General features: G+C 42.2%; 15 protein-coding genes and 2 long non-coding RNA genes across 35 annotated transcripts; 11 read left to right on the top strand and 6 right to left on the bottom strand.

The window, feature by feature from the left end:
- Nucleotides 1–84,096: 84,096 nt before the first annotated feature.
- HRH2 (histamine receptor H2) lies at nucleotides 84,097–113,064 on the bottom strand. 4 transcript variants are annotated; one of them, XR_014544763.1, is made up of 5 exons: nucleotides 112,873–113,064; nucleotides 98,833–100,645; nucleotides 92,409–92,535; nucleotides 91,062–91,219; nucleotides 84,097–84,779 (listed from the first exon to the last, which is right to left on the bottom strand). XR_014544763.1 is itself a non-coding variant. In XM_083599915.1 (4 exons), the coding sequence occupies exons 2-3, from the start codon at nucleotides 100,011–100,013 to the stop codon at nucleotides 92,448–92,450; spliced, it is 1,269 nt and encodes a 422-aa protein (XP_083456041.1). In that variant the 5' UTR covers nucleotides 100,014–100,645; nucleotides 112,873–112,985; the 3' UTR covers nucleotides 84,649–84,779; nucleotides 92,409–92,447. The 4 variants fall into 4 exon arrangements, 2 of the variants coding, with proteins under 2 accessions (XP_083456040.1, XP_083456041.1); XR_014544764.1 differs by lacking the exon at nucleotides 92,409–92,535 and having other exon boundaries at nucleotides 112,873–112,985; XM_083599915.1 differs by lacking the exon at nucleotides 91,062–91,219 and having other exon boundaries at nucleotides 84,649–84,779; nucleotides 112,873–112,985.
- Nucleotides 113,065–166,322: 53,258 nt separating this feature from the next.
- On the bottom strand, nucleotides 166,323–171,810 carry LOC310756199 (trypsin inhibitor ClTI-1-like). Its single transcript, XM_083599899.1, has 4 exons — nucleotides 171,602–171,810; nucleotides 170,377–170,417; nucleotides 169,075–169,184; nucleotides 166,323–166,510 (listed from the first exon to the last, which is right to left on the bottom strand). The coding sequence occupies exons 1-4, from the start codon at nucleotides 171,654–171,656 to the stop codon at nucleotides 166,465–166,467; spliced, it is 252 nt and encodes an 83-aa protein (XP_083456025.1). The 5' UTR covers nucleotides 171,657–171,810; the 3' UTR covers nucleotides 166,323–166,464.
- A 34,905-nt stretch (nucleotides 171,811–206,715) lies between these two features.
- LOC310757986 (serine protease inhibitor Kazal-type 5-like) lies at nucleotides 206,716–234,820 on the top strand. The gene is made up of 17 exons (XM_083603895.1): nucleotides 206,716–206,861; nucleotides 210,422–210,447; nucleotides 211,990–212,120; nucleotides 213,299–213,347; nucleotides 216,592–216,722; nucleotides 216,811–216,871; nucleotides 218,784–218,920; nucleotides 219,791–219,917; nucleotides 224,445–224,545; nucleotides 226,687–226,774; nucleotides 227,991–228,020; nucleotides 229,756–229,883; nucleotides 231,194–231,254; nucleotides 231,781–231,902; nucleotides 232,429–232,477; nucleotides 232,768–232,819; nucleotides 234,521–234,820. The coding sequence occupies exons 1-16, from the start codon at nucleotides 206,810–206,812 to the stop codon at nucleotides 232,771–232,773; spliced, it is 1,299 nt and encodes a 432-aa protein (XP_083460021.1). The 5' UTR covers nucleotides 206,716–206,809; the 3' UTR covers nucleotides 232,774–232,819; nucleotides 234,521–234,820.
- Nucleotides 234,821–243,244: 8,424 nt separating this feature from the next.
- Nucleotides 243,245–248,250, top strand: LOC310758020 (trypsin inhibitor ClTI-1-like). Its single transcript, XM_083603968.1, has 5 exons — nucleotides 243,245–243,361; nucleotides 244,661–244,686; nucleotides 246,161–246,294; nucleotides 246,982–247,030; nucleotides 247,326–248,250. The coding sequence occupies exons 1-5, from the start codon at nucleotides 243,307–243,309 to the stop codon at nucleotides 247,329–247,331; spliced, it is 270 nt and encodes an 89-aa protein (XP_083460094.1). The 5' UTR covers nucleotides 243,245–243,306; the 3' UTR covers nucleotides 247,332–248,250.
- Nucleotides 248,251–254,332: 6,082 nt separating this feature from the next.
- LOC310758026 (ovomucoid-like) lies at nucleotides 254,333–257,230 on the top strand. The gene is made up of 4 exons (XM_083603976.1): nucleotides 254,333–254,577; nucleotides 255,497–255,525; nucleotides 256,285–256,394; nucleotides 257,138–257,230. The coding sequence occupies exons 1-4, from the start codon at nucleotides 254,523–254,525 to the stop codon at nucleotides 257,181–257,183; spliced, it is 240 nt and encodes a 79-aa protein (XP_083460102.1). The 5' UTR covers nucleotides 254,333–254,522; the 3' UTR covers nucleotides 257,184–257,230.
- Nucleotides 257,231–259,564: 2,334 nt separating this feature from the next.
- On the bottom strand, nucleotides 259,565–281,368 carry LOC310758013 (double-headed protease inhibitor, submandibular gland-like). Of its 2 annotated transcripts, none has more exons than XM_083603953.1 (8): nucleotides 281,255–281,368; nucleotides 280,271–280,305; nucleotides 264,478–264,605; nucleotides 263,601–263,649; nucleotides 262,052–262,173; nucleotides 261,464–261,518; nucleotides 260,869–260,984; nucleotides 259,565–259,709 (listed from the first exon to the last, which is right to left on the bottom strand). In XM_083603953.1, the coding sequence occupies exons 1-8, from the start codon at nucleotides 281,298–281,300 to the stop codon at nucleotides 259,664–259,666; spliced, it is 597 nt and encodes a 198-aa protein (XP_083460079.1). In that variant the 5' UTR covers nucleotides 281,301–281,368; the 3' UTR covers nucleotides 259,565–259,663. The 2 variants fall into 2 exon arrangements, with proteins under 2 accessions (XP_083460079.1, XP_083460080.1); XM_083603954.1 differs by lacking the exons at nucleotides 280,271–280,305; nucleotides 281,255–281,368 and adding exons at nucleotides 265,512–265,546; nucleotides 266,114–266,239.
- Nucleotides 268,347–270,166, top strand: LOC310758034. Its single transcript, XR_014545627.1, has 2 exons — nucleotides 268,347–268,462; nucleotides 269,967–270,166. It is a non-coding gene; the product is annotated as an uncharacterized lncRNA (long non-coding RNA).
- Nucleotides 281,369–295,328: 13,960 nt separating the features above from the next.
- Nucleotides 295,329–307,367, top strand: LOC310758025 (ovomucoid-like). 3 transcript variants are annotated; one of them, XM_083603975.1, is made up of 4 exons: nucleotides 295,329–295,448; nucleotides 304,392–304,420; nucleotides 305,679–305,788; nucleotides 307,134–307,367. In XM_083603975.1, the coding sequence occupies exons 1-4, from the start codon at nucleotides 295,394–295,396 to the stop codon at nucleotides 307,186–307,188; spliced, it is 249 nt and encodes an 82-aa protein (XP_083460101.1). In that variant the 5' UTR covers nucleotides 295,329–295,393; the 3' UTR covers nucleotides 307,189–307,367. The 3 variants fall into 3 exon arrangements, with proteins under 3 accessions (XP_083460101.1, XP_083460100.1, XP_083460099.1); XM_083603974.1 differs by lacking the exons at nucleotides 304,392–304,420; nucleotides 305,679–305,788; nucleotides 307,134–307,367 and adding exons at nucleotides 296,337–296,365; nucleotides 297,082–297,191; nucleotides 298,489–298,712; XM_083603973.1 differs by lacking the exon at nucleotides 295,329–295,448 and adding an exon at nucleotides 303,301–303,503.
- Nucleotides 307,368–314,909: 7,542 nt separating this feature from the next.
- On the top strand, nucleotides 314,910–344,107 carry LOC310758023 (ovomucoid-like). Its single transcript, XM_083603971.1, has 4 exons — nucleotides 314,910–315,037; nucleotides 341,683–341,711; nucleotides 342,464–342,573; nucleotides 343,941–344,107. The coding sequence occupies exons 1-4, from the start codon at nucleotides 314,983–314,985 to the stop codon at nucleotides 343,999–344,001; spliced, it is 255 nt and encodes an 84-aa protein (XP_083460097.1). The 5' UTR covers nucleotides 314,910–314,982; the 3' UTR covers nucleotides 344,002–344,107.
- Nucleotides 331,512–334,882, bottom strand: LOC310758024 (ovomucoid-like). Its single transcript, XM_083603972.1, has 4 exons — nucleotides 334,761–334,882; nucleotides 333,844–333,872; nucleotides 333,022–333,131; nucleotides 331,512–331,724 (listed from the first exon to the last, which is right to left on the bottom strand). Exons 1-4 carry the CDS (start codon nucleotides 334,813–334,815, stop codon nucleotides 331,670–331,672), a joined length of 249 nt encoding a protein of 82 aa, XP_083460098.1. The 5' UTR covers nucleotides 334,816–334,882; the 3' UTR covers nucleotides 331,512–331,669.
- Nucleotides 344,108–352,897: 8,790 nt separating the features above from the next.
- On the top strand, nucleotides 352,898–670,508 carry LOC310758022 (ovomucoid-like). Of its 3 annotated transcripts, none has more exons than XR_014545619.1 (5): nucleotides 352,898–353,080; nucleotides 353,750–353,784; nucleotides 357,277–357,386; nucleotides 358,077–358,205; nucleotides 670,496–670,508. XR_014545619.1 is itself a non-coding variant. In XM_083603970.1 (4 exons), the coding sequence occupies exons 1-4, from the start codon at nucleotides 353,026–353,028 to the stop codon at nucleotides 358,138–358,140; spliced, it is 264 nt and encodes an 87-aa protein (XP_083460096.1). In that variant the 5' UTR covers nucleotides 352,898–353,025; the 3' UTR covers nucleotides 358,141–358,302. The 3 variants fall into 3 exon arrangements, 1 of the variants encoding a protein (XP_083460096.1); XR_014545620.1 differs by lacking the exon at nucleotides 670,496–670,508 and adding an exon at nucleotides 613,384–613,394; XM_083603970.1 differs by lacking the exon at nucleotides 670,496–670,508 and having other exon boundaries at nucleotides 358,077–358,302.
- Nucleotides 364,441–368,246, top strand: LOC310758018 (serine protease inhibitor Kazal-type 6-like). 2 transcript variants are annotated; one of them, XM_083603966.1, is made up of 5 exons: nucleotides 364,441–364,455; nucleotides 364,841–364,905; nucleotides 365,796–365,821; nucleotides 366,428–366,546; nucleotides 368,021–368,246. In XM_083603966.1, the coding sequence occupies exons 2-5, from the start codon at nucleotides 364,848–364,850 to the stop codon at nucleotides 368,067–368,069; spliced, it is 252 nt and encodes an 83-aa protein (XP_083460092.1). In that variant the 5' UTR covers nucleotides 364,441–364,455; nucleotides 364,841–364,847; the 3' UTR covers nucleotides 368,070–368,246. The 2 variants fall into 2 exon arrangements, with proteins under 2 accessions (XP_083460092.1, XP_083460091.1); XM_083603965.1 differs by lacking the exon at nucleotides 364,441–364,455 and adding an exon at nucleotides 364,496–364,708.
- On the top strand, nucleotides 374,035–379,236 carry LOC310758021 (ovomucoid-like). The gene is made up of 4 exons (XM_083603969.1): nucleotides 374,035–374,243; nucleotides 376,493–376,518; nucleotides 377,582–377,712; nucleotides 379,055–379,236. Exons 1-4 carry the CDS (start codon nucleotides 374,180–374,182, stop codon nucleotides 379,098–379,100), a joined length of 267 nt encoding a protein of 88 aa, XP_083460095.1. The 5' UTR covers nucleotides 374,035–374,179; the 3' UTR covers nucleotides 379,101–379,236.
- UBLCP1 (ubiquitin like domain containing CTD phosphatase 1) lies at nucleotides 394,437–408,533 on the bottom strand. Its single transcript, XM_083603916.1, has 11 exons — nucleotides 408,455–408,533; nucleotides 407,175–407,354; nucleotides 406,127–406,218; nucleotides 405,068–405,153; nucleotides 404,868–404,983; nucleotides 404,517–404,615; nucleotides 403,377–403,414; nucleotides 402,971–403,069; nucleotides 401,972–402,088; nucleotides 397,452–397,579; nucleotides 394,437–395,500 (listed from the first exon to the last, which is right to left on the bottom strand). The coding sequence occupies exons 2-11, from the start codon at nucleotides 407,326–407,328 to the stop codon at nucleotides 395,473–395,475; spliced, it is 957 nt and encodes a 318-aa protein (XP_083460042.1). The 5' UTR covers nucleotides 407,329–407,354; nucleotides 408,455–408,533; the 3' UTR covers nucleotides 394,437–395,472.
- Nucleotides 420,116–486,424, top strand: RNF145 (ring finger protein 145). Of its 3 annotated transcripts, none has more exons than XM_083603847.1 (11): nucleotides 420,116–420,569; nucleotides 436,747–436,960; nucleotides 446,441–446,549; nucleotides 454,556–454,647; nucleotides 461,696–461,931; nucleotides 474,570–474,745; nucleotides 476,006–476,146; nucleotides 478,123–478,305; nucleotides 481,358–481,505; nucleotides 482,236–482,592; nucleotides 484,739–486,424. In XM_083603847.1, exons 2-11 carry the CDS (start codon nucleotides 436,777–436,779, stop codon nucleotides 485,171–485,173), a joined length of 2,061 nt encoding a protein of 686 aa, XP_083459973.1. In that variant the 5' UTR covers nucleotides 420,116–420,569; nucleotides 436,747–436,776; the 3' UTR covers nucleotides 485,174–486,424. The 3 variants fall into 3 exon arrangements, with proteins under 3 accessions (XP_083459973.1, XP_083459972.1, XP_083459974.1); XM_083603846.1 differs by lacking the exon at nucleotides 420,116–420,569 and adding an exon at nucleotides 420,827–421,550; XM_083603848.1 differs by lacking the exon at nucleotides 420,116–420,569 and adding an exon at nucleotides 421,629–421,753.
- On the top strand, nucleotides 518,664–892,176 carry EBF1 (EBF transcription factor 1). Of its 8 annotated transcripts, none has more exons than XM_083603866.1 (17): nucleotides 518,664–519,903; nucleotides 521,614–521,770; nucleotides 522,397–522,460; nucleotides 523,577–523,632; nucleotides 539,488–539,561; nucleotides 549,202–549,270; nucleotides 761,557–761,638; nucleotides 779,090–779,231; nucleotides 806,612–806,745; nucleotides 817,143–817,269; nucleotides 851,991–852,079; nucleotides 870,449–870,514; nucleotides 872,274–872,451; nucleotides 874,409–874,588; nucleotides 879,761–879,955; nucleotides 880,263–880,331; nucleotides 888,886–892,176. In XM_083603866.1, the coding sequence occupies exons 1-16, from the start codon at nucleotides 519,770–519,772 to the stop codon at nucleotides 880,328–880,330; spliced, it is 1,815 nt and encodes a 604-aa protein (XP_083459992.1). In that variant the 5' UTR covers nucleotides 518,664–519,769; the 3' UTR covers nucleotide 880,331; nucleotides 888,886–892,176. The 8 variants fall into 8 exon arrangements, with proteins under 8 accessions (XP_083459992.1, XP_083459993.1, XP_083459994.1 ...); XM_083603867.1 differs by having other exon boundaries at nucleotides 806,615–806,745; XM_083603868.1 differs by having other exon boundaries at nucleotides 779,090–779,207.
- On the bottom strand, nucleotides 891,341–900,270 carry LOC310758030. The gene is made up of 2 exons (XR_014545622.1): nucleotides 899,907–900,270; nucleotides 891,341–891,401 (listed from the first exon to the last, which is right to left on the bottom strand). It is a non-coding gene; the product is annotated as an uncharacterized lncRNA (long non-coding RNA).
- Between the last annotated feature and the right edge of the window lie 177,099 nt (nucleotides 900,271–1,077,369).

The following is a 1,077,369-nucleotide window of genomic DNA, read 5'->3' on the forward strand; positions in this document are numbered from 1 at the left end:
GGAAAATTGAGATGAAGCACCTGAAAAAGGAAAGCAGGGCCATGGAGATATCAGGAAGATGGTAGGTGGATGGGTGTTGGAAGAATGATAAAAGGATTCTTTGGGAAGGTGTCTTTATCAGCTTGCTCAGAACTTCAAGGAAACCCTCTCTCTCCTATAGTCTCTTTGACCACATGCAAAGGAAGGAAGGAATTTGTCAAGCAGCCCACAGGAATTCTGCAATGCACCATTTAATGTTCGAGAAAGAGGGTGCCTATCTTGAAAGGTGAGGGATCTGCTATTAGATTATCATTTCTTCAATGATTTTGCCGAAATCTTCTGCAGCTGCTGGGGTGGCTCACATTCTCTCTCTCCCGCCACCCCTTCAACTGAGAAAACACCAGCTAACCAACCTGGGCTGTGAACAAATAGCCCCCTTAACAAAGGACGTTCTTCCAATAACTGTAACAATTCATTCCTACAGGGGAAAGAAAAGGCAAAGGCTGCAATTAGGGACATTATAGATAGCAAAACCTCCTCATCTCCCCTGACACTGGGGGGCCAGGTGCACTTACAGTGCATTTCTATGAGCACAACATACACCGATAATTTACACCCACCAGCCCCTTCCTCCAATCACATCATGCCCATTACAATGATGGATATTTTGCGATTACATAAATAAATGGCAGTGAGGAAGAAAGGGGGGGGGGGTACACAAGCAGGCCAATATCGCTTTTCTTTTTGTTGATTGTGAAAGAAATCAGCACTAAGCACCTGACCTGGTTGCTGATTTCTTGGATTAACAGCCCTGGGCATGGCAGGGAATGACAATAGGCCAAGTGGCACTCTAATGTATTCTATGTCAATTCTCCTCTAATAGCATTATCCAGAGTCAGCCATGGTTTTTGGTGAAGTGTAACCTTCTCTGTAAGGGAATTTAAAAACATTATTACCTCTGACAGATGTGACAGGATCACTGAATGCCCAGAAAAGCTAGACAGGGCAAAAAGACACATGAAACGGTTACTTTTTTTATTTATACCACAAGCCTAGTAGACAGTCCCCTCCTCCTCAGTTGAAAAAGCATCTTCTAAATCAGGGATGGGGAACCTGTGGTCCTCCAGGTGTTATTGGGCCACAGTGTCTGCTGCCTCTAATCATAGAATTGTAGCGTTGGAAGGGACAACAAGGGCCATCTAGTCCAAACCTCTGCAATGCAGGAATCACAGCTGATGCATCCATGACAGATAGCCATCCATCCTCTGCTTAAAAACCTCCAAGGAAGGAGACTCCACAACCTCCCAAGGGAGTCTGTTCCACTGGCTAACAGCTCTTACTGCCAGAAAGTTCTTCCTGATGTTTAGTCAGAATCTCCTCTCATGTAACCTGAAGCCATTGGTTTAAGTCCTACCCTCCAGAGCTGGAGAAAACAAGTTTGTTCCATCTTCATTGGCTGAGCTGAGGAGATATGGAACCCAACAACATTTGGGGAGCCACAAGCAGATTTGGGGTGGTGGTGCAGGGAGAGGAAAAGGATGACTTCATTGGTTACCACCCCTTCTGTGCTTTGTAAGGGTGTGTTGGTAAGCCCAGAGATGAAGGCTCGGCATCAGTGCTAGCTTTCTAGATTCTCTGCATCTGTTACTGGAGATACATATCATTTGCTCAGCTGACTCTGTTGAGTGTGTCCAATGTTTAAAAAATGTAGATGGGCTGTAAGGGTTGGGGTGCAAAGCTCTGGTGTCCCCTTCTTATTTTTCCAAGCTCTGTGGTTGTTGTTTTTTGTCATTTTGCTTGATGGAAGCCATTTCCTTATTCCATATCATGCAATATGCTTTCCCAAATGCAGCCTTATGTCATGCCATGTAATAGCCTAGTCTAGTCCCACTTTCCCTTTCTCATATGCCAGATAACACCTATGACACTGCTGTATGCCACAAGCTTCAAGGTGACAACAGTGATGGAATAACTGCCTGCTTCATTGCAGTCCTCAGACCAGCCTGCAGACCTCATTGCACTATTCAGGCTGCCAGCTTCGGCTACTTCTGCAGTCCTGGATAGCTTCGCCTCTCCCTGCTATCATCCTATTTCCATTTCAGCTGTGTGAGCCTGATAATAAGGAAGTTACAACAGACAGCCTAAGGACCTTCATTTATTCTACAGATTGGAGCATGCCATAGCTGCAGTTAGTTACCTGTGGAGTTTAACTTCTCTGCAAAGCGGGTGAAATGCAAATCAAAAGAATGAGGGTGGTATGCTTTCCTTTTAAAAATTTTGTTAGCATTTAAAGACATGGGAAATGTTGCAAGAGGAAGGCTTTTTAATTTTATTTTTAAAATGAAGGAGATGAAGGACAGCAAACCATGGCACAAGATGCTCCACATAACATGAAAGGAATGAAATCTAATAGTTTTAGCTGCAAAGTAGCAACTAGAACTTCAGGCTACTATGTTTTACCTTTAACATTTCTGCTCCATATAAATCAAGGCACATACTTAGGATGGAACCTTTTTTTTATTTTTTGCTTTGAATTTATTCATCTGTGAAAAACTACTCTCTTGCCCTCTATTTCATAGTGACAATTACAAGAATCATCACTTGATCAATAAGCATGTATATCTTGAAGGACTGTGGAGAAAGATCACACTTTTTTTTTTACCCTTAACCAGCCTGAAGGTGAGCATAAAACAAGGATTAAAGTATGTTAAAGGCAATTAATCTAGGTGCTTCTGAACAGATGGCATTCAAGAAGGCATTCCACATTCTGGTGTAAAATGGAGAAATTCTATCCTGAGGGTTTGTACTTGCAAAATGAAACTAAAAAGCTTTCTGAAACCCTTTGTTTTAAACTGTATGGCTGCTGTACATGCACTCCAACTCCTCTCATTTAGGGGTGAAGCTGAAAAACATGAAAAGTATATGTTGGACACATTTTGGAGCTCATTTCTTCCCATATCATTCTGGTAAACCTTATCATAGAATTGGGAGGAATCCTGAGGATCATCTAGATGAACCCCTTGCAATGCAGGAATATTCAAGAAAGCAGAGCAATATGTTTGGCACCAGCTTGGTTGCAGGAGCTGCCGGAAGGAGGAATGCAAGGTGCCATCCAACTGCCTTACGGACTCCACTCCGGATTTGTGTAGGGTTTGATCCTTAGGCTTTTCTTCTCCTGAAGATGTCCCACAAGGATTACTTCCACAAGATCTGCTGGGCTCCTGTTCTTTTAACATTTGTTAAGGAGCAAGATGTTTGAGACAGGTAACTTCTCATGCAGGAATAGGTTGAAAGCTGCACCTGCTTAAATGGCAACTTCTGCACAACTACCAAAGTAAGGCTTGACAGCTGGCAGCTTTGCAGGCAATGTCATAGCCCACAAGTCCCAAACCAGAGGCAAAAAGGGGAAACAATAATGGCCGGAGGGTTCATGTGCAGTGCCATTGCCCTTGGTCTGCCACCCAGCGCTCTTTTCTCAAAGGGGGCATAGCACAATGATTTGCCAACCAGGCTATTAAGGATCCATATCTTGGTTTGTATTGAATCACCCTTCCAACCTACAGCAACTTTGAGGAAATCGGAGGGTTGCAGCTTGTGGCTTCAAACCTGCCCCCCTCCCACAGTGCAGCAAGAATTGGGAAGGATATGTAGATATTTCACCCACTGCCCAATTTGCGAAAAGCTAATCTATCAGGAATTAAATATTTGGCAATAGTCATGAGAAAAATAATTAGGCCTGGCTGTGGTGTGGAACTGCAAAGGGAACGGAGCAATGAATTCTGGGAAATATTGTTTAGGAAGACTGCTCTGTCCGCTTCCTGGTTTAGGGCATTGGCTGATAATTTCCAGCTATGTCTGGCTTTTAAAAAGAGGTGAGGGAAATGGGAGGTGTGAGGGGGTTGAGAGACTTCTGAAAAATGGGTTTTCACTGGCATTTGGAAGCTAGTCACAGAAATTCTGTCGCTTCATACTAGGCTTCATGAAATGTATTATTATTATATCTTAACAAGACACAAATTTGAGCCTTAAAACTGCCTGGTGACTTTCCATGAATACTAAATATTCCCTTGAAAGCTTGAGGAGCAGGTCTAGGAGCAGATAAGTGTCTCCCTGGGAGCAAGGCCACAGCTCCTTTAGATATAACCTGAGGCAGGACCGTGATGCTAAGATCCAAAATGTGACATCCTGTCTCTGGCTGGTAATTGCCTCCAGTCAGGCCTGCCTGTCATCTCTCTGGGGAAGGAGGGAGAGGCTGAGCAGATGGGCTGCCAGCACCCAGAGGCAGAGCTGAGGCAGGTCAGCTCCAGGGCAACTTCCCTGGGATGGATGTAAAAAGCTGTAGGGCGCTGCAGGAGCTATAAAGGATCGTCTTGGTCCTGCTGTCTGGCAAGCGGAGGGCAGCATCCATAATCACCAACTCCCTGTGCATTTCCCTGCAGCTACCGAAACAGCTGTCTATTCATTTGGGAAGTGTTCTCGTATATGAGAAACTCACCATTATATTTCACTTTGTGGGTAAGCAGATTCCACCCCCCCGCCCTCCGCACAACCCCTTGCTTATTTTGTGATATGATGGGCTGTGAATGCCCATGCTGCTATTTTACTGTGTTTTATATTAGGCAAAGCTTGTGGCAGCTGTAATAGCAGCTGGGTAGTTAAGGCACAATGAGCATTGCAGCCTCTACACAATGCATGAAAGGAAAGCTTGGCATGGAACAAGTCCTCTGCCCTACTGCTCCTATGTGGCTGGAATGTTTTCCTTGTCTCAGGAGATGCTGGGAACGCTGAGACTCCGAGAGAGCACAACAGTGACCAACTGATTGCCTATATGTGGCTGGGACAGATTCATTTGGTATTCATTTACAAGTTTCTTATTTCCTTATATTCCTTACTTTCTGCCCAGCCACTGAAATCTTCCGGGAGTCACTGTTAGTGGTCTTCCATGGCTTTGTTGTGGGTTTGATCCTCATGTTGGGTGAAAGATTCCTGCATTGCATTACTAGATGACCCTTGTGGTCCCTTCCAACTCTGCAATTACATGGTTCTATGGATGCATAGCTTGTATCTACCAGAGGCCATGTGTTCAGTATTGTGGGCCCAATGCTGTGGCACTTCCTTCCGGCTGAGATCAGACAGCCCCCCCCCCATTTGAGTGCCCAGCATTTGGTGAAGACCTTTTTATTTCAGCAAGCATGTGAAAGTTTTTTATTTCTTTCTTTCAAAATTATGGTTAATTTTAACTGATTTATCTTTTGTACCCTTCTTCTGCACTGCTTGGAAACTACTGTGTTAAACAGTATATAAACTGTTGAAATGAAGAATAAATTAATGATGGTGTCTACTGATTATGAATAACTCCTGTGTTTGGCTGTTTGGCCCCACAGTTAACACTTTTTCTCTTTATATGCCTATGTATGCATACAAATATATCCACTGAGGATAGCATCCAATAAAGTGAGCTCTAACCCATGGAAGCTTCTAGGCCAAATAGCCTTTGAAGGGAATAGGCCTTTGAAGGGACACAAGACACTGGTGTTTTTGCTACAACAAACAAAGCTATTCCTCTAAAAGTTGCAAAGATTTCTGGGGTTTTCATTTTAACTTTGCAAGAAGAAGAAGAAGAAGAAGAAGAAGAAGAAGAAGAAGAAGAAGAAGAAGAAGAGGAAGCAGCAGCAGCAGCAGCAGCAGCAGCGGAAGAGTTTGGATTTGATATCCCACTTTATCACTACCCTAAGAAGTCTCAAAGCAGCTAACAGTCTCCTTTTCCTTCCTCTCCCACAACAAACACTCTGTGAGGTGAGTGAAGCTGAGAGACTTCAAGGAAGTGTGACTAGCCCAAGGTCACCCAGCAGCTGCATGTGGAGGAACAGGGACGTGAACCCAGTTCACCAGATTACGAGTCCACCGCTCTTAACCACTACACCACACTAGCATGAAAGCACAGCATGTTCACCCCCACAAAGCTTCTGTACATAACAAAGCACTAACTTTGGTCTGTGAGCATATCTGAAGAGGCAACTGAATTGAGCTGACCTTCACTGCAATCTGAGGTGTGTTTGCGTGATTTGTTTTTCAAAACTGAAAATCCAAAACAACCACAGAGAGAAAATGAGCAGATGCTTTTTATTATGGTTGTTGTGTCAATCCTGGATTGATGACTGTGGTGGTTCCCTGTTCACCATTTTATTCTTTCCCATCAATGCTCACGGGATCTCCTTTTGCCTGTGTGTGTGAGAGAGAGGACACTTCCTTGGAGGCAGAGCTGGAGGACTGGCTGAGCTGAGTTATGCATTCCATTTCAAAGCTTGCTCTCAGCAGATTCTCTCGCATGACTCTGCCCAGCTAATGGAAACGATTTTCGCTTCCTTTCATCTGGAAAACCACCAGCAAATAATCTTGCATCTTCCCTGGCAGAGGGAGAGGTGAAAAGACATGAATTGTGCATTCCCAACAGGTGAAACTCTTTCCAACTCTTCAGAGATAAATTGCTCCATTTCTCCTGCAATTGTGAGAGAGTTCACCACCTCGCCCAGCCTTGGAGCTTAGACAGCTAGTTTGGCATAAAATGATAAAAGAGATGGGCGGAGAGGCATTGTGGTCTCTGGAAATTACTTGGTAGTCTTTGTTCCATCTGTGAAACTCTTCAGTCCTTGTGTGCCATAGACTATTTCTTACTGCTGGAGCGCAATATTCTCATCTAACTTTTACGTTGATCTGCAGGCAACTGTGCCTTGGTCAAAATGAGTAGATTTTCAGATAGCGCCAAAGAAGTTGCAGCTAACAGCCCCTGCCATCTACCTCTATCACCTCCCCTCCCATCTTCTCCAACTCTGGAATCTCCTTACCACTGAAGTCTTGCAGAGAATCAATGCTTCCCATGGATTTGGAACTGGAGAAATGGATACCTGAATACAAAATATATGTGCAAAAATCATTGGTTGAAATATAAATGTTAGCATTTATTTTCTCAGCCAGTAACTGAAAACAGCAATCAGAAAAGGGCTTTGCATATTTGCTGCAGGAAGCAGAAATTGACTTCAATGAGCTCAAACCGTTTCCAACGTATTTGAGGCATGCGTATTTTGTAGCCAGTTAATAGTGTACCCAGATATTTTTTTTAAAAAAAATATCTAAAATGAGAAGCAGGCTTGAATGTCTTTGTTTTGATTATAAAAGACCTGATGCTGCTGATGTTGCAGACCTCTGGAAGTCAGCATGGTATTATCTTAGTCATTTATCAATTTTTCATAGTTATTTTTTACTGTTTTAAGATACTGTAAGCCAACATCAGCCTGAGGCAAAAGGTAGCGCATAAAACCCCCATTTACTGTACCACCAGTTGACTCAGTTTAGGTTCCTTTGTTTTGATGCAGCAAAGAAGGGTTGAGTATAAAGACATCTCCCACTTGCAGACTTGGAGGTACACAACCTAGGGACAAACTTGAAAGTTCACAGTCATTGGAGTGAATGGGGACCTTGAAGTTCTTGATAGACAAATGTGACAAGCAGGTTGTTTCCTTGGGCAACCGTATTCTGGACCCTCCAGTTCAGAGGACGCATCCCTATTGCCACCCTCTGACTCAGAGGGTAAGACTCTTGCAGTATCTGAACTATGGTGGAATTCACTTGACCACCCAGCCAGTTCCACCAGGGAGTCAAATCCTTCTACATTCCTGGTCTTGTCAGTGACCTTCAGTAAGCTCTACTATAGCTCCCTGATGAGGCAAATCTTCCTATAACTGTTTTGGGAGCTCCAGAGAGCTGGGCCCCCTTGGAGCTGTCCAAGGTCCTGTTTTTGTCTGCTAACTAATCAATTTGCCTTTACTGGATACACTCTGCTTGCCCGGTGAGCCTCAAAGGAGCCCACATAGCCAGACAAAGGGAGCCCCCTCTATGCAAATAGTAGGTGCAAGATCACAGATCCAGACTGGAACTATAGTGGGAGGTAAAGGGTTAAAGACTCCTACCCCTCCCCAGAGTCCTGATCTGGCTATTTGTGTGGGGTGGAGATGAAACTTGCATCAAGTGAAAAATCAGAGTTCCATTTTTTTTTTTGGTAGGATCCCAAAAAGGGTTGCACATGAGCCGTTTTCACGACTGATACTTAATTTTCATTTTTACATTTCCCACAGCTGATTGAAAACAGTGACACTGATTAGTTGCATATTAGATGAAAAATGGCTCTCTTCTTCTTCTTGCTTTGCTGTGCCAAGAAAACCTGCTATACCTGTAGGAGGGGCTTCCCCAAGAGACAAGAAAGGGCTAGAACTCAAAGAAATTCTGCAAGAAATCTAACCTATTTGTCTGGTGAACTTAAGCCACTGTAATGCAAAAAGCCAGGCCCACAAGTCCCAATGGCAGCCACCGTTTGCTCTAATCCCCAGCCTGCAAACTTAGAGTGTTTTCTCTATTTTGACCTTTAAACCTCTCATTTAAAAAAAAGACACACCACTTTCTCTGTCTTACTTTTGTTTGATTTGCTGCCTTAAGAATCTTATGAATTTTCTTTATTACAGTTTACATTAAGACTTGCCTATTCCATTGTGAATTTAACAACACCTAGTGTATGACACATCGTGGCCAATACTACTGTGCCACAAAAAATGTATTCTCCCTATCTGCCTACTGTCATAATATACCGTTTAATTGGTTTCCCTCCGCAGTGCCCCAGCCATATTGCTTACTTAGTTTTCAGAATGGTATATGAATCTGCTCTGCCATGCATGGGCTCCCCATGTTTGCACAATAAAATAGGCACTTACACTCATCACATGTGACAAGGTATGCATGGTGTATCCAAGTAGAAAATCATTCCCACCACAGCTTTAGGTCTCCTTTTATGTTTGCTATCTTTTCAGCTGCCACTATGTCCCTGAGCACCACTGGTGATGTTAAGCAAGTGCTGATACAGGCAAAAATGTTACTTTCAGACTTGCTAGCAGGAACAAGCCATGCAGGGCTTCCTCAGACTACGGTGTGTGTGTATGTGTGTGTGTGTGGTGCAGGGGCGAACGAAGGGAGTGAAAGCAAAACCAAGAGGGCTGCAAAGAGAGATAAACAGACTCTGCCAATGTTTACTCTGGAGTCGACACCACCAGCTCCCTAACCTAATCTCATTCTGGGAGCTAATCAAATTCCTAGCAGGCAGAGACACGGGTAAGTCTTAATAAAAATGGTAATTCCCAACAGATTGATCCAGCAACTTGAGGACATTCTCAGCCTTTCCTTATGAACTTGCATTGGAACCCCCAAGATTAATATGGCAATAAGTGAGAAGTCAGGTTTCGACTGTTACCGATTCAGGACTCTTGTATACATATATAAATGAGCATTTATTACTCCCATGCCTAGGGGGAATGAAGATGACTCAGCCAAAGGAGTTGTGGTTAATAGTGAAGTCAGAGGGCAATGCCATGTTCCAGCACTAAAAGAAAGCCTCCCTGTTGTTTAAATGTTTCCTCATCTTTGATTCTGGTGTCCCTTCCTGCCCCTATTCATAAGAACTCACAGCTGATCCGTCTAAGTAGGTAAAGGGTAAAGGACCCCTGGATGGCTAAGTCCAGTCAAAGGTAACTATGGGGTTGCGGCGCTCTTCTTGCTTTCAGGCCAAGGAAGCTGGCATTTGTCCACAGACAGCTTTCCAGGTCATGTGGCCAGCATGGCTAAACAGCTTCTGGCGCAATGGGACACCTTGATGGAAGCCAGAGCGCACTGAAACGCCATTTACCTTCCCACCACAACAGTACCTATTTATCTACTCACGCTGGTATGCTTTCGAACTGCTAGGTTGGCAGGAACTGGGAGAGAGCAACGGGAACTCACTCTGTCATGGGGATTCGAACCGCCAACATTCTGACTGGCAAGCCCAAGAGGCTCAGTGGTTTAGACCACAGCGCTACCAACGTCCCATCTAGTTGATCCATCTAGATTACTATTGTCAACACCAACTAGCAGTGGCTCTCCAAGATTTTGGGCAGGAGTCTCTTCCAGCCCAATCTGGAAATGCTGGCTATTGAACCTGGGACCTTTTGCATGCAAAACATCTGTTCTGTGACTGAGCTATGACCCTTCTGCTTAAAGAGCAGCCAAACGCTAATCTGTCTCAAAGGTTCCCACTGGAACATAGGAAATTCAGACCATTGGTCCAGCTACATGGACAGCCTATCATCAAAAAATGCTTTAACAATATACGGTTCCTCCTTTTTTTGACCCCGCCCCCACCCCTTGTAAGTCTCTTGATGAAAAAGAAAATACACCGAGGCAACAAAATTGTGTGTGCCTTTTTCAAGAAAGTCAGGTTTGGGCAACTGTTTTAGATTCATGGTTTTATTGTTTTAATCAAATCCAGGTTTTTTTTTTTTTGTGTGTGTGTGTAACTCTCCCTGGGATCACAAACTTGGTGAAGGGCAGGATATAAATTAAAATAATAAAAATGGATAAATAATAAAGCTGAGGAAGCAGAGGGAGGCAGGGGTTATTGGCTGAGCTGGATTAATGTTTTATTGATCTTTTACACATTGTATCCTGTTGTGCTGAGGAAGATTTCTCTACTCATATCTACCACTATGATCTTGCATCTATATCCTGAGTTTTCCACCTTAGCTATATGCATCTTGTTTTTTATTCTATTTTGTTTAGTCCATTGTCCGCCACTCCTTATGTTAACTCTTTCTTCTGATATGTATCTTTAATAAAACTCAATAAATATGATGATGATTTTTTTTTTAAAAAAAGATATGTTGCGCAGCTACACTATTTTTTTGGCAAGAAGTCAAATGGTGGCAGAGAAAAGGGTATAGTGGGGGAGGGATAGACAGATGGCTGAGGTAGTCAGAATCCAATCCATCCACACAAGATTGAAATGACACCTTGCATTAATGAAGCGCTGTGCACAGAAAATTCAACTAGCTAGAAGGTTCACCCGTACAGTGGTACCTTGGGTTACAAACGCTTCGGGTTACAAACACTTTGGGTTACAAACTCCGCCAACCCGGAAGTAGTACCTCGGGTTGCAAACTTTGCCCCAGGATGAGAACGGAAATCATGTGTCGGTAGCACAGCGGCAGCAGGAGGCCCCTTTAGCGAAAGTGCGCCTCAGGCTAAGAACGGTTTCATGGAACTTTGAAGTGTCAGGCATAGCTCTAATGGCTTTAGCCCAAACGTAGCAGAGTTTTCCTGCACAGCGAAGAAGCTAGTTGAGGTGGAAATGACTAGTCAGCTAGACTCAGAATAACTATTTACAGGATTTATTAAAAAGGAAAAATAAAACCAGCAGAGTTTCTGCATACAAAACAAAGCAAAATAAATCCTTTCTTTCTCTCTCTCTCTTAACCATACACAGCACTTCTACTCCTAACACACCCCTAACACCAAACTGTGCTAGCATTCCTAGATAACAGAGTTGAGTGCTGGTCGTTAACCAATCAGAGTAAGCAGTTTCTAGGTCAAGCAGACCTTGGCTTTCTGCCAAGAGTAAATTGACACGGCCTTGAGTTAATTGTGTGAAGCCAGAATCTGTAAGTTTCCCATGAGAACCAATTAACAGAAACTGAACACCCCCTCACAGATTCTGCTGGACAATTAACATCAAATACACCTATGTAGGAGATTATTTTTCCAGCAAACCTAAACCCTTGCACATTCGCTTGTTCTTTACCTTTGCCAATGGTTTAGTTAACACATCTGCTACATTTTCTTCACTTGATACATAAGTACAGGTGATTACATTGTCTTGTACACAGCAACGCACATTTTGGTATTTTACAGAGATATGTTTGGAACGCGATTTGAAACCCTCTGTTTTACTTAAGGTTATACAAGCTTGATTATCAATGTAAACTTGTACTGGTTCTCCACAATTTACATTTAAATCTGTTAACAAATGCTTGAAATAAATCACCTCGTTGCACAATTCACTCAACGCGGCGTACTCTGATTCCGTTGATGACACACTTACAACGTCTTGCTTGCGTGACCGCCAGCTGATTAAAGCTCCACCGACCATTATGACTAGTCCTGTGACAGATTTTCTATCCGGCAAATTTCCCCAGTCACTATCACAGTAGCAACTCAACATTTCATCCTCTGAAGAATTTAATTGTAACATATAGCCAATTGTCTGTTTGAGGTATCTCAGAACTTGTTTTACCCCTTTCCAGGCATTTAGTGTGGGTTTTGAGACCAATCTACTTAATATGCCTACTGCATAGCTAATATCAGGTCTGGACCACTGTGCTAGATACAATAAACTTCCAATTACAGAATGATATACATCAGGATGTTCAAATTCAGGACTCTCATCTGTATGAAGTGTTTTTATGAAACCTGGATCCATAGGCACCACTGCCCCTTTGCAATCCTGCATCCTGTATGTAGTCAGTAGTTGTTTAACTTTGTTCTGCTGACTAATTAGGCAGCTGCCATCTTGGGCCCAGCACACTTCCAACCCTAGATATGTCCTAACCGGGCCTAAGTCCTTCATTTTGAACTTACTGGACAATTGCTTGGCAAACCTTTTAGTTTGTTTATCTGTTTTGCAAGCATACAATACATCATCTACATAAATCAGACAAAACTCTTGATCACTGCCTGTACCACGTACATAAACACAATTGTCAGCTGTACTCTGCTTGAAACCAAATGACACTAAGGCCTCATGGAAACATTTGTTCCAAGATCTTGCAGCCTGTTTGAGACCATATAGAGCTTTATTTAATTTCAACACTCTATTGGAACCTGTCTCATAACCAGGCGGTTCGGCTAGATACAGGTCTTCTGATATTGATGCATGTAAATATGCAGTCTGGATATCAAAATGGTTTAACAGGAGTTTTCTCTTTGCTCCAAGCGTTAGAATCAGCCTTACACTGTCCCCCTTAGCAGTAGGGGAAAAAGTCTCGTCATAATCTTTTCCAGGCCTCTGAGAGTATCCTTGAGCCACTAAACGAGCTTTGTATTTGTACTTTCCTGTCACCAGAGGTTTAAGTTTGTACACCCACCTGCAGCCTACAATCTTTGCCCCCTCAGGCGCTGCTACTGGTGTAAAAACCTTGTGCTCATTCAGAGAGGACATCTCTTCCTCCATTGCCTGCTTCCAGAGCTCTGCCTCCTCTTTTGGTAACTTTAACACCTCCTGAAAACTCTTGGGCTCTGCAATTACACTAAACACATTTGCAGTATCTGGAGAAAAACGCACCGGAGGCACTCCTTTGTTTTGTCTTTTAGATCTTCTGGGAGAAAATTTTTCTTCTGACCCACTTTCCTCCTCAGAACTATGACCTCTCTTTTGTTGCTTAGCAACTGGTCTCTGGCTAATTCCACTTTCTTGAGAGCTCTTATCTGAACTTTCCTCCCCCTCAGACTCTGATTCTCTATGTTTACCTTCAGAGTCATGAAGCTCCTGGGAAGGTTCAAACCAAACCTCAGTATTGGCATGTAGTCTCTCCCAGCCACTATGTTCACAAAAAGTGGCATTCCTGGAGATCACAATGCCATTTGTCCCTTCAGCAAAGCGGAAACCTTTTCCCAGCTCCTGGTAACCCACAAACACTAACTGTTTGGTCTTAGGATCTCCCTTCTTTCTCATTTGTTTTGGAATTAATACCCAGGCTTTTGATCCAAACACATGCAAATGGTCAATTTTGGGTTTTTTCTGAAACAATTTAAAGTATGGAGTTGTACCTATTGTTTGATGAAAGAGCCTATTTTGGAGATAACACGCGGTGAGCATGCTCTCCCCCCAATAAGACATGGGCAAATCAGCATCATCAAGCATGGCAAACATCATGTCTTGTAAAGATCTGTTTTTTCGCTCTGCAACGCCATTCTCCTCTGGGGAAAAAGCGTTCGTTTTTCTATGCCCAATGCCACGCTTTTGTAACCAATCTCTAAAAGCATTTGACATAAATTCGCCACCTCTGTCCGTCTGAATCCTTTTGAGTTTAATGGACAGAAATCTTTCCACAGATGCCACCCAGCTTTTAAACTTAGTGAACACGTCACCCTTATTCTTCATGGGATAAACCCAAGAATAACGCGTGGCGTCATCCACAATTGTTAATGAAAAACGCGATCCACCCCTGCTTACAGCAAACGGACCAATTACGTCCATGTGAACCAGCTGTAGCGGTAACTCACTAACTCTGTCACTTCTGGGGTAAGAGACTCTGTGGGTTTTAACCTTTTTACAAACATTACAATCAAGGTACTTGTTACAACTCTTTAAATTACCCCCATCAGCCAATTCAGACATTTTTAGTATACTTTTCCAGCCAGCATGCCCCATTTTCCTATGCAATAAGTGCACACAGTTGTCATGTATAGCTTTGTTATTCACTGCAGGCTGAGATTTACTGACTACTGCTGCAACTTGAGATCCTGCTTTAAGCCAAAACAAGCCTCCCTCTGACTTAGCAGTGCCTAAAATCTCACCAGCCTTCTTAATAATGCAACTGTCTCCTTCAAAATACACTTTAAACCCAGCTTTTAGCAAACAATCTACAGACATCAGATTGCTCCTTAATGAAGGCACATAAAGTACATTTTGCAGGCATTCATGAAGACAAGGAACAAAAACTGCACCCCCCGAAATCACTTCGGAAGTACTTCCGTCTGCTAGAGCCACCTGGCTGCGCTGTGCTGAGTTCTTGGAAACAAACAATTCATCTGAATTTACGATGTGCCGAGACGCTCCCGAATCGACCACCCAGACAGCTTGTTTCTCATCAGCAATCTTGACCTCGGCGGTCACCAGCTGAGCCGACTGTTTTTGTTTGAAGAACTTCTTTTTCCGCTGCTGCTGCTGCTGCTGCTGCTGATCTCGTCTCTGCTCCTGCACCGGCAACTGAGACTTGACCAACTCCGGACATTGTCGTTTTAGATGCGCTGAAGAGCGTCTGAATGACTCCAATTACTTGCTGTGGTCGGAACGCATGCAGGCAGTGCTGCAGAGGGATCGTCTCTGGCAAGTGGTGAGTAAGTTTCCTGCGAAGCCTGATGATGAAGACCTCGATAAAGACCAAAGAGCAAGGGCCACAATTGTCTTGGGGCTGGAAGATTCCCAGTTGCCGTATGTGAGGGGAATCAAGACAGCTAGAGGTGTGTGGCAAGCACTTAAAGAACTCCATGTGCGTGAGACAGCGGTTTCCAAGCTGTTCATTCGCAAGGCATTGTACAAGGCAATGTTACAGCCTGGGGTTACAATGCAGGAACACCTACACAGTTTACAGTTAAAGTTTGCTGCGCTACAGGAAAGAGACTGTGCGTTAGACCAGCAGGAGAAGGTGGCTATTATTTTGAGTTCTCTCCCGGAAAGCTGGGATAATTTAGTTTTGTCTCTAGAAGGCATACAGGAGCGTGATTTATCAATCAGTTACGTTACTGGGCGTTTGATTGAAGAATGGCAGAAGAGGCAAGAAAGGTCGTTTGCTGCAGAGGCTTCTACAGGCGGGCGGTTTGGAAGGAGTTCTCATGCCGTGCCAGAGGTGAAGCAAAAGCAGCATACCGATGAGGAGTCAGCGTTTGCTGTTAGGCATCGTTTTAGATGCGCTGAAGACCCACATCGGAAACAATGCCTAACAGCAAACGCTGACTCCTCATCGGTATGCTGCTTTTGCTTCACCTCTGGCACGGCATGAGAACTCCTTCCAAACCGCCCGCCTGTAGAAGCCTCTGCAGCAAACGACCTTTCTTGCCTCTTCTGCCATTCTTCAATCAAACGCCCAGTAACGTAACTGATTGATAAATCACGCTCCTGTATGCCTTCTAGAGACAAAACTAAATTATCCCAGCTTTCCGGGAGAGAACTCAAAATAATAGCCACCTTCTCCTGCTGGTCTAACGCACAGTCTCTTTCCTGTAGCGCAGCAAACTTTAACTGTAAACTGTGTAGGTGTTCCTGCATTGTAACCCCAGGCTGTAACATTGCCTTGTACAATGCCTTGCGAATGAACAGCTTGGAAACCGCTGTCTCACGCACATGGAGTTCTTTAAGTGCTTGCCACACACCTCTAGCTGTCTTGATTCCCCTCACATACGGCAACTGGGAATCTTCCAGCCCCAAGACAATTGTGGCCCTTGCTCTTTGGTCTTTATCGAGGTCTTCATCATCAGGCTTCGCAGGAAACTTACTCACCACTTGCCAGAGACGATCCCTCTGCAGCACTGCCTGCATGCGTTCCGACCACAGCAAGTAATTGGAGTCATTCAGACGCTCAAAAGCCATCTGAACTGGTTGTGAGGCCATCTTGAGAGCGATGTCCCTGGAACCCGGAACCAGCTACTCACGACCACCGAGAGAGAAAACAGGAACCACAGCACCCAGCACTCACACGCTGCAGCTGTTGTCCTTGTGTCCACTGCGTCACCAGCTCACAACAGTCAGGAACCAGCCAGTGTCCATCTGCTGCACCAACAGGAACAACAACTTCTGGAACTACTGGAACCAACGCCGTTGATGCTGACACCACCACAACTCAGGCTGGCAGCACAATACCCATAACCTCATGGAACTTTGAAGTGTCAGGCATAGCTCTAATGGCTTTAGCCCAAACGTAGCAGAGTTTTCCTGCACAGCGAAGAAGCTAGTTGAGGTGGAAATGACTAGTCAGCTAGACTCAGAATAACTATTTACAGGATTTATTAAAAAGGAAAAATAAAACCAGCAGAGTTTCTGCATACAAAACAAAGCAAAATAAATCCTTTCTTTCTCTCTCTCTCTTAACCATACACAGCACTTCTACTCCTAACACACCCCTAACACCAAACTGTGCTAGCATTCCTAGATAACAGAGTTGAGTGCTGGTCGTTAACCAATCAGAGTAAGCAGTTTCTAGGTCAAGCAGACCTTGGCTTTCTGCCAAGAGTAAATTGACACGGCCTTGAGTTAATTGTGTGAAGCCAGAATCTGTAAGTTTCCCATGAGAACCAATTAACAGAAACTGAACACGGTTTTGGGTTAAGATTGGAACGAATTAAATTTGTAACCTGAGGTACCACTGTATATCCAATGCATAGTCACATAAAACAGTTACATTCTCATCTGATGCAAGCAAAACTCTCTGGACTGTTGGGTGCATACAATGTAAGCAAATGCAAGGTGACCTTTCAGCCTACTGATTTTCTGAACACTATCCAAATATCTCATCTGCCTTTGCAGCTTCATTGGAAACAGAGAAGAAAGGCCACCACAAGACTTATGGAGGCCCCCCCCCCCAGTTTTTTGCATGCCAGTCCAATTCTAGTCACTACATTTTTATTTATTTATTTACTGCTGGGTCCCCTGTTGTGATGGCATGATGCCAGAAGGTTTTTTTGGTGGCTCCCAACATTTCCCCATTTTTTAAAACTGACTGCTCTCATAGGTCATTTGGCACAGTGATGCCGAAAGGTTATTGTGAGTCTCTAAGATCCTCCATATGTCATTTAATATACATCATTCCCACTTCTGCATTTTGGCCATGTTCACTTTGACATTCACCCTCAAAGTATTGCAGCCCTTGGTGCCCCAAAAGGTGAATCTTAAGATTTAACTCTAAACACAATGGAAATGAAGGGTTATTGAAGTAGAGCATGATGTAAGTATCTTCAAAAGTGTTGTGCTATATTGAAGCCAACTCTTCTTTGATTATAACAGGCATTGTCTGCATTAATCTGGGGTCTTTTACAGGCAATAACACACAGAGAAAAGCATGCAGTAAGAGTTTTTGTACTGGTGGTGAAGTCTCTGACAGGAAGTGTCTCAGCTTCTGGACAAAACAGGAGGCTGAGAAAAGTAGCATGTGAAAAAAAGAGAGTGATATGAGAGTCACATAGGGCTTACCAATGGGAGAGATTGAATGATGTCGTGGTTGCAGAGTTTCCTGGAGGATCAGGTGGCTGCAAAGGAGACTTAATGATGGTGAGTTACGAACTGACCTTATTCACTTTACTTAGACAAAACTAGAATAATGAAAAGGCAAATTGATTAGGTATTGGAAAACTGGCTCATAAAAAATTCTGCCAAAGACTTAGCAAAGTAACTTTATTGATGAAAACAAAGAAAGCAATTAAATGGAAAATTTGACTTGATGCCATGATTAGTTTTTTGATGCAGACCAAATTCCTTTTTAAACATACATTTTTATTCTAAATGCTGCTAAAGGGATGCTGAGCGAGGGAATCTCATATGTGCATGATACACGGGAAGGCAGGGTAGACGACCTCACAAATATATTATTCTAGGCCTTTATGTAAAATGAGTGCATATGTTGCGCACACACCTCTTAAAAGGAGCATGGTGCCACACAAAGCTTAGGACTGGGTATTTTAATAACTGGATCATAAGCTCCCTGCTTCCCAAGCACAGCTGTCTTCTTAGGACAGCTGGAAAGGGAGTGGAGCACATAGGCTGGCTTCAAAGGAATCTAGTAAAGCCCCAATGAATCCAAGATAATCCCTTTCAATCGGTCTGGTTTTGCAAATGCTGTAATGGGATGAAACAAGAGATAGGCCACTTAATGTCTTGCTCTGTTATTGGCCTGCACAGCACCATGGAGAGCTGATTGTCTCTAGTACTATCTGCTGACCAGACGAGAGGCAAAATGTTATCCTGGTCCAGGATGCAAATCAAATCAACTCTCCATGTGTCATCTGTACTATCTTGCTTCCCATACAGCTTCATCTCATCAGCCCTGGAAAGATCACTTTGAGTGTGGCAAGTTTCCCTTCCATTTCTCTCCCCCCTCCCCACAGTAAACTTCATTTACATATTGGTTGCCAAGTGTTGGGCTTACAGGACTGGATGTGAAAATAAAGAAGTGGAACAGAATCAGAATCAGTGCCAACTCTCTCTGTGTTTCATTTGGCAGGTTTGGTAGCTGAGTCTGAGCACATTTATCAGCAATGCTGAACAGCAGCAAGTGCCCACTGTGCCTTAATTTACAGCATTCTTCAAAATGTCCATTTGAACTTCTATTGACCCTATCAATAGGCTACTACATTTGCTCTGTCCATAGAGCTGGGTAAATTCACTCATTAACACGAACCTTCATGGGATGATGACAAGGAATTTGATTTCTTACCCACCCTTCCCCATAAGGTCTCTGTGTAGGTCCCAACAATTTAAAACTACCATATGTATATATATGGAGTGGTGCCTCGGGTTAAGAACTTAATTCATTCTGGAGGTCCGTTCTTAACCTGAAACAGTTCTTAACCTGAGGTACCACTCTAGCTAATGGGGCCTTCCGCTGCTGCCATGCTGCCGCCGTGCGATTTCTGTTCTCATCCTGAAGCAAAGTTCTTAACCCGAGGTACTATTTCTGGGTTAGCGGAGTCTGTAACCTGAAGCATCAGTAACCCGAGGTACCACTGTATAGTCAAAGGTCAGGGTGAAGAGAATGTCTTCTTATGGGCTGTCACCTCCTAACATTTGAGGGCGGCAGAACTACCAAAAGGGCCTCCTCTGCTTAACACCCCATAGCATCTTTGGGAAGGAGGCAGTTTGGAATAATATACAAAAATGTTCCAGATACAATGTGCATAGCTTAGAAAACTTGATTATCAACCAAATTGGCTCCAGCATGAAGCTGGCCAACACTGAATGCTTATAGACCAGTCCCTTTTTGCCAGTACTTACACCATTCATTCACTTATTTGTTCCTGAGAATGCAGATGAACTTCATCCCAAACTGTTGCTTTTATGTCCCACCCCATCACACACACTCCCCCCATTTCCCCCCAAATGCTGATTTATCATCATTATATTTACGACTTCTGCCGCAGTCACATTGGAATCTGTTCAGATGCAAGTAAGAGGTTTTTCTGGTGGTGACTGCCTCATCTGATGTGGAGTTGAGGTTGTCAATGTGTTTGTTGGCAGTGCATCATCCTGCTCTTCTGTTTTAGCCACCTGCTTACCTGCTTTTACATCCCTCGCCAACTTCAATCTATAGTGCCTTTTGTTCTTGTCTGTTTCACTCTACTTGTCTGTTTTCTTTCCTGGATCTATTTCTGTTTGTTCCAGCATGGGGAAGTACAAATGGCTCTTTGAACAAAATGCAATACAAACACTCCATAACCCTCAGAGCAGCAGGAGCAACAACAACAATGGTCCAGCAACATCATTGTACCATGTGCAGGGCCATTTAAAAAGCCCTTGAAATCAGCTGCCTGACAAGGAGTAAGACTAAATCCACCCCTTTCCTTCTATTTCCAAACAGATGATCAGCATAATTTTAACTTTGCAAAAGCATATTAAGCACAATTAAGCACATAGCCTTAATTGTTGGATCATCTGGACTGTGAGTATACAGGAGTGGGGAGGAAACAGAGGATGACTTGTGGATGGAAAGAGAAAACATGTGTGCAGTAGCTTAAAATGCGCCATTTGCAAGGGGACTGGAAAATGTGCTATTACTATTGAATAAATATAGCATTGGTATAATATTAGGGAACCCGCCCCCATCCAGTCTGGAAGCATTCCAAGTAAACAGATACAGTAATAAAAGGAATGAAATATGGGTAGAAACAGCACATTTCAGATTAGTGGAAATATTACAGTGTGCCTTAAATTTTATGCTCATTTACTTTAAGTGGTTGTGAAAAGGTCAGTGTTTAAAGTCACCCAAAAAGAAGCACTATGGGTTTCAGGCTTTCACTGCTTCTCATTTAAAGACTTAACCTGTGATCAGAAGAGTTGTTTGGGAAAGGGGAAAAAATGCTGGCCACAGTTTTGAGCTGAACTGGGGAAAAGGTACAGCCTTACTTAGCAATGATCTATGACCTCAATCCAAATAAAGGTAGCTGTGGGGTTTAAGGTACTTGCTAGTTGGTTTGGGATGTCTAAAGGTGGTGTTTGGGTTTTTTTGGGTGCATGTATAGAAAATCCCACATTTGTGCCAATGAGGGATCCCCACCTCACCAGAAGAGGGATTTTCCTTAGGACAATAGGGAAGGAAAGGTTTAAATTTCCCATCTGTACCAACTCTCTCTGATAACATTAATTGTCAGTTCCCTAACTGGTACAATCTAAATATTTTAAAAATCTGCACCTTCAATACAACAAGCATTTAACTTCAAATATGGCTTAATACTCCCAGAGCCAAACAGTTGACTATACTGGAAGTGGTACTGAAGCAAGAAAACTGAATTGCAAGTCAATTGTAAATGACCAACGTGTATTTTGAACTGGACACTATTGCAATCTTTAATAGATTGGGTTTTTAAAAATTCATAGCAAGTGATGTTTTTTATGTCACTACAGTGTTGTTATATTGGGCAGGATACAACTACTGAGTTGTGTCAGTGGAAGCCATGGGAAAGGACCTCCACAATGGCATTCCACCTCCCCTTGCACCTCCCACAACTGGCTCTGAGGTTTATTTTTTTTGGGGGGGGTGCAGAACCCCCTAAACAGCATATGGTAGAGAAAAGGGGGATCATTCCCTCTGGTGAGCTATAATGCTTGTTAGGACGGAAAGATAATAAAAAGCACAAGACTGAATCCCATCAATTCTTTTATATAGCAGGCAGGATCCAAACAGCACAATCCTCTCCTTGTCTACACAGAAGTAAATCCCACTGAGCAGAATGAGACTTATTCCTAAGGCTGCTGTCCAAGTCTTTTCCCTCCCACTGGCTAGACTTTAAGGAGCAGTGGACCCACATGCACATCCCTCCCACATGTGGGGACCAGAGAGGAAGATGGAGGAGCAGCAAGATTGAAATAGCCTGCAGTGACTGGACCTGGACCACACCTGATGTAACCATGTGACACCAATGAGACTGCTTTAGGACCCAATGGCTCCTGGCCAGCTCCGTCCTGCCCGTTCCCCACCTCTAGACAGACCCATTTCAGGGATTTCCATTGACTACAGTCAGCAAGCACTGTGCCAATGGACCACCTGCTCATTCAGTTGGCAGAAAGGGGAGGACCAAACTGCCTGAATGATGCTTGATAGAGGGGGAGAAGCTGGTTTAACGAGGAGTGCTGGATGGAGGGATACCTCCATCCAATCTACTCCCCCAGCCTGGTGCAAGTTGCCCATTCACTGAGTTTAGGTCCCAGTGCAATCAATGAGAAAGTTATAACATGCACCATTAATTTCTATGAGAACTAAATGGATCTTAGCGGGAATTCAGCCCATTGCGTTATATATATAATTGCATATGAGACTGCTTATGGAACTTCTTTTCTGTGATTTATCCTGCAATGCAGTCATTTGTATCATTTGTAGCCTATTATAGGCTTTGCTCTGTTTAACCTTTGCATCTTTGGGGCTCAGGCGATCCCTTTGCTGAGGTGTTGAAAGTCAGAGCAGTTCAACAGTTGATTGTCCTCTTTTCCCCCCACCTAGTCCTTGTGGATTCCTCTATTTTTTATTTGTTGGCCTGCATCTGTAGTATTTTTCTCTAAGCTAGGAATATAGAAGTTGTTTGTTCACAGTTTCCTAGGAGAGTAATCGCGTTAAGAAATTAATTACACACCTGAAAACAAAATCTGGCTGTTAAACTGCACATTAGGGACAAATTGTGTACTCCAAATTAGACAATTCACAGCTTGACTGAGAAGCCTGACAGGATAGGAAAATAGCTGAATATGTCGAGGAGGAGAGAGACACGGCATCCCAGATCTGAAGCACAGAGGCACTTCTTTGTTTCTTTCCATCTGCCAACAGGCATACTCATTTTAATGGCAACCCCAATCTTCTCTCAGAATCCTGGCACACAAGAGATAAGATTCCTCATCTGCTTACTATTAATCCAAGCAACAAACTAGGCACACCGATGCATATGGCTTCTTCCCCTCCCCCCCCCACATATCTGGAACTCAGTGGGTCGAGGGGGGGAGGGGGAGAAGCACTTGGGGGAGTATCACCACCATCATCAGGGCAGGTTGCAACAATATAAAAAACCATTTAAAAATATTATGCTCAAAAGAATACAGTGGGTCCTAAAATATCTCAAGTATCAAAGGGTCAGGGTAAAGCACATGCAAAAAAAAGTTCAGGCCCCCTCCAGCTCCCAGCAGGCTAGTAGATTTTTTTCTTCTGGCTAGCATTTTGTGTGGGCTTTTTTTACAAACCTGCATGGGTGTTTCCACAGAGGCTGAGACAACCATATCAGTCAGGGTGCTGTAAAGGGAGGAAATCTTTGCCAAGCAGTCAATCAGGTTTCAAAGGGAGAGGGAAAGTGAAACATGATTGCACACCCTCAACCATTCCAGGCTCCAGCAGCTGTCCACAACCTTTGTTTTTTGGACTACAGCACCCATAATCCCTGACCATTGGCCTTGTCGACTGGGGCTGATGGAAGTTGGAGTCCAACAACTCCTGGAGGGCATCAGATTGTGGAAGGCTGGCCTAGAGGAAGAACTGGAAATGTTAAGAAGAAGACGAAGAAGAAGAGTTTGGATTTGATATCCTGCCTTTCACTCCCTTTAAGGAGTCTCAAAGTGGCTAACAATCTCCTTTTCCTTCCTCTCCCACAACAAACACTCTGTGAGGTGAGTGGGGCTGAGAGACTTCAAAGAAGTGTGACTAGCTCAAGGTCACCCAGCAGCTGCATGTGGAGGAGTGGAGACGCAAACCCGGTTCACCAGATTACGAGACTACCGCTCTTAACCACTACACCACACTGGCTCTTAACACAAAATGATAGGAGCACTGGAGCTTGATCTAACCTCGTATTCAGTTTTGCTTACTGAAATTGCTCCACCTAACCAATAAATGAATATGAGCCCTATCCTGAATTGAATATAGGAAGATACAGCCTTTATATCACTGTTGCTTCTCTCTGGGAGAGTGGATAACCTAATCTAATAAGATTGGCTCCTGAGACATCATTTTATCCGGGTGAAAAGTGTTCAGGATCGTTGGTGACTGGTTCAATGCCCTTTAAAAAATTGACCCAAGCAGTTTTGCAGAGAAGTACAATGAATATTACCAGCCCACAATGAATTGTACAAAGCTGTTCACCTGCACATGCTTTCCTTGTGGGTGTGTATTCAATTTGCCCAGGAGGATCTGTTTCTTTCTTTGCAAGGAGGCACTAAACAATCAATCGGCATCAATCCATTTATATGCTGACCTCTGTCTGGTTTCTGCTGCGCATTCTGTTTTGAACATTTTGCTGTGGGGCTGCTCAAACACATTTGCTGTACTGGAGCAAAAACTAAGGATCTCCTTAGAGTTTTAAGTGGGATTTGGTGCAATGATAATTGTTATAGGAATATTTCCCTCAGGGCAAATTCTGCCATCTTATGTATGTGTAAAAAAAAAGGAAAGAAAACGATTTATGCAACATGGTCTATTCGTGGAATTCTCTGCATTATAATTAAGAACATTAATGCTATGTTTCTCTAAGATATTAATCTCTTAGAGAAGGCAGGACCACAGATATTAAAAAATAGAAGTGGGTAAATTGTCCCTGTTAAGACATGCCTTTTTATTGCACATTCATGATGATTTGTGCTCATGGTGCTCTCAGTGCAGTTATACACAATCCCACTTTCAATACTCTTTGCAAAAGTTTGGGGGGCGGTCATATTGCATCATTTCCAACCAGTGCATATCGTAGAAGGTCCTGCTGAGGACTTGTAATGTTTCATACTGCAAACATTCTGCGGGTTTATCTTTAGCATTGGAGAAGCCTTGTAGAGCAATGAAGAAAGCAGAATAAACCCACCACGGATGTACTGTGTCATGAATACATTGCAGAATACACCTGCAATGAAACCACAGTCTGGGCGGGTGGCGAATACCAATAGCTGAGAAGCAACAGCAGGAAAAGGCAATTGCCCTCATGCCCTGCTTGTCGGCTTCTCAGATGTACCTCATCTACCACCATTGGAAGTGGAATGCTGGATTAGATGGAACTTTGGTCTGATCTAGCAGGGGTCTTTTGAAGCTCCTCTTTGGGCATTAGCGTGTGGGTATGCAAGTCACGTTTGAATCCACCCTTTCGAGCCGACAAGGCTGTGTTTACCTTTGTTGAAGAGAGGCCAAGAGGAGCTCACAGCAGGTTGCTTCAATTGCTTTCTGCCTAAGAAAAGTGCAGTTCTAATCTAAAACCATCACATCAGCCCAGCAGAGGTGGGAGAACCTTTCCTTTGTAGATCAGCTAGAAACAGTTCCTTGGGTAAAATAGCAGAAATAAAACACATACGATCCAGCTGCCATTTCATCAATTGCAGGGAGAGGTGTGGGGGGGGGGAGAGAAAGAACAACTTAATTAGACACTGCAGATTACATATTAATTACAGGCTCGGCTAGATCACGGTGGCATTAGAAGCCTTGGCACATTCCTGACATGGCAGGTCTCCCCTGCACTCTTCATGGGATGCTGCCCCCTTGTATCCTTCAGTGGCAGTGTGTGTGGGAGTCATGAGAACAGTCTACCAGGGAACAGGCAGGTGTCCAAGATTTCCGCGGAAGAAAGGAAAATTATTTTCTTCACATTTTCTCCCCTTTTACGTCTCACCAGCCAGCAAGAACAACTTCCCCCTTTTAAAGAGAGACTACCACTCCAATGTCAGATTGAAAGAAGAAACAGTCCTCTGCTATTCCATCAAAATGTAACAGGATTTCATGACAGGGATCTTAAAATACGACCACACTGACGTCTATTCGAGACATGAGCGCTCAGTATAGCTTTTCATACATCGAATCATAGAACTGTAGAGTTGGAAGGGACCTAAAGGCCAATGCAGGAATCCCAGCTGAAGGCAGGGGCAAAATTGTGAGTTTGGAATGAAGGCTCGACAACAGGTATTGGTAGAAAAACTATCTATATCGAAATGCAGCCAGGGAAAAGATGTCTCCTTGTAGCTAAGGGACAAACAGACGTAGGTAAACTCCATCACCCAAGCTGGCCTTTGGGGGCCAAGTAGCTATCTTCTCATAAATGGAAGTCATGGGTATGTTACCTGGCAGGTGACAGCTGCCCCCACTGTTCAGCAATCAGTGGGTAGCAACTACCAGGCTCCAAGAGCACTAAACCAAGAATCCCCCTAAGCTGGCTGACAATAGGAGGTGGTTAGTGAAGTGCCCTCTGCCCAGTATGCCACAGGATGCCCACCATGTGCTACTCCACCTGTAGGGATGGCGTTGCAGGGTGAGGGCACACCCTCCCCCACAGCATAAGACAAGCCACAGCTGTCTAGCCACCATGCCCACTCCTTGACCTTTTGTCTCCTCAGCAGTGTTCCGTGCCCTGACCTTTACCTCCTTTGCAAAGGTATTGCTCATTTTCCCCTGTAATGGGAAAACGACGCGGTGGAGCAAGTTACGTAGATAACTAGGCAATTCCCAGGGGGCTTGGGATTGGAGAAGTGTAAAGGGCAAAGCCCTGAATGTATCTTGCTGGTTTTGCATATCTTGCTAATAAAAAGAGCCTCTGCTAAGCTAGCAATCAGCTTGCTCCTGCACAGCTCACTTGCATCCCAACTCCCGTGTTGGCTCCGTTATTTCTACACCACTTACTTGCCAAATCAGCCAAACAACCAAATAATAACCCAATGCCAACTGAATTAAGAGCAGTGTGAAGTAGGCAAAAGACCTACTGAAAGGCCAATCAAGATATACATAACCAAGAAACTCCTAGTCAGCCCCATAAGATGATTGGTTCATCTATTTCTCTTTTATGTTTTCACCTGCTCCCTGCTCATTTTTATTTTATTTATTTATTAAATTTGTGTACCATCCTTCAGCCGAAGATCGTAGAGAGGTTCACAACATAAAAATGCAAAATGCAAACACGAAATACATAATAAAACAAAACAAAAGCACAACAAACCAATAACCCCCCCCTCCCACAGACACATTTAAAGGGCAATAGAATGTTAATCAGTCCAAGACCTGGTTGAAAAGAAGCATTTTTGCCTGGCACCTAATGATATACAATGAAGGCGCCAGGCGAGCCTCTCTGGGGAGAGCATTCCACAAATGGGTAGCGACCATAGAAAAGGCCCGTTTTTGTGTTGCCACCCTCTCATGGAGGGGAGAACATGAAGAAGGGCCTCAGATGATGATTGCAGGGTCTGGGTTGGTTTATATGGGGAGAGGTGGTCCTTGAGGTATTGTGGTCCTGAGCAGTTTATGGCTTTTAGGTAAAATCCAGCACTTTGAATTGGGCTCAGTCCTGCTGTTTCGCCAGGATTGGTGTGATATGCTCAAACCACCTTGTCCCGGTGAACAGGCTGGCTTCTGAAGTCTGCACCAGCTGGAGTTTCTGAACTGTCTTCAGAGTCAGCCCTACATATAGCACACTGCGGCGCTTCCGGGTTGGCGCCTCCGGCAATGGCGGAGCTCCTCCGATCGGGAGGAACTTGCTCCGTGGAAATCAGGGTCTGACCGCCACGGTGAAGGTGGAGACCCACGGAAATCACAGGCGGGAGAAGCTTGTGAACCTGGGATTCGGCTGGCACCTTTTGCGCCTCCCCTACACACGGGGAAACCCTGTTTTGGGGATCCGGAGCGACGTGGGGTGAGTGGCGCGGTGCTTCGAATTGACTGCTTCTTTCACGGAGTGAAGCCGCATTGCTGTTGCTGGAGAGCGCTGACTTTTTCCTGTGGACAATTGGACTTGAAACAACTACCGGTGAGTAGAACGGAAAATTGGATCTTTAAATACCTTAATTTGGCACCGAAACGGGAAGGTTTTAAACAGGAAGTCCCCCTTCCTCTTTTGTAAATAGATTGAAGCAAAGACGTTACAAGCTAAAGTCTTGAAAAGCCTTTGGCAAAGGATTAAATTTCCATCGGTTAAAATTATCAAACCCCCCTTGGAAGCAGGAGAAGAGGGGGGGAATTTTGGACCTAGCGAGCCTGCAGGAGAGAGTCACAAATCAAATTACCACTGCTCTGAACCTGGAAACGGGCTGCCAGAAAGAGTGACGTTTTGGGAGAGTTCATTGACTGTGAACAGAACGTATTTGACAGCTAGCTAAATAAGAGAAATATACTGTTTCCATTGTCCTCTTCTGCGTTTAAAAAGGAGGAAAAGTAATTGAAATTTGAAACTATCTTTATTGCTTGAGTTGTGCTTGAAAGGATTGATACAAGTGGAGACTGTTTCCCTCTAGAGGGAGCTTTTGAAACTGTTACAGGAGTGGAACTGGGGAATCTCCAGCTGCAAGATAAGAAATTGTGAGAACCAGGGATTGACCTTGGACCATTTAAAAATGTTGACAGGAGAAGCCATAGTGACTGCATTATGTAAGATAAGCTATTCGCTGGAACAGCTTCACAAGAAGACGGATGATATGACTACTAAAATTGACAACTTGGGACAAAAAGCGATTAATTTGAGACAAAAAGTGAGCACCAACACAGAAATTATTCAGGACTTGGTACAGGAATCTACTTTGGCAGGACAAATTGTGGAAGAGAAGGAGAAAGCTGTTGTTGTCGAACCTAAAGTAATACAAGCGGGATTCTCAGCCTTACAGAAGCAAATTGAGGACTATAAGTTGAGGCCTTTTATGATTGAATCTAGAAAAAGTCAGATTTTGAGGACCGGAGCCCGGCTTGGACTGGAGAAGGAAAGTTGGAAAGATCCCTCTATGCAGGGATTAATGGACTTTTGGGACATGGACTTGGGTCAGGAGGAGATTGAAGTTCTGGGGGCCTTTGGATTTGGAGGAACCTTGAAACATGTCCTGAAACACTTTATGGATCTTAACTTTAACTATGGAAATTTGGCTGACCTGTCGAGAAGGAATAAAAACATTGTTAGGTTGGAGTCTCCCTGAGATCTGCTCTTTAGCATTAAAGAATATGAAGAAGACCTGCAGAAGGGACTTGGAAAAGAGTTAAGAGCCTCGGACATAAGATCTCCAGGTTGATGGACTATATGGAATTGACGGAAAGGACTGGCAGAATCCGAGACCAGGAAGAAGAGAGGGTGGAAGAAGATTGGAAAATTTAAAGTTTATTTATAGAAATATTGTAAAATTAATGAGTGATAGAAAAATGTTGGAATGAAATTTTATGGCCTTAGTAGAAATGTTATAAGGAGTTAAGCATATATAAGTATTTTAGTTTTAATGGAAAATAAGGTTAAAAATATGTTAAGATATTTATAATATGACAGAAAATAGAGAAAGATGGAAAGGATTTGCTGAAACAATTAATAGAAGTGGAATACAAAAAGGGAGGTGAGAGGAGGTCGATGAAACAAGGGAATGAAAGATAGAGTATGGAAAAGGTGTGATGTATGTTTTTAAATTGTTTTTTGTTTTGTTTTGTTTAGGGTTAGGGTTAGGGTTAGGGTTTTGTTTAGTTTAATGTGTTTAGTTTAATGCGCTAAGGTTGTGTTTCGTATTGTTTATATATTGTATTGTATTGTATTGTTTTTCCCCCCGTTGTTTTTCTCTTTTGTCTTTTCTTTCTTCTTTTCCTTTTTTGTAAGCTTTAAAAGTAATAAATATTATTATTTTTTTAAAAATACATATAGCACACTGCAATAATCTAGCCTAAAGGTTACCAGAGCATAGACAACAGAGGTTAGACTATCCCTGTCCAGATAGGGGTGCAGCTGGGCCAACAGCTGAAGCTGATGGAAGCCATTCTGTGCCACCAAGGCCACCTGAGCCTCAAAAGACAGCAAAGGACCCAGAAGTACCCCAAAGCTATGTACCTGTTCCTTCAGAGTAAGCATAACCCCACTGAGAGCAGGCAACCTAACATCAGACTGGACTTCATTGTATGGCATTGGCATTTCCTACTTCCCATTTTGCTCCAGTATTTGCAGTCTCAGCTTGGCGTTGTTAAATTGTAAGAAAATTGACACCCACAATCCCTCAGTTAAACACCACCTGTCTTCAAAGTGAAGATGATCAGTTGTCAAACATAGAATGAGCTTCCCTATGTGAAGATATGGCTTGTTTGAGCTTTTCCAAGTGGAACTAATTGCCTCACCCATTAACATGCTCCCATTAAAGATAGAATTTACAGTGGAACACAGGAAAATAATTAGCCTCTCCAGTCTTGTCCTTAAGAATGGAGGGATCATAACAGGGTGGGGAAGAACAGGGCTACCTAAACTCAAAGCACACCCCTGTGGAGTATCCTTAGGGAACTCAAGAATCATGCTGCAGCTTAGAGGGTTGCTCCTTTGAGTGACAAGAAGACTCAAAAGAAAAATAGGATGGAACTCTTTCTCTGAGCTCAAGAATGGTAAAGAAATAAAGAAATATGGGGGAGCATGGGCAGGCTATTTCTAGTACAGTGGTACCTCGGGTTAAGAACTTAATTCGTTCCGGAGGTCTGTTCTTAACCTGAAATTGTTCTTAACCTGAAGGACCACTTTAGCTAATGGGGCCTCCTGCTGCTGCTGCGCCACCAGAGCACAATTTCTGTTCTCATCCTGAAGCAAAGTTCTTAACCTGAAGCACTATTTCTGGGTTAGCAGAGTCTGTAACCTGAAGTGTCTGTAACCTGAAGCATATGTAACCCGAGGTACCACTGTAATTGCTACAGAGACCCTCCTAGGGAGGGAGTTGTCCTAGGAACAATCAACATACCTTCTGAGACTGGGACGATTAAGTGCTCATCCATACTGTTGTTCAATGCGGCCATTGATTTTTTGTTGTCCAGAGGATGTTCTTCTCCAAATCACTGCCTTCCGACACTTCCCCCCTCCCTCAGTCTGGATTTTCTCATACCCTCTCTTTTTCAAAGTATCCCTAGTATGAGAAAATCCAGACTGAGGGAGGGGGAAATGTGGGAAGGCAGCGATTTAAAGGAGAATGAATTATTATTAGCCACCCATCTGACTGGGTTGCCCCAGCCACTCTGGGGTGCTCCCAGCAAAATATTAGAAACTACTGAAAAGGCCCTCTGCCTGGTTCCTTGTAACTTCACTTGCACTGAGGGAACTGCCAGAACGCCTTCTCGGTAGTGGCACCTGCAGCTGCTCCCGGTCACCAGTCTAGCTGCCGCATTCTGGATTAGTTGTAGTTTCTGAATCACCTTCAAAGGTAGCCCCATATAGAGCGAATAGCAGTAGTCCAAGCAGGAGATAACCAAAGCATGTATCACTCTGGTGAAGCACTGTGTAGGACAATGGAGAATTAATGGCAGTACAGGAAGCATACTATCTACATTAAATGGCAGTATGGAGGAGCCCTAGTTCTGCTTAGTCCAGGATCGCACAAGGGAAAGTCTCTGCTTTAGGAGAAGTCAGCCTGGTGCTCTCAGGACTGTAAGTCCCATCCGCCCCAGTCAGCCTGGCCAGGGGTCAGGGATAATAAGGGTAACTGAGCGTGCCCTGAAAAGCAAGGTCAGGAGATGACGGTTTAACAGATTCCTCAAATGTCTGGGCGTTGTTTGAAGTTTGACTGCACTGAGAAGCAGAGTTCTCCTTCGAGAGAAAGCGAGGACAGATCCTCCGGCAGCCTTCGTGCTGCTTTCAGACACTCTTTGCTGTTCCAGCACATTTCTGTGCAATGCTGTTATCTAAAAATGCCCGGCGGCTGAAAACAATTTAATATTCATAACTAACGATCTGTGCATATGGAATATGAATAATGCTAATTGTGTCTGTATAGATTTAGTATAAGAAGCTTTAAGGGAGTGGGTGGGAGAGAGGGAGGGAGGAGGAGCTGTTATTTCCAAAAAGCTCATGGCATTGAATGGGCCACAATGGGACTTGAAAGCTACAGGAAAGAGGTGGGTGACTTCTGCACATCCAGGGCCCTGCCAGCCCCCTGACGTGCATACAGGGGTACCAGAGTGGTTTTGTTTCTGAAGCATTGGCAGCCATCAAATGTGGCTGTGCTGCATGCCGAAAAACTGGTAGCAAAGGATACGGATTCTCTCAATGCTGGGGCTGCTAATCAGGTCACTCCTCCACAGCCACTTTTGGTGCACACAACATATGGTCTGCAGCAAAAGGAAAGCTCATTTGCAAAGGAGGCTGAGCTGTCTTAGGCAAGTCCAAGACTGAACAATTATATCTCCCAGGAACTGCAGATGTGCCTCTTCCAGTTGTTGATCACAGCTGGTTGCAGCTGGTTTGCTGCATCGTCGCAATCGACATCTGACCTCCATTGGACCGGTGTCATCATATGTAGATTTGCTTCCAAAAATCATTAAAAACAGCAAAATGTACAGGTCCATCAGAGTGGGATAATGTTCCAAGGAGAAAAGACAGATTTAGTCAAATATGAAGCATTTCCAGAAAATGTGTGGTATGTTTTCCCAAGACACTTTCTACAGTGTTTAGAGCCATGTCAATGCACATTTGATGTTGTCATGATATTGTCACTCTTACAGTGTTTCAATTCACTGGGGATCAAATCATATTCTCAAAAAAATCTAAAATACTACAAGAAAAACTTTTGCATGCACCAGGACCTATTTAAAATGGTGAATGCTAATTCACTTGAATAATTGAATAGAAACACCTTATTAATCCTAAGCATGTTTACACAGAAACAAATCCCAATAAGTTCAATGAAACTTATTATTTTTCTGCAGATGTACTTAGAATTTCAGCTTAAATGTTTATGTACCTTTCAGACTACAAAATATATGGTGAATTGCAGCCATGAATAAAGAAGCATATACAAAAAATATAAGGGCTAGAAGGCAAGGAAGCGTAAACAAAGGGAAACCCCATGGAACCAGCATGATTTCTATTTGTTCAATAGATTTCCATTGGAGGTTCCTTGGTGTGGAACCAAGATAATGGAATTATCAATGGATTCCGCCCCGCCCCACCCATAGGTTTCATGTATCCCTAATAATGTGTGCTGAGAGGGGAGCAAAGTTCACCGATTCAAGTTTTCATGCTACAGAAATGTGTGGATGAAAATCTCACAGATCAGACATATTTTTATCGATGATGTTTTGCACACTTGTGCAGATTCAGTTGCTGTAGTCTGTGATGAGAAAAAAGAAAGAAAGAAAGAAAGAAAGAAAGAAAGAAAGAAAGAAAGAAAGAATCAGCAGGTGCCTTTCCTATCTAGGACTTTTTGGCAACAGACACTGGCCAATTCTCACCTGTTTAAAAATAGTAAGTGAGAATGGAAGATGACATAACAGGATGATGGAAACCAGATTATTCTTTTTTTTTTGTTAGAGCATTTATTAATTTTCCAATAAAAACATCCAATTAACATTCAAATCATAATCTGATAAAAATAAAAAAACTAAAATAAAAAAGTCCAATTGTCTTCCAAATTTCACCGGTATGAAATTTACGGCATGTAATGCCTTAAGAGAGAATATTATGAAAATGATATACAGGTGGTACATGACACCAGTCAAGCTTGCAAAAATATATCATTTGCCCAATAACAAATGTTGGAAATGTAAAGAAAATGAAGGTACATTCTTTCACCTTTGGTGGACGTGCCCAAAGATTAAGGCTTTCTGGGAGATGATCTATAATGAAATGAAAAAGGTATTTAAATATACCTTTCTGAAGAAACCGGGATGCGGGTGGCGCTGTGGGTAAAACCTCAGCGCCTAGGACTTGCCGATCGCATGGTCGGCGGTTCGAATCTCCGCGGTGGGGTGCGCTCCCGTCGTTCGGTCCCAGCGCCTGCCAACCTAGCAGTTCGAAAGCACCTCCAGGTGCAAGTAGATAAATAGGTACCGCTTACCAGCGGGAAGGTAAACGGCTCGCCAGATGCAGCTTGTCACGCTGGCCACGTGACCCGGAAGTGTCCACGGACAGCGCTGGCTCCTGGCCTATAGAGTGAGATGAGCGCACAACCCTAGAGTCTGGCAAGACTGGCCCGAACAGGCAGGGGTACCTTTACCTTTACCTTTTTCTGAAGAAACCAGAGGCCTTTCTCCTGGGCATAGTCGGCCAATTGGTGCCAAAGAAGGATAGAACTTTCTTCATGTATGCAACAACAGCAGCAAGAATACTCATTGCAAAGTATTGGAAGGCACAAGATTTACCCACCCTGGAAGAGTGGCAGATGAAGATGATGGACTATATGGAATTAGCGGAAATCACTGGCAGAATCCGAGACCTGGGAGAAGAGTTGGTGGAAGAAGATTGGAAGAAATTTAAAGACTATCTTCAGAAACATTGTAAAATTAATGAATGTTAAAAATGATGTTGGATTGAAAATAAGAGGCATTAGCAACAAAGTTAGTGAGAATATGCAAAAATGAGTTGATAAGGGATGAAAATATAGAGCTATAATATGTTAAGATATAGAGTTAAGATAAACGAAAGAGGGTAAGGATTTGCTGATCTGATTATTGAAATGGGAATACAAAAAGGGGAGGTGTGAGGAAGTCAAGGAAACAAGCTAATGAGTTTAAAGTTATAAAAAATGGGTTTGTTTTTAATTCTTTTGTATCTATTTGTTTTTTTTCTTGTACTCTGTATGTGTATCTTTCTTTTTTCTCTTTTATGCAATTTTGTATGTTTCTTGTTTCTTTTTCTTTTTCTTTTTTTTTCTTTTTGGTATTTTGCAAATTTATGTTTTTGTAAAATTTTAATAAATATATTATAAAAAAACAAAACAAAGCAACTCCGAATTCTTAGTCCTGCCTCTCACGAAACCAGAATACTCTTTTTAGCCTTTGGAACAGTCCATTTGTCCCAGAAATATATTGCATGGACAGCTAAGCTCCATACCAATTCCCCACTATGGGCTGTATCCAATGTCATGAGAATGGAAGATAGCTTTTGCAACTTATCTTCCCCTTCCTTTCTTCCCCTTTTAGAGCCTTCTATACCCTACCAAAAGAATAGAGTTGGAAAACCTCTAGCAGATTGTGGACTTCATCATCTGGGGCTGCAGTGGCGGTGGTGGTGGGAGAGCTGCCAAAACCAGGCAGTGGCATCTTATTTTCGTTATCTATTAATAACACTGTGGTGCATCTGCATCTGCACAACCAGACGCCTTCATCTGCTCTAGCTGCAAAGAAACATGTCTCTGCCGCATCGGTCTCTACAGCCACAGCAGGCGCTGCAACCTTCCAACAATTTGACTTCACTCCCAAAGGCGCACTCCTCCATTGCCTCCCGAGACAGGCAGACGCCAACTATAATTATTTCTCCAACTATAATTATTTCTAGACCACCTTTCACTGTGTAAAATACCAAGATGTTTTATGAGATAAAACCAGAACAATAAAGCATAAACCAGAATAACCAGACTTCAGTAAAGCCAGTACCTAAGGACCAGTGCCTGGGGATGCCCACATGAAAAGGTAGGGTGTGTTTTGTTTTTGAACGAACCAGCAAAACAGCTGGCATGATATCATATGCACTTCTTGTATATCTATGGATAACCACTCTATGATATGGGGTTCACTAAAGGCCTTCCTTCCAGTCCCTACAAGAGAAATCTTCTGCTGGACCTGACACAACTAGACAGGTCTCCTCTAATAACCTCTGTGAATATGGGTGGAGGTGCTCCCTCAGTTAGTCTGGTCCTAAGCTGTTCAGGGCCTTACAAGTTAACAACAGCACCTGAAACTTGGCTTAAGCAGCCAGCCAATGCAAAGTTCCCAGTTCCAAGCACCCACCACCCACTGCAGCCTCATAAGCCACAGCCGACAATGGTTAGTAGATCCCTTAAACCTCTGCAGAGACCCCTTGGGAAGGGGCAGGGAAAGATTGGTTGCTTGAGTTGCTTCTGCAACAATGAATACAACCCAATGAGCCAAAAAGTGTGTATGTGAACAGAATCCTGCATCTTTAAAAATGTGACCACAGTTCATTTCCTGCTTTCTTTATTAAGAATTTCTTTCATAACAGGATCAGTTGTGAATGGCTTGAAAATGACATTATTGAAGGAGATAAAGCCCTTAATGCAGGCATAGGCAAACTCCGACCCTCCAGATATTTGGGTCTACAGTTCCCATCATACCTGACCATTGGTCCTGTTAGCTAGGGATGATGAGAATTGCAGTCCCAAACATCTGGAGGGCCGGAGTTTGCCCATGCCTGCCTTAATGCAATGTGCCACCCAAAGGAGATGATGATCCTGCCATTTTAAAAGCAGATTTGCAAGTGCATTCTCTTTACAACTCCCCTACCCCCACCCTCCGCTCAAATCTTCTTTTAATGTTACGTAACTCTGTTTAGCTGCATGACACACTTTAGCCACTATACACACAAGGCTGCAGTGTTGCCATGTGCTTTTGATTTGATTTGGAGCCACTTGAAGAAAGGTCATTGGAAGGTTCCTAATGGGAACACATTTAAGACGAGAATCCCATTAGGCCGTGCTCATAAAAAAACAGAGTGGAGTGGACCCTTAAGCATGTTTTATCACTTGTAAAGATGCAAGTCCAGTGAAGTGTGCAAATGGGAACAGGAATAAATAAATGTTGGTCTATTAGTAGCACTTTCCCTTGCGCTGTTGTGAGATGGACTCCTCTCAGATCATCCTTAATTCCCAGGCATTTTCTGCATTGGTTCACGAAGCCAAACCCTGAACTAAAAGGAAAGAGGGACTTAAGCACCTGCTTGGCACATAGAAGTAGGTCTCAGAATATAAGAACATTGGAAGTTGCCTTACACTGAGTCAAGCCACTGGTCCATCTAGCTGGGTATTGCTTGCAATGACCGGCATCAGCTCTCCAGGATTTCAGACACTCACAGCCCCACCTAGAGATGCTGGAGGTTGAACCTTGGCTTTCTGTACACAAAGCAAATGCTCTAGTCCTGAATTGTGGTTCTCTCAAAAGAAGAAGACATATACCACGAAGGAGGAGACTACTGGCACCTCCCATTGAAAGGAGCTTGGGGAGTTGCAATGAGTTTGACCAGAAATGTCTCCTGCATTTTTTCTAATCAACCCGTCGCCAATTATCAAGGAAACAAACCGCATTTGAAAATTATGAAAGGTGAAAGAAAATGTTGGTCAACTTCTCCTGTGTGGGGATGTGCATGCTTTTGGAGGGCATATCTTTTGGAGGAGTCCAAAAGGGTGTTTACAGGCACCCCTCCTTTCATTCTACAGATTATCTTATGGGTGATCTGAACTCTGTAGCCTCCCTAGGTGCCCACTCTTCCTATGGGGCTTTTTCAGATCAGGAAGAATCAGACTTCATCTAAATGGAAGAAGGTTGTGAGCAGCCAGGGAGGCTGCAGAGGACTGGAATGCTTACAGGAGAGAAAAACACAGAGACATCACCCTTGGCCACCTCACAATGATAAAGTGAGCTCAAAACCCCGTACCCACCAAAATTCTAAAAATTCTAAAAGAAAACACTTAAAGTACCATGAGAATGGGGCACAAAAATAGAAGCCTTATCCATCTGATTATCAGTTGTTTTAACTAATTTTAATACTGCTTTTCAAAACTTGATTTTTCACTTTCTGAAAATATTTATTAACGAAGAATTCTCATAGAGCCCCACCCACCAGAAACATTCCTGGTTTTTATATTGTTGTGACCCATCCTTGGAGCTTGTAGCAAAGGGTGGGTGATTAGTAGTAGTAGTAATACGACTACTAATTTATTATTTATACCCCGCCCATCTGGCTGGGTTTCCCCAGCTACTCTGGGCGGCTTCCAAATATTAAAATACAATGGTCTGTTAAACATTGAAAGCTTCCCTAAACAGGGCTGACTTCAGATGTCTTCTAAAAGTCTGGTAGTTGTTTCTCTCTTTGACCTCTGGTGGGAGGGCATTCCGCAGGGTGGGTGCTACTACCGAGAAGGCCCTCTGCCTGGTTCCCTGTAACTTGGCTTCTCGCAGCGAGGGAACCACCAGAAGGCCCTCGGTGCTGGACCTCAGTGTCCAGGCAGAACGATGGGGGTGGAAACGCTCCTTCAGGTATACTGGACTGATAATTCAGTCAAAGTTTCTGTTACTGCTCACCCTGGAATGGAAGGTGTTAAATAGCCTTTTGCCTTTGTACAGACTCTCACAGAAATGAGTTGGTGACTACAGCCAATGTTTTTGGCCCATAGGCCTTCAAAATGTATCTCCTGTTAAAAAGCTTAAGAAGCCAAGGTCAAATCTCCGACTTGGCCTCTGCCTGGAGGCCTGGCCTGCTCCCCTTTCACAAGGATAACAAGCCCAAGTCATGGTGCCTGCAAATGCCAGCTATCAGTGTGAATGTTTAACTGTTTCTGTGTGTGCACAGCACCAACGATTTCTCATACAATCATGACAATGGCAAATTATACGCTTGTGCAATTCTCAAAATTGGGACCTCAAAAGTTAAGGTTTCCATGGCAACCATAACTCATTCCTGTCACACAGATGTACAGCAGTACTTCCCACCCCCAAGTATTGTTTCTAATGCCCTTAAAAAGATTTGTGGTGGATCCTGCTTCAGCACAGGGATTTGGGCTGGATTTGGCTTTTGAAGTCCCTGACAAAATGTGGCTTGAGTTTCCCAATTTCGGTGTTAGAACACAGTAAGGGGGCAATGGCCATTTTAGGGGCTCTGTTGAAAAATGAGAAATTCAGCTTTGCAGTATAAGCTCCTTGCTGGCACATCTTCCCACCTTCCTTCAAGAGGGATTGACAGCCAAGAAACTCCCATTAACTAGTGTGTCTCCCCTTCGATCTTCTGTCAGCTCCTCTGAGGGACATGAAAAGGTTATGTCCAGCAATATTGTTCTCCTGTAGCGTGAAGAGTCTCAATCAGTGACCAAAAAAGGAAAATCAGTTTCAAGAAGTCTGAAGAGTAATGCTCAGCATGTTTTGGCCAAAAAAGGTCTTCCCCGGAGGCCTTTCTTAAAAAAAATAAAAAAATGGGGGGGGGGGAGAGAAAGGACAGCAATCACTAAGCCATGCTTAATACATACATACATACAGACATACATACATACATACATATATATATAACTTTTAAACACTATTTCAAAAATAATATTTAAAACAAAGCCCTCATCATAAACATCCTTCATTGACATCTTTCTCCTAAAAAACTCATAATAAAAACTAATTAGTAACACTAAACAATATTTACCGGTATTCTTCCATATACAGTGGTACCTTGGTTTAAGAACAGCTTAGTTTATTAACAACTTGGATTAAGAACGCTGTAAGCCTGGAAGTAGGTGTTTTGGTTTGTGAGCTTTGCCTTGGAAGCAGAACATGTCGAGTTTGTTCCATTTGTAAATTGGGTCCCCCCCACTGCTAGGGAAAGCACACCTAGGTTTAAAAATGGACTTCCGGAACGGATTAAGTTCGTAAACCAAGGTACCACCATACAGACATTACAACATACATGCTTACTTGTAAACAGCTCCAAAACATCCATTTTGATGTCTCATTCAGCACCACGTTCAAAATATTTGAGAGAAAACTGGAAGAAGAGAGTTCCAAGAACTGCAGGCAGTCAGATAAGCTTGAAAGTCAACTTTTGCTTTATTCTTGGGGCGGCACATTTTAATCTTTTCTGTAGTGAGGATGAAGACATCATGTATGCCCAAGCAAGCACTGCCTCCAGCTGCACATTGCGATCACAGGATTGTGGGAGGTCTATCTGCATTGGCTTTCCTTTTCTTGGCACATTGCTATAATTTCTGGGTTCGTATGTGTGTCTTTGGGGTAGATGACAGAGCTTTGGTAGGGTGAAAGGCAACATTGGAGTAAATATGAATGTGACTTGCCAAGGAGGTATTCTGCTCTGCACAATTGGCTCCCAGAGCCTTATTTCTCTCTCTCTCTCTCTCTGCCCACCCCCTGCTGAATAAATCTACAACTGAGTCAATGGCTGATTTGTTTTCCACAGTGGCACATATGTTGCAAGCATGCAGGAAAACGTCTGGCTGGTGGCTGGTGCTGCTGGAAATCAAAACCACTCTTCTCAGGCAGGGGCTTCTTCCTCCAAATGCTGTGTGGTAGCTGGGGAATGAATGTGCCTGCCTCGTACACGCGCTCTCATGGTTCCACAACATGGAAAACAATTTTTCTAGCTGTATGGGGTTGACCCAGCCAATTTCCTGGCAGCCAATTTTTGCTTCCCAGGCTTTTAATGTTGTATTTCTGTTTTTACGATATTATTTTATGGTGTTTTTGTATGTCTCTTAGATATTTTTAAATGTTAAGAGGTTCCAAAATATGCTTTTAAATAAGTAAGTAGGTACATTTTGGAAGCAAAATAATTTCAATCTTAAACAAGTCCAAGCGGTGGGGGGTTGTCTTCTGAGTCTTGGGTTTTTATTTGTGGGGTGGAGGGGTGATTATTATTAAACTGCTAGGATGTTAGGAAAGAGGTAGTATCTATGGTGGGGGGCACATTGTGCTCCTTTAAGGGTAGTTTGTGCACCTTTGGTCCCCGCCCTGCACTCAAGTCTCATCTGTGGCTCCTAGAAGCTGTCAGCATGCAACAGTGGCTACACCCTGGGAAATAGCTTTGACTGGCTGGCTAAACCAGGTGAGGGTTGCCAATGGGTCTCAAATCCTCGGTGATATAGGGACTTCCCTGCATGTGGAGACAGGCTGTGGCAGATTGAGTGGACAAAACCAAAAGTGGGTCCAGTGGTCAAGTAGGCGGTGTCTGCATCTGCTGTAGAGGTAAATGAGGCTCAGATGTGGCTCATCAACCTGGGAAGGTAGTTCATCTAGGTGAAGGAATACCTCCACTGTCTTGTGGCTATACTCATTCATGAGAAAGGATTCAGGAGTAAACACTGAGGAAAACTCTGCACCCACTGCCTTGCAGGACATCTTCAAATCTGGAGTGGAGTCCCTAAGGTGGTTGGATGGTGCCTTGTATGCCTCCTCCCATCAACACTTGAAGCCCAGTTGGTGCCAAACATAATGTTCTGCTTTCCTTTGGATGCTATCAGGAAGGCTGAGAGGGGGTCTTGTCATATGGGCAGCCTAGGACCTCTATTTACACTGCCCAGGCTTGCACCCCTGAGAGGTCACTTCAGTGACACCTGGCTTGAGAGCGGTACATGTGAAAAGGATCTAGGAGTCTTGGTTGACCACAAACTTGACATTAGCCAACAGTGTGACGCGGCAGCTAAAAAAGCCAATGCAATTCTGGGCTGCATCAATAGGAGTATAGCATCTAGATCAAGGGAAGTAATAGTGCCACTGTATTCTGCTCTGGTCAGACCTCACCTGGAGTACTGTGTCCAGTTCTGGGCACCACAGTTCAAGAAGGACACTGACAAACTGGAACGTGTCCAGAGGAGGGCAACCAAAATGGTCAAAGGCCTGGAAACGATGCCTTATGAGGAACGGCTAAGGGAGCTGGTCATGTTTAGCCTGGAGAAGAGGAGGTTAAGGGGTGATATGATAGCCATGTTCAAATATATAAAAGGATGTCACATAGAGGAGGGAGAAAGGTTGTTTTCTGCTGCTCCAGAGAAGCGGACACGGAGCAATGGTTCCAAACTACAAGAAAGAAGATTCCACCTAAACATTAGGAAGAACTTCCTGACAGTAAGAGCTGTTCGACAGTGGAATTTGCTGCCAAGGAGTGTGGTGGAGTCTCCTTCTTTGGAGGTCTTTAAGCAGAGGCTTGACAACCATATGTCAGGAGTGCTCTGATGGTGTTTCCTGCTTGGCAGGGGTTTGGACTCAATGGCCCTTGTGGTCTCTTCCAACTCTCTGATTCTATGATTCAGTGCTGCTAACACAGCAAAAACAATGCAGGAGACAACAGAATGATCGGTCTCTGCAGCCCCATAGGGTGCTTTGATTCTCCAGGTGTTTGAATTCAGCCCTGGAGGTGCACTCTATTGTCCCTCGAGACAGACGGATGCAACAAGGATGCCTAGGAAGTAAGAAACAAAGGGAATCACAACTAGCATCATGAATAGTACAGTACCCACACAAATGCAGCACCTCTAAAATGATTCTTGCTGCTGGTTCCAAAGTTCCTCACTATTTTACTGCTTTTTCTGTTCCAACCAGATCTGAAAAGGTGTTGGATCAGCCCTAACCCTGCTCATGGCTAGCCCAAGGCTTTTTCACCACTTGGATCAAAGATGCAAGCTTCCTTGCTAGGGGTCCTGGCGAGCTGTAAAAGCACCAGCCTCATCACATTCCTTTTGCCACATTGAGCCTGGCCCCTCTTGCTTTGTGTAAGGAGATGAAGAAGTGGATCAATCATGAGCACTCATGCTGATCAGGGCAAATAAAAAATACATTTCTTCATGATGTCTCCAAGCATTTTATTAATTAAGAACTTTTCTGCAGTGCCCTTCACAAAATATATTCCAGGGCAGGAAAGTTGCAATGCATCCTCTACCCTCTCACACACTTTTGCTTTTGATTTAAGGAAAGGGGTTCTGTCTACTCTACAATACAATACAGAGTGTGAAACCTGGACCAGAAATGCCTATGCATCTTCTTACACATGGCATTCAGTGGGAGACTGTGATGAATCAGTCACCCCTCAGTCAATATTTCTGTGCAAATGAAATGGGAGAATCCCAACATATGCCACCATGAACTCACTGGAAGAAAGGATGGGATGCAATACGATAAACTGAATACAGATCCTTGTCTTTCTGTTGGGTCCTCCTCCAGAGCCTTTCAAACTCACTTCATTTGTACTGCCTAGATTGTGCACTCAGCTTGCAGGACTGCTTCCTTAGTTCAGAAAGCATTCGTCCTGTCTGCTTTTTGGGTTTATATGCCACTTAGGTCCTTATCTTGAAGAATTTTCCACTGGTGCCAGTCTTGCAGTGCCAGACCAAGACATTTTGCTGCTTAAGGAGAAGAAAAACAATGTGGCGTCCCTTCCATTCAGTACAGAGTATCAGACAGGGCTGGCAGCTGCATCTTACTTTAACCCTGACAATGGGACAACTTTTTCCACTATAGCTTAGGGCAGCAGGCTAGATTAGAGGACTTAAGGGGAACAGTTTTGTGTGTGTGTGTGGGGGGGAAGGCTGCTGCCACTCTGGCCTGAAGCAGCCACCTCACTCTGCCTAACTGTAGGACTGTCTCTGCAGTCTTGACAAGGCCATAACTTCTGACTTCCTTACATTGTTCTTTTGCCTGGAGTACTCCAACATTTCCTCTTCACTTTGCCCCATAGTCAACAACAGGTGTGGGGGACTTTTGGCCCTCCATATGTTGCTGAACTACAACTCCCATCAGTCCCAGCAAACATGGCTGATGTCTAGGGATGATGGGAGTTTTAGTTCAGCAACATCTGGAGGACACTAGATTATCACCTACAACCTATAATGCCTACCCCCTGGATAACAGATATTCTGGTTTACAATGAATGCCATGGGGTGAACACAAGAGAAAACCTTTCCATAAAAGAGGTCAGGGATACAGAGGCTCAGAGATCCCCCCCCCCGTGTTACCCCTCCCTTCCCGTATTTCACAAGCATTCCCAGGGAGCTGATTTATAAAGGAAATTATTTTATTCCCCACAGGGAATATGATGGCAAAACCTCTGTAGGATCAAGTCTGAAAAATCATAAGGAAACAGCCCACGGTTTGGCACCATTCCACTACACTTTCCTGCAGAACAACATTTGTCAGAATGAAAGGGTCTTTTTTTATATCTATCTGCAGGGGGAGAAATTGCTGATGATTTGTGTGAAAGCTGAGGTGGGAAAAGAATTCAAAGTGGAAGAACCTGCACAGATATTCAGTCCATGCAGGGATCGATCTGATTTATTTATTCCCGCAGTCCTGAGAGATTAGCATTGTTGTTTGTGACAGGCGGAGGGGAGAAAGAGAGAGAGCATAATGTAAACCTGATATAATAAATATGTTTGTGACTTCTATTATTATCATTATGATTATCATCGTTTAGTCACCCCTTCTCACTTCAATACAAGGACATCTTTGCGCGGCAGTTTTGTCTTGTATTGATCTAGCAACTTACCAACTGCTAGTAGCCACAACAGCTATGTTCCATCTCCATTGTCAGAGAAACATTATGTCTCTGAATGCAATAACAGGAGGGCAGACTTCTGTAGTGCTCAGCTCCTCCTTGCGGGCTTCCCATGGACATCTGCTTCGCCACTGTGGGAACAAGATGCTGGACTAGAAGGGCCCATTGACCTGATCCACCAGGGCTCTTCTTACGTTAGCAGCCATAGCTTCATCATCCCACATCCAAGTCACACCACTGGTCCCTGAACGGTAAGACTCTCCATCTGTCCCCTCCTGGGTGCCAACCCAGCTATTCTGAGGCACCTCCACCAGCCAGTTAGCCTGCCTTAGTTCCAACCCAGATCACATTGAAATACACAGGAAGAATCAGAATAGAGACAAATGAGTCCTGCACCTGCACCTGTCTAGAGTGCCAGCCATGCCTACCTTCAGGATGCTACTTTGCCTGCTTTCCACCTGCCCTTTTATTCCCCCACCCTTCCTGTTTTCCAACAACCTTCCCAACAGATACCAAGCATTCGATACTCACTGGCTGTCCTAATTAATCTGCTTTCGGTTCCCTTAACCTGAGTGTTGTTGTTTTTCCTGATTCCATCCTCTCCCCCTGCAAACATTGGGATTTCACATCCTCCTCCCTCCTGGGTATGGATGGTACAGCTTTGGCTATATAAAAATGGTGGTACTCCTCCTGGCTTTCTTTCATTGCATGAAGAGCAGCAGATAGGCACTAATGGAGATAATGGCAGTCACAATGTGCCTGAATGAGGACCCTTCGTGGTGGGCCAACCCATCTTGCAGCCTGCTTCCATAGTCCCATTGTGCATGTACATTTCATATGGAGGTTGTGGCAGGCAGGTCTCTTAGGGACATGTGGCTTTTGTCAGGCAGAACCAATGGATCTTTTCTTTTGCATAGTGACTAATGTGGGAAATTCTCTGAATCTCCCTTCAAATTCAGAATCTCTCTCTCTAGCTGCATTAGAAGCACTAATCCCTCCGCAAGCATCAACCTACACTTCTGGGCAGCGAAAGCTCTGAGTCTTAAGAGTGTAAACAAAATTTCCAGCATGGAATTTACAAAACGCTTGATCTGTGAGACTTGAATCATAGCCACGTGTTCTTGTGAGTGTCATATTTGTCAGGGGAGGGGGAGGGAGAAGGTCGCAAAGGTATTTACTTGCTTCCTTAATCTAATCCCAAATCAAACACTCTCTTGCCTACATTTATTCTCCCCTCTCTGCTACAGGCTCCTTTCCATCAGACAATGTTAGTTCCATCATTTTTGTTGTTGCTGTTTATTTAGTTTGTGTGTGTGTGTCATTTTGGGTGATATCTGAGAGTTCTGTTATTTGAAATGCAAATTTCCTGTCCTCTTGTCTTCTCTCTGCATGAAAAAGAAGCCTCTTGGGATTGTGATACCCTCCTGACAGTTGCATGCTGGGCATGCAAAATCTACCCGAAAAGGTGGTGACAAGAGGGGTGCTGGGGTGGGGATGGGAGGGCGAGAGTTTGCTCAAATGCTCATTGGGTTTATCTTCTATGCTCACATTCCCATGGGTCATGCTAATAAAAACAAAAAAGTGCTAATAATATAAATGATGCAGCTGCATTTGTATCACCCACTGCTGGAAATGCAACTGCTGAAATTCCTGAAGGGGTGTGCGTGTGTGCGCTCACACAAATCACATTATAATTTTTGTTATGACTGGAGAGGGAGACATTAATAACACCAAGTAGTAAAAAATTAAAATGACCCCATGCTTCCCCCCTTTTTTTTACTGCCTGCCTAGTGCACTTCTGCAAATCTGGTATTGGAAACATGTGGCCCTTGGGTACGATTGGGCTCTAACCACTGCACCACACTGACTCCTATTGTGGCCATGCAGTTGAGCATCACTGGCTTAAAACAGGTATGGAGAGTGGTTGGCCTTTCAGATGTTGCTGACTACAACTCCCACCAGCCCCAGAAAACATGGCCAATGGATAGGGATGGTGGGAGTTGTAGTTCAGCAACATCTGGCAAGCCAAACGATTTCCCACACCTGCCTTAAAGTATCAAGTCAAAAGGAGAACTCCTTGGACTTTGTTTTAGGAACTTGAATAAAACAACGTTGGAATGAAGATATATATAAAGTGTATGATCTCTTAATTTGGTAATTGCATTAAGATACTCAATATTTTATCACATCCCAAACCCATAATGTTTATATGATGCCTTGTGAGGGTTTGGTTCTAAAAGGTGATTGTAACATATTTTTAATAAAATAAAATAAATAGCCTTTCATACAAACAAGAGCATGCTAAATGGGCTCCAAGAGAAACAAAGAAAAGATATGAATTTCGTATTTGATGCATAACATGCTTTTCCACCTCAGCCATATTCCAGGAAAAACAACCAGCCTCCTTGGCAGAGATGCTGCTTGTTCTCTCCTAAATCTCCCTGAACAGACAGTTGCCAGTTGCACACATAAACCTTGACAAAACAGAATTAGCTTCCCAGTGGACTTAGCCAAAGTCTCTCCTCTCTTCTTTCCTTTCCAATCCCCAGACTGCAGTGACTTAACGAATCAAGAAGTGACATGCAAATGACAATGGCTTAAAACTATGCCGCTCAGCAAGTCCTTCAGATTTTACAGTTGGAGAAAAAGGAGACCTGTCTCTCCTTATAGCAAATGGCAGGCAATTGGTTCAGAAACCTTGCAAATGTACCACGGTCTGCAGACTTGGCAGTTTTTATACAATCTCTTTTAATTTTATTTCTTAAGTTTATTATAAATGAGTTCTGACAAAGGTTAATACCAGCTTTTGTAGACTGCAGTGCATGAAATGTTATCCCGAGTGGTGTGGTTATGGTAAACAGTGAGCTTAGAGGTATAAATGAAAAGGACAGGCAGTGTTCCTTATGTAATGAACAGCAGTAATAGCAACAATCCACTATTGCAGCTATTAATATTGCACATACATCCATATATTCAACAGAGGACCTCCTGTGGGAGCTTCCATAATCTCATGTGAGGCAGGTAGTCAAAAGTTTTACTCAGCACAGACTCACTGTAATGTATGAACATTTCTAAGTTAGGCCCATTAATTACAGTAGGTCTACTCTGATCTGAGTAAAACTTAATTGAATACCACCCATTACAAAAAAACAAACCCTGAATTTTTCAGATGTAGATTTACTCCTGCTTACCGTCTGAGGCTGCTTGTAAAATTTTGTGGGTTTTAGCTCTTTTGTACTTACGTGCTAGTTGTTTTGTTCTTTTCATAAAGTGCCCTGAGCAGAGAACCGAAGGACGGCATAAAAATACCTTTGACAGATAATAATAAACGTTTTTTAAAATTCTCTTCATGATGAGCATTTTCTTAGTTAGATGATTAAAACGCCCCCCACCCATTTTGTTAGTTACACGATTAACACACCCACCACGGGAAGCAGGCTGCTTCCTCAAAGCTGAAAGAGAATTAGGGAAACTATTCAGCTTTAATAATCAAACTTGCACAGAAAGTGCACTGTGCTGGGAGGAAGGGAAGGAGAGGCACTGTAAAGCATGGGGGGATGTACCTCAGGCCCAGGGCCCAAATGCAGCCCCCCATGCCTCTCTTCTCTGGCCCTGAAGACTCTCCCCAAGCTACCTCCCCAGCCACACCCCTTTTCTCCAGCCCACACCCCTGATTGGTCCTGCTACGCCTTTTCCCTGGCTGAAATGTGTCCTTGAACTCTGAGCATGCTTTTGCCTGCTGCCTGGATGGAGAGCAGGGTGGAGAATGTGAGTGCCTGGCTAGCCCACAACACAAAAAGTGGCTGCCAGCAACGTACCGGATAATGATGATAGCTTAATTAATCAAACAGTTGAGGATGGACATGGCTGAATCACAGAGCAGGCAAAGTAAATGAAACCAGCCATTATCCCGATCTCTCCCCCCACCCCCCACACTGTTGAAGAAGAGTTTGTCTATAGCCGCATTTATATAAGAACAAATATGCAGACTGATGCACACTTTATCCTATACTGCTCTATACTTATCCAGACACAATCATTCTCAATTGCTTTATTTCACAAAGCCGCTGCTCCAAGGTGAGTCATGGATGCCCTTCATCCTCCAATCATTTCTCAATGATCCTTCCTGCTCCTTTTCTCAAGGGCAAAAACACACCTGGTATGTTATTTTGCAGACGTGCTGAAGCAGACACATTTCTCTGAGAGGGAGCACTAGCCTTGGAGCCATGTTTTAAGATGAGGAATTTCTAAGGGCTGCAAGAGGCTAGCTGTTGAAGTGTGAGTGTGTGGTGTCAGTGTAGGGAGACCCCTGACCAACCCTTTCAGCTGCAAGAGCAAAGTGCAGGAGAGTGTGAAACCTGATCACCCTTCCAAGGTGCTGAGTGCAGCATCCCTTGGGTGGGCTCTCAGGGAGAAAGTTCTGTGAGGCAAAACCACTTCATCTTCACTGCCTTGTCATGTGAATGTGCTGTTTTGATTGAGTATGGCGGAAGTATTGGCAAGGGATAAACTGAGGAAAAAAACCTTTTTACCTTTCGTTGTCATTTCTCTCAGTGGCAATAAAGATAGAGAAACACTTCCTGCAAAACACCATCTTTTTATTTCACTTGTCCCAGTTCTTCAAACAGTGAGGAACTCTGGGGTGCAGCACTTTACCTGGACTTGGTTTCTTTTGGAAGGAGATGGCTTGGGACTTTGTGGTGTTTTGTAACATTTGAGCTGGTTTCCAAACATACAGGTTGAGCATAGGTGTGGGGCACAGCTTAGGAGCACTAACAGACAGCCAAATCTGCCTATTCCACACTGGATATCCAGAGAGCAGCAAATCCCTCAAAGACACTTTCCAGATCTTGCTCTTCTGCCTTATATGGAGGCAGCTCATTGGTCCATCCAATTAAGTATTGTCTCTTCACTGATTAGTGACAGCCCTCCATGGTTTCAAGAAAACAAAGCCTTTCCATGCTTTACCTGGAGATTCAACCTGGGGCTTTCTTTGGGCAAAGTAATTCTTCCACTACTGAGCTGTGGCCCTTCCCTTCCCTTCCCTCTCTGTGTCTCAGTAAAAAATGTCAGTTAAGGAACATTGCCAGTTATTTCCTAGCCCTATTTTCTGTCCACATCCCCAAATCATAACAGTATCTTCAAGTGTGACCAGCAAACCAGAATCACCAGCTTCATGTTCCACACGGGTCTTCTAGTCAATTGCCCTAGCCGCTCCTCAGTCCCACCCTCTTAAGCTCAACTTATTCTCTCATTGGTTGGAAGCAATTATGAAGTGTAACAGGGGGAAGGAGTCTGTGGCTCTCTGGATGTTGCTGGGCTCCCATTAGCTCCAGTCAGCATAGCCAAAGATCAGGGATGATGGGAGCAGCCACATCTGGACAGCCGCAGGCTCTCCACCCCTGCTGAAATGATTGCTCTAAGCTTCTTCTTCCACCTTTCTGAAAGCTGCGTCAAATCTGCAAGAGCAACATGCGTGGTGCCATCAACTCACATGATTGTGTCGCCTAAGATGCATGTGGGGAATTGTTTGTTTGAAAGTACCTCTGATCAAAACTGCCCTGTCCTATGGAGCCTTTTCTGCAGCCTTGTCAAGCGGAGGGAGATGTGTGTGATGCTCTCAGACAAGTGATATCCTGCAGGCATTCTGAAGTGGCTCCGTCATGTGAAAGCATTATATCATATAAGCGGCTACACATCTGAACTGGCTTTTAAAGAAGAGTCTTAAGGATGAAATATTATGCTAGGCATAATTAAAAAGGCTCAGAACACCAGCCTGCAATATCCAGGCAAGAAAAGTATTATTCCAATTATTTAATGCACAAGATGAAACTCAGTTTACAACACCTCATTGTGTCCCCTCAGATTGATTTGTTTCTCCCACCTGTTGTATTTAATTACTGTTGCCCTTGCGCAGAGTTGGAGCAGATGTCGGAGGCCCTGTAAATTGGTTTCTGACAGACACAAAATCAGCGGCACTAAGACTGGGCATACTTGGAGCGTCACCGCTTTAATTGCCCAGCTGCACCAGCCCTGGAACATTAAACATCACCTGTGAGCACTTCTCAGAGACTGATTAAAAAAAGAATATCATAAGGATATTACATGCTAAACATTGATCGTGAATACATCACTTAATTGGGCTAAAGAGCATCCAAGTCAAGTGAACTTTTGTCATGCAAGACTAGGCTACAGCACATGGCCACTGCTGAAGCAGAGATGAGGGGCTTGTTCAGCTCCAGGGCCACATTCCCTTCTGGGGGCCACATGCCTGTGATGTGCAGGGCTGGAAACAAAAGCGGGCAGATCAAGGATTGTGCATTTTACCTTTGTAGAGTTGGCTAGTTTCTACACTCCTCCCCGTGCTCCATCCAGACAAGCAATAAGCATGATCAGAGTTCAAGGTCATGTTCTAGCTAGGCCAAAATGCTCAAGGAGGGTGTGAAGCAGGCCTGTTGAGCGGTGTAGCTCAGAAGGGTGTGCGAACTGGGGAGAGTCCTGAGAGCCAGAGAGAGAGAGTCCTGGGAGGATAGCATTTGGTCCCTAGGCCTGAGGTTACTCATCCTTGTTTGAAAGCTAGCATCCACCATTATATTCTGCAATGTGGTCACAGTCAAACATATTCAAAACTGACACAGTCTGTGGTGTGTTTCTCCTTGTGCAACCTGCACTGGACTGAAAAGGATTGACATTGAGGTGGCACTTAGTGAAAAACTCTCTTTCCCTCTCTGGCACCCAAGTGCCAGATGCAGAGGCTGGAGGCTTCTCTGGGTAGATTTGGTAACTGACCTATGCAACTGGGCTGTGGAGATAATGTCCTGGCTAACATTGCTTGGCAGTACCCTCCTCTGATCAGCAGCCCCAGCAGTGCAGGGAGTCAAGACCTAATGCTTGACTACAAGACACTCGGTCTGAGCTCTGTGGCACACCTGACTCTTCGTTTCCACTAGAAAAAAGTGTTCATTTTCTTAGGCTTGCTTGTCAGTTTGATTGAGCATTGGCATAGCCAGAAATAGATATGCGCTCCCTTGAGTTAGAGCATATGCACCAAGGCAGCAGTTAATCCACAACTCCCAAAGTCAGATCTAATCTGATTTCCTGAGCTAAGGCAACATTTTTGCATGTGGGATAGGCACTTGATGCTCAGGAGCCAAAGATCTGTTGCGGGGGGGTCAAATTTGACCAGGGGGTCCGGCGCGCTTCCGCTGCGCAGCTTTGCTTTTGCCCCCTGGAACCTTTGACTCCAGCAGAGTAAACACAGCAAGAAGTAGAAGCTTGGACGTTCTGTCGTGTGGCAATAACTCAGGCTTGAAACACAGCAATCCTTATCTTAAAGACTTTATTGCTGTACAGTTCAACACATCGTAAATCTTCCCGGTGAGACGCAGCTCATGGCTCCTTTCTCCGTGGAGCGTAACACACAGACTGGCAAAACACACAGAGATCCACGCCCCTTCCGTGTTCTCTGCCCGCCCTCAGAATGTGAGGCGTCACCACTCAGAACTCTTAACCCTGTAAGTTCTGACTCTCTCAACACCCCCTCTCGAATCACGTTCTGAGGGGACCTCTGAGTGTTCAACACCTTCCCCATTGCCTTCCGCCCCTTCCTGGCATCGTTGTTAGGCACCTGTTGAACCTCACAAACCTCAGGTTCGCACTGTGCGAAACCAACCCACGCATTCGTGACCTGAAACCTCTCAGGTGGAATCCCCTTTGTTGCCCTTGAAGACCGCCTGGGCACAAACTGGGGTTCCTCTCCTGACCCACTGGGGCCAGCTTGTGCGTCTTCCTCATCAGAAGACTCCCCCTCTGACTTGACACGTCTGTGAGCTTTCTCCATTATGCGCACAGGAGATGAGGGCTCACTCTTGGACACTCCCTTAACAACCTGTGGAGACGCCTCCCCCTGGTCCTGATCCTGATCATCGACCAGATCACCATTACCTGGCTCTCCCTCCTGCTCAGATTCGGATTCAGACAGACAATCTGAGACAGCGTCATGGCTGACTTTGCGCCTTGACTTATTTCCCTGCTGCTCTTTGAACTCAGCATGCTTGCTGACCAGAAGCTTGGTCTGATCACCTTCTGGGTATGCGAACCTCCACCCTTTGGTCGCGGGTTCATACCCACAGAAGATCATTTCCTGGTACTTTGGACCATCTTCTTGCTGCAACCACTTTGGTACAGGCACCATGGCCCTGCAACCAAAAGTGCGAAAGAAATGCACAAGCGGCTTCTGCCGATGAAGCAGGAAATACGGGGTGTCACCTACCACTGCATTGTAGCACCTGTTCATCGAGAAATTGGCCGTTTTTACCGCCTCCCCCCAAAAACTGTGAGGCAACCCAGAGTCATCCAGTAGGATTTCGGATGCTCGAACCAGAGCTTTACTCCTAAGCTCTGCCACGCCACTCTCTTGAGGAGAAGTCACCTTGTGACGTATCCCCCTCTGGCGAAAGAAACCCTTTAGAGCAGACCCAGTGACCTCAGAACCACGGTCAAACTGGAAACCTTGCACCTTGGTGGAGAACCTCTGTTCCACCTCTGCAACCCAATCTTTGATCAGTTGCGCTGCTTCCTCCTTAGCTTTCAGCGTGAAAGCCCATGCGTTCCTGCTAAAATCATCTGTCAGCACCAGCAGATGCCTGGCTTTGCCCAGACTTGGCTGTGGCATACCTACAAGGTCTGCATGCACAAGCTCAAAAGGCTTTGTGGTCACCCTCTCCACTCTGGGATCATCAAATCCCTTGTTTCTGGCTTTCCTGCAAGCCTTGCAATTCAAAGGTTTCCCACACTCTTTTACCTTGCAACCTTTGGTGCACTCTGATAACATCTGGACGTCCTCGCAGGACCCATGTGACATCCTCTTGTGCCACACGCAAGCACACGACACATGAGTGTGCCCCCCTCCCTCTAGAGGTGATTCCAGAACAAAGAGGTTGTTCTGATTTCTCTCAACACTTACGAGCTGCCTCCCACCTCTGGAGATTGTACAAACATCCTTTTCAAAACTCACAGAATATCCCTCCTGTAAAAGAGAAGGTACAGACAGCAAGCAATGCTTTATCTCAGGGAGAACATAAACCTTCAATTCAGCCTGTAAAAAAGAGACAAACAAGTTAGAAATATGCGTTACACGGCCCTGTGCACCTGTAGCAAATCTAACTGTTTTCTCAGTTGAAACAGCTCTGCAGTTCCACATTTGTCCATCAGGTGGCGCTGATACCAGATGGGCATTCGCAGCTGAGTCAACAACCCAACGTAGGACCCTCCCCGCTCTGGAGTTGTCCTTCTTTGTTGCCATAGCAACTGACTTCCTGCTCCTTTGTCTCGCTGTGGACAGCTTCTGCGCAGGTGCTCCGGAGAACCGCAAGCAAAACATCTCCGAGTGGAAAACTTTGCAACTTTGCCTTTGGTCTTTTCTGCCCCCCCAACCTTTCCAGCAGCACTCCTCCTTGAGGCTTTTCTGCCGTTGGGAAAATGGCTTTTGGCTTCCAGCTCTGTGGTTTCTCTGCAAACCCCTTCCAGCTCCTGCCAAACAGCCTGGGCACTCTCAAGACCCTTGGAATGGCCTTTCTGACCTGCACCCCCAAACTTAGGGGCACAGCCTCCAGAGGAACAGCTTGCCACTGCTTTCCTCTTTCCAGCTTTCAGCAGCTTCCCAGCACACGGCTGCTCATCTCTCTGGCGTGTCAAAGCATCGCAGCAGCTTTCAGACACGGCTTTAGCCCACTTTGGGCTTCCAGGGCGTCCCACAGCCCCTCCTGGAATCTCCGGGCGTTCCCCAGCTTCTGTGCAGCATCTGGCCCCCTCTGGTGTGGCTCCCACTGCAACCTTCAGTGCCTGCCACCCTTCCCAGGGCTTCTTCCCGTCTGCCTCTTCAAAAGGGATTGCACGCGATTTCTGGCTGTCTGCCATCTCTCCCCGGGGCCCAGCTTACTCACGAGTACCTCCGGTCCGGCAGATCTCAGCTCCTCCCAGCGAACTCCTGGCTGGCTTTGGCTGCAGTTTCCCTTTCCCAGCGTCTCATCAGCTGGCCTTTGGCTGCTCCTCAGCCGATTCTGCCTGCAGCTTTCACTTCCCAGCGAGCTTCCTTCGCTTCTGCTGGCACCAGCTTCTCCTTGCTGGCCTTTGGCAGCAGCCCTCTCACACGCACGAACGTTGCTTATCTTTATTGCTGATCTCCCATAACCTGTTGCGGGGGGGTCAAATTTGACCAGGGGGTCCGGCGCGCTTCCGCTGCGCAGCTTTGCTTTTGCCCCCTGGAACCTTTGACTCCAGCAGAGTAAACACAGCAAGAAGTAGAAGCTTGGACGTTCTGTCGTGTGGCAATAACTCAGGCTTGAAACACAGCAATCCTTATCTTAAAGACTTTATTGCTGTACAGTTCAACACATCGTAAATCTTCCCGGTGAGACGCAGCTCATGGCTCCTTTCTCCGTGGAGCGTAACACACAGACTGGCAAAACACACAGAGATCCACGCCCCTTCCGTGTTCTCTGCCCGCCCTCAGAATGTGAGGCGTCACCACTCAGAACTCTTAACCCTGTAAGTTCTGACTCTCTCAACAAGATCCACTTTAGGGGGACTTCTTTTCTGGTGGGAATCCCATTAGCAATATTCTTCTAAATCATCTCAGACTGCTTCAGCTTTTGCCTCTCCTTCGCTCAACCATTATCCTTTCTCAGACTGGTCTACTAAAAGGATATATGGACCAGAGTTGATATACAAAAACCAGGGCTGACAAGGCCAAGTTGTGTAGGGGTGACCATCTGAATGCACTGCTGTGTGTGTGTGTGTGTGTGTGTGATCTATCATCACTCCTTCCATTCCTGATGTTGAGAGGTGAGCACCGTTGCTTATGTAACCAAAATAATGCTATCCATGCACAAAAGGCAAACCTGTACTTTTGCAGAAAATAGTGTGTGTGTCTTTGTGTGTTTTTTCTTTTCCTGAGCTGGGAGACACCCACCCAACCCCCTGATGAAACGTAAGTGTGCTAAGTGAAGTCTAAGTGCTCACAGAATACTAACTGACTGCTGGAGCACAGAATGAATGAGATGGAGTAGAGTGACCAGAATCCTGAACAGGAAGCACGCCACACTGCAACATTTTCTTGCAGATCCCACTTGTATGTATCAATGGTTTGGGAATGCCAGTTTGGCTGTGCACATTCCATTGTGTGCAATGCAGTGTGGAAAGGCAGCTTCTGCACTGGGATGCAGAGCTGGAGGTGAAACCCATTTAACTGTCTCCAGTCATCCAGGGGTGGTGGAAGTTGGGTATAAAAAACATGGGTGCATGTCTTTTGAAGTCAATTTTCCCCACCCAGTTTATGTTGTGACTGGACAGTTCCCCTCCTAGCTTTCAGGATCAGTCACTAACTGGAAACATCATGACCTCAGCATGCAAGAGGACCCATGTGGTAACCATGTGTCGGGTGATGGTGGGTGGTTCTGTGAGTGGGCAGAGGCAGTGACTGATTGATAGGGGCAGCTGTTTTGCCATCCTACATGATCTACCATCTGAAACAAGGGGCTCACCTTGTCTAATGGGAGGGCCGGTTCTGACTATGGATGGGATGAAAAAAAAGAAAGGTTATATTTTGAATGTGTGATCCGGTGTAATGTGGTGGACTTCAAGCAAGAATATTTTGCACCTTTGTGGAAAAGGTGCAATGGCTAGGCTAGCTACTCAATGCCAGGTCTGATCAAAGCTCTTCAGGTATGTTGAGAAATGAATTAGAAGTGAAGGAAAGAAAGGCGAAGGCGCTTTCATTTTCTGCGCTTGTGGGGGAAGAGGAGAAGAGAGATCTTCCAAAAGGGACTATTTATTTGGGCAGTTTCATATTCTGCATAGAAAGCCGCATTCATTTCCAGAAGGGAAAGGAAATGAAACAGAAAAATGACTTCCATTAAGAATAAAGGATTTGTGGTGGTGTGCGGTAAGGCTGCCTGGAAGTCTTTTTGAGCTCTGCCTTGTATTACCAGAGCCAAAAGGGAGACATAACACATGATATATGTGCTTTTTTTGTGCAGTAGTGCCAGCAAAAACAAGTTACAGTTTGGCCATGCTAGGGATGACATGGCAAATATGAATCAGCCAGCCTTGTAGCCAGTTCCTGTTGAATGATGTCAAGTAGACAATGTTCTTTATTTAAATAAACTTACAGTGCCATCCTGGGCATGTCTACTCAGAAGCAAGTCCCACTGAGTTCAGTTGGGCTTAGTCCCGGGTAAACATATTCAGAATTGCACACTCCTAATCACATTTTCTCAGAGGTATATCCTACTGAATGCAATTGGGCTTACTCCCAGGTAAGTGTGTTCAGAGTTGCAGCCTTAGTGCTGATAAAAGCAATCCGAGACGTGTGCATTCCTGTTAACTGTTGACCAGGCAGATATCTTTGAGGAGAAGCATCAGTGTGGATATAAAAGCATAAGGAGAAACTTTCTGAATTGGACCAAAAATCTATCCAGCTCAGCATCCAAATTTTATCTTATGCTTTTGAGAGGTTTAGGTGCATTGTAGGGGGTTGGACTAAATGACCTTTGGGTCCCTTTCAACTCTACAATTCTATGAATGCTTCTTCGCAGCAAGTGGTGTTCAGAGGTTTATAGGCTCCTGTGCTGTCCCCCCTGAAGGAAATAAAAAATCAACTACTCACATTCGCACACAGTCCAGACGTCTTCACAGTGCTTCTGTACCCCTTGCACAGATTAAATGCCAAAGATTGGCACTTAATGATGCTCTCCCATTATTGCCAGGCACTATTATTATTATTATTGTCAGAGCTGCCCAAGGTCCCAGCTCACAAAGGACCAACGCTGCTTCGTTGTTAAGTACAAAAGTCTTTATTGAAGTTCAGTTTCACTTCCAGAGCCGCAGCGCGCAGCTCTACGTCTCACTGTCAGACCGCTGATGATCCCTCTGAATCTCCTCCCCCTGTACACCAGTTTAAGACCCTCGCCTTGCTCCACCTTTTCCGCTGCTCTTTCCTCCTCTGGGTCCGTCTGCCCGCCGGGGTCTCGCCCTTTCTAGCCTCTTCTGACGCTGATTCCCCTGAGCCTTCTCCCTCCCTCCGACGGGCTTTAGGAGCTGGTTCCCCATCCGGGTCTCCTGCTGTCCCCCGCGCCTGCACATTTGAACTTGGCGCGCGCGCTCAGCCAGCAGCTTTCCTCCTGACCGTTTCACTGCTGCTGTCACTGCTTCCCCCTTCGGGGGGGGCTAGCTGCAACTGACCTCCCCTCCATTCCCCCACTCTCCGATGGAGGCGTGGTCAGCCCTGACTCACCTCCTCTGCCGGCTGGAGGGGACGCTGGCCCTGACACATGTGACTCTTCCCCCCCACTACGCTCTGGTGGGGAAACTGGTCCCGATCCCCCACTGCTGCTTTGGGGTTCCCCTCTGGCTCCTTGTTTCTGGTGCGTCCCCTCTGGGACCCCCCTTGCTCTGACCATCGGCGCCCCCTTCTGGGTATCTTCTGATTCGCTGGAGAAGCTCATGGAATCTCTCGGGCCACTGTCATACTCCCCTACGCTTCCCTCGGATTCTTCCCCTTCGCTCTCCAATTCCTCTCTCCCCAGTGCTCCTGCTCCTGATTCCCTGACAATTATTATTATTATTATTATTATTATTATTATTATTATTATTAACATAATAGCTAGAGTGAAGGGATGAGCTGGTGGTGTAAGGTGTTTCTATAGTCAGCCCACATTGCATGGAGAGATGCTTTAAGTGACCAGCCTGGGACCATATAGGAGAGCTGTGGGAGAGCTGGATTGCAACTGTCTCTTGGAAATGAAACCAGAAAGGCTCCAAGGACAAAGAGCAGGTAGATGAGACACCTAGATCATATTACAGCAGGAATGAGGAAACTGTGTGGCCCTCCAGATGTTGTTAAAGCAACAACTCCTATAATTTCTAACCATTGGCCATGCTAGCAGGACCTAATGGTAGTGAGATGCCAGCAGCATTTGGAGGACCACAGGTTCTCCAACCCTGTTCTACGTGGACGGGATAATTGTGTGCAGCAGCATCACAGACAAATGTGTTTCCTAAGGTAGAAGGCAAATTGTAAGCTGCCGTATGCCATGCCAGATCACTGATCTATCCGGTTAGTTCCCAGTTGTCTGGCTGTGGCTCTCCAGAGTTTCAGAAAGAGAGATGCCAGGGACTAAACTTGAGAAGTGTTTGAAATGCAGTGCAGGTGCTCTGCTACTGCCATTCCCTGGGGTATCTGGGCCGAAAGCAATGGGGAGAAGTAGTGTGAAGGATGCTAACAGCCAAAGAACAGCATGCATTTAAAGTTGCTCATTGGATGGAGGGGCTTCTTTTTCTTTTTCCTTGTTTCCAGTGCAAGGAAATAGAGATGGAAGAGGAGCAGCGAGGGACGTTTGTGACAACAAAACAAGGGAATTTTCTCAAGCTGGAGGAATATAGTGGTAATTCCTCCTTCAGATGAATTAATTACCAGAGCTGACATTGTGCTCAATCAGCATCTGCCACCACTCTCCCTTTGGGTTTGAGGAGATTAGTGTCTCTTTCTGTAACAGCTTTGGGTTCCAGTGTTGTTTGGTCACTGATCTTTAGGATGAGGCTTCTAGGTGGAAAAAAACCAGGAAGTTCTGGAGTGGCCAGGAAGGTGTGGGAGGTGAGAAGAACCAAGTCCTTTGAGACTCAATTGAAAGAACTGGATATGTTTAGCCTGGAGAGAAGCAGATCAAGGTGGGACACAATAGTGGTCTTCAGATATGAAGAAGCTAAAGCAGACAGTATCTATTGCTTTAATGGGCTGGACTAGAACCAGTGGGTGGAAATAGCAGAGAAACTCATTTCAGCTCAGCATGAGGAGAAACTTCCTAATGGTGCAAGTTGTTCAGCAGATTGCGTTCAGGAGGTGGTGGGCTCTCTGCTGCAGGTATTGAAGCAGGAACTGGGCAGCCACCTGTCAGGGATACTGTAGTTGCATCCTGCATTGCAGATCCTGCATTGTGGAGGGCTTAGAGGAGATGACCTTCAGAGGAGGGAAAGGAAGAAGAATGGGTTGGGTATTGTCTGTGTTAGTGATTGACACCTACATAGCGAGCTGTTCTTTCTACAAGTCATGAGAGGTCAAGACAGCAGAACATGTTGCTAGTTTCAGTACCTAGGTAAGCTCCACACTGAGCAATTTTTTTCCAATGAAGTCTTATACACACTTCCATTCGCCCCACTGCTTTCCTCTGGGAAGCCCAATCTTTAGCACTGAGTTGGAACAAACAGCTATTGGGTTTCCTGCGAAATCCCATTCGTTCTGATTTAGTGCTTAAAGAGTGGCTTTTCTGGGGGAAAGCAGTGGGGCAAAGGCAAAGCCAATTGGACCCATTGTTTCTAGGCATGGGACAACCAGAAATGTGAATGAGCCATAAGGCTGGACTGAAAGCTTCCCTGCTCCCACAGCCAGATCATTCTCCCAGGCTCTGCCCCTCAAGACTGGGGTATAGGACTTCTCCTTTCCAGTAAGTTCTGGCATGTTGCCTGTTTTTATGGAGTGACTTGTGGATATGAATCCCTGGCATGCAGGATTAGTTCCCAAGGAGAGAGTGCAAGCTCCCAGAGTACAGACTCCAGAGTTCCTGACTCCGAGGTCTGGGGCTCCAAAGCCCCATATCTGGGGGTGAGTAGTTCCTGTTCTTAGATGCTTGGAAAGTTGACATAATTTTAATGTTTTAGTATTTTAACGTTTGTGTGTTTTAAAGTATGGTTGTGATTTTTTCCCTTTATTTTACTGTTTTATCTTTTGTCAACTATAAATTTAAATATAAAATGTATAAATATAATTTTAATGAAAATCAATACAGCAAATCAATACAGAATTACCACTTCCCCAGTGGCACAAAACATTTACTAAAAGGAAGGAGGCAGAGCAGTCTATCGCCACAACTCTAGGTCTCCAGGGAGATCAGACGTCTGCAGTGTATTTCAACGACAAAAAACCAAATAGAGATATTTAGCCACTAACTTGGTGAGCTCCTGATCATTCTCCAGTAATAGAAAATGTATGACCTCCAACTCTGGTTTCCATTTGGGGATACAGAGTTGATCTAGAAATTGCTGACGGAGATCAGCATATACTTTACAATTAAGAACCATATGTGTAAGGGTTTCCACCAGGTGGTCTTCACATGGGCAAGTTCTTTCTCTTTCCACCCTGCCTGAGAACCTTCCCCAAAGGAGGTTTGATGGATTTGAATTAAACCTGGCCAGCTAAAATGCCCTTTCTTGAGGGTTAAGCAGAAATTCAAGCTAATTGTGGTTACAATCAGGGTTTACCCAGTTGGTAGAACGAGTGCAGACAGCTTTCCTCTTCAATATTTTTTGCTGTCCCACGCTGTGTACCTATGCAGCCTTGTGTCTAGAGGGAGATCAACACAAGGTAGAGACTGTCGCCTGGGTGGGATTTCTTCTATGCTGGTTGAACATCTGCCTTACATCTGAAAATTTTATATAATTTTATATAATTTTTTATGAAATTAAAAAAAAAAATCTGCTGGGCTTGGGTAACTGCAAACCTGTACAACCTCACACTTCATTATATACAGGGTCTACAGTGATGCGGGTGGCACTGTGGTCTAAACAGTTCGAATCCCTGCAATGGGGTGAGCTGCAGTTGCTTTGACCCAGCTCCTGCCAACCTAGCAGTTTGAAACCATCCCAAAAAGTGCAAATAGATTAATAGGTAGGGAAGGCAAAATGGCATTTCTGTGCGCTGCTCTGGTGTCGGTGTTCCGTTGTGCCAGAAGCGGCTTAGTCATGCTGGCCACATGACCCAGAAAAACTGTCTGTGGAGCGGACAAACGCTGACTCCCTTGGCCTGTAAAGTGAGATGAGCGCCGAAACCCCAGAGTCGTTTGCGACTGGACTTAACTGTGAGGAGTCCCTTTACCTTTACTACAGTATTGAGCCATACATGGAAGTTCCAGTAATCCTAGTTTAAATCATGGGAGTGGCTGGAGAACTCAATTAGTAGAATAGAGCTGCTGCGTTTTGTTTTATTAGTAGAAAATTTCCTGCTACAAATTCTGAATCAGCATTTGTAAATATAGAATATAGCTGCAAGCCTGTTCATATTATCGCCTTAGCAAACAGTGAAGTGCATTTCACAGCTCTCTCCCCCCTCAACTATTCACATCAGCACAGCTTCAATTTATTTCTCTTTGTGTAAACCCGAGAGGGTGCTGATTGGGCAGGGATGCCTTTACCCTATGCAAAGGTGTTCACACCTTGGCTAGAGACTTAGGAACAGCTTAAGGCCTGCAATCCTGTGAAGCTGGGTCACAAAACAGTAGTATCTCATAACAAAGTACAAGGTATCTATGCAATGCTTAAGCAAGCCACCTTATATTTCTAAATAAATCTTTTCCTAAATGCATCTAGCTGCAGCGTCCATTATATTTCTACTTCTTCACTGCACACGAAGTACATATGAAGAACTGTAAAAAAATAAAACACAAACCACAAATGATTTTGTCACTCACTATCCCCCAGACACCTTCACAATAAACATATGCAGATCCCCAGGTCTGGAAACTCTTTTAAGCTGAGATAGGCTTGCTTGGTCTAGTTAGGTGTTTGCTTCAGGAGCAAACAATGTGCAGTTTTAGAAGGAAGAGCCTCAGTGCAATGTAAGGGGGAGCATGTGAGCTATCATGAGTGACAAAGACATTTGCTGAAGACCTATGTGGGGAAAAGGGGTGAGGGGAACAGAGCACCTATGAAGGATCATAGAGGGGCAAAAAACAAGGGGAGAAGGAGTGGAGTGGCAATTTGGGGAAAGACACTGGGTGCCCTCAGACTGTCAGCCACTGCTGGGATTCTAGCATACAGCTTACGTACTTTGCATTTAGAAAGTTATGAGGAGTCAGACTATCTTTGGCAGCTTCCTCCACCTCAGGAGAGTTCCTATCTTGTATATCATTTCGCACGTTCAGCCTCATATCTGCAGTTCAGCAGCCAGGACATTATTCAAACAAGACATAGCACAGGACCACACTTTTGCACTCCAAGTTAATTAATCAAATCTGGAGCAAGTCCCCCTCCTTGGTTCCATACTAAACAACTGATGGCACAAACTCAATTTGATGTATAGTTCTGGGGATTTCTTTATTCATTTATTTGTCTGTGCTACTTGGCTTGGAGTTCCTGTGGATTTGGATCATAGCTCTAAATCATGCCTCCTAATTCTGAATGTTATACTTGGCTATATTTAGGTGGGCTTCTTACTGTGGCCTTGCTAGCTCTTGCACCTTAATAAAAAACAAAAGATTGAAATGACAGTGCCCACTTCTCCCTCACACACATGCTTAAAAACAGGACCACTACCTTCTTCTGGCAGAGCTGTTCTGCCTTCAACAGTGGCATAATAGGCAAAAATCCAGCAGGGGCAGGGATAGGGCCTCAGATGACGATCGCAGGGTCCGCAGCCACTCCAGAAGGATGCCATGGTCGATGGTACTGAAAGCCACTGAGAGGTTGAAGAGAATTGATAGGCACACATTTCCACTGTCTCTCTCTTGACAGAGGTCATCACACATTCAGCATCCTATCCACCACCGGCATGTGTCCCTTGGAAGGTGGCTCAGATGACCCTCAGGCTGAAAAGGTCCCCTCTTTCTGTTGTCACAGCAAGATTCTTGCACTGAACAAAGACTTGATGGCCCTTTGAACTCTATAATTCGATTATCATGTTGTGGACTTGTGATAGCACCTCTGCTTATAGCATTTAATGTCATTGGGTGGATCCCCCTGTAGAGTGTACTTGATCCCTGATCTGTTCATCCCACACTATTTTCCAGTCAAAAAGCACTCCTATATCCCCACTATTTGCCCTCGAAGGGTTTTGGGCCAACATCATGTTGGCCTTAAAGAAAAAAAATATGCTGGAAGGTTGTCTTAATGAAAACCAGTTTAGTGGCTGTTTTTTCCCCCTTTTTTATTTTGCTGTTTTTAAGTGTTTTATTTTTTAATTGTCACTAGTTTGTTTCAAACATGCGCTGTGGTCTAAACCACTGAGTCTAGGGCTTGCCGATCAGAAGGTTGGCAGTTTGAATCCCTGCGACGGGGTGAGCTCCCGTTGCTTGGTCCCACCTCCTGCCAATCTAGCAGTTCGAAAGCATGTCAAAGTGCAAGTAGATAAACACGTACTGCTCGAGTGGGAAGTAAACGGCTTTTCCATGCGCTGCTCTGGTTTGCCAGAAGTTGCTTAATCATGCTGGCCACATGACCTGGAAAAACTGTCTGCGAACAAACGCCGGCTCCCTCGGCCTATAGAGCGAGATGAGGGCCACAACCCCAGAGTCATTCCGGACTGGACTTAGCGGTAACTGTCAGGGGTCCTTTACCTTTTTAGATTGTTTCAATTCCTGCAAGGAGCTGAAGGTGGCACACATTCTTCTCCCCCTCCCCATTTTACCTTCAAAAAACCCCCACCCCTGTGAGGTAGGCTAGGCTGAGGGAAGGCCACTGACCCAAGGTCAACAGGTGAGCTTCATAGCTGAGTGGGGATTTGAACCCAGATCCCCCAGGCCCTAGTCTGACATGCCAACCACCATTCCAGCTCATTCAGCTGTTGCTGCAGAAAGTTGAAGCTTATCTTCTGTATGGCTCTTAGCACATTGTTAAGAGAAGGGCAGATTTTTAAAAGGTGGTATTCACTACCTGTTAAGGGAAGGAAAGCATTGCATTCCAAAGCCCTGCCTTCAAGCCACCATCACCACCCCCATGCCACATCCCTGCCTGTGTCTGTTCTGTCTCCTGTTCATTCTGCCTCCACGCTGAGATGCTGATTGCCTGCAGTGCCTGAAAGACATATTTGCTGAGTCGTATTCTAGGGTGTAATTAAGGTTGACAAGAGGATTAGCATTTCCACCCTCTTCTGGGCTTTAACATGGCAGAGGCTTAAGTCTTTCCTAATGGCTCTATTAACCTGTAAAAGGCTGGGGTTGATGCAGTCTTTGGCTGGTGCGATTATGAAGAGGTCTTTGGAAGAAACATTGTTCTACCAAATAAAAAGATTTACAATTAGTTTCTGAGCTAAGACATTAGCAAGTATTGGGGCAGGGCCTTTTTTGTGGTGTCCCTGCATTCCTTGGAATAACCTCCTCGCTTCCCCTTTTTGCCCCATTGGGGCTTCTTCATTCCATTCTGGTCAATTTAGTGTCCTGCTAAACAAACTTTACCTCTGCTGCTGCTTTCTTGTTTGTAATTTTAATGATCTGGACATAGCTTGTTCATAACTTTTAATTGTTATGTGCCCTGTCTTTTTAAGTGATCTGCTTTGTGAGGGTTGTTTTTACCCTGAAACATGGGCCAGAAATCTAGTAAATAAATAATAAAAAAATGTTTTTTGGGGGCTACAATCTCTTGAAGAAGGGGTGGACAATCTGTGGGCCTTCAGATATTATGAGACGTCCAATTCCCATCAACTCCAGCCAGCGAGACCAGTGTTTTGAGTGATGGGAGCTGCAATCCAGCAACAACTGGAGGGCCACACAGTGGTGTAGTGTGGGGGGCACAGGGACTGTTGCCCCAGGCACAAAATTGCTAGGGGGTGCAAAATTTCAACACCCAGTGCTGCCTCAGTACAGCTGCTCACTTTTGTCGCTGAGCTCCATTGAAAATGACTTCTCCATGCAAACCAGGAAGTGACCCTCCCCCCAACTGTGGAACGACTCTTCTTTTCTTATCTCTGCAGCTGCAATATCCTGGGTGCCATGGGTGCCATAAGGCAGTTGAATGTTCATGCGTCCTGCATCTGTTTCCCTCCCTCTCATCCCTCTCTCCGCAGCTCCGGGTGCTGGCAACCCACGCTACACCACTAGGGCCACAGGTTCCTCACCTCTGTCTTAAAGTTTCCAAAGGCTCTAGGCTAGCTTATGGAGACCTGAAACTTCTCCTCAAAGCCCCAATTCTATAGGACATAGAAGGACTACCCAGAACATGATGGGGAAGCTTTCTCAGCCTGAAGGCCACACTTACTAATGGGTAACCTTCCAGGGGTCACTCAGCAGAAGAGACAGAGGGCAGAGAAATAAATGTGAATTTCACCTTTGTCCACTAGCTTCTCTGCACACTCACACAATTCTTTCTGTTCTCTATCCAGGCAAGCAACAAGCATCACCAGAGTTCTGGGACACAGTCCAGCCAGGAAGGAGGGTGCAAAGGTAAAGAAGACGTCCTAGGAAGGGTTTGTGTGGCTGAGGAGAGTGTATGGCTGAGGGAGAGAACCAAGGGCCACAAAGAGACCTCTGGAGGGCCACATTATCATCAGACCTGAGATTCCCTATCTCTGATATAGAAGGCAGGAGGACAAAAGATTCCATAGTGCATACATCGTCCTCCTCACCTCTGGGGAAAGCCAGGATGTCAACCTGTCATCTTCTCATCTATCAGCCATTGCTATGCTGACAGCAAACTGAAAAGGGAGGGGAAAATGAAGCTGGCCTCAGGAGACACATGGACCAGCTGTTCAAATATCCAGGTGGAAAGAAGATAGCAGAGAAAGAAACAACTTGCCAATTATATCCAAATGTTGTTTTGAAGGTCACTGTACATTCTTCTTGGAAGTATCCTTCTTGCCCTTTAACAGTGTAGCCAGGACATGGAAAGCCTCCAAAGGCTTTGTCTGGTAAAGGGGGTGTGTGTGTGTACAAATGTAATACATAGCTCTATGATGAAGCTCTAGGAGGCTTCTCGCTGAGAACATTACAACAAAAGAATCCGACCAGAGAATTCTATTGGGTAGGTCCCTTTAATACAGGGATTGGGAACCTCCAGATGTTGTTTAACTTCAGCTCCTAGGATCCCTGATGACTGCCCATGGTGCTTGGAGCTGATGTGTGTTGGTATCCAATAATACTAAGAGGGCTACAGGTTCCCTATTCCAGCTCTGCAGAATACTCTCACCACCTGTATTTTTACTCAGGCAGCACCTACCTAATAGAGTTTCTGAACTGATTCACTAAAGCAAGGGTAGAAAAGTTGTGGACTTCTAGCTGTTCTGGATGGGGAAGGGCCATAGCTCAGAATTAAAACATTTGTTCTGCATGCAGAAGGCCCCAGGTTCAGTCTTCAGATAGGGTTGGGAATGCCCCCCATCTGAAACTTGGGAGAACCGCTGGCAATGCGTAGAGATAGATGGCTCTGTATAAGTCAGCTGCCTATGTCCTTCCTACGTAGCTGGACCAAAACACCCACAGCTCTGATAACATGCTAGCTGGGGCTGAAAGGAGTTCAACATCATCTGGAGGGCCATGGGTTAGCCACCTCTGTGCTAAAGAGTGTGGCGTAGTGTTTAGAGTGCTATAGTAGGGCCTGGGAGACCCAAGATCAGATCTCCACTCAGTCTTGAAGTCCAATGGGTAACCTTTGGGCTCTGTGTTCAGTTGCTAAATTCAGTAAACTCCCATGTTTGCATGTCCCAGGAGCAGGATGTGGATGTTGTCCAACAAGAAGAGAAAACCGTGACTTCGTCTACAATTCACATGTAGGAAACAACAGAGATTTCTGGAAGCGGTTTGGTGCTGTGTTGGACTAGAACTTGAGAGACCCAGGTTCAAATCACTCCCTTAGCCATAAAGTTCACTGTGGGACCATGGGCCAGTCACTTTCTCAGCCTAGCCTACCTCACAGCGTTGCCTTGAGCAAACTGGAGGAAAGGCAGGATATAAATGCAGAAAAAAATAAGTAAATATCACAGGAAGGGCAAGAAAATACAGCAATATGATGGAGACATGTATGTGTATACATAATTTTATGCATAAAAAGTATGCATGTGTCAAAAGCTGTGAGTACATGTATGTTTTAGGGTACTTGGGCTATGTATTTCTTGGGAGAGGGATGAGAGACCAAAAATAGGAACTGAGTTTGAAAGCCCTTTCTCTGGCCGGTGCTGACATCCATCTTGATGACAAATAGCATTTGGTTTGGTTTTAGGGTTTTAATCAAAGCAATGACTGCTGGAGAGACAAGGGAAGGGAGGGAAATTGATTGGACTACAAGACTGGAAAGAAAAGAAGAAAGCTCCCCCCTTTAGGTCTACAGAAATGCACTAGATGGCTCCATGCCTGAGCTGTCTGCTTGTCTGTCAGACTTCCCCAGGTGGACCTGAAGCAGAAAGGTTTGTTAGGAGTTGTAATATTACAGTGATGAATAGCGTGCAGATTTTGCCTTCCAGTCAAGCATACTGAATACAGGCCCATGAAGGTGTTCAGTGTAGGATTGGCTCACTCTGGGTAGAGAGGTCAACATCCTCATATGCCAAATACATCAGAAAGTCCATGTGGCTGAGTGACACCCTCAGGTGCAAGGCGGAGGGAGGCAGAAGGTCAGAGAGATATCCAAGAGAAATGCAGAAGGCAAAGATGATTGGCTACAAAGAGATTAGGGAGACCTTGTAATGTGGACTAAGGTGCTTAGCCTTTGAACGGCTCATCTAAGAATTAAAATCGGTAATTCTTTTTCCCGAGTGGCTTCCCTGCACACAAGGGAAGCTGCTTGTGGAGGACCAGCACTGTGCAGGATCAGACCCTCCTGCTTAACAGCCAATAAGCAGGAAAATCTGATCCCGCATAGTGCTGCTTCAGGAAGGAGGAAAGGCCTGGCAGTGGTGGGAAGAAAGAGAGGCCTGGAAACTAGGCTTCCAAGATACAAAATTGTTATTTATTACCAAAGAACCAGATCTGACACTTTTGGGGTATGGAGAGGGGAACCAATGCTGGTGCTACCTTATGCAAGTTCTCTTGAGTTGCGCAAACGGTAGTATTAAATGTGGCTTCACCAAATCTGACTAAAAAAAATGGTGGTCAGGAACACAGACAATCTAAATCACATTGGGTTCAGTGTTTCTCAATATCAAAACTCTGAATTCCTTTCAAAAATGTTGTCAGCTTCACACATTCAAAGTTCTGACACTGAGTCTTTAGAATTTGAATCAGAGGGCCTGAACTTTCTTTGAAAATGTTGAGTTCAGGCACGGCCAAGGTGGCTTCTAAGCCGGAAAGTGGAACTGAATCAATTTTTCTAACATGGGCATTGCTTTTTTACAAGCAGTTGGTTTGTCAGATTAGCAGCACCTTTTGTTGCTCTTCTCTGCCACTGTTAGGCTGGACTGCGCTCTCAAGGATCCTGCTTACCCAAGCTCTCGTTTGACATCATGACCCCAGTTAATGCACTAGCTGTCTCCTCATATTATCTTCCCCAGAGCTGACGGGGTTTGGGGAGCTGGAATGCTGACTGTGACAGGCTGTGTCTGCTCCGCAGATGACATAGTTCCTGGGCGACGCTTCTCACAAGGAGGTGTTTGGGTCTGCCTTGTCATCTTCAGTTAGCTGCTCACTTGGATTGCATATGCTCCCCCATCCCAGGTCATTACCTACCTTTGGATAAAGGCACACAGACCCCTTTGGAAGCCATGAGCTACTGTGTGTCAGAAGGATACTTGCCCTTACTATACAGATATGACTTTCATCTTCAGGAACTCTCACTTCCTTGGCTGGAGCCTTCCTGATGTTCGGTGATTTCTTTGGCTTTTGACACTTACCGGTAGGGAAGGCATTGTGACACAAGCTGATCCTTCTTCTCGTTCCCAGTGAACCAGATTGCCAGCACACACACACAACAGAGGAGGCTGTTAGAGGCATTGTCATATGCTTAGATCTAAACTCGGATTATGATTCATGTTTCTGAAGCTCACAGTGGCTGGTGGAGTGAATTCTGGGAGCATACCATGCATGGGGAATGCTAAAAGTACTTCTGCTATCATGGTTGTATTCCAAATATGAGGGCTTTTTCTCTCTAGGTTTGCATTCCCATAGGAAAGTATCAGCTAAGGTTCTGTATGTGCTGTGCTGTGATCTTTAGTTTCATGCTATGATGGGGGTTTGATAGCTAGTCAGGTGGCTTTCCTATGATTGATGCGAAACATCACAAATCAACCCCCACTTTGTTGTCATTTCAGGTGTTTGCAGAACTAGGATGCAGATTGCAAACCAGCACAGACAGACACTCCTCTATCTCATCATTCTTCCAGGTAGGGGCTGTTTATATAGCAGTTCCACCCTGTAGGTGGCAAAGCCATGACAGAGGAAGATGGAAATGGTAGTCAAACAACATGGGGGGGGGGCACAGGGTTCCCACTCCTGCTTTAGGACAACGAATCCTTAGCCATTTTGGCAGCTGAAGTTCTATGTTAATTGTTCTCCCATGGTCTAGGACAGTGTTTCTCAATCTTTTTCTGACTGTGGCCCCCTTTTGATCTTGTTTCCGTTATAATGGGAACATAATGAAATATTGTTAAAGCAGAAAAACATATAATCATGGAGCTGGAAGGGATCCCACAGGTCAACTTTTCTAGTGCAACCCCCTGCAATGTAGGAAACTCAGCTAAAGCATCCATGACAGGTTGCCATCCAACCACTGCTTAGAAACCTCCAAGGAAGGAGAGTCCAGAACCTCCTGAGGAAGATCTATCTTCCATGTATTACTAAAGGTAAACAACACTTATTTGACCATAGTTATTTGACACAGAAGGGGAAACCTATAAATACAGTCCAAAAGGCGCACAGGGAGTTCTGTATATATGGGAGAATTTTAAAAAGCAAGTGGTCCTCATTGACCTGGTGCAAAAAGATCTTGTCATCTGGAGGAGCCCTGGCTGCCTAAATGAAACACTATAGCCCCCCCCCCACCTGGGAGTAAGGCCCACTGAACTCAGTGTGGTTTTCTTCCAAGCAGACACTTCATTATTTACTAGATGCAAATCAGCAGCACCAAACGACCCTGCTCGGCTAAGCGCTGGGGTGGATTTCACCCCAAGCCTTGCAGAGCTGGGACAACACTGCCGATGGCCCCTGTGCCCTTCAGCAACATCCAAAGGCCCTGATCCAATGGGCTCTGGGGTGGATGCACCCTGCACCTTGCAGAGTTAGGCCCAGCACTGGCGGTAGCAACAAGCAGCTCCAGTTTGCCCAGCCCTACTCATTGCCACCCCACCACCACACTTACCTGACCTGGTGGTTCTGGATCGCAGGCTCTACTGGTCAAAATGGGAGCCTCAGCGATCTCCCTCTCCCAACAGAAACAAACCAGGACTGCTCCAAGAAAATGCACATGGCAAAAAGGAGCACTAGGCCATGGCGGGCCACCTCCTTACCCGCTTGTGATTGGCCAAGCGGATAGCCAGCCAATCAGGATTATTTTTCTTCGCTTCTCACTTCCCTCTGTGGCCCCCTAAAATAATAATAATAATAATAATAATAATAATAATAATAATAATAATAATTTATTTATACCCCGCCCATCTGGGCGGCTTCCAACAAACACTAAAATAGCCTCTTGCTGTGCCCCCTTCACACATTTTTCACCTGTGGCCCCCTTAGAATATCCCTGGGCCCCAATTGTGAAATGCTGGTCTAGAACTCAGTGTGAGCTCTTTGCTACAACAGAAGCACTTGGACTCCTGTATCCATTCTTAAATTGTATTATCTGGCCACTGTGCTTTAAGCAGTTATTAATACACACATGTCTTCCATGGAATTAATAGGAATTGTAGCATTAGAAAATACCTTGGAGACCGTGCTTGATGCAGGAGCTGCAATATAAGATTCATATATAGCACTCCTGACAAACAGTCATCCAGCCTGTGCTCAGGTAATACCACCCACCAGATGAGAGCCTACAGCCTCCCAGGACAGTTTGTTCTACAGCTTAGAAAAGCACTGAGAAAATAGTCAGAAGGATAAGACCCCCCTCCTTCTCCCCCTTCCCTCCTGTCTTCCCTTTAAACATGTAGCCTTCCAAACATAATGTTCAGAAGAAGTGTGGAAAAGATGCACACAAATGTGTGTCATGTTTAATGTGACTCTGAATAATACCCTCGGCCACTTACAGATTGCTCTGGCACATGGGAGACATAAGTTTCATCGCTGGTTGGGGTGACTCCTCTCAGTGCTGCTTCCTCACAGCTGCGAGTCTCTGGCATTAGAAATATTTCCACTTCAACATGCAGGGAATTATTGCCATGCTACTGGAGAGCCATTCACTTCCAGGCTCCACTTGCGACAGGCGTTGCTGCTGCTCAGATTGTGCATATCCAGTGATAATGTTCAAGGAGCACACAAGGGAACCTGGGCAAACACAACTGCCCTCTGGCAGGCTCTCCTCCAATTGATTTTCTAGAGGGGCCCTGATATCTGAGATTAGCATCCCTCTCCTGAACTCCTTTCCCGTTCTCTTGGCTGGGTGAGCAATGTACTTGCTGCCCCTCAGGAGACGCAGTGAATGCGCTGAATCCACTTATAAAAAATGATCTTAATAAAGCTCCCAGCCACACAATTTTGCCTGCTGGTAAGATCAGGGCATGGGTTTTTGAAAAGCGCTTTCTGGAAAATTTTCTCCAGCAGCACAGCTTGCGCTTACAATGTCAACGATAGGTCCCACTGGCACTGGAAATGGATTGACCTTCGGTCCAAAGAGAGCAAAACCATTTCCATGGTTTATTTCAGAAAGCATTAAGCAGCCAGTGGAGTGAGATGTGGTCTGCGGGATCATACAGGGCACTTTAAAGTTGTCTTTCATTTCACTGAAAACAAAAGTGAGTCCTGGGTCAAGAAGCTGGTGTGTGTGTGTGTGTGTGTGTGTGTGTGTGTGTGTGTGTGTGGTGTTCAGCCCTCACCCCCTCACACACAAACTGACAGCAAGCTCAGAAAGTTCAGCCGGCATGGTACTGAAGATTTGTTTGTAAAATAACAATTGCTTAGAAAGCTCCAACTTGCTACCGTCTACCATTTGAAGGAGGCAGGTGCTTTTCTCCCCATCTCACCAAATTGCCCCCCCCCCGGTGTTTCAACAGATATTTTTTTAAGCCCTTGGTTGGCTCACTTCTCATCCACACAGATAGAAGAAGCACACCATGAACCATCTGTGGATAGAGAATCTTTGGGTTTATATTGGAAGACAGCTTTAAATTTCCCCTGGGGTGAAAGTGAGAGCTGGCCACAGTAAGTAAAGGAGAAAGTCAGAATTTTAACATGGTTGTGATTGGGCACCAGTGTGTCCACACACAACAGCACATACATACACACAAAGATAGCAGCGGAGACATGAGGTGGTGTTTTTTTTTAAAAAAGAAAACTACAGGTCTTATTTCACATGAAAGGTTTATTTTTAAAGCAGTTAAAAAATCACCTGATCAATGCACATTCCAATGCAAACACAGTCTGTTATCTCTATATTTCATATCAGGGGAGGAAGGTTATGGCTAAGAGAGAATGACTTATGACAGCCCTGCAATGTGGTCCCCATTTTTATTCTTGGGTGACAAGTTGTACCGGTCCGCATTCCTTCTCCTACACAACTATTATCAGCACACACATGCTTTCCTCCTAGTCAGCCTATATTATTTGCTGCTGTAATTGAAAACCTAGTGTGAAGTGCTCAAAACTAAAAGTTTCCTTGTGAGGTAACAAAGGCCCTGTGACTAATGCAACAGTTTTGTGATTAGCCTCCTCCAGCTTAAGCTATGCAGTGCTTTCAAATGGCAGCACATTGTGCCCCAGACTGAACCAGCGTTGATGTGTACCAAGATATGGATTTTATAAGGGGCTTCATGACCTTGACTAGAAACCCACAGGGTGCAGTGGAGTGAGGAAAGCTAAAAAATCAGTACATTGCTTCAGCACCACCTCCCTATCCTGCTCCTAACAAGGAGCCCACAGGGTACAAATGGGACAAGGTACATAGGTAACTGCAGCACCATGGAAAGCTCCCAGTGAACCACTTCCTCCAACACCACCTCCTTATCCTGGTCTTGATGAACACCACTCAGGACAATAGGGACAAGGGACGCGGGTGGCGCTGTGGGTTAAACCACAGAGCCTAGGGCTTGCTGATCAGAAGGTCGGCAGTGCTGCAACCCCAGCGTCGTCTGCTACTGGACCTAATGGTCAGGGGTCTCTTTACCTTTTAGGTTGGTAACTGCAGCATCATGGAAAGCTCCAAGTGAGCAATTTCCTTCAACACCACCTGCCTTATTCTGGTCTTGACAAGGAGCACGCAGAGCCCAACAAGGAGCCCACATATAGGAATAAATAGTGAGCATCATGGAAACCTGGTGGAGTGGAGACAACACATGGGGCAACCTTTTCTCAGGATATAAACTCTATAGGAAGGACAGGGAAGGATGCACTGGAGATGGTGTTACTCTATATTAAAGAAGGCATCGAGTCCAGCAAGCTAGAGATGCCCAAAGTGGCATACTCCTCCACAAAACCATTGCAAGTGGTGTTTCCAGCCCCCATTAGTAATATAGTACTGGGATTGTGCTACCGTCTCCCTAATCAAAACACTCAGGGAGATATTGAGATCAAGGAAGCATTGAAAAGATGAGATATTGTAGCAATGGGTGACTTCAACCACTCTCACATAGACTGACTACATATGTGTTCCAGTCATGACAAAGAGGTGAAATTTATAATGACCATAACCAAAGTTGCTGCTGGAATCGACCAGAGTGGTGGCAACCATGAGCCTAATCTTGAGTGGTTCCCAGGACCTGGTACAAGATGTTAGTGTTGTTGCAGCAACTGGAAGCAGTGGCTGTGGTGCTAATAAATTAAATAGTCAAGTAATTGGCCAATTGCCATGACAACACAACATGCTTCCACTGGATTTCAAAAGAGGAAACTTTCTCTCTTTTCCATCTCACAGGTCGCTTTGAATCCCACATTGCCCCCCCCTCCCTCTCTGTAACTGGTAGTGGTATCTCTCCTGTCTCTACACCATCACATAATGGCTGGTTCCAATTCCCCCACATACTTCTGAGTTCAGAGGAGTGATACAGAGATTGTTCCATCCCCACCCCAATGCTTGATGGGCTTAGATGTTCCAACAACAGTGAGAAAGGACCATAGTCAATTGCTATTTGGAATTTCCCCAGATAAGTGACTTGTGGTCAACCTGCAGGTCTTAAGTTGTGCAGGTTGTTCCCAAACACTTAGCATCCAAGAAACAGAAAGCTTTCCTTTCATACGTCTGACCCCTTGTGGATCTGTGAGTACACTACTTCATACCGTCATTTTCTGTGGGTTGATACTCCTGTTTATTGTTGATTTTTAATGCAGCCTTACAGCAGTGAAGGGAAACAGGGCATTAACTCAAATTTACAGATAATGCTAGTGAATGCCTTATTACAGGATGTTCCAGCCCATTTATAGTTCAGCTGGTATGATTTGTTATTATGTATTTAAAGTATTCATGAATTGCCGTTCTGCCCACAAGGGGTCAGGCATATGAAAGGAAAGCTGAACTTTCTATTAGATCATGATCATTTCTTTCTCCCACACTGATAACAAATAGTTCTGTAGCACTTTAAAGATATTTATTATGGCACAAACATTTTGTGGGCTGGAGTCCACTTCATCAGATCTTTTGTGTAAGTCAAGTACTCTACGAACTGACTAAATGTCCTCATTTCAATTTTCTCTCACTTTCTTTTCATCATTACCGTAGTGAATAATGCTTTATATATCCCAGATCACTCATATACAACAAAGAATGACTGTCTATAATGGATACATGATTTAGCATGCAATTCTGTACTTGAGTGCTGGCTAAAGAACTATGGGATTTGGTGGAAGCCCCTTATCATCAGTGGAGCTATCCAGACATGCCAGGGGAACACTTTGCAGGCAGAACAGCTCTAGCAGTGAAAATACACTGGCAGTGAAATGACTGGAATGGAGTGGAGTTGTGGGCAGTAAGGAGTAAGCGTCAGTTGCTGCAGAGAAGTCAGCATGCCTTTCACGTGGGTGAGAGGTTTGCTTGGGCCAGTAGAAGTACAAACAGTTGTTGGCACAGATGTTGCAGATTTCTCCCAGCTTCCCGCTTTGCAAGCGCATTAGTATGAAAATTAAAAGTTAACATTTCAGAATTGGGAGCTCTTTTCCAAGACCCCAATTAGCAAATCTTTTCATCCCCCAGGGTTACAATCTAATAATCAAAAAGCAAAACCAAGCCCCCCATCCTGATTTGATGAATCAGGAGAACTGCTGTAACTAATTTTTTTTATTTTTTTTTTGCTTTGCACGGTAATTAAACACTTCAATTGCAATTATTTTTGCAATTAGATTAGTCTGTAATTGTTATCTTAGGTAGCAGGACTTTTCATTTTCTTTTTTTATTTGGGGGGTCAGAATGATTTCCCATGGGCTAGAATGGGAAGAAACTTCACAGATATTTTGAAGTCCTGCCCTTCCTAATTGCTAAGGGACTGGTGGGATCCATTATATCATACAGATGTTTCTAATAAGCTTCTTGCACCAGTGCATTACCATTTCCTTGTAGTAGTAGGCATGAGATGCAATCCCTTTCCTTCTGGGCTAAGCTGCATGCCCCATTATCTAAGCAACTTGTCTCACTGAGTAACAACAGTGCCTTGCCTTTATCTTGCATCCAGTCATCTATCCTACCCAGCATTTGACATCCAGCCTGTCTTTGACTATGTCTCTTCCTTCTTGCCCTCCATACCTGTTTGCTTGATCTGGTACCTGATACACACATCAGATTTGTCAACATCATTCAGCTCCTCCATGATAATATGTCAGCAACAATAACAGATAACAATGGCTCTCAAAGTGAACCATTCAAAGTGGGATCAGGTGTTAAACAGGGTTCTGTTATATCCCCAACTCTATTTATTATTTTCATTGCCATGATCCTACACTTTGTCGAAGGAAACTCCCCACCAGAGTAGAAATCATATATTGAACATTGATGCCGAAATCCAGCATCACCTGAGCTCTGCGGGTGCAGCTTTCTCCCGATTGAAGTGCAGAGTGTTTCAGGACTGGGACATTCGCAGGGAAACCAATATGTTTGTTTACAAAGCTATTGTACTACCAGCTTACTGTATGCTTGTGAAACGTGGACCACTTATAAATGCCATCTCCAACTCCTTGAAAGATTCCATCATTGGTGTCTCTGAAAATTTTTACATATCACTTAGGAAGACAGACGAACCAATGCCAGTGTACTGGAAGAAGCAAAGATCACCAGTGTCAAAGCAATGATTCTTCAACATCAACTTTGTTGGACTGGTCATGTTGTGCAGATGCCTGATTATCGTCTTCCAAAGCAACTACTCTATTCTGAACTTTTAAATGGTGTAATGCTGTGTAATGCTGGTGGTCAACAAAAGAGGTTTAAAGACTCTCTCAAGGCAAATATAAAAAAATGTAGTATAAACACTGACAACTGGGAAACACTGGCCTGCAAGCGCTCCAATTGGAGAACAGCCTTTACCAAAGGTGCTGTGGACTTTGAAGATGCTCAAAAACAGGACGATAGGGAGAAACATGCTAAGAGGAAGGTACGTTTGGCAAACCCTCACCATGATCAACTCCTGGCCAGAAACCTATGTCCCCACTGTGGAAGGACGTGTGGATCCAGAATTGGCCTCCACAGTCACTTACAGACTCACTGTTAAGACCCTGTTCATGGAAGACCATCTTACTTGGCTACGAGTGATTGCCAAAGAAGAAGAAGACACACACCACCAGCCTGTTCATGGCAATGTTTCTGGCTGATGTCCCCATCACCTTGTGCCAGACGCAAACTCAATCACAGTCTGTTGCGAATTGACCAAATTTGGGTAACTAGAGGACTGGCTCCGGACAAGAAAAGTGGAAATTTGCCCTAAAACTTGCTCCGACCATAATGCCGTGAAGATGGAGATGAAACTAACACCAATTGGTTCCTTTAGATGGAGGATGAATGACACCTTGTTTAGAAACGAAGAAGTGACCAAGAAGGCCCAAAAAACCTTGAGAGATTATTTTGAGATAAATATGAATACTACTGTTGAAAAAAGAGTAATCTGGGACACAAGTAAAGCAGTTATGAGAGGGTTTCTGATACAACAGAATGCAATAAAGAAGAGAGCTCAAAATGAGAAAAAAGATAAAATTTTGGAGAAAATAAAGGAAGGTGAGAAGAAGCTGAGAGCAAAACCAAAGTCGCAGGAGATTCTGAGAGAAATAAAGTTACATCAAGTACAGTATATGAAAATGATGAACCAGGAAATAGAATGGAAAATTAAACAGATGAGACAGAAAACATTTGAGTCGGCAAACAAATGTGGGAAATTGCTGGCGTGGCAAATGAAAAAAAGACAAAAACTCAATACTATTACAAATTTGGAAGTGGAAGGAAAGAACATACAGAATCCAGTGGAGATTAGAAAGTGCTTCCAGAGGTACTTTAAACAACTATATACACAAGGGACACAGAAAGAAATTGATATTGATCGATTTTTGGAAACAAATGGATTGCAAAAAATCTCTCAAGAAAACAAGCTAATGCTGAATTATAAAATAACCAAACAGGAGGTAGAAGGTGCCATTCAGAACATGCAATTGGGCAAATCTCCAGGGCCGGATGGTTTAACTTCAAGATACTATAGATCCCTGAAAGAATGGTTAATACAACCATTAAAGGAAGTTTGTAATGAAATTTTGGAAGGGAAAAAAGCACCAGAGTCATGGAAGGAAGCCTACTTATACCAAACTTATACCACTTATACCAGAAACAGAGGCTGAGAAGACACAGCTTAAGAATTACCGCCCCATATCTCTGCTCAATGTGGATTACAAAATTTTTGCAGATATTTGAGCTAAAAGATTAAAAAAAGTACTAGCAGAAGAGATACATAAAGATCAAGCAGGCTTTCTCCCGGGCAGACACTTGTCTGATAATACAAGAAATATAATTAATATTCTAGAAAAACTACAAGTGAATATTAATACTAAAGCAGTTTTGATTTTTGTAGACGCGGAGAAAGCTTTTGACAATATTTCTTGGAGCTTCATGAAGCAGAACCTACAGGGGATGGGGGTTGGTCAAGGTTTTGGAAATGGTATAGGTGCAATATATTCAGAACAAAAGGCTAAATTAATTGTCAACAATGTAGTGACGGAGGAATTTAAGATAGAGAAAGGAACACGACAAGGGTGCCCAATTTCCCCATTGCTTTTTATATCGGTCTTGGAGGTTCTTTTAAATATGATTAGAAGGGATCAATTGGTTAAAGGAATACAAGTCGGAGCTAAACAGTACAAATCGAAAGCATTCGCTGATGACCTAGTATTGACATTACAGGAGCCAGAATCTAGCACTAAAAGAGTATTGGAATTGATTCAAGAATTTGGTCAGGTTGCGGGTTTTAAGTTGAATAAGATAAAAACTAAGGTTTTAGAGAAAAATCTAACAGAGATTGAGAGAGAAAGGTTTCAGAAGGAGACAGGATTAACATTGGTTAAGAAAGTGAAATACCTGGGGGTCAATATGACTGCTAAGAATGTGAATTTATTTAAAGATAACTATGAAAAATGTTGGATGGAAGTGAAAAAGGACTTAGAAATATGGTCAAATCTGAAGCTTTCATTGCTAGGCTGTATCGCTGTGATAAAAATGAATGTATTGCCAAGAATGTTGTTTTTGTTTCAAACATTGCAAATTTTGGATAAAATGGACTGTTTCAAGAACTGGCAGAGAGATATTTCTAGATTCGTCTGGCAGGGCAAGAAGCCCAGAATAAAATTTAAAATACTAACTGATGCAAAAGAAAGAGGTGGATTTGCCCTGCCAGACCTTAAACTTTACTATGAATCAGCCGCATTTTGCTGGTTGAGAGAATGGCTGCTTCTTGAAAACACAGACATTTTGGACTTAGAAGGTTTCAACAATGTATTTGGGTGGCATGCATATTTGTGGTATGATAAGGTCAAAGCACATAAAGCATTTAAAAACCATATTGTCAGGAAAGCATTGTTTAATGTCTGGACAAGATATAAAGACCTATTTGAAAATAAAACCCCAAGGTGGTTGTCACCGATGGAAGCGAAGGCTCAGAAAAAGCTCAATATGGAGGCCAAATGGCCGAAATATTGGGAAATTTTGGAACAAGAGGGAGACAAATTGAAATTGCAGAGCTTTGAGAAATTAAAAGACAAAGTGCGAGATTGGCTTCATTATTATCAAATAATGGAGGCTTACAATTTGGACAAGAAAATTGGCTTCCAGGTGGAAAAATAAAATTTGAAACAGAACTGTTAGAACCCAAAACTAAGATTTTATCAAGAATGTATAACTTGCTGTTGAAATGGAACACTCAGGATGAAACGGTGAAATCTGCTATGATTAAATGGGCACAAGATGTTGGACACAACATTATGTTGGCTGACTGGGAACAGTTATGGACCACAGGTCTGAAATTTATGGCATGTAATGCCTTAAGAGAGAATATTATGAAAATGATATACAGGTGGTACATGACACCAGTCAAGCTTGCAAAAATATATCATTTGCCTGATAATAAATGTTGGAAATGTAAAGAGATTGATGGTACATTCTTTCACCTTTGGTGGACGTGCCCAAGGATCAAGGCTTTCTGGGAGATGATCTATAATGAAATGAAGAAGGTATTTAAATATACCTTTTTGAAGAAACCAGAGGCCTTCCTCCTGGGCATGGTCGGCCAATTGGTGCTAAAGAAGGACAGAACTTTCTTTATGTACGCTACAGCAGCAGCAAGAATACTCATCACAAAGTATTGGAAGACACAAGATTTACCCACCAAGGAAGAATGGCAGATGAAGGTGATGGATTACATGGAACTGGCGGAAATGACTGGCAGAATCCGAGACCAGGGAGAAGAATCGGTAGAAGAAGGTTGGAAGAAGTTTAAAGACTATCTACAGAAACATTGCAAAATTAAGGAATGTTAGAAGGATGCTGGAATGAACTTATGTGGTTTTAGTAGCAATGTTATAAAGGAGTATGTAAAAATGGGTTGTCAACAGGTGAGAATGTAAAGTTATAACATATTAAGATAAATGATTAAGATAAAAACAAAGATGGAAAGGATTTGCTGAATTAATTAATTGAACTAGAATACAAAAAAGGAAGGTGTGAGGAGGTCAAGGAAACAAGTAAACGAAAGATAAGCTATGGAAAAATTGATTTGTTTTTAATTTTTTTGTTTTTCAGTTTTTTGTAATTTTTTGTTTTATTATTTTCTCTTATGTTTGTAATTTTTTGAAATGTTAATAAATATTATTATATAAAAAAAATCACAGTCTGTTGCAAGCTAGGCCCCAAGCCTGACAACGTGTGAGTTTTTTTTTGCACCTTCATCCAATGGCTGCTGTAATATTTGAAAATATGGCACCACATGGACAGAGTCAATCGCACAGATTTTCCCACACACTCATTACCTGATCAGGATTTGCAGGTGAGGGTTTGGTGGGAAGTACCCATGTGATTAAACCCTGCTAAATCACATGGCCAGCACTGTAAGGTGAAGCCAGTGGAAAGAAGCTAAAGGGACCTTATGGATGAAAAGTCAGATACACACACCACAACAGGATCTATATTAAATTAGGCCTATTGAATCATAGAACCACAGAATTGTAGAGTCATCTAGTCCATCCTCCTTGCAATGCATGAATTGCAACTAAAGAATAGAATAATAGTAAGTGATCAGATTCCATGTATACTTGACCACAGAAGTTTAGAGGATGCTAACCAATGAGTCCTTCACAAGGGCCATAACTCAGTGAGAGAGCATCTGCTTTGGATGTCAAAGGTCCCAGGTTTATTCCCCTGCATCTCCAGGTAGAGCTGGGAACGTCCACAGCCCGAAACCATGGAGAACTGTTGCCAGTCAGTAGTGGCAATACTGATCTAGATAGACAAGTGATCTGACTTGATTTAAGGTAGCTGCTCATGTTCCTATGCTCTGCTAAGGCCTGCCAGTCTAAAGGAACCATGTGGGTGGGGTAAAGATAAGACAAAGGCATGAGGAAATGTCTCGTTTTCCTTTGTGGTTACAATAGTGTAGGAGCCGAATCTTTACTTTTGAACTTTGGGCACAGAACATGCCACGTGACATCAAAAATAGCAGAATTAGCAGAGGAAGAGAACGTGGGAAAATGTGATTCTCTTCATTGTGTTGCTACTCCCCATTCTAAAACAGCTCTATGAATTTTGACATTTCAACACTTCAATACAGCAGAAGGATGTTGGAAAGGAGATACTCCTGGTTCCAAAACTTGTACACACAAGTGTTGCAGCTACTTTGATCAAGACAGTTCACTCAAATAAGATAGCTGATGATTCTGAGTTTAGACTACTTGCTTCGCTCACATCCATTCATTATGAAGTCAGTGAGCTGGTCTATTTCAATGCAGCCTGTGAATTCAGGCTCAGAGGACTGCTTCATGCATTGTGCTTTCCCTTTGAGAAAAGATCTTCTACATAAAAAAAGCATTAACACTCTGTGCAATTGTTAAGTGTGTATTATATGAACTTGTATGTACTTTGCAGTATGTCAGCAGTTGTCAAGAGAGTGTGGTCACATACTGCTAAAAGGAATTTGGAGAGATCCAAGAAGAACAAAGCATTGAATTCCTATAAATCTCCTGGCAAAGAAAAAGAGATAAAAGTTGCAATAGTTATATGAGAGATCCTTGCAGTATCCCCTCACATATTAAAAACTCCACCAGGTTATATAAAATCTGAGCTCTCATGCCTCGCTGTAGCAAAGAGCTTCGAGGTTTGTTTGATGGCAAAATTTACAACACATTCCCAAGAACTGACAAAACAAAATCCTCTCTCTTTCTCTTCCTGATTCATCAGAATTCTTTTTGTTCCATTGACAGTAAATTTTACAGTTTCTGGGAGACATGAGGAAACAAGTCTCACGTATTGAGCGAGCAACGCCAGATTTGCGGGGAGTAAAAAATATGTATCTGGCAGGTAGGTGGCACTGCTAAGCCTTTCATTGCAAGCTTTTGCTCATGATTTCCAAACCTGAAATCTGTCCATTACCGTAATTTCCCCCTTTTAAAGCAGGACGAGGAACCTTTTTCACTCCAGGGGTCGCTTTCCCTCTGGACAGCCTTCTGGGGACCCTATGCCAGCGGTAGGCAAAGCCAGAGGCAAAAGTGGGCATAACAGTGAGTGCAAATCTTACCTATGTACAGCAGCTTAGTCCCCCTCACCTTGTACATTCCTCCCCAGCCAGGCAAGCAAAAAGCGTTATCGAAGTTCAAGGACTCATTCTGCTCAGAAAACAAACAAACACTCAAGGGTGGTGCAAAAGAGGGCGGGTGAGTTGTGTGGCAGGAGAGGAGTGTGTGGCCTGGGAAAAAGCTCCAAGGGCCAGGTAGTGAGAGCTGAAGTGCTCCATTGGCCTGAGTTTCCCCATCTCTGCTTTTTAGCCACAAACATAATTCTGAACATGGTGGAAAGGCTCCCCACCACCCGTCCTAATTCCAATTCCAAGGAGATTTGGAGCAGAGGCCACAGGCAGGGCAGGGAAGAGGTAAGCATCCCTCCCTGCTTCTGTTTCTCTGCTCCAAATCCCCAACCTTACCTTCCTCCTCAGCTACTTTTCTTTATAAAAGGGTCCTTTTTGACAATTTGTCTATGAAATGTGTTGTTCATCCCTTGGGTTTGTATTTTAAATCAACTACTTTGTCAAAAGCCAGGTATAGCAGGTTTGCTAGATGCCCCCTGTCAATGTGCTGTTTATCACAATTCTGACACGCAGAGGGACCCTCCAGTAAAACATGTTGTTGACCTATGTTAATAACCTGAGGTATAAAAGCATGCCCAGCTCTTTTTTGTGCTCTTGCCAGAAAAGCCAGGCACATTGCTGCAGCCACTATCACATTTTTAGGCGGGTGGGCATACCTTGCATATTATGCAAATAGACAGCTTTTACATCAGAGTCCACCCCCAGGTCCACCAGAATTGCTGGGCTCCATCTTCTGAATTAAACAGCTACCTCTGAAGGTGACTCGTAAACTACAACTAATCCAGAATGCAGCAGCTAGACTGGTGGCTGGGAGTGGCTGCCAGGACCATATACCACCGGTCCTAAAGGATCTTCATTGGCTCCCAATATGTTTCTGAGCACAATTCAAAGTTTTGGTGCTGACCTTTAAAGCTCCAAATGACCTTGGCCCTGTATACCTGAAGGAGCATCTCCACCCACATTGTTCTGCCCGGACACTGAGGTCCAGCGCCGAGGGCCTTCTGGCGATTCCCTCACTGCGAGAGGTAATATTACAGGGAACCAGGCAGAGGGCCTTCTCAGTCGTGGTGCCCACCCTGTGGAACGCCCTCCTATCAGATGTCAAGGAGATAAAGAATTATACAACTTTTAGAAGACATCTGAAAGCAGCCCTGTATTGGGAGATTTTTAATGTTTATATTTTTATTATGTTTTTAGATATGCTGCAAGCCGCCCAGCCAGATGGGCAGGCTATAAATAAAATAAAATCTATTATTGTTGTTGTTTTTATTATTACCAGCCTTTTTAAAAATTTCAAGAGCTGACAGTCATACTAGAAACTGTCATTCTTCTTCAGAGATTAGTCATTATGGTTCATTACTATCATTATGCAGAGACCTTTTGAAAACTGTTTATGTATGACAATTTACCCAACCACCACCATACCACATAGCACCCTTCTCCATTTTCTAGTTCCTTCTCAGCCTATCACGATGTCCATGCTTATCTATAGAATGAGATTACATTCTCACTACAGCCAACCAAAGAAAACTAAAAAATCTTTAATAAAAATATATTATTATTATTTTTAAAAAGAATGAGATTACATGGTAGGAGTGGTCCATGAACTCCATCTCTTCTGTTCTGTTGCTTCAATAGCAGCTCAGTTTCTAATCCTGTATATCTAATGCAAAATTGGCAGGGTCATGGGTATCTGGTTGTCGGGTTGCAGAAGTAGAAAAGAAGAAACCAGGCTACAAGCTGTATCTGCCCTCAAACTGCACACTGAACAACCGGCCTCTGGGGTGAAAACCTTGTGGCCATTCAGCAGGGTAAGAGTTCCATTCTTCACATCTTCAGAAGTTTTTTTATTAATCATATTTGAAATTTAAACACATCCCACACATTCCAAAGTGTATGGGATACTTTGTTCACACACCTTGTGTGCTCTTCATATGGTGCTTGTTAAATAGCTATTTGGATATTTTAGTAGAATTTTTTTATCTTTGAAAATAGCATCCCATTGACACCAGCATCCCCATTCCACACCAAAAAGGCCTTCACACTCTACCATCCAAAAGTATCCAGGTGCAAAGTGTACGTCATCCTATCATGAAACATTAAAAGGTAAAATGCCACTTAACATTTAAGCAAAATACATTCTCTGTTGTTTCCTTCTCTCTTTCTTTTTCCCTACTGTTTTTGAATAGAAATACATTGAAGACCAATGTGAAGACTTGATAAATAGAAGCCAAACACTGTTGAATCCTGAAAGCTAACATTTATTAAATATTCAAAACATTTGTCAAATGCACTTTTATCAGATGTTTTGGAAACCACAAACTATGTTGAAAATGCAAGATGACTCCATATTGAATACTGTCAATGCAAGAAATATCCCCAGGGCATAAATATGACATTTATAGGCTAACAGGGCAATAAATGCCTTGGAGTGTAAGAATGAAGTTCTTCCTTTTTGTCACTTCCTCCCAAGCCACAGTTATTTCCTGTCCTAGATGTGGACAGATAATCCTATGGGTACGTAGAGTCACGTATCTCCAAGTACTTCTGGATTCACACCACATTTATAGTCAAGAGTCTTTCAGGGAAATCAAAGTCCCTGCATAGGAAGCCCCCTATCGAACCATCTTGAGAAGACTGAGATGGTGCACCTGATGCAACAACCTTCAAGCAATCTTTGAGCTACCTTGAGTCATAATTCTCTACATCCAACTTCATAAGAAAGCAGGTCCTGGCTCAGGTGAAGACACAGTAGATAACTGTATGGGGTGCAGAAGGTTGCCTTGTCTTCCTTGCATTTGCCACTGGCTGATCAAACATTGGGCTCCACACATCTCTCTTGGGAAGAACCTTGGCCAAGCAGAGACTTTGACAGCAGGGCAGCATAGGACAGGGTGATTTATCACATGGTGGCTTCAGATTCCTACAAGGGGAACAGCAATGAAAATAGTTCAGACTGACAAAGAGAAGATACTTTTAAATATTTTCCAAATGATCCCCCAATGTTCCCATTTTTAGAATCTGCTTCTTTGTTCCAAGTACACAGCAGGCTACGTGATGGTGCTAGACATGTTGATGGTTACAAAAAAACAAAACAGAACAGATCAAAAGAACGTATATTCTGAGAGGAAATATAGGGCTCATTTCTCCAATTACTCAGTTACGTTCTTCTATGATAAACAATTTAGTGCTGGAAAATGAGTAACTACTAGTGTTGCTTACAAATGGAGAGATGTCAGAAATCAGTTTCGATTTACTATCTGGAAGTGACCTATGAAGAATGTGCATAAGCCACAGATTATAGTGCTGTTTGAGACAGAATGGCATGCAGTAAATCTAAGCCATGTATTATAAGGATAAAAGCATTTAACTACCTATTCATCTACTGTACAGCTGTGGAAGTGAGACGATGTGAATGCTGCTGTCGGGGAGGATGATCCAAAGGCACATTTACAATGCATTCCTACATAGCTCTGATCAGAGGTTCCCCTAAGTTCAATGGGACTTACTATCAGGTCTGTGTGAATAGGACGGTGGCTTTAAATGGTCAAATCCCAGAATTTTCAGAGCTGCTCGAGATTGGTTTTTTTTAAAAAAACTGAGACCTGCCTATTAAACCAAATATAATGCATAAAATGGAGATGGGCAAGGGGAACAAGTTCCAGTGTGAGGCTGTACCAGAAATAAGACCATGCCAATAGGAAGACCAGACTGGCCACAGACATAGGCCAGGGAACAAGCAGCTGTAGGAAACTTGCTTCCCTCTTCCTGGCTGAAGAACTCTGCTCCAACTGCCAGTTGTCTTGCAACAGACGTGTGGAGAAGAACAACTGTCTTGGAGACTACTTGATCAAAAGGCAAATGTGCCTTTAAGAGTAGCAGCTGGATGTATTCTGAAACCACAGGAGAAAAACGACAAAAGGGAAATGGTATTGTATATGATGAAGAAGAAACCCTCACAGATGCAATGAGCTGTATGTGGTCTGCAGCAAATATTTCAGTAGAGGAAATGAAACATTAAGAAAAAGGAAACCAAGAAGAAGAGGTGAATGCCTGAAAGCCCCCCACCCCCAACTTTCATTGCTACATGTGGGGAGGGGACAACTAGAAGCAAAAATATTCTTTTCAGTGGCTCAGTATGTCTTGTCTGTTAATCGGAAGGTTGGTGGTTCAGTCCCACCCAGGGACAGTTGTGGGCAGGATTCCTGAATTGCAGGGGGCTGGACTAGATGGTCCTCAGGGTCCCTTCCAACTCTACAGTTTTTATGATTCTATGAACAATATGCATGTCCCTTTAAAAGAGCCAAATTGCAGTGTGACATGTAGCATGATCCTTCCCATTCCTTCCCTAATGTATTCATTTTAAACACCCCCCCCCCATTGGATTGACCTCTGTTTCTGTGGGAATGACTTGGTTTATTTCCAGTTCAGGCCAAATTTGCCCAGGGATGCATACTTTTAAAGTCCCCAACCCCTGCCCCTTTCCTTTTAAACCACATTTAAAAGGGCCCAACCTCCTTCCTTCTCACCATGTCTGGAATCCGTAAATGCCAGTTAAAGGGAACTGGGGATGGGGGCAGTTGAGAAGTGAGTTGCTGCTTGGGCAGGAGAGAGTATGTAAGCAAGTAATTCTTTCCTGCTTCATATTTGAAACTGGGCCAGGAAGAATTCAGGGATGTGAAGTCTGCCTCTTCTCAGAGCTGAGCATTATTAGCCTCCAAAGTTCACTTACAGGGGAGTTTTGCTGGCATCCCTACAGGCCTGGGGCCTGCCATCCTTGCTAGCACAAGGGAAATGTCATGCATACACAACTATAGCTTGAATTTTAGCTGAAGTTCTCTGGCTGATGGGTTTGTAACAGACAGAGACATCTTTGCAGGGCAAGTTCAAACTAGTCTCTCTGAGAGTGATTTACCACAAAGCTTCTGACTCAAAGACGCTCACGTGGAGTTGTCATCTGGAGAAAGCAGCACATTCACATGGAAGCTGTGCATATATCTGCCAGGATTCCCACAAAGTATGGTATCCCTTGCTCAGCCACCATAGTTACCACAATGGCAGCAGGGTGAGCACAGCTCTGGAGCATCTTGATCAGTTCCTTTGCATGAGTTGTCCCACAGAGGAATCAAACATTCTTGTGGCACTGGGTTATCAAAGTGCTCTTGTGGAGGCCACCGGCTCATATGAATTTTCTGTAGGCCAAAATGCAACAGTGGCCTGCTCAAACAGTTTGAAGGGTTTACTTTCAATTTTCAACTCCATTTGCCTGCTTTTCTATAAAGTGTTTAGGCTGCATAGTAACATGAACATATGTGTTAGACAGATGTTGTACTATTAAGCTATCTTCTTCCGTATCCCTGTCAATGGGGTAGATCCACTGATGCGAAGCAAAATGTATCTGTAATCTTTCTTCCTGGGGTCAACAACCTGGAAAGACCTTGAGAGCAATCTAGAGTTAGATGTCAGCCGAACTACCTGAGAAGTTCTCATCTGGCCATTTTGCCAACATGAAAGGTTTTAATAAGAAAAGAAGGTTAATGCTCCGAGTGAGAGATCTGAGCAGGCCTCAGGGATGAGGTTTGTCAGGGACATGCTCAATTACATGCCTATCAGTCAAGCACAAAAGCTCTTCCCTTTCCTCTTTCAGCCAGGCCTGGCCCTCATCTTTATTCAAAAGGCACCACTCAAGTGCCCCTGCCATCCTGCTGCTTTTAGGCTTCTGTGATGGATGCACTCAAGGGTCACTGACTGTCACATCACTACCACAGGGCCAAGAGACACTTGCAGAGAAATCTCATTTCAAACCTGAAGAGGTGAGTTGATTGCACTTCCTAGCTTGTAAATCCGCCAGGAGCAGCTGCTTGTGGGCAGTGCTACTTCAAGTCTCCATCCGGCTGTTTGCCTGTGATCTTGTGCAAGGTTATAAGTGCGCTGTGTGGAGCCAGCACAACAATTGTATCTGCCTTTTGGCAGTCAGGTGACCTCTAGGTTTTTTCCCCTTCTTGTGACACAGTCAATAAAGCTGAGACATGTTATCAGCAAGAGAGGGTCGTGGGACGGTATGCAGAGGTGATTCTGTCCTTACTTTGCTAAGCCCTGCCCAGGTTTTCCAGACTCATGGCAAATAAACTCAAAGTCTGACTTTCCATGTATGACTCAGGGCTTATCCATGCTTACCCTTCCACCTCTGTGCTTTCCAGCCACTTTAAAGCTCTGGGACCAAGCTCCCTGCCTTTTTCATTCAAGAGCTCTCCCTGTGAAAACCCACTCTTTAAAGCTGGATCGGAGCAAGCAGCAATCCATGAAAAACCCAAATTACTGTTTGTTGCCCTTCAGCTTGAAAGAGTGGGCTTTCATGGGGAAAACTCTGGGGCAAAGGAAAAAAAAAAGAGTGTTCCAATGTGGAGCTTTAAAGTGAGGACCTGTATCTGGAAAATGTGGGGCAAAAGGGACATGTGGATTAAGTCCTTAGACGCACTTTCCATCATCACTGTGGATCAAAAACATGTAAGGGGGGTTAAATAACAATGCAATGCCTGCCCCACTAGGAATGCTTGCCGAAAATGGAAGTCATTTGCATTCTTGGATAGCTGAGATGGCTTTGTGGAAAAAGTATGTAAATGATGGAATCTTCAAAAAGGCAGCTACTGACATGCAGCCACCTCTGGGACACCCATAAGAACTGGCAGAAATAATAATAAAAAAGAACAGCAGCACTTGGAAAGGCAACTGTGAAGTCAACAAAAGGCAGCTGCTAAGGTGGAAATTTCACAGTATGGTTTCTTCCTTGCTAACAGTAGGCATAGAAGGCATTAGAGCAGGCATAGGCAAACTCCGGCCCTCCAGATGTTTGGGACTACAATTCCCATAATCCCTGAGCACTGGTCCTGTTAGCTAGGGATGATGGGAACTGTAGTTCCAAACATCTGGAGGGCCAGAGTTTGGCTGTGCCTGCATTAGAGCTTGCTCCTGCAGGACTATCCCCTCTCCCCACAGGGTCATCTACCGTTAGCTGCCGTGTGTGGAGTGGAATCCCCTGGTGACTTTTGACATTTGGATATGGTTTGTTTATTTATTTTAAATTGGACTTGCAAACTGCCTTGAAATGATTTCAAAGGCAAGACAAAAGCATATGTGTGACTGTTTCAGTGTATTTATACATGTGTTTACATATACCTGCCTTGCAATGAGCAGAATATCTTGCAAACTAAAAGCCCCACAAGGACTATCACATGTAGGGGAAGCACATTGAAATGAGAGAGCGGGTCTTTCTCACTAAGTTACATGCTGTGCTGTTCTATCACATCCTGTACATGCTGAAGCAGAGTGATAAAATTTCTCCTTGGCAATGTGACCTGTGATAGGCTTTCTATTATCTCACTCTTTGCTTTGCAGAGAAAGTACAGGGAATGTGACGATGGCGGTGACACTGCCTGTTCAAGCATCTTAACAATTTTGTGTCAGTTCTGCCCTTGCTCTCAAATCCTTACATGATTTAGCCTGCATCTTAGGGGTGCTTCCTTATGATGTACTGTAATATGTGACAGGAAAATATACATTTTTAAAAAAGTAACTTGTTTCAAAATCCGTTAGTGGGTGAGACTTGCCAGTCAATGGACTTATCCACACTTCTGCTTGCCCTGTGCTAAGAAATCCCAGGATAAGTGGTTTCCCCATCACCCTGCTTCTTTCCCAAGGAATACCTCTTTAGCTCTAAATTGGAACAAACGGCAGCCTGCAGAAAACCTGAATTTCCCTTTGCTCTGGTTGAGTGCAAAAGAGCAGTTCCCCCTGGGGAAGCAGCAGGACAAGAGGAACTGTAGGTAAGCCCAACGAAAGCAGACTCCTCATTTTGTTTAGTCAGTACTACAGGGCAGAACTATGTGTTATTTATTTCCGCAATTGTTTGTTACGATGACAATACATTATGAGCACAACAGCAAGGGGTGCTTGCATGGGCAGGCTGCTTTCTCCATCTGCTGCTCAAGATGTATTTGTTTCTGGTTGGGAAAAAACTCATTTTACAATGTTGGAAAGAACTGGGGACTGATGCAGAAAGAGTTAAGCGCTCATGACCATCCAGCCTTTCAAATTCCTTCTGTACCCCTCATTCTCCCACCATTATGATGGAAACATGGGCCTAGTGCTCCCCTTAGGGCAGTGGTTCTCAACCTGTGGGTCCCCAGATGTTGTTGGACTACAACTCCCATCATCCCTGAGCTCTGGACTTGCTAGCTAGGGGTAATGGGAGTTGTAGTCCAACAACATCTGGGGACCCACAGGTTGAGAACTGCTGCCTTAGGGGCATAGCAACATTCTTTCTCCTCATGAAAATATGTGATGCTATTTTCATTTTATTAGTATCAGAAACTTGGAGAAAATGGTCATATCTCCCTTGTCCTGTGAGAAATGAGTAAGCAGCTGACTGAATGTTACTGGAACCTAGGGGAAGTTCCGGGGGGAAATCCAAAGGGAGACCAGAATGTGAAGCAAGAGAAATGCTGGGATGTCATTTTGGGGGCCTGTTCCAGTAACTCAGCCAGGCAGTTATTTGTAGAGATGGACAGTGGGTCATTCTTAAGAAATCAACATTAGTCATTCCTACTCAAGCACTAATGACAATACTAGGCCTGTCTGCCTTTAACTCTTCTCTCAGGCCTCATCCCAAGATCCCTCCTCCTACCCACAGACCCTTCCACAATTCAGCTCTGCAACCATGTTGATTTATTTCTATCTTTGTAAACTACTTTGAGATTTAGCTATCATGATAAGTGGTAGAAGGCATATACTTTAATGCCAACTATGTTGTGGGGATGCTGCAGAAAGCCTGCACCGATCTCATGACAAACACTCACTGGAAGCAGCTACAGGGACAGGAAAAGTGGGACGGTATTGTATCTGCCTGAACTGGAAAGAAATGGGGTGGCTCCATTCCTGCCTGCGAGCCAATCTGGGGTATTTTCTCAACAGAGGTTCTGCACCTTTTAGCAGCTGTGCAACGGACAGAGATCGCATAAGCTGTGCTGTTTTTCCCTAGCATGGAGATGCCTGGCAGCTGTTTATAAACGGAAGGAATGTCTCTCTGGGGAAAAGATGCAACACTACCTAATCCAGGGATTCCTGTTGGCCGTAGAAGGAAGGATATTCAATTGGGCTATGCAGAACAGCTTTATCCCTTTCTAGATGCGACACCCCTTGTACTCACCCAAGTGCCCCCGATTTTAAGCTTCCCCCAGCGGAAAATCTAACTTTGTCCTTCTGTCCTCAATGGTTTTTTGGAAGAGGACAGTGAGAGCTATGTCACAGTGACCACTGTTAACGGCCTGGCCTGGCCTGTGTGCACTTTAGGGAAAAGGCCCAGAGCTGAAAAGGTTAAAGAGAGAGAGAGAGAAAGAGAAAGAAAGATTTGTCAGTGACACAAGACAACAATATGCTGAGAATTATATATATATATGCGCGATTCAGACTATTATTATCCTGTTACTTGGCTGCACGATAACGCATTGTGTTCCATGTGCTCTGGTTTATGTTATGCTCCAGTTCTGAGATGAACAGGCAAGGAAAACCAGAATTGCAATTCAAAGCAGTCTCATTTGCGACCGGTAATGCAGTTACTTCTGCAGGGAAAATGAGCATATTTCTCCTCATATTTGACAGGTCCAAGCAGCAACCTGCAGATCACCTCCAGGATCAATGTAAACATGAAAGGGACAAGACCCAGCTGAGGTCTTGCTGAATTATAGAAATGGGTTGGGTCTTGGGATCGAAAGCACAGCTTGGTTGGACGTGGCTGGTAGGACTTAACCCCCACATCCCCACTTTCCCCCCTCAAGCTGCTATGCTTCAACTACTTTTTCTCCCACCAGTTGTCATGTCTAGTTTTGGAGCTTGGCTGGGGGTGGGAGGAAACAACTGTGCTGCAGTTGTTATTGGGGAACATGTATAACCAGAGGGATGGTTCAGCTCCCTACCACCCCCCCCACACTGATGCTAGCTTATTGTTTTAAATTTAGATTCCCATCAGTCTGCTTCTGTCACATGTAGTTCCTTGTCAATTGGTAAGAGAATGTGCAGTTGGTCTGTCTAAAGCAGTAGGACTCAAACTTTCCCACCCAGTGTCCACTTGAAAACTACTGAAGGTTGGTGGACAACTTAATGATTTTTCTGTCTGCTGCAGCAATCATAATGTGCTGTGTTGGGTGCTGTATTATTTTTAGTTGTGATCTTACAGGCTTGCCATGGAACACCTGGCTGCAACTTGTCAACAGACCACAGTTTGGAAACCTCTAGTCTAAAGTGAAAACAATACTGAAAAAGGGTGTGGAACTTTCTGCTGGAAAAAAGGTTCAAAATCTGATCTGAAATTCGCCTCAGACAGGAGTCTAGTTTTGCTTCTTCATATAATACAGATTAGTATATTTGACTTCAAAACATACCATGTCAAGAAGAATAAATATAAGCACAGATCAGAATGCCTTCTGGAACAAAGCAAGAATGTGCATTTCTTGTTTTACTCTAGGATCTCAGTGTTTACATTCTCAAGATTACTCACCCTATAACTTTAATCATTAGGGTGGTCATATGTTGTATATTACAGAGGACAGTCCTCTGCCTGAATGCATCCTCTATCTGAAAGGCTGGGCCGTCGAAGAACCCTAAGAAGGAAGAGCAGGAGGGGCCTTGAAGTTGCCCCTCATCAGTTAGTCAGTTGGTCACAATCTTCCCTACCGTTGTATTTCTATTTAAGTTATAATACTCATTCTTCAATTCATAGCTATACATATAAATTAGCATATGCATTTTAATGCAAACATATGCCCTCATTTGTCCTCTTTTTTGCAGTATGAAAGTGGCCACCCTATTCATAATACCCTATGCATATCCTCCAACACAACGTGGCCCAAATCCAGGGTACCATCTTCCTGGTCCGAAATCCCGCATGAGTCACATGATGCATGTGAGATCGTGGACCTGAAAAAAGAGCTATTTGGGGGTACAGTGCCCAAAAACACGTGTTTGGGGGCCCTGTGTGAGATCGCTTTTTGGGGGGCCCAAAATTGTACAAGAGCAAGATGCCCAATGTGGCTGTATTTTTGCAGGGGGAATTGGGATGTCCTGGTTTTTCTGGGACAGTTGACAGGCATGCCTATGCTGAGGTGAGTACCTCTAATTAATTATGTTGCTCAGCATAAATTCCCCCCCTTCAAACAGGTTCATTCAATGAGACAAAGAATGAGTGATGGTGCCATATACACAGGGTAGCCTTGCCAGGGTCACCCCAGGAAGAGTGTGTGTGACACCTCCAGCCTTGGCTCATGCGGACTTGCTATCTGTGTGAACTGACATCACTACATGAGTAGCATTAATGTGGCTGCTGAGATTTCCGAGATGCTCCTTTGAGATGCTGCCATCACAGAAATGGTATTTATTTGGAAGACTTGATACCTCACCTTTCGGGGACAAGAGTCCCCAGGTCAGCTTGCAGCATAATGAAAAACAAATGCATAGGAAATCACAATAATATCACAGTAAAACATACAAAAGAACTGAGAGTTTAAAAAAACAGAACAATGCTAAAAACCAGTTGTAGCAGCAGGGTGCAATGCAAAAGCCTGGTGAAAAAGAGGTATGTCGTGAATATTTGCCCAAAGGCTAAAAGAAAGAGAACCAAATTGGTGTCCCAGGTAAAAGCACTCTACAGTCTTGGTGGAATGAGAAGGCCCTTGCTGAGAAGACTCTGTACTGTGTCTCAGTTGACAGAGCCTCTGAACACTAAGACAACAAGTCCGACAGACTTAGAATTATAGAGCTGGAAGGGACCCGAGGGTTATCTAGTTCATCCAGGAATCACAACTAAGGAATCCCTGACTGATGACCATCCAACCTTTGCTTAGGAACCTCCAATAAAGAAGAGTCCACCAAAAAGGCCATTCATATAACAAACCATTTAGAGCTCTACAGTCACCAGCAACTGAAATTGCATTTGGAAACAAACTAGAAGCCAGTGTAGCTCACATAACTCCAGAGTAACATGCTCTATGAAGCAGATCCCAGCCAACCTAAAACCTACATGGAAGCATTGGCTTTTACACTTACATGTGACTGGGGCCTGGCTGCAAGTCGTGTGGCAGCATTTCAGGTATCAAAGACAAGGTGACTCCATTGTAGAGAATGGAGAGCTCTGAACTGGATTGCCTAAGTATGTTGCAGGGAACATTCAGACAAAGTAAATGCTCTTTTATTTTCGACAATAAAGCCTGTCCTTGGTCTAATTTCTGCCTGGACTGTTGGACATCCTATAAAAAACCTATTTGATATTGAAATACTTCTACAGATCAGGCCTTGGTGACAAATTACCTATGCTGTTTGCCTTTTGTTTCAATAGGAATTGGTGTCATTTTAGCTTCCAGCCATAAGCTGCTTCTCCCAGTCACCTCTGCTGCTTACTGTATTAAACTATTCCAGTGAATCCAGCATTTCCTCAATAAACTCTCTCCATGTCCACTTTCATTTCCCATTTCCTGGACTCCTTTATTCTCTGGTGGTATCTTATTGCAGAGGAAAAACTGAGAAAGTGCTGCTTATGAGAGTTTCAGAATGAAGCTGTTGCTTTGATTTAGAAGATGGCAGTAACTAATGGGCCTGATTTGCAGAAATGCATCGTCTGCACCAACAGTGAGAGTTTTCTCAGAAAAGGAGTTTTCTAATTTACACAAAGTACTCATGTTATCAAAATTACTCTGCTGAACCAAGCTGATTCAGTGAGTGGAGCTCATTTACTTTTACATTACTTACTCTTCAAATTGAGCCACTTATTTAGGCTGCAATCATACTTGGGAGTAAGTCCTATTGAACTCAGTGGGATTTACTTCCAAGTAGACATTCATAGGCTGTTAAACGTATGCTGTTAAATGCTTAAATGACAGCCACAGGGAGCTCCAACATGTATTCAGGTCACCTCCAGACTCAGTATTTTGCGGTACAGATTCAAGTGCATACCAGTGATGTAGGTTTGTGCAACTGAAGTGGACTGGTGCAGGGGTCACCAGTAATGCAGGGATCACCAAACTTTTTGGACTAGTGGGCATATTTCAAATTTTGAGGGAGTGTTAGGGATGTCAGTCACAAAATGGCTGTCATGGAGGATGCGTAGCATAACACAAAGCTAGAGAGACAACCACCAGGGGCAGACTTTGGTAATATGGCGCCCTGAGTGAGGGCAAAATTTGGTGGCCCCCCCCAATATTTATTATTTTCACAATAATTGAATAGGTACCCATATAAATTGGGATGTGGGTGGCGCTGTGGGTTAAACCACAGAGCCTAGGACTTGCCTATCAGAAGATCGGCGGTTTGAATCCCTGCGACTGGGTGAGCTCCCGTTTCTCGGTCCCAGCTCCTGCCAGCCTAGCAGTTTGAAAGCATGTCAAAGTGCAAGTAGATAAATAGGTACTGCTCCGGCGGGAAGGTAAACGGCGTTTCCATGCGCTGCTCTGGTTCGCCAGAAGCAGCTTAGTCATGCTGGCCACATGACCCGGAAACTGTACACGAGCTCCCTCGGCCAATAAAGCGAGATGAGTGCCGCAATCCCAGAGTCGGCCATGACTGGACCTAACGGTCAGGGGTCCCTTTACTTTTTTACCCATATAAATATAGGGGTTTTTTATGTTGTTGTTGTTCTTTCATGTCCTCTCGGCTTGGTGCCTTGTGCAGAGGAACTGCCTGTACCACCCAAAATCTAGCACTGAAAACTACCCTCAACAACCTTTTGCTTACTCTGGGAAGTCAGCTATGTCCTGCTGGTCCCGATTATGCAGATCACACATATGCATAAGAATCATTCTCTCTCTATTAAAGTGCTGAGTGGTTGAACCATCAGGTGAACCACAGTCCATAGTAATCTGAACAAAACTTTTGGAACAGAAATACATCATGGAACAGAAGCCCATATATTTGAAGTTTGCCCTTGCCATCATTTAAAAAACTGTTAAGGAATCGAAACAGAGTGATTCATCATGGTTTCTAAAGAGCAGCAGATAAAATCTCTTGGTGCTATTGCATCTGAAAATGACACGATTGTGCCACAAATCTGTGCTTTGGAGACATTTTCATTGTAACATATGACGAGGCAGCAGCACCAGTCCTAGCTGTTGGCACCCAGGTGTACCATTGCTGTTGATAAATCCTTTTGCCTCACTACCTTATCCCAGGGTCAGCTGTGATAAAACAAAAGAATCAACCCTTTGTTGGCACTTCCTGGAGCCATGGCAGTGAAAGTAACTGCTATCTGCCAGATGGAAAGTTTCCTTGCTGCTTATCAAGTTGCAGCCATGGGATCAGATCAAAGCTTTGGAAGGAGGTGAAAGTCAGAATTGCTTATAGGAAGCAATGAAATTATACTACATACCCACACTCCTATTTTCTTTGGCCTTTAGGAGTGTAAATCCTTATAACCAGGGTAATCAGACCTACCTAAATTCTTCTGGCACTGATTACCCTGCTTCTTCTTTCTGCATCTTACATTTGGAACCTTCGCAAATTTGTTCCTGCTTATCTCAAACATCTACTTAGCTACTGTATGTGCATATCACACTTTCTAGTCTCTTCAGAAGAACAAATCCCCTCCACCTAGTGAACTAGGGATGTTCTTTACTCATTCCACGGCACAACCAAATCAATGTAGAACTGAAAGTACCAAATGTTCATGATAGGAGGCTCTAATTTTGAGATACATTGGTACCTTTCCAGGGGAGTGGACTGACCCAATTTCATCTCTCCCTATTTTTTGTATGAACAACAACAACAACAATGAAAATCAAGGCACACAATCCTCTGCATTGCTTCCAAAATGACGAAAATAAATGGCTATCAGAGACCAAATAAAGCTATTGGAGGCTACTTCATGTAGAAATAGTGACTGATTGCGAAAGATAAACCTGGCTTAATATAGAGCCGTTGCTTCTCATTCGACAGTTATAACGAAGAATTATATACTTTAGGGCCCATCCTTATGTTACCTCAGCAGCGTGGATACTTCTGAAATGTGATTGCTTCCCAATAATATCACGATCCCAAGATCATGTGGAAGGGATTGCCATGGCAGTATTGTAACTCCCAGGAGAACTTTGCACTCCATGTTGCAGACTTCGCACACGAATCTGGGAAACGGAGGGGTGTGTGTGTGTGTACTGCATGGGTCTTTGGTCTGATCCAGCCAGGCTCTTATGTTCTCACCATGTATTCCTGCCATGCTGAAGTAATCTAGGAGTGGGCCATTAAATACAAGAGACATAGCCTGGGTATCTTTGCACAGAGCCAGGCAACCACCCCGAATCCCCCTGTAGCCAGTACTGCAGAGATCTGTCTTTCCCATATACTAAGTCTTAATAACGAAGATAATATTATTATCTTGCATGTATTATCTTGCATGTTATTGAAAAGGAAGAGCCCAGACTAGAATTTAATCAACAGATATAGTGGGAGCTTGACTGATTAATGAACTTGGCTGCCACTCAAGCCACATGCAAGCACAACATGTGTGGATCTGAAATGCAGTGACTGCCAAAGTTGCAAAAAGGAGTGTTCTGCAGTGCAGCAGTCTACCTTCCCCTTTGCCAGTCACTTTCAAACCCAAGTGACTGTTGTTCCATTTAGTACGGATACATCTTATTAGTTCCTCAGCATTTTCTGTTATGCACCTAGCAGGATTTTTTTAAAAAAAATTCTCTTATTTATAATTATTGTAATGGTTATAGGGGTTGCTCGTGCGTAAGTTGCCGCCACTCCTGGCTAGGTTACCTGGTTAAACCCTTTCTGTCTGGACAGCCCTTCACTTCGTGGCTGTTTCAGTCGCTGGCAGAATCCGTCAGTGGGTGTTTCTTGAACTTCTTCCAGCAAAGAAGTTCTTTGACGCCAAGTCTCCGCCTACTCTCCCTGCGCGGAAGTCTTCTGCGCAGGGTGGGTGTGGGCAGCGGAGGACCCGTGCTCTCCCCGCTGGTCTCCGGTGAGGAGTCCTGGAGCCCCTTCGCCGATTCCCCCATCTGCCCCCCTTCACCCCTGGTGTTACGCTGATTTCCTTCCCCAGCAGATGGGCTGCCTCTCTCCCTGCTGGGCCCCTCTCCAGCATCACTCTGGAGCCTTGCCTCCACCTCTGGCTCCGATGGCAGTTCCCTGACAATTATGCTGCTAGGAGTTTGGGGTGGGGGCAAGTAGACTGTGTGCAGAGACTCTTCTAACCCCCGGAGCAAGCAAGTGTTAAAATATAAGCTTCCTGTTGAGGTGATAGCTTAGGTGATGGGCCATTAAGGGAACCAAGGAAGTAGATCTGTGTGAGATAACAGATGAGTGGGGCCCCTGCTCTCAAGTGGCTGGTGGTTAGAAAAAGAGAGTCGAGCAGTGTTTGAGAGAAATATCTGATGTCTGTTTGAATCCAAGCCTGTGACTATGGGAGAAACCAGATCCTTTTGGAATGTTAATGCTCAAGTTGTGTATATGTGTAAATAAACCATAAATCATAAACATCACAGTCTCTGCTGTCCCATGTTCCAAGGAAACAGGACCCTGGGTAAGTGCCTGGAACCCCTGGAATCTCACACCGCTCGAAGATTGCATCAATATATTTAGTAGTGTAGGTGTTTGTGTGCTTAGCATATCTTTGATGGTTCCCTCTGTTTGACAGAATATATCCAAAGTTAAATCTCTCCCTGTGCTTCCTGGCAGGGGGAAAAGCACAACATTTAAAAGTTGTTCAGGACATACCTTGGTGGGACTAATCAGGGCTGGAGTTAGGAAAAACCAGACTTATTTCATCACTCTCAACAAATCTGCCAGTGGATGCATGCCCCACAGTGCACCAAATGCAACTTTAAATATATTTTGCTTGCATCCTGAATCTAAACAGTGCCTGTTCCAACCCTTTTTCTACCACCAAAACCCTCTCAACAACAATTCCCCCTCAAAGGTAAGAGAAAGCTTACCTGTCTGTGCCATCTTGGACAACAGGGTTCTTCTTTCCATTCATTGCATGCAGCTGTAGAAGTTTACTTTCCTTATTACAAGTCTTATTTCTCATCTCATGTGTTAGAGGCACCTCTCTGGCATCTGGTCCCACTCTCCGACACCTGAGTAACCGCTGATAAGCTGTCCGGAAGTCCCTGTTCAGTGCAGCATATAAAACTGGATTCAATGCTGAGTTGGCGTAACCAAGCCACATGACAATGGTCATCAGGCTTTTGTATGCTTCACCCGTCACACCCCGATATGTGAACACTGTAAAATAAGGAAACCAGCAGATAATGAAGGCTCCCATCACAGCTGCAAGAGTCACAATGGCTTTGTGTTCCTTCACAGTGGGTAATGCATTTCTGATGGATGTGCAACTGTTGGTGTGGTTGATCCTCTTTGCTTGTTCCCTGGCTATTTTGAATATCCGGTAGTATGTGATGCACATGACTAGCAGAGGGAGGTAGAACGTAAGCAAGCCATCCACCAGAACATACCCAGCATTGACCTCCAGCTTGCACTCCTGCTTCCCGTCAGTTAACTGTGTGTTCTGGACAGTGCTGCCATTGGTGTTCCAGGCCAAGTGGATAGGTAGGAATGAGACCATCAGTGACACCACCCAGATAAGGAACATAGCCACAGCCACCCGCTTAGGAGTGACCATAGTGTTGTAGCGGAGAGGTGCTGTGATAGCATAGTAGCGATCAAGGCTAATCATGAAGAGGTTGAGGATGGATGCTGTGCAAAGCATGACATCCAAGCTGATGTAGATATTGCACAAGGTGACACTGAAGATCCACTCATGGGAGTAGACCTCATAGATGGCCGAAAAGGGTAGCACCATGAGGCCCAGCAGCAAGTCTGTGAAGGCCAAGGAGACAATGAAGCAGTTTGTCAGGTTGCGGAGCCTCCGGTTGAAATAGACAGCTAGACACACCATCACATTTCCAAACACAGTCCCAATAATGAGGACTGCAAGAACAATTGCGGTTGGCACTTGTTCCCAAACACTTGTACCGTTTGTGGAATTCATGGTGGTGTAATTGGGAAGTATCATTTTGCTCCCGTACAGACTCACATGGCAGCTGCTGCTCCAGGTACTCTGGAAGAAGTGGTTAGGTCTGATTCTTTGAAGAGCTTGTCCAGATGCCTTCATTCACCACCTTTCACAAGAGGCCCCTGCATCATGGCTCTGAAAAGATGCTAGGAATCAGACGACACCTCTGGTTGCATATTTAGAAAGATCCAACTGAGACTCCTTGTTAGCCATGTTGTGGTGTGACAGATTTCTGGAGGACATGTCTATTAGACAGTTATGAACCATGATAGCTAAGTGGAACATCCATGTTCAGAGGCAGTAGACAGCTGGATAAAAGATTGTGGGGACATGTAACAGAATAGGGTTGTTGCCTTCATGTCCTACTTTTGAAGACCTCATGGAACCATCTAGTTGGCTACAGTTGGAAGCAGGATGCTGCATCAGATGGAAGTTTAGTTGAACCCAGAAGGGCTCTTCATACACTTTTTATGTTCTACCAAGTCAGTTTTGCCTAGTTTCGGCCTCTCCCTTTTCTTCCCTCTCTTCTTCCTCCTTTCAGAGAAATCATTAGGTTGTATTAAGTTGTACAATGCATTAATCACCACATGTGGTTTTATAGGTCTGGCCAGAAAAGGGCTGGAAGAGTCCCAGTGACCTCATTATTCTTAGACTGTGTCTCAGTTTACATCTCTTGAAGGTATCTATCAAAATAGAAGAGGGATGGATATGCACACTTTCCTGGTCAGAATCTGGAAGGAAGAATTAAGAGTCAGATGATATACACAGGATATATGAAGCTGCCTTATATCAGGTCAAGATATTTGTCTGTCCAGGCCAGAATGGGTGACTTTCCAGATGTTGGAAAGTCTCATCAGCCCTAGCCAGCATGGCCAATGGTCAGGGATAATGGGGGTTGTAGTCCAGCAACACCCAAAAGACCACTGGTTTCCTACTCCTTATCTGTGATGCATATTATCCAGAATCTCAGACAGAGAAAATGTTTTTCCCATTACCTGCTGAGTCATTTAACTGGAAATTCAGGGAGCAAATATGAGTGGGAATTTCCCATGCTATGAATGTGCTCTTCCACTAACTAGTTGCCCCTTTTCCTTCAACTTATGACTTAGCTTAGGACTTTCCTTTGTAGACATGGGAAATTCTCACTGGAGACTCACTGTTATCCCTGAAAGTGCTCAGACCACACGGTTGCTGATTTATACAAAGAATGCCTCAATATTCAACACACTGTTTCTGGTTTCATCGACAGCTGCTTCACTCTAGTGACATCAGAAGAGAGCTTGATGGGGTCCTCCAAATGTTGCTGGACTCCTACTCCCATCAGCCCCAGCCAACATGCCTAATATTCATGGATTATGGGAGTTGTAGTCAAACAATATCAGGAGAGCCAGAGGTTAACTACTCCTAGGCTAAAGGCCGAGATCAAAGAAATAATGGCTAGAGCTAGGAACATATTCTAGGTTATGGAATCCTCGCCCACCCACCACTCAACACCTGGAAGGATAACAATAGTAAATTAAAGCAATTGTACCCCTATAGACAGCAAATGCATTGTAAAGCACAATGGGTGGAATCCAATATAGCGCCAAGTGGGGTATGAGTGCACGGGAAAAGGTCTTCTTGCACAACTAGACTTCTCCCCTCCAACCCCCAACACAAGACCTCACCCTCACTCCCTGCCTGCTAAACCTGTTCTGGAGGCTCCCCAGTCCTCTAGAGTAGATTGGAGGATCCATGGGGGGTACACAGGGAGGAGAGAGGGAAGTCCTATTGTGCAAGCAGAGTCAAGGTCACTCCAAAGTTGAGTGGCTTTATCCTCAAAGTGTGTAGCCAGTGGGGCACAGTAGGTATTCCAATGTTCCAAAGGTTCCTTCAAACCACCTGAAACAACTACACCAGCTGGCTACTAGAGGATGTAATGCAAGCCGCAGAATGAGCCTGCTTTGCACCTTACACTGCTACGTGGTAGCCACAATTATGTGCTCCAACCAATGTTTGGTTGACATCAGATTGAGACTTGTACTGCTTACACTCTAGTCCTCACCTGGCTTGTTTCATAGCCCAGAACTCCTCAGAATACCAAGAGACCATTTGGACTCCACAATGCCAAAGTGGATACTTGGAAGCAATCATATCAGCCAGTTGTTTCACCTCACCATTCCATAGCAAGACCAAGGCTTTGACAGGAATGTTTCCTTTCTCTGCTAGAAAACCCCCCCCAGAGTATGCAGCAACACATTAGGTTCCTCCAGGTTCTGAGGGTAGGCCATCCAAACTTGACCACCACCCTTTCAGGAGGAAATTGCCACCATCCGTCCAAACTATACCAGATAACAGTGCATTCCTCATATCACTTGGGGCAAGGACTACTTCAAGGGTGTGACCCACTTGATGTGTTTGGAGGATACTTTTGGGGACAATTCTACCACAGTTGACCTCGCTGTCCATGGTAAAGCTTGTTCTTCCACCAAGGTGGTCCTGGTCCACACCAAAACCCCTGCTGTATCTACTCAGCAATCAGACAATGCCCAATACTGCAATCAGCAGAAATACTCTCTTACCTGCCGGCAAATACCTCACAGAACAAAGTGATTCAGTCAAAAAACAGGCACACACAATCTTACTAGCTGGGAAAACAGCCGAGACAGGAGTCAGGATGGCATGAATTGCCCCTCCCTCTCCAAGGGGGAAAGTGTGCCAGAGCATGTTATAACAAGGTAGGCCACACCCACAACCCAGCTGTAGCCACTAAACTATATCTACAGCATTCTGTTCAAATTAAACTGTTTCACCTATCAGCTTGTTTTTCTGGATGGGCAAAGATGCACGTCATCCAACAGCTTAACCCCAGAATCCCAAAACAAATATAAACAAGATCTTTATTTTTAAGGTCAGCTCATTTCCTTCACATCTGGCATACACTGATAGAGAACTAAAACATAGTTATGAGAAGCAAGGAGAAGAGGCGTGGTATTAGCTGGAATCTCAGGAAGACGGTAGCTGAGATCATGCCTGATGTTAAGTTTTGTGGAAGCTAGCCAGCACCTTAGTTCACAGGACGCAACAAGCAGCGCAGCATTGATGGCACAAGAAGTCAGTATTTGTACTGCACGGTTGAGTCAGCTTTTTATAGTAGATAATTTTTTTTTTCATTTCTATGTAATTCAGAACATTCAGAAATAAAGGTTAAACAAAAATGGATGGAATAGTCAAGATCAAAGCTCTCACCTTTCGGTCCCTGAGACCCTCCTGTTTTCTGCTCCTGAACCTCTGGGCTGAAAGGTGGAGAAAGGGTTGTGGGAAAGAAAGCCATGCTCTCTTTTGAGCATTTTCTTCTTAGAGTGTTCTGCTAAGTATTTATTCGCCTTGTTTCCTAGGGGCCTCAATAATCCTTGCATTTCCTGAAAATGACCAGAAGCTCTGGGAATTCAAGATTAGCATCATGAAGTCAATGGAATGGGGCTGAATGATGTAAAAAAGAAAAGAAAAAAAGAACAGGACCGGTGAGCTGATGTAAGCAAAAAAAATCTCTCTGATAATCCAGGTATGTGAAGAGAAAGGAAAATGCTGACTTGCCCAGAGACACTGTGCAGTGCGGAAAGTCAGGGCAAAGGGAAAGAGCACAGAAGCTCACTAAAAACAGGTGTTTAATGTTTCATAATAATGGAAGGAATAAGGGAAGGAATCACAGTGCTGTTTCCAAGTGGCCAGAGGCACTTTCCCTGCAAAAATGGACATCAGATGGCCATGCTGTCTTCTTGATTCCACTGTTTATGATCTTCATCTGCAATATTAAGCCATTTAGAGCAAGGATAAGAGCTTGCCTTCCTGTCATCTGAGGGCCTGAAGCTCAGAAAGCCCAATCAATGTGGCCTGGTTACATTGTTACTCAGTTAAATAGAAATGCATTCAGCGCATACTCAGGGATACTCTCCTCAGCTGCCAAAGAGTAAAACACACACACAACTATGTCAGCTAATGCATGGTAATGGGAGATGGAACATTTTTTTTCAAAAACACCTCTCATCCTCTGAAATCGAAGTAGAAAAGTCTGGGCGATGCCCAGACTCACCAGTTCTACTGAAGAGGCTCCTCATGAGGCTGGAGGAACATCATCCGGCTTTGAGGCGTGAAGGCCGTTCCCTGCAAGGCCTTTTCCAACTGGCCTAGGGGGTGGGGTCCAGACTCACCCAGCCCTACTACGTTAAATACCAGTATGTATTCTGTAGTTGACCTCCTTTGTAATGTTCTATTTTGAAATCTTTAAGATAATATTTTAGTTTCCTGTTATGTTGCTTTGACTGTATACTCTATATTTGACTTACTTCAGATTGTTTTATTGATTTAATATGCTGTAAACCACTTTGAGATTTTTTTAAACAATATAAAGCGGTATAGAAAATAAATAAATAATAAATAAAAGTTTTCTTCAGTGCTTACTTAACAGAGGTGCTCAGGGTCAAATTGGACATGATATTTGTCACACACTCAACATTTGTCAAATACAGCCTTGTGCATTTGATTTTTCCAAAAATTGTGTGTGTGTGTGTGTGTGTGTGTGTGTTTGCGTGAGAGAGAGAGCCTGCACCTTGAACAAGACTAAGCCATATAGGCTGAAACAGGATGGTAAATCCTAAATCACAAAGTCTAGAGGAAAACACAGATAGCATCTACATTTGTATTTTGTTTTCCCTAAACCTGGGCCAAGAGGAATTAAAAGGGCACTTTAGGAGGAAAGTTTGGATTTTTTTGGGGGGGAGGGATTCAAGAGGACTGGGAGAGGATTTCTCTTGCACTTTATATTGTTACAGATTTGGAGTAACAGAATTTTTTGGGGGGGCTTTCAATGCCAGAAATTATTGAAGGGATGATGCCAAATCAGTGAAAAACACAGGCTAAACTTCTTCTCGAGGCCAGGGCCCCACTTGGGATAGAATAACAAAGAATGACAAAAGGTGCTGAAGCAAGTCATCACAAGGACAAGAGATTCTTTGCTGGTGGACAGAGTGGGGAGTTCATCTTCCATGACATAGGAAAACATGGGAGGGCTGGGCTGTGCAGACAGGGGGAAAAATGCTGTTTTACACAAGGCTTGGGTTTTTCCTGGTAAGGGTGTTTGGGAAGGAAAAGGGTAGAGCTAGAACTCTAGGCAGAGGCCATGCAGGGCAGAACCATCTTGGCAGGTTAGGACAGAGGCGCAGAGATGGTGTGCAGGATGCCTTGGACTCCAGTGCTGCACTGGTGCATCTGAACTCTCTCCATTGAAGACTTTAGGTTTAAATAAGCCACATTTTGTAAAGACATTAGTCTTTGCTGTGCCTTGATTTGCCAACGGAATCACAACCCTGAATGAGGGCCTGGACTCTTGTGCAGCCACTCAGCAGAGACTTTTTTAAACATAAAAATATGTTAAAAAGTGCCCTGCATGGAGCTGAAATGAGGAAAAAAGAAACTGAGAAACCCAGATGCATGCACCAGTGTTGCACAATCTTGTGATACTCTTTGAACCTGAGCCCTGGTGAGGAAATCACGATCCAAATTACTGGCAATTCCAGCTGAACATGGGCTATATATAACCACTAGTACACCCATCCCTTTTCCTTCTGCCCTTCCTCTTGGGGAGTTTCTCATCAGAGACAGATAAACTCCCCAAGAGGAAGGGCAGAAGGAACAGGGAAGGGTGTACTAATGGTTATACATAGTGTGTGAAAGAATGGCAAAGGGGCCATATTGAACAGGGGGCTGGCCTTGGTGGCCTGAGCAGTGGAATGCTTTGAGCAGACTTGAAAGCATGGATGCCCTCTGAGTCTCAGGGCTCCAGGGGGTTCCTTTAATCTCAGGGACTTCAATGGCCAAGAGCAGAAAGCCTGAGATTATTTTTCCCCTGAAAGCAGTCATGATCAAAGTTGTAAGATAATCAGAAATGCTGGGAAAGCATATGGGCTGCTGTCGTTCTCTTCTCCCATCACAGATATGGGCATTTCACATCGAAAGGTTATGCTCCATACGATTTCCGAAAGGGCAAAAACAAAGCTTTCATGAAACACGGTGTTCACACTGTTGAGTCTGTAGAAATTACCATTGGGGACTGATAGTTTCAGGCCAAGAAGATCTTACTCAGGGAGGAGCAATGTCTCAGTACCAGAACACCTACCTCGTATGAACAAAGTCCTACGCTCAGTGCTCAGAGAGATCTCCTGCTAAAGGATCTTTCTAAAAGAGCAGGTTAAGACCTTCACCTGTGATGTTCGATAGGTGCACAAATTCAAGGTTGACAATATAGGGATAGGGATAACCTTGGTGTGAGTCAGCATAAAACAATTCACAACTTCCTTATTCTCCGGAAGTACAGAAGTATTACTGTGCATAAATCCTGTGTATTTAATCTGAGCTTAACCATCCATAGTAGAAAGAATCAAGCCTTTATTTATCTGTTGTGTCATCTTCATCCATAAGTAAACACGGTGGCAGGGAGGGGGAGAGAAGGCGATATTTGAGTAAGAGCACTCACTACTGTTTTGCCTGCTGCTGGCCAATATTTCACATCCTAGACAAAGATCCGGTTCACACATAACGCTAAGACAAACCATGGCTTAAGTGTGCAGGTTCCCAGAGAGAAGATCACAATCTCTTTGCTCCTTCTCTGGTCCTGCTGCTGCTGCTCTGATGTTAGGTAAAATGTGGTTTGGCTTCGTGTGTTAATTGAACCTGGCCTTGTGGTTTACCTTACTTCAATCAAAGAAAGGTTTGTTCTTGGTTCACAGCTCATGGTTTGTATGGCAGAGAAAAGCCACGAGTCTGAGTTTGGACAACATGCTCAGCTAAACCATGGCATAACCAAGCAGCTGTGATCTACATGTAGACCTACATTGGCTCCCAGTACGTTTCTGGGCACAATTTAAAGTGTTGGTACTGACCTTTAAAGCCCTAAACGGCCTCGGCCCAGTATACCTGAAGGGGCATCTCCACTCCCATTGTTCTGCCCGGACAGTGAGGTCCAGTGCCGAGGGCCTTCTGGCAGTTCCTTCACTGCCAGAAGTGAAGTTACTGGGAACCAGGTAGAGGGCCTTCTCAGTAGTGGCGCCCACCGTGTGGAATGCCATCCCATCAGATGTCAGGGAAATAAACAACTATCGGACCTTTAGAAGAAATCTGAAGGCAGCCCTATTTAGGGAAGTTTTTAATGTTTGAAGTTTTATTCTGTTTTTAGTGTTCTGTTGGAAGCTGCCCAGATTGGCTGGGGAAACCCAGCCAGATAAGCGGGGTATAAATAATAAATAAATAAATAAGAATCTCTTCTTTAGGATCCTACAGACTTGAGGAGTCATACTAAGCTGTGATTTGCATGAGCATTACATGAAAACTGAGCCAATGTTTCCATAGCATAGAGAACATTTGTATGCCAGCTGTGCATGATTTCCTTCTTAGATCCTGCCATGATCAGAGATAAAGTTTTTTGAGGAATTCATAGGTCACGTTGTCAGGATGCAAAGTATGATTCAAATCCAGTGAGGAGTTGACCTGCATACATAGTAAAAGTTAACACAAGCCAACCATTCTAATGATGCAGAAATTTTGAACTGAGCGTATCCAGGATGTACTGGGATCTTGGTACAGCAATTGTGTGCTGGTTTTCCTACACTTGCATCTTAAGCAACATTTACCAGTTCATTGTCAATCTAGTGTTGGAATCTTTGCAAGCAAAACACAGGCTGAGCTGCAGGCTGCTTCTCCATAGCTTCAAGTTAAGTCAGATGCATTTAATCTATATCTCTGAAATGCAGTAACGGTTGTATGAATTAGCCCTAACTATGCATCATATTCAAAACAAAACAAATTTTTTTTTCCTTCCAATAGCACCTTAAAGACCAACTAAGTTAGTTCTTGGTATGAGCTTTCGTGTGCATGCACACTTCTTCAGATACACTGAAACAGAAGTTGCCAGATCCTTCTATATAGTGAGAAGGACTATGGCAGACCAACACGGCTACCTATCTGTATATGCATCATATAACTGACTTGCAAAAATACTTCTGCCATATTCTGCACATGGCAGTCTTTCATCGGACTGCCATCTTGTTGCATGGTTGCTGAATATAACATTGTATTTATTTACTTAGGTTATTTTTAGATCCCCATATTAACAAAGTTTCTCAGGGAGGTTAACAATGTCGATGTAACGGGCATGGAATTTGTCCCACGTACTTCACATGTTGACATGGTGACAATTCTAACTGTGAATGTGCTCTTAAAGAGGGCAGTGGTGTATTTTCAAAATGATTTGCCTTCCGCTGTCAGATATCAAAACAAGTTGAGGTAACACCTTAGCAAAATGAATCCATCTTGTGCCTTGTTTTACTCCCGAGAGAATGAGAACTTACTCTTACTTCTAAGTGGCTGAGGTGTGTGTGAGGGTGCAATAAGGCTTCTGTTTACACCCACACAGAGGTGTTGACATCACAGTGGTGACAGTGAAGAAACAAGTTACAACTGCCAGACAGGAAACTGTGTGTGCAAAGATGAGGCTAAAACTTCTCGATATAATCTCTTCTTAACCCAGGGGGCTTAAAATGCATACCCTCCAACATTTCTCCAATGAAAATAGGGACGTTCTAAATAATAATAATAATAATAATAATAATAATAATAATAATTTTATTATTTGTAAAAGAAAACACCGTCTGACAGGGTTGCCCCAGCCACTCTGGACAGCTTTGGACATATATATATATAAACATAACAAAACATTAAACATTAAAAAAACTTCCCTAGACAGGGCTGCCTTCAGATGTCTTCTAAAGGTTGTATAGCTTACTTATCTCCTTGGCTTGTGGGTTGCATAACTCCATACCCTTCAACATTTATCTGATGAAAATAGGGATGTCCTAAGGAAAAGTAGGACGTGCTGCAATCAAATCAGAAAACAGGATGGCTTCTGTAGATCCACAACTGGAAAACAGGGACACTTGGAGGGTCTGAAAATGCAGCACCTCGACTCAACCAGCGCCTTCCAGTTTCCTAAAGCAGACCTTTCCCAGTAGCAATGTGCCCATGTTCATGCTGGCCTAGTCAACCACAGCATCTTTTATGGCATTCACAGCCAAAGAAAACCAAACTTTCCAACAGACATCTGTATGCCTCAGCTCTGTACCCCCTGGGCATTTGGGACTACATTTCCTATCAACATTGGTCATTGGTCATGCTGGCTGGGGCTGATGGGAGTTGTAGTCCAGATCAGTTGGAAAGACAGTAGGGACCTGGCAGACCGTAACAGAGATAAACTCTACTTTGAGGAGAGCAACATCAGGAAAATGAGAGGGACAGAGATACATGATTACCCATTCCAAAGAAGGTAGAAGGAGTAGGAGTCTCTCTCAGGTGTTTGTAGCAACCCCCAAGCCCTGTTAGAACTAAGGATCCTTGGAGTGGTTTGGTACAAATTCTTGGGGATCAGTCCCTCTGGTTCTCTGATAACAACAGGACTCTTGTCCAGAGGCATAGCAGGCCTGCTTGCACCCAGGGCAAGGCAAGTATTGCACCCCCTCTGCAGCAATCAGGTTTCCTTCATAGCTGATTCCCCACGTTTAAAATCGCCTTTCTGTTTTTAAAAAGCTGCACATCTTATTCAGCAATGTTAAGTCATGAAAGAACTGAAGAAACACACACACACTTGCTATGCCATGTGCCAACTGAGCCAACGAGACCTGAGTTGGCTCAGCCTGGCAGCCTCTGTACTCCCGAAGCAGCAGCAGCAGCAAGATCTGGGGGAGCACATAAAGGGCAGCTGTGCAGCCCTGGCCGGCAGCTGCAGGTAGGAGCAACCTGGGAGGGGCACAGCCCCCAAAGAGGGCACCCGCAACTCACCTTCCCTCGCAGCTCTTGGACATGCATACACGGCCATTTTAGGCAAACAAGGGTTGTAGTTTGGGTCGTCAATGTAAACATGCTTGGAGGAGAGGAAGCATCCCTTGCCCTTGAATTTTTTTGCACTCCCCCACCCCCCCACTATGCCACTGCCCTTCTCCTCCAGAAACAACCAGAGAAAAGACTCTGGTGGGAAACCAAAGTTAGGCAAGCCTTCATAGGTTCCTCTGACCCCTGCAGGGTGCAATTCCCAAGCAGGCAACCATTCTCTCTCCCCACCCTGTAGAATATGTCAAATTGCTGTTGGTGTAGGCTGTGCCTTATCTGCATTGCCTGTATTATCTTAGCTGTATGCACTTTCCACATCTACTAACTATTTCTATCTTGCCATGAGTGCAAACTTGTGCTTCTCACCTTAGAATGGAGGCTGTGCCCTAGTGCTGATTTCTCCCTTGGTATCAGCACAGAGGGCAACATCCCCGGGACACAACATGGCTCTAGGGAAATGAGCTTGCAAATTATGTGTCTGTAGGTGGCATACATAGGTACCCATATATGTGTGCTCATTAATGCACCATTTTGCAAATGGAGCAGGCAATATCCAGCTGACCCACAAAGGATTTTATGCACAGGAACAGTTAAAAATGGACACCTTGCTAAGCTTCCATGGTTCTTGGTCACTAATGGATATAAGAGCATTGCACTCCTGATGTACTTGACATCTGAAGAGTAACTGCTTTAACCTTCTCTCTAAACCAAGGGTCAGCAAACGTTTTCAGCAGGGGGCCGGTCCACTGTCCCTCAGACCTTGTGGGGGGGCCAGACGATATTTTGAAAATAAAAATGAACGAATTCCTATGCCCCACAAATAATCCAGAGATGCATTTTAAATTAAAGCACACATTCTACTCATGTAAAAAAACGCTGATTCCCGGACTGTCCGTGGGCTGGATTTAGAAGGCGATTGGGCCAGATCAGGCCCACAGACCTTAGTTTGCCTACCCATGCTCTAAGGGTTGGTTTGCTTTGGACTCATTTGGACCTTTTCAGAAAACACCTGTAGCTGTGGATTTAATATGTTCCACCATTGCAATCTTTTTATTGGAAACATTTTTATATCACCCTTTAATCCAAAATCCAGGATAGTTTATAAAGCTCATAAAAACACAGTTTTGTTTTGTTTTTTTAAGAATGCAGTGTTGGATGGGGTCCTTTGGCTTATTTGTCTTTCTCTATAGCTTGATCAATGCCAATATCTATTGAGCATTGGATTTTCCCTCCTTCCTACCCTTCTTCCCTCCCTTCTTTCCCTTCCTTCTTCCTACCACTCTTTTCTTCAACTTCCAAACAGGTAGCTTTGTGAATCAGCATGGTTCCACATTGGGGCAGTCAACAGGAACTGCAAGCAAATTGCATTGGGCAGCCACAGCTCAGCACTCTCAGCTGAAATATATTTTCATTGTGGTTTAGACATCACTCTTTACCAGCACACATCCTTCACACCCACCCCATGATGTCTGGAGCATCACATTTGCCTTTCCCTCAATCCTCATTATCCTACATTGCCAGAATAAATAGCTTCCACCATGGCACCTTGGGTTCCATATGGAATTAGAGCATGAAACATTAGAGAAAGTGAGTGGGGGTGCTTAATATTTTTTCTCTTGCTATAGGAACAGCAGGGAAGCGCAAAATGAGAAAGAAATAAACCAGCATTTTATGAAGAGCATGCTTAAGGGTCCATTATCATGTAACTGGAACTATAATGGCCCCTGATTAAAAAGACTGAGCATAACATATTTCGTTAATTTTGTTCCCATCTTAACAAAGCTATCCCTTCCTTAATTTGGTGTTGATCTGCTCACACCTTCCAGCCCCCTCAACTCTTAAGACTTATATGAAGATATTCAAAATGAGATAGTGTACATTAAGAAAAAATTCTAGCGTACATTAAGAAAAAGTCCTCATGGTTCTAGAGGAAACCTTACAAATGCTTCTTTTGTGTGCTGCAAATCAGTTCCAAAATGTTGACTGCTGTTTGCAATAAACATGTGTTCTATGGTCATAAGGTTGCCACAAATTTCTGCTGGACTGCCCCATATTACACTATCTCTTACTTTCAAGGCACTTTCTAATTTTCCCTTTCCCTTCCTGCTGCTTCAGAACAGTGGTTCTGGAAGGTGCAGATCCAGCCAAGTGGACAAGCCATGCCGTGTTGGGAAGAGTGCTGTGCTTGTGGTTAAAGTAAACGATAGCAGCAAATTCTCCTAACTTGCATGGCTGCATCTCCTCAGAGTGCATCAATTCCTAGAAGTCAGCACAAGTGCTTACTAAAATCCCACCACAAGATCCTATGGTAGTTTCCAGTGCTCCTCTTAGACATCAGAGTGAGCACTATGAAATTGCCACACACACCTGCAGATGTACCACAGAAACCCTTCTGAAGAATATCAGCGGATGAGTGTTTCTCAAAGCAACCTTGACTGTGTGAGAAAGATGCTTTCTTTCTTTTTCTTTTTTAGAAGTAATTTTGTTGTGTTTTCCCCAGTGTACCCGAAACACAATGTCCAGTGAAATACACATGCATTACTGAATAAAGCGTTCAACAGCTGAGGCACCCCTGCTTATGCTGAATAGAGGGCAATTCCTGTGAAACAAAGGCAGACAGTATTACTACAAATAAAATCCATCACAAAATCCACAAGGAAGCATAAACCCTGGGGAAAGAGGCTTTCAAAGCAATGCATGCACTGCTTATTTTATAATCAAAATAAATTGGCAGGTGTGAGCCTGCCCCTCCACTCTTTCCATTTGCGCAGCTAGCTTCTGAGGGAGACAGTCCCCTCTGCAACTTTTCCCTCTTAAATATTCTGACAACTGCATTGTCGAGAGAACAGGTGAGATGTAGCTCCATTATAGTTAAGAAAAGGGTCTGCAGCAATACATACACAAACACACATCCAGTGTGCTCCCATGGTGATTGGGCACACACAAGATGTCAAAGAAATGGGTTCTTATTTTTCTTGTTCCCCACTCATAAATAAAAAGTCATAAGGAAGGCAGTATCCAGGAAGAGAAGCAATCATAGCGTTACCTGCAAGGAGAAGGGAGCAAAGAAGAGGCAAGAGATGGCGATCAGCTGGAGTATCTCTCCTCTGCTCTTAAGTTTTGTCTCTCCGTTAGCCTGCCGCTGAATTTCTAAGAGCACAGAAGCCAATGCTCCAGGGCTGTTACAGTGTGCGGTAGCTCCCTCCCCTTTCCTCTCCCCTCCCACTTCCCCACACATATTGAAACAGCTAGCGGGTTGTCTGATTGTAGTTTGAGTCAGAGAAACAGTGGGCCAGATTAGAATGACCACAAGCTGCACTATAGCCCAGCAAAGCCTTCAATCGTCACAGAGAGCAAGAGCACACTATGCCCCGGGGTGCAGCGCACACAGGCAGCAAAGCATGCCTGAAGTTGTGACCCGCAGCAACACAAAAGCCGCTTTCTGCAGAGCCTGGCATGATGCGTGCAGCTGGGGGAGACCACCCAGTTCACCCCCCTGTTGAAAGCAGCCTTCCCAGAAGTTTTGGATCACAACCAAAAAGAATTACATTTTAAAAGTCAGTTATTTATACCCACAATTCAATGTAAGGTAATGAAGTATGAGTTTTGTGGTTTGAAAACTGCTGCTGCTGCTCTCTCTCTCTCACACACTGTGTGTGTGTAAAACTACCAAGCGTTCAGAAAAAAATGTGAGGTCACTCAAAAACTAGACCTGTTGCAGTGAAGTTAAGACTTGGGAGGCAAGAAAAACATGCTGCTCAGGAGGTGTTGGGGCTGGCTGAGGGCAGAATGAAGCCAGCAGGACAGAGTCTCATTTATCCCAATAGACCAACATCCACTGTTTCTGGCCCTACCCAAAAACATCAGAGTGAGTGCTAGGAACACCACTTCCTTCTGTTGTACTGATTTAGCTTCATGACAATGTTATGGGCAGCTGCAAGAAAAGTAATGGAGAGTATAGGATATCTTAAAATAGCAGTTCCGTATACACTTGGAACCCAAAATATTTCTGCTTGGTTTTCTAAAACATGTTATTCCAGGAAATGCTGAAGAAATAGTGTTTAATCTAATAGCTGCTGCAAAGAATATAATAGCTACAATTGGGGGGGGGGGCATTTCTCCTTCTATATCTGAATAGATTGAGAATGATTACAAAATTTCTCCCCCATTTGTATGTACAGTGGTACCTTGGGTTAAGAACTTAATTCATTCCGGAGGTCCGTTCTTAACCTGAAACTGTTCTTAACCTGAGGTACCACTTTAGCTAATGGGCCCTCCCGCTGCTGCTGCGCGATTTCGGATCTCATCCTGAAGCAAAGTTCTTAACCCGAGGTACTATTTCTGGGTTAGTGGAGTCTGTAACCTGAAACGTCTGTAACCTGAAGCGTCTGTAACCCGAGGTACCACTGTACTACAGAAACAGAATAAACATACAAAAAAGCATGTACAACCCTCAACACATATCAGCAAATGAGCACATCTGCTTGGCCTTTGAGTAGAAATGTCTCTCAATCTGAGGGGAACAGCATCCAGAGTTGCAGCATGAGGCAGAGGGAGGCAGCCACATCAGGCAGTAGATGCTGGTCAAGGTCACCATGAAGGCTACATATATATATTCAACTGAACACAGCATTAAGACATTCCTGTAATAAAGACTTACTGTTGCTACCAGCCTGGACTGCCTGCCTGTTGAACCTAATTGCCCTTTCATTACACATCACCAATCGTGCTCCCTGACAATGTGCGGAAGCAGGGATCTTTGTGCTAAGAGAAATGTCATTATGACAACATTGTTCCTCTTTGTTCATCCTGCTATATTCCTCAGAATGCACAGATCTTTACCCTAAATGTAGCCAGGGCCAGTATACTGAAACAGGAACCATTTCCTTTTTCCTTTCGCTTATGGCTATGCCATAAAACTGTAATACAGAACCACCATGCATGTGAAACATTTTCCTGCCTGGTATTTTTAGGGTTCATGTGCAAACAATAGTGACAATGAAACTCCCTGCTTAAAAAAAAAGCAATGAAATGAAATATAAGATACCATTCTCTTGCCAACAACAAATAAGAGTATCAGAAAGTAGAGAGCTGCTCTATCATCTTCATACATTGTCACTATTAACTGGGTCAGATGCGTATTTGTCAAGCTCTGATAAGACATCTAATCTAAATTTAATCTCCTCTCTCTCTGGAACTATTGCAAAGGAGGGCAACCAAGACGATCAAGGGTCTGGAAACTAAGCCTTATGAGGGTGAAGGAGCTGCATATGTTTAGCCTGGAAAAGAGGAGATTGAGAGGAGATATGATTGTTGTTGTTTAGTCATTTAGTCGTGTCTGACTCTTCGTGACCCCATGGACCAGAGCATGCCAGGCACTCCTGTCTTCCACTGCCTCCTGCAGTTTGGTCAAACTCATGTTAGTAGCTTCGAGAACACTGTCCAACCATCTTGTCCTCTGTCGTCCCCTTCTCCTTGTGCCCTCCATCTTTCCCAACATCAGGGTCTTTTCCAGGGAGTCTTCTCTTCTCATGCGGTGGCCAAAGTATTGGAGCCTCAGCTTCTGTCCTTCCAGTGAGCACTCAGGGCTGATTTCCTTAAGAATGGATAGGCTTGATCTTCTTACAGTCCACAGGACTCTCAAGAGTCTCCTCCAGCACCATAATTCAAAAACATCAATTCTTCGGCGATCAGCCTTCTTTATGGCCCAGCTGTCACTTCCATACATCACTACTGGGAAAACCATAAGGCAGTGATCCATGAAGGAGGGAGATATGATAGCCATCTTCAAATGTCTCAAGGGCTGTCACATGGAGGAGGGAGCAAGCTTGTTTATTCCTTTTCTTAAGGGTAGGACCTGAACCAATGGCTTCAAGTTACAAGAAATGAGATTCTAACTAAACATTCAGAAAAACTTTCTGACAGTAAGAGGTGTTTGGCAGTGGAACAGACTCCCATGAGAGGTGGTGGACTCTCCTTCCTTGGAGGTTTTTAAGAGGTCTGTCATGGATGCTTTAGCTTCCTGCATTGCGGGGAGTTGGGTTTGATGACCCTTGGCTGCTTTCCAACTCTATGATTCTGTGATTCTCTCACAAATGGTTAGTTGTTTTTCACAGCTAAATACCAAAAGATTTCTTCTTGTGGTCCCATTTATTAGTATTTTTTTTTAAAAAAAGATGGAAATGTGTTCACAGTAAATGCTCGTAAAACACAGCACTTTACACACACCACATTTTTCTGTGTATAAAACTTGGTTTCCCCCCCTTAAAAATAATGTCAAAAATTAGGGGGAGTCTTATACACGGATACATCTCCCCCCATTTTCTTAAATCTGAGTCCCCCAAAATAGGGGTGTCTTATACATGGGGGTGTCTTATAGACAGAAAAATATGGTATATCCAACCATATATATCGAACCAAGATTTTGCTGAATCTTGTCTCTGCTAGATAAGCAGTTTCTGCTTCCTCATTCCTGTGGTGAAGGCTTCTCTTCACAGAGTCAAAGCCCATATCCCAACTGACCGCAATCGCCTAGAAATACCCAAGATAAACAAGGGCTCTCCGTTCTTACTTATCTCTGGCATCTGATCTAAAAGGGTCTGCTGCCTCTAGCTCTGGAGCTTCTCTTTAGCTATTGTGGTCAACAATTGTTGACAGACCCATCCTACATTGATTTGGTTAGCGCTTTCTTAAAGTTATCTAAACCAGAAGCCATTGCTGCATCCTGTGATAGTGAGAATAATCCATTTAATGTATTATTTTTTTTAAAAAAATACTTATACACCGCCCTATCACAAAATATGTCAGTGTGGTTTACAACAGTAAAAATAAGAAGAAACCATACAATAAAAGCATAAAAGGTTTTTTAATAAGTTTAAGAACAAGAAAGTTTTTTTAAAGGATCGGGAACCCATTGTGGGGGATGCACTCCCTGCAAAGGCCTGGAGGCAGAGAAAATATTTCAGCAGGCATTTAATAGCTGGCACAGAAGTTAATTACATGTTGTGCAACCCCCCCCCAAAAAAAACCTTTCCTTTATCCTTCCTGAATCTGCTATGTTGCCATTCATTAGATGATCTATTAATCTAAATCTAAAAAGCCCCAACTGCCTTTCCTTGTGAAAAATGTGCTCCATTCTCATTTTGGTTGTCCCTTTCCCCTGTCTTTCCCACCTCTTTGATTTCTAGTACTTTCTGAGATAGGGTGACCAGCTGGGACAGTGGAGACTTTTGCAGCAACCGACCTTTAATGCGAGCTCTGCTGGGTTTGACCTTCAATGTAAGCTCCTGCTGTGCTTGCTCGTTTGCCAACCATGCGAGCTGGTTAGGTTTCATGCAAGTGCTAATGATATTAAAACCACAAACTTAACAGTGTTTCCGAACCCAGGCCATTATACGAATGGCATTTGTCTGATCTGATGTGCTGAAATATGCATTCCCTTGAACTCTGATAAAGGCAGCTATTAATGGCTATGTTTTTTATCCTGTCTTCCTACCTATATGGCTCATTATTACTTAATTGCAAATAGATATATGGGGGGGGGGGGTGTAAGGTAGTAATTTTGAATGGTGCTACATAGGAAAATAAATTTTAAAAGAATGCTTCTCTGAGCATCTCTCAGAGGTACTTGAGGTAATCCTATCAATAAATAGCTCATTAAACTGTACAATCGATGTCCGTGCCCTGAGGCAAGAAGGATCAAGAATAGACTGAGGGGGAGGGAAGTTAAAACAAAACAAAACAAAAAAAGAAGATATTGTGGAGCTCCAAAAGGACCTCGCTGTACTGAGTTAATGGGCTGTAAAATGGCAAACGCAATTCACTGTAAACAAGTGATGGAAGATGGGTCAAAAAATCTCACTTTCACATACAGAATTGCAGGGTATGAAACAACAGGGAGGAATGAGACCTTGAGGTCAGAATGGACAGCTTAATGAAGAGGTGTGCGGCAGCTATGAAAAAGACAGAGATGGAAAGAAGATAAAGTCCCGACTAGAGAAGAATGGCAGATCCAATTGGATTATGCTGAAATGGCTAAAATGACCGGAAGAATCAGAAATCAGGAAGACCAAAATTTTAATAAGGAATTTTTAAAATAATTTATCTTACAATCCATTGTAAACAGTTAAAATGGTTAATAGGATTGGAATAACACTTGTAGTTTAACGGTGAATTTTGGACACAATGGAGAGGTAAAAGAATTGGATTATTATAAAAGATATAGGAGGAAATGATTAACAATAGGACCTGCAAAGGGGAGGAGGGAAGTCCAGGAGATTCTATGGAATCTTGTTTCTATGTTGCATGTTGGGTATGTGACTGTAAAATTTTAATGTGAAAAACCAAATAAACAAATGTATTAAAAAATAAAAGAAGAAGACAAAGACAAATTCCATGCTAGGAGTCAGTAGGCAGCGGAAGCCAAGTCACCTCTACGACGGGATGGGACCTTGCGGGTGCCAGGTCCGGGTCATGGCAGCCGGAGGGGAGGAGAGGAGGGAGTGTGCCCTGGGAGAGATGGAGGTGGGTGGGTGATTGGGCACCTTACCTGAGCTTTCAAGCAGCAGCGGAGAAGGAGGCCAGGGCAGCTTGGCACAGTCAATTTTGGGAGAGCGTTCCCAAATTATTTTTTGGGAGGTGAAGGGGTCTGGGCCCCATAGAGTTGGTGCCTAAGCATGGTGTGGCTAGAGGGAAGTTTCTCTCTCTCTTTCTCTCTGATAACACTAGAACCAGTGGACACGCAATGAAGCTGAGTGTTGGAGGATGCAGGACAGACCAAAAAAAGTATTTCTTCATGTGGATTATAATTAGACTATGGAACTTGTTTGCACAGGATGTGGTGATAGCCACTAACTTGGGTGTCTTTAAAAGAGGGTTAGACAAATTCACAGAGGTAAAGGTTAGCAAGGGCTACTGGCCATGATGGCTGTGCTGTGCCTGCAGTTGTTGCAAACTGCAGGATGGGAGAATGCTTGACCTGCAATCCTTTTGCTTGCCTGGATGTAAAAAGGTATGCTTAGAAACCTTTGCCTTTTGCACAGCGAGAATATAACCTACTGCAAAAAGGTAGGAGTCATTTCTGCTGCTCTACCTACCTTTACCTCTTTTCTTGCTCACCCCTGGGTATGTGGCCCTCAAAGGGTTGCCCATTGGGTAATGTGGCCCTTTTGCTGAGAAAGGTTCCCCACCGCCAATATGAAAGCTGTTACAGACAATCCATTGCCTAGTGATTTCTAACTTGCTTTCCCTGCTTTTCTTTTCACAGCTGCTGCACACACTTGAGCCCTATCAATTCAGATACAACAGTTTGTTATTTCCTTTGCTGTTAATGTTTGCGGACTCAGAGGGAATATTAAGATACATATCGACTGACGTAAGGTGAAAAAATTAGCCACTTCCTCAGAATTAGCGGGCAACCCACAGTCTGTGTCATGCATGAAACATGATGTTTACATTGCTGGGATGGCACTGCTGTCTTCCACCCTTCCAGCTTCTTCCATTGAACACACTCCTTTTCCTTTGCCAGTAGCAAATGCAGCCCCCAGATGCTGTGATTCCCCCTCCCCAAAATTAAAGGCTTAACCAACTCCTGAGTGTCTGTTGATTACAAAAAAGGCATTCCTGTCTGAGAGAGAAGTGGCACAAGAAGCCAGATTGTTCAGCAAGGTGTAGTCATGAAACATGCAGGTTCTATGCTTTTCAACAACTGCCTTTGTTATATGAATTGCCTCCCTCATGGAGGGAGAGCACAGTTGCAGGTTGGCTAATTGCCACCTTACTCTTCCAGCTCTGAAATGCTGACCCTCTGAAACAAAGCAGCAAAATTTGACAGAGAGGCAATTGGAAAGAAAGGAGACTTTCATATGACCTTTCTTAGGCCCACCTGGGGCTGCCTTTGCAAACTGTCCAGCATTTTCCACACTGGATTTTTGGAAGAGTGGATATCAGCCTACCTGTTATCTCTTATCCCCAAATCATCATCTTGCATGGAGAAGGCAGCTTGCATTCCGCAGGTAAGAAAAGGCACCTCCTTAATCTTTGCCAAGTGTGCATATGAATACAGAAGCACACAGAGACCAACAGTGGACTGCTTCCAATGTTATGGGGGTGGGCTGCAGGGGGGAGAAAGGAACATTTCATTGCACAAGTGGACATCTGCAGCGTTGGATGAGACCATATTTCTAGTGTTCATTTGTTGCCACTCAAAACATCAGAGTCTTGTGGAACCACAAAGATTAAGAAATATTAGTTTTCAAGGTGCCACCTATATAAGCAATTAACTTCCATCATTAGCTCCCAACGACTGAACAACGAATCAGCAAAAATGTTGTGCTGAACGAGCCTATCCTATGTAGTTTGAATTAAAAAGCTGCCCCCACCCCAAGAAGACCCTTACTTCTCATAAAAGCAAGGAGTAAGGGTCAGTCAGTAAAGGGTTTGGATAGCTACATTTACATGAGAACAGTTAGGTAAAAACATGACCTCTGTCCCATGATTATACTGTGATGAGGCTATAAGTTGATTGTTTCTTTATTTAAAATGTTACTCTATGCCCCAGCTCTCTCAGTCATAATTCCACAGGGGCATACAAGATACTATATGCATGTGTGTGTGTGAAATAAAAAATCACACACATACACACTCTCTCACACAAACTGGTAAAACAGGGCGAAGCAAATTCAGAAGAAGAAAAATCAGTTTTAACATCAACTTCCAAACAGTTTTTAGAAAGAGTGCCAGTAAATCTGATCATGGGGTAGAAAACCTCAGCAAAAAACTACAAGCAGTGCTGCCTTCAGTGGGAAGAGAATTCCCACAAAGGAGCTAAGTGAGTCTGTCCCTTGTTTGCTGCTTTTGTCCTTTATAAGCAGGGATGGGCAAATTTCACTTCCTCTCAGTTTTCCATATTTTCGCATCAGTCAGTTGTATTTTTTTTAATGTAAAAAAAGTCACTAAGTCAATTTGTCTTCTCCTAATATACACATGTTTGCAAAGAATTTCCCCACAATATAATGCATTTTGGTATATTATTTTCACTAATATATGCACCGAGATGTACACTTTCTCCTGAGATATGCATTTTTGTACAAATTACGTGGCTGGAGAAGAACATTGCAAAATTCAAAGAAGTGCAAATTTCAACTGAAGACTCCATTTTAATCCTTTGGAAAGGACAAATTTGGAAGGTTCAGCCTTTAAATGCAAACTTAATTGAATTTCTTCCCCATCCCTATTGACAAGATAGGCTCTGTTACTATGTCTGGGAGAGTTCTGCATGATCCATGTCTGAAAGCTCTTTCCTCTGATGCTTTTGGAACCCTCACTAGCTTGATTCAGCACATCAAGCTGTTGTTCTGTTAACCCAGCTTCAAAAGCTAGCAGGAGTGCCAGCTCTGGCTCTCGAGTGCTTTCATTGTTGGAACACATTCAGTGGATCATTACTGGTGATGCCTGGGGTTGGTGTGATGTTCCTCGGGGCTTGGTTTTTATTAGTGATGTTGTTAATCAGGTAAATGAGGCCACTGGGAGAGATTAACCAGCTCTGGATTAAATACACAACAGGAAAACTACAAAAAGTAAACACACAATGAAAAGTGCCATAACCAAACACTCAGAAGTAGCTGTCTGATTCTGGACCAGTGTTGGGTGGCTATGGCTGCCTGGATTCAAGTAAAGATGCTAAAACTGAAGCCAGGCAAAATAGGGAAAGATGCTAATAGCTCTGGAGAGGGTGAGCCTTCGTATAACAGATGAAGTGGTGCTTTCCTTGTCTGGTCAAATTCGAACTCTGCTTTATTCCAGGATAGAAAGGTGTTCTGTTTACATGACACACCTCTCCACACAGTTTGCTCCAACCCCTTTTAAAGGAGGGGTGCTTCACAGGGTGGTTTGCTAAAATGCTCTGTGAAGCGCCTCTCTCCCCTCCGTTAAACAGCTCCCGTGAGCCACCGGCCACCAGCACTGCTTCCTCACTCTCTGGCCTGCTGTTTGTCACACTGGAGAGGATGTGAATGTCTGTGGGTGCCCCATACAAACTGAAGAGTGTGCTGACATTCTTACATTTTTATGTAGATAGGAAGAAATAAAAATAAATACAATGAAATTAGATTAGCTGCCTCTGAACACAGTTTGGAAACTTCAGTTGGTGCAAATTTCAGTGGCCAAGTTGCTCACCAGGGCAAGACGGTTTGAGCATATAATGCCAATCCTGGCCAGCCCCAGCCCAAAGTGTTGCTTTCAACCGATGTTGCCTTAAACTGCTCAGGATGACAATACCTCAAGCACTGCCTCTCCCCATATGAACTAACCTGGACCCTGCAATCATGATCTGAGGCCTTTCTTCATGTGCCTCTTCTATGAGAGGTCTGGAGGATGGCAACACAAGAACACCTTTAGGCACCAGGCAAAAACATTCCTCTCCTCCAAGGCCTTTGGCTAATTAAAAAATCTATGGTCTTTTAATTTGACTAAACTGTGGGAGGCAGGGGAAGACAGAAGTACCTGGCGTGCTCTGGTCCATGGGGTCACGAAGAGTCGGACACGACTAAACGACTAAACAACAACAACAATGGTCTTTTAAACTGTGTGTGGAGGGGGGTATTGTTTTGCTTGTTATTATGTTATGTATTTTTGTGTTTTTGTATTGTAAACCACCCCTTGATCCTCAGATGCAAGGCTGCATAGAAATTTAATAAATAAGGAAGGAAGGAAGGAAGGAAGGAAGGAAGGAAGGAAGGAAGGAAGATTTGGCAACCCTAACGAATGCAGGTGATTGTATGCTACAGACATTACCAGCTGGGGATGCTTTGATGAGGTGGAGTAGACCACTCCCTCCTCCTCTGGATGGAGGTGAAGCCACCTGTAAATAGGAAAACAACAGAACAGGGGCTGAGTTGGAAAGAGACACAGACTTGCCTTGCTCTCTGTGCTGAATCCAAAGCTAAGGCTTTGTAGATTCCCCTATAAAACCTAAATGTGAGAGCAAGTTCTGTTGTAGTGCTAATGCTGTGAGCCCGTCTATCCTGCACATATGTGTAAATATCACAAAGACACCACAGTCTCCAGAGATCTTCAATCCAAGGAAACCAACACAGCGGTATGTGCTGACTGGCACCCCTAAAATCTTTCACACTTGCAGCCTGGGATGTGCATAACACTGTGATACTTGATTATACATTCATTTTACACTTGTCCTCATCAAAATCCCTACATGGTAATGTTTAGTTCAAAAGATATGCCTGATTAATGATCTAAAGGATTCAGGCTGTTCATCATGCAATCTTATGTTTTTCTTATCTCCCAGCATCTGGGATCTGTCCTGGAAGCCAGCACCAACCATTTCTTCTTCTTCCTGAGCAATTCATTACAGAAAGACATAATTTACTAAGGAAGAAGAGATATTTGGTTTGGAGAAGTTACTCACTGTTTACAGTTTAGCTATGCAAATAGTCAAAAGATAAGGTGGTTGGAAGATTTTTCGTCTGGAGACTGGTTTAAAATAAGTAGAAAGTGTATTATTTAGAGAAAATGCTTTCTTGTCGAGTCCGATAGCTTGTGAAATGTAATAGATCCTTGAAAATGTTTCAGGAAAGAATCCCAGGTCAAGTTTCTTAAGAAGATATATATAGGCTTGTACAGTGGTGGAGCTTCATGCTCTGGCACCAGGGGCAGAGAGCAGGTGGGGGCGGGGCTGGTGCATGTCTTGGGGGTGTGGTGCGCTGCCCGCGGGGGCGTGGCATGTGTCCTGGGGGTGTGGGGCACCGCCTGTGGGGGCAGGGGGGCAGCCGTGATGGCACCCTGGGGATCGCGCTGCCGGAGGCTGTGTGCTCCCCTCGCACTCCTCTTCTTCCGCCAGTGGGCTTGTATCTAATTATGTCATTGTGTGAGTGGAACAGCTTCCCTTTGGGGTCCATTCCTACCCTACCATTCTATAAGCCTATGATTGACCAGTCCAGGGCTGGAGGCCTGTGGTCCTCCAGATATTGTTGTATTCCAGTTTCCACCAGCCACAACTAGCATAGCCAATGGTCAGGAATGATGAGAGTTAGAATCTAAAAACATTTGGAAAGCTAATGTTCATCACTACTAGGGCTGCACACAGCTCCCCGAGCTGCCCAGTCAGGACAACATGCCCTAGAAAAATCTGGAGACTACCTATTCCATCAAGAATCTCTTCCCAAATTAGTTTGGTGTCAGGGCCAATGTTTTATATGGGGTTTTTTAGCACATAGTTGTGAGAGGGGTGGGGGAAGGAGATGCTGCCCCACCCAGGATCAACAGCAAAACAGGTGCATCCTGCAGGGTGCTCTTTAAGAAACACCCTGTGTCGAGACTTCCGGTCAGCGCCAGCAACTGTAATGGCGGATTTCCTCCGATCTCCGGAGGAAATCTGCTTCGTGGAGTTAGGGTTCTACCGCTACGGCGAAGCGGGGACCCGAAAAAAATCACAGGCGGGGAAGCCTGTGAACTGAAGGCTCGGCGGGCTCCATTTGCGTCCCCCCCCGCTGCAAAGGAGCCTTTTTAAAGGCTCCGGAACAGACCGGGGGTGAGCGGCGCGGAGCTGAGAGCTGTTTACCCATCTCCGCGAAGCGAAGCCGCATGCCATGGTTGGAGAGCGCTGACTTCTTCCTTTGAACATTTGGACTAAAAGTAACAACCCGTGAGTAATACGGAAATTGGATACTAAAAATCTCCTTTGTGATTCGGCACGAGCGGGGAAGGCGCAAAGAGGAAGTCCGTCTCCCCCTTTTGTAAACATTTTAAAGCAAGGACTAGATAACTAAGGTTGAAAAGAACACCTTCTTCGTGAGAAGTTAAAAGTAATTAATTTCACGTTTTGGCAGTATAAGTGAATGTGCTGGAGGATAAGAGTTAATGTTGAGAGTGGAATTGCCACCCCCCCCCCCAGGACCCGGGAGCAATCCGTGAGGGAACCTGTTGAAGAGATATAGAAGACTTTGACAGCTGTCAAACTAGCTGTCAAAGCTGGGAGGAAAAAAAAGAGAGAGAACTTTGTTTTTATTGCCTCGGCTGGTTATATTTGTTACATTTAGGTAACAAATTGTCGAAAACAAAGGAAAATAAAGGACTTTTGGATTAGAACTGGAAGGAATACTAAGTAACCAGTACTCCCCTAGAGGGGGCTCTGGGACATTACAATGGCTGTAAGTGGGAAAATACAGATCGAACTGGAGAAGATCTTTCTTCGCCTGGGAAAATTTCAAGAACAAAGCATTGTTTTGGCTAGAAATGTTGCAACATTGAATGAAAAAACAAATAAACTTGCGGAAATTGGAAGGGACTTGACTCAAGCCTCTGTACCAGAACAAAAAGATTTTGCATCTGAGCTAAAAACTCTTGCAGCTGAACAAGAAAAGAAATTTGAGAAACTGGAGAAAGTGGGAGAAGATACACATGACAATTTAGAGGGAAAGGAAGGAGGAGCTATAATGATGCAGAGGATTAAAGAGAGCCAAAGGCCTGTAAAGATGGATATAAAGGAAAAGACAAACCTGATTAAAGTGATTAAAGTGGAAGTTGGAGTTTCTGGGACACTTGGACTTAAAAGAAGTAAAAAACAAGATTTGGATTACAATTCTAATTTGGATTACAATTCTAATTTGGATTACAATTCTAAATATGGAGGCCTGGCAGGAAGAAATATGGACCTTATGGGGACAGAGCTTCTCCGAGATTTGGTGCTTATTATAAAGGACTATCAAAAAAACCGGCAGAGAGGAACGGAGAGAGACTTAAGGGCCTCGGATGTGAGGTCACCAGGCTGACACCAGCTAGATTGATGGACATCGGTTGGAGATTGAAACCGGGAAAGGCGGGGAGTGGGGTTTTGGGTATCCAAAGGCGGTACAAATATATTTTGGTTTTTTTTTTGTAAATATTGTGTTTTGCTACTTAGACTAAAATGGGGAATTCGTGAAATGGAATTGGGGTCGACTTTAGAAAAAGGTATTAAGAATAAGCTTTGATGCATAAAGATTGAGGTTTATGTTAAAATTGGTTAATTAAAAGGATTTAAATATAATAAGGTAAAATTTGGGGATAGGAACTTGTTGAATTAAAAACTGAACTGGAATACAAGAAGGGGAGATGTGGGGAAGTCAAGGAAATATGATATTGAAAGAAAGGATTGTAACTATATGTGTGTTTTTTGTTTTTTCTTTTTTTCTTTTTTCTGTTTTTTGCTTTTCTTAAATTTTTTTGAAAATTTCAATAAACATTCTATAAAAAAAAAGAAACACCCTGTGTCATGCAGGACAGCTGTTGTGTGGAGGCATTTATCCTATGAGGTTCTGTATCAGAGATGGGCTATCAGGCAGGAAGGAGAGTCAGGTTGGTGGCGAGCTCCTAGCTTCTTCTGAGAAGACACAGCTGGTGCTCAGGGAGCTGTCTAGCAGGGAAAGAAGAAGGTTCTATCACAAGTCTGCTGAGGCAGCATGGGGGCTACTCCACAAGGAGGTATAAGGTAAAGGACCCCTGGATGGTTAAGTCCAGTCAAAGGCGACTACGGGGTTGTGGCACTCATCTCACTTTCAGGCCAAGGGAGCAGGTGTTTGTCCACAGACAGCTTTGTGGGTCATGTGGTCAGAATGACTAAACTGTTTCTGGCACAACGGAACACTGTGACGGAAACCAGAGCACACAGAAACACTGTTTACCTTCTCACTGCAGCAGTACCTATTTATTTACTTGCACTGGAATGCTTTGAACTGCTAGGTTGGTAGAAGCTAGGACAGAGCACCGGATTCGAACCGTCAACCTTCTGATCAGCAAGCCCAAGAGGTTCAGTGGTTTGGACCACAGCGCCACCCATGTCCCTAGGAAGCTACAGCTGGAGGCTGGTCGGAAGAGATGTTGTATCAACAAGGTCTAGGCATCAAATAACAGCTTCTATCACTGCCTTTGCAACCCCAGCCTTTCCTGGAGCACTTATAGGGCCAATCCTGGTTACACTCAAGTCAGAGACTTTGCTTTGGAAACAGTTCCAAACTCTTCTGTCAGCTCCATCCCTGTCTTCAGTCCCAGGAGTCCTCAGAATCTCAAGTGGTCTCTTGTACTCAGAGTGCTTCCTTGTGGGGACCTTACTGTAAGGGTTTAATTGCCCCCTTTTATCGCAGGATGCCACCATGTCTGTTTACTTGTACATAGTGTTTTCTTTCCTGTATTTTTTATCTTCTTGCCCTTTGCCAGTTGCTCACCTTTCCACCCTTCTCTTCCTTGTACAGATACCTCTTCTGCCTGCCTTTTCACCCCACACTGTCTTTTTGACAGTGGCTCTCCAGGGTTTCAGATGGGCCATGCCCAGTTCCATCTGGAACTATTGGGAATTAAACCTGTGACCTTGTACAAAACTTGTTTGACTAGAGACAATTGTGGGACAAAAGAGAGATAAGTACACACATGGAAACTGAGGGTTCTCTCAAACCGTCATCTCAGAAGGTTGTCATCAGCTTAAGCTGCTGCGGTGGGGGACTTGCTCAAGCACAAGATGAATGGGACACATCTCATGGGATTCGTATTTGATGGAAGCAATTCAGAAATGGGAAAATAATCATCTGAATTCCAGAGAAAAGAGGAAAAAATTGCACTGTCTGGAACACAGTGCCCGTAGCGTAATCCATAAAGTTGAGAACCCAGAGTTCTTGGATAGTTATTTAGGTCACTTCCAAGTTATTTAGGTCACTTCCAAATCATTGCTGTTTTGTGGGTGGCATTCAAGCACATATGGAAAAACGCTTGCACAACAAACCCACTCCCCTAACCCCAGCCCAAAGTTGGATGATTTGCGGTAAGAAAAGTGATGGAAAAATATACTGGGAGGTGTGGGATAACAAATGCCTGACATGACATTGCGTAACCCCCTGCAAACAAATCAGGATGACTATTCCATAAATAATGGCCATTGTATAACCTCCCTGCAAACAAGTCACCTTAAAGCAACCTTAGTATGTGGGGGAAAATACCATTCACTTTAGACTTCCAGTCTAGAAAATAACTGTGGCTTCTGCAACAAACTCTGTAAACTCAGGGGACAGATTCTTGCTCCGTTTACATTCTAAACACAGCAAGGCCATGCTCCCTGTCTTCAGAGAGTTTGTATCAACCAAAGTCATTTTCTGAAATTCTAAAATAAGTGAGTGGTATTCCCCACCCCCACCCAAATTTAGAAGCTAGTCTTCATGTGTTGGTTGTAAGGGTTATGCCCAATAGTCTGGCAATGAAGCAGATTGGATATAATTATTGTGCCTAGGATGATGTGGTGATGATAGGGGCAGCTATGGTTCTCAGTTATAACTTCAATCTTCCTTTCGGGCATGCTGATTTTTTTCCAGATTCCATGAGAAGAAATGGAAGGTTCAAGTATGGTTGAATGCTCAAGTTTCACCTGCACTTCCATTTATTGCAGACACACCATAAATTTAAAGTACCCCGAGGAGTCCTGGGTCCTGTAGCTTGTTAAGGATGCTAGGAATTGTAGCTCAGAGGTAAACTATAATTTCCAGGATTTGGGTTCTGTGTGTGTGCGAGCTTTAAATGTATGATGTGGGATAATAATATTTTCAACAGTCTTCTGGCTCTGCTGCCACACATTCCTATAAAATTCCCTAGAAGAACATAATAATTCTGCATATCATGAAAGCTGCACATATAAAACTAATTTTGGCATCACTATATATTTTTTTCTTTTGGCCTCAGGAAATGCCTAGGCTCTTGATTTATGCTTTTATCAGGAATAAGCAGCTGGTTGTTGTGCTGAAAATATTCTGGTTTCTTCCACTTTCACTCATGAGTTCCTGCTTAAAACCATGACCATATGTGGCTCTTGCTTAACACTGCACATCACACTTCCAGTCTCTGGGAGGTTGTGTGTTCTGTTCTATCAACTCTCTGAGATCCCCCAGAAGGGAAGGACAAACCAAGAGGGAAATGCACACAGGGACACCCACTACTCACGCACACACCCACCCACTCTGCTTTCAGTGAAAGAAGAGATAATGTTGAATTAAGTCAGCACAGCATATAGCAGCCAGAGGGATTCCCTTTCAGATGTGTGTAGCAAGTGGGGATGGAGGTCACAGGTGAGACCAACAACCGCACACATACATAGATATATTAAAAAGTCCCTATGCATGCAGACAACTTTACACTTGCAGAACTTTGCTTTTGGGGTCTTTCCACTTCTGTAGAGAACATTCTCTATGCCTTAAAAACAAAACAAAACAAAACAAAACTCCAGTGCAGATGCAGACTGGGAAAGATCTCTTTCCAAAAGTCTAGTTGGAAGAAGTTCTTCAGTGGATCCTGAAAGGACAGCAGACACTGGGATGAAATTCCAAAGGGCAGGTGGCACCACACTAAAGAACCAATTCCTCCACATTGTGCAGAATGGACTTCCTGATAAGATGGTATCTGCAAGAAGCCTTCTTATTATATAGAATCATAGAATTGTGAAGCTGGAAGGGGCCCTGAGAGTCATCTACTCCAGCCCCCTGCAATGGAGGAATTTCAATGAAAGCACCCATGACAGATGTGCCAAACATCTGAAAGGTATTAAGGTGGATACTCAGGAAGTCAGTGTGGAAGAGGGCTACTACAGGTACCCTACCATGTTCTATTTTTTCATAAATAAAAGAAAGGTACATCTTAGTCTTCCCCTATCTGGTACCCTCCAGATGTTTTGGACTGCAATTCCCACCAGCCTCATAAAGCATGGTTGTGCTGCCTGGGGCTGATGAGACTCACCTTCCAAAACCTCTGAAGGGCACCCGGTGAAGGGAGGTTGGTAGGCTACATTTGTCCAGCTCTTGTGGGATTAGACCACATGAAACTTTCTCACACGATCAATCTGTTGGAATCTGGTCTTTTGCTACTAACTTGGCCAAGAAGGGCATGCTAAGATTCCACAGTGTTTTCCTTTATGAAAAATGCAGTGTTTGGGGTTTTTTTTTGGTGTACAGGATGGGGTAGTACCAGAGAGTACATTTTTATCTAGCATGTTTATGTTTCCATTCTCATGGCCCAGAATGACATATTCAATGTTGTTCTGTACCATTCTTTTAATCAGCTGTCAGATGTAACAGTAAGATTGGGCTTTTGTTTCCAGCCATATTTCCAAGTTATGTAATATGTTTCATTACAGGAAGAAATGAATGGCCTGTATGTTGCTGCCGTGAAATAATTTTATGTAACTTAGTTGGAGTGGACAGAAGAGAATGAACGAAAGAGTTGTTTAATTCAGATGCGATGCTTTTGAGACAAAGATGTACTTTCATTTGCCTGCATGAAATGGCAGTGGGCCTTGAGAAGATGAGTTGATTAGGATGGGATATCAATCCAAAGAAATCAACAATGGCTATTGGCATTTCTAAAAGGGTTTCCCACAACAAAGAACTTACCGATAAACCATTGGCTGAGTTTATGTTGGCTGTGAGAAAGGCCTGGGTTTTTTAATTCAGTCTTCTCATCAATCCCCAAATGGATGGAAATCTGCAGACTGTTCTATTATGCATTACAGGAGCAGGTCTTCTCTGTTCTGGCACCTACTCTCTGAAATACCTTCCCTCTGGAATTCAGAAAGTATCAACCGTGTTGGGTTTCAAGAGGAAACTGATAATCTTTCTTTTTAGACAATCTTTCCCCGACTCTTGATAAAATTGTTAAGAACGCATTGCTCAGTTGTTACTTTATATTCTTTAAGGCTGTGTCTCTGGGCAATTTATGGCTGAGTTCTAAAACACACAAAATTGTTAAAAACAACCACCATCCAAAATCTATACAGTCAAATCAATACTTAAAACTCTCAACTTTCATGGGGATTAAGGACTAATCAGCAACTCAGAGCAGTGTGACATAAAGCTGGATTAGAATCATAGAGCTGTAGAGTTGGAAGGGAGAGCATGAGGGTAATAATAATAATAATAATAATAATAATAATATTTATACCCCACCCATCTGGCTGGGTTTCCCCAGCCATTTTAGTCCAACTCACTGCAATGCAGGAATCTTTTGCCTGACGTGGCCAGATCTTATGATCTACCGACTGAGCTATCCCAGCTGCCACAGACTGAATTGCATAAAATGCCTGGGTAAAGTGGGAAATCTTAATACGGTGTGCAAAAAAAGTGCCCGTTGTCAGTGCCAGGCAGGCGTTCCTTGGGAGAGCATTCCACAGGCTGGGTGGGGGGCAACTGAAAATAGATGCACATTATCTATGTGATGAGGTTCTCACATCTCCAAGGGAGAGGAGATATCTGAGTATCTGGTGTGGTTCAGTGTGGAATGCACACTTATCTTCACCATTATTCACTTTCAGAAGGCATTTGAAAACATTTCTCTTTAACCAGGCATTTGGTGGCTGAAGTATGTTGTTCCTGGCAACCCTGACATCACAGGATGGAAGTATGCTTTTAATTGTAATTATATGCAGAATGTTTTTTAACTGCAGCTACATTTAGATGTTTTTAATTGCAATTGCAGAATGTTTTAATCTGCTTTAGAATGCTTTTGGTGCTTAAATTGTTTTTAAATTGTATATCTGCTTGCTGCCTGGGGTTCCTTCGGGAGGAAGGGTGGGATATAAACTCAATAAAACAAATAGGCAGGCATGCAATGACTGCCCAGGCAATTAGTAGGGAATGAAAACCCTTATCTTCTCATCTGATGGCCAAACTAGATAAAAGATTGTTTGTCACCTAGTGTGACCATGATGGGGACAAAGTATTAAAGCCCCACCCTCCTATGCCGTAGTCACAGCCCAGCTTGAATGCCCTCATATAAGCCCTTCTTAGAAAACAGTAACAACTATCTGCAACTGGCAGTGGATCTTCTCTGCCCTGGATGATGCATTGGTGTGAATGTGTAGGAGAATCTCCCCATCTTATTCCATTTCTGAACCCATTTTGCTCAGTTAGAGCTTTGCAGTCTGTGCATGAGCCTTATTAAATCTTTCCTTATAGAACAAACCAACTGTTTTCAAGAAGAAATATGCACAAGCCTGTTTTCATTTACAGTTCCTAGCACAACTAAAAGGAATGGACTGTATGGAGAATGAAACCCTAGGAGATTGGCCAAAGTATGGTAGCTGAGCTAAGTCCTAGGTCAAGAAGAATACATTATCAGCATAGAGAACTGAAAGCCGACATTGGGAGACTACTAATAAACAGAGCAATTAGTTAGAAGACAATGAAGAAAGACCCTGAAGGATAGATTGGGGTGGGCTAGTCAGAAGATCCAAAGGATATCTGAGGCATTTAAGAATGACACAGTGTCTTGTAACTGTGTACATGTGCTGGGAAGGATTGCTGTAATGGTTTGATTAGTTAAGTGGTAATCCCACATGTAGTTGGATAAAAGATGATGCTTGATAGCATCAAAGTGCAACCTCTCTTATTTTTTTTGAGACTGACCTTACATAAATTTGTATTATTTGCCTTTTTTTTTTTTACTTAAAGCTTGTTATTGGTGTTTCTTTGGAGAAGCCAGGTTAGCCTATGGTTACCAGATTTTTTTCAATGAATCCGGGGACATATTATTATTATTATTATTATTATTATTATTATTATTATTATTATTATTATTTTGAAGCTGAGTAGCAACAGGTAGTCAGTAGTGGGGATGGTGAGGCAAAAGACCCTGGACCCAAGCACACATGCCTATTGTATAAAGGTGCAAAGCCCTTCTTTCGCACCCTGTGAAACATAAATGCACAGTTTTTTAAAAAACTGGGCAATAGCGCACCGTTGCCCAGGAGGGGCCAGCCTGGTAGTGCAGCTGGCTCTGGCTGGCTTCAGGAGCTGCTCGCTGCTCGCTGCCATGGCACGGGAAAAATGGCAAGCGCCACGGCAGCGAGCAGCTTCTGAAGCCAGCCAGTTGTCTGGGGACAGATTTGCAAATCTGGGGACTGTCCCCGGGAACCGGAGACGTCTGGCAACCCTAGGTTAAAGGTAAAGGGACCCCTGACTATTAGGTCCAATCGTGGCCGACTCTGGGGTTGTGGCACTCATCTCACTTTAGTGGCCGAGGGAGCTGGCGTACAGCTTCTGGGTCATGTGGCCAGCATGTCTAAGCCGCTTCTGGCGAACCAGAGCAGTGCACAGAAACGCCGTTTACCTTCCCACTGGAGCGGTACCTATTTATCTACTTGCACTTTGATGTGCTTTCGAACTGCTAGGCTGGTAGGAGCAGGGATTGAGCAACGGGAGCTTACCCCATCACGGGGACCGTCATTTCACATGCTCTTTGCTGCCTTGGGTTTCTCCCTCACAGTTTTGTCCTTTCTCGGCAGGCCGAGAGCAAACGTCAACGCTGCCAAACGACATTGCATTTGTTTGCCTTTTAATTATACCCAAGTGGCCTTAACAGATGGCTTTTCTTAAGAAATGGCTTGCTGGTAATGATGCATGGACATCCTGGTTCCAGAGTCCTGAATGTAAGACGGCCACTGGGTTCTGGCAGTCCTTAGGGGCGCTGGCAGCTGCATACCCTCCAACATTTCGCCAATGAAAATAGGGATGTCCCATCCCATAACGATAATTTTACCATTTATACCCCACACGTATTACTAGGTTGCTCCAGCCACTCTGGACAGCTTCCAACACATATAAAAACATAATAAAACATTAAACATTTAAAAAAACCTTCTCTGTACCAGATTGCCTTCAGACAGCTCAGGGGTCAGATAACTCCGTACCCTCCAACATTTCTCCAATGAAAATAGAGACATCCTAAGGAAGAGTGGGACATTCTGGGATCAAATCAGAAACTGGGAAGGTTTCTCTAAATCAGGGACATCCCTGGAAAATAGGGACACTTGGAGGGTCTGCAGCTGTTGACATTAAAGGTTGCTAGGACCTAATACGAAAAGTGCTGTGTGCCACTAAAACCCACACCGGAAGGGGCCTTAAACCAGGCAAGGCTATTTGTTCATCCAGACCAGTGCTCCCTGCTTTGACTGGCAGCGGTTTCCCAGGATCTCAAGCAAAAGTTGCCATCACTTGCTATCTGAGCCTTCTTGTTGGAGATACAAGGGATTAAACTAGGATCTCTTATTGCTGAGCTACGCTCTGCCTGCACCTTGAGAGTAGGGAGAAGGGGGAACAACTGCCTCAAGAACCCGGCTTAGAATTTCTCCTGCACATTCCTGTTGTGCAACTACAGACTATGACCATCATTCAAAATATTGCTTTAGACAACACTATAATGGTAGCAATCGTAATTTGCTGACACTCTCTTAATGTTAAGGACCTGGCAATTTGAGGACCTGCCTTGGAATTACATGACCAGCTAGCCTTTATTTCCAGTTCTACCAGAGGGTATTAGAGACTCCTCAGAATAAACCTCCTTTTCAAAACCTATTCCTCCTCCTCCTCTCAGGTTAAGTACTTAATTCGTTCCGGAGGTCTGTTCTTAACCTGAAACTGTTCTTAATCTGAAGCACCACTTTAGCTAATGGGGCCTCCTGCTGCTGCTGCGCCACCCGAGCACGATTTCTGTTCTCATCTTGAAGCAAATTTCTTAACCTGAAGCACTATTTCTGGGTTAGTGGAGTCTGTAACCTGAAGCGTATGTAAACTGAAGCGTATGTAACCTGAAGTGTATGTAACCCGAGGTGCCACTGTACTGCCCTATATCCTAAGGTCTCAGGGCGGTTCACAGAAAAGATCAACATAAAAACCATAATATATATAATCAAAATAAAAACAACAACCCAATAACAGCCCCCCACACCCAATAACACTTGGCCATTTGACCAAGAAACATTACAACAGTTACACATTGTAACAGTCTAAAATATGCATGAAGCTTGGTGGAGAAAATCTTTGTTTTTTCAATGTTTGCTCAGTTTTGAACACTGGAGTTTCAACAGGAAGCCTGGATGACCATTCACATTCATGGATATTGTCATTTTCTGGCTGCGAAATACATTTATCATTCCCATGTGTGTTTATTTTGCTTTCAGTTACATTGAGCTGTTCATTTCCTTTAAAGTGCATAAACGCTTTGCCAAAAGGAATGGGAATTATGTATTCTAGTGATGGCTGCATCCTTGTTTGAACCAAATGACCTTTCTTGGTTGGGATACTTTAACCCTTTCATGCCAGACCATTGGGATTCTTCCAGTATTTACACACCCCCACAAACACACACACTTTGGCTCTTTCTCACCAAATCCTCCCTCACAATCTCACCAAGTCCCATGATATCAAGTACACCCCAGTGTAAAATATACATATGCAGAAAAGCACTTCTGCAGCTGTACGGCCATAAAACCACTCAACAAGTTCCCATGAGAAATGACAGCCGTGCTACAGAAATAGGCTGGTGGCCAGTCCCAAGGACAACAAATTGCTGCTAATTTTGTACGGCACATTTTAGGGACGGAGGGAACTGATGCTGTGCTAAATGCTAAGCCTTTTCATTGACAAGGAACTGCATGCCTCTCCTTTGTATTGCTTTGCTCCTTTTGCACTTCTGCTGCCTGTTCCATGCTAATCACCAGCTTCCCTGCAAAAAAGGCAGCTAATCTCCGCCGAGTATCACACATTAAACACCTGCTTCTGCATCCCATAAATTCCACTGGTGCCAGGAGTTTGTCACTTCACTTTGCCAGACCGACAGCAGCCTGACAGAGCTGGCTTGAAACCCGGCATCTTGGACTGGGACCAAATTGCTCACGTTCAGCCAATTCCTCATAACCTTTGGAAGCTGGCAGGGGAAACGTGCCCTGCCAAATAAGCTCAAGGCTGTCAGCTCTGATTTGGGAGGCTAAGTAGGATGGAATCGGAGAGGTGGTGCGAAGCACATCATAGGGCACATAGAACTCATAGAATAGAGCTCATAGAATCATAGAGTTGGAAGGGACCTTGAGGATCATCTAGTCCAACCCCCTGTAATGCAGGAGTATGCAGCTGTCCCTTATGGGGACAGCACCACACTCTAACCAGCTATCCAGGATATTCTATTCTATCATGGATGGGAACTGACAATTTCTGGGCACTGACCCGGATCTGAATTTGTTTGGTTATCTCGGGACAGATCAGTGGTGCCAGGTATAGGAGGCAGAGGAGGCTTCAGCTCCCCCAATATTTTGGGCCAGGGGGCAGCGCCCCCAATATTGAGGGGGCTGCCACCCCCACTGCCACTCCCAGGCACCCTCCACACACCCCAGCCCGAACCTCCACCGGGCAGTCCGGGAACCAGGAACCAGGCGGCAGGATGAGTGAGATCTTTGATTTGCTCACCCCAGCATCCACCTGGCACTTCAGGAACTGGGTGGTGGCAGGGATGAGCAAGCACAAAGATCACCCTCCACACATCCTGCTCCCATCTGGCGCATTCTGGACAGTGTCATGTGATTTGTCACGTGGCTGTACCCCCACAATGGGGGGGGGAGTTGGCACCCCTGGGACAGATCAATGGGAATCATGCATATTAATAAGGTTGGATGAATCTCTCAATTTCAGTTTCTCTCAGTTCATCATTTTTCCTGTTTTAATTTCCTATTTTAAATTTTAAAGTCCTCCCAAAAATTATTCAGCATCTTAGTGCACAGTTCTCTAAATAAATCCCCCTCTTCATGCATTTTTTCCTAATAAGTACATTTTTGTAATCAATCTTCTATGGTATATTGTATTTTTGTATGTTATTTTCAGAACAATTATAATAGTACAATAATTTGATTTATTATTTGCCCTTCACCCTAAGGTCCCAGAACACGTCACAACAATTAAAAAAATACAACATTAAAGATAGTTTAAAACAAATCACAACCCCAGGATTACACCCACTGTCTGGGGCCCAAGTCGGCACCTCTGGTGGAGACTGATGGTTCATTGAAAGTGGTGACTGGACATGCAAGTCAATTTGATTAGCTGCAGTTTGACTAGAACTAGCACATCAAAATTCTATTGAAAGATCTTTATATATTTTCCTGGATAAGAGATTATCATAAATGTGCTCGACTAGCTGATAGCAATACATAGGACCTGGATTTCTTTACTGTTTGAGCTGTACAGCCCACTGGCCAGTTTTAGCTGCAGCAAGCTATAGCTCTGCATTGATATCATCAGCGAAGAAGTGTCAAGCATTTGTCAGTAATCTCTTCACTTCCACCAGCTTCACCAAATGGGATGGCCATCTGGCTTGTGTGGCTGAGCAGCTAGACACTATCTAATATCTGTAAAGTGTCAGACTAGTGCCATTAAAATCCATGTTCAAATCTCCCCTTGCCTAGAAAGCTCATTGGGTGACTTTGGACCAATGGACAACTAACTATCTTTCAGTCTAACCTACCTTACAGAATTGTTGTGAGGACAAAGGGTGGGTGGAAAAAGAGAGAGTAAACAATTCCTAAGAACCAGAAGAGAATCTGTATAAGAAACATATCATAGTTTGAATCTCATTCATTCTCTGTTGCACTTTGCAAGAAGCATAGCAACCCATTATTCAAACAGAAGCATTTCATTGTCCAGATCTGCTTTCTATTTATGCTGCTGATGCTTACTGATGTCTTGTGCTTACGCACCTACCCTCATGAACACAGGCAATGTAATAACCATTTTCCTCTTTCATTGTGCAGTATTTCTGTGACTGTTGGGCCTCCTGGGAAGATTATATTGATTCTGGTCCTGGTTAATGTTTTAGGTACATGAATCTGACAGTGAACAGAACCTCATTAGAGATACAGCAAGCTAAAATCAGGTAGCAAGTCCCACAACAACCCCTTGTCACCATTTGCTTGGAACAAATGACATTGCATATAAGCTATTTACAACTTCAACATGCCATCAACAGGCATATTAAGAGCACTAAGGCGGGAACATTGAAGAAAGAAGAAACCCCAAACTGAATGATGTATACTCAACCGGAACAAATAACCACTGATATCCCCTCCTCCCCGGATAGAAGGTTTTTAATTCAACCAAGGAATGGCAAGAGCTGGAAGGAGACACTGCCATGTGTTCCTCAAGATTCCTTTGATTTATAATAATAATGTCTTGGTTGTCATTTAACTAAGCAGGCTAAGAACTGCACTACTAAATTTAAGGTGCTGAAGCTCTCCTTGAAAGCCATTGTTGGACGGACCACAGCTCAGTGGTTGAGAACAAGCTTTGTATGGAGATGGTCTCAGGTTTGATCCTGTAAAGTACCTTTCTCTGCTGAGACAGATGAACCACAGTCAGGCAGAGTAGTTAGTATGGGACTCAATTAATAAATAGACTGACCTGGTAAAAGGTAACCTCTTGTCCTTCTAACATGGGTGTCCAACATTTTGGTAGTGCCTTGGTCCACATGTTCCTTCCTGACCATTAGGAGCCAAGGATAAACTGACTCTCAGGGTTTTAAAGCAGGGTATAAGAATTCTAAATAAATTAATACACAATGAAATTGAAGATGCTGCTGGCTTCTGCCATTAGTAGATTCCCTAGGAGCATAGGTAGATCCAGTGGCCCTCATGAAACCAGCCTCTTCCAACCTTGGGCACTCCCCAGGTTGTTCTAGACTACAGTTCCCATCAGACCAAGTTAGTTTCACCAATGATTAGGGGGATGGGACCTGTAGTATAAAAAACTGGAAAGGCCCAGTTTGGGAAGGCTACCTCAGCTGATTGGGAGTGGATGGTGCTGTGGTCTAAACCACTGAGCCTCTTGGGCTTGCTGATCAGAAGGTCAACAGTTCAAATCCACACGATGGGGTGAGCTCTCATTGCTCTGCCCCAGCTTCTGCCAACCTAGCAGTTTGAAAGCACACTAGTGCAAGGAGATAAATAGGTACCACTGTGGTGGGTAGGTAAATGGCATTTCTGTGCGCTCTGGTTTCCATCATGGTGTTCTATTGCGCCAGAGGTGGTTTAGTCATTCTGGCCACATGACCCGGAAAGCTGTCTGTGGACAAACACCAGCTCCCTTGGCCTGTAAGTGAGATGAGTGCTGCAATCCCGTAGTCGCCTTTGACTGGACATAGCAGTCCAGGGGTCCTTTAACTTTACCTCAGCTGGTGCACTTGTTCTGATCCTTGTCTTCCCAAATCAGAGTTTATTCTACTCAGCTCAGTATCCTGCCCCTTCCCTGGTAGATACACTAGAACCCAGTAATTACTTAACAAAACACAACAGGGCAGAGATAGAAAGACTTTAGGTTTCTGGATTTAAAACACACACTGTGCTCTGTGCTATTTGGGGTTGCCAGATGTTTCTTGTAAGTCAATCCTTAGAGAAAATGCTGGGACTTTGCCCAGGGTTGGTGTGTGTGTGGCTTGAATCCTGGCAGTGCCAAGGTGATACATATTTCTGGCTCCTTTTAATCCTTGCCAGAGATAAGCATCCATTGCACTATGGGACAAATGCCTTTTCTATGGAGCCACTTCTAACCGGCCAGAGAGCAAGATACAAAAAAGGTAAATAAAACATGGAGAAACTCCCTTGTTCTGGTAGAAAGCCAAGAGGAAGCTCTTTGGATTCCAGGTGCACAGAACAGTCCTGGGAGCTACACAGCCCAAGGAATGCTTGGATATGATAAACATCATTAAGTGCTTGATAATGGGTCTGGATGTGTTGCAGCTGCCTGCCACTGCTGCTGAATATGTTGCTTCCTTGCCCCCTTTCTGAGCTGGGTCATTTCCTGTTTAAGTTGGGAGACGGCAGCCCCAGATGCCCCAAAGTTGCATTTGCTCATAGCTCCTGTCGCTTTGGGCACAGGTATGGGATTGGGTGTGTGTGTGTCAAATTGGTAATTCACTAAGGGTCATTTACACAGCAATTTGCATAGGGCTATTTCCATTGGACAAATTCTCAATGCCCCAAGGGCTGCATTCCATTGTGGGCAAGCTTCCAGAGGCTGCAAGGTGGGTGGAGCCAGAGGCAAAATAATGGGTGGGGCAACAGATGCAACCTCTACTTTGTACAGTGGGCGACGTTTTAGCTGTGCAAAAGTCAGATATTTTCAAAACCTTACTTCCAACGCATTATGCTCCTCCATCAAGGTAACCAAGAAGCATTATCACTACAAGTCACATTCCAGCCAGGCAAATGCACTTGAGGAAGGGGCTGTGAGGACTGTGGCCTAAGGAGCCTGAGCAAAGTCCCCAGGGCTGGGGACACACAGAGAAAGATGCTGCATTTGGCCCCCAAGCCTAAGATTCACCAGGGCTGCGGCTACTGGGGGGAAGGGCTAGCTGGGTTTTTTTTGCCCCAGGTGAAGCCTCCAGGGGGTGCCATCGAGGCTCCCAGCCTTTGTGTGTGTGTATGTATGCAAATGCACATGGAGGGTGCCAAATGGGTCTTTGACCCGGGTGAAATATAACTTAGTTTTTCTCCTGAGTAAACAAAACTAAAGGTGTTTTTTTTGCATTTGCCTGTTTGTCTGATGTTGTATTTTCATGGTCAGTATCCATTCATTGTTACAAACAAATTTATGGAACAGGTTCGCCTACCCCAACCCCGTATCACTAGCATTAAGAGAAACGGTGTCTTGAGAGCCAGTGTGGTGTAGTGGTTAAGAGCGCTAGACTCGTAATCTGGGGAACCAGGTTCGCGTCCCCGCTCCCCCATATACAGCTACTGGGTGACCTTGGGCCAGTCATGCTTCTCTGAAGTCTCTCAGCCTCACTCACCTCACAGAGTGTTTGTTGTGGGGGAGGAAGGGAAAGGAGAATGTTAGCCTCTTTGAGACTCCTTCGGGTAGCGATAAAGTGGGATATCAAATCCAAACTCCTCCACTTCTTCTTCTTCTTCTTCTTCTTCTTCTTCTTCTTCTTCTTCTTCTGGACTGTGGAAATAGACATCAGACTGTAGCTTTAGGTTTAAGTAGAGACCAATCTATGAAAAACAAGTGCATTTATGCAGCTTGTCTTGGTGTGCACAATTTATTCCGTTCATGGGATTTGGCTTTCACTCGTGCTGCATCTGTGTTACCACAGTGCAGGCATGGAGTGCAATGTGACAAGAGCAAGGGAGAGCCTCAGCAGTTGGGCCAAGCGACCGGCTCTGGCTTGATTTGGAAAGACTCCAGGAGATGGTGGTTAGGAAATGTCAGGTTTATTTTGTACATCTCTTTGTAGTGCCTTAAGCAGAGGGGTGTGTTTTCTTTGTCAATAAGCTCACAGAGGGGAGCTGGAGCTGAAAGGATAATTGCCATTATAGTAAACACCTCCTTTGGAAACCCAAGGCATCATTAGTCACTGTGTTGTTGTGCCTTTGCTCTGAAGGGCAGCCAGTAGGGGAGAAAGAGCTGGTGGGACACATTACTGGCTCTAATTAAGCCCCCGTAACTTGGTCAGGGGGCCAAGGGGAATTGGTGGTGGATGTTTTAGCGGTAATAAGGAACAGAGGATCCACACAGTGATCGCAGTGGGCAGGTGGTCCTCTGATATTTCAGCAACAAGCAGGGTACGTTGCCATGTCAATTTTTAATTTAATCACCAAAGGGCGGGGGATAAGAAGGGGGTACTTTTAGCCTAGCCTGACTTTCTTCTGCAGCAGCTGGATCCTGGGGAGCAACTGAAGGTCAAAAAGCTGCTGTGTGTGTTTGGTAGGTTGTATGCTACCTCTAACATTTTTCTCTGTAGCAGAAAGCAAATATTATGGTTGCAAGTTGTTGCAGCCTGGTGGTACGTCATCTGCTTTTCACACAGAAGGCCCTCGGTTCCATTTCCAGCCCTGGCAGGTAGGACTGGAAGAAAGCCCTGCCAGAAAGCCTGGAGAGCTGCTGCCAATCAGTGTCGACAATGTTGAGCCAGTGTTGAGCCAGATGGATCAATGATTGGTTCAGAATAAGGCAGTTTCCCATGTTCCTATGTTTTGTACTAATAGCAGGAGTGACACAGTCAACTAATTTACACACAGTTTATCAATGTAATAATCTCACTCTGCTCATGCAGTCTAATAATAATAATAATAATAGTAATAATAATATGCTTAGCACTGCCTAGTGTTGAAAGTTCTTCACATGTACTATAGTATCTAGTTCTAATCCTGATGACAACCCTGAATGTTAAGTCAGTACAGTGGTACCTCGGGTTACAGACACTTCAGGTTACAGACTCCGCTAGCCCAGACATAGTACCCTGGATTAAGAACTTTGCTTCAGGATGAGAACAGAAATCGCGTGGTAGCGGCGCGGCGGCAGCGGGAGGCCCCACTAGCTAAAGTGGTACCTCAGGTTAAGAACAGTTTCAGGTTAAGAACGGACCTCCAGAACAAATTAAGTTCTTAACCCAAGGTACCACTGTATTATTGTCCCCCTTACTGCATTTGGGAGGTGTGGGACTGAGGAAGTGTGGCTTGTTTAGATAGGTATAATGTAGAAAGTTCACAGAAATTGCTATATTCTTCAGGAGCTTACAGGACATTGTGCTCAGTAAAGGCCAGTCCCTTGACCTTGTATTGCATGATGAATCTTGAATTAGATTGCAAAGGCTTCCTAGGGACACCCATCCATTTAATCCTCATTCTCACCATCATGTCAAGGTTTTTTTTTAAAAACTGTCTTTATCCAGAGCTGCTGAAAGAAAAGCGAACATTATTTATGTATGCTACAACAGCAGCAAGAATTCTAATAGCACAAAATTGGAAGACAGGAGAAGTACCATCTAAAGAACAATGGCAAGAAAAACTGATGAACTATGCAGAGTTAGCAAAGTTAACAGACAAACTGTGAGAAAGGGACAACAGGGACTTTGAAAAAGAATGGGAACCTTTTACAATATATTTGCAGAAACAAAAAAAGCCACATGGACTCATTGGCAGGATTTAAATTAACATTTACACAAAACAAGAAATATAACAATGTGATAACATAGTATTATATACAAACAGCAGAATGTATCATTTGATGTAATAAACCAGAAATGGAAGCTGAGGGAAGTCAATTGGGGGGGGGGGGATTGAAAAATGAATGTTTAGTATTGATATTGGAAATTAGTTTTGAAAATGTAAAATCAATAAAAAATTTAACAAGAAAAAACCCCTGTCTTTGTTCTACCCCAGGCTCCCTATGAAGGAGCTCAGGACAACAAATATGGTTTCCCCTTCACCCTTAAAACAGCCCAGATAAGGAGATGGATGGAGAGAGGGTAACAAGCCCAAGTTCACTCAAATAACTTCATGGCTGAGCAGAGAGTTGAACCCAGATCTCCCTGGTACAAGTCCAGCAGTATCCACTGTGGCCCACTGCCTCCTCATATCCAGTTGTATGCCAGACGAATGGGGTCGATTTGCAACATGGAGCCCAGAATGATTCACCTCCTCTCTGCTATTAGTGTGATAATGGAGGTGCCTCCTCCACGTTAGGACTCAATGGCCTATGGTCATAAAAGAGGGTCTCTAAAGGCTCAGGTGCACAATCTGGGAGTGCTCATTGTTGCACCTTGAGGCTAGGATGAACCACTGACCTGATTCATTTGGCCTTTCTTACGTTCATAAACCAACAATTTCATGTGAGTTTGGCATTCTAGGGGAATAACCCTTGAGAAATCTGGAGAAGAAATTGGGTGTGAATGCATATTCTTATTGACCAAGGGTAGGGAACCCCTTCTGGCGGGCAGGCCAGCTCCAATTGTGCCCAACTGTCTGGGTGCCACACCTGACAGGTGGGCAAGCGACCCACCTGCCAGCAGTGCTCTTTTTCTAGAAAAAAGAGGTGCCAGAACTCACCATGAACGCCTCCCTTGTTCTCTTAGAATGGCAATGGCGTCCACCTGGGAGGTGCCGGAAGTGAGTTCCACTGAGTGAGAGAGAAAAAAAGACCTGTCTGTCAATCACCTTATGGAAATGGATCTGACCCCTGGCCAAAGCAGCACAGCTTCCATTCAGTGCTAAATGTAAGCTGCATTTGGTTTCATTTAAAGTTCTGATTGCAAGCCCTGCTGCTTCTGGCAAACATCCCATCAGGCGCTCCTGAGTGGTTCTAACCCCGACGGTGCGGCTTGCATTTGCTGCCAAATTTAAACTGCACCAAATGCAAGCCACGCTTGCAAAGGCACAGTAAGGAGTGCAGTCTAAGGATCCCAATTGGTTCTTTCTGAACCCGGCTTTATAGGACACACACCTGACATGTGTGAGTGACATGTGGGGATGGCTAGTGCAGACCCTCCAAGTGTCCCTATTTTCCAGGGACTGTCCCAGATTTACAGAGAGAATCTCAGTTTTTTATTTGGTCCTGGAATGTCCCGCTTTTCCTCAGGTCATCCCTATTTTCATCAGAGAAATGTTGGAGGGTATGGAGTTATGCAACCCCCAAACCAAGGAGATAAGTAACATCTCAAGTCCTGTATAGGGAAGTTTTAAAATGTTCAATATTTTATTATGCTTTTATATATGTTGGAAGCTGGCCGGAGTGGCTGGGGCAATCCAGTCATATGGGTGGGGTGTTATTATTAAATAGGATGTCTGTGTTTTCATCAGATAAATGTTGGAGGGTATGTAGTGGGCCTAATTTGGCCCACAAGCCAGAGGTTCCAGACCGTGACCTGTTTGCTTTTTTATCCCCTTTCTTGGAAATGGTGGCACATTTTTTCAGGCTGTGTTCATCAGAACTGCCATCAAAATTGGCCTGCTGTTTCTTGTTAGAAGTGAAAACAGGGTGGACTATGCAATAATTTGGCTATAAAAAAAAGCAGACAGTTACAATTGCAGATACAAATGAAACAGCAAAACCTTCCCAACCAAAACAGAACAGTATAGATTCAACAAAAGAGGTAAGTCCTACAAAACAAAACACCTTACCTAACAAAGGCCAGGGTTAAGAGGTGCATCTTCAAAATATTATTATTTATTAAATTTGTATACAGTACTGCCCTACATCTGTAGATCTCAGGGTGGTTCACAACATAAAAATACACAATTAAAAACACAAAATACATAATGAAAATAAGAACAAAAACAAACAAACTAATAACCCTCCCATCCAGCCCAACCCCCTCCCACAAATACACTGAAAAGGGTATAGGATGTTAATCAGCCAAAGGTCTGAAAAGGAACATTTTTGCCTGGTGCCTAAAGCTGTATAATGAAAGCTGCAGCCAAACCTTCCTGGAGAGATTCCACAAACGGGGAGCCACTGTAGAAAAGGCCCATTCTCGTGTTGCCACCATCTGGACCTCTCATGGAGGAGGCATGGTGGCAACTGTGCAATAAAGATGCTATGCACCTCTGTGAGGAAAGAGTTCCATGATTTAGGGCAGTGGTTTTCAACCAGTGTGCCATGGCCCCCTGGGGTGCCTTGAATGGTGGTCAGGGGTGCAGTGGGCAACAATGGTCTCTGTCCTTCTTTCCTTCCCTCCCTCCTCTGATGCCCTCTCGCGTCTCCACAGGCAAATGGTGTCTCTGGGGCTGGTTAGGGGGGTGCTGGTTGCCAGGAGCTGAGACAGCCTCAGAGTAAGCAAGCTGGCAAGGGAGCCCAGCCAGTCAGTCCACCAGCCCTTACTGTCGGGAATGGACAGACAAGTCCCAGGCTACTGTGGGGCAGTGTGAGGAGGCACCTCTCCTTGGGGCAGGGGTGACAGCTCAGAGACCAGGGACGGCAGCAGTGGCTGCTCAGAGGACTCCCTAGGAGAGGAGAGGAGGCTGAGGGAACACTCCACAAGGGACGGTGTTTGAAAAAGGGTGAGAGGCTTGCTAGCTCTGCACGCAAGGGGTGACATAACTTGGCTTCCTCTGCTGACCTTATGACCCAAGAGGGACTGTTAGGAATGGAGGTGGTCTTTGAGGTCTTTGGGGCCCAAGTCGTTTAGTGCTATGAACATGACTGTGAACACCTTGAATTGGGCCTGGAAACAACCAGTGTAGTTGTTTTTAAAATGGGTTATGTGAGAGCAAAATTTCCTAGGAAAATGCCATTTCAGTTGCATTTTACCATCCTTTCACATCCAATATCCATCTAAAAATTCTAGAGATCTGTCAAGTCAGAGAGCACAGGTTTGAGTTAGTTATAAAAGAAGTGGTCCATGGAATCTTTGTAGGAATCAAGGCAGGCTTAGAAAAGACCTGAAATATCAATTATGTGAGTGAGAAGATGAGAGTAGCATCAGAACCACTCGCGTTGAAAAGAAAGGATGAGGGCTGAAACTTCAAAGAAGAGACACAATCCAGTAATGGAACTGCTGGCCAAAAAGGCAGCAGCTTCTTCCAGCTTCCTTTTGAAGGGCCAATGGGAGCCAAGGGAGGAAAGAGGATAGGCAAAGTTTTGTAGTCTCAGCTGTGTTTTTCAACCAAGTGCAGAGCAGGAAATGGTTGAGGGAGGGAGCACTTTCTAAGTAACTGACATGTTGGAGAATTCTGAAGAATGAACAACATTTCCAGTTGTTCGCCAACCTCAAATATTCATCCAAAGCAGTAAAAGAAACAGAAGGAAAACAAACATCTTAACCTCAGTTGTATACAAATGCACCAAAGTGCAATGTTGACTGCAGAGTTAAACCGGATTAGCTTTACATTATGTTTACTTATGAAATTGAAAGCCAGAGAAACTGGAAGCTTTTTATTTCCAAAGTGCTGTGAATGTGTGCTTTGAATGTGATCATTGAATCCCTCTGAGCTCTTTTATTTGTAGCTGTCATCACTTCAAAAACATATTCAAGACTGCTGGATTCGGTGCTAAATGTGATGTCTCTGTCATTGGACTCCCAGCCTAAATTCCCTCTATTGCAGAAGGACTAAAGTGCATCCTTGTCATATGCCAATAATTTCCCATCCTTCTCAGTGCATCTATGTGGTACAAGTGCACTCAAGTTGCCACTGGACAGCAAACGACATGGACATCCCATCTCCAAATCTGATGAACCAATTAATTGCAGTGCTTTCAGAATGGATTTCTGCCAGTACTGTACTCCAAGAAAGCTCACTGCACAGAGTGATGGTTTGTAATAATTCATTGGCTCATTTCGGTGTGTAAATGGCAGGGATGGAACACAAGCATTGAACATCAAATTTAGTTTAATAAAATAAATGGCTGCCAACATGGCTCATTGTTTTGAGTCCATATGGAATTCAGTCCTTCTGACTATTTAGCACCTGTTTTTACAAATCACACGTGAAACTGTAGACAGATAAGAATGTAGTTCAGTGGTAGGTTCATTTCATGGTGTTCCCAGGTAGAGCTGGGAATGGCTTCCCTATGTAACCTGGGAGAACTGCTGCCAGTCAGTGTAGTCTGCACTAAGCTATATGGGTCAATGGCCTGACTTGGTATAAGACAGCTTCCTTGACCTCTCAAACCTAGGCTCAAATCTTTTCCCTATGAGGTGGGAAGCTTTGAGGAAAGGGTGGGTTTTGAACAGCCAAGTGGCTGGAAAGGATACTTGAGGAAATTTGATGTGTGTGTGTGTGTGTGAATTGTGATACACATTGATGTGATCCACTCCTCACAGACTCATGAAGGAAGTTCTTTTTCTTTGGATCTCACACTTCTCCACATTCTGCAGTGTAGTTCTTTGCTCAAAGAAAGATAGATCAAAGTGTGTTTTATAATGTGCCTTTTCGGATAAAATATATTGAGATGTGTATATTTTGTGAGAAAACATTAAAAAATACAAACTTTTTCATTTTGTTCGTTGTAGTAGTTCTTCTTCTTCTTCCCCCTCCTCCTGATTGTGCAAAGGGAATGGAATGGACTTTTGAATGAGTACATGCAGAAGTTGCGCAACTGATGAGAACCAGGAACAGACTGATGGAAAGAGTTAAAAAAAACCCTCCTGGTTTCCCTCTCCAGATTCCACTTTCCCATGGTTTTTGTTTTTACCTTTAAAAATAATCAGAAACAGAATTGTGGGACTACATGTAAAGTCTTGGCACTGAGAGACAGCCTCTCTTCTCTGTAGCCGCTTCAGCTCTGCAGCATCCCCCTGAACTCAACTTGTGATTTTATTGTTTCATCTGTTCTTAAACTGTTTTAATTGTTATGCTTTTTAATTGGTTGTTTTAGTGTATTTTAAGGAAGGATGTTTTAATGCCCCAGTGGTTTTGTTATTGTGTAAGCAGTATATTAATTAATTAATTAGAGTAGATATTGCCTTCCTCTGGTGCTTCAAGAGAACATTACTGTGAGCACATCTGAGAAGACATGTAGGATTTATTTGCTTGTTCATTTCAGCAGATCAATGTGATCTGGCTTCAACAGGAAGCTGTGTTGTTGGGTCTATTTAATAATAATAATAATAATGATAATAATAATAATAATAATAATAATAATAATACCTTTATTGTCAATGTACAACCTGTGTACAATGAAATTAACCGAGCCTCTCCCCCACTCAGTCTCATTGCACTCTGTGTGCTTGTTGCACAACACACCAACCCTGAAAGTCAGTTGCACTATATTATTTTCCATTCAGCAGCCTAACAGCCCACGGATAGAAACTGTTTTTTAGCCTGTTGGTACGACTGATTATACTTCTATATCTCCTGCCCGAGGATAGAAGATTAAAGAGGTGCTGGCCGGGGTGTGAATAGTCCCTGAGAATTTTTCTCGCTCTCCTAAGGCAACGATCCCTTGCGATGTCATCTAGCGGGCTCAGGGGACAGCCCATGATATCATGTGCTGTGTTCACCACCCTCTGTAAAGACTTTCTGTCCATGGCTGTCAAGCCAATGTACCACACTGTGATACAATATGAGAGGACGCTTTCTATTGTGGACCAGTAGAAGGAGGTCATCAATTGTTGTTTAACATTGTTCTTTCGCAAGACACTGAGAATCTTTCTTAATGTTTACTTTTTTTATCCACACATTTGCCACTAGCCCAGAGTCTTCACAACAGGGTGGGATATAAGCTCAAAGAGATTAGTCAGTTGGAAATCTGCATATGCCTGTCCCTTTGGAACTGGGTTTTTCTTAAGAACTTGAAATCAAGACAAAACAATGCACTTACACAACTTCATTATCTGTGTGCACTGGGGTGTGTGGAATTACACAACCGTTTTTGGAAACCAGAATTGTGATTTCACTTTATAGGAATCTTGTCTTTGCTCATTGAGGCTGAAATTCTAGAATGCAAAGTTAATTGCTAATTAGTCCATGCAAATTGGTGAACATTGTACTGCTAATTCAATGAAAGTTAGAAGACAAAGAAACAGAGAAAAGAGGTCTTGAGGTGAAAAGGTGGTTAACTCTTTTTCTTACTAAGTTAGACATCTGTCATCCCTTCTGCTGTATCTCTTGGTGGGCAAAGAAACACCAGATGAAGAGGCCACACACACCGGCTGCATGTTCCTAGCTAGGAGCACTCAGTTTTCCCTATCACTAGAGAATGGCAGACTGTCGGTGGATGGACTTTCTTGGCAGCACCTTCCAAAGAGGCAAGATCTTCCACAGGCAACAGTTAACCCTTTTTCTGAGGTACATTCATGGAGCCACACAACCCAGGTATTATATATTTTCTCCCATTTGAATAAAAAGCATCATGAAAGAAAAGAAGCAGGCCAGCCCCAGATCCAGCTAGGCTTTGGCCCCTGCCAAAGAGGTGAGCTAAAAGAGACTGAAGGAACCACTTGCCTGGCTGCTCTAGATTGGGCCTCCCCTCCGCTCTGCCAGTGCCTGCTCCAGAAAAACAGGCAATGCCAATCCATCCTCTGGAGCAGGGAGAGAGATGCAGAAGCCAGTCTCAAGACCACCATACAAAAAATTCCTTCAATCTATGGCTTTGTATGTGTTGCCATGGGGGGGGGGAGGCAAGAAGAGGAGGGTGTTGTTTTTGAAAATAAAAAATAGTTCATTGCAGGCCTTGGCAAGGTTTTGAGACAGGTTGAGCAGAGCTCTTGGGGCCTGCAGACACCATCTTGTCTGTCCCCTTGAATCCCCTTGATTCTTCTTTCACATTGCCTCTGTCTCTGCACTACACAAAGTGGAAATCCCTCCAAGTCAGGTCATCTTCCTCATGATATGAAGCATCTACAGTTCATGCAGCTCGGGCCTCTTTCATTTGGGGGATTCAATTTGCATAGTTTGTGCTGCCAGATCCCTCGCACTAAAGTGTAGAAGCCATATTACACTCCCTGTCTAGTTTTGGCTGACATCTCTGTGCAGGGAATCCAAGCCAGCTCCTAGGCTTGCCAGCTTTCCACAGTTGGAAAGTCACACTTAATTTCCCCACCCCATCACTTCTTGATTTCCTCCCTCTACTGAGGAATGTATTCAAAGGACTTGATGTTGTTAATATCAAAGTCCCAAAGGAAGCCTTCTCCTGTCTGCAAGTACCGGTCTTGCATGCACTGTACCCTTCATGGCCTACTGTAACCAAGATGTCTCTCCATCAATCATGACTAGCTTTCTGTAGGAATCCTGTATCATAGGATCATACTCATCAACAAAATGTTTCTGGAAAAGCTGAATGGTCCAGGCACTTGCCCCAGTGCCTCCTGTTCCAACTACCACTAGCTTGTACTCTGTCATCATCTGGTCAACCCCAGTTCTGGGTTCCCTTAAGGGACCAACTGTCTGTTGTCTTCCCCTGCCCTCCACCATCCATGAGGTAGTAATAATAATAATAATAATAATAATAATATAATAATAATAATAATAATAATAATAATAATAATAAATTTATTTTTTCTACCCCACTCTGGGTGGCTTTCAACAGAACATTAAAAACAGAATAAAACTTCAAACTTTAACTTCCCTAAACAGGGCTGCCTTCAGATGTCTTCTAAAAGTCAAAACAAAATTTTTTTCCCCTTCCAGTAGCACCTTAAAGACCAACTAAGTTAGTTCTTGGTATGAGCTTTCGTGTGCATGCACACTTCTTCAGATACACTGAAACAGAAGTTGCCAGATCCTTCTATATAGTGAGAAGGTGGGGAGGGGTATTACTCAGAAGGGTGGTGGGAATGGGTGGTTGGCAGATAGCTGTGATGAGCCTGTTGACGACTCTTAACGACTGCAATAGGTCTTACAGGAAAAAGCAAGGGGTGAGAAGGTGAAAATGGCTTTGTCATGTATAATGAGTTAAGAATCCAATGTCTTTGTTCAGACCAGGTCTCTCCATGGTTTTAAGTTTGGACCAGGTCTGAACAAAGACATTGGATTCTTATCTCATTATACATGACAAAGCCATTTTCACCTTCTCACCCCTTGCTTTTTCCTGTAAGACCTATTGCAGTCGTTAAGAGTCGTCAACAGGCTCATCACAGCTATCTGCCAACCACCCATTCCCACCACCCTTCTGAGTAATACCCCTCCCCACCTTCTCACTATATAGAAGGATCTGGCAACTTCTGTTTCAGTGTATCTGAAGAAGTGTGCATGCACACGAAAGCTCATACCAAGAACTAACTTAGTTGGTCTTTAAGGTGCTACTGGAAGGAAAAAAAATTTTTTGTTTTGACTATGGCAGACCAACACGGCTACCTATCTGTTTCTAAAAGTCAGATAGTTGCTTATTTCCTTGACATCTGATGGGAGGGTGTTTCACAGGGCAGGCACCACTACTGAGAAGGCCCTCTGCCTGGTTCCCTGTAACTTCGCTTCTCGCAGTGAGGGAACCTCCAGAAGGTCCTCGGAGCTGGACCTCAGTGTCCAGGCTGAACGATGGGGGTGAAGACGCTCCTTCAGGGCTGAACGATGGGGGTGGAGACATTATTTTCCTTGCAAGGCAGAAGACTAAAGCTTCACTCCCCTCTTTTTTAGTTCTTTATTTATACATTTCATTTAACATATCGAAATTTGACTTCCTTCCCCCTCTTTCTGCAGTTCCTTAAATTTATTTTTTTCATATCTTCTGCATATCCAAATTCATTTTACTTGCTCATTTAATTGTCTACTGTAAATATATACTCTTATAAAACTGCAGGGTGTTACAATAATCATGTTAATGTTTGTATCTGTTTACAATTTTTCTGTAAATATTCAATAAACCATTTCCATTCATTTATAAAAAGTTTGTTATCTTGATTTCTTACTCTTTCGGCAAAGCTGCACTTTCCCCAGGGGAGTAAGCAGGGCTTTTAAAAGTCAGAGAAATGGGGAGAAATGCAAAGTTTGCATGGGGATCAGCCCCCTGGATAGATCCACAGGTCCATCTGTCCCTTTGCATTAAGGAGACTAGTTGTTAGTCAATTTCCTGTTGGCTTGAGGCGGTGGTGAACTTTTCACTTAGGCAATAGAGACCCCTTCTTGCAGCACCCTCCACACATCAGCACCCAAAATCAAGGTGCTCGCTGGCGGAGGGGCAGGCTGTTACAGTGGTGGAGTTGGCTTGGCAAGGTGAGTCCCAAGCAATGAGCCGCCCGCACACATAGACACTGCGCATTCCCTGCTCACTTGCTTCCTTTTGGCATCCTATTTCCCTGGAATAGAGACCAAGAAAATGTACCTAACTAGGTAAACAAGCGAGCAGCACCCAGCCAGCTTCTTGAAATTTATGATGCCTTTGCACACAATTGAAAGCTCATTCGTGCCTCTAATCTCTAGCTAAGTGTGGTGCTAAATGCTAATCTTTTTGAGGCTGTGGGCCAACACTTTTACAAATTATGCCTGCCCGGCTCAGCTTTCTTACTGAGTTCCCATAGTATCACATTCCTTAGATGATCTTTAGAGTGGTGCACTTGTACCCGTTTGGCCTGACTGTGGGAGAGAGCGAAGAATGTTTTTCTCAATTCCCGCTTCGGTTCAGGGACTGCATACTGGAAGCCACTTTAAAGGGATTCCCATGCAGGAAATAGACATTCAGAAGGAAATAAGAGAGTCTGCAAGAAAACAAAAATTAGATGGAAGATTTATAGTTTTGGAGTATTTGTCTTTGTTTTTTCAGCCAAGGAGAAAGTATTGCTGCACAGAAGAACAAAATAAATACCAGCTAATTCTGAGATAGGCCCATAGACTCCCCTGCCCGCCTGCCCCAATCCTGCCTGCCCCTCTGCCCATTTTGGAGCACAGAAATCTAAATTTTACACCAGCTAAAATATTATTGGGAAGGAGCCATGCAGATGTTATTCACAAATTAAATTAATATTTGTGGGTGGGTGCAGCACCATGGCAATAAGATCCACTTCTGATCGACTTAGAGCTTATCCACAGTTACCTTTCCTCCACTCTTTCATTCTCTCTGAATACCCAATCTTTCGTGGTCAATTGGAGCAAACCCAAAGTGGTGTTTGCTCCAATTGAGCACTAAAGAGCAGGACACCCATAATTCCTGGATGTAGTAAATGTTAGAATTTAATCAATGCTTGGAATATTGAGATAGGCTGCCAGAAGCTGGGTTTAGCAAAGTGCTAAAATGCAGGGACGCGGGTGGCACTGTGGGTTAAACCACAGAGCCTAGGACCTGCCGATCAGAAGGTTGGCGGTTCGATTCCCCGCAATGGGGTGAGCGTCCGTTGCTCGGTTCCTGCTCCTGCCAACCTAGCAGTTCGAAAGCACGTCAAAGTGCAAGTGGATAAATAGGTACCGCTCCGGCGGGAAGGTAAACGGCGTTTCCGTGTGCTGCTCTGGTTTGCCAGAAGCGGCTTAGTCATGCTGGCCACATGACCCGGAAGCTGTATGCCAGCTCCCTCAGCTAATAAAGCGAGATGAGCGCCGCAACCCTAGAGTCGGCCACAACTGGACCTAGTGGTCAGGGGTCCCTTTACCTTTACCTTAAAATGCAGACTGAACCAGTTTATCTGTGCTCAGGAAAATGCCTGAGAGATAGGCCATTAATTAGCACAGAACAAAGACAGGGAGGTGTGGCATCAGTGAGGCAAAGACTGTTTCAGGTGGGGGAAGCCTTCCCTGAGCAGAGTGCAGCATCCTGGCTACTGAAGTATCCTCCCTTCCCTTCATATACCTTATGAAAGGCAGGGTTTTTTTTCTGAGAGGGGGCGGAATTTAATTTTCTGTGCTGTGTGTCATTTCCAGTAACATTTTGCTCCCCTTCCACCTTCTGAGAAGTTAGGCTTAGGGGTAATGAGCTATGTCTGTAGCAGAGTTGATGGGGGCTCAAGCCAACAAATTACAAAACATGAGCCACTTTGCAATGATGCGCCAGCTCCAGATGCCAACACTGCACAATTAGCCTTAATGCTAGAGCACAAGTTTGTGAAGGTATTTTTAATCCTCTGCCAGATGCTCCTCTTGTCTTGGGATAGATTTATCTCAACAGATGTAAAAGCATTTATCCCCCGTCTGCAGTGCTTTATTGTTCTTTAATAAGAGGATCTGCAGTCCAACGTACGCTGCCGTTCTTTAGAGAACTGGATAAGCTGACAAGTGTTGCTGCAGACCTGGACTTCTGAGTTTCTGTGAGACTTTCAAAATGACAGCACAATCCTGTTTTCTTGGAATTAAACCTCACCAGGCTCCGTGGGGCTTACTCCCAGGAAAGTGCACATAGACATGGCTTTCATTTATATCAGCTTCCTTCACTTGGGAGAGAATTCCCTCATTTCTAATGGCATTGCTTGCCTATCTGACACTGGATAGGTGAGAGAGGCCTACTCAAGATCACTAAGGGCAGTTCAGTTAACACATCTGACACTGCACTGTACTTAAAATTAGGAAGGGTAAAAGGGACAACTATATCCACCATTTTGATGCATCCAAATGTTCACCTGCATCAGCACAACCAGACACTTTCACCTGCCCCAGCTGTAACAAAGCATCTCTCTCCCATATCAGTCTCTACAACCTCAGCAGGTGCTGTAGCTTCCCAACAGTTTGACTTCATCCCTGAAAGTGCACTTTTCTTTTCTTTTTTTATGATATTCAGTTTTATACATTTCAGTAAATTTACAATCATTTTAACATTTCAAAACTTGACTTCCTTCTCCCTCTTTCTGCGGTTCCTTAAATTTGTTTTTTATATTTTCTGCATATTCCAGATTAACTTAATTTCCTCATTTATTCCTCTACTTTTAATATATACTCTTATAAAACTGCAGGTTAGGACAATAATCCTGCCAGTACTTATCTGTTTACAGTTTGTTTGTACATATTCAATAAACAATTTCCATTCTTTTATAAAAAAAAGTTTGTTATCTTGATTTATTATTTTTCTGGTAAGTTTTGCCATTTCTACATATTCCATAAGATTTTGTATCCATTCTTCTTTGGCTGGGACTTCTTTTTCTTTCCATTTTTGGGCAAGTAACATTATTGCCGCTGTAGTCGCATACATGAATAAATTTCTATACAGTTTGGGTAGTTCTGTCCCTATAATTCCCAAAAGGAAAGCCTCTGGGGTTTTTTTTGGTTTTTTACAAACGTTATTTTAAACATCTTTTTCAATTCATTATAGATCATTTACCAGTAAGCTATAACCTTACTACCAGACCACCACATATGATAAAAAGAACCTTCTTTCTCTTTACATTTCCAACACTTATCTATCTACTCCCAAGGTACTGTCACACCTTTTTGAACAGCCTTCCTCAGCACGGTGTTTTACAGTTGCTTTAGTCTACCAGTTCCCAGTGTCCCTAACCATTGGCTTGGCACCAGTTTAGGTTGAGTTGTTCTAGAATGACCCAAGCGGGGCATTGCAGGTGAAAGGAGTGAGACGTGGGCCTTAAATGCTCTGATTGAGCTTTCTCTGGTGCCATGTAAATGGACTACTATCTGGGACAAGCTCAGTCACGGCAAAAGAGGCTTAGTTACTTGCTTCCTGGAAAAGGATCCAACTTCCCTCAAGAACCTTGGGCATTGGCCACAACCCAGGACTTACTTAAAATGCAGAGACAGAGTCCTTTTGTGATGACTAAAAGGGGACTGACATCAACAGGCTCAATGGAAAAGTACTGATGCACAAAATGAAAACCCCATTCCCAGGCCCATCTTCTGAGAATTGAGGAAAATATCCCACTTAAGAGAACTGAAGTCAGCTTTACCATTTGCTTATGGAATAGCTTCTGCTGACTGACTAGCTCCAGGAGGGGTGGGCAACCTTTCTTTATCCTGCCAAGGATAAAATTTCCACCCGGGAAAATTTCTCAGGGGCCCCATACCAACAGCCAGAACTGAGAGTGGGTAGTTCCAAAACAAAATGGTTCTGAATTAACTAACCTGAAATAAAGTTTATCCTGCTTCTTTTCTTCATATCTACAACATATTAGAATTTAGAGTCTACTCAGAAGTAAGCCCCACTGGATCTTTTGATTGAATTACAAACAAACATACATTGAGTTTTATTTGTATTTCTTTAGTACAACACACCAGTACAGCTGCTGTTCTGGAAATCAAGTTAAAGGAATTCCTTTGTGAGTGTTGTGTACTGCGCGCGCGCGCACACACGCACACACACACACACACAGTGGAAGCCTGCCTCTCAGACAGCTGGGGGTTGGGGAGAAACATATTTTCCCAAAGCCATGCAGCCAGAATAAAGGTCCCCTCCTAATTTTTTTTTAATCAAATACAATACTGCTCCTTCCTATTGTAGCACCCTGCTTGTGGTTAACGCTTAGCTGGAATGAAATATTCAACACAGCAATAGAGAAATTAAAATAATAATTTATTTGTCAGACAAATAAATGATAGGCACAGTGGTATATGGTTACCAAAGCTCTGCCTATCCTCCAGCCCTGTTGGCCAGCACTTATATTTCCTCAACCCAGCCCCCTTGCTCCTCCTTTGGCTGCCTCTGTCCAATCAGCCTGGTTGAAATTCCTATTGGCTGTTTGCTAGAACCAATCATAAAAGATACACCCATTTCCTATTACCTTTTATGGGAAACAAAGAGCTATATTTCCTTCTATCCATAAATGGCAAACAAGTAGCCATATATCTTACATTTGCCTCGACAAGGCGCCTTAATTACCAGATCACCTTTTGCCCTTGTTGCCCCTCCATTCCAAAATAGATGGCTAAAACAGATGGCCCATTCTGTCTTACATTTTGTCTTAAACAGAGATCTTAGGTTCACATTCTCACACACCATCAATGAAATAAGAATCTAACATAAGAATCTAACATTTCTTACTTTCTAAATCCTTTGCATAATTACATTTAAGCCAACAAATCTCATACATTAACATAGATCCTTTTCAAAGTAAAACTCTTCAGTTTACACCCCCCTTTCCTGGCCAGCTGCTTTTCCCATTAGCTCTTGCCCTTTAACCTTAGGAAAATGTGGCTAAAGTCTCTAATGGGAGGCACATGGTATTATTTTCTGTTAAACAATAAATCCTACTATTTACCAACTCTTAATTAGTGTTTTTGCAGCTTGATTGTATTCTGTAGGGTCAGTAACCTTTGCTCCCAGCCTGTAATTCCCTTTTACAACTTTGAGAATTTTGGCTCCTGCTATAAATGAGGGGGGCCCTTGTCCAGGAGGATAAACATCTGCCAAAGTCCTTAGCCAGCTGGTTTTCTGCCTGGCATAAAACATACAAACATTTGCAAATATATCTTTAAGCTCATTTTAAAATACAGGCCTTGATCAGATGCCTCACTATTGTTCTGAAGATACAGAAGAAGAGTTTGGATTTGATATCCCGCTTTATCACTACCCAAAGAAGTCTCAAAGGGGCTAACATTCTCCTTTCCCTTCCTCCCCCACAACAAACACTCTGTGAGGTGAGCGGGGCTGAGAGACTTCAGAGAAGTGTGACTAGCCCAAGGTCACCCAGAAGCTGCAGGTGGAGGAGCCGGGAAGCGAACCTGGTTCACCAGATTACGAATCTAGCGCTCTTAACCACTACACCACACTATTGAAAGAAGAGAGGGGACACTCTTAAAAGCCAGGAAAAATGTAAAGCTAAGAAACAGGAAAGAAGGAACTCTGATGTAATGGTATCAGGGATGTTAAAGGTAAAGGTAAAGGGACCCCTGACCATTAGGTCCAGTCGTGACCGACTCTGGGGTTGTGGCGCTCATCTCGCTTTATTGGCCAAGGGAGCCGGCGTACAGCTTCTGGGTCATGTGGCCAGCATGACTAAGCCACTTCTGGTGAACCAGAGCAGTGCACGGAAACGCCGTTTACCTTCCCGCCGGAGCGGTACCTATTTATCTACTTGCACTTTGAGGTGATTTCGAACTGCTAGGTTGGCAGGAGCAGGGACCGAGCAATGGGAGCTCACCCCGTTGCAGGGATTCGAACCGCCGACCTTCTGATCGGCAAGTCCTAGGCTCTGTAATTTAACCCACAGCGTCACCCGTTAGGAGGAAGCAATTTCTGTTGTGATCTGTTTTTGATAAAAACTAGCTGTTGTTTCTATTCTGCGGCAGTTCATTTCCACCAGACAACTACATTATTCATCATGCTGACCGTCTGCTATAGTTTTTCATAATTTCTGCCATAATTGGTGTTGATGTTATTGATTTCACTCCTACATCAGGTCGTTAATTGGGGTGGGGGTTAAATCCTTCTTGATTGCCTGTGTGCCTAGGCCAGGCATCCCCAACCTTCAGTCCTCTTGGACTACAATTCCCATCATCCCTGACCACTGGTCCTGTTAGCTAGGGATCATGGGAATTGTAGGATAAAAACATCTGGAGGGGCACAGGTTGGGGATGCCTGGCCTAGGAGATCCCTTTGCACAGTTTAAACCTGTGAACAATTGGCTTTAACCTCCACCTCTCAGGGGTTTAATTCTGTTCATGCTCTCCTCCACCCCAGTGCAAAGGAAATATCCCCAATATGTCATTATTTGTGTACTATTTGCAGGCTTAAGCACCCCCATTCCCAATAATAATTACCAATCCTTTTGGCTTTACTGATTTCCATTCCTGAACATGGATAAAAGTGCAAAATGGAGCCAAATCTGGTTCTGTGTCTCCTTAGATTTCTCTGACATCCCCAGATGGCAGGTGGCACTTATGGAGGCATCAGAGGCCACAGAAACTGTGTCTGGGGCTGTAGCAGTAGCAGTGGGACTAGTCGGGCAAAAGGGAGGGAGACCAGCTGTAGGTCTGCCAGAGCTAATGATGGGCAGAACCAATTAATTCTAGTTTTGCTCCCATTCTCTTCCCACCTACTGAGTTCTACAACAGAAACACTGGGACTAAGGAGGAGGAGTGGTCAGGTAGCCCATCCTCTGGAATGGTTGTAAGTAGGGAGGTAGGCAAGCAAGCAGGGAATGGCTGAGGGTGCACTGAAGTTGGTGGGACAGTGACCCATTTGGACCTCTGTCTACATGGGTGTTGGTTGTCCACCTGTGCCTTGGCTCCTTGTACTGCAACATATATAAGTATAGCTCTGCTAGAGCTGATCAAGGTTCTGATCAAGGAAGCCACAGGGAAGGCATGAAGGAAACGGTCCTTTGCATTTGCTTGTATAATCTGTTATTCCGAGACCTAATGCCTCTGGATCCAGAAGTTCCATTGAGCTGCCAAGTCTAACAGTTGCTGCTAACAAGCGGGTTCTGAAATAAAACATTGCAGTGGGGAATGCTCCTGTTTAGGATCCCAGCCAACTAGCAATGCCTGTTTCTAGGATACATTATTCTAATTTTCTGTTTCTCCTCAATCAGCATGTCCTCTAAACATGGTCAGTCGCCCCCTTTAAAATTCTAGTCCTTTTTTGTACTTCTGCAAACCTTGGCATCCCCTCCCTCTTGTACGTAAGTGGTGTGTGGTTTTCCATCAGGCTGCCTCAGTGAAAGAGATGAGGAGCCAGGCTCACTCCATTCTGTTTGCCAAAAGACCAACTCCACCAGGCACTTCCTGCCCCTGAACTGCTTTTATGGCAGCTGGTTGTTATAAGAACTACTATGTAAGAATGGGTGCCTGAGTTTGCGTTCTGTCTCTTCCCTCCCATCCCATTTTCCTTGTGTGTTGTGTTACTTACTTTATTTTAATTGATTATTTGCATGCCACTCTTTGGCTAAAGAGTTGGGTAAAAATGCTCTAAATAGAGAAAAGAAATCCTTGAAGAATAATTTATTTATATAGGCTTCTTTTTAACCTTTGCTGATCTTATCTGTGCTTTATTGACCATTGTTTTATGTGGAAGGGTGTGGTTGTTTTATTTAAGGAGATTTATATTTCCCCCCTAAATAAATAAAAATAAGCAAGAACATGCTATTAGTACATGGAATAGATCAGTCTATCCAACACCCTTTTAAAGATAAGAACGGAAGAAGAGCCAGATGATAAAACTGTTCCTTTCTGGAAGAGAAAGATTTTCCTTTCCCAGTACCAAAGTGCAGAACGTATTTGGATTTCACTGCCTCCGAACCATTAGGTCAGCCTGATTGATGGAGCAGCCGTGCTTTTGTTTATATATGTAAGAGCTGTGTTTATCTTGTATAAGTGCTTCTTATAAACATGGGAGCTCCAACATCTTTAGTCCCTTTTGTGGCTTTTGGATGCATTAGCCACATTGATTGGAAAATGCAAGTCTCTCCAGCTGTACTTTGGACAACTCAGTTTGCGGATGTAGAACTTTCATCCTATCAAGCCTGCTGGATCATATTTTGGCATGCACAAAGTCCCGCCCATCTTGTTTGCTTGCTAAGGAGTGAAAGAGCAAGAGTGTTTGTGACAGAGAGAAAGAGAAAGAGAGAGAGAACTTGACCTCCCCAAACTTTTCAAAACTTTGAAAAGAGAGACAAAAAGGCCCATTTATTTTGCCAACCTCATTCAAAGGCCAAACTTTTGTTTAATCCATGCTTATTTTTATGTTTATTGTTTTGTAAATCATTGCCACAGCATGCATGCAAACAATTCTTTATCTAGTCGGTCCTTATTCCATCAACCTCATGTCTGCTGAAAATTGACAAAGCAGTCAGGGTCCATCTTGGTTTCCAGACACCATGTTGAGCTGACAAGTGCCAGCAGATGCACAAAATCTTGTTTAGTCTTGCATGCTGAATGCATCCGACATGGATGCTGTGGGCAGAAAATAAATGGGAAATGTTGGCAGAGCTTCCTTCTGCCTGCCTTCCATGACTATAGAGGGGTCATTTGTATTCCAAGCAGCAAGGAATATATATGTATTCCTTTTCTGGGAAAGCGATACTTCAGTACAATGAGATTTGCATTGTAATCCAATTTGCGTACAGCAGTACAGACATGAAGCCAAGAATGCCAAGTTCTATCCTAAAGTGGCTCTTTGAGATTTTTGTTAGTGATGCTTGCTGCCCATTACATTTACTGTGGTTATTGTAAGTAAGGCAATTTTGTTGTGATGCTCAAGATAGAGGGGTCATCTGTATTGGCATTTCTCCACTGGCTTAGGCATGCCCTTGATTTATTGTCTGACCCATGCCAGAGACATACCCAAGCTTCCCTTGCAAGCCCACCACAACTCATTCCCATTCCCCACTCCTTCCTGTCCCAAACTTGCCTGGCCGTGGCAGGGACAGGAAGGCTTGTGGTGGGTCCTCCGTGACACCTTAACAGGGGCTCCGTGGCAAGTCCTCTCCACTGCCAGTAGGTAAATCAATAAGAAAGCTCCATCTGCATCATATTTGATCTGCAATGGCTCCTTCATGTATTGCCAAGTCACCACTTAATACCCCTGTGATGGACCGATTAAAACCCCATTGCCGTTTGTTCCAATTCAGCACTAAAGAGTGGGTTTTCCCGGAGGAAAGTGGCCAGGCAAAGGAAACTGTGGACGAGCTGTGATTTCAGTAAAGCCTCAAATCCCTTTGTGTGCAGAGACCCTGTTAAAAGTTTAATTATAGCCCCTCTGTTACAATGCAGATGCTTCTTTTCATGAGTAGTAGCTGAACAAGCGAAAACATTAGAGGGGATAGAGACTGAAGGGTGAAATCTGCTGCTTCCTAAAAGCAGCGACAGGCTCCTTCACCCCCCCTTTCCTAATTGCATCGTTTAAATTGCATTCAAAGCCATCCTACACAGTAATTTTCAGAAGTGCTGCCTGTGGAAGGAAGGCAGGATGAAAGGCTGGGGTGACTCAGACAAAACGAGAGGCAACTTCCATTCCTTCAAGCATAATTCTCCTACTTTTCCCCTCCATTTAATGTGCCAGCTCAGTGGCATTGTGAGTTATATTACACTGACACCGAGAAAGAAGCCCATCCGTCCAGAAAACAGTAAAGGAAGTTCCTTGCTGGGAGTAGACACTGGGGCTGCAATTACTGAGGACACTTACTAGGAAGGAAGCCCCACTGAACACACTCAGATTTTCTTTGGAGCAGGGATGGAAAACCCCTAGCCTGGGTACTTCATCTGCTACCCCCCATAACATGCTGCTTTGATGGCAACAAAAAGTGGAGGGAATAGAAACCCTGCACTGGGTCAGACAGAATATTTTAAGTCTCTCCACTCAGGCCAGCACCCAGATGAATCATTTGCTCATCTGCTGCACAAAGAACCTGAAGAAAGGGGGCACTGTGCACCTGTGTGTGTCCTGTGCTTGCATGTGCCATAATAATAATAATAATAATAATAATTATAATAATAATAATAATGATGATGATGATGATGATGATGTTATCTTTCCACTCTTGGCAGCTTCCAGCAAATTAAAACATCAAACACAGTAAAACATATTAAAAAAACCTTCCCTAAACAAGACTGCCTTCAGATATCTTCTAAAAGTCAGATAGTTGTTTATTTCCTTGACATCTGATGGGAGGAAGTTCCACAGGGCGAGAGCCACTACCGAGAAGGCCCTCTGCCTCATTCCCTGTAACCTCACTTCTTGCAGTGAGGGAACCGCCGGATGACCCTCTGAGAACTGGATCTCAGTGTCCAGGCTGGACGATGGGGGTGGAGACGCTCCTGCATGACAGTGTGGGGTAGCCACACCCATCATTGGTCTGTGCCCTTTGGAGGCTTGGCCAAGACTGAAAGTGGCCTCAGGTCCAAAGGTTTAACCACCTCTGCTTTAGAGTAAGCATGCATTAGATTGTGCAATTGGTTCTTACACAAAGGGGAAGCAAGCCTGAAAAAAAAGGCAACAGAGTGCCTTTGGGTGTCACTTATTGGGTGCCACTTCTCTTCTTCACTTATTGGGTGTAGGCCCTCTTTGCAGATAATTGTACCCCCCTCGAGACATAATGAATGTCCAGGGTTTCACACCCATCACTCATCACAGCTGGAAACTCCTTTAGTCATTAGTCTTAAGAAGGTGTGGAGAAAAAGCGAGGTCTGTGTCCGCTGATACCACCGCCCACCATGGTCTTCGCTGCCGGAACCAGACTATACAGCTGATGCACAGAAGGCAAGCCTGCCAAATGCACACCAGCTCTTCCAGTCTCCTGAAACCTGTGTTCTGCCACATGGGGAGTGCCTTTGCCTGTTCAGCAGGGAGAAGAGCAGGGAAGAAGAGCCATTAGAGAAGGTGATGGGAAAGGGAATGAGGGCAGTAGCTCCATATTCTCTCTCTCTCTCTCTCTCTCTCTCTCTCTCTCTCTCTCTCTCTCTCTCTGCATGGGCTTAATTGCACGGAGGCTAACAGAAGCTACAGCTTCTGCGTTTTGAGGTTTGTATGTGGTGGCATAAGATTCATCCACTTGATTACAGGTGATTGCTTACAATGTTCAGAAAGTCCCTGTGATCCTTTGTAGAAACTTTTCCTTTGGAACAAGGAGCTGGAAAGGAGAGCAGAAAGGAGAAAGATCCATTGCGCCAGTCGCCTTCTCCTTGTGCAACACTGGCCTATTCATCAGTGCAACCTCTTGTTGTAGCTTGGAAGTTAAGGGCAATGAAGTTGCAGAATGTTAATGATGAATCAGTTACTGGTTGTAGACATCTTGCTTATGGATAAGATCTGAAATTTTGATTTCTGTGTACAAGTCAAAACCGCATCTCTTGCATGTTTGCCAATACATTACCTTGTTTCTTGGGGCAAGGTGATTTATTCCTGTTGATACCTTAGCACATTCTTGCTTGTTTTAAAGTCAAACTTTGAGCCTGAACTTCATTATTTAGTATCTAATTTTGGCAAGCCACCCTTTTTAAATAGTGATAGCAAGAAACGTGGCTGAAGCTAGCTCTCATGCTGGCAAATGCAGAGGATTCCAGAGTTATTTTGGGAATAGTTGCTACTGCACACTGAAACTGGTACGATGCAGACCTTGTGTCAATAACAAGTCTTGACATCATAGAGCCTTGTATGAGAGAAGCTCATCATCTTCACCACCTGAAGATCATTGGCCATGCAGACTGGGACTGATGGGGTTTTTGTCCAGCAACATCAGGTTGAGCACCAGGCTGTGGGAGGCTGTGCTAAGATGATGGAGGTTTGTTAAAACTCAGCTACATGACTTGGCTTTCAAGCCATTCATTGCAAAAACCATCCTTTGCATGCATCATGGTGTAGCCATCTCATATATGGTTGTAGTCAACTAAGTCCTACTAAGAGTACACATTGGAATGAATTAATCAAAGTTAGCCATGTCCATTAACCCCAATGGGTCTACTCTGAGTAGGACTAGGATGAATACCACCCATGGTTTTCTGTATGTTAGAACATAACCTTTGCAATCAAAATATGGATTTCAAAACAACAATGGCCAAGCTTTCTTGTCACAAAATCTGAAATTTCTGTCTAAACGTACAACATGGATAGTTGAAACATAGGCATTTAAACATTTCACACTCAGTTTGCAGAGTGCTCTTTGCTCATGCTATTTTGCATTTTCATTTTAGAAATCGTTCAGCCCCATTAGGAAAACAGCACAAGCAAAAATGATACAGTTTCACCTTGTAAGTCATGGGAGCAACAATTGGAAGAAGGAAAGATTGTGGTCAGTTCAGAGTGGACCTGGCTCAAGGCTCGGCCAAGCTCCATGCAGAATGATTGCAATGGCTAACAGACAGAAAAGGGGTCTGTTATTGTGTTACTGAACACTCTGTGAGCTTAGCAGGAGGTCTTCACCTATGTCACACGTGACTAAATTTTCAGCCTGTTATCCCCTAATCTCTCATTTTGGTTTATCCCAGGAATGGGTAACACCCCCCCCCACCTACACTTCTCTGTTTGATTCATCTAGCCTCCCTGTTGTCATGACACTGGAGTCAGAGTTCTTCAGGAAATGAGCTTGAAGACTCTGAATCAGAAGGGCAATGGCATGCAGGGCTTCCACCCCAAGAACAATTTCTTGGAGAAAGTTTGGCAGATGTGTGAATTGACTGCAGTTCTTCCAAATGTACATATGTTTAACACACAGCCCTCCAGATGCATTTCAGTATCACCTGTTAAGCACTAACCTGCCTGCTTTTTTGTTGTCATGGGACATTAATGTTTGTTTCCCCCCACTGTGAAGATGCTGGAAAGAACTTCAAATGCTGCTTTCAGGTTTTATCAGCTCTGAAGCTTTGTAATACATGGGCACCACCTGCTGGTCAAACAGTATGTTCCTTTGATTCAGGCTGTTCATTTCCTTTTATTTCCTGCCTTGCAAAAAGTTTGTTCATGTTCAAATGCTGAGTCTGACTCAGCACAATGCATGCAAAGTATATGATATGAAGCATATCAAGTAGTAGTGGATGGCCTGGTGAGGTGGCACTTTACCTCCAGTTGGTTGCATTGCTGCTGTATACAGGGAGATAGGAAGAGGTGGTGGCAAAGTTGGTGCAGTGCAAACCAGCTGGCAGGAGCCCTGAATGGGCTCTGCCAGTACATTTGCACCACATCAGACTCACTACCATCTCGTTCCTCCCCCTCTTCCTCCCTGTAAACAGTGGCGAACCAACTGACCAGAGGTCACCTAAGTGGTGAAGCTCCATCTGCTACTGATATAAAGACTGCCATGTTGCTCCTTGGTTCTGGCTGCCAGGAACCTGTGGGTTTTGTTGAAAGTGTGGTGAGGCAGAACTGGGCTGCAAGCCCATCTTTATTTTCTTAAACCACGGGGGCAGCAGCTAGTGTTTTTTTCCTTTTATTCCCAGTGGTATTACCTGATGTCTCATCACCTCAGAGGGACTTTGCTTGCAATCTCCATCTTGAAACCCATTCTGTCAGCAAGACCTTATGGCTATAACAACCAGCCTTATTTTATTACTCCCATTTTGTCACATGACTCTCTTCTTTGTGTAACATCTTGCCTAATGAAGAGTTCTGGAGAATTTTTGTATTTGGGGAGTGGGTGGGTTTGTCCTAATAAAGGTATTGTCCAACTCCGGGCTTCTCTTTGCAAATTCAACTGACATCAGCTGGGATGGGTTCGGGGCACCAGTTAAAAGCATATTTATTTGCCCAGGCTGTTGGTTAAGCTGGATGTGGAATTGGGCAGTTTGTTGTCTTGTTCAATGACTGTAGATTATGATCTTCTCTTTATTGGTTTTATGTAACTGGTTTTATTGTTTATTATCTGCTTAATTTTTTATATTGTAGCCTGTTCTGGGATTAATGAAGAGCAGGCTATGAATTATTCAAGTGAAGAAACAACAGTTTCTTTTATGGCAGTAAATAAATGAAAAACATCTCACCAGATGGTGTGGGCAGCTCATTCCAGTTTTGTTGTGATTACAGACAAATGCTATGAAATATAGCCATCTAATTCATACAGTACCTCCTGCATGCAGTTCCTTATACAAAGAGGACTCGGCAGAAAATGTGTGTGCAAACTCTTTGTCATGTAGTTCAGTAGAAGAGTGTTGCTTATTTCACTTGCCAAAAAGTACCCATCAAGAATAAATACAATGACCAAACTAGATTGCTGCAATGCTGTTGTTTTATTGACAATAAAATATGGAAAATAGGAATAACAAGCAGCTATTAACTCTGCATTTTCATCAGAGAAAGCCAGAAAGCCCACTCCTATATTCTTCAGCAAAAAAATGATGCATGTTCAACACTCAGCAAATTCCAGCCTTCTTAATTTTGACTTGTACATTCTTTTGCCTGCAAAAAAGTATAAAGCATACTGAATAGTATCTTTCATTTCCCAGGTCAAAGTTGAGATGCTGCCAAATCATGCCTTGTGAGAATCTGAGCATATGTATTTCAGATAGGCATTGCTAGGGCCAGAGGCTAATGCATTTGTGCGATAATACGTTTTGACACCTGCTAGTGTTCAGGGCATGGACAACTTAAAAGAGATAGAATTTTACAATTTGGGCAGGATCTCACTGGCCAAGTCCTCATGAAAATTCACCAGCATTTGCATGCAAGTTATGCATACATCCCCCTCCCCACACACTTTGGAGCTAGAGAACTGCGTTTCAAAATTCAGAGTACTGTGGCTTTCACAGGAGAACTGTTTTTCTGCCTGTGGTTTTTGAGAAATTCAAATAAGGTAGATTCATCTAAAATGTCAACAAAACCAACTTTCTCCCCCATCCTTATCCTTATTACTCACACATACAAATTCCTGTTGAAGTATTAATACTGAAAGTGACATATGCACAGGCATACATGGAGCTACTGCCTGCACAGTCTCTGAAACAGTGAAAAGGCTCTTAAGGGAGACTTTCACCTTCTCTGTGTCAAATAAGGCCCTGCCAACTGACTGGAAAAAATGACCTTGTTCCTTCAAGAGCAGCTATATGTTCAGAATTCACTAGATGAAATTCACGTTCTTGAGAAAGAGGGAGGGGGAGACATTGATTTGGATCCTAAGGTGCCTTTCCATTCATGGAATGAGTCCTTCTGCGGATAGAAGGGATTTGGATTTCGTTCCTGCTAATTCAGGGATGGAGAATACATGGCCCTCCAAATGTTATTGGACTCCCTCTCCCATCAACCTCAGTCACCATGGCCAATGGCTAGGGATGATGGGACGTGTCATCCAATAACATCTGGAGAGCCACTCAATCCCTGTTCTGATAGAAAGAGGGAGACTGTTTTTGTTGATTCCCGCACCTTTGCAGTTCCTGAGTCACCTTCCATACTGCTTTGGAACCTCTCACAACCACCCATGCAGATGTGCAGCAGGAGAAGGGAGTGCAAATTTTCAGAAAGTAAGTGTGGAACGTGAAAATTGGGTTTGTAGGTGCCAGCAATACCCTTTCTACTGGGCAGAACCCCAGCTTATTGTCACATGCTAATGTTGTTTCCCTCTCACAGAGAGTTGCCCTTAACAAAGCACAGTTCCCAGGATTCTTTGAAGAGCAAGTCCTCTGCTATAAATATGTGTTGGATATGCATTAAATGTATGGTGTGGATCTGCCTCTGATGTTGGAACAAGCTCCGTTCAATCTCCTATTTCTGTTCCTCGTGATGCTTCTTCAGAACTATTGTTTCCATCTTGCTGTTGGGACTAAAAATACTAGGAGAACCTAGCCCAGAGATGGAAGGAAGGAGAAGTCCCAACAAGAGAAGAATGGCAGACAAAACCGATAGAGTGTGCAGAGATGGTGAAACTGACGGTGTGAGGAGTTGTTGCTGCCAAACTAGCAGAGATAACGCTCCAGGCACACAGCCATTTCTGTCTTGCTGATTTATTACTAAAAGTTAAAAGCAGTTGCAAGAGTTCAAACAAACGCGTCCATGCTTAACTCAGTCAGATGTCTTACTGAATATTTGTGACGTCTTTTTCCCCAGCATGCCCATCAGTGCAGGGCATGCCTCCTATTTCCTTTGTTCTGTGAGTAGCTAGTTCCGGGGACTGGTTGCCCCCTCCCTATTTCCTCCTTGGAGTCGGATGACAGACTGCTAATGAGCTCTTTCGGCTCTCAGTTGCTTCTCTCCCCCCTCGTCTCTCTAGCTGTCTCCCTTTCCCTGACAGACGGGGAAGATCAGAAACTAGGAATATCAATTATTTTTAAAAGACTGGAGTAAATTCTTAATTTATTTAAAAGACAGTTAAACAGTTAAAATCATTGGCAGGGATGTAATGACACTTGTAATGTGGAATTAAATATGGAAATATGGTAACTATAGATATCTAACAGATGGATAAAGGAAAAGGATGCAGAAAACTTAAATCTTAAATATGGAACCCATAGAGGTCCGAAGGTTCAAAAGAAACCTTTTATTTTAATGTTTGAAATGGTTAAAGTTAAAATGTATAAAATCATGTAAAACCAATACAAAATGTTATATAAAAAATACTACAAGAACCTAAGTGAATTAGGCTGTATCTGCCATCAGGCTACATTGGCCAGATAGCCAACCTTTCAGAAGGGCCCATTTAAAGAGGATAATCTAGCACCACTCCATATACCAGAGCAAGTAGCAATTTTAAGTATTTGAATTACTTTATGACTGCTGCTCTGTTTTGGAGTGTGGGTGTGGGTAATCTTTATGATGTGAGTGTTGTACCTCTTAGGGAAAGATTCTGTTCACAGAAGGGGTGACCACACAGATTGAAATGAGGGATTTGAAGGTATCTCACTTACTATTTCTTTCCCTGTGGTACCTACTGGCGCTCCTATCTACTTAAGAGGCTTGAAAGATGGCCAAAGGCCTAAAGAAAACAGGTTCCCTTGAAGAAACTAAGTGGTAAAGGAAAAACAGATACTTACTGATTTGTACTGCACAAGGTACACTCATTGGGATAGGTCACTTGGTCAGTGCCACAGACGGGATCAAAATTTCTAGGGCATCCTGGTGTTTCATAAAGTTCACAGGCTGGCTGTAGAATAAAAGCTGTACAGTTCAGTATCTGGAACAGCAACAATCTTTTAAATTTATATCCCTCAAAGTTTGTGCAAGACATTTTGCTTACTTGAGACACAGTGACAAAGGGTGCCACTCTCCCCAAGTCAAGCCATAGTACCCACAAACAATACCTGAGGCAAGAAAATCTCACAACCACCTTCCCCTTTTCTGGCAGTAAAAATCCAAGAACAATACATTTGCTCCCCTTTCATGACACCCAAAATCAACTGCCTGAGGCAGCTGCCTCACGCTGCCTAATGGTAGAGCCAGTCCTAGTATTCTTTAATAGAGGATGATATTGAAGAACGAAGATACTGGAGAATGAAGGTTAAGTTGAGGAAGCAGAGTGAAGAATGGCATAGAAATTTAGACATTGCTACCGAAGCATTGTATGCTATGGCATTTGTTTCCCAGTAAAAGCTGCTGCCTTTTGCAGTTATCAATCCTAGTTTGTTTGGCAAGAGTTTCTTTACTGCAGCCTTCCTCAACCTGTTACCGTCAAGATAATGTTGGACCTCAACTCTCATCAGCGCCAGCCAGCATGCTTAGTAAAATATCTGTGTAGCTAGTTTATAGCAGCAGTAGGGAATATTTTTCCACTCATAGGACCATATTCATTAATGGGGGCTGCATGCCAGGGGTGCGCAGGGCCAGAGGTAAAAGTGAGCAGGGCAATGGATGAGTCTCTTGCATCTGTGCAGTTGACTAATTTCCAAATATGTGAATGATAAGGGTTCCTGGGCATAGTCTGGGGATGGGCGTAGAGTGAGCCCGGGGGGCCAGATATAAAGGCCTGGGGGCCACATCCAACCCCAGGTCTTAGGTTTCCCACTCCTAGTTTATTGGTAAGGAAATACACAGAGAAACATAGCTAGGTGATTTCAGTGCACTCCTCTCAAAGGCAACGACAGAAGGTTTGAGTTGCCTGAATTTCAGCTCAGTACCCAGGGCAGCCATTTTGTGCTGGCATCCATGACTCTTTTATCAATGTATGTGTAGCGGCACCTCATTTTCTACCCAAAAAAGGGGGGAAGCACTGTCAGTACCTGACACATTGTATTGTTCTGACTTCTTTTATGTGACAATAGTGCATTTGCCGTATACTGGTGGGGTAAAATTTCACCAAAGCAGGATGCACTGCACTTAAATAATCAAGACAACATTACCTCTCTTGCCTCACCGTTGCCACCATCAAGTTCTGCATTGCCTAACAATGTGAGAAAAAACATTATTGATTAGAAATCCACTCTACTTCTAGCAGAGCCTGTAACCTCGGCTGGTTGTGTTATAGCTGCATCAAATCAGTCTAATTTTTTAAAACAACAACAACATTTAAATATTTAACAAAAATACATTCATTTGACAAGGGTGCATATTTCAAAGGTGGATCTAGGGGAACGTGACCTGTTCGGTCACACTGGGTGTGGAGCTTTTGGGGGCGCTGCAGCAGATGCCATGATATGAAGTCCAATGCAAAGCGAGAGGCAAGGGGGCAGATTTTGGCTTCACACAGGATGCCACTGAAATTTGAGATGTCAAGGTCTGCTGCTGCATATTTAGACCTTAAAAATAGAATGATCTTTAAATCTTGGATTTTTAAAAAAGAACATTTAATTTTGACTAATATAGATGTTTTGGTGAAGCAATTTCCTGTGATATAATGCATTTTTGTATGTTATTTTCACTAATGCGCTTCCTTTAATGGAAACTACCATAGTATATGAATTTTACACACACCTGGCTGGAGAACTGCAATACAAAATCTGGAGAAGATCTAATACGTAGATCTGGTTCCTTTTTAGTTCTCATCAAAGTCACTCAAATACCTTTTCTCTCTGTTCTTTTCCCCCTCAGCCTCAAAATGAGACTCTATTTCACCATAGAGGTGCATGTTTTCCTATACTCTCCTTTGTCAGAAGCGTATAGGAAATCGACTGAACAATTATACTGGGAATTTTTTTTATATATATATAGATTTTTATTGGTTTTTCAACATATTAAAGGACAATACAAAACAATACATGAACAAACAAACATATAAACACGTATAATTTCTTAACCTTTTTTTCTTTAAACCTTCTTTCAGCGACTTCCCCATACCTCCCTTTTCTGCATCCCTGTTTTAAATCTTTCCAGCAACCCCTAATTTCAATTTCTTATAACACTTTTTTTATATCCTTTTTCTCATATCCAATTGTTTGTCCCTGCAATTCTATTTTGCCTTACCCATGACATTTTAACACTCATTAATTTTGCAACAGTTCTTAAGGTAAACTTTAAATTTCTTCCAATCTTCTTCCACCGTCTCTTTCCCTTGGTCGCGGATTCTGCCCTATACTGGGAATTTTAGCATCTGCAAGGAAAAAGACATGAATTCTATGTAGCCCTTACCTGAGGAACAGAAGATCCCCACTGCAAGGAGAAGGAATATGCTAGTTATTTTCATTGTAGAGCTGCTTATTGATGTTAAAAGAATAATCCTTTTGAAGAAGCTATGTCTCAAGATTCCAGAAGAAACTTTTTTATATGACCTGTTTGTGGTACTTCAGACTCCCCCTCCTCCGTGACGTCATTGTCCAAACAAGCGTGTGCTATGGGAAAGGTATTTTTTAAGGGAAAGAGGGCGGTGAAGTAATAGCCAACACAGCACAAACCACATGAGATAATTTGTCCGGGTGGGTTCAAAGATCTGTGTTGTCACAGAACTAGATGCTAGAAATCATGAATGCCAGGACACTTTAAGGAGCATATTCATATACAAGCTGCCACTTTTGAATGCCACAATAAGTAATTCAGACTATTATCTGTTGACTCTGCTTCATATCTCTAGCCTTGCCATAAACACATGCTGTAAGATTGAAAGGAACTATATTTTACTGCTCTGTTTTATTGTCAACAGTTTATATGGCAGCTTTCTATTGACTCACTCAAGGCCATATTAAAACAGAAACAAATGACTAACAGCATTGGCAAGATTAAATATTAAAAGTTCTGATAACTGTGACAAGCCAAGGTGTTCTTTGACATGTTTACTGTATTTTTGCAGGCAGAGAGAATGCTCTTCTCAGGGCCAGTACCACCATGAGACGACCACCTCAGGTGGCAGGTGCAAAAGGCACAAGGAGCGAGCAGAGCTGTGTGTGACATTTGGCCTTCTCTTTGGCCCTTAATTTAGCCTATTGCCCTCAGATGCAGTGGGAGGTGCTGTCCCATTACCAGTGTTGAAGAAAGTGTTTCTCAAACGTGGGTCCTCAGCTGTTCTTGGACTACAACTCCCATCACCCTTAGCTAGCAGGACCAGGGGTTAGGGATGATGGGAGTTGTAGTGCATGAACAGCTGGGAACTCAAGTTTGAGAAACACTGATAGGCCCCATCTTCACAATACATTTATAGCACTATTATAGTACTTTACACAGTCACAGCTTCCCCCAAAGAATCCTGGGAACTGTAATTTGTTAAGCATTCTGCGAATTGTTAGGAAACACCTATTCCTCCCAGGGAGCTACAATTCTCAAAGTGGTTTAGCAGTCAATTCCTCTTCCCTGGGAAGTCTGTGAGGGGAATAGGGGTCTCCTAATAACTTCCACACCCTTCCTTCACTTCCCAGGATTCCTTGAGAGAAGCCATGACTATTTAAAGTAGACATAATAGTGCTTTAAATGTATGGTGCACATGAGATCTTTCAGCTACCAGCCTGGTGGACTTTGGAACATGGAAGGGGGGAGTGCTGGAAAGGCGCCATTTTGTCCTTTGCCTCATGCAGCAAAAGATCTTGGGCTGTCTCTTTTCAAAGCTTCAGACATTACCACAGAGGAGTGTCTGGCCTGCAAAGGGAACATAGGATGCCATTGATCTGTTGTTGCACTGTGTGAAGCAGCCTTTGTTATCATGTGGCATTCTTCCTTGATGGAGGCAGCTTGGGATGTCACGAGAGAGCCAAGAGGGAAGCATAGACCAAGGGGAAAATATTTTGCATGACTTGAGCATACAAATGGAGAACACGTCCAAGGCTGCTAATGACAGGAATGATTGAATATGGTTGAACAAGTATGAGAATAGCCAAGAAACATATCAAGCCAGCAAATGAAAAAGAATTGAGAAACAGAAGGGTTGCAAGCCAACTGCTTTGCCAAAGCCAAATGATGCAGTCCAGACAAGAAGGAGGGTCTTTGTGCTCCACTGGAAGACCCCCAAAGAAAGGGGCAAAATTCATTTCCCTAGGCAAGATTTCCAAAGCTAAGCGGAAGAGAGAAAAAGACATCTCCCATTTTTCCAAACAAAGGTGGGGTTGGGGCCAATAAGTGGGCCTCTGCGAATGGTAATGACAGGAAGACTTATATGGGAAGAACAGTCCTTCAGATATCCTTGTCATCACTGGCACTTTGAATTGGGCCCAGAAACATGTAGGGAGGAGATGTGGTTGTTGTAGCAGTGGAAGTGGCATGCTCCTGATACGAGCTCCATCTAAAGTTTCAGAACACTTTTCAAATACAGGACAATTGTAGTGAAGTAGTAGTTTCAATAAATAAACAAATCTATTGCTTTTTATAAGAAAAAGTATCGAAGCAGCTTATAACAAGTTAAGAAGGCAAAGATATGGTAGAATAACCAGATAGTGGCTTAGGCATCTATCACCAGGGCTAGATATACCTTCCCCAGAAACAGGCATAACTAGACCTAGACTAAGCTAGGCAAAGGAACTTCTCGCCATGGCTATCATCCAGGGTTAAAGTTGGGTCTAGGACCCTAGACCAGGGGTCAGCAGGGGTCACCTTTTTCAGCCGTGGGCTGGTCCACCGTCCCTCAGACCATGTTGTGGGCCGGACTATATTTTGAAAAAAAATATGAACGAATTCCTATGCCCCACAAATAACCCAGAGATGCATTTTAAATAAAACAACACATTCTACTCATGTAAAAACACCAGGCAGGCCCCACAAATAACCCAGAGATGCATTTTAAATAAAAGCACACATTCTACTCATGTAAAAACACTCTGATTCCCGGACTGTCCGTGGACCGGATTGAAAAGGAGATTGGGCCTCATCTGGCCCGCGGACCTTAGGTTGCCTACCCCTGCCCTAGAGTATGAACCTGTGTTTTCAAAGGGGTTGCTGAGCATCCCAGCACAGGCTAAACCACCTGTTTATAGACTGTGTATCCTCTGGAATAAGTTTCAGTTGATTAGCCCTCCTCCAGCTCATTATTGACTCCATACACTGGCTCAGAATGCCCACAGCTTCTCTGAACTAGATGGGAAAGAAATATACACTTGGGTGTCATTCACCTTTCAGTGATGGGGGAGAAAATGGATCCAGTGAACCTCTGAATTCACACTTTCTGAAACAAGCTTGTTTTCTCCTGCTCTAGAGGCCAGGACTCAAACCAATGGAACTGCACAGATCAATGCAGCAAGTGTTCTGGCAGCGGGTTCTGGAATTGCCCCTCCAAGAAACTCTGGAAGCAGCATTAAACAGTGCCTCCAAGTCTCATCCTACCCAGGCAATGCAGACTCCTCCTTTCCAGTTTCTAGAGTAGGTCATTAGCTAGGGTTACCAAACCTATCCTTGTCACCAAAGATGAAGCCAGGCTGAAATAAATCCAGATGAGCTGAGAGGCTGCAACCATCAAACGTAGCCAGAACTAGAGCCTCTACAAAATAGGGGTTTATGAAGTGTAATCTAGAGTGTGTCATGGTATGGAAAGGGCAGGCTAAAATTATTCACAAAGAGCAGGGGCAAATAGATCAAAAGCACACTGGGCCATATAGAATTGTCAAAGGCATTTAACTGATTTTACAACATTCAAACTTTAACTAGTTGCTATCAGACACAAATCATGCATAGACAATTGTAACGAATGCTTAACCACATAAGAACATAAGCAGATCCCAGCTGGATTGGGGCAAGGGCTCCTCATAGTCTGGTATCTGCTCTCACTGTGGCCAACAAAATGCCTATGGGGCGCCCACAAGCAAGACAAGACCTGAGTCCAGCAGCCCTTGCAGAGGTATTTGGCTTTGTCAACATGGCAGAGATACCACCTGCACATTTCACAGGGCAAAATTTGGAACAGGTAAGATGTAGGCAGAAGGTGGGCAGCCTGTAATCCCGGTATAACTCGACTAGTTTATTAAAGTTTGGCAAGAGATAAATGTGTTGGTTTGCAGCAGCCACCTAATAATCAAACACCCTATACAAATATTTGCCACCAGGTGTCATGTTATCAGCGGCTTAGCATCTAGAAAGGCTTTGTTCCCTTCCCTTTTTATTTACTATGCACCTGTGAAGTCCCCGTGAGTCCAATATAAGTGCAAGACTTGACAATAACACTTTGTTCTTCCTTTGAGTCTCGCCTTTCCGCATTCCCACCTGTCTTGTAGCTCTACCAGCATTTTAATCAATTTGGTTTAACTACATGGAAAAAGACATGGCAGGCATTTGTCAAGGAAATATTACAACACTTTCATTGTTGCTGTTTTTTAAAAAACCTTTTAGGTGTGCACACAAGGCAGCCAGGTCAGGGAATTAGGATTGCCAATTAGGATAAATGTCAGATTGTAGGATCAGGTCCTGGCGTCTCCAGTTAAAAGGGTCTTAGGATACAGGGGTGGGACAGATCTGAGGCTTTGAAAGATGCTGTCGCTCACAGTGTAAATATTCCTATGCTAGATGGACTAGTGACTTGACTATAAGGTATAAAACATTATAAGATAGCTTTGTATGAAAGAATAAAGTGAGGATAATAGAACACACTTATTCTGAAAATTATCGAACATAATGTTTCATATTCAAAAAGCCTTCCTTGAAAGTAATCCTATTGCTATTAATAATCATGAATATTTTCTTTTTAAAAGTTGGAAACTCCACTTTTGACTAGTTCTAAAACATTACTTGGCTAACAGTATATCTGTGCTGTCTCATCCATGCAACCGGATCATGTTGGTTGGCTAATCAGTTAATTAGCTTTCCTACAGCCCTTTGATTTCTCTCTCACGAATCCCTAGAGAAGTGGAGATCAAAGCGTTAACAACAGGTGCTTGGGAAGACAAGACAGTTATTCTTAATTAGCTGAGCACAGAGCCATAATTGCTAAATTCAATTAGTGAAAGTGTTTGCAGAAAGGGGGTGTGCTCTGAAGCACAAAACAGTGACTTAATTCTGCACTGAATTGTCACAGGGTTCAGCTTTCAGTGCTAAAATAATTGCTGTTCAGTGTTCACAGTTGCTGCTTCAATTCAATTCATTAAAAAAAAAGTTTCCTTCCTCTTGGAACTAGTGAGGTCATCACCATGTCACCAGTTTGGTTTGACTGGGTAATGTCGTCACTGAATACAAATGAATGAGGTCATTGCCCACAAGATCGGATTGCTGTCATCACCTGATCCAAACATGATTGGTTGACAGCCTTTAGCAGTCAGCAGAGTGGGCGGAGCTGCATTACTATCCTAGCTTTCCAATGCCACATCTTGTTGCAAGGTGTGGAGAGGTGGAGGAGCAAGGTGGTGGGGAGCTTGGTCTGGTGGGTTCAGCATCAGATACCACTGTGCACACACGGCACTGTGGTCTAAACCACTGAGCCTCTTGGGCTTGCTGATCAGAAGGTCAGCGGTTCGAATCCCCGCAATGGGGTGAGCTCCCGTTGCTCAGTCCCAGCACCTGCCAACCTAGCAGTTTGAAAGCATGCCAGTGCAAGTAGATGAACAGGTACCACTATGGTGGGAAGGTAAATGGTGTTTCCGTGGGCTCTGGTTTCTGTCACGGTGTTCCGTTGCACCAGAAGCTGTTTAGTCATGCTGGCCACATGACCCAGAAAACTGTCTGTGAACAAATGCTGGCTCCCTCGGCCTGAAAGTGAGATGAGCGCCACAACCCCATAGTTGCCTTGGACTGGACTTAACTGTCCAGGGGTCCCTTATCTTTACCTTGCTTGTAGGATGGAGGAGGCTGTTTTTAAAATAAACAAATAAATGCCACCAAAGCAGGAGGTAATTGTGCTGCAAACAGGTTTTAGAAAGGGCAGCGTTCCAAAGAAAGTGTGGTCATGGGGGGAGGAGAGAGCATACTGAACCTGGAAGGATGGTGGTGCATGGCAGTACCTGGGGGGGGGGGACATGAATAAAACAAGGCAATATATTTCACCGGGCGTGTCTTTGTGCCCCACTTTTGCAGCCAAGAAGCTTATATTAAATAGGAGGTTGTGTGTCCAGCCTTAAGCACACAGTCATTTAAATGAATGACTATTTATGCATTTACATTGAGTGTTTACCAGCCAAATGAGATTACATGCCAATTTAGGAATGGAAGCATCATGTATTTACAGTACAGCACTTAACAGCCGGTGCAAAGTAATTGCTCTGAGTGAGGATTGATTTCAGAGAGGCCTCCCGGGATGCTGCTTGCTTGAAATGAAATAAAGCATACCGAGACAGAGAAAGAATGTGGGATTGTTCAGAACGCCAGCCTGCCTTTTTGTGTTATGGTATGAAAATAAGTTCAAAGAGTATCTTATAGGAAGGGAAAACAAGAGCAATGGCCCAGTGATCTATTCTTCAGTAATTGATCTCATGTGACCTGGCTGCTTAAACGTTTGCTAAATCTTGGTCGCAACAGAGATGGGAGAAGAGCTTCAGTAGCCAACTGTGACCTGTTTTCAGACACTTTGCTAATAAAATAATTAGTTTTTCTCCTGACTTGGACCCTTTCAGCATAGGTTCTTTGGATATGCCCTTGGGAACAGTTTCCCCTGTTTCGATGGGTGCATTTCAGTTTGTGCATCTGAAGAAATACTCCCCACTTTATGTCATTTTAAGTGCACACCCTAGACCAGGGGTGTCAAACTCAAATTCATCGGGGGCCGCGCCGCCACTAGAGGGCAGACGTTCTCTGGCTTGTAGGCTGCCGCGCATGCGCTGAAGAGGCGGCTTTCTTGTGTCAAAAAAAAAAAAAGCGAGAATAAAAGGTGAAGGCTGGCGGCCGGTGGCGGCTACACGGGCCACATGACGAGGTCTGGCGGGCCAGATTCGGCCCGCGGGCCTTGTGTTTGACACCCGTGCCCTAGACGCTTGACAACTGAAGCTTTATGTAGCATTTTCAAGATCACAAATAAGTCTCTGCAGAGAATGGATTAGAAGGAACAAGATTTTCAATAAGAAGATGATTTGAATCCCCCTTTGGATCTTGAAGTATGGGTTCCCCCAACAAAATTTAAAAACAAAATTTAAAAATTTGGCTTTGTAATTTGGAATTTATGTGATGTGATTTAATTTGATGTGATTGGCCAGTTAATAAAAATTATTTTTTTTAAAAAAAGAGAATAAAAGGTGAAGGCTGGCGGCCGGTGGCGGCTACACGGGCCACATGACGAGGTCTGGCGGGCCAGATTCGGCCCGCGGGCCTTGTGTTTGACACCCGTGCCCTAGACGCTTGACAACTGAAGCTTTATGTAGCATTTTCAAGATCACAAATAAGTCTCTGCAGAGAATGGATTAGAAGGAACAAGATTTTCTTAGCACTATGCTGCTAGTAACCTATATATAAAACTGGAACTAGTCAGAGCTTCTTCATTTCATTTCCCTGCTGGTGTCACTCAGAATTGTGTGAGATGTATGGGGTGTTAGGGAAGTGATAGTACTTCTGGTGTTCCTTCTGGGGTAGTTCATCCACCTTTGGTCCCTACCCTGCACCTGTGGCTCCCAGAAGCTATCAGCATGTGACAGTGGCCACATGGGAATGGCTTTGACTGGCCAGCTAAACCAGGTGAGGTAGCCAATGGGTCTCAAACCCTCAGTGAGATAGGGACTTCCTCTGCATGCAAAGACAGACTCCGGTGGGTTAAGCAGATGAAACCAATAGTGGTTCAATAGTCAAGAAGATGGTTTCTGCAAGGGCTATTGAGGGAAATTAGGGGCCTGCCAACCTGGGAAGTTAGCCCATGTAGGAGAAGGAAAACTCTGATCCTAAACTCCTTGCGGGACATCTTTGGGAGAAGAAAAGGCTAGGAAGTGGAATCCCAAAGTCAGTTGGGTGACACCACCTTGTGACAACTGCTGCAGCCAATCTGGTGCCAAACATTTCACTTTCCTTTCCTTTGGACCATATCAGCAAGGCCAAGAGTGGGGCCTTGTTATCTGGGCAGCACAGGACCTCCATGCACACTGCCCAGTCTTTTCCTCCAAGGAGGACACATCAGTGTTGCTGACACAGCAGTTTGACTTCACCCACCCACCCCGCCGAGGCACACTCCACTGTTTCTCAAGACAGACAGAGGCCAACAATAATCAGATCTTCCCTATTGGTGTCACCCAGAACTAATTCTCCCCATGCTTTTAAATCGTTTTAGTTCCTGCTCACATCACATTTTACTGCTGGCATGTGATTATGCTAAGAAAGGGCTTGTGCAAGCAGGACAGTAGGAAATAATGGTGCACACTAGCTTCTCTTGTAAACAGGAGGTGGGTTTAATCTCATCACTTAAGCCTTCGGATGTATGCAAATGCCTTATACCAGGGGACACCAACCTGACTCCTGAAGGCACCATCTCAATAAATATATGCTAAGAAATCCACAATGCATGAGAGACTACATTGAACTCACACACCCCTTAAGCATGCCCATATTTCATCAGATGCCAGGACTGGACACCTATCCTCCCTTTTGTTCTGAGCAGAAGCAAGGTGCAAAAAGGTGCAATGCACTTATCTTTATGAGCGAGTGTGGCACTAGCTGATGTAGGCACCTCCCCAAGACAGAAGTGGCAAATGGTGGTGGCATACCTGCAACGTTTTGTGGTCCTGTCTCTGCTTTGGCTTTTTAAGATGTGGCAGATATTGGACCTTATGCCACACACCTAACCTGAGGGATAGTTGGTAGAACAGCAGTCATTTTGTGACTGGCACCCACGGAACTCCACAGAGGCAGTAAGTTGTGTGTGCTCTTCTACGATAATGCTGTGTATTTTCTCTCTGTGTGCATCCACTGGTATCAGCCAGCAACCAGCTGACCCATTTGCTTTATTGCAAGGAAAACAATTAAGTCATACCCTGCTACTGCTGCTTTAGCCCATAGTATTTCTTTGCCTGTTTGATAAATGTTAAGCCTTTGGGGTTTTTTGCAAATCTCCAGACTCTGCCATTTATCACAATGCAATTTAGATTGTATATTTAGGAGACAAACAGATCAGAAAGGAAGTCTAGATCAGGTTTCTCTAAACTTTTAAGATGTTCAGGTATTTCCTTCAGTTCCCAAACCTACAATCTTTCCATTTGTCTGGATATACAAATGGGGGGGGGTCTCGTGGAGTGGAATCCAGCAGTCCCACCTGGTTATATCTATCCTTATTTTATGGAAGATTAAGGTTGCAATCCTGGCCTACACATACTTCCCCTCAGAGTAAGCACCATTGTACTTCTTAGTAGTCAAGTATAGGATTGCCCTGCCAGAAACAAGGATTTGGCCCAGACAACCTGCAGCCTATCAAATTGCATCATGGTCACTCATAGGTGAGGGGCTCACCTTCCACCTGCTCTTTGTGCCAAAGTGTGCTTACCCTCAGACCATAATAGTTGCTGATGGATGTATGGAGATATGGAAAGAACAGCAAAGGTATTAGGTACTGAGAATTAAGAGAGCCGGGTATTAACATCACCAGGAGATGGCAGCAGGTGAATGAAAAAGAGCTTACAGTATTATATTCTGAAAATATACAATGATCCATGCAAGTCAACAATGAAACATGAAACATTCGTAGTAAACGGAACACAAGCTATCACAAGTTCTGCTTCTGTTTTTGGAAGTCTTCTACTTTCTTTGTCCCTGTAAGTTTTCCTTTCCTACATGCTTATTCTGGAGGAAAGAGTGGAACCATTTAATCCAGCATCTCGTTCTCACAGTGACCAACCAGATGTCTTAGGAAACCTGCAAGCAGGATCTGAGTGCAACAGCACACAAATATGTAAGCATTAAGGCCCTCAAATTCTTCTGCAGCCTGGATTTTAGTCTGGTAATCCTGCTAATGCTGCAGAAGACAGAATCATGATTCAAGATGAACTTAACAGACTGGAGAACTGGGCCCAAACGAACAAACTGTATTTTATTAGGCACAAATATAAAGTTCTACACTTACGCAGGAATAACCATCTGCACAAATATAAGATAGATTGCCAGTAGTACAAGTGAAAAGGATCTAGGAGCCTTAGTAGATCACAACAGAGTGATGTAGCAGCAAAAAAGCTAATGCTATTCTAGGCTGTATCAAAAGAGGTATAGTGTACAGATCAAGTGAAGTAATAGTACCACTCTATTCTGCCTTGATCAGACCACATCTGGAGTACTGTGTCCAGTTCTGGGCATCATTTAATATGGATGTTGACAAGCTGGAATATGTGCAGAGGAGGGTGACCAAGTTGATCAGGGTTCTGGAAACCAAGCCTTATGAGAAATGGTTGAGGAAGTTGGGTATGTTAGCCTGGAAAAGAGGAGACCGAGAGGAGATATGATAATCATCTTCAAATGTCTCAAGGGCTGTCACATGAAAGATGGAGCAAGCTTGTTTTCTCCTGCTCCGGAGGTTAAGACCTGAACCAATGGATTCAAGTTACAAGAAAGGAAATTGTAACTAAACATCAGAATACCGTCAGACCTTTTTGACAGTAAGAGCTGTTCGAAAGTGGAATGGACTCGGTCAGAAGGTGGTGGACTCCTTCCTTGGAGGTTTTAAAGCAGAGGCTGGATGGTCACTTCCCATAGATGCTTTAGATTCCTGCATTGCAGGGGGTTGGATTAGAAGACGCTTGGGTTCTCTTCCAACTTACAGTTCTATGATTCTGAACCAGAAAACAATCTCCCATCCTGCTAGTTCCCAAACCCACCCATCTCCCTTGACCCCCAGAAACTGTGCCCCCTTTTGGCCCAATCTGATAGTAGCAAGCTGGAGGGAGGGGGGTATCTCCTACCTCATCTCTTCAGGGTCTGGCATGTTCCTGCTACTCAACACACCAAACCACAAACAGCTCTTGGGAAATGTAACTCTCCCAAGGGCTGCTGCCATGTCAGCAGACCTTGGGCAGGGGAAAAACATTGCCCAAGGTGGACTTCTGGCCTGACATGCTGCCATGTATCATGTGAATATCATGTGAATATTCAACATCAATATTTGCAGAAGAGAAGTGTGAGAGTTGTTGAGAGCAAGTTTGCTTCAGCACGAAAATGTCACTCTCTGGGTGTTTTAATTAATCAGTTAAAGAAAATAGCCACTTATCCTGCAAAGTGAAGGAAAGAAAATCCCCACATTTCAACAACAGATTACACATAAGTTATTATTATTATTATTACAATTAATTTATTAATTGCCCTATAAACCACCATCTGAAGGCGATTGCCACATAATATAATTTAAAACACAAATATAATAAATGGACATCTGTTTTCCCTTGCATCACCCAGACCCAAAACCACGCTCACATATTGCTGCCTCATGACCCGATGGAAAATGACTAACTGGTTCATATTATTCCCTCTGTGTGTTCCTCTGTTGCTACTTTACATCCCAGTTCCCTCTACCACCTGCCAGGAATTGCCTTGCAATCCCACCCTTTCAAGTGGTTGCTTCCCGTTCCGAAAGAATCCTTTTCCAGTTTCTGCTAGTCAGCTGCAGATTCCTCCATCAAAGCAAACAAGATGGGATAAACAGGATGTGGTGAAAGCATCAGGACCCTTGTCAAGAAGGAAGGATGTTGAATCAGCACCCCCTTGTTTGTGTTCAGCCTTCCAAGGCACACCTAAGCTGGCAGAAAATATGGAGACAAGAAATTAATTCATGGCTGTGTAATATCCATGAGAAAACAAACACTGACCTACACCTGCTGTCTCTATGCAAACTGCTGTTGAAATAAATGCTTTACACTGCCTTTATAAGACGAAGAAAGTGTAAGGGATTCCCCTAATGAACCCCATCCACAGAAGTACCCCTCTCCTTCCCTTGCACCTCCTGAAATTAGCATGGGGAGCTGGGAGTACCCCCATCAGAGCATGCAAGGGGAGAGAGATTGTTCTAGCTGGCATTTCTAGCTGAAACGCTTGCACAGGTGGAACATTTGTACCAGGGCAACATTAAATTCCACCCACTGTCCTTTAATATAAAGTAAGAGATGATTGAGGCTTCAGGTTCTCCAGGCCATGATGGTTGCAAAGTTTTAGCACGTTGGTTTCCGTGCCTTTGATTTTCCTAACCCAACACACCCAACACCCACACCTACGGGCAAGGATAGAAATTGCCATTCATCAGGACACAAACATTAAGACCCAAACCCACACTTTCTCAGACCCAATAGGATATTGAGCAATGCCTTTCCCAACTGCAATATGGTCGAAGCAGTTTTCATCTTTAAATATGGTTCTCTGAGCGAATCATGTGGGGTTTACTTTCCAGATATATGATATATGTTGTTCATGATCCCGACCCTTCCAGACTGGAATGGGAGGGAGTGTGGAGGTGCAGGAATGACACTGTATATGGCACCATTGTCAGGTTTATGCATCTTTATGATATAGGACCATGGAGTTGGAGGGTGGGTGGGTGGGTGGCCTTTTCATCACGGGGGTTTCTTTGCCTGGCTAGAGACACAACAGAAGGGATGACTGATTTCTATCTCAGAAAGATAAAAAGCTAATGACTTTTACACAGTCATCTAATTCCTTCCAGTAATGCAGGGTAAAGGGTAATGCAGTTGCACAAGTGCATTATTTTTACTTGATTTCAAGTTCTTATGAAAAACTTAGGAAAACCCCAGTGCCAATGGGATAGACATATGGCAAATATCTCCTGATGGATTTCTTTGAGCTTATCTGTGGAGGTTCTGGGTGGGTGGCAAATGTATGAATTAAAAAGTAAACATTTTGTTGTTGTTTAGTCGTTTAGTCGTGTCCGACTCTTCGTGAGTAAACATTAAGTAAGATTAATGAGACCTGCCAATACTGCCAGATCACATTGGTCTGATGAAATGATAAAGTAAATAAATAGTACACCACTTGCCAGCTGTGCTCATGGTGAGGTCCTTTTGAAACACGAGAGGAAGGAAATTTGTATTATTATTGCTAGTAGAAGTAGCAGTGTCTATACCACTTATATGCCAAAACGGCTTCTAAGCAACTGACAACAATAAAATCGAAACAGAATTAAAATGCACAATAAACAATCTATTAGGTCATTAAAACATCCTTTATTAAAATCTACACTAAAACAATCAATTAAAAAGCATAACCATTAAAACAGTTTAAAAACAGATAAAACAGATTGTGGAGGAATGTGAAATTCAAAGGAAAATGGCATCCTGATCTATGTGTGAGTCCGTGAGTTGTGGATCAAATCAGTTTTTAACAGAATTCACCCCCAAAATATTAATAAATGAATTCCTCATGTATCCTTACCAGCTATTTGATTGCTCAAAACTCACCTTTTCCTCCAAAACATACCACCCTAAAGAGGAAAGATGTGTGGTGCCTATTTTTTCTATCAACACACTGTTGGCACATATCCCCATGGGTGCAGAAACTAAACCCTTCTAACAATGCATAGAGCATTCCCTCCAATATGTTGAGGTGAAAAACCAGGATGCATTCCTGTGTGAGTCATGTGACCCACGCAAAATTGTGGCCCCCAGAAAAGTGCTTTCTTTGGGGTGAGATCGCAATGCCCCAAATGACTGCCATGCTCTTGCACACAAAAAAGGAAAAAGGAATGTCCCACTTTTACTGGGATAGCAGAGGGGTATGGTACAGAGACTTGCTAGTCCTAGATTTAGTAGGACTAGCACAGAGGAAATGGCCTGTACAGTGTACCTCGGGTTACATACACTTCAGGTTACATACGCTTCAGGTTACAGACTCCGCTAACCCAGAAATAGTACCTCAGGTTAAGAACTTTGCTTCAGTTTGAGAACAGAAATCGTGCTCTGGTGGTGCGGCGGCAGCAGAAGGCCCCATAGGCTAAAGTGGTGCTTTAGGTTAAGAACAGTTTCAGGTTAAGAATGGACCTCTGGAACGAATTAAGTACTTAACCGGAGGTACCGCTGTAGTCAAAAGAGGCAATCAGAACATTACTATTCTGTGAATGGTTGTTTTTCAATAGCAGGCACTTCCTCTCAGTCGTATGCAAATTGGTTTCCAGCTGCTTTAGCCTAAAAGGAAATACAATGAATAAAGAGTACTTAAGCAATAATACTGGGCAGCAAGACCCACCCCACATTCCCAACCCAATCCATGATTTAATGGGTATCATTATAATTAGAGTATATTGTTTTCAGTTAAAGTCACAGAAATGTGATGCATATAATGGGTGTTTACTCTTCTTCTCTCATTTGACAAAGCAATTACAAGTGTTTTGAAGCTCAGTGGGTTAGCAATTTTCTCTTAGAATTGACTAGAATAGCTGGTGCACTTGAAAAATAGCCATTAACTCAGGCAATATTCCACCCACAAGCTGGGCAGTTATTAAATACTGAGAACTGTGATCAACTGGCAGACAGGTCATTGGGACCTAGATGCCCCTCTTTCCCACAGCCCACCATCACCAGAGATCTGGAAATCATTCCCTGTTTGAATGCCTCTTCAGGTATTAAGGCCCAAGTCTGGGGGAGGAGGGTGCCCTATTCCGTGCATAGCTACTTGACCTATGACTAAGAGTTGGAAGGACCAAACTACTTTTTGAGAGTAGTTGGCTGAATGGCTTAGAAGCCACCTCACAATCCGGAGAGATTTCACTTAAAAACTTCCTCACATCAGGAATCCTGAGAGTGCAGCGTTTCAAATCTTTGGGAACATTCAGCTGAATGCTCTTAGAAGTCTGCTTCTGACCTTCCCAGTCAAGTCGAGAAGGTCAGGATTGAGTGTGCCCTTTGCATACAGGGATCTTGGGTGTAGGGCTGGGGTGTGAACCCCTCCTTGAAGCAACAATAGACTGTTTTTATAGGGTGAAGATAGGGCAGGGATATGGGGGACTTATGGTCCTTCAGTTGCCGTTGCACTACAACAGTTGGCCATGCTCTCTGGGGTTGATGGGAGCTTGAGTCTATCAACATCTAAAGGGCCAGATGTTCTCATCCCTGGATTAATGGATAGGCACAGAAGACCAACTCAAAAGACCAGGGATGTGATTTAAGAAAGCCAGAGAAGGTTATCCAAGGACAGAGGTAGCAATGGCCACAGGGGTTATCAAGTCCATTCCTACCACCATTTAGGTAATGCATCCCAAAATAACAATGATAGATATGAATCTAGCTTCCTCTCGGCTCCTACCAATTATCATTAAACATAACATTCAAGAAACTCAAGGGGAAAGCTTGAGTTTCTGGAGCAGAAGGGAGTGTGGATGAGAGGGAAACAGGGATGCAATTGCTGCATTAAAGACAGCTTCAGTTGTGCCTGATTTCAGTTTTGGTGTTTTCAGGGTTGATTAGTACAGTAATGTTAATTACTTGCAAACAGCAATCATTCAAATATAAATAGCAATTCATGGCACCTAATTAAGACCAGTCTCCTAAGTAAGGCCATCCCATTCAAGTTTGGAGAGACTGCAAATGAACCACAACTGGTTGGCCCCCCCAGCCTTTAATAAGAAATGTGAATGGTAAGGGGAAGGTGTGGCCCCATCTGCAGCACTCTGGCACTTACACTAAGTGATGGTGGCATCAGGCAATGAGCCTGCAGTCCTGCTGCACAGGTGCTGTGCATCCTTGGAGTTCCCACCTGGATGGTATTCGAGTTAAAAGCAGCTTTAACATTCACAAGGTCCTTCAGCAGAATCGAAATTCTCCTAAGAGGTAAGTTGAGGATGATCTAGGCTGCAGCTATTGCAGTTAAGAGGACAGGCTAACCCTGCTAGAAATGATGGTTGGAGGGAACCCCCCGTGAAAGAAAGTGAAGGTGAAAAAAGGCCACTTCCTTCCCCTCCAATGTACCATGCTGTGTGCAGCCTCTCTCTAGCAGTTTCCTCATCAGTGGAACTACGCTTAACTTGCCTGGGGTGTGGAAAGGATTAATTAGTTTGAGTTAGTAAATCACTTTGAAGATTTAAAAGTCTTAACTGCTAAGCATTATTGCTATTAATTATTAGAGATGGGTGGTGTCTGATGACAGTACAGAGCATGCCAGGAATGCACTTCTAAGCCTTTCCTTTCTCTGAAATGTTTGAGGTGAAAAGTTTCATCACAATGAGCTGGATTGTTGCACTTCAGAGAAGCTGTGAGGCTCAAAAGAGTGGGTCCTGGTGGTTGGACGAGGGAAAGTACAAGCTTAGTGTTCCACTCAGTGGGACTGTGCCATTGGTCACTTAATGGGTCCTCCCTTTGGAAGAATAGGAATGGCACAGAATTTTATTTATTGATCTTGATTAATGAAATGTATATGCCACTTCATTGCAAGAAAACCTCTAAGCCAGTGTTTCCCAAACCTGGGTCTCCAGCTGTTTTTGAACGACAACTCCCATCATCCCTAGCTAGCAGAACCAGTGGTCAGGGATGATGGGAATTGTAGCTCAAAAACACATGGAGCTTGGATCTAAACCAGCGGTTCTCAACCTATGGGTCCCCAGATGTTGTTGGACTAGACTACAACTCCCATCATCCCTGAGCTCTGGCCTTGCTAGCTAGGGGTGATGGGAGTTGTAGTTCAACAACACCTGGGGACCCACAGGTTGAGAAAGGCTGATGACGAAGTTGAATTAAAGACATGACTTGAGCCTAACTGACTTCAATGGGAACGAAGTTCAACTAACTTAGTCTGGATCCAACCCAATGACACTGAAATAGTATAATGAAAAATATGTCTTTAAAAATGTGAGCTGTTTGTATTCATGAGCAACAATGAAGGCAGCATTGTTTGAAATGGCATTTATATGCCAAAGAAGGACAGAACTTTCTTTATGTATGCAACAACAGCAGCAAGAATTCTCATCGCAAAGTATTGGAAGACACAAGATCTACCCACCTTGGAAGAATGGCAGATGAAAGTGATAGACTATATGGAATTGGCGGAAATGACTGGCAGAATCCAAGACCAGGGAGAAGAGTTGGTGGAAGAAGATTGGAAGAAGTTTAAAGATTATTTGCAGAAACATTGTAAAATTAATGAATGCTAAAATGATGTTGGATTGAAATGAAGTGGCTTTAGCAATAAGGTTAAAAAGAATATGTAAAAATGGACTGATAATTAGATGAAATATAAAGTTATAATATGTTAAGATATAGAATTAAGATAAATACAAAGAGGGAAAGGATTTGCTGAATTAACCATGTGAATTGGAATACAAAAAAGGGAGGTGTGAGGAGGTCAGGAAACAAGTAATTGAAATATAAGATACGAAAAGATTGATTTGTTTTTTAATTGTTTTTTATTTCCTCATGTATTTTGTATTTTTCTTTGCATTTTTGTATCTTTTTTCTTTTTATTCTTATTTTTCTTTTCTTATTCTGTAATTCTCTTTTGTCTGTAAAATTTCAATAAATATTTTTTTAAAAAATATATGAAATGGCATTTATAAGGCAGATACAATGCCATCTTGCACAATGAGGGATTCTCTGTCAGGGGAGGAGTATGTGAATCCATGTGCCCAAAGCTGGAATGTGTTTTGGGATGTGAGTGACACATTGCAGATGGAGGCGGTAGTAGTTAAGAGTTGCAGTTAGCATGGGTGTGTGTCTGCCCACTCGGTCTTACTTAATAGGCTACAACATTAAGCAATATGTGAAGCAGGCTCTCTAAGCAACTGAGTTGCCACCAACAGAGCTGTGGTGTCTTTTAGATAACCTAGAAATGGTCCAAGCCGTAACAAGAGAAAACAACATTTTTTTCAAGGCATGTAGAATTCAAGGCACCACCTTGTTGCATGTGTTGATCTTGCCCATCATAGATGGCTTGACGCTCATCATCAGGTTAGCAACAAAGGAAGGATCATCCAATAATTAGATAGCAACCGCAGAGTCAGGAGACCACAGGCATTTGATGTGGACACACCCTTGAACCTTTATATATCTATAAGTCTATTGCAATGGACATGATGGTTTCACCCAGCAACTATGAGACTAGCTGTGTCCCAATGACTGCTTCATTAGTAACAAAGCTCAGACTCCTTACTTTGGAGAGGTTTCTCTTTGGGAATTAGGTGTATTCTCCGTGGCGGAACACATGTATTGTTTGCAAAGGTCCCAGGTTCAATTCCTGGTGATTCCTGGAAGGGCTGGAAAAGACTCCAGTCTGTAAACCTGAGGAGCTGAAGTCAGTGTAAACCAGTGTAGACTACAAGTCCCATAATCCCTGACCACTGGCTGTGCTTGGTGGTGCTGGTGGGAGTTGAGCAATGTCTGGAGGGCTGCAGGTTCCCCAATTTCGTGGGATCTGTTTTGATAGCAAACATTTGTTTGGGGCATTTCTCTGAAACTCAAGGCAGCAGAGAGTCCGTCTGAAGTTGGAAGTGGTTCCAAGCATAGTATTTCCACAATCCCTAATCCCTTGCTCTGCCCTGCCATGCCGGTTTCACTCTCACTTCTTAGCTAGTAACTCAGGAGTCTGGATTTCATCCAGTGTCAGCTGCTTGCAACACAGCAGGTATGCACCTGTGCTCCTGCTTGCTGCTTTTTGTCATGCCAAACACACACCTTCGTAGTGATGAGCTCACAAACCACCTAATCCCACTCTGAAGTGTAACTCATCTAATTTCCTACAAGTTCCTCCTCAACTCCCCCCCCCCCTCTCATCTGCCTCAGCCACCATGGCCAATAGTCAGGAAAGATGAGCATTATATAGGGGTGTGCAGCCCACAAGATTAATCTTGTATCTGTGCTTTAAAAACAAAACAAAAGTGATCTCTTTTTGATTCACTCTATGCTATTTCCATATGGATCTGGAATTTGGGCTCTAAACTGCTATATATAAAAATAAGCTGTGTGTCCCCCATTCATTACAACAGGGAGTCTAAAAATGGCTACAATTGTCTCTCTTTTTGACCAAAGTGAATGAAATTTACAGGCATGGGAAACTCTCCAAGTGGATTAAACCTGACAAATTGCAGACAAATGAATCCAGGGGCTTTTTGTGGGTAAGGTAAAAGGGATTCGCTACCCTCCATAATCGTACCCATCTGGACCCTTCTGGACAGGAAGGGTTATAAAGGGCTTTCTTCTTGGGCCGAGCATTTCCCTGATTAGCAATGATCTTTCTGGTGAATTTCTCTTATTCCTTACCAGAACCCCTGCTTCCTTGCTTTCCTCGGGCATCTGCCTGCGGCTGAGTCCCATCAAGCTGTAACACTGCCTTTCATACCAGAAGTTAACCTAAGAAATGGGCCCTTCCTTTTCCTTTATCTGGCCCAATTCCCCCCTTGACTCTTGTTTTCCTTAATCACAGCTTAGAGTTACATCTAAATCTAAATCTAAATCATGGTTAATGTTAACTGGCTTCCCTCTTGACCAGGGTTTACAAATGCAGCTCAAACCCTCATTTGAAATTGGGGCCAGGATGAGATGCCAACAGTACCCATTGGTAGCACTGGTATGAAAATAGTGCTAAAACTACAGTTCAGGCAAATATCTGTCCGTTCTAAGTATTGACATGGGGGTGTTAAAATCAACACAAATATAAAGATATGTAGCTGCCTTGTCCAAGTTGTTGTTTAGTCATTTAGTCGTGTCTGACTCTTCGTGACCCCATGGACCAGAGCACGCCAGGCACTTCTGTCTTCCACCCTTGTCCAAGTAGGTCCCTCTAAATGATTAATGTCTGCTCTGAATGACAATGTTGTGGCAGAGTCTTTCCTTGGGATCTTTTAAAGTGCATTAAACATGAGGCTCCCTGCATCTGTTCTCCAACTGATCTGAGGTCCCACTTGCAAATTCTGTGACTTTAATATCATTTGCATCAGCTAAGAAGATAAGGAGACAGACACTGACAGGTAGACGGTGAATTGTCTGGGATAAAATGGGAGCAAATTTACATAGGCGGTCTGTTTCTGCTCCCAACCCACTGGAATTTTTTAAAACTAGAACACCAGTGATTGAAATTGAGGTCTTCTGCATGCAAAGCATGTCCTCTAGCTACTGGTCTATGGTCCCACCCAAAGATTTGAACCTGGGGCTTCTCAGTTCACACTCTTAGTAATCTAAACTAGAGTGAGTAGACAAGGGTGGAAGATTAGTAAGGTGTGGTGGAATGTGTAAGTAGGGAACTGAGATAAGTGAGCAGGTGGCATGATGGGGACAGCTAGGTGGCTGGACCAAGATGACTGATGACTCCATCTCCTTGTGGCTCCTGCTCAGTGGCTTTAAAATCAGCTGCATCAGCTGGAAAATGGGGAGACAGTGACTGGGAAACAATGACTCAAGTCTGGACTAAACAAAAGGGAACAAATTTACATAGGCTGCCTACTCCTCCTCCACACCCCCTGTCTGTGTCCAGAGAAAGGAATGAGGGTGGGCGATCAATCAATTAGCTTTGTGAGCTATGCAGCAGAGACCAGGAGTCTGCACTTAATGAAAACAAGGAAGTAAAAAGGAAGCAGCATAGAGTCAAGTGTAAGAGACAGACAGGTGGCATTGTCATGGAATTTTACTTACAGTGAATTTTGAAGATTGCTGCTTGGGTAAAAGATTGATTATAAAAAGCTTAGAGGAAGCTCTCCAAGGGTTCTGCACAATCTGGAGATACCTTTAATAGTGAGATGTGGACCCAAGGGCCTGGAAGTGCAATGACCACACATGTACATACATGCAATACAGTAGATCACGGCTGTCAAACATAAGAGCTACAGGTCTTTTCAAGTCCTTTGAGGTCCCTTAATGGATGGAAGAGAGGACTCTTGGCTGCTTTCTCTTCTCTTCCACCCCAGGCACGTGGAAAGCAAATGGCAAGGCCATGTGCAAAACTAAGTGAAAGGAGAGTGTCCCAATGGCAGTGGAAATGGTAGGGCAGGTGGGGCTCCATCTCTTGCACTTTCACCGCTTCAGGCAGCTGCTTTACCCCATCACATGGATGGGCTGGCTCTGATCAAGATATTTTGCAGAGTATCAACAAACAACATACTGTACCGTAAAGGAACTTGTACTGTAAAGGACATAGAGCTGCAGCAGTTTCATGGGGGAGATCTGGGGTATGAGGAGCTATGCTAGATTTTCTGCCTGCCTCTTCTTCTATGAACTGTACAAATAGTTTATGGAAAGGACCCACCAGCACAAGCCGAAGACATTTCGCTGCCTAAGGTGAAATACAAGAAGGCACCTGCTTGAAGATCATAGGAATGTAAAGGGAGCCCTACTGGATCACACCAAAGGCCCATCTAGTCCAGCATCCTGTTCCCACAGTAGCCAACCAGATGCCTGTGGAAAACCCACAAGCTGTATATGAACACAGCAGCAGTTGCTGCAATTCCCAGCTGGTATTCAGATGCTGGAGGGAAGTACATGGCCATTGTGACTAGTAGCTACCAACCACCTTCTCCTCCATAAATTTATCTAATCTATCTTTAAAGCCATTCAAGTTGTTGACCATCACTTGTAGCTCACGTTGTGGCAGTGAATTCCATAGTGGTGGAGATAGTCAAGCTAACTAAACTGGTAGTCAAATGGTTCATCACCACTGAAGAGGGGGCAACACCCTCTGTTGCTCCTGAGGAGAGCAGGCTAACTTAAGGGGTGCAGAGCAGGTCACAAAGCACACACAGCTCTGCCTCCCAACACCTTGTTGCCACTCTCCACCCTTCAGCAACTGCTGCCCGAGGTGGCCGCCTCACTCTGCCAAATAGTAGGGAGAGACTCCCACTGTCTCTCACAGAATAAAAGGCAGCTTGAGGATTGGAGAGAGTATTAGCTCTTCCACTACCACCTTCTGCCTCCACCTCTTTGGCCCCTTCATCACCAGTGTGAATGCACACAGTCTGGGGTCCCAGGTTTGTCCCGGGGTACCGTACCCACATGAACTGCAGGCTCTTGTCTCTGACATTGTGCGCTAGACAAACACCACTTTCTTGGGCTGCTTACAGATGTGTAAGGAGCAGCTTTGTACTGATGCAATCAGAGTCCGTCTAACATCTAACATGGCCGGCAGCCATTACTGAAAGTCCCAGGAGGCAATCTGATATATGCAAGTCATGCTCTTTTCCTGCTGTGCCAATGTTATACCATGCAATTGATCTTGGTTTTGTAAATGTAGATGTTTTAATTATTGTGTCACATTTTATGCTTCCCACTGCCCTGTGCTCTTTAAGGGGGAAGGACAGTATATAAAAATGATTAATTATCATCTTCATCCTTTTCCTTTCAAAAGACTTTTTCAGCCTGGTTTTCTTTGAGGAACCATATTACACATGAGATGAACATGATTCCTAACATGAAAACCACATCCTTTCCTTTCAAAGACACAACTGGCCTCATCCAATAACAAGGAAACTGCTGAACTTTTTTTCCTGCACTTTCTTTCTTTCTTTAGAAGACCTACAATATGATAGCTTAAAATCCTCTATTGAGGTATATTGAAATAACCTAATTGGAATCTCTGATATAGCTGGTGTTCACATTTGACACCAGCTGAAAATTACATAAGAAAACCTTTTCTTTTTAGGAAGAAAAGGCCTGGCTAATTTCACCTGATTTCCCCATACTCAAACTCTAATAAATTGTTATGAAAGCAAAATAAAAAATAAAAAATAAAAGAATGCTCTCCCTCTGTTTTCACAACACTTTCCCAAACCAAAGCTTTTTCTCCAACGGCTGGCTAACACTGTGAAGAATATTCTGGAAGGCAATGTGAAACCACAACATCTGCAACATATGGTTGCTAGCCACAAACAATATGTATTGTATTAAAATGAATGTGAAGATGAATATTTTAGTTAAACCCATATGATGACTTTCCTCCCTTCATTATTGGGCAGTGAGTGGGCTTGCACAATGGTTGCCTCAGCACTTGTGACCAAATGAGCTGTAAAAACTCCACCCCCGAAACGCATGATCTCCATTTTATCTCAGTCGTGAAGGTGACATCCTGGTTAAGCAAAGTCAGTAGGAGGTTTGGCTGTGAATGTAATTAAGTTAGGCTTTCCCCTATAATGTATGTTTCTCCCCCCGCCCCATGCATTTTCTCATCAAAGCAATAAAGGTTCTTTCACAATGCATAAAAGGTTGAGATGTGAAATTCCCATATTGCAAGGAAGCTCTGAAAATGCTTCCCTTCAATACTGGGACCATGTGACTCATGCTAGCTTCCCAGCAGGTGCATCACCGTTGCTGACCGGAAGGGGTGAGGTAGTGGGCAGGTCAGCATGGTGCAAACACACCAGCAGAGTAACCTCCCACCATCTCTCCCCTCTATCTTATGGGAAGCAACCACTAAGCTAGCGTAGCAGTTCCACCCCACCCAGTGAGCTGCTTCTGCTCACTGCTCATTCTTTTGTGAGAAGTCAGTTGCATACTCCTAATCCAGTGCAATAATAATAATAACTCAGATTCCTTCCCCTGGGAAATTAGGAGGAGAGCAACAGAGGGAGAGGAGAAGAAGGGGGGGAATCACAGAAGATATGGGTTGCATCCAGAAAAGTCATCCCAAGGATGTTTGTCTGCACAACTGGACCTTCTCTCCCCTTGAACCTCCGCGCCCACCCAACCTAATCAACTCTACAAGGTCTGAGGAAAACCTAGTTCAGTTCCAGCAGGCAGTGAACATAAGAGCCCATCTAGTCCAACATCATGTTCTCACAGTGGCCAACCAGATGCCTGGGGGAACCCCACAATCAGGCTTTGAGCACAAGAGCATTCTCCCCACCTGTGGGTTCCAGCAAATACTATTCAGAGACATCATTGCCTCCATGACAACTGTGGTGCGTTTAGTAAATATTAGACTTAGGACTTAATGGATTCTCTTTTTTTTTTTAAATAATTTTTATTAACTGGCCAATCACATCAAATTAAATCACATCACATAAATTCCAAATTACAAAGCCAAATTTTTAAATTTTGTTGGGGGAACCCATACTTCAAGATCCAAAGGGGGATTCAAATCATCTTCTTATTACTGCGTTAGTGTCCAAATCAGTCCCAATCAGTCCAGACAAAGTTCATAATTCTATCCAGTCTTATCTTGGTGTTTCCACATCATATCTTGTTCATATATTTTCTCTTTTTCTTTTACGATCTCTTCTGTTAGTCTCCTTAAGCCGATAAGCAAATATAATAATCCTGTGTGAATTTCCCGTTCTTCCAATCTAAGTCCAGATGGTTTCCATATATCTCCTTCGTAGATAACATCACTCTTTCCATCATAAATCAGGCATTTTTCGCTCTTAAATCCCACAGAGGAGTTAATCCACGATATGTAAACAGCACTATTTCTCTCTTTCTCCTCCCGGACCCAAGAGCTCCAACAATGCCTCCCAAGATGGCGACGGCATTTTTAACTGCGTCATTCCAAAACTCTTAACTTTCCAGCTTCGTCTTGAAACATTGCTTTGGTTCGAAAGTTTATCTCCACACAGCCTTAAATCACAGCTTAAGTCCTTAAAGTTCTGACTTATTAGGGGAGGGGATTCTTGTTAAATCACGTAAAAAGGAATGGAAGGTTTTTCCCCCCTCCCCCCTCAGTCATTTGCAATACCGTATCTTGTCGTATCTTCTCATATTTTATTCTTGCCTTGTTATCAGAGATCTCTTCTGTCAGCAGTCTTTACTCCCCCTTTTTCCTTGAAGTATGTGCAATTTATCTCGTCCAAATTGTTTCTTTTGAAGATTCTTGCAAACTAGAGGCGCGGATCAGAGACGGCATCAAGGAGTGCCGGAATCCCACAGGAGGGCTTTGTGCCTAGTGCCCCCACCCCCACAAATTCGGGGGTGGTATAGGGCACAGCAGGCAAGGGCCGTCCCCCCCATAATCCTGGGGGGGGGGTTAAGGAGGCTAATTACCCCCATCATAGCCTCCAAATTACCTCGTGTGGGTCGGAGAGATGTTATTGTCAGCCATCTTCCGATGCGCCACCTAGTGGCCCCCCCAGGACTTAATGGATTCTCTTGTGTTTTAATGCCACTCAACATTGGGTCTGCTTTTCACTCTGCATCATTGATTGTCCGTTTCAGTTCTTGCCATTGTTTCAACAGCTTCCATTGTATCATTTTATTGCGATTGTCCACGCAGCCTCATAAATCTGTATATATAGAACATTTTCAATAACTAATGGAATAAATCAAACTGTTGGGACTTCCCAAGGTATTAGTTTGAGAATTACTGATAGAACGTATGTGACTCACTTTGAAATTTGAATAATACTCTTTAAACCATAATAAAGGGTGAATTATTATTACTACTTATGTGAGCATGACAAATGTTACATGAATATACTCTGCACACTGTTCAATATAAAAGTATGACCAACAGGCTGTGACGTGTTTGTTACACTGCTCATGGATTTATTAGGACCTCTTGATGAAGATTGTACCTAAGCCTGTTCCGTAAGCCTGATCTTATTTCCTGTCCACATAAACCTTATTGTAGACTTATGATTCTGTAGGTATATTTTGGTATATTTTTCATAAAGAGTTTTGGCCAGGGCTAGCCTTCGGGGTTGGGGTTGGGGAGGGTAAGCAATTGGCCAGCATTGTATATTATTTTCATAAAATCGCATTCAAGCCATGTATTTCTTCCCAAAACATGTGTTATCCTGGATGTGATCTTGCCCCAGACTGCTGCAAGAGAAGTTAGTCAATAGTACATTCAGAATACAATCACAGCTGGAGAGAGTTATGCAATATGTAACCGTTGGGTATTTCTGGGTTTGAAATAAATTGGTGGCCTTAATCCAGCTTTTAAATTGAGTTACTTCCATTATATCCATTATATCTTGAGCTCTAGATGTAAGATTACATGGCAAGATGTTGTCTTCTTTCTTGAAGAAGGCAGCATCTTCCGTTGAGACTAGTTAGTCAGCCAGAGGTTAGTCCCTAAAGCCAACACAAAAAGACAATAGCCTGGGGATCAGAGGGCAATAGTTGTAGCTAAATTAAAATGGTTTAATCTCAGCGCTTAATTGCATCTTGCATTGGAGTCAGACACTGGGGGTGAGGATGTCTCGCTTGATAATAGCTCAGGTGTGCCAAAGCTGAGTGTAAGCTGAGGTCAAATAAAGGTAAATAGATACCAGGAAGAAACAAAGGACCATTACTAAATTGTTCAGACTAGATGCCAAGGGGCTTAAGCACTGAATTTTTTTCCAAATAAATATTTACAAACATTCCAAATCTATGGTGTGATTCCTCATGTTGACATTTGGCGCTTTTAATAAAAATTCAAAACATGTTGTTTAAATGTAAAATAATTGACTCAGAAGTAGAATTAAAATGTTTTAGGCTTGTTGATATGTCTTGGTGGTTTTTATTTCATTAGCTATGAAACTAATTAACTGTCAGCTATCAAATACTGCTCACCATTGCATGTGATCTACTAATACAATTAGTGGCAGATGAAGATGTTGGACTTTCTGGAGCTGGCAGACCTTACTGGAAGCATCTGCGATCAGAAGGGGGAGAAATATCAAGAAGATTGGAAGAAATTTAAAGATTATCTAGCTAAATATTATAATATTTTATAAGTAGAAATACTTGTAAGTATTAAATTGGCCTAGGATTTAAGATATGTGGAATTGCATAATACTATGGATTGAGAACATGATGAAAAGTAAGGAAGTTAGTAATTTCAATTAGGTAATTATATTAGAAAATGAATATTGGAAAATTGCTAAAATGAGACTTAATGAAAACCAGTCAGGAAGGATCTGAGGAAGTCACTTAACAATGGATATTAGGTTGGACTTGGATTGGAAGAAATTTTTTATGTTTGTTTGTTTTCTATATGTTTTGTTTTGTCTGTGTTATGTTGTATCCGTTAAAAATTTGGAAAATTAATTAAAAAAAATTTGGGGAAAAAAACCTATGGTAATACAATTAGTTACATGACTGCCATCAAATATTACCTACTGCTCCATTCTGCTGCAGGTCAGTAGTCAAATATTGGCAAGTATGGTGTAGCCATGGTTTTCAAGTGATGTCCTGGATAAATTATTTTGAATCTTCATTGAAAATAAACAGCTAAGGAAGAGCTTGCCCATAGCTACTGATTTACCTCTATAACATGAAGCCACAAGGGAATATTGGGGGTGTGAACCAGTGTGGTGTAGAGTGTGGTTAGATTGTTGGTTCAAATCCCCTCTCAGCCATGAAACTCACAGAGTGACCTTGGGCCAGTCTCAATCTCTCAGCCTAAACTGCCTCACAGGGTTGTTGTGAAGATAAAATAAGGAAGAGAAGAACCATGTATGCCTTATTGATCTCCTTAGAGGAAAGGTGGGATATAAATGTGATAAATAAATAAATAGATTCTAGGTTGAACACTCAGTTAAAACTTGGCGAGACAGTGATGCCCAACACTGATGCTCATGAAAACCATTGTGATATACAACTGAAAGGCAGCTATCACAAATAGTAAATAGCAGTGTATGTTGACTACTAAGCACCATTAAGTATCAACTGTCAGATACCAAATATTGAAATAAACATCACTGGCTGTCAAATACAAGCATCAAATATTCAAAGACTTTAATAGTATGCAGACAATATCTTTTTTTTGGGGGGGGGATGATTTGTAAGTGTTATTTAACACTTTAAAATGCAAAGCTATACATCTCACATGCATAAAGACTAATCAACTCAACTCTTACAACATGGCCTGTATGTTCAACGCTACAATTTCTCTCTATCTAATCTGGTTCCAGTATTGTGCAGATTCAAAAGGATCTCTCCTAGCTGCAAGGATGGACATTAAAATAACAAATGCAGTTCAGTGTAAGCAAGTGTTAATTGAAGCAGAATAAGGCAGAATAAATAAACCCCAACTTCTCATTTACATCAAAAGTGATTCACCAGGAAAAGAATCTTGGTTTTGTGGTGGAGAGGTAAATGAAAATGTTGACTCAGTATGTGGCTGTTGTGAACAAGATGAATTCAGTGTTGGGAATCATTAGTAAAGGATCTTTACAAATCCAGGTAGTGTATGAGTGTATGGTCCTTTCCTTTGCACAGCTACTTATAACACATGAACTCATTCCCAGACATGATTTTCCAGATTCTTCTTCCCTACAAATTTCCATAGGTGGAAAGTGAACTGTTCTCCATGCTTTCTCCCACAAAATCCAGTTTGTTGTTAACATATCAGTAAATAGCCATCATCACACATATGGGGAATACTTAATGTCAAAAAGTATTAAAAATATTTTCCAGGACAATTTTTGTTTGATTCAGCATTAATATTGGTTAGACTGCAATTTGTCTTCCAGAGGTGATGCATACAATCCCATTGACACTGACATGTGGTAAATTAGTCATTGGAAAAATATGTCACATGTTACAATTTGAAGTTTACTCTCAGGTAAATTTAGGGAGGGAAATATTTAGAGAAATATAGATGGTTGCTTAGGCTGGAATTGGACACTGCTGAACATGCAGCTCAATACCTCCTCCATCTCTCCTTTCTCTCCTTTCACCTCTGGCAACATCAGCTATTACAAAATGTGTGATTGATTTCATTAGGTAGATAGCACCGGCAGACAATGAAGTTGAACCGGGGTAGAAGCAAACTGCGCTATGTTGATTTCATGCTGCATATTCTGTAATAGTAGGTAGATGTTACAGAGCAGGGAGGGTTGCTGTTTTCAGTGGCAGACACAGAAGCTCTGGAATATCTAGGTCACCAGTACATACAAGTTACATTTTCATATTTTGTAGAACCAATCATCTGAACTTCACATTAGGCAATAAAACCTGAGAAACTATTATTACTTTGACCTATTGAATACCCCACCTGTGCTGTATGATCTGATTAATACTTACTCTAATCATGCTCTAGAGCAAGGCTGAAGCCTTACACTAGGGATAGTTAACATGGTACCTTTCAGGTATCGTTGGACTCCAACTCCCATCAGCCCCAGCCAGCATGGCCTATGTCAGGGGTCAGCAACCTAAGGCCCATGGGCCACAAGCGGCCCACAGGGGTCATTTAACCAGCCTGCTAGCCACCCCCAAACCAAGCTGCCAGCTTGGCGAGTCCCCGCGCACTGTGCTAAACTGGCACAGCGTGGTGCGGGGACTCGCTTCTGCGGTGCTGGAAATCGCGCCTGTGCATGCACAGAGGCCGGAAATTGCATCTGCACAGACGCAGACGCCAGAAATCGCCAGGGTGCACGTGATCCAGCCCACAGAGGGATCTCCGCTGGAGTGAACCGGCCCAGGCGAGGTAAACCTTGCTGACCCCTGGCCTATGGTCAGGCATAATGGGCTTTGTGTTAACAGAGATGTTGCCTTGGCAAAAGCACAATACAAAAATACAAAAGCACTGCGACAGAACTGAGTGTCTCTGAGGATGGGTGGGTGGTTACTTGAGATTAGGAATGACAAATACACCAATTTTGGTTTCTCTCAGTTTATCATTTCCCCAATCTTAAGCTCAATTCTCCACATTTCCACAACAGTTTGCAAATCATGGGTGGAATTCAAGGTAGCACTAAGTACAGGGAATGAGGTCTGCTTGCACAATGGGGCTTTCTACTTCTCTTTCCCCCATGTGTCCTCTAAAGATGTTATGTGGTTCACCAACGAGCAGATTTAGGAGTGTGAGGGCACACACAGGGAGGAGGTGGGGAAGTGCAAGCAGACCTCAGTCCAAGCACACAACTTAACTGAATCCTGCCCTCAAAAAAAGTCCTCACAAAATTAATCCAAATTTTAGTGTGAGTTCCCCTTAATATACACATATAGGAATTTTGCCTAATATACCCACTTACACAAAACAATTTTCCTTAGTATAGTGCACTTTCATGTGTTATTTTCATTAATATATGCTTTTTATACAAGCTTTGTCCTAGGAAATGCATTTTTGTACACATTACTTACATAGGAAATTGCACTTCAAAATTCAGAGAAGTGCGAATTTTGAAGAAAGGCTGTTGTGACTTGTTTTGGAAGGTGTGAATTAGATAAATTTGCTTTTAAATACAAACTGATTTGAATTTCTCCACCATACCTACTTGACAAAGGGCCTTTTCAGTGGTTATGATCTTAGGATGGAGCTCCCTCTCTTGGTGCAGTCACCTAGAGAGGCTATACGAGACAATATCTGTTACATCTTCCAGGGCCATTTTTTATTGCGGTTTCTACACTAGGCCAGAGGCACAGGGAGTTGCAAGTGGAAGGAAGCAAATCTTTTCTGGATGGTTGAAACAATATGGTAAGTGGCACTGGGGGCTGCGAAAGGAAGGTGGAATCAGCATTTTTTTAAAAAAAAAAAATCTCCCCACTTCCTCCTGTGAACATTGTTTTCCTACCCACCCTGTTCTGCCATCTGAAGGTTTTGTTGGATCAGAATTCTTTCACTTTGAGGCAAGGGCTGTTGCTCAGTGGCAGAACATTTGCTTTCTATGCAGAAGGTCCCAAGTCCAATCTCTGGCATTTCCAGGTCTGGCTGAGAAAGAACTCTGCCTGGAACTCAGGAAAGTTAGTTTGGACAATACTGAGCTAGATGAAGCAATGGTCCAACTTGATATTTGACAGCTAGTTATGTTCCATGAAGAAAAGGAGAAATATAACTCATAACCCAAGCTAATGGGTCCAGTTTAGAAACAATGTTTCTCCTCCAGTAATCTGAAGTGGGACAATCCATTCTGTCACCTCAGCACTTTATCCCTTCAGTTTTGTCTCATTTTGCTGCATGCATAGACTCTACCAAAATCTATGTCACATGGTTCTCCAATTACTTTACTACACTGTATATTTTCATTTCATTTCTGTTCTGTTCAGAAACCCAGACCCTTGGTGTGACTTTGCCATGCCTACATTTAAATGGCCCAGTTCTTTGACTAGCTTTGGGAGTTTCTATAAGTAAGTTTCAAAATGGCTATACAGCACCCCAAGACACTAAGTAAGAATAGGGTGTGGTGGCGATACCATTTTCTGAGACTTGCTTATATACAGATTGAATACATCTTGGCTTTCTGCCACTGCTTTAGATATGGTGATTGGCAGCTCAGCCTACACACAGACCTACACACAAATGATTGTTTTGTTTAAGGAGGTTTTCCATGGATAAAGCACCAATGATTGTGTAGAGAGGCAACCAGCAGAACATTTTCATTTGCCTTAAGGAGTGAATTGATCACACATGATGTTCCACAGCAGGACATGGAAGGGGAGAGAAAGAACAGTCAGTTTCTTATCTTTTAGCTTGTTATTCACAACACTTCTTCCCAACACCATGACATGAAGTTAAGAGTCAAGGGTAGGCCATGAGAAGCAGAAGTAAAAAGGAAGAGTCATCAGCACTTCAGAAAAGTTGCACTAATTCACACACACAAAAAAACTTAACTCCTTGTCAGACTGTGCCAAGTGGCTCCAAGCTCACAAGAAATGTTCAGCTAAAATTCTCCCCATTGATGAAAGCCTGTCATTTTAGCCAATAGGTGATACACTTTTCATTTCCTTGAGGGAAAGGGGATGAGATCTAAAAAGGATCAAGATCAAGAATGGCAGAATGTTTATATTCTGGCCAGTTACTACTTCCCAGAAGTGCCCTCTACCTGATGTTCTGTGCATCATGCGTAAAATACCCCAATGCGCTGGGAGGATTGTGCAATGCCATGAATGGAATGCAATCCCTTCTTAACCCCCGCAGGCGATCAGTTTACGCCCTGAATTATGAGATTTTGATTACTCTTATCTAAGATACAGATGCTGTTAGATGCAATGAAATTAACCCACTCTTGCAAATGAGTCTGTAGCCTCCTGAGGCAGTGAATATTGCACACTGTCTAGATATTGCACTGATTTTTCTCAGAAACACTTATGTTTCATCCAAAGCTGTGGCTGACTTTTATTCACAGGCATGTTCCAAAATTAGAGTGCCCCTAAACATTTTTAAAGAAAAAAAACCTGGTTCCTCAACAAGCTAGGAATACACACTTTATTTCTGCTTCAACAGATATTGTCTCCCAGCTGGATCAGAACAATATTGTATATATATTATTTTCCTGCATGGGTTTAGAATTAGTATGGATTTCTTTGGTATCCTATAAATATGACGTAAATGTAAATCTGAAAACAAATTATTTGGGCATCTCTGTCTCATCTCCATAGAATTTTGTGGAAGAATAGCATAGGGATGTATCATCCTAGTCTAGTTCTCACTGTTAGCCATTAGTACCTTATAAAATATAATGTTACAGGATGTCCCTGGGATGTTTAAAGCCCATAATAATGCTGACTTACATATTTTCCTGAACATCACCCCATCTCTGTCTCCATCAAAAATTGCATCACTCTGAACCAATAAAGTTGCAAATTACTGTTGTGAATTAGAACATGACAGTAGCCAAACCAAAATTAAAGTAGCATAAATGAACACTAATCAGTGGTTTTGCCTTTATTGGAAAGCTATTTTTTGCATGAAATCTAGATAGTAGGGGGCATACTCCTTAAGGCAAACCAGATTTTGGAGTGGTTCGCCACAACTGTAAGGTTGCTCCTGAACCTGAGTTGAGCTGATATACCATATGATTTGAACTTCTGCACATGGTTGCCAATAATCTGTGCTCATCAGATTCACCACCACTGATGATCTCTGAGTTTGGCAGACTAGTTCAACCACATCGAAAAGGTTGTGTGATTTAGTTCTAAGAAATTATATTTTACATGTAATAAGAGGACTATCTCAGATCTGGCTATCTGGTCCACCCCCTACTCTTCAGCACAGAAAGCCCGCTCTTTATAGCTGAAGTGCAACAAATGGCAATTCAGGTTTTCCATGGATAGCTGTTTGCTCCAATTCAGCGGCAAAGAGCAAGTTTTTGCAGGGAAAGCTCCGGAGTGAAAAAAAGAACTAGGATAGGGAACTTTAAAGAGGAAAGTTAAGTGTAAATAAGCCCTTACTGACAGTGGCTCTTAGGAGTTTCAGACTGCTAGAATTTGTTACAGCAGGAGCTCTAAAACAAAGTTAAACACTTTTCAGTTTAGCTAGGTACTGAGTACTTATAAAGCTGCAATGCCTTGGCATCCACACCTTTGCAAGGGAGGAAGAAAACCAGAACAGCTTGGCCCCACCCATGTGACTCCCCTTTGTTCCACCCATGTGGCTTTATTGGCCCTGCCTACATGACCTCCTTGGCCACAGGCCACCCCACCAAGTCCAGGGGCTACCAGCTGCCACCGCAGGTAATGTCTGCAACATGTTGGTTGTGTGAAACCATGGGGGCTGCTTCTCACCATGTGCTTGTTCTTTTCTTTATTATCACAAAGCATTCCAACTAGAAATTTGTGTGGCAGAACACAACCCTCCATGCAGGTGAGTTGCAGTTGATCTATAAAGCACACTGTTGTAGGTGAAACAGCTCATTGTGCAGAGCAGCTGCCCCACCAGCGCTATTTCGTTCATGCCTTCAGAATGCCATCACTTGTTTGAGCCTGTGAGTATGAAAGAAGTAAACGGAGTGAAATCTGTTGGTGAAAGGAGTGTTCCTCCTTCCAAGCTGGGCAAAAATGCAGTATGCGCCAGGGAAGAAAAATAGAAATTCAATTAGCTCTCAGCAATCAAAGAAGAAGAAGAAGAAGAAAAATCAATGCTGGTTGCCAATGCACCTTTTAAAAATACAATTTTTAGATTGATCAGAAAGCATAGAGAGTTGCTATGGACAAATTATATATAAGGATTTAATAGCCTTACTACTGGCTGCAGTTTGTCTGGAATTAGCCAAGCATTGGTGGTACAAAACTCCATTTTTGTTGCAGTGGTAGACCAAGGTCTGGGACACAGCACTGGATGAAAAACTTACAATCTGAGTGTGTAGGGGAGCCAAACATAAAGATTTGTTTGCAAATATGTGTTATCCCCTATGTTTCTGTACAACATGGATTTTGAAACCTCCAGAGACACAAAAATCATTTTGGTATTATTTATATCTGAAGTATTTGTCGTCTTAGCCTTATTCCAAATGAACACTGGACATTGTAATACGAGCTAGTGTGCATCTTTTTCCTACGTCAGTTTGAGCTTCCACTGGATATGTTTCACGATACAGCTGGTGTAGACTAAACTTTGAAACTCACTGGAACAGCAGTTTCTGAATATATTTCCATGCCAATGTTCTTCCACAATGGTATAATGTATTGTACATTTCAGCATAACAGCCCAAATTCTCATATCTTCAGTTTGTTATTCGCAAGCTTGCACAGCAAAAGAAATGAAAATTGCACAGTGAGCCTCACTGGTTTTGCACTTAGCTGGTATTTCAAAACAGTGGTGATAGCTGTCAGTGTAGGAACCTGGAAGATAAGCAGATGTCATCCAGAAAAACATTTGATCATATTTACCTGTTTTTCAAACGGGAATAATACTTGGAGAGATCCGATATAGATTAGTTAGAACTTGGAAACCAGGAAGTCTTAAGTGCTATTATTATTGCTGTCATCATCCAAAGGCACTTAGACCAAACCTTGAGACATTCATCTGTCACTATTGTTCTCCTGATTCACATTTTCCCCAAACAAAATCAGCCATTCAGGAATCCTGCAAACAGCAGGCTAACTGAAGGGTGTATTGGTAGCTGGGATGAGACTAGCACTGCAATCCTGTCCTCGAGTTATGCCAGCTGGATGAAGATAGGCTTGCTCACTACTAAATCTATTGTACTGGTGGAACAAAAGGTTACAGCTGTATAATAGATTCTGTTTTGTTCCACCAATAATAGGTTATGCCAGAGTAGAGATACTATTGTGCTGGCAGTAGTCCTTTTTTAGCTTACCTGAAGATGCTGGGAATTAGAACCTGGGACTTTTTGTATGCAAAGCATGTAGCTGAACTCTGTGCAGAAGTAATTTGTAAAGTCTGAAAAATACTGTCATGCTACTAGACTCACTATTGTTATATTTGAGAGCTCCCAGCTAGGAATATAATTCCTTATTAGCAACATTATTAGCTTGGAGTTGTAGCCAACTAAATTCTGCTCAGACTCTCTGAAACTAAGGGCCCCAAGTTAGTCATTTCTACCAACTAAAATGGGCCTACTAGCATTGAATGCAGCCCACAAACTCCAGCAATGCTGAGCTATTCAGATATTGCATCTGGGTGGCTCTGTTGCTGGTAATAGAAGTATTTTTATACTGCCCTTCAGATATAGTCCCAGGAAGGTCTTTGATTTGAGCATACCTCTTGGATGCAGCATCCTACAGCCAGGATGCTCTGCTGCTGCTGAAAAATGAGCTGACCGATTGGTAAATGTCTCATTTTGACAAAATCCAGGGTGTGGCTCCCAGCCAGTCCCATCCTGATGAAAGTTATGTTGAAGGAATCATTAGAATTCAAACCATCCCTCATCAGACTGGTTTTCGTGGCTAATGATGGCTGTTCTGAAGGTTATGTCATAAGGAAGGCGGAGAAACCTGTCTCCTATATGTACATATGCAATCAGAGCTTCATCTGTGTGGCTTCTTGTGAGCAATGAGCTAAGAGAATCAAAACACGTTTACCACCATTATCCTTACCATGAAGGTAGCAGGGGTCTTTGTGGCCCTGGCACTTTTCAGCCACTTTGAAGGTAAGCTACATTTGTTATAACCAATGTCTGTGGTGGGGGATGTCATCTTTGCCTAAGGAGTGGGCACAATGTAGTCCTTTAAAAATAATGATAACTAAGACATCACCTAACAAGAGAACTAGCTTATTTGAAGAGAAAACTGAGGAAAGCCAAGGATTAGGAAATACCAAGCACTTTTATTTCTTTCTTGATAATATCAATGTTTAAAAGATGATTTATGGAACTGGTGGTGGGCATACCTTTGTTGTTGTCAAATACCTTGAAGGTTTGCAAGTGAAGAAGGTAGAGAGCTTCCTTGTTTTGGCAAAAGCAATATCTATTTTCATCTATTTTGCCTTTTGGGTGGACAAGTCAAATGGACTGTCTGATGAAATGACATTCTTTTGTCAAAACGTGGTTGAGTGTTTGTATCCATGCATAGGGCAGATTTGGAATTCTTCAACTCGTTCAAAAGAGTTGACATTAAACAGGAATGAAGATAAAGATAGGGTGATTCTGCAGAGAGAGAGAAAGAGCGTGCAAATATGGACCAACCAATCAGGGCTCAGTATGGGTGTTATTGTATGTATATATAAATAGAATTCTGTATTCATTGTCATAAAATCTAGAGAATCCTGCCATCTGCAAGTAGTTGAACTTAATGTGTCTGGAATTTCCCCCCTTGCTCTTTGAGTTGTTTATCCCAATGTCTATCAGTGCCTCTTGGGCAAGTTATTATCAGCTGGTTGATTTGCCAGAGGAATTGCAGAAGCAGTGGCTATAAGTGGCAGGATGTAACAATGGACAGCACTGGACAAGTCGGGTAAACTGATAGTGATCCAGTCTGAAGGACCTGTCACCTCCAGTGACATGCAGATTGGACAATCTGTGCTAGTTTTCAGTACAGCTTGATTTGCTTTCAGTTCTCATTGGCATCAGGGGGTGTCTGCTGTTTGTGGCCTGTGGAGTCTCCTTATCTAGCAGACTTGCGGTGTGGGGGAGGCAGCAAATTTTTCTGTGCAACCATTGCATCTTAACCACTACAGCTTCCCAGGTGGTCCCAAAATTGTGGTAAGTGGCAAGATGTGCCCATCACAAAGTGACTTCAGAAGGAAGATGTCTTGACATTATTAACCGGACTAGCATAGGTCACCTCTGCTCCATGGACCAAAGTGGAAACAAGCAGTGGCACCAAAGATTGCTTACTGAGGTGGGGTGTTAAAGAGAGATGGTAATCTTCAGATCTGTGGTTTAGTTAGGGCAGGGATGAGGAACCTCTAGCCCTCCAGATGTGGGTAGACTTCAACTCCCACCATCCCTTATTATTAGCCACACTGGCAGGAAGGCCACAAGTTCCCCACCCCTGAGTTAGGGTTATAATATTTCATATAGAGAGCTCCCTGCTTTATATTGACTTCTTGTTGTTGGCATCTGTCTGTCTTGAGAGACAATGGAGTGCACCTTTGGAGCTGAAGTCAAACTGCTTCATTAGCAGCACTAAAGTGAACGTACAGGGTGCAAACCTGGGCAGTGTGTATAGAGGTCCTGGGCTGCCCAGATGACAAGTCCTCTTGGCCTCGCTGATGTGGTTCAAAGGAAAGCAGAGCAATATGTTTGGCACCAGCTGCAGGAATTGCCAGAAGGAGGCATACAAGGCACCATCAAACTGTCTTATGGACTCTACTTTGGATTTGTGTAGGGTTTATGCCTTAGCCTTTTCTTCTTCTGAAGATATCCCACAAGGCAGCAGAAGTTTAGGATCAGAGTTTTCTTCTTCTAGATGGGCTACTTTCCCAGGTTGACAAGCCCCACCTGCCCCTCACTTCCCTCTACATCACATGCAGAAACCGCCTTCTTGACCATTGGACCCACTCAATCCACTGGAGGGTTTGAGACTCAACAGCTACCCTCACCTCCTGGTTTAGCCAGCCAGTCAAAGCCGTTCCTGGGGTGTGGCTTCTGTCGCATGCTGACAGCTTCTAGGAACCACAGTGGAGAGCTAAGTGCAGGGTGGGGACAAAAGGTGCATTAACTATCCCAGAAGGAGCATCATGTGTCCCTCACCAGATGCAATACCCCTCCCCAAACACCCCATATATTGACTAGGCTGCTTTATATGAAATACTAGAATAAAACAGTATAACTTCCATTAAAAAGAAATGTAAAAGGGAGAAAGGAAGAAAAAGAAAGAACAACAAAAAAAAGGCTGTACGACACGCTATTCTAAATATCTAAATCAGTTTAATTAAGGACAGGTATTCTAGGCTTGGATTTGGGTTGTAAGATGTTCCTGACAAATGTTACATTAACTAATCCTTGTTAAGAACTTCCTATAGCTCAGTCACAACATTTTGGGAACCGCACAGAAATATCTGGGTGGTATGAATCAAGGAACTTGCACTTAGTAGTATTATATAATTAGTTTAGTGGGCAACCAGCCCAATGCACAATTTCATGAAATAAAAGTGCTTACATTTAACGCAGTTCCCATTAAAAGCCATGCTCAGGACTGTGTTTCCATAGGTGCACCATCATCATCACTTGCAGAGAGAGGAGAGATCTATATGATCATGATGTGCACAAAGTGTCACTACAAGCGACAACAAGTAACTCAGGCAAGCATAGGCCTCAAAATTATAGAAAGCAGGACTGCAAGCCCAAACCATATTTATTGAGAAATAAGTTCCTCTGATTTCAGTAAGGTTTATTTCTAACGCTTAGGATTACAGGGTAATTCAGTGTAAATAATTTTCACATCAACCCAGCAAGTGTGTTCTGTGCAAGCAGCTGGTCTGAGTTTGCATTATGAGGCTCATCTGACCCCCTTTGAAGTCCACTGGTACATCTGGTGTGGATGACTATGCAGATCTCTCTCAAGGACCACTAACCATATGCAAGAAAGCAGAAAGCTATATGGATCAGGAAAATTCAGATTAACTGAAACCATCTCCTTTTTAAAAAAGTAATTTTTATTAAAGATTTTCTTGGTTTACAAAAGTACATGCATTTGAAATGCTGAAACAAAGAAAATCATCAAACCATTAATTCTAGCATACAGCATCTCCATGATTGGTATTATTAATTGTATTATAATTCGGTATTGTTATAATGAGGCTATTATTGGATTGCTGTAACTGAAAACTAATAAAAATTACTATCAAAAGTATGTGCGTTGTTTCTTTTTCAGGTTGTAAAGTCTTTTCTATAGATCAGTTACATTTGTTATGAGATGTTAGTGTTGAGTACGGTATAAGGTAGGGGAAAGAGAGTGAGGGAGAGGAGGGGTGGTGTGGTGAAATTTATATTCTTTTTTAGTGTACGTGTGGGGTTTTGTGTCAGCGTCAACTGGATACAGTAGGTTCTCTTTCTATTCGCTTGTTACATTTCCTTTGTAGTGAGAGGGATTGGGGGGCAGGGTGTAGTTGGTTGTCTGTAGTGGGGTTTGTTTGCATTTGTGAGGGGGGAGGGTTTGTTGGGTTACGTAACTGTAACCACCTCTTTGATTGAATCATCGTCTTTTTAAAACTTGAATCTGTACAATGACAATGCAAGAATTTACAGTCTGTGTATTTTTGTTGCAGGTGTTGCCAGTCAAATGAGATACCAGGTTAGTTCAGACTTTTCTCTTATTTTTCCTAAATCAGGCTGTGTACACACCATACATTTAAAACACCCCACCAAGAATTCTGGGAACTGTAGTTTGTTAAAGGTGCTGAGAATTCACTTGTATTTGGTAATGAATTTTCACGTGTTATTTGTGAAATGAATAACTTAGCTGGAGTTTAACTGTTGCAGTTCAGCCAACATCTCTGTTGCCCAATATTTCCAAAAGGCTTGCAACCTAGGATAGCATTCTGCCCCCCCCCCAAAAAAAGAAGAAGGCAAAAATGCACCTGGAAACTACATAATAGCCTGGTTGATACTGCCTCCTGGCAACCCATCTTCCCCTTTGCCCAGTCATTGTGAACATGCTTTCTAATCAACGGAGATCCTTCTGGGATTCTCTGGCTAGATTGCATTAAAAAATCCTGGTGGATTCTTAGTGCTACTCCCCAGTCTCTACCCAATATTAGTAGGTTGGAGGGGGAATCAATGCTCTATGGGGCCTCCCTGCTCTAACCAACATGGAATAGTGGTAGAACTATCCAACATGGTGGCACATGTTTTTTAAGGAGCATATGGCTTAGTAGAAAGGCATACGCTTTGTGTGAAGAAGGTCCCAGGTTCCTTCCTGGCATATTCAGGTATGGTTGAGAAAGACTGAAACCCTGGAAAGCTGTTGCCAGTCATTGTAAACAACGAGCAGCAGTAGACAGTGTGGTGGGGCTATGCCATCCACTTGAACTCTGTTCAGCTGAGTTGCAGCAGCAAACTGGGATGGAGAAGGGAAGAATGTGGTGGTGGTGAAGTCAGTGTGGTGTAAATGCACTGACATAGCACCAGATTGCTTCTGTTGGTGTGTTTGCAGTGCACCAGTCCCACCACTGCCCTACCCCACTCCACCACAACCTTGACTGCTGGTGAAGAATAACCAACATGATGCCCTCCATGTGCTGTTGGACTACACCTCCAATGATCTTTGACCATTGGCCATGTGGGCTGGGGATGAAGGGAGTTGGAGTCTAACCACATTTGGAGGGTATCACTTTGGCTAGTCCTGGTGTAAATGGTACTGAGCTAGGTGGACCAATGGTCCAGCTTGGTCTAAGGTAGCTTCCAGTGTTACACTAGCATTAAACACAAGGCTTACAGAATCCCTGCCCCAGCTACCTATGACCATCATATTGAAATGCCCAGGTAACAGAGGGCTCCATCTATCTGCAAGTTCACCTTCACACATTTTAATGAGGTTGCAGTGCTGAACCTCTTGGTGGATTGTGTGCAGAGTTTGACTATCATCTGAGCTCCACTTTTGTTACCACTCCCCTCCAGAAATGTCTAAAATTTGAGTGGAATTTTCCATTCAAATGAAATAAACATTGAAACAGTGACAGAGCAAGCAAAAGCGAAAACTAGAAGAGGGTTACATTCTCCACCTTCATATTACTCACTTCCATTCCATATAAACATATAGAACTGAAGCAATTTAAGGACTGCAGAAGCAGAAGAAGGCAAGCAAGCCTCATTAAGCGTTCCTTTATCCCTTTAGGAGGGCATGTGCCGTGAATTCCAACCATTTTTAGAGGATGGGAATTTATACTGCAACAGAGATATAGACCCTGTTTTCGGTCCTGATGGCAGGAGACATATGAACAAGTGTGTCATGTGCCGTGAAGTCTTGTGAGTATTAGAAACAACCACTTGTTTCAGAGATGCTAATGCCATGATGAGAGCTGTTATACTGGTTGTTTCCCCTATGTCTTCTCCTCCTACAGACAATTTCCTAGTTCCATCTCTATGGCAGAAACCCCTTGGCTGAGGCAAACACTGCAACTTATAACCCCCAGAACAGAGAGGTCAGTTTCATGCCCTGCTGTTCTCCCAGACCATCAAGATCAACACCAAAAGTGGATCCAAAAATCAAGGCCATCAAGGCAGCAGGGAAGATCTAGCACACATTAGAAATCACACAGGGCTTTAGTTTCAATGCATGCAAGATTCCTTCCATGAAGGAGAAGCTATTCGGATTTAGTGAGCAGGAGTCTGCATCAATATTAAGATGAGACCTATGCTCATTCCCTAAGATTCACTTCAGATTTGGAAGGTGCTCAGGGATGAATGGTTTAATCAGTCTCCATTAATATGATTGTCAGCAATACATATGGGCTCTGAAATATCCTTTTCATATTCCACATTCAGTGGTTTGTGTAAATGGCCATCTAGGCAATATTTCATAGAAGGTTGGCAGCACTTCAGTACCATCAAGTTGTATCCAATGCTGCCCATGTACACGTAGAACAGACTTCCTCCTTGTGCAATGGGACTTCCTTGCCTCCTGTGCACCCACAAAATCTGCTTGGGAGGACTGAGAAATACTCTGGGGCAAAATTTGGAAGAGTATGGGGGAACTGCAGAGAGAAGGAGAGGAAAATGAAGTCCTGGTACATGAGAGGAAATCCACTGGTGCAACAATGGTTTCTGTCCATTGAAATGAGTAGGATAAATTAGTTACATGAGTAAGACTGATTGATTTTAATGGGATTTCTATGAATTGGGGCTATAAATGATTGAAGGCACTTGTTATCAGATCCTATTTAAATACATCATGGAAGATTCAATAGCGAAAAGTCCTTAGATTAGAGATTCTAAGCAAATAACCTTCCTTACCTACTTTACGTCTTGATTTCTTCTGTTCTCTTTTATGTGAGCAGCTCTCTTGCATTCCAAGAACCTCTTGTGTGAAAAAAGATTGCGGGGTTTGTATTGAACTTTATATCACCCTACAATAAAGTGTTGCACCATTTACATTTTCCATTCATAATTTCTTCTCTTTTTTTGTCTATTATGTTCATTAATAGGAGAAGGAGAGCAATTGCTGGTTGGCCCAAAAATCCTTCTTCAGGAAAGGTGAGGAGAAATTTTAAAGCTATCCAATGGCAACTAATAGTGTTGATTCCATTAGTGTTACAAGGAGGAAAACAATTTTAGATTATTTCAGGAGTTTGAAGGAGATGGAGAATAACCGAAAATTACTCCTCTTCTTATGTGGCTTTACCATCACCTGAGCAACATTGTTGGCTACAACCTGCAATTCTTGCTAACAGTGCTATCCTGTGCAAATTTCCCTGGGAGTAACTCCCATTGAGGCTAATGGATCATATTTTCATGCTCAGGCACAGCGAGCCCGCCACCTGGTGCCTCACACCATGTATCAAGATACACAGACCTACATTCATGGATCCAAAAAAGAAAAAAAGGGGGAAAAGGCCACAACTTTATTGATTACAGATGTAGGTGTTTTGACTCAGGGTGTTTTCCCACTTGGTCAGCCTATCTGCTTCCTGCTTCCTAGGGCATCCATTCCAGGAAAAAATTGCCCTATGGTTTCCATCAAATAGAAGCAGCCTATGGAAATTGCCTTGGGAAGTGCTATGGTCCTCAGCCCCCCATCTGGTTTTATGGGTAGAAACACCTATCCTAGGATTCCTTTAATGGGATACCCCAATTCCTGGAAGGGGAAGTTAAAGCAATATACTCCCCTTATGAGTAATTACTATGAATGCTTTAACCACTAAAGTTGTGATGATTGCTGTGAGGCAAAAACCACAAGACCAGCCAATTTTTCTGGATATAAAATTTCTTCCTGCCCCAAATACAGCAACCAAAAAATTACATAGCAAAGTCATTAACAAGGGTGGGAGACCAAAAGGGTGACTGTAGTGCCAAGGGAGAAGGCGGGCCCCTTTTTATCCTGAAGAAGAGGACCCAAGTGGAAACCAGCACAAAGTTTCCACCTGACTCTGCTCCCCACTGGTGCCACCTCCTAAAGCCCATCCACGATTGGCCAGTTATTGTAGGTGGGTAAATTTGGATTTCCCCATGGCAGAAAGGTGAGAGGAATTTCTGAGTAGACATGTGAAGGATTGCATGTGAGGCATGAAAAATGGTATACCTGAAATATGATGATATTATGTGTTTAAGCCCTGCATTAGACCCAGTGGCTTAGCAATTGGTTTTTGCTTTTGTGCTGGAAGATATCAGATTTCATTGTCACTTGGATTGTAACCCAATCTAATTTTACTAAATGAGATTAGAGTTACAATGCTGATACTATATGTAATTATAGTGAACACACTTCTGGAACAGAAATTGCACAAGTGGAGACCTGCTACATTTCATGGAACTTCAGGATGGTGTCCTCCTCCACAGCACATTGCTGGTTCACTAGAAATATGGTTCAGGAAGAGTTGATTTTCATTATACACCCTCTGGCTGCTTCTTATATGTACAAATATGCTTCATTATACCAACAGTAGCAGTTTCCATTCTCCTTCTGTTTTATCCTCACAACAACCTGGTAGGTTGGCCTAAGAGATTGTGATGGGTCAAAGTCATCCAGTAAAGTTAATCACTCACCAGGAATTTCAACCCAAGCATCCCTGGTCCTAGCTTAACCAAAGGGTGAGGAACCTAGGAATGGGGCCCTCCAGAAGTTGTTGGACTACAACCCCCACGATCATTTAGCCATGATGGCTAGGACTGCTGGGAAATTGAGTCCAACAATATCTAGAAGGCCACAGGCTCACCAGCCCTGCTCTAGCCATTGCACTACTCTGATTCTCCAAACCTGTTCCTGCCTGTGAGTATTAATAGCAATCCTAGTTTCCGGTTTGGCTCCAGACTTGGAGGGTAGATAGAACAGATAGAACAGTGCCCCCCCCCCCACATTATCAGGCATGGCTTAAAAGAAGTAAGGCTCATTACTTATCTAAAGAAGGTCTTCATGAGACCATTGAGTCCAGGGTCTAAAATTATCCAAGTTCACCCACTGCAGGGTCTCATTGAAAACCACAATTGAACCATTACTAGTACTATGTGTTTTGGTTTCTGACAGGCCCAAGTTAGTGTGCCATGATGAGTTTGTATCTTTTCCTTCTTGTGTTTCCAAGACTGAAATAGTAAACTCTCCAGGGCGGGTCCTGGGCTGCCTTCCCTGTTTGGAACATTCCAAGCACGTTGTTGGCACTCAATTACTGCTTAATGGGGTAATAACACCCCAGAGCGCTCCAGCTAGGGCAAGGTGTGGGACCAGGCATAAGCAAGCCTTAATTGCACCTTGTTTATCTTGGCCAATCCATTTCTTGCACACCTCTTTCTCTAGGCAGCAAATCTTGTCATTGACAGGCTTTTCTTTCCCAAATGATATCTTTGTTTCTTGGTCAAATTGCTTGGCTTAATTCGTCATCATAATGCTTGCTTCTGTGTGACTTGTGCAGGTTAGACTTCATAAGGTTGTGTCTAGCATTCTGGCTGAGAGGGAAGTGTTCAGAGGGAGAAGCTGCTAAGAGAAAGGGTGGGAGAAGGGTAAAGCACAAACTCTGCTGCTTTTCCCATTAAGTTTGTTCCCACCCAGGAGCAGAGGAAAAGACGAGCACAAGCTGGCAACATGGCAAGCAGTTCTGTTGTTAGTGTGTCCACTATGTTTTTGAAATCTAATGTGTCTAATATATTTTAAAAATCTTGCTTAATATAAAATCCAAAATAGACATTACACATCTACAAAGAAAACAAAATCTCAAGTGCTAGACATAATGTATTGGCTATTAAGCACATTTGCTGTATTGATTTATTTACATGGGAAAGAATTCTGGGTGGACAATTCCCCACTGAAACCAATGCTACCATTTGGTTGGTTTTGTGGCACCTTTAAAGACTAACACATTTATGACAAACACAAGCTTTCATGGACTGTAGTCCACTTCATCAGATGCATCTTATAAAAGAATCATCTGATAAAGTAGAATGTAGTCTGCAAAAGCTCATAACATCATAAATTTGTTAGTCTTTAAGGTGCTACAAAACTGCTGTATTTGCTGCAACAGATGAACACAGTTACCTCTGGAAACTTTCAGGTTTGTGCTCATTCTCTTAATTACTTCCAATGAAGATTACTTCCAGGGTGCTTCATTCCTCATAAAAGACTTATTCCATTGGGTTTGGTTCAATCAAAGGTGATTGAACATTCTGCTGATCACATGATTTTCTAAGGGACCTTAAACGCTGCATATGGTCACCCTGTTGATGACTCATGATGAACTTTATCTCCAGTGAGACTTCAAGGAGGAAAATTGATCTTCTTCTTCCACTGTAGGATGACGACTGCAGTGAATATTGGCCTTATTTCAGAGATGGGTCATTTTCCTGCACCAGAGAGAATAATCCAGTTCGTGATGCTTCTGGCAAGCAGCATAGCAATAAATGCATAATGTGTCTACAGAAGTTGTGAGTATGCAGTAATATATTTGCTTTTTAATTAAATTGGGCCTCTCTGTCTGCAACAAAGTAAAACTTTATCCATTGTTTCTTGCAGCAAAAATGGAGGTACGATGAATTCTGTTGGAAAGGACCAACCACAAAATGGAAAAAATGAGGTGAAGCAAAGCTTTATCCAAATTTTTATTTGACCATTTAAATTCTGCATTTCTTGCCCATGGTGACCAAGAATGAGAAGAATCAGTTTTACTCCAAACAGGTTCCAACTCTGTTCATCCAAGGTTTTGTTGCATCCTGCACATACATGCACAGTTTAGCCTCTTGTTCCATATGCAAAAAGTCATGTGTGTGGTAGAGTACCGCATTATGCACAGAATTAGGAAGCCCTCCCTCATGTTCCACAGGTATCTCTTTATGCAGCACATTGTTAATTATGGAACTCACTGCCACAGGAGGCAGCAATGGCCACCAACTTGGATGGCTTTAAAAGAGGATTAGACAAATACAAGGAGGCTTTCAATGGCAACTAGCCATGATGGCTATGCTGTGATTGCATGATCAGAGGCAGTAATGCTCCTGAACACTTGTTGCTGGAAATCACTGGATGGGAGAGTGTTCTTATGCTTGGGTCCTACTTGTGGGTTTCCCACAGGCAATTGATTGGCCACTGTGAGAACAGGATGCTGGAGTAGAGGGGCCATTGGCCTGATCCGGCATGTTATTGTTATGTTCTTATATTGACCTGCATTATCTCTGCCCAAATCATAGAAACTACATTTGCCTGTAATGTAATTTTAAAAAATTGTGTTCAGCACTTCAGTCATTGGATTAGCTTTTAATGATTTCATTAAAAGCTAGAAAGCAGTAGACTTCAAGGCCTAGCCTATATTTCAGGCCTAGCCAAATTCATATCTGCATTAATTGATAATGTTCATCCCTGGATAACAGTTTTAGTCCATAAAGAGGTTATCTTAATATGCATAATGTTTAAAATACTATATCACATTTGAGGGCAATGTCCATTTTCGAGATTATTTTTATCTGTAAGCTGCCTTGAATCAGGTATAAATGATGATGATCATAATGAAGTTTTATATTGACTATAATGGAATGTGAATTATGCCCATCCTGTAATTAAGCATGTTGGGGAAAGTGAGAGAGAGAACTTTTCAGATCAGCTGCGTCCAGATCAATTGCATACTTAGAATGTACGTTTCAATGACTCATAAAGAAGAAATAGTTCAAGGAGACTTTAATGAAAGGTCCTCTACCTACTAACTGAACAAGCAAACAAAATAGTAAAGAACCTTCCAGATAAAAGTTGGTTATTGCTGAAACTTCTTTTTTAAAAAAGAAAATCCTTATAGATTTATTTATTTATATTTCATTCACTCACTTTACCCTTGTTCCATCATGTGGACCCAGCTAGGAGAGGATACGGGTTGTCGGTGCACATGTTCAGATCATTCTTTTGCCTTCATTAAAGCTAAAGAGAATCTATATGAAAAGTTTCTCACTGGTGAGATGTCTAAGCAACACCAGTTCATGAAACAGTATTGAGGAATCAAGGGCAGGCCCTTTCTTGCCAGCATTCCAGCCACTTTTGTTGGCTTTATTCACTATTGATTGAAAGCATGTTGCAACTTTTTAGAAGTTTTCATCATGCTCCACAGCAATTGATGCAGGGACCTGAGTATTCTCTGAATTGTTCTGGTGCAGTTGTCTGCCTGTGATCTGGTAAGGTGTTGACAGTATTTTAAGCACATTGTTGGGAAAAGTGGGGGAGATTGCTTTTATCATCCAGATCAATTGCATGCTTTGAATATCCCTGCTAAAGAATGATAATTAGGTCGGCCGTAGAGGGCAACACCCAACAAATGTTTCTAAGACAGAGGCACTCAGAATTCTTCTGACTAACACCTCAGTCAGACACAAGGTAGTAGGTGACATGGTTCACCCTGTCACACCCTGACACCATCTGTGTCTGTGTGATGCATTTGCTGTGAATGAAGATCCTCCAGAGTTTCCAAAAATCAGACCAGCAAAGCAAACCATGTTCTTTCTCTGCAGAGGAATGATGGATGCGAGGAATATCGATCAGAGATGGGACCCAACGGAGAACTCACTTGCACCCGTGAGAATGCTCCAGTGCGGGATGCAACTGGCTACACATACAACAACAAGTGTATCATGTGCTCAGAGAAATTGTGAGTGCTCTAACTCAAAGATGAAATGATGTGCTGTCGTGAATAGCAAACTTTCGCATGTACTCTCCAAAGTTTATGGGCAGTCATTGAACACAAGAAGAAATGCCTTGTGTTTAATGTATATAGTTTATGTAATGTTAGCTACTTAGGCCAGGGTTTTATCCCCAGGGCCACATTCCCCAGCGGACAGCCTTCTGGGGGCCACATGCCAGCGGTGGGTGCAACAGCTGGTGTGACTTTTTCCATAGGCTGCTGACCAGATGCAAAGTCAGAGGTTTCCACATATACTGGTTTCCATCCAGGCAGTCAAGGGGCATTAGAACAGTCTGAGGGTGCCTTCCAGCCAGGCAAAACCTCTTGAGGAGGATGCACATTTGAAGAAGGTCCTTCCTCCCTTCACTAAATTTGCATTATAAAAAAATTGGCCAGCCAGCATAGCCAATGGTCAGGGATGATGACCATTCAGTAGCATATGGAGGGTGACAGGTCCCCCCACCCAGGATCTAGGGAGTACCAGGTTGGGATAGGTTGCTATATACCAGGTTTTGTCCTTCCAGGTGTTGCTGAAGGACAACTCCCATCATTCCTGACCATGCTGGCTAGGGCTGAGGGGAGTTGTAGTTCAACAACATCTGGAAGGCCAAAGGTTCCACATTTCTGATATATTAAAACAAAGCAGCTGCTCACTTCTTTGTACATGCCTGTGGGTTTGTTCTCTCCTTGTGTTTTCATTTTTGTTTTACTGTCCTCGGTTTTCTTTTCTTCTTTCAATCTTCTCCTGAATGTTCAAGTTCTAACAAGTGTTTGAACATAAGAACTCCAGTTTCCAATTCCTGTTACTCACGTTGTTCTACATTCCATGCCTCTTAGCAAAAAAGAAGTTCGAGAAGGCAGGATCGTTGGAGGAGGAAGAGGAGGAGGCGGTGGTGGTGGTGCTGTGGATACTTATGGGAACAGAATCGTTCAAGGGAATTTCAACCCAGGGAACAGCAACGAGGTGAGGAAAAATGTCGGGCAAGCTGCTACCTGAGCACTACTTTCCTACTCAAGAAAACGGATGCTTTATCCTGTCTCTGATACTGTGCTGTAATGTTCATCGCCTAGAAAGCATGATTGGGAAGAGAGATCACATTCTCATAGCAAATCAGAACCATGTAAAACATCCAGGCTGAGCTCGGTCCAAAGGCTTTAACAGCCTGGGATAACATAGTAGAAAGCAACATGCAAATAATTTCTGAACACAAGCCACAGCTTCTGTGTGGTGTGGGAGTTGCCTGATAGGTAATGGTAGATCAGAGCCAGGGAGACAGCAAATCCATGATTGCAACATATCGTGGAGATGGCTCAATCACAGAGAGGTCTCTGATGTTAAAGAAGAATGCCATGAGATGGAGAATGAAGGAAGCTCCAAATTTATAGGGTACGATCTAGGCTGCAGTGCCAGTCCTGAGCATCCAGCCAGGCCTCAGAATTAGCTCCTTGGTTTGAACAACTTGTTAGTGGTTTGAGGAGGATACTTCCCCTGAGTGCTGCCTTAGATCTAGCCCAGCTTTCGGTAATATTACTTACAAATTAAATAGCCAAACAAGTCAAAATTATCCTTCCTTTAAGGAAAACCATTATTAGAACAATAAAAATGTCAATGAAGGGAATAACTATAAACCAAACGAGTAAAAACATCCTATAGAGATAACCACACAAGCAATGAAAACTTGCTTTCACACATGACATGTTGGCATTTAGGTTCTAATGTGCCAAATATGTGGGCCCTAGTCCAGCTTTAGTCACACAAAACTAGTGGCCTTTGTTGGGGATGTACAGCAAGAGATGCTTCTGGACAATTCGGTAATGTATTGGCTGGGCTTCCCATTGTTGAGTCAGGCTGGTGGTCTTCACATTGTTTGTTTACTAATTAATTATACTTCATTTAGAAGAGTTTATATAGTTTCCACGAGACTCCCAGTGGTTTCCTAACCAGGCTCTGATCTGGCCCACATCCAATCATGAATGAGTCATTCCCATTCGTGGGGTGGGGAGCTTATGCATGTTAAACTTATCCCTAATCACGCCCATCAACAATTCATATAGACCAACCAGAGATATGATTAGGGTGGCCATGCATCTTGCTTTAAAGAGGACAACTCTCTCTTTGAAATGCTAACAGAGGATAGCCCTCTATTTGAAGGAGTCCTCTGTTTGAAGGGCTGTCTGGTCCAAGCCTGGTTTAAGGATGAAGAACCCTAAGGGAAAGCAGCAGAGACCTTGAAGTTACCACCAACAGTTAGCAGCAGCTCACCTGTTCACAGCCTTCATCACTATGGTGAGATGTATTTTCATTTGAATTTGCATTAGCCAGCCTGTCTAAATTTGCATTCATACATATAAATCAGTACATGCTAATTTTATGCATATCTTTGTCATATTTTGGGGTGATGCATAAGTGGCCACCCCAGAGAGGTGTCTTAAATTGTAAATAAACAGTTCTCATATTTTTAATATAAGGCTTTCATGATTTGACTAACATCAGCAACTGTTTAAGAATGACAAGAAAAGATGCAATCTCTCCTCATGGTTTTCCATGGGAAGACCATTCATTAACCTAGCTCTGCAGTAAAAAAACCAAACAAAAAAAAATAAACAAAACTCCTTTGTCTCAGGGTAAAACTTTCTATTTTGCAGCCAACAGGTTTTTTCGACATGTTAAGACATGTAAGAAAATCCTTTTGAATTCACTGGGGCTTACTTGTGAATAAACAAGGTTAGGCTTGTGTTGTGAAGCTTGAATGGTGGCCCAGAGATTATAGCTGTGAAGCCCTTCCACATGTTAGGGGAGTCAGTACTGTGTGCTACATTAGTCCTGTTCAGACATTCAAACTCCTGTGTAAAGAAACATGGAAGTGGGGCCACACTCCATATGCCCATCTCTGACATTGCATGTACTGAGTAGTGACACATGTATAATGCAGATATCTGCAGAGGAGGGGAGGGCTTTGTGTATTCAGCTTTACATACAGAGACCCCCCCTTCTGCAGATGTACATGCTGCATTCACATGGTGTGCACCTGGTGTGCATGATGTCAGTGGCAGGGTTTCTCACCACATTGCTGTACAAAGGACCTCAGAAGACTGACTGAACAGGGATATTGACATGCAGGCCTGCTTTCTCACTCTTTCTAGGCAGGGACTGATTAAGAAAATTGTTCTTCCATTGCATTACGTGCATTACGTATCACTGGTCTCCACGCTCTTTTCTTGTGCTAGCTGCTTTCAATATGGGAGGATTGCCAACAGTTTCGGGGGTGGGGTGGGGGTGCAATGCAATGGCATTGCTTGGAAGGGGCCACAGAGGCAGTTGCCCTGGGAGCAAATTTCTTAGGGGCACAAAATTTCAACACCCAGTGCTGTCTCAATACAATTGCTTCCATTGCTGGGCTCCATTGAAAACAGCTTCTCCAGGAAGTGAGCTCTCCAGAGAATGGAATGTCTCTTACTTATCTCTGCAGCTGTGATCTCCCTGGTTTTCAACCAGTGTGCTGCAGCACCCTGAGGTTCCTTGAATGATGGTCAGGGGTGCTGCTGGCAACATTGGCCTCTGTCCCTCTTTCCTCCCCTCCCTCCTCTGATGCCCTCTTGCATCTCTGCCTCCCCAAGGCTTGTGTGGCTGTTTGTTGCAGCAGCCCTGGTTACAAGCTCCACAGGCGAATGATGCTTCTTGGGCTAACCAGGGGGGTACTTCCCAGACTCCTGTGGGGCAGTGTGAGGAGGCATCTCTCTTTGGGGCAGGGTGGGCAGCTCAGAGACCAGGGGTGACAAAATCTGGTGGTTCAAAAACTTGACCCTCTTCCTGTTTTAAAGAATGCATCATTATTTTGTAACGCCCAAATTACAAGACATTCAAGCATAATGACCCCCCCCCCCATTTTCAAAGCATCGTGTTGCATCTCATTGTAATCCTTGCCTGTCACTCAGATGTAGGAATGTAAGAAGGTATCATTTCCTATTCTGCCCTGTATGGTCACATGCAGCATTGCTTCTGTCTCGCTGCACTTTGTCTGTCACCAAATACAGTATTTGTATCACTGTCCACTGTGGTAAAATTACGTAATTTACGTAAATTACATGGTCAGTGCATAATTCCACACCCTTCATTTTGATATGAAGGAAACACAATGCAAATGGAGGTGAAACCTAATCATTTGTGCACTGAAAGCAACAACATCAGCAAATACTGATAGTATTTCCTGGGTGGATTTCTGTTCATATGTGGATGAGTAAATGAACATCAGCAATTTACATATCTCTTTTCATTTCCAACTGAATTTTCTAACATCTCTACTCAAAGGTCTGTCTCTTTCTCTGACGAGGGCTTGATCCTTTGCCTTCCACAAAGCACATTCCTGAGTACATTGATTGTTCCAGAAACTTCTCGTGGTTCCAGACACTTCTCGTGGTTCAGCATTGCTGCATCTTTCCTCAGATTTGTCTGCATCACCCAGGACAGGCAATAAGTGGATTGATGACCTCATCAGTACTTACTGTAATCTCTGCTTTAGGATTAATACTGTGTTTGATTGTTTCGCTCTCCAGTTCCCATCATTTCATTTGATACTGTAATGCTTGTGGCAATTTCTGTCACTGAGCCTTTCTTTAAAATACTACCAGAAGTGGCAGCTCCGGCTCAGCAAGAGTTTGTGAAAAGAGAAAAGACCGTAAAATCAAAATATGCACACATTCTGGCTATCCCACAATAATGATCACACTAGAAACAACTGTCATAAAGTTTATTCTCCACTGCCTCAACGCTGTGTATAGTTCATTATCAAAAAGTGAGGTGCATTCCAGCTCAATAGCATTCTGTGACAAAGTGATCAGGCAGGCTTGACAGCTGGGCCTGGTGAGCTGCCTGTCAAGTTGGAGAGCCCTCCTCTTTAATCAAATCTAGAAAGGGATGGGCGAGGGGGAGAGAAAAAGCACACCTTCACTGGCAGTTGGGACTTGTCAGCTGGGAGAGAAGATAGCCTGAGAGAATGGGAGGGTGGAGTGGGGTGGGGGGAAGGAGAGGAAGAGGGAGAAGCTAAGCTAGGAGATTCCTTCTAAACCTGTCCTTGTCATGCTTGCAATGGATCTAACCCACTTAAATGATTCTGATGATGGGAATAAGGTAGTTAGAAATGGAAACAAATCTGTTTCTATTGGACTTGAGTTTAAGTACACCATCTGAGCCCTTGTTTTCCATTAGTTCCAGTAGCAAATGTTGTGCCTTCATATTGCAGAAACTTTTTCTTGTGTCCTTCCCCATGACCTTTGACCCAGCCTATTTTGTTCTGGTTTATATGAGTTTAAGGGTGCACAGATTTTGATGGGGAGAACCTCCAAGATCACTACTCTCTTGATGGAAAAGAGTAGATCTCGTTCGCACAAACCGTGGTCTCTCTCTCTCTCTCTCTCTCTTTTTGTGGTCTCTCTTTTGTGAACAAGAAAAGAAGTCACCCTCTTATCAAACTTGCTTCTTCTCCACTGACAGAAAAACTGCAACCCATATGGAAAAAATGATGTAAATAATCCTTGCCCTGCAGAATATCAGATTGCATCGGGGGATTACAGATCATATACCAATTGTGGAGGGTGAGTATGCTTGACATGCAAAGATCTGTGTGATAGCAGTTATGATGCCAAAGTGGGAGTTTATCAATGCTTTGCCACAATGAGGTGGTTGGGTTGCCTCGGAAACTACAACTAATCCAGAATGCGGCAGCTAGACTGGTGACTGGGGGCGGCCGCCGAGACCATATAACACCGGTCTTGAAAGACCTACATTGGCTCCCAGTACGTTTCCGAGCACAATTCAAAGTGTTGGCGCTGGCCTTTAAAGCCCTAAACGGCCTCGGTCCAGTATACCTGAAGGAGCATCTCCACCCTCATCGTTCTGCCCGGACGCTGAGGTCCAGCGCCGAGGGCCTTCTGGTGGTTCCCTCATTGCGAGAAGCAAAGCTACAGGGTACCAGGCAGAGGGCCTTCTTGGTAGTGGCGCCCGCCCTGTGGAACGCCCTTCCAGCAGATGTCAAAGCGATAAACAACTACCTGACATTCAGAAGACATCTTAAGGCAGCCCTGTTCAGGGAAATTTTTAACGTGTGATATTTTACTGTATTTTTGGTTTCTATGGAAGCCGCCCAGAGTGGCTGGGGAGGCCCAGCCAGATGGGCGGGGTATAAATAATAAATAAATTATTATTATTATTATTATTATTATTATTATTATTATTATTATTGCAAATGTCTGGCCAGATATTCAGGTACCCTGGGTATGACCTGCTGGTTTCTCTTAGGGACAACGGCTTTACTATCTGAAGTGTGGAATCATCAGTCTGTTGCTAATACTCAGCTCTGCCTTTTCTTGGAAGAGATCCAGGAATTTCAGTTCTAAATGAGTGTTTGAAGGCTGTGGTGGGGTAAATGAGGTTGAACAGGTTTAGACTGGATCCACAAAAGCAATACATATAGATGCGTTCTTCCTTTGCCTCTGAGTCAAGTCCGCAGACTTTCTTGTGCTCCTGGACCTGAGCTTAATGTTGAAGGCTCAAATAGCACAGCAGTTAGGACCACATTCTATCTGGCAGAAAAAATACTTGTAGAGATGAGACGGGTCAAATTTCATATAATCATAGAATTGTAGAATTGGAGGGGATACTGAAGGTCATCTAGTCCAACCCTCCTGCAATGCAGGAATCTCAACTAAAGCATCCATGACAGATGGCCATCCAACTTCTTCCTGATGATTAGTAAGAATCTCCTTCTAACTTGAATCCATTGGTTCAGGTCCTAGCCTCCAGAGCAGGAGAAAACAAATTTGCTCCATCTTCCATGTGACAGCCCTTGAGATATTTGAAGATCCATGCTTCTGTAATTTGTGACCCTAACTGGCTTTGGATGTGCTCCAACCATGGTTTCCTTTAAACTTATACTTCTAACCATGATTTCTAGAAACATTCATTTTAAACTAGTAACCTTGCAGCAAGAAAGAATTGTTGGATCAAAGAAAACGACATGTTATCCATGCTCTTGGCAGGATCAGATCCCACAGGAGAGAAGGGCAAGGAAGACCAAGCAATACAGGCAACAAGTAATATTTGGCGTCCTGAAAAATATGCCATCGTTTTGTATGTAGCAGGTGCTGGATGAGATTGTGCAAGAATGTCCCCAATCAGATCTAACAGAAATTTCAGATGTCTCTTCGTAGGATCGATTCCAGGGAGCTAGCAATGGAAGGAGACATCTGAGGTTAATGCAAACAGACTGGAATACCTGGGGTGGAAAAGGAGTAGAAAGTGAGATTGAGAAGGGAAGTGAGATTAGGCATATAGCAAATGTCACAGCGGCATTATATAAACCTATGATGTATTCACAATTGGGAGTAACAGCTATAGTCTGGTTATACTGTCAGAATGGATATTGCATAGTGGAAATGGTATAGAAAGAGTAAGTAAAATGATAAAGAGTAAAACATGTCAACAAAGGCTTCAAAAGAAATTGAGGCTTTTTAGTTCAGAAAAGGGTAAGAGAAAATATTTTCCGTCTCTCAGAATAGTAGATCTTTCAGTTACATTGCTCGGCTGACAGTTCTACACAAACAAAAGGAAGCACTTTGCTTCTTCCTGTGACGCCTAGTAATTAAGTTGTTGAATTTGTTGCCACCGGATGTTGTGGCGGCTACTGACACTTATATTTTTTTAAGGGTTAGAAAAACTTACGTGACTTTTCTTCTAGGACAGGACAGTCATCATACTACAATGAAAATTGTAGGAAAGGGCCCTTCCGCAATAGGCAGAAGAAAATTGCTGTTGGGGACAAGAAGGTAAAAATCACCTCCTAATACAGTTCATTATTGGTTACATTACTTATTAGATTTATATACCACCTATTCCCTGAGGAGCTCAAGGCAGTTTATATGGTTCTGCCCCTTCTCAATGTAGCCCCACAACAACCCCATGAAGAATCTTAGGCTAAGAGATAATGACTGACCAAAGTCATCCAATGAGCTTCAAAGCTGAGAGGGGATTTGATCCCTGGCCTCCTTGGTCTTAGTCCAATCCTCTAACCACTACTCCACAACAACAGAATAAATCCTTGTTACAAAGCAGTAGTGGCTATGTGTGCACTCCAGCAGGGACAGAAGGATATGCTTGTACTGTTGCTAAATAAAAATGGTCTATGTGCCCAAGTACAAAATAAGCTGTGAGGAGTGGTTCTGCATTTAATGCATCGCTCACAACCTGGCTGTGGTACTACTCCATGCTCTGGTAAATTCCAAACTGGATTAATGCAATGCATTCTACATGGAGCTGCCCTTGAAGATGGCTTGGACACTTCAATTGGTCCAAAATGCAGTTGCCAGATTTCTGACTGCGTTCCATCTAGAACTCATATAACCCCTGTTTTAAAACAGCAACAATGGTTACCAGTTCATTTCTAGGCCCAACTCAAGGTGCTCATGCTAATGTTTAAAGCTCTAAATGACTTTGGCCCCAAATATCCGAAATACTGCCTCCTTCCCTACACCCTTCTTAGGTGTAGGGGTCCTACACCTAAGCAAAGAGGCCCTCTTGAGAGTTCCACCTACTTCAGAAGTTTGGGGTGGTGGTGATGGCCTGGGAGAGGGCATTCTCTGTACAGCCCATAAATTGTGGAATTCCCTCCCCACAGAGGTGTTTCCCTCTTCTTCACTATATATTTTTCAGTGAATGTTGCAGATACATGTCTATACCCTGGTCTTTGAAAACTTATATTTTCAAATATATATATTTTAGAACCCACTAAAATTTGTTTTTAATTGTTTTTAATGCTGTACTTTATTTTTCTGCAGCCCACACCAGGACCTTCAGGTGAAGCGAAGGTAATAAATATAATAAATGTTGTTGTTGATGATGATATGTGAACTTCAGTGTCTGCATATATTTGTGTATTTATACATCACATTTCTAATGTTTCAATTCCCAAATATATATATATATTAGAACCCACTAAAATTTATTTTTAAATTATTTTTAATGCTGTACCTTATTTTTCTGCAGCCCACCCCAGGACCTTCAGGTGAACCGAAGGTAATAAATATAAGGATGCTGTTGATGATGATGATATGTGAACACCAGTGTTTGTATATATTTGTACAACACTTCTAATGTTTCAGTTCCCACAGTGGCTTGGAATTTAAAGCCAGCTGATTCAGTACGAAGCCAGTGCTCCTGGGTTTTTGACTGTCTGCAGGGGAAACATCAGAAGCCGCAGATCCTCCCATTATAGCAATATAATTCTGAGAAGTTGAGAGTCCTGAAATCATTTCTATTCAACCTTAAAAAACAAACAAATGCTAAACTCTACCGAATCTGGAAAGTCCAGTGTTTTCTGAGGTCAAGCCAGAAGACTCTAAAGTCCCTTTGAATTCTTTGTAGAAAGGATACACATAAACGTATATTTCTCCTTGCATCATGCTATATGCAAATAGCTATATGAGTTTCTTTCTTGTACAGTAAATGTAGAAAGACCAAACTCACGTTTGCTCTGCTTGCCTGTTCATAATTTAAAAAATCCTTCCAGTAGCACACTTCTTCAGATTCTTCATGCACGTGAAAACTCATACCAATAACAAACTTACCTGGTCTCTAAGGTGCTACTGGAAGGAATTTTTTTATTTTGTTTCGACTACAGAAGACCAACACGGCTACCTACCTGTCTGTTCATAATTACTCACATACCTTCAGGCCTGCACATATAAACATACCTCCATGAATATCAGGAAAGTATGTTAATTTGTTGGAATGAGACATTGCCCTCTAGTGACTGGAAACAAACAAAACAGTTACACCAGCTACTGTTTAATAAATCCCTTGTTACAAGAAAGGGCTCCTGCGGCTGTTCCTAAATATATGGTTGTGTAAATGAAAAGAACAGATGGATGAGCCTTTCATGTGGTATGCTCACATATGTATACACTCACAGTGATCAACCCAGGTATTGTTTTTATTATTATGTAGTAGTAGATGAACAGGAAGGGTGATCGCTTATAACAGAACTGATCCTTCATTCTGACAAACTGACTCGGGAATGCACAGGGTGCTCTTGGATGAGGTGGCAGGTAGATGCGTTGATTCTCCTGCCTTGGGCAAGGAACCTGTTAATAATAATAATAATAATAATAATAATAATAATAATAATAATAATTTATTATTTATACTCCACCCATCTGGCTGGGTTTCCCCAGCCACTCTAGGTGGCTCCCAACAGAATATTAAAATTACGATAAAACATCAAACATTAAAAACTTCCCTAAACAGGGTTGCCTTCAGATATTCTAGAATGCCTTGCATGTGTCCTTTTATTAAGCAGTTCTTAGCTAGCTGGCACTACACATCAGATCAGTTCCAGCTTTTTCTTTTCTTTTCGGCTGTTTGTACAGTGCAGGACTTATATTCAGTTTCTTTCTGTATTGTTCATCATACCCATCCCTTTGGGAGTGATGGTGTGGAGGGATGATCCGAGCAAAGGCTATCAAAGAGGCCCCAAAAATTATTGAGAAGAAATTTGACCATGAAACACCTCACTATAAGAGCTGTGAGCTGATGGAACAATTGTTGTTGTTGATGTTGTTTGTACCTCGCCCATCTGACTGGGTTACCCCAGCCACTCTGAGTGGCTTCCAACATATATAAAGACATAATAAAACATTAAACATTAAAAGCTCTATGTATTTTGTCAGTCCTAAAACATTTATGATTCAGTAAGTTACCTTATACTGTAGTATGTTATCTAATTTACTTTCTATCTATTTTCTCCTTCCAGCTGGACTGTGATCAAATTCTAGCCGATATAAAGAAGGAAGGGACTTCTTGCAATGCTCTGTGGTCTCCTGTTTGTGGCACTGATGAGAAAACATATAGCAATAAATGTTTCCTGTGTTCCGCAATTGTGTGAGTATTAGCAGTTGCTCTGGGGGCATTGCAAATGCACTCTGACTTCACTGTGGGATCCTAATTGTGTTTACTTCATAGCAAACTACCCAACATCTTGGTGATTTTCCAATGACATACACAGAGATCAACAAGATCCCAATTAAAGGAATGACAGATAATTCAGGATAATGGCAATGCTTATATGGATGCCATCTTTGTCATCATTCATTGGAAACCCTAGCCGTGTTTAATGATCACCCAGCCAAGAATTAAGATAGGATTTAATTCATAATGGGATGAGTGAATGAGGGTGTGTGTGAAAGAAAGGGAGAGAATTCCTCATAATCCTAAGACATCTTGAAAGACCTGTCTTCAAAAAACAGTGAGGCCAAACTGTGACAGCAGGTATGAAAAGCGACTGCCTCGTGTTCTGCATTAATTGATCAGCATCTCATCATAAAAAGCATATATATCAGTAATCAGGTTCCCCAAGTGTGTCGAAAGCTGTTGTGTATAGATTCTGCTTCCTCCACAAGAGCTGGTTCACACAACCATTGTGAGGTGCATGTTGGTGGACATTTAAAAAGTCCACGCATTCAGCTTTGACATCCCGAACTTATCACACAACAACCAGGATTCAGCTTTTGGAACGCGATTTGTGTGTGTGTGATTTTTAAGACATTGGCAGTCTAGCCCAAAATTGAAACCTGCACTTAATAGCAATTGCTTGAGTGACTTGCCCTAGTCTGAGAATAACTGTGTTTAGGGATTTCAGGCACCTTTCCTATGCGTGTTGTGCCCTTGATAGTCATGTGAAAAGATCCTCAAGCAGTTCTCTCAATACTTGGAAGCAGCATATTAATTAGGTAGCATGACACACTGAGTGATGCTGAGGATTGTTCTGCTTGTTTTGCTGATTTTAATGTTGTTCAATTATTGCTTGCATGCGACTAGAGGAACAACTGAAAACAACACACAATAAATACAATATAGCACTTAATGCAACATAAAGCAGGGCGGGTGCAGTTGGGGGAGGGGCTTGGGGTGGTTAGGTTTGGCACCAGCAGGCAGCCAGGCTGGGCCGTTGTTAATGGTTCTATCTTCAACTCATATATATCCTAAATCAACAGAGTATTGCCCTGCTTTGGAATACCTTGGCTAAGCCATCATCTGATTCCTCTCCCTAAGCATGACCATTTTGTACCTTCTGTCTATATGTTGTCTTATATCTGTTCTGCACATAGTCTACCATAACTTGATCATAGGGTTAACTCACTTTAGGGGAGTGATAGGGGAGCACCATATAACATTTATTCTACTATTTCTAGGAAAGCTGAAGATGCCCTTGCGCTAAAGAACGAAGGTGAATGTCAGGCTGGTCATATAAAGGTGAGACTCTGAATAATTTGAGGGCAGGGATAGCATTAAATGATCTGTTGAGTCAAATGGAACTACTAAAGCAGGGATGTCCAACAGGTTGATTGTGATCTACTGGTCGATTGCGGGGCATCCCTGGTCGATCCTGATCGATTGCCCCCCCCAAAAAAGCTCAACAATTTTGGTCAATACAATGGGTAGATCACTGCCAGGGTTTTTTAAGTGGGAGTAGATTGCAGTCTCTTGGAAGTTGGACATCCCAGTACTAAAGGAATGGTATCTGACTAAGTGATTCTCAGAGTAAGTCCATTGAAATCAATGGAGTTAAGTTAGTCAAGACTAACTGGGTCTGTTCTGAGTATGAATTTGTCAGATGCCACCTTAGGTTTCCAGATATGCCAAATATCAGTTTATCATTGTCTCTTCCAAATTTTAACAAAGTATAAGGTTAATCAGCCATGGCGACCGGGAGGTGATGACTGAGTATAGTTGTCTTCTCCAAGTGTCCATTCTAGTATTTTTGCTGCTGTTTTGTTAGGCTGACTGCAGCCAATACCCCCAAACCAGAGGGAAAGTCCTTTGCAAGAGGAGAAGCCAGGAGGTGTGTGGAACAGATGGCGAGACGTACGGCAGTGAGTGCATGCTCTGTGACAGAATCCTGTGAGTAAACCAAGCCTGCTTTGCCCATAATAATACTGAAAGGCATACAACTTTTTCATTAATTAAACCAAAATGCATATTCCCACCAGGGGTTCTCATGCACTGAAGTGGCCAGCAGCGAAGGATCCTCTTAACTCGGCACACACATTCATAGTGGAACCATTCCATCTTTACTTTCAACAGAATTGTGGGGATTACAATAAACTCAAAGTGGGCTATTTTAATCAGAACTGTTGCATTTTCCAGGTGCTTCTTAAGGTATCCTGATTCATAAAAGATGTTTCTGTGCAATGCTTAAAAAGGAGCTAAGAGAACCATCAGCAACAGATTTAATGGCAATGTTTGTACTGAGACAGAAAACAAACTCTTTCTCAACCTTTGCAGCAGATTATATTCTGAATTCTTTTTAGCATCACATCTAATCTGTGAAATGTTCTGTGACCTTACTATGAAGGCCTTTCCACCAGCGAAGTTATTAGGACTGTATGTGTGTTCACACTAATCTATTCTCTCTCCTTTTTTTTAGGAAAACGAAATCTGAAATTGGTATAAAAAATATCGGACCATGCCCTAAGGTTTGTTCTGCTCTTACTATATATAGATTGACAATGGACACCAGAAGTTTATAATAATAACTCTTCATCATCCCATTTATTGTAGCCATAAAACTGAAGGGGGAAAAAGAGGTTAGCAATTGTGTAAAATGTGAACTGGTCCTCTCAGCACTGGGTCAGTTTCTGTCCTACCCCTTCCACCCTTTTGTCAGGACTCTTGCTTTGATACACACACCCCAGTTGATGTCATTTTGACGCACATGGGCCTTCAGATGTGTAACACCACCCTCTCACTATGACTCTCTTCCCAGATATAAAGGCGTTCAGGTTGCCAGAAAGCTTTAGGAAGAAAGCGTGACAAAGGTAAGAAGAAGAAGAAGCCAAAGTCACATGGCTGTAATAAGGGAAATGAGGGCTATTACAACAACCAAACGCTGCAGAAAAACCTGTTGCAATTTTATGGTGACTCGCAGTCTAAGGAAGGAACCAGATGCACACCCAGTATATGCCTGTCTCTAAACCCACAGTTGCTCAAATAATGGGAATGTAGAGTAAGGGATGCGGGTGGTGCTGTGGTTTAAACCACCCGAGCCTCTTGGGCTTGCCAATCGGAAGGTCGGCGGTTCAAATCCCTGCGACAGGGTGAGCTCCCGTTGCTCGGTCCCAGCTCCTGCCAACGTAGCAGTTCTAAAGCACGTCAAAAAGTGCAAGTAGATAAATAGCTACCGCTGCGGCGGGAAGGTAAATGGCATTTTGGTGCGCTGCCCTGGTTTCACTGGAAATGGCTTAGTCATGCTTGCCACATGACCTGGAAAACTGTCTGCAGACAAACATTGGCTCCCTCAGCCAGTAAAGCGAGATGAGCACTGCAGCCCCAGAGTCGTTCGCAACTGGACTTAACTGTCAGGGGTCCTTTACCTTTACCTTTAAGCCTCAGTCAATAATCATTTCAGATACTTCCAGGACCAAATTCACAGAGTCAGAAAACCCAAGAACTCTGTTCAACATACAAGAATTTAGGAACTTATGCGGGGGCTCCTTTTTCCACATACAGAAATGATGACCACTTTGGAAATAACTGTGGCAGTTCCATGAGTCTCCCAGAGAATATCCCTTTCTCTGCGGTCAATATTAGAAATTTCTGTGTACTGATAACTGAAAATTTGCCATTTTATTGACTTTCAGATATCAAATTGATCCACCTCATCCAAGCCTTGCGTTTTTGGTGTGTGTGTTTTTAGAGCCCCTAGGTTGTCATAGTATTAAATATATGTTCCTATTGCCCCAAAGAATTTAGGGATGTGGATTACTTTTATTTTTTACAAATTATTTTTAATTATTTTTAAAACAAAATTTCTCTGAGAACAATTGTGAACTGTCAATATACTTTGCAGGAATAAATTACTATTAGAAAATAATGCTGTGTAAAGTTCAAAGATCATTGGCATGTTTCAACCGGCAATATTCAGCCTCTTGAAATTGTGAAACCTCTGCAAGCCAGTCTGCTCCACAAAGCAAGCAACAGATAGCATAGATTTCATATCAAAGTGATTTTCCCAGTGCTTTTTTTCTGGGGGTACACAGGGGTACCCCTAAACATTTTGTGAATCTTTGTACTTTTGTCCATTTACTGTATTTCTTTTTCCCGATTTGAACTATAAAATGGTGATTTTCTTGAGTCAAAATGAGAGTACCCCTAAACATTTTTTTTAAGCACTGGATTTACCTAAGTACATACCTAGTATAGTTTGTTATCCTAATACAGTGGTACCTTGGGTTAAGTATTTAATTCATTCTGGAGGTCCGTACTTAACCTGAAACTGTTCTTAACCTGAAGCACCACTTTAGCTAATGGGGCCTCCCGCTGCTGCTGCGCCGCCGGAGCACGATTTCTGTTCTCATCCTGAAGCACTATTTCTGGGTTAGCGGAGTCTGTAACCTGAAGCGTATGTAACCTGAAGTGTATGTAACCCGAGGTACCACTGTAGTAAACTTCATAAAGTTTTATTTAGAGAGATTTTGTCCTCTCAGAACCTCAGACTAAATTCATTCTGTTTTCCCCAGAGCAAGTGATGGAAGAATTGGCATTCAGAATCAAGGAAACTGCTGCATTCCCAAGTGTTGCAAAGCCTGCCTTCATACTATATTCAAGGAGCTATCCCATAGCTATAGTACATGGGCAACAACTCTGCACTACTCTGCATGGGGACAGGGTAACAGACCTTGATGACCCAGTCATCAGACGGACTCTTCTATTTGCTTCCTTATTGAGTTTCATTCTTCCAACTTCCATGGACGCTACAGAACATTTTCTCACCTCCACCAATCTCACTGAGTTTCTTCAATAAAAAAAACCTAAGAAGATCTCTGCCAATCATTCCCTTTGGCCATGTTTAAGAATATATTGAATGTTAAGAACATTTTTTTGTCCTATATTTTCTCAGTAAGAACAACGGGTAAGTTAGTTGATTGACAGTAGATTGACTTCTTAACCTTGATTTGATTCAAATTTTAGTGTGCTTAAACCCAGTGAGGGTTTTACTTAACAAATAAAGAGATGTCCAGATCGCTTAATAGCATCATTTAGCACACTAAAACCTTGAGTGGCCATATCTAATTATCAGGCATGATACCACTTACAGATGCAGTATACTTTGTGACTTGAGTAAGTCATGCCCTTCTCCATTTTTGTTTTCTTTACCCATAGCAAAAATCCAGACTTACCCACCCCACAAGGTTGTTGTGAGGTCTAAGTGGGTACATTTATTCATATATGACTTCTGCCAAGTCTTAAGTGTTAGTTGCAAAACACTTAACATTTGCAGGCATCTGACTTTGTATGGTATGCTCATGCCATTTTCTGTGGCCTCCTCAACCAAGCTCCAGGTGGGCATAGGATGGCTCCCTAAGTTGGCAATGTGGTTGCAAACCCTAATATAAACAGTACAATTCCACTTAACACTCTATTTTGTTTATCAGAATCAGCATCAGTAAACAATGGGCAAGCTCATAGGGTTGAAAAGAAGGCAGGGGAGAGAGAGAGGAAGAGGTGGATGCCTCATTGATGGTGCAGTCCTATACACACTTATCTAGGAGTAAGTCCCACAGACATCAATGAGACTAACTTCTGAGGAGATGTGCAGAATTGCAGTGTAAGTGTTGCAGTGTAAGTGGTGTTGTGTTGCTCTTTTGAGGACATCACAACATTCCAAAATTATGCTGACACCAGCATTGGTTAGGCGTACAACGATGCTGTATTAAGCTATTGAGTATGTGTGTGGTTGAGTGGGGAACTGAGGGTAATTTACCTATGTCTTTTTCTGGGCATTTTGGCTAGAGCCTGCTGTATTGTAATCACCTTTTATAGCAATATTGCTATAAAATATTTCTCTAGTCCATTTACCTTTCATGTCAACCACATCATTGTAAATCACTCTGTTAACTGTCACAGCTATGTATTTTTTCCCCAGCTGAGATGTTGAGCTGGTAGTTGGAACAAGTCTTTGGTATTCAAATTTGGCTTCTGGGTAGGTCTGGTAAAATGGCGTGTAACACTTTTTGTCAAGTCATTTATGCGCATGTAGCCATTGACACTATGGCAGCCTTTGCCAGCCTGGTGCCCTCAAGATCCTGGCTGCATCTGACAGGACTTGTACAGTAGTCCAAAACATCTGCAAAGGCTGCTCTACAGTCATTAGACTAACATACAGCTTATGGTTTATTCTTCAATATTATTCTCCATTCCCCTCTAGCTCTGTAATCTCAATATTATATGTAGATATTTTCTTCCAAAATATGTGTATGTAAAATAATATTTGTTTTTTGATGTTTATAGAGCTAGATTTTTTAAAATAATAATAATAATAATATTTACCACTGTAATATAAAAACACTGATCTGGTATATTTTAGGTAGAAAAACGAGTCCTTGCTTGGTCCTTAAAAGACCCAAGGCACAAGCCCATGAAACAAACATGTGTAAAATGTGCATAAACTCATTTCTACATGTAGATGCAAATTTCAGCTGACTCTCAGAGGGAGAGCTCCTTTAAAAGTAACTCCTTCAAAAAAAAGAAAGAAAGAAAGAAAGAAAAAATAGAGCAGGATAGCCAAAACCCAGGTCTGAGGCCCCTACTCTCTAACAATGGCAGGTTGATCACTATTAACAGCTTTAGTGCATTTTTGGATCTAGATTCCAAAAAACATAGGAGGCAGGAAATAATCCCCCCTCCCCCGTTTTGCTCCCTTTAGCTTTTCTTTTTTTATCCTTTTGGTCCCTGCTCCAGCTTTGTCAACCACAGTAGTAGAAACCTCCAAGGAGGTGGAGAAGGGGTGTTAGAGAGGAGGGAAGATACATCACTCATGCCATCGGATAAGCAAAATTGACTGGCAAGCAGGAGTTACTGCAGTACAGAATATTGGGCAGTTGTATCTCTTCTTGCCTCCACAGTCTAAGACTCCATTTAAAGACTTGTATGGAACATTGCATCTAACACACTACTGGTATTTTCAAGACTGTACAGTTCAGTTTCTGAGCTGGATATGTTGGGAAATTGTGGTGAAAGCCGTGAGATTTAGGCATGCTGTTGTTTAATTTATGGCGGTGCCTCAAAGCAAATATTCCCTTAGTTCATACTGAATCGGGGTGTGTGTGTGATATGAAGTTATATTGGCAGAACATTGTGATTTAATTTTCTTTTAACTGTGATGGGGACTGTAAATAATCCCTCTTGTGACAGCCTTCTTTGTATATTTTGGCAGAGATCTTGTGCATCTATATTTCTCAGCTGAATTTTATAAATGTGATGAACGTGGCTGCTGGTCTCCAGCTAAGGCACTGGCAGTCAAAGTAGTGCTCTAAGTAGTTTTCTTATCTTATTGGTGTATGTGTTCAAATACTGTTAAGTGTTCTTGTTCAGATGCTTATTGAAGTTGTGTATTGTGTCATTAACTGTTCAATTGCTTTAAGTGCATGGATACCAAGTATCCATGAAGACATAGTATGCTGCCTTAAAATTATATATGAAGAGTCAGGATATAAATGTAGGAAATAAACCCCAAACCTAAAAATAGATAAAACTGTTGCTGAGTGGAAAGAAGATATGAAAAGTATCATAATGGAGGAACACTATTACAAATCATTTATTTTAGAAGACTCTGCACAGCTCAGGTTTGTTACTGACATACACTAAGATAAATTAAGGGGGGAAGGAAGTCATGTTTTCCCTCTTGATTAACATACTCATTAATGTAACCAGAAGATCTATATTTAGACTCTATATTTGCCTAGGTCTAGGGAATGAGGAGAAATATGGTTTTGTTTGCATTTTAATGAGAAACAACCCAATTCCCATTCTCGAACTAAAAGACAGCTATCCTTTGAAATTCTCACTTCTCCAAACTTTGTGACACAGCTCTCCAACCAAAAAAATGGGCATGAACATGCATATATTCATGAAAAATGTACATGAAAATAAATATCTTCATAAACAGAATGAAGTGCTTGCAAAGATACGTATATTAGTCAAACTTTAAAATAAAGTAGGTGCAAATCTCACAAAAGTGTTGGCAAATCTTCATAAGGATTAATAAATATATAAATTAGTAAATTGCTACAGAAATGTAGAAAGTTGTATGTAAAAAGGAACTGAAATGGAGAGATTCTTCCATTCCCGTTTAGGTCACCACCGGAGAGGCTTCAGTTCTGTGGAATCTATAATTGTTATTTATTACTGGGATCCTCATATCCACTAACTGGAGTCAGGTGCAAAAGGCATACACTTAAAGTGGAAGAATCCTGCACCCAGCAGTTTGTTTTGAGCCCCAGAAATGAACACAGCCCTTTCTGGTTCCTCCCCACACTCTCAGCTTCCTTCACTTCAGCAGTATAGTCTAGGCTGTGAGGGAAGTCATTTTGTTGCAATTGTTAAAACAACTGGAAGTCAGAAATCCTTCCTGTTGCACTTGGATATCAACTAGAACAGGCATCCCCAAACTCGGCTCTCCAGATGTTTTGGGACAACAACTCCCATCATCCCTAGCTAACAGGACCAGTGGTCAGGGAGGATGGGAATTGTAGTCCCAAAACATCTGGAGGGCCGAGTTTGGGGATACCTGAACTAGCATATCAGTAGATCCCAAGCTCTCCACATTCCTAGTCCAGATTGGCTGTTGTTGGCATCCAACTGTCTCAAGAGACAATGGAGTGTGCCTCTGGGGCTGAAGTCAAACCACTGTGTTAGCAGCAGCAACATGACCCATGCAGTCCTGTTATAGAAGTCCTGGACTGCATAGACGACAAGACCCTCGGGCTCACTGATGTGGTCCAAAGGAAAGCAGATAAATATGTTTGGCACCATCTTGGCTGCAGGAGTTGCTGGTTGAGGCATACAAGGCACCATCCAACCATTTTAGGGACTCCACTCCGGATTTGTGTAGGGCATAGTCCTTAGCCCTTTCTTCTCCCAAAGATATCCTGCAAAGGAGCAGAGGTTTAAGATCAAAGTTTTCCTTCTCCTAGGTGGACAACCTTCCCAGGTGGACAAGCACCATCTGCCCCTCATTTACCTTTACAGTACATGCAGAGACCTCCTTCTTGGCGGTTGGATCCATCTGCTCAATCCGCTGGAGCCTGTCTTCGCATGCAGGGGAAGCTCCTACCTCACCAAGTGTTTGAGACCCATTGGCTACCCACACCTGGTTTAGCAAGCCAGTCAAAGCTGTTTCCCAGGGTGTGGCCACTGTTGCATGTTGACAGCTTCTAGGAGCCGCAGGTGAGAGCTAGTTCTCCAAACGTGTCCCCCCACGAGGTAGTACCCCTCCCCTACACCCCAAGGTTAGGTAACAAACTCATAGATCAGAGATGGAAAGGTGGTAAATTGGGATCTACTGGTTTATCTCCACAGTGGTGGTCATAAAAACAACAGCTGTGCAATTGCTGCTTCCTAGCTCTGGTTACCAGATCATTTGTTTAAGAAAAAGAAAGAACACGAGGAGCGGGGTCTGAAAGAAGGAAAACCCATCTGTATGTCTACGGTCTCCCAAGCACCTCATCTCCCAAATTTCAGTTATCCCCAGGTCTCTGGAGCCCACTAGATACTGTTTGACTCCAGCTCCCATCAACCTCAGTTAGCATGGGCCGTGGTTTGAGATGATGTGAGTTGTAACACAGCAACATGGGATGTTATTGGCAATGAAGATTACTTCTAAGTGGAGTGTGTTAGATCAGGAATGGGGAACCCATGGACCTCTAAATGTTGTTGTATTCCTTTTCCCATCAATCTCAGCCATCATGGCCAATGGTAGGAGCTTATGGGATTTGTATCTGGAGGACACCAGGTTGAGGAAGACTGATATAATATGTGTTTATCTGGTTCAGCAGTCTAATTTCCTATTTCATGATCATCAAAGTAAAAGAGCTATGTGTTCCAGTGTTTTGCTCAGGATAACTCCAAATGACCTTTGAAACCAATTCAGAAGATTTATTATAATCTAACCTACAAGCAATCCATTTTCTTTCCTAGTTGAAAGTTCAGAATTTATGACAATAAGAAGTAATGTGGCAGATGCTCAAGACATACCCTTGGCAAATATCTAAACCAAATAATTGTTTTACCTTCAAACCACACCATCTGATCTCAGTTCCTCCAGGAGAACCACTTGAAGGAGATCATTGTTATATCTCTTATACCACAACCGTGTTGACCTGAGAACATCAAATAAAGCACTGCTTTTTTTTTTAGCTAAGACTGAACAAATCTGGAGGAAGATGATAACTGATGTCACCAAAGCTTAGAGACTGCCCAGACCAAATGAATCCTTTAGTTCTTTAACTGACAGATGACAGATGTCTGCTTCTGTGCTTGCTTGCTATGCCATAGCCATTCATGGTTTGAATTCATGGCCATAAGGAGGAGCGAGGGAAGATGACAGATCCTTTCTGGAGGACAGGATAGCTAATTGTTTAGTTTAGAGTGGCCAGATCTTCATCTGGATAGACAAACTTGTTTCCTTCAGAATGTGAACTCACCAATGAGCTTCTCTATGATCTGTTATATTTATTTATTTCGTAAAATGTATATATTGCTTGATTGTAGAAAAACCTCAGGGCAGTTTACAAAAAAGGGAAACAATAAAATGATCACATTTTTTTTTTTACAAATGTAGTATAAAACATTCAGAAGATTAAAACTGGAGTAAAGTAAACTAAAACAAATTAAAATTCCTACAAACTTTCTAAACATCTGAGCTTGTCTAACCAGGCACTTCTAGCCACTGAGGCCACCTGAGCGTCCCATGACAGAGCTGGATGCAGAAGCAACACCCAAACTCCAGGCCTGCTCCTTCATGGGGAGTGTTCCAATGGACATGACAACTACCGTATTTTTCGCTCCATAAGACACACTTTTATTTTTCCTTAAAAGTAAGGGAAAATGTCTGTGTGTCTTATGGAGCGAATGCGTGGTTCCTGGAGCCGAATTACCCAGGAACAAAAAGCAGATCATGCTTTTTTTTTTTTTAAAGAGGCAAGTGGGTGTTGAAACAAAGCTGCTGATCGTTTGCTGATCGGGGAGAGAGATAAGGGACGCTAGAGATAAAGGAGGCTGCCTGGGAGGGGGGAGATAAAGACAGAAAACTTGCAAAGGGAAACAGGAAGACTAAAGCAATAAGGAGAGAAATTAGAAGAAAAGGAGGAGCAAAAAGCTGCTCCAGCTAAGGAAAAGACACTAAGGCGAACAAGAGGGAAGGGAGTGTTGAAAGGAAACAGCTGATTGGTGGGATCAGAAGAGAGATAAGGGACGCTAGCGGAGGCTGCCTGGGAGGGGGGAGGTAAAAGCCCATGGATCCTCAGGATTTTTGCATTGGGTCACCCCAAATTCACCATCAGTTCACATGTCTGCGGCCACAGCATGAACCACAAAAATCATATATCCACTGTTTTGTTCAGAATATTTTTTTCTTGTTTTCCTCCGCTAAAAACTAGCTGTGTCTTATGGAGCGAAAAATTCGGTACTTGCCCACAGTGCCTCTGTCTTGACAAGATTCAAGCTCAGCTTGATTTTATCCATCCATTTCATCACAGTATCCAGAAAATTGCCCAGATTCAGATCTTATGGAGAAGTAGAGCTGAGTGTCATCGGCATACTGGCGGCACCTGGCCCTGAAAATCCTAATGCCCTCTCCCAGTGGATTGATATTAAATAGCACTGGAAATAAGATCCATTCCAGCACCCCATAACAAGGGGTTCAAAAACACTATCAGTGCTACTCTCTGGGACTAAGTCTTGAAGACAAAATTGGAGCCGCTGTAATACAGTGCCCCCAATCCAGGAGGATACCATGATCGATGGTATCAATATAATTGGTATCACATTGAAATAAATGATGCTGCTGCATTGGGCAATCCACACCTAATAACACAGTGCCTATTTCTGATTTGCACTGGAGCTCCACTGAAGTTATTTAATTTAACTTAAAAATAAATGCAGTAAACAAGCAGGAGCAAACTTTTTGCACTGCAACATCCCCCTTAGTACGCAGCATGGTCAGTTTGCAGATGCAGCACATATGTACCAATACATGAAGGGTGGGTGGTGTGCAAAGATGGTCACTTCACCCAGCAAGCAGCCAAGTCCAGTGACAGGGGGATTCGGCAGAGGGGCATCAGAGAAGGGCTTCTTTGTAGGACTCCAAGAGCTGCCTGCAGACTGCAATCTTCAAATTAATGAATTCTGAATTTTTAAAAAAGCATACAAGCATCCTCTTTTTAATTAATGTTTCAGAGGTAAAGGTAAAAGGACCCCTGACCATTAGGTCCAGTCATGGCCGACTCTGGGGTTGTGGTGCTCATTTCCCTTTACTGGATGAGGGAGCCAGCGTACAGCTTCCGGGTCATGTAGCCAGCAAACCAGAGCAGCGTACGGAAACGCCATTTACCTTCCCACCGGAGCAGTACCTATTTATCTACTTGACTTTGACGTGCTTTCGAACTGCTAGGTGAGCAGGAGCAGGGACCGAGCAACGGGAGCTCACCCCGTCGCAGGGATTCGAACTGCCGACCTTCTGATCGGCAAGTCCTAGGTTCTGTGGTTTAACCCACAGCGCCACCCGCGTCCCTCATTTCAGAGGTAGAGATGGATAAATATGTCCGTTTTGGTTCCCCTCAGCTTCTTCTTTTCCCCACTCTTAAAATCAGTTGTCCACATTGCCACATACGTTTCAAAGAAAGTTTGCATGAAAAATCACCAGCATTTTAGTGCGAATCTGTCCTAAAATGCATACTTTTGTATGCCGTTGCCCAAGCTATAATGCATTTTCATGACTATGTGATTTTAGATGTGCACTTTACCCTAACATGGATTTTTATATGCATTACTTGGCTGCAGAACTGCCCTGAAAAATCCTGAGAAGGGTGACTTTCAAAAGATGCCTGTTTTTCGGCTCAAATCTTGCTTTACAAAGTGTGGTTTAGGTGTGCTTGCCTTTACATGCAAACTGAATGGAACATGTCCCTCAACCCTAGTTGGAGGTTTCACTTGATGAATTGCTATTGCCCCCAAAACCTACAGATACCGGAAGCTGCAGTTTGATTAACAAAACCATTGGAGCAGCTCAAATGTTTTTTCTGTTTTCATGCCTTTTCATTCTTACTGACAGAGAATTTCAACCTGTGGGTTACTGTCAACCTCAACAAATATTCCCATTTGTTTGCAACAACAAAAGACTGGGAGGGTTGCTTTAGATTAGAATCTGCATTCTGGATCTGCACACACGCATATAAATACCCAGTTGCCTTACTGGAACTATCTCTTTTACTGGGACTGGGTGTACAGTTGAATAACTGCCTCCACAATGAAGACAGTAGGTGTATTTGTGGTGCTCTCGCTGGCTCTTTCTTTCCTCTCAGGTAAGCACCTTTTGGTAGTTCAGAAGTTGCATTTCAGGCCCACACAATGGGTGCAAAAACATCTCTTGTTCATCAACTGAAAAGAGGGAGAGAAATCAATGGGATTGCACATTGTTATGCAATAGTCAATGGGATTGCAAGCCAGAAATCACTGGATTGTGTCTACTGGCTCCCTAAAATCTTCTCAAAAGCCTGTGGTTGAGCCTTGGCAATGTAAATCATGTTAGGAGTGGGGATTATGAAATGGGATGAATACTCCATCTCCCATCAAGAGTTTATAAAATTTGGATGTGCCAATTTCTTTTCACCCGTAGAGAGAAAACTAACTGTGAGGGACAATGATTTTGAGAGAATGGGATTCTTTCCACCTACCTTTCTCTGTTTCCTTTTTTTTTTGGGGGGGGGTAATAATTTTATTAGTTTTAAATTACAATCCAATAATAGCCTCATTATAACAATATAATTCGGTATTTGAACTTTCTCTGCCATTACTAATGGTCATCTCCAGAGACGCCTTTTTGATTAAAAAAAGGATGGGAAAATGTTGCAGAAAACTCTGTGCAATGTAAACTTTAGCCCACAAATGTGAGTTTTCCTTCTTTCCTGCTTCATCCTATTTAGTGCTAACATCCCCCTGTCCTATTATGTGCCATCTGATGCCTCTTTTGTGTTAGCTAATGGCACCAGAAGCCAATAAAGACATTCTGATTTGGAAGCACTATTTGTCTGTTACTTTGCATCCTTTCCTTTACAACATGAAAACACACTACTGGGCCAGAGAAGAGTGTGATCTGCCTAGGACAATGGTAATACAAAAAACAAACAAAACCAAAGTTACCGGTACTTTTGCCATTCCCTTTTGCCTTAGGCTGTGATCTCGAATAGAATTAAAGTCCACAGAAGACAGTATAGTATACTGTGCTTAGGATCTTAATACAAAATACTCTGGCAGAAGTGCAGGCATATTCATTCATTCATTCAAAAGCATTAATAACTCACTTAATATTTTAAAAAACTCCAAGCAATTATACAAGCTGCTACAATTCTGCAAAAGTGTAAAACAGATGTGGCAGCACACGGTGCAGAAATCATTTTTCAGGAAACTTCAGCTACCTTTACAGTGAAATCTTTTCCATATCTACTCAGAAGGAAGTTTGACTGAACTCAGTGGGGCTTATTCTCCTTCATTTACAAGATTACAGACTTGGTAATTAACAACTTGAACTCAGTTTCCTTCAATGACTGCTTTGCTCTTAACTGTGTACTTTTTCTGTGTTCATGTGTGATTTTTTATCTTAGGTGTTGACAGTGACAGTGGAAGTGAGGTGCGTTCCTTTTCCTTTTCCCTTTTATTGTGCTTTACATGTTTTGTGGCAGTTGTATGAATGCCTTGCTCTGTAAACAAATGCTTTCCAGACCAGGGTTCTTTACAAGTTTTATTAACAAGCCCCCCCCCCTCCCAGTGCTCCTCCAGTCAGTAGTAGTGGGGTGGGGCACAGCAGGAGTTACCCCAGACGCAAAATTTGTTAGGGGCGCATCACTTCAACACTTGGTGCTGCCTCAGTACAGCTACGGGCTTCTGTTGTAAACAGCTTCTCCATGCGAGCCAGGAAGTGACCTCTCCAGACAATGACTCTTCTTTTCTTATTATATATCTATAATTTTCTCTAAAAACCTAGACATGCTTGGATGAATTTATTATAGCTAAAATGGGGGAAGAGGTAGGAGGATGAGGGAATATCTCACAGATATTAGCACAGAACAAAGAGCTGCACACACTTTGAAAAAATAATCGTTCATGTTTCTGACACTCATGCTTAGTACAGAGGTTCATTTCACTGTGATATCTTTGTAGAAATTGTGAGTAGACCAAAAACTACCTAATTCACACTTCTCGCAGCTGTAAGTGAACCAAAAACACAGATAGCATTAGAAATTCACACTTTCCCTAATTTTGCAATGCAGTTCTGCAACCCAAACTGTGTACAAGAATGCATTTTTTTAAAAAAATTGTGCATTAAAATGTATATAGGAGTGGAAACAACATGAAGGTGCATTATATTAAGGAAAGCTGCTTGCAAAAACTGAAGGAAAAAATGGTCTATTGTGAAAAATTGGCATGAAAATGAAAAAAAATATTGTGAGGATAAACCCGTAAATTGATGCAGAAATGTGGATTACTTAATTTAAGTTTGGGGGAAAATGAGACAGGAACTGAAATGAGCAAATATGTATATGCCTAGTCCTCCTAATTCACAGATGCATAAAATGAGGCAGCTCTCTTTTGTGGTGGCCTCTGTCCTGGACCACCAAGTAGAACCACCGAAAACCAGCCTGCAACAAAGGCACATCAAACTGTTCCATTGAATCATACGCATCTTGCCATGGAAGAGCTAGGCAATATTGCTGAACATCATAGTTATGTATAAATGGAAAGGATCAGATACAACCCTTGTTTTTCCCAGAGGCTCCAGATTTAACAGGGGTCAGCAAACCTTTTCAGCAGGGGGCCAGTCCACTGTCCCTCAGACCTTGTGGGGGGCTGGACTGTATGGGGGGGGGGAATGAACGAATTCCTATGCCTCACAAATAACCCAGAGATGCATTTTAAATAAAAGGACACATTCTACTCATGTAAAAACATGCTGATTCCCGGACCGTCCGCGGGCCGGATTGAGAAAGCGATTGGGCTGCATCCGGTCCCCAGGCCTTAGTTTGCCTACCCGTGCTCCAGAAGATGAAAGAATGAAGCTGCTAGGATAAAAAAAAAGATCAGCTGATGAAATATTTCTTTTACAGGTCAATTGTGAAAGATATCTAAGGGTTCCAAGACCTGGTGGTGTAACACTAGCTTGCCCAAGCATCTTTCTCCAAATCTGTGGCACAGATGGCAGAACTTATACCAGTGAATGCAAGATTTGCCAACACAACCTGTAAGTGTAATAGATATATAGAATGCTCATCTTTGGGTAACAAAGAATATGGAGGAGGAATAATAAAATGCAATAAAATTGCCTCCTCCTCTCTTTTTATCCCCTTCTGGACTGCATGGTGGCAGTATGTATACTGGAAGACTTAAGAGGGTTCAGCAGGGTAAAAATGATAGGGTATAGCAGGAGACAACATTGTGAAATCCTAGAGGAAACATTGGAAGCAGATTCATGGGTAAACTGAGAAACAACATGATAATGTCTTAGGATCAGAAAATAAATATGGGAAAGGTTCTATTGCGGCCTTAGTTGCCCCAGGCTAGGCAAAAGATTGATTAGGATCTACTGATGGATCTCTGAGTGACTTGCAATACATCGATAAGGATTTGGAGTCCCAATTGTTTAGCAATAGAACAACACAAATGCTCCCCCTGTTCTTAGACTTCTCGAAGACGAGGAAAGCTTGGGGAGGGGAATACTAGGAGTGGATTTCTGTGAAACAGGACTACTTCCCCCACGTACACTGTTTTACACTTGGTTCTCATAGGTGAAGGATGTATTTAAAAAAGAAAGTACAACACTACCTCACCCCACCACAGCATTCATATGTAAAGTCTTTTTCTACCAGCAGAATGTAAAAAATATGTTTACTTGTTGAGTTCCACATTCCTTCTCTCTTGTTTTTTTCAGAGAAGCTGACGACAATGTTGGCAGGATGCATTATGGAGCTTGCAAGAGGGTAAGCAAAAATGTTTAAAAGATTATGGGTAAAAAATTTAAAAATTAAAAATAGCTGCTTTATCATGATGGTAGAATTACCATTTTGTGAATTCAAAGAGAAGACTTCTTTGATTTGTACAGAGCAAAGTTTCAGCAAGTGTAATTAACACACCCCATACTTTCTTCCTTGCATCTTTTGTTATATAAAAAACCCAGTGCAATCCATCTAGATAGCTCTGGTAGAAAAACCTTTCTCTTCTACCAGTGAAATGAAGAAAGTGGCTAATGATGAGCTTTTCTTTCTTTCTTTGCAGAAATAATGAGGAGACTCTTACCTTCCAGCATTTCAGAGAATGTTAAGTGCTGATTGATTATCCAGGAATCATATAATCATATAACAATGAATGGAACTTCCTAGTCTAATCTCCCTGCTACATCTCAGGACCATTCACCCACTAGACCCTCATAGATCAACTATGCAAGCAGCAATAATGAAAGAAGACTACAATCCAAGGATTCATGTGTCATCTTTCATCTGCATATGGGGGCTTTTCAGACTCTCAACCAACGACAGTCTCCCCAGCTCCCCAAAAAGATGATTGAAGGTCATTATAATCTCATTAGGGTATAAAAATCTACTTCCAGAAAAGACCATCAGGAATGTCATGTACACACATAAAAATGCTGTGCGTACACATGCTGACCTCTTTGGATCCTAGTCAAAGATACTTGTTCAAAATATTGGTTTCCAAATGCTAACTTGTGTACTTTCTGATCATCCAACATTACAATTTGAGTCGTATTTAATAGTGTCTTTCCAATGACAGAAGGCTCTTTAACCCAGTAGAGGCTTCCATCAGCAAAACAGGAAATGAATGCCAATTTTTTCAACCTCCCACCTCACCCTGCAACTCCCATCACACACACACTCACACACAAGTATCTGCTCCAGGAGGTTAGGAGAGGTAGCAAAAAGGCTGCAAGGTGGAGTCTGAATCTTAAAATATCTCCTCCCCTCCCATTCCACAATGTTGGATCGAAGAGTCTTCCATCAGCAGACGAACAACATTGGATACGCACCTTTACATTTTGTTTTGTGTGAACAATGATCTCATATTCAGATTTTGCTCCAAGATTTTGCTACTGATCTGCTGTCATTTACAGATAACCCACAATATTACCTTAATGATTTTTGACAGTTCTTTACTTTCCCCTATGTTTGCTCATTCCATAATAAAATTTCTTGAAGCAAATTCAATGGCTGTTTTTCATGAATCTGGTTGTATTTCAGAAGTTATTACCCCAGATGGGTCATAACTTCTTTTGATTAATTAGCAATTGATTATATTGAGCTTCATGAAGAAAGGTGATTTGTAACCCCATCAAATCCACAACATGAATTAATAATAATAATAATAATAATAAATTTTATTTATATCCCGCCCTCCCCAGCCGAAGCCGGGCTCAGGGCGGCTAACAACAATCAAATAATCAAACAATCAAATAAACCAACATTCTAAAAATATTTCATTATAAAAATTAATTAAAATCAAGTTGATGGCAACCATTAAGCAAAACTCTGTGCAGGTTGCCAGAGGAGAGAGTCAGGCTGCGCCCTGACCAAAGGCCTGGTGGAACAACTCTGTCTTGCAGGCCCTGCGGAAAGATGTCAGGTCCCGCAGGGCCCTAGTCTCTTGTGACAGAGCGTTCCACCAGATTGGAGCCGCAGCCGAGAAGGCCCTGGCTCTAGTTGAGGCCAGCCTAACCTCCCTGAGGCCTGGGACCTTCAGAATGTTTTTATTTGCAGACCGTAGGTTTCTTTGTGGGGCATACCAGGAGAGGCGGTCCCGTAGGTACGAGGGTCCTAGGCCGTATAGGGCTTTAAAGGTTAAAACCAGCACCTTAAATCTGATCCTGTACTCCACCGGGAGCCAGTGCAGCTGATATAGTACCGGATGAATGTGGTCTCGCAGCGAAGACCCCATAAGGAGTCTCGCCACGGCATTCTGCACCCGCTGGAGTTTCTGGGTCAGTCTCAAGGGCAGCCCCACGTAGAGCGAGTTACAATAATCCAGTCTGGAGGTGACCGTCGCATGGATCACAGTGGCTAGGTCAGGGCGAGAGAGATAAGGGGCCAACTGCTTAGCTTGGCGGAGATGAAAAAATTCCGCCTTTGTTATAGCTGTAATCTGCGCCTCCATAGAGAGGGAGGTATCGAAGATTACACCCAAACTCTTAACGGACGGTGCTGGCACTAACTGCACCCCCGCAAGAGATGGGAGTTGCCCCCTCAATCCCATATCGTCCCGTCCCAGCCAGAGGACCTCTGTCTTCGAAGGATTTAACTTCAACCGGCTCCCACGTAACCATCCAGCCACAGCCTCCAGACATCTGGTCAGTGTGTCTGGGGCCGAGTCAGGATGGCCATTAAGGAAAGGACTCGGGGAAATTATTCAAATAGGACACCTGAAAGCCACTGAAAATGAGGGAAGGGAATCATTGGATAGGCTACAGGCTCAGACCCCTTTCACCCCGAAACATATCCTATAATCCAATTTTCCCCATGGTGATCACAGTCATTCCATCATTGGCTTCAGCTTTTCTGTTTGCATGCTGAACCTCCCAGTTCTAACCTTTTCAACACATGCAGGCAATATGAAACATTTTAGGCCTTAGTGTGTGTGGCACACATGGACCCTGCCCAAGCTGAACACTGCCTGTTAGCTGTGTGTGCTTGGGCTTCACAATCTGCTTGTTTCTGAAGTCCCAGGTAACCAGGTAAACTAGGAATTTGGATGAGCCACAGGTGGGCTTCCATGCATGACTGGCAGACTGTTTTGGCAAGGTGGGCATAGGTGAAGAAGAAGATACAGGTTAACTCCAAAGGTGTCTGAAATTCACTGCTCTCCATTTTTAGGAGAACCACCAGCATTATCAGATCCTTAGAGATGTTGTTTCCAGCGACCTCTTTTTTCCAGCCTGACTCCAGAAACCTCAGGCATAGCTTGCCCCTCTCCCCACTGGCCAAGAGGTTGGGGGTGGGGAGAAGATCTATTCTTTCTGCATTGCTGGCTTACTCACAAAGGTAGCATAGATAAATTAAATTTCTTCCTACGTAATAAGCTGATAGGAATGATTTTTTCAATATTATTTTAAAGATTTCTCCTCACAAAAACAAATGTGATCTATACTCTTCCTTGTCCCTGTAAATTTAGCTTCATTCCAAGGTGACTCTTGGAAGAACAAAGGTTTAACTGGTATTTGACAAATACATAATCTCATTTTATTTATACAGTTCATTAATGAAACATTTTGTAGTCTTTGGCACCAGAGAGCTGGCATACGGACCGGTTGGTTCAGGTGTGTTTCCTTTGCGTGTTCCCATCATTGTATATGCTGTGTAATTCCTTTGTATTTCAGGCTCGGCTGCCTCTGTATCCTTAGAGCTACTGTGCTTTTCAGTTGGAGGAAAACATGACAGCTTCCAGAATCAATCACCATACAGCAAATTCTTTCCCACACACGTTCACAAACACACCCCTATGGTCAGCCACGTTTTTTCCCCAGCCTCCACCCATTTCCATAAAGTCAACATTTCCTTACCCTTCCTCCTGCTCCTTCTCATAAGAGCTTCTGCCAATATTGTTACGAGTTTGGAGTGTTAAGCTGGTTGCCAGACTCCTCGAATCCCTGAATCTAGCAAGTGCTAAAAACTAATCAAGCTAGCTTTTAATGAGCCATTTAAAGGGATCAAGGGGTTTGGTGGGAAATGGCAGGTGGGTGGGGCCTCTCCCTCAACTCACAAGTAGTGAGAAGGAGAAAAGCTGGGGTTGAGAGTTTTGGGGGACTGTGAAACCAAGAAACCAAGCAGTTTTGCAATTACAGTGGATATAGAACTCTCGCCAACAAATTCGTTTTGAAACAAAACAAAAACAAAAAACAACCCCCTGGACTTCTTGCAGTATAGAAAATGATGAAAAATACATGGGAAAGTGTGAAATAACCAGTGCATTTTTTCTAGAAATGTAGTTAATTAAGAGTGCTGGGAACTGTATCTCTTTGAGGGATTAACTATGCTTTCCCAGGATTCCTTGAGGGAAGCCATGTATGGTACCATAGGAGCCAACTCCTAGGGGCCGATAAAATATTGGAGGGGCCAGCCCCCCCAATATTTCATTCAAGTTGGCACCCCTTTATGGTGCGGATGTGACTTGTGCAGGATGAACGCTCAGCAAAAAAAAAAGTCACCTATCAATTGTTTTTCTTGAGAAACTGTTACAAGCTGTCTGGCCATTGTACGGGCCAGCCATTTGCTAACAAGCTGGGCACATCTGCTGTGTTAATAACAATCTCCTGGGGCAGTGCATATGTGGACACTTTTTTAAACACCTACATCAAAATCTGAAGGTTTCCTAAGCCAATAGCAACATGAGGGAGAAGATTTGGTGTGCAAAACAAACCAATGCATATACGCGTGTGTGCATGCATGTGACTAAAGTGTTTGAAACACTTGTGGTCAGTGGAGTACTCACAAGGATTCATCTGGAACCCAAATTCTCAACCTGATCAAGGCAAAAACACTGGGCTTTAGGCAGGATTCATCCAAGGGCTTGTGCTTGCAGAATGTGGCCTCCCGCTCCTCCTGCACACCCTTTGCACCTGTGAAACTTGCCAGGGGGCAGGTTGGGGGGGGCCCTGCAAAGTGTGCAGGGGGAAAGAGGAGGAATCATTTTGTCTGTTAGGTTCACTAACAGGAAAACTTAAGAATATATGTGTGTGTGTGTGTGTGTGTGTGTGTGTGTCTGTGTGTGTGTGTGTGTGTGTGTGTGTGTGTGTCTGTGTGTACACATATATATCAAAAGTAATCACCTTGATCCAGCAACAGTACCCACCATCTTTAAGATTTGCCCTCCAGATGAAGCTTCTTTGTGCAAAAGAAAGAAAGAAAGAAAGAAAGAAGACAAACAGGTGCAATCTTGCAGATCTGGGATCCCACATGCAACACCACCTGATTGACCAAAGTTTCAGAAGCTATGCATACTTTCGCCACGTGCATCTTTTGCTAAGAATGTTGCAGCTCATGGTGCAATGATGACATTGCTGTTGGAAGTCACAAGAAAAGAGATACAAACAAAATGGTTTTACAAATGATGAAAGCCTTTTGACCACAGGGCAATACGAAAGAACAGCTTTCCCAACATCTTAGTACGGGGGGGGGGGGGAGGAAGAGCCTTATTGGTTCAGCATGTGAGATATAAAATAGATATGGTAAAGGTTGTCCTAGGAAGCAATCCAAGCACATTATATACATCAAACACACTTATTCTATCCAATAGTTTTGAAACCACAGGTGTGAAAAGCATGCACCGAGAAAGCAAGATCTGATTGACAGGAGAAAACAAACCATGAATGTGTGGCAGGGGCATATTGGATTTACGTTGTTTGAGGCAATTTGCTTCTGAATACACGTTACTGGGGAAAAAGCAATTGCTGTTGCCCTCAGGTCCTGCTTACAGGCTTCCATAGGCATCTGTAGGTACACTGTGAGAACAGGATGCTGGGACAGATAGGCCACAGGGACAATCCAATAGGCCTATTCTTATGTTCTTAATAAACCATATTTATTATGATGAAAGTATTGCCCCAGCATATTCTCCTCATTTTTCCTTGGAGATTCTATCTGAAGCTGCATATTCATTCTATTGAGAGCACAGTGGTATGCAAAGATCTTGCAAAACAACTGATACTTTTCAAAAGAAGGAAAATGCAACCAGCATGCTCCAGAAATACAGATCAGATGAGTCTTTTTTACAGTTGTACGGCAGTCTGTAAACATGAATTCTGCCTCATCTCCTTCCCAACCATCCCAGCACCTCTCTCCATCCCACATGCCTTTGCTTATTAGTCACCCATGAATAGTCCACACCAACATGGCATCTCCATCCAGCATACTAGCAGTGGTGTTGCAACGGGGGGCGGTGTTAGTTTCTGTTTGCCACTGAGCAGCTGCTTAGAGTCACAGGACTCTGTTTGCATTCCAGTGACCTTCCAGACTGTTGGAAGTCTCATGGGAGAAGGGAGACAGATGTGACATACTGGTTTCTCTGTTTCGTTTGTTCCTTTGTTTCAGTTGCTCTCTGCTTTCATAGAGAGAGGATGTATATTTCTTTGCTGTCTGCGTAGTAAGAAATAAAGCATAGCGATGTAGCCATAAATCTCATCACTTCCGCGTGCTGCTTTGATTCTCTGCGGAATCGGAACGTGCCTGGAAGCCTCATCAAAGGCTCAGGTCGTTAATTATTCATCGGAGGCGATTTCGAAGGCTCGGCCGGAAGGTGAGCTTTATCAGCTTGGCCGAGTGGAGATTCTGACAGGCGGCTCGCCCTGGGTTCCACATCCGGGAGGGTGACAAGAAGGCCCCCTACAGGGTGCTTGCCCTGCCACCCCAGCCCGGGCAGGGTGGTGCGAGCAGCCATCGCACCCCCTCAGCCGCATGTGTACGGGCCAGCCGCAAACTGCTATGTACAGGGCATGTGCGGTGTCACTACGTACAGCACATGCGTCATATGTAGTGACATCGCACATGCGCCCAATGTAGCGACACCCCGCCCTGGGTGTCACAACGCCTTCGTTCGCCCCTGCATACTAGCAGCTCTCTAGTCAATTTCCCTCTAGGTTTGTGTTTGTTTTAGATTATACCTCTTGACAGGGCTCTTCTTCTCAAAACCCTCTCCAGTTTTGAACAGTACAAATGGTATGTCCAGAGCCTGTAAATGTTGAGGTGTGTGCATATGAGCCCATGGGCAGAAGTGGAAACTAGTACAGTACATGGTATCTGGAAGTGGGGCCTGTGGGTATGATCTCAATAGTTCCTCCATGCCTCCTTTTTTGATCCCATTTCAACATCTACACACAGCTACTTCATTTGTGGCATTGAAAATAAACACTTCTCAAGGAACCAAGTACCAAGTATCCAGCTCACTTTTTAAAGTGGAACAGTTGTGTGCGTTTTTTAATTAAAAAAAGTTCCAATAAACAAAAAGCAGAGTTGTTGATTGGGGCTCTATGAAGAATGGGGCTCTATTTACTTCTGAAGCAGTGAAATTATATCATTCATCTCTGGAAACCAAAGCAATGGATTGTTATAAAGTGAACTAAGAATGTTATTGTATTTTAGCTCATTTTTATTCAATTTCTTTCTGTGTTTAATATTTTATCTTTGCTATGTCTTATGGTTTAGAAAGTAAACTACCAAGCTGGTTACCAAATGTCTCTTGCATAATCCTGGATTGCGCACTGAAAGGAAAGTATGAAAGTTGGTACAGGACACCACAGTCCTTTGTAATAATACATTTCCAAATGTAAAAAATTCTTGAAACTGGGAGATTTCATCATCAAGCCCACTGATACTTCTTTATATGCACGGGAGAGAGGTTAGATCTCACATGAGAAGCCTCTGCTGCTTGGAAGAGAACTAAGAGGTCAACAGATCCAAACCCACCAGCACAACAATGAAGCCAGGCAGCTTTTTCCTCCTCACTTTGATGGTTTTCTTTTTGTACTCAGGTGAGTCATATTTCATATTGTAAAGGTTCCCCTTCTGGAGAGATTTGCATTTTGAGGCTCCCATTATATGTTCCATCTCAGAAAGAAACATAATGATGCATGGTTGTTTTTGAGGTTGCTTCCTCGTGCTACTACTACTACTACTAATTTATGTATACCCCGCCCATCTGGCTGGGCTTCCCCAGCCACTCTGGGTGGCTTCCAACAAAATATTAAAATACAGTAATGCATCAAAGATTAAAAGCTTCCCTAAACAGGGCAGCCTTCAGATGTCTTCTAAAAGTCTGGTAGTTGTTGTTCTCTTTGTCATCTGGTGGGAGGGTGTTCCACAGGGCAGGTGCCACTACCGAGAAGGCCTTCTGCCTGGTTCCCTGTAACTTGGCTTCTTGCAGGGAGGGAACCACCAGAAGGCCCTTGGCGCTGGACCTCAGTTTCCGGGTAGAACAATGGGGGTGGAGCCGCTCCTTCAGATATACTGGACCAAGGCCGTTTAAGGCTTTAAAGGTCAGCACCAACACTTTGAATTGTGCTCAGAAACGTACTGGGAGCCAATGTAGGTCTTTCAAGACCGGTGTTATGTGGTCTCGGTGGTGGCTCCCAGTCACCAGTCTAGCTGCCGCATTCTGGATTAGTTGTAGTTTCCAGGTCACCTTCAAAGGTAGCCCCACATAGAGCACATTGCAGTAGTCCAAGCGAGAGAGAACCAGAGCATGCACCACTTTGGCAAGACAGTCCGCGGGCAGGTAGGGTCTCAGCCTGCGTACCAGATGGAGCTGGTAGACAGCTGCCCTGGACACAGAATTGATTTCAGGAAAGGTGCCTGAAATCCCTAAACACAGTATTCTCAGTCATACAAACAAATAATAAATAAATATGGATTGACTTTATAATGTTTATGTTCTTGGTGTTTTGGTTCTAGGTGCTGCCACTGAAGCAATAAATGAACGAGTGAGTGCTAGTTATCTATTTTTATGCTATTTCTCTTTAGTTATTTGGAGTTAAGCTTTGTGATACTGCAGTCCACATGGTTTTTTATTTTATTTTGATAAAGAGTTAAAAAATACAGGTAATGCGCATACATAACACAAAGCAATCACTAAAAGAATAAAGACACATTGCATTGGTCACAGCTTTTAAAACAAAGGAAGTGTTTAAGTGACTTGTGTTCTACTCTGTTATAATTTTTGCAGGTGGAGCTCAAGGCAGTTAACAAATAATTGAATAATAATTGGAGTTAAAGTGTATTAGCTAAAACAGGCTTCCTCAGCCTCAGCCCTCCAGATGTTTAGAGACTACAATTCCCATCATCCCTGACCACTGGTCCTGCTAGCTAGGGATCATGTGAGTTGTAGGCCAAAAACATCTGGAGGGCCAAGGTTGAGGAAGTCTGAGCTAAAACATGAAATAAGATGCAAAGAAACTTACAAATGTCACATTGGTCACTATGGAATTCCCCTTGCAGTCTAAATGTCAAGGAGGGAATAATTCAACAGTGTCATTTACCCAGTGGCGTAGCGTGGGGGGTGCAGGGGGGCCGGCCGCACTGGGCGCAACATCTGGGGTTAGGGCAAATCCACGGGTTAGGGGGCGCAAATCCACGGGTTAGGGGGCACAAATCCACGGGTTAGGGGGCGCAAATTACTTGCCTTGCCCCGGGTGCTGACAACCCACGCTACGCCACTGCATTTACCGGTACTTTTTCTGCAGGAATATTGTCATGGGTATCCCAAAGGAGCATGCACCAAGGAGTTTAATCCCCACTGTGGCTCTGATGGCATCACCTATGACAACAAGTGTCTTTTCTGCAATGCATATATGTGAGTATACATTTCACTTATAAAGTACAAATTGAAAAGAGTGAGCAGAGCTACTTTGTAGGCAGCTCAAAATTTGTAAAATATTTGAAGGAAATGCTACAATTAATAAATCCCTGGTGTGGCAATAATACAGTTATTGCAAAGGTAATAATGACCTAATACAGGTGTTGCCCTAATTGTGGATTTTGGAAGTGTCAACTCAATTGGGGGAAAAAATGACATAAAATGACATTTTTAAAAGGAGAATATTTCACAAAGTAGTGCTGCAGCAAATATATACAGCAATAATTAACTTGCCTTATTTAGCTATCATGGTGCCAGGTGGGGGTGGTATTTCAGGTTAGTTCACATTTTAATGCAAAATTACCTAATTTACATTTCACAAATCAATACGCAAACGGAAACAAAGCTATCCTTTAAAATTCACGTCTGTAAATTTTGTGATGCAGGTTTCCAGCTTAAGAAAACTGCAAAAATGTGTAAATTGGGAAAACAATACAAAGTTTTGAGGGGGCAGGAGTTTGCACAAAAATGCTCTCAATTTTTATGAATGTCACAGATTGATTCAGTAACATGAGGCACTAGATTTAAGACTTCAGAAATAAGAAAATGAGAGAAACCCAAACTGACATATTGGTCCATCTCTACTCATCATTGTATTATTTCTGTTTACGGAGTAATGATGAAGCATGCATCTTTTGGATTATCTCACTGAGTTCCTGGTTTTGTTTTTCCTTCATCAGCGCAAGTGGAAGAGTACTGAGACTGAAGCACCTTGGAAAATGCTAAAGACTAAGGAACATCTATTGAGGGAAATGTCCCTTTCTCTTCATGCTAGTGAATATCTTGCAAGATCTTAATTTGATTAATCAGTAAATAAGCTAAGCAGCATTATAAGTCTTGTATGGTTCCCTTGGGACAAACATCTCTCAGTATATTTATTTATGTTCTGTTTGTTTAGCCTATTATCTATTTTTTTAAAAAAAATTAGCCCCCCACTTTTCAGCACCATGCAGAAAGGTAATATATTTATGGAATTTCGGGGACAATATAATGTTTGGAAGTTTGTTAATAATTACACACACACACACAAAGAGTAAAGCTAAATGGTCAGCTGAATTTACTCAACATGAACTATAACACTTCAGAGTGTTAGATTGCCTGTCGATATGATTTATGCTCATGCAAGCATGCATGCATGCACACACACACACAAACACTACCTCCCTGCTGGTAGAAAGCCAGCTCATTAGGGAGACATCTAGGGTAGACCCCTTCTCCCTAGTATTCATTGACCACCGATTCATTAGGGCGAATGGTGCCAACTTTAGCCTCCTTTCCCCTGTCTGGCTTCTTATTTACAACCATCCAGCAGATGGTTCCACTTGTGATTGGCTCCAGATCCATCAATTGTTGGTTTCCCTGTTTTCTGCCCCATCAGTTCCAATGGGAACCAGTTCCCACTGCTGGCATGCTGCTACACACCTATGAGCAAGAAGCATTCTTCATGGGAAGACACTGATGCTGATAGGCTTCCCCCTTTGAATGGGGGTTGGACTCAATCACATATAAAGTTGGGACAGTAGTGTGTGCTCTTCTACCCTGTTCTGATTGGTGGATAACCCTCCAGGTGGACCTCACCCTGAGTCAACTTGGAACTGGGAGGGGTGAGAGTAAATGTGTCCCCCTGTGCTACTTGCAGGAACAACATTTTTAGAGCAGTCTTTCCATGTGCACCAGGGGGACTATCCATCTTTTATTGCTAATATTACTGCCTATCATTGTGTAGCCAAAATGGCAGCACACATACACAACCAGCAGATTTGGGGGCATCCTGAGTTTTTCGGACGTACAGAACATCTGAGGTGAAGGGGAACCCCCTAAGGTGAAGACAAATGGCCCAAGCATCCCAGTGAGCAATGGAGGCTGGTCTATTCAGGAAAGCAGGGCACGGCCTCACCAACCTCAGTCTGCACTCACAGCCCCCATCTCCCCACCTTCTTACTTACAGTCAGCCCAGGGTTGTTATTATTATTATTTATTCAACTTATACAGCGCCCTATACCCAGAGGTCTCAGGGTGGTTCACAACAAGACCACAACATATAAAATCAAACCAAAAGCAATAACCCAATTAACCCCCCCCCAAAAAAACCACAGTCTGAAAGGGTGTTGGATGTCAATAAGCTCAAACAAAGGCCTGTTTAAAAAGGAACATTTTTGCCTGGCGCCTAAAGGTGTCTAAATGAAGGGGCCAGGCGAACTTCCCTGGAGAGAGCATTCCATGGACGGGGAGCCACCACAGAGAAGACAGCTGCTCACGCCGCCATGAGCCTCCGCGGGGTGACTTCTTGTCACCCCTGCAGGCACGGAACCAGGGTGTACCGCCCTCACCCCCACCCTGTTGCGACGCCACTGGTCTGAAATGCACACAGTACAGCTTAACCACAGGTTACTTTTCAAATCAGGTGGAAGCCTATTTCAAGAGAAAGAGCAGTATGTCTCAAGATATTACAGGATACATATGGATTGGACTAATGTCATGCATACTCAGCTTCACGCACCAGTCATGAAACATACTGGAGCCATAGTAAACAGTAATGTGTACACAGCCTCAATTTCCTGGGCAGAGAGAGACTTTCTGAAGTCTCTCTAAGAGCTGTATGGAATTGGGAATATAGAACTTCCTGTTACGTTGGTCTCAAGTTTTCCAGGCCAAATTGCCCACCCCAGTGCTATGTCTACCTCATGCTAGGCCTCATCCTACTATCCCAAATACATCATCGCCTTGTTTCTCTGAAGAAAAAGTCTCCCAAAAAGTATTTGTTCTATGTCTGTTGTCCACATTTGTTGTTCACATTTGCCTGGCAGTAACTCCTGAATTATTGTTCTCAACATCCATGGCCGTGTGTTATCTCTTTCTCTCCCTCTCTGCTTTCCCCCACTTGCTCAAATCTCCTGACATGTATGCTACTGTGAGTGACACTTTCTAGGAAAGAATAGAATATTACACTGGACAAAAATGCTTTTCTTCCTGAGGTTAAAGCCCTAAACCCTACACAGACCCTCAAATATACATGAGCCGGGTATTGAAAGAGAGAACAACCAAAATAGCAATACATTCCATGGGGCAAAACGAGACATTATAGGAGAGATCAGAACAATACATCGTTGCAGGTTAGAAATCTTTAATGGCAAATCAGACCTTATTTTGCAACATTTGTTATTAGAGTATAAGGCAAAGAGGTCTCTTGGAAATCTGTCAAGTTCTCAGCACATTCCAAAATGTTGGAGCAACAGAGCCCCTTTGCTCTTCCTGGAAAGAAAAGGGTAACATATATTGAAATTATTATTGTGGATAACTAGAATCATAAAACAAAGTTATATAAGGTTTTGGGGTTTTTTTTAAGAACAGCTCTTAGTTTGAGAAATGCAATGACTTGCATTCCATCTTATCCCCTAGAACTGCTTCCCACTATGCAAAAAAGGAACGTTTTGGTTCCTAATGTAAGCCACATTCACCACAGAAAATCAATCAGAATTCTGACTAGTAAAATCATCCCATTTAAATAAACACAACAGACATTGCAACTGGAACTGTCAATATAAGCAGCGTTGTTTCGGAATACCTTACTTCAGCAACATCTGCACTATGCAGAAGTGTACTTTGTTAAAGGTCCTGAGAAAACCCCTATTCCCTTCAGAGAGCTACAATTCCCAGTGAATTCCTTATTCCATGGAACTCTGGGAATTGTAGTTCTGTAAGGGGAATAGAGTTTCCTAACAACTCTCAGCTGCAAACAGCAGACTACACTTCCCAGGATTCCTTAGGAGAAACCACAGTTTAAAGTGGTATGGGTGATGTCATAGTTGCTTGACAGGAAAAAACTTCAAAGTATAGTCTGGATGGAAGCATGATTATGAGACCATATTTTTAACCCTTTCAACTGACAAAAGTGAATCAAGGAATCTGGATATGTGACTATATCCCAGCTCTGAAGAATTCTTGACATTGTTGTTACCGTTCTTGTTACCTTGCACATCTGAGTTGGTTACCCCAGCCCCTCTGGGAAGCTTCCAACAAAATGTAAAAACACAGTAAGGATATATGTAGGATGGCTTACTTCTCATCCTACCAAAACTTTCAGAGTGTCATCATAAGTAGATACAGAACAGCTTAGAGGTTTTGAATACAGTCATACCTTGGGTTACAACCACTTCAGGTTGCCTTTTTTCGGGTTACGGACGGCTGAAACTCGGAAGTACCAGAACGGGTTACTTCTGGGTTTTGGCGGTCGCGCATGCACAGAAGCACCAAATCACAACTCACGCGTGCGCAGACAAGGGTTGCGAACATGCATCCCACATGGATCACATTCACAACCTGAGCGGCACTGTATATCTTTCTCTTCTATCATGTTATCATCACTTTAGTTATTTTTCTATAAAAAAATAATTATTATTTCTATACGTACAGGGCATTAATGCAGAAATCACACTGGTTGCTATAGTTCTTTCCATCGGAACCGCAGTGAGGCATATAATTCAATGGGCACATGAGATCATTTGGGCTAAAGTTCTTACAATAGTCCTGCAAAAAGAGTGGCATTCTTAATCTGTCACCTGTTAAATAAAACTAAGTTCCACTTTACAAAAGAAGTAGTGATGTACCCATCAAACTTTTACATTTGCTCACCAGTTCAACATAACTTCTTTTTTAAAGTGCAATTTGTATTCAATTTTGTAAAGTCATACATATTTGCAACAAAAAAACAAAAACCAAAAAAATGAAGAAATAGGAAACACAACAGTCATAATTTCATATGCATTATATTATCTCAAATAAATATTTTGGTTCAAATGAAGCATGAGCTTTGTTATTTCAGTGTCCAATAAACTTTGCCCAAATCTGTCTAAACATACTAAGTTTATGCCTTCTTACACTCTTGATACCTTATAAAAAATTCCACAACTGCAAAAATGAAGGGTTTTTTTGCTTCCAATTCTGTTAAGAGAGGGATTGATACCTGCCACTCCCAATATTTAGAACAACACAGTCATGCTGTTTACCTGAATCTGAATACATTGACCTCCATACTTCACAGCCACATTCTTGTTGGATTCCCTGGGTAAGAAAGAGAGAAAAGTTGACAAATTCTTTCCTGTAGTTCACATTATTAAAACAAACTATGTTTAGCTCTTCAGAACTGCTACAGACAAAGCTTGACTGAGCTGGCTCTACAATTTGTATCCTTGAGCTCCTTCATCTGTTGCAGATCCTTTGTCCTCCTGCTACACAAAGTTATTGGGACTCCTATGATTCCGCTAACCAGAAATAAAATAGACTTGAAATAAAAATAGACTCTGTAGGTACATAAGGAACCAGTTTCACTTTATCTACAGCATGCAGGACTGGTTTCACATCCCTGATCAGTGTTGATGCTTATTGGATTGGATTGTGCCAATCATCATTTATCGTTCTCTAGATAACCGATCATTGGACTGTGAGGTTGGTCTCATGTAAGCCACTATGGAAGCTTGGAAAGAAGGTAGGGTGGCAAAGGACCAAATACAATAAATATAATGAGATATCATTATAAAGAATGATAGTCATTATCCGTTGCCTGGGGGGAAATGTTCAGTATCCACATTACTTACAGGTTTTGACGACAAAGATCACATTTACTGACATAAGTGTTGTCATCTGTTCCGCAGACTGGTTTAGCCATTTTGTGGCAGGCCATGAGTCCTTTCGCTTTCATGAATTCACTGCAATCCATCTATAAAATAAACATGTAGCATTTTATTGTACCCAGCAATCTTCCATATAATTACATCTGACATTCATTTTTCCAGTTTTGTTTTGTTTTTTTAAATTCTAAACATGGAAAAAGAAGCTATTTAGCTGTATTTTCTTCTCTGTATAAAGGCGGCTTGTGGTTGTCCCTAGAATCATAGGGGCAGGGGTTTTTTGGGGGGCAGGGGAAATCCAGGGCTAGAGCATCCTCAACCTGTCTGGCTTCTTCTTGAAGGCCTCCAGCCTTCCAGCCTTCTCAGTAATTCATTCATTGTTGCGCTGCCATTACCATCAAGTAGTTTCTTCCAATTTCCCACTAAAACCTATCTTCCTGTAACTTGAGCACATTCAGTCTAGTGCTGCCCTAGTTCTCTGGGGCAGCAAATTGTAAATGAGGCTTGATCCCATTATTCCCAGAAGCTAATAGCCATTTATTCTCAGGCCCATTTCAAGGTGCTGGTTTTAACCTATGAAGACTTATATAGCTCAGGGCCCTAATATGGTACACGTTATGGAACACCTTTCCCCATATTAGCCTGCCCATGCCCTGAGGTCAGCATCAAGACTCTTCTCTATGTGCCCCTCTGGCAGTTATCAGGAAGAGGGTGGCAACAGGGGTAAAACTAGGCTTTATTTCTCCCAAGTCAAAGACCCAGTTTGGCCAAAAGAAAAAACCCCAACCCCCCCCAAAAAACCCCATGCACATTTTGCACACCCACAGGCTGGGAGCCTCAGTGCTGCTCCTTTGGGGGCTTCACCCAGGGCAAAAAAAAATGGCTCCCCACACAAACACCGTAGCTATGGCTCTGGGTGGCAACTCGGGAGGCTCATGTTGCACAAGTACATTTCCTTTCCTCAACGTGTTTGGAGTGTTGTTTTTCTTTGTAGACGGGTGTGTGTGTGTGTGTGTGTGTGTGTGTCTGTTTCTGTCTTTGGTGGTTAAGGACTGAAGGGGTTGTCTTTATAGTCTGATTACCTTGTACAGTGGCACCTCAGTTTTTGAATGTCTCCAGTGACGAATGTTTTGGTTTTCGAATGCTGAAAACCTGGAAGTAAATGCTTCCGTTTCTGAACGTGCCTCAGAAGTCGAACAGCTTGCACTGAGGTACCATGTATTTTTCTCAATTTTCTCAATTAAATTTGGAGACCGCCCTCGGTTTTTGAACATTTCGAAACTCGAACTGTCTTCAGGAATGGATAACATTCAAAAAAGAGGTACCACTGTACCAGGAGTTGCTTTTAATTATTTCGTTTTGATATGTATTATATTTTGCAGTTATCTATAGATTATTTTGAGATGAAAAGTGATTCATAAGCTTAAGACATTTCAATTCCCTCCAAATCACACGACAATTTTGCCCGTTTGGTTCTGCAGGTTCAATTTCTCACCACAAAACTCTTTATACCTACCTTTGGACATTCTCCAACATGCTTCTTACCAACAAGTTTGTTTTTTTCCCTGAATAAGAGAAGAATTTAGGGAACGTTAGCAATCAATTTCCTGTATTCTGGGCTAATAATACTAATAATAAACATTGGTTGGCACTAATAGACCTTGCAAGTCACAGGCAAATGCCCCATTGAGCTAGTTCTGCTATGTACCCTGCTGACAGTCAAAGCGATGAAGTAAAATATATGTGGCATATGGATGGATAAATCCAGGGCTTTCTTCTTCAGTTCCTCATCTTTCCAGTCTTATGCTTAATTCACCCCATTTCCACATCTGTTTGAGTTTTTAAAAAACTAACTAAATAAAAAATCTTATGGAATTCCTTTTTGCGTGCATTTTATCCTAATACATTTTTGTATGCCATGTTGCCCAATGTGCATTTGTATATGTTATTTTTAGCAATATTCATATTTTTATGTACATTATTTTTAATATACAGATTTTTGTACATATGTTTTGAACAATATCTGTGTTTTGAATCACATATTTTTGGGGGATGTACAAATTAGCTGGAAGTACATTAAAATATGAACTGAATTGCAGAGAGTAGAGAGTAAGTTTAATGTCATGTTGTAAGCACACTGGATTTACACAGAGATCACTGAGGACTGAAGCCTAGCTGGTTACCTTGGCCCAGAAATAATCTCTCAGTCTCTGGCTAACCACAGGGGAATAGTGGTAAAATGGGAATGGTCCCATGTAAGACATGTCCCCATCTTGGAAGTGGGGTGGGATGGGAAAGGGACAGATAAAACAAATTGGATGAGACATCATTATAACTAATGGTAGCCACGGTCTGTTGCCCAGCAAAGAATCTTCTGCATCTGCGCTACTTACTGGTTATGGCGACACAGTTCACATTCATTGGCATAAGTGTTGCCATCTGTACCACAGATTGGAAAATACATCCTTGTGCAGCTTATTGGTCCGTTACCAGTTGCCTGGAGGTGTTGGCTGCAATCCAACTATAAAAAGAAAACAACAACAAACATTATATGTCTACACAACGGTTTTCCTTTATATAACTTTTCAATGCTTTCATCCCTTAAAGTTTATAACGGATACATAGGAGAAAAGAGGGTACCTTATGAATCTACTTTTCCTATTTACATTCCCCATTATTCACAAGGAAGAAGCATGCAGAAGACTGAACCAAGGAAAAATTGTTGAATAAATTTCTCAAGTGTGGACTTGCCTAGGGCATCATTGTACAAAAGGTACCATATAAAAACTGAAACTTGGAATATATAGAATAGCCAGACAATTCTGTGGTGGAATCTAGGCACATGTTTAAAAAAACGCAGTGAAAATGCTTTTTAAAAAAATGTTTTGAAAATATATTGAATTTGCCATAACTCACCATCACCATCTAGTATCACATTTGCATAATGCACTTTACAACACACTTAAAACGTTTTGTTGGCAGCTGTATAGCCGAGTCCTGTGTGTAAATAAAATGTCTTCCCTGTTCCAAAAGCAGTGTGAATGGGGGAGAGCAATGGATTGGTCTTGCTAGTGCATTTGAAGGACCTGGACCTTCCTCCTGCCCTTCCCCAACCCCAGCAATCACAAAAATGAAGCATTATTCAAAGAGAAGGTCTCACATCCCACTGAAATGAGTGGTCATATCACTGCTAATAACTGTGCTCTTCCACAGCTCTCCTTCACTATAATTGCACTGGAGAACTGCTGTGTGTGTGTTTATGTGTCTGCTTTGTTGTTGACAAGGAGCAGTGAGAACACCATCATTTCCCACTTACACTTGAGGAACACAATTCAAATTCTTCTCCATCTGCCAACTTGCAATTATAGTTTTATCTGTATTACGCAACCAACTGCAGAAGCTGTAAGGATAATACGGCATTACTCACCGTGTTTGCCTGAATGTCTTCGTCCCCGAAGACTCCTGAAAGGAGACCAAAAACACATGGATGCCATATCTGAGCTCTCAAAAATTCAGAAGGAAATCTCTAAAGAGATTAAGAGCTGCACAATGGCTTCAAAAGATTATAAACAGATGGGAGAATGATCAGCAGTTGGTATACTGAGCGTCAGCCATTTCATATGATGTGTGCCTCTAATCAGGTCTATAATATTTTTCCTGTTCTGGGAATGGGTAGATTTGTCCATGTTGCTTCTATTAAGAAGTGTGAATTAAGCAGGCGCACTTCAAAATGCAAACCAAACCAAACCTCTCTTCCATCCTTACTTATGGCCATACCTAGGGGATCACAGGACAGGGTCCCAGTACTTTTTATGGATTTGTAAGTAAGGGAATTTCAGTGGGACAGCTTAGCTTTCTTCTACCCTTTCATGGCAGGCTGCACCTGTCAAAATTCCCTCTTAAACTAAATATTTTCTTCCATATCAGGCCAGTCATCTGAGCAATATAGAAGACTTTTTCAGAATGTCAGCAGTAATACTCTCTCTCTGTCTCTCTCTGTCTCTCTCTCACTCTTTCTGCGTGACTCACCTGTGAAGCACCAAAGTGCCAGAGCAACAACCACAAATGCACCCATTCTTCACTGAGCACTGAATGCACCAATGTTCAGATGAGAAGATTGTCTTGTAGAGCAACTTTACCAGCAGGATATCAGATGGACACGTGCAAGCACCTCTATATATATGCACAGGAGTTTACTTTAGATTTCTTCATTGTGAAAGACTTGGCACTCTAAGGACAGTTTCATAACATAAGGAGTTGACATTCTGGGGGGATTCTTTCCACACCCAAAGGATCAGGACAGGATGAAGGCAGAAGGTAGAATGGTCCTCTCACCTAATTTACTGTTCATATTTGCTTTTCCTGCCACCAAGATAAGATGTACAGTTCCTTTATTTACTTTATCTTTTAAGAGAAAAGCAACTGGAGAGGGGCATTTGTTCTGAAGCCATTCATAAGTCTTTTCCCAATGAAATGAAATCTTCTGGGAGCAGGGAGAATTCACTGTTAGAAAAATGGTTTCTGAGGTAAACTTTTCTCTTTATCAGTGCAATGAGCACAACAGTGATAAGAACATATTGTCTAATCCTATTACAATCTTGGTTGCCAGGGCTGCTGATGTCTCCTCTCCTGCCCAAAGTTCAGCAAAGTATTACAGCTGACTAGAAGTTTTTATAAGGAGAAAGAAGAAAATTGAAATCGATGGTTAAAAGAACCAGGCTTTTGGTAAGAACTCTTTGCTCAGTTGTTGAAGGAATCCAGATATGAATGTGTATCCAAGGGTTGTATTCACAGAAGGATTTCCATGTGATCTATGGAACTTTCTCTCACCTTCCTCTTCCTCTGTGCCCCTCCAAAATCATCACTGGAAGGTGGGTTGAAACACAGAAAGAAGATTTTTGGATTTGGAGGGAATGGGAAAGGAGAGGAAATCCCGCAAACAGAAGTACTTGAGCTAATGGGACCACTTTGTTGAATACAACTCAGTCTCAATGATGGGCCATAGCTCCCTCATAGCAGAGGACTTGTTTTGAATGCCAGAGGTCCCCATTTCAATTCATGACATCTCCAGGTAGGAAAAGACTCTAGATTTAAACACACAAGAGGCATTGCCACACAAAGAGCACAGTACTGAGCTAGATGGACCAGCAGTATGACTGGATGAGGGAGCTTCCTAGCAAACGCAAGTAAGTGCTGCTTTTGTGAGGGAAAGACATTTTTCAAGCACTCAAAATGCATAGTAACACAGGAAGCTGCCTTACGCTCAGGGCCGGCCCACCCATGAGGCGAGCTGAGGTAGCTGCCTTGGGTGCAGGAAGCCTAAACGGTGGTGCTGCTAGTGGTGAAATGGTGGCAGTATCTCACAGATATCTCATGAGATCTCATGGAGCGCATTGTGAGATGTCCACAGCAGTTTTGGGACCACAGTAAGGGAGGCTTTGGTGAGGATGGCACTGAGGGTCCATAGCCTGTCAACTTTCTCCTCCTTAGGCTCAGTGTCGCCCTTTTAGAACTCAGCAGGAAGGATCAGTGGACCAGACTTAGTTGGCTTTGGCTGTCATTGGCTCTTTCTCTGCCTACTGCTGGTCTTCCTGTCTTCCGCCAAACACATTTGCCCCTTCTCCTCTGCAAAGCTACACCACTGCAGCAAAACTAACCCTTGCTCTTTCACATGTGGCTATCCTGAAAAGGCAAAGAGGCATGTGGTTTCACTCATTGTTCTCTGGGTCTACCTACCATTTCATCAATAGGACTTCAGTGAGTAGAAGCACCTGCCAGAGGCCTGATATAAAAAATACACTGAACCCACCATAGTGACCAAAGCTAGTTTTCTCATGTGAAGGAGCAGGAGAAAGGATAAGGAAATGTTGGAACTACGGAAGTGAGTGGCAGCTGGAAAGAAGGTGTCTGACAATAGTGGTTTGTTTGAGAATGTGTGAGAGAAAGGATTTGATATTTATGCTGATTGATTCTGGAAGCTGTTATGTTTTCTTTCAACAAAAAAGTACAGTTGCTCTAAGGATGCAGAAGCAGCTCTGCCTGAAATACAAGGGAATTACACAGCATATACAATGATGGAAAAATGAAGAGGAAACATATCTGAACTAACAGGTCAGAGTGCCAATTCTCCAGTGCCAAACAAAATAATATGATGCAAAGTAGTTTACAAATGTCACATTGGTCACTATGGAATTCCCGTTGCAGTCTAAATGTCAAGGAGCGAATAATTCAACAGTGTCATTTACTTTTTCTGCAGGAATATTGTTGTGGGTATCCCAAAGGAGCATGCACTAAGGAGCTTAATCCCCATTGTGGCTCTGATGGCATCACCTATGACAACAAGTGTATTTTCTGCAATGCATATATGTGAATATAAAGGTAAAGGTAAAGGTAAAGGTAAACCCCTGACCATAGGTCCAGTCGTAACCGACTCTGGGGTTGCGACGCTCATCTCGCTTTACTGGCTGAGGGAGCCATCGTACAGCTTCCGGGTCATGTGGCCAGCATGACTAAGCCGCTTCTGGCGAACAAGAGCAGCACACGGAAAAGCCATTTACCTTCCCGCCGGAGCGGTACCTATTTATCTACTTGCACTTTGATGTGCTTTCGAACTGCTAGATTGGCAGGAGCAGGGACCAAGCAACGGGAGCTCACCCCGTCGCGGGGATTCGAATCACCGACCTTCTGATCAGCATGTCCTAGGCTCTGTGGTTTAACCCTCAGCGCCACCCGCGTCCCATATGTGAGTATACATTTCACTTATAAAGTACAAATTTTGCATTAAAATGTGAACTAACCTGAAATCCCACCCCCACCTGGCACCGTGGTAGGTGAATAAGGCAAGTTAATTACTGCTGTATAACTTTGCTGCAGCACCACTTTGTAAAATATTCGCCTTTTAAAAATGTTATTTTATGTAAGTTTTTTTTTGTTTAAGTTGAGCTGAGACAGCAATTCCAAAATCCACATCAGGGCCACACCTGTATTAGGTCATTATTACCTTTGCAATAACTGTATTATTGCCCCACCAGGGATTTATTTATTTTTCTTATGGGCCAATATGTCTACCGTTAATATCTGTGAAAATGGAAGAAGGATTCATTGTAGCATTTCTTTCAAATATTTTACTAATTCTGGGCTGCCTCCAAAGTAGCTGTGCTCACCTTTTCAATTTGTACTTTATAGTACTTTACTATTTCAATTTGTACGTTATAGTACAAATCCCTGCTTTTAATAGTATATATTAACGGTAGACATATTGGCCCATAAGAAAAATAAATAAATCCCTAATGTGGATTTTGGAATTGCTAAGTCTCAACACAACTTAAACAAAAAAAATCTGACATAAAATGACATTTTAAAAAAGAGAATATTTTACAAAGTGGTGCTGCAGCAAAGATATACAGCAATAATTAACTTGCCTCATTCACCTATCATGGTGCCAGGTGGGGGCAGGATTTCAGATTAGTTCACATTTTAATGCAAAATTACCTGATTCACACTTCACAAACCAATACACAAAATGAAACAAAGCTATCCTTCAAATTCCACGTCTTTAACTTTTGTGATGCAGTTTTGCAGCTTTAAAAAACTGTGCAAAATTTTTTATATTAGAAAAACAATACAATCAAAGTTGGGGGAGGGAGTCTGCACAAAAATGTTGGCATTTTTTAATGAAAATGACAGATTGATTAAGTAATATGAGGCACTAGATTTAAGACTGCAGAAATAAGAAAATGACAGAAATCCAAACTGACATATTGATCCATCTCTACTCATCATTGTATTATTTCTGTTTATGGAGTAATGATGAAGCATGCATCTTTTGGATTATCTCACTGAGTTCCTGGTTTTGTTTTTCCTTCATCGGCGCAAGTGGAAGAGTACTGAGCCTGAGGCACCTTGGAAAATGCTAAAGACTAAGGAACATCTATGGAGGGAAATGTCCCTTTCTCTTCATGCCTCACTCATACCATCACCACAAAGAAATATATTCTTCCTTCTGCTTATACTCTGCTCTGCCAGCTAGTGAATATCTTGCAAGATCTTAATTTGATTAGTCAATAAATAAGCTAAGCAGCATTATCAGCCTTGTATTATTCTCTTGAGAATAACATCTCTCAGTATATTTATTTATGTTCTGCTTGTTTAGCCTATTATCTATTTTTTAAAAAATTAACCCCCCACTTTTCAGCACCACGCAGAAAAGTAATATATTTATGTAATTTGGGGGACAATATAATATTTGTAAGTTTGTTAATAATTACACACCAAGAGAAAGAGTAAAGCTAAACACTCAGCAGAATTTACTCAAGATAAATTTACTTCAGACTTAGATTGCCTGTCAATATGATTTGCACTCATGCATGCATGCATACACACACACACACACACACACACACACTCAACATCCCTGCTTGTAGAAAGCCTGCTTATTAGGGAGACATCTAAGGTAGACCCCTTCTAGTATGCACTGACCACTGATTCATTAGGGCAAATGGAGCCAACTTCAGCCTCCTTCCCCCTGACTGGCTTCTTACTTACAACCACCCAGCAGATGTGATTGGCTCCAAATCCATCAATTGTTGGTTTCCCTGTTTTCTGCTCTACCAGTCCCAATGGGCACCAGTTCCTACTGCTGGCCTGCTACCTATGAGCAGGAAGCATTCTTCATGAGAAGACACTGATGATGGTAGGCTTTCCCCTTTGAATGGGGGTTGGACCCAATCACATATAAAGTTGGGACAGTATAGTGTGTTTGTGTCTAATTTTAAGAGACCACACAGATAGAACCCATTCACACACACACATATTTGTTTAGCACACAAAATCTTCCCCCTCATGTTACTATTGGATTAGGAAACCTTCAGATTTTGATGTAGGTGTTTAAAAACTATCCACATCAGCACAGCCCCAGGAGATTGCTATCAATATGGCAGATGTACCCAGCTTATTAGCCAACAGACTTGGGGGAAAGGCTGGCTTATAAAGCGAAGCTCCCACTCTCTTCTGGTTGGTGGTTAACCCACCAGGTGGACCTCCCCCCTCCCCCTCCCTTCAGGAGCTGCAAACACTCCTGAGTCATCTTGGAACTGGGAGGGGTGAGATAAAATGTGTCCCCCTGAGCTACCTGCCGGAACAACATTTTTGGAACACTTTCCATGTGCACCAGGGGGACTTTCCAACTTTTATTGCTAAAGTTACTGCCTATCATTGTGTAGCCAAAATGGCAGCACACATACACAACCAGCAGATTTGGGGGCATCCTGAGGTTTTCAGAAGTACAGAGCATCTGAGGTGGAGGGGAACCCCCTAAGGTGAAGACAAATGGCCCAAGCATCCCAGTGAGCAATGGACGCTGGTCTATTTGGGAAAGCAGGGCACGGCCTCACCAACCTCAGTCTGCACTCACAGCCCCCATCTTCCCACCTTCTTACTTACAGTCGGCCCAGGTGTCAGGAGGTTGTGCAGGTGCCAGGCCCTGTGACTGGTAGGGTCTCACAGGACTGGGGCCTTCTTGAGTTTGGCCTGGAAGGGCAAGGCACGGCTGCACAGGTGAGGCTTGACAGAAGACTCGTAGCACCTGGTGGCAAGGGCCAGGAGGGGTATATAAGACCAGCAGTTCCCTCTGGCTCTTTGCCACAGCAACACGCTTCCTACCTAGCTGTGCTTCGGCTTCCTGACTCCTGGTATCCTCAATCTTGGAGCCTTGGCTTCCTGACTCCTGCTTTCCTGACCCTCAGACTCTCGGCTTCCTGACTCCTGGCTTCCTGACCCCTGGACTGCTGACCTTGGACTGCTGATTCCTGCTTCCCGACCTCTACCCCGGTCCCGACGTACCAAGACAGGACTCTGACTGCCTGTAACCCAGACCGTGACACCAGGATTGCTATTATTATTATTTATTCAACTTATACACCACCCTATATCTGGAGGTCACAGGGCGGTTTACAACAAGACCACAACATATAAAATCAAACTAAAAGCAATAACCCAATAACCCCACCCCCACACAAGTACCACATTCAAAAAGGGTGTTGGATGTCAATAAGATCAACCAAAGGCTTGGTTAAAAAGGAACGTTTTTGCCCAGTGCCTAAAGGTGAGATGTGGACACCAATGGAAGCACCTCATGCATTGCTTTTATATGGGACTGGAATGCCCAGAGAGAACTTATGGGAAAGAGTATAAGAAAGAGATAAGGCTGTTGATCTTCACACACACACACACACACACACACACACATATATATGGGGGAAGGGAGCGGAGATGGGGAACGGAAAATATGCATTTTATAACATTTAGGCTAGGTATTAGTTAGTGGCTTGCAATGCAGTGAGGTCGTTTCTTCCTGCTGCATTTCAAGTCACAATTTTATGTTGCTGTACACACCAGAGAGGGGGAGGGGATACACATTAGTTGTTTGGTTTCCTCACAACAGAAACTCTCCCCTAAACTCCTATTCAGTGAAGCTGTCACCTGGACATGCAATGTATGTCTGAAATGCACACATTTCAGCTTAACCACAGCTTGCTTTTCAAATCAGGTGGAAGCCTATTTCAAGGGAAAGAGCAGTATGTCTCAAGATATTACAGGATACATATGGATTGGACTAATGTCATGCATACTCAGCTTCACACACCAGTTATGAAGAATACTAGAGCCATACTAAATAGTAATGTGTACACAGCCTCAATTTCCTGGACAGAGAGAGACTTTCTGAGGTCTCTCTAAGAGCTGTATGGAATTGGGAATATAGAACTTCCTGTTACGTTGGTCTCAAGTTTTCCAGGCCAAATTGCCCACCCCAGTGCTACGTCTACCTCAAGCTAGGCCTCATCCTACTATCCCAAATACATCACCATCTTGTTTCTCTGAAGAAACAGTCTCCCAAAAAGTATTTGTTCTATGTCTGTTGTCCAACCTGCCTTCACATTTGCCTGGCAGTAACTCCTGAATTATTTTTCTAAACGTCCATGGCCATGTGTTATCTCTCTTTCTCTCCCTCTCTCCTTTCCCCCACTTGCTCAAATCTCCTGACATGTATGCTACTGTGAGTGACACTTTCTCGGAAAGGATAGAATATCACACTGGACAAAAATGCTTTTCTTCCTGAGATTAAAGCCCTAAACCCTACACAGACCCTCAAATATACATGAGCCTGGTATTGAATGAGAGAACAACCAAAATAACAATACATTCCATGGTGCAAAACGAGACATTATAGGAGAGATCAAAACAATACATGGTTGCAGGTAAGACATCTTTAATGGCAAATCAGAACTTCTTTTGCAACATTTGCTACTAGAGTATAAGGCAAAGAGGTCTCTTGGAAATCTGTCAAGTTCTCAGCACATTCCCAAATGTTGGAGCGACAGAGCCCCTTTGCTCTTCCTGGAAAGAAAAAGGTAACATATATTGAAATTATTACTGTGGGTAACTGGAATCGTAAAACAAAGTTATATAAATTTTCTTTTCTATTTTAAGAGCAGCTCTTAGTTTGAGAAACACAATAACTTGCATTCCATCTTGTCCCCTAGAACTGCAAGGGAACATTTTGGTTCCTAATGTAAGCCATTTTCACCACAGAAAATCAGTCAGAATTCTGACTAGTAAAATCTTCCCATTGAAATAAACACAACAGACATTGCAAGTGGAACTGTCAATATGAGCAGCGTTGTTTCGGAATACCTTACTTCAGCAACATCTGCACTGTGCAGCAGCGTACTTTGTTAAAGGTCCCTTCAGACAGCTACAATTCCCAGAGAATTCCTTATTCCATGGAACTCTGGGAATTGTAGTTCTGTAAGGGGAATAGAGTTTCCTAACAACTCTCAGCTGCAAACAACAGACTACACTTCCCAGGATTCCTTAGGAGAAACCATAGTTTAAAGTGGTATGTATAGTCTGGGTGATGCCATAGTTGCTTGGCAAATCATGGGTCGATCAGTAACACAGACACCATATTTTTGTGAGAGTTTACAAATTAGGAAAAAACTTCAAAGTATAGTCTGGATCAGGGTCAGCAAACTTTCTCAGCAGGGGGCCCTCAGACCTTGTGGGGTGCTGGACTATATTTTGGAGAAAAAAATGAACGAATTCCTATGCCCCACAAATAACCCAGAGATGCATATTAAATAAAAGGGCACATTCTACTCATGTAAACCACACTGATTCCCGGACCATCCGTGGGCTGGATTTAGAAGGTGATTGGGCCGGATCCGGCCCCTGGGCCTGAGTTTGCCTACCCATGGTCTGGATGGAAGCATGATTATGAGACCATATTTTTATGCCTTTCAACTGACAAAAGTGAATCAAGGAATTTGAATATGTGACTGTATCCCAGCTCTGGAGAATCGCTGTTGTTGTCGTCGTTACCTCACACATCTGAGTGGGTTGCCCCAGCCACTCTGGGCAGCTTCCAACAAAATATAAAAACACAGTAAGGATATATGTATAGTGACTTACTTCTCATCCTACCAAAACATTCCCAGTGTCATCGTAAGTAGATACGGAACAGTTTGGAGGTTTTGAATATATCTTTCTCTTCTATCATGTTATCATCACTTTAATTTGTTTTATAAAAAGAAATAATTATTTCTATACGTACCGGACATTAAAGCAGAAATTACACTGGTTGCCATAGACCATTCCATCAGAACCACAGTGAGGCATAAATTCCAGGGTGCAGTATGGTTTATCTGGGCCAAAGTCCTTGCAATAGTCCTGCAAAAAGAGTGGCATTCTAAATCTGTCACCCTGTTAAATAAAACTAAGTTCCACTTTACCAAAGAAATAGTGATGTATGTAGAGATGTTCTCTTTATGTGCCAGTATAGTAAAACACTGGTTCTTTTCTGTGGCATTCTGGGAAACTTTTCCTAGCTACTTTCTTAAGCTTCTGAACCTTAAAATCTTCCTCTGCTTCTCTCTCTCATAGACACCTGTGTAAAGATGTGCCAGGCACACACACAAATTCCATTCTTTGCATTCCACTCTTTTTTCACTCAGGTCACATTAAGTTTACAATGATCTGTTTTCCTTCAGTGTATAATTAATTAGTTGTTCTGTTTTCCTTCAGTGTATAATTAATTGTTTGTTTTTATATTCTGATCATAACATTAGTAATTGATTTAGACATAATATAACCAATCATAAATCTAGGTGGATTAAAAGCTTAGATACTTGTCTAAGGTCCATTAGCAAAAGACCCTTTGAAGAATTGGAGATTAATGGATTTTGGGTAACCCCTCCTTATACCTATGTTAACCAATAAGGAACTAGCCTCTTTGTTTGTATTTTAACCAATCAGCCACTAACATATGAGTGGCCATGCTTTTGTAAGATTCAATAAAAAGAGAGACACAGATGAGTTTCAGGCACGCACGCACTCTCTCTCAAGAGGCAGCCTTGGAGCTCAGCTGGGGATCTCAAAAACACCATCCACTTGTTTGCCTTGATTCGAACGCAACTCAACATCTGGTGACCCCGACGTGATTTCGACGAAGTAAGGTACCAGGTCCCTTGCAGAGCTAGGAAAACCTCATACTTAATCCGACTGGAAAAAAGTCTCAGCGCGCTATTTCATAAGTATGGGAGGGAATCTGACGAAAGGTCAGAAAGCTCACGCAAATGAATTATTTAAATTAGTCAAGCAAAAGGGGGATGGTGTTCAAATTTCCTTAAAAGAAATTGAACAAATGTTAATGGAAATAACATTCCAATGTCCATTTTACGCAGACAAAGGGTCTCTGGACATAGAGACCTGGCAAAAAATTGGAAAAACGCTTTTTTCTGAGCCAAGGGCTCCGATCGATTGCTTGCTTACTTGGCAAAAATGTGCAAATGCTATTGGTAAATTAGGATTGTCGTCTTCCTTACTCTCTACACCCCTTGCTTCATCACCTGATCCTCCCCCGTACCCACAAATCTTGCCTCCTTTGACTTCACCCCCCTCCTTTCCCTCTCAGCTCGAAGCAGCTCCGTGTCAGATTAATACAATCCCCCTCTCTCCCCCTTCTCTGCCTGCAGAAGCTGCATCTCAGCCTGCTGTTCTTTCCTCTCTCCCCCCTTTGCATTCTGTTGTTCCAAATGTTTCTGGGGTTGTCCGTGCAGGAATTTCTGAAGCCAGGCAGGAAGGTCTTTTATCTTTAGAAGAGCAGTCTGCATGGTCTGGGGAAATGCCGTCACTTTTCCCTTTCACTTATCAGCCTATCCCAGGGACAGCACAGCAACAGGTATTTCATGATAAGCTTCCATATTCCATAATGAAGGAATTCAGGAAGGCTATCTCTGACTCAGGTCTTAAATCTTCATATGTTAATGGAATGTTGGAATGTATTTCAACTTCTTATGTCATGTGTCCTAATGATTGGAAAGATCTTATGCATATGATTTTATCCCCTGCACAATATGTGGTTTTTGAAAATGAATTTAAACATAGTGCGATAGCTCTGGCTGATCCAATGCATACAGCAAGTCAAATTTTTGGATCTGCCCCATTCGATAGCTTGGCTGCACAAGCATTATTGTCAGCTTCGCATTTCAGCCGCACTGCGACCTGTGTCCAGCGCGCCATTCGTAAAGTCCCTGTCTCAGGGCAGCCTCTGAACTCCTTTGTAAATGTTAAGCAGCAACACTCAGAGCCTTACCATCAATTTATTGATAGATTAAAAGAATCAATCTCTAGACAGATAGATAATGAAACAGCTCAGAATGAGTTGATGAAAAAATTAGCCTTTGAGAATGCTAATACTGATTCTAAGAAGGTGTTACAATCTGTCATAAGTCGTTCAAAATATAGTCTTGCAGATATGATACAATCATGTACAGAAATAGGGAGTCAATCTCATGCTATGTCTTTACTTGCCACTGCAATCCAAACTAATAGCAGGCCAACAGGTAATTGTTTCAATTGCAAGCGCCCTGGGCATTTTGCTAAGCAGTGCAGGGCGCCTGGCGGAGGTGCGAATAAAAATACTACTGCAAATACTACTACCAGACCTTCAAAAAAATGTCCAAAGTGTGGAAAAGGGTATCATTGGGCAAATCAATGTAGGTCTCAGGGAAACTCCTTAGGGGCCCAACTCTCAGGCCCGGAAAATTAGAGAGTTCCCCACCCTTAGTTTCTGCTGTTGCAAAAGTTTCTAAAATTGTGCCTTTTGAATTTGCTATTGATTTGATCAATCAAGAGGCCAAAGGCACTGCTTTGCCTGGTGAAATTGTGATCATGCCTAGTCAAATGGCAGGTCCACTCCCTTCTACAGTCACAGGTTTAATTTTGCCTAAATTTTCTGCGGCAAAACAAGGAATCCAGGTTATTCCAGGTGTTTTACATCATGATTATGTGGGCACCATTATGATACAATTTTGGAGCCATATGCCAATGCAGTTAACTAAGGGTGAGTCTTGGGCACAATTGGTAATGCTTCCTTCTCCACCTAATGTCGTATCAGCTATTGATAATAATTTGTGCGAGCTCTCTTCTTCTATTCCCCCACAGCTTTTGGCTGTGACACAGAGAATTGGACGACAAAAACTTCTTCGTAAGTATAAAATCAATGGAAAAATTATAGAAGGTTTGATTGACACAGGTGCTGACGTTTCTGTCATTTCCAGTAATTGTTGGGACCCCACATGGCCCTTAGAATCTGCTCCTACAGTGTGGGGTGTGGGTGGTAACCAGACTTCTTGTAAAAGCGCACAGTGGTTACCTGTCTCTCTGCCAGACAGCTCTGAAATTATTGCATATATTCAGCCCTGCGTGCTAAACATCCACCTCAATTTGTGGGGAAGAGATTTATTGCAACAATTAAATGCTACCATCCAATTAAATGAGTAAGCATGCTCTTCCCCTCAGCTGGAAATCTACTAACCCTGTATGGATAGAGCAATGGCCTCTTACTGGGGAACGATTAATTGCCTTAAAACAATTGGTCAATCAGCAATTACTGGCTGACCATATTGAACCTTCAGTTAGTCCTTATAATACTCCAGTCATTTCGATGTCGTGGGTTTTGGTCATGTCCTGGCTACACGTTTAATTATATTCCTGCAAACATTAGCCACGGTACACCTTGCTGTTTAAGCCGCTTGTCTATCATATTGCCTGAAAAGCATCATCTATTTCACAATCGATATAGTCGCAATATTGAATTGTCTGATGATTGTGATGACCTTGTCTCTCTTCCCAGTAGGACTGAATATATCTCTTTAGCTGTTTCTCTCTTAGGTGTTCCAGGATTGGCTGCACGTAATAGCAGAAATATTAACTCTCTAGCTTGTTCTGCAGCAAAAGCCCTGAATTTTACTTCTCAAGCACTTCACCTTCTCAACACAGAGCAAGCTGAACTTCACAATGGTTTATTCAAAAACAGAGCTGCCATCGACTACCTTCTTATGCTTCATCATTATGGCTGTGAGCAAGTCGCAGATATGTGCTGTTTTAACATCACTGACAATTCCAAAGCCGTTCAACGTCAAATTTCTCATTTGCAAAATCTTACCCATCATATTAAACAGGACATTGGGTTCTCTGGTTTCTGGGATTCTATTTTTCAGTGGTTCACTGGCTGGTTGCCTAATTTAACTTGGCTTCGTAGTCTTTTTTATTATGCCATAATAATTGTATGTATATTAATTTTGTTCTTTTGCTTCCTCCAATGCATTCCTAGCCTTACAAATCTTTTTTCTCGCCTTTTCTCTCCACCTCAGCCACCTAGTGCTCTCCTCGCTGACTATTATTCGAAATGGCAACGCCAATAATAAACAAAAAGGGGAAATGTGGGTAGAATTATTTTGGGATTTACTGGCAAACCAATAATCCTGAAAGTACTTAGGCCCCAACCACCCTCGCAGTATTATTTTGGGATTCGATGGCAAACCACTGATCCCAAAGCACTGCTGCTTTATTTTGCTTCCAACAAGTTGCCTTATTTCGCAAATAAGAAAAAAAAGGAGGAGATGTAGAGATGTTCTCTTTATGTGCCAGTATAGTAAAACACTGGTTCTTTTCTGTGGCATTCTGGGAAACTTTTCCTAGCTACTTTCTTAAGCTTCTGAACCTTAAAATCTTCCTCTGCTTCTCTCTCTCATAGACACCTGTGTAAAGATGTGCCAGGCACACACACAAATTCCATTCTTTGCATTCCACTCTTTTTTCACTCAGGTCACATTAAGTTTACAATGATCTGTTTTCCTTCAGTGTATAATTAATTAGTTGTTCTGTTTTCCTTCAGTGTATAATTAATTGTTTGTTTTTATATTCTGATCATAACATTAGTAATTGATTTAGACATAATATAACCAATCATAAATCTAGGTGGATTAAAAGCTTAGATACTTGTCTAAGGTCCATTAGCAAAAGACCCTTTGAAGAATTGGAGATTAATGGATTTTGGGTAACCCCTCCTTATACCTATGTTAACCAATAAGGAACTAGCCTCTTTGTTTGTATTTTAACCAATCAGCCACTAACATATGAGTGGCCATGCTTTTGTAAGATTCAATAAAAAGAGAGACACAGATGAGTTTCAGGCACGCACGCACTCTCTCTCAAGAGGCAGCCTTGGAGCTCAGCTGGGGATCTCAAAAACACCATCCACTTGTTTGCCTTGATTCGAACGCAACTCAACAGATGTACCCACCAAACTTTTAAATTTGCTCACCAGTTCAACATAACTTCTTTTTTAAAGTGCAATTTGTATTCAATTTTGTAGAGTCATACATATTTGCAACAAAGAAACAAAAACCAAAAAAATGAAGAAATAGGAAATACAACAGTCATAATTTCATATGCATTATATTATCTCAAATAAGTATTTTGGTTCATGTGAAGCATGTGCTTTGTTATGTCAGTATTCAATAGACTTTACCCAATTCTGTCTAAACATACTAAGTTTATGCCTTCTTTCACTCTTGATACCCACTGAAATGAGTGGTCATATCACTGCTAAGAACTGTGCTCTTCCACAGCTCTCCTTCACTATAATTGCACTGGAGAACTGCTGTGTGTGTGTTTATGTGTCTGCTTTGTCGTTGACAAGGAGCAGTGAGAACACCATCATTTCCCACTTACACTTGAGGAACACAATTCAAATTCTTCTCCATCTGCCAACTTGCAATTACAGTTTTATCTGTATTACGCAACCAACTGCAGAAGCTGTAAGGATAATACGGCATTACTCACCGTGTTTGCCTGAATGTCTTCATCCCCGAAGACTCCTGAAAGGAGACCAAAAACACATGGATGCCATATCTGAGCTCTCAAAAATTCAGAAGGAAATCTCTAAAGAGATTAAGAGCTGCACAATGGCTTCAAAAGATTATAAACAGATGGGAGAATAATCAGCAGTTGGTATACTGAGCGCCAGCCATTTCATATGATTATAAATGTGTGCCTCTAATCAGGTCTATAATATTTTTCCTGTTCTGGGGATGGGTAGATTTGTCCATGTTGCTTCTATTAAGAAGTGTGAATTAAGCAGGCGCACTTCAAAATGCAAACCAAACCAAACCTCTCTTCCATCCTTACTTATGGCCATACCTAGGGGATCACAGGACAGGGTCCCTGAAATATACTCAGAGTCGCAAAGTGATTTCATGCTCTTTATTCAGCTCATAGTGGTGAGGAGGAATGAATGAAAGTCCCCTCAAGGTATCTGCTTTATATACATTATTTACACAATGGGCTGCACATGATTGGCTAATTCCGGAATTCTACTGTAAGCCAATCAGGTTGTGGATTCACTCCTATCTGGAGCATGATTGGGTGGTTCCTGCCAACCAATCATACTGCTGCATTGTTCTAGGACCAATCAGACTGCTGCATTCTGAATCCTATTGTTCTAGGACCAATCAGACTGCTGCCTTTTGGATCCTATTGTTCTAGGACCAATCAGACTGCTGCAGTTTGGATCCTATTCAACTCAGTACATAACAGTCCCAGTACTTTTTATGGATTTGTAAGTAAGGGAATTTCAGTGGGACAGCTTAGCTTTCTTCTACCCTTTCATGGCAGGCTGCACCTGCCAAAATTCCCTCTTAAATTAAATATTTTCTTCCATATCAGGCCAGTCATCTGAGCAATATAGAAGACTTTTTCAGAATGTCAGCATTAATACTCTCTCTCTGTCTCTCTCTGTCTATCTCTCACTCTTTCTGCGTGACTCACCTGTGAAGCACCAAAGTGCCAGAGCAACAACCACAGATGCACCCATTCTTCACTGAGCACTGAATGCACCAATGTTCAGATGAGAAGATTGTCTTGTAGAGCAACTTTACCAGCAGGATATCAGATGGACACGTGCAAGCACCTCTATATATATGCACAGGAGTTTACTTTAGATTTCTTCATTGTGAAAGACTTGGCACTCTAAGGACAGTTACATAAAGACTCTCCTCCCTGCAAGAGAGGGGAGTGGTTGTGGGCGGGAGCCGAGCACCGCCCCTAGCAGGGGGCATTAGCCCCCTGCCTCCACCTCACCTGGCTGGCGCCCACGCTCCCTTGGCAGGCATCCAACCAGGTGCCTGGGAGGGGGGCGTGTTCAGCGGCCTTTTGCTGCGGCGCCAGCCTCTCCCCGGCCTCATTCTTCATCGTCTCGCCAAAATTACCTGATTCACACTTCACAAACCAATACACAAACTGAAACAAAGCTATCCTTCAAATTCCACGTCTTTAACTTTTGTGATGCAGTTTTGCAGCTTTAAAAAACTGCAAAATTTTTTATATTAGAAAAACAATACAATCAAAGTTGGGGGGGAGTCTGCACAAAAATGTTGGCATTTTTTAATGAAAATGACAGATTGATTAAGTAATATGAGGCACTAGATTTAAGACTTCAGAAATAAGAAAATGACAGAAACCCAAACTGACATATTGATCCATCTCTACTCATCATTGTATTATTTCTGTTTATGGAGTAAACAGAATCTACCATTCAATCTACCATTTCCTTTTACATGCCTTTTTATTTCACAGGAGGAGGAAGGAACATATGAATCATTAGACCAAATAGCATTGATAGGACAAAATTATCCAGTGTGGCTTTTTTTTACTGAAAAGCACAGGCATCCTGATTTCTTGACATTAGTATATTTTCTGACAATCTAATTCAAGCCTGTTTTTATTTATTACTTGCGTATATTATAAAAAAAGTAAAGTGTACCAGGAATAAAACTTACACCTTGGGCCTTTGCTGTTGTTTACATATTGTTTCCCAATGCTGCACATGGGGAAATGTCTATCACATTCTTCATATGTGCAAAGCAAACATTTTGCACCCCACACAGATTGGGTTGGTGTGGGATGCAGTTCTGTGCGCTTACACAGAGAGCTCTTAATGCCCACCCCCAAATTCTCTCTTTATGTAGTAATGGCAACCTCCAGCACATTCGTACCCCTAATGTCCATGTTTGATGTATTGACAAGTTGAGTTTTCAAACTTCTACAATGTGGAAGGCATAAATGTTTGGTCATAATGAATCACACTATTATCCACCATCAGTAATGCATTTGATTTGGATAGCTATTTAGCTGTATTTTCTTCAGTGTATTAAGGGGGCTTGTGGCTGTCCTTAGAATCATTGGGGGGTTTTTTTGGGGGGGGGTAATCCAGGACTAAGGCATCCTCAACAAATGATGGTCTAGCTTCTGCTTTAAGGCCTCAAGCCTACCACCCTTCTCAGTAATTTATTCATTGTTCAACTGCTATGACCACCAAGTAGTTTCTTCCAATTTCCCACTAAAACCTATCCTCCGATAACTTGAGCACATTCAATCTAGTTTTGCCCTAGTTCTCTGGGGCAGCAAAGAACAATATTTACTTCTATGCCACAGTCCTTCAAGGATCTGGAGTGCTATCACATCCCTCATCATCTCCAAGCTAAACCTATCAAGTATTCTTTCCATTTGTCCTTCTAGGACCTGTTTTCCATAGTGCTGATGTTCTTAATTGCCACCCTCTGAACCTGTACCAATTGAGTTACATCATTCTTAAAATGCAAACACAGTATTCCAGATGAGGTCTATGTGGAACTGGCAAAGCTAACAGCGAAAATAACAGATCAAAATGATGGACAATTTATGGTAAGGTTACCAGATTTTTTTCAATGAATCTGGGGACACTTTCAACTTCAGTAGGAATGATAGGATTTTGTCAGGGGACTGATTTGTAAATCCAGGGACTGTCCCCAGGAAACGGGGATGTCTGGTTACCTTAATTTATGGAAGAGTGGAAGCCTTTTGGGGATTATTTGAAAAAAATATCATAACCAAATGAAATCGAGTCCAGGATTTGAAATTTGAGCAACAGGAAGAAAATGATAATACATGAAATAGAGGAATATGTATTAGATGCAATGTGAGATATAATAAGGGAATATGTATTAGATGGAGCATGTGATATTATGCAGTATGTGGGAGGAAGGCTTTAAAAACAGCTTGAAAGCAAAGGTGAGAAGTCAAATTATAAGAGAAATGTATAACAAATCTGAAATTAATTGGTTAAAGTTATGAAAAATTAATAAAAATCTTAAGGAAAATAATAGTATTCCAGATGAAGTCTGATTAGTGCTGAATAATGTGAAACTAATACTTCCAGCTGCTCAGAAATTATGAGAAATTATGATTCTATTAAGGTAGCCTAAAACACAGTAGTTTTGGGGGGCACTACATCACACTATGTGCTACAGTTCTAGCATGGGTTTGCTCAGAATCATACATTAGGGGTACAAATGTGCTGGAGATTGCCATTACTACATAAAGAGAGAATTTGCATCCCTACTGAGGAATCAAGGCAAATGGACTTGCATGCAGTTTATGGGAAGCCAAATACCTTTTAGGAATTTGTAAGTGAGGTTTGTTCCCATTATTCACAGAAGCTAATAGCCATTATTCTCAGGCCCATTTCAAGGGCTAATTTTCACCTGTGAAGACTTATATAGCTCAGGGCCCTAATATGGTACACGTTATGGAACACCTTTCCCCATATTAGCCTGCCCATGCCCTGAGGTCAGCATCAAGACTCTTCTCTATGTGCCCCTCTGGCAGCTATCAGGAAGAGGGTGGCAACAGGCGTAAAACTAGGCTTTATTTCTCCCAGGTCAAAGACCCAGTTTGGCAAAAACAAAAACAAAAAAAACCCATGCACATTTTGCACATGCACAGGCTGGGAGCTTCAGTGGTGCTCCTCTGGAGGCTTCACCAGGGGCAAATAAAAAAGGCTCCCCCCCACACACACCGTAGCTATGGCTTTGGGTGGCAACAAGGGAGGCTCATGTTGCACAAGCACATTTCCTTCACCCCAGGTGTTTGGAGTGTTATTTTTCTTCTTCTTTGCAGACATGTTTATGTGTGCGTCTGTTTCTGTCTTTGGTGGTTAAGGAATAGAGGGGTTGTCTTTATGGTCTGATTACCTTGTACAGCAGTACCTCAGTTTTGGAACGTCTTCGATGATTAATGTTTCGGTTTTCAAATGCTGAAAACCTGGAAGTAAATGCTTCTGTTTCTGAACGTGCCTCAGAAGTTGAATGGCTTGCACTGAGGTACCGCTGTATTTTTCTCAATTTTCTCAATTAAATTTGCAGACTGCCCTCGGTTTTTGAATGTTTCAGAACTTGAACGGTCTTCGGGAATGGATATCATTCGAAAAATGAGGTACCACTGTACCAGGAGTTGCTTTTAATTATTTTGTTTTGAGAGATATATTGTATCTTGCAGTTATCTATAGATTACTTTGAGATGAAAAGCAATTAATAAGTTTAAGACATTTCAATTCCCTCCAAATCACACGACAATTTTGCCCATCTGGTCTTGCAGGTTCAATTTCTCACCACAAAACTCTTTATACCTACCTTTGCACATTCTCCAACATGCTTCTTACCAACTAGTTTGTTTTCTTTGCTGCGTAAGAGAAGAATTTAGGGAACTTTAGCAAACAATTTCCTGTATTCTGGGTTAATAATACTAATAATAAACATTGGTTGGCACTAATAGACCTTGCAAGTCACAGGCAAATGCCCCATTGAGCTAGTTCTGCTATGTACCCTGCTGACAGTCAAAGCGATGAAGTAAAATATATGTGGCATATGGATGGATAAATCCAGGGCTTTCTTCTTCAGTTCCTCATCTTTCCAGTCTTATGCTTAATTCACCCCATTTCCACATCTGTTTGAGTTTTTAAAAAACTAACTAAATAAAAAATCTTATGGAATTACTTTTTACGTGCATTTTATCCTAATACATTTTTGTATGCCATGTTGCCCAATGTGCATTTGTATATGTTATTTTTAGCAATATTCATATTTTTATGTACATTATTTTTAATATACAGATTTTTGTACATATGTTTTGAACAATATCTGTGTTTTGGATCACCTATTTTTGGGGGATGTACAAATTAGCTGGAAGTACATTAAAATATGAACTGAATTGCAGAGAGTAGAGAGTAAGTTTAATGTCATGTTGTAAGCACACTGGATTTACACAGAGATCACTGAGGACTGAAGCCTAGCTGGTTACCTTGGCCCAGAAATAATCTCTCAGTCTCTGGCTAACCACAGGGGAATAGTGGTAAAATGGGAATGGTCCCATGTAAGACATGTCCCCATCTTGGAAGTGGGGTGGGATGGGAAAGGGACAGATAAAACAAATTGGATGAGACATCATTACAACTAATGGTAGCCACGGTCTGTCGCCCAGCAAAGAATCTTCTGCATCTGCGCTACTTACCGGTTATGGCGACACAGTTCACATTCATTGGCATAAGTGTTGCCATCTGTACCACAGACTGGAAAATAAATCCTTGTGCAGATTATTAGTCTGTTACCAGTTGCCCGGAGGTGTTGGCTGCAATCCAACTATAAAAAGAAAACAAACAACATTATATGTCTACACAACAGTTATCCTTTATATAACATCTCAAGGCTTTCATCCTTTGAAGTTTATAACCGATACACAGGAGAAAAGAGGGTACCTTATGAATCTACTTGTCCTATTTACATTTCCTATTATTCACAAGGAAAAAGCATGCAGAAGACTGAACCAAGGAAAAATTGTTGAATAAATTTCTCAAGTGTGGACTTGCCTAGGGCATCATTGTACAAAAAGCACCATATAAAAACTGAAACTTGGAATATATAGAATAGCCAGACATTTCTGTGGTGGAATCTAGACAATTTTTTTTTAAAAAAATGAAAAATATATTGAATTTGCCATAGCTCACCATCACCATCTAGTTGCATAATGTACTTTACAACACACTTAAAACGTTTTGTTTGCAGCTGTATAGCTGAGTACTGTGTGTAAATAAAAGCACAGGCTTCCCGATTACCTGATGATTTGTTTTGTAGATTTAATGCTATTTGCAAGGTGTGGGGTTGTCTGTAGTGGTCAGCCACAAGGCAGGGTCAGCTGTACAAAACTTTCATCAGCTTTTCTGCAATTGGGCATGGCCTCCTGGATGACCAGTTCCACTCTTGAATGTCTTTCCTGTTCCAAAAGCAGTATGAATGGTGAGCCAGAGCTGCAGAATTGTCCTCCTGACACCACTATCTCTGTAGTCCCTGGATGTGTAGGGGGAGGGGAATGGGCCTGGGGCAAGGTGGAGGTCCTTGCCCTGGGGAGAGCAATGGACCTGGATCTTCCTCCTGCCCTTCCTCATCCTCAGCAATCAAAAAACAAAGCAAAATTCAAAGAGAAGGTCTCACATCCCACTGAAATGAGTAGTCATATCACTGCTAATAACTGTGCTCTTCCACAGCTCTCCTTCACTATTTCCCACTTACACTCGAGGAACACAATTCAAATTCTTCTCCACCTGCCAACTTGCATTTACAACTTTATATTACACAACCAACTGCAGAAAGCTGTAATACGGCATTACTCACCGTGTTCTCCCAAATGTATTCATCCCCTAAAGGTGCCTGAAAGGAGACAAAAAACACATGGATGCCATATCTGATCTCTCAAAAATTCAGAAAAAAATCTCTAAAGAGATTAAGAGCTGCACAACGGCTTCTCCTTTTTTAAAACTAAGAATGTTTTGTAGAAGAACAAATTAATTATAAGAATTACTAGAACTATTTCAGATTACTCAGTTACTCAGTTGTATTAAACCTTTGCTGTATGAGACATTTTTACCGCTACTATATATATCCAATTAATGCTTTAATGGGCCTAATAACAACTTTTCCAAAAGATTATAAAGAGATGGGAGTATGATCAGCAGTTGGTTTGCTGAGCACTAACCATTTCATATGATTATAAATGTGTGCCTCTAATCAGGTCTATAATATTTTTCCTGTTCTAGGGATGGATTTGTCCATGTTGCTTTCTCAGTGTGCCATTTTCCCAATCTTATGTTCGGATTGTGTTTCAGTTTGCATTTTAAAAGTCCACCACATTTGAGTGTTAATCTGTCCTAAAATACACACTTTTACAAGCAATTTCCCCCAGCACGTTGCATTTTTGTAAGTTATTTTCAGTAATATTTGTATTATCATGCACAATCCCTCCCAGTAGAAACATTCTTGTGCACATTTTTCATACACAATTTGAAGGATAGCCGTGTTTCAGTTCAACTATCAAGAAGTGTGAATTAAGTAGGTGCACATCAAAATGCAAACCAAACCAAACTCTCTTCCATCCTTACTTATGTCCATACCTAGGGGATCACAGAACAGGGTCCCAGTACTTTTTATGGATTTGTAGAAAATCCATAGCCATAGCTCCCTCATAGCAGAGGACTTGTTTTGAATGCCAGAGGTCCCCAGTTCAATTCATGGCATCTCCAGGCAGGAAAAGACTCTAGATTTAAACACACAAGAGGCATTGCCACACAAAGAGCACAGTACTGAGCTAGATGGACCAGCAGTATGACTGGATGAGGGAGCTTCCTAGCAAACGCAAGTAAGTGCTGCTTTTGTGAGGGAAAGACATTTTTCAAGGACTCAAAATGCATAGTAACACAGGAAGCTGCCTTATGCTCAGGGCCGGCCCACCCATGAGGCGAGCTGAGGTAGCTGCCTTGGGTGCAGGAAGCCTAAACGGTGGTGCTGCTAGTGGTGAAATGGTGGCAGTATCTCACAGATATCTCATGAGATCTCATGGAGTGCATTGCGAGATTTCAGCAGCAGTTTTGGGACCACAACAGGGGAGGCTTTGGTGGGGATGGCACTGCAGCAGCAGGGCAGGGTGACACCTTCCCACTTTGCCTCAGGTAGCAAAACCAGTCCATAGAGGGTCCATAGCCTGTCAACTTTCTCCTCCTTAGGCTCAGTGTTGCCCTTTGAAAACTCAGCAGGAAGGATCAGTGGACCAGACTTAGTTGGCTTTGGCTATCATTGGCTCTTCCTCTGCCTACTGCTGGTCTTCCGCCAAACACCTTTGCCTCTTCTCCTCTGCAAGGCTACACCACTGCAGCAAAACTAACCCTTGCTCTTTCACACATGGCTATCCTGAAAAAGCAAACATGCAGTTCAGGCATGTGGATTCACTCATTGTTCTCTGGGTCTACCTGCCATTTCATCAATAGGACTACTTCAGTGAGTAGAAGCACCTGCCAGAGGCCTGATAAAAAAAATACACTGAATTTAATATTTATGCTGATTGATTCTGGAAGCTGTTATGTTTTCTTTCACCAAAAAAAGTCCAGTAACTCTAAGGATACAGAAGCAGCCCAACCTGAAATACAAGGGAATTACACAGCATATACAATGATGGAAAAATGGAGAGGAAACATATCTGAACTAACCTGTCAGAGTGCCAATTCTCCAGTGCCAAACAAAACGGTTCATTTCTGAACTCAATAAATAAAATAAGATTATTTATTTGTCGTATCATAGTTAAACCTTTGTTCTTCCAAGAATCACATTGGAATGAAGGTACATTGCACAAAGCTTTATTTACAAGTATAAGGAAGAGTATAGATCATTTTTTTCTTTTCTTTTTTGGTGAGGAGAAATGAATGAAAAAAATCATTCCTACCTACTTATTACATAGGAAGAAATTTAATTTCTCATTGCCTGAATCAGAAGGGATCACAAGATTTGGAACTGGATGTGTATTATGTGTATTATTGAATATACAATAAGTAAATAATGATGGACTATTGTTGTAACACATGACTGCAGTGGAGAGGCTCTTGTGTGAACAAAGGCGAAAGGATTTATTCAACCCTTTTCTTTTACAAAGTCTTAAAAATTGATTTTTATTCCTTAAATCGTTTCATTCTTTGGAACTGAATTTTTAGAAGATGCTGTTTTTCAGCATACGACTGTCATTTGCCAATGCATTGTAAAAGGCTGAAAAGTCACATGGATGGGTTGATAGGAAATGATATTTTCAAAATATCAAGCTACTGTGCATTCTGAGGAACTTGAAGTGAATATTAATCTGTGTCTGGATTAACATGTATACTGCATAGGTATTTGGGGGGTGGGTGAGTGGGTGCTGCTGTGTATCTTCCTTATGTTTGTCTCCTTTAATACTATAATGAAGAAGGAGAAGAGTCTGAATGTTCTTTCAAAGATTCCCACTTCTCAACCCTGTGAATGCATAGTTTGGTCAGATGTTCACACAAACATGATCCAGTATGACATTATGGTTCTCAGCTCAGCTGCTGCCTTTGTGAATGGGTCTGCAAGACAGAAAGATTGTATCCTTTTGTCCTTCCCTTGGCCAGGTGGGAGCAGGGCAAGCTACGCCTGAGCGTTTTTTGGAGTCAAGCTGACAGGAAGAGGAGGCTGAGGGCATCTTCTGGTGCTGGGGGTTCTCCTAAAAAATTCCCTACAAGTGGAGAGCAGTGAATTTAGGAAACCTTTAGAGTTAACCTGTATCTTCTTTACCTATGCTCACTTTGCCAACACAATCTGCCAGCCCTGCATGGAAGCCCACCAGCGGCTCATTAAAATCCCTAGTTTAGCTGCTTGGCTGGGACTTCAGAAACAAGCAGCTTGTGAAGCCCAAGCCCACACAGTTAACAGGTAGTGTTCAGCTTGGTCGGGATCCCATGTATAAGCCTGTGCCCGTTGCTCTGTCCCAGCTTCTGCCAACCTAGCAGTTTGAAAGCACGCCAGGTCAAATAGATAAATATGTACTGTTGCGGCGGGAAAGTAAACAGCATTTCTGTGTGCTCTGGCTTCCATCATGGTATTCCATTGTGCCAGAAGCAGTTTAGTCATGCTGGCCACATGACCTGGAAAGCTGTCTGTGGACAAACGCCAGCTCCCTCAACCTGAAGCAAAATGAGCTCCGCACACCATAGTCACCTTTGACTGGACTTAACTGTCTAGGAGTCCTCTACCTTTTTACCTTTACCTTTTTATAAGTCTGTGCCACACTCACTAAGGCCTAAAATGTTTCACATTGCCTGCATGTGTTGAAAAGGCTAGAATTGGGAGGTCCAGTATGTAACAGAAAAGATGAATCCTATGATGGGATCACTGTGATCACCATGGGGAAAATTGGATTATATGGTACGTTTGGGGGTGAGAAGAGTCTGAGCCTGTAGCCTATGCAATGATTTCCTCCCCTCATTTTCAGGGGCTTTCAGGTGTCCTAGTTGAATAAATTCCACGAGTCCTTTCCTTAATTCATGTTGTTGACTTGATGGGGTTGCAAATCACCTTTCTTCATGAAGCTCAATATAATCAATTGTTATCAATCATAAGAACGGGATCATCTTGGGTAATCACTTCTGAACTCAGTGGTGAACTTTGGTCTTTAAAATTTCAGGCCAAAATTTGGCACCCCCACCCCACCTCTCGCCTTCCATTCTGCTCAATTCAGTACAATATAGTTGTGAACCTCTGCAGCTCCCTCTAGTGTCAGCATCCAGTGCAGTGGAATCACCTACACTGTCCAAAATCCGCCTCTAAATTAGGATGAAAAATCACAGACAACGGGAAATGGATTCAGAAGATATGGAGCTGGATGTGGATTAATGAATATACAATACGTAAATAACTATGGAATATTGTTTTAACATATGACCACAGCGGAGAGGCTCTTGTGTGAACAAGGACAAAAGGATTTATTTTTCAACATGGCGGAATCGTTGATGACATTTATTGAAATTAATAATTGGAGAACCCCTTTTGAACTTTTTATGTGGAAGAGAAAATGAATGAATTTGAGATGTCTGGGTCTGAAGATGGGGAAAATATAACTTGGCAGAAGGAGGAGCAGCTGGATGTCACACTGGAGTAAATACTTTGAATGTTCTCTTTAAATGTAACTAACAGAGAATCGGATGTCGTTTTTTTACTTCTCTTTCTTTTTTCATTTTTTTTCCTTCCTTCTTTCACTCTTTTATTTTTAACTTTCTTTCTTCTATTTCTTCTCTCCCCCCCACCCCATTTCCCCTTTATTCTTTTTATTTGATGTTCTCTACTCTAAGTCACTATTGGAATTATACACACATGAAGGTGATGGATGGTTGGTGAAGGCAGGGAAGGGTAGAGTTTTACTGTTCAGTCTACCAATGCTTGCAATCCCATTGAAATAACCGATATTTCAAATATTGTATTAACAGTGTGAAATCCCATTGATTTCTCTCGTTGTTTTTTTTCAGTTGATTAACAAGAGAGGTTTTTTTGCACCATTGAGCGGGTTAGAAATAAAACTTCTGATATACTGAAAGATGCTTATCTGAGAAGAAACAAAGAACCAGAGAGAACACCGCAAATACACCTACGTATTATCTACATAGCAGAGGTAGTTATTCAACTGTAAATACAGCTCCAGACAGGCAAGCAGTTCCAGTAGGGCTGTTGGGTGTTTACAGTGGTACCTCGGGTTAAGTACTTAATTCGTTCTGGAGGTCCGTTCTTAACCTGAAACTGTTCTTAACCTGAGGTACCACTTTAGCTAATGGGCCCTCCCGCTGCTGCCGCACGATTTCTGTTCTCATCCTGAAGCAAAGTTCTTAACCCGAGGTACTATTTCTGGGTTAGCAGAGTCTGTAACCTGAAGCGTCTGTAACCTGAAGCGTCTGTAACCCGAGGTACCACTGTATATGTGGATGTGCAGATCCCTATCACAGGTCCTAATCTAGACATTCCTGTTGTTGCAAAGTAACCCACAGGTTGAAATTCTCTGTCAGCAAGAATGAAAAGGCATGAAAAAAAGAGAAAAACACTTGAGCTGCACCAATGGTTTTGCTGACCAGCTTCTGGTGTCAGTCTTTCTTGTAGAAGGTCTTGGAAGCGACAACTCTGCAAGCAAAACCCCCAAGTGGGGATGAGAGAGACATTCCATTCATTTGGCATGTAATGGCAAGCGGACCTGTTTGACGTTTTCCACAGCAAGATGTGAACCAAAAAAACAGCCATCTTTTGAAATTCACACTTCTCTGAATTTTTCAGCTCGGTTCTCCTGCCAAGTAATGTGTATTAAAAAAATACATATTTTAGAGTAAAGTACACATATAAATTCACATATTCATGAAAGTAACAGTAAAAATGCATTATAGCTGGAGCAACGGCATGCAAAAAATGGGCCTTTGGGGAGAAATTCACACTAAAATGCTGGTGAAATTTTGTGCAGATTTATTTATTTCTTTATTTGCAAACTTATGGGAAATGTGGGAAACTGATCTTAAGAATGGGAAAACGAAGGTGAGGGCGCTGATGCCCCCTGCCAAATCCCTCTGCCTGCTGGATGAAGTGACCATCCCTGCACACCAGTCATCCTGCATGTATTGGTACATATATGCACTCTCTGCAAAATAACCATGCCTAGTACTAAGGGGATATTGGGGGAAAAACTGCTCCTGCTTTTTAAATGTATTTATTTTTCTAATTAAAATAAGTAACTTCAATGGAGCTCCAATGCGAATCAGAAATGGGCAGCGTGGTATTAGGTGCAGATTGCCCACTGTAGAAGCAACAGCAGCATTGACATAATTTTGATGCCATTTATTCTGACACCATCAACCATGGTATCCTCCTGGACCAGCTCCAGGCAGTGGAGGGCCTTGGAGTCCCAAATTTTGAGGCCCCCGCCTACCTTTCACCTTCCATTCTATATCCCAGTTGCAACGACTCCTGAGGCACCCCAGAGACTCCCTGCCCAGTGCGACCAAACTGGTCACGCTCCTCTAAGTCTGCCTCTGCTCCAGGCAATGGGAATTGGGGGCACTGTATTACAGTGGTCCTGATCCTATCTTCAGGACCAAGTCCTGAGAATAGCTTTGGGACACTGTTTGGGGGGCCATCTTGTGGCTACATTATGGAGTGCTTATTTCCAATGCTATTTAATATCTACATGAATCCATTGGGAGAGGTCAATAGGAGTTTCGGAGTGAGGTGCCATCAGTATGCTGACGACACTTAGTTCTACTTTGCCACAACATCTGAATCCAGAGAGGCTGTACAGTACCTGGGCCATTGCCTGGAAGCAGTGGTGAAATGGATGAATAAAATCAAGCTGAGCTTGAAACCTAGCAAGATGGATGCACTGTGGGTAAGTAGTCCCCATGTCCAAGAAATTGGTCAATTGCCTATCCTGGATGAGGAACCAGGCAGAGTTCAAGATGTTCCCATTAGCATATAAAGACCTTAACAACTTGGGACCAGTTTACCTACAAGATCGCCTAACCCCCAGAGTCAGCACACCCAGATTGGAGAAATGAAACAGACAGCACCCCCTACAGGCCCCTCGCTTGCCCCACCGCTGCCAGAGAAGCAAATCCAGGCAACTTCATGATTGTAATGGTGGATTTGTCAGCCTCTTAGTGCTCTTCCAAGCAGTTAGATCTAACCTCTCTCCCATGCATATAAGGAAGTCTTTGTGGCCTTGATGACGAACTCTCCCAGTTTCAAGAAATATTTGCATATGGAAATGGAATATTACAGAGGACTGCAGTGTCCTGTACCAATTTCAACAGTTTCCTTTTAGTGCACAATTCAAGAAACATTTGGCAACCAGCCAGTTAGCAAATAGTACATGGAACAGCTTATTGTCTCAAACATAAGTCATAGCAAAGATAACAGATATTTTCAAAGTGAATCAATAAAAATGAATTAAAAGACAGTAACATTCTCAGTTAACTTTATTGCATGTATCACGTGGGTTTCTAGAGAAGGGTGATATCATTTCATTGCTGCTAAAGTAAATACAGCTCCATATCTGCTGGACCCACTGCCAGCATCCAGAAGTGCCACACTGGGTGGGCCAGAGCTGTGGGGCTGCCCTCCTGCCACTGCAGCCACTGGAACTTACCTGAAGTAAGCATTATTATTTTCTGATGCAAAGATCAGACAAAATACCTGACACTTTTAAAAAGAAGGGCAATGCAACCAGCACTCTCCAAAATCACCGAACTGTTGAGTCCCATTTACAATTGTGAGACAGCCGAGAAATGTGACGTCTGTCCTTAAAAGTATCAAGGATTTGCCTTGCCACTGCAATCTCAATAGAATGAATATGCCACTTCAAGGAGAATCTCCAAGGAAAAATGGGGGAGATATTGTTGGGGCAATACTCTGAGCATCGGAAGTGTGGTTTAATCAGAACATAAGAATAGCGCTGGTGGATCATGCCCATGTCTCATCTGTCCCAGGATCCTGTTCTCACAGCTGACAACCAGATGCCTATGGGATGTCTGCAAGCAGGACCTGAGGGCAAAAACACTGGACCCACCTGCTGTTTTCCCAGTAACTTGTATTCAGAAGAAAATGGCCTCAAACAATGGAAATCCAAGATGCTCACGCCATACATTCATAGCTTGTTTTCTCCTATCAAGCAAATCTTGTTTTCTCTGTGCTTGTTTTCCACTTCTGTGGTTTTAATCAATTAAAAATAATAAGTGTTTGACGTATATAATGTGTTTGTATTGCTTTCTGGGACAACAATACCTCTTTTATTTTATGGCTTACATGCTGAACGAGTAAGGCTCCTTTGTTTTTCTTTATACTAAAACAATTGCCTATGATCAAAAGAATCCCAACATTTCTAAAACTGTTTTGTTTGTACCTCATTTCTTGTGACCTGCATCAGCAATGTCATCATCACACCAGAAGGCTGTATTTTTTAAGGAACCGGTTGCCAAATGTTTATTGCATGCACGTGGAATGTGCATTGAAAGGGAAACCATTAAAATTGGTACAAGACATTGCAGTCCTCTGTAATCACATTTTCATGTGTAAAGATTTCTCAAAAATTGGGAGATTTCATCATCAAGGCTGCAGAAACTTCCATAAATACATGGAAGAGATACGAGACCTCATCCGTAACCAGTGGAATCTGAAAAGCGTCTACTGCTTGGAAAAGCACTAAGAGGCCAACAGATCCAAACCCACCAGCAAAATCATGAAGCCAAGCAGCTTTCTCCTCCTCACTCTGATGGTCTTCTTTTTGTACTCAGGTGAGTAATATTTCAGATTGCAAAATTTCTCTTTCTCGGAGAGGTGTAGGGACCAAAGAATCCATGGACTATTCATGTCTTCAGATGAGTGTAGGGAGGCTCCACCTGTGTTGACTAAATCCAGTTAAAATCTCATTGCAAACTATTGTGTTTGCTGGTTTAAACCTTACGGAAGGAGGGGACATTGTTGTTAAGCATAGGGACCCTGGGGGCAGGGACACACATCTCCCCAAAACACATACACACTTGAGCCTTCCCACATTCTTTTGGGCACTGAAGCATGTCTGTTCTCAAGGTTCCTCCTATATGAAATGATACATGCCAGGAAGAACCAGAATGAATGTCTTCCTATGTGAGATTTACTCTATCAAATAAAGATGCTGTTCATCAGGGCTCTACATTGCACACAGCGCCCACCACTTTTCACACAATAGGAGCCTTTTTGAAAGCTGAAGCTCAAAACACTAATGCCCCCTGAAGCTACCATGTACCCTCTTTTCTTCATGGTCTCCTTGTGGCACTTGTGACATAAAAAGTGGACCTAGCCATGATTCTAAACATGCAAAGCACCACAGCCAGGCATTCAAGGGAAATCAACAGAACTGGGTCCCAGTTAGTTATGGACTAAACCAGTATATACAGTTATTTGTATTTAGTGTAGTTAACGGACTGAACCATTTCCCATTGATTTGATTGTCTTCCTATCCATGCTCAGTGGCATTTGAAGGAAATTGCATATTGCCAAGGCACTTTTTAGGATAACATAGGATGTACAAGATACAGTGCACCCCACTTTTCAGTTCCTAGAAATAAATGTTATCAAATGGACTATTATGCAGCATATGGATTTGCAAAATAATTTTCACATTTTCTGTGTTTTGCATCTAGATGTTGTTGTTAAAGCATCTTTTGAAAAGGTAAGTGGGAAATCATTTATTATTATGATAGAACATGGAAGTAGCATGGAGTTAAGATAAGTGAATTTATACTTCTTTTGGAATTTTAAAATATTCTCTGTGTGTGTGTGTGTGTGTGTGTCAATTTTTAAAATAGAATTTAAAATACAGGGAACAAAAACACATCAACACAAATATAACATACAAGAGCTGGGTTTTTACCCAGGATTTCACATCTCTAATCCCACCCCTTTAAAAAAGTTGGTGGTATTATTATTAGTTCCAGTTGCTACCCACAATTTATAAGAGAGTCCCAGCTTGTGTTCTGTAGTAGCCTACTGGGGTTATTCTGTTATTACTAGACAGACCGCCCAACCTTGCAGGCATATTATTTGGCCACTGTCTTAAGAATCCAGGCACTCACTGTGTGTTTTTTTAAAGTATTTATTTGCAAAAACAACCGTTAAATGTGTCTAGCATGAAACCCCTAGAGCTGCTCACTCGCAATTTGGCAAGATTAATCTTCTCTGAGGGGACTACCATGTCTGCAAATTTTGTTTCACAGCATGAACAAATTTGTACCTGTTCTAACCCTGCAATATTTTAAACTTTAAGGTGTCTTGCATGAAATCCCTGGCACTGACGATCTATAATTTGACAGGTGTAAGTGCCCACAATGGGTAGTCCAAAGGTTAAGTTGGGAGGACCTTTAAAACTGTTGTGTCCTTCGTCTTCAGAAATATTGCGAAGGGTATCCAAACCCAATATGCACCTTGGAGTACCAGCCCCACTGCGGTTCTGATGGCGTGACCTATGGCAACAAGTGTCTCTTCTGCAATGCATATATGTGAGTATATCATGGAATCATAGAGTTGGAAGGGACCCTGAGAGTCATGTAGTCCAACCTCATGCAGTGCAGGAATCTTTTTTTCCCCCCTGACATCTTTGTTGGAAGTTAAAAAGTACATGATTATATTTGCAATAAGCATGGTGAGATGTAAATAAAAAAACAGAAAAGAAAAAGAGAATCAGCACCCATGTAGAAGGAAAGTCAAGCAGGGGGACACCCCTCCCCTGGGCAGTGCAGGAATCATTTTGCACAATGTGGCATTCTAAGCCATGGCCCTGAGTTTTGTGTTGCTTATGAGGCCCAAAGGAACATGGTGAGCAGAGCTAATCTGTAGGTAGCTCTGAATTTGAAGATGGAGTGGATTGGGAGGGCTATTCACATGCACCACCCTCCTGACACTCTTATTGCTCCCGCTAAGAGTGATGGGGGGGGCAGGGGAAATATGCCCAGAAGGGCTCTATCGCCATCCCACCAGGCCAGACACAACGCAAAAGGTAGTAGGGTTGGCCCAGAAGAAAAATAACCAAAAAAGCCATCAGGGAATTAGGGGATAAAGGTAAAGGGACCCCTGACCATTAGGTCCAGTTGTGACCGACTCTGGGGTTGCAGCGTTCATTTTGCTTTATTGACCGAGGGAGCCGGCGTACAGCTTCTGGGTCATGTGGCCAGCATGACTAAGCCGCTTCTGGTGAACCAGAGCAGTGCACGGAAACGCCGTTTACTTTCCCGCCGGAGTATTTATCTACTTGCACTCTGACGTGCTTTTGAACTGCTAGGTTGGCAGGAGCTGGGACCGAGCAACGGGAGCTCACCCCGTTTGAACCGCCGACCTTCTGATCGGCAAGTCCTAGGCTCTGTGGTTTAACCCACAGCGCCACCCACGTCCCACAATTAGGGGATAGTAAGAACATTATTATGAAGGCCTACATTACAAACGCCTGCACTAGGTGTTTCCTTAATATGGATCTTGGAACTGCTCTAGGTAAAAGTCTGAACATTTGCTCCTAGAGAAATTTGACACTGATGTACGATGAAGGTGGGAGAAGGGGGATCTTCTACAAATGGTACACCTGAAAAGAATATTGTTCTCTCTTGCTCTATATTGGCTAGGCTGACAGGAAGCTGTTTTCCAGGGTCTCAGACAGGATTCCTCCTCAGCCCTTTCCCATCCCAAAGACAAAGAGCAATGATGGCATAAGCTTTCCCACCTATATAGTATTTCTCTTTCAGGAGTTATAATGAAAGCTTCATCTTATGAATTCTCATATTTATTTACTTCTTTTTTTCTCATCAGCGAAAGTGGAAGAAATTTGAAACTGAAATACTATGGAGAATGCAAAAAAGCTTAAGATGCACATGACTATGAAACATCTACAAAAGAAGTCCCATTTCTCTTTAAGCTTCACTCATTGCATCACCACCAAAAAATCCATTCTTCTCTTTGCTTATCCCCTGTGAGCCAGTGAATATCTCGCAACATCTTGATTCGGTTTATCAATAAATAAGCTCAGCAACATTATCAAACTCTCCATACATTTATTTGTGTATTATCTATTCTTAAAAATATTATATGATTTGGGCAAGAGATTGGTCTTGAAGTTTGTTACTAATAACGCACAATCAGGGAACTGAGTCAAACAATCAGCAGAATCTTCTCCCTTTCGACTATGACATTTCTGAGTTCTGGCACTTCTATTAATTATTTCAGCAATTCCTTTCCATCTTTCTCTATTTTCTTTCATATAATTATCTTAACTTATTATATTTACTTTGTATCTAATTTAACACCTAAAAGTGTATTATGTTGATTCTGATAACATTCCGTTTGGATTATTATCAGTTAGCACTAATAGACACATGGCACGAGACAACTGAAGAAGCCCAGAAAACTGTGCTCAGGGAGTGTGCTATCTGCCAACCCCAACAAATTGGCCCCAGCGGGGGCAAAACAGCAGCCTCTCAACTGCATGGACTGCTAGGGCAAAACGGGGATAGAATGCTGGCACCCTGTTTTCTTTATTATATGCTGCTTCATCAGCACCTCACAGCTACTGGGAACAACGTTGAACTTATCCTTTTCTATAATCTTCTTGAACTTATTTAAAAAACAAGAAAAAATGAAAAACTGAGTCAAGAATTTGTAAGAACCTAGAAAATCTGATACTGCAAGTTCAGTTTATTTTAGGTAGTTTGTAAGTTTTCATGGCACTTTGTAAGTAATTGTCTCTTTCTCACATATTTGATAAATGGTGTAAAATTATATTTGAACCCCTGTGTGAATATTTGTCGCCAACGTGCTGTACGAGTTGCACTACCACTGTGTTCTGTAGTAGCCTAGTGGGGTTATTCTGTTATTACTAGACAGACCACCCAACCTTGCAGGCATATTATTTAGCCACTGTCTTATGAATTCAGGCACTCACTGTGTTTTTCTCTTAAAGAAGTATTTATTTGCAAAAACCACTCTTAAATGTGTCAAGCATGAAACCCCTGGAGCTGCCCACTCGCAATTTGACAGGATTAATTTTCTCATGTTTGCAATTTTTGTTTTGCAGCGTGAAAAACTTTGTACCTGTTCTAACGCTGCAATATTTTAAACTTTAAGGTGTCTTGCATGAAATCCCTGGTACTGACGATCTATAATTTGGCAGGTTTCAGCCCCCACAATGGGGCCTTACCATGACACCAAATCACATGCCCCAAGTGGGAACTTAGGATGAATACAGAACAACTTTATCGCACAATTCACTGCTTGCCAGAATGATAAATCAGCATTTCCTGTGCTTGAATGCATAATATAACCTTAATATAACACTTGGCGTACTGTCATTTGCAAGCCTCATCTTTGCCTCATTCTTAATCATGTCATATTCACAAAGCCCTTGCAGTCCAAAAGTTAAGTTGGGAGGACCATTAAAAGTGTTGTGTCTTTCATCTTCAGAAATATTGCAAAGGGTATCCAAAACCAGTATGCACCAGGGAGCTTAATCCCCACTGTGGTTCTGATGGCAAGACCTATGACAACCAGTGTCTCTTCTGCAATGCATATATGTGAGTATATCAAAGAATCATGCAGTTGGAAGGAACTCCAAGAATCATGTAGTCCAACCTCCTGGAGTGCAGGAATCATCCCCCCCCCCAGACATCTTTGTTGGAAGTTAAAAAGTACATGATTATATTTTCACTAAGCATGGTGAGATGTAAATAAAAGAATGGAAATAAAAAGAGAACCAGCACCCATGTAGAAGGAAAGTCAAGCAGGGGGACACCCCTCCCCTGGGCAGTGCAGGAATCATTTTGCACAATGTGGCATTCTAAGCCATGGCCCTGAGTTTTGTGTTGCTTATGAGGCCCAAAGGAACATGGTGAGCAGAGCTAATCTGTAGGTAGCTCTGAATTTGAAGATGGAGTGGGTTGGGAGGGCTAATCACATGCACCACCCTCCTGACACTCTTATTGCTCCTGCTAAGAGTGTTGGGGGGGGCAGGGGAAATATGCCCAGAAGGGCTCTATCGCCATCCCACCAGGCCAGACACAACCCAAAAGGTAGTAGGGTTGGCCCAGAAGAAAAATAACCAAAAAAGCCATCAGGGAATTAGGGGATAGTAAGAACATTATAATGAAGGCCAGCATTACAAAGGCCTACACTAGGTGTTTCCTTAATGTGGATCTTGGAATTACTCTAGGTAAATGTCTGAACATTTACCCCTGGAGTAGTTTGACTCAGATGTACAATGAAGGTGGGCGAAGTGGGATTTTCCATAAATGGTAGACCTGAAAAGAATATTGGTCCCTCTTGCTCAATATTGGCTAGGTTGACAGGAAGGAGTTTTCCAGGGCCTCAGACAGGATTCTTCCTCAGCCCTTGCCTGCCACAAGACACATAGCAATGATGGCATAAGCTTCCCCACCTATAAAGTATTTATCTTTAAGGATTTATAATGAAAGTTGCATCTTATGAATTCTCATATTTATTTACTTCTTTTGTTCATCATCAGCAAAAGTGGAAGAAAGCTGAAACTGAAATACTTAGGAAACTGCATATGACCATGAAACATCTACAAAAGAAATCCCTTTTCTCATTGCATCACCACCAAAAAATCCATTCTTCTCTTTGCTTATCCTCTGTGAGCCTGTGAATATCTTGCAACATCTTAATTCGGTTTATCAATAAATAAGCTCAGCAACTTTATCAAACTCTCCATACATACATTTATTTGTGTATTATCTATTCTTAAAAATATTATATGATTTGGGCAAGAGATCAGTCTTGAAGTTTGTTACTAATAACGCACAATCAGGGAACTGAGTCAAACAATCAGCAGAATCTTCTCCCTTTCGAGTATGACGTTTCTGAGTTCTGGCAATTGAGTTCTGCAGATTAAACCCCCCCCCCCAAAAAAAACACACCTGTACACAGCCAGGTGATTAGTTAGACTCTGAGACTAGGACCCACCCCCCTGTCATAATACCTTTCTTTTCTTTTCTATTGATTTTTAGTAGAAGAAAATAAAAAAGAGACAGAGAAATAAGAGAAAAGTAAACTTTGAAAAGTCAGTTGCCATCATATGAATTGATGTATGCCATTCAAGTGGGTACCCAGCTAAAACATTGTGCCAGCAGAAGAATTAATGTTAATGCAATGGGATTTCTCTCCTCCTTGCTTTCCCCACCTGGGTTTCATACTGTGTTGCCTATGTTGCTCTGGTGGATTTGGGAAATCCCTAGGGCAGGTTAGGCTATGCAGAGGAGGAGGAGAGAGAAGGGGAGACCGTTCTGCTGCACAAGGGGAACGTAAGAAGCAGCTGCTGGATCAGGCCAATGGCCCACCAGATCCATCATCCTGTTCTGCATATGCCCAGTTGCTCAGTTCGTTCAGGACTTCTCTGAGAGGCAGCAGCCATCTTGTTTTAGTGAGAGAGAAAAGCAGAAGAGCTCCTCACTTTCACAGGTATTGTTCCACAAGGAAATCTCAACAGAGCAGAGAAAATAGTGTCCGCCCATCAGCCTTTGCCACTGGAAGGCAACTCAACTGCTCATCAGAATATCCGCTTATGGCAGGGAAAGGCAGGAAGTACCCCCATGTTGTGCAAACATCTGATAAAGTGTCAGGCTTCAATCCTATTCGCTCTTCCTTGAAAGCAAATCCTTACTTCATAAGGCTTAATGCTTAGGATCAGGAGAAGTGCCTCTGAGGGAAAAAGTGGGACATAGCTCTGCCAAGATTTGGAACCCTCAATACTCTCCGAACCCAAGGTCCAGACTTTCTCCTGCGAGATTCTTGTTTCCAATATTGGCCAAGATGTATCATGTAAAACACATACAAACATATAAGGGATATTGGGCAGAGAACTGCTGGTCTGGTGAATGGAGAGGGGATGTTGGTGTGGACTATACATGGGTGGCTAATAAGCAAAGGCATAAGGGTTGGAGAGAGATGCTGCGGTGGTTAGGAAGGAGATGAGACAGAATTAATGCCTCACAATTGTAGGTGCGACTCGTTAGCTCTATAGTTTTGCTGAATGATGGTTGCATCATCCTTCTTTTTAGAAGTATCAAGATCTTTCCAAACCACTATGATCTCAATAGAATGAATATTGTTACCAAAGTCAAGTGCCTGCCCCTTTCTCTGCCAAGTGGTAGCAACACTTCTGTGGTTTTCAAATAATTAAAGATAATAGGTGCGTTTGACGTATATAACGTATTTGTATTGCTTTCTTGGACAACCTTTACAATAACTCTTTTATTTTATAGCTTACATGTTGAACCAGTAAGGCTCTTTCCATGGGTTTTCCTGATAGCTACCTCTAAACTCCCCACCCCCGTAATATTTATATCTGAAATCAGTGTTGGCTAGGAGTACATGTAATAAATTATTTTTTGGCAAATACTATATGACATGCAATTTATCACCGGAGTCTTTATTTCAGCCTTGTTTTGGTTGATTGTCAAGACAAGCTACTTTGCATGCAACTTCCTAAGCTACTGGTTACCACATATCTCTTGCATGTCCCTAGTTTCTGCAGAGGAAGGGAACTGTTATGCATGGTATATTACATTGCTGCCCTCTGTAATGTCCTATTTCCACATGTAAATATTTCTTGAGACTGGGAGATTTCATCATTGGTGCCACAATGACGTCTATATATTTAGGGCAGGAGTCCAGACTTCACTGCAGCCAGAGAAATCTGAGAAGGATCTACTGCTTGGAAAAACACTAAGCGGCAGACAGAACTAAACTCACCAGCATCATCATGAAGCCAGGCAGCTTTTTCCTCCTCACTCTGATGGTCTTCTTTTTGTACTCAGGTGAGTAATATTTCAGATTGCAAAATTTCTCTTTCTCAGAGAGGTGTAGGGACCAAAGAATCCATGGACTATTCATGCCTTCAGATGAGTGTAGGAAGGCTCCACCTGTAGTGGCTAAATCCAGTTAAAATCTCCTTGCAAACCATGGTGTTCGCTGTCTGAAAGCGAAAGGAAGGAGGAGACATTGTGGTCAAACATAGGGACACGAAGGACAGGGACACACATCCCCCCAAAACACACACACACTTGTACCTTTCTCTCATTCTTTTGAACACTGAAACATGTCTGTTCTCAAGGTTCCTCCTATATGAAATTATACATGGCAGGAAGAGCCAGAATGAATGTCTTCCTATGTGAGATTTACTCTATCAAATAAAGATGCTGTACATCAGGGCTCTACATTGCACACAGCGCCCACCACTTTTCACACAATAGGAGCCTTTTTGAAAACGGAGGCTTGAAATATTAATGCCCCCTGAAGCTACCATATACCCTCCTTTCTTCATGGTCTCCTTGTGGCACTTGTGACATAAAAAGTGGACCTAGCCATGATTCTAAACATGCAAAGCACCACAGCCAGGCATTCAAGGGAAATCAACAGAACTGGGTCACAGTTAGATATGGACTAAACCAGTATATACAGTTATTTGTATTTAGTGTAGTTAACGGACTGAACCATTTCCCATTGATTTGATTGTCTTCCTATCCATGCTCAGTGGCATTTGAAGGAAATTGCATATTGCCAAGGCACTTTTAGGATAACATAGGATGTACAAGATACAATGCATCCCACTTTTCAGTTCCTAGAAATAAATGTTATCAAATGGACTATTATGCAGCATATGGATTTGCTAAATCATTTTCACATTTTCTGTGTTTTGCATCTAGATGTTGTTGTTAAAGCAACATGGGAAGCGGTAAGTGGGAAATCATTTATTCTTATGATAGAACATGGAAGTAGCATGGAGTTAAGATAAGTGAATTTATATTTCTTGTGGAATTTTAAATTATTCTCTGTGTGTGTGTGTGTATGTGTCAATTTTTAAAATAGAATTTATAATACAGGCAACAAAAACACATCAACACAAATATAACATACAAGTGCTGGATTTTCCCCATGATTTCACATCTCTAGTCCCATCCCTTTTTTTAAAAAAAGGCGGTGGAATTATTATTATTAGTTCCAGTTGCTACCCACAATTTGTAAGAAAGTCTCAGCTTGTGTTCTGTAGTAGCCTACTGGGGTTATTCTGTTATTACTAGACACTCACTGTGTGTTTTTTAAAAGTATTTATTTGCAAAAAACAACTGTTAAGTGTGTCTAGCATGAAACCCCTGGAGCTGCCCACTCACAATCTGGCAGGATTACCGTATTTTTCGCCCTATAGAACGCAATTTTCCCCCTCCAAAAATGAAGGGGAAATCTGTGTGCGTCCTATGGGGCGAATGCAGGGTTTCGCTGAAGCTTGGAGTTCCCGCAGGGCTCCCTAGGCTGCAGATAGCAGCCTGCTGCACGGAGCGCGGGGAGCGCTGAAGCAGAGCGCCCTGCACTTCGGGCAGACATCAGGCAGCCCCACAAGCTCGGGGGACAGCGGGGAGGCGCAGCGCCGCCATCCCGCTGTTCCCCGACCTGGTTTGGATTCCCCGACCTGGTTTTGGGGGGAAAATAAAGGGAAATTTTTTCCCCTTTATTTCCCCCCCCCAAAAAAAACTAGGTGCGTCCTATGGACCGGTGCGTCCTATGGGACGAAAAATACGGTAATCTTCCCTGAAGGGACTACCATGTCTGCAAATTTTGTTTGGCAGTGTGAAAAACTTTGTACCTGTTCTAACCCTGCAATATTTTAAACTTTAAAGGTGTCTTGCATGAAATCCCTGGCACCGACAATCTATAATTTGACAAGTTTAAGCATCCACAATGGGGCCTTACCATGTCACCGAATCACATGCCCCAAGAGGGAACTTGGGATGAATAGAGAACAACATTATCACACAATTCCCTGCTTGCCAGGACGATGAATCAGCATTTCCTGTGCTTGAATGCATAACTGAATATAACACTTGGTGTATTCCTCATTTGTGCCTCATTATTAGGCATGTCATAATCAGAAAGGCCTTGCAGTCCAAAGGTTAAGTGGGGAGGACCTCTAAAACTGTTGTATCCTTCATCTTCAGGAATATTGCAAAGGGCATCCAAACCCAGCATGCATCTTCGAGAAACGTCCCCACTGCGGTTCTGATGGCGAGACCTATGGCAACCAGTGTGACTTCTGCAATGCATATTTGTGAGTATATCATAGAATAATGCAGTTGGAAAGGACCCCGAGAGTCATGTAGTCCAACCTCCTGGAGTGCAGGAATCTTTTTTTTCCTCTCATACATCTTTGTTGGAAGTTAAAAAGTACATGATTATATTTTCACTAAGCATGGTGAGATGTAAATAAACGAAATAAAAAGAAATTGAGAATCAGCACCCATGTAGAAGGGAAAGTCAAGCGGGGGGGCACCCCCCCGGGCAGTGCTGGAATCATTTTGCACAATGTGGGGTTCTAGCCCATGGCCCTGAGTTTTGTCTTGTTCATGAGGCCCAAAGGAACATGGTGAGCAGAGCTAATCTGTAGGTAGCCCTGAATTTGCAGATGGAGTGGCTTGGGAGGGCTATTCACATGCACCACCCTCCTGACACTCTTGTTGCTGCTGCTAAGAGCGATCCAGGGGGATGGGGAGGGGAAATAGGCCCAAATGGGCTCCATCTGTTAGAATATTCCATTCCATCTTAAGAGGAACAGGTATGACTGTTGTGTGTCACATGCCTGTTTACACTCCAGCACAGCTTGCTGCGAACTTCCGTTTGTGTGTAGCTATCGCTTAAGCTGCTTGCTTTTGGACATGAAGGGGAGAAGACATGTTTTTCCTTTTGTCCTGATGTATGCTTAATAAACTGCTTGTAAATATGCTTTACAAAGCCTCTCCCTCCCGCTTCTGTTGTGCGTTTACTCTGCTGAGTTGCGTGCCCAGCTTCTGAACTTCTGAAGCTCTGGGTCACAGATTCATGCTGCACAAAGGACTGGAGTTCGACCGGCATGTTGGCCTGTGAGCTAAGGCCAGCTGGGTGCTTGCCAATTGCCCCCGATTCCTTAGGAGCATCCCAACACTATCGCCATCCCACATGGCCAGACACAACGCAAAAAGTAGTAGGGTTGGCCCAGAAGAAAAACAACAAAAATCCTCATCCTTGGGTAATAAGAACATTATTCTGAAGGTAACAAAGGCCTACACTAGGTGTTTCCTTAATGTGGATCTTGAAATTGCACTAGGTAAAAGTCTGAACATTTGCTGCTAGAGAGGTTTGACACAGATGTACGATGAAGGCGGGAGAAGGGGAATCTTCCATAAATGGTAGACCTGAAAAGTGCATTAGTCCTTCTTGCTCAATATTGGCTAGGTTGACGGGAAGTAGTTTTCCAGGGTCTCTGACAGGATTCTTCCTCAGCCCTTTCCCGTCCGCAAGACACATAGCAATTATGGCATGAGCTTACCCACCTATATAGTATTTCTCTTTAAGGAGTTATAATGAAAGTTGCACCTTACGATTTCTCATACTTATTTACTTCTTTTTCTCCTCATCAGCAAAAGTGGAAGAAATTTGAAACTGGAATACTTCGGAAAATGCATGGCACCTTAAGATGCACAAGACTACGAAACATCTACAAAAGAAAACCCATTTCTCTTTAAGCTTCACTCATCGCATCACCACAAAAAAAAAAATCCATTCTTCTCTTTGCTTATCCTCTGTGAGCCAGTGAATATCTTGCAACATCTTGATTCGGTTTATCAATAAATAAGCTCAGCAACATTATCAAACTCTCCATACATTTATTTGTGTATTATCTATTCTTAAAAATATTATATGATTTGGGCAAGAGATCGGTCTAATAACGCACAATCAGGGAACTGAGTCAAACAATCAGCAGAATCTTCTCCCTTTCGACTATGACATTTCTGAGTTCTGGCAATTGAGTTCTGCAGATTTAAAAAAACCCCCCAAAAAACCTGTACACAGCCAGGTGATTACTTAGACACTGAGACTAGGACCCCACACCCTGTCATAATACCTTTCTCTTTTTTTCTATTGATTTTTAATAGAAGAAAATAAAAAACAGAGAAATAAGAGAAAAGTACACATTGAAAATTCAGTTGCCATCATATGAATTGATGTATGCCATTCAAGTGGGTACCCAGCTACATCATTGTGCCAGCGCAAGAATTAATGTTAATGCAATGGGATTTCTCTCCTCCTTGTTTTCCCCACCTGGGTGTCTCACTGTGTCACCTATGTTGCTCTGCTGGATTTGGGAAATCCCTAGGGCAGGTTAGGCTATGCAGAGGAGGAGAGAGAGAAGGGGAGAGCATTCTGCTGCACAAGGGGAACGTAAGAAGCAGCTGCTGGATCAGGCCAATGGCCCACCTGATCCATCATCCTGTTCTGCATATGCCCAGTTGCCAAGTTCATTCAGGATATCTCTGAGAGGCAGCAGCCATCTTGTTTTAGTGAGAGAGAAAAGCAGAAGAGCTCCTCACTTTCACAGGTATTGTTCCACAAGGAAATCTCAACAGAGCAGAGAAAACAGTGTCCGCCCATCAGCCTTTTCCACTGGAAGGCAACTCAACTGCTCATCAGAATATCCGCTTATGGCAGGGAATGGCAGGAAGTACCCCCGTGTTGTGCAAACATCTGATAAAGTGTCAGGCTTCAATCCTATTCGCTCTTCCTTGAAAGAGAATCCTTACTTCATAAGGCTTACTGCGGAGTAAAAATGCATAGGATCAGGAGAAGTGCCTCTGAGGGACAAGGTGGGACATAGCTCTGCCAAGATTTGGAACCCTCAATACTCTCCGAACCCAAGGTCCAGATTTCTTCAGTCAGCTTCTTGTTTCCAAAATTGGCCAAGATGTATCATGTAAAACACACCCAAACATATAAGGGAAATTGGGCAGAGAACTGCTAGTGTGGTGAATGGAGAGGTGATGCTGGTGTGGACTATACATGGGTGGCTAATAAGCAAAGGCATAAGGGCTGGAGAGAGATGCTGCAGTGATTAGGAAGGAGATGAAGCAGAATTCACGCCTCAAAATTAAAATAGGTGCGACTCCTTAGTTCTATAGTTTTGCTGAATGATGGTTGCATCATCCTTCTTTTTAGAAGTATCAAGATCTTTCCAAACCACTATGATCTCAATAGAATGAATATTGTTACCAAAGTCGAGTGCCTGCCCCTTTCTCTGCCAAGTGGTGGCAACAGGCCATGGTGTCCCAGGCGCCCACACAGGGTATGTGTTTCTTTGGAGAATTGAGGATGCAACGGAGACTGTTGTGGCTTTAAGAAACAAATTTCTTAAGCTATATACACCTTCAATCTGCATGGAGGGAGTCCAGATCTTACAATTATGGCCATTTCAAGAGGCACTTGTACCCTACAGCAGCAAAGGCAGCCTTCAGACAGCCTTTAGACAGCCTTCCCAAGATGGATTCCAGCTCTTCCTCCTGCTTCTTCTTCCCAGCATCCTTTGCTTCCAGACTCCCTTTTCCTGTCACCTTAAACATACACTCCATCACCTTGTTAACATCCCCATCATAGATTCCTCCTTGTTGGCCCATCAACACCTTTTCTCATATTAACAGGTTTGCTCTCTGCTAAGCCAACCAGGCTGGTTTGGATAAGACAGTCCAGGAATTCTCTGTCTGGCACAGCCTTGCAGCTTGTATTTTAATCCATATCCCAATTAATCAAAATCCTAGCATATATTCATTTCTAGGGTTTTTTGGGGGTGTCCCCCTTTAAATCTATGGCAATATGCTACTTCAAAGAGAATCAGAAAAATGGGGAAGGTGACCTTGGGTGAATACTCTGAGCATCAGAAGAACACAAAAATAGCGCTGGTGGATCATGCCCATGTCTCTTCTGTCCCATTTAAAGGAAATTGCATATTACCATAGCACATTATAGATGCACTTTTAGGATAACAAAGGGTACAATGCACCTCACTTTTCAGTTCCTAGAAATAAATGTTATCAAATGGACTATTATGCAGCATATGGATTTGCGAAATAATTTTCACATTTTCTGTGTTTTGCATCTAGATGTTGTTGTTAAAGCATCATTTGAAGAGGTAAGTGGGAAATCATTTATTCTTATGATAGAACATGGAAGTAGCATGGAGTTAAGATAAGTGAATTTATATTTCTTGTGGAATTTTTAATTATTCTGTGTGTGTGTGTGTGTGTGTGTGTGAGAGAGAGAGAGAGAGAGAGAGAGAGAGAGAGAGAGAGAGAGAGAGAGAGAAAGTTGGGTTTTTCCCATGGTTTCACATCTCTAGTCCCATCCCTTTTAAAAAAAAGTCGGTGGTATTATTATTAGTTCCAGTTGCTACCCACAATTTGTAAGAAAGTCTCAGTTTGTGTTTTGTCGTACTACTAGAAAAATGCAACCTGTGTCATTAATAAAATAGTGCAACTCGTACAGCACGTTGGCGACAAATATTCACACAGTTGTTCAAAAATAATTTTACACCATTTGTCAAATATGTGAGAAAGAGACAATTACTTATAAAGTGCCATGAAAACTTACAAACTACCTAAAATAAAGTGAACTTGCAATATCAGATTTTACTAGGTTCTTACAAATTCTTGACTCTTTTTTTTGTATTTTCTTGTTTTTCAAATAAGTTCAAGAAGATTCAAGAAAAGGACAAGTTCAGCGTTGTTCCCAGTAGCTGTGAGGTCCTGATGAAGCAGCGTATAATAAAGAAGACAGGGCCAATTCATTGGGGTTGGTGGATAGCACACTCCCTGAATATTAAAACATTACAGCCAGTAGGATTAAATTCCGAATTAGATCTTTCAGTTTTCATTTAATTACAGCAATGGGTATTGAAATGTGTATCTGGATGTGAAATGTATGAGATGTAAGTATTAATAGTATCATGTCCAGCCTCTACTCCACCACCTCACCTCTCTACTAATGTAAAACACCTGTTCAAAAACCTAGAATGAGAGAATGTAATCAAACAGGGCTACCTTGCTAAACTATTCAGTCTTGTATGCTTAAGCCAAGAAATTGTCTCTTCAGAGATATGTAAGTACATAATTATGAACTTTTGCATGAAAATTGATTCTTTCTATATAGTGGGAGAAATTATATTTACTTTGTATCTAATTTAACACCTAGAAGTGTATTATGTTGATTCTTATAAGATTCCGTTTGGATTATTATCAGTTAGCATTAATAGACACATGGCACGAGACAACTGAAGAAGCCCAGAAAACTGTGCTCAGGGAGTGTGCTATCTGCCAACCCCAACAAATTGACCCCAGCGGGGGCAAAACAGCAGCCTCTCAACTGCATGGACTGCTAGGGCAAAACGGGGATAGAACGCTGGAACCCTGTCTTCGTTATTATACGCTGCTTCATCAGCACCTCACAGCTACTGGGAACAATGTTGAACTTGCCCTTTTCTTGAATCTTCTTGAACTTATTTGAAAAACAAGAAAAAACGAAAAACTGAGTCAAGAATTTGTAAGAACCTAGAAAATCTGATATTGCAAGTTTACTTTATTTTAGGTAGTTTGTAAGTTTTCGTGGCACTTTGTAAGTAATTGTCTCTTTCTCACATATTTCATAAATGGTGTAAAATTATTTTTGAACACCTGTGTGAATATTTGTTGCCAACGTGCTGTACAAGTTGCACTACCACTGTGTTCTGTAGTAGCCTAGTGAGGTTATTCTGTTATTACTAGACAGACCACCCAACCTTGCAGGCATATTACTTAGCCACTGTCTTATGAATCTAGGCACTCATTGTGTTTTTCTCTTAAAGAAGTATTTATTTGCAAAAACCACTGTTAAATGTGTCAAGCATGAAACCCCTGGAGCTACCCACTCGCAATTTGACACGATTAATTTTCTCATGTTTGCAATTTTTGTTTTGCAGCGTGAAAAACTTTTTACTGTTCTAACCCTGCAATATTTTAAACATTAAGGTATATTGCATGAAATCCCTGGCACTGACGATCTATAATTTGACAAGTTTAAGCACCCACAATGGGGCCTTACCATGTCACCGAATCACATGCTCCAAATGGGAACTTAGGATGAATACAGAACAACTTTATCACACAATTCACTGCTTGCCAGAATGATAAATCAGCATTTCCTGTGCTTGAATGCATAATATAACCTTAATATAACACTTGGCGTACTGTCATTTGCAAGCCTCATCTTTGCCTCATTCTTAATCATGTCATATTCACAAAGCCCTTGCAGTCCAAAAGTTAAGTTGGGAGGACCATTAAAAGTGTTGTGTCCTTCATCCTCAGAAATATTGCGAAGGGTATCCAAAACCAGTATGCACCAGGGAGCTTAATCCCCACTGTGGTTCTGATGGCAAGACCTATGACAACCAGTGTCTCTTCTGCAATGCATATATGTGAGTATATCAAAGAATCATGCAGTTGGAAGGAACTCCAAGAATCATGTAGTCCAACCTCCTGGAGTGCAGGAATCATCCCCCCCCCCCCAGACATCTTTGCTGGAAGTTAAAAAGTACATGATCATAGTTGCACTAAGCATGGTGAGATGTAAACAAAAGAACTGAAAAGAAAAAGAGAATCAGCACCCATGTAGAAGGGAAAGTCAAGTGGAGGGAAACCCCTCTCCTGAGTTATGTGTTGCTTATGAAGCCCAAAGGAACATGGTGAGCAGAGCTAATTTGTTGGTAGCCCTGAATTTGAAGATGGAGTGGGTTGGGAGGGCTATTCACATGCACCACCCTCCTGACACTCTTGTTACTGCTGCTAAGAGTGATCCAGGGGGACGGGGAGGGGAAATATGCCCAAATGGGCTCTATCGCCATCCCACCAGGCCAGACTCAACGCAAAAGGTAGTAGGGTTGGCCCAGAAGAAAAATAACCAAAAAAGCCATCAGGGAATTAGGGGATAGTAAGAACATTATTCTGAAGGTAACAAAGGCCTACACTAGGTGTTTCCTTAATGTGGATGTTGGAATTGCTCTAGGTAAATGTCTGAACGTTTACCCCTGGAGTAGTTTGACTCAGATTTACAATGAAGGCGGGCAAAGGGGAATCTTCCACAAATGGTAGACCTGAAAAGAATATTGGTCCCTCTTGCTCAATATTGGCTAGGCTGTCAGAATGCAGTTTTCCAGGGTCTCAGACAGGATTCTTCCTCGGCCCTTTCCCATCCCCAAGACACATAGCAATGATGGCCTAAGCTTTCCCATCTATATAGTATTTCTCTTTCAGGAGTTATAATGAAAGGTGCATCTTATGAATTCTCATATTTATTTACTTCTTTTTTTCTCATTAGCAAAAGTGGAAAAGCTGAAACTGAAATACTTAGGAAGATGTACAAGTCTATGAAACACCTGCAAAAGAAGTCCCATTTCTCTTTAAGCTTCACTCATCGCATCATCACAAAAAAAATCCATTCTTCTCTTTGCTTATCCTCTGTGAGCCAGTGAATATCTTGCAACATCTTAATTCGGTTTATCAATAAATAAGCTCAGCAACATTATCAAACCCTCCATACATTTATTTGTGTATTATCTATTCTTAAAATTATTATATGATTTGGGCAAGAGATCAGTCTTGAAGTTTGTTACTAATAACGCACAATCAGGGAACTGAGTCAAGCAATCAGCAGAATCTTCTCCCTTTCTACTTTTACATTTCTGACTTCTGGCAATTGAGTTCTGCAGATTAAAAAAACACCTGCAGAGAGCAAGGTGATTAGTTAGACACTGAGGCTAAATCCCATCCCCTTGCCATGATACATTTCTTTGCTTTTCTATTGATTTTTAATCGAAGCAAATTAAAAAAAACACCAGACAGAGTTATAAGAGAAAAATACACATAGTAAATCAATTACCATAATATAAATTGATATATGCCATACAATTGGGTACCCAGCTACATCATTGTGCCAGCAGAAGACTTAATGTTAATGCAATGGGATTTCTCTCCTGCTTGCTTTCCCTACCTGGGTGTCTCACTGTGTCACCTATGTTGCTCTGCTGGATTTGGGAAATCCCTAGGGCAGGTTAGGCTATGCAGAGGAGGAGGAGAGAGAAGGGGAGACCATTCTGCTGCCCAAGGGGAACGTAAGAAGCAGCTGCTGGATCAGGCCAATGGCCCACCAGATCCATCATCCTGTTCTGCATATGCCCAGTTGCCCAGTTCATTAGGACTTCTCTTAGAGGCAGCAACCATCTTGTTTTAGTGAGAGAGAAAGGCAGAAGAGCTCCTCAATTTCACAGGTATTATTCCACAAGGAAATCTCAACAGAGCAGAGAAAATAGTGTCCGCCCATCAGCCTTTTCCACTGGAAGGCAACTCAACTGCTCATCAGAATATCCGCTTATGGCAGGGAAAGGCAGGAAGTACCCCCATGTTGTGCAAACATCTGATAAAGTGTCATACTTCAATCCTATTCGCTCTTCCTTGAAAGAGAATCCTTACTTCATAAGGCTTACTGCTGAGTAAAAATGCATAGGATCAGGGGAAGCTCCTTTGAGCGACAAAGTGGGACATAGCTCTGCCAAGATTTGGAACCCTCCAAACTCTCCAGACCCAGGTCCAGACTTTCTCCTGCCAGCTTCTTGTTTCCAAAATTGGCCAAGATGTGGGATCATGCCCATGTCTCTTCTGTCCTGGCATCCTGTTCTCACAGCTGACAACCAGATACCTATGGGATGCCTGCAAGCAGGACCTGAGGGCAAAAACACTGGACCCACCTGCTGTTTTCCCAGTAACTTGTATTCAGAAGAAAATGGCCTCAAACAATGGAAATCCAAGATGCTCACGCCATACATTCATGGCTTGTTTTCTCCTATCAAGCAAACCTTGTTTTCTCTATGCTTGTTTTCCACTTCTGTGGTTTTAAACAATTAAAGATAATAAGTGTGCTTGACATATATAATGTGTTTGTATTGCTTTCTGGGACAACAATACCTCTTTTATTTTATGACTTACATGCTGAACAAGTAAGGCTCCTTTGTTTTTCTTTGTGCTAAAATGATTGCCTTTGGTCAAAAGAATCCCAGAATTTCTAAAACTGTTTTGTTTGTACCTCATTTTTTGTGACCTGTAACAGCAATGTCATCATTGCATCAGAAGCCGTATTTCCTAAGGAACTGGTTGCCAAATATTTCTTGCACACACGGGGAATGTGCACTTAAGGGGAACCATTAAAACTGGCAGAAAACATTACAGTCCTGTATAATCACATTTGCATGTGTAAATATTTCTCAGAAATTGGGAGTTTTCATCATCAAGGCTGCAGAAACTTCCATAAATACATGGAAGAGATGCCATACCTCATCGTAACCAGTGGAATCTGAAAAGCATCTACTGCTTGGAAAAGCACTAAGAGGCCAACAGATCCAAACCCACCAGCAAAATCATGAAGCCAAGCAGCTTTCTCCTCCTCACTCTGATGGTCTTCTTTTTGTACTCAGGTGAGTCGTATTTCATATTGCAAAAGTTCTCTTTCTTGGAGAGGTGTAGGGACCAAACAGTCCAAAGACTATTCATGTCTTCAGATGAGTGTAGGAAGGCTCCACCTGTGTTAATTAAATCCAGTTAAAATCTCCCTGCATACCTTGGTATTCGATGTCTGAAAGCTAAATGAAGGAGAGGACATTGGTCAAACATAGGGACACACATCCCCCCAAAACACACACCCACTTGAGCCTTTCCCACATTCATTTGAATACTGAAACATGTCTATTCTCAAGGTTCCTCCTACATGAAATGATAAATGTCAGGAAGAACCAGAATGAATGTCTTGCCATGTGAGATTCACAATCCATCAGGGCTCTTCATTCCAGATAGTGCCCAGCACTTTCCACCCAATAGGAACCTCTTTGTGAGGTGAGACTTCAAACATTAATGCCCCCTAAAGCTACTACCACCACACACCATGCTTCCTTCACAATCTCTACATGGCTCTTGTAAGATAAATAGTAGACTTGGGAACAATTCTAAACACACAAGGCACCACAGTTGGGTATGCCACTGAAATAAAAAAGTGGTACCCAGTTAGCTAGTAAATGAATCAGTATATTCAGTTATTCCTATTTAACTGATTACACCATTTTCCATTGATTTGATTATCTTCTAATCCATGCCCTGTGACATTTAAAGTAAATTGCATATTTCCAAGCCACATTATGGGTGCACTTTCAGTATAACAAAGGATGTAGAAGATGTTGTTGTTGTTTAGTCGTGTCCGACTCTTCGTGACCCCATGGACCAGAGCACGCCAGGCACTTCTGTCTTCCACTGCTTCCCGCAGTTTGGTCAAACTCATGCTGGTAGCTTCAAGAACACTATCCAACCATCTCGTCCTCTGTCGTCCCCTTCTCCTTGTGCCCTCCATCTTTCCCAGCATCAGGGTCTTTTCCAGGGAGTCTTCTCTTCTCATGAGGTGGCCAAAGTATTGGAGCCTCAGCTTCACGATCTGTCCTTCCAGTGAGCACTCAGGGCTGATTTCCTTAAGAATGAATAGGTTTGATCTTCTTGCAGTCCATGGGACTCTCAAGAGTCTCCTCCAGCACCATAATTCAAAAGCATCAATTCTTCAGCAATCAGCCGTCTTTATGGTCCAGCTCTCACTTCCATACATCACTACTGGGAAAACCATAGCTTTTACTATACGGACCTTTGTTGGCAAGGTGATGTCTCTGCTTTTTAAGATGCTGTCTAGGTTTGTCATTGCTTTTCTCCCAAGAAGCAGGCGTCTTTTAATTTCGTGGCTGCTGTCACCATCTGCAGTGATCATGGAGCCCAAGAAAGTAAAATCTCTCACTGCCTCCATTTCTTCCCCTTCTATTTGCCAGGAGGTGATGGGCCCAGTGGCCATGATCTTCGTTTTTTTTATGTTGAGCTTCAGACCATATTTTGCACTCTCCTCTTTCACCCTCATTAAAAGGTTCTTTAGTTCCTCCTCAGTTTCTGCCATCAAGGTTGTGTCATCAGCATATCTGAGGTTGTTGATATTTCTTCCGGCAATCTTAATTCCGGCTAGGGATGTAGAAGATACAATGCTCATTTTTTGTTCCTAGAAATAACTGTTCTAATATGAACTGTTATTCAATATACGGATTTTCTTTATAACTTTACATTTTCTGTCTTTTGCTTCTAGATGTTGCTGTTAAAGCATCCTGGGAAGCGGTAAGTGCCAAATATTATGATAGCGTTAGGAAAATATTCTTTAAGAAACAAATAAAAGTTCCTTGAAGCTTTAAAAAGGGTTCCAGAATTTTGTTTAGTGTGTGCGAGCGGCACTCTAGGCTTGATTGGTGCCAGCTGGAGGTACAAATAAAGGGAGGATGTTGAAGGTTGCAATTTCCACATGAGGAAAGCACACACACTGTCTGTGCTGGTCCTGGGGGCTAACCGAGAGGTGAGGTCCGAGTCCAGTCCGAGGTCAATGGTGCAAAATGAAGGCAGTCCATAGAAGTCGAAGCTGGTTGCAGGGCAGGGCGTCGGATGAGGTCAGGAGCTCCGGCAGGGAAGCAGGGCAGGGATCAGGCTGCTACTGACAACCAACAATGTTGCTCCCTCAACTTGGGACTGGGGCTGGCTGGCTTTTATCTCCCCCCGAGGCATAGGGTGGCCCCAATCCACAGGTGACTTGCCTCTCCTGGCCTGGAGGCAAGCACTCCTCCTGAGGGAACTTAGTTCCCTCCGCCTCTCTGCCCTGAGCCTCTGCAGCTCAGGAGAGGCTGGAGGGTTACCGGACCCAGAGGCAACCTCAGCTTCCTCTGACGGGGCTGAGGGTGGAGCACCTGCAGGCAATGGGTCCTCCATCCCCTCAGGAGCCAGAGCAGACTCAGCTGGTGCCTGCACCTGAGGATCCAGCACAAGTGAGGACCCTTCAGGCTCATGCCCCAGCCCCAGCTCAGCTGGTTCTGGAAGCGGGGAATCCTGTGCAGGCTGGGATTCCTCAGGTTCAGCATTCGAATTCGAATCCCAGGCCATCACACAGTCAGTACACATGCTGACAACAAGGTTGGAAGCAAATCCCCAAGGCTCCTAAACACTGGCCTTCTCTGCTGTGTGGAGCTGGCACAGTCTAAATGGCAAAAAATACCGTATTTTTCGCACCATAGGACGCTCCGTCCCATAGGACGCACCTAGTTTTTTTGGGAGGGAAATAAAGGAAATTTTCCCCCCTTTATTCCCCCCCCAAAAGCAGGTCAGGGAAACCGAACCAGGTCGAGGAACAGCGGGATGGTGGCGCTGCGCCTCCCTGCTGTCCCCCGAGCTTGTGGGGCTGGCTGATGTCTGCCCGGCGCGAGGGGCGCTCTGATTCAGGGCGCCCCACCCGCCGGGCGGCAGGTTGCTATCTGCAGTGTGGGGAGCCCTGTGGGGAACTCCTGCAGGGCTCCACACGCTGCGGATGTCTGCCCGGCACGAGGGGCGCTCTGCTTCAGGGCGCCCCACCCACCGGGCGGCAGGTTGCTATCTGCAGTGTGGGGAGCCCTGTGGGGAACTCCTGCAGGGCTCCGCATGCTGCGGGTGTCTGCCCGGCGCGAGGGGCGCTCTGCTTCAGGGCACCCCTCGCGCCGGGCGGCAGGCTGCTATCTGCAGCGTGGGGAGCCCTGCGGGGAACTCCTGCAAGGCTCCCCACACTGCGGATGTGTTCCCGAAGCGCCAGGCGCTCTGCTTTCAGGGCGCCCGACGCTCCGGGAAGCAGGCTGCTATCCGCAGCCTAGACAGCCCTGCGGGACCTCCCGCAGGGTTGCCTAGGCTGCAGATGTGTTCCGGAAGCGCCGGGCGCTCTGCTTTCAGGGCGCCCGGCGCTCCGGGAAGCAGGCTACTATCCGCAGCCTAGACACGGCTAGCGGAGCGCTGCGCTAATCCCGAAGCTTGGGGCGTGCGGAGCTCAGCGCGCCCCAAGCTTCTGGGTGCCGGCAAGGTCTCCACTAGCTGTGGGAGAACCGGACGGCTCTCCCACGGCTAGCATAGCGCTAGCATAGACGGCTAGCGGAGACCTTGCCGGCACCCAGAAGCTTGGGGCGCGCTGAGCTCCGCACGCCCCAAGCTTCGGGATTAATGCAGCACTCCGCTAGCCGTGGGAGACCTGGGTCTCCCACGGCTAGCGGATAGCTTCCTGAAGCCTGGAGAGCGAGAGGGGTCGGTGTGCACCGACCCCTCTCGCTCTCCAAGCTTCAGCGAAAGCCTGCATTCGCTCCATAGGACGCACACACATTTTCCCTTGCTTTTTAGGAGGGAAAAAGTGCGTCCTATGGTGCGAAAAATACGGTAATCCACGTTCCCAGCTTTCCTCCTGACTGCCAAGAGCTGGAAGAGCCTCAGATGGGAGTACCTTTCTGCCCCTTTCCAGCCTGTTAATAGTTGGGAAGAGCAATGCTAACTAAAGCAAAACAGAGCTGAAATTCTCTTCCTATGAACTGAATACAGGAATCACACACACACACACACAGAGAGAGAGAGAGAGAGAGAGAGAGAGAGAGAGAGAGAGAGACATGTCATGTCTGGGAGCATCAACCTGTCTTTGGAAGAAGTGGTAACTTGGGTTGAATATGGAACAACATTATCACGCAGTTCACTGCTTGGCAGGATGATAAACCAACTTTTCCTGTGCTTGAATGTATATCTTAAATTAACACTTGGTGTATTTGTTATCTGTGCTTCATTATTAGGCAAGTCATAGTCAGAAAGGCCTTGCAGTCCAGAGGTTAAGGGGGGAGGAGCCCTTAATAAGTGCTGTGTCCTTTTTCTTCAGAAATATTGCCAAGGGTACCCAAAAGTCATATGCACTGAGGAGTATCATGCCCACTGTGGTTCTGATGGCAAGACCTATAGCAACCGGTGTGACTTCTGCAATGAATATATGTGAGTATATCATTTTGTTGTCGTTTAGTCGTGTCCAACTCTTTGTGACCCCATAGACCAAGCACACCAGGCACTCCCTTCTTCCACTGCCTCCCACAGTTTGGTCAAACTCATGTTTGTAGCTTCGAGAACACTGTCCAACCATCTCGTCCTCTGTCATCCCCTTCTCCTTGTGCCCTCCATCTTTCCCAGCATCAGGGTCTTTTCCAGGGAGTCTTCTCTTCTCATGAGGTGGCCAAAGTATTGGAGCCTCAGCTTCACGATCTGTCCTTCCAGTGAGCACTCAGGGCTGATTTCCTTCAGAATGGAGAGAACCATAGAATTGTAGAGTCGGAAGGGACCACAAGGATCATCTAGTTCAAACCCCTGCAATGCAGGAAATTTTTTTTTGCACAATGTGGGTTATGTGTTGCATATGAGGCCCAAATGAACATGGTGAGCAGAGCTAATCTGTAGACTGCCTTGAATTTTAAACTCAAATGGATTCACATGCACCACCCTCCTGACAGTACTGTTGTTGCTGCTGCTAAGTGGGATCCTGTGGGAGGAGAGGGCAGGGGAAAGATGCCCAAATCGGTTCTATGTTCTGTGACACAGATCAACAATGAAGGGTGGAGAAGACGGATCTTCCACCAAGCGGTGGAGCTGAAAGGAACACTGGTCCATCTTGTTCGATATTGTCTAGGCAAATGGCAGAAGCTCTCCAGGGACTCAGACATAATTCTTCCATAGCCCTTTCCCTCCCCAGGACTTAGGGCAATGATGAACTTAGTTTTCCCACCTATATAGTATTTATCTTTAATGAGTTATAAGGAAACTTACATGTTATGAATTCTCATATTTATTTACTTCTTTTTTCTCATCAGAATAAAGAAAAGAAAGCTGATACTAATGCACTTTGGAGAATGCAGAAAAGTTTAAGATGCACAAGACTATGGAACATCTGCAGAAGAAGTCCCATTCCTCTTCAAGCTTCACTCATTGCATCACCCCCCAAAAAATTCCATTATTCTCTTTGGTTATGCTCTGTGAGCCAGTGAATACTTCGCAACATCTTAATTCAGTTCATCAATAAATAAGCTCAGCAACATTATCAAACTCCCCATACATTTACTTGTGTGTTATCTATTTTTAAACATATTAAGAATAGAATTTATATATGTCATCCAAGTTAGTATTCAGCTACATCCTTGCACTAGTGCAAGAATTAGTACATAACACACAATCAAGGAACTGAGTTTTAAACAATCAGCCTAATCTACTGCCTCTGGACTGTAACACTTCTGACTGCAGACAATGGATTGCTGCAGATTAAGAAAACCCCAAACCACCTGTTGACAGCCAGGTGATTAGTTAGACATTAGGCTAGAACCCATTACCCTGCCATGATACTTTTCTTTTCTATTGATTTTTAATGGAAGAAAATGAGAAAGAGAAGCAGAGAAATAAAAGTACACATAGAAAATCCAATTACCACCATATGAATTGATATATGCCACCCAAGTTGGTATTCAGCTACATCCTTGCACTAGCTCAAGAATTAATGTCATTGCAATGGAATTTCTCTCCTCCTTGTTTTCCCCACTTGGAGGTCCCACTGTGTATCCTTGATTTCTCTGGTGGATTTGGGAAATCCCCGAGGGAGGCAGGTTAGGCTGTGCAGAAGAGGACTGGACAATTTTTTCCCAAGAAGAGTCCGTTTTTATTCATCCTATTGCTCCCATAAATGTAATATTAATAGCCTCAGTAGCCCCCCCTAATCTGATTCAAAACCAGAGACTTGCATTGTATCACAAATTGGCCTGTATATAAATTGGCCTGGGATGCTCACCCCGCCCCCTGGGTGCTGGCCCCGCCCCTGGGTGCACAGCATGTGCGCCGCTACGGATGCCAGAGCAGCTAGCTCCGCCTCTGCCTAGGACAACCAAACTAGGTGTCTCCAGGAAGACATCTGCCACGACCTGAAGCAGCTTGGCCAGGGAATCCTTGGTGCAGTGGGGAAGTCGGTACACCAAAAGGAATCCTGTACTGCCCCATTGCCCAACTTCCAGAACATGCACTCAGAAAACTGGGTCTTCCCAATAGGATGCCCCTCCCTCATCCAATTTGAGATCAGTGACTTGCATTGTATCAAAAATTGGCCTGTATATGATTCTCGTTTTCAGAATGTAGGAATTGGGAGTCTGAAATCAGGAGACACTGTGGCCCCTTCAGAAGAAATTGCATTACCAAATTGCAGACATCTGCTTCCATAGGTTCTCATGCTAGCCACATCTAAACTCCCCACCCCCGAAATATATATGTGTGTGTGTGTGTGTGATAAATCTCTATTGGCTAGAAGTCCATATAATAAATATTTACATGTGGAAATAGGACATTACAGAAGGCAGCAATGTGATGTAGCATGCATAACAGTTCCCTTCCTGTGCAGAAACTAGGGACATGCAAGAGATATGTCGTAACCAGTAGCTTAGGAAGTTGCATGCAAAGTAGCTTGTCTTGACCATAAGCCAAAGCAAGGCTGAAAAAAGACTCCAGTGACAAATTGCATGTCATATAGTATTTGTCAAAAGATAACAATTTATTGCATGTACTCCTAGCCAACACTGATTTCAGATATATATATATTTTCCGGAGGTGGGGAGTTTAGATATGACTATCATGAAAACCTATGGAACGAGCCTTACTGGTTCAACATGTAAGCTATAAAATAAAACAGGTATTGTAAAGGTTGTCCAAGAAAGCGATACAAACATGTTATATACATCAAACACACTTATTGAGGTGATTGAGAGAGCGGTTGCTGAACAGCTTGGTGGGTTTCTGGATGAAACATCGGCTCTGGATCCATTCCAGTCTGGCTTCCGCGCTGGTCATGGGACCGAGACAGCTCTGGTTGCCCTAACAGATGATCTTCGTAGACAGCTGGACCGAGGCGGGTCGGGGCTGCTGATTCTTCTAGATCTGTCAGCAGCTTTCGACATGGTCGATCATGAACTTCTGGACCACCGCCTTGCCGACGTGGGGATCCAGGGCACAGTCCTTCAATGGCTGCGCTCGTTTCTCTCTGGTCGGGGACAGAGGGTGGCGCTTGGGGGGGAATTGTCATCGCGCCACTCCTTGGTGTGTGGAGTACCTCAGGGTGCGATACTCTCCCCAATGCTTTTCAACATCTTTATGCGCCCCCTCGCCCAGCTTGTCCGGAGTTTTGGGCTGGGTTGCCATCAGTATGCCGATGACACCCAACTCTATCTGTTGATGGATGGCCATCCTGACTCGGCCCCAGACACACTGACCAGATGTCTGGAAGCTGTGGCTGGATGGTTACGTGGGAGCCGGTTGAAGCTAAATCCTTCGAAGACAGAGGTCCTGTGGCTGGGACGGGACGATATGGGATTGGGGGGGCAACTCCCATCTCTTGCGGGGGCGCAGTTAGTGCCAGCACCGTCCGTTAAGAGTTTGGGTGTAATCTTCGACACCTCCCTTTCCATGGAGGCGCAGATTGCAGCTATAACAAAGGCGGCATTTTTCCATCTCCGCCAAGCTAAGCAGTTGGCTCCTTACCTCTCTCGCCCTGACCTAGCCACTGTGATCCACGCGACGGTCACCTCCAGACTGGATTATTGTAACTCGCTCTACGTGGGGCTGCCCTTAAGACTGACCCAGAAACTCCAGCGGGTGCAGAATGCTGCAGCGAGACTCCTTACGGGGTCTTCGCTGCGAGATCACATTCATCCGGTGCTATATCAACTGCACTGGCTCCCGGTGGAGTACAGGATCAGGTTTAAGGTGCTGGTTTTAACCTTTAAAGCCCTATACGGCCTTGGACCCTCGTACCTACGGGACCGCCTCTCCTGGTATGCCCCACAGAGAAACTTACGGTCTTCAAATAAAAATATCTTGAAGGTCCCAGGCCACAGAGAAGTTAGGCTGGCCTCAACTAGAGCCAGGGCTTTTTCGGCTGTGGCTCCGACCTGGTGGAACACTCTGTCACAAGAGACTAGGGCCCTGCAGGACTTGACATCTTTCCGCAGGGCCTGCAAGACAGAGCTGTTCCGCCAGGCCTTTGGCCAGGGCACAGCCTGACTCCCTCCCTCGGCAATCTTCGCGGAGCTCTGGCCCAATAGTGGCCAGTGGCTTGAACTTAATTAATTTTATAATGAATGATTTTAGAGCGTTGTTTGTGTTGTACTTTTGTATTGTTTTATTGTTGTTAGCCGCCCTGAGCCCAGCTTCGGCTGGGGAGGGCGGGATATAAATAAAATTTATTATTATTATTATTATTATTATCTTTAATTATTTGAAAACCCCAGAAGTGGAAAACAAGCACAGAGAAAGTGTTAACACTAGATCGTCCGCAAATGCTTTAATTTTGTACTCTTTACTTCCTACCTTGATCCCTTTAACTTCTGATGCTTCTCTTAGCCTCTTATTAAAAACCTCTAATACTGTTATGAATAACAGGGGAGACAGGGGGCATCCCTGTCTAGTCCCTTTAGCGATATCAAAAGGTTCCGATATATTGCTATTTATTATAAGTTTGGCTTTTTGATCTTGATATATGGCTTCAATTCCTTTTCCAAACCCTTCTCCAACTCCCATTGCTTTTCGATTTTCTTTCATAAATCTCCAGGAGATGTTATCGAATGCTTTTTCGGCATCAATAAATATCAATGCCGCTTGCTTGTCTATCCTATTCTCTAAATATTCAATAATGTCTATGACACTATTCATAGTCTTTCAATTGTCTTCCCGGAAGAAAGCCTGCTTGATCTTTGTAAATTTTCCCATTTAAAAGTCTTTTTAATCTTTCCGCCAATACATCAGCAAATATTTTGTAGACATTATTTAATAAAGAGATGGGTCTGTAGTTTTTAACTTCTAAGCCATCTGCATCTTTTTTGGGGATCAGGGTAATGTAGGCTTCCTTCCATGTGGCTGGGATTTTTCCTTCTTTTAAGATGTTATTCATGACCTCGCATAACACTGGAACTATTTGATCACATAGTGTTTTATAATATTTAGATGAAATGCCATCTGGCCCCGGAGCCTTTCCCATTTTCATTTTTTTTATTGTTTTCCGAATTTCTTGTTATGTAATTGTCTGGTTTAATTGTTCTCTTTCATCTTCCGTAATCTGTTGCAGTTGATATTTTTCCAAATATTCTTCTATTCTATTATCTGTCTCCGAGGATGTGGATAGGCTGCTTGGATGAGTGAAACCAACCACCTGTCTCCTGGATCCTTGCCCATCCTGGCTTATAAAAGCTAGCCGGGAAGGACTGGGTGATGGGCTTCGTGGGGTGGTGAATGCTTCCCTCCGTGAGGGAGCCTTCCCAGACCCACTGAAAGAGGCGGTTATTAAACCGCTTCTTAAAAAACCATCTTTAGATGGGGCCACGATGGCCAACTATCGCCCAGTCTCAAATCTTCCATTCTTGGGCAAGGTGATTGAGCGAGCGGTTGCTGAACAACTGCAGGCACGCCTGGAAGAAGTGGACCCTTTGGATCTCTTCCAGTCGGGATTCAGGCCTCATCATGGGACTGAAACTGCCTTGATCACACTGGTTGATGATCTCCGGCGGGCTAGGGACAAAGGTGAGAGCTGTTTCCTAGTTCTGCTGGATCTCTCAGTGGCGTTTGATACCATCGACCATAACATCCTTCTGGACCGTCTTGAGGGGCTGGGAGCTGGGGGCACTGTCATACAGTGGTTCCGCTCCTTCCTCCTGGGCCGTGTTCAGAAAGTGGTGGTGGGGGATGAGTGTTCAGACCCCTGGGCTCTCACTTGTGGGGTGCCTCAGGGTTCTGTCCTCTCCCCCATGCTTTTCAACATTTACATGCAGCCGCTGGGAGAGATCATCAGGAGGTTTGGGCTGGGTGTTCATCAGTATGCAGATGATACCCAGCTCTACCTTGCTTTTAAATCAGAACCAGTGAAGGCGGTGAAGGTCCTGTGTGAGTGTCTGGAGGCAGTTGGAGGATGGATGGTGGCTAACAGATTGAGGTTGAATCCTGACAAGACAGAAGTACTGTTTTGGGGGGACAGGAAGTGGGCAGGTTTGGAGGATTCCCTGGTCCTGAATGGGGTAACTGTGCCCCTGAAGGACCAGGTGCACAGCCTGGGAGTCATTTTGGACTCACAGCTGTCCATGGAGGCACAGGTCAAGTCTGTGTCCAGGGCAGCTGTTTACCAGCTCCATCTGGTACGTAGGCTGAGACCCTATCTGCCTGCGGACTGTCTCGCCAGAGTGGTGCATGCTCTGGTTATCTCCCGCTTGGACTACTGCAATGCACTCTACGTGAGGCTACCTTTGAAGGTGACTCGGAAACTACAACTAATCCAGAATGCGGCAGCTAGACTGGTGACTGGGGGCGGCTGCCGAGACCATATAAGACCGGTCTTGAAAGGCCTACATTGGCTCCCAGTACGTTTCTGAGCACAATTCAAAGTGTTGGTGCTGACCTTTAAAGCCCTAAATGGCCTCGGTCCAGTATACCTGAAGGAGCGTCTCCACCCCATCGTTCTGCCCGGACGCTGAGGTCCAGCGCCGAGGGCCTTCTGGCGGTTCCCTCATTGCGAGAAGCAAAGCTACAGGGAACCAGGCAGAGGGCCTTCTCGGTAATGGCGCCCACCCTGTGGAACGCCCTTCCAGCAGATGTCAAAGTGATAAATAACTACCTGACATTCAGAAGACATCTTAAGGCAGCCCTGTTCAGGGAAGTTTTTAACGTGTGATATTTTACTGTATTTTTGGTTTCTATGGAAGCCGCCCAGAGTGGCTGGGGAGGCCCAGCCAGATGGGCGGGGTATAAATAAAAAATTATTATTATTATTATTATTATTATTATTATTATTATTATTATTATTATTACTACTACTGTCTCTTTCTCTTTTTTATATAATTCTTTATAGTATTTCTGAAACATCTTTCTTATCTCTTTGGGGTCTTCCACTATCTTTTCTCCATCCCTTATTCTACCTATTATATTTTGTTTTTTCCTTTCCTTTAATTGCCAAGCCAAATACTTCCCAATTTTGTTAGCTGATTCAAAAAAATTTTGCCTCATCATTTTAATTCTCCATTCTACTTCTTGATTCACCATCATGGAAAATTGGGCCTGTAGCATCTTTATGTTTTGTTTTATTGTTTCATCTTCTGGTTTAGATGTTAACTGTCTCTCACTCTCCATGAGATGTATCAAGATTTCTTCTTTCTTTTTCTCTCTTCCCTTTCTTAAGTGACTGTTTTTCTGAATTAAAAACCCCCTCATAACCGCTTTACTTGCGTCCCAGACTATTTCTATGGGTGTTCCTTTATTCAAGTGGTATTTAAAGTATTCCTCAATTGTTTATTTCGCCCTGTTTATTATCTTCTGGTCATTGAACAAGTTCTCATTCATTCTCCATCTGAAGGTTGTGGGGTCTTTTCCTCTTAACTCCATGTACACCGAATTGTGATCAGATAGTGTTTGTGGAAGAATTTCCGCTTTATTAGCTCTCATAATTAATTCTTTCGAGATCCAGATGTGATCTATTCTTCCCCAATTTTGGTTTGGGTTTGAGAAAAAGGTGAACTGTTTTGTTGTAGGATTTTTGAATCTCCATATGTCAATTAGTCCCATATTATCCACCAATTCAAAAAAAGTTTTAGGTAGTTTGCCTTCGTTCGTTTCTTTTTTCCTTGTTGATCTATCCAAGTCCGGTATAGTCACGCCGTTGAAATCTCCCATCAGTATCAGGTGTTGGTCCATCAATTCTAACAACTTGTCTCCCAATGTTGAGTAAAAGATCGATTTTTTATCATTAGGAGCATAGATTCCAACATCAGAACTCAGGGATCACACCTACAATCGTGAAGCGTGAATTCTGCCTCATCTCCTTCCTAACCACCCCAGCAACTCTCTCCAGCCCTTATGCCATTACTTATTAGCCACCCATGTATAGTCCACACCAACATTGCCTCTCCACTAGCAGTTCTCTGGCCAATGGTATCTGGAGGATACCATGGTTGATGGTATCAAGATAAATAGTATCAAAGTTATATCAATGATGCTGCTGCTTTTGGGCAATCTGCACCTGATAACAGTGCCCATTTCTGATTTGTACTGGAGCTGCACCGAAGTTGCTTGTGCCGTGGAGCATTTCGGAAGGAAACACGTTCAGTCTGGCCTTAGTAAAAAATCTGTGGTAGCTGACCACTGCCAAGTTCTTTAGATATTCAGCTATGTGAAATGTCCCAACATACTGTAAATTCACATCCCTTGGTGAGCAGGATGGGGAAGGGCCCGCAGATCACCATAGTGATTTTAGTGATTTAAAGGCTATGTTGAAGCCCAAGTGTTGAAGATGAGATGGGGACAGCCCACTGAGGAAGCTTTTTGGGCGTTGTGCTTGGACCAGCAACTAACATAACGGTTCTGAGCTAGAGGTTGGAGTAGTCCTGTGCCCAGTTTGAAAACATAGATCTTAAGCCAGTACAGATAAGGGAAGTAATAGTACTACTCTTTTCTGCCTTGGACAGACCACACCTGGTATACTGTGTCCGATTCTGGGCACCCACAATTTTAAAAGGATATTGACGAACTGGAATGTGTGCAGAGGAGGGCAACCATGATGACCAAGAGTCTGGGAGCTAAGCCTTATGAGGAACGGATGAAGGAGCTGGGCCTGTTTAGCCTGGAAAAGAGGAGACTGAGAAGAGATATGATAGTCATCTTTAAATGTCTCAAGGGCTGTCACATGGAGGAGGGAGCAAGCTTGTTTTCTCCTGCTCTGGAGGGTAGGACTTGAACCAATGGTTTCAAGTTACAAGAAAGGAGATTCTGACTAAACATCAGGAAGAACTTTCTGACAGTAAGAGCTGTTCGACAGTAGAAATAACTCCAATGGAAGGTGACAGACTCTCCATCCTTGGAGGTTTTTAAGCAGAAGTTAGATGGCTATCTGTCGTGGATGCTGTAGCTGAGATTCCTGCATTGCAGGGGGTTGGACTAGATGACCCTGGGGTCCATTCCAATTTTACAATTCTACGATTCTGTGATTCTAATTAGCTCTGCACCCCACACCCCTTATCATTATCAACACAATGTATTCTGGCTCAACTGGGTGGGGTTCAATGTTAGTTGCACTCAGAGTGAATCCACTGAAGCTAATTAACTTAGGTTCATAAATTCAATTTGGTTAGAAAAAATTGAATGGGATAGCTTGCCAATTCTATACATACCGTCAAAATTAGCTCCCCTCCACCCACCCTCAATTCTCTCCAAGGGCAGCTGGTAGGTCTCATACCCTCCAACATTTCTCTCATGAAAATAGGGACATCCTAAGGGAAAGTGGGACATTCTGTTGTTGTTTTTTAAACATAATTTTTATTAGCAGGCCAATCCAATCACATTATTTCCAAATCGTAATTCCAAATTATACAGCCAAATTTTTAAATTTATTGGGGGTACCCATACATCAAGCTCTGAACGAGGATCAAAACATCACTTCTGTTCCTGCTTTTATCAAACAGTTCTATCCAGATCTGTCCAGATAGTCTCTTTATTACTTTCTTCGTCTTCTTGTTGTTATCATATATTCCTTTTTTTGCGATCTCTGATAGTCTTCACAAGCAGTTTAGAAACAAACAACATCTGCGTGGGTTTTGCACAGTCCAAAAGTCATATCTCATAAGGACAGCCGCCATTCCTCCCCTTCTTCAAAAATTTATCCCCGGTCTGTCCTATTAATTTTCCCAAGCTTGCCATGTATTTCACAAAGGGGCTCTGCCAGGTTATCACATTTCAATCCATCATTCACATTCCAATGACCCTGGTCCTCCTCCCCTCGCTTTTCTTCGACAAGCCTGTCTTAGCAAGACGCCATTAAAAACTGCGCCATAGAATTTTTCCTCTGCTCTCCAATATTTACCAGTCCTCTCTTCAATCAATACTTCACTCCACACAGCTCTTAAATTCTTGCTTGCGATTAGTAAAAGGCAACGATTCGTCTCTTTGGGGTGGAGGTTTATAAATACTCACATAGGCAAAGAAAATAAAAGTTTTTTCCTCCACCCCCCCTCTTTTTTCGCTCCGCACGTACCAGTCTCGTAATGGTGGTTCATCGCTTGATTTATTTGTCTCCTCCCATTGCTCCAATCACAGAGATGCATTAATCAGCAGCCTTATCTCTCGAACTTTGTTTGGTGTATGTGCTTCAGCTTCTTTTCCAATTATATATTTCCAATTATTTTTCTGAGCTGAAGCAAACCGGGGCGCTGATTGGAGACAGCTTCAGGAAGAGCCAACTTCACAGAGGGGTTGTTCCAAGTGATCCTCACCCCCGTCTTTCGAATCGGGGGGTGCATTGTGACCACCGCTGGCAAGGCATCCCCCCCATTTCCTGGGGGGGGGGGTAGGAAGACTGCATACTTCCCATAGCAGCCTCTTAATTACCTCGCGTGGGTCGGACAGATGTTATTGTCGGCCATCTTCCAATGTGCCACCTGGTGGCCCCCGGGAAAGTGGGACATTCTGGGATCAAATCAGAAACCGGAACAGCTTCTCTAAATCAGGGACATCCCTGGAAAATCGGGACACTTGGAGGGTCTGAGCTCCTGGACCTGGCTATCTTCTCTATCTCCCTTCTCTCCATCTCTTACACATACACACAATCACATGCACGACAGGAAGAGAAGATGTGTGCGGTGGAAAAGATCAAACAGCCACACAGTGAAGCAGAGAGGCTAGTAACCAAACCACTGCCAGCTTATCTCCCAGTTTATGTTTATGTCTTGCTCGATGGAGACATGGCGCCTGAGAGAAAAAACAGCAGCACAAAAGGATTAGAATCTTCCCTCTCACCCTCCATAGCCCTTTCTATGTGAGATAGTTGATTGGGCCTTTTTTCAACTGTTTCCTCTCCTTGGAGACAGGGCAGGAATCTGCTGCCAGTGCTATTTATGACTGACTAAGCAAAGGAGATGCGCAGAAGCCCTCAGTTGTTAAAATTGCATTGGCATTATTGTGGTTGACAGGCGAAGACTGGACCTTGGGCTTGGAGAGTTTGGAGGGTTCCAAATCTTGCCTGAGCCATGCCCCACTTTGCCCCTCAGAGGTAAGGGGCAGAAGTAAGAACTCGCTTTCAAGGAAGAGTGAATAGGATTGAAACCTGACACCTTTTTTGAAGTTTGCACAGCATGGGGGTACTTCCAGCCTTTCCTAACAAAAGCAGATATTCTGATGAGCAGTTGAGTTGCCTTCCAATGCTTTCTCTCCATTCTTCTCCTAGTCCTCCAGTAGAAAAGGCTGAAAGACCTTTTCTCTCTATTTTCTCTGCTTGTGGAACAATACCTGTGAAATTGAGGAGCTCTTCTGCTTTTCTCCCTTACTAAAACAAGGTGGCTGCTGCCTCTCAGAGATGGGCATATGCAGAACAGGATGATGGACCTGGTGGGTGATGGGTCTGATCCAGCAGCTGCTTCTTACGTTCTCCTTGTGCAGCAGAAGTCTCCCCTTCTCGCTTTCTCCTCCTCTGCATAAACTAACCTGCCCTGGGGATTCCTCAAATCCAGCAGAGTAACATAGGCAACACAATGGGACACCCAGGTGGGGAAAGCAAGGAGGAGAGAAATCCCATTGCATTAACATTCATTCTTGCGCTGGCGCAATGATATACCTGGGTACCCACTTGAATGGCCTATATCAATCATATGATGGCAACTGAATTTTCAATGTGTACTTTTCTCTTATTTCTCAATAGAAAAAGAAAAATAAATCAATAGAAAAGAAAAGAAATGTATCATGGCAGGGGGATGGGTTCTAGCCTCAGTGTCTAACTAATCACCTGGTGTTCTACAGGTTTTTTGTTTGTTTGTTTTTTTACTCTGCAGAACTCAATTGCCAGGACTCAGAAATGTCATACTCGAAAGGGAGAAGATTCTGCTGATTGTTTGACTCAGTTCCCTGATTGTGCGTTATTAGTAACAAACTTCAAGACCAATCTCTTGCCCAAATCATATAATATTTTTAAGAATAGATAATACACAAATAAATGTATGGAGAGTTTGATAATGTTGCTGAGCTTATTTATTGATAAACCGAATCAAGATGTTGCGAGATATTCACTGGCTCACAGGGGATAAGCAAAGAGAAGAATGGATTTTTTGGTGGTGATGCAATGAGTGAAGCTTAAAGAGAAATGGGACTTCTTTTGTAGATGTTTCATAGTCATGTGCATCTTAAGCTTTTTTGCATTCTCCATAGTATTTCAGTTTCAAATTTCTTCCACTTTCGCTGATGAGAAAAAAAGAAGTAAATAAATATGAGAATTCATAAGATGAAGCTTTCATTATAACTCCTGAAAGAGAAATACTATATAGGTGGGAAAGCTTATGCCATCATTGCTCTTTGTCTTTGGGATGGGAAAGGGCTGAGGAGGAATCCTGTCTGAGACCCTGGAAAACAGCTTCCTGTCAGCCTAGCCAATGTAGAGCAAGAGAGAACAATATTCTTTTCAGGTCTACCATTTGTAGAAGATCCCCCTTCTCCCGCCTTCATCGTACATCAGTGTCAAATTTCTCTAGGAGCAAATGTTCAGACTTTTACCTAGAGCAGTTCCAAGATCCACATTAAGGAAACACCTAGTGTAGGCCTTTGTAATGTAGGCCTTCATAATAATGTTCTTACTATCCCCTAATTGTGGGACGTGAGTGGCACTGTGGGTTAAATCACAGAGCCTAGGACTTGCCGATCAGAAGGTCGGCGGTTCAAACGGGGTGAGCTCCCGTTGCTCAGTCCCAGCTCCTGCCAACCTAGCAGTTCAAAAGCACGTCAGAGTGCAAGTAGATAAATACTCCGGCGGGAAAGTAAACGGCGTTTCCGTGCACTGCTCTGGTTCACCAGAAGCGGCTTAGTCATGCTGGCCACATGACCCAGAAGCTGTACGCCGGCTCCCTCGGCCAATAAAGCAAAATGAACGCTGCAACCCCAGAGTCGGTCACAACTGGACCTAATGGTCAGGGGTCCCTTTACCTTTATCCCCTAATTCCCTGATGGCTTTTTTGGTTATTTTTCTTCTGGGCCAACCCTACTACCTTTTGCGTTGTGTCTGGCCTGGTGGGATGGCGATAGAGCCCTTCTGGGCATATTTCCCCTGCCCCCCCCATCACTCTTAGCGGGAGCAATAAGAGTGTCAGGAGGGTGGTGCATGTGAATAGCCCTCCCAATCCACTCCATTTTCAAATTCAGAGCTACCTACAGATTAGCTCTGCTCACCATGTTCCGTTGGGCCTCATAAGCAACACAAAACTCAGGGCCATGGCTTAGAACCTGACATTCTGCAAAATGATTCCTGCACTTCCCAGGGGAGGGGTGTCCCCCTGCTTGACTTTCCTTCTACATGGGTGCTGATTCTCTTTTTCTTTTCTGTTTTTTTATTTACATCTCACCATGCTTATTGCAAATATAATCATGTACTTTTTAACTTCCAACAAAGATGTCAGGGGGGGAAAAAAGATTCCTGCACTGCATGAGGTTGGACTACATGACTCTCAGGGTCCCTTCCAACTCTATGATTCCATGATATACTCACATATATGCATTGCAGAAAGGACACTTGTTGCCATAGGTCACGCCATCAGAACCGCAGTGGGGCTGGTACTCCAAGGTGCATATTGGGTTTGGATACCCTTTGCAATATTTCTGAAGACGAAGGACACAACAGTTTTAAAGGTCCTCCCAACTTAACCTTTGGACTACCCATTGTGGGCACTTACACCTGTCAAATTATAGATCGTCAGTGCCAGGGATTTCATGCAAGACACCTTAAAGTTTAAAATATTGCAGGGTTAGAACAGGTACAAATTTGTTCATGCTGTGAAACAAAATTTGCAGACATGGTAGTCCCCTCAGAGAAGATTAATCTTGCCAAATTGCGAGTGAGCAGCTCTAGGGGTTTCATGCTAGACACATTTAACGGTTGTTTTTGCAAATAAATACTTTAAAAAAACACACAGTGAGTGCCTGGATTCTTAAGACAGTGGCCAAATAATATGCCTGCAAGGTTGGGCGGTCTGTCTAGTAATAACAGAATAACCCCAGTAGGCTACTACAGAACACAAGCTGAGACTCTCTTATAAATTGTGGGTAGCAACTGGAACTAATAATAATACCACCAACTTTTTTAAAGGGGTGGGATTAGAGATGTGAAATCCTGGGTAAAAACCCAGCTCTTGTATGTTATATTTGTGTTGATGTGTTTTTGTTCCCTGTATTTTAAATTCTATTTTAAAAATTGATACACACACACACACAGAGAGAATATTTTAAAATTCCAAAAGAAGTATAAATTCACTTATCTTAACTCCATGCTACTTCCATGTTCTATCATAATAATAAATGATTTCCCACTTACCTTTTCAAAAGATGCTTTAACAACAACATCTAGATGCAAAACACAGAAAATGTGAGAATTATTTTGCAAATCCATATGCTGCATAATAGTCCATTTGATAACATTTATTTCTAGGAACTGAAAAGTGGGGTGCATTGTATCTTGTACATCCTATGTTATCCTAAAAAGTGCCTTGGCAATATGCAATTTCCTTCAAATGCCACTGAGCATGGATAGGAAGACAATCAAATCAATGGGAAATGGTTCAGTCCGTTAACTACACTAAATACAAATAACTGTATATACTGGTTTAGTCCATATCTAACTGGGACCCAGTTCTGTTGATTTCCCTTGAATGCCTGGCTGTGGTGCTTTGCATGTTTAGAATCATGGCTAGGTCCACTTTTTATGTCACAAGTGCCACGAGGAGACCATGAAGAAAGGAGGGTACATGGTAGCTTCAGGGGGCATTAGTGTTTTGAGCTTCAGCTTTCAAAAAGGCTCCTATTATGTGAAAAGTGGTGGGCGCTGTGTGCAATGTAGAGCCCTGATAAACAGCATCTTTATTTGATAGAGTAAATTTAACATAGCAAGACATTCATTCTGGTTCTTCCTGGCATGTATCATTTCATATATGAGGAACCTTGAGAACAGACATGCTTCAGTGCCCAACAGAATGTGGGAAGGCTCAAGTGTGTATGTGTTTTGGGGAGATGTGTGTCCCTGCCCCCAGGGTCCCTATGCTTAACAACAATGTCCCCTCCTTCCGTAAGGTTTAAACCAGCAAACACAATGGTTTGCAAGGAGATTTTAATTGGATTTAGTCAACACAGGTGGAGCCTCCCTACACTCATCTGAAGACATGAATAGTCCATGGATTCTTTGGTCCCAACACCTCTCTGAGAAAGAGAAATTTTGCAATATGAAATATTACTCACCTGAGTACAAAAAGAAGACCATCAGAGTGAGGAGGAGAAAGCTGCTTGGCTTCATGATTTTGCTGGTGGGTTTGGATCTGTTGGCCTCTTAGTGCTTTTCCAAGCAGTAGACGCTTTTCAGATTCCACTGGTTACGGATGAGGTCTCGTATCTCTTCCATGTATTTATGGAAGTTTCTGCAGCCTTGATGATGAAATCTCCCAATTTTTGAGAAATATTTACACATGCAAATGTGATTACAGAGGACTGCAATGTCTTGTACCAATTTTAATGGTTTCCCTTTCAATGCAAATTCCACGTGTATGCAATAAACATTTGGCACCCGGTTCCTTAAGAAATACGGCCTTCTGGTGTGATGATGACATTGCTGTTGCAGGTCACAAGAAATGAGGTACAAACAAAACAGTTTTAGAAATGTTGGGATTCTTTTGATCATAGGCAATTGTTTTAGTATAAAGAAAAACAAAGGAGCCTTACTCCTTCAGCATGTAAGACATAAAATAAAAGAGGTATTGTTGTCCCAGAAAGTAATACAAACACGTTATATACGTCAAACACACTTATTATCTTTAATTGTTTGGAAACCACAAAGTGGAAAACATCATGGAGAAAACAAGATTTGGTGATAGGAGAAAACAAGCCATGAATGTATGGCGTGAGCATCTTGGATTTCCATTGTTTGAGGCCATTTTCTTCTGAATACAAGTTACTGGGAAAACAGCAGGTGGGTCCAGTGTTTTTGCCCTCAGGTCCTGCTTGCAGGTATCCCATAGGCATCTGGTTGTCAGCTGTGAGAACAGGATCCTGGGACAGAAGAGACATGGGTACGATCCAGCAGGGGTATTCTTATGTTCTGATTAAACCACACTTCCGATGCTCAGAGTATTGCCCTAACAATATCTTTCCCATTTTTCCTTGGAGATTCTCCTTGAAGTGGCATATTCATTCTATTGAGATCGCAGTGGCAAGGCAAATCCTTGATACTTCTAAGGACAGAAGTCTCACAATTGTAAATGGGACTCAACGGTTCGGTAATTTTGGAGAGTGCTGGTTGCATTGCCTTCTTTTTAAAAGTGTCAGGTATTTTGTACTATCTTTGCATCAGAACATAATAATGCTTACATAATAAGCTCTAGTGGCTGCAGTGGCAGGAGGGCAGCCCCACAGCTCTGGCCCACCCAATGTGCCACTTCTGGATGCTGAACTTTGACTTGGACCCTCAGCCAGATCCAACAGGGCTTTTCTTCTCAAAACCTTCTCCAGTTTTGAAAAATACAAGTGGCATGTCCAGAGCATGTATATGTTATGGTGTGTGCATTTGAGCCCATGGGCAGAAGTGGAAAACAGTACATGTTGGCTGGCAGTGGGTCCAGCAGATATGGAGCTGTATTTACTTCAGCAGCAATGAAATGATATCACCCTTCTCTAGAAACCCACGTGATACATTGCAATAAAGTTAACTGAGAATGTTACTGTCTTTTAATTCATTTTTATTGATTTACTTTGACAATATCTGTTATATTTGCTATGACTTATGCTTGAGACAGTAAGCTGTTCCACGTAGTATTTGCTAACTGGCTGGTTGCCAAATGTTTCTTGAATTGTGCACTAAAAGGAAACTGTTGAAATTGGTACAGGACACTGCAGTTCTCTGTAATATTCCATTTCCATTTCTAAGCACTAAGAGGCTGACAAATCCACCATTACAATCATGAAGTTGCCTGGGTTTGCTTCTCTGGCAGTGGTCAGGCAAGCAAGGTGCCAGTAGGGGGTGCTGTCTGTTTCATTTCTCCAATCTGGGTGTGCTGACTCTGGGGGTTAGGCGATCTTGTAGGTAAACTGGTCCCAAGTTGTTAAGGGCTTTGTACGCTAATGGGAATACCTTGAACTCTGCCTGGTACCCCATCCAGGATAGGCAATGGACCAATTTCTTGGACACAGGGACTACTTACCCACAGTGCATCCATCTTGCTAGGTTTCAAGCTCAGCTTGATTTTATTCATCCATTTCACCACTGCTTCCAGGCAATGGCCCAGGTACTGTACAGCCTCTCTGGATTCAGATGTTGTGGCAAAGTAGAACTGAGTGTCGTCAGCATACTGATGGCACCTCACTCCGAAACTCCTATTGACCTCTCCCAATGGAATCATGTAGATATTAAATAGCATCCATAATGTGGCCACAAGATGCCCCCCCAAACAGTGTCCCAAAGCTTTTGCAAAGTTTTTTGCAGGTACAGTCCCTCTGATTCGGAAGGAGGTAGCCACAAGGCGCCCCCCCCCCAAACAGTAATCCACAGCTATTCTTGGGACTTGCCATGATACATTTCTTTGCTTTTCTATTGATTTTTAATCGAAGAAAATTTAAAAAAAAAACCAGACAGAGTTATAAGAGAAAAATACACATAGTAAATCAATTGCCATAATATAAATTGATATATGCCATTCAATTGGGTACCCAACTACATCATTGTGCCAGCAGAAGACTTAATGTTAATGCAATGGGATTTCTCTCCTGCTTGCTTTCCCTACCTGGGTGTCTCACTGTGTCACCTATGTTGCTCTGCTGGATTTGGGAAATCCCTAGGGCAGGTTAGGCTATGCAGAGGAGGAGAGAGAGAAGGGGAGACCGTTCTGCTGCACAAGGGGAATGTAAGAAGCAGCTGCTGGATCAGGCCAATGGCCTACCAGGTCCATCATCCTGTTCTGCATATGTCCTGCATTATCCTTCTTTTTAAAAGTATCAAGATCTTTCCAAACCACTGTGATCTCAATAGAATGAATATTGCTACAAAAGTCAAATGCCTGTCCCTCTCTCTGCCAAGCGGTGGCAAAAGCCCATGGGGTCCCAGGCACCCACACAGGGTCTGTGTTTCTTTGGAGAATTGAGGATGCAGCAGAGACTGTCGTGGCTTTAAGAAATATGGTTTATTAAGCTATGTACACCTTTGATCTGCATGACGGGAGTCTAGATATTACAATTATGGGCATTTCAAGAGGGACTTGTACCCCACAGCAGTAAAGGCAGCCTTCAGTCAACCTTCCCAAGATGGATCCCAGCTCTTCTTCCTGCTTCTTCTTCCCAGCACCCTTTGCTTCCAGAGTCCCTTCTCCTGTCACCCCAAACATACACCCCATCACCTTGGTAACGTCCACATCGTGGATTCCAAGTTGGCCCATCAACACCTTTGTCATATTCATAGAAAATTCAATTACCCCAATATAAATTGATATATGCCACCCAGGTTGGTATTCAACTACACCCTTGAATTAGCTCAAGAATTAATAAAAATATCTGAAGAAGTGTGCATGCACATGAAAGTTTATACCAGAACAAACTTAGTTGGTCTATAAGGTGCTACTGGACAATTTTTTAATTTTTTATATTTATTTCAACTGCGTCAGACCAACACGCCTACCTACCTGAATCAAAAATTAATGTTATTCATGTTATTAATTAATGTTATTGCAATGGAATTTCTCTCCTCCTTGTTTGTGATTCAAGGACCCGCCACTCGCTTGGGGATAAGAAAGAGACATGGACACGGTATATTAGGTTAATGGGCTAAAAATGGCCACAACTTTATTGATTACAGCATGTGAGAGGTATTGGCTTAGGCATTGGATAAAATTGGATCTGACAAAAACCAGCAGCGGAATGAAAGGGAAGTGCTGCTGCAGCCACGTTTGAGCAGCAAAACTCTGCCCCAAGCCTCCAGCTGGTTGGTTGGCTGCCTGGGGGCGTGGTGCAGCAGCCAGGTCAGCGGGGCAGGGGGCTGGAACACCCCCTGCCAACGCGGGAAACGGCTCCTGCCCACAACTCCTCCCCTCTGTAAGGAGGAGAGCCTTTTCCCCACTTGGGTGTCCCACTGTGTATCCTTGATTTCTCTGGTGCATTTGGGAAATCCCCGAGGGAGGCAGGTTAGGCTGTGCAGAAGAGGACTGGACAATTTTTTTCAAGAAGAGTCCATTTTTATTCACCCTGTTGCTCTCATAAATGTAATATTAATAGCCTCAATAGCCCCTCCCTAATCCGATTCGAGACCAGTGACTTGCATTGTATCACAAATTGGCCTGTATATGATTCTCGTTTTGAGACTGTCGGAATTGGGAGTCTGAAATCTGGAGACAGCTGCTTCCGTAGGTTTTCATGCTAGCCACATCTAAACTCCCCCACCCCCACGCCAATATATATGAAATCAGTGTTGGCTAGGTCCATGTAATAAATTGTTATTTTTTGACAAATACTATATGACATGCAATTTATCACTGGAGTCTTTTTCAGCCTTGCTTTGGCTTATGGTCAAGGCAAGCTACTTTGCATGCAACTTCCTAAGCTACTGGTTACCACATATCTCTTGCATGCCCCTAGTTTCTGCACAGGAAAGGAACTGTTATGCTTGTACATCACACCATCGAGCAAGACACAAACATAAACTGGAAGATAAGCTGCCGGGGGGGGGGGGAGAGAGAGATTTGGTCACAAGCCTCTCTACCCCACCATGTGGCTGTTTGCTCCCATAGGAGGCAGTGATGGCTACCACCCTTGATGGCTTTAAAGGAGGGTTAGACAAATTCATGAAGGAGAAGACTATCAGTGTGATGGTTATGCTCTACCTCCAAAGTCAGAGGCAGCAATGCTTCTGAATGCCAGTTGCTGGAAACCACAAGAGGAAAGTGTATTAACTTATGGTCTGTGTGTGTGGTTTGGGAGCTGCACGGTCAGGGGAAAAAACAATGCTGTCCAGGGTTGTAAAGACTGCAGAGAGAATAATTGGGTGCACTCTTCCCACCTTGGATCAAATCTATGCTTCCAGGTGCCATAAGAAAGCTGCAGAGATAGCGCAGGATAGTGCGCACCCCAGAAATGATTTCTTTCAGCTTCTGCCTTCTGGAAGAAGGTACAGGGTTATAAAGACTAGGACTAGCCGCCTGAGAAACAGTTTCTACCCAAATGTGATTTTGGTTTTAAACGCATTGTAAGGAGTCTGTATGGGAGTATATTGTATTTAAAAATGGGGTATCAGAGTTTTTAGGGGGCTAACCAGGTTGGGATGGCTGGGATAGCAGGCTTGTTGGGTTTTGAATGTCTTATGTAGATTTTTCAATTTCGTTGTTCTGTATGGGACAATGACAATAAAGATTATCGTATTGTACTGCTGCACTCAGGTCCTCCTTTGGGGATTCTCACATGAATTTGGCTGGCCACTGTGAAAACAGAATGCTGGACTAGATGGGCCATTGGCCTGATCCAGCAGGCTTTTCTTATGTTCTTATACCATTCTAAACAGTCATGACTTTCCCCAAAAGAATCCTGGTAATTATAGCTTGTAAAGTAAGGGTGTTGAGAGATGTTAGGAAAGCCCTGTTCTGTCAAAAAGCAACAATGTTATGGATAAAAATAAATGAATAAATAAATAAATTTCTTGTTGTTCAGTCGTTTAGTCGTGTCCAACTCTTCGTGACCCCATGGAGCAGTGCACGCCAGGCACTTCTGTCTTCCACTGCCTCCCGCAGTTTGGTCAAACTCATGCTGGTAGCTTCGAGAACACTGTCCAACCATCTCGTCCTCTGTCATCCCCTTCTCCTTGTGCCCTCCATCTTTCCCAACATCAGGGTCTTTTCCAGGGAGTCTTCTCTTCTCATGAGGTGGCTAAAGTATTGGAGCCTCAGCTTCACGATCTGTTCTAGAGATTTGTAAAAAAACAAGTCTGGATCAGTCAGGGCCAGATAGGTCCTGGTTCAGAGTGACCGTTTGAAGACACAAATAAATTGGACCAATACTATGTGATATGCAATTTGTTGTTATAGTCCGTTTTCATCATGGGTTTGGCTTATGGTCAAGACAAGCTACTTCGTATGCTACTTCCTAAGGTACTGGTTACCATATCTCTTGCAGGTGCCTGGGTTCTGCACAGGAAAGGAACTGTTATGCTTGGTACATCACACTGCAGCCCTTTGTAATATCCTATTTCCACATGTAAATATTTCTTGAGACTGGGAGTTTTCATCATCAGGGCCACAGAGACTTCTATATATTCAGGGCAGAGAGTCCAGACCTCACTGCAGCCAGTGAACTCTGAGAAGGATCTACTGCTTTGAAAAGCACTAAGAGGAAGACATAATTAAACCCATCATGAAGCCAAGCAGCTTTCTCCTCCTTACTCTGATGCTCTTCTTTTTGTGCTCAGGTGAGTCATATTTCACATTACAAAGGTTCCCTTTGGGGGAAAGATTTTTCTACAAATGTTCCATTAGATACTCCATCTCAGAAAGGAACCCAAAATCCATGAATTGACCAGGTGTTCCAAAGACTGTATGAAGGCTCTTATTAGGTTGTCAACTGAATCTGATAAAATCTCCCTGCAAACCTCAGTGCTTCATTTGTGAAAGCTTGTGGAAGAAGGAGGCATTGTTGTCCCACACAGGGACATGGGAACAGAGAAGCACATCTCTCAAACACACACACACACACACACACACACACGAGTTGAACCCTCACATATTCTTTTGAATGTTCAGATGTAGCTATTCTCAAGGAAGCTTCTATATGAAATTAGTCAGTAGGAACGAGAAAGAATATCTTGTCATGTGAGATTTGCTCTGTCACCCTACTGAAAGCAACAGAATGGGCTTCAGTTCAGCTAGGAGTTGAATGGGTATATACATGTTTTCTTTATTAGTATCGTCAACTGATTAGCTAGTTTGATTTGATTCTCTTCCCATCAACTGATCAGGGACATTTAAATTCCTAGAAATAAATGTTTTCAAATGGAGAAATAAGTCAGGCATTGGGTAAGCCTTTGTTTGGTTGGAGGGGAGGTTGTAGCCTCCATCTTCCCCTCCTCATGTTCTCAAATGGACTATTATTCAACATGTAGATTTGCTTTGGAATTTTTACATTTTTTATGTTTTCATTCTAGCCGTTGTCACTGAAGCAAGTTTTGAACGGGTGAGTGGCAGTCATTTATTCTTATTACAGAACATCAAAATAACTTGCTGTCAAGATGTGTAATATTGCTTTCTCCTGCAGCTCATGGTTAAACTATAGAACTCGCTCCCACAGGAGGCAGTGATGGCTACCCCCCTTGATGGCATTGAAAGGGATTAGACAAATTCATGGAGTAGAGGGCTACGTCATGAAAGCCAGTGTGGTGTAGTGGTTAAGAGCAGTAGACTCGTAATCTGGTGAACCGGGTTCGCGTCTCCGCTCCTCCACATGCAGCTGCTGGGTGACCTTGGGCTAGTCACACTTCTCTGAAGTCTCTCAGCCCCACGCACCTCACAGAGTGTTTGTTGTGGGGGAGGAAGGGAAAGGAGAATGTTAGCTGCTTTGAGACTCCTTAAGGGGAGTGAAAGGTGGGATATCAAATCCAAACTCTTCTTCTTCTACTTCTACTTTATTGGAGTTTACACAGATGGCTTTTTGCACTGCCTCTCTCCTTGCCAGTCCTTCCACATAGTTATAGTATAGTTGGTTGCAATGTTTGCAGGTCGCCTTTGAGTTCAGCAGATTTGCTTTGTGCAAAAATTAGACTGCGGCCCTGACCCATTTTATCAGTACTCTTCATTTTGGGGGCGGGTGTGTTTGTGATTTCTTAAAACAAGAAAAACCTGATGTGCAACTAAGACCTGACTGGTAAAAGCAACCACATGAGATTTGCCAGAAAATGGGTAATACTGTAAAATTTACTCTCTCTGCAGACATATTGTCGAGGATATCCAAAACCACAGTGCACCCTGGAACTCAATCCCCACTGTGGCTCTGATGGCGTGTCATATGGCAACAAGTGTGCCTTCTGCAATGCGTATATGTGAGTACAGGTTTTGCTTATGAGGTGGAAATGTTAAGTCTGCAAGCCGTGCATATTCTGTCAACTTAAGTTGCCATTCGTCTTTGGTTGAGACGTTGCTTGTTTTCCATTTTTGGACTAACAAAACACAGGCCGCAATAGTATCATACATAAATAACCTTTTTTAACACCTGGGAATATTAGTCTGAATTATCCCCAACAGAAAGGACTCTGGGTTTTTTGGGGGGAGTACTTTTAAATATTTTTTTTTCCAATTCATTATGGATCATTTCCCAATACTCTTTTACGCTTTCACAAGTCCACCAACCTCCTCACCACTCTCTATCCCCACCCCCAAGGAGCAGAGATGCCCCTGTCAGGACAGCAATCGTGTTGAAGTGCCCCACCATGCCTATCATGACACAAAAGGTAGTAAGATTGGCCCAGAAGAAAAATAACACAAAGGTCCATCAGGAAATTAGGGGGTAATAAGAAAGTTATTGTGAAGGTAGGAAAGGCTTACACTAGGCGCTTCCCTAATGTGGATCTCAGAATTGCTCTGGTGAGAAGTCTTAACAGAACTCTTACAGAAGCTTCTGACATGGATGAACAGTGAAAGCTGGAAAATGGGGGTGTTTTACCAAGCAGTGGTGCTGGAAAGAACATATGAACATAAGAAGCTGACTTATACAGAGTCAGGCCACTGGTCCATCCAGCTCAGTATTGTCTAGATTGATGGGTAGCGGCTATTGTATTTATTAATATCGCTCTTTAGAAGCTAAAAGAACTTGTTCCAAAACCAGACACAAAACAATAATGACACACCCAATAGTCGCATAATATCATGCACTTGTTTCAACACAGGCCTAACATCTTAGAAATATGAAATAACTTTTCCCAGAGCTGAAAACAAAGCTCTTTCTCTCCACACAGACTCCATTAGCCTGGAGGCTATTTTCTCCTGGACCACATTAGCGGTCCTATCTCTTCAGCCCTTTTTCAGAAAAACAAAGACCAACTCACACACCTAAAATGGAGAACTGCAATTGAATACCCCATGTGATCATGATGAGTAGCAGAGATACATTCTCAGTTAATCATTTAAATGTTAGGCATTCTGTTGCTCTTTCTTAGCTTCCAATGCCATGTCTTGAGCGATGCACATGCAGTTATTTTAAATGTCAATGTAGAATCAAGCAATTATACTTAACCCTAGCTCTTCAGGTTATTGGACAGGATTCTTTCTCATCCATTTCCCTTCCCCGAGAAATAGAGCAATGATGAACTTACCTTTCTCACCAATACTATTTATGTTTAATGAGTAATAATGAAGCTTGCATCTTCTGAATTCTCATCCTGAGTTCTTGGGATTGTCTTTCCCGCATCAGCCGAAGTAGAAGACGTCTTAGACTGAGGAACCTTGGAGACTGCAGAAAATTTGACGACTAAAGAACATCTACAAAAGAAGGTCGATTTCTCATCATACCCTGTTCATGCCATCTTCAGGAAGAAATTCATTATTATTCCCTCTGCTTATGCTCTGTTCTGCTAGCCAGTGAATATCTTGCAACATCTTCATTTGATTTATCAATAAATAAGCTCAGCATTATAAACCTCTCCATACATTTATTTCTGTATTATCTACTTTTTAATTTATTATGTGATTTGGGTGAAAGAGAGATCTCAAAGTTTGTTACTAATAACACACAATCAAAGAACTAAGTCAAACAATCAGCAGAATCTACTCCCTTTGGACTGTAACACTTCTGACTTCAGGCAATTGATTTATGTAGATTAAAAAAACAAAAACAAAAAAACCTGTAGCCAGATGATTTAGTTAGACATTGAAGCTAGAACCCATCACCCTGCCATGTTACTTTTTAAAAACTCTTTTATTGATTTCCAATAGAAGAAAAGGAGAAAAAGAAACAGAGAGAAATGAGAGAGAAATACAAAAAAATCATTTGAATTGATATATAACAATACAGTGGTACCTCGGGTTACATACGCTTCAGGTTACAGATGCTTCAGGTTACAGACTCCGCTAACCTAGAAATAGTACCTCGGGTTAAGAACTTTGCTTCAGGATGAGAACAGAAATCATGCTTTGGGAGCGCAGAAGCAGCAGGAGGCCCCATTAGCTAAAGTGGTGCTTCAGGTTAAGAACAGTTTCAGGTTAAGAATGGACCTCCAGAACGAATTAAATTCTTAACCCGAGGTACCACTGTATATATCTGTGTATTCAGCCACAGTCATGCACTAATGCAAGAATAAATATTATTGCAATGGGATTCCCTTCCTCTCTGCTTCCCCTACCTGTGCATCCCACTCTGTCCCCTAATTTCCTCTGGAGGATTGGAGAAATTCTCAGGACAGGTTAGGCTGTGCAGAAGAGGAGGCGAGGGGGAGGCCATTTTGCTTGCTGCACAAGGAGAAAATAAGAACATACGAATATAAGTACAGGATCAGGTTTAAGGTGCTGGTTTTAACCTTTAAAGCCCTATACGGCCTAGGACCCTCGTACCTACGGGACCGCCTCTCCTGGTATGTCCCACAGAGAAATTTACGGTCTGCAAATAAAAACATCCTGAAGATCCCAGGCCACAGAGAGGTTAGGCTGGCCTCAACTAGAGCCAGGGCTTTCTCGGCCGCGGCTCCAATCTGGTGGAACGCTCTGTCACAAGAGACTAGGGCCCTGCGGGACCTGACATCTTTCCGCAGGACCTGCAAGACAGAGCTGTTCCACCAGGCCTTTGGTCAGGGCGCAGCCTGACCCCCTCCTCTGGCAATCTGCATAGAATTTTGCTTAATGGTTGCCATCAATTTGATTTTAATTAATTTTATAATGAATGTTTTTAGAATGTTGGATTATTTTGATTGTTGTTAGCCGCCCTGAGCCCAGCTTCGGCTGGGGAGGGCGGGATATAAATAAAATTTATTATTATTATTATTATTATTATTATTATTATTATTATTATTAGAAGCGCCCCAGCTTCTCTACAGAATATCTGCTTATGGCAGGGATAGGCTGGAGCTTTCCCCATCCTGCACCAACTTCAGATAAAGTGTCAGGCTGCGATCCTATGCAGAGTTGCTTGTGAGTGAATCCTTACTTCACAGGACTTACTGCTGAGTAAACATGCATAGGGTCAGGGGAAGCTGCGCTGAAGGGCAGAGTGGAGCCCTGCCAAGATTTGGAAGCCTCCAAACTCTCAAAACGCAAGGTCCAGTCTTTCTCCTGTCACCCACAATAATACCAGTATATTGCCACCTCTGTAGATTCTCACCTCTGTCTCCAAGGAGAAGGAACAGTTGAAAAGAGGCCCAAGCAATTATTGTACATAGAAAGGGCTATGGAAGGAGAGGGTGGCAGTGAAGATGCTACTCCCTTTGTGCTGTTATCTTTCTCTCTCATAAGCAATGCTTCCATCGAGCAAGGCACAAGCATAAACTGGGAGATAAGCTGTAGAGAGATTTGGTCCCAAGCCTCTGTATCCCACCATGTGGCTGTTTGCTCCCACAGGAGGCAGTGATGGCTACCACCCTCGATGGCTTTAAAAGGAGGTTAGACAAATTCATGGAGGAGACTATCAATGTGATGGCTATATGTTCTACCTCCAAAGTCAGAGGCAGCAATGCTTCTGAATACCAGTTGCTGGAAACCACAAGAGGGGAGAGTGCTTGCTGCTGCACTCAGGTCCTCCTTTGGGGATTCTCACACGCACCTGGTTGGCCACTGTGAAAACACAATGCAGGACTTACGTGGGCCATTGGCTTGATTCATCAGGCTCCTCTCTACAAGACGTAGCTTGTATATAAAATTAGTCAAAGGGAACCGGAATGGAACATCTTGCCGTTTGAAATTTATTCTATCAAACAGCTGGATATCCCACTGAAAGCAACAGATTGGGCTTCTCTTTAGCTAGGGGTTGAATCAGTTTATAACTGTTTTCTCAATTAGTGTTGTCAACAGATTAACTGATTAACTAATTTGATTTGGTTTGATTTAATTCTCTTCCCGTCAACTGATCAGGAACATTTAAATTCAGCTGCATATTGCCAAACCTCACTATAAATGCACTTTTAAGAGAAGTCCATTTACTTTTTCTGTTGGGCGGTGTTGCGCCCAGACATTGGGCCCGCTGTGATCCAGCTGGGGGTGAAAAGTGGCCCCCTCATTGTCATTGCCCGGCCGCATTGCCAGTGCTGGGCAGGGCCCCACCAAGGGATGGCCCCACTGTCTATTCAGCACTGGCAGGAAGCGTGGCCATAGGAAATTTAAACTGCAGCGTGGCCGGGGACCACCCTCTCGTGTCCTCTGCCGGATTTTCTGGAAACTGATTTTCTAGATCCGTTTCAATCGGGGTTTAGGCCTGGTTTTGGCACTGAAACTGTTTTGGTCGCCGTGTATGATGACATACAGAGAGAGAGACAAAGGGAACATGTGCCTGTTAATTTTTCTCAACCTCTCAGTGGCTTTCGATGCCATCAGCCATGATATCCTTCCGGTGTGATTCTCCAAACTAGGAGTGGGTGGTACCGCTTTGCAGTTGTTCCAGTCCAACTTGGATGGTCATTCCCAGAGGGTGTTACTTAGAGAATGCTTTTCAGCCCCCTGGAATCTCCAATGTGGGGTTCTACAGGGCTCAATTCTATCCACTATCCCCCATCTATATGAAACCGCTGGGTGGGGTTATCCAGAGGTTCGGAGTACATTATCAGCAATATGCTGATGACACTCAGCTCTATTTCTCCTTTACATCTTCAGGTGAAAACAAAAAAAATTTTTTCCTGCCAGTAGCACCTTAAAGACCAACTAAGTTAGTTCTTGGTATGAGCTTTCGTGTGCATGCACACTTCTTTTGTTTTATTTTTTTTTTTGTTTTGACTATGGCAGACCAACACGGCTACCTATCTGTATCTTCAGGTGAGGCAGTGGAATTGCTGGACCAGTGTCTTGCCTCAGTAGTGGACTGGATGAGAGCCAACAAACTGAAGCTCAATCCACATAAAGCTGAGGCACTGTTAGTGGGTGGTTCCCTAGACCAGATAGGTGGGAGATCACATGCCCTTGCTGGGATTACACTTCCTCTGAAGGAGTAGGTTTGTAGTTTGGAGGTACTCCTGGGTCCTTTGCTGTTGCTTGAGGCTCAGGTGGCCTCAGTGGCTCAGAGTGCCTTCCATCAGCTTTGGCTGGTGGCCCAGCCACACCCCTTTCTGGACAGGGATAGCCTAACTACTGTTGTTTATGTTCTGGTAACCACAAGGTTAGATTACTGCAATGCATTATACAGGGTGAGTCCTTTAAAAGAGGCCCTGTGGATACAGAGTACACATGTTCCATGGGGCCTCTTTTAAAAGACTCACCCTGTACATAGGGCTGCCTCTGAAGACAGTTCGGAAACTTCAGCTAGCAGCCAGGTTGCTCACTGGAGCAAGGTGGTTTGAGCATATTACACTGATCCTGGTCCAACTGCACTGGCTACCAATTAGTTTCCAGGCCCAATTTAAAGCACTGTTTTTGACCTATAAAGTCTTAAATAGCTCAGGACCACAATACCTCAAGGACCACCTCTTTCCATACGAACCTATCCGGACCCTGAGATCCTCTTCTGAAGCCCTTCTTTGGGTGCCTCTGCTCTGGTACCCCAGTTAAGGAACTCCTTCCCACTGAAGATACTGATGTTCCCCACTTTTATCTGTTTTTAGGCATCAAGTTAAAACTTATTTCTCCCTTACAGAGTTGGCTGCTTTAAGAATTGGTTTATTCTGCTGGTAGATTGCTGTTTTGTTATCTTTGTTGGGTTTCTGGTTTTTGTTTGATACCATTGTCTTGCATTTTAATGAACTGTTTGTGTAGCACCTGGAAAACATTTGAGCTGAACAGCAGGCTATATAAATACCATAAATCAAACTTTGATGTAATGAGAAGTTTGGCTTGAAGCCCTCACTTCAAACCTTTCTAATGTGCTGCAACTAGTGGAATTCCCTCTTCTACATAGCCATTTTTTATTATGGAAGCCCTAATAAAAGAAAGTTGCTGTGGATGATTTAACTATGCTGTGATGATGAAACCTTGGCAGATGCACAGTATGAGAAACTTCAAGCTGAACTCAGCCCCAAACCATATTTACTTTGAGGAATAGACCCGCGGTATCTAGGATACGGCTGGGTTCAGCTTGAAGTTTCTTGTGCCTTGTAAATGGATAGATAAATACAAAACCACCATCATGCAAAAGATAAAAATAAATGCGGCAACATATGCGCAGGCAAGAAGTACTCTAAGATGTAAAGAGACAAAAAGATCAAGCCTAAGAATCCCAATAGGCTTGAAGGGAAAAGCCCAAGAACCTAAACTTCCCCTTTTTAAAAGCTTCTAAGGAAGACAACTGTTTAAAATGTACAAGGTAAAGGAGATTTGGTTAGCAGCAGAGAATAAGCCCTAAGGATGTGGCTTATTCATTTATTCAGAGCCTGATCAGGCTTTTCACCTTTAGAAGCCACACCTCTGATGGCTTTTCTGCCCCACCAACTCTTTCTTTATTTACACACTGGGGAATTCTCCTTAGAAACAGCTACATATCTGATCTAATGAGATCCTTATATATCCAGTAGTTTTGTACAATATTCAATACCCTTCAACGGGAGCACAGTGCTACCATTCCACTCCTGCCCCCTTTCTCTCTATATCCCACATACAATAGTCTAGCAAAATAAACAGTGCCTTGCTCACCCATTATAGCACATGTGCCAGCTTTACAAAGTCAGTGGAGAGAAGCGAAAGCTGTAACAGTAATTGAGGTTTACAGAAGATTGCTCTGCCTGAACCAATTATGCAATAAATAGTGCAGGGGGGCCATCTAGTGGCTATTACTGGTAGCATATGGTAGTAGATCTGTGGCGGTCTATGCTGTGTCAGAAGAGGGGTGGTACCTCTGGTGGGGAACACGCCGTGCTCCTTCTGAGATAGTTTGTCCACCTTTGGTCCCTATCCTGCAGTCAGCTCTCACTTGTGGCTCCTAGAAGCTGTCAGCATATGACAGTGGCCACACACTTTGATTGACCTGTTAAACCAGGTGAGAGTAGCCGGTGGGTCTCAAATACTCATTGTGTTCAAAACTTCCCTTGCATGTGAAGACAGGCTCTGGCAGATTGAGCAGATGGGACCCATAGTGGGTCCAACTCAGCAGTTCCTGCATGTGGTGTAAAGGGAAGCGAGGGGCAACTTGGCCAGTTTCCCAGCTTCTCGATCTGGCTCAGGAAATGCATGTGTGGCCTCAGTTTCTGTGCACACCTTCCAACGCAGTTCAATATACATGACAACTGCTTCAGTGTGCGTCTTGCCCCTGTCTTGCCCTAGTTTCCACCAGAGACTGCTTCCAGAATTATTGCATATAACCTCTTCAGTACTTAAATCGAGGTGCAGCTTCAGAGCCCTGCTCAGCAGGAAGTACTTTGCAGAGGTCATCCTGTCGAAGCTTAAGTGACATCTAAGGGCTATTGTCAAGAGACATTAATATAAAACCTTGTACCTTTTCTGGTGCTCCTTTGAAGAAGGGGGGAAATACAACTATAAATGGTAACTTGAACTGCTCCCCCTGCTGTACTGTTGATATTCTTATTAATAATAATCATCTGTGGCATTCTGTGCTGGGTTTCATTATGTTAATGTTTGCCACGTGAAACATTAATGTTTGCCATGAGAAATGTTTGCCATGTAAAACATTAGCTTCCTATAATTCAGTTACTAACAGTAACTTCCCCAAACAATGTATGAATAAGTGCATCTCAAGCATAACATGTCCTATAACAATTTTCCCTCCTCATGGGGTAAGCATTTGATGATACCAAAGAAAGGAAGAGATAAGTAATTCACATTCCATTGTCATTATATGCTCAAATGGGTGTGATGCCGTCGTTAATATTAGCAAAAAGTATTCAGTACTTAGCTTGATGATAATGCCAGCTCAGGATGCACAGCAATGAAATAGGCACTTGCAATTCTAGGGTTTGTTATGAAAGGGGCTGAAAATAAAATGGCCAGCATCAAATTGCCTTTGACTGGACTTATGTCCCCCTGAAACCAATGAGAACAGTGAGCAGTGACTTAAGTTCTATTCACATAAATGGGAACTAAGTCCAGCCAACTTAGTCGAGATCAGTGGTTTCCAACCTTTTTTTGGCCATGTTCCACCTAAGCATCTCTAAAATCCTGATGCCCCCCCCCCCCGCCTGGTGACATATAATTCTTATTATTCAAAAAGTGAACTATTCACATGGAGGAAGCCTAAAAGGCCATTAACTGTTAATAACTCATTCTCCTTTAAAAAATCAAATTGCCCCTCTCAGGGGAACTACGGGTCTAGATCCAAGCAATGCTTTGTGTGAAATCCGTCACAACACTTCAAGGACGTAGAGTTGGGAAAGGTGGCAAAAAAAGAAGCCAGTGTGGTATAGTGGTTAAGAGCGATAGACTCGTAATCTGGGGAACCGGGTTCGCATCTCCGCTCCTCCACATGCAGCTGCTGGGTGACCTTGGGCTAGTCACACTTCCTTGAAGTCTCTCAGCCCCACTCACCCCACAGAGTGTTTGTTGTGGGGGGGGGGGGAGGGAAAGCAGAATGTTAGCCACTTTGAGACTCCTTCGGGTAGCAATAAAGCGGGATATCAAATCCAAACTCCTCCTCCAACCAAAATGGAGCTCCTCCCCTTCACTTGTTGCTGCCTCTACACCTGTCCCCTCCTTGCAAATAAGCAATGGCAGCAGAAGGAGCAGCAGTCTCTGCTTGCCTTGTCTTCTCCCTCTGGGTGGCAGCACCGATTGGGCCCAGAGGAAGACACGGCAAGCAAGTGGGGAAAAAATGGAGAACAGGGACAGCAATGAGGAAGGGGGGCGGGTTTGGTGTTGAGGCCTACTGAGGGCATCTTGACCAAGCACCTCCCTCACTCCCTGCACACAAAACACCTGGATCTGACACTGATTTCGGCCACATCTGGACAATACATTTAAAGCAGCATTATACCATTTCACATTCATGGCAATCCAAGGAACTGTAGTTTGTTCAGAGTGTGGAGAGTTGTTCTGAGGGCCCTATTCATCTCACAGAGTCACGTTTTCTAGCTGGAGCAGCGTGGGACAGGATAACCTGGGAGGGACAGGATAGAACAAAAATTATCCACGGTGTAGAGAAAGCAAACTGATTTCCCCCTCCCATCTCATAAAAGTCAGGTGACTCAGGGATGCAACTACACTGGTACCTCAGTTACAGACGCTTCCGGTTACATACGCTTCAGGTTACAGACTCCGCTAACCCAGAAATAGTACCTTGGGTTAAGAACTTTGCTTCAGGATGAGAACAGAAATCACGTGGTGATGGTGCGGCGGCAGCGGGAGGCCCCATTAGCTAAAGTGGTACTTCAGGTTAAGAATGGACATCCAATACAAATTAAGTTCCTAACCCAAGGTACAATCAGGAATGGGGGAACCTTCTGGGTGCTGCATGCCAGGGGTGGGTCGGGCTGGAGCCAGACTTTTTGGGGGGGGGAGGAACAATGTAGCTGCCCAAAAGCCAAAGGATTCTATACCCAATTCCAGTGCTTTTTTTCTTAAAAAAAAATGTTTAGGGTTACTCTCATTTTGACTCAAGAAAACCACCATTTTGTAGTCCAAATCGGGAAAGATAAATACAGTAAATGGACAAAAGTACAAAGATTTGCAAAATGTTTAGGGGTATGCGTACCCCTGCGTCCCCCCCAGAAAAAAGCACTGCCCCATTCTATACCAGAAGATTCTATGATTCCAATTCCCTTCCAGCCCCTGCATTTCTACCAAGTTTTGCCATCTGCACAGGACTGTTAATTCGATGGGGTGTTGAGGCTGAAGTGTTGAAGAGGCTCCCTCCCCACAACTTTCTGTTTCATTGTTACGTTTCTATGGAACCGCAATCCAAATGCCTGGCTCACTCTTCAGTTTAATGAGACCGCAGGCTGAAGCAACAGCAAAACAGTTTGTGCTTGCCAACATTGAAAGGAGAATAATGAGGGGGTGGGGAAGGGCTCTGTTTGCTTTTGGAGAGAATTGGCATTGGTCTTATCTCTTATCTGGGCCTTTATAGGGAAGGTTGCCAGAAATACAAGTAAGAATTTTATTGAGCATTCTTTTTATGGACTGCTTCTTTTGTGCGTGCAATCCTCATATGTAATTTGTCAGCAAACCCTTTTATGTATATGCTGTTCTTTGTTGAGGCATACGGCCAAGGCAACGAGATCATTTACTTGCTCTCTGATAAGAAGCTAGTTGCCCCTTCACAGATAAGAAACCTTTGAATTTGCTCCACCTGCCCACAGCAGTATCAAATTTCCACATGTAGATATTGTTTGGAAAGGGGATATAGAGAGACCTCATATTCGATCTTTCCTCTGCCAGTGGAATCTGAGAAAAGTCTGCTTGGAGGTGCGAGATCAAGACGCATCATGAAAACATTGGGTTTTCTGCTTCTCATTCTGACACTCTTCTTCCTGTACTCAGGTGAGTCACCTATCGTACTGCCAAGGTACCTTTTAGAGAGACTTTCCTCTTGAAATTTGTGTCGCATTATACACTCACATCTCAGAAAGGGACACACGCCAATTCCATGATTCCATGAGCTGGATGTAAGAGCCACAGGGAATACAAATGCTTAACATGTAGAATTTACTCTGCCACATGGAGAGGCTCAATGACAGCACAGCAAATTCCTGGGGGTACCTGGCACTGTTACCTGGTACTCTCCATGCCAATCCACATGATGAATAGCTTGCAAACATTAAGGACCCCAGGAGCCACCACACACACATTTTTGGTGGCCTCTACAGGGTTGCCATAACACACAAAAACAGAACTTATGTGGAGTTCTAAGCATCAACAAGAGGAAGTTTGACAGGATTGTGTTGCAAACCGATGGGATTTGAACAAATTTATGGGGGGAAAGCTTTCATTTGTGTTGTCAACCAGATAATGAATCTTAATTTATTTGCTCATTTTCACTTCAACTATTAATCAGTTATGTTATTTGGCATATTCCATGTCAAAATAGTAAAGGAAAGGTAAGAGAAAATGCACCTCATTTTTCAGAGGTGAATAAAATGTCCCCCAATGGACTGCTGTTCAACAGGTGGCTTGGCTTTGAAGCTTTTAAAATTGTTGTTTTGGTTCTAGATACTGTCGCTGAAGCAAGAAGACCCCAACTGCAGGTAAGAGCCAGCTATTTCTTCTGATTACACAATCAATATCGTGTAGCTGTAGAGGAGAATTAAAGCACGTAATAGTAAGTAAAGAACCATGAAAACAAAGTTTAGGATTAAACTAATTCTTGCACTGGTGTGCTGTTGAATCCAAGAGGTTTACAGGGGGCAAATGTAAAGTTCTGGTCCTGTCTCATCAGCATATTCATTTCCATGAAGGAAATGTGCTCCTGAATGGAACAGGGATAAATAATTCGCTTAGAAATGGGAACGAAATGCATTAAGTAAGAATTGTGGCTCAAAAGCAGTCGGAACAACTCTACTATGAGCAAAGGATACAATATATGGAACTTTTTAGTTTGGAAAAATGGTGAGAAAGAGGGCACATGACAGAGGTGTATCAAATAACGCAGGGCATGGGAGAAGTGAATAGATAAATGTTTTCCTGCTATAACACTAGAATTTGGGGCATACAGTGAAGCTGAATTTTTGAAGATTCAGGAGAGACAAAAGAAAGGGCTTCTTCAGTGGTTGAACTATGGAACTGAATCCAACAAATGATAGTTATAGCCACCAGCATAGGTGTTTTTACAAGAGCATTAAATAAAATTCATGAAGGATAAAGCTCCCAATGGCTACTAGCTATAATAGCTATGCACTCCATGGGTGTAGCCAAGACGGGACAGGAGAGGGCAGCTATCCACCCCCTAAATCAAGTAAATAAATAAAAATATCTAACTAACCAACCAATCACATCGCAGATAGCTTGTTCTCCCCTCACTAACATAGGTAAAAAGGTAAAGGGTAAAGGACCCCTGGACGGTTAAGTCCCGTCAAAGGCAACTATAGGGTTGTGGCGCTCATCTCACTTTCAGGCTGAGGGAGCTGGTGTTTGTCCACAGACAGCTTTCCAAGTCATGTGGCCAGCATGACTAAACCACTTCTGGCGCAATGAAACACTGTGACAGAAACCAGAGAGCACTGGTTTGCTTTCAAACTGCTAGGTTGGCAGGAGCTGGGACAGAGAAACGGGAGCTCACCCCGTCACAGGGATTTGAAACACTGACCTTCTGATCGGCAAGCTCAAGAGGCTCATAAAGCCTGCGGCCACTAACATAAATCCTGGCTGTGTCCATGTTGCACTACTGCATAGTATGGGGTGTAAGTGGGGTTGCCATATTTCAAGAAGTAAAAGCCCGGGCAAAAAGTTGGGGGAACTGGTTGAGCTTCCCAAAGTTGTTGAGCTTTTTTGGGGAAAGGGGTAGGACACATTGTGCTGCTTCTGGGGCAGTTTGTCCACCTTTGGGATCCCTACCCTGCACCCAGCTCTCATGACAGCAGACACACCCTGGAAACGGCTTCAACTACCTGCACACAGCTGTTGTTGCCACAGCAGCGGTGGGTGGTTTGTTCCTTGCAGGTTCCTTGGAGGCTGGATCTGCAGCCCCTGTGGAACCTGCCCCCTGAGGTGGTCATCTTGGCTTGACTCATGGGTGAGCTGGTCCTTATCCCCCTGCCCCATCCAGCTAAGCTGTGGCAATGTTGGTATCATGCGGGAGCAGAGATGGGGAGAAATTCTATTCAGTTTGCATTTAAAGGCAAAACTGTCACATTGCACTTTCTGATGCAATGTGGGAACTGAAGCAAGGCTATTATTCAAAATTCACAAATACCGTATTTTTCCATGTAAAAAGTATGTTAGGAATTGTGGGTCGTCTTATACATGGATAGTGCATGGGGAGGGCGTAGGATTGGTTGCTGCCACGAGCCGGAGATTGTCAACAGCATGTTATTGGTGGCTGTGGCAAGGGCTGGTGTTGATTGGCTGTCGCTGTGGCAATTGGGCGGGCAATTGGCGGCTTCTGCCAGCAAGGTGACAGACAATAGGTGGCTTTTGCGACATGTGTGAGTGGCAGTGTAGGTCATGCGGGTGAGCTATTTTCGGCAATCCCACCTAAAAAAAAGCTCAACAACTATGGGCAATCCTTCCCCAAAAAATGTCAACAACTTTGGGCAATCTCCCCCCACTTTCTTAATTTCGAGTCCCCCAAAATAGGGGTTGTCTTATACACGGGAGCGTGTTATAAACATAAAAATACAATATCCAGATTTTGCACTGCATTCCTCCAGCCAACAGACATTTACAAAAATGTATATATTAAAAGGAAAGTGTGCTTAAAAAATAATATATGAGAGCCAGTGTGGTGTAGTGCTTAGAGTGTTGGACTACTATCTGGGAGACCAGAATTCAATTCTGTGCTCAGCCATGAAGCTTACAGGGTGACCTTGGTTGTTGTGAGGCTAAAATGAGGGGGGAAGAACTTGAGCTCTTTGGGGCAAAAAGGTGGGGTCTAAATGTAATGAATAAATAATGAAATAACATACAAAAAACAAATTATACCGAGGAAAGTGCTTGCAAAAACACGTACAATAGTAAAAAAAATAAAAAATGATTGGAATAAACCTGCCTCAAAATGGTAATAAACTTCCAGGAGAACATAAAGAGAGAGAAAACTCATGAATTGTAGCAGAAATATCTGAAGAACTGATTTTAAGATTGGAAAGCAGAAACAGAGAGGACTGAAATTAACAGACCCCCTCAATCCCTGGAAACAGATAAACAAAAAATAAAACAAAAAAAAATAAAAAAAAATTTCCTTCCAGTAGCACCTTAAAGACCAACTAAGTTAGTTCTTGGTATGAGCTTTCGTGGGCATGCACACTTCTTCAGATACAGTGTGCATGCACACGAAAGCTCATACCAAGAACTAACTTAGTTGGTCTTTAAGGTGCTACTGGAAGGAAAAAATTTTTTTATTTTTTTTGTTTTGACTATGGCAGACCAACACGGCTACCTATCTGTAACTGAAACAAAAAATAGATACAGATAAATAAAACGAACAATGTAAAGTTTATTCATTTATTTCATTTTACTTAAGGCATTTATACAGCTCCTAATTGTTTGCATCTCTGAGCAGTGCTTATAAAACAAGACAAAAAAATCATGGAACAATGAAACAATTTAAAAATTATAATAAAACCAAACACTAGCTTAAGCTGCAACAGAGCACAGTTATATATTATACATATCCTCTGATGGGAAATAAAAGATAAGTATTTGGCTTGATGGCTTTAAACTAGTCAGGGTGTGCATCTGTGTGGGTATATAGGTATGGTCACATTTATTTCTTTAGTTTCAACATTAAAAATTACATTGAGTTGGCTTTGCAAGTAAGCCTGAGAACATCCCTCGCTTTTTGAAAACAAGGAGGACTACCTTACTATATGTTTATCATACATCTGCACCTGAAATTCTCCTTCTCTCTTGGCAGAATGGTAAGGCACAGCATAACAATGCTTGGCGAATGATCATGGGTATTCACTCACTCTGTATTTATGTATGTGCTTATATTTATAACACTCAAAGAAGTCATTGTGTAGCTTAATGCTAAGTGGGCAAGGAAGCTTGAAAAGGTGCTATTGCTCTCTCGCTCTCTGCAGGTTGATTGCCAAGGCTATCCGAGAAACTTCTGCACCCTGGAGTTGCAACGAATGTGTGGTTCTGATGGCCAGACATACAGCAATAAGTGCTTCTTCTGCAATGCCTTTGTGTGAGTACAGATTTCCCATGATGAACAATCTGAAAAGGATGTGCAGGATTTGTAGCCTATTTAAGAGAAACGCTGCCTTACAAAGGGCTGGATCCAATGTTCGTGCAAGTTTTCTGCTTGTGTAGTGGATCTTCCCCTCTCTCCTCTCTCCCCCACTCTGGCATGAGGAACCCCACACCTGTTGTAGGGGTTCCTCCAACCCTCTAAACCAAATTTGGAGTGCGTGGGAGGGCACAAGGAGAGGAAAGGGAAGTTCCATGGCACAAGTGGAAGTCCTTGCCTGAACGAAACAACCGCCAGATGCAATCCAAATAATTTTGTAACATGAAACTTGGAGAATGAAGCAATTTCATCCAGTGTTGTCACCAACAGGAAATGTAACTTAGGGCGGTAAGCAGTTGGGCTAGAACAAACACTTGGGGCTGCACAGTGGAATTTCTCATTCCCTTCTCCCACCTGAACATATTTAGGAGTTGTGCATGGTGTAGGGGGAGAGGATAAGGTGAAGTTTCATTGCACAGCTCCAAAGTCCTTATACTAGTAGACCTGTCCAGTTGGAGGCCACCCTATGGTTGCCAATTTCAAGTGACCTCTCTTTTTCAGTTGATCCTACTCACTGGTACATTTCTTCTGTTTAATAATTTTGCATCTTGTGGATCCTCACACTCTTCTTTGTCTTTCTCTCACCAGCAAAAGTCGTGGAAGGCTCTCCCTGATTAGATATGGACCATGCTATGGAGCTAGGAATGTCTAAAGAACATCCACTAAAGAATGTCACCTTCAGTTCATGCCTTGCTCACCTTTTAGCATCACCACAAAGCCACCCACTGTTTCCTCCTTGCATTTTCTGCTTTAGTAGCTGAAGAAAACATTGCATCATCTTGATTGGATTTATCAATAAATAAGCTAAGCAGCATTATCTATCTCAGAGTCTTCTTTCCCATTCTTACACCTCGTATATATTTGGGATCTGTGAAGAGAGAAAAAGTAGATGTTGTCATACCCACTAAGAGTGGAGCTACACAAACAGTAATATCATGAGTTACAGTTTATGCTTGACACTGTGGATGGTGGGTTGCCACAAAATACACCTGCCTATACATAGGAAACCAGCATATCAGGCAGAAGCAAGTCTAAATTTGAATCCTTCTGTCTGATGTTCTACATTTCTAATTTCTCCACCCCGCGGGGAAGCATTCAGTGATGTGATTCATGCACCAGCAACTTGAAGTGGTGCAGTCTAGCAAGAGCCACACCATTTAATTCTGCTGGCCACATAGCTTGTTCTTAACATCTCCTTTGAAGGACCTCATGGCTTTGCAACTAAACCTTTAGTTTTACAATGTCTGTTTCTGGCCTGGTAGGCTGGATAGTTATCTGTTCCCATTTCCATGGGTCATCTTTGACAGGTAGATGGGACAACCCACCTGGCAATCACCTGACATCATGATTATCAGATCATGGAGGATGAGTTCATAGCTGCTTTCTGCAGGGATCAGCTGAGCAATTGCGTTCCCCATGGATGCTTTCAGAGTGTCCCTATTTTGGTGTAGGACTCGGTGGCCTACTAGCAAATTCAGGTTCCCTTCCCATAACAGAGCCTGGCTTCTAAGCAGTCGTCCCTATTTGCTGAGGTGAGATTATACAGCATTGTGTCGCTCAGTTGTTATCTCACTCTTCCCAGTGCATTTCCCTGTCATTTTCCTTATTGCAGAAAGTCCCATTTTTGAGGTCCCCTGAAGGAAAGGGATACCTGGGGGGGGGAGAGAGATATAGCCAGGCCATGGCTGGATGGAAGAGACACCGCAAAACAGTAGGTGAATTCATGATTTATTGCAGCTGTAACAATATGAGTTCCCTCCCTCAGTCTGACTGGGCAGTCCTGGGGGAAAGGGTGAAGGAGGGGCAGGAGTTAATGGGAAGAATGTTGTCTCATGCCTATATCACATTTCAGCTTGAGTGACAGGGGTGTCCCATGTGGAAACTGGAGGTGAAAGCACGGAGCCTTAAAATATGCACATGGCAATTAATTTATGGTGGAACAGTGCCAGTTGGTATATTCAGATTTTGGATAGTCCAGTTCCCTCCAAAAATCTTGCTTAGGTCAATGTGACAGGTACATAACTTTTGCTAACACAAAATAAAAACAGTAACAAAAATGTTGTTGTCAGCAGCAGCAGCAGTATTCTCATGCACTATTTCTGCTTTCAATGTTGAAAAGCTTTGAAAATATGAAAGAGATTTCATAAAAACCAAAAGCAGTTTGTTTTGTGGGCCTTGTTCACATTTGTAGCATTTGTGCTGCCGTCATGTTTCACATTTATTCTATGAAATATCCCCAGAAATGGAAGGCCCTTTTGAAATGGATGGAGCCTATATCCCATGTATTACAATGCAAAGCGTGTCATTAAAAAATAATAATAATCCAGGGCAGCTTTCTAATATAATACCTTTATTCTTCTGGGCTCAGGTGTGTCGATGAAGCACCTCTGACCAAGGCGTCCCTGTCCTCATAACGAGGAGGCATGGAGGTTATTTTACAGAAATTACAGGTCAGCAAAAATAGATGGTTTGTTCTTCGATGGCTGGGAAGAGAAGATATGGAAACTATGCATCAGCACTGCTTTTTGTGGCAGCGTAGAACTAATCAGGCATGGATTAATCATTTTACATTTAGGAATATATAGTATATCATTTAGGAATATATCTATACCAGATCAATATATAGTATATCATCCTGGCCACTATTTCAGGTTTTGATTACTTTCCTCATCACAACTGCTTTCGGCAGGCACTGGGAGAATGATATTGGAACAGACATCTACACAGTTGGGTGTAGGGGTCAGCTGGGTACACTCGCCCCAGACCTCCGAGGGGCACCTTGGGGTCAAAGGCAGGGGCCTTCTGGATTTAGACTGTCATGCCAAGAATGCCTTGTGCCTCCAAACCGACTGGGGACTCCCACCCCGGGACTCAGACAAATTCTGCATGGTTCTGCACCTACACAGCCAAGCATCCTGGTCCTGCACAGCATTCCTTGGTAATATATATTTCATCTGTTACATTTCTCTTGCATTGTGCTTCTATCAGGGGTCAACAACCTTTTTCAGCCATGGGCCGGTCCACCATCCCTTGGGCCAGACTATATTTGGGGGGGGGATGAATGAATTGTTATGCCCCACAAATAACCCAGAGATGCATTTTGAATAAAAGGACACATTCTACTCATGTAAAAACACGCTGATTCCTGGACTGTCCGCGGGCCAGATTGAGAAGGCAGTTGGGCCGCATCTGGCCCCCGGGCCTTAGGTTGCTTCATCATCTCTTCTCCTCTCCTGAGGGCTTCCTAAAGACACACAGCAAAATTATTTTGAGTTTTACAATCTACCCTGATTGTCTCAGATTTGATGGGATTTTTATCATAAAAGGCTTGGTCCTAAGTTTCTTCTGAGCATCACAGCATCTCACCAAATGTTTTAAGAGGCATTTGGCCCAGCAGTAATAATTACATTTCAGAGAGGACAGGGGAGGACATTTCCCCCCTCTCATCCCTTGAAACCAGCTGGGTGTATGTGTGTGTGTTTTATATATACACAAGCTGTACATACATACACATGATGACATTTAAATCAGCCTGTAGCACCTTTCTTTCATCTTTTCCAGTTTGGGAACATGTCACTCATGAAGTGCTTGTTGTACATCAAACTGAATGACTGGATGTCTATTGTTCTCTTCTAAGATCATTGTTTTCCTTCAAAGTACTTAAAAAGTAGCATCAAAGCCACACCCTTCCCACACCTAACAACAGAAGGGTTAGAGTTTCATCCAAAAGTAAGCAAGGCCATGTTGGGTGCTGAGATCTCACGCGATTTCGTGTTGATCTCCCCCCCTCCCCCCCGGTGCTTTTTCCGGGGCTGTGATTTTGGTGTCTTGGTGGACCACAAACTTAACATGAATCAACAGTGTGATGCAGCAGCAAAGAAAGCTAACACTATTCTAGGCTGCGTCAACAGAATTATACTGTCCAGATCAAGGGAAGTAATAGTCAGACCACACTTGGAATACTGTGTCCAGTTCTGGGCACCACAATTTAAGAAGGATGTTGACAAGCTGGAATGTGTACAGAGGAGGGCAACCAAGATGATCAAGGGTCTGGAAACCAAGCCTTACAAGGAGCGCTTGAAGGAGCTGGGTATGTTTAGCCTGGAAAATAGGAGACTGAGAGGAGATATGACAGCCCTCTTCAAATATCTAAAGGCTGTCACATGGAAGAGGGAACATGCTTGTTTTCTCCTGCTCTGGAGGGTAGGACTTGAACCAATGTCTTCAAGCTGCAAGAAAGGAGATTCCGACTAAACATTTGAAAAAAACGTTCTGACAGTAAGAGCTGTTCAGCAGTGGAAGAGACTCCCTCAGGAGATTGTGGACTCTCCTTCCTTGGAGGTTGTAAGCCATTTGGAGGCTGGATGGCCATTTGTCATGGATGCTTTAGCCGAGATTCCTACATTACGGGGGGTTGGATTAGATGACCCTTGGGGTCCCTTCCAACTCTAAGATTCTATGATTCTATGATCTCGTGTGTTGCCCCCAAATGTGTGTTTTTGGGCAACATGTAAGCACAGCTCTGAAAAAGCGTGTCTTTTGGGCTCTGTGATCTCACGTGGGTCATGTGACACATGCGGGAATACAGGCAGGAAGTCGTGCGTCCCTGTTTTTGGGACTCAGGATGTTGGAGTGTTTGCAATGGCCAGTCAGATATATTCAGAAAGCCCACAGGTTCTCCTTTGGCTTGGGGAGTGTATCCTGTGACAGAGCAAGTTCTCCTTTCACAAGTTAATAAAAAGTGGGGATAGAGTGGCTGAACACACTCTGGAATTTCCTTGTTCATCTATGCAGAGTCCCTGGGTAAACAACTCTGAGATGATAAGAACTCAGCCTTACTCTTCTGAGCAAGCCATATTACCAACGATAACAGTACTGAGTTGAATTAATTAAGCCTTTGGAAGTCAGATTTGTTCATTTAGGTGGCCCTCTTCGGCTTCTAGGCTCCTTGAAACATTACCCTAATATCAAGAAGATATTTTACCTATTACTTAAAACTGGTGTGGACAATATGAGCACAACAGGCCAGTAGTTCAGTGAATCTGATATGGGACAATCCATTCTAGGTGACAGATCCTCCAAGGGTCCCTATCTTCCAGGGACAGTCCCATATTTAGAGAAGCCGTTCCGGTTTCTGATTTGATCCCAGAATGTCCCGCTTTTCCTTAGGATGTCCCTATTTTCATTGGAGAAATGTTGGAAGGTATGAGGTAATGGTGGACACAGCGATGGTTTCTCTGCACAGTTCCAGCTGAAATGAATGGGAGATGAGGAAGGAGGCAGTAATGTTCTAGCACAGTTCCCATTCGTTGCAGTGGAACTCAAGCAAGAGAAACTCCCAGTGGATTGTCCTTAGTGCCGGATTACCAAATAAGCAGAGTTACCTATGGCTCTAGGAGTAAGTGTGGTGTGGTGGTTAAGAGCGGTAGTCTTGTAATCTGGGGAACCGGGTTCGCATCTCCGCTCCTCCACATGCAGCTGCTTGGGTGACCTTGGGCCAGTCACACTTCTTTGAAGTCTCTCAACCCCACTCACCTCACAGAGTGTTTGTTGTGGGGGAGGAAGGGAAAGGAGAATGTTAGCCACTTTGAGACTCCTTAAAGGGAGTGAAAGGCAGGATATCAAATCCAAACTCTTCTCTTCTTCTTCTTCTCCCACACCTTTTAGGGGTCCTACGACAATGGATCAAAATAACATTGATTTGATCTCAAAAGAAAATTACAAACACATATTAGGAGATAATTTGCAAAGGGCCCCCTAAGATTTCTACTGCCTAGGGGCCGCCACAGGGTTTAATCCTGCACTGATTGTCCTGCTTATGTACATGTTTTGCAACCTAAATTGTTTGTACATTTGCTTTTGGGCTAGGTAAAGTGAGCCTTACTTTGCGGGCTGATCTCGCCCTCTATGAACCACATAAAACACCTTCAGTGTCCTTGCTGTAATCCAGCTTCATTCATTTCAGTGTCAGTATAATGTATGTTATATGCAAAGTGTGCACTGCTGGACATCTGAGTCACAGCATGAGTCTTCTGATCTGCCACAAGCATTACAATGGATGTTCTTTGTTGAACAGGAAGGATCCATGTTAAAATTCACCCTGACAATATTTATTCAAAGGTTCGATTTTTAACAACCCTTCAAAAATAGAAGTCACCTTCAAATTCAGTAATCTCCCCCAAATATCTGCTAAAACTATCTTCCCAGGAGTGAAGATGAATCAGCCTTCCAAGTGCAAGGCAGTCCTCCATAAAATAGGCCACCCTACACCTGACATAAGTCACACATTGAGACAACCAAAATGTGTAAGGGGAGTAAGGGGAAAGGTATTCCTTAAGTACCATCATGTATTCTTCCCCAACCTGGAGTCCTCCAGATGTTCTGGACTTCCCTCCCATCAGCCATGCTGCCTAGTGCTGATGAAAGTTGTAGTTTAGAACATTTGGAGAGCACCAGGCCAGTGAAGGTTGCTGTGCCATTCTAGCCAGAGAGGATGCTGAGCTTCAGAATTTTATTTTATTTTACACAACCCTACATTGTGACCACCCAAAGCATGAGTAGCAAATCTGGGTCTACAACTTACCATTTGTGGTTCATTCTGAGTTTCCCTGCTGGACCACAGGGACTCCCTGTTTAGGAACAAACCTATAACGTCCTTTCATCTCTTTGTAGAATTGAAAAAATAAAACTGACATTCATAGTCTAAATAGTTCAAAGGAGTGTCGGCAGCAGCAGCAGCAGCAGCAGCACATGTAACCTATGAGACTCCACAAGCAGCACTGAAGTCATTCTCTTTTATATTGCCTTCTCCCAACACTTCTCATGAACAAATTTAGACTCTGCTTCCAAAATAGAAAGCTGTGTTGGAGCCATTATGTTCTCCAAATCTCAATCCTTCTATTATTATCTTTCCTGTGCCCATTAAGAAACAGCTCATAACACGTTGAATCTACACTGCAAGGACTTGGTAAGAATCCCATGTCACCAGTGCTGTTGCCCTGCTGGGTGACTGGTTGGGAAGTTCCAAGCTGTGAGAAGGCTATGATTAGGGAGGAAATGGAAAGTAGCAATTGATGGATAAATTACAAGCTCCAAGGAGTGCCTCGCATAATTATTGTTGTAGTCTGGGCTTGTTGTGGATATAGCAGCATGCCTAAAGGATGCGACAACCCCATAAACATCTGCTGGTGTCTTGGGCCAATGATTGCTCTTAAAAGAAGGTAAAGATGTTTTCTCACCAGGTGGGGCCTACTGTGCTGGGCATATAAATAAATGGAGAGTTTGATGGGTCAGAGCTTCTCCTGAGTTTCAGCACTGACAACCCATCCGCTTGACTTGAACCCAACTTATAGGAGCAGAATGAAAACTGCAGGTGTCTTTGTGCTGCTGAGCCTGGCTGTATTCTGTCTCTTCTCAGGTAAGTGAGGGGGGAAAAGGACTCCAGTCTTTAAAAAACAGCCTCAGTCTCCATAAAAGACTGCTCCCAAGAGGGAGAGGTACTGTCCCAGAGTGTACCAGAATATTTTCCTTCTACCACTTGTTGTAAAATGAATTGTGCTTCTGTTGACAACACCAGTAGGGATATTAAAAGATAAGACAATTCTTGCTTGAAAGCATCATCACCTGAGCATTTCACCTATATAAGACTGTAAGCTGTGTAAACTTCAGCTATCCAGATTCTGGTGTCCATATATGACATAACTGCTGTTCCTCATTGTTTTCTTTTACTATACCCAATGACTTGATCAAACAGATTGACATCCACACACCCTTGGGAATACGAGTAAGATTTATGCAGATCTGTACAACTTGGCACACACCAAGCCAAGTACAGTTTAGTGGTCACATACAACAACATGATTAAACAGTTTTACTGATTGTACTTTTATATGGCTGTTTTAAATGGATTGTATATATATTTTTTAATGAGTATACCACCCTGGGCTCCTTTGGAAGTAAGGAGAGGATAAAATCTTAACAAAGCAAATAAATACATTAGGAAGAAAATGCTAAGTTAGTGCAATGGTGCTACCTACACACATCAGGACTGTGTGATTTTTGTATAATATTATGTGTACCTAACAATGACGGTCTTTCTAACTTGAGGGAAACTTTGAGCAGCAATTGCAGTATTCTTTTCTCTCTCCTCTTGCAATTTTGTATGGTGTACACTGCCCTGTCATATTTTCATGAAAGTGAAGTTTATAAAGTGCAGTTTATAAATACATACAACATTCTGATTCTATTGCTCCTTCGGTATTAGGTCTATAATATGTTAGTAAGCCTTGCTGTTCCTTTCTGTTACAGATGTTACCAGCCAACGTGAGGGAGAGGTCAGTGCAGCTGTTTTTATTTCCTCCTGGGATGTTGCTTGTATATGGCCCCATTTCAAATCTAGACATACTATTAGGTTGCTGGGAAGAGAAGAGGTCCTATCTTGACCCTGAAAGGGATTGTTCGCCAATCCCGTGGTCCTACACACCTGTCTTCTCCCTTTGTGTTAGCATCTGGGGAAGGGGCAAATAGAACATAGCTCTTCCAAGTTTTCTGATCAAGGCAAGCAATTTTAAGGGGCATGGACAACATTGGTTAGGCTATCCTGATTCAAAATTGGCTGTTATAAGACTGTTTAAGCTGGTATGTGGAATGGCCCGTGTTTCTGTCATGAGTGCAAAATGGCAGGACTAATAGGACCATAGGCACAGATTCCTAGGGATCAAGGCAGTTTTGGGGAGGGGGCTATTTTATTTTTTTTAGGAAGCTGGCCCCCTCAGTGTTCAGATGGGATTTGGCTCTGCCTCTAGCTCCTCACGACATTACATACGCGGCATCAGGATATTGTGTGACATCCTGTCGGGCCCCCTCAATCATCTTGAGAATCTGGATCCTCTGAACTATAAAGAAAACTATCACTTAAAGGCTGTTTCTTATCCCTTTAGGCTATTGACTGCAGTGAGTTTGATAACAATGAACCATACTGCACCAGGGAATCTAACCCTCACTGCGGCACAGATGGCCAGACCTACGGAAACAAGTGTGCTTTTTGCAAGGCAGTTGAGTAAGTATATTGAAGAGAGCTCTATACGCACAGCGGATGAAAGTATAACTGTTATGTTGCTTTCATGGTCAACTCCAGGCTTGGGGACTGAAAAAATGTCCACTGACTGATGTGCACTCACTCTTGTAAGTTGGCTACCCCTATGCTACAGTTAGTGAAACTTATTTTCAGGATTTGCATGTCCTCTCCTTTTATGGAAATTATGTTTCCACCAACTTTATGTTCCTGCCCAGAGACCCCCAATGAATCCAGCCTTGCTAGGAATTAGTTTCTTGTTGAAGTCAGGAAGAAATTTGCCTCTATACGATGTTGGAATAGGGTTCGCATATTTAAGCATTCAACAAGTGAATTTATCTGTGATCTTCTGAGACTATATTAGAGCCAAATCAGAGAGATTCCCACTGGTATGAAAAAACAGCCAACCAACCTGGGTTTACAAGAGATTGCTGTTCTATGAGTTAAGACTTTACAAGGATGTATAACTATGCAAACAAGGTAGGGGAGTTTTCCCAGCGTGATGCATCAGCTACAAGAGGATTAAAAGAGGGAGTTGTTTGGCTCCTTCCAAGCTGTTGGTGACAACTCTCCCTATCGTAGCAGGATTGAGAGACAGTCAGTATATGATGTGCTACAGCTTTCTGGCCCTTGAATGCACAGTCAAGATGAGGTGAAATGGGAGTCAAGAAGGCTTTCCAGTCACGAGAAGGTGAGACTAGGTGCCTCGTGGAGTTCTTTGCCCCTCACCAGAACTGGCAGACAAGAAATAAATGATAAAAAAAAAAAATCTGCATGCAAATAATGCCCATTTCTACTATTGGTATTCTTTTTGCACGAGTCAGAGTTTAGCTTTGGCACACAAAATGTGTTGCTTTGATGTAGAGAAAAAATAGATATGTGAAAGATGCATCTTTCATATTGTGCACTGTTTGACTGTGTCCCTAAAAATGTTGCTGCCCTTAACAGTTGCTTGAGTTGCCTGTGGTGTTGGGCCTGCACTGGTCCTTATTGGCAGTCAAGGGGGTCTCTTGCTGTTAAATGGACTGGTCTGTTTTTACTCACTGCTATTCCTCCCAATAAACATATAGCAATTAAATCAGGACATCCCATTTTTGGGTGCCCTGCTCTCAGTAGGGCGCCCAAAAACACACATTATTGTGATGTCACATGGACCGTGCGGGGGTGCAGCCAGGAATACGTCTGTCCCGGTTTTTGGCCTCAACATGTTGGAGGGTATGATATAGGTACAAAATGACAAAGTAAGACTTTTTCAGCATCTCACAATCAGGATCCCTACAAATAAAAAATGAGAAGTGAAGGAAAATTAACTCAGGAATTTTCTCTTCCTTAAAAGTTCTGAACTTGGCCTTCCATAAGTAGACTGGTATGTCATTATTCATCAGTTCCTGCCGTGTATAATCCTGTTTCTTCACAGACCAATGGCTTTAATTTACATGTGTAAATCCTATTTTTCTAGGAAAAGTAATGGGAGTCTCGGTCTCCTGCACATGGGAAGATGCTCTTGAAGGTTTCACTGTTGCAGCTGAACACTAAGATGTCATATTCTACGCGGGTGAATGCTTAGAGAAGCTCTATGTAGGGGTGTGAGCTGTCATTGCTGCTGTGCTCCCCTCCCCGCTTTGGGCTCCTGGTGATGCTACTGTTTCCAGCACACATCTTCAATAAAGCAAAACTCAGCAGAATGTTTTGGCTCTTCTTTGTACATGAGAAGCCTCAGAATGATGCAAAGGATACGTTCCACTTAATATTCACTAGGGGGCTCCATTGACTGGTGAGTCCACATTCTTCCCTGTTTCCAATCCCTCTCGCTCTCATAAAAAGTCTGTTGGAAAGGAGCAAACACTTTCCATGCAGAAAGTTTCAGAGAGTATTATGTTGTATGCAAGATAAAACTATGAATACTTTCTGTGATTTGGAAATTCAGAAGCATGGGGTTAATTGGGAGTAAGGCATGTTGTTCATGAGACTATGGCTCTACAGAGGTCTGCACATAATTCAGCGTCTGTGTTGCCTCTTTTCCTTTTCCTAATACACAGCCAGAATGATGATAGTGGCAGCAACATAGTTAAGACCCAAGAGAGAGAGAGAGAGAGAGAGAGAGAGAGAGAGAGAGAGAGAGAGAGAGAGTTGTTGGAGCCAGGGGCCATCTTTATATCAGAGCTTGCTTTTGAGCAGATCTGAAGATCCAAATCTGCCAGTCTAAACTAGTCTGAAGCTCCTTTTCCACTTCTTCTTCTTGTTGTTTAGTCGTTTCCGACTCTTTGTGACCCCATGGACCAGAGCACGCCAAACACTCCTGTCTTCCACTGCCTCCCACAGTTTGGTCAAACTCATGTTCGTAGCTTCAAGTTTTCACTATATATTACACACACACACACACTGTTCTGGATTCAGAGTGTACTCACAGCCAAAACAAAACTATTTCTAAATAGCTTTTCTCTAGCACAAAAGTTCCTTTTCAGATTTTCAACATCAACAGAAAATTCCAAAATCCACAATTTTGCAATCTCGCCCTGTAGGTGTGTTTCATATCCGTGACATTAAACCCTCTTTGGTGACCCATTGAGCAAAGAAACTGCCCTATTAATCCTGCAGGCAAGATGACCCAGCACCATCGAACACAATCCTGATATTCAGATCTGAAAAGCAGATCAACAAGTCTTTCTCAGCAAATGTCAGAGACAGATTTATTATCTATTCGTTTAAAAGATTCACACACACCCTTTCCACAGCTGCTCAAGATGAAATTATATGAGCTTCCAGCACATATAAAAACACAATAAAACCCCTTGTAAGCATATATACAGCACCAGATTTTGCATTAATATATATCCCATGTCATGCATAGCTCATCTATGCTGATACTACCAAGGTTGCAGGTTTGATCCCCATATGAGACAGCTTCACATTCCTGCATTGCAGGGGGTTGGACTAGATGATCCTCAGGGTCCCTTCCAACTCTCCAGTTCTATGATTCTATGCATATGATTGTACATATGCATGTTTCTCAGATAGCCCTATTTTATTTTTATTTTTTTAAACTGACTTTGGGCTAGATTGGATAGCTCCCACTGAGTCCAGCCCACTCCATGGAAAGAGAGAGAGCTGACTCCAGCTCCCCACTTCTCTTGTGTATCTGCCCTACTCTAGATGTCTCTCCATGCCCATGTGGGGTTGAAATACACCTTGTGCATGTAAAATCCAAAGGGCATAGGCAAAATAAAGTTGGTCTCCATAAAACAAATCCCAGTAACTGGCCATTGGATATTTGGCATGTTTGCTCTCAATTTTATATATACACACACCCACACACACCCAAAGATGTGTAAGGACAATTGTAGACAAGTTGGGTGGGCAAGGAGAGCAAGCACTTTCTTGCACACTTCCAAGCCTATTGGGCTAGACCAGGGGACAAACCTCACCCAGTCCTGCTCATAACTTGAAGGCAAAGAGAATACAGGTAAAACCATTTAAACAACATTTTCAATCGGAAGACTGGAGGTTGTGTTGTTTTAGTTACCAGACACACTGAAAACAATGCATAGTTTGGGCAACACGGGCAATAAATGTATGCAAAGCACTTGTTAAAGGAGAATTTTCGCCACAGGGTTCTCTGCAGTTCAGGTCCCACTGATATTAATTACATCAAGGGGGAAAAGAAAAGAAGCAGAAGCAGCTGGCTTGACGTTCAAAAATCTTTTTGTGACTTTCTACTGCATCACTCTGCCAGAGAGGTGCCTTATTTATCATTTTCATCTCCCAGCTTCAGGCAACACTGGTTATATTATTGTAATTACAAGGGCATTCAGAAGATATCCTGGTGCCATTGATCTGAAGCCATGCACTCTGCCTCGATTCCCTTCTAATAAAGAAAGGAGCAGAAAAGACTTCAGACAGCAGTAACATTTTTAGGAATACTAGTAATATTCCCCCCCCCCCTAAAATGGGGACGACACAATGTGCAGCTGAATGTATGGTTGCATCCCAAATCTGAACACTTTTTTTAACAGTATGTATTCAAACATGCAAAATGTCAATGTTTGGTTCACCGTAATTTCTGCTTTAAACCAACTACCTGCTAGATGAGGAGGACGTTCTTGTTGTTACATTTCATTCTTCCTGGGGCAAAATATGCTTGGGGTGGGAGTAGGTAGGATTATCATGTGGCTATCATGGGAAATAAATTAATAATAATATTATAATAATTTATTATTTATACCCTACCCCACTGGCCGAGGAAGAAGGGCGTGGGGGGAGTGCACCACCTCTGGCAGCGCGATCCCAGTAGGGTTCCATTGCAGCTGCCCCCCACCCCGCGCGCGCTGGGCGCCTTGCCCCCAGAACGCACACCACGCCCCAAGGATGTGCACCACACTCCTGCGGGTGACACGCCCCCCCAGGACGTGCGCCAGCCCCACCCCCACCTGCTCTTCACTCCCAGTGCCAGAGCATGAAGCTACACCACTGCCTCCCCCAGCCACTCTGGGCAGCTCCCAACAGAATATTAATAATATTTTTTTTAAGCGATAAAACATCAAACATTAAAAACTTCCCTAAACAGGGCTGCCTTCAGATGTCTTCTAAAAGTCAGATAGTTGTTTATTTCCTTGACATCTGACGGGAGGGCGTTCCACAGGGCGGGCACCACCACCAAGAAGGCCCTCTGCCTGGTCCCCTGTAACCTCACTTCTTGCAGTGGGGGTACCGCCAGAAGGCCCTTGGAGCTGGACCACAGTGTCTGGGCTGAACGATGGGGATGGAGACACTCCTTCAGTAAAGAGTCAGACACAGGACTGAAACACACCCAAATGTCACTGAAGGGAAGAGCTATAGCTCAGTTGCAGAGCATCTGCTTTGCATCAGAATGTCCCAGCTTCAACCCCAGCATCTCCAGGGAGGGCTGGGAGAGAACCCCCTCTGAACCCCCTGGAAAGCTGCTGCTAGATGAATCAATAGTCTGATAAGGAAACTTCCTGTGCTAAATATGCTTACTGGGATGATGCCCCACTGAACACAATGAGAGTGAATTTTGAGTTAGCATGCATTGATTGGGCTGCAAATATTCAAGGGGAAAAAACCATATGGTACTGCCCATGTAGGTCTGAAATCTCATGTTTTAGATCACCTACACAAAAAAGACTTTTGCTTTGTGCTTTTTCTCCTGCATTCCAAGCCCACAGGCAAGGGAACATTTGTGATGAAGCACTCGGTTTTTTAATTCCCCTCCTGCATTCTCAGCTGATTAGAGAAAGCTGTGCCTCCTTCTTTTCACGAACCACATGCTTTCTTGTTACTGCTAGTTTGCACACATGTTCAAAACACTACATATTTCTTAAGAAGTGTGGAACCTGTTTTCTAGCAAAGTGCACCGTGCATGTTCTTTACCTAAACAGATTAGAAAATGTATCTGATCCATTAGATCAGAAGTTTTCAACCTTTTTGAGTCCACGGCTCCCATGACCAACTACCTTATTTCTGCGGCACCCCTGTGGGGCTCAGGAGCCCAGTTATGTCACCCCTTGCCTGCAGAGCTGGCAGCCTCTTACCCTGTTTCAAACACCCTTCCTTGTGCAGTGTCCCCTCAGCCTCTTCTCTTCTCTTCCCCCCTTGGGAGTCCTCTGGCCAGCCACTGCTGCCGCTCCTGGTCTCTGAGTTCCCTCCCCCAAAGAGATGGTCCTCCTCACACTGCCCAACAGGGGGCCTGGGAAGAGGATGCCCCCAGCCTTGGTGGCCCAATGGAGACTGTCCAGAGATGAACGTGAGGCCAGCAACTTACCTTGGGAGGCAGCAGTGGCAGCAGCAGGCACCACCAGGCCTGCATGGGGAAAGGTTCCCCTTTGGTGCTGGGCACTCAGCTCCCAGGCAGGTCTTGCACACAGCAAGTACAAGAAAGGCCAGCACAGCACCTGCCTGCCTGCCCAACCTCCCACTTGTCAGTCCATTCCCAACAGCAAGGTCTGGTGGACTGGCTGGCTGGATGGCTGGCTTGCTTACTCCAAGGCCGCCTCAGCTCCTGACAACCCTGCCTCACGAGGCAACATTTGCCTGCGGAGCTTGTAGCCAGGGATGCTCCAGTGAACAGCTGTGCAAGCCTTTGGGAGGCAGAGACACAAGAGGGCATCAGAGGAGGAAGGGAAGGAAGGATAGAGGGATGGATGCCAGTGTTGCCCATGGCACCCCTGACCATCATTCAAGGCACTCCAAGGTGCCACGGCTCACTGGTTGAAAACCACTGCACTAGATTATGATGATGATATGTTTATTTATGCTTCACCTTTCCTCTGACGGGACAGAGGAAAACAAGTATAGCTAAAAACATAGACTATAAATTCATTACAAAACAATTAAACATTAATACAATTAAAACTATCTACAATACATTTAAAATATGCAAGTAATTACAATCAGTGCTTTTTCCCCCTAGAAAAATAGGTGCTGGTTACTCACCATAAAGTTGCTATAGTAAGTGCCACACTTTTTAACAACAAAAAAGAGGTGTCGGTACTGCATACCATTGAGTACCTCCTGGGAAAAAAGACTGAATTCACCTAATGTTTTGCAGTGGCCCTTCCATCCAGCCACTTCATGTTACTGTGTTCTGACGTCCACACGTACCTTCTCCATGGGGGCAACAAGTCAGATGGTTTGTTTGCCCTGTGGGAACAGTACTCCCACAAGCAGGACAAAAGAAAGTGGCAGGCCTTCCCACCCCAACTTGGAAGGACAGGCATGTGCTTCACTCTCAGGCTAGGTGAGGTGAGAGTTCATGTTTTTTCCCCACTTAGCAGATTGGTTATCCATCTCCATATATGGCTGAAGCCCTCAAAAACACCTATGGTGAGCTCATTGCATCTGACAGGTGATTGCAAAAGAATGACGTGCAAGCGAATGTGGAGCAAACCAACACACTTTCTTTGCAGCATTTCTATGAAAAGCAGAGTCACTGTATTGGTGCAGTGGGGTGTGTGTGTGTGTGTGTGTGTGTGTGTGTAACACAAAGTCAAGTGTCAGCATTAGACCACTGTTCCAAGAGTGGACAGAGCACCAGCCTTTAGAACTAATGCTCAGCTTGCTCTGCAATAGGCTTCCTAGGCGGGTTATTAGGTCGTTACTTTTCATTTATGGACAGAGCACCGGGGAGGTATCTCTGACGCATGCAGATGAGAGGAATGCATCTGTATAGCTTTCAGTCTTAATCAGTGTGTGTGTTTATGGTTCCTGCAGTCAAATGCTGTTTTGACAGGCCACAGCCTACGTGGCTGTAACTACTGTCAAGCAGTTGTTTCTTTCTGGTCTCCCTGCTGCGCAACATGGGAAATGGCCAAGTTATCTCAGTTATGAGTTTCAGATGTTTACAAAGCAGCACATAATTGCCCCACTTGTTCCTACAAATTGGTCTGCAGCCAAACCTCTTTAGAAATATCTAAAAAGGCCGGGACCTTTGGAGTTCTACTATTTACTACAAATCATTAAGGCAGGGGGAGAAGATGTCATCATTGCAAGTGTGCACAGAATGAGACTTTTTGGATATATATAAATACAGGGATTCCATCGCTGGGGAGCATTGGGAGACTGGACACCACCAAAAGCATCAGCATCAAATCACACTGTCTGCATGATGAAGGCTGCAGCTGCGCTGTTTCTCCTCCTAGGACTCTATTGCTGCTTCTTTGCCTCAGGTGAGTATAATTTTTTTTTTTACTTCACGCTCAATGAAGATGTTGACCCAGTGTGCAGCAGCTATGAAAAGGGTGGTTGCTATATTATTTTCTTTATCATTATTAAGATTTCTTACCCACTTTTTGTCATAAGATCCCAGGGTAGGTTATAACAGCCTTTAAAAATACATTCTTAAAGTCAGTTAAAACAATTTAAAATCAGAAGAGTAGAGTGGGTTACATATATATTTATGCATGCATGTATGTATGTATGTATGTATGTACACACACAGAGAGAACTAAATGTGCCTTTTGTCTGTTCCGGGAGGATCAGGGAGTAAATAGAGTTAAGCCGTCCAATGGGAATGCTTTTGCTCAGTGCCACAGCACATGCCTTGCATGCGAAAGGTTTCAGGTTTAATCCTAAAACCCTGGAGAGACACTGCCTGTCAGTGCAGACAATACTAAACTAGATAGATCAGTGGTCTCTTTCAGTTTAAGGTAGCTTCCTATGTCTCTCTGAATATCACCTGTCTTGTCACCTGAACGTCACCTGTCTTGAAAAGAATGATTCATGTCATTTATGGATATATTTTAAAATGCAGATTAATGGCAGATTAAATTGATGGATTATGCCAAAATGGCAAAAATAACCAGAAGAATCAGAAATCAGGAAAACCAAAATTTTAATAAAGAATGGGGTAAATTTATAATTTATCTTAAAAACCATTGTAAACAGTTAAAACTGTTAGTAGGATTGGAATAACACTTGTAGTTTAATGGTGAATTTTGGATAAAATGGAGATGTAAAAGATCTGGATTATTATAAAAGATGCAGGAGGAAATGATTAACAATAGGACCCACAAAAGGGAGGAGGGAAGTTCAGGAGATTCTATGGAATCTTGTCTTTATGTTGTATGTTGGATATGTGATTGTAAAACTGTAATTTGAAAAACCAAATAAATAAATTAAAAAGAAAATGCAGCCCAAAAGGTAAAATTCATTTTTAGGTCTTGGGGCCAAAGGAGATAGCCTAGGGCTTCCTTTTTGCACAATGGGCCCATTGGGATGCAGGTGGCGCTGTGGTCTAAACCACGGAGCCTTGGGCTTACCAATTGGAAGGTCGGTGGTTTGAATCTCCGCGAGGGGTGAGCTCCCGTTTCTCTGTCCCAGCTCCTACCAACCTAACAGTTCGAAAGCACGTCAAAGTGCAAGTAGATAAATAGGTACCACTCTGGCGGGAAGGTAAGCAGTGTTTCCGTGCGCTGCTCGGGTTTGCCAGAAGTGGCTTAGTCATGCTGGCCACATGACCCGGAAGCTGTTCACCGGCTCCCTCGGCCAGTAAAGCGAGATGAGCACCGCAACCCCAGAGTCGGCCACGACTGGACTTAACTGCCAAGGGTCCTTTACCTTTACCTTTAATGCACATAAGCAATGTGAGTGTGCTAAACTTTTCTCATTACAAGTGATGTGCATTTGCTTCTTATACCAATAGCCCCTTGAAAGGCCAGTGAGGGACGTCAGTATTCTCATCTCCATTTTGCAGATAAGGAACTGAGTATGACTGGTAGTGGCTACCCTAAGACCACCCAGTGAAGACATAACAAAAGTAAAATTTGAAACCTGGAATCCGCAGGTCATCATCCTAGCATCAACAAACCAAATGAACATAAAGAGAGTGGTGACCAGTGGCAAAGGGCTACCTGGACCACTCTGCAGCTGCCACCTGGGAGGGATCCCAGTTGTTTTAATTTTTGCAGCTAGGTGGCTATGGCCAAGAGAGTGTGACAACAGGAGTCTTTATACAGCAGCAGAGGTATCAGCAAAGTTACACCATCTCTCTACACTGGCCTTCAAAGACCTCTACACAGGCACCTCCACACACAGTGGCCTTTTTGTGCTCTCCAGCCCTCCCAGGCTTGCCACTGGCCAGGGTGACGTAAGGACCACACACACAAACAATCACGTAAGGCTGGTGTTGTGCAAATTCTGTGAACGCTGACTTTTAGCACAGTGCTCTGAGTGGTTTGCCAAAGGTGTGCCAAAGGTGAATGCGTGGGTAGTTCCGCTCATTCATATTATTATCATAAGAACCAGCATTTCATGTGTCTTGATGAATTTGTATGTGTATTCCCAAGGGCAATGAGGATCAGGTTGTTTTACACACTGTAAAAGAAAATATAAAATTGAGAAGCTTTTACACAATAAGCTTTAATTCAGTTTTTAAAAATGGTTTTCATCTCTGTTGTTTCTTTGCTTTCTCTTGCAGATGCTCATCATTCCTATGAGCCACAGGTGAGTCCACCTGTTGATTGTTTCCTGTGGATATCTAGATAGTAATAACATTTTTGAGCAAGATCCCTTGTGTGGAAACTAAATAAAAAGCCTGTTATTACACCACCATGAGAAATGGAGATCCTGAAACAAATCTTACCATATTCACTTAGTACAAGTCTCATAATGCATGTTCCAGACATGTGATGATCCCTTGCCTGAATTCACATCCATTGGACCTCAGTGAACAGACAGGAGGAGCGGGGGCAGCTTTAAGTATTCTGGCCTCAAGTCCTGCACTTCACAATTTCTTTCTGAATCCACAAAATATGCTTGTGTATCCATCCAGACACTGGTCACAGGAGACATACTGTCTCTCAAAACATAATGCAGTTCTTTCTGCTGAGAGCATAGTTCTGGGAGTCTGAACAGGCAAAGTTCTGTTCATTAGGAAACAATATCAATAATATCAAAGATGAAACTTCCAATACCATAATGCCGTACTCCTTAGAGTACTCCTCAGAATAGATCCATTGAAATGAATAAACATGACTAGCTTAGGTCCATTTATTTTAATGGCTCTACTGTCTTTAACTTGGAATTCTGTGTTTACATGCTTGGCAAAAAAATAAAAATAAAATAAAAGGGGGGCAGGCATCCTGGGGGTGGGGTGAGGGGACTTTGACAACCACCAGCACACCCACCCAATGTGTTTTGATTATATATGATTTTAATTTTATGTGCTATCCATGGAACACAACTCCTGCATATGTTGCTGGTCTACTGTATAGTTCTGCCACTTCCACTCCTTAAACTGAATACTGAAAAAGGTGCAGAAGAGGGCAGCTGAAATGATCAAGGGTCTGATTTGACAAAACAGGACATTCTGGGGTTATGTGCTGTCTTTGCTCACAAACCTACTTGAGCTGATTCCATTTTTTGTAACCAGGAAAAGCACATATGCTTTGGAGTTTGCATAATTTCCCCAAGGCTAAAAAGGCGAAGAGAGCAATTCAGTCAGGATTTAAATTCAGCAGTGCCAAAGTGGTCGTGGTTTTAAGAAGAGAACCTTTCCCTTTTCCAGGTTGACTGCAGTGCTTATATGAAGCTTTCTGACAGGACCAAACCTAAAGGATGCACCCTGGAGTACTTCCCAGTATGTGGTTCCAATGGCCAAACGTACACCAACAAATGTCTCTTTTGCAGAGCAGCCATGTAAGTCGGAAAATAGCACTCCTGAATAAGTGAAGCAGAGATAAGCTACTTTTGTGAAGGGGGCACATGACTCCTATAATGTGATAGACTCATTCAGACATCAATGCTAGTGTTGTTGTATTTACATGATAGTGCTCTCTCATGCCCATATAAGTAAATGCACAGAGTACAATAACACATTTCAAGGCAGTCATCCTCTGAGCCAATGCCAGCAAGCCTTTCCTCATATCCTCAAGGTTAGTGGTGGTGTCAACACAAGGGATGAGAAATGATTTCAATTTTGCTTGCATTTTAATGAGAAATTACCTAATTTGTACTTCTTAAACCAATACGTGAACCGAAACACAACAATCCTTTAAAATTCATGCTTCTCTGAATTTTGCAATGTTGTTAGAAACATAGGCAGCTGCCAGATGCAGAATCGGTCCATTGGTCCACCTAGCTCAGGATAGCCTACACACCAACTGGCATCAGCTGTCCAGGATTTCAGGCAAAGGTCTCTCCCAGGCCAGCCCTACCTGCAAATGCCAGGGATTGGAACTAGAATCTTCTGTATGCAAAACAGGTTCTCTACCACTGAGCTGCACCAGTTCTCCTAGCAGGCAATGCATATATTTGGGTGAAGTGTGCATTAAACTGTATACATTTATGAAAGTAACATACAGAAATGCATTCTGTTCAGGGAAATTGCTTGTAAAAAAGGAATGCATGTTATTCAAAACTGCATGCTAAATGCACACATTGGCGGAGATTCACACTAATATGCTGGCAGAAATGTGGAAAACTGAAATTAAGATGGGGAAAATGAGAAACTGAGAGAAACCAAAATGGACATGTTTGTCCATCCCTAAACCCACAGAAATTTCATTTCTGGAACATGGGGGATCAGCAGAGGCACTGAATCAAGGTTTTTCTCTAAGGCTATCCACTTAGGGCACTAGAGCTAGTGCAGCTGAACTCCAAATTAAGGTTCCTGGTTTGAAGGTTGTCTCTACTGTGAACTCACTAGGTGGCAATAAGCAAGCCACTCTCTGTCAGCTTCTATTCCACCCCATCTGCAGCATTTGGCCTAATAATACTGACCTATCGGACAGCAAGGCTGGGGAACCTGGGGCCCTCCGGATCTTTTTGGACTCCCATCTGCCCCACTCAGTATGGCCAAAGGTCAGGGGTGATGAAAGCTGTAGTCCAGCAACATCTGGAGGGCCACAGGCTTCACATCTGTGTCCGATCAGATTGTTGTATGGATTGCAACCAAGTGTGTATGTCAGACACTTAAAAACACTGTGCAAATGTTAAGTATTGTTATTAGCTTTGTTTTATTTTCTTGTTTTCGCCCTAGAGCAAGTCAAGGGAAGATCCATTTTAAGCATTATGGGAAATGCTGAGTCATTGCCACACACGGTCTATGGAGGCGTGTTCCGTTCATCTCTGGCAGCTCTGCCTTGCTCTTTTCAACTCATCCTGCCGCATCCTAATCCACTCAAGCTTCTGTTCTTTTCAAGTTTCTCCTGATCTGTTGGTTTAAAATAAAGACTTCCCAGTCTTATGTGGAATGATTAATTTTCAAGAAACATTTGCAGTAGCACACTAAACCAGGATCTAAGCTCAGTGTTAAGTGCTTTCACTGCTACTTGACACACCCAGAATCTCCAGGGTCATATGGTGAGGTTTCACACCAGCAGCAGATGCCACCAGGAAATCTAGCACAGACATGGATACAGTGGTACCTCGCAAGACGAATGCCTCGTAAGACGAAAAACTCGCAAGACGAAAGAGTTTTTCATTTTTGAGTTGCTTCGCAAGACGAAAACGTCTTGCAAGTTTGTTGAATGCATTGATTTTCAATGCATTCCTAAGGGAAATCCGTGCTTCGCAAGACGAAAAAACTCGCAGAACGAATTAATTTCGTCTTGCGAGGTACCACTGTACTCTTCACATAAACTGGGGAAGATCTATGTGACAGCCTATGCTGTGAGAACCTATCTGTGGTGTAATGATCTCTGGCAGGCAACCAAGCCTCGATATGAAGTAATAACTCTCTGGCAGTTTTATGTACTTTTACTTACAAAAAAAGACACATCCACAGCACAGCTTCTTCCCTGCTCGTATTTACGATAGTTGGTCAGTCTGAAATTTTGCCCCTCCGACAGCAGGAAGGATGCCAAATTCCCGCCTTTCCCCTCTTGCCCTTCCGTTGCCATCTGATCTTTTCCTGACGCCTAGCATGAGGACTGAGAGGCTGGCCTGCCCCCTTCCCACTGCTACTCGACCCAGACTGAGATCTCTGCTTATCTGCTGATTGCCTAGCAACGCTCTAGCTGCCTTCCAGCTCTTCTTCATCTCGAGAGCTAACAGAGTTTTCCCCGGGAAGGAGGGTCGAACTGCCCTTTCTCGACTGACAGCCAGCTGTCATCTGCAGAGTCTGCCCCTTGTTTGTTTAGTTCAATTTCTGAGTCTAACTCTTCTCCTGCACTTGGGGGGGGGAGTTCCTGATATCTGGGAAGAATTCACACATCTACGTGCTTCTTGCCAAAGGGAAGGCTGACAGCTTAGGCTCACAAAACAGGAGCCGTATGATATATGATTTAGAGTCATGTAACAAATTCAGATCAAGCACCACTAATTAAACATGTGGCACTCCAGCATCAATCCACAAAACCCACGGCCACTCGCCCCATTTTTTGACGTTGGAATTGTTCTCTGTTGCCTGACAGGGCAATATTTAATTGAATAGGGTTAAAGGAAAAGATGGTTTCAGCTGAACATTAGGAGAAACAACTTAGCTCTAGGAGCAGCTAGTTCCCTACATGAGCAGTGTTGGGTTCTCCTTAAGTGAAGGTCTTGAAGCAGAGGCTGAGAAAGCCACCTCTGAGTTTTTGCCTCAAACAAGGGGTTGAAGTAGAAGGCCAACAATATCCCTTTCAAGTCTATGCCCTACCTAGGCTATTACTGTGCCATTCAGATCAGTATATATATACACACACACCCTAGTTCTAGTTTGTGCTGAATTTCCAATAAATTATAAAATATGGATGTTTTTGTAGGGAGGGAAGAAATGTAATAAATATTAAAACTCATCCTTTTCCATCTCTGTCCAATGAAATCCAGTTTTGCAGAAGGGGGAGCTTCACATCAAGTTGGGCAACACTGAGATCTGGGCTTTGCTGCATCACCACAGAAGGAAATTGTATCACTGGGGGACAGCCGTGGAAAAAATCCCTTCATGCTTCTAATCGCTCTTCAATATAATATTCAACATGGGTGGTAATTTAAAAAAATGTGGGGGGGGGGTACTCTCAGAAATAGGACCTAGGGAAGGATATGGTCTGTGAGATTTGTAGGGTCCATGTATTTCCAGGCTTTACATATCATAACCAGCACCTTGGGATTGAGCCTAAAAGATAATAGGGAGGCAGTATAAATACTAGAACAGAGGTATAATGAACTTATAAATATTATTGTTAATTTGTTGCTCGCCACAGAAAAAAGTCTCTAAATTCTTTTTTCCAAGAACTTTCTAAGAATTTTAAAACATAAAATCCAAGGTGCAGGAGGTTTAGCAATGCATTACAATAAAATTCATACAAAAATCCAAGGGCTCGGAAAAATTACAGCAAAATGTATCACTCATCAAAATCATCATAATCTGTCAAATGCTTACAAAACATTATCAAGGGCAACCCTGTGTAGAACACAGTAAAAGTCTCCAGCAATTGAGTAATGGTGGCCAGACACAAATTTGACAGAAGGGATCCGTCTTCTTAGCCTTTAGCTGCAGGTGTAACTTGGGCTTACTGGTGCAGCTTCAGATTCAGAAGCACCCCAAAGTTTTGATGCTGCACCAACAGCAGAGGATGAATCATTTTGTTGATGGCAGCCCCTGTCATCTCTGTAGCTCACAAGACCTGCCAGATTACCTGCCCTTCCCCAGAAGGTCCCAGGGCAGGTCACAGGAATGTTTAATACAACATTAAAACAATTTAAAACAAATTACAGTTACAGCTAAAGTCAGTCCTAAAATATCTCTCTCTAAAGTGTCAAAAGGTAAAGAGGTCATCTTCAGTACACAATGAAAGCTGTATAATGAAGGTGCCAGACACACTCTGTGGAGAACGGAGTCCCAAAATTTACGGGTTTCATGAAGAATGCCCTTTCCTAGGTTGTCCTCCCCATCTGAATCTCTGAGGGTGATGGAACTACCACAAGGGCTTCCTCTGCTGATCTTAATAGCCAAGAAGGTCTGTAGGGAAGGAGATGGTCTTTCAGTTATTTAGGGCCTAAGTTGTTAAGGGCAATAAACACTAGAGTGAGCATCTAAAATTGAGCCCAGAAACCAACTGTCAACCATTGCAGCTGTTTTAAAACAGGAGTTGTATGAGTTCTAAATGGAACCCAGTCAGAAATCTGGCCACTGCATTTTGGACCAGCAAAAGTTTCCAAGTTGTCTTCAAGTCATCTTGGTCTACACCAAATCCTACACTAAGCAAGGACTGAAACCAAGGGAAACCCAATTTATTCCATCGCCCATGTACTCAGGACAACTGGAGGGTTCCCATGTCAGCTTTTTCTAAGGCAGTTTTTATTAGAGATAAACCTGCCGATCCCTCGTAGTTGAGATTTCCACTGTAAATCCAGGAGCAAAATATCATGAACAAGTATTGTGACACTGACATTACATCTGTTCATCCTTTGGTTTAGCCATTATTTCATTATTCTGCCATCAGTTTAGCAGGGAAAGTTGAGCAACTAGTGTTTGCAGGAAGGGCTTTAGGGTAGCCTTTGCTTAACTCTAACTTGAAATCACGGGACAAATTGCTAATTACAAAGCACAGCTAGCAACCTTGCAGAAAAAGATGTAAAGGTGAACAGGACAAAAGGCAAGTCTATTCCTCATTCTTGAGGCATCAGTACTTCTGCTTGGGTAACCTGCTTCTAGTGTTCACTGAGGATGATTCTGAGAAGAGGGTGATTTTTCCATCAGGGTGGAGCTTCTGCTCCCAAGCATGTTGTCAAAGGCCTTCCTCTTGTCAGATGACTTTAAAGGAAAACGTTCCTTAAGGCTGGACGGGGCAGTCTGGACAGCTTCCCCAACCATGAAGATGGCAGCAAGCCTCTCTCTGGTTCTTGTGGTGGCTATTTCCTGCCACATTTCAGGTAAGCAGCTTTCGTCAAATTTCTCCATTGCAAGGCACGACTGCCTCCTCTGAAGAGGTAGGAAAGAATGAATAGGCAGTCTAAAGGCATAAAAAGGATTAAGAACATGGCTGTCCAGGAACTTAATGGTCCTGGAACAATTTGGGCCACAACCTAGGCCTGTAGCCCTATTTAGGGAAGTTTTTAATGTTTGATGTTTTATTGTGTTTTAAATACTTTGTTGGGAGCTGCCCAGAGTGGCTGGGACAACCCAGTCAGATGGGCAGATGATGATGATGATGAATGATGATGATAACCACCACACTGGGCATAAAAGCCTTTTTAAGCATGGCCCTTCTAATGTACAGTTTAAGTGAAGGAGTGCTAGCAATCTATCTATGTTACCAAGTTTTCATTGTTGGAGAACAAGCCAAATATACAGTGGTACCTTGGTTTTCAAACGTAATCGGTTCCGGAAGACTGTTCATCTTCCAAAACATTAGAAAACCAAGGTGCAAAGGGCAGTCTGCAAATGCAAAGGAGAAAATGGAAAGAAAGAAAAACTCAGTGGGAGCCGTTTGACTTTTGAGGCACATTTGAAAACGGAAGCATTTACTTCCAGGTTTTCGGCGTTCGTCAACGGAGACATTTGAAAACTGAGGTACCACTGTACTAAAATCAAAGAAACGAGTGAACTCTCCGCTTGCCAAACCATACACACAGAGAGACACAAATAGATCTATAGATATACAACTCTAAAGATCTGTTCTCTAAAACATGATACACTGGTGATGAATCGGGCAGCAAAACTGCAAAAGATGCAATAAATTCCTCCCCCCACCTCAATATCAATTAGCAAAACTTACTCCTAGCCCAGTTCATAGAACAGAGTTGAAAGAGACTTCAGAAGGCAACTAGTCCACCCAACCCCACTGATGCAAGGAATGTGCAGCATCCCTGGTAGATGACCATCCTGTCTCTGCTTAAGAACCTCTGATGAAAGGGAGTCCAAGGAAGTCTGTTTCATGGTTAAACAGCTCATGCCACCAAAACATTTGCCCTAAAATGTAGTCAAAATCTCCCCTCCTTTAATTTGGGTCCATTGGTTCAGAACCCAGCTTCCGGAGCATGCATGATACCAATTTGCTCCATTTGTTACAGATAATTGACCTGGTATTAAGGTGCCCCATTTGAGACAGGTTTTCTCTCACCATACTTTATATGTCTCCTTCTTATTCCAGGAGTCGCAGGACAGGGCAAACTGCCGGTAAGTTCTTCTTTCCTATTTTCTCTTGGCTTTCCCCCACCCCAGACCCTTATGTCACCCCATTGTTGCCTATCATTTTGCCTGTTTAGGAACATGTGTGTGTGTGTCATGCATGATTCCCTAAAACACACAAGATGTGGGAACTCAGTAAAAAAACAAGCACTGTTCAGAAAATGTGTTTTAAAAGTTTCATCATGCCGTACCAAAGTTTCTTTGGATGCTCAAAAGTCTCATCCATTTATTATTTTTAAAAATACCGAGAAATTGATCATGAGTCATAAATTGGTCAACAGGATGCAGCATAAACATGAAATGACAGGTGCAATATTTTAACCCACTCATTCCTAGTCTAAAGAAATAAGAGACCCTAAACTTCAACAGAAATGAAGTAGTGGAGTTATGAAACTCCTGGAAAATAAAGAGATTCCAAAAGTTTTGAATTGTGGGCCTGAAGAAGCTCTTGCAGCTCTTAATGATATTATATATTGTATAAAGGTGTAATGTTGGGCATAGTAGGGTAAGGTGCAAGTGTGTGTGTGTGTGTGAGAGAGAGAGAGAGAGAGAGAGAGAGAGAGTGTAATTGGGGGTTCTGTCAACACCAAAGGTTAGCATCAGGAGTTTCAATGCTCAATCCTCCTCTTAAAACTCATCAGCTGTGCCGAAAACTGAGTTACTCTCAGGTTTTAGGATGGCAGCCAAGGAGGAAAACTCAGCAACAGAAGTTCCTTACCTCACAGCCTCTCAGTCTGTTGGGCACTGCTTGTAATAATAATGCTGATTATAAAGATGATTGACTGAATGGACATCCCACATAACCATGAAGACCATCTGCAGCGTAGGCACATATGGTAGAAAAGTTACATATTTTCATGTCAGAAGACCTTTCCTCGTTCTCTTTTTCATGTCAGCATTGGCCTGCTTCTTTTCATACACACTAATGAGACTAAAATATTATAAAGGGGATAGTTTTTAAGATGCTTGGTGTAAATTCCAGAATTTAGAGCAAACAATCTGTGTTTTACTAATTGTAATGTCTCATAAATTATCTTGGTTGACACCAGTGTCTGTCTGGAGGAAACAGAAAATTTAAAAATTACCAGTTTGTGAGCTTTCCCAGTATCGCCAATGGTTTATTAAGTGCTTGCCTTCTTGCAGTTTCTGGAGACAGGAAGTCTGTTGCTGCATTCTGTGTCACACGCTAAGGCTACAGACGGGGGCCTGTCATCTTTCAAAGGGGGGGCATCTCTGACAGATTTCCTCAGTAATTTTAATCTTTATGGCATCTCACATTCTCTGAGCTGATTTCTGGCTCCCTTTCTTCTGCTTTTTGATTGAGCAAATAAATTGCATCTCACGTAAGAAGGGCTTGTCTTAAAAATGTAATAGGAGGAAATGATAAAATAAAGAGTATTTTTACATAAATAATAAATAATATAGTGAAAAGCAGTGTGATAGAGATCGACCATTTCACGTCCCTTGATGTTCAAATAGGCACAGCATCACATTACTGAGCATATTCTTAGGAAAGTAAAATTATTTTTAGGGGGGGAAGTTAGAAATGATCAAGGAGAAGGCTGTATCAATCATGTGCTGTGTAAGTTGGGAGAGCATAGAAGCATGGCATGAAATGCACACCTGATTTTTCCTACATAAAATAAGCAAAGTTTGAGCGTAAAGCACCAGCCGAGGAAGAACCAGCAACTACCAACACTGATTTGGATCCTTGTTCTGTGACATCATTTCTCCCACAGGACTGTGCTGAGATTCTGAGAGAAGCTGTGGCCAATCCCTACACCTGCAGCGCAGAGACTGGTCCCATCTGTGGTACAGATGGCTGGCTATACCGCAACAAATGCGACTTGTGCACAGAAGCATCGTGAGTGGACTCAGCAAGAGATGTTTGAGATGGCAGTCTAATGATTAGGAGCTGGGAAATGTAAACCCTTGGAAGTTTGGAAAGCTTGGGACAGAAATGGCTCCTAAAGCAGGAATGAACAACATCTGCGCATGTTGTTAAATTGTTTCTATGGGATCTCTCCTGGATGGGTTCACATGACCACCCACAAGAAGTAATTAGTCAGCATAGACTCATTGAGGGATGTGAGTTGATGTTATACAAGGAGCAATGTACCGTATTTTTCCGTCTATAATACGCCCCATGTATAAGACGCCCCCTATTTTTGGGGACTCCAATTTAAGAAAAAAGTGTGTATTTTACTATCCGTGTATAGCCCCCAAATTTTTGACATTATTTTTTAAGGAAAAAACCTAGTCTTATACACGGAAAAATACGGTATATCATGCATGTTCCCTATCCAGAGGAAGAAATGTTACTGAAAGTCATCAAGACACCTGCTGTAAATCCACCAGCATTAAGGGGAAATGCATATCACCACAGAAAAGCAGCTGCTTTTATTTATTTAGATGTGGTCATCACAGCAAAGGCACCATCTGACTTGTTCACCGAAAGTGGTAGTATGCAGATTGAATGCCACCATTATAATTAGCAGCAATGGAGAGGTAAGAAAGTCTCCCTTCCCAACATCTAGGGACAACATCTAGGTCAGGTGCAGCCAACTGGACTACAACTCCCATCATCCCTTGGTAGCTGGGGCTGATGGGAGTTGGAGTCCAACAACAGGGATGTGTCTGGCACCATCGTTGGTGAGGATGCACCTCTTTACTCTGATCTTTGACAATGTTGGTATGTTTATGGGAATCACCTTTTCCGGTTTTGTTTAACCTATACTGTGCTGCTTTTGTTTGGGATTATTTTACTTGTTTTTATAAGTATGGAACTGCATGTGGAATGGTAGGGAGGTGTCCTTTGTCTCAGGTACCAAATGCCTTGGGGAAGTTCTGGCCTTTGTTGTTAATTTGACAGTGACTTGATCACTGAAAGTAACCTTAATATCTACTTTCATGTAGGGCAAGAGGGTCTGGCATTGGCATAAGAGATCGGAAACAATGCAAGATAAAGGTACTTGCTTCCATGTTTAATTTATGCATGCAGGCATTTATTTAAGTAAAAATAAATTCTGCCCTTTTAAATTAAAAGTTCACAATGTATCTATAAATATATGCATAAATGTTTCATTTTGTTCAATTGCACATTATGATGTTTAGACGGGCTGAATCATAGGCTAGCTAAGGTGGTCTTAGAGGTGGTGAACTCCTTCAGAGTGATTGAATCTGGATTTAGGGCTGGGTTTGGCACTGATATTGCCTTGGTCAGCCTGAGGGATTATCTGTCTTGAGAAAGAGCGATGGGGAGTGCAACTCTATTGATTCCTCTTGATCTCTCAGTGAATTCCGAAACCATTGATCATAGTATTGTCTTGGAGCAGCATCGTTGGTTGGAGGTACACCTCATATTGGTTCCACTCCTAGCTCCAAATGTGGTTTCAGAGGGTAGCAATGGGAAACTTTTGCTTGGCCCTATGGAAGCTGACCTGCGGCGTTCTGCAAGGTTTGTCTCCTATGCTAACCTTTATACAAAGCCATTGGCAGCAGTGATGAGGGTATCTGGAGCAAGGTGTTCTGTCTCCAGTGTGCGGATGGCATCCAGTGTTCTCCCTCTGTTCCACCTGAAGGAGGAGAGGCAGTACTACTGTTGGCATGCAGTAGGCTGGATGTGAGCCAATACATTGAGGTTGATGGTCAGACAGACACAGACTCTCTTAATGCACTGTGGCAACATTTTATTGTACATATATGTTCTCTGAAGATAGCCACTCAAATGGATGGGATGCTATGGAACAACTTACTGAGGACAGATTGATATTTGACTATTAATACACACACACACACAGAGAGAGAGAGAGAGAGAGAGAGAGAGAGAGAGAGAGAGAGAGAGAGACTTTCTCATACTCTACGTAAGCGGCCTTCTACCATTTCATGTTTTGGATTTCATGTCAGTTAATTAAAAAAAAATAAGAATAAGAGAATCCAGCCAAGACAGAGGTACAGTGGGTAATGGGTTTATGGGTCTGGGTTTTAGAGAGATATATCATAGAATAGGCATAGGCAAACTCAGCCCTCCAGATGTTTTGGGACTACAACTCCCATGATCCCTAGCTAACAGGACCAGTGGTCAGAGATGATGGGAACTGTAGTCCCAAAACATCTGGAGGGCCAAGTTTGCCTATGCCTGTCATAGAATCATAGAGTTGGAAGGGGCCCTAGGATCATCTCGTCCAACCCCCTGCAGTGCAGGAATATGTAGCTGATCGAACCTGCAACCTTGGTGTTGTCAGCACCACGTTCTAACCATCTGAGCTGTCCAGCTAAGATGTCCTGTTCCAGGTCAGGCTGCATTACCCTTGAAGGAGTAGAGGTCTGTAGCTTAGTGGGGAGTTGCTCCTGGAACCAACTTTGTCACTTGACACCTAGCCATAGTACTCCATTATATCTGTATTCGGCTATTGTAATGTATTTCATGTGGGACTGCTGTTGAAAATGGTCCAGGGGTTTCAACTGGTGCAAAATACACTAATGGGTATGGCTGGCCACACGCATATAACACTTATTTTGAAAGAACTGCACTATTGCCCATTTTCTTCTGGGCCCAATTCAAGGTGCTTATGATGATATATAAAGCCCTAAATGACTTGGGGCCCAGGTATCTGAAAGAATAGCTTCTCCCATACCAAGCTGCCTCAATATTAAATAAAAGGCTTTTAAAAAGAAAAGAAAATGTGATTTTTGTTCCCTGAAAGCATTTGTTGATGTTTTAATAATGGGTTTTGTGTGTGATCTGTTTTAGTTTTGAGTCATCATTTAATTGCATTTCCCACCCTATGAACTTCTGATGGAGGGCAGGTTATAAAGACTTTAAATAAGTAAGCATCCTTAGCTACGCCATTCCATCCTGCATTCAGTTACCACAAGGCCAGACATTCAGTGGGTGTGTTGAACACTCAGTTACTATATTTTCAGGTTGACTGCTCCTGGTTCGTGCCACATTGGTTCCATAGGTCTTCCACCTGCCTCAAATTTCATTACCGATTCCATGATTCTGGGCCTGTCTGTGGCACAGATAATAAGACGTACAACAACAGGTGCTTGTTGTGTTCAGAAATCTGGTGAGTGTTATTTGGCAGAGTGGGTGGGGAAGAGAATTGACACCAGTCCAATGGCCTGTCTCAATGCATGCAATCAAGTCAAAAGTCACCTAGATGATGAAGAACGTAAGAAGCTCCCTTATAGGAAGTCAGATCATTGGTCCATCTAGCTCAATACTGTCTATACCAGGCCTAGGGAACCTATGGCCCTCCAGATGTTGTTGTTCTCCCATCCCATGGTTGTAGTCCTCCAATATCTGGAGGGCCACAGGTTCCCCACTCCTAGTGTAGACTGACTGGTAGCAGGTCTCTAAGGTTTCAGACAAAAGTTTCTGCAGAGACTTGAGACTTTCTGTATGCAACCTGAGACCTTCTTCATGAAAAGCATGTGCTCTTTCCCTGAGCTGTGGCCCACATAATATAACAGTTCGTGAGTCCTATTGTATTATTATTAGCCGTGTGAATATTCCACTTTTAGCTCCATGCTGCCTCCTTTAACAACCTGTATTTTGGGGAGATGTTCTTTTTATGTACTCTCTGTCTCTTTTCCCCCAGGAAAACTAAAAACTTTAACCTTGGCATAAAGCACCATGGGAAATGTAAAAAATAGGTAAGCTCGTATGTTTTCTGTATTACAACTTTAGGGTCATCTGATGATCCCCCTTTTCCATAATACAAATTCTTATTCATCAATGTAGGGGGATTTCTTGTAGGAAATCCAAACATCTCAAGGTCATCACCTGGTCATGGTGTTGATGTTAGACTCCTTTAGGGTACCCTCACAGAGACAGAACCATTATGGCTGTCCACCCACCACATTCACAAAGACTGTGGATTCAGTCATTTCAAGAATGTTCTGAAGGACAGGGTATTTCCTCAGAATGAGGCATTCTGGGCAAAGGGTCCCTGGAGAGTGCCTAAGCCACCATTGATTTTCCTGTAAACTTTTAACTAAATTTCAGGATCATTTCTAGACACTGAGGGGAAGTGGCCACAGCGCAGGCAGTCTCCTAAGCCACATCACCAAGAACACCTTTCTCTGAGGAACGTCAATATTGCTTGGAGTGAAGCAGAGGGGGACACAGAGAGACGGCCAGCACTGCCACCAAATTAGCAGCAGCAGGGTTAGGTGTGTAGCCTCAACTTGCCCATTTCAGTGTTATTGAATGTTTCCCCTCAACACAAACTACTAAATCCAAACACCAAAGACTTCTCTTTCGTCACAGAAGCCTTGCACTTTTGGTGGATTCTAGATGTGTTTGTGCTGCATGGGAGGCACTGGCCAGGGCTTAAAACACACCCAACCCTTTCAACAAGTTTATTGAATTCATGATGTTCCAAGGTTAGGTCTTTCACTGAAAATAGATCACAGGTCTAAGTCCTGTTGAGTCACAGCTCAGATTAACTTAGGGGTGGAGAACTCCAACTTCCATTGACCCCGGTCAGGAATGGAAGTCCCACAACCATCTGGTAGGCCCCAGGTTCCACACCACTGAATTAAAATGTAAGGGTGGCATTCAAGTTTTACTCAAGAGCACACCCACTGAAATTAATGAACGTGATTAAGTTGGGTCCCATAATTTCAGTACATCTCCTCATAGTTGACTACCACCCTACATGTTCACAAATGTGGTATATTGCATAATGAGTCAAAAGTATGGGGGTGGGGGAGTAAGGTTGTTGGTAGGCCAGGGACATCAGAGTTTCATTACTTGTCTTCATTACTTTCATCCACACTTCGCTTGTCCTGCGGTCTAGGCATGGGTCCATTCGGCCCACCACTTTCCCTGGGAAAGCCACTCTACCTCTCAATTGGAGCAAACATCCATCTGCAGAAAACCTAACTGACATTTGCTCCAATTCAGCAGTAAGGAGTGGGTTTCCCCAGGGGAAGCAGTGGGACAAGTGGAAGTGTGGAGGAACCCATTACTACAATGTACAGTAATTTTTCTTCTTTCTTCCTTTCTTTTCCAAGGCAGGTGATGAGAACAACTGGCATGCAGCACGCATAACCATAAATTTGGTGTTTCCAAGAAATCCCACTAGTCTCCTGCCTATTCACAAAGACAGGCAGGCTGGACCTAACAATCTCTTCTTATCTAATGTATTCTACCTCTCAGAAATAAACTGACATAAACTGAGGCAAATTTTTAATCCTGGCTGCTTTTTCTTTTTTAATCCAACCAGTTAATCAAGCATGTGTTAGGGACATTTATGGGGAGGGGGTGACAAACAAAGAAAATGGGTGCTGGGCCAGCGGGGTGGGGGGTGGGGAATCTCCAGTATCTGTATGTTATGAAAAGTTCACAGTAGCTTCCATAACTAGTCACCCTCCTCTCCACCCAGCATCTTCCAGTGGCGACATGGTGAAACTCTTAAGGCCTAGTTCTCTCAAAGCATCAGAGGAGTTCTGTAGAACCAAGAAAAGATTCTCCTAACAGCAAGACTATTGACTGACAGGAGGGGAAAACCTGCTCCTCTCAAGCGGGCATGAGTGTCCATGGGGTAGGTGGGAAGGCTGGTGTCCCCCACACCCCACAGATAAGTAATAATCCCCAGATTTCTTTTTTTAAATGTTTTTCATACATTTGTAGAAACTGAAATATGAGGCAAAAGTACAGGCACAGTGACCCCCAAATTTCTGTGAGAATCCAGCCTGTTCCCCTCCCCTTTCATGCAGATGCCCATGCAATATTTAGGTGTCATCCTAAAAATGTTCCAAGTACACAACTTTACTTTCATCCATATAAATCAATGGATGGCATCCAAGAGAGGGGAAGAAGCACATTTTCTTGGGAACACTTTTAGGGGCAGGAAGCGGCTCAGTCTAAACTTGGCAGTCCAACTTTGGCTAAAGTCAACCTATCGCTTGCCATTGTCACCTTTGGAGTATGCTTAGTTAGCTTTCGTTTTTTAAGTTTCAAACTATGGAAAGGAGTACCCTCCATCTCCCAGTTTTAGTTTAGATTAAAATTACGTTCAGTGGGGTTGTACATTAAGAACCCACTTTTTTAAAAGATATCCAGTTCCATTCTCATTGAGGTGCACTGTTAAACTGTCTCATTTGCTTTTAGAAAATGTTTTAAGACATGCTTATTCCATGAGGTTTAGCCTTCTAGCAATTTAATTCTAATTTTTTGTTGAATTATTTTTGATGGTTTGATAATATTTTGAACAAGCTATACTAGTTTTAATAGTTTTTAAATAGAAAACCATGTCAGCCTCATATATAAAAAATTGCAAAACAGCATCTTGGTCTTAAACATTGTGCTTTACTAAGACTAGAATGAACATTATTGCTTTTTGCTACAGTTATCTACACAGGCCCACTTGGATGCTGAATATTCTAGGAATCAGTGTATATTTCAGCTGCGCTTGTGCCCTCTAGTGCCTTAAAAAAAAAGCAAAAGCAAAAACCATTCACAAATTTTCATCTTTCTAGCTTCTCACAGTTGGAAAATTCAGTTTGTGCACATTTCACTGTTCATTTATCTCTGAAATAAATTGTCATGAATATAATAGAATCTCCCTGAGCTCAAAGATAACAAGGTGATCTCTAAAGGGAGGATGACACCAGAATCAGGAAACTGCCTTTTATCAGGTCAGACTATGGGATGTATCCAACTGTTTTACTTGGAGTAGACAAACTTAAAATCAATGGACCTAAATTAGCCATACCCATTAATTTCAGTGGGCCCACAGCCCTTTATGTTCATCTAAGCTAGAATGGAGGCTGGTACCCATTGTGACTGGTAGAGTGGAAGGCATGGAGGTAAACAGTAGGCAGCCAGACCCAAAGGCTCTGTGGATCCAGAACTAATCAGAAGACTAGGCAACAATTTTGTCCCCCTCCTTCTCCCTGCTAAGTTCCACAAAGGCAGCAGTACTGAGGCTGACAAGTGCAACTTCTGCACTGGGTGTAAGGAAGGAGGCAGGCAGTTAGTGGGTGGCTGAGGAAGGGACTTGAGTTTGGTGCGGCAGTGCTCCATTCATTCTATGGAACCACCTTCATTGTTGTCTACTCTGACAGCTGTCTTCCATGACTCAGGCTAAGGTCTTTCGCATCACCTGCCTCCTGCTCGTTTTAGCTGGAAATGAATATTGTACCTAGGACCTTGTGAAGGCAAGCCATAGACTCCGCACAAAACTATAGTGGGATACTATTATGTCTACCACAGAGCTACAGCCCTTGTTGCCACCATTCACAAGGAACTAATTTGTTAAGAGCAAATTTGGTGACAGTCAAATTTTGCACCATGGGGAATTTGATGTCAAGTTTCTGATTCTGATTAATGTGCTTCTGGTTCCTCTGGCAGAACCACGCTGAAGTAGGCAAGAATCTGGCGAGTTTAAAAAGGTTTGTGACTTTTGGTCAGGTCTAGTAGTTCTGAGGGACCAGGTAAGGCCTCACCACATGCTTAGAGAACTTGCATTTATGTTAAGGCATCCATGCTTCATGCACACGTGGAGGTCTCTGTACATACACAGTATGGAGCATCTGCACTGCTAAAACCTCGAAAGCATTTGGATTTGCCACTGGAACAGAATGAGAATGGATGTTTGGTGATAGTAAAACTAAGCTCATTTCTCAAACATTTGAAGTGCCCCGTCATAAAGCTGCCCAGTATGGTCACTGTTTAAGAATGGGCACCTGAATTGTGCATAACAAAGTTACTCATTCATTGCTTCCAAGTAATTTCCTCACTGCAACGAAGGGATTCTCTTCCACCTTTTACTAAATGATGCAAATTGAGTTGAGCCAGAAACTGTAATTACTCTGTGAAGTTATCTGTTATTCCTGAAATGCCTATTGAATAGTCCTATAAAACACACCTTGACAACTCCTTATTAAGCTTCTCAGTAGCTCTAAAGAATGGAACAGGCTTCCTCAACCTCGGCCTCCAGATGTTTTTGGCCTACAACTCCCATGATCCTTAGCTAGGAGGACCAGTGGTCAGGGGTGATGGGAACTGTAGTCTCAAAACATCTGGATGGCAGAGGTTGAGGAAGCCCGGAACAGAAGGTGAACATTTTTACAACTGAAGTGGGACTTTCCACCAGAGACGCTATATTAGCAGATATAAGGACTAAAATCCATTCCAAACCCTCTTAAACCCTCATACACACAGCATACTTTGTTATACATCCAATCAGGAATCAAAAGTGGCATAAGTACAGGGCATGGATATTTCAGTCGGTAGAGAATGAGACTCATGGCCTTGTTTGTACTGAAGCTTGAGAAAACAATGGAACACGGGTTTTAAGAAAAGGCATTTATTATTATTATCATCATCATTATTATTAGCAGACCTGCTATAGTTCCTTAAGAACAATATATGCTATCTTTATTTGAAAGGAGCAATCTGCTTTCAAATACAAGAATGGCATGACAAGGGACTGTCGGCAATGCAAGACAGCAGGCGCATCACACTTCCACAGTGCAGGTTGAAGCAGCACAAGTGACACTTTAGAACAGCTGTGGCTGAATATTGCCAGTAAAAGAGCTTGTATCCTGACAAGATTTAACAAGAACAGAACAGCTAATGTTCATGCTTTAAGGAATTAGGCTCTTAGCTCTTTTCAGGTTTAAACCTTTACTCTGGTTAGATTTTGTTGTTGTTAAACAAAAAAACAAAACAAAAAAGGAATGCTTTTCAACCAAGCATTAAAAGGTTTTGTTTTCAAATCCCTCCTCTTCTCTCCAGTCATAACAGTTTTATTATCACAATCCACATATGAAGGTATCTTCGCCCTCTAGTGGTGCTTTCCATCCTTAAAACTGTTTTGTACAAAAGGAACACTTGACATACTAATACATAATTTGACATCTTATAGTTCATAGACTTAAATACCATAAACAGGGAAGGGGAAATGGTTTCTAGAACTGAGAATGCAGAAAAAACAAACTGGCTCCATAGTAAATATCTGGGTTGGGGGATTTTCCTCTTTTTTTGGTCTGAACGTGGGGGGTTTCCACCCCATTTCCAAACAATGTGGTCTTTAAAGTTTTGGGGATACTACAGTAGCAGTACAAATGACATTGCTTTTTAAATAGTAACCCCAGAGATAAATGCAAGGGAGGAAGGGAAACGCAAATGATTTTCCCTTTCGGTTGTTAGTGGCGATCTTCAGAAGAGAGACAGAGAGACCTAGAGCAAACCAACGGGAAGACCAGGTATAAGCAGTTGTTCGGGTGGTTAAGTCAGTGTCCAGCACTACTTTATTCTAGCTTACACAAGAGGAAAGGTCAAAGGGTCTCTATGTTCCGCCTGGTTTCAATGTCACAAAATAAAGCTACTGTCCTTGTTTCTTTGAAAGGTACCTGAAGAAAAAGCCAAAAATAAAACATTTATAATAGGATTCGACATACACAGGGCCATATACAATGGTGTGCATTTAAAACATATGGAATTACTGGTACAATAGATTCTTGATGTTCTGAAGGCATTCATAGTACTATCCTAGTTTACTTCTTCATCTTTCAGCACCTCCTCTACTGAAATAGTTGTAGTCTTGATGGGTAGCAGGAGTAAATAAATCAATTATAAAAAGAGTTAGGCAATATGCACTGCTCATATGCCCTAGAATTTTAAGAGAGCATTTTTCAGCAGTAGCACATATTAATATTCTAAAATATCAGCACAAATCTTTCATTTGTTGTTAAGATCCAACCAGTAAAACAAACCTTTGGGCATTAAAAAAATTATCTCAAAAAATCTGGACTGAGATGTCTAAATAGCATTCTGAAATTTACAGCTGGTGGGGGAAAAGCAGTACGCACTCAAAAAGAGGGCAAATTATTAAAGTGTCTAAATCATGTCCAAATTGCTCAGATTTATGCCTTGAGCATGTGTTATCAGGAGTTATCAGTTACTTTAGCAACTGTGGCATAAGAAAGTACGTTGTAAGATGAATGTGGATGTTCACACTCACAACTTTGAGTGAAGTGCTAGGCATTTTCTAACCACAGCCTGATTAAAATGTGCTAGAACCATCAAGACCAGATAATATTGCTTTGCAGAGCAGGTGTGAGTCACACATCTACAGCCGATTACCCCAGATGCACTTTTAATGTCTACTGACCAAGAGCAACTTCTTGCCTCTAATTTCTGAGCTTCCAACAAATAAATGTCGAAGTAAATATAAAATTTATCAGGAGGTGATCTCAATAGCGAACACAGCACATAGATCTGGACTGAACACCAGTCAGTTTGCAGGACTCAAAAGATCAACCCCTTGCCGATAGCACAGATGCCTTCCAAACTACAGCCTAGTGCTGGTTTCATAGTCCTGAATGGTTCATCTATTCACAAAGCCTTCTCCAACCTGGTATTTTATACTACAGCTCCCATCACTCCTGCCTATTGGCCATGCTGGCTGGGTTTGATGGGAGTTGGAGCCTTAACATCACCTGCAGGGATGGAGAAGGCTGCATTACTTTATGTCAGGCACACCTGCTCTAAAGTAAAAATGTTGCACTCTCCACCTACAAAGAGACTTTAAAAAGTAGAGCTGGTTCACAATTCAACCCTCCTGTATACATAATAATGTGGCCCACCTATCTAAACCACTTCTGGCGCAACAGAATACAGTGACAGAAGCCAGAGCGCATGGAAACACCATTTACCTTAACCGTCCAGCGGTCCTTTACCTGAACCTTTTACCTATACATAAGAATACAGAGATCTAACCGAGATCCCTAAGGTCAAATCCTTCACACCAAAATGGGTAAAGGAACAGAAACTTTGGTGGTCCAAAGTTTAGAAGCATTCTGACTGAAGGAGGAGCTATGGTCCAGTTCTCAAGGAAAATGCCTTAATGTTAGCTCCTTCTCCAAGTGAAAATGCTTGGTATGCATTTTCATTGGAGTCAACTGCAGTTAACTCTCAAGTACAGAGCCAAGACTGCCAAGCCACGTACAATGCATGCAGTTAGCAGAATTTTGAGACGCACAGACTTCTCTAGCCTGAGTCAGCAAGTAGATTCCACCAAGGTCATTGGGACTATTTGTTTTATATGTAACTAGGGAAACCCTGGTTGCAGACATACTGGCTACTGTGTTTTTATGGTGATCCCACCCTGCTATGGTATTGTCTTTGTCACTTTCCTAAACATATGAAAAAGTCGTACACAAAATTGCTAACAAATTGAACCAACACTAATTCAGGCACCTCTGCTAATGGAGCTGCTATCAGTTCAGATTGTGCCAGCAGGAAGCGAAATTTGATATTGTTGAAGCACAATGCTGAACAAGAACAGCATTTCATCCTTACCTTTCCCAGTGTTTGTGGTTCAACTCCAAAAAGTCGTCTAATTTTGCTATTTCCTTGAGATACTGAGTAAGTTTTAGAAGCTCTTTATCCTTATCTCTGTTTAAATGTGCTTTCATGAAGGGTTTTATCTGTTGAGAAAGAAACCAGGTGTAAATGATACGTATCTTAAAGAGAAAAATAGAGAACATACCCAAACTTCACATGCGAAGCAGATAATATTGCAAGAACCTGTCTAAGAACCTGACCCTTTGGTTCAGTTTGCTGGTTCCATTCTACTTGCCAGGCAGGCTCCATCCCTCCCTTCTTGCAGAGACCTGCAATGTACTCTAAAAGCCCAAAGTATTATTTGCAAATGGACTTTGTCCTTCCCCCATGTCCTATTCATATCCACGCAGTAGCTCAAACAATCAACCTTTCAGAGTATTTGCAAATAATGTTTTTATGAACTACTGAGTTGCTTCTAGCAACATCCATCGCAGCATAGCAGCTGCTGAACTCAAGGGCAACATTCTCCTTGTTGCAGGATACTTACTGCTAAAAACAAACTAGCAAAAGCTCTTTTTACTTCAAAGAGCCAATCAGGCCTCCATGTGAACATGAACTCACAACACAGGCAAGCTGTATTTTGAGAATTTACATTACGGCTTCTATATATTATACAAGGAGGTTATTATATGGGGAAACATGAAGATGACTATTCACGTACAATTATTCATAGAGTGTCACCTAAATGCAAAGCCACTCTAAAAGTAAAACATGTAATTTTTCTACTGCAGTGTAGCCATGGGCAGATGCATCAGTATGTCCACACATTTAAAAAGTCAGAGGGTGGTGAGAAGTGGTCTCACGTCACACCTGCAGATCTTGCTTCTTTCCCTCCCACCTCCTAATCCACTGCTGCCAGCACCTCCAGTCCTCCAGCATCAACCTCTACACGACATTCTACTCCTCTCCCTGCCATCATCATAAGCACTGTGCTGTGTTTCTACGAAGCAGGGCTGGCTTCTCTTGATCTCGCTTGCCAGGAAGGAAGGCAGTCTCCCAGATGCAGCCCTCTCTTCTGGGGCCTATACACAAAGAACGTTGTTTCTTCCAGTCTTAAGAACTACAGTCTCCCATTGCAGAAAGAAAATACGCACCATGCATTCATCATCCACTAAAAAACCCACTCAGCACTGTCAACTGCTGTTTCCCAATAGAAAATGGTGAGTACCCTGTCAAGTACCCTGATTGGAAGCTTGACTGTGACTAATCACTAATACGACAGTTAGTGAAATTTACACAGCAAACTTTAAACCTACAAAGGCAACAGGTATGCCTTTTACCCAGTAATAGATCACACACTTTGGGTGCAGAAGATCTAAGATCTAATCCCAGGCATCCTCCATTAAGATTACTATCTATCTAGTTATCTATTTACAGAGTACAAGAACCTGGCCCTCTGCCCTGAGGAGCTTACAACTGAAAATGTGACACAAGGGAAACAGAAGAAGAGGACAGGGGAGGAATATGTGATTGTCTCAGTTCTACATACTTCAGCTTAGTTACATGCTAAGACCCCAACCTGAAATCTTAGAAATTATAAGGGTATCAGAAAGTGTGATACGCTCATAACTTCTTATTTTCACCACAGATGAAGGCTTCTAAGCAGTTTGCAAATCAATAAAAAAATGCACCTGTTATATAATAATAAGCTTAAAATAACAACAGCAGCTAAAAAAAAAGTAAAATAGGACTCACATGGCAATCAAAAGCATGCTGGGATAGAAAGGTCATCAAGTGTCTGAAATTCAATAGGGAGAGGAGGACTGCTATTATCTCATCTGGGAGGGAGTTCCACAGTTGGAACTACACTACTGGGTGCATAGCTCCTGGTCGATATGAGGCATGCATCTGCATCATGGGGATCACCAACAGAGACTCCCATGAAAATCTCAGGGATCAGGCAGAGATATAAGGAAACAGTCAGTCCTTAAGGTATCCTGAACCAAAGTTGTTAAGGGCCATGTAAATTAATACAATATGCTGAGCTAACAGCAAAAATCCTAACCATGTATACTCAGAAGTCTTACTGAATTCAATGGTGCTTGCTCCAAGGTAAGAGAGGCCAAAACTGCAGCATAACCTCTATTATCTACTCTTGAGTGGCAATGGCTGCCAAAAGCCAGGGCAGCACTCTTCCACAGCACTACCACCCAAGACCCTTTTGACTGGAGATGGCAGGGACTGAATTGGGTCATTCCATAAGCAAAGCATGCGCTCTGCCAGACAGCACATTGTTTCAGGCTTCAGTTTATCCCAGAACTCTGTCCAAAAGGAAATAAAGAGCACTCTGTGCATACTTAATTGCTAGGTAAAACAAAAACTAAGCTGGAAAGACAATTGCTGTTATCTTTGTCACCGTAGCCTACAGTGGGGACCACGTCCTTCTGAGAGGCTTCTAAAGCTCATTCCAAGCACCACTTGTCACATTTATCAAAGGCCTGCGGACAATAAGTTAATCCCATGTGGAATGGCTGATTAAATTCTGTTGCCTCTGGTAGAACATCTGATCTCGATTCCTTTTACAGCAGCATTTCTCATAAACGGTCACCTCCAATTTGTCTTGCTGTCAATAAAAGTCTGAGCTGCAGCACACCGGCTCTCTTTTCCCAGGGGGAGGCAATGATACCGCTCTGTCAGCGGTGCACTCCATCAAGCCTCCATCTAGTTGAACAGCACTTTTAAAGCAATTTCCACTCATCTGTCACCATTTCTCAAGAAGCAGAGAGACTTTACAAAGGGCAACACTTGTACCACAAGAGCCAGATGTCTTTTCCAGGACAAACATTTTCCAAAAACACCGAGATGTTTGGGAGGCAGGGGGGGAAAAAGAAGAGACACTGACATGTAACTTTCTTGACAACCATTTCAGAATGGGTACACCCTGTCCCTTCAGTTCATTCAGGCCACATTTCTCTCGAGGTCTGTAATACTTCTGACAGGTCCCTACATAGGCCTCTGCCACTGGTGCATTACAGCAAAAGCAACAATATTCTGCTGCCACCTTGTATATGCCCACTGATGTCATAAAAAGGGAAAATAGTTACCACTGGAAACACAATGGTATAAATAGGAAGGCCACTGCAGAATAGCAGTTAAGATGCTATGGAGCAAGTTCTATTGGTCTAAATGGGGACCTACGTCTGAGTAGGCATACACAGGGCTCCTCAGTAAGAGACTGAGATGTGAAGCTCCTTATTTAACTCTTTCCTGTCATCAACTGACTGAACGGCCTTCGACAAGTTGTTATGTAAGCACATGTCTGCCTGCAATATGGGGATGACAGCACTACCTGACAGGAATCAACTACTGAGACAATGTGAAATGCTTTGGACACACCCTACGTACCTTAAAGTATGAATGCTAAACACTATGTCTTCAAATTTCCATTATTTTACATTATACCTTTAGTCTAAGTACTAAAGCACAAATTGCCTACGTTTTTGCAGACAACTTACTTCTAGCTCTCTTAAATACCCCCACATCATAACTTTGATAAGCAACTGCCAGATCACTACAAAACATCTTGTCTTCACATGCACTGGGGCATGGCGGGGGGTGGGGTGGGGTGGGGAAGCTTCCAAAGACCATTGCAGCTATTATGAGTGCTTTATCATAGGAACGATGCGGTGCAGTGGCCAGAGTGGCAGGGCTGGATAAGAGAAATTCAAACACTAACTTGGCTTTTAACTTTATCTAGTATCTTTGGAAAGTCAGGCTCTCTCAGTTTACGCTGCCTCATAGGCTGATTGTGAAGCCAGAAACATTGGCTCTCAGCTCCTTGTAGGATGATCTAAGATCACAAATATATGATAATCCCAAAGGGTGAGTGGCACAACTTCCGAGGTCAAAGCAATTCCAAATAATGGCTGAAATCCAAAAGCTGAAATGTGTGCATGGAGCCACGAAGAAAGGGATGGTCAGCACAACCAACAGAAAATATTCATTTGAAGAGTAATTCTTTTCATACAACAACGTGGGAAGTGCTGCGATCAAGATGGCACAGTGAGGAATACAGATACTGGCATGTTGCCACCCAACCAGCAGTAGTGCAAACAGGATCAAAGACCCATTCCATTGGCACCGTTTCCCAAATTTCAACCCACTTGAGTTTTCTTCCTCTAGGCTGTTGGCATCCATCTATCTCGAGAGAGAATGGACCCACTATCAGTCTCATCTGCTCAATCGGCCACAGCCTGTCTTCATATGAAGGAAGTCCCTAACTCTCTGGGGATTTGAGACCCATTGGCTACCTCACCTGGTTTAGCCAGCCAGTCAAGACATTAGCTGGGATGTGGGCACTGTCACATGCCGACAGCTTCAAGGAGCCACAGGTGAGAGCTGAGTGCGGGGTGAGGAGCGAAGGTGGATAAACAACCCCAGAAAGAGCACAACTTCTCCCCTACCAGACGTATTACCCCTCCCCTAACACCCCATACTAGGTAAACTGGCATTTATAAACAAATGCTAAACATTACCTTTAGTCCATTTTGTGGGTTCATAAGAAAATTTCGTCCAATGTCATCAAACATAATAGTATTTTTCTTGCTGTAAAACTCTGAAAATTTGCCCCATATGACACCCAAGGGTTTCACCTGTAGATGTAAAGTTGTAAGAAAACCTCAAGTGAAACAGCATTTCAACAACAGAATTTACCATTAGTATTCTGCTTTTACTGTATAAATATTATTTGCAGAAATGTGCTCCTGAAGGATGGGGAAAACCACAGAACAGATTTGGGAGCAGGTGTGGGAGCACCCAGGAAGAAGGGAGAAAGTCCTGTAGCATTGGGGGAAGCTCTTGAGTAAAGAGGAGAACTTCACTGGATACAACCCATTCTGGTGCAGAAAGTCCTTGTTTCTCCAGCCAGCACAGCAAGCATGCCAAGCTCTATTTCTTTCATATGTATGGCTTGGCATGCTTACTTCTTAATTTTGTGTATGAACCACTTCCTATGGAGTGACTCAAAGCAATTTCACAATTCAATAAACCCATATAACAATTGCATATATAAAATCTATTTCAAATTGAGTGCAGATATCAATTGGGATAAAAATATCTGGGGGGTTTGTGGAAAGAGGAATCTTCAACAGGTGGCAAAAAGCCAGTCAGGTTTCTTAGAACTGTTGCTCTTAGTGTGATGAACCTATTCCATATTTTAACATACAGTCGTACCTTGGTTTTCGAACAGCTTAGTTCTCAAACGTTTTGGCTCCCAAATGCCGCAAACCCGGAAGTGACTGTTCTGGTTTGCAAACTATTTTTGGAAGCTGAATGTCCGATGGGGCTTCTGCAGCTTCCTACTGGCTGCAGGAGCTTCCTGCAGCTAATCAGAAGCCGCGCTTTGGTTTCTGAACGTTCGACTTCCAAGGTACGACTGTACTGAAATCTGAATTGCATACACTGATCTTTAGAACAGGGTGCTGATGGGTGGGTGCTCCTGCCTTGAAAAAAGAGGTTGGTGAGAGGACACTTACATCAATTAATCCTCGTCTTGGTGTGTGCACAGTTATCATGGCCGCACTATCCAGCATGAAGGTTATCTTGTAGTTTGCATTGGTGCTCACTCCCAGCTCCTGCAATGAAAAACAATACCTAAGGACATTTTGCACACTGGCTCATCGCCTGCTGTAGTTTACCAATCTCCGATAATTTGCCTCTCCTTCTGCATGTCACCAGTAGGAGCATTCCACAAGAGGAGGGAGGCATTCATGGGAACTTAGGGCCAAAGCCACAGTATTAATCATGCCAATTTTAGCACTTGTAACAGAGTTCTATGCTATGACTAAAATACTATGAATCATTTTGTGAAGCAGATCACACAAAGAACATTCTAAAACACAAGAAAATCAAAACACACACAAGCTTACACATCGGGCTTACTTTCATTTTAGCTTCAATCCACTTCATATTGGTAGCAGCTGAAAGGGAATAAACAAAGTATTTTCAAGTGAAGTCTTTTCAAGGCATCTTTTAATACCATGTTATCCTATTCTGGGTATTAGCTAATTAATCATGAATGCAGGCTCCAAATTAGTTTTCAATGCAGCAAGTCCCTCTCATCTAAACTGTTTTTCAGTTTCACCTGCATTCACATATTTGTGGCAAGCAGCTCATCCAACAATTGCATGAATCTGCCCAGGGAGTCACTCTCTAATCCCAATGCTACCACCAAGTCACTGTAATAGTGTGTATTCCTATTTATCTGAGCTCTGCTTATCTTAGGTATCTGGATACCTTGTGGCTTGTTTTTAGTGTGAGCTACTGTAAAGATGCTGGAACAAAAAGCACACCATGTTTAATATATAAACAAGAAAAAGCTTTTAAAATACAATGGGAGTGCAATACAGCATTACTTTGTTCAACCACTCAATTTGACACAAGGAGAAGAGGGGAGCATTAGATCTACTTCTGTACAACAAGAACACAAACAAATGGTAAGTGTCAAATAAAGTGCTTCAACAGCTGGCATTAAGTGTGTTTTCCTTCTCATGTCCTAGATCCTAGGGACCATGCAACAAGTTCTGAACACTCAAGGGAGACTTTGATTTGAACTTCTCCTACAGTAGCACACACAGTCCCAATGCAGCATGACAAACTTCATTTACAGCAAGGCAAAGTTTCACAATCACTCTACTAGGCATCCCCAAGGCTTTGGATTACCTAAGTAGGTCTTTGGATCCTAGCCCATGTTTACGACCAACAGGGATTCATAACCCATTTTCTGAATCAGAGTACTTGCCCCAGAGAGTATTTTATCAAGTTGTTCAGGAGGGTATTTTAAATCAAGTATTGATTTTCATTCACACAGGGGTTCTGTGTGGACTGTCCCACAAGGGCTAAAGCCTCCATTAAACTACCTCTCATGATTGCTGGCTTGAGAGATGTAATACAGCATCAAGCATTGCATAAAAAATGCAGATCAAGTCCACAACATCTCCAGCAGAGATCCCTACGTCACAAGTGGCAATGCATCTCTAGGCATAATGAAAACACTTTCAATTTGTGAAGTAAATAACTTACACCAAATTACAATATCATAGTCTTCGTATGCAGATGTCAGGAATTCATGCAGATACGGCCTCATCAGCTCAAGCCCAGTCTCTGCACATGATCTATGGTCTAGAAGAAAGTCAGCCAGTTCATATTAGTCATTTAAAACCTTATTTGAATGCCAGCATCTTTTCTCCTTACCTGTGCTCTGGCATACACCTACACTCCATTCAAGGGAGCATAGCACCCAGGACTGCACTGGAACCCAAATGAACCTACCTATACCCAGAGAGCAACTCTCTGGTCTGCTGCCAAGAACCATGAAATCAGCAGGTACCAGGCCCAGGGAATAATGTCTTGAAAATGAAGTATATTACTTACCAAACAGGGTATAATCAACATCCAGGACCAACAATTTCTTCCCTTCTCGCGGAGGGTTCAATATTTCCACTTTATACTCCTTAACTCTGCGGGAGATTTTCAGCAGATTCTCTTCCCTAAAAACAAACAATATAAATGACATGCAGCTGTTGCATATTGATAAGCCAGCCAATTATTTCTCTATTCAGCAACAAACTCACCTATTCTCGACTTCAACCACTTCCTCTTCAATGTCAAAATCATTGACTACATCTTCATTATCAGGCGGTGGCCCAAGGACATCTTCCTACAACAAAAGTAAAACACCGAAAACTTATTTTATTACAATCGTACCTTGGAAGTCGAACGGAATCCATTCTGGAAGTCCGTTCGACTTTCAAAACGTTCAAAAACCAAATTGCGGCTACTGAATGGCCGCAGGAAGATCCTGCAGCCAGTCAGAAGCTGCGGAAGCCCCGTCGGATGTTCGGGTTCCAAAAGAATGTTCGCAAACCAGAACAATCACTTCCAGGTTTGCGGCATTCAGGTGTCAAAACATTTGAGTTCCAGGGAGTTCAGGATCCAAGGTACGGCTGTATTTGAAAGTTCTTGTACAGAAAAACAAAATGAGATATACTTCTGCTTCCATCCCCTGCCCTTCAAAAGTACTTTTGCTTTTTGCCAAGGCATTGTCTAAACAAAGAGCAACATTCAGAATTAAACATCACACACTGCTTAAAGCAGCATTTGGATACTTTTTAAAGAGGATACAGAAAGAGAATAAAGTGGCTGATCAAGTTGACAGCCCACAAAAATGGAAAATATAAACATGAGGAATCAGTGATGAAACAAATTAAGAAAATGTGAACCTATACATTATTGGCGGCTTTGGAAGAATGCAGTTATTTTGGTGGCAAGAGGGTAGAAAATCAATTGGTTAAAGGAATTTAAGAAGGTAAGAAGAGCCTGCTGGATCAGACCAATGGCCCATATAGTCCAACATCCTGCTCTTGGCAGCCAACCAGATGCTGTGGGAAACCTGCAATCACGATTTGAGTACCCCTCCTGGAACACCTTCAGTTCACACCACATACAGGCCAAATTCTGGCTTGAACAACTTTTTGTCAGTTAACATTTAATCAGAAAATTAATTACACTGCTTGTTCTCAGACATACACATGAACCCTACATTATTTCTAGGCAATTACATGTATTTATTATAATCATGTTTTCTGTAATTATTAGTTTTTGTGTGTTTTAAATAGAAAAATGTATTTTACCAAGCTTTCCTCACGAGTCCCCATCATCATGATTTTAGTATTTGGTTTCAATTTTAGTGATCCAAGCTTAACATCATTGTCTGCTGGCTTGCCTGCAATATAAACAGATTACAGCTTCCTCAGCAAAATGATTTCCTCTGCAGCTGTTTCTTTCTCCTTTCACCTGATTTGTATTTTAAAATACTAACTTATGATCTTAGGCTACGATCCTATGCACACTCTCCTGCGAGTTAATTCCACTGAGATCAATGAGTGTTACTTCTGAGTAGATGTGTATAATATTATGATATTGGCAACCTAGAGTAAGATTTTCTCTCCTGCTTCCTGATGTAACTTATTCTCCGTCCCCTCCCCTTCTAGGGGTTCCTGCAACCCACTGGAACAGATTTAGCATGGGCACATGTAGAGAGAAGGAGAGGAAGTCCCACTGAGCAAACAGAAGTCTTTCTGCTAGCAGGACGACTTTGTTGGTTACAATCCAGAGTTTGTTCTTTCTTTCTGCTTCCCACCTCCCTCCTGGAAGTGCAGTGTCGACAACAAAAAGTGAACCCCTAGCCTATTTTTTGCAGGTCACCTAATACTTGCTGATATTCATAAAAAACATTAGAAGAGTGTGCTGAATCCTAGTCTCACAGTGGCCAACCTGATGCCCGCAAGAAATTCTTGCAAGAAATTCTGGACTGGGGAAAACCTTGCCACCTGCACACATCAGATCATTTAACACAGATTAGTTTTGCATATTCTGATTCTCAATTCTTGCTTTGTAAGTGTGTGTTAGCACAGGAGTGGGTCATTCTAGAAAAAGAGAGAGAGAAGGAAATTAAGGACGATGGAAGCCTTAAGTTGACCCACCCCAAGTGTAGGAGTCAGTCTTCTCTCCACCATGACAATTTTAACACATGGACCAGGCAAGAAGAAAGTGTGGATCTGGGACAAAAGGCAACAGATATGCAGATATGCCTTAGCAGCTGGCCAATTTGACAACCAGGTCTGTTTCTGCAACCCTACTAAACAGTGAAAGAAAGGTGGAGCATGAAATAAATATTACCTTTTACTTTAAGTCCAAGAAGCTTTTGACGCTCTGGGAGCACTCCAGTAAGTCCTTTGAGGGACTGCTTGAGATCCAGCACTGTGTCTTCTTCTGACAAGGTGGTTATCAAAAATTCCTGCCCACCCCATTTTATAATAAGAGAGACAGCCATATTTGTAACATATGTTCAAAATATACCTACAGGGAAGGAAGAAATGATTGTCAAGAGCATTCTAACATTTTAACTTCTTTTCACTTCTACTTGGAAAACCAGACAAATACTGCTGCGACATTCTGAACAAATTAGTGGTCCACATCTGTGACATTTTGTATAAATTTGGAAGAGATTGTATAAATTGGAAGATATGTCAAGACGCTTCAGCAAAGGAAAAAGCTGTGTAAGTCAGTAATATATTACATTACTAGACACCAGTTCCCAAGGGATACCTGCTCATGTCCACACCAGCCACCTGACTGGATAATCTGCAAGCTTCAAAAACCGTGTGTGCTGCCTTGTTTCAGAACACTAGAATTACCAAACTCTTAATGGGGGTGGGGGGATCTCCTGCATATTTAAGAGGTGCGAAGACCAAAACTCTGCCAACTGCAGCCTTCCACTTCAGTAGGGAGCCGCAGCTCAGAAACAGAAACACAGTGCCTTGAACGCTTCAATCCCTGGCCTCTCGAGGCAGGGCTGGGAAAGCCTCTTGCCTGAAACTCCGCCGCACTGCTGCAAGCCGGCCGTGGGCGACACTGGCCTAGATCCTCCAGAGGCATGACTAGGTGTTACTTGCTTTTCCCCACGTGCACGTGGACTGGAGAAAGGAGCCGGGCCAGGCGGCGGGTTTCCCTTCGAGGAAGCTCATCGCCCCTTTCTGCGTAAAACGGCAGGCGCTGCGCAATTCATATAAGTTAAGGGACGCAGACAGGCTCCTGCTGCACCGAGGGCTGCGTCCTAAATGCTCCCAGCAGGTGTGCACGGGAGGGAGGGAGGTCTGGAGCGTTGCATTAGGTCCCCTCTACCACCACCGCCGCCCCCCCCTCGGCAGGGTCCGAGCCTCGCGCTTCCACTAGCAGACCCTTGGAGGTGCTGGGGGGCGGTTGTAGGGCGCTCCTTGCTGGCCATGTTTACCCCCCGAGTGCCACCCACGGCCTTTGGGGTGCCCGAGAGGGGCGGGGCAGGGGGAAAAGGCGCCCCGCTCTGGAAGACTTGCGGGCTACGCCCATAGGGGCTCCCGCAGCTCCGCCAAGCGCCGGCCGGACCCAAGGAAGAAAGAGGAGCAGCCGCCCCGCCTCACCCCCAAGAGAGCGTCCCAGGAACCAGCCGCGCCGGAAGCAGAACCCGGCGACCGGAGCTCGCGCGCCGCGCGAACCGGAAGCACTTCGCGCTCTCGGAACCTGGACGTGGCGAGGGGGCCAGATGGCAACACAGAGATATAGCGAGGGGGAAAAAGTAGAGCGGACAGCCCGGGTTTCGCGTCTGGCTTTCCCCCCCCCACACACACACACAGACGGGATTTCCGAGTTACCCTTGCAGGAGTGGGAGCCTTCGGAGCGTGTCATGGCGGCTGAGTGAATAGGGCGGCTTGGGGAGATCAAAGGGAATGAGGGGCTCCCGACGGCCCCGCAGTGTAGGTTGTGACGGTGCGGTGGCAGCACCAGGGCTTGCAGGGTCGCTCCCTATTGCCTCCAGCAGATCCTGCTCGTTTCACCCTCTTGCGTCTCAGTCCCAGACGGGGTGGACCCAAATTATAGCCTGCATACACACAAACAGATGGACACCCTACAGAGAACCAAGGTCCCGATAGCTACAGGTTTCCGTGTGATCTTGAGCCCCTTTAGAAGTTTCTATATCAGCTTCCACCAGCGATTTGTTAATACCCAAGCAGGTCATATGCAGGTTTTGCCAGAAACTTCGCTAGGATGGCTGCCTTCGTGTGATTATGCCCTTACTTACAAGTAACTTTCCATATGATAACCCTGCAATGTAGTCCAGAGTTAGTAACCTGGGACGTGGGGCAGGTAGAATGGTATGGATTTCTATCCAAAAATACCGGTAGCTCATGCAAAACACCCAGTCTGCTTACATTTCCTTCACAGATGCCCTGCCGGTCCCAATCCATAAAATAGGATAAAGAGAGCAGGATCTTGCCTTTGCTACTACTGTTTGTTTGAGGGTGGATGCTGTTACTCAACCAAGACAGTATTAAATCTTTGATATCTCCATTTCTAAGGGCAGTCCTCCTTGGTAGTTCAGGAATGAAAAGGGCTTCATTCAGAAGTTAGGTCTGAAGCTTAGTGTCTGTGGAACACAATACAGGTCAGAGAGAAGAGAAGCACCATCACTACTAAGAATACTTTCCTCCAGGTGGTGTAGGGCTTTGAAGTTCAACACCAGCCATATGAATGATGCCTGGAAACTATTTGAAGCTATTTGTGGAATAGATCAAGGTTAGCCAATGGTATGCAGTGATGGGAGTTGTTGTCCAACAACATCTGGAAGCCAGTGTGGTTGCTTCATTCTAGACCAGAACATTCCTGGACAGCAGCAATAGTTTACACATATTGCTCTAAGTTACAGGTATGGCATGAATGATGGAGGATACAGGTTTTTTTTACTCCTGTAAGGACATGTCAGAGGAGGGATAAGGGGGCCATTTGGACTGGACCCAAAGCTCAAAGGGGGCCTCAAATTTAGACCCTTGTTAATTTTTTGACACTTGATAGGTTTCACAATTTGTTTTTATGTACATAGGACAAAAATGCAATACACTGTCAGCTTAGAGCTGCAAATTCAAGCAAACAAGGTATGTAATTTGGCATTTTTGGTTAACTGATACAGATTTTATCATATTAATGAGTTTTAGATTTTCATAAATATTCATCAAAATATAGTTTAGTAGCACAATATTAGTCCATGGTGAATGTGTCCTCAAAAGCATGAAATAGCCCAGGCCTCTTTGGACCTCTGAGAGGGCCTGCCTATCGGACAGAGGTGACTATCCAGAAGCTGTTGGATTCCATCAGCCCTAGTCAAAAAGGCTGATGAGAGTTGTAATTTAACAACATTTGGAGAGCCATGGGTTCCTCACCTATGTAGTAGAGGAGTGTGCAGCTTGTATGCCAGACCTAGCTGGTAAAGCATCCCTTGCCACAACTGCCACTTGAGAAATGATCAGCAATATTGTGTTCAGGAGCACTCGCTCTTCATAAGGAGTAGAACCTGCTCAACAGATTGTCCATCTACTCCCAAATCAACAGGTTCACCATCTCTTTATTAGCTGGATTGAGTTTTAGCGGACAGCTAAAGCCAGTAATGTTAGAAATTCAAAACTGATAGCCCTGGGTACAATTTGACTTATGCACCATTGCATAAGTGTAGCAACTGAGTAGGTATGACATGGAGTTGGCACTTGGGTTTATTCCATGAGTGCAGTTTTGAGAGTTGCCTACTGTAATGTAATACAATGCTGGAATCTACAATATACAGTGGTACCTCGGGTTAAATACTTAATTCGTTCCGGAGGTCCGTTCTTAACCTGAAACTGTTCTTAACCTGAAGCACCACTTTAGCTAATGGGGCCTCCTGCTGCTGCCGCACCATTCTGTTCTCATCCTGAAGCAAAGTTCTTAACCCGAGGTACTATTTCTGGGTTAGCAGAGTCTGTAAACTGAAGCGTATGTAACCAACCTGAAATGTATGTAACCCGAGGTACCACTGTATATCTCTTGCAGACAAACTTATTGAGTATTTGGATGTGATTACATAAAGTTTGTGGGGAGGTAAGATAACAGGAGGTAAGATAGTGATGTATGGAAGTGAGAGCTGGACCATAAAAGAAGGCTGATCGCCGAAGAATTTATGCTTTTGAATTATGGTGCTGGAGGAGACTCTTGAGAGTCCCATGGACTGCAAGAAGAACAAACCTATCCATTCTTAAGGAAATCAGCCCTGAGTGCTCACTGGAAGGACAGATGCTGAAGCTGAGACTCCAATACTTTGGCCACCTCATGAGAAGAGAAGACTCCCTGGAAAAGACCCTGATGTTGGGAAAGATGGAGGGCACAAGGAGAAGGGGACGACAGAGGACGAGATGGTTGGATAGTGTTCGTGAAGCTACCAACATGAGTTTGACCAAACTGCAGGAGACAGTGGAAGACAGGCGTGCCTGGCGTGCTCTGGTCCATGGGGTCACAAAGAGTTGGACACGACTAAACGACTAAACAACAACAACAAAGATAACAGGCTCTTTATTTAGCATTCATTCTGAGTTGTTTGCAATGGGGTCACAAAAAGTTGTGCTGAACAATCTGTATTCTACCATTCCAGTACATTTTGCCATCACAAAAGTGTCAAATCAACTTGAATTTGCTGGTATGTGACTGAATATCACCTGAAAACAGGGACAGCCTGGCCTAGTTTTGACACAATAGCCATTAAAATCAATTTCTATCCCTTTCGCTTACTTTTTGACAGTGGATTGGATCAGGTTCCAAGTTAGGCATGAACTGTTTTATTCATGGTGAAGTTGTAGGCTAATTTGAGTATGTGTCATGGCATATTAGGGTCCCTTTCGTGTATCTCATGATCACCCTCAAAATTGTATGACTTACAAGAGAAAGCTGTTCTTCCAGTTATGACGGATTAAAGTTTTTGATCACTGTTTAAATTGCTACTGCTTGCCCTCTGCACCTTGGGAGGTGTCCAAATCTGTCTCTCTGCTGACAGAAGGGATTCATCAGTAGAATGGGAAGGGAGGCTATTTTCAGCAATGCTTCTCCTTTTCTGCAGCCTGCCCGCCCCAGCACAGCAGTTGTAGGCAATACAGATGTGTTTAACACTGGTTGTGCTAGTGCTTTGTAGATGTCAGCACTGTATTATCTGTAAACAAACATCACTGGATACTACCCTTAGCAATTCAACACTTTAAATGCAACTGAAAGGTAAAAGGCTATATTTCCCCCCTTTCTTTTCTTGGGTAGATGCCATTTTCATCACCACATCTTAAATATGTGTTTCCTTGGTTTTACTTAATACAGGACCACAAGGGACTATCCAGACCTGTATATCATGCAAGCTGTACATGGATTCAGCAGTGTAAGCATGGATGGGAAACTAGTAGCCCTCCAGGTGATGTTGGACTACAACTCCCATCATCCCTGATCATTAGCCATGCTGTCTGGGACTAATGGGAGCTGAAGTCCTACAATATTCTAAGGGCTGCAAGTTCCTCATGCCTAAGCTAAAAGGTTCACTTTCCTTAGGAATCTTGTGTTGGAAGAGATGAAAAGAAAAGAGAGAATTCTGAGGGAATTTAAGTACATCGTAAACTTCTGCCCTTCCCTTAAGCATGAAAAATGCATGTCTTGTCCATGTACATTTCATATTTTATGTGGCTGGGGGAAACGTGTTTGGCAAGGTAAGGCTGCTGTTTTTGTAAAAACCTGTTGGTGATTAGAGCTGTACACTGACAAATTGCCCCTACACTGTAATGTGTTTATAAAATGTTATATACAATGCATTACTTTGGCATTGTATATGATTTCCTCATAACTATGCTAATAATGAAGCTATTCCCCTCCCCTGATTTACTCCAGATTGCAGTGATGGCCATTACCTTTGACAAATTGACAGACAGTTCCAGCAGTAGCTGATGTGCTGAATGGAATGCCCCTGTCCAGAGGCAGTGTGCTGCCCAGTATCAGAGCTGAATGTAAACAACAGGGACTGGCCGTCCTTCTGCTGGTGAGCTTCCAGAGGCATTTGGCCAGCTACTGATGTAAACAGGATGCTTGACTAGAAGATGATCCTTGAGCAATTTGTGTTCCCAGGATGAGGAAGGGGTAGGGCTAAGCTGAGTTGCTCCAGATCCCAAACTGATGTCATAGCCATCACCAGCCAGCATCAGGCCTGAGCCACCCTCGAGATGGCACAGGGATTGGGCCTGACTGTCCTCCTTCCAATCCACACCATCCATCGCAGGGATGGCTACTGTTGCTCCACTATCCTCTGCAGAACCCCAGCAGCGAGTTTAGATTTAGCCCATGTTTTGTATTAGGGTTGTTTTATTGTGTATTTTAATTATGAATGTTTATATTTTAATACTTGTGTTATGGGTATTTATACTTCGTATGCTGCTTAGGAGCCTTTTCTGGCATTAAACGATAAATAAACCAATACCATCAAATGAATAATAGTGATTGCCTGTCTGTGATTTTTCCTCTGTGAAAAACTGTTCTAACAATTAAAAGAAATGCAGCAAATGGAAAAGAAGACGCACAAATGCTAGTCTGTACCTGTGACTGAGCAGTTAAAGTGCAGAAATCTCACTATATTTTTTTTAAAAAATACTTTCTGCTAGAGTAGGATTCTGCTTTACAAAAGCAACTGAGTCAGAAAGGAGAAGACTTTTCTAGTCCAGAGAAGTTCAAAGTATTTGCCATGTCTGATGATTCAAACACCAGGGTAGATAGGAAATTCCCCATGGAGTTCAAACTTGTTTACTGTTAACACTTGCATGACGACTATGTACTGCTTCAAGTATCAAAGGCAATGTGCCTTTAATTACCACTGCTGGGGATCATGAGTATGGCTGTTTTGCACATGCCATGCTTGAGGGCTTCTCAGAGGTATCTGGCCATTGTTGGAACAAGATGCTGTGCTAGCTATGCCTCCGGTCCAATCCAGCAAGGCACTTCTGGTGTTCTATCCACAGAGTAAATGATGTTTTACACTTCCGATGTTTCACTCTTGGAAACTAATATAATAGCTTAAATTAGTCCTTCATATCCTATTCCCTTTGTTTTTAAGTACCTAGTCCATACCATGAAGGGCTCTCTACCCTGCGTAAATATTCCATATTTTAATAACTGAAAGGAGAGCTCAAACTTTCTCTCCAGTGATAACAGTTACAATGGTGCATTTTCTTCCATGACATTTTTCTCTGCCTCTTTCAGATGCCCTCAAAGGAATTTCCTTTCTGACTAATTTAAGGTGATGGCTTTTGTCCAGGCACTGTCATCAGACCTCCACATTATCTCTCAGTTCTGAGGAAATCTTTGGAAACTTTTAATGAGATTCCTCTGCATACTGCAAGCTTTTATTCTTCAGAAATCAACAGAGCTTTTGTTTCTGAGAAGGAGTGATTCTTTTCTTTTATCGTATGCTGAAAAGTTGAGAAATCCAATTTATATAAAGCTCTGTTAATAATGGGGTAAATTATAGCTGCAAACATCATGGCAGCAACAAATTAAAATTGCAGGAGGCCTTTGAAATGTTTGACAAATAAATGATTCTTCTCAAATGATACACGGCTGCAAATCTGTGTGCCTGGTTTCCCTTTTGAAAGATTTCCGCATTTCTAAACAAAAACCTTTTCCAGAAAGAAATCCTGACAAGTCTCAGGTTGGGAAATATTAATTTGCCTTCTTGCCAAATATGAGAAGATGATTTGTTATAGCACTTGGAAAATCATAACAAATACTAATATATCATGAGTACAGAATGCATGAGAAGTAACTAGCTGGTCACCCTTCTGTTATCAAAGCCTTGTGGGTGGAAGGGCTCATTCACACTTTCACTTGCCTCATTTTTTAAAGAATCAGAATGTACACCAATTAATTCCCCTGAGTCTGAGAGCTGTTATTGTTCTGCAGCTGTGCCTTGTGAAAATCCAATCTTAATCGCTTACTAAGACGCCCAGTAATCAAAGTATCTTTTTTAAATTTTCCGTGCACCTGATAAGATCTGATTCAGCAGGTAAGATCTGATTTTTGCAAGGCACAGCCACAGAGGAACAATTTCTCAGATCCAGAGGAATTAATTGATACACAATATGTTCAAGTGAAAGTGTGAATGAGCCTTAGGTCACATTAAGAAAAAGCCCTGTTATTACAAATAATCTCTCCTGATTTGGCAAGCGAGGAAATTAATATTCCCCAACCTCGAGCCACAGGTGTGGGAGAATTCAGCATTCCCCTCCCCCACATTCCTCTAAAAATCAAGGCATTCATATTTACTTTGTTTTGGGGAAATCATTGATATTTGTGAATGTGCATGACCTCAGATTAGCCTGATCCTCCTGGCTGGCTTTGGATATTTATTTGTTAGTGCAATTTGCTCACATATTCATGTATCTGAAGCCTGTGCTTTGCCCTAAAGCCTGCACAAAGGGTGCCTGACATGTACAATGCTGGTGCATCCATGCAAACAAACTACATATGACTTTAAGAAGTGTGTGTGTGTGTGTGTGTGTGTGTGTGTTTAGGAGTGATTGCCTTCCGTCTTTGCAGTTATCCTTGCACTAGGACTCCGTCCTCCAGCTACAGCATGACAACTGTTCAAACACAAATGGTTGTGGGTGGGGGGAGGAATCTGACTGCAGGAGGTCTATTCTTGCTGTGGGAGGGGAAGTCTGTCCGCTCCTTTAAACAGCAACAAATAGAAAGGAGAGCAACACATTCCAATGCTGGAGGGTTTTTGAAAAAAACCATATCCTTCAAAGGAAAACAATGCATTTTTCAAAAGCTTATGACAGCACTTGCTGTCGAAGAGGAGCGTAGTTTTGCTTGAATTTCCTACTTTCCCCTTCATTGTAATCTCCTGCACCAGGGGAGTCACTCTGGCCTGAGAGTCATGTGCCTCTTCAAGCCTCTCTTAGGAGAGGATCAGGAGTGGCCTAGGATGTTTTGCTGCTGTAGGCGAAACACCCCTCTGCCAACGGCCTGCCAGCCTCACCACCACAACTGCATCTTCACCCACAGATGCACCCATGCTGCCAGAACTATGCAGCAGCAAGGGCACAGCGTTAACGGGAAATGCAAGAGCACTGTGGCATAGTTGAAGCCAGGGAGGGGCTAGCAGCAGTACAGTGGCAGGGTCGGATCTGCTACTGGGGCAAATTGCTTTGCCTGGCCTCATGGAAACGCCAGCCTCCTCAAACTCTCTCCAGACCACACCCCTCACTGGTCCCCTGCTTCACACCATCCTTGAGTGTTTTTCTCTGGCTGAAATGTATTTTTGAACTTGGATCCTGCCCTTTGCTTGCCCAGATGGAGGATAAAGAGAAAGTAGCCCACCATGCAAAGATGGTATTTATATCTGTTGCTCCACCCACTTTTGCTGGTGCCCCTGCCCACTACAGACATGTGGCCCCTGGAAGGTTGCCCAAGTGGAGAAATAGATCAGTTGTGTTTGCCTCTTTTAAGTTCACATTGTCAGCAATGTAGAAAATACTGTCCATGTGATAGGGCACTGGTTATCAAATGGGTGCTTACCAAGTGTGGAACATAACATGTGCACTGGACATATGCAATACAACTATATGTTTTAGTCTCGATTTCTGTGATCTATCTACAATATACAGTGGTACCTTGGGTTAAGTACTTAATTCGTTCCGGAGGTCCGTTCTTAACTTGAAACTGTTCTTAACCTGAAGCACCACTTTAGCTAATGGGGCCTCCTGCTGCTGCCGCGCCGCTGGAGCACGATTTCTGTTCTCATCCTGAAGCAAAGTTCTTAACCCGAGATACTATTTCTGGGTTAGCGGAGTCTGTAACCTGAAGCATATGTAACCCAAGGTACCGCTGTATCTTCTTTTGGAGATAACAGGCACACGTGAAAAAAGACGGTGAGAGATATACCTGAGCGCATACTTATTTTTTTACTTTGTTTTGAAGGCTCATATCCTACATTTTGACTGGAGTCCACAAAGCAGCTCACAACACACACACATATATATATATATAGAGAGAGAGAGAGAGAGTGTGCGAGTACTACACTGCTGGTCTTAAACCTGTTGCTTTGTTAGAGTAATGATAATAATAGAAGCAATATTGTATGTAACACTAATGTCTCACAACAAATGAAACTGATCTGTAGGAAACGCAGCTTGAAAAAAGAGAAAATGCACGTGTTTTTGTAAATCAAGAAATCTTTGATAATTTTTTTAAAAAGTATAAATACAGCATTATAATAGTTCCAGAGGAAAGATAGCACAAGAATGAAAGGTGTCTCCAGACAGCCACTATTTTGTAGTAAGGATCTGAGGTGTGCACTTAAGGTGTGCACATTTTAAAATCCACTTTTTGAAAAAACAGACTGTGGTTGGAAAGTGATGCGGAAATGCATTGAAACTTTTTAAGCGCAATTTGGTGGAACTTTATTATATATATATTAACAGCAGCAATCTACAATATCAGTTACAGACAGTATCTCTTGAGGTCTGGAATGCTTCGTTGTACTTTTGACCTTTTGTGTTTTAATTTTAGGTACACATCTATGCTTTTGAATGTTTTCTTTGTCCTCTGTGTTTTCTATGCTTGTAATGCTTTATTTAGTTATGTTATTCATATAACAAAAATAAAAATGTTAAAACATTAAATAATAATAATAATAATAGAAACAGTGGTAGCATTACTGAGCATTTATATACCACATTTGTATGGTTTTAAAGTGCTCCCCACAAATTAAACATAGCGACGAAATCTGCTTTGCATTCAGATTTGTATTTGATTCAGCAAGGGAGGGGGAGAGCTCAAACCCACATCCTCAAATAACTTTCCACTAAACAGGAAACAAGAGACTTCATTAACATTGTCTAACTGGGAAAAAACCCCAGCCTTTAACCAAAAAGACTTCAAGAGGAGCTTGCAAAAACCAGTAATTAGGCAATCCCTGCCCTCCAGCTTATCATCTAAAAGTTATGACGCAGGCACCAGGAAAAAGGGATGTGAAGGAGCAAGAACCCAAGCTCAGAAATCTTAAGGCCACAGACCTGTTAAGGACCAGCTGGGATGGAGTAAGTTCAGGTAGCCTGGTGGAAGACTTGCTGCCAGGTGGAGACTGAGGGGGAGCCACAGCAGAAAGCACTGGAACAGCCCAGCAGCTTCTCTGCTCTGAAGCTCATTGGAATGGCTGCCACATAGTCCCACTTTGCACATCATGCTGAGCCAAAAGTTATTTTCCAGCAGGACGTTGCCCACATTTCCGTGCCTTCTGACCTCCCTCTTTATATTTCCCCTCCCCACAACCATGCATACACATGCTTGCAACTCATGATAACACTTGTTGCATCTGATGAAGTGTACTGTAGTCCAAAAGCTTATGCCACAATGAATTTGTAAGTCTATAAGGTGCCACAAGACACTCTATTTTCTTCTCACTTTCCTAGTAAAATCTGGTATTTACTATTGCCTGTAAGATGGCAAGCTCATCTTTATTTGGGTATAAGTCTGATTGAACTAAAAAAATTTTTCGAGTAGGCATTACACTGCAAAACTAGCTATTTTCAAGAAGTCACCACGGCTAATTAAAAACGGACCTACTTCAGCACTGGACTTCAGATCGTCAGATGGAACTGATCCAAACAGGTCAAAACTGAGCTTCCAATAATTCAAATGTCCTTATATTCAAATCAGTAGGTATGAAAATATTTGTGCCGATTGCAGTGTGGGACATTGTCTGAATGGACCTACAAACAGGCTCTGCAACGTGGTGGGGTTGCCACTTGGGGAAGACATAGGGGTGTACCTACTTGTGGGATTATAGACTAAGCACTACGGGTGGTTGAGGGAAAGTTTGATTAAGTGGGGCTCCCCCAGAGTGAGAGACGGGAGGAGAGCTGAAGTGGACTTTTTCTCTCCTGACAGAGTGGGATGCACATATTACGGGGGCCTTAGTTTGCTATCTGTGGCTCTTAAGTACAGTATAGGTTGATATCGCAGTGGTGGAATTGGGGCTCTCCAATTTCAGTGGCGCCCTATGTGACCGCCTCTCGCGCTTTGTTCTACAGCATTGTAGTGGTCCCTGCAGCACAGTGCCCAGCTCAAGCACACTGGTTGTGCAACTTTAAAACTGCCTTTGGCTGTTGAATGCTGAAATGTGTCTTGCTGGGCATGTAGCTAGGAATTGCTAAGATGCTTCCTCAATTTCAGTGGGTGGGGGTTCAGGTGGAGAGGCTAGCTACCACATGGGTAGTTAGAAATCGTTTGATTTCTGTTCCTTCCTCTAGAGATACTGGTAGGCTATCCACCAAGCCTCCCTTGTTTGTGCTGCTATTGAATGCCAGAGCAGTCCACCATGATCATTCAGGACTGGATCACCAGCAAAGAGAATGATCTGGTTTGCATTACCGAGGCTTGGATGAGTGAACTGGGTGGGTTTGACCTTACCCAGCCGTGCCCATCTCATTTCTTGACGCAGCATCAGGCCAGGCTGGGGGGGGGGGGGCGGGGTCCCAAGGGGAAGTTTTGCTATTGTCCATAAAAGGACCCTCTTCTTTTCCAGAAAACCTAATACTGTATACCTTGGGACAGGCTTAGGAGGTCTGCACCTGATCCTGGACTAGAGAAAGCACCCCCTGGAACGCAGAGGGCTTACTTTTTAATATTTGATGTCTCACTGTGTTTTTATATTATTCTGGAAGCCGTCCAGAGTGGATGGGGCAACCCAGTCAGATAGGTGGAGTAATAATTATAATTTGTTAGTTCTTAGTAGGCAATTATAGTATTTCGCCACAATCCTAAATTCCTAGGTGATTGTTATTATTATTAATTAGATTTATATTACCGAGGGCGGTTCATAGGGTAAAAAAACAAGATAAAAAAAATACTGTAGTTAAAACGAAAGCAGCAAAACAATAACGCCCCCACGAACACATTTATAAAGCCGTGGAATACCATTTCTTATTAGATTTATATAGTTGGGGTTATGAATCCTCGATTTATATCTATATACTTGGAAGTCCCCGAACACAACGGGGCTTCCTCCTGAGCAGCTAGAATCAGGCAGCGGGATCACCCCGAGGGAACCTTCTCTCTCTCCGCCGGATTTCCATCCCGCCTTTCGCGACAAGCTAGGCCACCTGCGGCCGCGCTGGCTGGGCTCCGCTCCCGCGCGGAGCGGCTGGACTGGCCCCGCGGGCGAGGAAAGGGACCTGCAAGCTCCGAGGCGCCCAGGAGAGGGCGAGCCAGCCGCGTCCTGCCCCCGCCCGCCCGCCAACCGAGCAGCTCGCCGGCCGCGACAGCAGCAGCAGCAGCGGCGACTTTTTGTTTCGGCGGGGCGGGCGCATGCGCTCTCCGCCGGCAAGGGCTAGAGGAGGGGGACGGACGGGCTGCTCTGGGAACTGGCTGCAGGCGCAGAGCGCAGCACCGCGGAGGGCCCCATGGCCGCCTGCTAATGGGGCAGCGGCGCTCGCCGGCAGGCGGACCACGACCACGACGATGCTGCTGCCTGTGGAGGCCGATCGGGTGCCGCTGAGCCGACGCAGGCCGGGCATGGAGCCTTGGCAGCTGCTGTAGGAGCCGCCAGGAGGAGGCGGAGGAGGAGGAGGAGGCGGCCGAGGAGCGGGCGAACAAGCGAGCGGAACAATCCGAAGCCCCCCGGCTGGGGCGGAGGCGGATCGCACAGCCCAGGTGATGGAGAAGCGCCCGAGCCGCTTGCATCCCCACCCCGCCCCCGCTCAGCATGCCCACTCCCCAGCCTTCCTAACGGCCCTTTCTCCGGAGCCTCGGGGCCCTTCCGAGATCCCCTCCCGCTCCCCGATCTCCTCCTTGGTCACCCCCTCCCCCGGAACCTTTCCTAACCCTCGCCCACGTTGCCAACACCGCCTCCCTCTTCTCCGGATCTGCCCGTCTTTTTACCCCCCCCCCCGGTCGCCTCTCGTTTCCTGAGGATCTTCCCTCCCAACAAGGGCCTCCTCCATCCCCTCCCACCTTCTTATTATGGCCCTTTCCCACCCAAACTCCTGGCTTGGCAGCTTAAAAGGCCGGGAGGCTGTGACTTCCCTGCCTGGATCCTCTTAAAGGCCTTCCGAACACCCCCTCCCCATTTGCCACGATACGTCGCCAAATTCATGGGAGAGTTGCACAGTGCCTTTGAGTTATTGCAGCCTCTCTCTCCCCCTTTCAAGAGCAATGCTGGGAAGCCCCCCCCCTACCCGCCCTGCCCCCTTTTTCCTTGCTGCGCGCAGGTCTGGAGGCTGCTTTTGCTGCCGCTTGGGTCTGGCAGCGAGCTTTGGAGGGGTTACTAGAGTTCAGACGCAGCTGAGCTCGCAGGAGGGGAGGGTGCGGGGGGGTTTCCGCAGCAAGTTGTAGATTAATGGAAAGTGCTGAATCGAAATAAAAAGCGAGGTGCGGGGGAGTGGAAGGGCCAGGGGAGTTAGGGAGAACTGGCTTTCCAAAGAGTGCGTCGGCTCCTTGCGGTGGGATCCTAACCTCACCCAGGGTGGTGACCTGGGTGCTGAGGTTTGGCAATGGCACTTGCGGCTCCCGGTTCCTTAAACGCTTTCGGTCTGTTCACCTTACCGGTCTTGCCACCGAGTTAGCCCCGAGCACCTAGATCCAGAACTGGTTACGAGGAATTAAAGGCCTGTCGAGATCAATGGCATGCCCCAGGTATGTCGGATTGGAGTATGGACGATGGCTATTTGTTTATGGTCAGTCGTCGCGAGCGTTTTTGTTTTGTTTTTTTACAGCGAGGCATGCTTTGCTGCAAAACCGTCCCATTTTGTGTGTGAAACTCGGTATTAAAGAGAGAGAGAGAGAGAGAGGAAGGAAGGGGGAGTCTGAAGAGGTCCAGTTGTAAAGCAAATGCTTATGTAAGAATTATTTCCCTTTTCTCAGTCTGGTGAGCAGGGCAATCTGCCTGCACCTCTCCCTCCTAACCAGATTCTTTTAGGCACCTTAAATTAAAACTTGCAGTGTGTGTGTGTGTGTGTGTGTGTGTGTGTTGGGTTTAAAAATAATAATAATCTTTCTCTTTGGAGCTGCAGTTTGCCTTGACAGATGGGTAGCTATTGTAAATCTGCCTCCCTGTCAGGTATTACTTTGTCCTCTGGCAAGTACAGGAAAGGAGTGTGTGTGCTAGGGAGACAGGCTGGGCTGGAGAAAAACGTGACTTTAAAGATAATTTAACAGGCTCCACTCCTGCGCATTATATATTTTTTAAAAACCCAACACCTTAGTATGCTAACCTTTTCGTTATGATCACATGCAGATTTTGCTCTCGTTAAGGTAGACTTCTGACAGTAATTTCGTTTATAAGCTATGCGATTCTTCTGGCTGTGATCAGCTTCAATTTTTGTTAAGAGATGCGTTTAAAGCTCACTATTTTGTGTGGAAGAGGCAAAGAGATTAATTTTCCATAGATTATTGTAGATTAACACAGTTAACGTGCTGGCATTGTACTGCAGATCTGATGTACATAGTTCCTCTTGATTTTACTTATTGTGGAGTGTAAAATTGCAATTCTCTATATAATTTTGGGGAGAATTCCACTAAATTCAGTGGGCTTTTGTCCAGTTTGGGATTGGGCTGCAGATTAAATCAAAACCACATTGTTAACGAAAGCTGTAATAAGAAAAGGATGGTTTAACTTTGGTAAAAAAAAATTGGCTTCTTTAATTGTGATCAATGGCATGCTTGAGTGAGTAGGCATTCTGACAGGCTTCTAGTTCTACTGTTAGGAATATATTTGCAACAAAGTGATTTGGAAATAGGGTTGCCAACACTTTCTTGAACAAAGCTCCTGTGTTTCTAACAGTGGCATAGCTTGTAAAAAATAATATTCAGAAACTATCTGTGGAATACAGGAAAAGTAATCTCCTACTGCATTTCTGTTTGTCTTAAAGCTGTTAAATGCACAGGGGCCTTGCTGGAAAAAAAGTTGGCAACTCAGCAGGGAATAGGCAACTGTGTGCTTTTTAACACTACTGCGTGACATAATGTCTTTCAGAGTAACCAGGTTTTCTTCTAGCAGAAATGTGAACATCTTTCAACATAGCTTTCTGTCTGCTTCACAGTACTGTATACACTTATAAAGTGAGTGAAGAAACTGATGTCAGAAGTGAACTGAAATCAGTCAAGTATACCAGAGAGGGATTTCCCCTGTCCCCTTTTGAAAGTGATGCAAATCACTCGTTTCAGTTCCCCCCTAATATCTCATGTCCCGGGGTGGGAATTAAGAACTGCAGATAAATCAATATGTTGCAGAACTGACAAGTGCTGCAAAAAGGTGTGTTACTTTATAGTCTGCTTTAAGTAAACACAGCACAAAATCCATTGAATTATTGCCTTTTGCCCTTTTTAGCTTGTTGATTGGTAGTTCAAACTATTAGAAGCCCAATTGATGCTTTATATTCCAGCTGCTCTTTTCAACCAGTACTCTGCATGACACCATCACACAATGTTTGATTCCAAATACCTGACTGCAGTGATTTTTTTTTTTAAAAAAGCTGTGGAACCAAATACAACTTTAATGTGTACTTGTCTTGAGTAGTAAAAGTGTGTGACGATGGTGTCCTTCAGCGTGTGCTGTGTTTACAGTCGCCGAAATTCCATGAGATTTTCTCATGCAAATAATACACTTAATTTAACATATTATTTATTCTGTGGAATAGCTTTGCATTCTGCTTGTACAGATTTGCATAGGATTTTATTCATCCAGCTTTCCCTCAGAGTAGACCCACTGAAATTAATGGGATTTAAGTTAGTCAGGGTCATTAATTTCATTCAGTCTGCTCTGAGTAAAAGTTGGATGAACAAAACCAGTAATTTACTGATATACGTATAAAGTGAGGAGCCCCAAAGTAGTTTACCACTTCAGTTTTTGTAGGATCAGAACTGTATTGTACACCGGCTGAACTTGGCATCCTTACCTTCTTCTACTGGAACTTTGTGGCATTTATTAATTTTTACATCCAGTACAAGTTTCGTAGTGTCTGTAAAAAAACAGATCTCTCAAACGTATATTCTAGAAGTCATCTATGTATGAATATATATACGCTTATATTGGAGATTCCCAACTGGGTGCCCACCAGGTGTTTGGGACTATAACTCACTTCTGCCCCACACAGCATTGCATACTTACTAAGGCTGATGGGAGTTGTAGCTCAAAACATGTAGAAGGCACCTGGCTGAGAAAAGCTGCTTTAGATACCCGGAAGCACAGCACAGATTTGTATCCTTGAGTTGGTTCGGTATTGTTTCAGCCGGATGTCTGGTACAGTTTACTGCTTTTGTGAATCTGCTGTACTTGCACTACATATGTTACATAGGTATCTTGGGGCACACACCCCCCACTTCTCTCACCTAGAGAGGTGGTTGTCGAATAAAGACTTTCAGAAGACATCTGAAGGCAGCCCTGTACAGAGAAGTTTTTAATGTTGGATGTTTTACGGTGGTTTTTATAAATTGTTGGAAGTTGCCCAGAGTGGCTTGGGCAACCCTGTCAGATGGGTGGCATATGATTGTTATGTTGTTGTTGTTATTGTGTCTGAATTTTTTTAAGTGTTGTGCAGTTATTAAAAGATAGGACAGCCCCTGCCTGAAGGTGCACAGTCTAATAAGACAGGATACGAAAGGGGGTGGGGAGAATGATGAGATAAAAGGAAAACAAACTGCCTCTGATTGATTGATTGATTGATTGATTGAATTTCTGTGCCACCCTTCATCTGAAAATCACAGAGCAGCTTACAAAACACACATACAAAAATACACAGTATAGTAACAAATGAAAACAATACCCCCCACAAACGCTTTAGAAATATTGTACCACTAATTTGATTTATCCTGTGCTTGCAGGATAAATCGTATAAAAGTGCCAGAGAGCCCACTAAAGTTAAGTGTGGGCCAACTCTTTTGAGAAGGTGTATTTGCGAGACATCTGCAAGGACAGATCTAAATGTCTGTGGATGCAGACCTGAGTGTTGCCTTTCTCATGTGGAACTTTCACTCCTTTTAAGGCATGGAGATAACACACTGACATCTTCCAAATACCACATGAGAAGCTGCCCTAAGAGCTCCTTTCATGGAGCTGCCTTCTTTTCACTGGAAGGAAGGTGTCAAGAGTAGTGTCCCTGGAGACCTGTCATTTTTTCACTCACTTGGCAAGGCATGGTCAAAGCAGGAGCTTTCAGATTGCTAAAGTGCCTTCTCTAGATTGCCAGCCACTTCAAGGTTGCTTTTCATTATTTATTGAACATAAGATGAGTCTGCTGAATCAGGCCAATGGCCCATCTGGTCCAGAAGGTGATGGTGGTCCAGCTTCAGGCATGCTTGCAGAAACTGGTTACTTAGGCTTCAGGCCTGGTCATGGCACAGAAACTATCTCAGTCTCACTGGTTGATGGGAGAGATGGAAGGAGTGTGACCCTGCTTGTTCTCTTCAATCTCTTGACAGCTTTTGAGACTGTTGACCATGGATCGTCTCAGGGAGATGAGGGTTGAGGGCACTGTGTTTCCGTGGTTCCGCTCATACCTCCGGGGCCATTTCCAGAAAGTTGTGGTGGGAAGCTGCTGTTCAGCACCCTGGGAGCTGTCCTGTGGCATCCGATGAGGTTCCAGCTTGTCCCTCATGCAATTTAACTATATGAAGCCTATGGGAGCTGTCGTCAGATTTGGTGAGAAGTGCAATCAATATGCCGGTGACATCCAGCTCTGCATCTCTGTTCCATCTGAATCCGGAGAGGCTATTGAGGTGTTGTAATGATGCTTGGAGGCGGTGATAGGCTGGATTTGGCCCTGCAAACTGAAGTTGAATCCTGAAAGGACAGAGATTTTAGGGGGGCCAAGTTCTCATGTCCAGGAGGTAGGAACCTCCTGTCCTGGTTGTGATTGTACTCCCCTTGAAGGAAGAGGTCTGCGGCCTGGGGGTGCTGCTAGATTCAACACTGAAGGCTCATCCTTGGTGGCTGTGAATGCCAGTTGCGGCCCCTTTTGGACAGAAATGACACGGCTGCTGTTCTCCATTCTCTGGAAATGTCCAGATATCATTATTTAATATGTTCTAGATGGGGCTGGCCTTGAAGACAGCTCAAAAATGTCCAAAATGCAGTGGCAAGATTACTGGCCAAGGTTCCATTGAGTTTCCACATAATGCCTGCTTTAAAACAGCTGCGCTGTGGGAACTTTGATGTGACCAATGTCTCTTGATAAAACAAACAGTAGAGGGAATATTGAGCAGAATTGATGCACTGGGAAAGGTTTGAATGCCATAATTGGTGCACTAGTTGGGTTAGTGGAGGCAGGAATTCTGACACAGTTGAGACCTACCAGACAAGAAACTGAAGTTGGTGATAGTTTGGAGGTACATCAAGATGCGGATAGGTCTTAAGCACAGACAGGAGGAAAAGGCAGCGGGTGATGGATTAATAAGCACACTTGGAAAGGTAGTGAATGAGTGGGAAAGTCATATTTCCAGTGGTGATTCTTCTAGAAAGAGGCCCCCAGATGTTCCACAGATGTTCATAACTGGTCAGTGAAGAAATCCAGCAGAATAATGAAAACAGAATCTGAACTGAAATTCAAGCAGGCATGGAAAAGCAGCTGGAGGAGGAAGAGAGGACAGGGTGAAGAAAGAGCTGTGAGTGGGGGGAGCCTTTCCCCCATTCTCTGGAGCCCCTAGGAAACTCCACAAATCTTCTGAGGCTGGATGGGTCATGACTGAGCCTGAGCAAGTACCCTCTGCCTCGGGCCTGTCAATTGTGAATACCTGTCTAACTGTAACCAGGTAGGCAGTATCACATTAATCTTTCAGGATCGAGATGTGTGGGATAAAGTTTGGTCTCTAATTCATATGTTTGCTGACAGAAAACTTGAATTAAAAAGTTGTCCAAGGAAGCCCTTGCCACCCACCCATTCTAATGGCAAGTTAGATATTCATTCCCTGTACTAGAGAAAGGGAATTGCAGTCTGGAAAAGACAATTTGAGAGGAAGGTGCCAGAAGTTCTCAAGCCATAAGATTCCCGCCTTTGTCACCCTATCCTAATTATATATAGATATAGACAAGGCGGGAAACTTCATAATATTGGCTTGAATGTAGATGTTGGAATAAATATTTCCAGGTTTGAAGCTCTAAACTCCTACCCTGCTAGCAGTCTGTTTTGCAGAAATCAAAGGGATTATCTATTAGCAAATGCTCAAGGTAAGCCCAGGCGTAGGGGTAACTATAGAATAGCAAATTATGATACCTTTAGCTCTTTTCTAAGATACCATAACTGACTAGAAAACATCTAGAAAAGGCTTAGCAATCTTTGCAACCTGGCGTGTTGGGATAATAAAAAGGTAGATTAGGATTTTATCTGTATGTTACAGCAATTTGATACAATATGTTTGCAAGGGACTTGGTTGCACACACTTAACCCACCCACCCCCTTTTTACAGGGTTGTAACTCTTTTAGTGAGCCAGCTAAATTAAGAAATTTTAAAAGGGCCGAGGAAGTGGAGACTTGATTACCTTGATTTGGCAGAGGAAGTTTTGATAGCAGATTTTGGAGTTAAAAATAATTAACTTTTGTCCGTACAAATCAAAACTGAATTTGGAATCTTTATTTTCAGTATCAATGTAAGCAAAAGAGCTTATTTATTGCGTTTCTATCCTGCCTTTTTCTCCAGGGAGTCCATTGTTCACCCCCTCCTTAGTTAATCCCTGCAACAACCCTGTGAGGTAGGTTCAGAGGCTGGCCAAGGTCACCCAGTGAGCTTCAGGACTGAGTGGGGATTTGAACCCTGATCCCCCAGGTCCTAGTCTGATACTCTAGTCTTATACCACACTGTTTTCTCAGAGTACTTCTGCTATGGGACAGCTATATACTGTATTTTTCCATGTATAAGACAAGCTTTTTTTACCCAAAAATGAGGCTCAAAATTAAGGCTCGTCTTATATATGGGTAGTGCTGAGGGGGACGTGCGAATTGTTTTTTGGCACAAGCCCGGATTGTAAGCAGCGATTGGCTGCTTGATTGTGTGTGGGGGGGTGTGTGCCGAAAATCGCTCACCTGCCAGAATGCAGCACACAAACGCTCGCATCGCAGCTGCCTGATCACCGCCTTTAGCCCTCCTGCTTGCCGTTGCGGCAGCCAATAGACAGCTGCCCTTGTCGCAGGAAGCGGGAGCGTGATTGCCGGTTGCTGGCGGCAATCAGGGAGCTGATAAGTGGTTTCTGCGACGCGAGCCGCAAGCAGGAGGGCTAATGGCGGCAATCAGGCAGCTGCGGTGCGAGCGGTTGTGTGCTGTGTTCTGGCTGGTGAGCGATTTTCGGCATTCCCCCCAAATAATCCTCCCCCAAACCTCAATCCCCCCTATTTTCTAAATTCTGATGCCCCGTCTTATAGACGGAAAAATATGGTAAATTAAGTAGGTAAATAAATATGGGAAAGCAAAATGTCATTTAGAGAAGGATATGAACTATTTTCCTTGAAGCTTGAATTTGTTTTATTTGATGTTTTAATGTGTTGTAAGCCACTTTGAGAATTTTCCTTTAAATATAAAGTGGTAAAGAATTGAAATTAATAATAATTAAAAATTCCACTGAAAGAAGCAAAAAAGTGCCTAGACATTCTGTTCTGGCAACCGTAACCTAGGTTTAAGGTGCCATTTGGCGATTAGCTTTTATATCTCAGTTTCTAATACTGGGGCCAAATGGCTCCCCAAATCAACACAGACCTTGGAAACTTCACACTGGACTTCAAGCATCTGGCATTGTGTGCCTCCCCATTCTTCCTCCAGACTCTGGGTCGTTGGTTTCCAAATGAGATGCAAAAACTGCTCTCATCAGAAAAGAGATTTGGGGAACCATGTCATCAGCTGGTGTTGGTCCACTGTGCTTCATTAAGTCCAGGGTCAACGCAGCCGTCTACCAGGAGATTTTGGAGCACTTCATGCTTCCTTCCGCAGATGAGCTTTATGGGGATGCTGACTTCATTTTCCAGCAGGACTTTGGCACCTGCCCACACTGCCAAAAGTACCAAAACCTGGTTCAATGCCCATGGAATTACTGTGCTTGATTGGCCAGCAAACTCGCCTGACCTGAACCCCATAGAGAATCTATGGGGCATTGCCAAGAGAAAGATGAGAGACATGAGATCGAGCAATGCAGAAGAGCTGAAGGCTGCTTTTGAAGCTTCCTGGTCTTCCATAACACCTCAGCAGTGCCACAGGCTGATAGCATCCATGCCACGCCGCATTGAGGCAGTAATTGATGCAAAAGGGGCCCAAACCAAGTACTGAGTACATATGCATGCTTCTACTTCTCAGAAGTCCAATATTGCTCTATTTGCAGTCCTTGTTTTGCTGATTTCATTTAATATTCTAATTTTCTGAGATTGTTAATTTGGGGTTTTCATCAGCTGTACGCCATGATCATCACAAGTATAACAAATAAAGGCTTGACATATCTCACTATGCATGTCATGAGTCTATCTCATATATTAGTTTCACCTTTTAAGTTGAATTACTGAAATAAATGAACTTTTCCACGATATTCTAATTTTCCGAGTTTCACCTGTATATGCCTGGTATCTCCTTCAAAAATGATCAGACTGATTGTAAAGTAAAAACATTAAGGGTAGCTCAGTCGGTAGAACCCGGCAGAAATGGTTTGGTTTCTTTTGAGTGACAATAATAGCTTCATAACACACAGAGTGACCCTCCATGCACTGGTTGCAAAAAAAGGAAAAAAGTGTTGGATAAAATCACTATAAATTGTTACAGTGATTCAAAGGTTATACATTTGAAATCAAATTGGATTTGAATTTCTTGGTGTCTCCGATAACCTCTCTTACATCATGGATGTTGGCTCATATTCTCGATGTATGATCTGTATTGTTTTATTGCCACTCTTTCTGTGGGTTTGCCATGGCCTTTGGCTAGAACAATAAACTTGCATTGAAAATTGAACCATCCTTATTCATGGTGGTGCCATGCTGTTTTCATTGCGATTGTCTGCATGCTTTTAATCCATTTGCCAACGAAGCTGAGAAGAGCACCCTTCTGTAGATAGAATCTTGGCTGCTGTAGCTAAGAACTTAATTTATATTAACTCGGGCGGTGGAATACTTTTGGAGATTGTGTTTTCCACAGCTTCACACACAAAATAGTCGATATCTTTCAAAACGCATAGCTTGCTTGCCATGCCTTTCTGTGTGAACCCTTAACAATCCCACTTTGATATCATTTGGAAATTGCTCAGGTACTGCGATGAACTACAGGGTGGGTTCCAGTGGAAATTCTGACAAGCCCTTAACTACAGTGTTGGTGCACACAATACTTACTTTCCACCTGAGGTTTAACAGTATGATTATTTTCCAGGGTGCACTGCATACAGAAAGAAGCGTTCCTATTGTTGATACCATTTTGTATAAACCCCACAATAGTCAAAACTGCTTTTTTGCCAGTGTGGTATAGTGGTTAAGAGCGGTAGTCTCGTAATCTGGGGAACCGGGTTTGCTTCCCCGCTCCTCCACATGCAGCTGCTGGGTGACCTTGGGCTACTCACACTTCTCTGAAGTCTCTCAGCCCCACTCACCTCACAGAGTGTTTGTTGTGGGGGGGGAGGGAAAGCAGAATGTTAGCCACTTTGAGACTCCTTCGGGTAGTGATAAAGCGGGATATCAAATCCAAACTCCTCCTCTTCTTCTTCTTCTTCTTCTTCTTCTTCTTTGCTTTCCCATGGCCAGGAGGAGTCCTTGTCTTTGTGAGTGTGCAGGCAACAGGTTCAGTTTGTGGCATCTCCAGTGAAAAGGGCCAGCTATGAAGTTGTGGAGAAGACCTTAGCCCAAGACCCAGGAGCAGCTGATGGGGAGGGTCACTGCCGTACACCTGGCCTCCGGAAAGAGGCATCACTGCTGCTCACCGGGGGGGAGAGGCAGTGGGGAGATTGGTACCCTAGCAAGAGTGCCAGGTGGGCACTGCCAGTGCTCCAGCTGGCCTGCTAAGTGGCAAATCACTCAGAGAGCCAGCAGTAGATCCTGGTCTACCTTCTGCCCACTCCTGCCCCACACCACACATCTTAATATAAACCAATGTTGTGTTCATCTGTAGGGTTACCTCACCGGTCCATTAGAAACATACCATATTTTTCCGTGGAGAAGACACCCCCATGTATACGATGCCCGCTATTTGGGGGGACTCAAATTTAAGAAATTTGCACTATACACTATCCATGACGACCCCCACTTTTAAGCATAATTTTTAAAGAAAAAAACATAGTCTTATACACGGAAAAATACGGTAGTTACTTAACTATGGCCAGACATTGCGAAATACGCCATCATGACCTGAGGATGATGGTAATAATTGAACTAGTCCGCTGCTACTTAGCATGATTGCCTTTTAAAAACTTGCTTTTTTAAAAAAAACCAGCTACAGTCACCTTATTTTAGTTTTACATTTTTTTATTTGAGAAAAACAAATGGCAACCGTAGGCTGATCCCTAAATATTTCACAATGAAGAGAAGAACTTGGCAGTGAATTAAAAAAAAACTTTGCCTATTCTTGCTGAAAACTACAGTAATTACTATTTTAAAAATAAAAATTATTTTCATTTCACAGTGTTATGTGTTCCCATAAGCATTTCAATTAGCATAATATCAGGCCTGTAAAGCACAAACTTTTTTTTAACAAAAAAGAAAAGAGACTTTAATATCTCTCTCTCTCTCTCTCTCTCTCTCTCTCTTTGTCTTGCCTTGGCTGTTCTTTGACAATGTTTGGCTGGTATCTTCTCCCTGCTGTGGGAGATGCAAAAGGGCTTTTTCTCACAAGACCGCAATTAGGAAGAACAGGAATCGCAAGGCATTGGCTCCCCTTGTTCCCTTTGCGTAATCGTAAACTCCAAAGACCTTGCCTGTTTCATCAAATGCTCCTCCTGCACTTTGAGGGCAATGAGCAGCTTTAACTTCCTCATGTTTTGTAAATCAGAAGTATTTTACTTTATTGGTTAAAGTGAATGGTTGTGGCTTTTCTAATACTATCTCTATTAATACAGCCTGTAAGTGGGAGGAAATTATTGAACAACTATAACCGGGAGATACTGTACATTACCATAGTTTTCTGTGTATAAGACAACTTTTTAGTTATAAAATAATGTTAAAAATTGGGGGTCGTCTTATACATGGATAGTGTGGGGGGACGGGACGGGCGATCGGTTGCAGCCGCGAGCAGGAGATTGTCAGCGGCGATTGGTTGGGTGATTGGTGGCTGTGGCAATCCCTGTTGTTAATTGGCTGCTGCTGTGGCAATTGGGCAGGTGATTGGCGGCTGCTGAGCAATTTTTGGCAATCTGGGCAACCCTCTCCCAAAAATGCTCAACAACTCTGGGCAATCTCCCCCCCCCCCATTTTCTTAATTTGGAGCCCCCCAAAATAGGGGTTGTCTTAAACACGGGGTTGTGTTATACATGGGAAAATACAGTAATTTTGCAAGAATTGGTGTTGCAGGTTGGAACAGAATCTTGACATAGAATCAACAAGAAATGGCTTTGCCAGGTTTCTCTTTGGTGAATTCACAAAAGCCTGTGTAAGAGAGAAGTTCAATCAGGGTAGGCTTAATTTTTTTATAAAAATATGTTTAAAACATATTAATAATACACTGGTATTTTTTCTTAAGGGAAGAATAACTGCTCGTTGCTTTCTGTGTTAGCTTAATTTCCAGATTGACAGTTGTATTAAATGATAAAGTACAATATGTTCAGGGCTTTTTTTACAGCCGGAACTCACCGGAACTCAGTCCCGGCACCTCATTACAAGAGAACAAGGGAGGCAGGCTTTCCTTGTGGGTTCCAGCACCTCTTTTTCTAGAAACATGGCACTGAATGTGTTTAATATTAGCCCTTCTTCCTTCTGAGCACATTACCAAGATGTTATTGAAGTATGTTTGCATGATGTGCCAGGCTGCTGAACTAAACCGGAGAGGCGAATACTTGAAAGCACTCGTCTTGAGAGCGAGCAGAGTGTGCTCTCGCTTGTTTGCTATATGCAGCTATATATCGCAGGCAGCTCCGTACAATAGACTGTTGTTCATAACTGAAGGGACGTCATATCTGAATCTTCTCATCAATTCTTCTTCTCCGACCACTGGCACGACAGTGTATCTAGCTATGGATTAATGTTTTGGTGGCTGGGACTACCGTCCTAACGGTATTCTGAGGCCGAAGCAGATCTGTGAAACTCTTTTGGAAAGCCTTTCCTAAACCTAGATATTAACGAGCCTTATAAAACTGAAGTGGACACGGGTTGAAATGTTGGCAAGATCAGCTGTGCTTTCTTGCACAATCCATTTAAAGGAGCTGCATGCTTTACACACAGACACACAGTTCCAAGATACTGTAGTAGTGTTGCTGTTGTATAACATCATGTATTCAGTTTCGTTGTGTTAAATTGCTGCCTTTCATCTTTCTCTCCAATCTTCTACGATTCTCCTGCCTGCTACATAAGTGTGTTCATAGCAATCACCACCTTTTCCTTACCCACCTTTCGTGGGTGAGCAGCCGCCTCTGAGTTGTACAGGTAGCCTGCCCTGTGAGTATTTTATGCAAACTGCTTAGAGGTTTTTGTCTTATCAAGCAGCCTATCAATCTTGTCAAATGCTTTGATTCTGGCAATAGTAACTCACATTGCAGTTTTTATGGATGATTTCCAGTCATGCCTGGTTTATATGGATTTCTCTCTTGCAAGAAGGTTTATTTCCGAGTTACTTGTTTTTATTACAAGACTATTGCAGATTTCATTAGTCCTCAGTTGTACTAAATTCCTGGTCCTGCTTATGTATACCGATTTTCAGCCTTGAAAAGCAACTCACACACATCGTTAGAGATCCTGTTTTTATGGCACTATCGTATTATTTTCTGCTTGATTCCCGTGACACCTTTATAAGCTAATCAGGTTGTCAAAACATAATCCTTATCTGTTAGATGTGCTAGAATTCTCTCATGCCTTACTAAAATGTATCCAGGGTTAGAGTTGGTTTAGCTCTGTTTTGTGGTAAAGGCAACAATCTGCAGGCTTGATCTTAGAAATGTGAAATGTTGTTGTAATGGAGAAAATTCTGCAATTACTGGCTTAATAAATGGGTATTATTAGATAGTAGGCTATCTTCTTTCTCCACACCCATCTCTTCTATTCTTTCATTTGAACCATATTTTCAGTTGGATTATTTTTATGACTGAAATGGTAACTTGGGCTGGTACAATAAGGCCTGACTATTACCATTCCACTTCTCAATTTATCCGCCTGCCTGTTGCTCATCCATGCCGTGCATAGATTTTGTTCTTCCCTTTTGTAAGTACTCAATCCCAATGGCTGGTTTAGCCTTCATTTGTTGTATTCATGCACATAATTTCCAAACTGTCCACTCATCCACACCTAAGTGGAACTTGTTTTTTAAAACAGTGCTCTGAAAACAGGGGATTGCAAGAAAGTAAGTGGGACATAGAACTGTGCCAACAGTGTCCTTTGCTAACAGAATCCACACCACAATCCAAAAGGGTCTATAGCAGGGGTAGGTGGAAAGAAGGGACCATGAACTACCAGTGGATCGCCTCCTACCTACTGGTTCCTCAGATTCATAAACAATACTGAGCTAGTTGGATCTTGGTCTGATCCACTGTCACTTCCTTTGTGTGTGATTAGGATCACATATTTATTTATTTTATAATAATTTTCATACCTCATCACATTTCCAAAGGAAGTTTTAAGCAGTTTAACACAGACCAGTTAAGCCTTGAGATCAGGGGTATCAAACATAGTGCCTTGTAGATGCTGTTGGGAAAGAGTGCCCGTCGGCCTCAAGCAGCAAGGCAAATGTTCGGGCATGATAGGAGTTCAACGACATCTGAAGGAAAACATGTTGGCTATCCCTGCCTTAGATATTCAGTGATCCTGAGGGTGCACTTTTGATTTGTAAATTTAAAGTCTGTCAATGGACTGTGGGAACACTAGTTTTTAATTATCTTATGTGTAGATCACTTTGCGACACTGCTTTAGAATGCAGTTAATAAATTAATTGCAATAATAATAGTTTTTTAGTACACCATCTATGACTTAAATAAGCTTGCCCCTGGCTTAGCATCTTGATATTGTGACGTCTCTTGATATCACATTGTTTTGAAAACTCCCGTTACCACCTTTCTCCTTGTTTAATGGGTTACTACTTTGTCTTCTCTTTGGTTAAGAATAATTGGTACATTTAGCTGTCTGTGTCTGTGGTTTATATAGGAAAAAAACAAGTACAGTCAGCCTACTGCTATGCAAACTATGCGCTGAAAAAGACTTAACTGCAATTATAGGTTTGTAGGTGTTGGGTTAACCGACATCTCAATTGAAAGCCTTCACCCGACTGAGCAGTAATGCAGTGTCCTTCTCATACAACAGAGCCTATCTGTTGACAGTAAGTGACTGTGAGCGCTGAAAGCTACATTGACAGAAGGGCACTTTATGCAGTTCTCCCAGTTCATACTGTCATCTCTTTGGTGACTACACAGCACCTCTGGTCAGTCCATCAAATATCAGATGCATTACTTGCATTTTTAAAAGTTCAAATAGAATATAGCACAGATCAAAGTTTTGAGGCTTTATGCCCAGACTGAGTTCAGTTATTAAAAGGGTGTTGTTTAGTCATATAACAGCTGAGCTCAAATTGACTCAATGAGCAGACATCACTTCAGCAGCTTTCCATGTGTGTGTCTGCCAGTGTTCAGTATCACTAAGATTTGTAGCCATAGTTGGTTTTTTTAAACCATGGCTTAGTACAGTAGCTGGTTGTGTGTCAGTCTACATGGTGATAGTGTGTGATAGCTACATCCAGCACTAGAATGTGGCCCCTGGGGTGTGTATGTTGGCCAATGTTGCATGTGGCCCTTGAGACAAAAAAGTTCAGCAACCCACGGCTTAGTGTGATGTACGAATGCTGCCCAGAAGCATAACTATACTTTGTTTATTGCCGTCAAACAATGTTCTGAAGCCATGATAAGTTAGTGTATGGGCCAATGGCATGCCTCTATGTGCAAATTGAGCACCTTTCCCTAATCATGGTTTGTTTAGCCAACAATCACAGATGCTCAAAAAGCTACAAAGGCATGAGGCATTTGGGAAACAAAACAAGCTTTGCAGAAATAATCCATGGTTTATTAGATTCCCTGGGGTCGAGAAGCCATGTTTAATTTGGTTTTTGATATACAAACCATGGTTTACTGTTATGTGCAACCAGATCAGTGTGTGTTTGCTTATCATACATATCGCCGTCCAACATAGCCTTGGGTGGTGTGAAAAAGGAAGGCTTTAATGTTGTTTAAAATAGGGGAAAAGTTTGACAAGGAGCAAACCCTGTTTTTAAAAGTGGCCTAGAAGACTTCACCTATTTTATGTCAGGTCTTTTGTCCAATCCTGCTCCAATGAATCATACAAACATTACTAAAATGTGAAACTGTAGAAAATATCCTGCTTCAACAACCCTTTTAACATGCTTTAAAGACTTTATATGGAGCAACTGAAATGGTAAAAAAGAGTCCAAACTTAAAGGGTAGCTGGTTTATTTTGAATCTGAAGTTAAGCTTCCCCCAAATCTAAAATAAATGTGAGTGAGTACAAAATGGTGAAAACATTGCAGCTTAATGCATTGTGGTGAAATTGGGGGTGCTTTTTTATGATTTGTAGCCCACCTTTGTGAAAAATGTTTACCATCAAACTTCCATCTACTTAGTCAGCGTGAACAGTACCGAGGCACGTAAGCCAGTGGTCTCACTCTGTACAAGACAGCTTCATAAATTCTAATGCTGTGGATCCTTTGGTGTGCCTAACTTGCTGTCTTTTGCTCTTTACAGTCTGCTACCCATCCATTGATAAGGAACAGAATGGCTGCCAAGGAGAAGTTGGAAGCAATGTTAAATGTGGCCTTGCGGGTCCCAAGCATCATGCTTTTGGACGTCTTATACAGATGGGATGTCAGTTCCTTCTTCCAGCAGATCCAAAGAAGTAGCCTCAACAACAACCCCCTCTTCCAGTACAAGTACTTGGCTCTCAATATGCATTATGTGGGTGAGTATGCATTGGCTGGCCAGAGCATTTATTCCCTGCTAGTTCCGCATTCTGCCTGAAGCAAAACCTCTCTCAGTGTATTCAAAGCATCTGATGATAGTCAGTGTCTTAATAGAGAGGTTTGAGTTGCTAAGAGGCGTTTAAAATCATTACTTCCTCTGGCTCTTGAATTACCTGAGGAAAGGCATTCCAGAGGGTGGGTGCTGGCACCAGAAGGCCTGCTTCCATATTGTCAGCAAGTGAAAAATCAGTAGGGTGCCCTCAGAAGGTATTAAATATTGACTCGGTCTGTACTGGGAGGCAGTCTGCTAGGCATCCTGGTCCCAAGTTGTATAGGTCCCAAGTTGTGTCAGCAACACAACCTTGAATTTAGGTCAGTAGCCAGAGCAGATCTTTCAACACCAATATAATATGTGTTAAGCTGGATGTTCCTGGGAGCTGCATTTTGCACCGGCTGCACCTTCTGGACCAGGTGCAAGAGCACAGTCATGGCTGCCTCCCAATTCCCAGGGTTTCCTGGGAAGAAGGACTGATGGTCAAACCACTCTAAAAATTACAGTCCTGTGAGGGAAATAGGAGGTCTCCTAACAAATCTTAGCACCCTTAGCAAATGCCTGTTCCCAGGATTCCTTGGGGGAAGATAGGACAGTTAAAGTGGTATAACAGTGTTGTAAACGTACAATACAAATGCTGCCCATATCTCCACATATGCAATTAATATTCCATAAGTGAATGGGTCACCCCTCGGGGAAAGCATTCTTGAGTAAAAATGTCTTCAGTAGGCGCCAAAACATTGTGACATTAGGTGCCTCATTTAAGCGGATAATTGATTCCAGAGGGCTGGGGCCATAACACTTAAAGCTTGATTTCTAGTGTAAGCTACATGCACCTCTGGGGCGTGTGATACTCTCATGCCCCATCTGAGGAGTGCAGTTGCTGGGCAAGGTGGTCCCATAGGATAGTTCGTTTGACAACTGATGGAGCCACTTGTGCATTTTGTAAACTCTGGCACACTTCGTACCTGTGTATCAGAAATACACTAGCCCTACTCAGGCACTTCCCCTGACTGTGGCAGGGTTCTAAATCATGCAGAGGAGCCTGCACATGGAGAACAGACCTTCCCCCTTCACTGTGTGGAAAGTGGTGATGGGGACACAGAAGAGGGGTTGGAACCATTGAGCTGTACTCCACTGTCCCCCACCCCACCAATGATTGTAATTGTGTGTGAGAGAGAATGTAAATTACCGTATTTTTCGCTCTATAAGATGCACCAGACCATAAGAAGCACCTAGTTTTTGGAGGAGGAAAACAAGAAAAAAAAATTTCTGAATCCCAGAAGCCAGAACAGCAAGAGGGATCACTGCGCAGGAAAAGCAGCGATCCCTCTTGCTGTTCTGGCTTCTGGGATAGCTGCACAGCCTGCATCCGCTCCATAAGACGCACACACATTTCCCCTTACTTTTTAGGAGGGAAAAAGTGAGTCTTATAGAGCAAAAAATACGGTATGTTTGTTTTGTTCACCATCTAGCTTGATGGAAGAGCTGAACAACATATACTTGGTCTGTTGTTGTTGTTTGTTATTGTTTTAAAATAATTATGTTTTAACTGACTGAGCTCTTTTTAAGGTACAGTGGACCCTCTGGTTATGAATTTAATTCATTTTGGGGGTCCGTGTGCACCCCCAAAAAATCCATAACCAGAGGCACACAGAGCACTTCTGCGCATGCGCGAGTGGCGGAACCCGGAAGAATACACTTCTGGGTTTGCCGCTTTCACAACCCGAAGATTATGTATCCAGAGCGGCACGTAACCCGAGGGTCCACTGTATCTTGTAATCCCACTGTACCATCAAGTCCTGTACCATCAAGTCAGATTCATTGCCTTACTTCCCAACACATCAAAGGGGAAAATACTTTCATTTATGCTAGTACCATGCCCTTGTTTTTATTAGTATAAAACAAGCAGAGATTCAGATTCAGATATTTCAGACCATGTTGACTGCACTGCTCACCCCTGGAGGATATTAAGCAGCAAGAAAGGACGTTTCATAAGTTCGAGAAATATTTCACTGAGAGAGGGGTGGTCGCTGCTATTTGATTTTAGTATAAATGATTTCATTGGTTGGATGGTCATTCATATTGATGTTTGTAAACTGTCATAAGTGGTCTAGATTTTTAAATAATAATCTTTGCCACATGATGTCTTTTATATATGTACTCTCTCCCTCCCCCATTTCATTCATATGCCTAAGATGTACACGGACAAGAGTGGCATACAAATAATGTTACAAATAAAATTATGTAGATATAATAAAATAGCTTGTAGTGCAGATGCTAAGCTGATGCTAGATAGGATGCTAGATAGGAAAAATAAGAAAGTTCCTTTAATTCACTGATAATCCTACCTTTCCTCAGTAGAGCTCAGGACCGTACACAGGGTTACTGAGCAATTGCCCATCCAGGTGCTAACCAGACCCAGATCTGCTTTTAGCTCCAGCAATGGTACTTTCAGATAATGAACCTACCATATCTTAGATCTATGTAAAGAAATAGAGGCACTTTCCTTTTAAGCTGCTATACACAGTTTATCCCTCTGGCATTTTCTAAGGCTGATGTGTGGGAGGTCTCTGATTCTTCAGCCTAATGCAACCACTGGCTATTCCTAGTAAGAATGCCAAAGTCAGCGTGACACAACCAGATGTAATGGTCAGATAAATTGTTACGCTTTATGGACTTGGGAGAAAGCGCCCCCTCTGACAGCTACAGAGATGAATAAAGAGTTCATAATGTTGCTGCCTTAGCCATATTTGTGAGAATGAGGTTCGTTATAGATTGGTGCTTCTGAGCTGCATATTGGGTTTCTGGGTGAACCACGTTGGGGCTTTCCAGAGGATTGTTGGCATACACTTCTTCCATTGTGCTTGGCAATCCTTCCTTGTGAAACCTGTCCCAGAAAATAAAGGAAGTCCAGCTATTGCCAGTTGCTCATTCTGCCCTCTTAAGAGTACATGCGATAAAAGTGTTGCTTTGTTTGCACTAGTAGTAGTTCCGTTTTAATCCTATGATTGCAGGTGGGGTGATAATGATCTGCGTACATGTCTACTGCCTGCAGCATACTGATTTTCACCACAGATTACAGCCTGCAACCTGTCTTTTTGACTTGCGGAAGCTGGGTGTACGCCTTGCAGAGCTATGGAGAAAATATACTTAAGAAAAACAGCCCAAACCCCACTCCGCACCAAAACGGATAGTTAGTTGACTTCTGACTGTTTATATCTAAGTTAATTGTAAGACAGTACAGTTGTTAGCTATTGTGGGAGCAGGCCGAGTTGATTTTGCACTGTATAGATAAAGGGTGCTGTCAGGGAACTGCCATCAGTGCCGGAGGGAGAGAGCAAAAGCCAGAGGGATTCCAGAGAGCGTCCAGGGATCGGGAGAAGCAGCCCATCTTCTGGGGAAGAGAATCAGCGTAGCACAAGTGGAGAAAGGGGGCAGATGGGGGAAGCGGCGAGGCGGTCCCATGACTCCTTGCCTGGGACCAGCGGGGAGAGTATGGGTCCTCGGTTGCCCATGCCCTCCTTGCGCAGAAGGCTTCCGCGCAGAGAGAGTAGGAGGAGACTAGGCGTCAAAGAGCTTCTTTGCTGGAAGAAGTTTAAGAAACGCCCACTGACGGATTCTGCCAGCGATTGAGTCAGCCACAGGTAAGTGGCTGTCCAGACAGAAAAGGTTCACTTTGGCAACCCAGCCAGGTGTTTGCACCCAGCCGGGGAGATAAGCACCGGCTTACGCACAAGCAACCCCTAGAACCATTACAGGTGCTTACAAGTGTTAGGACTTGGGAGCCCTGAGTTCAAATCCCCGATCTCTCGTGAAACTTGATGGGTGATTTTGAGCTACTCGCTTTTTCTCAGCTTCAACCTCATAGAGTTGTTGTGAGAACTAAATTGGGGGATGGGGGAAGAACCATTTATACCACCCTGAGTGGCTTGGGGGGAAGAATCTGAATGGGAAAAGAGAATACAGTGAAGCAACATTTTTTTTTTAAAATGCAAGGACAAAATGAGGTTTGCATTACAAACCGGGAAGTGGTTTTTAAAAGGTTACTACTATAAGCAAAGTACTATCAAAATATTTGTTTCCAGTGTTAGCAAAAAAAATAATAAATGTTCACAAATACGTTGCCGTCTGAAGCTGTCCGGTGGTATCATATATATGTTGAATCTCTTTTTGTTGTTGACAGTGGATCTCTGCACCTGACATCATATGACATCAAGTGACGGGGAGGTGGGTGTGGATTGCTCAGCATGGCCTTGCAGGCCAAATCCAGAGGCCTGCCAGGGCTAATTAGGGCCATGGGCTAGGTTCCCCACTGTTGCTTTAGGTCCTGAGGCACCCAGGCCATGTAAGGCTTTCTAGGTCACAGCCAGCACTTAGAATTGGCCTTAGAAACGAAACAGATGCCAGTGGAAGTGCAAAGTGGTTAACTTCTTGACTTCTGTCAAATACCATCAAGTAACAGGCAGTCAGTTGGATATTATTCCTCTCCTCTCTTAAGAACATCCAGGTTGCATAGTGTTATGCTAGCTGCCCTGCCCCAAAGTAGATAGTTGGAAATTGGATTTGCCTGTTAACGTGAGTGCAGAATTTTGATGCTTAGTGTAAATCTGTCACTGCTTCAGAAATGCGTGGGCTGAGAAAGCCTTGCTTTATAAATAACAGAGTCCCCTACCTATCTTTCTCCCACCATTCATTTGATTTTTGCTTCTCTCACCTCTGTCCTCTGGCTGCTGTGATATGCTGCCTTTCCCCAGAGAGGCTTTTGCTGTCACATTAATAGCATCCCCAGGCACATTCAGCAGCCATTCACTTCTATGGCACAAAGTCAAAGAGCACACTTGAGGCCATGATCACATCCCGGCACTGAAATGCAGAGGGGGAAAGAGCAGGTTGTAGTTTTGGTTAAGCACTTATAACAGACCTCTTCATAGTGTGCCTTCATGCTCAGGCTGACATTAGTGCCTGAGTGACAGATCTAATTTTCAAATGTTCTATTTTGGAAGTGTAGCTATTTTTAAGTGAACCCATAATCTTATGACTTGCCTTGTGTCTCTTTGTGATCACGCAGTGGGAGGGAAGTTTTTGTGTGGTGATCAATTGCTATCTTGAGTTCCTTGCAGAAAATTAGTTACTTAATACAGTGAGAAGGCACATGAGGGCTAAAGCTATCCTCTTGCATTCAGTACTTGCTGTGCGGTCTGCATCCATTCCCTCTTCCATCCTTAGTGGTTGCTGAAATGCATGCATGGATCATTCAGACACAGGAGAAAGAGCAGAGTGGAGCATGTTAAGTGAGGGTTTTTCACGACACAATTAGTTAACAGGGTGGGCCTATCACCTACTTACTTAAGTCCTTTTGTAAGGGAAGTGCCTAAGGGGATAGTGGTGTTCTCTGAGCCAGTTTTCACACATATTAGTCATCTAGTAGTGGCCGCAATTGAGACATAATGGACGCAACATGTGAACTGGACCATTGTTTCATTCTTGCTTCAGCTGTTGTGGAGGAAATTGAAAGAGATGGCTGTACAGTCGTACCTTGGTTTTCAAACACCTTGGGAGTCCAACACTTTGGTTCCCGAACGATCGGCAACTGGAAGTGATTGTTCCGGTTTTCAAATGTTCTTTGGAACCCAAACATCCGACACAACTTCCGCAGCTTCCAATTGGCTGCAAGTGCTTCCTGCAACCAATTGGAAAGCCACACTTTGGTTCGTTTTGGAATTCCGTTCGACGTCCAAGGTACCGCTGTACTGCATAGCTTAGCCAGTATATTCTCTTTGTAGCCAAAGCTGTGCAGTACAGTGGTTAAGACCCATCTGTTTGAGTAATTAGAGCTGGGATGTGGAACCTCCAGCCAATGGGCTAAATTTGGCCTAGCACAGTCCCAGTTTGACCCATGAAACTGTTTTCCCCAAACCATACACATGCAGAGATGCAGCTGGATCAGCTGCATGACTGAGTTCCCTGTGGCAAACTCAACCGTGTGCCCAATCCTTGCAGAGAAAGCAGGTTTGAAGTCACTGCTTGGCAGCTGATAGAATGTAGCTTCAAGGCTACCGAATTGGCTGTGAAACCAAGTTTCCCACAGGGAACTCCCTGTAGCAGATCCTGGATAGGCTGCATAATCAAGTTCCTCATTAGATCAAGACTAATGATAGCGTTGCCATTAGTCTTTCATGCCTGCATTTGTCCTCCAGAATAGATACTGATTCCTGGCCGTAGCTGCATGGATAAGGGGCTGTATAAGGCCAACAGTGGACACCGTTTACTGAAGATAAACACTTTCACTTGAAACTGCAGACCGAGCCTGATAAGAACTATGTTCACCTTGTTGCTGCTGCTAACTTCAAGTGGCTTTTAACACTGGGAGAAATGCTACTGACAAGGTGCAAGTGATTTTGCACGTTGGTGTGATATGCAAAGTTATGTACCTGTATGGAACAATGAACAAGCTCTTTCATATTCCCCTATATGGAGTCCATGCATTTTTCTCAAGGATAGTATCCTCCTTCATATGTTACTGGTGCAGAGAGATGTGCTAAAGCTCATGTGCTTGGTGGTTGCCCTGGATCTATAACTAGTACTTTACTACTTATTATTTCCGTGCCTTTGAACCTGCTACCAATCTTGTGGTCTTCAGAGGGTCACAGGTTCCTCAACCCTGCTTAGGCCTGTGATTTGGCCATTTCTGGAATAGTACTACCTTAAAGTTGGAAACTTGCACAGTGTGTTGTGCTACTAACATGCTGGCTTGTGTTTGTGTGCCTGCATTTAAAGTGTGTATATCAACCTTCAGCTGATCTAATGGCAATGATTATGTGAGAGAAGCATTTTACAGACATTTCAGTGATCCCACACTTTAATTGATCACCAGGGCCTTGATTTGCTAAGCAGCTGTTGGATTAGAAACCTGGAGATGCTAGTGAACATTTACATTAGTGAGGATGGGGATTGGAATATAGGTGCATATTCCAGTTTCTCTCAGAATCCCCGTCTTTCCACAGAGAGTACCAGCCCATTCTATCTGAATGTTTAGCCACTGGGATGTAAAATTCTCAGTTGTTTACAGGATGTCCCACATACTGCATTGATCATTTTAGGATGCCAAAGTTGCTGATTATGAAAATGCACATTGGCCAGAGATGAGGCTTTTGCAGGAAAAAAATGGAAATCTGCAAGGTGCTTTTTTTTTTAGTGGTTACCGCAATCATAAAATCAGAGTGAATGCTGAGATATTGGTAAGCTCATAAGCAGCAGTATTGTAGCTGCAGTGACCTTGACTCTTCTATTTTTGCCTATCAGTTCCAGCATTTTAAGGTTTGTGCTGTTGGGGCTGCCTTTTCTAGAGAGCTCTTGCTCATGGCATTGTCTTACTTGCAGCCGGTGATGTGGGATGGAAAACATTATGTGGAAAATTTTCCAAAATGGGAAAACTTCCTGTAGCTTTTTTCCCCCACCAGAAAATTTTCCATTTCATTAGTTCCTTGGTAGCAATGTGAATGAATACCAACTGCAAATACTTTTTTAAAAAAGCTTTCCTTACTAAAAGAGAGAAAGAGACAGACTGAGAGAGTAAAATAAGCATTCTGAATGGGTTCAGGCTCTAGGATTTCGGAAAATATTTGATGCAAAATGAATATTCTCCAAGGCAATTTTTTCTAAAAGTTTCCTCGATTAAAATTTTTCAGAAAAGTACAACACTGCTTGCGGCTTAATATGTGAACTGCTGTGAAAGCCTTTCTCACACAGCAGCTGCATGTGACCCCCACACATTCAGTGTTGGGTGGGGAATCAGGATCATGCCCAATGTGATAGGGAGCCATGTAAAACACAGGTCTTCAGAAAACCAAAACATTGAGAAACTGGTACTTCATTGGTGATTCCTTTTCTTTTGTTAAAGGAAAATCTTAGTCTATATCTAAAAGACTGAAACGTCTTTCCCTATTTCAGCGTTGATTTCTGACTTATTTTTCCTGAACATTTTGACTGACAGCAAAGTTATGTCGATCACCTCCTTTTATTACGACAAATGAAGAATGTCATTTGCTTAGTGAGTGAATAGACCACTTCTGCTGCTGTTACTCAGAATAAGCAAGTGTTCAGAGCCCCAACTGATAGAATAAGCAAACGTTCAGAGCCTGAATTGAAGTATTGATTCCTTGGTTGCTTTCCATGATAAAGTATTCTTAAGGGTGCACCATCAGCTGTCTCCTCAATGAGTTTACTGTTGTTTGAGAGTAGTAGTGAGGGACTGTATGATAAATTGCAAAGGAACATTCTTACCTCCCTAACCATTAGAATCATAGCATTGCAAAGTACTTTGGAAGTAATCAAAACCAGCCCTGTTTTCCATTAGGGTTCTGCAATGCAGCTTACAGCATCATTGACAGAAGAGTCCAGCCTTTGCTTAAAAACACTTAAAGAAGTCCACCACCTCCCAAGGCAGCTTACTGTTAGGAGGTTTCTGCTCACAATTGTATCTGAAATCTGCTTCACCACAATTTCAACCCATTGGTTCTTTTATGCCCTCTAGAGCAGAAAAGAAACCTGTTTCATCTTCTGCATGGCAGCACTCTAGATATTTGAAGGGAATGCTTTTATGTCTCCCCTTCTCCTCCTCCTCCACGTTCAATATAAGCATCTCCTTCAGCTGTTCCTCATAGGGTTTGGTTTCCAGACCCTCTCCACTACCACAATCCTAATTGCTCTCCTCTAGACATGCTCCAGTTTGTTAACGTTCTTAAATGTGTTGCCCAGAACTGTGTGCATTATTCCAGATGCACTCCGACAAACAGAGAATAGAGTGGAACTGTTTCGATCTGCCTCTGTTAATTCAGCCCAAGACTGCATTATGTTCTTTTTTATAAGCTGCTTCGCAGTGCTGGCTTATGTTCAGCTTGCAATTATTTTGCTTGGTTTTGTTGGGCCAAACTGCATGGGAGAGATTCTGTGATTGGATTTCATGAAGTTGAAGGGCTTTTGTCAATTCTCTCTCTCTCCCTTGCACCGTGCCTCCTGAAAATCTGTTCTGGACAGCCTCCCAAACCTCCAGAACAGAATGAGGGTGCCTGTTCTGGGGGATGCAGGAGGTGGGGGATTTTGAAAAAATAGCCCCCCCTCCTATTCTGCTAATAGGTACCTTCACTGGAGCAACAGGACCAGAAAAACCAGTGAGATTCTGCCCTATGTGACAACTATATTACCTAGGTGGGCTTCATAGCTGACGTTTTGTGGATCAGTTGACCTCTCTAAGATTAAATGTCTTTTTCTTGATTTGCTATGGCTCTAGCCATAACACCTGCCTTTTTGTTTTTTAAAAATGCAGAAAGTGGTACCTTTAAATTCACTTTTAAAAGAAATGAATAATATCATTCTTTAGAAGTCCATGGACTTAACTGTGAAATTATTTCTATTTCTTCTCCAGGTTACATCTTAAGTGTTGTGCTCCTAACCTTACCCAGACAACACCTGGTTCAACTCTACCTGTATTTTCTAACTGCACTGTTGCTGTATGCTGGTCATCAGATATCCAGGTAAGAGTTGTCTCACCACCCTTGTAAGCTTTGCATTTCATGAGTTTTTTGCCAATAACTTCCACTTGCCAAATACGTTATTTATTCCATTTATGTATTTATAGAAGGTAGTAGCCAGTGGTGACTGTCCACTGACAGAAAGTGAGGGAAATCAGTTTTTGACAATCCCCCTTCCCCACCTCCAGAACTCAACCCTCCACAGATCTTCTCTAGAAGTCCCTCCCCAATCCTCTAGAGCAGATTTAGGAGAGAAGAAGAAGAGTTTGGATTTGATATCCTGCTTTATCATTACCCGAAGGAGTCTCAAAGTGGCTAACATTCTCCTTTCCCTTCCTCCCCCACAACAAACACTCTGTGAGGTGAGTGGGGCTGAGAGACTTCAGAGAAGTGTGACTAGCCGAAGATCACCCAGCAGCTGCATGTGGAGGAGCAGGGAATCGAACCCAGTTCACCAGATTACGAGTCCACCGCTCTTAACCACTGCCCCACACTGGCTCTCTTAGAGGGGGAATTTCTGAAATCTGCCTCCCACTCTATTCTGCTGACTATACTTGTAGTTTATATTATGGCTTTTCTCCAAGGATCTTGATGCATATGGTCCCCACTCCCATTTGTCTATTCACAAAAGAGGGGCAGGTTTAAATTAGCACCAGTGGCTTGACCTAACTCACCTATTGAGCTTTGTAGGAGAATGGAGATTTGAACTCAGATCCTAGTCAAACACTAGTTTTCCCAAGGAATGAATGAGAAACCTTTCTGTTGACTTTAGTTGTAGCCTGGAATGAGTCTTGAGACTTGAAACACAATCCTGTACTGTATTGGGTTGTAATGGATCCCTTATCATGCCTAGATATGTAAGGGGTGTGGGTGTGTGCGCACGTGCATTTACATATAAAGTGGCTGAGAACATGTAAAATGCAAAACTAAAAATAACAGTATCACACCTTTAAAAGACAGTCATGAAAAAAACCCAATTTTAACAGCATCAAAACCAAAACCCTGTCTTTGAGGTCTGGAGTGCAGTGTCAGAGGAAATGTTTAAAGTATTTAAATAAACCATCACACATACAATTTTTGTTTCTAACCATCTTTGAAGGACCAGATATGGACATAACAGCTGAAGGATTGCTTATTACCTCAATACAGTGGTACCTCGGGTAACAGACGCTTCAGGTTACAGAAGCTTCAGGTTACAGACTCCGCTAACCCAGAAATAGTACCTTGGGTTAAGAACTTTGCTTCAGCATGAGAACAGAAATCATGCAGCAGTGGCAGCAGGAGGCCCCATTAGCTAAAGTGGTCCTTCAGGTTAAGAACAGTTTCAGGTTAAGAACGGACCTCCGGAACGAATTAAGTACTTAACCCGAGGTACCACTGTATACAACTAAATGTGGCACAATTTATGGAACTCTGTTATCTCTGAAAGCAACCACCCATCAAATACAGCTATTAAGTGGTCCTTTTACGCAGTATGGAATTGCTTCAGTTCTGCAGGCTTTTAACTCCCTCCCCCCCCCCCCATGTATTCACATCTTCACATTCAGACTTTGGGTTAGTAGGCATATTCAGCTCAGGCAACAACCCTTCCTTTTGTCTGAAATCTGCAAGCCCTACCTACATGTATAAAGAAAAGGGAAATAACGTGTGCACTTTTGAGTGTCAAGTATAACATTGCTATGGAAGATTTTTTAAAATACTGTGCTTTTACGTTTGGTCACATTTACGTTTTCAAATAAAAGGTTTATTTAAAAATGCAGAAAGACCATTCCCTTCATGTTACCACAGCTGTGGGAAACCTCCGGCCTGCACAACTAATGAGGCCTAACAGTGGTTCTGATATGGCCTGCAAGGCTGTTTTCCTAAAGCTGCACCCACCCAGCGCCTGACAAAAGTGGGCTTCCAGGGTGTGGGGAAGCTCAGTGTTCAGCCTGCTGGCCAGATCCTGTTTCCCATCCCTGTGTTAGCATATTTATGTGTGTCAGGCAGATTTGCAGGGCCATCCTTATCCAGCTATTGAACCTCTGCCATCTGAGCTGCATTCTGGGCCAACAACGTGATTCAGCTTTTCAGCCTACGGTGGACAAAATATGGGAAGGGGGAGCTAGGAAGGTAGCCAAGAACATAAAGAATCATTGCTGTGACAGTTATTGTAGATATTTATTACTTTTCCGGTTAGCTTTGCAGCAAGGAATTTATTGACTTTGAGGGTGTGAAATAAAAAGTTAGACATTGGATAGCCGAGGGTGAAGCATCAAGAAGAGTAAGACTCCATGGTGTCTGCAAGTTTTCTTCAGGGAGAAAAATTCTCTTTAGCACAGACATTGATTTTTTAAATTTATTTTTTAGCAGAGGAGCCATCTTGGAGATTTTGTGTGGGAAATGCAAAGAATGTGGAATTGAAGCCAGTTCCTTGCAGCGTTCTGCAGTGTGGAAACTGGTGTATTAAAATGATGTCCAGAAAGTAGTATGTTGGCTTCCAAAAACAACAGAATTTCTCTTCCAGCAGATGGTTTGGAATTGGAGAGAGAAAAGCAAATGGACATTGTAGAGACATGTAAACAAAGAAGATAATTTTCTTGTTCAGAAATGAAAGGAGGTGGTAGAGAGTATACATGAGCCTGAATCTTGTTCAAATTACAATAATCCAGTAGTCAGTCGGTTTCCCATCTCCCCATCAAGCAAGCTTTCCCCCCATACATTCCTAACTTTCTCAAAGCTTTCCATGATCTGTATAGGCTCACTTTGGCATCTTTTCTTTCATTACTGCTACTATATCAACATGTATGCTGCCCTTTCCTCCTTTATTATAGGATAAATTGATTCGGCAGTGACTCTGTGTATACAGAGCCAGGTACACTGGCTTTAAATCATACACATTGGCTAGGGATGGGGAATTTGTGAGCCTCAAAATGTTGGCTGGCAACTCCTGTAATCCCTGACCATTGGTTGTGCTTCCTGGGGCTGATGGGAGTTGTAATTCAGCAGCGTCTGAAGGGCACCACATTGGCCAACCCAGCTGTGATCATCTGCAAAGATGCTCCAGAAGGTTGTGGGATCCTCCAGAAAAGTGTGGGAGATGGTGTGGGGTACGGGTTGTCTGTAGGAACCTCCATTGAATCAGAGTTCCTTCCATGAACAGAAGGGCATATCTAGATCCTACCCAGTGTATGTATGTGGAATAGTAAAGTTCAGCAATTGCATTTTGTATTGCTTTGAACTGCATGACTTATCGTACTTCACATTGTTTTCACCTTTTTTATGCTCAGGGATAATTTCCCCATTTTGTTCTGGTTACCTTGAAACAAGCCTCAGGTACAGAAGTTTCCTTCATTGTCATGCAGTGTCCAGAGAATGCACAGCATCCACATAATCACAGACTAGCAGCTTGAATGGTCAGGCTGTGGTGTGTGAGAGCAAGGGAAATTTTTGACATCATTCATTGAATAGCGAGGGAAGGTCTTCGTTTGCTTCCCAGAGGTCGTAGGATGAGGATGAGGGCAAACTGGCCTTCCAAGGCCTCCATCACCCCATGGCCTTAGGGAAACTAATAGGGGCCTGGCAGTGCCTCTTCCTATTAGGTGTACATCCTTACATGCATAAAAGGGCAGGATTGTGGTAATATACTCATTTGTTAATCTCTGGACATGGCCTCATGTGCTACTGTAGTTTCTTTTCATATACAGTGCATCCCCCTATGAGGTTATTCAGCAACCTGTTTGCCGCAGCAGAATAAAACAAATACTAATGAAGCAAGCTCTACAGATTTATCTCTGTATTTATTCCTGTGCTCCTTAATAGCAGTTTAATAAACAGGGCTATTGCTTAGCTAATTATTATGGCATTTTAGTTGCTACTATATTGAAAACATCCTTAGAGGATTCCTTTGAAAGCTTGGCTCATAATTACAATGTAGCTTCAGGGCAAAGTATTTCTTTTCTTAATACATAGCATCTTATATAGTGCTTTTAAGAGTTTTTAAAGCCCTTTGCATATATTACTGGTACAGTGGCTCTTGAGATACAGTAGAATATAATCAAGTGATAGGAGGAATAGGAATCCAGGTTTATCCTGACTCATGAAATGACGTTATGAGTTTTCTCAGAGCAAACTCTTGTTCTGGAGTAATAGAAGTTGCATCGGACACCCACAATTTGGGGAAATAGTATGGTAGAGGCTACCAAACTTTCTACTCCATGCAGCCATTTCAATGGCACATACAAATCCAAGATGACAGTAATAATATGAAAGCTAGAAAGGAGTTGTGTAGATACTTGCCCTTAACAGAGAAGACGGGTAACAAAAGTGTCTGTTGAATTATCTGATGTGGCTAAAGAAACCACAGTTGCCTATAATTAATTCATCCTTGCTAGCTTGCAAATACGTCTCTTGTATGCCCAAGAATGCATGCATGTAGGTTCAGAAATGCTTCTTAAAATGTGTCTTTTGTTTTTAAATGAGATTAGTTCAGTGTGTGTGCAAGGATCCATCTTGAGAATCATTCCTGAGAGAGCCTTTACTTACTTACTTACTTACTTACTTACTTACTTACTTACTTACTTACTGTTAGCCATCTGTGGAGTAACAATACAAAGGGTGGGATACAGTGGTACCTCCAGTTGCGGACAGGATCCGTTCTGGAGCTCCGGTCGGATCCTGAGGTTTCCACAACCGGAGGGACCGCTTCTGCTCATGCGCAAGGCACAGCGCTTCTGTGCATGAGTGCACAGCGAAACCCAGAAAAATACCCGGAAAAATGCCGCATTCGCATCCTGGAAAAATGCCGTGTTCGCATCCTGAAGGATACACAACCGGAGGTGTGCGTATCCAGAGGTACCACTGTACACACATTTTAAAATTAAGGTGTTTGTTTTTTATTTTATTTTATTTTTAAATCTTTTTTAAGAAACATGGTGGGCACTTTTTCCGGAGTGACAGATCGCATACTATGGCTGGACAAGAAAAGGGAAGAATGTGTGCAGCAAAGATGGAGGGAGAAGGTCGTAATGTACTAGCGGTATCGGTCCTTTAGATTCCTTGCTTATTCTCATGCATTTTAATTGCCGGTTGTAAACTAAAGAGAGCCACTTCACCTACTTGTAGCATAACCTGCACCTACTTGTAGCACTTCAAACACCTCTGCCGCGTACCTGTGTCAGGCTTGCTACTTCACGGCAGATTTTTAAAATGTTTATAACAAGAGAATTACTCATTTTGTTAGTTTCATAACTCTGAAGGCAAATAGTTTGTAATGAGTTAAAGAGAAGAATTTGTTATCCAGCTAACATTGCAGCTTGAGTGGGCTTTTTTTTTCCTGTTTATGATTAGCGCTGCCTTAAGTCCAAGAGTATCTTAAGGCACAAGGCTATGAAGGATAAATGAATCAGAGAGAGGCCCACATAAAAATTCCTAAATTAATATGCCTCTCCTAAATAGAGACAGAGTTTCTTTTACTTAGTACTCACAGTTATTCTCTCAATTTCCATTACCAGTTATTTTGCTCTCTTTTTGCATACTTGCCTTGTAAATTTCACATTCGGCTCTAAAAATTGGGCCCAAGCTACAAATTTTATGTGATCCCGTCAATCTTGTTTTCATGACTACTGTTCTCCCAAGGAAAAGAACTTTGGGGAATTTTTGATCCAGGGGTTACCAACCTTTTTGGGCCCATAGACACAACTGCAAACTGGAGAAACTGTTGTGTGCACTACATACACACAGGGCAGCCAAGCATATACTGCAACCTATTTTATTTTATTGACTACAGTAGAATACTTCTTTCATGGCTAATTGCAGCAGGGGAGGAGATCCTGTAGATGTTAAGGAGGCCTCTGCAAGCACATCTGTTCCCCCTGGGAGCCACACTCCTTGGAGACCAGTTTGTGTGTTCTCTCTCTCTCTCTCCCTCTCTCTCTCTCTCTCCCTCTTACACACACACACACACACACACACACACACACACACACACACAATCACTGCCTTAATACTTCTTTCCCTATCGTCTGTTTTGCCCTTTCAAAATAACTTCCTAAACCTGATTTTTACCTACGGGAGGGGGGAATGCCAGGACCCCTGTATTTTTGCTCATTTGTGAAAAAGCAGCTTGAGGGGTGGTGACTGGTTTGGCAAGGGTTAACCAGCATCTTTTGCCTGCTCTGCTGCTTAAGATTCCAGCCTCCTTTAGATGCTTCCCTTCACAGGGAGGGCTGGGGGGATCTATCAGCAAAAAGGAACATGGAACAACATGTAGCTTGGCACCTCTTCAGATTGCAGATTTGGTAGAATTGCAGCTGTTTAGCAAAAAGGATCTGGCGGGCAGGGGCAAGAATTGAGAGAGTTTCAGTATTACTCTTTTCCATTGGTAGCTCTGGCTGAAATAATAATTCAATTTTTGCTATTGGGGAGTCTAAAAAGATCAGATGCAATATACTAATAGGCTTGATCTATGTTTCTTCATGGTATTGGTATGCCTTTCAGTCTCATTCATCCTTGCAACCAATTCTGTGGATTGTTGTTTCAGTTGTAGAAGCCCATTGGTAATTCCAAGGCGTAGACATCAATTTTATACAAAAATCTGCACTCTTAAATATTATGACCCAAAAGTAAGTCCCACATATCATTATTCTCAGTAAACATTTTGTAGCATCAAGTAGCAGCTGTGCAGAGTGTTTACGTCCCCAGGAAAACCTGTGATCTTGGATATTTTTAAAACTTCTTTGCGAGAGGGAAAACTGAGGCTGAGTAGCCCAAGACCATCTAATAGTCAGTGATCTCAGCTGGGATTTGAACTTGGGTTTTGCAAGTTGAGCATGTGACCTTTTACTTACTATATATATTTTAGAATAGACTGATTCCTCACTCACTATCAATCACTTTGAGAGAATGATTACTTGTTGAAAGTTAACTCAGAAAATAGCATTGCCAATGAGAGCAAGTAATAAATACAATCTGGCTGCCTCTTTAATTAATCAATGTATGGCTTAAGTTGTATACAGCCTTAAGTTTGGCTGTATAAGCCTTTTTGTGGCTTGTTTGTAGCCCCAATTCTTTCATTGTTTAGTATTTAGATTGGATTACAGAAGTGTTTGTAAACCATTGAAAGCTTCTCTGCTTGAAGAGATGCAACAGTGGTTTTAATTATTTTTTGTTCCTGTCCCCAAAACAGGAAAAGAACATGATGCATATATGGAACTACTTTTTCTTTTTAAAAAAAAATAAAATATGAAATTGGTACATTTTTATGAGGCTTATTTGTTCTGCTTATCTGGTTGCAAAGTCACATTTTTGTAACCCACCTCCCAGTAGGATGTATTCAGGTTAAAGAAAGCTGGTGAAATTTCTAGGAACGGTAAGACACGATACATGCTTTAGTTTAAAATGAGAAGAGTTGTAGGTTTACTGAGGGCTATTTCACACAGGACATTTTCATGGCTTGCACCTAGGACAACCAGTATACAAAATCTTCTGTGAATTCTGAGTGAGTTTTGCTCCCCACGCCCTCTGTGATATTGGGAAACAGCACTTGTTTCCCAATGGTGTGCAATAGTGGCAAAGTAGCCAGTTGCGCAATTGGTCACATGTGACATTGGCCCTATTCAGATGTAAAAAAGAAGGTGCATAGCTCAGTGGTAGAGCATCTACGAAAGGTACCAGGTTCAGTCTCTAGCAGGTAGGACAATGAAGGTCCCCAATCTTGAAACCTTGGAGAGTTGCTGTTGGTCAGCTACTGAGATTGATGGGCCCAGTGGTCTGACTTGGATAGGAATACCAGAAGATGTGTTCTACGACCTCAGACTGATACACTATGATAAAGGAGTATAACAGACTTGGGTACTTCAGGAGCATCCATACAAATCTTTGATAGATTTTGTCTAAACAAATGGACAACAAGTGTCTATGATTTCCTGGAATGTGCATGGCAAAAAAAGAAATGGAGGGTCTTTTTGTATGAACAGTTAATGGCACCCGTTCTTACACCTGACTTAATAATGCTTCATTGTGTTCCTCAGGGATTATGTGAGGAGTGAGCTGGAGTCTGGCTATGAAGGGCCAATGTACTTAGAACCTCTTTCCATGAATCGTTTTATGACAGCCTTAATAGGTGAGTACACTCAAATTCGACATCTCCTGAGGGGCACCATGTTCTTTCTTGTACCATGAAAGCACATTTCACATAATCAAAATCACCCTCTTCAGCCATATTTATCTGCCTGTGTGTTGCCATTTATAGCAAACAAAATTAATAGGGATTGTGTAGCTTCACAGACCATAGCTGTAATTTTGGCTCCTTCTCTTCAGTTACTGGGTACTGCCTGTTCTGTGTCTTCTTTGGAATGGTCTGCTCGTTCAGTCCTGTTTTCTATTTGTGCCAACCTGTGATCTGGATTATGTGGATTAAGCAGTAAGGGGCCTGTAATATTTGGAGATTCCAGCTTTAGGGCAGAGAATTGCAGCTACACGTTTCTGTGAATTCTGTTTGCTTGTTTTCAAATATCACAGGCCCTTGGTAAGTAACCGTGGGGCCGTTTTGAGACAGGAATGGAAACTGATGTCGCTGTTAACCCCTATATAATGACACTAACACAAAACGCCACACCCACTATACTATATAAAAACGCTGCACTATATCAATAATTCTAATTATTTTTTTGTTTTTCCAGAGGACAGTCCTCTGCTTGGAGGCCTATCAGAGGATTGTCCTCTATTTGAAGGCATGTTTTGACTGGTTTATAGAGCAAGAGCCATAAGGAAGAGCAGCAGGGGCCTTGAAATCTTTCCTCTCTTTTTAGATGACTTTTTTGTGATGTAGATGAGGACACCCTAACTAAACAATCAACATTAAAATAAACCGATACCTGAAATTTTAAGGGAAGAAGGAAATAAATAAATGCTGATTCATTGGTTGTCTTTTTAATTTTAGTTACAGACCAGGCTGTTCAAAAATAAGTTAGCATTGTACTCAAGACTGATTTTGGGTGTTTTGTGTCCATGGTGGCCTTGTGGCTTTGACCAGTTTTTTATTATTGGGACCTTCTTTCATAAGCAAAGCATGTTCCAGCCCTACAAAGGGATATTCATCTTCTGCTTTATGGTGATGTTACAGCTGGTCTGACAGGAAATCAGCTTGTCTTTTGGCAGAAACTTTTTTAAACAGCTCATTTGCCGAAACTACCAGTAATGCAGCCTTCAGCAAGAAATCCCACCTTTTTCAGTCTCTTTGCTCTGGTGAATGTGTTGTGGTTTTTGAGAAAACAGAGATGGGAGGCCTGAAAGCTTTCTTTAGAGGTGTTTGTTCTAACGCAGGAATAAAAAGCTGCTGTTTCTGGCTAGGCTGGCTGCTTTCCCTTCTGATCTAATTTCGCAACACCCACTTATTTCTATCATCATTAAAAAAAAAAAGTCCCACCACTAAAACCAGGGACTACTTGTAATCTTGAAAAGGATTGTCTCTTTCCTTACAAATATGCTTTCATTCAGTTTCCATTTTACAGTTAGCATGTTCTTTTCATGAGCACTCTGGAAAAGAAGCTCCTGATCCAAACTGTTTTCTTGGCATTTATTTTCAAGTCTCAAACTATTTAGTTTTAATCTTCCAACAGTTCTGCTGGCTCAGGTTTTTTTTTAATTTCCCAGTTTCCATTTCACCAGTAGCCAAACTGAGCCTCTCATTGAGGGTGGGAGGAGGGCAGTTATAAAATACAATTGACTGACTGTATTCAGCTAACTTTTAGTCAGAGTAGACCCATTCAGGTTAATTCATTACTTCGATACAACCTCTTGTGGGTAAGCTGAGAATCCTCTTGGGAATCCCTAGCCTTTCTCCCCAAATTGTTGTTCCTGGGGCTTTATGTGAAAAGTCCTGTTAGTTAAGCTTGTAGGACAGAAATTGTCCTCAATTGGGTATCCAGGAAAGACTGGGATCCTAAATTTCTGATGTTAAGTGACATTTCTGAGGACTGCCCAGGTGTGCAGAGAAGTGAAAGTTTGGAAATACAAAAAATAAAGGGAGACAACCCCCCTCTGCAAAACATACTGACAAAGACTGAACCATAGCCCTTCTAGTTAGACTGGAGGATTTGCGCCATAAAGCATGTATCATCCCTTAACCCTAATTTCCTCCCCCAGCTATATGCTGTTAGGGGCTCTGATCTCCTTTAGAAACTAAGAGTGGTGGCGGAATAAATTAGAAGTGAAGAAAAAAACTGCTTCCTCCAGTCTTAATTAAGCCCACCTCCGGGACTCAATTTAAGCTGTAAAAGAGTTTTCACATCCTGAAGTATCTCAGAGTGGCAAGTGGTAACGAGTAAACAATACCACCAGCAGCCTAGTCTGTGCACTGTACCACTCAGGGATCCTGCTAACCAAAAGCTCAACCTCAACAGTCAGCACTATATAGGGCAAGTGTTGCCAACCACATTCGGGCCTGTTAAGCATATCTGCAAACAAGGGCACCACACACACACCACAACCTATTCTATTGGTTGCATTGCAACATAATCCTTCTTTCCACCCTAATTTCAGTCGTAAATGCCTCTGTGGGTGCATGTGTGGCTGCAGGTGCCACAATGGCAACCCCTGTTATAGGTCATTTGCATTATAGTGGTTGGTTGCTAAAGGTCAGGGCCTGGTGAGCAGGAAGTGGCTCTAGTTTAACCTTCTTATGCTGTTGTGCAATGCAGGAACTTCCTTCCCTTATCTGTCTGTGCATATATACACACATGCTCCCCGCACTCATGGCTCTCAGCTTGTTTTTTCCTTAAATAGCAACATGCATAGGCATCTTGAACCTGCCTTGAGAGAATAGGAAGATTAGGTGGGGAGAGATATGGTCAGGAATTTGAGTTATGGCCACCATTCTGCATTAATGGCGTGCTTAAGTGCACAAAGCAGAACACCCTTCGCTATCAAATCAGTCTCTGCTCCCCTGGTTGTTCCCACAAAACTTCCACATGATAAGAATACTTTCAGTTAACCTAAAACTTGAGGTATCAGCTTATTTCCTTTGCCTCTTGTGAGAGACATTCAGATCAGAATATATGCCGCCCTTTGATCTGATTGCGCCTGCGTTTTTCTAATTCGTGTAATGATAAACAGACTGCAGTGGAAATTAGCCCTCAGCTATGATTAAGTCTCCAAGCATCATACTTCAGTGCAAGGGCTTAACAAGCAAAATGAATGGCTTCTGTTTCATAGCTGATGAACTAATTGCTCAAAAATCCCATTTTCCAGCATTCACACTAATGGGCCGGGGCACAAAAGTACTCTGCTGTTGGTGTGGTTGTTTTCTTTCTCTCTCCCTCTTTCCAGCCACATTGACTAAGCTAGCCCTGTCTCAAGAACGCTGGGCTAATTTTAAAACTTCCCCATCTTGTGTGTCTTGGCATATGGGAAGGTTGCGAAGTTGCTTAAAATATTGATGTGTGTAATTAATTTTGACTGCAGGCTCGTGCTGTGTGTTCCACATTTCCCTCTGGAACAAGAAATTACCAGTTGCACCAGTGATTGTGTAAAAGGAGATGGGCTTAACAAAATAAAATAAAAAAGTTAATTTGGCAAACAGGATTGTCTAACTCTCTGCTGTGTCTCGAGGTGGTTGGGTGAGACTGGAGGTATCTGAGAGGGTGAAGACAGCTGGCATACAGGCTTGTTCATACCAGCAACCAATTAGGGGGCACCACAACAATTCTGTAGAATATAAAGATTGCCTTTGCTTTCCAATGCGCCTTCACTTTTTGTACCTATAATTGGAAAACTGCAAAGAGAAAATTATACAAAGTTAAGCAACAAGAGGAGAATTCGAGAAGGCGCTAAATTTTTGGGCATTTTATATGCTGCTTTAATTAGACTATTACTCAGATCACCTGCTCTTAGATTATTCACTCTCAAGCTCCGTTTTGTCATCTGTGTTGTGTGAATCATGTTCTGTATTCTCTTATAAATGAATGTGGAGCAACTTCAAGTAACCAAATATGTATACGGTACTTCAGAAGTTCTGAACTATTCAGTTAGCTGCAGCCATGAGCAAAACTTTTCTTTAATATTCAGCCAGTCCTCATTAATGTCTGGAAATCAGCAAATGTCTTCTTTGTGTGAATGAAATTGGAGGACGTAGCTTTGGTTCTAACAGATACGTTATATGAATGACACTTTCTGACTCCCAGAAGGGAGGATCGCCCAGTCAGTGTGCACAAGAGGTACAAGTATAGGAAGTTGGGTGTTGTTGTGTCACTGATGACACTAGCTTTGACACAAAAGGATTTGCTGCCTTTAAAAGGCTTATTGTGTAACAGTTACAATGTGTTGCCGTGTTTGTGTGTGTATGTTTTGGGCCACAATAGAAAACGACGATTACTAAGTTAGAAACAGTGGAAAGTTCAAGCCATCTTAATAAGCACCTCCACAGATGGGACTTTTACTTTCACTTCTGTGAAACAACTTGTATATTACAGCCTGCATTTTAGAATATGAACTGTTACACACACACACACACACACACACACACACACACACACACACACAGTATCCAAATGGTATGCATCAGATTTGGATGAATTCAGAACTAAGGTGAGGTGCCTCAGAAGTGAAATGGGGTCTATATGAGGTGATAGGAGGCAAAGCCAGAACCCCTAAGGGGTTTTGTGGCACCTGGGTGATCCAGCTGTCAAAAGAAGAAAAAAAAATACTACAGTCAAGCTTTTGCTAAAAGCATATTTGAAAGCTTACCATCTAAGGTGTAAAGCTACTTCTGACTGAGTGGGGGGGTGTTTTATGATGTGCAGAATATGGGTTTGAACTGAATTTTGTGGTTTGTGCATACCTCTGATAGTTTGAAAGCTAACCTCCTAGGCTCTGTTGGATGATTGGGAAGCCGTCTTCCTAAGATGAAGTGGCTTCTGGCTGCCACTTTTCAAAGCACAATCCTAGGCAAGGCCTACGTGTTATTAATTCTCCTTGAGCTCCATATGGTTGACTCCTGGGTATGTGGGCACAGGATTGCAGCCCGAGTCTATGTGTTATGTGCAGCAGTCACTCTTAACTGTGGGCATGAGGGCATCCTTCCATTTATGAAAGTTGAAAGCCTCATTATCTTATCAAGAGTTCCTAAGTATTCCCTCACGAGTCATGAGTAAGCTGCATCCTGGGCATATTAATATCTTTTGAGCAGCATTTCAGTGTTAAGTACCCTTACTCTGAGCTAAGTTATTGGGTGTGGAGAAACTTGCTTCATACGTTACATTTTTTGTTTTATTCCTGCAGCGAAAGCCATTAAAATTGCACCCCTCCCTCTCATTATTAACTGCACATACCTTGTAATGACATACACAGCAGGGAAGCTATTTAGCTTTTTCAAACAGTACAAGTGTTAGACTGTGGTTCTAGGCACCCTGACCTCTGAGTAAGCTCCATTGACCTTGGTGCAACTTGGTTCTGAGTAACCATGCTTAAGTTTGCACTGTTAAGCACACACAGCCAGTCTGTAAATATAAATATAAAAATATACAGTCATACCTCGGGTTGAACGTGCTTCGGGATGAGCGTGTTCGAGTTGCGCTCTGCGGCAACCCGGAAGTAACAGAGCACGTTACTTCCGGGTTTCGCTGCTTGCGTGTGCGCATACACTCAAAATGATGTCATGCGCAGAAGTGCCAAAATGTGACCCACGCAGACACGGGTTACATTTGCTTCTAGATGCGAACGGGGCTCCGGAACAGATCCCGTTCGTATCTAGAGGTACCACTGTGTATCATTGAAATATAATATGTAAGGCAGCCCTTCCAACCTCAGCCCTGAAGCCAAATGTGGCCCTCCAGGACACTCCAGCTGACCCCTGGGAACTTGCCCAGGCTACACACCCTTTTTAAGCCACACTTCCCATTGGTCGTGCTCCACACTTTTCTTGAGTGCTCTGGTGCATGTTTTTGAAGTGTGATAGCGCCGCTTGCTTGCTTGCTTGCTTGCTTGCAGTGGTGTGTGTGTAGAAACCTCTGACCGAATATAACCAAGAGTACAAAGGTAAGGATCACATCTGTTGGTCCACCCATACTTGTCTCTGACCCCACCCACCACTGCCATGTGGTCCCTGGGAGCTCACCCATGAGGGACTGTGGGCCTTGGACTGGCAAAGTTTGCTACCCTTGCTTTAAGCATACTGCCTGGGGCTATATTTTTTATATTTATATTTTTGCCACAGTCCTCCCATATTTTCACAAAACATGCAGCAACCACAATTTGGCTTCTGTTAAAAAGCAGCTTGACTAGCTGAGCTATGTTTCGTATGCAGCTTTTACATATTTAGATTTGGCAGTTACGCATAGTCCCAGTGCCGGATTTACGTATAAGCTAAAAAAAGCTATAGCTTTGGGTCCCACTCTCTTGGGGGCCCCCAAAAAAAATTAAAGGAAAAAAACAACTGGATGTACATTTACAAAATATAAGATAAAAAACAAATAAAACCTACATACAGCAACAGTGTTTTGTGTTGTGTAGTTTGTGTAGTTACTCCAATGATATAAGTATTGGGCCCCGCCTGCTAGCCTGCTCCCTATAATATCACTCATTTGCTCATTTCTATATATAGGGTGCCTACAGGTTACATGGCAACTTGTGCAAATGGCTTTAGAACATAGCTGTCAACCTTCCCTTTTTTGACGGGAAATTCCCTTATTCCAGTGCCGCTTCCCGCTGCTATCCCGGATTGTTAGATATCCCATAGACTGTCCCCAGGACAGGTGAGGCTGCTGATCCCTTATTTTCAAATCTGAAAGTTGACAGCTATGCTTTAGATACCTATTAGGTCCATAAATGACCACATAGCATATATTCAACACAAAAAAACAGCAACAATTTGTTGTTGACAAAGGACAGCTGGACATATAAAGGGCCCCATTACCTTCAGTAGCTTAGGGCCTCATCAAACCTAAATCCGGCCCTGCAGAGTCCCCAGTGTGATCTTCCCCCTTTGCTGTCGATTTAGTCCATCATTGTTGCGTGAGGACAATGTATTTAATCAAAATAAGATGCGTCAGGCTGCGTTCTAGGCTATGGCGCTGCTTAATGAGGTTACTGGGGGAGGTGGGAGCCACTAATAAGATACAGATTTTGTTGAAATGGAAAGGATGTCGCTATTCAGTGTTCTCTGTCACTTTCAGGTCAGCTTGTGGTATGCACCCTTTGCTCCTGTGTCATGAAAACCAAACAAATCTGGCTCTTCTCTGCTCACATGCTCCCTCTGCTGGCACGGCTTTGCCTGGTCCCTCTGGAAACTATTGTGATCATCAACAAATTTGCCATGATTTTCACCGGCTTGGAAGTTCTCTATTTTTTGGCATCCAATCTTCTGGTACCATACAATCTGGCCAAGTCTGCATATAGGGAACTTGTCCAGGTAAGACGTATGCATGTTGAAATAAAGTAACTGGTTTTATCATTAGGTCTTGCATACTTTTGTAATATGGTAGGTGCATATACATATGCAGACAAACAAACACACCTATATCCAGCATTTAGGTATTGGATGCAAGCCTGGGTTGCTTGTAGAATGTGATTGTGAGCCAATCCTAAAAACGGCTGTTTTTGAGTAATGCAAAGTGCAGTGCAGGTACCGATAACACAGAGGTCTCTTTTAGCCCTGTACATTGGAGGGTTTCATTGTTGAATGAGAGAAATGCTATCTATTTCAGTTTTGCCTTATCCCATGAATTAATAGAGGTCTCGTTGCCCACAGCTCCCTTTCGCCCTTGCCACCTACACTGCTTTCTGCTATGCGAAACATTTTGACAGGAGTTCCAATATGAACCATTCTTGCTGTTTGTAAGCATTGCTTCTGCTTGTGTATGAGTGTTCATGAGGAATGAATCCTCTCGACCCAAAAATACTATGTATCCGTGAAGTTAATGAAACACTGAAATAGCTAATTACACTGCTGCAATCTCAAATGCAGCTGTAGAATTGAAGATGTATATAAATAACCATCCGCTTGTTAATTAACACGATGGTACGTTCTCTCTTTAACAGAGAACTTGCTATCTGATCTGTGTGTACATTCATCTGTGCGGTGATGGAAAGGAGGGGAAATGGGCAGGGGAAATTAGGGCTCTCCCAGGTGACAATCTTACTGTTTGCAAGCTGCTTTGGGATTCGTTTGAAGGAAAAGCAGCATTGAAATATAATAAATCAAATCAAATCAGTCTTGCTTTGTGATCTACAGTCAGTGCCAAATAGCTAAAGGATAATTAATATTGATTAATGAAACATTAAATGCAAGAACCACTGGCACTGGAGGGTAGGGTGATGGCATCACTTAATTTTACATTTAAAATTGCATTTGCTGTTATGATGTGGCAGACATGTTAGTGGAGGGAACTTCAGTACCTCTGCCTGTGGCATCCATGATGTAATTGGCTGTGGCCCCACAACATCTGATGGAAACTGGGGGCAAGCTGAATGAAAGAGAACCCTCACTTTTATCCTCACAACAGTCCTGTCACATACCGTATTTTTCGCTCCATAGGGCGCACCAAACCATAGGGTATACCTAGTTTTTAGGGGGGGGGGAATTAAGAAAAAAAATCTTATTTCCCCCCCAGCCCCAAAGAGCAGCATACATACTGCGCGCAACCTCTCCCTTCTGGAGGGGTTGCGCACGGCTATGGCACAAGTCAAGGCAGCCAGCGGGATCCATCCCGCTCGCTGTTTTGGCTTCCTCTTTAGCCCCGTGCAACCTCTCCCTGCTGGGAGAGGCTGCTCGGGGCTAAAGAAGCCATAGCCACGTGCAGCCTCTCCCTGCCGGAGGGGCTGCGCACGGATATCCCTGGAGAGAGAGAGGGGTCGGTGCGCACCGACGCCTCTCGCTCTCCAGGCTTCAGCGAAAGCAACGCAAAGCCTTTGGAGCACGGAGAGAGCGCTCCCTCTGCTCTTCGGAGGCTTAGTGTTGCTATCGCTGAAGCCAAGGCGCCTGCATTCGCTCTATAGGACGCACACACATTTCCCCTCAATTTTTGGAAGGGAAAAAGTGTGTCCTATAGAGCGAAAAATACGGTAGTTTAGATGGATATACCTTATTTGAAACTTTATTCAAGGTGGATCACTGAAAAAGACATAGTAAAAATATAAAACAAATGCAACTTTTTTAAAAAACGTACTTGTATGTACATAGTTTAGATTGCCTTAGTTCTTATTCATTTGAAGGCATTAAAAATAAGCTGGCTTTGACTTCCGGAGGTGGCGCCATCGGTAATGGCGGATTCCCTCCAGCTGTGAGAGAATAGCTCCACGGAAATCGGGTCTAGCCGCGACGGCGACGTGGGGACCCTTTAGAAAACTACAGGCGGGAGAAGCCTGTGTTCGTGGGACTCAGCGGGCACCTTCAGCGCCCCCCTAACTGCGAGGGAACCCCACAAGGGGTCTCGGAGCGAAATGGGGAGATAGGCGCGGTGCTGAGAGCCAACTGCTTCTTCCGTGGAGCGAAGCCGCACAGCCGTTGCCGGAGAGCGCTGACCTTTTTCCTGGGACAATTTGGCTAACAAACAACTACCCGTGAGTAGGTCAAGTTCAAAGACCGGGGAATTTAAGAAAAAGAGGATTAATTTGGCACTGAAACGGGAAGGCACAAACAGGAAGTCCGCCTTCCTTTCTGTATATAGATCAAAGCAAAGACTGATCAAGCTAACGCTGGAGAGCTGGGTTTAAAAGGACTTAAATTCTAACGTCAAATTAAAAGATTTCCCTCCCTGAATTGCAGGAGAGGGGAGGGAAGAGGAGAAAATATATTTTGCCTGCAAAAACAAAGTGGAGGAAAAGGGAGTAAAAGACCACCACTTAATCCTTGGGAATGGACTGCCAGATTAATAAAATTGCTGTACTGAGAATCACACTATTTATGGACAGTGTAACTTTGTGACAGTTAACTCTGCAAGTGAGACACTTTTACTCTGAGGGTTACTTTGGACTTGGAACTGTTGCTTTTTGCTTTTGTAGAAGGGGGACTTTGGAAAATCGGAAAAGAGACTCTATTGCAATACCATTGATCATTACTGTGTCCCCCTAGAGGAACTTTGAAATTGTTGCAACTAGCCAGGGGATTTTCCACTCTTGACTGGCCTGGGAAACTTCCATAGCAAAACAAGTTTTGGCCGTGGGATTGACCTTGACGTTCAGATCCATAGATAAAGTGGCATGGCAGACTTGCTTCAGGAAAAGACAATAAGATCGGGAAAGGTTAGACAGCAGCAGACTAGTGTAACGCAGCAGCGCAGAGCATCCGTATCTGCCTCTGCATCTGTATCTGCCCCTTCTGCATCACAAGGAAAAGATCCTGCACAAGGAAAAGATCCTGCACAAGTTGGGTCTAAAGGAATGGCTACTGAAGAGGGATTCACTTCAGTATTAAATAAAATTTTTGAAACCTTGGAAAAATTAAGTAACCAAGTTACTGAAGCGACTACTAAAATTGACCAAAATACTACTAGCATCAACAATTTGGGGCAGAAGGTGAACTCAAATACAGAAGCTATTGAAAGACTGTTGCAAGAATCCGCTTTGAACCAAAAGGCAGTTGAGGAAGCAAAGGAAAAAGTGCTGGCTGTAGAGGAAAAGATTCCAACTATATGCAAAGAGCTAAAGGACCACCGATCGCTTCTGTCTATGATCGAACTTAAGGAAAAACAGACTAATCTGAGGATCAGGGCGGTCCCTGAATTGGAAAAAGACAGTTTAAGTGACTTTCTTACGCAGGAATTTGCAGAATTTTGGAATTTGGATGCTAAGCAAGATTTCAAGATAGTAAGTGCTTTTAGACATGGAAGAGGAGGGAGAAAGAACAGGGTGAGAGACTGTTTGGTTACCCTCTGCACTTCCAGAAGACCTTGGGAATAAACGATTCAAGAGTGGAGATATTCAAGGATATTCCGAAATACTTATTGGATCTTAGAACTAACTACGGAGATTTGGTGGCCCTGTTGAGAAGTAACAGAATTGTTTTTAGGTGGGAATTCCCTCAAGGCCTATCCTTTACCTTTAAAGGGAAAAAGTTCAAAATAAGATCAGTGGAAGACAAGGAAAAATTCCTGAGAGACCACGAAGAAGACCTGCAAAAAGAAGTTCTAGAAGAGCTAAGAGCTTTAAAACCAGGAGTACTAGACATAGTACCACCACCTTCGGGATTGGACAAATTAGAAAAAGTGATCCCACCGTCAGAACAAGAGGAATTACTGGGAGCAGTTGGAGGAAAGTAGAACAAATACATCATGTCTCTGCAATTATTAAGTTGGAACATTCATGGACTTAATTCCCCGGAGAAGAGGAGGAAAGTTTTTCATTTATTGAAAAAGGAACAACTGGACTTAATTTGTTTACAGGAAACACATGTGATAAGGCTACACAGGAAAGTATTGATTAATAAAAGATTGGGTCAAGAGTTTATTTCATCGGATAAGGTTAAAAAGAGAGGAGTTGTAATTTATGCCAAAGAGAGCCTGTCACCGAAATTTGTTTTTAAAGATGATCAAGGAAGATTTGTGGCAATCGAAATTCAATCACAGGGAGAAAAATTTTTAATAGTAGGAGTTTATGCACCAAATGAGGGGAAATCTGATTTTTTAAAGAAATTGCACGAGACATTGTTAGACTATATGGATCACAACATCATTATGATGGGAGATATGAATGGAGTGGTATCTACAAATATGGACAAGTCGCAGAGACAGACTGTAACTAAAGATGGCAGACTACCAAAAACCTTTTTTGAACTGACTGACAATATGGACTTGATTTACATTTGGAGAATTAAGAACCCCCTAGGAAGAGAGGGAACATTCTTCTCTGAAGCCAAAATGACATGGACAAGAATTGACCAAATATGGATAACTAGAGGACTGGCACCTAAGACTCGAAGAGTGGAAATTTGCCCAAAAACTTGCTCCGACCATAATGCTGTGAAAATGGAGATGAAACTAACACCAATCGGTTCCTTCAGATGGAGGATGAATGACACCTTATTTAGAGATCAAGAGATTATCAAGAAGGCCCAAAAAACCTTGAGAGACTATTTTGAGATAAATTTGAATACTACTACTGAAAAAAGAATAATCTGGGACGCAAGTAAAGCAGTTATGAGGGGGTTTCTGATCCAACAGAATACAATAAAGAAAAGAGCCCAAAATGGAAAAAAAGATAAAATTTTAGAAAAAATAAAGGAGGGTGAGAAGAAACTAAGAGCGAAACCAAAGTCACAAGAGATTCTGAGAGACATAAAGTTATATCAAGTGCAATATATGAAGATGATGAACCAGGAAATTGAATGGAAAATTAAACAAATGAGACAAAAGACATTTGAATCGGCTAATAAATGTGGAAAATTGTTAGCTTGGCAAATTTGAATCGGCTAATAAATGTGGAAAATTGTTAGCTTGGCAAATGAAAAAAAGACAAAAGCTCAATACTATCACTAATTTGGAAGTGGAAGGAAAGAACATTCAGAATCCAGTGGAGATTAGAAAATGCTTCCAGAGGTATTTTAAAGAGTTATATACACAAGGGCCACAGAAAGAGTTTGATATAGACCAATTTTTAAAAACAAATGGATTACAAAAAATCTCTCAAGAAAATAAGATAATGTTGAACTACAAAATTACAAAACAGGGGGTAGAAGGTGCCATTCAGAATATGCAGTTGGGTAAATCTCCAGGGCCGGATGGCTTAACCTCAAAATACTATAGATCTTTGAAAGATTGGTTAATTCAGCCACTAAAGGAGGTTTGTAATGAAATTTTGGAGGGGAAAAAAGCGCCAGAGTCGTGGAAGGAAGCCTACATTACACTTACACCGAAAATGGAGTCTGAAAAGACACAACTTAAGAACTACCGCCCCATATCCCTGCTCAACGTGGATTACAAAATTTTTGCTGATATTTTGCGTAATAGATTTAAAAAAGTATTAGTGGAAGAGATACATAAGGACCAAGCTGGCTTTCTCCCAGGGAGACACTTGTCTGACAACACGAGGAACATAATTAACATATTGGAGAAGTTGCAAGTGAACATTAATACTAAAGCAGTTTTAATTTTTATAGATGCGGAGAAAGCCTTTGACAATATTTCTTGGAATTTTATGAAGAAAAATCTTCGGGGGATGGGGGTGGGTCAAGGGTTTGAAAATGGTATAAGTGCAATTTATTCAGAACAAAAGGCTAAGCTAATAGTCAATAATGTGATGACAGAGGAATTTAAGATAGAGAAAGGGACACGACAAGGCTGCCCAATTTCCCCATTGCTTTTTATTTCGGTCCTGGAGGTTTTGTTAAATATGATTAGAAGGGACCGTCTGATTAAAGGTATTCAGGTCGGAGCCAAACAATACAAATTGAAGGCTTTTGCAGATGACCTAGTTTTGACGTTACAGGAGCCAGAATCTAGTACGAAAAGAGTATGAGAACTGATTCAAGAATTTGGTCATGTGGCAGGATTTAAACTGAACAAGTCAAAAACTAAAGTTCTTGAGAAAAACTTAACACCGATTGAGAAAGAGAGGTTTCAGAAGGAGACTGGTTTAACATTAGCTAAGAAAGTAAAATATTTGGGGGTTAATATGACTGCTAAGAACTTAAACTTATTTAAAGATAACTATGAGAAATGCTGGACAGAAGTGAAAAAAGACTTAGAAATATGGTCAAATTTGAAGCTTTCCTTGTTGGGTCGAATTGCAGCTATAAAGATGAATGTATTGCCAAAAATGTTATTTTTATTTCAATCATTGCAAATTTTGGACAAGATGGACTGTTTCAAGAAGTGGCAGAGAGATATTTCTAGATTTGTCTGGCAGGGCAAGAAGCCCAGAATAAAATTCAAAATATTAACTGATGCAAAGGAAAGAGGCGGATTTGCCCTGCCAGACCTTAAACTTTACTATGAATCAGCAGCATTCTGCTGGTTGAAAGACTGACTGCTTCTTGAGAACACGGACATTTTGGACCTAGAAGGTTTTAACAATGTTTTTGGGTGGCATGCATATTTGTGGTACGACAAGGTTAAAGCACATAAAGCATTTAAAAACCATATTGTCAGGAAAGCATTGTTCAATGTCTGGATAAGATACAAAGACTTACTGGAAAATAAAACCCCAAGGTGGTTGTCACCAATGGAAGCGAAGGCTCAGAAAAAGCTCAATATGGAGGCCAAATGGCCGAAATATTGGGAAATACTGGAACAAGAAGGAGATAAATTGAAATTGCAGAGTTTTGAGAAATTAAAAGATAAAGTGCGAGACTGGCTTCATTATTATCAAATAAGAGAGGCCTATAATTTGGACAAAAAAATTGGCTTCCAGGTGGAAAAATCAAAATTGGAAACAGAATTGTTAGATCCCAAAACTAAGATACTTTCAAGAATGTATAACTTGCTGTTGAAATGGAATACGCAGGATGAAACAGTTAAATCTGCAATGATTAAATGGGCACAAGATATTGGACATAACATTATGTTTGCGGACTGGGAACAGTTGTGGACCACCGGTATGAAATTTACGGCATGTAATGCCTTAAGAGAGAATATTATGAAAATGATATACAGGTGGTACATGACACCAGTCAAGCTTGAAAAAATATATCATTGCCCGATAACAAATGTTGGAAATGTAAAGAAAATGAAGGTACATTCTTTCACCTTTGGTGGACGTGCCCAAAGATTAAGGCTTTCTGGGAGATGATCTATAATGAAATGAAAAAGGTATTTAAATATACCTTCCTGAAGAAACCAGAGGCCCTTCTCCTGGGCATAGTCGGCCAATTGGTGCCAAAGAAGGATAGAACTTTCTTTATGTATGCAACAACAGCAGCAAGAATACTCATTGCAAAGTATTGGAAGACACAAGATTTACCCACCCTGGAAGAGTGGCAGATGAAGGTGATGGACTATATGGAATTAGCGGAAATGACTGGCAGAATCCGAGACCTGGGAGAAGAGTTGGTGGAAGAAGATTGGAAGAAATTTAAAGACTATCTTCAGAAACACTGTAAAATTAATGAATGTTAAAAATGATGTTGGATTGAAAATAAGAGGCACTAGCAACAAAGTTAATGAGAATATGCAAAAATGAGTTGATAATGGATGAAAATATAGAGCTATAATATGTTAAGATATAGAGTTAAGATAAACGAAAGAGGGTAAGGATTTGCTGATTTGATTATTTAAATGGGAATACAAAAAGGGGAGGTGTGAGGAAGTCAAGGAAACAAGCTAATGAGTTTAAAGTTACAAAAAATGGGTTTGTTTTTAACTCTTTTTTTTTTTTTTAATATATTTTTATTTTTCCATATAAACACAATACAACAAACATAAACATACAAAAACAAAAACAAAACAAAAAACATGTATCATTTCATATCCTAATTTCATATCCTTTCTTCCCCGACTTCCTCATGCCTCCCCTTTCTGTATTCCAAATTCTTATCAATTGTTCAGCAAATCTTCCCTTATTTTAATTTAAATTTAGACTATTCTTCCTTATTTTCCTTGTCTTAACCATTGCTAATAGTAACCATTTACTTTCCAGTCCAACATCATTCTAACTTTCAATAACTTTGTGATATTTCTTTAAATAGTCCTTGAATTTTTTCCATTCTTCTTGCGCTGCTTCTCTTCCCTGGTTTCGGATTCTGCTCGTCATTTCTGCCAAGCCCATATAGTCTATCACCTTCATCTGCCATTCTTCCAGTGTGGGTAGTTCTTGCGTCTTCCAGTACTTCGCAATGAGTATTCTAGCTGCTGTTGTAGCATACATAAAGAAAGTTATATCCGTCTTTAACACCCCTTGGCCGACAATACCCAAGAGAAAGGCCTCTGGTTTCTTGGGGAAAGTATATTTAAATACCTTTTTAAGTTCATTATAGATCATTTCCCAGAATGCCTTAATCTTCGGGCAGGTCCACCAAAGATGAAAAAATGTACCTTCAGTTTCTTTACATTTCCAACATTTGTTGTCAGGCACATGGTAAATCTTTGCAAGCTTGACTGGGGTTATGTACCACCTATATATCATTTTCATAATGTTTTCTCTTAAGGCATTACATGCCGTAAATTTTATCCCGGTGGTCCACAACTTTTCCCAATCAGCAAACAAAATATTATGACCAATGTCCTGAGCCCATTTAATCATGACCGATTTAACCGTTTCATCTTGTGTATTCCATTTCAGCAGCAAATTGTACATTTTGGACAAATTCTTAGTACTGGGTTCTAACAGTTCTGTCTCCAATTTTGATTTTTCCACCTGGAAGCCAATTTTACTGTCCAGTTTAAATGCTTCATTTATTTGATGGTAGTGAAACCAGTCTCTCACCTTCCCTTTTAATTTCTCAAAACTCTGCAATCTCAATTTGTCCCCTTCCTTTTCCAAAATTTCCCAGTATCTTGGCCACTTGGACTCCATATTTAACTTTTTAACTGCCTTAGCTTCCATTGGCGACAGCCACCTTGGAGTTTTATTTTCCAGCAAGTCTTTATATCTGTCCCAGACATTTAGTAGTGCTTTTCTGACAATATGATTTTTAAAACTTTTATGTGCTTTAACCTTGTCATACCACAAATATGCATGCCACCCAAAAATGTTATTAAAACCTTCCAAATCCAAAATGTCTGTGTTTTCAAGAAGTAGCCATTCTTTCAGCCAGCAGAAAGCTGCCGCTTCGTAGTAAAGTTTAAAGTCTGGCAGGGCAAACCCCCCTCTTTCCTTTGAATCCGTTAGTATCTTGAATTTAATTCTGGGCTTTTTGCCCTGCCAGACAAATTTAGATATGTCTTTTTGCCACCTCTTGAAACAATCCATTTTATCAATTATTTGCAATGCTTGGAACAAAAACAACATTCTTGGCAATACATTCATCTTTATAGCTGCAATACGGCCTAACAAGGAAAGCTTCAAGTTGGACCAAATCTCCAAATCTTTTTTCACTTCTCTCCAAGTTTTTTCATAATTATCTTTAAACAAATTCACATTTTTAGCTGTCATATTTATACCCAAATATTTCACTTTTTTAACCACAGTCAACCCTGTCTCATTCTGGAACCTTTCCTTTTCTATCTGTGTCAAATTTTTCTCCAAAACCTTTGTCTTAGACTTATTCAATTTAAATCCTGCCATTTGACCAAACTCTTGAATTATTTCCAAAACTCTTTTCGTGCTAGCTTCTGGCTCTTGCAATGTAAGTACTAAGTCATCTGCAAATGCTCTCAGTTTATATTGTTTAGCTCCGACCTGAATCCCTTTAACCAACTGGTCCCTCCTAATCATATTAAGCAAAACCTCCAGGACCGATATAAAAAGTAATGGGGAGATAGGGCACCCCTGGCGTGTCCCTTTTTCAATCTTGAACTCTTCTGTAACCACATTATTTACAATTAGTTTGGCTTTCTGTTCAGAGTATATTGCACCTATACCATTTTCAAACCCTTGGCCTACCCCCATCCCCCGGAGGTTCTTCAACATAAAACTCCAAGAAATATTGTCAAAGGCTTTCTCGGCATCCACAAATATCAAAACAGCTTTAGTGTTTATGTTCACTTCCAGCTTTTCCAAAATGTCAATTATATTCCTTACATTTGTTTTTAACTCTTTTGTATCTATTTTTTTTGTACTTTGTATTTTTATTTTCCTTTTTTTATGTATTTTTGTATGTTTTTTCGGTATTTTGTAAATTTATGTTTTTGTAAAATTTCAATAAATATTTTATGATAAAAATAAGCTGGCTTTCTAATGCAACCTGTGCAGGAAATCTTAATGCCTGGTAAGTACAGTGCCACACACTCTCAACATTTGCAGAAAGGTGTTTGTCCTTGACAAACAGTACTCATACCACTCTTTTGTTAATTCCCTGTGCAAATCTTGACATTTACTTGTTGAGAATATCTAAACAATCTGGAAGATACTTACTACCTTCTGTTTGGATCATAGAGATGCTAATAAATAAAGAAAAGCCTGTGGTTAAGAATAACTGTGTGTAATGTAAGCTAGAGAGAATGGAGTGCTGTTTACAAGAGGACAGAATTGTCACTAAGTTAATTTTCCCCCAAATTGCATCTCAGACAAACTGCCTGCAATCAGAGCATAATTATAGCTCTGAATTGGCTTTGTGTTAAGATTCCAATATAGTGTAATTTAGGGTTAGGGCATGACAACTTCTACAAAATAACATGCTGTAATCAGAATTGTATTTGTTCTGAAACAGGGAATATATATATTGCTCAAAACAAAAAACTGAGGCTTTATGCTTACAAGTAAAAAAAAGATCCAATGAACTCATCCAGCAAATGTTTGTCTGTTTGTCTGTCTGTCTAATATATATTCCAGGCTAGAACTCGTCTTGTTTAATCTTGACCAGAGTTGGCTTAACTGTATTTTGCTTACTTTGTATTCCAGTTGCTCTCACTGATCTGATTGGTTGCCTTTTCTCAGCTTGAATTAATTCAGTGTAAATCAATATTTTGCTCATATGTCTCCTTATGAGACTTGGAGGTGACATTGTTATCAATAGGTTTTTTTTTATGCCAGAAGAGGCAGGGCAAATCCAGGAGAAGTATTTAAAACACAGAAATACTGCTTTGCAGCCATATCTCCAGAGCCCTACAGTTCTTGAAAGCACATGGGTGAAGAATATAGGCAAAACTGGTTGCATATCCTGTCCCCACCTCCAGCTGCAATTAGAGTTTCTGGGCATTCTGTCTAGTGAACCTACCTCTGTTGTTTCCAGTTGCTCATGGCAGTGTATCCTTATCTATCCCCCCCATTAGGGAAACACCTTGTTGAAAGTTGAAAATGCCATATCAGGGGTAGCCAGTGTGGCGTCCTCCTTATGTTGTTGGGACTCCAACTCCCACAATCTCAGCAAGCATAGTCACCTTGGCAAAAGCTTCCATTGCAGAAGTAACAATTGAATCAGCTAAGTACATGTTTGCTGCTCAGCAGTGGCTAAAGAGCACAGAATTTAGGAACAGCCATTGAGAAGCTACATTTTGATATTCTGGTACTTCCATTGTTATCCGTAAAGTAGTTCTTAACCATAAATAAGTGCAACAGCTGAACTTTCAGAAAAGCCAAGCAGACTGTTGTGCACATTGCCATAGCTGAACTTCAAGCACAGAAGTTTTGTGCAGAGCTTCTTGCCTCCATTTTACTTAGTCATTTCAGATAGCATTTTGATCTTGCCATAATTGCTTTCCCATCCCATATTGTTCCACACACCCAACCACTACTGATCCTACTCTTAGAGCATGATCAGATTCAAAGCCTTCCATCGATGCAGAACTGAGTGTATTATATTTATTTATTTATTCATTCATTCCCCGCCCATCTGGCTGAATTTCCCCAGCCACTCTGGGCGGCTCCCAATCGAGTGTTAAAAACAATACAGCATTAAATATTAAAAACTTACCTAAACAGGGCTGCCTTCAGATGTCTTTTAAAAATAGGATAGCTATAGGATAGCTGCTTATTTCCTTGACACCTGATGGGAGGGCGTTCCACAGAGCAAGCACCACTACTGAGAAGGCCCTTTGTCTGGTTCCCTGTAACCTCACTTCTCGCAATGAGGGAACCGCCAGAAGGCCCTCGGCGCTGCATCTCAGTGTCCAGGCTGAACGATGGGGGTGGAGATTCTCCTTCAGGTATACAGGACCGAGGCCATTTATCACCATCATCATCTCAGTAAAGTGCCAAGAAACAAAGATGTGCCTTAATTATAAAAATGAATGCCACATGCTAGTTTAGGAACCATACATTGCAACTGAAAAATGATTTCCATTTTTTTTTTAAAAAAAAGGTAAAAGTGGTGGCTCAGATTTGACACCTGTGATTTGTCAACAGGAATGTGGCAAAAATAGTTGGCAGAGTGTCTGTTTGGTTGTGACAGTAAATGTGAATAACTGTGCCGTCACGCATTATTTACATCCAGTGATCCCCATTTTCTCCTTCTGATACTTAGATTTTGGGGAGGCAACGGAAATCATTAAAAATCTTCTCTTCTTTTAACTTGTCCAGGTGGTTGAAGTGTATGGCCTCCTGGCCCTGGGGATGTCCCTGTGGAACCAGCTGGTGGTCCCTGTCCTCTTCATGGTCTTCTGGCTGGTACTGTTTGCTCTTCAGATTTACTCCTACTTCAGCACACGGGATCAACCTGCCTCTAGGGAGAGGCTACTCTTTCTTTTTCTAACCAGGTAATTAACAAAAAATCTGTAGTGGGATGTTGCTAATCTGTGCTGTGTAAAGCAGCATGGCTGGCTAGAACGTTATACTCTAAAATGTATGGAGGACACCAGGGTGGCAAAAGCTGTATGCACCTGTTGGCATATACACCATCATAGAAGTTTCTACACATGTGACAGGGCTCACCTCACAAGCAATGAAACCTGCACCACAGATCGTTTGCACATACATGCATATGCCTGCAATCCTTCCTACCTTATTTTTTAAAGGAAGAATTACAGAAATTGGGAGTTCCTGTTTCTGCTAAACTTCCTTGCCCCACCCCTCAGTAAATGATTTTCAGGAGGAAATCTAAGAGAAGGCTTCTTTGGCAGGTTTAGCAGCCAAAATGATCAAAAGTGGTTGGTACTCTACCCCAAGGAAAGGATCTGTTGCACTGTGCTTTGTGGAGTCATTGTAGCCTTTGTCTCTCGGGGCCTATTGCAGTCTTGCATGTTCCAGGAAGAAGAAGAAATTGGGTTTCATTGATAACCAGAAATAACTATAAACGGTTTGATGGGATTGCAGAGTAACACATCAGAATGGACCAAAACCCTCATGCAGCAACTTAATTTCTAATTTTACAATCATATTAGGCTTGTATTGTGCAGACATCCTTGGGCTAATGCAGATTGACACTGGAAATCGTGTCAACCCTTGTCAACTACTAATGGAAACCTTGTAAATGTACCCTTCAATGTTGGTGCCCCACCACAACTGGTTTCTTGTGTCTGATATTTTGGCTAAATGGGAATTGATGTATAAATGCATTGGTTTAACCTTGCATCTAACTGGACTCTTTTGGATCGAAATATCAATGAGCAAACTAAAAGTATTCATTTCTATTCGTCAATGAACGACTTGTTATCAAAATATAAGCGGACTGGACCCCCTGCCTCAATGGTGCTATCTTGTAATACACATCTCCAGTAATATCTCCAAAAGTTGAATATTGCTGCCTGATACGTATGTACATTTAAGACCCATTCTGAGTAGAAATGCTTTAGGATTTCACTGCTATGCTAGATGTGCAGCTCCAGCATTAGTATTTACAGAATATGGCAATGGACTGATTCATATTGATATTCCCCTGCTTACCCCATCTCCATTCCCCTCCTATTCTTACTCTGTTGTTCTCCTTGTGTCTGTTTTAGCCGCATCAGGGACCACTCAAACCTCTTCTGTGTATCTATGCACAAAGATCTAATTCAGCTGTATTTTCTCCTTCCTAGTATTGCAGAATGCTGCAGCACTCCCTATTCCCTCCTGGGTTTGGTGTTTACAGTCTCCTTCGTGGCACTTGGAGTCCTAACCCTCTGCAAGTTTTACCTGCAAGGCTACCGAGCATTCATGAACGACCCAGCTATGAACAGGTAAGTGCACAGCAGAGGATGCTTAAACCTTTGACAACTTTGGCTGTGTTTAGTTAGGCTGAGCACAGCATAGTGTAATCTTTCTAAATCCCGCTCGCCACAAAAATAGCTTACTATATTGCTCAGGTCTTACTGTTATTGGATTTGACACTGAAATATAGGCTATCTTGTACCTTTCCCCCTAAGAAACATGCTGCTTAGCTCCTTTGCAGTGCATTCCAAGGGGATTGCAACTTGCTCAAGTTTTATGTACACGATCACAGCTTTATGTGCTTGGCTGAATTTTTTTTGGCGGGGGGAGGCAGAAGAGCAGGGAGCCATTGGAGATCTAGCAAGAGCCTCCATAGCTGACACAGGCACTTCCCAGAGCCCAGTAAGCAAAGCAGAGAGCTTTAAAAGTTCTTTTGCACATCTGATGGTAATTTTTCTCCTAAGCTTTTATTGCATTATCAGTTTGCCTCACTTTTGCCTTTTATATTTTTTGCTCCCTGCCAGAACACCCCAACCTGAAAGGGGAAAAAATCCTCTTTAAGCTCCTCCCCCAGAGCTTTGTTTTAACACAGGGGTGTAGGACTTGTGGCACGTCAACTTCAACTAACAACCATTGGCCAGAGCTGGTGTAAATTGCACTCCAGCAACATCTGGAGGGCAACATGTTCCCCCTCCCGCTTTCAACAATTCTTCTTACTTCAGCCTGCAGTTCCCTTGTGATGTTTTAATGAATGCACACCTGAATTTGCTCGCCATCTTGATGAGTAGCCCTAGTCAGTTGCCCTTGGCTCTCACGTCCCTGGTTTTAGATTGTAGGCTTCTCAGAGTTGCATCTGGTGTTCCTTAGCTCCCAAAAGCACCAGGCATATTGTGATATCATTTTGTGATACGTAATAACCTGTGTTCTCCTCCCTCCCTTCATACCACAGTTTCCTTCCTTTCTCTTCTGTGTGCCAACCAAAGTAATTTTGTTTCATCCTGAAAGCCTGTTTAAATTACAAGGAGAGACAGCTGAAAATAGCTTCCTTTCTCCCAACAATGGCTTGGCATAAAAATAGGAATTGATAAACATTAGTGGTACAAAATTTCTAGAATGCTGAAATCTTACATTGTTACATAAGCATATATATTGTACTCAAAAATGAGCCAAGGATCAAAGAGATCAGAAGTGATCCATGATCATTTCAGGTGAAGACAAGATGTCGAAAAACATTCTCTGGTACCTATATTGTATTTTACAGGATATGTGCAGTTGTATTAAGTCTCACAGCTCTGTAATGTAGGGCCCATGTGATCATTATTAATTTATATTAATTGCTAGTGATTAAATTTGTCAGCTGCCCTTCACTGTAAGGTCTCAGGGTAGGTCACATCTAGAAGAAAAATACAAGGCACCAAGGAAGATTAAAAACAACCCTGTCCCCAAATACAAGAGCGTTCTCTGTAACCCTATCGGACATGCAATTGTATTTATATGCATTTTTATTGTTGAAATTCTTATTGTTAAATCATTTCAGGATGTTTTATGGGAAGCGATTCATAAATAGATAAATGAATAATATTATACGTATCAACTAAATAGTTTAGCTATCAAAGGCCAAAAGAAAAGTGACTGCCTTAAGTTGTAGAGAAGACGGTGCCTGACACACCTCTCCTGAAAGGGAGTTCTACAGTTTGGGGGCCATCACAGAGAAGGCTCTACCATGGGCCACCACACACATACCTCACACCAGCCATTTTATGGATGGTGACTTGCCTAAGTCTGTCGAGTGAACAGAGATTTGAATTCCAAGACCAATGCACTGTATTGGGGATTTGCAGCTGACAGCCAACGTCTCGAAAAAGGATCAGATGAAAAGGCAACAAAAACCCACAGCATAGTTCTATGTTACGTTGTACAATTCTAAAATTGCACCCAGTTCATTAATACTCCAAATGTTATGCTTGTTTTCCCCCCCCCCCTTTTTCCCTTTTATGTGATGAAGAGGGATGACGGAAGGAGTCACACTTTTGATTCTGGCTGTGCAGACTGGCTTGATTGAATTGCAAGTTGTTCACCGGGCCTTCCTGCTCAGTATTATTCTCTTCATTGTGGTTGCGTCCATCCTGCAGTCCATGCTTGAGATAGCAGATCCCATTGTCTTAGCTCTGGGAGCTTCAAGAGACAAGTAAGCCATGCATTTTCTAGTGGTGTCTATTGATTCTTGCTTTGCAAGTAAATCTAGTATATATGTGGGATTTTGGACTATGGGCTTGTTAGTTTAGGCACCAAACTATGGCTTCAAAATATGAGAATGAGCATTCAAGGGTCATCAGGCTCACTTACTCCTTCCTTCCTTCATGCATGATGATTGAATCATAGAATCATAGAATCATAGAGTTGGAAGAGACCACAAGGGCCATCGAGTCCAACCCCCTGCCAAGCAGGAAACACCATCAGAGCACTCCTAACATATGGTTGTCAAGCTTAAAGACCTCCAAAGAAGGAGACTCCACCACACTCCTTGGCAGCAAATTCCACTGTCGAACAGCTCTTACTGTCAGGAAGTTCTTCCTAATGTTTAGGTGGAATCTTCTTTCTTGTAGTTTGGATCCATTGCTCCGTGTCCGCTTCTCTGGAGCAGCAGAAAACAACCTTTCTCCCTCCTCTATGTGACATCCTTTTATATATGTGAACATGGCTATCATATCACCCCTTAACCTCCTCTTCTCCAGGCTAAACATGCCCAGCTCCCTTAGCCATTCCTCATAAGGCATCGTTTCCAGGCCTTTGACCATTTTGGTTGCCCTCCTCTGGACACGTTCCAGTTTGTCAGTGTCCTTCTTGAACTGTGGTGCCCAGAACTGGACACAGTACTCCAGGTGAGGTCTGACCAGAGCAGAATACAGTGGCACTATTACTTCCCTTGATCTAGATGCTATACTCCTATTGATGCAGCCCAGAATTGCATTGGCTTTTTTAACTGCCGCGTCACACTGTTGGCTCATGTCAAGTTTGTGGTCAACCAAGACTCCTAGATCCTTTTCACATGTACTGCTCTCAAGCCAGGTGTCACCCATCATTTCTGCTTCTCATTTTTTTTGCCCAAGTGCAGTACTTTACATTTCTCCCTGTTAAAATTCATCTTGTTTGTTTTGGTCCTGTTCTCTAATCTGTCAAGGTCGTTTTGAAGTGTGATCCTGTCCTCTGGGGTGTTAACCACCCCTCCCAGTTTGGTGGTTGCTTTGCTGGTTGAGGCAAACTCCTGCTCGCCATTTCCTTTGAACTGATCAACTATGGGGCTTACGATCCTGGTTGGCAGAGCATGCACAAACCATAGTTTGTCAGTGTGGGCAAAACAGCAAGCAGAGGTTTGCCTCAAACTTGGGGATACAGGAGCAAACCACTGCACAATGCAAGGGAGAAGGAAGCACCTGATCCCAAGGCTCATTGACATCTTAGTCTCTGTTTCATTTGAACCAGCCCTGTGTGTCTGGAAGGCTTAGATCCTTAGCAGCTGAAAAGAAGTGGGATACAGGTGTTCAGTCCTCTCTGCTCTCTCTGGTGCTATTTATAATGTATGGGAGTAGTTCTCAGTTTTAGTAGTCACCGTATTTTAATGCAGATATAAAGTACTAAAATAGTGTCATAAGGATTAACAGCTCTTCTGCTAAATGTCTACCTAAGTTTATTTTTGTGTATGTATGTTCTTATGTAGATGTTTTGAATAGTATATTGAGTTATCACTGAAAAGGAGCAGCATGGCAGGAGGTGCAAAGGGTGGGATTTGGAGTATGGAACCAAGTCGACCAATAACAACCGAATGAATACATAGCAGAAAGTGAGCACAGCAACTGAGGACCATAAATCAGAAGAGTGGGGAGAGAAAACCTTAAATGCGTAAGGGTTAGAAACCTGAAGTTGATTTACTAGAACAGCAAGAATTTGGGACTAAAATTGCTTTAGTGTTGAATCTTACCTGTGACCTAATGAATAATATTTGAGTGGTTTTTTTAAAAAAAAAATGTCCTGGTTAGAAGCTCTGGCTTTTTGTACCTTGCCACCATTCCCTGTAGCTTTGTCTTCCTCTCTTCTGTGTAGCCTGAAAGCGTGGTAAATAAGAGAAGGCTTATTTATATCCACTGTGTCTGTTTGTTTTGGTTAGAGGTTACTTGTGGCCAGCACAGGTTGTTGGAGCATGTTAAATGCTAAATTTATTAGCTGAGGGAAAAGGGAATATCAGAGCTGCGGAATGCATAGCTGGCTCCTATAAATTGGCTCTGCTGACAGCAGGCTGTAACTCAGCTCTGCCAGGTACAAACTAGGCTGGGGAAAGAAGCTCTAGAAATGGCTATGGGCGGTGTCCTTAAATTTTAAGATCCAGATGTTGTGCCTTGGTATTTTCATGAATTAAAGATACAGGAGTATGCAAGTCCTCTTTACACAGACACTGCTGTAGCTTGGAGTTGTGGGTTCCTTCCCCCCCAGGAGATAGCAATATATGTGTGTGTCCGCTTTATGCTTATGTACTGTTACAGAGAGATAACCCCTTCGGAGGGTGGGGCATGCAGTCTTCCTCCATTGAATTAGGTCACGAATGAGAGAAGCAACATGGCACTAAATAATGCTACTTTTATAAAGCTAACTGAGTGCTTTTTCCCCATCTGCTGAAACGAAAGAACAATCATGTTCAAAAGTTAAGTGGGTTGTTACATAAGAATGTAAAATGTGCCTGCTGGATCAGGCCAGTGGCCCTTCTAGTCCAGCATCCTGCTCTCATAGAGGCTACCCAGATGCCCTATGAAGTCTGCCATCTGGACATGAGTGCAGCGACACTCTGCCCACCTGCAGTTCTTAGTATTCAGAGCCATATTGCCTCTGACTGTGGAGGTAGCACATAGCCATTGTGGCTAGTAGTCACCGATAGCCTTCTCCCCAATGAATCTGCTTAATCCTCTTTTAAAGCCGTCCATGTTGGTGGCCATCCTTGCCTCCTGCCGGAGCAAATTCCACAATTTTAACTACGCATTGCATGAAGAAGTGCTTTCTTTTACTACTTGCCTTGAATTTTCAAACATTCAGCTCCCTTGGGTGTCCATTGGATGCTGGGTTTCTTTGCAGGGATCATGATGGTCCTCACTGAGACGATGCTACTCAGCATCGTCACTGAAGACTAAAGCTGTCACTGAAGACTAAAGCTGAGGCCCTTTTTAATTTTAAAATTGTGTTTCTTTTTACAGGAGCCTTTGGAAGCATTTTCGCGCTGTGAGTCTGTGTTTGTTCTTGCTGGTCTTTCCAGCTTACATGGCCTACATGATCTGTCAGTTTTTCCACATGGACTTCTGGTTACTGATAATCATTTCTAGCAGCATTCTCACCTCCCTCCAGGTAAGGTATAATGGCCTCCTGTATGCTGTTAATTATTTTTTAGTTCGTACCTGGCAGCAAGGCCTTGTGTTAGAAAACCAGGGCTAGAAAGCAGAATGCAAGGTGTTGACCAAGTTGTTTTTGGGAATACAGACTGAAAGAATATGTCTTTTCCATCAAGCTTGTTCTGTGTTCCAGGCCCAAGTACAGGGCATTTGTATTTACAGATTGTAATGGGTGGTATAACAGATATACCAATTTAGAAAACTCCCATTACTAAGGAAGTTTAAACATAAACCATCTATGTCAAACAGTTGGACACAACCCAGCTAAAGCAGAGCACTTTCCATTGATTTTTAACAGCAGAGTTGACCGTGTGCTCAAATCTCTCCTGCTGAAATCAGTGAGCCTTAAAACTACTTAATGGCTGGAGTGTATCTAGCGATATTACATGTAACTTAAACTATCCTGATCACGCCATAATGTATTTGTGTTGAAACTCTTAACATTGAAATTCAGACTTCCACTTAAAATATATAAATCATTAAAATATAGTGTTCCACTTTTTTTAATAAAAAAATTAAGCCTTGAGTTTGTCTTGTTAAATATATCAATTATATATTTATCATTATGCAAGTGCATTGTTAGATTAGGTATCTATATTCTTCACCCATGCAAACATAATATTGAGAAGTTCTAGCTTTGTGACTCAGTCCCCTTTTTAAATCAGTGTCATTTTTTCTTGCTCCAGGTGCTTGGAACACTCTTCATTTATGTCTTGTTTATGGTTGAGGAGTTCAGGAGAGAGCCAGTAGAAAACATGGATGATGTCATTTACTATGTGAATGGCACCTATCGACTGCTGGAGTTCCTAGTGGCTCTCTGTGTCGTTGCCTATGGTGTGTCGGAAACCATCTTTGGAGAATGGACTGTGATGGGCTCAATGATCATCTTCATTCATTCCTATTACAATGTGTGGCTTCGTGCTCAGTTGGGATGGAAGAGTTTTCTTCTCCGCAGGGATGCTGTGAATAAGATCAAATCACTGCCCACTGCTACCAAAGACCAGTTGGAACAACACAATGATATCTGTGCCATCTGCTATCAGGTGTGTAGCTCTTCTGAAATGGTACTTTTGTGGATATTGTTCTGCCTCCTTATGGTATTTTATTGGAAGAGCTGAAGTTTCTGCCTTTGAATTGGGTTATAAATGAATTGAGCTGGGGAATTTATTACTACTAGTACTACTGTTACTATAGTTGTTTGTATCCCGCCCTTCATCCATCAATCTTAGGGCAGTTCACAACATAAAATTGCAGTACAATTGTCCTGTTTAGATACCTGCAGGGCTATCACTTCCACCTGTGCAATGGAGGAGTGGGAGCAAGGCTGCCCCTTCACTATGGTTCCTGCATTGCAGGGGGTTGGTCTAGATGACCCTCAGGGTCCCTTTCTGTTCTAGAATTCTATGGTTTGCCAGCCTGCCTGCACAATGACCTGACATGTATGATTCTTCCCTCTGCAGATGAGTGTAGATTGGGTCATTATATTTCCAAGACTTCAAATAGTATACCCACATCACACATTTTGTTACACACTACTTCCACCATGCAAATTGTAGCACCAGCCCAGTTAAGTGTTTGAACTGGGCCAGTCTCTTCACCAGTCACAATTAAAAACGAAACAAAAAAAGTGGTCAAAGGCAGATGATGCCTGTAATTTTGTAAGATGCATCATAGTTTTTTAAATAAACAAAAGCTTCACATTTTAATTCGGCTTGAAGTCATATCTTTTGAAACAAATGTAACTGCTTTATAAAGGATCTCACTTTGACAATTGTGCCTGAAATAAATTGTGTGATGCGTATGCTGATAAGCTTGCACTGGCAACTTACTTTGCAGCCGATGTCTGTAGCCACCCAGAGATGCAGGTAGGCTGTTGGGTTCCTTCGCACACAGTCTCAACTAGTTTCTCCAAACTCCTGCCCAGTGACTTTGCAAGAACAATTTAATCTCTGAGGCCTGTTCACTGCATCCCCGAAGAACCAGTTGGGCAGAAATTATAAGACCAATTATCTAAATTAGATCTAGCCTTTTAAGTGAGCATTAATAATGAAGTTAAAATAAACCTGGAAGCCACACTTCCACATTTGTGCTTTAAACTCCCCAAAAACTGTCTTTTCTTCCTAAGAATGCATGTTGGATCTGAATCAAGTGGTTGCATTGATGGCTCTTGGAATACAAAGCTTCTTGTACTTTCCTAGCTACAGTTCAGGAGCATCAAATCCAAGTCACATGTTACTAGTAGAGCACATGTACTGCATATATAAGGATCCAGGTTCAATGGAACTGCCAGTGAAAAATGCTTCAGGCAGGCATCTGCATATTTTGGCTAGTCTTGGTAGCCAACCAGAAATTGTGCCAGGAACTTGCTGCTCTTTCCAGGGATGGTACCCTCTCCCTGACCTCATGCTGCACCCCGACAATCAGTGTGAAGTCAGGGACCTTCTCCAGCACCAAGCTTGGAGCTGAGGTTGGGGGCATTCCAGCAATCATGCTGCACTTTTGAGGAACCCTCATTACCTTGGAAATAGAGCGCCAAAGCAGCAGGCCCTTTCCAAGCTTGGAACTGGAAAAGGGGAGTGGAGATAATCTTGCAGTTGTGCTGCGTTTTGGAGGCTTTCAAAGAACTTCAGAAGCCCAGTACACTGTCCTCGTCTCCAAGAGCGCTGGCTCCTGGGGGCCAAGGCACTATGCCCCCATCTTATTTTTTAGGGGGCTGGGCCCCCCAATATTCAGTAGGCTCCACATGTGACGTCAGAACATCCCATCAGACCCCCTCAATTGTCTGGAGAAGCTGGCGCCTCTGCTTGTCTCCCTTTCCTGTTCAAAGGTTGGGAGAGTGACTTACCATGCTAGCCAAAGGGTGATGGGACATGCTGCTTCTGCACAGAATTGTGGCATTCATCCAGCTGTGTCTATGTAGTTCTTGCACTGCAAATCCTTAGTAATTAAAATTTAGCCTACTTGCCTAGAATGAAATATTATGCTTTGTGCTCTGCTGTTCTTGTGTGTTACTAATGCATAGATATAAAGCAAGTCTCCTCTGTGTATGAATAAAGGGTGACAACTGAACATGGGCAGTTGGGTCATTGTGGTTTACCTTTTAGCAGTCCATGCTGAGTTTTAAGGTAGCTTCAGGACTCTGTGTGTTTGCTTGGGCGCTGTGTGATCCTTCTGCCTTCTTTCTTTCAGGACATGAAATCTGCTATCATCACACCTTGCGGCCATTTCTTTCATGCGGGCTGCCTTAAGAAATGGCTTTATGTGCAAGAAACCTGCCCCCTGTGCCACTGCCAACTTAAAAACCCAACTCAGCCCCCAGGGCTAGGATTGGAGCCCGTGCCACAACCAAATCCCGGAGCAGAACAAAACACTGTTCAGCAACAAGCCACTGAGCCCGCTGGTGTAGAGCACCAGGAAAGGGCAGGAGGCAAACCTAGTGACAATGGACAAGCTGCCAAAGGATCAGGCTCCCTGCAGGACTCTGTCAATGTGAAGGATGACTCTGTCAGTCTGGACACTGCATCTTCCAGTGAGTCTGGCCAGGGGGAAACTGCTGCCGAAAGGCCGGCTGAAGAACGGGAAGAAGTTGCAACGCGAGACCTAGGGAGCTGCATCCAGAATTGAACAGGCAGGCACTGGTGGAAGAATTAAGCACTCCAGGAGCTCCTGATTTGGCAGACGGAATCTTAAACCCTTCATTTGTCTCGAACAAGTTTTAACTCTCAGAATGCTGGCCAAAATGTATTTATGATATCCTATGCTGATTTTCTGTGAGCTGCTTCGTTTACAGGGCTGCCAGTGGGTTCCACTGGAAACTACCTTAGAAGCTGCCACCATGTTGCAAAAGGGCAGAAACTGGAAATCAAAACTGAGTATTGTTGGAAGGGAAAGTTGGGCGGCGGGAGGTGGGGAACAAATGTGAGGATGTTGGGGTGTGAGTGAAGAGAGAGGAAGAGGGAGAGATTAAAATAAAAGACAGTGTTGTTTAAATGGAAAAGGGAGAATCAAATTCAAGGGCAATAGAGGTTTGAGTCCATATCCTTGGCCTTGACTTTCTACAGTGAGCGGAGCTCAGTCGAGAACAGTGACACAACTCCTGTAGATCTCAGAAGTAACAATAAACAAATCAAGGATTGTGTTGGGACAGGGCAGCACTCAAGTAAGTCGAGTGTGGTGCTTTGGGCATGTCGGGGTAGGGCATTTGCATTCATGTAATCTATAGCAACTCTTGAATTTTTATGATGGAGTCTTAAACACTTCAATGTTTTAGAAAACCTTTTTTGTTCATGAACTTTCTGGACAGCATGGGCTGTGTGAAGTCATTAAAGCTCCGGTGAACTTTCTGTCTGGCCTCCACCAGTGAGTGCAAGAGAGAAATGGGAGGAGTTTTATGGTGCTGATTGAAGCCTCTCAGTGCTGTTGAGTTCTGTGTAGTGTATAATTTCTTGCAGATGAATTGAAGCAGTATTAATCTCCTGGCAATATTTGCACCTTTGGGAATGAGTACATCAATTGTATGATCAAACGCCGCAAATGCCACTCCTAAAGCTGTTAATAGGATTTGCACCTTTTTCTTCCCTTTCCCCCTTCTTTGACAAAAATGTGTGTGTATTTAAATTTTTACATTCATCATGGCTTTCAGGTAGAACTAGGGATGTGGGAGGGATGGGAGCTGGCAATTTTTTATGTGAATTTTGATATGAAAAGGAACTAGTCACTTATTTATACACTAGGCTTGGCTCAATTTTTTGTTTTTCTCGAGAGTTGTTGTACCTAATGTGAAATGTGACATTACTTTATTTTTTAGTAGTGAATTTGGATGTAGACTGACAGACATAGCTGAATGTCTCAATAAAGTACTTTTGAAGATTTTTACATTTTGATTGTCTTGTTCTTCCATAGGAAAGTTTCCTACATTGCAGGATTTTAGACTAGATTACACTTGGGATCCTTTCAAACTCTACAATTCTAGAATTCCTCACAACCTTGTGAGGCAAGGCTATATCATCCTTATTCTATGGGTTATGAACTGAAGCTAAAGTTGCAATACTAATAATTTAATCATATATACTAATAATAAACTCATTATATGAGTGCCTATCCTTTTTACAGCAATAATGGCATCATCCATACACAGGAAGGCAATATAAGGCTTGGGAAAATCCTAATGTTTGTAGGAGTTGTAAGACTACAGTAACACACACGAACATATGTTACGTCTATATATTTTGGAAAGTGATTTGTCTGTTTGTTCTATGTAGGTATAGACACCTGTTGAGATAATCATCACCAAACATGACATGAGTATTCACCGTATGGGACCAGCAGCTTTAGTCAACATTTGGATGCTGGCTGCCATTTTGAATCAAGATGGTAGAGCAAAACGTGACTTTATCCTGACTCTGCCCATTTTGGGGCTTAAGTTCAGCCGCCTCTCAAGATACTATCACCAGACTCGGCACAAGGCTTCCCAAGGTGGAGCTGGCAGACTTTATTGCCCTTTGGGTGCCAAGCACCATTTTGAATCAAGGCAGACCAAAACGTCACTTCTGATTTGTGGCATCGTAAGTCCAAACTCACAAATTATGCTATCCATTTAACAAACATATTTGGAAAAATTCCCAGGCAGCAATGGGCACATCCCACTAGCATAAACATAAAATAAAATTCCTGGGGGAAAAACAGGAGAGAGCCCTCACCCCCCAGCAAAAAAAAAACCCCGAGTGAGGTCTGAGCATACTTAGTGGACACAAAATACTGATTATTGGTGCAGTGGGGTTAGGTAACGCAGTGGAGTGGGGAGGAGGCTGGAAACCTGAGGAGCAGCACTGCATTTTGTTGCAGCTCACACTTGTTACTTCCCATGTTATGGAATGGAATAAGTGTGGTTACAATTAAGCCTGTGTCTGTATAGCTGATCAGAAATGTGAACCTAAGAAATATGGTTCCTAGGAACCTAAGGAAGATTATTCCTCTCCCAAGCTGCTTCATTTTAAGGACTTGTCTGCTTTCCCTTATCTTCATTTTACAGCTATGCGGGGGTTTGTTTGTTTACAGAAGCAAAACGTCTTTTTAATAAGGAGCTTGTAAAAAAATACAGCCACAAAAAAGATGCAACTTAACCTACATTAACACCGCACTCCCTCTGCTGGTCAGATCTGCTGCTTCAGGCTCGCTGCTAGAGCGGGGCTAGCAGTAGAATATGTTGATACCTGTAATCTGCAGCACAGAGAGCAGCCGACCAAACTGCAGCTGCCGTGATAGATCACAGTGTTCTGCTTAAAACTGACAACAGGTCTGCCTCCGGAGAGCAGACGATACCTATAAGGGAGAAGATGCACCATCTATATGCTGTGATAAAGGGCATCAAGGAGTTGTGGGAAATATCAGGAAACTGATAGGGTGCAATTTATGTTGAGCTTTGTGTATAGATAACTAGCCAAAACAAAGCTGGAAATGACCACATTTTATAGTTTCATAAACCCTTCCATCAATATACATTGCACAACTGGGAGAAAACTACCATTCAGCCATGCAGGCTGTGAGAACAGAAGAATGGATAAAGCACAGCAAAGGCTATCCAGTGCCTCTTTGCAAGATCTGGCTTAAAGCAAGAAATGCAATAATTGAAACGCAGCCCCTGGGTGGTGGTACGATAAGAGATGAGCGAATTCTTCCCAATCCTGGTCTGATCTGGAATTTATCTTGGGAAAACTAAATTTAAAACTATGCATCTGCTGGCCATTTAGATGTTTATTCTGGACTTCCACAATATGGATCCCTAGCTTGGAGGCTTCTAACACCATGGCAGGAGCTCCTCACTCCTGTGGGAGCCTTTTCAAAGGCAAACCTATGAGAGGTGGAGGAATACCTTTTCTTTTTGCCTAGGAGAACACGACAGCCCATTCACTGGTATGGGAGATAGTAAAGGTTTGTGCTCACCATATGTGTGGGTAGTTAAACTCTCTTCCTGCCCCTGGTGACCCCCAGTTTCTTGGCAGTGTTCCCAACAGCCTTTCAAATTCTAGCTCCTCTCAAAAATTTGCAAGAGATACATGAGGGAGCCACTGTTCCTTTCTTAAGCCATGCTCTCATTTCCAATTTGTTAGCATTTCTAAATTGTGACATTAGCATGTGACTCCATGAGGTGATCTCCCTTCCCCCAGATATTGAAATCAGGTTCCCTCCTCATGTGGAGGAGATCTATATACATACATCAGTACATAGAAAAGGCCCTTTCGCATGGCCATGGGATGTAGCTGGTGGGCACATTGGTAGCAATGGAGCTGTTGGGCAGGATTCCACTCCCTCGCTCAGTAAATGCAGGGGGGGGGGGTCATCTGAACACCTTTAAAGAAATTGGACCAAAAAACACCTAGATAGATATTTCTTTGAGCCACTGACTCAGGGCAGTGGATTATAGCTTTGACTCTTGTCAATTGTCAGTTATTAGTCATTCTGCAGTGCCTACAGTGTGCCTTGCTGAGAAACACCCAGGTCTTAATTTTTAAACTTAGGGAGTTAAGTACATAAGAATAGCCTGCTGGATCAGGCCAATGGTCCATCTAGTCCAGCATCCTGTTCTCACAGGGGCCAATCAGATGCCTATGGGAAACCTGCAAGAAAGACTTGAGTGCAACTGCATTCTCCCAACATCTGATTCCCAGCAACTATTCAAAGGCACTTCGCCTCTGACAGTGGAGATTAAAAGGTAAAGGTAAAGGGATCCCTGACAATTAAGTCCAGTTGCAAACAACTCTGGGGTTCCGGTGCTCATCTCACTTTAAAGGCCGAGGGAGCCAGCATTTGTCCGCTTCCGCAGACAGTTTTTTCCGGATCAGGTGGCCAGCATGACTAAGCTGCTTCTGGCGAATCCTGAGCAGCACACAGAAACGCCGTTTACCTTCCCACCGAAGTGGTACCTATTTATCTACTTGCACTTTGTGCTTTCGAACTGCTAGGTTAGCAAGAGCTGGGACGGAACAACGGGAGCTCACCCCGTCGTGGGAATTCGAACCGCCAACATTTCAGTTGGCGAGCCCAAGTGGCACAGTGGTTTAACCCACAGCACCACCCACGTCCCAATAGTGGAGATAGAGCACAGCAATTATTGATAGCCTTGTCCACCATGAGTTTGTCTAATTCACTCTTAAAGGCATTTAAGTTGGTGGCTGTCAATCCAACTTGGGAGAGCAAATTCTATGTGAGGTCCTTTACTTTTTCCTGTCCTGAATCTTCCAACAGTCTTCTCCAGCTGAAACTACAAGTGCTAAATACCACAGATATTTGCAGGGCAGATATGGAAAACAGTGTAAAGGGGAGGCAGGGAGGGGGACAAGGATACTTTCAGGCAATGCCTGATATTTAAAGGAAGCGAAATACGAAGGACATAACTTCCTTTGTAGATTGGAGCGCAATGTTTTCTCTTTTTTTGAGACCTCTTCCTAGTGTTCCTCAGCACTGCCTTCAAAGCTGAGAAAAGAAAACAGAAGGTCTTGGCTGGAATGCAGAGGGATTAAGTTTGTATTTATTTCCCCTGCTCTGAGCTCGTATTGTGCAGTTTGGAAAGGAAATGTCCTTGAAAGATGGGTTCCTCCATAAACCCTTCCAGCTTCTGTTTGTTTTTAGATGGAAATTATTTTCTCAGAGACCCTGCCTGTGAGGAAGTGGGTGTTGATAAGTAAGGCAAAATAAGAAAGCACAGCCTACCACACAGAAGACTTTTAGAAGACATCTGAAGGCAGCCCTGAGAAGTTTTTAATGGTTGATGTTTTATTGTGTTTTTAATATTTTGTTGGGAGCTTCCCAGAGTAGCTGGGGCAACCCAGTCAGATAAGTGATTTATTATTATTAATAATAATAATAATAAAAGTTGTAGTTGTTGTTTCCATCAACATGGGCAGTTTAGCAGACACAGCACCTCAGCTCTGCTTCCCCTTTGTACTTTGCATGCTGACTGCAGCATCTGGGCTTGATTAGGCATGTGACCTTCACCTGTTCCAGGCCTACTCCAGATGACAATTCCCACACCACTCCTAGAGCTAAAGAGCCCCACCTGGCCAGCTGGGCAGCTTCACCTCAGAGCCTGCTCCCTACACCTCAGAGCCTGCCATCTTTGTGGAGACAGGGGCCCCTCTGGTTCTGGTGATGGGTCCTGCTGCTCTGGTTCCTGTGCATTGACTCCCATCCCCTTGCTATCCTCTGTCACCCTGTGAGTACTTCCTTACCCATCCCCTGCTTGTCCCGGTGTGTCCCAGTCCCAGCTACACCCCTCTCTGAGATCCTCCTCCTCATCTTCCTCTTCCCCATTGTCCTGCCAGTTCATGACACATGGCAACTGAGTATGCTCGACCTTTATTGGGTTGGGTTGTGGTGTGTGGTTGTTGGTTTTTAAAAATAGTTGTAATACTTTTGCAAACTTCGGCGTTGCCCCAAAGCAAGTTGCTGCCTACCTCTTGTTTCACAGTGGTTCTGTTTTGATTGTAATTCTAATTAGAGTCTAATCTATTCTAACCTGATCCGTTAAGCTTGTGGGGAGTCCCTATTTGTGGTGCCCCAGCAAAAACCATGCATTCAGTACCGTGGGCCCAATTTTATGGAACTCCGTCTCAAGTAATTGAGCATGTGGGTGACGCAGCTCTCCTGATAGTGTGTCATTAGGAGATAACCAGAGGTGTGAGTGATCAGCACAAGTGGATTCCGGACTTTCCTAAACTACAATTTGCTTAGATGATGGCCAGTGATTTGGTCAATGAGCACTTGCTATTGCTGTGTAGAAGCAGAATGAAAGGCTGGTGTCTGCGGAAGAGATTTATCTTCACCCAAGTTCAGAGGTGGCCTTTACCCTGTAGTTCTGTGGCAAGCACCATAGCTCCGAGGCAGAGCATAGACTATGCAATGGAAAAGATCCCAAGTTAGAACTCTGGCATCTTTTGTCTGAAATGCTGGAGAGCTGCTCCCATCCTTGTAAACAATATCAAGCGAGATGAACTCAGCATAAGAGATCTTCCTCTGTTTCCATGAGCTTATTTGAGGTTGCTTTTGGATAGAGGTACAGTGGTACCTTGGTTTTTGAACGTAATCCTTTCCAGAAGACCGTTTAAGTTCTGAAATGTTTGAAAACGGAAAACTCAATAAGCCGACAGCTAGGCCTCAGGATCTTGCACTCAGCAGAAGCCACGTGGCATGTTCGACTTCTGAGGCACGTTCGAAAACCGAAGCATTTACTTCCAGGTTTACGGCTTCAGTCTGGTCCTTGTGAACATACTATGCCAACTGCACTCACTCCTCATCTGTTTCGAGGTCCAGTTCAAAGTTTTTGACCTTTTAAAGTCCTTCACAATTTTAGGTCCAGCCGTAGTACTTGCCTGCCCTTCATAAGTAACTGCCAATATATCCAGATTTTCAGCGGAGGGCATCCTTATTGTTAACTGCCTTATACTGTTGCTAGCTGCCTTATACTATTTTTGTGCTTTTGTGGCCTTTCATTTTGTATGTTTTTAAAAGTTTCTCGCAAACTGTCCTGGGAATATGATTGATGTGGCTGTGCAAAAAGGCCTATAATTAATTAAAAGGCCACATGGCAGTTTACATGGAAGACTTTAAAATGTTTGTGCTTTATTTTCTCACACACTTAAAATAACAACAGTGTTATACCAGGACTCTAGATCAGAGGCCTTTAGCCAGGCTATAATTTAATGACTCTCTATGGGTCACTTGTATGCATGCGCCCTGATATTTATGGTCGCCCCTCCATAGAAGCCTTGCATGGCCACAATGGAAGAAATGCCACAAGGAAATGAAGATCTAATGTGAAGGATCTTTCTTTTCCTTCACTATGTTTTTAAAGTTTTACAGTATTGTATGTTAAGATTACCTTTTAAAATATATTTAAGAATAAACCATTTTCCTCTTTGCACAAAATACAAAACAAATATGATCTATCCAATAAACAACAATATGCGACATAAGTCAGGTTGGTTTGTAGCCAATGCTAGCCATACTCAGAGTAGACCCACTGAAAATCACAGACACCCATTAATTTCAGAAGGTCTACTCTGAGTATAATCTAGTTGGCTTCAACTGTTTTGTGCTTAAATTGGTTCTAAGAGAAAGGAACTACAGCAGTACCTCGGGTTAAGAACTTAATTCGTTTCGGAGGTCCGTTCTTAACCTGAAACACCACTTTAGCTAATGGGACCTCCCGCTGTCACCTCACCGCCAGAGCACAATTTCTGTTCTCATCCTGAAGCAAAGTTCTTAACCTGAAGTACTATTTCTGGGTTAGCGGAGTCTGTAACCTGAAGCGTATGTAACCCGAGGTACCACTGTATGACACTTCCACAGCCGGAAAAGTATAATTTAGGAAAGAAAGGCATTAGGATGGACTTTGTTCTCTTGTTGCCCTCAGGATTCTTTGGAAAAATCCCAGAGCCTTTCTCCACCCATTTCTTTGTTTTGGAATGCAGCATGGGACTGTAGACCACCTCCTAAATTTCCATCTTGCACAAGTTGACCATTATACCTTTCTAAAACTTAGCTCTGATTAACAGCCAGCCTAAAAGCTGCTCTGTTTGCAGTCATATTCATCCTTTGGGATTCCTGCAAACCAAGTAGATTATCACTATTCCTATGCTTAGACATGTAGGAAAGAGAGGGTGACTCTTACAGCCAGCTACTAGGTATGTCTACTAGATGCATTAGCAATAGGTTAGTTATCAGGAAATTTACAGGCTGGTCCTTTGAAGGAGCCCACTGATTTAAAGTTCCATGTTTGTCTATAATTGTCTTACATGTGATTTTTTAACTGCATTAATAGCACTAAATGAGAGATGGTATTTAAAAATGCTACCACTAGTTGCCACTGGATGGCACCATGGTTATGGAAACCAACTAGCTCTTTCAAATTTCTTCATGAGAAATGAAGACACTTAATAAATGATATGTTTATTGTATCAAAAAATGTTTTAGTTAGCAGTGTTGCGGCTTTGAAAAATGTTTATTGTAATTGCATGCAGAAACCGTACTTGCAGATTTGTTTGCTTCCTTTCCTTTTAATGCTCCATTTTCTATGTTCCTTACAGAGAAGATTCAAAGTCAAATGAATTACAAGGCAGAAAATAATCACTCTTTCATAAGGTCCATGCTGTAAATTGTGAGTATTTCATAAATTAGCCTTTGCTGAAATTGATTAGGAACCCCTTTTACTCCTTGTGTTCACTGAATTTGTCACTTTCTGCATTCTATGGACTTCTAATATGCCATCTTCAAATTTAAAAATAAAAGCTGTCTTTCCCTAAATCACACTTTCCCTAAATCAACACACCACATAAAGTATAAGAACATATGGATTGTCTGAAACTCATTAATTAGGATGGCATGGAACAGTGGTCCTCAAACTTTTTTTCCCCACCATGGGCCACGTTAAAATTGCGGAGTGTCTTGGCAGATATTTTTTTCTGCCTGTTGTAGCAAGTGCAATGCACTATTAAGGATGCCGTTTGATTTTTAATCACATTTTATTGTGGCTTTTATTTCTTATATATTGCATTTTATTATCTTTCCATTTGAATTGCAATATGAGAAATAAAAGAAGCAATAAAAAATCAATATTAATATTTTGTGCCATGGGTGTCCCTTTTCCTGTTTTCAAGCACAAATCCACAGACATGACATGGACCACCTTAATGAAGTTCATGGACTGGTGTTAGTCTGTGGACCACCATTTGGGAACTCCTGGTGTAGAATGTTGACGGGTTTTCTTTTAACTCAATCCTTGGTTCAGAAATCTATTCTGCCCCCTTCAGGTATTCAGCAACAATGTACAGTATACAGTGGTACCTCGGGTTAAGCACTTAATTCGTTCCGGAGGTCCATACTTAACCTGAAACTGTTCTTAACCTGAAGCACCACTTTAGCTAATGGGGCCTCCTGCTGCTGCCACGCCGCTGGAGCCCAATTTCTGTTCTCATCCTGAAGCAAAGTTCTTAACCTGAAGCACTATTTCTGGGTCAGCGGAGTCTGTAACCTGAAGCGTATGTAACCTGAAGCGTATGTAACCTGTAATAATCATGTGTGGGGAGGAGGCAGCTGGGATTATCCTGCTAGCTCCACCCACTAGGCTAGTTCCACCTCCCTGAGTGGAGGGGGACTATGGAAAGCATTGAGTGTTCTGAATGTTTCCTGTGTGTTTTAGATTTTTTTCCCCAGTGTTCTAAAATGTGGTTGCAAAGTAGAGGAGGCTCCCCTCTTTGTGCAGTTTCCCTCCAACTCATGGTGGATGATAAGAATAAATCTCTCATAAGCAATAAGAAATGCTAGTTTTAAGCAGTTATTAAGAATGATGTTTAAGAGAGCTAAAGGCAAAAGGCAGAAATGTATGTGACAGACAATTAAGAAGCATTATAAATCTATCTACTCTATACAGCTACTCACAGACATAGGCCTCTGGTCTCCTCATGAGTAACTTAACATCCTGGATAGTCAGTTGGAGGGTGAGGGACAAAGGAAGATTGGCAACACTCCATTTTCAAGATCTCTTGACCCAGAAACAACGCATGTAAGGGGGAAATCTGGAACCCCACGGGCTATTTGAAACATTTGTATATTTTCACAGGCCTCTAACAAAGATATCTGGATTCCCCCCGCCCCCGCCTTAAAAATAAAATACCACAAGCGGAGGTGATGCAGATTCTGCAGAAGCTACTGTGTTCTATCCTGCAGATATCATTTATGAAACAGAATGTATTCAGAGCCATACAGGGTTTTAATACATTCCAGCTACCTAGATGCTAATGCTAATTTCAGAATATTTTTGAATAAGCAGCATACTCATTATGTTCTGCTAATGGCTCATGTTTTCAAATATTGCCGGTAAATTATGAATTAATTCACAGTGTAAAAGAGATCCGCTTTGAATCGAGTCTCTTCTATTTCAAAGTCTTTTTCTCTTGTGAAAGTCAGAGGATACAGTTCTCAATGGCAAAGTAATTATATGTCCACAAGCCAATTTCTAACTTAGGTATTTCCTAGAGATAAAGATTTATGAGAATAAAATTATATGACTAAGGTCAGAATTTCTGAGCAGCGATGTTACCCAAAGGGATTCTTAGGAGAGCTCAAGTTTTTATCCAGTTCCCCCAGGACATTAATCAACAAGCCATCCAGCTTCAATTATGGGTTCAGAGGGTGGACTCCCACCCCCCTCTTCATCACTCTGAATTTTTAAAGCTCTGTGCAAAAATGCCACTAACATTGTCTACTTTTAGTTTGTTTTCCAGTGATGAGATGATCATTTATGCATAAATAATTTGCTGGCCCAACTTGACTCAGAGTTGTTGGGTTTTCTTTTTGAAAAGGGTGCTATAAATTCAGTGAGCTGGTTTTTATTATCATTGTTTACTTGAAGCATTTTTATCCTGCTTCTCAGCCAAAAAAAAAGGGGGGGGGGCTCCTGGAATGGTTTACAATTATCAAAATGCATGACACGAAAAGAAAGGAAGAGGGTAGAGCAGGTCAGGGAAGGGAGAAAACCCAGCTACTTTTTCTTAGCTACAGAGTTCTTGAAGTCAGGGCCGGCCCATGCATGAGGTGAAATGAGGCAGTTGCTTCAGGCGGCAGATCCAAGGAGCACGTCGCCACCTCCTCCTCCTCCTCCTCCTCCATGCCTGCCTGTCATGCCCTTCTCCTCCAAGTCCATTGGAGCTACCTCGGCTTTTTAGCACTTGTGGAAAGGTAATTGTGCAGGCCAGAGGTCCTTCATTGTTTATTCTTCAGTAAGTCCTGTTGAGTTTATTGGGATTTACTCCTGGATAAGTGTGCATAGGGTTGTTGCATTCCAGATGCTGCTGCTGGACTACATCTCCCTTCATCCTTTACCCTTGGCCAAGCTGGCTGAGGCTGATAGGAGTTGGAGTCCAACCACATCTGGATAGCCAGATGCTCTCCGGTAGCATGTAGGAAACCTATATAAAAATGGGGCCACTCTCTGACTTGCCGATAATGGACCAGAATGAAAGATGATCCTCCACACTTTGCCATGACAGCATTGTTGGAACCAAGATTTTTGTGTTTTAACTTTTTGGATTTTAAGTCTTCCTCTCCCCTGCACCCACCCTTGAGAGGATAATATGAAGGAGTAACATGGAAAAATATGACTCCTGGCTCTGATGATGTAATGGTTCTTTGTGGTGACATTTTTAAGAGGCCTTGGGGAACAATGACAATAGCAGCCTAAGCATGTGAGATGTTCTTTGTAGTAAAAAGGAAACAAATAAATGTCCCCATTAAACTCTGTGAGGTCAAGAGCATTCTCCTGACCATTTGATTCATACTTTCACTGACACTTTTCTCCTGACTTATCTTTTGGAAGGAACATAAAACAGAGGTACTGCTCTCAACCTTTTGTACACAGAACATGAGAAAGAATTTCCAATCTGCCAAAAAAGAGACATTTTTCTCACTGCTTGAGTATGAAAAACTGCCATTGTGAAGAGACTTTTAAAAGGTTTGCTAAGGCCTTGCCTGCCAGAATTCTCTTTTTAGGTGAACTTACTTTTCTGTTAAACTCCACCCCACCTTTTGTTTAAACAAACAAACACCCATATTCTGGTTATTTTGATGGGGAATCTTGAAATCAGAAAGTACCCAACTATCACTTCTGTCCCATCTCAGAAAAGAGATCACAAAGGTGATATCTACACTGCCCCCGCCCCAAGAAGGACAACCTATCCCTTCAGGATGGTTAAAGCATGTGGGGCTTAGACAAAAAGGCTCTTGAAGGAGACATGATAAAGGCTGATAAAATTAATAATGTCTGGGGAAAATGACCCCAAAATGGACCCAAAAATGAAGATTGACTGGCAGTCATTTCAGAACGGGCAAAAAGTAAGTACATAATCAACTTATTTTTGCAGGAAATTAAGAAGTTGCCTTGTATCTGACTATTGGTTCACTTAGCTCAGTGCAGAGATGGGGGGGGGTCAACTTAACTGAGAAGTGAAATCACAGAATTATGGAGCTGGAAGGGAACACAGGGGTCATTTAGTCCAACCCCCTGCAATGCAGGAATCTTTTTGAAATGAAAGCAAGGAAGGAGTCATTCAAGTGTTTTAAGTATTGATTGATTGATTGATTGATTGACTGATGGATGTACTTGAATTTTTCATGAGTTTGATCGTCACTGTTCATCATTTTTAGTAGTTGCAATGAAAATGTTTACATAAACTGTGATGATTTGCAATTTTCTGATGTAGTAAGATTTGATTGACGTAGTTTTGCCTATGTAGCAAATTGGCATTCATGGTTGTTAATTAATTCACCATTATTAAATGGTGCATACTAAACTTTATAGCACATTCCTGTTGTTATTCTGTGAGTTCTGTTGATAGCAACTGGGAGGAGGTGCAGGAGGAAGGCCCCAAGTCGCTTTTGCCTTGGGCCACCTCTCAGTGTTGACTGGCTCAGAGTGAACTGCATGCTATGCAATGACCGGCCGTGGTGACTTGCCTGAGGCTGAATGTTTGGATTTGGGGGTCTGAGTTTTGACTCAAAACCTCGATTGCGCTGCAACCTTAGCTAAATACCTAAGAAAAGTGAATATCCGGTGCTAACTTGATTCTTAGACTTGCAGAGAGCTCTGCACAATAAAGGGAATATTGAAAAGGAGTTATATGCACAACTGGACACTAGATGTCAACATAGTTCCATAAAAACAGGAGAGAAGAGCCCAAGTCGGCTTTTCAGTTTGAGTGTTGTTTAGATGCTATATTTTCAGGAATGGGTCACATTTGCCCAGGATCTGGGAAATAAAAAACAACAACTAAACATTTGTTTTAAGATGCATACTCTTAATTTTTTTCAATGTATTCCCAGGCAGGACATTTTGTGGTAGGAAAATATCTAATTAGAGAAGTCTGATTAGAACCAAGGTTAAATACACTCAGCCTCACCAACTGCAAGAATCTGAATTATTTAGAACAGCAAGCCACTGAATCATAGTGTCCACTCTCTTTAGGTACCCTGTCTTAACAAAGGCTGTGAGCCTTGCCTCTTAAAGGGCAGGACACAACAACAAGATCTGTTGGATAAAAAAACACAACTGTGTATTCAGGCTACTTTTGCACATTCCTGCTAGCATGTTAATGTTTTAAATATTCGGTGTATAAGATGAGGGATCTTTTTAATGGCAACATTGTCTTGCTTTATGAGTTATTAAAACAACGAGAAACTTGTGCTTCTATCTCCTGTCCCAAAAGAAAGCTTTTTGGAGAGACGGCTTTCAGAAACACTACTACTGATTTTGATGTATGCTGTGCTTTGATTGTTTGCATTGTTTGCAATAGATAAGGTTTTAAAACTACGTGAGCTTGGAAAAGGATGTAAATTATAAAATAATATAAATAATAATTCAACCCCAGCTGCCCCACCCCCAGCAAGAGGACTCTCATCTCAGGTGTTGTGTTTGAGAAACAATTCATTTCCAAAATTACACGTGCTAGGTCTTTTTTTCCTTGTTGCAAAGTCTGGGGGAATATTGTCTTTCCCCCCCTTTTTAATTGCCACCTATATTTTCAGCAAAGCTAATCCCATTAACAGAAGTTTTCATAACAAGGCTGTGTATAACTACAGGGTCACCTCCTGATGTTTTCTCCCTAGTATGATGCAAAATACCTGCTGAGGCGTTTTGTTGTTGTTTGTTCACTTTGAAATCAGGCCCTCCCTAGTTTTCACCTGAACAAAGATCCACTGGATATAGATATAATTATAGGTGGTTATAACAAAGAGGGGACTGGTGGCACATGGCCAGAAACTAAGTCAAGAAATGACCATGACCTAAAAAGTAATCTTATGTTCTCTTCAGTGGCGTAGGGTGGGGGTGCAGGGGGGGCCGGCCGCACCGGGCGCAACATCTGGGGGGGTGCTTGCACTCGCAGCTCTCTGCCCCTACCTAAAATCCACAGGTTAGGGGGCGCAAATTACTTACCTTGCCCCGGGTGCTGACAACCCACGTTACGCCACTGGTTCTCTTGACTTTGACCTCCTGAATATGACTTGCATCTCTGCCTTTTCTGATCTGTAAAACTAATTAGAAATGATGGCAAATCCAGTTAAAGTTAAGCAGTTTAAAGTCCTGCTACTTTGGGTATGGAGTGTTGTCCCAGACCTTTTCCACCTTTAGATGTGGACTTTTTCAGTCTTGGCTATTTCAAACTTTCCAAATTTCATTTAAAGGGGGAAAGGTCTAGGGCAACACTGGGATGGGGAGGTTTTCACGTGGACTCCCTTACATTAAGGGGCAGACGGGCTGGCGTAAATCCACATTTTTCTCTGGTGTGGACAAGTCCATAGAGCCAAACTAGATGTAATGTTAAACAAGTTACTGTATTTAACATGTGTGTGTTGTTTTTTTAAAAAAAAGTTACTGTGATAGGGCCTGAGTAGGATAATGGCACAATGGGGAGGAAGACTTCCACCCTTTCCCACTGCCACCGCAATCGAATCGCTCCCTCACCACAATGCTATTATTTGCATTGGAACAAAAGCTCCCATAAGTTCTAATGAGGCTTCACCCCCACCTGAATGCAAATAGCAGCTAATGGGGAGGATATTTTGGTGGGCATTGCAGCCAGAGGCATACCTAAAGTCCCTTACACTCTTGGCAAGAAGCTGTAGTGGTCCCCCTTCCCCTCAAAAAAAGCCACTTTACCACAATAGTCATATTAGAAATTACTACGTTTTGTGTGACCCAAGTACTTGAAGCACCTGGAGTAAGGGTGAGGTGAGGAGGAAGGGCGAAAAGAATTGCATGTCTTTTTGCCACAGTGTGAGAGGGACAGGAAGCTTCTCCTGCATTGGATCTCATTGCAACTGTGGTGGCACGTCAACGCACATATATATGCCATACATGCCATAGCCTGATAGGCGATTTTTGCACCCCCTCTGGGTTTGCGGCTCCAGTGGGGGCTGGTTTCGCCAACCCCAAGGTATGCCTCTGATTGTAACAGTGGGGCAAAGAGTTATCATACACTTCCCCCTTCCCAGCTGCCACAGTTCTGATTGTGCTTATTCCCCCTTCTCTACGGTCGCTATTTATCCTGGCTAACATGTAAAATATGACAATGCATGACATCACATCTCATTTTGCCCTTCAGCATGCACTACTTAATCTCTCCTGTTGACTTTGTTAGGGCTTTAAAGAGCTACATTTGGCCTAGGTAGTGCCCAATAGGAACATACCACGGGTTTCCCTTAGAACATTGTTTCTCTACATTGATGCAAAACGTTCACATGGTCAGGCATGGAGAATGTGGGGTGACATTCAACTTAGTTTTACAAAGGGCTGATGTTTTGAAATGAATAGACCTAACTGAGCTGTGTTCATTAATTCCAATGGGTCTACTCTGAGTTGGGTTAATACCCATTTTTGCCATGGGTACATGTGCTAAGAAGCTTGGAAACTGGAGAAGGTGCATACAGCTGACTTGGAACAAGCGCTCCCATTAATGGGCAGTGGCTATATATAGGAACATAGGAAGCTGTCTTAACAGCAAGTCAAGCCATTGGCCCATCTAGCTCAGTATTATCTACACTGACTCTTTAGGTCCGATGCAGAAAGGGATCTAACCATGATTGCTTCTACCAAGAGCTCATCATGGTGCCCACTTATCAAAATGGAGCATGCCCGAGCCAGATTCCTGACAAAGCTCCTACTTGCCGTACTAAGAATCGCTTTTACAGAACTACGATTCCAATCGATGCCCCCGGCGGTGCTGGATGGACAGTATGGCAAAGTACATTACGAAGAGAGACTCTGTGTGGATAACCCTGCGTTGAGGACCTGTGCCATTATTTATTGCAGTGCCCGTTATATATAGACCCAAGATACCGATTTATAAAACCCCTGTTTATGAATGGAACACATTTGAATAGGGTAGAAAGGGTGAAATGGCTGCTGAGCGACACTGACGACTTTGTTACTTATAAAGTAGCACTCTATGCACTGGCAGCTAAGAAGATCTGGAGGAAGGAACTAGATAAAATAGCGGTCAACTGCAAAGGGGATTTGGATATTTAATTTGGCACATCTTACCTGAGAATCTTCTGCTACTCTATTCTATTTAATGCAACAAATAATTTTAGTAGCCGTGACCGTAGTTTTATTGTATGTGTGGTGCCCAATGAATTTTATGGTTACTGTTTTTTTGTTGTTGTTCTCCTTCTGAATGATGCCGTGGCCTATGGCAATAAAAAGTTTAATTGGAAATTGGAATTAGTTTGCAAAGAATCTACACTGACTGCTAGTGGCTCTCGGGGGTTCTAGGCAGGGGACATTCCCAGCCCAACCAGGGACTGAACTTGAGTCTTTGCATGTGAAGCATGTGCTCTACACCTGAGCCACAGCCTTTCACCAGCCTAATACAGTACAGATTGATGAGAGGACTGGGAGAAACCCTGGATCTGACGGGGGGGGGACCCCACACAGTATCTCAGATTACATATCCACATGGCAGGCTTAAAGTGGTCTGTCATTTCCTCTTCCCAACAAGTCCTGGGAATGCTAGTTCTTGAGGGAAGAATGGGGCAGAGATATGATCGCTCACAGGATATTATTTCCCTAGAATTTCAGGTCTGACACTTTCTTTTAAGCAACATTTGAGGAAACAACCAAACATAAACTTCTCTCCCCCCCCCCCCCCCAATCTAGCATTGGTAAATGTACCAATTTTATGAATGAAAAGAATGATATAGGTCTGGGAAGGTGTGACTATCTAACCTTGATTTTAAAGCTACCCTCACATTCTTCTAACATTCTTCTTTTGTACAACCTAACATTAACTTGGGTCAGGTGATGCCAAATCTTCACTTATATGGCAAGCAGTTTCCTGCACAACTTCTTTAGAAGTGGCTGGTGCTTGGGTGCCACAGATTCTTTCTTACAGAGCACTGAAACTATTCTCAAAGAATCCACCAGAGTTCAGTAGGGGGTCTTAGGCAAAATTCTCAATGAGGTTTTAAAGTTCACTCTTAGTTAGATTCAAGGTCGATTTTGGGGGGAAAGCAGTGCATCTTAAGAGCATTGTTGTGGCTACTTTTTATACATTCTTATTGGGTTTAAAAGGAATTAGATAAATTCATGAAGGATAAAAGCAGTTGATGGCTACTACTCATGATGGCTTTGAATAGCAGTTGTTAGGGACCAAAAGTGGGAGAGGACTATTAGCTGTGTCCTGCTTCTGGGTTTCCTGAAGGCATCTAGCTGTGCAGTGGATCAGGATGCTGGATCACCATTGGTGATTCTTCTGTTCCAGTGGTGTAGTGGAGGGAGACTTCTGGGGAGCACATCTCTGAGACTTTTTTGAGTTGGCAGCTACTGGAGCACCAGGGTACTTGATGGATCCTTCTTGCTTTGGCAACTGAATGAGATGATAATGAGGCTTTCAAGTTTAGCATGGATTAGCATAGAGGAAGATTGGGGGGGGGGAGAGAAATCAAGTGGATGCTTTTCTTTCTTTTCTTTGATGAGGTTCCTACTTCATGGTTGTTGTTCAAAATGGGATAACACTTATCTGCAAGATTGTTTGCATTTCTGATTAAAAGCTAAAGGTTGCATATTAGCAGGCTGAAGATGTTTTGCTGAAGCTCAATGTGTTTTGCAAATCATATCAATGAAATGTGAAGCAAGCACAGCTGAGTTCAGTGGAGTTTGGTCCAGGGTAGCTATGCATAGGATTGCACTCATGCTGACCCTAATGAATTGGGTCTTTAGATATGGGCTGCTGCTCTTTGGTGTGGGTGTGTGCATGCAGACAAGCATATGTGCATGTTTGTAGCCCTGCTCAAGTGTTTTTTGCTGCTGTGTACATCAGCAAAATAGCTCAGTTGGTTGGAGTGTGGTTGCAGGTTCAATCCCCGCATGGGACAGCTGCATATTCCTGCATTGCAGGGGGTTGGACTAAATGATCCTCAGGGTCCCTTCCAACTCTACAATTCTATGGGAGCATGGAGCTAGGATATGTGAACGCATCATTAATATCGCTAAGGAAGGATTTCAGGTGGCTGGGAAGCCATTGTACATACCATTATATGTGTGAATCCCCCTTCCTACTGGTGTTCAGCACAGCTTGCTTCCTGGTGCAAGTGCTATAGCAGGGATCATTCCATTTATAACTTAAGGGATTAATGATGTTCTCAGTGTTAGTCAACTAACTAAGGGGTCATTGTCTTATTGTGCTGCGTATGTAATAAAGGGGAACCACACTAGGGTGAAGGCATAGGGTGAAGCTCCTCCGTAGCTTGTCCCTGTGCTAGTTTGTTGGTTAACTTTTCTGGTAGGTCTGTTTCCCATAGGTTTTGGTACCTGCATATTTCCCTGCATATCTCTTTGCAAAAAACCTTAAAAAAAACTATTTTTAAAGGAACTAACTAAGAGGTGTGTGTGTAGCAGCCAGTCAAGGTGGCATGATCTTCTCTGAGGTAACATGTGCTCTGATTGGCTAGGTGGTTTTGAAGGAGTTTTCTTCTGTATGTTTGGTTGTATGTCTTCTTACCATGTACCAGGCCTGAAGCAAGAAAGGCAAAACCCCTCTGTTACTTTCTCCTCAAAGTATACACTGCCTTGGTTCATTTCCTCAGTAAAGTTTTATCAGGATTTCTTTTCTTCCTGGACTCCGTCTATGTAATTTAAGTGACTGCCAACACTCCCGACCAGATGCTCATTGGAGCAAATAACACATGAATAAGGCTTTTGTAAAAATTCATGAACACGATTGTCTGGATTTTTGGACCCTCCTTACGGGGGTGAGGGCTATGGGCGCTGTCAGGATGAGCTCCAGCACTTCAAACTGCACCATTACACCTCTGATTCTATTGCAACACAAACTATGCAAAACATGGCAGGTCCCTTTGAGTTGTGTGATCTGATTGGCTATTGGTTTATCTTATTTGACTTACAACACAATCCTAACCATCTATGCAAATGAAAGTCCTATTGAATTCAGTGGGGCTTTCTCTCAGGTAAGTGAGCCTAGGATTGTGGTCACAGGATATGAGTTTAGGATTATGCCCAATTCTTCATGGAATATTTTTTTTTAATTATTTAACAAAAATTATATGCCACTTTGTTGTAATAAAACCTCTAAGTGGTTTACAAAAAATAAGATATTAAAATGGTCAATAAAAGACTTTTAAAAACCAGATATTTTAAAAAATCAGAAGATAATTAAAACTAACAATTCTGATATGGGCCAAAGGAATCTTCATCTCTGCCAGTCTGCAGGATAAATAATCTAACTAAAGGTTTAAAAGTGCCAGCTTCCAGCTCTTCCTGGTGCATGAACAAATCCAGTTGGGGATGATGTTTTTATAGTTCAGAGGGTTTTTTGCAGGAACAGCCACAGAATGAAGCTTGCAATCCACAACCAGCCCTCTTGGGAGAGAGGTTGTCAAAGGGGCAGCATTGCCCCATTTCCTTTAAAACACAAGCTGATAAAGTTCCATGCACATACCAGCCATTGGGGAAAGTTGCAATGGCACTGGCAATGATGGTGAATGTTTCATTAAAAATACAAGGCAAAGTATGAAATGGCTCGCTTTGTTTCTTATAAGTGATTTTAAAATAAAAAATCACTATACAGCCCAAGTTTGACTTAGCATTCCTAAGAGTCCAGCTCATGTCCTTTAAGTTAGAACCTTTTAATACTTTAAACAGTAACCTTGGAGGGAATTTATATAAATTAAACAATATTCATAATGCAAAACCAGAAACAGTAAGCATGAGAATATAGGGCGTTGCTTTTTTAAACTCACTTACTTACTGAAACAAGTTTAAATCGTAGTGTAAATGCACTAATCCCAAAGGATCCACTTCAGACTTCAATAATGCTGAACATGGAAGCTTTAACTGAAATATTTCTGGCTGGGTAAGAAAGAGGCGTGCTGATTTCACTGAAGTTTCCCCCCCATATTTGAACCATGTCTAATTAGAAGCATATCTTCTACCATTAAGAATGCCTACTGTGCAATCTGGTACTCCTTTACCTGGGAGTGCATCCCACAATGAACTCAGGGAGACTTTCGTCAAATTAGGAATGCAGGTTTGCACTTCAGGAGCAGCCTTTGGTGAAGCATGAGTAAGTGAGCAGTCTAGCAGGTCCCAAGGGCCAGTGAAAGTAGCGATAGCAAGCACAGGAAGCTCCCTGATACAGACTTAGGCCAATGATCCATTTGGCTTAGTGTTGTCTACACTGACTGGCAGTAACGCTCCAGGGTTTTAGACAGGGAGTCTTTCTTAGCCCTCCCTGGAGATGCTGGGGATCAAACTTGGGACCTTCATGCAAAGCAAATAAATGTTCTGCCACTGAGCTCTACCACTGAGCTTTCCATGCCTGGAAAAAAAAATCTATTGCAAATTCTTTTACAAAGTGACCTGTTCCTCTCTGGAGTAATGTGCAGGTTGAGATTTAGGGGTCCACGTTAACAACGTGATTACGGAAGAAATAGGGATAACCAAGGGTACACGACAAGGGTGTCTACTTTCGCCACTGTTATTCATCATGGTCCTGGAAGTCTTTCTAAAATCTATAAGGGAAAATGAGGTAATAAAAGGGGTTGCAGTAGGCCGGAATGAATATAAGATTAAAGCCTTTGCCGATGATCTGGTTTTAACGGTGGAAGAACCTTTGGAAAGTGTTAAAAACATACTTATAGAGGTGGAAAGATTTGGTCAAGTGGCAGGATTTATATTGAATAAGAAAAAGACTAAAATAATCGCTAAGAATATGGACCAAGATACAATAGGAATAATGCAACAACAAATAGGCATAGAAGTGGTGAAGAAGGTGAAATATTTGGGTATTTGGATAACCCCTAAGAATATTGATTTGTATCAGAATAATTATATACCAGTGTGGAATGGAATAAAGAAAGATCTGGAGGTGTGCGGACGAATGAAGTTATCGATGTGGGGGAGGATTTCAACGATAAAGATGAGCGTACTGCCAAAATTGTTATTTTTGTTTCAGACAATTCCAATAATCAAAGGGACTGTGACCTTTAAAGAATGGCAAAGAGTAATTTCAAGGTATATCTGGCAGGGTAAGAAGCCAAGAATTCAATTTAAGTTACTAACTAACAGATGCTAAAGAAAGAGGAGGCTTCGCCCTGCCAGACCTGAAATTATATTATGAAGCTTCATGTCTCTGTTGGTTAAAGGAATGGGTAAAATTAGAAAATACAGAGTTGTTAGATATAGAAGGATTTGATAATAGATTTGGGTGGCACGCATATTTATGGTCTGAAAAGAAGAAAATCCATAAAGGCTTTGAGAACCACATTTTCCGAAGATCGTTGATAGAAATATGGGATAGGTATAAAAGCCTACTTGAACCAAAAACTCCACGCTGGTTGTCACCATTAAAAAAATCAATATGAGAAGGAATTGGATTACATATGGAAATTTGATTGTTAAGGAAGGGGGGAAATGGAAAATGAAACCCTATGAAGAAGTAAAAGAGTTTGTATATGATTGGTTGCATTATTTTCAAATAAATGAAATGTTTAAAAAAGATCTTAAGGAATATGGATTTGAAGAGAAAGATTCAAAATTTCAAATAGAAATAATAAATAATGAATATAAAATTCTATCTAAAATGTATAAGATATTGCTGGAATGGCATACAAAGGATGAAGAAGTTAAATCTGTTATGATACAATGGGCCAGAGATTTTGGTTATAATATACAATTTAATGATTGGATTAAACTATGGAACGAAAATATTAAATTTACTGCATGTACTGCATTAAAGGAAAATGTTATGAAAATGGTTTACAGATGGTATATTACACCGGTAAAACTTGCAAAAATGTATAAAACATGTAAGAAATGTTGGAAATGTAAAGAAAAGGATGGTACTTTCTATCATATGTGGTGGGAATGTAAGAATCATAGAATCATAGAATCATAGAATCATAGAGTTGGAAGAGACCACAAGGGCCATCGAGTCCAACCCCCTGCCAAGCAAGAAAGTGAAGAGCTTCTGGGAATTGATATATAATGAATTGAAAAAAATGTTGAAATATACATTTGTTAAGAAACCAGAGGCCTTTCTCTTAGGAATTATAGGAAATGAAATAAATAGAAAGGATTGTAAACTTTTCCAATATGCAGTAACAGCGGCAAGAATATTACTGGCCCAGAAATGGAAACAAGAACAAGTACCAACATTGGAGGAGTGGAGAATGAAGCTGATGGACTATGCAGAACTTGACAAACTGACAGGGAAGATCAGATATCTACGAGACCAAAAGTTCATCGAGGACTGGGGAAAGTTAGTAGAGTATTGGGAATGTATAAGTGACAATGAAATAACGTTAGTGGCATTCAAAGAAGCTCTGTAAAACCCTAAGAAATATTGCAAAAAAGAAAAACAGATGTCGAAGGGTATGTTAAAAGGCAATAGCAAATTTAGGAATGTGTAATTAAAAAGTTTAATTCGGATGATTATCAGAGAGGCTGAAGGAAGTCCAAAAATGAGAAAATTTGTCAAAGTTATAATGTGGTGCGATATGTATTTTTCTTGATGAAAATCAATAAAAAATATTATTAAAGAAAAGAGAGAGATTTAGGGGTCCACTGCAATTTGCACTTCTCCAAATTCAGTATCAAATACAGTGGTATCAAAAGATGCATCTAATGTCACATCCACACAATACCTTTAAAGGACTCTTATACCACTTTGATAGCCATGGCTTCCCCTCCAAGAATCCTGGGAACTGGGAACTGTAGCTCTGTCAGAGGTTTCCTGACAACAGGGCAGACTTTGGTAACGTGGTACCCTGAGTGAGGCCAAAATTTGGCTCCCACAAATGGATCTTCCCACTTACGGGTCTTCTCAATTTTGTGCTGCCTCAGCTCACCATTCTGTGCGGGGGAACCACCCACACTGCCCTAAATCTGGCACTGCTGACAGCTCTCAGCACGCATAACGAACTACATCTCTCAGGGTTCTTTGGGCAAAACCATGCCTGTTAAAGTCACTTAAGGGTGCTTTAAATGTATGTGTTGAATGAGACCAAAATATGCTGTTGGAGAGAAAATGCGTTCCCTTGAATGCCTCCAAACTGTCCCCCTCCCCAAAAAAGGTTTGGGGAGGATCAGGAAATCCCCCAGAAGAGCATGCAGGGGGCGGGGAGTGGAATCATTCCGCTTGCCAATGCTGGAACTGATCACCTTTGCATGAGGCTGAATTCGTCCCATATTGTGAAAGAAAATGATATTTAAATGGTATTTTGAGCGAAAAGACATATTAAAACTTTTTTTTTAAAAAAAAGACATATTAAAACTTTTTAAAAAAACAAACAAACTGGAATGAAATAATGGGTAAAACATGTGAAAGTGACATGGACCAGAAGGATGACTACATAGGTTCACCTATCCCTAGCTAAGAAAGATGGGAGGTCAAAAGGAGACATCAGAAGACAAGATGTTGCCCTGAAGCCAAGTGAATCTTAAACCATAGAGTTGGTGGTGGGGTGTGTGCAAAAATAGCAACTTGGATGGGGAAACTGCACCACCCGGTTGGATTGGGAAGGGACCATCATTTGGCTTGCCAAAATGATTAGGGCCAAATCTGAGTATCATTTCACGGGGAGGAATTTGTTTCCAAATCCCATCAGGTATATGAGGTCATCAGGCAGAAGCCCCTTACTCTGTTTCCCATCCCTTTGAGGTACAGGAGGCTTATTTTGGAGCACAGGGTGGGGGTGGGGATGAATCTTAGGATCAGTGGGGAAACAGCACTATTTGCAGTGAGCCTGTTTCTTTCTCCAGGATTTATGTTCTTTGTGAACTCTGTGAAACGGAGTGAGGGAGCAATATCTCTGTTCTCTGTAAATGAGAGGAAGAACATTTTTAAAACCTTAGCTTGGGTCTGTAAGGCATAAACCCTATGCATGTTATATTAGATTCTCAGCAGACCACCACCCTGAACATTGGTGTGAGACCTTTGGAATCTTTAGCACAAAGATGAATCCTGTGTTCTGCCTTCAGTGCCAATGTCCTGTGCGGGGAGGACTTCAGAGACCAGTTCCCATGTGTCCTCTCTCATCCACTGCAAAAGTGGTCAGGAAAACTGACTGCTGTCCCCACTTTCATGCAATCCAGCTCACTCCACTCCCACTTTCCTCATTCAAAACAGAGTCAAACGTTTGCGAGACTAACAGGACAGAGTTCTTCATGTTGTGTCCTGTTCCCTTTGCTGTAGCAAGTGGATAAGCCAAAGTTCCTCACAAATTCGTTATCCATGCTGAAGAGGACTCTAATGAGCTCCATCTCCATCCTGTGGCAGGTGAACATGGTAGAAACCTGACATTATATAAACTGCCACTCATCTAGGTCAGACAGGCAGATTCTTGGTGCACCTTCCCATCTTGCAAAAACCAAGGTAAAACACCTATTGTTATTAGCTGCAAATGAACAAATGTAGGAATTCACCCCTCCTTCCTTTCAACCAGTTCTCATTTTACTGGTGCCACTGGCAAAACTCACTTTTTCCAAGAAGCCTTTGGCATAACTCCTGACTCCTTATTCAACTCAGCCAAAGTGCACCTCACTTAACTGGACACATACATAGAATCATAGAATCATAGAGTTGGAAGAGACCACAAGGGCCATCGAGTCCAACCCCCTGCCAAGCAGGAAACACCATCAGAGCACTCCTGACATATGGTTGTCAAGCCTCTGCTTAAAGACCTCCAAAGAAGGAGACTCCACCACACTCCTTGGCAGCAAATTCCACTGTCAAACAGCTCTTACTGTCAGTAAGTTCTTCCTAATGTTTAGGTGGAATCTTCTTTCTTGTAGTTTGGAACCATTGCTCCGTGTCCGCTTCTCTGGAGCAGCAGAAAACAACCTTTCTCCCTCCTCTATGTGACATCCTTTTATATATTTGAACATGGCTATCATATCACCCCTTAACCTCCTCTTCTCCAGGCTAAACATGCCCAGCTCCCTTAGCCGTTCCTCATAAGGCATCTTTTCCAGGCCTTTGACCATTTTGGTTGCTCTCCTCTGGACACGTTCCAGTTTGTCAGTGTCCTTCTTGAACTGTGGTGCCCAGAACTGGACACAGTACTCCAGGTGAGGTCTGACCAGAGCAGAATACAGTGGCACTATTACTTCCCTTGATCTAGATGCTATACTCCTATTGATGCAGCCCAGAATTGCATTGGCTTTTTTAGCTGCCGCGTCACACTGTTGGCTCATGTCAAGTTTGTGGTCAACCAAGACTCCTAGATCCTTTTCACATGTACTGCTCTCAAGCCAGGTGTTCTTCCTCTCTCACTTTCAACTCCATCCTCCTCTCACGCCTCTTCTGTCTTCCATCATGTCGGATTTTAAATTGCAACCTCCTCAGGGCAGAGATTCCTGTCTTTGTGTTTGCTGCTCTGGACAGTTGCATACACTTTAGGATTGGACAACGATATTCATTTCTTTGTAACATTTGTACACTGCTTCATTGTCAAAACCTCTGAACTGAACATAAAATATACATTAAAATTCCTATTCCCCTTTGCACATGGTGTGGTAAAGGAGCTGTCCGTGTCAGCAGTGAACTCTCTGGTTCTAGAGAGACTCAACCAAAGCCATCTTTGATGACTTTTCAGCACCAGGCAAATTCCTGTTTTTATTTTCCAGTGCTTTGCTAAGTACACTACTAAGAGGTATTTCACTTTATGAAACATATTTATATATATATTTATTTATATGAGCTTCTTAGCTTCTGCATCTTGCTGTGGTTTGAATGTGTATTTTCTCTCCACGTGGTCATTTCTGTGACTGAAATTGTACACTTTGATTTGATTGTATTCTGATATGATATGGTATGGGTTTTTATTTGATTGCTGCATTACAATAAGTTGTTGTTGTGGGTGGTGGTGGTGGCAATGTGATTTTAATTGGTTGTAATTGTTCATTGCCCTGAAAACTAAGGTGGTAAGGAACTTGATAAATATGACTAAAAATAAATAGGTTTGCCTAGGAATGCAACCTTACTTGAGGAGAAAAATTCAAACTGGCGTTTCCTGGTTGTTATATGACTAGGGAAAGGGCTTGCCAGAATTTTTTGTCTGGATACTTTGCAAGCTCTTCCGTACTAGATGGGAGCTGATTGTCAAAATTATGTCTGATAATAAAAATTTATAGGCATTATCTAAAAATGCTCAGTAAGTGTTGTTTGCTTTAAAACCACAATTAAATATCTCTTCTCCTCCTGACATGACATGATCATACCCCCCTGAGGATATTGTGCATTCACTCCTTCCATATTTGGGGAGGGGTGAGATAAATATGCAATGTTCCTTCCTTAACTATGTGAGGAGGAAGGTTACTGCTCTTGCCTGGTGTGACTCATGTGTAATGCCTTCAGTCTATTACTTTTTCCTCAACCCTGTTGCTGATTGATCCCCATATACAATGCAGAATACATATGCCTGTCATCAGGTCTGGCAGGTTTGCCTGTGGATGTGATATTTGGTTCATGCTCCTATAAAACTGAGGTGACCAGAACATTGGGCTGGACGACTTTAAATTCGTTCCTACTCTGTAATTGCAATCCGTAATTTAAAAATGGGTTACATGTATCCAAAGTGCCCGCTCCACACACGTTATACACAAGAGCCTTTAAAAGTTAATGCAAGAACTCCCCACCCCCAATCCCTGTAGCAACAAAGGCATTTAGGAACTTGTTATGATAATGACTTGTGTTTGGACAGTTTTTAAGCCGGATGTTTAGCTGAGGAATTTTTATAGTTTTAACTATTTTGGCATGTGATTGTGTTTGAGATGATTTCGCTTGCTATTCTGATTCAACATGACAAAAAGCAACGTCAAAAAGGAAGGACAGAAGAATTACCGAGATTCCCTGCTACCTCTTTGATTTTTGTTTTGTTTTCTGCAGACTCCCCTCTCCTTTGGTGCTTCAGAGTCATATTCCTTTCACAACCCAATGCCAAGCCTGAATGAAGGGGACTTGAAAGCAGACTCACATGCACTGGAGAACTGGAGAAACATATAGAGCCTGGTGTGTGCTCTGCACACAGGCAGAGATAAACATAGAATCATAGAAATGTAGAATTGGAGGGGACCCTGAGGATCATCTAGTCCAACCCCCTGCAATTTGCAGCTGTCCCATACAGGGCTTGAACCTGCAATCTTGGCATTATCGGCCCCACACTCTAACCAACTGAGCTATTCAAAGCGGTTGCTCAATTGCAATTACAGTCATTTAAATGTGAGCAAGTTTTAAATCTAGCTGAGAGGCAGAGTTATTTCTAAAGGTACATTGATGGCAAATAACAAAAATATGAAGGAGGGGGATGCGAAAGAAGAAGTGTGAGAATGTTGATTGTGTGGTGTCCTTAAGCAAAAGGACTGTTGCAATGATTCCAGGTCAGCAGAGAACAAGCCACTTTCAGGTTATAAATTAGTACTAGCTACTACCTACTGGGGAGGAGAGGGGATATCCTGAAACAGCGAGCATAGTTTTATCATTGAGGAAGGCAGCTTTCCTCCTGCCCACGTGAACAGACCTGGAGAGCAAAGGCTGCCAACAGTGCCCCTTGCATTGATCCAAGTTCTGCATTTATCTGATCATTACTCCTTCTCCTGGCAAGTGCAGAGCTCTGGAAAAGAAACAATTGGGATCGGTGCAAATTGCTTCTAATTGTAAAGAATATGGCAGAGTTGAAACATTTGGCCTAGAAAATGATAGAATTATTGCACGGGGGGAGACTACATGCAGTGAGGTAGTTTCAACAACAGGAAGGGACGTACTTTTCTGCTCAGATGGGAATGCATTTAATCCAGAGCTCATCCGGTCTTTTTTTCAGTGCTACAGCACAGTCCTGAAAGTAATATTCCTATATTCATAAAATTGTAAGGCTGCCATCGCATGGCCCCCACTGGAGGATTTGTATGGCTGCATCACAATCCTAGATTTATAGGGGTGGCAAGCTACGCAAGCAGGCTTGGCAGCCCATCATCATCACCATCAAAATGTAATACCTAAGAAAAGGTCAAAACAAATATTTTCAAATACTCAAAATCCCTCCATTTTTCTCCAGTTTCACCATTCTGATTATTTAGAATCAGAAATTTCAATGCAAAATCCAAGTGCGAAGCTTTAAGCTCGAAATTGGGATGCTTTAGGCTTGTTGGCGTCCCGTGATTATTTTGATTTTGGCAGGCTTCAAACACAAGCTTTCAATTGTCAAGTGCTCATTGCTATGGCATGTTATTGATCAAATGTCAGATACTAAAGACATTGCATGTTTTTCATCAAACACTATAAGATTTTAAAGCGCTATTATATGTCAACTAACAAACACCTTCTAATATTCTATATTTTTCGCATGTCAACCATCAAATGATGTCAAATGTGATTGTAGCTTTCTTTCTTTCTAAGCTTATGGTGGAGACCTCAGTGGGAAGAACAACTGAAAGGCAGCTTGCTGATCATTAGTGATCATACTCTGCAGTGTAGAAGGGATCTTTTTTGTTGTTCTACCACATGGGATCCGCAAGATCATGAAGTCCCACCTTTCCCGCTTCCTTTTGGTTTTGGTTACCTCCCCACCCCATCCCAATCACAGCTGCACTAAAATCCTGGATACCTGAATTGTTTTCAGCCAGGCAGCAATCACTTTTCCATCAGAGGAGACCAGAATGAAAGGCTGAAACAATTATCCAAGAAGTTCCTTCTACTGATGAGAGTTGTTTCACCCTACACTTCTTTGTCTAATTGGCTACACCTCCTTTCCTAAATGTCAGCCCTTGACATGACTACATTCGTTGGCTAAAAAATGCTAGAGGCTGGTTTCTTATAAAGGAAATGAACAAAATAGACATATTGCCTCATATATCAGGTCATACAAAGGCTTGCTTTATTTGTTTTGTAAATGAAAGCTTGGACTACGTGGCTCATCTAGAGGAGCATCTGTGCCCTTGCCTTCTTGTATAGAGCATGACCCAGAATTATCTGCAATAGTTTCCCCCAACCTAATGACCTCCAGATTTTTTGGGCAGCACCTCCCATCATTTCTGACCTCTGGCAATGTTGAGTGGGGCCAATTGGAGTTGTAATCCAAAGCCTCTGAAGAGCCTCAGGTTGGGGAAGGCTGATCTACAGTTGGAAAAAACATGCATACATTCCATGACAGATGCTGTGGAGTGTATTCATGGGATGTAGACCATTAGAAAAACACTGTGATAGACAACTATGTGTCAGTGGTCCATGCAATCAGATGTGAAATGTCACTGCAAGTTGATGATCAGATGTTGCTATATATATATATATATATATATATATATATATATATATATAATCAATATCAGTTGGCCAATATCTGTTATCGTTGGTTGTTAAATATGAACAACAACAAAATATTTTAGATGATATTCAAAGAGTATCCAAGCATCCAGAGAATACCTGGAGAATATTTGACTCCAACTTTGGAAAATAGAAAGTTTAAAAGAATCTTAGGAAATTTAATTTCAGCTCAAAAAGTGGGTTTATTAAGCATGTGCAGAGTGCCTTCACCACTAACTAATTACAACCATGTCCTATAAACATGGGCTTATTTTAGGTGGAAGTAGGTTTTATGCTAGGAGGGGGCAAAACCGAGTTATCGGTGACGCAATTGGTCAGTTAAGTATTTTTATTTATTTACTTGATTGATCGGGGGGGCAGCTGCCCCCTGCACCCCCCTGGCTATGCCCACGCCTACAAAACTTGGAATCAGGAGCAGGGTACCAGGTCCTCAGGCTTTGGGACATTCAGGTAGATTTGAAGCCAACTACCTCCCCCTAGTGAAATTAACTATGCATGTGTTTGATTAAGTTGAATGGAGAATGTACATAAATGCAGGTATTATTCTGTGCTGACCAGGTGATTGTGTGAACTCCTGCTGACTCTGTCAGTTTAATATTTATTCATATCGAGAGGATTTCTGGCCCACCCATCACCATAAGGATCCCAGATAGTTTGCAGAAAATAATAATGATAATATCAGTAAAGGTTACATAGGAATATTAAATATTAAGCCTGCACACAATGCAGATTTTATGACCATTCACTGTTCAACTCAGATGAACCCTGTACAGCACATGCCCCTATTTGTATACTCAGTGAGACTCTGGTAAAGCAATGCACTCCATTGCCAGATTTCTTGATCTTCACAAATATAGGCACCAATGTCAGTTAAAATGAAGCTGAATTTTGCACAAGTCTTTGACTTGTGGGGTTTTAGACACAATGCTGCATACATGTGTTGCCCTCTTCATTCAATATTCATTTGAAATACAGGCAGACAGAAGTACCTACAAAGAGCTATGGATGTTCAAAATGGCCCCATGGAAATAAATGAAATCAGATCTCTGTCAGTGGTTACCTGTCTGCCTTCCTGGAAATCAGTTTATAAACTGATGTTTGTCTGTATGTCTATCTATAATCATCTGTTATATTATCTGCATATTGAGGCAAGTGAATTTTGAAAGAGTCTCTTTATCAATACGCTGCAATACAAGGTGTTAGAACCACATTATTTGCATGTTTTTGCAGGCGTGAACAACGTCGGTGCAACACCTGTGCAGATTTACATGTGTAGACACGGACAAAAAGAAAGAAGGAAAGTCGGAGAAAGCCACCCTGAATTTAGTTTTAAAGTTTCTCCCATATAAAAGTCTTCTTTGCGAGAAGGGCTGGGAGAGGATACCAAGCCCGCAGTCTTTGGGCATGAAAAGAGAAAAGAACAAGTCAAGTCTCTGGCTGCAACTTCCTAACGATCAGTTGATTTACCCTGGGAGGATAAAGCGTTTGTTTTTGCGCCACGTTATTATAAAAAGGCTGACCAGGCTTGTCAAAGTGCCCCTCTCCATATGCTAGCACCGCTGATGAGAAGTTGCTCTTTGGGGAGAATCCGACACGCATGGAGAGGTTTGGGGCGGAGGGCTAGATCACTTTTAGGGAAGATAAGCAGTTAGGGGGCACGCACGAAGATGTCCCGCTAGACGTCAAGTACGAGAAAGCGGGAGGCTCTGGCACTTGGCGATCAAGGCGATCGAGAGAGGAAGGAAAGGGAACGCGGGGAGAGTTTTGACGCACGGAGACTTAAGTCAGCTCCAGAATTTGAGTCGGTTCCAGAACGCTGCTTGCAGCGGAAATGTTGCAGAGTGTGCGTGTATGGGTATGTAATCTCTCTCTCTCTCTCTCTCTCTCTCTCTCTCTCTCTCTCTCTCTCTCTCTCTCTCTCTCTGGAGAGAGAGGGGTGGTTCTTGAGAGCGTTTGTGCGTGCCACAAAGATACGTGTTACACGTGTGGCGCTCGTGTGCATGCATCACTGAGTTTCTTTCAACTGTCTTCGTCGTCTTCTCTTTCTCGGAACAAACCAAGCAAGAAAAAGAAAATAGTGGGCTTGTGTGTATATATATATATATATATTAATTTTAAAAAACCCATCGCCGCTAACCCCGTCCATTTGAACCACAGCGTCCTATTTGCGACACGTGTTTCCAAGACTCCGGATTACAAGAATGAAAAACCATCACCATTCTAATGGAAATCGTTCTAAACTGAAGTGAAACTCTTTTCTTTCAGGAAAGAGTCCTTTCTCCATTCTGCCCCACCACTCCCCATCCTAAAAAAGAATTACCCGACCTTCCTTGATTTGAAAGAGGGATAAAATGAGCCCATTAGGCACTTTTTAAACTGATGCGCCCTTGGTTTATTGGTAAAGGAGAAAAGAAATAATAATTTTTATGCCCTTGGTGGGGCGAGAAGTGGCACTTCCTCGTCGGAGAGTGACTTCTACTATGTGGAGGCCACGTGAAAAGAAATAAGGGAGGACGAGAGAGACATAATAATAATAATAATAATAATAATAATAATAATAATAACGCGCTGAGCTATCTGCGCAATGAAGACTCCGAACGACGGGTTCTTATTTTAAAAAACACAAGGCATATTTTGTGTGGGTGCTTTTGTTTCGGTTTTTTTGCAGGCATCTGCCTTATGACCTCGTCCGACTATAAATTAGAAACAAATCCCACGAATCTCTCGATGATGGGGTGAGGGGGGGAACTGTACAATCGGTCGTGAGAGTAAAATTAACAATGCGGACGGATCATCTGCTCTTTTTTTTAAAAGAGGAACACCAGCTTGGTGGTGGGTGACAGCTGTGCTCACAAAATCGTCTCCATTATGGAAAGGATGGTGGGGGTTGCATCCAGTCGGAAGAGCCTGTCACTGTGGCCCGCAACAGCAACAACAACAGCATTGGAGGACGTTCCTCTTTTTTAATTTTTAATTTTATTTTTTTTGTGGTTGGCTGAAGGGCTGCACAGCACGAAAGTAACCCCACCTGCACCTTGGGCACGTAACTTTGGGACGAGCGGTGGACGAATCGTCGAGGCAGCGGGAAGAAGGACCTTGGTCCCTGTGCCCATTTCACGCGAAACCTGGAGGGCAAACTCGCCTCTTTCGATCGGGTGGGAACTTGGGGGAAGCTGCTATATTGGAAATATTTAACTCGATGTGCTGGAGAGGGAAAAAGAAACCCAAACTGCAGCCACCTTTGGTTTAGCGATGGCCAAGAGCGAGCAATCAGTTGCTGGACGGCGCGCCTCGCCAGCCCGAACTTCCACGCGTCTTAAAACAAAAACAACACCACGAGGCTGCTGCCGGAGAGCCAGCGCGCTGCTCTCCGCCTGCATTTGCGCCTTTCCACTCCGATCCTGCCTCTTCCCAACCCGATCCTGTCCCCTTTTCCCCTTCCTTCCTTCCTCCCTTCCTTCCTTCTCCTCGCCGCCCGCGGCTCTCGCGCCCTGGCTGGCAACTTTCTCCGGTCTTTTCCCGGCGAGGCGAGCGGGGCGGGGCGATGCTAATGAGCGGGGCGTATCCCCCCGGCCCGCCGCGCGACGCACCTCGGAGTTCCTCGCCGCCCATTGGCGAGCCGCGGCGCGGCCGAGGAAGTTGTGACGCTATGCAAATGGAGAGGGCGGTGCCGGGCCCGGCCCGGGCCCCGCCCCCTGCCCGCTGGGGCTGCTGCGCTCGTGTTTGGCTGCGGGGAGAGTCGGAGCGGATTCCATTGGGAAAGACTGCAAATCACTCCGGTTCGAGCGCGTGGGGGGAGGGAAGAAGGGGGGAGGGAAGAAGCCAAGAGGATCGCCGTCCACCCGCGGAGGCTGCTGCTGCTGCTGCTGCTGCTCCTGCTCCTTACCTTTGCCGGCGTGTCTTCCTCTCTCGCTCTCTCCAGCAGCCAGCCAGCCAGCCAGCCAGCCAGCCAGGCAGCTTCCTGCGCTGGGGAAGAAAGGCAGGAGAGAGAGAGAGGAGCCAGAGGAGCTCCGGAGAAAGAAAAAAAAGCAAATATATATATTAATATATACATATTAAAAAAAGAGGGGGAAAAGATCTTTTGCTGGAGGGAAAGAAAAGCCAGGAAGAAAAGGCACCAGAAAGAAGAGCGCGCGGGAGGCAGCAAACTTGCCGCTCTCTTGTCACTGGAAAATGACACTTGAGGTAGCCAAGGGCGCCGCCGCCGCCGCAGCAAAAGCCGCCGCTGCTCCAGTCGATCCTATTGTTTCTTAAACTGCCTTCTTTCTCCGGCGATCCCAAGGAGGGTGACTTCGGCGCGGAACGGGGACGGCGCCTTCGTCCTCCGGCTTCTGGCGCGATCCCGGCCAGCGAACAAACGATCGTCGTCATCTTCATCATCATTTTTTTAAAAAAATATTATTGTTGTTATTCTTCTCCTCCAAAGGCCACTCCGCCACGCAGCCTCGACAAGAACCAGCTCGCCACCAGCCAAGCCAAGAGCATCCGCGGCCAACCCCGGGGGAGGGCGATTTCGGTCCCCCTCTGGATTCTCGCTCGTTTTGTTTTTCCTCCCCCGCTGCTGCTGCTGCTTCTCCCTTTCAATGTCTGTGTTTGATTTTCTCTGATTTGCTTTGATTCCAGCAGCGGTTCCAGAGAAAAAGAAAGAAAGCAAAGCAAAGAGCGAGAAAGAGAGAGAGAGAAAGCAAGCAAGAAAAAAAACACACTCCCTGGCGATTTATTATCATCAACACTATTCTTTGTTGTTGTGTTTTGTGTTGTTGTCGTTCTCTCTCTCTTAGATCTATATTATTACTATTTTTTAAGAAGAAGGGAGGGTCCTGGTTGCTTTTAATTCATGTTTGGGATCCAGGAAAGCATTCAGCGGAGTGGGAGCAGCATGAAGGAAGAGCCCCTCGGCGCGGGCATGAACGCGGTCAGGACCTGGATGCAGGGCGCCGGCGTCCTGGATGCAAACACGGCCGCGCAGAGGTACGTAGGCGCTGGCGCAGCATCCCTCGCTCCCCTTGCCTTGCCCTCCTCTCTCTTCTTGTCTCGGCAGGCTACCTCTCCAGCAACACCAGCTCCCCGCAGCCGACTTTTTGCCTGCAGGACTTTTGCGCTGGGGGCACTTTTTGTTGTTGCAAGCGCCTTGTCAGCGGCGTCTTTACGCGCGTTGGCTCTTCCTTCCTAGTTGGGCAAACACATCTTTCTCTGTCTCTCGCTCACACTTTCCATTTCCCCTCCTCCCCCCCAAAATGGTTTTCACAATAGGTTTACTCTTCCGATGCCCCCAGTCTCATAACCGTCTCTTCATCTCTCAAAAAAGCTACATTAATAGGCGCAACGCTCTTCCTTCCCCAGCATAACCCTCCAGAAGATATAAGCACTAATGCAAATTGACCCCCGTTTCCTCCCAAAGCCTCGATTTTTTTGTGTGAGTTGCAACAGGCAATGAACTTTTTCTAGATGCACAACGCTAGACGCCTGTGTGTGTCCCTTCTGCAAAACCTTTGCAATATTTATTGGTAGTCACCCTCCTCCTCCGCGGATGCTCTTCCCGCCCTCCACAGCATTGCATTCTGCAAAGCCTCTGTCCCGGACATCTGTAAATCTTTCTCTTTCACACACCCCTCTTGCTGTCAGTGTTTGCGCGGAAGCAAGTCCGAATTATTGCCGTGGGACTCGCCTCCAAGCCAGCCCCGGTTCGGATTGCAGCCTGGGGCGCATTTGCTAAGACGGATCCGGAACCAAGAGCCAACTCTCGGTTTTAACTGTCATGTTCGGCTGTATTTCACGTCCATCCTTCTCTGCCCCGTACCACCCCCAGGAAAAATGCCCCTCTGAGGAAGGGAAAGTTCTGCAGTTCTGCAGGGACAACCCAAAGGTTGAAATGTTTAAAGTTTTCCTAGGCAGCCTGTGGCGGGATGGTTCCCACCGCAAAGAACCGGAGAGGCGATGGAGCCAGAGGCGCTCTTAAAAGCTCGGGCGGAAAGATAAGGCACATGGCGGGTTTCCCTGACAGCTGAGGCCAGAGCGGAGGGGACTGCGAAAGAACAGCGCTGGGAAAGCGAAGCTCAGCTATCTCGGGCAGCTTAAAGCAATCTATAATTCAACCTGAGCTTTACAAAGTGGAAATAGAAGGTTTGTGGGTGGAGGGGGGTGTTTCAGGAGCAAAATAAATGTTTCATAAAAAAATAGAATCATAATCACTTTGGAGAGCATTGTTTCTTTCTTTCTGGCTCCTAGGAGCCAGGCGCTCCAACACGGGAGAGAAAGAAAGAAAAAAAGAAAGGAAGGAAAAAAGAAAGGCAACAAAATAGGTGAATCAATAAGTTTGCCTCCCCTGTAGGACTGAGCCACCTGCCCTGGTTTCTCCTTCGGGCTAGTGAGTTTCACAGAATTTTCTGCTGGAGAATAGGAGGACCAGGCCTGAAATGGACGTGGGTGAGGGCCCTTTAGCTGTGACCCGAACACTTGCTGGGCATTTTAGAAAGCCGTGCGGGACCCTGGGCCGGGACTTTTCGGCTCGCTAGCCCCGGCGCCCCTTACTCCGTGGCGTCTAGTGCCCTAACTCCAGCGACGGTGACCAGCAAGGCGGGCAGAGGTGGCATGTGGGAGAGAGAGCCCCTTGGAGATGGGAGTTAAGAGGGTCTTGGGACCGTCTCGGGGCTCTCTAACGGTGTGTGTCTTTGGCTGCAGCGGGGTGGGCCTGGCCCGGGCTCATTTCGAGAAGCAGCCGCCTTCCAACTTGAGGAAATCGAACTTCTTCCACTTCGTGCTGGCTCTGTACGACCGGCAGGGGCAGCCGGTGGAGATCGAGCGCACCGCCTTCGTGGGCTTCGTGGAGAAGGAGAAAGTAAGTGAACGTGTGAAGTACGGGGCGGGTGGGTGGTGAAGAGGCTCCGACTGCCTCACCTGCGAATTACCCTCCCCCACCCCTTGCACAGCCCATCACCAGAGAGAAAGAGAGAGGGAGGGAGCGCAATTCCACACCTCCATGCCTGAAATTTAGCTTTGCAACTATTTTGCACGCTGTTGGGAGCGGGGGCATAACATTGCTTTTGCAAAATCCCTACCAGACGATTCGCCTTCCAAACGCTCGCAGGGTCCCTTTATCCCCTCAGAACCTCCACCCCAATTGAGCCAGTTTGACAACTTCATGCCACTACAACGCCCCCACCCCGTCGATTGTCTTCGTGACATCAAGGCGTGTCCCCTCCATCCCTGGGCTTCCCTCGTGGGCTTCCCTTCGGTTGCAGCCCTGCCCCAGGCTTCTCTCTCTTCCTTTTGGCACTTTTGGTTAAGTGCTTCAAGCTAAATCCCCGCTTGAATGGGAAAAAGAAAAAAGAAAGAAAGCGGGATGTGTGTGTGTGTGTTTGTGTGTAGAAACTAAGAACAAAGTAAAGAAAAGCGCAGAGTGGGTTTGGAGCGTCCCGGTGGTCTGCGATCGTTCTTATATGTGTGCGCCCCTTTTCCATTCAGGAAGCCAACAGCGAGAAGACGAACAACGGGATCCATTACCGGCTGCAGCTCCTCTACAGCAATGGTGAGCCCCTTTCCTGGCTCGGCCCAACCCTGACAGCTCGCGGCGGCTTGAAAGCTCTAGGGAGCTCCCTGGCTCAAGTGAACTGTTTACTCCTGGAAGTTAGAAGCCGGGGAGGGGATGCTTTAGGGGGGAAATGGATCAGAGGAAAAGAAAAGGGAAAAGGCCACCTCTCCAGTAGTCCCATAAGGCAGGACAGATTCTCTTTCCTTCCCCACGTGGCGACTGCTTTCGCTTTGCATGTTTCCAGCTCACCAGACACAACGTTTCACTTTGGTCAGTCAAACGTGGAGGCAGCCAAGGCGGAGCAGGGAGGGGCAGCTGCCCCCCTCCAAATCAATATAAATCAATAAAAATACATAGTAAACGGAGGTTCTGTCCCCCAAAGCCCTGCTCCCCTAATAAAAGGCCTACCCTCCAAAAAAATCTTGTCTACGACCATGCAGTCAAACTCAAGGAAAAGAGGGAAAACTCTATTTTCGCCTCCACTCTCCCTTATAATATATATGCGCTGGGGTGGGGTGGGGTGGGGGTTAAGGCGGGATGACAAGTCAGACTGGGACCGATGAGGGCAAAGGGACACCGGAACACGCGCCATCCAAAAAAAGAAGGGAGGGGTGTCTTCGAAGTGTTTGTGTGCATGCTGGAGTGACAAGGAATTTGAACCCGGGTTCACTTGCTTTTCGGAATGCTTACGTCCTTGTTATTTTCGTGATCCATCCCCCCAAAAATTTTTAGGGTTGTGCTTCGTAATGATGACAATAAATAACAGTAGCAATAATGGTGATTATTATGACAATCGGTTCCAAGGCCCTTCCCTCTTGCTCCTGGACAGCCGAGCAGTGGCGTAGCGTGGGGGGTGCAGGGGGGGCCGGCCGCACCGGGCGCAACATCTGGGGGTTAGGGTTAGGGGGCGCAAATCCACGGGTTAGGGGGTGCAAATTACTTGCCTTGCCCCGGGTGGTGACAACCCACGCTACGCCACTGCAGCCGAGTAACTGAAGTTCAAGAAAACACCGATCTGTCCATTTTGTCATTTTCTGCATTATTTATCGTAACGACGCTCTTCATTAATTTATTTCTCTTCCCCCCTCCCCATCCCCCCTCTCCTGCTCGTAGGGATCAGAACAGAACAGGATTTTTATGTCCGCTTAATCGACTCCATGACAAAACAAGTAAGTTCCTCCCGTCTTAATTCGTGCCTGTATACTTTCTCCCTCGGAGAGATCAAGCTGTGTCGGGTGGTTGGAGGGGGCGCGCAGGCAACGCGTTTGGTTCGGTTCGCCGCGGGTTTCAGGAAGCTGAGACTGGGGGCTGGCTGGGGGGGACCAGTTGGTTGGTTGCCTGTGTGCGTCCCCAGAATTGCGGAGCCGGCGATCGACGCGGGGAGCGCGCCGAGTGAGGTGAGGTCAAGGCGCGTAACGTGCGACTGCTTTTGTGTGCACGCTGCGACAGGCCGTGCAGCTCAGTCCCTCTTCCTGGGGGGAGGCGCAGCCGCTCGGGCAACTTGACACAGATCAGCAAATTAGGGGGAGAGGGGGTTGGGTTTTTCTCCTCTCCCCACCCCAAGATACCAATTCCATTTCAGCCCCTTTGCTGTCCTGGCCAAGTTTACCCCGAAGTAAACCCCCCTTGGCTCGATAGACCTTTGTTCCAACTGTCTGCCCGCGGATCCTGGCTTTGCACGGCCGGGTGAAGTTGATAAACTCCTATCCAAACCAGTCCCACAAAGACCTGGTTTCTTGGGCGAGAGCCGGAGGATATTTTCTAACATCGGCCAGAGTTTTCAAACGGGCCTCATCTTCTGGTTCGATCCCTGTACGGGACAGCTATATATATTCCTGCATTGCGAGGGGTTGGACTAGATGATCCTGAGGCCCCTTTCCAATTCTATGATTCTGTTAAGAGCGGACAGTTGCTATTGGGGCGCATTAGGTGCGAAGGATTTCTCTCTCTTTTCCCCACCCTCACATTTCCTACTCCAAATTCCTAGCCACTTAAAAGTCAAGGTAGAGGAGAGAGCCAGCAGTCCTAACGGTTAGAGCACAGAAAGGGGGAAAGTCCTCCTAAAGCAGGAGCGATGAGGTGACGGAGATCTCGCCTCTGCGAGCGAGGGATGAAGTCCATCCGCTTGGAAAGGAAAGCGCGCCTGCGGCTGCAGAGCCCAGAGCAAGCCGCGCGCAGCTCAGGCGAAAGAGCGCTTTGGAATCGGCGTTTGGCTGCGACGGGCAAAGCGCCTCCTGCTCCCTGTTTTAGATTGGCCGGGAGCCAGGGCGGGGTGAAGGCGCCGCCGCCTTAAAGGTACAGGATCGCCGTCACAGCCTCCTCGCCAACCTCTCTAATGGGCCAGGGCCAAATAAGGAACTGAGATCGGGTTGCGGCCAGAAGGAGGAGGAGGAGGAGGAGAGGCGGGGAGGGCAATGTTATTTGTCACACACACAGAGATTAATTTTGTCTCCCCCCAAATCCGAAGTTTTAATTAGGCACAGTTGCTGTTTGAAATAAATAAATAACGTGCGGCTTCCTACTCCCTGAAGGCGTTCAGATCACAGGATTCTTCTCTCCCCCGCCCCCAACTCACTTTAATTATACGAATGAAAAGAAATAGAAAACAAACACAGCCACGCAAAAACAGCAACCAGCCAGTGTAGCAAATATTTATCCTTCTCTTATTTGCAATGACATTGCTAGTGTTTTTTGGTGGTTGTTTTTTTGGGGTGCGGGGAGGGGGGACAGCGATTAACTCATTAGAGCTTTGCAGCTGTATAACTAGGCAGTGAAATGTATGCCGGGAGGTTAAGTGACTGTTTTAGAAATGCTACGTTCAAATACAAGCCTAGTTTTAATTTGTAATATGGGGAGCTGTTCCTGTGATGCAGGCTAATTTTGAGTATGACATTTGCTTCGGAACTCTCAAGTGTGTGTGTGTATGTGTACATACTCAAAGCCAAGCAATTGTGTTTGCAGGTAAAAGGCTACACACAGAGAGAAAACCAAAACAGGAGGCAAGAATTTTGCCTCCCCAAATCGCAATATTTTTGTGCTATGATTTAATTAAAAACATTTCTTTTTTTTAAAAAAAATCTAAAATTAAAAGACTTTAAAATCAGATCTGATTAGCATTCATGTTAATTATTTGAAAGTAATCAGTTGAGGTATATAGACTTATTCAAGTTTTGTTTGTCTATTAAAAAGTTGGGTTTATTGTGTAGGAGGGGTTGCTCCACTTTAAAAAGGCCAGACAAAATCTCCAACATTTGCACACATTTATAAACCAGTTTCTGGGTGTTTCAAATTCTGCCTTCAAAAACTTTTATTGCTTGGCTTTGTTTTTGGTGGCTTTTTGACACCAAACCAGAAAGGTCAAAGTGCTGAGTTTGTTTTAGAACACTGTCTTTGATGGTCCCTAAACATCTTTTCCTGCTATTGATGGCTGTCTTACAATAGAAAGAAAAAGAAAGAAAGAAAATGAAGTAATTATGTTAGACAATTCCATCATTCAGATACAGCTAATTGAAAGATACTCTTTTGAAAGAGTCTGTCGCAAGGGCTGAAACAAAAACAGGAACAATTCTCTAACAGCAAGTCTCGAAAAAGTGGTGAACAGAATTGGCTGAAAATGGATCTGTGAGCTCATATTTAAATTGGCAGAAGCCCTCACAGTGCTTTGGGGTGTGTCTTGTGTATTTCATGAGGAATTGTTACAAAAATACCATTAAATATTATAATTGAACAGCTTTTGTATTACAGTCATGTAAGAGATGATGTTTCCACCTTTCATAATTATGATCCCCTGGTGGAAAGCGACTATTTGAGTTTCTATAGCTTTAAAGCACTTTCCTTTAACAAGGCACTTTGCTTATGATTGCATTGTTGTCAAATCATCTGTGAGTTTTCTTAAGAAAATAAAAGGTGAATAGTCTGCCATCCTTCGCTTAAATGCGATGGTGAGATTTAAGCAGCCTGAATGCAGGATTGCAGCCTTTGTAGCATTTATAATATAGATATTACAGGCTATAATCACCTTTGGAGGATGTCTCAATTCTCCCACCCACTTCTGTATCTAAATCTGCAGTGAGGAAAAAATACAGTATCTTTTTTTGAGTTTGGGGTGGGATCGAAGAGTATCACTGACAAATAACATGGACAGAACCAAGATCTGAGGGAGAATGTTGCTACAGAACTATATTAAGAAGCCTCTTCTGGATGTGAATGTAGAAAATAGCAAGCTGGTGGATACAAGTGTGTTGTGTTATTTGCTTCCTTGTTAGGCCCATGAATGTGCTCAGAAGTGGCACATGTGCCTTTAAATATAATCAGTGGCTGTATCAGTTTTTGTGTGTGTGGTGATCTGATTATTATTTCTGGAAAGCAAAGACGCTTGCTAAATTTCTGCTCGAAACAAATTTGCTTGGGAGGTCTTGAAGCCTGTGCGCTAGTTAATCAAGGAAGGAAGGTCAGTGCTACACAGGGCTTGCCAACGTGTCCAAATGTGGAGACATCGCTAGCGGTTTAGCGCAGAGTGTGCATAATATATAGGAGATTCCCGAGTAACTTTCAGCTTGTAATTAAATTGTGCAAAGCCTGGTTGGAAAAAAAAAATCTTTAATCTTTAATGCAAGTTAAACATATATTGTCAACCTACTTAGAGGGGCAGTATTCCAGTACACACGACTCAGAACAAATTGGATAATGGAGTGATGACTCCGAAATGAAACTGTGGCAGGAGCATGCATGCCTTAATGGGGTGGCGTCAGCGGGAGACTTGCGCACGTGCCTTCGTCAACAATGACTGTCCTACAAGGCAGTCACTGTTTCAAAGACATTTGTTGCAAATATTTTTTTTTAAAAAAAATATATCTGAAAAGGTTAATGAAGAAATAGGTTGTCCCCTTTGCCTCTAGGAATGTGTCAGTGAAGAGACACCATTGAAGGGAAAGGGTGGTTTAAATCTATAGTGATATTGACATAAGCATGTAGGTAACTGAACTGATCATTTAATTCAGAAAAATAAACTTTAATAGATGGTTTATTATCTACAGTGATTGCAATCACTTTCATTCAATTGTATTATTATTATTATTATTTCTTTGTTTAAATGTCTGGATGCTTGAGACTCTCTGTATGAAAGTCATGGACAGATGCTGGGCTTGAGATATTGCTTTTTAAAAAAATAAAGCAGGTCGTAATAGTGTTTTATGAGTCATGGATATTATCCCAACTTCATCTGTATGGTTTTTTTTTTAAAAAGACCCTAAAGCCTAAGAATAGACAAGGGTATATTTTGGGTAGAAATCTTGAAATAGTTACTCATGAATAAGCCATTGTTGGCTTAAATGGGACAGTACCTGCATGCAACTGCTTGCCTATATTTAGCAGTCTCTGATGCTGCCTAAGAAATTAGACTTGGGTCCTGGTATAGTGACACAGCTTACCCCAGCTGGTCTTCAGTGAGAGCTGATTTAGGCTTATGGGCATTGATTTTGTCTCTGCATGCATATAAGCAAACACCCAATCTTACTTCCCTTGCCCCGAACATGTGAATTTGTCCCAGAAGTTTTAACATTGGTCAGGCCTTCAAGTGTGTGCATGTATCATGTTGTGTTTTATGTGTCTATATTGCACTTGACATTGGATGTATTGGCAATGTAAAGCTGGATGCCATGGGTGCTTCTCAGCTCTGGAATGATGTGCATGTAAATATACATGTATGCAACCTGATAAAAAATACCCTTCACTGAACAACGTTAAGTTCTCTTCAGTGCTGAGAGCAGATCTTCTCACAGTTCAGTCCTAATGCACTTCGTAGAAATAAGTAGAGCTGTTTCCTGCAGAACTTTCCCCCATGTAAGGCATTCTAGATGCTATATCAAACATTGTTTCAAATAACTCTAAAGATGTCTGTTCCCTCCCCTCCCTGCCGCTGAGCATGATGCACATGGTACATATGTAGTTTTCCATTTTTGCTCCGATCCTGCTGTGCCAATGCACACAGGTATTCAATCAGCTCTCTGCTCAGCATATTGCGTGGTTCTGTGGCTGGCACATAGGCGATTAAAATATTATGAATTCATTCAGAAAAGAACTCTGCAGAATCTGAGCTATTGAGCACAATGCGCCTTTGAAAACGCAAGAAAGAAAGTTTGCAATCGAGCCAGGTTCCAGCAGCTTCAGTGTTCCTTTGGTTGCATGTCAGAAAGTGCAGGTGATTTTAATTTCCTCATACGGAGAAGAATGCAGAAGTCTGAAATTTGCATGCATGATCAGGACCTGTGTGTTTGGGAAAATGTAAACTCATCACAGTGGAAAATGTGTTGTTTGGAGTCTGGGGGTGAAAACAAAGCTGAGGATTTTGGAGCGACTGCCTGGGCCAGATGGCCTAGTGCATTCCCAGTCTGGCAGCCCAACTGCTCCCTCCTGTATAATATACAGCCATTTGTTCTGGGATATTTACGCTAGAGTTGTTTCCATGTGAATGTTTGAGAAGCGTTGAAAACGAACATATTAAGGGGGGCAAGAATTTTATTTAATTCATGTGAATTCAAGTTGATTAGCGAGCCAACATGCCAGGGATGAGAGAATGAGAACAATGATTAGTGTCTTTTGGTTTAGGGCTGTTGAGCAAGAAAAATAATCGCTATATTTTGGGGGCCAGTCTGGGAAATCCCTTGTTGCTCTACCCATTAAAACATTATAGCAAATAATGAGAGGCTGCTCTGCAGCCGGAAATCAGAATTAGTGGCTGGTTAAATATTGCAAGTGGAAATTATTTTAATCCAGAATCTAAGCACTCATTCCTAAATATTTCCAAGGCTTTATCAATACAACATGATAGTCTGAACCCTTATGATTCGTATTTTATGATTGTCTAAATACTCTTTGCCCCTTCTCCAGACGTAGACCTATGGATTCAACTTGATGTATAAAATGCTTCTTTTATCTGGACACCCATTTGTCTGCATAATGTTAGATAGCACTCAGATATCCCAAGTGGTAAGAGATAATTTGCTGGATATAGGGACATAGGGATTGGTTCGTGACCATTTATGCACATTGGGTTACTGTATATCCAGCGGTGGTGTTCAGCTAACAGAAGACTGCTACCAGCAGAAAGGGGATTTTGGCAATTTGGGGCAATTATCCCACCCATCCCTGCAGCCCCCTAACCTTCCATAAATATGGTGCAGAGGTTTGGAGGGGGAGAGGTAGAAATTGCTAAAAAAACAACTTATTGCCCTATTCTGCACATGAAAACCTTACTCCCTGCTCAGCAACATTGTTGGATACAACCCATGGGCTCCAATCCAGCTAAAGTTAGTTGCTCCTACGTAACATTGCAGCTAATGGAACAAGTTAGTTATGACTGTAGAGCACGTCCCGCTGGAATATCCAAATCTGTGCATTTAAACCCCCCCCCAGTGTGGTTGGATATATATCCCAATGAGTCAGAGGTCCTGTTCTGGAGGGGATTGCACTCCTACTAGTGCACCAGTGCATAGTTTAGGTTGCTCCTAGAATAATTTTTGTTGATGAGCACCTCTTTTCAGCTTTGGCTGGTTCACCAGCTGTTGCCGTCCTATGACAGGGAGAACTTGGCTACTGTGGTCCATGTGCTGATAACCTCATGTTTGGATTACTCTATGTGAAGCTGCCCTGGAAGTTTTGTTGCATGTGGCTAGGCTCCTGTCAGAGCAGTGGTGGGCTTCAAAATTTCAGTGGCTCCCTGTGCAACACCAAAATTCACCCCCTTCCACCTCTCACTTTCTGTTATTCATCATTGTTGCTGTTCCCTCTTAGTTTGGCACCCAGTGTGGGCGAACCAGTCGTGTTCCCTTAAATCCACCTCTGGTCAGAGGCGGCCTGCAGTGAGCACAAATTGTGGAAGAACTGCAGTGGCATCTAATATGTGACTGAGCCAGTTTCACGGTTTTGGTACTTGTGTACAGAAAGCCCCAAACAACTTGGAAACTCAATTCCTGGGGGAACACTTGTGCCCCTATAGACCAGCCTGTATATTAAAGTCAGCTAAGGTGGCTCTCAACAGCCTCACCATTTTTTGATATTTGTTTGGCAGCGTTGTGGAAGAGAGGCTTCTCGGTGGGGGCACCTTGCCTTTGGAATGCTCTTCCCTTATAATAGGATGGATGCTGATTCTGTTCTGCTTTGGGCACCAGGCTTAGGCCTTCCTCAACATTTAATGTCAGACTATTTGTCCTGACCTCTTCGGGTTGCCGTGCATTTGCTCCTGTTCTTAAGCTGTTGAGTATTTTTTGTGTTGCTTTTAACTTGTAACCCACTTTGAAATCACTAGCAATGAAGAGCAGGATAGAAATGTTTTTAATAAGTAGTAGTAGTATGTATATATATATGTATGTATGTATGTATGTATGTATGTATGTATTTATACCCCGCCCATCTGACTGGGTTTCCCTAGCCACTCTGGGCGGCTCCCAACAGAATATTAATAACACGATAAAACATCAAACATTAAAAACTTCCCTAAACAGGGCTGCCTTCAGATGTCTTCTAAAAGCCATTTATTAAAAGTTATTTCTAAATTAATAAACATAATGGTCCTAGTTGGAGGTAAGGGGAAAGGATTTAATTGCCCTTTTAATATACTTTTCCAACCTCCTATCAAGACATACCCCAGAGTTAAAACTATAAAAGGCAAACACACCCACACCAGGGGGAAATTGCATCACATGGTTGTCTATTTCTTTACCCATGTGGGTTATGGTGTACATTTGCAAAATTATTTTTAGTACTACAGTAGTCTAACTTTATACTGGGGTACTTTCACTTCACTTCTTCCTAATTTATTGATCTTCTTTTGTAACTGGGTTTCACGGGAGCAGAGCCCTGCATAACTGACAATTATCCCACCAAAGGTCTTGGTTTCATGAACAGAGCATAAAAAATATTTGGAAATATTTAGATCAATACACCATTTTCATTTAATGCATACAATAGAAGGTGTGTGTGTGTGTTTAAAGGAATCGTAATTTAGCAACTTCCTGTAGTGGGACCTGAGTTTCTGTCAGCTGCAAAGATCTGAGACTGTTCTTCCTTCCGTCCTGAAACCAACTGTTGTAAATGTTTGCTGCCATGGTTTGTGAGCACAGACGGCAACCGTAAGCTAACCAGTCAGCCCCACACTTCTTATATTGTGCCATTTGCGAGAAGAGGTAACATCCTAAGGGTGGCTTAGAGAGCCAAAATAGAGTGGCACCTTGTGTATCCTGTTATCTGATAATTCATAAACAGGGGGGTGGGGATTCTTTTGGTCTTCCAGGTCCTTCATTGCAGCTTAGAGGTCTGCAAACTTATTCTTCCGAAGAAATCTAGTTTTCCATTTTTTAGCCTTGGTAATGGTGCAAGGGAAGGATAACAAGAGGCTGTTCTCCACAGGCCCTTAATGATTTATATATCTGCAACATTCTAGACACTCACATGTCAAGTTTAGCCAAGTAACGCCAGCTTATTGAACAAACACTAAGGACCACTTCTTGCAATTTCTCTGCCCAAGACGGTTTCTTTCCTCCCCTTTGACTGGATTTCACTCTGCAGCAGGCAAAGTGTTCATGGGACTTGGCCATTGAGAGCATGGCCTGTCCCCTTTTTGCATGCTCTTGCTTTTGGATGGTGTTGGTCATGTGCACTGCACTGTTTCTGCATGAACACATGGTGCATCAACCTGCTCAACATAGTTGACACAGATCTAATTTCCCTGGTGCTTGTGCACAGATCCTAAGCACCTTGGATGGACCAGGCTCACATATAATGTAGGAGCAACCTTAGCAGGAATGTTGCATCAGTGTGTTTGTAGGTGTCCCTTATGTCAAGTTGGACCAGCTTCCTAAGCATTGTCTAAACTGACAGGTAGTGGCTCTCCAGGGTTTCAGGCAGGGAGTTTTTCCAGGCCTACCTGGAGATGCCAGGGACTGAACCTGGGACTTTCTGCATGCAAAGCAAATGCTCTGCCACTGAGCTAAGGCCCTTCCCAACACTTGCATGGCATTTAATGCAATTCATTGAGCAGCTATTATCAGTAAACAATCTGAAATGCAGGTAAAATTGTGTTTGGTCAAATAGGCTCCTAGAACTGGCTTGCCTTTTTGTTCTTGCAAAGAAGGAAATACTGAGGAGCATCTGCACAACCCAACAAACGTGTGTGTGTGTGTGTGTGTGTGTGTGTGTGAGAGAGAGAGAGAGAGAGAGAGAGGGGGGGGTTAGGGTTGCCAACTTTCAAATCGGGCACATGCAGCTCTCTCTTCAAGCACAGTTTGATAGGCAGCAATTGGCAGGTGATAATGCTTAGCTGCAAAAGTGGTGCCTGCTGATTTATGCAAATCAAAGCTTTGATATAGGGCAGGAGAGGGTTGCTTTTGCTTTTATCTAGTTGGCAATCCTAAAGGAAATGCAAAACTTTTGGTAACCTCTATATGTGGCTCATAGAATGGGAGCTGAAAGAAGTAGGCAGCGTCCATCTCCCGGCCATGCTCGAGTCTTCTGTTTTAATACATGCAGTTGCCTTGATAATAGCTGAGTGCAAAGAAATTGAAGTGAGCCCCTAGTGCATCGCAAGGCTAAGGATGTTATGCACGTAAGCAAAAGGACTGCTGATGTTAAACACAACAGACAGGTGATTAGATACCACACTGTTGACTCTGTTTGTTCATTATTGCTATTTAGCTGGGTTTTGTTTTTTAAAAAGTAGGTACCTGGAGGTTAAGTAAGCATAGCAGATGCATGGAGAGGAAGTGAAGAAAGGGAGGGAATTAAGTCTGCTTGCTCTTATTTGTAGCTGCTAGTGAAGCTGATGTTGCTGCAATTAAACTCACATTGACTCCGGTGCCAGCAAGATTGGCAGCTGAGCATGCACAGTGGTGGGGCTTCAACATTTTCAGTTCTTACTTAAGTAGGGGGTGGGATCCTTTGGGGCCCTACTGTGCTGTATTAAATGCAAAATCAATTATTCAGCGCAAAACACCATTGCCCCAGCTTCGCTGGCTTTTTGGCAGCACCCAGATAACCTGACATATCAAATGCAATTAAGCCTTTGGTATTCTTCCATTCCTGCGGTCAAAAAGTCCACTCTTGATAACATAAAAACCCCACAGCATCAATCACCCGTGTTGCCTTTTGATTCTAGGAAGATTTTTTAAAAAATCTAAACCTGCAAAAATCACAGTAGACTAAAACTTCATTTATTTAAATAATAGATTTATATTAAATGAACCTGTATCTGGTCATGATGATTTGCAGGTAAAGCTCTACTTGTAAATATTCCTTAAAAATTCCAAGAGGCAAATCATTGTGTGTTTTTTAAAAGCACCATCTGATGTAGGAATTAGTACCAATGATTCTAGTGCAGTATAGTGTTTACTTGCACAGATCCAGAACTCTGTGTGCACTCCAGTGTGCACCCAGACCTCCTTACATGGAGTGGTTTCCTCATTCACTTTAATTGTGTGCAAGACTCCATCCACGGGAATGTTTTTCTGCCTCTCTGCACAGCAGATCCCCCTCACCTGCAAGAGATCTCTGGATCACCACAAATGCTTTTAACATGAGGGTTTCTCTGTGTTTCCAAGCCTAAGGACTTGTAAGTTAGAGCTGGTTCAAGCAATTCTGCGAGGCGCGTGGCTGAGTCTGGTTGAAACTGCCTCACGGCACCTTAGGGAGATGGGATGTTTCAAACCACCCCTAGTTCTCCTTGCACATCCAAAACCCACTTCATTTGCATGCACTGGCTTTGCACGTACAGAGGGATTTTGACACGGAGTGCTTTCAAGTAAGTCACCATTATGGAAAAGTATGAATCAGCTCAAAGTTCCACTGAAGCCAGTGAGATGTGCCTGTAAATAGGTGAGTGGATATGGAGTTGTCTAGCCCAGTGCAGTTCACTCTAACTCAGTAGTGGGAGCCAGATGTGGCCCTCCAGGGCCTCTCTATCTGGTGCTCAGCAGCCCTATTTCACACCTTCAAATTATTATTTTTTTGCCTAACTGGAATGTATCCTTGGACAGATCATGCCTCTTGGTTGCCTGGAATGAAGGATATATAGAGGTGTGTGTGTGTGTGTGTGTGTGTGTGTGTGTGTGTGTGTGTGTATGTAAACAAGCCCGCTGTATAAAGGTAAACATTTGCTGGTTCCCACAATTTTGCTTCTCACCCCTGGCATGGGGCCCCCTGCCATGTGCCCAGATGGCACTGTGGACATTGATCAGATACTTGCTCTAACTGGCATCAATTCTTAAAGACTTCAGACACCAATCCTTAGCAGCCCTGATCCCCAAGATCTGCTTAAATGAGAGATGCTGATGGTTGGACTCGGCATGCAACTAACTTGCAATGCTACCGAGCTGCATCCCTTTCTCTAACCATTTTCCCCCTTGCAGTACTGAGCTCAGATCCTGCTAAGCATGTCAGGATGGGAAGCCAGTGGCTTTTCAAAAGGGAAAAGAGAAACGCATTTGGTACACAAAGCCCCAGTGGGTGAAACAAGTGGAACAATATATGCAAAGGAGTACAGGCTGAAATCCCTCTGAAATGCAAGCTAAGATCTTGGTTGATGAGAAAGGGATAAGATCTGGACCCAGGGAAGACCCCTCCCCCAAACCCTCTGCAATAAAGTTAGATGCTGAGAAAGTCCCTCTTTACAAGCTCTGTTAGAGTTTTCTTAAAAAGTGACGTTGGCATAAAGGCTGCAGAAAGCTACAGCAACATCAGTGCTATTATTTATGGCACTACTAAATCATATTAAAATATAGTATACCGTACTGGAGTGTGATAATACTATGTTTAAGCAATTACTTTTGCTGGCTAAGATTCATGACTGCTGCACAGGCAAACCTCACCCCCTCCTATCGCTTTCAGTGGGCAACCTTTTCAAAAGCAAAGTTACCGCAGTGCCAAGCCGTCTCATTTTATGCATGGCTTTGTTCCGCTTGTTTAGCTGTACTAGTTTGCTTGAGCTGGCCACACACACACACACACACACACACACAGGAATTTTACTTGTTGGTTTGTGTTAGGGATGCCATGAAATGACTTACACTTTTAAAACCAAAGTTTTTATGCAGTACCCTTTTTAGTAAGGGTGTGCCAAATGATGCTGCGGACTGCAGCTCTGGCATCATAGAATTGTGGAGTTGGAAGGGACCACAAGAGTCATCTTCTTCAACTCCCTGCAATGCAGGAATCTTTTGCCCAACATGAGGCTCAAACCCACAACCTGAGATTAAGATTGTCATGCTCTACCAACTGAGCTATGTGCATTTTAATTTATTTATATATTTGAATGTTTATGACCCCCAGTTTTTCATAAAATATATCAGGGCAGCTTACAACATAAAATGCAATGGAACCTATCTACAAATGTCTATAAAGCATAATGAAAAACATCAATAAAGCATCAGTAGATATTGGCTGGTATCTACTGATACTTTGTAAATATACTTTGTCTCTTTGAAGCAAATGGGAGTACGAGGCTAAGTTAGGTGTGAGACACATTTATTTGTATACAGTACATCTTGAAACGATTCACTCATAGACATGAATATTGCCTAAACCTGTAATAGGAAGCTGGTTATAAGTCATTCAATGACTATGCCGCCTAAAGTGCTACAACTCCCTCTTGAGGAAAGCTAATTCCACTATCTACCTCCAAAACAAAACAAAACACTCTAATGGCCTTCCTTAGTTAAGATAGTCAAAATCTTCATTTTTAGGAAGGCTTTGGGGACATAAACTGTTGTTTCCCTTTTGAAGTAGTTTCAATGGCTGTGGTTACATTGTTTTTGATGGTTGTTGTTGTTTATTTAAAAAAGCACATTCTACTCTCTCTGTTGTTTTAATGTTTTATAGCTGTTGTTTTTCTTTCCATTGCCAAATTGTTTTTTAAATGGTTAAGTTATTGTTTCAACTTGCATCATTAACTACCTTGGGCTCATTGAGGAAAGGCAGGCTATAACCATTTTGAATGAATGAATGAATGAATGAATGATAGCAAAATGGAACACCCATGTTCATAACCAGTGTACCTGACATAAGAACAGGTCAGTGGGAATAACTGGCTCCTGGAATAACTGGAATTGCTCGGCCACTGCAGGAGACAGAGTGGGCTAGGCAGAACTTTGGTCTGATTGAGCCAGGGCAGTATTTTCCTGTTCTTGCATTATATAGAAGCATCGATGGAAGATGCAGAGGTGGTTTTATGGCAGTGCGACCACTTCCCCCGCACTGGGCACCCAGTGCAGAGGGAGCCTGGTAAGCACTTGCTCAGCTAGGAGAAGGAGACGTGAGGGCTCTGACAGGGTCCTAGAGTCCTCTCACCTTCTCAAAGCCTAATTACTGCTTTGGGAAGGAGGTAGGAAGGTTCTAGGACCCTTCCAGAGCCCTCCTACCTCCTTCCCAAAGCCTGGCATGGCATGAGGGCTGGGGTGGCAAGTTTTGGCCTAGCTTAGGGCACCACAGTACCAAAGTCTGCCCAGGAAGATGCACATGTGGTTCTGTAGGTCATCATGCTATTTCACTCATTACTGGAGACAGAAGACAGGAAGATGCACCTCTATGCAGCACCTAAGTTACTGGTGAATTTGGAAGCATTTCCTGCCTGTGGTTGGTAAAGCACAGGGGGAGCACATGAGGACAAAGGACAAGAGAGCTTCTGTATTTTTAAGAACCGTTGTGTAGAGGAGGGCTTTCTTGCCGTCGCAGGATAAGCCGCTCCTGCTGAAAACACCCCCTTTCTTTGCAACTAGTAAAGACAAATACAGGAGCCCTGCCCTCCTCTGCATCTGCTTACCCTAGTAAAAGGAGTTTACTAATGGCCTACCTTTAACAAGATGGCACGAAAGGTTAAGTATTGCAAATGCAGAGCTCCATCCTGCAAAAACATATGCCCCTGCACAGCAGTACACCCTGCATGAGGTTGTTTGCCATTTTTATTGGACCTCAATAAATAGCTTGTTGCAGGTTTCAGCAGCCAGCCTTTTCTTTTAGGGTTGCCAACTATTGAACTGAACCCCCCCCCCCCCGCCGGCCATAGCTGTTCCTTTACCAGCCATTTGATCAGCATCAATTAGCAGGTGAGGGCAGTTCTGTGCCATAAAAATCTTTGCCTGCTGATTGCTGCAGAATAAAAAGTCTTTTAAAGGGCCAGACCAATGATTTTGTGTTCTAGCCCATTAGGCTTCATAGTCTTATGGAGGATCCTTTCTCTTTAAATAGCAACAGTGTATTACTTCTGCAGTGTTTGGGGGCTGAAGGGGGACATGGGTGTCTGCCCCAAAGTCCTTCCCTGAGATTCTATTTGTTTTCTCTTTGTTGTGCAGAGTCATATTCCCCCCTCCTGTTGTGTACATGTTGTGGGGGGGGGGACTGTAAACTTCCTTCAGATGGCGCATGGATTTCTGTTGTGATGTAGAATGTTGCTGTGTGCAAATGGCATAGTGGCACAGCTTCCCCTTCCTTGTCAGTTTTTGCAGCCCAGGCTGATGCTTTATTTATTGACTCAGCTGTAAGCTCCACTGACTTAGAGTTAGCCTGTGCAGGACTGCACCCTTAAAGGTACAGGAGCAGGCGGAATGGGCAGACCAGGACAGCTTGAAGTCCCACCGTTTAGAAATGATTTATTCCACACATTCTGTGGCAGCAAAAATCTGGGCTGGCCACCTAGAGAACACGTGATAGGGATCCGCTCCCTGTGTGCTGTGTGGCTGTGTGTGACATGCATGTTTGTAAACATGTACTGATCACGTACCACTTTGAGGCATTTATTTAATGCATCCTAGGCTAGAGCTAAATGCTGCAAAACAAACAACATTCCTAACCCTGGGCTTGTTTGGTTATTGCATTTATACCCCATCTATTTCCCCCCAAGGAGGTGATGCACATGGTTCTCCCCCTCTTCATTTCATGCCCACAACAGCCCTATGAGATAGGTTAGGCAGAGAGGTGGTGACTGGCCCAAGGTGACCCAGTGAGCTTCTTAGTAAGGTGGCGATTTGAACCCTGGTCTCCCAGGTCCTAGTCCAACACTCTAACTGCTGCACCAACACTGGCTGCCAAGTTTACCCCTGACCCCAGTGTGGGGACAACTGCTGGGTGAATTGGCAGATAGCATGAGGGTGCTTAATCCTTCTGCTGCCACCCAGTTCTCCCTTCCCCCTCTCCTTGTGGCTTGCTTCTTCCCCCTTTTTTCTGACCAGCTAGATCTGAGCCTAGAAATATGCATGGCCAGCGGTCAGGGATGATGGGAGTTATAGCACAGCAACATCCAGGCGACCGCTACCTCCTCACCTTGGATTAACATATCGTGTCACATAAGGTGTATGCCTAAACAGATAACGCATGAAGCAGACTTAAATACTGACATGGCATTTTAGTTACAGATAGGTATTGGTGCTTAGTCTCTTGTTTTCCAGAACTTGTTTGTTTGCATTGACAGGAATTTACTCTCCTTTAATTTGTTAGCATAGTTAACTAGGCTGGAGTTTTACAGAGCACGTTGTGAATCAGGTTCTGTGCTCTGGTAGTAGCTAGTTAAGTGTACAGCCATGCTTTTTGAATTAAAAATATATTAACTTTTTCTTTTTATGAATAGGCCCCATAGTGTTCTGAGCTTTCCTGGTTTTCCCGCCCCCCCTCCTCCCTGCTATTAAGTTTATATTTTATTCTGAATTGAAAAGAACATTGTGGTTGTCTTGACTACTAAAAAAGCTTATCCTACACACCGCTCAGAAGATGTGCATAATGCATCGGTTAAAACAGAAGGGGGGGGGGGGAGAGAAAAGCGCAGAGCAAAGCTCTCACTCTGCTCCGCTTCTGGGACTCTCCAGCAACAAATCTCGAGGCAATTTCTGCTAGGATGCCGTCTGTTTAAGCAAAGCTAACTGGCTTGCCACATTGTTATGCATTCATGTGCTGTGTCGGTGATCATTTTCTCCAGGCACATTCACTTTGCAGGTTAAAAATAAAATTTAAAAAATAAAATCCCCCTTCCTGTTTCTCTTTCTTTCCAGGCGATAGTGTACGAAGGCCAAGACAAGAACCCAGAAATGTGCAGAGTTCTGCTCACCCATGAAATAATGTGCAGGTAAGAAAGCTCCTGTCACCATTTAATTAGCAAATACAAAATTAATTCCTGTCTCAAAAAAGAAAGCGGGGGGGGGGGGGGATGAAAGTAGGTTGATCCTGTAACTATTTTGGAATGAAAGCATCACTTTCTTTCCTTCCAAGAAGCCCAAAATAACACAGTTTTACGTCTGCAATTAGCAGCAAAGCCCCAGTCATCATACACATTTTCAATTATTTATTGGAGCTCAATCCTCAACAATGTATGAGAAGCTTCCGTTTAGACACTGTAGCCTTAATAGGCGCGGGAAATGTCTTCACACCAAAAATGTTAGCATCTAAATTGCTGCCTTTCGAGGAGGAGTCATTATCCAGCAGAATCTACCAGCAGTAAAATTGCCATGTTAGGCCGCTGGGATCACGATGGGCTTTCATTCAGCCGGACCGAAAGGCAGAGGATGTTGTCATCTTTTTACGGATTTACAGGTTTATTCTCAGCAGCGAGATGCCATTTCGGCTGCCTGGGAAGGGCGTTTTAGGGGGCCAGGGAAGGGAATATGGTCTGTGGTCAAGGTGATGATATCTGTAATGCAGACATAAGGCTTGGATGCCGCAAGGACTCTGGTGCTCGGGTTTACTATGGCTTCTTCGTTTCAATGGGACCATTCATGGGAGCAAATTTACACCCATTTTGAAGCCTTGGATAAGAGGCCATTGGCTCGACACAAGGTTTGTCCTTGTTTGGAAATATTTCCACATGTGTTTCTATCCAGGGCTGGCTTCTTTGGATCTGGCAGAATTAAGCAACAGCAACTCTACTGGGGCTATTTGGGAACTGATCGCAGCATCTTTTTTCTTCCTTAAAAAAAGAAATAAAGATGTGGGTCTTTTGCTTTTCCGATTCCATGAAGGATTGCATTAGGGTGCTGCCAGCTTTTGCACTGGGCTCCTGTGCCTGTCCCTTTAATGGCAGTTTGATTGGCAGCACTTAGCAGGTGAGTACGTTTAGCTGCAGGCCATGAAGAGCTCTGCTGCTGATGGTTGCTGCAGAACAAATCTCTCTTAAAGGGAATAGGCGAGGCCTTTTCTTTCCTAAGCCATGTGACAAACTCTCAGCAAGATCCGCAAGCTCATGCTAATGGGCATGACCCTACAATTTCAGTGAAGCCAGTGAGTATTTTTTAAAATAAATTTCAGGAATTTCTGTGCAGTGAAACACTGATGTAAGGAGGGAATCCTGGTGAAAAATGGCCCCAGAGCTCCCTTTCCTTTGATTGCTGTGTAGGAGAGGGAATTTCAGTAGAGATAAAGCTTGGATGACAAGCTCCAGTAACTGAAATTCCCTCTTCTATTTGAGGTGCAGGAAACCTTTATTCTATTTCACCTGGATACTCCACATTGAAAAGTGGGAAAGTTCTCTATCAGAAACTCTGGTGTCAATTCTGAAAGAGTGTATTCTTGAAGGTCTCTAGGGGTTGTATTGAATGGATTTGTCCCATGCGTGCAAGTGCTTTCACCTGCAATACGGGTCTTCATTTCCCTCTCCTTTCTGTGCATCCTCCCAATCCACTCAGTTGGTTGGGGGAACCTCCATCACAGATTGGGGTCAGGGTGGTTGGGGGAAGAGGAAGTCCTGTTAGTGCAAGTCGTTCTTGCACTAACAAGACAACTTCATTGGATAAAAAAAGTGAGACATGGGGATCATTTACAGTTTTACTTAGCTTTACTGTGCAGCAGGCAGAAATCCAACAGGTGAAGTTTCCCCATATCTCCATACAGGACAGCACACACGTGTTGAATTTCTGCCTGTTGTGCCACTGTTAAAATTGAGAGCTCCTTGAGGCGAGAACTGTTCTATTGAAGTGCATATAATGGGTGTAATTTGGAGAAAGTTTGAAACACCCATCTCGCAGGGGGGCGGGGAAGGAACTTAACATTGTTTACATTTAAGCAGCACAAATTTCAGTCTGATTTCTCTGGGCTCCAACTATATCAGATAAGACGCTAACCACGCTTTATTGAAGATAGTGACAAAATTCCCCATGATTTCAGTGTGAACAGATGGCACTTGGAATTTTAACACCCACAAGACTTCCTTTCATTTATAGTGCCAACACACAGTAGTCTGTTCTCCTTAAATTATACTAAACTCTACATATTTACTTTAAATAAACCAAAAATGCAAAAATAACTAGATGTTAGCCAATTTTAATATCTGTGTCAGTAAATTACATGGCTGCCAATATACCTTGACATGAAAACAACATTCTAGGCCAAAATTTTGAATTTACTTGATGTAGTACTTGCATTGTTCTTAAATGTGCAATAGATCTTTCAATTTCCCACGGCTTTACAAATGCATGAAGGCAGGCAGAAAAGGACATGTTGCTTGAAATAAGAGGGTAATACCCTGTTAAAATATTTCAGAGCCAATGTGAGCATTCGTAGATGTTGACCAAACTATAAAAGATGCTCTTTTTTCTATCTGGCTGCCTGATCTTAATGCACAAACCTCTGATTGGTTGTACTGATACCACACTTTTCAACAATAAGGAAGGTTTGGAGGGTGTGTGTTCCAGCCTTGGTTTCTCTACCACTCGCTTCCCTGCCTGCTATAAGTGGAAGTTGGGATGTGCTGAATCTGCACCAGGGGTTCAAATGCAGCCTCAATTATAAGCATAAAATTAGAGTCTGTTCCCCATTAATCAGCCCAGCTAATTGCTATGCACTACCATTAGCCATATGGTGTGAAAGACAGCTTGCTCTCTCTAAGATGAAATTTCTTCATTCCAGACATGAAATAGTGAAGGCCCTGTGCTTCAGAATAGCTTGTTTTTGATATTTAATTCCCAAACAACTTTCAGCAGCGCCTTCGATCAAGGCTAACGGCACAATAAAACTTTGAGTTTATGTCACCAAAACCGAATATTTACAAAATGGAAGGGACTGTGTTGTGGAGGAAACAAAGGGCTCAGATGTAGAGGAGAAATCCTGGATGAGTGGAAACGGCAAAGAACTGAATTGAGATTACAAGCGGTTGCTTGTTTACTGCACAGGATTTCCAAGTATCTTGAAGAGATGGTTCTTTTGGTGATGATAAAAATAAGAATAATGCTGATGACAAGAATAGCTTCATAATTCATATTAGAGGAGAATCTTGCAAAGCTAATTTTTGTTAGTGGCCATTGTGCAAAGGAGATATCAAGGTGCAACCCCGACTTCTAAAGAGCATCGTCCTCTTTTCACCATAGAAAATTTGTGTTATCGTCAGCTTGTGTTTACTTTTAAATGGCAGTTAATCAGACAGTTGTCTGGTTGCTTTCTGGCAAGCTTCGAGGTTGGCACAATTCAGGTTCTGGCCCTTTGTTACCATCCCTTGGAAGCAGCAGTAAAAAGGGCAGTCATGTGAATGGGCCCCAAGATCTGCAAGGGGCAGCTTCCTATACCGTACAGTGGTACCTCGGCTTAAGAACGTAATTCGCTCTGGAGGTCTGTTCTTAACCTGAAACTGTTCTTAACCTGAAGCACCACTTTAGCTAATGGGGCCTCCTGCTGCCACTGCACGATTTCTGTTCTCATCCTGAAGCAAAGTTCTTAACCCGAGGTAATATTTCTGGGTTAGCGGAGTCTGTAACCTGAAACGTATGTAACCCAAGGTACCACTGTACTCTCAATGCAACACATTACAGGTTACAGTATTATTTTATTTTATTTTGGGGCTATCGTTCTCATGTTCTAACATAGTATAACCCAGATCATCATTAGCTTCTGAACAGGATGGTTCACCTCTGCTTTTTGTTCTGTGGTGGTTTCAAGACTGATCATTCTCAGAGCACTAAATGACCCAACACACATACACAGAACAAATACCTAGCATTTATACAGTATATGCCAAGCTTCACATTGTTCAGTGCAGAAATCCTTACACAACTGCTGGGTATGGCTGACTGATATTCTCACCATTATATAGATTGGGTGTGTGTGTGGCTACCCAGTGAATTCATGACTGATAAAGACATTTTATCCAGAGCCTTCCTGTGTCATTGCTCACTCTCTTAGGCATCAAATGAGACATGATGTGGGGTTTTTGTGATTGGCTCTCCAGTGCATATACCTCCACAATCCTTTTGATCATTCGATTTCAATTCCAGCATGGGTAACCTGTGGCCATTCAGATGTTGTTGGACTGAAGTTCCCACCCATCCCAGACAAAATGGCTAATGGTCAGGGAATATGGGAGTTGTAGTCCAGCCACAACCTGGAGGACACCAGGTTCCTCACCCTTGCTTTAAGAATAAGAATAATAAGAAGAGTTTGGATTTGATATCCCGCTTTATCACTACCCGAAGGAGTCTCAAAGCGGCTAACAATCTCCTTTCCCTTCCTCCCCCACAAAAAACGCTCTGTGAGGTGAGTGAGGCTGAGAGACTTCGGAGAAGTGTGACTAGCCCAAGGTCACCCAGCAGCTACATGTGGAGGAGCGGAGACACGGACCCAGTTCAACAGATTATGAGTCCACCGCTCTTAACCACTACACCACACTGGATCTTTAATGAGATCAGGGTTGTAGTGTACCATGACCCTGATTGAAATAGTCCTCCTGAAGCCATGGACAGGTGCCCATGTAGCTGACATTAGTTTCAGGCGTGTGTGATTTGGATCAGCCCTGTGCCTCACTTCACTACATCCCCAGTCCAAATTAGACCCTCTCATGGCTGCTTTTAAAGAGGTGGGAAAACATCCAGCGATCCAGTCACAGATATTTCCTGCAAAACCTAGTTTGGTCTGCAGCTCTAGCTTTCTTAAAACAACAACAACCACAACCACCACAACAACTCTGAATCATCAAAATGAATTTGCTTTGAGTTGTATATTTATTGGCATGGTCCATACGTTGTTTTAAAAAACAACAACAAGCCAGTTTTAATGTAGGAGAAGCACTCTTTGTTTAAAGCTCACTCTCACAAAAGTTATGTTTATGAAAATCAATAAGAAATATATATAATGATCATGATGCAGCCAGAACTAAACAATTTTAAATCCTACTGATTTCAAGGGGAGAGAGAAACGCATGCTTAAAAAGAAAAATTAAGATTTAAAAGTGCTTAACTGTGCCTTCATTATGACCTTATTTGTTCTGTTTATGTACCTACATATAAATTCATGCAATAATCAAAGTGGAACTTAGTTCTGAGGGGTCCAACTGCTCCGAGGAGACCCCAGGTTTCTAGGCATGGGTTTGGGTTGAGGCATCAACAAGTGGAATGAGTGTGCTTATCACTCAAGTGAATAAAAATGCAATTCTTTTCAGATTTGACTCATTGTGGGTCCCCGTGCGTTCTCCCTCTATTGCTAACTATTTTAATGCGTGCATTCCGCCCATCCCCTTATCGCTTACTAATTCCTCAGTAGTCTGGGTGGGGCCCTTAGTTTTCAACAGTCGTTTAAAACTATTTTATGTCGATCACTTTTTAATCTTGCATTCATCTTGGAGAGGAGGTGAGGTCACATCTTTAATTAGTACTACTTCTTTGGAAGGGAGTGCTATTTGCAGGGGTTTTTTTTAAAAAAAAGATATGAAAAATGTTTCTAGCAGTACATGAGTGTGGGGGTGTGGGGGAATATGACACGGTGGTGTGAAAATTGATAGACAGTCCTCAGATGCTGATATGTCTTTAAAGTTATTTTTTACGGAGCAGAGAACAAATCAACGGTTCTCGTTATATTTGGCGCAACCAAAACAATGCCAATTCCCCACAGGTGTGGAAATCCATTCATCTGTGAAAAAGTAAAAAAGTTTGAAGCCCTTTATAGCTGCTGTGAGCTTTCTGCCCTGTGCAAAGAGTTGTGTGTTCTTTCCCATTTTTATTTTCGTAAAACTGCTTAAACAGTCTGGTTTTGTAAAAGGCGCTTCTGTTATGCTTAGTGCCATTTATCATTTTATTGCCAATCTTGGTGGGTCCCCATACATTATTCGCTATATTGTTGCACAGCACAAGCAAACCTTTGTCGCTCTCCCTGGAGAGCTATTTATATGGCACGACACTTCCAAGAACTCTACTGGGGAAAAGAAGTCTATCTTCACACACAGTTGGTATAGGGTGAGCTTCTAGTGAGGGGCTGAATTCTGGCAAGATTCAAGTCACACATTGAATATTGCTGGTCCTCTTCACCCTTCACTTCCCTGCCTTCCTGAACCCTGGCCTTCCCTTTAGCATTTTTGATGGGAGGCCAAGAAGCCAACAGCATATACTGCTTGCATGTAAATTTCCTTTATCATATCAGTATCTGATCCCAAGTGCTTCTGTTCAATACTTCCCCTCACACACACACAGGGCACAGAGCAGCCCTGTCACAATAGCCATGTCATGTGAATAACACATGAGGAATGCTGCCCTAAGACGTTTTGCTCCCTAAAGCAGAGTCCAAACCCCCCTGCTTTACCCTACTACGATTATGTCATTCAGGTAGCAATTTGCCCCTTCCTCCATCCACCCTGATGGTGCCACTTAAAACAGGTTGCTTCACCCTGCTGTATGATTGGTCCAGCTTTGTGTATGTGCTAGGAAGTAGCGTGTGATTTAGTGAGGGTGAAGAGGGGGGTCTCCACATGACGGTTGTTGCCGTGAAGCACCCAGATCATAAAGTGGCTTGAAAATTTCTTTTGGGGGGAGGGGAATGCACGAAGTCTTATATTTGTATATTTAGGCATGCACAAGGACCAAGAGAAAGATACAGAAGGATGCACCTCTCTAACTTGAGGGCCTATAGCTTTGTTTGCCTTCCATGATTCCCTTTTAGGTATCCACAGACACCACAGACTTATTAAACATGGGGTTGAGGACAATGATAGTGTCTATAGCCAAAGCTCCCACCACCCCAGGCATTCCCATTTGCTCATGGGCAGCTTACTGGGCATTGGTATGGCCAACCACTCGGAAAGGTCTAGGCAGCCAGTTGATCTTCCCATTCCCAATATCCACCATGCAGGTGCACCATAGAGATAGGAAAAGGTTAAGAGTGATCCTCGCATGCACACTTCCTGGCTCTGCTCGCAAAGCAAGTCTTTGTACAGAGAGCAGGCACGTCCAGTTTTGTTTTGTTTTTTTAACTAAAAAAATGTCTAGAGGTACGTACTCTCATTTTCCTACTCATATTGAAATACTGCCCCTCAATGAGACCAAATTTAGATTCACAAAATGTTTAAGGGTATGCATACCCCTGCGCCCCCCCCCCAGAAAAAAAGCACTGGGCACGTCCATAGAGATTGGAAAAAGTAGAGAGTGATACTTGCACACATACTGTCTGGTTCTGTTTGCAAAATCCTGGGTGTTTTGGCAAATTCAAAAAACTGAAATCCCCCCTCCCCCCGAAAGAGGACCTGTCTGGGAAAAAGAGGATGTATGGCAACCTTAATCTACTCAGAAGCAAGTCCCACTGAGCTCAGTGGGTCCTACTCCCAGGAAAGTGTGTGTGATATTTTAGCCTAAATTGCAGTGGAAGTAGAATATTTAAGAGCATGTATTATGATAACTTTTTAAAAAAAATACTTCACAACTCTAGCAGGATATGTGGGCAATAATGCACGAAAGAATTAGTTATACCGGGGAAGGCTTAACTTGTCATGGTCTGGCTGGACACAGAGCAGTGGTGGGTGGGGCTGCCATACGTCCAGGATTTCCCGGGCATTACTGGGATTTCAAAGGCAGAAGTGACATATGGGGGGAAATTCCGGAAGGCAGCAGTTTGTCCTATGGCAACCCTAGTGGTGGGAGGCACCAGCTGGTAAATCTCCAAGGGAACCCCTAGGGGAAGAAGGCCCAGAGCCAGGGGGAGTGGTGGTGGGACAACAATGGGTGCTCAGAGGGAGAAGAGGGAGCAGCTTGGGAATAGGAGATGTCGGAAGCAGAAGAGGCAACAGGGTTTGGCGAGCAGAAAGAGGCTGTGGCAGAGAGCAGTCCAGAAGAGGAGGCTGGAGAGGAGGGAGGCTCAAGAGGCCAGGTGGAGGCAGGCTGCTGAAGAAGCCAAGGAGTCTCCCCCTCCTGCTCTCTCCCAGAACACAGAGAGGAGTGAAGAGGGTGGAGCAAACAGAGACAAGACAAAGGAGCACCAGGATGCTGGGGAAGGACCCCGGGGGGAGGCGGAGACTGAGCTGTGGGAAAGTGGGGCGCTTCAGTCTTCACAACTGCCTCATTGGGGCAAGACCTACTCGGGAAGGGTTGCTGTTATCACTAGGCCTGCACTGTTTTGGTTCCTTTCATGGGCGTAGCCAGGATTTTTTTTTGGGGGGGCAGGACTTTTGTTAGGGGGCAGAACCAATGTGATTGGTTAGTTAGTTAAGTATTTCTATTGTTTTACTTGCTCTATGGGTGGCAGCTGGGCCCCCCTTAGCTACGCCCATGGTTCCTTTGACTAAACAGTTAACTTCACTGACACCAGGTGTTTTCTTGCTGACCTGACTCCAGCTCCTGACACCTGTGGCTATTCAGGTGTTATTGGACTCGAAATTCCCAGTAGCCCCAGCCAGCATGGCCACCGACCTGCTCTGGTGTTTGTAATTTGTTTTATTTTTATTTTCTTACATTTATGCCCTTGTTTCTTCTGTCATGGACTCCAAGGCAGTGTACATGTGGCTTCCCAATAGTCACACATCCAGGCACTGACCAGAACAAATTATGCTTAACTTCAGCAAGGTGGTGCCCTCATGTGCCTTTGAACTGTACCATAGGATTTTAAATGTAAAGACCAATACATTTCTTGTTGGCAATTAGTTATGGTAGCCAAAGAGGGTCAGGCAGAATTGGCTTCAGAGACAGATTTGGCTTAGGGTCTATGAATGCCGATCACTATTATTGATCACAGGGCAGTCCTGTGCATTGAATCATGAGAGCCAAACAAGAAATATGAAAATGCATCTCACTATTAAGAGATGATTATTTGAGATGTTGGTATGTTTTCCAGCACAAAGTGTCAAAGTGGAAATAGATCATGATCACACTTGTGTATTACCTGCTAATAAGGTGTAAATGCAAATTTCATGGCCATGTAGCATTTTTGTCTTTATTCCAAACAGGCATCATCCAGCATATGGAACGAAATGTGGCGAGAATGGTCTTAAATAATGCAACATGGAAAACATTACGAATTTCTTTTGCTTTCTGGATTCCAAGCGTTCCCAAACCTTGCTGTCATGTTTACAAACAGCTGCAAAACAATTAGGTCTAGAAATGTTTTTTGTTTTTAAATGAGAAGCTGAGAGATTGAGGATTCTAACAGTCTACAGAACGGGTGCATTCAAACAATCTCTTCTCCATAGGAGTTTTCTGCCTGCTCTCTTTCTAAACTTATCTATGGGACGTCTCGAACCATTGCAACGTAGCTGGAGAAGGTCATAATCATTATCTCAAGAAATCTTGCATTATTATCCCTAAAAAGTGGGATAACCCTCTTTCCCCCTTTTTATTTATTAATTGTTGTTGCTTGCCAGCTGTACAAGATGTTAGACCTAGTCATTAACCCATATGTGACCTTCTACATTCAACTGATTTCCAGACAGGGACAGAACAGTAACTCTAGCTGGCAATGTGAACCCTCCTGTATTTGTAATTATGATTTTGAGAGTGTAATGGCTGCACTAAATCCTCTCCCTTTTTGCTCTGTAGCCGCTGTTGTGACAAGAAAAGCTGCGGCAACAGAAATGAGACTCCTTCAGATCCAGTGATAATTGACAGGTAAGGGCTGCTATCCTTTTCCTTGAATTTATTCGAGCTATTTGTGGTGTGTGTGGTAGTTGGTTTTCTTTTTGTGGGGTGGGGGGACGACGACTCCTCATTATAATGAAACACCTGCCTTGTGTTGCTAATGGGCAAAGAGTGATGTGCGTCCGTGGGCGTAATTTTGTCGTTCATAGGGAATTAGTGATGCTATAAGGTTTTGATTTTTGTGGAAAGGCCATATGGAATGTAACTGTGAGTGGAGGCTCTGTGGAGCGTTCTGGTGCTAGTCTCTGATTCATGCTCCTAAAGGGGGACATTTTTCTCTGCAACTTTCTGCGCCTCGATTCGCATGCTGTGCCTGGGAAGCTTCGGGAATATAAAATAATAATAGTTTGTGATTTATGAAATGTGGTTGGGTGCTTATAAATATTTAACTTTTTACTTTGAAAAATGTTTGAATCATTATCACTTTTTAGCTACAGTAGTTCCCTTGGATGCAATCTATCTAAATTGTAAGGTTTGTTTTATTTTATTTATGCATTAAGATATCTGAAAACGAAAGATTCCTCTGCCCCCCCCCTTTCTCAACAACCCCCCACCCCCGGATTCCAGCTTGTTTTCTTTGGTTTGAGTGCAATTTTGATTGTATTGTCAGTTGATTAATTCATTTTGCCTGTCTTAATTATTACGGTTTCTAAACCGATCCAAATTACTAATCTGACATGACCGAATAAATCACTGTAGAACAATAAATTCGCTGGAGTTGTTGTGTGCAATTTGCACTCGGCAGACTTGCAAATTAGGCAGCGCTGTAGCCAAAGAGTCACTTTTACATTTTAATTATTTAAGCTCGTCATACAGAAACATATGATAAACTGTTACGATGTCGCATTACTTTGTGAGAATTAAGTGACCACGCAAGGCTGATACTGTCCATTATCAGTTAAGAGAAGGAGTACTATATCATTGTGGTGTGGAACTCTTCCTCTTGCTTTGCTGCCTGAGTTAATGTTCGCAACGTTCAATTCATCCTCTTTGTTGGATAGCTCTGAAAGTGCCGTGTGACGTCGGAGCAAGGTGGCATTCTGTTACGCAGTGACTGGAAAGACATGATTGATAAGCCATTGTATTTATGTAGTTTTATGTCTTTGGTATGGCTTTTGAAACAAGAAGTTATGCTTTCATGGCAAATGTCTTTGCAAATTATTCCTGAGTTAGTTTACAGTACAGTAGCAGTGAATTTATATTGCATACTTGCATTGCTGAAGAGCGTTAGGTGAACACAGGAGAGCACAAAAGTAATTAATTAATGTGTCTGTTGTGTATTCAAGGTGTATTATAGTCTGATGGGGTATTAAAGATGGCACTTGCAGTTGCATGGAAAATATATGTCTCCTACATGGTTCTCAACAACGAGATAGTTACTGAACGTAAAATGTGTGTGGTTCTACCTACATATAGATGTGCTGGCTGTGGTTCATCTTAGGAATAAAACCATTGGCACTGACTGCATTTTGGACTAGCATATTTCAGCTTAGTAAGCCAAGAGACGAACAAGCATTTTGCCCATGCGTGAAGATCCTGTGTTCCTCCCTTCATATTGCAAGAAGTCAAATTGCAAAATCTATAATTAACCACAACTTCTCATTTTGTCCAAGCTGAGGAAAAAATGGTTATAAGCTTTGGAGCAAGTGTGGGGTGCTAAAGTGACTTCAAACTGTGGTTTCATATTCTGGCATGTTTCAAAGCCATGGTTTCTTGGAAATGAATGATTGGCAAACTATGGTTAATTAGGTTTGCTGTTTTGCTTGTGTGGATAGGCAAAAGCTGTTCATCTCTTGACTTACTAAGCTGAAATCAGTCATCTGATCCAGACACCCTCTTTTGCATATTGTTCCTCCTCTTAGTAGTTTTGGACAACTTGGGTCATACAGTACTTCACCAGCATTGCAGAACTTTGTGCTGAGGCAGATTAAAAGCTGGAATTTGGTTTGTGGAACTGGGCTCTATTAAACTTTGCCTCACCACACATTTTGAGTGTGAACTGGTTAATCTTTTAAAATTCTTCCCTCGGTTTTAAGTGGTGACTTTGATATGGAAGGTTGATATGACTGTGGTTTGAATAACATCTGATTTTGACCCGCTCCTTTGGGTTGCAGTGGCATAAGAAATTTGACTCAGCTGTGCTGTAATTAGCCTTCCCTGTGTTTTTGAAACAGGATTGAGTTACCTGGATCGCATTAGTGTGGCTTCTATTGTTGCCGCTTAGCATCTGTCCCAGTAGGGTACTTAAAACCTTTTTCTTGGCCAGGGCTAGTTCAAACAATTTAGGCAAAATAAAGTATGCGCTTTGTACAGCTAGTGGCTCTGGTGATGTTACTAGTGACATTTACCCTGTGCATATTATTTCCCTCTTGGCTTAGAAAAGCATGAAGCAATCTATATGAAGCCTGTGTTTTAAACACAGTACTTTACAAATTGTTTTAACATTAAAAAGCCGTCACGAGCTGGAACATATGTTGAGTTGCACTCTGCTGTCACTCTGGCGTGCATAAAATTGTAAGCTATTATGCCAATTGATATGCAAAACCATATTTAGCTATTTTTTATTTGCAAGTGATCCTTCGCGGGACACATTTGGGAAGAGGCAGAGGGTTTGCAAAGATGTTCTCTGATGCCTAGCAGACTGCTCAGTCTTGCATTTGACCTGTATTAATAGAATGGGCACCTTAAATGCTACATTTAAGTAGGCAAGGATCACATTTAAATCATAGACATGTTTCCTTATGAGGATTACTACCTCTTTGCTATATCTGCAGAATACGGTTTTTCAAATGTCTGATCAAGAAGGATACTTATGATTTTTATACACTCTAAATGATATTAGAGCATGTCTGGAAAATTTTGAGTGACAGTAGCCACATGTGAGTATTGACAATTCTGGACAATTGCGAATCTCTGAAAATTCAAAGATACACTGGTGAATATAGGCAGCTTAAAAGCGATTACATTTGTGTGTTATGAAAAGTGGGGATATATGACACATGTAAAACCTTTGTACCTACAGAGTTGTATAACATGCTCTTTTGCCTCCAATTATCATTTATATTCATTTATAATAGTCAGAATGAACTGGAGCCATTTAATCATAAATGTAGAGTGTTGGAACAGCCTCGGCAGATGCACTGGGAAATGACTTTGTATTTAGAGGAGCACGTTTTGATTGCGATCAAAATGACCTTAGGAAATTTTCTATACTCTAGAGATCTGTCTTCCCTCCATACTGTGGCATCAATCTATTTTTCTCATAGGCAGTTTGTAAGCTTTATACCATCAGTTCATATAGCCCAGTATTGTATGGCTGGCTCCAGGCTTGAGGGGAACGTGGGCAAAGTGTCCCCTCTCTTATCGTTGTATCTTATCACCTGGCTACAATGATAGCACTTCAAGGAGTGCTGTGTTGCTGGATTTAGTTACCCTTTAAATTCCCCACAATTCCTCAGAGTGACAAAAAGTTGGGGGCATTGAGAGAAATTAAAGTGGTGGCTTGCTACAGTCACCTGGCGCTGCTCCAAATGCCACATCAGGTGGTGGTGGTGGGGAATTAAGGTTGGAGATGAGTCAGTACTGGGGTCCTGTCAGCTGCTCAAGGATGCCAGACACAGGTTATGAATACTGTTTACGTTGGTCCTTCCCAACCCTACCAGAGTTACCAGGGCATTTGCTTTTACCACAGAGTACTGCTGCGTTATGGCCTCTGTGTGTTTTTGTTGCGTGCGCAACTTAGAGATGCTGTAAAATAATCTCCAACACAATCACACAGATTAAAATAAAAGCCCCAGGGCTGCTTTAAATGAAATCATTGAACTAGTGGGCTTTTCCCCCTCTCCTCCACTGCTGTGTGCCCCATAGCCTCCCAAACCTGCTCCAGAGGGTCAGGAGAGCTCCCAGAACAGTGCAAGGGAGGAGGAGAGGAGATACTGTTTGGTTTTCACGAACAGAAATGCTTGTACTGTACTGACGCAAGAATCTCCTTAGCATTACACTGAACGCAGCCCAGTATCCCCAATAAATGACATTTTAAAAGCCATTTGTTGCTTTGGCACAAGCTGTGCTGGTAACAGCTTTCCCCCATGCCCCAACTGGCCCTTCATGTGTTCCCTGTCCTGCTTAGTTAATTTTACAGCAGGATGATACAGTTTACATTGTACAGAAAGTATAGCAAAATGAGATAGGGCGTAACATCTATTTTAAGGTTAATTATTATTTTTTAAGCGGAAGGTGCATGCATCCCCCTAAAAGCACCTGCAATTTCATGCAGATGTGGAGGGGACAAGTCTTTGGAGAAAGCGAGTGCAATGTAAAACAATTCAGGGTGCAACAATTTCTGTTACAAGTGACACTGTGTGCGTTCAGCCTAGTAGTAGCAAAAAAATAAAATAAAAAACCGAACCACTTCCTGTTATTACATTCTACATAGATTTAACATTCAAACGGTAACTCAAATTTGAATTTAAAAGGTTTGCTATAAAATTCCTGGGCAGGAATTGAATAAATTGTACTTTTATTGCCACAGTGGAGATTCCCATGTTCTAACCCTTTTTCCATATAGCTATTCTAGTTCAATAAATAAAACCTCATTAGACTATTCCCATTTCAATGAGTTTATTAAATTTTACAGGAGTAATTAGCATAAGCTGTGCTAATTTTTCTGGAAGACTAATGAGAGAGCTTCCTAATTAGGTTTGCTTTGTAAGAATCTGAAAAGATGATAATGAAAAAAGTCACATAGGGTGCAATACAACAGGAAGGAAGAGTCTTATTATTTCTTGATTTGTGAAAGATGATTCTGTGTCTTGGCATGGCTTCAAACTTTTAAAAAAAGACTCACACACATTTTAAAAAACCACCCAAACTGACCAGGGCTGAAACAGATATTCTAGTGAGATTTCTCTGCTTGTCATTTAGTTTCATCCGTGTCTCCCTTCATGGATGAAACAATTGAGCAATGGTTCTCTTGGCTAAGATAAACATGGAAAGTAATGTCTACTTCCAATGTATATGGCAGAATCACTCCAGCATAAACACTCATACCTGGTGCCCTGGATCCCCTTAAATACCTGTTGTTTGAGCATGTATGCATTCCAGTGGTGGGAGAAAAACATCCCTGATGTATGGTTATTAATGGCTCCAATTCTCAATAATGACTGGGGAGAGATGATTCCCCACTTCCCTGCCAAGAGTCAAAAGTGATATCACAAGTGTGTCATTGCTAATAGTGAATCATTACCTCTGGCAAATAAGGTTTTTCAGGTTTTTAAGACGTTTCAAAAACCTGCAAAGCTTGTTTGATGGAAGATGATTGCAGGACAAAAGAAACATATATGGGCTGCACCTTCAGCTTTCTTATAAATGACTGTCTCTAACCATAGCTGCTATTTTCTGTATCCCCATTGAGAGCTAATGCCCAAGAATCCGAGACTATTTCCCTAAACTAACAAAATAATTTATTCCAGTGCGTAGTGTACACAATTGCATCATGCAGAGACTCAGTATTAATTCTGATATCTGAAAGCAGCCACAGCGCTTAGCCAGGGGCTCCAAGTTGGTTGTCTGGTGCAGAGTTGTTACCTGGCTACTGTTTATATTAGCCATGCTAGAGAGGTTTTGTTTTGTTTTGTTTTGGAGGGATGGGGTTAGGCCTATACCCAATTTATCCATAATGAATAGGGCCATTTTTAAAGACAGCAGCTCTAGGTATGTGATCAAGCAAATTCCCTTAAGCCAGGCAATTTCAGATGGTGTTTGTATGTTCCCAGTGTGCACTGGATTCCAGTGGAAAACATCTGCTCTCTATGCCCATAACACTCTGTACTGGGATATTTTCCCAGATTGCTCTGTGGGAGAGTAGCCAGCAAGCTGCTCCTTTGTGAGAGAGCTGTTGTGTGACCACTGCCTCTAGAGCTCGGAATTCCTCAGCAAAGCAGTCCAGTTTTGCCTGTAACTATCTATCTATCTTGCTGATGCAGTGCTAAGTGTCTGAAAATAGTTTCTTCTTAGCATTGATTCACACAAGTGGTGCAGAAGAGGAAAAGCTTGTTCCATGATGGCTTCCAGATGGTATCCATTGTGTGCATATATGATATTGTAGGTTGAGTTTAGCATGAATTCTTTCTTTCTTTCTTTTTTAATTTGGCACTGCCTACACATTACTAGCTGATGTGACCTGAACGTGCCCAAGCCTTTTCTGCAGCTGAAATGGTCATATGAATCCATCTTCTGTTCATACACTTGCATATGGTTCAAATACCTTAACACACTTATGCTCATGCCATAACCAGGATGGCACCAGTATGGGCAGAGGAAGGTGTATGATTGTGTGTGTGTGTGTGTGTGTGTGTGTGTGTGTGTATGATGGGAGGCTCCAAATAGACAAAGCTCAGATGTAGCTTGATGTAGTCTTGGTAGTTCACGTAACGATGAACAGGAAGTCTGGTGCAAGATTTTTAGACGCGTTAATTAACCAGCATGAACTGTACTGTGAACAAAGATCTCAGTGCAGCAATTTCTTCCAAGGACAGAGGTGTGCTTGAAATGTCTCTTCCTGCAAGGGCTGCCTCATTGACTGCAAAAGTGGTAAAATTCTGCCCATGCATCCCTTTGAACATGCACTCAGAGATCTGAAGTGAATGGGGCAGTGTGCAGGTTCATAAGTTCTATGTGTGCATGATCATTATGTGTGAGTTGCTCTGTTGTTAAGGCAGCCAATCTGGGGAACATTCGGCACTTTTGAGTTTCATTGGTTTCAGTGGGAGAATCAAGCATGTGCTTCAATCTCTTTCTCTCATTGAATTTAATGAGACTCCAAAGCACTTAACCTTGCTTGGATTGTGCCTGATGTTTCTGTTGGGCTTAGGCCTGAGCTTTGCTTGGAAAAGTCAAGGACACACTACCTTCCAACAGGAAATACCTCCTTAAAGAGTGACTATAGTTCTGCTCCCAGTGTTGATCCTTCTATTCCATCTGGAACAGCTGCAACTGGAAATAACGATTGCCTTCCTGAACGTGTCATTTTGGAGTTATTGGTCATTGCTCCAGTTCATCGCGCAAGTTACCTACAAACCTATATGTGGAAAGCACCATAGTATGTAGTGAAACGTATACATTCCTCTCTATTTTAAGCACACAATGGCCTTGTGAGTAAGGCTATGTTAAGAAATAGTGATTGGCCATCTAAGGAGCTTTGTGGCTGTGTGAGAATTTGAATTCAGGTCTGCACAAGTCACCCAAGGCAAGTGTTTAACACACAACACCACTTTGGCTCTCTTCCAGCCTTTCTTCATAGTCCTCCTTGCGCCGTGGCACACACTGCCTCAGTATAAGAGGGGTGTGAGGGTTGGCACCACTCATTTGATGCAATGGTATTTTCCTAATCTGCTGATTAGTTGTGGGGGAAAGAACTTGGAAACATCTTATTTGGCCCATGCCAAATGAGTGGTCCCTGCTGCTTTCTTATTCCTGGAACGTGGCTTGAAGATGATGGCGATAAGCTTCGCTTTTATTTCAGGGGCAAGTTCTGTGGAGAATATGTAGTGTACCTATATTCTTTTTAGTGTAAAAAAGCCCTTAAAGCATCTGGCTGAAAGGCGGGGCCTGATCCTGACAGGGTAGCCCAGAAAGCACTGAGCACTCCCCACCCAACTTTGCAGGGGCGAGTACCTTAAAGGACCGGGCTTTTCTTTTGTTTCTCTTCACAAAACTTCAAATGTCCTATTCATAGCTATTGATTTCTTAATGCTAGCTGCTACTTCAAAGTGTGTGCAGGGGCAAAGAGGACAGAGGCGGCCCATAGGATTACCTGGGTCAACAGAACTAAGAATCTTTTATTCCATTTCATGTATTATTAAAAAGAGATTTTTTGGGGGGGGTGTAGATAGTTTTCCCCCCTCTTTTTTATGGATTGCGGGGGAGATCAGAACGGAGAAAATCCAGAAATATCTAATCTCTGAATCATAGCTGTGGAGTAAATCTGATTTTGGGATCCCTTTGTTGTACTTGAAAAATGTGCCAAGGCAGTGGAAATACACGGGGTTCCAATATTAAGAAAAAGGTTGCTTTGATTAATTTGGGGTCTGCCTGTCTGCAGAGTGATGTGGAGTGGCCTTTTCTTGCTGAGGGATGATAGGACAGGTGACTTTTCAACCTTGATTGTAGAGCCACATTGTACAGAACCCCGACTTCTCTGTAACAATTTTGCGGCTTCTTTGGAAATCATTAATTAAGAAGCAGCAACAAACATCTGTTATGCCAGCGAGCGACAGCCAATTGAAGTTTCCTTTCCTGAGTACTTGTGGTGGACCAGATCCACATTGCCCCTTTACACCTGATGTTGTACACCATGTGTACATGTGTGTGAACATGCTTTTGTTAATTACTGGGATACTGTCTGGTGAACTCCTAGAATTTCTTTGCAAACTTTAAATGTGTAAATGATTATTTTTTTTAATGAAACAATGCCAGAAAAGAGTATGTTCTTTTCTAGTGGAAGTTAGACCTGCAGTGGCTGTGTTTAGAGAAGAGAGGAGCTTAGTTGCATTGCAAAAACTCAGATGGGAAGGTGTGGATAGACGAAGCTTTTACTGTACTGTACTTCCCTTTACTATCTTCTTTGAGAATCATTGCTTCATTGGCACCAGCAGCTTAACTGAGCAACTCAATGGTTGCTCGGTGCCACCTCCAGGTTTTGAGGGGCTCTTAGGCTAGGTGGTCCCCTGCTCTGTCACATGTTTGCTTGCCTTCTTCCATCTGCACAACTACCTAGAGAGGGAGTGTGCAGAATGCTGCGCAGTAGTGAGCAGCAGGGTAGGGTGATAGTGCTCACTTTACCTCCCACTTATTGTGTTGCTGATGCAAGTAGTAGACAGGGAGGTCAGCATGGTGCAAACCAGCTGGAGGAAGCACCACCTTGGTGTGTTTGCGCTGCACAAACTTCTCCTCCTTCTCTACCTCCTGGTAAGCAGCAGTAACATGGGCAATGAGAGGTCAGGTGAGCACCGCTGCACTGTCCCATCACTTGCTACTGATGCTACTCCACCTATTTATTCTTACCACAGCTTGCATGCTTAGAGAAGGCAGATGAAGAGGTAGCAACACCAAGGAGGAAAAGCAGCAGGGTCAGGAGGCTCTGGGCCATTGCCTGCTGCAGGGTGTGGAACTCAACACAATGTGAACCAGTGATGTTAACCCCTGATGCTGCTGCCATTAAGTTTCAGCTGAAGAGCGGAGGGTCCATGGACTTATGAACCACCTAGGTCAAGCGGCAACCAGCGAGAGGAAAGGATCTTTTTCATATGATGCAGATGCTGCAGTGCTGGCCCTATAGCATCCAGCACCTGCACCACCAAGCGGTGGTGAAATTGCAGAAGTACAACATGATGGCACTGAAACCACATAAAGCAGTTCTTCCACCTTTCAGCTTCCATTTAGTGATTGCCTGGTGGCCAGTAAATGCACTAGAGTATAACTGCTAGAATGCACTGTGGTCATCAATACTTTCATATAATCCAGGAAAGCAAAAATCTATTTCATGCTGCTAATAAGATGGGTCAAATTACACTGTGATCTATAGATCCTACACAGAAGGTGGCAGATTTTTTTAGAAAGGCATTTAATACAGCTTCAGAAAACAAGCAGCAAGTGTCAAGAGCGTAGCATGCACTGAAATTTCTCTTTCTCTTTTAACATCCTAGCGTATTTCCTGTCATAAGAGTTCTGGAAAAGTACAGGGTGCGCTATACAATGTTGTCTCTGTGTCATTTTGGGAACTGTGCACAGGCAGTTGTGATCAGATATATTAAAGTATGAATGAAAAGTTTACTTCCAAAATTATAAAGGAGAATATTTTAAGGTGGTTCCCCCCCCCATTAAAAAAAAAAGTCCTTTATCATTTGTGGCATTTTAAAATACTTGTGACACTTCTTTAGTATATGAAAATCTATATTCCAAATGAATGTGACATGTTTGATGCTGTTAATCTGCTCTGGGTATGAAGTAGGTCGTTAAAATGTGTTATTTCATTACCTTGAAATTATATCCTGGATGTTATTAAAGTGACCCAGATATAGACTTTCACAGCAGCCGTTGAAATGCTGTGAACAGTACTTTTTTGTCTTCAGTTCTTAGCTCCTGGAAAGGTGTAGGCAGATGAAGATAAATCTAGCACAGGCCATTTCTCTGGTTACAAACCTTTGTTCCAGTGCAAATAAAGGTTTTAGATATACAGGGTTCATTATAACAGAATTTTAATTGCTTTAATCTGGCAAAACTCCCTAGTCAGACAAGAACGTTTTCCCCCTCCCTTTTTTTCTTTTAAGATATAATGGAAATACCTCTTCTTGGATTCTGCAGTTTGTGTATCCTTTCATGTTTTTTTTTTAATCCCCTAGATTAGAATATCAACAAAGTTATTCTAGAGGTTGTTAAAGTTGTGTTTTTTCGGGATAGCCAGATTTTCACATTCTGAATGCACTGCTCCTAAATACACTTTTGGACTGAAGGGAAAGTACTTTGGAAGTGGTGTGTGTGTGTGTGTGTGAGAGAGAATATGTTATAAAGAATAGCCATGTTATGACTTGAACTGACACTCTAGCAATCTATATTGCATTATAGCAGCACCAGGCATCTCCAGCGTGGCATTTTCCAACTATATCATTTAGCTAACTCTTGGAGACACAATAGTTTTGTATATATCTGTATGGAACAGTGTTGGCTAACACGCCTTTAATAAGAGATTGTCTTCTGCCCTGCCATATGCTACGGGAGCAGCCACCCGCTCTGTGGGGCTTTTGATTCCTCTCAATAAGATTATTTCAAATACTCTAATCCCGAATCATTGACATGAATACAAAAGCCTAGTGACATCTAATAGATGCCTCTTAGCTTTGCTTTTTTCCTCTTGTTCCTTGCCTTTTTCTTCTTTTTTTACCTGACAAAAAGCTTACAGACACTTGGGCTCTGTCTCTCAGTAGCAGCATGGGGGGCTGCTCATGAAATATAAAGGAGGAAAAAGGACTGACATAGGGCTGATAAGCCACAGAGCAAAGGACCATAGATTAAAAGTAAATGCCAGTAAATCCTATCCTGTACACTCACTTGTTCTTTTATTGTTTTCTTTAACTCTTCCTGTGCTGGAGGAAAATGCAGGCTGAGACCAGTAAAGGGGAAGACAGGCGACAGAAGAAACTTAAGATTAGCTTGTTGCTCCCTTTCGTGTCAGTTTTGACACATTTCCTGGGGTCTGGCTGACACAAATGCAAGGTGGCTTTTAGTTGCTAAAGTCGCTCTGAAATTATATTTTCAGCCAGCATGTAAATTAACAGGTTGGTTAGAATATCTTATTATATACAGAACATTAAACAGATGATACCTTTCCTACTTGGCAGAAAACACAAGTACGACTATTTATTTATTTATTTATTTACGCCATTTATATGCCTTTTCCCCAAAAGATGTGTTTGAAGTGGCTTGCAACGATTATATAAAATCATTAATAAAGACATGTCAAACAACCTTTTGCTAGTCTTTATTGTATTCTTCATTATATTCCTCTGAGGGAGTTACTGTTATTCCCAGGCTAAGGTACGGCAACTTGTCTCAGGCCTGCAACGCATTCTTTGGAGAAATGAGACCTGAACTCATATCCACATTTAATTCTCTATCCACTGAACTACTCATCAGAGATATATTAAGAATAAAATAAACTTCATGGGCAGGCTTCAGCTAACAAACCCCATCAGCGGAAGCCCTGAACAAGGGCTTCTGCTAACTCAATGGGGCTTTCCCCGTCCCCCCAGAATTGGTAATAGCATAATGCTGACCTCAGCCTCATGTTTTATATTTCTATAAAAATATAGAAAAATATATATTAAACAGTTCCAAGGTTAAGAAAAAACAAACCCCTATTAACCATCTTTGGACATAAAACAATGTGTTGAACTCGGACTTTGTGATGCTTACAGCAGACCCACTGAAACCTTTGGAATTTAAGTTTTGACTTATTTTTGTCCCATTGATTTCAGTGGGTCTACATTAAGCATGGCTAAGCCAGGATCTAACCCTGTGCTGCTGGGACTTATAGGGTATGTTCATATTAGTGGCTTAAAATGCAGCAGGATCATTTCTACTTCCCTGAATTTGCATGGTGTTGCCCCTATGAAGGGCTGTGTGTGTGTGTGTGTGAGAGAGACAGACAGACACACACAGAGAGAGAGAGAGAGAGAGAGAGAGAGAGAGAGAGGTATCTTCACCTATACGCATGACCTTTTTGGTTTCCTTGCTCCCACAAGCCCCACTCCAATTCATGAAGTTGTCAGCTGCACACACAAACATTCACATTACCACTTACTCCGTGCCCAAACTTCTAGTCTGATAGATGCTGGTTGGAGGAAAAAATGCCTCAAACGAGAAACATGCCACTATGGATTATGGCTAATGTGAACGTGGCCACTTACACTGGATGTGGTGTAAGTGGCTATGTGAACACTTGCTAGGCAGCAAACTCCAGAGAACAAAGGAGAAATTACTTCCAAATAAATATGTATAGGATTCTGCTGTCAACCCTAAATCAGAGACTCAAATATATTATTTGATACGATTAACATTTGTTATCTGTCATTAGGCCTGAATGTACATTTTCAAATGTTCACAAAATATTTTGTTCTACACAAAGGGACTAAATACTTCTCTCCAAATACTGCCATGTTCGCATTCAACAGAGTCAAGCTTTATTTGATCTCACCTAATAATCCTCCTATGGGGCCAAGAGGAAGCACTTCCCCCAAACACTTTCGGACTGATTCTTTGCTGTCAGAAGCTGTTACTGGGGGAAAGAAAAAAACCCAAAACTATTAGCACAGACTAAATTCCCTACTGTAATTGGTTATGAAGGTGGCAAAGCCTGTCAAATCATGATGATATCTGGATTTCTCTCTCTCTCTCTCTGTCTCACTTGCATCAGATTACAGTTAAAAACTTTAATGATTTTGAAGTAACCATCTGTATTCAAAATGTGGATTGTTGTTCAGTTTCAAACAGGTCTAACTCCAGAGTCAAAGTTCTATCTACCTCTGTGATCTCTATGAAATTAACCTTTCAGTTAGATTTTTTGGCATCTGTCTAACAGCATATCCATTGGCTGACATCCCAGATGTTAAGTTTCTCTAAGTGGATGTTAAAGAACATTTTACCTAGCTCAAATTTGGTAGAAGAGTGACAAGAGCAAGGAATAAATGTTTCATATAATCGCTGCAGAGTTCTTTCCAAGAAGTGGATTAGCAAATTTCAGTGTCATACAAGGATTTTTTCCAGTGTTTCCCGGTGTAGTCTACTTCAGATCTTTAAGATCTATGCTTAGGGCTCAGACATGTGTTTACAAATGTTCATGCTCAGAACAGATATTCCTTCCATCTTTGCAGTGATATAAGGACAGGGTTTTATATCAAGAGATGTTCAGCTTTCATGTCCCTTTCTAGCCTTAATATGGTCTTCCTTAGTAAGAATCAATGATTTTATTTTATTGATCTTGTCTGTTTTGGTTAGGACAGAATACAAAAACTCACGGTTTTTTGCATGTATAGAAGCCTCTTGGAGATGGGTTCTCAAACAACTCACCTTTTGCCCCAAATATAGACATATCGCTTAACATTTGTGTCTCCAGCATCCCTAAAGTTGGTTTCTTAAGCTGAATTTGCACCCCTTGTTATCTAGCATACTGACTCTCAATTGTGTCCGTCCTATCTAGCGGCGACCCCACCTCCCAGCTGAAGCAAATTGAAGGGTATAAAGGTCATGATCCCTGACCCCTGTTTGTGACACCCTCTTTCGATATACCCTTCCAGACTGAGAACTCCAGAGTAACTCCATAGACTTTGCTTGTTTATCAATGAAGTTGCTTAGGGTTTGATGCCAGGGAATGAATGAATGACTCTGTGTTCTGTGGCTCCTCAATTAATGGAGCATTATTGTGTGTATGTGTGTGTTTGTACAGGAAGGGAGGTGGGAGAAAGAGGAGCAAATAGCTGTCTATTTCCATTTCACACACTAGCCAGTGCTTTGGTCTGAGCTGAGATTGCCAACTTCCCCCTACCCTACAGGTTCTTGTGCCTTTAATAGTTATACATTACCCAGGAAACAACACGTAAATTTTTTTATTGGCATGGACATTCAGCAATAAGGGAAGTCTTTCCTGCCAATTTCATCCTGTTATGCAGATGTTAAAGGCTCAAGAACTTTGCCAGAAAGCATGTTGGCAACCTTATCCTGATCGAACTGGGATATATGGAATGGCAGAAAGAGGTATTTCCAGAGGTGCGCCTTTTGCAGCAGGAACAACAAAGAGTCTTGTGGCAACTTAAAAGCTAACACATTTATTATGGCCTAAGTTTTCAGTCCACTTCATCAAATGCATACCATGTTATCCTGAGTCATAGATATATAGAGACATGGTTGGAGGTTCAGAGGCAGGGATTGTAAACAGTAAGGTCATAAGGAAGTATAATTAATGTACCTGATATGGTCAGCATGCAATCTAATGGTTTGATCCAGTTCTAAAATGTTTTTAGTCACTGTCCCACCAAGATCTATGTGGCTAATTTCATCTTCACAGATGGAGACCCATCACTCCACATGACCCATTCATAGAACTTCAAAGTGTCTGGGGCAAAGAGCAGTCTGATCAGGGTGGCAATGTGTGCCTGTTCGATTGTATGGTTTCTTGCTGTGAGTTGGTTTCTCCCCAGGGACCCTGCTTTCTGCAGTTTTCCAAGTTGTGTGGTCGAGTCTCGGCATGTACAATCTGCACATCATCATCATCATCATCATTTTATTTGTATGCCTTCTTTCCATGGTTAAAACCATGCTCAAGGCAGCTTACCCCATGACAAGATTTATATAATTGCAAACATAACAAAAGTCACAAACAATAAATGAAGCACATCAAAAAGTACACAAACTAATTGGAACATAAATCATAAGCATAAGCACTGTAAACAGAATCTAGCTGAAAGTGCATATGTCAGAGCAGGATCCGCTGGTGTGTTCCTATTCTACACACATCTACTCTGCAGACTTTGACCCCCTAAAAAGATCTCATGAAATCATTCAGATGCAGGGCTCTTGAGAACAGCATTCTGCTCTTCCCAAGACATGTTCAGCTACTCACTGGGAAAACAGAAGTCTCAGACTTTCTTATCTACACTCAAAACCATGTCCTTCCTCCCCAGCCAGGTGAACATATGAAGCTGCCTTATAGTGAGTGAGACCACTGGCTCATCTAACCAACTGCCCTGGCCGGCAGTGGCTGTCCAGGTTTTTTCTCAGCTCTATCTGGCTATGCCCAGGATTGAACCTGGGACCTTCTGTATGCACAGTGGGTGCTCTGCCACTGAGCTATGGCCCTTCCCTTGACTATCAGAACTTAATATTGAATGGGTATCAGCCTTAAAATACCTGGGAGCTGCTAAATGCTTCTTCAGTAAGGTGCTTACGTACTTGGTCAAGCAATGTTAGCTGCCTTCATCTATTTAGCACAGTCCCACTAAGGCAGGCCTCTACTTCGCTGTGAATCTTAGGCTGCCCAGCTCCATGTTTCTGCTTTTTTCCCAGTTGGCTACACAGGGAAAGTCTGCCAAGGAGATTCAGTCTGCAAGCAAGACAGTCATGTAGCTAGCAACAGTTATTTGAAATGTACAGCTTTGACATTAAGAAAATGAGCAATCCATGCTAAAGGAAAAAAAACCTAGCCCCAAACATACAGTGCTAGATGAGACTTGCTTTACATTATTGGGGGGTGGTAGACGTGTCTGGTTTGAAAGTATTTCAATGCTGTGCTACTAATACACTTAGGATTATTTTGGTTCATATAATACCAGAGTATTATTGCTAATACCCATACATTCAGGCTTCACGGTTCTGCAAAGATAAACACTCCTAAGTTAAGTTGCACTTGATCCAATTAGCCCTTAAATATTAAGCAGCCTGATCCTATGTATGTTTATGCAGAAAGGAACTGCTAGTTTCACTGAGACACACCATAATAAGGGGATCTAAGGTCACAGCCGTAGTCACTGGGATATTTTCTCCTTTCGTTATTGCTAAACCCATGCAGGCTATATATAGCTCTTTTGTGTTATTTCCATTTTATAGTGAACACAATGTTTTACGGTGACTATAACATATCTTAGCAAGTGTCTCTCGGATATTGCTCTCGGAGAAATATGTGAGGGTATCTTTCCCCAATTTCCCGGTGGCAACACAGTTCCTTCCCATTAGTCTGTCAAGAGTGAGACAAGTTCCAAAGAGCCATGCCTCAGAAGAAGAAAAAAACAATTGTTTCCTGGGATGGGAAGCTTCCCTTCCTTCTGCCTCCCTTCCTTCCAGGCAGGTTTTGTTAGCTGCTGCAGCCGCCTCCTCGGTTATTGAGGGGTTAATGAATTGGAGGCTGCTCCCGGCAATCCCATCATGTGCCTGGTTGACTCTGAAAGAAGGTCTTGCCTTAGCCTACAGGGCATCCTTTCCCAGCTTTCTCCGAGGCCACCTGGGCAGATGAGATCCTGCACAATCTGTCCTTAGGACACAAAATCTAATCAGGCGCAGCCTTCTCTAGTCTCAGTGACCTGCCTGCTTAAGGAGGGAAGAAGAAACAGGGGCAGGGAGGGAGCTGATCACTGATAGGCTACATCGTTTCTGGCTTTAAGGCGCTCCTGTATCTCCCACAAGGGAGGAAGTCTCCCCTCCCCCTCCCATTCATTTTCAAGATAAGGTGTCATTCATGGGAGCATTGTGCTGAACTAATCAGGTTAATTGAGGAGCCCTGAATAGTACTCATTTAGTTGATCTCTTTTTCCTGTTAGAGACAGATAGTGCCGTCAGAGATGGCACATGCTTTACATTTTCTTGCACTTCTTGTCCCTCCTGTGCCGACTCCAGAATGGCAAATATAAATGGGTTAATATGCAAACTTTGGTGACTGAATGAATAAGGTCTGCATGTATGTACTGTACGTGTTAAGAGGACTGGCATTATATGGGTCTGTAATGCACACTTGTGCATGCAAACCTGTACAGCATATTCCTTACAACAGAAATCCAGAACATATTCTTGCCAGGATTACGGATTCTTGTATACATAATGCCATCTATTCCTTGGCTTCAAAACTGCTGTTTTACGTAAAAGTAAGAGCTGTTTGACAGTGGAATAGACTCCCATGAGAGGTGGTGGAGATGGCCAACTGTCATATATGATCTAGCTGAGATACTTATAATTGGGGGGTGGGGTGGTGGACTAGATGACCCTGGTGATCCCCTCCAACTGTACAGTTTTATGACTGTATGCTCAGCAAAGTTACACCAACAAGGTATTATTTGAAAACCCCAGGCACTGATAACTTGGCTTGTTTTATTTTTAAAAAATGTTGTTCATGGTTCTGAAATTCAAATCTCTTGATTGTGCTGCCTGGTCATTTTTTATTTTCACAATAGGCTTTGATGTGATATAGCGGTTAATATATGGCAAAGTTACTCACTTTGTATACCCAGAGTGAAAGGCTGTTTATTGATGAGCAGGCTAAGACACTACACAGGAAAATGAAAGTGACAAGAACAAGCTAAGGGGGTGGAGTCTTACCTCCAACCCATAATAACTGGAGACAACATTTAACTCCATGATTTCTGGTTGCTACAGTAGTTTCTTTTTCTCTTTTCCTTCCTGCCTTGCTTTACTCAGCTTTCCAGTGAAGATGCTCTTGTTTAGGCAGATCCACTGTGATGGCTGGGGACAGGCCAAAGTCATCACGAAAACGTAGAAGGTCTAGGGGGGAACACTTATGGGAAAATAAAAAAATACAGTCCATTGTATCTGTAATAATTTCACAAGCATCCAGTAAAAAATGGAAAACTATTAGAAACAAGGTTCTTGCCTGGACATTAAAAAACCCCCATTGCTAAATATTTACTTATATACAGTATTTATATATCGCTTTTTAGGCAGATCTCATAAAATGGTTTGCATAATATAATTACAACAATAAACAATGGTGTGGGGGTTTTGTTAATTACAATAGACTGGAAAACACCACTTGTTTGTTAGAAAAAGCTTATTCTCTCCCTCCCCCTTGGAGCAAGGTGGTCCTTCAAATGTCTCTTTGGTGGCAGTTGGGGAGAGGGGGAGGAGAGGCCACTAAAAACCCTGGCAGTCTGCTCAGTTGGTTAAAGCGTGGTGCTGATAACTCCAAGGTCACGAGTTTGATCCCCATATGGGCCACACCTGCACTGCAAGGCGTTGAACTAGATGGCCTTCAGGGTGCTTTCCAACTCCAGAATTATTTTCTATGATTCTATGTACCAGAACAGAACATGAAAATAAACTGAAGTAACTTATTTGCCCCTAAAGGACCAGTCAAAATAACTATACAGGTCTGCAAGGGAGACTTCACATACTACGTGGCTGAATTCTGCCCGGGGGACCCAGTGTGGCGCTCTGGCTAGAGAGCGCTGGCCTACCCTTCAGAGCGAGAGACCCAGGTTCAAATACCCCCTCCGCTTCATTGTGTGGCTTTGGGCAAATTAAATTCAGGCAATCAGATGCAAAAGAGGACAGCACTCCTGCGCTAGTGATGTGTAACAATGAGAATTTCAGCAGCTGTAACTTGCATGCAGCTTGCATGAAATTCCCTCATGACTTCTGTCTTCTACATCACTATGACAGGTGCAGGAGGCTTGTCCTCTGGTGTACCTGCACCTCCACCATAGGAACTTATGTCTTCTCACAGGGGAGGCTAGGGGCAGATTTTGATACAATGGCACCCTGAGCTAGGCCAATTTTTTGCCCCTGTCCTTGCCAAGCTTTGAGAAGGAGATGCATGGGCCCTGGTAGGGTCTAGCCCCTTCTGTCATTCTTAGCGATATCTATCCCAGGTGAGGCCTTGGCCTGCCCTCCCTTCCATACTCCAGATATCAGTTAAATTGCATCCCTTTATTAATTTCTAACATTCATTAACTCTAGCAGTTAGGGGGGGCCCTTGCACCCCCAAACTCTGTTACCCCAGATGTGTAACAATACTCACCTTTTCATAAGTTAGGGATGCAGTATAAAGACCCATTTATAAAGGGACACGGGTGGCGCTGTGGGTTAAACCACAGAGCCTAGGACTTGCCAATCAAAAGGTTGGCGGTTCGAATCCCCGCGACGGGGTGAGCTCCCGTTGCTTGGTCCCTGCTTCTGCCAACCTAGCAGTTCGAAAGCACATCAAAGTGCAAGTAGATAAATAGGTACTGCTCTGGTGGGAAGGTAAACGGCGTTTCCATGTGCTGCTCTGGGTACGCCGGCTCCCTCGGCCAATAAAGCGAGATGAGTCAGCCACGACTGGACCTAATGGTCAGGGGCTCCTTTACCTTTTTTTTTTTATAAAGACCCATTAATATTTTGCTAGGAGAATGCATGGTTCTGAAGTGATCAGTAATAAGGAAATGATTTCAGCTCCCGTTTGTTGTCGTTCTCTATAGTCTTTGAAGTGCAGCTTAGAAAACATACGTGCAGAGGCACACAGGCACTGACTTTACAGAGTTGTCTTCCTTCAAGTCCACCCGTTAGGGCTTCCCTGCTTAATCTATCAGAGTGCTCTTTCCCTGAAGATTCTCTGCCCAATTTAGGTGCAGCCAGCCCATAGCCTTCACTATAATCTTCCTACTAGCTGCAACCCACAGTTTCTGCTTTGCAAATGTTATACCCATTAGAGTAAAGGTGAAAAGAGTTCAGGGAGAAATGAATGCTATATAGAACCAGCAGAGATTTGTGTGTGTGTTTCTCAAACATTTGAATGTTTAATGCTTAAAGGGGGAAAAAAGTTTCTCTGTCATCTTTCAACCTCTCATTCTTTGAAAGTTTCAGGAATGACTTCATTTATATCCACAATCAAATTCCTGCCTCCGAAGGGCATGTAGTTGTGAATTGCCCAGCTTATTTTTCTTTTTAGCACTTGGCAATAGGGAAAACTGGTTGGTTCAAAATGAGAACCAGCTGGGTTCTCATAGCTATCATTTAGGGCGTGGGGGGGGGGGAGAAGCCACTTTGCACACAAAAACCAAAGCTCAGGTTTGTCATTAACTAAAACCCTAAATAGGCAGTGTTTGGTTTACCGCACTTCAGAATACAATGCCAGGAACCATTCTGTCAGTCTAATTAATGTGCATCGTTAATGTTGCTCCTGCCAGACTTTAATTCAAGACTAACCGCTATCTAGATTTCGTTGTTATAAAGAAGCTTTTCCACCAGGAGGTGTTTTCCTTCTCTTTCCCCTCCCTTCCCTCCCCGGCAATGTAGACATTAAAATGGAACATACAGAATGAATGCTGTACCTGTCATGCAATGTGCAGATAAAAGAAAAGCTGCTGAAACAGGTTAATACCATGCATGGAAAGGTATCTCTCTGGTTCCCCCCCTTTTTTTTTTTTAAAAAAAACCCATTTAGGCAAAATACAAATGTGATCTATTGGGGACACAGTCTCGCAGTCTTTCTGGATTAGACAAACTAGGTGTTCGTCACATTTTATCAATCAATGCTGGTGCCAAATTTAATTTAAAATGAGGGTCATATCTTCAGTCAGAAGTTATGTAAAGCAGAAACCTTCACAGTTTTTTCTTTATTTAAATATAACAATGTAAGGTATGTTCATATTTAGGTTTAGTTATGAGGATTTAAATCTGTTTGTTTGGCCACTGAATGTATGTAAAATGTCCCCTTTAGGAAAAGAGAGGAGTTTCCTATTTACATTTTAAATTTGATATGCAAGTCTAGCGTTGTGCTTAAAACAAAAAAGGATGGGTTCTTGAATTCGCGTGTGAGAAAGTGTTTAAAGCTAAATTAATTATTGTTTTTTAAAGTGAAGATTTATAGGAGAAAGGATATTTTAAAAAGAGACCTTCTGTGTGTCTTTCGCAAGAAAACTTGTAGCAGCAAAATGATGGATTGCTCAGCTTTGCACAACTAATTTGAAAAGCCTTAATGTATTTTTTTAAAAAAACCCTCCCCCTGATGCCTGGAATATAACATGTTTCTGACACTATTAATAACCTGCTCAAGCACAACTGAAGTATTTTTAAACAAGGTTGAAACCATTTAGCACTGTACATATTCAGATCATTATTTGACCTGAATATTCTGACATATAAACCTTTCTGAGAATTACATGTTGAAACAAATATTATTTTTTTTTTAAAAAAACCTAATGACTAAGATTTTTAGGGTTCTTTTCTCTCTATCTCTTTCTCTGGGTGATGCATTTATTTAATGTTTCAATTTGTTACCATACTATATTAGCTGTCTGTACATTTTTGAAAAAGCTGTTTCCCCCCTCCCATTTTTTTTTTAAGCTGGTATATTTCTAGTCATTCAAATTTGGACAGAATTTTACTTCCTGTTTCAAAGGTCAAGGAAAGCTGACCTCAACAGCAGTGCAGAGACTGCTGAATTATTCATATCATTGACTTTGTGTCAGCTTCCACATTTGTGCAGAGGGATGTTTTATTCATTTATCTCATTTAGGGTCCTTCTCTGCACCTGTTTCTACCATTAAGTACCCTGTAATTTGCATTTGATGCTAATTTAGTTTCATATCAGCCTGGTCCCCCCTTGTTAATTTAATTTTCTAAGACCCTTTTCATTATACCAGAAATGTTTCCCTCTTTAAAGCAAACATCTATACAAGTAATTGTATAAACTGCCTTTTAAATAATATCTTTTAGAAGATTCCTTCGTTTAATTCCTTAATTCCTATAATTAGCCATGGTTTGATTAATGTTTCAAAGGGTTAAATTAAAATGCAAAGTTACTTGAATGCACACTTGAATAATTTTATCTGCAGTCTGTAACAGTTTCTGCATTGCTGCCTTTTATTCCACTTGTGGTTTTGAAAATTATATGTGTTAACAAGTCTTGATTCCTTATTTGGTGACTTTATTTTTTTGTCAACTGTTTATAAAAAGTATAAGCACTGGGAAAGAAGCACTGATAATCTAACACTTGGGTTTGTTTGTTTTTATTCTAGTAGGTTGGAAATGGTGTGAAGGAGTTTTGGTATGAGGGAAATCCTAACCCAGAAAAGCGATGATACCCATTCTGTCTTTCTCCTACATCCATTTAAAAAAACCATAGTGATTTTATTTCTCACAGAAGAAGTAAATATTACTGTGCTCTTTCAAACAATCTGATCTGGCATAGTTACTTCAAAGTTATCACTTCACTATGCAAGCAGTGTGTGTGTGTGTGTGTGTGTGTGTGTGTGTGTGTGTGTGTTGTCTCTTTCATTTCTATATGTTGATGACAATTAGTGTTATATACATACTTTATACATACATACTAAATAAAAATAACATTTTTTTTGCTTCTTAAGTAGCTAATAGGATTTCTTAATTCATTAACAGCATTTTTGAACAAATTTAGGAAAGTTGAGTAATTTTGCTCCTTCTCTGGGTTTTTATTTATTTATTTTCAAACCGTGCTATTGTTGCAACAGTGGGATAGGCTGCATGTTATGTTAATCTCACTGTAATTTAATTGTTCAGTGCTGGAGTTTTGAGCCACCGCTTCTACTTTTATTAATGTATGATTAAATGTAGCGGAGAGTTTCATTTGTATACATGTAAGTTTCAGCCCCCTCCCATTCGCAGAATAGCCCTGAAGACACTGTAAAAGGAGCAGCGCAAGAAAGAGAGGAAAATGAAAGGAGGGGGTGGCCTGTTAGCAGCTGGGCTTCACTTCACCAGTGAAACCTGGATCTGCATTTAGAAATAAAAACAACAATTTTGCAGTCCTTTGCTTTCCCCCCTTCGAATGACAAATCGGTTCAGTTTGGCTTTCGTTTCCCAGCCCAGCCCCAAACTTTAATTTCACAGGGTTGTAGCCAACAAAGTCCTACTCAGAGTAGACCCATTGAAATTAATGGACCTAAGTTAGGCATGCCCATTAATCTAAATGCATCTCCTCTGAGCAGAACTAATATTGGATCCAACCCTTCGTAAACCATAAGTAAAAATGCACAGTATTTTGCAGCTGTACACAAAGTGCTTCCATATCTCAGGAATTAAGCAGCCATTTCTGCCTGTGTGCCCACAGATTCAAGGCTTAGCAGAGAGAACAACGGTTTGCCCATGTAAGTCCTTTGCTATGTTCGATCCTTCGGGCATCATGCATGTACAAAGAGAGGGACTTCTCTGTGTTGGCCCCCAGACTGTGAAAATTCCCTCCCGAGGGAGATATGGCAGTCATGAACACTTTATTAGTTTCGACACCAGCTTAAACCCATTTTATTTTCCCAGTCATTTTATATTATGACATTTTGCAGCTGGTTGAATGGTTTTATTCCTCTTCATTTGATGGTATTCTTGGTGATGTTTCATATGTAATTTTAAACTTTGCATACCACCCAGGACCCATTTTTGGTTATAGGTGGTTTATTTTATATATGAAATGAGTACATGAATAAATAAATTGAGATGTGGAGATGTTGGATTACAACTCTCATTAATCCTTACCATTGGTCAAGGTGGTTGGGACTGATGGGAGCTCAGGTTGTGATATCACCACACTGCAGGATCCCTGTGCTTTCCCTACTGTGGATGCCAAATAGGTTTCTTGCTTTTAAAAAAAGCAGAGAAAAATTCAAGAAAGCTTCTACCCTCATCTCCAGCTATAGTGCAGTTCTTACTGTTTTTACTATAATGCTGTGGAAGAAAATGTGTTTTGATTTATGAAAAAAGTATCCATACTAATATGTTTCTTTAGCTAAAACAGGTTGTTTCATTGTGGGAGAAATGAATCAACTCTAGATATGCATTAGAAAACCCAATCCTACAATCGGTCTACTTGGAAGTAAATCTCACTGATTTCAGTGGGACTTACTCCCTTGTAAGCGTACTCCAGGATTTTTGCCTTGGGGGGGTGGGTATAAACAGTTTGTGCTTTTAAGGATTTCTGGTTATCACCAGGCTTGTGATATAGGAAGATATAGTCAAGAGTTTCCTTTTCAGATCAGGGGCTGAGTCAAGGCTCTGCTTTGGACTGCACAATTTGCAAATGTTATAGAAAGTGATGGAAAGCCATATCTGAATCAATTGTGTAATCTAGTGAGGAATACCAGAAAAGACATTGATTGGAATATCATACCGTAATTTCTGGCGATAGTGCTGTGCTTGCCAGCACAGGATTGGGCTGAAACAGTGAGGTTGGATGAGTTCTGGGTTGATGGCAGGGGTGATGCTGCATGTGTGTGTACACCTGTGGGGTGCCACTACCACCAAGCCAGTAGTCCCCCAGGCTTGCCACCACACCACCCTGTCCTGGTAAGTGCAGCACCACTGGGAAGGCACTGCTCTGCCCAACCTCATTCACCACTTCTAGTAGAGATGGATGCTCTCATCATGTTGCCTCTCAATTGGAGCTGATAGGTACAAATTATAATTTGTTTTCATCCAATTAAGTCAGACTCTCATAAGTTTATTTTTCTTTTAGTATTATAGTTCGATGTTTCTCAAAATGGTACAATTGATTCCAGAGCAGGGAGGGACCTCGGAAGCTGGGAAAGAAGGCACAGGGGTAGGACTTAATTGGCCTTCGCCCCCTCCCTTTTGGAAATAGATATCTTTATTACAGTACAATGCAATGATGAAGAAAATAAAGGTGATTGAGGCGAACTCCTCGAAGGTGTTAATGGATGTAAAAGTACACAGGAACCAACCTGTGCAGCCTTTTGTGGTGCTACTATTATTATAATTTTTTATTATTTATTTATTTGGCAGAGAGTATGTTGTATGAGCAAGGACAAAACAGACATAAGAATTAGATATTTTAGTTTCTGGCTAGGTGAGTAGAATAGTGGTGGGGCTCCCTATCTGGTTGAATGGGTTGGTCAGGTTTTCATCAACTGCATAGAAGGATGGCAAGTTCATTGTGGTCTGACAACTCCTGAAGTGTGTCCTGATCAACATTTCAGCTGTGAGCATCCAAGAGCAGGATTTTGGTTTGTTTTATAATGAACTCTCATCCCACTTATGAGTCAAGGCCTCAATCCAAATAAAGTTGCTCATGATGAGTCTCATGAAAATCAGTGGAACTAAGTATTCCCAACTAAAGTTGTGCTTTTTAAAAACTAAGTTAAGAAATTATTAAGCTTAGCTGGATCTTGACTCAAGTGCTTATTTGTTTCACCAACCGAATTTGGCATTCCTGTCCTTTCCATTGTAATTTTATTGTTCTTTATCATATTTATTAGACAGTTCTCTATTGAAAAACGCTCAAAAGGGCAAAAGTAAAATGGCTTTCTACAAAATCGTTTCAGCTTCAGAATATGGATTAAAAAGTATTTAGTTATGTATAATGTACAAATGGACTGTAGTTCTTATTGATATCTGTATCATTTTGGCAATATAGGTGATCTTGGCATCTCTGATTTTCTCCTTTCCATATATGGAGCTTTAATGGGAATGACTGCAGAGTTGGGCTCTGCATTAGGAAATACCCTGAAAAATGAACTCGTCGTTGAGAGATGGTTCAAGCAGTTGATTGGACTAATGTAGAGAGAACTAAGTGCCAAGTGCATTAAACATGAAACCCTATCAGCCTTAAACATTGTCAACAAAAATCCATACACATATTACTTTTCTCTCATTTTTGTCTTACATTCACAACGATGACCTCAGCACAGGGCATTTCCTGAGTATTAATGACCATTCAGAGTTAATGGCCCTCGGTTTTGCCTCGAGACATCAGCTCCTCCTAACTGGTCATTAATTCCCAGGAAATGCCCCATGCCGAGGTCATTATTGCTTAATTATCTCCATACACTTTAATGCCAGTTTTGACAATGTACAGTCTTGTGCCATGAGTTATGTGTCTTTTACAGTTCGTTTAATAGCTCATCATTAAAACTGCAGATGATCTTGATTATTATTTATTAATGTTTTCCTTTATTATTATTTTTGTGGTGCGTCCATACATGTCTTACGCAAGGGAGTAAGATGTGCTGCTTGGTTCTAAAATGTGCCAGAAGCAATGTCCTGGGCATGGTTTCTAGATAGAGACAGAATTTGGGAGGCATTATGGGGAAGAAAGTAAAATAAAACACCCTTCAAGCATTTGTCGCTTCAGGCTTGTAGTACAAATCGGTGTGCTCGAAATAAAATTGCCAAGCAATTCATTCACAAGATCCTCAACGGCCGGTAAAGGTTGTCGAAAGAGAAACGAGGATCAGGCAAAATCTCTACAAAGCTTCCTGGGTGTTTTGTAGTCTTGAGGTAGGAAGTAGTATTGAGGTGCTGTTGATCATTTCATTCTCAAGTGCCTGTGAGACTAAGCAACTGAGTGAGAAGGAAAGGCGGCCCCAGAGAGTATTTCATTCAGAGCAAAATGACAGACCGAGGACTTCTTCGTACAAGATCAAATTTTTGTCATGCAAGTCACTTCCATGTATGCAGTTGCCTGAATGTTACATGCAGTTAGATCACTGGCAAATGCACACATTGACTACACACAACTGGAAGCTAATGCATGTCAGTGTAGTGAAGTAAACATGCAGCAAGTATCCTAGGAGAAATGAGCTCTGTGCATGAAAAGTTGTCTTGTGTGAGAAAAAGATGCAGAAGCAGAGAAAGCTGTTTCATGCTAAAGATCGAAGTGGTATGTCAAAGCACCCTGGCCATTTCACAACAGCAAACTGTGCCATCATTGTGAAATGTGCCGAGTCAAACTCTTACCCCTGCTGAAGTGCTATTGACTGTAATTTGGCACTGGAGATTGCAAGAAGGAAAACTGTCTCCAAATCTGGCAAGAAAATGCATTGGAAGAGATGAAGCCAGAGGAATATGTTGTGGGAGAGTGTACTGGCTCTGATGAATGGAATGAACCTTTCCATTCATGTAGCAGCAGATCTGGATCCAACGTGTTCTCTATCTCACCATCCATATGAACAGTAATGTGTAATAATATATCTGACTGGGTAGGGGAGAGATTCTGCATACCTCTGGAAGGGGCCACATAGAATTATATCATGAGCTGTCTGCTACAATTAGTTTGCATATTTTAGAATTGATTAATTAGATATTTGAATTAAATAATTACAATTTGAACAGGCATGGAATCTCCTTATAATTATCTGTTAGTTGTGAGAAACCAGTAGCAGACCATCTTGATAAGTGACTGTAGGTAGAATGGAGACTTTAATTCTTTATTTGATTTCTGTGCTGTCTTTGCTTGAGCAGCTAAAGTCGTGGCATACCTGTTTTCTCCCCTCTCCATTTTATCCTCACAACAACCCTGTGAGTTAGGTTAGGCTAAGAGACACTGACTGGCCCAAGGTCACCTGATGAGCTTCATGATATTGGGGATTTGAACCCTGGTCTCCCAGGTCCAAGTCCAGCATTCTACGTACTGAAACCGCAGAACTGGCAAGGGAAACTGAGAAAACAAAACATTGAACTGTTTTGCATGTGATGCCAAACTAAACCATGGCTAAGCGTGAGCAATAAACCCCTACCCTGGTCCTCCTGTTGATGCTCCTTGGAGTTAACTTAGCATTATGTCCAAACCTGTGCTCGTGGCTTTTCTCATTCCAGACAAATCATGATCTGTAGCCAAGGTTCATTTGGCTTTTGGTTTATCAGGCATAGGCAAACCATGAACCCAGGTTCAGACGTATCACTGGACCATAGCTGTCAACGTTTTCCCTATTTTAAGGGAAATTCCCATTATTCCAAATAGGATTGCTCGCAAGAAAAGGGAAAAGTTGACAGCTATGCACTGGACCAAACAATGGCTCCAGGTAGTGTGGCATCATCCTAGAGACTCTTCAGCATCTGAGTATTCAGGTAGAGAAGTGTGTCTCATCATTTTCCATGGTCCATTAGTGACAAGGCATAATTTTTGCCAGGACTTGGTCTATCTTAAACATCACTTGCTAGAAAGTTAAGCATGCCTAGCACTGAATATTTCACCAGCGAATGTGTTTCCAAACTGAATTAACCTCTTACTCATACTTACTGATCTCAGTTGTTGTGTTTTTCTTAAAGGAGAGCCTGCTTTTATTTCAAAGAAAGCCATGGTGCCTCATTCTCATTTATGTGTAAGCCAATTTGCACCACTCTGGCAGCGTGAAGGGCTCTTGAAGTGGGAGTAAACATTATTTGCACCAACTTGGAGAGCTCTTTATGCAACCTACAGAAGCGGCATGGAGGGCTCTCAGCAGAGAATCATTGTGGTGAACGCCGTTCAAAAGAAACAAATAAAAAAAAAAAGCGCATGGAAAATTAGAAGTTAGCACATTTCTAGAAAGATTTTATTTTATTTTATTTATCAATGGTTGACTTGTTAGTAATCTGGGATAGGGGCTGGGAAGAAATTATACAATAACACCTAAACGAAAAGTTGAGATAATTGTTTTTCAAGCCAAAAACCAATGATTCCTTTTTTCTTGTTTAAAGCGAGAGCTAAGATCCAGGACCAAGTTAAAGGAACCAAAGGTTACTGTACCGTGAATGAGTGCAGTGTGCAGAAGCTGGTATTGTAGAGAGAACTGAGGTTAGGATTTCGGCAGAAGCCCTGAAGAATCGGGGACTTGCTGGCTCTCCCCTCCCCTTCTACCTTCAGTCAGTAGTGGCATTGTAGCCTGCCATGAATCGGTTCTTAGATTGGTGTCTCCTTGCTATAAATCCTGACCATAGGGCTGTGCTCAGGGTGGGCAGCGAGGCTCGGACAAGAAGGGGGCAGCCTCTGTGTTGTGTTGTTGTTAGCGACATGTAGCAGAAGTTCTCGCTGAACGGAAAAGCTCTGGCTCCAGAGTGTCGCCAGTGAAAGTAGAAACATAAGTCGCACATGGGGGTGAGAAGGAGAGATCATTGCCTCAGCTATAGGGATTCACTCTGGAGGTGGAGGCAGGATGATTTGGGACACTGGGTGTTTGTTTGGAGATTTAAAGGAAAGGGAGAGCAGGGGTCAGGAAAACCTCTTTCGGAGCCTAACAAACGATTAAAGCCTTGTGATTTAAAGAAACAGCAACCCACGCTATGTGTAGATTTTCTTTTCAACCTGAAGACAAGATTTCTACACCCCCCTCCACCTCCATTCTATTCTGCTATCTGTATTCATTTTTTATGATGGCCCCTTTAAGAGGCAAAAGCATGTCACTAGGTGTAAGGAACTTTTAACACTTTTTCATCTTTTCAGCATTTGTATAATTACTGTTAAGCCACATTGGAAAGCCTGGGGCCTAGTGATCACTAAGGTAGTGTTAGGTTTCATAAGCAAGGAGAAGGAGGGGGTGGGGGTGGGGGGAACCACTCTTGAACTTACTGCTCAGATAAATTGGCTGCAAAACCTGTGCCATATGCTGTAAGACCAACCAAATAATTATGCATAATAATAATAGGCAATAAAAGCAAAGCCAATCAGATTCTTATCATCTGGTGGCAACTTCTGACTTAAATCTGTTTTGTTCCGCAGCATTAATACTCAGTAAATCATGTTGGTATGTTGCTTTTCATTTGAATGTAAAAGTGTGTATACATAAATGGTTTGTAGGGAAAACAGACTCTGCATTCGGTGATGGCTGCTACCACACCCCTCCTATAAAATTTAAGAGTGGGAGACACAAAACTCCAGGGATGAGAAATATATTCATCTACTGCAAGGCTGTTTTTGAATACATTTTTTTTTGCATTCGTTTGTTTCGTTTGCATCTTCTGTGAAACCAAAATGATGCAGTTGGGCATAGTCAAAGAAGCATAAAAATAAGGAGAAATAAACAGGAGTGAAGAATACCCCCAAATAAAAACAAAATATATATTTGAAAGCTGCTCATTATAAGAGGGTCTGATCCAAATGATCAAAGTCCTGTGAAAGCAGTACAAGAAATTACCAAAAGAGAGCCAAGGGTTGGTTTGTTGATCTGAAAGTGGGGTGACTCCGATTTGGATTTAACGGCCAGTCTCTCTGTGACAGTGCATTGTGCCTCAGTTTTCTGACCTGTGAAATGGGATTACTATAGCATATGCACATCAGGATTTGAGATGATAACACATTAAGATTAGGTACCCTTTACTAGGAAGACAGGAGTGCCTGGCATGCTCTGGTCCATGGGGTCACGAAGAGTCGGACATGACTAAATGACTAAACAACAACAACAACAACCCTTTACTAGAGAAAATAAGAAAAAAGTTTGTTGCTCCAGCAAGTAGGAACTTAGGCTCAGTAGGCTGTTGATCTTGGGACCTAGAACAGACAGTACCATGTCATTAGATGGACTGGTATCCAGCATGGTGTGTGTGGATTTTGTCTTCCTCTCCTGTTCCCTGCAGATCCCCAGAGATCCCTCTGCCAAATCTGCTCCAGAGGCTCCCATGGTCAGCATGTGGTGAGGGGGAAGGGCTTCAGGGGGAAGAGAGGAAGGGAAGTCTTGTTCCACTAGCGGATAGGAAAAAACGGATCTCATGTTTTAATTTATGTGAGAAAACTCAAGCAACATATCTTTTGAAGCACCCCCCCTTGAGGCAGCATCTGTACCCATTACTCCCTGAACTGTGAGCACAATCAAACATTAAATTGCAGCGTGTTGCAATAGAATGAAAAATCTTCCACCATATTTGAAGAAATCCTGGAGTGTTTGGGCAGGGCATAAAGGCCTCACATCCTGCCATATAGGTTGGTGGTGGAGAAGGGCTGAGCTGCAATCTCGCAGAGGCTTTGAGGTCTGGAAGTGGCAGGCAGACAGCTCAGGAGATAGATGGCAATTAGGATTTAGAAGCAACCTGGGAGATAAGGAGCCACTGAGGATTTATTGTATATGTATGGACAGAAAGAAAAAGTCAGTGCATGGGGAGGAGACAAGGGAGGTGGAATACAGTAAATCTCCAGTGACTCCCATTTGCTGGCTGTTCCTGCATCCTAATAGCTGTCTCTGTGCAGGCCACAGAGGTCTACTGCTTTTTTTTTTTGTTTTGACTCCAGGATGCCTTTTCCATTTTCTGCCCAGCCCTCCTTGCATCCTCTAGCCTATTTTCCTTCATTAGCTTCTTTTTTCCTCACGTCCAGAGCTGCCATTTACTTCCTCAGCTGTTCCTTGCTGATATGCGCTCCTCCATGCATAGATTGGGAGCTGAGTTCCTCCTCATCACCCCTCATTCAAACACTGGAGTACAAAATAAGTATATGCATAAAGTCCCAGTTAAGGATGGGGTAATTGTGTTAAAATTTAAAAATAATAATAATACATGGACATTGCGACCAAGACACAGTTGGGGATTTTCTTATACTATATATGTGCCTTTCATAATGTGTTAGTAGTATGTATTGAACATGACCATCTGTATCTGAATACAAAACCTTAGAATGATGATGACACAGGAAATACAGTGGTACCTCGGGTTACATACGCTTCAGGTTACATACGCTTCAGGTTACAGACTCCGCTAACCCAGAAATATTACCTCGGGTTAAGAACTTTGCTTCAGGATGAGAACAGGAATCGTGCAGCGGCGGCGCAGCGGCAGCAGGAGGCCCCATTAGCTAAAGTGGTGCTTCAGGTTAAGAACAGACCTCCAGAACGAATTAAGTTCTTAACCCGAGGTAACACTGTATACAGAACAGAGTGGGCAGGATCAGCCTTGTTCCCATGAAGGGGAATCCGAAGAGCTGTTTTTCAGTAGATGGTGGGGTGGAAGGAAAGAGTTAAATCTCTTCTGCATGCACAGAGCTGCTGAGCCTGAGAACCTAGCACTACTATTTAAAGTTTTTAAAGAAGAAAAGGAAAAAGAATGGCAAAACAAGAAATTATGGGTTCCTTCAAGACTGTCACTATTTTGCGGGAGGGTTTCAAGCACACACAGGAACTCTAAGCTTACAAAATTAAATTGTATTGTGTAAAGGGCTCTGCGGCCCTAAGAGCAACAAATCCACTTTAAAAAAGAACAGTCTTTTTTAGAAAATGTTGGGGGCAATGCCTTTAAAAGTGCGGGATGAACAAATGACTTAGGGGAAGCTGTACGTATAAGCACGCCACAAGCAAATCGGGATGAATGCTAATTATTGTAGAACCGCCCTGCAAACAAATTGGAATGAATGTTAAATACAGACCAGACAGAGTCTGACCACCATTGCATAAGCTTTGTGCAAGCAAACATGGATAAATGCTCAATAAATAGGCAATCTGAAATATTTAATATGACATAGGTTGGCATTAGAGTGCTTTGTATGAATGAACAATTGTACTGTTAATGTGACAGATATCTATGGGAAATCTGGTTTATTTTTGCATTATTAGGGTTTAGGGAAGAGACCAGTTCCTTTTTGTTAAGATGTTCCTCACTCAGATAGGACCGGAGCTTGCAGGGGTTGCCCCTGACATCTTAATATTGCAGCTCCTTAGGTCTTTTCACAATCCAACAGCATCACATAGTACAGACCCAAGAGCTTTATAGTTTACCCTGTGAAGTATTGTCTGGGTAGCAATCCTAGCTGCTAGATGTCAATACAGTGAAAGAAGAATTGGCAATACCCATCCTTTCAGATGCAGGTTGTTGTCAGCAATGTTTTCACAGTGTCGTGTGCAGTTGTCTTCCACTCTAGCTGTGCTTGATCGAGCTACACAAGTAACCCAAAAACACTTCCTTGGGATTCATTTGTGAGGAATAAGGTGAATAGAGCCTGGTCTTTTTAATTACATTGTTGGAATTACTGTATCCGGATAGCTTCAGAGCGTTTTTAGAGCCCACCCCCAATTTGTACAGCAGACGCCTTTAAAGATTATATTTTTACACTGCCCCACTGCAACCAAGTTCTGATGCACTCCAACTCTGGCTGATATGTTACTAATGCTTAATTGTAGTAAGTTTAGATCAACTAAATATTTTTCTTAAATGTATAATTGATTGTGTAGGGAAGGAAGAGCTGGAAGAATGGAAATCATACATCATTTCATTATTAATGGCAATGTCTAAATAAAATGCAGACCTTGTCATATTTAATGGATGGCTGAGTACATTCTGCTCCAAAACACAAGGCGTGCTTTTTTAAATTTTTTTTAAAGAAGTGCTTGAATAATTTTAACTGGATTGGGTGGGATTTAACATTGTTAGAGATGTGTACAAATTACTCTAGATGTAGAAACTTTGGGAGCAAAATAAATAAATACGGGCGAAGAGGATGATGGTCCGGCAATTGTAAAAACTGTATGTGTGAGTATGCGTGTGCAACTGTATAGACATAATAGTTTTTAAAAATATCTCAGTAATATATGGAAAGAATTAGACTTATTAAACAAACAGATAAAATTACGTAGATGCGTTGTGACTGTAGGTTTTGGTACCAGTCCACTTTTTTAAAGGGAAGTTGGGAACAGTTTGTGGAACAACTTTGAGATTTTCAGCCTGGTGTGAAAAAAGTTGAATAAGTAACTTAGCCTTGTGGTTCTGGTCTCCACTGAAGAATTAAACTACTCTGAGTGATTCTTGAGATGTACCGGTGTCAGGAAGGTCCTCGGTCATTTTATTCTTTATAGCACTACAGGTTCAGAGTTTAAATATTAGGGACATCGCGGAACAGTAGCATCTGTAGGAGTAAATGCTGAGAAATTGGGTCATTCTGAAATTAGGGAAATTACTGCTCGAGAACGTTTATTCAGAAAAAAGGCCTCCTTGAAATTGTAGCATAGCCTTTAAAATAAGTAGCATGTGGCAGCTCTGCTGTGTGATCTCAATCCATGCTCGTCAAAGTATTTTCATGTAAGATCAGGAATATCAGTGGGGCCTGGCTGCCTCTGGAGAGTCTTTCTTTGATTCATTTTTTCTAATCTTATTCAGCTGGTCCCACTAAGGGTAAGCTATCCAGGAAAAAGTTGTGTGCTAGCTTCCCTGTAGAATTACAGGGATTTGAAATCATGGTTAAATCCTATTGATATGATATGCATATTTATTAATAGTATTTATGTGCTGGTCAAAAATAATGCTAGGCTATATCTGGATTAGACTCCCCCCCCCCCCCGCATGTCTGTGATGATGTATGTGCTTCTACTATGATGTAGACTTTAAAATGTTAAGTGACGGGAAATACACTGATAGCTTGCTTCCCATTGCTTTCCTGCCCTAACTATGAGTATGCAAGGGAGCCCTTTACCCTTAAAGGATTTCTCATTTCAAACCAACTTCTATAGTTAGTGAGGGTTAAATGGGGAATAGGGAAAGTAGAAAGCATGAGGACGCTTCATCGCATGCAAAGAGAGTCCAAACTGTTGTCCAAACGGGGTCAGAGATCCATGAAAACTGATCTATGATTGCGATTTCACATGTGGCTGTTAACAAGTGACTGCATACCCTCCAACATTTCTCTGATGAAAATAGGGATGCAGCGGAAGACAGGAGTGCCTGGCGTGCCTGGTCCACGGGGTCACGAAGTGACATGGACACGACTAAACAACAAGAGAAAAAGGGGGACATTCTGGGATCAAATCAGAACCTGGGACGGCTTCTATAAATCCAGGATTGTCCCTGGAAAACAGGACCTTTTGGAAGGCCTGCGACTGTTACAAAAGTTTCAGTGCAAAATAGGCACCTAATTTCACTGTTGATTGAAACCTAAGCGTACCCAGTAGTGCAAATGGCTGCAATCCTGAACCCACTTACCCAAAAGTAACCCCCACTGAACTTGGCGAGACTTATCTCTGTTGTGTAAACATGTGCAGACTTGTGCTGTTACTGTTATTGCTTCTCATAGTGGTTACTTAGTATTTAATATAAATACTAATAAATGTTATGGTATAAATTCCAAGAGCCTCAAAGAACAGAATGAGAGTAACTGTGTAAAGCATTGGTGTGATTCTCTCCCCCCACAAGATCTGTGGCCTCAAGGCACATGGAAGAACAGCCAAAGATAAGTGCCAATCTGCCTAGTTAGCCTTTTTTAAGGGAAAGGTTATAGGTTGTGACCAGTGCTGCCATTTTGATGTCTGCTTGCATAGTGAAATGTCCTCTTCCTTTCATTCCCCTGCACCCTCAAAATCTGCTCCAAAGCGTTTGGAGCCCCTCCTGAGCAGAATTTAGGAAGCAGGTGGTGGGAGGAGACGAAAGGGAAATGACGGTCTGTGAAAGTGGAATTCCAGAACTGGATACAAGCTTCTACAGTGGTACTTTGAGTTGCAAACGCTTCGGGTTACGAACTCCGCTAACCCGGAAGTAGTTGCTCCCGGCTGCGAACTTTGCCCCAGGATGAGAACGGAAATCACGCACCGGTGGCGCAGCGGGAGGCCCATTAGCGAAAGTGCGCCTCAGGTTAAGAATGGTTTCGGGTTAAGAACAGACCTCCGGAACGAATTAAGTTCGTAACCAGAGGTACCACTGCAATTACTATGTACACATTCTGCTTTGTCATGGAACTCATGGTGCTGCCCCATCTAGCTTGCAGAATAAGTGCACCCCACTTACCTTCAGCAGTGCTAAAGCGTTTGATGTTCCCACATCATCCACTGGGCCTGGGGCTGCAGTATTTGCCAGGGATTTGCTCTGCCTCCCTCTCCCCTTTTAGAATAGCCGTAGTATTTGTTACAGCATTGATTCATTCCTGATCTAGACTTTAGGAGTTTTTAGATCTTTATTCTGGAGAACAGCATTTCATCTCATCATAAAATCTTTAATGTACGGCAAATATGCTCGTCTTTTTAAAGCTTTCAACTCAAGCCTTTGATGTTCCTTTTAGAAAGTTAACTAATACACCACAATGGCCCCCTCAAATGAGTGCTCTTGGAGAGAAAAAATGTTGCTCTACAATGTTAAGAAGGAAAATACAAATAAACGGTACTCAAATATTTATAAAAGCATTCAGTAGATCAAAACGGTTCATTACGCCTTTAGACACTTCTCTTCATGACTGAGGAGTTACACACCCCCTCCTATTTATGCCATGTAGCATTTTCTTTTGTTGTTTTTTTAATTTGCGGCATCTAATCAATACGTTTCTTAAATTTAGACATATTTATGGAAATATGTTCTGTATTCAAAGTGGGACACTTCAGAGAGCAGTACTTTTGGCACAGACTTGGGTATAAATGTCTATTTGGTGTTGGATTTACTGGGTCAGTGTGGTGTTTTATTCAGTGCTATTTTTCTAGAAAAAGAGGAGACAGAACCCTCTTATAATGGCAATGGCACCCACTTGAGAGGTGCCGGAATTGAGTTCCAACGAATTCCAGCTGAAAAAAAAGCCCTGGTTTTATGGCTTCTCAGCCTGAGTTCACCATCTTTAAAATGTGAAAAGTATACAAGTCTACTTCACATGGTTGTTGTGAAAAGAGGCCAGATAAATATTCTAGAGCACTTTTTAAGGACACTGAAAACAGTATCCTTAAAAAAGAAAAGAAAGGAAGAAAAAGAGAAATAAATAAACAAATAAACAAATAAATAAATAAATGAGATGTCATGCTTGGGACACTACCAGTGGACTGTCCGGGTATGGTGTTCAGGTTGTCATCAGGAGCCATTGTCTTTATCTGGAGCAATAGGAGTAATTTATGTTGCCTCTGTGCTGCTATATAGGTGTTCCTTCCCTGTGATTGGCAGCCAGCAGTCATTGACAGTCAGCTAAGATGGGACATAGCTACTGCTGCTGAGCGAGGAAACAGGAAGGGGAGCGTTACATCCCAATAGAGGCAGCTAAGGCAAGGAGCAGCTCTTGCTGCATCAAGCGGGTACTCTGCTGGCCAAATAAATCATTTGTCTACATGCGGCACTGCTAGTTATTCAGTAGCGATGTGCCAGAACAGTGTGGCTTGAGTGAGTGGTTGCCTGCCTCTGCTCCCTCCAACAGATGCCCCCTGCTTTCTTCCCCACCTCAATGGCTGCCTGGCAGTGAAAATACCTAAAGTCACCAATCCTATGGGATGGACAGGCCATGTGGGATGTTGCATTAGTGCCATCCTGCCCAGGAAGCTACAGGGCTGGTGCAGTCATGTTGAATGTGCTCCATACCCTCCATGTTTCATGGGAGACGTGTTTTCACAAGAACTCACTTCCTAAGTGTGCCACCCAGTATACGAGGCTTCTGTGAAACCAGTTCAAAGATAGCAAGACAGCACGAGCTCTTGGGATTTCAGCATTTATTTATTTTTTAAAAAACCAACAACACCCAAGACTTATGACATTTATGATGGTGCCTAAACAGGAGCTGAGCGCTTCAGGAAATCTGACCTCCCATGACCGCATCACATTACTCTCAATGCTGTCCCTCTGCATGAAATTGGGGCTGTGTGCTTATTTCCTCCCTGAAAAGTTTTGTGGAAATGTAAAATGCAGTCTGACACCTGTCAGTTTTTTCTTCCCCTGAAAGAAAGAAGCTTTGTGCCATATACTGTGGGTGTTTTGGCAGGGAGCAAACAGTTGTGACTAGCCACTGCGCAAGAAGGTCAGACATGGAAGAGACCTATCATAATTGCTAGTTCTGCCAGCATAGTTCAAACCACATGCCACCCAGGGAGGAACAGGAGCCATGGAATTATGGGAAGAGTCCTCACATTGCACACTCTCTGGGCAAGGTCTACATCTGTGTATCAGTCACAGAGGCAATGATACACACACACACACACACACACACACACACACACACACTCTTCATCAATCAGAATCCAACACTGCAAAACTTTAACAAGTGATAATGCTGCCTCTTGATGCAAACTCCTGCTTGTTTTATGGCAGCTCCTGTTTCTTTGTTGTGTCTCATCTTGCGCTAAGGCCTCACTCTGTTGAGTTCAGATGGGCTTCCTTGGACTGTAAGGGCTTGCTTAGATACACTGAACTCTTATGCTTTGTTTGGGAGAAACTACAGGGGCTTGGAAATAATACTTTACAAAAGGGAAAGATACAGTGCAGATTCCAAATGGAGAACTGCATGAGCCCTCTAGGGGGCTTATGAACTAATCAGGGTCAATGGCGTTTTCATGCCAGACTGGTATATGAGGTCCTTTTGCTTTTTCCTACGCATTTACTGCCAGTTGACACTTCGGTTAGTTCAGCCACTAATTTGATGGCCTTAGCCCCTTCTTAATTTGGCATCTGTAAAATGGAAGTAATTTTCACCAAGCTTGGGGTATGTGTGTGTTAGAGGACAAACAAGCTGATGTTTATAAAGCATGTTAATGCATAACAACTGCTGAATAAATGAAGACAGTAATGGCCACCAACGTATGTGGGACTGACACGGGTTAGATGGTTGGTAATTTTTCTTGGGCCATTGTTGTAGGAATTCTTTCATAGTATGTGGCCTTTAAATGCTCTTTTGATGATGTGGACTGAGAGCCTGTAGAGTCAATGCAAGAGGAGCGATCATACAAGATTATTTAAAGCCACACAACTCTTCACGATAATAAGCATTCATGCATTAAATTAGCCATACTACCAGTGCTATTTTTATGGGGGTATGCAGGGGTATGCATACCCCTAAACATTTTGCGACCCTAAGTTTGGCTTCATTGAGGGACAGTATTTCAAAATGAGTAAGAAAATGAGAGTACCCCTTAACATTTTTTTTAAGGAAAAAAAGCACTGCATACGACTAAGTTTACATGTTTGTTCTTAAATAACTCCTTTCTACTCAGGTGAAGGTGCGGTATTTCTGCACCCATTTTAAGCACCTAGTTATGAAAAAGGCAATATATTTTTTAATAACTGGGAAGGGGAAAACTATGTATGTGACGATACTAATTCAGACAAGCTTCTTTTCTTTTGTTTGGCAGTTTGAATCTAGCTTTAGTACTTGGGAAAAATCCTCTTCCAATTACACAGCAGTTTTGTGGTGGCAGAATGCTATAATGGGAATGCTTTTGCAGCCAAAGCTATCTCATTCATAAATCCTGCTGTTCCACTCTATAATTTTGATTCTCTTTTGGATAGATCAGTATTCTGTGGTCATATCAGCAACAATCATGCAAGCAAAAATGAGTAGTTAAATATTGTGACAGTCCTATAAGTCTTCTTATGGTTTTGTGCACAACACAGTTATTCAAAAGTGTCATTTGGTATGTAGAAGGGAATTGACCCTTCACTAATATTTTCCAGTAAAGCTCTTCATAAAAAATGACTGGAGAAATAGCTATGTGAGAATTGGTTAGGTGTCCTTTCCATTAATTTTGCAGTAAATGCAAACTGCTGGGTCATGTTTAAGGGCAATTGAATGCATGTTACACACACACACAGTGCATGTGAATATCCTATACACATACTTTATCCTTACATGTGTTTTTGCTTTGTATACTCTTATGGGAGTATTTCTAGCAACTGTGGGAGAAGTTCTAGCAACCCAAACAATCTTTGTTGCAGGGTTTATTAGCATAACAAAATAAATAACATCCAGGCTGCATTCAGTACACATCACGAACTTCTTATACTTCAATTTTGGCAAAGTTTATCCAAATAAGGATTTGACCCAGCTGTGAATGGGAGCACTGGGAGCCCAGGCAGTTCTAGGAATAATAGAATTAGAGTTGGAAGGGACCCCTTAGGTTATCTAGCCCAACTCCCTGCAATGCAGGAATCTCAACTAGATCATGCTTGACAGATGGCCATACAACTTCTGCTTAGAAACCTCCAGGGAAGGAGAGCCCACCACCTTCTGAGGGAGTCATTCCCACTGTCGAACAGCTCTTCCTGTCAGAAAGTTCTTCCTCATGATTAGTCAGAATCTCCTTTCTTACAACCTCAAGCCATTGGTTCATATCCTACCCTCCAGAGCAGAAGAAAACAAGCTTGCCCCATCCTCTGTATGGCAGCCCTTTAGATATTTGAAGTTGGCTATTGTATCTGTTCGCAGTCTCCTCTTTATCAGGCTAAACGCAACCCATTCCCTCAACTGTTCCTCATCAGGCTTGATGCTTTCCAGACCAGACACATTTCCCTATGTTTACATCACTGAATAACTCCTACAGTCCATGTCTATTGGTTGAGTGAATGAATGGATGTATTTATTTATCATACAGGCCATATTGTATTCCATGTCAGTCAAGGTAACACAGCACACACTGATTCAATGACTTTGTGAATGGACAGAATAAACTGATTATAAAGTTACAATCCCTTTGTCTAAAGAAATGTGATTTATGAATTATATATGTTAACCACTACTTCTAAAGAAGAACATGACTCCCTGCTTTCTGTTCTGTGAGCATCAAGGAATATGTCAACTAGAGATGGGAAATTGGTTGGGATGGCCTAATAATGTTTGCGCTATAATAATATTTTCTTTCAAGGAGACTTGATAGGTAGGCTGTGCTTCATGCTGAAGATTTAACTGAATGACTAATTTCCCCTCAGGTCAATTGAGCCAATGATATAGAGTTGTTGTTGTTGTTTTTGCAATGTCTTGTTTTTTTTCCTGGCTGAGATGGAGATGCACCTTTTTAACTTTAACTCTTGTTATGCTTCTAGCTTTGATTTTATGACTAGCAAACTGATCCCTATGTTTGTTTATTTGGAAGTAAGTTCTTTGTTCAGTGGAACCTTTCCCCCAAGAAATAAAGTTTTGGATTGCAGCTTAAATCTATGAGAGGTGAAGAGTGATGGGATTTGAATTGGTGATGTTATGGTGATCGCCAAGCTGGTTTGGTCTTAGTTGCACTTCAGTCCATTTTGCCCATTAAAAACTTACATAATTCCAGAATCTGAAGTTGCTTGGCAGAAGATGCAGCTTTCATTGGGGGTTTTTTAAAAAGTTGATCTTTACTATTTTCTCTTCATCCAAAAACCTGCCAGAAGAGGTGTGTCTTCAGCCGAGAAACACTATTTATAATAGTGTATATAGCTAGTAATATACTGAGTGCAATGAAGCATGCAAGTATGCACACAGATGCCATCAATATCAGAGTATTCAGGACACATGGAAATAAGAGTAATATTCACAGATACACAAAAAGGTGTTTCAGAATATGTTTCCTCAAAATTTCTGCCCACTGTAAATACAGAGAGCACAAGGGGTACAGAAGCAAATAAGTGGATGCACTTTATGAACATTCCACCCTCCTGAAAAACACATCGCTTTTGGGGAAGTTTTTAAGGGAAACACATAAGGAGTTCCCTTTATGCAAAATATGCCTGGACACATTTTATTTAGAAACTGAATCAATTAATTTAATAGAAAAAAGGCCTGGGCACTGCATGAGTGGAGTTCTGCTTGCACCAAGGCCCTTTCCCTTTGCCTTGTCCCCTGTGTCTCCCAACTCTCTGGAGGGTGGGCAGTAGTCAAGAGGAGAAGAGGGGGAAGTTCCATAGCACAAGCAGAAACGAGCAAGTGAAACGGTGGTGTTGGATACAATCCATGAAAAACAGGCGTACCACACAGTAACTTTGAACCCATTATTTCAATGCAACTCACAATAAATGCCTCCTCATCAAACTATTCATAAATTATGTCAGTTGCAGTTGCCACCATCCAAAGACCCTGCTGGAAGAGGTGTGTCTTTGCATGAGAAATGCTTTAATAGTGTATGCAGTTCTGATTACCTTATCTTTAAAAAAATGGTTATTACTGAGCTGGGTTTGGTCAGTGAGCCTGAGCAAGAAAATGGATCAGAGGTTAGGTTATGACTGAATAAAAACATCGCTGCTTAAAATAAGAAAGCTGCTTTGAAAATGTTAAAAATGGCACTGAAGCAATAGAACATAGCTATTGAAGGCAGAAACCCCCCACTGAATTGGCACAAGAAGAGTATTCCCTCCCCCACTGGAACATTTCCGCCCCCTCCCCAACCTGGGCACTTCTGGTTTTGTTGACATGGCAGTGTTTGCCCCTGAAAATTCTGGGGAACCCTAAGCAAGCCCTTTTGTTTTGGATACCAGAAGAAAACCCGAGTTCTAGATATGTACAAGTATATTTTGTACATCCTTATCCTTATGCAGAGCTTGGTCATCATCCATAAATTGACGCAGCAAGAGGTCTAGTTATCCATTAATAAGCAGCATGTGTAAGTCCCATTAGTGTCAATGAAAGCTGTACAGGCATATCAAAGGGGAGAACAGATTCATGTGCTGTGAGCAGGGTCCAAAATGGTGATTTATAGCCTGCATTGCATTTAATGGATGGTTCTTTGGCACAGAGCTTAAGAACTCTGTGGTGTTTAAAATACACTCCACTCTCCCCTCCTTGTTAATCAAGCGCAGTGCTAAGGAGGGAAATGTTAGCAGATTTCTTATTGTATTAAAATGAAGGCATTGCCGGGCTCGTATTTTATTGCACTTCTGATTTCTCAGAAATGGTTTTCCTGTTGTTGTTGTTGTTTGTTGTTTTTTATATATAAAAACCAGGTCCATACAACTGGCAACTTCCAGAGGTGCAGAGGGGTAGGCACACTGTGTGGCCAGCAAGTGACCAAGCAAAGAAATGAAAGATTAAAGGAATTCTGAGAGATTTCCTGATAGGTCTCTGCCAGAGCTACTTCAGGAGGGATGGCGGGGGTGGGGGGGTGTCCTCTTATAATCTGGATCAGAGCCATTTTCAGAGCTCCTTCCATGGATGCTGAGATGAGAGTGCTTTCAGAGCTTTAGCTCTGAGCTTTAGCAGATCTGTTGATTAAATATTTAAGCTTTTCCTTTTTTCCTGCCTCTAATTCAGCTGTCTGCGGATGAGAGCAGCAGTTTCTCAGCACCATGTAAAGCTGTCTCTCACATTACAGTCCTGTAGTGCCTGAGAGCACCCAATTTTGGAGGACAGGAATTAGCCCTTGCCATGTGATCAGACAGGTGGAAGGTTTACAGGAGAGGTGCTCCAATATTTATAGCCCCCCACTAGATCACAAATAATATGGAATGGGCATGACAAATGAGTCTGCTGTGCTCGCTATAACCATATCCTTTCTGTTGGCTTCACTTAGGTCAGATTTCCATTTTGTGACAATATCTCTATGGCTTGAAAGATGATCTTTTGAATCTTGCCCTTTTACCACATTGTTGTTTTTCCCGTGTGCCTCCTTGTTTTCCATTCTTTTAAAGGAAAGAATCTAACTGCTTTCTGTTTTGCTCACATAGATAGCTACTGTGGTGGGCCCAGGGATTTTCCAAACCTGAAATTTCTTCTGTAATTCTCAATTTACACCAGAGCACATGGATTGGTTACTTAATGACTGCAAGGTGTTGTAAGTGAAAATGACCATCAAGCTATAGATCTATAGATAATTGTAGATGAGTAGATGTTTATTTTCCCCATTTGAAGTCATTATCCCTTTTGGCTTTCCGTAAAATTTGGACAGAGACTCTCTAATATACCAGCAACATTTGTATCCCACCTTTCTATTCAGGGTGATGTGCATGGATTACCATTTTGCCTTAAGAAAATGCTGTGTGGTAGGGAGGTCAGGGAGAGGGGTCTGGTTCATGCAACACATGAAACCATAGTTAAAATAAACTATGGTGTAATGTGAATGAGCAGCATGCAGGTATGATCAGTGATTTGCGCTTTTCCACTCCTGCAGCATGGAAGAAACAAGCCAGCGCCTACATATGAACCCAGGTTTATGGTTGGTTTGTTTTTAAACAAATCATGAATGGACACCAAGGTTTGTTTTTGGAGGAAACAAACCACAAGTCCAGGTTGGCATGTAGCAATAAGCCAGACTCTGGCATGTTTCCTTCCTGGCATGGCTGCAGTATGAGCTGAGGACAGGCTTTTGAGGACTGTGTGCACTGACAGGCTGCTAATTCATATGGAACCATAAACTATAATTTAATTTGACATGCACACTGGGCCAGTGGCTTGTCCAAAGCCACGGAGTGAACTTCATGGCTGAGTAGGGATTTGAACCCAGTACCAGAACTGCAAAATGCATACATAGCTCTTATCTGCAAAGACCAGCCCTTTCCTTTCCATGGAGGGGAGCAGGTCAGCCTGTGTCTAAATAAACAAACAAACAAATGCACACATGGATCTGCTTCTATCGCAAGGAATGGAACAGCCTTTGTTGGCATTGTGTCAAGCTGGTGCTCCTGTTGTCATAAGAAATGACTGAACTGAGATCTATGACAGTTTATGGAGAAATTGTTTAGTGGGGAGAATGCATCACAAAAATAAATGTTAGTATAATTATGTAACAATGATGTAACAGCATTTTTATTGTTTTGGCAGTCAGATGTTATAAAGGTAACCATGTTAGCTTGAATGCTCCTTATACACGATTAGCCATCACTTGAATAAGTATGATGGGGGTGTGTGAGAGGTTTAAATAGTGCAAACTCTGTTGAAACTTGATAGCAAACAAAAAAAAGGTCATGTTTACATGTAAAATGATTTTTTTAAAGAAGAAAACTACGCTTTTTAACATATGAAGGCAGTTTTACAGCCAAATTACTTTAGGTAACTGAATTTACTGCTTTTTTAAAAAAAATAACCAATTCGGATAAAGGATGATGTTGAGATTTAAAATAAAAACGCATAAAACCTGAAACATCTTGCTTCCTGTGGCATTGTGTGGTAGGGGACATAAATGTACGCAGAAGCCTACAGCAGTTTTATTTTAACTAGTACAATATAACAGCATGACAACCTGTGCAAAATAAATAACTTTTGAAAATGCATTTTCTGAGAATGGAAATAATATTGAAACATGTACAGCTCTTGAGAGCAAAGGAGACAAATATAATAATTTGTGGCTTAATGCTTGGAGTCATATAAATGTGCAAAAGGGTTTTCTGGAATAAAATGCTTAATACTGGGTAGTAATGTTAGGGCTGGTTTCTGACAAGTTTCCATTTTGAGAATACTTTGCTTCTCTTGTGCAGTCAGTCAGTCAGTCACTTTAATATTGCGGAGATGACAGAGGTAAGAACTAGTTCTACTCAATAGAAAATAGTGTAGAAAAAGTGTAGGTAAAACATAGGGTACATGAAAGAGGAAGGGTAAATTTCTTTTAAATGTTGAGAGATATATTGGATTCATACAGGCCCACCTTCCGGGTAAGAAGAAAGTCAGAATACAACCCTGGGCTATATTCATTTGGTGGCCTTGCATTTTGATCTAGTGGAACATGTCTGCTAATGGAAGAGAGGAGGAGGCATTTTGAGCTGATCTTTCTCCGTCTCCCAGAGGCCTCCAGCCTTACCCACCCCAATCCTCTCTTGAAGGATCCCCCAAAGGGTGAAGCACATGATAGGCTGGAATCACCTCCTCTCCTCTTCCATTAGCAGCCTCCACTAGATCAACAGCTCAGCTGGATGCCACTCCTGAATCTCACATATTAAGAAACCCTAAGGAGAGCCATGCTGCCATCAGCACATATTGACACAGTTACACAGTTCCTCTCTCCATTCTAGATTTTCCATGGCACCCTGGAAACATTTAGATAGCCGTATTGCACATATCTGTTTGCTTTAATCACCGATGATGTTTTATGTGTTTAATATGGAATTCCTTACAATGGAACACCCCACAAATTGTTAACACAGCGGATGTCTGTGGTGCCGCCAGGTTTTCAAGGGAGCCTCCAAAGTGCCTGAAAGGAACCAGAACCGATTGTGCAGATGTGAGAGCAAGGCATTGCTGTCTGTCAGCTTTGTCTCTCTGGAGCAAGCCTTTGTGTCTGGAATTTTGCCCGAAAATTAGAACAAAGGAAGACAGGACTCTCCTGCTAGGCTACCCTGGCAGCATTTGTATTGTATTGATCTTTTGCACTTGCTCTGGTGGGTTTGGCCCCAGAGGAAGTTGCATCGTGGTTGATCTTTGCTCAGGGGGAAATCACATCTTCAAGTAGGCTTCATATGTACAGCGCCTCAACCTTCTCTGGTTGGTTGGTTTATGTGGGGGGGAAATATATATAATCCACTTTTAAGTTCACAATAATTCTCAAAGCGGAGAACAATGATAAGCCTTGTCATTGGCGCCACTGGGCCCTCTGGGTGCCATGGCTAGACCAATTAAATGGTCCCCAAAGTGCTTTATGTGGTTTACGTTGATTGTAATTTCCTGGTGGAAAATGCTATTAATCTTTAGTGGTCTCCTTTTACACTAGTAAGACAGTACTGCTAAGCATACTTACTGGGGGAGGAAGTCTCACTGAAATCAGTGGGGCTTCCTTTCATGTAAACCTGGTGAGGACTGGACTGTTAAGCTTTATCTAGTGCCTGAAAACACATCCTTTCAAAGAGAGCCCTTTATTTGGTAAGGGACCCCTTTGTGTCATGTAAGATTTGCTAATCTTCAGATGTACTTGGAAATGCCCCCTTTCCAAGCAAAGTAGAATGCACTGAAGCCTGCAACAAAGGAATCTGCTCTGCTTCGTCTTAGCTGCACCTACCGAGCATATCCTTAAGCTAACAGGCCTGTAGCCTCCTTGTTCCATCACTACTGTATGTGTAGAGCGCCATGCAGGCAAGATGGAGTTAATTCAATAAAATAAATATAAAATACTCTCTAGGCTGTCAGACGGAGCTGGAAGCAGGTCAGAGGTCACAGAGCTGCTTCACGAGCGCACTAATCGATTTGCTGTCAAGGTAGTGGTGCCGGGGTTTCAAGTAACAGGAGAATTGAGTGCCACTCGGGCCCAATTTCCATAATTGCTCACTGCCTTTAGTGTACAACCTTTTATGAAACACAAAAAATATATCACTGAATTGTATTGATTAGCCATTGGGTTGAATAATTCACTTAGTATTTATTACCTGACCCTCAGAGGTTAAATAAATCCACTATCTAACTTCAGCTTGTGAAAAATATTACTTATTCATTGAAATGTGGACTGATTATTACACAATAGGACCCTATCTCTGTTGTACTTTTCCTCAGTCTCTCTCCCCACCCCTCTCTCTCTTAAAGCAACTCCATCCTTTCATCCTTGCCACTCTATAATGGCAATGTTAAAAAGAAATATTTATTGATAGCCAGCAGCACTTTCTAAAAGAAATACAGTAAATCTACAATGAAATCATGTCTTGTCTTCTGTTTGAAGTCCCCCCCCACTTTCTCTAAATATTTGGATGAAATTTCAGGAAGACTGCACCTGCAATTTAAAGACAGTGCTAAAAACGATTTATAAACCAAAATTGTTTAGGAAAAACACAGCTTTATAATCACGCTCTTTCTTTTTTGTAACGATGGGACAGTATTCATTTTGGTAGTTCCTGAAAGGCATGAATCAGACTTCCTATCCTATTAAACATCCTCTGATAATTGAATTCCCAAAGAAAACAGAAACATTTTCTAACATGAGAAGATAAAACCTAAATCAGTCAACCATGGACAGCTCACTGTCATTACAATAAAAATGATTTCCCTGTCACCTTAAAATGTTTTGGATGTAAACTGTAGGGCATTTTACAGCTTTAAACATTAAACCAATAATCAATTATTTATCTGCGGATATTATTTACATAATGCTTTTAGTATCTCTGAAGATGACATCTTTTTCTCTTTACCATAAAATGTACCTTATTCGCAGCCATTCCCCTCTCCAGATCTTATTATTTATCCAGTTACCATCAAGTCACATCGTTTGGATGCAACTGTGAGGCAGTTGAAGTCTTCTCTCTAAAAAAGATTTCCTAACTTTGTGAAAAGTCTTTCCTCAATTTCCGGACTGCATCCTCCAGCCCCTCCAAGTATTGTTTTTGAAGTTTGATGGAATTTACGCTAGGTCAAGTGGAGGAAGCTGTGTGAAGCTTTTTCCCCTTAAAGTGTAAAGGAAAAACCTTATGTTTTTCTTTGTATTTGTTGATACTTGTGTGCGTCTGTATCCAGGATCTGGGCTTACAGTTAGCAGCCGTAAGAAACCTGTCCTCTTGGTGATATAATAAAATAACCTTCTTTTCCTGTATCACATAATGGAAGGAAAAGTCTGTCAGAAAATAGTGGGATGTAATATGCACAAAATTGCCTCAGGTTTGTTCAGGTGTCCAGCTTCCTGCTTTCTGGGCCTGCAAGTGCTATAACATTTCACATTGTTTACCATTTCTATAGCACTTTTTATTATACAAACTGGTACTGAGCCAAAAGAGAGCATGATTCATGAATGTTTTTCTCTCCAATTAAACATGCCATTTTAAAAATTGATTTTGAGGAAAACACACGGAAAGGAGTAAAGAAAAAAAAAAAAAGAGGTTAATTTCTGCAGTCACTTAAGTATGTCCTCCTGTGGGTGAATTTTCCCCATCGGTACTTTCTTCCTTAGCACTTTTAAACATCTCTTTGCAGCTCCAATTGCTTGCTGCTTGGGTGCCGTTGTTCTACAAAAGTTGCCTTCTATATATAATGAGATCATCATGAAACTAATCAGATTTGGCTGCACACTGACATCACTGAAGGCAAACAAAGCTCATAGGCAATGCCCTCACTTTGTTTGCCCTCAGTGATGTCACCATGTATTCAAAAATGGGATTGACTTCATGACAGCTTCACTGTTTCTAGAAAGCAGAAGGCTGGTGGTAGAGGAGATGGAGGTACAGTCACAAATCTCTGCTATCTTGTCCACTTTGATCCTGGTTATCCTTTATAAAACTTTGGAAGCACAGGGTGTGAGCACTGCTTGCGACTTGAAATTGGGATGAGTAGAGGAACGTGCCTAAATGAGTCCAGGTGTTCTTAGTAAGGATTGTTATAGTGGCCTAATAGCTTTTATTTTTAGGGTCATTATCATAGCTGTCAACTTTTCCCTTTTTTAAAGGGAAATTCCCTTATTCCGAATAGGATTCCTCACAAGAAAAGGGAAAAGTTGACAGCTATGGTTATTACCTGCAGAGTGAATGATATGTATAGTATAAGCCAATCTGGAAACCTTAATCAAAGTTTCTTGTTTCAAAGAATAAACTATTTTATTTAGTTAGCTGAAGCTTTCAGTGACAGCCAATTAGCATGGAAGAGAACTGTTCCATTAAGGAAGTCTTAACAAATTAACAGTACCCATGTTAGCATCACTTTTCATACCTTATGGTTGGGAAAAGTAGAAAAATACATTCATGCTGCTCAGTAGGGCAAAAGGACAGTAAAAACAGCTTTCTCTCTTTCCTTCTTGATGACTTAGCTGAGAATTTCTGGTACAAGAACAACTGTAATGAGTTTCTGATAGCATCTCAGCATAATTTGTGGGATACACCAAGAGAAATATGCTAGCTTGTATGGTCTCATGTGAAACGCTAATTGTACAAATAACATTATAAAGGAAGGTCATGTCGTAATTGAGCTCATCATAACAGGTCAACAATCCATGTGAGTAAGAGGGACTTTTTGTTTGTTTGTTCTAATAAGCATCTAAATAGCATATGCATTTTGTTAAAAAAATAATACAAAGAAGCCACTACTATCAGACCTAGGATAATATGGTGGCCTGTTGTGATGAAAATCTTAAATTGCATTAATCTCCTACGTATCTTGCTTATAGCCATCAATTCTTTAGGTATGTCCAAATTATTATTTTACTACGATTAAATGCATTTTTTATCATAGCTTTTCATAGTTCTCTCTCCACATATTTTCCCTGAAACAATGTTCTGTGGTGGGTCAGGCCAAGAGAGAATGACTAGGTTTAGCCAACAGATTTGCTGCTGGAGTTGGGATTTGAACTTGGGTCTTCCTAATCCTAGCCCAAGTGCTACACCACATTGCCTCTCTAATAAATAGTTACCTCACCCAGGTTTCTGCTTGGATGGTGTTATGTACTGAGTTGAATAGGATCCAAAATGCAGCAGTCTGATTGGGCCACAGGAGCCACCCAATCCAGATCCAGGTGGAGGTGAATCCGCAACCTGATTGGCCCACAGGAGAATCCCGGAATTAGCCAATCACATGGGGCTCATTGTGTTTCCTAATAACACAGCACACTTAACAAGCTACAGTCCCCAGAACTCTTTGGGGGAAGCTATAATTAAGTGGTATAATAGAGCCTTAAGTGTATAGTGCAGATGAGGCCTAAGAGTGTAGAGTCTATTCTGGGGCAAAGCATGTATTTCTTCCCATGGAATGTCACCAAAGCTTACAATTGGAAGCCAAATGTGCAAAGTTGCACAGGCTCCATTTCTCCTGGAAGTTCTTCTAGCAGCATGGATTAGCAAGAGGGCCATAACCAGCTGGGGTGGGGGAAGCATGCTTATGTGGATTGTAGGAATACAGGAAGCTGCATTACACATAGTCAGACTATTTGTCCATGTAGCTCAGTATTGTCTATTCTGACCAGCAGTGGCTGTCCAGAGATTCCGGCTGAGATCTTCCTCAGCACTGATTCTCTGTTCCTTTTAACAGGAGATGCCAGGGTTTGAACCTGGGACCTTCTGCATATAAAGAATGTACTTTACTACCAAGCTGTGGGACTCTCTGCAATGAGATGCGCTGTGTCAGATGTGCAGAAACTATTGATGAAAATCTGTGTGGGCGTATCTTTTCTCTTTCCTTCTGCTTTTACATCTCTAACTCACAGCAGTTGAGTCACAACTGTTCTGCTGTGCATGAGAATGGTTATTACTTCACATTGTGACCAAAAATAAAAATAAAGCATTATCCTTGTTTGGGCTGATGTTGAGCTCTCTTCAAAGCACAGGTTAATAGTGAGTCATTAGCCAGCCAGATGATTTTTGCAAAAGCCTTGGGTTTAACCAGAGGGGGCTAAGAAATTCACAATGAGTTTTCCCCCAGCCATGTTAATTAAAACCTCTTTTCACAGGGAGAAAAAAGTTTAGTATTCTTTTTAAAAGTCTCTTCTCCCCCTCCCCCCAACCCAACAGAATGCTTTCAGCAGAAATTGGGTAACTGGGTAATATTCTGAATTCTTATATTTAGACATTTTCTTTTGAACCACATGTCAAGTGCACTCAAGTAGCCTACTTAGACCAAAACAAATAACTCCAGATGTCCAGCTTCCCTGAGAAATATCACAAGATAGATTCTGTTTTTTAAAAGAATAAAACAAATGTTTTTATTTCAGTTTTTATAGCAACATTAAATAACAGTACAAAACACAGCTATAGAATGCAGAACAGTCATACAGTTCATATCAGTATAAATTATACATTTCATTGGTCCAGTCATTTAGGGAGCACAAATAATGCAAGAATTCATATGCAGCATCCCTCAGCGGATTGAAATCCATTTCCCAGCATGCGACTTTGTGCTCACCCTAGTTTTGAGAGTGCCTTTGGGTTTCTTTAATTCATGCAATTCTATGATTCTCCTCTTGTAGTCTCCACCCATTTAAATATATCAGCTGTAGAAAATGTCTGCAGCTTGTCCTCCGACCTGCTTTTCTGTTTCTTTTTAAACATCTCCCTGCCTCCTGCCATCCCTGTTGTTGTCGATCTGTATCGGTGATTTCATTTTGCACAGCATGTCTTCTGGAATGAGCTGCGCATTAGAAGCCCAAGTTTAAGGTGGATAATTTCCAGCCTGCCTGGAGAATTTGGCTGCTCAAATGAAATGAACATCCAAACCTCTTTTGGTAGCTCTGGGAATACCATCAGAGTATCTATAGTTCCTCTCCCCATCCCCCCAGGAAAAAGGGGTTTCCTGGGGTTACTCATCCTCAGGGACTTAAACAAAGTGTTTGCTTGCTTGCTTGCTTGCATGCATGAATCTATGAAGGTTTGGGTGGGAAATAACAGATAAAGCACCCACAGAAAATGTCCTGTCAAAAATCCGATTAAACAGCTAAACATGTAGCAGATGCTAAAATGTCCCAACTCCTTGCCCGTTAACTATAACTAAAACCAAGGGAGATCTATAATGCCTATTGCATAAGGTTTCTATAGTTGTAAACTACTCATAAGTCTATCTTGGCATTCGGTGGCTTATAAATTGATTTTTTAAGACGGTGTTGAAGCTTAGGGCTGGCATGTCTTCAAGGGTAGGGATTGGCTATGGGGCAGCTGCTGAGAGCATTTGTTGATGCTTTCCAGTCATTAGGTGGGATTCCCCTAACCAGCCCTGTCAGTGGAAGCCCTGTGCAAGGACTGTCATATGCAGAATGGGACTTTCCCATTGGAGAGGGCAGTGGCTTGTTGAAACTGGGGCACAGGGCATTTGCTACAGTCGAATTCATGAAGAAGAGTGGGGGCTATGTTTTTCTGCTCACTTCCTTTATCAAAGGGACGCGGGTGGCGCTGTGGTCTAAACCACTGAGCCTAGGGCTTGCTGATCGGAAGGTTGGCGGTTCGAATCCCCGCAAAAGGGTGAGCTCCCGTTGCTCGGTCCCAGCTCCTGCCAGCCTAGCAGTTCGAAAGCACGTCAAAGTGCAAGCAGATAAATAGCTACCGCTCTGGCGGGAAGGTAAACGGCGTTTCCGTGCGCTGCTGTGGTTTCACCAGAAGCGGCTTAGTTATGCTGGCCACATGACCCGGAAAAACTGTCTGTGGACAATCGTCGGCTCCCTCAGCCAGTAGAGCAAGATGAGTGCCACAACCCCAGAGTTGTTTGCGACTGGACTTAACTGTCAGGGGTCCTTTACCTTTATTTTTACTTTCCACAAGGGCTTTGATGAAACAGGATGAGAGTTTGTGTGACTTATAGCTGGATCCTCTCAATGGTTCCATTTGCGCATAACACTTGTTAAGAACTGCTTGGATGTTCTGTACAATTTCAGAATTGTTCTTCCCTGTGGCTGTCCCTTGGTTGTGGAATTCTCGCCTTAGAGAGGCTCACCTCACCCCATCTTTGACGGGTTTTTACTTCAGTGTGAAAATCTTCCTGTTTAGAAGTGTCTCCCTCCTTTAAGACAACTGGTCTTATGCTCTCACTACCATTCGTATTGTATCTGCTTGTTGTCCTATTTTAACTCCGCTTGCTTATTTCCTTAAATCTGATGTCTGCTGTTTTTATTTTATTTATTTTAAAATCTTAATCTGTTGTTGCTGTTGGCTGCTTTGGGTATGTTTAATTGAAAAGGTATAAATATTTAAATTATTTTATTATTTATTTTATTTATTATAATCAAAAATTTAGAATCATAGAATTGTAGTGTTGAAGGGGACCCATCTAGTCCAAACTCCTGCAATGCAGGAATCACAGCTAAAGAAGCCCTAACAGATGGCCATCCAAGCTCTGTTTAGACACATCAAATGAAGGAGTACCCACTGGAGGTTTTTGTTCTGGAGCTCAGACATATTCTTCCATGTTCCTGAAACCACACATCCATAATGAATATAGACATGTCACCCATAGGGTTGTGGCTAGACCCCTACATGTTATGCATTTCTGGAAAGGCTCCTTATAGCTCTCTGCTCTTTCATTGTGTCTACTTCTAAATATTCTTTCCTGCATGTGATGCTATTCAGTCAGGAAATTGTATTAAAGACAGACACGGAAATTAATATTTTCTCTAAGTATAGGGAAAATGGGGGCGGTAGGAATATGAGATTAACATTTCTGCCTTCCTCTTTAAAAAAATGGGGGGGGGGACAAAAATAAAAATTTTCCACTTAATGCATCTTGGAAGTTGCATTTTCTTTCCCTTTTAGGTTGCATTTTACATAACATTTGAAAAGTGCTGTCAAAACAACTCATAAAGGAGGACAAAATGTAATTGTCTTGACATGCGGTGATTACTCAGAACTTAAGCTGCAGAGAAAGGATTGTTGTTTTTTGTTTGTGATTTTCCTTTTCTTCCTTTTTTTTTAAAGCAAAAACCTAGAAGTGCCCATGATTTCCCAGCTGTTCTATTTTTACTAATGCAAAAGTTTCATAGAAGGGTCAGATTTGGGCTTTTGTGTGGGAAACAAGAGAGACTGCCAGCAACAGGGGAAGATCACTGCTGGGTTGCGGTTTACATGTTTTACAACATTCCATGCATTTCTGAACTGTATACCAAATGGATAAGTCTAAATCTCTAGTACTTTGTGTGAATTAGCAACCTTTTGATTTAGTTTGAAACTTGTGTATTATTTTTAACATGAGATGTTTACAGCCATCCGGCCATGATCTTTCTCTTCCCAGTGCGGTTGGCTTGCAGCACAGGAAATGTTTGGAACTGTTTCTAATAAAGCAACGGTATCTTGCCATTTCTCTCTTTCTTTCTCCCCCCTCCCTCTTTTATTCATCATTTTTTTATCTGACTAAAAGAATAGCTGGTGAGTGTGGAAGATGTAACCACCAGAGCTACAACATGTAGTGCGGGAAACCAACATGGTGCCCTCTATGTAGATGTTGTGAGCTACAACTCCCCATCACCCCTGAACATCGGCCATGCCAGATGGGGCTGAAAGGAGATGCAGTAGTTGACAACATCTGGAGAGGTACCATGTTGCCTAACCTGCTACATAGTTCCATATACAGAAGTGATGAAGGAATGGGAGGATATTGCATGTGCTGTTGGTCAGAACATTTATGCACAGTGGTGACTAGTGAGATGGGATGCCGGGAAGTAAGTGGTGACTGAGGAGGAATAAGGTTCTTACAGTGGTATTTTTAAAGAAGTAGGGGACTGGTAAGGCAGCATCATGCTGATCGGCTGGCACAATGTTGACCTAACAGCCGCACTTCTTCGGTTATTGCCTCCTGTGATGCAGTTCAGGACCCTCTTTGCTCAGTTGCTCTTTGGTGGCAACAACCTCCTTGGCTATTGTTAGCACTCAGAAACACAATGCAGAGCTAATGGTGGCTTCCCTCTCTGCCAGGTCACTTCCTTCCTTCTTGGGAGACTCAGGGGTGGAGTAGGGAAGTGATCCCGACTGTCCCTACTATTTTTAAAGAGTTCTGTGCTTAGTGGATCATATAACTGCAACTGCACCCAGTTTCTGGCCAGTTTCTTTTTTAAAGCATGGCGCTCAGGATATGCTAGATATACGTGCACATGGTGGCTGCTTCAAAACATCAACTTGGTATGCTACCACTCAGCCCATTATCCAAAGATTTGCAATAGAGCACCAACATTGTGAAATTGGTAATTCATGCTCCTGCCAATGATTCAGACAGCTTGCAAATTAGAGCTGTTAGTGAGCTAAATTCGCTTTAAATTCTGTGCAGATAGCACTTTGTTTCATCCCAGCGGCTGATCAGCAAGCCTTTCTGGTCAATTAGATTTTAGTGTGTTTATAGACTAATTCTGAAGAAAGCTCTTTCTCCTGCATTGGTCGTAGTTTCACTCAAAGCCATCCTACCCTTTCTGCACTAAGCTCTCCTTTCTGCATATTTGTGTAGCTGAGAGACTCTTGTGTTCATTTAATGCCCAATTTAGTTGGAAGGCCTGAACCTTGTCACTCATGTGAAATAAATAACTGCTTTGGTTGCATGGTGCATTATGATGGGTATCATCTGTAATTACTGACCTGAATTCATTGCGTTTAGGCTACCCATGCATGCTGAACAACTGAGCCGAGGATATCAGCCTATCATGCTGTTGCTTTAATGTCCTACTTAAACCCAGCATTCTAGTTCAAGAGAATAGCCATTGCCATTCCAGTCTCCCACTTAAACTGCGAAAATCAAAGATACCTTCAAGTTAAAGATCTGTGGATGTTCCTTTTTTTCTTTTTAAATGCCATGATGCTTGAAGAGAATATCACAAAAGTGGTTTCATATCATATTACCAGTGGCTTTTACTAAAGGGAAAAGTTACTCCTCATATTCCAAGGGGTACATTATCAGTAACTAAAGTTAGCAGGAATCTGATTCCATTTTTAACATCCAGACAGACCTGTAGAGACACATTAAGTTGAAAACCCACAGAAAAAGAGAAACACCTATAGGAAATCTTGCAGGGTTCAGACAAGGGCAGTTTCATGTGACCTCGTAGATTGGAAATAAAAAGGCTGCTATTAGTTCCGTGTCAGTTCTTATCGTGAATGTTGCAGAGTAATCGAGGGTGTTAAGCTGTCAAATGATATCAAGGGTTAATAAGGTTAAGGAAGAAGTAAAAGCAGGCCCAACAATAAAGAACCACGGATAAATATGTTGCAATAAATAAGAGGTGTCATGCCATGGGGGGAAAACTCAAATCATAAGTCTGAGAAGCTTAACAGTGACAGAAATTCTCAACAGGAGATGGCTGCTAGTTAAGAACATAGCAAGAGCCCTGCTGGATCAGGCCAAAGGTGCACATAGTCCTCTTTCCCACAAGTCCACAAGCAGGACATGAAGGCATTGGCCTCCTCCCAATGTTGTTTACTGTGGTGTAGTGGTCGAGGGTTGGACTAAGAGCTGGGAGACCAGGGTTCAAATCCCCACTCGGCCATGAAATGCATTGGCCGATTTGGGGCCAGTCCCTCGCTCTCAGCCTAACCCATCTCACAGGATTCTTGTGAGGATAAATGGAGAGGAGGTGAACTATGCATGCCACTTTGGGCTCCTTGGAAATAAATGGAAAAATAAATAAAATGAATTACTGGTATTCCAAGGCATGCTTCAGATACAGAAGGTGTGTTTGTGTGTTGTTATTAAAATTTGTATACCATCTTCCATCTGTAGATCTTAGGCTGCTTCACAACATAAAAAACACAGAATACATAATAAAATCAAAAACAAAAACGAACCAATAATCCACTGGTCCCCATCATGACCAGTAGCCATTGATTAGTAGCCATTGGCAGACTTATCCTCTCCATGAATTGATCTAACCCTCTTTTAAAACCACCACTACATCTTATGGTACCAGTAGTTATTTCTTTCTTGCTAGTAGTCATTAGACACACTAGATTTTAGGATGGGGATGGGAGCCAATCCCACACTTCTGCTGGACAGTCCTGGCCTCATCGCTGCCTCCATCCCTCCTCTTCTACCTTCCCAGTAAGCAGCAGCAACGTGGCCGACCGGAGGTCAGGTGCATGACACTGCCCCACCACGCTGCCAATTACTGCCTTAGGAGGTTGTTGGACTGCAGTGCTGGAGCAGGTTTTGACGGCATGTGGAGGGTTGCTGTGGATAGGAGAGGAAGGTCCAAAGTCTATTCCACATGCACATGGAGAGCACTGGATACAACCCTCTGATATGACAAAACAGATGTTTTGTATAAGGTCCCAAAATGTATTTTTTAAAGATATAGGTAGGTAGCCGTGTTGGTCTGCCGTAGTTGAAACCAAATATTTTTTTTAAAAAAAAATTCCTTCCAGTAGCACCTTAGAGACCATCTAAAGAAGTATCTGAAGAAGTGTGCATGCACACGAAAGCTCATTCCAATAACAAACTTAGTTGGTCTCTAAGGTGCTACTGGAAGGATTTTTTTTTAATTTTTGTGTTTTTAATAATTACAGTGGTACCTTGGTGTTTTGGATTACAACTGTTTTGGATACAACCACATCAAACACTGAAGTCTGTGTCCCTTTTTTTGGATTACAACCCCTCCCCCCCTTTTTTTGAGGCCCCATTGGCAAAAGTGCACCTTGGATTACAACCTGTTTTGGTTTACAACCAGACCTCCGGAACGGATTATGGCTGTAAACCAAGGTATCACTGTAGTCCTGTGATTTATTGAAGAGTGTTAAGGTTCTTTTTGTCAGAAATGGAACATGCATAGAGAGAAATGGTGTGTTATAACGATGTAGTACAACAGGATAATGATGTATTACCCTCCAGCATTATATTGTGCCACTTCCTGTATGAATTCTTAAGGTTTGTTTCATGGTGGTGAACTATTTACCTCTGTGCATCTTCCCGGGGATGAGATGCTTCATCCACTGGGGCCTCCCCTGTTGCTTGCAGGGCTGGGCTCCCTTGAAAGGCCGACTTGTTGTTGCATCATTCTACAAACTTCTCCTGCAGCTAATAGGGTATGGAGGGTCTTGTTTAAGGATATGTGAATCAACATTTAAACATGTCAGTGTAGTATCCAAATAATATTATTTATTTGCAGAATATGGACAGGTATCTTTCAGAGCAAGAGCATCAAGTGATAGTGAGGACAATCCTAGTTATGATCTTTTCCAATATATTTCTTATCAATAAGAAAGTTGTTGTGCCACAAGCAAATTTTTATTCTGAAAGTGTGTGGCTCAGACAAAAAAGTTTGAGGACCACTGCATTGGGGAGTTACAGCACCTGCTGTGGCTGTAGAGACTGATATGGGAGAGACATGTTTTACTGCAGGTGAGGCAGATGAAGGAATCAATTTTTTGCTGCTACAGTTGCCATGACATTCCTTCTCTCTGTGCTCCCCCCGGCAGTCATTCCTCCTCTGGTCACTGCTGTGGAATACCATGACCTGATTGTCTCCAAGCACACTGTGGTCATCAGCAAGGGATTCACATATATGGTGGGGTTAATGTTGCCAGCCTTCATGTCACATTTGTAGACATCTCTGTAATGCAGAGTTAGTCTGCCAATAGGCCTAGTGCCTGAAGCTAGTTCCCCATAGAGCTTGTCCTTAGGGATCCTGCCGTCTTCCATTCTGTATCACAACAATACAAACACAACACATAGGCTAATAGTTAGTAGAAAATATATAATAGAATAATGATATCATTCAAATAATAGGAGTAAGCCAATCAAAGTTCCTATATACAATATAAGAGAGTGGTAGGGAGGACCGTCAAGCCGTGTGTTCAAAACAGATGTCTAAGGACAGTCTCACAATAGTCTTTCAAAAGTATCAACAGAAGACGTCTCAAAAGCTTCAAAAGTAAAGTCTCTCAATAGTTTTTCAAACGTTTTCAAATGGTTTCAGAGTAGCTGTGATTGCACCTGCACATCATGCTAAACTCCCAACCATGGTCAATGGTAAGAGCTGGTTGGTGGGGTTTTTAGTTGAGGAAAATACAGTGGGCTACAGTTTCCCCACCCCTGTGTCGAATTATGGTTTTTGATCAATATGCCTAAGCTGATTTAGCCTTCCCTTCTCCTACTCCTGCATGGCAAAAAAGAGGGCTTTGGAAGCGTTTACAGTGGTACCTCTGGTTAAGAACTTAATTCGTTCCAGAGGTCCATTCTTAACCTGAAACTGTTCTTAACCTGAGACACCACTTTAGCTAATGGGGCCTCCCGCTGCTGTTGCGCCGCCGCACGATTTCTCTTCACATCCTGAAACAAAGTTCTTAACCCGAGGTACTATTTCTGGGTTAGCAGAGTCTGTAACCTGAAGCGTATGTAACCTGAAGCGTATGTAACCCGAGGTACCACTGTACTTTCAGTTTTCTTTAAGCTTGACCTGTTGCTGCATCCATACTGGAGGCTGTGGTTCATGCTAACTGGTCTGAAGTTGCCTTCTTTTGAAACTGACTTATAAAGCATGACCCCAGGTTCTGATAAAAAAAACACCAAGTTGATTTTAAAGGAAACGAAGCGAAAAAAACTTCTAGTGTCCTCCTCCTGCCAGGTGTTCAAAGAAAGATGGGTGGGTGGAGCCCAAATGATTCATTCCAGTTTGCGCATGTTTGTTTACGTCTTTATTTACTTTAAAACTATTTCTAAACAGCTTTCTAGTTTTAAAAGCTTTAAACACTATACCATGTACAGTATAAGAAACATTATCCATTAACATATCCTGGATTGCAGGGGGCTTGGACTAGATGAGCCATGAGGTCCCTTCCAACTCTACAGTTCTGCGTTGCTATGATTCTAAAACACATTGCACCAACTATGACTCAGCATGAGCTGCCAACACGGCCAGCGCATTTCTTTTTCTTTAGGTCACAGTTTTATCTGGGTTGTTTTTCCGCACTACGAGTTCCCTCCCAGGTATTATCACTGTTCTTTTACAATATAAGCAGAAAGCTTCACCTACGAGAGCCAGTGTGGTGTAGCGGTTAAGAGCGGTAGACTCCTAATCTGGGGAACCGGGTTCGCGTCTCCGCTCCTCCACATGCAGCTGCTGGGTGACCTTGGGCCAGTCACACTTCTTTGAAGTCTCTCAGCCCCACTCACCTCACAGAGTGTTTGTTGTGGGGGAGGAAGGGAAAGGAGAATGTTAGCCGCTTTGAGACTCCTTAAAGGGAGTGAAAGGCGGGATATCAAATCCAAACTCTTCTTCTTCTTCTTCTTACTAGCTCACACGTTATATCAATTCTTCCTCAAAACATTCCGCTCTGCCGGTCGCTGCAGCATGAGCAAACTTCATGTACCCTTCATGCGGCAAACCCTGGCATACAAATGGCACACTGTGCACCACAGATGCTGTGTCCCGTATCTCCCATGTGGAAGCCCGCTGAATGTGAGGAGGGCCTGTGCAAAAGGCATAGTGGGCGAGGGACCTACTTGGTTTATTGCCTTGGGTTTGTCAGATCCCGAACAGACGAGCTCTAAGATTTTGGCAGGGCTCTTCTCCGTGTCCATTAACTCCGCAATCCCTCCTTAATTAGCATTCTTTATGGCTAATCATTGTGATACAGATTTATAGAGTTTTCGCTTGAGCTTCCCACAAGCTTTATTGCCTTCAAAATACTTAGAAGCAGCGTGCTGGCTGGCAACGGGTTATGGTGGGAATAGAGGCTCTTCTTCATGAGAGAGGGGAATGGCTATTACTTCTAATTGATTGCTTGGTAGAACGCTCCCCTTGTGCCTCGCCCCCAAGGCTTGACTCTGCGCCATATGCCTGGTGTCAATGTTTGGAAATCAGCTGGTCAGTCGAAGCACATCCTGTGGGAAGCTTGGCAGTTCAGAGCAGGCAGCGAGCGGTGCAGCCATCAGCATGCGAGAAGAGTGCCTTTCGCTGGTGTTTTGATAATTGTTTCGTACACCCTAATTATGCTGTATGACAACACCATTCAAGGACTATCAAAATAAACCATTTCAAGAGATTCACGCTTAACAAGTTTGGAAGAAACTCTGTGGATTGTTATTATTTTTGGTGGTTCTTTTTCAAAATTAGTATGTAGATCAGCTCTGCTTGTTCCTCTACCTCCTTCTAGAGGAATTTACAGATACGAGATAGAAAATAGGGCCAGGGAGGGGGAATGCATCATTTCATAGATACTACAGTGTTGTCAATGTGGTTCTTTAAGCTTCAGCAAGGTCTGTGAGACTTCCCCCAATAGATGTAATTGGAAAAGAAAGCAGTATAGGGTCCATTAAGGCCATTTTAAGCTGAGACTTATTCTAATGGCATTAAATTGTTATAGTGACTGCAAATGGGGCATTATAACTTAATGCTCATAAACTGCAAGCGGAGTTTGTGCATTCTCGCTGTCAACACAGCAGTAGTTTAGGAACATCTCTTCTGCTAGGGAGTGTTTTAGGTCTAATGGTCTGGCTTCTTTGTGCCTGCAGTGTAAGTAATAGCTCACAGACTGGAAGTTAGCTTTTGATTAAGCTTGTCTAAGAAAGTAATGAAATTTGGCAGTATTGGTTCAGTTTAACTTAAGTTAATTTTGCATTTGCATATATAATCCTGGGGTGTTAGGTCCCTGGGATGTTGGATCCGGCTTTATTGGAGGATGAGAAGGAGGCAATCTTGACTTTCTGCCTTTGAAAATGGCAAAAAGAGCCCCCATACGAGGTTCACATTTCTATAAAAGTCTTGTATCATTAGTAGTCCTTTACCTTTATTCCAGCAAAAATCAATGTAGTTCAGTCAATACAGTTGTACAAGCTAAAGATGAATATCAGTCTCTGAATTTCAGTTTGCTGAAACTCTCTGCACACTATTTTTACTTTTTTGTTCTTTACTGGCCCCAGATAATCTTTGTGCATCTTGGGTGTGTGTGTGTGTGTGTGGATCTAAATGGAGTATCATCGAAGAGGGCAATGTTGATTGACTTGAACAGTAAGTACTTCACACTGCAACATTTTGCAGTGTTAAAGATTACATTGCAGAAAGAAGCAGGGCATCTTAGAAACATTTCTTGCAGTTACCATTTTAATTTAATCTCATCATAATTATTGGCACATGCCATGCACATTTGTCCCCTGTATCACGCTCAGTGCCCATTCAGTTGTTTGTAAAGGTCATGCAGTGTGTAGAGCGGGTTGGTCGGTCTGAGTTATAGGTCCTCCTAGGAACAGTCACCAGTGCACTGAAATAGAGGGGAAACTTGTTGGAGTTATAAAAGGGCTGGTGTTGAACTAAGCAATGTCATTGACATATACCTAAGAGAGGGAGATGCCAGAAGCAGTGCTGATATTTGTCCCTCTCTATCCCAGTAAGTGTAGCAGGTCAGACACATTCAGAGCCAATAGGAATTCAGGATGGACAAATGAAACACTACCTTCGTTTTCTTTCGTTCTTGGTTTTCACGCATTTGCAACTATCTTTTTCTGGGGGAGTGGACTTTCCTTTTTTATTTTCATTTTACACTCTCTGTCCAATAGCTGAAAGGAACTCAGGCAATATTTCTCCACAGTCTGCCTGTGCCATTAAATGGGATTCTGTGATGTATCTCTTTGACAGTTTCATTGCAGTGCAAAAATATTTTTTGCCATCTTTAAAATACTGACTTTGGAAACCTCTGCAGAACCAAGGAGAAATGCAAATATTAATGAGCCTGATATAAAAACATTTTTTCCTCTATCATTTTTATAGTTGCTATAGAAACACCTTGGCCTTCACTCTTGCTAATTAGTCGGATTTTGCACATTTTATATTTGGAAATGCAAATCAGTTTTCATAAATTATTACTTATTTTTCCATTTATATTTACAGTACTGATATGCAGATACACACAGGAAGCCTGAGATATTAATTAGCTGCATAACACAAATAAGTGCAACATTTGTGGTCACATGACAAACCTGGTTTGCTTTTTAAAATGTTTGAAGGAAGTATGTACAGATATACTTTTAATTTTGTAGAAAGAAATGGAACCTTAACAGTTTTGGGGACAGGAGGGTAAAATGCTTTTCTTTTGAAGGATTGTATATATTTCTATGGATTTTAAATGAACAATTTAATTGAAAGAATTGCAATTCCATCCCAAGTCCTTATTCAAATGGAGAACATGTGCATCTGATTCCCCTCTCATTTGTGCCACTGTCAATGAAATAAAGCTCAATTTTGTAATCATTTACAGGGGAAATGGTTCCTGTCTTGGACTATGGAGATACTGGGATCCTGTTGAATTATTTGTCAATGATCTTGGGCATCACTTCTGGGAAGCCCTTTGCACTACTTTTTTGGGGGATTGGGCCATCAGAGAGGGAAAGAGACTCGACAGTCTCCACATGGATTTCCCTTAGAGGGATCAAAGGCACATGTTCACTTTCCACAATCCTTATGTGTCTCCATTTGAGCCTGAATTTTCAAAAGATCACTGCACTATGGAGAACACCCATCCTGACCTGAACAGCTGATGTGCTGGGTGGAATGAGGCTGCACACAACATAGGCTGAGCTAGTATTTATTTAACAAATTTTATATACCAGTTGGCTGGGATTTTCCTGTATTATACCATATGTCCCCTGGGTAGATGCAATCCCAGTTTATATGTATATCTTGGAATCAGCTTGCATGGGTGAAAAAAGCACTGTGTTAATCTAGAGGATTCAGGAACATATCCTCAGTTCGCATAGGGAGCTGGTCAGGCTGTAAGCATGCACAGGTTTGTGGTCTTGTGCCTCCTGGCTTCTCATGCAACTTAGAGTGTTCCTTATCATGGGATTCTGGGATTCACTCAGTTCATGGGGTGACTCTGCTGACCTGGCCTGCCACACCCGCCATCAGCAAGTAAAAATTATTGAGCTTGGATTGGCTTCAGCAGGTTTTTGACAGCTACCTCAGCAGATGCTCCAGTTGCTTTCCCAGACTTCAGTTTAGTCTCTCATGTCTCCCTCCCTCCCTCTCCCCCCCCTCTCCACACACACACACACACACACACACACGTAAAATTGTAATAGTAACTTTAAACTTTAAAACTTTTAAAAAAGCAGTATTAAAACTTAAACACACATCTTTCATATGTTTGCTGCAGCCACAGAATTCAAATTCTAGAGTACTCTGGTCACAAAATGTGAAATTCTGTGATGCTTCTAACAAAACTTTTGAAAGTCTAGTTCATTTGCCATTATATTTTAAGCTTTTGATATTTCTGTCTTCTTGATTTTTAATTAGTTCAGTTCTGAATTCAAAGTAATTTTTGGACCCACAATACTTGAAGTTTTGTGTGTACTTACTTTTAAGACTGGACCACTCAGCAAACTGTGTGACCAAGTCCCTCAATGATTATTTTTGTTTTCAAAACTGTCATGCATAAATGTCATAGATATAAATGCTCCTCCTTCCACTATGTTTATTCTTTTCTATTTATAACAATCAAAGCCACCAGATACAATTTTCCCAAAGATCTTGGCAGATACAGAAGAAGTCCCAACCCCATGTCATAAGGGGAAAAGTATTATTAGAATAAGAACTAGTCATACCAGCTACAAAGATTTGTAGTATAGCAGTACATGCAAATATAGATTTCTGCATGACACTGTTTGGGTGGTTTAAAAGCATCAACTAAAGCCCTGAGTATTTTTGTTTTTAATGATAATAATAATGGTTCCATAAATTCTGTGTTTCTTAATATGGTGAAATAAAAGACACAGATTTTAGTTAAAAAAAATGCTTTTACCTGTTTTCCTCACTCCTCTTCATCTCTGACCTCTCCAGCTGTTTTGTCATCCGAACATCCTCTGAACAGCCCTCTATTCTATTCCAATCTCTGCTGCCCTTCCTTGCCAATGTCCAAGATGGTGAACAACATGAAGCATCTTCATAATCTCTGTGGCAATAGCTTCTTTGTGTTTTTACAGTGACCATTATGCTTCTGGTGCTAAGTAAGTTCATAGTAGCAGCAGTGAATAAACACAGAAAACACACACGACACAAACTTACTGTTGGCAGCTGTTTGCTTTGGACAAGTTTTGGGAACATTGCTGTACATGTCTGAGCATAAAGTTACAACATGTACTTCAGAACTGGCAGCTGGGGGACTTTGGAAGGACAGTTAATTAAGCATCTTTTAAAAGGTAGCATGTTTACTAAACCACAATAGATGTGCTGGTTAGGGGCATTTTCATCTCCTGTTTTTGTTTGCAGTGCTGCTGGTAGTGTAGCACACTGGCAACGGGTGAGTTCCAGTATCATGCTAGCAAATATGACAGGATTCCTCCTTTTTCTCTCCCCCCCTGCAGCTCCTTATGCCCCAGATCTGCTCTGGAGGGTACCCCAATCCTCCAGAGCAGATTTTGGGAGGCTGCTGGAAGAGGACATGAAGGGGAAGCCCATTTGCATAAGCAGAAGTCGGTTGTGCAAGCAAGGCATTAGAATTGAATCTTACCTAAAGTTCTTTGAGATTCTTATTTGTCTTTACAAAAACACCACCACCACCCTTATTTCCACTTTGTAGATGAAAATTGTGGGTAAGAATTTATACATGGAAACTGAAGACAAGACAAATGGATTTGCCCAAGGCTACACAGTGAGTCTCTGGCAGAGGAAGGATTTCAACCTAGATTCCCCCAATTGAAATAAACTTGTTGTACCAAATTATGCCATACTGAGTCATTACAATTAGCCTACTCTGAATATGACTTAGTTGGGTACAAAAACACAACACCGACTCTTTACTTACTTGGACTTTGGTGTCAAGTTTCTAGATTGAATCTTGCAACACACAAGATGCGGACATCTCTGGACCCTATCCAGCTGCCAGAATTTTTTTGTGTTGTTTCATGAGTTGGCAACCCTAGAATCTCCTATAGAGCAAAGAGAAGCAGCTAAGCTTAAAAGCAGGGGGGGGGGGGGGAATGTAGTGTGAATGTGAGAATCAAGATTGGGCAAGGAAGATCAGCCAGGTTTTAACAAGCACGGATCATATGAGATTAGTCAGGGAAAAGGCTACCAGATCAGGTGCAAAAATGTCTTACGGTCTACATTGTGTAAATAAGACAAAGACTCTGGTCTTCCTCTGCAAGGTCAGATATTTCTTTACAAAGAAAATGTTGTGGCATTTGCTCTGAATGTGAGGAAATGCTCCAGTGTTGTCTTGTATTAAAAATGTCAGTAAGCAAACACAGCAATAGAATAAAAAAAAGAAAACACCAGAGAGGATTAGTAGCAACAGGCATTCCCTCCCCTGTATGCGAAGCAATATCCAATGTTTCTTAAAATAGGCTTTGTGCTTACTTTATGCTGCTCTGACAAAGGAGTGCATGCAATAAGAAAGAATTTGCTTCTCTCAGGCTCCCCAAAGCAAATAAGCTCTTGCATTCTGTGCTGTCATCAGGCCCAGGAAGGTCCTTGCAGGATCACAAAACAAATCAAGCAGTTGAGGGCTTCCGGGCAGCTAGCTAACAAAAATATACTATCAGAGGATGCAGCCCAGCAAGCTCTGCGGCTGTCACAGCGGTCGGCCTCCAACGTGGGCATCCGTTCAAGAGCTTCACTCCCACATCTGGTGAAGCTGTGACAATCAGTGTCTGACCATTTTAGAAATCAGATACTCTGGGTACCAGGAAGTTGATTTGCCTTCCACTTCCTTAACAAAACACACATTAATATTTAAGCTTTGCCTTCATAAAGCAGCATTCTGTCTCAGGCAAAAGTTATGTGCTGAGAAAGTTCACTTGGATGCAGCCAACCATATATACATTTCAAATATTCCTTAAGACCTTTTGAAAAGCAAGCCAATTGAATCCTGCTGGCTTATTATTGCTGTTTGACAGATTTATATGTATATTAAATCTTGATTTTATTTTATTTTTAAAAAATTATCTCTACCCCAAAGCAAGGGATGAAATATTTCCCTATTAAGGAAAATGAAAGACCTTAAATGCTTTTCACCTTATTCCTACCGTTGTTTTTTTAGCATCTTTCTTCAATTAGAGAGCCAGATGACATAAGGTTATCATATTATTTTCATTACTGCACACAATGTCTTAACTATCAAGGACCTCTAGCTTTTCCTTTTTCCTTAAAGATAACTCCTTTAAAGAAATCCTGTATTTTGTTTTTAACAGTGTGTCATAAAACTGATAACAGCATCTCAAATGTAGTGCAGCAATCCACTCCCAACTACTAAATGGTTCAGCAAACAACTAATTTATTTTTTTCTAAAGTTTTGCCACTACTGAATGGTGATTCCTCCTTCCCCCTGCTTCTCCCTCTTTTAAACCTATGAGTAGACAACAGGAAGAAGAAAGATGAAGTTCTTTAAGGGCTGCACTGCATTCTAAACAAAATAATCTCTTTGTCCAAATGAATGTTTTGTTTATGTAAATCTTTATCTGAAGTTTTGTTCTAACAGATGTTCACTGAAATAATAGACAGGGGCTTAAATTCAGGTACTGAGTATTTATCCTGTGGGAAGTTTACCATCTATGTACACCAATATTCTTTTATTTTACATATGTGATAAATCTTTGTTGTCTGCTTGGCTCTGCATGAACATTTGAAAAACAACAACAACAAACCACATAATTTATTGACAAATGCCAAACCAAATGACACTTGCATTTAACTAAAACTAAACACATTGGTCCAACTCAAGCTGAGGAAATACAAACAGGTAGCTTACTGATTGTTTATTTATTTATTTATTAGTAAACTTTCATGCAGACATTCCAACAAAATAATTCACTGCATGCGGCATTTAAAGCACGTTTGATGCACACGGCTTTCTGCAAGGAATTCTGGAAGCTACAATTCCCAGCATCCTTAACAAGCTGCAGTTACCAGGATTCTTTGGGTGGGCGTAATTGAAATGTGATTTGAATGTATGGCCTACAAGATCAGCAGTTGGTTGATTCTATGACTCAACCAACTGTTCTCACTGAGTCTGTGTCTGGAGCTCACATGACTGAATTATCTTACTACTGTACACAGAGAAACCATTTCCTTTTACAGTATGCGAGTGCTGGTAGCAAGTATACAATCACCAAGAGACAGAGTTATGAATCAGGAAACCCCCATTTTAGATCTTTCGTCTGCTAGGAGGGATTAGGCCATGCTCTCTCAGTCACAGCCCACAGTTCAAATGCAAAAACGGACATATAGTTCGACAAGCTGGAACAGACTCATCCACAACATTGCTTTGGGTGAGAGAACTCACCAGCCTAACCAGAATGCCTAGGTGTGGAGAATGAAATAAAGGTAGCATCTGAAGTGGGAAATATTGTAATAACGGGTAGCTTCAGGTACTCTCACATAGATTGTGACTATGTACACACCATACGTTTAAAGCATGGCTCTCCCCAAAGAAATTGTCATTTGCTCCTCACAGAGCTACAATCCCCAGCACCCTAACTACAGTTCCCATAATTCTTTAGTGAGGGGAAATTGGCCTTAAATGTATAATCTGTACACAACCTGGGTCCATGTGTGTTTCAGACAGAAGAAAGAGGGTATTTAAAAAAAAGAAACTGTTAAAAGCTGCCCTAGAACAGTTAGTCATGAAAACAACAAGACAGAAGGCAACTCTGGACTTTAATCTTGGGTGATCTTAAGACCTGGTGCGAGATGTAAGTGTTGTTGAACCGATTGGGAATAGCTGCCACAGTGCTGCCAAGCTCAACACATATGTAACTGGACAGTTGCCAAGCAAGTCAGAGTCACATTTGACCTCAAAACAAGAAACTTAAAAAAATGAGGGGAATGGTAAAAAGGATGTTGAAAGTCAAGAGGGTAAAAATCTCTCCAGAATGCTTGGGGGCTATACAAAAGCACAATGAGATAGAAGAAGGTCAGCTAAAAAATATATGGCAGATCAGGAAAGGTACCACCAGGGCCAGGAGGATATCAACATGGTCAACGAACAGTCCGATAAGCTGTTAGAAAGCTCCTCCTCCTCCTGCTGCTGTTGTAATGGAAGTTGTTACCAAGCTCAGCAGGTCAAGTGCTCTCATAGTGCTTGTGTCATTGTTAGCTACTTGCAGTTTGATCGTTTTGAACCTTTGGTGGTCTGTTGTACACAACTGCAGTGGCCTGTTCTCCCAAACATGATCATCTTCAGCTGACATTCTCTTATTAGTAGTTCTAACGAGGTGTTTAGTGCCCACCTACTACAATCTCAATCTAGTAAATAACTTAGCTAGTACAGCTATATTGAGAGAAGTGTTTAGTATATGCATATAAGGAGAGATCAATATCGGCATCCAGAGTATTGATACACTGTATAAAGATTTGTTATCAGTTTATCTGTAAAATTATACAGTTTATTTTGTATGCCACTGAGCAGCCATGTTTCACACAAACTCAGGGCAGGACTCAGTTAAGTGAGGATTGAGGTCCACTAGTGCAACAGGCCTCTCACTCCTCTCCTGCCCCTTGTGGCCCCTTAATCTGCACCGGAGGGTTGGGAGAACACCGAGAACAGGTTTAGCAGACAAGGGAAGAGAAGGTCCCTTCGCTCAAGTGGGTCTTGTTACACATACGCATATCCTTAGGGTGGAACTCAACACAGTGCAAAGGGTTGTAAGTCAGCTTTTACTTAGAGTAGACTCATTGAAGTTACTGGCAGTCAGTAACTTAGGTCAGGGACACGGGTGGCGCTGTGGGTTAAACCACAGCGCCTAGGACTTGCCGATCGAAAGGTCGGCGGTTTGAATCCCCGTGACGGGGTGAGCTCCCATTGCTCGGTCCCTGGTCCTGCCAACCTAGCAGTTCGAAAGCACGTCAAAGTGCAAGTAGATAAATAGGTACTGCTCCGGCGGGAAGGAAAACGGCGTTTCCGTGCGTTGCTCTGGTTCGCCAGAAGCGGCTTAGTCATGCTGGCCACATGACCCGGAAAAGCTGTCTTCAGAAGCAGACAAATGCCGACTCCCTTGGCCAGTAAATTGAGATGAGTGCCGCAACCCCAGAGTCGGTCACGACTGGACCTAACGGTCAGGATTCCCTTTACCCTTTACCTTAACTTAGGTCAATTATTTTCAATGAGTCTGCAACCCTAAGACTTAGTGGATGCTCACAACTAAATACTGAAGGGTAAAATGTTCTTGGCAGTCAGGACATATCACAATGTGCTTAGGTATCACCAGGGAAAGATCACGTGAGGTCAGGGGCTGGCATAAGATGTTTATTAACAGAAATGCAACTATTGTTCCCTTACTGGGTAATTTCACAATACCTCTCTCTCCTGATTGAAACAGGGTTAACTTCTTTTTCCAGTGTATAATATTTGCAGTTGTCGCCATCATATTAGAGAACTCAGCCATCCATGCAGAGAACCAAGAAGGCTAATTAGGAGTCAACAGTGTGGCTCCTTAGCATTGCAAACACACACACACACACACACACACACACACACACACACACAAATACACTTTAAAAAACACCCAACAAACCACATTCTAAATCACCCTATTACTGGTGCATGTGTGCTAGCTTCAGTCACCAAAAATCTTCTAGCGTTCAGAATGCTTGCTGGAGAAAGGGAGACCATCTGGCAGGTAGAGAAAGTAGGGTTATATTTGCTGTTTCTGGAATTATGCTGGTCATGCAATTCTGGTAGCGTTTCTCCAGTGATGGTAACTGCCAGATAATATGAGAGCCATTGACAACTTCCTGCCTCTCCATTCACCAAGAATGTGCTTTATCTCATGACTTCTTTAAAAAGGTGGCCCAGTGCAACTGAGGACATCGATAATAAAAGAAGAAAATGATTTTTATAAATGGATGGCATGAAACAGCAAGACAAACCATTTCCATAAAAATAGCAGCACATAACTAATAATATCAAGATCAATTAGCCCATAATAACCGCAGCATCAAACAATTTCAATAAAGATTACTAGCCATGGGGGGCGGGGGACAGAGCAAGGTGTTATAGGCCAAAGGATCTTCTTAAAAAGAAAAGAGGTCTTTACCAACTAATGAACAAAGCGAATTCTATTCAGGATGTATCTCGAAATTATAGGTGTAACTCCCGAGGAGGCTCTTTCCCTGGTTCCAATCGAATAAACCTCAGGGAGAGTTGGAACATAAAAGAGATTTCTGACAATCGTTTTAATAAGTGGCCAGGTTAATATGGGAAAGGGTGGTCCTTCGGCTATCCTGGGCCTACACTGTGGGTCCCCACTTGCGAACGTAAGAAGGCCCCTGCTGGATCAGACCAGAGGCTTATCTAGTCCTGTATCTTGCTTTCCACAGTGGCCATAGACTTGTCTATGGGAAGCCCACAACCAGAACATGACAGCAATAGCTCTCTCCCACAGTCATTTCCCAGGAACTAATAGTCTACCTCTGGTCATGGGGGTGGTATTATACAGCCATCATTCCTAGCAGCCATTCAGTAGTGGATGGCATGATGGGTGGCACCACTCACCTGGCCACTGCTTGTCATATCACTGTTGCTTATTGAGAGGTAGAGTAGGAGAGGCAAGGTAGCAGAAAAGTTGGTGCTGTGCAAACGCATTGGCTGAGCCAATCCTGTACTTCTTGCTGGGGCGTTTGCACTGTACCAGCCTCCGCTCTGCCTCTCCCTTCCCCCTCTCTCTTCTGGTAAGCAGCAGTGATGTGACTGTCTAGAGGACAGGTGAGCGGTAGAACCCGCAACCCACTTTATAGTCCTTGACAGCCTTATTGTCACTAATATTGCCTTTTCAAAGATGGAAAATCTGTGTGTGTGTATTTCTAACTTTATCTCCGGGGCGAAAGTGAAACTTCTCACTGAAGATCTGAGATGGTATAATTTGGTAATTTTTGCCCGCTGTTAGATAATAAGAAAGAAAGCACAACATGCTTGTAACCTTCACATTTGTGAATCAATTGGTAGATTTATTAAAAAAAATATCCTTTGGTATTTTTCTCAGTTTAACCATTTCTGTTTAGACTATTGAAGCACAATGAGGACTGGCTTCAAAACTGAATTTTACCCATAATAATTGGTTTCAAGAGAGAGAATCTGATGAACGTCCTTATGCTTTTTTTTTAAAAAAAGTTAGGGATCTTTGGGGCTGTGTCGCCCAGTGTTGCCACTTACAAGCCCATGGGCATAGCAGGTGTGGCAGTTGCCCCCCTAAATAAATAAAAATAAAAATACTTAACTAACTGGGGTTCTGCCCCCGCCAACAAAAGCCTGCCCCCCAACAAAAATCCTGGCTATGTGCATGTACAAGCTCTGAAATTTTGTATGTTCAGTGACCAGAAGAAGGAGCACAATACACATACTGATGTTCTTCCAAGCAAAGCGGAATGTTGGGTCACGTATATCACTATGTAGGTATATTGGTATTTAATGCAGTCACTTCTTACTATCAGTAACCGTGAGAAGGTCACTGAAGGTGTGGCCCAGTGGGTGTATTGAGGCGGTTGGTGAGTTTCACTGATATGGACTGGATCCCCCTTATTTGTGATTTAAATGTGTGAGGGGGTCCATCTGAATGACTTTAGTGAAAAGGCTGGCGAAATCTGTCAAAGTGAATACATCGAGGTTAGCTGAGTCAAGGTTTATGCCCTCAGTTGTGGTCACATGGCAGGGCGAAGGCTAATAAGCAACGGATCATCATTTCCCCTACTCGTTTTAAATGATGTAGTATTATTTTAAGAAAAAATCCCCCAACTCTTTTTGTTGGAGTGTTATGTCTCTCTTTATAGTATACATGTTTCATTTAATGCTCTAAATGCTTCTTGGCTTGCCTGCTCCCTCAGGTGCCAGAGCAGTAACCATTGGGCAATTCAAGAGCAAAAATACACTTAACAGATGCTCTCTCAACCTTTCATTTCCTAGGGGTGATGCCGGTTCATTCCTTGCCAGTCTTGAAGTACCATGGACTGATTTTTAGGCATACAGAGTCAACCTGTGTGCCTAAAAAGTTACTTTCATCAGCATCTAGGGAGCATTTGTGAAAGCATAACAGTGTGTTTTGTAAGATGGCCTAAAATGCCTATTTAGAATATAAATACCCTTCCCTCAGAATTGCGTAACCACAACCACAGGTTCCTAAAAATAGTTCTGTGCTGGGAAATAATTCTCAGGATATATTTGTCATGGTGTCTTTCTCCCTGGCTATACTCTATCACAAGCCTTTTGGTGTTCCATGTGTTTTGGGAGTGAAATATAATTTGCCAGTGTGGGGATAGTGCAGTGATACAAGTGTGGCAGGGGTGGTGGAATCGTGGAATGGTCATTTGTCCTACTTTACAGAGCACAGTCGTCTATGTAAAGCTGTCCTTTGTTTGAAGGGCTGCTGCCATTTAAATTTAAAGAGCCTTCAAAGAAGGGAGACCAGGAGGGACCTAGTTGGGGTGCCATCTCTGGTTGCTGCCCAGATGATACTCACCTGTGACAGAAACTTCTCGATAGAGTTTCCCCCTTTATGGAATGCCCTCCCTGGTGAGGTTCCTCCGTCTCCCTCATTATTAACATTCAGGTGGAAGTTAAAAACAATCTTGTTCATTCAGAGATTTGACAGCTGAAGTATGCTGCTGCTGGCAACCTTGAAATTAATTAGCTGTGAGGATTTTTGAATGTTTAAAAAAGTTGTATCGCTTTGCTCTTTGATTGCTTGCTGCCCCGGCAAGGAGGACAGGATAAAAATGTATTAATCAAAATAATAAACAAACTAACAAACAATTGCACAAAAATGGGACTGAGAGGTTTTGGCCCTCTTCAGGCGTTATACTGCTGTGTTAAGCAAACGTGAGCAGCAGTCCTTGCGGACAAGCACGATCGCTTTGCCTCCCTCTCTCATCGCCTTCCTGATCTCCTTCCAAGAGCTGGGCTGTGATCTTCTGACCAGAGGGCTTCTTGTTCTCATGGAGGATTGTTGTACATCCTAGGAAAAAAATGGAAGGGCGATGTGGGGGGAGGCAGAGCCAGAGTGCTTGTCCACATGGGCCTCCTCATATGCTTGCTTACCTGATTTATTTTATTTATTTCAGAAAACATTTCTATGCCGCATTTCACAAAATTTATCGAAGTGGTACATAACAGTTTAAAACAAGAACATTTCATTTTCATATACACACCATACATGAGATCGATAATAGATAACAGAACAAAACTAAATAGCAATATAATGTTTGAAGAGGGCTTAATTCGCAGTCATTCACCATTATTATTGTTAATTTATTGATTGGAAGGGTTGGTTTGTGTCCGTACGAGAAACACAATGATAATAACGTAAGGTCAAACTGAAATAAAACCGGAATGGAACCATCCATGGAAAAAGGCCTGATGCGTAGGGCAGGGGGAGGAAAAGAGAGGAGTGGGTCAGCTCCTTTTGCTCTTTTTCAATTTGCTGCGGGGATATAAAACACCTCTACACTTAGCTAGGGACAGAGCTCAGCATCAGCTTGCCATAAAACTCGGTAATTTTTGTAATCAATAATATATAACACAGCTAGTCCATGTATGGTGAGCAAGGATATTCCTTCTGCCCACTGCTAGACTGTGTTCACTTCCCCAGTGTTTTAAAATGATATGTACGGGGACAAGAAAGGCATGACTAATCCCATTTCCGCTCTCCTGGAATAAGTGCCCACACAATAGGGAAACACCCCATCGATGCTACTTGGTCTGTGAACTTTAGTTCTGTCTCCAGGACCAAGTTGATGTGAACTGTGGCCTCTGCCCGGAACTGAAAGACAACAGAACAGCAGGCTATCGTGTAGAAGCCTTATGTGTTATTGGATTGTCAGCAGTTGGAGGAGGAAAGCATATTTTCCTTAAATACCCATGAGGAGACAAGTATGTCCTATACAATCATTTTGCTACATGAGGTGCCATCTCAAATCTAGTTGAGGTTATAGCAGAAAGAGAGTGCAGCGTTCCACTTATTTAGAAAGACTTGATTCTTTAGTTCCCAGTTCCCATTCTGCACATGGGTGTTAAATCAAATTTAGCTGCATTCATAAGCCAACAGTAAAAAGCTATTGCAGGTCCCCTAATATGGGGTCTGGGGGGGGGGCAGTTCAGAAGCACTGAGGGCAAAAGGACCAAATACATGTTTCAGTCATAAATACTGCTACTCAGGGGTGTCAGGTAAGGAATATGTTTATTGAAATTAAGAAAACAGGCCAAAATGTCTTGTGGGAACTGGATGTCAGCCCATGTCTTCCACAAAACTCATAGCCATTTATAAGTGTTAAACCATAGTCTACTACAGTATATATATTTAGGGGTGGGGCATTCTAATTTATTAATATATATTCAGAGGAGGAAATTTTATTGCAAAGGCCAATTCTGCACCGCCACCACTGTTTTACTTTGCATTTTTATCTTGTGAACCAAAGGCGGTTCTTGTGTTGAAAGGCGGTATATCAGTCAGTCAGTCAATCAATCGTTCAAGTAAATAAATAACAAGAGAACATGCTGTGCATGCAAAATATTGCAGGGCCATCTTCAAAAGAATTGCACAGACAATTTGGCTAACAGAAACTTGCCATGTGGGGAAATTCCCTCTGGGTTGCTCCATTGCTAATAAAATTCAATACAGTTCAGTAATTGTTCTGACTAGGTATTCAATCCACAAGGAACCAGTGCAGTGGTTCTGCTTGCACAATATATACTGCTTTATATAGAAATTGAAAAGAAGGTTTCCCTATTATAAGCCTCATTTATGTAGAACATTAAAAGATCTTCTCATATGGGCTATAGTTGTTATTTAGATATGGGTTATATCAGGGTAGCCACTTTTACTGGACCATGATTTGGTGATTATTGTACGTGACATTTATCTTGGGAGAGATGAGACTTCTTTGAGTGTATTCTGCTGTGGCAATCATGCCCACTGTATATAGCAAGCATCTTCACTATCTACTGATACCCCTTTGGAGGTTAATCTATTGTAAAATTAGATTGTAAAAATGGACACAGATTTCAAATTTACATATCGGTGCTTAAAGCGTTTGTGAAATGATTCAAATGCTGTAAAATATTCCTAATGCAGCTGAGGTTGAAGCATAATTCATGTGTGATATGTAAGCCATCCAAATGAACATGGATTCTTTCTTATGGACCCTTTCTGCTTTCAATTCATCTTTCAGAGGTTCTTACCCTCCCAATTTGATTGCCTTAAGAACACAGATTGTCTTTTCTCGATGGCGAAACTACTTTAATCCCCCTTTCCAGAGGTCAACTAATCTCCAGTCTTAAGTGCCATAGATGCAAATACACTTCTCCTGCAATGTTCCTCCTAATTTAATTCCCTTCTAAGCTTTCGCGTATAAACCAAGTAATGGAACCAGTTTGGAAGGGGTCAAAAGGTTTCTGTTCCAGTAAAATTTAAATTGACATCATACACTGATAATGGTATGCGCTGCTCTACTATAAACATTTGCTGCCACTTTTTCAGCGAATCATTTTGTACCCCAGCAGCTAGACACTGAACAAAGGTGCTGCTTTGTTATAACTCAAGTTACAGCTTTTGCTTTCCTGTAAAAGTACCCTCCTGCAACTCAGAACACATGGGAGACAAAAATCAATTGACTTTGTTCATATTTCTACCATTATCCTCAAATGAACCCAGCAACATGCATTCCAGCTGTGCCTGGTTAACAGCTATATTATTTAATTTCTTTGGATATTATACTTTTGCCTGCTTTAGTTGGTACAAAGCTACCTGATTTCTTGAGTATGAGACATTTCTAACTATGCTAACGTGCACTCGATGCACTGAAGCCATTTCCAAAATCCCTTGGTGGGGCGCCTCATCTGATTGCTCATGGCTTTCCTATTTGGCTTGGTTGTATGTACTTGTATATTTGCAAGCTTTATTTGAGTTTGTGGATAGCTGCCCAAGTTAGGCACACTTGACTGATCTCATGAGCAGCGCATTCACAATATTGATTCTAGCTAGAGAAATCCCAGTCCTATTGAGGAACACTACCTGCTGCTATCACCATCACCATCACACATTTAAGTAGCGCTTATTTAGTAGCAATCATGTTGCTTATTAATAACATATGAACATACAGAGTATTTGCACGTGCATTGTCTCAGCAAAATATGCTGTCGTGTGTAAAAGGAAGCTTTGTTATTAAACTCGAGAGAAAGCTGGCGTTATCAGCTGGGGACGTTTTAAGCAGACTGGCCTGATAAATGTACTGTTCTTGTGGATTATTTCTTCCCTTTGTGCAGGAACTCTGGCTCTGTGTCAGAGCCTAGGCCTGACAGAATCCAGAGCATGCAACTATACTAATTTATTATTAAAGGCCATGGGGAGCCAGTGGCTCGCTAGACAAGATGTAGCAGCACAGAGGACCAGGCCTGGATTGTGTTGTGTGGCACTTTTCCTTCTTTGAAGCACATGGCTGATTCCTGCTACTTTATAACATTCGGAAAGTCTTCTTGTGACTATCTTAAAGGGGGAGGAATTTGCCATTGTTACTGATTAACACATAATCATTTAAAATTAACAATATATATATCTGAATGTGCTACCCAGTGCTTTTTTCGGGGGGGGGGGATGCAGGGATACGCATACCCCTAAACATTTTGTGAATCTAAGTTTGGCCTCATTGAGGGGCAGTATTTCAATATGAGTAGGAAAACATTTCATTTATTTATTTTAGGGGGGGGAGCAATGTTGGTGCTACCAAACCGCATGTAATTTATCTGAAATGCATTTTTAAAAACCTCACCCAACTTTCAGGTCATAATGAAGCGCAAGGCATTGTTAGCCTCACCTTAGCATCCTTTTTAAATAGCCATTTTGGTATTCATAAGAATTATGATTTGCATGACCATTCTGGGAAATAAAACATTGTCTTCTCGGTATCTTTTAAAGGACCTCCAGTCACAAATCATGCACTTTGCTGTCCCTTTTGTTGTTAACCTCCCTAAATAATTTTGGGGTGATCAGCAGGTCTGGACACCTCACTGCTTACCCCAGATAATTTGTAACCAAGTTGAAAAGCAATGGATTTGACATTACCCTCATTTCCTTTTGTTGAGATTTTCTCAGTTACCATATGAGCCATAAACATTTTTAAAAGGGGGAGGTTCCATAGTCAAGTATGAGTTTATATTGGCAAGAAAATTCAGGAAAAAACTGAAACTTATTCAAAACTGTTGTTGAGCATGTTTCCACTCACTACCTTACTTTCCCCTTTTTCACCTGCAATGCTAATGGCTGCACAAAGCTGCCACTAGCGGTTAACCAGAGCTTTGACTAGCCTGCAACTGCAGGATCATTTTTCGTTATTGCTGCTTTGGAAGGAATGGCTGCAAAATTTAGCAAGCATGGCTTTCATTAGATTTCCTACCCCTAGAAGCCTCTTCTGGATCCTTGAAACATGCCCCTGTCAGCTTGGAATCTTCGTCACAGGTCTGAAATCCATTTCCCACAACGTTACGAATTAAGAAGCTGCAAAGACCGATCTGTGCGTTTGTGCTGGAGGAGGACCGCTGATATGCAGCAGAGCTGTCATTTCAACAGGAAACCATCCATCATTTGCCTGCTAGTCCTCAATAATCACCTTCTATTACAGTCAGATTGAATCTTCAATTCGTGGCATTATGCCAGGTTTCCTACAGTTCTCGATTTCCTGTACTTTACAGAGGTATTCAAAATAATTTACCGTTTAGTTCAAGAGACGTATTCCTCCTGAAAAATATTATTGTCATTAACCTGTTGATGCCAAAAGGTTTGGGAAGTGTAACCCTTGATCTCTCCCTTTAAAGGTTTCTTTTTTCTGACTGTAAGCATGCTGTAATATTTGTATTTTTTTATGCCATCCACACTGATGCAATGTAAAAATGGAAATATGGTGGGCAATGACCCTTTCCCTAACAATATAAGCAATGACCTGATTATAAAGATTACATCAAGCAGAAAGGTAAGGGTGCCAGTGCAGGGAATAATCAAGCAAATAGTGAAAATAGCAACCAGTAAGAAATAGCAACCAGTAAGAACTTAAGGCTGTGCATACCCTCCACTTCTAAGCTAGAGTAGAAGTCAAGAAAAACAACTAAATTTATCCTGTCAATTTTATTTCTTTGCTGTAATAACACATCCTGTCTACACAAGGGTACCATTGCTACTGTTAAAATGTATTGATGGTTCTCAGAGACCCAGAATGGAAGCACAGAGATACAGAGGTGGAAAAGTACTGGTTTCAGTTCCTTTCCTTGTCATTCTTTGGAACACACTGTGTGTGTTTAAATTAAGTGTAAAGGAAACACAGCATGATCCTAAATGAAATCTTATCACTGCCTTTCATCTTGCCCATAGTGTCATTTTTTGCATACTGATCACCATTAGAAACATAGGAACTTAAGAAGCTGGCTTATTTTCAAGTCAGAAGATTGGTCCATCTAGGTCAGTGCCGTACACATTGATTGGCAGGGGACTTTCCCAGCTCTACGTGGAGATGCCAGGGATCTCAAAGTCTAAACATACCCTGATCCATGCACCCTTTTGCATGGATCCTTTAGCTGCTTCCTCCATCAAGGTGCATGGTGATGTCTTTGCAAGGAACTACCGGAACACAGTTTGGTATTTGTCTTTCCAGTGATTGCATATGCTCAGAGGCACTGTTTGCCATTGCTTCACTTGTTCCAGAAGTGAAAATAGGTACTAAAAAGCCCAGTGGGACTGAGTCTTGTTTGGGCCTTGGGTCATTAGTTTGTATCCAGTGGTTTCACTCAGGTGACGGTAAGACTTTTGTCAGCAGAATGGAAAGGGAAGCAATTTTGGGTGAGTCACCCTCTCCACTGGGATTCCACCAAATCCCCCAAAGGGTTAGGGGACTCTCCAAAGCAGATTTAGGAGGGGCACTGGAGCTGCAGGGGGATGAAATTGATGAAAAACCCCTGTCCCCATTCTGCTTACAGAACTCTTAATCATCTGAGCAACACCATTGGCTACTGCCTTCAGATGGTGAAACAACTTGACTGATTTTAGTTTCTCCATCTCCTGACTTGTAAGGGACCTCATTTGCTGCTCCGCCTCAGGCAGCAAAATGTTCTGGGCTGGACCCGTTTGTGCATTTTGAATATTGGTAGGATCTTGAGAGTATTAGTTTTTGCCTGGGGCTTTCACTGGCGTGTTTTTGGCAATCTGATGGACTGTGATGATGTCCTGGTGTGCTGTAGTGTAAAAAATGGGTGGAAGAAAACCCTGAAGACCAAAGGTGTCTAAGACTGCATTAATATTTTTCAGAGCTGCTGTAACTACGCCAGAAGACTCTTTTGTAGCAGAAGTGCACCATGACCCCTAACTTTCTGGCATTTGTCATATACACAAAAATAACATGAGAGTATATTATTCCCATGCAACATATGCAGAGCGACTTTGTCTCTGGTTTCTGGTCCATTCTGGTGTATGTCTTTGAGCGATGAATACATTATCCTATCTTAGTTTAACATCCTGGTGGTGTGTGTGACCGGGTGGAAGGAAGCATTCCCAAACGATGACTTTCTTTTTTTTCAACAACTGTCATAAAAGAGAAGGATAGGGTTTTTCTTTTTCTTTTTGCCATCCAGTTTCTTGATTCTGCAGTAAAAATGGGTGAGTGTGTTTGTGGGGGAGTGGCTGTACCATTGTGCATGCCTCATATCCAGCAGAAGAAAATAGGAAATATTTCACCCTGGCTCAAAAAGGGTGGGGATTTCTTTGTTTCTTTTTATATTTATCCAGGAAAAGCTGACAATCGTCCCACATTAATGAACAACACCATCAATCACAGCACTGACAATGAGCGGAAAAGCGAGGTATATGTCAGACTGACGACATATTGCTTTTTTCAGCTAGGGCACGGCTGTTTATAGCCCTTTTTTTTTGGTCTGGCAAAAGGCTTACTGCTTTGGGATGGAACTACAAAGAAGACTGTGCAATAAATCTAGAAATATGCTTTGTTGCTTCAGAACTTTTAGCACTCATTTGCTTTCATTTTTTTTTAAAGCGCTAAACAAGTTAAAGCATGGAATGCACAAAAGTATTTTCTTTCACCCCAGTCCTGAGGGAATATTGATGCCAATGCTAAGAGAGTTGGACCTCATAGTCCTCCTCCTGTTAAGTCCCTGTGTGTAGTTTGCTTGTTATTTGCATTTGTACCTGTTTTCTGGCAAAAAAAAAAAGGCCTTTGGAGTTTGGTATCCAAAACATTGCAGCTAAGTAGAAACCATATTTAATTGCAGGGACGTTTTTAGGACCACACAGCTGTACCAACCAATAGCACATTTGGGAGGATGCCTAGTCCATTTGCTAAGGTGTTCGCTTATTACCTGCAGGCTGCTTTTAAATGTGGGAAAGCAGTCCAAAATATGACCCTCCCAACCTACAGTCTGAAGTGATAAGAGTCCAGAATTCTGCCACATCATTCCATCACCTCACACTGTGTAACGAGAGGAATAGCGACACTATGAACAACAACCAGAATATCCTAGGTGTTGTAATTAATATTTTAGCCACAGAGGGGACGATTTAAACCAGAAAGCTGTCTTTTATTGGAGCATTTATATGAGAAAACATTAGCCCAAGTTATAGGTATGCCCGTAACTTTTCACTCTCTCAAGAAGACAGCAGTTTGTCTGTGGGAAGAGCAGTGTCTGTGAGAAGCATTGTTTGTTAAAAGAATGGGCACTGCAGTGGAGAGTGAAGGAGGTTCAGACTATCCTTTTCACATGAAGGTTTCGTTTCAGTGCAGGTGGAAGGCAGGTCTCCCTTGTCTTTTCCTCCTGCCTTTCTTCTTCTTGCGCCGATACATGCAAGACACACACCTACCAGTTTTTCTCTGTGGCATATCTCTTGGTTCTCTGAAAGGCATTTGGCAAACAGTCTCTCGGACCACAACTGCTGTCTTGTCAGACGTAACCTGCTGATGGCACCATGCAAGGCTTGCGAAAAGATCCTACACACAATGTAGATGATACTTGGCCTTTGTATATATGAGTGAAATGCTGTCTCAGGCATTTTGACGTGAAAACGATGCTAAAACAATCCAACCCAACAGTGACCCAATAATAAACAGCCTATGTACTAGACTGGTCTCTGGTAGATCTTGTTTAGAACCAAATCAGTGAACCAAATAGGCAGAGTAGGCGCACAGGCCTATGGGCCCCACGTCTTTTGGGGCCCCCGTGACAACAGATCAAAATAATATTGATTTGATCTTGAAATAAAATTGCAACATTGTAGTAGGAGATAATTTGTGACAATCCCACCCCCCCCCCGAGATTTTGACTGCCTAGGGGCCTCCACAGGGTTTAACCCAGCACTGAACTGAATCCTGTAATCCTTTACAGAGTTACTGCAGAGTAAGTACCGCTGCAGACTTAGAATGCAATCCTAACCATTCACAAGTAAGCACTATTGAATTGAATATTGAATTCAGTGATGCTTCCTCCCATGTATGTGGGGTTAGGATTGCGGTCTTACTGTTAATGGGATTAACAACCCCATTATTAACAGTCCCCAGTTGTTAATCCCATTAACCATTGACTGATAATAAATTAATCTTCATAGTTATTTGCTCAGTTTACTCCTGGATAATTCTGATTTGTTTCATGTAGCAAACTAATAATTCTTTCTCAAATATATATATATTTCATACAGGGGAACATGGAGGACCCATTTGCTTCATGTGGGTTCTTATTTACAAGGGTAGACTCCTAAGATCACTGTCTTTAAGCCTAGTCGTGTGGGTATAATAACACAGATTCATGTGGGACATTTCTAGCATAAGCAAATGCAGGCAGACCAAGACCATCTGACTGGTTTTTTAAAAATAAGGCAAACTCTGCTTGGGAGGCACCCTAGTGAGATGGAAATAATGACTATATAGAGTTCAGAGAATCAGCCACCCCAAATCTCTTCCCTCATCTGAAAGCACAAATGAAAGTCGGACCGATTCATTTCATGATGTTGTTCCCAGATGTTTTGTTTATGGGAAAGTTTCCTTATGTGCAAACTAACTGAAAACAAGAAATATAAGAGCTCCAAAACAGTTTTAAAACCCCAACAACAACCTTTTCCAGGCAAAATTACAGCTACTTGATGAGAGAGATATTTTCACGGCATCAGCATAAAAGACAGAAATTCTCATCCAGAAATGGTATGTAAATAAATAAACTCTAATTGGGTTGACAGTGCCCCCTTTCCTGGCAGTGCCAAGAATCCTAGCATTGTAATTACACCGTTCTGGGCAGACATGTGGTATCCATTAAGAAGGAACTGTGATTGACGGAACTCATGAGGCATGTCAGAAAAAACACATCAATGTCTTTATAAAAGGATGGGGGGAGGGGAGAGAGGAGATCCAAACTCACTTTGTAGGAAATGGGCTTTTGTAAATGGTTCAAAATGGCTAGAATAATGCAATAAGCAGAGAGGGTCAAAAATCAAGAAAGCATGATTGTGCATAAATTTCGAAGGCTCTAATGCTGATAGTGTTTCTTTCGGGAAAATAAACTTTCTATCTCTTTTCCAAAGTTCCTTTTTTATTATTTTTAACCTGTTTTCCGAGCATTTGAAGATGTTTTCAATTAAGATGATAAATATGTTCAAAGACTGCAGAAGAAGGATCCCTAAGTTGTAAAGAACGGTATACACTTTCCCATAAGCAATTGGCAGTGTGTGTGTGTGTGTGTGTGTGTGTGTGTGTGTGTCGGTTGTTTAAGGGAGGAGACAAATTGCATTGTAAGAATATTGTAAACTACATCTAAAGAGCAGAGCAAAACACCCTGAACTAAAGGCTTGCTTTAATCACCTAAAGTGACTGAAACATTGGGAGGTTTATTTCTGTGCCTTAGCATAAATACTTTCTTTCCCCCCGAAATGACAAACATTTTAAGATTCTGCCAAATAATCTCATCACCTGGCATCCTCACCATTTTATGTTAGATGTGTTTTCTTGACAACAAAACAATTTCCTCTGCCCCCTCCCTTAAAGAGTGCTCTGTTTTTCTTTTTAAAAAATAGCAAAAAACTGTGTTTCTTAAAAAGATTACCTTTTAGGAAAATTATTTGCCATGAAATGTTTTAAAATGAAGCATGAAGAAAGGTATTCAAAGGATTTTTAAACTGTCACAGTGGAATAGTTTGGGGAAACCTCTGCTGCAATATTAGTCATGTCAATAAATTGGCATTTGTAGTTAGTTTGCAACAAGCATTTTATGCTTTGCTAGTGAAATCATGGTACTTGCCATTTTATACAGTGGATTCAGGCTGTTGAACCTTGAGCAAGCTTGAGATACCCCTGGACTTCATATTGAGTACATGGAAACATAACCAAACTATATGCTTGTACTGTATCAATTTTATACCACTTTAACTGTCAGTACTCTCTTCAAAGAGTGTTGGAAATTGTAGTAGTTTGGTATTATAATTCTTTTTGTTCAAGATCCCTCCTTTCGCCTTCAAAAACCTGACGTTCCTTGGAGAGGTAATGTCTGCATACTCTCAGAATTAGCTAACTATCCTGAAAACTCACAGCCTGTGCTGGTCTTGATCTGCCAGAAACTCCCCTCAGGAAAAGTTGGTGGTGTTGGCAATTCCAGCTCTGTTGAAAGGTCTTTCTTTTTTGCAGGGACCTGGGTCTCAGAATCCTTTGCACATTTGATAGCAGGTTCCAGAAGAAGCAATCTGGGACCTTTTTTGTTATAATTATGAATGGAGCATCATCTCCCCTACGTGGATTATGGGTCTTGGAGTCTTAGCACCACACAGGAAAAGTCACTTCACTAGAGCCTGGAGGTGTCTGCCTTTGTCACCTTCCCCTAGGCAGGTAGGGAAGGGAGAGATGGTGGCAGCCACAGAGACTGGGAGTCTACCCTTAAGCCTTTGTGAGCATTTGCAGTGAATGCTCAAAATGGCTCAATCACTTTCAAGGGTGAGCAGTGGGATGTTTGTGCATCCTTCGTTTATATGTGGCATGACTGCGATGGTATGAGGAAGTACTTAGCAATGTATGCCTGTAGTTAGTAAATGATATTGCTCTTGTTCATCCAGAACCAACTGGGAGATGTGCAGGTGTTGTGTTTGGTGGGATGAAGACTCAAATGTGCTGTCAGGAGCAGAACCAGTATCTGAAGAATCAGAGTGAGAGTTTTTACTTACCAAAAAGAGAGTACTTCATCATGAGTAGATGACAGCTTCAGAGGTCAAAATTTCACAATAATTATTTAAGAATCACCTGTTGAAAATGCCAGGGTGCCCAGCATGAGCCAACGTCCCGTCCATCATAAATATACACGTGTCTGTCAGCATGATGGGTAGAACCCATCCTTTCATCTTCATAATCTCATCTTGGGTTTTCCCTTTGGCACACTAAAGTGTGACATGTAAAATGAACCTAGGAACCTAGGAATGATCTCCCCTCAGTGGAATGATCTCACCTCTCCTCACTCTATGTGGTGTTTGGGGCTTCTCTTGACCCAGAACAGATGTGGGGAGGCACAGGGAGCATGTGGTTAGTAGGAGAGGAGTGAAAGCCCTGTTGTGCTACTTATAGGTTGGCTAAATTCAGCCCATAATTTTTTGTTTATGATTACAGTCATACCCCAGGTTGCAAACGCTGTGGGTTGCACGTTTTCGGGGTACGGACCATGCCATACCCATGTGCAGAAGCGCTAACGCAAGCTTTGCTCATGTGCAGAAGTGCCAAATCGCATCACGCGCCTGCGCAGAGATGGCGCTGCGGGTTGCGAACATGCCTCCCGCACGGATCACATTAGCAACCCGAAGTATGACTGTATAGAGGATATCTGAGCACAGAAAGTACAACTTAAACCCACGGTCGTAATGGGACTCTGAACTGCTTCAGTTGGGATAATAATTATTCGTAATAAAGAGGCCTGTCATTTCATTCAAAGCTGATGAACCTAGTTGAGATTAGTGCTACAAGTCAGCATCAAACTCATAGTTGGTTTGAAGCTCGCTTGCTTCAAACAAACCGTGGTGAAAATAAACCATAGTTTATCATCTCAGGTTCAGTTGAAGTAGCAAGCTGCAGTTAATAATAAATGGATGTAAATGTTTGTGATTGGCGGAAAAGAAAGAGCAGTGTACAGGCTTAACACTCATTGTGACTCATTCACATAACAATAAACCATGTGGCGATGTCAAAACGTTCCCTCTGAATCCGTCTGTGACTTGGGGTAGGAAGGCATTGTGAGAGGCATGTCCTTTTTATAGTTTATGGTGTGACTAAAAGCTTTTTAGAAAAAAAGGATGCTCTCCTTTGATATTTCAGTTGGGTGTGAAAAGAAACTGGGCATATCCATGGGATATCATTTTATGCAATATGTGAAGGCATTAATTCTAACAGCCAAGTGATCAATTAGATTTTGGATTCTGGGAGAGAATGGCAGCAGTTCAAATACATCATTATTGCCCTGTTCTGGATAGCATGTATTACGGAAAATATTAAATGGCTAAGAGATTATCCTGCATGTTTGAAACTTCCCTTTGAGTGCACAAACTCAATCTCACTGAGAGACAGTTTGGGCCTTGTGGGAAATAGTGTGAGACCTTTGGGTGAGCATTTTGTCTCTGAAGACTCACAGCCCCCAAGTTTCCCACCCTTCTGCACAACTTTACCATTCATGTCTTACATTTTCCCCTCGCTGAAATTGGTGCTGTGTACACACCATACATTTAAAGCGCATACATGCATGCAGGTGTGCACGCACAGCCCAGAATCCTGGAAACTGAGCTTTACCTGCCACAGACCTACTTTTTCCAGCATCCCTAACAAACTACAGTTCCCAGCAGTCCTCCAGGGTTGTGGCTGTGCTTTAAATGTACTGTGTGTGCACAGTGTGCGTCTGATTAGTTTTTGCTCCCCTGTCAGAGTCAAAATTTCATGAAGTGATAAATACACTGTAAACCCTAAAGGAGTCAACGAGTCTGTGCAATGTAGTGAATGGATCTCTTTATTTTTAAGATGATAAGAAATCACCACAGTGAATTCATGTTTAATTACAGATACCCCTTTATTCAATATTTGGCCTCCTAAGGGCTTTCTTCCTAGTCTATTTTTGTCAAACTGCATTTCCCCTTACTTTTATGCTTATTTTGTAAACTGTCATTTACACATTGTGTAAACAGAATCTTGAAGACCAAGGAAACGGGGGGGGGGGGGACCAACTTTGTTTTCCTTCAGTCTTTCCTTCAGTCTCTAAAATAAAAACTAAAATCCCTAATAGACCATTTTGCTAAAACAATACAGAAAATGGTGCACCATTCTGCTGAAAAATAATCTACAATGGGTGGGTCATCATCACATCTAGAGGATATTGCAACTGTACATATAGCATTGATTTCTGGAGTATGTGGGTTTTAGATTGATCTGGAGCACCTGCATTTAGATTTATTTAGTGCTACCAGTAAGTGGGGCTACCAGCTTAACTCCCAAGTACTCTTTTTGCAGTTTGAGCTATTAAGAAGTACATTTTAACCCCTTTAAAGCAAAGAACTGAGCAAGTTTTTATTAAAAAGAAATGTGGTTGGTTCTGTTAATAAAACTCTGGATGCATTTGTATAACTAGTGCTAGAAAGATGAAGTTCCTCTTCCAGATAGTAAGCATTATTTTTGTTTATAAAGGGAGAGCAAGCAGCCCTTTCTCTTCCACTGTAGGAAATTTTACCTTCAGCATCTACACAACAGCCCTCCCCTTCCTCCACACTTGTTGGATTCTAGAATGGCGACCTTGGCTGGGAATTGTTGTTCACACCAGCCACAAATACACTGATGCATTTGTTTATATGATTTGTTAGCGTCTTCTTGTTGCATTCATACAGTAACTGTGTCTTCAAACATTCTTGAAGTGGTCTAGTCTGCCAGCTTATTGCTCAACGAGTGTATCTTTGTCCCATAGTTTCCCATCACTTTGCAATCGATAGTTCTCTTTCAAACATTCTGCCGATATTGGAAATAGATATGTCCAGCCCTAAGGTATGGCCTTGGTGTAGTTTAGGTTATTCTGCGAAATAGTTTTGGACTCAGAGTATAGAGTCAATTATGCATTCAGGAAAGCTGATAAATGAATGTACCTTTTGGAAAAACATGCAGCTTATGTACACAAAAATGATTTCTCATGTTGCTTCTGGTTCTTTTCCTCCCTGGCATTCCATGAAACACGACCAAGTATGAGACAAAGCTTTTCAGTGCAACTGCCAAGTAGAGTGTTTGTCTTTATTTATGCACAGTGCACAGCTCTATTGCTAGACATACAGGGGCAACCTCACTTTGTTCAAAAGTGGTCAGTATACTTTTCTAATAGTCTTCTCTTTGCTATGATTGCTGAGTTTTGACTGGCAGTTTTGACAAGGAAAATGCATGGAGGAAGCAGAGTAAACTTTCCATTTTGGGGTTTTTTTCTACTATTAAACACACTTTAAAAAGTTGAGCTTCACTACTGATAAGACTCCTCATGACCTGTAATATCAATTGAAGACACCTAATAATAATAATAATAATAATAATAATAATAATAATAATAATACTTTATTTATACCCCGCCCATCTGGCTGAGTTTCCCCAGCCACTCTGGGCGACTTCCAATCGAGTGTTAAAAACAATACAGCATTAAATATTAAAAACTTCCCTGAAAAGGGCTGCCTTCAGATGTCTTTTAAAGAGAAGATAGCCACTTATTTCCTTCACATCTGAAGCCACTACCGAGAAGGCCCTCTGTCTGGTTCCCTGTAACCTCACTTCTCGCAATGAGGGATCTCAGTGTCTGGGCTGAACGATGGGGGCAGAGACGCTGCTTCAGGTATACAGGACTGAGGCCATTTAGGGCTTTAAAGGTCAGCACCAACACTGGCAAGACAGTCCGCAGGCAGGTAGGGTCTCAGCCTGCATACCAGGTGGAGCTGGTAGACAGCTGCCCTGGACACAGAATTAACTTGCGCCTCCATGGACAGCTGTGAGTCCAAAATGACTCCCAGGCTGCGCACCTGAACCCCATTAGAAGTACTTGTGGGAGCACGAGTGCTATCTCCAGTTGCTTCCAGGCCTTGTAAAGCAGACATGAGAAACCCGTTGAAGTTTCCAGGTCTTCTTTAAGGGCAGCCCCACATAGACTGCACCTCAATGACCCAATAGTGTTCAAAGGGTCAATACAAGATTAAAATGTCAACACAGGATTAAAAGTTCTGCAGCATGTTTTTGGAATTGTTCTAAGATCTTCTGTTGTAAGTTTTTGCGGTTTCTGTGAAGGTGGGCCTAAAATACACTGTATTCTAATGAGCATTTAAAATACTTGCATCTTCTATATCATGTCCCCATTCGCAATAAGCATCTTGGAAAGACTTGGCTAAACATAGGAAAATGAATACTAGCCCATATAAGAGTACTGCTGGGGGTGGGGGAGGGACTGCAGTTTTCTACAAAGCTGCATAATGAACAAATGCATTACCTGTTGAAATTTCAAGTCTTATGCTAACGTGTTTACATACTGCAAAGACTCGCTTTTATTTGTCCATCCAAGCTGTCCTGTTCTTTTTCTAGTATTGGAAGGATTTAAAATAAAAATATGTTGTACTTTCTAGGTTCAATAAGTATTTTATGCACATAGCCCCCCCTCCCCCCCGGTCTGGTGATCCTCTTTCCCCTGGGGTATGGATGTTACACTAGTGAAATACCTCTTTTGGATGTGTAACAGCCTTTGGAGTTCTGAAATCAATAGAAAACAAGAGCAGAATCAGGTCTGCCTTCTACATGCAGAAATCACACGAGCCTGAATAATGAAGGAATGACATGTATATTGGCAGAGTGGACCTGCCAGTCTCCTTTTGCCTGCACAAGACATTGTACTTGCAGATGTAGGCATAGTGGTGAGATGCTGTGCTCATCTTAATATACAGGCAAATACATTTTGTGTCCTGAAAACAAATGAGTTATGGAACCATTTCCGCCACAATTTGGGCGAGGTTGGATAATATCTGCCACCTGACCTGGCCTGTTACATAGAAGGGAGAGCCTTACCACCACGTTGTTGTCTCCACTTTTGTCATCACTGGGGAATCCAGCTATGGTCTACATGTATCAATATGCAGTCAATATGTATTCAATATGCAGATGCCAAAATTCTGATTGGACGTTCAATTCCTGCAATAATGTGGGCAGGGAGAAGAGGCATGTGCTTGCTCTTGTCCTTGCAATAGACTGGAATGGGCAACAGCCACTTATCTGAGTTGATCGTCTCTTTTCACCCCAGTATCTACCAGGGTGATCAATCATTTATTTAGCATGTTACAGTTTTCAGACATTTTTCATCAACCATGAATGACAAGTCACTCTTATTATCTTGTACAGATAGTGAATTCAGCTCAGTGCTAGGCTATCCAAGGAGTTTTGGGGTGGTGTGGTGTACTCATTTGGTTTGAACTGACATCTCCCGAGCCCAAGCCCAAAGTCCTATCTTCTGACCCACACTGGTTCTCAATGGGGATCCAAGGATGTCTCATTAAGAACCTTGATGTCCTATGTTGTACCACAATAAACAAAGCACATTGACATACCTAGTAACAGAAATGTTTAATACTAAGTGAAATATTTTGTTTTTTTAATTAGGTTTTAATGAGTTATAATACAGTATTTTAATATTTTCCAGGGTTTTAACACAGGCTGTGTTTCCTTTCCTTCTACATTAGACAATACTTTAGTATGTTCTTTCATGGGATAACATTTAATTAAAATATACTAATTTATGTATTTGCTTATTATTTGTATCCCTAAAGCAGTGAAAATTCATGGTGTGATTTTATGAAAAATGTAAATGAGGATGTTAGCGTTGCTAATAAAGTGAAATTAGCATAGTTTTCTTTTTTAAAAAGAAACAAACACACACTTATCATTTTATTTTTGTATATTCATAAAAGTTGAAAATACACATTTGAATGTGTGCTACAATTACATAAGGAATTGTCTGAAGGCAACAGTTTAGTTTAGGGTGCCACATTTTGGAACCCATTTAGTATGAAGGTGGTCCCACAGAAGACAGCTACTTAATTTGAGTAAAGAAAATAAATGGTGTTTTTTTAAGCACTGGACTCACTCGTTGCAGAATTAGATTGCTGTGGAAAAATAGGTTTCTGTTCTTCTTTTGGCCTTCATTAGGTTTTATCTGATTAGCCACTATTTAAAACTTGTATTGTGTTGCAGGAAGATAGGTAAGTCTCTCTCATTTTACTATAGGAAAATCAGGCCTCCATTCTTTGTGGTAACTTTTGATGTCTTCAAAATAGTTTGGTTTTGCTATCAAGTGTATTTTCATAAAAATGATTATTATACGACTAATAATAAAAAAATAAAATTTTGATATGAGACAGCAAATAACTGAAAACTCATTTGAAATTTATCTGTCCCATTTTATATTCACAACAATCCTGTAAATTAGGATTAGCCAGAGAGATAGAAACTGGTCTAATATTACCCCGAGCAGGTTTGAACTCCTGTCTCCTTACAAGTGTAACCTTCAAACTGTTACAACACATCTTGGCCGTATTTGAATGATCCTATTTTAGCTTAGTAAGTTGAGATATGTGTGAGCCTTTTGCCCATGCAGGTGGACTCTTTACTCTTCCCCTCACAATGTGAACAACTGAACCAGGAAGTCTAATTAAACACAGTTCCTCATTATTATTTTTCTGGTCAGGAAACTATGACTACCAGTTTCAGAGCAAGCCAAAGTATTGTAATACGTCACCCCAATCTCTGAGCAGTTTGAGATTCTAGGCTTACTAGGGTCTGTGTTTCCTTTTGGATCATAAGGCACAGTGGAGACTGGGGTGTCTGTATGATCTATGGTTTATTTACACATCTATGCAACCTGGCCTCAGAAGTGGGGTGGGGTGGGGTGGGGTGGCTTCCAGCTTTACACTCCAGGTGGGTCCTGTCTCTCCCATGGCTGCAACGTTGGATTCAAACTGTCACATGCTGTGACCCCCTTTTCATCCAACTTGTACAACTGCTTCCCAAAAATGCAATGATGTTTCCCCTTCAGCCCTCAGCAATTCTGAAACGCCCTACTCCCAACTCGGCATTGTCTCCTGCTAACTACCCAGAGCACAAGGTGGGGCTTTACTCCATTGCATCCAGCAGAGAGTCTTCACCTTGTTGATAGCTTCTTTGATGTGCCATGACCCTGTATTTTGCACTCTCTTAATGGTCCATCTCTTCAGGCAATTACTTCATCAGGAAGCCAGTCTAGCTTATTTATTTTTTTAACATGACTTACATATTAACATGCTAAATTCAATGTCTGGCACCCTGGCATTAGGAGGACGGTCCAAAAATTAGAAGGGTAGTTCAGGCACCCTGTAAACTTATAACAATACTAAACCACAGTTTTAGATAGAGTTGTGTCCACAACTGGGGGGGGGGGAGTCCCACTAAAACGTGAGATTTATCTACCCATAACTCTGGGACAGGGCTGCTGTTGTAAGAAGGGTATGCAGTTTTGAACTAATTGCTTTGTTTGGATGAAAGAAGCCAATATCAGATTTTGTGGCAAACAGTAAACATCAAGATGTGCCCCGAGAGTCTTTTACACATTCTTCCTTTGTTAGTTATTTATATTCACACTTCTTCACTTGACTACAGTCTTGAGTAAACAGCTTGTGGGCCTTTGCTGTTTTCTTAATGAATTGTCAACAAACACATGGCTTTCTCTCTCTCTCTCTCTCTCTCTCTCTCTCTCTCTCTCTCTCTCTAAATAATTGTCAGTTGAAGAACTGCTTCTGCCATTGAACCAAAGGAATGAAGAGAGGAAGAAGCCTATTGGCTTAAGGGGGGTGGTTCCACAGCACCGCCATTTAGGCTATACATTGTGGAAGGAGGTGGCAAATGGCTTACAGAAAAAGTGTGCCAATAGTCCTTAGGAAGGCCCTGTGAAGTATTTTGAAATATCATTAGCATTCACCACAAAGTGAGAGTTGAACCAAAGAACAAGGGGAAATACATATTTTCCCCCCCTAATGGACCACTTCTCTTCCTTATTGGCTTGGGAAGGGGGCTTATGCACCAAAATGGTTTGCTCTCACTTAGAACATCTAAGATACTGAACAATTGTTTTACCCCATCTCTTAATTTCCTTTCTAAATTGTCCACCTTGCTGAAATGTTTTGATGAGGAAATCATTTCCATTTAGAAACAACAACAGAGGCTGTATTCCAAATAATGCCCACTTTTGCCGTTTAGTCTCCTGTTAATGCTTTTTAGATGGAAAGAGGAGAGAGCGCCTTTAAGGAGTTTATGCAATAAAAGCACATCAAGAAAGCTTTTTAATATTTTGCTGGTTAGGAACAGTAGCAAATACGCTGGAGGAAACATAACTTTCTGGGGGTAGGTGGGAGGAATCAAAGGAAAAATATGGCTTTACTCAGTGCTTTTTCCAAAAAAATGTTTAGGGGTATGCATACCCCTGTGTCCCCCCAGAAAAAAGCACTGGCTTTACTGTATACTGTCAATGATTGCTGCCCTGAAATTTAGTATGATTTGTGTGAGAAAGACCTATATCTCTCTTTATAATTTACCTCAGTTCAATGAACATGGAATGTGAGTGAGATTTTTTGAAAATAAAGTCATTGCAACTGCCAGTCCCGAAAAGAACATTTTTTTTAAAAAAAAAAAAGCTGTGGAGGTAATATATTAGGGGAATTCAGACAACCACTATTTTCTCACTGTGCCGGGATTTCTTTGCTAGAACTCTGTAATTAGATCCACTAGTGCTCAAGCCTTATGGCACAGTATAATATGTCACGAGAAAATCACAGTCATTACAAAGGCTTATTATTCCAGAATGGCCAAGGAACTCAGCACACATAATTCAAATATTTATGGGCCAAAGTTCAATATGGATCTCTTTGCTGGGTTCATGCAATAAACAAACACTTCTGGGGGCGAAAAGGTGATATGTGAATGTTTCAGACATACCTACTTGCACCCAAAAACGTAGCAAAAGCATCATATATGAGTAATACCTTATAAAAGGCAACGTATTTTGACAGGATAAGAAGCTGCCTGAATCCGGAGATGACTTAACCATCCAGGGATCCTTTACCTTTTACCTGTAAGCACTTCAGGGATGTGGACAATGTATGTAGTGTTTGAACTGTGTCTAAAACTTCAGTAATCTGCCCATATTGAAAACATAAGAAGAGCCCTGCTGACCAAAGGCCCATCTAGTCCATTGTTTTGTTCTCGCAGTAGACAACCAGATGCTTATGTAAGAAGAAGAAGCTATCTATCTAGGTGCCAGCCTGTCTCCGCAGTCCCTGCTGGTTGCCTTTCCTATCTACACAAAGCAACTCTGGCCTTAGCAAGCCTAGAAGATGGAAACATGGCCTATTCCAATGGAAACCAAGTGGAATGGTTCCTTAAACCACCTAAAAAGAAGTGATCTGGCATCCCACCCCAGCCCACCAACTGCAAATACGTATTTCGGTGTGATTGTACTAGTTCAAACTTCTTAGCAAATAGTTTGGGTAGCTATGAAGATGATGAATAGCCTAATTTTTTTTGCCTCTAGCCTAATTTTTAAAGAAACCGCCCTACTTGCTCGCCTACCACTCTTTGAACGTTGGTTGTTGCTGCCTATGTATCTACACATTCAGACTGGTGTTGACCATATATTGGGTGGGATGGGGCTTCGCTGGTGCAGAAGTTTGCATCTAGTGGGCAGGCCTGGGTCATGCATTCTAGATAGCCCCTTCATACATTGGCTTTGAAGACTTGTGCAGCAGGACTGGAACTGTTAGGCTGCTTTAAATCCTATTGTGTTGTATTGTAGTACCTCCGATGTTTACATCGATCATTATAAATCTCTCCATTTCTATACAAGCAGTATATGTTTCAGCACATTGTTATTTTTGTATATTTGTGCATGTGCTTGTGTTCGTTGTATTCTATACATCATGATAGGTTTTTATTGTTGTTGTTGCTGCTGCTGTATTGTTCTTCATGTAAAAATATGTGAGACCCATTTACTGGTGTTTGGAATCCTTCAGCAATATTACTGAGAAGCTCTCAGTATTCCTGCACTTTTTCCCCTTTAAAAAAATGCAATTTTTTATTGAAGAAAAAGTCGAGTCTAACTCACAAATGCATCCTTTTTCTCATGTATATTTGATACGAGGCTCCAGCCTAATCTGATAAAGTGCACTTTGCCTGTGGTGTCTTACAATAAGCTGGCTGCATTAGTGCCGGGAAAAATCAATACCGATTTATAATTTACCATCGCAAAAACCTATCACTTTTTATGACCCTCCATCCTGGCTCATTAATATTACATTAAAACACACCCACACCCACTGCAACAGGATGAAATTGTGGGCTTGTCAAGCTTGCAGTAGTAAAGAAACCTTTAATTGGTCTTAGCTTGAAAATCCAAGGCCAGAAGTTTAGTTGTTCAATTGAATTCTCTCTCTTTTTTAAATTTTTAAAAATGCAGCTAGGTAATAAATCTGTTATTTAGGCTGCTAGCTGTTTCGCTTAACACTTGATAAATTCCAAGGATACAAAATACTGCTTTCATAACCTGACTATCATCTGATCTACTTTGACACTATTGGTCAAAATAAATCAGCCTTCCCCAAGCTGGTGCCCTCCATATGTTTTGGACTACAACTCGCATCAGCCCCTGTCAGGTCAGCCATTGCAGTCCAGAATATCTGGTGGGCACCAACTTGAGGAAGTAAACAACAGTGGACTAGAAATACCAGTGATCTGACTTAGCATAAGACAACTTCCTATCTTCCTTACTTGGTCATCTTTGGAAAGCCTTGTTAATAGGGGTGCCAGCTTTTGCCCCCCCCCCTATATTTTTGGGGTAGGGACCAGGGTCCACAAATGTTCAAGAAACACAGAGGCAAAGCACAGAGCCAACCACGGCACAGCTCCAGTGGCCGGCTCCTTCTCTTCCTCCTCCTCCTCCTATGATGGAGAGGAAGAAGAGTCAAAGCCGCCACCCACCAGGGGCAGGGCCAAGAGTAGGTGGAGGAGAAGCCAGCCATTGAAGCTGCACGGCTGCCATGTTCAGCTCCCCCCTGACTCCTCCCGATGTCCTGACATCACACGTGTGACGTTGCCCCTCCCCGTCACCCTCACAAGCTGGTGCCTCTGCCTTTCAGAATCTTTTCAATTCCTTTATGAAATTATTAGAAATTAGTAACTTGCGTTCAGCAACCTTTTCCTCTGTTTTTGGTTTACTTATTGTAGCATCCATGTGATCCCCGGTCGGCAGTAAGAGCAGATCATTCATAGGCAAAGATGGGACTCTCTTGCCCTCACTTTAGGAGGCATCATATAACAGTCTGGGCACTCCTTGCTTCGTCTCCTGTCAATTCTCCAAATTTTTGATGCCGTTCTCTATTAAAGAAAACACATTTCAAAAGCAAATTTTAATGGAAAGTGTTTACATTAGTGAAAATACCAAAAAGGATTTCTATTAGATAAGTGGAATGCACCCCAACATGTGTATTAACTTTCATGCAGTCTGTTTTTTTTTAAAAATCTCAAACTGATATGAAAATCAGCAGAACCCAAGGTGCAAAAAGTGAGAAACCAAAATGGACAGATCTGCTCATCTCTTGCATGTGCCCTTCTGCCTCTCTTCTAGCCCCCTCTACATCTGCAACTTGAAACTTACCAGTATGGTCTTGGAAAGAAAGGGTTGGTGGATTCTGGTCAATTCCATTTCCTTTAGCCTGTGCTGTGCTCCAGATTCCAAGCACAGCACATGCCGAACCAGTTCCTTCAATGAAGGAAGATTGCCCAAGCAATCTGGCGACTGTCCTGCTCTCACATCTTGCTGCCACTTGCTTCTTCTGTACCTGAAAAGTGCCCAAGCAACCAAAGGAGAAGCAAAATTGAAACAGACAGTTTGAGATGGAGTGCTGTGACGTACCCAGCATTCTAGGTAAAAAGGTAAATGGTAAAGGACCCCTGGACGGCTAAGTCCAGTCAAAGGCAACTATGGGGTTGCGGTGCTCATCTTGCTTTCAGTCTGCAGGAGCCAGCGTTTGTCCACAGACAGGTTTCCGGGTCATGTGGCCAGCATGACTAAACCGCTTCTGGTGCAACGGGACACCGTGATGGAAACCAGAGCGCACGGAAACCCCGTTTACCTTCCCGCCAGAGCGGTACCTATTTATCTACTTGCACTGGTGTGCTTTTGAACTGCTAGGTTGACAGGAGCTGGGACAGAGCAACGGGAGCTCACCCCATCTCGGGGATTCAAACTGCCAACCTTCTGATCGGCAAGCCCAAGAGGCTCAGTGGTTTAGATCACAGTGCCACCCGCATCCCACCCAGCATTCTACCTTGGCCTTCTATGACTGAATGCTTCCTTATTGGCAGGTCTGGGGAGGTGGGAAGTCCTACAGAAAAAACACATCAGGGAGAAAGAGGAGAAAGATAGGCTAGAACCCTTCCCTCTAGCATTTAGTTGTCTATGTGAAGGGACTTTGTATGGAAGAACATTTAGTCATGTGGCACTGCCCCAAAATGGCACAGTGGGACACAGACTGACCACCTCGGTGTGTTTCAGCCTTGAGACCTGGGGGAGTTGAGTTATTGGGTTTCCCTTCTCTCTTCATTTAAAAAACTTCACTATTTGTAGCTTGGGTCAAACTAAAGTGATTTGCCGTCCTCTGTTTTAAAGGTGTTGGCTGCCTTGAAATGATATCAGTGGGATAGAAGGAAAACAACATGTCTAAAAGCTAAGTTTCACTCTTCTGTTCTCAGAGTCTTAATAAACCATGCCAGGAAATGCTAAAGTGTATATATCAATATATATATATATATACGCGGTCAGTTTGTCATACATTTTTAGAAACAAAACCAAAACAATACTTGCCTCCCCGCAAAGTGAATTAAAGCCATTCTGTGCTCATATGTTTTCAGACTCCCAAGTCCTTTATCTCTAAATTCGTTCCAGATAATGTCTAAAATAACAATGTCAGTGTTTATGCTGGCATGTGAAAGGTGCTCTTTATTTAGTTTCCAGAGAATATCCCCTCCACTTGTTAATATCACGAGGATTCCGACTTTTAACAAGATTATTTGTTCTCTTCTCATGGCTGTATTAAATGTGAAGGAGTAAATAGATAAGCAGAGAAGTTAAAGAGAGGGACAGAGGAGAGGAAGAGAAGAACACAGATTGAATAAAAATCGGAAATCCAGTGTGTTCTCAAGTGTGCAGTAGATGCACACCATGCAGCAAGTACATGTCGTGATTGGGTTTTTAAAAGACGTTTGCCTCCCCACTGACTGACAGGGCCTATTGATTTTTTAGGTTTCTGCCGTCATCAGTTTTCAGCCTCACAGCGGCCATATGTCGAGGTCAGGGCGCGCAGGGGCTCAGCCAGGCAGCCTTCGCCACATCCAAAAGTGAAGGGCCGCTGAAAGAAAATCAATCATGTCATAAGTGGGAAGCATCAAAATTTCCCCCCCTGTATGGCCAAGGCCCATCAGGCTGTCTCCGCTCAGTAGCTAAGGTTAGGCATCTGTCAAGTCAACCTAGGTGAAAAGTATTAGAAATGCCAGTTAACCCATGGAAAGGCTGAGCCATGTAGAGCTTTCTTTTCCCTTTGTTTGCCTGCCAAATATGACAAGGTTAGCATTTCCACTTAATTTTTGAGACAGCACTTTTCCCCACCTCTTCCTCAGTTAATCTATAACATGGACTGTGCACTCTGTGAGGTTTTGGCAAAGGATTCTGGAAAAAAACAACAACACAATGGGACGGAATGTTTTACATGTATATAACACTTTTTGCATGTAAGATGATTTATGTGCTTTCTATTGCTTTGCTTTGTCCTAGGTTAGGTCAGTACTGTTCCCATTTTACACGTGGACTAACTGAACCCGCAATACTTGCCCATGGGCACTCAGTGGCTGCTGTTGAAAGCTGTGCTTGTGCTCTGGTATGTGTGCAAAGAGCAGCTATACCAGTGGGCTACCCCACTGACTAGTGTCAGAGGCACCTCACCTTATGCAATAGGAGTCGTCCTTGGAACGTTGAAAGTCAATAGGAAGGTCTTTGGACATTTAGGAATACTGTGCCTATCTGAGTTCCTGTGTGTCCAAGGACCGCTTAGATCAAGGGGAGTGCAGCAAAGCCTGAACAGGTGTTTGAACTTGGTCAAGCCAATTATCCCCACGAAGCCAATTTGTGACTGCAGCTCTCAATGCCCAAGCAGAAGGTTTGCTTCATTGGACCTCAGGGATGTTGTTTATTTCTATATCCCACCAAAGGCACTTAGGAGGAGATTAATTTTCAGAGTACACGCTTCTAGACCTGGTAAACCTGATGGCCTGTGTAATCTATTGGTGTGAATTTTCACTTTCTTCTCCTAGAGGATTTTTATTTTCACTGTATGGACAATAAATACTTTCATTGTTGGTCTAATTGGTAAAGACATACTTTGTGTAAAAGGATACTGCTGCGTTGTGTGGCTATAATCTTTCTTTGTTCCATTCAAAATCCATACAATTAGATTGTGCAATTATGCTAAATAATCATTTTATTTCCTTTTGGTAGGTTACTTATACAAAACCTTTTGCAGAGATGAAAAACATGGCTGTGTATGTCCAGTAAATGTGAAATACTGACTGGCTAATAGGCAGGGATATTTAAGATGATGGTGGCTAGCTTTCTAAGCTTTTGATTGCAGCTCATGCATGCTGAAGAATAAAGCAAGAGCATCAATGAACTTTTATTAGAGTTATGCAGACGCAATACAAATGCATGAAGAAAACGAAAGAGCAAGATTTTGACTTATTCATTAACATCCTAGTCCTGTATGTTTACCATAAAAACATGTTATAATTAAGTTATACAGTTATATGCAGAATCAGTGTTATTTCAGGGCTTCTCAGCTTACAGCCTATCAAGCCAAATGCAGTCCAGCAGCTATATATTTTGACTGGTCAGGTTCTTGACAAGCTGCCTATCTTTGTAGTTCTGCCACAAGTACTTCTGGTCTTGACATGAACAAGAGGTTTAATGGGCCACTAGTCCTTTCAATTCAGCTTGATGGGTAACAGATGGAGCAGGCCTGTGCTGTATGAACCATTGCTATCCAATGGTCCTCCGCCAGTGGCAGACTTTGCTCTTTAACAGGTGCCCTGAGCAAGGTGAACATTTGGCGCACTCTCACCTTCTGTTCTGCTCAATTAACTACGTTATAGTTGCAAAGCCCTGCAGCGCATTCTAGTGTCAGCGCCCAGAGCAGCGGAACCAGCCACACTGCCCCAAATCTGCCTCGGTTTCCACTATGCCCTTCTCCCAACATGGTCCCACCTAAACCTACCTGTTGTAAAAAGAAGTGTCGGAATGATTGGTCTGAAAGCTGGTACTCCTGCATGGAAAGTGTGTTAAACAAGAGTTAAGAAGAAACCCTGAGACGGATTCATGCAAGAAAGTATCAACCTTCTAAAAGCAGTAGCTAAGAGGGCAGCACAAAAGATAAGGGAGCTGGCCCCCTTGAGATGTGTAGAGGTCCTATGCAGATGCAGTCGTACCTTGGATCCCGAATGCCCTGGAACTCGGACGTTTTGGCTCCCGAACGCCGCAAACCCGGAAGTGATTGTTCCAGTTTGCAAACTTTTTTTGGAAACTGAATGCCTGACAAAGCTTCCGCGGCTCCTGATTGGCTGCAGGAGCTTCCTGCAGCCAATCAGAAGCTGCAATTTGGTTTTCGAACGTTTTGGAAGTCAAACAGACTTCTGGAATGGATTCCATTTGACTTCCAAGGTACGACTGCAGTTGTAGAAAAAAATACATGGAGGAAGAGTGGTGCGGATCTTGCCTGCCAGTCCCACTCTGACCTCTACATGAATGACCCTGCCTACACGGGTCCAACATATGCTTCCCAACACATAGGGGTTCTAGAAGCACAATCTATATCCTGCACAATCTCCATACATGGCGTATGTACTTAGGCCTCTGCACAGATAGGTCTTTAAATGGTTGACGGCCTAGAGCAGGGCCGTTATGGAGGCTCCCAACCTCCCATCCATGCATACAGTTCTACACACTTGAATAGTCTATACTGAGCTGAAGAAGACTTGAAGGTGTTGTCATAGTTCCCCCTCCCCCCAGCCAAATTGATCCAGCTTGGTTTCAAATGATTATGGTTGTTAAAGCAAACACAATTGAGACAGCTTACTATTCTTGTAGTTACAAATGAAAGCTGTTAAAAAGTGTGTGCATGAATACAAATCAAAGACACCATGCAAACTCAGCTTCAGAAAGTAAAATAATGTGTTAATTTTGGCAATGCTTCAGAAATACTCTGCTACATGTAATCGTAGTCAGAATGTACCAAACTTGTTTTGGGAGATCGGAAACAGCACTACATGGAAAAATCTAGGCTTAAAAATAAAGGCCATCCTTGTTAATAGGCACTAAGCAGTTAATTTTGTTCCTCCTAGCAAAAGGAGACTGTAACAGCAAACATTTTAGAAAAAAAGGTAGATTTGGTGCGGGGGCTTAGCCTAATTACATTATCCGTTTTGTGCGCTAGGTGCTTATGCTATTGTTATAATCAAATCCTGCTAGTGATCCATGAAGCCTGAATTAGCCAGACGTAACCTATCTACAACAGGTAACGCTTAGAAGAAAGAGCCGAACATGCTTCGGTATGCTCGAGTGTAAAATTACTTTAAATACAGCAGAGCTAGCTAGATGATTTCTAGCTTTCTTGGTTGGCAGGCAGCTCAGTGGGAGAGTGAGGGCACTGCCACATTTTAATTTGAATCCAATTTAAGAGACCATCAATTGGTAGCTGAAAAATGCTGCTCCTCAACACAATGATTTATTTCCAATGGTAACATTTTCACAACAAATATAATGGGGCAATGGCCAATACTGAAGGGGGCTGCCCTGTGCCGGTGACTCACCTGATAGCCAAGCTGATGCTTTTATGGCTTACATATGGCATTACTAGACACAGGTTTACAACCACTGTTGCCAGTTACCACTTCCATTGTTTTGTGTTGCCATTACTATTATTATTATTGAACATAAAGGGTGTTGTGGGTTAAACCACAGAGCCTAGGACTTGCTGATCAGAAGGTCGGCGGTTCAAATCCCTGCGACGGGGTGAGCTCCTGTTGCTCAGTCCCTGCTCCTGCCAACCTAGCAGTTCGAAAGCACGTCAAAGTGCAAGTAGATAAATAGGTACCGCTCCATCGGGAAGGTAAACGGTGTTTCCGTGCGCTGCTCTGGTTCGCCAGAAGCAGCTTAGTCATGCTGGCCACATGACCCAGAAGCTGTACGCCGGCTCCCTCAGCCAGTAAAGCGAGATGAGCGCCGCAACCCCAGAGTCGGCCATGACTGGACCTAATGGTCAGGAGTCCCTTTACCTTTACCTTTACCTTTACCATAACACTAAGTTGGGACTCTTTAAAGTGAAATAAAACTTGACCCAACTCCTGCTTCTCAGCTGTGTGGAAGGAAGATAAGGGAGTAAAGATCATGCTTAGGTTTATTCAAGCTCAGCCATGTGGCACTAAACCATGGTTTAATGTTACATGCAAACATAGGCATGGTACCAATTATGGCACAAGATGAGGTAACAAAAGAAAGCCCAACATTTCTCTCAATGTTCTACAACTTATAAACGTCAAAAGTAGGATGAGATTGTTAAGAAGGGTTGACAGAAAGGAAGTATTAGAAAAAGTAAGTTATGACATGGCCAGATCCTTGTTCATGTCACCATATCTTCTTTTGTAGTCTCCCCACTTTACAGTTCAAACTCAAAATGTTAGTTTTCTGTTTTGAATTATTGCAGTAATTGAATCTGCCCTCACATTCCTGCTTCCCAGGCTTGGCCAAAGAGTGACCACAAAGCCAAGCACAACTTGAAGCCTTGTCTTGTGGCCTTTCGGCTGTTTGACAATCCCAACTGTTTTTGTATTCCCTGGTAGGCAAGAAAAACAAGACATTTAGCATCCATACACAGTCAATGTGCTGTGTTTTGCATAGTTTGCAGGCTGGTAGCTGAACTTCCATGATACATTTTAAAAAGGACTTTTGTTAATACACTGCTTGGCAAAAAGTTGGGGCAATGACCATTCTCCTTAATGAACGGTGTGTTCCATACATTATTGTAGTGTTGTGAGTGTGGAGTTAGAGACTGAATAGCTTTCTCCCCGATATTATCCATGGAGGATGAGGCAGTCTGATATTTTCCTATGTCCCTTGTTTTCTCAGGAGAGAATGTTCAGCGTTCCTGTAACTTTTCACTTCCCCATAAATGTTTTGATCATCTACATCACGCTAGGTGGTTTCACATGAAATTAGTGCCAACTTCCTCAAATTCAAGAAGGCCCACACCCCTTATATTCAGTTATTATGGCAGCTGATAGCCACTGTGAACAAAACTTCCCATAAAATGAGTGCCGTGTTTAAAGCCTTGACTGCTGCAACAAAATGTAGTGGGGGATAATTAATAAATGTGCCAGTGACCTTGAAAATTATTATTGTTTCCTATTCCTGTCAACAAACCCAGTTTCCTTTTATTATTATCATTTTTTTCCTGCATGTGGCAATTTGGCATAAACACTAGTTTTCATATAATATCCCCAGTTGACTTGGCAATTTCCGGCTTTAATAAAGAAAACCTAATTAAGAAGGAGCTGTTGATTGGTTTGCTAGTGTAATTAATACAGGTGATGCTAATGAGTTTTGATGAAACCAGTGGTTTATGGGGGAGAATAAACAGAGCAATACTGCATATGGGCTTGAGTGATATCTGCACTTTGGGAAGATATTATTATGATTTTCAAGCCTCATGTGAGTGGTTTGTGACCATGGGAGGAGAAGATAAAATGTTTTATAAGATTCATTAGTGGAGCTGGACTAAGTTTGGTAAGCCTTGTGGATTGGAGGTATTAAAAATCAGATTTCTTCTGACCCCATTAATTGCTTTCATAAGGTTTATCTTGCTGAGGAAAGGGAGGAAAATTACAAAAGACTTGCCTTTGCTACATTCATCAAAATTGTAGTATAACTATGTTGCTTGGTAGATTTGGTGAGGGGAGCTCTTAGTGTTTATACTCTTGATCTCTTGGCTACAGTCTTGGAGGAATTAGAACCCATGTTCTATTGGAAATGGAAATTTTGAAGTGGCTTTGTGAAAAAATGATGTTTACCCTGATATTTAGGAACTTTGGAAAGATACACTTCCCATTGTGACCCCCCTCATCTGCAATCCACTTCCTATTTCTTCCACTTTCTGTACACTGGTATTTTATTTGCACATCATGATATGAAGAAGATGTAATGACTGGCGGTCTCTTGGAATAATGGTGAGCAATTAAAGAGTATATGAGAAAATATAATGCAGGAGTGGAAATGCTGCTTACCTCCTCCATCATACGCAGTTGGCCAGATTGGATTATATGTTTACCCTCATCAAGAAAAACACATGGCGGGCAGGAGTACATGCAGCTCCCCTTACCCACCAGCCCAGTCTCTGGCATTCCTTGTGTGCATAACATATGTGAATGGAACATTCAGCAGCCTCCTGTTAATGCAGGGTTTGACATGCATAGCCAAAAATCACATTGTTGATTTTCATCTATGCACACAATGTTCATCTAGCCCTCTGATTCCTGAGGCTTGCTGTATCCCTCTTTCTTGGCAGATAACTAGTTTTAAGTTTCCTCTTATTGGCTCTTGTTAAAATGACAACTCCTCACCATTTGTGGGGACATTTCAACGAGACCTGTGAATAGTCTGGACCCACCACTCATAGTAAGACATTCCTTTTTTAAAAAAATAATTTTTATTAACCGGCCAATCAAATCAAATCAAATCACATCACATAAATTCCGAATTACAAAGCCGAATTTTAAATTTTGTTGAGGGGACCCATATTTCAAGATCCGAAGGGGGATTCTGATCATCTTCTTGCTACTGTGTTAATGTCCAAATCAGTCCAAACAAAGTTCATAATTCTATCCAGTCTTATCTTGCTGTTTCCACATCACCTCTTGTTCATATATTTTCTCTTTTTTCTTTATGATCTCTTCTGATAGTCTCCTTAAGCCGATAAACACCAATAATAATCCTGTGTGAAGATATAGTAAGACATTCCAAGAGTTTGTGTGCAGGCTGTTTTGAAGTGCCTTTGTCATATTGGTGAATCTTAGATTTACTTGCTTAAGAAATGGAACAGTCACACACGTACAGTTTTCTTAAAAGAAAGGTTTGCATAAATAAAATTGCACTTGGGTATTTCTTCTTTTTTAAGATGATATTTAAAACCAGCTTCTGGAGTCTTGTGGCATATTTTGAAAGACCATTTCTGTCACTTAGTTTGTGGTATGAAGTATCAACTTGGAAGCAGAACTACTGATAGGTTTAACACGACCCTCATAAAGTTTTGTTTTGACATAAACACATGACCTCCATCTTCCTCTCTGGGCCTGAAGTTCTTAGTTTGGAAACTTGTGGTTGAAATTGTCATGAAAAATATTCTGAACTCCTTTTCTGGCTCTTAGCTTTGTTGAAGGAATCACCTATATACAAGAACCCACCTTTTTGTGTCTAAATCTGTATAAAGTGCAGATGTTTATAAAGCAAACCGCTGTCCTAAAGCAAACCATGCTGACGCCTTCTCTTCCTACACAACAACCAGAATTATGAGTTCCGTTTTCATTTCTCGTAGCTGTTTCCCTCAGAGAACATTCAGCATTCATGCTTTCCTACAGCCTTCCTGTCAAGTGAGTAGGATGTGGTGAAACTTTTCTCTCTACACTGAACATCCAAAGTTGACTTGGAGTGGGACACATCCATGAAATGGGCGCTTGGGAGGAAAACGCTCTGTCTCCACTGGCCTTTTTAAGCTGTGACCACAAGGGTAAAATTAGTGGTGGAAACAGTGCAGCTGTAAATATTACCTGTTATCTTTTCTGCACTTCCATGTTGTCATTGTGAGAACTTCTTATTTTCTGTAATAACGTTGACAGCACCTTTTTTTTATTATTTGAAAAAGAGAGTCTTTCTTCCAAGAAGGCATTTGCTCATTGTTGCCTGATTTGCATAGCTTTCATTTTGCAAGGTGAATGCCAGAGCGATGTTTATATTTTCAAGGGTATGCTCTTCTTTTGTTCGTGTCATCCTTTCTTTAAACCTTCCTTTTTATTTGCCTCTCTCCCCTTATCCTTTTCTTTCTCATCTCATTTTTCATCATCGTGTGGTTAATTCTCTCTTTCCCCCCTCCTTCATCTCATGCTACACTTTGTCTTGTCTATTGCTATGTGACAGAAAAGCCAAAGACATTCCATGTCTGGCAGTACACCTCCAGGGACATCTTTTGAACTCTCATAATTTGTATTTATTGCCACCCACTTTGTAAGTTCACAGTTTAATTTGCCAGCAGTGGCACTGTTAGGCCGACACAGTAAAACAAGATAACGTTAAAATGTCAGAACGAGAGGGGGCATGAATGATGCATTACTCACTGCTAGAACTTGCACTTGTCATGCCTTTCCACCAAAGTGATGTTAACTACCTTTTGAGAGTCTTATTGGGCTGGTATTACTTAGAAATAGGATCATTAGTTCACTACTCTGATTAGAAGGTTGCTATGGTTGATTAACTCTTCTGGAGCTGGGATCATGGTCAGAACATTAAATGAATTGCATCGGGTTATACTTCTAGAACTAATTTTACAATTATTTTTGCGCAATTACATAGTGGTTTACATGTGTATTTCCCTAACACTGTTGTGAAATGACTGAATAAAAAAAAGAGGAAAGCGTTTTAAAATTTGTAACCAATATACTCTATGACATGGGTAGGCAAACTAACGCCCCGGGGGCTGGATCGGGCTCAATCGCCTTCTAAATCCTGCCCACGGACGGTCTGGGAATCAGCATGTTTTTGCATGAGTAGAATGTGCCCTTTTATTTAAAATGCATCTCTGGGTTATTTGTGGGGCCTGCCTGGTGTTTTTACATGAGTAGAATGTGTGCTTTTATTTAAAATGCATCTCTGGGTTATTTGTGAGGCATAGGAATTCGTTCATTCCCCCCCCCCAATATAGTCTGGCCCCCCACAATGTCTGAGGGACAGTGGACCGGCCCCCTGCTGAAAAAGTTTGCTGACCCCTCTAGGATGGCCAGCTGACCAAGGAAAAATCCCTGGCTTTCTCTTATTCCTTTATCAGCAATGTGATATGCAAAAATCTGTAAGCAAAGTGTAGAGATAAACATTATCCACTGAAAATCTTGCAGATGAGGCTTCAATTAAAGGTAGAGAGGAGTTGGCAATCCTAATATGCCCATCTAAAGTAATCTCAATCTCTCTCTTTCTCTCTTATTGTGGTTTGAACTACTTGCAACCAGGGGTCTGTTCTCATTACCGCTTTAGAGTACTCACCCCCCATGGGGGTGGGGGGTTGTGGGACTGAGATGTCTTTACCTCATGCAAAAAGCACTCACATTCTGGCTTCAGATGATTTAGGAATGGCTTAAGAACTCCATTTGGTGTGAAGCTGGTTTGAGAAACAACACACCATACAGTATTTAATGACAAAGTACATGATCCCTATGCATTTTGGATTATGTCGTTAAAACCCAGCACTGCAAATACACTGAATGCACAGTAAAGGAGAGTATGAACACAGCCTTAAGATGACCAGTTTTATTACTAGTTCTGCTTTTGTGCTTCAATAACGCCTCAATATGCACAATGCTTACCCGGTGAAGCTTCTCCTAGCTTGGCGATTTAAGTGAAGGGAAAATCTTCCCCTGTTAAATTTCTTTATATCGGGCTGCTGAGAAAGGCACAGGAGCAAGGCAAGCAATAAAATTAGCAGCCCTGCTTGTAATTTTCTGGCACTGTTATGTGATTAATATGATTGAAGGTGTCATAATACAGTGTTAAATATAGTATATGCAATAGAATAAGGGGTGGGAGTTATTCTAGATTAATCAGTGCAAAGTATAATGGTGCAGTCTTGTTTACATTGTGTGTGAGCTCCAGTTCACCTCAGACATGCATTGCCTCTGGAGTAAGAATACTGCTGGGCTTTAAGAGTGACTGAAGCATGTCCAGAAAGAAAAAGGATTAAAGATGTCCAGATAATAAAGGTTTTGCTGCATGTGAAAATTGTGGGATTACCAGACAGGAGATATAAGAAATCGATATTATGGTCATACATGCATTTTTGTTGTTGAATAATCTAGAGTGTTTACAAGCCGAATGCTTTTTATTTCATGACTGGCTTCATTTTGTGAAGAGTTCATTTAATGTGTCCCCCTGCCACGGATAATATCAAAACTGATTTAAGAGAGTGCACCTTGAATGTGTTATATGAAGTAAGGGCTTGATCCCAAACTCATTGAAGTTGGCAGAAAATCTCCAGCCCTTTATTACGTGCTATTGCTGTTGTGAATAATCATAAAAGAGAGAGTCTTGTTAATTTCAGTGGGAGTTGAATCATTCCGTAACAGACAAGGGACCAATTTATGCATTCTCCAGACCAGCCAGTTATCCTGTGGAAGTGAAAAAGAAGCAGAGCTTCTTTTTAAATAATAGTGAGTGATGGTTTTTAAAAGCCTTGAACTTCAAATTCAAGCTATTAACCTTAGAAAGGAGGGTTGGAAACAAAAGAAACCAAGGTAAAAAGACTTTTATGGCCAAAATTTTTTTTGGACAAAGCCATAGCAAGTTGTCTGATTCTGAACAAGCAGAAATTACTGTTGCCTCCTGCCATTGTATCATCTGAAATTTAAGTGAGTTAACCTTGCAACCTTTGCTGAATGCTCTCCAGTCAGACACAAATGAAGTAATTGCCAGCATTTGGGCCATGACTTCATCAGGTCCATTGACATGAGTCAGGGCTTGTGGGATAAAGAAGACCTTTCTGGTTATTGCGTGTATTTTAAATCTGTCATCCACCCTCTTCTATATAAACGTAAACAACTACAAAAGATAATCCTTCTCCTGGTCTTGGTAGATCCAGTATACTAATGCAGCACCTTGCAAAGCTGTACTTACATGCCCAGTGAGGATGCTCAGTTCTCATTAGGTTAGGAATCTTTTGTTTCTAAAGATTTGTTTGCACTTTTGCAAACTTCCTGCAATCTTGTTGCTGATCTATTGTCTATAGACAGTACCATTTTGGCTACATAAAGATCTGTGGAGAGAAGATAAGTCAGGGAATGAGTTGCCTGTTACGATATAGGACAGGGGTCAGCAAACTTTTTCAGCAGGGGGCCGGTCCACTGTCCCTCAGACATTGTGGGGGGCCAGACTATTTTTTTGGGGGGGGGAATGAACAAATTCCTATACCCCACAAATAACCCAGAGATGATTTTAAATAAAAGGACACATTCTACTCATGTAAAAACACGCTGATTCCTGGACCATCCACGGGCCGGATTTAGAAGGCGATTGGGCCAGATCTGGCGCCTGAGCCTTAGTTTGCCTATCCATGATATAGGATATCTCTGTCTGCATGTTTAAACAGCAGAGCACTGCATTTCACCCACATATCAAAAAGCCCTGGCCCAATTATAATTCTCAAGCAAGTGAATACAGAGAGTTAAAGGTGTGGGCATGCCATCATAGAATGATAGAGCTGGAAGGTACCCTGAGGGTCATCATCAGCCTTCTGGTTAATAGCCAGACACACTGATCCATTGCTCCGCTACATCTTTTGCTGTGGGAAATTTCAGTGCAGCATTGGTGTATCTGCAAAAACCACCTCTACCATGGGAATTGGAAGGGGTGCCTTCAAACTGATTTTAAAGCAAGATTTTATCGGAAACTTAATTTGTATATAGGGCTGCTGCCTCTCAACAGGTGGGAAGAACCTAGCAGTTACTAGTTGGAAATGCAATATTTCCAAACTAGAAATTGCTAGAGCCTGAGCATTGCTTAAAATGCCAAGTCCAAAAATGTGATACGGCTTTCTGTTAAAGCACACACACACACACAGCTGAGGACACCTCAACACTGGTCAGGCAACAGCCCTTGTGTATCAATGAAATTGAGACATTCTGCTCTGTTTTCATATACTGTATTGTCTTCTCAAGGTATATCGCTTTGAGTGCTTGTTTCAAAGGGATATTTCTCCCTGAGTTCCTGGGTCATTTGGATTCATGCTGTGTGAGTCCATCAGTGGGATTTGGCCAAGAAAAGGAAGCTACGTTGAACTCCTTGTAGTGTGAGACTGGTGGAAACTGGATCCTCCCTCTTCCTCCCTCTTGAGCCTTGGTCTTCCACCCTCTAGCTTGACTTCTGTGTGGGCTTAGAGGGAGTCTAAGGGATTGTGGTGGCAGCCGACCCAAGAGGCTTTTGCTTGGCTGGTATACCCAGACTAATGGTCATGGCGGAGAAGGAGAAAAGTCCTTCCTTTTACATTTGCTACAGGAAACACTACTTCAGGGCAACATATGCATTGATGGTGTGTAATTAAGCCCATGACAGTGGATTCTTTTCTTTTCTTTTTCTTTTTAAAAAGGCAACAGTATCGTTTGGCTACTTTTAAAATGGCAATAGGTAAGCACACATGCCTGGAAAGGTTCTCTTTCTTGCAATTATATTAATTGCTCATCTAACGCTTCCCGCTTTTAGTTTATGCTCAAAAGACTGGGGCTGAAGTGACCTGCTAAATTGACGAGGAAAATGTGGGTCCCCCTCTCTCTTGTTGCTGAAAGGTCTCGCCAAAGCTTGGGCAGAAGGAATGTTTCTGCAGCTTGGCTAAAAGAAAGATTGCAGATGATGCTCTTTGTTGGTTTCTTTTCTCTGAGCTTTTACATCTGGGTGGGTGCCTTGTTGCCAACAAGTCTTTTATGAGAGCCTGGGGAGGGTGGGGAGGGGTAAAGGGTCTGGCCAATTCTGCCTACCTTTCTTGCTCAGAGCCAAGGCTTTTGCAGCACCATTAGGATGTAGATTATCATATTTAAAACCTGTGATGACACCATTGTACCCATCTGAATGATTAATCTGCTCATTAAAAGAGTGCCGATGGGCTAGTCTAATTAGAACATGGATCTTCTTAAAGGACATTGCAGGGTCGGGAATAGGAAATATTACTCATAACATAAAGTAGGGATTAATTACGCTACTAAATACTATTGTATGTAATTTGCATATGGGTCTGGTCACAGGCAAGGGGTTAGCAAAAGTATAGCATCCTATTTTTATTACCTTTTTAAAGAGCGAGTTGTCACTTGAAAATGGTTCAGATCTTCACCCCACCCCATCTTTTTTAAAAATGTGCTCTCATAAATAGAGTTATGTCTCCAGTGACATTTGTTCAGATTCAGGTAAAACTCATACTGTTGGTCCCACTAGATTCTGCAGACCATTTCTGCCCAGTCCCTTCACCCTTCTTCTGGTGTTGTCACCGTTGGCAATTACTCCCATGCTGAATTCACCTCACTGCCATCTCTCCCCTCCTGGTGTACTGCAGTGATGTGGGTGATGGGATCAAAGCTGTGATGAGAAGCCAATATTCTGGAAGGTTACACATCACTCTCTTTATTTCCCTTTCTAGCCAGGAGTGGCCAATGGAGTATTGGGCAATTATAGCACCAATGAGGCAAGTATTATCAATATAAGTGACTGCTAAATTACAGATGTAAGTTCTAATGCACCAGCATGAGAGTACAGGAAACACTATGCATCTTAGGCTATTTAGATGCCCATAAACAGCAAGAGGCATAGGGCCTCCTTGATTAAGCTAAAGGTTGGGTAGCTAAAGGTTAGCTACTGTCACAGGATTTTCTTTATGTTGTTAAAAGAAAAAACCTACACAGGAGTGTAGGGCTGCCCCATGATGTTTTGGCATGTGAGGAGAACCACAAAATTGTGCTTCCCCCACCAAAGAAGAAGGGTAGCCGTGTTGGTCTGCCATAGTCAAAACAAAAAAATTTTTTTTTTCTTTCCAGTAGCACCTTAAAGACCAACTAAGTTAGTTCTTGGTATGAGCTTTCGTGTGCATGCACACTTCGTCAGATACCAAAACAAAAAAATTTTTTTTTTCTTTCCAGTAGCACCTTAAAGACCAACTAAGTTAGTTCTTGGTATGAGCTTTCGTGTGCATGCACACTTCGTCAGATACCTATATATATATAGCTATCTGACGAAGTGTGCATGCACACGAAAGCTCATACCAAGAACTAACTTAGTTGGTCTTTAAGGTGCTACTGGAAAGAAAAAAAAAAGAAGAAGGGGTAAGTGAAGACAAGGGTATTCTATGGAACAAGGGTGGGAAGAGACCAGCAGTGTTTTCTATTTACCAAGAGGAGGCATGGAGAGAACTCCCACTAGTGCAGTGGCACTTCTCACCCTGCTCCCCTTGTGCTCAGCCCAAATCTGGTCAGGAGAACCCCCAGAACAATGTATGGGGGGCAGAGGAAAGGGGGGTTGTTCTGTCAGGCGAGTGGGAATGCTTGCACTGATGGAACGATCTACCTAGTGCCACATTGAACACAACCCCACATATTGGCACTCACCATGAATTTGGTTGCAGCAAGGCTGAGCCTTATAACCATAGAGCCATGGAATTGTAGAGGTGGAAGGGACCCCCGAGTCATCTAGCTCAATCCCTTGCTATGCAGGAATCTCAGCTTCAAGCATCCTGCTTGGGTCTTGCTAGGTAGACAGGAAGCTCTCCAGCAGGGCAGATGGGACTGCAGTAGACTTTTTAGAATCCCTTTAAAACCATTGTCTAGTCACTTTTAACTTCAGAGCCTGCTGTGGGATATCATGTGTATGTTGGTAAAATGATTGTCGCAGCCTAGCATTTGTCACTAAACGATGAGATCATTTTGGTCCAGATGGGAAATCTAGATGACACAGCTTTCCAGTAAGTCAGAAACACAGATAACCCGATGGCAGTATTTTTGCATTTAGTCCAATGTGTAATGAAGGGGTTAGAGATATAGGTGAGACATCCTCTTACGAGATATGGGCGCAAAAAAATTCTCTGACACATTTGCCCTTGACTTTTATCCAACAGTAGCCTTCCTAAACTGGATCTAAAGTGAGCAGAATTTGTCCTGTTATCCTGTAGAAAATAAAAGTGGGATGGAGGTGGACGGTGCTTGCATTTAAAAAAAGGATGGGGGCAAGGATTTGTGTGATGGCAGGAGGAAAGGCTTGAAGTTGGGTGTCAGACTAAAAGTGGAATTTTCACAACCAGGATTGGCTATTTTCAATTTGTTCTGATTATATAGATGTCCTTGCTGCTACTGCATATAATAATTTTGTTCATCATTTCAAAATGATAAAGAACTCAAGCAGATTTTCCACCAATGGTCTAGAACACAGATAGAGAAACTTTGGCCCTCCAGACATTGTTGGACTCCAATTCTCATCAGCCCCAGTTTGTATGGTCAATGATGAATAACATCAGAAAAAGTCTAATAACATATGAAAAGCCACAGGTTCTCCACCCTGCAGCATGACATAGATTCATGCCCCAAAGGTGTCCATTGTCTCATCTCCCTGCTGTGGTCTTTCTCAAAGTGGGAAGCTCTTTCTGGGGATGGAGAAGTAGTGATGTTTCCTGCCACTTCCAGAGGTTCTCCATGGAAGCACTGTTCCCGTGCTGAGGTATTGCACTGAAGAGGGAGCTGGGTCAGTTTTTAGAAGGAAGATGCTGTTTTAGCTGCTGTGGGGCATATCTTTGCTTGTTCTGTAACTGCTAAAGACAGCAGGTGAGAGGATCAGACTGCATATGTGCACAGAGGTTTTCCTCACTAGTAACAGTGGTAGTGGATCATTTAATATTCTCATTTCAGAGGTGCTGTGAGCTGGTCATTTTGCCCAAGTGATTTCCATGGCCAAATGAACCCATGAGGTCTGGATTTTGAGTGTGGACTTCACAGGTCAAACCACAACATGCTTCTGTGCTGTGCTATACTGAGGGCCTGACTTAGAGACCCTGGTTTTGTTTTACTTTCTTTTCCTCTTGTCCAATGCGATTTATTGCTTGTCTCTAACACCTTTTAGATTTCATGTTTAAACTATCCAGGTTTGGAGTTGGGTCTCTGGTTTGTGTATGTGCGCACATGCAATTGTTTGTATTTGTCTTATTATAGTTTATAAAGACTTACAATTTATATAGCTTTTTTCCTTGCTTTTCCTTTTGCTATACTCACAAGTGCAGTGCTTATGCATATCTGATTGCAGTTCAGCAAAGTAATCCTAACAAGGGACTGGGCAAACACAACGATGGATTCACCACTGTATCTGCATTTCCTGCCGGGCAGATTAAAAAGGTTTTTCTGGTTTGGGGGGTTTGCATTTTGTTTCAAAAATAATAATTGGGCAGCACCCGTGTGTGTGTGTGTGTGTGTGTGTGTGTGTGTGAATCAGGTTTGGCCCCATTTGGCCTTGAATTCCCTTCAGCAAATCACTACTTCACAGCAGGTTTTTTATTTGTAGAAGTTTAAAAAAACAACAACCACACTACCAGCAACCTACATTTCCCTTTGTCAATATTATGGTGAGGATTTTTGCTGTTGATTTGTTTCTGCAAAGAGTGTGTATTAGATGGATGGTTGAGAAGCAGGCTGCATTTACTGATAGGCTGCATTGTTGACACTGTTGTTTACATGTTTGGAACGACACCGCCCCTCAATCTGTTTCAGGCTTATCAAATCACTTCCACTAGCTCCTCTACTACCATCAACATTGGTTCAAATCTGTCACTACTGGCAACCTTCAGCATTTGCTTGAAAAGCTGGCTAAGCCCACTGCAAAAGCAGCAAAGTTGCAAGGCACACATCGATTTGTTGCAAACCACAGCTGTAGGCATGCTGTAAAATAATATGAAACAGAGGATGTAATCTTGTTGAATGCTTACCTGGGGATAAATGCCATTGAACAATAGCTAGGAGTAAATGCCATTGAACTCAATGGGGCTTACTCGCAGGTTTGTATTGCATAGGTTTGTATTGTAAGAGGTTCCTTCTTTAACTATTTTGAACATGCATGCATTAATTTTGTTCCCTACCTTATCCTTTTTTTTAAAAGCTGCTGTGTGAAAAGTCAGAGCAATAGTAAAAAGGCGCAGACTGAATGATGTTTTACTTGCTTGAGAGTTAAAGAAAGGCAGGCGAATCCTTGATTGGGACACAATTCAAAGCACTTTTTTTTTTAAGCAAACCTGGACAAAATAGCTTCTATGGCCCTTTGTGGGATGTGGAAGGCAAGTTTTTAAAAAGAGGGAGAGAGAGAGAAAAGAAAAAGCATCTTGTGTGAAAATGCCCTCCTTTGGCGTACAGAGTCTGTCAAGTTTTGTGAATGGGGAAAGTTTTGTAACTGGCCTTGGAGTTTGACATAATATCTCTCAGTTGGAGTCGGTGCTTGTTACTGTGAATAACAAGGACTTTTCGTGCCATAAAAGCAGTTGGGCCACTATTAGTGAAGCTGTGATGGCAGTCAAGCCCAGATTTTGACATAGGATCAGGGGTGCTTTTGGAAGCAGAAAGAAGGATGAGGAGGATGAAAGATGTTGTGGTAATTGTAGTGTATGCAGAAACCATCTCTGACACTAATCATGAACTGGTGCGAGGGAATATAGCGCCCGTAACATAGCATGGTAGAAGGCAGAATGCATGTCATTTTTTTCAAATGCAATTATCGCAATGCGGAGTAAGTTTCAGAGGCCTGTGATGCTTGTGGTAAAAGACGTAGGCGAGCCAATCAGCCGCACAAATTGGAGCCATTTGATTTGCATGGATTAACAAGGGGAGGTCACAACCTAGTGACAGGTCAGTGATACCACCAGGGCTCAGGAGGCAAACTTTGATTCTTCTTCATTTCTTTCTCCCTTTACTTCTTTCTATGAAGTAATCATGCTGTTCTATTGTAACAGGAGCACCATTGCTGATAAAGGAAGTCTTGTCATTTAAATTCATCTAAGTTAGGACCCCACTGAGCTCTGTCAGATATCAATCACAATACAGTGGGGAGATGTTTTCTGACAGATGCCTGTCTTCCTTTCTCTGCAATACAGTGTGGTGGAATAAAGCCCTGTGTGCATGTGTGTGTGTGTCACACACACACACCACATGAAATCCCGCACAATCCTGTTCATATGATCCTCTGATTCCAGTTCTTGTAGCTACTTCTCAAAAATATCTTCTAGATTGAAAAAGCGCATTGTTGTTCCTATGAGAGCAATGGGAAAGATATACTGTACATTCTTTCTTAAAATCTAGTGAATTTAGTAGAGATCTGCGAGGAGCTTGTTTGTCTCTCCTTGACAGGGGTTGCCTTTTCCTTCCCCAATATAGTTTGTTTTTCTATATTTGAGCTGCTCAGAGTTAGGCATTGGCTAGTTATCTCTCTCTCTCTCTCTCTCTCTCTCTCTCTCTCCAGTTCTGAACAGTGTTCTATATGATTAGGGTTGACATATTTCAAAAAGTAAAATTTCTACCAATATTGTTGAGCTTTTCTGGGGAAACCTACCCCCAAAATAGTGATTTTAAGCTTTTTGAGCTGTTTCTGCTGCTTTTTCCATCGTGTTGCCATAGACCCGGGTTTCCCCTGACATTTTGCCAATTCCCCCGGCGCTATTTTTACACCCCAAAACCAGGACATGTCAGAAATTTTCCTGTTGTAAGGCAAGCCTATGTATGATGTCAATTCTAGAATTGGGCTCTGCCATCACAAAAATGAACTCCTAGATAGGAAACCTGCAGTAGTCATCAGAATGAACTCTACACTGTTGTTGATATGAGCCTCACTTTAGATATCAGCTGTCAGGTCTAAAGTTAGAGTGGGGAATTTGCACTGTCCTAACCTGTGGTACATGTGAGGAGGAGAAAATGAGAGCTTTCAGGGTCGCCACAGTAGTAATTAAACCACTATTTAACATTTGCAACATTCAGTTTATTCTAAAGAAGACTGTGGAGAGATCACTGTGATTCCTGCATTGCAAGAGGCTGAACTAGTTGACCCTTGGGTTCATTTCCAACTCTACAATTCTATGATTCTATATTATTCTAACTTCTCTAACCATTACATTGCATCTGTGTAAAAACCCACCATGGTCATGTCAGTCGAAATTTATTTGCAAAAGATCAAACATCCAAGCAGTGCGATAATAGTGGTAAAAGCATATGTAGCAAAATTGCTAGAGAAGGTCAGAAAGTCATTAGAAGGGTCCGCCAAAGTTGTGTCTCTGGATAATCTTGGGTAATTGGCCATTGTGTTGAGAATGGTTTCTAATGAATGGACTGTTGGACTGGGACTTGTTTGAGGTGCTGCTCAACCATGAACTGTCATGTTCTTTTGGCTTTGATTTTCCATTAGTAAAATAGGTTAATGACTTCATAGAGGCCTGGGGAAATGGCTATCCTAGTGGGATCTCCTTTTCTGAGGAAAAAATGGTGCGCCATGCTGGAATTTTCTTTAGAAATACTTGAGAAAGTGGAGGAATTGCCAGACTATATTTTAGAAAAATAACAGATGCTGAACTTGGAAGCAGCTAGTTTGCAAGATATGATGTTCTGAAAATTCCTGGCAACTATTTGGAACAGTTTGTGCGAATAGGTGTGGCTATAACTAGTTGCTAGGAATGGCCAATAGAGTTAATGAATAGAAGCTAACATTGGGTTGTGTTTTGGGGCCCTCTATTTGAAATTCTAGAAATATACTGTCCTGTTCTGAATATGACCCTAAGACACATGAACATCTTTGCCAGAAACTCTTTTCCAAAGTGACCAAATTTATGTTTCTTGAGATTCATCCTTTTACTTAAAACTCAACTTGATTTTGTTTTAGATACGGAGGGCTGCAGACCCCAGGATCAAGAATGCATTGATAGAAACATTTACCGAATGTCAGGCAGTAAGCAGGGCTTAAAATGCCTGGAGAAATGGAGAAAATGATGCTTAATCAAGTGGAAAATGTTACCATTTGCCTCAGCACAATAAACAGAGAGATAAGTTCTACTTTCAGTTCCTCAGAGAACATAACTGGCATAACAAAATGCATTATGAAGTTGAGCATCGCATTGTACACAAGAGTACATTATCAACTTGAAAAAAATGGTTCAAAATCCCCTATTATGCAAAAAAGGTGTAATGTTTCCTGAATAAAGGGTGATACTGTAAGCAAGAGGGGTACTTTTATGACTCATTGAAACTCTGTTAGCATTCTGGACACCAAAATAGAGAGAAAGAAAGAGAGTGTCTTCTTATTTCATTTCATTTATTAATTAAAATATTTATAGACTACATTCACTGTTGATCATATCCCATAATAGCATATGTGATAGATCAAATTCATACAAGATGGCAGTAAAAAAACTGTAGAAAACTTTAACATATTTATTAAAATAGACCACATTTTGTTAAAAGCTTTTGACAACTGTTGACTTTTGAGAACCAAGTGTTTGGGGCCTGTCCAATATATGATTCTGAATACTGGCTTGGTTCAAATGAACACATACCATAAATCAGTGTTCAGATCAGCATAGCTGCTGCTAGCATGGCTTATGGGATTTGTAGTCCAAACCATCTGGAGGGCCACATTGGCAAGGGATGGTTTACAATATTATAGGGAATGAGCTGTAGTGAACCTTGGACGTTCACACTCTTTTTCCTCTGCTGGTTTGCATGTGAGAGAAGTAAAGGAATCTTGTTTTACTGTAAAACAAACCACAGTTCCATGTTACATATCAACCTGAGGAACTGTAGTATGTACTAACCAAAGCTAGTTGTTGTTGTTGTTGTTTTAAAAAGCTGAAGCTGACACTACAGCTCGATTCTGGTTTGTTGACATGAGCAGCTAGCAGTTCCCTGACTAGGCTACGCATGCCATGGAGGGCTTATAGAACACATCAGCTACCCAAGAATGGTATCACCTCTCTTCAAGATAAATGGCTCCACTGGTCTACCAGCACAGCCCTAACCTCACCACTGCCCTGGCCCACCTCCACACTGTTCCAGTAAGCAGCAGCAGTGATGCTGTCAGGCAGGCTGTGGTGCAGCAACACACCACCATACTGGCTCATCCTGCTTCTCTTCAAATAGGGCAGATATAGGAAACTTCTGATCCATGCAGATATAACCAAGTGCAATGCCACCTAGTGACTCAGCTATATAATAACACTATTGTCACATACAACTGTGGTTTGTTCTAAGATGAAAATAGAAGATGCCACTTTCTTACTCTTTTGCATGAAAGGAAGTGGAGCATATAACCCAAAGACTTGCCATAGCTCACTCTTAAACCCCCCCCCCACAAAAAACCACCCCAAAACCTTGAACCACAGTTAAGATGATAATCTGAACTGAGCCAATGTATTCTTCTGCACCCACTGGGAGACTGAATTTGATTTGCAGCGTAATTGGCCTGCTTCCTGGACTATTTATATCTGTAGCACTGTTTACACTGGAAAAACCCCTCATATACAAGCCCCATTGAAACAAATGGCAGTTTCGTGAGAGCAGTACTGCGCTCTTGCATAGCTCCTATTAATTTCAGGAGGGCTTTCACATTTTCTTTGGTGGTGTTCGTTGGCAGTTCTGGTGAAGGCTCAAGGCTTAGCACTATAGGCTGTGGGTCGAATTTCCCAAACTTTTCATCTTCCATTTCACCAGCATGCTAAGCTCTTCGGAAAACCAACCCAGCAAAGAGCTGTTGGGATTTGAGCTGCAATTCCAATTTTGGCTGCTCAGACTTGAAAAGTCTTGCCATGCAGGGCCGGCCCTATCATTGAGATGAATGAGATGACCACCTCAGGTAACAGGTGCTTCGGGGTGGGGTGGGGTGGGGGTGTTATGTAGTGTGTCCTGCATCCTCACAACATTTGTCCAACATTATGTTGTGAACCGCCTTGAGATCTGCGGATGAAGGGCAGTATACAGATTTAATACATAAAATAAATAAATGATTCAGGTGCAATGGTGAACAATATCTCATTGCCAGTACTGATTAAAGTAAGTGGATAGCAATGCACAGCAATTACTTGTAAGTCCCCAGGGAGGGGTATTTTCTCTCTTTAAAATATCTGAGCCACTGGGAACTTCTGTAAAAGTTTCACTGAAAAAACAGCAGCTCTTTCAAGAGATACTCATGAAGGTTTTTTTTGTACAGGTCCTATTCATGTCAATAGGCTTTGCCCCAGGAGATGATCCAACTGGACTGTAAGCCAGAATTAAAGAAGGCAAAATAATGTTTGAGCACTGAGCCACAGCATAAAAGTCAGGGTTGCATTGTGCCCATTCTCAAGATGTACTTACTTGCTTAAGTAGAGCTTTGTTACACATAAATATACAGTTCAAGGAAGCATTCATGATAGATGGGGTGGATGAGGGAGCTGCACATTGACTTACTGTTTACTGGTGCAGTTAACAGATGGATAAGCCAACTGATCCACAGATGTGCAGCTTATAAATATAAACCAACGTCTTACTGGTGATGTATATCAGCAAGTGGCAAGAAATTACTTCCTATTTAACGGTGGTAGTTTGTAATGGCCAAATAGCTGTCAATAGACCCAGTGAACATTTTAACAGTCAAACTGTATCAAAGGAAGAATAATAAGAATTATTAGATCTTAACATTGTCCCACAGAGCAATAAATATGTTTATCTTTTAAAAGTTTTTTTTGCTGGAATCCGTGCTGCTCAAACTGCCTTTTAGTTTTTCTGGATGCTTATATTAACAAAAAGAACTCATTCATTCTAAAAATAATGCATTCTTTTTCTTCAGTGAAAGTTGGCGAGGGTGGGAAGTGCATTGAAGGCTGAAACAACTTGGATCAAGGGGAAAAACTGTGAACCCACCCTTAGGTACACACACACACACACACACACACACACACACACAACATATGCTTTTGACTTGCACATTGCTCAAAAAGGGGGTGGGTGGGAATATGCAGGAGGGGGTGGGGATATGCTTTCTATTGTTATATTTGCTGTTTAAATAATTTAGCTTCAAAAATCTGAAGGCTGCTTTAGCTGCAATTAATTATTCATTAATGACATGCTAATTGCACGGTATCTCTGAATATTTAACAGAATGCAAAAACATGCACCATAGTCAATGTTTTTATATCTATATCTATCTATCTGTATATATGGAAGGAGGGAGCATTCCATCCTCTGCCACCGCTGGGGTTTTTTGGGGGGTGGGGGAGGGAGGGAAAAAAGTCTCTTTTCAGAGGGGTTAGGAAAAGTAGTAGTAGTAGAGTGGCCTAGTTTCCATTCAGCCTCTTCAGTCACTCTTTGTTCCGCAGGATATAATGTCCTTATCTAGACTTCACAATTGACAGGGTGGCAATGCCTTGACTTTTGTCCAAATGATTTCTCAATACAAAAAAAAAATGGGTTAATTATCACTTTCCATAGCTTTTTGACTAACAAAAGGCCACAGCTCCCTTTCTTCCTTTTCTTTCCTATTTACTGTATGGGAGCCCTTTGAAATGCGATAGTTTAATCGGTGACACCTTTTAAACGGAGGAATTCTGAGTGCCGAGGCCTGCTGCTATGAGCTCATATTGCTGGGTTGCGAGCATTACCATGATGAAGAGATAGGCTCTTTATTATGCCAAAGCCACCCTGGACTTTGAGGATGAAGATCTCATACGCTTCTAAACAGTGCAGCAGATTGATTCCCTCCTCCCAGCTGATAAAAGCCAAGCCTGCACGCTAGCAACACCCTTTCAAATCAATTAGAACTGGGAAGTCTGCAGCCTTTAATGGTAGGCTGCCCGGCCCTTTTCTACTGCGTTGGTCACAAATTTCTGCCTGTCCCTTGTGTTTGGGCATTTGACTTTGGAAATAGCTGGCTCTTCTTAGATCTGGACTAGGGATTGTTCTGCTTTGAGAGAACTCATTAGTAAATGCTTTTGTTTTTGAGTTTTTACCAAGGACGGAGTTATATGATACACTACAGTCCACTTTCTTTGGGCCAAATGGCTTGGGAGACATCCAAAATATTCAGATAATCAGGCATTTGGACAAAGGGGAGAACTAATATCCCAAGGGTTACAGTGGCATGGGATACGTGGAGGAAATGGAAGAATCAGATATCTCGGACTTTGTAAATAACTGAGCCTGAACGACAGCGTTCTCCTGTAGTTAATTTTTAGAGCCGCTGGTTCTCTTTGGCTAGGGTAGACAGAGTACAGCAGCAGTCATACCAAACAGCGACAGGACTAGGATAAAGTAATTGCATAGGCTAAGAGGGCGCTAGAAACGTGGAATTTTTTTTGGGGGGGGGCAGGCCTTTTGTTAGGGGGCAGGGCTTTTGTTAGGGGGGCAGAACCTCAGTTTGCTATGTATTTTAATTGAATTTTATTGATTGGGGGGGGAGCTGCCCCTTCCTGCCCCCCCAGCTATGCCCATGGCTAGAAATGTAATCGCACAAATTGCTTGTCGGTCAGAGGATGCTTTCAGATGCCTATGTCTGAGCACCCTGCTGAACTTGGTCCAAGCAAGGTTCATCTCAGTTAGACGCAGGCCCCATGTGCACTAGACATTTAAAACGGAATCACACCACTTCCCATGAGGGAAACATGTATGGCTTCTCTCCCAAGGATCCTGGAAACCACAGATGGTTAAAAGTGCTGAGTGTTACTAGGAAAGCTCTATTCCCCTCACAAAGCTGCAGTTTCCAGAGTGGTTTAACAACCAATCCCCCTTCCCAGGGAACTTTGTAAATCTTCACTTTACACTAGAGGCGGAGCTTATTTCCTTGGTTATTGAGCGATTGGGCCAATACAGGGATCCAGGTTTCTGACTGCAATCAGCTGAATTATGCTAGAAGAACAAGGGCTGTTATGTGAAATGTGGTATCCCCTCAATAGACAAGAGTTTGTGCTTGTTCTGTGAGAAAAGCCTGTTTTGTAGCTGACATGTTCCTGTGGGAGTGCTATTTAGCACCTTCCATATAAACATTGCTGTATCCCCTCAAAACCACAGGATGGACACAGATTGCTAGCACAAAAGACATGGCCACAAAACCCAGTACCTTATTAATGCCCCCAAGTATTAATAAACAAGGGACTGGAGCAACTCCTCTGTGAGGTTGCAAAGTTTGGAGCTTTTTTGCTTATAGTAATGCAGTATGGTTGTGGGTCTTGAGCAGGATAAAGGTACATAAAATTATGCACAGTGTAGATAAAGTGGATAGACATTTTCTCCCTCTCTCATAATACTAGAATTCATGGTCATCCACTGAAACTGAATCATGGGTGATTCAAGACAGACAAGAGGAAATAAATACTTCACATAGAGTATATGGTTTAAACTATGGAATTTGCTGCCAGAAGATGTCTAGATGGCTTCCAACTTGGATGGCTTTAAAAGGAGATTATACAAATTAATGGAGGATACGGGTGTCAATGGGCACCAGTCATGATGATATATTACAACATGCCTTGGGATACCACTTGTTGAAGAACAGAAGTGAGAAAGTCCTATTGCAGCCATATCCTTCTTGTAGGCCTCCTAGAGGCATCAGGTTGGCCACTGGGAGAAAACAGGATGCTGAACGAGATGCACTTTTGATCCAGAATAACTCTTCTTATGTTAGGACCACTTTAGACCTACAGGCTCATACCATTAGTACAACTGGCCTGTCAATGTGGTCAAATGTAGATCGGCCTGTCTTATGATTCCAATATCCTCTGATATGTATACGTTTTTTTTAAAAAATAATAATAATAGTGAGAGTTTAGATCTCCACTGTGAAGCTGTTAGAATTGCTCTGACCAAGTGACTTATGCAGGGTCTGGTGTGATGATGTACTCCATTGGATTAATTTATATTGAAAAAAATCTGCCCTCTTCTGCCAAAAACTATACTTTGCGAGCAGATAGCATAGATCAGCGCTCTTTTTCTTTCAACGTTTGAAATTACACCATTCAGATATTACCATTTGTCCACTGTTGTACCTCTGGATGTACTAGAAAGCCTAACGGAGAAGTAGTTGAATGTGTAAGCTGGGAGGATATGCTACACTGACAGGTCTGATCAAAACAAATGAATGAAAATTATGCAAGGCTCACTATGGGAGCAAGAGAGGGCATATGTACATCTATCCTCCAACTGCACCCGGGGCCTCATTCTCACATCCAGCCTGTTAATCACTCTGCTAACTCTCTGGGATGAAGGCTGGTTTTCAGTTTTATTTTCTTGCAGCATCTCACTTTCACTTTTACGCTAATAATGCAGTGCTGAGCACAAAGGGCAACAAATCAAAGCCCAGCCCTGAAAGCCCACACTGTGAAGCACAGATCCACATTTGCAGATGCTAGTGGGAGGGGTTGCCAGATGGCTCCCTGGTTCAACATATGGTCTGCATTCAAACATAGGTAGATGCAGATATAGTTTTCGGAGCTAGCTTGAAATAAATGTCCAGTGCCAATGTCTAAGAAGCACTGGCTCCTTAAGTGTATTACACAAGACGTAAAGAGTGTCGAAGATATCAGGCTGATGGTATGTATATAAAACATATAAATGGTCTTTCAGGAAACTGGCTGACAATAGATAGAGCAAAAAAACCAAAACAAATAACCCCCTATTATTCCAAAACACGATATTCCCAAGCTGTGTTACTGTGGCTGCGGCTGTTGTTGTTTCCATTTAATTTGCATTCTTTGGCCTTTAGCTAATGGGTGTGATAACTGGCAGAGGGTATATTTCAGGCAGAGTGTATATTTCAACCCATTTTAAATATGGTGATGTTAACTATGGCCAGTTCCAAGAAATAATGAGTCAAATGACAGCTTTGGAATATCACTGACTTCTGCTTAATTGTAATTGTGCACTGAGGGGGACTGAATTGTTCCAAAATTATATTTCAGTGCTATAGGAAACAATAATAGTAATAATTATATTAGTGGCAATTTGTTTACTGCGGGAGACAGATGCTTTACAATACAGATAAATGCACACAATCCCACTCCTAAGGCAGTTACCAAGGACATTTCAGTTTTTTGCCAAACACAGAGGAGTAATCTGGGGGCCATGGGAAGATATTTACAGCTGAAGAGAAATGATAGGGATTAGGAGACTGTCCTCAAGCTTGTTCCTGGGGAGAAGTCTCACTGATGTCAATAAAGAATTCTGAACAGTGTTTTTAGGTGAAATCTATTTAGTGTTGTTCACTGTGGTTGGTGTACCGCATAGTGGAATCCCAAAAGTGCTTTGCTATTTAAGGAATCTTCAGTGCCAGGTCTTCAAGGTACCATTCCTAAATATGGTTGGCTGGCAAAGGCAGAGTTGTTTTGGCTGCATTCTCACTGAGCTAGCAAATTGCGCTTTTTTTGTATTGTCAAAAAAGATACGTAGCTGTCTTGCATTTCATACATTTTCAGGAACCGCAAATAAACCGATCCCAAAGAAGGCAACATCAGTCTCAATGCCACTTAGGGTGGCCGGTTTGTTATTTAATTGTAATTTTCTGGTCCAGCTAGTAAAGAGCACCTCTCCTGTGTCATTTAGAACATCATTTTGGGGTTGAAAAACTTCTAGACTCTAGGTTCTGCCTTTGATGCCAGCTGCCATGGTTCTGTCTCCTTTCAGTATATTAAAAACTGAAAGCAGGCAAACCTGTTGATGCTACCATCTTGGCAACATCAAGGATTTTACAAAGTAGCTCTAAAGCGCCACATGTGTTCCCAACAAAATTTGCAGTTTTATTCTTTATAAAAACCTATCTAGAGGGCTAGAAACAGAATGAAATTTTGCACCAAGAAATGCGCAAATGCAAAATACCGACAGTGGCAGTATCTCTTACAGTAGAGGATGTAGTAGTCTATAGATTCCTTCTGAACCAGTTAATGAGATGTGCCATTCACCTGGACTGAGGGGAGAACAGAGCCATGTGATAAAACATTAGCCTTGGAAGTGCTGTGTGAGTTCCAGGTGCCTTCTGATTGTCACAGGTTGAACTGCTTTCTTTGTTGTGCAACAGGCACAAGTGAGAAATCTGTTGTCTTGTACGTGCTGACTTACTGCCAGAATGTGCCGCTTTATAGTCTATGAGTGTGCCAAGCTACAGCATGGTACACTAGATAGAACAATGAGACTAAACCCCAGTCCATCCATCTCCTGCAAACTTGGCCTTGATCTCATCCTGTGCTGCACCACAGGAACATAGGAAGCTGCTTTATGGCAGGTCAGACTGTTGGTCCATCTAGCTCAGTGTTGGCTACACTGGAAGTAGCTCCTCAGGGGTTCAGGAATTGAACCAGGATCCTTCTTAATGCAAAAAAGATGCTCTGTCATTCTAGCCCTTCCTCAAACCAATCCTAGTCCTAAACCGTCAAAGCTTTCAGAATCCCTGACTTTCAGTGCCCTTTGGTAAAACCCAAGGAGAGGTACTGAATCTGTGTCACATCTGCTGAGTTGATGATAATCATTCATGCAAGCACAGAAATTGACCAATGCCAATTACTAAATTAAATTAAACCACTCCCAGTGCATTCCAGATGAGACCTATTTGAGCTTTCACACCACCAGCTACGTAACCCCTTGGTTTATGTGTGAAAACCAGTGCCGTAAAAGCTATTTCTGTGTCTGGGAAGGACTTTTAATTCTACATCCACCCCCCCCCCACTCCTCTAAAAACTTGTGGTGGAATGAGTGAAAAGTGGCTGTGATTGTGTCATTCCAAAGTCTCACTGCATCAGAAGTTTATGTACAGAAAAACCTCCTGAGTGCTGCTGTCCAGGACCACGTGATGACTTCAGCTTTTCCACTTTTCTCCTCCCTCCCTCCCCACAGAGTGTTCAGTGGCTGCTGCACTGTTTTAAGTGACAGTTGGAGGACCCTTGGAAAGTGGTAGTCGTCTACGCTAAGCCTTTAGCAAACTGCCTTCTCTTGTCATGAAGGTGTTTCCTCACAGGGAAAAGAAACCCATTGCATTTATTTTTAATGATATTATTGCTTTTGAATTCCACAATACCTGAGGCCAAAAAAGGGGGTAAAATGGGCTGAAAATAAAAGCTACCTCTTCTAAAACCAGTCAACGCGGCAGCTGATTTTTGTCCAGGTTGTGCCCGATACAGGTGTCCACAAGGGAGGAATTCAGTGTTGAATTCCCAAGCATTTCAGCTTGTCAAATGGAACAATATCCCCTCTCCCCCCCCCCCACCCCATGTGCTGTTTTGGGTGTTCTCCCACCCCTGTGAGCTAATTTCAGGGGTTGTACGGGGAAGATGTGGAAAGCCTCACTGCACAATCAGAAGTCCTCGCACAGGTCTACTGCTGACAGAACTCATTAGGTGAATTGGCTTGCATCCAGTGCTACTCAGAGTAGACACACTGAAAATAAGGAACATGACGTTAGCTCCAACCATTGCTATTAAAATATCGCTGCTTCTTGTGCAGTTGTTGCTTTGAAGCATCCACACTAGTTTCATTTCCATAGACTGCCTTAGCACACCCTGCAATTACTGCATCATCACACTACATGGTCAGAGGTTGTGCAAGACCAATTTCCCACAAAGCCAGGACTGCACCTTGGGATGTTTTAAAGTAGAAACCTTCAGGAATTGATCACCTCTCTATTTTAGCTCTTCGTCTTTAGCTTCTTAGCAGCGCTGCCTTCACCATCGTTGACTAGGGACCTGTAGTGTTGTATTTTGAGCCACAAAGACATGTTGTACTTTCAGCCACCCTCATGTACAGAAAGGCCGATGTGGTGTGTTCTGCCTTGCAAGAGAGACTTGCTGCAAATGTGATTTTCAATGTTGTCTGGCAATTAAGTACCACTTGAAAACCCTTGAGAATAATTAAGGGTTTAGATGATGAGTCCTTTTTTTTTTTTTAGGGCTTTCATGGCATTAAATGTAGCAAACTGTGTGACGGGAGGGGAGGGGGAAGAAGGTGGAACCAAGAGAGAAAGGTCCTACTAAAACATATTCAGACATGACATTTTCTTATGTCAATAACCATCAAGAGCTTTGCTTCCCCATCCATGAAGACAAGAATGTCACATGTCAGTCAAAGGAGAGTGGCCAACAATAGGCCAAGAATGAATTGAACAGAACAATGCTGGGCTTTGAAAAGGCATCAGCTGCTTGTGTGGTTGTTGTGTTGAGGAAGGGGAGGTGGCAGGCATCAAATATTACAATGCTTTTTCCCTTTTAAAAGCTGCACTCGCTCATGGTAGGAAGATACCTTATCATTAAAAATGATGATCTATGGCAGAAAAACTGTTTTTTTAAGAGTCTTTCAGTATCTTTCCCCTCCTTTCCCCCCTCCTTGCAACTTCCTACTGCTAGTCTGTTCAGCAGCTGCTTCTGTGGCACTGTGTGAGGAAGTGCTCAGTAACGAGGCATTTGCAATTAATCACCACTTTTTCCATTTGTTTTTTTGCTACTTCTCACTAGTAGTCCTATTATTATTATTATTATTATTATTATTATTATTATTATTATTTATATACCCGGAGGTCTCAGGGTGGTTCACAGAACAAAATCAAAATCTAAAACCACAAAATATATAATCAAAATTTAAAAAACAAACCAATAACCCCCCAAACCACATTTTAAAAGGGCAATTTGGCCAGGAAGCAGGGAATGAACCTTTCTTCCAGCCGTGTGATCTCTGTGTGTTCCTTATGGATGAATGTGCATGAGAGCACACACAGATGCATGTGTGCACCCACAGTTTGCAATGATTCACAATGCTAGTGGTCTAAGGATCAAGACACCCCCCGCTACTTGACTACATTGGTGTCTGCTAATCTGCTGGCTTTAATCTATAGTTCCAAATTGGGTTGAACCTGATTAATTCAATTTGTTGACTTAAAAGTTTTGAGCCATGCTGTCCCTATTCTACTCACCCAGATCTTACGTGTGGGCGAGCCTGAATTGTGGCCTTAGCAGGGAGCAGAGCAAAACAGGAGTGCAAGAACCGCAAAGGCAGCGCATGAGCTAAAAATGCCACAGCTTCAGTGGGTAGAGCTCACACTGCAGTTTGGAATGGCAGTGGCAGGGATCCAGTTTCTGACAGCACAAGGTGAGCTTCAGGCCACTGTGGTGTGCACTGCTACTATATCCACCTCTGTCAACCTGGGGTTATGGCCGGCCTGCCAGCTCTCCAAGGTGGCTTGGACTATGAGCCCATGCATCCTAAGGCCAGAATGAAAGGAGAGAGCCCACTCCTCCATCCCTGACAATGGATCATGCCCATTGTCCCAGCACCAGCCAAGATAAGTTGTGACAAAATGGAAGAAGCCAGAAGGACAGAACCAGCATGTAACCATTGATTTGTTTTTGTTTTTTTACTTAGAAGCAGTGCTATTTTTCTAAAAAAAATGTTTAGGGGTACTTTCATTTTCCTACTCATATTGAAATACTGCCCCTCAGTGAGGCCAAACTTAGATTAACAAAATGTTTAGGGGTATGCGTACTCCTGTGTACCCCCAGAGAAAATCACTGCTTAGAAGAATTTATAAACCGCTTTTTAAAAATCTCCAAGTGGTGTACATAAGAACAATATACCACATTTATCGCTAATATATAGATAAAATCAGCCACAATAGCTAAATTATATGTCCTCGTTGTTGTGCTGAAGGCAAATCAATCAATCAATCCTGTTTCACCTTGGAAAATGGTAAAATTCCTTCCCATGCCTGTTGATCAGCAACTAATGCCAATACATATCAACGGTAATACAGCAAGGTTCAGGATAGATGGTTTGGTAGGCAAGTAATACACTGGCTAGTGCCCAGGCTGGACCCCCAATTTATAACGCAGGCATGGATGTGATTGAAAGATTGTCTCCCAAGTCCATGTCTGAGCCTGCCAAAGCAGACTTCCAGTTCTGCCAACTTGCCAGTAGCACACCAGTATCCCAGGTATGTGGTTGGGTTACAATCTAGTTTGCCTAAACCTGCAATCCTATCAACACATACCTGGGACTAAGTTCCATAGAACTCAATGGGGCTTATTCTGTGTAGGCATGTATAGGAGTGCACTGTTAAGGTGCCAAGTTGTCTAAATGCAAGTTGATCTCAGGTGGAATTTTTTTCATGCTTTCCAGTAATATTTGATGCGACCCTCTTTTGTTACACTCTTGCTAAGAAGTCAAAGTTGTCAGCTGCAAACACAAATAATACTTGTAAAACCCTGTTAGGTATTAGAATTATGGTATATGCCTATTTATTTGGGAACAAGTTAACGGCACCTGGTCAGCAGACTGAGCAGGCAGGCAGGCAGGCACATAAGGCACCTTGTTTTTTCCTCACTATGGTGAGATGTATTGTATTTCTATTTAAATCATCACCATTATTTCTAAATTTGCATCTATATATATAAATCCCCATGTGCAAATTGGTGTCTTCTTTTGGGTGATGCTGCAAATCATCTGCTATGGGAATTCATAACTGGCCACCCTAGCTGTCAATCTTTAAACCTTCATATAATAGGCTGGAAATAGGACATAGTCATTCAAGAGCTAGCTCAGCGTTAGCTTAGTTCACCCAAGGAAATGCAAACTGGATTGATTTGCCTAGCATTTATATCAATGAGTTTCACATGCACTGTCTCTGCAATCTGTACAGTAACTCTGTATACGATTTCCATCTTGCAAATGGATGTCTGAGAGAAAGTGGGCCTACCTGAGGCTACAGGGTAAGTTTGTGGCTGAGGTGAGATCTGAACCTGAGACAATGTTCTGGTGGACACAACACCAGCACACCAATTCGGTCATGTGACTTGGCACTTAGAATTATGCCTAGCTGTGTGCTTAGAATTAAAACCTCAGTAGGAATCCCTGAAGAGAAAAAGGCAAATGTCTGTTTCACCAGACTTCAAGACAAACCAGCCTATTGACCTTCTGATTTTGAAGTGACAAGACTGCTTGTTCAGTACATCTGTGTTTTTGTCTCTGTTTCTGTCTGTAATTATGTTCTCTGCAGTGATTATAGTGGTTTATCCTGCTATAGAAATGCTATACTTTGAGGCTAACTTTCCCATGGGGAAAATTTTCTTTTGTTTCTTCTTTCCCCTTTCTCCCCTTGTGTAAAACAAACAAAACATAAAATCCTATTTGAAGAACAGAAGACAGGAAGCAAGCCCTTCTGAGAAGTTAATGCATCTTGCGCTGAGATTATTTGTGTCATTGGGGGAAAAACTGTAAAACACAGTTACCAGTACTTTCCGAAGGCAAACAGGGCCAGATCTTATGGAATGCAGATAGACAAATGTCACAGAGCTCAATGGAGAAAGAGAGAAGGTTAGGGGGCATGTGACCCAGACACGTTCCACCCCCCAACCCATGAGGAAGAGCACTGTTGCTGTGACTTTCATCCTTTTCTTGACTTTTGGGCTGTGATTTCTGTGCCATAAACAGTGATTTATGGATCACTCAGCATCCTTGGAGATGTTGAATCTCTTTCTTCAGACAGTAGGCTTTTCAAACATATAACTTTTAATTTGGGATCCAGTGCTGGTGATCCCCTAAATCTCACCTTAAAATGGCCTTTGTCTGTTTGTCTTCCTTATTATTCTAATTTATTTGATTATTATTTTTTACTTGTCCATCATCATGAATTCCCGGGACAGGTTGCAACTATTTAAAAATACAATAATAAAAACAGAACAAATTACAGTCAAGAAAATAGGGTGGATCCTAAACTATATACCTCAGGTGTCAAATGCTAGAGTAGAGAGGTGAATCTATAGAAACATATAGCTATACATAAGCAAAGTTCTGCAAGTAGGAGATGTGACTTGTTATTACTATAAAGCACATGCTGAAACACTGTCTGGATGGGGAGTAATTCTTATGTGAAGAAAGTATTCCTCACCTACTGTGCAGATAATATTCAGTCTGAACTGGCCATTCTGTTCAAATGTCCCATTTGTGATATTTCCCCTTCAAAAAAGAAGGGGTGTGAAATCACACAAGCCACATTAGTATATTAGTATATGTAAAGGTAAAGGTAAAGGGTCCTTGGACAGTTAAGTCCAGTCAAAGGCAACTATGGGGTATATGGGGTATTAGTATATTAGGCATTCACAAGAAGTGACTCGCACCATCCCTCCACCATGTGTATTGAGTTCTGGCTTAGGGTTAAGAAAGTCAATCTAACATTTAAATTACAAAGACATTTCTAAAGGATGACTGAGCAGGAAGGTTTTACAGCATCTGTAGAACACCGGGGAGGCTCAGCAAAGGGGTAGGGACCATGATAGAAAAGGCCCAGCATTAGATTCACATCATCCTGGTACAGTGGTGAATCTAAGCAAGAATTGAATGGCACATTAAAGGAGGCATATTAGACTTAAGATAATGACAGCATCATAGAACATGCCAGCTCCAGAGTCTGAAATTACCATTTTTTACGTACAGATTGCTTAAAATTGGGTTGAAAATGTTGTCTACTTGCTGTCTCAAAGAGGCAAGCAACAGCATATTCTGTACCCTCTGCAGTTTCCAAATACGTTTATGAGGCATCCCAATGTAAGGCATCTGCCAGCAATTGATTTTTGAGGTTGCAGGGGCCTGGATGGTGGTTGCTGGGTCATTGCCCCCAGGAAGGGTTTCAGCCTACATGCCAGCTGGCAATGGCAACAAGTAACCCTTATTACAAAGCAATACACCAGAGCTGTATAGAACCTAAAGCTCACACGTTTCATAGGCTTACCTTTCTGCAACACCATAGAATCCACAATGACATTTCTACAAGAGTTTGAAGAGTTCTAATATTTGAAGAGTTTCTGACCTTTCCCCAATGGTGCTTAGAATTAGCGGTGGGAATGTGAAAAGTCCCTTACTTTTCTGAAGCAATGGGGGGGGGGAGGGCAAGGGAAATGAGGAGCCTCTGTTGTTAAGAGGGATACTGTAAACACTTCCTGTAAGAAATCACCAGGGTCTCGGGAAACCCCCACCTGACTTTTAATTCTAAGAAGAGCTTCATTAGGTGAACAGTTTCACCCTTCCTGCTCACTTCTTCAGAAATGATGGAATGCATTTCTTCCCACCACCTCCCTCCTTCTTCCCACTGCTCTGTATTCACTTGTCCCCATCTTGATGCAACAAGTAGTGATAGAAGATCAAATTACCATGTTGTTGTCCAAAAAGAAGTAATATTGCATGGCGACCAGCAATCAAAAATCAAGGGTGTGTGTGTAACACACACACATGTATAGTATTTATTTACAACTGATGCATTTCACATTTGGGTCTCTACTTGGCACGCTGATAGAGAATCAGGGCTAAATTCTAAATGGCACTAACAATGGTTTGAGCTTTTAAAGAAATATTTAAAGGAAGTAATGCTGTACTTTGAAGTGTAGTTTAAGCATCTAATCACTTGGGGAGGCAGATTAAAAGTGACATGTAACAGAAACACACCTGACTAACTCGCATCTTGTATTTCTTACACTCGGAAGTACAATGCTTATGGTAATGAATTTTATCTATTACAAGGGAAAACAATAACCTTTGATGACATTATAGAATAAACACATTTAACAGCATGCTGAATTGCTGAAGTATCATTTTCAACGACCTCATTAGTGTCACTTAATTAAAACTTCCTTGCTCTTGACTTTGATGCTGGTGCAGGCAAAAACACAGAGGGAACTGAACAAACAACTAAAAAGGAAAGGGGCATCTTCTTGTGATAAATAGCAGTGGTTGCTAATGAAACCAAATTATGTACCTTTTTCCTGCAACTTCGATAAAATAATATGAAACACGCAGCAACTTTGCATCAAACAAATTAATCAGCCGTCAGCAGATTTGCCTGATAATAATCTCCTGCCCTTATTGATCATTTAAAGAAAGTCCCCCCCCCCCTGTACACAAGCATTAGGGTTGGTGATAATTAAAGCTTCAGCTTCAGGAATGCCATAATAACCGTTAATTAGCAGGATGCTATTTTCAACATAATTTGCTAATTAGGCAGGGAGCCGGTATAGTGTACGTACCTAATTATGAAAGGGTCTTGCGCTTTAAGCTCATGTGACTAGAGTGTAAATGACACCATTACATGGGATCTGGCAGGGTTGATTTTCTTTTTAAAGTGTGTTTTCCTCTGGAACATTTAGCCAATTTGATTCTATGGGTTAACCATTTAGTTTAAACGGGCAGGCTTTTGCTTAATGCCTCGTGTTTTTCTCAATGAGTAAACAAGGAGTGCACCAAATCCTCTGCTTCCAGATCTCAGAATGGACATGGTTCGCGTTGATTTTATTTTTATCCAGTTCCTAGTAAGTTTAATCACTTAAGAAATAATAAATAATGACATCAGCGGAGTGAATTGGTCTCTGCATGCTTCTTCCACATGGATGTTGTAGGAGACACATTCCAGGAGCATTTGGACTGCTATGTTTGGTTGCTACTCAGTTTAGGCACAGGGTGATTCCATCGAATTAATATCTGTTTGGCAGCCAGGCACTATTTTTGCTCACTTCAGGGCTCTGTAAAGCTACCAGAATTACTATGATCACATTATCTTAACCAGTTCATCATAGAAGGCAAATGGATATGCATATCCCAGTTTCATCCAGTAAGAATTGCTATGGTTCACATTCATACACTCTTATACCACTTTTAACAGTTCTGGCTTCCTGGGAAATGCCGTTTATTAAGGATGCTGAGAGGTGATAGGAGGCACAGAACAAACACCAGTTCTCAAAATTCTTGGGGGGGGGGGAGAGGCGTGTTGTCTGCTGAAGTGCAACTAAGAGTGCTTTAAATGAATGGTGTGGATGTTACCACAAACTCAGAGGGAGAGGCCACAGCCACTCATCATCAAAATGCCATCACCATCACCATCCTGAAAATTTTATTCCGTGTCCTTATTTTTTGTGAGAATAAATAAGAGATTGGAAGTATGGAAAATTTACTGTGTTGGTATTATAATAAGGCCTCAGTATAAATAAAATCTTGTTTTCTGTATTACCTTTATTTGCAACTTGGATTTACACACAAAGACAGCTTATGACTGTCTGATATAAATAGAAATCAAGTAATATTAATATTATCTTAAGGTCTCACATAATGTTAGATACTTTGATAGCACTTTGATACTGTTGTTGCCCCCTGCAAAAACCCCTCCACCTAAAATAATATTGTCCTACATAATAGGATTTTTTGTAAGGATGAACAAGAAGAGTACCCTGGCATAAGATACAAATCTAAATGAAAAATAAGCATGTCAAATAAATTAAATTATGTTTTTGTTTCATTGGTAAGAAGTTCTGTTTTAATATGCAGTGAAAAGTATGGGAAATCGTAGGGAAGTGGGAGTTTTGTGCAAACTACAGTCCCAGATGTCAAGAACATATGACGGCTTTTGCCTCTACATTCTTTAAAGCTTCTGTAGTCCTTGAACTGGTTGTGGTGTTGAGGTGGCAGCCAGGAACACATTGATCAATGCATACTCAATTTGGATAAACAAGAGATGCATTCCTCATCTGTTTGTTTGAATTGATTTACCGTGATTTTTAAATTTTTTTTTTGTAATGTAGCACTGTTTTATTGTATCTTGTTTCTATGTTTTACGTACATTGTTCTGGGCACAAATAAACAATAAAACCCACATATATGTGTGCCATATGACATAGGCAATTTGAATGGCCATGGGAATATGTCAAATCCTGGACAATCAGAAGTTTAGGTAAACAGGAGTGTTGTTTCTAAAGCTACAATGACATAACACTACATGGGAAGCATTTCATGTTTTGGATAATTTGCAGGTTTGGGCAATTTGAGGTTTGCTTAACGGAATGCTCTGCACTTAGCATAGTGCAAGTCCTGCGTGTTTACTTAGATTTAAACCCAATGGTGCTAAAGTTTGAGCACATAGGTTGGTAGACTTAGCTGTGAAGCAGAAACGCTGCAGTTCAGATCTTAGCTCACTTTCTCACTATTAGGCACGCCACTATCTGGCAGCCTCAATTTCCTGTCTGCAGTATGGGAATAATAATACCTTAGCAGTTTGCTGTAAAGATCATTGAGATGCCATACATGAAACAACTTGAGTAAGAACATAAGAAGAGCTTGCTGGAGCAAGCCACTGGCCCATGTAGTCTGGCATCCTCTTCTCACAGTGTCCCACCAGATGCCCATGGGAAGCCCACAAGAGCACTCAGGTTTTCAGCAACTCACATTCAGAACCATAGATGCAAAGCATAGGTATTGTGGCTAGTAGCCACTGACAGTTTAGTCCTCCATGAATTTGTCTATAATCAAAAAGTTCACTAAAGTTGTTGTTGTTGTTGATTGGAGGCATGTCAACCTGAACTGCTGGCCCATATAAAAAGGTAAAGGGACCCCTGACAATTAAGTCCAGTTGTGAACAACTCTGGGGTTGCGGCGCTCATCTCGCTTTAAAGGCCAAGAGAGCCGGCATTTGTCCGCTTCCGCAGACAGTTTATCCAGGTCATGTGGCGAGAATGACTAAGCTGCTTCTGGTGGAACCAGAGCAGCGCACGGAAACGCCGTTTACCTTCCCACCTGAGCAGTACCTATTTATCTACTTGCACTGTGTGCTTTTGAACTGCTAGGTTGGCAGGAGCTGGGACCGAACAACGGGAGCTCACCCCACCGCAGGGATTCAAACCACCGACCTTCAGATCAGCAAGCCCTATACAGACAAACATAATTGGCTTGAATCTGTGTCTGATTCAGTGGAAAGTGTCACATTCAATGAAGTTCTTCCATTGGTGAAAGTCCTTTCACCACTATTTGCATGAGATCTCTCCTCCTTTCCCTCTCCAGAGTCCATATGGAATGCATGTTGCTTCCTACCTCAAAGCAAAACGTAATGGCTGGAGTGCACAGTTCCCCATTGGAAGGTACTTGCAGCAACAGTTTGTAGGCACAACTGTTTTGAACCCCTGATCCCTGAGCTCAGAGCAAACCCTAACAGCTTGCTCTGCACTCAGGGCTTGAGATTTAAAGGGGTCAGTGGGGGACTGTTTGTTTGTGCTTTGGCCATTAGGACTTGCTTTCCAGTGATACGCACACTGCGTACCAACATGTACAAACACGGCTCAACATACATTGTTGTGCACAATAATCTGCCCGCACTTGCACAACCATCCGCAGAGCAATGACTGAACTCCTTCCACTCGCACTTCTTTGGATCCAGCCCAGTGTGCAAACTAGGCAATTATGGAGACAGCCAGTAGTAGCAAATACCTTGTAATCATGGTGGATGTACGACCATCCCCCACAATGACAAGAATCATTTGCTAGGCTTATCCACGGTTGCCTGGCTCACAAGTTGTGCTGTTTCCACGAATGTTTAAATTGGAGATAGAAAAGGAGGACTTTTGTGAATTTACTTATGTGAGCACAGTTACGCCATATTTATATGTGCAGATATACAGGAAGACGCACACATGCACACAGAATGTGTAATCAGTGCAAAATAAAAATGCTTGTGCAATTTTTTTTTATATATATAAACTCCCATCGCTGATGGTAATAGCTGCCTTCTTTGAACAATTTTACCTTGTTTCATATAAAGTGATATTTCTCTTTTCCCTTTAAAAGGAATGAAAATTTAATTCAATAATAAATGAGCTCCAGCACAGCATAAGAGTCACTTAACTTAAATCTTTTTGTAGAGGTTCCCACTTAAGCAGCTTGAAAAAGAGTAAATCATGTTGGGGGAATGGACATCTCTGTTTCATTGCCACACAGTGGAGCTCTGAATTAATGGCCGTCTCTTTAGAATGTATGGATATGCCTTCCAGCTGCTGGGCCTGACAGTGTTATAGCTCAATTAATGTGATTTTGATGTAATTGCAGATAGGGAACAGAGCAGCTCAAAGTTATATTTTTCCATGAGAATTGTTTTCTCCCCCCTTTCAGACGTAAGGATGAATAGGCTAAGTAGGCTTCTATTTATTATAGTATTCTGATCACTCCGTTAAAAGAGAATTATGCATTTAAGAAATATTCCATGTGTCATAGAGTGGGGATGGAAAGCTAACATGTTGGGATAGTCAGAGGTTTCGGTAGCAATAACACCACCACTACCCCAATTGGAAAGAACCAATTGGTTTGCGGAAGGCATAGCACACAAAAACAGGGAAGGGCTGGTGGGCAAAGCTTGGCTTATAATCATGGCTTGTTTAGCGCAAAACAAACCACAGTTCTGGGTTCAAGCTTCACACTGAGCCAAGGATTGTGGTTTGTTTGTTCATGCTGAAGAGGGAGTGATCTTGCAGTGTGCACCAGCCTGCTGCTTGTTCACAGGAAGCCATGGCTTATGACTTACCATAACATGTGAACACAGCCACTGGGTTGCAAGTTGGCAGTGCTGGGCAGTTATATTAGTGGCATGATTGGTGACCAAGAGAGAAAACATGGTCCCAGTAATGCAACCAGGACAGAATTTTAAATTGGATTGAGCAGCAATGACGAAAAAGTGCCAATTGGGCTCCCAGTCCTAGAAGGCAGGGCTCTTTGAATGGCCTGTGTGCCAGATTCATGCTAGAGCCAGGAGAACAAGGGCAATCCTATTCATCATGAACTATGGTTGTAAAATGGATGGCTTGGATCCCTCACTTGTCCAACATAATTCCTCCAAAAAGCAGGAAAGAAAGAGCAGTGAATGCCGAATGTTAGTAGCCCTAGAGTGAGCACATTGGCTGCATTTGGACATCATGATAAAAGATGCTTCTTTTTGTTTGTTTTTAAATAAATCTTTTTATTTTTATTTGGCTGCAGCTTTTTGTGTCATCCAAATCTGACTGTGGGTAATCTTAACTTCAAGTTTGCTTCTTTCAACAAACCATAGTTAAGATTAATCACAGTTTTTGGTTTGGATGATATGCTAAATAGAGCAGGACTGGTCATACCTCACCCATCTTGAAAGCACTTCTGTTGGCTGGCTGCATGCTATTGAGCCCACTTCAAGGCATTAGTACTGGTATGTAATGTCTTTAAAAGCTTTGGGCCCAGGTATCGTGAGGAACACCTTCTCCCAATATCTGCTGACCCAGGTCTTGGGATTTATGGAGGGCATGGCTAGGGGCTGCTGCATGGTGATGTGGGATGATTTTCTCCATTGTAGCACCCTGATTGTGGAATTCCCTCCCCTTGGAACTACGCTTGTCCCTCTTAGCATTAACATTTAGGCACAATTGGAAATCACACTTGTTCCCCCATTGCTTTGGGGGAATGAAGAGGATTTGGTGTCCAATTGTTAGGGAAATTGGCTGGTTTTTTTTTATTATTAAAGAGATCACTTGTTTCATTGATCAAATTGTTCGCGTTTAATCAGACTATGCTGTACATCATCTTCCTTTGGGAGGATGAGTGAAACATAAATGTAATAATAAAAATAATCTAACATGGCATTGGAAGCTTCCACTCTCCTCTTGGCAGCTCCTCCAGAAGAAGAATCAAGAGGTGAGAGTGCAATAGCTTAGCTCATTCCCATCATGACCAACCATAGTTTATTGTGATGTCCAAATGCAGCCAGTGTAGAAATATATGGCTTTTTACAAGAAATACAAATGAAAGGTCAATGTATCCACACAGAAGTGGAGTAGTTCATCCTTGTCACTTTGGGGAGCGGCAAACAATTCCGGATATTAAAGGCCACACTTAGCAGGAGAATATGTAATATAATCAGCTATCTCAGCCCACCAAAACAAGTATTGGCACGCCTGCAGAAGCTGCAACCACTAATGATGAATTCCGTATTCATCACATGGACTAATTAATGCACTATAACATATCCCCATGCAATTTGCAAGTCACAGATTTCATTAGGTGATACAAATGACTCATTTGTGAACCTGAAGGGTGACCTTTGGCAGGACTAGCTTCTGACCTCACAAATATTAAAGAAAGGTTATTTCACCTTGCCATTGTCTCCAAATGCCAAAATAGCCCAATTAAAAGCCTTGACATGGAAGCATAGGAGCAGATGTGAGTCCTAAAGGGCATTAATTATTTTCAGTGTCAGCTGGTTGTATAACGGAGGCCAAATGAGAGTTTGGAAAGCTATTAAGCCCCTGTCTTACATGTACTGGGTCTAAGGTTTGAATTCAAAATAAGGTGCGTAGGGGTGTATTTCATTTGGGCAAGCTGTACTGAATTAAACTGCAGGATGTGCTGGTGAGAATCACAATCTGCCTTTCTGATAAGATGTTGATCTTTAAAATATATCCCAGCAGCAACAATCTGCCTGGTTTTCATTGTATATTTATGAAATAATCATAAGTTACCATCCCATGAGGTCAAAAGCATGTGCATATATTTGGGACTGTTGCCTTGTGTGCTGTTTTCCTTCCCTCCAAGACTCAGTGCCAGCACTGTGCATGTGTGTTTTCTCCAAATGTGGTGACAGATGAAGATACTGTACCACAACTCAGTCTCCATATGGCTAATTTTTACATTTGTTTTAACAACATGCAGATTTAAAATAAATGAAAACACAAAGGATCGAGTAATCTCTGCTTCCTCCCCACTGCTCTGTAATTCCTTCTTCCAGGTGGGCTTTTATTGACATACACCCAAATGACTTGATGTCTCTTTAAAGAGAAACTAGTAAGACCCTAATGTACTCAAAAGGCTTCATTTGCTGAGGGCATGGTCTGGCAGAATGCTCATCCTCTATTGACTCCGCTTACTAGAATTGCTTGAAAGTTGTGCAAATAACGGGCGCGGTGGTAAAATCAGCCAAGCTGGTGGCTATTACAGTATTTCTATGGCTGAAATGTTCTTCTGTTCTGCATAGAATCTGTTCCCCCTCCCCTGACCTTGTGTCTATTTTTGTCCTGATCGCAAGTGGCAAAGCGCTCTTAAAAACTAAAAGCCAAGTCTGAGAACCTTCACCAATGGAAGACCCTTTTGAGAAAGGAGGACTACTTCATTTTTGAGTTTTCTCCACCTTCCCCCCATAACTGAGGCACTGAAAGGAAGCCCTTTTAGCTATGCTGAGAATCAAACCAGCTAATTAGGCCCCAGCATGGAGCTTGCTGCAGTTCAATGGAAATTTTGTTTCTGTTTGTATGCCTCTGAACAGCTGACCAGGCTCTTGGACCATATCACTACTGATTCTGAAATTCATCTCAGTTTCAAAAGCGGTTTGGCATGTGGGGAAGGGAGAGCTATTATTAGGAAATGGAAACAATCCTGTGTATACACTATACCTTTAAAGCACATTCTAAACACATTTGTCCCCTCAAAGAATTCTGGGCACTGTAGTTTGTTAAGGGTTATTGGGAATTGGAACTCTTTGTGGGGCAAACTACTGTGCCCAGAATTCTTTGAGGAAAATAATGTCCTTTGTTGCAAAGGTTTTGTGTATACACAGCCTATACCTTCTAAAGCACCTTGGACTCATATAACTGGTCCCTTGGTTATTTGGATCTGGACTTACAATGCATTTTACCACCTTTATTATTACTTATTTTTTAAATGCTGTAACATGTTCTAGCTTATGAAATCAGGCTCGACTCAACCCTCTCTTGCCCAAATGCCTTACTGCAAGCAGTGGTGTAGCGTGGGTTGTCAGCACCCGGGGCAAGGCAAGTAATTTGCGCCCCCTAACCCGTGGATTTGCGCCCCCTAACCCGTGGATTTGCGCCCCCTAACCCATGGATTTGCCCTAACCCCAGATGTTGCGCCCGGTGCGGCCCGCCCCCCCTGCACCCCCCACGCTACGCCACTGACTGCAAGGGTGGCCCTGAGATTCACTAACGGGAGCCAAGTTCAAAACTCGTAAACTTCGAAGTACAGAATTCTGAATCCAGGAATTTGTATGGAGTTTGAGAACTGAACTGAGCTCATAAGTCCTTCCTTCCACCACCACCCATAATCACCCCATGGTTTCTCCATTTCAGTAGAATAATGTAAGGGGTGGGGCAGCCATTTTACTTTGCCATTGCCGATCTACTTCAAATTACCCAAAGATCTACCAGTAGAGCGTAGTCTAATATCTGACCACTCCAGCCCTTTTGCAACTGACGTAGTCAGATATTATCTTCCCTGTCTCCCCACAGGAGGGTGGGTGGCTGGGTGGCAGCAGACCATTTATAGCTTCCGCCTGCTCCTCCTCCTCCTTGGCAATTGCTAGTTCTCCTTGAGAGGAATAGACTTCTTGCCTCACTTCCTGTCCTTTTGCAAAAGCAGTCCTGTCCGGATACCTTTTGGGAAGGCACAGCAGGGAATGGCACTGCGCTGATTGTAAGCTTCTCTGGGCAAGGAACTGCCCTCATGCACACTGATAGATGAGGCAATTAAATGGAATGATGAACAGAGCGTTTAAATGTGAAAGATTCGGAAGCCAAATTAGGTAGTCACCACTCACTGGGACAGACTATGTATGTTGCCAAGTCCATTGGCCATGTAAAGCAATGTCTATCATTTTCAGTTCTTTTGCTTTCCTGTAATCAAGGAGCACATTATTTCGCTCATGCACCCTTCCACCATCCCTCTGTTCCAGCTTCCAGAGATGTCAGCAATCATTTGGTCAGAAGGATCTCAGTCTTGCTGGCTTTCCCTTGATCTCTTTATTATTATTAAATTAAGAATAAATATATTCATACATTCTCTCCCCCCCAAAAAATCTCTCTTTTATCCTAAGTCCAAATGTTAAAACAAAAGGACTAATTTTACATCCCACTTGCAAGAGAAACAATGGACCGAAAGCCAGGTGTAAAGAATGTACCTTTCATCAGTGGCAATCTAATGTAAAATAATGTCTGTGATGTATTATAATAAACTGGATTCCACATGGCTTGCATTGTTCCTTCTTACTGTTATTGTGCGAACATTCTTCTTCTTCTTCTGGAAGCAGCTGGAGAGTGTAAATTTCCGATTTAACTAGCTGCTTGCCATTGCTTGTGGGTCTTTCCCCCCACTGAGGGAGTAATGACACAGTGCTATCGTCTGTGAAGGCTATTATAAGCAGACCATCACATATCACCCAGCTGAAATGCCCCTTCAGAGACGGCACACAGAGTTCACTTTCTTAAGTCCATTGGCTTCTGTTATCAATAATGCAGGGTAATATTCCAGTGGTGTGTGAGTGCCTGGACCGCCCCATTTCCCCTGTCAGCTTCCTCATAGCCTAGCAGTCCAGTGAACTTGATAAGTGTCCCATCATCCAGTTAATCAAATTACTTATGAACCAAAATTGACAGTTTTCATTAATTATAAAGGATTATTCTAATTGCAATTCAAATTTATTCATTTAGAACAGACGGCATTCAGTAATATTTCAGGAAATTTGCATATTAAATGGAGGGGGTCGTCCATTAAGTATGGTAATGTATGCATATTTCCTTATTTTTAACTTCTGGGCCATATGCACGGCTGCTACTTCAGCAGGTGAAAAACCAGAACGTGCTTAATTTGTTCAACAAACACAGGGCTGTAACACATCCTTTGGCACGAGCCACCATTGTCCTTCGCTTTCTCTATTACTCTCACCTACCTCTCTCCATCCCCTTCCAAAATAGATTTTTTTTTTTTTTAAAAAAAGGACTCTTATGCTTTTCAAGTTTTTTATTTATTAATAAACCTGTGGTTTTTTTTAAAAAAATATAAATAAATAAAAATAAATTGTAAGCACAGCTGGTAGGGGCTGATTGAAATGTTTTGCCATCGAAGCTGTGTTCATTAATTTCTTCAAGATGCTGAAACAGGCATTAAGGTTGCCTGTTGGAGTCCTTCCCAGTGTCATGTGGAACAGCAAGGGGGCTAATCGTCAGCCTTGTAACATCAACTGGTTACCCCCCTCGTGCGGTGTGAACCTTTCCCCTCCAGTGAAAAATGAACCTGTCTGAGACAAAAGCACAAAGTATGCAAGCAACGAGACAATGCCATTACTCAAGCCCCTATATAGGTCTCTGTTCCCAGATCATTAAGAATCATATCTTCATGATATTAATAAACACCTACCCCAAAGCCCAGATCTAAACCTGCACGCAGGTATATTTATATTTACCTCTTTGTCAATATCATTCAGCCCAAGTAACTCCGAGAGCAGCACGGCTTTGCTTCAGTTTCCTCCTTTTGGACCTAACTTTTCAAGAGTTAATTCCCCCCCCCCCCCGCCTCCCTCACCATCACCTTGGGTGGAAATTGTGTTGTCATATATCATGTGGCCCAGTCAGCAAGGAATTTAACTAACATCTCCAGAAATTATTTCTATCACGTCTTAATGATTTTACTAAAACATCTGTCATCTCATTCATCTTTGGGAAGCGGCAGGGAGGTGCGGGAGAATAGTTCTTCAAGGAATCCATTTCTTGCTTCACTTTTTTTTTTTGGGGCAGCAGATTTGTTTCATTTTCTTTGCGCTAACTACAGACCTTTGGTGTTTGTGTGGTTGTGCGTGCACGTCTTTTGGATCATTTTGGTCTAATTAAATATCGATTTGGAGTATTTGGGGGCAGGGTTAGACTAGATGACACTCGCGGTTCCTTCCGTTTCTACAATTCTGTTTTTAAAGTTAAACCATGTACTGGTGACTCCCTATAACCTTGTATTCTAGTTTTCTGTGCTTGTATCCTATTGAAAGGTCTGGATAGATAGAAAAAGAGGAAGGTCAGACCCTGAGTTAGACCCTTAGTTCATCTAACACAGTATTATTGACACTGATTGGCAGCAGTCTTCGAAGATTTCACACCTTTCACCTGGAAAGATGCTGGAGCTTTCTGCCTGCAAAGCAGATGCTGTACCACTGAGCTGAGGTCCTTCCCTATAGACCATAGACGGACCTAACGGCAGTGTTGCAGCTAGTGGCACCTGGTGAATTTTGGAGCTGGTGGGGTTATACTGATTTGTGAACATAGTGCATCACTTCAGCACACCTGCACATTTTTCTTGCCCTTGGGCATACTCTCCTTCACCCAGTAAATAAACACAGCCACCCTTCATTTCATGCCAGTGATCATATCAGTAGCTGTATTAGCATGATCTGCAACTTTTCAGGCCAGTTATTATCTCTGAACATATGCAGAGTGTGTTTTCCTAGTGACTGAATAATCGAGCCAGGGCTTGATGATACCAAAGCAGAGTATCATCCCTACCTTGTTCTTCTAAATAAATAAAAATAATGCAGTTTTTTATCATTAATTGTCCCTACTATTTATTTGTTTGATTCCGTTTATGAATCTCTTCCCCTGAAATATCTCAAAGGAATTTTGAAGTGAAAACACCAACAATGAAAACAATGAAAAGCAATCCCGTATGTAAACAATTAAAAACAATTTCATATGCAAACACAATTTCAAATCCAATACACATGCACACTGAGATATAAGTTGAAAGAGGAGGCTGTGGCAGATACCTATACCTAGTGCAAAAATGTAATATATCAGAGTATGTGTGTGAGGAACAGAAAAGCAACAAAAAAATACAGGGATAGTAAACTAACACCCTTATCTGAAAGCTCCTAAAGTTGTATGTAAGCTTTTAAGTTACACAGAACTCTTTCCTCAGAGTGAATTCAATTAAAACGGGAGCAATAGATGCTTCTGGTTGGGAGACACCACCATGTTTAGTCTTTTTCTGAAATCTATTTCAGTCTTAAAGTGACAGTAAAAAAAGATTGTGCAGACTAAAAACTATGCTTTATTTATCTATAACACTTCTGTACAGTTGGGCAGCTCTCCAAAGCTATTAACATAAAATACCAATAAACAGCATCATGATAACATGCCAAAACAGTAAAATACTCGTTCCAAAAGCCTCCAGTTATGATGACACCAGGGCCCTATCCCTGTCTACTCAAAAGTAAGGGATGAAGACATTGCAGTTTTTTTCAAAATTCTGCCTCCAGCATCAGTGTTCTTAGCTAGCCTGAGAAATGGGTATCAACAAGGTCCTCAAGAGGAAACGGTAAGTCATAAGGACTCCAGGTCATGGAGAAGAGATGCAATGGGTCTTCCTCAGCCAATTCAATCTCATTTAGGGGGTCTTAGTGGTAGGCACGGGTGGTGCTGTGGGTTAAACCACAGAGCCTAGGACTTGCCAATCAGAAGGTCAACAGTTGAGAGCCAGTGTGGTGTAGTGGTTAAGAGCGGTAGTCTCGTAATCTGGGGAACCGGGTTCGTGTCTCCGCTCCTCCACATGCAGCTGCTGGGTGACCTTGGGCCAGTCACACTTCTTTGAAGTCTCTCAGCCCCACTCACCTCACAGAGTGTTTGTTGTGGGGGAGGAAGGGAAAAGAGATTGTTAGCCGCTTTGAGACTCCTGAAGGGGAGTGAAAGGCGGGATATCAAGTCCAAACTCTTCTTCTTCTTCTTCTTCAGTTCGAATCCCTGTGATGGGGTGAGCTCCCGTTGCTCGGTCACTGCTCCTGCCAATCTAGCAGTTTGAAAGCACTTCAAAGTGCAAGTAGATAAATAGGTACCACTCTGGCAGGAAGGTAAATGGTGTTTCCGTGCACTGCTCTGGTTCGCCAGAAGTATCTTAGTCATGCTAGCCACATGACCCGGAAGCTGTACGCCAGCTCCCTCGGCCAATAAAGCGAGATGAGCGCCGCAACCCCAGAGTCGGCCACAACTGGACCTAATGGTCAGGGGTCCCTTTACCTTTACCTTTAGTGGTGGGCCACATTATTCTCTGTTTCCGTGTGGGCAGAATGTCCCTGGTTCAATTCGTGGCATTTCCAGCAAAAGAGAGGGTCAATGTCAATCAGAACAAACTGCTCTAGGTTTAATGGAGTCACTTAGTAGAAAGCATGTTCATTATATAAATGAATATTATGCCGAGGCAGAGGATTTGCATTTAAATACAGATGTCATCCATCTGTACTGCATGACTTTCAATGGGATGAGTGTGCACCTGAGTTTTCCTGGTTACCAATGTTCTGCCCTAACTAGGTACCCATAACTGCATATGGCAGGGGCTGGATTAGGGCAAAGGTTTTGCTGGACACCGCAGGTGGGTAGTGAGACTGCCACTGAAGCATGACAAGGCACAGAATGTCAGCCATATTGCATGCACAATAGGGCTGTGTTCCCTATTACCAGTGAGGCGTAATGGCTAGAGCCGCAAGGTCAGCAAGGTTTACCTCGCCTGGGCAGTTCCGTGGGCTGGATCACGTCTGCGCAGACATGAGATTTCCAGTGCTGCAGAAGCAAGTTCCCCCTCTCTGCTGCGCCAGTTTAGTGCAGCGCAGGGGGGGGGGGTGTCTCGCCAAGCGGCCGGCTCAGTATGGGGACGGTTCGGGGGCTGTTTAAATGACCTCCATGGGCCGCAGGTTGCCGACCCTTGGGCTAGACCTTTGGACTAGGACCTGGGAGGCCAGGGTTTGAATCTCCACTCAGCCATGAAACTCACTGGGTGAACTTGGGCCAGGCAACATCTCTTAGGCCTAATCTACCTCACAGGGTTGTTGTGAGGTTGAAGTGTGTGTGTGTGTGTGTGTGGAGAACCATGTCCACCACCTTGAGAGCCTTGGAAGATAAAGGTGGTATATAAATGTAATATAAACAAACAAACAAACAAATAAATATACTTCCTTCTCAGTCAGAGTGAAGGTAATGGAAGGTCTTCATTTACCCTTATTGATATTGTCACTGAGCCAAGTCAGATTGGCTATGGAGAGCTGTGAAATGAAAAATCTGTTATCCCTGTGATCACTGATTGAAGAAGCCCCCTCAAATAAGCAACAACAACAACAAATAATAATAATAATAATAATAATAAATGGTGCCAAAGCAGCAGCAGGTTGACAAATGAGATCTGTGAGCAGCTGGAAAAAATGTGGAAAAGTGTTATGTCTCCCAGGGATAATTTTGCTTCATATAACAATACTTGAAAATACATTCAGCCTCTCATAAAACCTAGAACTTGACACTGCTGATCCAGCAAGTCCAGGCACTTTAACTCGCTTGTGATGGGTTATGATACTGAGCTTTTGAGCTAAAGCTATCGCCCTCATAGCTTTCATTGACTTCTTTTGTCAACATAGCTTTCATTGACTTCTTCCTCCTTAGCTCTATTAGGATGGGCAAATTCAGCATGTTCCTCCACAGCTGATCAAAGTGAGGTTAGCTATGTTGTTCCACATGAACAGAAGCAGATCACTAGTGAGATTATGGCTTTCAATGAACCAACTTGAAGTTGAGAAATGCTGCAGAAATCTTTTGAATTCCCCAATTAAAGAGTAGCTTATGAAGTCTCCAGAGTTTGTTGTAGCAATTTTTTGCATCAGATTGTTAACTATGTTTCTTGAATCAAATATTTCTAGTTTTCTAGTTTGAAAAGAACAGGAAACAAATAGCTGCTCTGACAGCATAGATAGACCCCATACAGAAAAGGAAGGCATGAACACCCCCCCAAGTACCTAAATCTATTTGTTCTAAGAAATATTTAAAGATGAGAGGAAACTACCAGGTATTGCTGAGATTAGTCAGAGAGCACACATCAATGAATTTTTTATTCCAAAAAGGAACTTGTGCCTACATTAAATATATATGATTTCTTTTTTTTTCCTTCAAAAAAAGGTCATCTCTGTCTCCTAGATTAAGCACACTATTTCTTTACTGTACTACCTAATTTTACTAAGGTAGAGACCACAAGTCTCCGTGACCCAAAAGTTAAGTTATAAATAGGCTGATTGGATTTATCATTCTGAGGTTTATAGCTTCAGTTAATGGCATAAGGCTCAAAGAGATGCACACAACATACTGAGGAAGGATTGTAGCAGAGTCGTAGAGTGTGTGCTTTGTGTGCAGAAGGTCTCAGGGTTCAGCATCTCCAGGTAAAAAGGATCAGGTAAGCAGAGATCTCTCACTTCACCTGCTGTGGTGTGCTCTGCCAGTTAGGGTAAACTAGGCTTCCCAACCAGGTGCCCTCCAGATGTTTTAAAGTACAACTCCCACCAGTCACAGCCCAAATGGCCCAAATGCCATTACCAACAAAAGCTTTGACCTAGGCAAGGAAGGAAATGGCATCTGCAGCAAAAACCATGTCCAGTCGATGACATTTCCTGCCCACAAGTATTTCAGTGTGGTAACTTCGCGGCAACAGCGATTCCAAGATTATTTTCATGAGATGATAATTACAGAGACCTCAAATTGCATTTGTGGTAAACAAGTGGTGCAAACAAAATAATTCAGGGAAGATTTGCAGAATAAATCAATCCAAATGCATATCTTAAGTTACCAGAGCATAACTTTGAGTATAACACCACTCTGGTCTTCTCCAGGGATCCTCTAACTTTCTGTCCTTACTGGGAAGCTCATGCAAATAACATATGCTGTGTGTGGCACCAGTCAAAGAAAACAGAGCAGCTTTCCTGTAAATGCTTGTCTTTGAATCACAGAGTGACATTCCTGCCCAAAGTCCACTCAGAGTAGCAATGGGCTAAAGCCCAGGCTATTTCATTACTTTTGGGTTAGGGTGAAAGCATGCTTAAGATCGTATTAATTGAGGACAGGGGGGAATCTAAGAACTTTTGGGTCAGGTGGGCTTATCTTTAAACTGATGTAGTTCAGTTTTACACACATGCACATGCACATGCACACACACACACACACACACACACACACACACCTTTGCTGCCTTTTCAAGCAGTGTTTGGCTACCCTTAGCAGTGTGGTGTAATTCAGGACAGGCTGCTCCATGGGGGGGAATGATGCTACATTATGGCCATGGGTTAGCTCCTGGGAAATGATGCTGTAACGTGACATAATTTTGTTCTCATGGGGACGGAGTGTATCTCCAAGTTGTTGGGAGAGCAATGACGGGTGCTGAGGGCACCCAAACGACTACTTGAGGTTAATAACAGTAAAAACTTTGCCCCCTTGACTTTAAGCTAAGCCTATCGCCTCCCAACATTTCTTTGAATTCACTTCCCCCTTTCTGAAAGTTGCGGATCTCTCCGCCACCCCAACACTTCCACAGGGAACAAATGGCCCTATAGGTATGTGTGTGAATATTCAGACTGGCCTTAATTTGGAGTCATGAGCTAGACCCTTCCTCCATTCTCACGTGTAAACTCTGAGCTGAAGAGGTCAAGACTCTCTTTCAGCCAGCAATGTGGTTGCCTCCAAAAACAGATGCTGGAAGCCTGGGCCTGCCTCCTAGAATGGCTGACCTGCATGGGTTCAGGTGATTTCACTGATGGGAGAAGCCTCAGCCACAGAGCAGTGATTTTCATCAGCGATGCTTCAGAGTAGATCTTTCGATCAGACTGTGATCTTGCCTCCTCAGATGCCACCAGGTGGGAAGAAGGGCCTCCTGTCAGCTTGTTTTCTCTTTTATCATCAGAGAATTCATTGCATTCCTCTATTCAGAATGCCTGCCTTAACTGTGCTAGGAGAAGGCAACATACATAATCAGGAAACATGACAGTAAAGTTGCAAATCTTCAGCTTTTTTGTATATGATTTGTTTTGCATGCATAAAAATACACAGCTTCACCTTGTGAGCATTTTGAAACGCTCGGTGCCATGTGCAAGAAGAAGCATCACATTTCGCTATGTAATTCACTTTGCTGGCACTGATGAGGGATGATTCCCCCCCCAGTGTGGCATAATATTAATGTTTCTCCCTGCTGGCTTCCAAGCCTGTGGGTCAAAGCTCATGTTTCACAACACAGAACAGCCAATCATAAATCTTCTTAAATCATACAGAAGGCAGGAGAGGGTCACTGCAGGGAAAGCTAGTCAGTCTGAACAAAGTGGCATTGATGCATGGAAGGAAGAAGAGACTGGTTTTGGAAAGGTATTGCATGAAGCCATTCGCAGTCTTGAGAAGGACTGCTTTGTCTGTTTATGTAATACATTACAACAGCAATTATCTATGACAGGTCCCTGTCCCAAAGAGCTTACAATTCAAATTCTGAAAACGTGGAGAAAACAAAAGATGAAGGAATCAACAGTATGAAGACACCACACCTCTTCCTTTTCATGGTTTCTTTAGTACTTTATTCAACACATTCAAGATCCAGTATGTTACACAGAACCGTTGAATAGCCTTGACAGACAACAACCCCCCAAAAATAGATCCTGCTGACCAATTCTCTTCGGCTTTGGAGAAATTATGGGTCTTGTTCCTGCATTACATACACAGGATTGCTTTGGTTTTGCCCATTTAGCAATAATATAACTCATAGCTTTTATCCTCCCCCCAATACTATTTTTGGTATATGAAGGATTAGTATGAGCCAGCATTCAGTGGCTTTTTAATTTAATTATTGATGATCATTTAGCAGAAATTTATGATTAGGCCAACATCACCTCTCTGGAACCCCATTATGTGAATTTGCTTTCGGTTCTCACTGTGTACATTTTACCTGGACTTTTGCAAAGTTCTGACTGGTGCTTTTTATCCTCTTTTGTAGAGATGGGGTGGTTTGGCAGGTATTTCCATCAATCATTTTTTTTAAAAAAAACCTTTGCTTGCTTTAATTTGTTGTGCTAAATGTGATATTATCACTCTGTAGTTCTGCTTTAAAAAACACAATGTATCTAGAAATTCCCCCTTTAAAATACTGCAAAATGAAAAAATGCATGTTTGTTGTAATACACACCAAATAATTCAAGGAATAGGGATTAACTTGATGTTATTTACTTTTCAGGATCAGTTTTGATAGGACTTATAAGTGCCAGAACCCTTGGTTGTAATCAGCAACTGCTGTTGCTAACATTTTTTTTTTGCAGCTTAAGCGAAAACAACTATTACTCGAACCCCCTGCAGTGATAAGTGAATGTGTCAGTGAAATTATTTTAAACACTTCCAATTCACTAAAAGTGTGTATTTATTCTCTGTATTTGCAAGCTGTTCCTATAATTTCACCCTCTTATTTAGTTGCCCTATAATATCAAATTACTCTTAAACCATTTTGGTGTAACACATATTACTTGGGGAAAAAAGAAAGCACAAAAAGGAAATATTTCACTCTAGTATACACATCTCCACCCTGCCCCCATCCCTGTGATCATCATAATCATTCAGAGAACATTTATTTAAATTCAGACGGCATTTAAATAATGCCAATATCAAATGGGCCAAACCTTGCAAAACAAAAACCCCATGATACAACTGTTAATATTGAGGAGATTATGGAATAAAATTAAAATGTGAAATACCTTTCAGCTGTAAGGAAGGAATAAAGTCAGCGATGTACACCAGCAAACCACAAAGTCGGCAAATAAGACAGGCAATGTATGGGCACATATCAAGCTTAAAGTTCAATTTGCCTTTTTAATGTGATGCTGGCTTCTCATCTTTCCCAAAATACTTGGCTGAAACCATAAAGAAGCATGGGGATGCCTCAAAATCAGACACCATGTTGAGTCCCTGCCCCTTAATCTGGAGGGCAAAACCTGTGAGCTTAAAATCTGGGGCCTTCCAGTCCTGAAATTTGTATTTGTACAGAAATTTCTCCTGCTCTGATTTGTACTCTTTAATCTCACACAGTTTTTAATTCCACAAAGACTGTGTGGAACAGAGATTGAGAACTTTTTTTTAGAACCACCACCGGATTTTCCTCCCTAGTCAATAGTAGGGCAGGTGGGCAGAGATGTTCTCCTGACCCCATCATTATTGCTGCTTACCTGGACAGGGCTGGGATGGCAAGTTCTCAGCTACATTAGTACACCGGTGGGAGCACAGGATTGGTGGCAGCAGCATTCCCACCTGTTCAACCATCTTTTGGAAGGACAGCAGTGCAGCTGTTGCCTGCAACAGTTACTATCGCTACTGCTTCTAGTGCCGACCCAAGACATTTTGGTACCTAAGGTGAACCACAAAATGGCTCCCCCTCCCTACCAGGGAAGGAGTGAGTGAAGATGTAAATCAGGTACAAGAGGGAATAAATATCTGCATCAGGATCTGCTGCCCCTGTGGATCCTGCCACCTGAGGCATTTACCTCACCTTGCCTCATGAGTGGGCCGGCCCTGACTGTTTCTGGTTCCAGCCCGAACATAACTAACAAACCAAATGGAGAGGAAAACCTGAACTAAACAGCACCCCCCCACCAAAGAACTATGTCAAGATTACTAAACTGTATAGTGAAGGAATATCCTCAAACACCACCAACAAATATCCATGTATTTCAAGTTAAGATGCCCAGAAGAAGATGTGAGGCATCCAGGATAATTTTAGGAAGTTAATGAAGGATAGGGAAAACTCTGCATTCCCACTTTTACATCCATCTATTGCAAAGATGGATGAAGGACCAGTATGGACTCAACCCCTGGGCAGCCCATCCAGTTTGCCCCAAAGCCTGAAGCAGAAGCATAATTAAAAGCGCAAAAGCTTTTGCTATGATAACTGGTAAACACTATACAGAGAACTTTAGTGGGAGATAGGTATGGATTAATCTTGATTCCTTAGGAATCTTTAACTGTGTGTCAGACAAGTTTCAAGTCAGTTTGAGAGGGGAAATGGTGCAGTAGTTACCGTAAGGAGTACTATCTTAAACTCCCCCCTTTCTACTTTCTTTTATTCTATTTACTGTTGTGAGGAACCAGAAACCAAACAACAGGAACACGCATGTCAGCTGTGCCAGAAATGGCAGGCAAAACCTCTTGCGCCACTGGGAGTTTTCCTCTCTCCCCTCCCGTGCTTTTACATATGCCAAGAACAAGCACAAAAATTGTTTTATGGTGGTTTAACAAAACGGGAGACAAATGCTGGCCCCATGCAAAAGAACTGAATTACACACTTCATGAACCAAATTAGTACCACAGTGCTTTGCTTTGTCTGAAAGGTGATGTGCGTTTACGGGCCCATTTTTCAGCAAGATAAATATGACATGCGCCAAGTCTTCCCCAAGTAAATATTGTAAATAATAAAAGACTCTGCCAGGGAGAGCTGAGAAATGACTTAACCCTCACCCATTTGTACTGTGCGATGCCAAAATGCCACTGGCCAGATTTGTATAACAAACTGCCCGTTTAGTCCTCTAATATATTGCACCGCAGCCTTCCTTAATTCCCCACGATCATCAACATTGCTGGTTTAATTGTGTGCCATTCAAGTGGAAGCATAATGCATGCTGAAAGGAGAGTTCTTTATGGTTGGGTTTTTCAACCTTGCCCACACAAGGGCTGCTCCAGGAGTCGCCATGTTCCCTAAGGCCTCCATTCCATAAAGCAAAACAATGTGCAGTGTCACTCTTTCGTAATGCGACTCCTTTGAGAAGCACAGCTTGCAGCTGTGATGAGAACGTAGGCTGTTGTTCCAATTACTGAAGCAGTCAGTTAGGCTGCTTTGGTCGAAAGACAAGGTTCCTACTGGCAGAGGCACTGGTCGTACATACAAGGCATGGACCCCTGCTCCATGTCACTAGGGTTCCTGCAAACCTGCATCTGCCTGGGGTTGCTTTAAGGTTGAATCAGCCTTACAGGCAATCACAGTAGGTGCAAACATCACCAATCTCCAGATGTTCAACACCAGCCATTGTGATCAAGATAACAGGCTACATAACTGGATGTACGCTCATCATATGTAAGATCGATTCAGAGCATACAGCTAATTTATGATCAGAGGCTGCATAGGAGGGGCAAGGACTAGGAGTGCATGCCTTTACCCTGAATTTGGGGCAGGTTGATGTTCCAAGATGATCTTAAACAAGGCAGTAATTCAGGAGGTCATGAAAATTGCTAATCTGCTGAATCAAAGAAATCCCCCTTCTCCCTTGAGAGAGGAGTAGAGTACATGCTATGCTTGAAGGTGGTCCCAGGTTCAGTTTCTGGCATCTCCACTTAAAAGAGTCAGGTAGCAGGTGACTGAAAAACAAACAAAAAACACACCAAACCTCAGACCCTGAAGAGCTATTGCCACAATACTGGGCTAGACAGAGCCTTACTTTCCTAGGTTTTCCTTTTGATTACTGTTGCCAGTTTGGACCAGTTCTAAACAGGGGCCTGGATGCAAAAGAGAACAGGGCTCTGATATCTTTAATAGCAATGTTGAAGAGATAATTCCTGCAGGTGTGGCCAGGTGCAGCTGAAATCTCCGAGTGTCTTTTCTCCTGCCGCTGTAGCATTGCCATAGCCTGCACCTGGTGAGATCTTGCCCCTTCAGACTCCCACTAGGAGTCTTCCTAGTGTATGAATTTGAAACACATTAAAGGAAACAATCCAGTTTCCTGATGGATCATCCTAGTAATGGAAAGCTGTGACCTGGAAATTTCCCACAGAATACCTGCTTGTAAAGATGATAGAGAACACAGCTGTGAACATGCACTTATTCTCAGTAGGAGAATGAGTTCTTCTGTCGGGTTAGCAATTTTACTAAACTTCTGAATCAATAACTGTTTTGCATGAAATAATGCAGGACTATAAAGGTTGCTTCTTCTTCTTCTTCTTCTTCTTATTATTATTAAAGTACTTATGAAAAGCTAACTACTTAGATGATATCAGTCGCCACCTACCTTCCTCAGCTCGCAACTGTGTTATTTAACTTCATGGACAAGTCCTTGTATTTTTGGTAATAGCAGCTCTTAATTAAAGCATCATCTGGGGATCCTGTTACAGAATTGGGACCTGAAGACTGGAACACGGCCTAGGCAAAGCCATACAAACAATGTTGGATGACTTCATAGATGACCATCTTTGTTTCTCACCCTAAACAATGGGTAGCACCAGGCAGAGATACATGTGCCTGTTTTCTGCCACAGATTCTCCCAGCTCACTAAGCCCTGTTACGTTTTAAGCTTCTAACACCTCCTCTTCCCAGTCTTCTCCCTCTTCTCCTCCTGACCATTCATCACTGTCCCACCACCACTCCCCAGGCTCTGAGCCTTCTTCCCTTGGTGGTTCCCCAGTTGATTCCTCCATCATTCCTCTGCATCCAACCAGTCCATAGCTTTAGTATTATGACTGCAGCTTTTTGCATAGTTTGACATGCATGGCTTCATGTTTTATTTCAAGTTGCATTTTATCTGTGTTGTCTACATGGAATCCCGTGGGGTGAAGGGAGGTTTAAAATTGCTTTATCTGTATGTTGAGAGTAAGTTCATGTCAACTACTACTGCCTTAGACCTCAGTCCTATGTGTCTGTATATGGAAATATGCCCCAACAATCTCAGTGTGATATATTCCTTGGTAAACAGGCATAGAACTGGGTGTTGTTCATACCTTGTATAATCTAAGCATGCACTGACAGCAATTACTAATTCTAGATTATAATATTCTGTATGAATGGCTGGTTTAGAATCACCAATTATAAGTACCTTTGTGTTTAATGTTTTTGTGCATGCATCTGCAACTGGATGATGAGCATTAGATTTTGGCTTCCCTTTTTGGAAAAAAAAAGAGGAGCTCTAATTTGGCACAGTTGTGTAGTTTGCTGACATGTGCTTATGTTGGGTGTTGCGCATGACTGCAGATGCGTTAAGGAACCCTGTAACTCCAGTACGTGCTTGTTTTTTAAGTGACCTGTTAAATATTTGTCTAATGCTGTGCATGTTGAGAAATGGTGGGGAAGCTGAAACATGAAAACATTCTTACTGTGTCTGGGCCATCTACTTAGTATCATTTCTCTTAACTGTTGCTAGTATCTGATAAATGATTATACAAGAGCACAAGGCAATCATGAGTACTCCACTCCCTGTTTGTAACTGTGAATTGACTCCTGTTTGGAGTGAAATTGTGGACTGGTTTTTTTCAGAGACGACCAATTAGTTATTTTTGTCTTGTTAAGGGAGAAGAGCTTTCTTTTGGCTGAAAGTAGCTAGATTTATTTTTTTATATTGAAGAGGTGATAGGGTGGGTAGTTTGGGGCAGTTTTATGCTTCCTAAATGCCAATTTACCTGTATGTTGAGAGTAAGTTCATTTGAACCAGGTAGAGTTAATCAGTAGGTGGAGCAATTGTGCATTTCCTTAACTTCACATTCAGCACAAATTTAGTTTTAGTTTACATTCTACCTGGAATTATGTAACTGATCCTGTGCAGCTCTGGATAACATGCATGGATGTATGTGTATCAATCTTTATAATATTTCCACCCTGCTTTTTTATGAAAATGTTGAAGACAGTTAACAATAAAAAACCAATAAAACAACAATAAAACTACATTAATAAAATGAAAACATTTTACAATAAATTTATAAAAGCAGCAGGAGGGGCTTCAGAAACCTAGTTTTAAAACAATGGCTTCTATCTTCTATTCCATTCACAGAAGGCTTTTTTTCTGCTGCAATGTTTTCTGTGAATGGAAGAGGGATATAGGGAATTTTTGCAATTTCTCCCATTCTCAAACAGCCATCTGTGCCACCTCCTAACTTACCCAACCTTCTGAGGAGTAAGATTTTTTGTGTGTTTTGGGGGGGCAGGGCACAAGAGGGAGGAATCAGTTAAAATTGCCTTTCCCATCTCTATTCACTAAATGGAAGGATATTGATGGATGGAACCTGATAAACAGAACAAGCTCATTGGAATCAGGGTGTCTTCACTGCCTATCAGAAGTTAACTGTGCCTGTGATGGGACATGGTGATCCTCTCTTTTTCAAATAGCATCTTTAAATACTTAGAAGGAGTTTACAATCCAAGGGCCAAAACTCTGATATTAAATGTACCTTTGCCTCTAAGATGCAGGTTATTAAAGATGCAGATTGCATCTTCTGTGGGATATGTGAAAATTAATGAGATAAATACATGCGGGGGGGGGGGCATTTAACTCCCTATTCCCCTGCTGAGGTCCTGTGGAAAACCCTCTTGCAAATGTGGCCTGTGCTTTTGTGGGAAGCAAATGCTAGCTTCAGAAGAGGGATCTTCCCCAGGACCATAACAACAGAGGAAGGGATTTAATCTCCCCTCTGCATCATTTGCAATAACAATAATTGTCAGCCCCATCCCAGCTAATGCAATTTGTGCTGGATGCAAATTTTGGTTTTGATCCTAAAATTCAAAGCACAGGGGAAGGAAATGTAGATAGGAAAAAAGAGGTATGCACAGTACATCAGATAAATGAAATATGTGCATGTTTTCTGGGTATAGTTCCACTGGGTATCATTCTAACACCTGAGGACGGTTGGAATAGTAGCATGCTAAATGTCTGTTCTCTTCTGGAGCTTGGCACTTAGTAAAGGAGGCACATTATTATTATCTTTTTGCAATTGGATGCAGCCATGCAGACCAAATTCAGCATACTAAGCTGTCCCTAAAGTAGTCCTAGTAAAGTTTTGGGATATTCTCAAGGGCACTTCCAAACTGTTGCTGTTTTGTGGGTGAGATTCAACTGCACACCGGTCTCACTGCATTCCAGTCTCACAGTTTAAATGACACTCTTCTGTAACAAACTTTTCCCCCACCCCCAAATCGGGCTTTAGTAAGGAAAGTGATGGGGAAATATATTGGGAAGTGTAAGTTTACATTTGCTTAATGTGAGGTCATATAATCTCCCTGCAAACAACAGAATGGATACTTAATAAACAGCCAACATAATGTAACCTCCTCCCTGCAAACGTTGTGCAAACAAATCAGGACGTGTGTTCGTTAAACAGGCCTTTTTTGAAGCAACCTCCGTATTTGTTCATTTCTGTCTTTTTCAGCTGTGGGCAATTCTATGAAAACTTTTCATACAGCCCTCTGAATAGCAAATGTCTCAAGTTTTCTGATCCAATATTTCTAGTCACTCTTTTTACAATTCACTCGGTTGTTAATTGTCTGGATTGCTTGTATAAACTGACAGTTGAAGGTGGTGGCAGTTTGTGAAATACTAGACATTGGCCCTGAAAGCATTAATTGCTGTTACAAGAAGTGTCTCCAAAAAGGCCAGAGCAAGATGGGACATCATGGCAAGAACTCTGGTTTCTACGACTAAAAAAAAAAAAGAGCTACTCTTGATTTGCTTATATAGTGATTATCCCAGGGCAGGAATGAAAGATCCCTGTTGGTCAAAATGGAATTTTTGCCTAGATGTGAGCTTGATCAGATGCAGACTACTGTTTGAGTATGTAGTTCCCGATACCCCCCCACCCCATCCCCCCGCTACAAAAACATTCCTGTTTCCCTTGTTGATCTTTCCATCCCAAATCCCCATTTCCTTCCTGCTCTCTTCACTCAGCGAACTTTTATCATATGCTAAGGCCATGCTGTCAGCATCAGAAGTAGAGAAGAGTTATAGGAAGAACAGTAGTAAAGGATCTGCTATGGGAGCCCTCCTCCAGATGGAGATTTCCCTGGCAGATTAATTTTCTGGTTTTATGGCCATTTTGTGCCAGCTAAACAGCTGCACCGGAAGCCTCCAGAAGGTCCTCTGCTTTGCTTCCTGGATTGCACGTAACATTGTAAAATATTATGCATAACATCAGGCATGTGGGAGCAGGTTTTAAATAAAACAGGGTGACTAGGGCTGCTGTTTCTGAATGGCATAATATGGGGGTCAAGCTATGGAAATCAGTGCAACTCAGTCAGTTTGCTTCAGTTCAATGATGCACAGATTTAGACCCATCTCTGATCCACAGGCCCAGGGCGGGGAAATATGTAGGAAGTGCTACGGTCAAAGATCTAATTCACAATACCATTTTTGAGGGAGGAAGCTGATCTTGTGAAGGTGACCTGCACCCTATATAGTATAATTGCAAGTTACTGTGCCTTGAACTTGTTTTCTTAGATATCTTCAGCATTTGTTTTGCCGCATCAGGGACCACCCACAAGCCACATTCCCATCTAGCGATCTGCATAGGTTCAAAGAAATGATCTCAAATCAGGATAAAGGTAAATTATAATCCCTCTGGTTAAGAGTCATGCAATACCTTCTGCATTCTGCACCACACTCAGTACATTGCTGGCACTGCACAAGTGTTAAGTGTGACAATTAAGTAGTCACAGTGCTGGTGCCACCAGGTTTAACCAAAATAAAAAGAGCATGAAATATGTCTGGTGCCCTCCTTTGAGTTTTCTCAAGAATGCCAGCAAATGCCGTCATTTCCATGGAATGCTAATAGGTTTATAGATCTCTTGGAATTCTGGCTGGACACCTTTAAAAGTCAATTTTCAATGACAGCCTTCCTCCCCCTTCATATTGCATAATATATATTTTAGTGACATATGCCTCTAATCAGGCTAGATGCTTTTGCAGAGCTCTGAAGGACACACGGGCTCTGTAACATCTCTCAGATAATATTGTCATATTCTTGGAGCACAAGGCCCATTTTGAAACAGTAATTTGGTCCCTAAAGAGCTCTTTAGCCTCTGCCTCGCCTGCCAACCCTGGCCAAGTGTCGAAGAGAGCGGCCTAAGATAGATGGTCTGGACTTGGGTAGAGTAATTTAAACCATCCTGCTTTTTCTTGCTTTCTGGGTGGAGAATTTACTCAGGAATCTATATCATTCTCTCTCTCTCTCTCTCTCTCTCTCTCTCTCTCTCTCTCTCTCTCTCTCTCGTATGAAGTGCTTCTTTCCTTCTTGATCTTTTATTTTTATTTTCTCTCCATTTTCCATAGGAAACCTTTATTAGAATGCAGATGAACTTGACTTCTGCAAAGGGATTAAGTGGAGGTTCTTTGAGTAATAAATCTAAAAGCATATTACAAGCAAGGAAAAGGGATTTCCCTAGTGTTTTTGGATTTATAAGTGCTAGAGGCTAAACAACTTACAAGGGCACTAAGATTGCTCCTTTTTTCCTCCCTGTCCTTCTCCCCTGCCCAAGTGTAGGACATGTTCTAATATTGTGACCTAGCTGAAAATTAAGCTGGTTTTACTAAGTAGAAAACATGTAGAGTAATTGAAAATGTGCCATGCAGACAGCAATGCTCAATGTTACATTGTCTTGTTCGAAAGATTACACTGATTTGCAGGGAATGTCTTAACTCCTAATCCCAGTGACACAAGATCACATTGACTGTTTATTCTTCCATAGCTGGTAGAATCTAAAGGAAGGGTGATAATAATAGGTACTCTAGATGCTGAAAAGAATGCTTTGGGAGCCTTTTTTTGAAACACACTGAATTTTCAGTTTTACATTTTGTATAGTGTGTTATGTTTTCCAAAAAGATAGCATAACTTAGAAAAGTAGAAGGGGTTGGTAGGATGCTGTTCTAAGACAGAAAGGGATTGGAGAGGCAATAGTACTGAGGACTCTGTAAAGGCAGAGGAAGTTCCCTCTGGATAATGCAGAGCCTGGAAGAAACTTAGAAAGATACAGAGCCTGTACTACTTGAAATGAACAAATCATCACAAGAAGAGGTGTTGAAAGTAAGGATTTCCTTTAGCTGTCCATTCCCAAACTGTGGTCTGCCGACCCCACTGGTGGAATCATAAGCAGATGCATTTGATCCCACAGGGGAACGATTAGAAGGACAGACTGCCACTGCCATTTTGGATCTGTAGCAGCTGAGAATTTGAATTCTGATAGGAAGAAGCAGATGGTGGTCTATGAAACGTTAGGAAGAACGTTGGCTATTTTTGTGTTTATAAAAGGGCTAGGTATCGGTGACCCACGGTGAGACAGTTCACAAGTCTGTATCCTACTCTAGTTATGGATCCCCGTGAGAGGTTCATAAAGGATCTTAGTGAAAGTTTTGCTGTGAGTCACATATGATAATTAAAGATGAAAAAGCACATTGGCTTAATTAAAAACAACTAATTGTGGGTGGGTGAGGATTGGGAGGATTTGCGCACAAGCTTCATCATGTTCCATTTTCTTTTGAGATTGTGGAAACCTGCACTTTGAACAAAATGTGTACCATTCGTACAACCAGCATTCAAATGGTTCTCTGCCATGAAGTGTGAAAACAAAAATGTTTACCACTTGTGGATGGCGTAATCATGTTAACTGATTACTAAAATTCAATTGTAACTCTTCTCCCTGTGACAACCTGCTGCTTTGAATATCTGACCCTTATTTTGAGTCTTTAAAAATATTGTAATATTGTACTTAGCACATTTGGCTACAGTGTAGCTGCTACACGTTTCTTTCTAAATAACCAATAAGCAGCTCAATGGAGGCCCCACTGGACCACTTTGTGTGTGTGGCTTCAAGCGTCTCTTCAGATATTTTCTGAGATTTTGGCCCAGTGACTGGAGTTGGAACTAGAACAGAGATATCTAGAGCTCTGTTTTCCACTCTGGCTGAACCATAATTTACACGTAACATTTATGAGCTGTTAGAAGCTTTGGACACTACCTCTTTTTCTCTTTTTGCATCCAAAAGGAGATTTAAAACTTCTGCTTTTGGTTTGGTTTTCAGCAAAACAGAGTTCCCTGCTACAGTGCTTAAGGGAACTCTGGCTAGCTTAAACTCCAGCTGGTTCAAACAAACCAGGATCAAACTGCGGTTTACTATCGCTTAACTAGAGTTTCAAGTAACCAGAGTTCTCTGAGTTTAGACGTTACCAGGAAACTCTGCCAGATTTAAAACTGGAAGCAGATTATTCCAATCACTTCCTCTGGTGCATGGAAAGGGGGGAGTGGGAGAGTTCCAGGCTTGTTGTAGTTCATGCATGTAATGCTAAAACACAGTTTGGCATGGCATCCGAATGAGTCCATTACCCTTTTAATGGCAAGAATGGAACTTGAAAATTGCCCCTTTTCTATTAGCTTAATTTAGGAAAGACTAACCCACACTTTACTACACCCAGGAATACTCATGCTGATGAGAGATTCAGCGGTGCTTATTATTCTAGAGTTAACAACCAGCATTAACCCTTTCCACATCACATTTTTGAAATAAAATGAATGTTTTATAAGATCTAACCAGATAAGCATTCCTGAATCACATCTCCCCATATCTTTCCTTTCCACTCGGCCATGTTGCTTCTGTCTCCACAGAAGCACAATATTCCTTCCTCGCTGCCTGTCCCCATTTCATTCTGCTAGACTGGTGGTTTCACTTGTAACATTGACATTCACAGTGCACAAAAAAAAAGTATGGAAAGCAAAGTGCATTTTAAGAGCCCCTTTTTTATTCCTTCCATGACTGGGAAAGATGGCAGAGAAATCTGAAGTAAAAACTGTCAATATGTGATGCCTTTTGCAGCTCTCCTTCTTGATCAAATAAATAATTTGTAAGGTTTTGATGACAAAAGGATGTATCCTCTGCTCAGCTATCACCTGCCAGCACTGCCCTGTGCAATCTGATTTAGAGATTTAAGCATAAAAATCTTCCTTTCCGCTGTTTCCCCTGGAAACAGGAGCCCAGCAGAGAGGTTAATCATTTGGGTTTGCAATTCATAGCCGGAGTGGTGGTTAGTAGTGGTGGTGGTGGTGGTGGGGAGCCAAAAATAATTCTGCTTTCATGCACCTAAAATGAATTGCAGAAAATGTTTATTTGAGAAACCATTGTTTAAACCACAGGTCTCAAAATGCTTTTATGCATTCACTAGGAATGGATTTATTCTTTTACAATTGTGCACATTCACATCAGATTGTTTTATTTAAGTGTAAGGATGTTCATTGACCTAAATTCTGTTGCACAATATGTCTTTGATGCTTATGTTCATTTGTTTTTACAAAGGTTTATACTCTACTCCTCCACCCCACAGCAAGGCTGTCAAAGTAGCACTGGGAGGGTGGGTGGGGAGGGGGGGAGAGAGACTTTCTTTCTTTTCACATTTATATCCTGTCTTTCTTTTGTCATTGAGCTCTGGATGGCTTACACAAGGGTCTCCAGTAGTTTTCCGTCCAAGCACTAACCAGATCCAGACCTTCTTAGCAGCAGCTAGGTTGCTGTACCAAGTCCATTCAGATTATAGCCCCTGGCCCTGTATTAGCATAGCCATGTATCACTTGATGCTCTTTTAACAGATTTATCCTCCCAACCTACAGTGTGGTTTAGAGAAATGGTGTTATGCTTATTTGATAAATGAGGGACCCAGGCACAAGGAGATGGATATATTTTGCAACACGAAGAATGCAGCTGTGCATTGTAAGCTACAGTCATTGCACCTCAAGCTGCTGAGTACTGTACGACTCTTTCTTTTTTACCTTTCCTAATGTAGAAATGAATCCTAGTGATGAGCTCTGTTGAAACAGGAGGGCGGTCTGTTGATTTAGATTTGGGCAAGCTTAATTCTTCATCATGGTTCACTAGCAGGGAGTGCCTGGTGCTGACTGGGAATCTAAATAAACCTACAAAAATTTGTTTTTTATGGATAGTGTCATTTGTGAGTTTTATGGCAACATGTGTGTTTGTGTGTGTGTGCGCTCCCCCCCCCAACCTGAGGCTTCTACCTCTCCAAACCAGAAATCAATTTGTGTGTGTCAGGGTGCTAATGTTTAATTATGGCTTACTTGGTCTGCTATCCTGGTTCAACATGGTGTCTGGGTCAAAACGTAGACAAAAAACACCACCTCTATCTCAGGAACCCTCGTGCTGAGTTTGATGATGGCATCCAATCTGGTAGAGGTTGGAACTTTTCCACCCAGTTGGGCAATGATATCTTCAGAGCCATCCAAATTGGTGCTGGTTGGAACCATCACACCAAATTTGTTGCAGTCACACCAAACTGAGTGACAACATTTTTAGAGGCATACAAATTGGCACAGATTTGGATCATGAATGCCAAATTGGGTTGTTGTCACTCTGAATTTTGATCTTCCTCCTTGATTCAGAAGGGTGCCCAATGTCCAAATGAAGACGAAGATTGCTGCCATCCCCTCAAGAAACCCTTTGTCAATCTAGGCAACGATATCTTCAGAGACATCCAGATTGGTACAGGTTGGAACTGGCATGGTGAAAATTGGGCAAAGTCATGCCAAAGTCATGTTTCTGTCAGCCATCTTGATTCATAAATGAATAAAGGCAATAGCTTTCCTTTGCTCCCTCCTCCCTGCAACTACCAACTCCCGATAACCTGCCTCTGAGGCTAGAGGCAGTAGCAGAGCTTTATGCTCCGGCACTAGGGGGCGGAGAGCAGGTGGGGGCATGGTGTGGCGTGTGTCCTGGGGGCGTGGTGCACATCCTGGGGGTGGGGCGCGCCACCCACAGAGACATGGGGCGCGACCTAGGGATGGGGCGCCCATTGTGGGTGGGGGGGCAGCCGCTATGGCACCCCACTGGGATTGCACTGCCGGGGGCAGTGCGCTCTGCCCGCACTCTTCTTCCTCCGCCAGTAGCTAGAGGTTCCATTTACCTGTCATGGATAATAGCTGTTGGTAGACATATACTTTGCAAATGGAAAAGGAAATTAAAGCCAGGAAAACTAGTAGCCATTGTTGCAGCTTATGGAAGCCAGTTCCATGAAATAATGATATATGAAGTTATTTTCTTTTGTCTCTCCTGTATCATTTGCCAATCAATCTCACTGGGTGATCCTGAGTTTCAGTATTATGAGGGGGGGGGGAGTTGTTTCTAGCCACTGTTTCCACACTTCACATCATTTTGTCAACCTATATCACACCTTCCCTTAATCATCTTTATTTCCAAACTAAACAGCCTCAAAGACCGTTAGCTTTTTCTTCCAACTCCTTGTTAATTTTGGTTACTTTTCTGATCTGCGATGGCCAGAACTCTGACATTTTCCCAAATGCAGCTGCACTACGGATTTGTATGAAAATATTACGATACATGTTATTTTATTTTCAGTCGGTTACTTAATAAATCACAGCATGGAATGTGTCTTTTTGACCACTACTACTGCACACGGAGTTGACGTTTTCATTGAGCTATCTACCAAAACCTCAAGATCTCCTTTCTCAATAGTCACTGCCAGTTCAGACCCCATAAATGTATATGTAAAGTTAGGACTTTATTTTTTCTCTCCAATCTGTCTCCCTTTACATTTATTTACACTGGGTATCATTTGCCATTTTGTTATTCAGTTGACCAGTTTGGAGAATCATTTGGCGATATTTCCAGACTCGGCTGCCTTGTTGCTAACTCTGGACCATTTATTAATATTAAATAGCATGTCCCAATACAAATCATTGGAATATTCCAGTGCTTTCATTCCTTATTTTATTAGAACTGCTTGTTTACTCCTATCATCTCCTCCCTGTCCTTTAACCAATCACTAGTCCTTAGAACCTGTCCCTTTATCCGATGATATGCAATTCTAGTTGCACTGGTATAGCATTAGACAGATGGTATCCCAGTGCCTATGGTCAAAACCTTCATACCTGTAACCAAAAAAGTTGTGGCCTCATTTGACCCCATAAAACCAATATTCTGTGTATTGCCTAGTTACTCAGTCCTAGGGAATGGGGTGGACACGGGGTCTTGACATGCAAATGGTTTGCCTCAGTAGATAGCAGCATGATTGTTTCAAATACCCTGCAGAACATGTGGGTGAAATAGTAGCAGCAGGAGTAGAATCTCCACTGGTTGCTCATAACCAGTCTAGTGGAGGCATAAGTAGGTCATAGTGGATAATCCTATTACACTTCTCAATACTCTTGTGGTGAATATTTAAATTGAAAAGTTATGGCATTTCCAAATAAATTTGTCTCTGAAAAAGAAAGCCCAACACCACTAAGTGACCTATGGGCAATGAAACAAGGTTGTCTTAATTTTCCTGTATAAAATCTCTTAGTATCCTTCTATATCCATAAGATGGTGAATAGCAGGTGGGGTTGGATGCCATGACCTAATCTACTAGCAGAAAGCTGAGTAACACACGCCATCTTGGATACAACCATATTGTGCATGCCAGCTGGTACCATATACAGAGATGGTTATGAAACTGAAAGACCTATTTTATAGGTGCTGCTGTGAGCAGTGTTTTTAAGATCATATTACTTTTTGAGATGACTCAGTCCTGAAACACATCTTAAGTCATTTATGTGACTCATGAACTTGGTAAGGCAAAAAGTTCTGTAGTTGTGGAGTGGTCCTGTGAATGCTTTTTCAAAATATACACACCTGGTGCATGCAAAGAAGATGTCCTTGGCTGATCTCAGATGATGTGATTGGGGCAGAATGGAACAGATGATTGTTTGTTATATGGTACGTGGGGGGTGCTATGGTCTAAACCACAGAGCCTAAGGCTTGCCGATCAGAAGGTCGGCGGTTTGAATCCCCACGACGGGATGAGCTCCCGTTGCTCAGTCCCTGCTCCTGCCAACGGAAGCACATCAAAGTGCAAGTAGATAAATAGGTACCTCTCCGGCGGGAAGGTAAATGGCATTTCCGTGCACTGCTCTGGTTTGCCAGAAGTGGCTTAGTTATGCTGGTCACATGAGCCGGAAGCTGTACACTGGCTCCCTCAGCCAGTAAAGCGAGATGAGCACCGCAACCCCACAGTCGTCTGTGACTGGACCTAACAGTCAGGGGTCCCTTTACTTTTACCTTTATCCAGCCTGTCTAGTCCTTTCTAGCATTTGCCTTGTGGAAACTTTGGAAGGCTGTGAGAAAATCTTGGAACATTGGTGCAATTTACTCCCAGCAACACAATTCATTATCAGGTGACCTGCCATTTTCATTTAGTTATTTCAAACACTTATACCTCACCTCTCCAAAACTGAAAGCAGCTTCCAACAGAATAAAGGGATTCATTCTGCTTTAGCTGAGATTCCTGCATTGCAGGGGTTGGACTAGATGACCCTTGGGTCCCTTCCAACTCTACAATTCTAGAATTATATAATAAAAAAGCAATAACCAGTAAATACAAGAGAATCAATAGTAACACAGGACCTAGCCTGCATTTGTAAGCCTTTAGGGGAAAAGCTTGAAACCCTACAAGCAAAGAGTTGCAGTCACTGATTGATTGATTGATTGATTGATTGATTGATTGATTGGCACCACACTATTAGCTTCTATGAGTACTCTCCCTTAGAAATGGTCTAAGGGTGGTGTGGAGGACAATCTCTGTGTAGCAGCTTTAGCTGGAGTGGCTTTTCAAAAACACCCAAGAGGGAAGTCCTACAAGGACCCTTGTGATTTGGCAAGAGGCTAGTTATCACTTACAATAGCGGAATGTGTTTAACTACAAAAGCGTCTACCAGCAAATCCTAATGTCAGAGAAAAATGACTAAAACGTCTTACGACAATAAATTTGACATTCATGTACTCATGCTTGATAACTGATTTGAGGCTTTTACACCTAACTGCAAAGCATTACTAAATGAACCTTTCTGTCTCTTGTGTAAATAGATAGATTAATGACATTAAGCGAAACTCAAGCCTGCTGAAATGTTTGCTTCCTTATGGGGTTTTCAATTTCCCTTATTTTTGATAAATGAAGCAATCTGGCAATAAAATCCTTGCACAGTAGGTTAATAATGTCATAGCTGAACTGTGAAATAGTAATGTGTGTACTATCTCTTTGCAAACAATAATCCTTGAAGCCTGATAAATCTATTTCCAACCAACTTGTGTATTCATTGTTGTTGCTTGGTATTCCTTCTCTGCAGACACAAAACAGTTTGCTCCCAGTGTTTTTTGAAGCCGCAGAAGACAACTTGGGTCAGGAGGAAAAGAATGCAAGTTTCTAAGACAAAAGGCAGATTAACCTTTCTTCCTCTGCATCATCACCTGCCTTTTTCTCTTAATAGCTTTCCAGAGGTTTTAAGAGATGAGGTCTCCTTCCTTACCTCTGCAGTCACAGCTCACTGCTCTGTTTGCCTGTGCAACATTCACCTGATGTTTGTCAAAGTAGTATTTCCTGTATGTCACTCACAAGGGGAACTGAATTTTGTTTTTAAGTGGAACACTGTACTAGTTGCCTTGAATACTGGCAAGGCATAGTGTAGGTGGCTGGTATTTTTCTGGTTTGATCAGACAGTGTGGTCCTGCACACACTACTTGGGTAAGTCCTGTCAATTTTAATGGAATTTGGAATGGACGCACATATTGCTGTGTGTGTCAAACTTCCTCAGTGTTTTATTGTATGGTCTGTGCACTGCATGCGTAAAGGAATTAGCTGCAATTATTTCCACTACAGGTAACAAGTCGGTGAAAAAAAACCTTTTTGCATGCAATGTGCTTACAATACGGATGTGCACTTGTTTAGAAGGGGGCACTGCAAATTTGTGTTTCTTCCAGGTTAATAGGTTCAGTTTTGACACCTTGACAGAGGATGGCTAATGTGATGTGTTGGTAGGTTACCAGCTTCTGCCTGTGACTGGGGGACAGGGGCCTGGTGCCCTTCCCAGAAGGTCTAATGAGCTGGCAACTCTGCCCCTTCAGTTCTGTGCAGTTGGAGATAGCTCACTTGGTTAGAGTGTGGTGCTGATAATGTGAAGGTCACAGGTTCGATCCCTATATAGGACAACTGCATATTCCTGCATTACAGGAGGTTGGACAAGATGATATTCAAGGTCCCTTCCAACTCTACAATTTATAATTCTATATACTGTGGATATACTGAGTGGATATACTAGGCACAAGGTGTAGACCATGAGCAGGCCTAGTGTTGCCACCTTCACCTAATGAAGAATTGAATTTTGGCCTCATTTAATGCAATCATCTGAGCAGTGACGTGGAAATGAAAATTTTAAATTTTTCCGCGTGGGGAAAGAGCAGCCTTCAATGGAAGGAAAGGTTTCTTGTCAATTTTTATTTTATATAAATTGCTTTTTTTCTGCCCTGAAACCCAAGGTGGTAGTGGCATACAATGTGGCCAGATCCAGACTTTCTTAGCTTCAGCAAGGCAGTGACTTCAAGTCACCTCCAGACCATGCCCTGGGACCCAGCTGATTGCTGCATGAACTGAATTAATTGTTAATGAGTTGTTTGACTCCACAGCAAGAGTCAGTTCATATAGGGTTAAATGCAAACTTGCATTGTAAGAAACACAGGCTAAAGCATATTTTGCCTGGCGTTTGAGCAGATATATAAAATGTCAATATGAGAGTATGTTTTATTTTATAGTTTAGGATTCAATACATTGTAACCTTGTTGGAGATGGTGGCCTGGGCATAGCCACCCAAGCTGAATTTGTGGCTGACATACCCCTATTAGACATATGACCACAGACCACACCAGCTGTACGTTTCTAATGAAATTATTCCGGAATTTTAAGCGATGCTCACAGTGCCTCAACTCCAAAATGATTAAAAAACATAATCTTGGCAAGGCTGAGGCTCATCAGGAACTGCTTCTCAGCTTTGTGAAGTTCCCTTGCCTTAAAGACATAGCTACTTGCAATATGGTGATGTGGTTTGGATAGCGTCAAGAGCAATCACATGGCAAATTTACCTGCAGTGGGCAAGTACATCCCTCTACCTCATCCCAGGAGTTCTTCTATGCAAACCTAGAAGATGGTTGTTCAGATTGGAAAGATTGCTTGGGTCCCACTATGCTCCCTGTCTCTACTGCTCTGTGAATGAGTGGGAGCTACAATGGGCTGGAGCCCTCTTGAACCTAAACGATTCTCAGAAATTGTTTTGAGCATAATCAGTGTTTCAACTTAACTGCACGCAGGGCTGTCTTTCATGACCTCTCCGTGTACAAATTAATCTATTTCATCGCAGGTTTTGTGTGGGTTTTCTGATGTCATAGTAATCTCAAATATTTAGAAGGGAGGGAGGAAATAGCATTCTGAAAACCCTCAACACGATGTTTTCCTATCTCTGTTCATCATTATGTGTGAGGTAGTAGATTTGTTTCCCAAAACAATGCTTTCATGTGCATGAATTTATTATTTTGGTCACAGACCAGTTCCAGCCCACATACAATATCAAGGAAGTCATAAAACATGATAGGGATACATTTGATTTTGCAATTACCGGTAGGTATAACAGGGACAAAACAGATATAGCAACAGTTTAAAAATATATAAATTAAAACTTAGTCACTAACATATAACCTAAAATTATCATTTAAGGCCTTAATCATTATGATAGCACAGCTTGTTCCCTAGGTTTTATGGCAATCACACAGAATTTGGCTACCCTTAATGTGATCTCAGGATCCTTGTCCTCTACCAGGGATTTCAGACATTGAAGTTTGGATTCATTTGGAGATTTTTGCATAGCAGGGGTAATAAATACTGAGTGTATATCCCCGTAGAAACGGCAGTGTAACAAGGCATGAGAGACAGTTTCTACCTCCATCAAGCTGCAGGGGCAGACTCGTTCCACGTATGGTTTACCCTTGAATCTGCCCTGCAATGAGGCAGATGGCAGCACATTGAATATGCTTTCATGTGTTGGTGCCTCCACACAGCTGCTGCCGTGTAACATAAGGGGCTGACTAGCACTATCACAGGAAAGTGCACATGCCTGTAGCAGTGATGGCAAAGCACTGGAATGGAGACCAGATAGCAACTATTGATTCACAAGATGAGCCCTTAGTGTATGTTGTGACAGCAGCAAGGAACACCTGCAGTGCAAAAATTCTTTTCAAAAACAACCATACCATTGCGGCAACACTTATTTATTTATTGGAAAAACACCAAAGCAGTTTACTAGATAATAATAAAATGGTTAACAATACAATAAAGCAGATCAATGAAACAGCATTAATATTTCACACAGTAGCCAGGCATCAGGAGCCAACGCCAAATGCACCATTTTGACAAGTAAGTGTTATCCAAACTAAATAATAATAATGAGGAGGAGGAGGAGGAGGAAGAGGAGGAGGCGAGCACCTGGGTCAACATGTTTTAAGTTGGTGGCGAAAACACTCTCCCAGTGGGCAGTTTGTTCCACACACTGCATGCCACAGCAGAGAAGGCTTTCCTCTGCACCACTGCCAGATGAATCTGAAGGCTGTGACGTGGATTGGCTCCACTACACAGTACCACACACACCCCCCTCTCCTCCTGCAGTAAGTGCCAATGGCATGCTGTGTTCAGAAGCCAGGAGAGCAAGGGTGTCCCACATGGGCTGCTACTGATGGTTAGCAATGCCTCTCTTACAGTCTGCAGAGAACTGTGGTGGCCTATGCAAGAGATAACATGGCTTAAGCTGTTTAGGGCCTTTTAATCACCCCCCCTGCACATGTACACATGCACCTTGTACCTGGCTTGGTGGCTAACTGGCAGCCAGTGTCATATGTGTGCAGTGGGGCGGTCCCTTGAGCAGCCCAGCCATCACATTCTGCACTAGTTGCTGCTTTGGAACTAACCTCAGGGCAGCCCTGCATGAACTGTGCTACCTTGCTGCTGTCCTCAAGCCCAGGGGACCTGCCAGAATAAATACTGGATTACTTTAAGCAGCCTTAGGAAATGCTCGGCTTGATGTGGGAATGGAAGCCTGTTCAAAACACTTGGATCAAGGCTATCAGCTACTTTAACCAGATTATAGATGTTTGGCTAAATTAGACCAGAATTTGTTCTGCCTTGGATAAATAGTAGAAATGAATGGTAGCCCTTAAAGGCTTTGTTGATAGCTATATGTGTTGCCTCAATTAACAGGGGAAAGAGGAATGTTCCAAAAGACTCTGAGTGGGTCGCATGGCATGTTTTCTGATTTAGGTAAAAAGAGAGAGAGAAAATATGATGTCATGGTGTATTGATGTATGATAATATAATGGAACTACTATTAGTTTAGACTATAAGGGATAATTTGGTTGCTTTAGACAAATTTTTGAAAATATTATATTTTTGTACTTTTCTCTTAATTATAATAACCACTGATAACTCACATTATTATTTGACCCTCAGAGTCTAAATGGCTCCAAACAACGTACATAAACTTGACAAACAGGCCACTCTAATGCTGTCTGTTTCTGTCCTTACAATGTGGCAATGAAGCTTTCATTCGCTGAAAGAGATGCTGAGTTTGATTGACAGGTTATTTGCCTGAACACTGTGGCCCCCTTTTCCTAACACTTAACTGCTATCAATTACAGTTTTGAATGTGGGTTTTTTTCTAATGTAAAATAATGCCAGCCACTGCCTCTAACCCCGAGCTCTTTTGTCTTTTCTCTCTCCAGTCTTATTCAGGTCTTGCTCACTCACTCTGCTTTATTTTTCATGTATATTTTCTTTCAGCATATAAATGCTGGAGTGCTGTCCTTAGAAATCAGCCTCATGCAAAAACATGCCTCATCAATAACTTTGTGGACAAGTGGGCTACATCAGTGGTTAAAACAGGAAACCTACTGAGGTATTGTGATTGCTCCATCCTGGTCTCATTTAGTATAGTGATATGCAGTATTCTAAATACATACATTAGGGGCAGTAATTTTGTGCACAGCTACAAGTTGGCTTGGCTCATTCTGTAGCATGATTTCCCTCTGGCAGTCAAGTTAAATTCTCCTCTGAAAATTTGCCTGAATGAATTGAATACAGATCTTATTTAAATCAGGTGATTTGCTTTAGCTGCCATCTGTTGGCCAGTTTGCTATTATTATTCTGCTGTTGTAGTAGTTACCTGTCTCCCTGTATTGTGGAAAGCCAGATATCACATTTAATAAATATTTGAGGCATTATGCAATAGTTTTAACCTCAGGGAATGTAAGTGTTTGCTTGTACGTACACACACACACACACACACACACACACGGGCAGGCTGGAAATTGTGTGCTTTAGACATCCCCATCTAACTGTTTTCAAGCAATCCTCCAGATCAAGAGAGCACTATATTTGTTAAAGCTCAAAATGATGAGTGCTCCTGTTGCTGTGGAGCCCCACATACTCTCAGTGAATGGCACTTTCTGCGTGATTCAAGAATAGGCCCCACAGTGCACAGTCAAGAATCTCTTGTGAATTCTGAAGTCTCTTGTAGGAGTGTTTTATAATGAAGCCTCTGAAGATTTTACATGAAGGATTAAACTCCAGCCTATCTGAAGTCTGATCTTAATCGGTGCGTTTTGACCACAACAGGGATCTTTTTAACACCAAACACAAATGCTCTTGGTTCAGATAAATGGATGGGCTTGGTTTTCTCCTTTTCCTTCCCTCTTTTCTATTTTGGAAACACTGTGCGGTACTTTCACATTCCAGTAGAAAATTAGCCTTCCTTTCACAAATGGCAGATTGAACCATAAACCAGTACCATTCCAGACTGTAGGACATGACTGAATGGTCTTCCATACAAAAAAATAAAAAGTTAAAAAAGCTAGGATAGAACCTTGCTTCCATTCAAAACCACATACAGTGGTACCTCGGGCTAAGAACTTAATGTGTTCTGGAGGTCTGTTCTTAACCTGAAACTGTTTTTAACCTGAGGTACCACTTTAGCTAATGGAGCCTCCCGCTGTCGCCGCGCAATTTCTGTTCTCATCCTGAAGCAAAGTTCTTAACCTGAGGTACTATTTCTGGGTTAGCAGAGTATGTAACCTGAAGCGTATGTAACCTGAGGTACCACTGTACAGCCATTCTGGAACAGTGTTACAATTGTACACTGCTGGGGAATGAGTAGAAATACAGTATTGCATGGAGTAACAGTGAGTGGTGGCAAGAGAAGAGGAAAGCAGCTTTTGGGGAGGAGCTAGTTTGCTTGGGAAAACAGCTGGTAGGAAAGGAGTTAAGCAGACCTTCTCCTCCTCCTCTCCCTGCCTCTCCTACACTCAAAATCACAGCACTCCCAAGACTGTTTAAAATAAACCTGTTGGGGCATCATTGTATGCATTGGCATGGAATGTTTTATTTTCTCCTAGCTGCAAAAAATTTCACTGGATTGTGTCCATGCAGTCTAAGACTTCCTTAATTACCCGCAAATTATTCATTATATATATCCTGCCCTATCCTGTAGCCTCAGGGCAGGTTACTGTGTTTTCATCAAAGACAAATCTATCAATTACTATCCCCAAATAGCTCACAACATAAGGGCTCAAATTTAATTTCTCCTTTCATCCATTAATTTCCTGATAGGGATAAGAAGGGAAAGTCTTCCTTTGCACTTTCATTTTGCTGACAAAGCTGCTCTGAAATAATTATCCTCCTTGGGAGACTGGAACGTGGAGACAGAAGTTATGTACAAAACAACTATAAGTCTCAATACTGTGCCCAGAGCTACTTAGGTTCATGGTTTTGCTTGTACAATTCATTATACATAGGACTTCAGTCTAGTATACAAATAGCAGGTGACTGTACAACTTCAGACTACAAATGAGGGCTCACATTTGGAAGTATTCTAACACAAAAAGAGTTTGTGTATGTGAAACATGTGGTGAATGTAATATGTGAAATGGCTCTTGGATATTCTTTTCTTAGACAGAATGAGAAAATCTTCTGTCATGTGGCCAGAGGATGATGCGTTCTGAATGATGTAAATTCCAAGATGGGTTCATTTTGCACATCAGATTATGAATCATCACCTTGTGTTCAGAGGTTAGGTGACTGTAGCAGCAGTAATTGGAACCAGTAGTTTGGCTTTATTTTATTTGTTTTCAAATCATTTATATACTGTTTGTTGTTATGAAAAACTACAAGTTGGTTTACTACAGCATTACAATAAAACAATACACTAGAATATCCAGAGTTCATGAAATCTAGTACTAAGGATAAGTACCCAGGAATGCCATGCGAACAGAAACTTTTTTTTTAACCAACCAGTGAAACATCTGAATGATAGGTGCCTGTCCTGTCTCTAAGAGGACGTCATTCCATAGTGCGAAGGCCACTGAAGATAAAGCTTTTCTTTGAGTAGCCATGAGATCTTTCTCCACAATAATAATAATAATAATAATAATAATAATAATAATAATAATTTATTATTTATACCCCGCCCATCTGGCTGGGCCTCCCCAGCCACTCTGGGTGGCTTCCATAAAAACCAAAAATACAGTAAAATATCACACGTTAAAAACTTCCCTGAACAGGGCTGCCTTAAGATGTCTTCTGAATGTCAGGTAGTTGTTTATCGCTTTGACATCTGCTGGAAGGGCGTTCCACAGGGCGGGCGCCACTACCGAGAAGGCCCTCTGCCTGGTTCCCTGTAGCTTTGCTTCTCGCAAGGAGGGAACCGCCAGACGGCCCTCGGCGCTGGACCTCAGATGCAACATAAGGAAGTGTTCTCTCAGATTGCCTAGTCCTAAACTGTCAGGTACTTAAACAACAACAACAAAACCTTAAACTCACTCAGTAGTGAATAGGCAACAGGTGCAATTCCTTCCACAGCGGTGTAATGTGAACAAAGTAGGGGGCGCCAGTAAGTACCCTAGCCATTGCATTTTGCACTAGCTACAGTCCTGAATTGACCCTAAAGGCAGCCCGGCATAGAACCTGTTTGCAACAAACCAGTCTAGAGGTTACAACACATGAATCACGGAGGCAAGCTATCTCCATTCAGGAACAGATGTAGCTGGCACACCAGCTGGAGCTGGTAAAAGGCACCCCTAGACACCAGTGACTCTTGAGCCTTTGGTGGTGACAATGATGGATAACTACTAGACTGTAAAATTTGGAGACATGCAAATTTCTAAGGACGGCTGTGTTGCAGTTAATTTACTGTTTAGGGAAGTGCAAATCACCTAAGTTTACTTTTGAATGACAAGGGAATCTAATTTCCCCCTCATCCCTAATTCTGAGGGCTACCAAGGAATTCTGATGTCTGTAGCTATCAGTTCTGTCAGCTGGTTGAACATTCTCCAGATTCCTCTGAATACATGTGGTGGATGCACGGGCTGATGTATGAACCAGGCCTCAGTTTGTTTAAAAATGTTCTTGGCAACAGAATGACTTCATATAAATTCACCAGGTCTTGTGAGATTGCAGGTCTTTTGCGTGCCCACTTAGCAGAAGAGGTGGAAATTATCAAACAATGCTTTGTGATTGTATAGTTTTACTATTTGTGGAAAACCTCCAGTAGAGTCATGCCAGTTTCTGTAAAACAAATAAAAGATGCCTAAGAATTTGGACACATGACAGAGTTGGGAAAGTGATCCAAATTGTTCCTTAGTATTATGCTGATTTTGTGTATCGGCTAGATAGAATATACTTTCACAGTAAACTACTCATCTTAGTGAGTTTCATGGAAGAACTCTTGAAACCAGTGGGTCTACTCATAAGTCAGCTTTCAGTCCAGATGTTTGCCTGAACATTCAACACAGACTACAAAGAGGCAGTTCTTTTCATGAATGAATGAGTTACGGAGCATCAGGATTTGTAACAACCCTTAACTCAATATCCAAATTTGAATACGTGTTCATTTAAGCATGGTTGGATCCTGTTCTTTCCCGTGTATTGATTTAAATGGTTAAAGATGACTGACAGGATCAGTGACTGACAGAATCAGAGTTTGGTTTAGTCACATACAAGAAGGCCATCGGGGTGTCTTCTTCCACTGCACCTCCCTGCTTACATTTGCATTCCAACTCAAGCCGCCTTACAGTCATCCAAAGCCATTATTTTCATTGCAACTGATGGCAGATGGAAATGACTTTTCCCCGTTACCCTTGCAGAGCTCAGGCATTATCCCACAATAATGAGGTGGATCATATTTCCCACCACAATACTGTAGAATTCCCATTATACAGATCCCCTATCACTGTAGCCCTATGTGAATAAAACTCCCATTTACATGAATTTCTGATTCAGTCAAATATTTTGGATGTCCCCCAGTCACTTAATCATAAATAAATTGCTTGGAAGTAACCCCAAATGATTCCAGTGGAATTTAGTAGTAGGAAAGGTGGTTAGAATCTCAGCCAAAGGATATCTAAACTTTCTTTATGGAAAAGTACTTGTTTTGGAGCAGATGACCACTTTGAAATTCCTTTCACCCATGGAAATTATCATATAGGGAGGGTCTTAAATCACAGATCACAAGTCAGGTGATGAAGTAGCTCAGTCATACATTTTTGTGTCCTATCATAGTGCCTGAATATTCGTTATTATTGCTACTAATTATTCATAATAGTGTTTCTTCTTTTAACACAATCTTACATAAAAGTAAGGACACACTGTGTTTGGTGGGACTTATTCCCAGGTAAGGGTACACAAGACTGTAGCTTCCATATGGGATTTTATAAAGGAAGGATATTTTTGGAAGAGTCAGCACTATCCTGCCATATATCTCTGAAAATGTTGCAGGGTTTAGAATGTTCCTCTGTGGAGATAAATAAGCTGTCAATTCATGATGAAGAAAATCAAACTTGCACAGTTTGTTTTGGCCAGGGTTACTCGAAAAAAATATGAGAGAAATTCCTGACTAGCCACGGAGTGCTCCATGTGTTAACATTTAGCTTTCCTATCCTTTATCATGCCTGTGATGGCTTTTAGAAAAGGTAAACAGGAATGTCAAAATAAAGAAAAGATTAACCCATTCAGGTTTTGCTTTCTTTCTTTTTTTAAAAAAAAAGCTATCACAACTCTTAATTAAGTGGATAAAAAGTTTGATTATGTTAAGCAAATAAACAAACTCAACATTTATGCCAGCTGCCTGTGGTTTCTCCCCTCATTTGAATGTGCCGCCCCACCTTGTATTGTGAAATGCCTAAACTGAGATCCAAGCAGAAACCCAGGAAGTACAGAAAATATGCAAACATCAAATCAGTTGACGTACTTCGTGACTTTGATACAGCCTTGCAATTAGTAGGGTATTTTCTTTTTATTTGTGGTCTGATGATATGCATTCCTTCCCACCACTGCACACAGAGTTTACATCGGAAAATGCCTGCTTGCCGATTTCCCCATGTTCTACACTCCTTGAATCCAATCCACAACTTTCCCAATATTTAATTCTGTTTCCCAGATGCTCTTCACTGCATGGATGCTGTAAAATCAACAGTGCTTGGTTACAGTATTCATTTCTGTGTGTGCATATGGTTTAAAGAACCACTTTGCATATCTCAGTATCTCTAAACTGTGTCACTTTGGTAAAAACAGAAGAGGAAAAAGAAAGCTTTAATAAGTACGGAAACGGAAATGTGCCAACACTTCACATATTCTAATAGCTCACTACTACTACTGATAGCATCTCTGTAGTGTTTTTCCTGCATATTCATTGCTTCACTAAATCTGATCAGAATCTTACTCCATGCTCACTCCTATCAATAGTAGGAACAATATTTGAAAGCAGTTGGATTTCCTCCTCTGCATCCGTCTAGCAGATTCTTTAATGATGGAGAAAATGAGTAGTGGGAGAAGGGGACTTCTTGAGGGGAAAACATGTTCGTGGGCCTACAGTTAAAGGACCCTCTCTTCTACGACACACCATTCCAAAGCAAGCCTTTTATAGCACTCAACAATACTTTCTCCCTTTCCTAGTTTTCAGATTCCTTTAACTATTCATCAAGCTTGTCTTGTTCTTTGCCTCCAGTTTTATTATAGCCTTCTTCTTCACCACCACCCCCATACAGATTTCAGTGTCCAAGGATGTTGTGTAACTCACCCTTAAGTGACTGGCATTGCTGGCATTTACTTTGCTAAATGTGCACCCTAAATGACACCGTCTTAGCTTGATGATCCTTCATTTTGCAATCCCTCAGTCTTGAGGCATAAAGGCTAGCCCCCATGTCTCCCATGGTGGCAGCCACAAACTAACTGAAACAATTGCTCGTCGTGTTTGCCAAAATCACAAAATTGCAGCAGTCTCTGTGAACCAAGTCACAATTTCGGATCCTTCATAGTCTTGTTTTTCTCTGTGACCCCATGACCTTGCTGCAGAGGACTGATCCTATGATTTCAGCCATTGTTCTTTGATTGTAGCATCTGCCTCCTTCTATAACAACCATGCATTATTGTTCTTTACGTTGTTTGTTAGAGTGACTTTGGAGGTTCAAATGTCTGGGGGAGAATAGGGAGTGCAAACCACTCATGGTCCTTGCCTCTTCAACCCTGGTCAAATGTTGGAAGCATCTCTAAGTAAGCATCATGGTAAGCAAAATGTTGATGCACTGTCAATAAATGAGAATATGGCAGCTCAGACTCAATGGTGCAATACAAGTTCTCTCTCTCTCTCTCTCTCTCTCTCTCTCTCTCTCTCTATGTTTGAGATCTAAGCCTGAATTTTTCAAACAGTGGGCCTTGGGCAACTTTCAGGTGGGCCTCAGTGCTGCCACCTGCCCAATGTCTCCTCACTTCTCTTTTGATTGGCTTGATGGCAGCACCAACAACTCCTTGCATGCTGAGTAAAAGGTGGTTTGGAGACTGAGAAGTCCAGGGAGGAAAGGCAAGATGGTAATGATATATCAGGAGCAGGCTGTGTCTGTACTGCTTGTTGTATCTCTGGTATAGCTAGAAAGCAAGGGAGGAGACAACACCATATCTTTAGAGCAGACACCCAAGCAGGCATCTCAGGAATGAACAGCTTATTCTCACCAACCTTATATTGCACCCAAGAAAAGGGTGGCTTGAAATCCTCATTGGTACCCTGTGCGCATGCCGAAGACTGCTGTGTGGACACCGCAGCTTGAGCACAAAGCGATTCCCAATAAAGTGCAGATCACACAAAACAGTTGCAGATCAGGGATACAAGTGTGACGTTGCACTCTCAGAAACTATTGACCCAAACCATCCCTATTCAAGAATTATACTGTGGGACTCTACTTCTAGCATCAGCTAATTACCTGGGCAGCTGGTCCACTAGTTCAATCAATTATGATTATGATCATGTATTGAATTTATATCAATCAACTTATAACAGTCAATAGATCTAAAATAAAAAGCTGGTTCACTACTGATCTTCAGTTTCTCAGCGGGGTAGGAGATTTACTGCCTCGGGCTGCTGTCCTCCAGGTGCAGCTCCCACCGAAACCGACAGGAGTTGCACGCTTAAAAGTCCATACGCTTCGCAAAAGTTGTTCTTAGTGCAGAAAGGAGTCTGTTCTCACCAACCTTGTCTTGCACTCGAGAGAGAGGTTTACAGATAGATAGAGGTGATGCCTTTTTTTATCCATTTCTCCCCTTCCATTCCCCTCAGTACATTTTATTGAATGTTATTTATTCCTTTATCAAATAATAAAAAAGGAATGCCATTTCTCTTTTTCAGGGTAGTGGTGTTTTGGGGTGGGTTTTTTTTTGGTGTGCGTATTCTAAGGCTCAGATGTAAGGCATGTCTGGAAGCAATACTTGGTGTGTGTGTGTGTGTGTGTGTGTGTGTGTGTGTGTGTGTTCATCTCTCCATGATTCATTCTGAGGGCTGTTTTAGCCTTCATAAAATATTCATGCTGGTTGTGCATGGCTCTATAATTGCCATCTCAGGCCTTGAATTATTTATAGGTTGTACTGTTCACATAGTCTCATTTACTGATAGAGCAGATAACACCATAGAAGAGGATCCCAAACACTCTAATGCCTGTTACTTTGCATTAAGTAGTGGAATTATATTACTGTAGGTGTAAAACGCTGGCCTTTTCCTCCTCTTGCTTTAATATATCGTTTTTTGTATTTATCATATGCTAATTGTCGGGAGGCTGTTAAGCCTCATAATTCCTGCCGGGTTTTTGCAGAAATCAAGATGTGGGCTGAGATGATTTCGTTCTTGATCCCAAAATGATTGTTCTGAAGAACCCTCCCCTGTCCTTCCAGCCCAGATAATTTATTGAAATGGAGGTATGAGAACACATTTGTACCTGGGCTCCTTTGTTTTGCACTATTGATCAGTTTGCCTGCTCTACTGGTTAACAAACATTCAGCAGTTCGGCTAACACAGATGTTTACTGAGCATTCCCCTATTTTTTTTTTTAAGCCCTTTCCCCCATCCTTTTGCCAAGTTTGCGATGCTAGTTAGTGGTTTCTGAGTGAGGGCAGAAGAAAGCTTTGAGTTCAGTCCATACCCTTTCTCCAATAATATAATCTATCAAAATAAATTTAAACCAAACCTTTTCTTGCCTGAGGGTGAGTTTCTGTGCATTTATTTTAAAAGTTGCTTTTATTTGTGTTGGTTTCTATCAAGCACTGCCATCCCACTTGTGCAACAGACTTCTGCATGTGCAACAGAATTTCCCTCTCTTCTCCAATGAAGCTCCCTTGTACCCTCCAGATCTAACCTGGCAGGTTGGGGGACCCTAAGGAGCAGATTTGGAGGGACACACATGGAGAGGAAGGGGAAACCCCATTGCATGAGCGATGAGCGGAACTCCATTCATTCAGCATTAGGTACAACCCTTAGTGTCATAAAAATCAATAGAATTATACACTAATTATAGTGTGTGTGTGTTTGTGCGTGCGCCTGTGTGTGGTGGGCAGTTATCTTTCCACAAGGGCCAACATTGATGCCAAAATCCAGCATCGCCTGAGCTCTGCGAGTGCGGCTTTCTCCCAATTGAAGTGCAGAGTGTTTGAGGACCGGGACATTCGCAGGGAAACCAAAATGCTTGTTTACAAAGCTATTGTACTACCAACCTTACTGTATGCTTGTGAAACATGGACCACTTATAAACACCATCTCCAACTTCTCGAAAGATTCCATCAACAGTGTCCCCAAAATTTTTACACATCACTTGGGAAGATAGGCGAACTAATACCAGTGTACTGGAAGAAGCAAAGAACACCAGTGTTGAAGCAATGATTCTTCAACATCAACTTCGTTGGACTGGTCATGTTGTGTGGATGCCTGATTATCGTCTTCCAAAGCAACTACTCTATTCCGAACTTAAAAATGGAAAGCGTAATGCTGGTGGTCAACAAAAGAGGTTTAAAGACTGTCTGAAGGCAAATTTTAAAAAATGTAGTATAAACACCAGCAATTGGGAAACACTTGCCTGCGAGCGCTCCAATTGGAGAACAGCCTTTACCAAAGGTGTCATGGGCTTTGAAGACACTTGAACTCAGGATGCAAGGGAGAAACGTGCTAAGAGAAAAGCACACTTGGCAAATCCACACTGTGATCAACTCCTGCCTGGAAACCAATGTCCCCATTGTGGAAGGACTTGTGGGTCCAGAATTGGCCTCCAGTCACTTTGAGTTAACTTACAGACTCATTGTTAATACCGTGTTTATGGAAGACAATCTTACTCGGCTACGAGTGATCGCCAAAGAAGAAGAAGAAGAGTGTGTGTATATGTACACAAACACAAATGTGGTAGGAGTGCTAAAGGCACATCTTCACTGGTACTTGCCCATGCTTTGCTAACTGCGCTTCATGAAAAACAGGAATGTGAGGGGTTGTATCTCCTAGAGCAGGACCAATGCAGCATGGAAAAATCATGGGTCAGCAGTAGTCATGCTCTGCTGTAAAGCATTCCTCAAAATTATGCCTGGTGATCATGGCCAGCTCCATTGCTGAGGAAGCTCTTAGCAATGTGATGTCTTGAGGGTTTCCTCTTATGATGGTGGTCTCCCACATGGTTAGTGGAAGCCCTGGGAATCTTGCCACAGTGGAAGGTGATTCTCTAGGGTTTCAGACAAGGGATTTAACCTGCAACCTTCTGCATGCAAAGCACATGCTCTGCCACTGAGCTATGGTCCTTCCTCATATATGACTGTACTATAGATGACTATTATCCATATTTTATGGATGCACATATATTATGCACATTTAACCACATTCACCTCAGATATAATATTTCCAGGCTGCATCACATAGGAAAAGAAATCACATTTCATAGGAAAAGAAAGATGTAGATTATATGATTTATTGGGATATATATATATATATATATATATATCCTCGACTACTGGCTCTGGCAATACTCAGCTTCCCATATGGAAGATTTCCTATCACGATTATGACCCTTAAATACAAACCATGTTCTTTAATTTTAATGACTTATCATTGTAAAAAAAATGAAAGGGGCCTATATTCTAATAGGTATGCATGCCAAAGGCCAGTGCCAAGCCAAGCCATTTTTCAACCTCAGGAGTTGTGCCCTCTTCCCTGACAAATCAAAGTGCATAATAACAAGTTGTTTTGGCACCTGTGGCAGAAAATCCCACAAACACCTCCTGGCAGAAAATCCCACAAACAAACAATTTCCTGCCCTTTCCAGATACCCCAAATAAGTTGCCTGAGGCAGCCAGCTCACTTTGTCTACTGTTAGGAATGGCCCTGCCTAAGTCCCACCTTAATTTGCTTAAAAATGAGAGTGACTAGTTGAATTTTGTGACCCCAGTATTTAGGGTTTGTTTGTTTGCTTGCTTAAAAGGTAATTTTGTAGTCAGATCAATATTATTTTATGAATTATTTGACTGCTTTATATAATGCTTTTGACACCTATTGATGGAGAGGTTACTTTTGATTAAAAATAATGTAAATATACCTCAATCTGTGTTGATAATGTTGCTAAGTGAAACTATTAGAAAAGTAACTAAGGAAAATGCTTTGAAATTACACTGCTTTTTGCAACTTTGATTTGAAAATATTTAAGGGCGACTTTCAGTCTCTCCTCTGCTGCCACTGATGCAACGCCTGCAACTGAAATGTCTCATCTGCTATTTCCCAAGTTCTCTGGGATACAACCGATCCCATCACACTAACTGCCAGAGCAACCCTTTGCTGTTGTGATAGCTGAGTGCCAATCTTCAACCATGATTCTGCCATGAATTGTTTTTTAAAAACCCATCTAGAGCCTAGTTCAATGTAGTATGATTACCAGAATACCAACATATAGTAGTGAATACTGATACTCAAAATCCTTACATGGCAGAACAGGGAAAGCAGCAGGTAACAGAGGGGAGAAAATTTTTAAATGACTGCTATAAAATGAAAAGAGAACTGTGGATGAAAGCAAGCCTGTGATGGAGCCACAGGGAACTGCCAAAAAAAACAGAGAGAAAGAGAAAGAGAGAGAAGAATTGTTTCTTCAAAACAAGCCATTTTGGTGAACAATAAATCCTTTAGAAAATATGTCTCTGCCTGAACCCTCATTTCCCCCCCGATAATAAATCATCATTATAAAATAAACCGTACGACATCCACATTCCATATCATGGACTGAACTGGAAAATGCTGCGGTTTTCCTTTACGATTCGGTGAGTCCTGTTAGTCAGAGGGGAAACTATTTTAGCGCTATGCCGATTCTGATGTTCAGTTAAAACTTGGTTAAAGGGAATTTTTGTTCAGCAGATGGCATGGACAACTTTATCAGTGACTTCTACACACCCACTAGAATTTATAAAGGTCTTGGTGCCGAGTTTGAATGATCTGCTGTTTCTCAGTGGATCTCCACAGAGATGGATTGAGGGCAGTGTGAGCGGTGTGTGTGGCCACACTGGGTATGCAGGCGAGCAGCTTTGGGAAGGAGCCATGAGGGCTCTGACAGGGTCCTAGAGTCCTCCTTCCTCATTCCCAAAGCCAGGCAAGTGCTTACCAGACTTTGGGAAGGAGATAGAAGGGCTCTAGGACCCTGCCAGAGCCTCATGCCTCCTCCCCAAAGCCCAGCTTAAGCTGGCATCATGAGGGCTAGGGGGGAGGGTGTCAAATGTTGGCCTTGCACGGGGCAGCATATCACCAAGGTCCACCCCAATCTCCATTTCCCTTTAGTCACCTTTCAGAGTGTGACTCTTACTGATCGCTCCACCAATAAATACATTTTTCATGTTTCAGTTGAGCCATTACAGTGGTACCTCGGGTTACAGACACTTCAGGTTACAGACTCCGCTAACCCAGAAATAGTACCTCAGGTTAAGAACTTTGCTTCAGGATGAGAACAGAAATTGTGCAGCGGCAGTACGGCAGACCCATTAGCTAAAGTGGTGCTTCAGGTTAAGAACAGTTTCAGGTTAAGAAAGGACCTCCAGAACGAATTAAGTTCTTAAACCAAGGTACCACTGTATAAACATATGGAAACATTCCTCAGAAACGCCTGTTTCCTCACTGGTGCACACAACCCTTGGAAAGCGAAAGGACTTGGGTAAATCTGTTACATACAAGCAGTGCCGGATTTACCTATAAGCTAAACAAGCTATATCTTAGGGATCCACTCTCTTGGGGGCCCCCAAAAAATGTAAAGGAAAAAAACTGGATGTACATTTCCAAAATATAAGATAAAAAAACAAATAAAATAAAACCTACGTACAGCAACAGTGTTTTGTGTTGTGTATGCTCCAATTTTTTTATGTTCAAATGGCTTTAGATACATATTAGGTCCATAAATTATCATATAGCAGCGATGTCCAACAGGTTGACCGTGATTGACAGGTCGACCCCCAGTTAGAAGTTGATTGTGGTCAATCGCGGGCTCATTTTCGTCCACGGGTGAAAAGGAGCATGTGGCCCTGTATCCATGCACGATTTCAAGAGCGTAAGACAGCATTTCCGCTGGCGAGATGACTTATTGTTTATCATCTTTGTCGCTGCCGCCCCAAATTTAGACCCTCCTCCCTAAAGAAAGGTCAAAAATTCTGACCTTCCTCCCTAATAAAAGCTTAGTAACTTTGACCTGAACCTCCCCAAAAAGGTTGACAATTACGTTTGCTCTCCCTAAAAAAAGTTCAACAACCACGACCCGCCCCCCCGCCCCCCGCATAGGTAGATTTCTGCCAGTTTTTCATTCTGTGAAAGCCTCCTGGGAGTTGAATGTCCCTGCCATATAGCATATTCAACACAAGAAACAGCGACAATTTGTTGTTGACAAAGGACAGCTGTACATATAAAGGGCCCCATTACCTTCAGTAGCTTAGGGCCTCATCAAACCTAAATCCGGCCCTGCTTAGAAGCAATGACCAATCCTGCTTCAGAAAGTTTGTTCTCAAGTGCCCTTACCCTCCAGATTGCTAGAAAGGACCCAGAGAAGGAGTTTTGTGTTTGGTAGAACATGAAGCTATTATCCAAGGGGACTTATGAAAAGTACTATGAATACCAAATACCTCTTATTAAAGCCAGTGGCATTCCTCACTCTCACTGCACATGATGCTCTGAACGCAGGAGTGTCATGTCACTGGCTGCCCTTGCAGAGAGATGTGTTCACAGGAGGGCTGCAGATTCCTAATGGAGCTCATGTGAGACCCATTTAGTTGGTTCTCAAGTATGGTGGCTCATCCATTCCTGGTGTAGCTTGGACTGAGGGCTTGAGCCTGCCCATTCAATAGCATTCTTGGTATATAGTCCAAAGTAAGAAACTGCACTGCAGCAAATTTTGTTATTTGTTATTTTGTGTATCCAGCCAATTTAGGACCATGTCCTAAATATATTTCTGGTAGTATTTTTGCTGATGCTTTCCCTTGTGGTGGTTCAATGGAATTGTTTATGTAATTTTCTTTAAAATACATAAAGAATATTTCAAACTGGAGAAAGATATTTTTTGAGCAGGTGATATATATATTCTACTGGAGAAAAATGTAACTGGTGACCAGAACACACCAAAATTCAAGGTTCTTAAGAGAAATGTTAAAATATAAATTTTATATTTATAATGATTGATTATAGCTTTAATAAAGAAAGAAGGAAAGGAAGGAAGGGAACAAGGGTGGGAGGGTAGGGGGGGGAACCCCCAGCACAAAATGTTGTATTCTAGCATGAACCTGATCAGTAACTAAGCTGTAACAACAATCTTACATTGAAATTGGACTGGTATTTGTCAGTTCTTGCTGTCTTGATTATGGCTTTGATTTTGGGTGGGAGATGGGGAAAAATACATTGTGCCACAATTGTATACTGTGTTTGAAATCCTTTCTTGTCCTTTCCTCTCTTAACTGAAAATTTACATATTTTATTGCTCAGACATTTAATATATTAAGGGCCTCTATATTTTTTTTGCGGCGTGGGGGGGGGGGGGAGAAAAGGGGCAGGGGAGAAGTGTGCTGCATCTGGCATCTTTTGGTACTTTGAAAGTTGTGCAAATGGTAGGAGGGTGCTCCTGAAGCCAAGTCATCACTTAACTTTAATTGGGGAACTAGCCTTTGCTCTTCTGGGCTTATAATGCTGCAGCCTGTTGTCTGACCTCAGTCTGCACTCTGAAAGAGTTTACTTCAGCACTAGTCATTTCCCAATTATGCAGAGTGTAAAGAGTAGCAGTGCCCTTGGTTCTCCACCCAGTTTCACCCTTAAGTATTAGTGTGCCTACATGTAAGTATTTTACAGAATGTGGGAATGAACCGTTAATGACCCCGAAGAAGAAAGTGGATAAACATCTTCCTCACAGAAGGAGTGCATGTTAAGTAACGAAATTGCTGAATATTTAGATGAGACATTAAATTTATTTATTCACTTATTTATTCAATTTGTATTATTTATACTGTTGATTAAAACATGTGATGTAGACTTTCGGAAAGTCCTTGATTACACTTCCCATTTTACCTTCTGTGCTCAGCATGTTGATCTGTTTTATAACAAATTGTAACACAGAATCATACTCAGGTTCAAGTGTCAACAATCAATTGACTGATTAATTTTAGAATGCTTGGTGCAATATGTAAGTGTGTTTTTTAAAAAAATAATAATAATTCTTTAATCTTGTTTCTCCCTTCTCTGGGATTTTGAGCAGTGTGAAGGGAAGATTATTATTTTGTAAAGATCTTTTCTCGTGGAATAATAGAAATAAACAAATTATCAAGACATCTTTCCCTTGTTCATTATTAGTTTATTTCTAGTAATGAATTAGAAGTGAAATAGCTCCTGTTGAAGTGAGGATGTGTCTGCAGTCAGTTGGGGAGAAACTCTAGAACAGATTTTGAAGGGGGGGGGAGAGAAGGTAAAAAGTCCCATTGCCCAATCTGAAATTGTTCCACGAGTGGAAAGAGCTACTTGACACTACTTTGAATACAGCCCTTAGCCTGGATCCAACCCAGTGTTTTGTTGTGTATATTTGTACTCCATAACATATATTCACTCTTCTGTTTTAGTGAGAGAGCATAGATTAAGTGTCTGTATGTCCGAACACATGTCTGCGACTATACTGTATAACTATAACCACTCTGGTCTCTCGCGCATAGTTTGTATTTTGGAGAGAAATCATTTTCTATCATTCGTCATTGCCTGGCTGCAGCAGACTGGGCCAGCACATCATTTGTTAGCAACGACAAAGCCGCACTCATAAACGCCGACATGTTACATTAATTTATAGGCACTGAGTGACTTATTAAATGTGACGTGTGAAATATAACAGGGCCTGGTATGGATGATTAGGTTTTGGGCTTTGAATTGTTGACAAGGCAGAGGTAATGAATTGCGGGACACAAGCTAGAATGTTTCTCCCTCATTAGTCAGTATTAGCTGCATTAATAGTAATAATTGGATATATTCATCATTTTAAATGTTTTAATAAAATGTTTGGACAGCACCTGATCAAGGCTGTCAACTATTTGGCTGGACGGTTTTGTGATAGCAGAAGAGTGATGGCACATTTTGGGTGGAGATGTACATGGCCCTATTAAGGTGATGTCTTAACCAATGTCCTTTCTGTAGCAGAAAGTGGCGGTGGTTGGGAAAGCTATGTAGCAAATGGAGGGATGGACGCTCTCAGCAACTGTGCCTCTACTTGAAACCGCAGAGGCCAGAGATTCCAGTGATGACTTTGAGACTCTAAGAATATGGTATTTCACTACTTCCCCCAACATCTGAATATCTTGGATCCAATATCTTGTTTTAACCAGCTCACTAGAATATTAAGTTTTCTGGAAAGTAAGAACATCATAGTTTTAATGCCATTGTCTGCTCTGAAGGGTTTTGAAAGATGCTTAAAGATGTGCATTTCAGTTTGAGCACTGTGAACAAAATCTCAAAGATGTCCCACGTGTCATTTCGCAAATACTACCTAGTGAGTTTTCTTCTGCCATTCATTTCTCTGTGTTAATACTTGCAATTTTCTGACAGCGCCTAAAAGTGTTTAACAAGCAAGAGATAATACTAAATTACCACCTGCAGAATTTCTAAGAAAAATATACCAGGCCCTTAAATGCTTCTAAGAAACAAATGAGTGCAATAGAAATTGATACCCCCCTACAAAACTATTGCTGGTGAGAGTTTTCAGCTATATATACTTAACATACATCTGTTAAAATATGTTCAAGGCAAACCAATGAACATAATTAATATATATCAGGCAAACAGAAATAAAATCTTGTTTGCAACGGTCATTTCGTTGTTTGCCTTCTGGCCACATTGAGCTACTGCTGTAGGTTGTGTCCAAAGCTGTGCAAACAGATTTCCTTTTCTACAGTGGGAGTTTACTCTCCTCTCCCCATGCACCCCCCCAAATCTGCTCTGGGGGGTCTCCCAACCCTCTGGAGCAGAGTTTGAGACTGTGCAGGGGGCTACAGGGGAGAGGCAAGAAGGTGGGTGACTGTTGCATGAGTGGAATGGCAGGGTTGAATACTAGCCAGTTTCCTTCCTGTAAGGTCCAATATAATGTAACTGTTGTTGTTGTCCGACTCTGCTTGACCCCATGGACCAGAGCATGCCAGACACTCCTGTCTTTCACTGCTTCCCGCAGCTTGGTCAAACTCAGGTTAGTAGCTTTGAGAACACTGTCCAACCATCTCGTCCTCTGTCGTCCCATTCTCCTTGTGCCCTCAATCTTTCCCAACATCAGGGTCTTTCCCAGGGAGTCTTCTCTTCTCATGAGGTGGCCTAAGTATTGGAGCCTCAGCTTCAGGATCTGGCCTTCCAGTGAGCACTCAGGGCTGATTTCCTTAAGAATGGACATGTTTGATCTTCTTGCAGTCCATGGGACTCTCAAGTGCCTTCTCCAGCACCAGATTTCAAAAGCATCAATTCTTCAGTGATCAGCCTTCTTTATGGTCCAGCTCTCACTTCCATACATCACTACTGGGAAAACCAGCTTTAACTATATGGACCTTTGTCGGCAAGGTGATGTAACTGTGGAGGAAAGCACTTCTGTTCCTCTTGTCTCCTTGAGATGGGTGAGAAGAGAAGGTCAATGTGTTGATCACACACTTTAGCAGTGATACAGTTGCTGCCCTTTACTTTTACACAAACCCATGGAAGCAGCCTACTTTTATAGGAGAAAGTAACTATAGTCACTTTGTAAGAGGGGTATGAACAAACAGCTCAAAGCAGAGTCTGCTTTATTTTAAAGAGTGCTGGGCATTCTGCACCAATATAAATAATGTATAGAATGGTTGTTTTCTGCAAGAACATGATGACTGTGTGAAACACACCATTTGCAGCTTGGATGCAACCAACTCACAGCAACAAAATCACTTGCTTCCTAAGGAAGCTGGTCAGGGGGCACAGCACAAAACACTATTTGGGACCTGGAAGGTATCTCTCCTAGGTCAAGACAGATGAGACAGAAGCCTAGGGCATCCAGGCCCCCTAATTTTCCACTGGGACACATCTTCACTTTGAAGTGTTTTGACAGGGACTTCCATACCACTTCCAGCCTTGCACATCCCACAAGAAATTGGGACCATCCCAGGTTTAAAACACAGACTCACTTTCTAAATAGGACTCTTCTGTTTTCTGTATTGTATTTAACAACATTTGCAAACTAGGGGGAGAAAACAAGAACCCTCATTGCATTTGTAAAAATGCTGCATGAATACCAATGTTGAACAAGGAAATAGTCTCTTTTCTGGAGATGTCACGTGTAACGACAAAGTCTGATGTATGTGTTTGCTAGCAAATTTGTAAAACGAGAGTGCTTCCTAAGAACAAGAGTTTTTCATTTATTTGGAGAAGAAGCAAGAGTTGTGAGTCCCCCATCTAGAATGCACCTGTGATTTTAGCTAGTCCATGAGGCTGAATATTCAACAGACAAAACATGCTTTGTCATTTGCAATTATATTCCTGTATGCAGTTCTGAAGTCCCACTTTGTTGATCAGTGTTGCATATTATGTCATAAGAGACCTAGTGTCACTGAATGGGGAGGGCAATTAAAACTCAAGTCTAGACAGCAGTGCCTCTAGTTTGTCTAGAACCTGAGTGTCATGTTAAAAGTGTAAATACCAATTCATTAACACCAGTGAACCTGAGAGCAGAGTACAGGAGGCAGCACCTATATTTGCATTGGTTTGGCAGTCACTGCATTAAACTGCTTTGACGGACTATTTGTTACACTTGCATGTTTATAGATAAACTAATATACATTTTTAAAGACTTTAGCAGCGAGGTTAATTATTGTACAATTACAGTCCTAATAAATAATTCTTTCATTGGTGCAGACTGCAGGATTCAGCAAAATAACCCCCAAAACCCACAAGGCTCTTGACATTTCAGTATTGATGTGCTCCAGTTGATGGTTTCTGACTTGACTTCCTGGTAGGAAGGTTTCGGATGGAGCTGCCTGATTAAGTTTACATTAAGGATGAATTAATTTTTGTCAGGGTTTTACTGAAGAGGCTCAGCTGTAAATTTTTGTTGATTTTCCTTGCTCTCAAACCGTTGGCAGTGCTGCAGTCATCAAAGAACTGGTGAAGGAGATGTTGGCCTGGTTAGAATTTCTAATACTCTCCAGCTAATTAAATTACTATTTTGGAATGTTCATGTTTTTTGTTACATTGAAGATAAGTGAGGGTGTCCTTTTTGCCCTACAGCTTGGTGCCCATCATTTCCACCACTGCCCTTAGGATGACTAAAAGAACAATGCATGGATACTACTGTAATACAAGAATACTAATGTCACCCGCACAGCTTCCAACACATCTCATTGTTTTTAATTCATATTATTTTGGGCACTGACCCAGATTCAGCTGTGAAGTCAGGAATGGACTAATAGATGACTAACTAGTTTATTTAATATTACTGGCACATTCAGAAGAGTAACTATCTTCCTTCTTTTGTGTGAAGCTTTGGCGACATGTTTCTAGTTCCCTCCCATTGCACTTGGGACACTTCAGGGATGTGCCAGAAACCACTCTGTTATTTGGACTAAAGTTCACATTTTCTTCTGCATGGTGCAAGTATTGCACCAAACTGATTCTACATCCTTGAAATCTCAGCTTCTACTTACAGAATAAAAGTGGTGTTGGGCAATGGTTCAGAAACTTCAGGATGACTGGAAAAGGCATCCAGCTGTCAAATGAATCACTAATAATTGTTTTGTACAGCTCTCTGCCATGAAGACCGTGGCACACCACCCCAATCTCTGAGTGGTGCAAGATTCCAGAGTTCCAGGCACTTACGTTCAGTTTCTTCCAAATAAGGCACAGCAGGGGCTGTGGTGTGTTTATGATACATGGTTTATTTACACATATATACAACCTGAGCCTATGATGGAGGGGCTCACAGCATTGACATCCCATCTTGCTTCTCCCATAGCCATAGCCTACACAGGCATCAATCTGTTTCTCTGGCTTTCCATCCTGCTGCCTGTAGATTCTAGCACATATACCTCAACTCTCAACTCTGGCCTTTGTCTTCCTAACTCCCAGCAAGTTGATGCAGTGGGGCCCATCCATTTGCTGTCTGGCACAGAGCCACTTCCTTTGTTATTGTCCCATATTTAGAGGACCATCACCTCACCAGGACACTAGCCTGGCTAATCCAGGAATTGAATCCTTGCTGGATCCAGGAATTAGAAGGTGACTCAGGAATACAGTTTACCTACCCCCACACCAAACACATAACAACACTATTATCTACTCTTCTGATGCTGTTGGCCTTCTAATACAAATTTGTACACAGGATAATACTCTTTGGGGACCTTTAGGGGCACAAGAATCTGCCTTATACTTAGACAGACCATCTAGTTCTATTTTGTCTGCATTGATTGGCAGTGGTTGCCTCCAGGGGTTCAGACAGGGGTTCAGGCATGGATTGAACTGAGACCTTCTGCATGTCAGCATCCTTTGGGGGTCGAGATGCCAGCTGGCTAGCCTCCAGCTGGATCATGCCCTTCCAGCCGTGATGATCCCCCAATCTCTGGTGCAACGTAAATCTGCGACTCAGACGTCAAAAGCCTGAGTACGCTATATTAGCAGAGCATACTGCATAAGGTGGAATGGAATTTTCCCACACTGCATACATAGGAGATACTCAGCCACTGAGCTATGGCCCTTTCTGGGTGTCCCCTCTGCCATAAGTGAGTGGTGAGCGGGCATAGGGCCTTCTTGGTGATAGCACCCATCTTTAGAATACCCTCCCCAGGGAGATTCAACTGACACCTAATCTTTTCAGCAGCAGGAGAAAAACTTTTTTCCTTTCCCCCAGTCCTTTCTAAATCCTGTTTTATGCTTTTCTCTGTCCTGATGTATGTTTTGCTTATGTGGCTCTTTTAACAGCATCTTTTGTGATTTCATTGTTTTACCAACCTTTTAGCCACTTGGAGAACCTATTAGCCAGAAGGGAAATGATAAATACCGTAGTGTTGCTTCCAGTGCTTCCTCTGTGATGATGGAAGGTTCTTTGATCCAGTGAAGATTTGTGTCAGTGGAATAGGGAGGGTGGGCTTTTTTTTGTTTCTGTTTACCTTTTCCCCCATACCATCTCACACACTGTTCCTAAGGGTCCCCCAAGCTTTTGGATCAGATTGTTGGGGAGAGAATGAAGGCTGCAGTGGGGCGGGTGAATATGCAAAATTCACCTTCCTTTCCCATTCTACTATATTCAAAGACTCCATTCTTCCCAGAAAATGAATCCTTCCATCAGCTAAAAGGGTGACGCTAACATTAAGCAGGCTGAGGTAGTCACTTTAGGTGGTTGATTTGGAATGTCATGAAAGGATAGCAATTTATTGATAGTTATGAACTTAATTCGTTCAAAGGTTCGTTCTTAACCTGAAACTGTTCTTAACTAGAGGCGTGCTTTCACTAATGGGGCCTCTTGCTGCCACTGCGCCACCGGCACATGATTTCCGTTCTCATCCTGGGGCAAAGTTCTCAACTCAAGGCAACTCTTCCAGGTTAGCAGAGTTTGTAACCTAAAGCATTTGTAACCTGAGGAGTTTGTAACTCGAGGTACCACTGTATTAATATGTATCGTATTGCTATTAGATTCAGGTAGGTAGCCATGATGGTCTGACGCAGTTGAAAAAAATAATTGTCTAGTAGCACCTTATAGACCAACTAAGTTTGTTCTGGTGTGCATGCACACTTCTTCAGATACTATATCAGTTTTCGTGTGCATGCACACTTCTTCAGATACTATATCTTCTTCAGATAATACATGCTATATTTTTATTCTCAGTGTACCAAAATAACTTGGCAAGTCTTGGGTGGTATGCACCTTAAGTGGGAGGATGTGGTGGTATATTTTGCTGTTCTGTCTCAGGCAGAAAAAAAAATTGGACTCTGGATCCCTTGTAATAGATGTAAGTTTCTGTAGCTACCTCTGGAGGCATGTAGACTAAGGACCCGCAGATTTGTTTGGCATTCTTCTAAGATTGCAACTGAATAGCACACAGTGGTGTGGACAGATTCCTTTTGTTCCCCTGGCATCACTAGAGAATCCAGATGGAACTCCTCCAGATGTTGTTTCTGAGATGACTAATTAAACACTCCCAATGTCTTGTTACTGTAAAATTGACATGCACTTGCAATGTGCACAATATATACTGAGTCCAGAACAACTCAAGATGTCAACACTTGACCAACAAAGTGCAAAAAAAGAGGTGGGGGAGAGAGGGGAGGGTAGAGCCAACAATGAAACACCACACCCTCAGAACAACAGCTTGTAAGAATAATGTAGGATGTATTCTCTCTCTCTCTCTCTCTCTCTCCCCTCTTCCAGGATTTCTTGTATGAATTATTGGGAGGAAGGGAAAAAAGTGCGGAGCAAAACAGCTAACAAGTTGTGGAACTTAGCCATCGTTTTAAAACAGGAATGGAGACATGTTTCCCTGCTGCTCCTCTATGACTGTACACACTGCTCAGATGGAGCACTTTGGCCTTTCCACATACATGCCCCTTCCTTGTAGCCCTTAAAATAGTAACTACATACTCAATTCCATCCTCATTGCCAAGGCTCCCTGCTGCAAAGGAAGTGAGAGTTGTATTCTCTAAGTGCCTCAGAACAATGGGGGCACCACTGTTTTTCTTTAAAAAAAAGACATGGAGGATTTGAGCTTCTTGAACTGTTCCTTCATTTATTTCTTCAGGGTAGCTAAAAGCAAAAGTGTGGAAAGCAGGGGAAAGAGATTCTGCCTCGAACAGGGGAAGGGAAGAAAAGGTCCTGCTGCTGCTGGAGCCCTCAGCTTAGGTGGTCTGGTGGCGACAGTGCCAGCATCTCCCATTGGGGGGATTTCCTCTTTCTCCTTCGTGCTGTTATGCTGTAGCCAAGGGAGAGGCAGGAAAAGGGAGGGGAACCAGAAATGGGTGTGCCTTACAGCTGCAGGCCTGAACGCACAGGACTCGCTGCTGAGCAGCCCGCACGGCTTGCTGTATTCTCTGGGCTTATGGCTGCTTGTTTTGGTTTCTAGGCACTGAACCAAAGAGAAAAAAGAAACAGGACAGCATACTACTGGAGCAGCTCTCTGGGGAGAATGCTAAACAGAAAAGAGGCAGTAGTGTTGCGCTGCCCTCCGTGGCTCACAGCCAGTTTTATTTCTTCACTGCCTGCCTGTCTATGGAGAGTTTCATACTTTTGTGAAGATTTACACAAAGCAGGCCCCGTGTCACCACACAACATCTTAGGGTGGCCGAAGGAGCTCACTCCTTACAGTGAAAATTTCTGGGGGTCACTACCAATGTTGATGCCTGCTGGGGCTTCCAGGCTCCCTAGAGATGCAGCTGTGGTGGTCGTTTTAATTTCCCCCCAATTCAGGGTTCGGGACGTTCCTTCATTCTTTGGCATTGTTGATAAAAAAATCCATATTATCCACCATGCTTTGCAAAACCCTTCTTTACTTCATTGCAAATTTAAGAGATAAGATAATCACATTTCCTGAATAGAGAATGGGGTGGGGTTTTTTAATTTTGAACAAGGTTTCTGGCGAAATGTTTTGTTTCTTTAAGTTGCTTCCCTGTCCTAAACAGTCACTTATCATGTACTTGTTGAAACATTGGCTTGTCCAAAAGTGTCCCCAATGCTTCGCTGTGTTGACACCTGCAGGCCTCTATGTAAAAACAAAACAAACCCTCAATTGGCTGGCAGGGAAATCTTCCCACTCATCCTCTTGGAGAGTTACAGAAAGGTAGCCGTGTTGGTCTGCCATAGTCAAAACAAAAACAAAAAATTTCTTTCCAGTAGCACCTTAAAGACCAACTAAGTTAGTTCTTGGTATGAGCTTTCGTGTGCATGCACACTTCGTCAGATATCCTCTTGGAGAGTCAGTGTGAAGAGGAGATTTACAGTTTAGGTTCTAAATCAGCCATGGCTGTTACAGCTTTGGTGGGGATTTAGTGTGGCTAAGGCTGAAACTGGGTGTCATCCCAGAGGTTAATCCCTAGGCCTAGTCTCCGGAATGCATCTCACACTCTCTCTGATACTGACACAGTGGAACAGCTGAAGCCAAGAGGCCTTTAACTAGTGCTATGTGTAGAATGTGGAAGCAAATATAATGACAGCGATGTAAATGTTGTAAGTTGAAAGGCTCTTGCTTGTAGACACGACTGCATGCCATTGGAAGAGACGCAGTGCATAAGCTGGAAAAAGGTGGTTGATCCCTGGTGATGATTGAATTGAAATGGTAGAAGACGATTAGGAGCAATTAGAAATGAATGCTGCCCTTGTTACTTGAAAGAGGTCATAGGCCTTCCTCAAAATATTAAATTCAAACACATGTAATTTGCTGGGGGAAATTGTGAATTGTATGCAAAAAGCAGAGTAGGGGGATGGCATAAGGTCAAATTTCAGATTCCAAAATGTGAACTAGGCACAGAATTGTTCAGCGTGAAAGAAATTTTGAAAAGTGTTTGACCCAAATCACTCCCTGACTGGAATTTTCACCCAGCTGCTAAAGTCAGTGATAAAAAAAAATGATATGCCTCAGAATTGCATTATAACATATGCTTAAATAATAGTTGAATCTGGTTATGTTGCCAGTTGCGCTAGCAAGACCTAACTCCAGATTTATATTCAGTTCAGGAAATAAATGTGTCATAATCTCCCAAGTAGTGCAATTTGCGTTCCAGATAAGGTTAAATTTAGAACTACACTTTTTTGTGAATTGTGTGCTAGATTAGAACATGGATCATTGAGAAACAGAATCCCCCCCCCCCCAAATACATATTTACTTCTTTTCCTCTTTCTGCAACTATTTCCCCTCATTATTTCCTGTTCCCTTGTTTTAGTTAATCACAAGTAGATCAGTATGAAGGATGGGGAGTACATAAAGCAAGTGATTTCAAATTGAAATCATTATGTGGTCCACAACTCAAACCTTCAAAATGTCACTTGGGTGTGGGTAATGCCTTTTTTGTTTTTAATTATTTCTTTGCCCACTTGACTCCCCCCTGCAAAAGTTTGCTAAATTCCATAGTTGAACTGTAACACTTTAGATGGCAGGTGTGGGATTGCATATTTGAATGTTTCTACCTTAAAAAAACACAACCCTTTCCTGCATACATTCAGGATGGAGGGCCGCAACTTATCTGGCATGCTAATTTTCCATGTACAGGGAATGGGGCTTCAAGAGTCTGACCCGCAGTCTGAAGAGGTACAGTAAGGGAGAGGGGGAGAATGTCCCATCGTGCAAGGAGAAATGGTTGAGGTGCCAGAATATTTGCCTTTGCGCTATGTTAAATTCCACCTAATGTTTCCTTTGAGCAATGTCATAAGATTTGCAGAAGCAGCAGAATGAGTGCTGATGTGACAGATCTGCAGGCAGCAGATACAATTTTTAATGCTGGCCATATAAAACCAAACAACCAAACAACCGATTCTAACTAGAGAACTAGCACTTCAGGTCGAAATTCTTCCCCTTTGCCTCCAATGCAAGCTTTGTTTTTCCAGGGACTTTAAATAAACAACAAAAACATAGAGGTTGAGCAGTCCGTTCCAGTACCTGACCCCCCCCCCATACTCACCTAATTCTGCTATGAGTGTAAAGCCAGTGTTAACTGATCCCAATGTTCCTAGGATAAAATCCTATACACAGTTACCTGGGATTAAGTCCCATTGAGTAGACATGCGCATAGTTTTCCTGTTAGGAACTCATGCCACTTGAACAATAGTTTATCCCCCCCCCCCCGAAATAACAGGCACTTGGACAATAGTGTCATATTACAATTAACAGTAATTCTGTTATATGCCATCACTTAATAGCGTTTCTTCTAGCAAAAGTATAATACTGGCATGGCTGCTAACTCTGTGGCAGCTTGTGAACTGTGGCAGACCCCCAGTTCCGTTTTTTAACGCTTATTTCGATGAATAGTGTCTAGCATCCTAAGTGGAATTAAAAAAAAGAAGACTTCACACATTTCTGTACTCTACTACTTGAGGGGTCAAGGAAGAAAAAAAAAATAGTGTAAGGGAAAGTAATTAAACAGAGGCAGATTGATTGAATATTAGTGCTTTTACTGAATAAATGAGGATAAATTCCGTTAATTATGTGTCTTTCCCCCATACTAATGTGATAATAAAGTACTCTAATTCTGGAGAGGCCTGTCACCATCTCTGCTAAAGCAATACTTCCTTGGCTGCTACATAGCAGACAGTGACTATGAACCATGAAGGAAGAGGAACGCACAGCTTGAATGCTTGCAGTACTCATGTGTATGGGGATAACATAGTCAACTTGCCTCCCTGTGTCACTGTAGAGCTAAACAATGAATCTACATTGTACTTAGTTCTAGGTCTCAGTCCTCTGGATTAGGACTTGTTTAAAGTGAATAGTGTTGGTAGTTACACCCCTTGGTTATGCAAAATGCCTCCCTCCTATGTAGTAGTAGTAGTAGTAGTAGTAGTAGTAGTAGTAGTAGTTGTTATTTGTGTCCCATCTGATCAACATGTATGTGTTGTTGCTGCTCATTCCTGCCAAAAAAACTAACCAGTAAAAGACTGCCTGGGAACAAGCTACCATTTGTAGAAGTACGGAGTATGAATCAATATTTTGCATAATATTTTGGGTGATGGTCAATCGAATCATAGAGTACTCTGTCCTTTAAACATAATTGACTTAACTTCATGGATTTCAGTGGGCTTACTCTTGAGTATGACTAGCATTGGATACCACCCATTGTTTATTTATTGATCCATCCTGCCCTGTTGCTAAACCCTGGGAGTGTGTAGCAGCATTAAAAAAACAACACAATTTTGGCTCTGATTCAGAGCCAGTCCAGTCCTTCCCACTGCAGCCCTCAGCTTCTCCCCAAAGTCGGTTCCAAAGGTCTCTCCCCCCACTACTCTACCCCTTAAAATAATTTCTAGTCACACACAGGGCTACTGGAATTGCTCTGCAAGTGGAAGAAAAATTACCTTCTTTTCTACTGTCCCAGCCCACTGCCTGCCACATGAAATAAAAGGTTAGCCCTTCAGAGAGAGAGAGAGAATCATTGTAAAATGAGACCCTGGGAAGCAAGATCAAATTAGGGGAAAGCAGGGCATAAATCTTACCTTACTTATTTTGTTGTGCCTTCTGTGGTAATGCTCTCTCTTTGTGTGCAACATTAACATGTTGTGTGAGATCTCTTTAGATTCCTCTGAAAAACCTAAGCATTTTTGTGGGAATGTTGTCTGCTTGGAAGGGAATGACGATGTAACTCTGGCACATTTCTCTGAAATGGTCGTGATTTCTGTGGAGTGTTGTAAATTCTGAAAATAGGGAATGGAAGAAGGTAGAAGAGTGGCTGAAAGTTTAAAAAATTGGGGGGGCCACTAGGTGGCGCATCGGAAGATGGCTGACAATAACATCTCTCCGACCCACACAAGGTAATTTGGAGGCTATGATGGGGGTAATTAGCCTCCTTAACCCCCCCCCCAGGATTGTGGGGGGGACAGCCCTTGCCTGCTGTGCCCTATACCACCCCCGAATTTGTGGGGGTGGGGGCACTAGGCACAAAGCCCTCCTGTGGGATTCCGGCACTCCTGGACGCCGTCCCTGATTCGCGCCGCTAGTTGCAAGCATCTTCAAAAGAAACAATTTGGACAAGATAAATTGCACATGCTTCAAGGAAAAAGGGGAGTAAAGACTGCTGACAGAAGAGATCTCTGATAACAAGACAAGAATAAAATATGAGAAGATACGTCAAGATACGGTACTACAAATGACTGAGGGGGGAGGGGGGAAAACCTGCCTTCCTTTTTCTTATGTGATTTAACAAGAATCCCCTCCCCTAATGAGTCAGAAACTAAGGACTTAAGCTGTGGATTTAAGGCTGTGTGGAGATAAACTTCCGAACCAAAGCAATGTTTCAAGATGAAGCTGGAAAGCTAAGAGTTTTGGAATGACGCAGTTAAAAATGCCGTCGCCATTTTGGGAGGCATTGTTGGAGCTCTTGGGTCTGGGAGGAGAAAGAGAGAAATAGAGTTGTTTACATATCGTAGATCAACTTCTCGGTGGGACTTAAGAGTGACAAATGCCAAATTTATGATGGAAAGAGCGATGCTATCTACGAAGGAGATATATGGAAACCATCTGGACTTAGTGGAGGAACGGGAAATCCACACAGGATTATTATTTTGCTTATCGGCTTAAGGAGACTAACAGAAGAGATCATAAAGGAAAAATAGAAATTATATGAACAAGATATGATGTGGAAACACCAAGATAAGACTGGATAGAATTATGAATTTTGTCTGGATTGATTGGGACTGATTTGGACATTAACGCAGTAATAAGAAGATGATCTGAATCCCCCTTTGGATCTTGAAGTATGGGTTCCCCCAACAAAATTTAAAAATTTGGCTTTGTAATTTGGAATTTATGTGATGTGATTTAATTTGATGTGATTGGCCAGTTAATAAAAATGATTTTTTTTAAAAAAAGAAAGTTTAAAAAATTGATGTGCTGTGCTCCAGTGCACAGAGCACGATGAGGCCTATAGAAAAGCAACTTGAAAACTTTGGTGAAACAAGCTGTGAGTAGTTGAAGGTGCCTCTGGGCAAGAGTAGCTTCTGCTTCAGTGATTAGGTGGGTTCTTTCCAACCGTTTCCAGCACTGAAACAAATATCGTTTATATTCACTGTAACAAGTTATAGTCTTTGTTAGAAAGTTCATAAAAATAACCTAGTCTGTTCTGTTTCTCGTTCTCCTATTATCCAAGGCCAGGTGTTAGCACTGAGATCGTGTCTTGTTTAAACCACAGTTTCCAATTATATCAGAACTGGGAAACCGTGATTTAATGCCTCCTTAGCAACCTGCTTTCACTTCCTGATTAGGAAACTGAAATTCCAGTACAGTTTTCTTGTCCATAGGTAATGTGAAACTGGCTTAAACAAGCTGGGTCCACCGAGGACCAGAGGGAAAGTTCTGTTCTTGGGTGAATAACCACAGTTGAGATTTTTATGTCTGAATCAGGCCCAAATCTCACTGACCTCACTAAACATGCATAGGATTGGGCTGTAAGACAGAGATATCTCTAATTGCTTCTGCTAAAGTCAACAAGCAATTTGTAAGCACTGTGATGCATAACTTCTGCTCTGAAGAATTATTTTCCTGTTGTGAGTGTATCGCAAAGGATAGCTAATGCTGATTATTGATTTAAGAGACATGCACAAGCCAGCTGTGAACCTGTGGGTAAAAAAGTGGCTTTTCCTGTTTCTGTATTTGATTTTCATGTTCAATTTCATGCTGATAAATATGTGTAAGCCTTCTGTAGATCTTTGATAACCAGTGGCCATCACATAACCCCACACTCGTACGCAAAATGTTCCAATATAAAATAGTTGTAATACTGGGAGGGCTTACAAGGAAATGAAAGGTAGTATTAATTTCAAGTTGCTGTATTTTCAACTATATTCCTTGAGTACTTGGTAGAATTTATTTTCAGAATGGGCATTGATCTAAATTACTTTAACCAATGATCAATGAACATAAAACACATGCATAGTCTACATGAAAAAGATGCATTGGATGCCTTCAGCTTGAATAATTCAGCACTACATCTGATGGCCAGGATACACTGCATCAGTGGAAAACACCATAATGTCCTCACCCTTCTTCTTTTTTCTTGGTTTAGAATCCAATATTCAATTCATACTCAGGAGTTCTGTAAATGGAGAACAGTATTAGAAAGTAAAAATCAAAATTACATAGCAAACCATATAATAATAAGGAAAATAGCTGAAGCATTGTCTTAGCACCAGGGGAGCAATCATTATTGAATGAAACAGCTAGGCCTAGTTCAGATGAAGCAAGAAAGAAGGCTGGGTGATGGGAATTTGCTCAGATTTTGGATTATGCTTCCAGCAGTTTCATGCAATGGAGACAGGATAGAGTCCTGCAGAATCCCCAAGAAATCTCCCAGAGGCAAGGAGAGCAATCTCACAGAACCACCTTCTTAGATCTCATGGTGGAAAAGTGCTGCACAGCAGTGCCCCCTGCTCCCAACACAGGGAGCTTTCAGACAGCAGCTGAATTTGGAAATGTGTCACTGTGATGTCACAAATGGATCATTGTCAGTAGGGCATTTTTAATTATCCCCCCCCCCCCAATAAGAGTAAAACTGGATTAAATGGGGAGGGGGAAATACAGGCTGGCATTCTAATGCCAAAAACATTGCATGGAAATCAAGCACCGCTAGGAGATGTTTCTTTTTTCTTTTCCAATGTATTTCTTATCAATAAAAACTTTGGTGTGCCACGAGCAAATTTCATGCCTGTGGGACTACTTCAAGGGATATCTATCTCCAGCAGCATGCCCCCAATATGCTGCAGGGGGAAAGAGGGATGCACATCTTTTGGGACATCCCAGGGTCCACTTGGAAGCCAGGAGGGCTTCTGTAATTCCAGGACATCCCGATTAATGTGGGACTGTTGAGAGGTATGCAGCTGTGGTTTAGCTGCTACCCATTACAGCTTCTGGGTTAGGTCAGGAAAAAGTCCAAGCTGACAGCAGGGAGTGGGGAGAGATGGTGCAGTTTCTAACCCAGTGCTTCTGTCATTGTGGTCTCCATTGGTGTTTCAGGCTTTGTAGCCCAGGCCAGACTGTGTTCATATTTTCTTTTTATGGAAGTTATCATTAAGAGCTCTAACTAAAAGATCATTTATTTACCCAGAATCAAGTAATTGTCCCTAGTTCTTTTTGTGACGATACCTTATGTGTGCTGTTGATCTAGTGACAATACTACCGTTTTTACACGGATGGCATTCATATGCTGTTGTGAATTCCTGCTCCCCCCCCCCCCCAGTAACTTAGAAAAGAGTGAATGTGCCATAGGACACCCTTGCAAGTAGTAATTGTGGGAATGGTTGCTTACTGCATGCTGCTTTTGTCTGAGATTTCCTCCCTACTTTCTGCTCTCCGTTGGCCACTGTGCTCTTTGAAGCATCCATCTTGGCTGTTTGAACCCATAACTGGAATGTAAGATGCAGATTTCTGCCTGAAAACACAGCACACCCCTGTTGTTATACACAAAGCTGTTTTCTTCTTCTTCTGGCCTTAAAGAGTCAGAAGTCCTTTAGGGTGAGAAAGATGCAAAGCAGCCAGTGTTGCAGGCACATACCCTCTGCGAGAGAATTCCACAGAATCCAGATTCGCTTTCTTCGCTAACATGTTCATAAATCTTGAAATAGGTAGCTTGCAGCTTCCCTTTTATTCTAGAAAGGTTTAAGTATGCAGTTGACACTTGTACTGTGGAATCACCACATGTTTCACTGACTCTGGCAGCCTTACTGCTGTCATATATTTGCATGGATGAACCGTTCTCAAACAGTTTCTCCAATGTATTAGAACAAACGTGCTTTTCTTTAGTACCAGGAATGTAGGTTTTGCCTTCCCAGTTATCCTCCTTTCCTCCCAAAGATTGTGGCAGTGGCAAATGAAATCCTACTTAATTTCTGAGTCCCTTTGAGTTCTGCATCAGAACAGTGACAAGACCAGGGTATTATCAGTGGCCCAGGTTGGAGGAAGCAAGAGCCATTCCTTGGCTCCAGCACATTCTGAATTCCCAGCATTCCACATACCTGGCTGGGCTGTGCCACATTTGAAGGAGAAGCTGATTGTGATGAAATGGATTATTCTGATGGGATCCTTCCCAGGACTGAGTATAGCAAAACTGATTATCTGTGATACGATCAGTGCTGGCTCGGGACATTTTGCTGTCTGAAGCATAACACCAAATGGTGTATTCCCTAGGGTGGCCACTTCTGCATCACTAAAAAAGAAAAAAAAATGTATCACTGGGGGGCGCGGGAGGATACAGATTTACGTAATATTTGTATATGCTAATTCATATAAATAGATGGAAATTTGAACATAACTGTGTGTGTGTGTGTGGTGTATACATCTTTAAAATGTGATACATCTCATCACATTGGGCAAGACTATAACTAGGTGATCTGCAAGTCTGCTCAGTCTTCTGTCCAGGCATTAATTATAACAGGCAATTTCAAACTATAACTCCCTTATAGTTATTTAATTCTGAACTGGACTTGGACCAGACAATCTTCAAAACAGGGGATGGTTCTCAGCAGAGTAGGACACAGCACTACCATATCTCACCCCAGACTGGGAGGACCAAAATTTCTGGGAGCCAGTTTCTGCCTTCACCTATTCCCTGCTTCCTACTCTTTGATGGGGCCAGTTCCTGGATAGAGTATTGAGACCTTTTCAAGGTCCACTGGTTTGGTTTCTTCTCACTAGTGCAAAATTTCTAGTTTCCAGTCTGCAATACCACCTTCATATTGGAAGGCCTTCACTTTAATAATAACTTTGTTTAGTGAAGGAAATACACTTTCTACTTGTTTAGGGAACATTATATTCAGTCTAGCACTGAGAACAACTGCTGGTTTTCTACTAGAGTTCACAACTGGACAAAGTCCTGCTCCTCCCAGTTCATCCTGTTTTCTGAGTCCTGCTCCCAGCAGGCAATTCTGAATCGCTACCCATTGTTTATTTACATGTTACTTTTCTGCCTGGGGAATTTTGTATTTCAATGTTACCATTGTCTGTGGCTGTTTACCCCCTGGATGCGTGTGGTTTACATGTTAGTATTTTGTATGATTAAAGAAATGGAAGGAACACTATACCCTGAGCACCCTACTCATAAACAGAGGGATCTTTAAAAACAAAAGTGCTGGCGATGTGGTGCCTTTGTTTAGAAGTAGGTTGCAGAATGTTTGGGGTTCCTTCCTTGTGCACATGATACAGAAATACTTTGCCAGCCTTTTGAAAAAATGTCACTTAGAGAAACTAATCTTACAACGGAATCCGTTCTGTAAGTCCGTTTGACTTCCAAAACGTCCAAAAACCAAATCGCGGCTTCTGATTGGCTGCAGAAAGCTCCTGCAGCCAATCAGAAGCCGCAGAAGCCCCTTCAGACGTTCGGGTTCCAAAAAAAGTTTGCAAACCGGAACAATCACTTCCAGGTTTGCGGCATTCAGGAGCCAAAACGTCCGAGTTCCAGGGTATTCGGGATCCAAGGTATGGCTGTATTACAACTGTAACTCCCATTTACAATGCATTTAAACTTATATACTCAGATGTCCTACTACAATCAATGGGTCTTATTCCCAGGTAAATGGATATTATGCAAGTAGCCTTTACATTTTTAAAGGTTTTTTTTTAAGGAAACTGCCTTTAACTTTGATATGTTTGGTAGAATAAGATGAAATCTGTAGACATGGTAGCCCTTTCCGAGGTGATGAATGCTGCCAAATTTAAGCAGATAAATATTGCTACACTCTAGTTAGATATATGCAGGTTTTTGTGTGCAATGAGACTTTCTTTAAGGAGAGATCCATTTACCTGTCTATGGTTTGGGTGTGTGTAGAATTTATATGAAAATGGCATATATGATCGAGGTGTCTATGGTTAAATAATCTTGGGGGAAAATCAGAAGGAAAATGTCAGAAGAACAACAGCTTTTTTTGGGTGGGCGGATGGAGTTCATTTATCCTCCACCATGACTTTGGAGGGAATTTGTATAACAACAACATACGTCACAGAGTGTACCCTAGACAAGAAAGCTGCAACATTTAAGCATTGGTACAGTAGCTAAGGAGTTATGATGAATGAAAGAGTTGGAGAGGTTTTGTTTGTTTGCTTCCTGCTCAATTGACATTAAGGTTCCTTCAGCATCCATCACAAAGCACCTTTATTGGAAATAAAAAAAGGAAAGCCTTGGTGAAGTTATCCTTGATTGGAAATAGAGAGCCTGGGAATAACCGTTTTAAAGAGACAAACAGTCTGAATCTGATGTGGCTCCAGGGTTTTCAGGAGCAGCCTGATTCACTTTTCCTCAGGAAAACACCGTTTTACCTTGGAAGAGTCCCAGATGTCTCTGAAGCTGCCTGATTAATTTTAGGTTTCGGAATCTGTCCAGACCCAATACACATGCCTGCTAATTACTTCATTCTGTTATACATCAATGTAATTTTCACTTTAGAATAGTGTGTTAGTTTACAATTCTGAGATTCGCATTCTGCATCCACCTGTAATTGAAAATTTCATTGAAGATATGATTTGTCCATTCAATTAAAAAAAAAAGTGTTACAAGAGGGATAAAACTCTGTTTTTGTTGTTTGGAATTTTTTTTAGAAAAGCAATAAATCAGAGACGTTCAGGTCCATTTGCAAGCCTTTTCCAGAATTGCTCTAAAATTAAACAGACACCTAACCCATATGCAAAAACCCATTCCTTTGCCCCCTAAATAAAATTCTAATCAAGTTTATGTTAAAAAATTTTTATCCTTTTCCCAAACTGATTGTAAAAATAAAAGTGCAAGAAAATTCACATTTAAATACGTAAAGTATTTTCCTCCCCTAATATGCATATAAAAACATATTCTGCTATGTTGTGTTTGAGCCAAAAACTACATTAGAGTACATGGAAAGTGTGAAAGCCAATAGATAAACCAAGTTCTGAGCCACACTTTAGGCCCCATCTGCATTATACATTGAAAAGTGTATCATACCACTTTAAGCACTCATGGCTTCCCACAAAGAATCCAAAGAAATGTAGTTAAGTGTGCTGAGAGTTGCTAGGTGTCTCCCATTCCCTCTCACAGAGCTACAGTGTGGTTTAACTCAGAGTTCCCCAACCTTGGGGCTCCAGCTGTTTTTGGACTACAGTTCCCATCATCCCTGACCACTGGTCCTGCTAGCTGGGGATGATGGGAGTTGTAGTCCAAAGACAGCTGGCAACCCAAGGTTGGGATACATTGGTTTAACTGTCAATCCTTCTTCCTACGGAACTAAGGGAATTGTAGACCTGCAATGGGGAAAAGGGGTTCCTGGAGGAGTGGGAGCAGGTATGTTCTCAGAATTTTTAGAGAACAAATTCATCAGGCATCCCTGCCAGAATTGCTATTAACGATTATCGCCCGCCTCTACCACACAAGTAGAAAATTTATCTATTTGTAATTAGCAAAGAGCGGGGCTTTTTTTCAGCCGGAACTCAGTTCTGGCACCTCTCAGGTGGGCGCCATTGCCCTTCTAAGAGAGCGAGGGAGGTGTTCATGGTGTGTTCCAGCACCTCTTTTTCTAGAGAAATAGCACTGGCCAAGGGAAAGACAGACAAGCAGACACATCTGTTCTATGAACTATACCAATTCCTATTCCCCAGTCCACACACTATCTCTAAATCTAGTCTGTTTCCACACATTCAGCCTACGCTGGAGATGTTGCTTTTCACTTGTTTTATTTAATGCCACTTTTCTAGTCAAACTACTTGCAGTAGTTTTTTTTTTGTAAAGCAGAAGAAGCCTGGAATTTTGCAAAATGAAATGAAAAGGTATCCATTTTTAAAATTTATTTTTTTGCAAATAACCTCCTTGGCCAATTAGCCAACACCTTTGCCCCTAACATTCATGCATGCCTTATACTAGCTAGCACGATCAATCTTTTCCTCCATTTGCGGAGCTTGTTGAAAACACACGCTCGACTGTGAGTAAAGATATTTTTAACTATTACATCCACCTCCCCTTCTTGGTAATCTATTCCTTTAGGGAAGGGCAGGCCAAACTGGTCAGCTGCTTGGCTCCTACATTCTGGAAAACTCTGAAGAATTCTCCAGCAAGCCTCTGGGGCAAAGCAAACTTTTCCCCAAAGAATAAGGGCTTCTGAGAGACTTTGCCACATAAGGGCCTGTCGGAGGCTCTGAGCAGGCATCAGTTGACAGGGAAATCTTTGCCTCCCAACAGATGGCCAGGCTTTTCATTTCAGCAGGCAGGAGACCGAGCTCAGGATTCTGCCAGCATTCCACGCGGCAGGGCCAGCTTAGGGCAAGAGGGATTTAATGTCCATGCCCTTCATAGCTGGCGAGCTAAACGATGAGCTGCTGACAGGAGAGCCATCGAGTGCTCATCCACAAAATGTAAGATCCCGAACTTCTCTCCCCCCCCCCCAGCCCCGGCCGCATTTCATTTTTCTTTGGTAGAATTAAAGTCCTCTTTGCTGGCCTCTCAGAATCCATTTTGGCACAAATACAAACCACCTCTTGGTGGCAAGCAGTTGTCTGGATTTGAGATGCCATTATTTGTGCTGACAGTTCTTTCTGCACATTCAAAGTCACAGCTGGCCATTAGAGGCTTAGAAAGCCCTTCTCTCCCTCCCCCCCCCCCCCCCGGTCTGCAAACACCAGCTAGTGCCAGTTTACTGATATTGGATATCAGGCTGCACTTGACGGGACAATGCAGTAACTTATGTCTGTCTTTAATTTAGTGTAAACAAACAGAGCCCTTCCAGCCCTCCTTTCATCTATGCTGGGGCTTCTTTGCATGTGTTTATAACACACAATCTGGAGTAGACACATTTACATGTATGGCTATATTATCATCATTAAACTAATAAACCCATACGTGAAGATTTAACAACTACCCCAAATATTTCATGGTCTTCCCTAGTTATGCTAGAATTTCATGTATTTATGGTTGTGTTTTGGTCGAGACCTTCTCCTGGTTAATTTTTTTAAGTTGAGGTGTTCCCCCCCCCATTAAGAAAGTAGCCCATAATCTGTGGCCAGCTGTTCCTCAATCTCTAATGGTGAAAAACAGGGAAATATTTTTTCGTCCGGTTTCTATCTCTTTGCTTTATAAAACACAGCATTGTTTCTTGGCAAACTGTGCCAGGGACATGAGACTGCTCCGCTGATTTGTGCATAGTGAGGAACTCAAAGTATCCTGCATTTAAGCCTTTTGTGTACTGCTATTTCTGTAAGCAAAGCTAAATTTCTTCTTCCCTTTTCCGTTCTGGGTGTAGGTAATTTGCTTAACTGTGTATTAATCAACACCCAAGCTGTAATCAGAAATTGGATTCAGCTGACAGCAATTTACAGACTGATTGGAGGTGTGCATTATTAGCACCAGAGTCTTTAGGGTATATCTCATTTGTTTATGGGAAGGAGTTAGGACACTGAAGTTGTTGGGCAAATCTGTGGCATCCTGTGGGTTTGGGAAGAAACCTTGCAACAGGTTTGTCCTAATACCAGGAAGCAGCAGGAATGTCAGGAGAGCTTCGGAAGCTGTACTTATTTGTGAACAACTCAGCATAGCAGCTAAGAGCTGCTACATAGGTAAGACAGGCTCCAACTAGTTTCCACTGAGCTATGGAAGGAGCCATACCCAGGGAAGTGAGTTTCTATTACAGAACAAGCATGTCTCCATGCAAAATCAAGTGCCTCTCTTATTTTGCCAGCCCTTGAGCTGATCCTCTATAGGCCATATACATTTGGCTTAGTTGTTCCTAGGGCATCCCTTCATCCCTACAGATGGCACTAAGTAGATGAGGGGCCTCCCACTTGAGGCAGGTAGTGTAGGAAAGTATGTGGGGTCCCCCCCCTTCTCTTTGCTTTGAGTGGCAGCTAGCTTCTCCCTCTATGTTATTCTATAGGCCTCGGCCAAAAGGATGTTTCATGGGAGTAATAGGAAAGGGATATTTGTGTTCATGCTGGTATTTATAATTACCCATGAGTGTTTGTGGCTGGAGCTTGCCGAATCACCCTTTTAATACATATTAGTAGCATCCCTTTCCCTCCCTAGACAAAAATGTAAACTGAATTATGCAACATGTTGTATTCTTTTGTTAGAATTACAGATTAAAGTTTAGATTTTAAAGCAGCATGATGTACGTTGAAAAGAGTGCTCTGTGAGCAAAGCATTGTATTGCTGTATAAAGTAACCATCAAAGTTTGTTGATGGCCTCTGATTTGAAATATGTATGTGGTTTGCATTGTATATAGATATTGTTGTAAACCACTTGGGTACTTTTTATATAGGGATATATATACAGTATACAGTAGCACCTTGGCTTACGTTACCCTCGGGTAACATAAACTTGGGGTTGCGAAAGCGGCGAACCTGGAAGTGTTTCGCTGCTTGTGCATGCACAGAAGCGGTCCCTCCAGTTGTGGAAGCTCCAGCCAGAGCTCCGGAACGGATCTCATCTGCAACCGGAGATACCACTGTGTGTGTATAATAAATAATAACAATAATAATAATAAATACAAAGAAGCAACACTCAGTAGATCTGTTGTAATATTTTTGATATGCTTTATAATTTCCTGCTAGTTTGGGAAAAACTTCAGTAATGACCCTTAGAATGTAACCTGTACTGAGATACTGTAATATTTTTTAAATGGTGAATCAATTGATTTATCAGTTAAATGCAAGGCTGCTGATTGACTACAACCTTTAATAAGTTGACTGCTCCAATTGCTGGCAAATTTAGTGAAAGAGGACTTCATCCTAGCTAGCACATTTTTTCTTTTGTAAGAACGCCTATTTAAGGCATCAAAGACCACCCAACTGCATCTATATAATGGTATCTCCCCCATTTATTTAAGTATGTTTTCCTGTTGTGTATTAATTTCCATTCATTACTGTAGTATGGAGGTAGGGTGAGTGAACAATCTTGTTTCTGCTGTGGGATCATTCCATCACAGGTCATGGCAGGGTGAGAGTGGGTGGAGCTAGTGATGACTATAGGCAGAGCCAGAGACAGAAGTATACTGGAATAACTAAAATAAATAAAGGTCACCGGCTTCAATTTTCACAATGGCTACCACATATTAGAATACCCAATTTTTGCATGTGTCCCCAGAAGTGAAGCCTACTGGGTTTGATGAGGTTACTCTCAAATAAACAGAGGCTTTAAAAAAGAAGAAGAAATACAACAGATCAACACAGCTATTGTTCTAGTGACAGTACTTTCTGACTTTTGTGTGTCCCCCCCCCCCCCCCGCACTTGTGCGGGTGTGTTGCAGCTGCCTACCAGTCTGTTTTCAGATAGTTTCAGTGCAGGGGTGAGAACATCTCCCCTAAGACATACGACAAGAAAAAACAAGTAAACCAAGAACAACATCAACTTCTTCATACCACAGAGGGGAGGAAAACAGTTTATAAAGCCAGAATAACTAGTAAGGAGACAAAATGGGAGGCAGAAATTCTGATAGGAGTTGGGGGTTTAGGATTTAGTGCTTAGGAGTTGTTAAAGCCTGGAAGTTGACATCTTTCATTGTTATTGCCAGTGACTGCCATCTCATCTCCATATTCCTCATACTTTTAAAATGCACTGAAAGGATATTACGACTGAATAATACTAACAACACTAGTATCATTACTAGGGCCATTTTTCTATTAAGTAAAATGCATAATGATGGTAGAAGCAGCAGTTTTGCAACCCAAGATGCAGGGCCACAGGTGAGAGAAGCAATGAAGCTGCAAGCTTACTTTGAGAGAACATTTAGTGTTTAATGCCTTAGCTGAAATCACACGCGCTCCCTGTACAGTATTACATGCACAAATGTTTTTCATCATAAACACATTTTGGAATTCTGTAAATTATAGTATGTGGGAGCCAGAATTGTGACAGTGAAAAATATGCCAATTTGTCGTCCCCAAATGCATAACTGTTTCAAGTAGTAGGGAAATATGATCATTTCCGGAATTCTGTAGTTGTGACTGCCAGCCGTCAGACTCCATGGAAATGGCGGCTTCATTTTCTCCTCTGTACCCTTGTTGTGTGATGAAAGTTTCAAGTGGCATGTTTTAGAAGACAGATAATGACTTTGCTTTTTGGCGGAATAATTTTGTGTTAAGTTTATGCCTATTGTTTTTGGCTCATTGGTCTGGTGTGTTAGAACTGTGAGAAGACCGTCTTTATCCATGTGGTACATGTGGACAGACAATTTTATATAAATTGTTTGCTGGGTGAGCAAGGGGTGTATTGGGGCAACTTGTCAACAACTGGTATACTCAACACGATATCCTTTTTCCAACAGGTTCTTCTTGAAATTTTTTCTTAAATGTAACCAGAACTGCCTAAAAAATGCAGGAAACCCTCGAGACATGCGAAGATTTCAGGTCAGTGTCACTCCCCCCCCCTTAAGATAAATAATGTTTAAATGATGTGGGCTGGGAAGATTGTCAACCTATGTAAAATGATTACATAGTTCTTTCGGAAAGTTACGTTTTGCATTTTATCGTTGTTCTTGGCATTGTATTTTGATGTATTTTCTGTGAGTCGCTTTGGTTTACCCTTTGAATGGGGAAAGGTGTGATATAAATTATAAAAAATAAATAAGAGTTGGGATATGGGGGGAAATGGCGAGGATTTGCATTTTGTAAGCCACCAGGCTTTGTTCTGTGATTTGAAGTGTCAGAATGCCAGCTCGAAAACAACGAATCTGAACTAGGGTTGGCCCTTCCCCTTTCAGCACCTGAGGCCAAATGGGAAGATGCCACTTCCTGGTCTCCCCCAGTGCCGGATTTATGTATAAGCTAAACAAGCTATAACTTAGGGCCCCATTCTCTTGGGGCCCCCCAAAAAAATTAAAGAAAAAACAAACCTGGATGTACATTTCCAAAATATAAGATAAAAAGCAAATAAAATAAAACCTTCATACAGCAGCAGTGTTTTGTGTTGTGTAGGTTCCTATGATGTAAGCATGCTCCCTAAAATATCACTGGTTTCCTCATTTCTATAGATAGGGTGCCTACATTCTGCATGTGCATATGGCTTTAGATACCTGTTAACGTCCATAAATTATCATGTAGCATATATTCAACACAAAAAAACAGCAACAATTTGTTGACAAAGGACAGCTGGACATATAAAGGTCCCCATTACCTTCAGGAGCTTAGGGCCTCATCAAACCTAAATCTGGCCCAGGTTCCCCCCCCCCCCCAGGTTGCAAGGCAGCGGCTTCTCTGATGGCTACAGGGGTGGAGGCGCCTGTGCCGTCACCAGAGAAGTGGTGGCAGTGGTCCAAAGCCGCCAGAGAAGTGAGCAGCACTGAGATCACATCTCTCTGGAAACTGGCTCCCCTCCGCTGGCTGTGGTGCCACACCTCGTGGACCTCTGCTGCTTGCCTCACAAGTGGGTTGGCCCTGGGTTGGCACTATTACTGCTCTTTGGCTTTTAAATATTTTTAACCCCTCCCCACAAGACATGGGAGCAATTTGCAAGGGTTTGACACCCCAGGTATTAACAATGATTGCATTCGCATGGCAATTCTATCCCTAACAGTTAATTTCCAGCTTTAAAAAAAATTCATACAATGTTAAAGCCACTTTTGGAACTATAGTGGAATATAGCTCGTTTAGCACTCGTTTTCATATTATTTGCAAACAGGCGTTTTTCTGGAAACCAGTAAAACAGGAATGAGCGCTAAACCTGCTCCATATTCCACTATTGTTCCATAAGTGGCTTTTACATTGTGTGAAAGCTCAAATATAATGTGGAGCTTGGCAGTCGTGAAAGCAGTCGTGGCAGTCGTGAAACTGCCATATGGATGCAGCCAATGACAACAGAGAATTACCATTAAAAAAACCCACACAATTTAATACATCATGAGTCATGAAAGTCACTAGGTAAGTTGGAAGATGATGCTAGATTTTAGCAGTGGTTCCCAGCCTTTTTGGTATGGTGGCTCAGAAATCCAAATTTCCTTGATATGGTAACCCACTGAAATATTGTCCTATGAATTTTGGACCTTAGGTCATTGGCAGCTGTCTGTTTTGTTCCCCTGAAGTGTAAGTTTGCCTATTTTATAACCATTTACTTAGCACCCATATTAATGTGGAATTCATTGAAATATTTATGGTACCAACAGCATTCACAGTTTTGTTTATGGGAATACAAGACTAGCCTTTCTGACATTTGGTTACAAGTGTGAACATAGCATTATAATGTGCCAGTGAAACAAAAAGCTGTAAGAGTTGTAACATCATACCAGTGAAGGATTACAAGTGATAATTAATTTGTGTTTAGTAATAAGGCCACTTCCACAGGAATTGCACCTCACTTGCAAGTCACAGCCCACAGGTTGGGAAACTCTGGACTGTAAAATTACCTGAAGGAATACAGATGCTAGTTCTTAACTGATTTTAATTCAGTAAATCAACAAGCTAAACAAATGTTGCCTCTTTCTAGTTCTAAAACCCAAATGGAAGAAAAATAATATTTTATTCGTTCTCTCAAGTCTGTGCAAGCTGTGACCTACCAATATGAACACACTAGCTGCTTGACAAAACTGTCTCTTAGCGGCCCAGTACAATTCTGCCTTCAACACTAGCACCATTCCTTTGCATGTTGATGGGGTATTGGGTGGTTTAGAATGGGAGGCAGATGTTGTTCCCTACTGGCTTCTATTGGTGGAGATGAGGAGAAGTGAGGCAGCCTCTGCTTCTGTGGAGTCCCCAGTTTCACCGTAATTTGTGGATATTTGCAAATGCCAGTTCTCCCACCGATAGAAGCCAGTAGTAAGCCCCCCCCCAAATGGGGCAGTGTGGTGTGCCAGAGGCTTTGGATCCACCAGATCCAATCCCCTACTAATCCCCCATGTTGTGCCAGTCTGGATTTGGTACAGCCCCCCCTCCCAAAAGTGTAAAAGAATCACCTTCATCTTCTGCCCAGGCCAGCTGGAAGGGAGGGTTTTGGACACAGTGCTGGATCCACTGATTCTCTCCATCCCTTGGTGGCCAGGATTTGGATTGCTCTATTATTGAGCTACTGTAGAATGCCTACATGGCTGCTAGTGGAATCTGTTTAGCTTGATAAGACAAACGTTATGTAGGCTTTGCCTTTTGGGATTGGTAAAGTAAAGGTAAAGGTACCCCTGACTGTTCGGTCCAGTTGTGGACGACTCTGGGGTTGCGCGCTCATCTTGCTCTGTAGGCCGAGGGAGCTGGCGTTTGTCCACAGACAGCTTCCGGGTCTTGTGTCCAGCATGACTAAGCTATTTCTGGTGAACCAGAGCAGCGCACGGAAACACCGTTTACCGCTGGAGTGGTACCTATTTATCTACTTGCACTTTGACGTGCTTTCAAACTGTTAGGTTGGCAGGAACTGGGAACAAAGCAACGGGAGCTCACCCCGTCGTGGGGATTCGAACCGCCAACCTTCTGATTGGCAAGCCCTAGGCTCAATGGTTTAGACCACAGCGCCACCCGCGTCCCCTCTTGGGATTGGTAGCCTATCCTATCTCACAGTGTCACACCATATAAGGCAAAGAAGACAGAGTGATAAGGGGGAACAACAGAAAAGGCCTTAATAATAATCCATTCTGTTATGATCCTCCTATCACACTGTGTGCTGACATTTTCACCACCCTAAACAGGTATGGACTGGAGGTATTGTTTTAAATGTACAGGGTGAAGTTCACAAACAATTCTGAAACAAACAAAACTACCCTAATCTGCCCGTATGCAGGTTTCCCCACCAGAAGAGATGCAAGCCTCTTTCTGCTGCAGTAAACTGCTCAGATCTTTCATATGAATTGTCCATAAAGTTGGCCATAGTTCTATAAAAACTTTTTTTTTTTTTTTGGCCAAATGACAGTGGTGGAACAGCCTGGCACAATTTATTATTATTATTACTGTAACACCGCAACATCAAAAACAATAAATCACTTAAATACAAAAAAACGTAGTTGATTTTGATGGGCAACCTTTATGGTATAATTTATTTATAAATTATTTATTTATACTGCTAGGTCATAAAATATATGGGAAATATGCTACATTAAAACAGAACTAGATGGTAACAAGATGTGGATTTTATACCTTCAGTGTTAGAAATGCAGGCTAGAATCAGTTCTTTTTTTCTGGGGGGACGCAGGGGTATGCATACCCCTAAACATTTTGTGAATCTAAGTTTGGCCTCATTGAGGGGCAGTATTTCAATATAAGTAGGAAAATGAGATTACCCCTAAACATTTTTTAAAAGAAAGAAAGCACTGGCTAGGATTATTTTAAGACATAAGTGTTTGTGTATTTGTGTTGATTTCCCTTATTTTTAATATTTAGATCTTCCATATGACATAATGGAATTATTAGGCTAATAAGCACCCTATGCATACCTACATCTCACATAGTTAAATGGGGCTTACAAAAGGTTTATAATTCTAAACACACAAGTAGAAAGCCTCACTGAACACAGTGGGTCTCACTTTTGCGTAAACATGCATAGGACAGCCCTGTTAATTATGCACTTTTTGACTATCAGTGTGCCATATAATTAAGAAAAATGTAAATAGCGAAAAAAAGCCCAATTGTTTCAATATTTTCAGTTTAGAGATTACTTAAAGATGGAGTAAAAAATGGAACATTCAGAACAGCTTTAACTGACTTTGAAAAGCTAGTAAATAACCATTAAATTCTTAAAGGACTATTATCCAAAATTTATTGTCAATTGTTCCGTTAATTACCACTCTGGACTTAATTTGAAGCTAAGTTGGAAAAAATGCTTGATAGAACTCTTACAGCGTATGGTTGGAACAAAATCTTTGCTAAGCTTTTACCCATATTCAGTTTCTGTAATATGAAAGAGAGTCATTAGGAAACTATTCATAGGTCATTTCCTAACTGCCCATAGGTTGGATAGAGTAGTCCTTCTTCCTTGGTGATCACTCCTAGCCAAGTAAGATTTTCTTCCATAAACACGGTTTTAACGATGAGTCCGTAAGTGACTGTGGGGGCCAATTCTGGACCCACAAGTCCTTCCACAGTGGCGACATTGGTTTCCGGGTGGGGGTTGATCAAGGTCTGGATTTGCCAAGCGTGCCTTCCTTTTAGCACATTTCTACCTTGCGTTCTGAATTCGAGTGTCTTCAGAGTCCATGACACCTTTGGTAAAAGCTGTTCTCCAATTGGAGCACTCGCAGGCAAGTGTTTCCCAATTGTTGGTGTTTATACTCCATTTTTAAAAATTTGCCTTGAGACAGTCTTCCAACCTCTTTTGTTGACCACCAGTGTTACACTTTCCATTTTTAAGTTCAGAATAGAGTAGTTGCTTTGGAAGACGATAATCAGGCATCTGCACAACATGCTTTACCATCTGCATATTTTTCTGTTTATTTATTTAAAACCTTTATATGCCACCTTATATCAATGATTTCAAGGCAGTTTGCGGAAACAAAAACAAGTAAAGCAAATAGTGTTGGGAACACTCTGGTCCCAATAGCTGGGACATACTCAGGTGTGTGAGGGTAGATGAGAAGATATGTTGTTGCAGCAGTTGAGCATTTCTGGCCTGTTCCAGAGTTCCCAACTTCTGGCATGGGGACTGGCTCCAGGATGAGGGAAAATTGTTGGGTCTTCCACAAGAGCCCCAAAGGACCAGCAGGCGGAGTCAGCAGTGGAACCACCTGGAGCAGGGAGTGACTGATAAGATAATTGCTCCAGCAAAGCCCCAGGGTGGTCTATGTTACTGCCTGATAAGCAGCATCTCCTGACCCACCCTGCACTGCTGCGTGCTTGGAGTAGGAGCACTGAGGAGAAGACCTGATGGTCCAGCAGTTTTTGTAGTGGATGCAGTGTTGAACTTCCGTGCAGACTGGAATATCTAGGGCTAGACTAACTTACCTCAGATTGGGTAAGATCTTACACTTTCCTGAGCTCCATAGAGGAATGTGCAATAAATAAATAAAGCAAAGGCCATATTTCTGACCGTAAGTTTGTATTTCCCTCACAGTTAATGCCATGTTACCTGGAAGCGGAACAGTTTTGTTTGACTAGCTTTTGTTTTCCAGGCCATATAATTTCTGCTATTTCCACATGGAATTTGCAGATTTCTACACAGCCTTCTTAAGGGCCTCCCATCTGTTTCCCTTCCGTCTCTGCCACTGTTGCCTCGTATTTATTAAACATCGGTTATTCTGTAAGAATATCCTCCAGTCAGACATGCTCTCGCAAACAGGGCAATCTAGCGTGAACAGCCAGGACCGCAGTCTGTCAAAGCAACAGTTTGTGCTTACCTACGTGCTGCCAGTTTGCAACTCCCCCAAGATGTGAGCTGATTTTCATATGGTAATGCTCTTGCATGTTCTGTCAGAAGAGCAATCAGGAGCTTGTGTAGGTGACTAGGTAGGACATAAGAGGGGTTGTTGATCTCTTGACTCGTAAAGACATTCTGTCAGGCAAGCCCAGCCTCACAGCAGTCGAGCTTTCCGTGTGTAAACAGAGACTGCTTAATTACACAGGTCATGTCAATTAGCGTGACCTTCGCATTTTAAAGAAATTAATCACTTTCGGCAGAGCAAATCACTCCTCATACTTTAATATTCAGCATGGCAGTAAAGTGTGCAGAAATGCATTCAGTGACAGAGCATTCCTATTTTTATGAATAATGGTTCAGTTTAATCGGTGGTCCCACCCCAACCCCCTGCCTTCTCTTTGGACTTGTTGCTTGAACATTACAGCAAACAAAATAAGTATGCCTGTTGATGCTGTATATTTATTTTGGTCTAGCAAGAAGTGCACCTGGAAAAAAATGGGTTTGGGCGGGGAGGATAAGCTTGCTGACGTCCTTCACAGTGTCCCTCCTACATCTCACACCAAATACAACCAATGTAATAGGGTAGACGCTTCTTTTCTTATTGGAGGCTTCTTGCATGGGATTAGCTGCTCCCACCTGGCTATGTCATGGCTTCCTTTTTGTGACGCATCAAGTTCCTCCTGTCTTCCATCTCAGCACCTGCTTGCCCTCCCCACTTCAGACATTTCAGGTTAACTTTGTTCACCTCAGTCCAGATTTAGAAGCAAGCATTTAGCAAACAGCTCCTTTCAAGTAAACTCCAGCATGACTCAGCATTTCTAATTAAAGAGTTGGTTGCAGAGGTGAGGAAGTAGAAAGAACCAGGGTGCCAAATGGAATTAGATGGCATATATCCTCTGTCATACAGCAGGATGATGTATTACATCCTGGGCTTATTTTTTATATCTTTGACTACCTAAGGAAAGAAATCCAAAGTCCCTTGAATATTTCAATTAATTCATTAGTTAATTAATTTCAATCGATCAATAAGTTAATCAAAATCCTTTCTAACCAGATTAATATTTTAAAATCTCTAAGCAGTATGCAGAAATGCATATAAGGCAGAGATAGAACTTTTTTTAAAAAAAAACCTGTAAAACAGTACAGTCATACCTTGGAAGTCGAATGGAATCCATTCCAGAAGTCCGTTTGACTTCCAAAACGTTCAAAAACCAAATCACAGCTTCTGATTGGCTGCAGGAAGCTCCTGCAGCCAATCAGAAGCCCCGTCGGACATTCGGGTTCCAAAACAATGTTCGCAAACTGGAACAATCACTTCTGAGTTCGGGAACCAAAACGTCCGAGTTCCAGGGTATTTGGGAGCCAAGGTATGACTGTATTATGAAAACAGGAAAACAGGTAAGCTCAGATCCAGTCTTATAGGTCATGGAAAGCCGGGGCAAGAAGGTATGTCAGAAGCAGTTGATGGATATGGGTCACTGCCCTGCGATATTTTGTAAGACGTGGTACCACAATTAAATTAATCCATGGTCTTCCCAGGTCCTTCGAGGCACCAACAAAAAGGTTTGCTTGTTTATTTATGCTAACATTCTATTAGTGTTATCCCTATTAAGAGCTGATTAATCCCCGATGTAAGGATAGCCTCCTGCGCTTCCTCCTCCTACTGACGGGACATCACCTGTCCACCCCTTTCCCTGTAAAAAGTTGCTGCAGTCATTGCTGCTGCCCTGGGGAAAGGGAGGCACTCCCCCCTCCAAAATAATAAAAAAAAGGCTACAAGTGTGCACACCAGCATTGAAATTTGCAATATATATTTTGAGAACATATATATTTCAAGAAAAAGCCCTTGCCTTTTAACTAGAGCTCCTGCCAGGTTTTGGGTGCTGGAGAAACTTTCCCCTGCCTTCCACCCTGCCTTCCACCTGTCCTTTCACTGGCAGCTGCTGGGGAAACTTGCACTCATTACTTTCCCTGCAAAATTTGCAAGTGTTATTGCTGCTGCTTTTCCAGGAAAGGAGTCGTGACCAGCCCCTCATGAATAGTATACATCACCAGGGCTAGGGGCGGAAAGCAGTGTGTATATTCATTCATTTTTATTTTTATTTTTAAAGTGAGAGTAAGAAACGAACAAACCAGGAGGCGGGTATGTAGCCCATCTTAAGTTGTTAATTAGGGACAAATATAACTTTGGAGAGATAATGAAGAAAGGTGGGGTTGCATAGTGTTGCTAGCCAGGTAACAGAGGCAGCTGAGGTCATCAACCCTATCAAAAACCACTCCATCCAATGGAGGTGAGACCATAGCACTGTGTCTGTTCACACGGGAAATAACTGCACTACTGTTGGTGATATCGTGCTAAAAATGAGTAATTTTAAAACAACACCTTGGATTCTCAGGAATGAGTGAATTATGTCATTACTGGGGTGAAGTACCTGTTGCATCATCACAAAAGGACAACTGAAAAGATTATTGGTTTACTCCTTCCCTGGGTTTGCTACAATTCATGATTGGCAAATGTATGGTTAGAATTTTGCCTATCATTCAGGCAGACAACTGACAATACAGGAATGATATTGCCGGAAAACAGGCACCTGTGTTTTCTATGAATTTCTAAGAGTATGCAGAAGTGTGTAATTAAAAGTACTAACAGGCTGGTTCAGAATGAGCTCAGTTTTTCTGAACATCCTCTAAAAATGCCTGAAGATTCTTTTTAAAAACAATGGCCAATTTTGATAGAGTTTCAAAGTTGGGGGGTGGAGGTTCATTACTGCACAGGCACCAGCCAGTCAGCACTGTGCACAGCCAGCTTCTGCTGTTACATTGCAGAACTGCCTCTTTCCCCCACAAGCTTGTGTCTGTATCTTAGTTATGAGAAACAAAAGGTGGATTTTCCTGGATGGTACATCCAAACCCAGAGAGAGCCTCAGATAGTGCTATTCCTCTGATTTGAGTAGCGTTTGTTGCTGTTTCGCTGCTTTACAAGATGCACAAATGGCTTTTTATATATCTAATTTTAAAGAACAGCAAGAGGAGACTGCATGTTAGTGGCCTCAAAGCATCTACCTAAATTTAGGCTGGACCTTTAATATCCTGCTAAAGCTGGGACTTGAGTCAAAATAATAGATGTGTACTGCGAGGAGTAGTCTGCCCATAAGTCATTCCAGCCTCTTCGACACAGTGTTTAGAAGTGTAAACAAAAGTAGAAATTTGCTTCCAGTGAAAATGGAGATTACTGAAAATACCAGGAATGTGTCATAAACTAATTGGCTAGCGAAACCTAATGGGCTGTGGTTATAAATGAGGAGTAATGTGATTCCTAATCTTGAAATATTGGGTGGTGCACCCTAACAAATAAATAGGCTCCGTTAACCAACTCAGATAAACAGATTGATTTCTTAACCTCTAGTTTTCATTTCCAGAAGATTTGTTAGCTTCTAGAACATTTGCAATTGAGCTATTTAATAATGCAAAAGAAGGATGTACACAGAGGAATGCAAATAACAGTAAATTTAGGATACACAAATTTAACCAACACCCCCATCTGATATTTTTATTAGCAGTCTGCTAACCTCCAGTGCTGCACATACATTTGAAAACTAACAATCTATGAAGATTTGATGCTAAAGCTGATTTTCCTCCCCTCTATGTTTGCCTGTCCCAAATTAAAAACTGCATTTTCTTCACAACATTTGGATAGGTTTGAGATTTGGCAGGCCTGCCTGTCCCCGTGTTTATATGAGTTTGTCAGCACCTCATTAATCAATTTTTAAACTGCAATATGCTTCTCCCCTCATGTGTTGGCCTGTTGTTGTTTTTTCAAAGTTGCTTCACTGCCTGCTCTACACCTCCTGTTCTCATTTTTTAAAAAGCTGAAACAAAAGTTGTTTCCTTTACAAATTAGTTTTGCATGTGCTTTGATTGAAACGCATCCCACTCATTAAAAAAATAAAATAAATTGTTTCCTTTTCAAAAAATACACGCAAACCATATTTGGAACACGCTTGTCCCGAGAAGTCCTGTTGACTTTAGTAAGATTATTCTAAAGTAAATGGATTTGTGGATTTTAGCCATAAACTTGTGAAGGCTGTTTGGAAAGTATTCAGTTCATATTAGATATTACTTTTTGCTTAGGCAGAGGACATTAATATTTAAATAACACGTAGGCCAAATATTTCTTTTTCCTTTATAGTAATCAAACTTTTGAATTCTCTCCCTCTCTCTGTCTGTCTCTCTTTCTAAAAAGAATCAGTAGAGAGTTTCTTCTTTTCCTACAGGTGCACTGTGAATAATCACTTCTTAAAGTAGACCACCACTTAACCACTTTTATTTTTTTCACATTTCCTGACCCTAGAAACAGTTTCTCTAGGGGATTCCTTTTATAGTATTTTCTCTTAATGACTCCAAAAGAGCCCAGCCCACCCCCAGCATGGCATCTTTGTAGTAAATCAAATTCTATTCAAGGGAACTAGGTAGCAACAGTCTGTTACTGCAATTCAAAACATATTTTAAAGATGAATGGCTTAGGTTGAGTGCCTGATGTTGCAGATGTTGTGAGAAACGAAAGTTAAGTAACTGATCTCAGTGAGATTACGCTGGTAACTAAAGTTGCTCACTGTTCATGCACTCCTATGAACAAAATAGTTTGCACTGAAGGTCCGGGGCCCTTGTCATAGAATTGTTTGACGTTGTATTTTATTTCTTTTAAACAAAATATTTCTTAAGTGGTTATGTTTTTAAAACCTTTCTTGGATTTGGGTCCCCAAAACACACTTTTCTGTGTCCCCCCCCCCCGTCTCTTATACTTTGTATTTAGATACCATTTTCAGGTGGTTAAGGTCTTAACAAGAAGAAGGGTTATTGAAAGTGGCTTTTAAAATCCACAGGGGGAAAAAAAAGGAAATATAAAAGGACAGCTGAAAGTTTGGTGAATTCTCAATGCATTTTGAGTATGTCTTTTATCGGGGTAAAATGCTCATATTTGTTCCTTAATCAGCCTTCTTAAAGCAGTGGTAGCATGTAGCTTTTATGGAGCAGTTTTTTTTATGAAGGAGCAAAAATGATAATTTTCCTTTGATGAAGCCATACTCAAAATGTGCTGGGAACTTAACAATCCTTGAAGCTGCCTTTTGTGTTTGCTTTTTTCAGTGGAAGTTTTCCCCATCTGAGAAATCCTGTAGCTTGCTGTGGCCTCCATCCATGAGGTAGGTGCCAGGTGAAAATGCTCTGCTTCAACCAGGCCTTTGGCCGATGGACATCTGATGCCCTTTTAAATGTGTTATGGGAGGGGGGGATTATTGGTTTGTTTTTGTTCTTAATTTTATTGTATATTTTATGTTGTAATTTTATGTTGTGATCCTCCCTGAGATCTATGAATAAAGTTAGTAATTTTAGTAATAAAAATAATAGGTAGGCTAGACACTGGAGAAAATGTCCTGAGGGTATTCCTCTCTAATAGCCCTATGCTCTGGGACAGCAGTAGTACAGTGTCATAGTCTGTGAGATTCTTTAAGCTTGTGTCTTTAGCTTGACTATTTAAAGTAAGGTAAAAGGTAAAGGACCCCTGGACGGTTAAGTCCAGTCAAAGGCGACTATGGGGTGCAGCGCTCATCTCACATCAGGCCGAGGGAGCCGGCGTTTGTCCACAGACAGCTTTCCGGGTCATGTGGCCAGCATGACTAAACCGCTTCTGGCACAACGGAACACTGTGACAGAAGCCAGAGCGCATGGAAATGCTGTTTACCTTCCCGCTGCAGAAATACCTATTTATCTACTTGTACTGGCATGCTTTCGAACTGCTAGGTTGGCAGGAGCTGGGACAGAGCAACGGGAGCTTACCCCATCACGGCGATTCAGTGCTCACCTTACGATCAGCAAGCCCAAGAGGCTCAGTGGTTTAGGCCACAGCACCACCTGCGCCCCTGTGCTTGACTCTTTAGCAGAGGCTGGATGGGCATCTGTCATGGATTCTTTACTTGAGATTCCTACATTGCAGGGGGTTGGACTAGATGACCCTCAGGATCCCTTCCAACTCTACAATTCTTTGATTCTATGTGTCAAGAAAGATAAAGGCACTAGGACAGGAAATCACTACCTATCCTCATAACAGCATGTGACTAGTCAGTTCTTACTGCTTGGTTACCATGGTCCTTGCAACAAGTTCCTTATGCAGGCTTCTACTATAAAGATGTGAGGTCTGAAGGAATAGGATTCTGTATAGTTGAGTATTGGAAGGAAGGGATACTTCCAGCTCAGTATGCAAAAAATTGACCTATAGAATAATATTCGGCTAGCACAATTGTTGTAGTTTATGGACCTTTTTCTGGTACACAGTTATATATTTTTCTTGGTGTTTCTGCTTGATACGTCTATAATTTTTTTAAAAAGAAAAGTTGACTAAGTGCTTTCCTAGGCATCACATTCTAGCTTGGCAGCTGTTATTGAAAGTATTGTTACAAAATTTTAGGGTGCCTGGTCTCCCCTTCTAATATCTGGAACCCCAACCCCAGCCCCAGTGCCAGACATTGAATTTAGCTTGTTAAAATATAAGCCAGGCTGGCTCACTGATGAAGCAATTGCCTGGAGAGATGGGCCATCAAAAGAGCAGAAGGTGAAGGGTGAAGACCTATTAAGAAAGCCATCAGCAAAGCTAAGAGTGTGCCAGCTGGGAAATGGGTGAAGCCCCTCCCTGAGGTCCGAGTTGGGTAGAAGAACAAAGGCCATTAGTAGAGTTGCAGGATTGCAGTTTGCCTGATGTAAGCAAGAGGAGAAATAGTTGCATTTGGCAAGCAGCTTGCAGGCTGCAGAACGGGAGGGTCGCAGCAGTGTGGGCTGGCAGTTTGAATCCGAGGTGGCAGCCTTGTGAGAAACAGGGCCCTCTTGGAGTGTAATCTTGAGAGCTCCCCCATCCTAGGCTCAGGTTGTATATATGTGGAAATAAACTATATATATTATAAAGACACCACAGTCTCCACTGTGCTTCATTTCCAAACCCTGGATAAGCGCTTGGAACCCCCGGAATCTCACAGTGCTGTGGGGATTATGGTGGCGTAGCAATATGTACATGTTGCTGTTCTTGCTTCAGCTAGCTGGAAATGTTGCTGGCCTCTGTCTGTGGGAATGAAAGTGACTTCTTCGCTCTCCCTGGTTTTGGAAAAAGGGATCACTGGATTGCTACATGAGAAACTGGGCTCTCTGAAGCAAAGCACTTCATTTCTGTTTGGTTAGTTCTCAAAATAGTCTCCATGAGCACATAAGTGAGCTGGGCAGAGCAATTTGAAGCTCTGATTTAGGCCATTGGGATGTAATGAATCAGTGGATGCACCACTGCATCTGAAGCCCTGCCACTCACGTCGGCTAGAGTGTTAGGAGAAAGCAGTTGTGTAACTTTTTTCCTGTGCCAGCTCCAGGCTGATGCAGTTTAGATGGCCAAATTGGGTCCCTCAATGGGAAACAGGCCAGCTTTGGAGACAGCCAATCTAGTGTGGGCCCTGTTCTGCTCCTGCTCCACCTCTCTGTTTCCCTGCTTCGGAGATTTACAACGGCTATTCTTGTGCTTTCAGAGCATGCAGCAGTAGCCTTTGTGGTAGTGCAGCTCTATTGCTGGCAGAGCCCACCGGAGGGACACCTCTGCCTCATCCTAACCCCTTCCAGCAACAGGGTCAGGGATAAGGATTGTTTGGTAACAAATGAAATAGCACGTTTCCCCCATCCCTACCTTCCTTTTTGCACTTGTAAAGCATGGAATAGAGGTGGGGAGAAAAGGTTAGAAAGGACTGAGCAGTGCTGAGCAGTCTGCTTTATGGAAGTGAGTCATTATCAGAAGCCGGAGTCAGAGGCAGGTCAGCAATAAAACATCCAGTGTCAGTGAAGTTAACTCTTTATTCAAAGAAACTAAAACAGCGCAGGCCTAGTGACCACAGAAGCTCTTCCCAGTAGGTCTTGTCCAAGTGAGGCAGTTGCAAAGACTGAAGATGCCCATCTTCCCATTGCTCTTTAAGGCTCCTCCCCCAGTTCCTTCCCCAGCAGCCAAAGGCTCCTTCGCCTTGTCTCTCTTTCCTCCACCCTCTTCATTTCTCTATATGTTCTGGGAGACTGGGGAGAAGGGAAGCTGGAGCAGGAGTGGGAGATTCCCTGCTTTTTCAGTAGCCTACCTCCGCTCTGCCTCTTTACCGTACTCTGCTTCTGCCTCAGATTCTGGACTGCTCTATGCTACAGCCTCTTCCCACTCACTAAGCCCTGTTACCTCTTCAATTTCTGACACCTCATCCCAGTCTGCTCCCTCTTCTCCCTCTGACCACTCATCATCATTATCCCACCACCAGTCTCTGGCTCTGAGCCTTCTTCCACTGAGGGTTCCCTTGTTGGTTCTCCAAATGGTGCCCCCCTCCCAGTCCTCTGCATCCAACCAGTCCATGACAGTTGTGGGCGACTTGCAGCCATTAGGAGTAATGCCTTCACACCTTCCATATGTGTTGTGTCAGGAAGATGCTGAACACCACTTCTTTCAAACAAAGATGCCCTCTCCCAAGCCCCCATCCCCACTATGTTTGCATTCCTGTCTCAGCGTCGCCTGCACTGGCTTGGTCATGTCCACAGAATGGAAGATGGCAGGATCCCCAAGGATGTGCACTATGGCGAACTGGCTTCAAGCATTTGGCCCATTGGCAGACCAAAGATGTCTGCAAACATGACATGAAGGCAAGTATCATCAACCCCACCATTTGGGAATTCCTTGTAGGCAACCGCAGTGCCTACTTCTGCAGCAGCACAACCTGACGCCTTAATCTGCCTCAGCTGCAACAGAACATGTCTCTCCCATATTGGTCTCTATGGCCACTGCAAGCACTGTAACCTTCAAACAATTTTACTTCCCCCCCCAAAAGGTACACGCCTCCATTGTTTCCCAAGACAGACAGGTGCCAACAATGGCCATGTGATACATTATGTAGGACCTATCATTTAAAGCTGTTCAGTATTATACACACACCATGAAATGTTCACCAGCTATTGTTATGCAAAACAAGTTATGGACAAATGCCCTTTTGGAGTGTGCATGTAATCTTGCCCATGTAGACGTTTCTCACACTGGAAAACTATTTCTATGGATTGTAGTTATAGGGAAGATTTAAACTGACTTAAATAGTGAAATGGAATATAACACAGGAATATCAAAAGTCCTTCTCACGTGTCTAGTGTTTTTCCTTCAGAATTCAAGTTTCCAAATCTTGTCAAATAATTTTGACCCTGTTTTAACCCAGCGGGTTTTTCCTTTTTAAACCACACTGTGAAATGAGCTAACAAGATTCTGACAGACTATTTTTGGGCGCAAATCATTTTATGTTCACAATCTTAAAGGCCTTATTAAGTTTGATGGGGGGTGGGGAGGGATTGCTTTGCTGGAACTGCTCGACTAAGCAATGTTGTAGGTCAAGATCTGACAAAACATGTTTTTAAGAATTTTATTAGAGTTAATAAAGTGTTATTTGGAGAGTTTTGTTTCGATTGCCTTCCCCTTTCTACCCAGTTCAAGCAATGTAAGGCAATTCTTTGCAAGCAAATCTCCCTGCTCAGGCAACTTTGAGAGGGTAGCGGCTTCCTTGGAGAGTTGAAGCAATGTTTGCCAATCCTTGTAAAGCATTTCACCTCTTCAGAGGCTAAAGCCTCTCAATACCAAGAACAATTAAAGCAAGAGCCTTTTGGATTGACTGGGGAATTCAGCAAAATAAATCAGAAATCCTCTGCCTTGGCTCTGGAGGGTTGCCTCATTATAAGAGCAGATCTATTAGCCCCCTTGCCATTGTCTTTCATTTCTCAAGTGAGGTGATTCTAATTAAATTAATCTGCATGTCAATCTATCGGTGATCAATCAAAGGGGCCGAGGTCCCCCTTTGCGGCAGTGTGCTTGCGGCTGACAGGGCCTGATAATGGAGGAAGAAATAAACTGTCGAGCAAAGTTAATTAGTCAACATAATAGGTGGATTAAACAGGAGCCGGCTGATTGCTGTTTCACATGTTGAAGCATGAGGTGGGAGCTGAAACTGCAATTAACAGACAATTATTATATTTGGTTGTAAGAGGTCGCATGAATAAACATATCTCAGTGGGTTTCAATTTTTAATCCCCCTTCCTTGTTTAATATAAGGAGAAGTGTAGGTCATTTCTTCTTATTGTTTTAGCCAAAGTTCTGGAAGGCAGCACATGTTCTTGGGTAGAATACTTGGTAAGCGGTAGCGCAGAGAGGGACGTTGCCATTTTGTTTGTATGGGTGATTAATATGGGCTAAGAGGTGATCAGGGCAACCAAGCTCAAGAAATTAATCCTGGAGCTGCTGCTGATGTGCAGTGTATCATTATCAAAGAAGAGGCGCTCTCATATTGAAGGGCACTATGCTGTCCTTCAGAGCCTAATGCTAGCACATCCCGGGGCTGACCACGAGGCTTCCCCATACTTTTAGGTTTCAGCAAAGGCAAAATGGTCCAGTTTTACCTCAATATACAAGATGTCACCAGAGCTCAGGTACAACCAAGGATAGAAATCAGCATCCCAGGCAACAAATTTTGTCGTCATCACTAACCAAAATCTCAGCAATCCCTTGCAGCAGTAGTCATCTCATTAGAACGTAGCATTCTTTATCTGAACTTCTTATTGGGTAAGCTAAGGTCATTTTGATAAGAGACTGAACCTTCATAATGAGTCTCCACAAAGAATCTCACTTACTATCATTGTTTAATAGGTTTTGATGAAAACTGGAAACGTGTTTTTAAATTTGTTGAGAAATATGTCAGTTGAGCAGTTGTGTGCTTGCAAGCCATCCTTTTGAATTCACTAGAATCTGTGACTTAATAGTCCCATGTGCCCTGCACATTACAGCAACATGGTATCTTCATTTTTAGTTGTTTAAGTGAATTGAGACAAGTCAAAGTTTGCCAAGTGTGTGAATTCAAACTTGATTATTTGCTAAGGAAAAGGTCTACTTGGATTTGAAAAGCACTATTCATTTCAGCTCTGAAATGCCTTTGACACACATACCCTATTCCGGAGAATTTTGGAGTGGAAACACCCCTGGCAGCTACAACTGTAACAGAATAATGAATACAGTTGCTCTCATCCCAACTTTTGCAGACCACACTTGCTTTTCTTTTTCAAAATACATTTTCATTTGCAATGACAGCAGCTTTATCTCTTCTGGCATATATGCTGAAGAATGGTGTGGGGTAAAATTCAGTCAGCTCTTTAAAAAAAAGTTAATAAAGTGCTCTTGTTAGAATGATGGTTAACAGTGTACGTTTCGCCATACAGCTACAAGCTGTGCAATTTGACTTAAAGCGACATCAAAAGCCTATGATGCCAAGGACCCACTCATCAATAGCACCTCTTGTTAGAGTCGTACAGTCTAAGCACTAGTTATTATGTGAAATAGCTGTGCAATTTTCTGCAGCTCCCAGCTGTTATTTAAGATTCTGGGTTTATTATACTCTGCGCTCATCTCATTTTAAATTGTATTAAAGTGTTTCCTTATATTGTTGTCCCACTCACAGGTTGTGGTATCTACAACAGTCAATGTGGATGGTCATGTCTTGGCAGTGTCGGATAACATGTTTGTGCACAACAACTCCAAACATGGTCGGAGGGCTCGAAGGCTTGATCCTTCGGAAGGTACGCCTTCTTATCTGGAACATGGTAGGCATTTTTTGTTGGTTGACGTTGCTTCTTTAACTGTGGGTCTCTCGGGTTGTGTGGGGGGGGTCCCCCCTTTTCTTCCATTACTGGCTGTCCTAGTGAGGTCATAGGATGAGAGGGTCAGTGTCTTCTCTCTTTTTCCCCAAGGAGTACTTTGCTCAGTACTGGCGCATAGTTTTTAAGCATTTGGGTAATTCCAGCAAAATCAGTTCATGCAGTGAGTTTTGGCTCAAATGCTTACTGTGGGCAAGCTCTTCCCATCAAATGTATGGATATTGTTAGTGCATTTGAAAAGGCCATGGGCAGGATATGTAGAGAATTAAATTGTGCACAGAGTGTTCTATATGCCCAAGAAAGCCCAATTTTATTCCATGATGCAGAGGAAGCTCTTTAGGCTCTTGGAGTTTCCCAGCTGTGAGGCACATGGGAGACCGGTGCACTCTTTGCAAATTCTTAAATAACTGATTCGCTTACTGTGGCACATTGTAGCTATCACATGACAGTTACAATGGTCACATGGTTGTATGAATCGGGTCTTGTGTTTCAAGAAGCAGAACTGAACAAAATGGTCTGCTTTTTTTAAATAAAAAAATGGAGCATAATCCAAAATTGGTTTCCATGCATTATATTTTACATACTGTGATTTAGAGCAAGATTAAGAGATGGGGTAGTTTTCTCCTCTTTGTCCCATGGACAGAGTCTTAGGTTGTTTCCAGACATCCACAGAAGCCCTCACTTGATTCGTTTGAGGATTATGTTGCCAGACTCAAAAAAGAGCCAAGGTCAGGTTTCAGTAAACCAATTTTCAGAACAAAATCGTATGTTAATATATTTACACGTCCCTCTTATAACTGAGAGCCAGATTAGGACATAGAGTACTTTCTTGTAGCTATCTGGATATTCATTTAAAACTGAATCTAAAAATTCAGACTTTCATCATAGCCTTGGTCAAATGACCATTTATCACCCTGATTCTGGCATCTATAAAATGAGAAAATAAAATTTTATTTATTTATTTGAAACACATCTGTCCTGTCATTCTTCCTTAAAAGGAAACCAACATAGCTAACAATCCATAATGCAAGACCTTAAAAAAATGCAAAACATGGCGAATAAATTCTTACCAGCATATCAAAACCACATAAGTCAATAAGCATACAGTACTCATCACCTGCACACACTTCCCTCAAGAGCTCTGAAACAGAAATGTTATACCTGTCCCTTGAAAAAGACGTGGGGGTGTGTGGCAGATGTTCTTTACTGGGAAGCCAATCCATAGCCTTGGGCCACCTGTCCATAGTGACTGCGAATCTAGGCTCTGCTTGTAGTGGCTCACCTGGAAGATGCCAGATGCTACAAATGGCTAAAGGCCTAACAATTGAAGCGTTTGGGTTTGGTCAGTGGCACTGGCAGAAAAGCTAACATGCCAAATCTACATGGCTAAAGGAAGGACAAGCCCCCCCATTTTTAACATGGCATGGCAACTGATTATATCTTACATGAGACAGGAGCAGCAGGCAAGGATTCCCCCGACATTCTCATGGTGGCCTTTGGAGAAATCTCCTTGATTAGGGTATATTCTTGTATGCTATTTGTATGTATGGCGTGACAATGTGTTTTCCTTTCATTCAAATAATATCCTGAATGCTCGTATGGATGAATAACGTAAATGCAGTCAAGTTGTTTGCAACTGTTCTTGATTTTTTATTTCATTTTGAAATATATAATAAACCTTTTTTTAAAACACACACACATTAAAAACAAAACAAAAGCCCTAGTCTCTGACAGAAGTGGGATGCTAGCAAGAGGCTCAAATGATGAGACATGCAGGCTCTTATGGGAGCAAGTTGTTCTTCCAGTCACTGAAGGTCTAGGGATGTCTGTTGCTGGTAGTTAACTAACTTCCCTGGGCTGCTGAGAATAAATAAAATAAGCAATGAAAAAACCAATCATTTAAAAATAGTTGGTACCAAAAAACAAAAAGGCAACTATACAATGTATGATGGCTGGGGAAACTGTGGTCTTCCAGGTGTTGCAGCATGTCAACATCTGGACGTGCTTCAACATTCCCATCCCTGCTATATATATTAATCATTGCAAATTAATTAATCATCGTGAGTTGTTGCCACCTTAGTCATAAAATAGAGTGTGTAAACTGTAATTATAAGAGCTGGTAGTGGGCACAAACAAGGTATATCGGAATCTGCCTACTTGTGTGTGGCTTACTTCACTATCTCATTCCTAACTTCACACAGGTAGGCTGTGATCCTGTGTACACCTACCTTGGAGTAAACCCCACTGTATACAGTTGGCTTCATTCTGACAAAACGTGCATAGGATTGTGATGTTAGTGAAGCCACAGGGGAAGGTTCAGCCAGATTTTGGTATGTGTCTAGGGTGCTGATTCCTCACAATTCCCATTCAGTGTGTTTGTGTGTGTGTGTGTGTGTGTGTGTGTGTGTGTGTGAAGTCTTCTCATGCCTGATACCTAATCCAGTTTTCATGGACGGTCAAGGAAGCTAAATACCATGGAAATAGCAGCAGAGTGAAAATGTGCTTTCCCATCATTAGATAAATCAATACTCAACAGAAATTCTCTCACCTCAATATTTTAGTGTGATATCATCAGACCCTACCATTTTTCTTTGCATACATTCAGAATTACTGGAACAACTTACGTGAGTAAATGTAGTTATGCAGAAAATGCATAATGAATCAGGTCCACAAGTTTGCACTTTCTAACCTAAAATTCTTAGCTCTGCAGTGTTTCTTATTATGTAAACATAACTTACATCTGTATTTATTTAGCTTTAACTTTTTAGGCTATAACTCATACTATAGATTTTTTACATCCCTGCCAACAACCTAATTTAATAAACAAACCACTGTCATAATTTTTGCCTGATTTTACTAAGGAATGTGCAAACTGTTATTTTATTAATTAGCAAGACGCAAAGCTATACAAAGGATATTTATTCATTCATCCTTGAAGTGTCCTAACATAAACCATAGTCCTTCAAAGCCTGCTTTTTTATTTTTTAAGGAGATATTTCCCCCCTACAAGGAGGCCACATGAATACCTGCCAGTTACTAAGACAGCGCTAGATTCCTTCAAGCTTGGAAATATTCCTGTTCTCACACTTAGAGCACAACTATCTGCTCTAAATATTTCCCATACTTCCACCCCATGAGATGAGGTAATGTTTTGGGGAAAGCAAAGGAAATCGTACTTTATTATAGCAGTTTTCTTGACAGTTCAGCTCATGACAGTCAACACCAAATTCTGTAGTTCTACTATTATCTTCTAAAACTGGAATTAAGGTTTCTAGAGCCACTCTCCAAATGTTTCCCATTTACTTATTTGAAACAGTTTGGAAGCCATTGGGGAATGCTCACCTTTTTAAGAGACCATTGTGCTGGAGAAGTAGCTCACTTCAGGGTTGGCTCAACAATTAAGCAAAGTGAGCTGGCTGCCCTAGACACCAGATGTTGTGGAGGGTGGTGGCAGCCCCTCTGGCCATTCACCCAGAGCCTTTATGCCAGCATCGGGAAGCCTTTGTCTCTCCATATGTTGTTAGCCCCATTAGCTGCAGCCAGCATGGCCAATGGTCATGGATGATGAGAGGTCACCAACGAAATCTAATATCCAGAAATGGTCCACAGATTTAAGATTCAGGACAGGGAATCCTGTTCTCATAACCACAGGATGTTGTGGATCTCTTTCCAAATATAGTCTTGTGTAGAAGAGTGTTTCTGGTGCAATGTGTGTTATTAGTTTATTATTACATTGATTATTATTATTACATAGCTTGAAGAGTAGGCAGACTTACGTGTTTTACAATTAGGCCTATTTTTGTTACTGTTGCCTATATAGTACTGAGCCAGTCATACAAGGTGTCACCTTCTAGAGCAGCCTTTCTCAACCTTTGGTTCCTAGATATTGTTGGACTGCAACTTCCATAATCCCTAGCTAACAGGACCAGTAGTCAGGGATGATTGGAGTTGTAGTCCAACAACATCTGAAGACCCAAAGCTGTCCTAAAGGACTCTTTTTGCCCTCCCAGTTTGGTTCCAACGATTTCGTGTGTCAGAAATCTGGTATGCTTTGGGGTTATCCAGCCTTTTTTTCCATTTATAGTCCACTTGTCAGTCAGTAAAAAGGAAAGTTACTCTCAGTGGTTTATCTCAGTGTAATCAAAATCATGCTTTTACATCCACCAAGTTCTTGATAAAACATACATAAATAAATAAATACGTTACTCAACTAAATGTTTCTATATTTAAAAAGTAATAGCTGGCAAATGCTAAGCAGCATTGTGTGGTACAAGCAGGGTAAACCACAGTAATCAGTGGCTTTCCATTGTTATTATGGTTTACTCAGTTAATAGGTTCTTCTTCTTCTTTTTTTAGAGAGAGGAAGAAATTCTGCTTGATTATTTCAAAACTTATTTAGATACATTAAGATGTTTACAGAGAAACCAATGTACCCAAAATCAATATTGACCTCCAGGGTTGTAGCTTTATAAGGAAAACTCCCCCCCCCCAAAAAAAAAACCCAGACCAAAAGACATTTGAAGGAAAGTGGTTATGATACAGAATTTGCCAGGTAAAATAATGTCTTTACCACCCTACCCACCCAGCCCCAACAGAGGTGGATGTGAGATATGTAGAGACTTAGGCCTGACTCTCTTCCGTCCTGCCACAGAAGTTTTGTGTACCATATTAACAAGTCACTGTAGTACTTTTTTTTTTCTTTAAGGGTGAAAGAGATCATATCAGTTGTAAATAAATTCCATAAGTATATGAGTTTAACTAGAGTATCTTTTCGCTTTCTGGGGAGGGGTGGATTCTTTTCCTGTGTATGTACACACACACACACACACACACACACACACTTGTATTAATCTATCATATTTATATACCAGCTTACAGTAAAATCTTATTAATGAGATAAGTTAAAATGCATAAAACAACTTTTTAAATGCACTTATGCTGCACCACCACTCTTGTATTTGACAGTGTTATATTAAGGCTGCACTGTGAAGTGGTGTTAGGAGTTGCTTTGTTAGCCTGGTGCTATTACCTCCTTTGAGTAATATTTTGACAACTATGCACCAAAGCAGTTATTACCTACAGTGATTACTTGCTAGAATGCAGTTTGTCCTTTGACTGTATCCCTGTAGGCTGCTCTATTCACAGCTCCCAGAAATTCTTCTGTGGGTATCCTCACTTCGTAATCTGTTCAGGCAGAATTTCATTTCCTCATTTCTGAGGTTGACTTCAAACAGCCAAGGCAGTGAACAAGGTTGTAAAACCACCATGGGCTCCATTTTGACAGTCGTAAAATGTGTGCATATATTCTGACATGCTATAGACTACTACATAGTATAGGCACGATCATGGCTTATCTTCTCCTGAACTAGAGGGACCTCAGCAGTAAAATGATGTGACACTTCAGAGGAATTCTGGAAAAGAATGAGCTGCAACCTCTTCACTGGTGTCAGCATTGTAGCCGCTATCTCACCCCTTGGTCTGAATTCTCTGATAACCACAGTTCAGTCGTCTGTAACTAGGGGGATGAGGTTGCAATGTCTTAGCAAAATGTGAGCCTGATTAACTCTCTCTTTTTATATAAATTAAGCACTGACTAGAAGAGTAGTGGGATGTGGGTGGCGCTGTGGGTTAAACCACAGAGCCTAGGACTTGCCGATCAGGTGGTCGGCGGTTTGAATCCCCATGACGGGGTGAGCTCCCGTTGCTCAGTCCCAGCTTCTGCCAACCTAGCAGTTCAAAAGCACAAAGTGCAAGTAGGTAAATAGGTACCGCTCCGGCAGGAAGGTAAACGGCGTTTCCGTGCTCTGCTCTGGTTCGCCAGAAGCGGCTTAGTCATGCTGGCCACATGACCTGGAAGCTGTACGCCGGCTCCCTCGGCCAATAAAGCGAGATGAGCGCCGCAACCCAGAGTCAGTCACAACTGGACCTAATGGTCAGGGGTCCCTTTACCTTTAGAAGAGTATATAGATGAATATAAACATCTGGGTGAAATTAAGACAGTTAGGAACACTGTTGTAGCCAGTGGAGGCTTGTCCAGTGAGGGCACTGTCCCAGCAGCCTTAGTCTGCCCTCAGCCAGCCTCCATCTTCCCGCCTTCTTTCTCACAACCAGTTCAGAGAGCTGCTCTGCCAGTCATTGGCTCTGGCTTCACCTCCTGTTGGTCTTCCTACCTTTTTCCCCCTTTCAGTTTCAATGGGCACTTGCTACCGCTGGTTATCACTGCTAAAAAGCTTGCCATGTGGCATCGGTAACCACAGCGAGGGTAATTATCTGTAGCTCATGACCCCATAGTAGACCCCAGTGCTACCAGGCAAGCAGCGCCCTGGATTTTCAAATAGCTGCAAGATGTAAGCAGACATTGTTTTCCATTTCACCTTGTATTTGGTCACTTGCAGCTGTGTTTCTGTTCCTTTGCAGTTCGCCTTCTGCCTTGCTGCCTGCTGTGGTCAAATTATGCAGCCGATGTAGTTTGTGCAATTAATTATGTAAATTAGGTAATTACGTTGTCACTATGTTATTCCACTCCATTAATTTCAGTGCAAAGAAAATGCAGTTCAAATGGGTGGTGGTGGTAATCCATTCTGTATCATTTGCGGATTGAAAGGAACACCAACAAGAAACATGGATAGAACTCACTGGATTGATTTCCATTTTGAACAGGGGACAGATAACTGAACACTGACAATTTCCACTCCTGCTTCTGTTTTCATTGGAATCCCCCAACATCCCTCATTGCAAAGGAGTGGTGGCACTGGCCCTGTGTTATCAGAGGCGACAGATATCACAGACCACCTCCTCCAGCCTGGCCCAATGACTTGTGGCAAGCTTTCTAGTGGCTGAGAAAGCAATCCACAGCTGCTGAGCACACTACAAATATTATAGTCACCTAGAGGCTCTTTTGAAGCATTCTCCATGTTGGGGCCGTGACACGTGTATCAGCCCTAAGTAAGCTGGGGGGAAGTTGTCAGGCAAGGAAAGAACATGGAAATGGGCCGTACATCAGATTTGCAAAAGCAGGCAAGGTGGCAATAGGAAGGACAAAATAAGTGAGCCCACAGTTCCCTTAGTGTAAAATAAAGATGTTAGTGCTGCTCCGGCACATGTTGAGAAGATAGCTCAAATCTTGCATTTCCACCAGATAACAAAGCAGTGATGTTCAGGTGAAATCCTGCTTCGTTCAGCGGGGGCCCGGTTTCACTGTAGATGTGTGCAAAGTTTTATCAGCACGCTCAATAGCCTCGCTTCAAAGTAATTTCCCAGCCTGCAGGTTGTATTTATTTGAATTTAAAGCCAATTGCACAATTGGTTTGTCTCTTTTTCTCCCTCTCCACGGCATAATGCAGTAGCCTCAAAATTATAGTGCTAGGGACCCTGTCGGCTCGCATGCTCTAACACTTTATTATCTAATGATCTAATATGCAACAAGGCAAAGAGGAGGTGCTCATCACTCTGACAGGATGCCTAAGAGAAGTGACTAAATTACTTTATGTACCATTAGCGCTAGCAGCCATGGTGAACTCACCGTGAGCATTTATGCAAATACTCCCGAATATATTCAAGTGGCCTTGTCAAGCTGACAACTGACAAGCAGTTTAAATGGCTCTCTCTTCCTTTTTTTTTTTTTAAGGGCCAGGGCTGTGCTTTTTTCCTTCTCACTTTCCCCCTCTACCCTGTGCAATTACTGGATCTCTTTGGCAACTGCTTTGATTCTATATCAGTCTCAACAAATAGCAGAAGCCAAAAAGGCAGTAGGCTGGTGGGTGGTGGGATAGCCAAGCCGGCCTGTGTACATTTTTCATATGGTAAAAGTACACATCTTACAGGTATGGCAAATTAGATGGGTCATTCCAGTGGTGGAACTACATTTTGGGAGCCCTGAAGCTTGAAGCCTCCGGGTATAGGGCGGTATATAAATTCAATAAAGAATAATAGTAGTAGTAATAATAATAATAATAATAATAATAATAATAATAATAATAATAATAATAAACTGTTATGGGGACCCCTTAGCAACCAGTAATGATGTTTGTTACCTTCTTCAATGGGATTGTTCCACGACAGATCAACATATTTAAAAAATAATAATTACATCTCAGATTTTGATTTAAATTGCTGTACTGGATTATCTCATATGTCAAAGTCGCTGGTGTGAATAAAAATGTCCTATGCCTTATAGTTTTTGATTCGTGTGGCTCAAATTGGGTCTAATAGACCCCCCAAAAATTAAAAAATGTGGGCTAAAGTCACTTCTGGAGCCTCTCTGGGATTAGGGCCCTGACGCTTAAGTCTCATTAATTTCATAGTAGATCCGCCCTGGGCCATTCTATTGGTCCATTTTAAATACTGCAAGTTTTGAACATTTTTCCTTTTCCTAAGCTCTAGTTCAGTGGCAGAGCTTCTGATTTGCATGCAGAAGGTTCCAGGTTCAATAGGGCTTGGAGAGATCTCTTTCTGAAACCCTGGAGATCTCCTGCCATTCAGTGTAGAAAGCACTGCGCTAGATGAACCTGTGGTCTGATAAGGCATGTTCCTATGTTCCCATGTAATTCCCAGGGTCTGACCAAAATAGGATCAAGGATACATCTGACTATTGGGTATTTGGTTCCGTTATATGATGCGTTGAAGCCATATATATTTATTTTATCAGTTAAGTTTCACACAGAACCTATTTACAATATTTGTTTGTTTATTACAAACATAACACCTTTCCTCCAGTGAGCTCAGGGTGGCATACATAGATCTTGTTTTCCCCATTTTATTCATACAACAACCCTGTGAGGTTGAGCATGAGCAACTGGCCCAAGGTTACCAAGTGCGCTTCATGACTGAGTGGAGATTTGAACACTGGTCTTCCAGGTCCTTGTCCAGCGCTCTATCTGCTATACCACGCTGGTATACACCATTTTTTAATGAACTAATGCTATGGCTAGGAGGCAGAGGAGGATTACCACCAACAGCAAAAGTTATCCTCTCTTTGGACTTGTGCATTAACATTTCCTGTATTCACGAAGCTCTGGAATAGACTCTGAGATAGATACTAAGTATTAGAACGGGCTATGAAATAATGATTCATTTGCCTTAAACCTTTTACACCAGACCTGCAGTTTAGGTGGGGGTGATGTTCCAGGAATAGTACATAAAGCCAAAGTTGGTTGCAATGGCAGGTGGGATTGCCAAAGCCCCCCCCCCACTTTCCACCCCCATTGTTATCTTGTTTAAGCAGCCCAGCGCATAAAGCTGAATGTGCGCAACTTCAACATGCGTAAGTTGTGACTCTACTGTATAAACTTTCAGAAATATGACCTATAATATCAAGGCTGCACTGAAATTGCAAACCAAGACTGTTATTTTAAAGAATAGTCAGATCTCCTACATACGTCTTTGGGAGCAGATTCTGGAATTATGTGACATTCCACCATAGTATGTCTCTGCATTGGCTCAAAGCCTTTCAAGGGTTTGTTTAAATCATTGCGGATGCTGAATATATTGCTACTGTGATGAAAATTTCCCCCACATTTCCTCCTGCACACTATTAACCATCACTTACTTGGAAAATACATTTTATTTGAAAATTATCAAAGGGAAGTTTTGTGTTTGTGTATTAAAATTCTCATAGGAAAGGTACATGGTTTTTGTTGCAGCTGACTTCCTTTCAGAGTGGTCAAGCTGTGTTTGTGGGTGCCTTTTCTTTCATTTTATAATTCCAGTAATTCTGCAAACTTTCTCAGTGCCCATATCCTCATGTCATCAGGTGGGCTTTTCTGGGAGCATGAGAAAGTGGTCTTGCTGTGGACCTCACAGCTTTATTTCTTTTCTTTTTTTAAAAAAAGTGAAGAGTTTTTCTTACTTTAAAAGAAATGAATGCAGAGAATGCTTCCTTTAAAACCAAAATAAGTGAGTGCCCGGATCTCTGGTGTTTGGTAGGCAGCCTCCCTGTCTTCCTTTACTTCACATAGCTCAGGGCAAGACATCATGGGGTAACTCTTACCTCATTTTTTTCTAAATTAGGAAGTGCAAGCAACCAGGGAGGCTGCAGAGTGATGGAAAAAATGTTTAATGGAAAGAGTGTTGTTGTTGTTCAGTCATTTAGCCGTGTCCAACTCTTTGTGACCCCATGGACCAGAGCACGCCAGGCACTCCTGTCTTCCACTGTCTCCCGCAGTTTGGTCAGACTCATGTTTGTAGCTTCAAGAACACTATCCAACCATCTCGTCCTCTGTCGTCCCCTTCTCCTTGTGCCCTCCATCTTTCCCAACATCAGGGTCTTTTCCAGGGAGTCTTCTCTTCTCATGAGGTGGCCAAAGTATTGGAGTCTCAGCTTCAGGATCTGTCCTTCCAGTGAGCACTCAGGGCTGATTTCCTTAAGAATGGATAGGTTTGATCTTCTTGCAGTCCATGGGACTCTCAAGAGTCTCCTCCAGCACCATAATTCAAAAGCATCAATTCTTTGTTGATCAGCCTTTTTTATGGTCCAGCTCTCACTTCCAATGGAAAGAGTAGCCACCCACAACCATAAAAGCAATACAGAAAGCTCGACTTTCTCTATGCCTAGGGTTGTATCCAATGGAGTCATCCCATTAGCGCAGGGACTTCTGCCTGTGCAATGGGACTTCCTCTCCCTCTCCTCTTCCTGTGCCCACCCTGAATCTGCCCCAGCCTCAAAAACAGATTTGGGGATGTAGGGGCAAAGACAAAGTCACATTGCGCAGGTGGAAGTCTTTGTGCTAACAAGATGACTTCACTGGAAATCACACCAGAATTCTTAAGAAACTCCAAAGTGCCCTGTGGAAGAGCCAGGAGAAATGGAAGCTTTATTTTGCATTGGAGGACAGATTTTGGCACAGCACTAGAACATCTATCCTTGCTGCATATGGAAGGCAGCAGCCATCGGTGCAAGAAGCCAGTGGTGTCAATAGATAGCTCATGACAGAACCAGAAAGTACAGACCCAGGTTGCTTTTCTGTGTTATTCCAATCATCTTTCCCCACCCCGATCTGTAGCTGGTTTGAGACAGAAATAACTGCAACCATTGCTGTTTGGGTTTTGCAGATTTGGAATATTTAACAGTCAGCGTGTCAAAGCAAAACTGTATCCTGCATTCTAGCAACGTATAATAGTTTTCAAAGATTAAGCGTCTCCCTGCTTCATGTGCAGTCATACCTTCATCTGTGAATTTATGGTAGTATTATGGTTTAATGAATTGAACAAGTCCCTGAACAACAACAAACATCCTTTTTTGTTCAAATTTAGGTACTGCACACTTTGTTCTTCAGATGAATAATAAATCCAATATGTTTCTTTGGCAGTAAACTCCAAGCTACCTTTATTGCACATTACTAATAAGTGCTCAAGGGTTTGTGTGTGCGCGCGCGCATGCATGTGTGTGTGTATTTGCAAAGCGCCACTGTTACTTATGCTGCAAGACACACAGAGGCTGCAAATTTATATTCCGACAGGCAGAGGCAAACCTCTGAGAACAGATGGAGCAGAGTTCACCACAAAGGTTTAATCCTATCAAGATGATTCCTCTATGGCCATCTGGATTATCCAACACACAAATTCAGTGCTTGTTAAAAATACAACGTAGGCCAAGATTAACGTCACAGATTTTCCAGTAGACTTGTTCATGTTTGATTTTATGATTCCCAGGCTCTGGAAAATTGCATTAAATGATATCCTCTTTTTTTAGAAAAGAAATCAAAACAAGAATAAGAGCACAAGGACGTCGTGAGTTTTTATTTGTAGAAACCAAATTACAGTCTGTTGTTCCCCAACAATTTCCTCATTTTTTTTAAGGGTTTCTTTAATTTGACTACTGTCTTCCTGCAGTGTCCAAAAAAGCAGAATTTATCCAAAAGTAGGAGAATTGATAAATGTTGTCACGGTATGAGAGCAAGTAGATTTCTTGATTACAACAAGCGTGGCAATCAACTGAATTAGTAAATAATTAATGATTCCTTATTTATACCGTTTTATTTATTGGCCATTTTACACTTGTCTAGGGTTGGGAGTTCTAACCTATAGACTTCCGTTTCAGTTCTTCCTGCAGTGCTGATGCAAAACCTCTGTGCAGCTGATGTAATTTCATTAGCATGATTTTGAAAATCTGCCTAACACAACACGCAGTGTGGGGCGAGGGAGGAAGTGGGATAGTTTCATTTGAAATTAGGCCACATTCAATTTAGCCTGCGGTCTATTCACCATATTTATAACTGCGTAAACAATTTACTAACAAGCTTGAATTAGTACATTCATACTTTAAATAATTACAATCTGTTATCAATCATTACCATGAAATGAATAGAGTTACTGTAAATGAGGTCAAAACCTGGGGTTCTCAGGGTAGGGTAGGCTGGGATGCCATTTATTTTCAATGGAATAGGCACCATTTCCATCTTCTAGCCTTGGCCAAGCCAGATGTGTTTGTGAAGCTGGGAGAGACAACAAGCAGGTATGGCAGAAGCAGTCAGGCATCTGGATAGACAATTTTCTATTTCCCCATGGCTTTTCCAGTGCTTAGGGTTTTCTCTTTTTCCAGGGCTTCTCCCAGGTTTGGATCTTCAGTTGTGGTAGGAAGTTGCCGTGGCAGCTGCCTGCCTGCCTCAGTTCCACAAAGAGCTCTGGCTTGGGTCAAGTGACTTTTTATCTATGTAGCATCCCAGAAGAGTTTAAAATCCATTTAATAAAGGGAACTGAGTACATTTGGCCATCCAGATGCTGTTGAATTCAAAATCCCATCAGTCTCAGATGGTCAGAGCTTTAGTCCAACAACATCTGAACGGCCAGGTTTCCTCATTCCTGATTTAAAATAAGTAGACTGGTTTTAAGTCTTCTTCAAAAGCATCCCACCCACCCACCCCATCCAATAGATTTTATTAAAGCATCCCACTTTGACCACTGAAGTAATGTGACCAAGTGCATGTCTCCATCACTAACACTACAGATGCTGAGAGTGTTTGTGCACATTGTGCAGGTCAATAAATCCCATCCTGATGTCCATAAGGAGAGCCTGCTGGGTCTTGCCAATGGCCCATCTAGTCCAGCATCCTGCTGGACTAACAGTGGCCAACCAGATCACTGTGGTAAACCCACAAGCAGAACCTGGGCACAAGAGCACTTTCCTCCGGGGGTTTCTGGCACCAGGTATTCTGAAGCATTTCTGCCTCTGACAATGGGGGCAAATAGCTGTTGCAGCCTCTGTTTCGCAGTCCAGGAAAGACCTCCTGCATTCTGGATCCTGTCCAGACATTCTGGCAGATTCCACTGAAGCTTTTCTACAGTGGAACCAAGTGGTCTCCACATCTCTGATCCCAGTAATCATCTGTCTACAGACAAAGGCTTTGGATCCCCCATAGTGCTTAAGCACGCACTGTCTTTGTCCCAGCTCAGTAAACAATTAAACAATTAAATTACAGACTTGCAGCAAAATGCTTTATTGGGTATTTAAGCTGTATTTCCTTTTGCCTCTCTTGCCTTCTACTTCTCTTGCTTTTCTTCCTCCCTTTCACCAACAGTTCACAGTCCCCCTCTCCCCATAACCTAGACCCCCTGCGAGGATTTCTCCCTAGGTCTTGTCTTTATAAGTAATGGACATAATTTAAAACAGTAATTTAAGCATAATTACTAGCATAATAATAGGAAATCCATTAAAAGTTTTCCTCTTCTGCAGTGGTTCCATTGACTCTAGTAGAACTGGTAGGGAACAAGTAGCGCAAAGTTTGCCTTTTAATTGCTCTGCAGAATTATAGTCCATATTGGGCCATGTACACATTAGCAGCTGAAAGCGCAGTGAGTTCGCTTTTCCCTACTGCGTTTCCAGTCTCATTTGCACGTTGCTGTGCACACCAGAGGGAGTGGGGGGTGGGAATGTCTTTGTCCAATGCACATTACCTGTTTGGATTCCCCATGGCTTCAACTCTCCCTCCTCCCAAATTCCTGGAAGCTGCCATCTGTATGTGCACAACAGCTGTCTCAAATGGATGCACCTCAGCTTAACTGAAGTGAATGTGGCTTGCATTTTCAAATCAGATAGAAGCTGGTTTGAGGGGAAATGCATCAAACAGCAGTATTTCTGAAGAAGATACGGTTTCTCAAGTAGATAAGTGGAGTATATCTTAATGCCACATTAGTATTTAGATCAGTTAGGCTGTAATACCTGGGAGTAAATATAACCAATTTCAGTGGAACTTCTGAATACATGCAATAGGACCAGTGTTGTTTTTCTGTGGGTACTCAAGAGTACACAGTCCCGGCACCTCTTTTCCTTAGAAGAAAAGCACTGCATAGTACTGTATTGCATATTAGGAAGCTAACCCAATGTAGAAATGCTAAGAGACATGTGTGGATCACTGCCTTGTCATGGCAAAGGGGCTTGAATAACTCCAAGAAACTCTGAGCTATGCCGTGAAGGGCCACCTAAGACAGACAGGTCATAGACAAGAGTTTAGACTAAATGTGATCCACCTAGAGAAGGAACTGGCAAACCACTCCAGTATTTTGCCAAGAAAACTCCATGGACATTAAAAAGGAGAAGCTTTGAGAAGAAAGTGAGAGTTTCCAAGGCATGCTCTGGTTCATGGGGTCACGGAGAGTCGAACACGACTAAGATGACTAAACAACAACAACAAAATGTGTGTGTGTGTGTGTGTGTGTGAAGTGAGTGTATTCTTCAATCAAACCAAACAAAAGGTTTGGGCATTAAATTTTCATATGCTCCCTGGGCTTCTCTAAGCTTACAGAGAGTATGTAAAGGGTCTCTGCTTACATTTTAGTTCAGGCAGGTTGGGGAACTTCAGAACCTCCTGCATTACACAAGCTATTTTGCTTTCCAGTGTGATGAGTTTCCCTGATCTGTGCCTCAGGGACAGGCTCCTGGGGGTCTTCAACACAGTGAGGTCTTTTTCACAGTTCCTTTTAATGCCCTGGCCTGGGCTTTGTGGGGTGGAGTGGAAAGGACAAATTGTTGAAGAGGCACGTGAAGGCATCCTGAAAAATAGAGGTGCTTTTCAACCACATATGAAAGTTTAAAAAATGAAGTTTAAAATCCCATTTTGGCAAACCTCTAGTAAAAACATGTTCTCACATTCCTGTAGAAATAGGGATGTCTCATACTACATGTATACCAAGTGTCAACTTTGTGGAAAATGCAGAAAGGCCTTAATTATTTGAGGATACTCTGACTCTCTGGCTCTGCTCATGTAATAGACTTCTGCGTGCACAATAGAACTCCCTCCCCTGTCCCCTCAAAATCCGCTCCAGAAGATTGAGGGAGGTGTCTTCTAAAGCAGACTTTTTTGTGGGTGGAGAAGAAGTGAACTCTACACTGATGTGTTGAATGCAACCCTTTCAGGTTGCTTTTGCTTTTAAGAGGGAGAAGTACACAACTTTCCCATGTTCAGAAGTCTAGTAATTGGGGTTCCTTGGAGTATATATGTAACCAACTTTTAGCTGTGTGGGTGATAGGAAAGAATTCCATTTTGGAACCCTCAGAACGAGGGAAAGGAAAGAACTGTGCTTCAAGGATGTGCCTCCTCTGAACCCAGTCCCCTCCTCACGTTCCTTGAAGGCAGAGATAGAAAGCTTGTGGCCCTCCAGATATAGGTGGACTTCTGTGTCCACCAGGAGGGGAACTGTAGCTCAGCAGCAACAGGAATACCAGATTCCCATCCCTGTTTGCCACAAAAGGATAATTTGTGTTGGAACTGGGTCAAGAGGGGAGCTGAGCCCAAGCTCTTCCACAGCCTGTGACTTCAGGGTGAAATGAATTTGAGCTTGCTACCTCTTCTCCCCCCCACCCCCCAAAAATGTTTCAGAAATATTGAAGGGTCTTTTGCTGGACTAAATGAAAGCAAGCAGCAAGCCAAACTTCTGGCCAGCCAGTTGGAAGTTCACCGCCAGAACATAAGAAAATTCCTGCTGGATCAAGCCCCTCTAATGCAACATCTCTTGCAGGACATAAGGGCAGCAGCACACCACTGTTTGTCTGCAAGGACACATGGTCTCCAGCATCAATCAACAGCCAGTCCTACACTGTTACCATTTTAGGTTCCCATGGTATCTGCACATAGCATACCCTCTTCAAAATACAGCAAATGATACTCTATGCCTCCATAAGTTTCAAGCAAAAGCAGTGTAACAAAATCTCTGCCCTTGTTTCTTCTAGGCATAGTGACTGGCTGAAGACGAAAACAAAATCAATAAGTATTTATTTAAGCACTTAACTAGGGGATGACACAAAAAATTTCCCCCCTTGTGCTGTTTACAAATACAGAACTTAAAAAAATATTATTTGGCAGTTAAATTGACAACCATAAATGGACAAATAAAATTCTACAGTAAAGCCATATAATTTATTTTCACACTGTTTAGAAAAAAAAGTTACCACTTTGAGGTACGTTTCTCTAAAATGTCATATTTCACATCTAAGCAGCATTCTACTTACTTGAATCATTAGGAGTGGGTTTTCAAATGAATATAATATTAGCAATGACTAGAAACCAGAAAATGAAGCGGAGATAAAGGTGACCTCAGTGGGCCACCTGGGGGAAACACCCCACTATTATTGCTGTTATGAGGGTTGAAAAGAACTGTCAACTTCAGTTCTCTCAGTTTCTAATTTTTCCCATCTTAATTTCCATTCTCCACATTTTGCAGCAATTAATGATTGATTTATTTTTCAATTTTTTTCACAGAAATTCATCAGCATTTTAGTACAAATTTCTCCTAATAAACACATTTTTACATGCCATTTTGACTAACGTACACACTTTTGCAAGTGATTTGCCCTAATATATGGATTTTTGTAAACATTGTTTTGTTGGAGAACTACATTGCTAAATTTGGATAAGTATGAATTTAAAAGGATAGCTGTGTTCTGATTCACATATTGTTTTGGAATGTGATAGACTCAGATTTAAATTTGATTTAAATTAAATCGAATTTCTCCTCCAATCATGATGATGATGATGATGATGATGTATATATAAATCACAATTATTTTCAAGGAGAGTTACACATTCTGGGAGATTTAGAGGAAGAATCCCAGGGCTACAACTAGGCAATACCAGGAGTCCTAGAAAGAGAGTTAGGATATATACAATGGTACCTCGGTTTAAGAAGAGTCCTGTTTACGAACGATTTGGTTTACAAACTCCGCAAAACCAGAAGTAGTGTCCCAGTTTGAGAACTTTACCTCGGTCTATGAACAGAAGCCAAACGGTGGAAGGGCACTGGCGGCGGGAGGGCTCATTAGGGAAAGTGCGCCTCAGTTTAAGAACGGTTTCAGTTTAAGAACGGACTTCCGGAACAGATTAAGTTCATAAACTGAGGTACCACTGTAGTATTAATCTTGATGGACCAATGACTTGATTTGATTTAAAATAGCTTTGTTTTATGTATTTGTTTTGACCTCTCAAAGTGTTTAGTGTTTTGCTGAAAGTGCAGCCCTCATGCTTATTTAGCATTACTGGAATATGCTGTCTTTTTGTTCCTGTAGGATGTGAACCGTTGTTCTTGCACACTGGACAGGAACCTAGTTGCATGAACTTTATTTTAAAGAGATTTTGTGAGTGCAGTAGGAATGGGCGGGTGGGTAGGCAACAAGAGATAGTGTTTCTTATGTCTCTGGGAACATGAAAGCACAATTCCTATGCAACGTTGTTAGCCGCATATGCCAAATTGCAGAACTTGATCTTCAAAACGGTGTGAGTGAGCCCTTGGTTCTACTGCCATAGCATCTAGCCACCCTTCTCAAGGATAATCACTGTAGACTCAATACTATATTGACTATAGGCTGTATTAAGCCCTGAGGCCCAGTTGTACAGAGAGCTAACCTGATTGTGAATTTCCATTTCCATCGCTCTAAGGACTGTTTGATGTAGTCTGTTAATTGGTTTGCTTGAAGATCTTTGGACAAATATTTCCCCCTAGGACCATTTTAAACCCAGTCCAAATTTATTTAATCAGAATTGTTTGTCTCTCCCGTAATTGTTGCTTTACATTTTAAAGAATCTTGCTTCTCGGCTGCGTCTTGCTTTAATTCGTTGAACTGATTCTGTGCAGTTAGATTGCATTTGCCCTTTTCAGACGTTATCAAATGCATATATGCTCATAGCTCAATTCTGACGACGTCCAGCGTTGCTGGAGCCTCCTCTTATGGAATATGGAAGCTAAGCCAATGTTTCATGATGAATATTAGAGAAGAGGGCTAGGGGTTGGGTCTTTCTTCCTGAGACCAGCACGGACTGTGTATTAATCACAGCACAAATAGATTACAAGACCAACGGCAGGACCTTGCTGATAGCTGTACGTGGCACTAATTCGCCTCAGTAAGCCTGAACTTCTGAGTTCAATTAACCCTTATTCTCAAGGCCCACCCATAAACTCCAAAGTAAGCACAGCTTTCCGCTCCCTGTGTGTATGTGTGTTTTATCAATGTAATAGATTGTTTCTCTTTGAGAGTGGAAGCCAGGCACATTGCTTACATGAATTCTAGCTACTAATGAATGGGGGTGATGGGGCCACTGCATGTTGGTGGGCATCTGCATCACTGTCCCTTCGATCTGGCAAATCAGAATCTTTGACGCTGCCACTAGCTTCTTAATTTATTTGTGTCATTAGATACCCTGGTGGCCCAGCAGGCGCTGCTGGAGGCTTCCCCAGTAAAACTGTTTGCCCACACAGAGCATTAGCGGTTAAATAAGTACAGAGCAGAAAAGGTTCCCCCCTCCCCATTATAATTATTTTTAGTATTCATTTTCCTCTGTCTGCGCCATTGTGCTGAGGCAAATTGGAAATCTGGTAATTAGGCCCTGACTCTTAGTGTAGTATTAGAGTCCCAAGCCAAAGTTCAACACCCTGAAATGAAATTTAAACCAATTAATCAGTTAGATTTTTACCGCTTGTCCGTGTTTTCTCAGCAATTCCCACAGCACGTGGCCTTTGATCAATTCTCCTGCAAAAGCTAAAATGTGTGCCTGCTGCTAGCGAGATGGGGATGACATTAACATGGCACTCATAAAACAATCAGAGCAGTGAAGCCCTCAAACAGAACAGGGCATAGTAATATTTAATAAAAGCGAGCACATAATCTTCAGAATTAGCATTTTGTGCCTTGCAGTACCTTTGGGAGAAGAGCTTTTATTTGTGGAGTGATCATTATTATAACAAAGAACAGCTACCTAATAATTTCCACTTTAAGTCTGCAATATGCTATGAGCATTTCTGAACCATTATGCTAAACTGAGGCCCGGGTAATCATTTTATTGTCACCATTTGAAGGGAGGAAATTCCCCTCTACCTTTAGTGGCTGGAGAAATGAGAGAAAACCAAACCACAAACACAACACTGTAGTAGTAGTAAGTAATAATAATAACAACAACAACAATAACAACAGCAAGAACTTGTTTGTCTCTTCACATACTTTATATGGTATGGAATGCTCTGTATTCAGAAGCATAAGGGAAACCTAGTTGGCGTTCTATAGGAAAAAATTATGTTATTTGCTTTTGCTTCTGTTGATCTCGTGTGTGACGAATACTTTCACTCTTACAGATGCTATTTTACTTCATTGGTTGATTTGTGAACTGGGAGTAATGGTGCAGTCCTAATCCCAAGCAGGCAGCAACAAGACTTAGAACAGCTGCTGCAGAACTGCTGTGTCTGGAGCCCCAACACTGTTGCCAGTGAAAGAGGGGGACGTTAAAAGTCTGCAGTTTTTGCTGTGCCAATTCCAGGCTGGTGCAGCGAACAGAACTGGATCAGCCGTACCCCACCCCTGCGCACACGCGCACACACACACACAACTTGAGGGCCATCTTAAGCATATCCAGTGCCATGGTGCAAATATCTCTCTGGCGCCCCGCCCCCATTTCCCAGAGTTGTTGACCTTTTTTAAGTGGGGGGGGGGGACTTTGGTCCAGCTTGTTTAAGTAAGAGGTGCCCGGATCATAGCCCAGATGGCCTCCCGCGAAGCCTCCCTCTAAGCGCCCGGAGCCCCTTACCTACCCCCGTCCGGGGAAGTCTGCGCCACAGGAGGGCCAGCAAGCAGATCAGGTGGCTTGCTGGCTGTGCCATCTTCGCTCGGCGCCAGGATCACACAGGGCGCTTCCCTGCTCTGCTCGCAGACTCTGCAGGGAGGCACGCAGGCAGTGACGAGACCAGAGACGGGCCCTCCGCGCCCGTCCCCGATCGCACCCTTCAGGCATCCAGACAGCCCGGGGGGGCAAAGGGGCTTCCCTGAGCCGGATTCAGTGCACCCCAATGGGTGGCTGAGAGGAGAGGGGCGGGCTGCCCCAGAGTGGGGAAGGGAGCACGCCCTGACTCTCCTTCCCGGACACTCAGCCTGTGGCGCCCTCCAAAATCTGGTGCCCCGCGCCACTAACGTCTATGGGTGAGACACCCCTGCACAACTTCCACATCAGTGGAGCATCATTCCTGTTGAGCTATGACAGGTGCCCATAATCTGCACTTTTTAGAAAGAGTTGAAGACATTTTTGTTCCAACAGGCTTTCCCAGATGATAAATGGGTTTTGATTACAAATGCCCACTTGCTAGGGTTTAAATCTTGTTTTCAATGTGTTCGTTGTTTTCGTGTTTTTTAATTATTTTATGTGTAGATTTCCTTGAGGTGGGTGTTTAGGACAGGGGTCAGCAAACTTTTTCAGCAGGGGGCCGGTCCACTCTCCCTCAGACCTTGTGGGGGGCTGGACTGTATTTTGGAGGGGGGGAAATGAACGAATTCCTATGCCCCACAAATAACCCAGAGATACATTTTAAATAAAAGGACACATTCTACTCATGTAAAAACATGCTGATTCCCAGACCGTCTGCAGACCGGATTTAGAAGGTGATTGGGCCGGATCCGGCCCCCAGGCCTTAGTTTTCCTACCCATGGTTTAGAAGGTTGTCAGGGAACTGCCATCGGAGCCAGAGGCGGAGGCAAGGCTCCCAAGCGATGCTGGAGAAGGGCCCAGCAGGGAGAGAGACAGCTCATCGGCTGGGGAAGGAAATCAGCGTAACACCAGGGATAAAGGGGGGCAGATGGGGGAATCGGCGAGGGGGCTCCAGGACTCCTCTCCGGAGACCAGCGGGGAGAGCACGGGTCCTCCGCTACCCACACCCACCCTGCGCAGAAGACTTCCGCGCAGGGAGAGTAGGCGGAGACTTGGCATCAAAGAACTTTTGTGCTGGAAGAGGTTCAAGAAACGCCCACTGACGGATTCTGCTAGCAACTGAAACAGCCACAAAGTGAAGGACTGTCCAGACAGAAAAGGTTTAACCAGGCAACCTAGCCAGGAGTGGCGGCAACTTACGCACGAGCAACCCCTATAACCATTACAAAGGTCAATAATAAATTAATAGCAGCAGTAGCAGCAGCAATAACAAACAAACAAACAACTTGCCAGTAGCTAGACTGAGTTAAAAACCCAGTGGATCCTTGGATAGCTCAGTTTTGTCCCCATCTTACCCCCTCCCCAAATACCCTGCTTTAAGAGGTTTTGCTGGCTAGCATCAGTGGAGATTCAGCCACTAGTAACTTTGGACTGTATAGGAGTTGTACCTTGTGGCACACAGCTCTGCTTTTCAGCAGGAGGGAATAGCTGGGAGCTCAGGAAGAACAGCTGGGTGCAGGGGCTGCCTCGGCTGGTCCCAGCACCTACTGACTGAGCTGCCTGCCTCATTCTGCCAGATGGTAGAACCATCTCTGCTTAAGAGATTGCTGTTGCATTTTTCTGTCAGTGTGAAAGTTTAGAGTTGCTCTGCACTGCCTAGGTTATTGGCTTTTAGTGTTTATTTGATTGAATCCTATGATCTTGTTAAGCTGTTGCCTTATTTGTTCACCGCTCAAAGAACATTGTGTTGCAGAGCTGCTGATAAATATAATAAATAATTAAATTTTGATGTGATGTGGACATACTTCTGAGAAGAGAGAGTCCTCTAGGGTCTCATCTAGAGCAGTATTTCCCCAACTTGTCGTTCATGGCCCACAAGCGGGATGGGTATCAAAAGCTTTTTCATTTTTGCTTGAATGTCTCAAGTAACTAATAGACAAACTTGCAGCTAAAATGCACAAAACCAATGGCCACCAAGGACCCAAAGGTCCAAAAATCATGTGAAAATAAACTGATAAGTCACCATTCCAAGTAAATGTGGACCCATGGGTTGCATATGGTAGGGGTTAGGAACCACTGCTCTAGATCAGTAATGGCCAAACTGAGCCCTCCAGCAGTTGTTGGACTACAACTCCCATCATCCCTAGCTAACAGAACCAGTGGTCAGGGATAGTGGGAATTGTAGGCCCAAACAGCTGGAGGGCCGAGTTTGGCCATCACCGCTCTAGATGGTATGTAGGATCAGGATGCTTTGAGCTGCTATCCCAAGACCGACCAATAACCATGTCAAAAATGGTAACTAGGGTCAAATTAGACATGGTGTTAATTATCTGAATGCAAGTAATTTGCACATTGAATAGCAGCTGCAGGAGGGCCCTCAGTGGGATTGTAGGCTTCCCTCTTGCTGTGCCCTCCACCCTGCCCTGTCCTTCCTGAAGCTGCAATATGCAAAAGAAGGAAAGCCTTCATTTGGTTATGCGGGTAGCAGCTGGGAGGTCATTTTTGTTGGGGTCACCACAAAGGTGAAGAGGAAAGGCTTAAAGTCTCCCTTAGACACAGTTAAGAATAAGACCCACAAATGCTTCAAAGAGTCCTTCAAAGAACAAAAATAGGACAATGAATCATAAAACTACCAAACAACTGGTATAGATCCATTTTGACCATCAAGTCTTTTTCAAAGATGTCCCAGTTAACACCAAGCCCTTGGGAAAGGTTTCCTAAGCAATCTTCTGTGGACAATATGTCCAAACAATTCCTCTTTTGCAACAGTGGCTGATAAGAAGTCCTTTCACTAAGCATTTTTCCTTTTGTTGAAAGGCTGTCCTCTACAAACACAGCTTTATGTTATTACATCACATATTATCCAACTTCACTGAGATGCAGATTAGATTAGATTTTATTACAAAATATAGCTGCATGTCTGGTTTTGCCCTAAATGGCCATGTGAACTGGCTCATAGTTGGGATGCAAAAGAGGAGAGTTTGCCTGTCGTCATCTTGGTTTCCACGAAAGCCTGCAGCTTCTTCCAGATTGAGACAGCTGGGCTTCCTATTCTACTATTTTACTACAGAATTCGCTGACTGTTTTCCCAGTTCAATACCAAATATATAATTTTCATACCCATTGTTAAAAACCATGTCTTTTGTACCAAATTTTTATTTCAATGATTTCTAGCTTCTTCCTGCCTCCGTTTATTTATTGCATTGTCTTATTGGTCAGCATCAATCTTGTTAATAAGTGGCTCTAAGAGAGGGTAGGAAGGAGGCCTCTCTATTTTCATTACCCCCCCCCATCAGTTGCCTGCTTGCATTGAAGAAGGAAGACACCATTTTGTTTTGGATACGGGGGGATAAAATTTCAGGGTGATACTTAAAATTTAAAACTATCCCTGAAGATACTAGCCCACCGTGGAGTGAAGATTGAATGGATAGATTATCTTGTTGATAATGCAGCCTGCCACGATAGCATTTGGAGTTCTTCACTGTCAACAAAAAGATGGAGGCAACTGGAAGGCTTTATTCCTCCAGAGGCATGGAGTTGAAAGTGCTGAATTGGTGCTTTAGTAATGGGTTTAATGAGGAGCTAATAAAAGTGGGGTGGTGGGGTGGTGACGGCACTTGGTGGGTCAGGAGAAGACCTGGCTGTGCCTGGCATGGAGACTAATGGACATGCAATGGAGGTTAAGCCAGAACTCATCCTGAGATTTCATTTCTCCTGCAGATGTGAGAAGAAACTAAAATCCTGAAACTTCCAGTTAAAACCCTGGAACCTGTTAACCTTATTTTTACATCCATGCCTTCCCTTTTGTTAAAAAGGAGGAAAACAGTCAACATACCTCCTTTCCTCCTGCTGCTAATAATCTCCTCTCCAAGGAGAAAGGGAGAGAATGGCAGGTTTCATTGTGCTCATTGAACTATGAATTATTTGTAAATTTATAGAAAATACCCCCCTCCCACCGAGACATGTGGAATATTGGTTAAAGTTTGCTTATGTGGTGGGGTGTGTGCATGTACCATCAGGAAGTGTGTAATTGAGAAGCAATTTTAATTTTATCCACGCTCTGATTTAATCAGAGCATTTGATTCCTTGGAGGGCGTGGGGCGATATTTTTAAACTGCTTTTATTAGCTGTAAGCCCAGCACCATGCGTTGAGCTATTAAAAAAAAAAAGTGAGAAGCTTTCTGGAGTTTTTAATGCATGCATGGCTTTATGAGTGAAATGCAAGTCCAACGTAGACATATCAAAGTTAGTTGAGTGTGTATGTAGCAATTCCTTGACTGTAGTGTTGCAAGATTCCTTTTGTTAGCTCATTTTTTGAGGTGCAAAGCTTGATGCTGTGTAATGGATGGAAAGGGCTTCTTTCCGTTCTTCACTCCCCTTTTTGAGCTGGCAGTAAGACCAGATTTCCCAGAAGGCAGACTAGGGACTAGGCAGACATTTTTAGAAACCTCAAAATCTTGTATGAAATCTTAGCCAGAGCAATAATCTTAATACGTAAATAGAAACAACAATAGCACTCGTACAGTATACATCTAAGGTCCTCCTATACTTTAGCAGATGGCATTACTGGTAAAAATGTTTTTCACTGTTTTTAAACAAATACGTTTTAGCTGCCTTGTCATGCTACCAAACTGTACAAATTCAAATTCTGAATATATTTCATGCTGCTCCCCAAAATATTGATGGAGAACTGCAAATGACTTTCAACCAGTTGCCTCTGTTGCTGAACAATGCAGAAGCTTAGATGGTGGACACAGAGTTGAACACATCCAACCCAAAGTTGAGTGCGCTCAAGTGCATTGAAATCAAAGTGATCTATCTTCTGGACAGTCCCGTGTAGTGGATCTGTATTATTTAATTTTTCTAGCAAGGGTCTTTGGCTGGGAGGGAGAAACTTGCTCAAGGCTACCCAAGATGGCCTGGATTTGAATCCAGGACCCTCTGGCATGTTTCTCTTGAGACCATTTTTATTTGGATAAAATTCGTACATGCCATGTTAATTATGCATGCATCAAACTAAGGGTGAGGTAAATTGTTGAGAATCTTCATATTCCTGTTGAAAGTTTCATATTGGAAAAGATAAACTCTTCCTTTAAACTGCTTGAAAAATTAGTCAGAAATCAAAAGCATTTCTTTTGGTTCTTATCTGACTCCTGGTGCTAACTGCTGCTCAGAATGTGCCTGGTAAAAGCTTCAAAGGACTGATATTTGGAGAGATGTTCAGACAGGTAGTGCATAGGAACCACTGAGGGAAGCGCCTGAGCCTTGGAAACAAGGGTGGTTTTCTCCACCCTGATCTGATGTGTAAGGATTGGGAAGCGCCACCCTGCCTTACAATGGCTGGGGAAAGCTTCCAAGGAGGATCCAATAAGATCACATCCTACGCACAGTTAGCTTGTGCAATTTCAACCGTCCACCATTCAGAGCTGGCTAGTTGAACTTGCACAAATTAATTGCATGCAAGGCAGAGAGTTTGAATGCTCCCTTTGCACCAGGTTTTTACATACAAATTCAGGAATTTCATAGAACAATCTTTGCCAAACTGAGGACTTTGGAATACAAATCCCATCAGCCCCAGCCAGGGATACTGGCTGGATCTGATTGGAGTTGTAGTCCATAACTTCCAGATGGTACCAAGTCGAGGAAGCACAGCATAGATGCACAGAAAAGGTGAGTGGGAATAGAAATGTCCCTTCTTGCTTGCATTACACAAAAAAGTGTGTGTGCAAAGTCCCCTTGAAATAAATTTACACAATTATCCCCCCCCCCGATATTTTCTTATTATTTTCTTATTCTGAGGTTCATGCATGAGGTGAAGGGTTTGATAATTAGGAATCTGCCAGATTTTCACAGCCTTCAGTTTTCACTTTGTGATAGGAACTACCAACCCGGCAAATACTTTTGTCAACTCAATTCAATAGACAAATTGTTCAAAATCCATTTTTTAAAAAACAACAACACAAAACACTGCTGTTTCACACAGGAGCTGCATAGTTCTAAATCCTCCTCAAAAGGATCAAACCCATGAATCTTTTCCGAGTCTTGGCACATCAAAACTGTGCAGTCACTGAGTTAGGCCACCACCAAAGGACCAAGTCGTGTGAATCTCCCTCAATTTGGGATTCAAGGAAAGCAATGGAATCTGCTCAGTCAGTGAACAAGATTAAAAAGGCCAAACTGAGGGAAACTCACTAATTTGTCAGTAGCCTCTGGGCCCATCTCTCTTTAGATGCATTCTTTCAAGCCTTTTTGCAAGCCCTTTAGAAAAGTGATGGTTGGTTGCCCACTTCCAGCCTCCACCTGTGGACCTACCCACAGCCTCATAGCTTGGTAAAAAGAATTATAGAGGATATATCATGGGAGGCTGGTCCTGCTAGTAAGTTTGACCATTGGAGCAAGGATTGGGCAAGTCCATTGTGTTAAGGCTAGAAAACTTAGGTGGAATTTGCAATGGACTCTTGTGCCCATTAAAAAAAAATTCCCCATAGAATTACTTCCCTTAAAAGACTGATCAACTACATACAACTATGGACTCACAGGGCATGTTGTTTTTTATAACAATGGGGAGAAATACAGGCATAGGTAACCTATGATAAGTGTAGCGCTGCTGCTTTCTTTCATGGTATTAAAATAATGGAACATTTTAAAGCATCTAATTCTTTCACAAATGTGAATTTTGCAGTCAACTGCTAATACATGACACCATACTGGTTGTGCAATATCATGCTAACAAAATTCAAAAATGATTTTATAAAACTTATTGATTGGATAAAATGGTTCCATGACACAAGGAACACTCTAGACACAGTAAGTTCTCCAAATAAAATTTGAGCTTTGTTATAATGGAACTCAAAGACAGCCCAGTATCATGTTTTGTGGAGACCTGAATTCAGTGTTACAAAAATGTGCTCTATTCTCTAGTCAGGCTTCAGCCAGCAGTGCTGCTATTTTCTTTCTATGGCCTGCCAAACACGATTATCTTCTCAAGAGAAACAATGGAAACAAAATAAAAATTTAATGGCAAACATTCCCTTTTCAAAGATCTGGTTTGGGATCTCTCGCACACAAAGTAGAGAGATCTCTCTCTCTAGAACCTGCATCATAGTATAGGAGAAAGAAAATCAAAGCTTTTCCTCCCCTTCCCCCTCTCAAGTCTTCTATCATTAAAATCTTGTTCTAACAGCCGAATACTTCTTTTTCATGTGTGTTGGAAAGCAGCTACCCCATGTATCAAAGCCATCAGTCCAAGTGAAGGATGGACTACAGGAGGTGCCACTGTCATCATCATAGGAGACAATTTCTTTGATGGGTTACAGGTCATATTCGGCACCATGCTGGTCTGGAGTGAGGTAGGTGTTGTCTGCACATTAATATCCAGTAACTTTGTCTAGTTTATAGCCAGCTTTCTTTCTTTTAGGCCCTGTTCTATTGCAGTAACAATGAGAAAGATTTCCTTATTCCTCCCATTTTATATAAAATCACTAGAGCAACCCTTGGCACAAATATAGTGCCACTGTCCTTGTTCACATTATCAGTTCTAGTCAGTCTATTGACATTCTAAAATATAATAATCTATGTCACAGTCCCCCCCCCAAAAAAACCCCACTGGTAGTCTCAGTTACCCTAATTTGCCTGAACATGAATAAAATAATCCAGCGCTTAATTATAATTCTTCTTTTTTTTTAACCAGGCACTGGTTTGCACAACTCGTTTTGGCAAACCATGGTTTAGTGTGAATGTGCAAGTATGCAGGCCCCAAGAGAGGAACTCATAACTGTTTTGCTGCTCCCTGGTCATTCCTCTGTTGCATTGTGCTATGCTATGCCATAGCTTGATTTAGTGTGTCATCTGAACCCTGGCTTATGGTTTAGCGCTCTCCAGACTAGCCATGAACTATAGTCAAAGTTGGTCCTATGATTTATTGCTTGTTGTTTGTCCAAGAGAACCAAACCATATTCCAGATGACTTACTAAGCCATCCAAATGACTTACTAAACTATGGCTAAGCTCAACGCAGCAGCTGAACAACTGGGGAGGAGCAAGCTAGTTGTGACCTCCTCTTCAAGATCCTGTATGTTTGTGCTAAAACATGGTTGGGCTTAGCATGGTGTGTGAATGGGGCCACTGACTTTATATTCTTTGTGCTGCAATATCCATACCTTAGTTAATCATTTTCTCTACTCATTTGTTGACATTTTCCTTCCTTTTCTATTTCCCATCAATTTATGCCACAAATTTGTGGCCATGTCAGTGGTGACATGGCTGTTGAAATTACTTAATCCAATAGCAGTTGTTGGACTATAATGGGACTACTTCACAAAAAGTGATTTGAAAATGGCAGCTTTAGAGGCAATTGAAATGTGTAGGTGCTCATGTGATATAATAGATCATTTGTTTGAGTGCCTCTTATGTCAAGATCTTCCACATCTGGAGAACTGGTAAGGAAAAGGCTTACTGTCAATCTACAATCATCTCTCATGTGGGAGATCTTCATGTGCCAACAAATTATTAGAAGAACATCCCCAGCACACACACACATATTGAGTCTTGCAAATTTCAAATGGCAGGAGAGTGTAGCGAAGCTGTTCTAGGAATGAGGAAGAGTCAGTTTGGATTTAAAGGAGAACGTAACTAATTAGCATTTTTAAAAACAACAACAACAACAACAACAATCTGAGAATCAAAACAACCATCTTCCAAAATTTGCACTTCTTTGAATTTTGCAATGCAGTTCTTCAGCCAAGTGATATATATAAAAAGTGTATACATTGGGGTAGAGTGTGCATTAAAATGCATTTGTCAGTTAAGATAACTTAACAAAAATGCATTATTTTCGGGGACATTCCTTTGCAGAAATGTGTATCTGTTGCAAAACTGCACACAAATGTGAATATTAGGAGAAATTCACTAAAATGCATTTTTTTAAAATTGCAAAATGATGTGGAAATGTGGAGTACTGGATTTAAGATTGGAAAAGTAAGAAATTGAAAGTGAAATTGATGGATTCACCCATTTGCTGTGACAAAGGAGAATTCAATGTGAATGGAGAAACTGTGCCAAGATGAGAAGAAGGCTTAATAATAATAATAACAAAACCAACTTTATTATTTAAACCCCGTCCATCTGGCTGGGTTTCCCCAGCCACTCTGGGTGGCTTCCAGCATATATAAAATTGCAATGAATTGTATGACATGCACTTAGGGGAGAAGCCATACCTCTGTGGTTGAGCATATCCTTTGCATGTAAAGCATCCTAGGCTAATTCCCCAGAATCTGCTGTTGAAGTGTCTCAGGTATTAGTGCAGGGAATGATTTATGTTTAAGACATTGGGCGCCATTTCGAGTCACAGTAGATAGCACTGGGCTAGATGAACCAATGATGCAGCTCAGTATATAAGGCTTCTTATATTCATAATGCCCCATTCTGAAGTGGTATCATTCCAAGTGATGATTGCAACATGTGAGTGCCTGTATGTTTGAGCTGGCTCTCAAATGAATAAGCATTTGATCATATGTTACTTAAGGTCTAGCCAGGAAGACAACATTTCTTTGATTTTTATGGTTGCCACAGCAGTTTTGCAGTTTGGTCTTTGGTTCTTTAAAAGTATGAGGGATGATTTTACAGTAGGTACCAATAAAGATAATAATAATAATAATAATAATAATAATAATAATAATAATTTATTATTTATACCCCGCCCATCTGGCTGGGCCTCCCCAGCCACTCTGGGCGGCTTCCATAAAAACCAAAAATACAGTAAAATATCACACGTTAAAAACTTCCCTGAACAGGGCTGCCTTAAGATGTCTTCTGAATGTCAGGTAGTTGTTTATCGCTTTGACATCTGCTGGAAGGGCGTTCCACAGGGCGGGCGCCACTACCGAGAAGGCCCTCTGCCTGGTTCCCTGTAGCTTTGCTTCTCGCAAGGAGGGAACCGCCAGAAGGCCCTCGGCGCTGGACCTCAGCATCCGGGCAGAATGATGGGGGTGGAGACGCTCCTTCATGTATACTGGACCGAGGCCGTTTAGGGCTTTAAAGGTCAGCACCAACACTTTGAATTGTGCTCGGAAACGTACTGGGAGCCAATGTAGGTCTTTCAAGACCGGTGTTATATGGTCTCGGCGGCCGCCCCCAGTCACCAGTCTAGCTGCCGCATTCTGGATTAGTTGTAGTTTCCGAGTCACCTTCAAAGGTAGCCCCATGTAGAGTGCATTGCAGTAGTCCAAGCGGGAGATAACCAGAGCATGCACCACTCTGGCGAGACAGTCTGCAGGCAGATAGGGTCTCAGCCTACGTACCAGATGGAGCTGGTAAACAGCTGCCCTGGACACAGATTTGACCTGTGCCTCCATGGACAGCTGTGAGTCCAAAATGACTCCCAGGCTGCGCACCTGGTCCTTCAGGGGCACAGTTACCCCATTCAGGACCAAGGAATCCTCCACACCTGCCCGCCTCCTGTCCCCCCAAAACAGTACTTCTGTCTTGTCAGGATTCAACCTCAATCTGTTAGCCACCATCCATCCTCCAACCGCCTCCAGACACTCACACAGGACCTTCACCACCTTCACTGGTTCTGATTTAAAAGAGAGGCAGAGCTGGGTATCATCCGCATACTGATGAACACCCAGCCCAAACCTCCTGATGATCTCTCCCAGCGGCTGCATGTAAGTGTTGAAAAGCATGGGGGAGAGGACAGAACCCTGAGGCACCCCACAAGTGAGAGCCCAGGGGTCTGAACACTCATCCCCCACCACCAGATGTGAACTTCATCTTTATTTTCTTCATGGAAATTTGGTTGACCAATAAGGCACTGGCAGCTGTGCCATTGGCTGCAAGAGATGCTTCACCATGATGCTTAAATAAACAAGATTCTTCCAAGGTTCCATTGCTGTACTGTGAGGCGTGGAATGCACATATTTCAATGTGGGCCCCATCTTAGTTACCTTGTCCCCTGTGCAAAGTTGAACCATACCGCATCTTTTCCTTTAAATGTGGTCATTCAGGGAGCTCCCCCCACAAACAAAACAAGTAATCTGTTTCTTTCTTCGGGGGTATGGAACTTTCATTTAAAAGATTAATTTCTTTTATACTTCCCTTCCATATTTCTAACTCTATTGAAAATATTGGCATGGGGGTAAAGCATTTTTTAAGGGCTAAGAATCAGTTTCATCCAGCTTACATTGCACTCCGAAATGAATTGATCCAATACAGTTAACTGCAGGGGATAAATTTTAAAAGCACCTTTATTTAGACCTCCCCCTTTAGATCTAAATTAATATTTTACATGTGCATTTGAGAAACAAAGGACATGAGCTCTCAAGTGTTCATTCTGAAATAGTCTTGCTGCTGTAAGGCACACACCATAAGCAATTTGCAGTGCAAATATTGTAATTTTAATGTATTTTGCATGTATTCAAGCTTTGTAATTGCAGTATTTATAGGCATGAAATGGAAGCTGATTATCAAGCCATTTATTGAGACTCTGCACTGGTGTCTGTGCCATTGAAGAAAATAGGACTTTTGCTAGCACAGCACTTTGAGGATTGAGATGCATGTTAAATATGTAGATTTAAAATGATTTTGGAAACACGTATTTATTATTTAAACATACATTTCAGTTATAGGCTCTCATAACATAATTACAGCCTTTCTCACTCAGGGAAGTACATCGGAACATAATTTGTCACATTAATTGTGTGCAGAAATACAGATACTTCAGGCCAGGGCTTTCAATTAATCTTCAACTGCCATAATGAAAATTATTTTTTAAATTCTTTGACTTTTTTTTTAAGAAAAAAGAAAGAGGAACAGGTTATTCACTTGAATTATGTCGTTCATACATAAACAGCAATTGTATATACTATGGCATAAACAAGCAAATAATTTCAGTTCCAAGACCAGATTATTTGGCAGCCTTGATTAAACCTCAGAAAATGTTGACTCTCTCTTGTAAGATGAGGACTGCAGGGACACTATCCCTTTATGCTTAAGAGCACGAAAGCATAGCTTCTTTTTTTATCTGTCAGCCTTTCTCTGTTTAATTTTTGTTAGCTATATACATTTATTTTAGTGATTTGTTTTAAAACTATTTTTGATATTATTAGCTCGTTTTGGCACTTTTGAATTGGGCAAGATGGGGTAAAAGTCTTGTTGTTGGGGAGAGAGATCCTAGTGAAATTGAGAGCATGCATAAAGTTTTTGAAGCCAACATAATTACATCCAAAGTAGCCCAAAGAGACATTCTCCATTAGGGTACTGATTAGGTAGCTGGAATGGAAGAATTGTATATGTTGGAAATGGACAGTCTAAACATTTGCTGTAGGCCTCTAGTTCTTCTCATGTTGCAGATTAGGGTCTAAGACCACAAAAATCGTCAGTGATAAAGCGATCTTTGAATTTGGGTACTTCTGACATTAGTGCCATTGTGCTGCCTCTCACATATTCTGGGCTTCAGAAATTTGGGGAATTGTAAGAAGTGGTTCCAGGGCATGGTCTGATGAAACATAATGCAGTCGGTAGTCTTGCTAAAGTGAAACAAATCTGGGTTTTATCCATGCCTTGATGGGAGACTGACTGCCTTTTCAGTGGAAGAAAAGTGGGATATAAATGTTAATAATAATAAGAAGAATGAAAAGGGAGATAGGCATATGGCTGTTTACAAATGTCACAAAAAGGTAAAATCTTTAATCTGTTTTGGGTTTAAACTTTAAGACCTGTGCTAATTGTTCTGCAGAACTAAAAGCAGAAGACATAACCATGTGCTTTGAAAGTACATGTCTTTTTTCATTATATTTATGTTGATAAATTTCTTCTTCCTCATGGTTCCAGCTGCTGAAATTACTTATGTTCATGCATTCATTCTTTTATTTATGGATTATATTTAAAGCACAACCCTTCCCCATCCACAGAAATAGGGAACAGTTAAAATAATAAAAGTACACAGAAAAATCCTGATAATGTCAGACCAAATAAGACATAAAGCCTCAGCCCAATTGAGAGCTTAAATCTTGAAGCCAAAAGCCAGCCAAAATGAAGAGGTCTCATAGTGTGTCTGAAAGAGGCTCCGTTAGTATTTGGCAAGACTCCAGGAAAGGAATTTAATAACTGTGGGGCAATTGCTGTACTTCTCTGCATTACACGCATTGCATAGCACACTGCTGGTGTGGATGTTAAGTACACTAATTTCAACCAACAGAACAATGAGGCTGTTGGTACATTTCACTTTTGCACAGTAACTCAAATGAATTTCTAACAAGCTGTCAATACTTTTGTCATTCAAGACAAATTATCTAGAACTAGCAACATTTTTTTAAAAATGCATCTCAATATCAACAACAGCTCTATAGGATGCGGTTACAGTATGCAATATAAAAATCATTGGAGTAGAGTACGAACTTGTTACTGATGCAATGACCAATATACTTTGGGATCTTAAAATGATAGTAGCAACATACGTCTTGCTATTCTTAAGCCCTGTAGTTCAACTTGTAATACGGTTCATGTTCCAACTGATTTAAGAGAATTTATATGAAACAGATGACAAGCATAACATCTTAAAAAGTTTTAAGTTTACTTAAAAACCCCAGAAGGGAAAGGTGCTGTTGTGCTTGATTCGAACCTCGTTCCATATTCTCATTTCTTTTATGTCTAAGTAACTCACTTTATTTTCTTAAATAGATTTATATTCTGCTTTTTTGACTAAGTCCTCGTAGTTGCTCACAGCTTTACAGAATGTAATGCATATATTAAGCACCACACCCTTAAAAAATAAATAAAAAGAATTAGTCTATCTGGAGTAAGTGCCAGATGTTGACTTCACCTGCCTTTTTTCTCTGTCCTGGATTTGTATCCACAGAGCAGTTAGCAGTAAATGGTCCTGTAATGGGAGGAAAGATAGTCTAGCAGCAGGCAACTGCAGTTATGTTAGTGTGTACAGAAAAACTATAGCAGTTACTACAAAATAGTGGTAGGCTGCTTAGAGCAGATAAATGTTCCATTGCATCACATTTGATACAGTGAAAGAATGTAGCACAAACTTAAGTGCTTAAGGATTTGTGACATTAAAAAAAGAGAGAACTAGTACCTAGGGGTTATGTCTCAGGTTTTGGGGTTCCTATAGCAGTTTAAATGTCTGGGCTGTGACTTAGCCTATTGATACACCTGCATCATTAGTGGCTACTCCTACACATGCATTCCTGAAGCATTGCTGGGGGGAGGTGTATATGATTTATAAGAATCCATTCAAAATTTCAACACAGGAAGTGGGGGGGAGTGGTTTTCAGATTTACCCCTTTCTGTAACCTCCAGTGCAAAATGAACTAAATGTCAACAGTTTGATAGAAAGTTCGTGCCCAGAATGACTGGACAAAAATCTATATTTAATTGTGTTTTTAAAACCATAGTTTTTGTTTAACATATTTACTTAAAAGAGAATGAGGGAGCATGATCGTAAAGAACCTTCCAGCAAATCATCTGAACTCTTTTCAACCTTAACACTATGCAACAATGTACCATAAATATGTCAGTTTCTTCATGGGAACCAACATGTTTTTATTGGGAAATGGATGAAATGATGTTGAAAGAGAATTAAATTGGGGACAGACATATGGAAGCTGCAGAGATATTAATTTGCACACATACAGACGCATATACACACATATACATATTTACACACACACACACCAGGGGGTTTCACTGATCACAAGATTTCATTTGAACGCCCCCACCCCCAAAGTGCTTCATAAAACAGCCTGATTTGGCTGGAACCAATTTGAAGGCTGCCCAGTTCAGCTCAGGGGTCCAAGTCTGCTTGTTTTCTTTCCAAAAAGGAATAAAGTCTCACTTTAAACAAAAAAAGGCTACAATTGGATGACATTTGCAGGCAAGGTCACTCCTTCTGAGGGCAAGAATCATGCAAAAATGCAAAAGGATAGCTGTACTTTTTTTCCTGCAAAGGCAGCCATTACAGTTGGGAGCGGGTAAAAAAGGAATCACTTCATCTTCCCTGGTGTTTAATGGGCAATTGGTCTGAAAATTGCAGACAGGAGAGAGTTGCTTCTGGGTAAGAATGGCAGCCCAGGTGTTTTTGTTCTGGGAACCTTTAAATTTGATTTTGGAGTGGGAAGAACTGAAAGATTTGTTTTCCTGGGTGAAATCATTCTCTTCTATTACAATTTAAAGCTATCAGTCATAAAGGAACTCTTCATCCTGGCGCTTAGGGTTTGGCTGTTGCAAAGCTGTTCCCTCCCTCAAAGCACTGCGATTGGAGAGGGCTAGTAAAACCATTCCCTTTGATTACGAGATGAAGCTGTCGGTAACAACACAGCTCTTCCTCTGTGCCCTCTCACCACTCTGCTTTCCCATCCGTCATCATCCCGCCCTGGCATTATGATGTTATGCAGCAGTGATTGGTGTGGCACCACAAGCAGCGTGGTGTGGTGCATCTGGCTTCCAAACAGTGAGCTTTGCTGCTGCTTACAAGGGGGGAATGGCAATGTGCAGAGAGCTCAGCTTGGGGCAGGTGCAGTGGCAGAGCCAATCAATGGTGCCTGTCAGTGTACCTACACTAGACTGATCTTCCCATGCTTCACCTCTGTTCCTTTTGGGAAGCGGCAACGGTGCTGCCTAGGAAATCAGGAGCACAATTCTGTGCTGCCTTTTTGCCACCCCACCAACTGCTGCTGTTGTTACTGTACCTCAGGTTACATACGCTTCAGGTTACAGACTCTGCTAACCCAGAAATATTACCTCGGGTTAAGAACTTTGCTTCAGGTTGAGAACAGAAATCGTGCTCCAGTGGCACGGCAGCAGCAGCAGGCCCCATTAACTAAAGTGATGCTTCAGGTTAAGAACTGTTTCAGGTTAAGAACGGACCTCTGGAACGAATTAAGTACTTAACCTGAGGTACCACTGTATATGCCACGCTGTAAAATGAGAATGAATTTGGGCAGAGATGATGCTATCTTATACTGAGTCAGACCACTGGTCCACCGGGTTCCATATCTGATGAACAGTGACTCCCCAGAGGACTCCAAGGCCTGATGTACTATAACTCAGGATGCCAGGGATTGAACCTAGGATCCTCTGTTTACAAAGCCTTTGCTTTGCCACTCAGCCAATACCTCTCTCCATGGCCAAACCCTCTTTGAAACCTTCCTCTTTTTATTTAAGTTTGTTCTGTCTTCATTTCATTTTCCCCTGTGCTGTGTTTTTATTATGCATGCAATTTACCCAAGAGATGAATGAGTGGAAGATATATATATATATATATATATATATATATATAAAGGTAAATGAACCCTGGACGGTAAGTCCAGTCAAAGGTGACTGTGGGGTTGTAGCACTCATCTTGCTTTCAGGTCAAGGGAGCTGGCGTTTGTCCACAGACAGCTTTCTGGGTCATGTGGCCAGCATAACTAAACCGCTTCTGGCGCAACAGAACACACGGAAACCAGAGCGCATGGAAATGCCCTTTATGTTCCCACCGAAGCGGTACCTATTTATCTACTTGCACAGGTGTGCTTTCGAACTGCTAGGTTGGCAGGAGCTGGGACAGAGCAACAGGAGCTCACCCCGTAACATGGATTCAAACTGCCGACCTTCTGATCAGCAAGCCTAAGAAGCTCAGTGGCTTAGACCACAGCACAATGTAAAAGTCACTTCTGGAAAACTAGTGGAATCTAGCAGAAGTTTAGTGTTCATCTGCATGCTTTTTGCTTTCAGAAAAAAATATATGTTTGCAGCCCTGTTTACCTGGAAAATAATGGGAGTTGTGCATTGTAATTTGGCATGATGAAATTTGGAGTGTTATTCCAGCATACGGTTCTTTCTCAACATTTAAAATTCAGCATGGCATGGAGGTATATCGATCAAAAAGCCACATTCCCATAACACAACAGGTAACACTGTATAAAAAGAAATGTTAGAATCCAGGATATAAACACTAGCATTGTAATTAGGAAAACTAACATAAGAAGAAGAAGAAGAAGAGTTTGGATTTGATATCCCGCCTTTCACTCCCTTTAAGGAGTCTCAAAGCGGCTAACATTCTCCTTTCCCTTCCTCCCCCACAACAAACACTCTGTGAGGTGAGTGGGGCTGAGAGACTTCAAAGAAGTGTGACTGGCCCAAGGTCACCCAGCAGCTGCATGTGGAGGAGCAGAGACGCGAACCCGGTTCCCCAGATTACGAGACTACCGCTCTTAACCACTACACCACACTGGCTCTCATAACAATCCCCATGTCTGAGTGCACCCTCACTCTTGCATAGATATATGTCAGTGAGGCACAAAAGAAATTTACTTCGACTGGATTATTCTCTTGTCATATGAGGTACATACTACATTTTAGAACTTGGGAATTTTCTGTTAATTTTCAATAATATGCTACGGAAGCCAGCATATGCTAGGCCCTGAATTATTATTATTTTCCTTGAGATGCATGGATATATAGAAACTGCAAGTTGACTGCATTCAAATGTTGCAATGTGTCACAAACAATTTTCATACCCAGAAGCAAATGCCTGCCATGTATGAAAACAGAGCTAATATTATTACAACTGGGAAGATGAACATTTGCAAATATTGTTGTCACTGGCTTTTATGCTGGTTACTTCAAAAACGCATTCAAACACTGACAGGTTAATTACACGTTCCAAACCTTTGTTTATGTGATCTGAGAAGAATGTGTTATTAAAGAACTATTTTGCATCTCACTCATTTCCTCCTTGCTTATTTTTTTCCTCCTAGCTTATTACGCCTCATGCAATCAGAGTTCAAACACCACCCCGACACATCCCAGGTGTGGTAGAAGTTACATTGTCCTACAAGTCCAAGCAGTTCTGTAAGGGCACACCTGGAAGATTCATCTACACAGGTAAGGCTGCTTTAATTTTGACTGTTCATAACAGAATGGGAAAAGATGTGTTTCACCCATCTTTGCTGACATTGCTGCTTTTAGACTGAATGTTACTGCAAGAGGCTTTGGTGCAACCACATTTGGAATGCAGCGTACAGTTCTGGTTGCCTCATTTTAAAAGGGTATTGTGGAGTTGGAAAAGATTCAGAAAATGGCCACCAAAATGTTTAAGGACATGGAGCGGCTCCCCTGTGAGGAAAGGTTTCAATGTTTTGAACTTTTTAGTTCAGAGAAAAGGTGGTTAAAAGGTGATGTGATAGAAGTTTATGAAACTGAGCATGGCATGCAGAAAGTGGCTAGGGAAAAGTTTTTCTTCCTGTCTCCTAGCACCAAAACTCATAGACATCAAACGAAGCTGAACGTTGGAAGATTCAGAACAGAACAGTACTTCTTCGCACAGCACGTGGTTAAATGTGGAAACTGCTCCCACCGGAGTCAGTGACAGCCACAAACATGGGTGACTTTAAAAAGAAGATTAAAAGATGACTTTAAAAAGATGACTTAAAAAGAGGATTAGACAAATTCATGGAGGACAAGGCTATCAAGGGCTACTAGACATGATGGCTGTGCTCCGACTCCATGATCAGAAGGAGTAATGTTACCAGTTGCTGGTAACTACAGGAGGGAAGAGTGCTCTTGTACTTGGGTCCGACTTGGGGATTTCCCACAGGCCTCTGGTTGGCCACTTCTTAGGTGACATTGATCTATTTGAGTTATTCTATAGACAAAAGCCTCTGTTTCACAGGTGTGCATTTACATAGACTGAGAAGAAGGGAAAGTATGGCGAGAAAGCTTGTTCCATATAATAGAAATATGAAATACAATGCATACCCTTTAAACTTGGCATGTAATATACTTACCTGGCAAGGGAGACACCTTGATCATAAACTTGGCATGTAAAAAGGTTAAGGTAAAGGACGGTTAAGTCCAATCAAAGGCAACTCTGGGGTTGCAGCGCTCATCTTGCTTTTAGGCCACGGGAGCTGGTGTTTGTCTGCAGACAGCTTTCCGGGTCATGTGGCCAGCATGACGAAACCACTTCTGGTGCAACGAAACACCATGATGGAAACCAGAGCGCACGGAAACACTGTTTACCTTCCCACCACAGTGGTACCTATTTATCTATTTGCACTGGTGTGCTGCCGAACTGCTAGGTTGGCTGGGACAGAACAACGGGAGCTCACTCTGTTGGGATTCGAACCGCTGACCTTCCGATCCACAAGCCCAAGAGGCACAGTGGTTTAGACCACAGCGCCACCCATGTTTTGGGAACAACCCACTGTGTTTGCCACCACTGGCCATTTGTACAAGCAGTGTAGTCTACTAAGACATGCTACTGGTAACCTTAAAGCACTCCTAGTGGAGTTCATAAGGCTCTCTGACCTAAACACAATGGATTGAGTGCAGATTGTAAAGCAGCAATGCTTGAAGATGGTAATCCTTAACTCCCATCTCTTAGGCATCGTGTTTTAGCTCGCCAGGCTAGAAATGCATCTGGGTCAGGCATGAGCCTATGGCTAGGCAATATCAAGGCTTTGCTTGTGGCTCCCTGGCCCTGTTCCAGGTACCTTTGGCTATCAGCCTTCGTTTTCCTTCTATACCAGTATGGCCTCGACTTGTTTGCTACCTAGCACAGTCTTTGTTCAAAATCCCTTTTAAATGGGCTTCCCAGGTTAGACGCTGGCCTGCAGTTGAAACTCTCTTGTCTCTCAGGACTTGTATTTCAGCTCTCCGCATACTTGGCTGCCTGTATCCATTTACTGCAAGGGCTAAGTTTTGCAGGGTTGTGTGCCTATTGTCTTTTTAGAATCCACTTCAAAAAATAAATAAATGGGGTGGTGCTTTTTGTTTTCGTTGCACAATGTACTCCATTTTATACAGAACAAAGAAGCAACTTAGCGCGGTCTAGAGGACTTAAGAATCCACAAGCAGATGACTGTTTGGGTATAAAAAATTAAAAGGGAGGGGGAGTTATACATTTATACACCTATCGGTCTCACCTTCAGAAATGCCTCCCAGCCCTTTAAACAAAATGCAGAATTGGAGCAAACCTGCTGAATAGTTTAAGTTAATTGAAAATTATAGGATTGACCCAAGAGGAAAATTTCGTTTGCACTCCAATCACTATTACAAATTAAGGAAAATTACTACAATTTTGTTTAGCTATGGTTTCACACTGAGTTCACAAAATTAGCTCAGCCGCCCTGACAAAGTCAGCACTTTGTTAGTGATCAGTAGAAGGGGGGAGAAATAATAGACTGTGGTGTGTACAAACGAAGCATAGAAAAAGCCATGATGCTTTACAGAACTAGGCCAAGTGGTTTTAATTAGGATTATTAGTTCATTGTAAATTTTGAAGAATAATCAAACTAGCAGATTAGCTGTTTCTTTTAAAGCGAGAATTTCTTGCCATTCATTTTTCCCATGAGAACTTCTTTTAACTCCCACATAGTTTATCCCCCCCTCACTTTTTTTTTTAACAAGTCTCATTATGGGCCTACAGGAAATGGACCAATTGGAAGTTCTGATCCTGCAACATTCCACAGCAGCGTTCCAGTCGGTGGGAGTTTTTCCACAGTGTTTGTCGGTGAATTCAGTGTTCTGGAACGTTTTACAAAACCACAGAGGCCAAATGTTTTCTCAGAGGAGTTTGGCCTCTGTTTTTGGCTGAAAACAGTGAGGCATCACTTGGTGTTTATTTACCCTGAGATTGAGAATGAGAAAAGAGGACAGAGGAGGAAAGAAAAGAGGAAAGAGAATTGGGGGTTGTGGGCAGCGCAAAAGCCATTCAGGCGTACTTTCCTTTCTGGTGAAAATGCCCTATCCATTAATGGCCCCATTTTGTGGTTAGGTCTCATTTAGAAGAAATTATTTTTAATCAGTGTTCAACAAAATATCCCCTCAAGCCACCTGGCTGTAAACTTTTTTTTTTAACTGTTAAGTGCTTAAATTCTCAGGAAAAAAAGCCTAGTGGCCCATTAATTTTAAGTTATTTCCCCCCTCCCCTTCGTTTAACTGCCAACAACTTAGAAATTTGATCTGTGAATTGCATGTTGCATCTATGAAGCAAGATCCTCGATGCAAGGAGAAATGTTATGTCTTAAAAAAAGTAATTCTTTTTTGTAAGAACTGTACATTCTGAGCTTCATTAAGAGAGGGAAACAGTTCCTTGATCCCATCCACCCCGCCTCTGTCATTTCACAGGGAGTCTCTTGCAAAGCAAAACAATTCACATTTGGATGTTTAATATATTTAAATATAGAAAAAAAGAACTCGGATACTTTTCGTGTTCAGCAGTGCCTGTTTTTCAGTGAACTCTTAAAAGGGGCCAGCGTTAGCACAAAGCAACAACGTATTTAAAATTCACATAATTGTATAAAATGTAATGTTAGTCTGTTTTTTTTACATTAAATTTCCCGTGAGGTTTACAGTGTGATAGAACACACACACACACACACACACACCCCTACCTTGGAAGCACTTCAGAAGGATGTTTATGTTACAAACAGACACATGAAACCTCCTGACAGGAACTGCTTTTCTGCATGGATTTTGCCTGTCACAAAAGTCGCTGAAGAGAAGTAAAACTGTTTTCAACTAGAGCTGACAGAAATGCCTATGTCAGGCTGTCTTTACTGAAGGAAATGCAAGATGGTGTGTCTTGGAATCTGAATGACTGGGTGTGAGACAGTCCCATCTAGGGATGACTGGGAATAGGGCTAATGTCATTGGGCACAAATGCTTTCTGTCAGCAGAGCCGACTTCCAATCAAATGCATTTATTTGGCTTACTTTTGGGTTTGAAACCTACAGTGAATGCATACCTAAGTATGTATGTATATATGCATTTAAATATCCCCCCCTTTTATTTAAACTCTAAAGAGCTTAAAAATGCAATTATTCAATTCAATTATATTTTAAAATTCTTTAAAATATTTCCAACTGTTGGGAATTTTTTTAAATAGCATGAATCACCTCCTACGTGTGTTAGCTTTCAAATTCCATTCAGCAAATTAGGATTGATCTAGGCACCTGGTATAAGCCTGCACAACATGTGACCAAACTGGTATGCATATCAATTTATTTTTGGGTGGACAAATCTCCAGTTTTTGCTGCTCTCCAGAGACTGCAATGCTGGGCTGGGGACATCCTAAACTAACTGGCAGTCCCTCAGTACATGGTTGCTAGATCTTGTACAATATATGATTCATGAGGCTTAACTCATTTAAATGTGATATATTCTTTCAGTAGCTTCTGGCATTAAAATATGACTCTATGTTACATTGACGATCCTATTCTAAAACAAAAATATACTGAGGAGATATTAAGCAAGACACTTCAAGTTCCTGTGGAATATAGAAAAATTCATTGCATGAGTGTTCATTTGTTCAGAATAGAACAGTACCCCACCTCAAAAAAGAACTGAATGTTGCTTCTTTTCTGCCACTTTCTTATCTTCTGTAAATAGCATCCTGAGTGGAGCAAAGGTTTCTGCGTATCAGACTTCTGATCTCCGTAGTCCTGCACTCTTTTCAAAAGATCACAAAGCCAATCCTTTCACTGATTGGAATTACAAAACACCAAAATACTACATACTGGATAAAAGCCACGTGGGTGTGGGTGTGAAGAGTTCTCTGTGTTCTAGTCCACACTGTGAACATTTCCCCCTGGGACCGAATTTGACATTTTGAATTTTGTTCATGAAAAAGTTTCCCATTTTCTTGAAACTATATCTGGTTTCTTAATCATCCAAATATGTACAATCAAAAAAATGTTGGGCTTCTTTTAAAAAAGGAAATGTAGTACAGTGGTACCTCGGGTTACAAACACCTCGGGTTACAAACACTTCAGGTTACAGACTCCACTAACCTGGAAGTAGTACCTCGGGTTAAGAACTTTACCTCAGGATGAGAACAGAAATCACACACTGGGGGCACGGTGGCAGTGGAAGGCCCCATTAGCTAAAGTGGTACCTCAGGTTAAGAATGGTTTCAGGTTAAGAACGGACCTCTGGAATGAATTAAGTTCGTAAGCAGAGGTACCACTGTAAAAGCACTGCTTGTTGATTAGATTAAGTAGTAATAAGAGACACACTGGCTGTCATTAATCTTGTATCAAACTACCAAAAATGCTTGGCTCCTTCCTTTGGTTGATCCATCTTCCAATGTTTGACCAGAGAGCATCATGGAAACTTAATTTAAGTGGAGTAACTGTAGCACGCAGCCTCATCAGCTCTACAGTCTTCCATGCACCAGTATAGGATGGTGTAAGGGGGTTGCAGACTTCCCTGACCTGCTGGCATGAGAGTCGCTGCTGTATACCAGCAGAAAGAGCTGTGCAATGCAAGTACAATGCAATACAGTGCAATGCAAGTACCCTGACAGGAGGACCAGATTGGATCTGCTGGTGTGCTCTCATTCCCCTTCCAACAACTCACCACCTCTGCTCCACAGTGCTATGTGCTACTGCCACCCACTTTCTTTTTCTTCATTCAGGCTTGAATAGTTAATAACGACTTTAGTAGTAGTTTGGTTTGAGGACAAGGAGTCAGTTTCACTGGAACAAGGGGAAATATTTCTTACTTGGAAATAGAATACAAAAGTCTCAAACACTCATCCCCAAGGATAAGGAACAGGATACATTATGTCAGAGGTCAGTAAATATTTGGTGGAGGTTTCTTAATACGTTCTTTTATGTGTTCTTTGTTATTGAATGGTATAAGAGGATGAGGCCATGCAGTCAAGGAGGTAATGTTGAAGGCAGGGCTTCTCCATCTTTTGTTCTGTTGCTCCTGTTGTGCATCAAATAAACATAAGCGAAGCAATTAGAATAAATTACACTGCATAGATTAACACATTAAAAACTGTAAGATTGCTGCCGATTTTCAAAGTTCTACCAAGGATTAAAGGCAAACAAATGACTCTTAACAGCATAAAGTCTGCTAATCAGATGATGTACTCCAGTTCCATGTAACCACTTTTAAAATAATTGGGGAATTTTTGCTCTTTGTGATACAAGTAGAGAAGCTGAAGAGAAACGAACAACACACTGTGATCTAAACGCTACTTAAATGTTCCCAAACATTCCTGAGATTCTCTTCCTCCTTCTCTGTTCACATGCAATCCTATATATGTCTATTTCAAAGCAAGGCCTATATAAGTGCAATAGGTTTGCTTCCAGGTAAATGAGTATAGGATTGCAGCCTCAGTCTCTTACAGATCAGACTGTGTCACTGTACTGGTAGGTCATTGTCACCACTTACGTACCTACAGGACCACCTCTCCTGGTATGCCCTGCAGAGGACCTTAAGGTCCACAAATGGCAACACCTTGGAGGTCCCAAGTCAGAAGGTGGTTAGATTGGTCTCAACTAGGGCCAGGGCCTTTTCAGTTCTGGTCCCGACTTGGTGGAATGCTCTGTCACAAGAGACTAGGGCCCTGCGGAATTTGACATCTTTTTGCAGAGCCTGCAAGACAGAGCTGTTCCACCTGGCCTTTGGTTTGGACTCAGTCTGACCCTTATGTTTCCCTTCCCTTATGAACACCTAACATCACCAAGCCCTACCTAACATCTTGTAGGGGTGGTGCTTCAGATTCTTGACTATCATGTAATCAAGTCCCAATATTGCTTCAGCATGTCTACTACCTCATTTGATTCTGATGCAAAGGAGAGATATTGCTAGATGGGGTCATCGGCATATTGATGATGCCCAGTTCCAAAACCCAGGATGATCTCATTCAGCTGTTTCATAGAAACGTCGGAAAGCATGAAGGACAATACAGATATGAAATCACTACAGCCAAGTAAGCAAACAGTCATCATGTGGAACCCAAACATAGTAAACCTGAAGGCAGAAAGATGTAACTAATTTCATGTAACTTTTTACAATGTAGTACAGTAGAGCTAAAACCTGTACATTATTACCGTGTCTGCAGAATTAATGCAATTACAGCTACAGTCATATTAAAATTTATAGTCAATGAAATATCTTATTTTGCATACTTTACACTTCCCAATAAATATGTTCTTTTTCTCTCTGCGCCGTCTGGTTGCCCAACAAAGCCTTATGCAGCACAGGGTCCTCAGACTATTTAAAGCAACAATGTCCCCCTCCCCAATATTATAAAGTCTAGATGTGCCTACGGCCTTACAATCTTGACTTTTCCCTGTCTGCTCTAAGGGAATAAGTGATAAATCCAGAAGAGACATAAATCTTTGAAATCCCTGTCCAAAGAAAACATATTGACTACAGCCAAGCAAATAACAGCCCATAACCAATGGTCCAATTCATCATTTATGTAATAGGGGATATAAAGTATTTTCTACCTATGAAATCATAAGGTGAGGGAGGGGGGAGGCTGATAAGAGCCCGGTCTAAGCTATGTGATTTGATTATTTAGGGACATGAACTGTTTGTCACATACCTTTAATCTTTAAGATGTGTTGCCATTTCTAAACTATAAATTTGCACTAAAGGATTAGGAGAGTATTAACGATAAAGGGGTAAACCAGACTTTATATGGCTTTCTGGCAATTTTCATGCAATCCCATGGACTCCTGGATCTTCTAACCTATTTAATGTGGCATAACCAGTTATCTGACCTTCATAGCCAATAACTCCCTCCCTTTTTTGCTTTGCAGCTTCAACAATAAATTAACCCGCAGGGTCACTGAAATTTATCTTGCAAATCCTTTCCTTTATCCTTACCCATATGCTCTCATTTTCACACCCTTGCTTCCAAACTTTGCTCTGTTTGATTGGCCTTACTAGGATTTTATATTCTATTGTTATTTTACAACAGCTGCTGGTGTATTGTTACCCACTTTTTAAAAACGTGGCCTGATTCTCAAGGGATTTCCACTGAAACAAGCTTTGTTGTTTTAAGTGAGTCATGTATTGATGCTGCATTTTGAGGTCTGAACAACATGTGGTATAAGCAAAGGTTTAACATGTGAAATGATGAAAAAATAATAATCTTGTCCAGTTCTGAAGTTTGTTCTGGGATTTCAATAGGATTTTCTGGTAGGTTTATTTTAATTTGGACCTGCAAATACAATAATTTGCATACTGCTTAGAGAAGATGTATTCATCATGATTACCATAGATTAGTGATTCCCAGTTTTAAAAAGGTAGCATTTCTGTGATCTGTAGATGGCATAGCTGTCAACTTTTTCCTTTTTTTAAGGGAAATTCCCTTATTCCGAGTAGGATTCCTTGCAAGAAAAGGGAAAAGTTGACAGCTATGGTAGATGGTAAAATCAATGCAACACAAGTAGGCATGTGAGAGTTCATTTTCATGTCCAATTTAGGGTGATAATATGGTTATCAGAAAGGATCCTATGAGGGGAGTAGGTTTTCTGGCCAAACAGTTTGGGAACCACTGCTTTAAATCAATCAGCCCTTAAAGCCAAAGTACTATAGCGCTGGCATTAAAAGAGCCAAATATACCGTATATTACAAGTATTCCAATCAAGTTTAGATACCATTCAGTGTTGTAATACAAGGACTTCTGCTTGCCCAACAAAATTTCCCCTCTCTCACCTCTCCCCATGCACTCCTGTGCCTAATCAGCTCTGGAGGGTAGCGGGAACACTTGCAACAGATCTGGGAGAGATATGGGATGAGGAGAGGAAGGGGAAATTCTGTTCTGCCTCACGATAGTGGGACAGATTTGCTGGTTGCAACCTCCAGGAAAGAATTTAACATCAAGCTATGCCCAATGTCCCATCAGTGCAAGAATTTCAGCCTGTCTTCCCACTGTTCTGGAGGTTCTCCTGACCCAGCTCAAATCAATTTTGGGGGGTGCATGATGGGGAGGAAGAGCGGGGGGAAGCCCCATAGTGGAAGCCCTTGAATCTCTCCCAAAGTCTCCACAGTGCTATGACATGTACATGTCCTGCTTACATAGTAAAGGGCTTGTTCGTTTACTTGAATTACTGAAAGCTTCGAGGTGGTGCTGATATTAGGTTGCGGAAAAACCGTAGTTTGCATCAAATGTCAGTTCTACTCTGAGTAGACCCATCAAAATTAATGGATGTGACTAAACTAGGTCCATTAATTTTAATGGGTCAACTCTTAGTAGACTTTAATTGGATGCAGTCCTGTGTATCTATGCTTTCTCTCTTGATGTTACAGTAACCTTTGGAGGCAGACCTGTCAGTGTAACCAGGGTTTGGTGATTCAAGCATCATACCAAATCATAATTGGATAAACCATGGGGTTCACACTCTCCTCAAATAATGTCTGCTGGTTTTCAAACCATGATTCAGATATCACACCATTTCTCACTTGCACTCTGATGTAGCTAGGGCTGAGAAAAACGTTTTGTTCTAGAGATGGGCTGATTTGTTTTTGCCCTAGCTTTTTTCCAGCAATTGGTGTGGGGACAGTTTTATTCATTTTATTTTATTTTTTTTAAAAGCCTTGTTGCATTTCTTGATGATTAAGAGATCAGAAGTGCAATATTTTCCAGAACTGAATAGAGGCTTAAACCACCCCTGAAACAGGGGTAGTTCTTTTCTTTCTTTCTTCTTTTTAGCAAGGTAGAACAGCAAAGAAGTGTGAAAACACCATATATTTCTGTTATACTCCTTGTTGTCTCTCTTGCCCATCGACAAGTTCAGCACAACCAACATAATCTTTCACTTTCTTCCGGTGAACATAAATTATGGTTAACCTCCAGGCATCAGGAGCTGCCACTTTGAACTGCTTGTTCATTTGCACCTGGATTTTACACTGGTGGTTACCATCAGGAAACCTTGACTTCCAGCAGATGTAGGGTTAATTAAAGAATACAAAAACACCTATTAATCCCCCCCATATATCTTTGTGGAACAGAAACTGAACAAGAAGAAACAATTGTCTGAAGACACTTCTGTTTGGTATTTGAATGTACATCTTTCTTCTTGTCAAATTATAACTTGCATTTTAATTTAAAGAATAATTTCTAAAACAAAGCCCTTCAGTGTCTGAGTGCAGATTTGCAACTTTAAAAACAATCAGTAGTTTCTTTATTGGAACTGGGCACCCATTTCTGTGGGTTTCCTAACTAAGGTGCAACCCTGTTGCACGTATCTGGAAGAATGTGTCATTGAGAACTTTCTTCTAAATAAAAGTGTGTAGGGTTGAATTCTCTTAGCTACATAATACCAGATTAAGCACTCAATGAGCCAGAATTAGCCCTGATCAGCCCATTTTGGGCCATGGAAAGTATTCCAATAGCACCTGAACTTCATCACCATAAGAATTATTGTAGGCTTTAAGGACAAACTGACACTTGTAGCAGACTGTTATCTTGATTAAACTAAGGTAGCATCTATGTAATCTTCACCTTATCTATACTAAGGCACTGCCACAATGGCCAAGGCAGTGTCATATGCATTATAATGTTACAGGTACAGTACTGCAGCCATATTTTGTTTGTGCCTGTGCATCTGATTGTTTACAGTGTTTTGACAGTATAAGAAGGTCCTATGTTTTTCAAACCAGGAAATGCTGGACTGTTTGTCCCAAATCTTGTTGTCAGCACCTGCACTTTACATGTGGGTACTGATGACTTATTATTAAAAGATATGGGATTATTTTGAGACGCTTTTGCTCTCAGAATACACTCAGAATTTGTTTGTTTTGCAAGCAAAACAGAAAATGAGTGGATGTTAAAAACCAATCCTGCCACAGGTTTGCAGGATTAATAGGATAGCATCCTAGCAGGCTTGAGTCATGACATTACCCTTTTTTTCTGCAGCAACTGGTAAACCGGATTTAATACTTTAAAAAAAAACCACCCATGATTGCCAAGATTATCCTGGCAATTACTTATTTAATTCTATAGTGATATAACCCCACAGTTGATGTAGTCAAGCTGTTTGCCCTCTTTGGGCCTTGCAGTTAACCCGAGAACTTCAACCCTTTCTTGAGGGTTGATAGCGCAAACAAAACAGCTTATTTGATGCTCAAGAAACAGGATGATCCCCAGAGACCATCCTATTGCCAGTTATTGGTGCTGTATAAAGAAACCCTTTAAGCTCCGATGTCAGCTCCCTTTGTAAATGCCCTTAACATATATAAATGAAGGCAGCCCATAACGAGAATTCAGGGGAAAGCTCATGGATACTTTACAGAGCAAGGAGAAGCAGAGGTTCAAGGACAGGCGAGCATATTCACAGAGGCAGTACTCTTTATGCAGCATTCTCTAATGACTCCTCAAGCAAGCTGCCTCCCAGCAGTCTCTTTCTGGTTCGTTTGCAGGGGCTGCTTGAAAGCTGTCCCTTGATAAGAGACTAAAAGTCTCAGGTGTGCTTCATTCCATGCAAGCAGCCTGGTTGAAAAGTGAATCCGTATAGTAAAACAGCTTGATTTCTACACTGAGATGCAGGCAGAGGCTAAAGTGATAGCACAGGAAAGTGATGTGGAGCCAAGCAGTTCATCACCCTGCAGCCTCTCTTATTTTAGCATCTCTCTGGCTGAAAGTTGAACTAGGGATAGGCACCAAGAGCTCTTAGAATGTGGTGCTCCTGGTTTTGCTGTTGCCCTCAATTTCTGAAAGATTTTTGCCCCCTTATATTCTTCTGCCCCATTCTGAGCGCACTTGAATTATTTCTTTAGAATTTTACTGGGGTTTTGAGCGTACCTTGTTGCTGTGAGGTAGTTGAGGATGGTGTATGTTCATTTATTTCCAGCACTCTGCAGCCTCCCCAGCTGCCTGGATTTCCTAGTCTGAAAAAGGCCCCTGGAAGGAATTTCCTTGCATTGGTTTCCCTGGGCTTTAACTGAAGCGTGGTCTCCCAGGAAGGCTGCAGAGTGCAGACCACTGGGGAAATGATTTGTAGAATGAAAGAACAGACAAATACCCCAAGGTAATTTCAAGAAAACCCTGGCACCTCACACATGAAAATATCTCAACATTTCTCTCTCCCATTTTTATAGTTTTTATGTGCAATTGCTTTTCATGTGGATTGATGGAGAATGTTTTTAAAAAAACACATACAAAATAATTCTTAAGCACAGCACTATTTCTGCCCCTTCAGGTCCTTCCTCATACCCAAGCCATTACGTATTTTTGAAGATATAGATTCTCTGAGTTTGGAATCTTTAGAATGGCTGCAGCCTGGAACTGTATTTAGAAGCATATTGCTTCCAACAGTCACGGTAGAGCATAGCAATTAAAGCATGGTTTGCAAGGAGCTGCCACACCAGAATATCAAACCACAGTTTGTACTCACTGTGGCTTGATGTCATGTCTCACTTACAAACCATTGACAAATTAAGGAAGTTGTTCTGTTTCAAGAAATTGCTTCACTACTGAAATGAGATTAATCATACGAACTTGAGGGCTGAGCAGATGGAAACTGGAAGCAGCAAGGAGCTCAAAACCATGGCTTGTCTGCTCTGTGTCTGGAAACATAAACCATGGTGTAGATTCCTATATATGGCTAGCACAAAACATGTTTGATTTAAGCCAACCTCCTTTTATGTGTGTGTGATAGCCTAGTCCTTTGCTATATTGTTGCTGTGCTTTCAAGCATAGGATTAGTTTACATACATGTTATGTAAATGATCCTGGCTTAGCCACATCAGCTGACTTATAAAGCTCTGTGTGGATGAGGACCCCAATATTCTTCGGAGCACATGGTCCCATATGAACCTACCTGGTCCTTTCTGCCTTCATCTGAGACCCTTCTTTGGGTGCCCCCTCTGGGGAAGGTTTGAAGGGTCATGAACGTGCAGATGCAGCTCTCTGCTTGTGGAATGTTCTTCCCAATGAAGCCAGCCTGGTGCCACCATTAACATATTTTTGGCACCAGATAAAAACAATTTACCTTGTCTAGGAGTTTGGCCCATAGTGTTAACTATTCTGTTGTTTGCTGATTAAATGTTTTCTGCTGATGAAGTTTTCAGCTGTTTATGGATTTTGTTATAGTTTTATTGTAATGTATTGTCTCCTTGTATGCCATACCATTGGCTCTTTTTTTTTTTTTTTTTGGTAAGTAGTAATCATCATAACAACAACAACAATAACAGAAATACTAAATTCTCTTTGTAACCTGTTTGTAACGAATCTTCAAGCATAGTCTTAATAGCAGTAACTACTTAAATAGCCCATAAACATTTGATTAAAAAAATGTTTGAAGATACCAAATGAATTATCTTTTTCCCTACTAGAGTAAAATGCTTGGTACTTACATCTTGGAAACATTTGGAAATTAAGGGTAAAGGGTTCGTGTGTTAGATTCACTGGTGAATTGGATACTGAATTTGCTACTTTATGCTTATGATCATGTCATTATTTGGACGGCTGTTAAACCTTCAAATCAGTATATAAGTGCCTCAAATAATAAATTTGTAAAACTGTGCTCGCCTAGCCCAGTTTGGTGAACACCTAACTTCAGAAGATAGTTATGCTAGCCAAGTGCGCTGAAGGTTTAGAAATAGGTAAGTCACCACACAATTGGTATAGGTTACAGTGTACTCTCCAAATGACTGGGTAATTAACTTATATTGCTTGCTCTCCAAGGGGTCTGTGGGTTGCTTCCATTAATGTCTAAAGACGACAGTTTTTTGTTAAGACACTCTAAGAGTACTGCAGCAGATGAGTTAACATGATCTGATTTGCAGACACTTTAAACACTTAGCAGGAGACAGCTCTGGAAGCTAATTAAATCATTCTAAGGTGCACAAAATTATCTGCTTTGTAAGAAACAATTTCAGTGAATTATGCTGGCCCTTTAACTGCGACCAGGCACAGAGGTAGCGGAGAGGCCAATTTTGCTTGGAATTAAATTTCATGCGTACCGTGTATCTCAATTCTGTGTTTCATACACCGAATCTTTTGAAGCTGTTGTTATTATTTATTATTATTATTTAGCCATTTGCATTTACAGGAGCCAATTCCAGGTTTCTACTTTGCTCAGTGAAAAATATTTCTGATCACGTTTTCATAAGCCTGCCCCTTTCACCCTGGTACAGTGCCCAAGTTGTTAAAAAGAAGTGGAAAAACCATGTTGGTACTCTCACTACCTTTCAGATACTGCATCTTATTTAGTGTACCGGAATTCCCAGTTTAAAGTAATCACAAAATTTATGGAGAAACGGATAAAAAAGGTTGTAAAATATTGATTTGGGGAAAATAATAACACAACTCATCTATAATAAGAAGAAAAATGAAGCAATATTTCAGGGGATATTGAGCGGTCTGCTGCTGGTTGTATTGATCTGGTTCTTTAGTGTGTGAAATCTCACCTGAGATTGGAACTGCATTCCTTCGCTCATTATTTCAGAGATAGTATTGCCTCGTTACATGGGCCTTGCAGAGGTAGGATTGTTAGAGAGAAAGCAGAACCCCCTGCTTGAAATAAATACAAAACAATAAGGTCTTAGAACCACAGTGCCTGCTGTAAAACACCAGCATTTGTGACTACACAAATCCTTGTCTTTCCCTCCCTGAATCTTATTGCATCCCTGAATGATAAGGAAGGGGAGTGGGCCTAGGGTTGCCACCTTTGGTTGAGCAAAATACAGGACAGCTCAGGCAACATAAAGGACAATCATGTTTTTCTAGGAACGTGGCATCCCTAGTTAGGCCACATTCATGTCATACATTTAAGGCACTATGATGCCACTTTAAACAGGCATGGCTTCCCCCAAAGAATCTGGGAGCTGTAGTTTAAGGGTGCTGAATTGATAGAGGTTCCTATCACCCTCACAGAGCTACAATTCTCAGAGTAGATTCAGGTAGGTTGGTCTGACTGAGATGAAATAAATTGAAAAATTGTCCAGTAGCACCTTAGAGACCAACTTAGTTTGTTCTGGATATAAGCTTTCGTGTGTATGCACACTTCTTCAGATACACTGAAACAAAAGTCACCAGCCCTTATATATAGTGGGAGGGTGGGGTGGGGTATTTCTCAGAAGGGTAGTAGGAGATGGGTTATTGACTCAATGGGTATGGTAAACCTGTGGACGACTGGTAGCGACTGCAATTAGTCCTACAGGAAAAAGCAAGGGATAGTATGCAGATGACCAAAAATGGCTTTAGCATATGTGATGAGACAAGAATCCAATATCTCTATTCAGACCAGGTCTCTCCATAGTTTTCAGTTTAGTAATAAGCTGTAATTCAGCAACTTCTCTGTCAAGTCTATTTTTGAAATTCTTTTGTAATAAGACAGCTGCTTTGAGATCCTGTATTGAATGTCCTGGGAGATTGAAGTGTTCTCCTACTAGCTTCTCTGTCTTGTGATTCCTGATGTCAGATTTATGTCCATTTATCCTACTACCCTTCTAAGAAAAACCCCACCCCACCCTCCCACTATATATAAGGGTCTGGTGACTTCTGTCTCAGTGTATCTGAAGAAGTGTGCATGCACACTTATACTGTACCCAAACTTAGTTGCTCTCTAAGGTGCAACTGGACAATTTTTTAATTCTCAGAGTAGTCTGACAATCAGTCCCTCTTCACAGGGAACTATGGGGATTTTAGGGAATACTCCACACAGCAACATTTGTTGCGGGTCCCACTTTTGTGTCCTACGTGTCCTGGCTTGCATGATAGGCTAAGCCAAATGTTATGTTATCAAGTTTGCACAAATGTGTGAGCTCCTACTGCCACTTTGCTCTTCCACAGTCCTTTTTGCTGCTGAGTTAAGCCAAAATTTGGTTTAGGATGTCATCCAAACTGGGGAGTTGTGATTAAGCTCTCTCTTCACTTAACCACAAACACTAAACAAGGGTGGTGGGATTATGATGATGCTTGCCTACAAAAGAGATAGTGAATGCAGAGAATTGGGATAAAGTGAAATAGTATGTCTGAGGAAATGCGCAACTTCAAATTTGTGTTGCTGTTTTGTTGTTATTTATTAGTCTCTTTCCTTACAAAGTGACCCAAAGTGACATACAAAACGAAGTACACCAACAACCAAGAAAAATGGAAAAGCACAACTATACAGGGGAAAAACAGGTCTTACAGAACCCGCCCCACTAAAAGAGACCACAGATACCTGAAACCTTTCAAAGTCTTACAATGTATCTCCCACATATACTATTTGTTTTGAGAACAAATGTTGCAGATTTCACCTACGTATTGCTCGTTTAACCTAACATTATGCAGTCACCACAGTGTGCAGCACTATTTTCTTGTTTATATGCTGACTTCTGCAGAAAGCATGACATGTAATAATTAGAAATAAATAATTGAACAGATGGGATTTTATAAAAGAGAATAGGAACAAGTTAACATGGAAAGATGAAAATTGAAGAAAAATTGCCCAAGATATGAAAACAGCAACTGATATCCGGTACTTGCATTTCTGGCTTTCTGAAAGGAGATGTTCCTTAGAGAGGAACCTAAGCTTTTCTTAAGCCTGTGTCTGCCACCACAGGGGTAATTTGTGACTGAAGCCTTCTAGAGTTTCCTGAAGGCCACAGCCCACACCACAACAAATAATTATTGAAAAATGTGACCCAAGTCAGTTAGCATTGTCCTTAAGTGGAAAGCCTTCTGAAAATTTCAAAGAGTATTGATTGACCCATGAATTGCAAAGGGATCTTTGAAAATGCCATGCTGTAAGCTGTCACTTATTCCTAAGGAAAATAAATATGTAAATGTGGAGGAAAAGCAGACTCTGTACACTGTGACTGACTTGGCATTTCGATAAAATGCAAGAGATCAATGTTTTGCGCAGCACGGGGAACTTGGTGGAAATATTGGGTGTGATCTAGAGGGTGTGTGTTTGTCCATATCCGTATATCCCACCACCGTTGTACAATCCGATTGTTTTGTTGCTCTCATGGGTCACATAGTACGCCTGCCTGGGCAGTTGGTGAGGGCCTCATTGGAACAGAGTTTTAATGGCAAAGCTGCTTATGTTGCTTGGTTCTATGGTGCTACTGTGCTAGTTTATTAGCAGGTTTTTTATTTTTTTAAAAAAACAACCTCCCAGATTAACAAAGGTGATTTGAAACATATTTTTTCAGCTGCTTATATGGCATTTAACTTGTTTGTAATATCTGAAAAACTTATTTATTTAAAACATTTTCAAAGCTCGAGGTGGTTTTCATAACAACCAAACAGCATTTAAGCAGAATCAACTGGTAATTAAAAATGTGCAAATCTCCGAAACACCACAGCATGGAAGATTTTAAGATTGCTTTCCCAAAGAGTTAGGTTATCTTTAAATAAGTAGTGTTTAACAATGCCCTTTTCTTCTTATTATGAATGGTCGGTTTTGTTTAGTAAGTTATTGCAGAATTGTTTGACTTCGTAGAAAGGTAGCCATAGTGAAGTTTGGGTAAAATGTGGATTTGTTTAACTGTATGATTGCTTACATTTAATCAGCTGCAAATGTTTATTTGGTTAACATGCTTAGAAGTTACAGATTTCATTCAGTTCATTTAGCCAGGGTGGGGTGGAGATGCTCTCCCAATCTCCCAACACTGCCATCTCTGCAGCTTACCTAGATGAGGGAGGCGATATGATAAGGTCAGGACTGTGTTGTCGTACTGGTGGGAGCACAAGTTCAGCTGGTGGCTGTATGAAAAGTGCAACTGCATTTTATGAACCCTGCTACCACCCGACCTCATCCAGGTCAGCAGCAGCGACATCGGTGTCAGGATGGCACCTTTGTGGTACACTCAAAATGGTAGTTTAAGAGATCATTACTGGATAGTCAGCTAAACAACTGTAGTGAGCCTAGGCTTCCAAACAACCATAGAGAAATTGCAACCTTAATCTTTGTTGGTTTACAAGGAAGGAAATCCCACTGAGATTTTTAAAAAATTATTTACAGTTAAATCTGTGTAGGATTGTTTGAACCCTTAATCAATTTGACAAGCAGTTTTCTCTCTCTCAGTTAATTCACTTGCCTTTGCAGCGCTACTTGTTGTTCAGTAAGATTACCCACCAACCTAAAGACTCTTTTGCATTGTACATAGAAGAAGTTACTATACCTTAGCACTGCATTATTTTCGACTCAGCTTGGCTTGCTTTGCAAAACAGAGAGCAAGAAAGATGAAAAGAATTGTTCTAACTTGTTAAAAGTGCTTGGTGTGTGTTTAGAATAAAAAAAAGTGCAAAACTTTTCTTATTTAATTTTTAAAATTTATCGACAGTTCTTCTGAGGATCACAGGGCAGTTTACAATATAAAAACACAAAATACATAACATAGTAACAACAAAAACAGTAGCCCCAAAACAGTTTGAAAGACCAAAGATTGATTGGTTAGCCAAAGGCCTGGGAGAAAAGGAATGTTTTTGCCTTGCACCTAAATATATGTAATGAAGGCACCTGGCGAACCTCCCTTGGGAGAGCATTCTACAAGTAGGGAGCCACAGCAGGAAAGGCCCATTTTCGGGTTGCTACTCTCTTGACTTCTCATGGAGGAGACACATGGAAAGGGCCTCAGTTGATAATCTCAGGGTCTGAGTCTGCTCATATTGGAAGAGGCCATCCTTGCAGTTCTGAGGTATTATTTTGTTGCACAATTCACTTTTATTCCGAAGGCACTTTTTATTTTGTACTTCGTTGTTCTTGCAAGGGCTGAAAGGTAAAAGATATTCCTACAACTTATACCTGTAATTCCCTTTAAAGAAGTCAGCTATTATTTCCATTTTCTTGTTAAAACCAAACAGCATGCAATTTGTATGAAATTGAAACCACATTTTTCACTTATATTTCCAAAAGTAAAATTTATGAGGGAAAGGGCAGCAGTAAAATAGTTACAATATGGTCAGCTATAATTATCTGCATGGTTGAAATGCATCAGTATTTAAAGATAATGAGATCTAAAATTTGCCAAGCATTTGTCTCCACCTGAAACCTCACTTCTGCTTTTTCACTAGAGAATGAAACTTACCGGTTTATTTGTGCCTACGCTAATACTCATTTTTATCTATGTAAAAAAGAACTACTATTGTCCCTAAATTAGTTTGGACTAATGTGACTCAGAATGGTTCAGTTTGCAGGATAAAATTCTGTCTGAGTAAGCCAGTATATACATAAGCTTTACATGCCATAAACAGCTCCCTTGCTCCCTCATTTTGCTCACGTGGGGAAAGAAGCCAGGAAGCCACAGTTCACCATAGCGTCCTCTCACGTGTGAACCAAAAACTGTGGTTAATAGGTACTAAAGAGGCCAGGATTTTGGAGCAAGTTTTTAAAAACCAAACCCAGACTTATTTGGAAACCATTAACCGTAGGAAAGGGGCTATGTGTGGGTTTAACCAAGCTCATGTATATCCTAACTTACTAAGTCAGGATTTTGCCATTCCTCCGGTTCCTCCATTCTTAGTCGTCCTGCAAAGAATGTTGTAAGATTATTTTACGCATAGTTCACCATTCATGCATGGTTCACAAATGACTTCCAGTTTTATACATTTCCCAACTTCAGCCATTTTACAATTCTATTGATATGTCCAAACTACCCCACCCCCTGAAAACATGTACATATTTTTTGAAACTGTTGTTATTGTTGTTATAATGATGCGAATACAGCTGTTTCTCTGAAAGCTGGTTGTTATGTGTATGAATGCATGGCTGCTGTTGCACATATTCAGCATTCCTTAAAGTAAAATAAATAACCAGAGCCAAACTATGTGAATTGGGAGCATGTATGTGTTGGAAATTCCTGACGATTAGTACCAAGATGATGGAAGCTAAATTGAAATGAGAAGTTAATATAACAAGCAGCATGGATAAAAATATAGATGATATAGGTATATACAATTATACAGTTGCAAAGGCAATAACCCGCACTCCCCAGGGCTGGTTCATTAGCTGGCGACACTGCTGTGGCCAGAGGGAGCAGTCACAACTGCTTCCAGCTAGGGGCCAAAAGGCCTCTGGCATCCTGTACATGGCTGCTGGCTGCTAGCACCATCGTGAGCAGTGAACAAGAAATACCAGGGAGGCTTAGATTCTGTGCCATGTGGTCTCTGAAGTGCAAGAATGCCTCAGGTTTGCTAGGGCTTAGCAGCCTGTCCTGACCATGTCCAGGATGGAGTTGGATGACAATGAGAATGGAGTGCATCTGCTTGGATTATGCCCTATGCTGGTATGGTGGGACAAAGCCCCCCTTCTGTCCCTGGCATTGCTGCAGCTTACCTGGGTGGGATGGGGCAAATTGGTGACAGGTCGAGACTATGTGGAAGCACCAGATGGATTTCACCAGGATGCAACCCCAGCCTCATCATACCCTGCTCTGTCCCAGCCATATCCAGGTAAATTGGAGTTACAGGAGGGTAGTTCCACAGCTGTGCCGCACCGCACCGGGCACTGCAGTGGTAGAGCAAACAGTTACATTTTTACTCAGATATTCCGAAGTACACTGCCTCCAACAGTGAAAGTCAGCAGAGCTAACTCCCAGGGGCTGTGGGGCTTCGGGCTCCACCATAAAATATTTGAGGGGGCTGGACCCTCACAAAATGGATGGGCATTCTCATTCAAATGGTGTGTGTGCACTGAGTCATGTGATCGATTATGCGGGATGGGGCTTCCCTAGGCCCCCCACAATATTTTGTTCAAGTTGGCACCCCTGGTGGAAGCAAAGCATCTCCAATCGGATTAGCAGCCATATCCTTTAAAAAAGGGATATGGCTACTAACCCGGTTGGAGTAGCTCTACTGCTACAGTTGGAGGCAGTGTTCTTCTGAATATCAGTTGCTATACACCACAGGTGTGAGCACATTCCATTTGTGGGAAATAGGTGTGAATATATCCCCTGAGAATACTGCTAGCCCCAATGGCTGTGTTCTGCCTCCACTGTTACTGGCATTATGCTGGGAATTCACAGATGGGCAGAGATTTGTCCTGCTTACAGGGTTCCCATAGGCATCTGGGCTGGCCACTGTGAGAACAGGATGCTGGACAAGATGGGCCTTTGGCCTGATCCAGCAGGCTCTTCTTAAGTTCTTACGTTAATTTACCTACATTCAGCATATTATAGCCATCCAAGATGTAAATATTTTAAGATGTGTACTTATTCCACCTTATTCTAGTATTGAAATATATACTTTACATGATATTAAACATTTGCAGAAAATCGGGCTGCAAGTGATTCTTGCCTTAGGATCTTTGTCTGCTCAACGCTTGTCTCTTTGTAACCTAAAATTTGCTATTCTTCCTTAGTTCAATCATATTTCTAAGGAGGAATGGAACAATTTTAGGTTAGCTTTCCCTTAGACTGTTCAGCCTATTTCCTATTCCCTTTTTGAATTAAAAACTGAGTCAAATGACAGGCATTTCGTACTATAAATTGCATTAGACAAGCTACTGTAACTATTTTTTGCTTCATTTACATTTAATCAAATTATACTTTATTTGCTATACAGAAAAAAAGAAGAATTCTGCAATAAATCAAATATTGCCTCACCAAGGGCCCACTTGAGGTAGAAGATAGTCACAGCGTTGGTGTGTGCGTTTGTGTATTGAATGTTGCAATAACTGTCAGGCTGAGAAAATTTACTTGCTGCTAAATTTTCATATGGAAGTATATTGTTTGTCTGTGGTCCCACCCCTGGGAGTATTTAGGTTAGTGTATTATCATTTGTATAATATAACAATCAGTGTTTGTGTATCTATACCTTCTTTTAAGAAGTTTTCACCACATTGAGAGAGTGCTATAAAGGAACCTATTTTTCCTAAGTGGGTTCCTGGTACCCTGTGCATTTAGCTATCCACAGCCTAAAGTGTAGGTGTGTTGAATCTCCTGCTTAGCCGTATCATCTTTGGTCCCTTAGGGCAAAAACCATAGTTCTGTGCAGAGCAGAACTAGGTTCAATGCATGGTATTTCTAGGTAGGGAAGGAAAAACTGGGGAGGAACCACTCCCAGTCACTGTAGACAATATTGAGTTGGATGGACCAGTGGTCTGTCTCAGTTGAAGGCAGACTCCCATGTTCCTACTCTATGGCATCTTAATTCAGTGTTACTATGTACATTGGTACCTCGGTTTATGAACTTCATCCATTCCCGAAGTCCGTTCTTAAACATAAACCATTCTTAAACCAAGGCGCACTTTCCCTAATGATGCCTCCCACCGCCGGTGCCCTTCCACCATTCGGGTTCTGTTCTTAGACCGAGGTAAAGTTCGTAAACCGGGACACCACTTCTGGTTTTACGGAGTTCGTAAACCGAATTGTTCGTAAACAGGACTGTTCTTAAACCAAGGTAACACTGTATAAATAATTTACTGTTGTATATCAGGGGGAGGGGAGCTATTGTAATGGCCTTCATCATCTGAAAAGGTTTGCCCATAGTGTTGTTTAGAAAGGGGAGAAAGATAGAAACAATAATTGATTCATAAGTCTCTTCTTACTCTCTCCTTATTTGAAGGGGGGAACCATCTAAGGTTAGCCTTTTCAAAGTAGTTTCCAGAGGAAAGGATTGCACCATCTTTGTATATTTCATGGAATCCTAGTCCTGAGCTGGACTTGCCGAGACAGGTTCTCCAAAATTATATCTGGAACTGCCTCTGGCAGATCAGGTACTATATATTAATATCATTACATTATATAGACGAGGAGGATACGTGTCACTAACACACACAATAATGCCAGCTCTCACATTTGGGGCTTCCCTTCGTATTCTACTTTCTTAGCCTCATCTCACCTAGACAATTGTGTGCATCTGTGTGCTGGTTCATTACTCAACAGTTGATGGTCTGTGCCTGACCCTGTCCACCAACTCCTTTGGAAAGCTTGTTTTCAGATTATGTCAAGTAATATAAAATTTTGTCTGTGGTATTTCACACGTTCAAGTCACTTGTTCATGCTAGTGTCATCAAGCAAGGAATGTGCACATGTGAAATATCCTTCTATACTAGTGTATAAAATGCACAAAGATGGATAGAATGGACTGCTGTCCACCTTACAGTACCGAACACAATTGTGGGGGTCTCTAGACATGACATCCCTGGCTGCATGGCAGTGACAGAGCTCTTATTGACTTTAGCCCAAGTGAAGTTTGGGCCGGTGATGTTACATTCTAGTACTTTTGGAACTTGAGAAGTTAATTAATGAACCATTGGATCGTACTTTACGTTCAAATGCGCTTCTCTCCTCACCATCACCCAAGCATCTTGTGTCTCAGTGAATATAGAAGTACCTCAATAAGATATCATCCCCAAGGAAGCTTTTCTTAAATACAAATATGTGTCTTCTTGAAATGCTGCACTCTGAAAACCCACTTACCAAAAGCCCTAGAGCATAAGTCACTCTTGATATTTAGACAGAATAACTTCCTCTCCTTAGCTTCCTCAAATGTGTAACAGATAAGGACCATCTATCAGTAAGTATTTTTACACACATATGATCGTGTAAAAGGTATCACTGCAAACTTCAGCACTCAAGAATATTAGTTGGGTTTTAAACAATCCCCCAAGGACTTTGCCTCCATAAAACAAAAAGTATTCTGCTGTTCTTTCTTTTTAGAAAGGTAATCCAGGTTTCCTAAGCTTTAAACTACTTAAGAGGCAACTCCTTAGAAAGGGAACAGGATTTGCTGTCCCAAATGAGACTACTGGCGCAACTCATCCAATGCTCTGCTTCTGACAAACAGCTATTTCTTATACTTTAGAGCAGGCATAGGCAAACTCGGCCCTCCAGCTGCTTTGGGACTACAACTCCCATCATCCCTAGCTAACAGGACCAGTAGTCAGGGGTGATGGGATTTGTAGTCCCAAAACATCTGGAGGGCCGAGTTTGCCTAAGCCTGTTTTAGACGGGATGGACCCAGAAACATAAAACTAATGTTGGATGCTGTTGAAAATGCAAAATTGTTCTATCCTGGTTCTTACAGCAAAACCCTATGCGTTGAAACATAAAAGTAGACAATGCACCTGTTGTGCTGCACAGGGAAAACTCAATCTCCTTCTCCTATCAGACATAGATAATGCACCCAGTAGTACACAGATAATGTGCCAGCTTTGCTGCCGCCTTGGCCCTTCCCCTCCCAGCAAGCAGCTGTGGTGTCACTGACCAAAGGTCAGGTGAGCTCTGCCATCCCACCAAGTTTTCTTTTATTGATGTCATGGATACCTGTAAATAAAGTTACATTGGTTGCCACAACCATGGGTGTGTGGTCAAATGAGGCCAAGACACTGAGTATAAAGGAGGAGGGGAAATCAGTAGCCAATAAGAACCGGCCTCCGAGGGGACATTAAGGTCTGAGGCTTTCAGGCTCTCAAACGCAAAACCATTTTTTACTACAAATATTTAAAAAATAAATTAGCTGGAGTGTTATGTTTAAGCAGATCCACAGATATGACCATTTTCTGTTTAAAATATGCATTTCTGGAATAAAATATTTTGTTTTTGTTTTTTTTACAAAAAGGACTTATGCATTGATATTTCTAATACTACATAGTTTGGGGAGGCACAAATAGTTTTGCGTGTGGAAAGTCCCAGGTTGAAATCCTCCATCCTCCATTTTGAAGAACCAGATAGGAGGCGATGAGAGTCTGGAGATGTGCTACCAGTCAGAGTAGGCAATGCTAGGTTATATGGATAGATAGTTTGCCTTGGTATTAGGCAGATTCCTATACAAAACCAGTCGTGACTCGCACTTCAATGCTAAACAAAGTTAAATACCACTGACACCAATGAAGTTTACTTCTAAGCAAGGGTGCTTGGGATTTCAACCTTGAAAGTAGCGGTTTGTCCAGCATCCATAGCTATTGATTAGTTAGATTACATTTTCATCATATAATTTCCCTTCTCTCATTATTTAATTTGACCAAATTGGTTTGCTCAATTTACTTGGGAATTCATATTGGCCCATGGGATGTGGCTTATTGCCAACTTCTCAATAGGCTAGTGGCTATTGCTGAAAAGATGCTTCACTTATTCCTCTCTGCTCAGTTATATTAAAAAAAAACTCTATATCTTTAAACAGTCTTGTAGAAGGTTGTTATTTATTATTTTATTTTTTCCCCACTATCACGTCTGACTTGGTGTTCTTCCCTACTGCGAGCCGTAAGGTGCTGTAGGCTTGTTCTAGGAGAGTAATAAGTATTGTTGTTAAGCAACTGTGGTGTTGAAATTCAGCTCCACAATGTCTGCCAGTATTTATCTAAAATACTTTCCCCGGTGCGTGTTGGAGTTCCAGTAAACCGTGTCTTATTGTGCGACCTTTTCATTTTCCAGTGAAAAGGGATCAGCTCATCAGATAAAAGCTACAAGCTGGAGTACAGGAAAAAATGCGTGCTCAGAAAATCCGAGCATGATTGAAAACAAGATGTGTTAAATCAATGCAGTTTATCGCCTGCCTATTCCTGGCAATTGCTGTTCTAAGCTCATTCTGAGCACACACTAGATGATAAAAGTAGAGTGTCACAGTGCTCACCAGGGTGTGAGGGCAGGGAAACATGTTTATCAGACAGGTTGCTATGATTTCCCCTCCTGATAACAGTTATTGTCAAAACTCTTTGGGATATAAGCTGAACAATTATAGGGGAAAGTAATGCCTCTGGCATTGAATTTAAAGGCTGCTTAAAGCTACAGAATTTCAGCTCCCTCTTCCCACCCCCTTAAAGGCCAGGCTACTTTAGTAATAATAGTTTAAATGCACTTATTCTCCTACTCTCCATGGTCAGTTCAATATTGTACTACTTCCATTTGGTGTACAATCTGCTAATTACTTCTGAAATGAAGGAAGGGCTGTTAATATTAGGATAGTAGGTGTGCTGCATTTAGAATGCATTTGTTGGTTTGGGGATGTTTCTTTACAATAGGTCTGTTGTGGGGTAGGTGGGGCTGGCACTCATGGGGACATTGGGGGACAGGGCCTTTTACCCCTACACAGTTTGAGTCCTGACATGTTCTTTTGCTGCTAGCCAAAATTTTATTTTTTCAAACCGTTCATGTTCAATAAAATTTCGTAAAGTTTTATTACACATTCTTTGCATTTACAAGCATTACTATTATAGATATTCCCTTTTTCTTTTTCCTCCTCCTGTTATTTTTACTATTATTATTAATTTAAATTTCTGGCCCACTATTCCTGCCAAAGACAAAAAATGAAGTAACAATACAACTAAAAATAAAATCAAAACATATCTAAAACATATAAAATCCATTACAAACATCTAAAAACAATCGTATACCACCACGGCTGATAATGTAAAGCTAACTAGTTATAGTATCTACCAGCTATCAAATACCTGGTTGAACAGGAATATTATCTTATGAACTGCCCTGAGATCTTTGGATGAAGGGTGGCATATAAAGTTAATAAATAATAAGAAGTAATATTTTTGTTATTCCTGAAAGTTAGTGAGGAAGGCAGATTCACCTCCCCTGGAAGTGTATTCCACAAATGAAGCACCACCACTGAGGGGAAGGTACTCTTTTAAATACTTGGGTCCCAAGCAGTTTAGGGCTTTATATGCTAATGCTAATACATTGAATTGGGCCCAATATCTCACTGGCAGCTAGTGCAGCAGTTTCAGGTTCGTTCTGTCTATGCCACCTATCAATGCTGCAGCCATATTCTGGTTTAGCTGCAGCCTCTGAACCATCTTCCAGGGCAGTTCCGCACAGAGTGCATTACAGTATTTTGGTCCAGGAATGACTGTAGCTGGTGAAGCAACCTAAACTGGGCTTAAGCATTCCTAGCTACAGAAGCCATTTGACATTCTAGTGTCAGGTTGGAATCCAGGAGGAGTCCCAGACAAAAAACGTCAGAACAGGCTGCCAATCTAATTCCCAGATACAGGAATTGCAAACCCACAGCACCTCCATCTTGTCAAGATTCAGCCTCAGATTATTGGCCCAGTCGTATGACCAACCATACCTTGCATAGGAGGAATGAATGTAATCAGATCTTAGTAAGCTTGGTGCCCTCTAGATGTTTTAGACTGTACCTCCAATCAACCCCAGCCAGCAGAACTGTATTGGCAGGAGCTGATGGGAATTGCAATCCAAAACTTCCTGAGAGCTCCGGGTTGGTGTAGGCTGTTATATATAAAGAGCTATCTCAAAGCTTCACCTACATACAGTTCCTTTAGTGGATCCACAAATGAACAGAACCAGCTTGAGAAATGTGTGTTTTCATCAGATATGGTGCATTTCTCACCATCTGCCCTTCTCCTTTCCCATATGCCATGACTATAGGTCTCTGCTCCAACCTACAGGCACTATTAGACAAAAAGACAGGAAGCCTTTGCTCATTCCATGGCTTGGTATATTAAATATCCCTGAATCATGCAGGCTCAGCATGGAAAGACCTCCTTTGTTCCTGCTCTCTGTTGGTGGCACATTATAGTCTGGTTTATGTAGGTTAATCTCTAAGGAAGCACATGTGTAATGGGAAGTTGTGTTTGTGGATGGATAATCCCTCTTTATGGTAGGGGATTGGTATTGCCTGTCTTAATTTTTTTTAAAAGTGTGCCACTCAGCCTTTGTGAACCTGGTGTTGGTTGGGAAGGATGGAAGTTGTAGCCCAGAACATCTGGAAGGCAACCGTTTGACAACGGTTGGTGTAGATAATGTGGGGTAGTAACAGGCACACATGTGGCACTGTCGATAACCACTGCAAATGTAAAAGTTAAGTTTTCCGCAATAGCTTTGCATTCCTCACTTGCTCAAAATTGCCACTGACATGTAGAGCTTATCCACACCTTTGTTTGCCCCACTGCTTTCCACTGGGGAAACCAGATCAGGTTTTCTGTGGATTATTGTTTGTTCCAATTTAGCACTAATGAGCAGGTTTTCCAGGGGAAGGCGGCAGGGCAAAGGCAAAACCACTTGTACCCATTCTTTCTAAGAACAGGACTAGCGGAAGTGTGGACAAAGCCTTAATTTTGAAGCCAGGTTTCTGGATTATGTTGAAGGTGTGTGTGGGGGGGGGGTATTATATGGTACCTCGGTTTTCGAACATAATCTGTTCCAGAAAACTGTTTGAGTTCCAAAACCAGGGCCGTCTTTAGCATATGTGCTGCCGGGGTGCAACGATCCACCCAATACCCTCAAATTTAGTTTAGCCACCCCCAAATTTAGTTTTGTTGAGCTTTTCTGTGGGGGTGGGAGCCAAAGTTGTTGACATTTTTTGGGGGGGGGACTCAAAGTAGTTGAACCTTTGGGGGGGATTCGCTCACCAGTAACAATGACACAGTGGAAAAAATGCTGACTCATCGGGAATATTTGACGCTACGGAGTAACAGACTGAGGGGAGCGGAGACTTTCACTCCATTGCTTTTCACTGCTGCCGATCGAGAGGGACCAGTATACAGTAGGTATACATTGGGTGCCCCCCAGAATTTGGCGCCCGGGTGCTACGCACCCCTTGCACCCCTGGGTAAAGATGGCCCTGTCCGAAATGTTCAAAAACTGAAACTACAGCTGACAGTTAGGCTTCAGGGTTTTTTGCTCAGCAGAAGCCACGTTTCTTGTTCAACTTCTGAGGTGTGTTTGAAAACCGAAGCATTTACTTCTGGGTTTACGCCGTTCGAGTTCTGAAACATTCGTCAGTGGAGACGTTCAAAATGCGAGGTACCACTGTATATATGTATGTATATAATGTATGTGTATATATACATATAAATGTAGCATAGTATGTATATGGTCATGTTTGACAACAGCAGGTCAAGTGGCCCCCTCTGCACCTTTAATTGGAATAAAGAGCAGTTGCCATAAGAACCCAAGGACCACAGGTGCTAGTTTTGTAGTTTGATTTGGTTGTGAAATGTTATTTATAATCTGATGAATGTGCTGACTGTTTATTTAGACTCTAGGTTGCTGCGAAATTGAAATCTTACATTTCTTATTAGCTACATATCTTTCTATTTTGAGAAAAGAATTACATCATGCTGCACTACCATTAAGAAAAGGAAATTAAACTCCCAGGAATATGTTTAAGTGAAAGAGACAAACAAAGTCATAAAAAGCAAGGAAAAACTGAGTTAGTCTTGCAATAGCCTCTGTAACACCCAAGCCTTATGTCTCCATAGTAGGATGTTGCTCCTCCCACTTCCATTTTCCATTGCCTATGGGAATAAACACTTTTTGGGGGGGCAGTTTAATGAAAAGGAAGCTTTATACAGTAAAGGGTAGATCATATTAACAACAACCACAACAAAAACAGTCCCAGCGCTTGTATGGTTCCATTTAATGGCATTTAATTAAGAAAGAAAACTTTCTTTGCATGTGAGATTTGCAAAATATACTCTTTCCATTGATGATGTGTGTGTTAAGTAGATTTTTATGCTTCCCCGGGGGCCAATTAAAGCCCTAGTTGCATACAAAGGTGCATGGTTGGGAACTTGCCATATCAATCTTGTGGCTCTGTTGTGTTGCCACTGCTTGCTGAGAAGTATATGGTCAGAGAGGGACATGGGGTTTCCTGGTGAATTTGGGTTGGTTTGTTTTTGCCATGTTTCCTAGTTGCCGTTGTCTGCATTGTCTCATAAGCAGAAAAATAAATGCTTGTTTGCCATATTTATTTATCTACCTATCTATCCCATCAGATATGTTTGCTTGTCATTGCAGTAACATGTGCAAGGTGTCTTCTTCAAGGGATATGTTGCACATCAAGAAAGTCGTTTGAAAATGTGGTATGAAGGATTGAAGAATATTTGTGGTCATGCCTAGAGGCAAAGGAGGTTCTGGTCAGGAAGGCTTATCACTAGAGCTCATACTGAGAGCTCATATGAGAGGTTGGGGCTCCACTTTTTCCCTGCTCTGAACCAGGCCCTTATCTAGGCAGTGCTACCTGCTCCCGTTTTCCCTCTTCCTGAGGGGGATTGCATAGATTTATTTTGGCACTTCATTGGCAGTCCTGAAGCTCACTATCTCTACCAGCCCTGGAGATGATGAGGGGCAAGGACAAAAGCTGGCCAGGAACCCAGGCAACCATTGTGGAGACTTCTGGTTTGGGTTGAGAGTGTCTTGATCTGGCTGCTCCTCAGTTTCTTTGACAACATGGGGGCCTGTCTGCTGGAGGGCCTGTCTGCTCTCTCCCTCAGCTCCTCCCAAGGAGACTCCAGGTTCCATACCTGGGTAGTACTGAACCCTGAAACCACCCAGGTTTCTTCTAAACTTCTGGGTTTCTGTACTGCATATCACAACCTCATGTGAATGAAGGATGTCAAGGAACACAGTCATGTGGCAGCTTTTTCTTATAGGCCCTGTTAAGTATACCACCTGCTTACCATATCAGTCCTCTGGACTGGGTGGGAAACGTCTTGATGTTAGCTACCACATAGAAGAGTGCTTTTCGTGTTTTTTTAAAGGCCTCTGTGTGAAATAGAAAACATGTCAATTTAGTTAATAAGCAGAAAGGTGAGAAGCAGCACTTAGGAAAAAGAGACACGACATAGTAGTAAAATTCTTTCCTTTATGACGAGCTGTGTGCCTTTTGGACAGGTTGCCTTGGTCTTCCATGTGGAATGGAAGGGATAAGTACAGGAAATACCCAGTGATGTGGGATTTGAAGAGATTTGATTAATTGAAATGAGCATGCTAGAAACCTATAAAAGCCTCCCTAATTCATGCATGTGTATTTAATTACGGGGATCTAAAGCTACCATTTTGTTAGGCCTAGAGCTTAACTTTTCTGTGTGAGCAGAACAACATTCAATAATGGTTGAAAAGTTTACTTCACTGAGGTCCAGCACCGAGGGCCTTCTGGCGGTTCCTTCACTGCCAGAAGCGAAGTTACAGGGAACCAGGCAGAGGGCCTTCTCAGTAGTGGCACCTGCCCTGTGAAACGCCCTCCCACCAGATATCAAAGAGAACAACAACTACCAGACTTTTAGAAGACATCTGAAGGCATTCCTGTTTAGGGAAGCTTTTAATGTTTGATGGATTACTGTATTTTAATATTTTGTTGGAAGCCGCCCAGAGTGGCTGGGGAAACTCAACCAGATGGGTGGGGTATAAACAATATATCATCATCATCATCATCATCATCATCATCATGTCTTATCAAAACTATGCTTATGTCATGGTTTGAAAACATTTTATAAGTTCCAGAGTTACAGTGTTATGAGAAGGATTAATCTCAAAATATAACTGGGAGGGGGGCATGTTTGGAAGAAGAAAAGAAGAGGCTTTCTGGCACCACAGTGCTAGTTGTATAATTCAAATGCTTGATGTTTAGAGGCAATTTTTGTAAGTATTTTAACGCAGCTGGATGGATGGAGAGGGGTTGAACTAAAATAATAGAGAAAAATGTATGAGAAGCCACAGAAGGGAGAGAAAGAGATAAATAAATGAAACCATTGTTGCATGTGAAACAAAACCCCAAGCTTTGTCCTTCGTCTTGGGGTTTGAGGTATCTCCACTATGCTTCTATGTAGTATATTTATTTTTCCTCAGATAATAACATTATAATGTGTCTAATTCAATTATTCCCCACTGCATCTGAGAGGGTTTCCCAAGACTACCCTAAGCTATCAGTTCCACATGATATTTGAACAGGTTCTTTTAATTGCTGATATTAAGTGTTGATCATTGTGCTGTAAGTTGGCAGCCTGGCTGGAGATACAGATTCCACCCTTCTGTATATCAGACAGTCTTTCAATTAACATTCAAAAGCTTTATTGATACAGCAGGAGCTCATTATGTGAATTATTAAAAAAAAATAGACAATCCTTTTAATTCTGATTTTGAAACAAAATAGAAGATCCAAAAACTTGTATTTTCTTTGTATATTTGTAAGCGTTATCAATTTATTTAGTTCAGAAGACACATTTTTCTTAAGGATATTAAAGCAAGATGGATGACAAATTAAGTTACAATTTTGGAAACATGAAAATAATTTCACCTCCAGCTCTGATTTTACATTTTTCTGTTAAGTGTGTTGGATTTTACGAGCTACTGCTTCAAAAAGGCTGCATAAACAGCTTCCAAGGCTTCCACTCTTCAAGTCTAATCTGAAAGAAAGTTCTTCCTCAAGGGTTTAAGTAGTAATTCATAAAATGGAAAGAATAATAAATATTGTGCCTTAACTCATACACTAGCATAGATAGACAGATTTTGTACACCTGGGTGTAATTTTAGTTAATTCACACAAGAGACAGGTTGAAAGTTTACTGTTTAGATAGGAGAAAATGGCTTAAATCTCATATTTGCAAAAATGATTACATTACCTTAAATGAAAATGCTATTCTATTAGCTACTTCAATAAGCATTGCATTTTTAAAAGTATTTTAATAAAAAAGTTGCCTGAAGTTCCACGCAACTTAAAATACATAAGTGAGGTGAAAGTACTTACTTTGATTTAGATGTCTTTTGGAGATGTAATTATTGGCTTTTTACTCACCTATGTAAAACAATGTACTTTTGTAAATGGATTTCTGGCCACTTTAATCCATTTTTTCCTTCTTTCTCTATCTCTTTTTTTTTAAAAAAAAACCATAAAAAGTAAGCACAGTCAATCAAAGAATTTTAAGGTTTATTTCCTCTTTAGAAATGATTGATAGCCTTTTAGATTTACAAGCTGACAAGTTAAAGGGTGCTATTGGTATAATTATGTACTATATTCACAGTATTTCAATTTAAATGTCCTTTTAAAACCATGAGATTATCATACCTGTATTTTGAAAAGTAGGCCAGTCAGTTTGGGTTGGTACACAAATTGCTTCCATTAGCCTTGGGACCTATTTGAATTTAATACAGTTTTTAAAGTTGGTAGTACTTTCAGTGTACTTTTGAAATTTAGGGTAATGGGAATGCATTTTAACTACAGTATGTGCTAACTTTGTTTTTAATGTATAGATGGATGTCAAGAACACAAATACTGACTGTTAGACTAAAAGTTTTTTTTTTTAAAAAAAGAAAATTGTATTGATATTTTTTTCCGTCTGTGGAAAAAAAAAGATTTTATAGAAGGACATTGGGGAATGAAGGAACATATTTTATGTATGGTAGAAGAGGTTGCATTCAACCCATCTCTCATTAAAAACAATGGCAAAAAGAGTCTATAAATGAATCCATTTATTCACCTATACAAAGTAACAAGTTAGCCCAGAATTTCACCAGAATAATTGCAAGAGATTTATTTTATCTCCAACTTGAATAATAGCAAGGCTGGTCTTCAAAGCTGTGCATTTGTCTATTATTTATTTATAGAGAGATAGAAATATCTTTATCTCACCCTTCTAGTGCCTATGAACTATGAACAGGGTAGCTTACCACAAACAAAAATTGCAATGTCATAGAAAACAATTGAAAAAGTCAACAATAAATATACTTCAAAAACATAACAATAAAAATATAACAAAAGGGAGAGACCACAGATTAAGCGTAACCTCAAATAAAACAGTGGGTAAAAGCCTATTGCAATAAAAATGTCCTTAAAGGTAAAGGTACCCCTGACCGTTAGGTCCAGTTGCAGACGACTCTGGGGTTGCGTGCTCATCTCGCTCTATAGGCCAAGGGAGCCGGCGTACAGCTTCCGGGTCATGTGGCCAGCATGACTAAGCTGCTTCTGGCGAACCAGAGCAGTGCACGGAAACGCCGTTTACCTTCCCACTTGACATGCTTTCGAACTTATCAACTGGTAAAAGGCAACCAGAGAGACAGCCACCTACAGTACAAGGGGTTATGCAGTATTGGTGCAGCCACTGAGAAGGCCCTGTCTTGTGTTGCCATGACCCATTCTTCTACCCTTTGGGTGGTGCGCAGAGAATGACTCCCAACAGTGGATGTTTGGTGCGGTGGGGCTGTGTCGCTCACCTGACCTCCTTCCTTCTGAGATGCTGATGCATACAAAGATGGAGAGAGGTAGGGATGAGCCAGCGATGGTGTAGACACAGTTCAAACAGAGCAGTGGCACACTGGTGGCATTGAGCCAGGGGGCAGCAGTGGTCCTGAGCTGGCGTAATAAGGCCCTTGGTCCTATGTTGGGTGGCCCTGGAGGTTACACTTCCAGGTTACCGGGGGCAGGGGTACCACTCCAGTATACACTGAGATGGGAACTCTCCCCAGCAACCTATTCTGGTAACCTAGCAGGTGGGGCAGGGCAGGGCAGGGCATCCATTTGATGGATCCTTGCCCTATGCTATGCCAAACCCCAGTGTACTGTAATCACCAAAATGGTTGCCCTTTTTTCACCCACATTCTCTCACACCCTCCTTCACTGTGCCTGACACACAACTCCACACTAGCATTTATTTATTTATTTATTTGCTTCTATCCTAAGGGCTCTTCATGTGGTTAATTTTTTGTGAGCTTTGCATGAACCAATAGTGGTTTTAGGATTCAGCGATTGGATTTCTCTTCCTAAAAGCACATCATGTATTTCACAAGGAAAATATACATAATTTTGTTTGTCTGGAAGCACAACAGACTTTTCCTTCTGCTTTTTTTTAAAAAAATCCACAATCAAAAAGGATTCCATCTAACAACATAATAATGGAAAACTTGAAAAGCAGGGTACAAAGCATTTAACAAATGAATTGTATCTCAGATTATAATTGTTTCTTGCTCAAAAGCTGTTTATAGAGAGCAAAACTTGCTGCCACCTTTTCACAGATACTCAACCAAAGCCTTGCATCTCACCTCAAACAGTGCGTGAACCACAGCTTCACAGTCATTACTGATTTGAATGGAAAGGAGCAAAGGGAGAGTTTGCTGTGATAGTTTCCAGATTGCCCCCCCCCATACACACATATTGCAATTCAATACACTCTTCGATGTTGCACCTTGCCCTACTGCTTATTATATAATTATTATGTTTGTTGTTTCAGCTCTGAATGAACCCACCATTGACTATGGTTTCCAAAGGTTACAGAAAGTCATCCCAAGGCACCCCGGTGACCCTGAACGCTTGCCAAAGGTCAGCCCAAAGTGATTGTGACTGTGTGTTTGTGTCTTTCGACGCCTAAGTCGGTAACAGCATTTTGATTTTTTTTCAGAAGAGACTTTTGGTACTGTCCAGATCATTGTCATGTAGGATCGATGTATGGAGAGGGGAAGTTGGATTATGCCAGCTGCCCCCCTTCAGTCTCCATTCAGGGACCAGGACCCAGTTCACAAGCTGTATGTGTATAGACTCTATATATCCAATCTATATACTGCAATTCTGCAAGGTAAATAGCACACCAACAGAGTCTGCAAGCTTCTACATGCCTAGGCTCTGTACAGAACCACTGATAAGCACATGAGAACAGGAGTGTGGCGACTTCATGCATTCCTCATCCCAGATGACATGCCATCATTCTTCATATGCACTACTACCTCAGAAATACAACCCAGAGGCTCAACAAACATACCTCCATTGCATCCTTTGAGAAATAAACAATCTGTCCTCAGTCTTAATATTGACTATTTAATTTCCACTAATTCACCAGCTGCTTTTTTTTAAAAAAGGGGGGCCTGCTTCAAACGTGTTCAGCTGTTTGTTGTAAATTCCAAAGGACTTATCGAAGGGGCAATGGGCTGTTCATTTGGTTTTCCTTACAATGATTGCTTTTGAGATATGCCTCTGAGTGTAGCTTCAGGGCTCTTGACCAGCTTCATAGCAGGGTCTGTAATTTTCAAGTTTTAGTGTACTCAGCGCCTAAGGCCAACTCACCCATGAAATGTTGCCTACACATCTATGCAGTTGTATATGGGGGGTGGCATATGTGTAGTTTTAGAATCACAAGGTAAACATAATGTGGCATTTGATTACGTAGAACATCTGAATACCAAGAATCTGGATTGTGACTGGAAAACTGCTTTGGCAAAAAAACAAACAAAAAACCCCCACCAAACGCCAAAAGGCACTTAAATCTTTCCAATAAACATGGAAATGACAAAGCATAGACCAGTACACCGAGGGTCTAAGCTTATTGTGCCTTAGTGTAATATTTTCTTTTGGCTAAATAAAGTGAAACAATGTTTTGCAGCATTTCCCATGAAACCTAAATGGGGTTATAGTTGACAGTGGCTCCATGGTTTAAATAAATCCATGAGCAAATAAACATGCCCTTCTGTTTGTATGCCTACAATTAGCACACATTAAGAATTTGAAGTTGGATGTGAAGTTCAAGACTCATTTATAGAATGCAGCACAGGTGGGCACCTGTCTCCTTCTGCACTTTTGACACTAATGGCTGAATCCCTCTCATTTGTTGGCTGCGGAATAAAGATAGCAGATGTTGTGAGTAAGCCTGAATTCTAGGAGAAAGCATGGCTGTTAAATCGTATAGTTTTTTGTTAGAGTTTTGGTCACTTCATTACAGGTAATATGGTCTAAGCTTTAGAGAGTGGTTGATTTCTAAAAAGATTCAACGTTGACACACTATTGATATTTTAGGTTGCCATTAAATAAAAATAGTTGGCTGACATTAGAAGATTGCCATTTAAAGTAGCTGACTGTCAGTAGGAGGAGTCAGTTTAATTCTTCCTAGGAGCTGGAGTGTGTGTGGTCATATGTCTTTCTAGTGACTAAAATTTTAAGAAGATCTGGTCTGGATCAGGACCACGGCATGGGGCCAACATGAGGCACTACACCTAAAATTTAGTTTAAAACCCCACAAATGCAGTTACTCAGAATCAGTGGATTCTTACCTAGTTTCACCCTTGTCCCTACTTGTTTTCTTTCATACCCCTAATATGGCCTTTGAAACATCTTCCTTTCTCAATTTAACTTCCACAGTGATGTAAAGGAGGAACAACATATACTTAAATACAAAATTTGATGATTCACTAATTGGCAAGGGTGTGGGAAGAAATTCCTAAATGTCAACTGTATTCTCTTGGGTGGCTGCAGTTGTCATCACACTGAGACCGGGCAGTCATCAGTGGTTAGTTTTGGTTGTGTATAAAGTCCAAAATCGGGGATTACTCCAAAACAGTGACACTCCGACAGCTGAAGGGCAGAGTCATATACAATTTGCTGGGAAGCAGCTCTTTTCTTTCTGAAGGTCAGCAGAAATATGTATACATTCCAGTGCATTTTCTAAGTGGGTCAGTGTTTACTCAGCAAACGATTAGAGCAGATGGTGTAATTTAGAATCCATGGCAAAACTTTAATATATAAGGAATAGGAAGAACGACATGGATCCTTTTGCTATATTAATCTGTGCCTTTGCAATGTTTTCCTGAAGGTGGAAGACTCTTTTCATTTTTTTGCGTGTGCTTTGTCAGCCTAGTTGAAGCAACGGAAACATGATTCTAGTGCCCCATGCAGTTGGTTGTAATGTTTTCTTAATGCTTATCCCAGTGGCTTGGCCCAGTCGCAGGCACGATCTCCATAGCAGCACAAGCCACCTACAAGGACACAGAAACTTTCCAAGGGATAAAGCTGAACTTTACGGCCAGCTTCAGCACCAACATATGAAAGAGTGGTGTAATGTTTAAACCAGCCTGTATGTTTAGACCATGTCACTTAAGCAATTTGGCCAAATATTGAAGCATAGGAAGGTGCCTTATCCCAAGTCCATCTAGCCAGTGTCACAGTATTGCCTACCCTTAATGCCAGGAGCTCTCCAGGGTCTCAAGCAGGATTTCCTACCCATACTTGGAGATTTGGGCCAGGGAACCTGTGGTCCTACAGATGCTGGTGGATTGAAACACCCATTAGTCCCAATAGGCATAGCCAATAATCCTGCATGTTGGAAGTTGTAACCCAACAGCATCCGAAAGGCTACAGTTTCCTTATTCCTGATGCTGGGGATTCAACCTAGGACCTTTCACATGGCCCTTCCCCTTGACTGAACTGGCTGTATTGATTTTAAAATCCTTATATATGCCAATACACACATGTACACAGTGAAATGGTGGAACAAATGAAAAGCCCCTACCCCTATAACTAATTCTTTTTTATTCTAGGAGCAGCAGTGCTTTGGGGCAAAAAGTAGATGCCACAGTTTTGAAGAAAGCAACAAATGCTGCATTTGTGTATTTTGCTCCGTGGAGCTGAAAATATCTAGTAAATTGATCCTGTGGGAGTAATAAATACACATTACTTTATCTTGTACTTCATGTCTTATACCCCTGAGCCTTGATAGAACAACACCACTTAATAGACTTAAAAAAAGAGTAATTACAGTCATTGGTTGTGTGATTTTTCAGGCCTTCCAGCCCTGCCTGACCTTCTAATTTAGCTCACCGTGTCTAACTAATGCATTTATATTCATCTTTTATGAAGCATGTGTAGTACAAAATTGACTTTGCAGCCTTAAGCAAGCTGTCTTACCAGGTTGAGGGTCTGGTTAGTCCTACATTCTGTACGGTGCGGATGTGGTTGTGTTTGTGACAAATTCTTCTTTGTGATTCTAATCAATTACTTGTTTTTATCTTTTGGAGAGGAGAGAGAGAGAGAGAGAGAGAGAGAGAGAGAGAGAGAGAGAGAAATATTATTTGTTTCGTTTTCCCACCTACCTTTTGAAGAGCTGTTATACATTCCAGCATTATTTACAGCCAAACATGCATGCAGAAAAGATGCAAGCATTTCTAAAATGATTACCACTAATGTTTCTGCTTGTCAGGAGTGCTTAAATTTCCCTGCACTTTGTCTTAAACCTTATCACGGTTACCTTTTAAGAATTACTGATGTATAAGATCATCCGGGGCTGATTTGTAAACACCGCTGACAGTTTATGATGAATGATGTCGCAAAATGTTCAATATGCTTCTTTGTCACATCCGTACATGTACGCATTAAGAAGTGGATTAAGGGAAGACTAGAGGAATCCCCTTCTGAAAGAACCCTTGAGCTAGAGAGCACACAGACAAATCTCTCTCCTGTGTTTTCTCATAACTTCCTACCCAGTTCACCCATCCAGTGGAGCACAATTGTTCTCTCTGCATTTCTTTTCTCACCATATGGTATCCTCATTACCATACACTAAGGGTCCATATGGGGAACTTGTGAAGTGAACTGTATTCATTTTAACTGCCAGATGAGCAGCCTTTTGCTTTGCAAGCTTAGCTTAAGTCATCTGCTGCGTTTATGTTGTTATGGCAACACAGTACCAATAAAAAATTCTAATCTACTGTAAGTATCTCGGATCACAGTATTTTAAATGTTTGCTGTATCTGTCCTCTAAAGTGAGGATGCTTGTTCTTTTAGTGTGACAAAGGGTTATTGCCAGCTCCAGCAGGTGGCAGTAAAGAAATTATCTCTCCCCCCCCCTTGCATAAGTCATATAATTACAAACCAGAGTTATATTTCAAACATGTTTGTTGACTGCACCTTTGGATTTTCTTGGAAGGAGAGTCTTTTTTTTTTTTTGCATGAGAAAAATTCAGGCAGAAAATCTTTGGCTAAAAATGGACTTTGAAGCAGATCTTATTGGAATTCTGTAGCTTTAAAGAAGCCTAGTTGAATCTCTCTCTCTCTCTCTCTCTCTCTCTCTCTCTCTCTCTCTCTCTCTCTCTCTCTCTCTCTTGTGTGTATGTGTGTCCTTCCCTGTGTCCTAAATTTGCTCATTCCAACACCAGACTAATTAAGAGCACCTTAAAGTACTAGAAGCAAGCGGCAGCATCCTTAAATATAAATCATTTTCACCTCTGCAGGCCACATGATATGTTGCATCTCTGTCTCTCTGCCTATATTGAAAGTGAATGTTTGTAGTCTCACTTCATCAGTTCACATTAGCCTCATGCTGAATATTTAAACACAGAACAATTTGAACACACCATGAAGAGACGCACTTTCCGTTGGAACTGCAAAGGCTCATCCAATAATAATTTAGTAAATCAGCCATTTAGTGACTCGCTTCTACTCTGCATTGTGCCAAATGCTATTCAGCTCAACTGTGCGCCAGCTAGAACTGAAATTCAGACTCCAGTCACGTGGCGGCACTCTGTTGTTCATTGGCGAAATGAGACCGAAAATTCCCTCCTTGGATACAGTGATTTATCACAGATGAAGCAGAGTGACAAATGCAAGCAAGAGTCACTGCAGGCTGCACAATCTATTCTAATTACATTAATATTGTTTTGGAATTTCCATGTGTGGGGAATAAGGCAATTTAGATACTGCATTTGTCGTTTTAGTCCTCTGCAAATATCAATAAGGAGCACCAGCTGAGTAGCAGTAGGAAAGAGTAAATGAAATCTCTAGTTTCCAGCTCAATGCAAGGGATGTTACAGGTTGGCACCTAGTTGGATATACTTGAAAAATTGTTTCAGATGCTGGGACGTTCAAGTATATTGGTTCTTGTGAACTGCTTGTCGCATTGTGGAGAAGGAAATGTTGTTCGAGTGCATTACATGTAAATGTCTTTATTTATTTTTGTGTTGTTTCTAGCCTTCCCTTTAACAAGTGAAGTTTGTTAGTGACTGCTTCACTCTTTTGCTATTTCAGGTGTGGGGTCTAAAAAGCTTTTCATGAGATACAGCTCTTTTGATACACAATTTGTGACTAACATTGGGTGAAATAATAGGTTAGAATGACATTTCATGTTGTGGAAAGTGATGATCAGAAAGGGTTACACGGTGCTTCACAAGACTTCTAAGATAAGCCAGTTGTTGGGTTTCATTAGAATAGGGATGTGGAGCCTCCAGCCCTCCATGTATTCTTGGACTCCAGCTCTCATCAGCCTGTCTCCATGGCTAATAATCAGGAGTGATCCCTGCTTTACACCATTAGGTATGCTCTCTGTTTCTTATGGTTGACTTTCACAGCTCTGCATTGTTGTAGAGGAACAATTTCCCCCATGAATCAATTCAATTTTCAATGATTCTAACTTGTGGTGCATTAATCCAAATCCTGTTAGGCTAGTGTGAGTGTGCCAAAAAGTACCTGATATGCTTCTTTTAAAAATTATTTAAATCCCCTTGGGATTAGTGACACATCAGCCAAGTCCAATTTAGTATTGCCTTGAACTTATTAATTGACTATTCAGTTTAAAGAAACTATTATGGTAGCTCAAAGGTTCTAACTGCACGATAACTTTAAGTGCATAGTTGTAGAATCTGGATTCATGCAGGTAGATATCATGATTTAAACCTTTCCCTTCCTGATTAAATTTTCCTCCTAAAACTGCTCTTGGTACACCCCCTCCCAAACCCCCCCCACATTCATGTGGATGAACTGTTACCTTCACTGAGCATTCCCCCTGATATCTGGGTCAAACTACACAATATATTAAACAGCAGCTATGTGCTCCCCTCCACATCCAGACTGGATTTGTGGCATGGGTATGAGCACAAATAGCAGCTTCTTTTGGGTGGCAAATAATACCTTTGCGGATCATATTTTCATCAAGGAAGTAGTGAGAATAGCCAACTCCCTCCTTCCCTCTTCTCATGCCTCCAAGCCAATCCAGTCTAGATCAGAAGAGGGCATAGCTGTGTTTCAGGTTTAGGAGCAATTACTACACTCTGACCCCTTCCTTGATTGGCAGTGATGTGCCGCATTGGGAAGCCAGGTGAGCATCTCTGCCCTGCCCATGCCACCCCAGTGACTGCTATTGACAAAAGGGCAGCCTGTGTTGTATGTGCAGACATTGGCCTTAGACATTTTGCACCCAAAGCAATAAAAAGTCTAAATGACACACACACCTTTTGTTTTTCAGATCTTGACTGAAAGTCACAAAAATGTCTTTTTTTACGACACATAGAAGGTGGGAGGCAGGAAAATGGCACCTCCTTGAAACTTGTGTCTGAAGTGATAATTTCATATTGCACTGTGATACGCCAAGTCCAGTTGACTGTGTTGATGTATGTTTTCCCTTCTCGTGTGTTTGACAAACAGTATTTTCACTCAGACACGTATTTCAGCAACTGAAAACCAGTTTGTTTATAGTGATATTTCTGAATATGGTAATTACCTGGTTTGGAATATGAATTGGTTCGGTCCCTAGTGCTTGGCTGTATTACAAACAGAGTGCCATTTCTCTGCAAAGCTCTTTCCCAGCTCAGAATACCAAATAAGATTCTGGGTATACTTAGAATACACCATTCACCCAAAGCCAACTACCTTGTAGGTTCATGCACAGACATGCACTTACAAAGCATTACTTTTACTGAGACTTGACTTTCATTGACTGGATAACCCAACCAAGCAGCCTTTTGTTTCATATCATCTCTGTTTAGGTCAGATGATCCTCTTGTTTCTTGTCCCCTTCCCCATCTAGATCTAAAACCCTCTCTCATTACTGGTTGGTTTGTGGGAAGGGGGTGTAAATTCCTAGATGGTTTTTCACTATAACAGATGCCGTACAATGGATAAAGGCTGGTGAAACCAAACTACAGTTCCTAGAAGTCGATATGATGATGCACATTCAGTCAGCACTGTCAGTGTGTGCACGGAAATCATATGAACCAGTATAAAACCAATGAAAAGGGTTATTTTTGGGAAAGGGTTACTGAGGTGAGGAAGCTCATAGATCCCAAGCTAGTTCTGCCCAGACACTGAGGTCCAGCGCCGAGGGCCTTCTGGCGGGTCCCTTGCTGCGAGAAGCCAAGTTACAGGGAACCAGGCAGAGGGCCTTCTCGGTAGTGGCACCCACCCTGTGGAAAGCCCTCCTACCAGATGTCAAAGAGAAAAATAACTACCAAATGGAGATGCCTAATGGGGCAAATTTGGCTTGTGAGCTAGAGGATCCCCACCTGTGCCTTAGTGACATCCTGCCACTGTCCCTGAACTAGCATCCTTTTCTCAAAACTACTGCATTCTTCTAGTGTCTATTAATTAGTTATTCTGGAATTGTCAACGTCAACAGAGGTTTCTTGAGATAAGTATACCCAAACCTAAAGGGTTTCTACAGGCTCCATCTTGTCATTTGTTGAGTGAGATTGATGTTTTGAAATCCCTTAATGTTGGCGCTTTAGGATAGCCACATATAGCTTCATTGTTGCCTGCTTAAGCCTGAAATCCCAAGAGATACTGTATGTTGTCTTCCCAAATGAAACACAGCTATTGCACAGTTCACTAAGCTGGGCATAAAGAGATCTTCATTCTTACTATTTTGATGTCATAATAATGTGGAGGAAAGAGTATACGGCAACAGTCCTAATTCCTTCCTAAGAAACATGGGGTCTGCTTTTAATGTCTGACACATGAAAGCTGAACCAGTTTGGTCAAATGAATGCAGTCCTGTTTCTTTCGTAAGGGTTCCTATGCAGGAGGGCCACACTTTGTGATCCATCGCTATAAAGTCAGCTATCCCAGCCCAGCTACTTGGAGGTTGCTCAGTGGAACTTGCAGCTCTTAAAACTGTGCTACTGCTTATGGAACAGTAATTGAGGCACCACGGGTAAAAATTACCTGGTGTAATAGGCAGTGAATAATTTGCGCTCAATATGATTTGAACTCAAATCATTCATTTCTTACCACTTGGACTAATTTATTTGTTGACCTTCTAATATCCATAGCTCTTCAGTAGTATTAACGGCAACTCAGACAAAATCTCATGTCTTCATTTTACTTCCATTGATTTTTTTTCATTAAGGCAATAACCAGCTCCCCCCCCACTCTTTTTCTGTTTTAAAAGTCAATCATTTTGCTTACAATGATATAAATCGTTTAGACAGTAACATCCTCTGAGTACCTCTGCAAGAAAACTCAAGACTGCCTTTTACAACAAAGATCTATGCACTCTGCCTTTGCCTAGGTGGTAACCATATTCATGATTTGTAGCTGATGGATTAAGATACTGTAGGTGATACACTTGTATGGGATAGATCTGGCTCATACAATATGAGTGTGCAATGCAATTTGTTTTTGTTTGCTTAAAGAAACACATTTCAGTATGTCACGGTTTTGATTTTCCACCCTGACGGTCTTGTATATTGCCCAGGGAATCTTAAACTCTGCCTGGTAGCTGATCAAATTTTTCCACAGCTGTTTGTTTTTATTTATTCATTTAAAAATGAAGAGCAAGGAGCAATGAAAATATAGTCAATGTTTTTGTGACCAGTGTTGGGGATAAAATAAACAATCCAGGCCCTCCACACTTCCCTCCCCTCCCCCTAAATGTTATTAATATATGCTTAGGAAGAATGGTTGTATCTGTCATCACTGAGGCCAGGCAGAACAATAATATTAAATGTAGTGATAGTTATCAGAATGCTGGAGGGGCTAATATCAAGTACCTTATGCCCCCGATATTTTTTAGGAAATGTTGTTTATCGGTTTAGCTTAGACATCTGCTTCGTGAAATTAGTTACTGCCAGATTTTTAGGGCCACTTAGATTGTTCAAAAATTAATCTTGTCGTTCTCCTGCTGATAATAAGAAAGAAAGTTGATGAAGTGCTTTAACAACATAAGGCAGGGAGCACTCCAGTAAAATAGGTCTGCTTGAGCTGAAGCCTCTCTGTGCAATAAAATACTATTAAGTCCTTTGAACACAGAGTTATAAAACATAATTGTTACACATTTGGCATTTTATGCTTCCCTAGAAATTACCACTTGGTATCTAGATGTAAGCTGTGCTCTTTCTTTTCATTTCAATTGGGTCTAAAGTGGTCCTTTATTGTAATGAGAATGCCCCTTCCTAGAGACTTTTAAAAAAATTATGCCTATGATAAAATGTAAGCGAATGTACTCGTTTGTAGGGGTTATGACATAGCAGGTTTTTTTAACACTCTAATATGAAAACCTCCCAACATTATTTCAGTCTTTGCTTCATTCAGTCTGGACAAGATGTAGCCAAATATCACCAGAGGTCATCCTATCACAGCCTTTTTACTTTGCCACTTTCATTCGTCCCATTAAAAACCAGCCATTTTGCAGAATCTAACAAGTCTCTTTTCTTATCTGAGATTTATATCCCAGAAGATATTCTTGATGGGTTTTTTAAAAAAAAACCAAAACAAAACCTGTTTAATCTACATTCTATTCTTATTGTAGTTTTTAACCCAAAAGGGGTTTATGGGTTAATGCAGAAAGAGCTGGTAAATATTAGACAGCCCTGTTGAAATAAGTTGATTAAGAACTATTTGTACTCAGCCCAGTTAAATTCAAGCAACACCTGTAGGCAGTGAAGTCTTCGTCCCATCCTTCCTGGAACTTGAGTGCCCAAGGCAGCAAAAGGGACTATATGTATATACCTATCTAACCCTCCTATTGTTTGTCATGCAAGGTACTCATGCTCCAAAATCAGGGACTGCTGGCCTGATCCACCCCCAACCTTGATGCAGATAGTGTGAGGGAGGGAGTCAACAGAGAAAAACTGCAACATAAGGGCATCTCCAATACACTGCAATTGTCAGGGATGCTGAGACTAGGCCAGACATCCTTACCTACTGGAACAGCTCTGATTCCCCAGCACTGATTGCCATCTTGCTGAAAGTATAAATGATGCATGGGGAAGAGCTGCTTGCTCCTGGCCCTTTTTCTTATGCTTCAAAGACTGCCTTTGCCAAAGCAAAACGTTTTGGAAGACGCAATGGACTTAAATCCTATTACTGTTCAGCATTTACAGCATAAAACTATGTGCATGAGATTTTTCTCCCCTCTGCTATAGCATTATCACCTTTGTGATCAAGAGAGATCTTTCTCATTGATTCACAATATATATATTCATGGCTTGATGCCTGCATGCATTTACCCTTCAAAGATTTTGCTGTCTCATATATGCTTACTATATTTTATTTATAAGCTTGGTTCAATGTGGAGCAGGTGGCAAGGTCATGCCTGAGTGTTTTTGTTAGTGCCTTAGGCATAGGCTGTGATCTTCAGTTTGGATGAAGGCTGTGGAGACCATTACAGCTTGGAGAGACCTTAGTCCTCCTTCGTTAAGTGAGTCTTGCATACTAGAATACATCTTTATACTTGATGGGTGAAGGGGGGGGGGAAACCAAGCTAGCTTAATATTATTATTTTGCCTTCACTTGGCAACAGGCTAGCTTACTCAGCTGTGGGGTCAGATACTGATGCCCAGGTGGGAGCATTTATTTCATTTTCCTGATGTTTCCCTTTTAATTTCCACTTAATCTTTAAGCTTTCACATGACATTAATGCCACTTCTGGAAATATTGCAGAATGCAGTGCAAATTTAATGCTCATTTCAATGTTACTTGCTTCCAGAAAAAAAAGAGTGTTTGCAAATAACATGGAAGAATAGGCTACATAATAGGAAGAAGAAGGAAGCTTAAGTACCTAGCAAACTCAGAATTCAGTTTGGCTCCCAGTAAATCATTCTAGATAATTATCCCAAATCCGAATGTGTCAGCATTCTGTCCTTTTACCCAAACTACCTTAGCAGCCAGATCTAATAAATAAATAAATCCAATGGTCAATCTATGGGGCAATAGTTAATATCCAAGATTATATCCAGTCTGAAATTCATATTGAGACAACATGGAGTGACAATTTTTTTCCTTTTGTGGTGCCCAGCTTTATGGCAAAGCACGAACGTTCATGTTTTTTGAGTGCTTGCTAAAGACCTAACTAGCTATCTGGGTTACTGTTGATATTTTTTATTGTTTTTAACATATTGATTTTTACAGAACTGTATTACCATTGTTCTGCCCCACCCTGGAATTTTTAATGACGATCAATATAGAATTGTTTTAAACAAATAAACAAACAAACAATGGCAATGTGATATCAGGCGCTTCACTGTTTAGCAACTAGGGAATATTATCTTGTTTTTTGTTTTGTTCTTTTAATTCTGTCCCCTCACATTCAGTTATGGGTCATGAATATGTTTTTGTCACATTTTACTGTTTGTTGGGTTTTTGCTTCCTTCATGATGGAAATATTTGTTCATTCTTTCATGTTCCATTTCACTACTGCTGACTCAACATTTTCTCCCTCAAATGGCACATTTCCGCAACCCTGCATTTTTAATTTTTTTAAAAAACCTTCTGCCTGTTTGCTAATCATATTACCATAACAAGTAGTCAGGCCAAGGTTTCCAAAACTTGGGTCTCCAGCTGTTTCTGGACTACAATTCCCACCATTCTTGACTTCTGGTTCTGCTAGCTAGGGATGATGGGAGTTGTAGTCCAAAAACAACTGGAAACCTGAGTTTGAGAAACCTTGAGTTAGGCCCGCAGTGCTGAAGAGAATGGAGATGCTTCCTATTAGGCCAGTCACCACTGTATGAGTTTTTCATCCATATTATGCAAATATTTCAGACTGTGCATGTGAATTGTTCTTCCATGGGCACCAGCATCCAATACCATCATTTACTTCAAAGGAGGGGAACAGTGAGAGGGTAATGCTGGTGATTCCCTCATTTCCTGTCATGGAAGAAGAGTGACCATTTCTTTATGAATATAGTGGGTGAGCCCATGCCCTTTCTTCAAAAGGATATAATTTTTAAGTCTATTTTAAAATATTTGAAAAGTTAATTTGAGTTGGTATATTGATTTTGAATGTACCCTGAAAAAGAATGCTTACCCAACCCTAACAATGAAAGACACTGATGTGGAACAAACATATTCATGTCTTAATATGTAAAAGGAGTTAAAATTTTGCAGCCTAATCCTTGCCATCTTTTTACTTGTGTTAATCCCACTAATGAGTTCTATGAAACTGATTTACACATAAATGTGTATAGGTTGGCAGTCTAAGTATTATTATGCTTTTAAATTAAAATTTCCCAAGCTCTCTCCCCTCCCCAAAAAAGAAAGAAGCCACCCTCCAGAGGCTATATTTAGAATATAACTGGGCATTTGTTTGCCGCACCCATGAAACAAGAAACTAGGAGTCAGAATCCATCAGCTAAAGATGGAAGCATGAAAACTTTGAATGACATCATCTTCATTAAGCTCTTCTACAAGATGAATGATTTCTCTCAATTTCTTATCTTTGTCACAGTGCTGAGCTAATAGAGCATTAGAAGATGATATGATATCTAGACAACCCATTATAAATACCTTGTGATTTGCTAGAGAATCTCTATAAGTATACTAGTGCTTTAGGTGAGTGATAAGCTTTATATATAGTGGCAGCTCTTTCATGAAAAGGTAGAAAAAACATGCTACCAGTAACTAATTCCTTGAAATTTCTTGGCATCAGGTAAATTCAGGGTCCACAGGCACAATTACTTTCTACCCATTTTAACATATGAAACCAGAGATCAATGAGAATATTGTAGCATTTCTTCCCAAGAAGGAGCACAAAATATAGTTATCATGATGAAGCTTAACCCCAGTGAACCATATATGGCAAATGGTTTTCATTCTCAGGGAAATGGCTCAGCCAACAAAGCACTGGGCACTTATATAGAAGATTATAATTCATTTTAAAGCAAATTTGATGCTTTAATGGATTCCTCTGTGGTGCAATCCACATCAAAAGCCAAACAAATACACTTTGGCTATTGCTATAGAAACCCTTAAGTAGGTGGGCGGGTGGTTCTATGAATTTAACTCTAAAGTCAACTCAATATCCTGACCAGCCCTTGATGGTGTTGGGGCAGAACCATGAAGGAATTGTGTGGAAATAGCTGTAGCTGATAGTTAGCATCTGACCAGAGAGCTACAAAGTTAGCCCTGCTGAGGCACTGTGGACAGATCCAAATGGGAGGCAACACCCAGAGGGAACGACACGAAAAGGTTACTACTTTGGGGTTGCCATGATGGTGAGGGCACTTCAGCCCCTTCAAGTTGCGTTATTTTTCTGTAAGTGTGGTTGTTTGGGTGGGTTACAAATGTCTCTGATCACTCCTTGGTGAAAGGAAGGAGTACCAGAAATAAATAAAAATTAATAACCTGTAATCCAAACATTTATAAAGACATCAGTGCTACTATAAATATAGCAATCTAGAGTCTCTTCAATATTCTTTCAAAGAGGGCACACTGAACACAGAAATAAATACCCAGTACCAAGAGCAAATCCTCAGCCACATGTTGTTCCTCTTCTTGCTCTCAACATTGTGTTTCTACCCTTGCTGGTGCTGGGGAATTATGGTGTATTAACCAACAGCTTGGGCCTATAACCAATTTATGAACAATCTCAGTAAAAAAAAACTCCATGCCAAAAGCCTTTCTGTTTCTGTGGAATGTTCCGTGTTGCTGGTTGTGTTTACTGAGGAATGTGGCCCCTGCAGGTAATAACATGAAAGCAGCTCCAGCACTGCCCGTGACTTGTGGTCCTCTTACTCTCTGAGGGGAGGGCTAATAGTTTTATTCATTCATTCATTTATCAGGAACATTATAATCTGCCCTTCGCACAAATATCCCTGGGCAGCAAATACGTACACATTAGAACCAAAATTAACAATATAAAACAAGCAAAATGCAGCAACAACAATATAATTCACAATAAAATCAGAGAACAATAAGATTGCTAAGCAGCGGCAAAAACAAAGCATACTCAGTGCACCTCACCCCTTTCCCCAAACCTGGACAAAGAGGTGTGTCTTCATCTTCCAAAAAAAAAAAGGAAAAAAATGTTGAGATGAGACACACCTAAGGTCAGTCCATTGATGTGGGGCTACTTCAGAGAAAGCACCCCACAGAGCTAACCCACCTTCCTTCCCCCCGAGTGCAGGGGGGAAACCCTGATAGCCCACCATCGTAAAGTAAGAACAACCTGGCTTACACTCTTGAGTCTCTTGACCATCTGCTCAAACAGATTTTGCAAATCATTGAAGTGGCACATTTATCCCACTTTCATCTCTGTCCAGATTTTACAGGGTTTTTTTCCTAGCACTTCAACATTTTGCAAAATCTGAGCAGATGATAGTGAGACAAAAGAAATGAGTGTAGACACTACGGGATGATGCCTGTATCACATTTCTTTAAAAAACTGTTACATAATTCCAGTCTTAATTATTTGTCGTGAAGACAAACAGCATAACCCTATTCATGGCCATTCAAATGTCAGTTACGCTGTGTTCATTAGAGCCTACCCCCTGCTAAGTATGTAAAGAATTATAGCATAGATAATTTTAAACCCAAAAGTACTAAATGAAAAGGACATAGACAGGTTCCTTAGTCCTGTGGACTTGGCTAGGAGAGAAATGGAAAACCATCACTCAGAATCACATCCTGTGTCGTAGGATTTTTCAGTGAAAAAAAATGGTTGAATGGCTATTGAAAATGAAATATACTTTCTTAACATTTTTAATGCACTTTACTGTCTTGATTTTTTCATCCAAGACTATAGTATTAAACAGCATATTATTAATTTAGTTGAATTGCACCAATGTATGTTTAAGGACAAGGGTTATGGGTTTGAAAAAATGTTTTCTATGTAACTTTGCCTCTCTGTGCACACTTTCAGTGGCGCAAGATCACTTTGATTTTCAAAGGCATAGATCTTTTTATATTAGCTATCTTTCTTATAATACCATTTACAAATTTAATCAGTGCATTTTAATATTCCATAGACTTTAAGTGCAATATACAATAAATAGCCAGGCTTCATCTTAAACATGCTTTAGCCCTTAAATTGTTAAAGCTGCAGTGCCCTTTCAATCTACTTACATAATGTCATAAAATATACATTTCAAGGTAAATGAAGTCAGCTACTTCAATTTAGTCTCTCAAACTGGTAGTAAATGAGAGGTTAACACTATGGTGCCAAACCCATTATTGAGTAAATTTAGCACCTTGGACAGCTCTGTAAAATCTTTATTGCTTTCCTGACCTGCTCGTCATGTTCTGTCTATGTGTTCAGTGGCTCTCAGCTCTGATTGAAAGGCAATATATTAGATCCCGAACACAAACACGCTCGGGGGCTGGTTCACTGGGAGCGTAATGACATGGAGGTGAGAACAATTTTCTGGTTACCGCAATTCAAGCACCTTGCAAGGTCTGCTGCAGTAACTTATAGAAGACTTTTAGGGGCTGCTTTTTATTTGAAGCAATGACACTATTAGCTATGGTAGCTGAATGGGAACTTTTTTTAAAAAAAATGATTATTATTGTGTGTTTTATTAAAGGCTAATCTGAATATAGATGCTATGATCCTCTTTAGTGTAAAAGCTTAGAATTATCTGACAAAGGAGTTTTTGTGCAACATCTGCATTCCTAACCTAAAAGTGTCAGACACAAAAAAGGTTTTATCATGTAGAAATATTGTTTAAGAAAGCAAAAAAAAAAAAAACACACCCTTGTATAGGCAATTGCTTGTTTCAAAAGAAAGAAATCACAAACACCGAATAGCTCTAAATTATAACAGCACTTACTGAATGTACTCCAGTAATAAACTACATGGAAAACCATGGCTATTTTTATTTTTTTTATTTGCACTGTCGTTTACTATAAGTTACTTATTTATTCCTTAAGAATGAGAGCTTAAGATTTCTGCATAATTATATTAAAGCAGTGGTCCACAAGCAACTTTCCCATGAAGAGTTCTACTCACGTGAATTTAACTGCTCCAGTATTAAATAGAAAATGAACTGCAGCCTGTATCATTGCTTAGACTTGAAGCAAAATGATCTTTTGTTTCAGAATTGATGCTAACAGAGAAGGGATAGTTACTTCAATGACGATGGTTAAAAATGAGTATGCGAGTACACGTTAAAGTAATATTACTACAACTGTTGTTCAAGTCTAATATTGCTGACTTTGATTTCACCAGAACAATTCTACTTTTTTTGAAGTTGTGGTGCCTGAACAAGATGTTTTAGTTTACTGGAAACTGTGTGGTGGTGAGGGAGTCAAATCTGACAAGCAGCTCTTCCCTCTACTCTAGAGTTTTAATCTTTTACAAGGCAGGCAAGACTTACTGACAATCTAAGTGGCTCAGCTAAAACAGCATGGCCTGATTCCATATGGGTATCGTGTGCATTCCCTTCATAGCCTTTTAAATTATTTAGTACTTTGGTCAAGCAGCACAGAAAAGGACAAAGCCTGTAGCCAGTGATCTCTTCAGAAATAGTTTCAAATGTATTGATTCAGAAGCCATCAATTATAAAATGCACCTGGCTGCATGTGTGAAAAAATAATTGAAAAGTGCATTCTGAAGGAGAAGCTGTGCAATGGTTTTAAGGAACGATAAATGTTTACTGGGGGTGCAAAATGCACAAACACACTCTCATCTCATTTTTAAATTTAGGACATCATGTATGTCATAAGTAGCTACTGCAGTATGACAACTATTTTATCGTATATTGTAGAGAATTTTAAATTGAAAAAATGCTAATATGCATCTAAAAGCTTGTCATCTGAAGAGTTGTTCAAGGATTTTGAAGAGGTTATGGTGACAGCAAAATGAATGCAATTATATCTCTATTTTCTGATCAGAGACTATAGTATATGAAAATTGAGCATTACTGCTTCTTTTGGTTGGAAAATCTACCTAGTGTATAAAACATTCTCAGTTAAACTTTTCAACTTTACTCAAAAGTCAGTAGGAAAATGTTGCATCTAGTTTTTTAAGACACCCGCAGAAATATATATGGCTTCAGCTTTGCTGTTCTTTTATACTGTAGTATACAGAGAAATCGAATCGTATAAAAAAAAAAGTTCCCTGATCAGTTTTTTTATTGAGCCGGTAGAAACCTGCTGTGCATTAGAGGGCAATGTAGAAAGATATTTTATGCTCTGTATTTGGTAAATGTATTTTATTATTTCCACTCTTGTACTCCAAATTTTTTGCACTCTAAAAAAAAAAAGAGCATTGTGGTATGCAGGTGTCAGTTTTAAAAGCATGGGTATATAATATAGAAAGATGAAGAAGTAACAATGAAAATTAAAGGGTTATGCCCCAAATCTAGCACATCTCCTTATTTGTTCTTAATGTCACTTCTATGAAGAACATTCTTACATGTCTCCCTTTGCAGCATTGCTGTTTGGCTTCAAAGCCCTCCCGCCGCTCCTTCCATGGTGCTGTAGCTAGTTTGAATACCTGGTTGTGGCATCTGCCCATGACAAAGGAATATGAGCCAAAGAAGTTGGATATTACATTGTTATCAGATCAACACATTCCACAGTTATGTAGCTGATCTGATAAGGTCAATCTTTCTGTAATATAAATTAAGAACCAAATAAACAGATTAGAAGGATTCATAACATGCTCTGAACGACATTGATTTCAGCAATCTAACAAATTACTATAGGTCATCCTGCAATAAACCCACCAGTGGACTCTCAGTGCAGACAGCAGACAATCGACTGACAATTTTTATTTTGCAGCACAAACAAGTTTCACCTTTAAACTTTATTAAGCTTTTGTGCATGAACTGGATGAACTTGTGATTTAACAACATTCTGAGCTCACTAACAATGGTCACTTTTAAAGACTCTTGTATACTCAAGTCAAAGCTGAGAGCTAAGAGAATGCTGGGAAATGCTATTTCTACATACAGTTTATTGTAGTCTTACAAGCATGTCTCTTCTCCCCGCTTCTCCTGACAGGAAGTAATACTCAAGAGGGCAGCCGATCTGGTGGAAGCACTCTATGGTATGCCACATAACAACCAGGTAAATGCAGTCCTCATTTAATAGCTCTTTATATTTAGCACGTTGGTACCTATGCTTTAGGGGTAGCCTACTCGGTCATACTTGTACATAAAAAAAATAGACAAAGGAAAATAAATGAGAGAATCAGATGAGCTTGCTTTGTTGGTATTTATTTGTTTTCCTTCCTTCCCTTTTGTTTTTACAAAGATTAAAAACTGCATGCACGTCACCATCAGAAACACAAATCTGTGTTAGGTAGTGATTTATACCTTTTAGATCTGTAGACTTTAAACAGAATTTAAAAACTTATGCTTTCCAAATATTATATGTTTTGAGATGGTATATCACCTATGCCAAGCAGTTCACATGATGTGTGTTAATAAAAATAAGTAAATGAAACTTATGGGGCAATATTATACACATCTTTTCGGAAATAATTGTCATTGTCTTTTATTGGGCTTACTCACAGGTAAATAGGATTATGGTTTCCAGAGTTCTTTTCAAGACCTTACCTCAGCAAAGTCTAAAATAATTCTCAGAGGATGACATCCCATTTTCACAGAAACCTTTGGGCAAACTCTGGATTGAAGACAGATGCTAAAATGCTCTCTTTGCCTTTCAAGGTCTTGCTGTTTGGGAACTTTGAGATGCAGTTATACTCAGAAGTGATTTGCTGCACTGTGTAGAAGTGGACCTGCCCATGTAGACAATGTCACAAATAGTAACATTGAATAGGTCATTTTACTTGTGTCTCTCATAATACTGTACAGGCAATTCCCTGTTTTACCGGGGGTTGTATGTGTCAGTCATCGCACATCAATTGGCCGTGTGCAAAATGGTCACTGCCTGTACACTCAGATGACCCTTTTGTGTGTAGAGGAATATGAAACTACTTCTTGTAAAATAACATGGGAATTGGCCCAGAAGATATGCTGATTCTCATATAAATCAGCATCAGTGACATCAGATTCCTTACCTACAACTGCCTAGTCTAGGAGAAGCCCACTTAGAACTTGTGTTTTGCTTTCTATTACCTATATATTTTTGCATTAAAAATCAGGGCTGATTGAAAAGCATACATTTTCCCTTGGCAAGGGAACATACCATCTCAAAAATATATATAATACTTGTGAAGTGTAAGTAATTAATAAATTCTATTTAAAGTATTAATGTCAGATAAGGGAGAATTATGACCAAACATAGATTTGTGTTTCTAGAGGTTACTTATTGTGGTTAGTAAGTACATAAAAGCTTCCTTACTCTGAATCATACTATTGGTCCACCTTGCTCAGTTTTGTCTACTCTGAGTAGCAACTGCTATCTGGGATTTCATAAGGGGGCCTCTCTCACTCATCCTTACCTAAAGATGCCAGGCATTGAACCTGGAATCTTTTGCATGCAAAGGATGTGCTCTACCACTATAGACCTATAGGTAACACTATTGCCATATCCATCTTCAATCTTGAAGCAGTCTCGTTTGGTAGATCATTATTCCCATTTCACTGAGACAGACCCAAAGTTAGAAAGGATTGTTTGTACAACTAATTAAGTCTGGGTGGGATCTTCAAATGAAGGCCACAAATTCACTATCAGCCATATCATCACTTTATCCGAGTGGATTAGAGTTTGACCTATGACTTGTTCAGCCCTCAAGTCAATCCAATCTTGTCCCACTGTTCTGAGGGACGATATGCTGAATCTTGCATCGGTGTAGGCTCCTTAACTGCTCAGTGAATTGCCTCTTAATTACTTTGTTACATCTCTCAACGCTTTCCCCCAGGAAATAATCCTGAAAAGAGCAGCTGATATTGCAGAAGCTCTCTACAGCGTCCCTCGCAATCACAACCAACTCCCAGCGCTCGCCAACACTTCGGTCCACGCAGGAATGATGGGCGTGAACTCCTTTAGTGGTCAGTTAGCAGTCAATGTCTCAGAAGCATCACAGGCCACTAATCAGGGTAAGATGAAGAAGAAACATTTTTTTTCAAATCTTCAGGCAAAATTGGGTGGATTTTTTAAAAACAAATTGGAAAGCAAAGAGCTTACCAAAGAGCCTCTATATGGCTAAGTAAAAGGCACCATGCACATTTATTTCACTGAGCATGCCAACATCCATGTTAGCTGGGATGGATGAGAGTTGTCCCCTGGAGGGTAGAAGGTGGGGGAAATTGCATTAAAATAGTACACAGAACAGTTCATGGCCTGCATAACATATAATCTGTTTGCCTAGTGAGATAAAATGCAGTGCTGTTTCATTGACGTGGAGGGCACTTGATAATTTACATATTTAACGGAGTCATGGTCAGTGAATAAAAAAAATGAAAGTATTGGAGTTAGGCACTCAGTACTAAGGCTGAACATTCTGCACCAAAGTACTTATAGCATGAGTTTACCTTAACATAAACATTCTGGCTCATACCCAGTGTTAGAAACTGAGATGTGAAAGCTAGGAGCGCATTAAACCTAGGTTATGGGGGCAACAATGGAATGTATAGGCATGCTTTTTTTAATAACAAGCACACAAAGTTGAAAATGAATGAAATGCAGCTAAAATATTATGTTCATTTTTCACATGGTCTAGTCCTTCCCTTGCCCACCCTCCTAATATTCTTAAGAGGGGTCTTTTCACCAGACTTCAGAGAGTAACTGGAAGTGGGGAGGCAGAAAGGTCCTCCTTTCCTTCCACTCTGCAGTTTTAATCTGAAATCTTAGGTGCAGTACTGCGCCCAGAGCTCAGAAACTGCTCACGCTAATGAAATTCCCTGTCGCAAAATGCACCTGGAACGTCCAAAAGCTATATAACCAAGGACATATTGCTATCTCCACGGAAGTATCAGTAGTGATGCAACCAAAATTAATTCCTGAAAACGGACATTCTAGACCTTGTTTAATCACGTTCTGTTTTTAACAAGCAAGGACCGAGCACTTTTCCTTGGCAGAACCATCCTAACTATAGAGGCTGGGTTGCTGTGGAATGGCAGGTACACTGCCACATCTGAAGCCCTGCCAACACGGGTGGAAGGTGGAGGGGTTTTTGGGGAGGGTGCTGCACCAGCTCCAGCCTGCTGCAGCTGAGGGGTTCAGGGATTGGGCCTATGAGCCAAAGCCCCCAGCATTCCACCCCAAAATGCCCTGTTTGGGAGCTTCCCACTGGCTACTGCCACCCATTTCGTTGGCGATCAGACCTCCAACCTTCCTACCATCAGGATTACAGCTGCTGCTGTTAAAATTTCTATACTGCCCTCCACCTGACGATCACAGGGTGGGTTACAATATAAAAATTCAAAAATACATGCCTTAATAACAAACAAAAGCAATACCACCACCACCCCGAGGTTTAAAAGGCCATAGATTGTTTAATTACCCACAGGCATGGAAGAAGAAGGGCTTTGCCTGGCACCTAATAATATGTACTGAAGGTGCCAGGCAAGCCTCCCTAGGGAGAGGATTCCACAAGCAGGGAGCCACCACAAAAAAGGCCAACTCTTGTGTTGCTGCCCTCCAGACCTCTTGCGGAGGAGGCACATGAAGAAGGGCCTCAGATGATGACCACAGGGTTCAGGTCGGTTCATATGGGGCGATGCGCTTCTTTTCCTAAGAACTGATCAGAAATTGTTAACAGGCTGTTAAGAGTGTGGCTCAGAACCATACAGAGAATGCCGTGATAGAATCCCTCAGGCCAGTAAGTTGTCTCTTTGCCATATCTTTCAGCTATTTGCAGCATCTTCTGCGACCCATAACACTCACACTTATTTAAAAGTTCTCAACACTTCATAAATGATTTGCAGATTGAACTTTCTATAGCAACCCCCTCTCTTTCCTCAGAATTGCATTTTTGTGGTATGTTTCAAAGGTCTCTCTTGAAAAACAGCTGTTGTGTCTTTCTCTTTTTCGACTTTCCACAAAAAAAAAAAGGTTTTACTCGCAACTCAAGCAGTGTGTCACCTCATGGTTACGTGCCAAGCACTACCCCTCAGCAGACAAACTACAATTCCGTCACGACAAGCATGAATGGCTACGGAAATGCTGGAATGTCCAATTTAGGTGGATCTCCAACCTTCCTGAATGGGTCTGCTGCCAACTCTCCCTATGCCAGTACGTATTTCTGCACCATTTATGCTGATTGTTTTCCTGTGGTGGTTGGTGCCCATAGAAACTTGCAGGGTGGGATTCAGGGAGAAAAATGCTAGGTGGAGCCACTCCCTGAACTGGTTGTAAGAAAGGCAGGCAGGCATGTGGAGGCTTGCTGATGGCAGATTGGAGGTGGTGGGACAGTGCCCTGTTCACTCCAGTTGAGCAGTTGTTGCTGATAAATGGCCTAGCCTTTTGTAACATCCCTATTGCCCCAATCCTAAACTCACTTAGGGTGCATCTCACTCAATCCCCATTGGATATATTAACTGCAGTCATACAGTCACCCCATAGCAAGAGTTCTTGGAGCAGCTCACAAAGAAACAGGAAGAAATGATTAACAACTAATTTACAGGAAAAACTCAAATTCAGTGAGTCAAAGGACACATGCTTTGATTTGAACTGTAAGGCAGCAACCTGAGGCAGAGCGAGTAAGCCCCACTGATACAGTGAAGCTTACTTCTGAGAAGATGCACGCTATAAGACCCTTGAAGTTCATTGCAGACCCTTAAAGTTTGTTTCACGCTTGTCATTTTTGTTACTTATTTACAAGTGGAAGCAGCTGCATTGGGTTACATATTTGATGCAGTAAAGTGCCATTAATTTGGATCATTGCTGGATAGACTTTGTACTTCATAGAATTATATATGATTTTTGGTTTTATTCTAATTGCTGCTTGAAAAACTCAGGCATAGTTTTGGGGCTCCCAAGAAACTCCCATTCAAGGGTTGATCAGGTCCTTCCTGCTTATCATGAACAATGCTAACACATCAGAAGCTGACTGCCAGGCACCTGGGAAGCACTGTACAAAGCACTTCCCAAGCTGTGATAGTTGGGTATTTGAGAAGTGCTGTGCAAAGTGTGTTTGCGACGGGGGAGGTTCATTGGAATTGCCCTAGGAGAGGGTTAAACCTCTCCTCTCCAGACACTTGTGATTCCAATGAAAATGCACCCCGCCACCTCCACCCACACCTACTATTATGTTTAACAAAGCCCCTGGTGTTGGCTGCTACCACATGCCTGACGCAATAGGTAGTTTTGCCCCAATACTTTAAAAAAGGATCTTGCCCTTAAGGGCAGTGTTAGAAACTGAGATATGAAAGCTAGGAGCTAAATGGCACCTTAAACCTAGGGTATTGGCGCAACAGTGGAATGTATAGGCGTGCTTTTTTAATAACAAGCACACAAAGCTGAAAATGAATGAACTGCAGCTAAAATATCATCTTCATTTTTCACATGGTCTAGCCCTTCCCCTGCCCACCTCCCTAATATTCTTAAGAGGGTCTCTTCTCCAGTCTTCAGAATGTAGCTGGAAGTGGGAAGGCAGAAAAAGGCCCTCCTTTCCTTCCACTTAGGAATTTTAAACTGAAATCTTAGGCACAGTACTGCGCCCAGAGCTCAGAAACTGCTCGCCCTAAGGAAATTCCCTGTTGCAAAATGCGCCTAGAACAATGGGAGTTTCGAACACTGCTTAAGGGTCTTTAAAGTAAAAAAGAAAAAGAGAGATCTACATGGTTGTCATGTCAGAGCTTAAAATTCTCCACCAGGAATTACTATTTAATTCTGATAGCAGTATAATAACAATGGATGATAATTAAACTCTCTGAACTATTACACTGAATTAATGGGATAGAATTTTTAACCCCTATTCTTTGTTCCATGAAAGTGATTTCTGTGATACACTATTTCATAATCACGGACTGATTTGTCTTCTGAAGTGTTTCTTTCTATTGAATAATGTCTTTATATTACTTTTCATTTCACCACCACCACCATTATTATTACTATTATTATCTTTGAGCGGTTTTTCTTGGTTGATCTTGCTGTCCCATTAATGGCAAATATGTTCAATTGGAAAATGTTTCAATCATGACCTGAGAATTAGAAAGGTGGCATCCTTAATTAAATCAATAAACTAATTGCTGTATAGTAGCAATTCAATTTAGGTGCTTTGATTGCTGCACCTTAACAAGTGCTTGCAGGAACTGAGTGACTCCAGACCCAAGATTGTATCTGTCAGACTGTGAAACTTTGAACGTTTAATTTCCATTAATTGATTTCCTCAGTGTTCACAAATATGATATCAGTTTCCTGCACCGAGATTCTGAGATGGTGATTTTTATCTTCAGAAATGCAAATAAAATAATAATCTCAAGTTCAGCTGATTTAAATTTTCATTCCCCTGCCATTTAATTATTCATAAACCACAATTAAACATAAACAGCTTCTAAATAAGATGGGGGGGGGGGAATAACCAGGTTCTTCTCTTTTCTCATAGTACCAGAACCCAAATTTCTGGAACAACTTGGCATTATCTTTAAGTAAGGAAAGCTGCTCTAAACCAACAACCACAACCGCCAAATATATTAATGATCTTTAGATAAAATGCCAACGAGGTTGAAAAAGAAGGCGATTCTCAAAACCAAAGTAGTTGATTTGGCCCAGGTCACACATCACATTAAAAAACAAACTATGGTTTAATGTGAATAGTACATACCACTAAAAAAGTTATTGCTGCGCTTCTCAATTTCCAGTGCTCCTGAATTGGGCTTGCTGTGACATCTGAAAACATTCTCTTGGTTTGCTTTCCCCAAACAAACCACTAGGAGTGAGCCAGGAACAAACTTTGGCTACTGCTCATGGTTTGCTAGGAGAGAAACAAACCATGAGCTAGGCATGGTCCTCATGACAAACCAGGCTGGATGGTTCAGCAGCAGCAAGAAGAGGGGATAAGCAAGGCAAGAAACATGTTAGGCTTTCATGTGAAACCATTGTTTGTTTCCATCTATGGTTTAATGTGACGTCTTAGAAATTTCAAACATGTACTATCCTACAAGCTAGGAAAAAGCTGTGGCTGACCTTGGTTGCTAACTGCAGCGCTGGATTTAGGGTGGTGTGAGCAGTTCTCCCGCTCAGGGCGCTATGCCAAGGGGGCACAAAATTTAGAAGATCCATTTGGGGGTGCAAATTTTGGGGAGCAGTGTACTAATTTAATTATTATTAATAATGGAACCAGGAACAAAGCAAATAAGGGCATGCATACTCTATTTCCACCATGGAGCTTTCTGCCGCCACCACCTCACACTCACACACACACACCGCCTCACTCCTGGCCAGCGTGGCTAAGACATGAAGTGTTGATACTGAAAACTGTTCCCAAACTGTCTGCAACTGCCCCTCCCAAAATTCCATGACTGTGCAGGCAAGTTGACAGAATGAAGAAAATCACAGTTTTTTCTTTATTTGTCTGACCAACAAAAATGGTTGGCAAAAAAAGGAATGTTTTTAGCCTAATCCTATGCATGTTTATTCAAATGGACATTCAGTAGAGCTTAGTCCCAATTAAGTGTGCATATATTTGCAGCCTGGCAGCCAAATTTTGTGCATGTTTTCTTAGAAGTAAATACCATTGAGCTCAGTAGCTTTTAGCCCCAAATGAGGGTGCAGATATTTACTCATTGGATTGCAACCTGAGTCATGTGATCTACTGGATACTAAAATAATATTGTACCAAAAACAAACAAACAAAACAACAGCCAGTTTTAGTTTTCTTCTTTTAAAAGTAACATTTTCATATATATTTTTTTAAAAAAGAAGAATATTGGGATTTGGTCTCTTTATTTAGAGACTTCCTCCTACACATGTAAACTCATGGTTCAGTTGCAGGAAAAGCAGAACAAAAATTAAATGAAATAGAGACAAGGAATAAAAGAAACTTCCACAAGTTTGTTTAACTTTTAGGGGTGTTCCTTCCCAATGTTAGAAACTGAGATATGAAAGCTAGAAGCTAAATGGTACCTTAAACCTAGGTTATGGGCGCAACAATGAAATGTCTAGGTGAACTTTTTTATAACAAGAATACAGTGCTGAAATTGCATGAACTGCAGCTAAAATATTATGTTCATTTTTCACATGGTCTAGTCCTTCCCCTGCCCACCCCCTAATATTCTTAAGAGGGTCTCTTCTCCAGCCTGCAGAGAAAAGGTCCTCCTTTCATTCCACTCTGCAGTTTTAATCTGAAATCTTAGGCTCAGTACTGCTTTCAGAGCTCAGAAACTGCTCGTGCCAATGAAATTCCATTGCAAAATGTGCCTGGAACAATGGGAATTTCGAACACCGTCTCTTCCAAAGTTGCAGAGGATGCAAGGCTGTCACTTACGAAAACTGCTCCCCAATATATTCTGTGATTGTAAGAGATTATTGAATTTGCCTCTTGGATGCAGCTGTGTGACCACCCGGGGAAGCACAATTAACTTCCACCAATGCTGTCTGAGGTCCCATGTACACTAGACATTTAAAGCAGTATCATACCAAAGTAAACAGTCATGACTTCCCCCAAAGAATCCTGGGAACAATTACAAAAAGTATTATTACAGAATCCTGGGAACAATTGTTATGGGTGCTGAGATCCCTCACAGAGCTAAAATTATCAGAGTTCTTTAACACTCAATGCCTCTTTTCAGGTAACTCTGGGAACCATAGCTCTGTGAGGGGGATCAGGTCTTCCTAGCAACTCTCAGCACCCTTAGCGAACTACAGTTCCCAGGTGTTTTCAGTGGTATGATACTGCTGTAAATGTACAGTGAAGATAGGGTGTGAAGTAGAGTGCAAACATGCAGTTTTGACAAGTTGACTCTCTTTAGGAAAATGACAGAGGCAACAGTTGTTACCATTTTTAATGAGCTATCTCAAGATACGTGGAGGTTGTGAGATAGCCCAGAGTGATGATGGGGACCTGTCTGGTGTTATTTTCACAGAATGGTAGAGGCTGCTTTCTCTTGTTTTCCTGCATTGCAGGGGGTGGACTAGATGACTCTACAATTCTATGATTTCATGCCACCTCATAAGTAATACCAGAAGCCCTGGATCCCATGAGAGTGTTGGAATGGGAATGAGCCATGTCATGCTCTCCTTCCCACGTGACCTGGGATTCTGGCTTCAACTTTCCAGTAAGGGAATAGCTGTTGGCAAGAACGCCATGCTACGGGTCAATCAGATGTCCTGAGAACAAAACCACCAAGAGCCCTGGGCATCTGCTAAAGAAGTCTTGGTGGCACTCTCAAAACTCAAGCCTTTTTTGCATTTCTATTTAAAATCTTGATACCAGTATTTCCTCTGTGTTTTGTTTTGCTCTAGTCGTGCCATCCAGCCCAACAATGGCCTCCTCCACTAGTCTCCCTTCTAACTGTAGCAGCTCCTCTGGGATCTTCTCCTTCTCACCAGCCAACATGGTCTCAGCAGTGAAACAGAAGAGTGCTTTTGCTCCTGTTGTTAGACCGCAGACTTCCCCTCCCCCCACCTGTACCAGCACCAATGGGAATAGCCTGCAAGGTAGGCCAACCTGGGCATCATACTGTTTTACAGCACCTTTGTTTCTTGCATCTCATCCAAAGGGTTACAGGCCTTGGCAGTCTACAATGTGGCCTATGCATTCTATGTGTCACTGATAAGTACCCTCATTCCCTTGCTTGGCAAAACAGCCTGCTTTCATTGCCCTGTTGAACTGAGATGCTGTGTCTTTTTTTATAAAAAAAAAGCATGGTCTGAGTGTTTGCTTAAAATGAGTGATATTGCAGCTTACTAATACCAGCCTTTCTCTTTCTTTCCTTTCTTATTCCTTGTTGTTGTCTTTTATCAGACCAGTCTTTTGTGGACTCTAGCAAGTACTCCACTGCAGGGTCTCTCCAGGGTCTGGCCTTCTCCTGAAGTACGTCAGTCAATCTTCCCTTCCTTTTTTTAATTTTGTTTTTCCTTTGTCATGTCCACATGTGGAATATCTCTACTAATAGCAGCAAAGTGTGTGGGGGTTCATCACAGAAAGCAAACCACAGCAACATTTGCTTTGCATGTGATAGCAAATTATATATGGCACGTTCTACATTCATGTAAGGTTTCCCAGCTTCTTACCTTGTATGGCATTAGTTCATTGTGATTAATGTTCTGGATGTCAGCTAATTTATATTGCAAAGCCTCGTGTCTCCTCAGAAACGTCTTCAGCTGTTGGAAACCTACACTTTTATGTCATCCCATTGACTTAAACTGATGCTTTCCCTAATACTGCACCCCTTTTCTATATCATTCACATATAGAGCAATCAGATGGCTATTTCCAACCTATTTGTGTACCTTAAGTTCAGGTCAAGTTTAGTGGGTGCCTGGAAGCCCATGCCATGATTCCTGAAAGCGGAGAGTCCTGTTTTGCACTATGATTTCCTCCAGTGTTCCAATCCCACTTGAAGAGTGCTTGAGTCTCTTGTTGGCTTTCATAGTGCACCAAAATGGACAAAGCACCCTCCAAAAGGGAGCAGACATGGATCATTACTTATCACAGCCAAGTTTGGATCAGGAATATTGAATAATACATACCAAGCCACTAAAGCAGCCAACTAACTGGCAGAATAGGCCTGCCGCTTTCTGTGTTGCAGTTGTATTGGCACTGCCTATCCTACATTTCAACATGGAGCAGTTGGGGAAATGAGAAACAGCCAACTGAGGTGGATTTCAGAAATAGGCAAACTCCGGCCCTCCAGATATTTGGGACTACAATTCCCATCATCCCTAGCTAACAGGACCAGTGGTCAGGGATGATGGGAATTGTAGTCCCAAATATCTGGAGGGCCAGATTTTGCCTATGCCTGTTTTAGATAGTCATCTGAGATTTTCCCTTTGAAGCCCTCCTACAAATGAGGGGGCTTTGTGGCCACGCACCTGCCCCTTATTAAATTTCTTTTTTCATTTTTTCCTCTCTTTTTATAGTTAATTTGCACATTGCAGATATCAATGTAGATAGGAAGGAAGCTTGTGTGTGCAGGAAAATTCAGATAATTAGTTCAAAGACAGCAAGGAACAATTCACTTAAAAGTGATAAGAGCGCTTATGGTCAGCTACAGTTTTGCCAAATATATGCTCTATGTCAGAGCACTCAAAGTTTGCTCTGAGTCCACCCTCAACTTGGCTTCAGAAGCCTGCTTAGCTTCTGAATGGGCTTGTTCACCCATTATCAGCCCTGAACCTAAGTCCCCAGTTGTCATTGTATTTCCTTTTGTTCACGGACAAATACGGTGATGCCCACATTTGAATAAAAATGCTGTGTTTTGTCCGTATGTCCTATAACATTACTTGTCATAGATGCATTGGGCTGCACATCCAGCCAATGAGAGAGGGAATTAACACGTGTGGTATACACCATAAAAGCAGAATCAGCCCTGTTCACTGGTTGCTGGTGTCGGTTGTACGTCTGCCCTACTGTGCTTAACCCTCCCTCATAATTACTGCACCACACTCTGAAACATTGAGAGGAATATACATTTTCATGCTCACTTAGATAAGAAGAGTTCTCATAATCACCAGCTGCCTCAAACTGCGCCAGAGGTAGAAGAGGTTACTGGTGCATGCTGTAGTTCACCCAGACCTGTTCCCCCTGCCTACTTTTTTTCTTCTATCTGTCTGTCTGTCTTCACAGAATGTGGTGACAAATAGTAGATTTTTTTGCCCCATCGCCTTAAGCCACTTTCCATGAGCTTAATTCAGAAATCGCCTATCCTAAATAGACACATATCAGAGACTCTTTTTGGGTCATGTCATGAATCTCTGAGAGTGAGCAGCCAGCTTTTGCCACCATAGATGAAAACATTCTCAATGTTAAATGTACCAGCAGAATGAAAAGTGCTCATTCATAAACAAAAGGCACTTAATATGCCTAAAGACAAGTGCTTCACCCTGTGTACTAGAACAATCCAAGGCATAAATCTGAAAGCTAAGACAAGTCAGAGTGAGGTTGTTTTTTTTTTTAACCATATAGTATACAATCAATAAAGAACTGAGCTTATGCAAGCCTTACTTGAAATAAATGACGTTTTCAAGGGAGCTATGCTGGAAGAATTGCGCCCAAAGAAAATGAAAACTCACAGACCTCTTTAACATTCCCTCCACTATTTTGGATTTGCAGTTTAAACTGGGAAGCATTCTCAGTTGTAAGCTCCCCACCCCCATGGTTACAGAAGCTGTGACCTCCTTCTAGAAATAGTGTGGGTCAAACATAGTTGTCATAAAGCACCAGTTCAGCATATTGCTAATCATGGACGATATATTAGACACAAGCCTTATCAACAAGTGAGCTCTGGTCTATGAACAGATATGCCTTTCCTAGTAACCTCAGTTAGGACACCCACCTACCAATCTGAATAACAGACATAGTCCTTTAAATCTCCTAACAGGAGGCAAGACAAGTGAGGCTCCTTCTGCCGCCTTACTCACCTGCTGGGTGATACACCTGGGAGGGAGAGCGTGACAGGGCAAATAATGAGCTACAGTAACACTGTCTCCTGATTTAGTGGAATATTTAAAGGGTCATGCCCAATGTTTGGCTAGTAGTCCTCTCCATTTTTGCAGCTATGCTCACTACAGTGACATTGATTTGTATATTAATATTGCGGAATTAAAATCTGCAGACCTAAAACCTTCCAGTTTTACTTCTGCTTGTGGTGCGAGCAGAGAAATAGAACAGCAGGAGCTTGGAGCTTGCAGTTTTCAAACTGTTGCTTTTGATTTCGCCATGCCCGGGATTTTAGATTTCCTGTTTTAAGACACTGGCTGCGTAGGTAGTACATGAACAGAGAGATTTTCACCTCCCAAAATAAAGCTCATATTTGCTGTTGGAGATAGAAGTGATCACTTCCTTGGCAAGGCTTTGTACATATAAAGCAATTGTTTATGCTCTCTAATACATAATTGCAATCATAGTAGTCGTGCATTGTGCAACAATGATTCAGATCTGCTTTGCTAAAATTGTACATGCACTTTTGCAGATAACCATGCCAAGTGTGAAAAGCCATATCCATGAGAATAAAACCATGGGTGTCACATACCAGATAGGTGGGGTATAAATATAATAAAATCATAATTATCATCATCATCTACTAGAACAGGCTTCCTCAACCTCGGCCCTCCAGATGTTTTGAGACTACAATTCCCATCATCCCTGACCACTGGTCCTGCTAGCTAGGGATCATGGGAGTAGGCCAAAAACATCTGGAGGGCCAAGGTTGAAGAAGCCTGTACTAGAAATTGCTGATTAATCACTACCTATGTCACATTCCAGATTGAAATGCTCAGATAGCATACTGACATCAGCTTCTGTCACTAATATTGTTTGTCTTTTTAGAGCAAAGTGGAACTTCATTGGTTAGATTTTCTCTACAGCATCATGCTATTTTACACCACACTCAAGGCATGCCAAATCTGCTCAGAAATGCACAGTCAATTATGTGTGCTATTGTTTGTGTAAGGGGTAAAAGCTGCCCCCCCACTTTCATGGGATCATTCAAAAGTGGGGACTTTAAGGAAATGGGGACAATCTTACCTTTGTAATAATACAAGGTGCACGAGGCTCTCCACTTTCTTTTCTGTTCTTTATTTCAACAATAAAAACAAAAGGCCTTGCTGATGCTACCTCAGTATCCTGCATCATTCCCATTGGCATTCTGGCCAAGGTTGAGGAAGCCTTATCCAAACCCTTCACTAGAACAACAGTCATATTTCACTGGTAGTGGTGTTTTTAACCACACAGTTTTTGTGTGGAATATAGAATGAAATCTTTTTTTTTTTTCTTTTATAGATCATCGTCATAGGTTATCCTTATCTAAATTAGAACATGATGGAGACATAACAGCCATTCATTTTGTTTTTGTAAAAATACATTTTGCTTTTGTCAGGTTTTGGGTGGGGGAATCCTGCGATATTTCCCTTTTCAGAATCAATTTCACATTGAACCAGAAAAAAAGCCTAGGTGGTCCTGTAACTAAGACACTTAAAGTACAAAAGTAGCATGATAAGGCCTTGGCAGAATGGAAATAAGAAACCTTTTAAGCAGAAAGAAATTCCGAACGTCATTCTGCCTTTTGACTTGTAATTTAATTCAGAAGTATTAGGCTTCTTCAGCAATAGTAATGGTAGCTGTTCTTTGAAAACCTCACGCTTATGCTGTGTTTTATTCCATTTCTCTTCCATTGGCACAGTTTCTTGCATTTAGCTATAGTGAAATGTTAAGCTTTCCTAAAAGGAGAAATCGTATTTGCTTAGAAAATCATTGCAGAGTTAAGAAATGCCCAATACAGAAAATCTGCAAAAACATTTTATTCACTTCCAGGTGCTCCTTTATTGTTAACAGCCTAATAATGATGTTCTAGAAAGGACAGTCAAAATTACTAATACGGGGTAAGGTGTAGTAAGTGCCAAAGTGATACAGGTTAGCCACAGAGAGTTTCTCCCACCCAGCATGATACCATACGTCTGGCAATTTCTTACTGAAGTTTCCAGAATCTACAAGAATCTTAGTAGCCACCACTCTGGGCACAGAATGCCTTAACCACCTCTTAAGAAAGAATTCCTGGTATCATCTGGGCTATAGCATCAGTCTGGTATATGTGGTACCATAGAGTAATAGGCAGTTGTGGTGCTATCACCCCTTTAAGACTGGTTTATGGGAATGGGTTAGAACCTCAGAGAAAATGAGCTTACATACAGCTGTCTCCCATTAAGGCTTCAAGGCCGGTGTCACAAGGTAATTGGGTGGAAGAGGTGAACACCCATGGTCTAAGTTCCTAAAAAACCTGGATTGGTGGGAGCTCTCGGCAGCCAGCTAAGCCGAGGTCAGCATCTATTTGGGCTTTTGATAGCATCTTGTTCTGTTGCTCAGCCTACTGAGATTTAAGTGTAATCGTTTATGTTAATTAGCTGGATAAGTTAGTGTTTGTTGTTCTCTTACCTTCTGAGCTACTTTAATCTGTGTGATTATTTGGAGTTTTTCTCTCTTGTAAAGTTTTGTTTTAGTAAAGCCTGTGTATGATTTTTATGAAATTTGGTCTGGTCTGAGTTCCTGGACCCTTTAATTTTGACCATGCTTTTTGGAGCAAGGGTCATCCAGTACAGCAGTACATGACAATTCCGCCAGTATGAATTAAAACAAACTGTATTTATTCTGCAAATATTATACATAGCAGTTCAGTGTGGAAGGGGGAGGAGCTTATAAAATGGGCAAAAAGCATAATGCGTAAATGCACAGCCATTGTTATGGCTGTAACCCTGCGAAAGTTTTTAGTGTGGCTCTAAGCTTAATTCCCAATTTTATTGCTGATTTTTAAGATACCATTCCACTGCTCACCCTTACTCCTGCTCTTCCCACCACCGGCATGTGGTTCCCAAAATGTTGCTAAGAAGGGCATATGGCAGTCAGAATGTAAAATGGGTTCCCACTCTTGTCTTGGAAGGTTTTCCTGGTCACAACCCATGGCTGCACTGCAGCCCAGTTGGTGGAAGCACCAGGAAGAGACCACCTCAAAGGATGACCTCAGTGAAGAGGCAAACTGGTGTGGAAAAAGGCAGCCTTTCAAGTACTGTGGTCTAATGCCATGGAAACATTCAGCAGTTAGTAAATGTTCATTCCAAAAAATTAATTTGCCCTCACAAGATGTAGTAGAATTCATTCCCTGAAGACCTAGTGATGGCCACCAATTGGCTAGACAAATTCATGGTGGATAAGGCTAGCAATGACTATGTTCTGCCTTCACTGTCAAATGAATATGCTTCTGAATACCAGCTGCTGGAACTGTAAGTGCTTAGAGTGTTGTTACACTTGCTTGTTGTCTTCCCATAAGGCATCTGGGTGGCTACTGTGAAAATAGGGTGCTGAACTAGATGGGCCTTTGGCCTGGCTCAGCAGGTGGTTCTTATGTTCTAATGTTTCCTCTAGCTTGGAAATATCAAGATCATTCCAAAACTGTTGACATAGTAATAGCTTTCCAGTGTCTGGATAAGCCATCTTTCCTGCTACTTCCAGATTTTCAATAAATATTTAAACATTCAGAATTTAAAATGTTAAACAGTGCAAAGTTTAACCTGTGACCATATTCTTATATGTGTTCCTCCTTCCAAAATCTCTGATCGCAGTTTCATCAGAGATTAAAGAAATATGTTGCTTGTAAAGGCTTTATTCACACTATGCTGGTCTTTTGAAGAATCAGGAGAGAGACTCCAGGTTTATTTTTAAAGGAAATGGCTGTTGTGCTACCACAACAGGTCATATCCTTATGATGCCTAGTTCCAAATGCATAATTTATTTTCATCCTTTCGTCTTTTGTTTTACTTCATTTAGTCATTGCTGTTTGCTTAAACTGCCTCCCTCTTGCTGATTAGTCTTGTAATTCATGCACATATGGCGATGTTTGTGGAGTAAACATTCCTTCCCACTCCCTGGTCTGCAAGTCTTTCACATTGCTTGGTTCTTATCAAATTAATGCAACTGCAATTAAAGCACAGTGAATTTGAATCAGTTATGGGTCTGAGTTCTTCCCCAAGAAATCTGCCCAGATGTTTGAGATGGTATGCAGCTGGCATTTTAGAGAGGTGACCTTGCGACCACAGTCACCATGAACCATATGTAACTCCAAGCTTAGGGATGTGTTTCCTTACACTAGATCATTTTGGGCATTACATAGAAAGGCTGAGACCAGATTATCATTGCAGATCTTTCTAGGTCTAAATGTCCAAACATCCTGATGCATGAATGGATTAATTTGAAGTGAGTCAATTTTGTCCCATTGGCGTCAATGTGATTTTAAACTGGCTTAAAAGGAAAGACTCTAGCTTAATTTGTCTGAAAACTGGACTGAGTTATTTGAGTCACCATGTGATACAAAACACTCTACTGAAGATGTCTTTGTGGGGGGGGGAATGAATTCAACTTTAGTGGGAAATTATTTATCAGTCACAAATGACATCTTTTCAAGGGCTGAACTGGAATGGGATATATAGCTTTCAGCTGTAGTGTTACTGCTTCCTTGTGGTGGGAGCTCCTTCATAGCAGTGGTAATTTATGCAAGCCCTAATTACCCGGGCAAGCCTCCTAGCATGGCAATTTTCAATGCCAGCATCACACATACATCGTGGCAGCTGGCAAGCTAACTGCACAACCTGAGAGACTCATATATTCAACATTTGCATACATTATTGCTTCCAAGTGGGCCAGATTTGCGGCAGCATAATGCCACCGCAACCAGGTGTAAACCATTTATACAGCTAAAAAAAGGCAAGGGCTTCTGGACTGTTCACTAGCTGGCTTGTTTGAGATCAGGGGGTTTGTGTATTGCCAAGAAAAATAGAAACCCAAGGGCTTGAAGTCACGCAGGATACAGAACATTATAAATGTATGCATGATGTTGGCAAAATGGATACAAGTTTTCTTGCTGCTCCGTAACACTAGAAGTTGGGCTCACCCAATGACACTGGCTGGCAGTAGATTCACAACAGGCAGAAGAAAATACTTCTTCATGCAATGTGTCATCAAGCTTATGGAGTTCACCGCCACAAATAGTTGTGATGGCCATTGTCTTGGATGACCTGAAAACATGATTAGAGACTTTCATGAAGGTTAAGTCTGCCAATGGCTATTGACCATGATAGCTAAATAGAATATCCAAGTCCAGAGGGAGTATATCTCAGAATATTAGTACTGTAGTGGAGGCAACAATATTTGGGAAGGGCAATTGCCTTTGTGCTCTGCTTGCAGGTTTCTTGAAAGTATTTGGCAGGCCACCATCAGAAACAGGATGCTAGACTAGAGAGACCTTTGGTCTGAACTTGTTATGTTCTTACATAGATGGCCACAATAGTTTGAGACTATGTTGGGTTGGGGGTTAAGGATTGCCCAAAGTTATAGTTTGACAGTTGAGAGCTTTCTGTGTGATCAAAGTATGTTGCAGTTACATTTTAGTCTTTGCAAGTTCCTTTACAATGACACCCCATCCTCCTACCTTTAAAATAAATAAAAGAGGAACCATATTTGTAAGCAACCGTCTGATTTTTTTAAGATTATAAAATGTTGATTTTAATTGCCATTGAACAGACTTTTTACCGAAATGTGCTTGATTATTGTAAAACTTTCTACTGATTTCTCAAAGCTTAAGGAACTTTGGATTGAAGTTTGGACTGACCTTCATTAAGCATGTGTCTTAATTAAAGATGTAGGCATTACATGGGAATTACATCCCATTAAATATGCTTGGGAGATGTATTATCCCAAGCCCTTTAAAAAATTTTCTGGGCATATACATATGAAATAAGGCCTAAATCCAGCACAGAATTAGGCATGCTTAAATAAAAATCTAAATTGCAACACAGATGAATGAACTGCTAGAAAATATTTGGAATGTTCTCTTTTACAGAATGATTTATCTCTCTCTCTTTTTCTTCTCCTCCATTTAACAGCTATATCTGGCATGATAGTTCCCCCCATGTGAAAGGATTGCCTTGAAGAATTTTACTAATGAAGAACTTGGATTCTGCTTCAGAACAAAGTCTGACACAAGTCCCAGAGCGGAACTTTTAACTCAGGCCTTTCTCTCTCTCTCTCTCTTTCTTCCTTATTAAGGAAAAAAGGAAGAATCTCACAATAATTGCAATGTTTTTAACAAAATAAAATGGTGGGGGGAAACCCGTCCTTGCAAAATAATACTGAAATTTACCCGGAGCCTGCAAGTGGAAGGTATTACTTTGTGCTGTCTATCCTAGGTTCTTGGGGGAGAGATTTATTTTGTGTCATGAAGAAAAATCCACTTGTGTCTTCTTGGTTTACGATTAACTCAGTCACTATTTGTCTTTTACAAATCATAATGGGAGAAGGGGTGCCATCACTAGGGACTCTTTTTTAAAAGGTATAATGAAGGGAAATAAAGTGGCGACACTTTTTTTAAAAAAAAACAAATCAAGTTTGTGTGGAACAGAAGTAGAAGTGCCAGAATAGGGGTGTTGGTTGTTTTTCTTTCCTTAGAAGAGTAATGGCAGTGCCAGTTAAGGGTTGGCTTATTTGTGTTACTCCTCCAGCGACAGTTCACTCATCTGATGTTTTGCATTCTTGGGAGGTGTGTGTGTAGTTCTGTGGGGTATGTATACACACACGTGCATATGCACACATAAATGCACACACACTTACCACATTAGGATTCCATTTTAGAGGCAGTGAGAAATTTTTTTTGGGGGGAGGGGGCATCTTTCTTAGAATATTGTACTTAGGTGACTGTGTAAATAATGCAAGACAGAAAAATTAGCAAAAGTGTAGCTAAGGACATGCATATCCCACCTTTTACCTTGGAAAACCCAGTGCCTCTGGATATAATGCTAAAAACTGCAGAATTAGATTAGCATGGCTCTCTCTCTTTCTCTCTCTGTCTTTAGCTTATATCAAACTTTTCCAAATGAGTGGCCTCCTTAATTACAGTTTAACCCTGTCTACACATACAAATCTCTTTGGGATCTGGTGTGGCAGGACAAAGGCACAAACGTGAGCCACTTCATTGCATTTCTGCATATTCTCAACGGAAATATATTTCCTAGCTTACTTACATGGGGTTTTTGGTTTTGTTTGTTGGGGCCAGGGGCAGAAGACAACTTCATCCTGCCGTCCCAGAGATGGCCCAGAAGCACACATGCACACAAAACGACATGTCCGTATCAAGCTGCGATTGCTTTTATATCAGTCAACCCTTTTGGTTTGCGAAAAACTCTCTTAAGCAACAGGTAGTGGCATTTTTTTTATACATAGAAAATTAAAATATGAAAAAAGGGCGGAGGAGACAGAGTGTTATGTGAAGGTTTGCAAAGTAAACCCTCACATGAATTTAGCTCTCATTATGTAGGGAGCATACTTAGTTGACGGTGCAGAAAACCTCTAAGGATGCATTTACCTGATTGTTTTCCCCCTTTGCCATTGCGTTTTGTATGTAGTTATAAATACTGTAGATCTTTTGGGGTGATTTTTTTTTTTGGCCAAAGTTATTGTTCTATTTATACAATTTAATGTCTTAAGACAGTTTTTTCAATCACATACACAGTCACACACGAGAATTACTGCATATTTTGCAAAATGAGCTCACTACCTTTAAGATTGCACATGCTTGCAAAATGAATTAAAGAAAAAAAAGCTTTTTTAAAAAGAAGAATTTTGTAAAATATCCATATAAATAATGTATTTATCTTTGGAATTTGTACATTGCTTTTTCCCTGCAGCATCCCAGTTTATTTTATTGTGTATGTTTGCTATGTGAAAAGTGCTAATTTGTTTGGTCATTCACAGGTGTATTAGCTGTTTAAATGTGATTTTAATACAATTCATTTATAGGGTTTTTTAGTAATTGTTTTAAACCATGCTTCCATTTTGGTTTAATTTTCACTCAAAAGCCATTGTCTATTTTTGTATTATTTGTAAGTTAAGAAGGTTTTTTCCCCCAATATATGGCAAAAGGTAGCATATTATTCTTGTAGCATTTAGTTATGTAGGTTTAAAAAAGTATCCTTTGCTTTTGAGGCTTATAAAAAAAAATCTAATGCTGTTTTACTCTATTAATATGCATGGAATCTCTCCCCTTTGGAGTGACGCATTTTTTGTGCATTAAATATGGGGAGAAACTTCATAGAAATCAATGAAAATACTTTCTTTCTTGTCTGCTTGTATATTTCTCTGTCTTTCACATGAATATAAACCAGCAGATTGGATGCCTTAACAATGCAAATCATATTCATTTCACTTGTACATTGTACTGCGCACCAGAACTGTCAATCATCACTAACATTCTAAGGAGAAAAAAAAGGAATTTGAAAAGCACAAAAGAACTGTTTTGTTACCTTAAGACAATGTGACTTTTTTCTAGCCAAGCAACAATGCTGCAACTGTGCATGCTTCCTGTTTGAATTTTGCAATTGATTTCACTCAGATATCACTGTGTGATCTTTTGGGAAGGGGAGTGGGGTTGGGGGGAGGAGAGAAAGAAAGAAAGAAAAAATCCATAAGGTTTTTGCCCTTAGAACAATAAGAACACACTCACATATAAAGAAACTGGAAAATATAAGGAATATCAATGTATTGCTTCTCTATCGTTCAAACATTTATTCTAATTCACATAGTAAGCAACGGCACTGCAATGTAATCAAATTTAAAGCCATATTTTGTCCAGTGATGCCCTCCACTGAACCCATTCAGACAGAGTTGCACCAGTTTAGACACTCATACAAAGTCATATACATGTATAACCCCTTTCCTTCAACGTCCAAAGATCCTTTGAACAATAGGTAGAATTTGTTTCTCCAAGTATTTATAGCGCGCTGATAAAAGGAAATTTATATTTAAAAATCTCCCTGCCCCAAATAGATCCTATGACTTTTACATGATTCTTAAAGATGCCGCTCTTAACAGAATATGGCTTTAAGTGGAAATGACCATGTTTCAGTCTTTACAAAGTGAAGCCTCTGATTGGCTGAGTTGTGTGGAGGATGCCCATTTCCTCTCCAGTGTACCAGGCTGCATCTAAAATGAAGTCATCTCTGAATCTACTAATCGTTCACCTTCTTAACTAAACCTTTTGGAATAGACACACACACTGTACAGTTCTATTGTTAGAGAAAACTAACTACTGTAGAGATTGTTATAATTTTTTTGCAGAAATTCAAGCTGTAAAAACTTTTCAACTTTCACAATATTTAATTAAAGTTACTTCCTGTCTGTGAGTGCAGCTCCTGGCTGTGTATTTATTCATTTGGCTCTGCGAAGTCGACAGACAATGAAAAGTGCTGAATGTCAGACAGCAGCAATGGAATGGACACCCCTTCGGCATTCTGTTGTAAAATATGAAGCAGCAAAAATAGGGGGAAGAATGCATTGTGGGCTGCTTATGATAAATTTGCTGTAGGGGAAAAAATACATTCTGTACTTACAGCTCTGAAGAGAACCACCATGATCTTGGGGCTCTGTTACGCATCTGAGGAGCTATCGCGCATAAGTGGTCCATTTGTGGCTAGCCCAATGTCTTCAGTGTTGGAAAATGCTTCATGTGCATGGAAGGAGCATAGTTCAGTGGTTTGTCACATACTTTGTAAACAGGCAGTCTCAGGTTCAGTCCTGGGATCTCACTGAAAGAACGTAAAAACAGCGTTGCTGGATCAGACCAAAGTCTAGTATCTTGTATCCAACAGTGGCTAACCAGATGTCCATTGGAAGCACACATGCATGGGTAAACCAGGGCTTTTTTTCAGCTGTAACTCACTGGAACACAATTCTTGCACCTCTCAGGTGGGCATCATTGACATTATAAGATAACAAGGGAGACATTTATGGTGAGTTCCAGCACCTCTTTTTCTAGAAAAATAGCAGTTAGTACAAGTCTTGTTCTGCTGTTGTTTCCCTCAACCAGCATTCAGGAACACATTACCGCTGATCTTGAGGGGGTTGTATACATCCATATAGACCATTGATAGGCCAATGAAAAGGCCTTATCATCCATCAATTTGTCTAACCCCATTTTAAGGTTGCCTGTGAGAATATAAAAGGGTTTCCTATAGTAGCAATGGAAAAGACCCAAAGGCCTAAGAGAGCTGCCATCAAGAGTAGGCCATAGTACATGGTCAAGTAGTCTGACTCGGTATAAAGCTGCTCCACATACAATAAGTGGCTAACCTAAGGTTGTCCAGATATTTGCCAGACTCCATCTCCAATCAGTCCCTGCCAGTACAGACAGTGGTTGGGGTATGATGGTAGTTGTAGTCCAACAACATCTGGAGGGCCACGGGGTTACCGTTCTTCAAAACAGAAGAGTATTGGGCAACCGAAAATGCCTCAGAAGGCCATGAATCACAGTACAGAGATATGTGATCATCTAATGAGGCGGTAGTTTCATGACATCATTATTTATCAAACAATATAGTGTCTAACACCCACATTAAAAACAATGAGATGAAGTAAACTCCACTGTATTCAACAGACCTTGCTTCCAGGCAAGTGTGTAAGGACTGCATACACAGCTTTAGCTGTACTGTACCCACAGTGCCCTGGAATGCCAGTTTTCAAATTACTGCTCCCTCTGCTACTATAATTTGATGGTCCCATCACTATCATTTTGGAAGCTACACCAAAATAAGGTAGTGGATTTAGAGGACTTATCAGGTACGAAGAATATTAGTATGTAAATACAAACACACAGAGAGCAGTGTTCGAAACTCCCACTGTTCTAGGTACATTTTGCGACAGGGAATTTCATTAGCATGAGCAGTTTCTGAGCTGTGGGCGCAGTACTGCATCTAAGATTTCAGATTAAAACTGCAGAGTGGAAGGAAAGGAGGACCTTTTCTACCTCTCTGAAGACTAGAGAAGAGACCCTCTTAAGAATATTAGGGGAGTGGGCAGGGGAAGGACTAGACTATATGAAAAATGAACATAATATTTTATCTGCAGTTCATCTGTATTGTTATTTAAAAAGCGCACCTAGACATTCCATTGTTGTGCCCATGAAATATACTCGGGAGTCGAGAGTGGATTTCATGCTCTTTATTCAGCTCATAGTGGTGAGGAGGAATGCAAGTTCCCCCAGAATGTCTGCTTTATATACATTATTTACACAATGGGCCCCACGTGATTGGCTAATTCCAGGATTCACCTGTAGGCCAATCAGGTTGCGGATTCACTTCCACCTGGAGCTGGATTGAGTGGCTCCTGTGGACCAATCAAACTGCTGCATTCTGAATCCTATTGTTCTAGGACCAATCAGACTGCTGCCTTTTGGATCCTATTCAACTTAGTACATAACAGCCCATAACCTAGGTTTAAGGTGCCATTTAGCTCCTAGCTTTCATATCTCAGTTTCTAACACTGACACACAGAGAGCGACACAAACAGACATGTACTATTGGCTTGCCAAGAACCTATGCTAAGTGGCTCCCAGGACCTTCAGAATGTGAAGGGCAGTTGAACAATTTAGTATTGCCAATATTGAGGTGGTGAATATGAGTGATCCATCAAAAGCATCACCAGCAAGAGTTTTTGAACCACTTGTATTCCAAATGTTTGTTTTACATTTGGGACCGTAGGTGTTATAAGTTTAGTTCCAAAAGGTGATTATGTGAAGCAGCCCACAGTCTAAATCTGTCACTGATGAATGTGGAACAGGTGATGAGCATCCATTTCATAGAAGAGATAGAACAAGTTTTAATTTATTCAAAATCTGAATGGCTTGGTTAATATTAGCTTGAGCATGTTCACTCCAGCACCTGGGATAGTAAATTCACGAGAGAGGCTGGAGCTGGTCTACAATTCTGCCTAAATACACAAAACATGTAATAAAATCTGAAGCATGAACAGCCATTCACCATATGGGGAGGGCTGTAGATTAGTAGATGAGCACTACTGCCTACTTTGCATGCAGAAAGTCCCAGGTTAATTACTTCTATTGCCCTTCACAGTCATGTTTAATATAGAATACAAAATCTTTCTGATTTCTTCCTGTCATGTATTATTACCCCCATATGCCTCTTGCTTATACGGCCACAAGTTCAAGGTGTTCTGATTACATCACTTGTGAGACTACTGGCAAACTTCTGGAAGAGAATTTCAAATTCTTGTCAGCAGGCTACAACTTAGTGACTGTCAGTGACCTCTCCCATACCAGCATGTCAGATACTATATTTATCAAACGATGTCATATCTGTGATTTTAGTTTGGTGTGTGTACACACATGTGTGAACACACAGTGCTATTTTTCTAGAACTCACCATGAACGCCTCCCTTGTTCTATTATAATGGCAATGTCGCCCACCTGAGAGGTGCCAGAACTGAGTTCTGGTGAGTTCTGGCTGTAAAAAAAGCCCTGCAAACACACACACAAATACAAACACAGAAAGAGAGAGAATGTCCAACTTTAGACTTAGCTCTGAGTCTACAGCAGGAGTAGGGAACCTGTGCCCCTCCCCAATGTTGTCGGACTCCAACTCCCATCAGCCTCACTCAGCATGGTCAATTGTCAGGGATGGTGGGCCTAGTGAGTGCAACATGTGTGCAAGAGTTAATAGTTAAACTGAGCCATTGTGGTGCAGTGGTAAAAGTGGCAGACCAAAACAGAGGCCCAGGTTCAAATCTCTACCCAGCCATGAGGCTTACTAGGTTGGACTCGATGGCCCTTGTGGTCTCTTCCAACTCTATGATTCTATGATTCTATGATTCTAGGTGACCTTGGGCTCACCACATACTCTCAAGCTTGGCCTATCTCACTGGGTTGCTTTCAGGATAAAATGGGGGACACACCAAACAACAACAAAATTAATATTTCTACCCCACCCAGTATAGCAAACAACAAAACAGAAGAATACTATTTCAAAAAACAACAACAAAACAATAAAAAGCATTGAAAACATTTAAACTGATACTGCCTTGAACTTCCTGGAAAAAAGGTGGCCTATAAATGGAATAATTACACCCTGAGGACAAACCATTTGTCACCACGCCACCTCCCATTCCATCTATCCCAAACTTCACAGCTGGCTTGTCAGAGTGCTTCTCATTTTCCCACCACTGGCCTTGGCTCACTGTGTGGTGATAACACCAGAGGGCCTTCTCTGGTGTTGCCCTCTCAAGTGAGGGATACCTACCTCCTGGAGGTGCAGACAGTGGAGATTCTGATGAGATTCCACCATCAAATAAAAACAGCCTCATTCTCTCAGGCCCATTGCGTAGCATGGGGGCAGGGGTCCATGGCCCCGGGTGCAAAATTCTGAGGGGGCACAACCGGAAACCCCTATGCAGTCCACCAGCTTCCATAGGGATCCCCATCCCGCCCTAGCAAAGGTGGCAGAGCAGCTCAGGCCCACGGTGAGTGAGCGTGGACAGAGGAAGGGAGGCAAGGGGCATCGGTGGGATTAAGTCTTAGGTAGTCTTAGGCCGAGGACACTTTGATATGACAAAGGGCAGCCTATATGTTTTAGAAATAACGTAAAATAAATATTAAGGTCCCCAAAATGGCTAAGATTAGCCCTGCTTTCAGCTTGCTATGTTATGGAAAGCCCTCCTGCCGTAGCAACACCCTCAGGATTTGCAGTGACCTGCATGAGATATTTTACCATAGTTTATTTGTTACAGATACAGATAATTGGAAAGATAAAGAGTGGGGGAAACTGACATGCTTTTTTAAAAAAAAAAATCAAAGGTGTCTAGGGTAAAATTAGTATGTTAGTTTTCCAGTGTGTGGTTATGGACACAAAGCTGCTCCCTTAGAGTGGCTCCAACACTGCACTGGAGACATGCAGAGAGGGAGGGGGAGGGGGAGGGAGGACTGGTGGTGATAGGCTGGACCTCTTGAGTGTTTCCCACATCAGTCCCCCCTCCCGCAGCCTGCACCTTATCAGAGCAAAGGTAACCCATGAATCAGGCAACAGCTTAATGGTACCACTTGAAGCCTCTCAAATGGCAGTGGGAACTTCCTGTAGGAATGAAATCCTGCTAGCATATTTATCCTGAATAGACTGCTTTGTAATGTTAGAGTATGATGCCATTCCAGATCAAAGAAAGAAAGAAAGTAGAAGCAGAGCTCCATAAGGTAATAGCCTATTCACAACAATGGCTCCTCACTTTCCCCTGGATGTCAGTGCTCATGCTAGTTAAGGAAAGAATAATAGTTCATACCCTTTGTTCAGCAACATTTTTAGCCAAATCTGCTCCTAGAACCCCAGACAGCACAATGGCCTGGAAATCTGCTAGTTTATCCACAACAATGTAATGTCTTCTGTTGAAGTCTTAAAAATATTTTAGGCACTGATTTCAATTTACAATTTATTTATTTACGGCTATTAGCCCATAAAATATGTACAAACATAAAAACACAGGGACATAAAAACAGATATATCCGACAACAGGAGGTGAACACCACGATGCAAGGGTGGGTCATTGAGCAGAGCCAAGTGACAGCTTGGGGCCAGGAGAGCTCCAAGGGACAGATCACAGAAAAGGAAAACTGAAGACGAACTCCGACATGCACTCTCATCATAACAGTTCGATTAGTTTTGATTTCTTTAACAACAAAAACGGCTTCACTTAAAACAAATCAAGGAACTAATAAGAGTAGCAGGCAGCATACACACCCTTTGCACTTTCCGCAGCTGTGCAGAACCTATTGCCTGTGGCCCTAATTTACAATGTTGGGTGTGACACAAGTAAAGACATGGATGGGCTGGAAGTGGGGGTTGCAGTCACCACCCATCAGCAGATAGGTGGCACCTACAAAACCCCATGCAAGGCACTATGAAAGCACAACAACCTGTGGCTTGCAAGGTGCTGGTCCTTCGCCAGCATGGTTTGCTTTCAGTGTGATGTCAGGTGAGTGGTCCCACCCACGTGTCCAACTTGGCTGACCCCTTGAGTATGATCAGTTCCACTGGGCAGCTCCAGCTCCCCATCCTTGACTTACAGAAAAGCCCATTGTAGGGTGTCATAAGGTTTTGTGGAAGCACAGGCATGCAATCAGGCAGACCATTGAAAAGATGGTGAATGATGAAAGACAGAAGACAGGACATTCACAAACATCTCTTGGCAACCTCAGAGGTAAACCAGGTCGCACAAAGCATTTTTTCAGAATAATCTCAAATATTCCACAACAAGCCTCCACTTCAGGTCTTCAGAATTAAGGAGACTGAGCTTTAGAAAGTGGTTCAGAAAGCTGTTGCCTGTAGAATAAGCACAGCCACAAATTTACACGTTAAGATCTCTGCTGCTAGAATCTACAGACTGGAGTCATCCAGCAATAATATTTCTAGGAATGTGCTCAGGCTCCCATGTGTCAATGTGTAGCATTTTGCTCCTCTTTCGATCCCAGTCATGCCCTCTGAGTGTTAAACAATACAGAGCAACCTTCTAACAGCTCTTAATATATATTTTATTTCAACTATCACTCTTATTTGGCAGGTGAGTTATTCTGCACAGCAGGTGTTCCTTAATGGTGTTAAAGAATAAACAGAACTTAGTGATGGTCTTACATACCCATTAGCTAATGGATTACTAAGCAAAAGGGACTCATGTTTAACCTCCCTGCACTTAGCCCACTGTTGAGAAAAATGTGAAAAAAGTATAAACCAACACTCCAACTGCAGTTCTCAGGACCCATGGGAGGTGAGCTCAAACTTTAAATGCAGTTCTTTTGATAGACAGGTGAATGAATGTGGCTATCATTATGTAATCACACAGCCTGGGAACTATTTATCATATTTATTATCCATGCAACATGTAGCTGTGATTTTTTCAAAAGCCCTTGACCTGCCTGAGAGAGGCAATGCTATTAGCATTGCTTTAAGGACCACGCAGAAAGGATTAAGCAGAGCAAAACTATAGAGTTGATCACGATGGCTCCCATTTCTACATTCCACCTGAACCCAGTAGATAATGATGCAAGAACTGTCAGAAGAACGTGACAAGGTTCCCTTTCTCTCCTCTGTCCAACAGCACAACTTACACACCTTAACTGGCACAGTCCCATTGGGCTTCTGGGTTTTCATAGCCTCTCATCGTCCAGTGTTCAGTTAGCCATGTAGCATATTGATATTCACCAGCACTACCACCTTTTGTCTATTTATGCAGCAGGATCCTTTTTCCTTCCATGCCTACTACTGATCAACTCTTCATGCTAATGTGACTGCTAGATTAGATGATTTATTGCAAGGATTAGACAATTTCATGGGTCTATCAACAGCTATGAGCTATGGAATAAGAGATGTGGAGCAAGAGTTCGGGGTAAGAGAACAGATAACTCAAGAGCAGTCTAGAACCACCTGGCTATTGGAAACAATCTAGAATGCTGGAGTAGGTGGACCTTTATTATGTTCACACTTCGTTGAGTTTATGCTCAGCAAATCACTCCACTGTACCTAGAGCTACCTTGCCATTTGACCTGCCTCTGAGGGAGGATGAATTGGCAATCGGCCCTCTGCAGCCACACAGCCTCACTGGACTCCAATGGCAGGAAGCAACAGAGCTGAGTGTTAACTGCATATTGGTGACCCCTCACCCCAAACTTCCTGATGACATCTCCCAGCAGTTTCATCTGTTAAAAGAGTATGAGGGACAAGATGGAACCTTGTGGAACCCCACAGCACAACTACCATGGGTCTGAGCAGAAGTCTCCCCCCCCCCATGATAGTCTCTTAAACTAAAATTGCAGAGTGAAACACTCTATCACTATGCCTCCATTTCCCAACCCACAGAACTGGTACAGGAAAATATTGTGGTTGATGGTATCAACACCCACTGAGAGATCAAGGAGAAGAAACAGCAAAGTGTGGAAACATAGGCTGTTAGACTTTTAAAATATGCCCTTTCAAGTGAGGCCCAAAATGCCCCCTTAAACAGCTTTTTTGCTTTTTAAAAGAGTTTCTCTTCCCCCAGCATAGGAAAATGACCATGTTTGGCAAATTAAAAATGGTTTACTTACAAACTCTCCAAAAGTGAGATTCGTGTGCTTCAGAAAATCGCACAGGCAGCAAAATTTGGCTGAGTTACAAACTCAAGAATGGGTGATGAGAGCCAGGTGGTGGAGCAACCAGCTCAAACCTCTTCACATGCTGAGCTTCTCTGATAGGCTGGGGGATGGAACAATAAACTTGATTGCCTAGTTCCTCCCAGGTGAGGGGAAGTGATGTAACTAAGCCTAGCTTAGTTACAGCTTCCTGCATTAACCCCTTCATGCATTGATTAGACTTAAGCAGGGAGTTGCCATATTTCAAAACATAACATTCCTGACACCCACAAAATTGTTGAGCTGTTTGGGGAACAAGCCCAAATTGTTTAAGCTTTTGGAGCTGTTTCTGCTATGTTTTCCAATGCGTTGCCATATCTCCAGGTTTTCCCTGACATTTTGACAATTTGGCAAAATTTCCCTGACGCCATTTTTACACCCGAGAACTAGGACATGTCAGGAATGTCGTTAAGCATTCTTAGGTGAGGTTTGGACTTCAATATTTTTTATATATTTTTTTAAATACCTGAACTAATTTCCCTGGATTCCATATCCTAGACACCAGACTGATCACTAGTAACATTCCTCTAAGGTTGATTCCTGGAATTTCACTCTGGATTTGTACCCATGTTCTCTTCTTAAACTAAAAGACCATGTAGCTGGGCCAGCAATGTAGTAAATGTTAACTAGAGGGCTGGTGAAGTTTTAGGCAGGCCAATGTGGGAGTCAGCAATAGTAAAGCTCTAGTTGTTTTTAATCTTGCACGTTGTTCTTCTGTGTGAAGTTTAATCACTAAGTTGCATTTTCATATTATATATTGTTTCCCATATGTTCATTATTTACATATTTTGTTCATTATTTCTCCCTTTCCTGAGAATTCATTCATGTATAAAGTTGATACTATTACACTTATATCTTCCATAAACCATTGGGGCAATTTAAGAGCCTCATTTTCACCACCACTGGTGTTCTTCCAGTTGTATAGGATCCCAAGCCCCCTCATTCCCCTGACACCCCACAATCTCATGTCCTTTACATTTTCGTTTCATTTTCCATTATCATTTCTACTGAACTATCCTGAATTTTCTTTCTTTTGTCACTTCCTAGACAGAGCTACATGAAAATAAGGCTCCAATCCTAAACACACTTACCAGGGAGTAAGCCCCATTGAAAACATGGGAATTTCATCTGAGATATATCATTTAAATTGATGAAATAACCTCATAATGTTTTAAGTCTCAGTTGGGTGTGAACCAGACAAGAGCATTACATCTTATCCTCATAAAAGAATGTGAAGGGCAATTACTAAGGAATAATATATGGATTTGGAAAATTAGGTTCTAAGTATTTAAAACTTTTATATCTCACCTTTCGTGGCAGCTTACAAAAATGAAATACAGAATATATAGACAAAAATGCAATACTAAAATCAAGTTAGAATCAAACACTAAAACATCATTACAGTCATACCTCGGATGTCGAACGGAATCCGCTCCGGAAGTCTGTTTGACTTCCAAAACATTCAGAAACCAAAGCATGGCTTCAGATTGGCTGCAGGAAGCTCCTGCAGCCAATCAGAAGCTGCAGAAGCCCTGTCAGACGTTCAAGTTCCAAAGAACGTTTGTAAACCGGAACACTCACTTCCGGGTTTGCAGTGTTTGGGAGCCAAAACTTCCAAGTTTTGGCTCCCAAGAGAGCCAGTGTGGTGTAGTGGTTAAGAGCGGTAGTCTCGTAATCTGGGGAACCGTGTTCGCGTCCCCGCTCCCCCACATGCAGCTGCTGGGTGACCTTGGGCTAGTCACACTTCTTTGAAGTCTCTCAGCCCCACTCACCTCACAGAGTGTTTGTTGTGGGGGAGGAAGGGAAAGGAGAATGTTAGCCGCTTTGAGACTCCTTTGGGTAGTGATAAAGCGGGATACCAAATCCAAACTCTCTCAAGTACCAAGGCATTCGGGATCCAAGGTACAACTGTACTTAAAAAAGACAGTGGCATAGTTCAATGATAGAGCATCTGCTTTGTACGCAGGAAGGTCCCAGGTTCACTTCCCAGCATCTTCAGGTAGGGCCAGGAGAAAGTCTTGCCAGGAATCCTGGCGACTCCCTGCTGATCAGTGTGGACAATACTGAGCTAGATGGATCAATGGTCTGCCTCAATATAAGGCAGCTTCTTATGTCCCTAACAGCCAAAGCCAGAACAATAAGGCCATAAGAGGAAGAGCAGTAAAACCTGCCAGCCAAATGTCACTACAGTCACTAACAACCCATCCTAAAAAGGAAGGACTTCAAAGTGCAGCAGAATTCCATCAGGGAAGGGGTGAAGAGACAGTTCTCTCTGGGCAGGAAATGACAACACCTGAACATAGCCAGTGAAAAGGCCCTCTATTCCTCTGGATCTGTACAAAGTCAAAACATTACAGTCATACCTCACAAGTCGAATGGAATCCGTTCCAGAAGTCTGTTCGACTTCCAAAACGTTCAGAAACCAAAATGTTTGGAAGCTCCTGCAGCCAATCCGAAACCGCAGAACCAGCATCGGACTTTTGGGTTCCAAAAGAACGTTTGAAAACTGGAACACACCCTTCCGGGGTTCGATCGTTCTGGAGCCAATTTGTTCAGGAGCCAAGGCATTTGAGATCCAAGGTATGACTGTATTGCACGATTGCATGTTAGCAATTCCCTGCATTAGAAATCCAGCATATGCGAAATAATGTTGTTGTTGCTGCTGCTATTATTGTTACCTCTATGTACATCTTGCCCTTCCTCCCACCATTTGCCAGGGTGGCAAATGCATCAATAATACAGCACATTTAAAAAGCATCCTATAATTTGTCACACTAAGATATGTGCTTTCCACAGGTGGGAACTTTTGACTGCAAGGCAGGGGAGCATTCAGGAGTGTGATCTCCCCACTGGCATTCTGAATTGCAACATTCAAGGTGACTGTACTAAATGCCTTCTCTGAACATGTAGATTGGCTCTCATGTGGCAGAATTACAGTGGGGGTGATGTCTCAGGTAAATATTTATTGACATTGCCATACTAAACAAACATCCTCAGTATCCTCTACCCAATAAGAATTTGTCTGTAGAATTTCAGGGTATGTAACTGGCACTGTCTGTTAAGTTTGAGAATGCAAATTAAAAAAATCTGAGATCTTTCCAATTTGGTGTTTTATTCCTTTGATCAACCCTTGAATTTAACTTTAGTTTCCCTCTTTTTACCTCTGAAGAGCTTTTGCCAACAGATCTACTTTCAGGCGGATAAAAATATGTATCATTCCACCAGTAAATTATGCAAATTAAACAACTGATTAGCATACCGCTTCTGCTAGCATTAGAGGGGTTGCAGAAGGGGGTTGATAGGTAAAGTGATCTCCTTAGTGATAATTAACTTTGATCTCTTCAACAACAGTTAAGTTTAATACAAAGGGAGAGGGGGGCAAAGAAAGAGAAAGTGCAAAATGACATTTTTGGTATGGTAACAATAAAACAGCAGTTCATCATTTGTAGCAGCATAGTATATGATAAGCACTTTTCTCCCAGTGACATAATAATTTAAAAGTAAGATGAACAACAATTTTTAAAGTATGCTGGATTTGCATTACTTTCACATGCAGTCTTTGTTGGGCAACCTCTGAGGTGTTGATGAAGAAAAGAACAGAAAACGTACATTGGAACATTGACAATAACAGCAGCAGTAATCATAATGCCTTTTGTACTCTCTCTCAGAACATCAAAGCCCTTTCCTATGCTCTGCAGTGATAGCAGCTGGTACATTTTGCCCATCCTATGGGATGCCAGATCTCATAAAACCAGCACTTCCTTGTACCAGTAAAAGCTGACAGTGGTACTAACTTCCCAGTTCAGCCCATTTGTCCAGCACAAAATTCTGCTTTAGTTGCAGTATTACTAACAGCAAACATGGCAGAGTTGCTCCATGTTAGACATGGATAATTCTCATTACATGTATTAGTTTCTTCTTGTTCATCCCTGCAGTTTCCAGTTGAGTTAAGCATTCATTCTGGCAAGGAGAAGGATGAAAGTTCCCCATAGCTTTTCCTTCGCTGACTGATGGATGGGGCTTTCTTGACCTCCCTCTTGCCACAATTTTATTTCTAGAAGTAGGGGGTACAGCCTACCCATGGTGCTTGGTCAACTTGTCAGTGGCAGAGGTCAGAAAATATTCTCCTCACTTCTGTAGTCTTCACAACCACATTTTGCCTTGTAGTGGTGAGACCACTGGACTAGGACCATTGGGAGACCAGGGTTCAAATCACCACTCAGCCATGAAGCTAACCTACCTCACGGGTTTCTTGTGAGGATCATACGGAGAGGAGGAGAACCATGTATGCCACCTTGAGTTCCTTGGAGAAAAGTGGGTTATAAATCTAATAAGAAATAAATTGCGCTCCATAAATATGGAATATATGGGGTGTGTGAAGTAGCGTGACTTGATGCAGTAAGAAGATTCTTACAATTATCTCATGGTTAGCATGGAAGAGCTTGATATAAAGCGTTTCAAAGGTAGAGATATTCAGAATCATTTGTCTCAACACAAAGAAGCAAGGCGAAACATTATAGTTAATTGCAGGGGTTTGGACAAGAAGATGCTTTGAGTCCCATCCAGCTATACAAAACCCCACCTAGGGATGAGTTACAGTTCTGGTATATTCAGTTCTGGTTCTGTTTATTTTTGATGAATTGTTGGACTCTAATGTGAAATGTGAGAAAATATCTCCCCAAATAAGCATTTTGAAATCCCATTTATTTCAATGGGAAAGATTTAAGCTCATACTTAACTAATGAAATTGAAATAATTGGATCTTATTACATATCCTCTACATTGGATAGATTATACCCATTTGTGACCAAGATTGTAGTCCATAATGGAAGGACACACACACACACACACACACACACACACACACACACACTGTATATATTTTCATAGATTAGGAGTAACATAATAATATGCACTTCGCTATTCTAAATTTCATGTGCATGACCTAAATTGGCAGCATGGAGTGGGATTTGCCATATGCTGTTCTGGGGGTTCTCCCAACCCCTATCTTGCTCCAGAGCCAATTGGGTGGGGCACTCAGAGGAGGAGAAGGGGATAAAGCCCCATTGAGAAGCATAAGTCCTTGTACACAATTAGGGCTTCTTAGGTGAATCCCACCTATAGTCTTTGTGTAGTAAATTAGAAGGAAGAAGTGGTGAAAAACCAAAGGAAGGACAACTTCCAGGAGCAAACTGGAGGAGTGAGTTCAACCAGAGTTAATGGAGGAGGGAAAAGAGACTGATATACTGGTGTTTGGCTTCTGGGGAAATACAAATGTAGTATTTTTCTTCTGGCCCTACAAAGAGAAACAATTACAGTGGTACCTCTGATTACGTACTTAATTCGTTCCGGGGGGCCGTTCTTAACCTGAAACTGTTCTTAACCTGAGGTACCACTTTAGCTAATGGGGCCTCCCGCTGCCACCACTGCACGATTTCTGTTCTCAACCTGAAGCAAAGTTCTTAACCTGAGGTAATATTTCTGGGTTAGCGGAGTCTCTGTAACCTGAAGCGTATGTAACCTGAAGCATATGTAACCCGAGGTACCACTGTAATATAATATACATAACGGTTGCAGTCCTATGCACACTTATGTGAAGTAAGCTTCACATAACTCATGGGACTTAACTCAAAGTAGGCATGCATAGGATTGAAATTGCACATGGTTCAAAGTACCTTATTTTATTTTATTTCATTTATTAAATTTCTATACCACCCCCTGAGGCATGGCTCAATCAGTAGAGCATGAGACTCTTAATCTCAGGGTTATGAGTTCAAGTCCACATTGGGTGAAAGATTCCTGCACTGCAGGGAGATGGACTAGATGATTTTTGTAGTTCCTTCCAACTCTATAATTCTATGAATCGAGGCCACCGCCCTTCATCCAAAGATCACTGTACAAATGCTATGTCCTTCCATTGTGTGTACATGTGTATATCATGGTTTATGCGGCTTGGATTTTGCTTGAAGACAATGAGATCATATGGTACTGTTGGACACCTAATGACACCAATTTATGGTGAACTATTAATAACAATAATTAACAAATAAAAAGTAATTTTGCATAAACACTGATTTTCATTAAAATGTGGAGAATGCACACAAATTGGCACCAAATGAGTATTTTGCCCATTTAATATGGGCAGTCACCAAATGTTGCTGGAAAATGTGAGTAACATATATTACACCCACAGACATGTAACATGGAATATTTACCTAGGCAATATGCATAATTGGTGCCCAAGCACTGTGTGTGATTTTGAGCACATTCTTGATGCTTTTCAATGAATGTGCACAATCACTGGTGTTTGTGCTCCATTCAGTTCACATTTGTGTATGTGTGTGTGTGTTATATCTCTATATAGCAGCTGCCGCATCTCAATGAATTTATTCACTAGCACCACAGAGCCTTCTGACCACTTGCTGAATCATTTTCATCCTGACAGCTCACTGCCTTTGATATGTATGAACTCAAAGGGGAAAGCCTGTCCTTCTAATTTCTATTTTCAGCCTGTGTCAAGGGAGTAGGAGAAAAAAGCAACATTTCAACTTTTATAAAATATAAATTTTCGGAAAATAATAATAATAATGAAAGAATGGCTTCCCCTATTTAATAGGCCTTCATTACAATTTAAAACTCATATGCAGGAGCTTCATATATTCAAATCTCTGGTGCCTATTTGAAGGTACTTCTGAAGGTGCACCCTGCAACCTGTGTGTAGGAAACTCTTTTGAATCTTGTCCTTGAAACAAAAATTTGTGCCCCAGGGGACTGAGGGAGTGTAGACAACTGGTAACTGCAGAGAGAGCGAGAGAGCGACTGAAAGCCAAGCTCGGAGTCCTTACAGCTGGAAAGGGAGAAAAGGGATGAGAGAGAAAGAGAGGGCGGAGGGGGGAAGACAGAGAATGTGAAGATGAGAAACGCCTTCAGGAGCCATTTGGGAGACAGTCACTGGGAAGAAGAAAGAAAGACATGCGCTAAAAACAACAGAAACACAGGTGGAAATGGCCTACTGGGAAATCAGGCTGTCAACAAACAAAAGCCGACGGCCAGAAAGCCGTTTCAGCGGCAGCCTCTGCTACCAGGGCATCAGTGTTCAGTAAATAAATTAGCAGTGGCTTTGACTGTGTGGAAATTAGTAGTGACACTATGAAAAAGGCAAATGACTGGCTTTTATCTGGCGCAAACATCCAAAGATTTACTTACTTCTGTGGGGAGAAAGAGAGAAAGATAGGCAGAGAGTTGGTGACTGTGACTTAAGATTCAAATGGGGAGTTGAGGGTGCAAGGAGGTGATTTATAAAAAGGAGAAAAAGAAGAAAGAATAAGGGGGGAGGGAAAAGTTCCATTTCATGTACTAGCAGCTCAGAACTTCATTTAGAGCTAATCAGCTCTGTCTACCACCGAGTCATTTCTGACAGCAACTCCCTCATGGATAGTTTGCCACTCAGAATACGTGAAGGAAACAACATGATAAAAATATCTGTGTCTATCAGAAGTGGGGGCAAGGGAAACACACACACACACACAAAATCAGAAGCCATTTTTAACACAGTCAGGAAAAGAACTTGGACCAAACTCATCTCCTGTAAAAATGACATTATCCATTGTGGCAGTGTCCAAAGGGGTGGTCATGCAATGAAAACAACAGGGTCTTACTGCATTGTAAAGACTCCCAGATTTATGGCGCCAGATGTTTTTAGGGACTAGAGCCTGCCGGGCTCTGTTCTACAAAAGCACATGCTCCACCCCTACCTCAGAAGCTGTGAAAGACGGGCTCTGTTCTACAAAAGCGCATGCCCCACCCCTACCTCAGAAGCCGTGAAAGACCAACTGTCCTGTGTGAGAGTCCCTTGGGATGCAGGCGGACCTGATCACATGGCCCCAGTGGCAGACCTCAGGTTCTCAAATTTCAGTGGCACTCCATGCAACGCCAAAATTGGGTGGGTTTCCCACCTTCCAGTCTACTTCATAGTTGTGGTGCCCCCAAGGCTCCACACCCAGTGCAACCACACAGGTCGCCTTCCCCTAAATCTGCCTCTGATAGCATTACCTCAGCATCACATCAACTGGTTCTCTCCTCCACTCTTATATGAACTCAACATTTTCCTGTAGTGACAGGCTTGCTCAATTGTTTTCTTTCTTAGCCTGTTATTTCAAACCTGTTCTCCTCTTCTATCCCCTGCCCCATGTCTCCTCATGGGTTTATCTTACTCAAAATGAATCATGCAAAGTTTTTCTTAGTATTCAGATGCCATGATGAGGACGGGTTTCAGCTGCTGAAAACGTTGTTGCTAAAAGCGCCAGAGACAGGAGACCTTCTATTTCAGAGAGAGAGGAAGTCGGTAACCCTTCAGGTACTTTGCCCCCACGAATACCCACAACATTATAGTAGCAGCCTGCTTTGTTTTTGCATTTAACACACAACACATTTCATTTAATATATGACACACAAACTTATAGAAAGAATTTCCCACCCCAGCACCATACAGTTAGATTGTTATCATTGTTTCCTAAACCACAGTGTATATTACTCAGAATTTTCAAGAGAAAAACTGGAGTGGTATTGCTTGGTTAATAATCAAATAAAGCAGATAGAAATCTCTCCAACAGCTAGGAGCCAATGAGTTATCATCAATGGCTTTGTGTCAGAATAAACGAAGGGTGGTATCAATTGTTTTCCCACTGGAATTGGTACTGAGGCCAGCATTAATCAATATACTCATTAACAGCAGAGGAGAATGTAAATTCAGTGATCATTGGATCTGCAGAAGATACAAAGCTGGGAGGGGGAAATGGCAAAAGGAGACATTGACCCATCAAAAAATATAGATGGAACTGATTAACTTCAGGATTGTGTCAGACTGAGAAATGCATTTGGGAAAGAATAGTGCATGCTATAAATGTAAAATCAGGGCAAGTCATCTCCTGAGGAACCCAGAAGATCACAATCAATAATATTAATATGGCTTCATAGAGCAATTCTGTGGCACAAAGAACAATGTCATTGTAAGAAATCCCCTCCCCCTACCCTATCACCACATTATTTTTAGGAGAAGGGACTAAACTGTCAATTCCAGAGCAAAATTTGTATCCAACTGTCAAAAAGGTATTTGGAAGGAATTAGGATGAGTTAAAAGAAAAACAAATAACCAAAAAAATCCCCATAATAATTTGAAACTGGGAAGGGGAAATGTTCCAGAAACTCACAGTTCATTGATTTAAGTTAGAGAAGGGCACAGGAGAATATACCTCTTACGAAGAGAATAAAAAATGAACATACTTGGTATGTTCACATTTTTATCATGATGGGTTTTTAAGTTCTGTAAAACCAATTCTAAGTGCACCCTGAAGCTGTAGACATGATCCTATTGGAGGGGTATGATCCTATGCAGAAAAGCCGAAACCACCTTCAAAACCAGATGAAGCGCTCAATAACTGTAAATACATCTTATTTCATTTGCCCTTCGGTTTCTTGGTCTTCATTCAGTCTATTACTGACTCCAGGCACTGATTCAACACACCCAGGCTATATCATAGCTAAACAGCCCCGGACACAACTCCCCAAAGATAGCACGGTGATGCAAACTGATAAATCCTTTAAGCCACAAGTTTTGGGAGAATGTCATTATTTTATTATTGTGCATCTAATCAGTGTGCCATAGCCACATTGTTTTTTGTGGGGGTTTTTTGAGAAAGCAGTTCAGTTGCCTGAACATTTTCTCCTTTCTGGAGAAACAAATCGCCCTGCGCTAACTCTATAAACCTACAATCCCATTTATTTCCCTTCTCACCAGCAGAGAAAAATAAATATCTCCAGGGTTGGACAAACATCTGAAGAGTTCAAAGAAATCAAGTACAAATTTTCCCCTGCTAAAATGTTAACACGATGGAAAACCTTTGACTGAGAGGTAACAAGAGATAAGTAGTTAGATAGATTCTATAGACAACAAGTCACAAACAAATTAAATCTATTTCACAGAAACACTGATATAATTTCCCTCCAGAGAATATCTAAGAGTGACAAAACAAACAAAGAAGTAACATGTTACTTAATGTGAGAAATGTGACAGTCTATGGCATATGGCAAAACAAGAGTCTAAATGATGCGAGATGCTTTCTGTGAAAATACACTTCTTTGTATGGAGTGTATGTTCATGTATACTGCTGTTGCATTTAAGGCAGTGTTAATTGTCTACCCAAAATGGCCTGTGGACCAGATAGTCTATAAAGACCCTGGTCCGTTTCCATAGATCACAATAATACCATTTCCTTTTACGGGGTCTGTGTGGGGTGCCATGCCTCAAGCAAGAGAATTAGACAAATTCAAGTGCCCCGAGGGGAAATGGGACGTCCCGTTTTTTCCTCACAATATCTTGCATGCAATGTGCTCTCATCCCTCAAAAAGCATGGGGGGGGGGGTCAAAAGCAGGGCACAAGTCAAGGCATCCCGGAAGACACGCATCCTGGTTTCACATGAGAAAAAGTCGGAAGGTATGGTTCTACCTGCCCTGTCAAGAGGCCGTATGCTTCTGATTACCCAATGGAAGAAAGTGTGTTCAAAGTCAGGACATTTCTCTGACCTGATAAGCTACTCCCAGCTCAGCACATCTTTGTGGCTTTTTCTTTTTCTTTTGCCAGCTCTGTTAAGTACTGTGGCTGTACAAGAAACAATCTAGATTTGTATGGGATTGGCACTGCCAGAAAAATCTGGCATAGAGGATTTATTTTTCTTTCTTCACCCATCAAAGCATGTTCAATGTATGTTTAACTAGCTTTTTATATATATATATAAATGTGATTGAGACCATCATTTCGACACCAATTTGTTGTTTTTTATTTTTTAAAAAACCTTCTTGCATTGCATAATGCTGTATTCCTTTCCACCCATCATCTAATAACCATAAGAATGTCTGTAACTTGGAGGACTGCACATTTATGTTGGCGCTCTCTGAAAAATTCTAATGTGAACTGAATCTCTTGTCTGCCCCCAAACACCAACAAACACCATTCATTTCCTAGCGATTAGTCTCAGCCCATCAAGCACTTTTGTTGCGCCCAGAAGAATATTTCATTTATTTAGATAAATGCTGTTTGCTCACTTAAGCGCCACAATCCATTCAGCAAGGAACAAGCTGTTGCAGTTTAGCCCCCCCTCCTTTTTAAAGGAAGAAAGAAATGAAACAGAGCAACCGATTCAATACTGTAAAGAAAGCGTGTTGTACATAGACTACCTATAGCCATGAGACTAATGAAGAAAAAAATAATAATTTCACAGTGGTACATAGATTCTTAAGTCTGATTTTCAGTTTGTAAAGCGAAAAGTTTGTATTATTTGTGAAATCTTTGCCATACTTATTTCACATTTTAGCAATAAATAAATAAAGAAAGGAAGCTTTAGCCTTGACAAAGAACCAGCTTTCTAAATGTGTTTTTTTCTTTAGTTTCATTCAGATAGTTATCATCATAAAATATGTGTGTGTGGATAGAGGGAATATATTTAAGCTATTCACACACATATAAGATAGATATAGCTTTGTACCAAAGTAAGGAAAAGAGCTGATAATTTACTGTGTTCTGACTTTAAATGTTTGGGATGATATACAATTTTCTTTGAGGTTTGCACGCTATGTAAACAGATATAATATATTTACTTAAAGACTTAAAACATTCGCTTTCTTAATAGACTTTATTATTATTACATTTGTGATCCTGATCCTCCTGCTTCAAAGACCTTAGGGAAGTGTGCATTTTAGCCTCACAACAACCCTGTGAGGTGGGACTAAGCTAACAATAGTGACTGACCTAATGTCACCAACAAAACTTCATGACTGAGTCAGAATTTGAACCCTGATCTTCTTGGTTGCAGTCCAACACTCACACTGAATCTCTAGACTTGAGTAAGCATGTCAGAAGAAGTGAATGGAAATATATTTGGGTTCGGCACCTGCACTGCCCCCCTGTAGCTACTAGGAGTGGATGAGAAATTTGGTTCAGTCTGCATTTTAATGTGAACTTACCTAATTCACTCTTCCTGAAATAATGCTCAGCTGAAAAGCAGCCATCCTTCACAATTCCTACTTCTTTGAATTTTGTGATGCAGTTCTTCTGGACAAATTAAGTGCACAAAAAATGCACTGCGTTAGAGGAAGCTGCTTGCAAAATTGAGTCTCTTAGGCAAAATTTTACGGAAAATGTTTATGTTCGGAGGAATCACATTATGATTCTGTTGAAATTTTCACGAGGGCTTAAAAAATTGCAGGCCGATGTGGAAGTACACAGAACAGAATTTAACACTGGGAAAACAAGAAACTGAAGAGAAACTGAAAAGTGTTGTGTTCATCCATTCCTGGTACCCACCAACACTTTATTCCCCCCAAAGTCAGATCTGATGGTTTGGGTGGGTTGTATTTTTTTAAAAAAGTTAAATCTGAACACAGGTGATTAATCTAGTGAGATAGGTCACAAGGGGAGTAGCACCTGCAGGAACTTCCAGTATTGGTGATCATGGTGATTCTAGTATTGTCTCCTCTGACTGAAAGTGGCTCCCCAGGGTCTCAAGCAGAGTCATTTCCCATCACCTGAACATTAAAATTGCGGATACCTGAACCCAGAGGAGCTAACCAGAACTTCAGGCCCCAGTACAATGTATGTGGATTGGGAACTCCACCCCACTACTATGCAAGACGATACAAATCTGCATATCATTAGTATTAGCTAATTTATACATGGATGTATAATTGAAAATACATACTGTAACTATAATTAAAGGGAAATAAACATGCAACACCATATTGGAGAAGGCTGAGAGCAGGTGAGGTGACTTCTTCCCCTCTTTATTTTGATAGGTACAGTGATAGGTACACATCAGCCTCGAAATCCTACTCACTTGAAGAGGATCTGCAAAGAGGAGTGGGACAAACTACCTCCTGAGATGTGTGCAAACCTGGTGGCCACCTGCAAGAAACGTCTGACCTCTGTAATTGCCAACAAGGGTTTTGCCACCAAGTACTAAGTCATCTTTTGCAAAGGGATCAAATACTTATTTCACTCATTATAATGCACACCAATCTCTGACTTTTGTCTTCTGGATTTCTGGGGGTTTTCCCTGTTGTTTTTCTGTCTCTCACAGCTACAGTAAACCTACCATTACAATTATGGACTGGTCATTTCTTCATCAGAGGGCAAACGGGCAAATTTAGCAGGGGATCAAATACTTTCCCCTCCTCACTGTATATGGTGGCAAGGGTGGGGGATATAGAAACCTTTTTCTCTAAAGGACCATTGTCCCCGCCATGGAAGAAAATCAATCGGGGCCACACAGACCAACAGACAAAATGTCTACAGCAGAAGCTTTCCACATAATTATTTCCACACATAAAATAATAATAACAACAACAACAGCAACAATAACAGCAACAACAACAATAATAATATAATTATTATAATAAATTGTTGTTGTTGTTATTTATACCCTGCCCATCTGGCTGGGTTTCCCCAGCCACTCTGGGTGGCTTCCAACAAAAGATTAAAAGTACATTAAAGCTTTAACAAGCTGAATTTCTGCAAACTACGCAGGTGTTAAAGGCACAAGAGCCTTGCTCTTCCCGCTTTGCCATCTCTATGCCATTCAGATAACTCAAGTTTCATGAATTGATCTGAAGTGCAGAAGCGATCTCGACTCCCTCATATCCAAATGATTTTTCTTACTCTCAGAACATATTAAGCACTTCTCTGTCAGTTATCCAGGCAAAACGAGTTAGATATAAGAGACAAAAGACAAAGACGTGTATTGTTTCACAGTGCTAGAACTGAATTGCTATGTCTAGAACTCTGAAAAGATAATACGAATTATTTCTTCAAATGTCATTTTTTAAATATGTCACTTACGATGCATAGCTGAAGTGACAGCCTAGAAATAGCTAAATATTATAATTCATGATGTATAGCATCGAATTTCTAGATGAATTTATTCCCCAGGTTCTTAAGATCATATACCAACACTAAAACCCTATCCAATATATTATCCATGATTAAATCAGGATTAACCAGTATCTGCTCAACCTTTGCTGTTTAAATAAAAACATCCCTGGCTAAAGACTTTTCTGTCCTTTTGGAAATTATTGTTTGGAATTGGATGAGTCCTCAGTAAAAGGAAGCTCTACTGTTGTGTCGTTTCCCACATATAACTTTAACGTGTCTGCAATAAATGTCAGTGTAAAATTTGGCACAGGCAGGCATATTATGCATTGGTGAGGTTTCTGCATTTGTAGATTAAACATCATTTTTATATTAAACAGTTCCCAAGTTAAATAATTAAAACTGACAAAAGTTCCATAAATCCCCCGTAGTTGCAGTCATGTAAATTTTAAAGTCAACTGCTTGTAAAGAAAGAAACCATATTTCACCCACTAAATAGCTTTTGATGCTTGTTTTCCAAAATTATTAGTATTATGATTATTGTCTCTTCAGTTGCATTCCTTCATCAACATGAAGCTTACAGCCTGTGAGAATACCAATGAGCACTTCAGAAACTGAGGAGTAAGCAAAAAGAAGGCTGTTCCTTAAACCCTTCACAGTTTATAGCCACATTTACATAACATTAAATAAGTCAACAAAGGCATCATTAGCTCCCATTAAAATATGAGCAAAGAAATTTAAATGAACAAGACAAGCTAATTGGTAAGTAATGTTGTGTATCAAAATTATGACTATAAGATTCCACAGTTAATGAGAAGCACTACAATTGTATTTCCTATACGTTTAAAAATTAAATTAAAGGTGAACATAGTCAGCCAGAAAGTTTTCAAGACCTCATTTGGGAAGGCATGCAAGTAGAGAAATTTGAAATGTGCCAATGTACCATGATTTCAAAACAACACAATTGGCAGACATATATTCCCTGATTCAGCAATGAAGTTCTGCATATGGATTCAGAAGATCTATATCTTTCTCAGTGGATATGGAATGTGAATGAAACTTCAGGTGTCTATGTTCAAACTGGAAATAGAGCTAAGAATGCAATTTCCATTACCATGAAATAGCATGGGCAGAGAGCCACCATCCTACCCTGCTTCAGATACTGGTGGCAATGCCTACTTCAGCCTCCCTTCTGGGTCCATTATATACATAGACACACTGTAGAAGAAACAGCTTTGTACACATTCAGATTATTGGTCCATTAACTCAGTATTATTATTTTTTATCTTGACCAGGGTTTCAGACAGAGGTATTCCCAGCCTTACCTGGAGAGGCCATATATTGAACATGGAACCTTCTACATGCAAAACAGATGTTCCACCATGAAGTTGTACCCCTTCACCAGATTTTATGAAAACAATATTTTGGCTTGCATCCAATGGTCCACACAAGTAGTTCTGCTGGCACAACAGGACTACTGTTCCCTTTCCTCCCTTGGCACACAAACGCAAATTTGCTTCAGAGGCTCCCTCAGCCCTCTTGGAGCTGGAGGTGTCAGGAGAGGGAAAGGAGGTTTCACTGCATGCAAAGAAGTCTGTGATACTGGTGGAACTGTAGTAGTAGTGGTGGTAATAATAATAATAATAATAATAATAATAATAATAATAATAATAATACATTTATAACCCCCCCCCCAAATCTGGCTTGGTTTCCCCAGCCACTCTGGGCAGCTCCCAACAGAGTATTAGAAACATGATAAAACATCAAACATGAAAAACTTCCCTAAACAGGGCTGCCTTCAGATGTCTTCTTGTTTATTTCCTTGACATCTGATGGGTGGGTGTTCCACAGGGTGGTGCCACTGCCAAGAAGGCCCTCTGCCTGGTTCCCTATAACCTCACTTCTCACAGTGAGGGAACCGCCAGAAGGCCCTCAGAGCTGGACCTCAGTGTCCAGGCTGAATGGTGGGGGTGGAAATGCTCCATCAGGCATACTGGGCTGAGGCAGTTTAGGGCTTTAAAGGTCAGCACCAACACTTTGAATTGTGCTCAGAAACACAGGCCTATGATTTTATATACACAGAGAGAGTACATTTACAATAAAGGGGAAAGTTCACCATACAAAATATATGGGAAGAGAAGAACAAAAAAGAAGTACAATCAATCTTGTACAAGGAGGACATAAAGTTGGATGTTGTCATTAAACTTTTCATTCCAGTACTGAATGAGAAGCCTAGGGCTTCTTCCAAAAGTTGATCAGCATTGCCATTCAAATGGTATTCAGGTGCTATGTCTTGTGATCAGTTATGTGTGGTGGGACTTACCTGCCCCCCCTCAATGTTTTATTCAAGTTGACACCCCTGACTAAATGGATACCAACCACCGAGCTCTACAAAAGTATGTCAACATGGCATAGATTTCAATGGATTCAACAGGATTTAAGCACAGCTAACTTTGCCACAAGTGTCCTTGGCATTGTTATGACCCTTGCCTACCAGGCACATGTTCTCTTCACCTAAGAAGGGCCCATCAAAGGATCCCCTATGGAGTAGCCATTGAAACTGATTGCAGAAAAACATGTAGAGGTAGTAAAATGATAAATACATGGAAGACAAATAAATAGAGCTCTGTTTGGATGAAAACTCAATACTGGGCTATGTAACAAAGTAAAGGAAAGCAATTTTTACATTACCCAGCTGTGCTTACAATAATACACAGAAACTCTGTGAATCATTTCATGGTTTATTAAATGAAAATTTTGTTTGCAACTGATGAGTTAGGAAAATAAACGTCCTTGGTTGTTTTCATTTTATGTTTCCCTGGTTTGTCCAGATCTTTGCAGCCTTGTGTGCCAGCACTGTCCTCAGGGGCTCATTAAAAAGACCACTGTTTGCTACTCAGATTGTCCAGGGAAATCAGCAACAGATTGCCATTAACCCCTGGAGGCTGAGAGCTTGAAATTCTTGATGCATTCACCACGGCTGGCAAGAGAATCCCTCTTAGCCTTCAGTGCCAAAGGGTTAATTTTTTCTCTTCTATTGCTGTTGTCAGGACTCCAATAAAACAGTATGTGACCACTATGAGAGACTGACCACTTAAGACAGCAGTACCTGCCAAAATTGGCTTAAGATTTCAGGAGAGCAAGGGGCAGAAAAATCCTGCTTTTTCCTAAAGTACACTGCATTACCACTGTTTACTTACAATTCTCTCTTGGAAGAAATGCTTAATCTCTGGAACATTTCCTTCCTTTCATATGCTCAGGTTAGGAGCAGAAGGCAAACGCTCACTAATACATTGTGGATAATGAGCATTCTCTACGAGCAGCCCCCTTTAGTTTCTTCATATAATATTAGGTATGACATGTCAGTACAGGGGCAAGTGAGTGCAGATCTCTACCCCATCTTTGTTTCTTTTTTTAAATCATATGAGTGTTTAAAAGGCTCAGCTTTCCATAACTGAAGAGACAATACAGTGGTACCTCGGGTTACAGACGCTTCAGGTTACAGACTCCACTAACCCAGAAATAGTACCTCGGGTTAAGAACTTTGCTTCAGGATGAGAACAGAAATTGTGTGGTGGTGGCAGCAGGAGGCCCCATTAGCTAAAGTGGTACCTCAGGTTAAGAATAGTTTCAGGTTAAGAACAGACCTCCAGAATGAATTAAGTTCTTAACCCGAGGTACCACTGTATATCCCAAATGAGGGGACTTGAACAAAATGCCCAAGTAGATATAATTCAATTTTGAGGCCAGCCTTCCCCAATAAACACAGTAGCATTCTAGATGCTACAGTTATGTTGTATCCCTTGCTCAGAGTTCCTCTTTGAGAAAGTGCAGTACAGTGGTACCTCAGGTTAAGAACTTAATTTGTTCCAGAGGTGCGTTCTTAACCTGAAACTGTTCTTAACCTGAAGCACCACTTTAGCTAATGGGGCCTCCTGCTGCTGCTGCGCTGCAGGAGCATGATTTCTATTCTCATCCTGAAGCAAAGTTCTTAACCCGAGGTACTATTTCTGGGTTAGTGGAGTCTGTAACCTGAAGCGTATGTAACCTGAAGCGTATGTAACCCGAGGTACCACTGTACTGCATCTAGATTAGGGGTTGTCAACCTGGTCCCTACTGCCCACTAGTGGGCGTTTCAGGATTCTAGGTGGGCAGTAGGGGGTTCTATGGCACAAAGCTGAATCCTTCTTCCATCAAGCACTGGTGGGCGGTAAGGAAATTTTACCATCAAGAAAGATGCATTAGTGGGTGGTAGGTATAAAAAGGTTGACTACCCCTGATCTAGATAGTTGTGGCATCCACAACAAGGGGTGACCATCTGAAAGCAGTTTGATCGGCATAGCCTATTTCTAACTGAACTTGGTTATTTGGGTGGCAATCAATCCCAGGCAAATAAATAGGTCTTACCTCACAGAAATGTGGGAGTAGCATGTCTCTGCCTATCAGCATCATGGCGCTGTCACCAAAATGGCAGCTTTCAGAGGAGAACAGAAAATGAAAGCTGTCTCTCTAGTTCATCTTTAGCTCTATAGTTTTATGTTATCTACCCCCCCTTGTATTCTCAAAAATACCCACTGCCTGCTTCATGTGCACCTTCTTGATGTTCTGAGAACTCTAGTTCTATGACTTTCTGTTTTGATGATATTTCATGCTCAAATTTCAGCTAGAAACTGGCATTCCACAACAGTGTGGGGAAGGAGGTCAAGTAAGACTGGATAATTATATTGAAACCACTGACAAGAACTGGTAGATTATCTGTTGGCCTCAAAATCGGGGGTGGGGGATGTTTCCAGAGGGGGAAGCTGTGTTAGTCATTTGCAGCAAAAACAACAGAGGCATCTTAAAGATTAAAAATATATATATTATGCCATAAGTTTTCACAGGTCATACATCAGAAAGCAAAATATTATCTACAGTTGACCATCAAGCCCTGTGTCCTGGCTCCACCAGTGTCTTAATTCAAAATGATATGCAGAAAGTATATGATACAGTAAGGGACGCGGGTGGCGCTGTGGATAAAACCGCAGTGCCTAGGACTTGCTGATCGTATGGTCGGCGGTTCGAATCCCTGTGGTGGGGTGAGCTCCCGTCGTTCGGTCCCAGCTCCTGCCCACCTAGCAGTTCGAAAGCACTCTTAAGTGCAAGTAGATAAATAGGGACCGCTTTATAGCGGGAAGGTAAACGGCGTTTCCGTGTGCTGCGCTGGTGCTGGCTCGCCAGTTGCAGCTTCATCACGCTGGCCATGTGACCCGGAAGTGTCTTCGGATGGCGCCGGCTCATGGCCTCTAGAGCGAGATGAGCACGCAACCCTAGAGTCGGACACGACTGGCCCTTTACCTTTTATATGAAAGGGGTACCTTTACCTTTTATATGATACAGTAGATAAAACTGTAAGTAGAAAACTCCATTCGCCAGCAACTTCCCATAGCCTAAGAATCAAGGACACCATAAGTCTCTCACTATGTTGATCAGTAGCCACTGAGTTTCCCAAGATCAATGTGCGCTTTTCTTTTCTGGAATCTAGTTAGCCTATTCAGCCAGTTGCAATACTTTTCAACACACAAAACTTTGACATTTGAAGCTTTTGAGGCTCAGGTGGCCCATCCTTTAGTTTGGACTCTACAGATTGCTAGCCTTGGAGTTCCTGAGTTCATCCTCTGGTGAGGCTCAAGATGACTGTTGTAGTAATCAACGCTATAAACTTGCCTATGGTATTATTATCCAAATCTGATGGATATAGATTACTACCACCAGCTGTGCTCTGTGTTAGTTTTATGCGCAGCAGAGAACAATTGTGGAGATGAAACAGCCTTTTATTCCTGCTGTGCTGACATTTCCTTACACAGGTGCCATGGTCCTGCAACTCTGTTCAAACGGTTGAGGTTGTGTGGGGAGTAAATTGCAGCAAAGGAAAGAATCACATTATTAGTCCGGGGGGGGGGGGAGGAGGGAGGGAGCTGGGCAAGGGAAGAAACGCAAAAGGGCTGCCAGCTTTAATGCTATTTGCTTCACAGATGGGTTCTGTGGAATGTAAAAACTCTTATACTACTGCATCCCGCAATGAGGTGGACACATAAAATTAGCTGGGGTGATGACAAATGGCAGAAAGCAAAATATAAGACTCTATAGGTGTGACCTCACATCTCTTATCATGGTGGCTTAAGACAAAACTTAAGGTGTGTCAATAATTCAAACTCTGTATATGTTTTAAAACATTGCACCTGACACGACTCTCCACAAAAAATCCTGGGGGATATGGCATGGTGCAAGTGGTCAGAATTTGCTGGACTGAGATCCATAGCTTTCTCCAGAATTACAGACTTACCTGGGAAGGGGCAGGTGGCTGGAGAGAGGGCAGGAGAGAGAGTATATTACTGTTAGGTTTCTAGTGTGAACATAGTCATAGAGGACACATTTTAAGCAGTGGAAACCTTGTGGAACTTCTATTGGCATTATTCATTTCCTCCTGGACTCCCCCACCCCCACCCTGTGTTCTTTTAAATTCAGTAGCATTGTATTGCCAGTACCACCAATTATAATTCCCTTGCAGGAACTGCAGTGAAGTATTAGGACTCCAGGTATTCTCCCTCTATTTTATTAAAATTATAAACAAATAAACCAATCATTGTTTTCTATGCAGCAATATTCTGCAGCATGATAATAAAACTGTGCAAGTGTTAAATATGCAAAACTGGTATTTATCACTGCCCTTTGTGGTGTTGTAAGACCTTGCTAAACAATCGTGTCATTTGTATAGATTTGTAATTACATATAGAGGTTTCGCCCCTTGGTGACGCTGGCTGAAGACTGTGGAAACTGATTGTTTCTTAGAAATGACTCTAAGAGAGCTCCTCCAAGACGTATCATGAAGAATGTTTCCAGGGCGGGATGCACACATAAAATAATACATATAACAGATATAAAATAGGCAACAGCTGAAAACATGCAAATGTCAGTTAAAGTCACAATGAAAAGAAGAATTAAACAGGATCCTGCAGAAGGGGAAGGGTCTGCCTTCAATCCACAGCATTGTCTTCACCCAAAGGCCTGGGCAGAGAGGTTTTTATTGGCTACACCTCTATAACACACCTTTGCATACTTAAAAGATCACCTCATCCTCTTCATGCCCAACTGATCACTTCATTCTGCAGGAGAGGATATTCTGCAAATATCCTTCTCTCAGGAGCTCTGCTCCATACAATTAATTAACCACATTTAGAAAATGGTCGTTTGTACACATGCCCCAATGTCCCATGGAGCTGTTGGAGCAGAGGAAGACTTGAGACTCCTGTTCAAACCACTGAACCCCTCCTCCCCCACTTGAAGTTGCTTTATGCTGTTCTTTGTTGCTGTAGTATAGTGTACACTTATGGCTCTCACATCAAGTTTGGAATGAGGTGCATATTTTATTTTAAAACAGATTCATAGACTACCCTTCAATGAAATCAAAAAAGCATCACCTGCTTAAGTTCCTGCTTAAGTGTATAAAAGTGGCACTTATGTAGGTCAGAGTTCTGGTTTTTGCTCCAGCCATTATAACTAATGCAGCCAGCTTCCAATAGGGTACCTGAAAGACTAACAAATTGATTATGGCATTACCTTCTGAGGACCGTGCAGGGGACTTTAGTCCGCAAAAGCTTCTGCCATAATCAATTTGTTAGTCTTTTAAGGCGCTCAAAGATTCCTTGTTGTTTTTACAATGCAAGACAGTCGTTCAGGACTATTTGTCAGATGTTTGTGAGAGTAAGGCCACAATGCAGAATATAAATTCTGTGGAGTGAGCGGGCTGCAGTTTGTAGTCCTAAATAAGCCAATAAGTCCCTGGAAGTGGGCTGTTTTTTTCTTTCATTATTTCAATGAAACACGCTTCCAAGTAAAAGTACCTGGGACACTTGTTACTCTCTCCAAGGCACTTGAAGTGGCTTAAATAGGAGGAGGTGTCCTGACCTTCTAATCGCAGCAAATGATCTGCTGGTGAGACTCGTAAGGAGCTCCTATTGCATTATTTATGACAAAGTCACCATTTCTTTGGGCAGACTAGTATTACTTTTCCTTCCCCCTTTACAGCATTCTCATCATGAAGAATGTGCTCTTAACTAAACCGCAGAGGGCTTTGTAGTGGTCAGTAATAGGATGCCTTCCAACACTCAATAGAGTCCACATCAGAGAAAGTGCAATCAGCCGCCCAGTTCCCAAGCTCTCCTCTTACAGGGCCTTATAAAAGTTATAAATAGATAACTCTCTGTCCCTTTGTGCTTTCTGACCAACCTCCCCATCGCCTTTCCCTTTGCTAGAGAAACAGATTGGTCATTAGGACACACAATATGCACTTAGATGTTTTGACGTTCTCTTGGCTGGACAGCAGTTAACCAGAGGGAATTTCTTGAAGGGACCGTACTTGTGTCTTTCTTCCTTTCTTCACCCATAACTTATGTGTTATGAAGAATTAGGCATGGCAGCTTACTTGGGAGATTGTTGTGGCTCCCATTTTCTTACACATCATATTCCTTTATTCCCTTAATTACTTTTTGTGTGTGAAAGACAATTCCCATAAAAAGAACACTTTATTTCTCTGAGCCGTTGCCAAGAATATGCACCACAACTGTTGAAAAGGGAGAGAAAAGATCTGGCCTGTCCGTTAAGGATTTGCAAAGGAGCTCTCTCTCTCTCTCTCTCTCCTCCCACATTTCAACATAGCATTTTCCTTAATTCCACGATTGATTAAATAGATCTAATTTGTTTTCTCACATTTGCAACTTCAATTTTTTTTCAGGTTCGTAGGGTCTCCCCTGCTTTTCAGAAATCATTTAGACTCATGAATGCAGAAATTGATTTTTCCCCCTATTATTATTATTATTATTTCACATTGTTTTACAGTTGTGCACCACCCTGATATTATGATATGGCTGGAAAGAAATAATTATGTAAATAAAATAAATACATCCAATCCTTCACTGCATATTCCCTTTGTATTCTGTATCTGCTGCTTCACACATCCAATGAGCCCAGCATGCTCAGGGGAAACAGAATGTTTGGGGAAGAAAGGAAATTTGGGTCTGAGAGGGAACGACTGATTGGACTACTATACAGGAACACTCCACACTGCTACATTTTGTAGCAAGTCCTGCCTGTTTTATAATTCCCATAATTTATCAGGTTTTTCAGGCTTCTCCGTGGAATCTGGCTGGCTACTATGATGCTAAATGGGCCACTGGCCTGATCCAACAGGTCCTCCTTATGTTCTTATGTTTGCTCAGATCCAGTTTTACCTAAGCTAGGTATAGGTCAGCTGTAGTTCACATTTATTTATTTGCTGCTTTGTTTAATGAACTTGTTGCTCAGCTGCAGGAAAAAAAGTTCTCAAAGCCACTCATAAAACATACAAAACCCTATAAATCACCAGAAAAATACACCATATAACACCATAAAAATATACTGCTAAAATGAACAACAAGAACAACTGCAATAATTTAGTAACCGGGAAAAGCTTTTGTGTACACAAATATTTTCTCACAGTGAAAGAAAGCAAGAAAGGAAGTCATTTGACAGATCAGTGGGGGCAGGGAATTCCAGGAAGTCCTTTCTATCACTGGGATTGCCCTGCTCTGTGACCCAGTTTGGTCATTACACTAAGCCAAACCAATACCTTGCTCAGTGTAGGGTACCAGCAGCAGGACCAGAGGCAGGAAAAGGCATTGCAATCTTCTTTTTGTGAACCCACATGTTTGCTTGTTAGCACATGTTTGAACTGGACCTATGTCTCAAGCTTTGTCATATCTAAGTCAGGAATAACCAGTTCTTCCACCCTGATCTGAGGCGACAGGGGACAGGTGCGTGCTAGGTTATTTTAAACCCTATACTTAATGGTCTTTCACAAACCCCCTTTAGAAGACCATGTGTATTGCTTGAGTTGTGAAACACAGAATTACCATTTCTTTTCCTCTTTTCCCTAGCACTGTTCTCGCCTTCTGCATTTCTAATGTTTGAAAGCAAGAGGGAGAAACAAACAAGACTCAGTTCAAATTTCAGCCTCTCCGCGGTGGCCTGGGGTGGAGGGGAGGCAGGCCTTGGGAGCAGACCTTGAAGTGGCAGTCTTCACTCTGGTCTACTCCCAGCCCCTATAAACAGGCTGGCGCTGCTACCTGCTGTACATTCCGTCCGGGAGCGTCACCTGCCCAGCCCAGTCTTTAACACTTTGCATTGTGCCTTAACAACTTTTCTTACAGGTCTGTGGGCTTTGCTATGGTTTTAATGGTGGTTGCTGTATTCAGAGCTGGGAAGGAACTTTCCCGGGTTGCCAGGTTTTTCCTTCCCCAGAGCAACAGTCACAACGTTGGCGGTTTAGGCTTTGGGCAGAATCCTTAGTCTAGCATCTGGTGAAGAGGTGACTCTTGTGGTGGTGATAAGAGGGGTCTTGAGGGCAAGCCTCTGTACATAATGTCAAAAGCGTTTGGCTGGCAGGCCATAGAGCTTCCCCCAGTGGCTTGGGAGGGGCCATCTGTGTAAACCTGCATTTCGCAATAGTCACATCTCCCCCATACTTGACCCTGTCATCAGACCCCCAGCAGGGGGCTGAGAGGAATATACAGGCCTATGCTACATCTGAAATATCAATAAAGTTGTGGCCATTTTAATTCCACAATGTTGTTTAATTCCAGAATGTTGTTGTTATTTCCCGCCCCCGTTTTGAGTCAGGCTTGCTCCTGGGGGTGGGGGCGCTGCGTCTGGGTACGCAATGACATTTGCTTCTGATGCCCTGATGTTAAACACATTTACGTGGGAACGAGCACCCTTTTGTTGTAGAAAAGAGGAATGTATTTTTAAAGTGAAAATAATAAAACGAATATTTGTAACCATTTACATGCCTGCCCAGCCACTCTCTGACATAAAATGTTAAAAATAAAAAAATGATTATTTTTATTTTTAAAAAAGGATAAAATAAGAAGGATGCTTCAGGGACCATCATCAGCTCTGGTGGGTCTTAACATGACCATGCCAGTCCACATGCTGATGCTAGAATTCTTTGCCATCCCTTCAGCCACTGCTCCCAGGACAATAATTTGTGGGACCCTTAGACTGTTGGGCATCTGGGAAGGAATATATAGGAAGAACATTCTTCCCCAATATGTTCCATAGTTCAGAAGAATGTGGTAAATTCTATGTGCAGTCCTAGAGAATGTTGCTCTCAAGAATATCCAATACAAAAGGTCATGTTTTGAGAATTCTCTGTCAAGAAAATGCTTGCATCAATTTTTCAAATATATAAATAAAAATCTTGACTTCTAGTCCACTCCGAAATGCATCCAGATTAACCCCCTAGCTCTGAAGGTCTTGAAACTGCAGAATTGTTGGGCTTATATATGAGTGTCAGGGAACTGCCATCGGAGCTAGAGGCGGAGGCAAGGCTCCAAAGCGATGCTGGAGAAGGGCCCAGCAGGGAGAGAGGCAGCTCATCGGCTGGGGAAGGAAATCAGCGTGACACCAGGGAGAAAGGGGGGCAGATGGGGGAATCGGCGAGAGGGCTCCAGGACTCCTCACCGGAGACCAGCGGGGAGAGCACGGGTCCTCCGCTGCCCACACCCACCCTGCGCAGAAGACTTCCGCACAGGGAGAGTAGGCGGAGACTTGGTCAAAGAACTTCTATGCTGGAAGAGGTTCAAGAAACGCCCACTGACGGATTCTGCTAGCGACTGAAGCAGCCACGAAGTGAAGGGCTGTCCAGACAGAAAAGGTTTAACCAGGCAACCTAGCCAGGAGTGGTGGCAACTTACGCACGAGCAACCCCTATAACCATTACAATGAGGTTCATATCTGGCTACTATGGCATGGCACAAGGGTAACCTAAGGCTGAGAATCACCTTAGGCCAGAGACAGGGAATCTTTTTCAGCCTCCTGGGACACCTTCCAGAGACTGTGGGCAGGGCTAGAGACAAAAGTGGTCCAAGCAACCAATGTGGTTTTTCATTTCTATTGTAGTTTCTTCACTCATACATTCCTACTTATCCTCCCTCAAAAGCTAGCAACTTATCCTCCCTCAAAAGCTAGCAACAATGACAGGAGTTCCCCTCTTTGATATTTAATATGAACCTGGACTTTGCTCCCCATTCCAGATAAGGAGATCTCTATAATTTGTTTATTTCTCAACATTCCACATGTCCTGGAAGGTGAGAGGGTCTTTTTTTTGGGGGGGGAGGTTTCCTTTTAAAAAAAATCAATTTAGAAACATTTACATTTCCTTATACCTTGGGATAACTTCAATTATATAGATATATTTTATTTATATCTATATTTTTAGCAACACTATTTTGTCTTCAAACCAATAGGCATTAAACATCCCAGTTTGCTATTACAGGGTATAACAATTTTTAACGCTAATTTGGCAGTGTATTATTAATATTTTTTCAGGAATACTAAAGAAGAATCTAGTTTTAAAAAATCACAAATTGTCGTGCTATAATTATTATGTTAAACATGGTCAGATATTAACAGTGATAACTGGAACTTCATCATCATAATAAGAATATTGAACACTAATTTGCTGGTTTGTAATAAATAGAAATGCCTTTTTTGCTTTTATGTGAATTGAATGTAGCATCCTCCCTCTTTTTTTAATAAGAGCCAAGAGGAGAAAGACATATATATACATCTGAAACTTCCTGAGGCCATAGTGAGTTCATTCTTTGGCAATATAAAATGCTTCACTTTCATTAATATTTTGTTTCTTTCCTTCATCATCAGGGAAAATGGATAAAAACAAAAGATACATGGCCTATTTCGAAATCCATGAAAGTTGGATACTCCCAAAATTCCAACAAGATTACATAGAAGTCTCATCTGGTAAATATTACTCTATGTTTTTGTCTTTGCTTAAGTTTTTACACAACTTGACAGCTTGTGGTATTGTGCCCACATTTCAAAGTTAAGATCTGCAAACATATGGCAGGGACTCAACATTCCATTCTACATGGACCACAATGTCTCCAGCCTACAAGTGTTTGCTTGTACGAAGTGAGGTGGAAAATAAGAATTTTCCTAGAGAAATGTGAAGACCTACACAGGCAATTCTGCTTTAGCTAGCCATCTGAACGGCCCTCAGGCTTCAGAAGAGATTAACTATTTCACTTCTTTGGCCTCTGATGAGACCCAGTGTAGTATCTAGGATCATTGAATGGGTTCAGATCACTACTTGGGTTGGGAAATATGGGCACCCACCATAGGGCAGGATGGATGGGAACTAAAGGGGTGAAGGGAGATGGGGAAAGAACTGATGGTTTCAGTGGAGATCTTTTTTCCCCGGATGCCAGGTCCTACCCATAACCCACAGATTCCCAGCAATCTCTTTCTTTTAAAAGTAAGTCTACAGCACTTGCGGAAGCAAAGTTAGGAAGCAAAACATGGAAGCACTATTCTTGTTTTTAATATTTATTTATTTATTGCAGCAGCAATACTGTGTTTTCTAAGCAGTGCTTTGTGGGACACTACAAGGTGGTCCTATCACCTCCTGGCAAATAGAAGGGGAAGAAATGGAGGCAGTGGGCGATTTTACTTTCTTAGGCTCATGATCACTGCAGATGGTGACAGCAGTCACGAAATTAAAAGACACCTGCTTCTTGAGAGAAAAGCAATGACAAACCTAGACAGCATCTTAAAAAGTAGAGACATCACCTTGCCAACAAAGGTCCGTATAGTTTAAGCTATGGTTTTCCCAGTAGTGATGTATGGAAGTGAGAGCTGGACCATAAAGAAGATTGATCGCCGAAGAATTGATGCTTTTGAATTACGGTGCTGGAGGAGATTCTTGAGAGTCCCATGGACTGCAAGAAGATCAAACCTATCCATTCTTAAGGAAATCAGCCCTGAGTGCTCACTGGAAGGACAGATCCTGAAGCTGAGGCTCCAGTACTTTGGCCACCTCATGAGAAGAGAAGACTCCCTGGAAAAGACCCTGATGTTGGGAAAGATGGAGGGCACAAGGAGAAGGGGACGACAGAGGACAAGATGGTTGGACAGTGTTCTCGAAGCTACCAACATGAGTTTGACCAAACTGTGGGAGGCAGTGGAAGACAGGAGTTCCCGACGTGCTCTGGTCCATGGGGTCATGAAGAGACGGACACAACTAAACAAGAAAGCTTACTGCCATTCATTAATGCTTTTAGCCAGTGAATTAAGTCATAGGGTTACAACACTAACAATTAAGAAAGCAGTTCTAGCCAAGTAGGCAAAGAGAAATCTAGAGTGAAATACACACAATTTCTAGAGAAGGAACTTCTGGTTTAATCCTTTGATTTGGACTTCCCAAGTGATTGCTGCACCATAAAAAAAACCAATTCAGGTATCAAGGATTTTTGTGTAGCTGTGATTGGGAAGTAGCATGTAATCCAAAAACAGAAGGCAAAAGCAAAGATGGGAGTCCATTATCTTTCCAATTCAGGTTTTATTTCATGCAGGCGGGGGGGAATGTGATTTTACCCTTTTCTGAGTTGTGAACTAATATGTGTACAAATACCAGTGTGGTATAGAGAGCCAGTGTGGTGTAGTGGTTAAGAGCGGTAGATTCGTAATCTGGGGAACCGGGTTTGCGTCTCCGCTCCTCCACATGCAGCTGCTGGGTGACCTTGGGCTAGTCACACTTCTTTGAAGTCTCTCAGCCCCACTCACCTCACAGAGTGTTTGTTGTGGGGGAGGAAGGGAAAGGAGAATGTTAGCCGCTTTGAGACTCCTTCGGGTAGTGATAAAGCGGGATATCAAATCCAAACTCTTCTTCTTCTTCTTCTTCTTCTTCTACCAAGGTGACCTGCGTACCCCACAGCAGCTGCGCAGACCCTCAGGAGCGATCAAGCTGATGGCTCTGTGCATCTCACCATTCCACAGACTGACAGCAGCCTTGACCGGAGCACCAGCCATTATCACAGGAATCCTTATAACAACCCTACAAGGCAGATCAGTAGAGATAGCCCAATATATATACGGTGGTACCTTGGTTTAAGAACAGCCCTGTTCCCGAACTATTCGGTTTACGGACTCTGCAAAACCGGAAGCAGTGTCCCAGTTTGAGAACTTTACCTCAGTCTACGGACGGAAACCGGACAGTAGATGGGCACCAGCAGTGGGAGGCCTCATTAGGAAAAGCGCACCTCGGTTTAAGAACGATTTCAGTTTAAGAACGGACTTCCGGAAAGGATTAAGTTCGTAAACCGAGGTACAGTACCACTGTACTTTTAATGGTACTCCAATAGAGAGTAGGACTTGTCCTGAAGTCAGCATATTATTATTCACAAATTGCAAAAGGGTTCTGAGGTTCTGAGGTCATGACTAACCAAAGGCCACCTAATGAATCTGTGGCAGAGACAAGAGCTGAACCAGAGAATTCCTGATTCACTGCAACTATGTGACACACCGTCTCTCATACAGTTTATTGTATGGGCAAATTGCTATTTCTTGCTTTAAATTTACAATGGAATGTTTCTAGAATCTGGTTTCATTCTCCTCCCATTTGCCCCCCCCCCCACAAGTAATTCAGCACAGGGAGATACCATGCCAACATTTGAGACTTTTTTCAGCATTTTGTATATTTGTGTGGCTGATCTGGACTGTGAGCAATCTGCAGCCTTATACACAGGGGTGGATAGACTTCAGGCTTGAAGAATCTCCTTTTGAGTTTTTTTACTAGCACCCCAGAATAAAGCCAGGTGCAAAATAAGTATTGTTAGAATTAAAGAACAGGGTGCATCTGAGCACCCCCTGAGCCTAGGTATTTGTTTTTTACAGTCATTTTACATCCAAGTCTACTCTTCTGGTTAGCCTTCTTCATCTTAGCAGCATAAGCTAGGTGAGAAAAGTTGAAATTTGCAGCTGAAGTCTGGAAAAAAAAGGCTACATCACTTGACTGCTACAGCAATTTGAAGATTAGATTGCAAAGCATCCTGGAGGGCCCCATTATTACAAATCCAAGTCATCAAGAGAAGATAAACCCCATCATTGTTTCTTTGATCCTCAGTTTTCCTGATATACCTGCCTGGCGTTGTCATTCCCTGCTCCTCAGCCTTCCATATGTGCATGTTTATGTTTGCAGCACCTGGATTTCTGAAGAGGGTTCTCAAATAAATACAGACTGGTGTGTTAGGGCACAAGCTCTACATAGGCTACAAGAATAAATTTGTTATTCATTTTAGAATTTTGGCCTGGCTTGCCAAAGTATCACTGCTACAGCTGTTACACATCTTGTTATGGCATTAGGCTGACTCACAGTGATCATCTTCCAAAAGATTCTGGCACTGAGTGAAGCCCTTCTAATATCCCAAATAAGGAAACCATCATTAATAGTGTTGATGACAAGGAGATATCCAGGGAGACTGAGCCAGTTTTGACTGTGGGAGCCTGAGACCAAAGACACTAAGGCAAAGAAGAACCCTTTTTGTCACCAACTTGGCTATGCTTCAATTTTCTTTATTTCTTGGGGGGGGGGGACATGTGGAACAACTGGTAACGATTTGGGTGCATAAAAATATTATCCATCTGCTGTAAGTTTGAATTGGTCCCAGCTGATGTTTGTGTTTTCCGATGGGAATGATCACAACAGTTTTGCACTGAACTTCACTTCAGCACTGTGAAATAGCAGCTGCAGATAGCTTTGAGCTGGCTGAAATTCTTGAATGAAAATTTCTTTCAAATTGAAAAAATAACCGTTTGCATGAGAAGGCATGTGATCATTCATCTCACTCTCCAATCTGTATAACTACTATTTGTATTTTCTCAGTGCTGAGATCTTGAGGCAAAGGAGAAATGAAAACAATGATATAAGATAATGTAATATGTCAGCAGATGTATTTCCCCATCACAAATGATTTCTGATAAGCTTCTTCAATCAATACCAACTTTTAATCACTCATTTTCCATTTTAGAAATGTGCGAAGAGGTTCACCCCATTTCTGATTTCAGAAGTGCTAAATTCATCAATTAGCATCTCCAGTTAAAAGATTTCTGGAAACAGGGCCAGATTAAGCCTTGAAACCATCAAAAGAAGCTTCCAGTCTCAGTAAATTCTGGGCTGGAAGGACCAATGGGCTTGTTCAGTATGTCAGGCACCTGTGTTCAAAGATCCACCACATGCAGCACACCGAAGTATCCAAAACAGCTAGCAAAAGGTACTTTTAAGTACTTTCTTAAGTTCATTATATATCATTTCCCAGTAAGCCTTAACTCTTGGGCAAGTCCACCAGAGGTGAAAGAATGTTCCCTCAGCTTCTTTACATTTCCAACATTTATTGTCAGGCAGGTGATAAATTTTAGCAAGCTTGACTGGGGTCATGTACCACCTGTAAATCATTTTCATAATGTTCTCCTTTAAGGCAATACACGCCGTAAATTTCATACCGGTGGTCCACAACTGCTCCCAATCAGCAAACATAATATTATGACCTAGATCCTGCGCCCATTTGATCATTGCTGATTTGACCGTTTCATCCTGCGTGTTCCATTTCAACAGCAAGTTATACATCTTTGACAAAATCTTAGTTTTTGGTTCTAACAGTTCTGTTTCCAATTTCGATTTATCCACCTGGAAGCCAATTTTTCTATCCAAATTATAGGCCTCTCTTATTTGATAGTAATGAAGCCAATCTCGCACTTTGTCTTTTAATTTTTCAAAACTCTGCAGTTTCAATCTGTCACCTTCTTGTTCCAAAATTTCCCAATATTTTGGCCATTTAGCCTCCATATTGAGCTTTTTCTGAGCCTTAGCTTCCATAGGTGACAACCACCTTGGGGTTTTACTTTCCAGCAGGTCTTTATATCTTATCCAGACATTAAACAAGGATTTTCTGACAATATGGTTTTTGAATGCCTTATGAGCTTTAACCTTGTCATACCAAAGATATGCATGCCACCCAAAAACATTATTAAAACCTTCCAAATCCAAAATGTCTGTATTTTCAAGAAGCAGCCAGTCTTTCAGCCAGCAGAATGCTGCTGATTCATAATACAATTTAAGGTCTGGCAGGGCAAATCCACCTCTTTCTTTTGCATCAGTTAAAATTTTAAACTTAATTCTAGGTTTCTTGCCCTGCCAGACAAATCTAGAGATGTCTCTCTGCCACTTCTTGAAACAATCCATCTTGTCCAAAATTTGCAAGGATTGAAATAAAAATAGCATTTTAGGCAATACATTCATTTTTATAGCTGCAATTCGACCCAACAAGGAAAGCTTCAAATTAGCCTTTCTCTTGGGCATAGTTGGCCAATGGGTGCCAAAGAAAGATAGAACATTCTTTATGTATGCAACAACAGCAGCAAGAATACTTTTAGCTAAATATTGGAAGACACAGGATCTACCCACCGTGGAGGAATGGCAGACGCAAGTGATAGACTACATGGAGATGGCTGAAATGACTGGCAGAATCCGTGACCAGGGAGAAGAATCGATGGAACAGGACTGGAAAAAGTTTAAGGACTATCTACAAAAATACTGATGTGGGAAGTAAAAGTAACAGGGTTTGTGTGACTTTGGCCAAAGGCGTGTGAAAAGAAGAATCTAAGAAAAAAAAGGATAAGGGGTTATGAACAGAACAATATTATGTCATATTTTATAAGATGAGGTACGGATTAAAATAATGGAAAATGGGGACATAATAATTAGAATAATTAGAATATAACATTAAGTATGGTTGAAACAAGGTTTTGAATTTGCTGAATCTGATTGGAGTAAAGTGGAACACAAAAAAGGGGGATGTGAGGAGGTCAAGACAGAGGGGCATGGAACTTTATAAATTTAAGAAAGAGTGCTTTTCTTTTTTCTGTTTTTCTATTTTTATTCTTTCATTTTTTTTCCTTTTTCTGTCACATATTGTTGTTTTTCTTGAGCTTTATGTATGGAAATGATACATTTTGAAATGATGAATTCTTTGTTTTGTAAAGCTTTAATAAATATGTATTTAAAAAAACAAAAACAAAACAGCTAGCAAAAGGTCCCTGGGACTCTCGTTAAACACATTAAACAAAAGGCCATAATGTAGATAGCCCTCTCCAACATCTTATAACTAAAAGTCTACACTGTGTGCAATACACCCTCTCCGAAAAAAAGACAACATTTAAGCATTATCAACACACCCTTATACAGTGGTACCTAGGGTTAAGAACTTAATTTGTTCTGGAGGTCCGCTCTTAACCTGAAACTGTTCTTAACCTGAGGTACCACTTTAGCTAATGGGGCCTCCCATTGCCGCCACCACACAATTTCTGTTCTCAACCTGAAGCAAAGTTCTTAACCCGAGGTTAGCGGGTTTCTGGGTTAGCGAAGTCTGTAACCTGAAGCGTCTATAACCCGAGGTACCCATATTGTCAGGTAAGCATTGTTCAATGTCTGGATAAGATACAAAGACTTATTGGAAAATAAAACCCCAAGGTGGTTGTCACCAATGGAAGCGAAGGCTCAGAAAAAGCTCAGTATGGAGGCCAAATGGCCGAAATATTGGGAAATATTGGAACAAGGAGAGAAATTGAAATTGCAGAGTTTTGAGAAATTAAAAGATAAAGTGCGAGACTGGCTTCATTATTATCAAATAAGAGAGGCCTATAATTTGGACAAAAAAATTGGCTTCCAGGTGGAAAAATCAAAATTGGAAACAGAACTGTTAGATCCCAAAACTAAGATACTTTCAAGAATGTATAACTTGCTGTTAAAATGGAATACGCAGGATGAAACGGTTAAAGCTGCAATGATTAAATGGGCACAAGATATTGGTCATAACATTATGTTTGCTGACTGGGAACAGTTGTGGACCACCGGTATGAAATTTACGGCATGTAATGCCTTAAGAGAGAATATTATGAAAATGATATATAGGTGGTACATGACACCAGTCAAGCTTGCAAAAATTTATCATTTGCCCGATAACAAATGCTGGAAATGTAAAGAAAATGAAGGTACATTCTTTCACCTTTGGTGGACGTGCCCAAAGATTAAGGCTTTCTGGGAGATGATCTATAATGAAATGAAAAAGGTATTTAAATATACCTTCCTGAAGAAACCAGAGGCCTTTCTCCTGGGCATAGTCGGCCAATTGGTGTCAAAGAAGGATAGAACTTTCTTTATGTATGCAACAACAGCAGCAAGAATACTTATTGCAAAGTATTGGAAGACACAAGAGCTACCCACCCTGGAAGAGTGGCAGATGAAGGTGACGGATTATATGGAATTGGCGGAAATAACTGGCAGAATCCGAGACCTGGGAGAAGAGTTGGTGGAAGAAGACTGGAAGAAATTTAAAGACTATCTTCAGAAATACTGTAAAATTAATGAATGTTAAAATGATGTTGGATTGAAAATAAGTGGCATTAGCAACAAAGTTAATAAGAATATGCAAAAATGAATTGATAAAGGATGAAAATATAGAGTTATAATATGTTAAGATACAGAGTTAAGATAAACGAAAGAGGGTAAGGATTTGCTGATTTGATTATTTAAATGGGAATACAAAAAGGGGAGGTGTGAGGAGGCCAAGGAAATAAGTTAATGAGTTTAAAGTTACAAAAAACGGATTTGTTTTTAATTCTTTTTTAGCTATTTGTCTTTCGTATTGTGTATTTTTATTCCTTTTTTTTTCTTTTTCATGTATTTTTCTATGTTCTTTTTTTTGTATCTTCTTTTTATATGACCTTTTTTCATTTTGTAAACTTATGTTTTTGTAAAACTTCAATAAATATCTTTTTTAAAAAAATATATAACCCGAGGTACCACTGTATTTAAGTGTCATATAGCATTAGCATCATTGCTTTATGTATTGATTTAAATCTCTGTTATACATCTGAAAGTCTATAGCCCAAAGTACAGAATATAAATTCTATAAATGAATTCCTGCCTCCATGTTAAATGCATGAGAATCATAGAAATGTAGAGTTAGAAGGGACCATTTTTCCATTCTCTTTGACATACAACTGGGTTCATATGCACGAATCATTTGACATTATTTGCTGTCCAAGCACCCACCCTTTATGCCCATCTATACTGCTCCTCCTTTAGTTGATTACACAAAGCTTCCCACAGTCTCCCCTCCAGGAAGTGGCAAGATTCATTCCTGTTTAGCTTTAACAGGATCTCAGCATCTGTTACTAGCCCATAGGAGTCACTGTACAGGTGGATCTGTGAATGCTGGTGGGTAGATGGGACTGTGTATTCTTTTTGTTGCCTCCACCACAGTGGTTTGCTTTAATGTTATTTTCAGATGTATGCCTAAGATTGTTTTTAATTGTGCATTTAAAACTGAATGTCGCAAACATATTTTCAGGCAGTCAGTCAAAGAAAATAGCTGAGGTTCCCTGTTGCCTGTATATCACTGGTAAACCTAGGCTTCTTTTTCCATAGTGCATGTAATGGCCACAACATCTGATGAACAGCATTTTTATCAACAGAGACAGAGGTAGATTTATGACAGCGCAACTGGTTTCCCTGCACCGGGCACAGGGTCCAAGGTTCTGCCTTCCTGCCTCCTTCCTAAAGCCCAATAAGCAATGGGCTTTGGGAAGGCACTGTGAAGGCTGGAGGGGCATCAAAATTTGGCCTCACACAGGGCGCCATATTACCAAAGTCCGCCTCTGACCGAGATCTGTGCATTGCCCAGTAAAGAAATTTCCTCTTAGACAGTGAAATAGCAATCCAGTGCAGGTACTTTGAAAAAAGGCAAAGTGTAGAAACCAATATTGGGGCTATGTTCAAATTATAGCAGGTCTAATTCAGCAAGTTCTTCATAGCTGCGAAGTTTGGGGGCATGCAAGGAGCTCCCTTGGGTGAGTAAAACTTAGTCTGCTCAATACGCAGGCAGACAGTCTGGTTAGATACAGCTCCTTTCCCAAGCCCAGTGTCAGGGTTGGAAGCTGTGAATGGGCATTTTAAATTCACCTGTCCTGCATTTCTTTTCCCCAATGCACCTTTTCTATCAGTGCAAGGACTTTAAGCTGTGCAATGGATCTTCAGTAGAGCTGGCTTGTTTCAATTAGTCAAAATTTTAATTCACCACAGCTTATACAACTGGGATAGCAAATAACCTATGGTTGATCCAGAACTGGATCAGAAGTTTCTAATCTTCTTGTAACTCCCTGTGGCTCATTTTGGTGAACTTAAACCTTGGTTTAGCATAGCACCTGAATGCAGGCCATAAATCTGAAGGTGGTTGTTTTTAAATGCCTTCTGTTGTTGCACTCTTAGTGGTCCCACTTTCATGCATTGAGGTTCTTTTCCTTGAACAGAAATAAGAGCATCACTTTCCCCATCCCTGAATCTTCATGTTGGGGAAAATGTTGCCTGTTGATTTCTGCCTGATATGCACAGAGCCTACCGGTATATATGTATATCTCACAATCTCATTGCTGCTGCTTTTTAATGATGTAACCAACAGGGCAAGGGATGCACGTTGTTAAAACTCATTCCATATCATCTGCACTCTTAACAAGCAGTTGTAGGTCAAACACAAGTGCCTAGGGGACCATATGTACTACCGCAGGCTGCATGTTGCTACCCCAGAAGTACAATATTCTTTCTGTGCACACTTCAGTTCTTTCTGTGGAACAGCTTAGCTCTGTGCCCTTGAATATTTGTAACCCGACGCCTTCTCTCTTCTGCCGGGGCGATCATCATTTACTGAAAGACTTGTCTGTTTACCAGGAATGTCAGGAGACTGGAGGGCTGATGGCATGTTTGCTGTGAATATCAAGAGGCTGACATTCATAAAAATGAACAAATACTTTGCAACCCACAGGGAAATGATGGCTCTGAGGAAGACTTGCACGCTGCTTATTCATCAGCGAGAAGTGGAAAAAAGCAAAGCCAAGGTGTACTCTTTTTTTCCTGGTGGCAGGTATTGGTGGTGGTGATGGGAAAATAACAACAAGATGTGACAATTCAGGGCTTCTTAGGATCAGGAAGTATTCTAAGACTGCAGAAAGCCTGATTTCTTTTTCAAAACCCCATTCCAATCATGATATAGTGTCCCACTTAACAGGAAGGTGCACAAATTCCTAACTCACAAGGTAAGATTTCATTTAAAAGGAATCAGGAGAGCAGAATCACAAGTCAATGGGCAAGCATGCTACACACAAGACATTTAAGGGATAAAAACAGAGTTCCACGAACATAACTGGGATCAGATCCTCATTAATGGGCAAAGAAAGGCATTTCTTAGAGCTGTTACACACAATATGCAAATCTGGGTCTGCATCAGGTGTACACTTGACAGGGGCTATGGGCAATTCTCATAAGCAAACTAGGATGAGTATAGTGGCTTGCTTTCAAACTTCTCTGAGGTTACATTAGGTGTTTTTAAAATTTTTTTACACATATACAAATATGTCTGAAGGATAGAAGTTTGTCTGAAGGATAGAAGTAGATTGTGTGTTTTTGTTTTGTTAAGGGTGTTTAAACTTTTTTTTTTTAAAAAAAGAAATAGATTAATCATTTTGTTTTTCAGAAGAGTTCAGTGTCCTGTTATTGAGGCAAAATTCTCATTAAGAGTTTTCCATTTTTAACCAGAATGCTGAACTTTTCTGGGAACTCTAGACAAACAGAAATTGTTTCTAGCTCTCAACGAAGTGAACCCGCAAAAGGATTATTCAGGTCTTTCGTAACTCTTGAAGCTCATAGTCATCGCCTTAGAAAGATGTTTGATTGCTCCCCTCCATGAACATCTCCATCATGCTTTCTCCATCATGGCTTCCACTGGAAGGCCTGTCATTTTCATCACTAGGGGAAATGTATCCTTTTCCACTCTAGTCCTTATGTGAAAGAATCAGTATCTGTAGATAGATATATACAGTATTTATACAGGACCACGTGTTCTTCTTTGTCATACAGAATGTGCTCATGTTATCTGATAGCATCAAGCAACCAGAATCTGTTATGCTGCTTCTTACTCTGACCTGCCATTTTGTTTGGTGCATCTTTAGGACAGGTTCTTTGAAGTATTCAGAGAATAGGAGGATTTGGTGCCTCAAGCTGCGCCATTCCAGTCAGCAAAATCCACTGGGCATGAACTTCACTGCGCACAGTCTAATGTTTCAATGTGAACTGAACCTCATTTGTCATTGGGCTATTACTACTGTGCCATCTGTTCTTTGGTAAGAAAATGAGAGCGAACTTACTCCCATTCCGCATCCCCTTCCCCTACAACAACAAAAAGATGGGGAGAGACTTCCCCACAAAGGAAAGTTTTACTCTATGAAAATCTCTGAGCAGTCATCTCTTAGCACCTAAATGCCAGCTGCCAGTTACTATTGTTTTTATTAGGTTGACAGCTCCACATGGGTGGGTGCCAACTTTTATTCATTATATTTCATATTTTATAGCACCAGCCTAGGTTTGGAAAGCTGCTGGCATTTGGTGCAACAGCAGCCCTTGCCCCAGAGGGATAGTCATGCTTCCCATCTTTCCCTCTGGTTTTTTTCGGGGTTTTTTTTTTTTAAGAGCCTCTTTCACGACAGCTGTGCTTTCTGTCAGAGTTTGCTGGCTGCTCTGCATTCAGTCCCTAGGTCCTGGTTCTTTCTTCTTAGTCCTGGGTTTCATGTATGTTACATGCAGCTCAAATCTCCCTGTGAAAGAGCCCCTCATGCAATATGAAGCAAAATAGCTGTAATTCTATAGTGTTCCACAGTGGAATGCACATCTTCCAGTATTCTTCTGAGCTGCCATTCTAATTAACTATGAGTACTTAGACCTGGCCATAATTAAGAGAAAAGGCTTTAAGAAATGTTTGATTCTCATTATATAGAACAATATTCCTCCTTTCTTTCTTGGTAGGAACAGAAGGTCACTGGTTATAGGCCTGGGATATAACAAAATACAGATTGCTTCAGTATTATGATACTATGCAAAACAGATGTGCCAACTCTATGGGGCTGAGGTGTCTTCAGCCCCCTCAATGTTGAGGGGATGGAGGAGGACAAGGTGGAGCCAAGCATGGCATATCTTCAGTGGCTGACTCCTCCTGAGCACAACAGAGGAGCTGCCGGTCACTGAAGCTGCACTGTGCTGGGCTCCATGCTCAGCCTTCGCATGTCGTTGCATGACATCACACACACACAGTTCACACCGGGCCCACTCAATCTTGGGCACAATATTCATTCATTCTTGGTATCATGATTCCTTTCTTACAATTGTCTGCTTCTCTTTTCTGCTTAAAAGATCCAGGCTGAACTCTTTTTTTAAGTATGGGAGAAAACAAAGGAAATATGAATGTGTGAAAATGTATAGTTCAAGAGACCACATAGAGTGAAATCATCAACAGCTCCAATTCTGAACTCTTTTGTTTATTGGATAGATATACAATTTCACATTACCGTAGCTTGTGAACTAGAAATCTGACAAAAGCAATTTAACCCCTGCATTTAAATCTCTGGCATTTGGGCCAACTGAGGTTTCCTTCAAATTAGAAAACAATTAGATGAAGAATCTGGCAAAGAAACTGGACCAGATGTAGCAGCAATTTTTTCTTCCTTAAAAAACAAGAGAGCCAAAAACCAATGTAATTTAATTCTTAGCTGCTGTGTAGCCAAAAAGGACTCTGCTGAAAGATGAAGGCCTTACCTTGTCATAGGTCTGTGGATCAAGGTGAAAAATTCATATGCTTCTCTGGCTTATGGAGTTGCCACTAAGAATGTTGTTTTATTTTCTTGTATGCCAAAATTTATACGGGGCCAACATTAAGGAAAATCTTGTGAACAGCACAAAAGCAACAGTAGCATTAAATCCATAGAACAAATGGTACGTCACAAAATGGTATCTTCATGATGTGTTCTCCACTTTCCAGGCACAAAATATAGAATGTTACACTGCATGGATGACTACCACCATGGAAGACTCATGTTGCCACACCACATTCTTGAAGTCCACAGAGTGGGTTGAGTCCCACTCCCATGTGACTAAAGGCATCTGTAGAATACAAATCTATCTATCATCTATCTATCATCTATATCTATCTATCTATCTATCTATCTATCTATCTATCTATCCATCCATCTATCTATGTATCATCATCATCTTCTACACACACATACACACACTTCAGATGAATGGAAAGTGGATAGGGGTACAATTTTTGGCAGCACTCAGTTTCAAAAGCTGTTTGCCATTTGGCACCAGGGGCTGCTGTTCAAGATACAATTAGGCTCATGAATCAGGCCTTGTAATTTTTTTAAATTCCTGACCAATATTAAAAGTTGTTTCTAAATTCATTAATTTTCAGTGTTATTTATGGGTGCCTAACTCTACAGATATATTTATGGGAATCATGAAACACAGTGTGTACGTTTCATTGTGTATGTGCTTGTGTATTCATGACCACCATCTAACTACAACTCTCATCATTCCTGACCATTGACCAGGCTGCTCAGGAATGTTGGCTACCTTAATCTAGATCCTGGCCAACAAATGAAAAGACATGTTGGAAGAATCAAAGGTAGTTAATTTATGTGAACATCTGAAGTTCTAGAAGGAACCCAAAGGGGAGAAGGACGCCAAGGATGATCATCTGAAAGGCAGCACAAGCACATGAGAAAAGACAGCTATAGATCAGCAGGCAAGGTGAATGGTAGCTCGAATCATCATTTTTAGAATGAGAGAGGTAGAAGAAATATATGTAGCAGAAGAGGCACCATGGATTGGTAATAGAATTCATGTGTTGCATCTGTTAGGTCACTGACTTCTCCAATTAAAGCAGACTTGCCTATGAAACTTTGCCTAAAGAGAAATGTTAAAATGAATTTGGAGATTCCTGTTCAAGTGAAACATCCAATGAATTTAAAGGGTAGCAAAATACTTTCACAAAAATCTTCCAGGAGTGAAATGGATGCATCTTGTCATGTAATTTCATCTGAATTTAATTGTTTAGGTGAGCTTGGAGATTCCCTCCCTTCCTTGGGAGGGTCATCTGAGTAACTGACACACAGAGAAAACATTTGCAAAAAGAGAAGAGATATTTCTCAGGGAGGGTCTTCACATCTCTTAAAGGATCTCTGGTAGGGGGCCAGGAAAGATTTAACCAGAGATCTTGGAGAGCAACTACAAGTCAGGGAAGAAAGCACTGAACTAGATGGACCATTGCTTTGAAGGATGGATTTAATCAGAAGATAACTTATTGTAGCACTGACTTCAAAATAATATTGTTGGGATGGAAACCAATAGAAACACATGTAATGCCAATCTTAATATGGTGCAGGAGGATTAAAAGGGCTAGAATGGCTATAAAGTACAGACCTCTCTATTCATGGGTCTGGGTCCTAACCCTATGCATGTTTTTACCTGACACAATGTGTCTCAAATGCTATCTAACGAAACGTCAACACTACTTCTATTGAAACAAAAAGCTTGGCAAGTGATCTAGCTAACTGCTTGCATGCTGATTATGACCCACACTGAAGATCCCTTTGCCCTGGCCTGGGGAACAGACACTTTTGAGAATCATGTTGACCAATTCATTCTCTTTGTTCTGAATAGGAAAATGTTCTTGCTTTAAGTGTGTCAATGTTTTTTTTATTTTTTATTGGCCTTCTATTCTCAGTTAAGATCTTGCTTGATTGTTTCTTTTTCACTCTCCACTGTACAAGAAGCAATGAGACTCCGTTAGTCTTCTAACATGAGGAAATGATGCCAGTGGCTCCGGAACATTTTTAATTAGTGCATCCTTTGCGCTTGAGGAAAGAACAGTGTTTACACAGATAACTCTCTTAAAGGCGATTGTAATCCTAGCAGTGGAACACAGTGCTTGGCTAGGCAGGAATCAATAAAAACAATATAAGTAGGGAGTAGGGTTGGGGGTCTGAGCTGGTAAACCTAGCGACACACATGGATAATGAATTCAGAAGCTGGATGTCCTGCTAAGTACAGCAACCCGTTGCTCCATCCTATTTCATTTTGAACTGCACTCATTCAATCCCTGGCTGAATGGTGGTGGAATCTGATGTGTTTTTCTTGGCATCCTGAACTTAAAGAGTTTGTTTTTCCCCTTGCAGACACCCACCAAATTTAAAACATTAGGGCAGGCCATTTCATATGAGAAAGGCACACCATGTATGTCAGTAAAGGGGATATCACAAATATCCAGCTTAACTTTCTTAATCTACATACAGTTCCGCAACAATTTTATTATTTTTGCAAGCTTTATGAGAAGCATAAGCATGCATTAAGGTTCAGAGTGTAAAAATAATGAATGTTAAAAGAAGGTTAATTTTGGCCGCTATGCTAGGAGACAGAGAAAGAGAGGGGGGAAGAGGGAGAGGGGGAGGGAGAGAGAGAGAGAGAGGAGGAGAGGAGGAGGAGGAGGAGGCAGACAGGGAGATGGGAGAAAGCAGAATTCAGTAAATGTGCCCTTGCAATGACCTTATTATAGACATCAGGAAAGTGTCAATGTAGTTTTTTCTCGGAACTGCATGAAATTAAACATCAGAAAAAGAAAAGAAGGAGCAACTGCTGGTTTGGATTAGTCTGTTCTCACCTAGACCTTCTATTGAGTTATACAGCTCTTACATTTTTAAAATATGACATGGATTGAAATAGGACTCAGCTGACATTTCTAGTCTCCCCTCACCAACTTGTTGGTTTGACCAACAATAAATTGGTGGGAGCAGGGAGATAATTGCCTGAGTTTTCAAGGAAACTTTGCATATAAAGTATTAACAATTATCTTTTCCCATCCTCTGTATTATATTGTCTTAAAACTCCAGCACACACTTTATCCTTTAATGGATAGAAATTAGGGAAGAAAACCACTTTAACATGATGTATGTACTGGGAAATACTTGAGAAAATACTTGGGAACTTGGCACTTATAACATACAGCAGTAATGGACTGAGCAAGTTTTCTCTTTAACCCCAAGACTATAATTAAGTGCTTTTAAGATTAGTAGCACTGTACTCCAAGAAAATTGCCAAGCCCTTAATATTTATTTTCATTTAAACATTAAGGAACCCCAGGTGTACATATGGAGGCGGACAAGGAAGGCTGTCATTTACTTTAGCTTTTGCATTTTATTTTATATTTTTACAAAATAAATGTTTTAAGTGACATTGCCATATATTTCATGCATCCTCCTCCTTTCATATAGTAAACTCCAAAGAAAATTAAACCTGCACCTTTAAGACCCATGCATGTCGTTTCAGAGGGCAGGGCAGAACCTGAACCAATAGGTTCAAACTACAAGGCAAGGGACTTAGACTAAACAGTAAGAAGAACGTCCTAACTGTTCAGGTGGAGCAGACTGCCTTGGAGTCTTCTTCATTAGAAGCTTTTAAGTGTAGACAGAATGGCCACCTATCAGTGGTGCTGTAGTAGTGAGCTTCCCGAAATGAACTATGATTTACCTTCCAATTATACGATACTATTTAAGCAAAAATGTCATACATACACATAACTTTTTTGTGACAATACTCAGCAGTACAAAATACTGGAACCTCTTTCCCCCATCTCTCTATGGCTGCAATCTTGTGCTGGCACCCACAGCACTTTTATCAAGAACAGGTGAGGGCAGCTGAAGAAAGAGGCTGAGCAGCATGAATACACTGGAGCGAAAGCCACGGGTTGGTAAATAAGGGCATGCTTAAGTGAGAAACACAGTGCCTCAGTGGCTGGTGGGGAGAGAAGCCACATCCAACATGAATAAACAAGTCCCTCCTCATTCTAGTCCATGAGAAACTTTTCTCCTTCATTTTCCTTAACAGCATGCTAATCAAAATATCCCATATTGTGTTGCCTAGTGTCACTGGATTCCCTCCTCCCCCCAACCTCTTTCTTTTAGACCAGTGATGAGGAACTTGTGGCCCTCCAAGGTGTTGTTTACTACAACTATGTCCATGCTGGCTGGGGTTGATGGCAGCTGGACTCTGGCAACACCTGAAGAGTCACACATGCCCCACTCTACTTTATATCTTCCAAATCTAGGACTTGAACCTACCTCAAAAACCTCTAACTTAATACATAATAACAAAGGCTATAGTAATTCTAAGCTCTCTGTCCTTGGCAGACTGGCTTTGAAATTCTGAGACCTACCCATACACAAACTCCAACATCAGGCTCTGCTACACACAGAGCCTCCCCTTATCCTGGTTGCAAATGCCTCTTATCCTATCAGCTGGAGGACAATGGTGGGGCCATGTCTCTCCTTTCTGATCACTGTTCTGTAATACGGTTTCATTTCATTTATAAAAGAAGTTTGTTTACCAAGAGGGAAGGGGGAAAGAATATATTTTGTCACCTCTGTGCTAAACCCATTGTCTCCTTCCTAAAAGCAATCATCTTTAGATATTAAAATGGCATGTCCCAGGCATTGCATAGCATTTCTTCTAATCTGCCTGCATTGCCAATTCAATTCACAGATTGCATTCATTCTTCTTTGAAAAGCTTGCATTGTTGAGGTGGAATTTTTGCAAAGAAATGGCATTTACTCACATGAGCATTGTGTTCAGGTGGGCTGAAGGACAAAGTCAAGAGCAGATGAGTGATTGCTGCAGCCTATTGGAAGAAGAAAAACAAGAATTAAACAAAAAAAAAGGAACTATCTTCTAGCATTTATAGGTTCAAATTAAACAATGGACTGCTTTAATCCAATTATGGAATAAATATAAAAAGTATATCCCAAGACAACTATTTAAAAATATTATTCCCATCTCCAGCTAGTGAGCTATAAAACAGGGGTTGGTCCAAAGGATAGAGATGGGGTGTCTGTGTGTGTAAATTTGAAAATTGTTTCCCTATGAATAGTTACTTCTTTCCAAGGATGATAACTCCCTACAATTTAAAAGACTGCTGTAAATGTGAGTATTCTCTAAGTTTGCTGTGTGAAGGGCAGCCATTGGAATGCCTGATTGAAATGCCTAATGACGGCTCTTATATCTATTTTAGCTTTTGGTGTGGAAATCCAACCTGGAATCCTGGTGATCCTGAATTTGGAATCCATGGCAACTTATGGACAAGGAAGATGAATCATCAGGTGAGGCTGATAGAGCTTGTAGTCCAAAACACCTGGAGGGCACCAGGTTGGTGAAGGATTATCTACAGTTACAATGGGTTTTCTCAGAATAGTCAGCTTTTTCAGTTTGCCAGATGGAATGATCTCCCCTCTCCTGCTGCACTGTTCTGGGGCTTCTCCTGAACACCCTCCCAAGCCAATTTGGGGAGTGGAGGAGGTATGGAGGGAAGCCCCAAAATACAAGTGCAAGTCCTTGTGCAAGGCTTCTGCTGATGGGACTCATTAGGAGAATCATAAGGTGAATAACTTCTAGGAATTGCATGATTCCAGGTGAACCCACCACAGGAGATGTGCATCCTTGTTGATAGGGGGAAATAATGGAATAATATGGAAACTCTGAGCACTAGAAAATGAGACAAAGGCAAGAAAAGTGCACTAAACAGAAGCTTTTTAAAACCCCATGGATTCCAGTCACACTGTGTCCAAACACCTTGTGTCCAAACTTACTTGTCAATTACAGCTCTGACTTCACTCACTGACTGAAAGCACAGCCAGGCAGGAGCATCCAGACCAGATCATTTCACATAAATCATTTGGAAGAGTAGCTGTACATTTTTCTTCATAGTTTCTGCCCAGAGGCCTGGAGACCATCTTTTGGAGTGGTGACCCAACACTGCTGTCAACAGTGGTATCAAATTCAGGAGAAGCTTCCCATCTTTCTCCCCAAGGTGTGCATTCCCCCCCCCCCTTCCTCCTTTCCTCGCCCTTACCTTCAGATGCTTTGAATATTTGGGTCACATAAAATGTCATAATTTCTGATGTGGCTATTGTGGTAAAGCAATTTTTTTTGGGGGGGGGGCGATACAGCTCCTTGCCTAGGTACACCTCTGAGTACATTCAAGTACTCTAAAGCAGCAAGTCAGGGACATCACTCTCTTACCAATTCAGTTTACCAACAGAGGTGTTGCACCTCACAGCACAGATCTGTTTCTTCCTACAGAGGATGCTAATAAGGACACATTCTGGTGGGGTTTGTTTGTTTGTTTAAAAAAGCAAAACACACAACCCAAATTATTTGCATACAGTAAGATCACATTGTTCTTGCCAAACAGGGAGAAGTGGATCTATAATTCTTAAAAGTGCATTTCAAGACAAATGACATGGTTTTTATTTATGACATCAATTTATTTTTCACTTTGCAATTACGTAAAAAATAGCAATAACATGGTCAGGGAGATGATGTGATGGATCTAGGTGCTGAATTATTCATTGCCCTTCATTTTGTTGACTTCACATCAGATGGCTTCCTAGGTACATTGCATAAATCACACTGGATCTTTTTGGTCACGGCCATTCTAATAACATCCTATCTTGTGGCTTTTGTTGCTGTTGTATCCGTCCATTTAGGAGATGTACAGACGTGAACATGCAAATCAAGACTTGCTATATGTATTTTTTTTCCTTCTGAAGCTCAAGACCAGGTTCTTGACATTACAAGACATTTGACAGGTGTACTGACTAAGTAGCCTTCTCCAGTGCTTCAGGCAAACCTTCCAAAGGGCTTTTCCAAAACATTGTATTCAAGTTAGTGTACAATCCTGTGCATGTCTACTCAGCAATGTTTCACTAAATTCAGTGGGACTTAATCCCAGGTAAGGTATAGGATTGCATTCCAAATGTATTTTGGTTCCCTGTTGTGTGTGTGTTTTAAATAATAAATTTATTAATAAAATATGTCAAAGCAACCCGTGTAGATCAAGCACGACAACTTCCCATCACCTGCCCATCTCATTACCTAAGCTATTAGCCCAAATTTCTTTCCATGACATTCTAAAAGCAGAATGGATTTTTTTTACTGTGATGTCACCACTTTCCACCCAATCAGCGCTATGCCCAGCCAGGTTCTGCTGTTAACACACAAAAATCTGTTATCCCCAAATTCAGTCTATGAGAAAAGATTGCCAGTGCGCTTCTTCAGTGGGCTCAGCTCTCCCATTCCATATACCTTTGCACACCCTTAAAGAAACACTAGAATGTCGTATGTTCTCTTAAACACTCAATGTACATAGAAGGCTAGAGAGTCAAACAGTTCTGATCCTCCATCAAAAGAAGTGAAGGAAATTTGGTGGACCAGATTGCCACCCCCCACCACCACCCTGATGAACAAATGCTATTGAAAGAAAGTATCCACTGTTCATTATTTGTAGATGCACTCTCAAACCATGCATTAACCAAATGAAACAGAATATGACTATAATCTCATACCTATTTGGGATTAAGCTCCCTTACAGCCAATGGAACTTCACAGTTGACATGCATAGAAATGTAGTTCTTTTGTTTGTACCAGTGCACTTGTTAGTTGTGCAGTGCTGGAAAGAATTCTAAAGAACTATCAATGGAAGCGTGGTATAACAAAGTATGGACAACTATATTGGCAGAAAAAAATGAATGGTCAAGTTCTAACACAAAGAGAACAAAGGCAAACAGATTCGTTTTTTGAAACTTTTACTGATTTTTGTTTAGGCAAGCCTATCCAAACATGCAGAAGCTGCCATGTGTTTTAATCTGATTTTTGCATTTTGTTGAGTTTTATTATTTTTGAGTGTTTTAAATATTTGTTCTGAACTGCTTTTACTGACGATTGTATTGTTTTCTTTGTAAACCACGTTGAGGTTTCAGTACACCCAAGTGGTATATAAATTAATAATAATAATAATAATATAGGATAAGAGATGGAACCCACCAAATGATTCAGAAAGATGTTTGTGATATGAACTTAATCCTATGAATGATTATTAAGCTTTTTATTAATGAGTTCTGGTTTTCAGAACAGATTTTCATTGCCCCTTCAATGCATTTGTTTAAATCTTGTAATTTTTTTTAAAAAAAGAATTAAAAGTAACAAATAAAAGCTGGTCATGTTGTGCATATTATTTCAAATTAGAAGATTTTTTAAACCTGTTTTGTTTTGTTGGGTTAATACCAAGAATATTGCTGCCTTTCTGAATATGAAACCATGAACTGTTTTAACCTTAGCTTACGTCCAAGGGATAGCCAACACTTATGTAGTTCTTGGAACACTTTTTACTTGTTTTGCCCCATGATTAACTGAAAACATGATAATACAAGTGCCGTTCTCAAGCCACACCCAATTCTTTGCAAGCCTTACTGAAATGGTCACTTTCTACAGCATTCACTGCCTCTATGGTTACTCTCCAGAGAAAACCACACAGATGAAACAGCAGAAGTGAGTCTTGCAACCAAACATTGCAATGTAGAATGCTCCTGTTCGTGGTTCCACTAGCCAACCCTGCCTTTTTCAAGGATACTCCATTCCATTTCCCCTCGGGGGTTTTCCCCCCTCCTCCCCCGTAAAGTCAGTCAAAGTTATTCCACTCAGTCTGCACTGAACTACTTCTGGGGTCTCTCTGAGGGTTATTCCCCAAGCCTCTGGTACCTCTCTCATGTGCATGGATGGTACTGTTTTGGCTATATAAGGACTAGCAATTGGGAAATGATGCGCTATTTGTATATCCAGGCATATTCAAACTGGCAAGCCGGAAAGTGGCTTGCCCCTAAAAGCAGAAGGCATTTAGGTATGAAATTACAGGTTTTGCGTATTTAGGCTGCAGTCTCAAAAGCACTTCCTTCTGAAAGACTCCTGAAATCATCCAGTAACTTTTAGTAGCACTTAAACCACACTGCTGCTCCTCCTCCAGCTTGCAAGCTGTGCGAATGGGGACTGGATTCTCTAAGCAGCTTTTGGTTTAAGTTTCATTCCATAACACTTTTATGGGGAAGAAATTGCATATTTGGCTCTGGATGAGATTTTTTTTCCTTGGCAGTTGTAAGTTTAAGAAGGAAATCAATCAACCAACATGAAAATCAAAGGATCACACCAGACAGTAGTTCTGAGCAAAGGCAGAAGCTATGCAAATAAAAGCAAAGGCAATTGCTGGTTTATTCTGCCCATCCTTTAGGTCAGGGTGGGAGAGAAGTGGTGGTTGATCCATTGGGGCAAATCTCCATCTCCCTCCCGCTGCCTTCCTACTTTGAACCTGTCCAGGTGGTGGCACTGCCTGCAGCTTGTTCCTCAGTTTTGCTCTTGTAGAGCTCAGAAAGGAATTGGATCAGGATGAAGCAATAGACTCTACCTAGTGTTATCTCTGGTCCCACCTACTGTTGGACTCCTGGCTTTCCATCCTACCAGCCACAGTGGGAACCAGCCACCACTAGGAGGAAGGCTGGAATGCATGGCCTACAGACTACTCCCCACTTATGCAGGTGCTACATTCCAGGATCCTGTGTGCATAAGTGAAATGCATGCAAGCGGGGAGCCCACAGCAGTAACAGCTGAGAGCTCCCGCAAGCCATTGTGGAGCCCTTTGAGTCTCTTTTTCTGGCCTTCTGGCTCCCGGACATCCTCTTTGGACTCTAGGGAGGGTTTCCTCACAAGCCACAAGGGTTCGCCCACCATTTCAGGTTAGACACTATTTATTTCCCGGTGCCACACATAGGCGTGGTGACACATGAATCGATCGTGCGCAAGTGGGAGAAAGTGCCTGTAAATCGAACACAGAGTTAAGGCATGCTTAAGCCCATTGAACTCAAGTGGACTTTGATAGCCTTCCAAATAGGGGACTCCTTCAAGCAGAGGACTGCCCCCTATGTAGTAGGGCATATGGGGTTGACTCCTGCTATGTCAATGTGCTTGCAAGACAACTTCTGCTTTTGAAGCACAACTTCCCCCCCTCTCCTCCACTTGTATCCCCCCCAAAAAAACTGTTTCAGATGGTTGGGGCAGCTCACAAATTTGATTTAGGTGGGTATGAGGCGCACAGTTGGGTGACGTTCTATTGCACAGGCTGAAGTCATTTTACTTGAGCAATAACTTACATAGAACCTATGAAGGTTTGGGATAGAATCACACAATTGTAGAGTTGGAAAGGGTCCCAAAGGATCATCCAATCCAGGCTTCCTCAACCTCGGCCCTCCAGATGTTTTTGGCCTACAACTCCCATGATCCCTAGCTAGCAGGACCAGTGGTCAGGGATAATGGGAATTGTAGTCTCAAAACATCTGGAGGGCCGAAGTTGAAGAAGCATGATCTAGTCCAATCCCAATGAATAGCTCTAACTCTCTACAGAGATTATTATTATTATTATTATTATTTGCATACATAGCTTTCCTAACTTCTTGGCTTTTACATTGGAGAGCTTCAGCTACGATTTTTTCCCACCAATGTCAAGATGAGGAAGGCAGCTTGTATTGCTAGAATGAGCACAGAACCTTCTTTTAGTAACTGGCTAATTTTGCTTTATTTATTTAAAAAAACTGCTTCTAATGTTTGTTTCTAAACGTTAGCAAGTCTTTGAGAATGGAATGGGGTGGTAGGGATCCTCTTTTTATATTTTCAACTGTTAACCCCTCCGCGCACACACACACCCCACATGCCATTTTTATTTCATTGCCATGGTGCGGGGAGAGGAAGAAGGAAAGACAGACCCTAGTCATTTCCTTGCATCACAGGGGGTGCTGTGAAAAGAGCTCCACAAAAAATTGTTTTACATACACTGTGGTAAAGAGCAGCACAGGAAAGTATAAAATGTGCCACATGGTTAATTCATATCTTGCAAAATAAGGCTTGGCAGTTGCGCTGGTCACAGACCACACTGAAATTACAAAGCTGTGGTGCATTGTTATTAATATTTTTTAAAGGGTTGGGGGAGAGAAGCCCTTCTGGAGATTTTCAGTAACCCTTCATTGCTCTTTCTTCTGCTCACTAGCATTCTGTTACTTCCACCCACCTGCTATTTATGTAACCCATTGACTGATGAATGAGCAGGCCCCTGTTCCTATTGGAGGGCAGACCTGCAGTTCTACAATCCATCACCCAGTTATGCACACAGAATCCCCATTCATCTCAGGGGGATTTGAGAGCAGTTTAGCAGCTTCTGACACAGTGGCTGAGCTCCTGTACTCAGCTAAATGTGCATAAGTTCCATTTGTCTCCGTTGCACTTCTGTGCATGTAAGTCAATGTGGGGCTGCAGACGTCAAATCAGCAACACAGTTATGCGCTTTCCTGAAGTGCCACATGTCTGTGAAGAAACGGTGTGGTTCAGAGGTAGAAATTTCAGTTTGAATCAGAGCCATATGGGCTCATGTCTACCCTAAGCATGCTCTCTCAACCTCAGTTGTCTGGCTATAAAAATGGAACGATGGTAGCCTACCTCACAGGGCTACTATAAAGGCAAAGCAAAATAACTGTCTGGAAAGCATTGAAAATATAATGTGCTTCATAAATGATTATTATCTGGGAACATTTGGGCATTTAATTTGTAACACTGCACTGATGCTTGAAAACTATTTGTGCCTCAGCCAAATTGCAATCTGTACAACTGTTGGCTGTCTGATTTTCCTGCCCTGTGCATCAACTGGGGCCACATGCATATGTAGCCTATGTATTGTACTCACTTTAAGGGAAAATGAAGCAATGCTGATGCATCTGCTCATTTCTACAGCAAATATAAAGGTAAAGGTAAAGGGACCCCTGACCATTAGGTCCAGTCATGACCGACTCTGGGGTTGTGGCACTCATCTTGCTTTATTGGCCAAGGGAGCCAGCGTACAGCTTCCAGGTCATGTGGCCAGCATGACTAAGCCGCTTCTGGCAAACCAGAGCAGCACATGGAAACGCCATTTACCTTCCCGCTGGAGCGGTACCTATTTATCTACTTGCTCTGGTGTGCTTTCGAACTGCTAGGTTGGCAGGAGCAGGGACCGAGCAACGGGAGCTCACCCTGTTGCGGGGATTCGAACCACTGACCTTCTGATCGGCAAGTCCTAGGCTCTGTGGTTTAACCCATAGCACCACCCGTGTCCCTACACAGCAAATATACAAGGTGTATAAAGTTAAGTTGCCCAAGTCAGCCTAAAGCACTTGAACCCTTAACATAGCTAACTTCCTTGTCCCTTGGTTCATTCTGAAGATCAGTTATAGTTGAGGTTTTATCTGTATTTTGGTTGCAAAACCCCAAATCATTCCCCCCCCCACTGGTTTTTGTCCTTGTTCCTCATTCCCTTCTACTGTCCATTAAGATTAACAATAATGAGAAAACAGGACCAAGCATACTCAAAGGTTCAAGGATCTGATTTCAATTAGCATTACGCTATGGAAAAAAATATTAGAACAGTGGAAAACAGCTCATCTTTATTGTTTAGTTAGCCTCAGTATTTTGGTATATATTATCCTCCTCTCTTAGGAATAATAGAATTAAGAACATATTTGCTGTATGATTAAATTTCCCATCCCACGTCTACTTTAGGTATACTGATTTTCCATTTAAATATTAATTTAATTTTAAAGACCATTACTTTTAAAGAGTCTTCACAGGACCTAAGCAATAATGTTCTCATAAAAATCAGAATGAAACATTTTGGTATGCACAAAAGTCAGCTTTAAAGCAAAAGATGTCTACGATTTTAGTGCTCCAGATGCAGTCTAAGAATGTAAAGCTGTTTTGCCTCTCAGTTGTGAGAAACCAAGTTATATTGGAAGTAAACCATGGCATGCAAAACCTCTGGCCTGCATCATGATATCTGTGGAGGCAAAAAGTGAATATAAAAGCTGTTCTTTCGCCAGGCAGAAGTCATCACTGGCAAGGGAAATAGCCTTATTCTCTGTCCCTTTTAATACAATAGGTGCAATATTGACTAATAAATATGGGCCATTTCCTCTTCCCAGAATAGCTTGGCATCGTTGCCCTGTAAGGAGGAGGAAGCTACATGCCTCTAACAGAGCGATTTCCGTGGCAAACTTAAAACTTCCAGGATTCACTGGGAAAGCCCTTCAAGTCACAGAAGATAAATCTCATTTATGGTTGTGGTGTAGAAAGGTGTTTGATTTCACCAGTAGATGGGCTCGCCATCAGCACCTGGCATACTGGGCCATTGGCATGCTCCCACACAGCCTGGCAGGGCCCACTAGAGCTTACACCTTGCATTCCTCTCCTTGGTAGCAGGACGGATGCTGCAACCACCAGCCTTGCACTCGTGAGTGGGCTTACCTGTCCTGTACTGGACTAGAAGTTCAACAGCCACCATATTTTTTATTTCCTGCAATGTTCCTGGCCCATTACAGTGCTACATCACATTGCTTGTTTGCTCACAAGCGCAAGAGAGAGAGCCTGGCAGCAAGAGGTCCAAGTGGATGTGACTACTGGGAGCTGCTTGCATCAATGCTAACCTCCTCCCCACCAAGCCTGGAGCTCGGCCTGCCAGTAGAGAACATAATAGCATGCTGGACTTTGTCAAATTCTCATTGCAAGACACTGGCAAATTTCCCTTGTTTTTCTTCAAATATCTGTGAACCTTATATCCTAGAATAAAGGTTCCTCTGAAACCTAGTTATGCAGTCTGCACTTCCTCACCCCCATTTTCATTTGCACATCTGAATGTGGCACCACCACCATACACAGCGGGGAAGGGAGTTTTCCCATTCCTAATGTTTGCATAGCCCAAAGTGATTGTACATTGAAAATGTGGTATATTTTCCGCAATTCATTTTTGTATGTGGGAGGTGCCATTTCATTGTTCTGCTGTTTCTCCCCAGAAGGCTAACGTGTGTGATTGGTTGTAGGTTGTGTCATCAGTAAGCAACATTGCGGCAATACAGTTGCAATGGATTCTTCAATTGTCGCCGTTGAATTCATTTTTCTACTACATTCACTGTGATTTTGGTATAACTGCTGGAGGAGCATAAATATAGGTTTGCGGATGTAAGATCCATCTTAAGTGTACCATAAGATGGGTGTCCCTTCCATTTTAGAAAGAAAGAAAAAAACATGATAATTTTGCTAAGAAATTTTAAAGGGGTGGTTTTGTGCTAATACACAAGTGATCCAATTTGGGGGATGCCATAAGCATTGAACAGAAGCCTGCACAGGTTCTTGTTACATGCACACATAAATGATGCTTCTATCGAGTTTCTTCAGTGTAGTCTGGTAACATTATGGTTTGTGCTGGTATGCAAGGAACTTAATCTTGTGAATAGCTGTACAGAATTGGCTAGCTATGGACAGGGAGCTAGGGTGTGTGTGTGTGTGTGTGTGTGTGTGTGTGTGTGAGAGAGAGAGAGAGAGAGAGAGAGAGAGAGAGAGTGTTTCAGGCATCCACTCTCCCCCAGTGGATGTGTGGATCACTTCTGCAGACCAAACATTTTTAAAGTTCTGCATATATACAAGCTGCAGCTTGGAGCAAGCAGGAAGCAGCAGAAGCGAGTCTGCTAAGCTATGGCAGCCAGGCAATTTCAGCAGCCATGTTGTAATGCATATGTACCACCAAACAGGGTCACCATATCCATCCTCTGGCAAATGCAAAAACTGGTCACCCCACAGTGCTTCCTTCATAGCATGGATTAGAGAGAAAGATAGGCTGGTGGAGGAGAGGAGAAGCTGGAACTGCTGCAGCCCGAAAGGCCACTGCAGGATGACTGCCCAAGGAGGCAGCAGCTGAAGGAGAAGGGAGTGCATGGATGGAGCAGGTGAGATCCAAGCTTCACCAACATGCCCACTTTCCCCTCCAGGTAAATTGGCTTTTTTTAGCCTTCCCTTACCTGTTCTCCAAGAGTTGCAGGAAAATAAGGCCAGTGTCCTGTAGAGGATGCATCAGAACTGCTGCCTTCTGTGCAGCACTCATAGTACTTTTTACACATCACTTGGGAAGACAGGTGAACTAATACCAGTGTACTGGAAGAAGGAAAGATCACCAGTGTCGAAGCAATGATTCTTCAACATCAACTTCGTTGGACTGGTCATGTTGTGTGGATACCCGATGATCGCCTTCCAAAGCAACTACTTTATTCCGAACTTAAAAATGGAAAGTGTAATGCTGAGGCAAATCTTTAAAAATGTAGTATAAACACTGACAACTGGGAAACACTTGCCTGCGAGTGCTCCAGTTGAAGAACAGGCTTTACCAAAGGTGTCATGGGCTTTGAAGGCACTCGAACTCAGAACGCAAGGGAGAAATGTGCTAGGAGGAAGGCACGCTTGGCAAATTCACACAGTGATCAACTCCCACCCAGAAATCTACGTCCCCACTGTGGAAGGACGTGCGGATCAAGAATTGGCCTCCACAGTCACTTATGGACTCATTGTTAAAACCGTGTTTATGGAAGACAATCTTACTCGGCTATGAGTGATCGCCAAAGAAGACGACTCATAGTACTGCTGCTTAACTCTTCCATTGAAGGAGAAAGGGCTCACACCAAAGTTGCGAGATATTTTCCTTGAAGAAGAAAAAAGTGATTTTTTTAAAAAAGTAAGAACCTTATCTCCATGCTTACATGTAACTAATCTAGATATAGCTCTCAATATAGAATACATCATATGGTGTCTCCTTCAATACATCAAAGCAATAGATCTTATTATGAAAAATTCAATAAACCCTCTCATAAAGGCAGAGCAATGGAAGGAACGAACGAGCAGTTCAGCTATAATTCTGTCTTGTTTAACTTGACTTGCCTACTTGCAGAGGAGAATTTACCGCTGTTGCCATGAAACAACTCAATACTACAATATTTGCTGGCATGAACTAAAATGTATATCAGGAGCCATTATGATATCCCTGCACTAAGTTTGCTATAAAGGTCACGCTTCCCAAATTGAGGCCCACCCTATATGTGAATATGTGGGAGGATTGCTATTTTGACATGTTTTGGGCTTCTGAAAAAATGTCCCAGTCCCCCACCCCAAGCTTTAAACAGGATGGCTGTTCTCTTGACCATTATTCAAATGACAGGGAGGCAGTGGGAGCATATGTTCAGTGTTGTGTGCTTGAGGCAGGGGATGACATCCTGCCATTCTGTGCCAGAATGAAGACATAAGAACAGCCTTGATGAATGATACTAAAAGTCCATTCAGGCCAGCGCTTTGTTTCCAAAAGTGGCCAATTGGATGACCTTGGGAAGTTCTCATTTTAGGACACGGTGATGACAAGTTAGCCCCTCTTGCCTGTCTCAGATGTCAGGTAATCAGAGGCTGCCCCTGAACACAGGCATGGTGCATCTGAATGCATCTGGGCTGAAAGTTGGGAGCCCCATTCCTAACCCCCCCAACACCTCAGACCTCCCTGCAGTGAGATTCAAAGCATGTTCAGCTAAAGGCAGCAAGAATCTTCCCTAGGGTTAGAAACCCTGCCTTATCAGAGGTTTTTTTGCTTGCTTTTTGTTTGGTAAAAATATGAGGTTCTGGTCCTCATAGTTGATAAGAATACCAGCACAAAATGGCTGCCATGGTGAAATATGAGGTGCCTGCCCTGTCAAGGAGGATTCTAAACACGTTTGCTACAATGCACTGGGGGTCCCCTTCAGACCTTCCTTCTCAATGTAGGACGGTCTGAAGTAGAGCTTGTGTGTGAGGAGTTGTTAGGGGTTTCCTAGTCTCATTGCGGAGCAACACTGGTGTCAACTCCAGGGAGCTCTGGTTGCTCTGGGCACCTGCAACACTTTCACTGTGGGTGCCTGGGCTCTGCCACAGTGGCGACTGGGCTGGGGCCTCTACCTCTGCTTTGGGGCCTCTGTTGGGGCCTGTTTTGGCCACGGACATGGACATTGCACCCATGCTCAACAGCCCCACCCCTGCAGCAGCACTAAAACAGTGCCAGAGAGCACATCATGTCACACACCACTGGGCACTCACATGCTGTGGGCTCAAGTTGGTGCCTCTGCTGAGCAACAACATGTAGAGCTCAGTGGAGTGGGAGACCAACCAACCAGAAAAGTCTCTGAGGTGTACTTGCCTGGAGGCAGAGTCAGCATCTAAAGTCAGGTCCAGTCCTAGGGCCCGGCGAACACCAATCCACATGGTCAGGCGGTCCAGGGGTCAGGCAAGCCAATGCTCACAAAGTAGGATCAGAAACTACAAGTGCTGTTGCAAGCATCTGACTACTGCTGGAAGCTCTGCTTAAGAAGATTGATGCCAGCTGGTTCTCATCAGTGCCTTCTCCTCTGTGTCCTTGAAGGCTGATCAGCTGCAGGTGGAGTCACTCTATCTTCTCCCTCTTCAGGCTGCTGTTCAGTAGGTGAAGCCCGTGACAAGAAGCAGGACTTGTGGTCACACTTTACCCCTTCTTCTTTTTAAGTCTGCAGATGTTTGTCCCAAATGTCTGAGGGAGGCTTATAACTTGCATCATAATAGATCAGAAGCATCATAAAAGATCCCAACAGGTGCAAAGAATCTCCTTGTCACAAAGCTGTTATCCCTCTCCTTCCTGTCAGTCATCAATCAATCACATACAACAAGCCTCTACTATCTTGGAGTTAAGTGCCTGCTCTCACAACTGATGCTTTTCCTTCACAGAAAGCATTCCTTTTCTGTGGGAGAACGTGGTCGGTGAAATCCCGTGCAAGTCTACTCTGATGTCTACCAGCATCAATGGGACATACTTCCAGATAAGCATTTATAAAACTGCAGCCTAGAATACCCCATTTAATGATTGGACAGGCACATGTATTTTGCTGTGCGCATTTTATGAGAAGCTACCATTGGCCATACGTTAAATTCAACAACACACCTTTAGTTTTCATATTGTTTTCACACATTATATTCTTTATTTTTAAGCATAGGTGCCAACTCCCTGAGGCACTGGGTGCCTGAGCACCCACAAAATTCTGCATGAAGTGGTTGGGCACCTACACATTTCAGTGCCAAGGCCATGCACACTGCATGGCACCCATGGCCCCGGGCACCCATGGGCGCAGGGCCAACTGGCACTCCTGTTTTTAAGTAAGCAGGGGGCTTTAGTGAAACTTCTCTCAGGATGTGAGTCTAAGAGCTACATCTATAGCTACATCTATGTAAATTATACACACAAAAAAGTGAAGAATCAACAGGCTTGAGGGAACCCTGAAGTTGCAGAAAATGTTGTAGTTTACCCCAGTACATCCATTTTTGTCCGCGTTACTTGGTTGGAGAACAGCATCATGAAATTCAGAGAAGTGTGAAATATAAAAGATGGCTCTGTTTCAGTCTGCATATTATTTTGGAAAGTGTCAGGTGGGTTCACCTTTAAATGGGAACCAAGGTGACTTTCTTCCCCATTCCTAGTTGCAGCAAGGTCAATCTAATTAAATTACCGTCTCAGGTCTTCTTGTGGTCCGTATCAAACATGCACTTCTATAAAGTGGGGTCATGCTTCATTGACTTGCATGCTATGTTAAAAAGCTAAAATACATTTTTTTTAAAAAAAATTGAAATAACGCCCAGGTTATTGCAGAGACTTTGACGCTAAGTTTTGCTTTTTCAACTCCCTTCAGCAATAACCTCACGTAATATTTAGTTATATTTCTCTCTCTCTCTCTCTCCCGCCTGATAGTAGCAAAACCTCTGAGCACGTAACAAGAAATATTGAAATGATCCATATTTTTATTGCCTAGATACAAATGTTTTAATCAGGTACCAAAAGGAGAACAGAGAAGGTGCCTGCCTGACGTCAATAGGCAGGGAGCTCCAAAGTGTAGGTGCTGCCACACCAAAAGATTGATTTCATGCAACAGTGGAACAAGTTATAGAGGCACACCAAGGACACACTGAATCCTTATGCAGCAAAAAATACTTATGAAGAAGAAGAAGAGTTTGGATTTGATATCCCGCTTTATCACTACCCGAAGGAGTCTCAAAGGGGCTAACATTCTCCTTTCCCTTCCTCCCCCACAACAAACACTCTGTGGGGTGAGTGGGGCTGAGAAACTTCAAAGAAGTGTGACTGGCCCAAGGGCATCCAGCAGCTGCATGTGGAGGAACGGAGACGCAAACCCGGTTCCCCAGATTACGAGTCTATCACTCTTAACCACTACACCACACTGGCTCCATCCACACACAAGAGGGAGGGATCAACAGACTTCAGGGAACCCCAAAGTTGCAGGGGGAAAAACAACTTTAGGGGGACATAAAATGCCACTGGGGGACAGGGCTGGGAAATGGAGGAACAATATCCTAGATGATGGTCCGGCTGTCTGAAAGCAACCCTGAAGAGACTACTCTGCAACATTTGGTTGCACTCGTACGTAAACCACTGAGCTTCTTGGGCTTGCTGATTGGAAGGTTAACAGTTCGAATCCACATGACAGAGTGAGCTCCCGTTGCTCTGTCCCAGCTCCTGCCAACCTAGCAGTTCAAAAGCACGCCAATGCAAGGAGGTTAATAGGTACCACTGCGGCGGGAAGGTAAACGGCGTTTCCATGCAGTCTGGCATTCATCACAGAGTTCCGTCGTGCCAGAAGTGGTTTATTCATGCTGGCCACATGACCTGGAAAGCTGTTGGTGGACAAATGCCAGTACCCTCGGCCTGAAAGTGAGATGAGCGCCACACCCCATAGTCGCCTTTGACTGGACTTAACTGTACAGGGGTCAATTACCTTTACCTTAGCTTATAGATGAGAAAGGTTTTCCCTGCTACCTCTCCTCCCACTTTTCCTTTTGTGGAAGGTTCCCTGATTATTATAATTTTAGAAAGCAAGGTTCCCTGATTATTATAATTTTGGAAAGCAAGGACTGCATCCTGTGGCCCTGTACCAGGCTGAACTGAGTCTTTTGTCACTGCTGTTGCAGTTCTCGGTGAGGCCCTCTTCAACAGAGGCAGATAAACAATCCTCAGAGACTAGACGGTGATTCCTTTCAACACATTACTCTAATTCTCTCCTTTCCTATTGATCTATAAGGTACCACCCCCTCAAACCCCAGACAAATTGATTCTGCGACTAACATCTGTGCACACAATTAATCTCTTTCACACATTTGATGTTCCACTTTACTGGACACAGGACACACACTATGACTCATGTGTTAATCAGCTAATACCTGAAAATTAGGCTCGTGCCTACTGTATAAACAGTGACAGACTATCCATCAACTTGCTTCAATTAATTAATGAATTCTGCTGTGCTGTAGGGTTTTTTTATTTTTTTGCTGTGTTTTTGAAGTTGTCATATATATTCTAAGCTGATATTTGCCGTCACCAGAAAGCAGCCACCAGTGAAAACTAGAAAATGGAGAAAGGGAAATGGATTCTAGTTATCTGACCTGACATAGCCTGGAAATTGCATGCACACTGCCATGCCTTTCTCAATGAATTTTGGGGAAAGGCTGTGGTAGTCCCAAAAACAGATCAGCCAGGCAAGCCAAGATCTCACTATTTATATGCTTCAGGCTATTATTGAGCTGCTTAATCTCTGATACACATTGCAGAAACACAGAAAGTTGCCTAATATTAAATCCTACTTTTAGTCTCTCTAGCACAATATTGACTACACCACGGCTGGTGAATCTTTGCCTGTCCAGGTGTTGATGAACTACAGTTCCCATCATCCCTGGCCATTGGCTATGTTTGCTGGGGCTGATGGGTTGTAGTTCAGCAACATCTGGAGGGCCAAAGGTCTTTGCTGGCTGACAGCAGCTCATAAGGTTTTCAGGCAGCAGTCCTTCCCAGCCCTACCTCGAGATGGGGGAAATTGAGCCTGGGACCCACTGCATGAATAACAGATGCTCTACCAATGGGCTACAGCCCTTCCCAACTGTTCCCAATTTCACTGAGTGTTAGGGAAAGGTTTCTTATCTCACCTGGGTAAGTAGCATCCTGGGAAATTCCCTATATCCCCCCCAGTGCTGTTATTGGCTCAGGTAAGAGTTGCCGTTGACTGTGACTACAGGTTACTAGAAGTTACAATGGCTACTAGCCAGCATGGCTACTTCCTATCTCCACTATGGGAGGCAGCATGCATCTGAATACCAGTTGCTAGGAATCCCAACTGGGGAGTGTGTTGTTGCACTCAGGTCCTGTTTGTGAGCCTCTCATATGCAGGGTAAAGAGATCCCCAACTGTGCTTATCCTTGCCCTGCTTGCAACCCCCAGTGCTAGCTATCTTGGAGCTTTCATTTTAACAGTGCCCCAGACATTTAGCTGGCCCAAGACATTTAGCTGCGTGAGACAGAGCAGCAAATGGTGCCCTTTTCCCCACTTCAAGAAAAGAGGCATAGTGCCCTGATGTCAAATTATGCTGGTACTTGAGGCAGAAAATCCTACTAGTGCCTCTTCCCTTCCTCAACTGCAAAAAACTACAATAATAATAAACAACTTTCATCCTTTTCATGACACCCAAAGTCTGATGCCTGAGGTGGCTGCCCCACTCTGCCTAATTGTAGGGGCAGCACTACTGCCTAATGTAGACTTGCTCCAGGTCATGGTGGTAAATTAAAATGGGACCGCCATTTTTCTTTCTCCTGATGTGACGGAGCAAGGCTATATCAAAGGCATGATGAAAAATGTAATGTTGCTCCAAGGCACATGTTACTTATGGCAGTGCTGCTGCTGCCTGCTGTTGCCGCTAGCTAAGCCTGCTGGGGTCAGTCAACGTAGAGGACCCACCAGGGAACAATTTGCTGAGGGCCTCATCAAACATACAGCCCACAGTGAAATCTATTCCTAAATAAACTCAAGGGAGCGGCGATAATGGAAGTCAATTGTCTTACACTGTAGTCTCTTGAAGGTTCGGGACCTTGTATGAGTGGGAGTCCCTTGCCTGTAGAGGCTTCTGCATTCACTTTAGTGGAAGCTCTGTGTATGCATTTGAAGTAATGACCCTTTCACTGAAGTCCAAGCTGGAGCAAGAATGACATTTGTGCACTGGAGTGCATAGAGAAATCTGGGCTGAGAGTACTAAATGCTGGCCTGTGTATTGGATGAAGCCTGTAGGCCCTTCCAATGTTCTCCTTGCTAAACTGCTCCCCTCTGAACAGCTAAGCACCATGGGCAGGAAGATCCCTCACTACTGTCTCCATCCTTGCTACTTATCAGGAAACAGTTGAGCAGTAAGTAGGGAGGAATAGGTGTTCCTGAGTCCTGCTGTAGTTGCCCATGGAAGAAGAGAGTGCTCTGTTCCTCTTCGAGGAGTTCACTGAGTCTCCATTTTGTGTGTTGACAAAGGAAGTTCCTTTTTCTTCCTGCAGCATGGAAGCCAAGCAAGCTGACTGTGGAAGAAGAGATCCTCAAGACCTCAGAGGAGCCTCCTGGTTCTGACCAAAAGCCCATCTGGTCCAACATTCTTTTCCATAGCGACCAACCATTTGCCTCTGGGAAGACCTAAAGCAGGAAATTATCCTTCCCTGCTGTAGATCCCGGCGTACTGTCTGTGATAATGGAAGTAAGAGATAGCCATCAACATTATTATTTAATGGACAGTAGCCACTGAACAGCTTCCACGAATGTGCCTAAACCCCTTTTAAAGCTGTCCCTGACTATTAGCTGGCTGAGATGGATGAGAGTTGGAACCCAGCACCGCGCAGAGGGCCACAGCTCCCCTGCCCCTGTCACAGACTTCTCCATCTCTTGCAGCTGATAAGAGACGTGAATCAGAAGGAGTGGGGTGGGAGGGAACTCCTCTGGTTTCACAGAGGAAGTAATTCCATTAGGGCTTGAAATGACTTGGTGAAACATGAGTAAGGGGAAATCATCTGCAATAACACACCAGCTGGGCTCCATGACATCACTTGCAGGAATCAAAGGAAATGAGCTAACACGATATGCATAAAAATCTCATTTTTCTTTTGTTTACTTGCTTATGCAGTTCTAGTATGATTTTCAGGGTGACAAAAAACAACCCTGCTTTTGGGGAGGAAAAATCAGCATGGATATTTTGCTTCTTTAGGAAAATCATTTTGTCTTTATTAAAGCTGACAATGAAATAAAATGCCTGAGATGCTTCCCATTTTGTTTTATTTCCAGAAAAGCTATTGCAGGCACAAGAGTCCCACATGCTTCTAAATGTACAATATCTGCAAAGCCGGGAAACAATATTAGAATGTATTCATTAACACCTGTATTCTTTATGCTGTCGTTTACATGCACAGGAATTGACCTTGTTGGATAGTTTATGAGTAACTGTTTCACTTGGAAAAAAATCATGTTTCCTGTCAGAGGCCATTAAACCAATGACACGTAACTGATTTTCAGAATTAATATTGCAGGGATTCAGCATGAGCCAGAAAATGTTCATAGGAAAAGCAGGAGGCACTACTATAAAATAAAACTCTAGTTCCAAAAAACCCCAGTGGTCAAAATCTTTTTTACTTATGTATTTTGAATCTCACTCCATCCCAAAAGCTCTGGGTGGGCAACAACATATTAGAAGGCAAATATAAAATATCCTGTTCAAATTAAACATAAATCCCATTAAACAGCCACAAATATAACATACGCTAAAATTTCCAAAGCTCTGTAAACTTAATCCCAGGCACACAAATGTCAATCCACACACACACACACACACAAAAAACCAGACAAGCATAGTAAAAACAATATATTTAGCAGGCCCAAACCAAATTCACAGCATGGTGTGCAAGCTTTTGAGGTGTACAAACTCTCATTCGGACTGGATGATAAAGGTAACACAATAACAAAAAAGGGCAAAAGAGTGTTTATTTGGAGGGCATGATGATAAGCCCTGTCTGCAGTTTATTTAAATCTTAAAATGGTTACAGAGGAAGCCCTCTGCAGATGAATTAGATTAGGTATGTGCCTCGGGCAAAATGTCTCATGTTGCACTGAGATATGCTGGGGACTGAAAACAATGGAGACCTCCCCTTTGCAAATACATAGATATTGGAAGAGAGAAGAGGAATTAGTCCAAGAGATGCTCATGTTGGGAATCTGGCAGGTATCTCTCTCTCCGTAGAGATACATGTCCTTTCACTGTTCAGCTGCTTCCAGTGCAGAAGGATCATATCTCAAACATACTTGGAAGAAGATAGTGGTGCTGCTAAGGCTGGACCTCAGGGCCAAAGTCCAGGGCCCTACAGTGGGGGCCACCAAATGACCACCCAAAGAGCTGCAGATCATGGGGGCAGCAGCCAACTGGCCAGAAGCCAGCAGCTGGTCCTAGTTGCTACAGCATCCATTCTTTCTTCTTATTTTTTAAAGAAACATTGTTCAGGGACAGCGAGAAATTCATGTGGTTTGTTACATATGTAATTATTATTATTATTATTATTATTATTATTATTATTATTATTATTTGAATATACATTATCCTGACCCAAGAACTGGCTAGTGAAATCAGTATGTGCAATCAATCCCCTTGACCTCCCCACTGCTTGTTGGCCCTCATTACCCACCAAGAACTGAGTCACAATGTGTCTGATACCATTTAGATATTACAAATGGTAGGATTCACTTGTCAGAGATGGAATCTACACACATATAAAAAAACGCCGTGAAAATGCTTTTTTTCAAAAACGCTTTGAAAAATACATTGAATTTTGCATAGCTCACTTTCGCCATCTAGTGTCACATTTTTTATTGCGCTTTACAACACATTTAAAACGTTTTATTTGCAGCTGTGTAGTTGAGTCCAGGGTGTAGAATATTTAGCAACATGATGACCACTTGGCCCCTGCCTTGCTTGATTCCTCCCTTCCTGCAAAATAATACACTTCACAGGCCTCCTCTTTCAAAGTCCTGTGTGTAGTTCTATACACTGGGACACAGGTGGCTCTGTGGTCTAAACCACTGAGCCTCTTGGGCTTGCAGATCAGAAGGTTGGTGGTTCAAAATCAAGCAGCGGGGTGAGCTCCTGTTGCTGTATCCCAGTTCCTGTGCTCCCTTGGCCTGAAGGAAGATGAATTCCACACCCCATAGTTGCCTTTGACTGGACTTAAACATCCAGGGTCCTTTACATTTACCTATCCTAATCCTTTTTCTTCTTGGCTGTCCTTTTCTTTAACCACTGTGCATTATCTCCCCTGCTATTCAGGTCATTGGCTACTTTTTCCCTCTGCCTTTTTCCAACTTCCCAGCAGGCACCCCTTTCTTTATCTGCTATAACATGCAACCCTTCCAAATCTTCAGTGAGATTTCTTTTTCTCTCTAGATAGTCCCTTTGAGCATTATTTCTTTTCCCTCCCGCCCTTCCATCAAGTATTAATCTCCACTCGCCCTTCTTTTATGCTTCCCTTTTGCCATCCATTTTCTTCTGTTCAGCCTCCTTGCCTCTGGTCCTCCCCTCACCACACCCACAAACTCCCATACATTCCTATTCACTGGCATGAAGTTTTAACCCCAGCCAAATGGACTTCTCTTCCTTCACAGCACCAAGGCTGAAAATGGCTTTGTTGTCCCACCAAGTGCACATTCAGAGCCTTTGGAACAGCTCAGCTAATCGGTGTCAGAGACTGCCACAAATCCCATACAATATAGATAAACTCACTCAGCATAAATGGCTCATAATCTCTCTCTGTATGTAGAGTGAGTCACTTGTCAGAGCTGACACATCCCAAGCAGTTTGTTGGCTTGCATGGATGAGCTACACTAGAAGCAGCTGTCAGAGGGAAGTCCTAAATATTTTCTTTCCTTGATCTTTGAAATCCTGAGCTTCATACACACATCTGGGTCTTGCATTGATGTCTACAGATGGGAAAGATAGAACAGTGAACAAAACCTCTCCTCGCTTTGCAGACGACAACTAGAGCACTCAAGTCTGCATGAAGATTGGCTCGGCTGGATCATGGCCAATTTACAGCTCAGTCTTGTGGGTGTTTACTGGGAACTTGGGAAGTAACTTCCCCTAAGTTCAATGTGCCTTACTCCAAAGTATGAGTCTGTCAATTTCAGTTCCTCTCATTTGCTCATTTTTTCCAACCTAAAGTTCAGTTATCCACATTGCCACACCAGTTTCCATTAAAAAAGAAGGGGTTTTCCGTGGAAGCTGCTGCTGATCGATGAGCCTAAGGAGTAAACATATGGTCTGAAACATGGAAAAGCAGGAAGCTACTGCATGCCTTGCCCTCCCTAAATTTGTTTTGGTAAACGCAAGCAATAAGATGCCTTTAGATATGACCACACCTTGCCAACAAAGGTCCGTATAGTTAAAGCTATGGTTTTCCCAGTAGTGATGTATGGAAGTGAGAGCTGGACCATAAAGAAGGCTGATCGCTGAAGAATTGATGCTTTTGAATTATGGTGCTGGAGGAGATTCTTGAGAGTCCCATGGACTTCAAGAAGATAAAACCTCTCCATTCTGAAGGAAATCAGCCCTGAGCGCTCACTGGAAGGACAGATCATGAAGCTGAGACTCCAATACTTTGGCCACCTCATGAGAAGAGAAGACTCCCTGGAAAAGACCCTGATGTTGGGAAAGATGGAGGGCACAAGGAGAAGGGGACGACAGAGGACAAGATGGTTGGACAGTGTTCTCGAAGCTACCAACATGAGTCTGACCAAACTGCGGGAGGCAGTGGAAGACAGGAGAGCCTGGCGTGCTCTGGTCCATGGCGTCACAAAGAGTCGGACATGACTAAACGACTAAACAACATCAAGATATGACCACGTCTGCGTAATGTGTGCCACAATCAGGAAAAGCTTTAGATGGTGTTTACATGGGGGGGGGCAGTAATACTTGAACTGGCCTCAGAAACCTCTTATAGTGCTGATTTGCCATATATTATGTCTGTGTCTCAGGTCTGAGGTCAGAATTCTGTCCCTTTATCTGCCTCCACATGTGTCTAGAGCCTTCTTTAGCACTCATAGTTCCTTGGTTCTGGATATCAGTTATCTTGGGTGGTGTTGCATTGCGGAGGAATGTTATACTTGCCATTGCCAAGGAATATTTACAACATGCATGGATTAACGACTTGCCATTTCAAAAACTAATCAACATTGGTTTTAAATACAGAAAGAAAGCCAAGAAACCACGTTGCAAATATAATGCCCCTCTGACCCCAGGAAAAAGCACACACATCCAGATTGATTTGTGTGTATAGAAAGGAAACCATAGTCTAATAAATGTTCCCATGCTTTTCAAATTTCAATTTGGAATCACTCTAGTTATAAACTCCTTAAGATCAAGGATCACAGTTTTAATGAATTTGGCACCTATATTTTATTTTAATACTGTGGATTGCCCCTATAATTCTAAAATTCCATTCTTCTAACTATCTGGCACTTACGTCTTACATTTAGGATGAAAACATTTGTGTTTTAAAGCAACAGGCTTTTTAAAAAACCTAAAACTAATTAAAAGGTTGCAATCTTTCACAGAGAGCAGATTGGGCTGGGGAGTGGCTCAAGGGGAGCCTGGTATGAGTCTGCCCCTTAGGCTGTTGCCTCGCTCAGCACGCTGCTGCTGTTCTTAGTGCTGGGACTAAGACTATCCACACCCAGTGGAGGCCATCCCACAACCTTCCATGCATGGCTATAATCCTGCTTCCGCTAGGAGTAGTGTGAGCAATACGATTGGAGGATAGTGGGCTGGGTAAGGTTGGCCTAAGTCATTTTGCAGCCTGAGGCAAACAAGCGGGGGGCACAAAGACATCCCAGGTTTGGTCATCTCCTGGTAGGGCTGGGAACTGAGCCAGATTAATACATGCAGAAGCCCTCAGCAACCTAAATTTAAGACACCCCTGTAGCATTGACCTAAAAGGGTGGGGCAAGTTTAAAATAAGAGTACACATCCTACTAGAAATTTTCAGACTCAGACTTACACTGCTTCATCGTACATATTTTTGAAAACAAATCTGGTCCAGTGATTCCTGGTGACTGCAATGCTACAGCTTTGCAGAAGGGCAAGTTATGCATTTAATAGAACAACTCCTGATTGTTTAAGTAAGTAATAAGAATAATTATACATATATTTAATTTAAAATATTTTTTTAAAAAATGGCAGGCAAGCTATAGAACTCAAATATGGCCATTAGATAAACTGTGCCTATGCAGAACCTTCTTAGGCCCTTGAGGAACCCACTTTTTGTTTTTAAAAGGTTTCTAGTCCTAAACATGATAAGGATACATGTAAGCAGACATCCAGAGTCTTCATTGCATAAATGTCATCCTAGGCTCCTTCGGGAGGAAGGGTAGGATATGAATTCAGCAAATAAATAAATAAACTCAACAGATAAATAAATAAATCCACATAAAGCAATTCACATGCCCCAGCCACAGACTAGGTTCAGGTTTTTTGACGTTTGAGTGTGACAGTCTCTGAATTAGAACAATCTAGATTAAAGTGCAATCAGTTTGCCAGCTGTAGTGTGACATCTGCTGTGTTCATGACAATGAGATGCATATTATGTTAATTACTTACAGCAAAAATGTACAAAATTAACAGCAGTACCCTCCACGGACTCCTGATGCACTCCTGACCTTTCCCTTCCATGCTGAACCTGCTTCCCACCTTGGAGTTGCACACTGTTTCTGGATTTTTTTTCTCAGATTATCCCCACCTGCAATCAAACGGTGACTACGGAAGTGCACACTAACCTGACCGAGACCATGTTCAGGGTAGGGGACGACAGCTGGAGAAGTGCCCCTCCAACATAGCTTAGTAGGTCATATTTTATAATTGTTTCAACTGGTAGCCAGCAATAGAGAGGAAATCTAGTTAATTTTGGTACTGATTCAAGGAGTGTAAATGTCTGTCATTCACAGCCTTCCATATTACTCTGTGCTCGCTTCCCCTCAGGAGTGCTGCTTCAGATCTGGGGGAGGGGAGATAAATCTCCTTATTAGAGAGAGAACAAGATTTTGTAAGTTCCAGACGTCCACCGTTTAACCCGTTGAAGTGTTAAAAATGGGAGAAACTGGTTCTGCTTCCGCCCTGTTAGACTTCATACTTCATAATAACAGTAGCAATGGGTGGGATTCATATAACAAACCCTATCCATGGAAACCCTGTGGAAACAATTCTGCTCGCAGAATGGGGGTTTCCCCCCTCTCCTACATCCACACTCACCCGTACCTTCCAAAATTGTATTGGGGTGGGGGGAATTCAGAACAACGCGCCCTGGGAGGAGAGGAGGGATAATTTCATCTGCCAAAATGAAATGCTTCCCCTGATGGAACAATTGCCTCTGCGTGACACTGAATTCCTATCACAGTTATCAGACAAAGAGGCACACACACACCCCCTTTTTAAAAGCGAAAGGATTTGTGCTTTGGCATAGTTGCTGACTACATGGGTCCTGTTGATTTAAAACAGAGATGGGAAGCCTCGGGGTTGGGCGGGGAGGAGCTGCGGCCTGCCAGGTTTTTCTATGAGACCCTCAGTACTATTTCTAGGCCACAGCCTTCCCTGACTTTGCTATCCCCCACCCCCAGTGCTCTGCCTGGCCAGAATGTGTCCTTAAACTGTGCTAAGGTCTCTTGCTTTCTGGATGGGGAAAGAGTGTGTTGGAGAAAAGTGTGTGGGTATGGAACTGAAATATACTCAGAGTCGCAAAGTGATTTCATGCTCTTTATTCAGCTCATAGTGGTAAGGAGGAATGAATGAAAGTCCCCTCAAAGCATCTGCTTTATATACATTATTTACACAATGGGCTGCACATGATTGGCTAATTCCGGAATTCTACTGTAAGCCAATCAGGTTGTGGATTCACTTCTATCTGGAGCATGATTGGGTGGTTCCTGCCAACCAATCATACTGCTGCATTGTTCTAGGACCAATCAGACTGCTGCATTCTGAATCCTATTGTTCTAGGACCAATCAGACTGCTGCCTTTTGGAGCCTATTGTTCTAGGACCAATCAGACTGCTGCAGTTTGGATCCTATTCAACTCAGTACATAACAGGAACCCTCTGGCTTTTGTGTGGTTTAAATGTTCTTCCTTTGCACTGCCCGCTTTCCCCTCTGACTCCGCCCACCATTGTGGGCCCAGGAGTGTTGTCTGGGAAGGAATTTTGTCCTTGAGCTGAAAAGGGTTCCCCATCCCTGAATTAAAACAATCAGTGTATATTTAGAAGCTGTGAGCTGACCAGACATTGGTGCTCCTGAGGTGTAAAGAGTTCCACTGCCTCCCTGCTGTGATAGCCCCCCTAAGACTAAAAGCTGGTAAAGATAAAGGAGAAGAGGATTTCAGAATCCAAAGATCTTCTGCATTCCAGATATTTAGGGGAAATCTCCATGAAAGGAACTGTGTGTAGAAGAGATCTATTGAGCAAACGGAACCCCTGCTAGCCAGATGGCAACAGTTACTCGGCTTATGTACTGTAGCTATGAGAGAAAGTTTTTTCTTCTAACCAGCTTAGATACATTTTTAAAAGAACTACAGCCCACACTGATGCAAGTTTACTCAGAAGTATGCTCCATTTACCTCGCTGGGAAATCAAACAGGCTCCTAATTGTGCATCTGATTGCAGTTTAAGACAAATCCATGAAGAATGGGTCTATTGACATCTTGCAGTCATAAGGATAGCTCAATGGAACTTCCATGTCAATGATCAGGCCTCTTCAGTTTCTGGTTCTGGTGCTTTTGAGGAAGGAGGAGCAAAACATCTTGTTGAACGCCACCCCAATCTCTAAGTGGTGGGAGATTCAAGGGCTTCCAGGCACTCACTCAGGTTTCATGCTTCCTTTTGGAATGAGGCACAGCGGAGACTGTTGTGTCTTTATGATATGTGGTTTATTCGCACATGAATTGAGGGAGAGCCCACCACCCGTTTGCCATCTGGCCTAGAGCCTTTGCTTTTTTAATGGCCCATTACCTTTTCTTTGTTCTCTTAATGGCCCATCTCCCAGGCGATCTAAACATGGAAAGCTGGGTCCAAGGGTTAGGAGTCTGACATTCAGTTGAACTACCTAAGACGTGATTAAATCCTAACACCTCCTAAACCCTTAATTCCTTAATTCATAATATTCTGTCATTACATTACCTTAATCTATTTTCATCTTATCATATAGAAACCTTAAAGTTTAAAACTTAAATCTTATTTTTACCAACTTCTCCTAACCATAACATTCTTACCTAATTCTTTAGGCATTTTTACAAGAGCCAAGTAATTTCATTTCAACATTTTTCTAACATTCATTAATTTTATAGAACAATCTTAATTATATATATATAAAAGAGAAAAACAATCCAATCTTCATCCAGCGTCCCTTCCTCCTGGTCCTGGGCTTTGTCAGTCCTTTTTAACCTATTAATCTAGCACATTAACCTGGTAACCTTATATCCGAGGCCCTCAAGTCTCTTCCATGTCCCTTCCGCAGCTCTTCTTCATATTTTCCTTTCATTCTCGGGAACTCCAGCTTGGTAATGTTTTGGACCCTTTTCAACAAATCAGCCCCTTTTCCATAGACCAGACTGGACTCCATATGGTATTTAAAAACATGTTCCAGATTCCCTCCAAAATTGAGAGCCCCCTCAGCTCCAGACATCAGACGGCCCATTGCCAGACTCAAAAAGTCCAAATCTCCCTGTAAAGGGGGGTCTATCCAGACCCCCATTTCCAAACCTAACCAAAGTTTATCTTTCCAAGTCTGGTTTTTTCCAAGTTCATTTGTCAACTCCAAAAATTTATGTTCCTGCTGGGCCGCTGCTCCCCCCGTCTCTGGCACCCAAGATTCAGCAACATCCTCTTCTTTCAGTTGTTCTGTCATGGCACACTCCTGTTTTAGTTCCTGGGTGGGCTCCATATAATTTCCCACTACCTGTTCAAGGGTTCTGGCCGCATTAGTCATTAAATCCGTCTTCTGGCTTAACTGATCCAATAGGGCATTTATTTTACAGAAAGCACCCAACAGTGCTTCTGAAGACACTGTCCTGCAGGGTCACAAATCCTTTCCCACGGTTGTAATCTGAGACAGCTGCAAGCTCCCAGGAATTAGTTACAATTTCACAGTCCCCCTCTAGGGGGAAAGCTTCTAGTTGTTCTTTCTTTTGATAACAATAACAACAAAGTTTCTTTTTTATGATATTTTGTCCATATTTGTTCTTTTAAAATGCGAAAGGAAACAATGGAATCACTATGTTTCTCTTCTCTTAACTATCTGTCAGAGACATTTGTTTCTGGTCAATGAGCTTCAAACGTCAATTCTGACACCCTGCTCCAAGATCAGGACGGTGGAAAATTACCTTGCTTTAAACTCACTTCTGCAGGTTTAAACATCCCAAAAAAGATCCCCCTTCTTCTCCTGCTGCCGAAGGGGGGTTCAGCGATTTTAAATGATGAAAGCCAATCCTTTAAAAGTGATTTTCAAAGCTCTAGTTTACATTGTCTTTGCTTTGTTCTGGCTACAAGGAAACAGAAGGCTGACTTCCTGTTTAGACCTTCCCGTTTCAGTACCAAATTAGGGTAAATTTTAAGTCCAAGTTCCTTTCTATTTCGCCAGTTCTTAATTCAAGTCCAATTATTCAGTGTTTCAGTACTCACGGGTGGTTATTTTAGATGCCAAATTGTCCCAGGAAAAAGGCAGTGCTCTCCGGTAACGGCTATACGGCTTCGCTCCGCAGAAAAAGCAATTGACTCACAGCACCGCGCCACTTCCCCCTCGTCGCTTCGGAGCCCGTTAGTGGGTTCCTTTGCGGGTTGGGGGGGACTAAGGGTGCCCGCCGAGTCCCACGGTCACAGGCTTCATCCGCCTGTGATTTCCAGAAGGGTCCCCGCTTCGCCGTAGCGGAAAAGACCCGTTTCATGCGGAGCTGGTCCCTCTAATTCAGAGGGAGTCCGCCATTACCGATGGCGCCACCCCGGAAGTCCTCTATCGTGAGCACTTTCTGAACTCTTGCCGCAGTACACTGCGCCTAAGATTTCAATTTAAATTGCCACTGCTGGCGCTGAGGGCGTTAAAGAGATTCCTGAAGCTGAAGCGGGGATTCAAAGAGTTGGGTCGCGGGGGTGGTTTTGCAGCCACACTGCTGCGAAAGTGCTGAAGCTGCAGGAGCTGTTTAAGAAGTTGGAGCAGCAGAACAAGCAGCTCCACATTTGCAGCCCCGAGCATCCCGCTGTTGCCTGCTGCTGCCAGGAGCAGCCCTAGACATGCCTCTTTTGGTGCTGCATGAGCCAGGGGATCTGCCTGGCATTGCGGCACAAATGTGACTCGAAGTTGTGTTTCAGCGCCCCAAAACCCAGGTTCCAGGTACTATGTAGAGTATTGCTTTTCTTTCCTGGTTTTGAACACTGGGTGAGAAAGGGGAATGGATATTAAACTTATCTGATTGCAGACAAATAGCTCCAAGGGCTTTTGTGCAAGGCACATCTAAAGTTGTTTTTGGTGCGGGAAAAACTAAAAGGGACTCACTTTTTGAGTAAAAAAAAATACATTCTGATTACTAGCACCACCTATGGGTGACAAAGGAGTTCCCCCACCTTTTCCCTTGCACCTCCCTTGTACCTGCAATTATCAGAACAATTGCCCACAAAACGTGAGTGTAGATTAAGTTATTCTTTTTTCACCCAGCCCAAAACCATAGTAGCTGCCCTTGCAGGGTAACCACTGTGTCTTTCCTTCTCTCGAACATTTTCATAATGCATCATTTCAGAGCTTGCAGGTCCTTCCCATGAATCAATCTAACGTGCATCCTGCTAGACAGTGTCTACAAAAAGATCCAGCACATTTGGAACATTGGCCACCTGAATATTCAGAGTCCGTGACTCTCTTGAACAAGATTAAGACACCTTTCCAAAGCACAGTCCTGCTGCTGTGAAAGCCCAGTCAGTGTTGCACAAAAGGCTTACTTTCTACATTCTGAAGTCTCCGAACACACAAACACCTCTATTCAGAGCCTCATAAGATGGAGATCAGGGAGCAAGGTGTTAGGAGGACTCTAAAATAAGAAAGGAGGTTGTGTGTGTGTTCCCAAGCCTCAAGCAACACACAGTATTCTGACTGAGGCTAATTGCTTTGCATTCCAACATCATGATGTCACCAATGTTTTAGGGCCTTTTGGGTGGAGAGCCGTTTTTTGGTGTGTATGACAGCACCCCCTAAACATGTATTGACCCTAGGAAAAGGGGGGGACCCACCCCGATTACTATATATTAATGTGGCCAAACTAAATGAAGAGAAGGTCTCTGTCCAGCTTTTGGAAGCCAGTTAAAATACAAACTCAGTGTTTCTCTAAACACACCGAGTATATTACCTTAGTCATAAAATGGGGGACTTTCAAATCTAATTTGTTCAGCGCTAGTGCTGTTGAAGGCTGGGAAGTGTTCCAGGGGAAATCACCTCCATGCAAACAGAGATTAGCAGCTCTCCATTGCAGACATATGGAAATGATTGTCTATAATCTCCGGTAATTGTGGCTGTATTACATTCAAATCCTGTTTTCAATTTTCTCAAACTTCTAGACTGATTGTGTTATTAAATCATGCTGGCTGATGTGTTTAATAAGGACCTATTAAATGTTTATAAAATTAGGGGAATAAATATGGGCTTTTAGTCAGATGGTGTGTATGTGAGATAGAACAATAGTATACCATTGTTAGAATAACAGCGCTGCTATTAAAAATGTGTCTACAAAATATACTTCAAGGCTTCACTTTAACAAAGTCAATTGGAAATAACACCTAATTAGGAGGGGGCAGGGGAGCCTGATAACTATCTGCAGAAGTGTCCCTTCTGTTCCAAACAATAAATGGTGTAAAATATTACACCACAACACTGAAAGCCCTTGTGAGTACACATGTCCATTCAAGTAAATAAGGCCACAGTCCTACTTGGCCATAAACTTGCATCAGAATTAAATAGGTAGAGGATTGGGCTGGAAAAGTTGCATGCTCTCATTTCACATGGTTTAAGATTGAAGAGGTTAGGATTCATTGTAGCATCCACATCCAGTGGAACTGCTCTCCTAAACTTCCAGTGGACCAAATCCTTCACATTCACATCCAAAACCCAGTTCTCGTGTTAATTAACACACATATGCAATTTCCCACCCTTACTTTACCTGCTTCCTGTTATTGAAGCCAAGCATGTATATGCATATGGCAAATAAATCAGAAAGATGGAAAAGATATTTGGAATTCTAATAGCCATTTATTATCTTCAGCACCTACAACCCCCCGACCAGGAAGCTGCCAGAGAATATATTCTGCCAAACGTTTGAGCCCAATCCTAGCCAAAATTGTAAGACGGGCCCCAGTCCTTCTAAGCCCCACTTATCCTCTGGAGAGTATCTTCTTAGTGGGCCTAAATTCTCAGGTAAGTAGCCCTGCCCTCTCTCTCTGGGCAGTTTAAGTACATTCTCACTGCCCCTCCCAGAAGTCATTTTATAAAATACAGAAATTGGTAGGCTTTAAGTGTATTTAGAGAGCTTGTATTAATGCATTTATGATCCACAAACCGGTTGAGATGGACAATATGGACTTAACACAACCCCCACCATGACTTCATTTGTAAGCTTTTAATGCCTAAAAGAATTCCCATTGACCTTAATGCAACTGAAGCCATTTAAATGCACTTAAGCACCATCTTAAGTAGTTTGTGGCCGAGGTTGTAAAATACCAAGGAATTGCACTAAAGAATGAAAAGCCTTATAGAGGAATGAGGTCTATGAACCATTTGAATATTATCTTTTATTTGCATGTACTATTTCAAGTGCCTTCCCCCACCCACCCACCCACCCCACTTTTCAGGAGAGGTCTATAATCCCCTGGAGCGAATTTTCAGAGGGCTGCAGGAGGAATGGAGAATTGACAGAAATCGCCTCCCCACTCCACCCCACCCCACTCTCTGAACATGAGATTCCACAAGCAAAACTCTCTGGATCCAGACCAGTCTCAAATCCATGATTAGAAGCTTCATATGAACATTGCGATTATATGTCTTGGTGAATAAATAGTACATTGGTGGAGGGGTCCCAGCTCTTGGTAGAACATGCACTTTGCATGCAAAAAGTCATCTCCAGGTAGGATTGAGGAAGACAAACCCAGGGGAGCCACTGTCAATCAATGTAGACAATACTGAGCTAGATGGACTCAGCGGAAGGCAAATTCCTGTGCTTCTGTGTGGTATTTTGTACACTGCATATATTTATTTGATTATGTGGCATAAAACTTGGGAACAAACAGAACTGAATGAACAAATTCAAAAGGCCAATCTGGTCTCCAACCGGCACCCATGTGACCCCGATCTTACCACTGCCTTGTCCTAACTTTGCAAGTAGCAGAGATGCTGGTCTTGAGAAGGCAGCTCTGTGGCTCTGCCCCACCACACAGCCCACTACTGTGGGAGCTAATTGCACTAAAGTAATACAAAACTAGATATGTTTATGAACCACATTTCCAAAGAAGGTTCCTCCCCCCCAAAAAAATCACAATAATTTAAAATGTTGCTCAATACATCAGTTGATCCATAGAGATAGGTAAAGGTAAAGGGACCCCTGACCATTAGGTCCAGTCGTGACCGACTCTGGGGTTGCGGCACTCATCTCGCTTTATTGGCTGAGGGAGCCGGCGTACAGCTTCCGGGTCATGTGGCCAGCATGACAAAGCCGCTTCTGGCGAACCAGAGCAGTGCACGGAAACACCGTTTACCTTCCCGCTGGAGTGGTACCTATTTATCTACTTGCACTTTGACGTGCTTTCGAACTGCTATGTTGGCAGGAATCCATAGAGATAGCATGTAATAATCATGTCACAATGTGTAGGCATCACTAGAAAAGGCTTTGCTCAGGTCCCCCCCCCCCAGCACATTCTATCATTTTTAAAGGTGGGGCTTTCTGACAATGTTTCAGTCCTATCCCACTTGGACATTGAAACAAGGAGGATGTCACACCCTCCTGTCATAAGGGAAGACCCTTCTTGGGAGAAATTCCCATTCAAATTGAACATTTGCATTTTTATTTTTATTTTTTGTTATTTCAAGCATGGTAGACAAAATGGCCAACTTTGCCCAATTTTAGATAATTGCAAAATACTTATTTCAGCCTTGGGGTAAACGAAAATTCAGGTAAATGTGCTGTTCTTCATGTTATTTTATTGACACCAACACAGAAATAATTCAGTGATCATAAGGAAAAAGAGGTTAATTTTTGAGGTTCGCATATTGGGGAATCCCTTTCCCAAAGTGCAGGCCATTTAATCTCACGCAGAACGCAATGTGATCATTCCAGGAATCTCACCTTGAAATTTCCTTTTAACCTTGTAATGAATGTTTGTTTTATCTTTGTAACAATTTTAATGAGTCCTCCTCATCAATATCTGCTTCCCTCATTCTCAGACCCTTTTTCATTAATAATCCTCAGCGGGCAGAAAGCATTTTGAAATCCTAACTCATTAAAACCACAAGCCCACATGCTAAAGCCATTTGGCCCCCCGACTTAAGGGTAAACTTGAACCTGTTTTCTTCAGCAAATTAATTTCTTTCTTTCTTTCAGGTGGTGCTGGGGAGATGGAGTTTTACAAATGAATTAATTGCTGGGTTTGCCTGGCATAAAACGCCCCACCTCATTATGTTTACATAAACACGCAATGTTTTAAAACCTATAACTAGCTCATAATGCGGCCTTTACGGAATCCTATAAAGTAACGAGGATCTTGTATGGTTCACATTAGAGACTTTGAAAGGTTTGAAGCGAATTGGATATAAGGTTAATATTTGGCAGAGCCTTGTAAATAGCCCGGTTGTTATTTTATATTGGCTGAAGTATAAAATTCTGGGTTGCATGCCAGCAACTAGTCCAGCGGTGTGGCCAGGTAGTTACATGGCTCTGTTGTTTGCCTGTTTCAAGTTGGAATGCTCCTGCTCTCAGTAGGGTGTGTGTGTGTGTGTGTGTGTGTGTGTGTGTGTGTACGCGCGTCTGCTTATACTCAGCTCAAATACAGCAAGGACTCTGCACAGCAATTATTTTTTACTAAATTTTGTTGGTCTGCCCTCAGGGGACTTTCTCCCAGTTTAATTATTTGAGGGATTGTACACTTCTGGGATTTTATTTCAAAATGTTCCCTCTCGGAATTTGTTTCCGAGCCAAGTTAAAGTGAGGTCTTCTTTCTTTATTTCTTCCTTTGGGAAAAAAAAATGTACAGAAAAATATACTGAACTTGAAAATTAATAGAGGTGTTTCTGGAGGCACTGCTTTTAAAGTTATTTGTCTAAAGAGATGTTTAGAATTGATTGTATTAAAGGGCCATAAATCTGTGGTGCCCATCCTTCTCTCCCCCCGCCCCAACCCCGGAGGTTTAAGAAATGAATTTGAGCAACACTTCTGAATTTTAAGACAAAAAAGGGAGAGGGAAATAGCTTATAATAGTTGCTGGCTGAGTACACGGAGCATTGCTTAGACCCTCTTAGAGATAAATCCCAGTCTTGGCTCACTTTATGTATTTATGAATCAGATAGTGTGCCTGCATAAATAATAAGTGAAAATTCAAGATGCATAAGCTGCTACGTCTGCATTGATTTTTCTAGTATTCCCCTGCAGAAGAAACTGATCGGAAAGGGTAGGATGAATGTGATTAAGACTGAGGGACAATTATGGGCTTGTTCAGATGTTCCAAGCCTTTGGTAGTCACGTTTTTGGTGAACCCAAGTTGACTTTTTCCTCCTTTGCCATGGGCTCAAAAGGTTATGTGAAATCCCACAGTGGATGCCAGACATGTTCAGCTCAGTTTGGGGTTTGCTTTTGAGTTTCTGCAGATGGAACTGAGTGCAAGTCTGTGGCAGTGCAATCTAATTTAAAAGCAGGACCATGCATGTGCTGTGGATGCAGCAATAGTGACTAACCTCTACTTCATGGTCCCGATTTACACACCACCAAGTCAATTTTTCTGTCCCCCCACCCAAACCCCACCAATTCTGGTGGCAGAGGCAAATCTATTTAGTTTTTCAAAAGCAGAGTCAGTGCTAAGGTAAATGGATTCCTCTGCCCTGAAAAGGATGCAAATCACCCCCTTCCTGGTAACCAGATCAATCTTTTTATGAGTGGAGAGAGGGTGAGATCAGCTGAAAGATTAAATGAGGTGCATATGTGCTGTGCGCCTATATGTGTGTCTGTGTGTCTGCCTCTGAGTGTGCATGCATGTTTACCTTCCTGCCGCAGTGGTACCTATTTTTCTACTTGGACTGGCATGCTTTTGAACTGCTAGAAAGCGAGATGAGCGCCGCAACCCCATAGTCACCTTTGACTGGACTTAACCGTCCAGGGGTCCTTTACCTTTTTTCACCTTGTGCATGCATGAGAGAATGTGGGTGACCACATGCTCCTTTAGCTCAAGCTACTGCTGGCATGTGGTGCCTGGAGAAGGATGGATGTGACCTTCAATGATAGTGGCTGCCTCAGGATAACCTCAGGAATGTTTCCTAGTATATTGGGAAAACTAGTTTCAAACTCCTGCCCAGTCCCAAGTAACCAAGAGAGTCGATACTGACCTCTCCTCTCGGGGAGACTGGTGGGTTCCACTTAAGCCCTGAAAGCCAATAAACTCCTGCCTTTCAGGAGCAAGTCCTATTGGGTAAACTAAAACCTATAAAGTCTGTGGAGCTGCATGTGCCCACAACTTCTTATGAGAAGGGAGATTTTGTGAAAACAGAAGCATTCATCACTTCTCACATCATGGCTTCCTGTCTCATACCTACACACAAACAGGAAGTCCCTGCATACATAGAATCTCTTCTGAATAATCCAGCAACTAACTGAAACTAATTAGGTACAGCTTCTTCTTTCTTAAAATTAAACATTTTATTGTGTGATTAAATATATGAATATGTTATATGCCAGAGCAGCATTCTTCCTGTGAAAAAGAACAGCAACCAGGTTTGGATTGAACATTTATTATTTCCTCTTGCTCCAATTCCTATTCTCTTGATGGACTATTAACTACAAAACAGATTTTTTTTTCTATTTTTAAAAAAGGCTGGATTTTCATTACCAAATTTAATTCACTCAATTCCGAGAGCATAACTTGTTTGTTAGCTTAAAATCAGGAGTCCAGCAGTATCCCATAAACCCAAAACATTAGCATCTGCCACCATATGAGCACCAGCGATACGCTGTAAGCAGAGCCAAGTATTTACTGAGGTTTGTGTCTTTGCCGTGAGTCTGAAGGGCCTCAGATGACTTCCCTGCAGACAACAGTCTGCATCACAAAATCACCACACGTAGAGCAACATAATTTTTCCCAATTAGCAGTCTCTCTTCTGGAAAAGCCTGAGGCGGATGCAGTAGACAGATCCCTAGAGGAAATTGGTCTAGGTAGGTTTGAGATCACTAGCAGAAGCGTGTGTGTGTGATAAATGAGGGTGGGGAGAGAACACTCATAATACATTTTCCTCTTCTTATCACTAGCTCAGGGGCACCTCTATATCTTAAAGTAAACATTAGAGGGGGGGGGGGAAACCCACCTCTTTTTTATTTCAGTGTGTGAAAAATATAGTAGCAGGGAATGCTAAATAATTCTGCTTACTTCCCAATAATAAACATAAACAGGCAGAACGAAAGGAGAACAGAGACAAAACAGGGGTAGGGCAGCACAGGGCAGTTTAAAAAAAAATTCAGAACAGAATTTGGGGTCAATTTAGATATCTTTCCAGAGTGTTCCAACTGGTAGAAGAAAGCAGTACACAATGGTCGGTAGTTTGGCCTAAAGAAGAGTGGCTCACAGCAGTTAGAAACAGGATAGGGCAGCCCAGCTATATGGGTGGGGTATAAATAATAAATTAAATTATTATTATTATTATTAACCTGCATCAGGTCGTAGTATTAGGGGATGGAGACAGATGAATGCAGAGCAGCTCCTGCAGCAAACAGTTAAACAGCCATGACTTCTCCCAAGGAGAACTGGGAAGTGTAGTTTGTTAAAGATACTGAGAATTGTTTGGAGATCCCAGTTCCTGGCACAGAGCTTCAGTTCCCAGGGTGGTTTAGCAGGCACTCCCTCTTCCCAAGGATATTTGGGAATTGTAGCTCTGTGAGGGGAATAGGGGTCTCTCTCAGCATCCTTAACAAAATACATCTCTCTCTCTCAGGATTTCTGAGGGGAACCACGGCTTTTAAAGTGGCACAAGAGGGTTTTAAACGTATGGTGTAAATGTGGCCCAGGAACTGGCAGGGCTTTCCAAAGGATTCTTTCAAAAGCATTGGCCCTGGCAGAGGATGGTGCACAACTGGGACTCGGTTTCAGACAGCAAAATGCCTTGGGCCAGCACTAAACTTGTAATAATAGATTGGGCATTTTATTGCCAGGAGCCTTCTACAGATCTATGGGTAGTGTCATATCACACACAGATGCTGTTCTCTGGAGTAGGTATTCTTGGAACTGTGCTTCAGAGCTTTTCAATCAATATGTAGAACTTACTTGAAAATCCATTTAAGTCTGCAAGAGGCATGCATGCATTTTCTCAAATAGGCTTTCCCCTGCGTCTTAAGTCATGAACTTCCAACGTTTGTTTGAATTTTGAGTATTATTTTAAAATTTGTGCTAACATATTATTGTGTCACCTTTCATGCTAATTTCCTATATTAAAGCAATATTAACAGTTTTCTTTATATTATTGTGAGTTCCTGTAGTCCATTGCTAAACAGTTTACTTAGAATTTCCATCACAATTCAAACTGCATGCACGCCATCCACATTCAATATGGGGAGATAGTTTTTTCTTAATTGATTCCTCTTACCACATTCTGTAGACGTTCTAAGAAATACTCTTATACCACAGTTCTATGCACATCTACTTAGAAGTAAGTACCATTGTCTTGACATTCCCAGGAAAATGTTGCATAGGAACATGGTCTAAATGATTTTTTATATATGAAAATTGTGGAGTGTGTGGTTTATATCAATGGATATATTCACATAAATATACATCTCTATGAAAAAACCTTAGCGTATTCATGTTCTGATCTTACTAAAGTGAGAAGGGAGCTGGGATATAAATTCCTCTTTAAGAAGGAGTAAATTCTAGAGGTGTGCACAGGCCTCAAGATGTGCCTTGTATCTGTGCACTTTTTAAAATTCCAGTCTGTTTCTGTGCACTCTCGGCTTCCATCTGTAATCCAGCTCCTGGGCTACTCTGTTAAAATGAATCTCTCTGTTTCACCATTCACTAATAATGAGGAATCTAAAACTGAAAAGCTATAACCTTTTCCTGTCCCGAGCTACTCTAATGAAGCCCAGTGTTTTCTCGTTCACTATAATGGTGAATCCTGGCTATAATGTTTTCCCATTTCAGCCACATGAGCCCCTCCAGAGTAGATTAAACCTGCTAAATTGCAGACAAATAGGTTCAGGGGCTTTGGGGGGGGGGAAGTAATTGGGATTAACTTTTTCCCATAATGCCTTATATGGGAGGGGATAGGGAGTTCTCCCTTTCTTACTTTAAAACAATTAAGAGGGTCCTGAGTGGCATATATCCTTGCTTGTATATGTATATTTTTTGAAAAATTCTGTAGCTTCATACTGGTCTATCTGGTAGTTGCTTGTGTCCTCAGATAGGCTTTGCAGGGCTCCTGGTAGGCCTTACAATCTCCAACACTGTCGGGGGGACGATGACCCTAGGTTTTTGGAATGGGGTTAAAGCAGAGTAACGTTAGATATTTGAAAAAGATATTTGAATGAAGCTTTGATCTACTTCCAAATTCCCTGGATGCCTTAGACCATTATAGACAGAATTACCATTTCTCATCTTTGAAAGCTAGGGAGCCTGAAAGATGGGTCTTTGGTTGCGTGGTACACCAGAAGCACCTCACCAGGTGGAACAAGAGTTCCTACACTAGCTTCCCTGTAGGTGAATCCCTGTTGCTTCCCAGAAGGAAGAGCGGGAGGCATGAGGTGTGGTGTAAACACACTGGCAGAGCCAAACCAGTGCTCCTGCAGGTGCATTTGCACCATACCATACTTCCTGCAACTTTGCCCCTCCCCTCTTCTGGTAAGTAACAATGACTGTCAGAGACCAGGCTGAGGAGTACTGCTCTGATGAAGAATGGTGGGAGCCTCCCCCTCCCCCTGCTCCTGACCAGGATCCTGAAGCTGCCCAGGAGCATTGAAGCAGTATAGATTTGGAACAGTGGTTTGCAGAGGGGCATAGTTCTGAAGACAAAAGTTGGGAAAAAGTGGGACGTGAAGAGCAAAGTGAAGAAGAACTGGAAAAGAGAGAGCTAACAGACTGTCTCTCACTGGAAAGTGTCCAGCCTATCAGTCCAAGGTCACATAGAGCAGCTAAGGTGGCTACACAAAAAGCGCAGTGGTTGAGAGATCAGGTTGCAAGGCGCGGAAGTGACTGGGGGGAAATGGGTGGGAACCTGAATTGGGAACACCTTCATTCTGAGAATAGCTGCTTTGTTCTTTTGCTGTGATCATTAAAGACTCTTTAAATGGTAAGTGACTCTTTTCGCTTATCTATGGCCAAAGCGGGGGGGGGGGGAGAGGAAGCTGAGTCCCCGAAGCCTGACAGTGACCTACCTGCCAGGAAGCTAGTGTAGTGGCTCCACCCCACCCACCAAGCTGCGTCTGTGTGACACTGGGTCCCTGTAGCTTTCCAGGCTCAATTCAAGGTCCTGGTGGTGACCTACTGTTTACTGGGCTATCGATTGCTATTTGCCACAATGGCTATCTTCTACCTCCAGTGTCAGAGGCAGCTTGCCTCGGTATATCAGTTGCTTGGAATCACTGTGAGAATAATGCTGCTGTCCTCGGGTCCTGCTTGTGGGCTTCCCATGGGCATCTGTGAGAACTGCATGCTGGACTAGATGGGCCTTTGGCCTGATCCAGCAGGGCTCTTCCTGTGTACTTTGTCCCTTCATGACCTTCTTTATTGGTGGCAGCTCTTGATTTCGTTTACCTTGGAGACTCTGCAGATTTTTTCCATTCTGTGTTCTCCACTATTGGTTTGTTAAAATTCAGTGTGGCATTTGAGGGACAGAGAGGGGAAAGAATAGAGCAAGCTGGGTTTTAAATGACATGAGTTTGTTTTGCAATTAAGATATGTAATCCTTTGGATCAGGTCAGCTGTAAGAGGAATTAATAAAGGAGAGCAGAGGAGAACCCTGCAGTCTCTTTTCACAACTTCATTGGAATTATACACCTTTTGTGAAATCTACATTTGTGCATAAGGAATTTGTAAACAGTACAGACTCTTGAATAACATATAAAGGAGTTCTGGATTCTTTTTGCCTCTTATAAGGAACACACTCCCTGCTCATTTGAGTATCAATCATCAATGGTGAATCTTCCCCAGGTCGTAATTTTTGTCACACGTATGATTTGAGGGTGCCCTTGTTGCATAACAACCATTATACCATGGAGAAAAACAGCACAACCATGCCTGCTGCAGGGAATGTTCAGTGCCCAGCTAACGAAAAGAAGCCAAATGTGTGGAGAAGTGAGGCAGCCATCAGTTTCCAGAACTGACATTTCAAAAAAAGCTATTTGGTAAATGGTGAGTTGGTGAATTGTAAGAGGAATTATGGGGTGGGGTGGGTGTTGGAGAGAGGATAGGGAGGAAAGGGGAGAGCACTTACGATATAAAAGTCATTCAAGCTGTTAGTGGACACTGGCATGTGGTATTCTCGGTAGGCATGCTGATTGAAGCTAATGGCAATGTATTCCACTATCAGCAATCGAACAACTTCTCCAGCGTAAATGAAAAGAGCAAATCAGAGTGTGAGGCTTTAAGAACAATGCCACGCTGAAAGAAAGAGAAGAAATGATGTCATTGAGGAGGGGGGCGGATTGGAATCGGGGGAGGGGGAATGAGGAAAGAGGTTTGTGGGGAAATGTAAAATTTTCAAATATGGTGTTTTATTACGTTATTGTGATTTAACAACCAGGTTGGTACTGAACAACTCTGCAGTACAGGCCAACAGCACCAGCGGGATTCATTATGATTTCTTTAACGCTGCAGGGGGAATGCCTAGCTGTTTTGGGGGCCTAGTGGGCCCCAAGCCTGGTACACTATATTACATAAGAGAAAACCAGCCATTTGGAAACCTTATTCAGCTTACAGTCATGACAGAGGTAGCCACAGGGGTTTTTTTATGGAGTGTGGTAGAGTTTGCTTTCCTAGGCTGTTGAATAGGAGTTTGGGCTAGTGCCCTGAACTCTTTCAGGCTCCTTATAAAGACCCACATGTTTACACAATTTTGCACTTCTCTGAAAATTGCAGAGCAGTTTTCCACCCAAGCATTGTGTACCAAAATGCATATCCTAGTGTAAGGTGTGCATAAAATGCATAAATGAGTGACATGCATGGCGAGAATTACATACACAAATGTGTATTTTAGGAGAAAACTAAAACTCTGAAGACTTAAAAAAAATAATCCGGCAAACCAATTGCGGAAATGTGGAGAACTAAACTTAAGAATGGAAAAATAAGAAACTAAGATAAATCAAAAGTGATAAATTTGCCCATTCCTAGTCTCCTGTGATGTGATTGGGAAGAAGGAGTGGGTGCTAGAGGGAGGTAGCCACCACCATTTACAGGGCAGAGGACAGTGGGTGGAGATTTTGGAGAGAAAGGCAAACTAGACAACTGTGTGGTTCCATACTTGCTTGGTTCTTCCAGATCTGGCAGCCTAGAGGGTTAACCTACAGTCCCCTCAAGTATGCAGGTGCTGTCGCCAGTCTGGCCAAAGTCCAGGGATCAGTTATTGCTAGCCTTCTTGTAGAAGGGGTGGGGTTTGCCTGTTTCTCATATATCTCTTCAGGTTTTATGGTACAGCACCAGCCTAGACTTGGGGAAATGCAATGGATACCTTGTCAAACAATCAGTCTGGCTGGTTGTTGGAATCCGAGATGGAATTGAGCATCCAGTTAGCTCTCAGAAGTAGTGTTGGACATGATAGCCAGAATCTCTAGGCTGATTGTCTTGTGGAATGTCAACATTCACACTGAGATTTTAACATCAACTTGAAGCCACTGGAAAAAGTCCTCAAGAGCTCTGGGCGCAGCAGTTATCAATGAGTTCTACTTTACTTTTCCATCTGCTCATCCTCTGAATTGGTGCTTAGAGGGTGCATTGGGTTGGATGAAGGTGAACCAGCTGAGACTTAATTCAGACAAGATGGAGATGCTGTGGGAGGAGAAACTAACTCCTTTGAACTGAAAGTGTTCAACCAGTCATAGATGAAGGACCAAGATGTAACTTGGGTTTGCTCTTAGGCATAGAGCTACCTAAGGAAACTCAGCTGGCAGCAGTTGCCAGAGATGCTACAACCCTATCAGGATAGTCTGGACCTTGCTTTAGTTATTCTTACACTAGTAACCTCCAGGATAGGCTACTGTAATACATTCTATGTGATGTTGCCTTTGAAGACAATTTTTAAGCATCAACTGGTACAAAATATAGCCACCAGGCTACTCAGTGGGCCAGGCAGTTGCAACATGTTACACAAATACTATGCCAGTTACACTGGTTGCCAGAATGTTTCTGGGCCCAATTCAAAGCTCTGCCAATGGCTTTTAAAGCCCTAAATGGTTACTATAAGGATCACTTTCACCTATATCAAGCTTCTTGTACCTCCTGTACCTCTTGAAATGCCTGCTTCTAAAATCAATTAGTGTGTGGCCTACTATGCAATTCAATTCCAAATGAAATCAGGCATGCCTATTCCTTGTTAAATTTAAAGTTGACTTAAAAACTCATAGTCTTTTGGGGTTAATTAAGATCTGTCAATTGGATATTGTTTTTAAGCTGGTGTGGTTGTTTTCTTGTATGGTAAGTTGGTCTGTGCACCTTGCATGGAAATGGATATTTTGAATGTTTAATTATTTTATTGTTGAATTTCATGGATCTGTATTGTATACGGTTGTAAACCACGTTGAGAGACATTTTCCTCAACAAAGTAATCTAAAAGCCTATTAAATAAGTAAAACCATGTATTCAATCAACTGGTGAGCATTTTCATAAAGTACTGTGAAAAATCATTGAAACACTAGGCATTTTTAACCACTGCCAAGAATGTTTAAGAAAAAGTTGAGTGGCTTCAGCTCAGCCCTAATCACAAAAGCCCTTCCCACAAGCATAACATGTGAACAAAACACCGTGCTGTCTGTTTCATATCTGTTCCTCATTTGCATTGTGGTGGGAGAAGACATCTTGTACTGAAGGGTTTTATTACTTTGGCTTAGTTTGTTACAGTGCTATCCCTGTTGGTGGTGTAATAATTTATTCTCATCCTATTATTTTTGTCATCACTGTAGCCTGCAAAATATTTCTTACTGAAAAGGATTACCATATGAAAATATAATACCTAAAGGTGAATTTCCACAAAGGGATCAGATTCTGTGTGCTATTTCAATTCCTTTTCTTAGATTTTATTTTTAAATATTGTTCTATTTCTTTAGTTGTTTGTACCTAACCAAAGTGCTTTTTGCCTGGGGAAACTTGGAAATATTAAGTTGATCAATACATTGAGTACTCAACCTTCTAAAGTTTTGGGGAACTAAAGTATTTATAGTTTTACAGTTTATATTACTGCTATTATTATTATTATTATATAAAAAGTGAAGTTTGATTTGAATAATTATAAAAACAAACCTCAGTTAAAAAATAATAATAATGAAAGAATGGACAAATTGTGCCAAGATTATACCCACATATTCTGCACACATCTTTCAATGTAAAACTGTGTTATGAGATAGCCCTACTAAGTAGCAGAAACACAAATGGGAGGGCAGGGGAGATAAAATAACTATAAAGCTGACTTAGCAGATCCATATGATTCAATAAACGGCATGAGATAAAGAGGTAACCTGTCCTGGAGAATTAAGAAGTACAGCCTGGAAGAGACAATTACAGACTGAAGGACAGCACAGCAAGGAACATGTAGCATTAACAATCATATTTGCATTTCGGTGGGGAAGATTATTTGCCACAGGATCTCCTAACTACTTGAGCAACATTATTGTAAAACAGCAGATGTCTTTCTCCTTTCTCGGCTGCTACACTCTTGCCTCATCTGAGTAAAGGTTAAATTGAGGCAGTCTTTTCCCATCTCCTTGAGTGAAACACCCTAGCAGAGAAACACAGCCAGAGCATCACAGAAGCATGCTGTGGAGACACGCTGTCCAGCTTCCAATGGAGAAGAAGATTCAAAGGCTTCCCTCTTCCCTTGCCGCAAGTCAGCACAATGTGCTGTGCCGTACTAGCATCAGGAAAGTCTTAAGCTGCTTCCATTGCATCTCACTTTGATCCGTTTACAACTAAGATGAGATAAAAGTCCCGTGTCATCACTACCACACTGCCACAGTTCTTAGGAGGAGCGGGCAAGGTTTTGACTCAGTAGGGAACTGGATGAATGTTAGTCACAGGATGACAAAGTAGATTCAAAACAGTTCCTTGGTATTCTGGAAGGGCTGAGGGAACATTGTGAAGTTTTCGCAGAGTCTATTTTATGAAAGGAAGACTTGGACCTCCTGTGAAAAGAGGGTGTTTATGTTCTGATGGAGTATACGGCCAGCCTTCTGGACCACAGCCTTGAACAACAGGTTTCCACATTGCTGCTTAGGTATCACTGCTTAGATAGGTATTGCTGCTCAGTATTTTGATATACTTATTAACAATGAAAATGTATTTCCAAAAGCAAAGATGGCTTGCTCTGCTCTTCTCGTGGAAGATTATTTCACTGGCCCACCTGCTCAAATGAACAATGTATTGCATATTCAGATATAGAACAATCCATCCACAATGAATTTCTTTTGGAAATATGCAATTACATGAGGAAACTGCTTAATAGCATCACTAGACAGTCTTCTTGCCCAGGAGATTCTCTGGATGCCCTTGAGGTATTTATTTGTACCCTACCTTTTGACCTAATTGGAGTACTGGGTGTGGGGCAGATGGAGCAGGGCCTTTACTGCAGATACCCTGAACCTACAGAATAACCTCTAAGTACCTGTTGAGATTCTAAGGGACGCGGGTGGCACTGTGGGTTAAACCACAGAGCCTAGGATTTGCCGATCAGAAGGTCGGCGGTTCGGATCCCTGCGACGGGGTGAGCTCCCATTGCTCGGTCCCTGCTCCTGCCAACCTAGCAGTTTGAAAGCACGTCAAAGTGCAAGTAGATAAATAGGTACCACTCTGGCGGGAAGGTAAACGGCATTTCCGTGAGCTGCTCTGGTTCGCCAGAAGCAGCTTAGTCATGCTGGCCACATGACCTGGAAGCTGTACGCCGGCTCCCTCGGCCAATAAAGCGAGATGAGTGCCGCAACCCCAGAGTCGGCCACGACTGGACCTAATGGTCAAGGGTCCCTTTACCTTTATTTACCTGTTGAGATCATGAGGTTTTATTCCCTCTTTGCCTACCATAAGGTACATAAGATGCATCTGTTTCACTGGTGCTTTCAATGTTCATGCATCTGACCCACCACAGTTGCAAATTATTATTATTATTATTATTATTATTATTTATTATTATTATGCTTTGTAAACCATGCTGAGCAAAGAAAAAGCAGGATACAGATTCCTAAATAATTAAAAGTAAAAACATTTATGAAGCTGTTATTGACTAGATGCGAGCTGTAACAACTCTATAGCTGCTATCCCATGAATAAACTGATCTTCAGCAAATATTGCAATTGTTTATTTTTAAATAGAGCATCTGTATCACTTTTGTTGCTTCTTCCTCCAAGTCCATACAGAATGAAATAATGGATAGCCTGCTTTAAAAAGCATTAAGGCTGCGATCCTATACAAAGTTACCTGGGTGTAAGAATGCATAGGATAGTGTTGTAAGGAAATTACTATTTGCTGCTTCCACAGAGGGCTCTGAGGCTGTGCTCCCCCCTGCCTTAAACTCTGTACTTGTGCACACAAGTAGCAAACTTGGGTGATGTTCTTCGTAACAGCTTGGCATTCCTTCGTAGTTACCCATAGAGCTATATATGTTCAAGAAGTAAATTTATGTCTGTGGTAGATGCTTCCACTGAGAGATACAGTTTAATATGTATCGAGCACGGCATAAATTCCTCATTAACCTTTACAACCATCTGGAGAAAGAACTGCTGCTCATATCACAACAGACCACGTCAGCGACAACGACTGTAACCTAAAACGCTGCATTTTATGAGATAGTGGAGGAGTTGGTGCCAAGGCAGTCAGCCTCGTGAGCTATTAAAGGACTAATAGGGGGCACATGAGAGGCACCTACTTTGGGTCATGTAGGTTTTTTAAAAGGTTCTTGCTAGATCCCATCAATGTACACAGGAATTGTAATGATCAGTCAGCAGCCCTGGGAACACCTACTGCTGCAAGCCATTCCTAGAGGATCTGGAGAAGGTGGGTGAATGTGGTACACATTCCTTCATTCTGTAAAACTGTAGCCTTTTTTCCATCTTCTGACTTTTATAGCAGGCAGCAGCTTTAATATAATACAAAGCACGGCTGCTGAACCTCCAAAGGCAGCTACCCACTTAATGCTTCAATTTCCATGTTTTATTTTACATGTAATTTAAAGCCCATGGTTCCTTAATTGTAAAATAGGGCTTATTAAAATAATAGCTTGAAAAGCAGTGGGGTACCCCGAGCTGTGGAATGTAGGTTGCTAGCTTAACCGCTGTTTATGTGGATTTAAAAGCAGGCAAAGCCAATATAAAACTGGAGATATTTCTAATGCAATCAAAGACCACAGGGTGACACAGCCCCTGCTTTTAAATGTGTTTTCGGTTGACCTGTCCCCACCTCCATTTAGATATCCAAGAACTCCCCTTACTACTTTTGTGATTGATGAGGTAGCAATGGGTAAGCAAGATGGGACTTTCAGTAAGGTCTGTGCTTCTTGCTTGCAGGAAAATGGAAAGAGAGAAATGGAGTAGCTGAAACTGTCAGAAGAAACAGGCACTCCCATGTTTCCAGGAAGCTTTCCCTACAAAGCACCCTAATCCAGACCAACAGGTTGGGCCTTGAGGAACAAAATATCAAAAGTATGGATATATGGAACCTCAGCCATATATTTCAGCGGCTCTGTATGGTACTTTTCAGACATTATGCTGCTAGCATCAAGGAAATAACTGTGCAAGGGAAGATAGCTAGGTAAGCTGCCTGTGCAGAACCTCCGTTGGCATGAGAACAAGATGGCTTCCGGGATGACAGCCCTACTCTGGAACTCTGACTCAGCATTGGAAATGGAAACACATGGGTATGTCATTTGCAAGAAACTGACCAGTATGTTGTTAAGTAATTTATTTCATAAAATTTATATAGCACTTGATGGCGGGGGGGGGGGACTCAAAGTGGTTTATAGCTCACTATAAGGGTTTTGAGTGTACATTTCTTTGCTATACATTTGGTTATGTTATACTATAATGTGTGTGGTTTGTCTTGTGATATTTTCTAAAAAGCATTTTATGTGCTTGATTTTTTGTTGTTTTCAGGGAACCATAAAGTTTTGTGTGTCAAGTCTTGGTTGGGCTTTTGAAGGAAAAAATAGTATTGTTTCTCTTTTTAAAAAAAATAATAATAATGAAATCTTGAGTGTTGAAAAAACATAATGTTCAAGGTCAGATAGTATTTGGCTTTAAGCCTACCACTGGCTTTGGTAACCATTTATAATATCTTGTCTGCAGTAGACCTCACTGTAAGTTGTAGCAATGGTGGGATTTTTCTCACTAGGTGCAGATATCGTTCTCTGGTAAGCTAATGTGGCAGTGGTTTGAATATGTTAATAAGCTTAGTGTGTCGCAATTGGTTTTCTGGGAGATACATCAGAGAATCAGAGTCAAGGTGAATGCATGAAAAATTGGATACTCATAACAAAACAGAGGAATTTCTCACGCAACAGATGAGTAAGGGAAATAAATCTTTCCTGTCATGGATAGAGGGAAAAAAACAAGAATGTGGCAATCCATTTGCAAACTGACCATGTGACAATCCTGAATGCAGTCGAAGTTCAGGCTCATAGCTAAAGAATTGTATAAATTCCAACTCAACACCTTGTCAGAAATGCAATGCTTATAATCTCATATTCCATTGATTGCACAATTCGGAATTTGTGTGACAGTGTCATAGCATTACTTCCCTTTTATTATTTCTGTTTTTTTAAATAACAGCTTGTAACCAGCATATGTAACAACATATAGATATAAAGCGTGTTCTCCAATAAATGAGAGCACGTGTTGCGGTGTGGGCCACCGGGCCAGGCCTCTTGTTGCCAGGCAGGTTAATAGTTGTTGCCTGGCATTGTGATTGGATAACCGGGTTGCTGGGGCAAATTGTATGTTGCAAATTGGGTGGGTGGGACCATAGTCTTTAAATATTGGTGCACTCTGGTTTCTCTTTCTCTTTGCAGAGTGCATCGGATCACCCGCCCGCCCGCCCTCTTTTCCGGTTGACCTTGCTTTGCCTGTCATGGGGTCGTCTGCCTTGGCGCAGGGGCCTAGTAGGAATTTTGCCATTTGGTGATTGGCTGTGCCATTTGGTTTTTGCCTACTACTCAGCAATTCGTCACAACTTGTAAGGTTGCGGTTAGGCATTGGTTATAATATGCTGGTGGTGGAGGGGTCAGGATAGGCTGTGCCTGCCCCTCCTATTGCACTGAAGGGAATTCCATTAAAGGAATCCTGGGGCTTGCCACGATTTTGTCCAATCCCTGTCATGGGACCAGGGCCGCCCAATCCCTGTCATGGGAATCCTTGTCATAGGACCAGGGCCGGCAAGCTTTCGGGGAGCTGCTGGGGTGAGCGGCGTGGGTCCGACGCTTAGCTCAAATGACCCCCAAGTTTGACTTTCCCTTCTACTGGCTACCGATCGGACCTCGGGATGTCAGTTCTGTCCCAGGCGGGGGGACAGATAGTCATAACCAATGTCTAAACAACCACTCACTGATTTTGTATTTTAATAAAGTTGTGGCCAAAATAGTGCCCAAAAAACCAAAACTAAATTACGTGTTATGTGTGAAGTTATTTGAGGGGTGGCCTGGGGACCTACACACGCAAACCATGAACCAAGACAAAAGTGGATGATTGTCACTTCTGACATTCTGTTACTTCTAACAACAGTAATGTCCACATCTAGATGCCCATGCAAGTAGAGACTGTGGACATCACCAGTGCTGTCCACGGAAAAATGGCTCCTGTAAGCACGAGTCAGTGTATATGAATGAAGAGTCCTATCCGCATCAATAAATGGATGGGACCCAGAGCTGGAAATGGGACCCTTAACCTGGAGGGAATCTTGTTTTCCCTGTATTGCTGTATTCCAGTTTTGGCTGCCTGGAAATGATTTTCATGAAACTTTTTTTTTTTTGGGGGGGGGGGACATAGAAAAAGAAGGAAATACCTAGTAACTTTTTTGGGACACAGAAAAAGAAGGAAATATCTAGTAACTTTTTAATTCACATCATTCACTGTGGTTTAAGGAGGTGTGGTGCAACAGAGGCCTACACAGGAAAAACTGATTTCAAGTCCTGGCAGAACAATTAGCTGTTTCAAAGGATGTGAATATAAATTTCTTCTCTAGGCACATCTGTCCTCTCTGCTTTTAATTTCCAACCACCAGCTTTAATTTAGAATCTGTAATGTAAGCACTCCATTCTGTGAACACGAATGACATAATTCGCTGAACTAAGACCTACAGCCAAAGCTTTGCTCTTGTTAAGCAGTCTGTGATGGGTAACTATTGGGCATTCCCTAACTCTTTCCAAACACAACCCCTCTAATCCTACAGATTTATCATGGCATTTCAGAGGGTAGAATAACTCTGAGCACACAGGATGGGTCATGAACACCACCTCCCACGTTCTTGATTTATCTGCCTTGAACATATAAAACAATTGATCCCATTGACTCTTACCTTTTGATTCTTTTTTAATGGGCCATGGGGATAAATTTGAGACAGCCAGCAGCATGAGATCAGGCAACAGTGTAAGTATTATCTAGCACATGTTCTTTCATGATCTTACATAAGAGATTTGTTCCATCTACCTCTCAGAACCCCTTTAGTTAGTGACTTGAAGCCTTCCTCTTGAAATGTCATGGGGTACCTGTCTGCTTTCATGTTCTGCAGTGACCTGTAGGCCATGTATGGGTGAAGAAAACCCAGACAGTGTTCAACAAGGTTGCTGGAAGACAGCCCATGCAGCTTCACTCCCCAAGAGTAGTGCAGAGGCCTGTGTGTGGCAGAGCTATGCTGCAGAAGTATGTGTGTGCAGCATTGGTATCATATTAAAGGCAGGCAGTAGAAGTGGTGTGTTGCCAAAGTATTTTATCCCCTTAGGCCAGAACTGTGGTCCTTGCAACAAATCCTACACGATCTCAGTGCAAGTTCTCATAGGGTTCAATGTTAGATATACATGAGCAATTGTTAAAGGGTTGAAAAGAGGAAGTGGAAAATATAATTATGAAAGCACCTGATGTGAACTGGGAGGTTTAGTTAAAGCACTGAAGGATGAATAAAGATGCAGATTGAAGGGAACAAATTTATGGATGGCCATGATAGGGATGGAATTAATTGTACTACAGTAGACTAATATACATATGACTAGTCATTGTATAAAAAGGGTCTTAGTTTTGTAGCTGGCCATAAGATGCGCTACCCCATGAGCATCTGCAAATAAAGAAGCTCCAAGGCTATTGTAAAAATGTCCTTAGTGGGAATAAAGCATATCCAATTCCAGCCACCTGCATTCAAAGAGGAATGAACAATCCATTAATTGCAAAAAAAAGAGCAATAATATGGCGAATATGTCCTGTTTAGCTTAGGAAAAAAAGAAGCTGAAGAAGAAGACTATAATTGCTTCCAATACATTAAAGTGGTGAGAGAGGAATAAGATAGATGAAGAGGAATATTTACTTAAAAGTTTTGATGGTGGGCCCAAGAACTAATGGCTGCAGATCAGCCATAGATAAATCTAGTATTTTAATAAGAAAAAGTTACTGCATTTTTTGCTCTATAAGACTCACTTTTTCCCTCCTAAAAAGTAAGGGGAAATGTCTGTGCGTCTTACGGAGCGAATGCAGGCTGCGCAGCTATCACAGAAGCCAGAACAGCAAGAGGGATCACTGCTTTCGCTGCACAGCAATCCCTCTTGCTGTTCTGGCTTCTGGGATTCAGAATATTTTTTTTCTTGTTTTCCTCCTCCAAAAACTAGGTGCGTCTTGTGGTCTGGTGCGTCTTATAGAGCGAAAAATATGGTATTAAGTGTTCAGAAATTTGGGGGTTCCTGGGCCACTAGATATCATGGCCACTTGAGAAAAGACAGAGCATAGGATAAATTGCATCCTAATTTTGAAATAAGTCAGAGTATTTGTATTCTCACTTGATCACTTTCAGTTGGCATCAGCTGATCATGCATGTATCCACCCTTTGCCCCTACATACCCTACAGAGGGCACCCTAATTAACATGGCTGTACACATGGAATAGGTGTCTTGAGATAATGCAGCTGATCATACTGGCCATAATGTCTTCAAGGGAGAACTTTTCAGCTTCATTATTGGTAGTGTTCTTGGGGTTATCTAACAAATCCTTTCATTTGGGTCTTTGAGAATGGCTCTGGCCTCTGAGCATTAAAGGGCTGATAAGCAGAGTGACTTGTGATCCCACTTTTTATCCTTCCATTGTTATTGTCCAGGAGGGAGCTAACAAAATGGAAATGATCAAGATTTCCATACATGAACGGATTTATCATCCCAACTCCACTGACATCATACCAAAAGTACAACAGAGCAAAAACACGATGCACTGCACATCCTCCTGGTTTTTTCTTCTTCTTGTGATGTCTGAAGCCTTTGCTTCCCCTTTTTAGTTGTGCTTCTGAAACACCAAGCAGGCCAATTTGATTAATTTGATTAACAGTAGTTCTTAGAATCAACTGGACAATCTCCTTGCTTTTCAAAAGAAGAAGGATTTAGACCTCACTGTGTCATTTGCAGGCTCCTTGGGGATGCAACTTTCCCTGTGCCTTGTAAAAAACAAGTTTAACCAATAAATCAATAATAACATCAGAAGGGTTATGTGCATGCTGCTCCTTCAGTGCCACTTGAATGTTATATCACGCTGTCTAGACTGCTGGACTAGGGGTCCAGTGATGTAGGGGTCTATTTTCAGTTCTGCTCCTGACCTCCTCTGTGGCTTTGGACAAAGCCGTTCTGCTGGTTCACCTTGTTATTTGCTTGCTTTGCCTACTAACTTACTAGGCGTGCTGTGAATATAATATCTAATGTGAACAGTACCAATGAGCAAATGGGGTCTATCTGAGCAACTTTCAGGATTTAACCAAGCTGAAAACAAAGATGTCACAGTTGAACTGTTCTTGGTGGGTGTCAAATTATGGAGACCGTGCGTGACTTCTACAAATGTAGTGCAAATATGTAATTGATGTGATGGATCATAACCAACATCTTTGCTGATGGTCCAAAGGCACTTGAAGCAATTCCACTGCTAAAATTCATGGCTTGGAGACAACCTTGGGGGCAGTGTTGTATAGTGGTTAAAATGTCAGACTATGTTCTGGGATATCAGGCTTCAGAACCCGCACTTGGCCAAGAAGCTTGAACCAGTCACTGTCTCTTAGCCTAACCTACCTCACCATAGGTGTCAACTCCCCAGGTCCCTGGGTGCCCAAGCACCCATAAATTTGTTGTCGGGGCCATGCACACTGCATGGCACCCACATCCCTGGGCACCCATGGTCAAAGAGCCAAGCTGGCACTCCTGTACCTCACAGGGTTGTTGTGGGGGATTAAATGAGGAGGAGGAGGGACCATGTACACCATCTTGAGCTCCTTGGAGGAGGACATGGGATATAAATGCAACAAATAATTAAAAGAAAGGAATAAAAGAAACAGTAGCCCTCTTCAAGGGATTCCACTTAAGTGTAAATTAATCAGGGAAGGGGCAATGGGGGGGACTGCGCTGGTCCCACCCTCTGTTACTGGCCCTGCCACATTCCAGCTAGTGGAAGTCAACCATCTGTAGTGGAGAGCCGTTTGCATCCATGGAGGTTCCATGCATGTTTCAGAGCTCTTATTCTCCAGAGTTCTAAAATGTGTGGGGAAATGCTCCCTACTGCAGATGTCGGCTCCCATGCATCAATAGGAGTATAGCATCTAGATCAAGGGAAGTAATAGTGCCACTGTATTCTGCTCTGGTCAGACCTCACCTGGAGTACTGTGTCCAGTTCTGGGCACCACAGTTCAAGAAGGACACTGACAAACTGGAACGTGTCCAGAGGAGGGCAACCAAAATGGTCAAAGGCCTGGAAACGATGCCTTATGAGGAACGGCTAAAGGAGCTGGGCATGTTTAACCTGGAGAAGAGGAGGTTAAGGGGTGATATGATAGCCATGTTCAAATATATAAAAGGATGTCACATAGAGGAGGGAGAAAGGTTGTTTTCTGCTGCTCCAGAGAAGTGGACACGGACCAATGGATCCAAACTACAAGAAAGAAGATTCCACCTAAACGTTAGGAAGAACTTCCTGACAGTAAGAGCTGTTTGACAGTGGAATTTGCTGCCAAGGAGTGTGGTGGAGTCTCCTTCTTTGGAGGTCTTTAAGCAGAGGCTTGACAACTATATGTCAGGAGTGCTCTGATGGTGTTTCCTGCTTGGCAGGGGGTTGGACTCGATGGCCCTTGTGGTCTCTTCCAACTCTATGATTCTATGATTCTATGACCTCCAAGGTGACAGACAGAGCTAGGTCACTCCTCCTTGCTCCCTGCTTTGTGAAACACTTAAACAAAATGACTGAAGAGGCATTGAACATAAGCCACTCTTGAATTCACTGGAAGAAAAGCAGGGTATAAGTAATATGCACTGGTTAGAGTGCTGGACTAAGGCAGCGGTTCCCAACCTTTTCTTGGCCATGCCCCACCTAAGCATGTCTAAAATCCTGATACCCCCCCCCCATGGCATATAATTCTTATTATTCAAAAAGTGAACTCCTTTTCATGTGGAGGAAGCCTAAAAGGTCATTCACTGTTCATAACTCATTCTTGAATTACCCCCCTTAAAAATCAAATTGCCCCCCTGTGGGGTGTGTGCCCCACACTGGGAACCACGGGACTAAGGCCTGGAAGACCTGTATTCAAATACCCCCTCCCTTCAGCACTTGGAGCTTACTGGGTGATCTTGGGCCAATTACTTTCTTGCAGCCTAACAGCTCATGGGGTTGTTGTCAGGATAACTTGTGGAAAGAGAGAACCTATTGACTGAAAATACAGCCAGGCCTGGGCATGTGCATATACTGTTTCATCTGCTTTTGTATACCAGGCCTAGGAATAACCTGGTTTTATAACCCAGGAATCAGAACTTGTGGAGAAAGAGGGCTTTCTACAACCACGTGTGGTTTCTAAGGATTAGAATCTATAAGATATGGCTGGGTAAAGGGCAAACCTAGAAAGAGTATTTTTAAAAAAGGTTTGGCAAAGGGCTTGCTTTCTTTTTGTATAAATGATGTCAGAGCCAGCCCAGCCACAAGGCAAGGTGAGGCTATTGCCTCAGGCAGGAAATGCCCACCAGGTTGCATACCTGTAGGTGCCCCACCTCACCCACCACCTCTGCCAGTGGCAGAGAAGTAGTTCACGACAGGCGCTGATTTGGGGCATGATCACATCCATTTGGGGTGAGATCTCACCCCAAATCAGCACGAACTTGCCCAAAATCGGCACCAATGGTGGCACCGCTTCTCTGTCAGTGGTGGTAGCAGCAGCAGGGCAAGACGGAACTTTTTGTTTCGCCTCAAGAGGCAAAACAGGATGCGCTACCGTGAATGCTGCTAGTAAGTATGTCAGCATTTTAAATACGTGGTCCTTGCCTGTCTGCCAGCACTGAAGACTGATGATGAAATTTGGATCCTGAACCTCCTGTAATAAAATCTTCAAAATCTTCAAAAGAATAATTGTTTTAATTTATGGCAGCAGGGTATTGTTTCCCTGACAAGATTATCAGAATTGTTCTTTCTCCCCTCTTTCTATAATTGTTATTTGTATTTTGTTTTGTTACAAATACGAATATGTACCTATCTGTTTGTGGAAAACGAAATAATTTTTTAAACGACGATTTTCATATACTTATGTAACACAAATATAGTAACATCATCCGGTAATGTAAACCTGATGCTTCTTAGGCTTTAAATATTTCAACTCTTCCTGGTAACATCCTACGCTAACCTCAGGTATTAAAGCAACGTACATGTTTTTCTTGTTATGGGTTATGATTAGATAATGTATATAATATTAGTATTGCACATTTTGCAATTACACCCCTCACACACATACTTATAGAGAGAGGGTGGTTCCCTATATAGATATAGCATAATAATAGCAAAGAGACTAAAATCAATTCCACATTGTGCCACAACTCAGGTGCTCTTTTCCATGTTCCAAGTTAGTTGTGTGCAAGGGCTCCTCTTTCTTTTTCTCCTTGTATCTCTTACCAGGAACATTGTTTTTTGAGAGAGAGAGAGAGAGAGAGAGAGAGAGAGAGAGAGAGAGAGAGAAGTAAGGGGGTGGAGGGAAGAGAAACACATAAAAGAGGGTGGGGGGAAGAGAAGTGAAAGATAAATGGAAAAGGAAATCTTAATAAGGTTCCTTTTTGGGGTAGACTGCTGTATTAAATTAAAGTCATACATGGGTTTCAAAGGAAATCATATGTCGGTGGAATGGTGAGCCCACCTGACAATGCATGCTAACAGAATTGTAAATGTAAAGGGTAATGCTTGTCAGCTCCTGACAGCTCTAAATGGCCTTTTAGTTCAGTACGCAGAGCTGTCATAAAAAAACATAAAAATGCATATGCAGACAGCTGAAACTGCTATGCACATCATTATCTGCAAATGGTATAAGTATCCTGAACAAAGGGCCTTCCAGTTTAAGGACATGCATAAGACATTTTTTCTGCCTCTAGCCTTAAAACAAAGTGCTGTCAAGAAAACAAGATTCACAGTGCCAGAACTGAGGATTCTCTGTCAATCAGTGAGGTGCTACATTTGTACATATTTTTCTGACCCTGCATATGAGAAGAGCATCCTTAACAGATGTGTATTTAACTTCTGGCAGGCACATCTGTTTCTTCTGCCGCCCCCCCCCAAAAAAATCTTCTCTTTCTTTTAACGCTGCAGCAGAACAGTTTTGTTGTGGGTTTATTCAATTCTTTGTGCCTTGGCGTCTTCCTCTAGCGCCCTTTCCCCCTCCCTACAGCAATGGTTGTAGACTTTATATGCTTGGGAAATTGAAAGACCAGGATCATTTAATATAGGAATTAGGGTTAGATTAGTAATGGCAACTATAACTACTGTTTCTCTTGGCATGCTTGTGAAGATCCCTAAAGAGGAGTAGGTCAGAAGTGTAGATAAAGTAATATTTGCAAGCAGGCCAACTTTGGTGAATGGAGTGTAAAGAAAAATGGGTGGGGGAAACCGCACAGGGATAGGGATGCCATAGGTTCAGAATAAGGCATTAAGAGAACTGGACAGCAGAGTGGAAGGAAGTCGCAGGAGATAGAAATGCTAAGAGGAAAGGAGTTGAACTCAGGGTGCCTGAGGAATGGTAGGGCACTGAGCACCAGGAGTCTGATGGGGTGTATGGTATGATCGAAGTCTGAGAAAATGGAATCTGGGAGAAAAAGCTCATAAGAGCAGATGGGTATGAGGACTGACAGGACTGGCTACATATTGACTATCCTTTTCAAGCACAATTTCCCCTCAAAGAATTCTGGGCACTGTGGTTTGTTAAGGGTTGCTGGGAGCTGTAACTCTTTGAGGGGTAAACTGCACTGCCCAGAATTCTTTGTGGGAAAGTATGTACTGTGAATGTGCTTTATGCTGCCCATTCTTATGAGAGAAGAATGCTGCTTAAATAAGAAAGTTGAATAAGAACCTCCTGAGAAGCTAAAACAATCTTCTTGTGGTCTTCCTGGCATACAGTCACATAATTGCCAACTGCTCTGAAAATGCTGGGACTGTCATAAAAACCCTTAAGCCATTATGGCTTCCCACTTTGTCACACAGAGTCCCAAATTTTCATCTTTGTTGAGGTACGCTGACCAGAAATGACTTCAGGTTGGGGGAAGCCTGAAATAGTTTTAAACATTTCCCCAAAGTCTCCTAGATTAGCAATTAGCCATCATAAACAATGCAGACAGACATTTTTTAAAAAAGGAATTTTTTGAACTTTCAGTGCAAGAATGATAAAATACAGTATTTCAGGGTACCAGAAAGGTAAATAGAATAAATGTCATCTGTAGAAAATTTCAATCCCTTTTATGGGCTCTGTTTACAAAGTACTGTATCTCAGTCGGTAATTTTTCCCAGTCCAGAATTACTCTATGCAGTTGGTTAATGGCACCTTAATTCTTCCTTAATTGTGTTTGGAATTTCTAGTAATTTCTCCAGTAAAATTCATACTGCTGCTTGTGCACACTTTTTGTTTATTTGTCCCCAAATTGTGATACAGAAAGTCATCAAAGCTAGAAAGATTTCATTATTGGAGAGTTATAATCACAAATGAACTTGAATCACAGAAGAAATGTATTTGTTACAATCATCAGTTACTGAATATGCTCAACACGAGGCATTCTGTATCAGCAGTTCCAATTCCAGGACTTGTAGGAAGGTGCCAGGCTGAGCAATCCTAAACATGGGAAACCAGCATAAGTGAAAATTAAGCTGGCACAAAATAAGTCCAATCCAAACTCCACCCAGGAGTGTCAGGGAGGAGCAAGTGCCAGCTGAGTCAACCTTAGCCCAGCAGAGAGAAAAGAAACCAGCAAGACAGACATGGAGAGCCAGTTCAGTTGGCATCACCATGGCAATGAGGCCTACTTGTTGACACACAAGGGAAAGTTCCCAAGCACCTGCACTGGGAATGTGTGAACAGTGAGACCGCTCAGAGATAGCCCATGGGAATTGACAGCACACGTCTGCAAACGAGCAGAAGACAGAGCACACACGGTGTTCCTAGCAATGCTCGCTGCACACATCGCACAACATGGGCTTGCCATATGCCAGGAAAATTCCTGACATGTCCCTGTTTTGGGGTGTAAAAATGGCATCGGTGGGAATTTTGCCACATTGGCAAAATGTCAGGGAAAACCCGGATGTATGGCAACGCGATGGAAAAAGCAGAAGGAATAGCTCTTAAAACTTAAATCACTATATATTTTTGGTTGGATTTTCCCCCAAAAGCAAAACAATTTGGGTGTGTTCCCAACTAAAGCTTAACAATTTTGGTGGTCTTCAACAACTTTGCGGGTGTCAGGAATTTTACTTCTTGAAATATGACAACCCTAGCACAATATGCATCCCAGACATGCCCACCACATGCTCTGCAAACTGCGCAACCACACACAACAACAGTGGGACATTGTGCAACAAGGTTAACAAGCCCACGTGGAGCACACCGGTACCAGCCCACATGGCCCAGCTTGTAAGCACCCCAAACATGCACCCACCCACATGCCCCAAAAGAGCACACAGCACTCTGAAGTACTCATGGGCTCATGCCTCACTCCTCCTGGGCCATCTCCAGTTCTCACCTTGTGGGGTATAAACCTACTCCCGCCCACTCCCAACTACATAATCATAGTTTGCATTGTGCAGCATGTTAAATCCCAATAGCTTCCAGCAGCCCAATAGCATACCCCCCCTCCACACTTTAAAAACACTGTATTTTCATCCACAGATACCCACTGTAATATGCATAAAATTTAAACAGAAGCTCTTTCTCCAGTGATGGCCATTGGTGAGAGTACGCAAAAAACACATCGTAAAAGCACCAGAAGGCAAGAAGGGAAAAGGAATTGGTACATATTATTTATTTTATGGGTTACTGTAGATAATGCTTCATTATCGCATGTGCCACCAATGGCTACTACTCTGGAGAAAATCCTGACAAAAGTATCTAATACTCTCTCTTGGTTATATAAAATAAGTAGATTTGTGGTTTGATGGTACATGTATCTGTCCAGAAGGGAAAGATTCCATTACTCATTTCAGCAACCTGTAACAATTTCAGGCAATATAAAGTTGTTTATCATTTAAAGTATAGTTTATAGGATATAACCTGCTAGCTTTCCCATTTCATATCCATGAGATCTCACTGGATTTGACCAAATAATATCAATGATTATTTTTGTATGTTGAGTGGGTATCCTGAGGTTTGATTCTGTAACTGGCAGAATGAAATTGTGGCATATTTTATTCAGAAAATAGAAAGGTTCAGGTCTCAGAAATCTTCATCTGTTGCTTCTCAATGATACTTCCATGCTGATAAATTTTCAGGTGAGGTGGCTGCCACTTAAAATTGTCTTGTACTTCTGTAGCAGAAACAAAAACACATACCTAAGCTATCAGAGGTTCGTGAGACACCATTCTATAAAGTTTTGAACAGAATAAAGGGCTTCAATGGCACAGTGAGTGTTATTTCTCAGTTTGTTTGTTTTTTGTTTGCTACTTAGTGCAGCTGTGATCATATTTTGGTCTCTTAATTTTTCTTGAATTTTGGTGCATTTGAGTTCCTCAGAACTACTAAACTGAGATTCTTTGTTCAAATTCAGCCGCATTTCTGCAATGGTTCCCCATTTGTGGAATGCTCTCCCCAGTGAGGCTCACCTGGTGCCCTCATTACATCTCTTTAGGCACCCGGTGGAAACATTTCTCTATCACCAAGCCTTTGGCTGATTAACATTCTGTGTGTTTGTGGGAGAGGAGTTAATGTTCTGTTTTTGTTTTATTATGTATTTATGTTCTCATTTTGTGTTTTTATGTTGTGAAGGATCCTGCGGTAAAAATAATAGCGCACTGTGTGGCCATGTAAAGCCCACTAGCACTCTCAATTCTCCGTCTGTAAAATGGGAACAATAGGGACCAGTGGCATTATGAAAATGGGGAGAAAAGATTTCTTGCATGTATAAATTGAACAAAACTAGAAACTCATTTTTACTAAATTTTAAATTTTCTTTCCAGGGAATTATTATTATTATTATTATTATTATTATTATTATTATTATTAAATCCTTTCAGCAAATGTTGATTAAGAAGCTCTACAAACTGTTCTCCAACTACAATAAATAGTGCGTGTGTTTTTAAAATCAATTTGTGTCTTGTGCAGTCCTATTTGCTTCTAAATAAACAAGTAAGACTGTTGCTGCTTTGCTGCATTTCTTAGCATAGAATGCACATATATCTGATCTCTCTTCCTTGGAAGGGTTCAGCCAGATTTACACAAGGTGAATATGACCTTCAGGAGGCAGAACATCTGGGAATGACAATTAAAGCCATCTGCACCCAAGACAAGCAGGTTGTTCAGTACCCAACTCTCTTCTGCTGCCTTCAGAAAAGGAAAAAGGGGGCTAATCTCAAGGCACCCATCCCATTTTTATTGTCTGTCCTCTGATCTAGTTGAGATGTAAAAATATTGAAAACCTGACCATGTCCTTACTGCTAATCTTCTCTGTATCATTCCAGTTTTAGTAAATGTGCTGCCCAAAGAGGAAGAAATATCACCATGAGAAAAACGAAGCTGGCCCATAATGCATTTTTAAGGCAGCTTCAACGGTGCCCTTCAATAACCCAGAATGCCATGATGACCTTAGCCCATAGCAATGTAGGCAGCGCTACATCTCCAGTCTAAATTTCATGTGGGTTTGGATGCTCCAGAATCCATAGGCTTCCTTCCTGATTCCAGTGTATGTATGTGTATGCCTGGGTTTGGGAAGAGGGAGCGCCATAGACATCTCAGAGTGAGCACCTGGTCCATGTGTCGCCCTGGTGGTTTATGCTAGGGATGAGTAACCTGTGACCCTCCAGCTGTTATGGGACTCCAGCTCCCATCAGCCCCAGCCATCAGGACCAATGGTGAGGGACAATGGGAGTCATAGTAGACCAGCAACATTTGGAGGGCTACAGGTTCTCCACCACTGATCCACCTTTGTCTCTTGCTGTCAGTAAACCTCCTCTTTGATTCTAAGAACTGTCAAGTCTCAAGTGAGAAGCGCTAAGTGAGAAAAGTTGGTTTGTCTCTTAATGAACATAATCCAATAACAGATATTACTCCACTGCCTTGGTCCTTTGTCTTGTTCTTTCTCTGGGGCCATCGCCAAAATAATTCTACGCTGAACATCAGGATCTGGAATTACAATTTCATCTGAAGTTCTCCTGAGAATGGCTGGATCTATATTACTTTATTGCAGTGGGACTCGTTCCAGGTAGTGTTTGGGACTGGGCTATATATGCTAGTCAGATTCATTCCCAGTCCCTAAATGGCTTCAGAACTACTTGAACCCCATTGCCTTTGTCAGTTGTGCTGTATTGGTTGTACTTCTGACCTGTTATTCTGAATGAAAAATAGGCTTCAAGGAGAACTGCTCTGCAAATTACATGAAATGAGATGGTAGAGTAAGTCGGAAGATTTCTTGAGCTGTACCAGTTTAACTTAACATATTTATGAATATCAAAACAAAACTCCCTACATGATGAAGAAAGCTAGCACATTAGGGAGAAAGGTTCAGTGTGTGTGTTTCTGAAGTGCTAGTTTATTACATGCAGGGAACTTTTACAGTGGGGAGAACTTGCAGTCTGCCAGGTTACAGTCCAGAATCCACTCATCTTACTCTGTGTTATGTGTGTGTTGTAGAACAGTTCATCTGATGCAACAGGGTGTGTTCACACAAGAGTTCATCCCCATGCTGTGCTCTGCTTGACTTGTCATCTGAATGGCAAGCACATCATTGCCCTTGTGGATCTGAGTTCATTCTCCACTATGACTCAGTCATGGTTTGTCCATTAGGAATGGGTGAACCTCCCAGTTTTGGTTTCTCTCAGTTTCTCCAAATTTAGTTGTCCATGTTTCCACATGAGTTTGATTAAAACAAAAAAGTCCTAATGAAAATTCATTGGCACTTTAGTGCGATTTTCTCCTAATACTCAATTTTTTGAAAGCAACTTTGTCTAATACTCTCATTTTTGCAAAACAATTTCTATCAGAATGCATTTCTGTATTGTATTTTCACTCATATACACAGTCTATATTAGCCAAGAGCTGCATTGCAATATTTGGTGCAATGCAGATTTTGAAGGATAGCTGTATTTTAGTTCATGCATCATTTTGGAAAGTCCGAATATGGCAGGATCACCTTCAATTTCTCTCCCATTATTCAGGAGTAAACCACAAGTGCAGGAATGTCCACACTAATGGGAACTGGAGATGAGATTATGGAGATCATGCTGGATAGAAATGTCAGTGCATCCATTCTGAGGGAAAGCCATACTAGCGGCTGATCAACTGCTCATTTGGGTGTGACTTACACAAACCAGAGAATCTGGTTACACAAGCAGGAAGATTTTTTTTCTTAAAAAAAAATCCACACAGCAAATGACACATGCAAGCAGATATCCTTAGAGACTTAACCCCACCTTTTTTCAAAAAGAAACCAGACGCTTAGAGAATTAACCAAGATTTTATTGACAGTTTTAAGTTCCACAACAATTCACCTTGTATATGCCCTATAAACACCTTTCTTTTCGGTGTCACTCACATGCTCATTTTCTGCCTCAATAATTCTCTGCTAAGATCCCATTCCCATAACAAAAAGAAAAAATGAGTGACACCTCAAACAATATTTGATAGTCTAACAACAATTTCTAACTTCAAAGACTATATACATAAAAGTTGAAGACTTTTGCTACAAAACCAAACCACTGGGAAATCATTTTCCAACTGACATCAATTCCCTAGCCAAAAGAGTGAAGTCTTTCACTAAAAAAAACAAAAAACTTTTTATGGCATTCTTTAACGTTTTAATTTAGGCACCAGATATTGTAAATAAAACTCAGCCTACGTTTGTGTTCATTGTAGGATTGGGAGAATAAATGAAGGAACCCCAGAAAAACAGAATCCTTTTGGTTAAATGTGGTTGGATAATTTTTAAAATGAAAAGGAAACTCATATATTATAATATTTTATTGTGTTTTTGTGATGTGTTTTTCTCAGAACTGAAATTATATAAATTCCTGTGGTAGTGACAATGGAATAATAGTGGTTTTTAGTTTATGAACTTTTTATAGAGACAGATTATGGGCATGGTGGGCCATGGAAGATCTGTAGGAAAATCAGGTTAATGTTGGGGGGTGGGACATCACTAAGATATATTCTGATAATCTACATACAGGATACAAAACCTGTGGTCTCCAAGATGTTGCTGGACTACAACTTCCAACACCCCTGACCATTGACCACATATCAGGGCCTGACAGGAGTTGAATACCAAAAACATCTGGAAGGACACAGGTTCCCAATTGCTGCCCGACAGATAATCTAAACCAAGCAGTGGAATGCTTCCATGTTGGTTCTAATGGACCTTTCTCTGTGGTTTTTGATAGTATCAGCCTTGGTATCCTTCTGGACTGGGATGAGATTTGGAGACTCAATGTAGCGTTATGATTACTCTAGTCTTTCCTGGGAACTCTTGGTGGACACTTTGGCAGTTAGTCCTACTACCCATAAGGTTCCATCTTGTCCTCATCCTGTTTAACATTTACATGAAACCTATTGGAGGGATCATTGGGGCTTTGTCATCAAGATGTGGATAACACTCAACTCCACGTTTCCTTTTTATCTCATTCTGAGGAGTGCCTGGATGTGGATATACAACTTGAAGCTTAATCCAGAAAGAACACATGTGATCCAGGTCAACAGAGCATTCTCCTTGAAAATTGTGGGTTCTAGAACTAGTCTTGACCCTGGGTGTCAGTTGTTAGATGTAGTCAAGAGCACCTATGTCCAACTGAGGCTGATGAGTCAACTGTACCCACTTCTGCAGACTTCAGACGTGGCCAGAATGACACACGACTTGGTTACATCATGTCTAAACTATTGCAATGTGCTGTGGGTAAGGTTTCCTTTAAAGAGTGTCCAGAAACTGCAAATGATCCAGTCTGCGGTGGGCTAGGTTGTTAACTGGAGCTGTACATCAGGAGTAGGCAACTCTCTTATTGAAACAACTGCACTGGCTTTTATTTGCAACACAGTTCAAAGCAGCAGAAATAGGGAACCCATGACCCTCCAGGTAGTGGACTCCAATTCCCAGCATCCCCTGCCAGCATGGCCAATGATCAGGGCTGGTGGGAGTTGTAGTCCAACAGAATCAGCATCTGGTGGGCCATAGTTTCCCCATCTCTACCTTACTGCTTGGGATCAGTTTATCTGAAGATTATCTGAACCCGTTGTCCTATTAAGAGCATTATCATAGGCCCTCCTGTGTGTCCTAATGTCTCCAGAAATATATCTAGTTGGGATCAGCAAGAAGGCCTTTTCAATGGCTTCACTCAGACTCTGGAACTCCCTCTTGAGGGAGGCTCATCTTGTCTCCTCCTAGGATGCTTGAAACCTTCATTTCTAGGGTTGCCATATTTGAAAATTAAAAATCAGGACACCCTGAAAGTCGTTGAGCCTTTTTTAGGAGGATCACCAAAATTGTTGAGCCATATTGAGCACTTCCCACCAACTTCAGTCTGCTTCCATCTGCCTGTCTTCTTACTTACAGCCTGTCCATGGGGTGGCCCTCACTGCCAGCTTCCTCCTCCTTACCCTTGGTGTTGCCTTTGTAGAATTCAGCAAGGAGGAGCATGGGGCCAAAACTAGAATGATTTGGACCTCCTTCTGATTGGCTGTGGTTCTACCGGTTGTTAGTCTCTCTGCCTTCTGCCCTACCAATCCCAGTGGCCACCAGCCACCACTGTTTTCTTTTTAGGAGGGTTTGTGGGGTGTGAAAGGGTTTAAGATCTGGTTTTATCGCTGGGAGAGGTCTACTTGTTTCAATGACGACCTTTTATCGTTTACCTATTCTGCTGCAAAAATATTTAAGTTTTGTTTTATTTGTTCATAATTCTTCAACAATCACTCCCTTAAGCCTTTATAAGGAAAGGTGGGGCAGAAATGTTGTAAATCAATATTTGAAGCTTCACTTGGTCACGATATGTTCAGGAGCAAAGCGATCCTTTGCACTTTGTAAATCTCCGCAATTTCCACTGAAGGCTGGAATGCCAATTTGGACACTTCTCTTTGCCGCATGATTCATGTGTGATTATGTTTTCCTTTGTAATTTTAATGTACTGCTGACTCGCATGACATCATCTCTTTTTGCTAAGCCTTCCCTAAAATATGAGCATTCTCATTTGAATTGCCATGACTAAATATATTGGAAGCCATTTAAAGTTCTAAGTGCATTAAACTGGTAACATGCAATTCCTCTATGTTCCTGTTGCCAAGCTGCGTAGTAAAAGTTTATATGATTAAAGCCATTTAATGTATGAAACAGGCACTCAATGAGACTGAGCACACTAAGTCAGTTTTTCCAGTATAACGCTTGCCTGGTTGTTTTGCATTGTCCAGAGTTCGGGAAATGTCTTTGCCAGGAGAATCTGAAATAACCAATACAGATGAATACGAAAAAATGCCCTGGATCTTAAACACATTACCTCATACGCTGAAGCATCTGAGAGGGCAATGTCAGACATGAGAGTCCAAGTATCAATTGTGAATTTTATTTTAATAGATTAATAACATCTGTGGCTACAGTGTGGGACTTGGAATAATAAAAAGAATCATGAAATAGCTAGTGGGTGTTCAAAGTGGACGGCTCAGAGAAGGATGATTAGGAACGGCCTCCCACTTCTTCTTCATATCGCCTAACATGAGTGGCTGGCTTGTGTATTGCATTTTTCATTTGTTCATTTGTTTTTCATTTAATACTTCCTAAGACTTGCCTAATTGGTGAATAAATTTGGTTCCTTAACAAACAGAAAAGTCTCTTTGCTTTGACCAGAAATGGGCTTTCATTCTGCTGCTGCTTCTGATTTTTTATTAAAGAATTAGAATGCACAAAACCAAGTGGCCTGCTTGGCCATGTTTTTACTTTATCTGTATTTATTTTTCATTTCTGTTGCACCTTTTGGACTCACAGCTGTCCATGGAGGCGCAGGTCAATTCTGTGTCCAGGGCAGCTGTCTACCAGTTCCATCTGGTACACAGGATGAGACCCTGCCTGCCCACAGACTGTTTCACCAGAATGGTGTATGCTCTAGTAATCTCCCACTTGGACTACTGCAATGCACTCTACATGGGGCTACCTTTGAAGGTGACCTGTAAACTACAACTAATCCAGAATGCGGCAGCTAGACTGGTGACTGGGAGTGGCCGCCGAGACCATATAACACCGGTTCTGAAAGACCTACATTGGCTCCCAGTACGTTTCCAAGCAAAATTCAAAGAGTTGGTGCTGACCTTTATTTTATTTTTTAAAAAATAATTTTTATTAACTGGCCAATCACATCAAATTAAATCACATCACATAAATTCCAAATTACAAAGCCAAATTTTTAAATTTTGTTGGGGGAACCCATACTTCAAGATCCAAAGGGGGATTCAGATCATCTTCTTATTACTGCGTTAATGTCCAAATCAGTCCCAATCAGTCCAAACAAAATTCATAATTCTCTCCAGTCTTATCTTGGTGTTTCCACATCATATCTTGTTCATATAATTTCTATTTTTCCTTTACGATCTCTTCTGTTAGTCTCCTTAAGCCGATAAGCAAAATAATAATCCTGTGTGGATTTCCCGTTCCTCCACTAAGTCCAGATGGTTTCCATATATCTCCTTCGTAGATAACATCACTCTTTCCATCATAAATTTGGCATTTGTCGCTCTTAAGTCCCACCGAGAAGTTGATCCACGATATGTAAACAACTCTATTTCTCTCTTTCTCCTCCCAGACCCAAGAGCTCCAACAATGCCTCCCAAAATGGCGACGGCATTTTTAACTGCGTCATTCCAAAACTCTTAGCTTTCCAGCTTCATCTTGAAACATTGCTTTGGTTCGAAAGTTTATCTCCACACAGCCTTAAATCCACAGCTTAAGTCCTTAGTTTCTGACTCATTAGGGGAGGGGATTCTTGTTAAATCACATAAGAAAAAGGAATGCAGGTTTTCCCCCCCTCCTCCCTCAGTCATACCGTATCTTGACGTATCTTCTCATATTTTATTCTTGTCTTGTTATCAGAGATCTCTTCTGTCAGCAGTCTTTACTCCCCTTTTTCCTTGAAGCATGTGCAATTTATCTCGTCCAAATTGTTTCTTTTGAAGATGCTTGCAACTAGCGGCGCGAATCAGGGATGGCGTCCAGGAGTGCCGGAATCCCACAGGAGGGCTTTGTGCCTTGTGCCCCCACCCCCACAAATTCGGGGGTGGTATAAGGCACAGCAGGCAAGGGCCATTCCCCCCACAATCCTGGGGGGGTTAAGGAGGCTAATTACCCCCATCATAGCCTCCAAATTACCTCGTGTGGATCGGAGAGATGTTATTGTCAGCCATCTTCCGATGCGCCACCTAGTGGCCCCCCTGGAGTTGGTGCTGACCTTTAAAGCCCTAAATGGCCTCAGCCCAGTGTACCTGAAGGAGCGTCTCCACCCCCATCATTCAACCCAGACAGAGGTCCAGCGCCGAGGGCCTTCTCACTGCGAGAAGCAAAGTTACAGGGAACCAGGCAGAGGGCCTTCTCAGTAGTGGCACCCGCCCTGTGGGACGCCCTCCCATCAGATGTCAAAGAAATAAACAACTATCTGACTTTTAGAAGACATCTAAAGGCAACCCTGTTGAGGGAAGTTTTTAATGTTTGATGTTGAATCGTGTTTTTAATATTCTGTTGAGAGCCACCCAGAGTGGTTGGGGAAATAAATAAATAATAAATAAATATCATTATTTCCAATCCAAGGAGCCCAGGGTGCCTTACAGGGATCTCCTTCTCCCCATTTTATCCTTGCAATGACCCTATGTGGTAGATTAGGCTGAGAGGCAGTGATTGGCCCAAGGTCACCCAGTGAACTTCATGGCTGAGTAAGGATTTGAACCGTGGTCCCCCAGGAGCTGGCAATGGCTTCATGGCTAGTTTGCACTCACATGGATGTGCAGTTTGTGAGAATTTTTGCCTCCAGGTATAAGTAGCATGCATTGCTGCTGTGACTTGCCCAAATGCAGCAGCTTAGAAAGGGACCTGAGGTAAGGATTCCCAGCTCCTGTGAGTATACCTCATCCTTCACATTTTGAAATAGGCCGCTGGGAAAAGCAGAATACCACACTAGACAGACCGCTGGTCAGATTTCATCTGATACACAAAGCTGTTCTAGCATTCCATTCCATTGGGGTCTGTATATTTCTTTAGAACATAACAATTTAAACAAAACCATATTAAATTGCATAATAGCTTCATTGAAACAGTTTCTCAACCGCCTCATTCGCCCCACCCCCCGAAGGTATAAGCAAGTGTTTCCCTGAAGCTAAAACCTCTTTTTCTAATTGGTTGAAGAGATTAGGTTATGAATGATTGTTAACTCACTTTGCAGGAATTTCATATCATCTACACTGTCAAGTGTTTGACTTATACATCCTGGCTGTATGTTCAAAAGTGAAATTAATATAAGCAGTGCTTTTTGGTTATGGGGCTGTGGAATTACAAGAGGCCCTAAAGCCTTGTTTAATAAAGGTGTGAGTTTGGCCATTTAATGACTATGAATTGGGTCCATCGCTATGGTTTTGCTTAAAGTGTCACCTGATGGGACACTTCTTTGACAAAAGAATCTTTATGTTCCTTTAATGGTGGTTGATAATTCTTGAATCAGCAATTCACCTGCAAGGATAGAGATCTGAGACTAAAGCTCTGCAGATATGTGTGTGAGAAAGAGCAGTTTTCAGTTTTAATGAATATAGACAGAGGAGGGGAGAGAGGCAGATAAGAGTGACAGCTGGAAATTGAAGACAGCACAAGTTTATAAAGACCCCAATTTTCTGAGGACTGCCTTTCCACATATGAACCTACCCAAACTTATCAGGTTCTGAGGTCCCCTTCAAGAGATGTTCAGTGGGTGACAAGATCAAGTGTAATGTAACCCCGAAAGCTAATTTACATTTTGCAATATACCGTATTTTTCTGTGTATAAGACTAGGTTGCCCCCCTAAAAAATAATGTCAAAAATTGGGGGTGTCTTATACACGGGGCCATCTCCCCCATTTTCTTAAATCTGAGTCCCCCAAAATAGGGGGCGTCTTATACATGGGGGCGTCTTATAGACGAAAAAATATGGCAATTACAGTATATGAGGCAACTTTTTCTGGAAAATAGCTCATCATCAATAGCATTCCTGGGCCACCAACATGTTGCCCATGAGTACAATGGCACCTTTGTTTTAAAAGTGATATTTTGTGTCTTAAAAAATAAATAAATCACAGATTAATGTTGAAATGACAGTAAACAAGCCCATGCAAAAGTGAAATAAACAGATCCCCCCAGTCCTAGCAGTTGGGTTGGGTTGTCTGTCCTCTGTGTTAAAACAAAACAAAAAATTTTCCTTCCAGTAGCACCTTAAAGACCAACTAAGTTAGTTCTTGGTATGAGCTTTCGTGTGCATGCACACTTCTTCAGATACACTGAAACAGAAGTTGCCAGATCCTTCTATATAGTGAGAAGGTGGGGAGGGGTATTACTCAGAAGGGTGGTGGGAATGGGTGGTTGGCAGATAGCTGTGATGAGCCTGTTGACGACTCTTAACGACTGCAATAGGTCTTACAGGAAAAAGCAAGGGGTGAGAAGGTGAAAAATGGCTTTGTCATGTATAATGAGATAAGAATCCAATGTCTTTGTTCAGACCAGGTCTCTCCATGGTTTTAAGTTTGGTAATGAGTTGCAATTCAGCAGCTTCTCTTTCCAGTCTATTTCTGAAATTCCTTTGTAGTAATACAGCTACTTTGAGATCTCTGTGTTATAAGAGATCGAAGACAGGCATTGTGAATCAGACAGGAGTAACACTGGGCTAAAAGCTGACCACCACCCCTTTCTTTGCCTTGCAGCTAAACTCTTGAAAGGTATAGGAGGAGGTCAGGAGCAGCTGAGTGGAGGTCACCTTGTGAGATTTCCATGCCAAATCCCCATCAGTCACAATCTCTGCATTTGTGAACATCTGCAATCAGTCCCATGGCTTCCCATTAGGAGGGTGGGGGAACGTCCATAAACACTCATGAAGAATTGTCATGGACATTTATGTTTATCTGCAGGCTATATGAAAAGCACATGTAAAAATATCAGCATAAGAAACAGTGCCAGCAACCAAGAGATTAATCAGCCTAATTGAAATTGCCAACGTTTGCACAATTGCCTCGAATCAGCAGCCAAACTATTCACTCCTCACCGAGGGCACTTTTGCTGGTAGCTGTGGAAGTTCATCTTTTGCACAACATCTCTCACAAAATGATGATATCCAAAGGGCGCAGAGAAATCATAAATAATTTTTAAAAGTAGACATACCTGGGACCTGTTTCAAAATGATGAGCCATGTTCTTAACTGGGCAAACATGGCACAGAAATGCTCTTGACATATACAACTTAAATAAAATGTAAGCTAGCTGTGTTTCCGCAAGCATGTGAGGTGCACCGTTCAAGAAGATGCCTCTGCGGTGTTCATGATGTCAGTTCTGTGTACAACATGACAGAGCCATTACCTTTCTCGTTGCTGGCAGAGTCCTAAACTTCAAGGATGAACCAAACATTCATTCTCTTTTGTGTAAGTATCAGTGTGGGTCTCAGGCACCTTTGTAGCATCACACAATAGAAGGCACTGTTAGGCGTCTGCAACAGTGAAAGGTCTTCAACTTGACATTTCTCTTGGGGCATTCAGTCCCAGAAGTCAGGGTTCAACTCCTTTCTCCTTCAAGAGGACTGCAGAGAGACCAGTGAACTTTTTGCTCTTTTCCTCCTGCAGCTTCAGAGCCTGAGTCAGTGTCTCTGCCCAACTTGTTAATAATGGTAAATGTCAAGTATTTTTTCCCTTCAGTCCAGTAGCATAGGCCTAAAAGGAGGGGGCCGGAATCTTTTTTGAAACGGTGGGATTCTAGATTAATGTTCCATTCTTTAGGAACAGAGTTAGTATATGAGGTTCACAGGTTGATAAGCTGGCTCCAAATGCCTCAATAGTAAATCTCGTTGCTTCCAAAATGCTACATACCCACTAGAAACATTAGCGTTTAAGTTAAAATGCTACTATGTAGGCCACGTAGTATTTTCTTTTTCCCTGTCGGCCTGAAGTAAAGTGGTTATCCAAAAAGCAAAAGGCCTCATTTCTCAGGTCCAGGTTGCCTAAAGGGCTGTCTTGCTCCATGTATCCCTGTTCCTTAAATGGGGCACTGCTGGATGTGTCACATACCTCATTGGTGCACTTAGAAACCAGGCTTTTAGCATTGTAGCTCCAGCCCTCTGAAATCACTTGTTGGAGAGGAAGATTTGGGAGATAGATCCTTACCCTTTTGAAGCAGAGTTAGCACAATGGTGAATGCTTTAAGCACATTAAAACTTGGTTAGATTTGCATCTTCCCTCATCCACCTTTAAATAAACATTCCCCTCAAAAACACTTAGGCTAGAATAAATCACAGGCACATAGCTTTGCAAATAAGTGAATATTTTACTTACAGAGTTGTCAGAAGTTACAACAAACTAATCTTCATCCATTAAAATGAAGATGAAAGATGTTCCAAATGACTTTAAAAGAAATGGAATTGGCTTACTTACAAAAGGACCATGGAATATTTGCATTAGCAAAGATGCAGGTTGTAAAATCTCCTTTTTGGAGGAGATTCAGTTCTCTTCTAGGAAGCCATGACCGCATGGCTTCTTGCTTGTTTCAGGAAGCATAAAGAGAAAAAGACTGAGAAGGTGGGGAGCAGAGGCTGCTGAGTACTGCTAAGCCACACCCATTCTGGTAATTTGAACTCAGGGCTCAGGTTAACCCTTTCATGCACACAAATGTGCTTCAATAACTGTATATGACAACATCACTTACCAACTGAAATGAGACAAGCACCTTGATGTTTAGGCAGTTCCTGAAATAGTTTTTGCTTGAGAAGGCTTTCTCTGAAGTGTGACCCAGTAATTTTATGGAACATGAACTGTACATTTGTGGAAATGGTTTTTACTGTTTTTAGTTTATTGAGTATCTTTGTATTTTATCTTATTACACACTACTTCAGTAGCTTCTGGCTGTGAAACAGTTCATAAATTTGCAAAATAAAAAGGAAGCAAGATAAAAGTCAAGAGTCATGCTCAGAAGCATTGCCCGCCCCCCTTCTTGCTGCATGCAAGGAGAACCTTTCGTAGAAGGAGCAACATGGCTTTCTCGTAGAATAACAGGGAAAGCAGGTAATTGTTAAGGTGAGTAAACCGCCTCCTGGCATCACCTATGAATAAGAGAAAATATAATTAAGCCATATTAGAAAAGCCCAGCAACACATTTAGTTAGCTCAGGAGCATTGGGGAGCACTAGACAAACTCTTAACTCTTAACGTTTCCCCCCAAAAAGAAAAAGATACAGGACAATGCCTCACACTCCTTCCTAAAAGGAAAGGAACAGTTAAGGAAGTTGGGTATGTTTAGCTTGGATAAGAGGAAACTGAGAGGCAATAAGATAGCCATCTTCAAATATCTAAAGCGGGGGTCAGCAACCTAAGGCCCATGGGCCACAAGCGGCCCACGGGGGTCATTTAACTGGCCCACGAGCCATCCCCAAACTGAGCTGCCAACTGGTGCAGCATGGCGTGGGGACTCGCTTTTGCGGTGCCAGAAATCGCATCTGCGCAGATGCCGGAATGATCCAAATGATCCGGCCCTTTGAAGGACCCCTGATCTAAAGGGCTGTCACATGGAAGCAAGTTTGTTTTCTCCTGCTCTGGAGGGTAGGACCTGAACCAATGGCTTCAAGTTACAAGAAATGAGATTCCGACTAAACGTCAGGAAGAACTTTCTGGCAGTAAGAGCTGTTAGACAGTGGAACAGACTCCCATGAGAGGTGGTGGACTCTCCTTCCTTGGAGGCTGTTAAGCAGTGGTTGGATGGGCATCTGTCATAGATGCTTCAGCTGAGATGGGTTTGGACTAAACGATCCTCAGGGTCACTTCCAACTCTACAATTCCATGATTCTAAGATTTGGACAAAGATCCTGAAGATGCTACAAGCACAAACAATTACAAGTTGTAGAACGTTTCATATATGACACGTTGCAGTTGGGTGGTACATTAGTGCACTGTTTAGTGCTTTGGCTACATCAGCATCACATCTCATGCAATGAAGAGGACCTGGCCTGTTCTGCGCTGCAGGATTAGTCTCCATCCATTAGTCAGGCTGCTTTCCCAGTTCGAGCCATCTTAGCAGGTGCACTTTATTTATTGTTTAAATATTGTGGAGATGGATCTGTTGCTATGCCATGAACTTAGTTTTTCCACAAGCTAATGCTTTATGCTGGGCTAATGTGATTGGTGCACAGTGAAAAATGCTGGAAGCTGTAGAAGAAGCCAGCGTGCAGCTGAGCAAACGATCTTTAATGAATGATTTATTCAAGGAATTTAGGCCTTTCCATCTGACTGTCAATTACTAGTGGTCAAGTTTTGCTTTTTACAAGTCAATTGTTTGACAAAGGCTCAGTGCAAACATACCAGAATAATATTTGAAATGTCTTTGTTTTGATGATGTCTGGCCATTCACACAGTTAATTGTGACTTCCCCTACCCATTCAATATCTCCGGCCGCAATCCTGTACCAATTTACCTGGGAGTAAGTTCCACTGAGCTCAATGGGACTTACTTCCGAGAAGACATATTTTCAACTTTCAGCTAATCCTAATAAAATCAAATGAGGATGGAAAGATTTAATCATTAAAAAAAAAACCTTACTGCATGATCCGTGGATGATAAATTGGCAAATTCAACACTGATAATCAAATAGTATGTTTCTTTATTCTTAATGGATAATCTTTCAGAGTGATGACACTTCTGTACTAAAAGGCTCGAAATTCTGTGGTTGGTATAAATACTATGAAAACAATCATATTTGCATACCTGTATTTAACTTGCATCATTTGGATTGGGGGGGGGGAGTGGGAGAGTTTCATTATTCAGGAACTGCAGTTGCACTGAAGAATAACGAACGATCCAGTGATGTATGGAAGGTCAGTAGAGAAAATGGCCAAGGGGTTTAGAATGTGAGTCCAGCTCTCCTCATCAGTTACTCATATGAAGAGGAAAAGCATGGAGAGAGTCTATGAAGATAAGAATATAAGCACGTAAGATGAGCCTATTGGATCAGGCTGATGTCCTCTGTTCCCACAGCATCCTGGTCTCACAGTGGCTACCCACATGCCTGTGAGAAACCTGGAGCCAGGACCTGAGCACAAGAGCACTCGGGCCTCCTGAGTTTTCCAGCAACTGGTTTTCAGAAGCATTACTGCCTTCAGCTGTGGAAGCAGAGCCAGCATGTTTTTGGCCCTGTCTTCATGGCACATATCTCCCTCAGCCCTGTCCCTGCCATCCATGAGTCAGCATTGCTGTCTGAAGCAAGGAAGCCTTTGGGTGTTTACCTCTACAGGGGGAAAGCAGAATCATTGAAGACCACCATCCTCCTGTTTTTTTCTAGAAGTTCCATGTAAACTATGGAATGGCTTGATAAGAAGATTAAACAAATTCGTGTAGGATAAGGTTATTTGTGGTTACCAGCCAACATGACAGTGGTCTACCTCAACTCTTGGAGGCAACATGCCTCTGAATACCAGTTGCTGTAAACCATAGGAGGGAGAGTGCTCTTGGACATGGGTTTTGCTTTTGGGTTTCCCACAAGCATCTGGCTGGCCAGTGTGAGAATAGGATGCTGGATTAGACAGGCCATTGGCCTGATCCAGGAAGCTTTTCTTATGTTCTTATGGGAGGGAGGTTCTGCTCCTAGGGACTCCAGATCCCAGCCAATATTGATGCAGTAAGTAAAGAGGTTAAACATGTGGCACAGATTTTGCCCCTGAGTTGCTTTCTCTGTGGAGTCCCCATTAAAAATCTGTGTAGGTGAATAAAAATAGGAACTTGGTGAGATAAGGACAGGAAACAGCAGGTGCTATGTGACTGTATTGCAGCCTGCTACCAGGGCAGAAAGGATCCCCAATGTTAAAAGGACACCAGTCCTAAACATACGCATAAACATAGTATTGGTCAATTATGCTTTCTTCCCACTAACACGGGCACAATCGGCCTCATTGTTTCACTTGAAGAACACCTGAATGGTCCCACTGGAGTGGAACTGGGATTGATTGGAAACAACAATTAAGTTCTGCCAGCTAGGACAGGGAAGATACGAGAGTAGATATTTTCATGCCCTAGACATTTATGCAAATGGCCTGTTTGCCTGAAATGATGGCAGAAATGCAAACAAGGAGGGTAAGGAGAAGGGGGACAGCAAACATTTTGTAGTCATTTTTCCTGCAGTCTATGCACAAAGCCCACTTCTATGTAACAAAGTTCCTTTTTAAAAAATCAGATGAAATGTTTAATGACAGCAGCTTTTACAAACCTGGCACCCTCCAGATGTTTGGGTCTACAACTCCCATCTGCCATGCTGGCTGGGGCAGATGGGAGTTGTAGTCCAAAGCAAAAGGTTGACAAAGACTGGACAACAGCCTCTACTCTCCAAGTGGGGCATCATTGTGGCAGCATTTTAACAAGTGTTCATCTAATCCAAAATATCAAGTGTGTGCATGTCTTAAAATATGGGATACATTAGCACCATTCTTTGAAAAGTTGTCTCTAGGAAGGGCTGGGGTCAGTTCATTTGACTGGTATGCCTATACTACTGTTTTGAATTGTCGGTTTTATTCTTAATTGCTTGTTTTACTTGGATTACGTTTCGTAAGCCACTCTTGGGAGCCTTGCACAGAAAGGCAGGGGAGCCTTTCAAGAGAAAGAAAGGAAGGAAGCATATTGCTGGCAGTTATCTCAAAATTTGGGATTCCCCTTGGAATTCTGTCCCATTGAACACTGGACAGGCGCCATCTCCCTTGTCTTTTTAGCACCTACTGAAGACCTTCCTTTGCCAACAGCCTTTTACACAGAGCTCTTTTGCTGTCTGCATCTACTGGAATTGTGGTTTTTTTTGGACATTGGTTTCATTGCTAAGGGGTTTGGTGCCCTGGGCTGTTTTAGGAGTAAGGGTGGGCTATAAATCAGGGTTGCCATATTTCAAACAGTAAAAACCAGGACACCCCAAAAGTAGTTGTTGAGCTTTCTTTTCTTTCACAAAAATGCCAAAGCCATGCGATTTTTTAATTGACTTGCCTAAGATCCAGGACGAAGCACCGCCCCTCGGATGTCAATTCCGCTTTCGAAATCCTGGTACTTATGGCAGCTCAGTATAAATTTAAAAAATAAAATTTAGAGCAGATATCTGGATTTGGGCTTGCTAAGTCACTGAAGGTTTGCTGGGAATTATTTGGTTTTGTTTTTATTTAAAACGTCTCCTATGGCTACTTTAGGTCCTCGAGCAATGTTGTGAAATGGGGTCTGATCAGTACAAACATTTGGACTACAATCCAAACACTTCACCATAGCAGGACAATTCATTGTTGAACATAATTTCATAATTCCTGGGTTGGATACAGACCTTGGTGACTAATGATGCTTATCTCCCCAATGAGGTGATTACAATTCTGTGAGTTCTTCACAGTCTCGGTTTTTAATATGATCACCTCCTCATTCCTTGCCTTTTCTACACCCATCCACCCTTCTTCCCTCTCACAACTAAGTTGGCTTTACTGCTGGCCCAGGGGTGGTGGTGGGGAGGGACTGAGGTGTTTAACATACGTTAAATGTTGGTGCAGTCGTTCCAGTATTCTGCAGCACACCACTAACTGAAGTCCTTGAGCTAAACTTGGCAATATAGGGGCGGAGGGGGTGGGAGACTGTCACAAGTAGGGGGCAAATCTGATGCACTTCATTAGCTTGTGTTGGAGTGGAGAGTCATTGCATTGTTTATTGTATCTGAACCTTGGAAAACATTCAAACAGCTCCCATTTTCAATATTACCTTCAAGGAAACAAATGCCCTACAGTGCATGTGACGTTACTGTACTGGAAACAATGTTTAAAATCACATTAATAGAAGTCATTAAAATCGAGCTTTTCCTCTCTGCTGCAGTCACACTCAACCCTTTTTCAATTGCCTTTCGAGCTAAATAATTGTAGTGCGGTATTCACACTATTCCCTTGGTAGCCTCTATTCTAAGCATTGGGGGTATTGTGGTAATGTTATATAATTACAAATGGCAACATAGAAAAGTTTAAGAGGAACCGCTGTGCGTACTTACAAACAGTTGGTATTCTATGTGTAACGTCTCACATACTAATAATCTCTGGCACATTCTTGGACCTGTTTCATAGAGGAGCAGCTACAAAAAAAAATCCTGATGGTAACTAAAAACAAAACAACCCCAAACCATTTATGTGCATGCAGCGACAGCAAAGAAGGTCGCAAAACTAAGAGAATTTACAAAGCAAAAAAAAATAAAAAATCTTTCACTGGCCCTTGGCCTAATTCTGCTTCATATTTAATCTTGTATATCTTAAAATGATAAGGAATAACATAGGCTGCTGGTGATGTCCTTTTCCCTGTAACTTTTATTCTCCATTATCTGCCAACCAAAAAGTAAACAGTCGATAACATTCTAGCATTGCTTCTATAGATTCTAAAAATGCTAGGTTGTTGCAGAAGTCAAGGATGAAGATGTAAACTCATCCCATCTCCCAAAACAAAAAAATAGGCAAATAAATAAAACCACACATGTCAGCTTCCATCACTTTTCCCACAAGAGTATAAGAAAACTGCCTTATATTAAGTTTGTTCACCTAGTTCAGCGTTATGAAGACTGCCTTCCTTAATTAACACTGGAAATGACTCTTCAGACTTTCAGACCTGAGTCTTTGCCAGATCTACCTGGAGATGCTGTGGATCAAACCTGGGACCTGCATGCAAAAAGCTTGCCCCACCAGGTTGTCATGCATGCCTATGTGCAGTGTCCTGTGGAAGCAGTCCCATGTCACCTACCATTGCTTCTTCCTACTGCGACATCCCAGTAATAGGAAAAGAGTAGTGGGCAGGGCTCACATTGAGTCTCAGTCTTGAGTGTTGGGTCTCAGTCTGCATAAAACCCATGATGGGAACCATGTAGAGAAGATGCTATCCTGAAGTACTTTCAATGATCTCTGGTTGGCTGCAAAAGTTATGGATTGATTCTAAGTCACACAGGCATTCCACATAATGTGCAACAATCCAACTCTAGCAAACTCACTTAGTGAAAAGTTGTGCTAAAATCCTACTCATTAAGGTAGGTGAGAGAGAAGGGGAGGGTACATAATTCATTAAGAACCCATTAAAGCCCCAGAGCTCTTGAAAGAATAGCAGTCATTCCTTATCAGACAGTAGCATACACATTTTCTGTGCCAGTGTGACTGGTAAGGTTGGGATCAGTGGTGGCTGTTGTTTTGCAGGCTGCCTGCAGCAGCTAATTAGGTAGGGTCCAACACTCCAAAGTCCAAAGGAATATTCTTCTTTCTTCTTTGGCGATGACTCGTAGCCAAGTAAAATTGTCTTCCATAAACAAACATGGTTTTAAAAGGGAGTCCGTAAGTGACTGTGGAGGCCAATTTTGGATCCACACATCGTTCCACAGTGGGGACGTAGATTTCTGGGTGGGAGTTGATCATGGTGAGGGTTTGCCAAGTGTGCCTTCCTCTTAACATGTTTCTCCCTTTCGTCCTGAGTTCGAGCGTCTTCAAAGCCCATGACATCCTTTGGTAAAGGATGTTCTCTAATTAGAGCACTCGCAGGCCAGTGTTTCCCAGTTGTCAGTGTTCATGCTACATTTTTTTAGATTTGCCTTGAGGGTTTCTTTGAACCCCTTTTGTTGACCACCAGCATTACGCTTATCATTTTAAAGTTCGGAATAAAGTAGTTGCTTTGGAAGACGATAATCAGGCATCCAAACAACATGACCAGTCCAACGAAGTTGATGTTGAAGAATCATTGCTTCAACAATAGTGATCTTTGCTTCTTCCAGTACACTGGCATTAGTTTGCCTGTCTTCCCAGGTGATGTGTACAATTTTTCAGAGACATCGTTGATGGAATTAACGGTGGCAAAGAAATGGCAAAGAAATATTAATCTACCCTGTACACACCCAATGCTGTGAACATGAATGAAGTTAGGTCCACTGAGATCAGAGGGCATTGACATCTATATTATGGATTTAAACTCATTTTAATTGTCATTTCCACTATCTAGGGATCCCTAGGAGCTATTTTCTGTGAAGAGCTGTAGTGATCTCTGACAGAATTTTCAGCCGCCAAACTACAATTCCCAGGATTTACTGGGGAAATCATAGCAGTTAAACTGTTATAAGAATGAAATGACACTGTGGTGTAAACTCTCAATGTGTTTAGAGTTAAGGCAACAGTGACAGAGAGTTATTGGGGCATACAACTTTTCAGGCTTGAAGGTTCATGCATGATATTTTCATGAATATGAACGGAAACAAAGAGAGAGTGCACATTTTTATGCAGTGAGGGAAGGCCCCAAAGGAAGACTCTCCCTGACTTGCCCCACAATACTTAGGTCAGCCATCCTGACTGAACTGGCAAGGTAATGGTTGGCAACCACTGGTTATGTTGGAACTAAGAGGAAGGCAGCTCAAAAACTATTTTGCAGGCTTCCACCCCTGTTGCTGACTGAGAACAGAAGTTGTCTCCACAGCTTCAACAAATGCTTGTAAATGTGATTTTTGCTTTCATTAAAAACGGAGTTAAATTAAAGCATATAGAACTTAGAGGTTTCGAGGGGGACTTAACTCAACTTGTTAAAACCAGATGTTCCAAAGAATGGGACATATCCACAAACATAACACATGGAGATAGCTATTCAGAAGTATGTCACTGCATTACTTTAGCTTTACCCAACAGATTTTCAAAAATACATTATATAAACATTTTGCTGAAGCCTTAGTTCTTTGGATTATCTGATTACCATATGTTCATCTCTCTCGTTTTGTACAATTGAAACTAATGAATGATTCCCACCCCCTTGTACTGGGGCCAGGAATAATGCAGACCAGACTCTGTGTCAAGTTTCCCCACCCATTTCTGTCAAAGCATTTCAGCCAGCTCTTCCTTTATTCAGGTATTCTTTGTTATATTTGTTATATTTTTATTCCTCAAAGGAGCTCAGGGTTGTGCTCCCTTCCTTGTTTTATACTAACAGCAGCCCTGTGAAGCCGATGCCCCAAGAGAACCTTAATAACCTGTATTCTAAAAGATGCTCCATTGCATCTCCTGGAGCAAGTGCTGCTGCCAGTCAGTACTGGGTAGATAGGTTAATATTATGACTCAGTGTGTTACCGCTTTGCATATTTGATATCAAACAGGCATCTTCACTGTACTTTTTTTGGCACCTGCTAAAAACATTCTTTTTTAGGCAAGCCTGCCCAGAGGCTTAGCATGTTGAGGTGAATTTTAATCTGTTTTAGTATCTTAACTTTATGATGTTTTAAAGTATCGTTTGTAATTTTTTCTTGATTTTTAAAATCTTTTTCTAAACCACTTTAAGGTTTGTTTTATATGTATATGTAATATAAATGAAATGTTTGCTAATATTTATATGCCACCTTTCTTCCATTATGGAATTTAAGGCAGCATACACAAAAGATTCCTGGGCAGTCTCCTGTCCAGGCAAAGATGAAACCCAGAATTTCTTAGCTTCAATAAAGTTGATGTATCATCCACATGTAGACCATGCCCTGGGACTGTAGGACTTCTTTCTAAGGAAGGAAGGGGACTCTGCAATTTATCCCATTACCAGTCTGTATTTGCAACCAATATGCTTCTCTTAATGGAGGGATGGGGAACTGTGGCCTTCCAGATGTTATTGGACCCCCAACTTCCATCATCCCTGATGTTGGCTGGGGCTGATGGAAGTTCAACAATAACCTGCCCTGCAGAGGTGCCCCTGGCTTGGCTTGGTTTTCAGTGCTGCTTTAAGGAAGTACCTCTTTGCTCAGTCTTTTGGAAGAGTAGATAAATGACCAGCTGCTATTTGAATGTATCAGCTTCTGTGTTACGATTTCTAAAAGAATATTATTTATGTTTCAATTGGGGCTGACTGGCTCTGTTTTATGTTGGTGTTTGGCTGTAACCTGCCCTGGGATCAAGATGAGGGGGTAATAAATCAAAGGAAATAAATACATAGTGATGTTTAAAATATGACAACAACAACATCCTGTCCTAATGCATAGTTTAAAAAAATAAATAACTCACTTCATGACATTAAACATTAACTGTTATCTGAATTTTAACTTCCTTCACAGCAGGGATTCAGGCAAGGAATTTTTATTACCGTGACATTCATTGATGAGCTCTCAGGCTACAGATGTAAGGTGGTGGTGGTGAAACTGAATGCAGTTCAATTGCCACATCCAGTGCCCTGGCAGGCTCTTGCCAACGAGGCAGTAGCAATGGTGGTGGAACATTCCTCCCACTGCTGTCTAGTTTTAACATTCTTAAACCATTTTAAAAGGGAGGGAGAGATTTACACTTGCTCTGGAGCATGTCTAAATTCCAGTGGCGCATCCTGTCCATCATCCTGCTCTCATAGGTGGCCAACCAAAGCTCCCAAGCAGGACCTGACTGTTACACCATTCTCCCTTCATATAGCTGGCATTCAGTGAAGGCAGAGCAAAGCCATTGTGGCTAATGACCATGGATTCAGCATGAATTTGTTGAATATTCCTTTAAAGCCATCCTTCAGATGCAAGCAGTTTCCTGGTCTTCCTCAGATGTTTCCTGGTCTTCCTCAGCATGCCTCCAAACAACACACACACACACACACACACACACACACACACACACACTATTTTTTTTTGTCCTACTGAAGTCAGAGCTCCAATGTCAGTTGAGCCAGGGCATTTGAAGCTTCAGAGGTCATGGGAAGGGGAAATGTGACGTCAGATCTCCCTCTCTAACATGTACAGTGTTGATCAGTGTTGATAACTGATATGTTATGGCAACTGGGTTTGCATGATCCTTAGAATCATGGAGCTGACAGGTACTACAGCCAGTCCAACCTCCTCCTACTAGAGGTAATCCAAGTCACAGAATAAAAGAAACTGTTTCTTTAAAAAAATAAAAACCCTACTTTCAATTAATTAAGATATATTTCGGTCATAACCCAACAGAGATTCAACTTCTGATGAAGTGGGCTCCAGTGCATGGAAATCTATACAGGAATATTCAACAAAGAGTTGAGTGTACTCATGCCTATTGACTTCACTAGGTATAAAACACAAATAACTCTGTGCTGAATTGTGGCCTCCACATTCTCATTTTCTTCACCATGGGTCTGGTTTGAGTTAGAGATGCTGTGCTTGGCAGGTCACCAAATGGGTATGTTTACATGAGCGTATGTGGTTGCCAAGTTACAACCACTAGAGCAGCACCCAACATGGCTAGCAATGTTCAACACCACCTACTTTAAGTAAACTTCACTTTGGATTCCCCCCCCCCGAGGCATTTGCCACAGTACAACAGAGAGCTAAGTGAACGTAAACCCACCGGTCATCACAACAGATCTTCAGTGCAAACCTATGCCTGTATATGCCGAATTAAGGCCCACTGAATCAAATGAGGCTTACTGCCAGATAAGTGGGTATATGATTTCAACTTTAATCTGATGCTGAAGTGGGACCAAAATTACATGTGTGTGCCTCATCTGTGTGTGTAAACAGACCATTTTGGAAGCCAGAACATGTGCATTTCTGCCAATGAGGATGCCAACCAGTTCAAGTCCAAAAGGCATTTCATTCTCTTTATTCTAATGTGCTTGTGTTTCCCCCCGAAATGATTATTTTACTTCTGGAAAACATTAAAAGAGAAACAGTGCAGTTCTCCTCCAAAGAGCGAGAAAGACAGAGGGGTGTGGGAATCATAAAACCAGAATAATAGAGGAAGGTAACTACATAAAATGTGCTATGGCTTAACAGGACTAACTTATCTCAGTGCAGCTTCACAACATCAATTCGTGGCTTATACAGGCTTGATTCCTCTTTCCATCCAATACACTAAGGACTTGCATACTAGTTCAGTGGATTTTCTGCACAATTACAGATTATTGCCATGGCAACCTACTGCATCACATGACAACTTTGTTACCTCCGAGACTAGAAACAGCCATTAAAGAAATACACATAATCTAGTAATGGGACTTTTTACTGTTGGCCTCACATTGTTTTAAGAGTAATCGTTTGCTTTTCCAGAGACATGTTTTTCCTCATTTTGGTTGTGGTCGGGTTTTTTTTAATCACATACTTTTTTTAATGTTTTCTGTAGCAATAAGTTCCAGGAAGGTAGCCATATTAGTTTGTTGTAGCAAAAACAGCAGAGAGTTTTGCGGCAACTTAAAGACTATGGGTAGTATTCAGCTACATTTTACTCAGAGTAGACCCACTGAAATTAATGGACCTAACTTTATAATTTTGATTAATTTCAGTTGTTTTACCCTGAGTAAAACTTATTTGAACATCACTCTAATAAATTTACTATGTTCATATTGATACTCTCCTTATCCCCAAATGAAGCTCCCTCACAACACAGATTTTGTCCTTCTCCTGCTTCACTCCTTTTCTTTGTCCTGAAAGTACAAATACACCACTAAAAGGAGGTAAATTAATGCCATCATCCAGAACCACCTTCCTTACTTCCTTTATCTTAAAATAATAATAATAATAATAATAATAATAATAATAATAATAATGTCATCTTGGGCCTTAAAATTGCCCAAGAAAGTGAAATGAATCTTCTGCTGTTGAAGCGAAAGGAGACAGAGGCAGCAATGGTGCCTATTCTTCTTAGGTTTTGGTGTTACTTATAAATCGCCAGGAAGCAAGCTTCCTCCTTGCATTATGTAAGAAAGGTTATACTATATTTCAAACAGTAACAACTAAAGCAAAAAAAAAAAAATTTCTTCCAGTAGCACCTTAAAGACCAACTAAGTTAGTTCTTGGTATGAGCTTTCGTGTGCATGCACACTTCTTCAGATACACTGAAACAGAAGTTGCCAGATCCTTCTATATAGTGAGAAGGTGGGGAGGGGTATTACTCAGAAGGGTGGTGGGAATGGGTGATTGGCAGATAGCTGTGATGAGCCTGTTGACGACTAAAGCAGGTGAAGATGATTTCCAAACAGACTTAAAGAGCCTCACATATTTAAGTCCTATTCAAAAGATTGTGTGTGGCCATAAAATGTGTAAAGGGAGCAGGCAGGTGTGTAACAGCCCCACTTTCAGTGCCCCAACCATTCCACCTCCAACCTCCCCACATAGGAAGAAAGACCTTAAGAGGGCTTCCAGGCACATTTGGCTGAACATGTTTAGAAGCCCCCCCCCCACACACACAGAGACCCGTAACATGACATTATCAAGGTTTTCGATCATATGCCCCCTCCTTCCACACACTATGCTGATATGTCACAAAGAATATAAAAACTTGAAAGCGTTGCATGTAATAATCAGGGCATGGAAGATCTGTCAATTGTCCTGGTGTTCATCAACACTTCTGTGCTAGTAAAAACGTTCCAGAGTTGTGTGTGTTGTGTGAGTTGTGTTGCATGGGCACACACCATTCATTCCCTCTCCGTCGCACTCCTGCAAAAGATTGGTGTTTTATATTTCTAAATTTGTGATAATAAAGAACTGGCAAATAAAACACTGGGAAGTAATGAGTAATGACTTAATGGAGGACTGGTACAGACAAATATGGCAAATCAGTTTAATGGAGAAATTAACACGTTAGACAGATGAAAAATATGGACCTCAAAGATTCATTTTTTTATGGTGGGAAGGAACATGTTGACAGGAATGTGATATGGACATTATCTCTGTATTTTATCTTTTATGGTGGGCTGACTAAACCAGAAACAGAATATATGCTTTGTGCACCATTGCTGTTACATGAAACGATGTGTATACATATTTTAATTATGTATATTAATTATAGGGAAATTAATAGACTGACAATAGATTCCCCTCATCCCTATGAACAATTAATCTAGAGGGTTGGTTCTCAAATGGCGTGAGTTATTCATCTTCTCAATAGGCTCTGCTACCTTAGCAAGTTTTTTTAAAAGTCTGTTTGCCCTCCTTGGGCGTGCAGCTTTGAGGGCTGGCACAGCGTCTTACCTGTGAACCAGCCTATTGCAAGCCAGATTGTACTCCTGTCACCAAATTGACCAATGGCGGCAGGAATCTAGGGGCATTCACCTAAATGTGGTGCCAACTGAACAGTAGCAGAGCTTGGCACTGCACCCAGGGGGAAGGATAAACACCTGGCCAGCAGGGCCTTCCAGCCTCTCTCTTGCCATGCCGGTTCTCCCACCCTAATCCTGCCCAGATTAGGTTTTTTGCCAATGGTACAACCTTGCTAAGGACAATGTCGGTTGCCGGATTCAGGGGCCGGAAAGGAATTTTTCCCATCTGGCAAACTGGCGCCACCATTTGGGTTTTCATTTACCTCATAGCAATCGTCACATCTTTGTAAGTCAGATAGGCATTGGGTTAAGCCTAGTCTTGGTTGGAGGGAAGGTTGTAGCCTCTGTTTGCCCCTCCATGGGTAATGGTATCCTGTTAAAAGGATCCAGGAAGAGGGGCTCCTGGCTGATGCCCAGATGGGGGCTAGGGTCATACCACCCCTCCAAAGGGGACCACTTGGGGGAATGCTCCGATTTAACGTAGCTCATAGGGCGTCTCCCCCCGTTGGCCTCACCCTTAGAAACACTCCCAGTGGGTGGGCGGGAGTGACATATGCTGTTGCTTACCTCAATGCCTATGGCCAAACCTTTCACAATAAAGCTGTGGCCTTATTTGATCCCAAAACCCCAATATGCTGTGTGTTGTCTAGTTATCTGCACCTTAGGGGATAGGGTGGCCGCGGGGCCTCACCACGCAAGTCCCTCCACGGCAAAGTATCTCTGAACCTGGAACATTTGCATGACAGTCAGAACCTTTCATCATAGCCTGACTGGCCCTCAAAAGGTGATGGTGGACTGAGGTGATTTAAGACATTAAAAAAACAAAAACACTTCTGTTTCTATTATGATGAATATGCTTCCCTATTCTCAACCCTTTTCCCTAGTAGTTTCTCAAGCAAAAGTATGTGGATTTCTGAGCTATCATCAATAATTTTTGAATTAAGAAATAGTTTTCTCCCAGGAAAAAGCATTCTGGTTTTTCATGGTGGTGGGTATGTAACTCATTCCTGTTTTCTGTTTCAGTATATTTTCTTTGTGTTAAAGAGCTGTTGATGCCTCAGGGAAAATTCATATACAGATCCTATCTAGAAACAATTCCCTTTCTCTGAGTAATATCTTTATTGTGCTAATTTTACAGGTATTTGCATGGCTTCAGTTCAGATTCTTCTCCTACATACTCTAAAGTAAATGGTGGGGCATAATTTTTTTCCTTTTTGGCCTTGTTGAGTTGCACTAAGTAAAGCCAGAAAAAAGGGGAAAAGTGATTTGAACTGATGCTTTTCATGTGAATAGCCTCCATAATAAGGAATAAGCAATGCATCTATTATAAAATATATCCCAGATTTGTTTCTTACTGAACCCCCTCCCTTGCCGTTAGTGGAAACTCTGCCTCCATCCAAGTTAGTTTTCTTAATGAGGCTATTGCCTCTTGTAGTTCTTCCTATTTAAATGTTTCTGATAAAGAAATACAATTTTATCATATAGCTTCATTTAGGAACATTTTCAAATTTGAATGCATGCATATTTCCATACCCTCCAGTGGCTTGTATTTAATTCTTGCTTAGCTTTTTTTTTTTTTTTGGCATGTTTTTCAAGCAAGGGAAAGAAAAGATCAAACCATGTTGCTGCATTGTATAGTGCTTTAATTTCATGCACACGAGGCAAGCATGAGGTCTTTGGTAAAATGCGGTTTTGTAGCTTTCAACCCATATTGTGAAGAGTTGCAGAGATCATTCTTCCTAAAAATGTCAGCTCAGCGCTAAAGCCATTAAAAACAGCAGCAGCAGTAAGCAAACAGATCATTATGATTGTGGCAGTGTTAATCCCAGAGGGTTTTTTTTTTAAAGGAAAAGTATTAATATATATAAAAAACCAAGAATGGTTTTATATAAATCTATTGGGCGATATTCTATTAACAAGTTCCATCAGGGCAAGGATTTCCACTTGTGCAATGGGATATTCTCTCCCCACTCCCCACCCTGCAAACACCCCACACTCACCCTGCTCCAAAGGCTTGGGAGAACCCCTAGAACAGAATTAGGGGGTGCTTGGGGAGGGAAGGGAAGCAAAGGGGGAGAACGTTCTGTTGTGCAAGCAGAAATATTTGCACTGGTGGAACAATAGTCTTAGAACTATGTTGGATTCCACATAATGTCTATATAAATACTAAGGAATAGGTGAAATTCAGCATACCCATCCACAAGTGGTACAGAGAACAGGATCAAAAATGTTCAAGGGTATCAAAATGGTTGGCAAGTGGCTCTTGTATTTCCTTACTAACTGTATTTCCATACTAATGGACAGTTAATATTTCTTCAATGGGCACAAATGTCTAGCTTTGCCCAGCTTCAGCCCCATCCGGCTTGACCCATGACCAGGAATAATGGGAGCTGTAGTTCAAAAACCTGCTCCCTCTTCCCCCTCCCATTACTTCCTGGGTCCTATAACACGTGAAATTTAATTTCTAACTGCAATTGCTGCTCAAACTATAGTTTGCGGTGATGTCTCTGATTTGATCACTATTGCAAAAAAAGAAAGCAGCCAAAAGATGGTGGTTCTCAGGACAGGATCCAAGGTATTTCAAACATTCTGAAATATAACGTTAGTTTAAATTGTGGTGACTTAAAGGGTTGGGGAAAAGGAAAGGAAAATGCATTTAACTCATGAGCAAAGTTTTTTTAAAAAAGAAGAGGGCAAGAACTCATAATGATTGAAAAATGGCCCGAACATAAACAGGGCATTAGGTAGAATTAACAGACTACACCTCCGAGCCATCAAAAATTCCTGGTTGAATAAAAGATGGTTTTCAAAGACTCCAAGATACCTCAAGGCCAACATCTCTCCTGAAGACAGGAGCTGATTGGAGCTGAAGCATTTCCCTTCTCGATGCATTTGAGTGAGCATTTTAAATCTCCAAAGATTGAACTATAAAGAGAAATTAGTTCATTAATAATTCACAGGCTTCAAGAAGGGGAAAAAAATGTCAAAAGCATATGCTCATGAACAAAGCTGATGTTGTCCCCCCACCCTACCCAGTTTGGAATGGAGCAACATGTAGGAATGCCATGCTCAGAAAATTTAATTCAGCATTGTTGTCTCCCTCCCCCCCCCTTTACCCATGTAAGCATTTATTCTGACTTCTTTGCAAGCGCTGAAAGTTCTTCAAATCCCAAATGACTTATGTGAAACATTAAAAGCATGCTATCATCTTCAAGTCTTTAATAAGCTAGGACATTTTCATGGCATAGTTGTTATCCCACAGCTCTTAATTTTTAGTCTGAGAGTTAGACAACATTTCCACAGGCTGCAAAAACAAGTTGTGCCCCTGAATCGGCATGCTGTATAAGTGTGTGTCACATTTTAAACCTGCGAGGAATCTTGATGGAGTCGGTGCTCTCTTTCTACTACTATCAACAGTTTGGGAGCGGGTGTTTGTCATATAACACAATGCCTATCAATGTATCCTGCAGTGCCATTGTGTAAACCCACAGAGCAGAATACCATCCTATACGTTAACAGTGAACGAACTGGCTGCATCCATTTAAAGCACATTACTTCCCTCACAAAAATGCTGGGAACTGTAGCTTCTTCCTCACACAAATAAAATTCCCAGCACCCTTAACAAACTACAGTTCACAGGGTTGTTTTGAGGGGGGCGCGCCATGTGCTTTAAATTGATGGTGTATGCGTGAGTAGCCGTGATTTGAGTGCATGGAGCTTATTGTTTAAACTATGGGATTTGCTCTCTCAAAAGGCAATGATGGCCGCCAATTTGGGTGGCTTTAAAAGAGGATCAGACAAACCCATGGAAGAAAAGGCTACTAGTCACAAAGGTTCTGTTCCACTTCCATTGTCGGCAGCAGTACGCCACTAACTGCCAGTTGCAGGAAAATACAAGTGTGAAGAGTGCTGAAGGCATCTGGTAGGCAAATGTGAGAACAGGATTCTGGGATAAATGGGCCATTCTCCTGATCCAGTAGGGTTCTTCTGGGAAGCCTGCAGCATGATAATGCTACATGACCTTCCCATTTGGAGAGTCCCAAGCTAGACATTATGGGAAGAGAGGGGAAAGAGGCATGGGGCTGCTATTTGGGTGGTACCTGCCTAGTTCCAACCTAAGAACTCCCCTTCCTCTTGAGTAGAAGAAGACCCACGTTTCAACTGGACTCCTTCTGCATCCTTTATCCCTGCTGCTTCTGTACAATAAGAGCACAGCAATTAATAAAGCAGCCCTTGGTTACTAGTTAAATATGCTGTTTACATTTGTTTCTCACTTACCGTACTAATATTCCTTGGAAAGATAATATTACTACTGTGGGAAGGAATCTGATGAGAAAGACTGAAGGGGCTCCTCCCAGCAATCAGGAGATGATTATGAGGATAAAACAAAGAAGCATTTATACTCTTGAAGGGCTGTCCAACTGTCCAGACCCTGTGCTGTTTCCAGAACCCTAACACAGCTGTGATTCCCATGAGAATCTCTACTGACTCATACTACAGGCCACTCCTAAGGTTAATCCCACTGGATAGTACTTGGCCTGCAAATCATTGCTCTGTGAACATAATATATTAAAGTGTGTGCACCCCCCTCAACCCACTGAAAAATAACTTTCCCCTACAATGTGAAGTGGAGAAAATTTTGTGAAGGCCTCATACAAGCCTACATAATAATAAAGTTTTCATTTAGATCTTCTAGGGCCTTTGCTGTGTTCTAAATGGACTGGGACAATCTGAATTTTATTTCTGCACTCTGAAGGTCGGAAACAGGAAATCAAAGTGGACCCAATATTTTGATGTATTTTCAATACATTTGTTTTTATTGTGTTTTTATTCTATTTCATGGCATGAATTTTAATCGTTGCAAGCCTCCTTGACCGGTCAGTAGGCACTAGAAGGGGGTAACTGAAATCGCCATATAAATATAAAGCTAATTTATTGCATGCTCCTCAAAAGGGATTCAAACTGGTTTTGTGGCCAAAGATAACCAGAGACTCAGCTACTAGGAACCAAGTTCAAATTATTAAAAAATTGCCAGCTATTTCTTATTCAGAATGAAGCTCCTCAAAATTTTCAAGATCAGTGGGTGGCAGTCAGCAAAGTTTTACTCAGAGTAGACTCACTGAAATTAGTAGCCCTAACGTACAACGCAATCCTATACACCTGTTTTCAAATGTAAGTCCCATTGAGTTCAATGGGACTTACTCTCAGGTAAGAGAAAGTGGCTATAGGACTGCAGCCTTAGTCATGTTCGTTACCTTCCATGGGACTACTCTGAGTAAATGCCAACTATTGTAAGGGCTCATCCACACTTCCGCTTGTCCCGCGCCTAAAAAGCACAGGTCAGAGCAGTTTTCCGCCTGACCCACACTTTCTATGCACAGAGCTGAGTGGTTTCCCCTTGCCCCACTCCATTCCCAAGGGAGACCTGCTTGTTAGCTCTAGATCAGAACAAACGACAATCCATGGAAAACCCAATTGCTGTTTTATCCGACTGAGAGCTAAAGAGCACTTTTCCCAGGAGAAAGCAGTGGGACAAGAGGAAGTGTGGATAAGCCCTAAGTTTTGTTTTATTTAACCCAAGATTTCAAAGTTGCTGGTGTGCAGCTGCAGAAGTGCATTGGCTTATTCAATGAACCAAATGAATTCAACTGCAGTGCCTTTGGAAAGCCATCCTAGAACCCTACGAAGATTACCACCAGGATAAAAATAAAAATTGACAACAGGCAATACCGTTGTGCAGAGTTCAGCTGAGCAAAGCCACTTTTTATCTCTTACCTAGAAACAACTGAAAAACAAAGCAGCTATTTAAATTTTTAAAAAAATAATGACATCAGTCATGTGGGTAATAAAACATCCTGCTATATAAACCAGAATTGAATCCTTGACCTTCAGATGTCCTTTTCTAAAGGCCCATCATTCATTCTTCAGGAGCAACTATTTGTCTGCTTCTAATTCCATTACTAGAGATAGACTTCACATATTGGCCATTAAGTTAAACAGCTGTTCATTAAGCTGCTGGAAAAGAATAGCAGCCCAGTCTTGTGTTGCTGCTGGCCAAGGGAAGAAATTTCTGGTCCTGGAAAATGAAGTATTGTGTGCTGGGTCCTCACAAAGGACGGAGGGTAACTTTGTTCAGTCCGCATTTTAAAGCAAATCAACCTAATCTGCATTTCCCAGATTTACAGTATATGTGTACTGGATTGCAGTTAGCAGTTGTATTGCATGTGTCTCTATAAAATTCCATGATGCACTTTCTGTTCCAAAAATGAATACAAAATGGTGTAGATTTTGCAGGGAGGGAAAGTGTATTTGGGGAAAGGAAGTACATAGAAAAGCATTCAAAAATTATATATTTGGAGGAAATGCACACAAAACCCAAATTTGGAACAGAAGTGCATACATAATATGTACAATGTTCCTGTGACTTTTGTGTGAAATCTGCAGAAAACAGGACAGAACTGACTTGTGACTGTATGTATGCAACACTCACATGGAACGGAAATAGATTGAACTATCCATCCCTCGTTCCCACTCATTCAAAGCCAGAATTCGCACCAGCATAATGGTTTCAAGGACCTCTGGAAAATATAAATAATTATAATATGTTTATATAATATAATAATTATAATTATAATCAATATAAATGATTATAATTATAATCAATATAAAATGATGGTGTAATTGCTCTATGCCCCATCCACGGATTGTTTCTGTCCACTACGCACAGGAAACAAATTTGTGTTGGGCTGCTTTCAATGCAGCGCCAGCTGAGCACTAGAATACGTAGTAACCATAAGGAGTGTGGTCTTTCTTTCACTAGTAGATTGCCAAAAAAGAAGAAGAAGAAGTACCGTGGTACCTTGGTTCTCAAATGCCTTGGTTCTCAAATGCCTTGGTTCTCAAACTCCGAAAACCCAGAAGTAAGTGTTCCAATTTTCAAATGTTTTTCAAAAGCCGAACATCCGATGCGGCTGTTGGCTATTGTTTCCAGGGCACCTGCACCAATCAGAAGCTGTGCCTTGGTTTCTGAACATTTTGGAAGTCAAATGGACTTCTGGAACTGCTTAAGTTTGGCGCTTTTGTTTTTTGTGTTGTTGTTTTTGGCCTTATTTATTTTGTGTTTTTGTTTTTGAGGCTTTTTTGATTAGTTTGTTTTTGTGACTGTGTGGAACCCAGTTCAGCTACTGATTGATTGATTGATTGATTGATTGACTGTGTGACTGCGGAAATGGATAAAAGCCTCCCATCCAAACAATGACTATCATCAGTGCAGGTAAGAAAAAAAAATCATCTACAATACTGTCTTATTTATTTTATAGTACAGTACATTGATTGTTGCTTTCATCTTATGGATCAATGTCTCGTTAGATAGTAAAATTTATGCTAAATTGCTGTTTTAGGGGTTGTTTTTAAAAGTCTGAAACGGATTAATTCATTTTGCATTACTTTCAATGGGAAAGCGTGCCTTGGTTTTCGAATGCTTTGGTTTTGGAACAGACTTCCGGAACGGATTAAGGTTGAGAACCAAGGTACCACTGTACTGGAGAGGTGCAGCATACCTGTAGACATCTGCAAATTAAGGGAATGTGTTTCCAGGGTGAGATGAGTGACTTCTAGGCCCCTTCTGAAGGCCAGGACAGTTGATACTGTTGTCATTACTCTAACTCAGAAATAGTTCATAAAGTTTGTTGAACAGAAGCTTTAAAGAAGCTTTGAAGGGAAGTGTGTGTTTGTGTGTGAGAGAGAAAGAGAGACAGACAGACAGACAGACAGACAGACAGACAGAGAACGGATTTTTCAAAACTAACAGTTTTATGAACTTCAAAGGTTTTTAGAAATTAAAATACTGTTGCAATTTTGAAACTGTCTACAAAGAAACACACACACTTCAGTCAGTCCTATTACTTTGTATTACATGACTAGGGCAATATTACTCACTTAATTAACATTGCCGTGATATATACAATATCTCTTTCCTCTGTTCAGTTGAGGGATTTCTAAACAGGGAACAGTTGCACACAGTTTGTCAGTAACAGCCCAACAAATGTAGCAAATCAATTCTAAAGAAAGTTCAAAGAAGTGCACCCCTCCCCTCCACACACAGAGACACACAAGCTCCCATCACAGATGACAAAGAGTTACTAATGAATGTTGGAAGAAAAGGAAGCCTAGAATGGATTTTACACCTGTTCTTCAATACAGTGGTACCTCGGGTTAAGTACTTAATTCGTTCCGGAGGTCCGTTCTTAACCTGAAACTGTTCTTAATCTGAAGCACCACTTTAGCTAATGGGGCCTCCTGCTGCTGCCGCGCCACCAGAGCACGATTTCTGTTCTCATCCTGAAGCAAAGTTCTTAACCCAAAGTATTATTTCTGGGTTAGCGGAGTCTGTAACCTGAAGCGTATGTAACCCGAGGTACTACTGTAAGTTAACCAGCTTTTAGTGGTAAATAAAAATAACAGTGCAATCTTATACATAGCTACTCAGAGAAGTAAGACCAATTAAATACAATGGGGCTGACTTCCAAATAAGTGGGTATAGGATTGCAGCCTACGTTCCCAGAAAGGGGAATTGATTGTAAAACTATGATGGGAATTGTAGTTCTGTAAGAGAAATAGTGGTCCCCTAACCATTCTCAGCACTCTTAACAAACTACAGTTCCCAAGATTCTTTGGGGGAAGTCATAGCTATTTAAAGTGGTATGATACCGCCTCAAATGCACAGTGTAAATGAGGCCTCTGCCTCTCACAAGGTCCAACTGCAATCAGATATTGATTATTCAATAGAATTCCAGCTGCTAAGATATTGGTTGCTTTTTCCTCATAAATAAGTATTGATTTGGCTATATTACAGCTTCTTTCAGTCACTTGGGCTCATTACTTTATTTCCCAACACTTGATTAGGGGATTCTTTTGTTTTCATGGCCTTTGACATGGTATTTATACAAGAAAGCATATCTCAGCACAGACAAAAAAGAGAGCAAAGACAAAAAGAAAGAAAGAAAGAAAGAAAGAAAGAAAGAAAGAAAGAAAGAAAGAAATCATACTTTAAACTCCTATGTTGAATTAACTTTATACCTTATTGTACTTAGATTACATGTTACTTAAGTACATTTATTTACCTGCCAATGTCCTTTCTTTCATTATAAGGGCTAACATTCATTCGTTGTGGATCAGAGAATAGAGAGGAAAGGAAGAGAAACAACAGCAATTGGTTCTGAAAAATTTCTTCCAACTTTTATTGTCAAGAAGGGGTTTCACCACCAAGTGGGTGAAGTTTTGGAATGGTCTTCCTAAAATAGGATTAAATAATTTCATTAAGGTGATTTATATTATATTATATTATATTATATTATATTATATTATATTAATATTATTATATTGCCCACCCTTCACCATAAAGTCCCAGGGCAGGTTGCAACAATTTAAATATAGAATATTAACATCAGTTTAAAACCAATTACAGTCAGAAGAATAGGATGGGTCTGTGGGAGGAGAGAGAGAGAGTGAGTGTTGGAGTAGATGGGTGCATCTTCCACAAAATTATAGGTCAGTGAAGATGGGACATGGGTAGCGCTGTGGGTTAAACCAATGTGCCGCTTGGGCTTGCCAATCAAAAGGTTGGCAGTTCAAATCCCCACAACGGGGTGAGCTTCTGTTGTTCCGTCCTAGCTCCTGCCGACCTAGCAGTTCGAAAGCATGCAGTGCAAGTAGATAAATAGGTACCACTCTGGCAGGAAGTAAACGGGAAGGTAAACGGCATTTCCGTGCGCTGCTCTGGTTTTGCCAGAAGCGGCTTAAGTCATGCTGGCCACATGACCCGGAAAAACTTTCTGCGGAAGCCGACAAACGCCGGCTCCCTCAGCCTGTAAAGCGAGATGAGCGCCGCAACCCCAGAGTCATTCACGACTGGACTTAATTGTCAGGGGTCCCTTTACCTTTACTCTATAGGTCAGTGATAGCCAAACCTGGCCCTCCAGCTGTTTTTGGACTGCAGTGCCCATCATCCCTAGCTAACAGGAGCAGTGGTCAGGGATGATGGGAATTGTCCCAAAACAGCTGGAGTTTGGCCATCACTGCTATAGGTGGAATCCAGTGTGCCACAAAGACAATTGTTCCATAAGTGGAAGGATTTCTATTTGCACAATTGAATGTTCTCTCCTCACCCTATTCCTTGTTTATATTACAGGATTTTAAATTTCTTATTTTAGATTAGTCATTTAACAAAGAAGAAGTAGTGCAAGTGGTATGCATGAGTCAGGTCACTCTACCAGGTGCTGTTTCCCAACCCACCAGCAGTTTCTTCCTCTTTCCTTTCATAAGAGCTACTGAGAGGCTGGAACCATGAAATCCCAGGTGACCCTGCATTTCCAGTGCAAGATGAGGCAGTGGAGAGTGATTCCTGACACCGTGTTCTGGATCTCATTGTGGCTCTCGTATTATTCACAATAACGCACTCAGAGCAGCCTGGTTTGGGGTATCGGCTCCAGAAATGACAAACCATTGCATCAAGCTGTTGCCCTTGTTTCTTCTTTTTCAGTATTTCACATCTCCTAGGTTTCTGCTCACTTTCTAGCAAATTTACATCCCAATTTCCCAACTCTAATACCTCTTTCACAGTCTAACCCAGGGGTAGGCAACCTAAGGTCCGTGGGCCGAATGCCTCCCAATCGCCTTCTTAATACAGCCCGTGGACTGTCCAGGAATCAGCATGTTTTACATGAGTAGAATGTGTCCTTTTATTTAAAATGCATCTCTGGGTTATTTGTGGGGCATAGAAATTCATTCATTATTATTATTTTTCAAAATATAGTCCGGCCCACCACATGGTCTGAGGGATGGTGGACTGGCCCATGGCTGAAAAAGGTTGCTGACTGATTTCCTTTTGACACATCTAGTCCAAGACCTAGTCACCAAAGTCTGGTTTTTAAAAAGTGGGGTTTACCTCCTGAAAGTTAAGCCATCAAATCCTTCAGGCTATGCTTGCAGTGCAGCGTTTGTTTTATCATTCATTATCACTATAAAAAGCAACACTTTTCAAACTAATCTTCAAAGATTGAGATTTTTTAAAAAATATATAAAGCGGTATAGAAACAAAATGAACAACAATAATAAATGAAATTAATGTACTTACATAGTGCTCCTTTTCAGTAGGGGTATTTATATTTGTGTGTGTGTGTTTTAAATCCCAAAACATTCTCTAAAACAATCCTAATCAGGGGAAGAGCAAAATATTTCCACATAGGAGTTTGCATGAGGAATAAGTAGTTACTTCCTACTACTTTTGCTAAACTCTATGCTTATTCATGTATATTTATTTATTTTAAAAATACTTCTACACCACAATTTTATATTTTAAAAAAACCAAAGCTGTTACACACACAAACTGAAAAAAGCACATAAGAATTTAAAATGGATCACCAGATATCCATTACAGAAATTGTTTTTCTTAATGGTCTACAAAACATGAGTCTGGCACCAAAGCAAAGTTTTCAGCAACTGTTTAAAGATGATAGAAGGTGCGTGCTGAATCTCTATTGAAAGAACACTCCCCAGGACTGGAACAACGACACTAAAGGCTCCGTTTCATGTTGATGTCACATAATCTCACTAATTGCAAAATTTGAAAAATTGGGCTACCTGCAAATCTTCCTGAAGCTGGGACATTTACACCACTTGACAGCAAAGGGAGAGCTCAGTCGGTAATTTGTGAGACTCTTAATCAGGGGTCAGCAAACTTTTTCAGCAGGGGGCCAGTCCACTGTCCCTCAGACCTTGTGGGGGGCTGGACTATATTTTGGGGGGGGGGAATGAACGAATTCCTATGCCCCACAAATAACCCAGAGATGCATTTTAAATAAAAGTACACATTCTACTCATGTAAAAACACGCTGATTACCGGACCGTCCGCGGGCCAGATTGAGAAGGCGACTGGGCCAGATCCAGCCCCCAGGCCTTAGTTTGCCTACCCATGCTCTTAATCTTATGGTCATGGGTCTGAGCCCCACATTGGGCAAAATATTCCTGCCTTGCAGGGGCCTGGACTAGATTACCCTCACAAACCCTTCCAACTTTACAATTCTATGATTCAAAGCAGGGAGGCTGGTAGTTCATCCACTTAAGTTTCTTTTTGGTTGTATCTTGATTTGGGACCTTCATGAGGATTTGAAGCATGGCAGCAGCACATCTGGAATCTGGAGAACCAATATTTATTGATTTGACTAAACAGCCGTAATTTCTAAGGTGATGAAGATGACAGAAAAAGAGTGCATGACAGCCCAGAGACATTCTGAGGTGCAGAGCCCCCCTGTGGCTAGCTGAAGTGTTATAGCTTTGAACTTTTACACAGTGCCTAGAATTTTCTATGCACTTGAGAGAAAATACATAGCTGTCATTGTCTCATGCAAAAATAATAATTAAGGAAGAATAGTAGCTCTCGGCATGCAAAAACTGAGAGCTAGAAACATTTTAAAACTGAAGCATATGGGTTTTGTTTTAATAAAATGAGCTTTCATAATACGTTTTGAGCAACAGTGCCAAGCACTGTTTGACCTGGGTGGGGGTCTTTTCTTTCATTAAATTGTCATTTACCCCTTTTTTGTATTAATTCAGCCAAATCACTAGCATGCTAACTAAACCAAAAGCAAACAGGCTGAAAAGATGTTAGTTTTCCTTGCCTTGCCATAGGATATTGTTTCAAACTTTTCTTTCAGATCGTTTTAGGCAGGACATTCTTCAGCTGTGCTCTTGGCACTAGTAGCTTGTTGGCATGTCATCTCATGAGGTAGATTCCTCCCCAACTTTACACATAAGGGAATTTACATGTGCAACTCCTATTAGTGCTGACATGCTTCTGAGTTAGCAAATGTTTATGTTACTCCCTGACTCACTGTTCCTTATGCAAGGGGGAGGGGTGGATGGATGGAACGTAATCTATCCCCTGCCCTCCAAAAATTGGCTCTGGGGACATTAGGAGAATCCCCCAGAACAGCATGAGTAGAGAGGAGACGGGAGATTCTCCACTGAGCAACCAGAAATGGTTTCACTGGTGGAACATCTGTAACAGTGCTGTGTTGAATTCCTCCCGATGTTACAATATAGTTCATTAGGCCCTGTTATGATAATTATGGGTTCATTTTTTCTCTCTTTATAAGTGGAAATATATAAAAGTGTCCCAAGATCCACATGCTAAAGTAAAATATGTTTGAATCACTGGGATTGGCTTGTCTACAGTAAGGTGGGAAACCTCAGGGTTGGGCGACCAATGCTGTCCTCCAGGCCTCTCTATTCAGTCCTCAAAACTCTCCCTAAGTCACATAAGTCTCACCTCTAACCAGCCTCGCTCCAGGCCCTCCTTAAATGCTTTGGCCTGGATGAAACACATCATTGAAGATAATGTGTCTTGCTGAAAGAGAGAGAGAGAGAGAGAGAGAGAGAGAGAGAGAGAGAGAGAGAGAGAGAGATTAAAAACCTCTGGCTTTTATATAGCTGGAATACCATACGCTCCAACATTTCTCCAATGAAAATAGGGGCGTTCCAAACAACAACAACAACAACATAAATCCCACCCATCTGACTGGGTTGCTCCAGTACTCTGGGCAACTTGCAACATAAGAAAACATTAAACATTATAAAACATTATAAAACTTCCCTATACAGGGCTGCCTTCTGATGTCGTCTAAAGATTGTAAAGTTACTTATCTCGTTGGCTTGGGGGGGTCACATAACTCCATACCCTCCAATATTTATCAAAAGAAAATAAGGACTTCCTATTCAATATTAGTAGTAGTAGTAGTAATAGTAATAGTAGTATGTCACCCATTAAACATTAACAAACATCCCTATACAGGGCTACTTTCAGGTGTCTTCAAAAGGTTGTATAGTTACTTATCTCCTTGGTTTGGGGGTCACATAACTCCATAACCTCCAACATTTCTCCTAAGGAAAAGTGGGGCGTTCAGGGATCAAATCAGAAAGCGGGACGGCTTCTGTAAATATGGGACTGTTCCTGGAAAATAGGGACACATGGAGTGTCTAGAACACAATATACAAAGGTAAGACACACACTTTGGCCTCTGGCCCCACCCAACACTGGGATGCGGCCCCTGGAAGGTTGCCATGCAAGAATGAGGCCCTCGGATGAAAAAAATGTTCTCAACCAATGTTGTACAGTCAATGTAAATTCCAGCAAAGAGAGGCTCTTGGTAATTCTAGGATGCCTGGAGCCAACTGAGCTTGCTTCTTGCCCAGTTCTGAACAGATCCAAACATTTGGGAATGTTTACAGGCCAGTTTTAAAGTCAGGAAACGGACCATGATAAATGCACACATATTTTGTGACCAATGTTAAATGGTTTGTGGTGATTTTTGGGGCATAAGATTTCCAAAAGGAATGTGGTAAATATAATAAGTGGGAAAGTAGAATATTCTATTATGATGTCAAGTGTATTAGGAATTGTGGATGATTTCCAATTTGTTCACTAGGAATTAGTCTTGTATTTAGTATTCAGAGCTAAATTTGCAAACACTTTGTCTATTGAAGAATGGTTAAGAACAATATGAGTCTCATTAAACTAACACATTATGTTAAATTAAGGGAAGAGATGTGGAAAAAGAGTTTATTGATTGAAAAGAAGAATCAGCTTATCGCCTTTTGAAGAAGGTATAATGGATCTTTCAATTCAGGGTTTTTTTTGTACTCAAACATTATCAGTTATTTTATTAATAGCATGTGCTAATTGTCAGAGAGTTTAAATTTAATACTCTCTGTCAAATTCTATATGAGGAATTTGTATATTATGAGCCTGAATGGGAAAAAATAAACACTGGTCACAAAAAGATGTGCACACATTTAAATGAATTAGCACACTAACAAAAGACCATCTTTTCTCCTGAGAAATGTTGTAAATCTTGAGCCGTGAGACAAAAGCACCTGAATTTGTTTTCCACTTCAGATTCTGTCTGTGGGTAGATTTATTCTAGATCGAATTTCACAGTAAGACTGATTACTTCTGACTTGCTCTCCTTTTGATGGTGTTTTCACATACATGTGTATTGTAGAGCATGTACTTCCTCTTAAGTTTAAACCTCCTTTCGTGGAGACACCAAAAATGGCCTCTGCAATCTCTTGAAAAACCAGGATGTTCCATTTTTCCTGGGGCCCCTGGCAGGTATGCAGATGCTCTACCACTGGGAGCTATTACTCCCAAATAAGTGGGTATAGGATTGCAGCAGAAATGGATTTAACGGTGGGCCACAAATACCAAAGAAGACTGAATATATGCAGACCTAAAGGCTAGAGGGGCAGGAGGTAAGCACAGGGCAACACACTGGTTGCTCATCATTTGACTATGGCTTTGACTATGGCTGCATCCAGACCAGATGATTTTAGGGTTCACTCCCCCCCCCCATTTCTTTTTTGTGCTATCCTTCTCTCCACCTAAACACAGCTTCTCCTCTGCTTGCATAGTAATGAAATGAGGGTGATTCTCACCTAGTCAAGCAGATAGCAAACACGTTTTGCAGCAATTATACATAACCTGTATCTCAAACTTGCTTCCTGTCCCTGTGGTTAAACTTAAGAATAGTCCATTTGATTAAAGAAACATTGGTCATACTTTATATTACATGCCTGGTGTAAGGATTTAATTTTGACTTAATACGTTATTGATTTTTGCAGCTGTGTCAGGACAATATTCTATGCAGAACTGGAATTGTCAACAGGATATTGTTTAGTGACTCTGACATCATGCATTCGGTTACATATTTTCACACATTCCATATCCTTCACTTTAAAAGAAATAGAATAGTTACAGCAAAATGAAGCTGGAAGGGGAAACTGCTCTGTGCTCTCACAAGCCCAGAGCACTGTACTGCATCACATCAAGAATGTGAAGAAATTTGACCCGTCACAAATTTTCTTGTTTGGCATGTCTAGAAATCACGTAAGTTGCCCAAATTCTTTCAGAAGATAGGGGAATGAGCCACCATTATCTGAAAATATATACAATTATGACATGCTTGGCATTTCCACTGGTTGAGATCATGATTAGCAAAGCTTCAACCTATACAGTGTGTGGCAAAAAAAATAATAATTCTTTTTTCCGATTACTACATTCATTTATCCCTGTGTAAAAGAGGAGTTTCAAGAAGTGAAGTTTCTTTTTGAAAAGCCTTGGAAGCTGAAGCAGGTTATCCAAAAGCCAATGGATTTCTGAATTCCTTGTGTTGTTATTAGGTAATGGGTGTTGCTGTTGTTGTTGTTCCTAAATCACAGCTAATTCTACCTTGCAGTTATACCCTCTTCCCATCTGGACCTGTGTTTTCATGTCATCATTTTTTGATGCTGTGAAGACTACTTGAGCGATGACAACGTCAAAGAGCTAAGGAGAGGTGATAGGAGATGGTGAAGATATGAAGCTTTCCCCTCCCTCAAAAAAGTCTGTAATAGCACAAATAGAGAGCGATATTATTTATAAACATTTGAAAGGTAAATGGATCTGAGTTCATGCAAGCTGTGTTTGAAAGTTTTCCCCGGTGTGAAAATCCCTAGGTCTGTCCCTGTGTTCAAAGCTTTCTGTTAGCTTACACTAGTCCTCCTTCAATTACGCTTTCATGCAAAGAACTCTATAAGCCCAGGAGCAGTTATGATGATGCCGACATGGGAATCTGGCAACCCTATGAATACCTTGTTTGTCTCGTTTTACAGTTATATTTGGAGATAGGCCCAGGAGGCAAAATTCCCATCCATTATTCATTCATTATTCCAACTGCAGTGGCACCTAAGGACCCCAAGCAGGCCTCAGGGCCTCATGAGAGCAGGCAGCGTGAAGATGAAGTACACAAAGGCACACCCTGCCCCAGAGAAAACATAATCTAATATTTAAGGAAATGCATCAAGCAAATAAAGAAACAGGGAGCTTGCAAAGTGGAGGGGGGAGGAGAGAGGGGACGAGGAGGACAAACAGGCAGTGTGGGTTAAGACAGCAGGATGTGAATCTGCACAGATACACAAGCTCGAAAAAGGACTATATTAGACTCTGCTGTCATTCTAAAATTCCTTTCCAGTTAAGGAACACAAAACAAAGCTTGTAAACATCCCTGGTACAGCAGATCAAATAGAGCTGCGGTTCCCAACCTGGTGCCTGTGGGTGCCATAGAGCCCTCAGATACCCCTTTGGCCTCCTTTCTCCCCAAACTGTATTTTATTTTAGTTTGAACTGAGGTTTTAGGACTTAAAAAAAAACAACCCCACACCACACCATTGGCAGAGCTGGGCTGGCAGGAAAGCCGAGCTTATTGTAGGTATCCCACTCTCTTCTAACTGCAGAATGTCTCTGGGCCCACTTTCTTATCATAGGAAAAGAAAGAAGGGGTCAGAAGCCCTCTAAAACTCTTCAGAAATGGAAAGGAAGAGGCCCTGCTGCTGCCTGGTAAATTCAGGGGACAAGGGTTGTTTTGCCTATTGCGCGGGTGTACAATAGAAGGCTAAGTGTTTTCTTAGATTTGTGTGTGTGTGTGTGTGTGTGTGTGTGTGTGTGTGTGTGTGTTGGGCCTTTTCTTTGGGAAGGAGTATTGCCTGGGTTTTGCTTTTTGTGAGGTGTGGGTGTCATGCCTGTGGTTTTCTTTTGGGTGGAGTAGGGAGTACTCCCAGATGATGAACCTTCAGCAGTAGTATATCTCCATCTGGAGCAGGTCATTTACCATAAGTACCTCCATCATTCAGCTTCAGTTTGCTGGCTGTCATCCAGCCCAATGCTGCTTCGTGGGATTGACTCAGCACAAAGACAGCTACATCTGTCTCAGATGATATAGAAGGACAGAGCTGGGGGTCCTCCACATACTGATGGCGGCTAGGTGCAAACCTCCTGGTGACCACACCCAGAGATTCATATAGATGTCCAATAGCACTGTGAATGGAAGGGAATTCCGGGGGCCTCTAGAGTGCAACTGCCGGGGGGCTGAGCAGGAGTCTCCCAATGCCTGTTTCTGGAAGCAACCCTGCAGGTAGGAGCAGAGCCATCATATCGCTCTGTCTCCAGCTCCTTGGCAATTGGATCCCATGGCCAGATCTATCTCTCCCCCAACCCCCATGTGCGAACTCTGACAAGTGATTGGGACCGCCTGTTAATGACCCGATATCTTTATGTCATGTTCACATATCAAAGTTGGCCAGCAGAGGTGGAGGGAAATAGTGACCAAGTAGGATCACTCTTCGCCGATCAGCTGATGGGCAGGGGATTCACTGTCCCCACTTCATAAGGTGATGCCACCTGATTGACAGGTGAGCATATTAAAATGGTTCCAAACTGGAACCCCCTGGTGTGCCAAGATTGGTCCATGAACTAGAGGTTCCTCACCCCTGCCATAGTTAATGGTATCAGAAGCCACTGAAAGATCTCAGAGAGAATTAACAGAGTCACACTCCTCCCAACTCTCTCCCAATGCAGGTTATTAATAAGAGTGTCCAAAGCTATGTTGGTGCCAAAGCAAGCCTGAAACAGCTTCTCCCAAGCTTGCCAAAACTCTCTCAAGAACCTGGCCCAAGCAGTGGCTATTGACAATCAGGAAGCAGTTCTCAGGGTTAGACTTCAGGGTCCATGGTGCGTTTCATGAAGGAAAGAGAGCACCACCACCTCATTTAAGATAGCTGGAACAATCCATCTGGTCTTCTGTGTTCACATTCAATCTCTGCTCAATGGAAACTTCAGCCCAGGTTGAAAATATAATCATTTCTGTCCAAATCAATAATGCTGATGATTTTAAAACACACACACACACAAAAACCACACGTCTGCATTATTTCCAGGGAAGGCATTCAGTGCCTGAATTTGACTTTAGTGGGCAAATCTATAAAATCCAAACAGAGGATTTTTATTCTTCTAAGTGTTTTGGGGAATGGGCTCAAATGTGGAAGTGCCGATATTAAAATTTTTTGTTACAAGAAGCATGGTGGCAAAATAAAAACTGATTTTACATGGCAGCTGAAGGATGCTGATCTGAAATGTATTGGGACAATTATATTTTACAGTTTTCCTAAATAGGGGGAAAGTTGCCTGGCTTTACTTCCCCCACCATTCAGGCCCTTTAATTAAAGCAGTATCACGGATTGCCTGCATTGTAATAAAACTCCACTGCATATCCAGGTACCAAGGGATTTATTAACTTGTACTTAGCTCTAGCAATCAGCAGCCGTGGTTAGATGTGCCTGTTGATGATGACATCATCGTTTTTGGCAGCTCCTTTCTATGAGTGTTGAGTGAGGTAATGTCCCCGGTATTAAAACTGACAGCATGATTAATAATGATGGATTCACCGACTTTGTGTGTGAATGATCGAAATTGGTAGTCTATTCCTTCCACCTGGGATTACTTAGGGATCATCAAAATATTAACTTGGTCATCAGTGGACCCTACACAAACAGGGTATGTTAGGAGGCATAGTTTATGTATACACAAAGTGCAAGTGGATTCCTAGGGAAGATGTTTTTGTGCAAATCATAACACTGTGTAGATGCCAGCAAACCACTGTGATTTTTAGTGGACAGTTGCATTGGCTACTGCAGGCTACCAAAGGCCTCTGCACCACATAAAGCAGCCCTGCTCATGCCCTCTTAGCTCTCTTGCCCTTGTGGTGGTAGCTGAAGGAGTCCATACCAAGGAGCAGTGGGTTGATGCTACTTGACCCTGTGATCTGCCCATGATTTCAGCCCTGGGTAGATGGCTTAGCCCCAGAAGGCTCCATGGAAGCATGCATCTGAATCAGTGGGCTTGTGCTAATATATTTACTTTTCTTTAAATATCTATATCCCACCTCAGTCTTGATCCAGGAGACAACATACTTAGGATACAATAAAAGGGCACGCACAAAGGATTAAATCCAAAGTAATAAAAACGGTGGTGACAGCAGGACACAAAACATAATGCACTGAAAGTCATTTCAAATAAGCAACAGAAAACATACTCCAGAGATTCTAAATCCCATTAAGTGTTTTCAAAGGGAAAGTGCCTTTAAAAGGAGGGTGCTGATGAACAGCTAGAAAAAGGTGAGTGTAATAAGAGCTTGTCTGCATCAGACTAAAGGCTCATGGAGTTCACAGTGGCCGAACCAGGTGTTTGTGGGTAGCCCAGAAGCAGGACCTGAGGGCAACAGCACTCTTTGCTTGTGATTCCCAACAATTGGTATTCAGTACATAGCCAGCATGACTGGTAGACCTCAGTAGCCTCATTGCCAACTCATGGCACCACAATTGAAACACCCCTTTCTCTCATTGTCACCCACTTCACTTTGAGCCTCTGGAGAATATATCAATAATCAGGCAAGTTCAAATCGGGTAGGTATCCAGATGCAGCTATTTGGGGCTCCGTAGGTCAATATTAAGGGACGCGGGTGGCGCTGTGGGTTAAACCACAGAGCCTAGGACTTGCCGATCAGAAGGTCAGTGGTTCAAATCCCCACGACGGGGTGAGCTCCCGTTGCTTGGTCCCTGCTCCTGCCAACCTAGCAGTTCAAAAGCACACCAGAGCAAGTAGATAAATAGGTACCGCTCCGGTGGGAAGGTAAACGGCGTTTCTGTGCGCTGCTCTGGTTCGCCAGAAGCGGCTTAGTCATGCTGGCCACATGACCCGGAAGCTGTACGCCGGCTCCCTCAGCCAATAAAACGAGATGAGCGCCGCAACCCCAGAATCGGCCACGACTGGACCTAATGGTCAGGGGTCCCTTTACCTTTAGGTCAATATTAGCATTTTTAATTGTTCCTTAAGCTGGAAGCTGACACTTCCAATTGAGTACTGGCTCTTAAGTATGAACATCTAGGAGCAGGCTCACGCCTGAGTTTAAAATTTACAAAGCTAAACACTTCTTGATGGATAAACTGAGCGAGTGACAAAATAATCAAACTACCAGCTTGAATAAAGATTGACTCAACCTACACCAGTCCATGTGCTCATGTGAATTGGCCGCCACACAGCTCCAGTTGACCCCATGCTCCATCTCCTTGTGTTTCTGAGCAAAGAGGTCTTGTCTCAACCAAGCTGAAGAAATGGAAATCTGAAATCATGAGGGGAAGGAATGAGCAAACCTTGGGTCATTGTTTAATTTGCTAAAAGAACAACCCCACCTAAGATTCCTTCTGTCATCTGCCAATGATGACAAAACAGTGAAAGATAAAGACAAATATGCCTCAAAGATGGAGCACAGCTGTTGTAAAAGCAGCAAAAAAAAAAGGCCAAAAGGAGCTACGTTAATAAGAGCAATATGCTTGCTGTACACTCAGCCTAGTGCTACTGAGTCCAGCATTCCACACTTATTTCTTTGCCAGCTTTGTCCTTGAAAATACCTAACAACAATAATACATTGTCCTCTTAAAGCCTCTTACAGCCAAGGGTATCAAAGCAGTTTGTAATCACTACTGGATTAAGTTGCATAGCAGCACAGATGAAGGATTATGGAAACCAAACAGCCAAAAGAGGGAGATCACCATCCATGGTTTTTCTGAGAATGTTTCTGGAGACATGTCAAATTATTTCTCTCATTCATTAGTCTTCTCCATCAGTTAATTCCTAATGTGCTCTCTATTTTCCCATTGACTTCAGCAATGTGGAATTAAGTACTTGTTTAGCAATGCACTCTGGCCAAATATCTGATGACTGTAATCTAAGGGTGTAGTCCTTGTCTTATTATCCTATTACCATGCACATTATTCTAGGTGCAATCCTTCTTTCCAGACTTTCCAAATAGTACCCTATGAGCAAACTCCCATTTGTTGGCCTACAAATGATGCTAGTGTAAAAAAACATACAAAAAAAAAAAACCCCAAGCCCAAAATCTCACATCTCTCACAAGATATTAAGCTTTTCCTATACACAACAGCAGCAGCAAGAATTTTATTAGCACAGAAGTGGAAACGAGGAATTACCGACAAAGGAAGAATGGCAATTGAAGCTAATGGAGTATGCGGAACTGGCCAAAATGACAGGAAGAATCCGAGAACAGCGGGACCAAAAGTTCATCAAGGACTGGACCAAATTTGTAAATTATTTGAAAGAGAATTGTATTCAGTCAAATACGCTGGTAGGATTGCAAGAAGCTTTGTAAGGAAAAGTACAAAAACCACTGCAGATAAGAATAAGAATGTATGATGTTTTAATGTTTTTGATTTTAAAGCAATGGTTAAATAGTGAAAATGCAGAAATCTGAAATGAAAGATAGAAAATCATAAGGAAGGTTTGAAGGAATTCAGGGCCCTAAAAAGCCAAAATGTATAATATAAGAGGAGATATTGCAATGGAAAGTATTATTGTAAAACTAATAAAAATGATATGGGGGAAAAAATCTCACATCTCTGAACTGCATCAGCAAGGAAGTTGATAGCTAAGGGCAGCCCTCTCAAAGCTGTTGACCTCCAGTGCCCATCAACCCCAGTCAGCAAGGTCAAGAGTTAGGAATTTGTGAAGTTGTGGTCCAAAAACATCTGGAAGGCACCATGTTGGGTAAAGCTGGTTTTCAGGGAATAATGAATACTATTCCCATTTAATGTTGTGACCTACACTTCAGTGTAATAAAGCCGTGATCACTCCTGCTCTGTATTAAAATATTTGCATATGCAGGTATTTGGTAACCGTTGCCTACTTCCCACTGCCAAGCAAACTATTAAATGTAAAGGTAAAGGTAAAGGTAAAGGGACCCCTGACCATTAGGTCCAGTCGTGACCGACTCTGGGGTTGTGGCGCTCATCTCGCTTTATTGGCCGAGGGAGCCGGCGTACAGCTTCCGGGTCATGTGGCCAGCATGACTAAGCCGTTTCTGGCGAACCAGAGCAGCGCACGGAAACGCCGTTTACCTTCCCCCTGGAGCGGTACCTATTTATCTACTTGCACTTTAGCGTGCTTTCGAACTGCTAGGTTGGCAGGAGCAGGGACTGGGCAATGGGAGCTCACCCCGTCGCGGGGATTCGAACCACTGACCTTCTGATCGGCAAGTCCTAGGCTCTGTGGTTTAACCCACAGTGCCACCCACGTCCATTAAATGTACACAAACACAAATTAAATGTACATTCATTCCTGGCGTGCTCTGGTCCATGGGGTCACAAAGAGTCGGACACCACTAAACGACTAAACAACAACAACAACATTCATTCCGCCTCTTGTCTGTCCACTCACCGGCAGAAGCTGCCAATCGCCTGCCCAATTATCGCAGCGTCAGTCAATCACCAGCCATTGCAACCTATAATACATCCAATAGCCACTGACAGCCACAGCAGCAACCAATCAAATGTCCACCCTATGCACTACCCATGTATAAGTTGACCCCCACTTTTTAACATGATTTTTAAAGAAAAAACCCAGTCTTATACACAGAAAAGTACAGTATTCACAACTGTCCCACCTCCTCCCATATCTGCTATAGTGGCTGTGCTGGACAGGCTTCATAACAACAGCTGAAGTCAGAGCATTCCTACCAGGGCTGACTTTCTGGCAGCCCAATCAGTCACATGCTTTTTCTGCTTAGTTGCCATTCTATAGTGCTGGATTGGGATTGCCTGAGCGGGGCAGAGAGGTGATTGGTCAGAGAGCAGGAGATTGACAGCTATGCCTCCATATATTCAAGTAAGTATAAAATTGTGGGTCAGGAAAAGGTCTGTGGCTTTAAGACTGTGAGGATGATTAAACAAAAACAAAAACTTCTTGCCATTTTTAGTGGGAGGGCTGTGCCCCAGTAGCTCCATATCAGCAGGGTGCAAAGTTGGATCTCTGAGTTTAGTGTGCCATTCCAATCTAGCCCAAAGACATTTGGCTAAAAACATCTTTGTTTTTAATGATATGTGTTTAGTAGCGTTCTTTTGGGGGGGTCATATTTATTGCTAAACATACCTACCCTGGTAGACTGAGGATGCTGTGCATTTGCTAGCAGTCTGGTATCTACTTCTGGACTGGGTACCACGTTAGCAGGATAGTGCTGAGTGATGTTTTCTGGAGCTGGACTAAAGCAGCTAGAACCCTGACCCACACAATGAAGCTACAATCCTAACCCCACTCAACCTGGGAGTAAGTCTCAGGTCTGATTCCACACTTGCTTTTCCTCTGTGCTTTCCAGGCATGTTCCACACTTTGAATCTCCATCTCAGAGTGCTTTTTTTTTTGCTTGAGCTTTTATGCACTTTCCTCATGAAAACCAATTATTTAAAGCTGAACTGGATCTAGCGCCAATCTACAGAAAAACCTGAATTGCCATTTGTTGTGCTTCAGCTTTAAGAGCAGGTTTTCATGAGGAAAACTCTGGACAAGGCATGAGGACCTGTGCCTTGAAAGAGTAGAATGAAAGGTCAATGTGGAGATGCCCTCGCTGAATTCAGTGGAACTTACTTTTGAGTAGATATTGTCAGGCCCGCAGTCTCAGTCCCCACAGCTGGAGCCACAGAGGTAAAGTGGGCAGGGCAACATCTGTGACTTTTATCCTACAATAGGCTGAACTCTAGCCACATGCAAGTCAGAGATTTCTACATACACATGCTTCATATACACATCTCTCCATACTACACCTTGGCAAGTATGAGAATGATCAAAGTTCAGGGATGCATTTCAAATGGGCAAAAGCACTCAACCCAGGCACAGAGAAAGACTTGTGAGGACTTAGGGGGAGAGAGAGTATGGCCCATAGAGAATCCCCCAGGCTTGAAGATCCCCACTGTCCCCATCAGCATTTTGTTATTGATCTGATGTTCCTATTTCTAGCACTGAGACTTAATTCTCTGCTACCTTGCAGTAAATGAGTGAGCAGCAAAGCCAAGCCTTCTGCCAGGCACCAATTTATAGAACGAGAAATAAAAGAAGATGTAATCAGCATGAGCCATCAAGAATTATAACAAAGGTGAGACATTTCTCGACATCACACACTGACTTCATTGCATTCAATGCTGCTGGGCCAGGGGATGTTTCCTGTGCTCCCAAAACCACAAATTAAATGTACAGTACATTCATTCTGTGTGTGGGGGGAAAATGAAATTTTTTCTTCCTTCCTGTTGGAAAACTCTTTGGCAGTAATGCTTGGATTGTTTTCTTTGTAAATTACATTTTTGCTGTTTTCAAGATGTTTTCCTGACTTTCTTGAAATTTGACCCACTTAACGAGTAATGTAGACCTTGTTTCCATGTTCAGGGGGGAGGGGGATCTCTCCCAGGGCTGCTTGAGAGTAATGATTAAAACTTCCATGTGTGCAGCAAAGTCAGCCACTTTTGCAGAGAGCAGAAAATAACCTCTCATAACCGAAGGACATTTCTCTCACCATTGGATAAACAATGTGAAATCAGGGGCAGCCAGTCCTCGTCTCGAGTCCAGAACTAACACCTGATTTTCATATTCACTGAAGAAAGCCATCTGATCACAGGTGAGGCCCTGATCCAGTGTTTAATAATATCGTTTAGCAGGAAACTCAAATGGTAGAGCAGGTATGTGTTCCTTGCGCTGGCATCATACTGCTTACTCCTTATGAGCACATGTGCACAAACACTCTTGCTCATTCCCCTTGGATACTCCTTGGTCCAACAGTAATATATGCACAGTTCCTACCCATTGCAATGGAGAAAAGGCAGAGAAACAAAGGAGACCAAGAGGTATTCATATTTATACATGCTATTTTGTGAACTTCTTGTTTTTATTTTGTTAATCACAGCCTAATGTTGGAGGGGGCGACGTAGCATGAAAAGAGCTGTAGTAGCACACAGCACAGCATAGTACTGGAGAGGCCTGTAGCCTGCTGAAGTAACCCTCTCCTCAGCAGACCATTCAGCCTTGTCCTTCTTTGCATTACCTGTACTACAGTGACCACTTTATCTGCATCCTAGTCCTGAAATGTCAGCACAAAACATTTTAATAGTAAACAGGTGCCTTTTGAAAAGAATGCTTCATCTTCATGGTGTTGCAAAATCTAAGTTATGTGGTGTGGTTATGTCTCAAAGTTGGATACTGCCCCTCTCCTCGGCTTAGCATTATACATGCATCATTATCACCGCCATCACTATCATAATCACAATTGGTGATATCTAACATTAGCCAAACTCAGCATATACTCAATTGGTGTATTCCAACGTAGCACTAAGTCTCTTGTTCTGTCAACGCAATTATTCCTTCTTGGGCAATGGAATGTTCTCTCCCTCTCCCTCTGCTTCCCCTCTGCACTTCTTAAATTGCTTCTAGGAGTCTCTCTCCCCCCCAACCCTCTGGAGCAAATATCAGGAGGTTGTGGTGCACACAGAGGGGGGTGAGAGGGGCGGAATACCATTGTGCAAGCGGAAATCCTTGGTAGTTGAATACTGCCCATTCAGTTTACTCTGAGTATACCATGAATCAGATTCTTGGGTCAAGGCCTCAGCTGCGATCAGAGGACTTCCTTCAGTAAATATGAAAATCAGGTGTTAGTTTTGAACTCCTAACAAAAAGGCACAGAGGCCTAATGAGGGCTGATTGCCACTGATGTCACACTGTTTATCCATTGGGATATTATATACAATGGATCTACTCTCAATATTACTTAGATGGACAACACCCAATATCTCTAGCATGCATATAGTGTCTTAGAATATTCCAAGTGCTTCATGTAAATGTCTTGAAAAGGAAATACATATATAAAGAATACTAAGCATTTAGGTAGAGCACTGCAATTACTCAAAGTTTTTATTAGTGGTGGGCCAGTTTCCTCTGGCTCACCTCATAAGGAAATCCATTTTCCTGAGTGTTCTTGAAGAATTCTCAGGGTAAACTCAAGGACTTTCCAAGAAAGTTGGCTTGTCCAATGTAAGGGCAAGCCAACTCTCCCACTTCAGTTATTATTTTGTTGCCTTTATACTTAAACTTCCTTCAATGAATGAAGAGAGTGGTTTAACCTCCCCTGTAAAATAATGACTTGCCCAGAGCCATGCCGTGAGTTTCAGAGCTGAGCAGAATTGGTTTGTTTGTATTCAATATTTGTATACTGCCCAATAACAAAAGTTCTCTGGGTAAATCCAAGAAACACTACACACAAAATAACAACTGGTTTGAAGACTGAGTTTCCAACTGTCAGTCCTCCACTCAGTTTCTGAACAATATGGACTCCTTGAGGAAGAATCTGATTTTAAGGCTGAGCTATTTCCAACTTGCCAATACCACACTGGAGTTCTGCCAGCAGGGCTGTAGAGGAGCAGGACTGAGGCCCGGAGGGAGACGTAGCAGCTTTTTCACATTGTGGCAACTGCAACAGCCTCTCCCTGCTCCTTTGTACTTGTAGCTTACCACTGCCTCCTCCACTTCTGTTCCTGCTTCCCACCTGCCCAGCTGCTGCAGTGTTGCCACTGCAGAATGCCACACTGACTGTAGCTACCCATGGTGTTGTAGTCTCTGACAAAACAAAAGAGTGAAATCATGAGAAGCAGCTCTGCCATTTGGGGATCTCAGAAAGAGATTCAGGGCTTGGGCTCTGCTTATCCATATCAAGAGATGCCCATAACTCCAATGGGGGGACAATACAACTCTAGAGAGAGGGGGTGGAGCATTCATGATCACGGAAGGAGCCTACACACTTTTTGGGAGGGGGTGTTGTTCAAATTTCAATTTGCATGTTCAGACCCAGAGACCTCCCCCCTAAATAAAGTCACACTTGACTCAAATTTTAGTTTTGGTTTTTGGCAGAATTTAGGCCACAACTTTATTGATTACAGTAGGTGAGTGGTTGCATAGGCTCTGGTTCGACTAGCTCCCTGCAACCTTGCAGGCAGCGCTGACCCAGGGCACCTGCATAGGTCAGCCAAGGGTGTACACCTGGGTAGGCAAAAAGCCGGGAACAGAATATGTTCACCTCCCAGATGCCCCCCTGGACTCAGGCACGGGCACAACCCCATCTCGGGGGTTGACCAAACCATTGAGTCCCTTGATTCCTTTAACAGAATACCCTTCACATAGGGATGGCGAGAGTGTTCTCCCATCCCTATTACCTGAACCAGTGCCTATTCGCAACCTTACAAGTTGTGACGATTTGCTACAAGGCAGGCGAAACCCAAATGGCAACAACCAATCAGCCAAGTGGGGAAATTCCTGCCGTGTCCCTGTCACAATGACAGACGACACACGACGGCATAGCAAGGTCAATCACAAAATGCCCTAAAAGTAGGGAGAGGTGGGCGGGTGTTCCAAATGCACGAGCCGAAAGAGAAGCTCTGGGTCATGTGCATGGGTATATATAGGTCCCTTGATCCGTTCAGACTGTGCCCCATTGGCCAGATTGAACCCAACATCGAGGGACCCACCAATCAGGTGTTGTGGCTGACCAATCTTACCCACCCACAACACAGGTGGTCAGTCTCCAGGTCTCACCGCAACATGTGCCCTTTTTTAGGAAGGACACGATATATGAATAGAAATAAATAGTGCATATTGATGGTAACCCATATTCTCAGCTAATACTCATGGTTAAGTCAGTCTCCAACCCAACTGCTGGAAGAGCGGGGGGGGGGGAATAAACAAGAGCAAACCTTCATACAGTAGGAGAGCATGAGTAAAGCTTCCCATTGCTTTTCTTCTGTCACTGCTGTGGCTTGTTCACAAACTGGCACCAGCACTCCAGACAGAGATGCCTTGCAGGTTACAAGCAAGGACCTTGCACTTCCTGGAGAAAAGCAATTCATCTGGGACAGGATTAAAGCTGTGTTAATGCCAGAGAATGTCTCTGACAGGCAGGCCACCTGTCAGGCAAGCGAGACACATTCTATTTGCTATTCAGATGGAAAGAGAAAGGCAAGCCTTCCAAGTTCTAAAGGCAAAATAGAGAGCTTTCTGCATGTGTGGTTTATGGAAGTGAAGTGGAGAGGCTGGCATTCTGAGGACTTTTCTGAATGAGAACATGGGGAGTTGCACTATATTGGGTCAGGCAGCGGGTGCATCCAGCTCAGTGTTGTCTACACTGGCAGAAGCTCTCCAGGGTTTCAGATAGGGATCCCTCCCTGCCCTGCCTGGAGATACCAGCGATTCAACTTGGGTCCTTCTGCATGCAAAGCTGAGGCTCTATGGCCCTTCCCCAAAAGATGGGAGCCTTTTGCTCCCATCTTTTCAAAGCAGCTGTGGAAAGATTTGGGCAGGGGTTCTGATTTGGCCTGCGAGGCCTTTTCTCCCAAACCATAGCCACCTAACATCACAGCTCCTCAGTATTTGTCAATGCAGTTGCTGTTTCTTTCTATTGTCCACACCCCTTTGCCAATATTTTCACCCCTGAACACTTCCAGCAAGTAAGGCGGCAACCAAGTGTCTGTAGATAACAATCTGGACGTAAAGCATTTTCTGTCATCACACTGGAGAACCTATGGTGGGCAGACATTTGGGGACTTTAGGCCAGTGAGTTACATATAACTCTGTATCAGGAATGGGGAACCTGTGGTACTCCATATGTTACAGGACTGCAGTTTCTCCTATTCTTGGAGAATGGCCATGCAGGCAGGGACTGATGGGAGTTGGAGTCCAAGGGCTTCTGGAAGGTCACCCCTGCTTTGTTCAGTAGGTAACATTCTAGCCACGCAAAACTTAAAGGTGAGTGCAGAACACAACCTCTCCATTCTCCATCTGGACAAGCAAAACTCATTTTCATGGTTCAAGGGCACATTCTACTCAGGCAAAAGCACACAAGGAGTGTGCAGGGTCAATGCAGGTTATGGCTGAAGGAGGGATGTATGTGTCCCGAGAGAGGACTAGAGAGCCTCGTTCAGTTCCTTGGCCTGAAGACTCCAGCCTCTAGAGAACAGGAGTACTGGACTGGCTCCACTGGTACAATTTGCAGTGTGTTGACCTCATTGCTGCCTTGTCTCTCCTGCCTCCCACCTCTCCCTCCCACTAAACAGCAGCAACCTATTTGCCAGAAATTAACGCAGCTGCTCTGCCCCACCAGGTAAGCTGCTTCCTGATATGGGTATTGGAAACCTTGCAAAAGAAGTGGGGTGCTTTTAGGAGGGTACTTCCAGTGCACAAAGAAAAGAAAGACAGTGTTGACACCCCCCTTCCCAGCCCACACAAACAAGTTCCCTTACCTGAAATATTCACAGATGAACACAGATTTAGCAGAGCTCTATTAAAATGTGCAGGTAGTTGTGTCAATAAGAAATGAGTGCTTTCTTATTTCATAATACAGTGACAGTGCCTGAAAGAAGCCAAATCTCACATTTATTTGCAGAGAAGCCTACTAAAGCCAGAATGGGTATACAGATGCTTATTGTCCTTTTTGGTGTCAAATTGCAGAAAAAGCCCCATCAAATGGCAGGTGAGTTTGCCATTATTTCCTGTGGGTGTGTCAAAGAGTTATAAAGTGAGAAACACCTAAAATACTTTCTCCTCCCCCCTCGTACTGTCATGAGAGCACATTGACATATCCTGCAGCATGTTTATTAAAATGCAGCATTGTTCCAGCTTGAATGGCATTTCAATGTAAAAAGAAAAGTAATTTTGTTTGATTTGTACTCTTTTCCCCAATGGCACACAAGAAGGACGTGTGGGCTGAGGATTGCAAGCCTGCTGTTCTGTCTGCTGAAAAATGAATATGCCCCAAGATTTAGTTTCCTGAGATGAAGGGAAGCAAATGATGTGTGCTACTGGCAGGATAGCAGCACATGGGGTAGGGAGAAGGTAACTGGGAGAGCTGAGCAAATGATTAAATCTCTCTGTTGTGTAGGGTGCTAGAGTTGTTAAGTTAGGAGAAGGGCATCAGTGGTGGAGCATTTGGTTGTATGCAGAAGGTCTCAGGTTCAATCTCTGATATCTCCAGGTGGGGCTGGGAAGGATTCCATGCCTGAAACCCTGGAGAATCACTGCTAGCCCGTATAGACGATGCTGAGCTAAATGGAATTGTGTGACTCAGTAGCTTCCAATATTAACTTCTAATGTTTCTTAACTCTCTAGAAAACTTTTTTATTTTTTTGCAGTAAATACAATGTCAGCGGCATAGATAGAAAATGCAGAGGTCAAGTACATTGCCAATATTCAATATCCACATTCATTTCATAGAAACCATGGAGCTGGTTTCATAAAAGTGTCAAGTTGAAAGAGACCCAAAGGTTTGTCTAGTCCAATTTGAAATTATTCACTTTACAATGGGGATTCCTACTAATGCACCTACAGGTAATTCTAGATAATCTTTTTAATACCATTTTTCTGCTTGGTTTGTTTTAATTTTTGATAACAAGACACAAAGAACCACATGGAGCAAACTGTTTAAAATAAATAAATAAATAAAAGTGACCGAACGTCCCCTCCCCTCCCAGCAAATAACTGCCGCAATACAGCTTCACAACCGAAAGGGTGAACTTGATCCTACTACACTCAACAGAATTATAAAGAAATTCTAGGACAGAAAGCCTCTTTCGCAGGGCAAGAAAACTTTTGACAACCTGGAGCACATGTTTTGGAGCAACACCACTACAGCTGGCTTCTCCCCAACTCTTTGTTTTGCTTTGTTTTCCATTTAGCCTGATGGAAGAGTTATGGAGAACTCAAAGCTTGTGAACTATTCTGTGATATTTGGGTTGGCCTAATACAGGATTTGGATTTTTTTTCTTATGGGCCAACACAACTCCCTTTCGTAACACAAGGAGGTCAGGGTGGAGACAGTAGGCATTAGTCCTCTCCCTTCATACTGTATACCAGTTTACTATTGTTCAAAAAGGTTGTATATCTTGTGAAGTATTCTCTTCACTTTCCCCATGCTTTTTGAATCTCTTCTCTAGTGTGATCTCTAATTGCCTCTGTTAATCTAGCCAGTTCAATATACTCTAACAGTTTGTCTTGCCATTCCTTTTTTGTTGGCACAGTTTCTTTTTTCCAGTTTTTAGCAATTAGGATCCTTGCCGCTCCAGTGGCATAGAGGAATATTTTCTGATCTTCTCTTGCTATACCTGTGTCCATTATCCCTAGTAGAAAAGCTTCTGTATTTTTCATAAAGTTATACTTAAACATTGTTTTAAGCTCGTCATATACTGTGTTCCAGAAGCTTTTGATTTTTTCACAGGTCAACCAAACACGTACAAGTGTCCCCTCTGTTTTACCACACCTCCAGCACAGATTTGTTTTTTGTCTTATACATTTTAGCTATTTTGGTGGGTGTTAAGTACCATCTATAAAACATCTTGATTAGGTTTTCCCTCAATACTTCAGTGCCCTAAAATACATACCTGGACTTGTTTCGATTAATGTCTGCAGGAGACTTGGTGGATATTTAAGTTATAATTAGAAAAAACTTAATAATTATTCATAAAGGAAACAGTTTATAAGAAGTCTATAAGGAGGCCAGATACAGGATAAAGGAAGTCTTTTATTTCGTTGTTTGTATTGTTGTATGTTATGCTCATTGTATGTTATGTTCACGTTTAATGAGGGTGGGTTGTGTATTGGGGGGTGAGGGTTTATGTTATGCTGTAAATAAAATTCTAATAAAAATTACAAATATTTTTTTAAAAAAAGATTGTATGTCATTCAATAAACCCTTGATCTTCTGAACAATACATCCACCCTTGTAAGTCGCTTCCGAGGAAACTTTCTGCATGTCTCTTTGAACACATGCTTAATCCTTACCCCACCCTCTCAAAACTTCGGAGGAGGAATCATAGACTCATTTATCTGGGAATAATGGGGCATTTTCTGAATAGGATTGACTTTTTTTTTGGCAAGTTTAAGAATTGTTCTTTTAAAAAAACCTAACATTAATTTTCCAATTGTATCCAACATATTTTCCTGGACACCAGATTGGAACAAAAAGAAATAGATCCACCGTAATAAGTTTATTTTATTTTTTCCAAAAAGCAACTTATTACTTTTTATTGAATATTTTTTCTGGCATGAATTGTTTCTGGATATTATTTTTCGTAATGTACAGCAGATATTCTGATGCCCAGTGAAGAAACTGAATCTCAGTATTAAAACTTATTTATTGCTTCATAAATAACAATGTTTAAAACTATGAAGAAGAATTAGCCCTACTTAATGTCTACAGCTAATAAACGTATGTTGACCCATTATGGATGCATAAGGGGCAGGGGGGAGAGAATAAAAGACCACTGTCACCTGTGACCTTAGAATCAAAATGGAAATTAAGAAACTAGGCACTTTTCTGAAGGCTTGCTCTTTGTTAAGTCAATTGTTTGTTGAGAGAAATCCTACTCCATATCTTATAAGATCATATCTACATAAGACAATCTAGTTCTGTTTGAAGTAGCTCAGAAGTAGGATGACCAAATATATATTCGAAAGTAGACAAATAAAGCAAATCCTGGGTAATCAGAAGCAAGAGATAACAGACAAAAGCCACCAGCAGATGGGTGAATGTAACACTGAATCAAGACCAAGAGTTCCAGATCACAAGCAGTAATAGGCTAATTTGGCTTAAATCTCCCTCATTGCTGTTCTTGGTCTTCACAGTCTTTACAGGTTTTAAAGCTGAAATGGATGCTTTTGATTTGCTAAAATGTATGTGTGGGGCAAAATGAGATTTTTGGGTATATTTTTGCTGGCCTGTCCGGAAGATAGACCAGCTGCCTATTCTGGACAGAGTGGCCCTCCCTTTAAAGGAGCAGGTATGTAACTTGCTCCTTTAATCCAGGGTACTCCTGGATACACCTTTGTCATTGGAGGCCCAAGTGACCAGGTTCATCTACAGCCGTATCTGGATCCCGATCACTTGGCCGTTGTATTCCATGCAGCGTTTGACCCACTGGTGGATGAAGGTGGGGGCAGGGGGCGGTCTGCCCCGGGTGCCATCTGGAGGGGTGACGTCACAATTGCCCCTGCCCCCCAGGACACTCGCCACTCGCCGTGCACGCCCCGAGACGTGCACCGCTTGCCACACACCCTCTCAATGCACGCAACACCCCCCTGAGACACGCACCAGACACGCCCCCAGATGTACGCCACTCCCGGTGCCGGAGCAGGTAGCTTCGCCACTGGGTTGACCTCAAGACTGGATTACACTCTACGTAAGGCTGGTCCAAAAGCTCCAAGCTCTCTGATCACATTCTTACATCACTATGCTAAACCAGCTACAAGAAGCATCCTCTACTTCATCCTTTAAAATATTCAATATGTTCATGCCAATAAAAATGCTGACATTTCAGTACAGTGGTACCTCGGATTACATACGCTTCAGGTTACATACGAATCAGGTTACAGACTCCGCTAACCCAGAAATAGTGCTTCAGGTTAAGAACTTTGCTTCAGCATGGGAACAGAAATCGTGCTCTGGCGGTGCAGCAGGAGGCCCCATTAGCTAAAGTGGTGCTTCAGGTTAAGAACAGTTTCAGGTTAAGTACGGACCTCCGGAACGAATTAAGCATACAGGTACCACTGTATGCTGATGATGGCTCCCAGGTCTTTCTGTCTTTCCCAGCTAAGTCAGGTGGAGGCCAGCACTGCCTTCACTGGGCCCTCAGCATGGGGCCACTAATGGGCCCCCACCTGATGGCAACCAGGGCCTTTCCCCAAAGCTGCTGCTTGCCCCCATGGTGCCACACATTGCCTCCCTCTCTGCTGCTATGATATCACTAGTCTGATATCTGTTGGGCACTCTTCTCCAGCATCAATCTGCCCATCCATTAAGATGGATGGTATGGAGATCTTTGTCTGGGTTTCCTGAAATCTAAAGTGTGGCCGGTGTCAAATGGAGAAACCAACTTTTCAGTTCTGGCTCCTTGACTTTAGAATGCCTTCCCCCGGGAGACCTGCCTGGCACCAAGCAAAAACGGGATCTGTTTCTCCAGGCTTTTAAAAAAACTGCTATTACTAATGTTCTTAAACTTAGAAATGTTTTTGATCTTACTGTCTAAACAAATGGGCTATTGCTATTGTTGTTTGTTGCATTAGTTGCTATGCTTTTTTCTTGGTAAGCTTTATTTTATTAGTTTTTACTTTTTGATGTACTTTGTTTATTACCTTGTTAGATTATCGGAGATTATTTATGTTATGTTGGACATACTGGATATAACTAGTGTAAATAATAAGAAATGAAACATTTCAGCATGATTTGGAACATAATCCAAATTTGCACTGGGTATCGACATCCCATTTTTCAATTTGCCAGTATTTATCCTGTGGCTTATCTTAAATACAGACATAGTTCTATAAGAAAGGAAACCCGTCAGATTGTTCATAACTGCATGATTATTCCAGAATTGTGACCTCTGGGCCTTTAAGATAAATTTGATGCTGGAAAGTTCCCCATTGTTTTTCACAGTGGGCATTATTCCAAGTGATGGGGACTGCAGACAACATGACCTCCTCTTGTCATTCTAACATCAAGACAATAACAGCAGCTGATCCAAAGTCTGACATCTAAGGGATATCATTATCTAAGTAATAAGTCAATATGCATGACAAACAACCTTTCATCAAGTAATCACTTTTACCCTTGAACAAGTAAAACAGTATGGAGGACTCCAGGTCAGTGCAACAGCAACAGACTGATCAAATTATTACTGTGGCTATTATGGGACTATGAACAAGCAACATCTCCTGACTGCTCACAGAAATAAATAAGAGCATGTTCTTCTTTTACCAGCTGCAGTGCTAGATGTGGTAACAAGTGAACAGTAGAATGCAGTACTGAATGTCATTGCTACGCAAGAGAAAATGTGGCCAGTTTCTGACCATTATACTTTATGCTTTGTCATTTCAATATTAGCAAAGTTGATGGCCCTACAATCTTTCTAAAAAGAAAGTTAACATAAAGTTCATTATTGCTCAAAGGAAGCCTTCTGTGTGATCTTAACGAAGAATATATATATATATATATATATATATATATATATATATATATATATTCACATCAGTTGCAAATATTTCATTTCAAACATAAAGTACAATCCTGGCTCCCCTTTTAATAACCAGCCAGCTCATGCCAAAATTGGTGCCTGCTTTTGGTTATTATATTATAGACCGCAAGGGTTATTGTGCATAATTAAATGGGGTGGGGTGGGGGTGGGGGCGAAACTCTCCAACCTGGAATTATAAAACCGTCACCACAATCCAACAATTCCACTTGATGTGTATTAAGTCATTTAATTTATTTTGTTTTCTTCTTTTAAAGGGAGAGGGGAAAGCAAATGAGAGGAATTTTTTTCCCTGCCTTGTAAATCATAAAAAATGCATGAAGGTTTAAAGCATGCCAGAAACAACCCGCACATTCACTTAGGAGCATATGCAGAAGAAACCTACTGCATTAAAAATAAGAAAGAAGGTTTTCTGAAACTGGCATGGCATTCTATCAAAATAAACACTATACGGCCTTTGGGAAGGAAATGCTTCAGGGAACTAAGGGGTATCTACTAGTTGCAATGTACTTTTGCTTAAAAAGGGGTGGGGGAAATGCAGTGCATCTGCCTTGTAATAATTTAGTTTGCCAATGCTGTGAATTTTGCAACAGCCCATAAAATCTTTTTAAAGGTTCGTCCTAGAGGAGATGGAAAGGCGGAGAAGTATACTTTCCTGTTCTTATGTGTGGATCATGGAGCTGCTGATACAATTTCTGCCTCCAAATAATGCAGCCACAATGTCAGAACTCACCAGGTCAAACATGAGTATATTGAGAATTCTACACATACCTGAAGTGTGTCTTGCAAACAGTGTGTCTGATAATTGAAGATGCTGGAGGTCCTCAGTTAGAGATGAGACAGCCATCTCTTGGGGATGCTCCAGCTCTAGATTTCCTGCGCTGAACAAGCAGGTGGTTTAGAAGGCCTACCTATGGGAACCACCCCACCTCTATGATCCTATGATTTATATAGAAGCATCAGTGTTCATAATGCTTTCCAGGATAACATAAGCTGAATATAAGTTCCTGACCCAAGGAGCTAATAATCTAAATTTAAAGACTGCATGTCAGGAAGTTGGGAGGCTCCTTCCTTGGAGGTTTTTAAGTAAAGGTTGGATGGCCTTCTTTCATAGATGCTTTAGTTGAGATTCCTGCATCGCAGGGGGTTGGAAAAATGACCCTTGGGATCCCTTTCAGCTCTACAATTGCATGATTCTATGTGGGCAGAAATACCAGATTAAGAGAAAGAATGATGGGAAGACAAAGTATCATTTCAGAGAGAGACAAGGAATGGGAAAAGCAAGGTAAGCAATGGATGAGTTTAAGGAGAGCACTAGAAATCTTCTAATATTTTTGCCCAGGAGTGGGGTAGCAGGGCACTCACATGACAAGATGTTTGAGGGGCCAACAAGCTTAAATAGGAGGGTAGCTACTTATCAGCTTGAGAGCTCATTCAGTTCTGCTATATGAGATAGAGATCAAAATCACTCCCAGTCATTGATTCTCTGGGATTCTGGAATATCCAGCTGCCCATGTTAGGGGCAAAATTCTAAAGCAGTGTTCCTAGAATCGATGTGTGAACCAAGAAATAGCTTCGTTTTAAAATCTTTGAAGGGATGCTATAAAAATAGCTCTGATTTTGGTGCCAAAACCCTTTCTTGTGGAATATAGACACTGAAAAGTCCTGCAGGTTACCCGCATTCCTCTATGAGAGAGATGTGCCACATGAATGTAGGAACTTCTCGTTGCAAAGTGCTGAGTTGTTTCACTTTTCTTCCTAAGGAGCCACTTCTGTACATACATACACTTTCCTTAACTAGCATCAATAACAACAGCCTCTGTGGCATTTTAAGAGATTAACATATTTATTATGTTATGAGCTTGTGCAGCAACAGAGCTCAGTTCATTAGGTGCCTTTCTAATGAATGGCTGTTGCCATTCACGCATTGATGACTTCCAGATTTGACCATTGTAATGTGCTCTATGTAGGGCTGCCTCTGAAGATAGAAATTTAGTTAGTGCAGACTACAGTGGTCCACCTGTGTAACCAATACTCTGATACATCACCTAATATCCTGTTCATTTCTAGGTTCAATATTCAAGTACTAGTTCTCACCTTTCAATCACTGTTTAGCTCAGGTACTGATTATCACAGGGAATGTCTCCTCCTGTGTAGGCACGTCCCCAGTACCAGTTAAGATCTTCTGTGGAGGCTCTGCTCCAGATTCATGGGGGTTGGCGGCTGGATTAGCGGATTCGGAAGCAGCATCAGTGCTATGGATTTTTCTCCCAAAGTAAGTTCATACAGTTTCCACTTTACTGGTAGGTAAACACTTTTTTTTGGTATCAGGTGGCATTAGGGAAAGTTGCTCATTTTTCCTTCCTCAGAGGGAAGGTTAGGTGATGGTGTGCCATGCCCCAAAGGGAAAGGTAGAGTGCCTATGTGGACCAATAGTTGGATGCATGTGTCCATTGTGGCAATGGCTAATGGAGAAGGACATGGGCAAGTGGTATATGAACAACCCATCCACCCCTTTCCCAGGGACAGAGATATCCAACCCATCTCATTGTGCTGGGGAGGGTGGCTTGGGCAGATGTAGCTTTCCACCCAGCTCTCCTAGTTGAGCTGCAGATCTTCTTTGGAAAATATGTCTGATTAAGCTTTTGCTGGATCAAATAGTAGTTCTCCCCTGATCCAGCTCAAAGCTTAGAAGACAGCAAGCATGGGCCTGCCTCTTCTGCCTACCTGGTGCACATGACTCAAGTCTACCATCACTGCACATCTATGCAGTGACAGAATGACTGAACATGCCCTACATGTTAAATCCGAAGCACACAGGCCAAATGTTCTGCCAATCCCATGCTTTTTTTCCTTAACAACACAGGAATGCTAGGAAGACCTACACTCATTCCTCTTCAGGCAGTAAGTTGGATGGGGTGTGTATGTGTATCATAAGAACATAAGAAGAGTCACTTTGGTCAGAGCAAAGACATATCTAGTCCTGCATTCTATTCTCATAGTGGATAGTGGTCAAAATTTTGGGTCTGACTTCCCCAAAAAAGCTCAACAACTTTGGTCAATCCAATGGTTAGATCACTGCCAGTGTTTTTATAGTGGGAGTAAATAGATCACAGTCTCTTGAAAGTTGGACACCCCTGGTCTATGGGAAGCCCACAAGTAGGCCTGTTTTTGTGTTGCCTCCTTCTGGACTTCTCACAGAGCAGACACACGAAGAAGGGCCTCAGATGTTGATCACAGGGTCTGGGTCAGTTCATATAAGGAGAGGTGGTCCTCGCTGCCTCTTGTGAGAGCAAATCCCACAGTTCTGCTGGGTGAAGAACTATGCACTGTGTGAAGAAGTACTTTCTTTTGTTTGCACTGAACCTTCCAACCTTCAACTGTGCTTGATGGTCCTGGGTTCTGCTTCCATCTGTCCACTTTCTCCACACCATGTATTATTTTACGAACTTATCAAGGCTTTTCTTTCTGCACAGGAGAGTTGTGGCAGCCTTGTCATCTTTTGGGGTGTTTATTTCTACACAAGGAAGGGTCTAATTCCCTTTTAATGAGAGCACAAAAAGACATCATCCGATTGAATCCCCCTTTTCATATCACAAAAGTACTCCCATTGGGGAATTTTACCCTGGTTTCAAAATATGTGGATTTAGTAATCATGTTCCAGATTTAGGGTTCTCTTTTCACCTGATCTCTCTGGCTAGCTGTTAAGAGAAGGTTGCATAACTGAACCTCCCCCCCTCCCCCTGTGCTCTCTTTCCCTTAATGATGCCATTTCGTATCATAGTCACTAAGGTTGGCCTTAGTCAGCAATTTCCTACCTTTTGATTTTCTTGCCCCTTTTGTCAATATTCATTTTAAATGCTTGAAGTCAGGCTCCTTTTCAGCTGACATGGCTCCATAGCCTCCCACACCCTTCAGGTGTATAACTGACAGGTGACCAGTAGCGCATCGGGAGACTTTAAATGAATCCCAGAAGGCAGTATTTGTATAAGCATGAAAGGGCATCCCAGCCTTTCTGCTGAATAAAGGATGTGATCATAATTATATGGAGCTAATACAAAAGGACTTTCTGCTAGCCAGGTTTTTGATCAAAAGATGTGAGAGCTTAAAAAAATCACGTGTATATGGCAAACATGTTGTTCTGCTGACTTTGAGAAGGAGCAGCTGCCAATTAGTGAATCAAAAAAACTAGCCATTGTAACACATATTCATGTCCTTCAGTTTACAAGAGAAATTAGTGATGCACACACATTGCTCCAGAATACGTTTACTTCAAATAAGTCCTGTGCAGTGCAGTCCTAGAGATGTCTACTTGGAAGTAAGTTTCCTTGAGTTCAAAGGAATTTAGATGAAAGTTGAGTGTGCATAGGATTGCAGCACAATCCCCTCTGCATTTACTCAGAAGAAGCCCTATTGTAGTCAGTGGGGTGGAAATGGAAGCTCTTCAACATATAACAACACAGATTTGCAATAATGGTGGAAGGACCATAGTAGTAGAGTTTTTGCTTTGCATGCAAAAAGTCCCAAGTTAATAGAATCACAGAATTGTAGAGTTGGAAGGAACCCAGAGGGTCATCAAGTCCAACCCCCTACAATGCAGGAATCTCAACTAGTTCATACATGACAGATGGTCATCCAACCTCTGCTTAAAAATCACCAAGGAAGGAGAGTCCACAACCTCTCATGGGAGTCTGTTCCAATGTTGAACAGTTCTTCGTGATGTTTAGTCAGAGTCTCCTTTCTTGTAACTTGAATCCATTGGTTTGGGTCCCAGCCTCTGGAGCAGGAGAAAACAAACTTGCTCCACAGCCCTTTAGATATTTGAATACGGCTATCTTCTCTCAAGTCTCTTCTTATCCAGGCCAAACATGCCCAATTCCCCCAAACATTTTCACACCCCTGATCATCTTGGTCATCCTCCTCAGCACACCTTCCAGTTTGTCAATATCCTTCTTAAATTGTGGTGCCCAGAATTGTCCACAATACTCCAGGTGTTGTCTGATCAAAGCAGAATAGAGGGGGGCTATGACTTCCCTTGATCAGGACACTATACTTTTGTTCATGCAGTCTAGAATAGCATTTAGCCTTTTTTTATTTTTGCTGCTGCATCACACTGTCGAAATGTTAAGCTTCTGGACTACTAAGACCCCTAGATCCCTTTCACGTGTACTACAAGTAATCCAGGTGTCCTCCATCTTATATTTGTGCAGCTGGTTCTTCCTACCTAAGTGTAGAACCTTATATTTTAGGATCCTTTCCTTCATTCTACAAATAATCTCGTCCAACCCTATGATTCTGATTTCAGCCACCCCATCCCAAATAAAACAGCTCTCAAGTACACATATCATCTATTCCTTCAGGAATGCAGAGGGAAGAATGGGCTGGACTGAGAATTAAGGGGGTGGACATTTTTGTGGTATATTCCAAACCAAATTGTATTCCATTTCCTTGCGATTCCCCCCTGCCCCCATCCCCACCCACACACTTCGTGATGAAAAGAGAAGTTTATGAGGGGGGAAACGTGGTTGCTGAGGAAGACTTGAACAAAGTTCCCTTGGGATTCAGCTGCTGCAAGACAGATGAACTCACTGAGTGACCTTGGGAAAATCTTTTCAAGGCAAACACTCCTGCTGTTGGAATCAATTTGGGTGGGGTGAAACAATATTAACGAGAACACAATCAATTTAGTTTCTCAAAAAATCATCATAAACCCCTTCAGTCTTCCACAGGAATTGCAGCACCTCACAACTTTAGAACACCTCTCTAGTGTTCCAACACTGAAGGCACTTGGCAGGGAGAACATTGTTTGAGACTTTGAGTAAAAATGCAAGTCACAAATGGAGCTCAAGTCTTTGTACCTCTCTGTACATACACCCAAAATGGATAATGTAGCTTTGGGACAGGGGTTATCATCCCTAAACCGTCTGATACTCTAAGTCCCCCCCCCCTGCTGACACCAGACAGCTGAGGCAGTAACTGAGGTTGGCACTCACCCCACAACCCCAACGTCCACATGCCAGGAACTTTAAATCTTCTGAGAAGGAGGTCTGCTCTCCCTTTTACAGATCAAAAAGTCATCTGAGAGGTAAATTTTAAGCAGAGAAAATGCTTTCACCTCCAATACCCTCATCCAAAGGTCCTTTTAGGCACACCGACTTTCTTCAAGGATCCTGGAAGAGACAAAATGGAATTAGGCTGTGTTTGTGTCCTCCCATTATTAGGTCCTAGGTCTGCCGCTTGCTTCCTGTCAGGCTCAGCCACCCATCATACCAAAGTTTTGCACCAGAACTCTGCTCTCTTGCTGCAATGTCTCCCTAATCTGACCTCTCCTTCTATTTCTCTATCAACCTACCAACCTACACACACAAACACACACACATTTACCTAGGCTGTTTCCCCTGATATGCAGAAGCCATTATCGTCCCTTGGGAATGGTACATCTAGGAGGCAAAGTACAAATGTATTGTTTTGAACTAGGGATGGATAATTCTGTGAATTATGGTTTCTCTCCGTTTCTTCATCTTAAGTTCAGTTCTCCACATTTTCACATATGTTTGTCATTTTTTAAAAGTTCTCAAATGTTCTTATGACAACCAACATTTTAATGCAAATGTATCCTATTGTACAAAGTTTTGCCCATATTACTTGGCTGGAGAACTGCATTGCAAAAAATGGAGTATGAATCACATTCTTCTCCAGCCTTCATCCAGATGAGCAAGAGGTATCATCAGAGTTCAAGGACAAATTATTTGAGCCAGGCAGAAAATTCTCAAGGAAGGTAATATAAAGCCCTACACAGCTTAGGCCCAAGATCATATTCCCTCTTACCCACTTGTATGAAGTTCTGAGCTCTTTGGGGGAGGCCCTTTTGGGGGAGGAAGCAGGAGAGGGCCTTCTTGGTGGCTACACCCAGACTCTAGAACTCCCTCCCTGGAGAAGAAAGACTGGCTCCCTCCTGGTTGTCCTTCTGCCAGCAGGTGAAGACCTTCTTGTTCCAACAAGCTTTGGGGAACTGGCTGCTTTTAATGAAGCAGCTAGTGCCATGCTGTTTTTTCATGGTAATTATTTGTATCTTTTAAACATATTTTATATACATATATCATTCTATCCGTGTTTTATTGTTTTTAATTATTGTTTTTTCCCCTATGTTTTTAGCAATTCTTGTTTTTATCTGTAAGCCACGTTGAGTCCCATCAGGAAAAAAGGCAGGGTGTAAATAAATTCATGAAGTTGTTGTTGATGATGATGATGATACAAAGCAGGGCTGAGAGGGAAGACCTGGAGAGAGGAAGTATGACTGAGAAGCAATGACCTGGCGGTAGTCTTGAGGGCTCCATGCATTTTGCCTCTGAGCCTGAGGTTCCCCACCAGCCTTTAGGATCTTAAAAAACACACACAAATAAACAAATAAAAAACACCTTTTGCAGACTTGGGGGTTCCTCCCAGTATGGTGATGTGTCTCTTTTGCTTATCAGTGGCCAGTTTTACATCCACTCCTGCCAGTCCTCAGCGCTCAAACACTCTCTTAGTTGGAGTGAAGATGATGAAGATGTAACTTGCCCTGCAATGCTTCCCAGCTCTCTCCAGCAAAAGCTTAAGTTCCCCTTTCTGTCAAATACATGGTGAGAAGCTATTGGGCTGGAAAGATGCCGTCAGTCAAACCTCAAAGCAACATGCTCTGAGGTTTGCTTGCTCTGTGTAATTTCAAAATTATCCGATGACAATGAGGATGCTACACATTCCATACAAAGTTTTAGGATAAAGGGAAAAAGTGACACACATCCTGAGATGCAAATGAAGACAAGCAAAGCCCCATGTATTCCGGATGAAGTCCGGATGATGTTTGGCTGAGGATGCTGTCACTGTGAGTGATTATCCTACAGTGCCTCAGGAAAGGGCTTTTGTTTGTATTTCAGGTAGACAGCTTTACTGCATTATATATGATCCTGGTGATTGTTACCAATATCTGCTTCACCCTAAATACAGTGTGGATGTTCATTGCTTACACGACTGTCATCTCCACCATTCACACACCCACTCAAGGTGTCGCATATTGGTGCCAGCAGTTACAAATCAGTACAAATGAGTCCCTATGTTTAAGAGGTCAGAAATGGAGGGGGAGTGGATTCGGAGCAAACTTTCCTGCATATCTGTGAACAAATCGGAAGCGCCAGTATCTCACAAGCAGAACAGAAATCTTGTCCAGTGGGTCATGTCTATATCTTCGGTAAGACAGAGTTTGTTCTGACAGGCTTTCATCAGATTTATGACACATACAAGTCATACACAAACAAATTTTATCTGCTCATTACGGAGTTTTCCACACATGGCACATTTCAAACTGGGAACATGTGCGAGAGCATTGGTTTTGGTTTTTTGATGAGTCTGTTTTCAAATGTCTTTTCGTGTTTAGGACGGGTTGGAAGATGAAAGAGAAATCATTGGATTTTACTGTCTGATCTCAAACTAAAGCAGCACAGCGGGTGGAATTTAGGGTCAGATGAGCAACTCTTTAAAATGACATGACATCATGAATGTTCTATATTTATGCTCCTCTCTGTAATGCTCCTATCAAATCCACTCAATCTGAAGGTCAAAATACAGTAGTAGTAGTAGTAGTCACTGACTGAGCAGTAGGTTCAGCTTGGCACCTGAAAATCAAAATGGACTTTTGCTAAAAAAATATCTATCCTTGTCACCTTCCATCATTTTGACAGAGGTTGAGGGAAGGAGATCCTAACTAACAAGCAAGCTGTTATCAAGATATGTGAACTAGGACAAAACACAATTGTGTTCTGCCCTTGCTTGCTTTCTGTCAATTCTTGCACTGGTGATGTGTGTGTGTGTGTGTGTGTGTGTGTGTATGCGCAAATCTGCTAAGGAGAGTATGATTCAAAAATAACTTAGTAGCACAGTGCCAAGATGACAGAGCCATACTTTTCCTAGGATACATGATTTCAAAGACATAAAATAAAACTGCAAGCAAGTACTTTCTGAGAACCAGTGTGATCCCAGTGAACTGAGGGAGGGTTCTAGCCAGAGCTGAGAAACATGACATGGGTTTTATAAACCAGTTTAACCAAGGAATGGGAGACCACTTAACACACAGTGACTGCCCTACAAAGAGAATGCTCTGGTGAAGAAAAATAGCGCGTCCACAGCCTGCATTCATTGAAGTGCAATGCATTTACTTCATAGTATTTACACACAGTGGAAAAGATAGGCATGTGTTTATCACATGTTATGGTGGTGTACATGCAATTTTCCTACAGTAAAGTGATATCTTTGAAGCAAAATTGCCATATCTCTCTCAGTGTATAGCCTTAGGAAAGTTAATCTCAGGTTTTTTTTTCTTACCACCCCCAAAATAGGAATATGTATAGTGACATTTCTGAAAGGGATTGTTGTGAGGATAATGGAGGCAAAGTGCTGCAAAGCATTGTCTTTCCTTGCCTTACATTTCCCATAGTGCATGTATAGCATAAATGTGCAGATTTACATTGAATGGAATGAAAGTTTTTCTCATCTATAATCATTTGTTCCAAGGGAAAAATTTGTTTGAAGGGGAGGGGAAGGAGAAATCTGTACTTTTAATGTTGAGAAAACAGATGGAAACTGTTGACAGCTTTCCAACTGGAGCTAATAGGAATGAGTCCTGGAGAGGTGAAGGCAAATGTCAACACGGTGAGTCATTGGAGAGCAAAGAGGAAAAGCAGAAGGCCATGAGATGCTCTCAGATGAAATCCACCTAAAGAAGGGAAGGCAAGTTCACCCCTTGAGCTGCAGCTCATTAGCTTCCAAACCCTTCCAAGCTTGTTTTCAAAAGTAGGTGAACTTTGTGTCAGCATCGCAGCTGTAATTGCAGCTTTCCCTAAACACTGTCTGCTAAAATTCATCAGCTGTTAGCTTAATAAAAAATGTACACAATGAAGCAGACTCCTCTGCTATCAGCATGTGTCCTGGGTGGCATTCAGTCAAATGGAAGGACATTTACGGACAGCTTCAGATTGTTATGCTCTGTCAGCAAAATGCTATGGTGGTTTTTCATAGAATCATAGGAGGAGGAGGAGGAGTTTGGATTTGATATCCCGCTTTATCACTACCCGAAGGAGTCTCAAAGCGGCTAACATTCTCCTTTCCCTTCCTCCCCCACAACAAACACTCTGTGGGGTGAGTGGGGCTGAGAGACTTCAGAGAAGTGTGACTGGCCCAAGGTCACCCAGCAGCTGCATGTGGAGGAGCGGGGATGTGAACCTGGTTCACCAGATTACGAGTCCACCACTCTTAACCACTACACCACCCTGGCTCTCCAGGGAAAGGACCCCAATAGATAGAGTGGAAAGGACACCAAGACTCATCCTGCCCAACCCCCTGCAATCTCTAACAGATGCCCATCCAACCTCTGCTTAAAAACCTCAATTGAAAGGGAGTCCACCATCTTTTGAGACAGTCCATTCTACTGTTGAACAGTTTTTACCATCAGCATGTTCTTCCTAAAGTTCAATTTCCATTCCTGCAATTTGAATTCAATGTTTTGGGTCCTAACCTCTGGAGAAGCAGAAAACATATTCACATGGAAGCTCCATCTTCCATGTGACAACCCTTCAGATATTAGAAGACAGCTCTAATGGACTTGGATAGGACCCTGGCATGGGATCAAAACCCACAGTTAGTCACTTGGGGTATGTTCCCTATACCAGATACAAACTGCCCTTACTATAATGCTCATACTAGGTGCTGAACAGGTGGGACACATGACCACCACCAATTGAAAAATGATGACTTCGCTAAAGCACTGACTCAGCACTGCAGTGATGTGACTAAAGGTGACATCACAATAAAGCTAAAGGCTTCTCTCCATGAAATAATGCTTCTCTAGGGAATAGTTTCCGTAATTTCATTATGTGTATGTATGTGTGTCCTTTAACCAGCAGACGTTCTTCAATCTAAACTACATTAACTATGACAATAGTATGCAAACTAGTTTGCCAGATTAATTGACACACAGCTGCCACTGCCAGAGTTTGTTGCTCATTGCTCATTTTTGATTTCTGTGGAAAATGGGAAATCCAGAAAGAAAGAAATTTCTCCTTTCAGACGCCATTAATTATTTTGGAAGCTCTGGTTTGCTAGAAAATTGTGACAGTATTGTTACTGGTGCAGCACAGAACCCCCACATGTTGTAGAGACAAGCTGTGCAAAATGATTGCACACTCCCATGGAATGACATGACTACTGATGTTGTCATTAAAAAAATGTTGGGCAGAGCATGGGGACACAGAGTGCTACTGCCCTAGTATAAACTTCCCCAAACTGATGTCCTTCACATGTTTTGGGCCACAACTCCCAACATTCCTGGCCACTGCCTTCGCTGGCTGGGACTGATGGGAGTTCTAGTCCAAAACATCTGGAGGGCACCAGGTTGGGGAAGACTGCCCAACCATTTGGAAATAGAACCAATGCTACTGAATGAAAACAGCAAAACCAGGTAGGCACAATAATTGCATCCACTTCTTCAAGGACTCAGACTTCAATAAATAATTCTATGAAATATTGTGCTGGGAACTTTAACCTTTAACTTTTCCCATTTCCTTTTGTTGCTAAAGAGAATGATATGCATATTCTAGCTTTAAGATTAACTGGGTAGCAATGACTGAAAAGATTCCACTGATTAAAAATAGAATAAAAACTGCACAGACCACAAGAACATTTCATTTTATTGTGCCCTATTGTTTTTTAAAGATTGACTGGAAAGCTACAATTTAAAACCAGCTCAGAATGTGCGCATTGAACTCACAAAACAAACTGGTTCCTGTTGAATTCCCATACCACTCACTGCTCCTGACACTTTCCACTCCTGAGTATGCCAGCATATCCCACTTTTCTAAAATCTGAGATGACCAATTCAAAATGACACTGAGCCTCTCTTGCCTTCCACACATGCTAATGGAACATGGATAAATAATACCACAACTATTGCTAGAGCTGATCTCTACTGGCAGAAGTAGTCTGACTGAAGCATCAGCTTGTAAAAAAACTAACATGTCACTAAAATCTGAGTTTTAACTTTGGTGTGTGTGTGTGTGTGTGTGTGTGTGTGTGTGTCCAGCTGTGTTTCAGTTGCATTTATGTGGCTCTGGATTTTATGTTTTTGTGTCTTTATTTTTTCAAATTGTTTTCTTAGTTTTTTTATTGTAAGCCACCCAAATAACTTTATATCATGGGCTGCATGATAATTTAATAAACAAAATAAAAGAATTACTTTATTTACTCTTTCAAGTGCCCATTCAGCCTTCCTGATGTTTTATCAAATGCATGCAAATGGAATTGGTTAAAAATAAGGCCACATCATTTCACAAAATTGCAGCCCAGCACAAGGGAAGAGCCAGGTTCCATCCCCTTGCACACAGAAGGACCCTAGTGTAGCTGCTGATGTGACCGGTCTCTGCCTTAGGCCCTGGGAAGCCATCGCCAGTCAGAGTAGATCCCCTTGGTACAAACAGTCTAGCCTGGTATAAAGCAGCTTCTTGTGTTCCTCTGGCTTCAAGAGTTAAACTACAAAATAGGAACTGAAATGGGGATATTTGTTTGGCAATTATAACACTTATGACACAGGCTACATATACACCATACATTTTTAAAGTGCATTTAAAACACATCCCCCCCTCCCAAAGAAACTTGGAAACTGTAGTTTGTTAAGGGTGCTGGAGATTGTAGCTTTGTGACAGATAAACTGCAGTTCCTGGGTTGTATGTCCTTTGAATGCATGGTGCACACACAGCCACAGTCTAATACAGAAATTATCGTATTTTTCGCTCCATAAGACACACCTAGTTTTTAGAGGAGGAAAACAAGAAAAAAAATATTCTGACTGAAACAGT

This window comes from Podarcis filfolensis, assembly GCF_964270895.1.
Source record: "Podarcis filfolensis genome assembly, chromosome: 2".
NCBI classification, from domain to species: domain Eukaryota; kingdom Metazoa; phylum Chordata; class Lepidosauria; order Squamata; family Lacertidae; genus Podarcis; species Podarcis filfolensis.

Excerpts from the sequence above, each read along its gene's own strand:
- RNF145 (XM_083603846.1), top strand. Across the intron at positions 474,746-476,005 it reads CTCTTTCTTTTTCTAACCAG|TATTGCAGAATGCTGCAGCA; the intron begins GTAATTAACAAA and ends TCTCCTTCCTAG. Across the intron at positions 476,147-478,122 it reads AACGACCCAGCTATGAACAG|AGGGATGACGGAAGGAGTCA; the intron begins GTAAGTGCACAG and ends TATGTGATGAAG.
- LOC310758021 (XM_083603969.1), top strand. The coding sequence starts at position 374,180 with ATGATGAAGGCTGCAGCTGCGCTGTTTCTCCTCCTAGGACTCTATTGC. Across the intron at positions 376,519-377,581 it reads ATCATTCCTATGAGCCACAG|GTTGACTGCAGTGCTTATAT; the intron begins GTGAGTCCACCT and ends TCCCTTTTCCAG. Across the intron at positions 377,713-379,054 it reads CTCTTTTGCAGAGCAGCCAT|AGCAAGTCAAGGGAAGATCC; the intron begins GTAAGTCGGAAA and ends TTTTCGCCCTAG.
- LOC310758025 (XM_083603975.1), top strand. The coding sequence starts at position 295,394 with ATGAAGCCAAGCAGCTTTCTCCTCCTCACTCTGATGGTCTTCTTTTTG. Across the intron at positions 295,449-304,391 it reads GGTCTTCTTTTTGTACTCAG|ATGTTGTTGTTAAAGCAACA; the intron begins GTGAGTAATATT and ends TTTTGCATCTAG. Across the intron at positions 305,789-307,133 it reads GACTTCTGCAATGCATATTT|CAAAAGTGGAAGAAATTTGA; the intron begins GTGAGTATATCA and ends TCTCCTCATCAG.
- LOC310758020 (XM_083603968.1), top strand. The coding sequence starts at position 243,307 with ATGAAGACAGTAGGTGTATTTGTGGTGCTCTCGCTGGCTCTTTCTTTC. Across the intron at positions 243,362-244,660 it reads GGCTCTTTCTTTCCTCTCAG|GTGTTGACAGTGACAGTGGA; the intron begins GTAAGCACCTTT and ends TTTTTATCTTAG. Across the intron at positions 244,687-246,160 it reads ACAGTGACAGTGGAAGTGAG|GTCAATTGTGAAAGATATCT; the intron begins GTGCGTTCCTTT and ends TTTCTTTTACAG.
- UBLCP1 (XM_083603916.1), bottom strand. The coding sequence starts at position 407,328 with ATGGCTGTCTCTCTTATTATAAAATGGGGTGGGCAGGAATTTTTGATA. Across the intron at positions 404,984-405,067 it reads GTGGTTGAAGTCGAGAATAG|GGAAGAGAATCTGCTGAAAA; the intron begins GTGAGTTTGTTG and ends GTTTGTTTTTAG. Across the intron at positions 403,070-403,376 it reads GGATTGAAGCTAAAATGAAA|GAGCTGGGAGTGAGCACCAA; the intron begins GTAAGCCCGATG and ends TTTTCATTGCAG.
- LOC310758024 (XM_083603972.1), bottom strand. The coding sequence starts at position 334,815 with ATGAAGCCAAGCAGCTTTCTCCTCCTCACTCTGATGGTCTTCTTTTTG. Across the intron at positions 333,873-334,760 it reads GGTCTTCTTTTTGTACTCAG|ATGTTGTTGTTAAAGCATCT; the intron begins GTGAGTAATATT and ends TTTTGCATCTAG. Across the intron at positions 333,132-333,843 it reads TTAAAGCATCTTTTGAAAAG|AAATATTGCAAAGGGTATCC; the intron begins GTAAGTGGGAAA and ends CTTCGTCTTCAG.
- LOC310758013 (XM_083603953.1), bottom strand. The coding sequence starts at position 281,300 with ATGGGTGCATCTGTGGTTGTTGCTCTGGCACTTTGGTGCTTCACAG. Across the intron at positions 280,306-281,254 it reads GGCACTTTGGTGCTTCACAG|GAGTCTTCGGGGATGAAGAC; the intron begins GTGAGTCACGCA and ends GTCTCCTTTCAG. Across the intron at positions 261,519-262,051 it reads GATCTTTGTCGTCAAAACCT|GGAATCCAACAAGAATGTGG; the intron begins GTAAGTAATGTG and ends TTTCTTACCCAG.
- LOC310758026 (XM_083603976.1), top strand. The coding sequence starts at position 254,523 with ATGAAGCCAGGCAGCTTTTTCCTCCTCACTTTGATGGTTTTCTTTTTG. Across the intron at positions 254,578-255,496 it reads GGTTTTCTTTTTGTACTCAG|GTGCTGCCACTGAAGCAATA; the intron begins GTGAGTCATATT and ends TTTTGGTTCTAG. Across the intron at positions 255,526-256,284 it reads CTGAAGCAATAAATGAACGA|GAATATTGTCATGGGTATCC; the intron begins GTGAGTGCTAGT and ends CTTTTTCTGCAG.
- LOC310758018 (XM_083603965.1), top strand. The coding sequence starts at position 364,638 with ATGCCTAAAGGATGCGACAACCCCATAAACATCTGCTGGTGTCTTGGG. Across the intron at positions 364,709-364,840 it reads ATGATTGCTCTTAAAAGAAG|GAGCAGAATGAAAACTGCAG; the intron begins GTAAAGATGTTT and ends CCCAACTTATAG. Across the intron at positions 364,906-365,795 it reads TGTATTCTGTCTCTTCTCAG|ATGTTACCAGCCAACGTGAG; the intron begins GTAAGTGAGGGG and ends TTTCTGTTACAG.
- LOC310757986 (XM_083603895.1), top strand. The coding sequence starts at position 206,810 with ATGAAGGTAGCAGGGGTCTTTGTGGCCCTGGCACTTTTCAGCCACTTT. Across the intron at positions 213,348-216,591 it reads AAAATCCTTCTTCAGGAAAG|GATGACGACTGCAGTGAATA; the intron begins GTGAGGAGAAAT and ends CTTCCACTGTAG. Across the intron at positions 219,918-224,444 it reads ACCCAGGGAACAGCAACGAG|AAAAACTGCAACCCATATGG; the intron begins GTGAGGAAAAAT and ends CTCCACTGACAG.
- LOC310756199 (XM_083599899.1), bottom strand. The coding sequence starts at position 171,656 with ATGAAAATAACTAGCATATTCCTTCTCCTTGCAGTGGGGATCTTCTGT. Across the intron at positions 170,418-171,601 it reads GGGGATCTTCTGTTCCTCAG|GCAATGCAGAACTTGATGGT; the intron begins GTAAGGGCTACA and ends TCACATTGTTAG. Across the intron at positions 169,185-170,376 it reads GCAACGGTGAGGCAAGAGAG|CCAGCCTGTGAACTTTATGA; the intron begins GTAATGTTGTCT and ends TTTATTCTACAG.
- HRH2 (XM_083599914.1), bottom strand. The coding sequence starts at position 100,013 with ATGAAGGCATCTGGACAAGCTCTTCAAAGAATCAGACCTAACCACTTC. Across the intron at positions 84,780-98,832 it reads GTCCAAGATGGCACAGACAG|GAATCTGAAGCCACCATGTG; the intron begins GTAAGCTTTCTC and ends TTCCCCTTGTAG.
- LOC310758022 (XM_083603970.1), top strand. The coding sequence starts at position 353,026 with ATGAAAACATTGGGTTTTCTGCTTCTCATTCTGACACTCTTCTTCCTG. Across the intron at positions 353,081-353,749 it reads ACTCTTCTTCCTGTACTCAG|ATACTGTCGCTGAAGCAAGA; the intron begins GTGAGTCACCTA and ends TTTTGGTTCTAG. Across the intron at positions 353,785-357,276 it reads CAAGAAGACCCCAACTGCAG|GTTGATTGCCAAGGCTATCC; the intron begins GTAAGAGCCAGC and ends CGCTCTCTGCAG.
- EBF1 (XM_083603866.1), top strand. The coding sequence starts at position 519,770 with ATGTTTGGGATCCAGGAAAGCATTCAGCGGAGTGGGAGCAGCATGAAG. Across the intron at positions 549,271-761,556 it reads GATCCAGTGATAATTGACAG|GTTCTTCTTGAAATTTTTTC; the intron begins GTAAGGGCTGCT and ends TTTTTCCAACAG. Across the intron at positions 852,080-870,448 it reads ACCCTGAACGCTTGCCAAAG|GAAGTAATACTCAAGAGGGC; the intron begins GTCAGCCCAAAG and ends TTCTCCTGACAG.
- LOC310758023 (XM_083603971.1), top strand. The coding sequence starts at position 314,983 with ATGAAGCCAAGCAGCTTTCTCCTCCTCACTCTGATGGTCTTCTTTTTG. Across the intron at positions 315,038-341,682 it reads GGTCTTCTTTTTGTACTCAG|CCGTTGTCACTGAAGCAAGT; the intron begins GTGAGTCGTATT and ends TTTTCATTCTAG. Across the intron at positions 341,712-342,463 it reads CTGAAGCAAGTTTTGAACGG|ACATATTGTCGAGGATATCC; the intron begins GTGAGTGGCAGT and ends CTCTCTCTGCAG.